The sequence below is a fragment of the Cryptomeria japonica genome, chromosome 11, assembly GCF_030272615.1.
Source record: "Cryptomeria japonica chromosome 11, Sugi_1.0, whole genome shotgun sequence".
Classification (NCBI taxonomy): Eukaryota; Viridiplantae; Streptophyta; class Pinopsida; order Cupressales; family Cupressaceae; genus Cryptomeria; species Cryptomeria japonica.
In genome coordinates, this window is record NC_081415.1 from 344717426 (window position 1) to 345870858 (window position 1153433).

General features: G+C 37.0%; 2 protein-coding genes across 2 annotated transcripts; both read left to right on the plus strand.

The window, feature by feature from the left end:
- The first annotated feature begins 736932 nt into the window (after nucleotides 1-736932).
- LOC131040194 (J protein JJJ2) lies at nucleotides 736933-738452 on the plus strand. The gene has a single exon (XM_057973063.2). It carries the CDS (start codon nucleotides 737052-737054, stop codon nucleotides 738450-738452), a length of 1401 nt encoding a protein of 466 aa, XP_057829046.2. The 5' UTR covers nucleotides 736933-737051.
- A 69-nt stretch (nucleotides 738453-738521) lies between these two features.
- On the plus strand, nucleotides 738522-739349 carry LOC131859950 (uncharacterized). Its single transcript, XM_059214254.1, has one exon. It carries the CDS (start codon nucleotides 738522-738524, stop codon nucleotides 738900-738902), a length of 381 nt encoding a protein of 126 aa, XP_059070237.1. The 3' UTR covers nucleotides 738903-739349.
- The last annotated feature ends 414084 nt before the right edge of the window (nucleotides 739350-1153433 follow it).

The window sequence follows — 1153433 nt, forward strand, 5'->3', positions numbered from 1 at the left end:
CCAAATTTTAAAAATACAAGGGAAATGGTAATCCAAAAGACCATATTTGATCTTTTTATGCAACGTGTACTAAGGTAACTTATGATGAGACATATTTGACGCATATTTTCCTATGCAGTCTCACATGACAAGCTATGGATTGGTATGCACATTTGTTGGGGAATATAAGATCTTGGAATGAATTGGCTAAGAAATTCATTTGTCATTTTGCATTCAACATCGACAATGAGATAACCATGTCAGATTTATGCAACACAAAGAAAAATCTAGGAGAACCATTAATGACTTTCTTATAAAGATGGTGAGGCCTGGTTAGTCGATGTTCCCTTGACATTTCAGAGGAACAACAAGTCAATTTATTTCAAAACTTGATACCAGAAATGATGTATGGGCTTAAATTGAAAGGTCCTGGTACTATTGCAAAGCTCATTAAAAAAGGAATAGACATTGAGGATGCTCTTATTGCTAAGGCAGTTATTAAAGTAAACAAAGACAACAACAATCCAACCAACTTGAGTGATAGGAATAAGTTTTGGTCCAAAAATAAGAATGTCACTAATGCTGGTGTAGTTGATGCAATAACCATAAGCACTAGTCAACCTAAGTTTTTTATAAGAGTACCAAGTGCTTTGAATGCTCCAAATTTCCAACAAACTCAACAAACATAAAATCAAACAAGTAACATTATCCAACAACTACAAAATCAATAACAAGAAGGCCAACAACAAGGTTAGCAATGTAGACCTTTCAGATCAAGAGACGGGCCTCCCTGTCAATTTACACCATTGGCAGAGCCTATTGAATCGGTTATGAAACAATTGATTCAAGATAATTTCATTAAGGTGTCAGATATCAAAGAGGAGCCACCAGTAAAGCCACATTGGTGGAATGATAATGCATATTGTGAATATCACCAGTCTAAGGGACATAAAACTATGTCATGTTTTCAACTGAAATACCTTATTCAAGATTTGCTCGATCAGGGTGTGATTGAGGTAGATTCATCCACTAGAACTTCTAACGCTGATCATATAATTTTCAAGACCCCCTTACTTGATCATGACAAGGCAAAAACATCCTCTTCAAATTCAAAGAAAAAAGGCAATTTGAATTATACCAGCACAAGTCACAACAATGTCATTAATTGCTTTCATGTGTCAGATGAGTGTGTGTCCACCATAAGAATAAAAGAACAAGATTCCTCATGTGCAGTGACCACTCACCGGTCCAAAATAATCTTAAAAGGATCACCTTCTAGTCCTCCTAAGCTAACCTCAACAAGGTAGTATAATCTCCTTGACCATTTGGGGAAAACCCCTACGCAAATTTCAATCCTTGAGTTGTTAAAAATGTCTCCCATACATCGCGTTGTCTTAGACAAATCCCTGATTGAGTCAATGGTACCTACTGATATTGATGTTGACCAATTTCAAGCTAGGATATGACACCTTGCAACTTCCCAACATGTTTCCTTTTCAGACAAAGATATACCTTGCAATAAAACCCATCATAATGATCCCCATCATCTTGAAGTGTTTGTCCATAATTGAAAAATCAAACAAGTTTGATAGATGGTGGAGAAAACTTGAATATATGCAGTATGAGAGTCATAATTGGCCTTAGTTACATTGAAAATGACATAGATCCTTCAAGGAAGATAACAATAAAATCCTATGATGATGCTGAACGCCCATCTAAAGGAGTGATTATTTTGCCTATCAGAGTAGGTCCAGTAACAAAGAACACTTTGCTACAAGTGCTAGATCTAGATCTCCCCTACAATATGATTCTAGGTCATCCATAGATTTATGCAATGAAAGTAGTTCCTTCAACCTATCACCAATGTTTGAAATATTCATACAATGGAACCGAGATAACAATTCCTGGAGATCCTAATCCATTTTAATTTTATGGTAACCTGAAGGATACTCTGCAACAACAAGTGCCAATAAATAGAGAGGCGTCATCGCCTAATTATGTGGATCCTAATACATTGTTAGAATCTATCAAAGGTAAGATGAAAATACAAGATCAAGGATACAAAGAGTATTCAATGTCCCAAACATTCCTTATTGGCAAGCTTCCTATGTCACCAAAATCACATGGAAAACCACATTTGTTGCAAAAGGAATCTGAAACAGTCATCCAATATCAACCTCCCACCTTATTTATAAAGTGGGGTGAACTAAACAAATAAACTTTAGATGATGACGTATCAGGATGGCTCTATAAAGATGAAGCAGATACAACAGACACTCCACCTATCAAATTGCTAGTAGAACAATATGGAAAAGGATTTACCATAATATAGAAGAAGGGATATGATGGATGCAGTGGTTTGGGACTTGACAAGAAATGAAGATTAGAGCCTATCATCCCTGAGATGCGACATAAAACTTTGGGTTTAGGTTTTGTACCATTGTGAATTGGAACCTCATCTACCAAAGTGACTACATGTGAAAAAGGGCATGATTCTGATGATGAAATGACATCTGAGGACACCCATCTTGAAACTAACTTTAATGAGTGGGAGTGGGACTCTTATTCTTCCAGCTCCTATGCCCTTGATAATGTCTTCATTGACCTTGACAATTTTCCTATGGAAGACAAACATGAAATTCCTCCTCCCCCCAGAACATGCCCTAAAGCTTGGATAGAATCATTTTGGAATCCTAGCACTGAATCTGACACAAGTAGCTCAGATAGTCATACCAGTGACATTTATATCTTAACTTTATCTATCCAAACCTTTACTAAAACCGATGATGACATGCCCCTTGTATACCCACAACTTATCCAATGTGACCAACAAGGCCCATTTAAGTTAGACTGCTTTGAAAATGATGAGGCAATAGCGAAATTCCTTGAGCTTAGAGAAGACATACCACAAGGTGATCACAAGGCTAGATTTGCTATTGATTTAGATTCCACAACATATCTTGGGGAGTTAACTCCATCTTCCAGTCACAAAATTGAAAAAGAAAATAAAAAAAGAAAAAAATCAAAAGAATAGGTCTCTGGGTGAAAACTGCAAGGCACCCTATGACCACAGAAAAGTTAAAACAAAGGAAGTACCTGTGGGTGAAAACCTGGCTGAGGTGCCCAAAGGTGGAAGATTGGGCATAACCCCATCAGGTAAGAACAAATCAACATTTCTTGTGGAAATGACCGAAGAGATAAATTTGGGTACACTTGACAACCCTAAGGTCATTCATTTTGCTGCTTCATTGTCAGAACAAGAAATAATAAATTTGTCAACTTTTTCCTTGAGAAATAGATCAAATTTGCATGGTCTTACACAAACATTCTCGATCTCGATCCAAAACTAGTCCTTTATCATCTGCCGCTGAAACCGGGGTGCCAAGATTGTTAAACAAAAACTAAGAAAAATGCATCTGCAAGTGGCCCTACTAGTCAAAGTCAAACTGAAGAAATTTCTAGATGTGGGCTTTATTAGACCAATTGATTACGCAGAGTGGATCTCCAACTTAGTGCCATTCGAAAAAAAACTAGAGGCATTTGTATTTTTATCAATTTTAGAGACTTAAACAAAGCATGCCCTAAAGATGATTTTCCTTTGCCAAATATAGGCATTATAGTGGACATGACTACTGGATATGAGATGTCATTGATGGATTGCTTTTTTGGGTACAATCAGATCCAAATAGCTCTTGAAGACTAGCACAAGACTACTTTTACATGTTCTTGGGGAACCTACTGCTGGAATGTGATGCTATTTGGCCTAAAAAATGTAGGAGCAACATATCAAAGAGCCATGACAACAATTTTTCATGACTACATGCATACATTAATGGAGGACTATGTGGATGACTTGTTGTGCAAATCAGTTACTAGAGATAGTCATTTGGCTATTTTAGCTAGGCCCAATATTTGATCAGATGGAGGAATACAAGCTCAAACTCAACCCGAAGAAGTGTGTCTTTGGGGTAACAACCGAAAAACTATTAGGATATATTGTTTCTCAAAGAGGCATAGAAGTGGATCCTGCAAAGGTAAAAGTAATTAAGGATATGCCTCCTCCTACAAATCTTCATCAACTAAGAAGCCTTTAGGGCAAGTTACAATCAATCTAGCGGTTCATAGCTCAATAGGCAGATAAGTGCCACCCCTTCCAACATTTATTGCACAAAGGGGTAATTTTAAATGGACCTATCAATGTCAACAAGAATTCCAAGCTTTAAAAGATTATCTTCTATCACCATCTGTTTTAATGCCTCCCATAGATGGAAAGCCCTTCATTTTGTACATCTCTGCAACAGATACAACATTAGGAGCTCTTTTGGCCCAACAAGATGAACAAGGCAAAGAGCGGGCTATTTATTATATTAGTCAAACATTAGTGGGCTATGACTTAAACTATTCTACCATTGAGTGAGCATTCTTGGTAGTCGTATTTGCAGCTCAAAAGATCAGAAATTATATGCTAAATCATAAGACCTTGTTGGTAGCCAAGATTGATCCATTGAAATATTTGCTTAGAAAAGCAACTCCAACAGGCCGATTAGTAAAATAGGTCATGATTATGAGTGAGTTTGATATTGAATAAACTAAAAGAAAAGCAATAAAAGGACATGTTATAGCCGATCAACTTGTAGATGTACCTATCCAAGATGACCATCCAATGTTGACAGATTATTCAGATGAATCAGTATTTGTTGTCACATCTTCTAATAAATGACAATTATATTTTGATGGATCCCACACCAGATTTGGCTCAGTGGCAGGTATTTTATTTGCAACCCCTCTAGGTGATGCTATTCCAAAATCCTACTGAATAACTTTTGATTGCACCAATAATATCACAAAATATGAGGCTTTAGTTACTGGACTCGGAATAGCAATTTAGTGGCATATTACACATCTGCAGGTCTATGGAGATTCTCAGTTAGTCATCTGCCAAGTAAATGATGACTATGAAATAAAAGATGAAAAGCTTCTCCCTTATAAGCACATGGTAGAACATTTCAAAACAAAATTCAATGTTATCCAATTTAATCAAGTCCCCCACCTTCAGAACAAATCAATAGATGATATGATGACTATTGCCTCTATGTTGGATATGCCTCAGAATATGGGCAAATGTAAATTTTTGGTAGAGCAGTTGTTGGTCCCATCTTTTGAAATTCCAACATTAGATCTGGTGTGTGTCCTTGTTGGTCCTAACTCTCTATGGTACAAAGAAATCTATGAATACCTAAAATCCCAAACAATACCTCCAAACCTTTCTACCAGCCAACATCGAGCCTTTCTTAGACAAGCTACCAAATATGTTATCATCGGTGATACCCTCTACTGTTGATCCTTTGACCAAAACCTCCTCAGGTGTCTAGATTCTAATGAAGCACAAACGAGTTTACATGAAGTTCACAATGGTATATGCCAGGGCCATTTCAATGGTCTTAGCCTAGCTAAAAAGTTGGTCCGAGCTAGATATTATTGGTTGACAATGGAAAAAGAGGCCCATGACTTTTATAAGAAGTGTTACAAGTGGCAGATGCATGGAGATTACATTCACACACCAACACAAGAACTTCAGCCTATCATATCTCCATGGCCCTTTTCTCAATGGGGGCTTGATCTCATTGGAAAGATCCACTTGACATCAAAAAATAGACATAAGTTTATCATAACATACACATAATACTTTACAAGATGGATTGAGGCTATACCCATGACCTATATCATGAGCACATAGATTTCCAAGTTCATCTTGAACTATATCATATGAAAATATGGAGTCCCTCTTGCTATAGTCACTAACAAATGCCATCCATTTAAAAATATTGATGCCCACGAACTCTGTGAGAAGCTTCACATTCAACATCACTTCTCAACCCCATATTATCCACAGAGTAATGGCCAAGCCAAGGCATCCAATAAAACCATTATCAAGATACTCAAAAAGGTTGTCAATGATATTGGTTGGGATTGGCATGTGTAGTTAAATCTAGCTTTATGGGCCTGGGTATGTGCAAGATCATGGTGTGCCAAAACAAGCCCTTAAGGGGCAATGAAATTTCAGAAAACCAGAGTTATGCAACTTGACATGAAAATTTGAATAAGTTGTGAACATTAATTTTTAAATTCGTAAGAAGAGAATCTATAGAAAATTGAATTTAGTTTCTAAGCTACTAGTTGTTTTTTGGAAAAAAAAAATCCTATTTGATGAAAATTTCAAATTTCAATGCAGTGGTACTAAAATTTTAGGAAAAAGATAAGAAGTAGACGTATGTCTGACCACCCTAATCATAATAAAATAATAATATTTTTTTATAATATTTATAATATAATTATTAGACTCATGTCCAGATGTGACACATATTTTTTTATAATTTTCTATAAAGTAAATAATTATTTATTATTTTTTTACTACAACTTTTTAGAAATTTAGAAACTCCTACGTCTGACCACCTTAACTTGGTCAAAATCTTATGAAATTTAATTTTTTAAAATTTTCCCCTATAGTAGACGAAGCATAGGATGTGATGCATGTTTCAGATTCAAAAAATGTTATACCGTTTGAAAGTTATGAGTGTTTTTCAATTAGTCTATCAATCAGGACTATTGTCAAAATTCAATTAGAAAATAAAAAATAATTATTTATTAAAGTCGAAATAAGACAAGCCTTATATTGTTGGAAAATTGAGAACATCCTTAAAAAACCCTTTTCTTTTTATCAATTTTGGCTACAAAAAAAGTTGTCAGCCACCAGTGTAAAGTCTAGAAAATCAAGGAGTACTGAAAAACATGTTTTTTCAGTTGACTTTCTAGGCTTGTCACTTCCAAGCCAAGTCCTAAAGCATTCCCGAGCCAAAATTTGAAATTTGAAAATTTTACAACACAAATCGAATATCCGATAAAATTGGATATATCGGATATCCAATTTTAATAATTAAATTCACTAACTAAATTTGCACATAATTAATCTAATGTTTATTAATATATTAATATATAATATTTTAATATATTAATTTATAAATAAATTAGTATATGATATTAGGCAGAGGGAGAGGGAGAGGGGGGAGTGGGGGGGGAGAGAGAGAGATTGGGGGGAGAGAGAGAGGGAGGAGGGGGAAGGGAGAGAGAGAGGGAGAAGGGAGAGAGAGATAAAGAGATTAGCGGAGAGAGAGAGAGAGAGAGAGAGAGAGAGAGACAGACAGAGAGACAGAGAGACAGAGAGAGAGAGACAGAGACAGAGACAGAGACAGAGACAGAGAGACAAAGAGACAGAGACAGAGACAGAGAGATCAGGGGAGGGGGAGAGAGAGATTAGGGGAGAGGGAGAGCTAGAGAGAGAGAGAGAGATTAAGACACCAAATTGTGTCATTATGGGTCATATGGTGTCCTAAGGGGTTGTAGGACACAATATGACCCCTTAGGACACCATAAGACCCATAGCGACCCAATATAGTGTCATAAGGGGTCATATTGTGTCCTAAGGGGTCATACATGATGTCTTAAAGGGGTCATATGACACAATATGACCCATTAGGACACAATATGACTCATAACGACACAATTTGGTGTCTTAAGGGGTCATATGTATTAGGACCTGGAGGAAACTAAGAGGGGACGGTGAATCAGTTGTTTATTAATTTCAACCCAAATATAACTTAATCAAACTTGATAATTAATACCGGTAAACCAATCTTAATGTCGATTAATAGATTAACAATTAATATCAATACTAGTGAAACTTAATGCATGAAACGGAAAGAGAAACAACATCCACAACACATAACACAAAGATTTGTATGTGAAAACCCTATAAGGGGAAAAACCACAATGGGAAACCTTACCCACAATCAGATGATACTACTGCAGATAGTATGTGTGTACAAATGGGGTTTGCACATGCAAAAAGGTCAACCGCCTAGAGCTCACTGCTCAAACAAAAAATAGGAGTCACACTGACTACAATTGGATGATTAAATCCAATAATAATGTATTGCTCAAAGTAGCATCTCCAATGCTGAATTCAGTACCGGTTAAGATCTGATAATCACCTTCTCTGTGGTCTACTCATATGATCTTCTATATTCGCACATATCATGTTACAATACCATAACCATATACCTTTTTCTATTACCTCACTTACATCGTCTCACAAATGAGATCTTACATATATACCAAGACCTAAGACCAAATGTGTAAGTCGGCTCACAAAGAATATTACAATTAAATCAATTACAACAAGTCAAGATGTGATACATCATGTCGATTCAATACAATTACAATAATACCAATTGATTAAATCATCTCCATAACATGTTGTGCTGATCTGGAATAGATAATGCATGTCGGTCCATAACCTAGACCAATTTGTCGGTAACAACAAATATGTCAACCCGATTAGACCAATAACCAAAATACCAAAACCAAGTGTCCAAACCATGTCTTCAACATAACCAAGTGATATCCAGATGATAAAAGTCATCCTCAGTGTCGGTGAACAATATAACCTGCCGGTGAACCAAATACCGGTGACTATGCATAAGTCACTAAAATTGTCGGTGAACATAATATGTCAGTTCAACATAACCAAAGATCTCTAGAAGGATAAGTGTTGATAAGTGTTGACATCAATGACAAAACCAATGCAACACATCCATAATACCAACAATCTCCCCCTTTGGCATTGATGGCAACACAAAGATGGAAAAACATCTAAGTGCCAAAATAGAATGCCAAAAAACCAAAAACCAATAATCCCTAGAATAGATCAATACTAGAAATCAAAATACAAATGCCAGAGAGTATATATCTCTCCCCCAATGAATAATCTCTCCCGAAAGAATAATGATTGTTTTTCCATAGATATCTCCCCCCTGTGACATCAAATGCCAAAGCAATACAAATACCAGATACAACTATTTTATAGAACCAATTACAAATACCAATTGTTATAACCAACTTCTCCAACTACTCCCCCTGAGAAGTAGCTCTCCTCCATTAAAGCCGAAAAAAGGTTTCTATATAAATTCTATCAGTTTGATGCCAAACATCAAGTGTCTAAGTCTCTACTGGTGAGGGTATAACCCCAAGATGCTCTCTGACATATTCAAAAGTTTCCTTAGGAAAAGGCTTAGTAAAGATATCCGCAATCTGCTCTTTAGTGTTCACATAAACTAATCTCACTTCTTTTGCTTCAACATTCTCTTTCATAAAATTATATTTGATAGAAACATGTTTAGTTTTAGAGTGAAATACCGGATTCTTAGATATATCAATTGCTGCTGAATTATTACAGTAAATGATTATAGGTTCTTTGCATTTTACCTTTATGTCCTTCAACATTTTCTTAATCCATAATACCTGAGTACAATTAGTTGCTGCTGCAACATATTTTGATTCTACCATTGATAATGATGTACAAATTTGTTTCTTTCTCAACCATGAAATCAATCTGATACCAAGAAAGAATTCCCCGCCGGTGGTGCTCTTTCTTTCATCTACATCTCTTGCCTAGTTAGCATCAATGTATGCACATAAATCAAAATTTTCATCTTTAGGATACCATAAACCAAGATTTAATTTGCCTTGTAGATACTGGAAAATCCTTTTCACTACTGATTCATGATTTTCTCTAGGATTACTTAAAATCTTGAAACAATACACACTGCATTCATTATATCAGGTCTTGTTTGTGTCAAATACAGTAAACCTCCAATCATAGATTTGTATCTTGTTGGATTAATAGGAGCTGAATCATCCTTCAATGACAGTTTATCAGTTGTAGTCATAGGAGTACTTACTAGTTTAGAGTTTTCCATACCAGTTTTCTTCAGTAGTTCCTTCAAGTACTTTGTTTGACATATGAATATACCTTTATCAGTCTGTGAAATATGCAATCCTAAAAAGAATTTTATCTCCCCAATCATAGACATTTCAAATTCTTCCTGCATCTTATTAGCAAATTTTTTACACAATCCATCTTCTCCTCCAAAAATGGTCATCAACAAAAACTTCAATAACCAAGATTTCTTCATTAGTCACTTTGAAATATAAGTTCCTGTCAGCATTACCTTTAGTGTAACCAACTTTTAAAAGATACTTATCCAATCTAGCATACCAAGCTCTAGGAGCTTGCTTCAATCCATATAAAGCTTTCCTTAATCTATAAACCATATCTTTATCATTTTTCAATGAAACTCCATCAGGATGTTCAATGTAAACTTCCTCTTCAAGATCACCATTAAGAAATGCACATTTTACATCCATTTGATATACTTTATAATTCTTGTGGGCTGCAAATGCAAGAAATAATCTAGTGCAGGAGCACCTAGGACTTAGGCTCATAGTCCTTCTATAATTTTGGCTTGTATTGACCTTAGCCAAGTCAAGTTTCTAATAAGGAATCCAGGAGGGTCCAAGGTGTGTGTGTAATGTTTGATTTGAGTCAAGTGTAGGCCTAGTTGAGTTAGTTTTCTTTCTAGGTTTGCACTTTGTGAGTAGGTGGTAGTTTGAGTAGGTAAATGGCCTTCTTGATGGTCAAAAGAGGAATAAATTGATGAGAGCATTAGAGAGGTTTAGAATAGACATAGGAATGTTGAAAAAGACATGAATAATGACTTGTAATAGGTTTCCTAAGTTGGCAAAGCAAAATATGGAAAATTGTAAAAGTTGTCATGACAACTTTGGTCCTAAAAGAGCTTAGCGGTGGAGTTAGTGTTAGCACATTGACCTAAGATGCCTCAACATGTGGGGAAGACTATTTAAACCTCCTTTTGAATGGTTATCAAGGTTGGAAGTTTGATTTTTGGTGAATGACAATCTGAAACCACTCATTTTCAAACTATTATCACTATTTTTGTCTTATTTTGCATAAATGTGAACACAAATAGATTGAATCCATTGATCTAGATTTGGATAGTGGTTCTTTGGTGTGTTCCAGTACCATTTGGTCCATTTCATCCTTTGTAGATAGTCTTTATTAGTTCTTGTACTATTTTCGTTCCAACTAGCCAGTTTTGGCTTGTAAATAGCAAATTTGTGTAAAATACCTTAAGGATGGGTGATTTATTGAAGAAAAATAAAACTTTTTGCAAGGTCTTTTGGACCGATTCCCTCAAAACCCTTAAAAACCGGATTTAGGAGGCCTAATTGGGGCTCATCCTTGTAGCCCTATTTCTAGGCAATTTTAGGAAATCGGTATGGGAGATGAAGATTGCACAACATCAAATGGACCTAGTTGAATTAAATCCATGGTAAATACCACCTCCACACCTCTGCAATGTCTATTAACAGTATGGGGGTGAAAAGTGAGAAGTTGACAAGTTGTTGTCAATATTGAAAGATTGAGCATATGGGAGACACATTGAGTTGGTAGAGTTCCTAGTCAAAACACTGGTTGCAAACACCTTAAGATTGGCAAAAAGAAATTCCTAGCAAATATTGGGAAGGACTTGGAGGTCTTGAAGCATAGCTAGACCTAGTGAGGTTGGTGGAATTGAGCAACACCAACTAGGTGAAGTGTGAGCAAGCTAGGTGAACCCTATCAAATTGGTATTAGATCCTATAAGATTTGGGCTAGGAGAGTAGATGTCCTTAGTGGAATCTATAGGAGACAACACCATGGTTACCAATGCAGAGTTGATAAAGAAAGTGGATGATCAGGAGGAAGAGAATAGGCTCCTGAAGAAAAAATTGGCAGAATTGGAAGGTAAGCTTGGTGAAATTGAAACCAAGGCAGATGAAGTGTTAATAAAGGTTGAAGGAGCAGAAGGGAAGGGTAAATAGGTGTTAGAAGTAGATAGAGTACCTAAACCTAATCCTATTTTGGAACAAGAACCTTTCCTAAAGGCATTGAAAGCCTTAAGTGGTAAATCATTAGAGGGATTGCCATTGTTCACTGGTAAGATGGAAGTAGAAGTGGTTCTAGAATGGATAGAGGGTATGGAGAACCATTTTGAATGTGAAGGAATAATTGAAGCTCAAAGGGTTAAAGTGGCCAAGTCTAGGATGAGGGGAGCCACTCTCATATGGTGGAGATTTGTGCAGGATGAGAGGAAGAAAGTGGGTAAAACACCCATCTCTTCTTGGAAAGGGATGTTAGTCAAAATCAAAGCCTATCTCCCTGATGACTATGAAGTGCAGATCAATAGGAAAAGATAAAACCTAAGACAAAAAGACCTTGATGTAAGTGGTTATACTGAGGAGTTTCACAAACTTAGTCTTAGATATCATGTAGTGGAAGAAGAAAGCCTTAAGGTAGCTAGGTACCTAAATGGACTAAGATGGAACATCCAAGAGGGAATCAGTCTAATGAGCCCAAAGATAGTTCATCAAAGCTATCAACTTGCCCTTAAAGTGGAAGAAAAACTGAAAAGAAAACATGATTCAAGTACTAATAGGGGCAGAGGTAGAGGAAAAGAAAATAGAGGCCATAGGGGAGGATTTGGAGGAAGAAACTCTAAGCAAAGAACACAAGGTGAGTCTAAACTCACTAAGCAGCAAGAAGGTGGCACTAGTAAAGGAGGATACAATAGAGGAAGGGGGTCAAACTATGGTTTTAGAGGAAGGTCTAGTGGACAAGGTAGAGGTTTGTCATATTTGGCCTCAATGAAATGTCCCCATTGCAATCAACTTGGTCATCCAACATATAGGTGCCCAGAGAAGGGGTCATCTTCATAGAGTATTGAAAGAAGAGTGAACTATCTTCAAGAAGAGACTTCAAGCAGCAAGACTTCAGAGGTTGCCCTTAGAATCAAAGGGAGGTGACAACCTGATGATAAGAAGAACTTTGATAAAAGAACCTGTCAGAGAAGAGCCTAGCCAAAGGAGGTCATTAATTTAGGATCAAATGCAAGATTATGGACATAGTTTACAAAGTAATCATTGACTCAGGGTCAATAGACAACATTGTGTTAGAAGAGGTAGTGAGTAAGCTTAAATTACAAAGGATACCTCACAACAAACCATATAGGGTCACTTGGTTGAACAAAGGCCAACATTTCCTAGTCAATGAGCAAGCATGGGTGGATTTCACCATTGGGAGGTATAAGGACAAAGTGTTATGCAATGTCTTACCCATGGATGTATGCCATCTTCTATTGGGAAGACCATGGAAATTTGATAGACAAGCTATTCATGATGGATCCAAGAATGTATATTCATTAAATAAAGATGGAGTCACATTCAAGATCCAATCTATCCTTGAGGAAGGTGAAAAGAGGGTAGCAGGTCCTAATGTCCTTTTGGTGAGTGAAAAATAGTTCTTGAAGACACTTGAGGAAGGTAAAGGAATAGGGTTTTTATTAGTGATGAATCCTAAAGAGGAAGACAAGAAAGAGAAGCCAGATTTGCCAATAGAGGTTCAAGAGCTATTGAAGCAGTTCAAAGGGATAGTGAGTGATGGACAACCAGCCACCTTACCTCCTAAAAGAGCCATAAGCCATCAAATTGACTTCATACCCGGGGCATCCTTACCTAACAAGTTGGCTTACAAGATGACTCCCCAACAAAATGTAGAAATTGCTAAACAAATCCAAGAGCTTCTAGACCAAGGCCTAATTAGGAAAAGCATTAGCCCTTGTGTTGTACCTACCATTTTAGCCCCAAAGAAAGGTGGTACTTGGAGATTGTGCACTGACTCTAGGGCTATAAATAGGATCACCATTAGATATAGATTTCCAATTCCTAGAATAGAAGACCTAATGGATTGCTTTGGGGAAGACAAATACTTTACCAAGATTGACCTTAAAAGTGGATACCACCAAATTTGGATTAAGGAGGGTGATGAATGGAAAACAACATTGAAGACAACAAAGGGTCTTTATGAATGACTTGTAATGCCATTTGGCTTATCTAATGCTCCAAGGACCTTCATGAGACTCATGAATGAGGTGATGAAAGACTTCATAGGTAAAGTTGTGGTGGTATATTTAGATGATATTCTCATTTCAGTAAGGATAGGGCAGATCATGTTAATCATTTGCAAATTGTGCTACAAAGATTGTATGAAGAGAAGCTAACCATGAACTTGGACAAGTGTGAATTTGATAAGAAGGAGTTGGTTTACCTTGGGTTTGTGTTGTCACATGGGAATCTCAAGATGGATCCTAGCAAGGTTGAATCCATAGTAAGTTGGCCTACTCCTAAGTCAGCAACAGAGGTGAGAAGCTTCCATGGTCTTGCTCAATATTATAGGAAATTCATTAGACAATTTAGTGCTATATGTGCACGAGTGTTGGACACTATTAGAGGTGGAATGAAGGCAAAGTTTCAGTGGAATGAACAAGAAAAATAAAGGTTTTGAAACCTTGAAAGAAAGGATATCCACTCAATCAATGTTGGTGTTTCCTAGTTTTGAGAAACTCTTCACAGTGGAATGTGATGCAAGAAATGTTGCAGTAGGTGTTTTCCTAAGTCAAGAAGGAAGACCGGTAGCTTTCCATAGTGAGAAGCTAAGTGATGCTAAGAAGAAATACTCTGCATATGACTTGGAGTTATATGCATTAGTGTAGGATTTGAGGAAGTGGAGACACTATCTCCTTCCTAAGGAATTTGTAGTCTACACAGACAACCAAGCTTTAAGCTTTCTAAACTCACAAGAAAAACTTAGTCACAAACACATGAAGTGGGTAGAATATATTCAAGCCTACACCTTTAAAATCAAGCACAAAAAAGGACAACTAAATAGGGTTGCTAATGCATTGAGCAGGAGACTCTTGACAGTCCAAGAAATTCAATTAAGAAGCATTGGTGTTGACAGTTTTAGAGACCTATACCCAAAAGATGAAGACTTCTCAAATACCTACAAGGTATGCAAAGAGTATCAAAATAATTTTCATAGTGAGTATTCTGATTTTACCTTGCAAGATGGGTTATTGTTTAGAGGAGGACAACTTTGTGTGCCTAGAGGGTCAATAAGAGAAAACCTCATACAAGAGAAGCATAATGACAGTCTTAGTGGTCATTTTGGAGTCAACAAGACTCAAGAGTTAATTTTTTAAGACACTTTTGCAAAATCTTGGCACCAACCTATCTTTTGGATAAGCCTACCATCCACAAACAGATGGGCATATCGAAGTGGTTAATAGGAGCTTAGGAAACTTATTGAGGTGCCTTACCAAGGAGTATGGTTAGACATGGGATCAAGTGTTATCACAAGTAGAATATGCTTACAATGACACAATAAATAGAACCACCGACAAGAGTCCTTTTGAAGTGGTCTATGGTCTTCACCCAAGGGGTATATTGGAGTTAAGGGACTTAGGGAATGCAGAAACAAGGAGTGGATATGCTGAAGATTTTGCTCAGTCAATGAAAGAGGTACATGAATCAGTCAAGCAAGCATTGATGGAGAACACAAGTAAGATCAAACAAAAAGTTGATGAGAGAAGGAAGAACGTACAATTCCAAGTAGGTGATCTTGTCATGGTGCACCTTAACAAGGAGTATCTAATAAGTTGCAAATGAGAAGGTTGGGCCCATGTGCTATTCTAGCCAAGTATGAAGAAAATGCATACAAGGTGGACCTACCAAGTGAAGTAGGACCGTCACCAGTTTTCAATATTGTAGACTTAGTTTCTTACAAAGGGCCAATTCCAGGTTCAGATTGTAGTCACTCAAAGGTATCAGATGATGTAAATAACCTTCAAGTACCAACAAAACCAAGTCCAAATGTTGAAAAGGTATTGAGTTCAAGGATTGCTAAGAAGACAAGACACCAAATTTATTGGGAGCACCTAATCAAGTGGAAGGGTATGGATGATGTTGAGGCTACATGGGTGCTTGAGACAGAGTTCAAGAGGTTAGGCATTGATCATAATCTGATCCCTAAAGAGGTGACTTAATTTTCTTTTTTTTGGGAGAATGGTGCAGGAGCACCTAGGACTTAGGCTCATAGTCCTTCTATATTTTTGGCTTGTACTGACCTTAGCCAAGTCAGGTTTCTAATAAGGACTCTAGGAGGGTCCAAGGTGTGTGTGTAATATTTGATTTTAGTCAAGTGTAGGCCTAGTTGAGTTAGTTTTATTTATAGGTTTGCACTTTGTGAGTAGGTGGTAGTTTGAGTAGGTAAATGGTGTTCTTGATGGTCAAAAGAGGCATAACTTGATGAGATAATTAGAGAGGTTTAGAATAGTCTTAGGAATGTTGAAAAAGACATGAATAATGACTTGTAATAGGTTGCCTAAGTTGGCAAAGCAAAATATGGAAAATTGTAAAAGTTGTCATGACAACTTTGGTCCTAAAAGAGCTTAGCGGTGGAGTTAGGGTTAGCACATTGACCTAAGATGCCTCCACACATGGGGAAGACTATTTAAACCTCCTCTTGCATGGTTACCAAGGTTGGAAGTTTGATTTTTGGTGAATGACAATCTGAAACCACTCATTTTTAGACTATTATCTTTGTTTTTGTCTTATTTTGCATAAATGTGAACACAAATAGATTGAATCCATTGATCCAGCTTTGGATAGTGGTTCTTTGGTGTGTTCCAGTACCATTTGGTCCATTTCATGCTTTGTAGATAGTCTTTATTATTTCTTGTACTATTTTCATTCCAACTAGCTAGTTTTGGCTTGTAAATAGCAAATTTGTGTAAAATGGTTGCCCCATAAAATCCCTCCGTGCTACCATCATAGCCTATTAGGAAATGGAAGAAAACCCTATGCATAGTGTAAATATGTAGGGAGGAGTTCTGGAAGTGAAGTTCATCATAGTTGCCACCTTGTTCTAGGCGGGTCTAGGAGTAACCCAACTAGAGGAAACAAGGTGTAAATTGAATGTATGTTGCAGGGGTGACTTCAAAACCCAAACTTTAGCAATTTGGAATTTAAGGAAAGGTCCATTTAGAGTTTTATTTGAGGGGGGAATCTTTGACAACCTTATTCCTTTGTTGAAGAATCACAGCTAGTTAAGGCCTAGAAACCCTAACAAACCCTCATTTTTGGGTTAGGGCATTGTATGGCAAGATAGGAGACTAAAACCAACAAAATATCTTGAGGATGGGTGAGTGATTGAAGAGAAATAAAACTTGTTGCAGGGTCTTTTGGACCGATTCCCTCAAAACCCTTAAAAACTAGATTTAGGAGGCCTAATTGGGGCTCATCCTTGTAGCCCTATTTCTAGGCAATTTTAGGAAATCAGTAAGGGAGATGAAGATTGCACAACCTCAAATGGACCTAGTTGAATTGATTCCATGGTAAATACCACCTCCACACCTCTGCAATGTCTCATAATAATATGGGGGTGAAAAGTGAGAAGTTGACAAGTTGTTATCAATATTCCAAGATTGAGCATATGGGAAACACATTGAGTTGGTAGAGTTCCTAGTCAAAAAACTTGTTGCAAACACCTTAAGATTGGAAAAAAGAAAGTCCTAGCAGAGATTGGGAAGGACTTGGACATCTTGAATCATAACTAGACCTGGTGAGGTTGGTGGAATTGAGCAACACCAACTAGGTGAAGTGTGAGCAAGCTAGGTGAACCCTATCATAATCCGACTGCCTCAATTCTAGCTACTGGTGCAAAGGTTTCATTGTAATCAATTCCCTCTTTCTGTAAATATCCCTTACACACTCATCTTTCTTTGTTTCTAATTACCTTACCATCTTCATTAAGTTTATTTCTGAATACCCATTTAGTTCCAATTACATTTTTATCTTTAGGTCGGGGAACCAATGTCCATGTATTTTTCTTTTCAATTTATTCTAATTCGTCTTCCATAGCTTTAATCCAATGTTTATCTTCACATGCCTCAATAACAGGTGCTGGTTCAATTTGAGAAATTAAACATACCTCTTCATTTGCCAGTCTTCCTCTTGTCATAACTCCTTGATACTTATTCCCAATTATCTGACTTTCAGAGTGATTCAATCTTACATACCTAGGTGTGTTCACTTGCTATTGTTCTTAAGTCACCATGTAATTCTCTGATGATGAAGGTGTGACTGGATCAACATTTTGTACCGGTGCACTCTGTATAGGTTCATTTGTGATCATCTCAACTGTCGGTTCAGAATCCATAGACCTTGAATTTCCTCTAAAGTGTTCATCTATCTTCACATTTGCACTCTCAGTGATTTTCTGCAATCTTTTATTAAAACATCTATATGCTTTGCTCTTAGATGAATAACCAAGAAATATACCTTCATCACTTCTAGGATCAAATTTGCCAATATACTCATCTCTCCTAATGTAGCATTTTCTTCCAAATATTCTGAAATATTTAAGAGTAGGAATATTACCAAACCATAATTCATAAGGAGTCTTACCGATTTCTCCTTTGATGCGAACTCTGTTGAAAGTATAAACCGATGTATTCACCGCTTCTCTCCAATACACATGAGGTAGATTGGCTTCTAATAATATGCTTCTAGATGCATCCAGAATAGTTTTGTTCTTCCTTTCCACAACTCCATTTTGCTAAGGTGTCAGGGGTGTTGATAGTTGTCTTCTAATTCCATTCACTTCACAAAATGTATTGAACTCCTTAGATGTAAATTCACCTCCTTGATCTGATCTTAAACATTTGATTTTCTTACCAGTTTCATTCTCTACAATTGCTTTGAATAATTTGAACTTCCCAAAAGCTTTTGATTTCTCCCTGAGAAAAGTAACCCAACACATTCTAGATTAATCATCAATTATTAGCATAAAGTATCTATCTCCCTGTAGATTTCTTGTTCTTGTCAGATCACACAAGTCAGCATGAATTAAATCAAGAACATTATTGGATTTCTCAGAAATACTCTTAAAAGTTGTTCTAACTTTCTTTCCCATTTGACATTCCTTACATACTGGATTATGAGGTTTTACAATCTTAGGTAAATCCCTTACTGCCTTTGTTTAACTAATCTTTATAATGCAATCAAAATTCATATGACAGAGTCTTTTATGCCATAGCCAACTTTCATCAATATGTGCAATCAAGCATGTCTTTTCATTTTTCTTCAAATGAAAGATATTACCTCTAGTCTGATTACCGGTTGTAATCTCCAAACTAGTTCTATTCATGATTTTTCATTTACCATTCTTGAATTGTAACTGAAATCCTTTTTCATCTAACTGACCAACACTCAAAAGATTATGCTTCAAACCTTCAACATAATAAATGTTGTCAGTATTGTGCTTACCATTAAAAGATATATTGTCTTTTCCTTTGATTAAACAAGCTTTTTCATCTCCAAATCTTACTAGACCTCCATTGTATCCCTGAAAAGATAAGAATTTACTTTTCTCACCAGTCATATGATGTGAACATCCGGAATCTATAATCCATTCATCCTTTTCTTTAATTTTAGCTGTCAGGGCCTGCTCTACTGGTGGAACAATAGGGGCCAGTTGATTTTCTGTTATTGCAACAAAAGCCCATCCATTGTCTGTCAGTTCTTCATCAGAATCATCAGTAACTCCTTCATCAGCATAGTAACATGATTTGTCTCTATTCTTCTTAAATCTGTATCTCTGATATTGAGGGTTAGGCTTATATGTTCTTTTAGCTTCTTCTCTTAATCTTGCATGTCTATCAGGACATCTAGATGCCATATGACCAACTTTATTACACTTAAAACATTTAAATGGTGCTTAACCTTCATACTTACTTCCAATAGGACCTTTTGGCATTTTCCTTGCAAATAGTGCTTCAATTTCTTCTAGTTCTTCATTTTCCCTCCTGATATCTTCAAGTTCTCTTGCATAAAGTGTTTTTCAATTAGATTTATCAGATGATGATGATGATGCAAATGATGATGCTTTGAAGGCTAAATATGTTTTAATTGTAGCAACAAGACCAAATTCCTCAAGCTCAAATGCTAAAAGTTTTCCAACCAAGGTATCTCTAGATACTGATGTATTAGGCATTGTTCTCAACTCATTAATAGTAGTTACTTTCATTTTGTATGCCGGTGGAAATGCTCTCAAAACTTTAGATACAATTTCATCTTCACTTAAGGAACCTCCACAACATTGTATTCCCAAAACAATTTCATTAACCCTTTCCATAAGAGTAAAAATCTTTCATCTTCTTCCATTTTCAAATTTTCATACCTGACCTGAAAGCATTCCAATTTTACAATTTTGACAATGGTATCTCCTTCATTCAATGTCTCCAATTTATCTCAAATATCTTTAGGAGTAGATCGGTCTGATAATCCCATGATTTCCTGATCTGACAAGGTGCTCAAGAGTGCTTCTCTTGCTTTGCAATCATTCTCTTGATCCTTACCCAATGTTGGTGGATTAGGTTGATTCGGTGTAGGACCAACATAGCCATTCTTTGTAACATACCATATGTCTTTTCCAATGCAATTCAGACGTGTCTCCATTCTGATCTTCCATATACCATAGTTAGATCCATCAATTTTTGGACTGTCCTTCCGGAAAAAGTTAGTTTCCATAGAATCTCCTCAAGTTGTTAAACTTCTGCAAAAAGAGGACTAGGCTCTGATACCAATTGTTAGGACCCGGAGGCAATTGAGAGGGGGGGTGAATCAGTTCTCTATTAATTTCAACCCAAATATAACTTAATCAAACTTGATACATAATACCAGTAAACTAATCTTAATGTCGGTTAACAGATTAACAATTAATATCAATATCGGTGAAACTTAATGCATGAAACAAAAAGAGAAACAACATCCACAACACATAACACAAAGATTTGTACGTGAAAACCCTGTAAGGGGAAAAACCATAGTGGGAAACCTTACCCACAATCAGATGATACTACTGCAGATAATATGTGTGTACAAATGGGGTTTGCACATGCAAAAAGGCCAACCGCCTAGATCTCATTGGTCAAACACAAAATAGGAGTCACACTGACTACAATTGGATGATTAAACCCAATAATAATGTACTGCTCAAAGTAGCATCTCCAATGCTAAATTCAGTACTGGTTAAGCTCTGATAACCACCTTCTCTATGGTCTCCTCATATGATCTTCTATATTCACACATACCATGTTACAATACCATAACCATACACCTTTTTCTATTACCTCACTTACATCATCTCACAAATGAGATCTTACATATATACCAAGACCTAAGACCAAATGTGTAGGTCGGCTCACAAAGAATATTATAATTAAATCAATTACAACAAGGCAAGATGTGATACATCATGTTGGCTCAATACAATTACAATAATACCAATTGATTAAATCATCTCCATAACGTGTCGTGTTGATCTGGAATAGATAATGCATATCAGTCCGTAACCTAGACCAATTTTCCTGTAATAGCAAATATGTCAACCTGATTAGACCAATAACAAAAATACCAAAACCAAGTGTCCAAACCATTTCTTCGACATAACCAAGTGATCTCCTGATGATAACATGTCATCCTCAGTGTCGGTGAACCAAATACCAGTGACTGTGCATAAGTCACTGAACTTGCCAGTGAACATAATGTGTCGGTTCAACATAACCAAAGATCTCTAGAAGGATAAGTGTTGATAAGTGTTGACATCAATGACAAAACTAATGCAACACATCCATAATACCAACAACATGGTGTCCTAAGGGGTTGTAGGACACAATATGACCCCTTAAGACACCATAGGACCCATAACGACCCAATATGGTGTCTTAAGGGGTCATATGGTGTCCTAAGGGGTCGTAGGACACCATATGACCCCTATGGACATAATAGGACCCCTTATGACACCATATGGTGTCATTAGGGGTCATATAGTGTCCTAATGGGTTGTAAGACACAATATGGCCCCTTAGGACACCATAGGACCCACAACAACCCAATATAGTGTCTTAAGGGGTCGTATGGTGTCCTAAGGGGTTGTAGGATACCATATGAACCCTATGGACACCATAGGACCCCTTATGACACCAAATTGTGTTGTTAGGGGTCATATTGTGTCCTAAGGGGTCAGAGGACATAATGACCCCTTAGGACACCATAGGACCCATAACAACCCAATATGGTGTCATAACAGGTCGTATGATGTCCTAAGGGGTCATAAGGGTTCATGGGACACCATATGACCCCTAAGGACAACATAAAACCCCTTATGACATCATATGGTTTTGTTAGGGGTCATATGGTGTCCATAGGGATACCATATGACCCCTTAAGACACCAAATTGTGTCATTATGGGTCATATGGTGTCCTAAGGGGTTGTAGGACACAATATGACCCCTTAGGACACCATAGGACCTAAAGTGACCCAATATGGTGTCATAAGGTGTCATATTGTGTCTTAAGGAGTAATATGATTTCTTAAAGGGGTCATATGACACAATATGACCCATTAAGACACAATATGACCCATAACGACACAATTTGGTGCCTTAAGGGGTCGTATGGTGTCCCATGACCCCTTATGACCCCTATGGACACCATATGACCCCTAACGAAACCATATGGTGTCATAAGGGGTTCTATGGTGTCCTAATGGGTCATATTGTTTCCTACAACCCCTTAGGACATCATAGGATCACTTAGGACACACAATCATGTCCTAAGCAATCCTATGATGTCCTAAGGGGTCGTAGGACACAATATGACCCCTTAGGACACCATCAGACAAATAACAACCCAATATGGTGTCTTAAGGGGTCATATGGTATCCTAAGGGGTTGTAGGACACCATATGACCCCTATGGACACCATAGGACCCCTTATGACACCATATGGTTTCGCTAGGGGTCATATGGTATCCTAAGGGGTCATATGTTGTCCCATGACCCCTTAGGACACAGTATGATCCATAACGACATAATTTGGTGTCTTAAGGGGCCATATAGTGTTATAAGGGGTCGTAGGACACCATATGACCCCTTATGACACCATATGGTGTCGTTAGGGGTCATATGGTGTCCTAAGGGGTCATGTGTTGTCCCATGAGACCTTAGGACACAATTTGACCCTGTAAGACACCAAATTGTGTCGTTATGGGTCATATTGTGTCCTAAGGGGTCATGGGACAACATATGACCCCTTAGGACACCATATGACCCCTTAAGACACCAAATTATGTCGTTATGGGTCATATGGTGTCCTAAGGAGTCGTAGGACACAATATGACCCCTTAGGATACCATAGGACCCATAGCAACCCAATATGGTGTCATAATGGGTCATATTGTGTCCTAAGGGGTCATATGATGTCTTAAAGGGGTCATATGACATAATATGACCCATAACAATACAATTGGTGTCTTAAGGGGTCATATGGTGTCCCATAAACCCTTGTGAACCCTATGGACACCATATGACCCCTAACGACACCATATGGTGTCATAAGGGGTCCTATGGTGTCCATACAGGTCATATGGTGTCCTACAACCCCGTAGGACACCATAGGACCCATTAAGGCACCAAATTGTGTTGTTAGGGGTCATATGGTGTCCTAAGGGGTTGTAGGACATAATATGACCCCTTAGGACACCATATGACCACTTAAGACACCAAATTGTCTCGTTAGGGGTGACATGGTGTCCTAAGGGGTCATAGGACATAATATGACCCCTTAGGACACCATATGACCCATAAAAATGCAATATAGTGTCATAACGGGTCGTATGGTGTCCTAAGGGGTCATAAGGGGTCATGAGACACCATATGATCCCTGAGGACAACATACAACCCCTTATGACACCATATGGTGTCATTAGGGGTCATATGGTGTCCATAGGGGTTATATGGTATCCATGGGGGTCATATGGTGTCCTAGGACACCATATGACCCCTTAAGACATAAAATTGAGTCGTTATAGGTCATATGGTGCGCTAAGGGGTTGTAGGACACAATATGACCCCTTAGGACACTATAGGACCCAAGCGACCCTAGATGGTGTCGTTAGGGGTTATATGGTGTCATAAGGGGTCATATGTTGTCTCATGACTCCTTAGGACACAATATGACCCATAGCGACATAATTTGGTGTCTTAAGGGGTCATATGGTGTCCTAAGGAGTCGTAGGACACTAGTTGACCCCTATGGATACCATACGACACCTTATGACACCATATGGTGTCATTAGGGTTCTTATTGTGTCCTGAGGGGTTGTATGTTGTCCCATGACCCCTTAGGACACAATATGACCCATAATGACACAATTTGGTGTCTTAAGGGGTCATATGGTGTCCCATGACCCCTGATGACCCCTTAGGACACAATATGGCCCCTTATGACACCATATGGTGTCATAAGGGGTCATATGGTGTCCTAGGCACCATATTACTCCTTAAGATACCAAATTGTGTCGTTATGGGTCATATGGTTTCCTAAGGGGTCATAGGACATAATATAACCCCTTAGGAAACCATAGGACCCAAAGCAACCCAATATGGTGTCATAAGGGGTCATATTGTGTCCTAAGGGGTCATATGATGTCTTAAAGGGGTCATATGACACAATATGACCCATAACGACACAATTTGGTGTCTTAAGGGGTCATATGGTGTCCTAAGGGGTCATATGATGTCATAAAGGAGTAATATGACACAATATGACCCATTAGGACACAATATGACCCATAACGACACAATTTGGTGTCTTAAAGGGTCATATGGTGTACTAAGGGGTCCTGGGACACAAAATGACCCCTTGGGATACCATAGGACCCCTAACGACACCATATGGTGTCATAAAGGCTCGTATGTTGTCCTTAGGAGTCATATGGTGTCCCATGACCCCTTATGACCCCTTAGGACACCATATGACCCCTAACGACAACATATGGTGTCATAAGGGGTCCTATGGTGTCCATAGGGGTCATATGGTGTCCTACGACCCCTTAGGAAACCATAGGACCCCTTAAGACACCAAATTGTGTTATTAGGGGTCATATGGTGTCCTAAGGGCTCGTAGGACACAATATGACCCCTTAAGACACCATATGATCCCTTAAGACACCAAATTGTTTTGTTAGGGGTCATATGGTGTCCTAAGGGGTCGTAGGACATAATATGACCCCTTAGGACACCATAGGACCCATAATGACCCAATATGGTGTCATAACGCGTCGTATGGTGTCCTAAGGGGTCATAAGGGGTCATGGGACACCATATGACCCCTAAGGACAACATACAACCCCTTATGACACTATATGGTGTCGTTATGGGTCATATTATGTCCTAATGGGTCATATGGTATCATAATGGGTCATATTGTGTCCTCTGGGGTCATATGATATCTTAAAGGGGTCATATGACACAATATGACCCATTAGGACACAATATGACCCACAATGACACAATTTGGTGTCTTAAGGGGTCATATAGTGTCACATGACCCCTTATGACCCCTATGGACACCATATGACCCCTAACAACACCATATGGTGTCATAAGGGGTCCTATGGTGTCCATAGGGGTCATATGGTGTCCTACGACCCCTTAGGACACCATACGACCCCTTAAGACACCAAATTGTGTCCTAAGGGGTCCTATGGTGTTCTAAGGGGTTGTAGGACATAATATGACCCCTTAGGACACCATAGGACCCATAACGACCCAATATGGTGTCTTAAGGGGTCATATGGTGTTCTAAGGGGTTGTAGGACACCATATGACCCCTATGGACACCATAGGACCCCTTATGACACCATTGTTAGGATTAATGATAGTCCCAAAGATACTGAGAGGGGGTGAATCAGTATCTAACCGGTTGACAAAATATTTAACGTTATTAAGTATTTTGCATTCCAAAACAGTGTACCGGTAAACAACAATTAATGTAATAAATAAGAACATTAAAGACAACATAGAAAACACACCATAACACAAGATGTTTAACGAGGAAACCTAGTGTGGGAAAAACCTCAGTGGGATTTGTGACCCACAATATTCACTCACTTTCCAATGAATGGATATTACTTACAATGAGGGGCCTGCACATGCAGGAAGGCCAACCGCCTAGAGCTCACTGCTCAATCTACAAAATGGATCATGAAAATCCAATATAATGTACTACTATAATTCAGCATCTGCTATGCCAAGTTCAGTACCGGTTTAAGCTCATACTATAAACATAAACCTTATACAAATCTGCCTTAATATTCGCTCATCACTTCTACCATATCTGTCATATGTCCATCATGTTGCAAATGATTTACATGGTCTCATACATATATGAGTCTATTACAATATGCCATGTCGGCTTTACAAAAAGATATTTACAATTAAATACAATAAACAAAAGTTTATTCCTATCGGCAGGGGTGTCGGTATACATTGTTGTCGTTGTCGGTGAAGTGTTTGCCAGTGCCGGTGCCTGCTGGTGGTTTACCAGATGAATGCTACAAGTTTTCCGATAGGTTTCCATCAATGACAACACCATCATTTCTCACTAGAGTGTAGAATGCCAACAATCTCCTCCTTTGGCATTGATGGCAACACTCATGAGAAAAATAAAAAATATGTTTCCAAAAATGAAGTCCAAAAATTTACCAAAAATGTGTGCTCCCCCTGAGCAGATGATCTCCTCTAAATAGCCATTTTTCTCTGTCTACTACTCCCCCTTTGACATCAATGACAAAGGTTGTCAAAAATTGTCAAATGAGTGTAGAAATTCACCTTGAAGTTTGTAACCGGTTGGTTACAATCTGAAATAGGTCGGCCAAAACCAAGTTTAACCTCTATATGAATCTATTGTTGTCCTTCATGGTTACCTTGGTTCTTTGGATTGTACCGGTGAGATGATGCATATGCTCCTCCGGTGACATTTTCCCTTGAATTAATGCCTCAGAGATCTCTTTCCTCAGAGAGATAAGGTTGTCAAATTTAGGACCAAGTTTGTGCTTAAGCTCTCTGGCATTTGCCTTGATCCTTTCTTTCTCTTTCTCTAATTTCTCCAGCTTCTCCTCAAATCCTGCTATCTCTTGCTCCTCTGGTGATGCGTATTATCCTCCGGTGACTTTTTCCCTTGATTTAATGCCTCAGAGATCTCTTTCCTCAGAGAGATAAGGTTGTCTAATTTAGGAGTAAGTTTGTGCTTAAGCTCTTTGGCATTTGCCTTGATCCTTTCTTTCTCTTTCTCTAATTTCTCCATCTTCTCTTCAAATCCTGCTATCTCTTGCTCAATAACTGATATAGGTTTAGATGAACCGATGATATTATCAGCTATATCATCTATCTCCTTTTGTACTGTGCTTATTTTCTTTTCAATATCTTGTGTTAACAGATGTGGCTTGCATGTGTCCCTGTACAGTTCCTTGTATTCCAAAGTTCTTTTATTCAGTGCCAGTAAAAGTGTGTTAATGTGTTTCGTGCACTTCTTTATTGTTTCCTCAAAGAATTTTTCTTTTTCCTTTTCCATTTTCTCTTTGAATGTTTCCTCATTTATTTGATCAACTATTAAAATATTTCCAAAAATGAATTTAGACAATGTGTCTAACTGACTTAAAGAATCCTTTACTTGGTCTAAGTTGCATTTTGGTGCAATCATCTTAAGCATAGGAATAGTGTCATCAATTTCCTTATAGGCCAATGCATTACAATCAGTTATCTTCTTTATTGAGTCCATTATTACTTCAGTCACATTTGTAGGTCTGAATTCACTCAGTGAAGTACCAAATGTTTGACCAACTACCTTTACTATCTCAGTGCTTGCAGTACTAGCAACCAATTTGCTTGAATCAACCTCTGGTGGATCAATCTGAGTTTGCATTTCAACTAGCAATGGTTTGGGCTTCTCAGTGATTACCATTTGTACTGTCTCAATGTGTACCTGTGTATCTGTCGGTTTCTCTGTTGGTTTCTCTGTATTATCTACTGTCAATATCTCGGTGTTATCCACTACTGGTATCTCTATCTCTGTCGGTTTTACTATGCCAGCATCTACACTTCTAGTATTTGTTTCACTGTCCAAAGGTTTCTCCGTATGTACTGTTTTCTCTATTTGTACTTCAACCTCAATATTTTCTGTTGATTTTTCAATGTTTTCAGTGTTAGCAATATTATTTTTCACTTCAGTGCTATCCTTGTCCACTATGATGTTTACTTCCTGACTATCAATATTCGTGGTGAACAAAATTTTTGACTCGAGGTTAGTATCCTCATGTGTTGTGTCAACATCTTTAGTAGCCGGTATGTCCTTGGTGTGTACTAGTGAAGTAACCAATGGTGGTGGTAGGTTGTCAGTTGTCCTTTTGATAAACCTTGAAAGTTTTCTTAGGTCTTCTCAACTCTTCCTATTTTTCCTTCTCTACAAAAAAGATATCCCATTTTTCTGATGTTTCCTCTGCAATTTCATTGACTCTACCAGTCATTAGGCTCACATGCTAATGTCCACTTGCAAAAATTGATCTATTAGCTTCACTAATAAGTTCATCAATTTCCTCTACAGAGTTAACCGGATGTACTACTAGCAGTTTTTCAATCTTGAGTTTCTTATCTAACTCCATAACTGCAATCCTCTTAGCATCTAACCTTTTGTACAATTAATTAGGCAAATCATCTACAACTTCTATTAACACTTTCTTGTAAATGTCTATATGTAGAATAATGCTATTCTCAATACTTTCCTTTTCTGCATTAGTGAATTTATTATACAGTTTGCTAACATTTAATAGATTATCGTCATTAGTGATTTCACTCAATAAGGTATCCATAGGTGGTATTGTAATACCCTAAAAATGGTCATCTAAACCATGGGCCCCTAATCTCGACAACATCACCAAGGTCCTAACCAAAGGCAATTAAATCAATCTTGAGCACATTATTAATTCTTTAATCAACAAATATCACATGGCAAATCAATTACTCAATATTAATTAAATATTTATTTAATTAATTGAATCATTTCCAAGAATATCATTTTGATCAACTATCCCATTTTAATTTATTAAATATCTTTGCATATTTAATTAATTAATAAATTTGTCATTTAATCATGCAAAAGGAATTAATTTATTACAAAAGAGGAATTAATTACAAAAAAAGAGTTGAATTGAAATTAAACAAAAAGAATTGAATTGAAAGAGAAATCAAACTTGAGATATTATTTCTTTCTCTAAATTTAGAACTTGAAATCAGAAAAGCAATTTAAATTGAATTATTCTCTAAAATTGGAACTCAAAGCTTTTCAGAAAAAGAAGTTCAGTAGCATTGAAAAGACTCTTTTCTTGAATAAATAAAAGAATTATCTATTTTTATCACAAATGCATGGAATTAATTTATTATTATTTCCAATGCAACTTGGACTTCTAATTTGAATGCATTTCAATTAAACTATAATTGGAATCTATCTCAAGGTTAACTGAACCTGATTTCTCAATTATTTTCAATTAATCCTAAATTGAGCTTTTCTCTTTTGTGATTCTCTATAAATTCAGTCTTCAGCTCTCATTCCAATTTACCCCAAAGATTTTTGAGAACACGCTTGGAGATTGTTATCATGCTAATTTCTCTCTGGAGTCATTGAAGATTATTGTGCTTTTTAGATTATTTGCATCCATTTTTCATCCATTGTTGCTTACATCCATTATTGCTTGAATTGATTATTTGCTTGAATTATTCATCCATCTTGCATCCATATAGTTAATATCATATAGATTAAATCCTTCGTCTTGGTGTAATCTAGTCACTGGTATTGCTTATAACAATCTGAGAGCAATCTTATACTTACATCTTTTAGAAGGCAATTAGTCGCTTTGTTATGGTTTATTACTTATTGATTATTGATTACTAACCATGCATATAATGACTTAATTGAAGTGTTGTGCTTGCAGCTTACAGACCACTTTTTCACACACACATATTTTGGCGCCCACCGTGGGGCAGAAGACTACATTTTTTGGCCTCCAAGACTGACTACTTTGTTTTTTGTTATTTTCCAAATTTCAGATTTTTTGATTTTTCATCTATACATCTCGTACGATAATTCCCACAGGCTAAAATGATAAATTGCAGGTGTCGTACAAATGGAATCCTATCTCTTACAAGCTGGGATCCTATATCATATGATTTTTCATACTGTCATATGACTCTGTATTTTTTGGTAAATTTTTTTTTTAAAAAGAGGCAAATTTTCATGATTTTTTGATTATTCTGACGACTGACCTTGACTATTAATCTGTCTATCTCAGAATTTTTCACAGCCTAATCAATTTTTGTAGAACGCTTGTCAAAGAATATGCTTGTCGCACAAAGACAATATGACTACTGATTCGTTGTCTTTGCAAGTTGCCTAAGGAGAATTGACTAAACATCGTGTATTCTTTAAATTCATTTTTAGGAACCTAACTTGCTATCTGGTTAAAGAACAAATCTGTATTTTGTGTTTTTAGAAGATTTTGAGAGGTAGGAGAGTATGCTCTTGTCTTTTTCTAGACAATCAAAAATCCAGACCCTTGAGGCTTTTTCTTTGTTTGAGATTTGTACATCTTTAGCAGGCCTGCCCCCCCGAGGGGTTGAAAAACTCTTAAATTCGTTACGACCGGTGTGAGGGGAACGACCTAAGTGGGAATGACTAGACACCAAGTACTACAACCCATTATAAAATAAACGTGATTTGATGAAAATCAAGTCAATGGCAGTGCTCGAGAATAGCTGTCCTCCATACCTTCGGGTATATTAAACCTTGGTTTTCAAGGTTGGGAGACCTCTTAATTGAGTTTATACCTCAACGCGCCGAACATATCCCTGACTAGTTCCAATTAAAATTAGAAGCTACCCGGTTCATCTTCGAAAGGGAGATAATCTTTGTGCAAGAGAGATAGTAACTCTCCCAAGATACTTGTCATTTCGTGCCCCCATTAGAGTTTGGAGTCAGATAATATGATGTTGAGAATCCATTGCGTGAGACTCAATGGTCGTATTCTGATTAGCTATTGGGTGTGTACCTGAGTCTACAAGCAAAGGTTTTCTTTCCTCACCAAATTCCTTAGGGTTTGCATGTTGTGATTGGAGTCACTATACATACTACTTGTTTTCTATGTTTTCATCCCTGAAACAAAAATTGAAATACCAAAATTGGAGAAGACAAGAAACAACTCAGTGATTTGAAACTTTGTCCATGTCAGAAATTAGTCCATCTTAAGTTGAAACTCTGTCTGTGTCATAAACTTGTCCATCTTAATTCGAAACTCTGTCCACGCCAGAAACTAGTCCATCCTAAGTCGAAACTCTGTCTATATCAGAAACTTGTCCATATTAAGTCGAAATTCTATATCCTGGTCCAAAATTAGTCCATCTCAGAATTGGTCATACTCAGCAATCGAAAAAAAAAAAACTCAGAATTTTTAGGTTCTGTCCTGTGAACAATCGTACAAGTCTGATAATTTATCGTGTTGCACCTGATCCTGTCTCGTATGAGTCTTCTGGTTTGTCATCCTAGACCTGATCCTATGTCATGTGAGTCATTTTAATCTATCATCTGGTTCTGTATCCTATGTCATACAAAACAAAACTGCTCTAATTCTGTTGTCGTCCTACACATACCCATCTGTCCTACAGTAAGAGACAACAACTCGTACGAAATAGAACTTTTACTGCTAAATTGTCATCCGGTTCAGAAAATACTATCGTACGAGTCTCTGGTTTTGTCAGAACTAGAATGTGAAATTTTCCTAAAAATAGCTTACAACGAACATAATACTAGTTATCAATTTTCCTGAGCATAAATAGATCAAGACAGTGTACCTCAGTCATTTGCATTGCACGATTTGGTCGATCATCTTTCAGCTAGTTCAATCAACTACCTATCAAATTTTAGTCACTTAGATAATGTCTTATACAAGATAGATCGTTCCTGAAACCAGACTGAATCTTCCACTATGCTTAGAATCAACTTAGATATACGTCTTATATAGGATAAATCTTTCCTGAAACCAGACTGAATCTCAACTATTTCTCCCAAACAATACTCTAAATAGAACAACTAGCTATGAAATTGATCTTGACCTCTGCATCACAAACAACTTTAGGTCACACTAAATCATAAAAATGCCTACACAAACCAGGAGTTCTCACAAGAAAGAAGCCAAAGGCAAAGAACAACCCTTCAAATATCAAGATAATCCATTCTATGTGAAGGATCCACTCATTGACATACCGTCGTCATCATGTGGACCAATTTTTGATGACCCTGGATCCCCCACTATGCATGAGACGAAACACAGTGATGGAAACAAGGATGATAATAACATCCCCATAAATGATAATGATTCCTCATCATCAAGTGAGACTAACAAAGACACTAAACCTCCAGAAGAAATCCTTGACTGTCAAAAGGAAAAAGACTTTAGAAAAATGATGAAAGCTATCATGACTCGAGAGAAGGAAGACTATTTCTTAGAACTAGCAAAACAAGGTGCCAAACTTCCTACTAGATATGATGTCCAAACACTCGTTACTAAAAAGGAAGACTCACATATACTCATGGTACACAAATAATTACTAGCCTTACGGATGGAAGTCACAGAACTGAAGAATAAGGACAAGTCCCCAAAATAATATTCTTTGGAAACAATATGTCCCTTTCCATTTGACAATAATTTATACATGCCTCCATTTCCTTCGCGAGTGGAGATCCCAAAATTTGACAAATATGATGGTACCTCAGATCCTCAAGATCATGTCAGGGAATTTTGTGCTGCCTGTATGGAGTTCATGCATGATCAAACGTACCTTGTGTGCCTCTTCCCAAGGAGTTTAGGGGGTCAAGCAATGGAATGGTTCTCAAGTCTACCCAAAGGAATAAAAATGTTTGAAGAACTAATCCAACTATTCTTACAAAAATATTCATACAACATTCGACATCCTGTGACTATGATCGATCTTTGTAATACTCAACAGAAAATAGGGGAACCTCTTCTTACTTTCCTCCAACGCTAGAGAAAGATGTTCTCTAGGTATTCACGACCTATCCCAGACTCTGAGAAAATGGATATATTTGTCAATAACTTGGTCCTTGAACTAAAATATAGTATACAAATGCAAGTACACCCATAATTTAACAAAATGGTAGATAATGTCATTCAAATGGAAGGTGTGCTCATAAAGAAGGGGGATATCACACCTTGGAAAGAAACACAACCAGGATCTAGCTCTAAAGAGAAGAACAAGTATTGGAAGTTTGGCAAAGACAATAACAAGAATGTTGTTAATGATGGAGTAGTAGACATTTTCAAAGCCAACTCAAAATCCACAATATTCAACTTGGCTAGTGGTACACAAGCACTTAAAGCTGCTGAGGCTGTAGCAAAAAATCCACCAAAGAAAACAAAGGAATGGTTCAAAGAAAATCCTTGGCTTTCTAAACCTAAGCATGATTTTACTCCTCTCAAAGAATCATATCAATCCACTTTCAAAACTCTATCAGAAAACAACTTGATAACACTACTAGATAACTCCAGACCATATGATCCAGATGTCAAACCAAGATGGTGGAGAGCAAATGAATACTATGATTTCCATCGGAATAAAGGTCATAACATAAACAATTGCATGAAGCTAAAACATGAGATTCAAGATCTCATAGATGCTGGTAAATTTGTTGTTGGGAATCATCTGACTAATGTAGATCATAAAGCATTTAAAGACCCTTTGCTTGTCTATGAACAAGGTGATTCTTCAAAGACCAAAGGAGGTGCCAAGGTAAATTATACTTATGCCAGTCAGGACAACATTATCAACATGATTGAGCCTTCCCACTCGGAATATTGCAATGTGATTATAGTCCAAGATAAACCAAATGAATCACGATATGTAAGAGCTCTCACCCATTCTCAAAAGAAAGTCACCCTCCAAGGAGCTAGTTCTTCCGACCTGGCTCAAGCAACATCAAACCCATCAACCTTGCCAAACAAACAAAAAGAATCAACCTTGGACAAATTTAAAAGGCTAACTTCATCATCATCTTCTGGATATAGTATCATTGAACAGTTGAAAAGGACAAATGCTCAAATCTCAATCTTTGAATTGCTAAAACTCTCATCTGCTCACAAAGAGATCCTAGACAAAGCATTGCTCACCACCAACATTCCAAAAGATTTAGACATTGATCGGTTTCAGTCTATGGTGGGTCATCTGACTTCACCTCACTATCTAACCTTCTCTGAAGAAGATGATAGCTCACTAAATCATCCACATAACCAGCCATTGCATATTGAAGCCATGAAACACAAACACAGAGTCAAACGTGTTTTGATAGATGGAGGCGCGGGGCTGAATATCTGTACTTACAGTTTTCTTACACAACTAGGATTCTCTGAAAATGTCATTGATCTTGGCAAGAAAATAACAATAAAAGCCTATGATGAAGAAGAAAGGACTTCTAAAGGTCTGGTGTCATTACCAATTAGAGTGGGACCAGTAGAGAGAGAGATGTCCTTTTCCAAGTTCTTGATATTCCATTGTCATATAATATATTATTGGGCAGGTCATGGATTCATGAAATGAAGATAGTACCGTCAACATACCATCAATGCTTAAAGTTTCCTTATAACAAAGCTGAAGTTAGTATTCCTGCTGATACAAATGTCATCTGTAATGCATTGACAAAAGCTTTAGATACTTTTGTGCCTCATAATAGGGCAGCCTCTCCAAATGCAGATCTAGAAGCACTAATGAAAGACTTAGAAAAGAGATTGAAGATTACAAATACCAGTATGGATGGCTACAAGATAGAATCGGTACTTTCATTAGTTTCTCTCCCTCCATCACCACAACAGTTGGGCAAGTCATCAGAGGCTATGAGAACACAAACTTCAGCTCTGAATACCATATATGATGGTCTCTTTGTATAGTCTTCTATCTCCTTGGCAAATGAAATAGAAGAAGATGTTGTTCTTAACTGGCTCTTTAAGGAAGATAGTCAAAATGAGGAGGTACGACATTGTGAGATTTCCTCAAACCAATATGGTCCTGGCTATAAAATGATCCAATGCATGGGGTACTTAGGTACTAGTCCTCTAGGAAAACAAAAGGAAGGTATTACCAAACCAATTCAACTACAAACCAAATCCACAAATGATAAGGCTGGAATGGGTTACGATCCAAAAAAGACATCAAACCAAAAACATGTTTCTAAGTCTAAGTGGCAAAAAAGAATATCACCTTTAACATTACAGGAAGTAGACACTCAATAAACAAAAGCAGAGTGTAGAAAAGAGAAAGAGGAATAAATAGTCAAGAAAGAAGAAACAGTCAGTGCTCAAGCTTCGATGGTACTACAATAATACAAGAAGTTGAGGTCCCAAAAGATATAAGAGATGAAGTAGTAAGAATCAGAGAATTGTTTGCACCACTAAAATTTCTAGTCACATATACTGGCAGGTAGCAAGTAGACGATTCAAAGACTGATTCAAATGAGTATGAATGGGGTCCTAACCACCTCTTAGACACATCCACTAAAGAAACTCCTAGAGAGTCTAGTGATGTCATAAATGATGCTCAAGAGCTGATGCACATAAAACTAGAGAAAGAAATACAGGAAATTAGACAAAAGAGACAAGCAAATTATGAACAAGGACTGAAAGAAGGAAGAATACCAGAAAGCTTCTCATCTATGTGCCCCTATCCTAAAATAGAATAAATCAGGTATAGCACTACAAAAGAAGAGTTGGAAGCTATAGAACAAGAACCAATTATCAGTCCAAAAGAAGCTGAATGGAGTAGACGACATCAAATCACATAAACATCAAGATCATGTCAACAGGCGTGTCAAATACAAGTGACAAATGAACCACAACATGAAGGAACTTGCAACATTAAAGATGTTGGTATTGATACCATACATATGCTTACTAAATCACCTGAAGAAGACTCAGAAACTTCATCCGATGACTCTGATGACTCTGATGATAGTCTTATTTAAGGCAATATCTACTCAACCTCAAATTTTGAATCATCTGATACAAACAATGAAAATCTATCTATGGATCTTATCACTATTAAACAACAATATGATGTCCAGTCTAGTGTAGTGAACGACGTTACAAGTATGTCTATCAGATTAGATTGATTAAATATTAATGTGAACTTTAATAATCATGATCTGACTCTTCCTAGTCTCGAGACACTTACACAAGGTATTCTTCTGGAACTCAACTTTTCGACCCATCGTTGTGATAACAATACTGTGAACGCTCTTGAACCTATCCAAGATTTATCCTTAGTACATCTTGAATTGATTGACTGTACTTTACAAAACCAGCCCATGAATATACCTACTTTTGCCAATGACTATACGTTAGCCTATTATCTCAATGCAGTTGAACCTATAAAATATTCCACCAGTGAACAAAGTGAAAACATGACTGAAGTGGATATCAAGTATCTTAGTTGCAAAAACAAGAAAAATTAAAATAAAAGATCTGATGGTGAAAACCACATTGTGGCGGTGTCAGAATCTAAAAAAGAGAAAATAAAGGACGTACCTAAAGGTGAAAACCTCTTTGAGGCACTTGAAGGTGAGATACTTGATATACTGCCAAGTCATTTCTAGGAAAGGTCCTCCATATTGATGAGCCAACTCAGCCATTGAACATTGGGAGTCAAGAGACACCACATATCATTCATGTAGCTCAATCACTATCAGCAAAAGAATTGAAGGAGTTCACTTAGCTATTCTTAGAAAAGAAAATAAAATTTGCATGGACGTACTCTGATATGCTAGGCTTGGATCCTGAACTCATTATGCACCACCTTTCAATTACACCAGGAGTAAAACCAGTTAAGAAAAAAATCCGTAAGATGCACCCGCATGTAGCACTATTAGTCAAGGCTGAACTAGAAAAACTGCTCAAAGTTGGATTCATCAGAGCTATAGATTATGTCGAATGGATTTCAAACATAGTACCTATGTCAAAGGCAGACAATTCTATTAGAGTTTGCACAGACTTCAGAGATCTTAACAAAGCCTGTCTGAAGGATGACTTTCCATTTCCAAACATTGATATGATAGTCGACATGAATATTGGGTATGAAATGTACTCACTAATGGATGGATTCTTCGGATACAATCAAATCAAAATAGCTCCTGGAGATCAAGAAAAGACAGCTTTCACCTATGCATGGGGAACCTTTTGCTAGAATGTCATGCCATTTGGGCTAAAGAATGCAGGAGCAACCTATCAAAGAGAAGTTACAACTATTTTTCATGACATGATGCATAAGAATATGGAAGATTATGTTGATGACACCTTAGTGAAGACTATGAAAATATTAACGCATATTCAAGAGTTAGGTCCTATACTCGACAGAATGGAAAAGTTCAAACTCTAGTTAAATCCAAAGAAGTGTGCATTCGGAGTGACATCTGGTAAACTACTTGGCTATATCATTTCAAAGAAGGGAATCAAGGTTGATCCTGAGAAGGTTCAAGCTATAATGAAAATTCCGCCTCTGAAGAGCATCAGTCAAATGAGAAGTCTACAAGGACATCTCCAATCCATCAGATGATTCATTTCTCAGCTAGCAGAAAAAGCTCAACCTTTCACAAAGGTATTGAGAAAAGGAGTAATATACAAATAGGATCAGCAGTGCGAACAACACCTTCAGAAGATAAAAGAGTACCTATCAAATCCATTGATATTGATGCCACCAATTCAGGGTAAACCACTAATCTTATATATATCAGCAACTGATTCATCACTAGGGGCACTTCTGGCACAACATGATGACAACAAAAAGGAACAAGCTATTTATTACATTCGTAGGACATTGGTGTCTTATGAAATGAACTACACTATAATAGAAAAAGCATGCTTGGCATTAGTCTTTGCATCACAAAAACTGAGACACTACATGCTACACATTCAGTCAAACTAGTGGCCAAAATTGATCCACTCAAGTATCTTCTCAATAAGGGAACACTTATAGGAAGATTAGCGAAATGGTTCATGATCCTTATAGAGTTTGACATTGAATATGTGGAATGCAAAGCCATAAAAGGACAGGTAATTGTTGATCAACTTGTTGAATCTCTGCTTGAAGACTCTCAACTGCTTCATATAGAGTTTCCAGATGAATCTATTATGCACCTTACTCAACAATCCTGGAAGATGTTCTTTGATGGTTCCTTTACTCAAAATGGTTCAAGTGCTGGTATATTATTCATTACTCCTTAGAAGTATTCAATCCCAAAGTCTTATAAGATTCTATTCCCTTGCATGAATAACATTGCAGAATATGAAACTTTGGTGAATGGGATAAATCTGGCTATTGAATGGAAAGTTGCAGAATTGTATATCTATGGATATTCTCAGCAGGTGGTTAATCAAATCAATGATACATATCAGACTTGAGATGAGAAATTGATGCCTTACAAGAGGATGGTTGATGATCTTAAGAATTATTTTGTTTTTGTATCAATCCAACAGATTCCTAGATCCACAAATAGAGTAGTAGATGCTATGAGTTATATTACCCCACCTATGATTCTCTTGAGACCCAAATAGTCTATTCTATTATTGGACATGACTCATCCCAATACAGTCACATCTATTCCTATCTATGCAAACAAATTATCCCTGGAAATCTTACCCGAAATGAGAAAAGAGACCTAAATCGAAACACTTCGTGGTATGTTATCATGGCTAACATTTTATTTAGATGAGGTTTGGATGGTACATTACTTAGATGTCTAGAAACTAAAGAATCTAAATGTGCATTATCATAAGTTCATGAAGGTATTTGTGGATCTCATTCAAATGCTCTTACTTTAGCTTAGAAACTATTATGGGTTGGCTACTACTGGCCAGACATGGAAAAAGATGCCATAAAATTTGTTAAGATTTGTGAGAAATGTCAGCTTCATGGAAATCTCATACATGCCCCAGCAAGGGACCTCATACCATTTATAACACACTGGCCTTTTCAGCAATGGGCCTTTGATCTCATTGGTCAAATATATCCTGCTTCATCCAACAGACATAAATTCATCATAACTATCACTGAGTATTTCACTAAGTGGGTAGAAGCAGTTCCACTCATTAAAGCAACTGGTAAACAAGTCACCTTGTTCATCCTGAACTATATCATTTGCAGGTATGGGATACCTTCGTCCATCATGACTGATAATGGAGGGCAGTTTAAGAATAAAGATCTAGATGAGCTTTGTGAGAAATTCAAAATAAAGCAACACTAGTCATCGGTATATTACCCTCAAGGTAATGGACAAGCTGAGGCATCTAATAAAAACCTACTGACTATCTTGCATAGAACAGTGAACAAGTCTGGGAAGGATTGGCATCTGCAGCTCAATATTGCACTATGGGCTTACAAAACAAGTATTAGAACACCTACTAGGGCTACACCTTTCTCTTTGGTGTATGGGTCCAAAGCAGTACTACCTATTGAAGTAGAAATACCATCTCTAAGAGTTTCTTTACAAAGTCTTGTTACTGATGAAGATCATAGAATATCTAGATTACAAGAACTTGAATTGTTGGATGAGCATCGACAAGTGGCGTTTGATCATCTTGGAGTGTATCAAAAGAGAATGTCTAGAGGATATAACAAGAAAATTAGACAAAGAGAATTTCAGTTTGGTGACCTAGTTCTGAGAGAAAATCCAAAAAATCAACAGTTTTGAGATAACAAAGGGAAGTTTGAACCCAACTGGATGGGTCCCTACATTGTTACTGTAGTATTCAACTTTGGTGCCTATCAACTCTTAAACTCAGAAGGAGAAAAGCTCCATGAACCAATTAACACCATCCACTTGAAGAAATTATTTGCTTATAATTCTTTGTGCCACCAACTTGTACAGCTGGAAAAAGTCCTGGAAAAAATTAAAAAATACAAAAAAAAAGAAGAAAAATCATCAAAAGAAAAAAAAATAAAAAGAAAGAAAATGCCTCGGTGAAAACCTGGTAAACAGGCACCTTGGTAAAAAAAAAAATGAATCTCTGCCAAGTAGGTGAAAACCTGGCAAATAGGCACCTCTTGTACTCAAGCGCTCCATCTATCAACGCAACATTGGCAATTCCCGCTTTCATGCATCTTTGCTTTCACTTGTACATATTTTTCAGTCACTTTCATGAAATCCTGGTTCGTTGGAACCCTCATGACTTGAAAATGATCAGCGTCCTAGCCTCTAGGTTAATTGACAGAGCACATTACATATCCTAAGCAGTACCAACCAAGTCATCTTTCCGTTAGTGAAACCTGTTCGTCCACTCTGAGTTAGTCACCTGTCTCCTAACTACCAAAAAGTTTTTTATCACCGAGTAAACAAGCAAAACAACATAATGGAAAACAATCACTAAACAGTTTGAGCTATGAATGAAAATTTTCTTTGTATGCTATCTTTTATACTGGTTTTCGATTATTATCCCTCTGAGTAACTCGAGGAAGTCTATTGTGACTAAGAGGAGCAAGGATTGGGGGCATAATATTTTCTTTGTTTTCTGCTTGTAGGAATGATCCCAATGATCTGGAAACATATAAATTAGCTAAGTGTCTGTGATAAGAGCCTTCACAACAAGGTGAAATCACCTCACATACCTCGACTCCGCTTATTTGTATGCTACAGGGAGGTCCATATCATTTTTTTGTATGTTTTGAGGGAATTTCTTTATGATGCAATTCGGGTCCCTGCGAAATCTGTCCAAGGATATGAATGAAAAAAGGATCATTGTAGACAAGATAATTAATATTTCACATTGAAAAAGAAAGGAACTCTAACCTACCTATTGTTTTCATTATGCTCAGTGATGAATCTTAAGTATTTTAAATCTAGTGACTAGGTTTAGGATGCATTTTGCATATCATTTTGCATATCTTTTCGCATATCATTTTGCATATCATTTTGCATTTTTGTGAATTTAGAGTGATTTTGGTATGATAATAATCTCTTTATCTTCTGAATGAGAGTTGAAAGCATCATCATTTCTTATGCTAAGTGGTCTATTTATCATCATTTCTTCGATCGAGTACTTGTGTTTTGAGATGTTTAGCTGCATACATAATATTTAATATAGCTTCATACATTTCATTATTTACTCATTTGCATTCATCTTATTGCATGGAAAATGAAAACATTGCATTACTCATATTACTCATTACACATTCATTCATTTGCATATGAAAAGAAACAAAAATAGACATCCATAATCATTGCATTACATACATTCATAGTGAAAAGAAATGCATACATATAGAATAAAGCATATAAAAGACATCTCATAAATGAATCAACACAAGTACGATGAAGTCAAATCGGATCTCGTATATATATATATATATATATATCATGTCAAGTCTAAAGGTACAAAATGATGTCGAATGACATATACAAACTCCCATCAGAGAAAGAATCATATAGGCTACAAAAAAATGGGTGTGTCTACAAAAAATATCCGAGCTACAAAAAGAAATAATCTATCTAGCACCCTCTCCCTCATCGCCTGGTGGAGGAGGAGGAGCCTAATGCTCAAGATCCTGATGAGGTGTCTGAGCTCCCTCTAATCGTGCCATATACTGCGAGTAGGGTATCACCTGCTGTGCAACAGGAACTGCAACACTATATGTTGCCACATAGTAGGCTTCCCTACTACTCTAGAGAAGGAACTCCTATCATAAAGCCTCTATCTCTGCTCTAGACTTTTCCCTCAATGATGCAATCTGGTGATCACGTGTGGCCCTCACATCAGCAAGCTACTAATCTTGCTCCACCAGCTGAGTCTGAGCCACTGTCAACTATGACTGTACCTCTACAAGACATGCTCTCATCAACCGCCTTGTGTCAGTCCCCTACTCTCGCACCAGCTCTCCACCTCCATCCCCACCTGTAGCTCCACCCTACTCATAGCACCATTGTCGGACCTATCTCAGAGTTGTTCGCTCCTCCTTAGTCCCACCCAATCTCACTCCTACATGCCCTAGGGATCCACCCTCACCCCTCTAATGTTCACCCTCAGCTGGAACCCTGCTGCTACTAGCACTAGGATCACCACCACTCTATCATGGAGCCTCAACTCTCTGTGCCTGTGGCCCTATCCCTATCCCTATGCCAGTGCAGGGGCACATCCTCAACATCCTCAATATGAGGAGCTTGCTCTACTGGATCAATGAATTGAGGGAACGGATGCTGCTGAAACCAATCTCTATACTGGGGAAATACCCCCGCATCCACCACATCATCCATATAATCCCACCTCAGGCGATGTAAACCAATCAGCTACTACATCACCAAAGCATAGGACAACCATGGAGACCATACCTGTCTATCCTCATCTATGTAACGCGCATATGTTGTAAACTCCTGCAAGATCCCTTGAGGCTGGCCATACTGCCTCATCACCCATGATACAACGAACCGCTCCACAATGGTCTGCGATCTCCCAATAAGAGGACGCATGACAAAAAGTTCCCTGCGGGCTAGCCACCAGTCATCCCAGGGCTCCAAACCTCTGTACAGTCTCCATACAATGGCTATCAGGTCATCTAGCTATTGTCTCCAAAAATCTATCTTACCCAGATGGGGCTGCGTAATGTATCCGACATACCTGTATATAATCAACTGCCCGAGCTCTCTACTATCATCTACAATAGGCCAACAAATGGGAAGGTACTCTTAAGCCCACACTTGCAAAATATATACACTAGTAGCCATGCTCCACCCATCTCTATACACGATCTTATACATCTATCGATACATGTGGGCCAATAAACACTAACCCCAGCCAAGTCTCTGAGGGGTCTCTATCAATCTCTCTAGCATCCGACCCCATCTGCACTAGAAACCCTGATGCCCTTTGTCTGGCATCAAAAAATAGCCTATGAACCCTGCTAGAACACATGCCAAAGGAAACTCCTTGTTGTACTTGCTCATCAATATGTCCCAACTAATGGAATGAGTCAAAATGTCAGGATCACTGAAGACATGCCTCATTGCCTGTAATCCTGGAAAGTGCCCTGAATCATAATCCACCTTATCCACAACAAAAGGGATATGGAGGACCCTATATACATCCTCAAGAGTGATAGTCAACTCTTCCACTGGTAGATGAAACGTGTTATGCTCTGAATGGAAATGTTCTACCAATACCGTGAGCATTCCGTGGTTCACACAGATATCAGGTAATCTCAATAAATGAGTCAAGCCACACAAGTTAATATGAGCCTACTCAACCTTAGATAAATATCAAACTAATGCCATAGTAGGAGGATAAACGCATCTAAAGAGCACAGGAGGTAATCGAACCTACAAAAACCCACTAACAAAACATCAAAAACATTCCAAATGAGCCTACAAGAGAAGTAAAACATCACGCAAATCCAACTAAGTCAAATGCAAAATCAAAATTTCATGTTTAAACCTTCAAAAATGCTCACCGTCTCCCAAACGATAAAACACAGAGGGACAAAATCTCGTATGAGTCAAGAATAGCTCTTGTATGACAAAACAATCCCAAATGATAAACTATTGGCTTTCATATGACAAAATGGTCTTTTTATAGACCTTTCATACGATACAAGGGTGTGTCCCGAACGACAATTCTAATAACCATAAATGACAAAAGAAAATTTACCAATTAATCGTACAAGACAAAATCCTGTCTCGCATGATAAAATGTGAAACCCGACCCCAAACATGCGAAAAACCTGAAAAATGAGAAAAAAAATTCAAAATTGAAAACATAAAGAGGCTTAAGATCGATCACTTATCGCTGGCTCATAGTTTCGAGGTTGATTATGATGTCTCTGGTGCTTGAATCAATGCTGATGAGTAGGGACCACAATTTTCTTCGCAAAATGATTTTTGAATTTTCAAACTTGGAGGGTTAAAATGATTTGAAAATGACACTTTCATCCCATATATAGCTAAAAACCTAATTTTTCAACTTGCTCCGATGGACATGAAAATTGTACCCTTAGCTAATTTGCCCTTTCTGATTCCATTTTCAGGATCGAAATCAAAATTCGAGATCATTTTGCTAGTCAATTTCATAATTTTGACCGCTTAGCACTCTTTTCATCAAATGTTCATTTTTCTTCCAATTGCGCTCAATTTCAACGTTGAATACCCATTTCAATTCCACATATCAACTTTACGATCAACTATGCTTAACTCAAAAATCAACGTCGAGTTTTTCAAATATTCCTTAGAATTAATTTGTGCTCAAATAACTTATTCATCGTCAACAATTGCCTATCATCAATCCCTTGTTATCTTTCGATTTCGTTCCTGAGGGGGCATACTCACGACCTTATGACCTCACATCTCAAAAGTTGAGAAATTTTTCAAATCTTCATCAAAAGTCGAGCAAAATCTTTTTTAACTAAAGAAAATCAAGTTGAGATCTCTCGATTATCTGAATCGAATCAATCGCTAGGGGCATAGCAGTTTCATTGCTTCAAATCAAGCTGATATTTGTCCTTCATCTAAATCAATCTCTTAACGTTAATTAGTTTCATCACTTCAAATCAAACTAATTATTCATTTAGACTTAATCAAAAGTTTAAAGAGCATCTTTGATCATACTCAATCTAAGCAGGTGTTTAGTATTCATTTCTTGATCAAGCTGAACAGTTTATCTTCATTGTATCTTGATCATTCAAGTTCAAGATCAATTTTTATCATCACTTAGTCCATCTAAGTTCAATCAAGTTCTAGATTAGTAAGATCCACTTCTTGATCAATCAAGTTCAAGTTCGGTATCTTTGATTTCTATCGTTCCTTAGTTCAATCAAGTTCGGGAATGGTATCACTTTAATCAGACTTCATTCAGCTTTGTCACTTTGAATCAATCTAAACACCTTGCTCTTCATCTAGTTCGTGATCAATCAAGTTCAGAACTGGTATCTCCTAGACATCACACATTCTTTGAACCAATGCGCTGCTCGCACATTAATTCAAAGAGGGGCAAATGTAATACCCTAAAAATGATCATCTAAACCATGGGCCCCTAATCTTGACAACATCACCAAGGTCCTAACCAAAGGAAATTAAATAAATCTTGAGCACATTATTAATTCTTTAATCAACAAATATCACATGGAAAATCAATTACTCAATATTAATTAAATATTTATTTAATTAATTGAATCATTTCCAAGAATATCATTTTGATCAATTATCCCATTTTAATTTATTAAATATCCTTGCATATTTAATTAATTAATAAATTTGCCATTTAATCATGCAAAAGGAATTAATTTATTACAAAAGAGGAATTAATTACAAAACAAGAGTTGAATTGAAATTAAACAAAAAGAATTGAATTGAAAGAGAAATCAAACTTGGGATATTATTTCTTTTTCTAAATTTAGAACTTGAAATCAGAAAAGCAATTTAAATTGAATTATTGAATTATTCTCTAAAATTGGAACTCAAAGCTTTTCAGAAAAAGAAGTTCAGTTGCATTGAAAAGACTCTTTTCTTGAATAAATAAAAGAATTATCTATTTTTATCACAAATGCATGGAATTAATTTATCATTATTTCCAATGCAACTTGGACTTCTAATTTGAATGCATTTCAATTAAACTATAATTGGAATATATCTCAAGGTTAACTGAACCTGATTTCTCAATTATTTTCAATTAATCCTAAATTGAGCTTTTCTCTTTTGTGATTCTCTATAAATTTAGTCTTCAGCTCTCATTCCAATTTACCCCAGAGATTTTTGAGAACACGCTTAGAGATTATCATAACGCTAATTTCTCTCTAGAGTCATTGAAGATTATTGTGCTTTTTAGATTATTTGCATCCATTTTTCATCAATTATTGCTTACATCCATTATTGCTTGAATTGATTATTTGCTTGAATTATTCATCCATCTTGCATCCATATAGTTAATATCATATAGATTAAATCCATCGTCTTGGTGTAGTCTAGTCATTGGTATTGCTTATAACAATATGAGAGCAATCTTATACTCACATCTTTTAGAAGGCAATTAGTCGCTTTGTTATGGTTTATTACTTATTGATTATTTATTACTAACCATGCATATAATGACTTAATTGAAGTGTTGTGCTTGCAGCTTACATACCACTTTTTCACACACACAGGTATAACCTATTGTTGTTTCTTCTTTGGTGTCAACTTCTTTGCCAGTGGTCTCATTGCCTATTGCTTCTACCTTGTTCTTGTTTTCTTGGGTGGAGGAGAGGGTACCGGTGAAGGTTTTCTCTTCCTATCAACTCTTTTAAACTCAATGGGTATCTCATTGTCAGATGATGTACCAACCGGTGAGATGTGTGCCTCCGGTCGTAATCCTTCTAGGTCACTTTCCTTTATTCTAGTAAGGTTCGTGACATTTTCTTTTATTTCCTTTACTTGTTTATATGCACTCCTTATGTACTTTTCTCTTTTCTTCCTTTGTTTCAATGTTTGTACATCACTCTCAATTGATTCTGCACTGCCAAAAACCTTTTCTTCTAGTTCTCTAAGTGCTTCTAATAGGGCTTTAGCACAAGTTTCAATAATGTTTACATCTTCCTCATACCCCATTTTTGTTACCCATACACTTCTAGCTAGAACTGCTTCCATCCATATTTCATCCTTTTTAATTACAAAACATATTTTCCTGTTGTACTTATCCACTACACTCTGTGGTAGTCTCTCCCTTGTTTTCATTTTTGCTTTGAAGGTTTTTAAGTACTCTGTTATATTGTTTTCCTTGTCAGTGCCCATATCAGTTAAGATTTCTAGAAATTGTTTGCCTACCGGTACATCATATCCAAAACCTTTCTTTTCAATGCCAGGAACTTCTTTTTTGAAATATAACATAAGACATACCAAAAGATTGCCGAAATGAAATGTTCCTTTCTTATCTCCTTTTATCTTTTTCAGGTTGTCTATTAATACATCCTTTAGCCACTCACATACATCTATTTTTGCATCATTATTGACCATATCAGAAGCACTTTTAATGCAAAGACTAGAAACTGAGTTAAGTTGGTTTGCATGTGTGGTCTTATAACCTAGGATCATGCTTATAAATTTGACATTTTCATCTTTGACATCATTTACTCTCAAGGATCTGCTATCATATGTTGCTCCTGTTAATGTCATGATAGTGTTATTAGGAACCTTCTTAGTCTTATCTGGCCTGCTACCGGTGGAGGGTAAACCTGTCACTGCCCTAATTGATTCCTTAGTGATTTTGCAAACTGAATCTAGCCAAAGAAATTCTCCATGAACTCTGTTAAGAACAATTCTCACTACCTCCTTAGGAAATTCAGGGATGTCCAAGATTTCCACAAAACCTAAAGTTTCAATTACCTTGTGCCCGAGTTTTACATTTCCATTTTCATCACAGATAAAAATTTTAAACATATTCAACACTTCCTCAGAACCTAATTCCTCAACATTGCAATGAATATAGATTCTAGGGTCTTCAGCATAAGCAACACCTTTTGGAATTTTAGAAAAAGCACCTATGGAATCATATTTTTTTGCTATCTTGGAAATGATCTTAAAAATGGGCCTAGGGCATTTCACAACTTCCACAACAATAGGGTTTGCAATAAATTCTGGAGCAGAGGAGGAAGCCATTGAAAAATACTTTAAGTTGCCTGATAATGGTTGAGTGCTTGAGAGAAATCGCTTCACTTCTTTTCCTTGGAAGCCTTCACTCAAATTTTGCGCTCTCTGAAAGTTTGAATGCTTGGTGAATTGAAAAAGAGGAAAAAACTGACAATTTATAATGTCTTTTCTTCCAACAATTGCATTAAATGCTCGCCGGTTAAGTGACACTTAACACATCTATCGGTAGAGAAGAAATCTATCTTCTCACCATCTACCGAGGGTAATTTGCATGATATTCAACTTGCTACAATACCGCCAAAGGGTTCTTCTTAGTTGGATGAAGAATCTCCTGTCGGTGGAGTAATACTTTGTTCTATCGGTGAAGGAATAGTCTCATCAACATTCTGATCTATATTTCTAATCCATTGTCCTAAAAATTCTTGCTTTACCTCATCAACCTTCTCTTTGCCTTTCAAACTGGGTCCTTTATTGTTTGCCGGTGAAGTCTTGCTTCTACAAAATTTTGCAATATGTCCAATCTTGTTACAAGCATAACAAGTCACATTATTCTTCTGAATAGCCTTTCCATATCCTATGCTGGTTTATGTTCTGCATTGATTAGATAAGTGCCCAAATCTTCCACAAACATAACATCTTACATTGATTATGTAGTTTTCAGAATTGTGACCAACTTTGTTGCATTTGGAACATTGACTGGTTGGTGCATTAATGTTCTGATTGTTTCTAGATCTACATTGATTTTCACTATGACCATACTTGTTATAGTTAAAGCATTTCCCATTAAATTTGTAAGCATTAGGTTGTCTTACCGGTTTACTGTGATCATGATTGTTTGCAGTACCAGAACTTTCTCCAACTTCAAATCCAAGTCCATTAGTATCTCCATTAGGTTTCTGACTTTTCAGCAAATCATCAAGTTCTTCTGAACTTTTCTTGAATTTCTCTTTATGTTGAATTGCAGTAACCAACTCATTTTCTAGAATTCCCTTTTGTCTCATAAGTTTAGTTTTATCATGTTGCATGTGAATCAAAGTTGTCTTCAACATATCATTTTCATGACTGAGTCTTATATTTTCATTTCCAGCATCATTGAGTCTCCTAGTCAAGTCATCTTCATTCTTCTTTCTATCTTCAATGTCTTTACAAAATCTCATAGTCATGTCTTGCATTTCATTCCTCATAGTCATGTTTTCTTGCCTCATCTTGTTTACAAGCTCATTAAGAGTTTCCTTTTCATCATCATTACTTTGCATCTTCTCATGAAGTTCTTTTCTCTTATTTCTAGAAATAGTGAGATTCTCCTGAAGTCCTTGAATGAATTCCTATGTAGTCCTCAGATCATCTTCAAGTTTGATACTCTTCAACTTCTTTGAATCATAGTCTACAAGAGCTCCTTCTAATTGCTTTCTTAAGTTCTCCATCTATACCGGTGTTAGAATCTTCCTCAAGCTATTAGACTTTTGAAAATAGAGGACCAGGCTCTAATACTGATTGTTAGGATTAATGATAGTCCCAAAGATACTGAGAGGCAGGGGGGGTGAATCAGTATCAAATCGGTTGACAAAATATTTAACCTTATTAAGTATTTTGCATTCCAAAACATTGTGTTGATAAACAAGAATTAATGCAGTAAATAGGAATAGTAAAGACAACATAGAAAACACACCATAACACAAGATGTTTAATGAGGAAACTCGGTGTGGGAAAAACCTCGGTGAGATTTGTGACCCACAATATTCACTCAGTGGCCAATGAATGGATATTACTTACAATGAGGGGCCTGCACATGCAGCAAGGCCAACTACCTAGAGCTCACTGTTCAATCTACAAAATGGAAGTTTCACTAACTTACAAATGGATTATGAAAATCCAATATAATGTACTGCTACAATTCAGCATCTGCTATGTCAGGTTCAGTATCAGTTTAAGCTCATACTATAACCATAAACCTTATACAAATCTTCCTTAATTTTCGCTCATCACTTCTACCATATCCGTCATATGTCCATCATGTTTTAAATGATTTACAAGATCTCATACATATATGAGTCTATTACAATATGCCATGTCGGCTTTACAAAAAGATATTTACAATTAAATACAATAAACAAAAGTTTATTTTTGTCAGCTGGGGTAGCAGTATACATAGTTGTTGTTGCCGGTGTCAATGCCTGCTGGTGGTTTACCAAATGAATGCTACAAGGTTGCCAGTAGGTTGCCATCAATGGCAACACCATAATTTCTCACTAGAGTGTAGAATGCCAACAATGATATGGTGTCGTTAGGGGTCATATGGTGTCCTAAGGGGTCATATGTTGTCCCATGACCCCTTAGGACACAATATGACCCATAACAACATAATTTGGTGTCTTAAGGGGTCATATGGTGTCCTAGGACACCATATGGTTCTATGGACACCATATTACTTATGACCCCTAAGGACATCATAGGACCCAAAGAGACCCAATATGGTGTCATAAGGGGTCATATTTTGTCCTAAGGAATCATATGATGTCTTAAAGGGGTCATATGACACAATATGACCCATTAGGACACAATATGATCCATAATGACACAATATGAACCATCTCTCTCTCTCTCTCCCCTAATCTCTCTTTATCCCTCTCTCCTAATCTCTCTCTCCCTCTCTCTCTCTCTCTCTCTAAATTATGAGTAATAAAATTGAATATCGGATTTAATCGGATATCCAATTTTTGTCATTGCCATTAATGTGGCAATAGTAAAAAAGAAGGTGGCGATGAGAAAAAAATTTGGGACCACAAATTTATACATTAAAATTGGATATTCGATTTTTGTAAATAAAAAAGAGCCTTGTGGGCCATTTTGTGGATTCCAATGGCCCACATTCTGCATATTATGTTTTCTGTCAATGATCATGGGTTTCCAGACAGGTTGAGACAAATTTGTGCTTTTGGGAGATTCTTAAAGTCAAATCTTACATTGTCAATCATTTAGGAGCATCCTTGTGGAGGTAAATGGGGAGTAGTAGTTGTCAGAAGTCTAAACACAAAAGAAAACTTTCAAATGACCAAATTGAAGTGTATAGAGAAAGAGATAGAGAAGGTCATAGGAGGAGAAGACAAGGTATGTTAAATATTGCTAATGTTACTTCAAGTGAAGAGGAAATTGAATTTGAAAATGTGTCACAAGTTATTGAAAATGAAAATGTAAATTTTGAAAGTGAATTTTGAAAATGTTGAAAATATTGAAAGTGATAATGAAAATGCTCAACATGTGGAAAATTTTGACATAGGAGGTGAAAATGTGGAAAACTTTGACATTGAAGGTGGAATTGCTCAACCAAGTGAACCATATGTAATACCTAATTACTTTAGAAATGAAGACCCTCTCATGGATGAAAGACAAATTCCAAATCCAAGACCTTCAAGAACCCCAAAGCGGTTATTTGAAATCGATGAGAATATTATTGCAAATCTTGAAGGCAAGAGGTCAACAAGAACCATTTGGTTGTGGGCTACACAACTTTTCAACCAAAATTTTAGCAATAAGACATTGACCGAGCAATGCCAACTCTTTGTTCAATTGCTAAAGATGATAAAGATGAGACCATTGCTAAATAAATTGAAGATTTGTATGAATAAGAAGATGGAGAGAAATTCTATTATTGCCAAAAATCTATTTGACTCTCTCAATTCTATTGGAAATAATACCAAAGAAAGAGATAAGAGAGCCGCTTGAAGAGTGATTACAACCTCCTTAGTAAGCCATCAATTGAGGAAGGCTCATCAAATGAGACAAACTTGTGTTGATTTTAACATAAACCGTAAAACTTTGGATAGAGGACTTGCACGAAGACAAAGACTTGACGATCCACTTCAACAAGATACATGGGATTTTGGTGGGAGGCTTCCACGTGTTGATAGAAAGTTGACTGACAATGTGAAGGAGGAGATTCAACAATTTTGGCACTCTAATTCTAGAGTGTCACCCAATGTAAAGGACATTTTGAAATTAAAAATCAAAAACCGAGACCACACACAACATCCCAAACATTTCTTGGAATCAAGCCAAACAATGTTGTACAAAAAAAGTTGTGAAGTACATCCAACTTTGAAAATATCACAAAGGGCCTTTGAATCTTTGAAACCATTTTATTGTGTTCCTCTTAAGATTCTCAATACTTGTTGTTGCATGTACCATGTCGAGTTTTCAATGTACCATGAACTTTTATGTCATATTCGTTCTACGATGCATACTAATGAGATGTTGCGGGAGTGTGGTGCAATGCTATTTCCGAGATCATCAAGAGACTTGCAAGATCTATTTTTATGCCCTAGAGATGATGGCTGCTATTTCTATAGAAATGATTGTTTGAATGAGAAGTGCTCAGAATGTGGTGGGTTGTCAAAGTTTGTTTCATGTTTTCATGAGGGAAGTGAACATGAGTTTGGAAAGAAATATGTTGAGAAAAAAAGATATGAGACAATGAAATATACTTTGAAGAGTGGAGGTGAAGGTTCTAGATGCGAATTAGTCTCAAGAGAAGTGAGTATTGCTGATTTTATTTTGTATTTTAAGGAAAAAAATATCTACAAGTATGCAAGGCACACCCATAGGTCTCAGTGGTTGGATCAATAGTTCAGGATGTGTAAGAACTCTTTCTTGATTGACACTATTGTATCGGGGGTTGATTTTGCAGAGAACTATACATAGCAATCACATAATGAGGTACAGTCTCAGTACTACAATTCAATCCAGATTGCTATTTTTGTTCACATTACATATAGACATGCTCCTGATAGTACAAAAGAGGACATGAAGATAATCAGGGAGTATCATTTTTATATGAGTGATGATAGATCACACTCCTCCAAGTATGTGCAACATTCTTTCAAGAATTTTTTGAGTTATTGCATGAGAAAGATATTGCAATTGATCGACATATCATATGCTTAAATAACTGTATAGGTCAATTCAAGAATGCTCATATGTTTTATTGGTTGAGTAGAATGCATGTAGAGAGGTGTATACCTCATATTCAGTGTTTTTTTTAGGCAGGGCATGGGAAGGGGAGCATGATGGAGTAGGTGCATGTTTGAAGAGAGATCTAGTTAAGGAGCAATTGAGGATTTCAGGTGTAAATTTATCTGATGCACGTTCTATTGTTGATTGGTGTAGTTCAACATTGTCACATGGAGGTACTCTTGATTCAACAGTGAATCTATTCTTTTGGTTGGTTGAGGAGGGCACAGTGGGAGATAGATTGGAATGTCAAACAATTAAAGATTCTTCAAAGATGCATTCATTTCTCAACTCAGATGCAAGTACATGGACCATTTGGACATGAGAGTTTGCTTGTTTTTATCAGAGTTGTGTTCAGTGTGATTGGGATCAGTGCGAGTCAAGTGAGTGGGTTGATACGTGGGTTCCCCAATTTCTAACTCCTTTATCTCAAGCAATATCCTTGTCAAACAATGACATGGAAAGTTCACTTGAGTATGACCGTCTATCAAATCTTGTACAACCAAGACATGTTTTTGTAGTTGTTGCACCGCAAGGGAATGAAGAGAGATCATAATATTGGTTGGCACGATGTGCACAGGGAAAAAAAAAGCTAACACAACCAGTGATAGATGATGATGGGTTCACATATCCTATAGGTTCAGTTGTTGTTGTGGGAACTTGGTTGTGAACATACATGATTAGAAAGAATGGTATACCTGCATTTGAAGACTATGAGAGACACATAACCATTATAATGTATTCACACCTTATTATAGCTAAAAATGTCAATTTGTTGAAGCATCAAGCAAAAATGAAGACCAAAGAGCTATGGAAAGTGACTACTCGTGATCATGAAGCAATACTAGATACTCTTAAGCAAAGAGATGACCCTTCAGGCATACTTGAGTAGTAGGTCTTTAATGGTGCCTTATTTTTTTTATCATGCATTTCATTTCAAATAATGATCATTAAATCTTAATGTTCAAGTTTTTTACATGTGTATTAAGGATGTGTTCAAAATGCAAGTCTATTGATGAACGTTTTTTTTGGCAACATGGTTTTTGCCTGCACATAGCAGGTACACTTGATATAATTGGAAGGGATGTATTTTTGCAACATGACTTATTATCATGCATTTGAGTCGCTTTGCAATTTTTGTTATTAAAAACACTATTTGACAATTTTTGATGATTAATTATCGCAAAACCTTTATGCTCATGCATGTCTTTTTTGATGATATACAACAATATCACATTATGTTTTTTGCGTCAACATAGTGGGTTTTGTTGATATAATTTGAAGGGACGTATTTTTATGGTCTATAATCCTACCTTTTCATTTATTATCATTCATTTCAGTTGAAGTGATTATCATAAAGCCTTTATGTTCATCCATGCATTTTATGTGTAGACTAACAATTCTTAAAAATACAGGTTCATGCTAGATCATTCGCCGTTGACAAGACCCTCTCTTGGTGATGGTACATATTGCTTTGTGCATTAATGAGATTAAAATTTGTGCATAAACATTGAGTCAAGTGAATGTATTGCTATTTAGAAATGACCATATCTACCATCATCTTCAACCATCCAAAGAAATGCAGTGAGAAGGGCTTTAATCAACATGTGTCTTTCTTCAAAGTTATGCTTGTATACTTTGCAGAGAAACTGGTATGTTTCTTAATTATACAATCTTGTAGGTCTTAAAAATGTTTCAAATGATCTATTTATAATTTGACAAAAAAATCTATATTAAGTGTTATAATTTGTTTCTTGTAGCACATTCATTCTGCATAAAAAGGTTACTTATTTTGGTCTTCATTTATATGCAGGCATTGTTGTATGTAAGATTTTCTCTTAGGACATGAGGATGTCTGATGCAAATGAAGTGGGATGTTGTATTTGTATATGTATGTGAATTGATGTAACTTTGTTATGATGATATACAATATCCATGAACAAATTGGTTTAGTTATATTGATGATATACAATGTATCTTTACATGAGTACATTGGTGTATTTGTATTGATAATGAAAAAAAAATCATGTTTGCATATCCCTTCATGGATGCCACATGCAAGTGTAATGGTATTATGTGTATACAATACATGGAAATATTGATGATCATTATGTGTCTACGATGTAATGCTTGTTTATTTATATTTTTCATTGAACAAGTTAGGGCCACGGATTCTGAGATAGGATTTTGTAGGGATCCCTCTCATGGCCCCGTAGGTTCAAACAGATTATTCACAGATGCCACAGATTCTGAGTTAGGGCTTGTCAAAGTTTGACAATTTTTAGCACCTAGGGCACTCAAGGGATGACGTCGGTAGGGTATGACCCCAAGCATTCGACCAAGTCGGGGGGAAAAATAGGAGCATGCATAGGGTAATAATGCCTAACTGGACATGTCAGAGATAACAGTTCATCATCGTGATGAGCAGAATGAGAAATTAGCCATGCGACAACATTCGATTGAATGAGATTGGTGATTTTTTTGCCAGCCGAAAAATTGCTTCCCTAATAAAACCATCGAGAAACTTGAAAAACTGAGATAGGATTTTTTAAGGACCCCTCTTGTGGCCCCATAGGTTTAAATGGATTGTTCGCAGGTGCCATGGATTTCGAGTTAGGGCCCGTCAAAGTTTGACAATTTTTAGCACTTAGGGCGCTCAAGGGACAATGCCGGTAGGGTATGACCCCGAGTGTTTGACCGAGTGGGGGGGCAAAATAGGATCATGCAGAGGGTAATAATGCCTAACTGGACATGTCAGAGCTGACGGTTTGTCATCGTGATGAGCAGAACAATAAATTGGCCACGCGACAACATTCGATTGAATGAGACTGACAATTTTTTTGCCAACCGAAAAATTGCTGCCCTAATAAAACTGTAAGGAAAATTAAAAAATTGAGATAGGATTTTGTAGGGACCCCTCTCATGGCCTTGTAGGTTCAAATGGATCATTTGAAGGTGCCACAGATTCCAAGTTAGGGCCCGTCAAAGTTTGACATTTTTAGCACTTAGGGCGCTCAAGGGACGACGTCAGTAGGGTATGACCCCGAGCGTTCGACTGAGTGGGGGGAGGGAAATAGGAGCATGCATAGGGTAATAATGTCTAACTAGACATGTCAAAGCTGATGGTTCTTCATCGCAATGAGCAGAACGAGAAATTGGCCATGCGACAACATTCAATTGAATGAGACTGACGATTTTTTCATCAACCAAAAAATTGCTTCCCTAATAAAACCGTAGGGAAAATTGAAAAACCGAGATAGGTTTTTGTAGGGACCCCTCTTGTGGCCTCGTAGGTTCAAACGGATTGTTTGCAGGTGCCATAGATTTTGAGTTAGGGCCTATCAAATTTTGATAATTTTTAGCACTTAGGGCACTCAAGGGATGACGTCGATAGGGTATGACCCCGAGCGTTCAATCGAGTGGGGGGAAAAATAGGAGCATGCATAGGGTAATAATGCCTAACTGGACATGTCAGAGCTAAGGTTCATCATTGCAATGAGCATGATGAGAAATTGGCCTTGTGACAACATTCAATTGAATGAGACTGATGATTTTTTTGCCAACCGAAAAATTGTTGCCCTAATAAAACCGTAGGGAAACTTGAAAAACCGAGATAGTATTTTGTAGGGACCCCTCTCATAGCCTCGTAGGTTCAAATAGATCATTCATAGGTGCCACAAATTCTGAGTTAGGGCCCGTCAAAGTTTGACAATTTTTTGCACTTAGGGCACTCAAGGGACGACGCCAGTAGGGTATGACCCTAAGCGTTCGACCGAGTGGGGGTAAAAAATAGGAGCATGCATAGGGTAATAATGTCTAACTAGACATGTCGGAGCTGATAGTTCATCATCGAGATGAGCAGAACGAGAAATTGGCCATGCGGGAACATTCGATTGAATGAGACTGACGATTTTTTTGCCAACCAAAAAATTGCTGCCCCAATAAAACCGTAGGGAAACTTGAAAAACCAAGATATGATTTTGTAGGGACCCCTCTCATGGCCCTATAGGTTCAAACTGACTATTTATAGGTGCCATGGATTTTGAGTTAGGGCCCGTCAAAGTTTGAGAATTTTTAGCACTTAGGACGCTCAAGGGACGACGTCGGTAGGGTATGACCCCAAGCATTTGACCAAGTGGGGGGGAAGACATAGGAGCATGCATAGGGTAATAATGCCTAATTGGACATGTTAGACTGATGGTTCATCATTGCGACAAGCAAAATGAGAAATTGGCCACGTGACAACATTCGATTGAATGAGACTGACGATTGTTTTGCCAACCGAAAAATTGTTGCCCTAATAAAACTGTAGGGAAAATTGAAAAACCGAGATAGGCTTTTGTAGGGACCCCTCTCATGGCCCCGTAGGTTCAAACTAATCATTCGTAGGTGCCACGGATTCTGAGTTAGGGCTCATCAAAGTTTGATAATTTTTAGCACTTAGGGTGCTCAAGGGATGACACCGGTAGGGTATGACCCTGAGCGTTCGATCGAGTGGGGGGGGAAAATAGGACCATGCATAGGGTAATAATGAATTGTATCAAGTATTGTTCATTAAATGAATTATATTGTTCATTATACAAACAACACTTACGATGAAATGAATTGTATTGTTCATTAAATAACCATTATTAACCATTGTTAATTATTGGAATGAAGATTAAATATTTCCATGATAACACCATGCACAGATGAGCAACAATTTATATGGTCGAATATCAACTTCTGTATATATAAAAATGTCAAATGATTACAAATGTATGTCCATACACAAATATGGCATAAACGCCAACTCAAACAAAATGTATGTCTAAATACATGAATGTATGTCCATATATAAAATATACATGCCAACTAGACATGTAAGCATCCCAAAATTATCTATAACATCCTAAGCCACTGATGGATCATCAAAATCAACCCTCTTCGCTGCACTACTTGGCTCTAAAGGATCCTCCACAAGAAAAACAAACCACGATTAATATTAGTTATATTATATAATTCAAATTCGAAAAGTTAACATAAAAATGAACTATAATTGAACTATTCATGTTTACCTCATTTCCACGTTTTCTCTTCGGCTTTACAGGACTCTTGATGTATGTCTTTGGTAGAGGAGGTATGTTTTCAATGATTTCATACAAAACCTACATATGTTCAGAAACGTGACATTGATACAAGTTAGCATATAATTATCACTGATAATAAGAAATTAGATCTACTAAAATAAAATTAAATAAACACACATCTACTCGAGACATCTCTTCTTCTTCTTCATCTTTAGGTATACTGGGTGTAGTCATCAAGGATGTGAAGCCAAGAATTCTTTGTGCATATACACAACAAGTATATGAAACTATCAATCTATGTCTAGACGTGTATAATCACTATAAGTTATTTAAACTATTCATTCAATCATATTTGCATTCAATTACCTTTCCCTTGTCTCCAACTATACTACTAGATCCTAAATCACACCACCCCGCACTCGTGTTGCTTGTGCCCTACAAGAGTAAAATAAGATATACATGCAAGTTACTACATAATATAATTAATACCAATATAAATGATGAGCATGTATGTATAATAAAATACAAACAAATAGGTGCAATAATATATGTACCGTCAAGCTATCAAGGCCAAATGAAATGGCCAACAAGGTGCCCTCCTGAATCTATCTCAACTCCTCCTCGGTCATCAACTGTTAAATAGACCATGTAAATAAAAATTAGTACTTAATATTATCTATATTATAAATACATTTAAAATATAGCATGAATTGTGAAAATACAAATCTTACCAGTACGTGATCAATGTATGATGATAGTGCTTCCTCGCCTCTAGCATGCGAGGACTCCCCAGGGTATCCTCCAGACTGTGTCATAACATCTGGTGCATCATGCATCTCATGCACCTCATAATCTGCACTATCCGCATGAGGATCAACAGGCTGTCCAACTAGACCCAAGCATACATGCCCACACATGACACAACTATGGGGCACACATATGTGTGGAGCCAAGGATGACATGTCAGCACCACCGGATGCACCGCTACCATCAAAATTAGGCTGAGCTACTGAACCAACCTGAGAAACCAAAAGGCTACTCAAAGAGTGAATAGCCAATATGGTCCGTGAAGCCGCCTCACAAATGATATCTGGATGTTGCACTAGAGGTGGGGGATCAATAGGAGGAGGGGGGACATATGGGCCCTGAACTACTCTGACTACCCCAGGATTATTTTGGGGCATACCTAAACCCACACCCTGGAAAGGTTGGATGTCAAAGTAGTTCACATGTTTGCCTAAAACAAACTCAACATACAATTTTTTTATGAAGTAGAAGGGGACATCAAAATTGTTGTTGGGTGATTTGTCAAAAACCATCCACCAACGATCCCAAAAGTTTTTCACAATACCATCATTTGTGCACCATTTAATAGAAAGTTTTGTTTTCTTGGGGTCTACGGGTTGACCAATATGGGGATTCACAAACAATGAGGCGATATCGGCTTTCGATATCTCAAGATCCTTGATCTCCTTATACGACAAGCCATCTGCATATTGTTCCCTCATAGAATCTCGCCACAAAATGGTGGCATTGTGCTCCTTAGTCATGGTTTCCATACTCTTTATGATCAACGAGGGATCCTATGATATACATCTGCAATCCCCCTCAATTCATTCAAATTTTGTGCAATCAAATCCTGAATTGAGGGGGGGTTTGGCAAATGAGGGTTTGGTTGTTGCAGTTGTGGTTGATCAATGATTTCATTGTTATCCCCCATTTTTAACCTAATTGAATGTAAACAATTGAATTTAGTTAACAAATTTAAACAATTTTGTATTTGATTTTAAAAATCTAGTTTTCATGAAAAAAACCATATTTTCAATGAAAAAACAAATAAACATTAAAAAAAATATAAAAATTGAATGAAAATGATTGAAAACAATAAAAATCTTACCTTTCAATCTATTTTTTAGCAATTTTTGGGCAAAAAACCGGATAGCGGATGCAATCGGATATTGGATTTCTATAAAATCGCATAGCCCGTGGGTTAAAAATAACTCACGGGCTGTCACAGTCAAAGTATATTGTCTCAGAAAATTGGATATCTGATTTTTATACTTAAATTACTTTAAAATAACATTATGTTATATAATATAATAATATATTATATAATATATTATTATATTATATAATACGTATTATATTATATTATAAAATATAATAATATAATAATATAATATATAATATAGTAATATAATATTATATAATATAGTAATATAATAATATATTATTATATAATATAATATAATATAATATTTTATAATCTACTATTATATTATATATTATGTATTATATAATGTTATAAGCTAGGGTTGTCGTTGCACCAAAAGATCGACCTGTCAATGCTTGATACAACCACTAGACTTATAGAATCCACAGGAGGCTGTTAAACCATGTCGCGAATCCCCCCAAGGGACACTAGCCCATTGCCAATAATCCCCCTCCCAGCGTCACTCGTCGTGGCCTGCGTGATTCAAACCTGTGACCAAGCTCTGATACCACTTGTTACAAGCTAGGGTTGTCGTTGCACCAAAAGATTGACCTGTCAATGCTTGATGCAACCACTAGACTTATACAATCCATAGGAGGCCATTAAACCATGTCGTGAATCCCCGCAAGGGACGCTGGCCCACTGCCAACATATATTATATAATATAATATAATAATATATTATATATTATATAATATGTAATATATAATATTACATTATATATTATATAATATATATTGTTTAATTTAAAATTACAAATAAAAATTGGATATCTGATATTATCAGATATCTGATTTTATCTGATATCCGATTTGCTTAGGTAATTACCATGCCAAGGTGTACTGACACCCAGGCCAAGCAAAAAGTCAACACAAATTTTCGCATTTTTTAGGCGAGTGGAGAAGGCTATTTTTTTCACATCGCCACTTTTTGGCCCCCATGATCCTACACTAACCTGCCTATCATACTTCTATCTGCACCCCTACTGGTGCAACACCTTACTATTTGGTGTATAGTGTGGAAGATATCTTACCTTTGGAGGTCAAGATTCCATCCCTGTGAGTCTCCTTACAACACTTGATAGATTATGAAGCATACATAGTTTCTAGGCTGGATCAACTTGAAATGCTAGATGAAAGATGTCAAACAACTTTAACACATTTGCAAGCATATCAAAACTATCTCCATCGCACCTATAACAAGAAATTTAAAGATCGACACTTCAAAGTGGGAGACTTGGTCCTAAAAGCCAACCCTGAAAATTCACAATCTACTAAGATCATCAAAGGCAATTTTGAACCTAATTGGGATGGCCTTTTCATCGTAACTGCAACATATGGTTTAGGTGCTTATAAGCTTGCAACCCTGGAGGGAGAACAACTATCCGATCTTGTGAACAACATGCACCACTGGAAGTATTATACATAGGTTTCTTTTAGTAGTTCTTCAATGGGTGAAAGCATAGTGTTGTGTTGCACTTTTGGCTAAGTGCAAGCGAAAAAGAAATCCTACTTGGCTGAGTGTGGTGCCACATGGTGCCTACGTGGAGGACATGTGGTGGGGTATACTTGGCCTAATGGTATGATGAAAAAATAAGTATCTAGTAGAATACTGAGAGGGGGGGTGAATCAGTATATTGAAAAACTGATACAAAGTTCCCAAACTCAAATTCAACCACACAAAGTAAACTAATCACAGTTAAGATCAATATTCATAAGAATACTTGACATCAACCGGTTTGACTGTTATGACAACTTAACAGTAAACAACTTCAATCTTTTAAACATCAACAATACTTAATCATAACTCAACATATTCATCTCTCAATTCTTCCAGTTAACATGCCTTATTAGAAGTTAATCAAATCAACAAATAAGATCATAACCACAAAAACATTCACCACTTGACACAAATTTTTATATGTGGAAAACACAAATAGGTAAAAACCACGATGAGATGAGATTCACAAGGATAGCTATCTGAACTCTTCTGAAGTCCGCCCTGTTAGGAGCCAAGCCTGTTAAAGCTTTATGATAAGTCCTGTTAGGAACTAATTCCGGTTAGGAATCACCTGGTTAAGGGATTTATAAATATGCCTTGATGAAAAGCACAATACCCTATTAGGAGTAACCTCACTAGAGGATTTAAGCATACAAGCTAATGGACCGCCTTGTTAGAGGATTTAATGAGTAACCAAGCTTGTTAGAGCTTACCCGGTTAAGGGATTTCACTTCTACTCTAATTGTTAGAAAACAATAGGTTTTCTTGATCTGTCTAAGTAGCACTACATCTGCTTGATAAGATCCTTTTAAGCTTCAATCTGCCTTCACTCAAAGTATTGATCCATTCACTGGTTAGGCAACTACACACTCAAAAGGTTTTTGCCAATATTGCCAACAACTTTTACAAACAACTTCATCAACCTTAAATACAAATCAATTAGGTCAATAGGCTATCAAAAATAAAGGATGCACTAAGATCCCAGCCTAGAAAGAGGATAATTCAAGCCTCTACAAGAAGATGCCTTCCCCTTTGAGGGGTCATGCCTTCTACTTTTGCATCGATATCAGCCTTTAGTTTTCCAAGCATCTCTGCCTCATTTTCTGGTGTTATATCAGGCATGGCTTCTCTTAGCCTCTTTCCTTTGAAGTGATATAAGAAATATTTAAACTCCTTCGATTTGATGAACTCATCACCAAACACAAAATAAGTGTGCTCTTCTAACCTAACATCAACATCAACATTCATCCTAGCCACAGTTAGGTCCTGTGCTTCAGGCTCCTCCTCCCTTTCAGGCCTCCTAAATCTTGAGACAACCTCATTCTCTTCTGACTCACTCTCGGCCTCTTCTTCCATCTCCTGCAGTCTTTGTCTTTTTTCTACCAGTATCTGGTTAAAGTCCTGAAAGATCTGCATAGCCTCCTCAAATTCCTTGTTTCTGAAGATATCCAAGGCTTTAATGTGCTCATAAAAATAATCGCCTAGATTTTGCCCTTTTCTGCTCTGGTGGATATAACCTTGTGAGTCATAATTATTTCAACTTGTGTGCTCATAGAGGTTATAATATTCTATTAACCTCTTGTCAATGATTTCATATGCCCTTGTAGATACAATAGTGAAATCACCAAAATGTAAAGTCTCGGGCAAGAAAACTTGCTTGTGGGCACCCCCAAAATGTTGTGCATTTGAGACACTCATTTGCCTCACAATCTCTAGGTAGGCAATTCTGTTAGGTGCAGGCTTTGGTACCACATAAGGCACACCTTCGAATCCAAGCACTCTAATATATGTGAAATCCAGTCACACATACCTATCACCCCAATTATGATCGACCCTGGTATCCCCATGTTCATGGGGTTTAAGAAATCTTTTGATTTCTTCTGAAAATGATTCATCAAAAGTTACCTCAAAAACTTTGTACAATGGTTGCACAAAAAACTCTTCAAACTTGACATAATGAGATCTCATGAATCGAGAATCCCATAGTGATACCCATAGTTGTACTGGCTGCTCCTGTCCATCCTTGCCATGAACATTTAGCTTCAATTCCTCAGCCACATCCCCCTGTGTCATCCATAAAACAAAATAATATGCATCAACAATGAATATAACTTAAGAGATTTGTTAGGGTTATTATGAAGGCTTAAGAAACCCTCTTTCATATTCTCAGTAATGTAATTAGCATAATCAAACTATCTTGGATCATGCATTTGTGTGTCAGCAGCAAGAACCAAAGGTCCTATCCGAGCTACATCTGTAACCTCAACTCCTCCCACTTGACCACATGCCATATATGTATATTGTAGATACTACCTGAAAATGTTGATATCAAATGGGGGCACGTCTTCATCTGTTAACTTTCCTTTCTCAACCTTATGTATGGCCAAATTCCACCTATTGTATACGGTATCCATCTTTGTATACTCTTCCTCCAATTTCTTGAAAGACAGTGGCACATCAGATTCAAATCCCAGATTGAAAACCTCCTGAATGGTGGCTACTAAGATACAGATGACTGCATTGCCATTCGGCAATTGAATACATCTTTTTGTGGCAGTATAAGCCCTAGCCAATGTTTTCATCAATTGAATATTCAAAAAGATGTTAGGAACCACAAGTTTGCACAATCCAGTTGTCCATGGGTTTGAGATTGGCGTCGACTTACTCCTTCTTGAATAATGATACAAGAGAAACTCGTGACCTCTAATCCTGGTCAAGACATCACCAATTTCCTTAAAATCATCTTCTAACTGGTTGCGGACGAGCAAGTTAGCCTTAGATCTCCAGGATTTGGCTCCTAATGAGCTCATTTGATTAATCATATCTTGGTTTACCTTTCATTTTTGTGCACCTTCTCCACCTTTAGACTTCTTCAAAGTGCTCTTAGAGACCTCAGTGATCTTCCTCTTGCCTTTTGAACTAGAGCCCTCCGTATCTGAATACCTCAAGCTTTACTGAAATTCAAATTTTGTAGCTTAATTTTGCTCCAATCTCTCTGTTAGCTTCATTCTTCTATTCCAATTCCTCATACTAGCTTATATATATATATATTTGATACTTCAAGAGCATTTACTCAATTGAAATGGTGCTATGATTCACCTCGTGTAAGCACAAAGCTATCAATTGCCTATTTTAATAATGGCAGGTGGATTCATTAAGATTAGATTTGCAACGGCTAGTCATCATAACTCCTTCTAATAATTCAATCACTTGGCACCATCTGTCCTTTTTATTAGCATAGTCCTCACCGATCACTCCATCAAGTATCAGTGTAGCTCATTTGTTATAATTCTGATGGTTATAACTTCCCCGATGGCTCTGCCTTCTAGCTAGGGTTTATCTTTACTTTTATATCTTCATCAGCATAGGTCATTCCTATATACCCTCCTTCTTTTCCTCCATGGTATTTTGCCCATCGGGCATCGACATAACTCTAAATATGCTCCTTTGATGGTTTAAGTTATCCCGATGAGTCCTCGTCTATGGTCTGCATCTTGTTTGTTACATCGAGTCATCTTATCAGGCATCAAAACAACTCATTTTATATTTCTCCGATGACCCGATGTCATCACCTTCGCTTTTATGTATCTTTTATTGCTTTGGTCTATCGACATATGTTTCCTTGATGAGGTCTCCTTGTTCACACCTATCTTGGCTTTTTCATTAGGTATCGGCATAGCAAAAATGTCTCCTTCTGATGAGGTGATGATAACCCGATGATGTGGTCTTCGATCAGTGTAACTCATCCTGATCAAGTCTCCTTCTCTATGCCTGGCTTGTCCTTCTCATCGGGTATTGGCGTAACCTAAAACACTTTTCATTGATGGTTTAAGTTATCCCAATGACTTAGTATTTTCCACCTTTTGGTATTACCTCATCATAGTAATTTATGCCGATGACACCACCTTTTCCACCTAGCCCATCAGGTATCGAGGTAGCATGAAATGAAATTTTCTAATGGCCCGATGACATTGCCGACCTATACTTTGCATTCTCTTTCATCGATGTAAGTTATATCGATAACCTCATCAGCAATCGACACAACATTTTCTCATACCCCCGATAGTGAACGTTACGCTAATGAAACCCTCATTTTGAGATTTCTTTTAGTTTTCGTTCGGAGTGGTCAGTCTAGGTCATGCCTATAGGTTCTTCCATTATTTATGCTAGTCAGTCTTGTCGGGGTAACTTACGCTAATAGCTCAAATTTGATAATTATGCTAATCAAGGTCCTCTTCATATATCATTTGCACTTGCAACCTTTCATGGAAACTTCATATGTGCTAATAAATGACAAAGTCTATCACATAGGCCCAAAGAATGCCTTATAAGGATCCCAATACTATCATGATGAAATTTTCTCATGTAGTCCTTACTCAGTGCGAACCCTTAGCATGCCCCAGCGGTACTTGTCTAATTTTGAATACAGGTCACATCAGGATCTTTCTAATACCGCAACATGCCTCCTATGCATATAGTCCAGGAATGAATGCTCTTATGATGAAAATGTACATATAAAACATCAATTAAATAGCACATAATATTTTGCAAAAATATGTGCTAACAGTGGCTCTTTTTGGGGATGTATGTTCCTTTTAGGGACATAGAAAGATCTCAGCTATCTCTGGAAAGTAGACCAAACAATAACATAAATAAACAACAAAGGAAAACTACATTACTATAGTACAATAATAATCCTTGTTCCTCAAGAGAAAAAATGTTTGAGATACTAAGGATGTACTAGAAATTCCTAAATTTCACCATCAATATTCTGCAAGAAGTATGCATTATCCCCTCTCTTTTCCAGCATGACATACAGTCCTAGCCAAAGTGCTTCAAATTTTCCATGCTTGCCGTTGTCCTGGTCTTTTGCATTCCATTTGAGCACCCTCTCTCCTTCTTCAAAAGTCCTAATAGAAGCATTCTTATCATGTAATTCTTTTACCATCTTCTACTTCTATATATTTTGTTCCTGAGCCTCTCTTCTGTACTTATCCAATTCAACCAATTGGACCAACCTGTCTTCCATGAGATCAACATCTTCTAAATATTCCTCTGAGACAAATTTATACACTGGGAGCAGGTTGTTTAAAGGTAACCTTGCTTCTTTACCATAAACAAGCTGATAATGAGAAAACCCAGTGGATTTCTTGATTGTTACTCTATCTTCCCACACTACCAAATTTAGAATCTCATGCCCTTTTGTTGTTACCTAACATTCTCTTAATGATCTTTAATAAGTTTTTGTTACTGGATTTTGCTTGTCCATTCCCCTCGGGATGATAAGGTGATGAATATGACAATGTGATTCCATAAATTTCACAAAAATCAGCAAATTATTTGGATCTGAAACACATCTCATTATCTACAACAATTTTATGGGGTACCCCAAATCTTATCAATATATTTTCCAAAAGAAACTTTGTTACCACTTTACTTGTAGCCTGTCTTGTAGGAATTGCTTCCACCCATTTGGTATAGTATCAGTGGCTACTAGAATCCATTTATGTCCTCCACTAGATTTGTTTGGAATTTCTCCTATGAAATCAACACCCCACATCTGAAAAGGTTCTTCAGTTTGCATGGGTCTAAGTTGAAGAGCTCCATCATATTTAAGCTTTCCTAAAAATTTCTGGCAAGCCTCACATTTTCTGATATAAGTATGACAATCCTTAAAGATTTGCAGCCAATACTAATCAACATTGAGTATTTTATGGGTAGTAGTTTTTGCTGAAAAATGCCCCCCACATACACCTTCATGCAATTCTTTTAAAATAGTTTGAACTTGATAAACATCCAAACAAAATAAGAGGATACCATCCCTGTTTTTCCAATATAAATCACCTTTAAGCAATACATACCTAGATGCCTTAAGATTAAGTGTTCTTTTCTGACTATCATTTAGATCTTCTGGACACTTCATGTGTTTTAAATAATAGACAATATTTTTATACCAAGGACACATCTCAATGCTTATTTGAACCTCCTCTAGTTCTACCTGATTTATCTATGATGCTTCCAAATTTGATTTTGTCATTAATTTAGCCAATCCTTGACCTCTTACCATTTTAGTAATCTAGATATCAATGTTGAACTCCTGAATTTGATTGATCCATTTGCATCTTTTCCCAGTGGTTTCTATTTTCCTTAAAATATCCTTGACTGCTGCACTAGGAACATAGGCAGTGACATTAGCTCCCACTGAATATGGTCTAAAAGATTTTACAACTTTTACTAGGGCATATGCTTGTTTCTTATTTATATCATAATTTAACTCAGAAGCTTGTAGTGTCTTGCTAAAAAAAGCCACTGGTTGTTCATGACCTTCATCATTCTTTTGTAACATAACTGCAACAATAGTATGAAATGAAGAAAAATAAATACTTGAAAAGGTTTAGAGAAATCAGGAGATTTAAGTACAGGTGCCTCCTTGATGGCCCTTTTAATGTTTATAAAAGACTCAATTGCTTCATTAGTCCATTTTATCTCTGCAACCTTCTTCAACATCTTTGCAATAGGTTTTACAATCTCAGAAAATTTCTACACAAACCTCCTAACAAAATTAATTTGTCCAAAGAATGATTGGATAGCTTTGACTATTTTAGGAATCTGAATTTTGTCAATAGCTACAATTCTCTCAGGGTCAATCCTTACTCCATCTTTTGATACAATATGACCCAGTAGTTTACCCTCAGTGACTCCAAAATGACACTTTTTTGGATTTAGAGAGATACCATATTCCAGTGCTCTGATGAAAATCTTCTCTAGGTCATTACAATGGTTCTCTGCTTTCTTGGAGTATGCTATCAAATAATCATATTATACAACTAAAATGTAATCAATGAGGCCTTCAAAAGCTACATCCATGGCCCTTTGAAAAGTATCCCCAGCATTAGTAAGTCCAAATGGCATCCTTGCATACACATATGTGCCTCATGGTGTAGTGAAAGTTGTTTTGTGTTTTTCTAATTCCTTAACCTTCACCAGGTTGTAACTAGAGAACCCATCCATCATAGAAAGTAATTCATTCCCTTTTACCTTTTGCAGAAAAGCTTCCATATTAGGCAGAGCATAATTATTCTTTAAAGATGATATATTTAAATTCCTAAAGTCCACACATAATCTTATATCACCATTTTTCTTTCTAACAGGTACCAAGTTTGACACCCATGTAGAATGTCTTATAGGCTCTATAATCCTTGCATTCCTCATCTTCATCAATTCTTCCTTCATTTTGGGATCCAATGTGGGATTTATAGGACTTTGATTTTTCCTAAATGGTTTTGCATTTGGTTTCAGTGGGATTTCATGCTGGAACAAATCCTCTCTGTATGCCTTGAGATCATCATATGACCAAGCAAAAACATGTTTGTATTTTCTTAGCAGATTGACCAATGCAGTCCTAATTATAGGTGTAAGATTCTTCCTAATGTAAACCTCTCTAGGATTGTTTTCACTTCCCAAGTTTATTTTTTCTACTTCTTCATAACTTCCAGTTTTGGGCTTAAAATTTGTCATATCCTTATTGTCAAACATCCTCTCTAGTTCCACCAACCCTTTGGGAATCTTGTTTGTTTTAATCTGGAGGATATTTTTTCCAAATATAATTCCTTACCACTCTCCTCTTACACATATGCATTCCAATCCATATATATGGCCTTCATACTAATCTTCACAAAATAAGAACTTCAGAAGCTCCCTGCTATCATCAAATATATGCCAATTTTTTTATGTTATCTGGTACTGCAGGTCTATTTTTTATTTCAACTTGGGTGATGTCATCAAAAGGGATATCATTATGTTTAATTTCTAGGTTAGCCATAAAATCAGCTAGAATATTGTTAGACCTTTCAATCCATGTTATAGAAAATGCAGCAAAAAATTCAATTGAATCCCACACCTCATTTTTGTAATTTTGAAGCCTTACATTTTTAGTGGCAAATATTTCCCTCACTTGAGATACGACTAACTCTAAATCACCATAAACTGTTAGTATTTTAATGCCATATTTACTTGCCATTCTTGGACCTAACAAGAGTGCTTCATATTCAGCAACATTGTTTGTACATTCAAAGGCTAACAAGAAAGAATATTTGAACGATTTTCTATTAGGAGAAATAAAAACCACACCAGCTCCATTTCCTTCCTTACTGCAAGCACCATCAAAGTGCATTTTCCAAATCTTATCCTCATGTGATTCAATAGTATTTCAAACTTATTAGTTTTGCATTGAATGGGTTTTGAAATACTTACTTGAAAGTTATCTATATTTGTTTGGAGAAAACATGTATCGTTCGGATCAACTTCCTCTATCAGGTAGAATGATCTCGACTCTCAATCAATCCTTACATTCTCCCCTTTTATTGGGATGATTGCATATGAAAGATGTAGTTGGACATGTCCCCCACCAAATTTGACCATTGCCTTGATAACAACATCCCATAATTCAGCAAAACTTGCACAATGGTGATGTCTATTTTATACGATGTATCCATAGCATAGCATTTCCCATAAGGAGTGTCCACATGCATCCTAAGTTCTTTCATGATATATTCTAGCATTATGTTCACGGTTGCACCTGAATCTATCATGCAATTCTTAACCATTTTATTGTTAATCATCAAAGTCAAATAAAAAGGATCAACCTGGGTAAGATTCTTAGTGATAGAAGTTCCCAAATAGACAATAGGTGGATCTTCAGATTTTTGCTTATGGTCCTCTTTATTAACTTCAACAAAATTAGACAAAATCTCAATTGTTTCATGTTTGTAATCAAGGAATTTTATTACTTCAAGCAAGGGCACAAATATTTTAACTTGTGATAAAGCCTAAGACATAAATGATCCATGATTTGAGAGTGGCTTACTAATTTGTTTCTTTTCGATTGGCTTTGTTAATTTAAGAGGTTCTGTTTGTTTGAACTTTTCTACTGCACCTTCCTTTTCCTTGTTAGCGATGGTGTCTTCATTTCCACTATCTTTAGGAACTTTTGCAAATATCCCGAATGGCTTACCTTTCTCTGGGTTCACTATTCTATTCCTTAGCTGATAATTGCTTTTTGCCTGAGCTACTACTGCCATAGTATAGGCCTTCTTTTCTTCATCTGTTAAGTTTCTCAAGGAATGCACCAACTCTCCATTATGAAACAATCTCCTAAGGGATGGGGATGTCTACATCATCATCAGTAAAAACTTGTTGTACACTATGTTTCTAGCTCTCTCTTCTCCATTGTACATCTGATGATTTCTTATCCTCAGATGAATCCTCATCCCTACCCCAAAATGGATTTGATGAAAGTACATTACCTGTGGGCTCATATTCACTCTCACGGTCCTTCTCTTCTACAAAACCTTGAGAAATCATACATTGTTCTACAACATGGGGTAAATTCCAGACTTCACACCATATTCTTCCACAAAAATATTTACCTTCTTTAATGGATCAGGAGTTTCTTTGCTTAGATTTGCATTTACCAGCTTACCATCTTTCCAGTTTATATTATATGGCATGTCATGCAATCTTGGTCTGTTGTAACTTATAGGCTTGTTACTTCTGCATGGGGATGGATTCTCATTGTGATTTTTCTTACCCTTCATGTCTTTTAGCATGTCCATGATTTGGCCAAACTCATCCTTTTTTGTTGCTTTGGGATTATATAATTTTGGATCATCTCTCTTGCAAATTCTCCCAACAGCCTTTCTGTTATTTTCAATGGTAGTAGTTGTTTTAAAAGCTTGTTGCAAGGTAGTAGGTTTGTGAGATAGGATCTCATAATGAGTCTTGTTGTCAAAAGAACTCAAATAAAAATCAATCAAAAAATGAATCAACAGGTCTAATGTCTCTTGGTATTCTTTTAAGTACTTTATTAAACCTCTTATTAAATTCAGAGACTGATTCATTTTAATTATTTTTTATGCTAGTCAATTCATGAGATGCAAATGAAGTATCATTATGTTCTCCAAATTATTCCAATAATATTGTCACAAACTCCTACCAACTACCAATTCATCTTTCGGGAAGATTTCTATACCATTCTCCTACATCCTTTGTTAGAGATTGAACAAACAGTTTCATAAAAACATCTTCATAAGGGACTTCAAACTCTTCAATGGTATTTTTTACATTTATTACATGTTGTTCCACAGGATCAGTTCCATTTCCTATGAATTTAGGGATAGATGACCTTAAATCATTTGAAATCTGATTAGGATATCCAACTATCCCACTGAATTCAAACTATTTATATCTTTCAATGGCCATAGGTGGTCTGCAACCATAGTTATTAGTTTGATTGTTTCCATTGTTACCTCCACCGTTATTATTATTTCCATTTCGATTGTTTCCATTACCATTGCTGCCATAGTTACCATAATTACCTCTATTATTATTTATGTTGTCGATCATATCTCTACTATTCAAGTTACCAGTAATTTCTCCACTATTAATTCTTCTTTCACCATTATGATTATTGCATCGTCTATAATTATACTGGTTTTTATTTTTATGGTAGGGTATATTTTTCCATTTATACTTTTTTTCATAATTGTTATCCACAACATCAGACAATGGATTATTATAGACCCTAAATGGCTGATCCAATTTTCTCATGTGAGGGGGACTATACCTAGGGTTGTTAGCCTACTAGCTTCACCTCTTCCTTTCTCTTCTTCAACACTGTTTGACTTAGGGATTTGAATAGAATCTCTTTCTAATCCGAGTTTCTGCAATACCCAATCTAGTTGTCTCTTAAGAGCCTTTGCCATTTTAGATTCTTCTCCATCCAACTGCTTGTCCTCATGTTCCTCAGTAGTCAGGGTTTCATCATGGCCACCTTTATTATCTTTTGTATTTAAGTTATACAAATGATTTTTCTCCACATTTTCAAATCTATCACCAGATGAAGAACCATCCTCTCTATGAGGAAACTTCTTATAACCCTCAAATTCCATATTGGATGTTGATTTATTTTCTTTGTTTCTTCTTTTTGGACTCAACTGAACAAGATTATATTGTCCCTTGTGCAAAGACCTTCTCCCCTACATAAATCTTATTGAAAAATTCCTAGGGGTTTCTCTTACTTTCTCAAAATACCAATTATTACTCATATATTAAATGTAGAATCACCACCTCCTAAGAGGAATAATACTTTTATTAATCTTCTAGGCTCCTTCCTCTAACAGAGTCTAAATCAAAAACACCAGAAATTCTGAACACTTCCTATGACAACTCATCAGCAGAGTCGTCAATCTGTTGGTTCCCAAAACCACAGATTGGAAATCCCAGAGCTTTGCCTACTCTCCTACTGATTTCTCAATCAGCCTTGGCCAATGAATAGGAATGGTCAAAGGCCAAATTCCTCTACACTTTAGGCTCCATTAGACCTAGGTGGGTATACCTCAATCTCCAAAGCACAAAGAGATTTCTTTATAGTGAATTTTAATTTATCAAAGTAGCTATTTACAGGGATAGCAAGATGTTTCCTGCAACTATGTTTTATTATGTGCTTTTAACTTGCTTTAATATGAAAACTTGAGTATAATTGATAATGAAAAAAACTCATTAAATAATGTTGTTGGAACCTTGAGTAATTATGAAAGGAAAATGCTAGTAGAGACTAGTAATATTTTTTTGTGGGGAGGACTTTGTGCACACCAAATTTACTTCACAAAAAACTAATAACATACTAGTGCCTTATCTAACAATTTACATGTTACTTAATGGACAAATATTTGTGGTCCTTGGAGGCAGTTTGAGAAAACTCCCAAGTATGCAAGACTATCATTGCAGTGACTTCAATGTATGTTATGAGAACAACAAAAACAATTATGTTATCATTACAACAACAGGTGATAAAACACTGCAATAAACCTTATTCAAATTTATCCAAAGGATTTATACTCATCAACATCATATAAAATGAAATGATCTAAAGATAAAAACAACAAATCTTGTATATTAATTTTTGGAATAATGGGTATACAAAAACTACAGACTCATAGATACTTCATGGTACACTTTCTTGCACAAAATGGATTTTCATTTCTACAGACCTGTTTTACATAACACCATTGGTTCCAATAGACAATCTAGAAAATAGTAGTTCTTCTTATGTTTTGTCCCCTCTAGAATACAAAATGACTCTCTATACATATATGACTCAAAAGATATGAATGAAAGGACACACCCTTTCATTAGTACAAACTAAAACTAACAAAAACCTAATTGACTCCCTAATTGCTATAAACAAAACACAATACAATGACATAGACTAATTCTTTCCATCCAACCGCTGACCACATTTCTGGATATGTCGAAGATATCCTTCATCTTTATATGTGTAGGCATAGAAGATAATGTCTCTGACCGCTATCTCTGTTGTAACAAAATTCTCAACTTGTTCCCCCGTTTCATTCATATCCAATGTATCCGCATGGGCAACACTAAGGGCTGAATTGAGTAGGGATCTGCATTTGGTAATCCATTGGTTTTTATCCTTTATTACCCATGTATCATCTACCACACTTGGGAATCCATGATTGACAATACCCTTACACTCCTCATATTCAATTTTCAACTCTGTTAGGAATCCTTCATGAGTGTCAATCAAAATTTTAACCTTATTGATCCTTTTGTCACTCAGTGTCTGATCTTGCAGTAGCATGTTTAACCTATCAAGGATCCTCTGGTGCGACACTATGTTATCCATGTTTCTCTAGTAGATAATCTAAAATTCCTCCAGTATATTCTGCAGATTCTCAAATCGTTTAGATAGTAGGACACATGTTGTGTCTGCCCTTATGCTCTGCATTCTTTCCTTCAACTTTTTATTTTCTTTGTGCAGTTCTTCGCACTTATTTTTTAGTTTGTACTCATCTGCTATCTGGGGTACAAGTTGGCCCCTACTTCTTAAGGGTTCCTCATATAACAATTTATATTTTCCTGCCTCTTTTACCAACATCTTCATTTGTTCTTTATTCAACTTTGAAATATCAACTCCCATATCTGCTGTGATCATGGGATCCACTTCACCAATCTTTAACTTCATCATGTGTCCAAAAGCTTTGTCCATATCTATGATCTTTGACCTCTTATTTGGAGGATAGAGGGCCCACAAATGAATAGCCTCATTATCTAGATCATATCTTGATCCAATGAAAATATCATTCACACCCTGAATGTCTAACTTGAAGTCCTTCTTATCTGAATGCAATAGGCTATCAAAAATAAAGGATGCACTAAGATCCCAGCCTAGAAAGAGGATAATTCTTGACTCTACAAGAAGATGCCTTCCCCTTTGAGGGGTCATGCCTTCTACTTCTACATTGAAATCTGCCTTTAGTTTTCTAAGCATCTCTACCTCATTTTCTTGTGTTATATCAGGCATGGCTTGTCTTAGCTTCTTTCCTTTGAAGTGATATAAGAAGGATTTAAGCTCCTTCAATTTGATGAATCCATCATCAGACACAAAATAAGTGTGCTCTTCTAGCCTAACATCAACATCTACATTCATCCTAGCCACAGTTAGGTCATGTGTTTCAGGTTCCTCTTCCCTTTCAGGTCTCCTAAACCTTGAGACAACCTCATTCTCTCCTGACTCACTCTTAGCCTCTTCTTCTTCTTCCATCTCCTATAGTCTTTGTCTTTTTTTTGCTAGTCTCTGGTTCAAGTCCTAAAAGATCTGCATAGCCTCCTTGAATTCCTTTTTTCTGAAGATATCCAAGGCTTCAACATGCTCATGAAAATAATCTCTCAGATTTTGCCCTTTTTTGCTCTGGTGGATATAACCCTGCGGGTCATAATTCTTTCCGCTTGTGTGCTCATAGAGGTTATAATCTTCTATTAGCCTCTTATCAATGATTTCATATGCCTTTGTAGATACAATAGTGAAATCACCAAAATTTAAAGTCCCGGGCAAGAAAACTTGCTTGTGGGCACCCCCAAAATGTTGTGCATTTGAGACACTCATTTGCCTCACAATCTCTAAGTAGGCAATTTTGTCAGGTGTAATCTTTGGTAGCACATATTGCACACCTTCGAATCCAAACACTTTTATATATGTGAAATCCTAGTACACATACTAGTCACCCTAATTATGATCGACCTTGGTATCCCCATGTTCATGGGGTCTAAGAAATATTTTGATTTCTTTTGAAAATGATCCATCAAAAGTAACCCCAAAAACTTTATACAATGGTTGCATAAAAAACTCTTCAAACTTGACATAATGAGATCTCATGAAATGAGAATCTCATAGTGATACCCATAGTTGTACTGGTTACTCCTGTCCATCCTTGCCATGAACATTTAGCTTCAATTCCTTAGGCCACAGCCCCCTATGTTGTCCATAAAACAAAATAATATGCATCAACAATGAATAGAACTTATAAGATTTGTTAGGGTTATTATGAAGGCTTAAGAAACCCTCATTATCTTCTCAGCAATGTAATTAGCATAATCGAACCATCTCAGCTCATGCATTTGCATGTCAGCAACAAGAACCAAAGGTCCTATCCGAGCTACATCCAAAACCTTAACTCCTCCCACTTGATCACATGCCATATATGTATATTGCAGATATTGCCTAAAAATGTTGATATCAAATAGGGGCCCATCTTCATCTGTTAACTTTCCTTTCTCAGCCTTATGTATGGCCAAACTCCACCCATTGTATATGGTATCCATCTTTGTATACTCTTCCTCCAATTTCTTGAAAGACAATGACACATTAGATTCAAATCCCAGATCAAAAACCTCCTGAATGGTGGCTGCTGAGATACAGATGAATGCATCGCCATTTGGCAATTGAATACATCTTTTTGTGGCATTATAAGCCCTAGCCAATGTTTTCATCAATTGAATATTCACAAAGACGTTAGGAACCACAAGTTTACCAATCTAGTTGTCCATGGGTTTGAGATTGGGTCGGCTTACTCCTTCTTGAATAATGATATAAGAACAACTTGTGACCTCTAATCCTAGTCATGACATCACCAATTTCCTTGAAATCATCTTCTAACTAGTCACAGACAGGCAAGTTAGCCTTAGATCTCCAGGATTTGGTTCCTGGTGAGCTCATTTGATCAATCATATCTTGGTTTAACTTTCATTTATGCGCACCTTATCCACCTTTAGATTTCTTTGAAGTGCTCTCAAAGATCTCAATGATCTTCCTCTTGCCTTTTGAACAAGATCCCTCCATATCTAAATACCTCAAGCTTTACTAAAATTCTAATTTTTGTACCTTAATTTAGCTCCAATCTCTTTGTTAGCTTTAGTTTTCTATGCCAATTCCTTATACCAACTTCTATATATAGATTTGATACTTCGGGAGCATTTACTCAATTGAAATGGTGTTGTGATTTTCCTCATGTAAGCACAGAGCTACCTATTGCCTGTATTAATAATGGTGGGTGGATTCATTAAGATCATATTTGCAACGGCTAGTCATCATAACTCCTAATAATATAATCACTTGGCACCATCCATCCTTTTTATCGACATAGACCTCACCAATCACTCCATCGGGTATCAATGTAGCTCATTTGTTATAATTCTGATGGTTATAACTTCCTGATGGCTCTGCCTTCCAGCTAGGGTTTATCTTTACTTTTATATCTTCATCAGCATAGGTCATTCCGATATACCCTCCTTCTTTTCCTCCATGGCATTCTGCCCATCGGGCATTGACATAACTCTAAATACGCTCCTCTGATGGTTTAAGTTATCTTGATGAGTCCTCATCTATGGTCTGCATCTTGTTTGTTACATCGGGTCATCTTATCAGGCATCAGAACAACTCACTTTATGTTTCTCCGATGACCCAATGTCATCACCTTTGCTTTTATGTATCTTTTATTGCTTTGGTCTATTGACATACGTTTCCCCGATGAGGTCTCCTTATTCTGACCTATCTTGGCTTTTTCATTGGGTATCAGCATAGCAAAAATGTCTCCTTCTGATGAGGCGATGATATCCTGATGACTTGGTTGTAGCTCATCCCGATCAAGTCTCCTTCTATGTGCCTGACTTGTCCTTCTCATCGGGTATCGGCGTAACCTAAAACACTTTTCATTGATGATTTAAGTTATCCCAATGACTTAGTATTTTCCACCTTTTGGTATTACCTCATCATAGTAATTCATGCCAATGACACCACCTTTTCCACCTAGCCCATCAGGTATCGGGGTAGCTTGAAATGACTATAGATAGGAAATTGAGGATAATCAAAGCAAGATAAACTTTAGCCTAGTTCAATCACAAAAACTCAAATTGCAATGATAACAATCCTAATTACACTCAATAAAGACATGAAAACAAGACATTAATTCAAATGCAAATCATTGCAAACTTGAATGTCTCCTTCATGTGGCTCCATTGTCCTTCTTTCTCATTCAAATAGCTTTGTTTGTGGATCTCACCTACTAGTGCATAAGCATGATGTGAAAGCAAGTAGACAAGATAGTAGCGCAAGAATACTCGTAGCGTGATTGATTCGACCAGGGATCAGGGACCTTGATTGAAGAAATTCATCCAATTTATAGACAAATTGGAGAAATGACAAGATTAGCATGAATTTGATTCAAATGGAAATTGCCAATCAAGAATGACAAACATGAAAAATAATGACAAATTTGCACTTTCTATGCAAAATTGATTGATTGATAATTTTGACAAAATTATGACAAATTTCTATGTCAAAATTGATTGATTGTCAATTATGACAAATTATGACAAATTTGCTACGTCATTCCCATGAAATTAGGAGAAAAATAGGAGAGAATTGAAATTAGGAAATTAGAAAATGAGGAAATTAGGAATTAAGTGAATTAAGCAAATGAGGAAATTAGGAATTAAGTGAATTAATAAACAATTTTTCATTTATTAATTAATTCAAAAAGAGGGAAGAATTAGTTAGCCAATTAAATAAATATTTAATTGTGACAAGAAGACTTAGGATAAATAAATAAATTATTTAACCTAGAGGGAGAAATGACAAACAAGGTTAAATGACCAAATCATGAAACCCTAGAAGATGAATTAGAAAATGCAAGAATGACAATTAGGTCTTGACAAAGGATAATTGATATTGATTCGATTTGATCATGATTCTGACTGACAAAGGACCAATGCTGACAAATGTTTTGATTGATAAATGCACCAATTGATGAGGAACAATGACTAATTGATCCAAATTCACATGATTGAGAAAGACGACGATCGATACAAATTGATCGCAAAAATGACAAAATTGAAAATGACCACGATCGATGACAAATTGATCTCAAGATGACAAGATTGAAAACAAAAATGATCGATGACAAATCGATCGCAAGATGACAAGATTGATAAGAGGACAAAACCCTAATTAGGATTGACAATGTCCAAAATGAAATTGAATTGACGATGTCAAAATATGACAAATGAGCATGCACATTGATGCGACAAGATAAGATCGACCAAAATCATGACAAATATTGTTATCGACAAGACCAAATTCAAAAGCAAGACAAATGAAGAATGGAGAAGAAGGACTCAATGCTCACAAATGATAAAGACCAAGTGCGAATCATAGGAGAAATGTTAATGCGACGCAAAAACCCTAAAATAAGGTAATGCGTCAATGTTAAAGTATGATTCCGCAAGCATTGACCATTTTTAGATGTCTACAATGACATTTTCCGATGGTCCAATGACATTACCAACCTCTACTTTGCATTCTCTTTCATCGGTGTAAGTTATACCGATAACCTCATCAGCTATCGGCACAACATTTTCTCATACCCCCAATAGTGAACGTTACATTGATGAAACTCTCCTTTTGAGATTTCTTTTAGTTTTCCTTCAGAGTGGTCAGTCTAGGTCACACCTATAGGTTCTTTAATTGTTTATGCTAGTCGGTCTTGTCAGGGTAACTTACGTTGATAGCTCAAATTGATAATTATGCTAATCAAGATCCTCTTCATATATCATTTACACTTGCAACCTTTCATGGAAACTTCATATGTGCTAATAAATGACAAAGTCTATCACATAGGCCCAAAGAATGCCTTATAAGGATCCCAATACTATCATGATTAAATTTCATCATGTAGTCCTTACTCAGTGCCAATCCTTAGCATGCCCTAGCGGTACTTGTACAATTTTGAAAACAGGTCACAACAGGATCTTTCTGGAACCGCAACATGCCTCCTACACATATAATCCAACAATAAATGCTCTTATGATGAAAATGTACATAAAAACATCAAATAAATGGCACATAATATTTTGCAAAAATATGTGCTAACATGTTCTCCTCTCCTCTGCCACCTTCTCTATTTAATTCTCTTCCTCCTTATCTTTTTATGTCTCCTCTTCCTTAGTGGTGTCTTTGACCGGTTGCAGATTTTCAATAGTCTGTTCTTTCACCGGTGCTTCCTTTTCCTTATCAACTGACTCCTTTGGATTATCCTTAGTAGAAACATTTACATTTGCATCTGCACTTACATTGACTGGTGTAGTCCGAGTCTCTATTGACTGTGCATTCACTGGTTGCTCAGTTGAGCTTTTGTCTTCTTCTTTCTCTTCTCCTTTGTTCTCAACCTAATCCTACTTAGTACCAAACATTTGTACATCAACTTCAAAAATATCTACATTGTCAACAGTGTTAGCAACATTATCATATACTTGCATATACTTGTTGTCCAGTTCAAAGTTTGTGATCTTTACACCTTCAAGAAGTTCTTCTAACTTTGGCTTATCAGGAGTAATATCCTCAATTACTTCATCTTTCTCCTCTTCTTCATTGGGAATGAGACCTAAAGCATTTTTCACCAACATATTTATCTCCTTTTGAATTGATTTAGTCTCTCCAACAAGCATTCTAGTTAATATCTTCTTTGATCTAAACAAATCTTTTGTATTAACCTTTATCCATTCGATTTCCTCTTCAGTTGCTTCTAGTTGCAAGTGATTAAGTGTATAATCAATAAATTCTTTATCTAGGCTAATTGCCCCTTTCCACCTAGCATCAATCAAATTATATAAGGAATCTATAATTTTTCCTTGTAATTCAATGAGGGCTCTACTAAACTTGTTCATACTGAAGATGATTGCATCTTCAATCTCTCTTTGTTGAATTTTAGACAAGTGAGTAAATAGAATGTTTAAACCTTTGTAAATACCATACTCCTTAATAATTCTAACCATTCTAGTGAAAGAATCTTCAAGTGTCAATATTTTTGTAGTTGTTTTACCTTTTTGAGTATTCTTCTTCTTCTTAGCATTTTCCCTTAGTGCTCTCTTATCTTCTTTTGATTCTATTTCCTCTATATCTGTCACTGGTTTGGGAGCTTTCTCCTTCTTTCTTTTTCCAGTTTGGGCAAGCACAACATGAGGTTCAACGGTTTTAACTTTCCTTTGGAATTGCATTTTAGAGGGTTTCCCTCTTTGGGATTCAATAGGCTTCACATTAGGTTCTACTGCTTTCTTCTTCTCAATTTCTTTGGCTGGTCTGGTCTTACCGGTGGGGGTACCGGTTGGTAAACTGGAAGTTCCACCTTGTTGAGCCTCATATTTGGCTCTTGCTACAACTATCTGTTCTTTTGTGAATCTGGCCTGCTCAGCAAAGGCCTCTACCTCTTTTCTTACTTTCTTTGCTATCACCGGTTTCTGTAATTTAGAGTGCACTTTTAGTAGTTTCTCCTTGTAGGTTCCAAACCTCTCAGTGGTGGTATTGACCAATTGAGATAACAAATGATCAACATAAGAAACAAGTAGATCTTTATCTACTTCATAACCCATGGGCACTACCCATGTGGTCCTAGGAATAATAGCTTCCATCAAGCATGTATCTTTGTCAACCATAAAACAAATAGAATCCTCATACCAATTGACTACCTCTACCGATATGCATTCCCTAGCATGCATTTCCTTCTAAATTTTTTTAAAATATCCCCATGAAATATCATCAAATTTTTTTTTCATCATCCTAATGTTGTTCTTCATCTGCAATAGGGTAGGTGTCCTGATTATCCATTGTACATCACCAAGGTTGGGAAAAACGTTTTGGAAATAAAAGAATAAGCCCATGATAAGCTATCCAAGCTTGAACCTAATCTTCTTTCCCTTCTTGACTTCTTCTAAATTTTCCACTAATTGACTCCTTAGAGCTTCAGTCAAGTCATAGTCCACATTTTCCTTAATCATCCGGTATGTAGTGTGAATTGTTGCTGCCGGCATACTGTTCATTCTACTTGAATAGAAAATTCTATAGCCAATCACCATAGATGCAAATTTAACATTAGGATCATTAATATCATTCACGGTCATGGCTCTTTTATCCCATCTAGATCTAATTAACTTCTCAACATCATTCTTAGGTATAGACCTAAGAAATGACACTTCACGGGTTGAGAAGAAACCGGTTACAACATGAATTGCTTCCTTAGTGATTTTGTGAGGTCTGTCCAACCACATGAACTAATCATGAAGGTGACTCAAAAAAAATCTCACCAACTCATCATCAAAATCATCGATGAAATTGATCGCATGATGAAAACCTTTATCAGCTATGCTTCTAAACTGTTATTTCAATCTTCCCTATTCATTAAACAGAGATTTGTATTGCTCATAAATAACTGCAAATCCCAAGTCTTCAATTTTGCAGTGATAAAAGGATCTTACATCCTCTACATGCAAAACACCATTCAGTACACCAGATAGGGCACTGATAGGGTCAGTTTCCTCTGACTTGTATGGATGCCATTTGTATTTAGGTCTTGCCCTCTCGGTCACATTGACAAGATGAGGTGTATCCATTTCAGATATGCAAATCACCAAGCAAAGAGTATAATTTCTTAGATAAACACCTCTTCTACTTTGGTACTAGGGTTTTCAACCATAAAAAACTTTTAATACTCAATCATTGAATCAAATTTCACTTTGATTGTCTTAGATTGCTGGTAAATGATCTGAATGTTGCTTGCACAAACTTATCTCTTCTCTGCTTGCTTCGCCAAAAGTTCTCAAGATGCAAAGTGACAAATGAAATTCAAATTTTTTTATTTATTTGCATTTTAACTACTGCAATAAATGCATTTGCCGACAAAACCCTAAAACACCTTAAAATACTCTAAATAATCTTACCAGTAGCAAAAAATCAATGATATTTACCACTTATGATCCAAAAACACATCAAAACATCAAAATGCATCAGAATATTTAGCTTTAACTTACAGTACATCATCCAAGGGTTCAACTCAAGATTTGACAATATGCTCACTCCAAGTTGTACAAATAACTTAGTTTACCAGAGAAGGATTCTTCACATTGGTGAAGAATCTAATTCCTCTGATGGTTTTCATCACTCTTCTTCTTCGAGGTATTATTCATCTCAAATTTGGTTTCTTCAATATCAACCATTTGCTTTCCTTTCCGGTCTATAGGATGATTCACCGATTGGTTCTTCTATGTTATGCAAAACTTGGCAATGTGTCCCGGTTTGTTGCAATGATAGCATGCCATTCTAGATTCTCTCCAAGGTCCTGAGTTGCCTCTTCCTATTCTTATTTTGCAGTTCATTTCCACATGTCCAAAATTGTTGTAGATTGAACAAGTCACATTGACTCTCTTTTCCATCTCATAAGGACTAGACTGGTTAACATAGGGTCTTTGCCAATTTGTGTTCCTCTGGTCAATGAAATTCCTTCTCCAATCACCAATAGGTCTTAGGTTCATGTGAGGTGTTGGATTGTTTTCTCCATATCTACATTCAATTGATCTATGCCCATACAAGTTGCATGTACAACAATAACCTTCAAATCTCCTAGACACATATCTAGTATTAGGTCTATAACCAGTATTAACATCAGATCTACTTCTATAAACATTTGTAGTATGTCCTAATTTATGACAGTTAAAGAAAACATGTTTGTAAGCTTTCTTACTGGTAGGCTTCTGAGCCTTAGGAGCAAATTTACCTTCATGCATGTTTCTCTTGGTACCAGAAGGTTCTCCATTCTCAGATTTATTGTATCCTAACCCAGATGCATCACCTTTCATCCTCTGAGATTGAATCTGTTCATCCAGCATAGAGGAGCTCTTTTTTAATTTACCAAGCTTCTCATTGGCCTCAACAAGTTCCTTTGTAAGATCTTCATTTCTTTTCATGAGGGTCTCTCTAAGAGACATTGCCATTTCAAGACCTAACTATAATGCTTCTTTTTCTTCTTTCTCCTAATGCTAATGTGCATACAAAGTTGCATTCTCCTACTTGATCTTAAAGATTTCATGCTCTTTATCTTGGATCTGATCCTCAGCCTTCTTCTAGCTTCAAGTTCCTCACTCATCCAGATTGTAAGTTCTTCCAACTCTCTTCTTAGGTTAGTCTTCTCACCATTCAACTTCTCCACTTCTTCAACTAGTACATCAATGTTCACCTCATCTGAAGAGCTGTTGTTAGAGATCTCCAACAATTGTTTAGTTAGTTCCTTCCTTTTGGCTACTGATGTCTTATACTTGCCTCTTAGGGTTTCTAGCTCATCCTTAGTTTCAACAAGTTCTCTAGCCATATCTCTATAGCTCATTCCTTCACCCATATTTGCCTTAGGATTAGAGATTACTTCCAAGTGGTTAAGCCTTCACAAAGTTAGGCTTTGATACCAATTGATGAACTTATAAGGCACTAAGAGGGGGGGGGTGAATCGGTGATAGTAAAAATAATAAAAAACTGAATATCAATTTCACCAGCTTAAAACTCAATAGACATGTAAGAAATAACACCAAGTATGCGATTACCACACAAAGAATAAACCATATGACACAAGAGTTTATTCATGGAAAACCCAAATGGGAAGTACCATGGTGGGAGTTAGAACCCACAAGATCCACTATCTGCAATATAGAGATATGACTAGTTAAGGTCTACAACACCTGTTTAGGGGCACACCCTGTTAGAAGTGTCTAAGCCCAGTTAAAATCTTTACAAAAAGGCCTGTGAGGACCAGCCCTATTAGGAGCTACCCAAGTAACTAGGATTTGCAAACACAAGTTAATGTGTCACTTGGCTAGAGGATTTAATGATCTGAACTGTGAGGATCTGACTGCACCCTCTTAGGAGTGACCTTGTAAGAGGAATTTCTTGCTGCAACTATTAGGGAGACAAAAAGTACAAATGATCTCAGTATAACACCTTCTCTATCTAATAAGATCCGCTATAGAATATTACAACATGACAAAGACTTCATCTCTCAACTCCTCTGATCTTTGCACTATCAGAGATATAAAATTCGCTCATCACACATCACACTATCAAGGGAATGTATATATATCCTTTTATACCTCATCACACAATTAAAATTATCATAAGGTTGGCTAGAACCTTATTACAATTCCCTAGGTTCAATGCATCTAGACAATCTTGTATTGAACGCTTTAGTTATGTTGGCCAACGACATAACAAATCCAATTTTGTGTCATTTTATCGATCTAAGTGATTTTCATCACTACTGGTTAAGTCTCCATCAACTAATCTATTTTGTCAAACAAATCTCATTCACCTGATCGATTCAGCACATGCGGTCACAGACATATATTCATATGATAGTCTTCAATATTACTACAAAACCACATCATCTCAATCTTCATGATTTTCATGTACTGGTTGTTGGAATGTAACACTGTGTCATTTACCGGTTGAAGTCATAATTACCGGTTCTGATAAAACTATCTCTTCATTACTGGTTAAGTCTAGTCCATTGAACTGTAGGACTTAGATGACTCAAAGAAGCATAGTTGCCATCAATGAAAACATACAAAAGAGTCATCATACATAAATCTAATCTCTATGCACAATAGACATATACCGGTTACATCAAGCAAACACACATTACCAGTTTAGTAAAAATGATCAAATACCAACATAACTAATCTTAATCGTGGTTTGTTTTTTCTTATGCAGGATCCTTCAGAGTTGAGCAATGCGGCAAAGGTGATCGATTTTGATGATCCATCAATAGATTAGGATGTTATAAATAGTTTTGGGATGCTTACATGTCTAGTTGGCATGTATATTTTGTATATGGATATACATTCATGTATATAGACATACATTTTGTTTGAGTTGGTGTTTATGCCATATTTTTGTATGGACATACACTTGTAATCATTTGATATTTTTATATATACAGAAGTTGATATTTGATCATATAAATTGTTGCTCATGTGTGCATGGTGTTATCATTTCAAACTTTAATCTTCAATCCAATAATTAACAATGGTTAATAATGGTTATTTAATGAACACTACATCGTAAGTCTTGTTTGTATAATCTTTAGACTACATATAATTCATTTCATCTAAATTGTAATTGTTAAATTTGGTTGGCTTTGGCAAATTCACCAAATTTAATGACCTCCTTTCTCATCAAGCCTCAACGAGGTCAAATTTGGAAGACAAGTGTTTTGATGGATTCTGAATGTAAATAAGGTGAAATATGATCATTTTTATGTAATAAGGTCATCTAGACCAATATTTGTTATGTCTAGTCATAGGTTACTCATATTGGAAAAAATTCTCAAGATTGCTCAAAAGTTGTCAATGGGGGATTCATGTGTCAAAATTATTCATCTTGGTTTTTTAAGATTCCCTATGGTTTTATTAGGGCAACATTTTTTCAGTTGGCAAAAAGATCGTCAGTCTCATTCAATCAAATGTTGTCACGTGGCCAATTTCTCATTTTTCTCATCGTGATCATGAACCATCGGTTCTGACATGTCCATTTAGGAATTCTTACCCTATGCATGCTCCTATTTTCCCCCCTTACTCGGTCGAACACTCGGGGTCATACCCTACCGGCATCGTCCGTTGAGCGCCCTAAGTGCTAAAAATTATCAAACTTAAACGGGCCCTAACTCAGAATTCGTGGCACTTGTGAATGATCCATTTGAACCTATGGGGCCATGAGAGGGGTACCTACAAAATTCTATCTCGTTTTTTCAAGATTCCCTACGGTTGGAAACATTTTTTTCAGTTGCTGAAAAAATCGTTAGTCTCATTCAATCAAATGTTGTCGCATGGCCAATTTCTCATTTTGCTCATCATGATCACAAACCATCAATATTGACATGTCTAGTTAGGAATTCTTACCCTATGTATGCTCCTAATTTTAGGCCCCCCACTCAGTTAAAGGCTCGGGGTCATACCCTACCAACATCGTCCCTTGAGTGCCCTAAGTGCTAAACATTGTCAAACTTTGACAGGCCCTAACTCGGAATCTATGGCACCTGCAAATGATCCATTTGAACCTATGGGGCCATGAGAGGGGTCCCTACAAAAGCCTATCTCAGTTTTTAATATTCCCTATGGTTTTATTAGGGAAAAATTTTTTCAGTTGGTGAAAAAATTGTGAGTCTCATTCAATCAAATGTTGTCGCGTGGCCAATTTCTTGTTTTTCTCATCGTGATAACAAACCATCAGTTTTGACATGTACATGTTGGCAATATTGCATTATAACAGACAATGAAAGATTGTTGGCATATCATAAGGATATTGAGAAGGTTGTTGATGATTATGGATATAACTGATTAAAGATGTTTTACTGTCTTGATATTATTATTTTGTCATTGATGTCAAGAAATTGATTTTCTAATTCAGTATGATGTTGCCATATCTTGAGAAGTATGATATGAAGATTATAAAGATGTCGGTAAAAGACACAGGAAAGAATATGATGAATAAGGTATTCAATGGGAAACTACTACCAAGTCAGACAATGATGAGATCATGATGTTTTAGATTGTTTTAACATCATACATATGTTGTAAAGTGTAAAGGTTAATACTATACTATGTTATCAAGAAAAGAACCTAGTCGGTAAACCCTAAGGAGCCTAGTCAGTAAACCCTAAGGTTATCACTATCGGTTAATGAAGGCAGAATGTCTACCGAGTGAAGTTTAGCATTCACCGAGTTGTAACCGAGCTATAACAGAATGCATTAAATGTTTACATGCGGTATTTAATGAAGGAAGCTGATGAGCTGGAGCGGATTATATGATTGGTAAGTCATGGAAGAAGTTTGTTAATGAATCTAAGGCAATGAAAAGTCGGCATGAAGATCTACAGCTCAGATTGAACCACAATACCCTGGTACAACTTCCAAGACTATTATGCAAGTTCCAAGGTAGGGTAAAACATTTTTAGATCGAAAGATGCATTGAACTTGGACAAGATTGAAGATCTGGTGGCTATGATTGATCATGGGAAATGTGATCAAGGAGATTAAGTGGTTACCTAATTGTTTATAAATAGGAAACTGTTGATAAACAATGCATGCGGGCAAGTGTATGCACAGGGATGCTACATAGTGATTACCGAGCACAGAAGCTTGAAGACCTGTTAGAATAACAGAGTACAGAAGCCCAGTAGATAGACAAGATTAGTTCTATGTCTAGATTGTATTGAACAAATAGGAATCTGCTTTAGCATTTTAGATGTGAAGTTGTAGATAGATTTTATTACTATTATTTTATGAAAGTGACAGAAAATCTCTTAACCGAGTGGACTTAACAGTCTTATATGTAAACCCTCTAGCAAGGTGACATTCTAATTGAGTGTTTGAAATCCTTTCACAAGGTCGCTTCTAACAAAGTGAAGATCCTAACAGATCTAAGGGAAATCCCTTAACCGGGTCACATCTAGCAATGTGTTTGTAATCTTTAACATGATTTTCTTTTAACCGAGCATACTCTAGAAGAGTATATTTCCTAGTGGGTCTGAAATCCCACAGTGTTTTTTCCCTATTTGGGTTTCCACGTTAAATCTAGTGTTATGAGGTTTATATTGTTCATATGCTTTTGAGTTTGCATGTTTAACAGTTTTGGTTATATTACTGAAATATATGTTACCAAGATTGAATCTGATGTTTTTTATGGATGATTAAGTTTGTATGATTCACCCCCCCCCTCTTATCTTGTTGGCTATTGGATCTGTACTTATATTAAGTATCAGAACTATCAATTGGTATCAGAGCTTTGGACTCTGGAAGGAAAGTTTAAAGGCACTTGAGTTAAAGATCCAAAGATGTATAAGAGGGATGCACCGAAGCTGAACAAGTCAAGTTTCTCTACATGGCAGAAAAGGATGAAGCTACATCTATCAGGAGTTGGAGAATATGCTGTATACTATTTGGAGAATGATTTTGTTGCACCGAGCACCTATCCATTGACTATGGAAGAGATAAAGGCAAAGCAAGAACATATTCAAGCAATGATTGAAATAACTTCTGCATTGACCGATTCAAAGTTTAATGATCTAGAAGGCTGCAATGATGCAAAGGCAATGTGGGATAAGCTCATATCAGTATATGGAGGAGATGAACATGTTCAAAGAGAAAAAGTAGACAGTCTGAGAGGACAACTTGAATCTATGAGGATGAATGAAGGTGAGAACATAACTCAGTACAGTACAAGACCAAAGGAGATTGTCAATCAAATCAAAGGAGTAGGTGGAACTATTGAAGAAAAGGATATAACAAGTAAGTTGTTGAGAACCCTTCTACCAGCTTATGCAATCTGAGTCTCTGCAATCAATGAATTGAGGTCTGTACCTAATATGCCAGTTTCTTTAGATGGTACTATTGGTAAGCTACATGCATTTGAGTTAAGTAATTTTGATAACAGTGGATCTTTGGTAAATAAAGTTGAATCTGCATTTAGTTCTTTTCATCTTGATGAATCTAATGATTACAATGAAAGAAAGTATAAGTACTCTGAAGGAGATCACAGTGGAGCAAGTGAAAGATTTTAGAAGAACATGGAAGAAGTACACAAACTGTAATCAGAAATCAGAAAGAAAGAAGAGTTTGAAGCACTATTAGCCAAAAGGTTACCGAGAGGCAAAGGTAAGTATAAAGGAAAACTACCTCTGAAATGTTGCAATTGTGATAAAATAGGACATATGGCTTCTAAATGTCCTGACAAAGAATTTATTGAAAAGAGAGATTACTGAGATAACAGACAGAAAGATAATCATTACTGAGGACACTAAGACTTCAGAAGAAGAGATAGAAAGACATGCTTAATAGCTGATGAGGAATCTAACGATGATAAATCAGATGAGACTGATACAGAGGAAGTAGTTTATGTGGCTATCAAGGATGGCTCAGATGAAGAAAGGTATGAAGAAAAAGCCCTAATATCTCACATAAACACTAATGATTCTTGGATTATAGATAGTGGATGCTCACATCATATGACAGGAGATAAACACAAGTTTGTTATATTAGAAGACTATGATGGAGGCTATGTTAGATTTGGTAATGATGCACCATGTCTGGTAAGAGGTAAAGGATCTATAACACTTCTTGATAATGCAAGATGCAATGATGTCTATTGGGTTGAAGGTTTGAAATACAATTTGTTGAGTGTAGTACAGCTAAACAACACAGGTTACCGAATAGAATTTCAGAAAGGAATTGTCAAAGGACCGTTATATGGGGAAAGAAGGATAGCTCAATCATGATAGGTAAAAAGAATAATTTATGCCTTGATGGAAAGGTCATCATTACTTGGCAAAGCGGTAGTTCTCCAACAATCGTTAATAATTCGCCGCATGCTTTGTGGGTAACCTAGTTCAAAATCTCAAGAAACACTAGGAAAGAAGGACTTAGTTTGCAGAGAAATAGCACAAATAACCTGAATCCGAAGATTGGAGGAGACCTAAGGTGAGAGGAACCAGACAATACATCAACTTGGAAAGCAATGTCGAAAGTCTGGGTGAAACTGGAAAAGGGTTCTCTTACCAACTTCATGGAGAAGCTCATGGACTATGACAAAGGTAGGGTAAACCTCATCGTTTCCAAGATTTCTGAAAACTAGTCTAATGGATCCTTTAAAATTTTTGGTTAAGTTTAAGCTGGACGTCGGGCTCATATCTCTATGACTGGCATGCCCCACACTGGGCTTAATTTCTTTCAAGACCTTAAAGTCTCCAACAACACCGTCAATCTGTTCTCATGGAAAGAGAAAGAGAGGGTTAAAATCAGTAAAGCCACTGGGGGCTACTACGAAGCTACAAATATCAAGAAACTATGGGGCTGGGTTCTGAATGCAATTATGGAATACATCACAATTGAAGGATGTTTCTCTAGGGCCCACACCTACCACTTTGTTCTCTTAAACCATTTCAGACATGACAAAAAGGTATCCCTACCCTACTACCTTTTTAGGTCCATCTCCAAGTCCCTCAATAAACATAGGAATAACCCTTCTAGCCCGATTCTCCATTGTAGGCTTTTACTGCTCATCTATGAGCAATGCAAAACCCTAGCTCTGCTAGAAAATAAGAGGATTTCTGCCTCTCCAAGTAAGAGAAAGATGGAAGGAGGAGACTCCAGCAAGGAGAAGACATTCTCTAGCAAAAAAAGGAAAAGTGCCCCTGGGTTGTAAATAGAGGAAATTGAAAAGGAAAGCAGTGGAATGGAGACAGATGACTCCAATGGTGAAGACAACTAGAAAGACGAGGAGCTGGGTAATGAGGAAGAAAGTGATGATAATGAGCCTAGTCATGAAAGCCCTATCCTCAGTGATTGCCCTGGTAAGGACAACAACCATCTGATGGAGGAAGTGGATTTCAAGGATAATGAGGAAACTGATGTGAATTCTGAGAGGGAAATGAATAAAGATTTTGAGAAGGACCTGACTAAGGATAGGGTTAGCAAGGATAAGGAAAATGCGGGTAAAGGGTTAATCTTGGATAACCTCAAGAAACTCTCTGAGGCAAGAATGGATTATGACAGATGGACCTATGAGCTCCTGAAGAACCTAGAAAAAAAGGGGAAGAACACGGATGAGAAGAGGGAGGATGAAAATAGAGAGCAGATAAACTGGAAATAGAACATGGAGGATAAGGTTAAATCGCTGGAAGATGGGAGAGAGGCGATGAAAAATCTGATGACCGTTATCCTGAGTATCCTTTCTGCTGTCACTAAAAACCTGGAGGATATTGCTAAGGTCCTTAATCATACCTGCTCTCCAAAACCGGTTGTGGAACTTGACTTGGATGAAGAGACTATCCAGACTGGTAGTGGTGATGCTACTCCGGTGGGTGGCACTCTGAAGAGGACCGGGACTAGTGTCAAGAAAGTTGTGGCTACTTCTGCAAAGGATCTCCCTAATCTTAGGGATTACATCAAAGAGTTGCATGAAATTAGAAAAACCCTGACAAATGCCTTGGAAAAAATCAACTAGTATCTCTTCTGGATTATGGATGGCCTGCTGGCTTTGTGGGGGGCTTTTTCTGGTTTTCTTTGGTTTTCTGTTGGCTTTTCTTTGGACTGTTCCTTTTTGTATCTCGTTGCTTTTGTTGTTTAAGTTCTGCTTGTAAAGGGTTTTAGGGCCCCTTCAAAACCTGCTTTTACCTTAATCAAAAACAATAGTCACTGTCCATAGCTCTTTGGTCTTTGGTTTTTCTTAATGCTTCAACAAATTGAAATTTGTAGCTATAATAAGGTGTGAATATATGAGAATGGTTTTGTGTCTCTCATAGTCTTCAAATGCAGGTATGCCATTCATTTTAATCATTTATGTTTGCAACCAAGTTCCCACAACAACAACTGAACCTATAGGATATGTGAACCAATCATCATCTATCACTAGTTGTGTTAGCTTCTATTTTCCCTGTACACATCATGCCAACCAATATTTTGATCTCTCTTCATTCCCTTGCGGTACAAAAACTACAAAAATATGTCCTGGTTGTATAAGATATGATAGACAACCATACTCAAGCGAACTTTCCATGTCATCATTTGACAAGGATATTGTTTGAGATAAAGGAGTTAGGTATTATGGAACCCACATATCAACCCACTTAGTTGACTCGCACTGATCCCAATCACACCAAGATTAAAGAGAGAGAGAGAGATTAGGAGACATGGAGAGAGAGATTAGGGCAGAGGGAGAGAGAGAGAGAGAGAGAGAGAGAGAGAGAGAGATTAGGGGAGGGAGAGAGAAAGATTAGGGGAGAGGGGAAGAGAGAGATTAGGGGAGAGGGAGAGAGAGAGATTAGGGGAAAAGAGGGGAGAGAGAAATATTAGGGGAGAGGGGGAGAGAGAGATTAGGGGAAGGGGAGAGAGAGAAAAAGATTAGGGGAGAGGGGGAGAGAGAGAGATTAGGGGAGAGGGAGAGAGAGAGACTAGGGGAGAGGGAGAGAGAGAGATTAGAGGAGAGGGGGAGAGAGAGAGATTAGGGGAGAGGGGGAGAGAGAGATTAGGAGAGAGGGATCATATGACCTCTTAGGACCCAAAATGACCCAATATGGTGTCATATTGTGTCCTAAGGGGTCATATGGTGTCTTAAGGGGTCATATGACATAATATGACCCATAACAACACATTTTGGTGTCGTAAGGGGTCATATGTTGTATTAAGGGGACATAGGACCCAATATGACTCCATAGGACACAATATGATGCATAACGACCCTGTATAATGTTGTAAAGGGTCATATTGTGTCCTAAGGGGTCATATGACACAATACAATATGACCCATAATGACACAATTTGGTGTCGTAAGGGGTCATATTATGTCCTAAGGGGTCATAGGACACAATATGACCCCTTAGGACACCATAGGACCCATAACAACCCAATATGGTGTCGTAAGGGGTCATATGTTGTCCTTAGGGGTCATATGGTATGCCATGACCCTACACCATTTGACCCCTAACGACACCATATGGTTCCATAAGGGGTCATATGACCGATAATGACACCGTATAGTGTCGTAAAGGGTCATATTATGTCCTAAGGGGTCATATGGTGTCTTAAGGGGTCATATGACACAATATAACCCCTTAGGAAACAATATGATCACTAATGACACAATTTGGTGTCGTAAGGGGTCATATGGTGTCCTAAGGGGTCATAGGTCACAATATGACCCCTTAGGACACCATAGGACCCATAACTACCCAATATGGTGTCATAAGGGGTCATATGTTGTCCTTAGGGGTCATATGGTATCCCATGACCCCTTAGGACACCATATGACACCTAATGACACCATATGGTTTCATAAGGGGTCATATGACCCATAACGACATCGTATAGTATCATAAAGGGTTATATTGTCTCATAAGGGGTCATATGGTGTCTTAAGGGGTCATATGACATAATATGACCCCTTAGGACACAATATGACCCATAATGACACAATTTGGTGTCGTAAGGGGTCATATGGTGTTGTAAGGGGTCATAAGACACAATATGACCCCTCAGGACACCATAGGACCCATAATGACCCAATATGGAGTCATAAGGGGTCATATGTTTTCCTTAGGGGTCATATGGTATCCCATGACCCCTTAGGACACCATATGACCCCTAACGACACCATATGGTGTCCTAATGGGTCATAGTGTGTCATAAGGTGTCAAGATGAATCATTATTATAATATAAAAATTAGTGCCAATACTACTTACAAAAAATTGACACCTAATGGGTCATACAACACAATATGATCCCTTCCCCATCCCTCTCTCTATCTCTCTCTCCCTTCCCTTTCTCTCTCTCCCCCTCCCCCCTAATCTCTCTCTCTCTCTCTCTCCCTTCCCCCCCTCTCTCTCTCCCCTCTCTCTCTCTTGTTGGAATCCAAGAAAAATAAGAGGGGGGATGAATCAGTGTTCTACGAGAATGATCAATCTTAACCTTATTAAAACATGCATACACCAATTGGTATATCGGTACATATAGAACTGCAAGAAGTAAAGCAACCAATAAGCCAATCACACAAATGAATACCATAACACACAAAATTATATGTGGAAAACCTCAAAGAGGAAAAAACACGATAGGATTTGTAACCTACAATATCAATCCATTGGCCATATGAAGAGATATTACAAAATATAGGGGCTTGCACTTGCAGGAAGGCTTACAGCCTAGAGCACATTGCTCAATCACAAAAGGAGCCTCAATGACTACATACAGATCTAGACTACAATCTAGAGAAATGATTGAACTTCAAAGATAGCATCTTCTATGCCTGAATACAGTTTTGGTTAAGCTCTGTCTATTCTGGTCTAAAACCCTTAACCCTATATCGGAATAACCCTTTACAAAATATCCTCACATACATAATCTCTCTGATATATTTTTTATTATCATATTATCCTATCCATCCATATTCGCATCCATATCCTATATCAAAATTATCTAACCAACTGACCTATATACTCTTTACAATTCAACATACCTTATGTTGGCTTACAAAGATAATTACAATATGAATATACGTGTCGGCTAGATAACATAAATACATGAATATAAAAAACAATTGCCAATGCCAGATCCAAAAGATGTAGGCCTCCAATATTGATAACCTGATTCTAAACCATGTCGGCCTGCATTGTTAGTAGCCAAAGAATTCCTTCCAACCTGCTGGTGTCGGTGTCGATGTAGTGTCTGTGAAGTTCCTGCCGGTACACAACTAACCCAAAATATGAATCTGGAATAATTTGCCATGTTGCCATCAATGACATCATAGTGAAACCAACCAATTGAGTGTCAACTACCAACAATCTCCCCCTTTGGCATTGATGACAACACTCATGTCAAAAATGATCATGGTTTCCATCTGTCAGTTTCATCTTGAGCCTTCTCCCCCTAAGCTGAATATTCATCAATACAAAATACTCCATACCTCCAAACTCATCCACCTATACTCCCCCTAATGTATGCAACTCCCTTTTTTATTTTTTACATCAATATCACTCCCCCTTTGACATCAATGCCATAAAAAACACCAAAAAGTACCAAAAACTAGGATGAAGAATGAAAGACTGTACAATGAATATGTCCCAAAATACCTTACCGGAGCTGGATGTATTTGAAGATATCCAGATAGGCCTTCTCTAATAGCTTAATATATGTATCCTAGCCATATTTGAAAGTGCCAAAAATAGATACAAGTCCATTTAGCATATGGGAAAATGACTCTTTCCTATTAAGCTCTGTCAGTGTGGGCTTACCAACCAGATCTATACACTTAGTGAATCCAATCGGGGACTCACCAAACCTCTAAGACTTCTAGCTCTCCTTATTATTTTATCTTTTACTCTCTCAAGAGAAAAAACTTGGGCTTCCAGAACCAAAATATGACCATCTATAGATGTAGTTAATGAATTCAATCCATCAAAAGAATTGGCTATACCTGCAATCTCCTCTTGAATATCCTTAATCTTTTTATCTATCTCAGCTATGAGCAAACTTGTATTACAACATTCTCTGTAGATATTAGTACACTGCCTCAATGCATTATCTATCAATTTCAACTTATCATTAATCTTCTTCCTCTCAGACCTAACCACTTGATCAAATGTAGCTCTTTTTGTCTATGTGAACCTCTCCAGTGCTTGCCGGTTTGATATCTGCTGCAAGGATTGAAAATCCTTTGAAATGTGCTTTATGATTGTCTTAAGCTTGCTAGATGGGCTCGCTTCTCTATCAAAATTGTACTCTAGGACTAGTCTATGCAAAACACTGACATACTTGTCAATAACACCTTTATCCATAGATCCCTCCAACATTTTATGTGCATCCATCATCATGAGTTCAGTAGAACTCATCTCGGTTATGCTTTTGTTTTCAACCTACGAGGTGTCAATTGACAACAATGATGGACTAACTAGCGGTTCCCTGCCAGATTCCCCTTTCTTATCCTCTGATGGTCTAACCTTTATAGCTTCCTCACTTGCACCGATGGCTTTGCCACTTGGTGTAGTCTTAGTAACTGCAAGTTCCTCCCTAGGAACAGTAACCTCATCCTGTACATTTGTATCCGGAGGACTATTGCCCTCAACATTAGAAACCTATACATTATCAACCTTTACACTCTTTGTATCTACCAGTATCTCAACATTTTCTTGTAAATTTGTATCTATCGGAGGCTCAATATATACTATCTTAATGTTTTTCAAAATTGAGGGTGAAGTACCCATAATACCCTTACCTTTCCCTTCAATCGGGATGTCTACAGTATCTGTCTTAGGTTCTGGTGAAGTATAAAAACCATGGTTCTCTTCAAAGAACTTAACCCATGCCTTGTGTGTCTCCTTGATTATCTCATTTACTCTACCTGACATAAAAATGATTATTCTATGCTTGCTGTTAACGATTTTCCTATCTACAACCTCAAGTATCTTATCCATCTCCTCTAGAGCAATAGAAACACAAATAGATAACAAATCTTGTATCTTTATATGCCTATCCTCTTTCATTGTTGATAGTCTTCTAGCATCTAAAATATCATACAACTGTGATGATATTTGGTTTTCAATTTCTATGAAGGCTTTCTTATAGATATCCAAATACAACAAAATTGATTCCTCTACCTCTCTTTGTTCATCATTATTTAAATGTTCATAATAAAACTTTATATTCTTTAACATACCATCTTTAGTAATTTCATCAACTAACTCTGCACAAGTCTTTGGTGGAATGATAGTTACATTACCAGATTCAATGTCATCCTTCTTCTTTCCCCTTCCAGTACTGGATGGGGCTGAAGGTGTTTCTTTAGGTTCTCTTTGATAGTTCTGATACTCAATGTTAAGTACAGATGTCAAGCCAATAAGATGAGAGTGGGGGTGAATCATACAAACTTAATCTTCCATAAAAACATCAAATTCAACCTCGGTAACATATACTTCAGTAATATAACCAAAACTGTTAAACATGCAAACTCAAAAGCATATAAACAACATATTACTCATAACACCAGATTTAATGTGGAAACCCAAATAGGGAAAAACCACTGTGGGATTTCGGACCCACTAAGAAATATACTCTTCTAGAGTATGCTCGGTTAAAAGAAAATCTTGTTAAAGATTACAAACACATTGCTAGATGTGACCTGGTTAAGGTATTTCCCTTGGATCTGTTAGGATCTTCACCTTGTTAGAAGTGACCTTGTTAAAGGATTTCAAACACTCAATCAAAATGTCACCTTGCTAGAGGGTTTTACAAATAAGACTATTAAGTCCACTCGGTTAAGAGATTTTCTGTCACTTTACAAAACAAAAGTAATAAAAATCTATCTACAACTTCACATCTAAAATGCTAAAGCAGATTCTTATTTGCTCAATACAATATAGACATAGAACTAATCTTGTCCATCTACTGGGCTCTGTACTCTGCTATTCAAAATAGGTCTTCAAGCTTCTGTGCTCGGTAATCACTATGTAGCATCCTTGCGCATACACTTGCCCGCATGCATTGTTTAATCAACAGTTCCTTACTTATAAACAATTAGCCAGCCGCTTAATCTCCTTGATCATATTTCCCATGATCAATCATAGCCATCAGATCTTCAAACTTTGACCAAGTTCAATGTATCCTTCGATCTGAAAATGTTTTACCCCGCCTTGGAACTTGCATACATTTCTTGGAGCTTGTGCTAGGGTATTGCAGTTCAATCTGAGCTGTAGATCTTCCTACCAATTTTCCTTTGCCATAGATTCTTTAACAAACTTCATTCATGACAAACCAATCATTTAATCATAGCCAGCTCATCAGCTTCCTTCATTAAATAATACTTTTATTCATTCAATGCATTTTGTTATTACTTGGTTGCAACTCGGTAAATACTAAACTTTACTCGGTAGACGTACTGCCTTCATTAATTGATAGCGATAACCTTAGGGTTTACCGACTAGGTTCCTTAGGGTTTACCGACTAGGTTCTTTGCTTGGTAACATAGTATAGTATTAACCTTACAATCAATAACATATGTATGATATCAAAACAATCTAAACATCATGATCTCATCATTGTCTAACTCGATAATAGTTGCCCATTGAATAACTTATTCCTCCCCTTATTCATCATATTCTTTCAGTGTCTTTTACCGACATCTTTATACTCATCAAATCATACTTCTCAAGATATGGCAACATCATACTGAATTAGAAAATCAATTTCTTGACATCAATGACAAAATAATAATATTAAGACAGTAAACATCCTTAATCAGTTATATCCATAATCATCAACAACCTTCTCAATATCCTTATTGAAATGCCAACAATCTCTCCTTGTCTTTATAATGCCAACACTCTTCTCTGTGATGGTACCTTGATAGTAACTTTCCTAACCTATTGCTTATTAGCCTTTACCATGGTCTCTTCAATTTTATTCTTCAATACCCTTTTGAATGCCAGGGGTGTGTCATCCTCAGATGCAGATTCTACTGCAATAGGCTCAATGAATATTTCTAGTTCTTTCCTCTTCTTGCCTTTCTTTGGAACAACAACAATCGATTATTTGATGTCATGTGAAACCTTTTCAACAAACTTACTTGCCTCTCCTTCCTGCTTCTCTCTTTTCTTTCGGTTGAACTTAGTTTCAACCTCTCGCGTCTTTTTCTTAACAATGCCAAAGGTTTTTAAAGTTTCATATATCAATGCATCAATTAGCATTTGTGCATAAGCATCAAGAATTTGTGCATCAAATTCATAACCCATTTTATCAATCCAAATCTTCCGAGGCCTTACATCTTCCATCAAAGTTTCATCTTTCTTGACAATGAACCATTATTCAATTGAGTACTTCTCAACAATGTGCTGGGGAACCCTCATCCTAGAATTCATAGCCTTTTTAAATGCTTTAAAATAACCCCACACTTTGTCATCTCTCTGACTACCCAATATAGCTATTGACTATTTTAGTTTCCTCCCTACTGGGATATCGAATGACATTTTTCTTTTCCCAAAACTGAGAGTCTCATTGATGAAAAATAGCATTAAATAGACAATTAAGTTACCATATCGGAATGTTCCTTTCTTTCCTCCTTTAATATTTCCTAGGTTAATCAATAATTCATCCAACATCCAACCACATAGATCTAACTTCTCATTCTCCCTCATCATTTTATGAGCTGCATAAATGCAGGAACTAGAAACAGAATTCAGTTGGTTTGATTGTGTTGCCTTGTAACCGATGACCATGCTTCCGAATCTGATATATGTGTCAGTGATAGTATTGATCTTCATTGACCACTTTTCTAATGTTGTACTGGTAATCTTGTTGACCTGATCATTTGAAACTTTCTTCTCCGGACGTTGTCCAACCTATGGTAAACCGGTGATTGCCCTGATGGCCTCCTTCATAATCTTATACAGTTTATCCAACAAGATAAACTCTCCATGCACCTTTCTTAAAACATACCTAACAATTTCATCTTCAAATTCTAGAATATCTAGAATGTCGGTAAACCCTAAATCCATAATATGCTAGTATTCAGAGTTCATCTTTCCAGAATCTCCCATTAGCTTTGTTACCCCATTATTTGTCTTGAATAAAACAATGCGTATTTAATGTTTCTTTCCTTATTCGGTTTGATCTGTCCTTGGCTATGCACCTTTTTCTTTATAATTCACTTTTTCTATCCCAATGAACTCGTAGGTTGAACCTGCATATTGGTTCAAGGTTCAACTGGTGCCTTCATGTGTGTCACAACTTTGTTTGGTTGTTAAGCGAGCGAGCGTGAATGTGTTAAGTCACTTTTGAACTTGAAATTTTGAACCATTCTTATAGCAGTTCAAGGTTCAAAGTTCAAAGTCCTCCTTTATGTTTATTAAAAGTCTTTGCTCGTTCCCGGTGTTGTGTTGATCCGCAAGGTGGAAGTTCTTTTGTTTTCTCAGGATTGAACTTGAACCATTGAACTTCTTGTTAAATGGTTCAAAGTTCAAAAGTTCATTTCAAGTTGGCCCTGAGGACATTAATAACGCAAAGGTAGTGCGACAAAAGGAATATTCTAGGAATATTATATTTTAAAATTCTAATTATGGAAAGAAATCATGAAAACTCAAGCCTTTTGTGCGGAGTTGATATGTAATAAAGAAATTTGTGAGGATCCCATCAATTCATGGGTTATCTCACACATTCAAATGAGTTATCATGAGGTGTGCATAGGTATTACTCAATTTTTTCCACCTCTTAATATGTGAATTCTCAAATTGTGAAAGTGGTAGCTGTAGACACAAAATTTTCCATTAATTTGTCCTCATTTAATTTCAAATTTCTTCGAACATCGGGTGAGTCCTTATTATTACATTATTATTTTTCAATAAATCATTATTCATAATTCTCATCTTTTATTATATTATTATTAATGTCTTACCATTTATCCATTAAATTTATTAAATAAAAAATTATATCATATTCATGCATACACATTCATGCATTCATGTTATACACATTTCTCTATTTATTTAATAAAACCTTTAAATATCTCCTCCTACCACTTACCATTTCCCATTTACTACTCATCTTCCCTATACCACTCATCTTGCATTATCCCACATTCATCCCACAACATGAACTCGCCTGGAGAAAATCTATTTAAACAAGCACCCCCCCCCTCTTATTTGAGCATCTTATCTTTATGCGTCGAACTTATGTCAATTTGCATTCTTCACCATCTTTGCATTTTGAGCACTCATCCACAACTTTTGCATTCAAAATTCATTGCTTGCATCTTTTGAGATCTTTCATGCATTCTTGCATTTTGTTTTCTTGATCAAATCGCACATCTTTATTTTAAAATTATCTCCATTCACCATAGCCTCTTGTGCACAATGCTCTGAGAGTGAAATCTTAAAAATACAAGACCTTAGTTGATAGGAGAGCAATGGAGGAAAATTCCTGTTAATGCATGTATGTTTCTTTGTTCATTTTGGTTGTTGATGCATGTGTGTTTCTTGTTTATTTTGGTTGTTAATGCATGTGTGTTTCTTTGTTCATTTTGGCTTTGCATATGTCTCTTTTGCAGGTACTTCATTGTTGGATGTTGGAAGATTGAATCTCGTATTCAAAACATTTTCCTCCATCTATAGTAGCTATTGTTGTTCAAGCGAAGGATGCTAAAGGTAATTTTAACTCCATACTTCCAGAGATTTCACAGATTTGATGGTGGTAACTGGTGAGTTTTGATATTTTCTTCTCCACTAAGTTACTAGCTCAGAAAGTCAGTATAGAAAAATTCTTTGTTTTGGAATAGAATTATGTTCTTTCTAGAAACAATTTGATGAATGCAAAAGCAACCATTATGAGGATGAATCTTCCAAAACTCGGTCAAACATCATGCTTAGTCAGTACACTTCTAGAACTAGGTGACACTTCTTTGGCCCAAGCTGACTTAGGAGATTTTTTAGAAAGAGCTAGAAACCCTGAGGCTAACTCGATGATGGAAAGAATAGTTAAAAGTGGCTTGATTGAAGCTATTGCATTCTCAACTACCGCTCCTTGTCCAGAATTGGTGATAGCATGTATGAATAGGTATGATACCAGTAACAGGTGCATTAGGACCAACAGTGGTGAATTGTTAGTAGAAATTAACAGAGAAATGGTGATGGCTGCAATTGGAATCCCTCATAAAGAGCCGTATGAATATTGGTCCATTGGTACCTCATACACATTTTTCTCTAAGAAGAAAAGAACTTATAAAAGCATCATTGCAAGGAATTGGCTTCTAAAAGTTTAGAAAGGGGGGTCCCGGTTACCCAAACCTCTTACAAGAGAGCATTTCATAACAGAGGTGCAGGATATTGTGATATTGTTAAAAAGACTCAAAGGGAATTCACACGCTTTCTACTGGGAAGAATGGATCTATTTTTACATATAGGTATTGTTAGATGGTGAGAAATATCTTGAGTGGGTGCAGGTTATTGCTAAAAGGCTTCATGAGGGTTTGAGTAATTTTGTTGGATTGTCCAGTTTTTATATGTCCTCATATCTATTTTATATATTGACTTGTACCAAAGAGTGACAAGGGTTGCATCACGAGCCTTGGGTGGATGGTATGAAGGTTTATGATTGTTATCTACACCTGCAACAATAGAGATATGCAGAAAATGTTACAAGATGGAATGATGTTTTTATAGGAAGACTTGTCTTTGAATTGCAAGGAGACACAAATAAAAGAATGTCAGCTGAGGCCATGGAGCTGGTCAGTATATATGGAATCTATTTATTCTAATTTCCCAGATTTACTTACATTAGAGTGGGGGTTTTGAAGGTGAACCATTCAAATTGCCTAGGTATGCCTTTGATAGTTATGTGCTTATTGAAGTTTGCAGACAACGTGCCCACATTGATAAAAGGTTAAGGGTGAATAGTAAATCTGGAGTTGCCTTCCCAATTGAACTTGCATATTATAGTTGTAAGTCCATTTCTGATGCTTTGAACCTAAAATTAGAGTTCAAGAAACTAAATTTATAGCCCTACATTGTCCGACGTAAGTTTGATAGCAAAGGCTATGTTGTAGAACATATAAATGTTGATGTCAATTTCTTTCATGAACCCTAATTAGAAGACTATTGGGAAAATTGTTGTGATGAATTTGAAGTGAGAAGGAGATTGTGGTCAAGGTTTAATCTGCAGTAGATTGTTACAATGAGGTTGTCAACTAATGTGGCAGTAATACAAGAAGAGGGGGAAGATGTATTGGATCTTGAATTCAATGTAAGGGTTCAAGGGAACCCATCTATGAAATTGACTGGGATAGGAGAGAAGAAGAAAGTATCCAAAATAAGTCCTTCAATGTCATAAGGAGAACAAAGAAGTGGTTAAGGGAGTGTAAATTTAGAAAGGAGATATTATTACTCCTAAAGAATTAACAGTTGGTCCACTTCATGCTACAACACAAATTCCTACTTCATCCTCTAATGTAATTATTGATGTTGCAGGTGCCACAACGACAAAAATTGGAGAGATTCAAACCAAGAGGTCAAAGATATCCCCATTGAGTTCCTTAGTGGTTTGAGTCACCCATTCTAGGAGCATAAAGAAAAATAGGGAACTAGTGGCAGACCAGATTGTTGTGGACTTAGATTCAAGTGAAGAAACCTAGGTGACCATGGGTGAACAAGTGTTAATAATCCTTCAATACAGGATGTGGATGCAGAGAAAGAACCTGAAGAAAATCCAAATCCAATGAGCACCATGACTATTGTCGATCCACCCAATTATCAAACACCTCTGCCCAAAGAAACTTCTAGTACTTCTTGATGGATTGGAGCTTCAATTGGAAAGAAACATAGTGTAGTTCCTATTACCATTCCCATGGAGGATATGGTTAGTAAGTGCCTTGGGAAAATATCCAAACCCAAAAAGCTTAAAACAGAGGCTATGATGGAGGTTGACGATGAAATAGGGCACTTGGTAGCAGAAGTAGTTAAGCCTATCTCAGATAAAGACCCAATAAAAGCCAGTGAAAAGGATTTTATTGTTGAGAAAATTGACCTAGGAATTACTTCAAGAGCTGTGGATACCAAATAGTTAGAATCCTCCACTAAAAGAATGATATCCAGAACCTAGAAAGATGAGAAGGACAAACGGGAATTGAAACAAGTTGTTACACAGATGGTAGAATATATCAATGCCATACATCACCCGAGTCCTCACCCTTTGACACAGATGACATTGTCTTTTGACCCTAAATCACCAGTAAATAAGAAGCTATTGGATCAGGTCTAAAGAAGTCATATGATAGCTGAGATTTTTTATGAGTGGCTTCACTCCATAGTACAACAAGGCACAAACTAAATTGCTATCCTAATCAAGGTGTATGATAATGCTATACCTGTGAGTAAAGAGCTGGAGTTAGAAGCTACAACATGAGACAAAGAAAGAAATAAATGGGTATCAGTCTTAGCGCAGATGAATGATGTACAAAAATTTGGGGTCATGAAATTTCTTGCCGAGAAGCCTGTGGATAACTTGGATGACAATGACTGTATGTATCGAGAAAAAAATGTTGAATGGAGAAACTCAATCATAAAATAGGGTCACAAAGAATCCATCAAATTATTAAAAGGATTAAAAGAGCTCATTGATATGATCTAGAAAGATTTGAAATGCATCAATATACAACTCCTGAAGGATGATGGATAAATGATCAAACTAGTAGTAGATATGGTCAAAACCTTTAAGGAGAGGGTGCAAATAGTTAAAGAAACAAAGTCTCTAACTATGGATGACTTCTCCAAGGTGGCTAGGATAGAATCAATGTTAATGGTTTGCTTTGATCATCTGGAAGTGCATAAAATTCAAGTCATACAGGTGAACATGGATAAAGAAGTCTGGAAACAATGCATTTTGTATATTGGACTCCCGCACTAATTTCTTAATGACACACTTGGAGTGGTTGAATGTATGTGGTACTATGACAAAGCATGACAAATCAGTAGTTTCCTCTACCATGTTGGAGTCTTGATCAATTTATGGATGAGCTATCATTTTGTCCGTGCCTCTTGGTCATTTAAGTTTTATCCAGTTTTAAGAAAACAATTTCTTTTAATTCTAGGATAGAGTTTAAGAACTTGGGTTATTTCAAAAAAGTATTAGCCTGGAGGCTATATATTTAATTAAGCAAGCTTTATTGAGGGTCCGAAAAACTTTGATTTGAATTGGCAGACTTAGTTTTCTTTTGAAATTTTCAATGAAGACATTTTATATGTGAATGAAATGATATATTTTGCATGGCCTTCAAATCCGTGTGTTTGAATGATAGAGCATATCTCTGTTGGGATATATGTTTGTGTGTAGAATATTTTACTTCATTGATTATCCACTTATCAAAAGTTTGTAAATTCATTTGATTAAGGACATTAGCTATTTTTTGTTGTTTAAATGATTTTGACCCCCCTTGTCCTTTGAGGCATGAGTGAGTATCGATCAACATTTATGCTACATTGAGTATACTAGGTGAAATAAGTTTTACATAGAAGTGAAATGTTCAAAGTTTAATTCTGTGAGCTTTACATTTATGAATAATTATTTTGTAGCATTCATATTGTGCTAACAAATGGATGTGAAGGCCTTTCTCTCTTTCTGGTAAAAAGTGTGTTTCTTTGTAATTAATTTTCATAAATATTCATTGGATATCATACATTGCACTCTTATGTAGAGGGTAAACCGATACTCGGTTCACCCAACTATTGGTTTCTTTTTCTTTTCATCAAGGGTATGCATGAGTAATCATTACAAATATTAAAGAAAAGAAAATATGTTAACCAACAAGCTCATTCATGTACATGCTCTTAATATCAGCCATTCCCAAATCCTCAATATGATAGTGAATGTAAGCTCTTACATCTTCGAGATACACGACTCCTTTCAGGACATGCGAAAAAGCTCCAACCGAATCGTCCAGGGTAGCAACATGTGGATATCGCTTGAAAATAATCTTGGGATGATCCTTGACCTCAACTACATACAGATTTGCAACAAGGATAGGTACAAATGATGATACCACTTCCATGATTGAAGATAAATACTTGTGAATCACTACCGGTGAAAAATCCTAAAAGACCTCTTTGAATCACTGGTGAAACCGCTGAAGATGATCAATCGCTCTAAATGCAAAGTGATCAGGAATGAAATGAATTCAACCTTTTATCCTCCAAGAAACCCTAATCTTTAATTGACAACAATGACTTCTGGTGGAAGATACCGGATCTCGATCAAACATGTCCATGCTAGATAAGCATCTCTAATGTCTGGAACATCTTCCAGAACCTCTTCTCAAGGCATATGCAACATCTTCATGAATTTTTCCTACCCCTAAGGCATCTGCCTTAGTTACCGGATGAACTACCTACTGGTGCAGGAGCAATCTCCTCTGTCGGTTGAGTAATCGGTGCATTTCCATCTGCTGATTGTTCTTCTGACTTCCTGACCCATCTATGGGTATGATCTTGCCAGATTTCAGTAACCTTCTCTTTTCCTTTCTCATTTGATCCTTCATTACCAATCAGTGGATTTATGCTTCTAAAGAACTTAGCGATATGTCTGACCTTATTACATGCATAACATGTAACATTGTTCTTTTGAATTGCTTTGCTAAAACTAGGGTAATTTCTTGACCTGCACTAATTAGCCATATGTCCAAATTTTTCACATGCATAACATTTAACATGCATTCTACAATCTTCTGTCTTATGACCATACTTATTACATTTAGAACATTGACCGTGAGCAGAATCAGGGTTCTGATTTGCTCTATTTCTACATTGCCTAGCCATGTGACCAAATTTATTACAAAAAAAGCATCTACCATTAAATTTATAAGCATTAAACTTCCTTACCAGTGCCTTATGATTTTGATCTTCATTTGCAGTACCAGAACTCTGTCCTTGTTCAAATCCAAGTCCACTGGAATCTCCATTCTGCCTTTGTCTCTTCAAAAACTCATCTAGTTTTGCTGAACTAATCTTGAATTTTTATTTATACTCACTTGCAATAGTCAGATCATCTCTCAGAATTATCAATTGTCTCTCAAGCTCTTATTCATTACTCTAGGATTGTACTAAATTAGTTCTCAACATATCATTCTCATGAACCAGCCTTCCACATTCTTCAAATTTTTTCCTTAGAGAGACAACAATATTTTCTTCCTTTTTCTTTTGGTCCTCAATCTCTTTAGACATCCTCATAGTTATAGCTTGCATTTCATTTCTCATAAGCATCGTTCCCCTGAATCAATTTTAGACATCTCTCATTAAGTGCATCTTTCTCATCATTATCCTTATTCTGTAAGAGTTCCTTCCTCCTAGCCTGAATAGATGACAACCTCTCCTGTAGAACAAGAATTAAATATTTAGCATAATTCAATTCATCTTGTAGCTTCAAGTTCTTCATCCTTTCAACATCATAATCTTGAAGTGCCACCTCAAGTTGCTTATCCAAACTCATATCCATGGATTCTAGATTCAGGATCTTCCTCAATCTATTAAACTTCCTCCGAGGCACAAGGCTCTTATACTAATTGTTGGAATCCAAGAACACTGAGAGGGGGGGCTGAATCAGTGTTCTACCAAAATTATCAATTTTAACCTTATTCGAACATGCATACACCAACCGGTATACCAGTACATATAGAATTGAAAGAAGTAAAGCAACCAATAAGCCAAACACACAAATGAATACCATAACACACAAAATTATATGTGGAAAACCTCAAAGAGGAAAAACCACGATGGGATTTGTAACCCACAATATCAATCCACTGGCCATATGAAGAGATATTATAAAATATAGGGGCCTGCACCTACAGGAAGGCTTATAGCCTAGAGCACACTGCTCAATCACAAAAGGAGCCTCACTAACTACATACAAATCCAAACTACAATCCGGATAATGATTAAACTGCAAAGATAACATCTTCTATGCTTGAATACAGTTCTAGTTAAGCTCTGTTTGTTCTGGTTTGAAACCCTTAACCCTATACTGGAATAACCCTTTACAAAAATATCCTCACATGCATAATCTCTCTGATATATTTCGCATTATCATAATCTCCTATCCATCCATATTTGCATCCATATCCTTTATCAAAATGATCTAACCAACTGACCTATATACCCTTTACAATTCAACATGCCTTATGTCAACTTACAAAGATAATTACAATATGAATATACATGTCGACTAGATAACATAAATACATGAATATCAAAAATAATTGCTGATGCCAGATCCAAAAGATGTCGACCTCCAATACCAATAACCTAATTCTAAACCATATCGGCCTTTATTGTCGGTAACCAAATAATTCCTTCCAACCTGTCGGTGTCGGTGCTGGTGTAGTGTCTATGAAGAGCCTTCTGGTACACAACTAACCCAAAATATGAAGCCAGAATAAGTTGGCATGTTTCCATCAATAACAACATAGTGAAACCAACCAATTGAGTGTCAATTGCCAACATCTCTCTCACCTAATCTCTCTCTCTCTCTCTCTCTCTCTCTCTCTCTCTCTCTCTCTCTCTCTCTCTCTCTCTCTCTCTCTCCCCCACTCCTCCCTCTCTCTCTCTCCCTAATATCATATACTAATATATTTATAAATTAATATATTGTATATTAATATATTAATAAACAATACATTAATCATGTGCAAATTTAGTTATTCAATTTACTTATTAAAATCAGATATCCGATTTCTGTTGTATAAATTTTAAATTTTAAATTTTGGCTCGGGTTTGCTTTGGGATTTGGCTTGGAAGTGACAAGCCTAGAAAGACAACTGAAAAAATGTGTTTTTCAGTATTCCTTTATTTTCCAGACTTTACACTGGTGGTTGATGACTTTTTTTATAGTCAAAATTGATAAAACTAAAAGGGTTTTTTAAGGACGTTTTCAGCTTTCCAACAATACAAGGCTTGTCTTATTTTGACTTTAATAAATAATTATTATTTATTTTCTAATTGAATTCTGACAAAAGTCCTAATTGATAGACTAGTTGAAAAACACTCATATCTTTCAAACGGTATAACATTTTTTGAATCCGAAACATGCGTCACATCCTATGCTTCATCTACTATAGGGAAAAAGTAAAAAAAAATGAATTTCATAAGGTTTTGAACAATTTAAGGTGGTCAGGCGTAGGAGTTTCTGAATTTCTGAAAAGATGTAGTAAAAAATTCATAAATAATTATTTACTTTATAAAAAAATATGTGTCACATCCGGAAATGAGTCTAATACTTATATTATAAATCTTATAAAAAAATATTTTGATTTGATTGTGATTAGGGTGGTCAAACATATGCCTACTTCTTATCTTTTTCCTGAAATTTTAGTACCAATGCATTGAAATTTGAAATTTTCATCAAGTAGAATTTTTTTTTCCAAAAAACAACTAGTATCTTAGAAACTACATTCAATTTTCTGTAAATTCTCTTCTTACATATTTTAAAAATAATGTTCATAACTTATTCAAATTTTCATGTCAAGTTGCATAACTTTGATTTTCTGAAACTTCATTGCCACTTAAGGGCCTGTTTTGGCACACCACGATCCTGCACATGCCCAAGAGATGAATGACATGTGTCATGGGTAGAAAAGGCTAATGAATTAATTAAATAAATAAAGATTTATTTAATTAATAGAGGGAGTGGAATCAATTAAATAAATAAAATATTTATTTAATTTATGAAAAAGGACAATTTAAATAAATAAGTATTTATTTAAATGAGGAAAGTCTTAGAAGAGGATTAATGAATGAATTAAATAAATAAGAATTTATTTAATTAATAGAAGACATGATAAAATAATTAAATAAATAAATATTTATTTAATCAGACAGGACAATTTTAGGTGTCTACACTTTGAACAGTGAAATGAGTTATAGACTCCAATTATAATGTCCACCAAGTTTTTCAAAGCTAATCGAAAATGGTCTCAAGATTGAGGAGGCTTTAGTTGAAAGAGGAGTATTGAAAATTCTCTAAAGATGGAACAAAATTTTCCAATAATTACAACAACACCAATAACAACGACAAATCCAAATTCTGGATGAGAAACAAGAATATTATTAATGATGGTGTAGTCGATGCATATAACATAAAACCAAAGCAACCAATCTTAAAATTATTAGGTGCTACAACCTTAAACAATCCAGATAACACCAAATCTAAACCAACACCTGCACCATATCAAAGAAAATTTACACCTTTGGGGTAGTCACTCAAATCGACATTCAAAGAGCTTCTTGCAAACAAACTCATAACGTTTCTAGATACATGCGATTTTGAACCAAACGTCAAACCACCATGGTGAAATGACACGTATCATTGGGAGTTTCATAGAAGCAAAGGTCATAGAACTAATGATTGCTAAAGTTTAAAAGATTTAGTTCAAGACTTGATAGATAGAGGTGACATAACTATAGGACACAAAACAAATGATGATCATGGAGCATTCAAAGATCCTCTTCCTAATTATGAAAAGGGAGAACCATCTTCATCAAACAACAAAAGGAGCAAAGTAAATTACATTTATGATAATTTTGTCAATCACATCTCCACTTCTGACAACCAAGTAAATGTCATCAAAATCAAAGATAAACAAGAATATAGACCGGTAAATGTAACCACACGAGGGCAATCTAAGTTTGTATTGAAAGGAAACACATCTAAATCATCTACTATTCCTCCAAATCAATACAACCTAGTAGATCAATTATAAAAGACACCAACACAAATATCCATACTAGAACTTCTCAAAATCTCACCTACACATAAGGATATTCTAGAAAGAGCTGTAGTAGACACCACAATACCAAATAATTTGGATATCAATCGATTCCAAGACATGGTGGGGCATCTTATTGTGCCTCATAATCGATCATTTTCTAAGAACAATAATGTCTCCTTGAGTCATCTACATAACACTCCCCTCTATATCAAAGTTTTAATCTATAAACTAGCAACAATCCATCAGAAGATTCATCGCACAACTAGCTGATAAGTGTCTAGCTTTCACTCATCTACCACACAAGAATATTCCTTTCATATGGGAGGTTAAATGTGAAGAAGCCTTTGATTAGTTAAAATAATATCTGATGAATCCAAATATGTTGGTGCCACCAATAACAAAAAAACCCACTTCTTTTATAAATCTTAGCAACTGAGGTATCCTTGGGAGCTTTGCTAGCACATGAAGATTTAACAGGAAAAGAAAGGGTTATTTACTACATCAACAAAACATTGAGTGGTTATGAACTTAACTACACATTCATTGAAAAGGCTTGTTTGGTTGTAGTGTTTGTATATCAAAAGTTGTGACACTATATGTTAATCCACATAATCAAGCTTATAGAAAAGATAGATCCATTAAAATGTCTACTTAGCAAGGCTTCTCTAGCAAGTAGACTAGCAAAGTGGGTAATGATATTGAGTGAGTTTGACATTCAATATATGGAGAGAAGAGCCATCAAGGGCCAATCAATAGCAGATAAGTTAAAAGAAACACTATTGCAGGATAATCATCCAATGCATATTGAATTCTCAAATACAGATGTCCTAGCAGTTACAACACAACCATGGGTACTATAATTTGATGGATCTTACAGATAACATGGATCAGGTGTTGGAATCCTATTTGTCACTCCTCAGGGACACATGATCCCTAGGTCGTACAGGTTAATGTTCCCCTGCACAAACAATATAGGTAAATATGAGGCACTGGTCACTGGCATCAAAGTAGCAGTAGAATGGAAGATCACAGAGTTACAAGTCTATGGAGACTCTCAATTGGTCATTAATTAGGTCAATGATGACTATCAAACAAAGAATGACAAGATGATACCATATAAAAGAATGGTGGATGATTTTAAGAAATAGTTTGTTGAGATCAAATTTGAACAAATTCTAAAATTAGACAATAAAGTTGCAAATGACATGACAACTATCGTCTCTCTCTTAAAAATACCAAACAAAAAGAATTGTTATGAATTCCTAGTGGAACAAGTGTTTTCCCCTATCTATGACAATGTCGATTCCCAAGTCGTATGCCAAATTCTAAATGTTTAACCTAAGGGAAGATCTATACCTATCTGAAAGATAATACCCTTCCACCTGATTTATCTCAGAACTAAAAATGAAACTTTATCCGTCAAGTAGCCCGTTATACCCTAACAACTAATATGCTTTACTGACATGGTCTTGATGGTACTCTCCTTAGGTGTCTGGAAAGTGACGAATCTGAAACCGCCTTGCAAGATGGTCATGAAGGTATTTGATGTATAAATTCAAGCGGTCCTACTCTAGCCAAGAAACTTCTGAGAATGGGATACTATTGGCCAAACATGGAAAAAGATTCTTATCAATTTTTTAAAAAGTGCCTGAAATGTCAAATCCATGGAAATCTTATACATGCACCAACACAAAAGTTGCAACTATTCATGACATCATGGTCATTCTGTCAATGGGGACTTGACCTCATGGGTAAGATCCATCCCTCTTCCTCAAATGGACATAAGTTCATAATCACAACCACTAAATATTTCACAAAGTGGATCGAAGTTGTTCCATTAACCACCATCACCAACAAGAAAATATCCTCCTTCATTTTGAATTATATTATCCATCATTATGGCATTCTTAATTCTATTATCATTGATAATGGTAGACCCTTAAAGAAACAAGATGTGCAAGAACTATGTGAAAGATTCCATATCTAGCATCACTTTTCCACACCTTATTATCCCCAAGGGAATGGCCAAGCAGAAGCTTCAAACAAAAACAATTTGAAAATCTTGATTGGCATGTCCACTTAAACCTTGTCTTGTGGGCATATTGAACTAGCATTTGCATCCCAACTGGAGTCAAACCATGTGCACTTGTGTATGGATCATAAGCCATTTTACCCATTGAGGTTGAGCTACCTTCACTCAGAGTATCATTGAAAGGACTCATCCCAGATCAGGAATATTAGGTATCCAGGCTACGAGAGTTAGAGATGATAGATTAACGACTTCAACATGCTTTTGATCACCTAAAAGCATATCAAAAAATATGTCTATAAGCTATAACCACAAGGTGAGACTAAGACTATTTTAGATTGGTGACTTGTTACTAAAAGAGAATCCCTGCAATCAACAAGATCAAGAAAAGAAGGGAAAATTTGAACCAAACTGGCTAGGTTCATTCATCATCATATCAACATCTGGTTCTGGGAGATATCAATTATCTACACTAGAAGGGGACCTATTTGATGAGCCTATCAACAACATCCATCTCAAAAGGTTCTACACATGAGTCATCCAATGCACGAGAAAAATAAAAAAAAAGCAAAAAAAAATCAAAAAATCAAAAAAGCAAAAAAAATCAATCATAAAAATAAAAAAGGTACAATAAAAACAAGTAGTGAAAACCTAGCAATAGGTGCTATGTGTGATAGATCAACTCTTCTATCTATTGGTACATATGTCATGCATTTTCTTTTTCACCATCACTATGCATATCCATAATAAAGCTTCATGTACATTTTCAGGCATTGTGGCTTCGTCTCACCATGACTTGGTGATCATTGTGTCTATCCATAATAAAAGATTGTTTCTAGACTTGGGGAAAAATCTTGAACCTAGTTAGGACACTCCGTTTTGAGATTCAACAAGAAGATAACATGTTGGAGCCTTAAATTTTAAGGTCTCCTAAATAAGAAAAAGAGGTAAAAACCTTAAAAATGTATTCACCATGAAGTCATGGTTTAAATTCAGACAGAGTTTAATATTTCAAATATTTGCACTATATATGGGGTAAATAGTAATAACTCTCCAGGCATACAATCATTGGATGTATAAGGATTCAAATACAATTGACATATTCATGTAAGGTGTGGATGTAAAAATTGTCTAACAGAGTGGTATAAAAACCACTCAAGGAACAAAATATTGACTTTGTTGCCTAGTGGATAGAAGGCATTGATCACTTAAACATCAAATTTATTCACAGTTTCAATTTCTGCAAGTAGGAGACAGAAGTAGGATTAGAAGTTAGTTTACTTTATTCCAGACACTCATGTCATGCTGAAATAGAGGAAGTAGAGGTTTAAGATAAAGAATAAAACTGCTTAATTAGTATATAGGTGCACCCACCTTGGTTTTGCAAAGCCAAAAGTGCAAGAAATTAAAACCAAATTGGTTATTCCATTAGTTGGCCAAAGTTGATCGTTGATCCTAATTATAGAACTTGGCATATTCTTAGGGTTCATCAAGCCAACAAATTTGAGCTCCAACATAACCAAATAACAAGGCATACATCGCAAAACAAACTCATGAAAACCAACAATGAACATCAAAAGAAAATATCCAACACCACACCTAAAATCAAAGAAAATCAAATTAACAACCAACCAACAAGATGATTTTATCTGATAAATAACATGAATAAGCATGAATGTTCATATGTGGTATCTTGATTTTTCTTATCATGTTTTCTGAGAAACTCAAGGATGTCATCGACTAGAGGAGAAAAGAAGGGACATTATATTTTATTTGTTTGTTGTTTATGAGTTGATCTTTATATATCTATGAATAGGTCCAAGGGAAAAATCGATAAAAGGATCATTGAGGACCATTCCAATTCACACATGGAAAACATTAATTCTTGTCTATTTCTCGTAAGTAATACTTAGGTCATCTCGGTTAATGATACTGAGATGCTTGTAAAACTTGCAAAATCAAAATCCATGAAAGAAGTACTCAGGTCATCAAGGTTCAATTATACCTTCATGTTTGTTCTCTCTTCCAACATTTTAAAATTTGAAAGATTCAAGATTTTCTGGAAGATGGTTGAGAGGGGAAGTGGATGCAAGATGAAATGTCTAAGATCTGACCGGGGTGGAGAGTTCACATCAAATGAGTTTGAAAATTACTGTGAGAGACATGGAATCAGAAGACAATATTCAGCTCCAAGGACACCACAACAAAATGGTGTTGTAGAAAGGAAAAACTAGACTCTCAAGGAGATGGCAAGAACTATGTTAAATGAAGCAAACATACCAGATATGTATTGGAAGGAAGCAATTCATATTGCTATATATACTTTGAACCTGGTTCAACTGAGAACAAATAATAGAATGACACCTTATGAACTGTTGTATGACTGGAAGCCACCAATAAAATATTTTAAAGTGTTTGGAAGAAAATGCTTCATCAAGAGAGATGAGGATGGCTTAGGTGATTTTGATTCTAGGAGTGATGAAGGTATCTTCTTGGGTTACTCAACTCACAACAAAGCCTACAAATGTTACAATAAAAGGCTAAGAAGAGTCATTGAGAGTATACATATCAGAGTTGATAAAGATATGCATAAAGGCAGACAAGCAAAAGTAAACCAACATGATGATTCATGTGATGAAGATAAAATGAAGTCATAAAGTGAACCGAAAGAATCACTTAACAAGTCCCCTAATCGATATGTGCAAATAATCACTCGGAAGAGCATATTAGAGGTAATAAGAATGATAGTGTGCAGACCAAAAGAAGACTTTCCCAGAATGATGAACAAGTAAATTTATGCCTCATGATAGAAATGGAACCCAAAACATTCAATGAAGCCAACAAAAATCTGAAATGGATGGATGCAATGAAAGAAGAGCTGCAACAAATTGAAAAGAACAAAACTTGGGAGTTAGTTCCTAGACCGACAAATAAAAATGTCATTGGTACAAAATGGGTCTACCAGAACAAGATGAATGAAGAAGGTAAGATTGTTAGGCATAAAGCAAGGTTAGTGTGCAAAGGGTATTCCAAAGTAGAAGGAATAGATTTTGAAGAAACATATGCACTGGTTGTGAGACTTGAAGCCATTAGAATGTTTCTAGCATTCTCTGCCTATAAAGGATACAACGTATATCAAATGAACATTAAATCTATTTTCTTAAATGGTAACTTAGAAGAAGAAGTTTACGTAGAACAACTGAAAGGCTTTTTGTTGCATTATGATGAAAATTTTGTGTGTCGATTGAAGAAATCTTTGTATGGATTGAAGCAGGCTCCAAGAGCATGGTATTCAAGGTTAGATATGTATCTAAAGGAGTGGGGTTTCAGAAAGGGAAGTCTAGATAGTAATATGTACATTAAATAAGATGGAAACCACGTGATGATTGTGGTTGTATATGTGGATGACATAATTTTTGGAGGCAACAAGGATACTCTGTGCAGAGACATTGTTGATTAGATGCAGTCACAATTTGAGATGTCAATGCTCGAAGAGCTATCATATTTTCTTGGTTTGTAGAATTCACAGCAAGATAAAGGGATATTTATCTCTCAAATCAAGTATGCCAGAGATATGTTGAATAAGTTTAAGATGGAAGACAACAAATTGACAAGTACCCCTATGGTGACTGTTTGCAAGCTGAGCAAGGTTGATGAGTCACTGATGGTGGATCAAATAATGTATAGATCAATGATTGGTAGTCTGTTCTATCTTACTACTTCAAGAATGGATATAGTGAAGGCAGTATGTATGGTGGCAAGATTTCAAATTGTACCCAAACAGTCGAATGAAAATGCAATCAGAAGAGTCTTTAGGTACCTACAAGGAACGCTTAATTATGGACTAGGGTATCCTAAGAAAGGATGATTCACCTTACAAGCCTACACTGATGTTGATTGGGTAGGTTGCATTGATGACCAGAAGAGCACAAGTGGTGGTGCATTCTTCTTAGGTAACCGGTTGGTTTCATGGCACAATAAGAAGAAGGATTCAATCTCCCTATCTACTACTGAAGCAAAATATATTGATGCTGCTAAATGTTGTTCTTAGGTGTTATGGATGAATACAACCCTCAAGGATATTTAGATATATATATCTGACCTTGTTTCTATTTGGTGTGATAACTCAAGTGCAATCAACATATCAAAGAATCCAATTATGCACTCAAGGACCAAGCACATTGCCATCAAATATCATTTTCTCAAGGAGAAGGTGGTAGAGCAAGAAGTTAATGTAGAATATGTCCCTACAGGTGAACAAGTGGTTGATATATTCACAAAACCTCTACTAATAACCTCATTTGAGTATCTACGCCACAAGTTAGGTGTGGTTTCACTAGCTGCATGCACTTGAATGTGTATAAAGGTCTATGGTTCAGGGGGAGTTCACTGCCATATCTTTTGATTCTTGGACCATTTGATGGACAGAGGGGGAGATTTGACCAAGGGGGAGATTGTATTGTTTGAGTAAATGAAGATCCTTATGGTCTGCTATGTTAGGCCCAATATGGAAAGCTAATGTACTGAGAGGGGAGGGGTGAATCAGTACTTCAAAACTTTTCTTCAATAATAACTTTACTGTTATACATAAACCAAATAGTGCAGTAACATAATATAAAGCTAAAACAAATAGATAAAAAATATACATGATTCACTCCATAACACATATATTTTGGTTATGCAAAAACTCTTGGTTAGAGAGAAAAACTATGGTGGGGATGGCACCCACAACTTCACTACTGCAATAATAAAGAGTGCTCGGTTAGAGCTACATGTTTAGCTATTTCTGATATCTTACCCTACTAGGAGTAACAAGATCTGTTAGATCTACCTTGCTAAAGGATTTTACAACACTTAAACTAAATGTTGCACCTAGTTAGAGGCTTTACAATTTATAGACTTGGTTAGAGTCTTTTACCTTGATAAAGGTTTCTCTTACAACTTCAAAATATTACAATAAAATTATTACAAATATCTGCAACTTTACATCTGGAATGTTATAGCAGATTCTATGTGCTCAAAATAGATTACCTTGCTTATAGCATACCTCGATAACCCATATAGTAACTCGGTAAACCCTTATGTTTACTATGTTCTTTGACTATTCTCTGAAAACCTTCTCGGTGACTTCTATGCCTCTGTAACAGTCTTCTTACACTCATGCACACACACTTTTTAATTCTTAACTCATGTTGTATAAATATATCTCTTATGTCGGTGATTCTTTCATTGCTTCGATCTTACAAACATGTTTTATCGAATGAATAACCATGCAAATTATTTCATTGGTTAGATGACCTCAAAATCATACACAATCTTTAAGTGCAATTTCCAATGTGATAATGGTTAGATGTTCCTCGATCTTGTAACATGTTTTCATATGTATTTCTAGGTTCAATGAATCTGGTAACATGTTTCACTCGGTGTATAACAACTCAGTGTGTCATCTTTGCTGCTCGGTAGTCATGAAATGATACTCGATAGATAGCTCGGTATATACTACGCTCTGAGACTACTTTCTTCAATAACCGACTAGACTGTTCATACCGACTAAATATTTTGGTAGTAGTAACCGACTAGAGTATATAGAATAACTTTTAACATAAAACTAATGGCAACTTGATAAGTAGTAACAATCTCCCCTTTTGACATTAGTTGAGATGTTTGACAAAAACTACTTTCAAAGTTATAACTCAATAATCTATATACTTGCAAAATTTGACTTATACTAACAGTATATACAATAGTCAATAAAATAATATATCCAGATATACTCCCCTTATCGATATACTTGTACAAAACTTTGACTTTGCATGCTTGGTGATCAATGTTCTATGTGCTGCTCTTGATCTTTGCTTATTGTCTTGTTCACTGCTCTTGGATACTCTGCTTGCTCTGCTCGGTATACTCCCCCTGTATACTATACTCCTTTTGTTTGATACTTTGAATACTACACTCCCCCAATACTGTATCACTCCCCCTTTTTGACAAACATCAAAACTTAATTACCATCTGGGGGTGGTAACTAGTTAAAAATGGATTTGTACTTGGTCCGTGCTTCGGTGAGAGCAATAGAGAGTGCAATATTTACATTGTCCATTAAAGAATTGTGTGCTTGAATATTAGCCAATAATGATATTAAGCCATCTAGAGTGCTTCCCTCTTGTGTAGTAGATAAGGAGGTGGCTCGGTTGATCTGTTCTTGGACAGATGAAAGATGAGGAAGGAATAATGTCTAAAGTGTCATTATGTCCATCCTGATCTTGTGTTCTTCATTTCTTAGGTCCAATTGTTGAGCCATGAGCTGTTGTAACCTTGTATAGAAATTCTGAACTAAATTTGGCTCTGTGGTCAACTTATTTGAGAGATCGGTGATCTCTTTCTCAATTACCTCTATTTTATTCTTAATGTCTTTAATGAATAAAGAAAATTTGCAGAGTTTCTGAAATAAATAAAGAATGTGCTTGAGTTGAGGAGTCAACTCAGCAATAAATTTGACAAGTTTAACTTTGCCAATAGCTATAGCTTTCTGTACCTCTTCTATCATTTTTGCAGTGAGCTCTTTGTCTTTTAGCTTGCTCAAATACTCTGATGCATCTACTCTAGATATCTCTATCTTTGTTAGGACTTCATCTAGTTGAGTGTGGATGGTTGCATCTGTTGACACTGTAGCTTCAGGTAGCATATCTATTAAGAGTGATTTTACCTTCTGAAGTACTTTATTTTTCTTTTGAATCGCCATTTTCTTCTCTTGTTCGGCCTTTGCTTTGCATAGTTCACCGAAATCAATGAGTGCTTGCCCCTTTAATTTTGATATATCTATATTGGGCAACACTATTGGTTTTGACAAATCAACTTTAAAACTATGCTTTTTCATTTTCTTTTCTTTACCTTTTACCGATGGAACTAAGAGAATGGCTTGCGAGGCTTGATGACCCTCGGTAGGTTGCTCGGTAGAGGCAACACTTTGATCGGTTTCTTTAGCCTCTGTAGTGTCCTTTGGTGTCTCGGTACTTGGTGTCTTAGTTGCAACATTTGTAATGCTAGAAGGTGCTTGAGATGTCTGTTCTTCAGTAGTACCTTCTCCTACTATAGACTTGTGACCTTCGGTGCCTTGATCCGTGTCATGAGGGGTTTTGGTTGAGACAGGTTGTTTAACCAGTGGATAAAGCTGAACTTGTTCCAAGACTGATTCACTAGATACAAGTTTTGCATATGCATTGCCTTCTATCATTTCCTGTTCTGGTGCCTCTGTATCCATGACATCTTCATCTATTTGAATGATGTTAGCAGGGTCTTGCTCGGTAACATCAGGATCTTGCTTGGTGACATCAACAATTTCAATTGTAGCTTGCTCACCAACATCCTTGATTTTAAAGATTTCCTGCCATTTTGCTTTTGTCTCATTTTCAACTTCAATATGCATCCCATTCATCAGTTTTAAGGCTCTCTGCTTGACAAGAAACTTTGAGGTGTATGTTGTCAAATGTTGTTTTATTTCAGCTACTGACATGTCGGGAAAGAGATGAACCAGACTTCTTTCTTTGATCTATTTCTCTAAGTCCATTGCATACTTCCACCTATTATCAATATTCAAATAAAGTTCATTCAGAAGTGACTTAGCTAGTTCCAATGGAGCTAACCGGAATTTTAGAAGTGTGCAGATGATAGCTTCTTCAATTTGTCTCTTCTCATCATTATTTTCGGTTTCATACTTTACATATCTGAATGATCCAAATCCTCCATATTCTTTTAGATTAGCACAGAAGTTTTCAACACTATGTACATTTACCTTCTTGCTTTTGACAATCTGAAATTTGCTTGCATCCTCTGATTTGGTATCACTAGACTCTTTTGCCAAAATGAGTCTCCGAGTAGATTTCTTGTAGGTCTTTGTTACCTTGGGAATAGTAACACTCTTTGTTTTCTTACTCGGTGAAGCTACAGATGCCCTAGTGTTAGGTTGCTTTGGAGGTGGAGTCAGTGAGGCCTTTGATGTGTTCTGTTTCTTTCTCTTCAACACTTTTCCCTTAGGCAATTCAGTGCTCAATGTTATAGCTGCCTCTTGGGCTTCAAATTCCTCTTCGGTAATGGCTAAAGTGCCTTTGACAGGTGTAGAGGAAAAGTCTTCTGAATTTCTCTGATAATGCCTTTATCATCTTTGTTGCCTTTCTTGTAGCTTTGGGTACTAAAATGCTCATTTTTACCTTTCCCTTCACTTCCTCATAGGTTCCATACCTCAGCTCGGTAGCATGTCTCGATAATGTAAGAAATGCATCAATTTGATGTTGTGTGATGTCAAAGTCAATCTCGTATCCCATAGGTGACAAAGATTGAGTTCTTGGTTCCACAACATTCACATAACATCCTCGACTAACAACACTCTATCCGGGATGAGTGAAAAAGTGGTTTTGTCATCTGGTTCAGATGCAACTTTGGGAGTCAAAGAGTATTTTAGTGAGGGCTTCTCTACATTCTTGACAACAATGGGATATTGGATCTTAGGCGCCATTTTAGATTTCAGATAAAAGCTAACAAATAATCCTTAGGGTTTCAAGATTTCAAACGACTGGCGTTCCACTCTTAGCAAATAATAGCAACTTGATAAGACCAGTAAACTAGCTTAACAATGCATTGAGATTGATGTAAATACCTTGAATTTTCTTTGTAGGAGGTTTGATCACCTTAGATTCGCTTTGCTCTGCTCTTTCAAAAACTTGGTGAGTTGAAAATGACCACGAAAATGCTTTTAAGTACACAATATGCCTTATCGGGCTCCGTGCAGGTTAGGTCAAAAATATAAAATGCACTCGGTTCCACTAAACCTTCTTTCCTTTTTCCGCTTTTAACCGAGTAACCAAACTTCCTTCATTCACCGACTTGACAGGCTTCCTATATTCATCGACTTGATAGGTTTCCTGTAAAGTGCTTCAAAAGACTTTGATAAAATTTAAAACTTACTATTACATCTTAATTATGCAGAATTGAATTAAGTACATGATAAAATAGGAACTGTTGAGATTTAACCTTGAGATAATGTAGTCCCTTCATACCTTTACCGATTAATTTGGAATAGGAGCACCTAACTCGGTAGGTAAGGTGCTTTCTTCATTTGACACAATTTCCTTCTTTTTCCAAATCATCTTTAATTTGTCTTTTATTTCTTTAGTGTCTTTTCTAGGTTGATCTCTGCAATCTCCAGCTAAGTGTCCAACTTTGTGACAATGAAAACATGCCATACCAGGATTTCTCCATGATCTTTGGTTGTACATCCCAAACCTTATAAAACAATTGGCACTTATATGTCCATATCTTCCACAACATTCACACCATATCATTGTATTGTAATCCCATGGTACTGCAGAATATTATCGGTAAAGATTTGTGTGAGTTCGATAACCTCTAGCATTTGCTTGGTGTGCAGACCACATATAGTTCTTTTGCTCAAACCAACACTTCTCGGTACTATGTCCATATCTATTGCAGTTTTTACAAAACCCTTTGAATTTTGCCTTCTGATAATTGTTTACAGACTTTGTCCTACATTGTTTAGATGTGTGACCATATTTATTGCAATTGTAACAATAACCATTGGACTTAGTGACATTCAGTTGCTTACCTTTTCTGATTTGGCACATGTTGGCAGTATGACCTTGATTTCCACAGTAGTTGCAAATAGGCTTCTTTCTTTTGATGTTGTTCTTGTTTCCAACTTGCTTTGATGATTCTCCTCTCTCAGTAGTATGAATTCCCTTTTCGGTAGAGTCTTTTCCTTTGTAACCGAGTCTTGCATCTTTGTTGGGTCTTCATGTATTCATTTGCTCATCCAGCATCTTTGATGCTTCATAACTCTTCTTCAGTGTTTCTTTGTATTTCTTCTCTGTTTCAAGTTCATTGGTCAACCTTAATACTTCAAGTTTCAATGCTTGATTCTCATCATTCTTCAGAATTGCTTCATGATGTGCATAACCTAGTTGATCTGACAGATTTTGTTGAATTCTAGTCAACCTTGTGACTTCATCATTCTTATTAGATACTAAGACTTCAAGTTGTTGTTTCTCTCTTTGTAGATCTCTTACTTTATCCTCGGCTGTTCTTAATGAATCAAGATTTTCAGTCATCTGTGTGCTGAAATGTTCATGTTCTCTTTTCATTGCTTTTAGTTGATTAGCCAGTGCTTTGTTCTTTTCTCTCAATACTCCAATCATTTCTTCAGTTTCTTCAGATATACTGTTCTTAGATGATGTCTCAATTTGTTCCACTAACTCTTGAGAGTCCTGCAAATCATCAGATAATCTTCTTCTTACTTTCGGAGATTTTTGCATTTGCCTTTGCATGTCTGTAATCACTTGATTAGCATGATCCATCTCTTCTTGCAGATACACAATCCTTTGAGATTGTTTATAGCCTTCCATTGATAAGATCTTTCTCTTTAGGCAGTTAAACCCTTTTCCAAGATTGAAGCTCTGATACCAATTGTTAGGCCCAATATGGAAAGCTAATGTACTGAGAGGGGAGGGGTGAATCAGTACTTCAAAAAATTTCTTCAATAATAACTTTCCTATTATGCATAAACCAAATAGTGTAGTAACATAATATAAAGCTAAAACAAATAGATAACAATCATACATGATTCACTCCATAACACATATATTTTGGTTATGCAGAAACTCTTAGTTAGAGAGAAAAACTGCGATGGGGATGGCACCCACAACTTCACTACTGCAATAATAAAGAGTGCTCGGTTAGAGCTACATGTTTAGCTATTTCTGATAGCTTACCCTATTAGGAGTAACAAGATCTATTAGATCTACCTTGCTAAAGGATTTTACAACACTTAAACTAAATGTTGCACCTAGTTAGAGGCTTTACAATTTATAGACTTGATTAGAGTCTTTTACCCTATTAAAGGTTTCTCTTACAACTTCAAAATATTACAATAAAATTATTACAAATATCTGCAACTTTACATTTGGAATGTTATAGCAGATTCTATGTGCTTAGAATAGATTACCTTGCTTATAGCATACCTCAGTAACCCATATAGTAACTCGGTAAACCCTTATGTTTACTCTGTTCTTCAACTGTTCTCTGAAAACCTTCTCGGTGACCTCTATGTCTCTGTAATAGTCTTCTTACACTCATGCACACACACTTTTTAATTCTTAACTCATGCTGTATAAATAGATCTCTTATGTCGGTGATTCTTTCATTGCTTTGATCTTACAAACATGTTTTATCGAATGAATAACCATGCAAATTATTTCATCAGCTAGATGACCTCAAAATAATACACAATATTTAAGTGCAATTTCCAATGTGATAACGGTTAGATGTTCCTCGATCTTGTAACACAATTTCATATGTATGTCTAGGTTCAATGAATCTGGTAACACGTTTCACTCAGTGTATAACAACTTGGTGTGTCATCTTTGCTTCTCAGTAGTCATGAAATGATACTCGATAGACAGCTCGGTGTATACTATGCTCTGAGACTACTTTCTTCAATAACCGACTAGACTCTTCATACTGACTAAATATTTCGGTAGTAGTAACCGACTAGAGTATATAGAACAAATTTGAACATAAAACTAATGGCAACTTGATAAGTAGTAACATGCTCTACCGGAAAAAAAGGGAGAAAGTTTTTTGTTTGTGCCCTTTGTCGTTGTTGTCAAAGGGGGAGAAGGAACTAGTGTGATAGTGAATACAGTGTGTGTTGCCATCAATGCCAAAGGGGGAGATTGTTGGTAATGTATTGTCATTGATGTCAATCGGTAAACAAGCTTGTCAAATAAGTTGTTGATTGGCATAACTGCTAAGTTGTCAACCGATAAATAGGAAAAGAGAGGTGATCAAGGAATTGTTACAGATGATTGGACAAGATTCAGGAGTTGTGGTTTAGAATATATGTACATAGAATTGCCATGAGTCTGTGATTGAAACCACATCACATTTGGTAAACCAAAGAGCACGTTTATAATTGACTCATATGTACTCTATGGAAAAGAATGAATACCAATCCGGTATGTAGAAAGGTGTAGTATCAACCGGTGAACATGTTCACTGGTAAGCATGCAAGGGACAAGTAGAACATAGAGCATGGAATCAGATCATATGAAGTGAAAAGGTATTGTGTCCTAACTGATCAAACAGAGAAGATAATGGCTTGAAGGTTAACTAATTATTGTATAACTGGTATGGCAAGGTGAATTAGTAGGTAAACACTAGTTGTGTGTTTGGTTGGTGCCTGAGCTTGAACCGACATAGTGAACTGAGGTGGATGCCAAAAAAGATGATATGTAGGATCTAGGTGGCTAATGATGGTATGATGAAAGAATAAGTATCCGGTAGAATACTGAGAGGGGGGGGTGAATCAGTATATTGAAAAAATGATACAAAGTTCCCAAACTCAAATTCAATCACACAAAGTGAACATATCTTAGTCAAGATCAATATTTATAAGAATACTTGACAACAACCGGTTTGACTGTTATGACAACTTAACAGTAAACAACTTCAAACTTGTAAACGTCAACAATGTTTATTCATAACTCAACATATTCATCTCTCAATGCTTCTAGTTATCATGCCTTATCAGAAGTTAATCAAATGAATAAATAAGATCATAACCACAAAAAAATTCACCACTTGACACAAATGTTTATACGTGGAAAACCCAAATAGCTAAAAACCATGGTGAGATGAGACTCACAAGGATAGCTATCTGAACTCTTCTAAAGTTCGCCCTGTTAGAAGCCAAGCCTGTTAAAGCTTTACAATAAGTCCGGTTAAGAACTAATTCTAGTTAGGAATCACCCGGTTAAGGGATTTACAAATATGCCTTGATGAAAAGCACAATACCCTATTAGGAGTAACCTCGCTAGAGGATTTTAGAATCCAAGCTAATGGACCACCTTGTTAGAGGATTTAATGAGTAACCAAGCTTGTTAGAGCTTACCCGGTTAAGGGATTTCACTTCTGCTGTAATTGTTAAAGAAGTTGAGAACATACAACTTCAGAGATCCCAAGAACACCTGTTAGCAAAATACCTATCACAAGAGAAGATTGGAGACAAAAACACAATAAAGGCTATGGAAAAAAGTATCATTCAGAGAGGGAATAAAAAATAAAGTTACAATACAATCCTTATGATAGAATAATTAGAAACCCTAAAGATGTACAACCCTAAAGAGATAAAGAGTATTTAATAATTAGACATATAATTAAATGCCTAAGTTTATCTTAAGCATAGAGTATAATAGACTAATAATTAAATAAATAATTATTAGCTAATACAAGATAACTCTAACACCCCCCCTTAAGATGAACTTAGGGAGTAGCTAAAAAACTAAATGCATGAAGCAACAAAATATTTGGGTCCTGGCAACAAGGCCTGATAAGGTACCCAATCACAACCAAATCTCTATGAATCAGAGAAATACAGAAAACCATGTGGGAAAAAAATTCTACTCCAAAAAGAGATGTTAAAAGCAAGTGGAGGACTGATGAAGCCTCCAAACAAGAATGTTCCAAAAATATAGGAACAAGAGAAGATCATGAAGAACACCACTAAAGCATGAAATAGCTACAAACATTGTCAAAGAGTAACTACTGATCTGAAGAACCTCCACTGAAATAGAACATGACCAGGTAGTGCAAACTATAATCTACATGAGTGCCCCCAAATGACACTACTCGAATCAGATGGCAAACAAGGGCAAACAAATGAACTCAAAGATATAGATGGCATGAGACACCAAAGCCTGAAGAGTTGATCAATCAAACCAAGGAAGCATTTAAACAACAAGACAAACCTCCCCATAATGTTGAAAAGGGAGAGGGATAGGTACACTGAAAAGAAATGACCAACAAGAACTGCGTGATGAAGAACTAGGAACATCGAAGGTACAGAGAAAAAATACATAGTATCGTGGAAGGAACACTCACTTGGCACACATCATGAGGTGAATGTCATGGAAGGAACACTCACTGGAAAAAGGTAGATGGCAAACAAAAGACAAACATCAACCCCCCATGACACTTTATAAGTAGTGCATGTACAATAAGGCACAAGATGTGCAAGATCCCAAGTAAACAATGCATGATGGTACTTTATCTTAGTGTGTTTGCATAAATAAAATGCTACAATGATAAGAAGAGACAAAAGACTGGAAACAAAAAGAACAGCCAAAAACGAGACATCCTACTCAGAGAAAGAGATCCCAGGACCTGAAACATCCAAGATATTTACCTAAATAAAATATACCTGGAGAAAAATATGGAAACAAAACTCATATAAATGGAAAGTACACAGAACAATCTTTCCAACAATATAAAGTTTTCAAAAAGTAGAGTTCAAATGTTCAATATATGTCTCCTAGAGTGCAAAAAAGAACCTCTAGCTTGGACAGAAAAAAATGCCATTAAAAAAGAAAAATCAAAAGTGCAAACCTTCAGATCCAAGTAGAGCTCGAAAAGAGCTTTCCAACGCCTATTTGTTTTCAAAAAAATGACTCTGTTTGCCCAAGTTACAGCCAAAAGAAAAAAACCTCTCTTGTAGGGCATAAAAAAGGTTAAAAAAAAATTTATTTATTTTTTGACGAAATTTTTTTGACGCATTTGCAGGTATAGTCATACGGATTTTTTGTTTCATAAAACATGCCAATGAAAAAATCATGGCCCAGATGCCCTTGTCACCAGAATAGGTCGAATTATATATCAAAATGACTGGAAATGCCCTTGGGAAGCCAACGGTGAGCTCTTTTTTGGCCCAAACTGCTCTAAATTTTTTTTAATGATTTTTTAAATGAATTTCTCAAATTCATGCCAAAAATTGTCCAGAACCCAAATTTGTCAAAATTTGACAAATTTTATGTGGAAATGGGGGCTTTCTGGACATTCTGAGCTCAATGGTGAGGTCCATTTGAGCCCAAAATGATCAAAAACAAAACATCTACCCCAGATCCAATAAAAAAACTCTGAAAAAGCTTGAAACCCTCCTAAACAACAACATATGTAGGCTCTAATACCATGAAGAAGTTGAGAAAATATAACTTCAGAGATCCCAAAAACACCTGTTAGCAAAATACCTATCACAATAGAAGATTGGAGATAGAAACACAATAAAGGCTATGGAAAAAAGATTATCATTCAGAGAGGGAATAAAAAATAAAGTTACAAGACAATCCTTATGACAGGAGAATTAGAAACCCTAAAGATGTGCAACCCTAAAGAGATAAAGAGTATTTAATAATTAGAATAATTATTAAATACCTACAATATTATTAAATGCCTAAGTTTAGCTTAAGTGTAGAGTATAATAGACTAATAATTAAATAAATAATTATTAGCTAATACAAGATAACTCTAACAATTGTTAGAAATAACAGGTTTTCTTGATCTGTCTGAGTAGCACTACATTTGCTTGATCAGATCCTTTTAAGCTTCAATCTGCCTTCACTCAAAGTGCAGATCCATTCACTGTTTAGGCAACTACACACTCAATAGATTTCTGCCAATCTTGCCAACAACCTTTACAAACAACTTCATCGACCTTAAATACAAATCAATTAGGTCGGTAACACAACAAAAACCTAATTCTTATCATTGAGATTACAAACAAGTCAGTACAATCTTGCCATTAGAAATCATGAAAATCTCTTCGCATTCTTCAAGAAAATTCCAACCGTTCCATGATCACCGTTTCATCGGACTTTGTAACTCATCACGCGTTGTGCATTATATTAAATCCACTTTGCTCCTTCCCTAGACAATAACCAAATGCACCAAAACAATTTGAACTTATCCTTATACAATGATCACATGCGTCTCCATCATTACCACTTATCAGATAATAAACCAACAAACTAGATCGGTTAGGGTTTAACAACTGATAGGGTTTACAGGTTACATCGCATAGAAAGGTTTAACCCTTTATACCGGTTTACCGGTTCAACTCACAAACTTTACATACCAATTTACAACATCTTCCATAAAGATCTTCTTACCAGTTACTAGCCAATATCAACAATTACATGAATACCATTATTGGTTCAATTGACATCAATGAAAACATATCATTAATGCACTCTATATGTAAAATGCCAACAAACTCAAAATTCCAACAATCTCCCCCTTTGGCATTGATGGCAATACAAATATCAACGCCTCTTATTGTTGCTGAGATTAGTGAATAGGAATCCTGGTCTACATTACAAAGTATTCACCTTTCTTTGTCTATCTTCAGCCTATCGCTGGTTCACCTAATCAAACACATAATTCTTCTCCTCAATAACATAATTCTTCTCCCCCTTTGACAACAATGCCAAAGTGAAAGTAAAAACATGTAATTCTGCTCTCACAATGCATCAACATCATACTGCAACTTGATGCTCCCCCTATGGAATACATCCACTTCTTCATCAAGCCATGTAAGATTCAACAAGTAATTCAGGGACTGATGCAATCAGCATCATGCTCAACTAAATTTATGAAGAGGGACAACCCCTAATTGACTCCTAATATACTCAAAAGTGGTCTTAGGCAGAGGTTTGGTAAAGATATCTACAAGTTGCTCCTTGGTAGAAACATGCTCCAAGATAACATCTTTACTTTGAACTTTTTCCTGCAAGAAGTGATACTTCAATTCAATGTGCTTAGTCCTTGCATGCAAAACAGAGTTTTTTGAAATGTTTATTGCACTTGTATTATCACATAAAATCTTTATTGGTTTTGAGATTTCCATCTTCAAACCTTCCAAAATGTGCCTCATCCACATAGCTTGTGTGCAATTCATATACTTGGTGCTACATACTCAGCTTCAGCAGTGGATTGTGAAGTACAAATCTGCTTTTTACTACTCCATGAAACTAGCCTTCCTCCTAGAAAGAATGCTCCACCGGTAGGACTCTTCCGGTCATCAATATTTCCTACCCAATCAGCATCTGTGTATGCTTTCAAATCAAAATTTCCACCATATGGATACCATAACCCATAGTCAACAATACCTTTCAGATATCTAAAAATTCTCTTGGTTTCCATCAGATGTGCCTCCTTTGGATTCTTCTGAAATCTGGCAACAATACCAACTACATGGGCAATATCCGGTCGACTGTGAACAACATAGTGTAATTTTCCAATCATTGACCTATATTCCTTTTCATCTATAGACTTAGATGCATCTTCCTTGGACAATTTACAACCTATAACCATTGGGGTTCCAACTGGTTTACAATCACTCATACCAAAAGTCTTCAAAACCTCTTTCACATACTTGGATTGAGTAATGAAAATACCATTCTTCATGTGTTGTATCTGTTAGCCTATGAATTTTTTTATTTCCCCTACTAATGACATCTCAAATTCATTCTTCATTTCATCTGCAAAACAATTACTCATGTCATCATTACCTTCAAATATAATGTCATCAACAAATACTTCACTGACCAGTATTTCATCTCCTTCAGACTTGAGATAAATTTTGTTGTCATCACTGGTTCTAGCAAAGCCTATCTTCATCAGATGAGTATGAATTTTTTCATACCATGCTCTGGGTGCCCGCTTTAATCCATACAAAGCTTTATGCAATTTACGTACCATGTCTTCCTTTTCTATCAATGCATAACCATCAAGCTACTCTATATAGACCTCTTCTTCCAATATCCCATTCAAGAATGTAGACTTAACATCCATCTGGTATACCTTGAACTTCTTATGAGTTGCAAATGCAAGTAATGTTCGAACACCTTCCAATCTTGCTACTAGTGCAAAATTTTCTCCATAATTTTCTCCTTCTTCTTGTGCATAACTTTTGCATACTAATCTTGCCTTGTTGCAAACTACAACACCATCTTCATTTAACTTGTTTCTAAACACCCATTTAGTACCTATAACATTCTTGTTTACTAGTCGGGGTACCAGGGTCCAAGTGTTATTCTTATCAATTTGATCCAACTCCTTCTCCATAGCTTTCACCAACGATCATCACCAAATTCCTCCTTAGCACTTCTAGGTTCAAAGGTGGAGATCATGCAAGAGTTTTCTCTTATTCTCCTTCTAGTTGATACACCGACATCCTTATCTCCAATTATCTGTTCAGGACCATAATTTAGTCTCACATGCCTAGGAATAACATGATCATTCTCTTGAGGTTCAACTTCTTCATTATCATCTTATTTTGAATTTATTTGTTTCGTTTGAATAAGTACATCAAGATTTTCTTTATCGGTTTTTGATTTAACAGTTTTAGGTTCCAAAAGAAAAATGAAAGGATCTTCATCCTTCTTCTCAGAACTGGTTACATATGAAACTTTGGGACATTAATCTACATGAACATTAACACTCTCAAAAAATTTATGTGTCCAGTTGTTGAAGCATTTAAAGGCCTTACTCTTGGTGTAATAGCCAAGAAATATGCCTTCATCACTCTTAGCTTCAAACTTTCTTATGTAATCACCTTTTTTAATAAAACATTTTCTTCCAAATATCTTAAAATAGCTAACATCAAGTGATCTCCCATACCAGTATTCATATGGGGTCTTGTCCTTACCTCTTTTCACCAGAACTCAGTTCATTGTGTAGACAACTGTACTTACAACTTCTTTCCAAAATGTTTTTGCTACACCTCCTTGTATCAACATAGTCCTAGCAGCTTCAACCACTAACTAGTTGTATCTCTCTACTATACCATTCTGTTGTGGTGTCCTTGGTGCAGAAAGCCACCGTTTGATACCATCATCATCACCATACTTAGTGAACTCTGCAGAAGTGAATCCACTGCCTTGATCTGTTCTCAGACATTTTATCTTTTTGCCACTCTCTTTCTCAGCTAAGGCTCTAAATGTCTTGAATTTACTAAAAGCTTCATTCTTATCCTTCAAGAATGTGACCAAAATCATCCTTGAATAATCATCAATGAAGATCATGAAATATATGTCACCTTGAATGCTTCTTGTTTTTATTGGTTCACATAGATCGGTATGAACCAAATCTAACAAGTTCTTTGTTTAGAAGGAATTGCTCTTGAAAGTTGAATAATTCATCTTTCCTAGCTGAGATTATTTATAAATAGCACTAACCAGTTTGTCTAGCTAAGGCAGACCTCTTACTATCTTAGACTTGCTTACTGTAAAAATATTGTCAAAATTTATATGAAAAAATCTCCTATGCTAAAGCCATCTATCATCTATTTTTGCAATCAAATAGTTGCTAACTTTAGAATTAAGATGAAATAGATTACTTATGGTCAGTTTCCCGGTTGCAATCAATTCACCTTTGTTGTCAAATATTTTGCACATACCATTTCTAAAGTCCAGTGGATATCCTCTGTCATTAAGTTGTGCCACACTTAAAAGATTGTGCTTTAGGCCTTCAACCCAATAGACATCATCGACACTGCTCTTCCCATTAAGAGAAATAATGCCCTTACCTTTAACCATATAGGGTGAGTCATTGCCAAATCCGACAACACCACCATCAAATTCCTTCAGGGAAAGAAATTTTCTCTGATCACTGGTCATGTGATGTGAGCAACCACTATCAATGATCCAATCATCAGAGTTATCCATTCTGGATACCAGTGCCTTCTAATCTGATATTTCTTCCTTAATAGCTAAAAACACAATATCTTCACTAGCATCATCATCAGATTCTTCATCAATAATACCACTATCAATAGCTATAAGACAATCTATCTTGCCTTTACCCTTATACTTCTTAAATTTGTCTCTCTTGTATTCATTTTCACCATTAGGGTAATTAGCTGCTATCTAACCAATCTTGTTGCATGCAAAAAAATTTAAAGGTAACTTACCTCTATATTTGCTAGTGCCTCTAGGCAGTCGTTTTTCCAACAATGCTTCAAGTTCCACTAAGCTCTCTTGATCATCAACATCTCTGCTGGATCTAGATTCATAGCTATGGTTGATATCTCTACTTCTTCTCACAGATGGGTTAGAGATAGAAGCTCTGAATGCAGATTCTAATTTTTGTACACTACCATCATAGCCATTTAGTTCAAAAGTAGTAAGTTTGCCAATAACAGAGTCAAGAGTTACCCTTGTCTTGTCAATGGATTTTAGCTCCTGAATAGCTGCAACTTGGATAGCATAGACCAGTAGCAAGGTTCTCAATACCTTATTGATTACAGTGGCATCTTCCACTTTCCCTCCTGCACTCTTTATCTCACCAACTATCTCTTTAATCCTTTGACCATATTGTTGGATATTCTCACCTTCAGACATTCTCATGTCATCAAAATTCCCTCTTAAACTCTCCTCTTTGGCAATCTTAACATGTTCATCACTGCTATAAATCTCATCAAATTTTTGCCATACTTCATGTGCAATTTCAAGACCATGAACATCTACGTATTCAACATAAGACAAAGAACTGATAATAGCCTCTAATGCTTGGTGATTTTCTTGTTATTGTTTCTTCTGATCATCAGTCACGATTTTAGTAGGTGTAATATACTTAGTTCCTATATGATCCCAATACTGACAACCAAGACACTTAATGTAAATCTTCATTCTATCACTCCATATTCTATAGTTATATTTCTTGAACTTCGGACCTTCTTTCTTCATCATGATCTACAAGATCTTTTCCTCAAGCTGTTAGGCTTTTAGATTAAAGAGGACCTGAGATGCTCTGATACCAATTGATGGTATGATGAATGCATAAGTATCTAGCAGAATACTGAGAGGGGGGGGATGAATCATTATATTGAAAAACTAATACAAAGTTCCCAAACTCAAATTCAATCACACAAAGTGAACATATCTTAATCAAGACCAATATTCATAAGAATACTTGACAACAGCCGGTTTGACTATTATGACAACTTAATAGTAAACAACTTCAAACTTATAAACATCAACAATGCTTAATCATAACTCAACATATTCATCTCTCAATGCTTCTAGTTATCATACCTTATCATAAGATAATCAAATCAACAAATAAGTTCATAACCACAGAAACATTAACCACTTGACACAAATGTTTATACGTGGAAAACCCAAATAGGTAAAAACCATGGTGAGATGAGACTCACAAGGATAGCTATCTGAACTCTTCTGAAGTTTGCCCCATTGGGAGCCAAACTTGTTAAAGCTTTACAATAAGTCATGTTAAGAACTAATTCCAATTAGGAATCACCCGGTTAAGGGATTTACAAATATGCCTTTTATGAAAAGCACAATACCCTGTTAGGAGTAACCTCATTGGAGGATTTAAGAATCCAAGCTAATGGACCACCTTGTTAGAGGATTTAAGGAGTAACCAATCTTGTTAGAGCTTATCCGGTTAAGGGATTTCACTTCTATTGTAATTGTTAGAAAACAACGGGTTTTCTTGATCTGTCTGAGTAGCACTACATTTGCTTGATCAAATCCTTTTAAGCTTCAATCTGCCTTCACTCAAAGTGCAGATCAATTCACTGGTTAGGAAACTAAACACTCAACAAATTTATGCCAATCTTGCCAACAACCTTTACAAACAATTTCATCGACCTTAAATACAAATCAATTAGATCAGTAACACAAAAAAAACCGAATTCTCATCATCGAGATTACAAACAAGTTGGTACAATCTTGACCATTAGAAATCATGACAATCTCTTCACATTCTTGAAGAAAATTCCAACCGCTCCATGATCACTGCTTCATTGGACTTTGTAACTCATAACGTGTTGTGTATTAGATGCAATTCACTTTTCTCCTTTCCTAGACAATAACCAAACATACCAAAATAATTTGAACTTATCCTCATACAATGATCACACGTGTCTCCATCATTACCACTTATCAGATAATAAACCAACAAACTTGATTGGTTAGGGTTTAACAACTAATAGGGTTTATCGGTTACATTGCATAGAAAGGTTTAACCCTTTGCACCGGTTTACTAGTTCAACTCACAAACTTTACATACTGGTTTACAACATCTTCCATAAAGCTCTTCTTACCGGTTACTAGCTAGTATCAAAAACAAAAATATCAGCAATAACATGAATACCATTACCAGTTCAATTGACATCAATGACAACATATCATTAATGCAATCTATATGCAAAATGCCAACAAACTCAAAATGTCAACAATTTCCCCCTTTGGCATTGATGGCAATACAAATAGCAACGCCTCTGATTGCTGCTAAGATTGGTGAATAGGAATCCTAGTTTACATTATCAAGTATTCACCTTGCTCTGCTTGTCTTCACCCTACCACTAGTTCACCTAATCAGACACATAATTCTTCTCCTCAATCACATAATTCTTCTCCCCCTTTGATAGCAATGCCAAAGTGAAAGTAAAAACATGTAATTCTGCTCTCACTGTGCATCAACATTATACTGCAACTTGATGCTCCCCTCGTGGAATACATCCACTTCTTCATCAACCCATGTAAGATTCTACAAGTAATTCAGGGACTGATGCAATCAACATCATGCTCAACTAACTTAATGAAGAGGTACAACCTCTAATTGACTTCTAAGATACTCAAAAGTGGTCTTAGGTAGAGGTTTGGTAAATATATCTGCAAGATGCTCCTTGGTAGAAACATGCTCCAAAATAACATCTTTACTTTGAACTTTTTCCCTCAAGAAGTGATACTTCATTTCAATGTGCTTAGTCCTTGCATGCAAAACAAGGTGTTTTGAAATGTTTATTGCACTTGTATTATCACACAAAATCTTTATTGGTTCTAAGATTTCCATTTTCAAACCTTCCAAAATGTTCCTCATCCACATAGCTTGTTTGCAATTCATATAAGCTGCTACATACTCAGCTTCAACAGTAGATTGTGAAGTACAACTCTATTTTTTACTACTCCATGAGACTAGCATTCCTCCTAGAAAGAATGCTCCATCGGTAGTACTTTTCCGGTCATCAATATTTCCTACCCAATCAACATCTGTGTATGCTTTCAAATGAAATTTTCCACCATATGGATACCATAACCCATAGTCAATAGTACCTTTCAGATATCTAAAAAGTCTCTTGGTTTCCATAAAATGTGCCTCCTTTGGATTCTTCTAAAATCTAGCAACAATACCAACTGCATGGGCAATATCCAGTCAACTGTGAGCAACATAGTGTAATTTTCCAATCATTGACATGTATTCCTTTTCATCTACAGACTTAGATGCATCTTCCTTGGACAATTTACAACCTGTAACCATTGGGGTTCCAACTGGTTTATAGTCACTCATACCGAAAGTCTTTAAAACCTCTTTCACATACTTGGATTGAGTAATGAAAATACCATTCTTCATCTATTGTATCTATAAGCCTATGAATTTTTTTATTTCCCCTCCTAATGACATCTCAAACTCATTCTGCATTTCATCTGTAAAACAATTACTCATGTCATCATTACCTCCAAATATAATGTCATCAACAAATACTTCACTGACCAGTATTTCATCTCCTTCAAACTTGAGATAAATGTTGTTGTCATCACTGGTTCTAGCAAAGCCTATCTTCATCAGATGAGTATGAAGTTTTTCATACCATGCTTTGGGTGCCTGATTTAATCCATACAAAGCTTTATGCAATTCGCATACCATGTCTTCTTAATCTATCAATGCATAACCATCAGGCTGCTCTATATAGGCCTCTTCTTCAAGTATCACATTCAAGAATGCAGACTTAACATCCATCTGGTATACCTTGAACTTCTTATGAGCTGCAAATGCAAGTAATGTTCTGACACCTTCCAGTCTTGCTACTGGTGCAAAAGTTTCTCCATAATCTTCTCCTTCTTATTGCACATAACCTTTGCATACTAATCTTGCCTTGTTACGAACTACAACACCATCTTCATTTAACTTGTTTCTAAACACCCATTTAGTACCTATAACATTCTTCTTTATCAGTTAAGGTACTAGGGTCCAAGTGTTTTTCTTATCAATTTGATCCAAATCCTCCTCCATAGCTTTCACCCAATGATCATCACCAAATGCCTCCTTAGCACTTCTAGGTTCAAAGGTGGAGATCATGCAAGAGTTTTCTCTTATTCTCCTTCTAGTGAATATACCGGCATCCTTATCTCCAATGACTTTGATTCAGTCTCACATACCTAGGAATAACATGATCATTCTCTTCAAGTTCAAATTCTTCATTATCATCTTCCTCTGAATTTATTTGTTCTGGTTGAACAAGTACATCAGGATTTGCTTTACCGGTTTTTGATTTAATAGTTTCAGGTCCCAAAAGAAAAATGCAAGGATCTTCATCCTTCTTCTCAAAACTGGTTACATCTGAAACTTCAGGATATTCATCTACACAAACATCAAAACTCTCAACAATTTGATGTGTCCGGTTGTTGAAGTATTTATAGGGCTTACTCTTGGAGGAATAGCTAAGAAATATTCCCTCATCACTCTTAGCTTCAAACTTGCTTATGTAATCACCTTTTTTAATAAAATATTTTCTTTTAAATATCTTAAAATAGCTAACATCAGGTGATCTCCCATACCAGTATTCATATGGGGTCTTGTCCTTACCTCTTTTCACCAGAACTCGGTTCATTGTGTAGACAGTTGTACTTACAACTTCTTTCCAAAATGTTTTTGCTACATATCCTTGTATCAACATAGTCCTAGCAGCTTCAACCACTGACCGGTTGTTTCTCTCTACTATACCATTATGTTGTGGTGTCCTTGGTACATAAGTTTGCCGCTTGATACCATTATCATCACAATACTTAGTGAACTCTACAGAAGTGAATTCACCGCCTTGATCTGTCCTCAGACATTTTTATCTTTTTTCCACTCTCTTTCTCAACTAAGGCTCTGAATGCCTTGAATTTACTAAAAGCTTCATTCTTATCCTTCAAGAATATGACCCACATCATCCTTGAACAATCATCAGTGAATATCATGAACTATCGATGACCTTGAATGCTTCTTGTTCTTATTGGTCCACATAGATCTGTATGAACCAAACCTAACAATTGCTCTGGTGAGAAGGACTTTCTCTTGAAAGTTGAAGAAGTCATCTTTCCTAGCTGACATTCTTAACAAGGAGCATTAACCAGTTTGTCTAGCTGAGGCAGACCTCTTACTATCTTAGACTTGCTTACTTTAACAATATTGTCAAAATTTATATGAAAAAATCTCCTATGCCAAAGCCAACTACCATCTATTTTTGCAATAAAACAGTTGCTAACTTTAGGATTAAGATGAAATAGATTACCAATGGTCTATTTCCTGGTTGCATTCAATTCACCTTTGTTGTCAAAGATTTCGCACACTCCATTTCTAAACTCCAGTGGGTATCCTCTGTCATTAAGTTGTGTCACACTTAAAAGATTGTGCTTTAGGCCTTCAACCCAATAGACATCATTAGCATTACTCTTCTCATTAAGAGAAATAACTCCCTTACCTTTAACCATACAAGGTGAGTCATTGTCAAATATGACAACACCGCCATCAAATTCCTTCAGGGAAGGAAATTTGCTCCGATCACTAGTCATGTGATGTGAACAACCACTATCAATGATCCAATCATCAGAGTTATCCATTCTGGATACTAGTGCCTTCTGATATGATATTTCTTCCTTAATAGCTATAAACACAATATCTTCACTAGCATCATCATCGGATTCTTCATCAGTAATACCACTGTCAATAGCTATAAGACAATCTATCTTGCCTTTAGCCTTATACTTCTTAAATTTGTCTCTCTTGTATTCATTTTCACCATAAGGGCAATTAGTTTCTTTATGACCAATCTTATTTCATGCAAAACATTTTAAAGGTAGCTTACCTCTATATTTGCTAGTGCCTCTAGGCAGTCGTTTTTCCAACAATGCTTCAAGTTCCACTAATCTCTCTTGATCATCAACATCTTTGCTGGATCTAGATTCATAACTATGGTTGGTATCTCTACTTCTTCTCACATATGGGTTAGAGATAGAAGCTCTGAATGCAGATTCTGATTTTTGTACACTACCGTCATAGCCATTTAGTTCAAAAGCAATAAGTTTGCCAATAATAGAGTCAAGAGTTACCTTTGTCTTGTCAATGGATTTCAGCTCCTGAATAGCTACAACTTGGATAGCATAGACCAGTAGCAGGGTTCTCAGTACCTTATTGATTATAGTGGCATCTTCCACTTTCCCTCCTGCATTCTTTATCTCACCATCTCTTTAATCCTTTGACCATACTGCTAGATATTCTCACCTTCAAACATTTTCATGTCATCAAACTTTCCTCTTAAACTCTCCTCTTTGGCAATCTTAACATGTTCATCACCGCTATAAATATCTTCAAGTTTTTGGCATACTTCATGTGCAGTTTCAAGACCATGAACATCTACATATTCAACATAAGACAGAGAACTGATAATAGCCTCTAATGCTTGGTGATTTCTTGTTGTTCTTTCTTCTAATCATCAATCAGGATTCCAGTAGGTGTAATTTACTTAGTTTTTATATGATCCCAATACTGACTACCAAGACTCTTAATGTAAATATTCAATCTGTCACTCCATATTCTATAGTTATCTTTGTTTAACTTTGGACCTTCTTTCTTCATCATGATCTACAAGATCTTTTCCTCAAGTTGTTAGGGTTTAAGATTAAAGAGGACCTGAGATGCTCTGATACCAATTGATGGTATGATGAATGAATAAGTATCTGATAGAATACTAAGGGGGGGTGAATCATTATATTGAAAAATTGATACAAAGTTCCCAAACTCAAATTTAATCACACAAAGTGAACATATCTTAGTCAAGATCAATATTCATAAGAATACTTGACAACAACCGGTTTGACTGTTATGACAAATTAATAGTAAACAACTTCAAACTTGTAAACATCAATAATGCTTAATCATAACTCAACATATTCATCTCTCAATGCTTCTAGTTATCATTCCTTATCAGAAGTTAATCAAATCAACAAATAAGATCATAACCACAAAAATATCCACTGCTTGACACAAATGTTTTTATGTGGAAAACCCAAATAGGCAAAAACCACGGTGAGATGAGACTCACAAGGATAGCTATCCGAACTCTTCTGAAGTTCATCTTGTTAGGAGCCAAGCCTGTTAAAGCTTGACAATAAGTCCTGTTAAGAACTAATTTCAGTTAAGGGATTTACAAATATGCCTTGATGAAAAGCACAATACCTTATTAGGAGTAACCTCACTGGAGGATTTAAGAATCCAAGCTAATGGACCACCTTGTTAAAGGATTTAATGAGTAACCAAGCTTGTTAGAGCTTACCCAATTAAGGGATTTTACTTCTGCTGTAATTGTTAGAAAACAATAGGTTTTCTTGATCTATCTGAGTAGCACTACATTTGTTTGATCAGATCCTTTTAAGCTTCAATCTGCCTTCACTCAAAGTGCAGATCCACTTACTGGTTAGGCAACTACACACTCAACATATTTCTGCCAATCTTGCCAACAACCTTTACAAACAACTTCATCGACCTTAAATACAAATCAATTAGCTTGGTAACACAACAAAAACCTAATTTTCATCATCGAGATTACAAACAAGTCAGTACAATATTGACCATTAGAAATCATGACAATCTCTTCACATTCTTCAAGAAAATTTCAACTGCTTCATCGGACTTTGTAACTCATCATGCGTTGTGCATTAGATGCAATCTACTTTGCTCCTTCCCTAGACAATAACCAAATGTGCCAAAACAATTTTAACTTATCCTCATACAATGATCACATGTGTCTCCATCATTACCGCTTATCAGATAATAAACCAACAAACTTGATCAATTAGGGTTTAACAACTGATACAGTTTACCAGTTACATCACATAGAAAGGTTTAACCCTTTACACCGGTTTACCGATTCAACTCACAAACTTTACATATTGGTTTATAACATCTTCCATAAAGCTCTTCTTACTGCTTACTAGCCAATATCAAAAACAACAATATCAACAATAACATGAATACCATTACCAATTCAATTGACATCAATGACAGCATATTATTAATGCAATCTATATTTAAAATGCCAACAAACTCAAAATGCCAACAGCTAATGTGCAGTGGTTGGTGAAGTGTGTGTCGGTGAGGTAGTTGCTGACTAAGTCTGTATTAAATATCAACTATGAAAATCATGGATGAGTTGCAGAGTATTGCAGCTCAAAGCAAATCAAAGGAAATCTCTCGGTGAGTTGATCGAAGCAGGACATCTGATCATCTTGTTGACCTGGAGAAAGGCACTGCGAGATCATTTATGGTGATTAACAAAAGCAGGGTCGGTGTTTTTTCTAAAAATAGTAAACGTGTATTGGAAGAATAAAATATGGCAGTGTCGTTTGATTTGTTGTAGGTTGTCCATCTTGAAGATGAGATCCGATTTGATTTGTTACGGATTGAGTTGGTGAAGAAGTGTGAAGATTGAATTCCATTGTGGCGGGAAAGCCTAAATATAAATATGCAAATTGAAGATCTTAGTGAGTTTTGTTGTTGATGCCAGTGATGTGAAGGTGATTGTTGAGAGTAAAAAAATGATCAGTTTGAGTGCAAGAGAGAAGTATAGAAGTGACTAAGTGTTTGAGAGGTTTAACCGATTAGAGGGGTTTAACTGGTAAGAAACAAAGTAACTCGTAAACTATCACAAAGTTGATATTCAAGTGAACTAACGCTGGTTGAACTAGTAAGAGGGCATAAAAGAGTAACTGAGTGTAGAGTAAGGATCAGAGAAAGTTAGGAAAGGCAGAAGTTGACCGGTAATGGGTCAGAGGGAGTGAACATACAACCGGTAGGTAAAGAAGCTGTGAGACAGAGAAGAGTTAAAACCGGTAGAGAGTAATGATTGGAGGTGTTAAAAAACCCATTTGCAACAAGGTGCAGATTATTGTATAACCTTTATCTTATTGTATTTCATTGAGTGGGTTCTCAATGCAGGGGTTTGTGCTCCTTGAGTTGGTTCTCAAAATAATGAGGAGTTGGTTCTCAAAATAGTGTAGGGGTTGGTACTCCTTTGGGTTGGTGCCCATAAATTGCAAGGGGTTGGTGCTCCTTGGGTTGGTGCCCTAAACTATTGTAAAATTGTTATTCCATTGTGAGTTTGGATTGGAGCAATATTCTCCAACAACATTTCTCACTGAGGTTTTTCCCACTTTGGGTTTTCCTCGTATATCCAGTGTTGTGTGATGCATTGTTTGTGTGTGTTTGATTACTAGTGTTTTCATTACTTTACCGATTGCACAGACATAGTTGAAAATTGTTTATAATCACTGATTCACCCCCCTCTTAGTGATATCTTATGTTCTACAATTGGTATCAGAGCATTAGGTTCCCTATTGGTTAAAGATCTCTCTAGCTTGGGTAGATCATGTTTAAGAACACAATGCTAAGGAATGAATCCTCCTCCTCCAAAGCCCCCATGTTTGATGGAACCAACTATGCCTTTTGGAGCAGAAGATTGGAAACCTATCTATCGTCCCTAGGTTTTGATGTTTGGATGTTTGTTAAGAATGGGTATACAGTCCCTAGTGTTCCTCTTACAGATTTGGATGGTAAGGAGTATGAAAACAATGCAAAGTTTAAACATGCTATTCTCAGTGGGTTGTTTGATAACAAGTTTGTTAAAGTTATGCACTTCTTATCTGCCAAAGAGACCTGGGATAAACTACAAAGATTATTTGAAGGAGATGTCAAGGTCAAGGAGGTCAAGCTGCAAACACTAAGAGGTCAACTTGAAGGCTTGAAGATGAAAGATGAAGAAAAGATTTTAGATTATCTTTAGAGAGTAGATGAAACTGTGAACACCATCAGAGGACTTGGAGAGGATATATCTGATGAAGTTATTATCAAAAAGGTACTTAGATCACTTGGATCTAAGTATGATACAAAGGTCTCTGCTATAGAGGAAGCTAAGGATTTGAATTTTTTTTCAATGGATGAGTTGTTTGGCTCCCTAACTACTTATGAGATGAGGACAACTGGTGAAGGAACTTCCAAGAAAGAGGTAGCTTTCAACTCCACCAAAAAGGGTGAGGATGAAATCATTCATAGATAATCTAGTGGAGACTCAGATACAGAGGTGGAAAACTTGGTAAGGAAGCTCAAAAGAGGATCCAATAAGTATAAAAGAAAACTACCTTTCAAATGTTTCAACTATGGTAAAATAGGATAATTTGTTTCCAAATGTCCCTATGGTGAGAATGGTGGAGATGAGAAAAAGAGCTCAGGCAGATTTTCCGCTAAGGATAGAAAGAAGAAAGCTTACCGACAAGACATAAGAAGTTACCAGGAGAAGAAAAATATATATACCTTTGAAGATGATGCTACAGATGAAGAAAGTGTTTCATAAGAAGGTTGTTGTGAGGATAAAAGAGAAACAAATCTCTTTATGGCACTAGATGAACCGGTTGATGAAGATAATGAAGATGAAGACATTGAAGATGAAGTGGACTTGGCAGGTGAACTCATAAGTGCACTTGAGGAGTTGAATAAAACAAGAAGAGAAATCAAGAAGATTAAGTTTGTTGCTGCAGAAGAACAAGATTGTTTGAAGCAATCCCTCGATGAGTTCAAGAAAACAATTTCTGATCTACAACTCCAGTTGGAAGAAGCTAAGAGTATATGAAGTTAAATCCTCCGATTTTATAAAGAAGAAAAAGGAGTAGCAAAATCTGGAAGAAGAGATTGTAAGGCTCAGAAAGGAGCTAGAAAGGAGCAAGGATGAATTGAAGATGAGGAGCAAGTATGAGGGCAACATTGAATCCCTAGACAAGATGTTGAGAAAATAGAAGCATTCAAAAGATATCGATGGTATAGGATTTGAAGAAGGATAGAGTTCAAACAAAAAAGACACATCCAGTAAGAAGATACAATTCACTTCCTCAAGTGAAAGTAAAGAGAAACAAATCTTTACAGTCAACAAAGATATTGGAAAGAAGACCTATGTTGAAGCTACAAGAAATCAGCCTGTGAACCGGAATGCTCATTATCGGAAGGGTCACACATTAAACTAGTATGCAAATCATAAATGAAATACCATGGTAGATAATGAAGGATTCATTGGAGTCAAAATCATGAGAGGAAGACATCCGGTAAGACAAAGGTTTTTCGGTCCAAAGCAATAAGAATGGTATGTAACCAAATTCCAAGGTTACTGCTACCGATGTAATAAGTTTGGATATAGAATTACTAATTGTAGACTGATGAATAAGCCCCTCGTTAGTTTTGAAAGTAGAAATTATTTTGCTGCACTCTAAGAGATGAATGTTGTGTGTTATCAGTGTAATGATTTAGGTCATAAGAGTTATGAATGTAGGAAAACTCTACTGGTATCCTACAATAGGTTTTCAAATTCATCATTTAATGTCCATGTAAAATGTTATAATTGTCAAAAGTTTGGGCACATTGCAAAACATTGCAAACTCAGAATAACCAAGCAAAAGAAGTCAGTACTGGATCAAAAATTGGTAATAGAACCGAAGCATGTAATTGCATAAGACAAGAAGAAATAAGCCAACCCGGTTTGGGTTGAGAAGGACAAGAATAATGCAGAATCAAGTTTGATTGTGCAGACTGCCCTGCATGTAGAAAGAAGAAACTTATGGGTTGTAGAGAGTGGATGTTCAAATCACATGACTGGAGACAAAAAGAAATTTATTAAGCTTGAAGATTGGAATGTAGATTCAGTAAGATTTGGAGACAACTCTTCCATCAAGATAAAAGGAAAAGGTACTCTCAACATAGATGGAAAATTGAAGGCACATGATATATATTATGTGGAAGGTTTAAAGCATAACTTACTTAGTGTGAGTCAAATGTGTGATAAAGGATACAAATTCACTTTTGACTCTATCAGTTGCTAGATAAGAAAAGAGAGAACCAGGTATATTGTAGCTGAAGGAAAAAGGACATATGGAAATGTATACAATCTGGAGGAATGCTTTGTACCAATGCATGATGGGACAAGTGGATGAGATTTGGTTGTGGCACAGGAGATTGGGCCATATAAATTTTGATAATCTGGTTAAAGCAAAAAGGGGTCTGTGAGACATATACCACCAATCATCAAACTGGTAAGCACATTTTATGATGAATGTGTAAGAGGAAAGTAGACTAAGGTGACCTTCAAGACTAAAGAAAATAATACTTCAAGGCCACTTGAACTTGTGCATACTGATCTATGTGGACCAACCAGAACAAGAGCTCTAGCTGGTGAGAGATACTTCATGCTCCTCATTGATGATTTTTTAAGAATGACATGGGTAACTTTCCTACATGACAAATCTCAAGCATTTGAAAGATTCAAGATTTTTTGGAAGATGGTTGAGAGGGAAAGTGGATGCAAGCTGAAATGTCTAAGATATGACCAGGGAGGAGAGTTCACATCAAATGAGTTTCAAAAATACTATGAGAGACATGGAATTAGAAGACAATATTCAGCTCCATGGACACCACAAAAAAATGGTGTTGTAGAAAGGAAAAAATGGACTCTCAAGGAGATGGCAAGAACTATGTTAAATGAAGAAAACATACCAGATATGTATTGGAAGGAAGCAGTTCATACTACTATATATACTTTGAAATGGGTTCAACTGAGAACAAACAACAGAATTACACCTTATGAATTGTGGTATGATCGGAAGCCACCAGTCAAATATTTCAAAGTGTTTGGAAGAAAATGCTTCATCGAGAGAGATGAGGATGGCTTAGGTGGTTTTGATTCTAGGAGTGATGAAGGTATCTTCTTGGGTTACTCAAATCACAACAAAGCCTACAAATGTTACAATAAAAGGCTGAGAAGAGTCATTGAGAGTATACATATCAGAGTTGATGAAGATATGCATAAAGGTAGACAAGCAAAAGTAAACCGGCATGATGATTGATGTGATGAAGATGAAATGAAGCCAAAAAGTGAACCAGAAGAAGTACTTAACAAGTCCCCTAACTGGTATGTGCAGATAAATCACTTGGAAGACAAGATTATAGGTAATAAGAATGATGGTGTGCAGACTAGAAGAAGACTTGCCCAGAATGATGAACAAGTAAATTTCTACCTCATGACAGAAATGGAACCCAAAACATTCAATGAAGCCAACAAAAGTCAGAAATGGATGGATGCAATGGAAGAAGAGCTGCAACAAATTGAAAAGAACAAAATTTGGGAGCTAGTTCCTAGACCAGTAGATAAGAATGGCATTGGTACAAAATGGGTCTACCAAAACAAGATGAATGAAGAAGGTAAGATTGTTAGGCATAAAGTGAGGTTAGTGTGCAAAGGCTATTCCCAAGTAGAAGGAATAGATTTTGAAGAAACATATGCACTGGTTGCAAGATTTGAAGCCATTAGAATGTTTCTAGAATTATCTGCCTACAAAGGATACAAGGTATATCAAATGGATGTTAAATATGCTTTCTTAAATGGTAACTTATAAGAAGAATTTTACATAGAACAACCAGAAGGCTTTCTGTTGCATGATGATGAAACTTTTGTGTGCTGGTTGAAGAAAGATTTGTATGGTTTGAAGCAAGCTCGAAGAGAATGGTATTCAAGGCTAGATATGTATCGAAAGGAGCAGGGTTTTGGAAAGGGAAGTCCAGATAGTAATCTATACATTAAAGAAGATGGAAACCACATGATCATTGTGGTTGTATATGTGGATGACATAATTTTTGGAGGCAAAAAGGACACTCTGTGAAGAGACTTTTCTGATCAGATGCAATGTCAATGCTTGGAGAGTTGTCATAATTTCTTGGTTTGCAGATTTCATAGCAAGATAAAAGGATATTTATCTCTCAAATTAAGTTTGCCATAGATATTTTGAAGAAGTTTTAGATGGAAGACAACAAACTAGTAAGTACCCCCATGGTGACCAGTTGCAAGTTGAGCAAGGTTGATGAGTCATCGGTAATGGATCAAACACTATATAGATCCATGATTGGTAGTCTGTTATATGTTGCTGCTTTAAGACCAGATATAGTGCAAGAAGTATGTATGGTGGCAATATTTCAAGCTGCACCCAAATAGTCACATGAAAATACAGTCAGAAGAATTGCTAGGTACCTACAAGGAATGCTTAACTATGGACTATGGTATCCTAAGCAAGGATAATTAACCTTACAAACCTAAACTGATGTTGATTGGGCAGGATACATTGATGACTGAAAGAGCACAAGTGGTGGTGCATTCTTCTTAGGTAACCAGTTGGTTTCATGGCACAACAAGAAGCAAAATTCAATCTCCCTATCTACTATTGAAGCATAATATATTGTTGCTGCTACATGCCATTCTCAGGTGTTATGGATGAAGCAAACCCTCAAGGATATTCAAATAGATATATCTGACCCTGCTTCTATTTGGTGTGATAAGTGCAATCAACATATGAAAGAATCTAGTTATGCACTCAAGGACCAAGCACATTGCCATCAAATATCATTTTCTCAAGGAGAAGGTGGCAAAGCAGGAAGTTAAGGTAGAATACGTCCCTATAGGTGAACAAGTGGCCGATATCTTCACAAAATCTCTACCGGTAAATGCATTTGAGTATCTACGCCACAAGTTAGGTGTGGTTTTACTAGCTTCATGCACTTAAATGTGTATGGAGATCTATGGTTTAGGGGGAGTTCACTGCCATATCTTTTGATTCTTGAACCATTTGATGGACACAGGGGGAGATTTGACCAAGGGAGAGATTGTACTAATTGAGTAAATGAAGAGTCTTATGATCTGCTCTATCGGAAAAAAGGGAGAAATTTTTTTTTATGTGACTTTTATCATTGTTGTCAAAGGGGGAGAAGGAACTGATGTGATAGTGAATACTATGTGTGTTGAAATCAATGCCAAAGTGGGAGATTGTTGGTATTGTATTATCATTGATGTCAACAAGTAAAAAGGCTTGTCAAATAAGTTGATGACTATCATAACTGCTAAGTTGTTGTCAACCGGTAAACAGGAAAAGATAGGTGATCAAGCAATTGGTACGAACGAGTGGAAAAGATTCAGGTGTTGCGAGTCAAAATATATGTTCATAGCATTGGCATGAATCTGTGATTGAAACCATATCAAGTTTGGTGAACCGTAGAGCATGTTTATAATTGAATGATATGTACTCTGTGAAGAAGAATGAATACCGGTCCGGTATGAAGGTAGGTGTAGTATCAACCGGTAAACATGTCCACCAGTAAGAATGCAAGTGACAAGTAGAATATAGAGCATGGCATCAGATAATATGAATTGAAAAGGTATTATGTCCTAACCTGTCGAATAGAGAAGACCATGGCTTGAAGGTTAAGTGATTCTTGTATAACCGGTATGGCAAGGTGAACCGATAGGTAAACACTGATTGTGTTTTGGTCAATGCCTAAGCCTAAGCGACATAGTGAACTGAGGTGGATGTCGATGAAGATGAATCATAGGATCCAGGTGGCTAATATGCAGTGGTTAGTGAAGTGTGTGTCGGTGAGGTAGTTGTCGACTAAGTCTACCTAAATGTTGACTGTGAAAATCACAGATGAGTTGTAGAGTATTAGGGCTTAAAGAAGATCGAAGGACGTCTCTTGGTGAGTTGATCAAAGCAGGACATCAGATCATCTTATTGACCTAGAGAAAGGAATTGCAAGATCATTTATGGTGATTGACAAAAGCAGGGTTGATATTTTGCTAAAAATAGCAAACGTGTATTGGAAGAAATAAATATGGTAGTGCCTTTTGATTTTTTAGTAAATGTGTATTGGAAGAAATAAATATGGCAGTACCTTTTGATTTGTTGCAGGTTGTCCATCTTGAAGATGAGATCCAATTTTATTTTTTACAGGTTGTGTCGGTGAAGAAAACCCTAGGCATGTGAAGATTGAATTCCATTTTGGTGGGAAAGCCTGAATATAAATATGCAGATTGAAGGTCTTAGTGAGTATTGTTGTTGATGCTGGTGAAGTGAAGGTGATTATTAAGAGCAGAAGAGTGATCAGTCTAAGTGCAAGAGAGAAGTATATAAGTGATTGAGTGTTGGAGAGGTTTAACAGGTAATAGGGGTTCAACCGTTAAGAAACAAAGTAACCGATGAACTATCACAGAGTTGGCAGTTAAGTGAACCAGCAGTGGTTGAACTGGTAAGAAGGTATCAGAGAGTGAATGAGTGCAGAGTGAGGATCAGAGAAAGTCAAGAAAGATAGATGCAACTGACCGGTAAGGGGTCAGAGGGAGTGAACAGACAACTGATAGGTAAATAAGTTGTGAGACAAAGAAGAGTTAAAATTGGTAGAGAGTATTGATTGGAGATGTTACAAAATCCATTTGTAACAAGGTGCAGATTGTTGTATAACCTTTATCTTATTGTATTCCACTGAGTGGGTGCTCGATGCAGGGGTTGGTGCTCCTTGAGTGGGTGCTCAAAATACTGTAGGGGTTGGTGCCCATAAATTGCAAGGGGTTGGTGCTCCTTGGGTTGGTTCCCTAAACTATTGTAAAATTATTATTCCATTGTGAAGCTGGATTGGAGTAATAGTCTCCAGTAGCATTTCTCACTGAGGTTTTTCCCACATTGGGTTTTTCTCATATATCCAGTGTTGTGTCATGCATTCTTTGTGTGTGTTTGATTAATAGCATTCTCATTACTTTATCGATTGCATAGACATAATTGAAAATTATTTATAATCACCGATTCACCCCCTCTCAGTGATATATTGTGTTCTACAATTAGTATCAGAGCATTAGGTTACCTATTAGTTAAAAATTTCTCTACCTTGGGTAGATCCTATTTAAGTACACAATGGAAAGGAATGAATCCTCCTCCTCTAAAGCCCCCATGTTTGATGGAACCAACTATTCCTTTTGGAGTAGAATAATGGAAACCTATCTATCCTCCCTAGGTTTTGATGTTTGGATGTCAATTAAGAATGGGTATATAGTCCCTAGTGTTCCTCCTACATATCCAGATGCTAAGAAGGAGTATGAAAACAATGCAAAGGATAAACATGCTATTCTCAGCAAGCTATCTGATAATGAGTTTGTTAAGGTTATGCACTCCTTATCCACCAAAGAGACTTGGGATAAACTACAAAGATTATTTGAAGGAGATTTCAAGGTCAAGGAGGCCAAGCTGCAAACACTAAGAGGTCTGCCTAAAGGCTTGAAGATGAAAGATGAAGAAAATATTGCAGATTATGTTTAGAGAGTAGATGAAATTGTTAACTAAGAAAATAAAAAAAAAGCTCAAATTCTTTAAAATCATTCTTAGCTTCACCTTTGATAATACTTTTGTGAGATAATACTTCTATGAAATAATCCTTTATATATATATATATATATATATATATATATACATACAATTAAGCACATAGTCTTCAAAATGATAATACAATCACCAATTCCTGATTTTAACAACAATAGTCAAGATATGGCACAAAGTTCACAAGTTAGCAATTTCCTCTACACTTTAATGATATTCTCTAAACACACCTTTACTTGAGTAAATATGATTTTATAATGAAAATAACATAAGAACACTCTCACCATAAACACAAATGAATCCAACACAAAGTCTGGATTCCAAAGCTTTCTTCTTATTTCATCAAGTTTGTAAAATCACAAGAGGAACACAAAGTTTCACTTTTTCTCTTCACTTCAACAAATTTTTGACATATAGATTAAGATAATAAATCCAAATTACAGTGAGAAACCTCATATTTATAGAGGAGAGGTGCAACATGAAACTAGTAAAATGCTATGACTAATTCAAAGAAGTGTCTTAATTGACTTTAGACTCATGCATTTCCTAAGTGCAAAAACTAAATACAAAATTGAAACTTGAGGTGTCAATGCCTTATTAAAAAATGAATCTACTATGAAAATTACTAGGTGTCACCAGACACTCCATTTTGATCCTACTTCATGAATTCCTCAAACTTTTGTAGAATTGCTTTCACCCATTCCTAATCAAGTCCTTTTGTGTGACTTGTGATAACCTTGACCCGGGTGATAGAATCTCCAAGCTCACATAGCATTTCTTGTATTTGCTTAGAAGCAAGGCTAGATCATATAGATTCACTTTGATATCCACCAGCTCATCAATAGAGGATAATGAGAAATCTTTCTTATCAACCTCTTCACCAATTAGAAAATTAAACTCTTTGACGATGATGTCTTCGTGAAGGGGTTTCTGGTTTTCATCAAGGAAAGTGCAAGGAAGAGCTGACATTTTCTCAATGATGTCTTGCCCTTTGTCATTACATTCCTCTGTGCTTTTCTTATATCTTTAATAAGAACCTCTATTGTGTGTATTTGATGTTTCATAATCTCCCTTTATTTAATATGCATATCCCTTGATGGGATCACTCCATTATCAACTAGAACATCCAATTGGAAATCTTCTAACTTCATCCACGAGTTGAATTCCTTCTCATGTGCTTCTACTTCATTAGAAAACAAATTCAAAGTTTTATCAATTTCAATTTTTACCTCTTCCAGATTGTCGACAAGAGTAACTGTTGAACATAAGAGATGTGTTCCTTGACTCAGCAATCTATCTATCCATTCTCCAACTTCCCTCCCATGAGAATTCACCTATTCAAATTTATTGACAATTTATTTATCCACTAAAGAAGTGACCAACTTGGCTACCTCTGAAGATTTGGTAATATTTATTAGGATCTTTGTGAGTTGATATACTTGATTCTTCAACTTATCTTTCTTCACTTTCTCCTCATTAAACATTATCATAAGATGTTGGAGAGAAGTTTGAGCATCTTCAATTCTACCCTCATGTAATTGTTTTCCCAAATCAATTCTTTTGATGAATAATCTGTATCCTGTACTTTATCCAAATATGTGTCCAGAGGAGGAATTGTCATTTCTACATACTTGTTCTTGGATTGATCTATCCTCAACCTGGATAAAGTTTTGGCCTTCTTTGTGACCTTGGGCTTAATTGGTACCAATTGAAATAAATCAAAGTCATTAGGTGAGATGGCTTTCTTCTTCCTCTTAGGATTGTTAGACACTAGCCATGGTGGAAAAGAAGCATCTTCATCCACTCTAGATGTCAAAACTTGAGTTGCCAACTCCTGGGACTGAATACTGGTAGTAATAATAGGTGGAGTTGAGTTGAAAATGGTGGGTGAATTGGAAACATTAGAAACCTAGAGAGGAACTTGGGTTTCTGACATGAATTTATCAAAATATTCCAACATGGAAGATGTGACCATAGACAAACTAGGAACATGGTATCTAACTTATCATGAGGTGTATCTAGGACTCATTCACTTATGGAAGTAGAAAGAATAATATGTATTTTAGTAGCTTGTGAAGAAAATGACACAATGGAACTCAAAGGAATAACATCAGTAACAAAGACTGAGCTAGTACATGTGATGCCACATGATGTAAGAAGAATAATTTCATTCATCTTTTGAGACTGGGAAGTACTTGGGATTTTGGGTAATCCCTCCTCGTCAAATTCTCATTCCTCTTCTTCCTATACACTCTTTGGTTCATCTTCTTATTGAAGTTGTTCATCTTAATTTTCTTCTTCTTCTTCTTCTTCAACTTCATCATGAACTTGAGTCCCTTGAGCTTTACCCTTTCCAACAATGAATTTGAATTTAGGACACTTAGGAGTTGTAGGATCTTTTATATTCTTGGCCCTTAATTCAGAAGTCTTTTCCTTGGGGCATGCAACATCTTCTTCAAATGACTCAGTTTGGAAAGGCTTCATTTGTACACCATGTAGGTTCATCCAAATAGTGGTATTATCAAGAAATTTTCTAGAACCTAACCCTTATAAAAGTCTTCTCCTTTTGGGAGCATTGAATCAGAGGCAAAGGTAATCCAAGAACTTTATTTCTTTCATATGTAGGATCAAGGATGTCACCATCTTCTTCAAGATCCTCAAGAACAACAAGATCAAAGTTTTCAATCTGTTCTACTATCAAATGACATTAATCCATTCTTCAAGCATCCTCTTCAATCTTGCAATCTACCCACACATATTCAATTCAATGAATATGTGTGTAGTTTTTCTTAATCTTATTCTTCATGCCCCTATATTCAAATAAATTCAAAGATTTGAAAGATTATATAGTCACCCTTATCATCTCTTCCTCCATGGGACTAGCCTTGTATATGGAATTGATGGAATATCTCCCTATAGAGATGGAGAACTTGAGACCTATCTTATGAGCTCCAGATTAATGATCATGGATAGAAATAATTTGATGATCCATCTCCCTAAGGATGATCTTATTAAATGGATACCTTGGGAGCATGAATGGTTCTCTATCAAAACATCCAATTCTGGTAAATGTGAAGGTACGAAATTAAAGGAAAATACAACCATATTCACTCACTACCTTCCATGCTTCATCTAATACTCTTTTGTTTTGAATCTTCTTATCAAATAAACACATGTAGTGAGAAAAGAAAGCATCATTTTCTCTCTTGAAATGGTGTAAACTCTCTGAGAGAGTTTACTAAGAAAAGTACTTGTAAACAGGAACTTGACTCTTGTCACCTATAGTCGATAAACCTAGAAAATGCCTCATCGAGGCGGCTACATAGACAAGATAAGAATTCATGTAGAATTTTAAGGTGGTAGGTACCTTGGTAAACTCTTCACATAGAGCATCTGTAATTTGTTTGTCCCAGAAGATCTTCTTCTTATTCTGTTCGATAACATGGATGTATTGATACATCCATTTGTGGTAAGTATTGGAAGTCGGAAGGCCTTTTACTCTGTTGAGAAGAGTAATCAGGTCATTGACCTCCTCAATGAAATCACATCAGGGAAGAGTCTTAGGCCATCTTTAAATTGTAGGCCTAGGTGTTTTTAGCCAATTCTCATTCATATTCTTCTTGCATTTCTCTGAATTCTTATCAAAATATGCCACTGTTGATTGCATGTCAATATCTGCATATTGATCTATAAGAGAACATTTGAATATTGTATCAAATAAATCATCATCAAGTTTGATGAGTGTTTTATTCCCCTTCACACCATTCACTGATATGGTGATAGGATCATATCTATTGGCAAGAGCCAATACAAATTTTGGATTTTGAGTTGACATGGGAAAAGTGGCCACTAGATGAATTTCATTGTTTATGGTGGGCTCCATTTTGTAGGATACTGGTGGTGACTTCACCCTCATCAAGAACTCATCAAGATCCACATGACCAATCTCGATGTCCCTGATTTTGTCAATATTTGATGCCACAGAAGAAGAAGGAAACACTGGATGTATTTATTGCTTTATGAACTTCATTGACTTTTTTCTCAGTGAGGGTCTTGAAATTTGCAATTGATGCACTAAATCATGAAAAGATCATCATTTGAAATGATTAGCCTTCATAAAAATCTTCATTTGATAGGAAAAGTTCATTGATCGAGCACAAATTGATCAAAAATCATCAATTTGTATGTGTGTGCATTAGGTGCAAATTGGACTTATAAGTCTGATTTTCACTTAAACATAAGTTGTAAAATCAAAGCCAAGTGCATATCAGACTTAAAAGTTCAATTTGCATTTCATAAAAAGCAATATCAAAAAGTAATATATATTAGAGTTATAACTTCGATTTACATCATGGTAAAAATCACAAAGTAGTGCAAATCAGAGTTATAACTCCGATATACACTAATTATAATGTAACTGAATTAAGTGTATATCGAACTTAAAAATTTGATCTACACTTAATATATAGGAAAAACCAAAGATGTGTTGGGCGAGGTTCTAATCCCAATCGACACTTTCAAAAAGGAAAGCCAAACCAAATCATGTCGGGCGGGGTTCAAACCCTGACCAACACTTTTGCAAAGAAAATAAAAATAGCGTTGAGCGGGGTTCTAACCCCGTCTGACACTTAGAAAATAGCGCATACCAAAATACGTTGTGGTCAGGTTTGTAACCCCAAAAACCATCACTACAGAGATAGTGGTGGGTGTTGGGGATACAAACCCATCCACCCTCATTGCAACAAAAGGAAGAACAAAGGGTGGGATGGGGATACAACCCTGACCACCACCATAGTCATAGACTATGGTGAGGGTCGGGGTAATACCCCCCACCCAAGAATCACTACCATGAACAATAAAATAACAAGTAAAGGAAGCGAGGGTGTGTGCCCACCACACACCATGATGCATGCCATGGTGTGTGATGGACATATAGTCCTGTCACTACCATGATGCATGCTATGGTTAAAAAGTGAAATTGGATTTGTAGTCCAATACATATTTTGATCCGTGTCAGGTTTCATATCTGATTTATACCAATGAGAAAAACTAGGGCACGACAAGATAAAAATCGAAAGCTAAAAGCTTTGAGAAATCAATACATACCATAGTCAACGAATGAAGCTTGAGGAAAACGAGCTCTACAATCCACAAAGAAAGCGATAATGAGAAAATTATGGCTAAAATTAGAAAATAAATGGGTAAAGAAACCCAATTTGAAATGAACTCCAAAACATTAATTGCAAAATCGTGCATAATAAAAGTATAAATCAAACCTATAGGTCCGATTTGCACTCAAACAACCAAAAAGGTGTAAATCTATAGGTCTGATTTACACTAAAATTGATTACTAAGTGTATAACTGGATTTTAAACCTAATTTTACACTTAATGACCAAAGATGATGTAAAATCAGAGATAAAACCCGATTATACACCAAAACAAGGAAAATCACTTTTTAAGTTAAAATTTTGAAATTTTAACTCAATGAGGGAATTTCAACGTTGAATAACACATATTTGAGGACGAATGAGATGACCAAAATGTCTCATTTTCTTGATTTTGAAAGAAAAGAGGGCGAATTATGAAAAATTTGTAGGGGTCATCCTATTTTCACACAAAACAAAAATGAGGACAACACATAGCATCATGTAATTACATTCATAATCATTGCATTCACAACATCATTCATCATTTGCAATTACATGTGAAAGTAATCGTCACATTAACATCATCATAACATAATCACATAAGCATAAACATAACTAAAACATCATCATGATATAAACATTCCAAGTCATAATCATCATATAAGCATGTCAAAAAAACCAAAGTCATACATTTTCATCAAATAGGCATATCTCCATCATCATATAAGTAAAAGCATATAGGAATCTAAGCATATAAAGAACATGCATCCATCCATCATGTAAATAAAGCATAAACCATATAACATGAATCCAATCATCTACGACATATCATATCATAAATAGAAAGTCAATGTCCAAGTGTACAATAATGTTAAATACATATGAAGATTGCACCTCAAGTCAAAAATGAATCATCAAATGCCACCAGAAGTGTGTATACATCAACAAAGTCAGAGCACATAAATTTGTGCAGTACTACCCCCAGAGGCGATAGGCCTCCCTGACCCTCCTACTGCTCCATTGGATGTCCTTGTATTTGGATCTCTATCTAGGGGATCTTGACCAAGGGGCCTTGAAAGACCTCTACTTTCTGTGCGAGATCGGTTGCGCCCATATCTGGTACTAGATATGTGAGCATAACTAGGAGCTCATTGACCAATAGGATCGTTGGCATAGTAAAAATTTCTATAATAATCAACCTCCTTGGGTGAGTATTTAGGGCTCTCTAAGGGTATCTATTGTGATGGTACCTGTAGTGGCTCTCTCTAATCTTTCGGCATGGGCCTCTATGTGCCCATATCTCTTAATAGCCACATCTCTCTGATGTTAGAGAGGAAATTTGTCTCTAAGCCTGTGCTAGTTGCCCCTGTAACCCCTGTACCATGATTTGTAGAGCTTCCATTTGTGTTGGTTTCTGATGGAGTGGCACTACAATCTGAACCACCTGCTGCTATGAAGGTTGTGGAGCCTGTGCACACTATGCTAGGGCATCTTGTAGTGGAGCTGATATGGGAGGTATATTTAAATGCCTCATCTTGATCAATGGTTTCTCCTCCTCCTCTATCTCATCTAAGTCATCATATCCTCCACCTCTCCCGACCTCTCCTCTGGTGGCCCCGATATCGCCTCCACCTCTCCCCTGGCCCTGACCTTCTACATCTCTGACCCTCCACCTCTAAACCTACTACCTAGGTCGGTCCTCATCATCATCGGCCACCTCTAGAGGAGGTATCAACTCTCCAAGCCTTGTCAGTATAGGAAGTGGATGCTCAACCCTGTACTATGCATATTGAGGTGTCATAGCTCCATCTGTGATATCTACAAGCATGTTCAATTGGAACATGGGAGGGCATAGAAATTTTCTCTAGAAATATTAAAATCAAGTGATGGTCCCAATCTACCCTGTCCTTGTGTGTACGATCATACAAGGTTGATCCCTAAGGCATCCCTTGGGTCCAACCAAAATGTCTCCACACATGAGTTAGGATGAATTTCTCAATAATATAAGGTGTGTGTCCAATCAAATAAAAACTCTACAACAACACAGGAACCTCTGTCGCATCCTCTTGCCATGCCTCTCAATCAATATAGGGTCTCCATATAACCTGATCTAGATCACCTAGTTCCCCTCTCTAGTACTCCAGTTTCTTGATCATTGACTAGGAAACTGCATGACTGTATGCATATAGATAAGGCTATCTAGATGCTCACACTTTATCTACAATCAACCGCATCACATCTATGTGCTCCCAAGCCCAAATCTGGAGTAATGTGACCCCAACTAACAAACTAACCGCTCTGTCATACACAATCTAGTGTAAATAATGATATATGTAGGCAAACATACATATACCCCATGCATACCAAGTTCCCTATGTCGCCAGCCCCTCTAGAATTCGGGCCCATCCCACTACGAATCTGTGAGATCTCCTGTCAGGACATAGGAAACCTCCCACCAAACTTGCTAGTATAAAAGGCAAAGACTGATAAAACTCAACCATGTACTCCCACATGATATCATTACCCTCGATATCCTCATCCCTAAAGAGTCTCAATAGAGCAGTTGTACCTCCCACCTCATGATAATCATACCTCACTCTCCCTAGTGATCGGAATGCATAGAATCTTGTACACGTCCTCTAGTGTCACTGTCATCTCTCCGGTCGGTAAATGGAATGTGTTGTGGTCTCTATGCCACCTCTCAGCCAGTGCGATCAGTAAACCCCTATTTTTCCTATACTCAAGCATGAATATAACGTGTGATAACCCACAAGAATCACTGATGGCCCTATCGACATTGATAAGATCTCCTCTCATCGCAAATGTCTTCAAGTATCACTCTCGAGACATCAATACATTGAGATCCTTCTGCAACATAATATCAACACAATGTCAAGTTCTTTATCAAAAAATTGATGTGATCAGTTATCATATTCACTCACTTGAAATTTTAATCAGTCTCTTTGTGTAATCTATCAAGTGACATTCATTCATCATGATGTTATGCAATCATCAAATTTTGAGTTTACATCATTGACGCTCATCCATCATGAGGTCAATTAAAATCATTTTATCAATGACACTCATCAATGATGAGCTCACACAATCAATCTAATCTATCATATCATCAAATTTTGAGTTTAAATCATTGACCCCCATTGATCATGAGGTCAATCAACCTCTATCAATCATCTAATTGAGCAAAAAAATCAAACAAATCAAGAACTTGGCATTTTAATCACTCAAAAATTACAAATTTAAAAAATCATTATGTCCCAAAGACGCTAAAACAAATTTTAAATGCGCTACCAAAACATTTAAATATGCTACCAAAATTATCAAATGCGCAAAGAAATGATCATATGCGCCAAAACATATCAAATGTGCTACATCATGCTTGTCCTCAAAACCAAAACCCTCAATCAAATGTATTAATTCAACAGTTAAAAGTACCAAAACATCAATCAAATGTGCCACGAAAAAAATCTAAAAGTGCAAAAATAAAAATAAAAATCACTAGAAGAACAATAAAATGCACTAAAACGTGCAAACTAGAGCACAAACACAAAAACCGTGAGAAAAAAAACTAAAAAATCGATAAAAATCACTCACAAATCAACATTTTTCAACAAAGAGTGGTTAAAATTCCATTAACGTAGGTCCATACACAGGTGGTCGCTTGAATCGTCGAACCCTCTCAAATTAGTGATTTTGGTTAGGTGGTGTCATTTTCTTCAAGCTCTCCTTTTCTCTCCAATACTCTATTCACCAAATAACAAATGTGCAAATGAGGTGGAAGAGGGACCCCAAGGGTTTATATATCAAGTGGTGATGTAAGCATGGTAGGCCACATGGGTGGACTAAGTGGGGTATGTAAGCCCTAGATGTAATCCCATTACATTTGAATAATCAAAATATTTTATTCGGAAGATCAATTGCATAAAAAAAAATTTTAAAAAAAAGTTTAAAAAATCCCCCAAATATCAAAATTTAAAAAAAAATCCCCCCAAAATAGCAATTTTCAAAATTCCACAAAAAATTGAAAAATTGAAAATTTTACCAATTGAGCTTCTGAGGGGGCCTCCATCCGTAATCGAAAATAAAAAATCTAATCAGTTTCATGCATTATATTTCAACATTCAACATTTAGGGCAAATAAAAAAATTTATCAGCCTCATGCATCATTATTCGACAATCAACATCTGGGGCAAATCAAAATTTTTATTAGCATCATCAAGCAAATTTTTCTTTGAATCAACGTGTCACCACACATCACTTCAAAGAGGGGCAAAATATAAACACCTATTTTTGTCCACTTGATTAAATGAATTTTATATTTGTTTAATTATCCTTCATCCAACTATTAATTTAATTCACATTTAATTAATCCTTTCTCTTTTTTTCAACTATTAATTAAATTAATATTTAATTAATTCACCCCCACCACCTTCTACTATTAGTTAAATAAATTATTCAATTTATTTAATTTAATTCACTTAACCAAATTTAGACCATTAATTAAATAAATAAATTGTATTTATTTAATTAAATCCCTCTCTCATATTTAAATAAATTAACATTGATTTAAAGCCCATCCCTCACATTTAAATAAATAAATGTATTTATCTAAAATCCTAAATCCATCACCCACTTGCACTTTCTAGAAAAAGCAAGTTGCACACTAATCCTTCTTCTAATCATGACTAAATCCCAATCATTAGCCTAATCCTCTTCTAAGTGTTTGCACATTCCTAAACTAAGGGATTAGAGAAGAGACACTTCTCAAAACATTTAAGGCTCTTACAAAGCCTTAAAGGCTTTCTCCCTTCCAAAAGTTAACCCTCAAAGTCTCCTCAAGCTTTAAAGGCTTTAATCCAACTAACCCAGCTTTGACCCTTGGTTAAAGACGTTATCTTTAACCCAACCATCCAAGGTAACCCTCAAGTCTCTTCAAGAATTTAATGATTTGACTAAGGTAACTCTTTAACCCTTGCCCATTCCTTTACCCCTTGGATAAAACCTTTATCCATTAACCTAACCTTAACCAAACCATCCATGGTAACCATCATCTCTCTTCAAGCATTTAATTCTATGTCCCTCTCCTCTCAAGCCTTCTCATGTTGACACTTGTCAACATGTGATTGGGTTGAAGGGAAGTGCATGGATTGATGATCATACCTTCCTCAATCAATCCTAACCCTTCCTCCATCAATTAAATCTTGGCCCTTCATATGCCCATTTCTTCTATAAATAGGACTCATTCTTTCATTATCCAGGTGCTACACAAGTCTTTCTCACATGTGCACAAGCATTTTTAGAAGCATTTTAGATCATAAGCTTATTATCATTAGCAATCCCTCATATCATAGCATAACATTTTCATTATCATAGATTAATTATAGGAAGCATTATTATTATCATATATATCTTAATTGCATAGCATATAGATCATTTTATCATAACACTCATTCTTTAGGTTGTCATTCTGAAAGTTAAGTGCTCAATGATCTGAGAGAAAAACATAACTTAAAGAATCCTTAGAGATAGAGAAACAATGGAACATCTTGGAAGGATTGTTTGCTTAACTTGGTTATCATTTAAATCCTTTTATATATAATGTTTCATTGGTGTGTCACTTTCTTTATGGTTAATTGACTGCCACACATTTGTGCATGTACAACAAAAATAACTATACATGCAAATATAGTAATTTTACAAATCATTTAAAAAATATGTTAATTATACATTTTATTTGTTTTTTTTTTAATTATTTTTGTATGTCATTTTTTTAATAATTTTTGTTAACACATTCACACTATTACACTTGATCCCATCTTATTAGTAGCATACCTATATTTAAAAAAATTATGTAAACTACATCTAGAGATATCAATTTAAAGACAATTATTCAATTACTACATTAAACAACAACGAGAGAGACACAATTATAAGATACTAATGCTAAATATATATCTCATTGACAAATTTTTCATCACTCAAGTTAGCCTATAATGAAATTAGGCACTGATAAAGTAAAGATAAACAATTACAAAATTGCTTAAGTATCTACAAGATTGTTTTGATTATAGGTAGACTTTAAATATGTTATAAATCTATAATTGTTAAGGGATTCCCCCTTACTCAAGTACATGATGGCTACATGCAATACATTGATAATAAAAGACTCCATATATATGATCAAATCCAAATGGGATAGAAAGAAATCCTATATAATTTTAATATTTGTTTCAATAAAAAAAATGTATTACCAGTGGCCTCAATCATGAGATTCAAGAAAAGACAACTTATGAATATAAAGGCCTAATGTGCACTTGAACCTTCCTAATTTCAATGAGCAATACTTGATCTTGTTACATGATGGTAAATATTGCAATTTCATAAGCTTCATTTTTTTTATCCAAGAGAGAAGCATATGCCATAACACTGGTCTTGGGGCATATACTAGCCCTTGAAGCTATCTTCCTATACCAAGACTCAAATATATGACTCAAATATAAAATTAATAATACTATAAATTACTTCATGGTTATTTTGATTTGACAATGACAAATAAGTTAATATAACAAATTAATTATATATTTTAATAAATAATTTTAAATTTATAATACAATTCAATATATATTAAATAATTTATTTAATAGAGAGAACACCACTATTGTGTAAGCACATCAAGATAAATCAGAAACAACATCATCTATCATTGTTGCAAGCATATCAAGACATATTAAAAATAACATGTTTTTGATTACGAAAAATTAGGTTTTAAGGGACCCGAAACCCGCTTACAATACGAAGGATAAGCATGAAAGAAACTAGAGAAGGCAAGACCTAGACAGAAAAGTTGCAAAAAAACCAGCAGAAAAACTAGCAGCTAGGAAAAAAGGACAGCACAGAGCCAGCGAGAAACTAGCAACCAAAAACCAACATTACATATCAAATAAAAACTTTAATGGACTCCTCTTCATCTTAACCAACAACATCATGGCCTTAGTGGCTTCTCTCAGATCTTTGTTCTCCTACTTCAGCTGAATGTCTTTTGTCTTTGTCTCCAAATCACTAGTCGTTTGCCTGGTCCTTCGCCTGGAGATTTGTGGAGTAGAGCTAGAGGTCAGCATATCATCAATGATTACCATATCCTTATTCTGTTGTTTCCTCTCCAAGTAATCCAGCAAGGCATTCATATTTTGAGATGAGATCCTCAAGACCTCAAGACTATGATTCATAAAATTCTTCAATGCCTTCTCAGTTTTAACAACCTGATTGATGATGATTTCATTATCAGCCTCGGTCTTATCTTTGACAATTCTAATCACATCTTCCAAATGTTTCAAATCACCTTTTATAAGTTATTTCTCTGACCAGTCCTGCATTTCAATTTCATCGTCTACTTCGCTGGTTTCCACCTCCGCACTCTTTTTCCCCAAATTAGTATCCTTGATCAAATTGTGAATCTTATACTCCAGGTCTCTTTGTTTGCTCTATATGCTGGTAATATTTTCAATAACCCACTTCTAAAAATTGAAAGACTCCAGCGTGCAATTTTGAGCGGCATTCAAAATGGTGTTCATCATATCCCTTCCCTGCTCAGAGCTCACAGAATTAGGGTTAGCTTCCTCCATGGAATTATAGGCAACATTCCTGCTATCCGAAACCATAGGGTTAGAAGCAGGGTTTTCAGCATAAGCATCTCTTTTCTCTTCCTCCTCTTCTCCAGCATCCTCTTTCTTCTCACTTTCCAGATCAATATCTACCTCCTTCCCATGTTCCTCCTCCATACCATCAACCACATCTGTGTCCACTTTATCAGTGTCATCCCTCCCTTTTTTATGGATAGGAACATTAGACAGATCATCTTCAGACTCAGAGTCATTATGACTCTCTAAAATATGAGCATTTGTCACCAGATTATCATCCTTGCTAACCCTAGATTTTTTCTTCAAGTGTTCGTAAATGAGTAGAATAAGCCCTTGATGGGCTATGGGGTAAGATTTGGGCTTTTTGGCATGGTCAGCCAAGCTCTCATTTAGGGAGGATGCTAAATAAAAGGGTAGAGAAATCTTAACCCCATGCCAGAAATGATTAAGTGATACGGGTACATACAAAAATAACATGTTATCACTATAAGTGATACCTGTATTTTTTTCTCATTCATATCATTATATCAGGCACAGCAACATATCACTATAATTAATATCATCATACACCTTTTCATATTCATATATACATACATGATCAACACATCATCGATCACTATAAGCAATAGGAAGACATATTTTGTAGCATAATTCTTATTGTCATAGCAGATATAGCTATCGATTAACATAGCATACTCTCCATTGTCACATCTAGGAAGGCTAATATCATTTAGCAACAACACATATTGATATTAAGATTATCCTTGCATATTTATCAATCATTCATATTAAAGATATAAAAGATAATCTTTGTTGGAATCCAAGAACGCTGAGGGGGTGGGGGGCTGTGAATCAGTGTTCTACCAGAATGATCAATTTTAACCTTATTAAAACATGCATACACCAACCGGTATACCGGTACATACAAAATTGAAAGAAGTAAAGCAATCAATAATCCAATCACATAAATGAACACAATAACACACAGAGGTATACGTGGAAAAAATCAAAGAGGAAAAACCATGGTGGGATTTATGACCCACAATATCAGTCCACTGACCATATGAGGAGATATTACAAAATATAGGGGCCTGCACTTGCAAGAAGGCTTACAGCCTAGAGCACAATGCTTAATCACAAAATGAACCTCACTGACTACATAAAAATCTAGACTACAATCTGGAGAAATGATTGAACTACAAAGATAGCATCTTCTATGCCTGAATATAGTTTCGGTTAAGCTCTGTCTGTTCCGGTCTAAAACCCTAATCCCTTTACTAAAATACCCCTTACATAAATATCCTCACGTACATGATCTCTCTCATATATTTTGCATCTCCTTCACTATTTCCTTCCCAATTATATATTCACATGATATATCAAAAATGATCTAACCAACTGACCTATATACCCTTTACAATTTATCATGCCTTATGTTGGCTTACAAAGATAATTACAATGTCAATATACATGTTGGCTAGATAACATAAATACATGAATATCAAAAACAATTGCCGATTCTGGATCCAAAAGATGTCAACCTCCTATACCGATAACCTAATTCTAAACCATGTTGGCTTGCATTGCCGGTAGCCTGAGAATTCCTTTCAACCTGTCGGTGCAGGTGTCGATGCCGGTGTAGTGTCTGTCACTACACAACTGACCCAAAACATGAAGCCAGAATAAATTGTCATGTTGCCATCAATGACAACATAGTGAAACCACCAATTGAGTGTCAATTTCCAATAATCTTCCCCTTTGGCATTGATGGCACAAGAACTGTCTCGAGACCCAGAAAGAGTCAATCGGAAGTGATAACTGATCGGAAAAGAACCCAAATGAACTAAAAATCTAGAATTAAGCACATGAACCCACCTAGAAACCGAAAATAAGATCTGCCACAAAAAGAAAGCAACTATCGGTGCCAACCTGTATGAACACAAAAAACTACATAAAGAACCAAACAAGAACAAAACTGAAAGGAAATATTTTTGGATGATGCAAGATTGCTCATCGACCGGGGATTCTCCTGCATCAAACAACCTAGGTAGAAAACATGTTCCATGAGAGGAAACTCATGAATATCTAAAAGGATTCGGAATAAAGACCTCATGCTCAATTTTTATCCAAATGTCTTGTTTATCTGCCAACCTCTGCTTTAGCTCCTCCAGTGCCTCAACTGGCTTCTCTAACCTTTGACTCTCTGTTTCTCTTCCTTTTCTTTAGATTTGCACATTGTCTTTGTTTACTGCCTTCTTTCTTCTGCAACTCTAAATTTGTTTTTCCATACAACTTCATCCGATTTGTCTCCATAAGCTCGTTATCCTCCGGTTCCTTATGTCCATCAAGCTCAACTATCAGATCCTTCTGTAAACTCATGCCACCCTCTGGTATAACCTCTACAGTTGGTTCCATCAGATCTTTCTTCAAATCACCTTTTGGTTTAACCTCTGCCACTGGTTTCTCAGTACTGCAACTTTTCTCAGGACTCGGATTCTTCACCTCCTTCTCTTTCTCCTTCAAAGATATCAATGTGAACTTATGCCCATCTTTTTCAATAGTGACTAGGTTTCTTCTATAGTCATAAATGGCTCCTCTATCATACTACCAAGGTTTTCCCAACAACACATGAAAAGCACTCATAGATACAACATCACAAGAAACTTCATCTCTAAAAGGGCCCAATGTTGAAATTCACCAAACACTATTCCTTTATCTCTATCTTTTGATCATCTTGTAACCAACTTACCTCATAAGGACAAGGATGCTCAATCCTCTTCAATCCAAGATTTGTAACCATCTCCTCAGATACCAAATTGTCAGTTTTCCACTATCTACATAACCTTGCAACACTTACCACCTAATTTACACAAAGTCCAGAAAAGACTCCTCCTTTGAGTAGATTTGGTATCCTTTCTTCTGAACATAAGGGATTCTCCTTGCTCTGATGCAGCTCTGATGCACACTCAGATCTAGTACCTTCACCTTTTGGTTCCTCATTTTCTACACAACTTAATGCCATTCCTTATTTGCATTCATATAATCTGTGTCCGGTTTCTTCACACTTGTAACATTTTCTAGTAAATTCTCTATCGGTACTGTTGCTACCTTTCCTTTGAGAATTTTACTCTGGTTCTTTACTCCACTTAGGTTTTGATTCATCTTCCTCAACTAGTTTCTTCATACTATCACTCATTTGTCCTTTTAATTTCTCCTTCCCTCTATTTAGTTGTCTTCTTCTTGTCTTCTCCTCGGCCTTCAAAGCATACTGGTAAGCTTCTTCAACTGTGGAAACATTCAACATACTCATCTCATCTTGAATGTTAAAAGCAAGTCCATTGATGTACCTTTCCACCTTTTCTCTATCCATCTCCCTATGTCCAGATCTAATCACCACCTTGTAGAATTCCTCGGTATATTCTTTCACAGTCATTTTTCTCTATTTCAGGATCTGCAACTTCTTGATCAATTCTAGTTCATAGTCTCCTGGTATGAACTTGGCCTTCAATCTTGCAACCATCTATCTCCACCGAGTGATCTTCGATTCACCATTCTCCACTCTGTCTTTCTATAATTATTTCCACAAAAAGGCATCATTCCCTTTCAACTTAGTCTGTTCCTACTAGACTCTCTACAAGTCCTTGACATCCTCAAACTCGAAGTAATCCTCCATCACTCTGATCCAACCAATCAGATCTTTCGGGTTCAATGTTCTAGAAAAGTTGGAAACTTCAACTTTATGAACTTTACTCACTTGCGCCACTACTTTGAGAAATATTTCCTCTCTTTCATCTTTTGGTTCTTTAGCTTCCTCAATCTCTTCATTGGCTTCCTCATATTCATCCTCAAAATTAGGGTTCCTCCACAAACCAGCCAAAACATTTTGGATTGTGTTCCTCACTTCATTCTTGAAGTCTTCCATCATCTGTGATACCCTCTGGGGGTTTGTCTTTCTCGGTGGCATCTCCTCTTCCACTCTGGTGAACTTCCTCAACTCGGCGATCTAACTACCAATTTTAATTGCCTCCCCTTGGTAATCTATTGAACACACATGCAGCCTACCTCCAATCGGCGATCTATCCACCCAAAGGAATTCCTCAATGTTCGCAAACAATTCTTCCACCAGCTAGTCCATAACCAGCTCTGATACCACTTGATATAATCAAGGTAGGGACAACCAATGAAGGAAAACCCATCCTTGTAGCCTAACACAAAAACCATGCAAGATATATCGGTAACACAACACCAGAAATGGTAGAAAGAACAACCGGTAATAACACATAATACATAACCAGTAAATAATATGAACAAATCTCATTACAGTCTAAAGAATTACACATGCCACATGTTGGATCGTAGTCCAAGATACAAATAATTCTTACAACACAATTACAAGATCCGTAGATCATCCACATATTAGATCGGCCTCCAGAAATAGTCTATCGGTTCTACCCTATTCTGGACCTCAGCCTTTCGGCCTCAGTCCACCAGATCAGAATCTCGTTGGATCTACATCTTTGTTTGATCTTTGAACTCTATCTTTGATCTTCTAACTTTTTCCCCCTCAAATTATTCACAAACTTCCATTTATATCATCCGCATATAATTACAACTCTATCAAGTCAACCTAAAGACCAACCGGTTCATGAAATGTGTAACGGTAACATGTTGGCTCAAATCACTAAGAACAACTTCCAAAATGCATAAGACAATGTGTAGTCCTCCAAGAACATTGGACATGGCACAAGAAACATAAATCAATGATCTACAAATCACGAGGATCAACCACAACCCGATCCAACTTCGCTCAACACACTGCCGGAATAACCAGTAAGAACATATCAATCGGGCGAATACCAAAATCGATAACTCACTGGGATTAAATCCAAATGTCATGAAACTCAAACATGAAAAAGATGACTAATACAAGGGAATAAACCCAAAACCACAATGCTAAACTCTCAAACATGAAGAAATGCCATGATATCAAGCAATTCCCCTTAAAACTGCTCAACTGATAAGAACTAGACCGGTGCTCCTACATCAGACTCTTGGGGTTAATTGAAAAGTGAGTCCCGTCACTTGAATAGGTTTAAAAATCTGTCAATAGGTACTTGCAACTACCTCAAGGGGTTCATCATTCTTACTACAGCTTTCAGTTGCCTCTCCTTCGTGATCTACTAGTCCAAACTACAGCCTGCCTCAATCGGTGATCTATTCAAGTGTCCACCCACAAACTGCCTCAAGATCAAGCTCTAGGATTAGAGATCTACCTATGAACCTTTCTCTATCTCATGTTCAATGATCTGAACAAGTCCACAAGTTGCCTCAACTACCTATTTAACCAACCGATGCACAATCAGTACTCTATCCAACAACAGGTTCACAAACTAGCTTTGATACCACTTGATCCAACCATAACCGGTAAAACCCTCAAAGAGAATCAACTAGCTTATATAGCAAGAGAAACACAATGAAAGTAGTAAGAAAACATAAGAAGATTACATAAACAAATCATATTAATATCTTAGAAATTATGTTAGTCATCCGACATTCATCAAAGAACATCTGGCAATAACTAGTTATATGCAGGCTATCAGCCAGATACAATCCAATCCGGGACTCTAAGAATCAACCAAATCACAAAATACAAATCTCAATCCTTATACTCAATTCTACTTCCTCTTCCCCTATAGATGATTACATAATAAATATTTTATACCCACCGAAACATATTTGGGTCAGCCTCATAAGATTACATTTACCAATGCAGGAAAATGAAATGTGTAAATAGGTCAGGCCTAAGAATTATAGAAATATTTTCAAAAAATAACAACCACGAAGTGCGGTTCAACAGGAAGGTTGGCCACACACCAAATAACATCAAACAAGACCCAAGATAGATCCACATACCAAGAATCGAGCCAGTAATGAAGGAAAACCAACCGGTAAGTATAAGAATTGTAACGGAATCCAGAAACAATCAACCAGAAGAAATAACTGACTGGAAAAGAACCCAAATGAACTAAAAATCTGGAATTAAGTACATAAACCCACCTAGAAACCAAAAATAAGATCTACCACAAAAATAAAGCAACTACCGGTGCCAACCGGTAAGAACACATAAAACTACATAAAGAACTAAACAAGAACATTACTGAAAGGAAATATTTTTGGATGATGCAAGATTGCTCATCGATCGGGGATGCTCCTGCATAAGACAACCCAGGTAGAAAAAGATGTTCAATGAGAGGCAACTCATGAACATCTAAAAGGATTCAGAATAAAGACCCCATTGCTCATTTATGATCCAAACATCTTCTTTATCTGCCAACCTTTTCTTTAGCTCCTCTGGTGCCTCAACCGACTTCTCTAACCTCTGACTCTCTCTGTTTCTCTTCCTTTTCTTCAGATTTGCATATTATCTCTATTTAATGCCTTCTTTCTTTTGCAACTCTGATTTGGTTCCACCACACTACTTCATCTAGTTTGTCATAATCAGCTCTTTGTCCTTCGGTTTCTTTTATCCATCAAGGTCAACTGTCAGATCCTTTTGCAAACTCATGTCACCCTCCAGTATAACCTCTGCAACTGGTTCCATCAGATCTTTCTTCAAATAACCTTTTGGTATAACCTATGCAACCGGTTCTATCAGATATTTTTGCAAATCTTCTAATATAACCTATACCACTGGTTTCTCAGCACTGCAACTTTTCTTAGGACTCGGATTCTTCACCTCCTTCTCTTTCTCCTTCAAAGAAATCAATGTGAACTTTTTCCCATCCTTTTCAATAGTGAATACGTTTCTTCTATAGTCATAAATAGCTCCTCTATCATACTTGTTGGTGTAAATAATATTCATTATGGATATTATTACACTTAACTTAAGTTTTCTTAGGAAATGCATTTCATAGTAGTTTGGGTGTGAGACACTTGGGTGTTTGTACCACATTAGGATAGTGTGTGTAGGAAAATTTCCACCTTTTGTGGACTTATCTTGCTGTTACATTCCACATTCAATGGGTGATCCACCTCATGTGGAATATTATATTGTTTTTCTTACCTACCCACACCTATTTCCTACCTACCCTTGTTTCTTATTGAGCCACATGTCATGTTTGTGTTCTCACATATCCATTAGCCTTGCCTATATAAGCAGACTCATATTCATTGTATGTAACGATTGATGATTCAGTTGATCAGTATTTTCATCTTGATATAATACAGTTTATTCCTATCATTATTTTGTATCTCTTATTTGTGCTTTCCATTGCCTCTAATCATGGCAAAATCTCACATGGTATCAGAGCCATTAGAGTGCCATTGGTTTGCCAATTGAGAGAAATTTGGGGTTTGCATTTTGGAGCTTTCTATTGCAAGTTATTATTGGAGCTTGTTGGGTCAGATATGAGGTCACCATTAGATTGAGGAGGTTTGAGCAATTAAGAATCACCTTTTATTTTGCTCAAATCCGACATCCGAGGCCAAATCTAGAGTCGTTTGAAGGTGGAGGGTGGTCACTTGTCCCAGCACCGATCTGCAATTTTGGAGCATTTTTTGCCAAATTTGTCATCACTGTTGCGCTCAGAAGACCCCAAAACCCCAAGATCAACTGTCTATTCATCGAAAGTGGCCTCCATTACCCCGCATTGAAAAAATCTCCCCTCTTGGCCTGTCGTACGGAATTGCAAGTATAGGTCTTAAAAAAAAAAAAAAATTCGTTTTTAATTATTTTTGAAAATTTTTAAAATTAAAAAAAAAAAATAAATTATTAAAGGGGGGTGCATTTTTTGGGTTTTTTTTTTTTAAAGAAAGCGAAATTTTTTAGAAAAAAAAGGTGGGGGGTGGGGAGTGTGGACCATCATTGCAGGAGATTCGACATTGAGGTGGAGCTTCATGGTCTCTTCTTCTCTCTTATGGGGGGGACATATTTTTTGTTCTTCTCATTCATCATTGAGAGCATTGTGTGCTTTCATCTTCTCTCATATGGGGGGGACTTTTTCCTCACATGGGGTTTTGTCCTTCACATACTTCTATGAGAGTTCTTTGTATATGGTTTTCATCTCTCTTTTGGGGGAGGGTTTTTCTTTCTTTCCCCGCTTTGTGAGAGATTTCATTGCATTGGTTTGCTTGCATTTTAATTTGTACATGGGTACCTAACATGGCCTAGTAGCCAGGACCCATCTTGCATTGCTTAGTTGCATTGTAGACTTAAGTGCATTCCCCTCAGTTGCACTTAAGGGGGGGGTGTTGGTGTAAATAATATTCATTATGGATATTATTACACATTACTTAAGTTTACTTAGGAAATGCATTTCATAGTAGTTTGGGTATGAGACACTTGGGTGTTTTTGCCACATTGGAATAGTGTGTGTAGGAGAATTTCCGCCTTTTGTGGACTTATCTTGTTGTTACATTCCTCAAGAAATATTTTACTTTTGTGTCATTTCAGCATATTCCTAGATCCGCAAACAGAGCAACAAATGCTATGGCCACCTTGGCATCCATACCAGAGTTACAAGAGTCTAATTTTTGCTTTGAATTCCTTGTGGAATAGTTACATTACCCTTCCTATGATTCTCTAAAGTCCCAGATGGTTTGTTCTATTATTAGACATGACTCATCTCGCTACAGCCATATTTACTCTTATCTACGAGACCAAATCATCCCAAAAAATCTTACCCATAATGAGAAAAGGAACCTAACCTGTAACGCTTCACGATACGTCATCATTGCTAATGATTTGTTTCGGCGAGGTTTGGATGGTACATTTCTTAGGTATCTAGAAAATGAAGATTCTAAACGTGCATTATCGGAAGTCCATGAAGGTATTTGTGGATCTCATTTGAGTGGTCTTACTTTAGCTCGAAAACTACTAAGGGCTAGCTACTACTGGCCAGACATGGAGAAAGACCCTATAAAGTTTTCTAAAACTTGTGAGAAGTGTCAGCTACATGGGAATCTCATACATGCTCCACAAGGGATCTCATACCCTTCATTACACATTGGCCTTTTCAGCAATGGGTGTTTGATCTCATTGGTCAAATATATCCTACATCATCCAGTGGACACAAGTTTATCATAATTTCCACTGATTATTTCACTAAGTGGGTAGAAGCGGTTCCGCTCATCAAAGAAATCGGTAAACAAGTAGCTATGTTCATCCTTAACTATATCATTTGTAGGCATGGGATACCTTCATCCATCATGACTGACAATGGAGGACAATTCAAGAATAAAGATCTAGATGACCTCTGTAATAAATTCAAAATTAAACGACACTGGTCATCCATATATTACCCTCAAGGTAATGGACAAGCTGAGGCATCTAACAAAAACCCACTGACTCTTTTACACAGAACAATAAACAAATCTGGGAAGGATTGGCATCTGTAGCTCAATCCTGCATTATGGGCTTATAGAACAAGTATTAGAACACCTACTGGGGCTACACCTTTTTCTTTGGTGTATGTATCCTAAGCAGTATTACCTATTGAAGTGGAAATACCATCTTTAAGAGTTTCTTTGCAAGGTCTTGTTACTGATGAAGACTATAGAATATCTAGATTGCAAGAACTTGAATTGTTGGATGAACGTCAACAAGTGGCGTTTGATCATTTGAGAGTGTATCAAAAGAGAATGTCCAAAGGATATAACAAGAAGGTTCGACAAAGATAATTTCAGGTTGGTGACCTAGTTCTGAGAGAAAATCCTAAAAATCAATAGTTTCGAGACAACAAAGGGAATTTTGAACCCAACTGGCTAGGTCCCTATATCGTTACGGCAGTCTTTGGCTCTGGTTCCTATTAGCTCTTAACATCGAAAGGAGAACAACTACGTGAACCAATTAACACTGTAGGTTAGGAAATAGGAAATCATTAAAGAAATATATAAAAGGACATATTATTCATTATTAGCTCAATCACACATTGCAATGATCTAATCCTAAGCACACTCAATAGAGACATAAAAACAAAGCATTCAAAAGCAAATATCATGCAAACCAGATAACAATTTGGATGCTTCTTCCATGCGGCTCCATTGTTCTTCTTTCTTCTCCAAATAGGTTTGTTGTGGATCTCACCTTCAAGTGCATACACACCTAATTATGAAAGCAAGATTGACATTCAAGAATACTCGAAGCGTAAGTTCAATAATCTGATCAGGGATTATTAATTAGCCTTGATTGATGAAGATCATCCAATTTATAGAAGAATTGGAGAGATGCACAAATTAGCATGATAGTGATTCGAATGGAAATTCAAATCAAGAATAGCAAAATTATGACATATCTATGACAAATTGCTATGCAAGGCTTATGACAATTTTATGACAAATTTCTATGTCAAGAATTTATGACAATTTATGACAAATTCTATGACAAATTTCTATGTCAAGAATTTATGACAATTTATGACAAATTTCTATGTCATTTCCATAAATTTAGGAGAGAAATAGGAGGAAATTGAATTTAAGAATTAAGAAATTAGAAAATTTAGAAAAAGAGGAATTAGGAAATTAGAAATTAGTGAATTAATCAATAATTTTTCATTTATTAATTAATTCACTCACAAAGAGGAATAATTAGCCAATTAAATGAATATTTAATTGTAATGAGAAAACTTAGGATAAATAAGTAATTTATTAATCCTAAAGGAAGAAATGACGCACAAGGTTAAATGATTAAATCATGAAACCCTAGAAGGTGAATTAGCAATGCGAGAATGACAAAAAGATAATTAATGTCGATTCGATTTGATTTTGGATTGATAAATGACCAATGTGATAAATGATTTGATTGAGAAAATGCGCCAATTGATGAGGAACAATGACAAATTGATCCAAATTGACACAATTGAGAAGGACGACGATCGATGACAAATCGATCGTTAAATGACAAGATTGACAAAAAAGACAAGGATTGATGACAAAAAAGACAAGGATTGATGACAAAATAGATTGCAAAATGATAGGATTGAAAATGACCACGACTGATAACAAATCAATCGCAAAATGACAAGATCGAACATGACAACGATCGATGACAAATCGATCGCCAGATGACAAGATTGAAAATGATAAGCATTGATGATAAATCGATCGCCAGATGACAAGATTGATAAGAGGATAACGATCGATGACAAATTGATCGCAAGATTGACAGGAGGACAAAACCCTAATTAGGATTCACGATGTCCAAAATGATGACAAATAAGCATGCACATTGATGCGGCAGGATAAAATTGATCAAAATCATGACTGAAGATTGTTGTCGACAAGACCAAATTCAAACACGAGACAAAGGAAGAATGTAGAAGAATGACTCAATGTTCGCAAATGATAAAAACCAAGTGCGTGACATAGGAGAAATGTTAATGCGACGCAAAAACCTAAAATGAGGCAATGCACAAATGTTAAAGTATGACCCTGCAAGCGTTGACCATCTTTGGGTGTCTACATTTTGCCCCTCTTTGAGACAATGTGATTTTAAGCGTTGTTTCAAAGAACAATAACTAAAATGCCCTAGACAACGATAATGACATATGCATGCCCCCTCGAGGAATTGGCCGGAAACATGCAGAAAAGAGGCCAATTGATCGATAAAAATGATAGGATCGAACGGACTGACAATCGGAGATCGGATGCATGAAGGACAAGCAATGTAAGGTGCACAAGACCACAACCAACATAAGATGGAGAGGATGCACGTCCATCTATGCAATGACAAAGAGCTATAAATGAGACCAAGAGGGTGAAAATTGCTCATTTTTACTAGCTAAAGAGGAGGATTTGTTGCTTTGGACAAGGACACGTGCAGAGAGATGGTGAACATTCCAATGGTAGATCACCTTGGGGAACGTGTACGCACATTCAGACGACCAGAGGACGCAGGAGCAGCGATATGTATCTCGAAAACCCATGTTTTCAATTTGATGAATTTGACGCGTTTGCAGGACATTGCGGGGCCCACAGGGGATGCAAAAGGGGACTTCTGCGCTTGTGTAGTCTAATTCTGCGCTTGTGTCAGGTGTTCTGCGCTTGTGTAGGAAGACACAAGTGTAATTTACCTGACACAGGCGCAGGTTCTCTGACACAGGCGCAAGAGTGCATGAAAACCCTAGTTTTGGTCAAAATGACATGCAAATGATCGGAAAAGGGGGGATAAGAGTAGGATAGGTCAATGAGATGAAAAACACCCTGATTTGGACATGAAAAAGAGGAAATGCAACCTGTAGGAGAAAACCCTAAAACTGACAAAATGATGCCCCGATTGTGATGCAGAGTCGACAGTATCCGTTGATCACACGGGAGAACCGACCGGATTGTTTCATGCTACGACATAGACTCAGGAGCACAGAGAGAGACACATTAGCAGGACTGGGGATATATTACATCACATACATGCCCGAGATTAGGGAAAACACAGGATTGCTTACCGCATTGGCAGAGCGATGGCATTCGGAGACCTCCTCATTCCATTTGGCGACTGGGGAGGCGACAGTGACTCTAGAGGATGTATGGTGCATCCTCCGCATTCCGATACATGGGGAGATGATAGAGTATGACCCAGTGATAGGTAGAGACACATTATGCAGGCTATTTGAGTGTGACACAGATGATTTGGACATTGTCGAGAGGGAGATCGGCTGGGAGAGCATGGCTTTCGAGTATGATCGACGATACGTGGTGATAGCAGTTGTGATAGCATGTCTTCTAGCAGGGGATAGACGAGGACATGGATTCCCTATTGGATGGGGAAGAGTGCTAGAGAGGATGGCGATAGAGGGTACGGTGTATGCATGGGGACCATGTGTACTGGCTATGCTGTATTTCCAGCTACATCAGATAGCATATCAGGGAGTGCAGACGCTGAGCTGTGGAGTCACATTGCTACAGGTATGGGCATTTGAGTATATTGCCATATGTCGACCGATTACAGAGAGACAGATTGTACCACACCGACCATATGTGTATAGCTATGGAGGAGCACTGAGACAGGGTCCGTTTGGATACATATTATACTGGCGACATGAGCTAGACAGACTGAGAGAGTTCATATGGAGGCCATATCGAGATTGCCCCGGATGGTCAGATGATCATGAGGAACTACCATATTGCAGACAGGAGAGGTACCTAATTGGGCGACCAGTGAATCACCAGAGAGTGATTGAGTTGTACCTACCAAAGAGGGTCAGACAACAGTTTGGAGAGCGATAGGATGTACCTAGGAGGATGGCATGTTTTGCCCGATCTCACAGAGAGACGAGTCAGTGGGGTAGTATGATTCAGCCACACATAGCATATGCCAACTTTGCACAGCTATAGAAGAGACAGTGGGAGTGGTGGTCAGATGTGGTAGATGTTGGGACGACAGAGGAGTATGAGATATGGTTTGCACGACGACGGCCAGTGCCTTTGACGAATCCTGACATTCCAGTACAGAGGAGACAGGAGGACTTCCCACTCACAGGAGAGGAGGGAGATGATGAGGATGAGGAGGATGATGAGGGTGAGGATGATGACGGAGACAAGGATGAGGGAGATGGGGATGATGGTGGGGAGGACAATGATAGAGATGATAGTTTGGAGGATGATGAGGAGCCAGACTCAGCTGATCAGGAGACATTGCAGGATATTCCTATAGAGCCGGAGACAGCTAGGACAGAGGAGATGGAGATGTGCAAGGCTACTATAGCGATTCAGCAGGACTATATTGCGACATTGGAGAGACAACATGAGCAGTTTAGAGCGGAGATAGCCAGACTCACAGAGGCTCGAGATACAGCCATAGCTCAGGCACAGCGAGAGGGACAGAGAGTCACTGAGTTCATTGGGTCGATTAGGGATGCCAGTGCACGGGAGATGGCATAGATGCTGGTAGAGACCAGTGAGGAGAGACTATATTGGAGGACACTATATGAGAGTGCTGTTCCATCAGAGCGGAGAGCACCTTCATATCGGGCACGATCGAGGACAGAGAGTAGGTCACGCTCTCGGAGATCATTGAGCAGTATGGGGGTGAGTGGACCGATGAGACCACCACAGCCAGGACGAGGAGGGACATCATTTGTGAGACATGGCAGGGATGAGGAGGACAGAGGGAGCACCCAGTGACAGAGGCACATACTCCTTATGACAGACAGTGGACATGATATAGTGTGACATGTTGTAGTCAGCCTGCGGGCCATACTTAGGACAGATAGTCCAATTTTGTACTCCGATATTATTATGATATGTGATATGAAATGCATCGATATGATGGGATGCAATGTGTTATGATTTGTAGTTATTTTGCTATGTATGGATGACTTATGTACTTGTTTATGAACATGTATGAATGCATTTTTATGTATTTTTGATGTATTTATGAAATGAAATGGATAAAATGCTTGATATAATATGTGATGTGATGTGTGATGCAAATGTACTCACCAAATGGATGCAGGATGCAGCATGTATGTTTGGAGATCGGAGCACTAGACCGAACTGACTATCCGACCGAATGGAAGAAATGTTAATAAGAAGAAAATGAGACAGAGGACATTTAGAGATGAAGAAAGACTTGCTTTCAGTAATGCACTTTGTAGGTGAGAACCTTTATTTTTATGTAGCAAAATGGATGTGTAGCATCATGGCATTGAAGGCCAGAGCTGAAATGCAACCCTTTTTGCGAAAGACAGACACATCACAGACAAACAACAATCACAATCAAAAAAAGAAAAGGACCATGAGCCATCCCGGTCACTCTAAATCACTCAGTGACATCATCGAGCAACATAGGAACATGATCGAGGATAAATCAATAAATGATAAGACGCACAAATTCAAGCAAATCAAACAAACATCTTGATCTTCATTGTCAAAAGTTGAAAGTGCTGATAGGACGATCATGCTATCTAGTTTCAGGAAATGCGGTACCCCGTCTAAGACAGGACATAGTCTGGTTTCGAGTATACCACACCCTGTATAAGACCCATGATAATGTGCCAAGGACGAATGATTTTGAGGTTGATTGATATGACAACTCGGATCAGTTTGGATGTCTGGTTTGAGTAAAAAGTTCATCTGTTTAAGTGTGATTTCATTAAAGCACAGCGTTAAATGGATTGCGAGTGTCATTGGAGGAATGCTCAGTAAGCTATCTTATGCACAAAAGGAATAATTTATTGCAAAATGTTTGTTTTTTGGATTTTGGAATTTTACAATTTTTTTGTGTTCATTTTTTTCAGGACTTTATTTGATTTTTATGAATTTTTTCAGGACATTATTCGATTTTTTAGGATTTCAGTTTTTATGATTTATTTCAGGACATTATTTGATTTTTTAAGAATTTTTTCAGGACATTATTCGATTTTTATGACTTTTTTCAGGACATTATTCAATTTTTTTGATTTATTTCAGGACATTATTTGATTTTTATGACTTTTTTCAGGACATTATTCGATTTTTATGCTCCAGTGATTGATCATGACAAGGGGAAGGCACCCAATGCGCACTTGAAAGAGACATAGACCGGGACCAAAACATATGTTCAAGAAACTGGAATAGGCAAGACAGTGATGTTGACCAATAACAGGCCTGGAATAGAACATTGGGTCGAGACAAAGATAGGCATGATAAACCGGCCGAGAGAAAGCATAGCTAGAAGTCATGATAGATGATGGAGCAATAATCTCATTACTCATGGCGCCTGATTGCCAGGTTTTCACCATGGTACTTGCCCAAAGCGCCTGTTTGCCAGGTTTTCACTAGAGGGCGAATCATTTTTTGCTTTTTTACTTTTCTTGCTTTTTGCTTTTTTTCTCTTTTTTTTTTTTCTTTTTTCATTTTTTGTATTTTTTTGTATTTTTTCAGGATCATATTTGAATAAGTACCGATAGAGAATTATGCCCAGTACTTGCGAAGATGCATGTTGTTGATGGGATCGGACAAAGGTTCACCTTCCGGGGTAGCAAGCTGATATGCCCCCGAGCCATATGCTGCAGTTACTATGAAAGGACCAACCCAATTAGGTTCAAACTTGCCCTTGATGATGTCAGTAGACTGTGCATTCTTGGGATTTGCCTTTAAAACCAGGTCTCCCACTTCGAAGTGTCGCCCTTTGACCTTCTTATTATAAGAGCGACGGAGACGGTTTTGGTATGCTTGCAAATGTGCCAGAGTTGTCTGACACTTTTCATCTAACATCTCAAGCTGATGCAGCTGAGAGACTCTGTGTGTCTCATCATCAATCAGGTGTTGCAAGGAAACCCTCAAGGAAGGAATCTTGACTTCCAAAGGTAAAATGGCTTCCGCACCATACACCAAGGAATAAGGTGTTGCGCCAGTAGGGGTGTGGATAGAAGTGCGATAGGCCCATAATGCTGGATTTAACTGTATGTGCCAATCTCGACCAGCGTCATTGACAACTTTCTTCAAGATCTTGATAGTGGTTTTATTTGATGCTTCAGCTTGACCATTACCTTGTGGATAATACGGACTGGAAAAATGATGTTGAATATGAAATTTGTCACAGAGTTCTTTGACATCTTTATTCTTAAAAGGGTGACCATTATCAGTGACTATGGCAAGGGGAACCCCATACTGGCATATGATATAATTTAGCAAGAATTTTGAAATTTGGAAACCAGTGATATAGGTCATGGGGATGGCTTCGATCCATTTGGTAAAATACTCTGTAGCTGTAATAATGAACTTGTGTCCATTTGCAGATGTTGGCTGAATCTTGCCAATAAGATCCAATCCCCATTGAGAAAAGGGCCATGGAGATATGACAGAATGAAGTTCTTGGGCTGGTGCATGAATATAATTTCCATGGATCTGGCACTTGTAGCACTTTTTAACAAAATCATGAACATCTTTTTCCAAAGTGGGCCAATAATACCCAGCACGAATCAACTTTTTGGCTAAGCTTAGACCATTGAAATGGCCCCCACATATACCATCATGAACCTCGTGTAAAGCCGTTTGTGCTTCGTCAGAATCCAAACACCTGAGGAGGGTATGGTCAAAGGAACGGCGGTAAAGGGTGTCACCGATGATGACATATTTGGCTGCTTGTCAGATAAAGGCTCGACGTTGGTTAGCAGAAAGGTTAGGTGGTAAGGTTTGGGATTTCAAATACTGATATATGTCATTGTACCATGGGGAATTGGGACCAACAAGAATGCACATCACGTCAGCTGTCGGAATGTCAAAAGAGGGAACCAGCAATTGTTCAACCAAGAATTCACACTTGTCCATATTATGAGGCATATTCAACATGGAAGCAATCATAGCCATTGCATCTACCGACTTGTTTTGCATTCTTGGCACTTGACTGAAATGGATAGCTGTAAATTTTGTCTTGAAGAAATCTACCATGTGCTTATAAGGAATAAGCTTTTCGTCTTTTGTTTCGTAGTCATCGTTAACTTGTCGGATGACTAATTGAGAATCTCCATAGACTTGAAAATGCTTGACATTCCAGTGGACTGCTACTCGAAGTCCTGTAACCAGTGCTTCATACTCTACAATGTTATTGGTGCAGGGGAAAGTTATTCTGTAAGATTTTGGAATAGAATCACCTAGAGGGGTGACAAACAAGATGCCTGCTCTGGACCCAAACTTGGTATGGGACCCATCAAAGTATAACTTCCATTCAGTAGATGATGTGAAAGCAAAGACGGATTCATCTGGAAAATTAGTCAACATGGGATGATCGTCAGAAATAGGAGCGTCTGCAAGTTGATCTGCTATGACTTGTCCTTTGATCGCCTTTCGCTCCGTATACACAATATCAAATTCACTGAGGATCATGACCCACTTTGCTAGGCGACCCATCAAAGCTGCTCGGCTAAGCAAATACTTTAAGGGATCAATTTTTGCAACCAACAATGTTTGGTGGCTTAACATATAATGTCAGAGCTTTTGTGTTGCAAACACCACTACTAAGCATGCCCTTTCAATAGTTGAATAATTTAGCTCATAGCCTACCAGTGTCTGGCTGATATAGTAAGTAGCTCTTTCTTTGTCGTTCTCATCTTGTTGAGCCAAGAGAACTCCTAATGCTGTTTCAGTTGCAGAGATATACAATAAAAATGGCTTGCCATCGATAGGAGGCATTAGAATAGGCGGTGACAGCAAATAATCTTTGAGAGCTTGAAAGGTTGATTGGCATTGCTCAGTCCATTTAAAAGCGACACCTTTGTGCAATAGATGCTGGAATGGATGACATTTGTCGGCCAACTGAGCTATGAAGCGGCGAATTGATTGGAGCTTTCCTTGCAGACTTCTTAATTGCCGGAGGTTTGAAGGTGGAGGCATATCCATTATTGCTTTGACCTTGGCGGGGTCGACCTCAATGCCTCGGTGGGAAACAATGTATCCGAGTAATTTGCCAGCTGTAACACCAAAGACACACTTTTTTGGATTGAGCCTGAGTTTGTAGGTCTCCATTCTGTCAAAGATTGGGCCCAGGATGGCTAGATGACTATCTCTAGTAACAGATTTGCATAACAAGTCATCAACATAATCCTCCATCAAAGTATGCATGAAATCATGAAAATTGTCATCATTGCTCTTTGATATGTTGCACCGGCATTTTTGAGACCGAAGGGCATCACATTCCAACAATAAGTGCCCCAAGCATAGGTGAATGCGGTCTTATGTTGATCTTTAGGTGCAATGCGGATTTGGTTGTAGCCGGAGAAACCATCCATTAGTGAAAGCATCTCATATCTAGCGGTCATATCCACTATGATGTCTATGTTTGGCAATGGAAAATCATCCTTAGGGCATGCTTTATTCAGGTCCCTAAAATCTGTGCAGATGCAGATGCCCCCAATTACTTTGCTAACTGGTACTAGATTTGAAATCCAGTCTGCATAATCAATGGGTCTGATGAAGCCCACATCTAGTAATTTTTTCAATTCCACTTTGACCAAAAGAGCCACCTGAGGATGCATCTTTCTAAGCTTTTGTTTAACGGGCTTAGCATCTGCTTTCAATGGCAAATGATGAAGGACTAACTCTCTATCGAGGCCAGGCATATCTGCATAGGACCACGCAAAGCTGATCTTCTTCTCCAGAAAGAAATTGATAAAATCTATTTTCTCTTGTTTTGACAGGGAGGCAACAAAGTGAATGACCTTAGGGTTATCAGGTGTTCCCAGATTTATTTCCTCGGTCATCTCCACTAGCAATGTTGATTTGTCCTGAATTGATAGGGGTACGTCCACTCTTCCACCTTTGGGCGCCTCAGAAAGGTTTTCACCCGCAGGTACGTCTTTTATTTTTACTTTTGTATGATCAGAGAGTGCCTTACGGTTTTCACTCAAAGATCTATTCTTTTGATTTTTTTCTTTTTTCTTTTCTTTTTCATGACTGGAAGAGGGAGTTGACTCCCCAAAATATGCTGTTGAATCTAGGTCGATAACAAATCCTGCCTTATGATCGCCCTGTGGTATGCCTTCCTGTAGTCCCAAGAACTCTGCAATTGCTTTGTCATTTTGAAAACAGTCCAATGTGAGCGGTTCTTGTTGGTCATATTGGATAAGTTGGGGATATATGAGGGGCATGTCATCATCGGTTGTAAGGATAGAGAGGGCTGATATGGTAAAAATGTGAACATCTGTGGTGTCACTATCCGAACTGCTTGTGTCGGATTCGGAGCTTGGATCCCAGAATGATTCTATCCAAGCATGAGGACATGTTTTAGGAAGAGGATTTATTTCATGTTTGTCCTCCATAGGCAAATTATCAGGGTCAATGAAGATATTGTCAAGGGCATAGGAGCTAGAAGAAAAAGAACTCCACTCCCATTCATTAGAGTCAGTCTCGGGTCGGGTATCCTCAGGTGTTATTTCATCGTTAGAAGCACGCCCTTTTCGACACGGGGGCATTTTGGTAGATGTGGATCCAATTCGTAATGGTACAAAACCTAACCCTAAATTTGGGGGTCGCCTCGTGGGTATGACAGGTTCTAGCCTTCCATTGTGGTTCAGGCCTAAGCCACTGTAGCCATCATATCCTTTCTTTTGCAGCATAGTAAATCCTTTGCCATACAATTCCACTGGCAACTTGACAGGTGGGGTTTCAGTTGGATCTTTATAGAGCCAATCTATGACATCATCATCTACAGTTTCTTTGTCAAGTTCTCCCCATCTTGCAAATGTAGTAGGAGGCTGATATTGAATAATGACCTTGGGTTCCTTTTGCAATAAATGCGGTTTTCCATATGATTTCGGAGATATTGGCAAATTCCCGATGAGGAATGTTTGGTCCATTGAATATTCTCCACACCCTTGATCCTGTATCTTCAGTTTTCCTTTGATAGCATCTAACAATGCATTGGGATCCACATAACTGTCTGATTTGGCCTCTCTATTGACTGGGACTTGCTGCCGAGGAGTATCCTTTAGGGTAGCACAGAACTGGAACGGATTAGGATCTCCTAGAATTGTTATCTCAGTTCCATTGTAAGGATATTTTAGACATTGATGATAAGTGGATGGAACCGCTTTCATGGCATGGATCCATGGACGGCCAAGGATCATATTATAAGGGAGGTCAAGGTCTAGGACTTGTAGGAAAGTGTTTTCTGTCACGGGACCAACTCTGATAGGTAGTGTAATTATCCCTTTGGATGGGCGCTCAGTGTCATCATAGGCTTTGATTGTTATTCTTTTGGAAGCATCAATATCATTTTTTGTATATCCGAGGCCAATGACCACTCTCAAGGTGCAGATATTAAGACCTGCTCCGCCATCTATCAAGACTCGCCGGATTTTGCAATTATGGACAAAGACTTCTAGGTGCAAAGGGTCATTATGGGGAAGCTTATCAGGTGAGATATCACTATCAGAAAATGTGACACTTTGGGAAATGTCTAAATGTCCAATCCGCGCTTGAAATTGGTCAACATCAATATCTGTCAGGACAGTGGACTCAGTCAAAGCTTTATCTAGGACTGCATGATGCATGGGAGACATTTTCAACAACTCTAGAATGGATATTTGTGCAGGTGTTTTTCCTAGATGATCCAAAAGATTATACTGACTTGCAGGAATTGATTTGGGAGGAGCGGCAGGAGCTCCTTTCAAGATGATTTTGGACCGACGAGTGGTGACGGCACAAGAAGGATCTAGTTCTTTTATTCGCAGGTGGAAACATACTCATTTGACGCATTAAAACAATTAATAACATTGTGATAACCGGTATTTGCATAATTGGCCGTTTGAGCAGAGTTGGAAGAAGACGCTTTACCCTTGTCATGATCAAGCAAAGGAGTTTTGAAAATAGTATGATCAGTGTTAGAGGTCGGGTGGGGTGGATCTATCTCAATTACTCCTTGCTCCAATAAATCTTGAATCATATGTTTTAGTTGAAAACATGAAGCAGTTTTATGTCCTTTGGACCGATGATACTCACAGTACGCATTATCATTCCACCAATGCGGCTTTACCGCTGGTTCTGCTTTAATATCTGGTAGCTTGATAAATTTCACTTGTATTAATTGCTTCATTACTGATTCAATAGGCTCTCCCAATGGCGTAAACTGTCGAGGAGGCCCATCCCGCGATCGGAAGGGTTTGCGTTGTTGATTTTGTTGTTGGCCTTGTTGTTGATTATATTGTTGAGTATGCTGTTGTTGAGCATGTTGTTGATATTGCGGCTGTTGAGAATTTTGTTGATATTGCAACTGTTGAGTAACATTGCTCATTGGTGCTTGATTTTGTTCCATAGTTGACATGTTAGGAGCACTCAATTTCTTGATTGTGAATGGGGGTTGATTTGCATTCACCGCTCTCGCATCAACAACACCATCATTAGTGACATGCTTGTTCTTATACCAAAATCTGTTTCTGTCCCCTGAATAATTGGTATTGTCATTGTCTTTATTGAGCTTGATAATTCCTTTAGCTACCAGAGCTGTTTCAATGCTCATTCCCTTCTTAATAAGTTTCTCTATAGTACTGGGACTTTTCAACTTTAGCTCATACATCATTTCTGGGACCAAATTCTGGATAAATAGATTCACTTGTTGTTCTTCGGGTATATCAAGAGAAGAACGACTATACAAGCTTCGCCATCGTTGCAAGAAAGTCACTAATGATTCACCTTGCTTTTGCTTGGTGTTGCATAAATCTGACATGGTTACATCATTGTCGATGTTGAACGCAAAATGAGATAAAAAATTTTGAGCCAATTCAGACCAAGTCTTTATATTTCCTGGCAAATGTGAATACCAATCCATAGCTTGTCCCATGAGACTTCGTGCAAATAATCGCATTAAATATGTCTCCTCATAGCTCACTTCCGTACATGCCGCAAAAAATGCTCGAATATGATCTTTTGGATTGCCATTCCCTTTATATTTCTCAAAATTAGGTGCCTCAAAATGCTTAGGGAATGGAGGCATGTATACACTCTTGTCAAATGGATTAGGACATAAATCTTGATCTGTATACAACTTCTTTGTTCCTTTAGTTTCTAATGCGTCAACTTTTCGTTGCAACTTCTCAAGTTGTTGAGCAATTGTATCAGAATTTAGAGGTCCATCATTAATCCCAGTTGGTATCCTTTGTCGATACATCGCATTTTCGATCGGTTGTTGATACTCTGGAATGGCCGTTTGTGGTGTTTCCGGCATATAACGTTCTTGATACATCGCTTTTTGTTGCGGTTGTGCTATGCCTTGATATTGACTTTGTTGTTGTGCTTCTTGGAGCCTAGGTTGATATTGCAATTGAGTAGGTTGTTGATATTGCACAGGCGCCAATTGCGGTTGTAAAGTAGGATGGCTTGCTTGTCTTGGCACATATTGTGGCACATGTTGGTGTTGAGGCTGACGGATCGGAACTTGTTGACTTTGTACCAATTGTCATCGTGGTGTATATCCCATCATTTGTAAAAAACTTTGTTTAGGCGCTTTTCATCGCTTCTCCTTAGGATGGGGTATAGCACTTGCATTAACTTGTTGTGTTGCTTGTCCAATCCATTGTGATGGTTGCAAGTTTGCATTAACTTGTAATGGTACCGAAGGCGCTGCAACTTGTTGTCGAACATGAAATTGTTGTTGTTGCACATTGCTTGTTTGCACATTCGATTGTACCTTTTGTATATTACTCAATTGTTGCAACAATTGTTGTTGGTGCAAACCATTATCTATAGCTCTTTGTGTTGCCATTATTGAAGGATTTGTCGCAATAGTATTCGACAAAGATATTGAACTTAATGGGACATAAGAACTTTGTTGCATCGTGGAATTATTTTGGACATTGGTGACATTAGGCATTCCAGTTGTGAAGCTTTCCTGCATCTTAGATTTTGATCCCACTTTATGCATGTAAGGAACCACTTCTTGTTGAGGGACAGCTATCAATACTTGTGTGCTCTTCATTTGATCTTGCGTCACAGGTGTTGTGTTGAATAGTGGATTATTTATCGTTTCAAATGGTGACTTTTGAGGAATAGTCACTGTTAATGCCTTTGAAGCACGTTTACTCATCAAGGTAGGTTGAGTTGCTTGTTGTGCACCTTCTTCATTTGGATGCAGGGAAAAACTTAACAACTCACCACCTTGTTGTTCTTGCACATTGATTTGGTCACTTGAAGATGTCACATTACTCATCATGTTAAGATACTTTTGTGGAAACATCTTAAAGACTTTGTTCAAGAACTTATCCATCTTTTTTATTATCTTCGGATCTTGAAGGAACATGTCAACATCGTCAGAAGTATTGGAATCAGATGAGGAATCTGGTTGGACATTTGGATTCGTTTCTTGGTGAAAGCCTTGATCTGAACCTAATCCTTGTGAGAGGGTTGGTTCTTCATATAATGTTTGATTTTGAATGTCATGTTGCAGGTGTGGTTGATTGAAATTGAAAGGCGCACTTTCTCTTGGAGTTGGTGGAACACTCCCATGTCCTGGTTTCATAGGTACAAATACTGGTTCATATAATGGAGGTGGCCCAAGTTGAACCGTTCCATATGGTGGTAGAGATGTGTTTGAGGAACCTTCAATTTGTACTGTTTGACTAGTTTGAAACTGCGAATTTGCTATGTCATCCATGGGTTGATACATTGGTTCACTCATCTTCTTAGATCTTGATCTTGTCTCAATAGTCATGTCACTTATGCAAATGCAATGTTTTTGGAATTTTTTCAAAGATAATATGTGATATGCAACTAAATGCAAACTAAATAGATGAAAATGCAATCTATGTTTTTGGTTGTTTTTGAAGATTTTGACAAACTTATGAATGCAAATCTAAAAGAGACCTTTAGGAAATTGAAATGATGTCTAGACCTCAAAGGACAAAAGGACTTAATTTGACAAAGGACAAGATGACAATGTCTCCCCTATATGCTTGGATACTAAGCTAGGTTTGACGAAACGATATTGATGACAAAAGGACAAAAGACTTGATAAGGTCTAGACTTCTTAACAATGACTTAGGGTTTATCAAAGATTTGGATTACTCAAGTATGACAAGACCTAGGTTTGACACTATATGCAAAGGGACAATTACTATGAAAGGGACCCTACTATGATATGATAATGATTCAAGCTCAATGAAGAGACTTAGGGTATGCCAATATGAATGTATGACAATAGTATGACTTTAATGCAAGAGGACATATGCAAATGGATAACTCTTATTGATATGCAAAGGAGTATGACTTAGGTGAAACCTAACCTTGATACTTGACAATAACTTTGCAAAATGCAACCTAGGATGAACCTAAATGTAAGTGACATAGATGTTGAGACAAGTTTTTGAACAATGTTGGATAACCATGCTTTAGGAATATGATCTTTGAATCTTGTTGAATTTTTGTTGGATGAATGTCTCTCGTGTTTAATCTTATGTTGGATCAATTTGTTTTGCTTTTGAAATGAGATACCATTCAAATTTTGACAAGAAAAGAAGACAAGATGTTTCAACATAGACTCAAGACAATCATGCTCATTTCCACATTTCTTATGGTAGGCAAAGACATTAGGTACTTGAGAGGTAGACTCATTATGAGATTCAAGGAGAATACATAGATGCTTGACCCCACGGGCTCCCCTCCACAGCACTCACTTCTCAGGGCAGCCAAGCATCAGTCCCCATGGAAATCTCCCCATGGCGAACTTAGTATCTCTTCCAAGTATCCGAACTTGTCCTTCTCAAGCAACTAGAAGGGTTTTTGGCCTCTAAAAACAAGGTGTTTAGTAAGGATTTCTGTTAAGCATTACTCCTTGATGTCATGCAAGCGTGATTGAGACATTAAGCCCATCAAGATACCAAACAAATGTAGTCGCGCAATCATGATTTAGACCAAGAGGCCCTACTTAGATGTTGATATGAGAAAGAGTTCAAGGGTCATCACTTCCCAAGTAACTGCAATTCCCACGTAACACTTCCTTCAAAGCTTTCGCTCATCGGGTATTTTTTTATAGTGAGTTAGAATGCCAAGGAATTCTAGGCGTACTCACTTTGGGTCGTTCCCTTCTCATGATTATCACTTGCTTGTAAAAGCAAAGTGGTCGGGAAGGCAGGCCCTCTAAGGGTGACAAACAATCAACAACACAAGCATGGTATCGAAGATCTGGATTTCTAATCACCCTATGAAGGATGAGAGCATACTCTCCTACTCCAATGTCACACTTAACAATCAAAGCAAACAAATTTTCATTCCCACCTATTTATAAATCACTAAGTGCCTAATTAAAAATCTCAAACACACAGTTTGGTTGTTTCTCCAAGGCAACCTGCAAAACCCAAGTTAGAGGTTTGATTTGTTGTCTTTGACCATCGATTCTGCATAACACATGTTAGTAGTTTGATTTATAGTCTTTTCCATGTGTATGCCAAGATTATGCACAAATAATTAGTACCAAAATCCAAAGCACAGAAAATAGAATGCAAAAACACCAAAAATTTCAAGTAAAAACTGCATTTTTCACCTCTGTTCTGGACTTTACACAAGTGCAGAACTCATGACATAGGCGCAAGATGTATGACACAAGCGCAGAATGTCACCTACACAAGCACAAGATGCAGGACACAGGCGCAGAAGTGTCCAGAATACCCTGCACGGCCCTGTTTTTGGGTTTTTGACCTGCAAAATCAACTTGAAAGCACTCCAAAACACAGTAAAGGGGTTAGAAGGTTAGTATTCACGTCAGGTTCACCAATTAGAGTAGGTTAGGAAATAGGAAATCATTAAAGCAATATATAAAAGGACATATTATTCATTATTAGCTCAATCACACATTGCAATGATCTAATCGTAAGCACACTCAATAGAGACATAAAAACAAAGCATTCAAAAGCAAATATCATGCAAACCAGATAACAATTTGGATGCTTCTTCTATGTGGCTCCATTGTTCTTCTTTCTTCTCCAAATAGGTTTGTTGTGGATCTCACCTTCAAGTGCATACACACCTAATTATAAAAGCAAGATTGACATTCAAGAATACTCGAAGCGTTAGTTCAATAATCTGATCAGGGATTATTAATTAGCCTTGATTGATGAAGATCATCCAATTTATAGAAGAATTGGAGAGATGCACAAATTAGCATGATAGTGATTCGAATGGAAATTCAAATCAAGAATAGCAAAATTATGACATATCTATGACAAATTGCTATGCAAGGCTTATGACAATTTTATGACAAATTTCTATGTCAAGAATTTATGACAATTTATGACAAATTCTATGACAAATTTCTATGTCAAGAATTTATGACAATTTATGACAAATTTCTATGTCATTTCCATAAATTTAGGAGAGAAATAGGAGGAAATTGAATTTAAGAATTAAGAAATTAGAAAATTTAGAAAAAGAGGAATTAGGAAATTAGAAATTAGTGAATTAATCAATAATTTTTCATTTATTAATTAATTCACTCACAAAGAGGAATAATTAGCCAATTAAATGAATATTTAATTGTAATGAGAAAACTTAGGATAAATAAGTAATTTATTAATCCTAAAGGAAGAAATGACGCACAAGGTTAAATGATTAAATCATGAAACCCTAGAAGGTGAATTAGCAATGCGAGAATGACAAAAAGATAATTAATGTCGATTCGATTTGATTTTGGATTGATAAATGACCAATGTGATAAATGATTTGATTGAGAAAATGTGCCAATTGATGAGGAACAATGACAAATTGATCCAAATTGACACAATTGAGAAGGACGACGATCGATGACAAATCGATCATTAAATGACAAGATTGACAAAAAAGACAAGGATTGATGACAAAAAAGACAAGGATTGATGACAAAATAGATTGCAAAATGACAGGATTGAAAATGACCACGACTGATAACAAATCAATCGCAAAATGACAAGATCGAACATGACAACGATCGATGACAAATCGATCGCCAGATGACAAGATTGAAAATGATAAGGATTGATGATAAATCGATCGCCAGATGACAAGATTGATAAGAGGATAACGATCAATGACAAATTGATCGCAAGATTGACAGGAGGACAAAACTCTAATTAGGATTGATGATGTCCAAAATGATGACAAATAAGCATGCACATTGATGCGGCAGGATAAAATTGATCAAAATCATGACTGAAGATTGTTGTCGACAAGACCAAATTCAAACACGAGACAAAGGAAGAATGTAGAAGAATGACTCGATGTTCGCAAATGATAAAAACCAAGTGCGTGACATAGGAGAAATGTTAATGCGACGCAAAAACCTAAAATGAGGCAATGCGCAAATGTTAAAGTATGACCCTGCAAGCGTTGACCATCTTTGGGTGTCTACAAACACCATCCATTTGAAGAAATTATTTACTTAGCATTCTCTACTCCAGTAACCTGTACTACTGAAAAAAGTCCTTAAAAAAATCATAAAAAGTCTTGGAAAAAAAAAAAGAGAGATAGAGAGAAAATGCCCTAGTGAAAACCTGGTAAATAGGCACCTTGGTAAAAAAAAAAAAAGAAGATATTTTTGCCAAGTGGGTGAAAACCTAGCAAATAGGCGCCTCTTGTACTCAAGCGCTCCATCTATCAACGCAACATTGGCATTCTTGCTTTCATGCATCTACGCTTTCGCTTGTACACATATTTCAATCACTTTTGTGACACTTTGGTTGGCTGGAACCCTCATGGCTTGAAAATGATTAATTTCCTAGTCTTAGGTTAATCGACAAAGCACATTACATGTCCTAAGAAGTATCAACCAAGTCAACTTTATGTTAGTGAAACCTGGTCATCCACTCTGAGTCAGTCACCTATCTCCTAACTACTGAAGAGTTTTATCACTGAGTACACAAGCAAACAACATTACTGAAAATAATCACTAAACGGTTTGAGCTATGCATGAAAGTTTTTTTGGTGTGTTGTCTTTTATATTGGTTTTCGATTATTATCCCTCTGAGTAACTCGAGGAAGTCTATCTTGACTAAGAGGAGCAAGGATTGGGGGCATAATATTTTCTTTATTTTCTACTTGTAGGAATGATTTTGATGATCTGGAAACATCTAATCAGCCGGGTGTCTGTGATAAGAGCCTTAACATCAAGGTGAAATTGCCACACATACCTCAACTTCGCTTATTTGTATGCTATAGGGAGGTTCACATCATTTCTTTATCTATTTTAAGGGAATTTATTTATCATGCAATCCGGGCCCTTGCAAAATCTGTCCAAGGATATGAACAAAAAAAGGGTCATTGTGGAAAAGACAATTAATATTGCACATGAAAAGAAAGAAACTCTAATATGCCTGCTATGTTTGTTAACGCTCAGTGATGAAACTTAAGCATTTCAAATCCAATGACTAGGTCTAGGTTGCATCTCATTTTTGCATTTCATTCTGCATTTTGTGAATTTAGAGTGATTTTGGTATGGTAACAATGATCTCTTTATCTTCTGAATGAGAGTTGGAAGCATCATCATTTCTTAGCTAAGTGGTCTCTTTTTCATCATTTCTTTGATCGAGTACTTGTGCATTGAGATGTTAGCTACATACATAAGCATTTTATATAGATTCATGCATTCATTTTCATTCATCTTATTGCATAGAAAAATAACAAATTTGCATTCCTAGATACTCATTTTCATTCATTCATTTTATTTGCATATGAAAAGAAACAAAAAAATAAACATCCATATTCATTTGCATTACATCCATACTGAAAAGATATGCATACATATAGAATAAAGCATATAGAAAGACATCTCATAAATCAGTCGACACAAGTACAATGAAGTCAAATCAAGGTCTCATGTATATAATTATCAATATCTCGGGGTACAAAATAATGTCAACTGACATATACAAACTCCCATCGGAGTAAGAATCGTAAGGGCTACAAAAAATGGGTGTGTCTACACAAAAATCTAAGAGCTACACAAAAAAATATAGCTCTTTGCCTCTCCCTCATTGTCAATCGATGGAGGAGGTGGAGCCTGCTAACCAAGGTCCTGACAAGGTGCCTAAGCTCCCTCAGACCGTGGCATGTACTGCGAGTAGGGTACAACCTGTTGCGCTACTAGAACCGCTATGCTATACACTGCAACATAGTAGGTTGTCCAACTCATTTGATGGAGTACCTCTTACCGCAAAGCATCTATCTCAACCCTCATCTCTGCGATCTGACAATCACACTCAGCCCTCTGCTCTGCTAGCTGTTGGTTTTTCTCCACCAGCTATGTATGTGCCACTGTCAACTCTGATTGCAGACCTGCCAAACGTGCTCTCATCGACCATGCTGCATCCATCCCCTACTCCCTCATAGGCTCTCCACCTCCATCACCACCTCCATCTCCACCTCCAACTCCCCTTGCTCATCTCTCCTTTGTCTCACCTATCTAGGAGCTACTTGCTACTCCTCACCACCACCCTCACGTACCCTAGCTCCACTCAGCCTCACGCTAACAGCCCTTAGGGATCCACCCTCTCTTCTCTGCTGCTACCTACCCCCAACTACCACCCTACTGCTGCTAGTGCCAGGATCGCCATCTGTACACCTCAGAGCCTCGACTCTCTATCCCTGCCTATGACCCTGTCCATGTCCCTACGCGGGGGCATCATCCTCAACCTCCTCTATATGAGGTGCCTGCTCTGCTGGATCAATAAATCTCAAGAAAGGATGTTGTTGAAACCAATCCCTGTACTGGGGCAATACCCCCGCATCTGCAATATCCTCTAAATAATCTGATCTCATTCATTGTAACCTAGTCAGCTTCTGCATACCTAGGGCGTATGATATCCTCGACACCCATCCCTGCCTCTCCTCATCTGCATAACGCGTGTATGCGGTAAACTCCTATGAGATCCCCTGAGGTCTACCATACTACCTCATCACTCAAGTAACAACAAATCGCTCAACCACTGTCACTGATCTACCTATGAAAGGATGAGTCATGAATAGGTCCCTACGAACAGCTCTCTAGTCATCCCAAGGATCAAGACCCCTGTACGGTCTCCATATCATAACTATAAGATCGTCTAGCTATCATCTCCAATAATTTGTCTCACCTAGATGGGGTTGAGTAATGTATCCAGAGTAGCTATAAACAGTCGGCTATTGTGGATCTCTGGCATCATCCAAAATCGGTCTGCAAACTAGGAGGTGCTCCTAGGTCCATATCTATAATATCAAAACACCTGCAACCATGCTCTTCCCCTCCCGATAGAAAATCTCATGCATCTCATGATACATGTGTGCTAGAATACAAGAACCCCATCCTATTCTTTGAGGGTGCTCCACAAGCCTCTCTAGCATCCTGCCTCAGCTGCATAAGAAACCTTGTTGTCCCCTATCCGACATAAGAAAACAACTGATGAACCCTGCTAAGATGCATGCTGGTGGAAACCGATCACTGTACTTGGCCATCATGTCATCCCAACTGATAGACCGTGTAAGAATGTCTGCATCATGAAATACATGCCTCTAAGCTAATAGGCCAGGATGCTATGCTGAATCATAATCCACCTTATCCCCAGCAAATGGAATCCAGAGAATCCTATATACATCCTTAGGAGTAATAGTCATCTCCCCAACTAGAAAATGAAATGTGTTATTCTCAGAATGGAATCTCTCAACAAGTGCAGTGAGCATCCCATGACTCACATAGATATTTGGCATCTGTAAAACGTGAATCAATCCGCACAAATCAATATGTGCTCTGTCTATATCAGATAACTCATGAACTAATGTCATAGTCAGTGGATAGACACATCTGAAAATAATGTGAGGTAGTCAAACCTGCAAGAATCAAACAACAGATCATCAGACAACATTTCAAATTATGCTACAAGACAAGTAAAACATCACGCAAATCCAAATACATTAATTGCAAAATCAAATTTTCAAGTTTGCACACTCAAGAATGCTCACTGTTTTCTAAACGACATAATACAGTAGAGGCAGAAATGTGTACAAGTCAGGAATGGGCATAGTACAACAAAAGACTCTGATACGACATGAAACAAGCCCTAGAATGACAAAATGGTTCATAACAAGCTCGTACGATACAAGGGTATATGTGGAGCAAAAAAACTAATGACTTAAAATGACAAAAGAAATTCAAACAGTTTGTCATACAACACAGGATGTCATCTCGCATGACAAATCAATAAAACCCAACTTTCACATTGCTAAAAATTCAAAAAATCAACACAAAAATTCAAAAATGAAATGATTAAAAGGCATAAGATTGGACACTTACCGCTGGCTCATAGTTCTGAGATCGATTATGTCATCTCTGGCGCTCGAATCGATGCTCCTATGTAGGAACCACCATTTTTCTTCACAGAAGGTTTTTTGAATTTTCAAACTTGGAGGGTTAAAATGAATTGAAAATGACACTTTTACCCCTTATATAGCCAGAACCCTAATTTGTCAACTTGCTCCGATGGACATGAAAATTGTACCCTTAGCTAATTTGTCTGTCTTGATTCCATTTTCAAGTTCGAAATCCAAATTCAACATCATTCTGCTAGTCAATTTCACAAAATTTGGACCACTTAGTGCTTTTCATCAAAAGCTCATTCTTTCTTCAAATTGAGCTCAATTTCTCAGTAATCAATGTTGAATCTCAATTTTATTCTACAAATCAACTTTGCGCTCAATTTCTCATCAATCAATGCCAAATTTTCAAAAATTCCTCTGAATCATTTGTGCTCAAACCATTATCATCGCCAACAATTGCTTGAAATCATGTACCCTCACTATCTTTCGATTTTGCTCCCGAGAGGGCATACTCATGACCTTATGACCTCATATATTCAAAGTCGAGAAAAAATTTCAAATCTTCATCAAAAGTCGAGAAAAAATATTTTTCAACTAAACAAAATCAAATTCTTATTGCTAAGGTGTATCTCAACTTCATCGCTTCATACCAGGTTGAGATTTCTTGATCATCTAAATCGAATCAATCACTAGGGGCATATTAGTTTCATCACTTCAAATCAAGCTGATATTTGTCTTCATCTAAATCAATCTCTTAATGTTAATCAGTTTCATCGCTTTTCATCAAGCTGATTATTCATTTAAACTCAATCAAAACTTTAAAGAGTATCTTTGATCACACGCTCAATCTAAGCAGGTGTTCAGTTTCATCGCTTCAAATCAAGCTAGACAATTTATCTTCGCTGATCGCGTCTTGATCCATCAAGTTCATGATCGATTTTATCTTCGCTCACTGTGTCTAGTTCAATCAAGTTCTAGATCAGTAAGATCCGCTTCTTGATCAATCAAGTTCAAGTTCAATATCTTTCGCTCTTCATTGGTCCTAGTTCAATCAAGTTCGAGATCGGTTTCACTTTAATCAACTCTATTCAACTTCATCGCTTCAAATCAAGTTAAACACCTCGCTCTTCATCTAGTTCATGACCAATCAAGTTCAGAACTGGTATCTCCTAGACATATCAACTATTCTTTGAACCAACGCGTTGCTCGCGCATTAATTCAAAGAGGGGAAAATATAATACCCTAAAAATGGTCACCTAAACCATGACACCCTAATTTCGACAACATCACCAAGGTCCTAACCAAAGGCAATTAAATCAATTTTGAGCGCACAATTAATTAATCCTTCAATCATCAAATGTCACATGGCAAGTCAATTACTCTATATTAATTAAATCATTCCAAAAAAATCATTTTGATCAATTATCCTATTTAATTTTTTAAATATCCTAGCATATTTAATTAATAAATAAATTTGCCATTAATCATAAAAAAGGAATTAATTTACTGCAAAAGAGGAATTAATCACAAAGCAAGAGTTAAATTGAAAATAAAATAAAAGAATTGGATTGAGAGAAATCAAACTTGAGATATTCTTCTAAATTGAGATTAACTTGAAATCAGAAAAAGTAATTAAATGAATTTAATCATTCTCTAAAATTGGAACTCAAAGCTTTTGAGAAAAGAACTTCAGTTGCATTGAAAAGACTCTTTTCTTGAATAAATCAAAGAGTTACATATTTTTATCTCAAGTGCATGGAATTAATTAATACTTATTTCTAATGCAAACTCAAACTTCTTTTATGAATGCATTTCAGTTAAACTATAATTGGAATCTATCTCAAGGTTAACTAAATCTAATTTCTCAATTATTTCAATTAATCCTAAATTGTGCTTTTTCTTGATCTCTCTTGTGATTCTCTATAAATTCAGCCTTCAACTCTCATTCAAAACACCCTGGAGATTTATTATTATACACTTTTCACTCTAGAGTCATTCAAGATTATTGTGCTTGCTTTTTGAGATTATTGTATCTTAGTTTAATTTCTTTTTGCATATTTTCATGATTGCTTGAATCCATATTTCTTGAATCTTTCATTGATCTTGCATCCATTTAGCTTAATATCATGCTCATATAGATTAAATCCTTTGTCTTGGTGTAGTCTAGTCACTGGTATTGCTTATACAAATCTGAGAGCAATCTTATACTCACATCTTTTACAAGGCAATTAGTCGATTTGTTATGGTTTTCATATTCATGCTTATATCTATCTAACCATACATGTAATGACTTAATTGAAGTGTTGTGTCTTATAGCTTACAGAGACTTATTCCACTTTTCACACACACAAAAATCACCTCCTTTTCTTACATGAATTGTTGAGTATAACCAATTGATGAATTTGTTGCAATCGGGTCAAAGTGAAATCAACACGTGTAAGTGAATCCACTATGACAAGAATGAACTTGCTAGTTGTGAGAGATGAGTTTGTTGCACTCTGATGTCCTTTTAGTCAATATTCCAATACAATTCCTTGATCATCAAATTCAATCTTGTGGCTTTGTTGATGTTACTTCACCAATGCCAATAATGTTAGAGTCGTAATCAATGTGAAGTCATAGCATGTAGGAAAGCAGATTGTTGATGTCCCTGGTGAAGTTGTTGATATCTCAAGATGAATTTCCTTCATACGCATTTAATGCTGATATCTCTAGAAGGAACTTCTAGATCGTCCCCCACTTAATGCCATCATTTTGATTCCCTCATGCCACCTTGATTAAATAAATCATCACACATTCATGGCTCTCACACTTAACCGATTTGACACTTTATTGTTTCAAGCATTTAATATTGTTCAATTGATAGAGAAGATGTATCAAACTTTCTTTGTTCATTGTACAATTGAATATTGAAATCATTTTGAGCAACTTGCATCGTTAGGAGTAGTGATGAACAATGCACTAAAAGTGCAATGCTTTCAAGAAGCAATGCTTAAATAAAGCAATGCCATTGAAAGGCGATGCTTAAAAGGAGTAATGACATTAAAGGGCATTTCTAAAAAGTAGTAATGACATTGAGAGGCACCGCTTAAAAGCATTAATGACATTGAGAGGCACCGCTTAAAAATAATTAATGCTCTTGAGAAACACTGCTTAAAAGCAGTAATGCTCTTGAGAGGCATTGCTTATTTTCCATGCCTTAGCCAAAGTTTCATGATTTTTATTTATTTTTTTTTATTTTTTTTTTCTTTTGTATTTTTTAAAAGTTTTAAAAGAGACTCTAACTCTAAACTATGCTAACTAAGACACCTTATTCTACAACTATAGGATAAAAATGAGGGGTCCCCATTTTCAAGTGTGAAAACGTCACAACAATAACCCAAACTAGAATATCTGACTTCAATACTATGGAACAAATATTGCATCAACATCTCAATGGAGTCTATGTCATCATCAAAATTGAATTCAACCAATGTAGGAGTGGTATTTGGTATAGTTCTCACCACCATTTGTATTAAAACTTATGTGAAATCACCATTAATCTACCCACAATCAAACCAAACCAAACTTGATTGTTGATCAAAGGGAAATCTACTCATTTGCAAATCATAGATTGTAATTTTGTGAAGAACTATGAGAAAAACAACATTACTACTATAAATCTCACAACTTCCATCTTGTTTCAACACTATATTGTTGTACTCGGCTTCATCTTCATTACTAGAATTGGATGGAACTCCATCACCCAACTCAAAAATTGGATTGTCATGAACCACATCATCATCAAATTCAAACAAAGGATTATCAATAATTTCAAAATATTGTTCTTGTTGATCCAAATTTCTAATTTCTGACTTTGGAAAATGCTGGTATGAACAAAAAGTTTGACGTATGTTGTCTGTTAGGACTGTTTTGGTTAGGTTTCCATTTTGTTCTAGCCTTGGGGTCCCCCCTTTTATCATTCTCCTAGCTGGTGTTCTTTTTTAGCAATGACCTATTTTCCCAATTGACTTCTTCTTAAGTTCATTCCTCAAGGGTTTGTTATCATTCATAAACTAGCCCCATTTCATAGAGTTTCTTATTTAGACAATGGTTTAAGGTGTCTGGGTTGGTATGTCCCTTTTTGTTTCAATTAAATCCCTTTGGTTTGGCCCCTCCTACATGATTCCAAGGGACTTAAATCAAAGCATGTGTTTTAAATTTGTTAAGAGTGGGCTCTGGTTTTTGAAGGTCCTTTAAGAATGTTGAGTTGTTATCCAATGTCGAAGTTAAGTAATGTTCCAAAAAGTAACTTGGTACTCAATGAAGGATATTTTCTTATTTTTCGAGTCCTGAGTAGTGCCATGAAGAATTAAGAACTTGGAGCTCGGGGAACATTTTGTTTCTAGCTAGGTGAGTGTCTAAGAAGAATGGTTGCAGAAATGATATGCAAGAGTCACTCGACACTCATTGGGGTGTTTTCTTCATCTCAATGAGTCTCAAGTAAAAGAGGACAAGGCATGTAGACAACAGATGAGTAGGATCTAGTGTGTCCGCTCAAAACTCACTAAGGTGGCTTGAAGGATTTCAACGATCATCCAAGGGCCAGAAATAAATTTGGAAATGAACTAAGTGACAGGTCAAAAGTGGTCCCCTCGTGTAGGGAGTTTAAATTTTGCTAGCAGTCCTCAATGGTTCATGATCAATGGCTCATATTCAAACTTGTGTTACACCCATTTGCGCCACCATAATTCACATGAATTGCTTTTATGAAGAAAAGACTGAAGATTGAAAGCTATTGTTGGTTTTAGTTGTTTCATTTTCATAGCTCAAAGAAAGTTTTGGTGTGGAGAAAATACGAGGCTATATATCTTACGAAGAAATTTGACTACCCTAGAGTTTGTACCAAAACTACAAAAGCCTGTAAGTTTCATTCTCTACTAACATTTTGAGTTCTTTTTGAAAAGGCAGAGTAAGGTAATTAGCTGTAACCCTAGATTGAAAAATATATAGAATTGGGAGGGGATACTCATGAAGTAAAATGTAGATCTACCTGTTCAAGAGTTTCATAGTTAGGTGAGCCCAAGGCAAAGAAACAGAAAAAGGAGAGGAATCTCCATGATGATTTAATTGCCTTGTTACTTGGATCATCATATATACCTAAGACAGGGGCCAATGTCCCAAATTTTTTTGACAAACAGTGCAATTGTAGAGAAAACTATTTCAATATTAGGGAACATCACATTTTTAAATACTTCTTCTTGAAGTTGGAATCGACTATCTCAAAATGTAATCCTTGGAGATTAGGGCTTTCTAGGCTGGTAGTCCCAAATATGTTTTTCAATGTAGACCTAATTAAAACCTTGGCCAATTGTTATAACCCTGATGGTAGATATATTAGAGTTGTGAATGAAAGTTTGCTAAATATCAACAAAGATAAAATATTGGAGGTGTTTGACATGGAAGATTGCAGAGATTACACCACAAAAATTGATTTGGAAGGGTTAAAAGCAGAATATGATGCCATCAAGGGTTTTACAAGAGGAAATGGTTGCATGTACATAGACCAAGATACAAAGGTAATCTACAACAGTTTGCAAGAACAAAAACCCCCCTATAAAGTTGACTTATTGTATAGGTATTTTGAGATGGCATACTATGTAATATGTCAAGTGTTGGGGTATGATGGAAATCCTATGATGCCAAAAGAGATCATGTTGCTTACCTATGATGTTCATAGTGAGACAAATTATAGGACATATGATTATCCCTAGTTTTTTGCAGATGCAATTCATAATTCGTTGGTCCAAATTAAACAAGGTAGTGCCACAATAAAATTCAAGTGGTACTCCTTATTAATGTGCATTCTATTGTTTCAAGGATAAAAATTCAAAGTATGCGGACCAACCCTCCATGTCAAAACTCTTGACCAAAATGACATCAAGAAGCCAATTCAATTGTGGACTGCTATTTGGGATTATGGGTATAAGCATTCATAGGATCTCATATTTGAGCAACATTTTGTTAAAAGAATCTATGTTGCATGTGGTGTAGAGCTCCCAAGATTGACAAAATAGGTAATGAACTTCCTAAGACCAAAAGGGAAAGAGCATGAACTTAAAGTGAGAATTGACCACAATTGGGTTGATCGGTATATGGATGAGGATTAAACATACATCAGGGTCTATGGATTCATTGGGATGACACATATTCTACCGTTCATTGTGACAAACAGAATGGTTGCTTTGGAGATAGTTTGGCAGATGTTTGAGGCTTTAGCTCTTTTTAGAACTAGTAAAAAGGGATCTTTTCTCCCTTTATATCTTGAGATCAATTATTTTGCAATTAATTCAAACAAAGGCTTTGAGCAAGAAATTGGAATGCTTAAATCTCTCCACTTACCAGTTGGATTAATAGCCAGGCAATTTGATCTAAAAAGATATTATTCCTTTGCAAAAAAGGTAATCACAGTGGGGAAGGTCAAACATGAGTTTGAGTTCAAAGAAGAGCTAGTGAGAAATTGTAGCTCTTATGAAGAGGTAAAGGCAAGGAGGTTAGCTTATTTCAAGGTGCAGAAGATTGAAAGTAGAATAAGGTTAGAAGACCTGTCATGTCAAGGCATATTTTTAGAAGAGTTTAATAGAATTGAGAAAATGGAATTGTTCATTCAAAATGTCCTTTCTCTCTTGGCCAACCTATCCATTCCTCCACCCCCATCCCCAAAGCCATCAACACTTGCAATAGGAGGCCTAGTGGTAGAACCACCACTAGCACAAATGTCTCCAACTCCATCTTATAATGTTGCAATATCACAAGGAGTTAATGAAGGAATATAGCAACAAGAAGAAGAAGAAGAAGAGGTGAATCAAGAAGTGAGATTGTAACCCTACATCTTGTCTGATGAGAAAAATATGATATTATTCAGATAAGTAATTATCTGACTAAGGATGTACAGAGGAAGGATTCTGAATATTGTTTATCTAATGATGACTTTATACATTCCCAGGAATTCAAATTGTATATGTATAAATGTAAAGGGAGGGAATTAATTGGTAAACAACTTCATGTCCCTAATGAGCAATGAGAGGAGTATAATAGAAAATTTTATGGAAGTTTGAAAGGGGGATTTGAGCACATGGCACCCAAGAAAGGAAGACAATTGCTAAAGGAAGTTGGTTTTTTAATCATCCTAGGAATGGATATTTCAACTTGTATTGTCTTTGACAATCTAAGAAGAAGCTAGAAGTTTGACTATAACCTCACTAATGAAGGGTTTGATAAATTGTGTTTTGGGCCAGAATTCAGGCCTTTAGATCAGGCTTTGTCAACATGGTTCTTGTATCTAAAAGGCAAGAGGCCAGCAACAATCAATGACCCACATAAAATCTTGGGTCAAATTATGGTTTATATACTCAAAGATGTTTTTTATACTAATGTAGTAGACTTAAATGTAAATACAACCCTTTTCAATAAAGTAAAGGTTGATGAGAGAAATGAAAGGATTGCACAACTCATCAAGGGAAATAATGATTTGAGAGATGCACTGGGAGTGTCAAAACGGAAAGGTCTTTTTGTTGGAAGTTGAAGCTACAACTACAAAATTACAAGAAGATCTTATATTTGAGGAATAAAAGAGAGGAAATAGAATGATAGCTGATCAAATTGCAACAAGAAGTTGTGTCCTTGAAGAAGGAGTTCAAAACAAATAAGTTCACATTGGCACAAAATCTCATTTAGTGCAAATTTGAACAACTTTTTCCTTTTTAACAAATTATGTGGACTAGACATCAAGAAATACTTCAGGTTATGCAAAGGCAATGAGCAGTGGAAATCCAATTAAAGCTTACAATGATACATTTATTCAAGAAGCAACAAATGATTTTTTGTCTTTACAAGTTTGTTGAATCTATTGATAATGAAGATAAAAAGTTATGGGCAAATATATTGAGCGAGTTGGAACTTGTATTATCTGAAGTCGACATGTTGTTAATCAAGTATCGTAAGTTTCATGGACAGGTCGTCCAGGCTATGCGTAGGTTCTCTCAATTACAGGGTACTCCTCCCCCTCCATTTATAAAGGATAATGGAGAATATAGAACATAGCAGGAATGGAAGGTGGAAATCGGGATACATCTTTTCTATGACATAATTGATAAGGTTACAGATGATGTAGACAAATTACAAAAAAAACTGTAGATTTTAATTGAGTGGTTTATACCAGCTGGAGTTTAGTGTTAGAATCCTGAATAGATTGAATTCTTCCTTGGTAAACCCAACGTATAACACTCACCTGGATTCTTGTCAGCGGTTCTTTTCTAGAGAAAAATAATTCATAAGGAAGGTGAGCCTTAAAGGCCTTTTATCTAGTTTTGCATTTCTCTTTCATGTGATTTGTTATATCCATCTCAGCATCAATTTTGTTTTCTTTCATGGTGCTTTAAAAGGTATAACAACTTTAAAAGGTGATTTTGTTCGAATCATTATCTGTTATGACTAAGAATGTTTCTCGTTTCTTATGTTTTTCTTCATGAGATGTCATAGAGAGATCTCTTAGGTATTGGAATCAAATTTTGACATATGGCAAGTCGACCTAAAGCTTTGTTGCTCCCTTGTTTCTATAAAAGGGAATTCAGGGTCATTTGAAAAGGGTTCTAAAAATATTATGAAAAGACAATGTCAATATAGAATGTTCTTGATACAGAATTTCTTTCTAGCAAATTGTACTTTTGCAGACAAGAAACTAACAAAAAAATTACCATGAATTGTCTCACATTAGGTTTATTTTGGTTATATGATTTTATTTATTAAGGATGACTGAAATTATCTCTATGTATTTCTTATAGATGCATGATACATTAGTTGGGTTTTCTTCAAGGAATAAATTAAATTCTAACTATGTCTTGCAGTAGCTTTAGGATGACTGTGTGATATATTAAGAATGATTTGTGTGAATGACAATGGGATATATTTTAAGGCATGTGTATCTAGAACAGTGCTTGCAGCTTACATAGGTTTATTAGATCTATGACTTTGTTCCCATGAACAACGCACTGGTCTATAAATATGCATGTTCAACAACCATTTCAAACTAATATCTTTTTTCTTTATTTGCTTAGTTGTTTATATTTTCCATTGGAAGGTATTACTCTTAGAAATGAATGTCATGTATTTAAAAGAAAAATAGAACCAATTTTGTGTGAAATTTTATGTATTTTGTCCTAAAATGCTAAGAGTTATCTATTGTAAGCAATACCTACCTTAATTAAGTATCAAACTCATATGTATTGTGAAAGGTCTACCTGCCTAGGTCCTACAAGGCCCGAAGAGTAAAGGGGTTTCTTATCTTATTGGTAACCCTTGTTAATAGGTCAATGATCTTAGATTTTTGTTGAAAGAAGAAGGATAATTCTTAGATAAGTTTGAGAAATCAATTGAAGGAACCAACATTGTCAAGCTCTTCAATCGTCTCTTGGATCTCCTCAGCCACTCCCTTATTCTTTTTCTCCCAAAATTGTTTAGTAGCAAGAAACTGATTTTTTGTTCCTTGTAGGGTCCTTTGAGCAATATTCAACTTCTTTTGAGTTTCCTCATATAAATTTGTGGTCTCTTATGCAACCTTAGTATCCATATCTCTATCATGAATTACATGCAAGAAATTCGTCTTGATTTCTTCCATATTATTCTTAATTGATCGTAAATCAACAAGCGAGATGTTAACCTTATGTTGATATCTTGGTATGTTATGAATTAAATTTTCTAAACTATTGTAGATAAAATTTGAACTTCTTTTTCAATTGATACCAAGAGATGTCTTTCACAATCTTGATCACTCACGGATGATGAACTACTGTCATGCTACATAAGGAAATCAGAATTCTTTTCAATCGTAGAGTTGTCTCCAATCAAATGTGTCTCTTCCTTTATCTTTGCAACAAGAAGTTGATAATTTGAAATATTAGAGACATTAGGAAATTTCTCTAAATAAGATTCAAACAAAGGAAAATTAGACTTGCTAAAAGAATCAACTCCTCCAATGTTATCTTTATTGCATGAAGAAGAATGAAGAATATTAGAAACCAAAATATTTTCATGCACATTTTTCTTCATAGCCTTGGCTGGGAAATCAAACCAAAATCCTCTCGTGTCTTTGAAATGAAAGAATGAATCACCAACATCTTCATTTCCATCCTTTGAAAGTGTATTTACTACCTCTAGATTTATATCAATTTCTTGTGCAATCAAAGATGTTGGTTAGACCATTTTATTGTATTCATTTTCACCTTGTATTGTTGTATGAACATCAGAAGAAACATCTTGGAGAATTGTCATACTTTCATCATTAGGCAAGGTATTTTCTTTGTGCTCTGAATTGAATCTCCTATCTTCTATTTCTTGCTCTTTTTTTTCAAAAATAGGTTTCAATTTTCCCTCATAATAAATAAACACACCTTTGACTAATTCACCTGTAGTGGAAGAGATAACCCCCTCATTTTTAAGAATAGCCATTAGCATGGATGATAGGGGATGAGATATAACATCACTCTCATTTATACACAAGACCATAATGGTCTTCATAGCTGCAATAATTTCTTTGTCATGTCTTCCATTAGCTATGACCAAGAAATGATAAAATGTATCATAGATCAAATCATGCAATTCCATATCTATCAAAAGATTGCTAATTCTAACTCCTACAAATATTTTTAGTATATCAATTCTTCTTTAATAATGAACATTTCTAATATCATCAAGATCTTGAAAACTATCTACACTCAAGTGCAATACCTCTTTCATTATCTCATCATCATGCGAAACTTGAGGTGCCAGAATCCTCATGATTTCACTGAAACAAATTGCAACCATAATTCTTATATCATAATTTTAATGGCTCAACCATTTAGGTTGACTTAGAAAAGTCACTACTGGAGCAAGAGCTTTTTCCAATAGATTTGAAGGTGACTGTCCCAATAAACCTAAACATCCTTCTAATTGATTCAAAGTAATGAAGCCATCTCCTATTTTAATTTGTGTACTGAGTTTGATACCAGCTTCACTTAAATCCTTTTCTAACATTCAAGCCATATCTTAATCTAGAAAACTCTGAATTTTCTCTCAACAAGTTGGCAAGACTGTATCAAATCTTGTCAAAATTGTTTTACTTTGCAATCAACTCAGCTTTACCTAAAACAATTTGGTTACCTTTTCCTCAACAGATGAGTGGTATTGTTTGTTTGGTGTTTGGTTTTTCTACTAAACTCAAATTTATCATAATGATCATTGAACATTCTACAATACATGAGATTGGTCAACTCCAAAGGCCATGATATAGACTCTAGCACAACAATGACTTCTTCTGGAAAAAACTATGCATAGAAAATTGTCTATACTCTGCCCCATTTGAAAATGTAAAACTCCATATTTTGACAGACAAAATTTTGCACTCTTTCCCAATGATGATTTGTCAAAAGATAACCAATGTAATAGCCAACCTTTTTTTTCAACCAATTTGTATACTTAACCACTATAGTGACCACCCCCTATTCTAGACCAATTTATAACTTGACTCTTTTTTACAAGAACAACTACAAAGACATTCTATCAAATAGTTTTCTTGAAACCAAGAAAATTTATTTTTAGATTCTTATAAGGTTTTGTTAAGTGTTTTGAAATGTTCTTAATACCCATAAATGTTTGCAGATTCAACAATAGAAATTTTGTCCTTAAATATCAAAGTTCTTGAATTCAAATTCTCAGCACCCTCTTCCGATCTAACTCTATTGAAACTTGTATTAGAGTTGTAGGAGACCAACACTTCTCAAACCAAGACAGATCAGTTATGGGCAAAACACAACCAATAGGGTATGCATTCATTTGAAATTCCTGGGACACAATTTTCTATGAAATAGCTATGTTTTGAGTATCTAAGAATGGTGATGAGTCTAGATTTGACTATTAGTGACACTACATGATATCATTGTCATCTCTTAAGGTGTTCATGACCTCCTATTTGCAATGTGATTAATAGTGAACAGTCTTAATGAATGTTTCTTTCCCTTTCAATGGTCATCTCTTGTACAGACATGCCATTGTCAATTGCATGAATGTTCTCTAGGTATCCCACTGTTATGGTCCATCCTCTATCATGGCAATAGTGGTTCCCAAATTAAACTTAACATTCCCATGAATTCATCCTACTTGTACCGTGTTAAGACTTCATCCAACAAGCCATGATTCCTAGATTTCTTTGTTCACAAAGTCTTGGGTTCAAATGGCCCAAATCACACAACAAATGATGGAAACGACTAGACTTCAAAATAAGTGACTTCTCTTGGCTAGGGAATATCATGCCATATGAACACACAACAATTTTCAATCACCAAACAAATAAAAAACAACATCAAATTAGGAGGTTCGAACCAAGGTAAGACTCTTGACTTGTGAAAGATGTATAAATGAGGATGTTGCTTGTAGGAAACCAAGCCATGACTTCACAGAGAAAACTATGAAATATGAATCTCACATTTCAAATCTGTCACAATGAGTTGCAATTTGATATTTTAACATCATGTCGCCATCTCAATAATAATAAGGGGTGTGCTACATACTTCAGTTTGCACAAATTCTAACTCCACATATCACAACCACTTCACTCAATAATCAAACCTATGCTAGTGAGGGTCCACGATAATCCTCGGGTGTGACTTTATAGTGAGAAGAGATGCTTCTGAAAATAATATTCTATGGAGGAAATAACTCATGTAATTCTCACATAGATAGGAAAACTTCAATCACAATAACAAGCAACTCCCTCCAAGTCTTCACACCTAGCTAAGAAATGGCTCCAAGAAATAATCATGCTCCAAAAATTAGTGGCCAATTAATTTCCAATAGTTAAAAGAAGCTCCAAAATTCACATATGGCACCAAACAACAATTTGAAAAATACCAATCACCTCAAAAGTTGCGGATATGAAAGTAACTCTCGGGTATGAAAGTAACTCCTTTCCTAAAAAATCATGATAACAATCCACAAGCTTTCTCAAGGATTCCACTTAAAATAAGAGAACTCCTCGATGGTCAATGAAGAGGTTGTTGTTTCCAGGGCTAAAATTAATCATAAAAGATAATCAAATATGAAAGAGTGAATCACAACTCTAAATCCAATTACAATTTAACTCCTAACTAACAATGAAAATATAGATGCAAGAATTAAATGAATAAAGCTTAATCAAACTCTTGATTCTGCATCATGGCTTCCATTGCTCTTCTCCAAATCGTGTGGTAGGTGGCTCTTAGGTGTTGCACTAGGATTTTTGTGTATAATTGACACAATTATTTTGAAGATAGTGATTCTCGATTGAAATTGGGAAATGAGGCTTGCTTTAATAGATTTTTCAAGTGAGATGGGGTGAGATTTGGAACTGAAGTGTTCATTGATAGTTCAACTGATTTTGATTGATCAGATAAGTGGATTGATTGATCCGTTAACAAGATAGTTTGATTTGTTAACTTATTTGATTGATCTATTAACAAGATTGATTGGATAGATGACTCATTTGATTAGCCAATTGACTAAATTGATTAGGAAGATGACTGAATTAATTGATTAGTTAGAAAAGGTGATTGAGAATGAAAAGGGGGGATTGAAGAGTTAACTGATTAGTTAACTGATTTGATGAACCAATTAAGATTTTCAACATGTGTTTTAGGAATTTGAATTTAAAATTCATTTTCATTTTATTTGGATTTGAATTTAGATTTTTGAATGTTGAAATGCACATGAGATTAATTCAAATTTATTGAAATTCAGATTTCGTGAAATGTGAATTTGAGAAAAATGAAATTAGATGGAATGAGTTGAAATTCGAATTTGGAGATTTGGAGGATTAAATTAATTAATTAAATAATTTAAATGAAATTATTTAATCATTAGGAATAGGATTAATTAAATAATAAATATTATTAAATCAAGGAATAAATCGCAATTAGTTAAATAATTAATATTTGAGAAGGGGGTTAATGATGAATTAAGGAATGGAAATTGGATAATTAGTAATGATTGAAACTAATGATTAAATTAGTTTAGAAGAACAAATTACCTTAATTAAATAATTAAAGATTTATTTAACTAATAAGATGATAAATTAGTACATGATTGATGAGACATTTTTAGGTGTCTACATTTGCCCCTTTGATACAATATTGAAATGACGTTGTTTCAAAGAAAATGAAAAAAATTATGCCCGTATGCCTTGGTGACATTTTGGTGCAGGAGAACCCTTCCAAACTCTTTCTCTTTCTTGGTTTTGTTGGTGTTATGCTTCTTTAGAAGCCATTGTACATGAATAAGAGCCATGAGCTCATGTGTGCTAGACTAGGTCCTAGTTTTAGGTCCTTAGTGAGTTTGTTCTAATTTCTTGTGTAGGAGAGGTTGAGTGTGCCTAGAGTGTGTGTTAGGCCTTATTGGCATGTTGATGTCCTTAGGATAGCCCAAAATAGGCCTAGGAGTCATGAAAAGCAACAATGGCAAAGTTTCTCAAAAGATGCAAAAGTTGTCAAGCAACTTTTCCACCCAAAATGGTCATAGACACTTGTTGTGCATGGAGAGCCCTAATTTTGGCACACCAATCAAGGAAAAGGTAGTATAAGTACTTGAAAACCCTAAATTCATGGGTTGGATGTTAGAGATGGTACGACCCTAGCAAAAAAAGATCAAACTGAGACTGTGAAACTGTTACCAGTCAGTTTGTATGAAGCAATCAAGCAAGTTAATGGATTGAGAAATGTCTAAATCTGTGTGGAATGTTTTTCATGGTGTAAATACTTTCATTTCAAGAAATTAGTTTAGGTTCTTACTTGCAGATTGAGTGTGTTTGTGAATAGTTTGTAAATTGTCTTCTTACTGTCCATTTTTGGACAGGATTGTGTAAATGGCTGCATAACTCCATTCCCCATTGTGGAACCACCCTGAAACCATGGGGAATGAGAGTGAAGACCTTGTACCATACTAAAAAACAAGAAGGGCCCTTAAAAATGTAGGAAGGCCAAGCAAAGACCCACTCCTAGGTGAGACTGGACAATGCCTGGTTAGGAGAGGTTAGATTGCAGAGGTCTTGGAGAGCAAGGTTGGACAGAGGAGAGTGCATCCTTTGGAGGAGGTGTAGAGGAGTGTTAGAAGCATCATTGGTGTGAAGGAGGAGCCTCCACCAATCCAAACAAGGTGCCTAACACACAAAACCTTCACTGTGACCCAGGCAGACTACAAAACCCTCACAAAACCCTTAAAAACCTCAAAATTCGCCCTAGGCAATGTACGGCCACTTGGAGGCCTAAAACCTAGAAAATCCTTGAGCCCTTGCCAATTGAATGGCAGTCCATTTTGGGAGTTAGGGTTTTTTGTGCATTTTTTGTGAGAGGGAGCCCTAGAAGACCGGTTAGGAGGCCTAATTGGTCCTAATCCTTGTAGCCCTGTTTTGTAAGCAAAAACTCAAAACAGTGAAATTGGTAGAAAGGATGAAGGTAGCAACTTCTTGGGGGCACATGGAGGGACATAAAACAAGGTTTAAGACCTGATATAACCTTGATAAGACCTTGGAAAGTGTGGAATAAGCCTTAGCCCTTATTAGCCATAGTAAGGGGTTTTGAGTCTCATGAGTAGGTGAGACCTTAGCAGCAGCATAGCAACTCATTGGTGGGTGGATTGGACAAGGTCAGGGGATTCCTCAAGCAAAGGGAGTCCTAGAGACCCTAGGGTATGAGGAGAACACCAGGTGATCCAAGGAAAGGATCCAGGAGCATAGACTAGGCTAGTCTATCCCAAACCCCATCCCATTAGATTGGTATCAGAGCGAGTAAAAGACTTGTTGGACTGTGTATGTCTCTATATACTAGTGAATCAGTAGGGGAGAGCAGAATGGTCACTAATGCAGAGCTGGCTAGAGAGGTGGAAGAGCAGAAGGAGAAGAATAGACTCCTTGAAGCAGCAATGAGTGAGATAAGGGATAAACTGCAGGAAGTGGTGGATCAGAGGACACATGAACCTTGGGAGGAAGACACCAAGGGTAAAGGCAGGAGAACTATAGACATAAATGACATAATTCCTGAACCAGATCCCTTGTTCAATGAAGAACCTTTTGTGAAGGCTATTAAGGCTTTGAACACCAAAGCTTTTGAAGGATTGCCACATTTCAGTGGAAGAATGGACATAGACACTGTTATGGAATGGATTGAGGGCATGGAAAACCACTTTGAGTGTGAAGGAGTGACAGAGGCTCAGAAGGTTAAAGTTGCCAAATCAAGATTGAGGGGAGCAGCTTTGACATGGTGGAAGTACCTGCAAGAAGAGAGAGTTAGTATGGGAAAGCTACCTATTGCAAATTGGAAAGCTATGGTGGGTAAGATTAAGGAGAACTACTTACCAGAGGATTATGAAGTCTAGCTTCATAAGAAGAGACAAGGATTGAAGCAGAAGAATCTTGATGTGGCCTCCTACATAGAGGAGTTTCAAAAGCTATGTCTAAGATCCAAAGTCCAAGAAGATGAATCCATTAAGGTGGCTAGGTATCGAAGCGGCCTAAAGTGGAACATACAAGAGGAGATAAGCCTATGGACTCCTACTACTATGCAGAAGTGTCATCAGCTTGCTGCCAAGGTAGAAGAGAGGAACAAAAGGAAAGGAGACTCCAATAATAGGGGTAGAGGCAGAGGTAGAGACCAAGTGAATCACCGAGGTGGTTACCAAAGCAAGGCAAATGAGTAGAGGAACCAAGGAGAAGCCAAGTTGACTGATCATGGTAGTGAAACCAATCTCAGAGGAGGACACTCTAGAGGAAGAGGTGCACAAGGTGGTCCAAATAGGGGTAGAGGTACCAACAAAGGTAACTCCTATTTTGCAACTATGAAGTGTTACAATTGTGGACAATTGGGACACCCGACATATAGATGCCCTGACAAGCCTACATCATCAAACAATGGAAAGAGGGTTGCTTATGCACAAGAAGACTCTTCAAGTAGAAAGACACCAGATGTGGACCAGATTGAATCAAAAGTTGGTGAGAATCTGATGTTCAATAGGATTTTGATCAGACAGCCGGTTAAGGAGGAACCCAAACATAGGAGAGAATTGTTTAGGGTGAGATGCAAAGTTCTTGATAAAGTGTGCAAGGTGATAGTTGACATAGGCTCAACTAACAATATCATCTCAGAAGAGGTAGTTAGGAAGTTGAAACTCACAAGAATACCCCACACCAATCCTTACAAGGTGACTTGGTTGAACAAAGGATAGAGTGTGCTAGTCAATGAGCAGACTTGGGTAGAGTTTTCTATTGGAGGATACAAGGACAAGATCCTTTGTGATGTGTTTCCTATGGATGCATTTCACTTATTGCTAGGAAGACCCTAGAAATTTGATAGGAAGGTGATCTATGATGGAGAGGAGAACTCTATATCATTTAAGAAGGACAGCAAGACCTTCAAGATTCAGTCTTTGACAGAGGATGAAGAGGGTACTTCTAAAACACCTAGTGTTTTAATGGCTACTGGTAAAGAGTTCTTAAATTTACTACATGAGGAGGAGATAGTGAAGTGTGCCATCTTTGTGAAGCCAAAGGAGGAAGAAGACAAGTTGCAGGCAGAAATACCCAAGGAGGTGAAGCAAATGTTGCAAGAGCATAAGGATATAGTGAGTGATGGAGCACCTACAACACTCCCACCAAGAAGGTCTATAAGTCATCAAATAGACTTTATTCCTGGTGCATCCTTACCTAACAAGGATGCATATAAGCTCACACCTGATCAGAATAAGGAGGTAGAAAAGCAAGTGTAGGAGTTGTTGGAACAAGGACTGATTAAGAAGAGCATCAACCCATGTGCAGTCCCAGTAGTGCTAGCATCAAAAAAAGGAGGTAAGTGGAGACTTTGCACTGACTCAAGAGCAATCAATAGGATTACCATAAGGTATAGGTTTCCTATTCCTAGAATAGAGGATCTAATGGATTGTTTAGGAGGGGCTATGTATTTTACCAAGCTAGACCTTAAAAGTGGTTATCACCATATAAGAATTAAGGAGGGTGATGAGTGGAAGACTACTTTTAAAACCACAGAAGGGTTGTATGAGTGGCTTGTGATGCCATTTGGGCTTACTAATGCTCCAAGCACCTTCATGAGGTTGATGAATGAGGTGTTGAAGGATTTCACAGGCAGATTTGTGGTAGTGTACCTAGATGACATTCTCATCTATAGCAGAACCAAGGAGGAGCACCTTGAGCATTTGAGGTTAGTTTTAGAGAGGTTGCATGAGGAGAAGTTATCCATCAACCTTGAGAAGTGTGACTTCTTGAAGCAAGAGCTAGTTTACTTAGGATTTGTGGTGTCTAAGGGAACCTTGAAGATGGATCCAAGCAAAGTGGAGGCAATCTTGAATTGGCCTGCACCTAAAATAGGGACTGAAGTTAGAAGTTTCCATGGATTAGCTCAATTCTATAGGAAGTTTGTGAGGAATTTCAATGGTATATGTTCACCACTCCTTGACACCATTAAAAGAGGTCTTAAAACCAAGTTTAGATGGACTGAGTAGGCTGACAAAGTATTTCAATTATTAAAGCAAGAAGTAGCCACAAAACCTTTCCTTCTCCTACCTACGTTTGATAAGCTATTCACTTTGGAGTGTGAAGCAAGTGGAATTGCAGTAGGCGGTGTGTTGAGTCAAGAGAGAAGACCTGTGGCATTTTTCAGTGAGAAGCTTAATGAAGCAAAGAAGTACTTAGCTTATGACCTAGAGTTGTATGCATTAGTGTAGTCTCTAAAGAAATGGAAGCATTACCTACTTCCTAAGGAATTTGTAGTGTTCACAGACAACCAAGCATTGAGTTACATAAACACTCAAGAGAAGCTAAGCAATAGGCATCTGAAATGGATGGAATACCTCCAATCCTTCACCTTCACCATCAAGCATAAGAAGGGGCAACTTAACAAGGTGGTAGATGCATTGAGCAGGAAGTTGTTGATAGTTCAAGAGTTACAGTTGCAGAGCATAGGAATAGAAGGTTTCAAAGAGCTCTATGAAGGAGATGAAGACTTCTCATCAGCTTACAAGATTTGTAAAGAGTTTGAGAACCATTTCCATGGTGAGTATGCAGATTACACTCTCCAAAATGGTCTCTTGTTCAAGGGTAACCAGTTGTGTGTACCTAGAGGATCTATGAGGGAGAACCTCATCCAAGAGAAACATAATGACAGTTTAAGTGGACACTTTGGAGTTAACAAAACTTTGGATTTAGTACAGAGGTACTACTATTGGCCAAAGTTGCCAAGAGATGTGAAAAGATATGTAGAACAATGTGGTGTATGCCAAAGAGCCAAAGGTGGATCAAGCAATGCCAGTTTATATCAACCATTACCGGTCCCGAACAGACATTGGGAATGTCTAAGCATGGACTTTGTAGTAGGACTTCCCAAGACAAAAAGAGGTATGGATAGCATCTATGTGGTAGTAGATAGATTTTCCAAGATGAGTCATTTTATCCCATGTAAGACTACACATGATGCAAGCTATGTTGCACATCTCTTCTTCAAAGAGATTGTTAGGATTCATGGACTCCCTTTAAGCATTATTTCAGATAGGGACATCAAGTTCATGGGTCATTTTTGGAAAACATTATGGAGGAGACTAGGAACTAACTTGTCATTTAGCTCAGCTTACCATCCACAAATAGATGGTCAGACTGAAGTCATCAATAGGGTGTTAGGTAACTTGTTGAGGTGTTTGACTAAGGAGTATGGCCAAACATGGGACCTAATCATTTCTCAAGTAGAGTATGCATATAATGATAGTGTGAATAGAACCACTGGTAGAAGTCCTTTTGAGGTTGTTTATGGCAGACATCCAAGAGGAGTATGAGAGTTGAGAGACCTTGGTAGTTTGGAAATGAAGAGTGGGAAAGCAGAAGACTTCACTCAAACCATCAAGGAAGTTCAAGAGCAAGTTAAGAAGGCCATCCTTGAATCCACTCAAAAATTGAAAGCCAAAGTGGATGAGAAAAGGAGAGAAGTTCAGTTCAAGGTGGGTGACTATGTGATGGTCCATTTGAGCAAAGCTAGGATGCAAGGAGGTAAGCCTACCAAACTACAGATGAGAAGGGTAGGACCTTGTAGAATCCTGTCGCAATATGGTAAGAATGCCTACAAATTTGACCTGCCTCTAGATTTAGCTATATTAACAGTCTTTAATGTAGCTGACCTGAACATGTACAAGGGTGAGATAGCAGGGCAGACTGAGAACCAAGCCAAGGTACTGCAAGACCTTGATGTTAATGTCTTACCATAGGTGAAGAAGCCTAAAGTAGAGGAGATCTTGGAATCAAGGGTGAAGAAGTCTACTAGACACTAGGTCTACAAGGAGAACTTAGTGAAATGGGCAGATCAACCAGTATCTGAAGCTACATGGGTGGAGGAGAGCAAGTTCAAGACACTTGGAATAGACCCAGCTCTCATCTCTTCTTCTTTTCCTTAGTTGTGTGCAGAGGGGGAGTATGGTGCAGGAGCACCCTTCCAAACTATTTCTCTTTCTTGGTTGTGTTGGTGTTATGCTTCTTTAGAAGCCATTGTACATGAATAAGAGCCATGAGCTCATGTGTGCTAGACTAGGTCCTAGTTTTAGGTACTTAGTGAGTTTGTTGTGATTTATTGTGCAGGAGAGGTTGAGTGTGCCTAGAATGTGTGTTAGGCCTTATTGGCATGTTGATGTCCTTAGGATAGCCCAAAATAGTCCTAGGAGTCATGAAAAGCAACAATGGCAAAGTTGCTCAAAAGATGCAAAAGTTGCATGACAACTTTTAAAAGTTGTCAAGTAACTTTTCTACCCAAAATGGTCATAGACCCTTGTTGTGCATGGAGAGCCCTAATTTTGGCACACCCACCAAGGTAAAGGTAGTATAAGTACTTGAAAACCCTAAATTCATGGGTTGGATGTCAGAGATGGTACGACCCTAGCAAAAAAAGATCAGACTGAGACTATGAAACTGTTACCAGACGGTTTGTATGAAGCAATCAAGCAAGTTAATGGATTGAGAAATGTCTAAATCTATGTGGAATGTTTTTCATGGTGTAAATACTTTCATTTCAAGAAATTAGTTTAGGTTCTTACTTGCAGATTGAGTGTGTTTGTGAATAGTTTGTAAACTGTCTTCTTACTGTCCAGTTTTGGACAGGATTGTGTAAATGGCTGCATAACTCCATTCCCTGTTGTGGAACAACCATGAAACCTTGGGGAATGAGAGTGTGGACCCTGTACCATACTAAAAAACAAGTAGGGCCCTTAAAAATACAGGAAGGCTGAGCAAAGACCCACTCCTAGGCGAGACTGGACTGTGCCCGGTTAGGAGAGGTTAGATTGCAGAGGTCTTGGAGAGCAAGGTTGGACAGAGGAGAGTTCATCCTTTGGAGAAGGTGTAGAGGAGTGTTAGAAGCATCATTGGTGTGAAGGAGGAGCCTCCACCAATCCAAACAAGGTTCCTAACACACAAAACCTTCACTGTGACCCAGGCAGACTACAAAACCCTCACAAAACCCTTAAAAACCTCAAAATTCGCCCTAGGCACTGTACGACCACTTGGAGGCCTAAAACCTAGAAAATCCTTGAGCCCTTGCCAATTGAATGGCAATCCATTTTGGGAGTTATGGTTGTTTGTGCATTGTTTGTGAGAGGGAGCCCTAGAAGACTGGTTAGGAGGCCTAATTGGTCCTAATCCTTATAGCCCTGTTTTGTAAGCAAAAACACAAAACAGTGAAATTGGTAGAAAGGTTGAAGGTAGCAACTTCTTGGGGGCACACGGAGGGATGTAAAACAAGGTTTAAGACCTGATTTAACCTTGATAAGACCTTGGAAAGTGTGGAACAATCCTTAGCCTTTATTAGCCATAGTAAGGGGTTTTGAGTCTCATGAGTAGGAGAGACCTTAGCAGCAGCATAGCAACTCATTGGTGGGTGGATTGGACAAGGTCAGGGGATTCCTCAAGCAAAGGGAGTCTTAGAGACCCTAGGGTGTGAGGAGAACACTCGGTGATCCAAGGAAAGGATCTAGGAGCATAGACTAGGCTAGTCTATCCCAAACCCCATCCCATCATGTTTTTAGGTGCAAATATGCCCCCTCGGGAAAAGTGGTCGAAAAATTATGGAATTGAGACCGTTTTTCAGATACTGTGGTAGAGAGAAATCATTTCAAGTTTCATGCAATTTCAATTCCATTTGATCTGTCTACAAGTGCGTTGAAGTTTAGAGGGACCACGGCTGTCGGAGTGGTTAAAACCCCTAATTTTGAGCTATAAATAGTGATTTTTCCCTTTCATTTGCTAATTTGCATTAATTTGAGTTCTTGGAGTTCCTTATGATTTTCAAACTTTCCTATGACTTTGTGAGCATCATGGCCGGTTTTCGTGCATGATTGCACTTATCCGCTTGAGTGTGATCATACCAAAGACCACCCAGGACTAGAGGCATGGTAGGTATTCCAAAAAATTTACTCGTTTTTTCTTGTTTGTGATAGATTTTCCAAACTTTGGTCAGAGCTTCCAATTTTATGTGATTCGCATTTGTGTGTCATTTTATACGCATTTGACTTTAATAATGCACAATTGATTTAGCTGATACACAATTGTATTTTTTATACACGTTTGTATTTAGTGGTTCATAATTGTCTATATTGATGCACCTTTGTTCCTGATAATTCACAATTGTATCAATTGTTGTGGATTTGCTAGTAATGATTCACAATTATTGTTAATGATGCACATCTATCATAAATGATTCACATTTGTTGATATTATTGAGTTTTCAACATGTATGATATAAATTTGTCATGCAGATATTTTGTCTTAATTTTTCATGCTTTTACTTGCAGGAGAATCTAAGTGTATTGGTATGCAAGCAGATGAGGTCTGATGGTCTCAATCTCAGATCCTAGTTGAGTGTCATGGGGTTTCCTTTGGTTCGACATATTGGTTTGTATCATGTATTGCACTTGCCTGAGGTTACAGCCAATAGGGCCATGATCACAACGTTAGTTGAGCGCTGGCATTCAGAGACATGATCTTTCCATTTACCTATTGGAGAGGCGTTGATCACTTTGGAGTATGTATGGCATATCATGCACATTCCCATTCATGGTGCGAGTGTGATATATGATCATCGAGTTGGCATAGATAGCATGTGTGAGTTGTGTGAGTGTACAAATGAAGAGCTCCAAATCAAAGGTCGATATGAGATCCCTTGGGAGGCGATGGATTGTGATGACCTCACCATTGTATTGTGTAGTATAGTAGCAAGTCTATTGATTCTCGATAGGAGGACACATGGGTTCCTAGTTGGTTGGGGCAGAGTTATCCATGACATGATTGGGCATAGATGGGTGTTCACATGGGGTCCTTGTCTTCTTGCCACTTTGTACCATCAGATGCACGACATTGTGTATCTTAGATAATGATCTATCGGATGTAGGTTGACACTGCTCCAGGTTTGGATATGGGAGCATATAGCTATTGCTCGATCGAATCTCCATGTAGATCTTCAGGATGAGCAACCATATGTGTACAAGTATACAATAGGGATTAGGCAAAGGGATGTAGGGAATACCCTATATTGGAGGCATTAGGCTGATATCTTATAGTACTTTACATGGAGGCCTTACCTTGGCTGCCCCAGTTGGGCCGATGATGCGCAACACTTTCTTTATTTCCGACGGCAGAGATATTTGATTGGTCATGACATTGGTCACTTTAGGATCATTGATATTCATCTTCAAGGTCATGTACTCTAGCAGTTTGGAGAGATACAAGGCATTCCTGATGTGACAACCTATTTTGCTTAGATATGTCAGGAGGTTGGAGATTGGGGAGCATGTGTTCAGCCACATGTTGCAATTGTTGAGTTTGATGCACTTCTTCCTATGCAGTGGGGTTGGGGAGTTGGGTCGGCGGATCGAGGGACTACACCTCAGTATGATTCTTGGTGGTTGCCACACAAACCTATTCCTTTGAGATATCCTACCATTCCTATCTCACCATAGAAGATTCAACACCAAAGGCCACAAGGAGGGAGGGGGAGAGGAGGCTGGGATGGAGGAGGTGGATAGGTTGCATCCATTGCTACAATAGGTGAGGAGGAGGAGGAGATAGAGGAGGATGAGGATGTAGACATCGGTGGAGACACTAAGTCTCGTAGCAACTATGATGGTTCATCTTCTAGATCATATAACAATGAGGGAGATGAGGGGGAGATCTCACATGATAGTGATATGCCAGAGCTGGAGGATGCTCATACTGTAGAGGCAAGTGCATAGGGAGGAGATGATGTTGACAATGATCCATAGGTCTTGAGAGTGTGGATTCATAGCTTAGAGGATGCCTTGTCGAGGGAGAGGCAGAGGAGACAAGATGATAGGGCCTTATTCCAACAAGAGTATGCTTCTGTTGTTATAGAGAGGGATCAGGTTAGAGCTGAGTGAGATGATGCACATCATCATGCACATCTAGTTTGAGATGCATATGATCAGCAGTTTACTCTGGGAACATATATACAAACACAGTCTAATAGACTTTACTATGTTGCTCGGGAGGGATTATACTATATATTGTAGTTTAGGAAAAATCAATAATGGCTCTAAAGAAAAAGATTATCATTCAGAGAGGGAATCAATTAAATGAACAATTACAATACAATCTTTATAATTTTATAAAAGGATATTAGCAACCCTAAAGAAACCCTAGAGGGATAATGTGTATTTAATGATTAGAATAATTATTAAATGCCTAAGTTTAGCTTAAGCATATAGTATAATAGACTAATAATTAAATAAATAATTATTATCTAATACAAGATAACTCTAACACCCCCCCTTAAAATGAACTTAGGGAGTAGCTAAAAAACTAAATGCATGAAGCAAAAAATGCAACTACATGATGAAGGCAAAAAATTTGGGTCCCGACAACAAGGTCTGATGAGGTAACCAATCACAACCAAATCTTTATGAACTAGAGAAATAGAGAAAACCACATGGGAAAAAAACTCTACTCCAAAATGAAATGGAAAAAGCAAGTGAAGGACTGAAGAAGCCTCTAAACAAGAATGTTCCAAAAGATAGGAACAAAAAAAGAGCAGAAGAATCACTAACGCATGAAGAACCTACAAACACTGTCGAAGAATAACTGTCAATCTGAAGAACCTCCACTAAAAGAGAAGATGATAAGGTAGAGAATAGTGTAATCTGTATGAGTGCCCTTAAATAACACCACTCGAATCAGATGGCAAACAAAGACAAACAACTGAACTCAAAGATATAGATGGCATAAAACATCAAAGCCTGAAGAGTTGATCCAACAAACCAAGGAAGCATTAGAACAACATGAGAAACCCCCCATAATGCAAACAAGGGTGAGGGATAGGTTCACTAAAAAGGATGGCCAATAAGAACTGCATGACAAAGAACCAGGAACATCGAAGGTGCAGAGAAAGTACATAGTGTTGTGGAAGGAACACTCACTTGACACACATCATGAGGCTAATGTTGTGGAAGGACCACTCACGTGACAAAGGTAGAGATCCCAAGTATACAATGCATAGTGGCACTTTATCTCAGTAAGTTTGCATTAATTAAATGCTACAGTGATTAGAAGAGACAGAAGACTAGAAACAGAAAGAACAACCAAAGACAAGACATCCTACTCAAAGAAAGAGATCCCAAGACCTGAAACATCCAAGATATTCACCAGAGTGCTGAAAAGAAAAAAACTGAATAAAATATACCTAGATCAGAATCTAGAAAGAAAACTAATATGACCAGAAAGTAAACAGAACAAGCTTTCTAACAATATAATTTTTTTGAAAAACAGAGTTCGGATGTTCAAGTTGTCTCCCAGAGTGCAAAAATGAACCTTTGGCTTTGATGAATAAAAACACCATCAAAAAAGCAAAATAAAAAATTCAAACCTCCAGATCTGGATAGAGCTCGAAAAGAGCCTTCCGACAATATAAGATTTGTCTAAAATCGCCTCCGTATGACTAAGTTACGGCCACAAGAAAAAAACCCCTTCTTTTAGGGCAATTTTTTTTGACAAAAAAATTCTGACGCATTTGCAAGTACAACCGTATGGATTTTCATGTGTTGAAAAACATGCCAATAAAAAATCATGCCCCAAATGCTCCTGTCACCAAAAATAGGCAAATTATATATCAAAATTCATGGAATCAACCTTCTGAATCCAACTTTGAGGTCCTTTTGGCACCAAAATGTACCAAAAAATCAGCTACCCCTAGAAATGGAAAAAAGCAACTGCACAAACCCCCGAATACTTAGATCTGAAGAAGAAGGCCCAAAACATCTCATGAAGAGAACATGGGAATGCAGATCTGGATCTCTCATACCATATTGGAGAGGAGGAAAAATCAATAATGGCTCTGAAGAAAATGATTATCATTTAGAGAGGGAATCAATTAAATGAACAAGTATAATACAATCCTTATAATTTTATAAAAGGATGTTAGCAACCCTAAACAAACCCTAAAGGAATAATGTGTATTTAATAATTATAATACCTACAATATTATTAAATGCTTAAGTTTAGCTTAAGCATAGAGTATAATAAACTAATAATTAAATAAATAATTATTACTAATACAAGATAACTCTAACACTATAGACAACTCTATCATGGTATAGTTCCTCAAGGACAGAGGGCTCCTATTTTTAGCAAGTTTAGAGGTCGATCGGGCTCTAGCAGGTCTACATTGCAGAGGAACAACAAAGGGGGTGTTATGGGTCCACTGTGATCATCGTCAAGACATCCTAGAGCGGGATCTTGTAGGTAGGATCCTCCTGGTGTTAGAGGCAGTGTCGGTTGACACTATTGATGATGTTACTTGAGCCATTGGACCTTTGTTGTACATTATGACACATTAGCATTTTTTAGTTATTTATGATATGCAGTTTTGGCGATGATCTATATGCTTGTTTTATGTTGATGACACATGTTTGTATTATGCAGTTTGTATGATTTTATTTATGTTTTCTATGTGATGGACGATTCTATGTGATGCAGTTTCCTATGATGTGTGATTTTATGTGATGCAGTTCTATGTGATTAAATGATAATGTAAATGCTAGTAAAAGATAGTTAATTTAAATGATATGCATGTGACTGAATTTGAGTGCAATGAATGCAACTATAAAAGTGGTTCAAATGACAACACGCTTAAATGAAATGCAACTAATATGATGATGCAACTAAAAGATATTAAATGAATAAGCTATATGAATGGTATTAAATAAATCAACTAAATGAATCAACCGAATCTTTTTGTTTCAAATGTGCCAGAATATTGTTTTATCCTTTTGACTCAATAAAATTAGAATAAATGTTAGTAGGATGAAAAAAGAGAAGAGAGAGATGATGTTAAATGGTGAGAAAGAAAAATTAGGTTAATCCATGAAAAATGATGATCTTGATTGATACAATCAACATGATGAGAAATGAAATGATAAGATAAATGATTAATGATACTTTGTGTCTTTATTCATAGTGCAACACATTTTCATCACTGAGCCTTATTATGTAACAATGAAGCTATGAAACATCAAGGTATAACAAACCAAGATGTAAAGATATCTCATTGCAAGAACAAACATGTAGCAAAGAAGGAGTGAACCCTCCATTTCGGGAATGATGCTAGGAGTCAAGGTATGTGTGGCATTTAAATATTGAACGCTCTTATCACAGACACCCATAACACCATTGCCCAAGAAATTCATTGGTTCACACCACAAACAACAAACAAAGAAAAGGATCATGCCCCTCATAGCTCCTCTAGTCACTTTTGGACATCCTTGAGTAGCATAGAAACATGATCTTCGCCAATTGATAAAAAGATAAAACCAAATTAGACAAAACTCAACAGCTATACTAACCATTCCTTTGCTTTGATTTGTTTGATGTGATGGTTGATAATGTCTAATCTTAGAAAGTTGTGAACCCTATTTAAGACTGATCTGTCTGATTTCAAGTGTATCCTCTTCTATTTAAGACAAGATAATGATCACATTAATATGGATATTAATACCATTGATAAGAAAGTTTGATCTGTTTGGTTGCAAATGTTTGATAAGATAGTTATATCCTTTGTTTGACTTTGTGCGAAGTGTTTGTTGGATATCTGCTAGGGTATTTGTTTATCATGAGACATTTTATTGCAGGTTTTCTGATTGATTGATTTTTTATGTTTTTGGATTTTGTGGTTCATTTGTGAATGTTTTTGGTTGATTTTTTTCAGAATTGTATTTGAATGTTTTTGATATTTTTCTTTTTAAGATTTTTAGGATTTTTTTTTATTTTTTAGGAATTCTTCATGATTTTTTCATGAATTTTTCTGATTTTTAGGGTTTTTTTAAAGACTTTTTCTGATTTTTAGGATTTTTCAGGACTTTTTATGATTTTTTAGGTTTTTTCCAATTATGCCCCCAGTATGCAGACTTGTATGATATGATTATCTGCAACATGCACATGGAGACAATGATATTTAATCGTGGACTTTTGATAATGCAATATGTAGGATGAAGATGTAGTTCCTAGTTGAATAAGGATGACTGTGTTTGTTTAGCATTTTGTAATACACCAATTGAATTGGAGGTGCAAAACATTTCATAGATAAGTGGTCAATCGATCCATTGGAATATACAAATTAACACACTTAGTGGCTAGGATTTGCAAATGGAGACGCGAAAAACTTTCCCATTGATTCTCGAAACTTTGATCTTCTTTTGTCCATTTGTGTGCAAGTGGGTTAATTCTCGCTCTTGTCCTCACTAAAGATCCTTGTCATCTTATATGACTAGCTATGTGGATTAATCTACATCAAAAGCATCTTGGATAGAGACTCACTACCAACAATCTTTAAGGGCTATAATGAGGTTATACATCGTAATCTGTCGAATATTGCTCCATTGCCAGCATGCATCCATAGCCCTAATGGAGTTATTCGCATGTTCCCGTAGTCAAGCCTTTTTTTGTTCTACTTGTATGTGTGATATTTAAGTTATATATCATTTCTCTTTTTCCTTGAGATGGATATTGGCATAGCACTTTTTTCTTTTTCTTTTCTTGCCTTGACTTGTAAGTAATGAAACATACTTGGGAATGATGATTATAGCAGTGCTGAAGCAAAATATTGGATTTTTCACTAGTCATATGAACAAATAGGTGTCTAGAATTAATTAGAGATTTTGTTAATGTGTGAGATATAGAAATTGATAGCTTTTGGGTTAACAAGTCACAAATAGTGAAATCTACCCAACCAAAGGCAAAGCGTCGTCATAGGGTGATGTTCAAAATGAAAGACTTCGGGATCTTTGAAACTTAGTGTCTGAATATCTAAGAAAGGAAATGATTTCTTTTGAATGTAAATGAATGATAAATTTGGATAGATACCTTGTTTTATTGATGCAACTACATGAACAAGTAGCAATGATATGCAGACACATGAAAAAGTAGTTATGATATGCAACTATATATTGTGCAATGATTAATATGCGATGCAATGCAATAAGGAAATATGTCAATGCAATGCTGAATTTAAAATGAACTCATCCCTTAGATGTAATATCTATTTAGGTGCATAATATTCATAGGATCGAGGAGTGACTCTCCTTCTATGGTGGATACACCGTACGCACTATTGCCAACAACTTTTGTGATGATGAACAGTCCCAACCAGTTAGGTTCAAACTTACCTGGTCATTCTCGCTCTGCTAAGTTTCTTTGATTTTCTTTAAGGACAAGATCTCCCACTCCAAAACAACATGGTCTCACCCTTTTTTTGTAGCTTCTTCTTATTCAGTTTTGATAAACTTGTAGGTGATTTAGAGAAGTTTGTCTCTTTTCATCTAATAATTCTAACTCTTGTAATCTAGACACTTTGTAATCTTTCTCGGATATAATTCTATTTATAGATTGAGCTCTTGTTGCAGTTTGTACACCAATTTTGTAAGCCTAAAGAGCAGGATTAAGCTGAATGTGCCAATCACGTCCTATTTTAGTGACAATTTTCTTCAGAATTTTCAAGATTGTTTTGTTTGTTGCCTCTTCTTGTCCATTGCTTTGCGGATAGTATAGAGTTGCAAATTGCTGCTAGATGTGAAATTATTCACAAAGTTCACTTACTTCTTGGTTTTTGAATGGTCTTCCATTATCTGTCACAATGCACATTGGGACTCCATATCTGCAGATAATGTAATCAAGAATGAACTTTGCTATTTGTTTGCTTGTAGTGTAAGTGATAGGGATTGCCTCGACCCACTTTGTGAAATATTTTGTGGCAGTAATAATGAACTTATGTCCATTAGATGAGGTAGGGTTGATTTTCCCTACTAAATTAAGTCCCCATTATGAGAATGACCATGGTGATGTGATGGGTCGAATTTCCTATGCAAGTGCATGAATTAGATCTCCATGAATCTGGCATTGTCTGCATTCCTGTATATATTTGTAGGCATCCTTATCCATTGTTGCTGAGTAGTATCATGTTTTCAACAGTTTCTTGGCTAAAGCTAGGCCACTGACATGGGGGCCACAGATTCCATCGTGAACTTCCTTTAGGGATTGTTCTTCTTCAGAATTGAGACATCTAAGCAAGGTGGTATCCAAGCTTCTTTTGTACAATGTGTCTACAATAAGTGTGTATCTATATTCTTTCTGTATGAGGGTCTATCTCTGATTGGATAAAAGATTTGGAGGCATATACTGACCATGTAGATATGAGTAGACTTCTTGATACCTAAGGGATTCAAGTCCTGCTATGACACAAACATATTCTGAAGCACGTATTATATATGAAGGTACCATCAACTGCGCTACTACAAACTCAAACTAAGTTCCATTATTCGACATATTAAGGAGAGATCCCATAGTTTCCATTGCATCATCGACTCTGTTTTGTACTCTGGGGATTTGCTCAAAAGAGATGTTGGAGAAATGTTGCTTGAGTTATTCAGCTAACTATTTGTAGGGTGTGAGATTATTATCCTTGGTATCATAATCATCATTTACTTGGTTGATGATAAGCTGAGAATCCCCATAGACTTCTAGTTCTTTGATCTACCATTTCATGATAGTCTGAAGTCCTATTACTAGTGCTTCATATTTAGATATGTTATTAGTGCATGGGAAGCTTATTCTAAATGACTTGGGAATAGAATCACCTTGAGGGGTGATAAATAGGATTCCTGCTCCTACTCCATGGTTGGTATGTGATCCATCAAAGTATAGTTTCCATTTGCTTGAAGCTGTGATTGTGAAGACAAGTTCATCTAGGAAGTCTATTAGCATTAGATGATGGTCTTGCATTGGAGCCTCTGCCAATTGATTTACAATTATCTACCCTTTGATTGCCTTCCTATCAACATATCCATTGTCAAACTCTCTTAGGATCATTACCCACTTAGCTCACCTTCTGGTTAATGCAGCTTTGCTTAATAGATACTCTAGTGGGTCAAACTTTACAATGAGCTAAATATTATGACTGCTCATATAATGTATGAGCTTTTGGGAATAAAAAATCACTACTAAGAATGCATGCTCAATAGGAGTGTAATTCAATTCATATCCTACAAGGGTTCTACTGATGTAGTATATTTCTCTTTCTTTCCCTTGATCATGTTGTGCTAAGAGAGCACCCAAAGTGAAGTTTGTAGCAAATATATATAACAATAGTGGTTTTCCATGAATTGGTGGGATTAACACTGGTGTGGTAAGTAGATAGTCTTTCAAAGCTTGAAATGCTTCCTGGTATTGTTTTGACCACTTGAATGTTACACCTTTCTTTAAAATGTGTTGGAAAGGGTGGCACTTATCTGCCAATTGTGCTATGAAGCGTCTTATAGATTGGAATTTCCCTTTTAGAATTCTCAATTGATTGAGTGTTATTGGTGCTGGCATTTCTAAGATGGATTTCACTTTTTATGGATCTACTTCAAAGCCTCTGTTTGACACAATGAAGCCCAAGAGCTTTCCAGATGTAACACCAAATACACACTTCTTAGGATTTAGCCTTACATTGTATTGTTCTAATCTATCAAAGATTTTGGATAGAACTCCCAAGTGATCTTCTCTGGTTCATGACTTGGCTAAGATATCATCAACATAATCCTCTATGATATCATGTATCGTGTCCTGGAACAATGTTGTCATAGCTCATTGATATGTTGCACCTGCATTCTTCAAACCAAATGGTATGACATTCCAATAGTATGTTCCCCAAGGACATGTGAATGATATCTTTGCTCGGTCTTCTGGTGTAATCATGATTTGATTATAACTAGAGAAACCATCCATGAGTGAAATCATTTCATTTCCCTCTATAAGGTCTATAATCATATCAACATTTGGAAGTGGGAAATCATCCTTTGGACAAGCCTTTTTCAGATCTCTGAATTCAGTGCAGATTCTAATGCCCCCAATATGCTTAGTTACTGGGACTAGATTGTAGATCCACTCTACATAGTCTATGGGTCTTATGAAACCCATATCTAACAATTTCTACAGTCCAATTTTGACTAATAAGGCTATCTATGGATGCAGCTTTCTTAACTTTTTCTTGTAGGGATTTGTTCCTGGTAATAGTGGTAGATGGTGTAAAACCAATTCAAGATGCAGTCCTGGCATATCTGCATAGGACCATGCAAATTTGATAGGCCTTTGCTTGAAAACTTGAATAAATTTTTCCTTTTCCAGAGGATTTATAGATTGTGCTAGGTGAATTTTGTTTACATTCTCAACATATCCTATGTTGATCTCTTCAGTTTCTTCCATTAGGAGTGTTGATTTCTCTTGATCTATTGGAAGATCATCAAATCTACCTCTGGTCATACTTTCTATTTCTTTTGAGTCATCTGGATTGGAGGAAGAGCTTGTCTCTCCAAAATATGTTGCTCTATCCAGATCTATGACAAATTGTGCCTTGTGGTCATCAAATGGGATTCCATCTCTGACACCCAAGAACTCTGCTATAGCCTCATCATTCTCAAACCAATCTAGATTTGGTTCCTCTTTTTGCCCCCAGTCTATTAAATGTGAGTATATAAGGCATAGATCTCTTTCATCATCGAATTTTGGGCTCATTGTTATCATGTAGACTTGATTATCAAATTGTCTTGTCAAGGAATTTGGGTCCATTCCTATAACGTCATAAACAATGCCATCATCTACAAGTGGTAGGTGATCATTATATCTGTCCACATGTTATGTGTTGTGTCTATGAAGAGTTAGAAACTCATATTCATGTGAGTCAGTGATTGTCTCTACATAAGTGTATATATTTGATCTATCATCATATGGATCCTCTTCAATTATAGTTAGAGGGAACTCTGTAGTATTGATGATGCATGGAATACTTTCACGACTTGATGATGTATCTTCATTTATTGACATGTTGCTCATTCCTTGGATGAGTGATTCTGGCCTTGTTACTATGAGATTTGTTGGTTCTATGTCATTACATGTGAATGTACTTGAAGATAAGGATGAGGCCAACTAGGTGTTGATCTTATTTGGTGGTCTTATGCTTGAAGAAGCAATCCATGTGTTGTTGGCATTGGCAGGTGCAATGCCTGTTTCTGTTACTGCATTGGCATGTGAAGATGGTGGACATACATCTCTTGACAAGTTTCCCAATGTAACATTATTAGGAAATTTGATTTTTCTGGTTGACTGTTGTGGTATTGTTGGTACCATGTTCACAATTACTGGAGTAGCTGATTTTTTAGACTTTTTTTTTGTGTGTCTATATCCCAACCCCTGGTGTTTTGGGTTGTCTATAGGTAATATGGGTTCTATGATGCCTTGAGAATTTAGTCCCAATCCTATTGTTCCATAATAGCCATGTCTTTGTAACATTATTGAAGAGGGGAAAACAGATTTGAAGGTCAAATGCTCAAAACATAATGAAATAAACATGCAGAATGCTAAAAAATCATTAAAAGACCATTTCACCTTGCTATTTTACCTTCTCCTTCAGATTGAGCTTGATGAAGTGAAGGTGCCCCTTGATAATGCTCCACTTGATGTGCTCCTTTGATTGCTGGATGTGGATGGCTCTCCAATGTTGTGCACAAATGGAATGGATTTGAAAAATGATAAGAATGAGATGATCAAGTTGCCAAGATGATTTCCTGGGCTCAAAAGGGCAGCATAAACTTACTAGATTTCAAGATGTTTAGAATGAAGGCATGGAGCCCTATTTTATAGGAAGAGGAGAGGAAAATGGATGGCTAGGATGAATTTGAGATGAAGGGCTAAGATTTACTTGTGAACTCACACAAGGTCCAAGAGAGGGTGTGGAGACCAAGAAATATGCCTTAAAGGCATTTCGTATCTCCACACTCCACAAGATGCATTGGAGGAATTAAAAATTCTCCAAAAAAGGATATCATGGGGATTGGAGGAATAAAAAGGAATTAAAAATTCCTTGGGAGAGGGGATGCCTAGAGGAATGTGTGATTTCAAAAATCTTACATTCACCTAGGAAAAGAGCATTTAAAGCTAGTGGCTGGATGAAAAGGACAAAGAGTTGACTTTGTGGCTAATCATGTCGATTAACCATTAATGACTCATTAGGAGGGGGATTAGAGGAAATGTTAGGTGGGATTAATATTTGTAGGATAATTTGACTAGGAGAGAGAATGAGTGGAGGGAATAGTTTCTAGAAGAATGAATTAAGAAGATGATTTGTAGGAATCATGTAGGTTAACTAATTAATTAAAATTAATTAGATAAGAGGAAGATTTGTGAGGATTTGATTTTTTTTAGAAGAATAAAGAAAGGGATTGATTTATTAAATAAATCAATCATATGCTATAGTGACAATATTAATTATATTTAATTAATATTGAGAGGAATTTGAATTAACATAATTAATTAATTAATTATGCAAGGAATTAAAAATAATTAAAAAAATTATTTTTAAGTGTCTACATTTTACCCCTCTTTGAAGCGAGGTGTGATGACACATTGATTCAAAGAATAATCTTGTTTTGATGTTGATGTTGGTCTAATAGGATGCCCCGGCTCTTGATTGATAGATTATGGTATGGTGATGCCCCCTCTGGAGATCAATTAAGGTATTTGATCTTTGGAGTTTTGCGAAATTGATATCCCGATAGATTTGATTTGATTCGATTGATAAGATCTAGATTTAGTCTGGTTTCAAGAAGAATTCATCTTGTATAAGACAAAGATGATCAAAGTGTCTGGTTTTAGGAAGGATTTGTCCTGTATAAGACATGATTGATCACAATATATGGTTTTAGGAAGAATTCATCCTATATAAGACATGATCGAAGTGTCTTGTTTCAGGAAGGATACATCTTGTATAAGACATGACTAATCACAATGTCTGGTTTCAAGAAGGATTCATCCTGTATAAGACATGATCAAATCACAACGTCTGGTTTCAGGAAGGATTCATCCTATATAAGACATGATTGATCACAAAATCTAGTTTCAGGAAGGATTCATCCTATATAAGACATGATCGGAGTGTTTGGTTTCAGGAAGGATACATCCTATATAAGACATGACTGATCACAACGTCTGGTTTCAGGAAGGATTCATCTTGTATAACACATGATCAGATCACAACGTCTGGTTTCAGGAAGGATTCATCCTATATAAGACATGATTGATCACAACATCTAGTTTTAGGAAGGATTCATCCTATATAAGACATGATCAGAGTGTCTGGTTTCAGGAAGGATACATCCTATATAAGACATGACTGATCACAATGTCTAGTTTCAAGAAGGATTCATCCTATATAAGACATGATCAGATCACAACATCTAGTTTGAGGAAGGATTCATCCTATATAAGACATGATTGATCACAACGTCTAGTTTCAGGAAGGATTCATCCTGTATAAGACATGATCAGAGTGTCTGGTTTCAGGAAGGATACATCTTGTATAAGACATGACTGATCACAATGTCTGGTTTTAGGAAGGATTCATCCTGTATAAGACATGATCAGATCACAACGTTTGGTTTCAGGAAGGATTCATCCTGTATAAGACATGATTGATCACAACGTCTGGTTTCAGGAAGGATTCATCCTGTATAAGACATGATCGAAGTGTCTGGTTTTAGGAAGGATACATCTTGTATAAGACATGACTAATCACAATGTCTCATTTTAGGAAGGATTCATCCTATATAAGACATGATCAAATCACAACATCTGGTTTCAGGAAGGATTCATCCTGTATAAGACATGATTCAGAATCAGAATTGATTATGTGAGGAAAAAATAGAGGAAGAAAAATTAGGGTGGAAGGGATAGATGAGGAACAAATATGAAGCAGTCGTGAGGTATTTGGAAAGAAGAATATGAGATGCGAGACCGCAGAGGAAAATGGGGGCAATTGAGAACTCCATGGATTTATTGAGTTTAGGATTTGATGGAATGATGGTGAGATTTTGTGCACAACAAATGTGGAGAGCCAACCTAGTTTGATGTTGCCCTGAGTGACTTGCACCATTGATTATAGAAATCAAGATGCCATGAGAAATGCAGGGCGGCGTGGACTGACTCTGTAGACAAATGGGAATTCCTTGCACACAACAATGCAAGTGTTAAGAAACACTAATATAGAGTTGTGGGTTCATGCAAGGAAACCCTCAAACACACCGATACCTCTTGTACACGAGAAGGTAAGTGTTGATAAACACTAGTACCAGGTCATCGATTTATACAAGAAGGATCCAAAACATGCCATACTATGAATATGCACCTATCATAACATACCTGGATATGGAAGAACCTAGGTAGTCGTAAATAGTGGCAGTCGTAGGGAAAAAGATGCAAGCCTATATGAAAAGATCTAACAAAATCTAACAAGTCTCTTCCTTGCGACCACATGATACCTCTTTCCAAGAGTAGAACTAGGATGGACTTGGGATTGTTTCTCAATACTTCTTGAAGCTTACACACAGAGGCATAAAATCTCAGTTTCAATGGGGCATTCTTTTTTCATGACTCAGGCAAAGACTTCATCATCATACGCATGTTTTATTGGGAGGCAAAAAAGAAGGAATGTTGCACATGGGTGGGCTGGATGGCAGATGATTTGTAGTATCGACATGATAGACAATGGATCCAGTTATTTACCTTGGCGTCTACATAGAGGTTTTCACCAAGGTACTTGTCCATAGTGCCACCAAGTGGTTTTCACTAATGGACAAATTGTTTTTTCTTTCTTTTTCTGATTTTTTAATTTTTTTGTGTCATAAAGTGCCTGTTTGCCAGGTTTTCACCAAAGTGACGATTTTTTTAGGATCTTTTTCTCATTTTTTTTTTGACAATTTAAGACTTTCTAAGGACTAAGCATAAAATCTTTTGAGGTGCATGATATTCATTGGATCATCCAAAGGATCGCCTTCAGGAGTAGCCAACTGATAAGCTCCTAATCCATATTTCACTGTGATTACATATGGTCCAAGCCAATTAGGCTCGAACTTGCCTTTCTTTTCTCTTTCTTGTAGATTTTTCTGATTTTCCATGAGGATAAGATCACCAACTTGGAATTCTTAGGTTCTGACTTTTTTATGATAACTCATGCATAGACGGTTTTGATATACTTGGAGATGATTCAAGGCCTTGAGGAAACTTTCATGTAACAATTCTAGCTCTTGTAAGCGGGCAATTCTGTATTCTTCCTCTGGTAGGATGTTTTGTAGCGATACCCTTAGAGAGGGGATCTCAATCTCAAGGGGAAGGATGGCTTCAGAACCAAATACTAGGGAATAAGGAGTGGTGCCTGTGGGGGTGCGAATGGAGGTGCGGTAGGCCCACAATGCAGGATGGATTTGGAGGTGCCAATCACGGCCCGCTTCATTGACTATCTTTTTGAGGATTTTTATTAGGGTTTTATTACAAGCCTCAGCTTGGCCATTGCCTTGGGGGTAATATGGAGTGGAGAAGTGGTGTTGGATGTTGAATTTTTGGCAGAGTTCTTTGACATCCTGGTTCTTAAATTGTTTACCATTATCTGTGATGATAACTTTTGGGATTCCATATCGGCAGATTAGGTAGTTCAGGATGAATTTGGATATTTGCTTGCCAATGGTGAAAGTAAGAGGGATAGCCTCTACCCACTTGGTGAAGTATTCAGTGGCGATGATAATGAATTTATGTCTGTTGGAAGATGAAGGGTGGATTTTCCCAATGAGATTGAGCCCCCACTGCGAGAAGGGCCATGGTGTAATGAATGGCTGCAATTCTTGTGACGGTGCATGAATCTTGTCGCCATGCTGTTGGCAAGGGATGCATTTATTCACATAATTGTATGCATCTTCTTCCATTTTAGGCCAATAGTATCTTGTTCTCAAAAGTTTTTTAGCCAATGTGAGTCCACTTGAGTGTGCCCCACAGATACCCTCGTGTACTTCGTGTAATTCCCATTCTTCTTCTTATTTATTTAAACACCTTAGGAGGGAACCATCAAAATGCCTTCTGAACAAGGTGTCTGCAAGATGGTGTAATGGGCACATCGGCGGATGAAGGTTTGCTGTTGGGTTTTGGTGAGGTGTGGGGGAATGGGGTTGTCTTTGAGGAAAGCGAAGGTTTCTTGGTACCAAGGGGACTAGGGACCAACGAGAACACACACCATTTCAGACTCTGGTAGGTCGTATGTCGGTATAAACAATTCCTTGACCAAGAACTCACACTTCTAACTGTGTGCTAGCATTTGAAGGAGGGAGCCAATGGTGGCCATTGCATCTGTAGCCCTTTTGTTTGTTTGTGGGATTTGGTCAAACTTGATTGCCATGAAATGTTGCTTAAGATCTTCAACCATGGTACGGTAGGGAAGGAGTTTATCATCTTTTGTCTGGTATTCATCATTGACTTGTTTTATGATGAGTTGGGAATCGCCATAGACTTGTAATTCCTTTATTTTCTAGTGGATAGCCAAGTGTAAACCTGTGATGAGGGCCTCATATTCTGCTATGTATTGGTACATGCAAAGGCTATCTTGTATGATTTGGGGATGCCATCTCCTTGAGGTGTGACCAATAATATTCCTGCCCCCGATCCATTTTGAGTGTAGGAGCCATCAAAATACAATTTCCATGTGAAGGATGTGGTAACAGTCATAATGAACTCATCTGGTAATTCTGTGAGAAGAGGATGGTCACCTGGAAGTGGAGCTTCAGCCAACTGATCTGCAATGACTTGTCCCTTGATTGCCTTTCTGTCCACATACTCAATGTCAAATTCACTTAAGAGCATGACCCATTTGGCGGTTCTGCCAATGAGAGCAGCTTTGGACAAGAGATATTTAACTGGATCGATTTTAGCAATTAATTTTGTCTTATTATTTAGCATATAGTGTCGTAGTTTCTATGTGCTGAACACTAATGCCAAACATGCTCTTTCAATGGGGGTGTAATTGAGTTCATATCCTACCAATGTTCGATTGATGTAGTAAATGGTGTGTTCCTTCCCTTGATCATCTGTTTGCGCCAATAATGCCCCCAATGCCACTGCAGTAGCACATATATACAAAATAAGGGGTTTTCCAGGAGCAGGAGGCATCAATACGGGAGGTGATACTAGATATTCTTTTAATTTCTCAAAGGCCTTTTGACATAGGCAATCCCATTTAAATTTTGTGTCTTTACGCAATAGGTGTGCAAATGGATGGCACTTGTCTGCTAGTTGTGAAATGAAATGCCTGACAGACTGGAGTTTTCCCTGGAGACTGCGCAATTGTCTAAGAGTTTTTGGCAGAGGCATTTCCATAATAGCTTTTACCTTTGTGGGATCAACCTCGATGCCTCTGCGGGAAACAAGGAATCCCAGTAGTTTTCTTGATGTGACGCCAAACACACACTTTTTGGGATTTAGGTGCAGCTTGTATTTTTCCAATCTTTCGAAGATCTGTTTTAGAATGGGGATGTGTTCTTGTCTTGTCTTGGATTTTCCTAGCAGATCATCCATGTAGTCCTCCATAATTTTGTGCAAGAGGTAATGAAAAATTGTTGTCATTGCCTATTGATACGTAGCTCTAGAATTTTTAAGGCCAAAAGGAATGACCCGGTAATAGAAGGTACCCCATGGTGTTGTGAATGCAGTTTTATGCTAATCCTCATCTGCTATCCTGATTTGGTTGTATCCAAAAAACCCGTCCATTAACGATAACATTTCATGTCCTGTTGTAAGGTCCACAATCAATGGTACAAGACCCAATATGAGAGGGAAATACCAAGAGAATAGAGGGAACAATATGTTGCACCTTTTAGAGCCAAGGAAGTCAGTTCCTTATATAGTGGAGGATCCAGGGTGAATTCACAATACTGGTTCCCACTTTTTGACCAGCTCTGACACTTAGATGAATATTTTGAAAAAAACCTTCACATTCCAACACCTATAACTTTTAAACCATTTAAAATTTGAAGATGATATAAACTAGTGAATTTTAGCATCTTGTTTGTAGATTCTAAATATGTTTTTTTCAAATTTGTTTGAATAAAATTTTATTGATTTTCCCATCTCCCTCAAAAAGTATTTTTTTACAGCAAACAACATTTTTTCAGAGTGATGTGTATCCCGAAATGCATAAGTTTTTTTCTATAAATGATAAAAAATTAATTCTTTTGAATTGTGGTTTGTAACATCAATACCCAGGGCATGCAGTTGGTTTGATAGTGATATGTTGAATATTTTTCATTTTATTAAGTTTTGAAGTTCGACTAATTATAATTCAGAAATAGGTGTATGTTTGAACACATAACTTGTTCTATATATATCAAAATTAAATTTTCTTTTTCTTTTTAGAAAGAAAATACCAATACCTAGTGCATAGATATTTTTCAGAATTTTTTTGAATTAGTTTACTATTTTTTCCAATGCATTGAACAAAGAAGTTCATGTTCAGTGAAAAAGCTAAATTCATAAGAAATAAAATAAAAATATATTAATGAAATTAAATATATTAAAAGTTATACTATTTGGAAAACTTATAATAAGGACTAAATACCTAAAAAAATAAAAATTAAATGAATTCATTTGACTCCCCAAAAGCTAATGTAAAATTAGTTTTTTATCAGCTTTTGATAGATGCAAAGGAGACTCCATTGCAAGTATGATTTAGAAGTAGAGAGGTTCTATCCAAGAAATTTTGATGTAAGAGCCTTTGATTTAACTCTCTTCAATTAATTACTTCAAATGGGACCTCTTAAATCTTAAATCATTATATTTTCTAAAAAATGTACGATTTCAGCAAAAATCAGGACATACCAAAAAGTGGGAACCAGCTTTGTGAGTTCACCCTCCAACGAGGGTACAGGGATAGGGAGATCCAGCTGCAACATATGTTGATAAAGAAGGAGGACTCACACTGAGCTGAGTAAAAGATCAACATCGAGGTCTGCACAGGGATCCCAAGGACAGGGACAAGGTCTAGTCTAGTCATCCTAGAGAAGTTTGAGAGGCTTGATAAAGATGAGGTGAATATGCATGTTTTTTGATGTACCATATATCAGACACAAAGATGTATTGATTTGTTGTATTCATTTTTGCACCCCATGTAGGTTTTTTATAAGCATGTGAGGTGATCATCATTCATTCATATATTGTATGTATTTTATTCTTTGATCAGATACAACATATGATGTATATATATATATATATATATATATATATATATATTTGTACATTTTTTCTTTTGATATACATTGAGATATTGATGATATATGATATACACTCTATTTTGGCCCTGATAAATGGTAATTTTATGTGTATATTTTATGATGTGTGGATGGTTTATGACTTATGGATGCATGATTTATGATATATGCTATGTTATGAGATGGTTCTAACATGTTTGTGATGCATGATGTGATGATTTATGCATGTATAATTTATGATATGCCATGAGATGATATGTGAGATGATTTTATATGCAAGATGTGATGGTGTTATGCATGTATGACATGGGATTATGCTATGCGATGTGATATGATATGGATCACGTGCTAACCAATATGTGATGCAAGCTGAGATGAGTTATGCGATGCACATGGAAAATGTATGATAGATATGGATTATGTGCTAACCCATATGTGAAGCAGGATGAAGTGGATTATGCAATGCATGTGAGAAATGTATGATAGATATGGATTATGTGCTAACCAATGTGTGATGTAGGATGAGATGGATTATGCAACGCATGTTAAAAATGTATGAGATATGGATTATGTGTTAACCCATATGTGATGCAGGATGAAATGGTTTATGCAATACATGTGAGAAATGTATGATAGATATGGATTATGTGCTAACCCATATGTGATGCAAGATGAGATAGATTATGTTCCAGGAAGACCAGACAAGGGAGGCAAGAAAGACGAATAGGGAAAGGGACTTACATGCACATTCCAAGCCAAAAGACTAGAGGAAAAGGAGATGAATGCAATGCAATGGAGATGAGGATCATGGAGTATGAGCATCCATGTGAAACTAGATGCCATGTAGTGAGCACTTATTTTGATTTAGCATTGTCTGTGAGTCACCAAGGTATGAAGAAATAGGGTGAAATTTCATAGCCAATACATGGACTGACACATATAAACAGACATGTAGGATGACCTAGCATCACACAGATTTATAGAGACTCTATAGGGAACGATGCTAGAATGACCACAAGAAGAAGATATGCCCCAGTGTAACATGAGATAACAGAGACCTCATGAGGGAACAATAAAGGGACACATCAGAAAAAAGACACGCTAGGTAGAAATTGAAAGCAACAAGACCTCACCTTGAGCCATGTTATTCCTAGTGCACCATGATATAAAAGACCATGGCAACCAAGAGGAAACATGATGCAAGGATATTTGAAAGATAAACAAAGATAAAAAAGAATCCAAAAACCAAGACAAGATGTCATAGATGTCTTTTGTCAAAAGGATGATGGACGAATGAGGATCAACGATGATGTCTGACTACAGGAAGGATACATCCTACGTAGACAAAGGGACATTTTTTGCTGACGTGAGAATGATATATCTTGAAGAAAAAACTAGATGATAGATGGATAAATCTAGGACTGACAAAAGGACCAAGGAACCAAGCTAGGATTAGGATGCTAAAGATCTGTTGAAGAACCAACTAAAAGGATGTGAGATCAATGAGTGAGACAAGGACATGAGCTATGTACAGGAAGAACCATATATACACTGAAACCTATATACAACTAGCATTATGTACAAAGGACCAATCATGAAAAATGGATTAAGTACCAGGCTATCTATTCAAGCAAAGCAGATGACGACAGGAAATGCGGGTACCATGGGGTACCACATGAAGCGATGAGGTGAATGTAGTGAAGATGGAGGTGGAAGGGAGTGTATCATAGGATACCATAGAAAAAGGAAATGGATGGTGAGGAGATGATGAACATTGGTGGGTATCATAAGATAATACACGAGGGAGGGAAGAAGCTAGGGCCAAAGGATAATGAAACTGCCCTTTTACACATGGTGCTTGTTGCTAGGTTTTCACCATATGTACATGTCCAAGCCGTCTATTTGCCAAGTTTTCACCATTGGACTAATATATTTTTTTTGGTATTTTCTAATTTTTGAAACATGAGGTACACTGCCACAAATTATTTATAAAACTGTTTGAGGTGTAGGATGTTGAGGGGGTTGTTGAGAGGCTCCCCTTTTGGAGTTGATAACTGATATGTACCTGAACCATATTTTGTGGTGACCACATATGGAATAAGCCAATTTGATTCAAATTTATAGGGTTTTATTGGAGGACAAGATCACCTACCTCAAACTCACGAGGATGGAATTTCTTCTAATATTGTCTCTTAAGGTGGATATGGTATATTTGTAGATGGTCATATGCTTTTAGATTTCATTCATCAATAAGATCAAGATGAGCTATCCTTGCCATTATAGTCCTCATTAGAAACAAATTCTTTCAAAGATATGCACAATGATGGCAATTTGACCTCAATTGATAAGATCGCTTCTGCACCATATACAAGGGAATAGGGAGTGGCTCTGGTAGGAGTTTGGATGCTAGTTTGATAAGACCATAAGGTAGGATTAAGATGAAAGTGCCAGCCACGACTAGTTTCATTGACAACTTTCTTGAGGATATGTAGTAGAATTTTATTAGTTGCCTCGGCTTGGTCGTTCCCTTGGGGATAATATGAGGTAGACCAATGTTGCTAGATATAGAATGTGGAACAAAGATCATGCATATGTTGGTTCTTGAAGGGGGTTCCATTGTTAGTAATAATGGTAGATGGAATCCCATAAAGATAAATAAGGTGGTATAAGATAAACTTGGACATTGGTAGTGAGGGTAAGGGGGATGGCTTCCACCCATTTGGTAAAGTATTCTATTGTAGCAATGATAAAATTATGTCCATCAGATGAGGGGAGATGGATCTTACCAGCGAGGTCGAGGCCCTATGTAGAAAATGGCCATGGTGTTGCTATGGGCTATAGATCTTAAGCAAGAACATGTATCAAATCTCTATGCCACTAACAAGGCACACATTTCTTGACAAATTCAAAATTGTCATGTTCTATGGTAGGCCAATAATATCCTCCTCATAAGAGTTGTTTGGCTAGGACACATTCGCTCGTGTGAGCACCACAAGTGTCGATGTGCACTTCTTGCATCATAAGATTAGCTTCGTTCAAATCTAAACATCTAGAAAGGATGTCATGGTAGTCCCGATGATATAGATTGTCTCCTACAAGGGTGAATTGGGCACAATGATGAAAAAGGTTTTGGCAATCATTGTGAGATATGTTTTGGGGAAGGGTACCACCTTTAAGGTAGGCATGGATTTCATGGTACCAAGGTGATTGGGGCCCAATGGTGTTGCACACCATTTCTGCGTGTGAGGTCTCAAAAGCTAGTTGCAAGAGTTGTTCCACTAGAAACTCATATCTGGGATTGTCAGAACCAATAGCTAGGAGGGATTCGATGGTGGCCACGGCATATGCTACTTTAGTTTGAGTTCATGGAATCTAATCAAATGTGATGGTTTGAAAATTATACTTAAGATCATCAACCATTCTTTTGTAGGGCATGCGTTTGTCATCTTTGGTTTGGTACTCATCATTGGTTTGACGGATGACAAGTTACGAATCTCCATAAACCAAGAGGTCTGATAGATTCCACTAAATAGCTATCTTCAAACCAGTGATTAATAATCATCTATGTTGGTGGTACATGGGAAGGACAATTTGAATGATTTGGGTATAAGGTCCCCTTCAAGGCTAACAAATAGGAATCCTTCCCCCACTCTCTTCTGTGTATGTGAGCCATGAAAATAAAGTTCTAGGGGGTTGTTTTGGAACTAAGCATACATATTCATCAAGAAATTTTTTTACTAGAAGATGAATATCAAGTAAGGGTGTCTCAGCTAACTGATAATAAATTACCTATCCCATGATAGTCTTGTGATTAACATACTGGATATCAAATTTACTGAGTAGCATAACCCACTTGGTCATGTGTCTCATTAGGGTAGTTTTTAAAAGAAAATACTTTAGAGGATCAATTTAGTAGGTGATCTTCATTGCATGACTTAGCATGTAATGTCTTAGTTTCTAGGAACAAAAGATGACATCTAGACATGCCTTTTCCATTAAAGAGTAATTAAGCTCATAACCGACTGAAATCTAGTTGATGTAGTATATTTCCCTTTCTTTACCCTAATCATCATGTTGGGAAAGAAGTGCCCCTATATTTATTGAAGTAACTAAAATGTACAAGACCCATGGAATACTTGAGATGGGAGACATGAGAACATGAGGATGACATAGATATTATTTGATTTTTTCAAATTTTAATTGGAATTGGGCATCCCATTTGAACACCTTTTTTAAGCAAGTGTGTGAAAGGCTGACACTTGTCTACTAGTTGTGCAATGAAGAGTTGGATAGACTGCAAATTTCCTTGTAGACTGCATAGATTCTTTAACATTTTGGGGGGAGAAATTTCTATAATTTCTTTGACCTTTTTGGGATCAACATAGATTCCTTGTCTGGAAAATATAAAACCTGAGAGTTTACCTGATGTGACTCCAAAAACACAATTTTTTGGATTGAGTCTCAATTTTTATTTGGCTAGATGCTCAAAAAATAACTCTAGGATAGCCAGATGTTCTACCCTTGTATTTGATTCTACCAGTATATCATCTACATAATACTCCATGATGGTATGCATGAGGTCATGAAATATTACGGTCATGGTGCGTTGATATGTGGCGCCTGCATTCTTAAGACCAAATGACATGACTTGGTAGCAGAATGTTCTCCATGGAGTAGTAAAAGTTGTCTTATAATAATCTTCTTTTTCTATTTTTATCTAATTATAACCAAGAATCCATCCATGAGAGAAAGCATGTCATGTCCTTCTGTTAAGTTGACAAGGATTTTGATGTTGGGGAGAAGAAAATCATCTTTAGGACATGATTTATTGAGGTCTCAAAAATTTGTGCATACTATGATTGCCCCACACGGTGTAGAAACTGGTACCATATTGGAAATCCACTTAGAATAGTAGATTGAATAAATGAACTTAACTTCAAGGATATTCTCCAATTCTATTTTGACTAATAGTGTTATTCTGGGATGCATCTTTCGTAGTTTCTATTTAACTGGTTTGGCATTTGGATCAACTGCAAGATGGCAAACTACTAGCTTAGGATCTAAGTCGGGCATGTCTGCGTAAGACCATGCAAAGTTGATAGGCCATCTATGAGAATATCTAACAACACTTTGAGCTCATCTTCAAACAATGATGTTTCTACATGAGTGATATGTGGGTTGTTGTTTGCGCAGAGACTTATTTCTTTAGTCTGATCTATGAGAATTGGTGACCTGTCAGGAACATAATCATTAGGGAAGGGAAGAATGGAATCCTCATCCACTGGTGCCTCAAGGAGGTTTTCACCAGAAGATACAGCCTTTGTTTTTACTATTTTAGAGTCAAGCAAGGCCTCTACGAGGTTTTCACTACAAGACCCTTGATTTTTTTTATATTTCACCTTTGCGGTTGAGGATTCCTCCTTCCACAAAGTACCCATGGGAATCAAGTTTGTAGACTATATTCTTCTCAGGATTATGATATAGTGTGGCTTCAACTACCCCCATAAATTTTAGGAGCGCCATATCATCTTGGAATGTGTCTAGGTGTGTAATAGTTTGACCCCAATCAATAAGCTCAAGATGGTGAAGGGGAAGGTAAATTAAGAGGACATATGTATCAATAAGGTTAGAGGTGCCAAAGTTAGATGAGCTATCTATATTGTCATACACTTGTTTGACAACCTCTTCAAGCATGTCATCAATATCAATTGAAACATTTTCATTGTTTCCAATAGTGTCAATCGAACTCGAGACTTCATGTGAAGAATGTCCAAAACCAAGCCCTTGATAATTCACGTTAGGAGTGGGATCAATGGGTCTTGTGATACCTTTTTCTTCTTGGCCTAAACCACCACCTTGGTAGTTACACTTCTAAGTTTCCCATTGGTGAACCATAGGATATTTTGCCTTGAATTGTCAGAGGGAAGTTTCATTATCCACAAAAATATCTTGATAAAGTCATTGGTTTATATCTCCTTCTATGATCTCATGGTTAAGCTCACCTTGAGCTAGAAATGTGGTGGAACCACACTGTCGGACCACATGCTCTTTATTTTTTTTCTTCTTTGATAGGTTTTCCATAAGCATGTGGATCTAGAGGAATGACGCCGACTGTGAATGTACCTTGAAGGTCATATTCACCATAACCAACATCATTGATCTTGAGTTGGGAAAATGAGGAAGAGATGGAAGTTTTCTCTTTTGTAGCAGCTAGGATGGTTTCAGGGTCAACATATGAGGATGATGAACTAGCAGATATGTTTCCAATGTTGATACCTAGGCAATGATGGGTGTATGGAGATGAAGCCTTGAGTGCACAACAATACTCAAAGGGTTGAGCCTCACCATAGATGGTTATTTCAAATCCCTAAAATGGGAATTTGAGGCACTGGTGATAAGTGGAAGGGATGTCCTACATGGCATGGATCCATGGGCAATTGAGGAGGATATTAAATGGGAGATCAAGATCAACAACATAGCATAGCATACTTTGTGTTACTAGGCCCACCTGAATTGGGAGATTGATCACCCCTACTAAACTTCTTTCAGCATTATCACATGCCTTGATAGTGATGTATTGGTTGTGCATATCTATGAAAGTATACCCCATTGACAAATATTAATGTGCAAAGGTTTAGGGTAGAACCATTATCAATCATAACTCATTTCACTCTATGATGTTTCATGATAGCTTTAATATTCAAAGTATGAATATGGTCAGGATCTGAGACCGGGGCATCAGCTTTCATGGAATTGAGATGTTACGTGGAGGATAGATGAGCTACCATAGCTTGAAATTGTGTGGGATCAATGTTCCTAGGAACACAAGCTTCTTGCAATGTGCATGTGAGAATCTGTTGATGATTGGGTGAGGCTTTGAGCAAATCCAGAATGAAGATTTGTGTAGGAGTTTTCCCTAGGTGCTCAAGGATATTGTATAGTGTCAATACTAACATGACAGGGACAACATTTGATGTAGGTACTCCTAGGACTGACATATGGGCTCTCCTAGTTGTTACTATGCATTGGGTATCGACCCCTTTTACTCAGATCATATTAATGATCAACCGCTTGAGAAATGCATCCGATAGTGGGAACATAATCAAATGGTACATTATTATATTTGATATGATTGGTCATATGATTTTGGTTCGTATTAGAGGTGCTCACTTCTTCTTGATGCTTGGGAAGAGTGTCCTTATACATGCCTAGATTAGCATTAGGTGACTTTCCCAAGGTAGGAACGATGAAAATCTTACCCTGGTCAATGAGGTCCTGAACTAGGTGTTTTAACTTCATGCATTTGTTCATGTGATGACCCTTGATATGATGATAAGTGCAATATTCATTTTCCTTGTACCAATCAAGTTTAGGCTTAGATTAATTAAATGGTTGTGTTTGAGGATATAGAGCCATGCTATGTTATTCCATACAATTTAAGATAACATCTAATGGCTCCACCATAATGTGAACTATCACCGAGGACCATTGTTACTTGCTGGGCGTGAAGGAGCTTGAGAGATGGTGATAGTGTTGGTCCTATTAGCCTACACATTTGATGGTTGTGCTTGTGGAAAATTGACATATGATTATGGTGGTGGATTGTTGTGCATTTGTGGGGGTGGTGACTTTGTGGCCATAATCATTTTCAGTATCTTAGAATCAGTGACCCCATCGCCTACGACATTTTTATTCTTGTTCCAATATCATTGTCTATCATTACTAGGATTATCAGGGTACTCTTTGTAGAGCTTGATGGTTCCTTCGTCAATTAAATCTTTCTCTGACAGATGGTCCTTTTGACATGATATCCTTAAAAGTACCTGTGCAATTGTATCGAATGTGATATGAAAGCTTTGGATGAAGATTACTTATGAAAATCAAGACTGAGTATCAGGGACCATGTAAGGGAGACAACCAATGAGATCTCTTCACCTTTGGACATAATAAAGAAGGGATTTCACCACCCTTCTGCTTATCCTAACACAAGTCTAGCATGGAGATATCATTTTATATGTTGTAATGATAATGATTCATGAATTGCTCATATAAATTTGTAAAAGTAGTGATGACACCAAATGACAATTTGGAGAACCATTCCAATGCAAAATAGTCGACTTCTAGGAAACAATCACAAAAGATAGTTATAACACCATGATACCTCATGACAAGCCATATAGAATTATTTAACATGATGATGTGGATCTCACTTCCCTTTGTATTTGTTGAATCTTGGCGTTTCAAAATATATGGGAAAGGGCATTGTTTTGATGAACTTGTCGAATGGGTAGGGGCACAATTCCTCAAATTTGAAGACCCATTTAGAGCCTTTCTCTTGTAGCATTTTAAGCATGTTTTTCATTTCCTCTCATTCAGTATTGACTAAGAAGGGATCAAGGGTGTAGAAAATTGATATCAAGGTACCTGATGTGATATTTGTTGAGATTGATGATAACCTTGTTGGTGCGGTGGGTTTTGGTAATTTGCCACGTTTTGATAACCCAAAATTTGTTTTTAACCAAAAGGTTATTGTTGATATTGGGGTATGTATGAATGGGTAGCCATATTCTATTGACGGACACCAATTGGTTATTGATATTGCTAATTCTGAAATTGTTGGATCTGTGGTGCGCTAGTTGGTAGATAACTGCCCCTTGTGTAATTGGGATACACATTAGATTAAGCATTTCTTCTTGGGGGATTTTGACTTGCACCACTTTGCACATGGTGTACTTTTGTGACCACATAAGAAGGTGGTGCTTGTAAGTAACTAAATGGAAGTTGTGAAATAGCTAGTTGGATAGTTACTTGGGGTTGATATTGAGTTGCGCCAACCACTTGCAGCATTGATTGAAGAGGTGGGGGTATCGATGATGATGGAATTGCATAAATCATGCCCCCAACTGAAATATATATGGTAGATGTGAGGGGATAACCTAGCATCCCTGTGGTCTAAACCAGTGTTTGTGTAGAAGACATATTTACGGGTTGAGAAATTGGATTGGTAAAAGGTGTGACTTATATCACACTAGATTACATGGGCATTGGTCTTGATAATAGCAATGAAGTGATAAGTTGTGTAGACAACACATTTAGAGCGCATTATAGACACCTCCCCCAACGAGCGAAGTGTCAGCAAGGATTAATTTGCATAATTTTTTTGATAATATCACCCTAAAGAATCTAAGGGTGGTAAACCACCTGCGGTCTACGTGGTACTTTGTGCTTCTTGTGTTACAAATAGATGAGTTTGTTGATTAATCAAGATTGTTGGTTGGGGATTTGATAAAGGCACCTACTATTGAGTAGGTACTTGAGGAATCGCAATGACAGGTGTATCAGAAGATGCAATAGTCATGCCACTAGCAACCATATTAGCAAAGATGAGCTATTTATGAGCTTCAATAATTTCGTCAACCATTTGGGCATTATCTGCATTAGCTAAGAATTGGTCAACCAGATTGATTAACCATGGTGTCATCAACAATGGCAGGGTGAAAAGCATCATATGCAATGGGAACATTCCCTATCATGTTGGGATTGATACCATACAATATTTTTCTATGGGTCAGTGAATACTATCTGTAAATGAGATGAGAGTTCCATAGCCTATCTAGATCTAGACCGCATAGTGATCTGCATGAACATCATGAAGCAAGAAGAGCATGACTGACAAGATAAAGAGATTGAATCGAATGATTGGCTTAATCAAATGGACAAGAAATGATGACCTAGATCATGAGTGAATATTGTCTGATTGAGAACAATGCAACACTAAGGTAAGTTTAGGAGGATACACTAAAACAAATACCTGGTAAGGTAAAGCACTATGGATTGAACCTCTGGCTTGAGGTGATGAGATCACAATAAATTACAAGATGGTGACCTCGAGACATGATATAGCCCAAGAAAGATGATAATTGATAATTGTCATGAAAGGAAGATTGAGACTATTTGATCAAGATCAAGACCAATGAAAACCCCAAAAGGAGATAGAAAATCCTAGATTGATGAACGTAAGATGAACAAGACAAAAGAGTGATATGATGAAAGATCATCTCAAACCAAACAATTGACATCTTGGTGACATAATACATTTGACACAATGAAACAAACGTACTAAGAGAGAGACTATCCTGACAACAGGTCTATCCTATCATGAGACAGACAAAATTCTGACAGTGTGATGACACTCAAAATGCAAAATTCACTAAAACAAGGATGTGGTGCTAAAAGGTCTAACAAAACCTAACACCATGCGGGCAAAATTTTGGAAGCATGACAACACTCAACAACCAAAGAGATCACTAGGATAAAGAACCACTGCTGAATATCTAAGAGTTCTAATGTGACATGGATAGAGTTTTGACAACGTAACAACACTTAAGATTGTAAAAATGCAAGCCAAGGGCACCTAACCTAAAATATTGAGAAAATGTGAGGAGGTGCAACGTAATTGTTTTAGCATAAATAGACAAACACAACAAACCCACCAAAGGATAGAGCAAACCCGCTAAAACAAGTGATGAACCCGCTAATTTAGACCACAAAACTGCTATAACAAATAGGTTGAACCAACTTGACTATAAATTTTGAAAGCAAAACGACAACAAAAGATGCCAACCCACCAAAACTAACAACAAACCTGCTAGAATAGGATGCAAACCTACTATAAGGATGGACAAACCTGCTATACTAGACTAGAAACTTAGGACCAAGGAACAAAAGATCAAACCTACCACAAAAAGGAGCATTTTGCATGTTTGAGGTGAAAACCCGCGATTTTACAGAATGTTAATGACTATGCTAAGTATGTCAAACTTTCCTCAAATTTGGAAACATTTCCACTATAACAGACCATGAACCCACTATAGTATACTGCGAACCCGCTAGACAGATGTTTTGACAAAAGACATTGACACCAAATACAACAAGCGTGGAAAAATGACTCAAAATGTGAATAGACAGTTAAGTACTTCCTAAGACAGTCAAATGACAAGTATCTATTGAATCCCCCAGCCATAAAATACTAAATTCAACCAGATAGATAGAAACTTGGTAGCATTGGCTCCACTCTCGACACACACTTCTCAAACATACCAAGCTTCAAAATACAAGGGTAATCACCTCCCAAGGAATCTCTATCTCAAGTTGAGGAGTACATGAGGGGTGTCTTTGACATGCAGGTATCATAATTCCTAAGTCAACAAAAAGAAGGATTTTGAGTTGCTAAAATAGTTTGGCTCATAGTGCGGGAACTTTTGGGGTAAATTAGGTGGTTATACATGTGGTGGCTAGCTCATTTAAGAGATATCCCAGCCCGTAGAACATAGGTTTTTACGCATCTATTACACAAGCACCAAGGGATTTTGACTTTCATCAAGACAGCAAAGGTATTTGCATGGTATTACTGAGGCAAACCATTGATATAACACAACATCACTAGTTGATTTATAGCTTTTGCTAAAATCATGAATATTTATATAATGGATTGAAAGAAAGTATTGCTTGGGTCATTCTCCCCTCACCCAACCTTATGGGCTACTTGGGGGACATTCCCTCTAACCTAAAAAATAAACTCAAGCATCGCTAACACTTTTCTCCTGCACCTAGGACCATGAAAGCCAAGGGAGAGGATAATGAAAGTTAGTAGTAGAACCGCTCTACACATGCACAAGCATGCCAATCACAAAAGACATGGGGTTATTTCCTTTATGAAATTGAAGTGTACTTAAGTAACATAAGACACACATGCAAAATGAAAATGATAAAGGAAAAATAAATTTGTTGTAACGAAACCCCTCTTTGGCGGTCCTGCAAGAAAAGTGTTAATGTGATTTTGGGGTCTTCTACATGCCCGATTTGTTGTACAAACGTCAGTAAAATCACATCAAAGCACAAGAAGTTAGTAGATTAGTCCAAATCAATGAAAACAACATTCTAAAAAAAAAGCATTAAATTTTGCAGCCCATTAATGCACAGTATAAACCCGCTACTTCGTGATCATAACATGCAAACCCGCTATTTCAAGCCACAAACTCATCATTTTAGGGTGCAAACCCACCCCTTCACAGTGAATGAGAATGTATATTTTAACAGAAAAATTTTGATCCTACAAACCTGCCACTTAATAGTTCAAACCTGCTAAAATAGAAATTTGAAATGAAGGAAATAACATAAAAAATAGCCTAAAGAAAAGATCAGTTCATTCTCACTATTTTATGCTTCACTCCCAACATTTAAAGATGCAAATCTACTAACTGGTTAAAAATCAAAAAAAGAATTTATATAAAAATCTGAGAGAATTTTTTTTTAAATTTCACCTTCCGTATGATTGCTGGAATGTGAGCCCGCTATTTCAGGTAGCGAACCTATTGCTTCTGAGCATGAACCCACTACTTCTTGAAGTGACGAAATCGGTAAAATAGATTTCCACAGAGGCAAAAAACCACATTTATCCTTGCTTATTTTCGTACAAGTGCTCAAAATCTATCAACAATACACTCAAACAACAAAAAACGTGAGAAATGACCTGTGAAGAGGGTCCATTGGGCGTTCCAAAAAATATGTGATGAAAAATGTGCATCAGAATACAAAATGACTAAAAAAAGCTAATTAATTTAGCAAACATAGGTGTCGGGGCGGGAAAGCGAGATCATGTGACGAGTACCTTGGTGCAGGAGCACCTAGGCCTCATTTTCAACACAGGTTTGAGAGTAAGTATGATTTTTATTAGCTTTGAGTTGGAAAGGTTGATTAAGTTGTTTTTGTGTTGTTTTAAGTTGTTTGGATGAGTTTTGAAATCATTGTGTGGTTTTGGCTTCCTGTTTTCATCTTTTGCTCAAAATTGCCAGTTTTGGAGTTGCCTGGCAAAATGTTGTAAAAAGTGAGTTTTTAATGTGTTATTGTTTTGAAAATGTCTAGACATGTTTTTTGTTTGGTTTGTAGGTGTGAGTAGTGTTCTTAGGTGTTTTGTAGGCTTTGAGATCAACCTTACACCTTCTAGGCATCAAAAGTTGTCATCTAGGCATCAAAATGTCAAATTTAGTGTTCTTGGACATGTACCTGTTCGTACAAGAGGCTAACCAACCTAGAGTGATATTTATTCTCCTATTTGAACTATTGTAAGGGTTGATCAATCAAAGTTATTAATCATTTTGAAAGTTTGCACTCATTTTACATTGTTTTTCCCTAGTTTCTAACTTCATGTGAACAACAGTCCGTACACCTGCTGTACTTGGCCATACTATTCTTGCATTTTCAGTTTCTACTATGTTCTCTTAAACTTCTCCCTTTGGTGGCATTCAATTTCATCAAGTTTTGAGTTTGTAGCAAAATTAGTTTGATTTGACAGTTTCACTACCTTGTCTAGGAATTTGGCAAGGATGCTTGACCAACTTGGCTTCTTGAAGTCCTAAAATGTTCATGGCTTCTCAAGAACCAGTTGGTCAATTTGTAAATTATGTAAATACATGTTTTGGTTTCAAGAGTGTAGGTGCAAGGAGTTTTGTGGCCATGGAGCCCTAGGCAAGTGTGCCATTTGGCTAGGGTCTTGTAGAAGTTTAATGCTTTGCTCTTCCATAGCAATTGCATTCATTTGGTGGACAGACCTACCTTGATGTCCAAGTGATATGTGCAAGAAAAGAGGCTTTCTAAGCCATGACAAGGAGGGTTACATGTTTCAGTTTTGTGAATTGTAAACCAAAACAATGAGTCACTGTTTGGTAGTAGTTTTTCCTTCTTTTGTTTGCTCTCCACCATTTATTGGTGTGTGTAAACCTTGTATAATCTTTGTTTGTTTGAAAACAAGAACAAGGAGTGGTGTAAACCCTGCCCATGGGTATTGTGAATGCCAAGATCAATCAATGATCTCTTTAGGCAAAATAGTAAACGCCCAGCAGGCTGTCACAGTCATCTAGGACTGATTTTTACATTTCTTTTGAGGTTGTATATGTAATCTCCCTCTTCAAAATGGCAAGTATGAAGGACAGTAAGCATCAAAAGGTAGAGAATTGTTAAGAAAGCACAAAACAGACCTTGGAAAGGAGTTCTAACAGTGTGAAGTGCAGGTCCAAAGTGAAAAGGCAGTGAGAGGGCAAAATGCAGTCATAATTAACTTGACAGTGAACTACTTGTTGTTTTGTAATTGCCTAATGCCTTTTGTGCAGAGCTAATATGATTCCTTCTTGTCACTAATGATGGTCATGTTCACATGCTTCAAATTGTAATTGGTATTCATGCAAAAGTTGTGTTTGTAGAAGGCAAGAATGAAAAGTTGTCAAATGTTGCACTTTCCTTATGTGCATTTTGTAAAAATATTGTTCTCCATCCTTTGAGGTTTAAATCTTCTTGATTGTGGCCTAGTTAGTTAGTAGCATGGTAGAACTAAGTGTTCTTGTGTCATATGGAGGGTCTCAAGCTTAAAATTTGATTTTGCCAACAAACCCTACCAAAACCCTCTTTTTATGCCCATTTTTGGGATAGTCATGGAGAAGGCCTTAGGGACCCCTAAACTTGGAAAATATTCAAGAACTCCCAAAAGGGTGTCCGAATATCAACTTTTTTTTGTTTGGAAGTCCATCGTTGGAGCAGGGTGAGCACAAAACCCCAAAAGGAGGGCTAATTCCTAGTAGCCCGATTTAGGCCTAAAATTGGGTTTTTGACAAATCGGGTACACAAATGGGGAATGTAAAGCCTAAAACCCATCAAGTCCAGTTGAGACAAGTTGTCCTTGCGTACATTTAACATATTTGGTGTGGTAGACTCCATAAGCTAGTTTTGTAGCACTAGAGAGGGAGACAAAAACAATGGATTTGAAGCCCTTGAGCAACCAAGAAGAGTTGGACTTAGGGAGGTGGATCAAGGAGAGTTGCTTGGTTGTTATTAAACCTCTTGCACTCTGATTTTTGGTGATTCCACTTTGAAACCAGCAAGGACCTATCACCTAATAACATACAAGCCTATTGGGCAACCGACTTGCACTACCTCCCTATCATAGTGGTATCAGAGCACAGTTACACTTGGGAAGAAGTAGCAATTTGGCAACCATGGTGACGAATGCAGAATTAGCAAAGAAAGTGGAAGACCAAGAAGAAGAAAATATGTTATTTTGAGTGAAGCTAGACCTCTTAGAACAGAAGTTGGGTGAAGTAGAAGTGAACGAAGATGAAGCTAGCAATAAGATAGAGGGAACAGAAGGTAAGGGTAAGCTATTAGCTATAGAGGATGAGACCCCTATACCAGACCCTGTGATAGAGAATGAACCCTTTTTGAAAGCCTTGAACGCTATGAGTGGGAGAACACTAGAAGGAGTCCCACTATTCAGTGGTAAAATGGGCCTAGAAGTGGTCATGGAGTGGATTGAGGGGCTTGAGAACCATTTTGAGTGTGATGGTGTGACAGAGGCCCATAAAGTGAAGGTGGCTAAGTCTAGGTTGAGAGGAGCTACCTTAACATGGTGGAAGTTCATTCAGGATGAACGTGAGAAAGAGGGCAAAAGGCCCATAGCAACTTGGAAGGGAATGTTGTCCAAGATCAGAGAGGCTTACATTCTAGAGGACTATGAAATACAGCTCCATAGGAGAAGGCAAAACCTTAGGCAAAAAGAATTAGATGTCAGCACCTACACCGAGGAGTTTTAGAAGCTATGCCTTAGGTCAAAGATCCAAGAGGATGAGAATTTCAAGGTTGCTAGGTATCTCAATGGTTTGAGATGGAACATATAGGAAGAGTTAAGTTTGTTGTGCCCTACAACAGTCTAGAAGTGCTATCAAGTTGCACTAAAGGTAGAGGAAAGGAGTAGGAAGAACCAAGAGCAGCATAACAGAGGTAGAGGAAGAGGTAGAGATGGTTGAGGCCATCAAGGCAATTTTGGGGGAAGACACATAGACCAAAGGTCCTAGGGGGAATCTAAGCTTATAGAGAAAAGTGGGGATTCTTAGAGAAAACCTAATTATAGGGGAAGGGGATCAAGCAACCTAGGAAGGGGTAGGTCTAGTGGCCTAGGTAGAGGGTCTTATTTCTCCACAATGAAATGCTACAACTATGAGAAATTGGGTCATCCTGCTTATAGGTGTCCTAAAAAGCCTAGTTCTTCCCATGGAGGTGAAAAAAAAGTGAACTATGTGCAGGAGGAAAGGAGTAGTACAAGAACTCCAACAATGCACCTAGCACCCGAAGATGGTGAAAGTCTAATGATGAGGAGAGTATTGATGCAAGAACCTCATAAGTGTGAAGTGTCTCAGAGCAGAGCATTGTTCAGGATCAAGTGCAAAATCTTGGGCAAGGTATGTAAGGTGGTTATTGATTCAGGCTCCACAGATAATATTATCTCAGAGGAGGTAGTTAGAAAATTGAACCTACCTAGAATGAAGCATAGTGAACCCTACAAGGTAACTTGGTTAAACAAGGGGCAACATATCCTAGTGAATGAACAAGCATGGGTAGACTTCAATATAGGTGAATACAAGGATAAGATACTATGTGACATCCTTCCCATGGATGCTTGCCATTTACTATTGGGTAGACCTTGGCAATTTGACAGAAGGGCACACCATGATGGTGAAAAAAACACATATTCTTTTCAAAAGAATGGCATTGTCTACAAAATTCAGTCCCTTAGTGAAGAGACAGAGAACAACAAACCACAGGCACCTAAAATGTTATTAGTCAATGACAAAGAGTTCATCCTGCTATTACTGTTTAAAAAATGGGTTTTCCTTTCCCATAATTGGCTATGATTTTGAAATTTTGAATTAGACATGCTATCAATTGCTTCAGCTTTGTGTTAGGTCTTAAGGGTTTAGGGTTTTTAGTTTCAAATCATTCAATGTTTTATCAAAAAACCCTCTGGTTCTATTTCTTCATTACTTTATCCACTTAAGTAATGGGTCCTAGGTTCGTCAGAAGTGTCCCCCCTTTGTCATTTACCTAGGTAGTCTTTTGAATTAAATCGTAAAATTTTATGCCTTATATATTTCCCTCCTAATGTTGTCAGGCCCAGTAAGTGGTGCGCACCTCTCAGGAAGATCTATGGTTTTAGATATTTCGCTGGGTGAAGTTGCGCATGGTTTAAGACCCACGAAATGGTGAAAGGGTTTTGCGTTCTAAATGGAGATTTTGGTCCAGTTTAAAGAGGTCTCATCTTGTCCAAGATCCAACGGCTGGTGTTATTTCACAGCCTGAACTTGCAAGCGAAATACCTTCCGCGAAATGGTGAAAGCTTTTGGTGGGACCCTGCATGCGAGGATTTTAAAAGTGACTAAAAGGTGATCAAGTCCCATTTGATCTATCAGTTCGCGCTATTTCACAGGATGAAAACGCTCAATAGTTATCTTTCGCGAAGTGGCGAAATGATGTGGCACTCCAAGTAGATAGTCCAGCTAGTCTAGAGAGTGAGTAAAATGGTTGCACGTGGCAGAGGCCATAATTGTCAGTGAGGCGGGTCCAAGGGTTAAAAGAAGGTGGGTCCCAGAGGTGAGTCATGCCGCGGGGTAAGAGGTGACCTGGCCGATGCAGGTGGTAAAAATTAATTGGAATCCAGTGTTTTCTCTCGCAAAGGAAACACCGACATGTCAGCTCTGAAAGTGACTAGATATCAGGTGTTTGAGGTTCAATCGGAGGGCCCATGTCTGTTGGAGTCTGTTGAGATGGTTAAGCATCGAGCAAGTAAAAAATAATCTAACGGCCCATGTGAATTTGCAAGGGTAAGGTGCTCATGCTTTATGCCCTATGAAATGGCGAAAAGGTTTTTCATCCCCAAAGGCAGATAGAACATAAAGTTAAAGGAGAATCAACTTCATTTTGATCCAACGGCCGACGCTATTTTGCAGTTGCGAGATGCTTGAAGGATATGCTCTGCGAAATAGCCAAAGTAAAAGAGGTTTGTCTAGGTGTCAAGCTAGATGGTGATGTGTCAGTGGACACGTGGTTTCAGAAGAAGCTGAGGGACCGCCAAGGTGTAACTGGTGGTAAAAGGGAGAGACACGTGGCCAACATGGAACTAGGGTTGAACGGTTTTCTAAAACTAATCATTGAGTGCCACGTGGTAATCGATAACCAATAAAAGGGTGGTGTAAGGAAAGTAGGCATAAAGGGTTTCCCTTAAAGGATGGTCATCTCTGAATTAATCCGATGCTTCACGTTGTTTCACAGCTCGAAGTTGACAGATGTTTAAGCTCCGTGAAATAGCGAAAGACCACTAGCAGTCAAGGTAAAGGCGTGGTTAGTAAAAATGTCGGTGCTCCCAGTGAGAGTTAAATGCCGAGCAGTTAGAATTCCATCTAATGTCTGGCGTAGTTTTGCGAAGGAGAAGTGCTTGAAAGATAAAGTCTGCAAAATGGCAAAAAGGAGGTGGGACCCAATGCGAAGGCAAGACTGTTAAGTCAGTATAACGGTCGATCAAGTCTCTTTTGATCGGATGGTTAGCATGATTTCACTTAACTAAATCGCCTGAAAATTATGCTTCGCGAAACAGTGAAAGAGCGAAAGGAAAGAATTGCAAGAACGTTGTGGCCCATTGGAGCGAAAAATATGAATTCTCTCACGAATTCAATTCTAAAGGGACGGCCGAAGCATGCGGAATTAATGTTGTAGTTAAGACCCTGGGTACCATATATGATCTCCTGTCGATTGAGTAAAGGTATTATTCAAAAGAATTGTTGCAGAAAAGGAGATACAGAGCTTTTGTCTTCAGATATAGAGCAAGTCAATTCAGTTGCAGAGAAGATTCCTTCAAGCTAAAATTAGGTTTTCTTGTACTCCTGTGTGGCAATCGCTTAGTAGTGTTTTAATTGAGGTCTTGATTTGTCGCTGAACCATTTGGGGTTGTCTTTTTTGATTGCTTGCATTTTCAAAATGGCACCTAAGAGAGAGTTCTCCGGGAAGGTTAATTATCAGGAGAGGGCCATTTGTGATTATTTTCTTGAGCTGTTGACGTTGTCAACTAACCAGGCATCAAAAGTAAAAGATTTAGTGCCTAGAGCTCCTCGTTTAAAGATAGGAGAAGGGCTATATGACAAGGGCAACAGGTTGAGAGAGCCACAGGTCAGATTGTCTGGGTTGGGGTTATTTAAGGTTGGATTTGGAATGAGGAATTCTTCGGCCCCACAAAATAGCATCTGGGAGTTAGATGTAGGGAAGTTGGTAGTCCCAGGGGTATTCAAGGACATGGATCTATTGACTCAAATTGCACACAATTATGATCTAGTTACCAGAAGCATTAGGGACATAAATGGAAAAGCCCTTATTGAAATTAATAATGAAGAGTTTAGAAGTGCTTTTGGGCTCAATGAGTTTACAAATTTTTTGGAACCCATAAACTTTAAATCATTAGCTCAAGTATATGGTGCACAGAGGAATCACCTTAGGAGTGGGCCTCTTAAGGAATTTTTTGTGAAGATAGGTGGGTTGACAGTTGTAGGACCCAACACAGAAGAGCCCTTCTCATTAAATCTATTCACTCTTAGGGCTAAGGGAATGTATTGGTCACACTGCCAGGTTTTGGGAGAAGATGCTGAGGCAAATATGCCTAATCACTACTTGTTAATGATTGCTTAGATTTTGAATCCCTCCCTTGTAGTAACATTTGATTATGCTTCTTTCATTGTTGATGCTATCCATGGAGGGTTAATAGGAATAAAAAATGGAAAGGTGGATAGGCCTTTCAGATGGTATTCACTCCTTATGCATCTATTTCTATTCAAAGGAGGTGATTACTTTGTCAGTGGATTGGACCTCATCAAAGAGAAGGAAGGAGAAAAGATGCCAGTGCAACTATGGAGTAATGTCTTGTCATGGGATAGAGAGGATGCTAGTTTCTTAAAATTTGATATATATTTTGCATCCAAGATTAGGACTCTCCTCTGCTCAGAGAACCCAAGAATCCCCAAGGTTCTTTTGGAATTTATTAGACCAAAAGAATTTGCAGAAAATATAAAGATTGTTCATAATTGGGGTGACATTTATTTGTACCTAGTATCAATAGTTTTCAGAGTTTTTGGTTTTAAAGGCACTCCATTCTTGTTGCCCTATCAGGTCCCTCTCAAAGTGGGAATTGCAGAAGTCCTTACACAGATTGGTAGTGTACAAGAGGCAGAGCTGACAGGCAGGGGTAAAGGGACTATTTTACCTACGGTTACCATAGCCCATCAATTTATAATAACCAAGGGAGCTTGGAATTGTTTTGAAGACTTTCTCAAACCCTATCATTTGTCAACTGCAATATCCAGGTGTGTAGATCTAGAAGACTTCTTCAATGGTATATTTAGAAAGAGGGCAGTGTGCAGAGGAAGACCCCATCAATTTCAGTTTCCTAAGGACCTCATTAGAAATGACTTTGATTTGGATGAGCAGGAACTGAGGAAAGAAAAATGGGTGGATTATAAGAAAGCCTTAGACTTTGTGCATCATTTTGATGCCAGCTATGACCTATTGTCTAGCTTTTTCCCTCTGGAGGAGAAACTAAAGTTTTTAATTGTTTGTTTTGAAGATGTGATGCAGACGTTGAAGGAGAAGAGGGAAGCTGTGATTAAAAGCAACCCTGAAAAGGCAAGAATGATTCTAAGTAGGTCTGCCTCCACCAGAGCAATCCCTCCTAGTGACTACACCTTGCACAAGAAATCTAGTTATAGTGTTGTGATGCCCACAATAGGGGATCCCTCTACCTCCAAAGGAAAGAGGAAGATACAAGATGTCATTGACATCCAAGAGATCCCTAAAATGTAGAGACTAGGAAAAGAGGTACAATTTGTTACACCTTTGTACTCTCCATCCCAATCCCCTATCCAAATACGAGATGAGCAAGCAGCAGCTGAGCAACTTTTATAGTTGGGCAGTTTAGGGGAAATTGCCTACACATATGATGAGGTAGAGGAAGGAATTCCAGAAGAACCCCTTTTTGCCAAAATGGACATTACCACCACTGAACTTAAAGGCCAGGATATGGATCTTGAGATAAAGTAAGCCAGTGATGATTTCTTGGTTGACAACAATTTTGTTACCTCAGGAGCGTTTATGCAGTTTGTATGGAAACAAAACATAGATAAATACAATGCAAGATGTGAGAAGAGAAAAGGTGAGCAGCCTAGCAAAGATCTAGCTCTGGTAGAGGAAGAAATAAAATAGGAAATGATGGAAGAATTTAAGACCATCACTCCTGAGAAAGGAAGAGATATGGTGGCACAAGCTGGAGTGCTTATTCTCCCTGAGTGGGACATAGTAGATGCCCTGGTATTAGAGGCAGTAAGGAAAGAAACTAAGCCCATGGAGGGAATCACTTTCAGCAAGGATAATGCTGCACTCGTCATGTGGTCTCTCAAGAGAGATGAAAATAAGAAAAGAAAAGATACCCAAGGGTCAAGCCACCTTGGTGGAATGATAGTAAAGAGAGTGCAGAGTACAGGGGTGGTAGAAGCTGCTAGCACTGTGTTAGAGACTGCAAAATTCAGTGTTGCAGTAGTAGAAAAGGAAGCCAAGGAAAAAGCAGACCTCCAAGTCAGGTTGGAGACAATTCTGAAGGCCTATAACAGTGCTAAGGAGGAGGTAAGAGGTAAGGATAGCATTATTGCTAAGTTGTAGAGCCAGTTGATAGGATTGTACCAACAAGGCGAGTCTTCAACACTGATGATCTCCTCCTCTCCTGCAAGACCTCCACCTAGCAGCCCCATCATTGAGTTCCCACCATCTCCAGCACCTTCTAGCTCCTAGATGATTGATATTACTCCTCAAGAGCAAGAGAATTTGAAACAGGCTCAGGCCCTGTATGCCAAGAAATATGAGGATAGAGTAAGGGTTACTATTTCAAGTTTTGTAGATACAATGAGTGCCCCATTGCTATATAATAACATAAGCAAGATTTTGGATATGAGGGATGAGCTCAATGGAGATAAAGCCATTGTGACACCTATTTTTGACAAATGGAGGCCTAGAGAGCACGACTTGGAGTCAATTTGTGCATCTTATGATGAAGCCGGGGCCAATCCTATCGTCAAATCCACTTGTGATACCACCAAAGACCTAGTAAAATTAGCAGAAGGGGTGGATAATGCTGATAGGAAAATTAACTTGTGTAGACTAGGAAATTGAGGATGCATCAAAGCAAATAACAATTAGAACAATCACAAAACCTAAAACTGCAATGAAAACAATCCTAATCTAATCAATGAAAACATGAAGACAAGACATTCAAAATGACATCAAAGCAAACCAAATGCAGATATCTCCTTCATGTGGCTCCATTGTTCTTCTTTCACCTTCCAATTTGATGTTGTTCTCACCTACAAAGTGCATTTGCAAGTGGAAAGCAAGTGGTTGATGAAATTTGTGGCATAAGGTTACTCGAAAATGTGATTGATTGATCTTTTTTTTATTGATTGAAGAAACTCATCCAATTTATAGACAAATTGGAGAGAGGACAAGATTAGCATGAAATTGATATTAGAGGCAATTGATTTCAAAAATGGCAAAATTGAGTTGAAGGAAGAAGGTTATGACACCTTCTATGTCATGAATTATGACATATTGCCAATGCAAAGGTTAGAGGACTAAAAGCCTATGACATCTTGCTATGCCAATGGTATGATGCATGAGAAATTCATGCTTCCACCGAAGCACAAAAATAGGGAGAGACTAGAGAGGAATTGATTAGGTGGAAATTGAATTTAGCAAATTAGAAAATGAGGTGGAAATTAGGAATCCGGAAAATAAGAAATGAGGTGGAAATTAGGAATTAGGAAAATTAGAAATGATGAAATAGAAATTAGGTGAATTAATTAATAGGTTTTCATCCATTAATTAATTCATGAAAGAGACCTAGGACTAAATAAATAGATTTATTTAACCCACAAAGAAGAAGAAAAGGATTAAATGAACAAATCATAAAACCCTAGAAATAAGAGGACAAGGAATTAGGTCAAGACAACAAGAAATTAATGTAGGTTTGATCATGATTCTGATTGACAAAGGACCAATGTTGATAAATGATTGAGATTGATTGGCAAAAATTAATGACAAATTGACCAAGATTGACAAGGAGATCAAATTGATAGGTGCCAATTGATGATGAACAATGACTAATCGATCCAAATTGACATGATTGAAAAGGACAAGGATCGATGATGAATCAATCTCAAAATGACAAGATTGACAAGGACAAGGATCGATGACGAATCAATCACAAAATAACGAGATTGACAAGATCGACGAAAATCATGACTGAAGATTGCTATCGACAAGACCTAATTCGAAAGCGAGAAAAATGAGGAATGCAGAAGAAGGAATCGATGCTCACAAATGATAAAGACCAAGTGCAGTACCTAGAAGAAATGTTAATGTGACGCAAGAACCCTAAAATAAGGCAATGCGCAAATGTTAAAGTATGACTCCACAAGCGTTGACCATTTTTAGATGTCTACATTTTGCCCCTCTTTGAGACAATGGGATTCTAAGCGTTGTTTCAAAGAACAATAATGAAAATGCCCCAGACAATAACAATGACATATGCATGATCCCTCAAGGAATTGGCCGGAAAAATCTAGAAAAGAGGCGAAGTGATCGATAAGAATGACAGAAAATGATAGGTTCAAACGAATTACCAAGACTGACGGAAGAAATGTTAGTAAGCATAATTTAGATAGAGGACAGTTAGAGATGAAGGAAAACTTGCTTTCACAAATGCACATAAGTAGGTGAGAACCTTTATTTAATGTAGCAAAGCGGATGCAGAGCGTCATGGCATTGAAGGATAGAGCTGGAATGCAACCCTTTTTGCAAAAGACAGACACATTGCACACAAGGAATGAGTGAAGTATCCTAGGGTGCATATATCAAGGGTTGAGGTATGTGCAGCGTTCACAAAGTGAACGTACTTATCACAGACACCCAATGATATAATTGCCCCAGTTTGTGACAAACATTCCACAAATAGCAAACACAACAAAAAACAAAAGGGACCATGAACCATCCCGGTTACTCTAAATCACTCAGTGACATCATCGAGCAACATAGGAACATGATCGAAGCTAAAGATAAATCAGTAAAATGATAAGACGCACAAATTCAACCAAGTCAAACAAACAGTCTAATTGTCATTGTCAAAAGTGGAAAACAAGAATGATCATGCTGTCTGGTTTCAGGGAATGTGGTACCCCGTCTAAGACAGGGCACAGTCTGGTTTCGAGTATACCACACCTTGTATAAGACCCATGATAATATTGACAAGGACCAATGGTAATTTTGATGCTATTTTGATTGATGTGACAACTGTGATCAGGTTGAATGCTTGCTTGGTCGAACAGTTTATCTGTTAATGTGTGATTTCATTAAAGCACAAGGTTTGATTGATTGTCATTGGATGTATGCTCAGCGATTTGTCTATGCACAAAGGGATCATTTATTGACAAAATGCAAAATGCCAAAGGAATTGTTTTTGGATTTTGATGTTTTCACTTTGTAGGAATTTCGAGTTTTTTACAATTTTTTTGTTCGTTTTTCAAGACTTTATTTGACTTTTTAGGGATTTTTTCAAGACATTATGTGATTTTTAGGGATTTTTTCAGGACATTATTTGATTTTTAGGGATTTTTTCAGGACATTATATGATTTTTTTTTTATTTTTATTTCAGGACATTTTTCAATTTTTATGATTTTGCCCCCTGTGTCTAGCAAGGCAAGGAATATGACAGGTGAATAAATAGGCTTTCTGAAATGTTGGTGGATAGAGGGAAGACAAAGGCCTTTTATCATGGAGACAATATGGATGCAATTTTCAAGGGCTATGGCATGATGGGACAAGAGACTGGATATGACAATGTAAAGCAGTGACATGGCATGAGGGACATGTCAAGAGATTTTTGAAACTATGTTTAAATTTTGCGTCCTTATGTTAGATCAAGATCAAGGAATGAAAAAGAGTGTATGGATAGTGATAAGATATGGATAGGATAAACAAGACCAAGAATGGATAAGGGACATGGACTGAAGGTTGGGATAGGATACGAGATAGTGGCAGAAAGTTGCAATAAACCAGGGAATATGGATGAAAGGTTGTAATAAGCAAATGGATAAATGACCAAAAGCTATGATAGACTAAAAGCTGCAAACAAGATGCATGATGCTCATGAAGATCCTCAGCCTTGTCAAGATCAAAGGTGGAAAGGGAAATGGACATGAGGGACAATAGGATAATGGAGGAGTATGACATGATATGATAGGATAATGAAGGGCAATAGGATATGAAGGAGGAAACCTGCCCCCAAGTGTGGTGTGTAAGAAGTTAATAAATTATGCATGATGCCTGTTTGCCAGATTTTCATCATGGTACTTGCCCAAGGCACCTGTTTGCCAGGTTTTCACCAGTGGATGAATTATTTTTGCTTTACTTTTTTTTTCCTTTTTTTTTCACTTTTTTTTTTTTTTTTTGTATTTTGACTTTTTCAATAGAAGATGGACACATGATAGGGGATGGAAGAAGGACTCAAACATCTTTTTTTTTTTTTTTGGATAGTAGCCTTTAAAAAAATGGTCCATGACCTTTAAAAGTATGCTCAAAGACGTTGGTAGGATAAGGACATGGAAAAAGAGATGAAATTAAGGCTAGGATTTATGCAAAAGATGGGATCAAAGGGATCGAAGGATGAAAAATGTGCATTGGATAATGGATAGGGTATTGGAAGAATTGGGCTTGAGCGGATGGAAATGAAGGCAAGATCAACATTGGCACACACCTTGAGGGGTGATGGACTGATGGAGGAAAGATGTATTTTGGATATTGAGATTTTGACGGAGGAAAGGCTATGGATTTTGGAACATAAGGGCCCAAAACGGATAAAGAAGGTGATGGAGGAATAGACTTGGAATGTTTGGATGGAGGAATAGCAATTGTAGATGCCAATTTTGATGTTTCTTTAGGCTTTTGTGCTTCAAGGAGCCGCTTAGGGATCCACATTGTTTTGGATTTTTCATGCTTTTGTGGTTCCTTGGAGTGCATTGCCAACACAAGGGATTTAGGAACCCATATAGATTTTAACTTTTGTTTTTGAGCAATGGGCCTTTGTGACCTTTTGGATTTTTCCTTTTCTTTATAGATCATATTGTTCTTTGTTTTGACATGTCGATTATATTGGACATGTTGATCCTTGAATACATGTGGATTGCTAGACTTGTGATGTTTATACTTAGCATCCAAATTGCTTGGAGGAGGAAAGGAATGCATGGGTGGATATGAATGAAATGGACTTCTTTTGGATTGATGAAATTTACTCAAGGATGTGTGCCTTTTCTAACCTTGCATAGAGGACAAAGGGATATAAGGACCTAAGATGGATGGAAAGTATGATGGGGAAGGGATATGTTTGGATTTTGAAGGGATGTTGGATTTAGTAGGGGTACCCATGTCTTGAGGAATTTCACTGAGGCCATGACCCTTAAGATCTTCTTTGATATGGAGGGGTTCTTTATCATGAAGGTCTACCCCTTTTCCTTTATGAATATTTTGACATGTAGGATACTTTGTGCTGTTAGAGGAAGATGCAAGTCCATTATGAGGTGGATATGATATGAGAGAAATAATGAGATCATGAAGTGGATCAGATTGGACCAAAGAGGAAGAACCCATTGTGCATGTCGGGGGTTCATGAACATCTTGCACTGACACGTTAGCATCATGAGGGGGATTAGGATCATGAGAGGGACTAGGATTGTGTAGTGGACATGGTTCAATGACAAGCTCTTCAAGAAATGGAATGGGAGAAATAATGGGATCATCAAAAGAAATGCGATCTTGGAGTGTATATGGAGCATTAAGACAAGGAGATGGAGGAACAAAAGGATCTTGTGGAGGATTTAAAGGAATAATTTGATCCTGACAAGGAGGAAGATCATTGGAATCCTCTTTAAAGGTGCTTTTCTCTTGACTTTCAATGGGATCATCGGAAAGAATGGAAGGGATATCTTGATCTTTCTTAGGAAGTGGAATGTCAATGGGATTTGAAAGGACATTGTGTTCTTGGATAGAATTGATAGGAATAAGTGAATCATTGCAAGTGTCTAGGAACATGGGGTCCTGGTCAATAATTGGATGGGATGATAAGGTTTCAGTATCTTGATCTTGATCTATTTCAAGACACATTTCTTTGTGCTCTAAATTATTCTCTTGACATGGGGTTGGACTTTGGATATGCATGGAGGATTCTGACAAGGAATCAATGTTTTGGCATGAAGTAAATGCACTTTGAACATTTGTGATGGATTCTAGCAGGGAATCAATGCTTGAACATGAGGAAGAGGGACTTCGAATGGGGTCCTCTAAAACAGGTAATGGCAATAAAGTGCATGGTGGCATTGGGTCTTGTATTTCTGAAACATGACAAGGATGTGCATCATGAATTGGATTATCTTGGCAATCAATTATGAATAGCCCTTGGATAATTTCATCCTTGGGTGTATTGTTTGATGAGGACAATATGAAAGGTTCTTGTGAAACTTCTAAAGGTGTAGGGATAGATGCCACTGGAGAGTCAATTTGTTTGTGGGGGGATGAGACATTGCTAGACATAAGTGTATTATTTTGATCTTCCTCAAAGAACTCACTTGGTAATTTCCTTAAGATCCTTGCAATAAGGCCACCTTTCTTTCGAGGTTTTGACATGGTTGTATCTGGAATTTGAACTTGTTTTTGGTTTGATGTCATGTTTTGATAGTGGACTTGGTTCAATTGTTCTGACATGTTTGAAACTTGGCTTGGTGTGGGCTGCAAGCTTAGTTTTTGAATGTTTGGTTGTGGTTGTTGACATTGATATGTTGGTTTAACTTGTTGATATTCCACCATTGGTTGTGTTGGTTGTATATGTTGGACCATTGGTTGTGTCTGTTGGATATGTTGTTGATTTGAGATTTGATTGAATGAAATTTGACCAAATGAATTTTGATTTGGGACTTGATTGAAATTTGTGCTTCTTTTTTGAAATTGTTTCATCATCTCTATTTGAGAGATGAGAGCTAGTATGTCTGATCATTCGATAAGAGCTTTTACATCAATTGGCTCAAATTTTGGGTTTGGACCTTGAAATTTTTTAAATGTTTTGGACATTTGTGATCTATTCTTCTCAATGTTTTTCACTTTTTGTTCCAAAATCTCCTTTTCTTGAGCTAGTTTCTCCTCTAGTTTTTGTATTTGGACATTTACATCATCATGATAAGTTTGATCCAAGTTCTGAGACATGTAGAGATTGGATTGACATGATTGATTTCTCAATTGTGATGACATGGCTTCGTAAGAAGGTTGAGACCTCATTTCAACAAGCATATCACCATGCAATGCAACTAATGGGATTTACAAATGCAACCTAAAAGGATGACAATGCAACTTAATGTTTTTGTACCTTTTGAATTTTTGGAGACAAACTTTTGTAATGCAAAGCTAAAGACACAACCTTGGGAAATTGAAATGAAGTCAAGACCTTAAAGGACAACGGACCAAATGATAATAGGACAAATTGACAATGTCTCACCTAGATGCTTGGATACTAAGCTAGGTTTGACAAAAATGATATTAATGAAAGGACAAATTTTAGACAAGGTCAAGACTCCCTAACAACAACTTAGGGTATCATCCAAAGTTTTGATTTTTCAAGTTTGACAAACCAAATTTTTGAGAATTAATGCAAGAAGGCATTGATTATGACAATGACTTAGGATATGACATGAAAATGATCTAAGGATGTGATATGACAAGATGAAGCCAAGACAAGATGACAATACAATGATAAGGATATGCGAAGACCAATGACTTGGAATATGCAAAATGCAACCTAGGCAAGACCTAATTTTAGCACGACAAGGATAATGCACGAATGTCACCTAAATGGAAATCTAGCTTGGATATGACAATGAAATGCAAACTTAGGGAAATGATTTTGAACCTAAGTGCAAAATGAGGACGCTTGCAATGAAAAGGACTAAAATGAAGGGAGATGACAATATGCCCTAGGACCTAAGTTGGACTATGCAAAACCTAGCCTAAAGTGACATGAATTTTGAAACAAGGATATTCAATGTTTTGACAAGCCATGTTCAAATGTTGGATGAATACTTGGACAAATTTGGACTTTTGTTTAGATTTTGTTTTGAATTGAAGGTTGTTGATTTTGAAAACCCAAGTTGACTATGAGCACTTTTAAAATGTAGACATCTAAAAATGGTCAACGCTTGTGGAGTCATACTTTAACATTTGCGCATTGCCTTATTTTAGGGTTCTTGCATCACATTAACATTTCTTCTATGTTCTGCACTTGGTCTTTATCATTTGCAAGCATCGAGTCCTTATGCATTCCTCACTTTTCTTGCTTTCGAATTAGGTCTTGTCGATAGCAATCTTCAGTCATGATTTTGGTTGATCTTGTCAATCTCGTCATTTTGTGATTGATTCGTCATCGATCCTTGTCCTTGTCAATCTTGTCATTTTGCGATCGATTCATCATCAATCCTTGTCCTTTTCAATAATGTCAATTTGGATCGATTAGTCATTGTTCCTCGTCAATTGGCGCCTATCAATTTGATCTCCTTGTCAATCTTGGTCAATTTGTCATTGATTTTTGTCAATCAATCTCAATCATTTATCAACATTGGTCCTTTGTCAATCAGAATCATGATCAAACCTACATTAATTTCTTGTTGTCTTGACCTAATTCCTTGTCCTCTTATTTCTAGGGTTTTATGATTTGTTCATTTAATCCTTTTCTTCTTCTTTGCGGGTTAAATAAATCTATTTATTTAGTCCTAGGTCTCTTTCATGAATTAATTAATGGATGAAAACCTATTAATTAATTCACCTAATTTCTATTTCATCATTTCTAATTTTCCTAATTCCTAATTTCCACCTCATTTCTAATTTTCCGGATTCCTAATTTCCACCTCATTTTCTAATTTGCTAAATTCAATTTCCACCTAATCAATTCCTCTCTAGTCTCTCCCTATTTTTGTGCTTCGGTGGAAGCATGAATTTCTCATGCGTCATACCATTGGCATAGCAAGATGTCATAGGCTTTTAGTCCTCTAACCTTTGCATTGGCAATATGTCATAATTCATGACATAGAAGGTGTCGTAACCTTCTTCCTTCAACTCAATTTTGCCATTTTTGAAATCAATTGCCTCTAATATCAATTTCATGCTAATCTTGTCCTCTCTCCAATTTGTCTATAAATTGGATGAGTTTCTTCAATAAAAAAAAAAAAGATCAATCAATCACATTTTCGAGTAACCTTATGCTACAAATTTCATCAACAACTTGCTTTCCACTTGCAAATGCACTTTGTAGGTGAGAACAACATCAAATTAGAAGGTGAAAGAAGAACAATGGAGCCACATGAAGGAGATATCTACATTTGGTTTGCTTTGATTTCATTTTGAATGTCTTGTCTTCATGTTTTCATTGATTAGATTAGGATTGTTTTCATTGCAGTTTTAGGTCTTGTGATTGTCCTAATTGTTATTTTCTTTGATGCATCCTCAATTTCCTAGTCTACAACTTGTACAAAAAGGAGTATGTTGGCTAGGTTTTTGAGTTGCTCCCAGAAGTTTTTGCCAGCCCAGATCAGCTGAAGGACAAACAAGTGTGGCTCAAGGAAGTAGAGGCCAAACTGTCAGCCAAAATTAAAGGAGTTGTTGATCTAGATGATGCTTCCTTCTTTGTTGTGACAATTCAGGAGATAGAGAAAATCAAGTCTCATTATGGTTTTCTTAATTCAGAAGTCAACAAGATGAGAAATTCCTGGAAAAGCTTGACCAAGGCTAAGACAAAAGTGATTAATTTCACATGGCCCACTGATGATGTGTATAATGAATGGACAGCAAAATATGCCATCCAGGATGCAGAGCAGTTAGAGGGCGCTCCTGAATAGTTAGAAGAGGTTGCAACCGAAGAGAAAGTTGAAGAAGCTGCAGAGGTCGAGAAGGACTTGTAACTATTTTTGCAAAAGGTTTTGTAACTTCTTCTTGAGAAGCAACAATTGTAATAAATTCTCCTAGGAAAGTCTGAAGCTATGTGCATTCATATTGTTATAAATGGATACCAGGACTAAGAGAAAAGAGATCGCAAACAATTGTAAGAAAACGTTGCAGAAATTTATCTGAGCTTTTCTAAGTTTAATGGAGAATATTCAAAAGTTTTTGTAATACTTTCTTGAAAATATATCAATATATAGACCATCGGTTTTGAGTAAAACTTTGTGTTGTCTTCAAATGTGCTTGCAGTTGTTTATTGTTTCATTCTGAATAATCCAAGGTTATTTTGTTTGAATGGGGATTGTAAGGCAATTTTCAGTAGATGTGCTCACTAGCTTTTCTCTTTAGGAGGGAAATTAAATATGCAAGGATCGCCTCTACCAATAAATTCTTCATAGGATATTTTGAATCTTGATGAACATAGTTTGATTTGGTGTGCATAAATTCTCATGTATGCTAGGCATATATAGGGATTAACAGAATTCGAGCCAATGGGATGTGTAGAGATCTTCTGTTTGGGGAGTATTGTTTGAATTTAGATGACTCTATGACCTTGGATAAGGCACTGGTATAGATCAAGGTTGTCTATTGTATGTTTTGTAGATCAAAATATTGAATATGAGTATAACTTTCATTCCTTTGTTTCAGTTGGTTTCAAGGTGATTAGATCCACTAGTTTTCTGGACTGGTTTGCTATGGATTTATCTTTTGAAAGTGTGAATTTAGTTCACAAAGGTATACCCATCTGGACTTTGAGTAAGTCCGAAGTGTAGAAGGTTAAATCAAACCTTGTCATATGTTGTCCTAAGAGTTTCCTTCCCTTTAATATCTCTTCTACATAGAGTTTAATCATTTTATTATAAGGATGTTGAGGTGAATCAGATTTTGTAGACAACAAAAGTGGCAACTCTGCTGGGGAGAGTCACATTAAGGATCCAAGTGCAGATTTGTGCTTAAGGTTGTAAAGAAAATCATTGTGTTTGTGGAATTCCTGTGTATTATTCTAATAACTTGTTTTCATAATTCCCATATTCTTGTGGGTGGCGACTGTGTTATCTTGGAACCAGTCCTTGTGAATTGTAAATCATTTCAAAAGAAGACAAGCGTAATGCAAGGAGGAAAAAACACCAGGTCATTCATGAAGAAGCATCCTTGTGAAACTTCGCAAGAAGGTTTACCAGAGCACTCATGGAGAGGTCAGAAGATATCTATGCTACATGAGCCATCAAATGCTGCTTGGGTACAAAAGAACAATAATACTGGTAAGATGCCTGATCGACCTATTTATGCAAAGTCTAATTCATCTTCCAGAGATTCAGAACATGATATATTAGGTTTCCATTTAGGATTGTTTGGAAATATTGATAATGCACCTGTTTTAAATCAAGATTTGTCCCATGTTAGTGTTTCTGCATGAGATAGGACCAGTTCAAATGCAATTAGACACTCTGTGCCTAGAACAATAGATGGAAACATTAGTTTTATTGACATCGACCAAGTCAATATATTGGACTCTGAGGAAAATTTCCCTGACAAAGATAAAGTGTCCCAAGAAATTGAAGATCTGAATAAAAGAGTTCACCATCTAATTTCCCTAAGAGCCCAAAAGGAAGCAAATAGGGAGAAAGAGGTTAAAGCTAAATTAATGGAGAGAGATAGGCTTCTTGGATAGATAGCTGATCTTAAGGTATTGGCCAAAGAAAAAGAAAAGAGTAATGAAGAAGGCCCTGTGATTAGAGAAATTCTGATCTCCAAGGCTAAGCCAGCATATAGGTCAGTAGTCCAACCAAATAGGGAAGTACTCAGTGACTCTTAGCTTCCTAGGACTAGTGCGGATAAAGGAAAATAGAAATGGGTGGATGATGGAATTGGATCTAAAACTGCAGAGGATATTTCTATAGGTTGTTAGCACATGAGAGAGAAATGGAAAGAATGAAGAAAGAAAAGGAGGATCTCCAAATGGAACTAGAGAAAGCTGAATTAGAAGCAGCAAATCAGGAAGTAAAAAGAAAAATTAGTTACTTAAAGGCTCCCCCTATCACGTTTCCATCAAAAGATCTGAATAAGCCTGATCCTCAACAAATTTCCCTTCCCCCTATTAAAATTCAACCTGTAGTGCCTGCTAATGTAGCATCAGTGAGTCAAATCCCTGTGAATAGTCACCATATCCAAATATCTCAGCCTCCATTTCCAACAATTAGAATGAACATGGGAAATAATAATGCTATTACCCCTTTTCAAAGGAGACCAATCAATTTAGAACAATATAGACAATTGTTCTTTGATGGGATCCCAGGATATCCAAATCATGTTCCTACTGAGTTAAGAGATAGACTCCATAAATTTGCTGGGAACAATGCCATTAGTGCTAAGGAACATCTAAAATCTTTTGGGGATCTAATAAATGATTATGAGATAGTGGATGAAGATGTCATCATGAAATTGTTTGTTCAATCCCTGGTTGATGATGCAAGAGATTGGCTCAGAGGTCTTCCAGTTAACAACATAGGGTCATGGGAGGATTTTAAAAATTGTTTTCAAGAACAGTATGGTGATAAGACTAATGTGAGCTTTACGCTCAATGAATTCAATAACATCAGAAAGTCTGATAATGAAATGGTCATTGATTTCAATGCCAGATTCCAAAAGGCCATGCACAGATTGTATCAAGTGATGAGATTAGATGATAACATGTTTTTAAATACTTATTACAATGCATTTGATTCTAAGATGGCCTATATCCTGAGAGATAAGAATCCACATAACTTGAGAGATGCTTTTAGAATTGCCATAAATGGAGAAAGTAATAGAAAAGCATCCGAGAAGTTAGGAAGAAGAATAGATGGTAGATTATGGCAGGAAACAAAACAACAACCTAATAAAGTTGCTAAGGAGGATGATAAGATAGAAAAATTGGTTATTGCAATGAAGGATCTGACTGCCAAGGTAAACAAAAATGACAAACCTCATTATAATTGGCAAGATAGACCCCCTAGATTGCATGACATGCCATATAATACCAACTGGAAAGATGGCAAACCCCAAAATGAGAAGCCTAAGATTGCCCAAAATTAGGATACCCCAGATCACTTGAAAGGGAAAACTATCCATAATATAGAAAATACTCCCTGGTGTATTTCTTGTGATGGACCACATTCTCCTCATCAATGTGCAGTGGCTCAGGCTCTAGAAGAGTCTATGAGACAAGAAGCTGAGCTTGACATCAATATGTTTGAAACCATCATAGAAAGTGATGAGGAGTCCGTGCAAAGTGAATACAGTGATGTGCTAGATAATGAAAGGTTTGTTCACGGACAACTAACCTTAGATTGGCATCCTACATTGAATGTAGTAACAATTGAGGATGAAGAGGTTCATCTTAGAAGGCCTAGTGAGGAAGAAGTCAAAAATCTCACTAAAGCCGCCATTGCCAAAGCAAAACACAACTATAACTTGAGGAGCACCAAGAAGGACACTGATCAAGGTGAACCTGGTTCTATGTTCATCAAAGAGACCACCCAAAAGGGGGCAGCAGGTAGTGCTACTACTGTTCCAAAGACTGGTCAAGAAAAGAAGGAATAGGTCAAAGATGTACCCAAGAGTACAGGTACTGGTGATGTACAAGGAGCTGCCACAGTGAAAAAGGCAAGTCAGCTCAAGACAGAAAGAGTTAGAGCTAGTACTGAAATAAGAAATAGTTCTACATTTGACATGGCTCTAGCTCTTACTTAGATGAAGGTCACTGTCCCATTAGTAGAATTACTGAAGATTAAAGAACATAGGGATGCAGCCTTGTCTTTATTCTCTATTATATCTGATAGTGACATAGTCTTACCCACCGATTTAGCTAGAATTGGAAAGGATCAAGAGTTCCAAACCCTAGAGGTTTATGTTGGAACCACTATCACTCAAGAGCCTTCACAGGTAGACCCTTTCTATGTTACTTTGTTAGTAAACAACCGGTTGATTAAAAATTGCATGATAGATTTAGGAGCTGCTGCTAATGTAATGCCCTATGGTGTTATGAAAGAATTAGGATTGTTAGTAACCACTGTGTATGGGAAATGCTATGCTATGGATAATAGGGAAGTACTTGCAATGAAAGATGTTGAAGTAAAGATAGCAGCATTCCCTGAGGCAACCTATAAAATGGATGTTATTGTTACTGATACCAAACCCCATTATGGTATGTTACTTTCCAGGCAGTGGGCAGTAGCAGTAGGAGGAAATGTTCAACTGGACTTATCCTATGCCACCATTCCAATCAATGGAAATCAGGTCAAATTGTACAAAGAGCCACGAGCTCCTAGGGTAATTGAAAATGTAGACCCTAATATGCTCAATTGTATGATTGATGTGGATCTTGATAATTTTAGACTTCAACCAATTTTACCCCAATTGAAGAATATTGATCCCATTGTGGCCGAGTTAGAAGCACAACAGTATGGGTTATGGCAGATGTATTTTGATGGAGCTTGCTCCAAAGAAGGATCTGGAGTAGGAGTTCTTTTTGTATCCCCATCAGGTATAACTTTCAAGTATTCATTCTTATTGGCCTTCCAGTGCACAAATAACATTGCAGAGTATGAAGCTCTATTGCTGGGGCTTGAAGTTACAAAGAAGCATGGAATACAACTGTTGACAATGTTAGGGGATTTAGAATTGGTTGTATCTCAGGTAAGAGCCAAATATGCATCCAAGAATGGTAGATTAAAGAGATATAAACATGCAATTTGGGATGTTATTGAGCATTTTAGTGCATTTTCTATTAATTGGATAGAGCGGTCAAAGAATATTATGGCAGATTTCTTAGCTAATGTTGCTCTGAAGAATGATGATGCAACATTAACTGGTATTTCCACTGTGGAAATAAAATCTAGGCCTGCTATTCCTGATAATGTGTACAATTGGCAAGTTTTCGCTGATGATGAAGACATTCTTAGGTTCATCCAATGTGTTGATGATTATGATGGATAGAAGATTGATTGCAATGCACTAGTGGAGGTGGTTGACAGTAGAGAAACAGTGTTTGGAAATGAGCTGGTCCAGTTGGAAACCAATGAAATACCTAAAGGGCTGGTAGAGCTGGAAAGCATGTTCAGTTATAATGACAGTCACTTACATCAGCAGTCTACCACCAAGTTGGAAGAGCTAGAGGAGGTAAACCTGGGGACTGAATCATCCCCTAAGTTAGTATACATTGGAAAGAAATTACCCCCTCATGTCAGGACTAACCTTATTAATTTATTGAAGAAATATAGACATGTTTTTGCTTGGTCTTATGAAGACCTAAAGGCGTATAGACAAGATCTTTTTCAGCATGAAGTTCCTCTACTTCCAGATGCTAAGCCTTTCAGACAGAAATAGAGACCCATCAATCCCCTATTGGAATCTAAAATGCAGCAAGAGCTGACCAAATTGAGAGAAGGGGGGATTACCAAACCAATAAGGCATTCTTCATGGGTCTCAAATCTGGTCCCAGTAAGAAAGAAGAATGGGGACATTAGATTGTGTGTAGATTTCAGAAATTTAAATGTTGCTTCTTTAAAGGACAACTACTCTTCTCCCAATATGGAAGCTATGTTGTAAAGGGTAATAGGTTAAGATCTTTTGTCCATGATAGATGGTTTCTTAGGATACAATCAAGTGTTAGTGAAGGAATCTGAACAGTTCAAAACTGCTTTCACTACTCCACGGGGGACATATGTCTATGTGAGAATGCCATTCGGATTGAAGAATGCTGGAGCTACATTTTAGAGAGCAATGGATGTAGCTTTCAAGGAGTTCATTAATATTATCGTGGTGGTCTATCAAGATGACCTAACCTGTTTCTCCAAAAGGGTTGAAGATCATTGTGGACATTTGGAAAAGGTATTCAGTAAAGCCTTGGAATTTGGTGTGTCACTAAATCCCAATAAATGTCATTTTGGACTTACTGAAGGAAAACTATTAGGACACATTGTTTCCAAGGAAGGGGTAAGGATAGACCCTGAAACAATGGAGGCAATAAATAAGGTGTCTGAACCTAAGAATGTAAAAGGTATTCAGTCCTTTCTAGGAAAAATGAATTTTGTTAGGAGGTTCATTGCAAACTTTGCAAAGATAGTGAAGCCTATCATCAAGTTGCTCAAGAAGGATACCAAATTTTGTTGGGATCAAGAATCCTCCAAGGCTTTTACTGAAATTAAGAAAGCCATTCAGGAAGCACCAGTGCTAAAATCTCTTGATTACAGTAAGCCCTTTTCTCTATTTTCCTTTGCTTGATATCATACAGTAGCTGCAGTGTTACTACAAAAGGATAATGAGGGATATGAACATCCCATAGCCTTCTACAACAAGTCTTTGGAAGTAGCAGAACTGAAATATGAGACCATGGAGAAACAAGCTTATGCTCTAGTTAAAGCTGTCAAGGCTTTTAGGCCATATCTAGTGAATGCAAATATCATTGCCTATGTCCCACATGCTACAGTTAAGGATATTTTGTCCCAGTCTGAAGTTACAGGGAAAAGATGCAGATGGATTAATAGAATCCAAGAATTTGACATGGAGATAAAGATTACTAAATTGGTAAGAGGTCTAGGTTTGGCTAAGCTCATGACTGAGTCCAATCTTATGAATGTTGAAATACATAATGTTGAAGTTAGAGATATTTCAATCACTAGCATTGAAAGGCAACCTTGGTACTCAGAGATAGTCAGATTTTTAAGAGATGCTACATTCTCCGAAGGAATGACACATAATCAGAAAATAACTTTGAAACTCAAGTCCCAAAAATATGTTCTCATTCAGGGTGATCTATTCTAGAGGAAAAGAGATGGAGAATTACTAATGTGTTTGGATGAGTTCCAGGCTAAACGAGTATTGATTGAAATGCATGATGGAGTATGTGGAGGCCATTACTTTGCTAAGACCACTGCTGGTAAGATAATCTGGGCTGGATACTTTTGGCCTACTTTATTCAAAGATGCTCATGCATATGTCCAGAGATGTGATCCCTATCAGAAGTTTTCATCCAAGCTGAAGTATGAAGGAGCCTTACCCCTAAATCTAGTCTCTGTGGAAGCTCCTTTTGTCTAGTGGGGCATTGATTTTATTGGAGAGATTGTTGAGAGGTCAGGAAGAGGTCACAGATGGATCATAGTAGCCATTGACTATTTCACTAAATGGATAGAAGCTATCCCTACAAGAAGAGCTACAAGTAAGGTTGTCATTAATTTCTTGATGGATAATGTTGTAACCAGATTTGGAATACCTACAAAATTGGTGATGGATAATGCCATGTGTTTCAGATCAGAAGAGTTTGTAGGCTTTTGTACCAGTCATGGAATACTCATGTCTTATTCTTCACCTTATCACCCTTAGGGGAATGGACAAGCAGAATCCAGCAATAAAAGTCTTTTGAACATCATCAAGAAAATCTTGGAAGAAAATAAAAGATCTTGGGATCAAAAATTGAAGTTAGCTCTGTGGGCGGATAGAATAATAGTCAAGAAAGCCATTGGTATGTCCCCTTTTGAACTGGTTTATGGTGCTCAGGTCAGATTGCTAGTGAATAATCTTCTTCCAGTTTACAAGTTCTTGGAAGATGAGGATATGGAGCTATCTGAACCTATGGAAGATAGAATGATCCAAATTGTGGAGGTGGAAGAGCTTAGAGCTTTAGCTCACAAAAGAAATTAGAAGATCCAATTGCAATCCAAATACCTTTTTGATAAAAGGACATCATTAAGGAAGTTTCAAATTGATGACATGGTTCTTTAGTGGAATGCAAAAGGACAAGACAAGGGAAAACATAAAAAATTTGAATCATTATGAATTGGCCCTTTTGTGGTCTGTGACTTAAATGGTAAGGATTCATATTTTGTGAAGAATATGAATGATGAAGTACAGGAATTTCCAGTGCATGGACAGATCCTGAAACATTATTTCTCTTGATGTCCATGCACAGTAGGTCCTTTGTTTGTACATATTTTGTTTCCTTCCTATTTTTCTGTTTGGGTCTATTTCTCCAGAGTTTCTGAGTTTTCTTGTATCGATCTTGCGATCAACCATCCCCAGTCAGAGCTCCTATTATCACTGTTTAAAAAATAGGTTTTCCTTTCCCATAATTGGCTATGATTTTGAGATTTTGAATTAGACATGCTATCAATTGCTTTAGCTCTGTGTTAGGTCTTAAGGGTTTAGGGTTTTTAGTTTCAAATCATTCAATGTTTTATCAAAAAACCCTCTGGTTCTATTTCTTTGTTACTTTATCCACTTAAGTAATGGGTCCCGGGTTCGTCAGAAGTGTCCCCCCTTTGTCATTTGCCTAGGCGGTCTTTTGAATTAAATCGTAAAATTTTATGCCTTATATATTTCCCTCCTAATGTTGTCGGGCCCAGTAAGTGGTGCGCACCTCTTAGGAAGATCTATGGTTTTTGCTATTTTGCTGGGCAAAGTTGCGCATGGTTTAAGACCCATGAAATGGCGAAAGGGTTTTGCGTTCTAAATGGCAATTTTGGTCCGGTTTAAAGAGGTCTCATCTTGTCCAAGATCAAACGATTGGTGTTATTTCACAGCCTGAACTTGCAAGCGAAATACCTTTCATGAAATGGTGAAAGATTTTGCTGGGACCCTACATGCGAGGATTTTAAAAGTGACTAAAAGGTGATCAAGTCCCATTTGATCTAACGGTTTGCGCTATTTCGCAGGATGAAAATGCTCGACAATTATCTTTCGTGAAGTGGCAAAATGATGTGGCACTCAAAGTAGACAGTCCAACTGGTTTAGAGAGCGAGTAAAATGGTTGCATGTGGCAGAGGCCATAATAGTTAGCGAGGCGGGTCCAAGGGTTAAAAGAAGGTGGGTCCCAGAGGTGAGTCATGCCACAGGGTAAGAGGTGACCTGGCAGATGCAGGTGGTAAAAATTAATTGGAACCCAGTGTTTTCTCTTGACAAATGAAAGACCGACATATCAACTCTGAAAGTGACTAGATGCTAGGTGTTTGAGGTTCAATCGGAGGGCCCACGTCTGCCAGAGTCTGTTCAGATGGTTAAGCATCGAGCAAGTAAAAAATAATCTAATGGCCCATGTGAATTTGCAAGGGTAAGGTGCTCGTGCTTTATGCCCTGTGAAATGGCGAAAAGGTTTTTCATCCCCAAAGGTAGATAGAACATAAGGTTAAAGGAGAATCAACTTTGTTTTGATCCAATGGCCGGTGCTATTTCACGGTTGCGAGATGCTTGAAGGATATGCTCCGTGAAATAGTGAAAGTAAAAGAGGTTCGTCCAGGTGTCAAGCTAGATGGTGACATGTCGGTGGACACATGGTTTCAGAAGAAGCTGAGGGCCCGCCAAGGTGTAACCGGCGGTAAAAGGGAGAGACACGTGGCCAACGTGGAACTAGGGTTGAATGGTTTTCAAAAACTAATCGTTGAGTGCCACATGGTAATCGATAACTAATAAAAGGGCGACGTAAGAAAAGTAGGCATAAAGGGTTTCCCTTAAAGGATAGTCATCTTTGAATTAATCTGACACTTCGTGTTGTTTCGTAGCCCGAAGTCGACAGATGTTTAAGCTCCACGAAATAGCGAAAGACCACTAGCAATCAAGGTGAAGGCGCGGTTAGTAAAAATGTCGGCGGTCCTGGTGAGAGTTAAATGCTGAGCAGTTAGAATTCCATCTAACGTCTGATGCAGTTTCACGAAGGAGAAGTGCTCGAAAGATAAAGTCTGTGAAATGGTGAAAAGGAGGTGGGACCCAGTGCGAAGGCAAGACTGTTAAGTCAGTATAACGGCCGATCAAGTCTCTTTTGATCAGACGGTTAGCGTGATTTCGCTTAACGAAATTGCCTGAACGTTATGCTTCGCGAAACAACAAAACAGTGAAAGGAAAGAATTGCAGGAACGTTGTGGCCCGTTGGAGAGAAAAATATGAATTCTCTCATGAATTCAATTCTAAAGGGATGGCTGAAGCATGCAAAATCAATGTTGCAGTTAAGACCCTGGGTACCATATATGATCTCTTGTCGATTGAGTAAAGGTATTATTCAAAAGAATTGTTGCAGAAAAGGAGATATAGAGCTTTTGTCTTCAGATACAGAGTGAGTCAATTTAGTTGCAGAGAAGATTCCTTCAAGCTAAAATTAGGTTTTCTTGTACTCCTATGTGGCAATTGCTTAGTAGTGTTTTAATTGAGGTCTTGATTTGTCGCTGAACCATTTGGGGTAGTTTTTTTTTATTGCTTGCATTTTCAAAATGGCACCTAAGAGAGAGTTCTCCGGGAAGGCTAATTATCAGGAGAGGGCCATTTGTGATGATTTTCTTGAGCAGTTGACATTGTCAACTAACCAGGCATCAGAAGTAAAAGAGTTAGTGCCTAGAGCTCCTCGTTTAAAGATAGGAGAAGGGCTATATGACAAGGGCAACTGGTTGAGAGATCCACAGGTTGGATTGTCTAGGTTGGGGTTATTTAAGGTTTGATTTGGAATGAGGAATTCTCCGGCCCCACAAAATAGCATCTGGGAGTTAGATGTAGGGAAGTTGGTAGTCCCAAGGATATTCATGGACATGGATCTATTGACTCAAATTGCACACAATTATGATCTAGTTACCAGAAGCATTAGGGACATAAATGGAAAAGCCCTTATTGAAATTAATAATGAAGAGTTCAAAAGTGCTTTTGGGCTCAATGAGTTTACAAATTTTTTGGAACCCATAAACTTTAAATCATTGGCTCAAGTATATGGTGCACAAAGGAATCACCTTAGGAGTGGGACTCTTAAGGAACTTTTTGTGAAGATAGGTGGGTTGACAGTTGTAGGACCCAACACAGAAGAGCCCTTCTCATTAAATCTGTTCACTCTCAGGGCTAAGGGAATGTATTGGTCACTCTGCCAGGTTTTGGGAGAAGATGCTGAGGCAAATATGCCTAATCACTACTTGTTAATGATTGCTCAAATTTTGAATCCCTCCCTTGCAGTAACATTTGATTATGCTTCTTTCATTGCTGATGCTATCCATGGAGGGTTAATAGGAATAAAAAATGGAAAGGTGGATAGGCCTTTTGGATGGTATTCACTCCTTATGCATCTATTTTTTTTCAAAGGAGGTGATTACTTTGTCAGTGGATTGGACCTCATCAAAGAGAAGGAAGGAGAAAAGATGCCAGTGCAACTATGGAGTACTGTCTTGTCATGGGATAGAGAGTATGCTAGTTTCTTAAAATTTGATAAATATTTTGCATCCAAGATTAGGACTCTCCTCTGCTCAGAGAACCCAAGAATCCCCAAGGTTCTTTTGGAATTTATTAGACCAAAAGAATTTGCAGAAAATATAAAGATTGTTTATAATTGGGGTGACATTTATTTGTACCTAGTATCAATAGTTTTCAGAGTTTTTGGTTTTAAAGGCACTCCATTCTTGTTTCCCTATCAGGTCCCTCTCAAAGTGGGAATTGCAGAAGTCCTTACACAGATTGGTAGTGTACAAGAGGCAGAGCTGATAGGCAGGGGTAAAGGGACTATTTTACCTACGGTTACCATAGCCCATCAATTTATAATAACCAAGGGAGCTTGGAATTGTTTTGAAGACTTTCTCAAACCCTATCATTTGTCAACTGCAATATCTAGGTGTGTAGATCTAGAAGACTTCTTCAATGGTATATTCAGAAAGAGGGCAGTGTGCAGAGGATGACCCCATCAATTTCAGTTTCCTGAGGACCTCATTAGAAATGAATTTGATTTGGATGATCAGGAACTAAGGAAATAAAAATGGGTGGCTTATAAGAAAGCCTTAGACTTTGTGCATCAGTTTGATGCCATCTATGACCCATTGTCTAGCTTTTTCCCTCTGGAGGAGAAAATAAAGTTTTTAATTGTTTGTTTTGAAGATGTGATGCAGACCCTGAAGGAGAAGAGGGAAGGTGTGATTAAAAGCAACCTTGAAAAGGCAAGAATGATTCTAAGTAGGTCTGCATCCACAAAAGAAATCGCTCCTGGTGACTACACCCTGCACAAGAAATCTAGTTATAGTGTGCTGATGCCCACAACAGGGGAGCCCTCTACCTTCAAAGGAAAGAGGAAGATACAAGATGTCATTGACATCCAAGAGAGCCCTAAAAGGTAGAGAGTAGGAAAAGAGGTACAATCTATTACACCTTTGTACTATCCATCCCAATCCCCTATCCACATAGGAGATGAGCAAGCAATAGCTGAGCAACTTTTATAGTTGGGTAGTTTAGGGGAAATTGCCTACACATATGAAGAGGTAGAGGAAGGAATGCTAGAAGAACCCCTTGGTGCCGAAATGGACATTATCACCACTGAACTTAAAGGCCAGGAGTTGGATCCTGAGATAAAGCAAGTCAGTGATGATTTCTTGGCTGACAACAATTTTGTTACCTCAACAGCGTTTACGCAGTATGTACGGAAACAAAACATAGATAAATATAATGCAAGATGCGAGAAGAGAAAAGGTGAGCAGCCTAGCAAAGAGCCAACTCTGGTAGAGGAAGAAATAAAATAGGAAATGATGGAAGAATTTAAGACCATCACTCCTGAGAAAGGAAGAGATATGGTTGTACAAGCTAGAGTGCTTATTCTCCCTGAGTGGGACATAGCAGATGCCCTGGTACTAGAGGCAGTAAGGAAAGAAACTAAGCCCATGGAGGGAATCACTTTCAGCAAGGATAATGCTACACTCATCATGTGGTCTCTCAAGAGAGATGAAAATAAGAAAAGCAAAGATACCCAAGGGTCAAGCTACCTTGGTGGAATGATAGTAAAGAGAGTGCAGAGCACAGGGGTGGTAGAAGCTGCTAGCACTGTGTTAGACACTGCAAAATTCAGTCTTGTAGTAGCAGAAAAGGAAGTCAAGGTAAAAGAAGACCTCCAAGTCAAGTTGGAGACAATTCTAAAGGCCTATAATAGTGCTAAGGAGGAGGTAAGAGGTAAGGATAGAATTATTGCTAAGTTGTAGAGCCAGTTGACAGGATAGTACCATCAAGGTGAGTCTTCAACACTGATGATCTCCTCCTCTCCTGCAAGACCTCCACCTAGCAGCCCCATCATTGAGTTCCCACCATCTCTGACACCTTCTACCTCCCAGATGATTGAGATTACTCCTCAAGAGATAGAGAATTTGAAACAAACTCAGGCCCTGTATGCAAGAAATATGAGGATAGAGAAAGGGGTACTATTTCAAGTTTTGCAGATACAATGAGTGCCTCATTGCTATATAATAACATAAGAAAGATTTTGGATATGAGGGATGAGGTCAATGTAGATAAAGCCATTCTGACACCTATTTTTGACAAATGGAGGCCTAGAGAGAAGGACTTGGAGTCAATTTGTGCATTTATGATGAAGCAGGGGCCAATCTTATCATCAAATCCACTTGTGATACCACCAAAGACCTAGTAAAATTAGTAGAAGGGGTGGATAATGCTGATAGGAAAATTAACTTGTACAAAAAGGAGTATGCTGACCAGGTTTTTGAGTTGCTCCCAGGAGTTTTTGCCGACCCAGATCAACTGAAGGACAAACAAGTGTGGCTCAAGGAAGTAGAGGCCAAACTGTCAGCCAGAATTAAAGGAGTTGTTGATCTAGATGATGCTTCCTTCTTTGTTGTGACAATTTAGGAGATAGAGAAAATCAAGTCTTATTATGGTTTTCTTAATTCAGAAGTCAACAAGATGAGAAATTCCTGGAAAAGGTTGACCAAGGCTAAGACAAAGTGATTAATTTCACATGGCCCACTGATGATGTGTACAATGAATGGACAACAAAATATGCCATCTAGGATGCAGAGCAGTTAGAGGGTGCTCCTGGATAGTTAGAAGAGGTTGCAACCGAATAGCAAGTTGAAGAAGTTGCAGAGGTCGAGAAGGACTTGTAACCGTTTTTGCAAAAGGTTTTGTAGCTTCTTCTTGAGAAGCAACAATTGTAACAAATTCTCCTAAGTAAGTCCAAAGCTATGTGCATCCATATTGTTATAAATGGATACCAGGACTAAGAGAAAAGAGATTGCAAACAATTGTAAGAAAACGCTGCAGAAATTTATCTGAGCTTTTCTAAGTTTAATGGAGAATATTCAAAAGTTTTTGTAATACTTTCTTGAAAATATATCAATATATAGACCATCGATTTTGAGTAAAACTTTGTGTCATCTTCAAATGTGCTTGCAGTTGTTTATTGTTTCATTCTAAATAATCCAAGGTTATTTTGTTTGAATTGGGATTGTAAGGCAATTTTCAGTAGATGTGCTCGCTAGCTTTTCTCTTTAGGAGGGAAATTAAATATGCAAGGATCGCCTCTACCAGTAAATTCTTCATAGGATATTTTGAATCTTGATGAGCATAGTTTGATTTTGTGTGCATAAATTCTCATGTATGTCAAGCATATATAGGGATTAACATAAGCTGAGCCAATGGGATGTGTAGAGAAATTATGTTTGGGGAGTATTGTTTGAATTTAGATGACTCTATGACCTTGGATAAGGCACTGGTATAGATCAAGGATGTCTATTGCATGTTTTGTAGATTAAAATACTGAATATGAGTATAGTTTTCATTCCTTTGTTTCAGTTGGTTTCAAGGTGATTAGATCCACTGGTTTTCTGGACTGGTTTGCTATGGATTTATCTTTTGAAAGTGTGAATTTAGTTCACAAAGGTATACCCGCCTGGACTCTGAGTAAGTCCGAAGTGTAGAAGGTTAAATCAAACCTTGTCATATGTTGTCCTAAGAGTTTCCTTCCCTTTAATATCTCTTCTACACAGAGTTTAATCATTTTATTATAAGGATGTTGAGGTGAATCAAATTTTGCAGACAACACATCCAAACCATGAAAGAGGGAGATGGGATTGGTTATGCACTTGTAGTGAAACCTAAGGAGGATAAGAAAGAAAAACAAATTGAGATCCCACAAGAAGTGCAGCAACTTCTTGATAACTTTAAGGGCATCATCAGTGATGGACAACTAGCAACATTACCTCCTCCTAGAGCCATTAGTCATCAAATTGACTTTATACCAGGAGCTTCTTTGCCAAACAAAGCAACATACAAGATGACTCCTGAGCAGAACAAAGAGGTAGCTAGATAGATTCAAGAGTTATTGGATCAAGGATTAATAAGAAAGAGTATAAGTCCTTGTGTAGTACCCACTGTGTTAGCACCTAAGAAAGGGGGCACATGGAGACTATGTACAGACTCCAGAGCTATCAACAAGATCACAATAAGTTACAGATTCCCTATTCTCAGGATAGAAGATTTGATGGATTGTTTAGGGGGTGCGAGGTATTTCTCCAAAATAGACTTAAAAAGCGGTTACCATCAGATAAGAATAAAAGAGGGTGATGAGTGGAAAACTGCTTTCAAAACAAATGAGGGTCTTTATGAATGGTTGGTTATGCCTTTTGGACTCTCTAATGCTCCCAGTACCTTTATGAGGTTAATGAATGAAGTATTGCAGGATTTTCTTAGTAAGTTTGTGGTAGTCTACTTAGATGATATACTCATTTTTAATAAGACTAAAGAGGAGCATTTGAAACACTTAGCTATTGTTTTGCAAAGATTATCTAATGAGCAGTTAACCATAAATCTTGAAAAATGTGATTTTATGCAGCAAGAGCTAGTCTATCTTGGTTTTGTTGTGTCCAGTGGAGATCTTAAGATGGATCAATCTAAAGTTGCAGCCATAACAAGTTGGCCAACCCCACAATCAGCCAGTGAAGTTAGCAGTTTTCATGGTCTAGCCTAGTTTTACAGGAAGTTTATCAGGGGTTTCAGCGAAATTTGTGCACCCATGTTAGATACAATAAAAGGTGGTCATAAAATCAAGTTTCAATGGACCGAATCAGCCAATAAGGGGTTTGAGTTACTCAAAACTAGAGTTGCTACACAGCCAGTGCTAATCCTTCCTAGTTTTGATAAACTCTTTACAATAGAATGTGATGCCAGTCATCTTGCAGTAGGTGCAGTCTTGAGTCAAGATAATAGACCAGTTGCTTTCTTTAGTGAAAAACTGAATGATGCAAAGAAAAAGTATTCATCTTATGATTTAGAGTTATATGCATTGGTGCAGGCACTCAAGAAGTGGAGGCATTACTTTCTTCCTAAAGAATTTGTTGTGTATACAGACAACTAGGCAGTCAGTTTCTTGAATTCTCAGGATAAACTCAACCATAGACATGTGAAATGGGTAGAGTACCTACAAGCATATACATTTACTCTTAAGCACAAGAAAGGCCAATGTAACAAAGTAGTTGATGCTTTAAGTAGGAGATTGTTAACTATTTAGGAGATCCAAGTAAAGAGTATTGGGATTGATTGCTTTCAAGATTTATATCCTAATGATGATGATTTTGCAGCTACTTATAAAGTTTGTCTTGCTTTTGAGAATCATTTTCATAGTGAGTATGCTGACTATACATTGCAGAATGGTTTGTTATTCAAGGGAGGACAACTATGTGTTCCTAAAGGTTCCATGAGAGAAAATCTCATTCAAGAGAAACACAATGGGTGTTTGAGTGGCCATTTTGGTCTCAACAAGACCTTAGAGTTGATTCAACACTTTTATTACTGGCCCAAGATGCAGAGAGATGTCCAAAGGTATGTTGAACAGTGCATGGTATGTCAGAAGGCCAAAGGTCATAGCACTAATGCTGGTTTATATCAGCCACTTCCCATTCCTTCTAGGCCATGGGAGTGCATCAGTATGGATTTTGTTGTAGGTTTACCAAGGACAAAAACAGGGCATGACAGTATCTTTGTGGTTGTTGACAGATTTAGTAAAATGGCTCACTTTATACCTTGCAAAAATACTAATGATGCTAGTCATATTGCTTTTCTTTTCTTTAAAGAAGTTGTTAGAATACATGGTTTGCCATCTAGCATTGTATCAAATAGAGATGTTAAGTTTTTGGGTCATTTTTGGAAGACTTTGTGGAAGAAATTGGGTACTAACTTATCTTTTGGCTCAGCTTACCATCCATAGACAGATGGCCAAATAGAGGTGGTGAATAGAACATTGGGTAATCTACTCAGATGTCTCACCAAGGAGTATGGTCAAAGTTGGGAACAACTCATCCCACAGGCCGAGTTTGCCTACAATGACAGTGTAAACATATCCACTGGTAAGAGTCCATTTTAGGTTGTTTATGGGATGCATCCAAGAGGTGTTTTTGAGTTACATGATGTGACTAACTTGCAACATGTTAGTGGGATAGCAGAAGATATGGCTCAATCTCTGAAAGAGATACATGAACAGGTTAAGCAGTCTTTGCAAGACACCACCACAAGAGTCAAGGCAAGGGTGGATGCTTCAAAAAGGGATGTCCAATTCTCGGTTGGAGATTTTGTGATGGTACATCTCAACAAGTCTAGATTGCAAAAGGGAGTTCCTACCAAGTTACAAATGAGAATAATTGGACCTTGCATGATTTTGGCTAAGTATGGTCCAAATGCTTATAAAATTGATTTACCTGCTGATGTTTCTTTGTCTCCTATCTTTAATATTGCAGATTTGGTACCTTTCAAGGGGCAGCCTCCAGTAGAGAATCAAAGAGTTTTAGACATTTCAAATTCCCTTTCTGATCTACCTCTCCCCTCTTCTTCTTCTCCCATTCCTGAACAAGTACTTGATTCGAGAATCATCCAGAAGACTAGAAAGCATGACTACTTTGAACATTTGGTCAAGTGAAAAGATCAACCAACCTCTGAAGCCACTTGGATACCTGAAAGTGATTTCCACAAGGCTATTATTCCTCTCTGTTTTCTACCCAAAGGAGTCACATGACTTGTTTGTCACCGGGGGAGTATGGTGCAGGAGCACCTAGGCCTCATTTTCAACACAGGTTTGAGAGTAGGTTTGATTTTTATTAGCTTTGAGTTGGAAAGGTTGATTAAGTTGTTTTTGTGTTGTTTTAAGTTGTTTGGATGAGTTTTGAGCTCATTGTGTGGTTTTGGCTTCCTGTTTTCATCTTTTGCTCAAAATTGCCAGTTTTGGAGTTGCCTAGCAAAATGTTGTAAAAAGTGAGTTTTTAATGTGTTTTTGTTTTGAAAATGTCTAGACATGTTTTTTGTTTGGTTTGTAGGTGTGAGTAGTGTTCTTAGGTGTTTTGTAGGCTTTGAGATCAACCTTACACCTTCTAGGCATCAAAAGTTGTCATTTAGGCATCAAAATGTCAAATTTAGTGTTCTTGGACATGTACCTATCCGTACAGGAGGCTAACCAACCTAGAGTGGTATTTATTCTCCTATTTGAACTATTGTAAGGGTTGATCAATCAGAGTTATTAATCATTTTGAAAGTTTGCACTCATTTTACCTTGTTTTTCCCTAGTTTCTAACTTCATGTGAACAATAGTCCGTACACCTGCTGTACTTGGCCATACTGTTCTTGCATTTTCAGTTTCTACTATGTTCTCTTAAACTTCTCCCTTTGGTGGCATTCAATTTCATCAAGTTTTGAGTTTGTAGCAAAATTAGTTTGATTTGACAGTTTCACTACCTTGTCTAGGAATTTGGCAAGGATGCTTGACCAACTTGGCTTCTTGAAGTCCTAAAATGTTCATGGCTTCTCAAGAACCAGTTGGTCAATTTGTAAATTATGTAAATACATGTTTTGGTTTCAAGAGTGCAGGTGCAAGGAGTTTTGTGGCCATGGAGCCCTAGGCAAGTGTGCCATTTGGCTAGGGTCTTGTAGAAGTTTGATGCTTTGCTCTTCCATAGCAATTGCATTCATTTGGTGGACAGACCTACCTTGATGTCCAAGTGATATGTGCAAGAAAAGAGGCTTTATAAGCCATGACAAGGAGGGTTACATGTTTCAGTTTTGTGAATTGTAAACCAAAACAGTGAGTCACTGTTTGGTAGTAGTTTTTCCTTCTTTTGTTTGCTCTCCACCATTTATTGGTGTGTGTAAACCTTGTATAATATTTGTTTGTTTGAAAACAAGAGAAAGGAGTGGTGTAAACCCTACCAATGGGTATTGTGAATGCCAAGATCAATCAATGAGCTCTTTAGGCAAAATGGTAAATGCCCAGCAGGCTGTCACAGTCATCTAGGACTGATTTTTACATTTCTTTTGAGGTTGTATATGTAATCTCCCTCTTCAAAATGGCAAGTATGAAGGACACTAAGCATAAAAAGGTAGAGTATTGTTAAGAAAGCACAAAACAGACCTTGGAAAGGAGTTCTAACAGTGTGAAGTGCAGGTCCAAAGTGAAAAGGTAGTGAGAGGGCAAAATGCAGTCATAATTAACTTGACAGTGAACTACTCGTTGTTTTGTAATTGCCTAATACCTTTTGTGTAGAGCTAATATGATTCCTTCTTGTCACTAATGATGGTCATGTTCACATGCTTCAAAGTGTAATTGGTATTCATGCAAAAGTTGTGTTTGTAGAAGGCAAGAATGAAAAGTTGTCAAATGTTGCACTTTCCTTATGTGCATTTTGTAAAAATATTGTTCTCCATCCTTTGAGGTTTAAATCTTCTTGATTGTGGGCTAGTTAGTTAGTATCATGGTATAACTAAGTGTTCTTGTGTCATATGGAGGGTCTCAAGCTTAAAATTTGATTTTGCCAACAAACCCTACCAAAACCCTCTTTTTATGCCCATTTTTGGGATAGTCATGGAGAAGGCCTTAAGGACCCCTAAACTTGGAAAATATTCAAGAAATCCCAAAAGGGTGTCCGAATATCAACTTTGTTTTGTTTGGAAGTCCATCGTTGGAGCAAGGTGAGCACAAAACCCCAAAAGGAGGGCTAATTCCTAGTAGCCCGATTTAGGCCTAAAATTGGGTTTTTGACAAATCGGGTACACAAATGGGGAATGTAAAGCCTAAAACCCATCAAGTCCAGTTGAGACAAGTTTTCCTTGCATACATTTAACATATTTGGTGTGGTAGACTCCATAAGTTGGTTTTGTAGCACTAGAGAGGGAGACAAAAACAATGGATTTGAAGCCCTTGAGCAACCAAGAAGAGTTGGACTTAGGGAGGTGGATCAAGGAGAGTTGCTTGGTTGTTATTAAACCTCTTGCACTCTTATTTTTGGTGATTCCACTTTGAAACCAGCAAGGACCTATCACCTAATAACATACAAGCCTATTGGGCAACCCACTTGCACTACCTCCCTATCAGACCTAATCCCACTTTTTCCAATAAATTGGGAATACGAAAGAGCCTAGGGAGATAGATCAGTTTGGATAATTCTTGTGAGAAAGAGAGAGCCAAGGACTACCTCTTAGGGTTTCTATTCCTCTTGTTGCAAATGATGAGAAAAGATAGGGTTTGAATAATCAACTAGACTAGGGGATAAAGAATGAAGCACAAATGAACTTGAAATTGAACAAACTTGTAGATTTGAAATTGACATACTGAAATCATGAAAGGGGGAGGATTTTGGATGTGTACCTAATTCTTCAAACTAAGAAAAACTGACCAGGGCTAGGGTGCCATGCCACTATCCCTTAGAATCTGCCAAAAAGTTGTAATTGAAAGACTGCAAATCTGATGACGTAAAGCTACAACCTATCAAATTTCACTGCAAAGTGGAGGGACCATGGTACCATGTGTTAGGAACAGGAAGGACAACTGAGAGGGGGGGGTGTGAATTAGTTGTCAATGAATTTCAACCCAAATATAAATTATTTCAACTTTATACTTAATACCGGCAAACCAATCTTAATACCGATTAAACAGATTAACAATGAATAACAATACCGGTGAAACTTATTGCATGAAATAGAAAGAGAAACAACATCCACAACACATAACACAAAGATTTTTGATGTGGAAACCCTATAAGGGGAAAAACCATGGTGGGAACCTTACCCACAATCAAATGATACTATTGCAGATAGCATGTGTATACAAATGGGGTCTGCACATGCAGAAAGGGCAACCGCTTAGAGAACACTGCTCAAATGGGAGTCACAATAACTACACTAGGATGGTTAAATCCTAGAATAATGTATTGCTTCAAAGTGCATCTACAATGCTGGATTTAGTACCAGTTTAAGCTCTGATAAACACTTTCAAACCTTCCTCTAACCTTCAAATGATGTCTGCTTGATTCACTCTATGATATGCTCATATGATCTTCAATATTTGCTCATACCAGTTACCATACCACACTATATCATATTACATTTATCTCACAAATGAGATCTTACATTTATACAAAACCTAAGACCAAATGTATAGGTCGACTCACTAAGAATATTACTTTCAAATAAATTACAAAATAAATCTTGATGCAATACAAGATGTTGGCTTCAATACAATAACCAATAATAAATCATCTCTATAACATGTTGTGCTGATCTGGAATAGATAATTTGTATTAGTCCATAACCTAGACCTATCTGTCAGTAACAACAAATATGTCAACACGATTTGATCAATAACCAAAACACTAAAACCAAGTATCCAAACCATGTCTGTGACATAATCAAGTGATCTCCAGATGATAACAAGTCTTCATCAGTGTCAGTGAATATAACCTGCCGGTGAGCATATATGGGTGACTGTGCATAAGTCACTGACCTTGCCAGTGAATATAATATGCTAGTTCAAGATAACCATAGATCTCTAGAAGGATAAGTGTTGACATCAATGACACAAACTAATGCAACACATACATAATACCAACAATCTCCCCCTTTGGCATTGATGGCAACACTAGATGGAAAAACATCTAAGTGCCAAAGCAAAGTGCCAAAAACCAAAAACCAACAATCTCTCAAGATAGAGATCAATACCAGAAATAAAAAATGCAGAGAGTATATATCTCTCCCCCAATGAATAATCTCTCCCAAAAGATAAATGTTTTTCCATAGATATCTCTCCCCCTTTGACATCAAATGCCAGAGCAATAAAGAAAATATATCACAATATACAACCAACTACTCCCCCTGAGAAGTAGCTCTCCTCCATCAAAGACGGAAATAGGTTTCTCTGTTAGTTGTTGTTGGTTTGATGTCAACCTTAAATCATCTAAGTCTTTGCTGGTGAGGGTATTACCCCAAGCTTTTTTATGAGATATTCAAAAGTTTCCTTAGGCTAAAGCTTTGTAAAGATATCTGCAATCGGCTCTTTAGTATTCGCATAAACCAATTTCACTTCATTTGCTTCAACATTCTCTTTCAGAAAGTTATACTTAATAGAAACATGCTTTGTGTTAGAGTGAAATACCAGATTCTTTGATATGTCAATTGCTATTGAATTGTCACAATAAATGATTATTAGTTCTTTGCATTTTATATTTATGTCCTTCAACATTTTCTTAATCCATAATACCTGAGTACAATTAGTTGTTGCTACAACATATTCTGATTCTGTTGTTGATAATGATGTACAACTCTGCTTTTTGCTTAACCAATAAATCAATCTGCTACCAAGAAAGAATGCTCCACTATTGGTGCTCTTTCTATCATCTACATCTCCTACCTAATTTGCATCGGTGTATGCACAAATCAAAATTTTCATCTTTAGGATACCATAAACCAAGATTTGTTGTGCCTTGTAGGTACCAAAAAATCCTTTTTACTGCTGATTCATGATTTTCTTTAGGATTACTCTGAAATATTGAAACAATACATACTTCATTCATTATATTAGGTCTTGTTTGTGTCAAATACAGTAAACCTCCAATCATAGATTTGTATCTTGTCGGATTAACAGGAGCTAAATCATCCTTTAATGATAATTTGTCAGTTGTAGTCATAGGAGTACTTACCGGTTTAGAGTTTTCCATACCAAATTTTTTCAGTAGTTCCTTCAAGTACTTTGTTTCACATATGAATACACCCTTATCAGTTTGTGAAATCTGCAATCCTAAGAATAATTTTATCTCACCAATCATAGACATTTCAAATTCTTCATGCATCTTGTTAGCAAACTCCTTACACAATCCATCTTTACCTCCAAAAATGATATCATCAACAAAAACTTCAATAACCAAGATGTCATCATTAGTCACTTTGTAATATAAGTTGTTGTCGGTATTACCTTTAGTGTAACCAAGCTTCAAAAGATATTTGTCCAATCTAGCATACCAAGCTCTAGGAGCTTGCTTCAATCCATACAAAGCTTTCCCTAATCTGCAAACCATATCTTTATCATTTGTTAGTGAAAATCCATCAAGGTGTTCAATGTAAACTTCATCCTCAAGATCACCATTTAGAAATGCACATTTTACATCCATCTGATAAACTTTGTAGTTCTTATGAGCTACAAATGCAAGAAATAATCTAACTGCCTCAATTCTAGCTACCAGTGCAAAGCTTTCATTATAATCAATTCTCTCTTTCTGTGAATATCCTTTACAAACTAATCTTGCTTTGTTCTTGATTACTTTACCATCTTCATTAAGTTTATTTCTAAATACCCATTTAGTTCCAATTACATTTTTGTCTTTAGGTCGGGGAACTAATGTCCATGTATTTTTCTTTTCAATGTGTTCTAATTCAACTTCCATTTCTTTTATCCAATGTTCATCCTAAGATGCTTCAATAACAGTTGCTGGTTCAACTTGAGAAATTAAGAATACCTCTTCATTTGCTAGTCTTCCTCTTGTCATAACTCCTTGATACTTATTCCCAATTATCTGATTTTCTGAGTGATTCAGTCTTACATACCTAGGTTTATTTTGATGTTGTTGTTCTTCAGTCACTGTGGAATTATCCGATGATGCCGGTGTGAATGGATCCACTTTCTGTACTGGTGCACTTTGTAGTGGTTCATTTATGATCATCTCAACTGATGGTTCAGAATCTATAGACCTTGTATTTCATCTAAACTATTCATCTATCTTCACATTATCACTCTTAATGATCTTCTATAATCTTTAATTAAAAAAATTATATTCCTTTCTCTTAGATGAATAACCAAGAAATATTCCTTCACCACTTCTAGGATCAAATTTGCCAACATACTCATCTCTCCTAATGCAACATTTTCTTCCAAATATTGTGAAGTACTTAAGAGTAGGAGTATTACCAAACCATAGTTCATAAGGGGTATTACCGGTTTCACCTTTGATGTGAACTCTATTGAAAGTGTAGATTGTTGTATTTACTGCTTCTCTCTAGTACATGTGAGGTAGATTAGCTTCCAATATCATGCTTCTAGCTGCTTCCAAAATAGTTATGTTCTTCCTTTCCACAATTCCATTCTGCTGAGGTGTCTGGGGTGCAGATAGTTGTCTTTTGATTATGAGGTTTCACAATCTTAGGTAAATCCCTTACTGCCTTAGTTGAACGTATCTTTACAATGCAATCAAAATTTAGATGACAAAGTCTCTTATGCCATAACCAACTTTCATCAATATGATAGTTCTGATACTTAATGTTAAGTACAAATGCCAAGCTAACATGATGAGAGGGGGAGTGAATCATACAAACTTAATCTTCCATAAAAACAACAGATTCAACCTCGGTAACATATACTTCAGCAATATAACCAAAACTGCTTAAACATGCAAACTCATAAGCATATAAACATCATAACACTCATAACACCAGATTTAACGTGGAAACCCAATTAGGGAAAAACCACTGTGGGATTTTAGACCCACTAAGAAATATACTCTTCTAGAGTATGCTCGGTTAAAACAAAATCCTGTTAAAGTTTACAAACACATTGCTAGATGTGACCTGGTTAAGGGATTTCCCTTAGATCTGTTAGAATATTCACCTTATTAGAAGTGACCTTGTTAAAGGATTTCAAACACTCAATCAGAATGTCACCTTGCTAGAGGGTTTTACAAATAAGACTGTTAAGTCCACTCGGTTAAGAGATTTTCTGTCACTTTACAAAATAACAATAATAAAAATCTATCTACAACTTCACATCTAAAATGCTAAAGCAGATTCTTATTTGCTCAATAAAATTTAGTCATAGGACTTATCTTGTCCATCTGCTAGGCTCTATACTCTGTTATTCAAAACAGGTCTTCAAGCTTCAGTGCTCGGTAATCACTATGTAGCATCCCTATGCATACACTTGCCCGCATTCATTGTTTATCAACAGTTCCTTATTTATAAACAATTTGCCAATCACTTAATCTCCTTGATCACATATCCCATGATCAATCATAGCCATTAGATCTTCAAACTTGACCAGGTTCAATGTATCCTTTGATGTGAAAATGTTTTACCCTGCCTTGGAAGTTGCATACATTTCTTGGAACTTGTGCTAGGGTATTGCGGTTCCATCTGAGCTGTAGATCTTCCTGTCGATTTTCCTTTGCCATAGATTCTTTAACAACCTTTATACATGTTGTAACAATCATTTAATCATAACCAGCTCATCAGCTTCCTTCATTAAATAATGCTTTTATTCATTCAATTCATTCTATTAAATACTAGACTTCACTCGGTAGACATTCCGCCTTCATTAACCGATAGCGATAACCTTAGGGTTTACCGACTAGGTTCCTTAGGGTTTATCGACTAGGTTCTTTGCTCAGTAACATAGTATGGTATTAACCTTACAATCAACAACATATGTAGGATATCAAAACAATCTAAACATCATGATCTCATCATTGTCTAGCTCAGTAATAGATGCCCATTGAATGACTTATTCCTCCCCTTATTCATCACATTCTTTCTGTGTCTTTTATCGACATCTTTATACTCACCAAATCATACTTCGTAAGATATGGCAACATCATACTGAATTAGAAAATCAATTTCTTGACATCAATGACAAAATAATAATATTAAGACAGAAAACATCCTTAATCAGTTATATCCATAATCATAAACAACCTTCTCAATATCCTTATTGAAATGCCAATAATCTCTTAATGTAATTGGAATGCCAACAACCTCCCTTTGTCTATTATAATGCCAACACAATATATGCAATCAAGCATGTTTTATCATTGTTATTCAAATGAAAGCTATTACCTTTGGTCTGATTATCAGTTGCAATCTACAATCCAGTTTTGTTTCTGATTTTGCATTTTCCATTCTTGAATTGTAACTAAAATCCCTTTTCAACTAATTGACCAACACTCAAAAGGTCATGCTTCAATCCTTCAATATAATAAAGATTGTCAGTATTATGCTTACCATCCAAAGATATAGTGCCTTTTCCTTTGATCAAACAGGCTTTATCATTGCCAAATCTTACTAGGCTTCCATTGAATTCCTAAAAAGATAAGAATTTACTTTTATCACCAATCATATGATGTGAACATCCGCTATCAATGATCCATTCATCTTTCTTTTCAATTTTAGCTTCCATGGCCTGCTCTATCGGTGGAATAGTAGGTGCCAGTTGATCTTCTATTATTGCAACAAAAGACCATCCATTGTCTGTTGGTTCTTCATCAGAATCATCAATGACTCTTTCATTAGCATAGTAGCATGATTTATCTCTATTCTTCTTAAATCTGTATCTCTGATATTCAGGATTAGGCCTATATGTTCTTTTAGCTTCCTCTCTTAATCTTGCATGTCTATCAGAACATCTAGATGCTATGTGACCAACTTTATTTCAATTGAAACATTTAAATGGTTCTTTACCTTCATACTTACTTCCAACTGGACCTTTAGGCATCTTTCTTGCAAATAGTGCTTCAAGTTCTTCCAGTTCTTCATTTTCCCTTCTGATATCTTCAAGTTCTCTTGTATAAAGTGCATTCCAATCAGATGATGATGATGATGATGCTTTGAAGGCTAAATCAGTTTTTACTATAGCAACATGACTAAATTCCTCAAGCTCAAATGCTGAAACTTTACGAACCAGGGTATCTCTAGAAACTGATGTATTAGGCATCATCCTCAATTCATTAATAGCTATTACTTTCATTTTTTAAGCCCGTGGAAAAGATCTTAACACCTTAGAAACACTTTCATCTTCACTTAAGGAAGCTCCAGAACATTGTATTCCCAAAATAATTTCATTAACTCTTTCCATAAAAGCAAAAATTCTTTCATCTTCTTCCATTTTAAAATTTTCATACCTGACCCGGTAACATTCCAATTTTGCAATCTTGACAGTGGTATCTCCTTCATTCAAAGTCTCCAATTTTTCCCAAATAGCTTTAGTAGTAGATCGGTCTGATAATCCCATGATTTGTTGATCTGATAATGAGCTCAAAAGTGCTTCCCTTGCTTTGCAATCTGCTAGGTCCTGGAGACAACTGAGAGGGGGGGGTGAATCAGTTGTCAAATAAATTCAAACCAAAAACAACTTAACCAATGTAATGCTTAATACTGGTAAACCAGTTTAATATGCTGGTAGACAGTTTTAACAGTTAATTACTATACCGGTAAGAATTAGTGCATGAAACATAAAGACAAAGTCATCCACAATACATAACACCAATATTTGTACGTGGAAACCCTGTAAGGGGAAAAACCATGGTGGGAAACCCTACCCACAATCAAATGATACTACTGCAGATAGTAAGTGTACATAAATGGGGTCTGCACATGAAGAAAGGCCAAGCGCCTAGAGCTCACTGCTCAATCACAAAAGGGAGTTACACTGACTATAGTTGGATGGTTAAATCCAATAAGAATGTACTGCACAAAATAGCATCTTCATAAGTTGGATTCAATACCAGTGTAGTTTTGATTGTCTTCACAAAAACCCTCCTTCAATATTCAAATGATGTCTGCATGTATAGCTCTACTTATTCTCACATATACCTTCACACAATCCTTTTTCGCATCCCACAATTGATCTTACAAATAAGATCTTACATTTGTACCATAACCTAAGACCAATTTTATTAGGTCGGCTCTACAAGATATTACAATAAAAACATTTTACAAACAAAATAATATCCGATGCAATAACCGATTGAACATGTCAACTTAATGCATTTACAACAATAATTAATCATCTCCAAAGCATGTCATGCTGATCTGGAAAAGATAAACCTGCCAGTGTATACCCTGGACCTATTTGCCGGTAACAGCAAATATGCAAATGCTAATGTACCAATAAACAAAACTCCAGGACAAAGTGTCCACACAATGTCTTTGACATAACCAAGTGTTTTCCATATCATTCCAAGTGCCAGTGATCATTATATCTTGCCGGTGTACCAGATATCGGTGATTGTACATGAGTCACTTGCTTGCCGGTGAAAGTTGATGATTCTCCAAAGTGCCAGAGTTGATAAGTGTTTAGTAGGTGTTGACATTAATGACAAAACCATAGCAAAATACCAACAATCTCCCCCTTTGGCATTGATGGAAACACAAGATGGAAAAACCATAAAAGTGCCAAAACAGAAATGCCAAATACCAAAAACCAACAATCTCCAAAAAGAGATCATAACCAGAAATCAAAATACAGATACAGAGAGTAATAATCTCTCCCAAACAACAATCTCTCCCCCTGGGAGCAACATGTGTTTTCCTTGTGTTTTTCCATAACAATCTCTCCCCCTTTGACATCAAATGCCAAAGTTCTTACCAAGCTAAGTTCATATACAAAATACCAATCAATTTAGTTTACCAACTACTCCCCCTGAGAAGTAGCTTCCCATCAAAGACCGGAATAAAAGATTTCTCTGTTAATTCTGTTGGTTGATGACAATCATCAACTTCCTAAGTCTCTACTGGTGGGGGTATGACCCCAAGTTGATCTCTAAGATATTCAAAAGTCTCCTTAAGCAGAGGTTTAGTAAAGATATCTACAATATGCTCTTTAGTATTCACATAAACCAGTTTTATTTCCTTTGCGTCAACATTTTCCCTTAGAAAACTCAATTTGATAGAAACATGTTTGGTTTTAGAGTGTAATACCGGATTCTTAGATATATCAATTGGTGCAGTATTATCAAAATAGATAGTAATAGGTTCCTTGCATTTTACCTTTATGTCTTTTAACATTTGCTTAAGCCATAGTACCTGTGTATAGTTAGTTGCTGTTGCAACATATTCTGATTCTACTATTGATAAAGATGTACAACTTTGTTTCTTACTCAACCAAGAAACTAGTCTGTTTCCAAGAAAGAATGCTCTACCGGTGGTGCTTTTTCTATCATCCACATCTCCTACCCAATTTGCATCTGTGTATGCACATAATTCAAAGTGTTCATCTCTAGGATACCATAATCCAAGATTTATAGTGCCTTGTAAGTATCGGAAAATCCTTTTTACTGTTGATTCATGATTTTCTCTAGGATTACTTTGAAATCTTGAAACAATACATACTACATTCATAATATTAGGTTTGGTTTGTGTCAAATACAGTAAACCTCCTATCATAGATTTGTATCTAGTTGATTAACAGGTGTAGATTCATCCCTTAGTGATAGTTTGTCATTTGTTGTCATAGGTGTGCTTACCGGTTTAGAGTTTTCCATCCCAAATTTCTTTATTAACTCTTTTAAGTACTTGGATTGACTCAAGAATATACCTTTACCAGTCTGTGAAATCTGCAATCCTAAAAAGAATTTTATTTCTCCAATCATAGGCATTTCAAATTCTTGTTGCATTTTAATAGAAAATTCTTTACATAATTCATCTTCTCCTCCAAAGATTATATCATCAACAAATACTTCTATAATCAAGATGTCATCATTAGTCACTTTATAGTATAAATTGTTGTTTGCATTACCTTTATAAAAACTAATCTTCAAAAGATACTTATCCAATCTTCCATACCAAACTCTTGGAGCTTGTTTCAATCCATACAAAGCTTTTCTTAACCTACAAACCATATCTCTGTCATCTGTCAAAGAAAATCCATCAGGTTTTTCAATGTACACTTCTTCTTCAAGATCTCCATTTAAAAATGCACATTTAATATCCATTTGATAAACTTTGTAGTTCTTGTGTGCTGCAAAAGCCAAAAACAATATGACTGCCTCAATTCTAGCTACCGGTGCAAAGGTTTCATTGTAATCAATTCCTAGTTTTTGAGAATATCCCTTACACACTAGTCTTGCTTTATTTCTGACAACCTTACCATCTTCATTAAGTTTTTTTTTGAATACCCATTTGGTTCCAATTACATTTTTATCTTTAGGCCGGGGAACTAATGTCCAAGTGTTGTTTTTTCTCAATTTGTTCTAATTCTTCTTCCATAGCTTTAATCCAAAATTTATCTTCACATGCCTCATTAACATATGATGGTTCAATTTGAGAAATAAGATATACCTCTTCATTTGCCAATCTTCCTCTTGTCATAACTCCTTTAAACTTGTTTCCAATTATCTGATCTTCAGAATGATTCAGTCTTATATACCGGGGTGTCTTTGTTTGTTGTTGTTCCTCAGTTACTGTGGAATCCTCAGATGATACTAGGGTAACTAGATCTTCATTCTATATCAGTGGATTTAGTGTAGGTTCATTTGTCAAAATTTTTGTTGTCGGTTCAGAGTCTATATACCTTTAAGTTCCTTTGAATTGTTCATCAATCTTTACATTTGTACTTTCAACAATTTTCTGCAATCTTTTGTGAAAACATCTATGTGCCTTGCTCTTAGATGAATAACCAAAAAATATTCCTTCATCACTTCTAGGATCAAATTTCCCAATATACTCATCTCTTCTGATATAACATTTACTTCCAAAAATTTTGAGGTTTTTAAGAGTAGGAGTAATACCAAACCATAGTTCATGACGGGTCTTACCGGTTTCACCTTTGATGTGAACTTTGTTGAATGTATAGACTACTATACTGACTGCCTCTCTCCAATATACATGTGGTAGGTTTGCTTCTGATAACATACTTCTTGCTGCATCCAAGATAGTTCTACTTTTCCTTTCAACAACTCCATTCTGTTGTGGTGTCCAAGGTGCTGATAGTTGTCTTCTGATTCCATTTACTTCACAGAATTTATTAAACTCCTTAGACGTAAATTCTCCTCCTTGATCTGATCTTAGACATTTGATTTTCTTACCGGTTTCATTTTCTACCATTGCTTTGAATAGTTTGAACTTTCCAAGTGCTTCTGATTTTTCTCTGAGAAAAGTAACCCAATACATTCTAGAATAGTCATCAATGATTAGCATGAAATATCTATCACCTTTTAAGCTTTTAGTTCTAGCTAGACCACATAAATTAGTGTGAATTAAATCAAGAGCATTATTGGATTTTTCTGGAATACTTTTGAAACTAGCTCTAACTTGTTTTCCAAATTGACATTCCTTACATACTGTATTCTGAGGTTTGACAATTTTAGGTAAATCTCTAACTGCCTTAGTAGTATTGATTTATACCTAAGAAAAGTAACCCAACACATTCTAGAATAATCATCAATAATTAGCATAAAGTATCTATCTCCCTATATACTTCTTGTTCTTGCCGGACCACACAAGTCAGTATGAATTAAATCAAGAACATTATTGGATTTCTTAGAAATACTCTTAAAAGTTGTTCTAACTTGCTTTCCCATTTGACATTCCTTACATACTGGATTATGAGGTTTCACAATCTTCAGTAAATCCCTTACTGCCTTAGTTGAATGTATCTTTACAATGCAATCAAAATTTAGATGACAGTCTCTTATGCCATAACCAACTTTCCTCAGTATGTGCAATCAAGCATGTTTTATCACTGTTATTCAAATGAAAGATATTACCTTTGGTTTGATTACCGGTTGCAATCTCCAATCCAGTTTTGTTTCTGATTTTGCATTTTCCATTCTTGATTTGTAACTAAAATCCCTTTTCAACTAATTGACCAAAACTCAAAAGGTCATGCATCAATCGTTCAATATAATAAACATTGTCAGTATAATGCTTACCATCCAAAGATATAGTGCCTTTTCCTTTGATCAAACAGGCTTTATCATCACCAAATCCTACTAGGCCTCCATTGAATTCTAAAAAAGATAAGAATTTACTTTTATCACCAATCATATGATGTGAACATCCGCTATCAATGATCCATTCATCTTTCTTTTCAATTTTAGTTGCCATGGCCTGCTCTACCGGTGGAATAGTAGGTGCCAGTTGATCTTCTATTATTGCAACAAAATCCCATCCATTGACTATTGGTTCTTCATCAGAATCATCAGTGACTCCTTCATTAGCATAGTAGCATGATTTATCTCTATTCTTCTTAAATCTGTATCTCTGATATTCAAGGTTAGGCTTATATGTTCTTTTAGCTTCCTCTCTTAATCTTGCATGTCTATCAGAACATCTAGATGCTATGTGACCAACTTTATTTCAATTGAAACATTTAAATGGTTCTTTACCTTCATACTTACTTCCAACTAGACCTTTAGGCATCTTTCTTGCAAATAGTGCTTCAAATTCTTCCAGTTCTTCATTTTCCCTCCTAATATCTTCAAGTTCTCTTGTATAAAGTGCTTTCCAATCAGATCATGATGATGATGATCATGATGATGATCATGATGATGTTGTAGATGATGATGCTTTGAAGGCTAAATCAGTTTTTACTATAGCAACATGACTAAATTCCTCAAGCTCAAATGCTGAAAGTTTACAAACCAGGGTATCTTTAGAAACTGATGTATTAAGCATCGTCCTCAATTCATTAATAGCTATTACTTTTATTTTTTAAGCCAATGGAAAAGCTCTTAACACCTTAGAAACAATTTCATCTTCACTTAAGGAACCTCCACAACATTGTATTCCCAAAATAATATCATTAACTCTTTCCATTAAAGAAGAAATTCTTTCATCTTCTTCCATTTAAAAATTTTCATACCTGACCAGGTAACATTCCAATTTTGCAATCTTGATAGTGGTATCTCCTTCATTTAAAGTCTCCAATTTATCCCAAATAGCTTTAGCAGTAGATCGGTCTAATAATCCCATGATTTGTTGATCTGATAATGCGCTCAAAAGTGCTTCCCTTTCTTTGCAATCTGTTAGGTCCTGGAGACAACTGAGAGGGGGGGGGGTGAATCAGTTGTCAAATAAATTCAAACCAAAAACAACTTAACCAAATTAATGATTAATACCGGTAAACCAGTTTAATATCCTGATAGATAGTTTTAATAGTTTATTGCTACACCGGTAAGGATTAGTGCATGAAACATAAAGACAAAGTCATCCACAACACATAACACCAATATTTGTACGTGGAAACCCTATAAGGGGAAAAGCCATGGTGGGAAACCTTACCCACAATCAAATGATACTACTGCAGATAGTAAGTGTACATAAATGGGGTCTGCACATGCAGAAAGGCCAAATGCCTAGAGCTCACTGCTCAATCACAAAAGGGAGTCATACTGACTATAGTTGGATGGTTAAATCCAATAAGAATGTACTACACAAAATAGCATTTTCATATGCTGGATTCAGTACTAGTGTAGTTCTGATTGTCTTCACAAAAACCTTCCTTCAATCTTCAAATGATGTTTGCGGGTATAGCTCTGCTTATTCTCGCATATACCTTCACACAATCCTTTTTCGTATCACACAATTGATCTTACAAATAAGATCTTACATTTATACCATAACCTAAGACCAATTTTAGTAGGTCAGCTCTACAAGATATTACAATAAAAACATTTTACAAAAAAAACAATATCCGATGCAATAACCGATTGAATATGTCGTCTTAATGCATTTACAACAATAATTAATCATCTCCAAAGCTTGTCATGCTGATCTGGAAAAGATAAACCTGCCGGTGTATACCCTGGACCTATTTGCCGATAACAACAAATATGCAAATGCTAATGTACCAATAAACAAAACTCTAGGACAAAGTGTCCACACAATGTCTTTGAGATAACCAAGTGTTTTCCATATCATTCCAAGTGTCGGTGATCATTATATCTTTCCGGTGTACTAGATACCGGTGATTGTGCATGAGTCACTTGCTTGCTGGTGAATGTTGCTGATTCTCCAAATTGCCAGAGTTGATAAGTGTTTAGTAGGTGTTGACATTAATGACAAAACCATACCAAAACACCAACACAATCATTCTCCTGATCCTTGGTCAAATTTGGTGGATTAGGTTGACTTGAGGTAGGACCAACATACCCATTCTTACTAACTTCCCATATATCTCTTCCAATGCAATTCAGACATGTCTCCATTCTGATCTTTCATATACCATAGTTAGTTCCATCAAGTTTCGGACTGTCCTTCCTGAAAATGTTAGTTGCCATAGGATCTCCTCAAGCTGTTAGGTTTCTGCAAAAAGAGGACTTGGCTCTGATACCAATTGTTAGGAACCGGAAGGACAACTGAGAGGGGGGTGAATTAGTTGTCAATTAATTTCAACCCAAATAGAAATTATTTCAACTTTATACTTAATACCGACAAACCAATCTTAATGCCGATTAAACATATTAATAGTGAATAACAATACCAGTGAAACTTAATGCATGAAACACAAAGAGAAACAACATCCACAACACATAACACAAAGATTTTTGACATGGAAACCCTGTAAGGGGAAAAACCATGGTGGGATACCTTACCCACAATAAGATGATACTACTGCAGATAGTAAGTGTATACAAATGGGGTTTCCACATGCAAAAGGGCCAACCGCCTAGAGCACACTGCTCAAATGGGAGTCGCAATAACTACAGTAGGATGGTTAAATCCTAGAATAATATATCGCTTCAAAGTGCATCTGCAGTGTTGGATTCAGTACCACTTTAATCTCTGATAAACACCTTCAAACCTTCCTCTAACCTTCAAATGATGTCTTCTTGATTCTCTCTATGATATGCTCATATGATCTTCAATATTCGCTCATACCAAATACCATACCACACTATATCATATTACATTCATCTCATAAATGAGATCTTACATTTATACAAAACCTAAGACCAAATGTATAGGTCGGCTCACTAAGAATATTACATTCAAATCAATTACAAAATAAATCTTGATGCAATACAAGATGTCGGCTTCAATAGAATAACCAATAATAAATAATCTCCATAATGTGTTGTGTTGATCTGGAATAGATAACATGTACCAGTCCATAACCTAGACCTATCTGCTGGTAATAAAAAATATGCCAACCCGATTTGATCAATAACCAAAACAATAAAACCAAGTATCCAAACCATGTCTTTGACATAATCATGTGATCTCCAGATGATAAAAAGTCTTCATCAGTGCTAGTAAACCATATAACCTATCGGTGAGCATATACCAGTGACTGTGCATAAGTCACTGACCTTGCCAGTGAACATAATGTGTCGGTTCAACATAACCATAGATATCCAGAAGGATATGTGTTGACATCAATAACAAAAATAATGAAACACATCCATAATACCAACACCATGTCATTGTCCTAGGTAGGACTAGGGTACCACACCCCTATCCCAGGTAGATTAGGGAAAATCTAAATATTCTAGACTGTTCCTATGCCTTTTGCTAATCTGAAACTGCCTTTGGATGCCTGTTTATGTACCTACAACTGAAATGGGAAGGTTTGGGTGGCTATATAGGGTTTTGCATTAGTCAAACCCCTATGTTGGTGATTTCTACCTCCACAAATAGCTGATTTTTATAGTAAAATAGTGTGTGTAAGAATCTTGTGTTCATGCAAGACCCTAGAATGAATGCAAACAATCTATAGCAACCCTAAAGAGTAAACCCTAAATTCTTGTAATTGAAAAAGTAAATTATCTAAATCAATGATGCAAAGTGATCTAAAGCATGAATGTAAATATGAAAGTTTATGTAAATAATCTCATACAAAGACATTAAAATAACATGAAATCATACCAATCCCCAAGGGAGAGATATTGCCACTAGATCTCCTATTACTCTTCAATGTCTTCAAGGTTCCTAATTGATGATGAATGCTTGATGAAATGTTTTTGGATGTTGTTGAATGTTGTTGAATATTGTTGAAGAATCCATATAGGATTCTCTTTTACTGCATAGAAGGCTCCTTATGCTTTCTTTGCTCCTTTTTGCCAAAAACTCTTTTTTTCATAGATAGATCTTAGATGCCTTCAAATGAAGAAAGAGAGCTCTTATGTATGAAACCCTAGATCTTAATTTTGACTTAATTTCATCTTTAGGCTGACATAGGAATTGAATTTCTTGCCAATATTTTGGGGTTAAATATTATAATATCATAGAATTGTGCTCCCAAAATTTTGTGAAAAAAGTCGAGGACCATGTGCACTTTCGCCATGGTCCGACCAAATTTTCACCAAATTTTTAGGGCCATTAGATATGATGATATTAGAGTGAATACAAAAGTTACAACTGATTTCAAGGTGTTTTGATATGCGAAATCGGGCCTTAAAGGTCGAAATAGGACATAATTAGGGTTTATGATTAAATGATTTATTGGAGGAATAAAATAAAAAGGGGCACACTTAGGGTAAAGGGCCCAATTTTATAATGTGGGGAGTGATGAAATATGACTTTATATTTAATTAAATTAATTAATTAAATGATTAAAGGGAAATAATAATGCAAGATGTGAACACACTAAGGCGGGTGCTAAACTAAGTGTGAAATTGTACCACCCTAGCAAGGGTGTATAATTTATGACACTAAATTTAGCCCCCACTTTAGCGGTCATATGACACTACGTACATATTCAAGCTAAAGTAAAGAAAAGTAAACATTCATGAAAAAGGATATATTCACAAGTTGTTGGATGAAACCCTAGCGGTATCTGCAGTACACAGTTAGGAGCCACACCTTACAAAACCACATGTTAGATAAAATCACAAAATCACCTAAATGCTTACTAAGGAAGGTGATGAAAATTTTGAGGGTAGCTATATGCCCCCAATATTTTGGCTTGCTAATTTTAGTGAGTTGAAATAGGGTATCATGTTTACCACATCGAATTGTGAAAGAAGATTGATGACAAATGCTCTCAAGAAGATTTGATACAAGATCAAAAACTAATGGAGAATCATTTGGTAAGAAAGAGAACTAAGTGTCGATTCCAACACCACAAAGAGTGTGAGGATTTGAGAGATCTCTAATACAAGATGATAGATTTAAATGGAAACAAATGCAAAGAGAAGGAAGAAGAGATAGAAAGCATGAATACACACTTTGGTGATCCATGAGAAGAGAAAAGGAACCATGGACATCTCGCCCCTAAAACTAGGTGATCCATGGAGAGAAGGACATGGAAAACTAGCCCCTAGAGTCTATTTGAGTGATCCATGTAAGGGGGGAGAGTGAGAACACTGTTAGTTTCACTCAACCTCATGCATGTGTGTGCAAGTGAGGTTCGAAGTGCCTCATAGGAGTCTATGCCCGAGTACAATACAACTTGTATAGGATGTATAAGAAAGGCGTGACATCTTTCTCTAAGAGTCTGTTCTCTGGTTTCAAGAATAATCACCCTGCATAAGTGACATCATCTCACTCTGAGAGTCTATGCTCTGGTTCTGAGAATGACCCACTATTCAAGAGATATAGTGAGCAAAAGAAATATAGTACAAAAGGAGAAGTGCGGGTGGCCCCCCCCTTAAGATGTCAACATAGTTTAATGTTGATATCTTAAGGAAAGTAGACCAAGAATACCTACCTTCGACACCAAGAAGATATCCATCATGCAACAATACCATAAATCCAAGCAAGAGATGGAATACTCTTCAAGCAAGGATAATATAGTTAAAAAGAGATATCTTGCTATATAAGTGTAAAGGAGATCCTTGGAGGAGAAGGGATCTTTGTTCAAAAGACATCTACCTTCAAGAGGAGTTGTCTTAGACAAATGCAAAATCTTCTAGAATGAATGAATGCAATATTTTTTAAAAGAGTAAAGGATTGATATGATATCAAAGAGAGATTATTTATAACGACACTCTTCTAAAAGAAGGAAAGAGATCCTCATCAGGGATATGTACGTGCACAAAATAGAAGGGTTTATTATAAAAAATACTACTTAATGAAGAAAAGAAATTGATGAATGATCAAAGACTTCCAATACCAAGGAGGAGGTCCCAATTAAGGATATGTACTTAAGATCCCCACTAGTGATGGTTGTTCCAATATGAGAGAAGGAATTCAAATATGAATACACCTCTACAATCAGTAAGAAATCCTTATAGAAGACACTACTTCACAAAGGGGAAAGTTTAATCTTAAGAAGGAGAGATGTTTGAAATCACTCTTTCCCCCCATATATAGGGGGAAGAGATGAGATAGAAATAGGCTATTATGTTTCTTCCAAAAGTATGATTGCACATGAAATTGTACCATAATCAATGGCAATTAGACCCTAGTAAGTGAGCTACCAATGTCACATAATGATGAGCAACATAATATCCATTAATGTTATTTAAAGACATGCTAGATTGAATGAGGTATTTCAATATGACATGTTAAATGCTCTACTATAAGTGAGATTAAAAACATGTATACGATGATAAATGTTAAAAAGTCTTTATAAAGAGAGAAGTTTATAGGAGAAGAATAGGTCATTAAGCCGTACTTCTCTTGTACACAATAAATCCTAGGAGAGGGATAAATATAATTCATTAGAGCCTTATTCCTAGAATAAGGAATTTTATAACGACTAGAAGATAAAGTCTCATAAGTGGGATTAGAAATCTCTTGAGGATATTCATAAATATATTTGTTCATCGACAAGATTTCCTTACGAGGGGGATGGGTGTTGAAAGAAGTAGAAGATGATTTAATTGAGGTGAAGTTATCATCACTACTAAATATAGAATTCACATTGAGAGATGGTCTTTTAGATACTTTGGTGGGATTAGAAGAATTATATCCAAGCCCAAATGAAGCTTCATGTGTATTATGTTCTAAAGGAACTTTAATTCCTTATTCATTTGCACCACAACCATTTCCATCATAGCCACTCTTAGATAAAATGTGAAAACCAGGACCATAAAGGGATGCCTAATCAAAAAGTGATGGTTGTGTCTCATAGGTCTTAGTGCCATATAAATTAGAGGAAGGATTTGAAGAATTATTTGAATTACAAGCAGCCACAAAATGGTTACTTAGTTATTTAGACAAAGTAGGTTTCTCTTTAGGTTCCTCCTTAGATTTATCCTTCGCGGTCTTAGCTTCTTTCCAAGATACTCTATACTCTCCTACAAAAGTAGGGTTAAAGTCTAGAGATCCTCAATCATCATCTGAGAGCACTCCTTCAGGAGAAAAGATATCCTTGGGAGGAGATTCCAATTGAGTAGACGAATCAAGAGTACTAGAAGGAAAAAGATCATCAAAGGAAATAGATGTATTTGAAGAAGTAGAAGGATTAGGAGAAGGATGGGAAGTAGTTGAACAAGAAAATCTAGATTCTAATGGTTCTTCAAGTTTGGTACATCACCTAACAAGGTGTATGTCGTATTGTTATAAATGAACTTGACTTGCCTATGCAAAGTTGAGGGGAAAACTTGCATGCTATGAATCCAAGGTCTCCCTAATAGAAGGTTATATGTCAAATTACCAGGCATAACATGAATAGGCATAGGTAAGAACAATAGGACCTACCCTAACATGCATGGTTATGTCACCTAAACATTGTTTATCAACATTATCAAAACCTCGAATAGACATAGAAACAGGTTCAATAAGAGAACGATCCACTTTAATCTTATCCAATAAGTCCACACCACAAACATTAAGGCTAGATCCATTGTCCACATGGTGTCATCTTATAGCACCATCATTGATAATAACCACAATCATAAGAGGATCATATTGATGTTGGATTTGATGAGAAGGTAACTCATCTTGTGTGAATACAATTTGAGCTTTGGGTTTATTTGTAGGATCAATAAAAGTCATGTTATTAGGCATCACTATAGGTGGGACATCTAATTTTTTCAAAGTATCTTGTAACATCCCATGATAAGCAGGTGAAGCTTGAACTAAATCCCAAATAGAAATATTAGCGGGAGTGGCCTTAAGTTGTTTAATGAGATCATACTCCTTGCTAAGAGTTGATACACGTGGTGCTTGTGGAAGAGTAGGTTGAGAGGGAGGAAGTGAAGTGGGGGTAACCAGAGGAGGACTAGTTGTGTTGTAAGTGTGAGCAGCTGCATTATAACTCTCTCCAATAATTTTATTAGCATACTCATAAGGGCTCTTAGTAGGATAACCTCCTTTCACAATAAAAATAGGTTTCTTAGGAGTGCAAAAAGAATAATTAGCATAACCGCCTTGAACCACTAAGATAGGCTTACATTGGGAATTTTGAGAAGGACAAGCACCTTGAACTGTGAAGAGGGGTTTATTAGGTGTTTCATTCACATGTATCAAATTTATTGAAGATGGTTTAGGAATATCAAAGGTTTCCTTAGAAGAATAATGAACAAGATTGTTGCAAGAATTGTTGATAGTATCTTCTTGCACTAAAATATTTTTAGGAGGAAGACTAGAAGTAGGAATTGATGTTTTAGGAGGAAAAGTATTAGTAGGAAAGGTCATATCATCCTCTATCACCAAAGGATCTACATGGGGAATAGATTCTCTAGGACAAGGATCAATATTACTATTTAAAGTTTCACCTTTGAGAGGGAGATATTTGAAGAGATGTCAACAATATTACCTTGAACTAGGGTATCCTTATGAGTAGAACCAAGTTGAGGAAAGGGAGATGTTTTATTTTTAAAGGGAGAATGATTGAGATTCATGGAAGGTGAGATGCTATCAAGGGAGTTATCAATAATGATTTCATCCTCTTGGGATAGGGTTTTCTCATGCGGTAGAGAAAAATCAGCACCTTCTTCTAATGGTTCATCCCAAATAGTGAGGTCATTGAAAAGAGTATTAGAAATATCTTGCACAAAGATGTCCTTATTGTTATTGCCAATTTTGGGAGAAGGGATAACATTGTTTATCAACTCTTCATCCTTAAGAGGGGGAGCATCACTACATGTGTTTAAATCATCTTCTTGCCTCAAAATGTGTTGCATAGGATCCTTAGGAAAGAGATAATTAAGGAAATTGGTCATGGTTTCATCTTCTTTCTCTAAGGAATCTTTAGGGGTGCTTTAGGAGAAGGGAAAGCATTTCTCATTAATGCATCATCTCTAGTGGGAATTTTGTTGAAATCAAAAGAGGAAATGCCATCACTAGGAAAAGTAGGGACAATACTATTGGCATTTGTATGAAGATTGCATTAATGATATGTTATGTTATCATTGATGTCAATTAACCGGCAATGATATTGTTGATATTTTCTTGTAACCGGTAGGAAGATCTTTTTGGAGGACATTGTAAACCGGTATGTAAATTTGTGAGTTAAACTGGTAACTGGTAAAAGGTTAAGCCCTATCTATGTGATGTAACCGATAAACCCTACCAGTTGTTTTTGTTAAACCCCAACCGATTAAGGTTGTTGAATTGGTTATTGTAGATATACAAAAATGACCACTTTCCTAAGTGAATATTTAATATTCTTTTTTCTCCCATTCCTCTATTTAATTAAAATTTATTTAATTAAATTATTCACATTCATCTATTTAATTAAATAAATTATTCAATTTATTTAATTAGGTTCATCTAAGTCTTTTCTACCCCATTTGATTAAATAAACTACTTTATTTAATTGAATCCCCCTTCTAGCCCATTTAATTAAATTTACGTCTAATTAAAAATCCAAAATTCCAAAAATGCAAGTTGCAGCCACAATTGAAATAAATTAATTTTATTTTAATTAAATTCTATTTCTCCACCCACTTGCATTTTCCTACATCTCCCACTTGCCTCCTAAACCACCCTTCTAAATTCTTCTAGAACCCATCTAATCCTAATCAATTAGCCTAAACCCTTCAATCATTCCTTTTCCCTAAATTTGAGGATGTCACTTCTCAAATTTGGAGGAAAGTCTTCCAAAGCATTTAAAGCCTTTATGTCTTCAACAAGCTAACTTGTTAAGTTCCCCCAAATTTGGAAGGACCCTTACAATTTGTCCCCAAAGTCTTACAAACCATTAATGGTTAACTAACCCTTGTGGCATGGTTAGAGACTTTTTGCCTAATTCAACCCTCATCTAACCCAAGGGTCTTATCAGGCACTCATGGCTTTACCCTTGGTTATCTCCTTAACCCTTACACAAGAGTTTACCCCTTGGATAAAAGCTTTATCCAATGGATGACTCTAAGCCTAACCTCAACCTTACCTCCTAAGGCAACCATCATGTCTTCTCAAGCATTTAATGCTTCTTACATCTACTCTCAAGCAGTCTCTTATTGACAATTGTCACCATTTCATTGGTGAGAATTGAGTGCATGGATTGATAACTTTCAATGGTGGCCCTTGATAAGATCATCCAATCCTGACCATCCATTGCCCTATTTTTCCTATAAATAGAACCCTTCTTCTATCATTTTGATATCCAAATATTTAGTATCAAACTTATAGACATTTTACTAAGCATCTAAAGTTTCATATCTAGTCATTTTATCAAGCATTTAGCCTCTCTTTGATAGAAATAATCTTAATAACATCTTAAATAGGCATTTGCATTATCACATAATACTCTTGTTAGACTAGTATAGCATGTTAGGATAGTTTTTATTAATCCTTTTAACTTATTATCACATGTATGCTAGTTTAAATCATGTTAGATTTAATATCATGTATAACTAGGAATGCATTCATATTAGATTGATCAATTTCCCTCATTATCATGGTTTTCATTCCTAAGTCACTTTTCTTAGTGATCTGAGAGAAAAGACATTGGATTGAGGGATTCTATGAGATAGAGAATAATGGAACATCCCTTGGGAAGTTGAGCTATCCAACATAGCTCCATAACTTGCACTAAGAGTCCCATTGGTGTGTGGACTTGTCCAAGAAACCAAATTTCCATTTCATCGCACCACATTTCCCGCATATATTTTTGGTGCCCAACATGGGGTATAACCCCATAAATAACATCGTTTTTAATGTAGGACTAATATTGCAGGTACACAGAAAAGCTGAGTTAGCACGTTGGTACCTTCTTTTAACGCATTTGGAACATTTTTTAGTGCATCTTGCCTATTGTTTAACGAATCAAACCCAAACCTTAGCACTTTAAGTAGATAGGCTAGCACATAACAATTCTTCTGGTAATTGATAAACCTTAGCGCATTAGAGTATCAATGTAGCGCATCAAAGCAACAACTTAGCGCATCAGGATTGTTCTATAGCACATCCGTGCCTATTTGTAGCGTATTCATGCAACAATTTTGTGTATTGGGTTAGCAGAGAAAAAGAGGAAATTTTGTAACCAAGGAAGATTATTTTAGGCTTGTGGAAGCCCACCTAAGATTTTAAATTTTTCACTAACTTCTTCCTTGCAAGTTTTAACAGTTTCTTGCAGGTTATAGGAGTTAGAATTAGGAATTTTTTTTAATTTCTTTTTAAAGCTTTTCAAAAGTTGGATAAAAAGAATATATATTTCCTTTGGACTAAAAGGAACATTACCTTTATTTTGGGATTAAAATCAACCACATTCTTCTATGGGTTTAAATAGAATCAAAATTTACTAAGTAAAAAGAACAACAAAATTCACTTATTTTGCTTTCTTAAAAAAAAAAAAAACACTTCATTTTGAGCTATAAAAAGAACAAGCAAAATTTACTTTCTTGCAAAAGTTTAAAATGAACCTCACCATTCTTTGGTGTTTAAAAGGATCCACTTTAATTTGCAAAGGTAAAAGAACCTCATTTTTAAATTCTAGGCAAAGCAAAGAGGGAAAATCTTCCCCTATCGACTTTACATTTTGTTGACCAAATCGCAATTTTTTTTGTTGACCAGGTTGGATTCAAGAATTTATGTTGAAAATGCACACTTTGCTATGGGGAATTAAAAATAACACCATACTTGTTGGAGAAAAATCTCAAAGTAGAAGTTAGAAAATCATTGCCTTTGAAGGTTAAAAAGAACTTGAGTGCTTTGTCTCGAAAGTGGAAGGTATATGCTCACCCCTTAACTGGGTGACCAAAAAGCCAAACCACTCTTTCATGCTTTCTTCATTTCAAGTACTTAAATCCTTTAGTAGGTCTACCCTCCCGAGTTTCTCTTAGGGCACCATTTAAATGGTTGGTGAGAGGGGAATTGACGAGTTGAGACATTAGCATATTTTTATCCCTAGAACTCTTAAGTTTTTCTCATATTTTGATTTACATGATAGTAATGATGTATCAAAAGTTGACTATATGTATTTCAGATGTTAGCCTGAACCTATTAAAACATGTTTTGCCTTTCCGAGTTTGTTTTTGTAGCCATGCTATTCATTCTTGTTGCCATGCAGATTGTTTTAGGCAATATCATGTGTGAAATTAATAGATGTTTTGATTAATTAAAATAGATGTGTATGTTCTTGTATGTTCTTTCTTTTGAATTGCAGCAATAAATTGATGCTGCTATGAAGGCTCTCCTGTCACGCCAATTATAGAAAGAGATATTCAAGGAGGAGACTGAAAGATCGAATCAGCATAAATGTTGATGAACGTAAGGAAAGACAGAGGAAAAGTAATTGCGCAATGCTTATTGATGTCTTACTTAAGTGGACATTAGTGTTGTAAATACCGCCACGATATGTTATAACTGTGGTTCGGTTTAGATCCACATTATCAGTGACTTAACTCCGGTTGTTTTCTTTCTTGATTAGTTATCCACCTCTTCTTATCAGCATGATCTATGTTGTAGGAAGTAGTTGTTTTCTTTTAAATAAAGGTATTTATCTTCTTTCGTAGGTTAGATAGAAAAGGGAAGAAGCAAAACAGAGGATTTTAGAAATAAAGTTACAAGTGTTTTGAGTTTCTTCTGATTCTGAATCATGTAATGACTTCTGAAGAACAATGAATAAAGATATGTTATTTTGAGCACTTAGAGTTGTTTTTGGGAAGCCTGGAATTACTCATCCAAGGGGGCCCACTTGGTGAGTGTTCCTGTGCCTTTGTTAAAATTAGTTTTCTTCTTTAGCTGCAGTAGACGTTCTTGCATTGACTGTTCCTACAGCCATTGGAAACAAATCCATTGACTATTCCTGCAACCAAACCAAAAAAAAGTAATTCCTATTTGGTAGTATTGAACTTAACCAGTATTTCTTGAATGAATTTATGTTAATGCAAAAGTTTTCTTGTATCCTTTCAATAGTTTTAATTCTTGTTTACCTTTTCCACATAGATGTTAGTTGTTACAGTAATTCAGGGTAGCTATTGCGGGAACTTAGTGCATATATAGTGCAGACCCATTTCAAGTATTACGTCCCTGGGTTGACAATCAAATGAGCACTACCTATGGAAATAGTGACTTCACAAAGTAAAGGTCCAAACTTTGGGTTGAAACTTCAACTAGAATTATTATTCTTATTGTTGGGTTGAATAGGAATGACCTAAGTGGGAAACGACTTTATCGGCAAGTATTCCAACCCACTATAATCAAAAGTGGAGGCTGAAGAAGGTCCCCTTCAATAGTTTTTCTCAACAATTAGCCTTCCCCCAATATCTTTACGATACGTAAAGCCTTTGTTCTAAAGGTTGGGAAGCCTCCTGAGGGATTTTATCCTTGAAAACTGAACATGAAGCTTGATTATGAACCTTAGCATTAGAAACTTTGAGCTGAGTTAGTATCCAGACATCTTCAATATCATAGTGTAAGGGTGGGGAAGAATTAGCCCCCAAGATTACTCACCATATATCTCCCAAGATAACTACCCAATTGTGAAGCAATTCACTTGGGGTTAATTTCTGGCAAAAGGCAAAAAAACGGACGCCCCCTAGTAGGGAAAACTTTAAGAAACCCCCCCCTTGGACAAGGTGTAAAAACCTAGCAAAAGTTGTATAATTCCGAGGAAAATTTTAATTTTACTGGCAAATTTTTGCGGTTTACGGAGAAAAATAATAATCTCCGTTGGCGAATTAGCCATGATCACTCAAAGTTTGTGAAAAATCCTGGCGAATTGTACTATTTTTAAAACCCAAAAAATAATTGCATGGGCAAATGGTAATGTTTTTAAAACTAGAAAAATATTTGCATTGGTGATTTCAACCTATTTTCAAACCATAAAAATAAAATATTAGCGATTTCATGCTATTTTCAAACCATAAAAAATAAAATATTGGCGATTTCAAGCTATTTTCAAACCATAAAAATAAAATTTTGGCAATTTTAAGATATTAACTTTAAGTAATTAAAACACATGGCACACAGTCATCAACTCTCTCTATCTCCAACTTGCAAGCTGAAAATGCTAAGCCTTCTTAACCTCGAGATCTAGCGACTAAGGGAAATTGAACTAGCACTTGCCAATTCTCGACCACAAATGTTAAGTCCTCGTCACCGCAGCGACTTGGAGATAGTGGTAACTTAAAAAATTTAACCCTTGTCGTGTACTCGCCAACATAAAACTATTTATCTCGGACCAACTCAAGACCTTGCGACCAAAGCAATTTCACTAACAATCTCCAACTCGGTAACGTAAAATGCTAACACCCAAAAAGATAGAGACCTCACGATGTAAACCCAAACCAACTTGTCGCCAACTCATGGCTTGATCACATCTTCAAACATTTTACCTCGTGAGCTGGCGATAACCATAAAACTTAACCACAAATTATCTAGTCGCTAGCTTGCAACCTAAAATTTTTAAGGCTTGGATGCTAACTCGTTCCTGAGGGACTAGTTTGAAGGTTTCTCTTGAGTCGAGGTTGATTAGACAAGCAAGGATGATGGTTTCAGAGGCATAAAAGGATTTGATAGCTTCTGAGTTAGAGATGGGAGATCACGGATTTCTCTAAGAAATAAGAGCTCAGGTTGCTTGTTGTTAGGGATTTTGAAGCAAAATTTGTCCAATCAAGGAGGAATGAAATCAGAACAAAATCATTCACAATAGATGAGCCTTAGCAAGATGCAGTGGATTTGATAGGCATGATGATGACTTCTAGGAATCTAGAGTCTACAGTCATGTTGAAAACCACCAAAATGATAATTTTTCACGTGAATGCAGAATGAGCATCACCAAATGAAGTGTGAAAATGTTATAAATACAATGGAGTGGTAACTTAATTGGTAGGAGAGAAAATAAACCTTTTTCATTTTTTGAGAGTGGTTTTTTTCCTCAGAAAGGAAGATGATGTTTGAGCAGGATCGTGTATGGAGTTGTACTTGTTGTGTGCTCTGTGATACCGGATGGGTGTTTTTTTGTTTTCTTCCGTGTGAGTTTGTTTACTGTCAGAGGGGTTGTGAAAGTAAGAAGGATTTTTAGAGGGGGTGTGAAAGCCTTTTTTGTCAAGAAGGGCCAAGAATGGCACATCCTCTGCTTCTACTCTGCCATAGGATGGAAAGGGGTTTGAAGAAGGAGCCCGCAGAGGAATGAAAGGAGGATTTGTTTGGGTGGGGAGTGGTAGCCAGTCATCTTTGTGATGACATGGAAGATGCAACACCCCCCCCAAAAAAGATTACATTTACCCTAAAGCTCCTGTTTCCACTTTCCCTGATCATGGGCATGAAGGCTCAAGTTCCTCTTTCCATTTTCTCTGTTCCTAGGCATGAAGGATTCCTCCTCAATTTGGAAATGATCTGTTGGACTTAGACAAAACATAACATCTCACATTCCATCCAAAATGAAGGCATCAGGGTGATAATGGCATGGCTCAAACAGTTTTGCAAGTTGTATAGTCATTGGGGTTCCTTTTCTGGTTCCAGTAGTGATTCTAGACTCTAGGTGAAGGGAGCAAGTTGTATAGTGTATAGTCATTTACAGAGAAAATGAAAATCATTTAGTGTCAAGCTTTATCTATATATAAATTTATTTTGTGTATAATTCTATCTCTTTCAAATGATCAGAATCATGAGATTTAATTTTTTTCATTTGTTGCATTGTTATGGTGTATGTAATTTTTCATTTAATGCTACCTAATCCTATTATGCCCAGGAATGCAAAATTTATGTTAGTCTGGAATCATATTAAATAATTAAGGATTCACCTCATTGTAATTGGTGGGCGGATTAGAGACAGTCATAGAACACCTCCATATATATTACATAAACATCAATAGCATATAAAATCATAAGAGTATTCAGAATGAAAGTATTAAACACCACAATAGATTATTAGATAGGAATATAATTATACAACATAATTAGTAAAACATCAAGACAATAGACCAGTGCCTTATCCTAGGGAATAGAGTCACTTACAATTCAAGACAACCTGATAATAAACTTTAGTAAGATTCATTTGTAGATAAATAGGAATGAAATTATGAATAATGCCATAACATACAGTTACACAACCCAGATTCATATGTACACTAAAAAACCCTTGACCATTCAATTCACAGTGAAAACATAAATTCAACACAAAGACAATTATGTGAAGATCGCATTGCTCAAACTGCAAATGATATTGATATTATATTCATAATGATATCAGAAAGTAAATTCACAATGCGATTCAACTATGCACTTATCAAATTCTTGAACAGTTGAGCTATTATAATTATATTAATATAAGAGTTTTCAAGTTCAACATCATTGATCAATAAAAGTGGCAACCTCAACCTGAGGATTCAAAAAGCTTAGGATTACTTTGAGGAATCTTGGGTAGCAACCTCAACCTGAGATTTCTTCTTTGGCTTTAGCATGGCTTGCCACCTGTCCACCTCTTTGTCTGTTGGCCAACTGAATGCCTTTACCTCTTCCAACTTTTCAACTGAATCTACCCATCTAGCATCTGTAACTGCCCTGGACTCAACAATAAACTTTGCATGGTCAACCTCAACCTTGAACAGTGAATCAAGCAGACCTTTAAGGAAATCAGCATCAACCTATTCATTTACATGCTTGATTATTTCTTCTTGCTCTAGAATCAAATCAAATTCACTGGTCCAATCAGAAACTGATTTCAAATCTCCATTACTACCATAAATTGAAGGCACCAATTTATTATAACCTTCCCCAAATGTTTGCAATTTTTCATTTATAAGCACATCCTTCCCTGTGAAAAATGCATAAGCTGCATTCATTACCTCCACCATGTCTTTAGTGTCACTGATCTTGGGAGGGAACTCGTCACTATACATCATTGCAGCATCTAGCTTATCCATTAATCTGCTTCTTCTTGACCAAACATTGAACAAAGGTCCAAGAAAAGCGACAACCTCAGAGGATGTTTTGCTTGCCTCTTTCAAAGAAATGTGCATATCATGCACAACCATCAATTTGTCTTTCACTACACTAATCTTGTGTTTCAGAATTCCTGACACAACAGAGATAGCCTTGACATTTTGTTCCTTTTCAAGCTTTTCAATTTTCCCTGCGTATTCCTCCATTTTTGTTGTCACATCAGCTAGTATTTCTTGTACTTGTTCTGTAATCTGTATTGGAGGGGGCTCATTTGCAATTTTTTCTTTCAACTCCACTAACTCTTCCTCCAGAGAACCCTTCTTCATCAGTGTCTGTTCATATTTTTTAGACAATGCAATCAATTGGGTATATGTTTTTGTGTATCTTCTTGACAAATCCTCTATTTTTGATAAATTCATGAAAGAAACTTGAGTAAAAAATGAGGCAATCTCCGTGTCAGTTGTGTTCTGCAAGTTCCAAATCATTCTATGAGCTTTCTTTTCTACTTGGATGTTTAGAAGGTGGGGCTTTTGAGTGGAAGGGGCCAAAGACCAAGCAGCAAGTGTCTTTGACTTAGGATTAAATCCTGATCCTCTTATTACATCTCCAATTTCAAATTCAGTTCTAAACATTGGGTCCTCTTGCTTCCTAATTTGATCAATAATAAAAATAGAATGGATATCCCAGTCAGGCATCATAATCATACCAGTACTCTTTATCAATTGTCTTGCCTATTCCACAGATATTTCCTCCCTGTCAAGATCATATTCCTGTAGTGCCTTGATGATCTCCTCTTTCTTTTCTTCATTTGCTTCCTCTATGATCAGATTTTGTTTTAATTGATTTTGTTTCAACCTTGTCAAAAAACTTTTAAATTCATTTGACTTAATAAAGTCATCATCTTTCATGAACTCATTTGACAATATCACTTGCTCATCAAAGCCTTGAGCAAGGGCTTCATTTGTTTCTCCCTGTTCTTCATTCTTCCCTGCTTCTCTAAGATGTGTCCTTATTTGATGAAAGTAGTGTCCTTGTTCTGTAACAATTGCTCTAGCACGGTCTCTCCTCACAATTGTACTGACCTCAGTGGTTCAATTGTACCGACCTCGGTGGTTTTTTGTTTCTTTGCAGTTGGCACTCGGGTAGATTGAACTTCATCCCCACTCTCTACATCATTAGCAAACACACTAAGTGGCCTCTTGCCATGTGAAGAATGTCCATCTTGGGGGTCTTGCTGCTGAGTAGTCACTTTTGGAATTTGAGGCATTTGTTCCATCAAAGTTTCATATAAACTCAACATTTTGTTAATCCTCTTCAGGTACGGGCTATCAGGGCAAAAACCTGAGAAACTAGGGTTAGCAGCCAACAATTCTGCTTCAACTCTCATCAAATTTTTCCATTTTCTTCTCCTTTCTTGTACTTCATCTTTTCTCAGCAAATTTCTAACCACGTCTTCATCATCCAATGGTTCATGGTCCTTTATTGTGGCCCAAGGTGTCATTTTTGGCATTGCAACTTTAATAAATTGTTCCAGATCACAGAATCTAGACACAACATTAACCAACCTATACTGTTTAAGGAAATTGTTTACTTCATCAAAGGAACTCCTACCAATGGTAAAATCAGATGCAACCCAAAGCCTAGGAAGAAAAGAACCCTTCCTGTGTTTATCAAGGTATTATTTTTCAACTAGGGTCAATTGCCAGATAAACTCCATAAAAACAATCCTAATTGGAACAAATTTTGGTAAAATATGGGGAGACCGAGGACACCCATAGACTCTCATCACAGTAAAGTTATCAAAAAAATAAAAGTCCCCCTAGTTATGTGAAATAGGCTAGTTTGGAACATACTGGTAAGGTCTCAAAACTCTCCTAACATTAATTGACAATCGTTCCCTATTTATTCCTAGCATTTCCATAATTGGCGAAACAATCCAATTTTCAAAGAAAAGGAAAGAAGAATGGGGAGAACTATTGTCCCAAACCTGGGTCCATCTTTGTATTGGCATTAAGACACTGAATTCTTCTTTGAAAAGCTCCAATTCTTTATCCACAAGCTCAACATTATAGAACAAGATTAAATGCATCAGCAATGAATAATGCTTGAATGTAGGGCTGGGTGCACCACTCTAAATTTCAACTAGAGCATTATGAATGTGTTCAACTACATAGCCCACATAATCATAATCTTTGTTAACATCTAGGTGTTGAATGTCCATAGCCATCATCAGTAATTCCACTAACACTATTGAATCTCCATCAAAACCCAACACTTTGCATAATCCATAGATTGTACAATGCATATAATGGTGGAAAGGTGTGATGTCAAATGGTGGTTCAATACTCTCTGGAATTATAACCATCTTCTTATTCACCCTAGGCATGTATCTGGGCATTACATGCTTCTTGATAACACCTTTGTATTTGTCATAATCCTCTGCAATCCTCTCCAAATCTATATCTATACATGTAGCACCAGTAATCTGGAAAGCTTCAACAAAGCTAACTCTGTTAATTGAAACTAGGGTAGACTAGTTCTTTCTTCTGATTACCCTAGATACTGGGCAATAGCCTTTGCCCAACTCTTTGATCAAATCCACATCAACATACACATCTGGCATAATTAACTTTTCCATATTTAAATCCCAAGGGTTTGACATCGGGACACCCTTAACCCTATTTTTCCAGAAATAATGAAGTAGAGCAGAACCAGTCATATTAAGCATGGTAGGGTTTCTTCATTGGCTCCATAAATCTCTCCATGCCAAATGATTTGTATGCAAAGCAACGAAAGTCCCTGGCATCAAATCTACAAATTCATCTTTGTATTTCTTAACCATCATTTCCTTAGTGGCACTGGCCTTGGAACCTCCAAGTCCACCTACTCCACTTGTCCTGGCCTTGGGCTTGGGCTTGGAACCTCCAGCACCACTCGTCGCCTGGCTCATTTTAGCTACAGGAGAAAAACTTAACCAATTTTCTAAAATTTTCTCACACCCAACACTCTGAATTCTCCAACGTTGTTGCAAAGCTCAATTCACTAGATTACCTCAAAGATAGAATGCATTAATGCAATTATACAAAACCTCAGCTCAATCATGCAATTTATGGTATTTACTATTTGAATTTTGGGCACTGTCACTTCTCTCAAGTCTCAAGTCTCATTAATTGCCACACTTGCATGAACTAGCTAGTAGCTACTATGGCATAATGACATTAATTCAAACTTCAAACTGAAGTACTTGAGCGAAATTTGAATTCATGCCCTTCTATTTGATTGGCGATTGGAATTCAAAACTTTTACAGAACCTGGCAAACAAGTCCATGTGTTAGCGAGTTAGCGACAATGCTACCAAATCCTCTTAATCGCAAGTTTGCAACCCCTTTTATGAATCCTCAAATAATCTCATGAGTGAGCGACAACCGTTGATCTAACAAAACAACTTATTTCATCACAAGCTCGCAACTAGAAACTTAACTTGACTTAAACCCTTGCGATCCCATGACAACAAGACACTTAACTGCCTTCACATGCTTGCAACACTTTTTGACTTAAGACTTACAAACCCGCGAGCATGTGATGACCACAAAATCAGACCAAAACTTACCTGTTGCCAGATCGCAACTTAAAATGCTAAACAACTTTAAAACCTATGAGCAAGCGACTTAACTGCATCACATGATCACAAATTAAAATGACTTAACTGTGAACACCTCGCTACCTTGCGATAACATAAAATCACACCCAGTCGCAACCTTGCAACATAAAATGGTATTTGGGTGCCGTCACTTCTCTCAAGTGACCAAGTCTCATTAACTACCACACTTGCATGAACTAGCTAGTGTGGCATTAATTCAATTAAATTGATAGAATGCATTAATGCAATTGTACAAATGTCAAAATCTCAGCTCGATCATGTCAAAACTTTTACAAAACCCGACAAACAAGTCCACGTGTCAATCCCCATCTTTAATCGCACACTCTCAACCAGTTATAACAATCAGGAAAGGAATCGGTGAGTTAGCGACAATGCTACCAAATCCGCTTAATCGCAAGCACGCAACCCCTTTTACAAATCCTCATAGAATCTCGCGAGTGAGCGACAACCGTTGATCTAACAAAATAACTTATTTCATCGCAAGCTCACAACTCGAAACTTAACTTGACTTAAACCCTTGCAATCCCGCGATAACAAGGCACTTAACCGCCATCGCATGCTCACAACACTTTTTGACTTAAGACTTACAAACCCACGAGCATGCGATGACCACAAAATCAGACCAAAACTTACCTGTCGCCAGATCACAACTTAAAATGCTAAACAACTTCAAAACCTGCAAGCAAGTGACAAAACCAACTAAACTGCGATACCAACTACATCGCATGATCGCACATTAAAATGACTTAACCATGAACACCTCGCGACCATGCGACAACATAAAATCACACCCAGTCGCAACCTCGCAACATAAAATGGTCAAGTGCAAAACATCTTGCGAGCTAGCGACAACTAAAATCTCCCAGTACTCGCAAGCTCGTGACTTAAACTGACTTGATGATAAAGGACCTGTGAGCTAGCAATAACCATTAAACATGTCTGACCAACCGTTTGACCACACTTGACATTGACATGGACAAATAAATAGAGGAAAACTTAGATTTTCAATGCATGACAACTTCGGTTTACTAGCCAACTAAGACAAAAAACAAACACAAAACCCTAATCGCCATGAACATCATTATAAGCATTTAATGTAGAATAGTAGAAAGGTTCTAGCAGTAACAGTTATGTAATATGAATAATTTTATGGATCTTGTGACACAAATTTGTTGCATTTCATGTTCAACGTGTTACATAATGTGGAACCAAATACCAATTTACTAATAATTCAATTGTTTAGTAATAATTCAAATTCACAATTAAAAATATGAAATAAGTATCTGTTCTACTTTTGATTGACAAATTCAAGGAATACAATATCAAAAATCATCAATGACAACTATAGTATTGCAATTTTGCAAATTGAAATTGTAATATGACTCAAGAATTGTAGTATAATTATAAATACCTATAAACTGACTGCTAATTCACTTCAATGATTCAGTCCGACTATCTGAGGCTTCTATATCCCAAATGGACTCAAGATCCGGAAACTGACTAGTAATAACAAGTTCATCTTCATTTTGAGTCGGGTATTCAAAAATGTCTTCATCTTCATGCTAACTCTGAGTCTGCGATCCATCATATTCATTTGTCTCAGCACTAGCACTAGCAGTAGCACCACCAGCTTTTAAAGTGTTGCACACCCCTCGTCTATCACGCATGGAATTCTAGATTGCCAGTGCCCTATCATATGGAAAATCTCTAACATTATACTGGGTTACAAACAACCTCAAGCAAGTTTCCAAATTCTTGTCTAATTTGTTTCTGATCTTTGATTTCAAAAGCCCTAATGCACTAAAAACTCTCTTATCTTCCACCAACCCCAATATCATTGTTTGACATAAATCAGCAAGTTTCAAATATTCTAGTATTGCAATACGTAATGCTTCACTTTGATCTATCCTTTTCCAAAGCCTTGTGATTGATCCAGGTTCAAATGGATTCTCCAAGTTAACCAACTGTTGTTTCATATCCAATGCAAACTGTTTACATTTTTTCTAAGATGATCTGAATTTAAAATTCCTTCTATTGGTTGTCCATTGCAATATGCATCTTTTGAAAATGTCAATATCAATTCCTCTAGTTTTTTATGATACATATTTGCATCATTTGGATTATCTCCAATTGAATGCCAAAATTAAGGATACACACAACCCATGGCTTCAAGTATTTCTTCTCGAGGTAATCTTTCTCGAATCTCAGTTGAAAGTTCATATGCAATAGACTTCAAATTATCACTAACAGATTTAACAATCCTATCAAAATCTTCCTTTTTAACTAGTAGTGCTTTGCCTCGCTTGCCCATCTTAGATTGGTGCATTGGTATCTGAAATCCTTTTACAAAGATACATAACTCATTTTTTGTATTGAAATGTAAAAAAATTTCAGCATGATTCAAATCTGTAATTATCTGCCACCTAAAAAAATTTGGGCTTCACCCTGTTAGATTTGAATATAGACCATCCAGGCTCAAGCATGTCATTTTACGTAGAGTACTATACTCATTGATATACATAGTTCTGTCTTAGGCTTTCTTAACAAGTTTGTTCATTAAATCCAGCACGGGGAGAAGACTAGCTAAAGTTAACAGAGTCTCTATATCACTTAACTTATGTAAGAGATCAGGAGCTTTGTCTACTGTGAGGTGTTGCTCATACATTAGTCCGATCAAGTATTGATATTTTGTTAGAACTTGTTCCGTTGGTCCATGCAAGGAGATCCATCTGGTCTCAACATCCCTGAGAAGCTTGTTTCCTCCTGTTACTCCCTTAGCAAAATTCTAAAATTTTGCAAAATGTTTAGGACTTCGGCAGAAGTATGAGTGGAGCTCGTGGACCAGATCTTCAACTTTTGACACTGTAGGGAAATTGCTTAAAATTCTATATGCTAAATTCATTCGATGGGCCATGCAGTGAATGCCAACCATGTATGGTGCAATACTAGTTTGTAATCTTGCGCAAAGACCAGTCCTTTGACCTTGCATTATTGCAGCTCCGTCAGCTCCATCACACCAACTTCTTGGCAGTTGTCAAGTCATCCATACTAGTAATTTCATTCAAAGCTTTCTTATCTTCCAAATATAAATTTTCTGCTGTTGAATTGCCCCTCATTTTACGAACATAGAGTAGATGAGCTCAGCGGACGTGTTCTTTTACGATATACACATGCATACAAACCCAAGCAGTGTTATCTACCGTAGTAACTTCATCTATGGATAATGAAATGAAATTTGACTCTTTTACACTCTCTTGTAAATTTTCCTTTTCCACCTCAGCAAGACCAGTTTGCCATTTCCTATCCAGCGTTTATTGACCAATGTAACATAGGATAGTGAGGAACATTCAAAAAAGATAATAAATTACTAAATTTTGGGAAATCTTTCATAGGATGCCCTCTTGACATAATATGAAAAACAACACTCATCATAACAGTCTTTGCTAGGTTTTCATCTTTCGCTGCATGTTCAAGCCTAGCCTTGATTGTATTTCCAAATCCACTATTACGAATTAGTGTCATTTTGTGGTTATGCTCTTCATATTCTGCGGCATACTTAACATGAAGACATTCTTCCTTTGATTTCCATCTTACTACTCGTGTTTCCTTTCCATCTATGATCTGTTTTTCATAAACCTTACCAATATGCTTTTCTATGGTGTCAAGCTTTAGCTGCATCTTCTTCTCTCTTATAGTTTTCTAGCTACAAATCTTACACCTGCATTTTGTTGGTTGTTCATCATTGTTTGGGACTAGTTCAATGAATGGGTACTTTGCTACCCAATCAATCTTAAAACTCCTTGTCATCTCCCACTCTCGGCATAGTTTTACTTTCCTTTTTCTTTTCTTCCTACCAACATCATCTTCAGTACTAGCATTTGCATTCACCAATGGTATCTCATTGTATGTATCCCTTAGAACATCTTCTGTCGTTTCAATATTGTCATCCTCATTTGATGCATTTAACTCAATGACAATCCCACCTTGTGGTACTGGTGGTGGTGAGCTACTGTGAATGGGTTCTGCAACTGTAGAGGTCGATGGACCAAAAACTTTGCCAATTCCAAAAAAAGACTTTATGGTACTATCTTTAAGTTTAAGTTTTGGGCATTTTGATGGCCTCCCAATCCCTTCAGTTTTACTGCCCTGAGGAGTCTTACCCTTGTCTGACATCCCAATCCCTTCACCACCCTGAGGAGTCTCACCCATGTCTGACTGTGACATCTTGAGTCTTGACCTCTCACTACGAATTAAAATTTAAAACTAATACTATCAGGTATGAAGAAATGATTACTCACCTTTATGCCTTCTCAATTCTCTGAATCAGTAATCAGGAATGAATGCTTGGGCCTGTCTTGTAGGATTTTAACTCTGGCCCTCCGCCCTACAATGAACTTCGACTTTCCAACTCAATTTGCAGAATGTGAATCGAGACCCGAGACTCCAAGAGCTCCCAATTTACTAATCAGACATGAACAAATTGTAAGAAAGAGTGTACGAAATAGTGTATTTATAGCAATCCATGATTGCATTTCTGGCGAATGCGCGGGGCCCGGGCGTCGTAATTACCAATAAACATTTAATTTAATTGCATTTTTGGTGAATTGCGTGGGCGTGCAATGAACATTTAATTTAAGTGGGGCGAAATGGGTCCTCGAATGCTTATAATGTTTTATTTGATATTGGCAAATTTGGCCAATGCATGCAATGAACATGTAATTTACCATTGGTGAATTAGGTCCTAGGTATGTGATCGTTTAACTATTGCTAGCGAATAGCAGAGGTGATTTAATACCCATGTCCGCGTGATTCCAGGCAAATATTAGAGGCATGCACATCGATGGGGTGTGGTCATTGGCGAAGCCAGTTTCAATAGTGTGTTGTTAACCATGAAATTTCGAGCGATTTGACCACGATGGTGCCCAAGACTATTCATGCAAAATTCGCCAATTGGCGAAGATTCACCACTAAAAAACTCTCTGCCCCCTAGGGGGTGACATGACTATTTGAGCTGACAGAGTATCAAGACTAGTGGGCTATGGTATTGTTGATGACCCTTGAATAAAGAGTCTATCTGATTTGTCTTCTTTGTATCCAAACCTGTGAAAACATTGGGATTTGAACACATCCTCATAGAACATACACTATCTATTTGGCATAGGCAAAAATGGTTATCTTTTTCATGCTGTATTTTCAAGTTATATTTCCAAAAAATCATCAATTAAAAACAACCAAAGTTAAAAATTTCTAAAAATCCAAAAACAAAGCAAACAGAGCAATTTAGCGCATCTGGAGCATTCTTTAGCGTGTGACAGCAAAAACTTAGCATTTTCACCCATCAAAATAGCACATTATAGTTGGAAACTTGACAAACTTTTCATTATCGCTTTGGGATACAATATTAGCACTTTCAAGCATTAGCCTAGCGCATTAGGGGAAAACCTTAGCTCGTTGAGTCCAAAATTTAGCTCGTAATCAAGACATATTAGCGCATAACAAATCCAGAAAGGTCAAAATCAAGCAGTCCAAGCTAGCACGTAACGGAGGCAGCTTAGCGCATCAACATCATTTTGTAGCGCATCTGGATCATTCTTTAGCACATCCAGTCTCTGGCTTAGCAGATGGTCAAAACTAGGAAAAACAAAGAACAAATCAAGCCTTTTGGGAAAATTTTATCAAACTTCTTGAGTACCCTTTCAGGTCCAGTATCGCACTCAGTCATTAGAAATCAAATCCAAAACACCAGAGAAATTATTTCTAAATCAAACAAGTCATTCTTAGAACAACAATTTTCGAATCTAAAACTAGCTAGAGATAAGACTTTATCCTATCAAAATCAGGTATTACCATCACATTGATCAAAAGGTCCACCATCTAATGGATTCTATCAAAAAAATCATACCTAGTTTAAAATTAAGTCAACAAATCAAGTTTCCATATCGGGAAACTTTATCCATATCATTTGACACACTTTGTCGTGGAGGCGAATCTAACTAAACCTCTACTTGATAAAGTAGGCTTAAGTTTTCAAATGAAGTATCCAAATCCAAACAATCAAAGGAAACCATTGATCACTCGTGTATGACCACTCCTTATATTTTGAGATGAAAAAGTCTTCATCACAAAACTAAGTTGGAGAAACAACAACCTAATTCTAAGATACTTCCAAAACGGAATAAATTTCTTTACATCAATCATCAACTTTTCAAATCAAATCATGCCTTTCTCCATCATATGCAATTATATCTTCAAGGCAAATCAAATGAATTTGATGAAGAACCATTAAGAAGTAGAGCTTTTCACCAAAAAGCAACATTTAGTCAATGCTTAAATCGTAGAGGAAGAATCAACCCCGCTTTCTTCCCACAAGTTTGCATCACCTATAATGAAGCTAGGCCTAAACGACCCACTCTTGAAAGAGAAGAAGAAGAATTTATCCCCTTTGTCACATAAAGTTTTTACTAGATGCCTGTTGTCACTTGCTTTCAGAAAAACAAACAAAGCAAATTGCAACCTGAGTCAAGTATGGGACGTAGGTTATCAAACCCTTTCAAGTATCCAAATCTTGGAGATACAAATATGACAAAAGAAATTATCCAAGAATGTCAAGAACACCCTTCATTCCAAAAACTTATGGAAAGACTTATCGAAAAAGACAAAGAAATATCTACTCATGCTTACTAGCAAAGGAGTTAGACTCCCTGAGGACTTCAATCCTAAAACCTTGAGGAATGAAGATGAAAGAATTCTTAGAAAAAGGTCAAGAACTTACGCTTATCAAGATCCACAAAGAGAAGAAGCAACATGTGATCCAGAAAACATACCAGAACAAAACACTACCCCTGAACACAACCATGCCAGAAATCAGGACAATGAAAGGGAGGAAGCCTTCCCTCGATGTACAAATGCGCCCATGGTCTCTTTCACACAGCAAATCCAGATACTGCAAAAACAAATGCATGATATGCAACAAGGGTCCACAATACGATACAATTTTTCCTTATCCTTTTGACAGGAGATTGAACATGACACCCTTACCCCAAAACTCAGACATACCAAAATATGACAAATATGATGGTAAAAGTGATCCTCACGATCATGTATGAGATTTTTGAACCGTAAGCCTAGAATTAGCTCATGATGACACTTACCTAATGAGGATATTCCTAAGAAGTTTGGGAGGACAAACAATGGAATGGTTATCTAAGCTGAAACCTCCTCTCAAATCATTTGATGAGTTGGTAAATAAATTTATCACCCAGTACTCCTACACTATTCAACATGCAATCACCATGTTGGATGTGTGCAACACTAAACAAAGGAACAATGAGACATTCATGGTGTTCCTTCAATACTGGAGACGCATGGTTTCAAGATATCCCTGAGATGTACTTGAAAAAGAAAAGATGAAGATTTTTATTGACAATCTGAATACTGAGATGAGTTGTCAACTCAATCTCTAATGCATCCCATCTTTTGCAAAATTAATCAAAAATGGGATCCAAGTTGAAGAAGCCTGCATCAAGAAGGGAACGCTCAAGTTCTTTAAATAAGGAAATAACTCATCCAACTTTAACAATCCAAACAACAATAACACTTTAGACAAATCCAGATTTTGGAAATGAATCAAAAATGTTAATAGTGATGGAGGAGTTGATGCTACTGACATGAAATCCAAACAACCTGTGTTAGCTTTGTCAAGAAATCCACAAACAAACAAAAATCAAAAGGGTGTTGACACTTATCTGTAGAAGACCAATCAAGAACCTTTTGTCTCAAACACCAACAACAAAACCAAGGCAATGATGTTAACCAAGGCAATAAAACAAATCAGAGAAATAACTCCAACACTTTTCCGTATAGGCGCATCTACACACCCCTAGGACAAACATTGGAATTAGAATTTTGAGAACTCCTGGGACACAAAATCATCACATTACCACCTCTGAACAACTTTGAACCTTAGGTCAGACCACCTTGGTGGAATGACTCGCATTTTTGTGATTTTCATCAAAACAAAGGACATCATACAAATGACTGCATGAGGCTTAAGAACATCATTCAAGACATGATCGATAGAGGTGATTTAATGAGTGATAATCTGAAAAAAAAAGGTGACCATGACGCCTTTAAGAATCCTCTTCCAAATTACAACAACGGTGGAGCTTCATAATCAAATGATACCAGAGGAGCTCTCATAAATCACATATACAATAACATAATCAATCATATATCGACAGATGACAACTAGGTGAATGTCATTAAAATCAAGGACACACAAGAAAATGAGTCAATAAATGTGACAACAAGATCTCAAAAATATGTCTTGAGGGGAAATACATCACAAACAACACACCTCCCCAAGACTCAATATAACTTAGTTGATCAACTGCACAGATGTCCTGCTCAGATATCTATACTTGAACTACTCAAGCTATCTCCAAAACACAAAGATATCTTGGAACAAGCACTTGTCGAGACAAACATTCCTAAGGATCTGGATATTAATCAATTCCAAGCCATGGTGGCTCATATCATGGACCTGTAATACCCTAAAATTAGTCATTTAAACCATGGGCCCCTAATCTCGACAACATCACCAAGGTCCTAACCAAAGGCAATTAAATCAATCTTGAGCACATTATTAATTCTTCAATCATCAAATATCACATGGCAAATCAATTACTCAGTATTAATTAAATATTTATTTAATTAATTGAATCATTCCAAGAATATCATTTTGATCAATTATCATGTTTATTTTATTAAATATCCTAGCATATTTAATTAATTAATAAATTTGCCCTTTAATCATGCAAAAAAGGAATTAATTTATTACAAAAGAGGAATTAATCACAAAGCAAGAGTTAAATTGAAAATAAAATAAAAGAATTAAATTGAGAGAGAAATCAAACTTGAGATATTATTTCTTCTTCTAAATTGAGATTAACTTGAAATCAGAAAACAAAATAATTGAATTATTAATCATTCTCTAAAATTGGAACTCAAAGCTTTTGAGAAAAAGAAGTTCAGTTGCATTGAAAAGACTCTTTTCTTGAATCAAATAATTATCTATTTTTATCACAAATGCATGGAATTAATTAATTCTTATTTCTAATGCAACTTGAACTTCTTATCTGAATGCATTTCAATTAAACTATAATTGGAATCTATCTCAAGGTTAACTAAACCTGATTTTTTAATTATTTCAATTAATTCTAAATCGTGCTTTTTCTTGATCTCTCTTGTGAATTTCTATAAATTCAGCCTTCAGCTCTCATTCAAATCACCCCAGAGATACTTGAGAAACACCTTGGAGATTATTATTATGCTGATTTTGCTCTGGAGTCATTGAAGATATTGTGCTTGCTTTTTGAGATTATTGCATCTTAGTTTAGCTTTTTGCATATTTAGTTTATTCATTATTGCTTGAATTATTCATCCATCTTGCATTCATATAGTTTAATCTCATGCTCATATAGATTAAATCCTTCATCTTGGTGTAGTCTAGTCACTAGTATTGCTTAAAAAAATCTGAGAGCAATCTTATACTCGCATCTTTTAGAAGGCAATTAGTCGATTTGTTATGGTTTATTATTTATTGATTATTGATTTACTAACCATACATGTAATGACTTAATTGAAGTGTTGTGCCTGCAACTATCAGACTCTTTTCACTTTTTCACACACACATTTTTGGCCCCCAACATGGGGTAGAAGACTACTTTTTTTCGGCCTCCAAGACTAACTGTTTATTTTTATTTTTTTTCCGATTTTTGACTTTTCAGATTTTCATCCGTACAGTTTATGTGAATTGTCGTACGACATTTCCCATACGCCCAAACAACAAACTGCATGTGTCGTACGATCTGGTACAGTTTATCGTACAACCTGGTAAAAATTATCGTGCGATTCTGTATTTTCCTGGTTAAAAAGAAAATTTCATACTTCCGGTTTCTATCCAAATTGATTATACTGACACTGACCCTGGCTAGTTATCCGTTTATCTGAGAAATTTTCACAGCCCAATCAGTTTTTTGCAGAATTCTTGTCAAAGAATATGCTTGTCGCACAAAGTATGACTACTACTTCATTGTCTTTGCAGGTTGCCTGAGAAGAATCGACCAAACATCGTGTATTCTTTAAATTCATTTTTTAGGCACCTAACTTTCTATCTGGTTAAAGAATAAATTTGTATTTCGTGTTTTAAGTAAATTCTGAGAGGTAGGAGAGTATTCTCTTGCCTGCATAGACAATAAGAAATCCAGACCCTTGAGGCATTTTCTTTAAGTTTGAGATTTGTACATCTTTAGCGGGCCTGCCCTCCTGAGGAGATAATAACTCTTAAAGCCATTACGACCGATGAGAGGGGAATAACCCAAGTGGGAATGACTAAACACCAAGTACTCCAACCCACTATAAAATAAACATGATTTGATGAAAATCAAGTCAACGGTAGTGCTCAGGAATAGCTCTGTTAGGTCCCGGAGACAACTCAGAGGGGGGGGGTGAATCAATTGTCAACTAATTTCAAACCAAAATGACTTAACCAACTTAATGCTTAATACCGGTAAACTAGTTAAGTATGTCGGTAGACAATTTTAACAGTTAATAGCTATACTGTTAAAGATTAATGCATGAAACATAAGCACAAAGTCATCCACAACACATGACACCAATATGTGTACATGGAAACCCTGTAAGGGGAAAAACCACGGTGGGAAACCTTACCCACAATCAGATGATACTACTACAGATAGTAAGTGTACATAAATGGGGTGTACACATGCAGAAAGGCCAACAGCTTAGAGCTCACTGCTCAATCACAAAATGGGAGTCACACTGACTATAGTTGGATGGTTAAATCCAATAAGAATGTATTGCACAAAATAAAATCTTCATATGCTGGATTCAGTACCGGTGTAATGCTGATATGCTTTCACAAAAACCTAACTTCACCTTCAAATGATGTCTTCGTGTATAGCTCTGCTTAATCTCACATATACCTTCACACAATTCTTTTTTGCATTCCCACATTCGATCTTACAATTAATATCTTACATTTATACAATAACCTAAGACCAATTTTAGTAGGTTGGCTCTACAAGATATTATAATAAAGACATTTTACAAACAATATAATGTCCGATGCAATAACCGATTGAACATGTTAGCTTAATGCATTTATAACAATAATTAATCATTTCCTTAGCGTGCCATGCTAATCTGGAAAAGATAAATCTACCGATGTAACCCTAGGTAACCCTGGACCTATTTGCCGGTAAAAGAAAATATGCAAATATGAATATACCAATGAACAAAACTCTAGGAAAAGATGTCCAAAAGATGTCTTCGACATTACCAAGTGTCTTCCACATAATTCTGAGTGTCGGTGATGATTATATCCTGCCGGTGAACCATATACCAGTAATTGTGCAATAGTTACTTGCTTGCCAGTGAATGCTTTCGGATCTCCAAAGTGCTATTGTTTTAGTAGGTGTTGACATCAATGACAAAACCATACCAAAATAACAACAATCTCCCCCTTTGGCATTGATGGCAACACAAGATGGAAAAACTATCAAAGTGCCAAAACAGAAATGCCAAATACCAACAATCTCTAAAAAGATCATAACCAGAATATAGAGAGTAATAGTCTCTCCCAAACAACAATTTCTCCCCTTGGGAGCAACATGTGTTTTCCAAAGTTTCCATACCAATTTCTCCAAAGAATAATATGTTTTTCCATAGATATCTCTCCCCCTTTGACATCAAATGCCAAAGTTAAAATAATACCAAGTTCATATACAAAATACCGACTACTCCCCCTGAGAAGTAGCTTCCTCATCAAAGACCGGAGTAAAAGATTTGTCTGTTAATTATGTCGGTTGATGACAATCATCAACTATCTAAGTCTCTACCGGTGGTGGTATGACTCCAAGTTGATCTCTGAGATATTCAAAAGTCTCCTTAGGCAAAGGTTTTGTGAAAATATCTGCAAGCTGTTCTTTAGTAATCAAATAAACTAGTTTTATCTCCTTTTCTTCAACTTTTTCCCTTAGAAAATTCAGTTTGATAGAAACGTGTTTTGTTTTAGAATGTAATACCAGATTCTTAGCTATATCAATTGCTATAGTGCTATCACAATATATGGTAATAGGTTCCTTGCATTTTACCTTTATGTCTTTCAACATTTGCTTAAGCCATAGTACCTGTGTACAGTTAGTTGCCGCTGCAACATATTCTGATTGTGCTATTGATAAAGATGTACAACTCTGTTTCTTACTCAACCAAGAAACTAATCTCTTTTCAAGAAAGAATGCTCCTCTGGTGGTGCTTTTTATATCATCCACATCTCTTGCCCAATTTGCATCTATGTATGCACATAACTCAAAGTTTTCATCTCTAGGATACCATAATCCAAGATTTATAGTGCCTTGTAAGTACCAGAAAATCCTTTTTACTGCTGATTCATGATTTTCTCTAGGATTACTTTGAAATCTTTAAACAATACATACTGCATTCATAATATCAGGTCTAGTTTGTGTCAAATATAGTAAACCTCCTATCATAGATTTGTATCTAGTTGGATTAACAGGTGTAGATTCATCCCTTTGAGATAATTTGTCATTTGTAGTCATAGGTTCAGAGTCTATATACCTTGAAGTTCCTCTGAATTGTTCATCAATTTTTACATTTGTACTCTCAACAATTTTCTGCAATCTCTTGTTAAAACATCTATATGCCTTGCTATTAGATGAATAACCAAGAAATATTCCTTCATCGCTTCTAGGATCAAATTTTTCAATATACTAATCTCTTCTAATATAACATTTACTTCCAAAAATTTTGAAATACTTAAGAGTAGGAGTATTACCAAACCATAGTTCATGAGGGGTCTTACCAGTTTCACCTTTGATGTGAACTTTGTTGAATGTATAGACCGTTGTGCTGACTGCTTCTCTCCAATACACATGTGGTAAATTTGCTTCTGATAACATACTTCTTGCTGCATCCAAGATAGTTATGTTTTTCCTTTCAACAACTCCATTCTACTTTGGTGTCCGAGGTGCTGATAGCTATCTCCTAATTCCATTCACTTCACAGAATGTATTAAATTCCTTAGATGTGAATTATCCTCCTTGATTTGATCTTAAATATTTGATTTTCTTACCAGTTTCATTTTCAACCATTGCTTTGAATAGTTTGAACTTTCCAAGTGCTTCATATTTTTCTCCACGAAAAGTAACCCAACACATTCTAGAATAGTCATCAATGATTAGCATGAAATATCTATCACCTTGTAAGCTTTTAGTTATAGCTAGACCACATAAATCAGTGTGAATCAAATCAAGAGCATAATTGGATTTTCTGGAATACTTTTGAAACTAGCTCTAACTTGTTTTCCAAATTGACATTCCTTGCATATTGTGTTCTGAGGTTTGACAATTTTAGGTAGATCTCTAACTGCCTTAGAAGTACTGATCTTTACCATGCAATCAAAGTTTACATGACAGAGTCTCTTATGCCATAACCAACTTTCATCTATATGTGCAATCAAGCATGTCTTTTCACTGTTATTCAAATGAAACATATTACCTCTAGTCTGATTACTGGTTGCAATTTCCAAACCAGTTCTATTCATGATTTTGTATTTTCCATTTTTAAATTGTAACTGAAATCCTTTCTCAACTAGTTGACCAACACTTAAAATATTATGCTTTAATCCTTCAACATAGTAGACATTGTCAGTGTTATGCTTACCATCAAGAGATATTGTACCTTTACCTTTGATTGAACAGGCTTCGTCATCTCCAAATCTTACTAAACCTCCATTATATTCTTGAAAGTTCAAGAATTTACCTTTGTCTCCTATCATATGATGTGAGCATCCTGAGTCAATGATCCATTAATCCTTTACTTCAACTTTAGCTGCTAGGGCTTGTTCTACTGGTTGAATAGTAGGTGCTGGTTGATCTTCTATTATAGCAACAAAAACCCATCCATTGTCTACCGGATCCTCATCAGAATCATCAGTCACACCTTCATCAACAATGTAACAAGATTTGTCTTTGTTCTTCTTGAATCGGTATCTCTGATATTCAAGATTAGGCTTGTATGTCCTTCTAGCTTCTTCTCTTAGTCTAGCATGTCTATCAGGGCATCTCAAAGCCATGTGACCAATCTTATTGCAGTTAAAACATTTAAAGGGTGCTTTACCTTCATACTTACTTCCAATTGGACCTTTAGGCATTTCCCTTGCAAATAGTGCTTCAAGTTCTTCATTTTCTTTCCTACTTTCTTCAAGTTATCTTGCATAAAAGGCTTTCCAATCAAATTTGTCAAATGATGGAGCAGATGATGTTGATGCTTTAAAGGCTAAATCTGTCTTTATAGTAGCAACAAGACCAAATTCTTCAATTTCAAAGGCTGAAAGTTTTCCAATCATTGTATCCCTAGTTATTGATGTATTAGGCATTTTTCTTAACTCATTTATAGCAGTAACCTTCATTTTATATGCCGGTGGCAATTGTCTTAAGATTTTTGAAACAATTTCATCCTCACTTAAGGTTCCTCCACAAAATTTAATACCCAAAAAAATTTCATTTACTCTTTCCATAAAAGCCGAAATCCTTTCATCTTCTTCCATTTTCAGATGTTCATACTTGACCCGAAAGCTTTCAAGTTTTGCAATTTTGACTGTGGAATCTCCTTCATTTAGTGTTTCCAAATGATCCCAAATAGCTTTAGCAGTAGACTATCTAATAATCCCATGATTTGTTGATCTGATAATGCACTCAAAAGTGCTTCTCTTGCTTTGCAATCATTTTCCTCATCTTTAGCAAAGGTAGTTGGACTGGGCTGACCAACTACAACAGCAGTATAACCTTTCTTTGTAACTTCCCAGACATCTTTTCCAATGCAATTTAGATGTGTCTCCATTCTAATCTTCCATATGCCATAGTGGGTTCCATCAAGTTTAGGAATGTCTTTCCTAAAATAATTAGTAGACATTGGATCTCCTCAAGTTGTTAAACTTCTGTAAAAGAGGACTTAGCTCTGATACCAATTGTTAGGTCCCGGAGACAACTGAGAGGGGGGGGGGGCTGAATCAGTTGTCAACTAATTTCAAACCAAAACAACTTAACCAACTTAATGCTTAATACCAATAAACCAGTTAACTATGCCGGTAGATAGTTTTAACAGTTAATAGCTATACCGGTAAAGATTAATGCATGAATCATAAACACAAAGTCATCCACAACACATGACACCAATATTTGCATGTGGAAACCCTGTAAGGGGAAAAACCATGGTGGGAAACCTTACCCACAATTAGATGATACTACTGCAAATAGTAAGTGTACATAAATGGGGTCTGCACATGCAGAAAGGCCAATAGCCTAGAGCTCACTGCTCAATCACAAAATGGGAGTCACACTAACTACAGTTGGATGGTTAAATCCAATAGGAATGTACTATACAAAATAGCATCTTCATATGTTGGATTCAGTACCGGTGTAATGCTGGTATGCTTTCACAAAAACCTAACTTCACCTTCAAATGATGTCTTCATGTATAGCTCTGCTTAATCTCACATATACCTTCACACAATTCTTTTTCGCATTCCCACATTCGATCTTACAATTAAGATCTTACATTTATACAATAACCTAAGACCAATTTTAGTAGGTCGGCTCTACAAGATATTACAATAAAGACATTTTACAAAAAATATAATGTATGATGCAATAACTGATTGAACATGTCACCTTAATGCATTTACAACAATAATTAATCATTTCCTTAGCGTGCCATGCTGATCTAGAAAAGATAAACCTACCGGTGTAACCCTAGGTAACCCTGGACCTATTCGTCGGTAAAAGCAAATATGCAAATATGAATATACCAATGAACAAAACTCCAGGACAAGATGTCCAAAATATGTCTTCGACATTACCAAGTGTCTTCCACATAATTCCAAGTGCCGGTGATCATTATATCCTGCCGGTGAACCATATACCAATAATTGTGCAATAGTTACTTGCTTGCTGGTGAATGCTTCTGGATCTCCAAAGTGCTAGTGTTTCAGTAGGTGTTGACATAAATGAAAAAACCATACCAAAATACCAACAAGCTCTCCTCTATACCTTCGGGTATATTAAACCTTGGTTTTCAAGGCTGGGAGATCTCTTAATTGAGTTTATACCTCAACGTACCGAATGGATCCCTTACTAGTTCCAATTAAAATTAGAAGCTACCTGGTTCACCTCTGAAAGGGGGGATAATCTTTGTGCAAGAGAGATAGTAACTCTCTCAAGATACTTGTCATTTTGTGCCCCCATTAGCATTTGGAGTCGGCTAATACGGTGTTGAGAATCCATTGCGTGAGACTCAGCGGTCGTATTTTGATTAGCTATTGGGTGTGTACCTAAGTCTACAAGCAAAGGTTTTCTTCTCTCACCAAATTCTGTAGGGTTTGCATGTTGTGATTGGAGTTATTATTCATATTATGTGTTTTCTATGTTTTCATCCCTAAAACTGAAATACCAAAACTGCAGAAAATAAGAAACAACTCAATGATCAAAAACTCGTTTCCAAAACTAGTCTATCCCAATCGAAACTCTATCCAAAACTAGTCTATCCCAGTCGAAACTCTGTCCAAAACTAGTCTATCCCAGTTGAAACTCTGTCAAAACTAGTCTATCCCAGTTGAAACTCTATCCATGTCACAAATTAGTATACCTTGGCTGTCAAAAACTCAGTCCACCTCTAAACTGCTCATCATCAATCAACGATCAAAACTCGGTCCATCTCAAATCTAGCCATACTCGATCATTGAAAACATAAAATTTTGCCTCTATCCATTAAACAGTCATACGAGTCTTCTTATTTATCATCCTTGTTCATATTTTGTGTTGTATGATTTTCTATCAGTCCTAACAGTCTGTCATTTCATCTTCAATCCTGTGTCATACGAATCCTGATTATCTGTCATCCAGTTCTGAGAATTGTCATTTGAGCTTTACTCCCATGTCGTATGATAAAATATTACATTGAATAGTATGTCATTCTAGACATACCCATCTGGCGTACGGTACTAGGCAACAACTCATACAAAATACTATTTATCATTGTCTTGAAACTATTAAATTGTCATCTGGTCTTGAGAAACCTGTCGTACGAATCTCTAATTTTGTCAATCCAAAACAGTCAAACTTGCCTCAAACAGTCTACAAAGAACATAAAATTGGTTATCATCATCCTGAGCATAAACAAATCAAAACAATGTACCTCTACCATTTGTGTTGCACAATTTTGTCGATCATCTTTCAGCTAGTTCAATCAACTACATATCAAACCCAAGTCACTTAGATAAACATCTTATACAGGATAGATCTTTCTTGAAACCAGACTGAGTCTTAGTCACTTCTCTCGGATCAACTTAGATAAACATCTTATACAGGATAGATCATTCCTGAAACTAGACTAAATCTTAGTTGCTTCTCTCAAACAATACGTTAACTGAACAACTGGCTCTGAATTTGATCTTGACTTCTGCATCACAAACAACTTTAGGTCCAACCAATAAATAAAAATTCCTATTCAAACCAAGAGTTCTGGTAAGAAAGATGCCAAAGGAAAAGGGAAACCCTTTTCATATAAAGATAATCCATTTTACAAAGAGGATCCCCTGACTGATAAACCTTCATCAGCAGAGATACCAGTTTATGATGAACCTTTATCTCCCACTATACCTAGAATAGAACAAAATGACGAAGACAACCTTAGTATCCATGAAACTGATAATGATTCCTCATCAAGTGAAGCTAAAGATTTTGAACCTCTAGAAAAAGATATTCATAAATGTCAAAAGGATAAAGATTTCTGAAAAATGATGAAGGCTATCATGGCTAGAGAAAAAGAAGACTATTTTCTAGAACTAGCAAAACAAGGTGCCAAACTTCCTACTGGATATGATGTTCAGATTCTCATCACTAAAAAGGAAGTATCACCTATAATAATTGTCCACAAATAATTACAAGCTTTACGGACTGAGATCACAAAACTAAAAAACAAGGATAAATCCCCAAAACAATATTCTCTGGAGACAATATGCCCATTTCCATTTGACAAAAACCTATACATGCCTCCATTCCCTTCATGAGTTGAGATTTCAAAATTTGACAAATATGATGGTACCTTAGGTCCTTAAGATCATGTCAGAGAATTTTGTGCTGCCTACATGGAGTTCATGCACGATCAAATGTATCTCATGCGCCCTTTTCCGAGGAGTTTGGAAGGACAAACTATGGAATGGTTCTCAAGTCTACCTAAGGGGATAAAAACTTTTGAAGAACTAATCCAATTGTTTTTACAACAATACTCCTACAACATTCGACATCCTATTACTATGATATAACTTTGCAATACCAAACAGAAAATAGGGGAGCCTTTTCAATTTCCTCCAACATTGGAGAAAGATGTTCTCTAGGTATTCACGACCTATCCCAGATTATGAGAAAATGGATATATTTGTCAACAATCTGATCCCTGAATTGAAATATAGTATCCAAATGTAAGTACACCCATCATTTAACAAAATGGTAGATAATGCTATCTGAATGGAAGATATGCTTATAAAGAAAGGAGATATCACGCCTTGGAAAGAAACACAACCGGGATCTATCTCTAAAGAGAAGAACAAGTATTGGAAGTATGGCAAAGACAACAATAAGAACATTGTTAATGACAGAGTAGTAGACACTATTAAAACCAACTCAAAGCCCACGATATTCAACTTGGCTAGTGGCACACAAGTACTCAAAGTAGCTGAAACCGCAACAGAAAATCCTCCGAAGAAAGCAAAAGAGTGGTTCAAAGAGAAACCCTGGCTTTAGAAACCTAGACGTGAATTCACTCCTCTGGAAGAATCATACGAATCCACTTTCAAAACTCTATTGGCAAAAAATTTGATAATGTTACCAGATAATTCTAGGCCATATGATCCGGAAGTCAAACCAAAATGGTGGAGAGAAAATGAATACTGCAACTACCATCGAAATAAAGATCATAACACAAACAACTACATGAACCTCATGCATGAGATTCAAGATCTCATAGACACTGGTAAAATTGTTTTCGGGATTCACCCAACAAATGTTGATCATAAAGATTTTTAGGATCCCTTACCTGTTTATAAACAAGGTGGTTCCTCAAATACCGAAGGAGGTGCCAAAGTAAATTATACTTATACCAGCAATGACAATGTCATCAATATGATTGAGCTTTCCCAATCTGAATATTACAATGTGATCATAATCCAAGATAAACAAAATGAATCATGATATGCAAAGGCTATGATCCGTTCTCAAAAGAAAGTAACTCTCCAAGGAGCTAGTTCTTCAACTTCTGCTCAAACAACATCAAACCTACCACCCTCGTCAAACAAACAAAAAGAATCAACATTTGATAAATTTAAAAGGCTAACTTCATCATCATCCTCTGGATATAGCGTTGTTGAACAGTTTAAAAAGACAAATGCTCAAATTTCCATCTTTGAATTACTAAAAATCTCTTTTGCTCACAAATAAATCTTGGACAACGCCTTGCTCACCATTAATATTCCAAAAGATTTAGATATCGATCAGTTTCAATCTACGGTGGGTCATCTGACTTCACCTCACTATTTGACCTTCTCTGAAGAAGATGACAACTCACTAAATCATCCACATAACCAGCCATTTTACATTGAAGCCATGATCCATTAACACAAAGTCAAACGTGTTTTGATAGATGGAGGCACGGGGCTGAATATCTGTACTTACAGTCTGCTTACACAACTAGGATTTTCTGAAAATGTCACTGATCCAGTCAAGAAAATAACAATTAAAGCGTATGATGAATAGGAAAGGACCTCTAAAGGTCTGGTATCATTACCAATCAGGGTGGGACCTATAGAAAGAGATGTCATTTTCCAGGTACTTGATCTTCCTCTATCATACAATATCTTACTAGGCAGGTCATGTATTCATGAAATGAAGGCAGTTCCATCTACATACCATCAATGCTTAAAATTTCCTTATAACGGAGTTGAGGTCAGTATTCTTGCTGATACAAATGTCCCTTGCAATGCATTGAAAAAGGGTGCTGATACCTTTGTGCCTCATAATAGAGTAGCCTCTACAAATGAAAGTTTAGAAGCCCTGATGAAAGACTTGGAAAAGAAATTGAAAATTACCAATACTAGCATGGATGGATACAAGATAGAACCAGTACTTTAATTAGTCTCTCTTCCTCCATCGCCAAAACAGTTGGGCAAACCATCAGAGGCTATGAAAACACAGACTTCAACTCCAAATATCATATATGATGGTCTTTTTGTACAATCTTCTACTTCCCTAATAGATGAAATAAAAGAGGATGTTGTTCTAAAATGAATTTTTAAGGAAGATAGTGAAAACAAAGAAGTATGACATTGTGAGATTTCCTCAACGCAATATGGTCCAGGCTACAAAATGAATCAATGCATGGGATATTCAGGTATTGGTCCCCTGGGAAAACATCAAGAGGGTATTATTGAACTAATCCAGCTACAAACAAAATCAACAAATGATAAGGCTGGACTGGGGTACAATCCAAAAAAGACATCAAACAAAAAACATGCATCTAAGTCTAAGTGGCAAAAAAGGATATCGCCTTCAACATTACAGAAAACAAACACTCAACAAACTCAAGTAGAGTGTGTAAAATAAAAAGAGGAACCAACAATCAAGAAAGAAGAAACAGTCATTACTCAAGTTACAATGGTGTTAGCTACAACAATACAAGGAGTTGAAGTCCTAGAGGATATAAGAGACGAAGTAGAAAGAATTAGAGAATTGTTTGCACCACTGAAAGTTCCAGTCACATACACTGGTAGGAAACAAGTAGATGATTCAGAGACTAACTCAAACAAGTATGAATGAGGTCCAGACCACCTCTTAGATACATCCAGTACAAAAACTCCAAAAGAGTCTAGCGGTATCATAGATGATACTCAAGAGCTGATGCGCTTAAAGCTAGAAAAGGAGATACAGGAAATCAAACTAAAAAGACAAGCAGACTATGAACAAGGGATGAAGGAAGGAAGAATACCACAAAGCTTTTCATCTATTATATACCCCTCTAAAAAGATAAAACAAATTAGGTATGGGATTACACAAGAAGAATTGGAATCTACAAAACCAGAACCGGTCATTAGTCTAGAGGAAGTTGAATGGAGTAGATGACAGGGAGTCACATAACCATCAAGATCATGTCAACAGGTGTGTCAGATATAAATGCTAAATGATCCAAATCTTGAAGGAACTTGCAACATTAAAGATGTTGGTGTTGATACCATACATACATTCACTCAACCACTTGAAGAAGACTCAGAAACTTCATCCAATGACTCTAAGGACTCTGACAATAGTCTTGTTTATGAAAATATCTACTCAGCATCAAACTCTGAATCCTCTGATATAAATGGTGAGAATCTGTCTACTGATCTTATTACTGTCGAACCTCAATATGAAGTCCAGCTTGGCATAGAGAATGATGCTACAAGTAGGTCTATTGGATTAGGTCAACTAAATATTAACGTGCACTTTAATAATCATGTTCTGACTTTTCCTAGTCTCGAGACATTTATGCAAGGTATCCTTTTGGATCTTAACTTTTTGATCCGCAGTTGTGATGATAATACCGTGAACTCCCTCGAACCTGTCCACATTCTATCCTTGGTACATCCTGAATTAATTGACTGTAGTCTACAAAACCAACCCATGAATGTACCTACTTTTGCCAATGACTACACACTAGCCTATTACCTAAACGTAGTTGAACTCATGTACTCTTTCACCAATGAACATAGTGAAAACATGACTGAAACAAATATCAAGTATCTTAGTCGCAAAAATCAGAAAAATAAAAATAAAAGATCTGATGGTAAAAACCACATTGTGGTGGTGTCAGAATCTAAAAAAGAGAAAATAAAGGACGTACCTAAGGGTGAAAATCTCTCTAAGGCGCTTGAAGGTGAGATACTTGATATACTGCCAAGTCACTTCCAGGAGAGATCTTCTATATTGATTGAGACAACTCAGCCAATGAACATTGGGAGTCAAGAAACACCACACATCATTCATGTAGCTCAATCATTATCAGTGGAAGAATTGAAAGATTTCACTCATCTCTTTTTAGAAAAGAAGATCAATTTTGCATGGACATACTATGCTATGCTAGGCCTGTATCCTGATCTTATCATGCATCATCTTTCTATCACACTAGGAGTTAAATCAATCAAGAAAAAACTCCGTAAGATGCACCCTAACGTGGTACTACTAGTCAAATTTGAGCTAGAAAAACTGCTAAAAGCTGGATTTATCAGAGCTATGGACTATGCAGAATGGATTTCAAACATAGTACCTATGTCAAAGGTAGAAAAATCTATTAGGGTTTGCATAGACTTCAGAGATCTCAACAAAGCTTGTCTGAAGGATGACTTTCCATTGCCAAACATTGATATGATAGTCGATATGACTGCTGGGTATGAGATGTACTCACTAATGGATGGATTCTCTGGTTATAATCAGATCAAAATAGCTCCTGGAGATCAAGAAAAGACATCTTTCACCTATGCATGGGGAACCTTTTGCTGGAATGTCATGCCATTCGGGCTGAAGAACGCAGGAGCAACTTACTAAAGAGCGGTAACTACTTTCTTTCATGACATGATGCATAAGAATATGGAAGATTATGTTGATGAAACTTTAGTAAAGACTATGAAGATATCCACACATATTCAAGAGCTAGGCCCTATACTAGATAGAATGGAAAAATTCAAACTCCGGCTAAATCCAAAAAAGTGTGCATTCAGAGTGGCATCTGGTAAACTACTTGGTTACATCATTTCAAAGAAGGGAATTGAGGTTGATCTTGAGAAGGTCCAAGATATAATGGAAATGCCACCTCTGAAGAACATCAGTCAAATGAGAAGTTTATAGGGACATCTCCAATTAATCAGACACTTCATTTCTCAGCTAGAAGAAAAAGCTCAGTGATGCAGAGGTAAGTGTGGTGGACTGAGAGATTCAAACCAATCAGGCATAAAAGACACAAAATGGATTTCAACCACCCCGAGGCACTCACCAATGGTTAAGACACTTCATGACACCTTACACAAAGCAATTGAATAGGTCTTGGTGGACTTAGAGACCTAAAACCCAAAGGAGCACTCAAACACCAAGAATTGCCAAAGAGGCCTGATTGCCCCTCTTGTAGCCCTATAGCGACCTTCTAGAGAAACTAACTCAAAACTTTTCCAAAGCACTGGACAAAGTGTTTGGCTTTTCAAATACCCTTTTTTAATTTCTTCAACATATGTGAAACTTGATAGGGGTTGTTTTCGACCATGTCTCTGCTGCTACAACTTTTGGACTGCAAAATGGCATAAAAGTGGGTCATTTAACAAAGGAACACCCCTCAAATCTTAACACCTGAACTCCATCTCTTGGAAAATGGAAATATATGTTATAAAATGCTTAAATATGAGATGAATTAGACTCAAACCACCTGAAACATAGAAAGCCCCAAATTTGAGCATGTAGACCCTAGGAAACTAGGGCTTGGTCAATGTCTAACCTCCAGGAACCTTACCATCAAATTGATGGACCCTACACCATCTCTAGGACCTGCCTAGATAGTTTCCTTCATAAAAAGGTACCCTCCTTAAGGTATATTGGTCAAACCAATACCCTACCAAGCATCTTCATCAGGCTTAACACTGCAAATCTGCAACTTTCAAGGATGTCAACCCTGCAGAACCTCAAACCAATGGTTTGAAAAGGTAATATACATATTCCCAAAGCCCCTTGCCAAGTTTGGGGTCAATACATGCAATGAAATGAAAGAAATTACATTTACAAGCCTACTACTTACCCTAAATCTGGGTTTTAACCGGTTATAGAAAAATACTTATAACTTATTCAAATGGATACCAAATCAATCAATCTTGGTATCAAAATGAATCTAAGACATCATAGATCAACCTACAATCAAGTTTGAATGGAAATAAATTCATAAATGCATGGAAAATTAAAGAGTTTTAGATTGCCACGTGATAAAATGCAGAAAATAGGGTTATTTCACCTTTATTGAAGCATCAAAACTTGTATTTCGATCTCCAATCCCCTCTCTCTCTTTTTTAGGGATAACTACCCTCTAACCACCAAAAATGCAATTTTGCAACTTTTGACAACAAAAAAAAAAAAATGCACAAAAAGTTGTCATGTTGTCAAACAAAGTTGTCAACTTGCTCAAATGGCTTATCCAATGCATGGAATCAGTCCCTATGGTCATTATATGACCCTCCAAACCTATTTTACTCATAAAATTCATCTCCTACCCAAAAACCAAGTTCTAGGCCAAAATTGTCAATTTTGCACATATTGGCAATTTTCAACTTTTGGGTTTCCTATTACATTTTTCCAATTTGGTTGGCTCTAATGGCCATTATTACATCATGTGAGGACCTTATAGGTCTCCTTTCTTCATTTAATGACTTTGTACCATTCTTCACCTTGGTACCCTGAATGCCTTGAATGGTTGCTCCAGCATCACTCAGCCTTTCACAAAAGTATTGAGGAAAGGAGTAATATACAACTGGGATCGAGAATGTGAACAACACCTTCAATAGATCAAAGAGTACCTATCCAATCCACCAATATTGATGCCACCAATTCAGGGAAAACCATTGAACTTATACATATCAGCCATTGATTCATCATTGGGGGCACTTCTGGCACAACAAGATGAAAATAAAAAAGAGAGAGCTATATATTACATCAGTAGAACATTGGTGTCTTAGGAAATGAACTACAATATAATAGAAAAATCATTCTTGGCATTAGTCTTTGCATCACAAAAATTGAGACAATACATGTTGGCATATTCCATCAAGCTAGTAGCTAAGATTGATCTACTCAAGTATCTTCTCAACAAAGCAACACTCACCGGAAGATTGGAAAAATGGATCATGGTACTTACAGAGTTTGATATTAAATATGTGGACACAAAGCCATCAAAGGATAGGTAATTGTAGATAAACTCATTGAAGCTCCACTTGAAGACACTCAATCGCTGCATATAGAATTTCCAGACGAATCAATAATGCACCTTACTCAACAATCATGGAAGATGTTCTTTGATGGATCTTTCACCCAAAATGGTTCCAGTGCTGGAATAATATTTGTTACTCCTCATAAATATTCAATCCCAAAGTCTTACAAGATTATTTTCCCTTGCACAAACAATATTGCAGATGGGATTAAGCTAGCTATTGAATGGAAGGTTCTAGAGTTACATATCTATGGAGATTCTCAACTAATTATCAATCAAATAAATGATACATATCAGACTTAAGATGAGAAACGGATGCCTTATAAGAGAATGGTTGATGATCTCAAGAAGTATTATATTTTTGTATCATTCCAGTAGATTCCTAGATCAGCAAACAAAGTAGCAGATGCTATGGCCACCTTGACGTCTATACCTGAGTTACAGGAATCTAATTTTCACTTTGAATTCTTGGTGGAAGAGTTACATTACGCTGCCTATGATTCTCCTGAGTCCCAAATAGTTTGTTCTATTATTGGACATGACTCATCTCGATATAACCACATTTACTCTTATCTACGTGACCAAATTATCCCAGTAAATCTTACCCATAATGAGAAAAGAAACCTAACCCTAAATTCTCCACAGTACGCCATCATTGCTAGTGATTTGTTTAGGTGAGGTTTGGACAGTACATTGCTTAGGTGTCTAGAAACTGAAGAGTCTAAACGTGCATTATCGGAAGTCCATGAAGGTATTTGTGGATCTCATTCAAATGGTCTTACTTTAGCTCGGAAACTACTAAGGTTTCGCTACTACTGGCCAGACATGGAGAAAGGTGCTATAATTTTTTATAAAACTTGTGAGAAGTGTCAGCTACATGGAAATCTCATACATGCTCCAGCAAAGGATCTCATACCCTTCATCACATATTGGCCTTTACAACAATGGGCATTTGATCTCATTGGTCAGATCTAGCATGCATCATCCAAGGGACAAAAGTTTATCATAACTGCCACTAAGTACTTCACTAAGTGGGTAGAAGTAGTTCTGCTCATCAAAGAAACTGGTAAACAAGTAGCTCTGTTCATTCTAAACCATACCATTTGTAGGTATGGGATACCTTCGTCCATCGTGACTGACAATGGAGGACAATTCAAGAATAAAGATCTAGATGAGCTCTGTGAGAAATTCAAAATTAAACAACACTGGTCATTTGTATATTACCCTCAAGGTAATGGACAAGCTGAGGCATCTAACAAAAACCTATTGACTATCTTACACAGAACAGTAAACAAATCTGGGAAGGATTGGCATCTGCAGCTTAATCCTGCATTATGGGCTTATAGAACAAGTATCATAACACCTACTGGGGCTACACCTTTCTCTTTGGTGTATGGGTCCGAAGCAGTATTACCTATTGAAGTAGAAATACCATCTCTAAGAGTTTCTTTGCAAGGTCTTGTTACTGATGAAGACTATAGGATATCTAGATTGCAAGAACTCGAATTGCGGGATGAACGTCGGCAAGTGGCATTTGATCATCTCAAAGTATATCAAAAGAGAATGTCTAGAGGATATAACAAGAAGGTTTGGCAACGAGAATTTCATGTTGGTGACCTAGTTCTGAGAGAAAATCCAAAAAATCAACAGTTTTGAGACAACAAAGGGAAGTTTGAACCCAACTGGTTGGGTCCCTACATCGTTACTGTAGTATTTGGCTCTGGTGCCTATCATCTCTAAACATCGAAAGGAGAACAGCTCCGTGAACCGATTAACACCATCCATTTGAAGAAATTCTTCACTTAGCATTCTCTTCTCCAGCAACCCGTACAGCTGAAAAAATCTTGAAAAAAATCATAAAAATCATAAAAAGTCTTGAAAAAAAGAAAACAAAATGCCTTGGTGAAAACCTGGTAAACAGGCACCTTGGTAAAAAAAAAATGAATCTCTACCAAGTAGGTGAAAACCTGGCAAGCAGGCACCTCTTGTACTTAATGTTCCATCTATCAACGCAACATTGGCATTTCTCTCTTTCGTGCATCTTTATTATTGCTTGTACATATATTTCAATTACTTTTGTGACATCCTGGTTCTTTTAGAATCCCCATGGCTTGAAACTGATTAATGTCCTAGTCTTAGGGTAATCGACTGAGAAATTTACGTGTCATAAGAAATATCAACCAAGTCATCTTTCCATCAGTGAAACCCAGTCATCCACTCTGAGTTAGTCACCTATCTCCTAACTACTGAAGAGTTTTATCACTGAGTACACAAGCAAAACAACATAACAGAAAACAATCACTAAACTATTTGAGCTATGCATGAAAAATTTTCTTTGTATGTTGTCTTTTATATTGGTTTTCAATTATTATCCCTCTAAGTAACTCGAGGAAGTCTATCTTGACTAAGAGGAGCAAGGATTGGGGGCATAATATTTTCTTTGTTTTCTACTTGTAGGAATGATTCCGATGATGTGGAAATGTCTAATAAGCTGGGTGTTTGTGATAAGAGCCTTCACATCAAGGTGAAATCGCCACACATACCTCGACTCCGCTTATTTATATGCTACAGGGAGGTTCACATCATTTCTTTGTTTGTTTTGAGGGAATTTCTTTATCATGCAATCTGGGTCCCTGCAAAATCTATCCAAGGATATGATCGAAAAAAGGGTCATTGCAGACAAGATAATTAATATTGCACATGAAAAGAAAGGAACTCTAATCTGCCTGCTATGTTTGTTATGCTCAGTGATGAAACTTAAGCATTTTAAATCCAGTGACTATTAGGTTGCATCTCATTTTGCATTTCATTCTATATTTTGTGAATTTAGAGTGATCTCGGTATGATAATAATCTCTTTATCTTCTGAATGAGAGTTGGATGCATCATCATTTCTTAGCTAAGCGGTCTCTTTTTCAACATTTCTTCGATCGAGTACTTATGTATTGAAATGTTAGCTGCATACATAAGCATTTTATATAGATTCATACATTTCATTATCACTCATTTTCATCATTTATTAGCATATGAAAATAAATAAAAACAAACATTCATATTCATTTGCATTTACATACATCCATACTGAAAAAAATATGCATACATATAGAATAAGGCATATAGAAGATATCACATAATCAATCAACACAAGTACTATGAAGTCCAATCAGATCTCATATATATATAATCATCAATGTCTCGGGGTATAAATAATGTCAACTAACATTTACAAACTCCCATCAGAGAAAGAATCCTAAGGGCTATAAAAAAATGGGCGTGTCTACAAAATATCTTAGAGCTACCAAAAGAATATCTAGCTCTCAGCCTCTGCCTCATTGCCTGGTGGAGGAGGTGGAGCTTGCTGGCCCAGATCCTGATGAGGTTCTCAAACTCCCTCAGATCGAGCCATATACTGAGAATAAGGTACAACCTATTGCACTACTGGAACTGATATGTTGTAAGCCGCAATGTAATAGGCTGTCTGACTCGTCTGATGAAGTACCTCCCACCGCAAAGCGTTTGTCTCTGCCCTCCTCTCTATTCTCATCTCTGAGACCTACTGATCTCTCTTTTCTCTAAGCTCTTCTATCTATCAGTCTCACTCCACCAGCTGTGTTTGTGCCACTATCAGCTATGATTGTAAACTTGCTAGGCATGCTCTCATCGACCGCATTGTGTCAGCCCCCTCATCTCTCACAGGATCTCTGCCTCCATCTCCACCTCTGGCTCCACTCTACTCCTCCCATCTCTACCTGACCTATCTCGGAGCTACTCGCTCCTCCTCACCTCCACCCTCAGGTACCCTATCTCCACTCAGTCTAATGCTAACAACCCCTAGGGATCCACCCTCTCCTCTCTGTTGTTGCCTACCACCAATTGGCACCCTGCTGCTGCTAGCACCAGGATCACCACCTGCCCACCTCAGAGCCTTGACTCTCTATCCCTATCTCTAACCCTATCCCTATCCCTGCATGGGGGCATCATCCTCATCCTCCTCTATTTGAGGTTCCTGCTCCGCTGGATCTATAAATCTTGAGAATGGATGTTGCTAAAACCAATCCCTGTACTGGGGCAATACCCCTGCATTTGCAACATCATCAATATAATCCCATCTGAGTCATTGTAACCCAGTAAGCTCCTGCATGCCTAAGGTGTATGATAGCCTAGGCCCCCATCCTTGCCTCTCCTCATTTGCATAATGTGCATATGCAGTAAACTCTTGCGAGATCCCCTGAGGTCTACCATACTACCTCATCACTTGAGTAACAACAAACCGCTCGACAACTATCTGTGATCTGCCTATGAGAGGTCGTGTAATGAAGAGGTCTCTGTGTATAACTCTCTAATCATCCCAAGGCTCCAGACCCCTATACGGTCTCCATATCACAGCTATCAAGTCATCCAGTTGCCATCTCCAATAATCTATCTTGTCAAGATGGGGCTGAGTAACATAACCTGAATATCTATAAATAATGGGCTGACTAGGATCCCTGCCCTCATCGACAATTGGCCTGCAAACTGGGAGATGCTCCCAAGCCCATACCTATAAAATCAAAACTCTTGCAACCATACTCTTCCCCTCTCGATAGACAATTTCATGCATCTCACAATACATGTGTGCTAGAATATACGAACCCCATCCTAATCTTTGGGGGTGCTCAATAAGTATGTCCAATCCTGCCCCATCCACACAAAATCCCCTATTGTCCCCTATTCGGCATCAAAAAGAAGCCAATAAAACCTGCCAAGATGCAAGCCAGTGGAATGTCCTCACTGTACCTGGTAATCATCATGTCCCAATTGATAGAACGTGTCAGAATATTAGGATCCCTGAAAACCTGTCTAATAGCTAGTAACCTAGGAAGATGTGTTGCATCATAAACAACCTCCCCTCCAGCAAAAGGGATATAGAGAATCCTGTATACATACTCGTGAGTGATCTTCATCTCCCCAACTGACAAATGGAATGTGTTATGCTCTGAATGAAACCTCTCAACTAATGTCACGAGCATACCGTGATTCACACGGATATCAGGCAACTGCAAAAGGTGAGTCAATCCATACAAATCAACATGTGCCCGGTCAATATCAAATAACTTGCGAACTAATGTCATGGTTGGTGGATATACACATCAGAATAACAGATGAGGCAATCGAACCTGCAAAAAAATCAAACAATAGACCATCAAGAAACATTTCAAATTAGCCTATAAGAGAAGCAAAGCATCACGCAAATCCAACTACATCAACTGCAAAATCAATATTTTAAGTTTGCACCTTTAAAAATGCTCACTGTTTTTCAAATTACATAACACAAAGTAAGCAAAAACTCGTACGAGTCAGGAATAGGCTTAATATGACAAAAGACTCTAATATGACACAAGATTAGCTCTAGGATGACAAAATGGGCTATTTTGAAGGTTCTCGTACGACATAAAGGTAGCCATAGTATGACAAAACTAGTGGACTTAAATGATAAAACAAACTTAATCAGTTTGTCGTACGAGACAGGATCCTGTCTCACACGACAAAACAAAAACGTCCGACTTCAACATGCCAAAAATTAAAAAATTAAACAAAAAAATTCAGAATTGAAATGATTAACAAGCTTAAGATCGATTACTTACCGCTGGTTCATAGTTCTGAGGTAGATTATGTCATCTCTGGCACTCAAATCGATGCTTTTGGATGGGAACCACCATTTTCTTCGCAAAAGGCTTTTTGAATTTTCAAACTTGGGAGGGTTAAAATGATTTGAAAATGACACTTTTACACCTTATATAGTCAAAACCTTAATTTTTCAACTTGCTCCAATGGACATGAAAATTGTACCCTTAGCTAGTTTGCCCATTCTGATTCCATTTTCGGGATCAAAATTGAAATATGAGATCATTTTCCTAGTCAATTTCACAATTTGGACCACTTAGCGCTTTTTCATAAGATACTCATTCTCGCTTCAATTTGCGCTCATCAATCAACGCTAAATCTCAATTCAATTCTACATATCAGCTTTGCGCTCAATTTCTCATCAATCAACACCGAGTTAAAAATTCCTCTAAATCAATTTGTGCTTAAATAATTATCATCGATAAACAATTGTCTAATCATCATGTACCCTCACTATCTTTCGATTTTGCTCCCGAGGGGGCATACTCATGACCTCATGACCTCACATCTTCAAAGCCGAGAAAATTTTCAAATCTTCATCAAAGTCAAGCAAAAAATCTTTTTCAACTAAATAAAATCAAATTCTTATTGCTAAGGGGCATCTCAACTTCATTGCTTCACATCAAGTTGAGATCTCTCGATCATCCGAATCGAATCAATCGCTACGGGCATATTGGTTTCATCACTTCAAATCAAGCTGATATTTGTCTTCATCTGAATCAATCTCTTAACGTTAATCAGTTCCATCACTTTTCATCAAGCTGATTATTCGTTTAAACTCAATCAAAAGTTTAAAGAGTATCTTCAATCACACACTCAATCTAAGCAGGTGTTCAGTTTCATCGCATCAAATCAAGCTGGACAATTTATCTTTGCTCATCGTATCTTGATCCATCAAGTTCAAGATTTATTTTATCTAGTTCAATCAAATTCTAGATTAGTAAGATCCGCTTCTTGATCAATCAAGTTCAAGTTTGGTATCTTTGCTCTCTATCGTTCCTAGTTCAATCAAGTTCGGGATTGGTATCACTTTAATCAACTTTGTTCAGCTCCATCACTTCAATCAAGCTAAACACCTTGCTCTTCATCTGGTTTGTGATCAATCAAGTTCAGAACTGGCATCTCCTAGACATCAACTATTCTTTGAACCAACGCGCTGCTCGCACATTAATTCAAAGAGGGGCAAATGTAATACCCTAAAATTGGTCACTTAAACCATGGTCCCCCAATCTCGGCAACATCACCAAGGTCCTAACCAAAGGCAATTAAATCAATATTGAGCACATTATTACTTCTTCAATCATCAAATATCACATGGCAAATCAATTACTCAATATTAATTAAATATTTATTTAATTAATTGAATCATTCCAAGAATATCATTTTGATCAATTATCCTATTTAATTTATTAAATATCCTAGCATATTTAATTGAATAATAAATTTTCCATTTAATCATGCAAAAAAGGAATTAATTTATTACAAAAGAGGAATTAATTAATTCTTATTTCTAATGCAACTTGAACTTCTTATCTGAATGCATTTCAATTAAACTATAATTATAATCTATCTCAAGGTTAAATTTAACCCGATTTCTCAATTATTTCAATTAATTCTAAATTGTGCTTTTTCTTGATCTCTCTAGTGAATTTCTATAAATTCAGCCTTTAGCTCTCATTCAAATCACCCTAGAGATACTTGAGAATCACCTTGGAGATTATTATTATGCCGATTTTGCTCTAGATTCATTGAAGATATTGTGCTTTCTTTTTGAGATTATTGCATCTTAGTTTAGCTTTTTGCATATTTAGTTTATTCATTATTGCTTGAATCCATATTGCTTGAATCCATATTGTTTGAATCCATATTGCTTGAATCATTATTGCTTGAATTATTCATCCATCTTGCATCTATATAGTTTAATCGCATGCTCATATAGATTAAATCCTTCGTCTTGGTGTAGTCTAGTCACTGGTATTGCTTATAAAAATCTGAAAGCAATCTTATACTCGCATCTTTTAGAAGGCAACTAGTCGATTTGTTATGGTTTATTATTTACGGATTATTGATTTACTAACCATACATGTAATGATAATTGAAGTGTTGTGCTTGTAGCTATCAAACTCTTTTCACTTTTTCACACACAGGGCCCACATAACCTATCTTTTTCTGACCACGATGATGTCTCCTTGAATCATCCACATAACACCCCACTCCATATTGAAGTCTTATTCTATAAACACCATGTGAAAAAAGTATTAATAGAGGAAGGAGTTGGTCTCAATATCTGTACCTTAAATCTCATCTGTGCATTGGGCTTCTCTGACTTGTCCATTGATCCAATCAAATAGATCACAATCAAGGCATATGATGATGAGGAGAGATCATCTAAAGGAACAATAATACTACCTATTCAGGTTGGACCCATACAAAAGGACACTCTATGCCAAGTTTTAGACATTGAATTAACATACAATATTCTATTGGGTTGACCTTGGATACATGAAATGAAAGCAATACCATCGACATATCACCAGTGCATCAAATTCCCATACAATGGACATAAAATTTCTATATTAGCAGACAATAACCCTTTTTCAGTATTGCAATACTTTAGGGGCAACTCAAGACTACTTAGTTCCACACAAAAGGGAAGCCCAAGCTTCCTCAACACCCAGTTCTCATAATGAATTCAAATCTTTATCCATTGATTTTAAGCAAAAGATGAAGATCAAAGACAAAGGCATGGGAGAATATTCCTTTGAATCCATGTGTTTATCAAAGTTGCCAACATCACCTAAATATCATGGACAACCTTCTACATCAACAAATCAAGAAGCCAAGCCCATTACCAAGTTTGATGGAAAATTTATCCAATTAGGCACACTAGCTAACAAATCAGAAGACAAAGACATCCTTAGTTGTCTATACAAGGATGAAGAAGAAGCTAGATCCGCTACAATAGATGTGGTTGTACCAACAAAACAATATAAAAATGGATTCAAAATCATGCAACAGATGGGATACAATGGCAAAGGACCTATTGGCAAGCATCAAGAAGGCATCATAGAACCCATTCAACTTCATTTACAATTTGCAAAAGATAAGACATGACTGGGATATGTACAGCAGATTTCGCCTTGGCCAAAATATAATAAGTATCAAAAACCTCAGTGGAAACCAAAGAATAAATATGAAGATGACTCTTGGCAAGAAGCACTACACCAAGACATAAAAACAATAAAGACTGAACAAGAGCATGGAGATCATGAATGACAACAAGAAGAGCTAGCCATTCAAAGGGAAGAAACTTCTTATAAAGCTGTACATCATGTACAGGAACCCGATCATACCAAGATAGAATCATCATCTAAAGACAATGTCACCCACAAAAAAGAAATAGTATATGAGCAGATCCAGAGAGTACAGGAAGGTTCTAACTTTGAATCAGAGAAAGCTACCAAACTAGTGTCAATCATCAATGATCTCTTCTCTCCATACAATATACCTATCAGTTACAATGAACAAACCTGGAATAGTGATTCAAAAACAAATTCTAATGAATATGAATGGGATAGTTGCTCAGACATTATTGAAGATATTGAAGTGGATACCATCCACTCCTACACACTCCTTTCTCAAGAAGAACAAAGTGCATAATCTCTATTACTTGAGTTTGGACCATAAAATATCTACGAAGCAAGTGAGAACAAGCAGTGCCAATATGAACAAGGTTACATCAAAGATAATACCATTGAAGACCTCGACAATATCATAGACCTTGTCAATATCCCAAATGATCCCAATAATGCTATCATGACCCTTACCATGGCCGATCTCAACCCACCAAATGACTCCTTACCGCTTGTGTTTCCTGACCTCATAGACTGGGAAGAACTAGAGCACCATGATTTACCTATATTTCCAGATGATGGATCCATTATCCAATATTTATGTACAGTCAACCTAAAAACATGCTCTATCGGTGAACAAAGTAATGATGTCTACAATCCAGGGAATGTCAAGTCTCTCAATCACAAAAAATGAAAGAAATAAAGGGTCTAATGCTGAAAACCAGCCAATGGCAGCACTAAATCACAAAACAGTAAAAATAAAGGACACATCTATGGGTGAAAACCTTTTTAAGCCACCTACAGATGAGTGACTTGACACTCGTCTCGAACACTATCATGAGAGATCACCCATATTGATTGAGCCAACTCACTCAATCAACATTGGTACAGAAACAAGAGTCAAAGTGATACACCTGGCCGAATCACTAAAAAATGAAGAGCAGCCTGATTTTAACAAATTATTTACAAAAAGGCAAATCAATTTTGCTTGGTCCTATGCTGATATGCCTAGCATAGATCCAAACCTAATTATGCATCATTTGTCTATTGCTCCAGGAGCTAAGCCAGTTAAGCAGAAATTAAGAAAGATGAATCCACATGTGGCATTAATGGTTAAAGATGAATTAAAGAAACTATTAGATGTCGGATTTATTCGACCTATAGACTATGCTGAATGGATTTCAAGCATTGTACCAGTTTCAAAACCAGATGGAAGCATCAGAATATGCATAGATTTTAGAGATGTTAACAAAGTTTGTCCAAAGGATGACTTTTCTTTGCCCAGCATTGACATAATTGTAGACCTAACGGTAGGCCATGCAATGTTATCACTAATGGATGGTTTCTCTGGTTATAATTAAATCAAAATTGCATCAGAGGATCAAGACAAAACTACATTCACCTATCCACGGGGAATGTATTATTGGAATGTCATGCCTTTTGGCTTAAAGAATGCAGGAGAAAATTATCAATGAGTGACAATGACATTATTTCAAGATATGATGTATACCTTCATGGAGGACTACATAGATGATTTACTGGCTAAGTCATTCACCTGAGCAGAACATCTGGGTTTCCTAGATAAAATATTCCAGAGATTGGAACAATTCAAGGTAAGACTGAACCCTAAGAAGTGTGTCTTCGGGGTAACATCAGGCAAATTATTAGGCTACATTGTGTCAGCAAAGGGTATTGAAGTAGATCCAGTGAAGGTACAGGCCATCATGGAGATGTTGCCTCCCAAGAACATTAGCTAACTCAGATCTCTACAGGGATGACTATAGTCTATCAGGCGATTCATAGCCCAACTAGCAAATAAAAGTCTACCATTCAATCATATGCTACATAAGAATGTACCTTTCAGATGGGAAGCCAAGTGTGCAAAATCCTTCTATCAAATCAAGCAATATCTAACGAATCCACCAGTTCTAATACCGCCAATAGCAGGAAAACTACTCATCCTATACATCCCAATAACTGAAGTATCACTGGGGGCACTATTAGCACAATAAGATCCATAAGGCAAAGAAAGAGTTGTATATTACATCAGCAGGACATTAAATGGATATGAGATAAATTACACATTCATTGAGAAGGCTTGTTTAGTTGTGGTATTCGCTTCTCAGTTTTTCTACCACTACATGCTAGCTCACACAATCAAGCTAGTAGCAAAAATTGATCCTCTAAAGTATTTACTTAGCAAAGAAGCTCTTACAGGCTGACTGGCTAAATGGGTCATGCTTCTTAGTGAGTTTGATATCCAATACACAAAGCGTCGGGCTATCAAAGGACATGTAATTGCAGATCAACTAGTTGAAGCACCTCTACCAAATAAACAACCAATGCAAGTGGAATTCCTCGACATGGTTGTTTTTATTGTTACACCCAAGCAATGGACCTTATACTTTGATGGTTCCTCTACCCAACATGGATCAGGTGCCGGTATCTTGTTCGTCACTTTAGAAGGACACATAGTTTCATGCTCTTACAGACTAATGTTTCCATGTAGCAACAATATCACTGAATATGAAGCTCTATTAACATGAATCAAAATGGTGGTGGAAAGGAAAATCATAGACTTAAGAGTCTATGGTGACTCTCAGTTAGTCATAAATCAGATCAACAATGAATATCAAACAAAAGATGATAAGCTTGTACCCTACAAGAAAATGGTGGATGACTTCAAACAATACCTTTTACATATCACCTTCGAGCAAAGACCAAGGTTAGACAATAGAGTGGCCGATGCAATGGCCACTATCGCTTCACTACTACAAATTCCAGAGCAATAGAGTTGTTACGAATTCCTGGTAGAGCAATCGTTTTCCCCTACCTATGGTAATTTGACATCTCAAGTCATCTATTCCATAACCAGTTCAGATTCCCCTCTGTATGGGGAAATCTATGAATATCTTAAAACCAACACCCTACCACTTGACCAATCCCATAACCAAAAACACAGCTTTATCCGGAAATCCGCCCGTTATACCTTAACTGCTGACACACTTTACCATTGAGGTCTTGATGGTACTCTTCTTCATTGCCTTGATCGTAATGAATCTGACTCTGCCTTATGTGAGCTTCATGAGGGTATCTATGGCATGCACTCAAGTGGTCTTACTCTCGCTAAGAAACTTCTGAGAATGGTATATTACTAGCCAACAATGGAGAAAGACTCTTATCAATTTGCCAAGAAATGTCCAAAATACCAAATCCATGGTAATCTTATCCATGCACTAGCACAGGAGCTGCAACCATTTACAACTTCTTGGCCTTTTTCTTAGTGGGGACTTGATTTAGTAGGGAAAAATCATCCTTCTTCTTCAAATGGACACAAGTTCATTATCATTGCAACAAAGTATTTCACAAAATGGATTGAAGTAGTACCAATGACCATAGTGTCTGGAAAGCAGATTGCATCATTTATTCTCAATTATCTCATATGCAGATATGGCATCCCTAGTTCCATCATCACAAACAATGGACGTCCTTTCAAAAATCAAGATGTGTGAGAGCTATGTGAATACTTCAAAATACAACATCATTTCTCTACACCTTATTACCCATAGAGGAATGGTCAAGCAGAGGCATCAAATAAAACTATTCTAAAAATCCTTAAGAAAATAGTCAATGATGCAGGTAAAGATTGGCATGTACAACTCAATCCGACACTCTGGGCATACAGAACTAGTATTTGAACACCCACAGGAGCTATGCCATATTATTTGGTGTACTGATCAAAAGAAATTATACCTCTTGAAGTAGAAATCCCATCTCTCCACGTATCTTTAAAGGGTCTCATACCAGATGAAGAGTATCGAGTCAACAGGTTGCATGAACTAGAACTCCTAGATGAAAAATGACAACATGCTTATGACCATCTCAAATCATAATAGCAGTGAATGTGAAAAAGATACAATCACAGTCATTCCATGAGCTTTCAAAGTAGGTGATCTTGTACTTAAAGAAAATCCAAGAAATCAACAAGATCGAGAAAAGAAGGGAAAGTTCGAACCTAACTGGTTGGGTCCCTATGTCATCATATCAGCCTACAGATCAGGTGCCTATTAGTTAACAAATTAAGAAGGACAAGTGCTTGATGACCCAACCAACAACATCCATCTAAATAAATTTTACACTTAAGTCGTCCAATGCATGGAAAAAGCAAAAAAAATAAAAAAATCAGAAAAATACAAAAAACCAAAAAATGTACAAAGTGCAATAAAAATAGGTAGTGAAAACTTGGTAATAGACACTATTTGTGAGCAACCAACTCTTCTATCTACTAGTACTCATATCTTATTTCATTCATCCAAATCACAACACGATGGCCATCAACCAACATATTTCACGCAACAATATCCCAAACATACTTAGTGCAACCACTGTCCTTGATTATCGAAGAATCAATTCATCATATTCCACCATGGCTTGGTGATCAACGCATGTATCTGCATTGATAGATATCTATAGCTAGGGGAAAAATTCCTCTTGAATTAACCATTCCAAAAAGAAACAATGAGGATCGTAGCATGATAAGAGAACAATGTCAACAACTGCTCATCGGGCTAGAAAACAAGACCATTATCCAACTGAAAATTTTAACACATACATGATGGATGATTTTCTGGATTATAATTTGTTTATATATAGTAGGAATTTTTGACTATTTTGCATCTTGAAATTTTTTTGAACTTTGGATCTCCCGAGCTACTCAAGGATGCATTCAGCTAGAGAAGCAATGAAGGAATCTGATATTTTCTTTAACTTGTTGTCTGTGATGTGATCATTAGTATAGTGAAAATGTGTCTCAAGACATGATTGGAAACATATCATTGAATACATTATCCATTTTGTGCCTACCAATGGTTAACTCTTGTCTGTTCATACACAAGCAACAGTCAGGTCGTCTTGGTTCAATTATACCTCGATGCTTGTGCCATCTTGCAATATCAAAATCCATGTAAGTGTTACTCAGGTCATTATGGTTCAATTATACCATTATGCTTGTATCAACTTTCAACATATCAAAAGCTCAATGATAAAAAATCAAACAAAAGAATAATCAAGTGACTCAACAGGAATGCCAATGACAGAATGAGGATGATCAATTAGTTGCATATCATTTTTAATCTTGCCTTTAGTTGCATATCATTTTAATCTTGCATTTAGCTGCATATCATTTTAAATCTTGCATTTAGCTGCATATCTTCCATTAGGTTGCACCTGATTATCATATTCATAGATATCATTTTTAAGATACATCTCATATCATCATCATTATCATTATCATACATTTTCAAGTTACATCTCATAAATCACATTCATCAAAGCAATATGTGATCACATTTTCTCTTATCAAAATCATGAATCATACATTCACATTATAATATCAAATTAGGAACATCTATCTAAGCATCACATCATAATCATAGAAACATCACATCAAAGAATAAATCATCATCCATAAGCACATCACATGTGGATCAAAAAATCAATGTCCTATATATCTCAAAAATGGTCAAAATGTACAAGCGATGTCATGTCTATCAAAATAAAACAAATGCTCAAAATACAAAAGAGACGAGTCTCTCAGATATGAATATCTCCTGAGGCTGATGGTCTCGAGGTAGATGTCCCAACACTTGGATCTCCACTAGTAGGATCACGATGGGGAGGCCCTGTAACCCCTCTTCTCTCTATCCTCGAATGAAACCTCATGGATTGAATAGATGACACTACAACATAGCTAGGAGCCATGTGATCTCTAGGGACCACCTCCTCATATGAATGCCTGTAGTACTCAGCCTCCTTGGTTGAGTACTACATCTCCCTCAGTGTGTCTCTTATCAAGTACCGGCTACTACTCTCTCCAAACTATTTGCACAAGCCTCCACTCGACCTAAGTGCTCTCTCTCTCTGTCTCACTCTACTATGAGCTATGCAATCTGGCACTATTGGGATAGTACCTATGCCTACAACTCCTACACTATGACGTGCAACACTCAGATCTATGAATCTTGTCAATGTGAAGGAACCCTCATCTACACTAGTACCTGGGTAGTGACACCACCCACACCTATCCCTATCCTAGGCACTGATGGAGGTAATACATTTGATCTCTTCCTCTAGGTTGGCCACCCAAACTCCTCCAAACCACCCACAACTGCTATCACCTCACCTACCCTACCAACCCCACTAGCTCCAAGAACCAGACCTCCTCTCCCTCCATCACCACCTGATCATCTGACTAAGGCAATCCTCCCTCTGTCTCCTCCACCTCCTCTCCCATCTCTCCCTCCATCTCCTCCTCTGTCTCCTCTCCTCCCTCCATCTCCTCCTCCCCCTCCTCCCCCTCCTCTCCCATCTCTCCCTCCATCTCCTCCTCTATCTCCCCTCCTCCCTCCATATCCTCCTCTATCTCCCCATCTAATCCTACCACCTCCCCTCCCATCTCACCCACCATCTCCTCCATCATATCCCTCCTCTATCTCCTCTCCCTCCTCCTCTCTCTGTCTCAATCCCCCTTGCCTCTCCGGTTGCTCATCCTCATCATCATCAAAGATAGGAAGCATCTCTGAAGGATCTGATATCCGTGCCACATCATGTGCCACAAAGTAAGCTGAGAACTCCTTCGTCATCCCAACATCCACCACTTCTACCCTGTAATCCCATTTATGTCCAACTAAGAGAATGTACTCTTCCACTACCATTGCACTATCAACAGTCGGACCCCACTCTGGTACATCCTGTCTCCAACAAGCATATAAGCATGCCCCCTATGGCATACCCTGCTATCGACCATATTGCCACTGAACATGGCTATGCAAGAATATATCAATGATAAAGGGTGTCCCCCCAATCAGGTATCTCGACATGTATACATAGGGCATCTCTAGCCCATCCTCAGCCCACACCTCACAATCCATATATGGTCTCCAGATAACCATATCAATATCATCCAGCACCCGCCTCCAATTCTCTAGTTTTCCTAGCTTACGCTAGACAACTATCCCTATATAATCATACACTTAAGCTTGCCCAATTGGCCTATCCCTATCTGCAAGTGGCCTAGCTATAGGAATGTGCTCCCAAGCCCACACCTATAATAATGTGACCCTAGCTGACAAGCTATCATATCCAAGATATACCACCTGGTGAAGCTCCTTGTATAAGTGTGCTAGCATGAAAGACCCCCCAGCAAACCTGCATCTCTATGTCACCATATCCTCTAAGACCAATCCCCAGCCCATTGCCAGTCCCTTTGTCCTATGGTCGGCACATAGGAATCCACCTACAAAACCTGCCAGTACATAGGGTAGTGGAGCATAATCAAAATCTACAAACTCTTGCCAAGGGATCTCATATCCGCTAATTTGATCATTATGAAAAATCTGGTGGAGAGCCTCTATCCCACCCTCCTCAGTCTGCTCATATGGAAATAATGCCCCAACCACTAGAATCCATAGATTCCTATAACAATCCTTTGGAGTCACTGTTATCTCACTAGTAGCCAAATGAAAGGTGTTTGTGTCACGGTGCCACCTCTCTACCAAAGCTGTCAGCAAACCTTGGTTAATGATATACCAAGGCATGTCCAACAAAGAGGATAAACCACACCTCTTAATAACATCCATATCTGCCTGTGATAACCATAGAATCAATGACCATGGTCTAGGAAATCTCTCTCGCGACTAGAGTACACCAAGTTGTGCTTGTAACAACACAAATGTCCATCATCAGTTCCTACATGAATCTGATATATCCAATCAATACACAATTAACTTGAAATAATGAAACATCTCAAGAAAGCATCATATCGAAATCTATAACGCAAGTCCCATATCGAAATCCACAATGCAAGAACCATATCGAGAATCCAAAAACCATATCAAAACTCAATGACCCATAATGCAAATACTCATATCGAAAATCAAAGACCTATAACACAAGCAACTCAAAGACCCATAATGCAAGCAAATCAAAGACCCATAATGCAAGAAACTCAATGACCCATATCAAAAATCAAAGACCCATAATGCAAGTAACTCAAAAATCCATATTGCAAGCATCATATCAAGAATCATATCAAAAATCAAGAATCAAAACTCATATCAGACTTTAAACTCAATTGCAAGGCAAAAATCAAAGATCCATATCAACAAAAAATCAGGATCCTCATTCAAACAATCACCCAGCTTGGCACTTCAAAAACAAAAGCAATTTCAAAGACTATCAATCATCGTATCAAAACTCAGGCATCATCCCAGTAGGCAAAACATTGTCTCGAAACCCATCCCAAAGCACTTGGTAGGCACCTATGCTCTCCTAAGCCATCTACCTCATTTATTCCCCCCATGACACTTTCTTTCTAATCTGTTTTACCCATTTTTCTTTCCCATGTGCAAAAGTATCCCTCCTATGCTCTAAGCTACCACCCATCTGCTAACTAAACTCTACTATGTGCTAAAACCTTTACCCTATGCACTAAACTGACTCTACGCGCTCACCGGGGATTCCATTGTGCTAACCTAAGAACCCTATGCGCTAGGTTGACCCTACGCGCCACCATGTTAGCTCTATGCGCTAAAACATCCTACGTGCTATTTGTTAGAGTAATTGGGTCTTTACTTGATTAATTAAACAATATTTGTTTAATTCTTTAAGTTCCCAATTATCTTTTTACACTTAAGCTAACATTAGGTGCATATAATTAATTATTATGTGCAAGCCTAGGGTTTTCCCTTTTTAGGGTTTCTTGATCTATTAGAGGTTATTTTGTTTTTCATTGTATTATCTTTTCACAATACATTTTTGGTTAATTTGGAGCTCTCATCTTTTGAGAATATTTTCCTGTGTTTTGTGTGTTCTTTAGATTATTGCTTCATTGCTTCTCCTTGTAACAGGTTATTCAGCTTGCAGAAGATCTTCAGGCTACTGTGGGGTTGTATTTCTCAACTTCTATATGGTATCAGAGCTCAGATCTGCAGCTACTTGTTCCTATTTTTTGAGAATTTTGCATTTGAAGTAGATCTAAGGTTTCAGGCATTTTTGTGTGTGCTTAGGGTTAAGGTTTTTTTTGAGCACTTTGGGCCTAAACGGACCTCACCATCGTGCTCAGAAGGCCAAAAAACCCCTATAGTCATATAAAATTTGTCCATTTTTTTACTCCTGAGCATCTGGGTGATTTTTTTTTCTTCCCACTAGGCCGTACAACCCTAGCATGCAAATCGAGAAAAAAATTGAATTTTTTTTTTCCTTTTTATGACATGCAAGCCAGATTTTTTTAATTTAAAAAAAAAAAAATATCAAAAAAATCACAGAGAGCAAAAGGAGGGCGAAAAAAAAAAAATTAGTTTTAAAGTTTTTAGGGCACCGGACCTGATTGTCCGACACCGTACAACGCCTGCAAGCCAGTCAGGCCGACCCCATAGGTCCCGCAGGCCCTCCGGCCACCCCTACCTTCAGCTCCGACAGACCCTACCGCCAGCTCCAAACTCCGACGTCCTCACCCACCGACTCCGGCAGCCCCCACCGCTTAGCCCAGTGCCGCCGCCTCTCCGATCTGCTATCCCCTCTGCCCGGCCAGTGCTCTGCTCAACCCGGGCCGCTCCACCTCCACCCGAATCACCACCAGCTCTCGTTCTCTAGTCTTTTTGAGAGGGAGTTGGTTTTTTGGGCCTAGATTGTGCATTTGGAGTCAGATTTTGGTGAACAAATAGGCATCGGAAAGGCGATTCCGAGCCAGACCTTATGGATGTGATTTTTTTTCTTGAATCTACTATTTGACTATAATTTTTTACCAGTCAAAGTCGGGCTTCCTTTTTGCACTTTCGGGGTTGTAGAATGGGCAAACGGACTCCGTTTTTCAAAAATGAATAGGTGTTGGAAAGCTCTCAGCATGCTCTATTCAGATTTGTGATCTTTTTTCTCAAAATTTTCACCAGGTACATGAGATATCAGTTTGAAGTTTTTTTTGCTTATGCACTACTTCCTTCTCATTACTATGTACTAGGGTTTGGGATTCTCTATTGTGGGGGGTTTTTTTTTTCTCTCTTTCTATCATTTATATCAGAAATAAAGAACACATAAACTCTCAAACACAAATAAACCCTTCTGCATCTTCTGTCTATTCTGAAAGATCACATAATAAAAACAACCAACAAGCAGGTGCAGGTGCAAAGTTTTTTTTCTCATGGCAGATCCTTCAGTTGAGTTGTTGAATTCACACAACTATCACACCTGGAAGCCCCGCATCATGAGGCTTATTAGGGCACAAGGGTTGTGGGCTTCTTTGGATGAGGTTTAGCCAGTACTACAACGTCCTTATGAGATTCTTATGCACCGGAACAAGCTGGATGAGGCCATGGGTTTGATCTATTTGCATGTCTTCGGTAGTCTTCAATTTCACCTTGATGAGTTGCTTACTCCTTGTGATATGTGGTTGAAGTTTGATTCTCTCTTCGGGAGGGTCAATGAGATTCAGACATTACAGATTGAGGCAGAGTTGACTTCTTTGTTACCTGATTCCTTTCCCACTACTGAGGATTTTTTGAACAAATTCAAGACTACTAGATCTGTTCTTCAGGGATGTGGAAAGAACAAGACTGATACCGAGTGCATTCATTTGAATCTTTCAAAGCTTCAGGGTCCCTTTCAGTTTTTTGCCTCTACTTTCTACTCCACCATGGATGGCTTGGGTACTTGTTTCAACATGCCTACCTTTGATGTCTTTTGTGAGCAATTGTCTCGTGAGCAATCTCATCTTTCTCAGCTGGATACACTCTCAGGCTCCAAGAATAAAGCATTGGTTGCTCGGTCCTCTAAGGAGAAGGAGAAACATAAGCAAAAATCAAAGCCGAAGAAGCCTTCTACAGGTAGTGAGAATTCCTCCAAGCCTGCTCCTAAGTCTAATTCAAAACCATTTCCTCCCAAACAAGGGAAATCTTCACAGTCTGGTGAGTCTTCCTCCAAGACTAAGAAGAAATCATCAGACACTTGCAGTTTTTGTGGCAAGGAAGGACATCCAGTTTCCAGGTGTTGGAAATGATTAGAGGCTTTAGAGGAAGCCATGCAGCAGCATCACACTTCCTCACCTCAGGCATCTTCTCCTTCCATAGGGAAAGGTCATGCTCTCACTGCTAGAGCTTTGACCTATGGGTCCACATGGATTCTAGATTCTGGTGGTTCTCACCATATGACACACACTCAACAATTGGTTACTTCTCTTGCCTCTTGTGGTATTTCACAGATTGTAGTGGGTGACTCAGTACAGCTTTCCATCGTGGGTTCAGGTTCTGTCTCTTTGGATGGGGGTACTCTATAGGATGTTTTGGTTGTCCCTAACATCTCAACGAACCTCTTGTCCATTTATCAGACTTGCCACTCTAGCTCTGGTAAGACAATTGAGTTCTCACCACATGATGTGGTTATTCGGGACCTCCATGACCCTGATTTGGTTGTGGCTTCTGGTAGTGTGGATTTTGCATCTCATCTCTACAGATTTGATGAATTTGAGCCCTCTTTGGGTATAGGTTCATCTCTCATAGCACATGTAGATTTGGTGAATAAGCTTTGGCATGAGCAATTGAGCCATGTCAATTACAGATATCTTCAGTAGATGAGTACATAGGCACTTGTTCTTGGGCTCCCACAGATTTCCTACACTGATGGTGTTTGTCATGGTTGTGTGCTTGGAAAGCATCATAGAGATCCATTTCCGAAGGGGAGAGCCTCTCGTGCTTTGGCACCCTTGGAGTTGATTCATAGTGACCTCATGTCATTTACCACTCCTTTTTCAGGGGCCAAGTATGTACTCACATTTATTGATGACTTCTCCAGATGCACATGGGTGTACTTTCTTAAGTACAAGTCTGATGTCTTTGATTCATTTCGAATCTTCAAGACATATGTAGAGAAGCAGTCTGGTTGTTCTATTCGGCGGATATGTACAGATAATGGGGGGAGTATGTGAATCAGGCTTTCAGAGATTTTTGCACTGAGCATGGTTTGCAGCATCAGTTCACTGTTCCCTACACCCCTCAGCAGAATGGTGTCGTTGAATGTAAGAACAAAACTTTACGGGAGATGGAAAATTGTATGATTCAGTCCAGGTCCATGGATTCATCTTTTTGGGCTGAGGTAGTCAATTATGCCAACTATATTCATGATCGGATGCCTCACAAGACCATTCGACATATGACTCCTGAGGAGGCTTGGTCTCATGACAAGCTTGATGTTTCCTTTTTTCGAGTGTTTGGCAGTGAGGCATGGGCCTTTATTCCTTATGCTTAGAGGAAATCCATGGAGAGAAAGAGCCGACCACTCATTTTTGTTGGCTATTGTGAGGATGTTAAGGCGTACAGGTTGTTTGATCCTGATTCTAAAGAGGTCCTGTTTTGACGGGATGTTCAGTTTGATGAGCGTCTTCCCACAGTGGATACCCCAACTCCAGTGTCTCCTCCTCTGCCTACTCCAGCCTTTGCACCCCTTAAGGATCTTTTTGAGGATGATTCTGATGATGGTGGTGATGATCCACCCTCCCCACCTCCACCATCCCCACCTCCCGCTGCTCCACCTCAGATGCCCAAGTGGGCTCACCTTACTGTTGAGGCGGTCGGTCCTATGGCTGGTGATCCTTCAAATACTCGTCGCACTCATTCTCATACAATGGGTTCCAGTCTTTTGAGTCATGCTATTTCAGATGATCCTCAAAAGTTTTCAGAGGCGACAAGTCACCCTGAGTGGAATTGTTCTATGGAGGAGGAGTATTCTTCTTTGATGAGGAATCATACTTGGGATCTCTGTCCTCTTCCTAAGGGCAGAAAGATGGTTAGGTGTCACTAGTTGTATCGCACTAAATATACTGCTGATGGTTCCATTCATAAGTACAAAGCACGTCTTGTTGCGAAGGGGTTTTCATAGGTTGAGGGTATTGATTACTCCAAGACATTTACCCTTGTTGCCAAGATGAATTCCATTCGCTTTGTACTATCTCTTGCAACTTCTTGACGTTGGCCTATTTTTTAGATGGATGTGAAGAGTGCCTTCTTGCATAGGGATCTACAAGAGGAAATCTACATGGAATAGCCTCAGGGATTTGTGCAGGATAGTTCTTTGGTTTGTAGACTTTGGCGTTCATTGTATGGTCTCAAACAGGCCCCTCGGGCTTGGTATGAGAAGATGGACTCTTTTTTGCTCTCCATTGGGTTCTCCCACAGTCATTCTGATCACACAATGTACATTTAGCTTCTTGAGGGTGACATACTGATTCTTGTGCTATATGTTGATGATCTTCTCATCATGGGTAGCTCATCCTCTATGATTCAGCCTATAAAGTGTGCCTTGATGGATCAGTTTGAGATGATAGATCTCAGTCTTTTGCACTATTTCCTTGGTCTTCAAGTGATTCAGTCTTCTAATGGGATCTCTCTCTACCAGCAGAAGTATGCTCTTGACATGCTTTAGCGCTTCGGCATGCTTGATTGCAAGCTTTCTCCCACTCTATTTTAGTCAAGGTTTGTTTTGACTACAACTTGTCCCACTCCTTCAGTCGATTCTACACTTTACAAGCAGTTGGTTGGCAGTTTGTTATACTTGACTCACACTCGTCCTGATATTTCCTTTGCGGTTGGTCTTGTCTCTCGATTCTCTCATGATCCTCATGAGAGTCATTGGCAAGCTTCCAAACGTATTTTGAGGTACATTCAGGGCACTAGTTCTCATGTCATTCACTACACATCTGGGGACCCTCACATTGTTGGCTACACTGACTCAGATTGGGCTGGTGATGTCACTGATCGGAAGTCTACTTCTAGCTTTGTTTTCTGTCTTGGCTCTAGTCCTACCACATGGTCTTGCAAGAAGCAGACTGCTCATGCATTATCATCTATAGAGGCTGAGTACTGAGCTTCTATGCTCACTAGTCAGGAGATCTTATGGCTTCGACAATTGATGACTGAGTTTGGTTTTCCTCCTGATAATCCCACTGTTCTTTGGTGTGACAATCAGAGTGCTATTCATATTTCTCGCAACCTGGTAGAACATCAGCGGATGAAGCACATTGAGCTTCACATGCATTTCATCCGTCAGTTGATTCAGGATGGTGTTCTCATTCTGGAGTACATTCCCACTTCCGAGCAGGTTGCACACATCTTCACGAAACCTTTTGCATCGCCATGCTATCTTCAGTTGCGCTCTATGCTTGGGGTGAAGGAAGTTGTCCTTGGGGGGTCTTTATGAGGCCTTCCTTCCTTCTTCTTTTAGCATGTTCTTTTATCTTTTTTTGGAGAGGAGTTTTTTCCCACTAGTTTTTCTCCTTTGTCTCTGTTTCATAGAGATTTTTGTGTATTTGGGTACCTGGTCAGGCCTTGTTGCCGGGACCCATCTTTCATGCTTTCAGTAGTTGTTCTAGGTTTTAGCTTCTCCCTAAGTCTAGCTTAAGGGTGGGTGTTAGAGTAATTGGGTCTTTACTTGATTAATTAAACAATATTTGTTTAATTCTTTAAGTTCCCAATTATCTTTTTACACTTAAGCTAACATTAGGTACATATAATTAATTATTTTAATTAATTATTATGTGCAAGCCTAGGGTTTTCCCTTTTTAGGGTTTCTTGACCTATAAGAGGTTATTTTTCTTTTCATTGTATTATCTTTTCACAATACATTTTTGGTAAATTTGGAGCTCTCATCTTTTGAGAATATTTTCCTGTGTTTTGTGTGTTCTTCAGATTATTGCTTCATTGCTTCTCCTTGTAACAAGTTATTCATCTTGCAGAAGATCTTCAGGCTACTATGGGGTTGTATTTCTCAACTTCTATACTATCCTAAACCTACTACGTGCTACAAACTAACTCCAATATGATAACCTAGTTGAAAAACCCTATGCGCTACCATTCCTATCGTATGCGCTAAGAAGGGCACCCTACGCGCTAAACCACAAAAATTGAAGGCAAAAAATGAAAAATGCGATTAAAATTGACAAAATTAAAATAAAAAAGGGCAAATTGAGGTGACTTATAGGTGGACCATACATGGTGGGCCTCTGGTATCGACAAACGCACTCAAATTGGTGAGAAGTATAGGGAACCGACATTTTGTCACTCTCCACGTGTCACTCTCACAAAAAGTCGAAAGGTGCAAATGATAAAATTAAAATCACTTTTTACCTTTTTATAGGGTAAAAGTCAAAAAGGGTTAGTAGGTGGGGCATGTATTTTTGCTCATTTTCTCACTTTTAAACCTCTCAAACATCATTTTTTGGGAGATAAATCAATTACAATGCATTCAACATAGTCAAAATTTAAAAATGCAATTAATTAAAAAACGCTCATCAAATCAATAACATTTTTCAAATTTTTTTGATTCATCTCCCGAGGGGGCATTATCAATATTGTTTATCAAATCTAGGGCACGACATTAGCATCTTGACACACGACATCAACATCTCAATATATTACATCACATCGATCAAATTTTGGTGACATATCCGACAAATTTCTTTGAATCAACATGTGCACACACGCCACTTCAAAGAGGGGTAAAATGTAGACATACAAAAATGACCACTTTCCTAAGTGAATATTTAATATTCATTTTTCTCCCATTCCTCTATTTAATTAAAATCCATTTAATTAAATTATTCACATTCATTTTTTTAATTAAATAAATTATTCAATTTATTTAATTAGGTTCATCTAAGTCTTTTCTAACCCATTTGATTAAATAAATTACTTTATTTAATTGAATCCCCCTTCTAGCACATTTAATTAAAAATCAAAAATTCCAAAAATGCAAGTTGCACCCACAATTGAAATAAATAAATTTTATTTTAATTAAATCTACTCCACCCACTTGAATTTTCCTACATCTCCCACTTTCCTCCTAAACCCCCTTCTAAATTCTTCTAGAACCCATCTAATCCTAATGAATTAAGCTAAAACCTTCAATCATTCCTTTTCCCTAAATTTGAGGATGTCACTTCTCAAATTTGGAGGAAAGTCTTCCAAAGCATTTAAAGCCTTTATGTCTTCAATAAGATAGCTTGTTGAGTTCCCCCAAATTTGGAAGGACTCTTACAAATTTGTCCCCAAAGTCTTACAAACCATTAATGGTTAACTAACCCTTGTGGCATGGTTGGAGACTTTTTGCCTAATTCAACCCTCATCTAACCGAGGGGTCTTATCAGGCACTCATGGCTTTACCCTTGGTTATCTCCTTAACCCTTGCACATGCGTTTACCCCTTGGATAAAAGCTTTGTCCAATGGATGACTCTAAGCCTAAACTCAACCTTACCTCCTAAGGTAACCATCATGTCTTCTCAAGCATTTAATGCTTCTTACATCTCCTCTCAAGTAGTCTCTTATTAACAATTGTCACCATTTCATTGGTGAGAATTGAGTGCATGGATTGATAACTTTCAATCTTGGCCCTTGATAAGATCATCCAATCCTGATCATCCATTGCCTTGTTTTTCCTATAAATAGAGCCCTTCTTCTATCATTTTGATATCCAAGTCTTTATTATCAAACTTATAAACATTTAACTAAGCATCTAAAGTTTCATATCAAGAATTTTATCAAGAATTTATAAGCATTTTATCAAGAATTTAGCCTCTCTTTGATAGAAATAATCTTAATAACATCTTAAATAGGCATTTGCATTATCACATAATACTCTTGTTAGAGTAGTATAGCATGTTAGGATAGTTTTTACTAACTCTTTTATCTTATTATCACATACATGCTAGTTTAAATCATGTTAGATTTAATATCATGCATAACTAGGAATGCATTCATATTAGATTGATCAATATCCCTCGTTCTCATGGTTGTCATTCCTAAGTCACTTTTCTCAGTGATCTGAGAGAAAAGGCATTGGCTTGAGGGGTCCTGTGAGATAGAGAATAATGGAACATCCCTTGGGAAGTTGAGCTATCCAGCATAGCTCCATAACTTTCACCAAGAGTCCCATTGGTGTGTGGACTTGTCCAAGAAACCAAATTTCTGTTTCATCGCACCACATTTCACGCACACATTTATGCTGGTCTATGATCTAATGATGAGTCGTAATGATGGTGACATGTATGGTCATTGTGTGAAGACAAGTTCAAAATGTTTTGTCATGTTTTTGTCTAGGGAATGAGCAAAGTATATTGCATCTAATGCAAAGCGCATGATGAGTTACTGAGTTAGATGAAGCGATGATTAAGGAGCAGTTGAGGTTGTCTTGATTGATGTGTAGATATTGCTATGTAATCTAATGGTCATACTTGAACCAACTTGTTTGTATTCTCTATGAGAGAATTAGGTCTTTGTTGTGTTACCAACCTAATTGATTTGTTATAGGGTCGATGAAGTTGTTTTGTTGAAGGTGTTGGCAAAAAGCAATTGTGTGTGGTTGCCGAATCGAATGATGAGTCTACAGTTTAAGTAAAGGCATATAGGAGCTTAAAAATGATCTGATCAAGCAAGTATAGTGCTATTCAGATAGATCAAGAAAACTCCTGTTGTTTTCTAACAATTACAGAAGAAATGAAATCCCCTAATCGGGTAAGCTCTAACAAGCTTGGTTACTTCTCAATTCCTCTAACAAGGTGATCCATTAGCTTGGATTCTCAAATCCTCTACCGAGGTTACTCCTAATAGGGTACTTGCTTCTAATAAGGAATTTGTAGTCAATCCCTTAATCGAGTGATTCGTAACAAGATCAATTCTTAACAGGACTTTTGTAAAGCTTTAACAGACTTGGCTCCTAACAAGGTGAACTTCAGAAGAGTTCAGATAGTTGTCTTGTGAGTCTCATCTCACTGTGGTTTTTGCCATTTGGATTTCCACCTAAAAAATACTTTTGGCATGTGGTAAATGTTTTTGTGGTTATGATCTTATGGTTGATTTGATTAACTACTTAACTATTCCGATAAGGCATGATAACCAGAAGCATTGAGAAATGAAGTCTGTTGACATTTGATAAAGCATTTGGATATTTACAAGTTTAATGTTGTTTACTATTAAGTTGTTGTGATAGTCAACTGGTTTTCTTATGAGTTTTTATCTTGACAGAGATATTTCATTGATAAGTTTACTTTGTGTGATTGAGATTGATATTGGGAAAGTTTGTATTAGTTTTTCTATTTACTGTTTCACCCCCCCTCTTAGTAATCTACTGGATACTTATTCTTTCATCATATAATCAATTGGTCTTAGATCATCTCATGTCCTATAAGATCTAAGCCTAACAACTTGAGGTAAAGATCTTGCAGATCATGATGAAGAAGGAAGGTTTGAAGTTTAACAAAGAGAACTATAGGATATGGAGCGACATAATGAAAATTTACATCAAGAGTTTGGGAAGTCAGTATTGGGAACATGCCAATACTAAATATGTTGCACCCACTAGGATTCTGACTAATGATCAGAAGAAAGAACAACAAGAAAATCATCAAGCATTAGAGGCCATTATTAGTTCCATGTCTAATGTTGAATATGTAGATGTTCACGGTCTAGAGACTGCACATGAGGTATGGAAAAAACTTGAAGAGATTTATAGCAGTGATGAACATGTTAAGGTTGATAAAGATGAGAGTCTAAGAGGAAATGACATGCAGATGGCTGAAGGTGAGAATATCCAGTAGTATGGTCAAAGGATAAAAGAGATAGTTGGTGAAATTAAGAGTGCAGGAGGGAAAGTGGAAGATGCCACAGTGATCAGTAAGGTACTGAGAACCCTACTACCGGTCTATGCTATCCGAGTTGCAGGTATTCAAGAGATGAAGTACATAGACAAAACTAAGGTAACTCTTGACTCCATTATTGGCAAACTTACTACTTTTGAATTAAACGGTTATGATGGTAGTGTACAAAAATCTAAGTCTGCATTTAGAGATTCTGTCTCTAACCCATCTGTGAGAAAAAGTAGAGATTCTAGTCATGGTTATGAATCTAGATCCAACAGAGATGCTAATAATGAAGATAGTTTAGTGGAGCTTGAAGCATTGTTGGCAAAATGGTTTCCTAGAGGCACTGGTAAATATAGAGGTAAATTACCTTTAAAATGTTTTGCATGCAACAAGATTGGCCACATAGCTGCTAACTATCCTAAAGGTGAAAATGAACACAAGAGAGATAATATCAAGAAGTATAAGGGTAAAGGCAAGAGAGATTGTCTTATTGTTGTTGATAATGGTATCACTGATGAAGAATCTGATGGTGATGCTAGTGAAGATATTGTGTTTGTAGCTATTAATGAAGAGATATCAGACCAAAAAGCATTAGTGTCCAGGATGGATAACTCTGATTATTTGATCATTGATAGTGGTTGTTCACATCATATGAGCGATGATCAGAGAAAATTTCTTTCATTGAAGGAATTTGATGGCAGTGTTGTAAGATTTGGCAATGACTCACCTTGCATGGTTAAAGTTATAGGAGTTATTTCTCTTAATGGGAAGAGCAATGTTGATGATGTCTACTGGGTTGAAGGTATAAAGCATAATCTTTTAAGTGTGGCACAACTCAATGACAGAGGATACCCACTGGAGTTTAAAACTGGCATGTGCAAAATCTTTGACAATAAAGGTGAATTGATTGCAACCAGGAAGAAATCTAAAGGTAACCCATTTCACCTTAATCCTAAAGTTAGCAACTATTTAATTACAAAAATAGATGATAGCTATCTTTGGCATAGGAGATTTTGTCATATAAACTTTGATAACATTGTTAAAGTGAGTAAGTACAAGAAAGTGAAAGGTTTTTCTCAGTTAGACAAACCGGTTAATGCTCTTTGCAAAGAATGTCAATTAGGAAAGATTACTTCTTCAACTTTCAAGAGAAAATCCTTTTCAGAGGAGAATTTGTTAGATTTGGTTCATACAGATCTTTGTGGACCAATCAGAACAAAAAGCATTCAAGGTGACATATATTTCATGATCCTCATTGATGATTGTTCAAGGATGATGTGGGTCACATTAATGAAGGATAAGACTAAAGCTTTTGGTAAGTTCAAGGCATTTAGGGACTTAGCTGAGAAAGAGAGCGGAAAGAAGATAAAATGTCTGAGAATAAATCAAGGTGGTGAATTTACTTCTGAGGAATTCACTAGGTACTGTGATGAGAATGACATCAAACAACAACTTTATGCACCAAGGACACCACAACAAAATGGTATCATAGAGAGGAACAACTGGTCAATGGTTGAAGCTGCTAGGACAATGTTGATACAAGGAGGTGTAGCGAAAAACTTTTGGAGAGAAGCTGTCAGCACAACTATCTACAATATGAACCGAGTTCTGGTGAAAAGAGATAAGGACAATACTCCTTATGAATACTGGTATGGAAGATCACCTGATGTTAGCTATTTTAAGATATTTGGAAGAAAATGTTTTATTAAGAGAGGTGATTACATTAAAAAATTTGAGGCTAAGAGTGATGAAGGTATATTTCTTGGCTATTCCACCAAGAGTAAGGCCTACAAGTGTTTTAACAACCAGACATAGAGAATTGTTGAGAGTGTTGATGCTCGAGTGGATGAATGTCCTGAAGTTTCAAAGGAAACCAATTTGGAGAAGGATGAAGATCCTTGCATTTTGTTTTTGGAACTAGAAACTATGAAATCTAAAATCAGTAAAGCAAATTTTGATGCACTTGTTCAACCGGAACAAATAAATTTAGAAGATGATGATAATGATGAAGTTTAACTTTTAGATAATGATCATGTTATTCCTATATATGTGAGACTAAATCACAATCCTAAGAAAATTATTGGGGATAAGGATGCTAGAGTACTAACTAGAAGGATAATAAGAGAAAACTCTTGCATGATCTCCACTATTGAACCAAGAACTGCTAAGGAGGCATTTGGTGATGCTCATTGGGTTAAATCTATGGAGGAGGAATTGGATCAAATTGAGAAGAACAACACTTGGACCCTAGTACCCCAACTGGTAAATAAGAATGTTATAGGTACTAAATGGGTATTTAGGAATAAGTTGAATGAAGATGGTGTTGTAGTTCAAAATAAGGCTAGGCTGGTTTGCAAGGGTTATGTACAAGAAGAAGGAGAAGATTATGGCAAAAATTTTGCACCGGTAGCAAGACTAGAAGGTGTCAGAACTTTACTTGCATTTGTAGCCCATAAGAAGTTCAAGGTATACCAGATGAATGTTAAGTATGCATTTTTGAATGGGATATTGGAAGAAGAAGTATACATTGAGCAACCAGATGGTTATGCTTTAACTGATGAGAAAGACATGGCATGCAAAATGCATAAGGCTTTATATGGATTAAAGCAGACACCCAGAGCATGGTATGAAAGGCTTCATACACATTTGATGAAGATAGGATTTTTGAGAACCAGTGATGATAGTAACATATATCTCAAGTCTGAAGGAGATGAAATATTGGGCAGTGAAGTATTCGTTGATGATATCATATTTGGAGGTAATGATGTCATGAGAAATAGTTTTGCAGATAAATGAAAAATGAGATTGAAATGTATTTAGTAGGGGAAATAATTTTTTTCATAGGATTGCAGATACAGAAAATGAAGAATGGTATTTTCATTACACAGTCTAAGTATGTAAAAGAGGTCTTGAGGATATTTGGCATGAGTGACTGTAAACCAGTTGGGACACCAATGGTTACAGGTTGTAAGTTGTCTAAGGAAGATTAATCTAAGTCTGTTGATGAGAAGGAATACAGGTCAATGATTGGCAAATTGCACTATGTTGTTCACAACAAACCGGATATAGCTCACGTGGTTGGCATAGTTGTTAGATTCCAGAAGAATCCTAAGGAAACACATCTAATAGGAACCAAGAGAATTTTAGATACTTGAAAGGTACTATTGACTATGGATTATAGTATCCATATGGAGGAAACTTCAATTTGAAGGTGTACATAGATGCTGATTGGGTAGGAAATGTTGATGACCGAAAAAGAACAACCAGTGGAGCATTCTTTCTTGGAGGAAGACTTGTTTCATGGAGTAGTAAGAATCAGAGTTGTACTTCACAATCTACTGCTGAAGCTGAATATGTTGCAGCTTACATGAATTGTATACAAGATATTTGGATGAGGCACATTTTGGAAGGTTTTAAGATGAAGATTTCATAACCCATAAAGATTTTATGTGATAATACAAGTGCCATAAATATTTCCAAGAATCCTGTTTTGCATGCACTAACCAAGCATATTGAATTGAAGTGTCATTTCTTGAGGGAAAAAGTGTAGAGAAAAGATGTTATCTTAGAGCATGTTTCTACCAAGGAGCAGCTTGCAGATATTTTTACCAAACCTCTACCTAAGACTACATTTGAGTATCTTAGAAGTCAACTAGGGGTTGTACCCCTTCATGAGGTCAGTTGAGCATGATGTTGATTACATCAGCCCCTGAATCACTTACATAATTTTATAGAAGGATTGGTGTAGTAGTGGAAGCTATTCCACAGGGGGAGCATTAAGTTGCAGATTATTGTTGTTATACAATGAAATTTGAAATTACATATTTTACTTTCAATTTGGCATTGTTGTCAAAGGGGGAGAAGAATTATGTGATTATGAGGAGGAGAACCAGTGACAAGTTGAAGACATGGAGAGCATGGTGAATACTTGGTAATTTAAACCAGGATTCCTATTCACAATCACAACAACAATCAATGGTGTTGATATTTATATTTCCATCAATTCCAAAGGGGGAGATTGTTGGCATTTGCATGAAGATTGCATTAACAATATGCTATGTTGTCATTGATGTCAATTAACTGGTAATGATATTATAGATATTGCAATTATTGTTGATATTGTCTTCTAACCGGTAGGAAGAGATTTGTGGAGAATATTGTAAACCGATAACCGGTAAAAGGTTAAACCCTATCTATATGATGTAACCGGTAAACCCTACCAGTTGTTTTTGTTAAACCCTAACCGATTAAGGTTGTTGAATTAGCTATGTTGTTTTATGATCTAATGATGAGTAGTAATGATGGTGAAATGTATGGTCATTGTATGAAGAAAAGTTTAAAATGTTTTGGTACATTTTTGTCTAGGGAATGAGCAAAGTATATTTCATCTAATGCAAAGCATGTGATGAGTTATTGAGTTTGATGATGCGGTGATCAAGGAGCGGTTGAGGTTTTCTTGATTGATGTGTAGAGATTGCTATGTAATCTAATAGTCATAATTGAACTGACTTGTTTGTAATCTATATGAGAGAATTAGGTATTTGTTTTGTTACCGACCTAATTGATTTGTTATAAGGTTGATGAAGTTATTTTGTTGAAGGTGTTGGCAGAAATTAGTTGAGTGTGTGGTTGCCGAACTTGATGATGAGTCTGCAGTTTGAGTAAAGGTAGATGGGAGCTTAAAAAGGATCTGATCAAGCAAGTGTAGTTCTATTCAGACAAATCAAGCAAACTCCTGTTGTTTTCTAACATTTACAACAGAATTGAAATCCTCTAACAAGGTGATCCATTAGCTTGGATTCTCATATTCTCTACCAAGGTTACTCCTAACAGGGTACTTGCTTCTAACAAGGCATTTATAGTCAATCCCTTAACCGGGTGATTCTTACCAGGACTTTTGTAAAGCTTTAATAGGCTTGGCTCCTAATAGGGCAAACTTCAAAAGAGTTCAGATAGTTATCTTGTGAGTCTCATCTCACCGTGGTTTTTCTCATTTGGGTTTCCACGTCAAAAAATACTTGTGTCATGTGGTGAATGTTTTTGTGGTTATGATCTTATAGCTGATTTGATTAACTACTTAACTATTCTGATAAGGCATGATAATCAGAAGCATTGAGAAATGAATTCTGTTGACATATGATAAAGCATTTGGATGTTTACAAGTTTAATGTTGTTTACTATTAAGTTGTTGTAACAGTCAACCGGTTTTCTTATGAGTTTTTATCTTGACAAAGATATTTCATTGATAATTTTACTTTGTGTGATTGACATTGAGATTGGGAAAGTTTGTATCCGTTTTTCTATTTACCGATTCACCCCCCCCCTCTCAGTAATCTACCAGATAGTTATTCTTTCATCATATCGTCAAATACCATCTTATAGTACAAAATTAACCTCATGAGGGAAGTATTCTTTAGGAGGAAGATGAACATCTTTCTCCAAAGGTTCATGCTTAGGAGGGAGATCTTTGGAAGAAGTGCTCATAGCCTCTTGTTGCACTAGCATGCCTGCATTGGTAAGACCAAATTTAGGAGAAGATAACTCAATGTCCATCAATACCTTTTTACTTAGAGAGGCATCATGTAGGGAAGGTAAGGTAATATTAAGAAAGGTGTTAATGATATCATCCTCTTCCTTTAAGATGACTAGATGAGAAGGGCACATTTTAGGAGAATTTTCAAGATCACCCTTCAAATCTTCATCCTTAGAGCATAGGAGAGTTTTGAAGGGGTTGGTAACAACTCTTTTAGGCACTAGAATGTTGTCATAGATAGGAGGAGGTTCTCTAAGAGATGGAAAAATTGAAACAAGGGAGACTAACCCATTATCACATCTATGAAATGAATGCATCATGACAACAATTTTCCTTTTTCAAATAGTAACATATACAAAATAGAAGGAAATGTTAAATTTTAACCAATGAAAACACTTTAAATGTTGATTTAGAAAATGAAATTTATAAGTGAAATGTGTTCCTAAATCAGATCTAAAATTAATGATCCAAATTAAGCAACCTCCTAGGAAATTGAAATTTAAAATTAAGATTATGTAAAAATAGCCTCTTAATTTAAAATGAAAGAGATCAAATTTAAAATAAAAATAAAAATTAGGGCCTTGTGGAAATAACCTCTTAATTTTAAAATTTGAAATGTTGAAATTTTGAATTGAAAGAATTAAATTTAAATTTAAAAATTAGGGTTTGTTTGATTAAACACTTAATTTTAGAATTTAAATTAAAAATTGTAATGGTAAAATTTGAGAATTAATTTGAATTTAAAAATTAGGGCTATCTTGATTAACCACTTAATTTTAAATTTGGAAATTAAAATTGTCCACAAGAAAATTAAAATTAAAATTAGGGTCTTGTAGAAAGGACTTCTTAAAATTAAATTTAAAATAGATCTAAGATTGAAATAATAAATGCAAAATTGGAGAATGTACAAGATTAATTTAAATTTTATAATTAGGGCCTTTTAATTAACCACTTAATTTGAAAATTTAAATATGAAAGTAGTGTTAGACATAATGCACCACTGAGAGGGGGGTGAATTAGTGGTTCTTAATATTTTACCCTTAACTAACTTATGTGTGTATACCGATTATGGGATCTAACACAATGGAGACATACCGGTTAGTGAGGAGACCAACTCAAAACAATCACATACAAATAGGCATCTCATAACACCAGGATGTATGAGGAAAACCCAAGATGGGAAAAACCTCGGTGAGCAATGATGTTGGAGTCTACTGCTCCAATACAGCCTCACAATGAAAACACCATTACAAAGTTTAAGGCACCAACCCTTGACTTTAGGGCACCAACCCAAGGAGCACCAATCCCTATCTTTAGGGCACCAACCCAAGGAGATACAACCCCTGCACTATGCTACAACTCAATATTCACAATGTAAAATTCAATTACAAAAGTAGTTATCTAGCTACAAGTGGATCTTGTAACAACTCAATACAATCTCCCCTGTCGGTAAGGTATCTCCTTAGCCTTACCAGTTCTCTGCTCACTCTGACTAAATCTTCACCAACTCAGTCACTATCTTGCTGGATCTTCTCTTCTTACTCACTGCTCTCTCTTCTCACTGCTATTGCTTACCTATTCACCTTTCTCTTTGTCGATTCTCACTTCCTTCAGCTCTCTGCTGCTCTCCACTAGTACTATACTTAGCCAATTTTATGCCTACCTATTCTATAGCTTCCTTCACCTTTGCTCTCCCCTTAATACTGGGTGCATCTCCCTCTTTGAATATTATGCACAACATCATCTCAAACAACAACACTTGAGATGGAAAGCTCAAGTACCAAACAACCCTTAATGACTAACATGGGTCTCTCTCCTTCTTTGAGCATCTGTTGAATCTTCTTCTGTGTTTAGTATATCTGAAATTAATCTGAGGATGAAGCTCTGAACTCCTCCTAAACCATAGATCTCTGGTCTTTGTTTCTCATCTGCCAGATTCCAAAACGATACTCACCTCAATACCTGTGACATCTGTCATCATGACCACAATGCCAACTGTTAGGTCACATATCCAACCTATTGACCCATTAGGTTGTATACTCATAAGATCAGCTATCAGACCACCATTAGTCATTCAGGTCCTTTTTAATTATCACCTGAGACGTAACCTCATCCATCCAAGCTATTGGAGTTACAGTCTCTTGTTTCTTTCGGGACACTTTCCTCTTTACTTTTATCTCCTGGTTCGAAATGCCTTTGCTACCATTCCTTTCACCTATAGTGGTAAACTATCTTCCATGTGTAGTCAAGGTGGTACCTATACACACACTGCCATCTTATTTTCTTCCTCTTGTCGGTAGCATCTTGTTCATCTCCTTGACCACTTTCAACTAAGGGGTGAATGATCTGATCAATATGTGACTCCCCCTAAGTCCTGCATCTCCTTTAAACTATAGGAGATATCACTTGTGCATTTAATGCACAATGTCAGTCCATGGTCCTATTTTTCTGCTTCTTCCTCCATGTCTACTTGGTCTCACTTTTCTTCCCCTTTTTAGTCTGACGGGCAGGTTTCTTCTTCTCCTGATGATTGATCCTTACACTTCTTAAATCTCCTTTATAGCCAGAAGTAGTGCTATAGTAGCATACAACATCCATCCCAACCTCATGATTGGGGAACCTTCTAACATACTGGTTATCTCTTCTTCCTCTGACCATGTCATTTTGGCTGGTAACCAGTTTCTTTGAATTCCTTGCATGTGTAGGAACACTTTTCATTTTGTTCCATGCAGGTCTTTGCTGCTCATATGTCCTATAACTGCCTCCTCTGAGCTGATTAGGACAGTTCCACTAGTTTCCATAGGAAGGTGATTTCTTCTTCCTACATTCATAATTTCTATGGCCAAAACAATTGCAGTCATAGCATACGACATTTGCATTTCTAGGAGTAGTAAGTGGATTCTTGTTAGCATAACCAAGAGTGGGCATATGCATGTTTCTACAATATGATATTTTATGCTCAAATGCATTTCTTCTCTTGCAATCTAACATTCTATTCCTAGGAGGAATACCCAGTCTATTCTTAGGCCTTATTTTACATTCATCTTCCCTATGACCAAATCCTTTACATTTAAAGAAATATCCAGAGAAAGGTGGCTTATTACTTACAAATTTGTTTTGCCAGACATGAGGTGATTTTACCGGTTTGACCTCATTGTTTCTGTTTCTCTAGGAAAGGATCTAGGGTTGTGAATTCTCTTTTGGTCTTCCATTAGATCCCTCCTTCTTCCACGCTTGGCATGATGTGTGGGTAGGAACATATTCCTATTTTCTACTGGTGAAAGGCCTTCTAGGTTGCCTTCTCATGTTATTGCTTCCACTGAAGCTATCTTCTCCTACTTTCCCTTTACCTTTTAGGTCTCCATTGTTCCTCCATGTAGCACCACTCTTCATTCTCAGCTTCATGACCTCACCGGTTGTAGTCAGATCTACCTTCTTTCTTGGAGTATCTTTGACTGTGAAGGTTTTGTTTGCATTTTTGATGTTTATGTTGTGATTGTCATTGATGGACACACACTTGCATTGAGATCCCCTTTATATGTATGAGCTAGAGCACAACCGGTATTTATTCCAACCAGTATGTTGTATTATAGTCTTTAGACTATTAGTGTTTTGCAGAATGTGTTTCTTGGTCTGAAGCGGCATATTGACCCCAAGCGGTTCGTGGATCTCAAGCGGTATGAGGGATTAAAGTAGCATAACACATTTTTACCAGTCTTCATTTTTGTCAAACCGACAACCGGCATTTTATATGAACCGGTAATACTCTGTGATGAATTACCAACCGACATTTTGTGATGAGTTACCATCCATCGATTAATTGACGGTGCCGACACCTTAACAGTGCTTTTTGTGTCATGGTACCAAGTATGTCTAGATTCAGTGAACCTAGGAAATTGTTATGTAATCCTATTGGACCGACATGAAATCAAATTCCTTTATAAGGACATCATGTCTAGGGTTTTAGGTTGTTGATGTGGTTGTAGCAAAATTTTATGTTGTTGTTAGGGTTTAAGGTGGTTGAGGAGTTGGAGAGAATATGAATGTGTAGAAGACTAAAGTAATGCTGGAGTGCATTAGGAACGAGCTATCAAGGATCTAACCGAGAATTCTGTGCTACTAGCTAGATCAAACACTTGTTGATTACTCACATCTTTGACAAGTCTATAGCACTTAACTGGGTAGGCCCAAAAGCCTTTTGTAAATCCTCTAACAAGGTGGTTCACATCTAAGGATCTAAAATCCTCTATCAAGGTAGTCTTTAATCGGACTTATCTCCTAACAGAGATTGAGATTCCCAACAAGATTTGTTCTGGTAAAGAATATTGTAAAACCTTAACTAGTCTGACCTTAACCGGTTTGGTTCCTATTCTGCAGATAGTTACTTGTGAGCTCCATCTCACCGTGGTTTTTCCCATTTGGGTTTCCACGTCAAAATATCTTGTGTTATGGTGTTTTTGCTTCTGTGGTTGAATGCATTATTATCTATTTGGTTTGCATGTGTATTAACCGGTTTGTCTGCTAAACTATTTTACCGGTTTACTAATAGTCTTGCAAAGTGTTTAAGTGTAGAGATTTTTGGCATACTAATTCACCCCCCCTCTTAGTATTCATCAGGTTTGGCTTTTGCCATTTTCATTTGAGGAGACAAATAGAATATCTTTGTGGGAGGTCTCCTTGCTTGTAGAGAATTCATCGGCAGCACATCCTAATCCTCTAGTACCCTTGGAATGTTTTTGTTTACTTAACATTTTGTCCAAGGCCTTAGTAATGCCATCATATTTCTTTCTCAGTTTAAGCTCATCTTGGAACTTATTCAGCTCTAATGTGAGCTTCACAATTTCATCCTTAAGAGCCTGACATTATTTTCCTTTAGTCTCCACCTCTAGTTGGAGATCCTCACATCTTCTCTCCTTAGCATCTAAGACTGATTTCAACTCACCAGTCAATCCTTTTGCTTTTTCTAGTTGAGATGTTAATATGCAGATGTTATCATTTGATTCTTTAAGGCATATTCTCAACCTACTGCATTCATCATGAACTGAATCCTTGTAATTTTAAAAATTCTTTCTAACACTTTGCAGTTCATCTAGTGCACTTACCAGTTCACTTTCAAGATCTACTTCAGCTTCATCTTCATCATCACTCCCAAACACATCTTATCAGTGGGATCTATCAGCCTTGTCACACTCTAATGTGTGTACATCACTTTCTATCTCTTGTGCCATGAAAAGATGAGTTTCCTCTTTATAAAAACTGCAGCAACTGATGGATATGTTGTCAACACTTCCACATGTGTCAAAATTGTTGTGCTTCATGCTTCCACAATCCAATTCAGCGGTGCATGGCTCATTTCCATAAAGCATCTTCAGTCTATCCCATAGACTCTTTATTGTTTTGCATCTGTCCACCTATGTGGAGACATCACCGGTGAGCCCACTGAATATAGCCTTCATGGCTTCTTCATTACATAACCATCTTCTTTCTTCTTTAGTGTCGATGGAGGGACATACATTCCTAGGGAGACCATTTACAGCTATCATCTAGACATCATAACCTAGGGAGGACAGGAAAACTTCCATTTTGCAACTCCAAATAGCATAGTTTGAACAATCAAATATCAGAGCAGGGATTGACACCAAAAAAACCATTGTGTCCTTAGGCCAGAATCTACCCAAGCTAGAGAAAGCTCATCTAGCTAGGAACTTAGGCTTTGATACCAATTGTTAGACATAATACACCACTAAGAGGGGGTGAATCAGTGGTTCTTAATATTTTACCCTTAACTAACTTATGTGTGTATACCGGTTATGGAATCTAACACAATGGAGACATACCAGTTAGTGAGGAGACCAACTCAAAACAATCACACACAAAGAGGCATCTCATAACACCAAGATGTACAAGGAAAACCCAAGATGGGAAAAACCTCGATGAGCAATGCTGCTGGAGTCTACTGCTCCAATCCAGCCTCACAATGAAACCACTGTTACAAAGTTTAGGGCACCAACTCAAGGAGCACCAACCCCTGACTTTAGGGCACCAACCCAAGGAGCACCAACCCCTACTTGATTTATGGGCTACAACCCAAAGGAGTACCAACCCCTATCTTTAGGGCACCAACCCAAGGAGCTACAACCCCTGCACCAAGCTATAACTCAGTGTTCACAATGTAAAATTCAATTACAAAAGTAGTTATCTAGCTACAAGTGGATCTTGTAACAACTAAATAAAATCTCCCCTACTGGTAAGGTATCTCCTCAGCCTTACTAGTTCTCTGCTCACTCTAAGTAAACCTTTACCAACTTAGTCACTATCCTGTTAGATCTTCTCTTCTTACTCACTGCTCTCTCTTCTCACTATTGCTGCTTACGGGTTCACCTTTCTCTTTGTCGATTCTCACTTCCTTTAGCTCTCTGCTACTCTCCACCAGTACTATACTTAGCCGGTTCTATGCCTACCTATTCTGTAGCTTCCTTCACCTTTTCTCTGCCGGTATGGATACTGTCGGTTCTACTCTCCTATCGGTTGAACACTTCATCCAAATTCTCCCTCTCTCTGAATCTCTTCTCAAATACTTGTTGAGCACTTGGTTGTTTTTCTCTTACGTGCAGAAGTAACACTTAGTCACTTTGCAATAGCATAATCTTCTTCCATTCAACAACACCATCTATCTCTTAGGCTCACATATTTATAACCCAGACTTCCTGCCAAAAACCAATTCAAACTTGGTGCCTTAAGGTTTTCTCCACTGATCATGAGACACGCCGAATCCAATCAAATCTGATCGGATCACAACTCAGAGATGTCTATCTATACATATCCACCATTTACGTGCCTTCCAGAACATGCCTTCCTTCTTCAGCAGCCTGCAATCAATCTTTCATCTTTGCTCAATCAATTCACCATAAATGGCCCAGCTGTCTCCTTCGCCTACTTCCATCCACACAATCAATTTGTCCTGGATCTTGAGCCACACAACTCTGCAACTCTACCTTGAACTTCGTAGTCACCATTAATGTCGGACCAATCACAACTACCTCATTGACCTTACTTCACCGACCTCTACATGTTTCATCCACCACTTCATCTTCACATGGCATCAGAGTCGATAACCACCTCATCACACTACTCTTTTGGTTTAGATTGGTCACCAACCACACACTCTACCGGTTCCTCTTTCCAGCTGGTTCTCTCATTCTATCGGTTGCCTCCTTATGTCTGCCTTATGCTGAACTGCTAGTGGAACACCTTGACCGGTTGTCAGATATGTCTATCTTGAGCATGCTTATTCCTACAAGGTGGGAAGACATCTACATCTGCACCTTGTCCATATTAGCGGTGAACATTCATACCAGTAAAACCTCTTGATGACACAAGTCATCAATTTTCACCAGACTCTATCTTTAGTCAAGTCAGATTCCTCTGTTTGCATCTACTCAGCCTTGCCTTCTCCTTGATCAGCTCGGACCTTATCTCAGTTGGTTTGTCTGAATGACAAACACATCACTCTTCTTCTATATCGACATCTCAACATGCCTTCTTTGTCAATCTAGTGCATACCCTGATCTTTGCATGCTCTAGAGGCTTCCTCATCTTTCACTTGTACAACCGGTCTTTGCATTCAATCACCTACCTATCTTAGGGAATCATTCTACCAGTATAAGTATAACATTACCAAGGGGATTATGCATCATCCACCTGACATATGTCATCCTACATAGAGAGGGAACATACTCTGTCAATCTATCACCTAGCTTGTGACAACTTCTTTAACCGGTGGGAGTCCTACTAGTTAACCTCACACTGACAATTTGGTGGCCTTCTCAAACTTCTCCTTTGGTGTTGATGTGAACAAAACAATATTCTACTAATTTAGCATTACCAATGCTCATCATGTAATCTCTTCATACTGGTTGTATGCAACACTATATCAATACCCTTTCTGCAGAGTGATCACTTTGCTGCACATCTAGCTTCTTCCTTCTGCAAGAGGGTGATCACCAGGTTGTCATCAATGACAACACATTAATTCTTCTCCCATACTGATCCATCTTCTATACCAGTTGACATCAAACTCTAATGCCAACAACCTCTTGTTCACTAGCTGACATCAGTGTCAATGATACCGATAACATCCTATACCGATTGACATCAATGACAACACAATGCCAACAAGTAGATCTAAGATTGGAATTTGGAAATTGAAAAATTGGGAAATGCACAAAATTAATTTAAATAAAAAATAGGGTCTTTTTAGTTAACCACTTAATTTTAAAATTTTAATTTGAAGGCAGATCTAAGCTTAGAATTTGGAAATTGAAAAAAATTGGGAAATGCCCAAAATTAATTTAAATTTAAAAATTAGGGTCTTTTTAATTGACCACTTAATTTTAAAATTTAAATTGGAAATTTAAATTTGACCTAAGATTGCAATTTTGAATTTAAATTGAAATTAGAAACCAAATTTGAAGAGGGAAATTCAAAATTTACAAAACCCACAAGCTCAATTTTTTTTAAAATTTTAAAAATTAGGGTTTTTGAAGTTAACCACTTAATTTTAGAAATTAATTATTAAATTTGTCTTGTAGATGAAATTTTGTATTATTAAAAAGAAAAGGTGCTTAGATTTGAAATAATTTATCCAAATTAAGCTATCCACAAGTTCAATTTTGGGTTGAAAAATTAGGGTTTTAGCAAAATTGATCTCTAAATTATTAAATTTACAAGAAATTGAAACTTGTAAATGTAAATTTTAATTTTAAATATAAAAAAAACTCATATCTGAGATCATAAATCAGAATTAAAGAAGGATTGGATTCACATCAGGTTCACCAAAATGTGGGAGCGAGAAAGCAAGATCGAGTGACTAGGACCTAATCCCACTCTTACCAACACATTGGGAATAGGAAAGAGCTTAGGGAGATAGATGAATTTAGCTACTTTTTGTGAGAAAGAGAGAGCCAAGGAATATCTCTTATGGTTTCTATTCCTTTTGTTGCAAATGAAGAGAAAAGCTAGGGTTTGCATGATCAACTAGACTAGGGGGTAAAGAATGAAGCACAAATGAACTTTAAATTGAACAAACTTGCAAATCTAAAATTGAGATACTGAAAGCATGAAAGGGGGAGGATTTTGGATGTGTACCTGATGCTACAAACTGAGACAAACTGACCAGGGTGCCATGCCACTGTCCCTGAGAATCTCATAGAAAGCTGTAATTGAAAGATTGCAAATTTGATGACCTAAAGCTACAACCTGTCAATTTTCACTACAAAGTGGAGAGACCATGGAACCATGCCACTTACTTGGGTAGGACCAAGGTGCCATGCCCCTATCCTAGGCAGATTAGGGCAAATCTGAAGATTCTAAACTCTTCCTGTGCCTTTTGCTGATCTGAAACTGCCTTTGGATGCCCGTTTCTACACTTGCAACTGAAAAGGGAAGGTTTGGGTGGCTATATAGGGTTTTTCCTAAGGTAAACCCTTGTGTTGATGGTTTCCACCTTGACAAATTGTCGATTTGTATAGTAAAATAGTGTGTGTGGGAATCTTGTGTGCATGAAGACCCTAGGATGAATGAAAACAATCTAGAGCAACCCTAAAGAGTAAACCCTAAATGCTTGTAATTGACAAAGTAAATTCTCTAAATCAATGATGCAAAGTGATCTAATGAATTAATGTAAATATTAAATTTTATGTAAAGAAGCTCATAAAAAGACATGAAAATAACATGAAATCATAAATCCCCAAGGGAGAGATATTGCCACTAGATCTCCTATTACTCTCCAATGTCTTCAAGGCTCCTAATTGATGATGGATTCTTTATGAAATCTTATTGGATTTTTTTGAATGTTGTTTAATGTTGCTGAAGACTCCACATAGGCTTCTCTTTCACTACCTAGAAGGCTCTGTGTGCCTGCTTTGCTCCTTTTCACCAAAAAATCCTTTTTCGTAGATAGATCTTAGATGCATTCAAATGAAGAAAGAGAGATCTTATGTATGAAACCCTAGATCTTAATTTAGACTTAATTTCATCTTTAGGCTGACCTAGGAATTGAATTTCCCACCAATCTTTTGGGGTTAAGCATTATAATATCATAAAATTGTGCTCCCGAAATTTCAGGAAAAAAGCCAAGGACCATGTGCACTTTTGCCACGGTCTAATCAACTATTCACCAAATTTTTAGGGCCATTACATATGATGATATTAGAGAGAATTCAAAAGTTACAACTGATTTCAAGGTGTTTTGATATTCAAAATCGGGCCATAAAGGTCAAAATAGGACATAATTAGGGTTTATGATTAAATGATTTATTGAAGGAATAAAATAAAAAGGGGCACACTTAGGGTAAAGGGCCCAATTTTATAATGTGGGGAGTGATGAAATATGGATTTAGATTTAATTAAATTAATTAATTAAATTCTTAAAGAGAAATAATAATGCAAGATGCAAACACACTAAGGCGGGTGCTAAACTAAGTGTGAAATTGTACCACCCTAGTAAGGGTGTACAATTTACGACACTACAATAGGACATCATACACCTCAAGATAAGAATGATAAAATGAAAATGATTTTTAAATGAAATAACAAATGCAAACCAAATCTTGCTTAGATTTGATAGTTCCTCAATTTTTATGTGCGCTCAATGAGGTCTTTGAATGCTCGATGTTACTCCATGATGTTTGATGCAAAATGATAATGGATAATGGATGAAAAATGGATGAAGTATGAGTTGAGTGATGATTCCATCAGATTAATGGTATGGTTGTAAAAAAGTGGATTAAATGGGTGGAAAAATGAGGGATTAAATAGGAGAGGAGAGGAGAGATAGGGGATCTCAAAATGCAACACTTGTCCTCAAGGAAGACAAGTGGTACTCCAAAGGGAGCCAAGTGGAAGAAGATTCCACACTTGCCCTCAAAGAGGAAAAGTGTCTAAAAGGGGAAAGACAAGTGTCCCAAAGGAGGGACACATGTCTTAGGAAATAATGACATATATCCTCAAGGACACATGTCTATTTGGGGAATAACCACCCAAATATAGGATATTTTCCAATATTTGGAAAATAGGGAGTATGCACATATGTGAGAGGGTAGGCTAGAAGGGATATGATAAGGTTGGTTAGGGAGGATAGGGTAGTTAGAACCCATAAGGATAGGGGTAGGTTAGATGGGGGTAGGGTTAGTTGGTTAGAATGTAGGAGACATGTGACTAATTTACACAATTATTTAGGAGAGAGGGTAATTAATTAATTAACGGGTTTAGAAAAGTGATCATTAATTAATCAAGAATTAATTAATGGGGATAGAAGAAAAGGGGATGTGAATTAAATAAACAAAGTTATTTCATTTAATAGAAGAATGGCTAAAAGGATTTAATTAATTAAGATGGTTCTAGATTGTTCGTTAATTAATTAACCAAGGCTATAGCATAGTTAATTAAATTAATTAGCTAGGAAAGGAAAATACAACAATTAATTAAATAATTTATAACTATTTAATTTAAAAACATTTGAGATAGAAAAATTTAATTAATTAGATTGATCAAATTTAGGTGTCTACGAATGGCCGTAATTTTTTTTGCCTCATTTGCTTGATGTGACTATTTTGAACATATTTTGACATTGACAATGGACATAAATTGATTGGTAGCTTGAATGTGATTATTTTGAACACATTTTGATATTAAGAAAGAAACTATTCTCCACATATTAAAATCAATTCTTGTCTATTGTGTATACACACACACACATAGGCATGCATATATACATATACATATATGCCCAATAGTGTTATTTTGTGTGGAGAATAGCCGCTTATTACCAATAATTGTCTATTTTCCACACAAAATAGCATGCCCATAAAAAACATGTGCATTGCCATACATGTATGGCTTGAAATGTGGTGTCTGTAATGTACAAAGCACATATGCATCACCATACAAAAAGTAGAAATCGTCAATGTGAAAAAGCCTAAATAGCACTTTGATCGCTAAAGAAACAACATCCCACTCATCTATCGGGAATTAATGTTCACATCGGACATATAAAATAATTATTTGTAAAGTTGGTTGTTGTTTGTTATATAGGTTATTGAATTAGTGGTACAAATATGTTGAGTTGTTAAAAAAATTGAACATATTGTGTAGGGGGAAAAGTGATACTAAACAAACCCTAATCCCACTCTCGCGTACACATTCTTGGAATACAAAAGATCCTAGGGAGGTAACACACTTTGGATACTTCTTGTGAGGAAGAGAGAGTGAAGGATTGCCTCTTAGGGTTTCTATTCTCTTGTTGTAAATGAGAGATAGGAGAGATCTGCAAAGTGTCGATTTGAATGATTTAACCTAGAATGCAAGTATACACAAGAAACCCTAATCTAGAAATATAGAACTAAGAACAATCGATATACTACTGAAAATTACAGATTAGGAGACAAATTTAGAGGTGCGCCTGTGCCATAAATCTGAGCCAAAATGTCTGGGATAGGAGTGCTACACCCTTGTCCTGATTCAAGAGACTGGAAGCTGTAACTGTCAGATAGAGATCTGAAGACTAAGACCTATTGCCCTACCAAAATCTGCCCAGATCTTGGAGGAACAGGGTTCCACGCCCCTATTCTGGGTAGGACCAAGGCACCATGTCCCTTTCCTAAGGGTTTCTATCCAAACTTAACCCTTAGAATAGTCTTTGTGTGATCTGCCAGTCTTGAAATTCGTAGCTACGCTTAGATCTTGAATTTGCACCTATAGCTGAAAAATAGAGTTTAAGGTGGCAATATAGGGTTTTGCCTTAGTCAAACCCCTGTTTTGGTGTTTTCCACCTCAACAGATAGGTGATTTATATAGTAAAATAGTGTGTGCAAGATCCTAGAATGAATGCAAACAATCTAGAGCAACCCTAAAGAGTAAATCCTAAATACTTGTAATTGACAAAGTAAATGCTCTAAATCAATGATGCAAAGTGATTTAAAGAATGAATGCAAATCAAATTTATGTAATGAAGCTCATATAAAGACATGGAAACAACATGATGATGAGCTTATAAGGCACTAAGAGGGAGGGTGAATTAGTGCAAGTAAAAACAAAACAAATCTGATTATGCACCTTAACAACTTGAAACTCAATAAGAAAATGATAAACACAATCACATATGAAATCAACCAATTGAATAATGGCCACATAACACAAAATATTTATATGTGGAAAAACCATGGTGGGAGTTAATACCCACAAGATAACTATCTACGGAATAGTGATCTTGACCAGTTAAGGTCTTACAATGAAAATGTTGTGTTAGGAGAAGACCCGATTAAGAGTCACTCGGCTAGGAGATTTACCTATGAGAACTATGAGGAGATTAATGATCTATTAGGATCAACCTCGTGTGAGGATTTACCACCCTTTTTGAGAGTTGCCTTATTAGTAGACTTAAAGATCTAAGGCTTGTTAGGACCTACCCAGTTAAGGGATTTAACTATTGTAACTATTAGAATAACAATAGTTAGAAGATCCCCCTTTAACACCTTTTGTGTCTGATAAGATCCACTTTAGAAGATTACAACATCACATACACTTCATCTCAGAACTCCTTTGATCACCGCACTATCTGAGATACAATATTTTCTAATGATTTCTCATACATTCAAGATCATACTCATTTCATAACTTCATCTCTCAACACACCTCTTAAATACATCATTAGGTTAGCTAGAACCTTGGAACAGTTCCCTACATTCAATGAATCTAGTGAATCTTTTAATACACTTTTTACATAAGTCATGCACCGACATAACTCATCAATTTTTGTGTCAGTTTACCGATTTAAGTGATTATCATCACTACCGATTAATTTTCTAACAACTTATCTGTTCTACCAATCAAAATTCTTTCACCTGATCAAATTTGCTTGTGTGGTAATGAATATATCTTCATCTGGTAGTCTTCAATTCTCTTGTAAAACTGCATCACTTCATCCTTCATGAATTTCACATACCGGTTGTCGGATTGTAACTCTATCTTCCATTTACCAGTTGAAGTCCTAATTACCAGTTCTAATGAAACTGTCTCTACTTACCGGTTAAATCTTATCGGTTGCACAGTAGGACTAAGATGACTTAGACACAGTTGTCATCAATGAAAACATACAAAAAAGTCATCATACAACATTGTAACCTCATACATGTACCGGTTGCATCAAACAAACAAACATTACAGGCTGAACAAATGATCAAATGGCAACATTCTCCCCCTTTGGCATTGATGGCAACACTCAGGATAAATTTTGTGAACTAAGTGTGCAAAACAAAAAGTGACAACTTATAGAATACATAGACTCATACTCCCCCTTAAAAATTGTTTCTATTTACACAAATGAAATCATTACTCCCCCTTAATAGTACATACAAAATTTTGACTCTTAAACTAATTCTACTCTCCCTTTGACAACAATGCCAAATAAAGAAGTATAACACATATATTACAACAAAATTTGTCATAAAAAACTGTATGTATATATAGAGATAAAAGATTTAAAGTCTTTATAATGCAATTCTTAAGAAAACATCATTGTAATGAAACTTTAACTGTTTAAGATCATTGTCCCAAGTTTCTAACAGTTTCTCGATAATCTCAACATGTGTCATTATCTATGCTACTAACTCCTCCATAGCATCGACTGTACTCATCTCAGGAGTAGCCAAAATTTTCCTTTGACTCTTTGAATGCTCTCTGAAGAATATCAACTTTTGGAAGTAGCTGAATCTGGAGTTCTTTCAGTGATCTTACCCATTTTGATTTCCCATATTCACAAAGTTCTAACTGATGTTGAAGATCAACAACCCTCCTACCAAAAGTAATCACTGAGTCCTATATCGGTGTGAATGTATCACTTAAGTTTTGTAACTCCTTCTCAGTATAATCTCTCTTCTTTCTCAAGTCAACACAAAATAGTGAAATTTGGGAAATGTTAGCCAAAATCTTACAACCAGTTTCCAATCCCGTCTTCAACAAGTCTCTATTTACTATTATGGAAACTTTACCTTTATCAATGTCAACCATTAACTATTCTACCCTTTTCTTCTTGTAATCCTTTTCAACAGTAATATATGCAGCTTCTTCAAAAGTTTTAAGTTGTTCACTGACATCAACAACTAACTGTCCGAGCTTATCCATCAGTGTGGCAAGGTTTTCAAGATCAGCCTCCACTAGGATACTTGACAAAATTTTAATAGTAGACTTCAAGGTCTCTGTTTCCTTTTGTTGTTCCTTTAACCTTTTCTTTTGTGCTCTTGATTGCATAGCCTGTGCAATTTCCATAAGTTGCGAGGAACTCAAATTATCCATGTCTATTGGACCTTTTATGCTAATTGAGTCATCATCATCATCCTTAGCTATTGATTTCTTCTTGTTCTCTCTATTTTCTTTTGCTCTTCTACCTTCTCTATTTTCTTCTCTTTCTTTGTCTTTCCTTCCTCTATTTTCTTCTCTTCCTCTATCTTTTCTTCCTCTGTGATGTTCCTGACTAGTGGCAAATTTTCAATGGTTTGTTCTATTATCGATTCTTCCTTATCAACTTTATCTTTTTGATTACCTTCAGTAGCAATATTTACATTTTTATTTACACTTACATTTACTGGTGCAGATCGAGTCTCTATTGACTGTGCAGTTACCCGTTGCTCAGTTGAACTTTTGTTTGCTTCTTTCTCTTCTCCTTTGTTTTCAACTTGTTCCTGCTAAGATTCAAACATATGTACATCAACTTCAAAAAATTCTATATTGTTAGTAGTATTAACAATAATATCAACATCACCGGTATCATCATCATCTTCTATATCTACCGGTTGAGTATCAATAGGGTCATCTTGTAAATATTTGTTATCTAGTTCAAAATCTGTAGCTTTAACACTTTTAGGAAAGTCTTCTGCCTTTAACCTAATAGTAGTATCATCCTAAATTTCTTCACTTTCTCCTCATCTTCATCAAGGATGAGGCCTAAATTCTTTTTCAATAAAATCTCAGTCTCCTTCTAGACTAATTCAGTCTCTCCAATAAGCATTCTTGTTAATCTTCTCTTTGATCTAAAAATTACTTTTCTATTATCCTTCACCTAATCAATTTCCTCTATGGTTTCTTCTGGTAGCAAGTGTTTAAGTGTATAATCAATAAATTCTTTATCAAGACTAATTGCTGCTTACCAACTTACATCAATGAAATTGTATAAAAAATCTAGTATTTGCCCTTGTAATTCAATGAGGGCTTTACTAAACTTATTCATACTAAAAATGATTGCATCTTCAATCTCCCTTTGTTGGCTTTTAGATAAATGAGTAAACAATAAATTCAATCCCTTGTAAATACCATAATCTTTAATGATTCTAACCATTCTTGCGAAAGAGTCTTCAAGTGTCAAAGTTTTCTTAGTTGTTTTACCTTTACCAGTAGTCTTCTGCTTCTTAGCACTTGCCCTTAGTGCTCTCTTGTCTTCTTCTAATTTTGTTTCTTCTACATCGGTTACCGGTTTATGATCTTTTTCTTTCTTTCTTTTACTGGTTTGGGCAGGCACACCATTAGGTTCAATAGGTTTACCTTTCCTTTAAAATTGAATTTTAGTAGGCTTCCCTCTTTGTGATTCAACAAGCTTCACCTTAGGTACTTTTGCCTTCTTCTTTTTCAGCTTCTTTGGCTACTCTGGTCTTACCGGTGGTGGTATCGGTTGGAACACTAGAAGTTCCACCATGTTTAGCCTCATGTTTGGCTCTTGCTGCAACTATTTGTTCCTTTGTGAATCCTGCCTGTTCAACAAAGGCCTCCACCTCTTTTCTGACTTTTGTAATTATCAGTCACTACAATTCAGAGTGCACTTGTAGTAGTTTCTCCTTGTAGGTTCCAAACCTCTCAACAGTGGTATCGACCGATTGAGCTAGCAAATGATCAACATAAGAAACAAGTAGATCTTTGTCCACTTCATAACCCATGGGCATTACCCATGTGGTCCTGGGAATTATTGCCTCCATCACGTATGTATCTATGTCTACCATAAAATAGATGGAGTCCTCATATCGATTGACTACTTCTATAGGTATGTATTCCCTAGCATGCATTTTCTTTTGAAATTTCTTGAAATAGCCCCAAGAAACATCATCAAAATTTTCTTTCAGCATCCTAATGTTTCTCTTTATCTGCAATAGGGCAGGTGTCCCGGTTATCCATTGTACATCACCAATACCGAGGAAATTTTTTTGAAAGCAAAAGAATAAACCCATGATAAGTTGTCCAAATTTGAATCTCATCTTTTTGTCCTTCTTGAATACTTCCAAATTTGCCATTAATTGGCTCCTTAGTGCTTCAGCCAAGTCATAATCGACATTCTCCTTAATCATCTGGTAAGCAGTGTGTATTGTTTTTGTCGATATTCTATTCATTCTGCTTGAATAGAAGATTCTATAGATGATCACCATTGACACAAATTTAACAACAAGGTCATTAATATTATTAACAACCATTTCTCTATCATCCCACCTTGATCCAATTAACTTCTCAACATCATTCTTTGGTACAGACCTAAGCAATGGTATCTCACCAATTGAGTGGAAACCGGTTATAGCATGAATTTCCTCCTTAGTGATTTTATGTGGTCAGTCCAAACACATAAATTGATCATGAATGCAACTCAAAACAAATTTGACTCTCATCATCAAAATCATCAATAAAATTGTTCGCATGATGAAACACTTTATCGACAACACTTCTAAACTGTTCTTTCAATCTTCCCTGTTCATCACACAGAGATATGTATTGCTCATAAATAACTCAAACTCCCAAGTCTTCAAGTTTGCAGTGATAAAAGGATCTTACATCCTCTACATGCAGAACTCCATTCAGTACATCGAATAGGGCACCAACAGGGTCAATTTCCTCTGACTTATATGGATGTCATTTGAATTTTGGTCTTGTCCTCTCAGTCACATCGACTAGGTGAGGTGTATTCATTATAAATATGCAAATCACCAAGAAAAGAGAAATATTTCACAGATAAATACCTCTTATGATTTGGTACTAGGGTTTCCAACCTTCAAAACCTTAAATACTCGATCACTGATTCAAACTTCTCCTTGATCATCTCAGATTGCTGGAAAATGGTCTGAATGCTGCTAGCACAAACTTTTCTCTGCTCTGCTTGCTCACCAAATGAAACTCTAAAAGTTCTTTTTATTCACCTTCTAACTACTACAATAAATGTTCTTTACCAGCAAAACCTTAAAACACCTTAAAGACACTCTAAAACATATTATTGGTTGACAAAACTAAAATATATTTACCAGTTAACATTCCAAAAGATTTCAAAAACATCAAAATGCATTAGAATATATAGATTCAACTTACAGTACATCATCTAGGGGTTCTTTTCAAGATTTGACAATATGCACACCCCAAGTTGTAAAAAAAAACTCAGTTTGTTGGTGAAGAATTCTCCACACCCGGTGAAGAATTGGAATCCCTAGATGTTTTATCCTCACTCTTCTTCTTCCAAACCTTATTCATTTCAGCTCTAGTCTCTGTTGGCATTTGATCATTTAGTCAACCGGTAATGTAATGTATTGCTTGATGCAAGTGCTACTTGTCTGTAGATGAAAAGAGGTTAGATTGGTGAGTGATGACTATTTTGCATGTTGTCATTGATGGAAACTATGTTTTCTAAGTCCTCCATGTCATACAATGCAACTGGTAAGACTTAAGCGGCAAACAAAGACAATTTTATCGGAACCGGTAATTAGGTTCTCAACTCGTAAATGACAAATAGAGTTTCAAACCAACAACCGGTACATGAAATCTATGAAGGATGCATGGATGCAGTTTTGCAAGAGAATCAAAGAATACCAGATGAAGTTGTATTCATGACCACACTAGCATATTTGATGAGATGTAGGGATTTTGTTTTATAGAACAATTATGATGGTAGAGACTTAACCTGTAGTGATGAAAATCACTAAGATTGGTAAAAAACAAAGATTCGGATTAGTTATGTTAGTGGCCAACCTAACTAAAGTGTACATTGCAAGGTTTTCTAGATTCATTTAACCTAGGGAACTGATCCAAGGTTATAGCCGACCTAATGACATTTTAAAATATGTGATGAAGTATGAAGGCAATGATGATGAAGAATCAATATGAATGAATGAATCCGTGAGATAGTTAGTGACTATTTCATTTTAGAGAGTACGGTGATCAGAGAAGTTTAGAGGTGATGTATATGTGTTGATGTAATGTTCTGAAATAGATCTTATCAGACATTTTTGATGTTATACTAATATCATTTAAATCTATTATTATCCTATCAGTTACAATAGCTAAATTCCTTAACCAAGTAGGTCCTAACAGGCCTTAGATCTTTAAGTCCCCTAACAAGGAAGCTCTCAATAGAGTGTTAAATCCTCACAAGGTTGATAGGAAAATCCCCTAACTAAGTGACTCTTAACCGGGTCTGCTCCTAATAGGGATTTTTAATTGTAAGACCTTAATCACTCAAGATTACTATTCTGCAGATAGTGGATCTTGTGGGTACTTACTCCCACTATGTTTTTTCCCATTTGGGTTTTCCACATATAATTTCTTGTGTCATGGGGTGATTTCATACTTGGTGTTATTTATTTTATGCCTATTGAGTTTTAAGTTAGTAAAGTTATTAATCATATTTGCATTGTTTTTACTTGCACTGATACACCCCCCCCTCTCAGTGCCTTATAAGTTCATCAGTCTCTTCAACAATGTTGAATTTAATATTTCCTTTCCAATCTACAGATTGATTTACTAGTTGGTTCTTCAGTGTTCTACAAAACTTAGCAATGTGTCCCAATTTGTGATAGTGATAGCAAGCCATTCCTAATGCTATCCAAGGTCATGCATTGTTTTTACCCATCCTTCTTTTGCAGTCCATAGCCACATGTCCATAATTGTGATAGATTTTGTAGATTACATTTATTCTTTTCTCCATATCATAGGGACTAAACCAGTTAGGATAAGGTCTTTTCTAGTTTGTGTTTCTCCGGTTATCAACATTTCTTCTCCAATCACGAACAAGTCTTGTGCTCATGTGAGGTGTTGGGTTGTTTGCTCCATATTTTCTTTCAACTGATCTATTCCCATACATATTGCATTTATAGCAATAACCTTCAAATCTTCTAGGCACATATCTATTGTTATGTCTATAACCAATGTTTACATTAGATCTGCTTCTACAAACATTAGCAGTATGTCCCAATTTATGACACTTAAAACAAACATGTTTATAAACTTTCTTACCAGTAGATTTCTAGATCTTACGTGCTCATTTACCTTCATGAAATTTGTTCTTGGTATTGGAAGGTTCACCTTTCTCAAATGTAGAGTAGCCTAGTCTGGTTGTGTCTCTATTTGTCCTTTAAGATTGTATCTTCTCATCAAGAATTGAGGAACATTTATTGAATTTTGTAAGCTTCTCCTTGTTTCATCAAGTTCCTTGGTAAGGTCTTCATTCCTTTTCATGAGGGTCTATCTAAGAGACATATCCATGTCTAAACATACTTGTATTTCTTCCTTTTCTTCCTTTTCCTCATGCCAATGCTCATACAAGGTAGCATTTTCTTGTTTAATATTAAAGATTTCATGCTCTTTATCTCTGATTTGATCTTCAGCTTTTCTTGTAGCCTCTAGCTCCTGACTCATTCGGATTGTTAATGCTTCAAGTTATCTTATTAGGTTAGCCTTTTCACCATTTAGCTTCTCCACTTCTTCAACTAGTGCATCAATATTTTCTTCATCTAGTGAGGAGATTTCAAAGACTTCTAACAATTTTTCAACAAGTTCCTTCCTCTTAGAAACTGAGTACCTAAATTTCTCTCTCAATGTTTCCAGCTCTTCCTTAGTTTCATCAAGCTCTTTGGCCATCTCTCTATAGGTCATTCCTTCCCCCAATTCTTCCTTAGCATTAGAGATCCCTTCCAAGTGGTTAATCCTTAAGGAAGTTAGGTTCTAATACCAATTGATGAACTCATAAGGCACTAAGAGGGGGGGGGGGGTGAATTAGTGTAAGTAAAAACAACACAAATCTGATTATGCACCTTAACAACTTGAAACTCAATAAGTAAATGATAAACACAATCACATATGCAATAAACCAATAGAATAATGGCCACATAAAATAAGAGATTTATACATGGAAAACCCAAATGGGAATAAACACGGTGGGAGTTAATACCCACAAGATAACTATCTGCAGAATAGCGATCTTGACTGGTTAAGGTCTTACAATGAAAATGCCATGTTAGGAGTAGACCCGATTAAGAGTCACCCAGTTAGGGAATTTACCTATTATCCATGTGAGGAGCTTAATGATCTATTAGGATCAACCTCATGTGAGGATTTACCACCCTTTTTGAGAGCTACCCTGTTAGGGGAATTAAAGATCTAAGGCCTATTAGGACCTACCCGGTTAAGGGATTTAACTGCTATAACAATTAGAATAACAACAGAGAGAAGATCCTCCTTTAACACCTTCTATGTCTGATAAGATCCACTTCTAAACATTACAACATCACATACACTTCATCTCATAACTGCTCTGATCACCGCACTATCTGAGATACAATATTCGCTAATTATTTCTCACACATTCAAGCCCATACTCATTTCATAACTTCATCTCTCAACACGCCTCTTAAAAACATCATTAGGTCAGCTAGAACCTTAGAACAATTCCCTAGGTTCAATGAATCTAATCAATCTAGCAATACACTTTTTACATAAGTCGTGCATTGACATAACTCATCAATTTTTTTGTCGGTTTACCGATTTAAGGGATTATCTTCACTACCGGTTAAGTTTCTAACAACTTATTTGTTCTACCAATCAAAATTATTTCACCCGATCAAATTTTCTTGTGCGATCATGAATATATCTTCATCTAGTAGTCTTCAACGCTCCTGCAAAACTGCATCACTTCATCCTTCATGAATTTCATGTATCGGTTGTCAGATTGTAACTCTATCTACCATTTATTGGTTGAAGTCCTAATTACCGATTCTGATGAAACTATCTTTGTTTACCGGCTAAATATTATCAGTTGTAGAGTAGGACTAAGAGGACTTAGACACATAGTTTCCATCAATGATAACATACAAAATAGTCATCATACAACATTCTAACCTCATACATGTACTGGTTGCATCAAGCAAACAAACATTACTAGTTGAACAAATGATCAAACACCAACACATGAAACCATACCCAACCCCAGGGGAGAGGTACAAGCCAATCTTTAGTCGGTGATCTCCTATTGCTTTCCTACATCTTCAAAAGCCCCCAATTGATGAAAGAATTCTTGATGAATGCTTGATAGGTGTTGAATTTTGTTGAATACTCTAAAAGATCTGCTCTTTCACTACATAGAAGGCTCCTTGTGTTCGCTTTGTTAAAAACTCCTGTAGATTAGATTCCTTTCTTAATTTCATCTTTAGGCTGACGTACGATTTGAATTTCTTGGCAATTTCTTGAGGTTAAGCATTATAATATCATAGAATTATGCTCCCGAAATTTTGGGAAAAATGTCGGGGACCAGGTGCAAAGTGCACCCAGTCTAACCAAATTTTCACCAAATTCAGGACCATTAGATATGATCATATTAGAGTGAATCCCAAAGTTACAACTGATTTTAAGATGTTTTGATATGCGAAATTGGCCCTTAAAGGTCGAAATAGGACATAATAAGGGTTTATGATTTAATAATTTATTGAAAGAATAAAATGAAAAGGGGCACGCTTAGGGTAAAGGGACCAACTTTATAATGTGTGAAGTGATGAAATATGAATTTGATTTAATCAAATTAATTGATTAAATTCTTAAAGGAGACTAGAAATGCAGGATGCAAAAACACACTAAGGCGGGTGCTAAACCAAGCATGGAATTGCACCACCCTAGCAAGGGTGTATAATTTATGATGCTACATTTATCCCCTACTTTAGTGGTCATATAAAACTACGTGCATATGCAAGCTAAAGTACAAAAAAGTAAACATCATTTGAAAAAAGGATATATCCATAAGTTGTCGGATGAAGCCCCCAATGGTATCCGTAGTACAACAGTTAGGAACTACACCCTACAAAACCACATGTTAGATAACAAAATCACCTAATTCTTTCTAAGGAAGGTGATGAAATTTGTGGGTAGCTATACACCCCCTTATTTTGGCTTACTTATTAGTGAGGTGAAATAGGGTATCATGTTTACCACAACGAGTTGTGATGAAGACCTTGATGAAGCATGTTCACAACAAGGCTCGATTGTACATCCAAGCACTTTATGAAACAATTGTGGAGAAAGAGAACAAATTCACAATTTTGACGCTACCGATGGCATGAAAATTGGAGCTCCCTAGCTTGAAATTTATGATAGATTAAGTGAAAAGAGAGAAATTGGGGTTTTTAACTTAAAATCATAAAATGAAAAAGTGCATACCTCATAAATATGAAAGTGACACTTTCATTTGTCACTTTTTGAGTTCTGGCACTATTCATTATAGAGGAGCCTACACATCAGCAAACATTCCTCAACGTTGACCCAAGAGACCAACATAGATGGATATCCTACGCTAGGCCATGTTGATTGGAAGACCGCTCGACGTGGTGAGTTGACCTTTCATTGACTCTCTATTAACTTTTTTTGTTTGCATTAGTTTTCATGTCGATGATGTTAGCATCAAGATCATGCACATGCCCCCCTATCTGGGCACCATGGTCTCCTAGGGCGCCTTGGTCCTCCCTAGGTGCCTTGGTCCCATAGGGTCACCCTGGTCCTCTCAGGGCACTCTGGTCCCATAGGGGCACCCTTTTCCACCCAGGGCACCCTAGTCCCTACTCGGAGTGATCGAGGGTTGCACGGGATCAGGCATCTGATGTATAGAATAGATGCGATGATGTTTTCAATTACATTATGATGATCAATGAGTGATTAATGATGATTGGATGGTTTCATTTTGAATATTCTTCCCTACATAAGATAGCACACTATCGACAATACCTTTCGAAGACTCCAGAGTCATATTCCAAGGCTTTCACCAGAGGACAGGGAGTTGCTACATTCAGTAGGTTTATGGCATGTGATAACCATGCCTCCTATCAAGTTCCACCATGCGATGTTTATGGCCTTGATGGAGAGATGGGATGTAGATACCTCCACCTTTCTTCTACTCATGGGGGAGATGATAGTCACTCTTGAGGATGAGTATCACATACTTCATCTTCCCATCAGGAGAGAGACGGTGAGATACCAAGCCGATAGCACTACTGCTGACTACAAGAGGGAGCAGATATATTACATCAGGAGAGAGATTCTCGATGAGACAAAGGGTCACATTATGATCAGTTGGCTTTTATATCCCATCGGTGAGGTTCCACTACTGAGACGGTTGATGATTGCTACCGTTTCATTAGTTGTGTGCCCTAATGGGTGTGACGCACACATGCATGGAGATCTTTCTTATGCAGTGAGATCCATGAAGAGACATCAGAGGGTATTCTTCTAGGGGTGGAGCATGTTATCCCACCTCTATCATGACCTAGGAGAGTACATTTTTGGATAGGGATGCAACCTGATGACCTGCACACAACTATAGATTTGAATACTTAAGCACATCACATGCACTAGACCTATTGGGGTTCCTATTAAATAGGTTCCAGAGCAACCTAGGGTGTTTTCATATCCTCTTACCCATGAGGGGTAGTTCATAGATCTACTATACTAGAGAGTGACCTCTTCTAGATTGACAACAGAGGTTATCAGATAGAAACCCTACCTCAAGATGTATATGTAGGCAAGTATACATAGGTAGTTGTTTTGCATACAGAGGACCATCTACTAGAGAAATAATATAGCCACATTGTAGTCCCATTCTACTTTGACCAAGTTTGGCGACAGTTTGAGTTTGAGTAGTGTGTCCCTATAGATGTGCCTATCTACATCCGACACTTACATGCGACTCTTAGGCCAAGATTCATTCTGAGACCTACCAATGATGATATGGATATCACAAATTTAGATGGGTCAGATTAGGATATTGTGACCAACTATAGAGATGATGTGGGCACACACCAGCAGTACATCACATGGTGGGGTAGGACATATCCTGCAACTATCTTTCTAGTAGACTTCCCCAGAGGGAACCCTGGACCATGCAAACACATGGGTGATGAGGAGGACCCTAATACATTCGAGGACCTTGGTGAGGAGGACACATATGATCAAGATGATGATGCAGGACATCAAGGGGCTAGTGGTGCAGGAGAGGGAGATCATGATGGTGATGATGAGGGGGGTGGAGAGGAGGATGAGGAAGATGAGGAGGATGATGAGGATGAGGAGGAGGAGGAGGAGGAGGAGGAGGAGGAGGAGGAGGAGGAGGTTGAAGAGGATGAGTCAAATGCATCTCCACATCACTTTGAGGATGACACCATAACCTTAGATCCATTGAGCATTCCATCACAAGGGGAGAAAGACCCTATCAGGGGTCTCGATTCTAGTCCCCACCATCCCGTGCCCACTGTGCAAAGGCAGTATGAGTGCAGAGAGCCTAGTGGGTCTTTTTCATGAGGTATCTTTCCATGACCCCTATTAGTGAGAGGGTGATATAGGTAAGGTGATCATTGATTATTCAATTTATGCATATTTAATTACTTAGTTTGATGATATAGAATTTTACTGATGAAAACCTCTTTCTATCTCTATAGTTGGTGTCTAGGAGTGGTGCTCCCTTATCCAGAATGTAGTGGTAGACATCATCACAACTGCACACATTCCTAGCTCCTTGCAGATAGTGCATAGAACACAAAGGAGTGTTGGGCAGCATGAGGACCTATTCACCCCTTTCCAGGTGGAGTTAGAGGTCTAAAGAGAGAGGGAGAGTAACTTGTCAAAGAGGTTGTAGTGGACATAGCATGATCTAGCAGCGGCTCAAGAAGAGGCAACCACATGTCGTAGGATGATGATGGAGAGGGAGCATAGGATCTCCTCGCAGAGTCACTCATGCTCCACATCACGATACAAACCCATGGGTCCACCCCCATGGCTAGATCAAGAGGGGACGTCTAGTCACCATCCTCCAATTGCTAGTCCTAGGGATAGGAGATGACTATGTGACATTTTTTGATGTATAGTGATATAAATGTTATGACATTCATCGATATATATATATATATATATATATATATATATATATGTTTTATCTCAAACATGTTATTTTAATTATTGAAACAATGTATGCATTACTTTGATTAAAAGTAACATATTTGGGAATGAACATGTATGTCTAATCCAATTTCCATGTGATTGATTTCTCAATGCTTCATGGTTAAATTGATACATGTGTGATTTAATTAAATAACTAAGTATTTAATAAAATGCTACCTTGGTGATGTAGAAGAAAAATGTGTTAAGCTTAAGAACTATATGACTAATGTGATTTAATTAACTCTAATTAAACACAACATGATATAATCCTACTTAACACATAAAAAATTGTATAACATGATAGCACATATAAAATGTAAATCTATTATAATTTACACATATGAATCAAAGATAAACCATAAAGTGAAGAAACATGCTTGTCAAGAATGAAGTAATGTATGTCATGCCCAAACTTTTGGGCACGAACGGAATAATTTTTTTTTTAAAGGAACAACCTAATAACATTTAATTCGCTAATATGAAACGTACTAACAAGTTTTGTCTTAACTATGTTTTGAGTTAACTCTAACCACTAACTCAAGTAAGAAAAAATAATTTAAATTAAATGCGGAATATTAACTCTCCAAATGAATTTATTATTATCTCATCAATTAATAAATAATAAAATCATTTAAGCAAAAATCTCTAATTAAATTGACAAGAGATATTATCAATCTCAATTTATCTTTTAACCGCTGTAGGAATTAATTAAATTATCTCTAGCACTTAGATTTTTAAAACACCTATATTTCAATTTAGCAATAATTATAATGTGTATTAAATCTGACTAAAGGGCTAAATAAATCCATATTATATTTTGCCCTATAAAGTTTATTCTCGTCAAGCCTAAATATAGGTGAACTTCTATAATTCCCCTATCGCCAAAGAACTTTACAAAAATCATTATAATTTTCTAAAATATAACGCTTCAAGAGAATTAAAATTTAAAACATCATATTTAAATGTATATATAAACGTATATAAAATATGAATGTATAATTAATTAATTAAACTATAATCAGATTTATACATTCATATATACGACTATACATATCTATATATAAAATTATATATATAAATAGATATATATATCCAACACATATCCTTTTGTTTAAAGTTTTTAAACTTTAAAATATTCATGAACCCTAAAATTTTAATGTTATAAATAAAGGAAATTACCCTAACCTTTTCTTTTATTCTTTTTATAATTTCAAAATACCCTAACCCATAACGAGTTAGGGCTTCATATTTTTTTTGTGTTGCAGGAAGGAAGCCAAGGCATGGAGGAGGGTATGTATTGCAGGTAGCGGTGAAGGGTTTTGTGCTTAGAGCGGCAGAGGGTTTTGTGTTTAGAGCGGCGGTGGTGATTGTGGGGGGCGGGGGGGTGCAGGGATGACCGCAGCTGTTCTTGTGGGTCGCGACAGCCACGACTGTGCCGTTGCTATGGGGTGCCACCCATAGTGGCGGGTCAAAGCCTCCCCGACTGTGGGTTGTGGTCGCCACCCACAGCACAGGGGGGCCGAAGCTCCCCCATTTACTTATTATACCTTTACTAAGCAAATATGATACCTTTACTAGGCAAATATAATTTTATTTATTTTTGAATCCTTTAAACAGATTAGTCAAAAATTTCAGATTTAAAACAATGTATTTTCTGGGTTTTTTTTTTTAATAACTTATTCCTAAAATCAAAGATAGACTATTTAACTTTAGATTTATTTTCTGCATATAAGTAAATGATAGAATTAAATAAATTTAAACAACAACTATATTTAGACTAGAAAGCATTGAAATAAATCTTAGAAATAGACATGTTAATTTTTAGAGTTATTTTCTGCAATTAAATAAAAGGGAAAATGACAGAATTTAATAAACAATATTTGCATTTCCATAAATAGGACTAAATGTTTTATTTCCAGCTTACTAACATACATGCTTTCTACTTTACTCATTTCCCATTTTTCCAATATGCATAAGGAGATAAAATGAACCTTTATTTTCAAAACTAACATACATACTACAAATATTATTTCAGTAACTATAGGGACCTTAATCCAAGATAAACATTTCATTTTTTTATTTTTTTTGCAACAAAATAATACTTAATAAAATTAATGCATTTCTTTAAAGTGTGTTTAAAATACAATATAGCCAATAATACAAATGGGTGATATACCCAACTAGTCTCTCTTTTCTATTAAATGAGGACTTTGATTAAAATAGATACAGTTTCTTTTTAAGGTAAATACAACATGCAACTTTTTATTTACATTCCTGCAAATGAAAATATAGCATCCCTTTTCTTATTCTTTTTCTACAACCCAAATAAAAACAACTCCTAGATTGACTTTTTCCTTCCATTCCAAGTAACCTGCAATTAAATCATAAGGCTTGACCATGGAGTGCTCACCTCCCAGCCTAGGCTTACTAGAAGCCACCCCCGAGCTTGGAGAACCAAGCCCTAGACAGGTTACAAACATGCAAACACAAAAAGCAAGGGAAAAACATACAACAACACTTTCCCAACCAAGGCTACACTTCATCACAAAATGTGATGATTTTACATGGGTGGTAGTGGACCAAATACCCTAAGGAGACTGCAAGAATGGTAGATCACAAGCCCACCTCATGGAAAATAGAGATATATCACAAGTTCATTAACCCCACATCCTTATGCCTCCCAAGGCATTCAAGCCATACATTCTCCCCTTATGACCACCAAATGCATAAACCAGGTCATGCAGCAAGGGTCACATATACACCCCTTGAGTTTGCTCTCAAAAGTGAGTCTCTCACTCGAGGGTTGTCAAACTCCTACCACCCGCAAGACCATCCTACTCTCCCAAGAGTAGAAGACCTTGGTTACTCCCAAATCACGGAAAATGCACAAAAGAATAAAAGAAAGGTCGCATAATATTTTTTTTACAAAAGAAATTACAAGACAACAACTTTTTCATTCAAACAATCTTTCCAACATCAACATGCAACTTAAAAAGAAACAAAAGAAGAAGATGAACCAACCTTCAATCTGCCCAAAGGTTTGCTAGAACTAGTTTGAGGATGAGCAGCCCAAATCCACAAATCTTCCTTCTACACTTAGCCAAAATTCTGTCCCAAAATTGTATTTCTCAAAATTGCATAGTCTCTAAAAATGGAGAGTGGTGATTACCCACAAAATCTCTCATTCTTGCCTAAAAAGACCTCAGTGAGAGTTCTCATAGGTTTCTAAAACTGAAAAAGGAAAAAGTACGAAAAAGTGGAAAAGGATCTCTCATCAAAAAGGAAGGTTGTCTAACCTAGATGGCACCTTCTAATTTCAATTTTCGCTCACCTTAAGAAACCCACTTTTTGAGGTGACTAAACAGTCACATGGGAGTAGACACATGCCTAAAAATACTCCTAACCCATAGGTATACCTTATGGACTTTAGGAAACACCTTTAAACTACCCCTAGGAGTCCATTTGACCCCTTATAAACCTATCTGAAGTTAAAATTTTGGGTCAAACCCGTGTTTTCCACTCCAAAGACTCTCTACCCAAGGAAAATTTTAGAGCCACATTCCAATGTTTGAAAAACCTATAGTTGAACAACTCCCTCCAAGAGACAGGCCAAAAATCAAGACATAAATCAACACATGTGTCAAGTGACACAATAAAATACTTTACAAAATTACACATGAAATTTGTCTCTTGTTGGATTTACAAAAATTAATAATTCAATTTAACACACATGCAACATTTACTTTCACAAATAAAACATGATACATACGAGGTGTTGTCTCTCCAAATAGACAACCCCTGGCTTCATGAATGTACATGGGTCTAGGTTTGGTTCTCCATAATGTTTCCATGGTCACATGGATAATTTTCCTTCATCTCAATTACACATTAGTAATTCCAATAACCTCATATAATATTAAACGCATGAATAAGAATACACATCAAACACTCTACATACAATTTACATTTAAACAAATCGATATATCTTATATCCAAATAAATCTACATAAGCAATTATCATAATCCACATAATTCTGATCCATACATAAAACATGCATCCTATTTCTATCATCATAGTAAAGTCCTGCAATTCCAATAATGACATACATCATCACAAAGTAATCCTATTCTAGAATCATATAGAGTTCTATATTTATAATGCATAGAAATGAAGCATCAATATATATCAATGTTATCCAAATCATGGAATCATATAAGTTCCAAATCCATAATGCATAAAAATAAAGCATCCATAATAGTCTCAACATGAAAAATACTAAAATGCTAGGATGAGTCAGGGTAGGGCCTCACACCCTCCCCCTCTAGGCATGAACTTCCTCCTGGAGTTCATAAAAAAGATGGGGGTACTGTGATCTCATACGTGTTGCGTCCTCCCATGAAGCCATAACATCATCACAGCAATCCCACTGGACCCTAACCTAGTCCATCTCTTGACCTTGAAGGGCCAATGTCCGGCATGCCAAAATGCAAATGGGCTCCAAAGCTAGTTGGCCATCCGACTCCACCTGCAAGGCATCCCAATCTAAAATATGAGACTCATCATAGATATACTTCCTCAAAACCGATACATGAAACACATTGTGGATGCGTGATAGGCTAGGTGGCAATGCTAAATGGTAGGCAACTGGTCCTATCCTCTCAAGGATCTCAAAAGGTCCTACAAAGCAAGGTGCGAGCTTAGAACCCTTTCCATAATGGATTGGACTTTTATGCGGTCGCACTCTCAAGAAGACTCTGTCTCCAACCAAGTAGCTATGATCTATCCTCTTCGCATCTGCATACTTCTTCTATTTATCATGTGCCTCTCTAAGATGTTGCCTAATCAAATTCCCCTGTTGCTCCATATCCCGAACTATCTCAGGACCAATAGCAACTCTTTCCTCTACGCGGTCCCAACTCAATGGTGTCCTACAAGGCCTGTCGTATAATGCCTGATAGGGTGGCATTCCCAACGAAGTGTGATGCCCATTGTTATAGGAAAACTCCACTAAGGGAAGGTACTCTTCTCATCTGGTCTGATGATCCATGACGTACATGCGAAGCACATCCTCTAACACCTAGTTAACCCTCTCTATCTGACCATCCATTTCTAGATGATAGGCTATACTAAAATTGAGCTTGGTGCCCATAGCTACCTATAATGCCTTCCAAAAGGAAGAAGTGAAGAGGGAATCCCTATTAGAAATAATCTTGCGTGGAACACCATGAAGTCTGACAATGTCTAGTAAGAACACTTGTGCTACTGCTGGTGCTGTGAAGGTAGTTTGAACTGGTGAAAAGTGGGCCACTTTGGTCAACTTGTCAACTATCACCAAGATGGCATCATGGTGACGAGATGACATAGTGAGACCAATGATGAAATCCATGGATATAGTATCCCACTTCCACTCTGGTATAGCATGAGACTGGAGCAACCCACTTGGATGGTGGTGCTCCGCCTTGACTCTTTGACACTCAAGGCATCGGGCTACTAACTCAGCAATGAGCTGCTGCATTCCTGGCCAATAATATAATTGTCTCAAGTCAGCATGCATCTTCTTAACTCCAAGATGTGCTGCATAAGGAGCTCTATGAGCCTTCATGACAATGAACTCTCACAATCCACTGGAAGAGGGTACATAGATGCGCCCTCTATGGCGTAATAGCCCATCAGACTCTAAGGAATAATCCACGTATTTCCCTTCTAGAGTTTCTTGAGATCGTATCACCTAACAAACCTCTAAATACCATCCATCCTCTGGCAACTGCTGTAATATACGATCTCTCAGATTTGTGCCCATAGATATGGTGTATACCTCGTGACGTCACCTACTCAAAGCATCTGCAACTACGTTTCCTTTCCCTTTGATGTAGTGAATGTCAAAATCATACTCGCACAAGAACTCCATCCATCTCCTCTAACGTGCATTAAGGTTTGACTGAGTGAATATGTACTGAAGACTCTGATGGTCTGAATGTAGCTCAAAATGATGACCTAAGAGGAAGTGTCTCCACCTCACAAGTGCATGCATTACTACTGCAAGATCAAGGTCATGAATAGGGTAGTTAAGCTCATGAGTCTTAAGTTTCCTAGACTCAAAAGCTATAGCCCTACCATCTTGCATAAGGACTGCTCCTAAACCCTCTAGGGAAGCATCTATGCAAACCATGAAGTCAGCTAAGGGATCTGGTACTACAAGGATAGGTGCACAAGTAAGTGCCTTTTTGAGTTCCTGAAAGACCCTCTCGCACTTCTCTGTCCACTCAAATTTCTTCCCTTTATTCTGAAGAGAAGTAATAGGATGTGCGACTCTAGAGAATCCCTCAACAAAGCATCAGTAATAACCTGCTAAGCCCATGAAGCTCCTAACCTTTGTCACACTGGTTGGCGTTGGCCAATTCATAATAGCTCTGATCTTGGATGGGTCTACTGAGATCCTATCACTGGAAATAACGTGTCCAAGGTACTTGAACTCTGAACGAAAGAAAGCACACTTTGACAAACTGCCATACAACTGATTGTCCCTCAAACACTACAAGACCTACCTCAAGTGCTCCTCATGCTCCTTCCCATTCTGAGAATATATCAATTTGTCATCGAGGAACACAACCAAAAAGCGGTCAAGAAATGTGTGGAATACCCCATTCATGAGGCTCATGAAAATAGTTGGAGCATTTGTAAGACCGAATGGAACCACGATGAACTCATAGTGGCCATATCTAGTGCAAAATGCGGTCTTGTGGTTATCACTTTCCACTATTCTCAACTGATGGTATCCTGACTTCAGATGAATTTTGGAAAATACTTTGGCACCCTAAATTTGGTCGAATAAATCATCAATCCTGGGTAAGGGATATCGGTTCTTGATGGTTACTTTGTTCAACTGACGATAATCCATGCATAACCGAAGAGATCCATCCTTCTTCTTCACGAAGATGACTGGTGCACCCCATGAGGATACGCTAGGATGTATGTGACCCTTCTCTAGGAGTTCCTCAAGCTACATCTTGAGCTCATTAAGCTCACTTGTGGTCATCCTATAAGGTGCTCTTGAAACTGGCTTAGCTCCTGGTACAAGGTCTATATGAAAGTCAATCTCTCTACGAGGCGCAATTCCAGGTAGCTCTGAAGGAAACACGTCTGAATATCCCTTAAGGATAGGATGATCATCAATCGATGTTTCCTTTTCATCCTCTTCCTCTCTAGCACTGATGGTGATGGAAAATAGATGACATCCCTTTCGCATGCTCCGCTTAAGCTGCATTGCAGAAATCATACGAAGAGACACAGGTCTCTGAATCCCAGTGATTATTATGGGCAAACCCTGATCATCCTCACACTTGATTTCTTTCCGGTGGCAATCCATCTAGGCTCTGTGGGCATAAAGCCAATCCATGCCAAGTACGATGCCATATGATCCAAGTGGTGTAACTCTAAGGTCTACCAAGGTGGTGGTATTGCCAATCTGAAGCTGACATGCCCTAACCTCTGATTCAACTGACACTCTAGCCCCAAAAGCTAACTCCATTTCCCAACTGACACCTTGTCTAGTTTCCACTAGCCCGCAACGCTCCACAACCAATGGAGATATAAAGGATTCAGTAGCTCCTAAATCAAATAATATAGATACACTGCTACCTCTAATCATAGTTTCAGCCTCAATGACTGTGTCCTGGTGCTCTATCTGGTGGTTGTCAACCACTACGAAGACTCTATGGGACCTACCCATATCTCCAACTGTAGGATCTGATGCTGCCATCCTCTGATTTCCTACCATTTGACCCTGAGGACACTCTCTCACCATGTGTCCCATGGCTCCACATGTGAAGCAAGCACCGCATGCCTGAAACTGGATGCCCTGAGGCCTAGAAAAAGACTGTCCCCCTGTCCTGCTGGAACCACTGTACCCACTCCTGGAGGACTGCTGAGTCCTCATCGGAGGTGTGTAAGGAACCTGAGATCACTGATCTCACCTCTGACCCTGAGACTACCACTGTTTGGGCTTTGCGTCCTACTGACTCTGCAGAGGCCTCTGCCTCTGGTTCTGTTGTGACTGTTGTGGAGGAGGGGGTTTGGAGAACCCCGATGTGTGTCTGTTATTACCTTTCCAATGGGGTTTCTGAAACCTGTTTGTCTGGGGTATAGGGTTTTGGTTCTGGAACCGATCCCTGATATCCTGTGGCCTGACTTGAATCTCCTCTGCTATCAAAGCCTTCTCCATGGCAACCTGAAGGCTCCCTGAAGAGGACATCCTAACTGGTCCTGCTATGCCAACATTCAGCCCTCTCATGAAACGGTTAATGAGAAGTTTCTCGTCTTTCAGGTAGTCCACGTAGGGCAAGAGATTGAAGAATTTGCTCTCGTACTGGGTCACTGAGAGACCCTTCTACTGGAGGTCATGGAACTCATCTATCCTACACTGTTTGTAATGCTCTGACAAGTACCTCTCCCTGAACCTCTCTATAAAAATCTCCCATGTGAGAGTATCAGTAACTAAACCACACTTGTATTCCTCCTATCTCCAGCATGTGGAGGTCATTGCTCTTAATAAGTGGACTACTACACGTGCCTTTAGATTGCTCTTGTAAGAGTGCAATGCAAAGCACCTATCTAGGCTCAAAAGCCAAGCCTCAACTTCTACCCCATCGATAGATCCCCCAAATGATGGTGGCTGTAGCCGCATAACCTCTCTGATTAGATCCCCTGGATCTAGACATGATCTCTCATAATACACTAGCTCTGCTACTAGAGGTGGTCCTGGTAAGTGAACGGACTTGGGCTCATGCCCAGCCTAACTCTCTACAGGATTAGGAGGTGGACTCCTACTCTGTTCCCTATCTGTCGATCTATGGCTCCCTAAGTTCTGGTTTTCAACACAATGATCCTCTATTGGAAGCCTTTCCTGGACTATCCCTATCAGGTTCTGGGGTGCTTCTAAGATGTCTCGGTTTGGGTCAACCGGCAATTCGGGAGGAGCCTTTGGGTTCCTTTTCAGAACCGATTCCTCCCTATCAACCTCGTCGCGTGCCATGCTTTCACGCCTAGGACCTCTACCACGTTTGCGAGCTTGTCGCGTAGTCGGAGGCATCCTTATGAGAAAATAAAAATAAAATAAAATAAATAAATAATTTTTTTCGGAGAAATATTTAATTAATTAAAAATAAAATAAAAATTAATTAATTAACTAATTAAAGTGAAACATAATGGAGAAAGGTTCCTAGTGCTGGAAACCTTCCTCTGATACCAAAATGTCATGCCCAAACTTTTGGGCACGAACGGAATAATTTTTTTTTTGAAAGGAACAACTTAATAACATTTAATTCGCTAATATGAAATGCACTAACAAGTTTTGTCTTAACTATGTTTTGAGTTAACTCTAACCACTAACTCAAGTAAGCAAAAATAATTTAAATTAAATGCAGAATATTATCTCTCCAAATGAATTTATTATTATCTCATCAATTAATAAATAATAAAATCATTTAAGCAAAAATCTCTAATTAAATTGACAAGAGATATTATCAGTCTCAATTTATCTTTTAACCGCTGTAGGAATGAATTAAATTATCTCTAGCACTTAGATTTTTAAAACACCTATATTTCAATTTAACAATAATTATAATGTGTATTAAATCTGACTAAAGGGATAAATAAATCCATATTATATTTTTCCCTATAAAGTTTATTCTCGTCAAGCCTAAATATAGGTGAACTTCTATAATTCCCCTATCGCCAAAGAACTTTTAAAAAATCGTTATAATTTTCTAAAATATAAAGCTTCAAGAGAATTAAAATTTAAAACATCATATTTAAATGTATATATAAACGTATATAAAATATGAATGTATAAATAAATAAATTAAACTATAATCAGATTTATACATTCATATATTCGACTATATATATATATATATATATATATATATATATATATCCAACACATATCCTTTTGTTTAAAGTTTTTAAACTTTAAAATATTCATGAACCCTAAAATTTTAATGTTATAAATAAAGGAAATTACCCTAACCTTTTCTTTTATTCTTTTTATAATTTCAAAATACCCTAACCCATACCGGGTTAGGGCTTCATATTTTTTTTTGTTGTAGGAAGGAGGCCAAAGGCATGGCGGAGGGTATGTGTTGCAGGTAGCGGCGAAAGGTTTTGTGCTTAGAGCGGTGGAGGGTTTTGTGTTTAGAGCGGTGGTGGTGACTGGGGGTGGGGGGGGGCTCCCCGCAGGGATGGCCGCAACCGTGCCTACGGGTCGCGGCCCACAAAGGCGGCCTTGGCTGCCGCTGTGAGTCGTGGCCCGTAGCCACGGCTGTGCCATCACTATGGGGCGCCACCCACAGTGGGGGGCCAAAGCCTCCCCGACTATGGGTTGCGGCCCACAGCGGCGCTGTTGGGGGTCGCCGCCCACAGCGTGGGGGGGGTGAAGCTCCCCCATTTACTTATTATATTTTAAAAAAATAAAAATTTAAACCCCTTTTTTTGTTTTCTTTATATATATATATATATATATATCTTAGATGCATATGATACCTTTACTAAGCAAATATAATTTTTTTTTTTAATCCTTTAAACAGATTAATCAAAATTTTCAAATTTAAAACAATGTATTTTCTCTTTTTTTTTTTTTTTTAAATAACTTATTGCTAAAATAAGAGATGGACTATTTAACTTTAGATTTATTTTCTGCATATATAGAATTAAATAAATTTAAACAACAACTATATATAGACTAGAAAGCATTGAAATAAATCTTAGAAATAGACATGTTAATTTTTAGAGTTATTTTCTGCAATTAAATAAAAGGGAAAATGACAGAATTTAATAAACAATATTTGCATTTCCATAAATAGGACTAAATGTTTTATTTCCAGCTTACTAACATACATGCTTTCTACTTTACTCATTTCCCATTTTTCCAATATGCATAAGGAGATAAAATGAACCTTTATTTTCAAAACTAACATGCATACTACAAATATTATTTCAGTAACTATAGGGACCTTAATCCAAGATAAACATTTCATTTTTTTTATTTTTTTTGCAACAAAATAATACTTAATAAAATTAATGCATTTCTTTAAAGTGTGTTTAAAATAGAATATAGTCAACAATACAAATGGGTGATATACCCAACTAGTCTCTCTTTTCTATTAAATGAGGACTTTGAATAAAATAGATACATTTTTTTTTAAGGTAAATACAACATGCAACTTTTTATTTACATTCCTGCAAATGAAAATATAGCATCCCTTTTCTTATTCTTTTTTTGCAACCCAAATAAAAACAACAACTCCTAGCTTGACGTTTTCCTTCCATTCCAAGCAACCTGCAATTAAATCATAAGGCTTGACCATGGAGTGCTCACCTCCCAGCCTAGGCTTACTAGAAGCCACCCCCGAGCTTGGAGAACCAAGCCCTAGACAGGTTACAAACATGCAAACACAACAAAGCAAGGGAAAAACATACAATAACACTTTCCCAACCAAGGCTACACTTCATCACAAAATGTGATGATTTTACATGGGTGGTAGTGGACCAAATACCCTAAGGAGACTGCAAGAATGGTATATCACAAGCCTAGCTCATGGCAAACAGAGATATATCACAAGTTCATTAACCCCGCATCCATATGCCCCCCAAGGCATTCAAGCCATACTTTCTCTCCTTATGACCCCCAAATGCATAAACCAGGTCATGCAGCAAGGGTCACATATACACCCCTTGAGTTCTCTCTCAAAAGAGAGTCTCTCACTCGAGGGTTGTCAAACTCCTACCACCCTCAAGACCATCCTACTCTCCCAAGAGTAGAAGGCCTTGGTTACTCCCAAATCACAGAAAATGCACAAAAGAATAAAAGAAAGGTCGCATAATATTTTTTACAAAAGAAATTACAAGACAACAACTTTTTCATTCAAACAATCTTTCCAACATCAACATGCAACTTAAAAAGAAACAAAAGAAGAAGATGAACCAACCTTCAATCTGCCCAAAGGTTTTCTAGAACTAGTTTGAGGATGAGCAGCCCAAATCCACAAATCTTCCTTCTACACTTAGCCAAAATTCTATCCCAAAACTGTATTTTTCAAAATTGCATAGTCTTGAAAAATGGAGAGTGGATGATTACCCACAAAATCTCTCATTCTTGCCTGAAAAGACCTCAGTGAGAGTTCTCACAGGTTTCTAAAACTGAAAAAAAGAAAAAGTAAGAAAAAGTGGAAAAGGATCTCTCATAAAAAAGGAAGGTTATCTAACCTAGATGGCACCTTCTAATTTCAATTTTCGCTCACCTTAGGAAACCCACTTTTTGAGGTGACTAAACAGTCACATGGGAGTAGACACATGCCTAAAAATACTCCTAACCCATAGTATGCCTTATGGACTTTAGGAAACACCTTTAAACTACCCCTAGGAATCCATTTGACCCCTTATAAACCCATCTGAAGTTAAATTTCGGGTCAAACCTGTGTTGACCACTCCAAAGACTCTCTAGCCAAGGAAAATTTTAGAACCACATTCCAATGTTTGAAAAACCTATAGTTGAACAACTCCCTCCAAGAGACAAGTCAAAAATCAAAACATAAATCAACACATGTGTCAAGTGACACAATAAAATACTTTACAAAATTACACATGAAATTTGTCTCTTGTTGTATTTACACAAATTAATAATTCAATTTAAAACACATGCAACATTTACTTTCACAAATAAAACACGATACATACGGGGTGTTGTCTCTCCAAATAGACAACCCCTGGCTTCACGAACGTACATGGGTCTAGGTTTGGTTCTCCATAATATTTCCATGGTCACATGGATAATTTTCCCGCGCATCTCAATTACACATTAGTAATTCCAATAACCTCATATAATATTAAACACATGAATAAGAATACACATCAAACACTCTGCATAGAATTTACATTTAAACAAATTGATATATCTTATATCCAAATAAATCCACATAAGCAATTATCATAATCCACATAATTCTGATCCATACATAAAATATGCATCCTATTTCTATCATCATAGTAAAGTCCTGCAATTCCAATAATGACATACATCATCACAAAGTAATCCTATTCTAGAATCATATAGAGTTCTATATCTATAATGCATAGAAATGAAGCATCAATATATATCAATGTTATCCAAATCATGGAGCCATATAAGTTCCAAATCCATAATGCATAAAAATAAAGCATCCATAATAGTATCAACATGAAAAATACTGAAATGCTAGGATGAGTCAGGGTAGGGCCTCACAATGTAGATCACTAAACAATACAATATCATTTAATATCACATACTTTAATGAAGAAATGCTAACATATTATCCAAATTGAAGAAAGAAAAGGAACAATGAGAGAGAATAAACTAGAGAGAGAGAGAGAGAGAGAGAGAGAGAGAGAAGGAATAGTATCAACAAAGGTGCATAGCATTTATAGGTTCTTTGAGAGGCGTACCTTCCACATCTTCTATCTTATAAGCACCTAATCCATAGACTTAGACAATGATGTATGTTCCAAGCCAATTAGAGCTAAATTTTCCTTTTTCCTTTTTCCACAAGCAAGGCACTCACATTGCAATTATTGTCATAAAGTACTAATTCACCTATTGAGAAGGAACATTGAATGACTTTATCATTGTAGCTTCGTTGTAAATTTTTATGATACACTTGAATATGCTCAAGGGAGTTTATGCACCATTTGTCAAGCATCTCAAGTTGTTGGAGCCTTTGTTGTCTATAAGAATTATCATCCACTATACCCTTAAGAGAAACTCTTAAAGATGGAATTTCTAACTCCAAAGGCATAATAACATTGACACCATAAAAAAGGTTATAAGGAGTACAACCCATAACAATACATATGCTTGTTTGGTGAGACCATAGAGCATACATTAACTAAGTATGCCAATCCTTACCATGCTTGTTCATAGTCTTACGAAGGATTTGTTTGATTATTCTATTTGAAGATTAGGCTTCACCATTAGATTGAGGATAGTAGGGTGTAGAAAATTTATGTTAAATATGATATTTCTTGAGAAAGTTCTTCACATATTTGTTTTTAAATTATGTTTTAATATCCAAAACCAAAGAGGAAGGTATTCCAAATAAGGAAATGATGTTATCTAAGATAAATTGACAAATTACTTCACTGGTAGTAGATCAAAGAGGAACTGCTTCTACCCACTTTGTAAAGTAATCAGTTGTGGTTATGATGAAAGTGTGTCCTTGAGATGAGGGAGGAGATATTTTACCAATGAGATCCAAACCCCATGTAGAAAAGGGCCAAGACACTACTTGAGATAGAATTTCTTTGGCAAGAGCATGGATCAAATTGATATGTTGTTGACACTGATGACATTTCTTAACAAACACAAAGATATCCTTTTGCATGGTTTGCCAATAATATCCCATTCGAAGAAATCTTTGAACTAAGGATGTACCCCTAAAATTCCCCCCACAAGAACCTAAATGTACTTCTTCAAGAGCAATAGGGATTTTATCTTTGTTAAGACACTAAAGGAGAAGACCATTATAACCTCTCTTATAAAAAATATTAGAAAGGATAATGTATCTAACGGCCAACTTGCGAATCCCGGTCCTAGTATTCTTGTACGTAGAGTCGGGAAGGGTACCATCATCAAATATCTCACGATATATGAGTACCACTCATCAGAATCTATAATGCAATAATATGCTACATCACTAGGACTGTCGACAATAGTCAGAGTAGTGAGGTTGTGAATAGTAAATTTGAGATCTATCAAGGGGTCCTCTAAAGACACAAGAGAGGCTACACATGCCATTGCATCAACATGTCGATTATCTTTTTGAGGGATAAGCTCCATAATATACGAATCAAACATTTGCAACAAGGATATAGCTAAATCTCTATATTGTGATAATTTATCTTGCTTAGCTTGATAAATTCTTGTCGCTTGCCTTATGATTAATTGATAATCTCCATAGATATGTAGATGTTTCACATTTAATGCTAAGGTTGCTTTATTCCAGCTACATGTGCCTCATATTCAGCAATGTTATTGGTACAAAATAAATTGAGACGATATGATAAAGGGATAGGTTTATTTTTAGGAAAAATTAAGACAACCCCTTCCCCTGATCCTATATGACATCTGGAGCCATTGAAATATAATTCCCAAATCTCATCAATCTGAATAGAGAGAATGCATTCATTGGGAAAAGACTTTGGGTTAGGTAGGGAGAAGAGAGAAGGAGCCTCAATCAAGTGGTTGGTCAATTCTTGACCTTTTATTACCTTTTGCGAGACAAACTTAAGGTCAAAATCGGTCAACATCATAACCCACCTGGCTAAGCATCCTGAAAGATCAATTTTGGAGAAAAGATGTTTTAGAGGATCAAATTTAATGATAACATGGACTTCAACATTCAAAAGGTAATGCCTTAATTTTTGGGTTGCAAAAACTAAAGCAAGGAACTGCCTTTCTATCGTAGAATATCGGACTTTGTAATTGAGTAGAATGTGGCTTATATAGTAAAATGTACATTCTCTACCATCCTTATCACATTGTGCCAATAATGCTGCAAGAGCATGATAGGAAGCAATTGTGTATAGCAGAAAGGGTTTGGAAGGGTCAGTGGGTTGAAGAATAGGATGATTGGACAATTATGTTTTTAAGCCCTCAAATGCTTGACGAAAATCCTCATTCCATTGAAAGACAATATTCTTTTTAAGGAATTGAGTAAAAGGAAAGGTACGATCCGCAAGTTGAGAAACCTACGAATAGCTTGAATCTTTCCTTGCAATATTTTTAGTTGGGAAACATTTTTAGGAGGTGGCATGTTGACAATGGAATCTATCTTCTTCATATCCACCTCAATTCCATGATGCGAGACTATGAATCCTAAAATTTTACACTATCCACACCGAAAACACACTTTCGGGGATTCAAGTGCATCTTGTACTTACAATTTATTTCAAAGACTTGACGAAGGATCTTAACATGATCTATAGGAAAAATGGATTTAGCTAAGATGTCATCAATGTAATCTTCTAAGATTTTATGCATGTAATTATGGAAGATGAGGGTCATAGCATGTTGATAGCTAGCGCCTGCATTTTTCAATCCAAAAGGTATCATAACCCAAAAAAATGTGCCCCAAGGGGTGGTGAAAGAAGTTTTGAATTGATCTTGAGGATTAATGAAGATTTGATTATATCTTGAGAAACCATACATGAAGGATAATAAAGAATGGCCTGCTATGGAATCTACTATCATATAGATATTTGGGAGAGGGAAATCATCCTTCAAAGAAGCTTTATTAAGATCTCAAAAATCCATACACATCCTAGTCTTGTTATCAGATTTAGCCACGACCACAATGTTTGAAATCCATGGGGAATAATCGATAGGATGAATGAATTTGACATCCAATAACTTTTCAATTTCAGCCTTAACAAGTAATGCTACTTTAGGATTCATCTTTTGAATCTTTTGTTTTATAGGTTTAGCATCAGGAACTAAGACAATGTTATGAGTGACAATATTAGGATCAATGCCAAGCATGTCAGAATATGTCCAAGCAAATATTTAAGGGAATTCATATAATAATTCAGAATATTGTTTTTTCTTCTTCATCCAATAATTTCCCTATCTTAATGACTTTGTCTTCAATACAAGGATCCATCCTAATATCAATAGTGTCACTTATGGGGAGATTAATTTGTTGAGGAGTGTCTTTCAACTGAGGAAATTCTTTAGCTATCTCATGATTATTTCTTTCTTTTCCAAAGTAAGCTTCTGTATTTAAACAATAGGGAAAGTCGTGATTATGGTGATAACAAGGAAGGTTGTCATAGACTCCTAGGAACTCAGCTAAGGAATCATTAGTGGGAAAAACATCCAAAGATAAGACACTAGAAGAGTCACAGTCAATATAATCTAGATATTTTATTGAGAGGGAAGTAGAAATGACATTAACATTAATAGATGATCTCATAGAAGCTTTAATACGCTCAAACGGATCATAGCCAAGCCTGAATGTTGTATCACGAGAGTTATTTTCCAAGGGAACCTTTATCCCTTCTTCTTGGGCACCACATCCATTACCATTATATCCACACTTAGCTAAGATGTGAAAGCCAAGACCATAAAGGTTAGCCATTTCTGAAAGAGAAGGAGGATTTTCATAAAGTAAGGGATCGGAAGCCTCTAAATCAGAAACTAAGGGAGACGAAGTCTGAGAAGCCTCCAGAAAGTTATTACTCAATGGCTTGGATAAAGTGGACTTCTTTTTAGGTTCTTCTTCTTCTTTCTTATTTTCAACCTTGGGTTCTCGAGGGGGAATTTAATATTCTCCTATGAAAGTAGGATTAAAGTGAAGGGATCCCCAATCATCTTCTACAAGAATCTTTTCAAGAGAGAAAGCATCTTCAGTGGTAGAATCAGGTTGAGAAGACTTTTCTTCGGGAACCTTAGGTTCATTTGAGGAATAATTAGGAAATGATCTAGAGGTAGGAGATGGACTTGAGGAAATAGACACACTAGTGGGAGTAGAGGTTTCGGAAGAATCATCTAGGATAGTTGGGGAAGAACCAATTGAAGAGGATTTGGATGTTGATGTTTGCAGACAATCCTGGAGATTAGTGTCACCTAAATAGGTATATGTTTTATTATTGCAAATTAATTTAACTTGTCTATGCAATGTAGAGGAGACAACTTGCATGCTATGAATCCAAGGTCTCTCTAATAAAAAATTATATGCCAAATTTCCAGGCATGACATGAACAGGTGTGGGTAAAGTAACAAGACCTACCTTAATAGGAAAGGTGATTATACATAATGAATATTTAGCAACATTATCAAAGCCTCAAATAGTAAGAGAATCAAACTTAATGAGAGATGCATCGATATTGATTTTATGCAACAAGTTAATGCTACAAACATTAAGGCCTGAACCATTGTCCACTAGTGTTCATCTTATTGAACTATCATTTATGATAACCACAATCATTAAAGGATCATATTGATGTTGCATTTCACTAGTGGGTAACTCATCTTGGGTGAACAAAATCTAAGCTTTAGGAGATGTAATAGAATCAATCTAGGAAGCCATATTATTGGATGTCACTGTGGGTGGGACATTCAAAGTTTTCAAGGCATCTTGTAACATTACATGATGGGTTGAATAAGTTTGAATCAAATCCCAAAGGGATATATTGGTAGGAGTAGATTTGAGTTTTTCAATAAGATCGTATTCCTTACCAAGGGTTTGTGAAATGCCAAGTGCTTGAGGAAGAATAGGTTGAGGATCAGGAAGAGAAGTTGGGATAACCAAAGGAGGATTAAGTTGCTAATTGTTTCTTGTGTTATAAGTGTGGGCAACTGCATGATGATTCTCCTTAGTTGTTTATCATAACTATAAGGACTCTTACTGGGATTTCTTCCTTGCACAGTAATGACGAGTTTGTTAGGAGTACTAAAGGATTCATGTCTATATCCACCTTGAACAATGAAAAGGGATTGATTGGGAAGTGGTGAAGTTGAAGAAAGATAAGAACCTTGGACTTAAAAAAGAGGCTTGCTATGTTCATTCACATTTATCATGTTGATTATCCTTTTAGATGTATTGTTTTTGTTTGAATATTTAGGCAAAGACATAAAGTCATCAAGGGCATCATCCAACAAGGCATGGTCATATTGATTGAAAGGTTTATCTTTTGACTCAAGACATATCCTCATAAAGGGAATTGTTGTAGGCAACCATGTTGCTAGATCTAGTGGAGGAGTTGATAGGACGGTGAACTCACAATAATGGTTCCCACTTTTTTTCCACTTTTGACACTGAGATGAACATTTTTAAAATAATCTTCAACTTCTGAGAACTATAACATTTAAACTATTAAAATTTGAAGATGATGTAAATTAGTGATTTGTAGTATTTTGTCTGTAGATTCTATGTATATTTTTTCCAAATTTTTTTGAAGTTTTTTTTTTAATTTTTCCATCTCCCTCGAAAAGTAGTTTTTTACAACAAACTTCATTTTTTAAGAGTGATGTGCCTCCCAAAATGCATAACTTTTTTTCTATAAATGATAAAAACTCAATTATTTCAAATTTTGGTTTGTAACATCAATATCCAGGGCTTGCAGTTGGTTTGATAGTGATATGTTGAATATTTTTCATTTTATTAAGTTTTGAAGTCCGACTAGTCATAATTCAGACATAGGTTTAAGTTTGAACACATAATTTGTTCTATATATATAGAAATTCAATTTTATTGTTTTTGTTAGATAGAAGACATCAATACCTAGGGCATAGATATTTTTCAGAATTTTTTTGAATAAGTTTCCTATTTTTCCCAATGCATTCAATAGAGAAGTTCATGTTCGGTGAAAAACCAATATTCCATAAAATTAAAAAAATGAGAACATAATAAATTCACAATGTAATAAAATTATACTCATTGGAAAGCTTGCTCCAAGTACTACCGTCTAATATTTTTGGGTTATCAAGATTATTTCATTTGTGCCTTGAACCAGAGGTTCGAAGTCAAAACTTCCTCAAAGCTCTAAAAGTTTTTGGGAGAAACCTCTAACAAGAGGGTTCGAATGAACACAGGTTCGAGAAAAGGGGGGTATGCTTGAACCGTAAGGGGTTTGAGCGGACCCCTCTTCACTCGAACCCACATGCTAAATTATGACACACACTTTTTCATAACAAATGGGTTCAAATGAACCCAACCTTTTCTAACTGTCGACATTCGTTCGAACCCTGGCCGGCTCAAATTTTTTTTTTTGTATATTTAAGTAGAGTCGTATAAATATACATAATTTTTTTCATTTTTAACACACAAGTGATTAAAAAAATTCACATTTTTGGATGAAAGAAGACATTTGAAAATTATTTTGAGGGCAATAATTTGAAGATATTTGAAGGGTTTTTTAAAAGTATGGAGAACAAGAAGAGAAGGCAAAAGAAGACTTCAAGGAATTATTCTCCTGAAACGGGACAAAGATATCGAGAACAAAGAAGACAAAGATATCATGATGCAAGTATGCATTTTTATTTTTATTTCTATTTAATTTTATATGTATTAGTACCAAAAATAGTGTTTATTTGTTATTATTAATTAGTTCAATATTTTTTATCTAATATTTTTAATGAAAATTAATTTTAAAAATATTAATTTAATTTATATAATAATTCTATCTTAATTAATTCTAAATGATGTTATTTTTATTAAATTAATTGGAAATAGTAGGATTAAAAATTATCTCATCTTAATTGGAAAGCATAATTAATTTGAAATAATGTATATTTGAAAATTTCAAATTCTATTAACTTGGTTGTTGTGTAATTGACTTTTTCTCCTATATAATTAAGTCCATTTATAATAAATAAGACCTATTAACTCATAAAATTAATAAGACCTATTATGTCATAATTTAGGTTCTAACTTATATCATATTTAAGACATGTACTTAATTTCATGTGATATGTCCTTTAATATCACATAATATATCTATCTTAAGGGGAGTCAAGTATATTAATGTGAAATGTTTTTGCACACGTGGTCATATTAATTAATAATAAGGCCTATTATGTGATATTAGGACTTATTACATTGATTATATGTCTTAAATGTGACATAAATTTAGAACCTATTACATAATAGGTTCTATTTATATGACTTCATGTATGCAAAAACATTTCACATTATACTCAAGAGTCCCCTTAAGACAAGTATATTATGCAGATCATATTAGGACAGGTATTACATGTGATATTAGGAGGTCTATTATACAATAATACCTATCTTAAATACACATGACATTATAGTCCACCTGTTATGACATAAATTTTAAACGTCTTACTAAATGTCTTGAAAATTTGGTTTCAAATTAAACTTGGAATTTCGTTGCATTAAAAATATTCTCTGTCATCTTAAATTATGTGCAGAATGGGCTCGAGAAGAAGGGAGTTCTAAAGTAGTAGTCGAGGCAAACAAACCTATTGAAGAACACAATATAGTTGATGAACATAGGGAGGAGCTTGTCCAAGTTGAACCAATGGAGGTTGAAGGAGATGGGTCAGGCCCCTTACCTCCTACCATTGGTATGGATGAGCATATTGTGGATCTAGCTAAATAGGTGAAGAGAAATATTTCTTATAAAAAATTAGATCATTTACTTGAAATGGATGTGGATGAGTTGAAACGTCTCAGTGAAGAACTAGACATACTAAAAGGAGGTGAATGAATAAAAGTGCAAAAGAAATAATGTCTCATTTCAACAATGTTGATACTACACTAGAAACAGCTCAATTGTTATCAATTGCACTTACTTGTAAAGACTTAATAGATCCACTGAAATTGTTGGGTATAGATACAACAAGTCAAAAGAGGAAAACTTCTCAGATAAAAAATTATATTGTTGATAATGTTAAGAAAGGTTTGGTGAACATTGGTAAAAAATCTCGAATAGTAGATAATACCATTTCAAGAAGAGTGATGTTGACATCTTTAGTAAATGAAAAATTGCCTCAAAAAAGACAAATCTCTTCACTATCATCTGAGTTTGGTTTTAGTAGAAGGACAATATCAAAATATGTTAAAAGGAGAAAGAGTTTGGATGATACTACCTCAGAAGGGAATTGGACAATTATGTGTAGAGGTCCTCGTTCTAATGGAATTGAAGATGTTGTTAGGAACTTTGTGACAAGTTTTTGGAATGGTAATACTCGTCCTTCATCAAACAGTAGAGATGTTATCAAGCAAAGGATTGGTCTTGATCGTTATGATCTCCATGTAAAACATTGGATAGACACAACAAAACATGAATTGTATGTGTTGTTTACAAAAACAAACCCTCATATAAAGATTCGACAAACCATGTTTGAACGGTTAAGGCCATATTATGTGAAGGTAAATAAAGTTTTCAAAACTTGTTGTTGTCGTTATCACATCGAATTTGATCTATACTATCAGGTTTTTCAAAATATTAGAGAAGATAGTGATGGTTATTAAAATGCTCCTCCTAAATGAACAAGTCAATTCATAACATCCATCTTATGTGATAAATCAGATGATAATGCAACCAGTCAATTAAATTACATAAAAGAAATTTGTGGAACATGCAGGGACTTGGCTAAATTGCCTTTGAGAGATGAAGATACTGACATGAGGAAGATGGTAAATTGCAAAAGTTTCAAGTACAAAAAATTTGAAACAAAATTTGGAAAGGAATCTACAAGGTTAGATTATGTACAAGAGGAAATACCTATTGGAACATTTATGGAAAAATTTCGTAAGTTGATAAAACAATACATATGCCATGGTTTTTTTGCCAAGTGGCAAGCAGAACAATTTAAAAGATTAAGAGACACTTTCCCACTTGGAACTATTCTATCCATAGTGGACTTCGTAGAAAATTACTCTTTTGCACATCAAAAATAGATTCAATCAAAGTATTACTTTTCAAAGCAAATCACTATTTTGGTGCATGTGTGTTATCGACATGCACATATGGATTTGGATGGTGTTGATAGTACATTTGAAAATCATGTCATTAAGAAAGAGTACCACTTCTATATCAGTGATGATAAGGAGCATGACACACTTTTTGTACAACATTGCTTTAAGATGTTTTTTGAATATTTGAAAGAGAGAGGCATAACAATAGTTAAACATTTTGTTTGGTCTGATGGATGTGTGGCACAAAAATATTTGAGGCCATTTTATGCACTATGTAGATATCATCGAAATGACAAAATACCATATGTTTGGAGTTTTTTTGAGAGTGGTCATGGAAAGGGTGAACATGATGGTGCAAGAGCTTGTATCAAACATGCTCTAAGAAAGCATCAAATAAATTACACAGGAGATCATATAGACGATGCACATGATGTTGTTGAATGGTGTAAGAAACACTTTAAGCAACCTAATTATCTTGGTGAATCATCATCGAGAACATACAAACCCATTCTATATAGAGTATTTTGGGAGATAACCGGTACGTGTTCTCTTTTAGTGTTTTATTTTAATTTTTTAATTTTTTTTAAAAAATGTTCCTAGTTCAAATGTTTCAATTTAACAACTTTATCTACATTTATGTTCGTGTACACATGTACATTTTGCAGATGTGGATAGAAGATCAATGCATGGATTCAAGAGCGTGGAGAGGACAAGATCTTTGCATTGTATCATGAGTACAGATAATCATCCATGGACATTATACACTAGGGATTATTCATGTTTTTGTTCTGATTTCATTTTGGAAAACTATGTTGATTGCAAGAACCAAGAGCTTGGATATGTTAGTGAATGGAAATTGGTGCCACTAGATGTTTCTGACACATACGAGGATTCAAATGAGGACGAAATCTTTGAAGACATTCCTTTGATTTTTGCTAATTATGATCATATTTCAGGATTGATTAAAAAAGGTACATATGACATACACATATATATTTAAAGTATCTATATATATTTCCTTAAAAAATATTGCGCACATGTAAATATTTCCTTAAAAATGACACGTTTAGAATTTATTTAACTTGTTTCAAATTGCAGGAGATATTTTTGCAATCATAGCAGAAGATGGAAATATAGAAGGTGTTAGTTATTATTTATTGCGTTGCACAGAAGAGAGAAAGAAGTTAACAAAATATGAAATGAGCAATGGAATGTCATTTCCCATAGGTTTGAACTGATTTGAATATGTATGTACATATCGCTTATGTGCAAAATTTTAATTTCTCACGTTTCTTATATACATGTACATGCAGGCTCAGTTGTAGTGCAAGGGACATATTTCAAACAAGTTAAAATTGTTCAACATGGGATTCATTTCTCTGAATACCAAATTGACAACAAGGTATATCAATATAGCCACTTGGTCATTGTTTTTGGCCTAATTCTTCAAATAGTTCCACATCACGAGTGGTCTCAAAAGTGGAGAATAGATAGTGAAGATCATGACAAAATATTAAGTGTTATTGAAGAGCATTCTGAACCACTTGATGTGGTATGAACTATATATTTAGTAATCCAAAGTTCATGTGGTTAAACCCATGAATTGAATTAATAATTGATAAATTAGAACTTAACTTGTTTTGAAACTTGGATAAATATTTGATCTATATATATATATGGCTTGTGTGGACCATATATTTTTTAAGTTTAAATACATGAAATTTTCAATTATATCAAATTAGGATGTATGAATTTAATTTGTATGTATGTTAAATAATATTTACATGCACGTATGTAAAGTAAATTGGGACATGTGGATGAGTTAAAAATGTGTTAAAAGGCGGGCGATGTATGCAGTTGATTAGGATGTATATAGTAGATGTCTAATTCTAAATGCATGTGTATAGTACATATCTAATTCTAAATGCATGTAATTTGTAAGTTGTTAAAATAATTTTAAAGCATACATACATGTAAAGTAATTTAAAGGACATGTGTATTGATGCAAATGCACATAAATTTAATTAAAAATGCATATTTAAATTATAATGTATGTATGTGTAAAATTGATATATTAAATTAGGTCATACATGTGTAATAATTGAAGAGCAGTCTAAACCACTAAGTGATGTGTTGTGAACTATTTAACTTGTATACATACCTAGAAGTACATACCATGTGAAATGTTTAGTACATGGTATTAAGTTTAGTTTGTTCATTAGATATTAATTAACAAGTGTGATTTTAAAATTATTCATGGCTTGCATAGTGGAGTGGATATACTCTTTTGTTTGAACATATTCTTTTAAATTAACGCATATCTGTTGTATACATGTTACAGACATCTAGAGTAAAATTTAAAATTTAAATTATAAACATATCAATCTTTTTTTAATCTATCTACATGTACACATATAAATTCAGTCACAGATATATCTAAATTTGGAAGTTTTAGAGAACATGTGCATTCTTGATCATATATTTAAAGTGTGTAAGTAATCTAACATGCACGTGGATTCAATCATATATATAATTATCTGAATACAAATGATGTGATATATTTATAATCCTGGATCAAATGCACAAACTATACATGTATATATAAAGTATAATCTAACCATGCATGCACATGATATATATAATCCAGTCCATCAAACATAAACTGTATAAATTCAAGATCATCTAACATGTACATGTGCATGAAATATATAATCTGATCAAACACAAATTATATAAAGTATAATCTAGTCTAAACTTCATACATGCATGAAATATATAATCTAATCAAACACAAACTAGGTATAAAGTATAATCTAGTCTAAACTTCATACATGCATGAAATATATAATCTGATCAAACACAAACTAGGTATAAAGTATAATCTAGTCTAAACTTCATACATGCATGAAATATATAATCTGATCAAACACAAACCAGGTATAAAGTATAATCTAGTCTAAACTTCATACATGCATGAAATATATAATCTAATCAAACACAAACCAGGTATAAAGTATAATCTAGTCTAAACTTCATACATGCATGAAATATATAATCTGATCAAACACAAACCAGGTATAAAGTATAATCTAGTCTAAACTTCATACATGCATGAATATATATAATATGAAAGTCTATAAAAAGATAAACAAATGAGCTATAAAGTCTAGCAAATCAACAGGGATCATGTCAGCCACGAACAGAGCGACCATATGAGGGAGAGTCCTGGTGAGAGTCTAGATGTCTAATAGACCCCTACAAAAGTAGAATTTATTTAAATATTAAATATAGATCTCTCTAGACACATGTACATCAAATCCGACTAGAGTTAAATGTACATATATACAAAACACCATAACTAACCTATCCACTAACAACATCGAAAGAATCTCTCCTACGCACATGCTCAGAGCTCAAGCTAGGAGTGACATGAGCTAACTATTATATATATATATATATATATATATATATATATATATATATATATATATATATATATATATATAAGGATTAGTCCAGGATCAATTTAAATGATACAAATTAACTTAGAACTAGATTATTTATTAAATGATCTATATATAGGTTTATCATACATTACAACATGTATACATATCTTGTAAAAATTTAAAAGCACATGTATGTACATACCTGTGTATCAGGAGTAGGTTGTATAGTCGGATCATGTCTTGTGATCATATCAACCACATCACTTGTGCCTGCATATCTCTCTCTGGTTGTATGTATGATTGAGGAGTGTAAGGGGCTAACTAGATACTAGGCATCGTGGATGAAGTGTCTGATTGTAGTAGTATATCCATAAACCCAGTATGGCTCAAACCTCACAACTGCTCCTCAAATGAATCCAAGCCTTCATCTATGATATGGACCTGATAAGCTCATATCTCCTCCTCAAATGAATCCAAGCCCTCATATGTGATATGGACCTAAACAACTTGTATCTCCTCCTCTGCAGCAATAGAGTGATCTGTAGGTGGGTCAGTGCCTGGAACATGCATAGAGTGATGAGAATGTTGTGACTATCTTGGGGTATGCATCAATGCAGTGGTAGCCTTCATGTCTTTGATAATCTCCTCTCTAACATCACCCAATGGTATCCCAAGTCGAGATGAAATAAAATGGTAAGAATGTAGTAGGTCCTCGGCTAAATACTGCGACATTTGTACATGTCTACTACCTCTGACTATAGCTACTACCTCATTTGGGGAGAGGATGCCAGCAGTAATATACTGAACATCTAAATCTGAAGCCACCCCATGACTAGAAGATGCATGATCTATGGATGATCTCGAACATGGTCGGCTCATCATATATCTGACCAGCCTGTCAGATGATATGGTGGTTGTTGTTGATGCAATTTGTCCAATCCTATCAATTGCTTCTCTTTGAGAAGCAATCACAATGTCATCCTCTATGGGGGCCAAGGTTGGGACTACTGTAGGAAATCTTTGGCCAACAAGGTCCCTATGTCTAGGTGGAGCTCTATCACGCCTATGATATGCATCTCTATCGACAATCCTGCCCCTCCCCTGTCCATAATATGCTAGAATATCAAGGTAGTTTGGTTTCATCTGACAATGAACCTCAGCAAATACCTATTGTGCAAAGTATAATGGTATTTGGTTGTTATTAGGATAACGACCATGGGCAGCTAAGAAGCGTGGGTAAATCAATGATGCAACCTATGGGTCAATACATCTCATGACCTGATATCCTCTCACCTTACTCTTCTCCTGATATTGTGGAAAGCATCTCTCCTTGATGGTCTCCTTCAAGACCACCCTCACCACATCAGAAAAGAATCGGGACCCCTCACCTCACTCCTCAACTGTCTATAAATATCCTCTATAACCTCAGGTGAGAATGAGGTGTGAGAAACTAAGCGGTCCCTCAATGTCTGCAGACTATCAAAAATGGGTGTGCATGTACTCATGTACATGCCATCACTATGGGGGTCATCTAATATGACCCTCAACCTATGCATCTCACAATCACTGTACTGGAAAATGGTAGCAATGTCGGGCAACGAGGGATCCTGGTGTGGAGGATCTATATCATCAATGTGTGGCTCCTGATCAGGAGCCTGTGCAGGTGGATCCTGATCAAGAGCCTATGAAGGTATATCCTAGGACGCCATTTATCTAGGTATATCATAAAGTTAAAATAAATACATAAGCACACACACACACATGAAGTGCATTCAATTTAAAACATTAAAAATTAAAATCAGTTAAATTGCAGAGAGAGAGAGAGATAACATATATTTCAGATATATATATATATATATAATCAAAAATTTAAATCTTTGAATACATCAAATATTCAAATATTTCAGAGAGAGAGAGATAACATATATTTCAGAGAGATAGAGAGATAACATATATTTAAATCTTGAATACATAAACAATTCAAGAACATGATAAATATAAAAAATTTATAAGGAACAATAACAAAAAAAATTAGACCTATATTTTATTGTAACGTATAAATAATTGTAGAGAGAGAGAGAGATAACACACACACACACACACACACACACACACACACATATATATATAAAGATCTTGAATACATAAAAAATTCAAGAACATGATATATATAATTTTTATAAGTCAATAACAAAAAAAATTAGTTCTATATTTTATTGTAATGTATAAATATTTGTGTGTATATCAAAATTAATTTTTGTTTGAAACTAAAACATGGGCATTAATCTACAAAATGGAATGTAACTTCTCTAAATTTTTTGACATTGTTTGTTATTGAACTCCATATCTCAAAAAAAATAGAGGCCATTGTATTTTTGTAATGGGCATATGATTATAAAATTATTAAATATGTAATATGTGATCCTAAGGGGAATGCCAATGTACACTAGGATGTTATAAGGGGTCATATGTGGTCCAAAGGGGTCACACATGTGTTAACGCATGCATGACCCCTTAGGACCACATATGATCCCTTAGGACATTGTGTGATGGACTAAGGCCCGTCATATGTGGTCCTAAGGGGTCACGCATGTGTTACCCCTTAGGACACTCTGTGATCCTAAGGGGAATGTCATATGTACACTAGGATGTTATAAGGGGTCATATGTGGTCCAAAGGGGTCATGCACATGTGTGTTAACGCATGCACGTGAACCCTTAGGACACTATGTGATGGACTAAGGGGTCATATGCGGTCCTAAGGGTTCATGCATATGTTACCCCTTAGGACCACATATGAACCCTTAGAACACTATGTGATCTTAAGGGGAATGCCATATGTACACTAGGATGTTATAAGGGGTCATGCATGTGTTAACACATGCATGACCCCTTAGGACCACATATGACACCTTAGGACACTATGATGGACTAAGGGGTATGTCGTTCACACTAGGATTTTATAAGGGGTCATATGCGGTTCTAAGGGGTCACGCATGTGTTATAACACGTTTGACCCCTTAGGACCACATATGACCCCCTAGGACACTATGTGATCCTAAGGGGAATATTGTATGTACATTAGGATGTTATAAGGGGTCATATGTGGTCCTAAGGGGTCACACATGTGTTAACGCATGTGTGACCCCTTAGGATCACATATGACCCCTTAGGACACTATGTGATGGACTAAGGGGTATGTCATTCACACTAGGATTTTATAAGGGGTCATATGTGGTTCTAAGGGGTCATGCATGTGTTATAACACATGTGTGACCCCTTAGGACCACATATGACCCCTTAGGACACTATGTGATCATAAGGGGAATGTCGTATGTACAATAGGATGTTATAAGGGGTCATGCATGTGTTAATGCATGCGTGACCCCTTAGGACCATATATGACCCCTTAGGACACTATGTGATGGACTAAGGGGTATGTCATTCATACTAGGATTTTATAAGGGGTCATATGTAGTTCTAAGGGGTCATGAATGTGTTATAACACATGTGTGACCCCTTAGGACCACATATGACCCCTTAGGACACTATGTGATCCTAAGGGGAATGTCATATGTACACTAGGATGTTATAAGGGATCATATGTGGTCCTAAGGGGTCACACATGTGTTAATGCATTTGTGACCCCTTAGGACCACATATGACCCCTTAGGACACTATGTGATGGACTAAGGGGTCATATCCGGTTCTAAGGGGTCATATGTGGTCCTAAGGGGTCACATGTGTGTTAACACATGCGTAACACCTTTTAGGACCACATATGACTCCTTCGGACACTATGTGATGGACTAAGGTGTCATATGCGGTTGTAAGGGGTCACGCATGTGTTAGAACACATGTGTGACCCCTTAGGACACATATATGTGATATTAAGGGGAATTTTGTATGTTCATTAGGATGTTATAAGGGGTCATATGTGGTCCTAAGGGGTCATGCATGTGTGACCCCTTAGGACCACATATGACCCCTTAGGACACTATATAATGGACTAAGGGGTATATCGTTCACACTAAGATTTTATAAGGGGTCATATGCGGTTCTAAGTGGTCATGCATGTGTTAGAACACATGTGTGACCCCTGGGACTACATATGACCCCTTGGGGAATTTTGTATGTACACTAGGATGTTATAAGGCGTCATATGTGGTCCTAAGGGGTCACACATGTGCGTGACCCCTTAGGACCACATATGACCTCTTATGACACTATGTAATGGACTAAGGGGTATGTCATACACACTAGGCTTTTATAAGAGGTCACATGTAGTCCTAAGGGTCATGCATGTGTTAACACATGCGTGACCCCTTAGGACCATGTGTGACCCCTTAAGGTCCACTATGCAATCCTCTATGGTCCTAAGGGAATGTATAGTATCATCAGGGGCATATGTGGTCTTAAGGGGTCATAAGGGGTCATGTTGTGTGTGTAATAGGATGTGAAATTGGGTCACATTGTAGAGGATTTATTTTGTCGAATTTGTTAAAATTTGTTATCTAAATTTTTAATTTTTTTTTTAAATTAAAATTCATTAATTTTTCTAACGTTTTAATTTAAATTTATACTTAGATTTGTAACATTTTTCTAATTTTCTTTTTTTGCTAATGTTTTTCTAAGTTCTAATTTACTACCTTAGTTTTCTAAGTTTTTCATAACAATTTTTTAAAATGTTGAAAAAAAATACATATATACAGTTATGTAATTTTAAAAACAAATTGACAAATTTCAATCAAAACATTAAATTATCAAACATTTTTCTAAAATGCTAAAAACCAATAAATTATCAAACATTTTTCTAAAATGCTGAAAAACAATAAATATACAATTATTTAATTAGTAAAATAAATTAACAAACAAATTATTTATTAATTTTTGAATAAATGTAATAAAAAAAGACATTATTAAACCAAAAAAGGGTTATTTTGTGCACTTGAAATAATATAGGTCGAAAGCTAAAATGTGAGATGCGCTAGCTGCTGTAGATAGGGCACAGTGACGTGATGCTGACGATGGGTTCGATCTAACCCCCACTGGATAGAAAAAAAAAAGTTGGAAAATGACAGTTGTCGTAGTCAGAATTTATAGAAGTTTGAAAAAACTAATTGTAAATACGGTTCGATCGAAGGGGGGGTTCGATCGAACCCCCTAAAATATTAAATTTTAAGGGGTTCAAATGAACCCAAAATCCACCTGGGGTTCGAGCAAACCCGCGTCCAATGGCGGGTTCACTCGAACCCAGAGGGGGGGCTCGCTCGAACCACTGTACTTCGTTTGAACCACCCCCAAACATAATTTCCCACTTTCACCAATTTCCTTCGTTGGCGAAAGTGGGAACCATTAATGTGGGATAACCCAGGAATGTACCCATGAGAGGAATCATTCAACTTATCTTTCTCATAACCACAAAATGGCATAGTAACAAGGTTGATTAGCTTTTGGAAAAATGAGGGTTTAGAAGGATTAGGGTTCAAAAAATCATCTAGAGCTTCATCTAATTCATCCTTACTAAACTAATAATCAACATAATTGCATATATCATCAAAAGTATGGACATCTTGCAAATAAAAATCTAACATCTTGAAATGGAAATTGAATGAAATTTAAACACACAATGCAAGCAAATAAAGGAAATATTTTTTTTCTTTTCCTTGAATTTTTCAATTTTTTTGGAATTTTATGTTTATAAAGAAAAATGAAAGATACTAAATCTAAATCTAACAATGCAATGCAATGAAAATGAAATTGGGTTCACGTCAGGCTCACCAAAGATGTGTAGGGGGAAAAGTGAATTCTATTTGATCATTATCTTTCTGTTGTATATGCAATCATCATAATACCCAACATGAACAATATGCAATCATCACATCCTCATCAAGGAAGTTAAGGATGACCACTAAAAGGAAGAAGTAATGGCTAAATTTAAGATAATAATATTAACTTGTCTAAGTCCGACCCTGAATTAAAGTATAAGAAAAATAAAAGAAATAAAAATAATGAAACCAATTATCTAAGGAGAGGCCGACCTAGAGTATCCCACTCAGATCATAGCACTAGCTAATTATGACATCTTACCATTAATTTAGTGAAGGGAACACAATGGGGAGCAGGTGTAATGAAAGGGTTGCAAGAGTGATCGAAGCATATATTCACTTTGAAAGGATACATCTCTTCCAAGTGAAAGGATATGACCCCACCAATAGAAGATATAAATAAAAGATCTACTTTGAGAAGGAGAAGAATGTCTATCCCTACAAGAGCAAATTCAGAGAAGAATAAGATCAAATAATAAATTTTGAACTCTAAGTTTGAATTTAGAAAATTTATCCATAATGGATCATTAAATAGAAAGGAACCTTTGATATATAATCAATAAATTAGGCATGAATTCAATAATAACCAATTGAGATTGAAGGAGATCAAATTTGACATCATTGAGAACACAAAATTATTGTGATCTAATAGGTGTTGTGGTATGAAATGTGATGATATTATTTAACATATAATATCTCATATATTTTTTATATTGTTAATAATGAGAATTGCTAATCTATCTATTTTCTCCCACAAGCAATCATGTAGGGGTAAGTAAGGAAACATGGTTAGGAGGGTAGAGATAAGTTCCCAAATTAATTAGGTCGCTCTATGTTGGATGGACAAGAGTTCTTACCACTTGTGGGCCAAGGGGTGTTATATCACACCTTTGAACTTAGTTATAGTGAATATTCGCATCACCCTATCATGATTTCCTCTCCATTCCCTAAGATGGTTTGTTGTTGGAATTAAAACTAGAGAATAGAAGGAAAAGTGTATGGGTTAGTAAGGAGACACGATTGGGAGGGCAATGAAAAGTTCTCCATCTAAGTAGCCAACCCAATGTTGTATGAACAAGACATCCTGCCACTTGTGGACCAAGAGGTGCTATATCACGCCATTGGATTTAGTTCTGCGGAAAATATTCTAAGAACCCTATTGTGCTCTCCTCTCCAATACCTACTATAGCTGATTATTGAAAATGAAGCTATATATTATATCAAAGTATGTGATTTTATTTAACTTAATTTCTTGTTTATTTTAAAAGTTCAATTTCTATTATATAATTTAAATTTACTTTAAAAGATAAATTTTTATTATGTGATTTAATTATAGAATATTATTTGCAAACAAATTATATTGTGGAATTGCTACATTGGGGGAAAATCGAGTATACCCCAATTTGGGGACATTATCACACAAGTTCCAAGAATTTTTTTTGTAACCCTTTTTAAATACAAGTTGCATAGTCATGGATAATCTATGCCTTATCCTACTCTTCAAGAATTCAACTATAGTAAACATCATCGATTTACAAAATGTCAATGACCAAATCACCTATCCCCATTATGTTTAAATAATATCAACAACAATCACATTATACTGCTTGTTAATAAAGGATTAAAAAACATAATTATGCATACATACCAATCTAAACTAGATCAATAGTACACAAGGGCCTAAATATTCCCTTATTAAACCATGGTATCCTGTACTCATGTAGATTATTGTGTTATGTCATCATAATCAAGAGGATATCCTTGAACTAATACTTATGAAAACATGTATTAGGCTAACCATTTATCTCAATATAGACACATTTCACCAAATATTATCATTTTAAAATAAATAGAAACATTTGAGAAATAATTTAATTGGCTTATTCTAAGATATATTACCTTGAGCTATAAATTGAACATTGTGTTCTTCCATTTCAACCTACTATGTAAAAAATGATAATGACATCAACTACAATAACTTAGACATGTAATTCCTAAGGGTTTTCTTTAATATGCTTATCATCAAGGTAATTTCAAATATTACAATAAGATGGCATGATTATAAAGTCTAGCATCTTCCTAATCTCATACAACTTTAAACTTCTTATATCCAAATTTGACTCACTAGACTTACTAAGAAGGGATGTACTCCTCACAAAATTATTCTTGACAATATTAGCATGATTATGAACAATAATTACAATCACATATATGATTATGAACAATAATTCTTAGATAAATCATAAGATGCTATGAATTACAATATTTGTTCTCAATTTTTCTATTATCATAATATTATCCAAGGAATGCATAAATAATACTAGGGATTTATCAATTTAAACTTGGTATTATAATAAAAAGATTCCATGGATTCAAATTACTCCTAAGTTGTAAATGTCTTCATCTTCTAAGACATACAAGAGAAATCATGGATGCTTTTGAAATTAAACCCTAAAGTATTATATGGTCATAAACCTTAAATCAAGTATACAATGTAGTCATCAAAATCTCCACAACCTAAAAGATAGTCATTAAACCCTATCTAGGCTATGATGCTTTTCAAATTAAACTTTGAAGTGTTCTATGGTCATAAACCTTAGATCAAGGATAAAAAATATTCATCAAAATATCCACAACCTAAAAGACAACCATTATGTTAGAAAGAACCGAAAGAAAATTGAGAGTGGGGGGGTGAATCAATTTTCCACAAGTTAAACAATTATTGCAGATTATAAACCTTCTACCAGAGAAAAATGAAAACAAAATAGTGAAAGATAAAGCATAAGAGTACACAACACACAACAGCAATATTTTTGACGTGGAAAACCTGGTGAAGGGAAAATCACAATGGGAAACCCTACCCACAATCATATAGTACTTCTACAATAATATGTGAAAATATTACAATGGGGATTGCACTTGCAATCAATCCAACAACCTAGAGGACACTCCTCAACTAAAAAGGAAGTCTCGCTGACTTACATAATCAACAAAATACAATCCAGAGGAAATGAACTATGAAAATAGAATCTCCTCATGCTTGGTTATACTTCTGGTTAAGCACAGATGTCTTCCCTGAAACACCAAACTCTCCACAACACTTCGTTGAATGATATATCCTTATTTACACATTTACCTCTCTCTCTAAAAATGCAGATAGAATACTAATCCTCACACCCAAATTACATAGACACATCACCTATATATACAAATCATCAACCTTGATAACAAGGTCGGCTAAACCCTCAACCCTCAACTCATAATTACAAAAATTACATCACTTAATACAAAGATTGACCACCAGAAAAATATTATGATTTGCATTCCATAGCATCAACCTAATTCAAATTCCCAAACAATTACATCCACCATAAATCCCGCCAAGATGGATCACAACACGTGACACCAACCGGGAAAAACCCTCAGTATCAATAACACAGAATATACAAATGAACCCAAATAGGATCACAAGATCTACACGCCACCCAATACGAAGCCACAAAACAATTGGGACACGATCAAGAACACCTTTAGAAAGTTATGAACCATTTGTAGAATCCAGATCAAAACCACTTAACCATTTCATCAAATATTATCAACCGGGACCAAGAACATCAACCAACAAACTAGAACATAATCAATAGCTTCTGGAGCACCAAATCACAAACCAACTAAATATGACATGCATATAGTCATCATAAATATCCTACCAAAACCATATCCAATAATTTGAACATACTAGAGCAGAATCTCTGATAACCTCTCCCAAAACCATGTCGAACCAAAGCAGGTCAGCAACCAACCAGAGTAGTGTTGATAGCCAACCGGAGCAGTGTTGATATCAATGACAACACATAATCAATTCCTAAATATTGCCAATAATCTCCCCCTTTGGAATTTATGGCAACACTAAATGTGAAAAACATCCAAGTGCCAAGGAATGCCAACCATCTCCAAGAAAAAAAAAACTCTCCAAAATAACTGATTGAACTCTCCCCCATACTGGAATATGATTTTATGTTTTTCACATGGGCATCTCTCTCCCTTTGACATCAATGATAAATAATTGATGCCAAAGTATTGAACCAATTAGCTAACTACTCCCCCTAAGTAGTATCATCATCTCATCAACCTGGATCAGAGGATATTTCTGATAAGATCACCGGATTGATGCATATATGCATCTCTAAGTCTCTAAGTCTCTTCTGGAGGGGTGGTGAGCCCTAATTGAATTCTAAGATATTCAAAAGTATCTTTAGGAAATGATTTGGTTAGAATATCTACAATCTGTTCCTAAGTGGGCACATATACCAATTTGACTTCCTTTGCTTCAACCTTTTCTTTCAAGAAGTTATATCTTATAGATATGTGTTTTGATTTGGAATGAAATACCGAATTCTTTGACATATCAATACCAGTTGCATTATCACAATGAATAACAATAGGCTCATCATAAGTTACCTTGATATCCTTCAACATTGGCTTCATCCATAAGATCTGAGTAGAATTTGTTGCAGCAACTACATATTCAGCTTCAACATTAGATAAGGAAGTGCATGATTATTTTTTGCTAATCCATGAGACTAATTTCTTCCCTAGAAAGAATGCACCACTTGTAGTTCTCTTCCGGTCATCAATATCTCATGCCCAATCTGAGTCTATATAGGAACATAATTTTAAATCATCATCCTTTGGATACCGTAACCCATAATTTGTTGTTCCTTTCAAATATCTAAATATCATTTTAACAACAATATCATGATTTTCTCTTGGATTAGACTGGAATCTAGAAGAAATGTAGATAACATTAATTATATCTAGTCTAGTCTGAGTTAAGTACAATAGTCCACCTGTTGTTCTCAAAAATTGATTCCCCTTCAAATTTCTTATAATAAAAGAATAACTCTATGTGTGAGAGAGAAGACAAGGAGAAGGAAATTCTAGAACAACATATGACAAGGTTTGATTAACCTTCTACACTTCAAACTTGTTCAAAGTTCAGGTGGGTATACCTTTTGTGAACTGAATTCACACTTTTAAAAGACAAATCCATAGTAAACCAGTTCGAAAACTAGTGGATCTTATCATCTTAAAACTAGCTAAAACAAAGAAATAACACTTATACTCATGTTCAATATTGACCTACAAGCTGTGTAAGAAGACAACCACACTAGATACCAGTGCCTTATCTAGGCCACAGAGTCATCTAAGTTTAAACAATACTCCCACAATCAAATATCCCCACACATCCTATCGGCTCGGCTTCTACAGATCCCCACATATGCCTGACATAAGTAAGAATTTCACTTGTACCAAACCAAATTGCATTTATCAAATTCAAAGTATCCCACAAAGAATTTACTGATAGAAATGATTCCCGTGTATTTAATTCCCCTCCTGAAGAGAAAAGCTAAGAAGCACATCTACTTGAAGTCGCCTTACAACCCATATTCAAAAGGAATAACCCTAGATTACTTAGAATGAAACAGTAAAAATTTGCAAACATACTTGAAGACAATACAAAGTTTAAGCTCAAAACTGATGGTCTGTGTATTGATATTATTTCAGAAAGTATTACAAAAATATTTGAATGTTCTCCATTAAGACTAAAAAAGCTCAGATAAATTTCTGCAGCGTTTCTTTACAATTCCTTGTGATCCCCTTTTTTACTAGTCTTGGTATACATCATCAGCTGGCCACGAGAAGTTAATCACTTTTCCCTTTGTCTTGGCTAATATTTTCCAAGAATTCCTATTTTGTTAATCTCTGAATTAAGAAAACCATAATGAGATTTGATTTTCTCAATCTCCTCAATTGTTTTGATAAATATGGAGGCATCCTCTGAATTAATAATTCCTTTTATTCTCAATGATAATTTGGCTTCCAATTCCTTAAGCCATATTTGTTTTTCCTTTAATTGAGTTGGACTGGCAAAACCCCCTGGGAGTAATTCAAAAACCTGATTGGTGTACTCTTTCTTGTACAAGTTGATCTTTCTATCTGCATTATCTACTCCTTCTGCTAACTTTACCAAATCCTTTGTCATATCATTAGTAGATTTAATAATGGGGTCAGCCCTTGCCTCATCATAGGATACACAAATAAGTTCTATATCCTGCTCTCTGGGTTTGCACTTATCAAAAATAGGCATTAGAATAGCGTTGTCTCCATTTAGCTCATTCCACATGTCCAAAATCTTACTCATGTTGTTGTACATTAGTGAGGACCCTATGGTGTCAACAAACCTCAAAATTGTAGCCCTTACTCTCTCTTCATATTTCTTTACATACAGGGCCTGAGCCTGTTTCAGATTCTCCAATTCATGGGGAGTGATCTCAATCAACTGGGCACTAGAAGGTGCTAGAGATGGTGGGAATTCAATTATGGGGCTGGTAGGTGGAGGCCTTGCAGGAGAAGAGGAGATCATCAATGTTGAGGACTCACCTTAATGGTATTGTCCTGCCAACTAACTTTGTAGCTTGGCAATGATGCTATCTTTACCCTTTACCTCCTCCTTAGTATTGTTATAAGCTTTCAAAACCGTCTCCAACTTAGCTCGGAGATCTTCTTTTTCCTTTTCCTCTCTTTCTGCTACTGCAACACTAAACTTTGCAGTCTCTAGAATAGTGCTAGTAGCTTCTACCACCCCAGTGCTTTGTACTCTTTTCAATATCATTCCTTCTAGGTAGCTTGATCTTGGGGTGTCTTTCTTCTTTCTATTTTCATCTCTTTTTAGAGACCACATGACCAGGGTAGCATTGTCCTTGCTAAAGGTGACTCCTTCCATAGGCTTGGTCTCCTTCCTTACTGCCTCTAAAACCAAGGCATCTTCTATATCCCATTCAGGGAGAATGAGTATACCAGTCTTTTCTACCATGTCTCTACCCTATTCAGGAGTGATGGTCTTGAACTTAGTGACCATTTATTGCTTTATTTCTTCCTCCACCATAGTTGGATCCTTGTGGGGTTTCTCACTCTTCCTCTTCTCACATCTAGCATTGAAATGATCAATATTTTGCTTCCACATGAATTGCATGAAATCTCCTAATGTGACAAAGTTGTTATCAGCCAAGAAATCTTCACTGGCTTGTTTAACATCAGGATCTATCTCCTGGCCTTTGAACTCATGAATATTTATATTCATTTCAGCATTAAGGGGCTCTTTTGGTATTCCCTCTTCTACTTCATCATAGGTGTAGGCTATCTCCCCAAGGTTGCCTAATTGTAGCATTTGTTCATCTCCTATATGAATAGGGGATTGAGATGGGGAATACAATGGTTCATTAGATTGCACTTCCTTTCCCATTCTTTGCCTCTTGGGGCTCTCCTGAATGTCAATAATTTCTTGTATTTTTCTCTTAACTTTTGAAGTTGAAGGCTCCCCAGTTGTTGGTACTAACACAATCTATTTGGACCTTTTATGTAACACATAATCCCCTAGAGGGATTGTTTTTGCAAGTGTAGACCTAGTTAAAACTAGTTTGGCCTTCTCGAGATTATTTTTAATCACAACCTCCCTTTTCTCTTTCAATGTCTGCATCACATCTTCAAAACAAAGAATTAAGAATTTTGCCTTTTCTTCAAAGGGGTGGAAACTGGACAATGGATCATAGCTAGTGTCAAATTGGTGTACAAGATCTAAGGCCTTCTTGTAGGCCACCCATTTCTCTTTCCTCAACTCTTGCTCATCCAAATCAAACTCATTCCTGATTAGGTCCTCAGGGAATTGAAATTGATGAGGTATGCCTCTACATACTGCCCTTTTCCTGAACATGCCATTGAAGAAATCTTCAGGGTCAGCACACCTTGATATTGTTGTTGATAAATGATAGGGTTGAAGGAAATCTTCAAAACATTTCCAACCTCCTTTAGTTATCACAAATTGATGTTCTATAGTTATTGTAGGGAAAATGGTCCCTTTACCTCTACCTGTTAGCTCTGCCTCTTGCACACTTCCAATCTTCCTGAGGACTTCTGTAATTCCTATTTTAAATGGGACCTGATATGGCAATAAGAATGGAGTGCCTCTGAAACCATACACTCTAAAAACTATGGAAACAGGGTATAAGTACATATCACCCCAATTATGGACAACTTTTATATCCTTAGCAAATCCCTTTGGCCTAAGGAATTCTAAAAGAGCTTTTGGGACTCTTGGATTTTTTTAGCATAAAAGAGTCCTGATCTTGGATGCAAAGCACTTATCAAACCTTAAGTAGCGAGCATCTTCTCTATCCCATGACAGCACTATGATCCACAATTGAACTCACATCTTCTCTCCATCCTTTTCTTTTACTAGATCCATTCCATTTGCAAAGTAATCTCCACCCTTAAATAAAAATAGGTGCATGAGGATGGAGTACCATCCAAAAGGCCTGTCCACTTTTCCATTTTTAATCCCTATCAAACCTTCATGAATGGCATCAGTGATATAGGGTGCATAATCAAATGTCACTTCTAGAGAAGGATTTAAAATTTGAGCAATCATTAGCATGTAATGAGTTGGCATATTAGCTTTAGCATTCCTCTCCAAAGATTTGACAAAGTGACTAGTATAATCCCTTGGCTCTTAGAGTGAATAGATTTAAGGAGAAAGGCTCCATAGTGTTGGTTCCTACAATAGATAATCCACCTATTTTAACAAATAATTCTTTAAGAGGCCCATTCCTAAGGTGATTCCTCTGTGCATTGTAACCCTGAGCCAATGATTTGAAATTGATGGGTTCCAAATAGTTGGACACTTCACTAAGCCCAAATGCATTTCTGAACTCCTTGTCATTAATCTCAATGAGGGTTTTTCCATTTATGTCTCTAATACTCTTTGTAACTGGGTCATAATTGTGTGCAACCTGAGTTAGAAGGTCCACATCCATGAACACTCCAAGAACTACCAATTTGCCTACATCCAACTCCTAAATGTTGTTCATTGGGGCTGAGGAGTGTCTCATACTAAATCCAACTTTAAACAAACCCAACCCAGACAACCCTATCTATGGGTCTCTCAGCCAGCTGCCTTTGTCATACAATTTGTCTCCTATTCTTAAATGAGGAGCTTTTGGCACTAGCTCTTTAACCTTAGCTGCCACATTAGTTGACATGGTTAATTTCTCTAGGAAATCATCACAGATTCCCCTCTCTTGGTAATTAATTTTCCCTAAGAACTCCCTTTTAGGTGCCATCTCAATAATGCTATGCAAGTAACTGAATTATTAACCACAGTGATTTCAAACAGAACAAACCCCAATTCAAACAAACTGTCAAGTAATTGCTAAGCAAAAGCACAAAAGAACCTATTCTTGGCTTGAAGAAATCTGCTCTGCACCCGCTTCTTCGCAACAACTCTTTGAAATGATGCCTACATCAATTGATGTGAGACCATATATGGCAATCAGGCTCTTAACTGCAACATTGATACTGCATGCTTCGGTCATCCCTTCAGAATTGAATTCATGGAAGAATTCAAAAATTGGCTCCAACGGGTCATAACATGCCTATGCATTTTCTTTTTGCTCTTTCACCATTTCACAGAGCATAACAGCCTAGCATGTTCATCTAGTGAAACTGTGCTAGCCACCCAATCAGATGGAACTTGATCGGCCTTTATCTCCGTTTTACCTCTTTACCTTAATGTTGGGCCCTACCTTCTTTTTGCCACTTCATGGGCCTTAACCCTCGAGCATTTTCCTTTCACGAAGCCACGCCAGACATTAGATGGGACTCTAGTCACTCTGCCTTTAACTCTGACTGGGACCGTCAACCTTTTAAACTAACCGCGCCTCATCTTGATGGCTAATGGTTTTTCGCTATTTCGTAGAGGTTAATGCACTTCCATCTTTGGGTCACGAAACAACAAGAAGTGTTGGATCAGTCTTGAGATGAATTCCTTTTAAGTGGGCCCTTTATCCAAGTATTACTTACCCCACTTGTGTACCAGTTAGTAAATGCCATGTGGCACTCGACCATTAGCCCTAGAAGTTCCTTCGGGTTCAGTTATGAGCCAGCCACGTGTCTTACTTCATTATTCCCACATAGCCGCCAATTGCACATAGGTGGGCCCTCAATCACCTTTTAAAACCACATGTCACTTGACACATCATCATCGAGCCCCGCAACAAGCAGCAATTGTCATGCCACGTCATGCCCTCATGTGACTTCCATTTGTCTTTCACTACTTCGTGAATGCTAATTTTCGGTTGGTTTGCAGCCACGAAACAATGAGAACCATTGGATCAAAATAGAGTTGATCATCTTTTATCTTCGTGCCTTGCCTGCTCTTTGGGCCCACCAGCCTTTAATCCTTAAATTTAATTCACTGAACTCTTTGATTTTCGGCCACATGTCACTTTCTTACTTGCCATTTAAAATAGTTGGACTGCTTACTTGGAATGCCATGTCATTTTTGCCACTTCGCGAAGCTATTTTTCGAGCATCTTCATCTTGCAAAACTACATTGGCCGTTAGATCTTGGGGACTTGCGCATCTGTTATGCCTCTTTGAAATCTCCTTGCTTAGGCCCACCAACCTTTCGCCATTTCGTGAAGAGTAAACTACAAGCATCTTTTGGCCATGAATCAACGCGAGCCATTGGTCTTTTCAAAGCTGACCACCTTTTAGACAAAGGAGAAGTCTTCACCACTGGGTCCTGCCAAACCTTTTTGCCATTTCACGAAAGGTAACTTACTTGCTTATTTCAGCCGCGAATCAACATGAGCCGTTGGATTCAAAATAAGATGGAGTCTCGTTTAACTGGCCACCAATGCACGCGGTCAAGCCTTCTTTTGCCTTTCGCTATTTCATATAGGTTAACACACCAACAACTTTGCATAACAAAACAGCGAAAGGCGTAGATTTATCTAAGAGTTGCACGACACTTACGGGACAAGACAACATTTAGGAAAAGGCATAAGAGATAGGCATAAATTTTATAATTATTTAACGACCGCCTAGGCAAGTGACAAGGGGGGGGGGCACTTTACATGACTTAAAGACCCATTACTTAAGTGAATAAAGTAATGCAGAAATAGAAGCCAAAGGGTTTTTATCAGACATTTGAGTGATTAAAAACTAAACCCTTAACCCTTAAAGACCTAGAACAGATTTGAAGCAACTAATAGCATACCTAACTCAAAATTTTCAAAACTTAGCCAATCATGGGAAAAGAAAACCCATTTCTTAAACAATGATAACACCACCAATCATTGATTTGTATCTAGATGAGTTCACTTTAGGAGATTCATTTGTCTTTGATAGTTTGCAACCGGTTATCATAGGGGTTCCAACTGGCTTTGAGTTTTCAAGACCAAATTTCTTTATCAATTCTTTCACATATTTAGTTTGACAAATGAAAATACTTTTATTAGCCTAAGTGATCTACAGACCTAAGAAAAATTTCATCTCACCAATCATAGACATTTCAAATTCATTCTTCATGTCATTAGCAAATGTTATGCATAGATTTTCTTCTCCTCCAAAAATGATATCATCAACAAAGACTTCAATAATCAATATGTCATCATGCTCAATCTTATAATATAAACTGCTATCAAAATTATCTTTGCTAAATCTGAGCTTCAAAATATGTTTATCCAATCTAGCATACCATGCTCTAGGGGCTTTTTTCAATCCATAAAAGGCTTTCATAAATTTGCAAACCATGTCCTTGTCCTCTGATAGTGAAAATCCATTAGATTGCTCAATGTAAACTTCTTCATCAAGATCTCCATTTAGGAATACACATTTGACATCCATTTGATATACCTTGTAGTTCTTGTGTGTAGCATAGGCAAGAAATAGGCTTACTGCTTCAATCCTTGCAACCAGAGCATAGGTTTCATTATAATCAATTCCTTCTTACTGTGAGTATCCTTTGCAAACCAATCTAGCTTTGTTTCTTACAACCTATCCTTGTTCATTTAGTTTGTTTCTGAATACCCATTTAGTTCCAATAACATTTTTATCTTTAGGCCTAGGAACCAATTCCCATGTGTTATTCTTCTCTATCTGATTTAATTCCTTTTCCATTGCTTTTATCCAATTCTCATCTTTACATGCTTCAATAACTGATTCCAATTTAATTTGAGAAATTAAACATACCTCTCCAGGAGCTAATCTTCTTCTTATCATCACACATTTTCTCTTATCTCCAATGATTTGATCTTCAAAATGATTCAGCTTCACATACCTGGGAGTATCTGGATTATCTTGACTGTTTGACTCTTTATGCTCCTCAACAGTTACTGTGGAGTTTTCCAATGTTACCGAAGAAACTAGATCAATGCTCTGAACTAATTCTTGCATTACCGGTTCTGATCTAACAATCTCATAATCCAAAAATTCTGAAATACTTGACCACAGGAGTATGACTGAACCATAGTTCAAATGGAGTCTTATCGGTATCATCTTTTATGTGTATTCTATTGAAAGTGTAGACTGTAGTATTGATAGCTTCTCTCCAATAGATATCAGACGGTTTGGCTTCCATCATCATTGTCCTTGCAATATTTAAGATAGTTTTGTTCTTCTTTCCACTACTCCATTCTGTTGTGGAGTTCTAGGTGCAAATAATTGTCTTTTGATTCCATGTTTCTCATAGAAATTGTTGAATTCACCGGATGTAAATTCACCACCTTGATTTGATCTTAAGCATTATATCTTCAAACCTATTTCTGTCTCAACCATAGATTTGAATATTTTGAATTTATCAAGAGCTTCTAATTTTTCTTTCAAAAATGCAACCCACATCATTCTAGAGTAATCATCAACAAGCAACATAAAGTATCTATCTCCTTGAAATATTTTAGTCCTTGTCGAACCACACAAATCAGTATGAATAAGATCAAGAATTTTGTTAGATCTATCATGTATGATTTTGAAAGAAGTTTTAACTTGCTTACCCACTTGACATTCTCTACATATCAGATTATGAGGCTTGATGATCTTGGGCAAATCTCTGACAACCTTGGTTGAACTGATCTTAACTACACAATCAAAATTCACATGACACATCCATTTATACCATAGATAACTTTCATCAATCTGAGCAATCAACCAAGTCTTCTCACTGGAGTTTAAATGAAAGATATTTCCCTTGGTCTGAGTTCCGGATGCAATTTCCAATCCAAATCTATTGATAATCTTGCATTTTCCATCTTTGAATTGCAAATGGAATCCTCTATCTACCTTTTGTCATACACTCAAGAGATTATGCTTCAAACCTTCAACATAATAAACATTGCCAGTATTAGTCTTACCATCCAGGGATATTGTTCCTTTTCCTTTGATCTTGCATGCCTTGTTGTCTCCAAATCTGACTAGTCCACCATCAAATTCTTAAAGAGTAAAGAATTTTCTCTTATCATCGGTCATGTGATGTGAGCAACCACTATCCATAACCCATTCATCTTTCTCTTCAATTTTAGTAGCTAGTGCTTTCTCCTCAGTATGAGTTGTATCATTGACAAGTTCCAGATACTCATCCTTGATAGCAATCAAGACCCAATATTTTCCACTACCTAAGCTTCCATTACTAGATCCACTTACAGGTTTATCAGAATCATCAGTAATATCAAAATCATCATCACCAACATAGTAACATGATTTGTCCTTATTCTTTCTATATTTAGGTTTGATCTGATATTTAGGATTAGGTTTATAGTTCCTCAAAAATCTTCCATAATTTCTTGCAGCTCTTTCAAGACATCTAAAAGCAAAGTGACCAATCTTATTGCATGAAAAGCATTTAAATGGAACTTTTCCTTCATACTTGCTTCCAACCGGTCCTTTAGGGATTCTTCTGGTAATTAGGGCTTCCAATTCTTCAAGTTCTATGTTCTCTCTTTCAATGACTTCCATCTCTTTAGAATATAAATCTTTCCAATCTATCTTCTTCTTACCAAAGGCAAATGCTTTAAATGCAGTTTTTGTTTTAGAAGCATTTTGATCTCCAAGCTCTTCAAGTTCAAAAGCAGTCAATTTCCCAAGTAATGTATCTCTGGTAACAAGGGTATTTGACATTGTCCAGAGTTCATTTATTGCTGTAGATTTTATTTTTTAATTTGGAGGTAAAACTCTTACAAAAATTTAAATGACCTCATCCACATTAATTGTTCCACTGCAACATTTTATTCCCATGACAATCTCATTCACTCTATCCATAAAAGATCTTATCCTTTCATCTTCTTCCATCTTCAAATTTTCGTATCTCACCCGGTAACCTTCAAGTTTTTCAATCTTTACTACTAGGTTGCCTTCATATAGAGTTTCAAGCTTCAACCAGATCTTCTTTACATTTTCCAGCTCTATGACATTCAACAATTTTTCATCTGATAGGGCACTTAACAATGCTTATTTTGCTCTGACATCATTATCAGAATTCTTCTGGTCATCAGCAGGTGTTGGAGTTCCAGAATCGAGATCATGAGGTCTATAACCTTTTTCTATTATCTCCCATATCTTAGCTCCAAGACATCTCAGATGAATCTTCATTCGTACCTTCCATAATTTATAATTTGTACCATCAAATCTAGGACTGTCCTTCCAGTATAAACTAGATGAAGAACTTGATGCCATCGAATCTCCTCAAGTGGTTAAGCTTCTGTAGAGAGGACCTTCCTTTGATACTAATTGTTAGAATGAGCTGGAAGAAAACTAAGAGGGGGGGGGTGAACCAGTTTTCTACAAGTTAAACAATTATTGCAAATTTAAACCTTCTACCAGAGAAAAATGGAAACAACATAGTGAAAGATAAAGAATGAGAGTACACAACACACAACACCAATATTTTGACATGGAAAACCCGGTGAAGGGAAAAACCATGGTGGGAAACCCTACTCATAGCCAGATAATACTTCTGCAATAGTATGTGAAAATATTGCAATGGGGATTGCACTTGCAATTAGGCCAACAGCCTAGAGGACACTCCTCAACATAAAAGGAAGTCTCACTGACTTACATAATCAATGAGCTACAATCCAAAGGAAATAAGATGTGAAAATAGCATCTCCTAATGCTTGGTTACAGTTCTAGTTAAGCACAGATGTATGCCCTGCAACACCAAACTCTCCACAACACTTCCCTGAATGATATATCCTTATTCGTACATTTACCTCTCTCAGATAATGCAGATAGAATACTGATCCTCATACCTAAATTACATAAACATATCACCTATATATACAAATCATCAACCTTGATAACAAGGTCAGCTAAACCCTCAATCCTCAACTCATAATTACAAAAATTACATCACCCGATACAAAGATCGACCACCAAACCAATAATATGATTTAGATTACATAGCATGGACCTAATTCAAATTCCCAAACAATTACATCCACTGTAAATCCTTACAAGATGGATTGCAACACGTTACACCAATTGGGAAAAACACTTAGTATCAATAACACACAATATCCAACTGGACCCAAATAGGATCACCAGATCTACATGCCAGCCAATGTAAAACCACCAAACAATTAGGACATAGTCAAGAACACCTTCAACATGTTAAGAACCATTTCTAGAAACTGGATCAAAACCACGTAACCATTTCATCAAATATCATCAATCGGGACCAAGAACATCAACTGACAAACTAGAACATAATCAATAGCTTCCAGAGCACCAAAGTATGAACCAACTGAATATGACATGCATATAGTCATCATAAATATCCTACCAAACAGCATCCAACAATCTAAACATATTGGAGAAGAATCTTTGATAACCTCTGCCAAAACCATGTCCAACTGGAGCAGATCAGCAACCAACCGTAGTAGCTTCAAGAGCCAACCAAAGCAGTGTTGACATCAATGACAACACATAATTAATTCCTACATATTGCCAACAATATCCCCCTTTAGCATTAATGGAAACACTAAATGTGAAAAACATCCAAGTGCCAAGGAATGCCAATAAACTCCAAGTAAAAAACTCTCTAAAATAACTGACTGAACTCTCCCCCATACTGGAATATAATTTTTAGTTTTTCACATGGACATCTCCCCCCCTTTGACATCAATTTCAAAGGATCGATGCCAAAGTATTGAACCAACCAGCAGACTACTCAACCTGAGTAGTAGCATCATCTCATCAACCCGGATCAGAATATATTTATGATAAGCTCACCAGATTGATGCATCTCTGCATTTCTAAGTCTCTTTTGGAGGGGTGGTGACCCCTAATTAATTTTTGAGATATTCAAAAGTATCTTTAGGCAAAGGTTTAGTTATAATATCTACAATCTGTTTCTGAGTGGGCACATATACCAATTTGACTTCCTTTTCTTCAACCTTTTCTTTCAAGAAGTTATATCTTATAGACATGTGTTTTGATTTGGAATGAAATAACAGATTCCTTGACATATCAATAGCAGTTGTATTATCATAGTGAATAACAATAGGCTCATCATAAGTTACCTTGATATCCTTCAATATTTGTTTCATTCATAAGATCTTAGTACAACTTTTTGTAGTAGCTACATATTCAGCTTCAGCAGTAGATAAGGAAGTACATGATTGTTTTTTGATAAGCCATGAGACTAATTTCTTCCCAAGAAAGAATGCACCACTTGTATTTCTCTTCCGGTCATCAACATTTCCTGCCCAATCTAAGTTTGTATAGGCACATAATCTAAAATCATCATCCTTTAGATACCATAACCCATAATCTATTATTCCTTTCAAATATCTGAATATCCTTTTAACAACAATATCATGATTTTCTCTTGGATCAAACTATAATCTAGAAGCAATGTAGACAACATTCATTATATCCGATCTGGTATGAGTTAAGAACAATAGTCCACCAATCATTTATTTGTATCTAGATGAGTTCACTTTAGAAGATTCATATGTCTTTGATAGTTTGCAACTAGTTATCATAGGGGTTCCAACTGGTTTTGAGTTTTCAAGTCCAAATTTCTTAAACAATTTGCAACCAGTCACCATAGGAGTTCTAGCCGGTTTGGAGTCATCAAATCCAAACTTCTTCAGCAACTCCTTCACATATTTAGTTTGAGATATAAATATACCTTTTCCAGTCTGTGAAATCTACAAACCTAAGAAAATTTTCATCTCACCAATCATACACATCTCAAATTCTTTATGCATATCACTGGTCAACTTCACGCTCAAGTCATCATCACCTCCAAACATAATATCATCAACAAAGACTTCAACAATCAATATGTTATCATTCTCAATCTTAAAGTAAAAATTTTTGTCAGCTGCACCTTTATTAAATCCCAATTTCAACAAATACTTATCTAATATAGCATACCAAGATCTAGGGGCTTGTTTCAATCCATAAAGAGATCTTTTAAGTTTACATACCATGTCCCCATCATCTAACAATGAAAATCCATCAGGTTTCTTGATGTAGACTTCTTCCTCAAGACCACCATTCAAAAAGATAGATTTAACATCCATCTAATATACCTTAAAATATTTATAAGTAGCATATGCAAGCAACACTCCAACAACTTCAAGTCTGGCCACCAAAGCAAAAGTCTCCTCACAATCAACCCCTTCTTTCTATGAATATCCTTCGCAAACTAGTCTAGCTTTGTTTCTGACAACTTCACTGGCTTCATTCAATTTGTTCCTGAATACCCATTTAGAACCAATAACATTCTTATCCTTAGGTCTAGGAACAAGCTCCCATGTGTTATTCTTTTCAATCTAATCTAGTTCTTCTTCCATAGCTCTCATTCAATTTTCATCTTTGCAAGCTTCAATAACATCTTTAGATTCAACTTTAGAAATCAATTATACTTCTTCAATAGATAACCTTCTTCTAGTCATCACACCTTTATTTTTATCACCAATAATCTAGTTTTTAGAATGATTCAGTCTTACATACCTTAGAGTCTTCTGATTGTTCTGATTTTTTCAAGTTCCTGTACTTCTTCACCGACAACAGCAACATGTGGATTAACCGTCTCTACCGGATCAGTCTACTTTGGTTCCTTAGTGTGAATAGGGTTTAGAAAAATATGTTAACCATCATCATATCTGCATGCTCTAATCTCTTTTCCAAGGTTCTCATCCACCTTCACATTTGCACTTTACACTATATTTCTTGGTCTCTTATTGTAGCACCGGTAGGCTTTACTCTTTGTTGAATATCCCAATAAAATTCTTTCATCACTTCTAGCATAAAACTTTCCTATATCCTTATCTCTCTCGATATAACATTTGCTACCAAATACTCTAAAATATCTCACAGTTGGAACATGACTAGACCATAGCTCATAAGGTGTCTTACTGGTATCACCTTTAATATGAACTCTATTGAGTGTGTAAACAACAATGCTAATAGCTTATCTCCAATAGATCTTCAGAACATTCACTTCAATCAGCATAGTCCTTGTAGAATCTAAAACAATTATGTTCTTCCTTTCAACAACTCCTTTATGTTGAGGGGTTCTAGGAGCAGATAGTTGCCTTCTAATCCCATGCTTCTCACAAAATGAATTTTAACTCACCAAAACATAATTCTCCACCTCTATCAGATCTCAGACATTTCACCTTCAATCTAGTCTCAGTCTCAACCTTTTCTTTGAATATCTTGAATTTATCCAATGCTTTAAATTTCTCTTTCAAAAAGACAACCCACATCATCTTGGAATAATCATCAATTAGTAGCATAGAATATCTATCACCCTGCACACTTCTAACATTTGTATTTCCACATAGGTCAGTATGCTTAATATGTAGCAAGCCATCAGATGTATACTATTCACTCTTGAAAGAAATCCTTGTTTCCTTACCCAATTGACATTCCTTACCAACCGGACTGGCAAGCTTAACAATATTAGACAAATCTCTAACAACTTGTGTAGAACTGATCTTAATCATTGAATAAAAGTTAACATGAGTATGAACAAGATGTAGCAATCCATCAGATGTATACTATTCGCTCTTGAAGGAAATGCTTGTTTGCTTACCCAATTGGCATTCCTTACTAACCAGATTGGTAGGCTTAACAATCTTAGATAGATCTCTAACAACTTGAGTAGAACTGATCTTAATCATTGAATCAAAGCTAACATGACATATTCTCCTATGCCACAACCAACTCTCATCAAATTGTGCAATCAAACAACTTTTCTCACCGACATTCAAATGAAAAATGTTACCTTTTGTCTTAGTTCCTAATGGAGTTTCTATAATGGAGGCATTTAAGATCTTGCATTTTCCATCTGTGAATTGTAAATCATAATCTTTATCAACCATCTATCCCACACTCAAAAGATTATGCTTCAAACCTTCAACATACAAGACATCATCAGTGTTATACTTACCATCAAAAGAAATAGAACTCTACCACAGATCACACAGGCTTTGTCATCTCCAAATATCAATATTCCACAATCATATCTTTCCATAATCACAAATTTTCTTTTATCATTGGTCATATGATGTGAACAACCAATGTCAATCACCTGTTCATCCTTTTCTTCAACTTTAGTAGCTAAGGCTTTCTCCTCAATAGAACAGCTAGTGGAATCAATAGGTACTGGTCTATCTTCTTTAATGGTGACAAACACAACTTCATCTCCCTCTGATTCTTTATCAGTAACACCTTCATCAAAAACATAATAACAGTTCTTCTTATTCATATACTTTTGGTTAGACTTTTAAGGCTTAGCATACTTATCATGCTTCTCAAATCTATCATTCCCATCATGCTTATCAAACTTATCATGTCTATTATATTTAGCCATTCTCTACGAGTATCTAGAAGAAAAATGTCCTATCTTATTACAAGAGAAACATTTCAAAGGAAATTTTCCATCATACTTATCGGCTCCCTTAGGCAATCTCCGAGAAATCTATGCTTCAAGCTCATCCAACTCTCTTTCTTTCTCTTCTATCTCTCCTCTCTCTTTCATATCTAGATATTCTGCACTCATCAATATCATACTTCTTCTTTTCAAAAACATATGTTGATGCTCTAAATGTTGTCTCAGACTTTCCATGTGATTCTCCAAATTTGCTTAGCTCAAAAGAAACAATCTTTCTAGCCAGCACATCTCTTGTCATTGTAGTCACACTTTGGATCTTATCAATAGCAGCCACCTTATGTTTATAAGCAGGAGGCAAAGATCTGAGGACCTTAGCAACAATGTCATCTTCCTCAATGGTTCCACCAGCACATATGATACCTAGGACAAGTTCATTCACCTTAGCCATGAAAGAGTGCATGTTATCATCATCTCCCATCTTTAGCATCTCATACTTTCATTTCAAACTATATAGCTTAGAGACTTTCACTTGTTTATCTCCTTCATACAAGATTTCAAGCTTTTCCCAAATCTCATGTGCAGTCTAAAGTCTCATTACATTTGTCATCTCTAAATCAATTAGGGCACTAAGAAATTCTTCCTTCGCTCTAATATTATGTTCAACTTCCTTGATCTCATCAATAGTAACTGGTCCATTCAGAGAAGCAAAATAGGCATTCTTTGTAATCTTCTAGTAATCGTCTCCAAGACATTTCAAGTGCACTTCCATCTGGCTCTTCCATATAACATAATTACTTCCATCAAATCTCAGACTGTCCTTAAAAATACACCTGCAGCTGTCATCCTGGATCTCCTCAAGTGGTTAAGCTTCTTCACGAGGATCTAGCTCTGATACCAATTGTTAGCAGCAACAAGGAAGGAAAATTGAGATGGGGGGTGAATCAATTTTCATCGGATGTACAAACTTAACCACAAAAATAGATCTGATAAATTGTAACAATAGTAAAGATAAGCAAATTAAAGGCACAACGCATAACACCAGAATTTTGACATGGAAAACCTGGTTAAGAGAAAAACTATGGTGGAAACCTACCCATAATAAGATGATACTCTACAGTAGTATGTGAAAATATTACAATGGGGAATGCACATGCATTTAGGCACACTGCCTAGAGCTCACTGCTCAAAAGATAATGGTCTGGAAGGATACAACCCTCTGGGAAGTCTCACTAACTTACAACAAGATTCAAAATACAATCCGAAAGAAATGAATTGCAATAATAGCATCTCCAAATGCCTAATGACAGTTCTAGTTATGCACAAATGTTTGCCTTGCAACACCAATCTCTCCTCAATCACAACACCAAAAGATGAATCCTTGTATGCACATACACCACTCTCTGATAATGTAGATACAACCTTGATACCTAAATTACATGACAACTATTGGCATTGTGTTGTCATTGATGTCAACCGGCATGATGGTCATTGATGTCAACCAATATAACTTTCATGGATGTCAATCGAAAGTGTGTGCATGTTGTCCTCAATTTTTGATTTCAAAAATTAGACTATCATATAGAAATTTTTGTTAAAAAATGAAAAATTTTACTCTATGGCATGCTTCCTGAGGTAGAAATTCACCCCATCCATAGACTGGATCGATCATTGATCCATCCCCAAGCTACGTTTCGAATTTTGTCACATTCCAAGTCCGTTTGCTATATTTTTGCTTCAATGTAGGGGAATTTTTTGATAATTACCAGTAACTGGTAATTTGTTTTTCAAAACCCCCTTGAAGCTTTTTGGCTTGTAGGGGAATTTTTTGATAATTACCAGTAACTGGTAATTTGTTTTTCAAAACCCCCTTGAAGCTTTTTGGCTTGTAGGGGAATTTTCTCCAACTGCAAGTTTTTATAAAACTTGTAATGAGGGTTTTAAAACCCCCATTACCAGTAGTTTGACTTTAAGTTAAAATAAAACTTGTAAATGGGATTTTAAAACCCCTTTACATGTCTTTGTAACTTAAAGTTATTTTTATAATGTTAAAATAAAACTTGTAAATGGGATTTTAAAACCCCTTTACATGTTTTAAGTGAAATCACTTGTAAAGGGAATTCTATTTCCCTACTACAAGTAATTTAACTTGTAATTTCTTTTCTAAAACCCGAAATTTGCCTTAGAGGCAAAAATATGAACATTTTATAAAACTTGTTGTTTTGTTTTCAAAACCCAAAATCCTTCCATACCATTGCAAGCTGATTTGGGTTCAAATTTTTTGGAGGAAATGTAGGGATTCCTTCCAAGTGTGGATTTGCTGCAACTTTGAAGGATTCAAACCCATTTTCCACGCATTCATTAAACCATTTTTTCGCCATTTGTCTTCTTCAAAGCGTTTTTTCTGAATCATGCATTTATGTGATTTGCCATGGTTTGGGGGTTTCAATCCATCTATTTCTAAGGCGTTTTTAACTCAACCATAAATGCGTTGGATTCTAAGCATTTATCAAACCATTTTATGCGCATTTTTGGTTTCAGATTTGCAAAAAGGCCCTAAAAACCAGTCATGTTTTTTGCCAAAAATGCATTCTTCGCCTATAAGGTATGCTTTCAATCCTAAATCATTTTTTCTTTGTCTTGTATTTAATGATGAATTAAATCAGTTTTGAACTACTTCCTTGGCATTTTTTTTCATGGCATTTTTATAGAAAATCGGTTTTGCTTTTGTCATAATGCATGGCTAAGTTTTTCCCATTGTGTAAATTCTATTTAAAGGGCATCATCTTCCATGTTGGGTTGATTCTCCAAGTTTGGATTTATTCTCAACCTTGCAAGGTAATTTTTTATTTTTGTATTTCTTTCTTATTTCTTTCCTTGCATTTTCTTGTTTAGTTTTAGTTTTGTTCATGTTCATAACGGGTTTATGAGATGAAATTCCCCATTTAACAAAGAAATTTGTAAAGTAAAGTTGTTCTTCCCCTTTGTAATTCTCCTTCTTTATTTGCATTCGGGTTTTAGAAACCCGATTGCAAGTAAGAGGAAAATTTGTGTTCTTCCCCTTTTTGAACAAAGACTTAAACCTTCTTTGGTCCAAAAAAAAAAAATCAAGTTTCAAAATAAGAAAGATGTGCTCTTCCCAATTTGCAAAGAAATTTGAAAGTGTGAAAAGTTCTACCTCAAGATGTGTTTTTCCCTTTTTGGACAAAGACTTAACCTTCTTTAGTCCAAAAATCAAGTTTCAATGATGAAAAAATCAAGTTCTTCCAAATTTCGGGTTTTGAAATGAGGATTGCAAGTTGAAAGTTCTTTCCATTTTGGCATGATAAAGTTCCAAGTGATCTTCTTGAAATTAATTTTTACCTATCTGTTTCCAATTCCCTCATCCATACTTATCATCCTCGCCATTTCCTACTTGCCTAAATACTATTTTTTTCATCCATTCCTTCGATTTTCAGTTTGTAAATAAGTTTGCATTTGGATTTAGAAAACCAATTGCAAATGTGCTCTTCCCAACTTCCAAACTAAAAATTCATTCTCCTTCCATTTATTCATGCTTCGTGTTTTGCAAGTATAATTGCATTCGGAATTTAAAACCCGATTGCACGTTTCTACTTCCCTCTTGTGTACTTGCAAAACATGTTTCAAAACCCAACATAAGTCAAAAGCTTATCTTTCCACCTCTTATATTTCCTCTCACAAATCCAAAGTACGAAAGTAGAACTTTCCTATTTGGAGGAGTAAAAATGTCTAAAGATATTGACTTTGATATTACCTTGATACTCTTGGATCTACATTGCAGCATTCCCAGTTGTTTTGAGATGACAGATGTACCATCATCTCCCACTCCAAAAAAGATGAAATACAGGTATGACAAATACCAAAATGAAGTCCCTCAGTCACAGGTTTCCTCCTCCCTTGATCATATCAACGATACTGAGATAGGGAATGTTGACATGTCCGAATTCATACAAAGGATTGAAGATCCGAAGGAGGGGGATATCCAACAGTTGCAGACAGCCATATCCATCATGCCGCATCCTTTCTAGTTGCTGCCCTTGAACCAAAATTTGTTCTAGCATGTGCCCATCATTTTGATAAAGAGACACGAGTTATTAAAAATGATGATGGAGAAGTGATTATTCAAAATACCTTCTGCATCCATTTATATAGAGATCTCCAAGCAAAGTGCAGGTGAATACTTTGCCAAAAGGGAGAAAGACTGTAAGTGTCATAGCAACAAATGGATTCATGAAACTTGCACTGCGCTTACCAGATGGGCAAAGTTATATCGATCTGATTTCAAGAATGAGATCCGTGATACTATTACTCTTCTGAGTCATATGATGGGATTGGAACATTCCAATGTTTTTGAACCTTGGATGTACCAATTTATTATGTTAATAAGGCAGTCTCAGTACATCAGTTGGGGTGAGATCATTAGTGATGCTTTGTGTGGACAACTTGAAGTCGTCTCTACTACTTTCACCTTCTACATCAATTCATATCTCATGTATATTGCTGCATCACTTAGACATTTCCCAGGTCTTTCCACCAAGGGTGACCGCATGCTTGTACCGGTTTGGGAATACTATGATCAGTTGCCTCTAAGATCAAGTAGGTCTCATTTCAGAAGGGTTCAGGATGCTTTCTTTGGTCATTAATTGTGTCAATTTGACAAGAACCTGAAGAAAAAAAGAGTCTCAGATGAAGCATGGGAAAAGGTGAAAGAATATGGTTGTTTGTTTCTCCAGTTTCCAACTTTTACCTAAATGAGAGTTGGATGCTATGGCGGGCAGCCTTACATGCTCCCACGATACCCAACAGATAAGATTATTCTCATGGAATTGGGAAGGCAGATCATGGTTGTGCATACACATCAGTCAGTTAAGCACAAGTTTGGCATGGGTATTTCTTCCAACAACCCATTGAAGATTGGTCAATATTCTCTAATGACTTCAATCAAGGCCAGGGCTATGGAGACCGAGTTGCCGGAAATTAGACTCAAAAGATTCAAAACTAGAGCTGATTTTGATAACCGAGGCATGAAGGAGAAGATCAAGAAGACCTTCATCCATGTACATCAGATAGAAGATATCTGGGTTGATCTCCATACCAAAAATGAGATTTGCAAGATGGATTACTGTCGACTCACTGCAGAATAGATTGTGGATCTAAACCTTGTGAACATGCCACAAGGGATGATTGATGATGGCAACATTCTTGATCTTGAGTTTGTCAATCAGAATGTTGATAAGGCTTCACTTCCTTCTATCCACTGGTCCCATAAGGAAGGCACTTCTATCTTGGATAGATTTCAGTTTGTTCTTGCCAATATCAATATTCGCCTTAAGAACAATAGTATCAAGCTCATTAAGCCTAAGGTTGGGAAAGAAGATGATTGTACAGGTCCTCTTGGGTGGAAGTATGAAATTCAACTAGACAATAAAGAAGGTGCATGCTCTTTTAGTACGAGGATTAAATTGAGATTCAGTCGTGCAATGGTGCTTCCTCCTCAAGAAATAATAGTTCAAGGCAAGGAGAAGCCACAGTTGGAAATTCATGTGATTGATCCTAAAGCTTCAGAGAAAGAAACTCAATGTGATAATGCTCCTTAGTCGCTTTCTACAGAGTCCCCACATAATTCTCTTTCTTCACTTCCTATTGAGGTACCCCTATTTCCTCCTGTGATAGATGCGAGCTCTCAATCTGCCCCTTCAGTTTCAGAATCTCTGCAGAATGCCCTTCCACTTTCAGTAGCAGAACCATCTCAAGGTCATTCTCAGGAAAATTTGTTGAATATCTTTTTAGATGATCCTTCATATGTACTTGTGTCTGATATTGATACTTATATGACCTATTTTGATGAGTTCATGACATCTTCATCACATCCTGTCATCACTCAGTAGACTATGGTGGCTATCCAAATGGACACTTCTCCCAAGATCACCACAATTGTTCAAACAGAAACTACTTCTCCCTCTATCCTAGAATCAGAGTTAATGGCTTTACCTCCATGGCTCAGTTCTTTCACTACAAAGAGGAAGAAGCAAGTGATCTCACCTAATGCCTTTCACTACCAACAGTTGAAACAATCAAAACCTAAAGCTATTAAGAGGGAAAAGATAGTTTTGAGGGTCATCATTGATAAAAATTGGATGAGAGTGGTAGAAATTGCTGAACCAATATCAAATAAACCAGTTGAAGAAATGCAAGCAGCTGATTATTGGATCACCAAAGTGCAACTGGGTAAGTAGACACATGAGGTTGTCAAACATGATGCTCAACAAATAGTGGCTACATTGGTACAACGGTATGATGAGGTTTTGACAAAGAAAGATCAATTGGAAGTAGAGAATCAGAGACTCATGGTAGCCATCCAAAGTATTACTCTACCTTCAAATGGAGAAGGCCAAGTGCCTGTTTCTTCCAAGGTTGGTGAACCAATCCAAGGTATTGAGAGAGCCACCCAAAAGGTTCAAGCCTTAGACACCTGGGTTGATCAATTGCATGACTTATGTTCACATGTCATAAGATAGGTATTTGAAACAATGGTTAAATTAGAAACCATTGAAGATAAGTTGAATCAAATCTTGGGTGCTTTCAAACTAAATTTGGAGAAGGTTGAGAGAAATTTTGTTTCTTGGTGAAAGATGCCTCAACATCAGTTAAGCATTCTTTAGGTGCATGATGTAATTCCTTCCAAAGTCATGTACATTGAATATGAGGAACTTCTAGAGAACAAATTTCTTGTTCTCAAGTCACTCATTGAAGAAATTGATGAGACCTTAAAGTTGCGTGAAGCAGTCTTTCAAGATGTTACCTCCCATTGTAAAAAGGCATCCTGTGACATTTTAAATCAAAATGATGAGTTGCTGCCCAAGGAAGAAGTTCTTGCAGATCTGCAACTCAAGATTCATGATGAATGGAGAAGTGAGCAATTCTCACTTGATTCCATTCAAATATTGATTAAGTATCAAACTGAGTTGTAGGAAATCCGGGCCGCATTGGAAAAGGGCAACTCCATGCTATGCCAATTCCATGATGTTGTCGTAAAGACTAGGGTGGTGGCTATGAACACTCATGAACCAGATCCTAATGAATTGCAGAAAGTTATTCAGAAGTTCGAATTGTTCATATCTTCAAGAGGTGCAACTTAAGTGTTTTTAACACTTGTTGTAAAATTTTAAAATTATAATTTCATAATTGTAGTTTCCCTTTCGGCAAGTTTACTATTAAAAGCATTTTTTTAATTGCAAGTTGTCATCACTTGCATTTTTGTAATTGCAAATTAACTCCTTACTTGCACTTTTGTAATTACTTGTAAGGCAACTACAAGTTGTGTCCGATTAGGACTGTAGTTGGAATAAGTCTTAGTTAGTTAATGAAGTCATAATTAGTTGTTGAATAGGTCTTGGTGGTTGAGGGAATTTCTCAAGTTAGTTAGGATCCTCCCACCTTTTTCTCAAGGCTCCTCTCCTATAAATAGAAGAGAGGGTCCTTTGTAATCTTTATCTTTTGGAAAGCAAGCAAAAACTCTGCCAAAAATTTATAGCAAGAAGTCTTTGAGCTTATGTATGTGAATTGAAGGTTTTGAAGAATAATAAAGAAGTATTACTCAAGTTTTGAGTCTTTGAACTACAAGTTTGAGTTTGATTCTATTTATTTATTCTATGCAAAGTGTTTCTAAAGGATCTTAGTCCAATCTGATTTGAAGTTTGTGAGTTGCAAGTAGAGAAGATTAATTAAAATAGGAAATCTCTAGAAGGAGCAGCAAGTCCTTGAGCTTGCATCTATTCTTGAGGGAAAAATTATTGTTTGATGAGAAATAGCAGCAAGTCTTTGAGATTGCATTAGTTCTTGTCTTTGTGTTAAAACAATAAATTATTCCAGTCTTTGAGATGTTGTCTTTTATTCATTGTAAAATTTAGTATAGCAAAGGGTAGATAGGACTTCTAATAGTCAAGTCTTTGAGCTTGATATTGTTGTCTCATCCTGAAGGAAGTGACGAAAGTCTTTGTGCTTTCAGGGAACTTCATTTCCTTTCTCTCATTTTACTTGAAAGTGGTTACTGCTATTCATATTCAATCGCTATCCTTTTCTATGAAGAGAAAAGGATATTGTCTTTTTTGAAGAAAGAAGGAAGACTGTTGTACCATCCTATTTTTATTTTAGTTTTAGTTAGATAGGGGGAGCCTTCCCTGAATTAGGAGAGTTTTTACTCATGTGCTATGGTTGAAACCACAATTTTGTATATTTCCCCAAGTGTACAAAATTTTCAACCAATAGTTTTTTGGCGACTCCGTTGGGGATACGGATGCATTCAGAAGCCTCATGCTTCTGTTTGAGGTCTAGTGTCTTGTTGTTTTCAGAATAACCTTTCTTTGGTTTTCTACTAGGGATTGAGAGAGTTGAAGTACTTTGGTAATTCTATCTTATAAATCTCTGATATAAATTTGTTTGGCCCATCTAAAACACCAACAGATTCTTTTTGAATCTGCTAAGGACACGGACACATTCGGAAGCCTCATGCTTTCATTTGAAGACTAGTGTCTTGCTATTTTTAAAAGAAGAACTTGGAAATACTTTTATTTCTCTAAGCTGGAAAATTTGCATGTTTACGTTCATCGGAAGAAAGGCGAATATTCTGAAGAAATCTCTCCTGCTAAAAGAGCTAGATTCTTTTTGCTCACTAGTACATCTTCCCTATCATGAACCACAAGTTATCCTTCCTCAAGAAAAAAGAAATCTATCCCAAGTGAAAATTCCTCTTTCTTTTTCAAACCACTGATACCTTCATTATCTAATATGGCTAATCCACCTCCGCTTCCTCCTCCCGGTCCGTGGGGAGTAGCTTTTGGTCCTTTGGCTTTAACCCCACCTCTTCATTCACTTCCACAAGGTTCTCATAAAAATCTTCCCAAGTTCTATGGTGATGGAAAGCAACACCCTGATGAACATGTCAAGTCTTTCTATATGGCATGTGGTGTTCTTGGAGTTGAACATCAAGATGTTGCTATTCGTTTGTTCATAGAGACTCTTCAAGGCATTGCAACAGATTGGTTTTTCAATCTTACTGCTGGTTCGATTGTTTCTTGGAACTCGTTGAGAGACAAGTTTGAGGAACGTTTTAAGCCTATGGAAGATGAACATGCCTTGTTAGCCCAGTTGACACAAATGAAGAAGGATACGCATGAAGGCATGCATGAATTCATTGCTAAATTTAACAAATTAGCAAATAGAATTCCTGTTAATTCTAAGCCTACTCCTGAGAACCTCAAGTGTTTTTCATTAACACTCAGTTGCCCGAGGTCAGTTTCTTCTTAAGGCGAGCATCTCCTGCTGATTTAGAAGTTGCTCAATCAATGGCTACTAAAATTGAGGACGATTTGATCCTAGCTGGTAAAATCAAAAAGGATTCTAATCGGTCCAAAGGAGGTTCACATACGGAGGGTCCATTTTCTGGTTCTACCGATCCTATGGTACAAAAATTAGCAAATGAACTACTTGCTCTAAAGAAGCAAGTATCTCAGAATTCCTACCCCACACCATACAAGGATATCCCAAGAAGGACGTATCCTAATGCTGCTACTAGTTACGCTACCAGGAATCAACCCAGGTTACCTCCCCCTGTGGAGAGACTTGCGCTTGAGCCACTCCTTCAAAGGTAGCGGTTGGCAATTATGAGACTGATCAAAATGAGCCTTCTTATTTTGATTATCAGTCTAATGAAGTTGCTCTTCCTCAACAACAAGAAGAAGAAGAAGTGACTGACGACTCTACTCTATGTTACATGCACTATGACGACTCTATTGCTGCTGAAAGGACTCATAGTCAAGCATTTGCTATAATGACAAGATCCCAGACTTGGTTGGCTCAACAAGATGAAGCCGCAAAGGTCACAAGTGATTTACAACCACCTATTGCTAAAAGAGGAACACTGCTGCCCTATATTCCAAAGGATGCAGTGAAAAGTCAAGTAAGTAACAAAATTCCTCCTTTTGCTTCATCTATTGATCCCAAGCCCAGTATGCCCAACCCCAAACCACTATCGGACAATGTTAATCCCTCTCTGGCTGGTTCATTTCAAGCTTTTGATATTATTGACCATGTTAGGAAGACTAAGATTCAAATGTTTGAAGTTGAGTATTTACAAGCTAATCCTGATCAATTTGATAGATTAGCTGATTTTGTTAAAAGTAAGGAGACTCATCCTATACTTGAAAATACTACCCCACAAGAACCCAAGAATCTGCCCAATCATTTGGTGACCATTCCATCTACCACCCAAGGAAAGATAGAACCTTTTTACATTTCCTTGTTGATCAATGGTTTTCAATTGAGCAATTGTGTTTTGGATTCTGGTGCTTCTGATAACGTCATGCCCGCAAAAGTTGCTCAAGATTTGGGGCTAACCTTGACCAAAACCTTTGGTCATTGTTATTCCATGGAGAACAAACAAGTGCCTCTTATTGGGCAAATCAAGGATGCTCAATTTGCATTTGCTGCTTTTCCGGATAATAAAATAAAGATGACTATCTTGGTAGTTGATGTTCTTGCATCATATGAAATGTTACTTGGCCATAACTTTTGCAAGGATGTTGGAGGTGAACTCAACATGGATATGACAAAAGCAAGAATACCTGTCAAAGGTGTTGTGCAAAAGTTAATTCCTGAAAGAGAAACCAAGTACATAGTCATCAAGTCTAATGATCCCCATGCTCAGATTCTTTTTGAATCTTCAGGTTTTGGGAATTATTATCTTCATATAGATGAAATTTCAGAATTTGCTGAAGATTATACTTCTAGCAGCTCCGACATTTCACTACTTTCAGCAAATGAAAAATTTGTTGATACTGATCAGGATCAAGCATCAGAAGAGGGTCATCTAGTTCATATGTTATGGTTGAAGAATTCTCATCTCTTGTTGCTGATGAAAGTAATTCATTACCCCCTCAACAAGACGAGTTTCACTCTTCATCTATTCAAGAGAAAAGTTCATCCTCTCCTATGGAAGAAGATGACAACTTTTCTTTTCATAATGCACCCATCTCGAATGAAGGCAACTCTAATCCTTCCAATGAAAACAATAGTTCAAATGATGTGTGGACTCTTGAATTTGATGGCAGCTGTGCTACAAATGGATCTAGAGCTGGTGTAGTTCCTATATCTCCTAAGGGAGAGATCTTCCCTTACTCTTTCAAGTTGCAATTTGCTAATACTAACAATACGGTTGAATAAGAGTCACTTTTGTTAGGGATGAGCGTTGCTTTGAAAAGAGGAATTAGAAATCTTCATGCCCAAGGTGATGCAAAATTAATTGTTTGTCAAGTGAGAAACATATATCAAACTAAGAATGACAGACTCAAGCATTACTGCAATTTGGTAATGGGAAAATATTGAAGATTTTGATTCTTTTAATATCTCAATTGTTCCTCATGAATACAATGATAGGGTTGATTCTCTTGTTGTTTCAGCTACTTCATTAATTCCCCTTCTTGACTTTGGTCAAGATAAATATATTATTGAGATAATCTGTAGACTTAGTGTGCCTGGCAATTGGGATCATTGGCAGATTTTTAATGATGACAAGAAAATTAACAATTTCTTGCAAGTTGAGGATGGCTTCAATAATTTGTACTTTGAAGGAAGTAATTCTCCCACTTCTTCGTCATCAGATTCAATGTCTGAGACATCATCCGAGTCAGATGAAAATATCCTTTAGCTGAAAGGAAATAAGATTCCCAAGGGGTTGGTTTCTCTTGAAAGACTTTTCAATCAACATGATCGTTATATCAAGAGACGACAACAAGAAAGTGCTGATTCTCCTATGGGATATGAGAAATATAATATTGGTTCTGGTGAAGATCCAAAGTTTGTCAGTATTGGCAATAACTACACTTCAAATGAGAGAGATCAGTTTATTCAGCTCTTGCGCCAATACCATGATGTCTTGGCATACTCATATGATGATCTAAAATCCTTTCAACCCAAGGAAGTGCAGCATGACATTCCTCTTAAGCTTGGTGCAGAAGCTTTCAGACAGAACCAATGCCAGTATAATCCGAAGATTTCAAGTACAATTCTTTCTAAAGTTCAAAAGATGCTTGATGCTCAGATTATTTTTCCCATCCATCATTCAACATGGTTGGTGAACATAGTGCCAGTGCATAAGAAGAATGGAGAAATACGTATATGCGTTGATTTCAAGAATCTTAATCAGCTATCAATCAAGGACAATTATCCATTGCCAATCATGGATCAAGTTTTGCAAACGGTGATAGGTTCCGAGATTCTATCTATGCTAGATGGATTTTTGGGTAACAATCAGATTGAGGTTAGTGAACCTTATCAACATAAGACTGCATTTACTACTCCATGGGGTACATTTGCCTATCAGAGAATGCCTTTTGGGTTGATCAATGTAGGGGCTACTTTCCAATGAGCTATGGACTTGGCTTTCCATGGTATTGTAGGAAGGTATATTGTAGTGTATCTTGATGATCTTACTATTTTTTCTAAAGATCATGAGAATCATCTTTTTCATTTACAAGATGTACTTGAAAGATGTTGTAAGCATGACATCTCTCTCAATCCCAAGAAGTCAGTTTTTGGGGTGACAGAGGGAAAACTTCTTGGTCATATTATTTCCAAGGAGGGTATAAAAGTTGATCCTGAGAGGGTTAAATCTATTTAGAATCTCCCTTTTCCATCCAACAAGACCATTGTTCATTCCTCCTCTAGAAAGGTAAATTTTTTGCGAAGATTCATTCCTGACTTTGTAGAAAAGACTCGTCATATTGTGAATATGATGAAAGGAAAGTCTTCCTTCCATTGGAATTCTAAAGGAAAAGTAACATTCAATGAAATCAAAGATGCAATTTCTCATGCACCCATGTTGGTTTGTCCCAACTACACCAAGGAGTTCATCATGCATAGTTATGCTTCTGAGCATACTCTGTCGGCTATTCTAATGCAGAAAAATTCAGAAGGGATTAAATCTCCTATTGCTTTCATGAGTTGTCCTTTCAAGTCTCATGAACTCAAATATTCCTCTATTGACAAGAATGCCTATGTGGTTGTTAAAGCAGTCAAGAACTTCCATTTCTACATCTTGAATTCTCATACCATTGTGTTAGTTCCTGATACATCAGTCAAATCTATCTTAACACAACAAGAGTTTGGTACAAAGAGAGGAAATTGGATTGCTAAAATCCAAGAGTATGACTTGGAGATTAAGCCTACAAAGCTTGTTCGAGGAAGAGGACTCTGTCAGTTGATGGCAGAAGGTATTCCAGAGGAGTAAGAATTGGATGATTCTGAAGATCTTCCCAAGGTACTGTTTGTCAGCACTACTGATGAATGGTACTCTAATATAGCATTTTTCTTGACTTATGGTGAATATTCACAACATTTGTCATTTAAGGAAAAAAGAAGCATCAAGTTGAAAGCTGCAAACTTTGTATTATGGGATACTGGTCTGTACAAGAGGGCAATTGATGGTACTTTCCTTCATTGTGTTGACAAAGCACAACAAACTAAATTGCTGGAATCTTTCCATGACAAGGCTTGTGGAGGACATTTTTCTGCACTAGTGACTGCTCACAAAATTTTGAGAGCAAAGTATTATTGGCCTATGCTCTTTCAAGATGCTTTCTGGTGGGTGCGTAAGTGTGTACATTGTTAGCAGTTTGTAGGCAAACCAAAGCTTGCAGCATTACCATTGAAGCCGGTCATTGTTGAAGAGCCTTTCCAGCAATGGGGCATTGATTTCATTGGTGTGATTAATCCCTCTTTGAGTGCAGGTCATTTGTATGTCCTTACAGCTACTAATTATTTCACCAAGTGGGTGGAAGCAATACCGGTAAAGAACGCTACTTCTGAAATAGTATGTAGATTCCTCAAGGAGAATTTTATTTCTAGGTTTGGTGTTCCATTCAAGATCGTGACTGACAATGCAGCCACTTTTTCTTCCTCTAAAATTTCACAATTTTGCTTTGAATATAGTATCTTGTTAACTCATTCATCTGATTATTATCCCCAAGGTAATGGTCAGGCAGAATCTAGTAATAAGAATCTGATTACTATTATTCACAAGCTTGTGGAGGAAAATCAAAGGTCCTGGCATAAGGCTCTTTTTGATGCCTTATGGGCGGATAGAATTACACCCAAAAGAGCTATTGGTATGTCATCAGTTCAGCTTCTTTATGGGATCAATGCAGAGATACCCATCACTTTGGAACTTCTGGCTCTCAAGTTGGCTAAAGCGATTGAAGATCAAACTTATGAGAATTCTTTAGACAAAAGGATCATGTATCTTTCTCAGCTGGAAGAACAAAGAACACAAGTGGTTGATCAGATTGCTCAGCATCAGCAACAAGTCAAAGTCCTTTTTGATAAGAAAGCAAAGCAAAGAGGATTCCAAGTTGGTGATCACGTCTTGCTTTGGGATAAGTGAAGAGAACCGAGAGGTTTACATGGCAAATTTGATTCTCTTTGGTGAGGACCCTTCACTATTCACCATGTTGCTGGAGAAGATAGTGTTATCTTGGCTTATCATGATAGTACACCATTTGCGCTGCCTTATAATGGTCAGCATTTGAATCATTACATTGAATGAAGATTCGAGGTAACTTCTTGTAAATAATGTCCGGGTCTTTTTGTGTCTTGTTATCTTTTTGGTCTTTTCTTTGTTGTTTTGATTTGACTTTGTAGCCCAATGGAACGGAAGGCACTTAGAGATCTGGTTTCTACTCTTTCACTATCTTGAAGGATAAATGAAAGAATTCCCCAGTCAGAGCCAGTTGTTGTCCTCAATTTTTTATTTCAAAAATTGGACTATCATATAGAAATTTTTGTTAAAAAATGAAAATTTTTACACTATGGCATGCTTCCCAAGGCAAAAATTCACCCCATCCTTGGACTGGATCGTTCGTTGATCCATCCCCAAGCTACGTTACGAATTTCGTCGCGTTACGAGTTCGTTTGCTATGTTTTTGCTTCAATGTAGGGGAATTTTTTGATAATTACTAGTAACTGGTAATTTGTTTTTCAAAATCCCCTTGAAGCTTTTTGGCTTGTAGAGGAATTTTTCTCCAACTGCAAGTTTTTATAAAACTTGTAATGAGGGTTTTAAAACCCCCATTACCAGTAGTTTGACTTTAAGTTAAATTAAAACTTGTAAATGGGATTTTAAAACCCCTTTACATGTTTTAAGTGAAATCACTTGTAAAGGGAATTCTATTTCCCTACTACAAGTAATTTAACTTGTAATTTCTTTTCTAAAACCCGAAATTTGCCTTAGAGGCAAAAATATGAACATTTTATAAAACTTGTTGTTTTGTTTTCAAAACCCGAAATCCTTCCATACCATTGCAAGCTGATTTGGGTTCGAATTTTTTGGAGGAAATGTAGGGATTCCTTCCAAGTGTGGATTTGCTAAAACTTTGAAGGATTCAAACCCATTTTCCACGCATTCATTAAACCATTTTTTTCGCCATTTGTCTTCTTCAAAGCATTTTTTTTTTAATCATGCATTTATGCGATTTGCCATGGTTTGGGGGTTTCAATCCATCTATTTCAAAGGTGTTTTTAACTCAACCATAAATGCGTTGGATTCTAAGCATTTATCAAACCATTTTATGTGCATTTTTGGTTTCGGGATTTGCAAAAACACCCTAAAAACTAGTCACGTTTTTTTGCAAAAAATGCATTCTTCGCCTATAAGGTATGCTTTCAATCCTAAATTGTTTTTTCTTTGTCTTGTATTTAATGATGAATTAAATTAGTTTTGAACTACTTCCTTGGCATTTTTTTTCATGGCATTTTTATAGCAAATCGGTTTTGCTTTTGTCACAATGCGTGGCTAAGTTTTTCCCATTGTGTAAATTCTATTTAAAGGGCATCATCTTCCATATTGGGTTGATTCTCCAAGTTTGAATTTCTTCTCAACCTTGCAAGGCAATTTTTATTTTTGTATTTCTTTCCTTGCATTTTCTTGTTTAGTTTTAGTTTTGTTCATGTTCATAACAAGTTTATGAGAGGAAATTCGCCATTTTACAAAGAAATTTGTAAAGTAAAGTTGTTCTTCCCCTTTATAATTCTCCTTCTTTACTTGCATTTGGGTTTTAGAAACCCAATTGCAAGTAAGAGGAAAATTTGTGTTCTTCCCCTTTTTGAACAAAGACTTAACCTTCTTTGGTCCAAAAAAAAAAAATCAAGTTTCAAAATAAGAAAGATGTGCTCTTCCCAATTTGCAATCTTCCCAATTTGCAAAGAAATTTGAAAGTGTGAAAAGTTCTACCTCAAGATGTGTTCTTCCCTTTTTGGACAAAGACTTAACCTTCTTTAGTCCAAAAATCAAGTTTCAATGACAAAAAAAACAAGTTCTTCCCAATTTCGGGTTTTGAAATCCAGATTGCAAGTTGAAAGTTCTTTCCATTTTGGCATGATAAAGTTCCAAGTGATCTTCTTGAAATTAATTTTTACCTATCCGTTTCTAATTCCCTCATCCGTACTTATCATCCTCACCATTTCCTACTTGCCTAAATACTATTTTTTTCATCCATTCCTTTGATTTTCAGTTTGTAAATAAGTTTGCATTTGGATTTAGAAAACCAATTGCAAATGTGTTCTTCCCAACTTCCAAACTGAAAATTCATTCTCCTTCCATTTATTCATGCTTCGTGTTTTGCAAGTATAATTGCATTCGGAATTTAAAACCCGATTGCACGTTTCTACTTCCCTCTTGTGTACTTGCAAAACATGTTTCAAAACCTGACATAAGTCAAAAGCTTATCTTTCCACCTCTTATATTTCCTCTCACAAATCCAAAGTACGAAAGTTGAACTTTCCTATTTGGAGGAGTAAAAATGTCTAAAGATACTGACTTTGATATTGCCTTGATACTCTTGGATCTACATAGCAGCATTCCCAATTGTTTTTAGATGACAGGTACCAAAATGAAGTCCCTCAGTCACAGGTATCCTCCTCCCTTGATCATATCAAGGATACTGAGATAGGGCATGTTGACATGTCCAAATTCATACAAAGGATTGAAGATCCGATGGAGGGGTATATGCAATGGTTGCGGGATAGCCATATCCATCATGCCACATCCTTTACAGTTGCTGCCCTTGAACTAGAATTTGTTCTAGCATGTACCCATCATTTTGATAAAGAGACACGAGTTATTAAAAATGATGATGTAGAAGTGATCATTCAAAATACCTTCTACATCCATTTATATAGAGATCTCCAAGCAAAGTGCAGTTGAATAATTTTCCAAAAGGGAGAAAGAATGTAAATGTCACATCAACAAATGGATTCATGAACCTCGCACTGCGCTTACCAGATGGGCAAAGTTATATCAATCTGATTTCAAGAATGAGATCGGTGATACTATTACTCTTCTGAGTCATATGATGGGATTGGAACATTCCAATGTTTTTGAACCTTGGATTTACCAATTTATTATGTTAATAAGGCAGTCTCAGCACATCTGTTGGGGTGAGATCATTAGTGACGCTTTGTGTGAACAACTTGCAGTCGTCTCTACTACTTTCACCTTCTACATGAATTCATATCTCGTGTATATTGCTGCCTCACTTAGACATTTCCCAGGTCTTTCCACCAAGGGTGACCGCATGCTTGTACCGGTTTGGGAATACTATGATCAGTTGCCTATAAGATCAAGTAGGTCTTATTTCAGAAGGGTTCAGGACGCTTTCTTTGGTCATTACTTGTGTCAATTTTACAAGAAGCTGAAGAACAAAAGAGTCTCAGATGAAGCATGGGAAAAGGTGAAAGAATATGGTTGTTTGTTTCTCCAGTTTCCAACTTTTACCTACATGAGAATTGGATGCTATGGCGGGCAGCCTTACATGCTCCCATGATACCCAACAGATAAGATTATTCTCATGGAATTGGGAAGGCAGATCATGGCTGTGCATACACATCAGTCAGTTAAGCACAAGGTTGGCATGGGTATTTCTTCCAACAACCCATTGAAGATTGGTCAATATTCTCTAATGACTTCAATCAAGGCCAGGGCTATGGAGACCGATTTGTAGGAAATTAGACTCAAAAGATTCAAACCTAGAGTTGATTTCGATTACCAAGGCATGAAGGAGAAGATCAAGAAGACCTTCATCCATGTACATCGGATAGAAGATATCTGGGTTGATCTCCGTACCAAAAAGGAGATTTCCAAGATGGATTACTGCCGACTCACTACAGAACAGATTGTGGATCTAAACCTCATGAACGTGCCACAAGGGATGATTGATGATGGCAACATTCTTGATCCTGAGTTTGTCAATCAGAATGTTGATGAGGCTCCACTTCCTTCTATCCACCGGTCCCATAAGGAAGGAACTTCTATATTAGATAGATATCAGTAAGTTCTTGCCAATACCAATATCTGGCTTAAGAACAATAGAGTCAAGCTCATTAAGATTAAGGTTGGGAAAGAAGATGATTCTACAAGTCCTCTTGGGTGGAAGTCTAAAACTCAACTAGACAGTAAAGAAGGTGCATCCTCTTCTAGTACGAGGATTAAATTGCGAGTCAACCATGCAATGGTGCTTCCTCCTCAGGAAATAACAATTCAAGGCAAGGAGAAGCCACAGTTGGAAATTCATGTGATTGATCCTGAAGCTTTAGATGAAGAAACTCAATCTGATAATGCTCCTTGGTCACTTTCTACTGAGTCCCCACATAATTCTCTTTCTTCACTTCCTATTGAGGTACCCATGTTTCCTCCTGTGATACATGTGAGATCTCAATCTACCCCTTCAGTTTCAGAATCTCCAAAAAATGTCCTTCCACTTTCAGCAGTAGAACCATCTCAAGGTCATTCTCAGGAAAATTTGTTGAATATCTTTTCAGATGATCCTTCATATGTACTTGTGTCTGATATTGATACTTCTATGACCTGTTTTGATGAGTTCATGACATCTTCATCACATCCTGTCATCACTCAGTAGACTATGGTGGTTGTCCAGATGGACACTTCTCCCAAGATCACCACAATTGTTCGAATAGAAATTGCTTCTCCCTCTATCCCAGAATCAGAGTTAATGGCTTTACCTCCATGGCTTAGTTCTTTCACTACAAATAGGAAGAATCAGGTGATCTCACCTAATGCCTTTGACTACCAACAGTTGAAACAATCAAAACCTAAAGCTATTAAGAGGGCAAAGACAGTTTTGAGGGATATCGTTGATGAAAATCGGATGAGAGTGGCAGAAATCGCTGAACCAATATCAAATAAAACAGTTGAAGAAATGCAAGCAGCTGATGATTGGATCACCAAAGTGCAACTGGGTAAGCAGACTCATGAGGTTGTCAAACATGATGCTCAACAAACAGTGGCTACATTGGTACAACGGTATGACGAGGTTTTGACCAAGAAAGTTCAATTGGAAGTAGAGAATCAAAGACTCATGGCAGCCATCCAAAGTATTACTCTACCTTCAAATGGAGAAGTCCAAGTGCTTGTTTCTTCCAAGGCCGATGAACCAATCTAAGGTATCAAGAGAGCCACCCAAAAAGTTCAAGCCTTAGACACCTGGGTTGATCAATTGCATGACTTATGTTCACAAGTCATAAGACAAGTATTCGAAACAATAGTTAAATTGGAAACCATTGAATATAAGTTGAATCAAATCTTGGGTTCTTTCAAACTAAATTTGGAGAAAGTTAAGAGAAATTTAGTTTTTTGGTGAAAGATGCCTCAACATCAGTTCGGCGTTCTTCAGGTGCACGATGTAATTCCTTCCAGAGTCATGTACATTGAATATGAGGAACTTCTGGAGAACAAATCTCTTGTTCTCAAGTCACTTATTGAAGAAATTGATGAGACCTTAAAGTTGTGTGAAGCAGTCTTTCAAGATGTTACCTCTCGTTGTAAAAAGGCATCCTGCGACATTTTAAATTAGAATGATGAGTTGCTGCCCGAGGAAGAAGTTCTTGCAGATTTGCCACTCAAGATTCATGATGAATGGAGAAGTGAGCAATTCTCAGTCGCTTCCATTCAAATATTGATTAATTATCAAACTGAGTTGCAGGAAATCTGGTCCGCATTGTAAAAAGGCAACTCCATGCTATGCCAATGCCATGATGTTGTCGTAAAGACTAGGGTTGTGGCTATGAACACTCATGAACCAGATCCTGATGAATTGCAGAGAGTTATTTAGAAGTTTGAATTGTTCATATCTTCAAGAGGTGCAACTTAAGTGTTTTTAACACTTGTTGTAAAATTTTAAAATTATAATTTCATAATTTTAGTTTCCATTTTGGCAAGTTTACTAGTAAAAGCATTTTTTTAATTGCAAGTTGTCATCACTTGCATTTTTGTAATTGTAAGTTAACTCCTTACTTGCACTTTTGTAATTACTTGTAAGGCAACTACAAGCTGTGTCCGATTAGGACTGTAGTTGGAATAAGTCCTAGTTAGTTAATAAAGTTATAATTAGTTGTTTAATAGGTCTTGGTGGTTGAGGGAATTTCTCAAGTTAGTTAGGATCCTCCCAACTTTTTCTCAAGGCTCCTCTCCTATAAATAGAAGAGAGGGTCCTTTGTAATCTTTATCTTTTGGAAAGCAAGCAATAACTCTGCCAAAAATTTACAACAAGAAGTCTTTGAGCTTATGTATGTGAATTGAAGATTTTGAAGAATAATAAAGAAGGATTACTCAAGTTTTGAGTCTTTGAGCTACAAGTTTGAGTTTGATTCTTTTTATTTATTCTATGCAAAGTGTTTCTAAAGGAGCTTAGTCCAATCTGATTTGAAGTCTTTAAGCTGCAAGTAGAGAAGATTAATTAAAATAGGAAATCTCTAGAAGGAGCAGAAAGTCTTTGAGCTTGCGTCTATTCTTGAGGGAAAAATTATTGTTTGATGAGAAATAGCAGCAAGTCTTTGAGCTTGCATTAGTTCTTGTCTTTGTGTTAAAAGAATAAATTATTCCAGTCTTTGAGCTATTGTCTTTTATTTGTTGTAAAATTTAGTATAGAAAAGGGTAGATAGGACTTCTAAGAGTCAAGTCTTTGAGCTTAATATTGTTGTCCCGTCCCGAAGTAAGTGATGGAAGTCTTTGCGCTTTCAGGGAACTTCATTTCCTTTCTCTCATTTTACTTGAAAGTGGTTATTGCTATTCATATTCAATCACTATCCTTTTCTGTGAAGAGAAAAGGATATTATCTTTCTTGAAGAAAGAAGGAAGACTATTGTACCATCCTGTTTTTATTTCAGTTTTAGTTAGATAGAGGGAGCCTCCCCTTAATTAGGAGAGTTTTTACTCGTGTGTTGTGTTTGAAACCACAATTTTGTATATTTCCCCAAGCGTACAAAATTTTCAACCAACAGTGCAGTTGAGGTCAACCAGTATGCAAGCTAGAGTCACCAGTATACATGTTGATTTTGGGAGTGAAGAAACCGGTACCCAGTGAACATGTTGGTACTAACTAGTAAGATGATGACCGATAAGACTGTAGAGTGAATAGATGAAGAGTGTGCAGGCCACCAGTATGCTAGTGTGTTGTCATCTAGCAATTCTCCCACCAGTAAATGATGTTGTCCCAGGATGAAGAGAAGACTAAAGAAAGAATACTGCCTGGGGATTGTGAGGAAGTTGCATCTTCTCAATAATAGGGAAGTCACACCATTGGCCAGCAAGTGACATAGATCCTCTCCCACCAGTGATTGGAAGATTGTGAGCCACTGTGTATCTACCTCCACCAACTAGATGATAAGTGTGAAATATCATATGCCTTCAACATGAGAAACTAGAGATGCGCACTGGATCAACAAGAGGATGGATGATGAGCTACCAGAACAAACAAGGAGTAATGAGTTTGTCACTTTAACAAACCGGCTAAGAGGAGAACCTGTTAGATGAAGGAGAAGGTAGGTGGTAACATCTGCAGACATGGATCTATTCCAGAATGTTAATATCAACCGGAATACAAATGTAGATCAGTGCAAGACAGTTGAATATTGATGGATTGGTGCCATCAAGGATACAACTGGTAAGAGGGCCAAGAGGCAAAGTAAATTTCTCCCAATTAGGTGATGATGAACATGATATATGCTATAGATTGATAAGGTTAATAACCAATCAGTATGATACACAGACAACATAGAGATGAGGTGGTATGAAGGTTAACCAATAAGGCAAGATATACTGGCAGGGTTAGAGAGTCGGAAGGCAAAGATGGACTGATAGTATGAAGCATACATCAGTTGTGTGTTATTGGTCAGTGACCATGTCTGAATCAATATAGAAGACTTAGCTGAGGTGGATGCCGACAAAGATGCCATGTAGAGTTGAGGTGGAAAACATGCGTGAAGTAGTAGATGGAGTGTGCATCAACGAAGTAGTTACAAAGTCGATAGACATTAAATGCAGACCCCGTAAATCAACGGTTGATGGAAGAAGATTTATGGCTCAAGGCAGGTCAAACAGAGGAGATCAATGGCATGCACTAATTAGGGCGTCTGGGTGTAGATCGAAGTAGGTAATACAAACTGCTAGACCATTTATGGTGATTGACCAAGTGCCAAGCCGATGGACGGTCCGTGTTTGCTAAGTATAGAAAACATGCTAAGGAAGAAAAGATATATGGTGGTGTTATCTGATTGCTTGCAGGTTTTCAATCTATGTGCAAAACAAGATCTGATTAGATCCGATACTCCTTGTGATTAGTGAAAGAAACCCTAGTGTGCCAAAATTTTGAAGTTACATTTTGGCGGGAAAGCTTGACTATAATTATGCAAGACCGAATTGATTGATGCTGCTAGATGGTGTGATGCTAGTTGAAAGAAAAAGGTGCTAACAAATAGTTGATCTAATTGTGAGAGAAATTCAATTGAACATTTGGAGGTGCAACTGATAAGAGGTTCTAACAAGAATTTAACCGGTAAGGTCTGAGATACTGGTAACCTGCAGGAGTGCATTAGAGGTGAACCGGTAGTGCTAGAACCGACAGGAAAGCAACAATAGTAGGAAGAGATAGAGTAGGGTGTGACCAGTAAGTAGTGTAATCGGTAAAGTCTGAACCGGTAAGGGAGCTGCCATGAACAGAGGTGAGCAGAGGAAGAGAGTGAAAAGAGAGCAGACAAGGTAGAGGTAGAGTAGAGGAAGAGTTTGAGAAGGTGAGAAGAGAACTGACAAAGGTTAGAGAAGAGGTGGACGGTGAAGAGACATATCTATGAGGTTACAAAATTTATTTGCAACTAGATTATAACTAATGTATTAAATTGATATCATTCATTGTAATCACTAAGTTGGAGCTTGGTGCAGGGAATGGTACTCCTTGGGTTGGTGCCCTAAATTTTGTAACCATTATTTTATTGTGAGGCTAGATTGGAGTAGTAGACTCTAGCAACATTTCTCACCGAGGTTTTTCCCATTTTGGTTTTTCCTCATATACCGATGTTATGTGATGTGTCTTTATGTAGTTGTATTATAATATCTTCCTTTATCTCACTGGTAGGTTTACTTAGTGTTTGTATTGCTAACCAATACTCACTCTTAGGACTAAAAGGTTAATATTATTGGAAATCACCGATTCACCCCCCTCCCGGTGGTACATTGTGTTCAACAACAACATCACCTATTTATACAATTCATCAACCTTGACAACAAGGTCGGATAAACCCTCAACTCACAATTATGATACAAAGATTGACCACATGACCAATATAATGATTTACATGACATAGCATGGACCTAATTAAAATTCCCAAATGTTCAACTCCACCATAAATCATGCCAAGATCAACCGCGACACGCTATATCCCCACAAATATTGCATAACACAAAAAATCATCACTGGTTTAGTAAAGTCATCAAAATATCACACAATGATCAATGTGGATCATCAAAACAAATAGGACACAACTAGGAAACACCAACACACATGTTAGAATCATCAATAAAAACTGCACCAACATCACTTATCAAATCTTCATCAACCAACATCTGAAATCTCAAGAACACTCAAACAATAGCAACTGTCATCAAGAAAGATAACGTGTGGAGCACCAAATCATGAACCATATGAAATTAAAATACACAAGACCATCCCAAACAACATCCCAAAATCTTAGCACACGATCTGATCACACCAGAATATACCGGAGGAAATACCAAACTCTACAAAGCACCAAGACAACAAAACAAAACTGCAAACCGGATCATAAGATCTTCCCAATCTGCAAACACTAGAGCAAGAATATGTTGACATCGATGACAACAACATATCCTAGCATCAGGAATGTCCACCAATATCCAATAGTCATATGATTACACTATTATATTATCAATAAGACTTTATAATCCTTTCAATTACTTAATATTATATAATTCATTTAGAGTAATATGTATATGAATAAATTAAGATAGGATAGTCACCATGATGCTTAAATTTAAAAAAGTAAGTTTAATAAAATACTAAGATCAAAATGGTTAAATATATAAGCATGACCTAATGTATCAAACATACTTGAAACTTAGTCATTATGGTCATAAGGAAGGGATGGTAACATATATAAGCATTCACGAATGGTAACATACATAAGCATTAACAAATGGTAAGGAACATAGGAATTATGCCAGATGTTGTAGTTGTAATCGACCTAGTAGACATATGTGCAAAATGTGGAAGAATAGATGGGTGGTGGTAACTATTTGACAAAATGCCTCCAAAAAAAATGATCTCATGAAATGCTATGATTGCGGAATACACAAAAAATTGATTTGTGACAAAATACCTCCAAAAATTATAGTCTCATTGAATGTGCCATGATTGCAAGATATGCAAAAAATGGATTTGTGACAAGGCTTTAAAATCTTTCAAACAAAATGATTGGTAGCATACTCCCCACATGTGCCAATATGATAGCTTAAGAATAGGGTATAGACATCCACCAAAGCTCTAGGGAAGGGGGTTTTGTGAAATATTATCATTGGAAATGCAACACTGGTAGACATGTATGAAAAATGTGGAAGTATAAACATGACATGTAAATACAGTCTCATGGAATGTAATGTTTTTTTTTCGATAAAAGTAGCAAAGCCAATAAACATTTTTTATTAAATTTTTATATTAAAATATTACAAGCTTGGTTCAAGGGAGCATACCAGTAGGAAAGAACCAAGAAGAAAAGCTCTGGTTGTAGCTCATATACAAAATGTTTACAAAAGATATTACATGAGTTTTCGACTCCTACCCAAAAGGGAAAAAATATGAGGATTTTGATAAGTCTCAACCATGCTATATGTCTAAACCCAAAAAATAGATTTTCCACCCACCAGCCCCCATGATGCCATCCATCAATTAGAGATGCCAATTGATTGAACTGCATCAATATTTGATGAAGAAATTTTTTTCTTGAGAGATGACCAGACAAAAACCAAAGAACTAAGAAAATTACATTAGAAGAGGCAAAAATTGTCACGTTTATATCTAGTATTGAAAGCAACTCCAGAGAAGACCAAGGAATCCCCATAAATGTTACCTGAAAACTAAAATAGAAAAAAACCCTCTCCACAAGATCAAGTTAAAGATATCAGTGCTTGAAAAGCTAAAAGGAACCAAGCAAAAATGTACAAAGTATACAACAATAAAGAAGCCATGAGTCATATAGATTGATTCCTAAAAAGACTGACATCTTGTGAACGACACATCACAAATGGATTTTGCAAGAATTCTCTCAAATTTGTTTGTGTTATATGTGCATGCAACCATGTAGGTTTAGTGTATGTGGGCTGTACATACTTCAATCACACAAGTAACACTTCTTGCATTACACTCAATTATTATATTTAGATGGTTGACCTACTTGCTCATGTCTATCTTGAGAACACCTTAAAATTTATCATTAAGATGCTAAATAGGTGGTGGTTGTGTGGATATGTTTTCATGTTGCCTGCAAATCACATATGTATATAGGCTCAAGGACGTGACTTTATTTGGATCCTAAAAGAGGTGTGACTTATGTTCTTCTCTCAATCATCTATATAAAGTGGGCATATGATATGAGAAAATGGTGAGAAGATTGATGGAAGATAAGGGATCAAAAGGGTCCCCGAATGTAGTTAGATTAAAGGTCATAAAATGGCACATTCTTGTGTAGGAGATAGATTGCATCCATAGACATAGTAGATTTATGTAAACTTGGAGAAATAAGATTGGTAAATGAAAGCAAAAAGGTATTTTCTAGATTCAATTTATTTATGTAGTTGTGTGTAAAAGGAAAAAAAAAAACATTATTTGTCTACCATCATTGGAAAAGTTGACAATTTCTTTTGGTTTTTGAAACATGCCCCCTAGAATAACTATTATAGTTGTTAAGAGCCTTTGAGTATGTGTTTATTTCCACACTACAATGAAATTTATCTCCAGTATTGTTTCAATTCCTACTTGTAATGACTATTTTACTTGATTTCATGAAGATGAAATGAACTCACTTGCACACACAATTTTTCATGGATTACTCCAAGGCCTTATTAATTCATAAGGATTAATTTTTTGTATGAAGTAATTTTGAAAAGCTCTAATTATAATAAACCTTAAATAAATGGGCTCCTATGTTGGTTAATTATCATATAATTTTTTGGAACATTCTCTATGACTTACAATGCCATCTCTAATTTTAGATAAAATTAGGGAACCTCTCCATTAATGTTTGTCCTCTTGAGCCTTTACCATGCATATCATTCTTGGTGTAAGGAATATATTGTTCTTCTAATTCTCTTTTAGTTTGATTTTGTTGCCTATAAAGTCCTTGGTTGATATCTAATGAAAGATTTATATTTTTGTCCCTATAGTTGCTATATGATATCCTATTTGTTTCTTGCCTCATTTAAGTGAAATTGGTGTCTATATTAGTAAGTGCAAATTTATCCAAATCTAGTTCTTTCTTTCTTAATGCAACCATTTTTTGGCCACCATATATAACCAATCTAATAATTCCTTCAATAAGACCCGTTATTAAAAAATATTCTTGTTGTAGTGCTTTGCCTATTTTTATACTTGCCATGTGCCTAAGTGTCTCAAAATTGTAAAGAAAATTCAAGTGTTAGGAGTGTCAGTGTCTATTTTTAACCTTTCTTGGATCTATATGTTTCCTCATAATAATATTATTTCACTCCATTCCTTGAAATCCAATATTTTCATTTTTATTTGAGACCATTGACTATTTTATTCTTTTGGTCTTCTCATTATCTATGTACTTTATCATGACTTCCCGCATGCTTGCATTTCCTACTCTGTTTTTTCCTTTGGCCCTAGGATTTGAGGTCTCCATATACTCATGTACTTCTTAAGTTACAAGACTAATCCATGAACCTTAGTTATTCTCCACCTACTCTTTTGATCCATGCTTCCTCTATTTTTCACATTGAGTATTCACAATCACTAATTCCTAATTTGAGGATTCACTTTTCCTATATGTCTCAAAATCTTGGGCTTTTAGTATTTTACCTACCCATTTTCCTCACCCCACTTCCCATCTCTCTTCCTCTTTATGGGACTCATACTTGGAGGATTACTCATACCATGATACCCAAAAGGTATAAGTTATGTGGTATAACCAATCTTCGAACCTTGAATGTCTTCCACCTATTTCCCTTGCTCTTTCTTCTTCTTGCATTTGGAACACCACATTAATTATCCCTAACTCATTTCTCTTGTGTTATACTTTTGGAATTTTATATTTTCTTTTACCATAAAGTGAATCTGGCATTCTATATCCCCAATCCTTGATCCCTTTCCTTTACCTTTTTTTTATACTATTTAGTGGTATCAAATTTGCCCTCACTTTGACCCCACTTTTTCCATCAATATTGGGTATCCCTTTCACTGATCCTTTCTCCTCTTTGCGTCTTTTTTTTCAAATGTATCAGATTATTTATACAACCTTTCCTAAAGTAATATAGCATTCGGTAAGCCAAAAACCTACTTCCCAACTACTCAATGCAACTTAGGCTTTATAGATTCTACCAACTAATTAAATCCTGCCACAAGATAATCCTTTAATGACCAAGCTAATGCCATATGATGATAGTGACTTTTTATTATGTGACATCTAGTCACTTTCTTGAATTAATCAAAACATGATGCATGTATTACATGCACCTAATCACCCAAAGCAAGTGGAAAAGTGCATTTGATGTGATTAAATTTGACCTTTGTATCCAAGCAATGATTTCCCTAGGAATGCCTTTCTAAAAATTAAAAGAGTGACTAATCAAAAGGCCTCCATATCCAAGCAACCTCTATCATTATCCAAGCAATGATTTCCCTAGGAATGCCTTTCTAAAAATTAAAAGAGTGACTAATCAAAAGGACTCCATATCCAAAAGACCTCTATCATTATCCAAGCGAATTGTGTCCCTTTTCACACCCCAACAATACATATTTAGTTTTAAGGTTAGCCTTAGATAGATAAGAAATCTACCCTGAATTCAATTCATAAAAAATTTCTTTCAAGTATCACTCTCATCAATTATCTAGATTACTATTGATAATATTTTTCATTTTGTTAGTCCTATGCAACACATTATTCCTTGAAAAGGATTTTATATCGAGCCATGCTATCCCAATGAATTCCTTTCTAAATATTCTAAAGGTCAGTTGGATCTATCCTTATTAAGTTGAAAAATAAAAAAGAGCAACCTAATAGAGATTAATGATGAAAACCTATAAGTGCACTAAAACCTATAAGTCTTGTAAAATTTCCCCATTAGAATATAAAATAAGAAAGATGTGGTAGTATTAGGCATCGTATACTACCCCCTGATAAATTAAGGTACTAAAAAGAAAAGAGTTAATGAATAAATTAAATCAATTAAATGTTTATGGAAAAAGTTGATAACAAGAGGGAAAGAATAAGTATTGGTTAGATAATCAAGATAGGTTTTGAAGATAATTTAATGATCATGATAGAAAAGAAGGAAGAAGAAAGAATATTGAAACAATCCTAGGACTGAGAGGAAAGATAATGAAAAAAGTTCCAAAAAGTGAGAGAAGCGTCAAGAGAGTGTATTGAGATACGATAGATAAAAACTATAGTATTCAATGGACATGGAAATCATGAATATTAAAGAAATAGAGTGGTTTATAATGTAAATCAAAACTATAGTGAAAAATCTAACTAAAATTATTTTAGGGAATTGAAAGAAAATAAGACAACAATAAAATTAGAGAAGTTTGACATTATTTGTAGGGATACTGTAGGTGGGGTTTCTATGGGGAAGAAAAGAAAGTAAATAAGGGAGAAAATGATTTTTTTAATTGGTGAAGAGGAGATACTATTTAGCAATAGAATAAAATTAAGTCACCAAAAACTTAGTATTTTCAAATGAAACTTTGGAGATGATAGATACTTAAAGGATGCTAGCAAAAATCTCTTTATATTAGACTGGCATTGGAGTGTGGTTGACAATAATGATAATTAGAACCAATTATATTATTTTGTGAGGACCCTCAACAATGAGGCACTAAGATGGTGCATTAAATAATGCCCAAAGCATGATATAATTATTGTCAATGAAATGTGCACCCTTGTTGAACTAAGTTCAACCATTCATTGAAGCATGGGAATGATCTCCAGAGTGTGGGCTTTGACTCTTGAGGTCAAACCTCTAGTTATAGAGCTGGCTCTCTACCTAATAAATTAAACTGTGTCATTGGATATTTGTTGAGAAAAGTGAAGAGGACTATTGAGATGAATTGTCAATGCTGAAAAATAACCTATAATTAGCAAGGTGATTCACCAAAAGTATTTTTCTAGTTCTATATTTTGTTGTTCTAAGACTTATAATGGCTCAATTTGATCATGTACTTGCACAAACTATATTTTTTAATACTCTATAAATCAACATTTTATAAAAGGGACATTTTGCAATGCTGGTTTTGAAGGAAAAACTGAATTTGCATGACTAGAATAGCTAATCAAAATTTTCACAATTTATGACCTATATGATAATACCAAAATATGTTTATATGCATTTGTTTTGAACATGCTTTGAGCTATTTGAAAGAAAAACATAGAAAATATGTTCATAAAATGATTTTACATAAAAGGACAACTACATAGAAAGGCACAAAAAAGACTAAAAATTGCTCCAAAGAAGTGATACCATGTATTGAACTGGAATAGTGTTGTCTTCTATTACTTGAAATATGTATTACAATGCTAAATAATTCATGTGAATGACTGATTTCTGAGCTACAACTTGCTTCAAAAGATTACAAAGTGTTGGAAAAATAAGAAAAATGCTTGCCAAAAATCAAGAAGAACTAACTCTACAAGAATGAAAAAGTATGATATTTAAAGTGAAATTTCATCCTACATTCTTGCAACATGTACAATAATTCAAAATAGGGCTTTCCTTCTTGATTGAAGGATTCTTCATTGTGTTGGGTCGAATGCAACTGATTTTGGTTCAAAAAAGGTCTTCAAACTGCTTTAAACTAAATTTGATGAAGAAAAGACTTCCTTTTTGACTGACCTATGAGTTAGGCCTTCAATTTTGTCCCCCATACACTTGGAAAGGGATGGAGAAGCCTTTAATTGCCCCTAGATATTCTCAACTATTTGAGAACACATCAACTTCCCCCTAGATACTCTGATTTTGTTTCCCATTTCAACAATACCAATAGATGCTTGCCACATGATTGAAAATTGTCCTTTGTTTATTCAACTACCTAGGGTCGAATGTGGTTGGTTTTGGGTCATAAAGGCCCTTCAAACTAGTTGAAATTGAGTTATAACAACTTGAAACCACTTCTTGAATGCATACCTATCTATTGGGCAAGATAAGACACACTCATGATTTACCAGAATAGTGATTACGAGGCTTGAATGATGCATTCATTCTGGCTCTTTTGGTTCTTTGTAGTTAACCTTGCTCATCTTTGGAAACACTAAGGGTTTTTGACTTGTTTTCTTGGTGGACTATGCTTATTACTTCCTCAAAGGATTTCCCTTGTGTTTCTCTTTCAGGACCTTATACACTATATCTAAAAATTTGGCTTTGAGTGCATCTCTTAGGGTTATCTTTCATTGTCTTGTATCACTGATAAGGTTCCTTCATTATTGTCTTAATTGATATTCCTACTCATGTACAGATATTGTGTTGTATTCCATTGACCTCCCTTTTTTTTAATAATTTGATCTCAAACATTTGCCTCTATGATTCTTTCTCACTGTCAACCTAGAATTCCTTGCCATGAATTTGCACAAATCAGGGGTATTATTCATTGCTTTGGCTGCCAATTTGATAGTGATACATGTGCATTGTGACTTCTTTAAAGATCCTCTATCAAGATTGATTTGTCCTTTGTAGGACTTTCATATTTGTGACAGTCACAAAACATTGTGTTCATGGTGTTTGAATTTGGCTTTACTAAAGAGAACTCTCCAATGTCTTTTGTAACTTCTTCATGAGATCTTCTTGGCCATTGGTTTATTGTATACATTCATTTTTCCTTGGCCTTATACATATCTATCCATAGCATTGTCTTTTCACAAAGATGACTTCTTTTTAATAGTGAGAAAAGATCATTTCTCTTTGATGATTTACTAGTCATAAAGACCTATATGTTGTTTTTCCTTAGATTTGTGAATGTATACCTTTTAGTCGATCCCTTTGAGTTCCAAGATGACTATTTATGCATGTTCTTGATCAAGTTGTGTACCTTTGACATGCTTATTTACTACTCACTGCTATACGGTTTAGATTAGATTACTAGATATTTGGATGTACTCCATCAAACTTAAGACGTATCTCGTGCATTCTTTATGATATTCCAAGGAATTGTATGGACTTTTCTTTATCTCAGAGGGTATCTCTTTCCTGGGTATCTCTTTATATTCCAAGGTATATTCCAATCTGTAACATAGATACATACTATGACTCTCCACAGCAGAGTCGCCACTTTTGTTAGTCTCAAATTTTGATTTCCCTTTTATCCTTCCCGTAAGAAATAAATCAACTCTATCTGTTTATGAAAGATCAGGGAAATGAAACTCAAGAGTAACATATAACAAGGTTTGGAGATCTTCTACACTTTGGACTTGTCCAAAGTTCAGGTGGATATACCTTCTGTGGATACTTTCACACTTTAAAATTGAGATCCATAGTAAACCAGTGCTAAAAAACCTGTGGACTTCATTACCTCAATGAGACTGAAACACTAAAAGAAAAACTTGTACTCATTTCAGTATTGATCTTCAAGAAAGATAGAAAGAAATCCTTCAATCTGATACCAGTGCCTTATCCAGGCTATAGAGTCACCTAAATCAAACAATAATTCTCAAAACAGAACATTCATATACATCTCATCATTTTGGCTTTTATGAATCCCATACATGCCTAACATATATATAGATCCTCTCCCATTCAACTAAAACAATTCATCAGATTCATAGCAACAAACAATAGACTTGCTGACAGAAGTATTTCATGCATATTTAATCCCTCTCCTGAAGAGAAAAGCCAGAAATAACATCTACAAGATTACCTTACAATCCATGTTCATTCGAACAACCCTAGATTATCCAAATGAAACCAACAAACTAAAGAATGCATACCATAAGACAAAGGAATTTTAGGCATGAAACTTTGATCTATATATTCATATTCATTCCTAAAAAATATTACATAACTCAGAGCAATCTCTTTAAAACCAGAAAAGGTCCTAAATATATTTTTCCAGAGGTTCCTTACAAAATTCTTGTGATCACCCTCTTACACTAGTCCTGGTATCCATTTATAACATTATGGATGCATACAAGCTTTAGACATTCCTAAAAAAGTTTGTTGCAAACCACAATACTCTCCAAGAAACAGTTACAAGTCTTTTTCAATATCAACGGCCTCTTCTGTTTGTTGTTCTACTGCAACCTTTTCTATCTACTCTGGAGTATCTTCTTGTTGTCTGATATATTTGTCCTTCCACTCCTGGAACACGTCATCACTTGGCCAAGCAAAGCTAATAATCTTCTGTTTCATCCCTTCTAGCCTTTTCCAAGTGACCCTTAACTGCCCAATTTCTGTTTCTATGAAACCATAATGTGATTTCACCTTTTCAATCTCTTCAACTGTCTAGACAAATAAGGATGTGTCATCGGTGTTAATGATTTCATTAACTCTTTGGGACAATTTGTGGTCCAGCTCTTCTAGCCATGTCTTCTCCTCTTTCAACTGAATGGGACCAACAAAACCCCCTGGAAACAATTCATATTTGTGATCTGAATATTCTTTTCCATATAGTTGGGCTTTTCTTTTTACACCTGCCCTTTCCTCTAAGAATATATTCATTTCTTTTATAAACTCATTAGTGGACCTAAGATTGTCATTTTCCTCTACATCTGCATGGGATGAACACATGAGCTCTAACTCCTTACCTCTAGGCATCCACTTATTAAGAAATAGTTCTAAGGTGGTTTCATCCTCTCTTAATTAAATCAGAATATTTAGGATCCTTTTCATAGCAATGTGTACAGCAAAGGCCTTGACAGAATCAGCAAACTTCAAAATTGTGGCTTTCACCTTATCTTCATACTTGCTTGCAAACAATGTTTGAGCTTGTTTCAACTTTTCCATCTCATGTTGGACAGTTTCAACTGACTGGAAACTAGAAGGCATAGGAGAAGGGGGATATTCTATAATGGGACTGGTAGGTGGAGGTCTTGCTGGAGAGGAGGCTATCATGAGAGTAGAGGATTCACCTGGATGGTGCTGACCTACCAACTGACTCTGAACTCTAGCAATAATACTGTCTCTGTTGGCTACTCCTTCTTTGGCCTCATTGTAATCCTTTAAGATGGTTTCCAATTTTAATTGGAGATTAGCCTTCTCTTTTGCCTCCTTTTCGGCTACTACCACACTGAACTTTGCAGTTTCCAAGATTGTGCTTGCAGCTTCCACCACGCATGTATCTTGGACTCTTCTTACAATCATGCCTCCTAGGAGACTAGAATCTGATACACCTTTCCTCCTTTTATTCTCATCCTTCTTCAATGACCACATGACTAGAGCAGCATTATCCTTACTGAAGGTCACTCCTTCCATGGGTTTTGTTTCCTTCCTTACTGCTTCAAGGACCAGAGCATCAGCTATACCCCATTCAGGGAGGATAAAAACACCAGCCTTAGACACCATCTCTCTTCCCTTCTCAGGAGTAATAGTCGTAAACTCTTCAATCATTTCTTGCTTCACCTCTTCTTCCACCTGAGTTACATCTCTGTGAGGCTATTTATTCTTCCTTTGCTCACATCTGGCTTTGAATTGTTCCATATTTTGCTTCCACACAAATTGCATGAAAGCCCCTGTTGTAACAAAATTACCTGTCAGCCAGGAACTCCTCATTGGCTTTCTTAATAGTAAGTTATAATTCTTTTCCCTTTAGCTCACCATCAGTTAAGTCCATTTCAGCACTAGGTGGCTCTTTTGGGATCCCCTCTTGGGTCTCCTCATATGTGTAGGCAATCTCCCTGAGACTCCCTAACTGTAACAACTGTAAGAATTTTATTTTCTCCTCAAAGGGATTGAAACTAGAGAGAGGGTCATAACTTCTATCAAATTGATGAATGAAATCAAGAGCCCCCTTATATGCAACCCACTTCTCTTTCCTCAGTTCTTGCTCATCCAAACTAAATTCATTTCTAATTAAATCTTCATTGAACTGAAATTGGTGAGGCCTACCTTTACACACTGCCCTCTTTCTAAACATGTCATTTAAAAAGTCCTCAGGGTCTGCACATCTTGAAACTACAGTTGACAACCTATATGGCTTAAAGAATTCTTCAAAATATTTCCAGCCACCTTTAGTGATCACAAAATTATGGGCCATGGTAATGGTTGGGAAAATGGTCCCTTTACCCCTATTTGTCAGCTCTGCCTCTTGTACACCTCCAATTTGCCTCAAGAAATCTGCAATCCCTATCTTTGATGGGACCTGATAGAGCAATAGATAGGGAGTACCTCTGAAACCATACACTCTGAAAATGGTAGAAATAGGGTACAAATACATATCTCCCCAATTGTGAACAATCTAAATACCCTCAACAAACTCTTTAGGCTTGAGGAATTCCAAGAGAGCCTTAGGAATCCTAGGGTTTTCTATGCATAAAAGAAATCTAATCTTAGATGCAAAGCATCTATCAAACTTCAAATAGCTAGCATCCTCTCTATCCCAGGATAAAATAGTGCTCCAAAGTTGAACAGGCATCACTTCCTTATCTTTTACCTTAACCAAGTCCATTTCCTTTGCAAAATAATCAGCACCTTTGAACAAAAACATGTGCATTAGAAGAGAATACCATCCAAACGGCCTGTCCACCTTACCATTTTTTATCCCTACTAGCCCTGCATGAATTGCATCAATAAGGTATGGCGCATAATCAAATGTTATTGCTAGAGATGGGTTTAGAATTTGTGCAATCATCAGCATGTAATGGGTTGGCATGTTTTTCTCAGCATCTTCTCCAAAAATCTGACACAGTGCCCAATACATACCCTTAGCTTTCAGAGTAAATAGATTCAAGGAGAAAGGTTCCATTGTACTAGGGCCTACAATTGTTAACCCTCCTATCTTAAAAAAGAACTCTTTCAATGGGCCACTCCTAAGGTGATCCCTTTGTGCATTATAGACCTGGGCTAATGACTCAAAATCAATAGGTTCTAACAGATTTGAAGCTTCACTGAGCTTAAATACATTTCTGAATTCATCATCATTTATTTCAATCAGGATTGATCCCTTCACATTCCAGATACATCTAGCTATAGGGTCATAATTTTGTGCAATCAGAGTCAAAAAATCTACATCCATGAACAAACCAGGAACAATAAGCTTCCCCACATCCAATTCCCATATGCTATTTAAAGGGGCAAGGGAATGTCTCTGACCAAAACCAACTTTGAACAATCCTAAAACTGACAGCCCTATTTGAGGATTCCTTAACCAATTACCTTTATTATATAATCCATCCCCAATTCTCAGATGAGGGTTCTTTGGTACTAATTCTTTAGCTTTAGCCCCGGCATTGGTTGACATAGTTAACTATTCCAAAAAATCATCCCAAATGTTCCTATCCTGGTAATTCACTTTTCTTGTCAACTCCCTTCTTGGTGCCATCTTGATAATGCAACTATATCAATTGAGACTTGCACAGACCTCTAATGAAACAATTCACACAACAATCACTGAACTCATACCAGAATTAGCAAGAGAAATCACAAAAACCTGTTATTCGCCTAAAGAAAAACCGCTTCGCACCAATTTCTCTACAATAGACTTCGTTGAAATGATGCCAACATTCAAGTTGATGTGGACTCTAATACGGCAAGTCGGCATTGAATTTTAGAAATTAATCCCGCATGCTTTGGCCATCACCTCAGAATTGAATTCACAAATTGAATTCAAAACTGGGCTCCAACGGATCATAAATTCTCTGCGTATTTCCTCTGTTTCGTTGTTTCACTATTTCGCAAAGCTTAAAACCTCCGCACCTTTCTTTCGCGCAACAACAACAATCGTTGGATCACGGGAACTTGCGCTACTTTTATTATGTTCTGTCTTTCTGTTTTAGTGACGGTCCCTACCTTCTTTTCGCCATTTCACGGGCCTTAAACCTTGTGCAATTTTCTTTCGCGAAGCAACGTGGGCTATTAGATCATAATCTACCTGCCCGGTCTTTATCTCATACAATGACCATCAGTCTTATTAACTAACCGCACACCACCTTGACAGCTAACGGTTTTTGCCATTTCGCGAATGTTAGACCGTAGGCATCTTCGGGCTGCGAAACAACACGAGCCGTTAGATCAATCTCGAGATGTATATTATTTAACATTCCTGAACCTTTAAGTGTGGGCCCTTTAACTCGGAGACCACTTCCTTTATCTCGCCACTGGTTAACAAATGCCACGTGGCAGTCGGTCATTTGCTCATGAAGTTCCATCAGGTTCCATTCTGAAACCGCCAAGTGCTTTACTTTACTATTCCCCACATAACTGTTAGTTGAACCAAGGCGGGCCCTTAATTACCCTTCAGAGCCATGTGCACTTGACAGGTCACCATTACACTCCACGGAACAAACCATCTGTCCTACCATGTGTCTGCCACCTCAGCAGTCTGGTCTGAGTCTTTTGGTGGAATTTCTTCTTCGGCAAGCGGTCTATAGGTCTCATCAAACAGGCACTTCCATTGAAACTATCGGGCCCACCACAGACCGCCACCTGAGTGCCATCAGACCCACCACCTGTCTTTCACCATTTCGCAATCACTAATCTCTTTTTGACTTGCGGCTGCGAAACCACGACAACTATCTGATCAAAACTTACTTAATCGGCCTTTAAAGCTCTATGACCTGCCTATCCTTCAGGCCCATTGGTCCCTTTTGCCATTTCACAGAGCTTAAAACTCAAGTTACTTATCTTCACAAAGCAGCAGTATCCATTGGATCTCAAGAACTTTCTCATCAGTTACCCTTGCTATGGCCACCTCGCCCGGGCCCACCACCTTTTCACTACTTCGCAAAAGTTAGAACACATGCATCTTCTGGCTGCAAATCAACGTGAGCCATTTATCTTTTCTAAACCGATCATCCTTTAACCAAAGAAGTCGTTCGCCTCTGGGACCCACCAAGTCTTTCACTATTTCATAGAACTTATATCACGTGCATCTCGGGCTAGCAAATCAACGTGAGTCATTGGATTTAAAGCAAGATGTAGGCCTTTAATCTGACGGTCAATCCTTTGGTCAGGCCCGCCAAGCCTTTTCACTGCTTCGTGAACATTAACTTGTCGGCATCTTTGCCTAATGAAACAACGACAACCGCAGGATCAACAACGATTTGCATACTAATTACGGAGCCCGACAAATATTAGAACAAGACATAGGCAAAGGCATAAATTTTGAAAATATTAAGGGAACGCCTAGGGAAAGAACTAAAGGGGGGGACACTTTTCATGATAGACCGACCCTTCTTTAAGTGGTAAAAGTAACGCAGAAATAGAACATAAGGGTTTTTTTTTTTAAACATAGGAAGGGTTAGAACTCAAAAACCTTAAACCCTCTTCTAACCCAAGACAATCAGAGGCAACAAGGCCATACTAGACACATTTTTGTAGACTTCTAGCCAATTATGGAACAATAATATCCAATTTTAAATAGTGATAACAGAGTCCTTAATGGCCTTCTTTGTCCTAGAAGGACTAAGATTTGATTCTTTGGATATAAGTACTCTTCAAAATGACTTCAAAAATGCCATTTCTCTCATGTCTCTCTCTCACCGTTCTTTCAAGACTGTGAGTGCATCGTTCCCTTTGTGCATTGTCAGGCACTTCAACAAAACCCTCATTCTCATTGTTACTTTGTTTTTTGCTCATGACTATATTTTTAGACATGAAGGAATAACCCCAAGACTATCCTCAACTACATAAAGGCTTTTGACTACAATGATAATCCTCTAAATCTCTTCCTTACATTACATACCTTTTCCTTTCTTAGTTATGTATAATTTCTTTGAGCAATTCATAATAGTCTTAGGTCTAATTCATTTTTATATTGTGGACTCATTCCCCATGAAAGTGATCCTTCCTCCATCACTTGCAGTTGTATTAGACCTTCTCATCCTTTATCAAGTATACTACATACTTTGGCTTGCATCCACCATGGACACAACTACCTACTCATGGGCTAACATGCTACACTTTCATGATTTGATCCTTCATTTTATGACTATAGTAGATTATTGTTTGTAACCTCTTTGATCACCATCTTTCTTGACTTTCACAATCTTGGAAAAGCAACAAATGTCACTATGAAATCTTCAAATCCAAGGTTGTCTAAAATTATTCTTTTTACTTGCTAATAAACCTTTTATCTATTATTTGTTCTATAAAATAACCCCCTACAGGATATAGAAAATAACCCTAAAGGGAAAAACATAACTCTTAATCCGAGCAAAAAAAGATGCACCTACTCATCCTTATGCTATCTTTTCATGGAATCATAAAAGAAACAAAAAATCTCTAATGTGTAAATAGAAATGACCACGCTTTCAAAAGAACAAGGATTCCACTCGCTGGCTTATAAAACTCCCTACTTATATCAAATACTTATGGTTTTAGTTAAAAGTGTTAGAGTAAGGTACATGGCAAGCCTAACACATAAAATTTTCAAAAGATCTTTCTAAGCTTAACAAGACTGATTTGATGAGATTTTGCAAAGAATGGCCATGCCATTATTTCTACTACCAAATTAGTATGAAACAACCAACCTAGAATATAAATGATTCCTTTTGATAGTGATACTATAGGATGTGAAAATAGAAAACCCAATCTATCCTTAACCTCCCACATGTATTCTAATGAATAAGTTGAATAACTACATGTTTGAGACTTCCATTGCCCTTTTTTTGTGCATTCAGAGAATGAAATTGTTTCTAAAAAACCCTAGCTGCCTTTGTAGCCTCATTCTGGTATCTAAAAGACGAATAAGAAAATAAGGCCTCTACTTGCATAGGATTAGCATATGGTAAGTAAACCAACTCTGGCTTTTCCTTCCTCTCAAAACTTGACCCTCGTATTGAACTTGGGTTAACCACAAATTATTCACATGAAAGCACTCCCTCCAATATTCAACAAACCACGTGTCTTCTTAGATAAAAATTAGAACCACAAGGGAGAGATGCAACATGGAAGCTCTCCTTTAAATGTATGACCAAGTCTTTAAAATGATTATTTTTTCTCATGAAGGAAATAACACCTATGAACCATTAAAACAAATGTGCAAAATGACAAGGTAAAAAAACTTATGAGAAAAATGTTAGATAATTGGATCAAATGTGAGATTTGGCTAACACTTTTGGTGACCTCTATAAATGTTTTTCCTGCTAAAACACTAGGACCAATAGCCTTGACACTTCCATTGGGCCATAGAGTCAAAAAGAATTGAAACAAACTCAATTCAAACTTATACATACTACTGCAACCTCTTTGAAACAACTCAAACTCAGACCTGAAGCTATTACCAAACTCAACACAACAAGCTGACTAACCGAAACCAACTCCTACAACTGACCCAAACTGAAAATAAATGTGTACTAGAAATTGGAGGAATCAAAACTCATAAAACTAGTGTTCTATAACACTTATTCAATATCTAACAACCTATCATAATATGTACAAAGGACTAAATTTACCTCAGAAATAATGCTTGAGGTGAATCCCATTGACTAGGATTATCTTCACTTCTCCATCTAGCTTAGACAACTGAAACACATTGTGTTGTTTTCACTAAGAAATAATGTAAGGTCCACTCCAATAAGAATCAAACTTGGAGTTCTTTCTAGGTTTTCTTTTGAGTTCATCCCACTTCAACACTATGTCACCTTCCTTGAATGTTCTTAGTGTTGTCCTCTTATCAAATGACCTCTTCATTTTTGCTTGATATTGTTCTATCTTCATCATAGCATCATTTCTTGTATCTTCAATCTCAACCAACAAACCCAACCTTGCCACCATGGGTCCCTCTTCAGTCATGTCCAGCTGATTAACCAAGTCAAGAGCTGGAAGTTCAATAGAAATGGGCAATCTAGCCTCTTTACCATACACCAACATGAATGTTGAATGTCTTGGAGCCCTTTTGGGGGTTATCCCATCTACCCAAAGTGTTGCCTTCAACTTAGTATGCCATTCTCTTTGGTTACCCTCAATTGTCTTCTTGATGATCTTGATTAGGGTCTTATTTGTAGACTCTTCTTGTCCATTTCCTTGAGGGTAATAATTAGAAGAGGTATTCAGGTAGACACTAGTTTTCATAGCCCAGTCAGTTATTTTAGTATCAACAAAAGAAAGAGAATTATCTAAAACAATAGATCTGGGACACCAAACCTTATAATCAAATCTTCATAAAAACTTAGGACAACAGACTCATTGGCCTCTTTGAGTGCAACTGCCTTTGTCCATTTGGTAAAGTAATCTGTGGCTATGAGCACCCACTTATGGCCAACACTTGAAGGAGGATTGATGACCCCAATGAAGTCCAAACCCTACTTCATAAAGGGTTTTTCAACTTGTACAAGCTACAAGGGAAGTGTTGCTAATTTCTCTTTACCTACAAATATGGCACACTCTTTACATTTTCTAACCCATGAGTGTGCATCCTTGAACAAACTAGGCCAATAATAGCCGCCTTTCATGACCTTAAGAGACATTTCTCTTGATGAAAAGTGTCCTCTAACTAACCCTTCATGAAACTCATGAAACACTTTATCAACTTGATCATCTCCTACACACCTTAATAATACACCATTGAAATCATTAAAGTAAGCCCAAGGTAAGGCAGGCTGGGCCATTGGACTAGGTCGCAGGGATACCCCTAGCATATCCAAAAAAAAATACACCACTGAAATCCTTCTTGAAAAGAACACCATTCAAAAGGAGATAATAAATAGATTGTAGTCTATAATACCTTCTTTTGACTCTATCTAAACCTTGAGGACACTCACTAGTTTGTAGGAAATAAGTCATATCTTGCACCCAACTTATTGTAGGTGCTGAAGCAACTATTTTTCCTTCATCGTGTAGTGCTAGGATAGCCTCTTGTTCATTTTATTCATTAATGTTTGTGATCCCAACAAACTGTTCACATAAGCCTTTGCCCCTAACTAGCTTGGTGACTTTAATTTCAACTTCATATTCCATTACTTTGGTCACCCAACCAACTCCCTTGTCACTGAGATCCTTTCTTAAAAAAAACTCTTTCACACTTGGGTGAGCAACCATCAAAATAATCTTGTTATTTAACAACATATGCCTAAATTTTTTGAACTTCTTATAATAGCAAGAACATATTTTTTTACAAAAGTATACCGCAACTCATAGTCTTTGAGTCCTTGACTGATAAAAGCTAATGGAAGGTCTTAACCTTCACCATTTTGTTGTACCAACATAGTTGAGATAGAATCAATGTTCCCATAATCATACAGTGTGAAATCCTTGGAGAAATCAGGATTTAGAAGTGTAAGTGTTGTTGCAAATGTCTCTTTATAGACTAAAAACTTCTCTTATCATCTTTGGTCCAGCTGAAAGGCATATTTTTCTTTAACATAGATGTTAGAGGACTCAAAAAATCAGATATATTAGGTATAAACCTTCTACTAGTGAAAGTTAATTCTACCAGTGAAACTTTGTAAACCTTTCTTATGTGCTGGCAAAGGAAGAGGTAAAATGGCACTTACTCTTTTAAGATCACTAGTAATGCCATTCCTTGACAGTACAAAACCCAACAACTTACCTTCATGAACATTAAGCACACACTTTTTTTGATTGAGAGAAATCCAAAACTCCCTACATCTTTAAAAAAAATTCTTTAAATGAGTAAGATGCTCTTTAGCATCCTTAGAAAAAACAATGATATCATCAAGATAAACCAACACTATCTTATACATCAAACCTTGAAAAGCCATATCCATGGCTCTTTGTAAAGTAGCCCCAACATTGTATAAACCAAAGGGCATCTTCTTATAGGACATGATACCCCACTTAGTTGTAAATGTTGTCTTATACTGGTCTTCCTATTTTACCAAAATCTAATTATAACCAAAATATCCATCAAGCAATGAAAATATCTCTAAACCTGAAACCACTTGAAGGATTTGTTACATAGAGGATAATGGGTAATGGTCTTTTAGGTAGGCTTGGTTAAGGTCTCTAAAGTCCACACAAAGTCTAATTTCTCCACTCTTTTTCCTTATCGACACTAAGTTGGACACCCAAGAAGTATGTTTAATGGGAAATATAATATTGCTTTCAATGATTTTATTCAACTCGTTAACCATAAGGGGCTCAAGTTTAGGATTGAGGCGCCTTTGTTTTTGTCTTACGGGCTTGGAATTAGGCTCAAGTTCAATTGTATGTTGGAAAAGTTGGGGATCAAACCCTTTAGATCACTATATTCCCATGCAAAGATATCGTGAAAATATTGATAGAGTTGAATAAAAGCACGCTTTTCCTCATTTGAACATAACTTACCCAATTTGAGCAACTTACCCTTGAAAACCTCCACCTCTTCATAATGATCTTGCTAAATTTGCATGCTGACTTTTGGCCTTTTGGATTGGTCATTAGAGTTAAAAATAGACTCTAAAGTAACCAATCCCTTTGGAACTTTGTTAGTTTTCAACTGAATAACTTGCTGACCATACTGTTGTTCAAATTTCTCTTGGTTTGCATGCGAACTCAACAACCTCTCTTAGAAAATTCACTATATGTTGATTATTATCAAACACTTGCCAATGAATGTTATTTTCAAGGATTTTAGGCCTAACAAAAATCTTAATATACTATTGTTTTCTATTCTTTCTAATTTCATCAGGTATATCATATTGAGCACCTATTGCAGCTAGTCTATCAACATGTTTATTCTCACTTCTAGGTATAAACAACAAATTAAAAGCTATAAAATCCTCAATGAAGTATCATACCCTATTCTTAAATGTCTTTAAAAGATTATTATTTTTGGTATGAAGGTCTCTTACCTGATTGAAAATGAGTTCACTGTCTCCAAACACTTGTCAGTAGTTGATACCTTTCTTTTTTTTCCATTGGAGACCATGGATTATGGCCTCATACTTTGTTGTATTGTAGGCGCAGCTGAAAGTAAATTTGAATGAGAAGTAGTACTTGTCACCCTTAGGAGATACAAGCATGAAACCTCCACCAACACCATTTTTGCTTCTTGAACCATCAAAGGACATCTTCCATACTTAATTTTATTGATGTTTGTACTATTGTTCATTACTCTTTTCAAGGTTAGGTACAAAAGAATTAGGTTCATGCATGAAATAAAATCCTAAGCCTACCTCCTCTTGTTGTTCATTTGTGATACTTTGAGAATTATCAGATGCCCATTCATCTAGAAGTATATCAGGTATGTGTTCAACTTGAGTATCCAATTCCTTGGCTATAAGGTGATCTTCTAGATCTGAAATGGTACAATTTGCATTTATAACAATGGGGACATATGACTCAAGATGATCTTTAGCAATTGGTACTAACTTTATGGTGACTTTGGTACCATATATTTTCCTAAAGAGCATGTGTGACCAATCATAAGACAAGTATCCACCAATTTTAGCAATAAAATATCTAGATAAGCATATGGAAAAGTATGGAGGCAACTCTATAACATAGATATCTTGGGGTATGGAGAAATTAGGACATGCATGCAGTGTGAGGCTCAAATTTTTTATGACTTAAACTATGTTAACAACTGTGTCATCCAGCTATACAACTTTCTTTTCTAGTGGCTTGTACTCTATTCCCATCTTATCAATAATTTATTTAGGCATGACTTAACTACTAGCCCCAGAGTCTATCATACAATTATGTACTAGATGGTCACCTATGATCAAGGAAACATTAAATTGTGGGGTTTTAAATTGTGGGGTTTTAACTTTTGAAGCTTGTTGTTCCTTACCATTTTTCGTAGTATTTGTCAACACAACCATGGATTTGTCTATATTAGGCTTACTAAATAGGCTCAAATTTGACAAGGCTGATTAGAGAAGGTATTTTTGGCCGGGAATAATCAAGGAGTCACACATAGACATAGATACATTTTATTTCTTTATAAGCTCAATAATATTAAAGGGAGACACGCTAACCTTTTATTGACCCTTTAGAGAAGAAGTTTTGACTTGTATGGGAGTTGATTGCAATGGATTTTGGGGTTGTTCCTTGCTTGTCATAGCCTAATTTCTTTGTAATATGTGAACATTAGAAACATTTGAATGGTTAGCATCACCATTTGAATGAACAACACTAGTAGGACCAAGAGTACCTTGTGTAGATAGGAATCTAGAAATCATCAAAGCAATGTAAACATTAGCCTAGTTCAATCACGAAAACTCAAATGCAGTGATAACAATCCTAATTACACTCAATGAAAACATGAAAACAAGACATGCAAGATTGAAAACTAAGCAAACCAAATGCAGATGTCTTCTTCATGTGGCTCCATTTTCCTTCTTTCTCCTTCAAATAGCTTTGTTTGTGGATCTCACCTACTAGTGCATAAGCATGATGTGAAAGAAAGTAGACAAGACGATAGCGCAAGAATACTAGAAGTGTGATTGATTCGACCAAGGATCAGGGACCTTGATTGAAGAAATTCATCCAATTTATAGACAAATTGGAGAAAAGACAAGATTAGCATGAATTAGATTCAAATAGAAATTGCAAATCAAGAATGACAAACATGACAAATTATGACAAATTTGCACTTTCTATGCAAAATTGATTGATTGATAATTTTGACAAAATTATGACAAATTTCTATGTCAAAATTGATTGATTGTCAATTATGACAAATTATGACAAATTTGCTATGTCATTCCCATGAAATTAGGAGAAAATTAGGAGAGAATTGAAATTAGATGAATTAGAAATTAGGAAATTAGAAAATGAGGAAATTAGGAATTAATAAATTAGTAAATTGGAAAATTAGGAATTAAGTGAATTAATTAACAATTTTTCATTTATTAATTAATTCACAAAGAGGGAGGAATTAGTTAGCCAATTAAATAAACATTTAATTGTGACAAGAAGACTTAGGATAAATAAATAAATTATTTAACCTAGAGGGAGAAATGACAAACAAGGTTAAATGAATAAATCATGAAACCCTAGAAGATGAATTAGAAATGCAAGGATGACAACTAGGTCTTGACAAAGGATAATTGATATCGATTCGATTTGATCATGATTCTGACTTGATAAATGATTTGACTGACAAACAATTTGATTGATAAATGTGCCAATTAATGAGGAACAATGACTAATTGATCCAAATTGACACGATTGAGAAGGACGACAATCGATGACAAATTGATCGCAAAAATGACAAAATTGACAAGAAGACAAGGATCGATGACAAAATAGATTGCAAAACGACAAGATTGAAAATGACCACGATCGATGACAAATCGATCGCAAGACGACAAGATTGAAAATGACAACGATCGATGAAAAATCGATCGCATGATGACAAGATTGATAAGAGGACAAAACCCTAATTAGGATTGACGATGTCCAAAATGATGACAAATGAATACGCACATTGATGCGACAAGATAAGATCGACCAAAATCATGACAAATATTGTTATCGACAAGACCAAATTCGAAAGCGGGACAAATGAAGAACGCAGAAGAAGGACTCGATGCTCGCAAATGATAAAGACCAAGTGCGAATCATAGGAGAAATGTTAATGCTATGCAAGAACCCTAAAATAAGGCAATGCATCAATGTTAAAGTATGATTCCGCAAGCACTGACCATTTTTAGATGTCTACATTTTGCCCCTCTTTGAGACAATGTGATTTCAAGCATTGTTTCAAAGAACAATAATGAAAATGCCCCAGACAATGACAATGACATATGCATGCCCCCTCAAGGAATTGGTCGGAAACATCTAGAAAAGAGGCCAATTGATCGATAAGAATGATAGAAAATGATAGGTTCGAACGGATTGCCAAAACTGACGGAAGAAATGTTAGTAAGAAGAAATTAGACAGAGGACAGTTAGAGATGAAGAAAAACTTGCTTTTACAAATGCACATAAGTAGGTGAGAACCTTTATTTAATGTAGCAAAGCGGATGCAGAGCATCATGGCATTGAAGGCCAGAGCTAGAACGCAACCCCTTTTGCAAAAGACAGACACATCGCACACAAGGAATGAGTGAAGCATCCTAGGGTGCATACATCAAGGGTTGAGGTATGTGCGGCGTTCACAAAGAGAACGTACTTATCACAGACACCCAATGATATAGTTGCCCCAGTTTGTGACAAACATTCCACAAACAACAAACACAACAAAAAAAGGAAAGGGACCATGAACCATCCCGGACACTCTAAATCACTCAGTGACATCATCGAGCAACATAGGAACATGATCGAAGCCAAAGATAAATCAGTAAAAAGATAAGACGCACAAATTCAACCAAGTCAAACAAACAGTCTGATCATCATTGTCAAAGGTGGAAAACAAGAATGATCATGCTGTCTGGTTTCAGGGAATGCGGTACCCCGTCTAAGACAAGACACAGTCTGGTTTCGAGTATACCACACCCTGTATAAGACCCATGATAATGTGCCAAGGACGAATGATTTTGAGGTTGATGTTCGATTGAGAAGACAATTGTGATCAGTTTGAATGTCTGGTTTGATTGAAAAATTTCATCTGTTTATGCATGATTTCATTAAAGCACAGTGTGTGATTGCGTGTCGTTGGATGTATACTTAGCGATCTGTATATGCACAAAGGGGATATTGTGTTGTTTTGTTTTTTCGAGTTTTTACAATTTTTTTGTGTTCTTTTTTTTTTTTTTTGTTCAGGACATTTTTCAATTCTTTTTGGATTATTTCAGGACATTTTTCAATTTTTTTTGGATTATTTTAGGACATTATTCAATTTTTTTGGATTATTTCAGGACATTATTTGATTTTTTTGGAGTATTTTTTCAGGACATTATTTGATTTTTTTGGAGTATTTCAGGACATTATTTGATTTTTTTGGATTATTTCAGGACATTATTTGATTTTTTTGGAGTATTTCAGGACATTATTTGATTTTTTTATGATTTTTTCAGGACATTATTTGATTTTTTTGGAGTATTTCAGGACATTATTTGATTTTTTTATGATTTTTTCAGGACATTTTTTGATTTTTTTGGAGTATTTCAGGACATTATTTGATTTTTTAATGATTTTTTCAGGACATTATTTGATTTTTTTGGAGTATTTTAGGACATTATTTGATTTTTTTATGATTTTTTCAGGACATTTTTTTGATTTTTTAAAAAAAAATTTAGGACATTTTTCATTTTTTTATGATTTATTTCCCCAGTGTCTAGCAAGGCAAGGAATATGACAAGTGAATAAATAGGCTTTCTGAAATGATGGTGGATAGAGGGAAGACAAAGGCCTTTTATCATGGAGACAATATGGATGCAATTTTCAAGAGCCATTGCGTGATGGGACAAGAGACTGGATATAGCAATGTAAAGCAGGAACATGGCATGAGGGGAATGTCAAGAGGTTTTTGAAACTATGTTTAAATTTTGCGTCCTTATGTCAGATCAAGATCAAGGAACGAAAAAGAGTGTATGGATAGTGATAAGATATGGATAGGATAAGCAAGACCAAGAATGGATAAGGGACATGTACTGAAGGTCGGGATAGGTTAAGGGACAGTGGCAGAAAGTTGCAATAAGACAGGGAATATGGATGAAAGGTTATAATAAGCAAATGGATAAATGACCAAAAGCTATGATAGACTGAAAGCTGCAAACAAGATGCATGATGCTCATGAAGATCGTCAGCCTTGTCAAGATCAAAGGTGGAAAGGGAAACTGGACATGAGGGACAATAGGATATGAAGGGTAATGATAGGGGTTTGATAGGATAATGGAACAATGAAGGACAAAAGGATATGAAGGAGTATGACATGGGTTCAATAGGATAATGGAACAATGAAGGACAAAAGGATATGATAGGATAAAACCTGCCCCCAAGTGTGGTGTGCAAGAAGTTCATAGATTACGCATGACGCCTATTTGCCAAGTTTTCATCACGGTACTTGCCCAAGGCACCTGTTTGCCAGGTTTTCACCAGTGGACGAATTATTTTTGCTTTACTTTTCTTTTCTTTTCTTTTTTTTTCTCGCTTTTTTTTTTTTTGTATTTTGACTTTTTCAATAGAAGATGGACACATGATAGGGGAAGGAAGAAGGACTCAAGCATCTTTTTGTTTGGATAGTAGCCTTGAAAAAAAAAATGGACCATGACCTTTAAAAGTATGCTCAAAGGCATTGGTAGGATAAGGACATGGAAAATAAGATGAAACTAAGGCAAGGATTTATGTAAAGGATTGGATCAAAGGGATCGAAGGATGGAAAATATGAATTGGATAATGGATAGGGTATTGGAAGAATTGGACTTCAGTGGACAAAAATGTTGGCAAGATCAACATTGGCACACACCTTGAGGGGTGATGGACTGGTGGAGAAAGAGTGGGTTTTGGATATGGAGATTTTGATGAAGGAATAGCTAGGGATTTGTGGACATAAGGACCCAAAATGGAAGAAGGAGGTGATGGAGGAACAAATTTGAGAGGTTTGGATGGAGGAATATCAATTTTGGATGCCAAGTTGGATTTTTCTTTAGGCTTTTGTGCTTCAAGGAGTCACTTAGGGATCCACATGGTTTTTGATTTTTCATGCTTTTGTGGTTCCTTGGAGTGCATTGCTTGCACAAGGGATTTAGGAACCCATATATATTTTGACTTTGCTTTATTTTGCTCAGTGGGCCTTTGTGGCCTTTTGGATATTTCTTTTTCTTTATAGATCATATTATTCTTTGTTTTGACATGTCGATTATATTGGACATGTTGATCCTTGAATAGTGGATTGCTAGACTTATGACGTTTATACTTGGCATCCAAATTGCTTGGAGGAGGAAATGAATGCATGGATGGATATGAATGAAATGGACTTCTTTTGGATTGATGAAATTTACTCAAGGATGTGTGCCTTTGCTGACCTTGCATAGAGGACGAAGGAATATAAGGACCTAAGATGGATGGAAAGTATGATGGGGAAGGGATATGTTTGGATTTTGAAGGGATGTTGGATTTAGTAGGGGTACCCACATCTTGAGGAATTTCACTGAGGCCATGACCCTTAATATTTTCTTTAACATGAAGGGATTCTTGCTTATGGAGACCTACTCCTTTTCCTTTATGAATATCTTGACTTGTAGGATACTCTTTTCTTTGGGAAGAAGATGCGAGTCCATTATGAGGTGGATATGATATGAGAGAAATAATGAGATCTTGAAGTGGATCGGATTGCACCAAAGTGGAAGAACCCGTTATGCATGTCGAGGGTTCATGAACATCTTGCACTGACATGTTAGAATCATGAGGGGGATTAGGATCATAAGGAGGACTGGGATTGTGTTGTGGACATGGTTCAATGACAGGCTCTTCAAGAGATGGAATGGGAGAAATAATGGGATCATCAAAAGAAATACGATCTTGGAGTGTATATGGAGCATTAAGACAAGGAGATGAAGGAACAAGTGGATCTTGTGAAGGATTTAAAGGAATAATTTGATCTTGACAAGGAGGAAGATCATTGGAATCCTCTTTAAAGTTGCTTTGCTCTTGACTTTTAATGGGATCATCAGAAAGGATGGAAGGGATATCTGGAATGTCAATGGGATTTGAAAGGATATTGCATTCTTGGATAGAATGGACAGGAATAATGGAATCATTGTGAGTGTCTGGGGAAATGGGATCCTAGTCAACAATTGGATGGGATGATAAGGTTTCAGGATCTTGATCTTGATTTTCTTTAGGACTCATTTCTTCATGCTCTAAATTATCCTCTTGACATGGGGTTGGACTTTGGATATGCATGGAGGATTATGACAAGGAATCAATGTTTTGGCATGAAGGAAATGCACTTTGAACATTTGTGATGGATTCTGGCAAGGAATCAATGCTTGAACATGAGGAAGAGGGACTTTGAATGGCGTCCTCTAAAATAGGTAATGGCAATAAAGTGCATGGTGGCATTGGGTCTTGTATTTCTGAAACATGACAAGGATGTGCATCATGAATTGGATTATCTTGGCAATCAATTATGGATAGCCCTTGAATAATTTCATCCTTGGGTGTATTGTTTGATGAGGACAATATGGAAGGTTCTTGTGAAACTTCTAAAGGTGTAGGGATAGATGCCATTGGAGAGTCAATTTTCTTGTGAGGGGATGAGGCATTGCTAGACATAAGTGTATTATTTTGATCTTCCTCAAAGAACTCACTTGGTAATTTCCTTAAGATCATTGCAATAAAGCCACCTTTATTTCAAGGTTTTGACATGGTTGTATCTGGAATTTGAACTTGTTTGGCAAGAATTTGGTTCTGGTCTGGTGTCATGTTTTGATATTTGTCTTGGTTCAATTGTTCTGACATGTTTGAAACTTGGGTTGGTGTGTGCTGCAACCTTTGTTTTTGAATGTTTGGTTGTGGTTGTTGACATTGATATTCCATGATTGGTTGAACCATTTGTGGACATTGTATAGCTGTTTGGACATATTGTTGAAATTGGACCATTGGTTGTATTGGTTGTATATGTTGAACAATTGGTTGAACCATTGGTTGTATTGGTTGAAAATCTGATTGATAGTAAACACCTTGTTCTTGTTGTGGAGGCACGTAATGTTGAAATTGTTTCATCATCTCTATTTGGGAGAGGAGAGTTGGTATGTCTGATCATTCAAGAAGAGATCTTACATCAATTGGCTCAATCTTTGGATTTCGACCTGGAAATTTTCGAAACATTTTGGACATTTGTGATCTATTCTTCTCAATGTTTTTCAATTTTTGTTCCAATATCTCATTTTCTTGAGCTAGTTTCTCCTCTAGTTTTTGTATTTGGACATTTACATCATCATGATAAGTTTGATCCAAGTTTTGAGACATGTAGAGATTGGATTGACATGATTGATTGCTCAATTGTGATGACATGGCTTCGTAAGAAGGTTGAGACCTCATTTCAACAAACATGTCACTATGCAAATGCAATATTTTTGGAATTTTTTTTTTTCAAGGATGATGTATGATATGCAACTAAATGCAAACTAAACAGACGGAAATGCAATCTATGGCAAGAATGCAACCTATGTTTTTGTTCTTTTTTCAAGATTTTGACAAACTTTTTGGAATGCAAATCTAAAAAGAGACCCTTAGGAAATTGAAATGATGTCGAGACCTCAAAGGACAAAAGGACCAAGTGACAAAAGGAAAAAATGACAATGTCTCCCCTATATGCTTGGATACTAAGCTAGGTTTGACCAAATGACAATGATGACAAAAAGACAAAGGTTTGATAAGGTCTAGACTTCCTAACAATAACTTAGGGTTTTATCAAAGATTTGCATTACTCAAGTATGACAAAACCTAGTTTTGACACTATATGCAAAGGGACAATTACTATGCAAAGGACCCTAATATGATATGATAATGACCTAAGCTTAATGAAGAGACCTAGGGTATGAAAATGTGACCTAATGTTATGTGGACAAAGATGCAAATGAAAATGTATGACAATGTCAACCTAAGACAAAACCTAAGGTTGAATTATGAAATGGTATTACTCTAATGCAAGAGGACACATGCAAATGGATGACCCTTATTGATATGCAAAGGAGTATGACCTAAGTGAAACCTAACCTTGGTAGTTGACAATGAATTTGCAAAATGCAAACCTAGGATGAACCTAAATCTAAGTGACATGAATGTTGAGACAAGATTTTGAAAAATGTTTGACAACCATGTTTGAAGGTGTTTTGAACTTTGTTGGATAAAATGCTCTTGTGTTTAACCTTGTTTTGAATCAATTTGTCTTGTTTTTGAAATGAGACACAACTCAACTTGTGACAAGTGAAGAAGACAAGATATTTTAACTTAGACTCAAGACAATCATGCTCATTCACACATTTCTTATGGATGGCAAGGGCAGTAGGTACTTGAGAGGTGGACTCATTATGAGATTTAAGGAGAATACATAGATGCTTGACCCCACGGGCTCCCCTCCATGGCACTAACTTCTCAAGGTAGCCAAGCATTAGTCCCCATGGAAATCTCCCCATGGTGAACTTAGTATCTCTTCCAAGTATCTGAACTTGTCCTTCTCAAGCAACTAGAAGGATTTTTGGCCTCTAAATACAAGGTGTTTAGTAAGGATTTCTGTTAAGCGTTACTCCTTGGTGTCATGCAAGCGTGATTGAGACATTAAGCCCACCAAGATACCAAACAAATGTAGTCGCACAAGCATGATTTAGACTGTGAGGTCCTACTTAGATGTTGATATGAGAAAGAGTTCAAGGGTCATCACTTCCCAAGTAACTACAATTCCCACGTAACCCTTCCTTCAAAGCTTTCGCCCATCAGGTATTTATTTATAGTGAGTTAGAATGCCAAGGTATTCTAGTTGTACTCACTTTGGGTCATTCCCTTCTCACGATTGTCACTTGCTTGCAAAAGAAAGCAAATGGTCGGGAAGGCAAGCCCTCTAAAGGTAACAAACAATCTGAACCAAGAGAATGGTATTGAAGATCTGGATTTCTGATCACCTTAAGAAGGATGAGAGCATACTCTCCTACTCCAATGTCAAACTCAACAATCAAAGCAAACACATGTTCATTCCATCCTATTTAGCAATTATACTAGGTGCCTAATTATGAATTACAAACACAAAGTTTAGTTGGAGTACAAGGCAACCTGCAAAACCACCAAGTCAGAAGTTTGATTTGTTTGATCTTTGACTAGCGAACCTGCATAAAATTTGTTAGTAGTTTCATATTTGTCTTTTCCATGCATAATGCCAAGGTTCTGCACAAAGAATCAGTACCAAAAAACCAAAAAGCAGAAACAGAATGCAAAACAAAACAATTTGCAAGTAAAAAAACACTGCTTTTTACCTCTATTTCTGGCCCTACATAGGCGCAGAATGTCTCACATAGGCACAGAATGTAGTAACATAGGTGCAGAATACAGTAACATAGGCACAAAAGTCATTGACACAGGTGCAGAAGTCCTTGACACAGGCGCAGAATGCTTGACACAGGCGCAGATTGCTTCACACGGGTGCAGAAGTTCTTAGAAAACCCTGCATTACCCTGTTTCGTGGGTTTTTCACCTGCAAATCAACTCAAAAGCACTCAAAAGCATGATTAGGGGGTTAGTTCATGTTGGTTTCACCAATTAATGTAAGGTAGGATTTCGGAATTCATCAAAGCAACATAAACAATAGCCTAGTTCAATCACAAAAACTCAATTGCAATGATAACAATCCTAATTACATTCAATGAAAACATGAAAACAAGACATCAATTCAAATGCAAACCATTGCAAACTTGAATGTCTCCTTCATGTGGCTCCATTGTCCTTCTTTCTCCTTCAAATAGCTTTGTTTGTGGATCTCACCTACTAGTGCATAAGCATTATGTGAAAGCAAGTAGACAAGATAGTAGCGCAAGAATACTAGAAGCGTGATTGATTTGACCAGGGATCAGGGATCTTGATTGAAGAAATTTATCCAATTTATAGACAAATTGGAGAAAAGACAAGATTAGCATGAATTAGATTCAAATGGAAATTGAAAATCAAGAATGACAAACATGACAAATTATGACAAATTTGCACTTTCTATGCAAAATTGATTGATTGATAATTTTGACAAAATTATGACAAATTTCTATGTCAAAATTGATTGATTGTCAATTATGACAAATTATGACAAATTTGCTATGTCATTCCCATGAAATTAGGAGAAAATTAGGAGAGAATTGAAATTAGATGAATTAGAAATTAGGAATTAAGAAATTAGTAAATTGGAAAATTAGGAATTAAGTGAATTAATTAACAATTTTTCATTTATTAATTAATTCACAAAGAGGGAGGAATTAGTTAGCCAATTAAATAAACATTTAATTGTGACAAGAAGACTTAGGATAAATAAATAAATTATTTAACCTAAGGGAGAAATGACAAACAAGGTTAAATGAATAAATCATGAAACCCTAGAAGATGAATTAGAAATGCAAGGATGACAACTAGGTCTTGACAAAGGATAATTGATATCGATTCGATTTGATCATGATTCTGACTTGATAAATGATTTGACTGACAAACGATTTGATTGATAAATGTGTCAATTAACGAGGAACAATGACTAATTGATCCAAATTGACACGATTGATAAGGACGATGATCGATGACAAATTGATTGCAAAAATGACAAAATTGACAAGAAGACAAGGATTGATGACAAAATAGATTGCAAAACGACAAGATTGAAAATGACCATGATCGATGACAAATTGATCGCAAGATGACAAGATTGAAAATGACAACGATCGATGACAAATCGATCGCATGATGACAAGATTGATAAGAGGACAAAACCCTAATTAGGATTGACGATGTCCAAAATGATGACAAATGAATACGCACATTGATGCGACAAGATAAGATCGACCAAAATCATGACAAATATTGTTATCGACAAGACCAAATTTGAAAGCGGGACAAATGAAGAATGTAGAAGAAGGACTCGATGCTCGCAAATGATAAAGACCAAGTGTGAATCATAGGAGAAATGTTAATGCTACGCAAGAACCCTAAAATAAGGTAATGCGTCAATGTTAAAGTATGATTCTGCAAGCATTGACCATTTTTAGACGTCTACACCTTGATTTCCATTTGGTAACTTATTTGCTTGTGATGACTATTCATGAAGTGCTTCCCACCATCCATGGCTCTCCTTTTACTTCTTGCTTTGTCTACAATAGATGGACCAACTTGGTGCACATCACAAAAATCCTCACCTTGCTAATTGAGAAGAGTTGTCTCATGTGTTTTCTCTTCTTTTTATTGTATAGGGGATTTAGGAGGCACATTAGACTGCACATTAGGACTATTTTGAACCATTAGTGCCTAATTATTCACTCTATTTGTACACGTAATTTGGTTATGGGGCTGATTACATGGGAAGCACCACTTGTACCCTTGGGCTAGATTGTTTTTAATAGGAACAAGCTCTTTTGAAGAGCCAACAGTATTGGGATTATAAGATTGATAAGGCCTTGTGTTAAGAGTTGGTCTTTGGCCTTGATTATTAGGCTGGTAAGGGGGTCTACTTGACTAATTTTGTTGGTATGAGGACTAGTATGGAGGTTGGAAAGATCTAAAATTCTAATTTTGATGCCTCTTAAGATTCACAATCTCATTACCAAAAGATTGTAAGAGCCTTTTAATAACTTGTAACTTAAAATATTGAGCTAGAGGAGTATTTTCTTGGCTAGTGGGTTGAGTATTTGGTATTGGTAATGCTGGTGTAGCTAAGATGACAACTATTGGAGGTACTTGTAGAGGTTTTGGTGGGTAAACTGCAAAGAATATTAGCAAAGGAGGTCTTGGGGAAATTTTACTAGCCTGTATGAGGTTGTCCTTATCTCTTATAGCTATAGCATAAGCCATTGGAAGTGTATTTCCTCTCATAGATTGGACCATTACTGAAATGTCACTATTTAGATCCCTTAAATGATACATAAATGCATGATCAATAGTGGGTCTCACTGTTTGTCAAATCATATCCCATGTCTTTTGAAAATGGAAGTTGAAGTACACCATGAGCTCATGAGGATCTCTCTTGATTGTGTCTAGCTGCTCCACCAAAGATAAGTGATCAGACTTATCTTTAAAAAAATTGCAAAGTTCCTCACCTAGATGATCCCATGAATTTATGGAATTCATTGGCAAAGTTCTAAACCACTACAAAGCCTTTCCTTTGAAGGAAGCTACTAACAATCTAATTGCAACATTTTCCTCTATGACATGGTGAAGAGCACAAAGGTTGGACACATCCTTGATGTTCTCAATAGGAGTGGTTTGATCTTCATCGATAAATAATGAAATTCTCTTCAAGGAAGCTACTAGGTTGTCATCATGATGGGTTAGATTCAATGGGTTGCCTTGGTTGAAAGGAACCAAAGGTCAATTTATTGCACCAGGAATCATTGTATCTTGCACTCTTGGTGGAATAAAAATTGGAACAACAATATGGAATCTTGAAAAAGGAGGAGTAGACTTGGTTCTTCTAGAGTAAATAAGGGTTTTCTTTGGTCTTTCGGCTACCCTCCCTTTCCTCCTAGGTGGAAAAATTTATAAATACTCAAATGTGACTAAACTACTCCTTGTTTGTACTCTTCTCATACGTTGCAATGCACTAAATCTTCTTTACTAGAGCTCAGGGTCACCAGGTATGTAACTTATTTACCTCTTTAAGGCTACAAATATTGTTGCACACACCTAAAGAGAAGTAGACAAGTTCAGAAAATGAACTAAGAATCAGTTCTCTATCTCACTGGGTGCATGAAAAACTATTGTCAATGAAATGTGCACCCTTGTTGAACTAACTTCAACCATTCATTGAAACATGGGAATGATCTCCAGAGTGTGGGCTCTAATGCTTGTGATCAGACCTCCATTTGTAGAGTTGTCTCTCTACCTAACAACCTAAACTATACTATTTGATATTTGCTGAGAAAAGGGAAGAGAACTATTGAGAGGAATCGTTAATGTTGAAAAATAACCTATAATTAACCAAGTGATTCACCTAAAGTATTTTTCATGTTATATATTTTGTTGTTCTAAGACTTACAATGGTCCAATTTGATCACGTACTTGCACAAACTATGTTTTTTAATACTCCATACATCAACATTTCATAAAAGGGACATTTTGCAATGCTAGTTTTGAAGGAAAAATAGATTTTTTTATGATTATAAGAGCTATTAAAATTTTACACAAGTTATGACCTATATGATAATACCAAAATATGTTTATATGCATTTGTTTTGAACATGCCTTGAGGTTTACGAAATTAAAACATAGAAAAGATGTTCATAAAATGATCTAACATAAAAGAAAAACTACATAGAAAGACACAAAAAATGACTAAAAATTGCTCCAAAGAAGTGATACCGTGTATTGAACTAGAATAGTATTATCTTCTATTTCTTGAAATATGTATTACAATGCTAAAATAGTCATGTGAACTACCAATTTCTGACCTACAACTTGCTTCAAAAGCTTACAAAGTGTTGGAAAAATATAACAATGCTTGCCAAAAATCAAGAACTAACTCTACAAGAATGACAAAGTTTGATATTTAAAGTGAAATTCCATCCTACATTCTTGCAACATGTGCAATAATTGCAAATAGGGCTTGCCTTCTTGGTTGAAGGATCTTCATTGAGCTGGGTAGAATGTGTTGGATTATTGAAGAATCTATTGGATTTGGTTGTTTATTGTTGCTACTAGGATATGTTGTTGTCACTGATGTCAACATATTCCTATGAGTTATTCTGGAGAGTTTGGGAAGATTTTATGATCCGGTTTTTGGTAGTCCGGTTTTGTTGATCATTGTTTTGCAGGATCTGGTATTTCCTCTGATATATTCTTGTATGATCAAATCTTGTGCTGAGACTTTGGGATATTGTTTGGGATGATCTTGTGTATCTTCATTTTAGATGGCTCATGATTTTGTTCCCCAAAAGTTATCTTTCTTTGTGACAGTTGTTGATTGGTTGTGTTCTTAAGCTTTTTGATGTTGATCGATGAAGATTTGAAAAGTGGTGTTGGTGCAGTTGTTCCAGATGATCCTAATGTGTTTTATGGTGTTTCCTAGTTGTTTTGGTGATCGACATTGATCGTTGTGCAATTTTTGGTGATAGCTATGAACCGATGAAGATTTTCGTGTTATGCAGTATTTCTGGTGATGTAGCATGTTGCAGTTGGTCCTAGCGGGATTTCCGGTGGATGTGATCATTTGGGAATTTAAATTATGCTATGTAATGTAAATCATAATATTGATCCGGTGGTCAATCTTTGTATCGTGTAATGTAATTTTTGTAATTGTAAGATGAGGGTTGAGGGTTTAGCCGACCTTGTTATCAAGGTTGATGATATGTATACATAGGTGAATTATTCACTTAGTTTTGATGTCGATGTTGTGTCTGCATTATCAAAGAGAGTTGATTGTGCAAAAAAGAGATTTATCATTCATAGAAGTGTTGTGGTGAGATTCGTGTTGCAAAGTAGATAGTTGTGCTTAACTAAAACTATCATTAGGCATTTGTAGATGCTATCATTGTAGTTCATTTCTTTTGGATTGTAGTCTGAATCATATTGTAAGTCAGTGAGACTTCCCTGAGGGTTGTAGCCTTTTGGGAATATATCTTTTGAGCAGTGAGATCTAGGCAGTGTGTCTGAATGCATGTGCATTCCCCGTTGTAATATTTTCACATACTACTGCAGAGTATCATCTTACTGTGGGTAGGTTCCCACCATGGTTTTTCCCTTAACTGGGTTTTCCGTGTGAAAAAAAATATTGGTGTTGTGTATTGTATTGTTAATTTGCTTATCTATTTGTTGTTGCATTTTATCTATTTATGTTTTGGAGTTTAATTATCTTTATTTGGTGAAGACTGATTCACCCTCCTCTCAGTCTTCCTTCTTGATTTCTGCTAACAGAGTGCAACTGATTTTGGTTCCAAAAAGGTCTTCAAACTACTTTAAACTAAAAGTTTGATGAAGAAAAGACTTCCTTTTTGACTAACCTATGAGTTAGGCCTTCAATTCTATCCCCTATATACTTGGAAGTGGCTGGAAAAGTCTTTAACTGCCCTTAGAGCTGCTCAATTATTTGACAACACATCAACTTCCCCCTAGATACTCTCTTTTTGTTGTCACTTCAATAATCCATCACTAGATGCTTGCCACATGATTGAAAACTATCCTTTGTTTATTCAACTACCTAGGGTTGAATGTAGTTGGTTTTTGGTCATAAAGAACCTTCAAACTAGTTGAAATTGAGTGATAACAGCTTGAAACCACATCTTGAATGCATACCTATCTATTGGGCAGGCTAAAACACACTCATGATTTACTAGAAAATTCATTATGAGGCTTGAATGATGCATTCATTCCAGTTCTTTTGGTTCTTTTGAGTTAACCTTGCTCATCTTTGGAAACACTAAGGGTTTATGAATTGATTGATTAGTGGAATATGCTTATTACTTCCTATAAGGATTTCCCTTGTGTTTCTCTTTCAGGCCCTTATGTATCGTATCTAAAAATTTGGCTTTGATTGCATCTCTTAGGGCTATCTTTCAGTGTCTTGTATCACTGATAAGATTCCTTCATTCCTATCTTAACTTATCTTCTTACTCCTACAAAGATACTTTTAAGGTCATTATTTTTTTATGTTTCTTGAGGCTATATGCTCCTAGTATTGAAATGATACCCCTGCCGTGACTGTCCTTTTAGCTGACCCATTGTGTTGTATTCCACTGACCCCCCTTTTTTTTTAATAATTTGATCTCAGACTTTTGCCTCTATGATTCTTTCTCACTATCAACCTAGAATTCCTTACCATGAATTTATAGAAATCAGGGGTATTATTCATCGATTTGGCTACCAGTTTGATAGTGATACATGTGCATTGTGACTTCTTTAAAGATCCTCTATCAAGATTGCTTTGTCCTTTGTAGGACTGTCATCTTTGTAACTATCACAAATCATTGTGTTCATGGTGTTTTATTTTGGCTTTACTAATGATAACTCTCCAATGTCTTTGGTGACTTCCTCATTAGGTCTTCTTGACCATTGGTTCATTGCATACATTCATTTTTGCTTGGTCTTATACATATCTATCCACAACATTGTCTTTGCACAAAGATGACTGCTTTTTGATAGTAAGAAAAGATCACTGCTCTTTGAAGATGTACTGGTCATAAAGACCTTTATACTTCTTTTCCTTAGATTTGTGAATGAAGATCTTTTAATTGATCCCTTTGAGTGCCAACATGACTGTGTATGCATATTCTTGATCAGGTTGTGTACCTTTGACATGCTTATTTCATGCTCACTGCCATAGGGTTTAGATTAGACTACTAGTCCTTTGGATGTACCCCTTGTCAAACTTAAGGCATATCTCATGCATTATTAATTATAGTCTAAGGTATTTTATGGACTTTTCTTTATCTCAAACCTTATCTCTGTCCTAAGCCCTTTTGGATTGTGCATGATGCTATGGTGCTAAGATCCATGGTTTTGGAAGATGTATGCTCTATGAGAATCATCACTATTATGTTGTTATGTTAGGGCTTATTGCATTTGTGACTACTCGGACAATCACTTTAGATGTTGTGAACTGCTCATTATCACATTTCCCTATGACTATGTTCTTAAATTTGACTCTTCATGGTGAGCTTTAATCTTTTTAATCTTCACAACCCTGTACCTTCTCTACTCTTATACTAGGGATGTAAACTCTATGTAGACTGAATCTTGATGTCTTTTGGATTTGTGGCCTACCCTATGACTGTTTCTTAACAACTTTGTTCTTTGTTCTCTCACTTGTATCATGTATATTTCTACCACAAGATTGGCCTTAGTTGATTCCTTAATGGCCTTCTCTATCCTAAAAGGACTAAGATTTGATTCTTTGGATAATACTCTTCAAAATGACTGCAAAAATGCCCTTTCTCTTGTATCTCTCTCTCATTGTTCTTTCAAGACTATGAGTGCATCTTTCCCTCTGTGCATTGTCAAGCACTTCAAAAAAACCCTCATTCTCATTGTTACTTTGTTTTCTACTCATGACTATATTTTTAGACATGAAGGAATAACCTTAAGACTATCTTGAACTACATAAAGGCTTTTGATTGCAATGATAATCCTATACATCTTTGCCTTATGTTACTGTAGACACCTAAAAGTGTCCTCTCTAATTAAATAAATATCTCTATTTATTTAATTATTTTAAGTCTAAGTCTTCTATTAATTAAATAAATCTTTATTTATTTAATTCATTCATTTATCCTTTTCTGGCCTTATTTCTCATTTAAATAAATACATTTTGTATACACCTAAAAATGGTCTGAAGATAATTAATTGAATAAGCAATTATCTCAATTAATCTCTCCTCCCCAATTTAATTAAATTCACTAAGCAATTTGATTAAAATTCCCCTTTCATCTACTTATTAATAAATCTAAGGATTTATTAAATAGGTTCATTTCATTTCACCCCTTTAATTAATTAATTCAAATCAATTAATTCCCCCCATCAAAATCATTTCTTCTAAATCCCCTAATTAATTAAAACAAATCAAATCATGAGTTGTTGAAATTAATTAGCCATTTTCCTAATATTTGAATTTTTAAATTCAAATTCTCCTAACTTCTACCACTCCTAAACCTAACCATTCCTAAACCTAACCCATTCTACCTACCACCATGTCCCCTTTCATCCAATATCTTCTAGAACCTTTGTGACACTTGTCCCTAAGTGTTCCCTTTAATCCAACTCCCTTTGCCAACCTCCTCCAATTTAACCATTGATATCTTCAAATCAATCTCAACCGTTGATTCATGCCAACTCACCCCTAGCCTTGGAAAATCCTATAAATAGACCTCATTTTGAGCAATATGGATCCCATCTCATTCATAGCTTAAGCATTGTTATTATAGGCATTCTAGTTTATCATTTTTTAGCAATGTTATCATGCTCATTTTAGCTTAAATCTTAGCTTAATCATGCTAAATCAATGCATTCATATAGCTTAATCATGCTATTCTTCCTAATAGCATGCATTTGCATCATTTAAATCCTCCATCTAAGTGTAGTCAAGTCACTGGAATATACATAATTAGATCTGAGAGCATTTTTCATACTCTCATTTACTAGGAGGCAATAAGTTGAAGCTACCCGATTCACCTCCGAAAGGGTGATAATCTTTGTGCAAGAGAGATAGTAACTCTCCCAAGACACTTGCCATATCATGCCCCCATTAGCATTTGGAGTCGGATAATATGGCATTGAGAATCCATTGCGTGAGACTCAACAGCCGTATTCTGATTAGCTATTGGGTGTGTACCTAAGTCAGCAAGCAAAGGTTTTCATTCTCAGCCAACTTCCTTAGGGTTTAGCTTGATTGGAGTCATTTATCACATCGTGTGTTTGCTGTGTATTCATCCCTAAATTGCAAAATCAAACACTTAAAACTGAAAAACCAAAGTATAACATCAACATTCAGTGATCAAAACTCAAACAAGTAAGCACTTTTTATAACTACTCAAATACCTGTCGTACGAGTCAGGAGTCTCTGTCGTATTGCTTGATCTTCTGTCGTACAAGTCAAGGTTCTATGTCATATGAAAAATTGCTATTCACATGAAGTCACTAGTTTGTCATTCTATCTTGTATCTTGTGTCATCCTAAGTTGCATAATTTGTCGTACGAAACTCTGCATTTGTTACTCTAGAACTGTGTCTTACATGCCTATTTTAGACTTATCATTTATGCCTAATCAATTTGCAGTAAGCATAAACACCTGTTATCTGTCAATCTGTGCTTAAATTGTCTGCTTGGTTTTCTTGGTCAAGTTATCACTCGTCAAAATCAGACTCTAGAACATAAACACCTTAAGATTTTCAAAGTGTTCCCCCTTAACAAGTTCAAAATCTAAACATCTCAAAGTGCATTATCACCCTCTTTGATAAACTGATCACTCAAACATAGTTTCTCATCAGGATCAATTATCCTTCATCACGAAACTGAAACATTTGGTCAAGATAACTTTGTCCCACATCGTAGGATAGATCGTTCCTACTGGACTTGGTTCTTATCAAATCATCACCATTGCACTTCTAAACCGAAGATCAAAAAACTTGCAAACCTTTAAACACTTGAATCCTCTTTTAGTGTCATATCACTCTATGACCTTGAAATTGACTGTTGATAACTTATCAAAACAACTTTTAGACAATCAAACCCCTGAAATGGAAACAGGAACATTTGCAATAGCTGAAAATCATATCAACATGACATACCAAAACAAAACACAAGAAGAAAATATGACAAACCAACATATCCGAGCAATCAAACAAGTTCAAAATCAAAATCAAACTATGTTAAAACCTCACAAGGATTCAAATACATCTCAGAAGAAAAGTGGCTCTTTTATGCACCTCTTAAAGAGATCCCTAAAGGATTTGGCTAAAGAAGATCAAAATCGTGCACCCATGTCTAACAATGATTCATCCATCCATAAGCAAATTGACGCTTCAAAGGCATCTATTCCTACACCTCCTAAAAGCTTGCAAGAACCTTCCATAGCATCCTTGCCAAATAATGCATCCAGAGCTGAAGTTCCCCAAGCGATATCCACAATTGCCATCAAACCTATTTCAAAGGATCTTATTCAAAGCTCATCTCCTTCATATCCAAGCATTGATTCATTGCAAAATCCCCATAGCGCTTCCTTACAAATTGAAGTCCTCATTCATAGAATGCTTGTTAAACGTGTCCTAATAGATGGAGGAGCTAGCTTGAACATTTTCTCTATGAATCTTGTCCATGCTCTAGGATATTCAGAAGATGCAGTTGATGCCCAGAAAAATATAAAAATCAAAGCACATAATGAAGAAGAACATTCATCTAAAGGAATGGTGATATTACCCATCACAATGGGACCCTTGCAAAAAGATACAGTGTGCCAAGTTATAGACTTGGACCTACCATACAACATACTCTTAGGGAGACCATGGATTCAAGACATACAGGCTATTCTATCAATAGATCATCAGTGCATAAAATTTCCATACAATGGATAAGAAATCACAATATCAACAGAATCAAATCCAGTGCAGTGTTGTAATAATCAGAAATCAGCTCAAGAGATCATAATTTCACATAACAAAGAGGCAACATCTTCAAGCACACAATCCAAGGAACAATCATTTGAATCAATTTTGTCAAACATGGAAGAACAAATATAGCTAAAAGATTGAGGGAATGGAGAATATTTTCTATCATGGAGAAACAAGAAAGATCAACTTCAAATTGAAAGGCATGAAGAAGCAGATATAGGAGTTGATGTAGTTCACACGTATGCAGGACAAACATTAGGAACTAGCCTACTTGAATCAGAATCACATTCGACTGACATGGACTTAACCGAGGACGATCAGGATTTTCTTGCGCGAGGTCATTCTGATCAGAGTACCGTTCTAGACATCGACATACATACTGAAAGCTCTGACATCTTTATCATGACCCCTAATATCTTTGAAATGATTCAACATGAAGATCCTTTATCCTTAAGCTATCCTAAACCTATGGACTGGGAAAATGAAGGACATACTACTATTGATACCTTACCTAATGACCATGCCATATCCTTATATCTTGATGAAATAAAACCCGCAACAACTTTCACCAAGGATTCCGCTAACGTATCTTTGAGTCAAGAGGGTGTTAAATCTCCTAGTCGCAAAAGTGAAAATCAAGAAAATAATATCAGGTCTAATGTTGAAAAACATTCATTGGCAACATTAGACCGAGAAAAAGTAAAAATAAAGGACGCATCTAACGGTGAAAACCTCCTTGAGGTGCTGGAAGATGGGAGATTTGACACTTTACTTGAATGTTATCAAGAGAAGATATCTATCATAATAGAACCAGTAGAGGCAGCTATCATTGGCACAAATGATCTACATCCAGCAATCTCTCTATCAAAACTAGCAATGCAAAAATACTTGAAACCATTCAAAAGATGGCAAGTCAATTTTACCTGTTCATATATAGAAGTTCCAGGGTTTGATCCATATCTTACAATACATCACCCAAATATCAGTCCAGGAGCAAACATCAATAAAGGAACACAACATGGATCAAGAGCAAGCATCAATAAAGGAACACAAAATAAATCAGAAGCGGGCATTCTATTCATCAAAATGGTTGTAGAATGGAACATTAAACAACTTCAAGTCTTTGGAGACTCTCAACTTGTCATTAATCAAATCAATGATGACTATCAAACCAAAGATAACAAACTCATGCCTTACAAAAATATGGTGGATGATTTCAAGAAGTACTTTGTAGAAATAACTTCTGAACAAATTCCAAGAAATGATAATAAAGTAGCAGATGCCATGGCTACACTTGCTTCTCTATTACTGACACAGGAAAATCAAGAGTGTTATGAATTCCTGGTTGAAGAGTTGTTTCATCCTGCCTATAGTTGTCCTGATTACCAAACCATCTGTCAACTTATATGACATGATTCCTCTCACTATGGCCAAACTTACACATACCTGAAAGATAACACCCCATCTCCTGACATCAAAAAACCAAAAGAGAAATTCTATTCGCCAATCCTCACATTTTACTCTCATCGCGGATACCCTATATAAACGAGGTCTAGATGGTACTCTCTTAAGATGTCTTGAACAAGATGAATCTGAGAAGGCCTTACATGAAGTCCATAATGGCATTTGTGGCACTCATTCAAGTGGTATTACCCTTTCGAAAAAACTCATACACTTGGGCTACTATTGGCCAACTATGGAATGAAATTCTTTTAAGATAGCAAGAACATGCAAACAATGTCAAATCCATGGGAACTTGATCCATGCACCAGCACAAGAACTACATGCTTTAGAAACATCTTGGCCTTTTTGTCAATGGGGACTTGATCTAGTAGGAAAGATAAATCCTTCCTCATCTAATGGACACAAATTCATTCTTGTAGCTACAAAATATTTTACAAAATGGATTGAAGCGGTACCTCTCATCAACATCACAAGAAAACAAATGGCTGCATTTATCTTGAACTATACCATCTGTCGCTATGGAATACCAATGACCATTATCACTGATAATGGGTGACTATTTAAGAATCAAGATGTACAAGAGCTATGAGAGAAGTTCAAAATCCAACACAGATTCTCCACACCATATTATCCATAGGGAAATAGGCAAGCGGAAGTATCTAACAAAACTATCCTGAAAATTCTTAAAAAGATAGTGAATGATGCTGGGAAAGATTGGCATATCCAACTAAACCTTGCTCTATGGTCTTACCACACCAGTATCCGCACACCGACAGATGCCACACCTTTTTCTCTTGTATATGGATCAGAATCCATATTGTCAGTCGAAGTAGAGATACCCTATCTACGTGTATCACTAAAAGGTCTCATCCCAGATGAAGAACAAAGAGTATCTAGACTACAAGAGTTAGAACTAATCCATGAATGCAGACATAATGCCTTTGATCATCTAAAGGTATATCCACAAAGAATGTGTCGGAGCTATAATCATAAGGTCAAACCATGAATATTTCAAGTTGGAGAATTAGTGCTAAAGGAAAATCCACACAACCAGGCAGATCGAGAAAAGAAAGGAAAATTTGAACCAAACTACTTAGGTCCATTTGTGGTCACAGCAATATTTGGGTCAGGAGCATATCAATTATCAACACAAGATGGTAATCAACTCGAGGAACCTATCAATAGCATGCACCTGAAGAAGTTCTATGTCTAAAAAATCAGAAAAATCAAAAACAGTGAAAAAATTAGAAAAAAATCAAAAACAGCGAAAAATCAGAAAAATCCTAAAAAGTGAAAAAAAAAGAAAAAAAGAAAGAAAAAAGAAAAAAAATCAAATATCAGAAAAAGTGCAATAAAAACGGATGGTGAAAACCTAGCAAACAGGCGCTATCTGTCGGCTGGCTCTTTCACCTATTAGTTCATGCATTTTTCTGCTTGCATTCATCTTCCATCAACACTGATCATCATGAAGCCTTTATACATACGCAAGCATCCCAGGTGGCTTCTTACCATGGTTTGGATCATTGGATATATCATAACGACTTTGTTTCTAGGCTTGGGGCAAAATCCTACACCTAGCTGGGGGCAAAACTTGAGATCAATTTGAGCTTAATCAAACAAGTAGAGCAAACAGTTAGACAACTCTTATCAAGCGAAAACTAAGACACATCCAACGTTGAACACAAGATCAAACTATCAACTATCAAGCTATCACGAAGTCAACCTAAGCACATCACACACTTTGCAGTGGATAATATCTTTTTGAATGATTGATTGTAACATGATTGTTCAAATTTTCTATATTGCTTTTTGCTATCATGATTTCTGAGTGACTCTGGGATGTCTTTGACTAGAGGAACAAGGAAGAAACATGATATTTTTCTTGTCTGCTATCTGAAAATTAATCATTAATATGTGCAAATTTGTCTCGGTACATGATCATCATAATATCATTGAAGACATTTCTGATTTGCGTATTGAAATGATTAATACTGCCTATTTTACGCAAACAACACTCAGGTCATCTCGGTTCAATTATACCTAGATGCTTGTGTTAACTTGCTATATCAAAATCTAGGAAAGAAGTGCTCAGATCATCATGGTTTAATTATACCATCGATGTTTGCACTCACTTCCCACATTTCAAAAGCTCAATGATGACAAAAATGCAAAATAATCTAGTGACTGGTTCGGTCATAGCTTTGCATTCTGTTACATTTCATTTGCATTATAGATTGCATTTCATTCTTGCATGGGATCCAACCAAGCTCCTTTTATCCAAGAATAAATCTATCACATGAATCATCAAAGTATCATCACAAGTGTATATGCAATCAAAATGACTCACATCTCTCTCATGATATTATCGACCTAGCTCAAATCTTATGCTATCTCTCTCAACAGAACCAACAATCAGTATATCCAAAATATTTCTGCAATTTGATATCAACAAACTATCAGTTCTTTATCTATCAACCTTATCAAATCAAATCAATCAATCAAACCTAATCAATTCTATCACATCTTATACAGGATGAATCCTTCCTGAAACCAGACGTTCTGATCATGTCTTATACAGGATGAATCCTTCCTGAAACCAGACGCTTTGATCATCATTGTCTTATACATGATGAATCCTTCCTAAAACCAGACTGAATCTAATCAATCAAGATTTTTCAATCTTACCAACCTAAGCAATCAAGCTAATCAAAGAACTCACATTTTCATCAAACCACAGTTGCAAAAATCAAATCAAATCTATCAGGATATCAATCTCGCAAAAACTCCAAAGATCAATTATCTCAATTGATCTCCCGAGGGGGCATCATCATACTGGAATTTAGCAATCAAGAGTTGGGGCATCCTATCAAATCAATATCAGCATCAAAATGAGATTATTCTTTGAATCAACGCGTCATTGCACCTCGCTTCAAAGAGGAGAAAAATGTATACACCTAAAAATGGTCTAAAGATAATTAATTGAATAAGCAATTATCTCAATTAATCTCTCCTCCCCAATTCAATTAAATTCACTAAGCAATTTGATTAAAATTCCCCTTTCATCTACTTATTAATAAATCTAAGGATTTATTAAATAGGTTCATTTCATTTCACCCCTTTAATTAATTAATTAATTCCCCGCATCAAAATCATTTCTTCTAAATCCCCTAATTAATTAAAACAAATCAAATCATGAGTTGTTGAAATTAATTAGCCATTTTCCTAATATTTGAATTTTTAAATTCAAATTCTCCTAACTTCTACCACTCCTAAACCTAACCCATTCTACCTACCACCACATCCCCTTTCATCCAACATCTTCTAGAACCTTTGTGACACTTGTCACTAATTTTTCCCTTTAATCCAACTCCCTTTGCCAACCTCCTCCAATTTAACCATTGGTATCTTCAAATAAATCTCAACCATTGATTCATGCCAACTCACCCCTAGCCTTGGAAAATCCTGTAAATAGACCTCATTTTGAGCAATATGGATCCCATCTCATTCATAGCTTAAGCATTGTTATTATAGGCATTCTAGTTTATCATTTTTTAGCAATGTTATCATGCTCATTTTAGCTTAAATCTTAGCTTAATCATGCTAAATCAATGCATTCATATATCTTAATCATGCTATTCTTGCTAAGATCATGCATTTTCAGCATTCAAATCCTCCATCTAAGTGTAGTCAAGTCACTGAATTTTGTATAATCTGATCTGAGAGCATTTTTCATACTCGCATTTACTAGGAGGCAATAAGTTGATTAGCTATGGTTTTACATGTCTTTGATTTAATCTACTAACCATGCTTGTAATGATTTATTGAGTGCATTGTGGTTGCAGGTACATGTACACTTCACAATACACGACACATTTATTTATTTAAATTATCCTTTTCTAAATTAAATAAATATCTTATTTATTTAATTGATCCCACTTCTTTTGTTAATTAAATAAATCTTTATTTATTTAATTAATTCATTAGCCTTTTCCACCTATGACACATGTCATTCATCTCTTAATTCCTACACTACCTACCCTCTCATTATTTTATTATTTTTTTTACCTACCCTCTAATCCTAGCCGACCATTTATCTTTTACACCTCTCAATCTTATCCCTCCATTTTTTATAGTGTCTTCTATATAAGGAGATGCTTCCTTCATTATCAACCCTATTCAATCATTCGAATCCTCCCAACTACACTTTCAAATTTTTATGTGCGATCAAGCCTATTTGCAACCATATTTTTGTTCTTTGTTGAGCTCTTGTGCACACATAAAATCTGAGAGAAAATATATCAAGAAAGATCAATGGAGATAGGAAGAATGGAGATCCAAACCCTATTGGACATGTGATGGTATAATCTTTGTGATTTTATTTGATTTGCATTGTCTTAGGTAATCTTCATATGTTATGGTGGATCTTTGTTGTTGTTAGGCTAGGGTTTCATGGTTGAGTTCATTTAGGCTTTCAATATTGTTGTTTCCATTTTCACCATAAACATTTTGGCACGTTTGTGAAGTATGCAAGCGTGTTTGTGTCAAAAAGGCACGTTTATGTCTTCAAGGTTGAATCAACAGTTCTGTGATAAACATACGTTGTCGATTGGATACGTTGCTGAGAGGATACACTCAAGCAGGTCCTCTAGGAAAGACTACGATAACAGATAGGGCTGGGATTGATAATTATGTGATAGAACATACATTGCCAATCAGGAAACTACTCAAGAGGATACACTCAAGCAGAGGCCCTATGATAGGATAGATCGAGGCACTTTGTGATGAATAGAGAGTACCAAAGAAATTGACAATTATGTGATAGAACATACATTGTCAATTAGATAAGATACTCAAGAGGATACACTCAAGTAGGTGCCCTAAAAGATAGGATCAAAGAAACACTTTGTGATGAGCAAGGAATGCTACTAGGATAAAAAAGCAATACTTTGTGATGAACAGGGAGTACTAAAAAGAGTAGTACTTTGTGATGAATAGGGAATGCCACTAGGATAGAAAGTAGTACTTTGTGATGAACAGGGAGTACCACTAGGATAGAGTGCCATATGATAGATATAAGCACTAAGATAAAAAGCAACACTTTGTGATGAACAGGGAGTACTACTAGGATTAACACAGTTGATTTGCTTGACTGTAGGAGAACCTACCGATGTTGGAGTCACAGGAGAGATTCCCTTTGACTTAGAGTTTGCGAGAAAAGATGACATTCAAGGATAGAGTAGTAGTTGAGGCTATGGGCCTGCGATATATTATGTATGTGCCTAAGTTTCGAGCAAACATGGGATTGTTGACTGCATTAGCTGAGAGATGGCACTCAAAGACTTGCATGTTTAATTTGTCAATGGGTGAGATGATAGTCACCTTAGAGGATGTGTATATGATACTAAGGATACCAATTGATGGGGAGTTAGTTCCTTATGATCGAGAGGGAGACAGGGATGCACTGAGATGAGTGTTTCAGGATACAGGACTGGAGATGAGGGCAAGACATATGCAGCCACAAGAGCAGCCACAGGGACAAGGTGAGGGGAGAGAGGAGGAGAATGAGCTACTATCCTTGAGGGAGATCTACCAAGGATAAGAAGATGAGATCCAGGATCTAGAGAGGGAGACAGCTAAGGGACACTGAATGGGAGAGGGACCAGGTTATTCAGCGCTATACAGAGGCTGAGACAGCACTGAGGGCAGGGAGATAGGCAACAGAGGACACAGGGGTAGGATATGCCTATGTTCTACGGGCAGGGGAGGAGATAGGCTACTGGAGAGATCTATACTATGGAGTGGTGCCACCAGAGCAGCGGGCTAGGAGCTTCCGTAGACCATCACGGACTGTGACGACCACTGGAGGGAGAGACAGGAGACAGGCGTCTAGCGGTGGGGTTATGGGTATTCCACCACCACCAGATAGAGGGGATAGGAGAGATGATCCTAGGGCAGGTCCTTCCAAGGCTTAGACTCCATCGAGGTCAGCCGGCTCTGAGGGAGGGATTTCATCATAGCCTTAGAGGGCTCCCTATATATCAGTTTTGTACCATTTTGTATGATGATGTAGACACCTTCAGGTGATTGTAGCCATATGATTTTGACATCATTGTATCATGACACTTATGATTCTATATATATGAGATGATTCATCTTTACAACATTTATATGCATGTGTAGCTATGTGATGTTGCTATGTGATGCGTGTTTCTATATGATTCTTATGATATGGATACAAATATGTACATGATGAAATGCAATATTTTTGTTTTTTTATGTTTTTAATTATGTTATGCCAATGTGAATGTATGAAATGCAGATGAATATGATAATTGAAATAACTATTTACATGATGAGAATGTAAAATGTGCTAACATGTGTTGTGTGCAAGATGTGATGCAATTGTAATATCTATATGTATGTATGAAATGCTAATATGTGGTAATGCAGGTGCAACTACATGAAATGCAGATATTTTTGGTGTGTCATTATACTCAATCGTGTGATAGCAGGCTACATGGACTCAAGAAGGATGATGGAGGTCAATCAAGAAAGGGGAATCAAAGATAGAAGATATGAAAGTTAAAGAGCTTCTTGTGCATTATCATCATTGAGCTTTATTATGGAAAAATAGGTTATGACAATCGAGGCATATGTTCGACCCAGAAAGTCATTGTACCTGTTTGCATGGAGATAAAAACAATCACAAACAAGGAATGCCCCAGTTCACACTAGACTCACAGTGTCCTCATATCCTTGGACAATTCATAGCATTACTAAGAGACAATCCACAGACAACAAAGAAAAAAAATAGGTGACGATACCCCATCCTCGCCTTTCTAGTCAAAGACATCCTGGAGATAGAATCTCTAGTCAGAGACATCCTGGAAAAACTAAAAGACATATCACCAAAAGATAAAATCAAAAGAAAACCAAGACTTGAAACCAACATCCACTGTAGTCCTCAAGTATAGTGTCTCTTGTCACTTGTATAAGCCTATTTGATTGTGGTCACAATGTTTACTTTTACAAAAGGATAGATAGAATTGAACCATAATGTTGTCTGAGTCTGTTGAAAGATTTGATTTGTTGAAGCCCATTGTTGTTGTTGTGTCTCATCTGAAACTGTCTAAATCCATGAAACTGATACTTTATTGCAGAGAATACGGAACCTTATTGCAGACTGGCGATGCAAATGTTACTTTATTGTGGATTGTGCGCGAATAGACTGAAGAAAGTTGAAAGAAATTGTACTCCTCGGAACGTGTGATGCTCTTAATTCCACACCCATTAGTAGACTTGGGATTTTCCTTAGCCATAGATAGGAGCTGATTTATTAGGGATGGAAAGGTTTTGAGTGTGTACAAATTGATGGGATGAAAGTGAATCCTGAAGGAGGGAGGAGCAATGTCTCTACGCATGGCACTGGTGAGCCAGTTTTTGTTGGCATATGGACACTCCAATGAGACATTATGTGTGATTGAAGGTTTTGTCATTGATGGCAACCTTACAATCCTATGGCACCAGCAAGACATCATACCGGCAAAGCATTACACAAGAAAGACAGTGCACCGACATCAACAAGATCACTCTACACCGGCACCGGCACCGGCACAGAAGAAAAGATGTATACCGGCATAGAGGCTAACAAGATTTGTGATATGTAATATTTTGATTATTATTGTAAGCCGACTTGGCAAATTGTAAAATGACTCTTGTATATAAAGGAGATCATTGTAGACATTTAAAAAAGTAAGGTAGCGAGCATAAAGAAAATTATTAGGCAGACCTAATGTGCGGATTATAGGTCAAGGGTATATGTAAAGAACAGAGTTAGAACCAGTACTGAATCTGGCATTGGAGATGCTATTGTAAAGTAGTACAGATCATTGGATTAGTATAATCCTCATTGTAAGTCAGTGTGACTTCTCATTGAGCAGTGAGCTCTAGGTATTTGGCCTTCCTGCATGTGCAGGCCCCTATTGTAAGTAATATTCTCTTATTGGCCAGTAAGTGAATATTGTGGGTCACAAATCCCACCGAGGTTTTTCCCACACTGGGTTTCCTCATTAAACATCTTGTGTTATGGTGTTCTTTTCATGTGGATGTTTCTGATTCTGTTTATTGCATTAATTCTTGCATACCGGTATACTGCTATTTTATGTTCTGCATATTTTAACTTAAGAAATACTACTCACCGGTTAGATACTGATTCACCCCCCCCTCTCAGTATCTGTGGGAATCCTAACAGTTTTCACCATGGTACTTGTCCAGGGCGCCACCGAAGTGGTTTTCACCGTTGGACGAAATGTTTTTCTTTACTTTTTTTATTTCTCAATTTTTTTTGTGTCACAAGGTGCCTGTTTGTCAGGTTTTCACCAAGTAACGATTTTTTTTTTTTATGATTTTTTTTTTGTATTTTTGAATTTTTTATTTTTTTGTATTTTGAATTTTTTTTTTTTTTTTGTATTTTTGAATTTTTTATTTTTTTGTATTTTGTGAATTAGGATATCCTGAAGAGCTATGTGTAAAACCTACAAAGGTGCATGTTGTTGATAGGATCCTCCAAAGCTTCGCCCTCCGTGGTTGAGAGCTGATATGCACCGGATCCATAGGCTGTTGTAATGATGTAAGGACCAAGCCAATTTGGTTCGAACTTGCCCTTCTTCTCTCTGTCTTGCTGATTTTTAGGATTTTCTCTGAGAACTAAGTCACCTACCTCAAATGTGTGAGGCTTGAATTTATAATTGTAACTATGACTCATTCATTGTTGATAAGCCTTGAGATGATTAAAAGAAGTTTGTCTTCATTCATCCAATAGTTCTAGTTCATGTAAGCGAGAGACCCTATAGTCTTCATCACTGATAATGTTTTGCAAAGAGACTCGTAAAGAGGGTAACTCGACCTCAATAGGAAAGATAGCTTTAGCATCATAGACAAGTGAATAAGGTGTGGCTCATGTAGGTGTGTGGATGCTTGTGCGGTAAGCCCAAAGTACGGGATTAAGTTGGATATGCCAATTGCGGCCAACGTCATCGACTATCTTTTTTAAGATTTTAAGAATGGTTTCATTAGACGCCTAAGCTTGATCATTACCTTGGGGTTAATAGGGTGTGGAGAAATGATGGGTAATATGGAAACAATCACAAAGTTCACAAACATCTTGATTTTTGAAGGGACGCTCATTATCAGTGATGATGGAAATAGGAATACCGTATCGACAAATGATCTAGTTGAGAATGAATGTAGCAATCTGTTTTCCAATGACTTGTGTAAGAGGTGTGACTTCAATCCATTTTGTGAAATACTCTGTGGCAATGATAATGAATTTATGGCCATTGGAGGAAGGAGGGTGAATCTTGCCTATGAGATCGAATCCCCACTGGCAAAAGGGCCAAGGAGTCGCAATCAGTTGAAGTTATTTTGTTGGCGCATGAATGAGGTCTCCATGAACTTGACATTACTTACATTTCTTGATAAACTTATATGAGTCTTTTTCCATATTGGTCCAGTAATATCCACTCCTGATGAGTTTCTTGGCTAAGGTAGGACCACTAGAATGTGGACCACATATCCCTTCATGAATGCATAACACAATCTAAGCTTTGTCCATTTCTAAACATCTAAGAAGAGTGCCATCTAGACCTTGATGGTATAGGATATCGGCTAAAATGATGTATCGAGAATATTGGCGAATGAAAGTACAATGTTGGTTGTTGGATAAGCTAGGAGGAAGGGTATTATTACAACGGTATGTGAAAATGGAACCATATAACTGGGAATCAGGACCAACAACACATATCATCTTAGTAGGAGTGATCTCATACGAGGGAACCAAAAGTTTATCCACCAAGAACTCATAGCAGGTTTCATTATGTGGTAGATGGACCAGTGAAGCAATAGTAGCCATGGAATCTACAGCTCGATTCTGCTCTCTTGGTATCTACTCAAAGTTTAACTTCGTGAAATGTTGTTTCAGGTCATCCACCATTTTTTTGTAAGGCATTAATTTTTCATCCTTTGTTTGGTAGTCACCAGTTGTTTGACAAATTACAAGTTGAGAGTCCCCAAAAATGTGAAGTTCCTGGATGTTCCACTGAACTGCAATCCGTAATCCAATTGTTAATGCCTCGTATTCTACTATGTTATTAGTGTAAGGAAATGATAATCAGTATGATTTTGGAATGGAATCCCCTTGAGGTGTGATGAAGAGGATGCCAGCTCCTGTACCATGTTGTGTGTATGATCCATCAAAGTATAGTTGCCAAGGCTTTGTGTGTGATACTGTCAAGATGGATTCATCTAGAAATTATGAAGTTAGAGGAGCATCATCTATCATAGGAGCATCTGCTAATTGATCTGCGATAGCTTTTCCTTTTATTGTTTTTCTGTCTACATATTCAATGTTGAATTCACTCAGGAGCATCACCCATTTGGCTAGTCTACCAGTAAGTGTTGCTTTATTGAGAAGATATTTTAATGGATCGATCCTTGTGACCAACTTATTTTTATGAGTTAGCATATAGTGTTGTAATTTATGCAAAGCAAATACCACAATGAGACATGCATGCTTAATTGGTGTGTAGTTTATCTCATATCCCACCAAAGTACGACTGATGTAGTAGACTGCCTTTTCTTTGCCCTCAGCATCTTGTTGTGCTAAGAGTGCCCCCAATGTTGTTGAAGTAGCGGATATGTATAATAACAGGGGTTGTTCTAGAACTGGTGGCATTAAGACTGGTGGATTCAGAAGATAATATTTGAGTATCTAGAAATCCTATTGACAGTTATCATCCCATTTGAATTTGATGTTTTTGTGTAGGAAGTGCTGAAAAGGATGACATTTATCTACAAGTTGTGCTATGAATCTTCGTATGGACTGGAGTCTCCCTTGCAAAGATTGAAGTTGACTAATATTTCTTGTTGGTTGCATCTCTAGGATTGCCTTGACTTTTGTTCTGATTAATTAAGAAAAATAGGTTTTCAAGACCTAAAACCTTTAACAAAGGAGATTAAGATAAGACAATAAAAAGTCCAAAGCTTATAAACCGCTTACAAAATGATTGGCAAAAAAGCCAGCAAACCAAAAAGACAGCTAAAGATAAAAACAACAAAGAAACAAGGAAAGCACTAGACAGCTATAGTCTTCAGCAGGTCCTCCGCCTTTTTCACCAACTGGTCATAGGTGGCCCCAACAACTTTGAGATCTTCTAGGTCCTTGTTAGGTTTCTTTTCTTTCTTTTTGCCTCTAGTTCGGGTTCTGGGTCCTTGAGCGTCCCCTGTTCCTTTAGTGTCTAGGTCAATATCTAGGGTCTCCTTCTCTTCATCCAGTTTGCTAATGAGAGTATTAGTGTTGCTAGTAGAAATCTTCAGGATGCTTAAACTCTATTCAGTAATACTCTTCAGGCACTCCTCAATTTTGCTGACTAAACTGACAATATCCGGGATAGTTTGATCATTAGCGTCAACAAGATTTTTCCTTTCCAACAGATCTTTCTCTATTTTCTCAAATCTGGGATTGAAGGAGTCTCTTATGTTTTCAGCTTTTGCAATGGTATTTTTTTGGTCCTCAATGTAATCAGCCATAGTCTTCCCTTCCCCAGTGTTGATGGTTTCCAAAATCTAAATTTTGTTGCTAAGTTTTTTGTTGTCGTCCATAGCTTTCTTGTAACCAGTTATAAGCCACTCAATAGTATCCATGAGACCTTGCATACCCTCTAGAGGAGGGTTAGGGGGAGGATCAATCTTACCAAGGATATCATGTTCCTTTTTTGGGGTGTCCCAAATAGTAGTTGTGTCTTCAACCCTAAGAGCCTCGCTCGTGGTCACCTTCTTTGGGTTCTGTTCGTCTTCCGAGGTCCTTTCCTGCTTATAAACCTCTAGCTCCTTCACATTCTCCTCCTTCCTCTTGTGCTTATTTGTAGTCTAGGTGTGAAATTTAGTTTTCTTTTTCAGTGAACCTTGAGGGTTCTCCTTCTCTGAGTCTTCAGAGACCTCCTCCTCTAAGGAAGGGCTAATCTGGAGGATTCTGCCTTTAGGTTTTTTACCCTTAGAGGAAGAAGGTCTTGTTTTAATGTATTTCCTCTTCTTACCAATTTCATAATCCGAGACATCCAAGCTCTCCTCAGAATCACTCGATGGGTCTCTATCAGACTCCTCATCCACTGAGAAGGCAAAGTCAGACCCATCCTCCTCAGACTCTATAGAGGGCTGTGGATAGGCTATTTGATTGGCCTTGAGATGGTCATAAATAAGGACCATTAATCCTTGATGCATGGCAGTGTCCCCCATAGGGTTCTCTTTGTAGGCCTTAATAGTGGCATTCATCGAGCATAGAAAAAAATAAGGAAAATTAACCTTCTCATCATTCCTAAAATGATTTAGCAAGATGAAATGGTAGCCATAAACTTTTGTAAACCTACCATCTAATGTAATGTAGCACATTAAAACAAAGAGGACCTCCTACCAGGGTTTAACAAAATCCCTAGGGGGGTAGTAAGTTTTACTTAACTTCACCAGGCATTTTTTCTCCTTCTCAGTTTCTGGATATCTGTTAATGGCCTCCTTACTGACTTTTCTATCTCTATAGAAGTTGCATCCTTCCCTTCTGAGGCCCGTGGCTTGGGCAATAAGGTCTTCATCAATTTCAATAGTCTGGTCTCCCATTTTCAGCATACCCTTTCTCCAGTTTTTGCATAAAAAACTAGTAACCATGTCATCTCATCTGTGGAGTCTCTCCATGAATTTTGAAATACCACCCTTCTACAGAATGCTCCAGACCTCCTCCTTCTATTTCCATTCTTTGTAGTTGCTTGGTTCATATCGCCACCTGTTACCACCCATATTTTCGTTGTTCAGAGCCTAATTTTGAAATGTGCAGAAATTTTTAGCTAGAAAGCTTATTGAAACTATCAATTTAACCCAGAAAGCGTGGGAAGTGATCGAATAAGTATTATAATAAATGAGGCTCTCATTATTATAATAACTCAAAGTACTCCATTTAGTCCTTTTCATTATTATTTTTTCCATCAAAAATCTTTGGAGTGCTTCTATATCAGTCCTTAAAAATGATTAGTCTGACATTTTTAGGGAGTCCTTGTTCTCCCGTCCATGTAATCATCTCATCTTTTTTAACCATCGCATTGGCAGCCCAGTCAGTAGAGCCATTGGCCTCACGGTAGATGTGGGATATGTAACTTTTTTTAAAAGTGTTGATAAGGTCTCTAGCGGCTTTAATGATATTGTTGATCGACCATGAGGGCTTTGAGGTCCCCTTAAGACATTTGATGATATTGTTTGAGTCCCCTTCAATCCATAAGTAGGAGAAATTCCATTTTTTAGCAAGGATAATACCTTGGAGAGCTGCCATTGCTTCTGCTTTATGGTTTGTTTGGCTCCCAATTAGGACAGCAACCATTTCCTTGCAAATTTCTTTATCATCTCTAAGAATAGCTCCACAACCTGTAGGGCCCGGGTTACCTTTTATAGCACCATCAAAATTGACTTTGAACCAACCATGAGGGGGGTTTTGCCATCTAGCTTCAAGTATTTTATTTTGGTTGGGGTCAGAACTGTCAGCAATCTTAAAATGCCATGAGCTTAAAATATTTGATTCTAGGGGGTTGTTCGAGAAATAGGGACCCTCAATGATCCCAATATTTTCCACAATCGCCCATTGAATTTTTTGGAACACCATATCCTGATTGAGGGATAAGTCCCTAAAGATATGATTGTTTCTTTCTTTCCATAATCCCCACATGATGTGAGGAAGAGATAGCTGCCATAGAGATCTCAAAAAGGAGTTAGTCCAATGAAAATTCTAGGAGGAAAACAGTTCACTGATAGTGTTAGGAAACACCCAATCAATGCTAAAACTTTTAAGAAATCTTTCCCAGGCTGAGGTAGAATAAGAATAGTGGATGGACAGGTGGTCCATAGACTCTTCCTCATGAAGACATAGAGCACATCTATTAGGGAAGGCAAAGCCTCTTTCCTTTAGGTTGTCTAGGGTCGAGATCTTATTTTGAAGGATGGTCCAGTAGAAAAAATTGATTTTGGGGGTCAAACCCTTAATCCAGGCTTTAGACCAGAAAGGATTACCAGGAGGGGTGGGGGTAAGGACACAATACATAGAGGAAATAGTTAAAATACCTTTGGGTTCATGTTTCCAAATAAGGGAGCCTTCCTCTTTATTCAACCAGACCAAAGATAGATGGATCTTGAGCTTAGAAAGGCTAGGGTGGATACTTTCAATGTTATGCCAATTGTTACCAGACCAATACTCTGCAACTAAGGAGCCAAAAGTTCTAATACAGGAGGGAACATGGAGGGCCCATTCATTGATTTTATTTAAGGGTTTATCAAAAAGCCATGGGTCCTCTCAGAATTTTACTTTCCTGCCATTCCCTACTTTCTAGATCACTCCTTTAGCAATGCTTTATTTGCACTTAGAGACATGATTCCATATATGGGACCCATTAATACTAATTTCCAATTTGATAAAAGAAGAAAGAGAGGAGGATAGAAGAGAGTACTTACTTTGCCAGATTTTACACCATTCAATGTCTGAATGGAACATTCTTCAGACCTGCTTGGACATGAGAGCTTCATTTAAGGTTTGGATTCTTCTTAGGCCTAGACCTCCTTTACTTTTTGGTCTACAAACCTGATCCCAAGCCACCAGAGACATTCTTTTCTTGTCCTCAACCCCAAACCATAGGAATTTTCTTTGAATTTTCTCAATTACGTCAGCACACTTAACTAGAATTCTGAAAAGACTTAGGGAATAGATCGGAATACTTTGAAGAGAAGCTTTAAGTAGTTGGAGTTTTCTAGCCTGACTTAAAAGGGCTCCTTTCCAACCAGCTAGTTTTTTATGAAATTTATCAACTAGAGAGCTCCAAAAAGGATCAAGAGGTGCAATGCCCATAGGGAGGCCAAGGTAGGTCATAGGAAGATCAGCAATCCTATAATCCAGGATTCTACTGATTCTCTGTTGTCTTTTCATAGGAGTATTATTGAAAAAAACTTTGCTTTTGACCCAATTAATAAGCTGACCAGAAGCTGAGACAAACTTACAAAGGGTACTCTTCAGGATTTTAGCTTCAGAGATACTAGATTCTTCCATGATAATAATATCATCCACAAACTGTTGGTGGGAGCAAATGAGGTCAACAGAGGAAGGTTGGAGTCCCTTAAAGGAACCTTGCATAACCATTTTTCCATTGACCTTCCAAAACATTATGATATAATGATGAAGAGGATAGGGGAGATGGAATCCCCTTGCCTTAAACCTCTGGAAGCTTTAAAATAGAGGTAAGGATAACCATTGACAAGAACAGCAAAAAAGGCAAAGGTGATAAGCTGACTGAAGAGGTCAACAACTCTACAGGAGAAACCATAAGCCATAAGAACCTTCACAATGAAAGGCCAATCAACCCTATCATAGGCTTTGGAGAGATCAAGCTTGAGGATGAGACCCTGCTTCTTAGCTCTAACAAGAGAATGAATGTTCTCATGGACAATTATAATAGAGTCAAGGATTTGTCTTCCAGGGACAAAACCATTTTGCTGATGGTTAATCAAAACAGGAAGGACAAACAAAATTCTGGTAGTAAGAACCTTGGAGATAATCTTATAAAAAGAATTACAAAGACTGATAGGTCTAAACTTGTCCATAGAGTCTGCACTTTGGGTTTTGGGGATGAGAGTAATGAAAGTACCATTGATTTCTTTCAATAGTTTTCTAGGCCCAAAAAATTCCTTGACCCCATTGGAGACATCTTTCCCAATAATCTCCATGAAATATTGGAAAAAGAACATGGGGAAACCATCTGGGTCGGGTGCTTTGTTGCCATCAAAAGAAAAAACAACATTTTTTATTTCCAGGGATGAAGAAATGGAAGAGAGGGAGATGTTCATTTTATCATCAATGAGACAAGGGATGTTTTGAAGGAAAGAAGATTGAGCTTCATCATCCAACCTGTGATCCCGCTTGAGCATATCCGAGAAATACCTTTTGGCTTCATTCCTAATTTCTTCCTTCTTGACCAACTCTCCATTATCCACAACAAGTTTGGTTATCCTATTAGTTGTTTTATGCTTGATCATCGACATATGAAAGAATCTTGTATTCATGTCTCCTTCCTTAAGCCAGATGCATCTTGATCTCTACTTCCAGAAAGTTTCCTCTTTAGCAATGATTTCATGGTAATTTTCAAGAATCTCATTTTCATCAGCAATGGACACAGTTCTGAAACCATCCTTCTAAATTTGGGCCTGTATTTTTTTAAGATCTTCTTGGACTTTACCTTTATCCTCAAAGATATTCCTAAAACTGGATTTATTCCAGGGTCTTATGTTACCCTTCACGCTTTTAAGCTTCTTAACAACTCTATACATAGCAGTTCCCTCAACTTGGATATTCCACCATTTCTGAATATTACTTTTGATATCTGGATGAAGGGTCCACATTTTTTCAAATCTAAAGGGAAAGTGTCTCCTTCTATTAGTTGAGTCAGCAATGAAAGTGATAGGAAAATGATCTGACCCAGCTCGAATGTGGGTTGACAAAGAACAAAAATAATGATTGTACCAGTCATCAGAAATGAGAGTCCTGTCAAGATGAACTTGGATACAATCATTACCAGTTCTCCTGTTAGTCCAAGTGTAATTGCATCCCTGTATTTCCAAATCATTGAGATCCTGAGTATTAATAAAGTCCATCAGGGCCAACCTACTTTCCAGCTGAGAAGAGCTTCCTCCAAATTTTTTCTCCTCTCTCAAAGGAGTATTGAAGTCTCCCATGACCAGCCAGCTAAGATTTCTGAAGCTATCCCTAGCTTCTATAAGTTTCTTCCAGAATGAATTTCTAGCTTTCAAAGTATTAGGAGCATAAATGTTAGTGAGGACCCAAGAGGTACCATCTTTTAAGTGCTCAAATTTAATATAAGAGAAGTTATTTTCCTAAATAAGAACATGGCCTTTGACAGTATTAAGGTTCCAAATGGTAGCTATGCCTCCTGAGGCACCTTCTGAGCTACCACCACTGACATTGCCATTTTTGAAAAACTTCAGAGATTCAACTTTTTCTCTACTCATTTTAGTTTCTTGAATTAGAAAAACATCAGGTTTACTATTCCTTATCATATTCCTAATGATATCATGTTTATGGGGATTATTGAGTCCCCTAATATTCCAAGAGATAATCTTCATAGTTACTTACCAATTCCTAACTCCTTAAGAGTCTTCTAAGTCCCATCTGCAATGCTCTTACTGGCCTCCTTGTCTTTGACTTTATGGTTAGAGGGTCAACCTGGGGAAGAGGAGATATACCCAATATCAACTTGAGCTATTCTGCTAGATTTCCTTAGATGAGAAGTCGAGGGAGTGGTTCCTTTCTTGTTCCTATATTTTGGTATTTTCCACTTAGCATCTGTCTCAGGAGCCACTCTTGGGTTATTGAGGATTTTGGAAATTTCATCTTCATTACCCTAGTTAGGGATGTTGGAAGCATTTGAATCACTGCTAACTATTTTTGGGTTCTAGTCTGAGTCCAAAAGGTTCATACCTAGTGTTACACATTTTTGGGCTTCTTGCATTTCAAAGCTTGTCATGAGCAATGAAGAATCAGTCTTTTCTTGTTGGGATCCAGGAATCTCCCCTTCCTCAGGTTGGTCATCTTTCTCTTGTTGTTCCTTTCCCGCATAAGTGTCAGCTACCACTTTAGCTATGTCATTTGAAGATTCAGTCTGATCTTTTTGTTCCTCTGTCCGAGTTGATACAGGGGTGTTGACTTTGGCAGAATCATTTCTCACTACTTCCTAGGTTGATGGGCTTGAGATAGAAGTTGAGGATACTTCCTTATTCTCCCCCAATGGGTCAAACCAATTATAGTCTTCTTCCTTATTCTCTGAGTTTCTAACTTGCCATATCATTTTTTCTAGAACCTTTTGATTTTCAGTCTTGGGTTTTGACTCCTTGAGATCAACTTTTGGCTTTATTGGACAGGATTTTTCCCAGTGACCTACTTTTTTACAGTGGAAGCGGGCAAAGGGGATAGATTCATATTCAATTTGTTGTTTCCATATTCCCAACTTTGACACTAGATCTATCTATCCTCGCATATCTATGTCATGAGATATCCCTACATAAAACCTAGCATGAGTGAGTCTCCTTTTTGAAGCTGTGACTGGGTCTATAGAGAGAAGTTCACCAAAGGAGCTAGCTATTCCTGAGAAGATGCTTTCTTCCCAATATTCGAGAGGCAAACCTGGTAACTTTACCCAAAATGGGACTTGTGCCAAAAGAGAGTCATTCATATTCAAGTTCAAATGCCATTTTTGAAGAACCAAAGCTGTCTTTCCTACCATCCATGGACTCCCACATAGTATCCTTAATTTATCTTCTTCACATGAAAAAGTAAAAGATAGGAGTCCTTTAGGTAAAGCCAAGATTTCAACATTACCCTTTAGGGCCCATTTTCGTTTGACATAAGCCCTAACCAATTCAATATTAGGGCGCGAACCCATAAATTTGCCTACCAAGGAATTCGACATACTATTTATATTATGGTCCAAAACCAGATCAGGAATAGAGATAGCAAACTTTCCACCAGAAGGATCAGAAATATTCTTGACAGGAGGTAAAGAGGATTTACCAGATGGTTTGGTTCCAAAAAGTGAAGACCATTTTTTTTTTCTATTCCACTCTCCAAGGACTCATCACGTGGGATGGGCCCCCCGCTAGACCCCTCCCCCAAAAGACTAGAGGAACCCTCTTTTTTCTCTGGTAGAGTACCACCAGTCTCTGGGATGTCAACAGCCTCCAAAATGTCTGGAGGCTTATCCTTCTCCCCTATGGGGCCAACAACATTGTTCTGGCTGCTCCCACCATTGGAACCAGAGTTCCTGCCTTGCAGATAATTTGAATTTTGAATTCTCTCATTATCACTTCCTACTCCTCCAAGCTCTACCATTGCTGCTTCCTTCCACATTGCCTTGAATTTTGTTGGATCGGCTTCAATTCCTCTTTTTGAGACAATGATTCCCAAGAGCTTCCCGGAGGTTACTCCAAAGACACATTTCTTGGGGTCTTACTTTTTATTTTTCCAACTGATCAAAAATGACTGAAAGTATGTCCAAATGTGTATCTCTATCTATTGATTTGCCCAAGAGGTCATCAACATAATCTTCCATAGGAACATGCATGAGATCATGAAAGATAGTAGTCATGGCTCTTTGATATGTAACGCCTACAATCTTTAGCCTGAAGGGCATGACATTCCAGCAGAAATTTCCCCAGGGATAAGTAAATGTTGTTTTGTGCTGATCCTCGGATGCAATTTTTATTTGATTGTATCTAGAGAATCCATCCATCTAAGATAACATCGCATGACCCACTGTGAGATCTACGATCAGGTTGATATTTGGCAATGGAAAATCATCCTTAGGACAATATTTGTTGATGTCTCTAAAATCTATGCATATTCTGATGCTACGATCTGGCTTACTGACTGGTACTAAGTTAGAGATCCATTCAGGATAATCAATTGGGTGTATGAATCCGACATCCAATTCAAGTTCTACTTTGACTAAAAATTCCACTTGTGGATGCATCTTTCTTAATTTTTGTTTCACTGGTTTTGCCCTTGGTTTAACTATCAAATGATGCATTACTAAATCCAGATCCAGTCCTGGCATATCAGCATATGACCATGCAAAAATAATTTATCTGTCTATAAAGAAACTTATGAACTTTGGTCTTTCTATTTCTGTCAGAGATTGTGCCAGGAATATGTTATGTGGAATTTCTTATGTACCAATGTTTGTTTTGACAGTCTCCTCTACTAACATGGATGATTTTTCTTCATACGATGCCAGGAGAATGTCGATCCTTCCATCTTCGGGTGCCTCAGAGAGGTTTTTTCCCTCAGATACGTCCTTTCTTTTTACTTTTTTGGGGTTAGATAGTTCCACAATGTGGTTTTCACCATAAGACCCATGATTTGTTTTTATTTTTACATTTTTGCAACTGGAAGGCCCAACACCCTCACCAAAATATGCCATGTTGTTGAGCTCTATAGTATATCCTGCCTTATGGTCCCCAAGCGGAAGATCATCTTGTATTCTTAGATAGTCATTAAAGGCTTCATCATTTTGAAATGTGTTGAACTATATAGGCCCTTCATAGTCCCAGTCAATAAGTTGGTGGTGAACAAGGGGAAGGCCTTCAATGTTTTCAAAGTCAGTGGGACTAAGGGTGAAGATGTAGTTATATTCAGGTATGTCGAGGTAGTTGTTGAGGTCATCATTGGCACTCTCCTCATCTATCTTGATCGTGAATGAGTCTAAATTGTCATCACTAAAAATGCATTCGAGGATGGGTGTCCTCATTCTTTCTGATTTCGACTCAGAAGTTTGAGGCAAAGACTGTATGGGATCCTCCAGGGTTGTTTCTTGACCAACTTTGAATTTTCTATAAAATTCCTCTTCTTCTGTGGGTTCACCTAGTTCTCTAAATGTCTTGGTGATTTCATAGTCATTGGAGGATTTGTCTGAACCCCATTCCCATTTGTTAGAGTCGGTGGAATACCCGTTTTCTTGTTGATCTTTGGAAGCCTTGATTTGTAATGCTTCTTCTGTCTTTTGAGTATTTATCTTGGAAGACATGAAGCCAAGCCCTTTCGAGCACTCTTTTTTAAATGTCAATTCTGGTTGCAAAGGTTGAATGATACCTTCCTTTCTTAAGCCAACAAGACTTTTACCATCATACCCAAACTTTTGTATGATCTTGAATCCTTTGCCATATTTTTCACATGGTATGTTGATGTGATCCTGTGTACCATTTTCAGGGTCTTTGTAAAGCATTTTGTATAAATCTTCATCTTCCATTTCACCCCACTTTTGGAAAATGGTAGGATCCCATTTGAGTGTAATGATAGATACCCATTTAGAAAGATGTGGTCGTCCATATTCTTTTGGTGAATTCATAACTTGTTGTAAGCACATGGTTTGATTCAAAGTGTATTCACCCATGCCTTTGTCCTAATATTTCCCTTTAAGCTCACCTTGTTTTGATGTTGAAGGTTTTAATGATTCAGGGTCGATGTATGTAGAAGAAGGGACAACTTCTCTATTACTTGGAATGATTGTCTCAGTTTTTGGTCTCAAGTTATTGCAGTATATAAATGGATTAGAATCACCATTAACTATTATTTCAACTCCAATGTGAGGAAACTTAATGCATTGGTGGTATGTAGATGGGACTGCCCTCATCTCATGAATCCAAGGACGTCCTAGCAATATATTGTATGTGAGATCCAGGTCTAGGACTTGACAAACCACATCCTTTGTAATTGGCCCAACTCTAAGGGGCAAGGTGACTGTGCCCTTGGATGAATGCTCTTCATCATCATATGCCTTGATGGTAATTTTGTTTGTAGCATTCACAGCTTTATCTAAATATCCTAATTGTATTATTGTATTCAAAGTACATATGTTAACACCAGCTCCTCCATCTATCAAGACTCATTTTATTCGATGTTTGTGTAGGAAGGCTTCAATGTGTAAAGGTGCATTATGTGGTTGGCTCATGGAGGTGTCGTCAGCTTCTATAAATGTAAGGGAGTGTGGAATAGAAAGTTATCCCACCATGGCTTGAAACTAGTCCATGTTCAGATTAGTGGGGACAAAAGTGTCTCTCAAAGTTTTATCAAGAATGGCTTTATGGTTTTATGCTTAGGGTTGTGTATAATTTCTTTGAGACTATCCATACTAGTCTTAGGTCCAATTCATTTCTATATTGTGGACTCATTCGTCATGAAAGTGATCCTTCCTTCATCACTTGCAGTTGTAGTATACCTTCTCATCCTTTATCAAGTATACTGCATACTTTGGCTTGCATCCACCATGGACACAACTGCGTACTCATGGGTTAACATGCTACACTATCATGATCAGATGCTTTATTTTATGACTATAGTATATTATTGTTTGCAACCTATTTTATCACCATCTTTCTTGACTTTTACAGTTGTGGAGATGAAACAAATGTCACTATGAAATCTTGAAATCCAAGGTTGTCTAATAGTATTTTTTTAACTTGATAATAAACCTTTTATTCGTTATGTGTTCCACATAATAACCCCCTACAAGATATAGAAAATAAATGTAAAGGGAAAAATACAACTCCCAATCTAAGAAAAAAAAAGATGCACCTACTCATGCTTATGCTATCTTTTCATGGATTCATAAAAGAAACAAAGAAACTCTTATGTGTAAATACAAATGACCACACTTTTCAAAGGAACAAAAATTTCACTCTTTGGCTTATAAAGTTGTTGGCAAGAGACACTATTCGGAAGTGATTAGTGCTTGAAATTTTTTTAGGGGTTGTCATTGATGACAACTTAGATTAGATACATCATCCGGTATATGCAAATTCATTTTACCAAAAGTTTTGCTTTAGTCTGGAAGTTGGAACCTAGTGTTCGGCAGAGTGTGAGTATATTGAGAAGATCTCAAATTTTTATGCATATTTTTGTTTGCAGTGGAAGAGGTAGTTCATTAATTGATTGATATTGCTTTGTCCAAAATTCTAGCTTTCAGTGTTGACTCTAGTGCAAGTTTGGTGATTCGGTATCCGGTATTTCAAGAAGAACAAAGTTATTTTGGTGTAGTGTGTTATGCAGAATCTTCGAGATGATTTTGTTGATTGGTGTTGTGTTTGAGGTTGTTGTGCCAACATATGTGAAGTGTATTATCAATTTTTTTTAGTTTGCATGTATATTTGCAATTGGATTGAGTCGACTTGTTACATGTTGGTGACCTGATCAAGTGGTTGAGATATATAAGACCAATCTATTTGAGCATTTTGCAGATTGATGTGTATGTGAAGGTTGTATGAGCATTGGTGCATAATTTCACATGCTCTATTCTTAGATTTATGCTTCGGTATATGACAAAGCAATGAGACAAAATGGTGGAAGAAGACTTTTTGTGTTTAATCAGAATTGCATTTTGACATTTGCAAATTCTATTCATCAGTTCAGACAATTTGTTGTCATTTGTAAACATTTATAGGATAGTGAGTCCTCCAAGGGTTGTATCCCTCTTCTTTGTAATTGAGTAGTGATCTCTACGTGGTGTGCCTAAATGCATGTGCATTCCTCTTTTAATATTATTATACCCCTGATCACAGTATTATAATATTGTGGGTCTCAATCCTATCATGGTTTTTCCCTTTTCGGGTTTTCACATAAAATTTTGGTGTTATGGTTTTGTACTTGTGTCTATTGAGTATTTGCATTTTATTTTCATTATTTTTCATTTGGTGGTTTAAGAACCAATTAAAGAAAATTAAAAATTTTAGAACACCAATTCACCCCCCCCCCCCTCCCTCAATGTTCATAGATTCCAACAATTGGTATCAGAGCCTAGTTTCTCTGAGGACTTAGCCTAATATCTTGAGGAAGATCTAAGAGAGAGAATCAATGGACTTTGGTTTATAGAAACAGCTTACTGTGGCACTTGAAGATCTGGATACAACAAGAAATGAAATAAATAGCCCGAGGAGAAATATGAGTGATGTTGAAGACTTTATTGAATCATTGAAGGATAAAGTGAACACATCCAGAGAAAGGAGAAAGGAGCTTAAGGACAAACTGAAGGAGAAAGAAGACCAAAGAATTAATGACCAAGCCTTAAAAGACAAGACAAATGAATGCAAAAAACTTGCTAGAGATAATGGTGTCTTGAAGATTGAAATGCAATCCATTATGATGAAGCTGACAAAGGAGATTGAAGACATGAAGAAGAATGAGGAAATATTGACTCAATCTGTAAAGGATGGATATGATGAATGTTGTAGACTTAATCATGAAAATGACCTGGTAAAGCTTGTATTGATACAATCTAGGAATAATGAGCAAGATCTTGAAAGAAAGATCATAATTCTGAGAGATGAACTTACCGCTGCTAATGAATACAAAGGAAAATTCAATGCTAGATCAGCTAAGCTAGATGAAATGAAGTCAAAAGAATAAAGGTGATATGGGAGGACTTGGATTTGAGAAAGGAGAGAGCTCTAGATCTGGTCAAAGCAATCATCATAAGAATAAGAGATCTCTGGTAAGACAACCTAATGCTTATAAATTCAATGGTAAATTTTTTGTTGTAATAAATTTGGTCATATGGCAAGTGAATGCAGAAATAGGGCAAATTAGAATATTTCATCATTCTCCGAACAATGTTTCAATTGCAATAAATATGGTCATAAGTCATTTGAATGTAGAAGTATGGTAAATAGGAGAAATGTAAGATGTTATGCTTGTGGAAGATTTGGACATATTGCTAACCAATGCAGAACAAGGGGAAATCAAGGTAATTTTAGGTCTAATTAGAGAAATAATATTGTTTTCTATGCTTGCAACAAATCCAGTCCTATTGCAAAATACGGTAGAAGCAAGAATGTGGACTATTGGCATTTTCATGGAGATTGCTTTAATGATATGCTATGTTGTCAATGATGTCAATCGAATCGGTAATGTTATTGCTGATATTGTTGTTATTGATATTGTCTTGTAACCGGTAGGAAGAGTTTTGAGGAAGATGTTGTAAACTGGTATGTAAGTATGTGATTTGAACCGGTAAACTAGTGTATAAGGTTAAACCATTTCTATGAAATGTAACTGATAAACCCTACCAGTTGTTTTGTTAAACCCTAACCGATTAAGTTTGCTGAAATAGTTATGTTGGTTTATTATTTGATGATTGAGTGATAATGTTGGTGACACGTGTGGTCATTGTATGAAGATATGTTTAGATTGTTTTGGTGTGTTTGTTTGATTGTCTAGGGAATGAGCAAAGTGGATTGCATCTAATGCAAAGTGTGTGAGGAGTTACAAGTCCGATGAAGCGGTGATGATGGAGCGGTTGGAATTTTCTTGAAGAATGTGTACAGATTGTTATGTAAATCCAACGGTCACACTTATACTGACTTGTTTGTAATCTCTATGAGAGAATTAGGTTTTTGTTGTGTTACCGACCTAATTGATTTGTATTTAAGGTCGATGAAGTTGTTTTGTAAAAGGTGTTGGCAGAAATCAGTTGAGTGTGTGGTTGCCTAACCAGAGAATGAATTTGCAGTTTGAGTAAAGGCAGATTGAAGCTTAAAAGGATCTGACCAAGAAAATGTAGTGCTATTCAGACAGATCAAGAAAAACCTATTGTCTTCTAACAATTACAACATAATTAAAATCCCTTAACCGGGTAAGCTCTAATAAGCTCGGTTACTTCTTAAATACTCTAACAAGGTGGTCCATTAGCTTGGATTCTTAAATCCTCTACCGAGGTTACTCCTAACAGGGTATTTTCTTTTTATCAAGGCATTTGTTCCCTTAACTAGGTGATTCCTAACAGGATCAGTTCTTAATAGGACTTATTGTAAAAGCTTTAACAAGTTTGGCTCCTAACAGGGCAAACTTCAAAAGAGTTTAGATAGTTATCTTGTGAGTCTCATAGTGGTTTTTACCTATTTGGGTTTTCCATGTATAAACATTTGTGTGATGTGGTGAATGTTTTTGTGCTTATGATCTTATTTGTTAATTTCATTAACTTCTGATAAGGCATGATAACCAGAATCATTGAGAGATGAAGTATGTTGATGTTTATAAGTTGAATGACATTTATTGTTAAGTTGGTATAACAGTTAACCGGTTGATGTTGACTATTCTTATGAGTATTGATCTTGACAGTGATATTTTTTTGATAAGTTTACTTTGTGTGATTGAGTTTGAGTTTGGGAAGTTTGTATCAGTTTTTAGTTTACTGATTCACCACCCCCCCTCTCAGTAATCTATTGGATACTTATTATTTCATCATACCATCAACTGGTATTAGAGCATCTCAAATCCTCTTAAATCTAAAATCCTAATAGCTTGAATAAAATATCTTGTAGATCATGATGAAGAAGGAAGGTCTGAAGTTCAACAAAGATAACTATAGGATATAGAGTCACAGAATGAATATTTACATCAAGAGTTAGGGAAATTAGTATTGGGATCATGTAGAAACTTAGTATGTTACACCTACTAGAACTCTAACTGATGATCAGAAGAAAGAACAGCAAGAAAATCATCAAGCATTGGAGGCTAGTATCAGTTCCCTGTCTAATGTTGAATATGTAGATGTTCATGGTCTTGAAACTGCATATGAAGTATGAAAAAAACTTAAAGAGATTTATAGCAGTGATGAACATGTTAAGATTGCTAAAGAAGAGAGCCTAAGAGGAAAGTTTGATGACATGAGAATGTCTGAATGTGAGAATATGCAGTAGTATGGTCAAAGGATAAAAGAGATAGTTGGTGAAATAAAGAGTGCAGGAGGGAAAGTGGAAGATGCCACAATGATTAGTAAGGTACTGAGAACCCTGCTACCAGTCTATGCTATCTGAGTTGCAACTATTCAGGAGCTAAAGTCCATTGATAGAACTAAGGTAACTCTTGACTCTATCATTGGAAAACTTACTGCTTTTGAATTAAATGGTTATGATGGTAGTGTATAGAAATCAGAATCTACATTCAGAGCTTCTGTCTCTAACCCATATGTGAGAAAAAGTAGAGATACTTGTCATGGATATGAATCTAGATACAGCAGAGATGCTGATGATGAGGACAACTTAGTGGATCTTGAAGCATTGTTGGCAAAACGACTGCCTAGAGGCACTAGGAAATACAGAGGTAGACTACCTTTAAAATTTTTTGCATGCAACAAGATTGGTCATATAGTAGCTAATTGTACTAATGATGAAAATGAACACAAGAGAGACAAATTCAATAAGTATAAAGGAAAAGGCAAGAGAGATTGTCTTATAGCGGTTGATAGTGGTATCACTGATGAAGAATTTGATGATGATGCTAGTGAAGATATTGTGTTTGTAGCAATTAAGGAAGAGATATCAGACTAGAAGGCATTAGTATCTAGGATGGATAACTCTGATGATTGGATCATTGATATTGGTTATTCACATCATATGACTGGTGATCGGAGAAAATTTCTTTCCCTGAAGCAATTTGATGGCAGTGTTGTCAAATTTGGAAATGACTCACCCTATATGGTTAAAGTTAAGGGAGTTATTTCTCTTAATGGGAAGAGAAGTGTTGACGATGTCTATTGGGTTGAAGGTCTAAAGCACAATCTTCTGAGTGTGGCACAACTTAATGACAAAGGATACCCACTGGAGTTTAGAAATGGTATGTACAAAATCTTTGATAACAAAGGTGACTTGATTGCAACCAAGAAACAAACCAGAGGTAATCTGTTTCATCTTAATCCTAAAGTTAGCAACTGTTTGATTGAAAAGATAGATGATTGTTGGCTTTGGCATAGGAGATTTTATCATATAAACTTTGATAACATTGTTAAAGTGAGAAAGTCCAAGACAGTAAGAGGTCTACCTCAGCTAGACAAACCGGTTAATGCTCTTTTTAAAGAATGTCAGTTAGGAAAGATGACTTCTTCAACTTTCGAGAGCAAGTCCTTCTCAGCAAAGAACTTGTTAAATTCGGTTCATACAGAGCTATGTGGACCAATAAAAACAAGAAGCATTCAAGGAGACAGATATTTCATGATCTTCATTGATGATGTGGGTCACATTCTTGAAGGATAAGAATGAAGCTTTTGGTAAGTTCAAGGCATTCAGGGCCTTAGCTGAGAAAGAGAGTGGCAAAAAGATAAAATGTCTGAGAACAGATCAAGGTGGTGAATTTACTTCTGTGGAGTTCACTAAGTATTGTGATGAGAATGGTATCAAATGACAGCTTTCTACACCAAGGACACCACAACAGAATGGTATCACAGAGTGGAACAATCGATCAGTGGTTGAAGCTGCTAGGACAATGTTGATACAAGGAGGTGTAGCAAAAACATTTTGTAAAGAAGTTGTAAGCATAGATGTCTACACAATGAACTGAGTTCTGATGGAAAAAGGTAAGGACAAGACCCCTTATGAATGTTGGTATAGAAGATCACCTGATGTTAGTTATTTTAAGATATTTGGTAGCAAATGTTTTATTAAGAGAGATGATTACATTAGCAAGTTTGAAGCTAAGAGTGATGAAGGCATATTTCTTGGCTATTCAACCAAGAGTAAGGCCTACAAATGCTTCAACAACCAAACACAAAGAATCATTGAGAGTGTTGATGTTCGAGTAGATGATTGTCCTGAAGTCTCGGAAGGAACTAGTTCAAAGAAAAAGGATGAATATCCTTGCATTTTGCTTTTGGAACCTAAAATTGTTGAATTAGAAACCGGTAAACCAAATTTTGATGCACTTGTTCAACCAGAACAAATAAATTCAGAAGAAGATGATATTGGAGAAGTTGAACTTGAAGAGAATGATCATGTTATTCCTAGATATGAGACTAAACCAAAGTCTTGAGTAGATTATTGGGGATAAGGATGTTGAAGTAGTAACTAGAAGGAGAATAAGAGATAAATCTTGCATGATCTCCACCATTGAACCAAGAAGTTATAAGGAGGCATTTGGTGATGATCATTGGGTTAAAGATATGTAGGGGGAACTGGATCAATTTGAGAAGAACAACACTTGGACCCTAGTACCCTGATCGGTAAATAAGAATGTTATAGGTACTAAATGGGTATACAAAAACAAGTTAAATTAAGATGGTGTTGTACTTCAAAACAAGGCAAGATTAGTATGCAAGGGTTATGTGAAAGAAGAAGGAGAAGATTATGGTTAAACTTTTGCACCAATAGCAAGACTAGAAGGTGTCAGAACTTTACTTGCATTTTCAACCCATAAGAAGTTCAAGGTATACCAGATGGATGTTAAGTCTACATTTTTGAATGGGATATTGGAAGAAGAGGTATACATAGAGCGGCTAGATGGCTATGCTTTGACAAATGAGAAATACATGTGTTGTTCTCAAATTTTGATCCCCTCTTTATCCCCTTTGATGAGAAAGAATAAATTTGTATGTGAATGGAGAAACCAAGGAACAAGAACCTTAGAGCAACATATGACAAGGATTTAATAACCTTCTACACTTTGAACTTATCCAAAGTTCAGGTGGGTATACCTTATGTGAATACTTTCACACTTTTAAACAAAATCCACACTAACCATTGTCCAAAAACTAGTGGATCTTATCACCTTAAACAAGAAACTGAAAAAATATAGGAAAACTTAGGCTCATTTTCAGCGTTGATCCTCGAGAGATTTAGAAAAGAAAACATTAACAGATACCAGTGTCTTATCCATCGGGCTACAGAGTCATCTATTTTAAACAAGAACTCCAAAATTAAATGTATCCATGCTTCTCAAACACTTTGGCTTTTATCGACTCCATACATGTCTGACATGTATGATAATCCTCCCATATTATACTAAACAGTGTTCAACAAATTCAAAATTCCCAACAAATAACCTACTGATAAAGATAATTCTCGTGTATTTAATTCCCCTCCTGAAGAAGAAAGCTAAGAAACATATCTATAAAGATTGCATTACAATCCCTGTTCAATTGAAATAACCCTAAGTTACCCAAATGAAACCAGTAAAATTTTCGAAAGCATACCAAAAGACAACACAGATTCTAGGCTCAAAGTTAATGGTCTATATATTTATATTCAATCTATAAAATCTTACAAAACTGAGATAATTTTTTGTGAAACACTTAGAAAAAATGCAGATAAATTTCTGCAGAGTTTCTTTACAAATTTTTGTGATCATTTTTTTCAATGTCCTGGTATCCATTTATAAAAGTATGGATGCATACAAGCTTCGGACCCTTTTGAGAAAGTTTGTTACAAACCAAATTACTCTCCAAGAAATGGTTACATATTCTTTTCAACATCTACAGCTTCTTCCGCCTCTTGTTATGTCGCAACCTCTTCTACCCGCTTCGGAGCATCTTCCTTTTGTCCTACATAATTGTCTTTCCATTCCTGAAAAACATCATCACTTGGCCAAGAAAAACTAACAACCTTCTATTTCATGTCTTCTAGACATTTCCAAGTGACTCTTAAATGTCCAATTTCTGTTTCTATGAAACTGTAATGAGATTTCACCTTTTCAATTTCTTCAATTGTTTGGACAAATAGGGAGGTGTCATTAGTTTTGATAATTTGATTGATCCTTAGGGAAAAATTATGGTCCACCTCTTTCAACCAGGTCTTCTCTTCTTTCAACTAAATTGGACCAATAAAACCACTTAGAAACAATTCAAATTTATGATCCGAATATTCTTTTCTATAAAGCTGGGCTTTTCTTTTCACACCTGCCCTTTCCTCTGAGAGAATATTCATCTCTTTTATAAACTCATTGGTAGACCTTAGAGTGTCATTCTCCTCTGCATCTGGATGAGATGAACACATGAATTCCAACTCCTTACCTCTAGGTGTCCACTTATTTAGGATTGGTTCCAAAGTGACTTCATCTTCTCTGAACTTGATCATAACCCCTAGAATCTTTTAAATATTTAAGTATACAATGGAGGTTTTGACCGAGTCAACAAACTTCAAGATTGTAGCTTTCACCTTTTCCTCATATTTGTTTGCATACAAGGCTTGAGCTTGTTTCAACCTTTTCAACTCATGTTGGACATTTTCAGGTGATTGGGAACCAGAAGGCATAGGAGAAGGGGGGTATTCTATAATGGGACTAGTAGGAGGGGGTCTTGCTGGAGAAGAGGCTATCATAAGTGTAGAGGATTCACCTGGATGGTTCTAACCTACCAACTAACTCTGGAGCCTAGTAATGATACTATCCATGTTGGCTATTCCTTCTTCAGCCTCATTGTAGGCCTTTAAGATAGTCTCCGACTTCAATTGGAGATTAGCTCTTTCTTGTGCCTCTTTCTCTGCTACTGCCATATTGAACTTTGCAGTTTCAAAAACTGTGCTTCCAGCTTCCACTACCCCTGTATCTTGGACTCTCTTAACAATCATGCCTCCTAAGAGGCTAGAATCTGATGCATTTTTCATCCTTTTGTTCTCATCCTTCTTTAATGACCACATGACAAGAGCAGCATCATCCTTGCTGAATGTCACTCCTTCCATAGGCTTTATTTCCTTCCTTACTGCATCAAGCTCTAGAGCATCGGCTATATCCCATTTAGAGAGAATTAACACACCAGCCTTTGCTACCATTTCTCTTCCTTTCTCAGGGGTGATAGTTTTAAATTCTTCCATCATTTCTTGCTTTATCTCTTCCTCCACCTAAGTTATATCTCTGAGAGGTTGTTCACTCTTCCTCTGTTCACATCTGACCTTAAATTTTTCCATGTTTTGCTTCCATACAAATTGCATGAAAGCTCCTATCATCACAAAGTTACTGTCAGCCAAGAATTCTTCACTGGCTTGCTTAACAGTAATGTCCAATTCTTGGCCTTTTAGCTCACCTTCAATCAAATTCATTTCAGCACTAGGTGGCTCTTCAGGTATTCCCTCTTGGGTCTCTTCATAGGTATAGGCAATCTCACTGAGACTCCCTAACTGTAATAATTGTTCAGCCACCGCTTGCTCCTCTCCAATGTGGATTGGGGACTAAGATGGAGAATATTGAGGTTCATTAGTTTCAATTTCCTTTCCCACTCTTTGCCTTTTAGGGGAATCCTAAATGTCAATGACATCTTCAATTTTTGTTTTCCCTTTTGAAGTGGAAGGCTCACCTGTCACTGGCATCATCACAGTGTACTTGACTTCTTATGCATTACATAGTCACCAGGTGGGATAGCCTTAGCAAAGGTAGGCTTAGCCAGGACCAACTTAACCTTATTAGGATCATTTTGCATTATGGCCTCCCTTTTTTCTTTTAAGGTCTACATGAGGTCTTCAAAATAGAGAATCAAGAATTTGATTTTCTCCTCAAAAGGGTTGAAGCTAGAAAGAGGATCATAGCTACTGCCAAATTGATGAATAAAATCATGTGCTTTCTTGTATCCAATCCACTTCTTCTTCCTTAGTTCCTGCTCATCTAAGCTGAATTCATTTCTGATTAAATCTTCAGGGAATAGAAATTGGTGAGGCCTATCTCTACACACTGCTCTCTTTTTGAACATGCCATTGAAGAAGTCCTTATGGTCTGCAAATCTTTAAATTGTAGTTGATAGCCTATATGGATTAAAGAATTCTTCAAAATATTTCCATCCACCCTTAGTGATTACAAAATGGTGGGCCATGGTAATAGTTGGGAAAATGGTCCCTTTACCCCTATTGGTTAACTCTGCCTCTTGCACTCCTCCAATTTGTCTCAATACTTTTGCAATCCCTATCTTTAATGGGACTTGATAGGGTAGTAAATAGGGGGTACCTCTAAATCCATACACTCTGAAAATAATAGACATAGGGTACGAATACATGTCTCCCCAATTGTGAACAATCTTAATATCCTCTACAAACTCCTTAGGTTTGAGGAATTCCAAAAGAGCCTTAGGAATTCTAGGGTTTTCTCTGCATAAAAGAATTCTAATTTTAGATGCAAAGCATCTATCAAACTTCAAAAAATAGGCATCTTCTCTATCCGAGGATAAAAGAGTGCTCCAAAGTTGAACAAACATCTCTTCCTTATCATTTATCTTGATCAAGTCCATTTCCTTTGCAAAGTAATCAGCACCTTTGAACAAGAACATGTGCATTAACATGGAGTACCATCCAAACGGCCTATCCACTTTACCATTTTTGATCCCTACTAGCCCTTTATGAATTGCATCAGCAAGGTATGAGGCATAATCAAATGTTATTGCTAGGGAGGGGTTTAGAATATGTGCAATCATTAACATGTAGTGGGTTGGCATATTATTTTTAGCATCCTATCCAAAGATTTGACACAGTGCCCAATACATACCCTTAGCTCTCAGAGTGAATGAATTAAGGGAGAATGGTTCCATTGTGTTGGGACCTACAACTGTTAACCCCCCTATCTTAACAAAGAATTATTTCAATGGGCCACTCCTAAGATGATCCCTCTGTGCATTGTAAACCTGGGCTAATGACTCGAAGTCAATAGGCTCTAACAAATTGGAGGCCTCACTGAGTTTAAACACTTTCCTGAATTCATCTTCATTTATTTCAATTAGGATTGATCCCTTTATATTTCTGATGCATCTTTCCATAGGGTCATAATTCTGTGCAATTAGGGTCAATAGATCTACATCCATGAAAACACATGGGACCACAAGCTTTCCTACATCCAGTTCCCATATGCTATTCAAAGGAGTTGGGGAATGTCTCTGCCCAAAAATGACTTTGAACAGTCCTAAACCTGATATTCCTATTCCAGGGTCCCTTAACCAATTGCCTTTATCATATAGGCCATCCCCACCTTTTAGACAAGGGTTCTTTGGTACTAGCTCTTTGGCCTTAGCCCTGACATTGGTAGACATGGTTAATTGCTCTAAAAAATCATCTCAGATGTTCCTATCCTGATAATTTGCTTTTCCTATCAACTCTCTTCTTGGTGCCATTCTGAACAAGCAACTATACCACTAGAAACTAGCATAGACCTCTAATGAAATAATTCACATAGCAATATTTGGAAATAGACCAGAATTAAGAAGAAAAGCACAAAAAACCTAATTATTCGCCTGAAGAGAATCATTCCACACCAATTTGCTCTACAACAAACTTCAATGAAACAATACTAACAATCAAGTTGATGTAGGCTCAAAAGGACAAGTTGGCATTGAATTTTAGAAATTAACTCCGCATGCTTCGACTTTCTTTTCAGAATTGAATTCACCAAATCGAATTCAAAACTGGCTCCAACGGGTTATAACTCCTCTAAGTCTTTCCTCTATTTTGCTCTTTCGCTATTTCATAGTGCATAAAACCTTTGCACTTTTCCTTCGCGAAGCAACGCTAGCCACTGGATCATGAGAACTTACATTGTCTTTATCTCCGTTTGATCTTTCTATGTTAGTGTCGGGCCCTACCTCCTTTTCGCAACTTTGCAGGCTTTAACACTTGTGCACTTTTCCTTTGCGAAGCCACGCTAGTTGTTAGATCATGCTCAAAACACCTGGTCTTTAATTCTAATCAGGACCGTCAACCTCACTAACTAACCACACCTCATCTTGATGGCTAACGCTTTTCACCATTTCACAGAGGTTAAGTCGCAGGCATCTTCAGGCCATGAAACAATGAGAACCATTGGATTGACCACAAGATGAATACTTTTAAACAAGCTTCAAACCTTTTAAGTGGGCCCTTTATTCAAAAATCACTTACTCTATTTATTCACCAGTTAACAAATGCCACATGGCAGTCGGCCATTAGCTCTGGAAACTCCTCTGGGTTCCACCCTAAATCCACCACGTGTTCTCTTTACTATTCCCACATAACTGCGGGTTACACCTAGCAGTCCCTCAACTACCTTTCAGAGCCATGTGGCATTCGACACATCACTAGAAAGCTCTACAAAATGTAGCAGCTGTCATGCCACGTCATGCCTTTGTGTGATTTCCACCTGTCTTTCGCCATTTTGTGAACATTAATCTTTGTTTGGCTTGCAACCACGAGGATCGTTGGATCAAAATAGATCTGATCAGCTTTTAACGTCATGCCCTACCTATCCTTTGGGCCCCACCAACCTTTTCATCATTTCGCGATGACTAACATACTGGCATCTTACCTTCGCAAATCCACACGAGCCATCAGATCTCAGGAACTTGCTCGTTGTTTACTCTTTCTATGGCAACCTTGCCCGGGCCCACTGGGGACCACCAACTGAGTGACCCATCACTACTCTATCATCGCCAACTAGATCTACCACCTTTACCACCACTGTAGCGGGACCCGCCACCTTTTTGCTACTTTGCGAAAGGTAGAACGTGCGCATCTCCTGGCCATGAATCAATGCAAGTCATTGATCCTTTTCCAACCCAATCACTCTTTAACCAAGGAAGACCACTTGTCTCTGGGACCCGCCATGTGTTTTCACTGCTTCACAAAACATAAACCATGTGCATCTTGGGCTAGCGAATCAACGTGAATCATTGGATCACAATCAAGATACAACTTTTTTACCCGACGGTTAGCCCATCTGGTCGGGCCCGCCTATGCCTTTCACTACTTCATGATCAGTAACTCATGGGCACATTAGCTTAACGAAACCACGCACACCTTTAGATCAAAAGGAACCTACTCACCTTTTAGGAGCCCGATTAAGAAATTAAAACTTTAGGAAAGACATAGAAGGATAATGCGCTGATAAAGCCGCCTAGGAAAAACTTAAAGAAGGGGGGGGGACACTTTTCACGACCAATGGACCCTCCTTTAAGTGAATAAAGTAACATGGAAATAGACTTATAAGGGTTTTTCTCAGACACAGGAGTGATTTAAGACTTAAACCCTAAACCCTTATTTGGACCCAAAGCAATTAGAAGTAACAAGGCCATACCAGACTCAAAATTTTCAGACTTAGCCAATTATGGGAAAAGAATACCCATTTTTTAAATAGTGATAACAGTGGCTCTGACTAGGGATGGTTGATCGCAAGATCAACACAAGAACTCAGAAAACTCTGGAGAAATAGACCAAAAAAAAGCCCAAAAATGACAACTAAAACAAACCTAAGTATATACAAACAAGGACCTACTGTGCATGGACTTCAAGAGAAATAATGTTTCAGGAATTGTCCATGCACTGGAAATCCATGTACTTCATCATTCATATTCTTCAAAAAATATGAGTCCTTTCCATTTAGATCACAAACCACAGAGGGGCCAATCCACAATGACTCAATTTTTTTATGCTTTCTCTTGTCCTGTCCTTTTGCATTCCATTGAAGAACAACATCACCTATTTTGAATTTTCTCAATGAGGCTCTCTTGTCAAATAGGTACTTGGACTGCAATTAGATCTTTAAATTTCTTTTGTGAGCTAGAGTTCTGATTTCTTCCACTTCCACTATCTGAATCATTCGGTCCTCCATAAGTTCAGACAACTCCATGTCTTCAGCTTGCAGGAACTTATATACTGGAAGAAGATTATTTACTAGCACTCTAGCTTGTGTGCCATAAACCAATTAAAAAGGTGAAACTCCAATAGCCTTTTTGACAGTAACTTTGTCAGCCCACAAAGCCAATTTCAACTTTTGATCCCAAGACCTCTTGTTTTCTTCTAGAATTTTCTTGATAATGTTCAAGAGGCTTTTGTTACTAGATTCAACTTGTCCATTTCCCTGAGGATGATAAGGTGAAGAGTAAGACATGATTATTCCATGACTACTATAGGATTCAACAAACTCTTCTGACCTGAAGCTCATGGTATTATCCATTACTAATTTTTTAGGGACTCCAATACTAGTTATAACATTATCCATCAGGAAATCAATGACAATTTTACTCGTAGCTCTTCTGGTGGGAATAGCTTCAATCCACTTGGTAAAATAATCAGTCACCACTATGATCCACCTATGACCTCTTCCTGGTCTCAACAATTTCTCCAATAAAATCAATACCCCATTGGACAAAAGGGGCTTCCACTGTGACCGGATTTAGGGGTAAAGATCCTTCATACTTCAATTTGGATGAAAACTTCTGACATGGGTCACATTTCCTGACATGTTCATGGGCATCTTTAAATAAAGTAGGCCAGTAATACCCAACTTGGACTATCTTGCCAGTAGTTGTCTTAGCAGAGTAATGACCTCCACACACTCCATCATGCATTTCAGTCAGCACTTTCTTAGCCTTGGATTCATCCAAACACATTAGCAGTTCCCCATCTCTATTTCTCCAAAACAGATCACCTTGAATGAGAACATATTTTTGTGACTTGAGTTTTAATGTTCTTTTCTGATTGTGGGTCATCCCTATTGAAAATGTTGCATCTCTTAAGAAATGGACTATCTCTGAATACCAGGGTTGCCTTTCAATACTGGTGACCAAAGTGTTATCAACTTCAACATTATTTACTTCCACATTAAAAAGATTTGATTTAGTCATGAGCTTTGCAAGGCCTAAGCCTCTTACCAATTTAGTAATCTTTATCTCTAAATCAAACTCTTGAATTCTGTTTATCCATCTGCACCTTTTACCTGTGACCTCAGATTGGGATAAAATGTCTTTGACTGCAGCATGTGGAACATAAGAAACTATTTGTGCATTTATCAGATATGGCCTAAAAGCTTTGACAACCTTGACCAAAGCATATGCTTTCTTTTCCATGATTTCATACTTTAACTCTGCAGCCTGCAAAGATTTACTATAGAAAGCTATGGGATGCTCATACCCTTCATTATCCTTTTGTAAAAGCATAAAAACCACTGTGTGACATGATGCAAAAGAGAACAGAGAGAAAGGCTTACTGTAATCAGGGGATTTCAACACTGGTGCTTCCTGAATAGCCCTTTTTATCTCATCAAAAGCCTTTGAAGCTTCTTGATCCCAGCAGAACTTGGTATCTTTCTTAAGCAGTCTAACAATGGGCTTGACAATTTTTGCAAAATTTGCAATAAACCTTCTTACAAAATTCACTTTACCCAAGAAGGACTGAATACCTTTTACATTTGTGGGCTCAGATACATTTTCTATGGCTTCAATTCTTTCAGGATCTATCCTAACTCCTTCTTTGGAGACAATATGCCCCAATAGCTTCCCTTTAGTAACAACAAAATGACATTTCTTAGGATTCAAAGATACTCTGAACTCCAAAGCCTTATTGAAAACCTTTTCTAAATGCCCACAATGGTCATCTGCCCTGTTGGAGAAACATGTCAAATCATCTTGGTATACTACCATGGTGATATTTATGAATTCTTTGAACGCTACATCCATTGCCCTTTGGAAGGTAGCTCTTGCATTTTTTAAACCAAAAGGCATTCTGACATAAACATAAGTTCCCCAAGGGGTGGTGAAAGCAGTTTTGAATTATTCTGATTCTTTCACTAGTACCTGGTTGTATCCTGAGAATCCATCCATCATAGACAGTAAATCACAACTAGTCACCCTTTTCAACATAGCTTCCATATCTGGAGATGAATAATTATCTTTCAGGGAAGCAATATTCAAATTTTTGAAGTCAACACAGAGCCTTATGTCTCCATTTTTCTTTCTAACCGAGACCAAATTGGAGACCCATGAAGAATGCCTTATAGGCTTAATGATCTCCCCTTCTCTCAGCTTGGTCAATTCTTGCCGCATCTTAGTTTCTAGCAGGGGATTAATAGGTCTCTGCTTTTGTCTGAAAGGCTTAGCATCTGGAAGCAAAGGAACTTCATGCTGAAACAAATCTTATCTATATGCCTTTAGGTCTTCATAAGACCAAGCAAAAACATGCTTTTACTTCTTTAATAAGTTAATAAGATTAATCCTGACATGAGGAAGCAAGTTCTTTCCAATATAAACCAACTTAGGGGATGATTCAGTCCCTAAGTTTACCTCCTCTAGTTCTTCTAACTTAGTGGTTGACTGCTGGTGCATATGACTATCATTGTAGCTAAACATACCTTTAAGTTCTACTAACCCCTTAGGTATCTCATTTGTTTCTAGCTGGACCAAGTCATTTCCAAATACTATTTCTCTGTTATCAACCACTTCTACCAATGCATTGCAATCAATTTTATGTCTGTCATAATCATCTATGCATTGTATAAACCTAAGGATATCTTCATCATCCTCAAACACTTGCTAGTTATAAACATTGTCAAGGATAGCGGGCCTAGCTTTTATCTTTATTATGGATACACCTATTAGTGTTACATCATCATTCTTCAATGCAACATTTGCTAAAAAATCAGCCATGATATTCTTGGACCTTTCTATCCAATTGATAGAGAATGCACTAAAATATTCAATTACATCCCATACTGCATGCTTATATCATTTCAGTCTCTCATTCATAGATGCATATTTAGCCCTAACTTGAGAAACGACCAACTCTGAATCTCCCAACACTCTTAACAGTTTTATCCCATGCCTTTTTTCCACTTCAAGCCCTAATAACAAGGCTTCATATTCTGCAGTATTGTTGGTACATTGAAAAGCTAACAAAAATGAATATTTGAAAGTAATACCTGAAGGGGACACAAAGAGAACTCCTACCCCAGATCCTTCTTTAGAACAAGCTCCATCAAAGTACATGTGCCACAAAGCATGCTGCTAAGACTCCAATTCAGTTACAATACTGTCGGTATTTTTCAATGGAGGCAGAATTGGTTGTAGTCTAAAGTTATCAAGATCCACTTCAATCATACAATTTAGCATACTAGGATCTACTCTTTCAATTACCCTAGGGGCACGTGGCTCTCTATAAAACTTTACTTGATTTCCATTAATGGGGATGGTAGCATATGATAAATCCAACTGAACATTTCCACGCACTGTTGCGGCCCACTGCCTAGATAGCAACATGCCATAATGGGGTTTTGTGTCTGTTATAATGACATCCATTTTATATGTTGCCTCAGGGAAGGCTTCTATTTTAACTTCAACATATTTCATTGTACCTATCACAGGAACTTCTCTGTTATCCATAGCATAGCATTTCCCATACATTGTATTCATTGACAATCCTAGTTCTTTCATAACACCATAAGGCATTATATTTGTAGCTGCACCAGAATCTATCATGCAATTTTTTATCAACCGATTATTTACCAACATGGTAACATAAAAAGGATCTACTTGTGAGGGTTATTATGTAATGGTTGTTCCTACATACACCTCTAGAGTTTGCAGTTCGAGATCCTTTTCATTCTTATTAGAACCGGAAGGTGAAGCTGTATCACTGTCAGACAATTGAGAAAATAAAGACAAAGTTGCTTCTCTATGTTCTTTTATTTTTAACAACTCTATTAATGGGATAGTGACCTTCATCTGAGTAAAAGCCTGAGTCATATCAAATGTGGAATTAGTAATCAACTCAGTACTGGCCTTGACTCTTTCTGCCTTAGGTTGACTTGCCTTCTTTGTTGTGGTAGCTCCTTGTGTATCATTAGTAGCTTTATTATCTATACCCTTGGGTGCTTCTTTAACTTGATATTTCTTCTCTTGACCAACTTGAGGCAAAGTAGCATTACTTGCAGCTTTCTTTTGGGATACCTCTTTTATAAACATAGAACCAGGTTCACCTTGATCACTATCCCTTTTGGTACTCCTCAGATTATAGTTGTGTTTGGCTTTAGCTATAGCACCCTTAGTGAGATTTTTGAACTTCTTCCTCACTAGGCCTTCTAAGGTGAACTTCTTCATCCTCAATGGTTGCCACATTCAGAGTAGGATGCCAATCAAGTGTTAGTTGTCCTTGAAAAGACCTTTTACTATCTGACACATCACACTCACTAAATTCACTCTGTAAAGACTCTTCATCACTTTCTATAATAGTTTCAAACATGTTTATATCAGGCTCGTCCTCCTGTCTCATGGATTCTTCAAGGGCTTGAGCTACTGCACATTGATGAGGAGAGTGTGGTCCATCACAAGCTATGCACCAAGGAGTATTTTCTATGTTATGAGCATTTTTTCCTTTTAAGGGATCAGGGGTATCTTGGCTCTGAAAATTTTTAGGCTTCTCATTCTGAGGCTTACCGTCCTTCCAATTGGTGTTGTAAGGCATATCATGCAATCTAGGAGGTCTATCTCTCCAATTATAATGAGGTTTGTCATTTTTGTTCACCTTGGAAGTGAGATCCTTCATGGTTGTCACCAACTTTTCTATTTTATCTTCTTCCTTAGCAACTTTGTTTGGTTGTTGTTTTGTTTCCTGCCATAGCCTACCATCAGTTCTTCTTCCTAATTTTCCAGATGCCTTTCTGTTGCTCTACACATTGATAGCAATTATAAATGCATCTCTTAGGCTATGTTGATTTTTATCCCTCAAAATATATGCCATTTTAGAATCAAAGGCATTGTAGTAAGTATTCAGGCACATGTTATCATCTAATCTCATTACCTGAAATAATCTATGTATTGCTTTATGAAATCTAGCATTAAAATCTATGACCATTTCATTATCAGATTTTCTAATATTGTTGAACTCATTGAGCATGAAGCTCACATTTGTTTTGTCACCATACTGTTATTGAAAGCAATTTTTAAAATCCTCCCAAGGACCAATGCTATTAATAGGAAGACCCCTATACCAGTCTCTTGCATCTTCTATTAGGGACTGAACAAATAATTTCATTATGACATCTTCATTTATGATCTCATAATCATTAATCAAATCACCAAAAGACTTCAAATGCTCTTCTGCACTGATTGCGTTGTTCCCAGCAAATTTATGAAGCCTATCTCTTAACTCAGTTGGAACATGGTTAGGATACCCAGGGATTCCATCAAAAAATAGTTGCTTATATAGTTCTATGTTGATAGGTCTTCTTTGGAATGGGTTAACAACATGGTTATTACCCATGTTCATTCTTACATTGGGGATTTGAGTTTGAGAGATCTAGTTATTTTGGTTAATAACAGGGGCTTGACTGGTTGTTGTTATATTAACAGGCAAAGTTGGCTGAATTTTAACAGGCGGGAGGGAAACTTGCTAAGGAACAGGTTTATTTAGATCTCTTATGGAAAGATGATGGGGGGAGCTTTTAGATAGCCAATTTTTCTCTTAACTTCTTGGTTAGCTGCCTCTAACTTAGCTTTCTCTAACTCCATTTGTAGATCTTCTTTCTCTTTCCTCATCCTTTTCATCTCCCTTTCATGTGTTAATAATCTATGAGAGATTTCCACTATAGTCTTAGATCCTGACCCACCTTCCATGCATTTCTGCTTTCCTTTGTCTACATCTTTTCTAAAAGGCTGCGGGTCACTAAGAATTTCTCTATTTTGTTGCACTTTTGACTTGTATGCTAACTTGGTCTTAGGGACTAAAATTTCTCTAATCACAGGACCTTCATCGTCACTCTTTGCCTTTTCTTGGGCAAGCAACTCAAGATCAGCAATCGGTCTCAGGAGCCTATCTCTCTCCATCAATTTTGCCTTAACTTCTTTTTCCCTATTTGCTTCCTTTTGGGCTCTTAAGGAGATCAAATGATGGACCCTTCTATTTAGGTCCTCTTTTTCTTGGGATACTTTATCTTCATCAGGGAAGATTTCTTCAAAGTCTGATTTGTTAACTTGGTCAATATCAATTAAGCTGATATTCCCATCAACTGTTCTAGGTACAGAATTTATGACTATATTTGAACTACTTTTGTCTCTCCCAAAAAAACTACTATGAGATATATCTTGATTTAAAACATGAACATCTTCTATATTTCCAAATAAACCAGAATGGAAACCTAAAACATCATGTTCAGATTCTCGGGAAGAAGAATTTGACTTTGCATAAACAAGTCTTTCAGATATCTTACCAGTATTGTTTCTTTTCTGCACCCAAGCAACATTTGATGGCTCATGTAGTACTAACCTATTTTGACCTCTTCATGACTATTCAAGTAATCCTTCCTGTGACATCTCACGAGGACGCTTTTTCATGAAAGATCTGGTGTTCTTTCCTCCTTGCATTGTGCTTGTTTTCTTTTCAAAATTTTACTTATCCCCAAAATGATTGGTTAAGATTAACAGAGTCGCCACCCACAAAGACTATGGGAAAAATGAAAACAAGCTTGACACAAAAATATTTGCCAATCTTCAAACCAAAATCACTAAGATTTTCAGAGAAAGAGGGAACACTAATCAAAGATCACAAAAATTTCTAAATATAGATATCCAGACAACATTCATAATTCATTAAAGTGCCAATCTGCAACACAGACACACCTTGCCTCTCCCCAGCAGAGTCACCACTTTTGTTGTTCTCAAATTCTGATCCCCTCTTTATCCCCTTTGATGAGAAATAATAACTTTGTATGTGAATGGAGAAATCAAGGAACAAGAACCTTCGAGCAACATATGACAAGGTTTTAATAACCTTCTACACTTCGAACTTATCCAAAGTTCAGGTGGGTATACCTTATGTGAATACTTTCACACTTTTAAACAAAATCCACACTAACCATTGTCCAAAAACCAGTGGATCTTATCACCTTAAACAAGAAACTGAAAAAATATAGGAAAACTTAGGCTCATTTTCAGCGTTGATCATCAAGAGAATTAGAAAAGAAAACATTAACAGATACCAGTGCCTTATCCATCAGGCTACAAAGTCGTCTATTTTAAACAAGAACTCTAAAATTAAATGTATCCATGCTTCTCAATCACTTTGGCTTTTATTGACTCCATACATGTCTGACATGTATGATAATCCTCCCATATTATACTAAACAGTGTTCAACAAATTCAAAATTCCCAACAAATAACCTACTAATAAAGATAATTCTCGCGTATTTAATTCCCCTCCTGAAGAAGAAAGCTAAGAAACATATCTATAAAGATTGCATTACAATCCCTGTTCAATTGAAATAACCCTAAGTTACCCAAATGAAACCAGTAAAATATTCGAAAGCATACCAGAAGACAACACAAATTCTAGGCTCAAAGTTAATGGTCTATATATTTATATTCAATCTGGAAAATCTTACAAAACTGAGATAAATTTTTGTGAAACACTTAGAAAAAATGCAGATAAATTTCTGCAGAGTTTCTTTACAAATTCTTGTGATCCTTTTTTTCATTGTCTTGGTATCCATTTATAAAAGTATGGATGCATACAAGCTTCGGACCCTTTTGAGAAAGTTTGTTACAAACTGAATTACTCTCCAAGAAATGGTTACATGTTCTGTAGGTCCCGGAGACAACTGAGAGGGGGGGCTGAATCAGTTGTCTAATAAATTCAAACAGTGTTAACAGAAAATTGTTGTACCGGTAATAATTAATGCATGAAACATAAGCACAAAGTCATCCACAACACATGACACCAATATTTGTACGTGGAAACCTTGTAAGGGGAAAAACCACAGTGGGAAACCTTACCCACAATCAGATGATACTACTGCAGATAGTAAGTGTACAAAGAGGGGTCTGCACATGTAGAAAGGCCAACAGCCTAGAGCTCACTGCTCAATCACAAATGGGAGTCACACTGACTACAGTTGGATGGTTAAATCCAATGAGAATGTACTGCACAAAATAGCATCTTCATATGCTAGATTCAGTACCGATGTAATGCTGATATGCTTCTACAAAAACCTAACTTCACCTTCAAATGATGTCTTCATGTATATCCCTGCTTGATCTCTCATATATCCTTCCTTAAATCCTTTTTTCGCATTCCACACTTGATCTTACAAATAAGATCTTACATTTATACCATACCCTAAGACCAATTTTAGTATGTCGGCTCTACAAGATATTACAATAAAACATTTTACAAATAATACAATATACAATGCAATAACCAATTGAACATGTCGGCTTAATGCATTTACAACAATAATAAATCATCTCCATAGCGTGCCATGCTGATCTGGAAAAGATAAACATACCGGTGTAACCCTAGATAACCTGGACCTATTTGTCGGTAAAAGCAAATATGCAAATGAGAATATACCAATGATTATTACTTCAAAGTAAAGTGTCCATATGATGTCTTCGACATTACCAAGTGTCTTCCATGTCAATGCAGGTACCGGTGAACATTATATCCTACCGGTTAGCCATATACCGGTAATTGTTTGCACAGTTTACTGTTTGCCGGTGAATGTTGTTGGATCTCCAAAGAAGGTGAATTTATCAGGTGTTGACATCAATGACAAAACCATACCAAAATACCAACAATCTCCCCCTTTGGCATTGATGGCAACACAAGATGGAAAAACCATCAAAGTGCCAAAACAGAAATGCCACGTACAAAAATCAACAATCTCCATTTCTCCCCCTAGGAGTAATATGTGTTTATTCAAAGATTTATTTTCAATACCAATCTCTCATACCAATCTCTCCTCAAAAAGATAATGCATTTTTCATATATCTTTCCTTAATTTTTTTCCACATATCTCTCCCCCTTTGACATCAAATGCCAAAGTCACAAAAAGTCAAGTTCATACAAAATACCAACTACTCCCCCTGGGAGGTAGCTTCCTCATCAAATACTGGAATAAAAGATTTGTCCATTTAATTCTGCTGGTTGATGACAATCATCAACTGTCTAAGTCTCTATCAGTGGAGGTAAGACTCTGAGCTGATCTCTGAGATACTCAAAAGTTTCCTTAGGCAAAGGTTTTGTGAAAATATCTGCAAGTTGTTCTTTAGTATTCACATAAACCAGTTTTATCTCCTTTTCTTCAACTTTTTCCCTTAGAAAATTTAGTTTGATAGAAACATGTTTTTGTTTTAGAATGTAATACTGGATTCTTAGATATATCAATTGCTGCAGTGTTATCACAATATATAATAATAGGTTCCTTGCATTTTACCTTTATGTCTTTCAACATTTGCTTAAGCCAAAGTACCTGTGTACAGTTTGTTGCTGCTGCAACATATTGTGATTCTATTATTGATAAAGATGTACAACTCTATTTCTTACTTAACCAAGAAACTAATCTCTTTCCAAGAAAGAATGCTCCTCTAGTGGTTCTTTTTCTATCATCCACATCTCCTACCCAATTTGCATATGTGTATGCATATAGATCAAAATTTTCATCTTTAGGATACCATAATCCAAGATTTGTTGTGCCTTGTAAGTACCGAAAAATCCTTTTTACTGTTGATTCATGATTTTCCCTAGGATTACTCTGAAATCTAGAAACTATACATACTGCATTCATAATATCAGGTCTGGTTTGTGTCAAATACAGTAAACCTCCTATCATAGATCTGTATCTAGTTGGATTAACAAGTGTAGATTCATCCCTTTGAGATAATTTGTCATTTGTATTCATAGGTGTGCTTACCGGTTTAGAGTTCTCCATCCCAAATTTCTTAAGTAGCTCTTTCAAGTACTTAGATTGACTCAAAAATATGCCTTTATCAGTCTGTAAAATCTACAATCCTAAAAAGAATTTTATTTCTTCGATCATAGACATTTCAAATTCATGCTGCATTTCAAGAGAAAATTCTTTGCATAATCCATCTTCTCCTCCAAAGATTATATCATCAACAAATACTTCCATAATCAAGATGTCATCATTAGTTACTTTGTAATATAAATTGCTATCTGAATTTCCTTTAGTAAAACCAATCTTTAAAAGATACTTATCCAATCTTGCATACCAGGCTTTTGGAGCTTGTTTTAATCCATACAGAGCTTTTAGTTATAGTTGGACCACATAAATCAGTGTGAATTAAATCAAGAACATTATTGAATTTTTCTCGAATACTTTTGAAACTAGCTCTAACTTGTTTGGACAAATAGGGAGGTGTCATCAGTTTTAATAATTTGATTGATCCTTAGGGACAAATTGTGGTCCACCTCTTTCAACCAGGTCTTCTCTTCTTTCAACTGAATTGGACCAATAAAACCTCCTGGAAATAATTCAAATTTATGATCTGAATATTCTTTTCTATAAAGCGGGGCTTTTCTTTTCACACCTGCCCTTTCCTCTGAGAGAATATTCATCTCTTTTATAAACTCATTGGTAGACCTTAGAGTGTCATTCTCCTCTGCATCTGCATGACATGAACACATGAGTTCCAACTCCTTACCTCTAGGCATCCACTTATTTAGGATTGGTTCCAAAGTGAATCCATCTTCTCTGAACTTGATCATAACCTCTAGAATCTTTTTCATATTAAAGTATAAAATGCAGGTTTTGACTGAGTCAACAAACTTCAAGATTGTAGCTTTCACCTTTTCCTCATATTTGTTTGCATACAAGGCTTGAGCTTGTTTCAACCTTTTCAACTCATGTTGGACATTTTCAGGTGATTGGGAACCAGAAGGCATAGGAGAAGGGGGGTATTCTATAATGGGACTAGCAGGAGGGGGTCTTGCTGGAGAGGAGGCTATCATGAGTGTAGAGGATTCACTTGGATGGTGTTCACCTGCCAACTGACTCTAGAGTCTAGTAATGATACTATCCCTATTGGTTGTTCCTTCTTTAGCCTCATTGTAGGCCTTTAAGATAGTCTCCAACTTCAATTGGAGATTAGCTCTTTCTTGTGCCTCTTTCTCTGCTACTACCATATTGAACTTTGCAGTTTCCAAAACTGTGCTTCTAGCTTCCACTACCCCTGTATCTTGGACTCTCTTAACAATCATGCCTCCTAAGAGGCTAGAATCTGATGCATTTTTCATCCTTTTGTTCTCATCCTTCTTTAATGACCACATGACAAGAGCAGCATCATCCTTGCTGAATGTCACTCCTTCCATAGGCTTTATTTCCTTCCTTACTGCATCAAGCTCTAGAGCATCGGCTATATCCCATTTAGAGAGAATTAACACACCAGCCTTTGCTACCATTTCTCTTCCTTTCTCAGGGGTGATAGTTTTAAATTCTTCCATCATTTCTTGCTTTATCTCTTCCTCCACCTGAGATGTATCTCTGAGAGGTTGTTCACTCTTCCTCTGTTCACATCTAACCTTGAATTTCTCCATGTTTTGCTTCCATACAATTTGCATGAAAGCTCCTGTCGTGACAAAGTTACTGTCAGCCAAGAATTCTTCACTAGATTGCTTAATAGTAAGGTCTAATTCTTGGCCTTTTAGCTCACCTTCAGTCAAATTCATTTCAGCACTAGGTGGCTCTTCAGGCATTCCCTCTTGGGTCTCCTCATAGGTATAGGCAATCTCACCGAGACTCCCTAACTATAATAATTGTTCAGCCACCGCTTGCTCATCTCCAATGTGGATTGGGGACTGAGATGGAGAATATTGAGGTTCATTAGTTTCAATTTCATTTCCCACTCTTTGCCTTTTAGGGGAATCTTGAATGTCAATGACATCTTCAATTTTCCTTTTCCCTTTTGAAGTGGAAGGCTCACTTGTCACTGACATCATCACAATGTACTTTGACTTCTTATGCATTACATAGTCACAAGGTGGGATAGCCTTAGCAAAGGTAGGCTTAGCCAGCACCAACTTAACCTTATCAGGATCATTTTGCATTATGGCCTCCCTTTTTTCTTTTAAGGTCTGCATGAGGTCTTCAAAATAGAGAATCAAGAATTTGATTTTCTCCTCAAAAGCCTTGAAGCTAGAAAGAGGATCATAGCTACTGTCAAATTGATGGATAAAATCAAGTGCTTTCTTGTATGCAATCCACTTCTCCTTCCTTAGTTCCTGCTCATCTAAGCTGAATTCATTTCTGATTAAATCTTCGGGGAACTGAAATTGGTGAGGCCTACCTATACAAACTGCTCTCTTTCTGAACATGCCATTGAAGAAGTCCTTATGGTCTGCACATCTTGAAACTGCAGTTGATAGCCTATATGGCTTAAAGAATTCTTCAAAATATTTCCATCCACCCTTAGTGATTACAAAATGGTGGGCCATGGTAATAGTTGGGAAAATGGTCCCTTTACCCCTATTGGTTAGCTTCGCCTCATGCACTCCTCCAATTTATCTCAATACTTATACAATTCCTATCTTTAATGGAACCTAATAGGGTAGTAAATAGGGGGTACTTCTAAATCCATACACTCTTAAAATAGTAGACACAGGGTATAAATACATGTCTCCCCAATTGTGAACAATCCTAATATCCTCTGCAAACTCCTTAGGTTTGAGGAATTCCAAAAGAGCCTTAGGAATTCTAGGGTTTTCTCTGCATAAAAGAATTCTAATTTTAGATGCAAAGCATCTATAAAAACTTCAAAAAACTGGCATCTTCTCTATCTGAGGATAAAAGACTGCTCCAAAGTTGAATGGGCATCTCTTCCTTATCCTTTATCTCAGTCAAGTCCATTTCCTTTGCAAAGTAATCAGCACCTTTGAACAAGAACATGTGCATTAACATGGAGTACCATCCAAACAGCCTATCCACTTTACCATTTTTGATCCCTACTAGCCCTTTATGAATTGCATCAGTAAGCTATGAGGCATAATCAAATGTTATTGCTAGGGAGGGGTTTAGAATTTGTGCAATCATTAACATGTAGTGGGTTGGCATATGCTTTTCAGCATCCTCTCTAAAGATCTGACACAATGCCCAATACATACCCTTAGCTCTCAGAGTGAATAAATTAAGGGAGAATGGTTCCATTGTGTTGGGACCTAAAATTGTTAACCCCCCTATCTTAACAAAGAATTCTTTCAATGGGCCACTCCTAAGATGATCCCTCTGTGCATTGTAAACCTAGGCTAATGACTTGAAGTCAATAAGCTCTAACAAATTGGAGGCCTCACTGAGTTTAAACACTTTCCTAAATTCATCTTCATTTATTTCATTCAGGATTGATCCCTTTATATTTCTAATGCATCTTGCTACAGGGTCATAATTCTGTGCAATTAGGGTCAATAGATCTACATCCATGAAAACACCTGGGACCACAAGCTTTCCTACATCCAGTTCCCATATGCTGTTCAAAGGAGTTGGGGAATGTCTCTGCCCAAAACCAACTTTGAACAGTCCTAAACCTGATATTCCTATTTCAAGGTCCCTTAACCAATTGCCTTTATCATATAGGCCATCCCCAATTTTCAAATGAGGGTTCTTTGGTACTAGCTCTTTGGCCTTAGCCCCGGTATTGGTAGACATGGTTAATTGCTCTAAAAAATCATCACAGATGTTCCTGTCCTGATAATTTACTTTTCCTATCAACTCTCTTCTTGGTGCCATTCTGAACAAGCAACTATACCACTAGAAACTAGCACAGACCTCTAATGAAATAATTCACACAGCAATATTTGGAAACAGACCAGAATTATCAAGAAAAGCACAAAAAACCTGATTATTCGCCTAAAGAGAATTGCTCCGCACCAATTTGCTCTGCAAAAAACTTCGATGAAACAATACTAACAATCAAGTTGATGCGGACTCAAAAGGACAAGTTGGCATTGAATTTTAGAAATTAACTCCGCATGCTTCGGCTTTCTTTTCAGAATTGAATTCACCAAATCGAATTCAAAACTAGCTCCAACGGGTCATAACTCCTCTAAGTCTTTCCTCTATTTTGCTCTTTCACTATTTCGCAATGCATAAAACCTCTGCACTTTTCCTTCGCGAAGCAACACTGGTCGTTGGATCATGAGAACTTACATTGTCTTTATCTCCATTTGATCTCTCTGTGTTAGTGTTGGGCCCTACCTCCTTTTCGCAACTTCACGGGCTTTAACACTCGTTCACTTTTCCTTCGTGAAGCCACGCTAGCCGTTAGATCATGCTCAAAACACCTAGTCTTTAACTCTAACCAGGACCGTCAACCTCACTAAATAACCACGCCTCATCTTGACGGCTAACGGTTTTCGCCATTTCACAAATGTTAAGCCGCAGGCATCTTCGGGCCACGAAACAATGAGAACCATTGGATCGACCATGAGATGAATACTTTTTAACAAGCTTCAAACCTTTTAAGTGGGCCCTTTATTTGGAAATCACTTACTCTATTTATTCGCCGATTAACAAATGCCACATGGCAGTTGGCCATTAGCTCTGGAAACTCCTCTGGGTTCCACCCTGAATCCACCACGTGTTCTCTTTACTATTCCCACATAACTGCCAGTTACACCTAGGCGGGCCCTCAACTACCTTTCAGAGCCACGTGGCATTCGACACATCACTATCAAGCTCTACAAAATGCAGTAGCTATCATGCCACGTCATGCCTTTTTGTGATTTCCACCTGTCTTTCACCATTTCGTGAACATTAGTCTTCGTTTGGCTTGCAGCCACAAAGCCAGGAGGATCGTTGGATCAAAATAGATCTAATTGGCTTTTAACTTCATGCCCTGCCTATCCTTTGGGCCCCACCGGCCTTTTCACCATTTCATGATGACTAACTTACTGGCATCTTACCTTCGCGAATCCACGCAAGTCGTCAGATCTCAGGAACTTGCTCTTTGTTTACTCTTTCTATGGCAGCCTTGCCCAGGCCCACTACAGACCGCCAACTGAGTGCCCCATCACTGCTCTATCATCGCCAGCTAGATCTACCACCTTTACCACCACCTTAGTGAGACCCGCCACCTTTTTGCTACTTCACAAAAGGTAGAACGTGTGCATCTCCCGACCGCGAATCAACGTGAGTCGTTGATCCTTTTCCAACCCAATCACTCTTTAACCAAGGAAGACCACTTGTCTCTGGGACCCGCCACATGTTTTCACTGCTTCGTAGAACATAAACCATGTGCATGTCGGGCTAGTGAATCAACGCGAACCGTTGGATCACAATCAAGATGCAACTTTTTTACCCGATGATCAGTCCATCTGGTCGGGCCCGCCTATGCCTTTCGCTACTTTGTGATCGGTAACTCACGAGCACATTAGCTTAATGAAACCACACGCACCTTTAGATCAAAAGGAACCTACTCACCTTTTAGGAGCTTGATTAAGAAATTAAAACTTTAGGAAAGACATAGAAGGATAATGCACTGATAAACCCACCTAGGAAAAAATTAAAGAAGGGGGGAGACACTTTCACAACCAATAGACCCTCCTTTAAGTGAATAAAGTAACACAGAAATAGAATTATAAGGGTTTTTCTCAGACATAGGAGCAATTTAAGACTTAAACCCTAAACCCTTATTTGGACCCAAAGCAATTAGAAGTAACAAGGCCATACCAGACTCAAAATTTTCATAGACTTAGCCAATTATGGGAAAAGAATACCCATTTTTTAAATAGTGATAACAACATGGTATGCAAATTGCATAAAGCTTTATATGGATTAAAGAAGGCACCCAGAGCATGGTATGAAAGGCTTCATACACATCTGATGAAGATAGGCTTTGCAAGAACCAATGATGATAGTAATATTTATCTAAAGTCTGAAGGAGATGAAATATTGGTCAGTGAAGTATTTGTTGATGATATTATTTTTGGAGGTAATGATGTCATGAGCAAAATTTTTGCAAATGAAATGAAAAATGAATTTAAAATGTCTTTAGTAGGGGAAATAAAAAATCTCATAGGCTTGCAGATATAGCAAATGAAGAATGGTATTTTCATTACACAATCTAAGTATGTGAAAGAGGTTTTGAAGACTTTTGGCATGAGTGACTGTAAACTAGTTGGAACACCAATGGTTACAGGTTGTAATTTGTCCAAGGAAGATGAATCTAAGTTTGTTGATGAAAAGGAATACAAGTCAATGATTGGCAAATTACACTATGTTGTTCACAATAGACCGAATATAGCCCATGAGGTTGGTATAGTTGCAAGATTCCAGAAGAATCCTAAGGAAGCACATCTGATAGCAACCAAGAGAATTTTTAGATATCTGAAAAGTACTATTGACTATGGATTATGGTATCCATATGGAGGAAACTTAGATTTGAAAGTATACATAGATGTTGATTGAGCAGGAAATGTTGACGACTAGAAAAGCACTACCGATGGAGCATTTTTTCTTGGAGGAAGGCTTGTTTCATGGAGTAGTAAGAAGCAGAGTTGTACTTCACAATCTACTGCTGAAGCTGAGTATGTTGCAGCTTATATGAATTGCACACAGGCTATTTGGATGAGGCACATTTTGGTAGGTTTCAAGATGAAAATCTTAGAACCTATAAAGATTTTATGTGATAATACAAGTGCTATAAATATTTCTAAGAATCTTGTTTTGTACGCACATTGAATTGAATTTTTACTTTTTAAGTGAAAAAGTTCAAAGTAAAGATGTTATCTTAGAGCATGTTTCTACCAAGGAGCAACTTGCAAATATTTTTACCAAACCTCTGCCTAAGACTATATTTGAGTGTCTTAGAAGTCAACTAGGGGTTGTCCCTCTTCATGAAGTTAGTTGAGCATGATGTTGATTGCATCAATCCATGAATCACTTGCAAAATATTAGAAGGATTGATGTAGGAGTGGATGTATTCCACAAGGGGAGCATCCAGTTGCAGTATGTTGTTGATGAACAGTGAAAATTTGCAATTACATGTTTTACTTTGAATTTGGCATTGTTGTCAAAGGGGGAGAAGAATTATGTGATTGGTAAGGGAAACCAGCGACAGACTGAAGATAGACAGAGCATGGTGAATACTTGGTAATGTAAACCAGGATTCCTATTCACTAATCATAGCAGCAATTGGAGGTGTTGATATTTGTATTGCCATCAATGCCAAAGGGGGAGATTGTTGGCATTTGCATGGAGATTGCATTAATGATATGTTATGTTGTTATTGATGTCAATTGAATCGGTAATGGTATTGTTGATATTGTTTTTATTGATATTGTCTTGTAACCGGTAGGAAGAGCTTTGAGGAAGAAGTTGTAAATCGGTATGTAAGTATGTGAGTTGAACAGGTAAAACGGTGTATAAGGTTAAACCCTTTCTATGCAATGTAACTGGTAAACCATACCAGTTGTTTTGTTAAACCCTAACCGATTAAGTTTGCTGAAATGGTTATGTTGGTTTATTATCTGATGATTGAGCGATAATGATGGTGACACATGTGGTCATTGTATGAAGATAAGTTCAGATTGTTTTGGCATGTTTGTTTGGTTGTCTAGGGAATGAGCAAAGTGGATTGCATCTAATGCAAAGCGCGTGATGAGTTACAAATCTAATGAAGTGGTGATCATGGAGCGATTGGAAATTTCTTGAAGAATGTGTACAGATTTTTTATGTAAATCCAATGGTCACACTTGTACCAACATTTTTGTAATCTCTATGAGAGAATTAGGTTTTTGTTGTGTTACCGACCTAATTGATTTGTATTTAAGGTCGATGAAGTTGTTTTGTAAAAGGTGTTGGCAAGGTGTTGGCAGAAATCAGTTGAGTGTGTGGTTGTCTAACTGGAGAATGAATTTGCAGTTTGAGTAAAGGTAGATTGAAGCTTAAAAGAATCTGATCAAGCAAATGTAGTGTTATTCAGACAAAACAAGAAAAACATGTTCTCTTCTAACAATTACAGCAGAATTGAAATCCCCTAACCAGGTAAGCCCTAACAAGCTTGGTTACTTCTTAAATCCTCTAACAAGGTGGTCCATTAGCTTGGATTCTCAAATCTTCTACCGAGGTTACCCCTAATAGGGTATTTTATTTTTATCAAGGCATTTTTAAAATCCCTTAACTGGGTGATCCCTAACAGGATCAGTTCTTAATAGGACTTATTGTAAAAAACTTAACAAGCTTGGCTCCTAACAGGGCAAACTTCAGAAAAGTTCAGATAGCTATCTTGTGAGTCTCATCTCATCGTGGTTTTTACCTATTTGGGTTTTCCACCTATAAATATTTGTGTAATGTGGTGAATGTTTTTGTGGTTATGATCTTATTTGTTGATTTGATTAACTTCTGATAAGGCATGATAACCAGAATCATTGAGAGATGAAGTATGTTGATGTTTACAAGTTGAATGATGTTTACTATTAAGTTGGTATAATAGTTAATCGGTTGATGTTGAGTATTCTTATGAGTATTGATCTTGACAATGATATTTTGTTGATAAGTTTACTTTATGTGATTGATTTTGAGTTTGGGAAGTTTGTATTAGTTTTTTAGTTTATTGATTAACCGCCCCCCTCTCTCAGTAATCTACCAGATACTTATTCTTTCATCATACGATCATGGAGAAGAATGCTTCAGAAGACAAGAACAAGTCATATGATAAGGGAAAAGCAAAGGTTGAAGAAATCAAAGAGAAGTACAAGAAGTAATGGGTCAAAAAGGGTGAATTAGATGTAGTAGATGAGTCCACACCTAATTTTGTTGCTTGAACCTCATTCGGTAACTAAGTCACTTGGCATTAGGGGGAAGCTTTTCTGGAAGATCATGATCACCCTCTATCTGAGATGTGTAATTTGTTGTGGGAAGTTACAAATGATTTTGAATGTTTGTGTAGTCGATCCTAAAGTATCTCCGAAAGACTTCATGTCGATTTGAGACTTTGAAAGAATATTCATGAAATACAGAGCATCAGGTAGAGTTAGGGTTGAGCATTTTTTATACCTAAAAGATAGGTATTTGTGGATAAAAATTAATTTTAACATTCATTTCTCACATTGTATTCAAAGAGAAATAGTAGGAGATATTGGCGAAGAGAGTGTGAAGTGAACCCAGAGCTTTAAAAGATCTAGTGAAGATTTCTTGCATCTAGTTGAAGGCAAAAAGGTATTTTTCAGAGTTCAACAACCTTCTTGTTCATAACCTAGAATTCGACAATGGCATCATCCAGTGTGGTGACTCCATTAGTTGTTGACATAGCTAATAGGTAAAGACCTAAATTCAAGAAACACCCATATAATCGATGGAAGATTATCTACAAGGGGCATTTTCAACCATTTTGGATGGTGTTCTGCATGTTGAAGATATTAGGTCATACATTCATTGCAATTTTGAAGATCTTGGGAATTCTAAAATAATGAAGCTATACACAAAGCACATGATAGATGGCACAGGTAACCTCAAGCCCATATTCAAATCACTCAAGGACAAGGGTTTCATCCAATTAGTGATTTTTTTGGTCTTTGTAGTGTCCACCCTTGACTTGACTTGTTTTTACTAGAGTTGACTTTTATTTCATGCTCGATAGACTTATCTAGACTATTTATTATGTTTTTTATTATGATTATGTATGTGTTTCAGTACTCATTACGATGCTAGACATTATTTGGACATATTTTATTTTGATGATATATATGGGTGATGATACTATCATTATCGATCATGTGATTCAATGGATATATGTGCTTGATGGATTTTATATGCATTACTATGTTGATGAATAATTGATGATTTATATTGATCATGGATTTAATGCTATTATAATATCACAAACCCTATTTCATGATTACATATGATGAGTTTATTATGCGATGTGTTTGATTATTGTATGCCTGTCTTTGCAAGAGGGACGATGTCACATCACTTATTGTGAGTGGGATGTATCATTGTGATTCCATATCACTTGTCTATAAGATATATGCATCTATTGTATCATTTCTTTGTGGTTGGAGGATTTGCAGGTACCAAACATCGACTCCACCTAGCTTCACAGGTCTAATCGTTTCTTTAATCCCAATGGTTTATGTGGTTTGGAGATGACATGAGTTCCCTGTTAGACAGCTCAAATAACCAGAGGACAACTAAGAGGGGGAGTGGGGTGAATTAGTTATCACCAGATTACAAAACTTTAAGCATTCAAAACCTTATTACCAGAACACATAAATTTAATACTGAAATGCATAAACCAAATACCAGAATAACAGATATAGCAATTAAACATAAGCATAAATCACAGAACAGTTACCATCCATCCATGACACATGATACCAAGATTTGTACATGGAAAACCCGGTAAAGGGAAAAACCATGGTGGGAAGCCTACCCACAGTTAGATAATACTTTTGCAGTAAGTATTTGATTACAATATGAGGGGCTTGGACATGCAGGAAGGCCAACAACCTAGAGCGCATTGCTCATCACAAAAAGGAGCCTCACTGACTACATAAACATCAGACTACAATCCGAAAAGAAGAGTGAACTGCAAGTATAGCATCTCCTATGCTTGAGTACAGTTCCAGTTAAGCTCAATACCAGAGGCCTTAAACCTCTCTTATGAACCCAATTCGATCACTTATGGTTGACCAAACCTTCTCCATATGATTACAACATTATTCACACATAGATCATCCCATAACCTTGACCTATGATCTACAAAGAGATCTTACATCATATTTATACCAACCCAAGACCTAAATAATTAGGTTGGCCACCAAAAAGATAATAAAATAAGTTCATAACATAAATCCATAATCCAATGATCAACCAAGTCATCTTTCACCAAAAACAATGTAAACCAATCCTTAAATCCTATCGATAACGCATCAGGAACATCCTCCAACACATTATAGAAACTTGTCCATAACCAAGATAACATTGGACCCAAAATAGGTTGCCGTGAGCCAAATCCAACACCAATGATGAAATGGAACATGAACAAGATAACCAACAACATACTGAAAGCCATCTAGAAGCCGCACCAACACCACTTATCACGTGCATCAAAATATCTTCAACAAAGCTCTGTTGGTAAAACCCTTACCGGTGACCAAAAGGCTTACTAGAACAAATGATAGCTCCCGAGTCATCAAATACTGAACCAACTGATTGTGATACATATCTGAATAACATGAATGACAGATCCAAACCAATTCCACAAACCAAAGCATGCCAGATCATACCGGATCAATATCATAAACCACCCACTCCACCAGAACCAACCAAAAATCGATAAATAACCAAAACAACCAGTGTTGCCATCAATGACAAAAAATCAATACAACACAATCAATTCCTCCAAATTGCCAACAATCTCCCCCTTTGGCATTGACGACAACACTAAATGTGAAAATCATCCAAGTGCCAAGAAATGCCAAAAAAGTCTCCCCCAATGGAAGACAACCAACAATCTCCCACAAAATGATATAGCAATGAAGTTTTGAACTAAACTCCCCTTTGACTGATATTTTGTTAAGCTCTATTTTTCACATATATCTCTTCCCCTTTGACATTAATGCCAAAAATCTGACATAAACATCAAAGAAAAGTCATAAATCCTCTGAATCTTACAACTGACTACTCCCCCTGAGTAGTAGCACCACCCCATCAATTCAGAATAAATAGTAGCTCTGATAATGCATACTAGACTGATGCCAATCAACATCACTCGGGTCTCTATCGGAGGGGCAGAAACCCACAATCTGTCTCTAAAGTTCTCAACTGATTCTTTAGGAAAAGGTTTAGTGAAAATGTTTGCAATCTTCTCTTTAGGGTTCACATTAACTAGTTTGACTTCATTTGCTTCCACCTTCTCCTTCAAAAATTTATACTTGATAGATTTGTGCTTTGTCTTAGAATTAAATACTGTTATTTGATATATCAATAGCAATAGAGTTATCACAGTGAATAACTAATGGTTCATAACAATCCACCTTTATATCCTTCAAAATTTGCTTTATCCATAGAACTTGTGTATAATTAGTAGCAGTAACAACATACTCAGCTTTAGCAGTAGATAGAGAAGTGCATGACTACTTGCTTCCATGAAACAAGTTTCTTTCCAAGAAATAAAGCTCCACCAGATGTGCTCTTCTGGTCATCAACATCTCCAGCCCAATCTGCATCTGTATATGCATATAATGTAAATTCATCATTTTTAGGATACCACAAATCATACTCAGTTGTTCCCTGCAAGTACCTGAAAATCCTTTTCACCACACTCATGATTTTCTCTAGGATCACTCCGATATCTTGATATAATACAAACTGCATTCATTATATCTGGTCTAGTCTAAATTAGATATAACAAACCACCAATCATAGACTTGTACCCAGTAGAATTTATCGGTGTATATGCATCATTCTTTGTCAATTTCTCACTTGTAACCATCAGAGTACTAACCAGTTTACAATTTTCCATACCAAATTTCTTCAACAACTCTCTAGAATACTTAGTTTGACATATGAAAATACCTTTATCATTTTGAGTAATCTATAAACCTAATAAAAATCTCATCTCCCCAATCATAGACATCTCAAACAAATTCTTCATATTGTTAGAGAATTCCATACACAACTTATCTTCACCTCCAAAAATGATATCATCAACAAAGACCTCAATAATCAATTATAATATAAATTACTATCAGCATTACCTTTAGTGAAATCAAGCTTCAAAATATACTTATCCAGTCTTGCATACCAAGCTCTAGGGGCTTGTTTCAATCCTTATAAATCTTTCTTTAACCTGCAAACCATGTTTTTGTCATCTGAAAGTGAAAATCCATCAGGTTGCTCAATATAAAATTCCTCTTCAAGGTCTCCATTCAGAAATGCACACTTAACATCCATCTGATAAACCTTGTAATTCTTACAAGTAACAAAAGCAATAAACAATCTCACAGCTTCAATCCTAGCTACCGGTGCAAAGGTTTCATCATAATCAATTCCTTCCTTCTGAGAATATCCTTTACAAACCAATATAGCTTTATTCCTCACAACTTGTCCATCCTCATTCAATTTATTCCTATAAACTCATTTAGTTCCAATAACATTCTTATTTTTTAGGTCGGGGAACTAAAGCAATGTGCTATTCTTTTCTATCTGATCTAATTCTTCTTCCATAGATTTCATCCATTTTTCATATTTACAAGCTTCAATTACTTATGCCAGTTCAACTTGAGAAATAAAACATACCTCATTAGCTGCCAACCTTCTTCTTGTCATCACTCCTTTGGTTTTGTCTCCAATGATCTAATCTTTAGAATGATTCAACCTTACATACCTAGGAGTCTTCTGATTTTTGTTCCTCTATCCTAATCTTCAGTTACTGTTGAATTTTTTGATACTGCTGGAGTAACTGGTTCAAAATTTTGTTCTGGTGTAGGTGCTACTAGTTTAGTTATGATCATTTCCACTGTCAGTTTTCTCTCATAGGTTTTGATTTGACTTCTTTTCTTCTCATCCACTTTGACATTTGTGCTCTCCACAATTCTCTGCAATCTTTTGTTATAACATCTATATACTTTTCTTTCATTATAATAACGAAGAAATATTCCTTCATCACATCTAGGATCAAACTTTCCAATAAAATCATCTCTTTTAATATAGAATTTACTACCAAAGATTCTAAAATACTTAACTCTCAGTGTATGGCCAAACCATAACTCATAAGGTGTCTTACTGGTATCTCCTTTGATATGAAATCTATTGAATGTGTATATCATAATGCTTATATCTTCTCTCCAATAGATATGAGGCAGATTAGCTTCCATAACCATAGTTATAGTTGCATCCAAGATAGTTATGTTCTTCTTTTCCATGACTCCATTCTGCTCAGGTGTCCGAGGTGTAGACAACTATCTCCTTATCCCATTCTTCTCACAATAGTTATTAAATTCACCGGATGTGAATTCTCCACCCTGATTTGACCTTAAACATTTAATCTTCAATCATGTCTCTATCTCAACTTTATCTTTAAAGATTTTAAACTTTGCAAATGCTTCAGACTTCTCCCTTAGAAAAGTAACCCACACCATTGATTCTAGTAGGACCACGCAAATCAGTATGAATAAGATCAAGAACATCATTATATTTGCCTTGTATACTCTTAAAAGTTTTTATGACTTGCTTTCCCATTTGACATTCCTTACATACTGGATTATAGGGCTTTACAATCTTAGGTATATCTCTAACTGCCTTAGCAGAACTGATCTTCACAATGCAATCAAAATTCACATGACACAACCTCTTATCCCATAGCCAACTCTCGTCAATTTGTGAAATCAAAAATGTTTTCTCACCGGAGTTCAAATGAAAGATATTACATTTAGTCTATGTACCGGTTTCAATTTCCAATCTAGATTTGTTGATAATCTTGCATTTTCCTTCCTTGAACTGTAACCAAAATCCCTTATCCACCAACTATCCTACACTCAAAAGATTATGCCTTAAAAATTCATCATAATAAATATTATCAGTGTTATGCTTACGATCCAATGATATTGTTCCTCTTCCCTTCATCATGCATGCTTTTTCATCTCAAAATCTAACCAAACCACCATCAAATTCTTGCATAGATAAGAACTTCCTTTTATCTCCATTCATATGATATGAACATCCACTTTCAATTACCCATTCATCCTTGTCTCCAATTTTAGTAGCAAAGGCCTTCTCTTCAGGTACCGGATCATCTTCCTTGACAGAAAAAATACCCATTCCTTTCCATTTCCAGATCCACTAGTTGAATCTTGTGTTGGTTCATCATCAGAATCAGACACACCTTCATCATTCGCATAGTAGCATGATTTGTCTTTGTTTTTTCTATGCTTATGCTTGTTCTGATAATCATGGCTAGGCCTAAAAGATCTTCTAGCTCTTTCTTCAAATCTTGAATTCCTTTCAGGACTTCTAGATGCAAAATGACCTATCTTATTACATGCAAAGCATTTAAAAGGTAATTTTCCTTCATACTTACTTCCTACCGGTCCTTTAGGTACTCTTCTAGCAAATAAGGCTTCAAGTTTCTTAGATTCCTCATCTTATTTCTTCATATCCTCTAGTTCCTTCGCATATAAAACTTTCCAATCACTCTTATCGGTAGATGATGCAGATGAATGAAAAGAAGGTTCAAATTTCACAGCACCAGAAGGTCCAAATTCCTCAAGCTCAAAAGCAGATAACTTCCCAACCAAGGTATCCCTATTAACAGAGGTGTTTTCCATAGATCTCAACCCATTAATTGCAGTAGCCTTCATCTTATAAGCCAGTGGAAAAGCTCTCAGTACTTTAGAAACTATTTCATCTTCGCTCAGAGATCCACCACAACATTGAATTCTTGGAACAATTTCTTTAACTCTCTCCATAAAAGCAGTATTCCTTTCATCTTCTTCCATCTTCAGGTTTTCATACCTCACCCGATAACCATCAAGTTTAGAAATTTTAACAGTAGGATCACCTTCATTTAGAGTCTCCATTTTTTCCCATATAGCTTTTGCAGTTGATTTGTCAGTTAGTCCCATTATTTGTTGATTAGAAAGTGCACACAAAAGGGCTTCTCTAGCTCTACAATCATTCTCAAGCTCTTTATCCAGACCTACCAGAGGAGGATTTCCAGATGTTGGATTAAATGATGTAACACCATTCTTAGTGATCTCCCAAATTTCCTTTCTAAGACATCTCAAGTGAGTCTCCATCTGAATCTTCCATACCCTATAATTTGTTCCATCAAGACTAGGAATTTCTCTTCAAAAAATAGTTGCAGATGTATTTGATGAACTTGAATTGCTAGATGCCATAGGATCTTCCTCAAGTTGTTAAGCTTATGTAGAGAGGACCAAGCTCCGATACCAATTGTTAGACAACTCAAATAACTAGAGGACAACTGAGAGGAGGGGTGAATCAGTTGTCACCGGACTACAGAACTTTAAGCATTGAAAACCTTATTACGAGAACACATAAACTCAATACCGGAATGCATAAACCAAATACTGGAATAATAATTATAGAAATTTAACATAAGCATAAATCATAGAATAGTTACCATCCATCCATAACACATGACACCAAGATTTGTACATGGAAAACCCGATAAAGGGAAAAACCATGGTGGGAAGCCTACCCATAGTCAAATAATACTTCTACAATAAGTATGTGATTACAATATGAGAGGCTTACACATGCAAGAAGGCCAACAGCCTAGAGCTCACTGCTCATCACAAAAAGGAGCCTCACTTACTACATAAACATCGGACTACAATCCAGAAATAAGATTGAGCTGCAAGTATAACATTTGATATGCCTGAGTACAATTCTAGTTAAGCTCAATACCAGAGGCCTTAAACCTCTCTTACAAACCTATGATTGACCAAACCTTCTACATATGATTACAACATTATTCACACATAGATCATCCCATAACCTTGACCTATGACCTATAAAGAGATCTTACATCATATTTATACCAACCAGGACCTAAACAATTAGGTCGGCCACCAAAAAGATAATACAATAAGTTCATAACATAAATCCACAATCCAATGATCAACCAAGCCGTCTTAGGCCAAAAACAATGTAAGCCAATCCTTAAATCCTGTTAGTAACACATCAGGAACATCCTCCAACACGTTACAGAAACCGATCAATAGCCTAGATAACACTGGACCCAAAATAGGTCGCCACAAACCAAATCCAACACCACTGATGAACTGGAACATGAACAAAATAAGCAACAGCATCCTGAACACCATCTAGAAGCCACACCAATACCACTTATCATGTGCATCAAAAGATCTTCAACAAAGCTCTATCGCTAAAACCCTTACCGATGACCAAAAGGCTTACTAGAACAAATGATAGCTCCTGGATCATCAAATCTCGAACCAACTGATCGTGATACATATCTGGATAGCATGAATGACATATCCAAACCAATTCCACAAACCAAAGCATATCGGATCATACCAAATCAATATCTTAAACCAACCACTCTATCGGAACCAACCATAAACCGGTAAATAACCAAAACAACTAGTGTTGCCATCAATGACAAAACATCAATGCAACACATAATCAATACCTCCAAATTGCCAGATACTCTAGGTCTAAGTTGTTCACCGTGTATCGTGAGCATCTTGGCGTAATTCGCCATGTCAGTTAATAAGCTTGACCTTCTTGGTGTTGTGAGTATGTGAGTAATCGTTGATTTATTTAATTATGTATAGATTGATTATTTGATCCTTGATGTGTGTGATTCTATAAGTTAAAAATGTTTATTTTAATATATTTAATTATTGACCTTGAGTATTTAATTATTTGGTAATTAATGTTTATTGATTTTATGATTGTTTAATATTTATTTAATATTTATGATGTAATCTTTATTGGGGTTTGATTATTTAATTGGTAATTATTTATTTATTTATTTAATTGCCTATGGTTTAATATTTATTTGGTATATAATATTTTATTTGGTTCTTTAATTTATTTGGGAGCCTTTGGTTTATTTATTATTAATTTCCCCATTTCATTATTTATTTGTGGCTTATGTTTTATTTATATAGTTGACTATTATTAGTACTTGTCGTTAGACAATACTATTGTAATGAAAATTCATTTGTTGTGCTTATATGGTTATTAAAAGCAATTATTTAGACCAATGAAAAGCAATTATTTTTCTTTCTTTAAATTTTTTTAATTTATTTTATAGTATAGATGCACATTTGTTAACATTATAATTTACAAAAATTATTTTTGTTGCAAATGATTGGCTAATATCGTTTTGCCTCTTATAGGTGGGTTTCTCGGGATCACTAGGCATTTTAAAATTATTTACCTTCTTTAATTTGAGTTTCTAAAAACTTATAAACGACACAATCTTATGAATCTAAAATAAGTGCTTAAATTTTAACTTCATTATTTGTTGTAATAGGTAGTTTTTTAAGTTAACCTATGAACAAGATAAAAAATATATATATTTTAAAAATATGTATTATATTTAAAATGTTCTTTAATTTATAATCAAAATAAACTAAATTTCCATATTAATTTAATCATAAAACCAAAAAAACATTAAATCTTATAAAAACTAGAATGAAACTAAATCATTGTGAAAAAATCCTAAGCATCACAAAAAAAAATGATTTAAAATATTCATTGCATTATATTTTATTAAATATAATGAGTTTATTGGCATGTAATATAAGATAAAAATTTTAATGACATTTTTTGATTTATTAATTTATTAAAAAAAAAAATTAAATCATTTATTTTTAATTTTTTTCCAAACAAATCAATTATTCAGAGGTTTATTTTTACAACTTAAAGAATAAAATAAAAACAATATATTATTTTAATAATATAAATTATTAATAATAATCAAAATCTTATATACTCACAAAAGGAAAAAGTCATACCTTTCATTTTAAATAAGGGAGGTTTTTTTAATATGTTATTTCTTTTTTCCCTCTATTGTAATGAAAATCCATTTGTCATGTTTAAATGGTTATTAAATAAAATTATTTAGACTATAGATGCATGTTTTTTAACTTTATAATTTACAAAATTTATTTTACTTGTAAATGATTGGCTAATATTAGTTACAATAAATAAATATTTCTAATAATTATAACAAATATTATTATTAAACTAAAAATAATTAAGGCAAGTACTCGCCACTATGTGGCACTTGTTTATATTTGTAGTGGGGTGTATAAACACATAAGAATAAAATAAAATAATGATATTCCCCACTTAGTGTGTAAAAATATATTTTATATTTACCTTACCTACCCTTTGCTCTCATTGGTTAAATTCGAAATGGGAGGTAAAAATATATTATATGGTGGGTTGGTAAAATATATTCCAAAATTGAATATTCTGATTGGTTCTCGTGGAGGCTAGGGTTTTAGCATTTTGAATATCTTTTTATTTTGTTTGCCGAGAGGTTTTTCGGGTTGGCTTCTTTTGGAAAAAATTTCTCTGCAAGTTTTCTCTTGGCTTCTAGATTTTGGCTTTGCTTTGGATTGTTGGAGCTTGTGGATTTGCATTTTGGATTTGGATTTGTAGCTCTTAATCAATTTTCTTCTATAACATGGGTCGCAGGTTGGCGATCTTTACTTTTGTTTATTTTAATCTCTTTCTGTGTATGCATCGTGTATGCAGAAATCTCTGTGTGATTATTTGGGGGGAAATGATTTATTGTATAGTTTACACTATAGTCTATGGAAAATATTTATGTGCATAAAATATAATATAAGGTTAAACTATAGGACTGGGGAAAAATACTTTATTTTTATTGGCTGAGAGGTTTTTCATGAACACACGACTTTAAATATCTTCTTCTATGTATGAATCTTCAATTATTTCTTGTGTTTGCTTAAGTAAGGAATTGTATTTCCTTTGTATTGTGATCTTTGGGTTAATTTGTGTATCTAGAGCATTTTGGGGATTTTTTGTGTGGCTTTCCGTAAGGAATATTCACACAAGAATCACCCTTGTTAAGATTTATGTAGATTTACATTGTTTGCATTGAGTCTATTAGCTTCTACGAGTGTTTGTGTAAGTCTTGAGTGGTATTGGTCCTCTTGTGGAATTCTAGAAGAATTCTTGTGTCCATGTTGGTGTATTGTATTTTTGAAGAGATCTTCCATCCTACCTTGAGTTATTTTGATTCACTTTCATCTTTTTGAAGGTGTTTTCTAGGCGTCTCCAATGTAGTTGATTTTTGGACTTAGTCTTATTTGTCTAATTTCTTATTTGGAATCCAAAACAACTATTTTTCGTCATTTTTTCCTCTGAGTCAAATGCGCTAAAAATTTAATCATATGTGTAGACACCTAAAAGTTGCACAACAAATTAATTGAATTTTATTCTTTTAATTATCCCTATTTCTTCCAATTAATTAAATTAAGATTTAATTAATATCCCTATTTCTCTAAATTAACCTATTAATCAAATTAAAGATTTGATTAATATTTCCCTCCTAATTAAATTTACATTTAATTAAAATATCCCTCATAGCATTTAATTCAATCCCCCTTTCTAAGCCATTTAATTAAATTTAAATTTAATTTAAATTCCCCCTCTAGCCATTTTAATTAAATCTACATTTAACTAAAACCCCTTTTACATTTAAATAAATCTAAATTTATTTAAAAATCACCCTACTAGCAAAATCCTACAAATGCAAGTTGCAACCAACAATTAAAATAAATCAATTTTATTTTAACTAAATTCTATTTTTCCCCACCCACTTGCAAAATCCTACATCTCCCACTTGCCTCCTAAACCTCTTCAAGAGCCTTCTAGATTCTTCTAAACTATGTTAATTGGCCTAATCAACTCCTAATCATGTCCTTTCCCTAAATTTGAGAAGGTCACTTCTCAAATTTGGAAGAAAGTCTTCTAAATGCATTTAAGACTTTATTTCTTCAACAAGCTAACTTGTTGAGCTCCCCAAATTTGTCCCCAAAAACTTCCTAACCATTAATGGCTAACTCAACCTTCCCACATGGTTAGAGACTTTCTCTCTAACATAACCACTAGCTAACCCAAGGGTCTCATCAAGCACTCATGGCTTTGACCCTAGTTATCCTATTAACCCTTGCACAAGATTTTACCCCTTGGGTAAAGGCTTTATCCATTGGTTATCCACTAACTGTAATATCCCCACAATGTTTTTTCAATTTATTTCCAATTACAATCACAACAAGAACCTGTTAAGGTTAGTAAATGAAGATACAATAATGTTAAAACTGTAACCCTTCCACTTTCTGATCACCAAGTGCCCAATATGGGAAGGTGAGAGCATATGGTGTTGAGGAGATCATTAGCTTCAAATAACTGAAAATAAAACAATGCTTGGGTGACAAGCCAACCCCTTCCGCTTTTCAACGAGATATGGAGAATATTAAAAATCACTTGGTGGTAAACCAGCCAAGGATGATGCAAGAACTGAAGAACAATCACTCTACCGCTTATGCAGCAGGAGGACTAGAAATGAAATAGCAATCAACTCCACCGCTTATTCAGCGGGAGGACTGAAAATGAGATTACAATCAACTCAACCGCTAATTCAGCGGGAGGACAGAATTACAATAGATAAGAAGGCGGCAAGCTAGCCTCTTCTACTTATGCAATGGGCCAAAGAACAACAATCTAAGTATATAGCTGTTAGTACTACCAATCAGCTTTACAATGCAAACATGGATTACAAAAATACTAGAATCATTGTCCAAACTAGGTGGCAAGGCCAACCTCTTCCACTTATGCAGTGGGACTAAGAGAGTTCAAATAAATTGTTGTTAGTACTACTGACAAGCATTACAATATGATTCATCATGGATATTCAAATGTCAAAACCCAAACTAACAGCTGCAACTTATTACCAAGACTCTTCACACCACACCCATAGACTCACACACCTGAAAAACCAGCTTCAACCCCAAAAAACTAAATCTGATATGAATGAACAGCATGCTGGAATTACAGACCAGCAACATTAAAATCCTCACAAACACTTCTAAATCACTCCTCACACAATCAAATTATCTCTAAACACACTCCATAGAACCCACACACTCTAAAACCAACTCCATGAAAGGAAACACTCCAAACTAACAATTTTTCAGATTTTGATATGCAACCCATGCGCTGGAAACACACAGACCAACAGCTTAGAAACTCACAAAAATGCTCGTAACTCTATTCACACTCAACGAAATTACCCCCAAACGGATGCAAATGAGAGATACAAGATAGGCGATGACATTAGAACCAACAAATTGCATAGAAAACCCCCAAATGAATTTATGCATGCATTCCCAGGCAGCCCAGCATAGTACTGCTAGGAAAGAAGTACCATTTGCATTTAAAAATTAAATGCTTAACATTAAGCTCTACAAACTTACAAACTTGATCGCCTGTGCCATAGGAAGAGAACGAGCCACTACCCAGAATGATCTGACACACAAACTGAGAGTTATGAACTAAAACGTGCTACAACCACACCAAAAACCAGAAACACTGAAAATCTGTAAATGCACACTAAAATCAAACCATGCATTCAGAAGATCCAATCACAGCTAGGAGTGATATCTCACACTCGAAGTCTATCAAGAGCCCTAGGAGGTATTTGTTGGCATTATGTGAACCTGTATGAGGACATAATGACATTGTATGTTGTCATTGATGTCAATATGCTGAAGAGGAGTGAACCGGTATATGTGAGAACCGGTATAACATAGTGAACCGGCATTTGTGCCAAAGTGAAGCGGTGTGTTTGTTTAAGGTGAACTGGCATGTGGTTATGGGAACCAGCATATGGAAGCTTTGTATGACTACCAGTTGATAGTCTCAACTTCAGGGTTTCCGGTTGAAGTGCCTCAAGCCTATGTGACTCAATCGGTGACTTTGTTTGATGTTAGCATTGTAACGTAGAATAGATCGTGTTGCCACGTCAGCCTTTTGCGCATGAAGGATCTTGCATGAAGGAGATTGTTCCTATCTACCTCAAGAATGTGCGGAGTCTATAAATGGTGATAACGCGTGATGGGTTATTAGCCGCCATGAAATCGGTGGAAAACAAAAAATGGAGAATGTCTTGAGATTGGTTCAAGATTGTTGCATTTAATGCAATGTGCTCAACGATCAGGATTGAACCGTTTGAATTGCTTAACCTAACAGGTTTAGGGTTTAGGGTTTATGCTACCGACCTATTTGTTTCCTATAAGGTCAATGTTGTGTCTCTTACTGAGGTTGTTGGCAAAAGTTGTGTGTGAGTATCCAAGAGAAGAGATATGTGATTCTTGCTAGACCAAAAGAGAGAAGTGATACCTGCAGAGTGTAAGTGCAGAAGGTGAAGAGGAGCTAAAGAGGATCTACATTGGCATTGAGTGTTGTTACCAGATCATTGTAATACTTGTTGATCTCTAACCACTTCAATAGTTGGAAAATCCCTTAACAGGGTAGCTTTAACCGGCTTACTGTAAATCCTTTAACAGGGTGACTCAAAACCATTGAGTTCTTGAAATCCTCTAACAAGGTAACCTCTAACAGGGTTTAACCCTTAACCGAGTATTCTAGCCATCCCTTAACCGAGTGATCCCTAACAGGATCGGTTCCTAACAGAACCTATTATATCAGTCTTTAACCAGATAAGGCTCCTAATAGAGCGGACTTCTAAAGAGTTCAAAAATAGCTTGTGGGTATTCATCCCCACCGTGGTTTTTCCCAGTTGGGTTTCCATGTGAAAAATTTGTGTCATGTGTGGTGATATTCTTGTGATGGTTTGAGTAATTTGTGTCTGAAGGTAAATCATGTTGATCTAGATGGTTATATATCTTTTGATAATAGATTACTTGTTCATGCACTAGGGTGAAATGGAAATAAAGTATTAGATTGTATGAGAAGATAAGTATCAAACGGTATATGCTTGTCTCAGTTACTCTGGGTTTTGTCGGTTGTACTCTGTTTAAGACCAGTGTTACTGTTTGTCTGCCAAAGCACAGTGTCTGCTGGCAAATCGGTTTAATATTATGTTTTTGTCTATACTGATTCACCCCCCCCCCTCTCAGTACTAGTTTGGTACTATCCATTCATCATTGAGTTATCAATTGGTATCAAAGCGTCCTCCAGGTCCTCTATGTTATAAACTTAACCGCTTGAGGTAAAGATCCTAGTCTAATGATGAAGAGGGAAGGTCCAAAGTTCAACAAAGAAAATTTCAGTATATGGAAAGATAGAATGAAGATATACATCAGAAGCATGGGTGCTCAACACTGGAGCTATGTTGAGAATGTCTATGTTGCCCCTACCGGTACTCTCACCGATGACCAAAAGAGAGAGATGCAGGAGAATGGGCAAGTCATGGAAGCCCTAATTAGTAGTTTATCTGACATTGAGTTTATTGATGTCTGAGATAAGGTAAATCCGAAAGAGGTTTGGGATACTCTTGAAAATATATATGGCGGTGATGAGCATGTAAAACAAGTTAAAGAAGAAAGCCTTAGAGGGAAGTTTGAAGACATGCAGATGGTTGAAGGTGAGACCATTAAACGGTATGGAATAACAATCAAAACTATTGTTGGAGATATCAAGAGTGAAGGTGGTAAAATGGAAGATTCCACTATGGTAAGCAAAGTCCTGAGATCCTTATTACTGGTCTATGTAATAAAGGTTGCTGCTATTCAGGAGTTGAGATCAATAGACAAGACTAAGGTATCCCTAGACTCCATCATTGCAAAATTGACAGTCTATGAGCTAAATAGTTTTGATGGCAGTATTCAAAAAACTAAATCAACTTTTAAAGCTTTTGTTGTACCATCCAGAAAAGGAAAAGAAGCTAGCACTAGTGGTGAACCAAGACAGAGCAGAGAAATGGATGATGAGGAGATTCTGATGGCATTTGAAGCTCTTCTTGCTAGGAAACTCCCTAAAGGAACCGGTAAATATAGAGGTAAGCTCCCTTTGAAATGATTTTCTTGTAACCGGATAGGATATATTGCTCTAAACTGTCCTAATGGTGACAACAAGGACAAACCAGAAAGGTTCAAGAAATTCAAAGGAGGAAACTGGAGAAATTGTTTTGTGGCAGTTGATGAAGGTGTCACAGATGAGGAGTCAGAAGATGAAGAAAATGAAGATATTGTGTTTGTTGTTGTCAAGGAAGATGTGTCAGACAAGAAGGCTCTTGTCTCCCGCTTTGATAATTCCAATGAGTGGATTATTGACAATGGCTATTCTCACCATATGACTGGTGACCGGAGCAAGTTTCTATCCTTGGAAGAGTATGATGGTGGTGTGGTTAGCTTTGGTAATGATGCACCATGTATGGCCAAAGGCAGAGGGTCCATCTCTCTAAATGGAAAGAGTAGTGCTGACAATGTGTATTGGGTTGATGGTCTAAGACACAACCTTCTGAGTGTTGCCCAGCTCAATGACAGTGGTCTCACTTTGGAATTCAAGAATGGAGTGTGCAGAATCAAAGGAAAGAATGGTGAATTGGTGGCCACTGGCATGTAGACCAAAGGTAACCTATTTCAGTTGAATGCAAATATAAGTACATGTCTTATGGCTAAATTTGATGATAGCTGGATATGGCATAGGAGACTCTGCCATGTAAAACTTTGATAACATTGTGAAGGCTAGTAAGATCAAGGCAGTTAGAGGGTTGTCGGTGCTGAGAAAACTGGAAAATACCTTGTGCAGAGAGTGTCAATTGGGGAAAATATATTCCTCAACCTTTAAAGGTAAACCTTTCGCTGCTGACAATTTTCTTGATCTTGTGCATATTGATTTGTGTGGTCCTATGAAAACTAGGAGTGTGCAGGGTGATAGGTACTTCATGATTCTCACTGATGACTGCGTAAGAATGATGTGGGTCACATTCTTGAAAGATAAGTCTAAAGCCTTTGTAAAGTTCAAAGCTTTCAGAGCATTAGTGGAGAAGGAAAGCGGTAAAAGGATCAAGTGCCTGAGAACTGATCAAGGAGGGGAATTCACTTTCGATGAATTCAACAAGTACTATGAAGAACATGGCATCAAGAGGCAACTGTCTACCCTCCAGACTCCACAGCAGAATGGCCTAGCAAAGAGGAATAACCAGACTATGGTTGAAGTAGCTAGAACTATGTTGATTCAAGGAAAAGTTGCTCACACCTTTTGGAGAGAAGCGGTGAGCACTATAGTCTACACAATGAACTGGGTACTCATTAAGAAAGGTAAGGATAAAACTCCTTATGAGTATTGGACCGGTAAGACACCTGTGGTTAGCTACTTTAGAGTGTTTGGTAGCAAATGTTACATCAAGAGGAGCGAACACCAAAGCAAATTTGATGTGAAATGTGATGAGGGAATATTCTTAGGGTATTCCACCAAGAGCAAAGCTCTCATGTATTTCAATAATAGGACTCAGAGAATTATGGAAAGCATCAATGTAAGAGTTGATGAAACCACTAAGAAAACTGAGGAAACTGGCAATGAGAAAGTTGTAACCTTCTGGGAACCGGTCGTCAGTCAACCAAGTACCAGTAACAGTGTTCCTACACTAGTAGATGTAGATGTTGATACTGATGGAGATGAGGATGAAGAAGAAAAGCAAGAGGAATCTATCAAGACCATTCCTTAGTATGTCAAGCTGAATCATGATCCTAAGCAGATCATAGGAGATAAGGATGCATGAATTCTTACAAGAATAAAAGTTAGAGAAAACTCATGTATGATCTCTGAATTTGAGCCTAAATCATTCAAAGAGGCACATAAATATGAAGACTGACTCAAGGAAATGGAAGGGGAACTTGACCAGATAGAGAGAAATGGTACATGGTCTTTGGTACCCAGACCGGAGCATAAAAATATCATTGGCACCAAATGGGTTTTTAGAAATAAGCTAAATGAGGATGGCACAGTGATTAGAAATAAAGCCAGACTGGTGTGCAAAGGATATGCCCAAGAAGAAGGAGAAGACTATGGAGAAACCTTTTCTCCTGTAGCCAGATTGGAAGGAGTTTGTATGCTTCTTGCATATGCAACTTTTAAAGGATTCAAAGTATATCAAATGTATGTAAAATCTGCATTCCTAAATGGTGTACTTGAAGAGGAGGTGTATATAGAGCAACCAGATGGGTTTGCCCTATCTGAAGACAATGACATGGTATGTAGGCTACATAAAGCCTTATATGGTCTAAAGCAGGCACCTAGAGCATGGTATGAATGCCTACATTCCCATCTTGTGAAGATTGGATTTGAGAGAACAAGTGAAGATAGCAATATCTACTTGAAGTTTGAAGGAGATCAAATCCTGATCTGTGAGGTATTTGTTGATGACATTATCTTCGGTGGAGATGACAAGATGAGTCATGAGTTTGCAGATGAGATGAAGAAAGAGTTTGAGATGTCACTCATAGGGGAGATTAAGTTCTTCATTGGACTGCAGATTCAGCAGATGAAAGAGGGAATCTTTATCACTCAGTCCAAGTATGTCAAAGAGGTGCTGAAGACCTTTGGCATGGAAGATAGCAAACCGGTTGGTACACCGATGGTGACTGGTTGTAAACTATCCAAAGAGGATGACTCAGCATTGGTTGATGAGAAGGAATACAGATCAATGATTGATAAGTTGCATTATGTAGTGCATAGCAGACTAGATATTGCACATGTAGTTAGCATTACTGCAAGGTTCCAGAAAAGCCCAAGAGAATCCCACTTGGTTGCAGTCAAGCGGATTCTTAGGTATCTGAAGGGAACAATTGATTATGGATTGTGGTATCCATACAGCAAGGATTTCAACTTGAAAGTATTCACAGATGCTGATTGGGCAAGTAATGTGGATGACCGGAAGAGCACAACTGGTGGTGCATTCTTTCTTGATGGTAGACTGGTCTCATGGATGAGTAAGAAGCAGAGTTGTATCTCTCAGTCTACAGTGGAAGCAGAGTATGTTGCAGCTTTCATGAACTGCACTCAGACAATTTGGATGAAGCATGTATTGAATGGCTTCAAAGTTCTTGTATCTAAGCCGGTAAGTATATTTTGTGAACATACTAGTGCAATTAACATCTCCAAGAATCCTGTTTTACATTCTATAACCAAGCACTTTGAGCTTAAGTATCATTTCTTGAGCGAAAAGGTTCAGAACATAGAGATTGCACTGGAACATGTTTCCAGTAAGGAGCAGTTAGCAAACATATTCACCAAGCCTCTCCCAAAGGCTACATTTATGTACTTAAGAGGTGAATTAGGGGTGTTGCCCCTTCAGGAGGTAAACTAAAGGTATATGCTCCACATCAGTCAAGTATTGCATAGTCAAATTTTTCTTCAGGATTGATGTGTTGAAGGATGCTACTCCTCAAGGGGAGCAGCATAATGGAATAGGGAAGCTTGTGCCTCCACTTTGGCATTGTTGTCAAAGGGGGAGAAGAAGTGAAGTGGAGAAGATATCTGCAGAAATTGGGGGAGAAGATGTGAAGCAGAGAGATATCTTTTGTGTATTGCCATCAATGTCAAAGGGGGACAATGTTAGCATTATGTGAACCAGTATGAGGACATAATGATATTGTATGTTGTCATTGATGTCAATATGCTGAAGTGGAGTGAACCGGTATATGTGAGAACCGGTATAACACTATGAACCGACATTTGTGCCAAAGTGAAGTGGTGTGTTTGTTAAAGGTAAACTGGCATGTGGTTATGGGAACCGGCATCTGGAAGCTTTGTATGACTACTGGTTGGCAGTATCAACTTCAAGGTTTCCGGTTGAAGTGCCTCAAACCTATGTGACTCAATCGGTGACTTTGTGTGATGAGTTAGCATTGTAACGCAGAACAGATCGTGTTTCCATGTCAGCCTTGTGTGTGTGAAGGATCTTGCATGAAGGAGATTGTTCCTATCTACCTCGGGAATGTGCGGAGTCTATAAACAATGATAACGCATGATGGGTTATCAGCCGCCATGAAATCGGTGGAAAACAAATGATGGAGAACATCTTGAGATTGGTTCAAGACTGTTGCCTTTAATGCAATGTGCTCAATGGTCAGGATTGAACCGTTTGAATTGCTTAACCTAATAGGTTTAGGGTTTAGGGTTTATGCTACCGACCTATCTATTTCCTATAAGGTTGATGTTGTGTCTCTTACTGAGGTTGTTGGCAAAAGTTGTGTGTGAGTATCCAAGAGAAGAGATATGTGATTCTTTCCAGACCAAAAGAGAGAAGTGATACCTGTAGAGTGTAAGTGCAGAAGGTGAAGAGCAACTAAAGTGGATCTGCATTGGCATTGAGTGTTGTTACCAGATCATTGTAATACTTGTTGATCTCTAACCACTTCAACAGTTGGAAAATCCCTTAAGAGGATAGCTTTAACCGGCTTACTATAAATCCTTTAACAGGGTGACTCAAAACCATTGAGTTCTTGAAATCCTCTAACAAGGTAACCTCTAACAGGGTTTAACCCTTAACCGGGTATTCTAGCCATCCTTTAACTGGGTGATCCCTAACAGGACCGATTGATAACAGAACCTATTGTATTAGTCTTTAACCGAACAAGGCTCCTAACAGAGTGGACTTCTAAAGAGTTCAAAAATAGCTTGTGGGTATTCATCCCCATCGTGGTTTTTCCTAGTTGGGTTTCCACGTGAAAATTTTGTGTGTCATGTGTGGTGATATTCTTGTGATGGTTTGAATAATTTGTGTCTAAAGGTAAATCATGTTGATCTAGCTGGTTATATATCTTTTGATAATAGATTACCTGTTCATGCACTAGGGTGAAATGGAAATGAAGTATTAGATTGTATGAGAAGATAAGTGTCAACCGATTTATGCTTGTCTTAGTTACTCTGGGTTTTGCAGGTTGTACTCTGTTTAAGACTGGTGTTACTATTTGTCTGCCAAAGCACAGTGTCTGCTGGCAAACTGGTTTAATATTGTGTTTTTGTCTGTACTGATTCACCCCCCCCTCTCAGTATCAGTTTGGTACTACCCGTTCATCATTGAGTTATCAGTATTCACCCTCGAAGATTGTCTGGAGTCATTCCGACAGCATAACAATATATTTTCTCTGGATACCAAAATGAGAGCCCAAGTCACTTACTTATAACTTTTTGCCAGCCAAATTCAAATTCAAATGCACTCCAAATACACCCAAACCAAATTCCATTCCATTTCATCCACATTTGGCATTGCATTTCATTTCATTTCCTTGCACAAGTTCACCCAATTCACATTCACCCAAAATTACCCTTTTTAATAAATATAAGTCATAAAATAATGTTTAAAGTGGGCGCCCAACTATGACTTCCAAATAAAAAATATTACTAAGGCAATATACTTAGAAAATCGCTCCATTTTCCTTGAGTTATAATTTAATTATTAACACCATGACAACCCCCTTGAAGTCATATACAAATTTCGCCCAAATAGACTTAAGATAAAATTAATATTTTCTCCCTTCCTAAGTCGTTCATTCATAAAATAATCAAATATTAATATCTCATACCTAAGGTATTAATATATTAAAAATACCTTCTCCTCAAATACCGATTATTGCCAAATTGAGCCAGAGACTGAAGTGCTCGAAATCACCAAACTAAACTGAGTTGAGGCTCTGAACTAAACTGCTAAAAATAGTCATCTGAGTGAATACAGAATCCTACCAAAACAATACTACCAAAAATAGCCACTAAGCTGAGCTACAGAATCCTTGCCAAGAGTAGCACCAAAAAATGCTAAAAGACCAACTGCTCAAACTGACCTGCCAGGCCTGCTGACATCCTGCTAAAAATAGAACTGCTAAAAATAGTAAGTGTTTCCAAAGTGATTTTAACCACATTCTGAGCAGTCGTTGCACTTACTAAAAATAGTAAGTTTGGAAAAAGTCACCTGATGCAGATGCATGTCAAACCATCCTGAAGCTCCCTGAAAACCCAGAAGGAATCTAATATCCAAACTGTCAAACTCACACATTTACCCCTTGAAAACACCAAGGAATCCTCCTAGAAAATAGGAAACCCTAATTTTTGCTCCCAACTAGCCTACGGGCCTCCAAACTAGGCTAACAGCCAACTGAACTAATCACTGCAGAGAATGGGACATTACAATCCCCCCTTCCCGAAATTGCTTGTCCTCAAGCAATGCCACCACAACTCTAGAAAATTTTAAATTGATCCACACCCAAGCAAATACGAGCCCAGGGTCCCATGTTTGTCTCAAGAAGAATCTACCATGCTGATGTTGCACCACTTTGATCACATCAGTTAAAACATCATGCCAAAACTGCACTAACCTCCCTTGTAATTCCAAAATGTTACCATCCATTATGCTCAAACTGAAAATCCCTGAAGGATTGGAATCAATATCATGCATCATCTCGTGCCCATAAGGCTCTAAGTAGTCAATATCAATAGTGCCACTGTCTATCACAAGCTTGGGCAATAGAAAATAAGGTCTACTCAACTCACGATCAAACTCCACAACACATCTCCATATGGTATCTAACAGAGCCACGACTGTCAATGTGACTTCTCCAAATCTTCCTACAAGGAGGAAAACAATTATTTGCAGGAGCTCAACAAACTCATTCTCATAACTCCACATGAATCTACTAGGCCTCAATGGAATTATTCTGATAAAACCATGGAGACTTTTGAAATCTCTTATAGTTCCCACTCCAAACACCTCAGAATGATGAACCATAGAAAGCAAAGGTTCGTTGTCCCAATCATAAGTAGAAGAGAGGGCATAAGAATACCCACTAGTTAGAGCTTGAACACTTTCCATACATAGATACTGATTGCCCCAACTCACCATACCTGTCATCTAAGACCATAAACCCATCTTGCCAAGAGACTGTGAAGTCTGAAAAAGAGTATACCAATAGCCCACCAAGTCTGAAATGATTGTCTTGAGGTCTGATTTTAGGAAAATCAGCATCCAAGAAGATGAATAGTTGCTGCAACACAGGAAATCTTTGTCCAAAACAACACATCTACTCATGTCTAAGGCTGGAAAACACCTCCAAGCAATCTCCAATTGAAAACCATTACTTGCATGACCAAAGAAATTGCACCAACTCCCCTGAATGAGAGCAAACCATAAAGTGAAGTGGCTAATCTGCAACCAACCAACAAGCCCAAATCTGAAAATCTGATCCATTCTTTTCCAAAATAGATGCCCAAGAGTATGCATTTGATCAATGCTCCAATTTTGAAACAATATCTCATGGTTGCAAATTGCACCTAGATCCCAGACTCTGCAATGTGATCCACCCTCATCACTGAAGTCAAAAGGAATTCCCACATCAAACTTGAAAAGTGGATTAATAAATGTCCAATCAGCAACTGTATCAAACAATGGACTATCAACCTGCTGATTACTATCAGAGTCATGTTCCACCCAAACATTCTTTTGCTCCAAAATCACTTTTTCATATTTTTGGGGACAAAGAACAAGATCATACTCCTCCTGAATGCAATCAAGCTCCTCTATTACCTGATTGATCTCCTTGACCATTTCTCTATTCTCTTTCTCTCTTAAATGTTTGAAATCAACAAACTGATCTTCTACCTCCATTAGAACCAACTGAGTATTTTCTAACATGTCCTTTGTTGACTCAAGCTCAAGAGTAAGCTCTTCAACTTTCCTCTCTTTTCCTTGGAAATCACTAAGGATCTTCCTTGTTGATTCCATGGCATAATCACGATCTATGATCAATTGTATGCACTCTGATTTCAATGTCTCCAAAGTGTCTTTGATGAGTTGCAAATTAGGGAGAGCAACTTCATCCTAACTCCCTTCTGTCTCTCTTCAATTTGATCTTTCCAATAGAGTTCTTCTATCAAACTATGTGTATGGTCAAACCCAGATAGAACTCGCACTTCATGCTCAAAGGACCTCATGAATTTATCCTTCCACTCGTGAACATTTAATGGTGGTGTACTAGTCATTGGTTGTAACTGAAAATCATAACTTTGTTTCTTGTCTTCGTTAGGTGCCATCACACCCGGATCCCAAGTGCTAAAGGGCTGATTACTTTGTTTAGTTAAAAAGTGCTCACCATAGCTCCAAATATCCTCCAACTTAGATCTTGAATCTTCTCTTAGTTTCCACTTCCACACATTTCTATTCTCACCAAGAGAAATGCTAGAACCAAGTAATGTTCCATATTCCCACTCAAACAATGGATTGTCATATGTTTTCACTTTACCCATCTCAAACATTGGGTTATCAACAATCTGAAAAGTATTTCCTTTTTCCAACTCAGACCAACAATCCTACTGTCCTAAATCTAAAAATTCCAATTTAGGACATTGCTCAAAGACTTTCAGAATTTGGTCAAGCTCATTCTTCAAACTATGAGTCTCAACACCATTGTTCTGAAATGCAATTTCTAATTGGTCCTCTAAATCTGCCCCTTGAATGTCATCATTTTGGCATATTTTAAACTCACAAAATAGGACAGCCTTTTGGTCATTAGGAACTTCATCATTAGCTGCAATATTTTAAGCTTCATAACATGAATCTCCATCCAACAATCTGTTAACCTTTTCCTCTTGTTTAACATCTTCAATTTTCATCTTCTCTTCCTCTAGAAGCACATGAGTGCATTCAACACTGTCACTAGCTCCATAAGAATCGTTAAGAGATTCATCATGCACAACCTCAAATATTGTTTTTTCCTCTTCTTGAATGACAACCTCATCAATGGTAGTTGCATGCATGACATGGGAATCATCATCAACCTTCTCAAGCTCCTCACTTGAAGTTTTTCTTTCCTCCTCTTGAGCAAACAGAGTAAGAGCTATCATATGGTATTTTTTCTTTGCAAACTCAGTCTTGTAGCATAATTTTGGATGGTGGTTCATGAAACAATTGAAAGGTAATTATTTCTTAATAACTTGAGGAAGTGTATCATATTCCTCAAACATGCCAAGAATTTCTTCTGTAATCTTCTCCTCATATGAACCCATCATTAAACTCTGAATTTCTGCTGAAAGCACAGGATGAAAGGAATAACCGATTTCTATATCACTCATGGAGAATTTGATCAATTGGGACATCATGTCCATCATAGTGTCAATTTTTTTCTCAACTCTCTCCACAGCAACAATGGCAACCTTCTGATCTGATGTTCTCTCTACCATTGAATCAACCACTATTTCTCTGTCACTCAAGGAGAACTCTGATCACTCGGAACACACAGGCTAGCAGGAAAACCAGCTCTGATACCACTGTAATATCCCCACAATTTTTTTTCAATTTATTTCCAATTACAATCACAACACGAACCTGTTAAGGTTAGTAAATGAAGATACAATAATGCTGAAACTGTAACCCTTCCACTTTTTGATCACCAAGTGCCCAATATGGGAAGGTGAGAGCATACGGTGTTGAGGGGATCGTTAGCTTCAAATAACTGAAAATAACACAATGCTTGGGTGGCAAGCCAGCCCCTTCCACTTTTCAATGAGATATGGAGAATATTAAAAATCACTTGGAGGTAAACTAGCCAAGGATGATGCAAGAACTGAAGAACAATCACTCTACCGCTTATGTAGCGGGAGGACTAGAAATGAAATAGCAATCAACTCCACCGCTTATTCAATGAGAGGACTGAAAATGAGATTACAATCAACTCAACCACTTATTCAGTGGGAGGACAGAGTTACAATAGATAAGAAGGCGGCAAGCCAGCCTCTTCTACTTATGCAATGGGCCAAAGAACAACAATCCAAGTATATAGTTGTTAGTACTACTAATCAACTTTACAATGCAAACATGGATTACAAAATTACTAGAATCATTATCTAAACTAGGTGGCAAGGCCACCCTCTTCCACTTATGTAGTGGGACTAAGAGAGTTCAAATAAATTGTTCTGATTGATTAAAAAATAGGTTTTAAGGACCCGAAACCATTACATCATGGAAAGAAAAAGAGCAGAAAAAAGATTAAAAGTCCGCATACATAACGACTGGCCAAAAGACTAGCGAATAGAAAGACTAGCAAAACAACAAAACACAGCAAAGAAACCGGGGAGACGCTACATTGCAATTTTCTTTAGCAGGTCCTCTACCTTTATCACCAACTCATCATAGGTAGCCCTGACAGCTTTCAGCTCTTTCAGATCCTTGTTCATTTTCTTTTCCTTCCTCTTGCCTCTGGTGCAGGTTCTGGGACCTTGAGCTTCCCCTGTACCTTCAGCGTCTAGGTCAATTTCCTGGATTTCCTTGTCATCATCAAGCTTACTGATGAGGGTATGAGTATTATTGGTCAAGATTTTCAGAATACTAAGGCTCTGCTCCGCGATATTCTTAAGGCACTCCTCAATTTTTTCCACTTTGGTGACTGTATGCGAGAGTGTTTTTTCAGTAGTTTTTGCAAGGCTTTTTCTGTCCAGCATCTCCTTTTCAATATTCTCAAACCTGGGGTTAAAAGCATCTCTAATGTCTTTCGCTTTAGTAATAGTTTTTTTCAGATCCTTGATATAGTCAGCCATTGTATTCCCCTCTCCTATATTAATGGTCTCTAGAATCAGGACTCTATTGCATAGTTTTTTATACTCATCCACAGCTTTCTTGTAACCATCAATGAGCCATTCCATAGTTTTCATAAAACTAGTCAAGCCCTCAGGAGGAGGGCCATTGGGGGGAGTCGCTTTTCTAGGGGTTACATGTTCATCTTTAGGGATATGGAGGGCGGAGATAGTGTCGGCAGCCCTGAGAGTCTCTTCCAATGTCTCCTTTTCCAGGCTGTGCTCGGCTTCCAAGGTCCTAGCTTGCTTGTCAGCTTCCAGTTCCTTGCCAGTCTCCTCTTTTTTCTTATGCTTTTTCTAGGTCTGGGCTTGGTTTTTACTTTTCTTCTTCAACAACCCTTTAGGGTTCTTCTTCTCCTCAGAATAATCTAAATCCTCTTCTTCCGAAGAGATGTTGATCAAGGGTTTGCTTGGAAGTTTTTTTCCCTTAGAAGATGAGGGTCTTGATTTCCTCTTCTTACTACTCTCATACTCTGAATCATCAGAGCTATCCTCATTATCAGATGAGGAATCATTGTCGGATTTCTCCTCCTCTGAAAAAGCAGAATCAGACATATCTTCCTCAGAGTCCATAGAGGGCTGCATCCGGTTAATTTGACTGGCCTTTAAATGGTCATAAATGAGGACCATAAGGCCTTGGTGTATTGTGGTATCGCCTAGAGGATTCTCTTTGTAGGCTTTTAGGGAAGCATTCATTGAGAAAAGCAAGAAATAAGGAAAATTCACCTTATCATTATGCCTAAAGTGGTTTAACAGAACAAAATGATACCCATAGACTTTCGTAAACCTACCATCTAGGGTAATATACCGCATTAAAACAAAGAGAATTTCCTGCCAGGGTTTGGCAAAAGCCCCAGGTGGGTAATAGGTTTTGCTCAACTTTACTAGTCATTTTTTCTCTTTCTCAGTAACCGGGTACCTTTCAATGGCTTCCCTACTAACCTTCCTATCTCTGTAGAAGTTGCAGCCTTCCCTGTTGAGACCCGTAGCTTTAGCAATTAAATCTTCATCAATTTCCACCATTTGGTCACCCATTTTTAGCATGCCCTTCTTCCAATTTTTGCAGAAGAGGCTAGTTACCATTCCATCACAGTTGTGGAGTCTCTCTATGAAGTTTGAGAGACCACCCTTCTGCAAAATACCCCACACCTCTTCCTTCTGTTTCCACTCCTTGCAACTACTTGGCTCATATCGTCTCCTATTTCCGCCCATGATGTCGCTTCTCACAGCCAAATTTTGAAACTTGCAGAGCTGGTAAAATAGAGATCTTTTCGGAGCTAAAACAAAAACCTAGAAAGCATGTGAGTTGTTGGCCTTAATGATCTGATTGATTAAAAAATAGGTATTGATGGCACTGATGTTATAATGAGTGATTTTCTCATTATAGAAATAAGTTGAAGTGCTTACATCAGTACTTTTCATTATTACCCTGTCAATCAAGAGTCTTTGGGGTACTTCTATATCATTCATCACTTATGATTTGTCTAACATCTTTGGGGAGTCCGCTCTCACCCATCCACATGGTAATTGTCTCATTTTTAACTGCCACATTGGCAGCCCAATCAGCAGAACAGTTGGCCTCCCGATAGATATGGGAGATATGGCATTTTTTAAAGGTTCTAATGATGTCAATAGCATAATTGATTATGTTGTGAATCGACCATGAGGGTTTTGAAGTCCCATTGAGGCACTTTATTATATTATTTGAGTCCCCTTCTATCCATAGATAGGGGCAATTCCATTTTTTGGCTAGGATAATGCCTTGAAGAGATGCCATAGCTTCCGCTTTATGATTTGTTTGGGTTCCAATAGGGATAGCAATCATCTCTTTGCAGATTCCTCTATGATCTCTAAGAATAGCTCCACGGCCTGAAGGACCTGGGTTACCTTTGGCTGCACCATCAAAATTGATTTTGAGCCAGCCTTGGGGAGGGGTTTGCCATTTAGCTTCAAGCCTTTTATTGTAGCTGAGATTAGGACCATCGGTGATCTTCATATTCCAAGCCCTTAAGATATTTGACTCCAGGGAGTTATTTGAGTAACAAGAACCCTCCATGATTCCCATATTTTCCTAGATAGCCCTTTGAATTTTCTAGAAAATAGTATCTTGATTTAGGGAGACATCCCTGAAGATTCGGTTGTTTCTTTCTTTCCAAAGACCCCACAAAATGTGAGGAAGAGAGAGCTGCCACATACATCTCAAAAAAGAGTTAGTCCATTGAATTTTCCAGGAGGAGAACAAATCTCTAATGTTACTAGGAAACACCCAAGCTAAACTAAAGCTCTTGAGGAAACTTTCCCAAACAGAAGCTGAGAAGGAACAGTGGAGGGAAAGGTGGTCCACAAACTCTTCCTCTTGAAAGCACAACACACACCTATTTGGAAGGGAAAAACCTTTTCCTTTTAGGTTGTCAACGGTAAGGATCTTATTTTGGAGGATAGTCCAGAAGAAAAAAATTGATTTTGGGAGTGAGACCTTTTATCCATGCTTTAGACCAGAAAGGATTTATAGGAGGGGGGGGGGGGGAAGGACACAATACATTGAAGACATAGTTAAAGTACCTTTGGGATCATGTTTCCAAATCAGGGAGTCCTCTTCATTATTCAGCCATATAGCAGACAGATGGGTCTTGAGCTTAGAAAGGCTAGGGTGGATACTATCAATGTTCTGCCAATTGTTCCCATCCTAGTAATCTGCCACTAAGGAGCCAAAAGAGCCAATACAGGAAGGGGCATGGGAGGCCCATTCATGGGAGTCCATTAGGGGTTTATCAAAAAGCCAGGGATCCTCCTAGAATCTAACTTTTCTACCATTTCCAAGTTTCCATATCACTCCTTTAGCAATCACCTCTTTACATTTAGAAACATGGTTCCAAATATGGGATCCATTTATGCTGAAATCCGAATTAAGAAAAGAAGAGAGAGAAGAAGACAGAAGAAAGTACTTACTTCTCCAAATTTTGCACCATTCAGGATCAGAATGAAACCATCTCCAAGCTTGTTTGGACAACAGAGCTTCATTTAAAGTACGAATCCTCCTAAGACCCAGACCACCTTTGCTTTTCGACCTACAGACCTGATCCCAAGCCACCAAGGACATTCTTTGCTTTTCCTCAACCCCAGACCATAGGAATCTTCTTTGAATTTTCTCAATTGCTTCAGCATAATTGACTGGAATTCTGAAGAGACTAAAAGCATAAATAGGAATACTTTGAAGAGTAGCCTTAAGGAGTAGGAGCTTACCAGCTTGACTTAAGAGGGCTCCTTTCCAACCTGCAAGTTTTTTATGAAATTTGTCAACTAGAGAACTCCAAAAGGAATCAAGAGGGGCAATCCCCGTGGGGAGTCCAAGGTAGGTAGCAAGAAGGTCAACAATCTTACACTCTAGAATTCTATCGATCCTCTATTGTCTTCTCTATGGAGTATTAATGAAAAAGACATCACTTTTGGCCCAGTTAATAAGCTGCCCCATAGCAGAGGCAAATTTACACAAGGTACTCTTCAGTACTTTAGCTTCTGAGATACTTTATTCCCCCATAATAATTGTGTCATCAACAAACTACTGGTGGGAACAAATAAGGTCAGCAGAAGAAGGTTGGAGGCCCTTAAAGGACCCTTGCTGCACCAAATTTTCCATGGTCCGACCAAAGCATTCTGCCAAAATTATGAAAAGGATGGGGGAGATAGGATCTCCTTGCCTAAGACCTCTCAAGGCTTGGAAAAAAGTAGAAGGAGAACCATTGACAAGAACAGCAAAAGACGCAGAGGTAGTAAGTTGGGAGAAAAGATCCACAACTCTAGGGGCAAACCCAAAAGAAGTGAGAACTTTCTGAAGAAGAGACCAGTCAACCCTGTCATAGGCTTTGGAGAGGTCAAGCTTAAGGATGAGACCCTGCTTCTTAGCTCTAACAAGAGAATGAATGTTCTCATGAACTGTAATAATGGAATCAAGAATTTGTCTTCCAGGAACAAACCCATTTTGCCGGTGTTTAATTAAGGCAGGAAGGATAGACAAAACTCTAGTAGTCAGGACCTTAGAAATAATCTTGTAAAAGGAGTTGCAGAGGCTAATAGGTCTGAATTTGTCCAAAGAGTTAGCACCTTGAATCTTGGGGATAAGAGCAATAAAAGTACCATTGATTTCTTTCAAGAGTTTTCTAGCCCCAAAGAATTCCTTAACCCCATTGGCAACATCAGTACCAATAATATCCCAAAAATCTTGAAAAAAGAACATTGGGAAATCGTCAGGTCTAGGTGCTTTGTTACCATCAAAGGAGAAAACAACATTTTTAATTTCCAAGATAGTGGGAATGGAAGAGAGGGAGGCATTAATTTGAGCATCAATGAGACAAGGAATGTTCTAAAGAAAAGAGGATTGGGCTTCAGCATCCAGATTGTGATCCCTCTTTAGGAGATCTGAGAAATACCTCTTAGCTTCGTTCCTTATTTCATCCTCCTTGACTAGCTCCCCACTTTCCACAACTAACTTGTTCATTCTATTGACTGCTTTATGCTTGATAGTCAACATATGGAAGAATCTTGTATTCTTATCCCCTTCCTTGAGCCAAATACATCTTGATCTCTGCTTCCAGGACATTTCCTCTTTGGCAATAATGTCATGGTATTTCTTAAGGATCTCATTTTCATCAGCAATAGACACAGTACTGAAACCATCCTTCTGGATCTGGTCCTGTATTTCTTTAAGGTTTTCCTGAATTTTACTCTTAGCCTCAAATATATTCTCAAAACTGGTTTTATTCCAGAGTTGAATGTTGTCCTTCACACTTTTGAGCTTCTTAACAACTTTGAACATAGTCGTTCCCTCAACTTGGATACTCCACCATTTCTGAATATTTCTTTTGATGTCAGGGTGAAGGGTCCACATTTTTTCAAATCTAAAGGGAAAGTTTCTCCTTCTATTGATCAAGTCAGCAATGAAGGCGATAGGAAAATGATCAGATCCAACCCGAATGTGGGCAGACAAAGAACAGAAAAACTGACTATACCAATCATCAGAAATGAGAGTTTTGTCAAGACGCACTTGGATAAGGTCATTACCAGTTCGTCTGTCAGTCCAAGTGTAATTGAAACCCCATATCTCCAAATCATTAAGAGCTTGGGAGTTAATAAAATCCATGAGGGCTATCCTACTTTCCAGCTAAGGAGGACTACCTCCAAATTTTTGCTCCTCTTTCAAAGGTGTATTAAAGTCTCCCATAACGATCCAACTAAGATTTTTGAAGTTGTCCCTAGCCTGGATTATCTTTTTCCAAAAAGAGTTTCTATCCTTTAAGGTATTAGGGGCATAAATGTTAGTGAGAACCCATGAAGAACCATCTTTTAGGTGCTCAAATTTGATACAAGAAAAGTTACTTTCCTAAATAATGACCTAACCTTTAATAGTGTTAAGATTCCAGATGGTAGCAATGCCTCCAGAAGCACCCTCAGAACTGCCCCCACTAACATTACCATTTTTTAAGAACTTCAAAGATTCAACTTTTTCTCTACTCATTTGGTTTCTTGAATAAGAAAAATGTTAGGATTGCTATCTCTTATCATATTCCTAATAATATCATGTTTATGGGGATTATTGAGTCCCCTTATGTTCCAACAAATAATCTTCATAGCTACTTACCAATTCCCAGCTCCTTGAGAGTTTTTTGAGTTCCATCTGCTATGTTCTTGCTGGCCTCCTTATCTCTAACTTTGTGGTTAGAGGGCCATCCTAGGGAAGAGGAAATGTATCCCACATCAACCTAAGCTATTCTGCTAGATTTCCTTATTAGAGAAGTCGAGGGAGTTGCTGCTTTCTTGTTCCTATATTTTGGTTGCTTCCATTCCATTTCTATCACAGGAGCCACTTCCGGGTTGATGAGGATTTTGGAAATTTATTCTTCACTACCCCATTTAGGAGTTCTGGAGTCAATTGAAACATTTTTCACTATTCTTGAACTCTGATCTGAATCTGAAAGATTCATACCCAAAATTGCACATTTTTGGGCATCTTGAATTTCAAAACTCTGATCCGAATCTGAAAGATTCATACCCAAAATTGCACATTTTTGGGCTTCTTGGATTTCAAAACTTGGCATGGCTAGAGAAGAGTCAGTCCTTTCCACTTGGGGATCAGGGATCTCTCCTTCCTTAGGTTGGTAATCTCTTGCTTCCATTGTCTTGCTTTCATAAGTGTCATCAACCACTTCAGCTATCTCATTTGGAGGATCATTCTGATCTTTCATATCCTTTTTTTGAGTTGTTCTTATGGGACTGGCTTTGGTTGTTTCATTTCTCTTTACTTCCTATATTGTGGGCCTGAAGATAGAATTTGAGGCTTCTTTCTGTTCCCCCAAAGGAAAAAAATGATTGGAATTTTCTTCCTTATTTTCTAGGTTTTTAACTTGCCACACTCGTTTCTCTGGCAACTTTTGACTTTCAATCTGAGGTTTAAGCTACTTGGGTTCCACCTTTTGCTTGTTTGGGCAAGATTTTTCCCAATGACCTACTTTTTTACAGTGGAAGCATGTGAAAGGAATAGTTTCATATTCGATATGTTGTTTCCAGGTTCCCAGTTTTGAAACTAGGTCTATTTGTTCTGGCATATCTGCCTCAGGGGCTACTCCAACACAGAACCTTGCATGGGTTAATCTTATTTTTGAAGTAGTGACTGGGTCTATAAAGAGCAGCTCGCCAAAATAACTTTCTATTCCAGAGAAGATACTTTCTGCCCAATATTCAAGAGGCAATCCTGGAAGCTTTATCCAAACTGGAACTTGGGCCAAAAGAGAATCATTCATATTTAGTTTCAGATGTTATTTTCTAAGAACCAAATTTGTCTTTCCTACCATCCAGGGGCTCCCACACAAAATCTTAACCTTATCTTCTTCACACAAAAAGGAAAAAGATAGAAGACCTTTGGGTAGTGTCGAAATTTCAACATTTCCTTTAAGGGCCCATTTTCGTTTGACAAAGGCCCTGACAACTTCAATATTAGGGCGCAAACCCATGAATTTCCCTACCAAGGAGTTCAACATACTATTGATATTATGGTCCAGAACCTGGTCAGGGATAGAGATAGCAAACTTACCACCAAAAGGGTCAGAAATATTCCTAACAGGAGGAAGGGAGGATTTACCAGTTGGTCTAGTTCCAAAAAGGGAAGACCATTTCTTTTTCTCCCTCCCGCTATCCATGGAGTCATCTTGTGGAATGGGCCCCCCATTAGACCCTTCCCCCAGATGCCCAGATGAACTTGCTGTCTCCTCAAGCAGAGTACCATCAGACTGTGAGTCAGCAACAGCGCCTGGGAAGTCTGGGGGCTTGTCCTTATCACCAATAGGACCGGCGCCATTGATCTGGCCGATCTCACCATTGGAACCAGGGTTCCCACCTTGCTGAGAATTTGAAATTTGAGCTCCCGCTCCCGCTTCCACCATTTTTGTTTCAACTACTAACAAGCATTATAATATGATTCATCATGGATATTCAAATGTCAAAACCCAAACTAATAGCTGCAACTTATTACCAAGACTCTTCACACCACACCCATAGACTCACACACCTGAAAACCAACTTCAACCCCCAAAAAGTAAATCTGATATGAATGAACAGCAGGCTAGAATTACAGACCAACAACATTAAAATCCTCACAAACACTTCTAAATCACTCCCCACACAATCAAATTATCTCTAAACACACTCCATAGAACCCACACACTCTAAAACCAACTCCACACAAGGAAACACTCCAAACTAACAATTTTTTAGATTTTGATATGCAACCCATGCGCTAGAAACATACAGACCAGCAGCTTAGAAACTCACAAAAATGCTCGTAACACTATTCACACTCAACTAAATTACCCCCAAACGGATGCAAATGAGAGATACAAGACAAGAGATGAGATTAGAACCAACAAATTGCAGCCAAAACCCCCAAATGAATTTATGCACGCATTTCCAAGCAGCCCAGCATAGTACTGCTAGGAAAGAAGTACGATTTGCATTTAAAAATTAAATACTTATCATTAAGCTCTACAAACTTACAAACTTGATCGCCTATGGCATAGGAAGAGAATGAGCCACTACCTAGAATGCTCTGACACACAAACTAAGAGTTATGAACTAAAACATGCTACAACCATACCAAAAACCAGCAACACTAAAATCCACACCACACTAAAAATCTGCAAATACACACTAAAATCAAACCACACATTCAGAAGATCCAATCACAGCTAGGAGTGATATCTCACACTCGAAGTCTGTCAAGATCCCTAGGAGGTATTCACCCTCGAAGATTGTCTGGAGTCATTCCAACAGCATAACAATATATTTTCTTTGGATACCAAAATGAGAGCCCAAGTCACTTATAACTTTTTGCCAGCCAAATTCAAATTCAAATGCACTCCAAGTACACCCAAACCAAATGCCATTCCATTTCATCCACATTTGGCATTGCATTTCATTTTATTTCCTTGCACAAGTTTGCCCAATTCACATTCACCCAAAATTGCCCTTTTTAATAAATATAAGTCATAAAATAAAGTTTAAAGTGGGCACCCAACTATGACTTCCAAATAGAAAATATTACTAATTCAATATACTTAGAAAATCGCCCCATTTGCCTTGAGTTATAATTTAATTATTAGCACCATGACGACCCCCTTGAAGTCATATACAAATTTCGCCCAAATAGACTTAAGATAAAATTAATATTTTCTCCCTTCCTAAGTCGTCCATTCATAAAATAATCAAATATTAATATCTCATACCTAAGGTATTAATATATTAAAAATACCTTCTCCTCAAATATTGATTATTGCCAAATTGAGCCGGAGACTGAAGTGCTCGAAATCACCAAAACTGAACTGAGTTGGGGCTCTGAACTGAACTGCTAAAAATAGTCATCTGAGTGAATACAAAATCCAGCAAAAAAAATACTACAAGAAATAGCCACTTAGTTGAGCTGTAGAATCCTTGCCAAGAATAGCACCAAAAAATGCTAAAAGACTAACTGCTCAAACTGACCTGCCAGGCCTGCTAACATCCTGCTAAAAATAGAACTGCTAAAAATGGTACTTACTAAAAATAGTAAGTGTTTCCAAAGTTATTTTAACCACATTCTGAGCAGTCGTCACACTTACTAAAAATAGTAAGTTTGGAAAAAGTCACCTGATGCAGATGCATGTCAAACCATCCTGAAGCTCTTTGAAAACCCAGAAGGAATCCAAAATCCAAATTGTCAAACTCCCACATATACCCCTTGAAGACACCAAGAAATCCTCCTAGAAAATAGGAAACCCTAATTTTTGCTCCCAACTAGCCTACGGACCTCCGAACTAGGCTAATGGCCAACTGAACTAATCACTACGGAGAAGGGGACATTACACTAACCTAACCATAGCCTTACCTCCTAAGGCAACCTTCATGTCTCCTTAGGAATTTAATGCCTCTTACATCTCCTCTCAAGCCTTCTCAAGGTGACATTTATCAACTTGGGATTGGATTGAATCCCTCACATGCATTGATAACTTTCAATCCTAGCCCTTGTTGAGATTATTCAATCTCAACCCTCCATTGCCCTATTTTCCCTATAAATAGAGTTATCATTCTTCATTCTCATAAAAAAAAAAATTTGTGAATCAAACTTATAGGCATTTTGCACGTTAAGGAGATCTCTTTGTTATCTTCAAGCATCAAGCATTCATCTCATAGCATTTTAATTTCATTTAGCTTAAAGTCATATCCTTTTCTAGCTTAATTAACTCATCTAGTAGCATTTAATCTTCAATTTGGAATTAACCTAGTTTCATATCTTCATCATCTTGAGCATTTTGTCTTGCATCTTGCATTTCATCTTAATCCATCATCTTATCTTTCACTAGGATCATAGTTGTATCCATTTTGATCTTATAATTATCACACATCCCTCGTTCTTTTCATTGTCATCCTATAGGTCAAGTGCTCTTCGAAGATGAGAGCCACCTTGATTTGAAGGATCCTTGGAGATAGAGAACAATAAGACACACTTAAGATCTATATTTCATTTGTTGTTCTAATGATTTTAATCTCTAACATAATGTCCCATTGGTTTGTTTGTGTTGTTTTCCTCTCTCATGCAGGTACCAATATCATTTAATCTTCAATTTGGAATTGACCTAGTTTTATATATTCATCATCTTGAGCATTTAGTCTTGCATCTTACATTTCTTCTTAATCCATCATCTTAGCTTTCACTAGGATCTTAGTTGCATCCATTTTGATCCTAGAATCATTTAAATCTTGTTCTCTAGGTTGTCATCCAAGAGATCAAGTGCTCTTCCAAGTGTGGGGCACCTTGAATCTTGAGGATCTTTAGAGATAAAGGAGCATGGAACGTGCTTAGAGTTTGGGTTTTCAAAGCTAGCTTCTTGGTTTTGGATTTTGATTTCTAAACCTCTAACATAATGTTTCATGTGTGTGTTTGAAGTGTTTGTCTTTATTGCAGGTTGATACGACATTCCAGGCATACATTTTTGGTGTCCACCATGGTGCTCAAACCCCGTTGTTTTTTTAGACATTTCTAATTTTTTTCCCTAGGATTCATGCCTATAGGTTTTAAACGCAGAATAGTGCATATGACGGTTCTTTTCACACATATGACGGTTCTTTTCGCGCATACAACAAATCTTACAATGCATAAAACCTTTGTTATCACACATTTAACTGTCTTTATTGTGTGTTTAATTGTTTTCCTCGTGCATTCAACTATTCGTATTGCACATTTAACTATTTTTCTAGCGCATACAACTATTTTTGTAGCGCATTAACTATTTCCGCAGTGCATACAACTATTTATGTAGCACATACAACTATTTATGTTACGCATGTGATCTTTGTTTTTGCACATATGAAACAAACGCAAAAGTTTGTAATCCAATGTTGAAAAATTAGGCTTGTTGAAGCTCACCTGAGGTTTTTTTGGATTTCGCTAACTTCTTTCTTTGCAGACTGCTAATGGTTTTCTTGCAGACTTGAAGGAGTTAGGATAGGATTTAGTAGCTTCTTTTTTTAACTTTTCTTTTTTTAAAGTTGGTTAAAAAGAACTCTTCCTATTGGTATAAAAATAACTTCACACCTCAATTTTGGGCTTATAAATGAACTAAAACTTTCCTTTGGGCCTAAAAAGAACCTCATTGCAAGGTAAAAAGAACAACAAAATCACACTTTTTCTTTCTTGCAAGTTAGGATTCACACTTCAAATTTGGGCTCAAAAAGAATCAACAAAATTTCAAATTCTTGCAAAGGATTAAAAAGAACAATCAACTTTATTATTGCAAGTTAAAAAGAACAAACCACAAGTTGTCAATTTACCAAGAAATTTACTTTCAAGCAAAACATGCTTTCATTTTGTTGACCAGGATTTCAATTTCCTAGTTAGACAACAAATTGCTTTGTGGGATAAAAAGAACACCATGCTTGTTGGAGCAACATCTCCAAAATAGGACTTAGCCAACAATTGCTTTGAAAAGGTTAAAAAGAACTTTGTTTCCTTTGTCTTAAGTGGAAGGTATATGCTCTCCCCTTAATTGGGTGATCAAACAGCCAAATCCACTTTTTCATTGCTTTATTTACTTTCAAGCATTAAATCCCTTAGAGGGATTACCTTCCCAAAGCCTCGAAAAGGCTAGTGTGAATGGTACGACCCAAGTGGGGAATGACTTTATCACCAAGTTTACCAACCCACTATAATCAAATGTGGAGGCTGATGAAAATCCCCTCCAATGGAAGTGTTGATTTGATAGCCTTCCCCTAGTATCCTTGTGATGTGAAAAAACTTTGTTCTAAAGGTTGGGAAGACTCTTAATTGAGTTTATCATTTTTCATGCTGAACATAATCCTTACTATGAACCTTAGCATTAGAAGCTTTGAACTGAGTCAGTTACTATACATTGGCAGTATCATAGTGCAAGGGTGGGGACGAATCCACCCCCAAGATCACTCACCATATATCTCCCAAGATAACTACCCAACTGTAAAGCAATTTACTTTGGGTTAATTTTTGGAAAAAGGCAAAAAAAAGGGCACCCTCTAGGGGGTGACAAGGTTGTTTGAGCTAACGGAGTATCGAGACTAGTGGGCTATGATATTGTTGACGACCTTTGAATAAAGTGTCTATCTAATGTGTCCTTTATTGTAAATTAAACCAGTGTAAACATTGGGGATTTGAAAATATCCTCACAAAAACATACACTCAATGTTTATCATAGGGATGATCATTGTTTTCATGTGTGTTATGTCTTCTTGTTATGAACATTGAAATATCTTGCAAATCAACCAATACAACAATCAATTCAAAACAAAGAGAAAATAGAAACCTTAGAGAGAAAAGAATTTCCAAATCCAACAAAGCACCTTTTTGAGGTGGTTATCAACTTTTCATCTTTAGGCAAGATTTTCATCCAACAAGATTAGGGAAGTATCAAACCAAGTGATCAAGAGTTTATCATCCAACTATCTCAACGACAAAAATACCTAGCTAGGTATTCAAGTTAGTCAAATCAAGTTTCCATGTTGGGAGACTTTATCTATATCATTTGACGTTCTTTGTCATAGGGGCCTATCAAACAACCCCTCTATTCAATTTGGTAAGCTTGAGTATCCAAAATGGAGTATCCATCAAGTCAACAACATCAACCTATCCAAATTGAAACTTTGATCACTCGTATGACCATACCTCATCGCTTGAAAAGAAGAAGCTTATTCAAAGGAAATGAGTCCTAGCCTAAATTAAGATCAACATATCATGAATCTCAAATCTAATCTCATTTTTTATCAAGATCCCACCTATCAAGAATCTTATGGTGATCCCCTAAGATTTTGGTATTCCATCCACCATGATCCCCTTTTATCTCAAGAGAAGAGTCCCATTCAACATCCACCTCCTAAGCAAGATCATGATATCCCTTCCATCTCCTTCACTAATCTAATTCAAAATCAAGAGAAAATAACAACTCAAATGATCCTACTCCAAGTCAAGATCAAGATCAAGGAACCATTTCATCCTCCAAATCCATTTTAGGTCCTTTCATTCCAAAGTCAAACTCTCCATCCCTTCCATCCATCTTGGGTCCTTACCTCCATCCATCCACAAATCCATCACCTCAAATGATCCATAAGAAAGATCAACAAAGGCACCATATTTGAACTTCTTTCAACCATCTATCTAAACATCTTTCCAAAACTATTCTTCCATCATTTCCTTTATCTATTTTGGGTCCTTATGTCCCAAAATTCAATTTTCCTCTATCTCTTCATCACTTATCGAGTTGTGTACTGTTAGAAATTAGGATCTTAGGATACTAATCATTATAAACAAGATTATAAAGTAAATCAAATATAAAACATACATGCAAAATGTACACATTACACAAGATATACATGGGGAAAACCCTTACGGGTAAAAAACCCCATAAAGCATCATTTAATTAAAATACTTACAAATATAGTCTATCATAAAATAGACATGAACCTGGGGACACTCCTCTGATACTTCCACATGGCCAATAATACCTCATATGCATAGTGATACAACTCACCATAAAGCTCCAAATTCACACACCTCTCAAATGAGAGAGAACCTCCTTAATTATAGGAGGAAGGGTGACTTCACTAGTCACACCTTTCCAATAACCCCTACTCATAAATAATTAATAATCTAATAATTATTAGATTATAATTATTTCAAATGGGATATTCTTATAAAGAATATAATATATAAGGTTTTATAACCCTATATTAGAACATTATATATAAATGTTATAAGGATGTGATCCCTAATAACATTAAGTTCTAACACTCCCCCTTAATATTGTTAATAGGGGATCACATGTCAATTTCTATAAAAGAAAAAATGAAGTACCCCTGTAATGTAGGTCTTCTTTGACAGTGATAAACAGGGGCACAAATATATGCCAACATGAAGATCATGCATTCCGGACTACATGAAAGTCATCTTGTCATAATTTATAATCCCAGTGTTTTAAAAATGATGTTGTGAGGTCTTACAAAATTATATTGGAGTTGCGGTCCCCTCAAATTAGCCTCTCCCCAGGTTCATTACATAGTTCCCATAGGTCTTAATCCAATGCTTTTACAAGTGGAAGATTTACAAGGAGAAGAATTTACAATATGCCCGTAGGACTTAAAAAAATATGCCCGTAGGTCTTACGATAATGTGCCCATAGGACTTAAAAATAAAAGGATTTAGCCACTAGGTGGTGTCATTGACATGCACACTCCCCCTCAATGGCATCACCTAAGGCCAAGCATTATTTAAATTTGGAGCATGTAATGCCTAAAGGTCTTATGCCTATTAGGTCTTAAATCTAGGATTTAGCCACTAGGTGGTGTCATGTACACTCCCCCTTAATGGCATCACCTCAAGCCAATCACTGCATAGAGGATTTCAAAGTGATAGATAAAATTACAATATATAGTATGTGCCCATGATCTTCAAAGTGTCTTTATTATATAATGATTTCACTTGAGTGAGGTGCCCATGATCTTCAAGGTGTCTTTATTATAGAATGATTTCACTTGAGTGAGGTGCCCATGATTTTCAAGGTGCCTTTATTATAGAATGCTTTCACTTGAGTGAGGTGCCCATGATCTTCAATGTTCATTTTTATCTTTAGAAATGATATTCTCTAGAAAGAGTAAAGTAACTTCAAGTAATATGGTACTTTCATATGTATCCAAATGGAACTCTTCCATAAATCTTCAAGGCCATATTGATTCTTCAAGAGCTACATTCATATTTTGTCCATTTGATTCAAAGACACATAGAAAATAGTCTTCTTATTAAAGTATTGCACCATCTATGTAATAGCACTTACACCGTATGTTTTGAAGGCATAACCTCACCATAGAAGAAACAATATAGTTAGTAACATAGTAATCAATTAAATTTGATTTTTGGTGCAAAGAAAGAACATAATAGTATGCATTTTCCATTTGCCAAAGATCATATAATATTCCTTATAAATGTAAAATATAGTCCAATAATTGGTAGCAAGGAGATCAATGTATATTTTCATGAGAATAAGCATGAATAATTAGTTGTCTTGTTTAAAAATACAAAATAGACATGCTACTACATATAGTAATGATCCATAAAAAAATTTGGGCAGCGGGTGAGCTATCCTCTCCCCAGACAGTTTGTAAGGGCGATAGCGACCCATTATAAATAGTGTGAAAAATAGATCAAATATAAATTAAAACAATAGATCTCTTTGATCTCCAAAAAAAATGCTAGTGATAAATTTTTAATTTACTTATGAACTTTAATAGCCTTTATATTTTATAGGTAAATATTTTATGCTCTATCTATGGATAAATAGATGATCATTGTGATAGTTTGATAGTAGTTCATCAAATATACTACAAGTAGAAATATTCTCAATATAATCCTCTGAAATATTATTGGGTGATAAATTATGATGTTTCTTCCCTTTGTCTCAATTAGTGCACTAATGAGTCTTTTGTAATGCAACTTAGAACACTATTGTACCAATTAATTTGGAAGGAAAAACTTGAAAATAGTAATTGGCACTCAATGCACCAAACATATTATAGCATTATATCGAAGCATCAACACATTAGTTATGAGGTGCTTCCTTCTTTGTTCACGTCTCATCCACAAGTGATTTACAAGAAGATAGCATAAAAAAGAAAAAAAAAAAGGACATTATTATATCTACCCATACTAAATGACAATCAAAATTAATTCTAAAGTGCCTTTATATAGGGAATTATGAAGTATCAACACTTATAATGGATAATCTAGGAAAGTACAAGTCTACACCATCTCTTATAACTTTGTGAAAGCAACACTCTTAACTCTTAAGGATATTCTTCATATATGCATGTATCTTCAATGATATGATTGACAACAACAAAAAATCTTACATTAATCATAGACAGTGTGTTTTTCTTACAATGACCATTTTTAATGATAAGATTGTTTACATGTATGTTAAATGTGCAAGTTTGTTGGAGACCTTTAAAATATTTGACAACATAAAAGAATGAGAAATCTCATAGAACACATGGAATTCCTCATGAGATAATCACACCATTTTTTTTATATACATATGCACACTTTTCTTTCTTAAAAAATTAACATCAAATTAAACAATTTTATAATCGTGCATGGAAGGATGTAAAATTCAAATGTTGAAGAAAATAATTTATGAAAATAATATCATGAGAATAATGAGTTTCTTTCCAGCCTATAATGAGTTATTTTGTGAGAGGTGCTTAATCGAAATTGTAGTTGCAACCAATGTTTTATTGATGAAAAAATAAACTTTGATGTGCCATAAATAATTAACTCAAACCCTTTCTAAAATTGAAATGAATTGATAACAAAAAATATCTTTAATTTTGATGGTTGCTGAAACTCATAGCTTGACAACTAATTATGCTAAATAATCATTAAGATTTATTTTTTCAAACTCTTTGAGTGTGGCTACATAAAAATTCACTTGCTGGGAGTAAAAAACAAAATGTAAATATATTTTATTGAATTCTCCAAATTTATGTGGATATTCTCTTGCGTGAGCTTTATATCTGTCGGGAATAAGTTTTGTGCTCTCATATTTGCCATTTACAGTGTGTGAGGAAGTTTTGCATTGTGGAGTCAAAGTGATTATATCTTTGCCGCTATATTCTTCTTCTTTGGGCGTGGTGACTTGGATATCCCGACGGCCTATATTAATGCAATCGGGATATAGTTGGGTGAATATATAATGATAATTTGAGTAGACTGTGTGACCTTTCTGAAGATTTCAAAAATGCTCAAATTTTGAGATTGGCCGCAGGTACTTCCAAGGGCATCAATATATTAAGGCAGCGAATCGCCTTACCATATGTTGGCCGCGTGGAATAATATTAAGTGTGGAGATACTCTTGGCATGAGAAGGCGTGGCTTTTTTTATGCCTTGAACTGAGATAGAGGTATGGCTTTGTTTATGGATTGAACTGAGACAAAGGTAATCTTAGTATTATTTACTGATAGGAATTTTGGAAGTGGGAAGTCCCGAGCTAAGTGTTGGACATAATTCTAGGGCATTAAAGAGCAAAATCCACTTCATTTCTTGCTTCTCATCTCCTATAAATTCCTCTTAGGAAGGTCGGTATTTATAAGTTGTATATCTATTTGTAGTTGCTAAGTATGGCCATAAATAGTGCAGAAATAAGAATTTTACTCATCAAGTTTTTGGAAGAGAGATCTGTGTAATATCAAAAATGAGAATAGAGCATTTCATTTATTATCCCATTGATAGACTTCATATTAGGAAGTTGTGAGAATGGATCGTGACCAATATGTAAGGATTGCAACTTATGCTTTTTATGATAACTAGTTCAATATTAATTGATCATTGTGGTTGGCCCATAACAATGCACTATCAATATTAAAGGATAGTTACCTTTTCCCAAAAGGCACATCGTTTAGATTTAGATTTTGTATAGGGTTTTTATTTATTAAAGAGAACATACCTCTCAAAAAATGTATAAAATCAATAAGATTGATTGAAACATTAAACTATTTGATATATGGTGAATTTAAAATGGTTGTGTTCATGTACTTGTTTTGAGATGGTGTAACTCATTTTATAAATTTTTTAATTGATTTAATCTCAAAAATCAATCAAGTGAAGATATTTTAGCAAGAGAAGAAGTTGTGGGATGGATTTTCCTAAGGTTATTAAAAAAAAATTATCTTGGAGATATAGTTAGATATCGTATTATTAAATTGTATATACTTTAGATCCTCTTGAAAATAAATCTAGTCTTGTTGGAAAGAATCATGATTAACTAATATCATTTAATTACCTAAGGTGAAAAATGCATTCTAATCTTTCAAATGAATATGCACCTTTCACAAGTCTTAAATTTTTGTGTTAAAATAATTTGATGATACATGTAATTCAAAAAAGTAATTCAATTTTTTCTACATTATACAAGATGCACATAAATTTTCAATATTCAATATTTCCAAAAATTGGAGGAAAGTAAAAAAAAATTTAAACTATTTGTCAATTATTCTCATAGAAAAACTTTCTATTTTTTAAAAAAATATCACTCTTTACCTCTTGAAGTGCAATCCCAAATGCTAGCCTCTTTTTTTGGAAAAGGCGACCTTGCAATCATGCTACTCAACTAATGCAATATATGATACATCTCTTCCTTAAAAAAAAATAGCAATAAACAATTATGTCACTTACTCAAATTTGTGGCATGGATTGTAGGAAATTTCATAAGGAGATTTTTCATCAATCTTGACATATTTTTTTTAATATAACCTGTAAAAATTATTACTATAGCCTAACCTATTGTGATACCATGTTAGAAATTAGGATCTTAGGATACTAATCATTATAAACAAGATTATAAAGTAAATGAAATATGAAACATACATGCAAAATGTACACATTACACAAGATATACATGGGGAAAACCCTTACAGGTAAAATACCCCATAAAGCATCATTTAATTAAAACACTTACAAATATAGTCTATCATAAAATAGACATGAACCTGGGGACACTCCTCCAATACTTCCACATGGCCAATAATACCTCATATGCATAGTGATACAACTCACCATAAAGCTCTAAATTCATAGACCTCTCAAATGAGAGAGAACCTCCTTAAATATAGGAGGAAGGGTGACTTCACTAGTCACACCTTTTCAATAACCCCCACTCATAAATAATTAATAATCTAATAATTATTAAATTATAATTATTTCAAATGGGATATGCTTATAAAGAATATAATATATAAGGTTTTATAACCTTATATTAGAACATTATATATAAATGTTATAAGGATGTGATCCCTAATAACATTAAGTTCTAACATGTACCAACACTCATCTTGAATACATTTCCATCTATCCTCGCACAAAACTTCAAACATTCTATCTATTATCCAACACCTCTTTTCCATTCATTTAATCCCTATCATTCAGTCCTTTGCATAAATCCTTCATCTGTAAAATAGGTATTTGTGTCATTTTGTCACATGCTTTCCCATGCTCAAATCTCATGTTCAGTCCTTTTCCTAGCTATCTATTCATGAAACTCTTCAGAATCTTAGGTTGTTCCTCTTTAACATTTTCTTTTTGCTGGGATACACACTCAATCTAGAAAAGAACTACTTATCGTATCTTGGTACCGACATATTTTGATTACTATATCTCATACACTTAACCAATTGCTCTAAATCATTGTGATCTCTTAGTCGAAGACATGGCTAGTGAAAATCTAAAATCTTGCTTCAACACCACTGTAATTATCAGACCCATTTAAGTTTCATCACTTACAAGCCAATGCAAGAAAAATAAAGAGTAAAAATCCAATATCAAAAGATCAAAAGCATGAGCAAGAAAATAAATATCAAGAAAAGCAAAATGCAATGAAATACAATATAAAAATGCTCGGCTATGGGAACATGCAAATAACTCCATCGAGGCTATGGATACCTGGCTGGCAATGGAGAAATATTTGTGAGATTACAGTGATAACCTCATTGGGGCTATGGACGCTCGCTGGTAGGGAGGCTCTATCCAGGATGCTTTTGAAGTCAGGGTAACTCATGTAGCTAGCCACATTGGATTCTGAAGATTACTATGATCATATGAGCTGAAATGAACCCACTTGCACACACATATGTAATCAAAGACTAAATACCTTGATCCAATTTGAGATTCTTTTTCCCTTTTTAGCATGCTTCCTAGTCACTAGATATGTTTGATTTAATTATTTTGGAGGTTCTAAGTGTGGGTTGGGTCTCTATCTTTGAAAATTTCAAGAACTCTTATTCAGGTGGTGCTAGATGTTGTGACAATATTACATATTGCCTTTTTGCAAATGGAAACCTCTATGCTTGGGGGAAAAATTCATCCACTCTATTCTTCCTACCATATCTCCCATTATCCTTCCACCAATATCCATTACCCTATCTAAATTCATCTAGTGCTATCTATGATCTTGCTTCACTTTATCCATACCATCTATCCTACCTATTCATTACTTCCATCATCCCTCACTATCTATGATCTTGTTTCTCCTATCCATATCCTATCTCTATCCATATCCCCTTTTCCATCCTTGATCTTGATCAAAACTAAGGACAAAAGCATGATTTCAAAAAAGCTCTTGACATGTCTCCTCATAAGATACCTTCGTCTTTCTCCTATCCATTTCCACCTCAATGGTTCAATCATCCATTCATAATGTTCCTTGTCTTGCTATACATTGGGGCAACCAAATACATCTTTCTTCTAATCCAAAAAAACTCCAAAAATCAAAATGTCCAAAAACTAAAAAAAAAATCAAGAACAAAATTGAAAATCAAAGCATGAACGCATGACCCATCCATCAAATCAACAACAGGAACCATATCGAAAGAAAGCTTCATATTGAGACTCAATCAATCAGTCCCATATCGCAAACCAAAACAAGACCCATATTGAAACCAAGTATCATATTGAGAATCAATCAACATCATATCAAGAATCATATCGGAAATCAAGTACCATATCAATCAACCAGAGTCCCATATTGAAATCAATCAACATATCAAAGTTCGGTATCATATCACAATCAATGACCCATAACGAATTTAAGTTTCATATCAATCACGCAAGTATCATATCAAATATCATTCAATCAATCGAGAATCATATCGAAATCAAGCATCATAATGCAATCAGGACCCATATCAAATCAAGACCCCTATCGAATCAGGACTCATATCAAATCAAGACCTATATAAAATTAGGACTCATATCGACACTTGACCCATATCGACAATCAGGATTCATACCAACACGACCTTGATGGACGTGTGGGGCATGTACGTGCTATACCCACATTATTCTTCCTCACTTTTTCAATATTTCTTATTAAAAAAAACTCTTGAAGTCTATAATCAAATTGATCACATGTCTTGTTAATCAATTCATCACTCAAAATATATCAACATCAACATGTCTTATATAGGGATAGGTACACTTGAAACCAGAAAGATCGGTCTTATGCGGGGTACTCACTCTTTGAAACCAGACATTCTTATCAATCATCGAACAAATCAAAACAATGACATAGATCAGTATGACTATTGGATTTTGTTCTAGTTATCCTTATCTTTATCAATTGATGCCAGTACATGTTTCATCTTTCAAAAATCATAAAAATCAAAAAATGCAATAAAAGCAAGTAGTGAAAACCTAGAAACAGGCTCACTATTTGTGATAAAGCAGCTGCTCCATCTATTTGTACATATCATATCCACCCATCTGAGACATCCCATAAATTCACTAATGCTTATCAATCCTGGACATACTTAGCATAGACGCTATCCTTGATTTATCTATTGGGATCCAAGAACACTGAGAGGGGGGGCGAATCAGTGTTCTGCCAGTAAGATAAGATTTTATCCTTTTATACCATACACATATAAACTGATAAAAAAATAAAAATATAACTTGAAGCAAATAAACCATCCACATGAATGAACACCATAACACATAGAATTTATACATGGAAAACCTCAAAGAGGAAAAACCACGGTGGGATTTGTGACCCACAATATCAGTTCATTGGCCATATGAAAGGATATTACATATAATGGGGGCATGCACATGCAGGAAGGCACACTACTCATCACTAAAGAGTCTCACTGAATACAAGCTTCTACTGAAGTAAAACAATAAAAATGAACTCACAAAATGCATCTTCTATGCCAAATAGAGTTTTGGTTCTAGCTCTGCTATGTACTAGTTCATAAACCCTAAACACTACTACTGGTATCTCTTCTCCAAGAATGCTTTCCAAACTATCTACAGATTGTTGCATGATATTAAATTCACATAAAAATGATCTACATACATATACTTTGCATTATACAATTCTACTATATTCTCCCTCTGTTACATTCAACAAAATGACCTAGCAGACTGACCTATATACCCATTACAAACAATATGTTTTATGTCAGATTGCAATACATTACAAAAGATATTCAATGTTAGCCTTGACAATAATTACAAAATGATTTTCTAAATAAATCTTCCTTGATGTCGGCTTCCTTGAAGTACTTGATGTCGGTGCCTATGTAATCCTGGATACTCCAATGTCGGTGTGTGTTGGTAAATGTCGGTATATGACTTCCATCTGATCTTGTTGCCATCAATGACAAAAAAATGAATCCAATGAGTGTCAATTGCCAACAATCTCCCCCTTTGGCATTGATGGCAACACTTATGTGAAAAATGGATTCCCTGTTGGTTCAACTGAAATATGCTCCCCCTAAGCAATACACTCCTTCTGATATTATGATTTCCTTCCCATATGTTCCTGTCTGATATTTTTGATATTTTCACATATATACACTCCCCCTTTGGCATCAATGCCAAAGACTGGTGAAAGAATTGAAAGAATTCAGAATAAAAGAATGAATAAATATTGTTTGTTTTAGAGAAGCTTAACCAACTTCAAAATTTTTGAGTAAGCCTTATCCAACAACTGTAGGTATGTATCCCAGCTAAATCTGAAAGTTTTAGATATGGGTGCTAGTCCACTTAGTAAGTGTGCCAGTGTTTCCTTCTCTTTGACTTTTGTCAATGTGGGTTTAGCAATCATGTCCATACACTCTCTTTTATGTACACCCAGTGAATCCAACCTAGGACTCACCAATCCTCTAAGACTCCTTGCTCTTTGAATGATTTTATCTCTCTCCTTCTCAAAAGAAAAAATTTGGTTCTCCAAGGATAAAATTTGTCCATCAACAGATGTTGTCAGTGAGGTTAATCCATCAAAAGAATTAGCAATGCTAGCTACCTTATCATGTAATTCCTTTAATCTTCTATCTACATTTGTTGTAAGAATTTCTATGTTACAACAGACCCTGTAGATATTTGTACATTATTTCAAACAATTCTTAATAAGAATGAGTTTAGCTTTAATTTTCTTTTTCTCTATTCTAATGATCTGGTCAAAGGCGGCTTTCTTAACCACAATAAATCTTTCTAATGCCTATCAGTCTGATATCTGTTGCAGTGATTGAAAATTGTTAGATATGTGCTCAATTAATGCCTTAAGCTTGCTGAAAGGGCTTGCTTCATTCTCAATCTGTCAATCAGGGATTAATTTATGCAAAACTGTAACTGATTGATCTATTATTCCCTTATCTACATATCCCTCTAATAGTTTGTAGCCATCATCATTAATCATTTGGACTCATCTTAGTGACTAGTTTCTTCTCAACTTGGGAAGTGTCAATTTCCAAAAGCTTTGTCGAGGAATCAATATGAATTGTCGGTGTAGACTCAATTCCCTTTACCTTATCTTCTTTAGCACTGGTGGCTTCGCCACTTGGTGCACTGTCAATTACTACCGGTGGAGTATTATCCACAATATTCATAGTATTTTGTACATTGCCTTGCTCAAAAATAGTTTGTGTTGGTACAAACTGTACACTTTCCTTTACTGTCAGTTGTGTCTGTATATCTATAATTATTGTCAGTTTAGTCAAAATTGGAGTTGAACTTCCCAAAATACCTTTCCCTTTTGATTTATCTAGAATGGTGGAAGTTGTTTCCTTAACAAACTCTTCATGAGATGTAAGAAAATTTGGATTCTTCTGGAAGAATTTGGTCCAACCATCTTTGGTTTCATTTACTACCTCATTTACCCTGCCCATCATTGGGCTTATTTGTCGGGGTTTGCTACTAAATATAGTTCTGTTTGCAACATCTATGCATCTTTTCATTTCCTCATTGTTTATTGAACCACACATTTCCAAAAGTTCTACTTCCTTAATTTCTCGATCCCTCTTGATTGCATCAAGTCTTCTAGCATCTAATTTATTGTATAGTGATAGAGGAATTTCCTTCAAAATTTCTACTAAGGCTTTCTTATATATATCCATGTATAACAAAATTTCCTCTTCAATCTCATTCTACTCACTTTCTTCTAAATCCTCATAATACTTAGATACATTTTTCAAAATTCCATCCTTTTTAATTTCATCAATTAATTCAGCACGTGTCATTTTGGTCTTACCGGACTCAATATCATCACTCTTCTTCTTTTTTCTTGGGGTTGTCAGAGTAGATATAACTAGTTTTCTCTTTTGTATAGGCTTCCTTGCCAGAGGTGGCGATGCAATAGGTTTAGTTTCCTTTCTAACAAGTCTCCTCCTAGGCTCCACCTTCTTCTTCTCTACTGGTGGTTGATCTACTTTCTTCCTTTGTACCCTTCTGAAAGCTAGAGGTTCATTGTCCTCAAGGTCAGAATCAGAAGTGAATGTAGAAATGTAAGCTTCAGGCCTCTTTACTTCTGCAGTACTATCAACTACCAGTTCTATTGCCGATTTGGATCCAGAACCTAGTTGAGTGTCTATATTATGAATTACATCTTGTATATATGCAAACATCTTGTCTATTTTCTTCTCTCTTCTCTTCCTATTGAATCTAGTTTTAACTTCAAAGGCCTTCTCTTCTACTGTGCCAAAATTCTCTATTTTGTCATCCAATGGGACATCTAGCAACATTTTTTCATAGAGGTCTAGAATGTTATCATCCACCTCATATCCAATTTTTGTAACCCATATGGTCCTTGGTTCAAGTGCTTCCATGAGGGTTTCATCAGTCTTCACCATGAAACAAATATCAATGGAGTACTTATCCACAATGTTCTTTGATAACCTCTCCCTCTGCCTCATGTCTTCTTGGAATATTTTGAAATAACCCCAAAGTTTCTCATCTCTGTCGGTACCAAGACTGGTGATTGCTTCCTTGATCTGCATACCTACCAGTATGTCATGAGCCCAATGCTTCTTCCCTAGACCAAGTATCTCATTCACGAAGTAAAGCTTTAAACAAACAATCAAATTTCCGTATCTAAAAGTTCCTTTCTTAACTCCCTTGATCTTTTCAAGGTTCAACATCAATTCACTCCTCAACCATTCACATAAATCATATTTTGCATCATTCCTCAGCATCTGATATGCAACATGAATGAAAGAACTAGCAATAGAATTCAATCGATTAGATTGGGTTACCTTATAACCTATTATCATGCTTGCAAATTTCACATCAGTGTCAATGATTATGTTGATCCTCATTGATCTACTATCATGAGTTGCACTGGTGAGTTTCTCAACCTTAGTGTTGGAAATTTTCTTGACAAGTTCTTGTCTGACTTTGGGTAAGCCAATGACTGCTTGAATAGCCTCCTTCGTGATCATGTAAGGCTGATTCAACCAGATAAATTCATTGTGAACCCTACTCAGAACATATCTGATGATCTCATCCTTGAATTCTGGTATGTACATAATACTGGTTAACCCTAGATCCTCAATTGCTTTGTATTTTGGCTTGATTGTTTTGGAGCTTCCCAATATCACGGATTGATACATGCCTTGATTTCCTCTGTGCCTAGATCCTCCGGCGTGCAGTGAATGTATGCCCTCACATCTTCAACATACATCACGTCATCAAAAACCCTAGAAAATGATCTTGCAGAGTCTTCTTTCTTAGCAATTAGGGGAACCTCCTTGAATATGGGCCTCAGCCTATCCTTAACTTTGACAATGGTTGGATTTGCAATAAAAGTAGGAGTTGAAGATCCAAATGCCATTTTCGAAGAATACCTAAAAGTGAACATTGGTGGAAGATTGAGTGCTTCTCAGATAACTACTCAAAATCCTTTTAGAATGTCTTTGCTCGCTCTTAATTCATCTGAAACTTGCCTTTACCTCACTCTAAATGCAAGGTGAACGAAAATGAATCCACTTTCCATTTTTATTAGTGAATAAACCCTAATCTTTCACTTTCATAAATGCTTCACGATCTACCCTGTCGGATGTCAGTTTTACAGTCTTATGTCGGGTGAACTTTCAACAATGATGAACTCAACTCTCCAAATATCTTCCAATCTCCTCCAAAAGAATATGAAAGATTTGTAATAAATTTTCCAACCCCTAAGGCCTATGCCTCAGAGACTAGTGGAATTTCCTTTTGGTGCAGGAATGCTCTATTCTACCGTTGGAGTTACCGGTGTTGTTGCATTTCCACTTGGTTCTTTAGATTTTCTAACCCATCTCTTGGTGTGATCTTGTTGTATTTCATCTACCTTCTGCTTTCCTTTCTCATTATCTTTATCATTGCTAATCAGTTGAGTCTTTCTTTTGCAGTACTTAGCAATATGACCTATTTTGTTGCATGCATAACATGAAACATTGTTCTTTTGAATTGCTTTGACATATTCAGTGTCATTCCTTGACCTACAATGATTAGAAAAATGTCCAAACTTTCCACATGCATGACATTTAACATTCATTCTACAATCTTCTAATCTATGACCATATTTCTTGCAATTTGTGCATTGACCAGGAATAGAATTGTAGTTTTGATTTTATCTATTTCTACATTGTTTAGCCATTTGCCCAAATTTATTGCAAACAAAGCATCTACCATTGAATTTATAAGCATTAGATTGCCTTACTGGTTTCCTCTATTCTGATGAGTTCTGCATACCGGTTGTTTGATCTTCATTTGTAGTACCAGAGATTTCACCTTGTACAAATCCAAGTCCTCTAGAATCATCAATCTGCCTTTGTCTTTTCAATAGGTCATCCAATTGTGCAACACTAATCCTAAATTTTTCTTTATACTCACTTGCAATAGTCAAATCATCCCTTAGAGTATTTATTTGTCTTTCAAGTTCCTGTTCATTATTCTGGGAGTGTGCCAAATTAGTTCTCAACAAATTATTCGCATGAGTCAATCTGCCACATTCATCAAATTTGTTCTTTAGAGATATAATAAGATTATTTTCCTTCTTCTTTCTATCCTCAATATATTTTGATAGCCTCGTAGTCCAATCTTGCATTTCATTCTTCATGAGAATGTTTGCTTGACTTAGTTTCTGACATTGTTCCTTAAGTGCATTCTTCTCCTTATCATCTGGGTTTTACAAAAGTTCCTTTCTCTTGGCTTGAGATGATGATAACCTTTCTTGTAGGACAAGAATGAATTCATTAGAAAAATTCAATTCATCTTGCAATTTCAAGTTCTTCATCCTTTCAGCATCATAATCCTCAAGAGCCATCTCAAGTTTCTTTTCCATAGCCATGTTCATTGATTCCAATTTCAGGCTCTGATACCAATTGTTGGGATCCAAGAACATTGAGAGGGGGGGTGAATTGGTCTTCTACCGGTAAGATAAGATTTTATCCTTTTATACCATACACATATAAACTAGTAAACAAATAAACATACAACTTGAATCAAATAAACCATCCACATGAATGAACACCATTAAACATAGAATTTATACGTGGAAAACCTCAAAGAGGAAAAACCATGGTGGGATTTGTGACCCACAATATCAATTCACTGGCCATATGAAAGGATATTACATATAATGGGGGCCTGCACATGCAGGAAGGCACACTGCCTAGAGAACACTGCTCATCACTAAAGAGTCTCACTGACTACAAACTTTTGTTGAAGTAAAATAATGAAAATGAACTCACAAAATGCATCTGATATGCCAAATAGAGTTTTGGTTCTAGCTCTGCTCTATACTGGTTCATAGGCCTTGAACACTACTACCGATATCTCTTCTCCTCCAAGAATGCTTTCCAAACTATCTACAGATCATTGTATGATATAACATTCAAATACAAATGATCTACATACATATACTTTGCATTATACAGTTATGCTATATTATCCCTTTGTCACATTCTACAAAATGACCTAGCAGTCTGACCTATATACCCATTACAAACAATATGCCTTATGTCGGCTTACAATACATTACAAAAGATATTCAATGTCGGCCTTGACAATAATTTCAAATGATTTTCTAAATAAATCTTCCTTGATGTTGGCTTCCTTGAATTACTTGATGTCGGTGCCAGTTCTGGTGTCGGTGCCTGTGTAATCCTAGATACTCCAATGTCGGTGTCTATCGATAAATGTCTCCTAATGCCGCTATATGACTTCCATCTAATCTTGTTGCCATTAATGACAACAAAATGAATCCAATGAGTGTCAATTACCAACATTATCTAAATCGGTTATCTAAATCATATCCCACCATGGCTTGGTGATCAGTGTACATATCCATATTTAAGTAGTATCAACAATAAGGGGCAAAATCCTAACCTCACTGGGGGGATTTAGCCTTGAGGATTTTAGACATCGGACCAAAAACATAGCAAGACAACAAGGATTGGAACAACCAACAAATGACAACGATAATGTAAGAAGACTAGTTATCATGGAATTGAACTGATTGAAATTGAACAAAAGATCTATTTGTAAGATGTTTTACTTGACAAGAATAAATTTCCAATAGCATGCATGCCTACTTATAGTTGTTAATTTTTGCTTATCTTATCTCCAAAGTGAGTCAAGGATGTCTCAACAACTAGAGAAGCAAGGAAGGAATGTGATGTTTTCTTTGTCTGGTATTTGGGAGTGAAGCCTTCTACTATGCAAATTTTTCTTACGACGTGATCAAGTAACATATCACTGAAAACATTTTGGATTTGTCTGGGAGAAGGGTTAAGTCTTGTCTATTTACGCAAGCAACATATAGGTCATCTTGGTTTAATTATACCTCAATGCTTGTGTCATCTTGTAATATCAAAATCCATGTAGGTTATACTCAGGTCATTATGGTTCAATTATACCATGATGTTTGTATCAACTTTCAACAAATCAAGGCCCGATGATGAAAACAAAGGAAGCACTGACACTTTGATCAAAAACAAATGGCAACATCTGGGAAGAAGAATGCATTATAATTATTTCATTATCATTATCATCTTAATCTTGCATTAGGTTGCATATCATTTTAATCTTTCCTTAGTATTATTTCATTATCATTACCATCTTAATTTTGCATTAGGTTGCATATCATTTTAATCTGGCATTAGTATCATTTCATTATCATTATCATCATCATGTCATTCTTACATCTCATTTTCAATAAACATCTCATATCATACATCTCATTTTCAAGATACATCTCATCATCATCATCATCTAGTCACATTCATCATTGCATCCATCACATGCATATCTATCACATCATCATGGAATCTTTCTTCAATTTCATATCTTCATCATCCATCTATTAACATCAACTTCAACATGTCTTATACAGGATGTATCTTTCCTGAAACCAGACATTTTGATCAAGTCTTATACATGATATATCGTTCCTAAAACCAGACATTTTGATCATCTTTGTCTTATACAAGAGGTGTCATTCCTGAAACCAGACTTGATCTCAATCATATCAATTCTATTAATCCATTTGATATAATCCATTCTATCATGTCTTATACAGGATGTATCTTTCCTGAAACCAGACATTTTGATCAGGTCTTATACATGATATATCATTCCTAAAACCAGATGTTTTGATCATCTTTGTCTTATATAGGAGGTGTCATTCCTGAAACCAGACTTAATCTCAATCAGATCAATCTTATCAATCCAATCAATCTAATCAATCCTATCAAACTCGTGCATGTCATCAACTATACACTCTTCTATCTTTCAAATTATATTATTCTTCTTTCAAGAGACCATTCATGCCTTTAGTGCACGAATGATCTCCTGAGGGGGCATTATCATATCAAATCTCCATATCACTTTCATATCGACACCATCTTCATATTGACTTTTCATATCAAATCAATTCTTCATATCTGGGGCATCATATCAAATCTCGATATCAATTTCATATCAATCTCATATCAACTTTTCATATCAAATCAATTCTTCATATCCAAGGAATCATATCGACAATTTTGGTGACAACATCATATCAAAAAAAAAAATTGACGATAAATTGAGCATTTTTCTTTGAATCAACATGTGGTCACACGTTAACTCAAAGAGGGGCAAAATGTAGACACCTAAAAGTTGCCCAACAAATTAAGTGAATTTAATTCATTTAATTATCCCCATTTCTTCCAATTAATTAAATTAAGATTTAATTAATATCCCTATTTCTCTAAATTAGCCTATTAATCAAATTAAAGATCTGATTAATATTTCCCTTCTTCTGTCCTAGCCATTTAGTTAAATTTACATTTAATTAAAATCTCCCTCATATTCATTTAACTAAATTCACATTTAATTAAATCCCCCTTTCTAAGCCATTTAATTAAATCCCCCTTTATAAGCCATTTAATTAAATTTACATTTAATTAAAATTCCCCCTCTAGCCATTTTAATTAAATCTACATTTAATTAAAACCCTTTTTACATTTAAATAAATCTAAATTTATTTAAAAATCCCCCCACTTGCAAAATCCTACAAATGCAAGTTGCAACCAACAATTAAAATAAATTAGTTTTATTTTAATTAAATTCTATTTTTCCCCACCCACTTGCAAAATCCTACATCTCCCACTTGCCTCCTAAACCTCTTCTAGAGCCTTCTAAATTCTTCTAAACTATGTTAATTGGCCTAATCAACTCCTAATCATGACCTTTCCCTAAATTTGAGGAGGTCACTTCTCAAATTTGGAAGAAAGTCTTCTAAATGCATTTAAGACTTTATTTCTTCAACAAGCTAACTTTTTGAGCTCCCCAAATTTGGAAGGACTCTTACAAATTTGTCCCCAAAGTCTTCCTAACCATTAATGGTTAACTCAACCTTCCCACATGGTTAGAGACTTCTCTCTAACTTAACCCAAGGGTCTCATCAAGCACTCATGGCTTTGACCCTAGTTATCCTATTAACCCTTACACAAGAGTTCACCCCTTGGGTAAAGGATTTATCCATTGGTTATCCACTAACCTAACCATAACCTTACCTCCTAAGGTAACCTTCATGTCTCCTCAGGAATTTAAAGCCTCTTACATTTCCTCTCAAGCCCTCTAAAGGTGACATTTATCAACTTGGGATTGGATTGAATCCCTCACATGGATTGATAACTTTCAATCCTAGCCCTTGTTGATATTATTCAATTTCAACAATCCATTTCCCTATTTTCCCTATAAATAGAGTTCTCATTCTTCATTTAAAAACAAAAAAATCTTTTGTGCATCAAAATTATAGTCATTTTGTAGGTTAAGGAGCTCTCTTTGTTATCTTCAAGCATCAAGCATTCATCTCATAGCATTTTAGCTTCATTTAGCTTAAATGCATATCCTTTTCTTATAGATTAATTAACTCATCTAGTAACATTTAATCTTCAATTTAAAATTAACCTAGTTTCATATCTTCATCATCTTGAGCATTTAGTCTTGCATCTTGCATTTCATCTTAATCCATCATCTTAGCTTTCACTAGGATCTTAGTTGCATCCATTTTGATCCTAGAATCATTTAAATCTCGTTGTCTAGGTTGTCATCCAAGAGATCAAGTTCTCTTCCAAGTGAGGACCACCTTGAACCTTGAGGCTCTTTAGAGATAAAGGAGCATGGAACATGCTTAGAGTTTGGTTTTTCAAAGCTAGCTTCTTGGTTTTGGATTTTCATTTCTAACCTCTAACATAATGTTTCATGTTTGTGTTTGAAGTGTTCTTCTCTATTGCAGGTTGATACCACATTCTAGGCAAACAATATGCACTAAAGATTTTATTGTATGTTCTACTTAAACTGTCATATGTGCTAGTCTGTTTGTTAGATGCGCTAGAATGTTGAACGAATGGACTAAAATAGTGATCAGATGCACTAAATAACATATCAAAAGTGCTCCAGAACTGATCAAAAGAGCCTCAGTATTAGTCAAATGTGCTATTTTGTTTAGAAGATGTGCTAATCTATGATTTAAGTATTCTTTGTCAGTTTGGTGATTATTTTTCAATTTTTCCTGAGTTGATTTTGTAACAGAGGCATTTTTAGTTATCTGATGATGTGTTTCCAGATTTTGATTACTGATTATTGATGGATTTTACTTCTATTTATTGTTGTGGATTGCTCTTAATATTTTTTGCTCTTTATCATGTTGAGGAGCCGTGGTAGAGGGGGTTGGATTATTTCTCTTGATCAGAAAGTTGATGTGCCTTGATGTTGGTGTATATTTCATTTGTTGAGCATATTTGATTGCCTATTTATGGCTTTGTTGTGATACCTTGATATGAGGCTTCCTGTTGTTATTTGGCTTTATGATTATTGAGTGTCCATGTGTGTGTGTGGCTGCATGATATTGGTTTTTAGATCTATATGTTGATTATGTGCCTCTTGTTGCATCTATTTCTTGGGCCATGTTAGGGGGAGTGGGTTTCCTTGTGATGACTGGGGTCACGAGAGATAGGCTTGCATGAGGCTCCTTGTAAGGATGCATGAATTATAGACCGCTAGGGCACATTGGGAGTTTACCATGATGATAAATAAGTGATAAATTAATAATAATGGGTTTGGGTACTTAAATTCATTAATTAAGATAATAATTGAAGTGAGCCCCATGACTTGATCCTAGGGAGGATTTTTTAGGATAGGCATGGGAAGACCATTGCGATGGTAAGTCAATATCCCTTGTTCTCTCATAGGTTGAGATGGCTTCACATGTCCATCAGGATAGTGCCTTATGTTGTTATATTTGTTATGTTTGAGGATGGCATGTGATGACACTCCACCCCTACATGTGTCCCTTTGATGATTTATGTTTATGCCTTATTGGTTGTATTTATACCTTGTTGAGTTGTTCACCTCTGGGATTTTATTATTGTTAGTTGGAATGGTTCTTGCATGAGAGTCCATGTGTGTGGTTAGTCTCTTTGGTTATAGGTGATAACTTAGGTTTAGAGTGTGTGTTGGGACCTTGTGTCATCTCCTTGCACGGGGGGTGGCTCTTTTGGTTCTACATGGTCGGGTGGTTGGTGATTTTTAGCCATTGAGATGTTCTCTTGGATTTCTTCATGCGTGGATGAGGATTCTTCTTCATGATGGATTATGGATATACCTTGTAGTAGTTTCATGTAATGGATATGACAGATTTATGTAATGTAATATATTGTATGTAGTGGTTGGAATCTTGTATTAGGATGAGCTATGCTCACAATGTATTAATGTGCAAATGAATTTTTAATTATGAGTAGTTGTTGATGAAATTAGGGATTATATCATAAATTGTAATAAGACTATATGTTGTAGCATGTTGTATTGGTATAATACAAGGAAATGACTTTATGATCTTGGAAATGTAATAGTTCATATATGAAATAAAAATGGATTCATGTAGATGCATTGAAAGATAAGAAGCATGTATAGAATGTATGTTGATTGATTAAGAAAGAAAGCATTAAGATAGTTCCATCAATGCATTTAGGAATTAGGATTGAGGAAATGATCATGTTAGAATTGATGCATGTGTAGCATGATTAGATAGATAGGTAAATATTGATTATGCCCATGAATTAGTATTATATTATCATAGAAATGGATAAAGAGCATGTAGTTAGGAAATGTTGGGTTAAGAAACATTTAGATTTGATGCATAAAATGAATGTAGACTTTAGGGGGTTAGTCTTGCATTGAAAAGGATTAAATGTATCATGCTAGATAAATGTTAGAATAGATTGCATATCATGTTGGACAAATAATTAGTAGGTTGCATATCTCATTGAAGAAAATAGTTATGATGCTTTAGATTAAAGATTAAATGAGATAAGTAAGTGAGTAGGATGTCATTATGGTAGTTAAATAAGTAATGATGTTAAAGTACCCAGGGAAGAGTAATGATGTTATGTTACTTCCTCTTGTGTATTTAATGGAATGTCAATGTCTTCTATGTTCCTTATGCTTAAATGTTAATGGATAGAATTAGATAATAATATTATATGTTGCATTAGATTGTTATAGATGTTAATTAAAAAAAATTTATCTCCATAGTGTGTTAGTAGCTTAATTTTTGTAGGGTATTTTATTGGACATTACATCTGGTATTAGAGCCCATGTTCATACACTAGGTACTCTGGTTTCATTTGAGCCCATTGTGCATGGGGTAGCCCAATGGTTTTATCCTTGCTATTTATTTTCTTACTATAGTTTCTCTAGATGGTTAGCTTATAGTTTTCTTTTGCATCTTTCTTAGACAAGATGCCTTCTAGGGGTAGAGATTGTCATCATGCTAGTTTCATGGATACTCATAAAACTCTTCATCCTGAGGTTTATGAGGAGTCACATCATGAGGAGCAACAGCAGTAGTAGGATCATCTTGGAGGTGATGCAATTCCACAGTTGGTGAACATTCTTCAGGAGATTCTTGTTCATGTTGGACTGAGATAGGAGGAGAAAAAGTAGGAGGGATCTTGCTATTCAAAGCATCAGAAGAGAGTGTTCACATTATCCTAGGAGGAGAGTTGAGGTTGATCAGGAGGCACTTGTAGCTACTCACATGAGAGATATGATGAGGGCTCACCCTCCTACTTTTTATGGCTTAGGTAGTGGCATGGAGGCAGAGAAATGGTTATTGGACTTGGGTAGGTGTTTTTCTATGCACCTGTGTAGTAGTAACACCAAGGAAAGATGCATGATTATGCACATTCATGATTTTGCGATGACATGGTGGCACATGGAGGAACAAAAGTTGCATTTGAACATAGTGACAGTATCTTGGGAGTTGTTCTTGGAGTGGTTTCATGCTATATTTATTTTAGAGAATTGGAGGCAAAGGAAGGCCGACGAGTTCCATGATTTGAGACAATAGAGGATGACTATGGAGCAATATGAGCACAGGTTATTCAAGCTTAGACAGTATGCTGGGATTGCATATGATGAGTTGATGTTGATTCAATACTTTGTGATAGGTCTTAGTGATCGTATTAGTGGTGAGGTCCGGATGCATGAACCTAAGACTTTGGAGGCAGTTGTGGAGAAGGCGAGGATAGCAGAGGAGAATCTTGCCTTAGTTTCAAGAGGTGTGATAGGAGGATAGATAGTTAGTGCACTAGTTACAAGATTTATTGTGAGAGGTTCTCAGTCGCACACTTCAAATTTTGCTAGGAGCCATCCCTCTTCTTTTTGCAATGGTCAGCAGTTTAAGAAGAGGCATCCCTAGGGCCAAAGATTTGCATGAGGTGCTAGATTTTAGGTTGACAGGAGTCACAATTGTTAGCATGACAAGAGACCTACTCCTTCTCAGCATCAGCCATCATAGAGTTCTCAGCCAGCTTCTAGTAGAGGTAGTGTTCAATAGTCAAGGACTACACCAGGGAGTAGAGTGTTTGGCAGGAGAGATTGCTTTTCATGTGGGTAGCCAGGATATATTTTCATACTTTGTCCTTAGTGTACTTTTCAGATGTCAAGACAAGAGAAGCCAGCTACTTGTGAGCCTACAGTTGGAGATGCAGGTAGGTCACATCATGTATTTGTGGCGGTTGATAACCATCAAGCTGAGCATTAGGCCACTGTTTTACCATGTTGAAGATATCTACAGTTGAGGAGGCTTATCAATGTAAAGTGGAAAATTGGACCCTAGTGGTTCCCGACCTAGGAGAGAGAAACGAAACCACTAGGATGATTTTCACTTGATGCAAAAATGCACTTTACATTCAAAAGAGGGATTGAATTCACTAGATCCAAATCCAATGGAAGTAAGGATGTGAATACTAAGTGGATTGAAAGTGTTGGAATGTAATTTTCCCTCTTTTGTAAATAGATATGTTGACTTATTGCCTATGTAAAAAAGCAAGACAAAATGGATGAAACAAGGAGCTACCAATTTGGGATCGCACTGTAACTTAGGATCTGAGATGTTTAGACTGATACAGATCTACCCTGCAAATTTGGAGAGAATTTGTCAGAATTGTGTGTAATTTATGCACCATCCTCCGAAAAAATTCATGATTCAAAAAGGATTTTTTCATCTCTGCAAATGAAACCTAAATTTGCAATTATAATCGCATACCTGCAACCTTGTAGATCTGCAATTTGTTAATGATGGTTGTTTTTGTTAATTTTATGAGGATTCGGTTAATACTGAGAGGGGGGTGAATCACTATTAAGACCAATTTGAAACTTTAAACCAAAATCAAACTTACAAAAAATCCAACTTCATTTACCACATATGCCAATTCATTAAATAGTATTGGTAACCGCTGATAAATCTTTGATAAACTACTATAACCGGTGTATTAAAAAATAATGAATAAACTAAAGATAATCAATGACATCACATGAAAATCATTCCACACATGAACACCATATTTTGTGACATGGAAACTCAAATAGGGAAAAAACACAGTGGGAGTTAGTACCCACAAAGATTTGTACTTTTTTAAGTACGCCCTGTTAGGAGCTTACAATATGCCTTGTTAGGACCAGACTCTATTAGGACTCACCCGGTTAAGGGATTTGGATGTGCAACCCGGTTAGGAGCTTAATGACCTATTAGTATCAACCTTGTGAGAGGATTTACCACTCTTTTTGAGAGCTACCCTATTAGAGGATTTACAAGATTAAGGCATGTTAGGACCTACCCGGTTAAGGGATTTAATTTGTTTTAATTGTTAGAGAGAAACGGTGAAAAAGCGATCTGTTACTTGCACTTCCCAGCTTGCTAAATCAGATTCAGTTATACTCCACTATTTGCAACTCTCGAGAAGATCTCACTCTTCTCTGGTATGGCTTCACACTCTTCTCTAAGACCACCAACAAAATAAACATCAACTAAGCCAACATAAATAATGCTTTCCACTAGGGTGGCCACTAAACCCTAAATTACATCATAGATCATCACACATCTTTACAACTCATTATAGATCATCATATGGATCATTACAATCATTTATAAATCAATATCATCTATTGATTGATCATAAGTCTTCACAACAAGTCGATCTGGTACAAAGTCAAACCCTTAGCACATTCTGCTAAGCACTTTGCACATTCCCAAGAAATTTGCTCTCCAAACGTGCCAAACATCTTGCAAACATTTCAAGTGGTTTGTGCCATGTTATCATCAACATGTAGACTTGATGTCGATCATCGCCAATACCAAAAATCATTACCCATTTTATGATTTCTTCACCGGTTCTAAAACCCTACCAAAACCCTGGCAAAACTTCATCATAAATTAGAAACATGCCTTTTGATAGTCATCACAAGATGCGGTTCCGATCAGATACTCATTACCATGATAAAATCTTATATTCCAAACCACAAATCACCAATCATCACCAGTCATCCACTTCAAGTAAAATATCTCTACATATACCGGTTAAAGTCCTATTTCACAGTCTTTTGTATAATACCGGTAAACCCTATCTCCGGTAGACTAAATCACTTAGATGAAAAACCAAACATCAGATAACATCATTAATCATCAATTGCCATCAGTGACAACATAAATAACTGATCAAGTCATCTAATCAAAAAATCTCAATCTCTTCATCACAAATAGTCTTCTATCCTCTACCAGTTCAGTCATCAGTCTTTAGTTGCATCACCTCATCTACATCAGTTATGCCAATCATGCCAACAGTCTCCTCCTTTGGCATTGATGGCAACACCAATCAAATATACCAATCAGATTGCAACACCATCATTGTTACACCATCACTGCTACTTGTTCTGTCACTCTCCTCCTTTTGTCTTCTCCCCTTAAATCAATACTTCTCCAACTTCTCTAATCCTTTTCTTCTCTCAAATTTGATCTTGTTTTTCTCTCAAATCTGATCTTATTATTCTCCCCCTTTGAAAGAAATGCCAAATGTGTATGTGTATCAATGATCTTCTTTACTGTTGCTTATGTCATCATCATCTCTGCTAACCAAATCACAACATTATATCTAATCATTAAGTCAGAGCTTTATATTTGAACTACTCCCCCTACGGAGTAGCTTGCACCTCATCAATCCTTAATGAAAAATAATTATTAGATCCATAGGATTGATGCATCTCCATCATTCTAGTTCTTCTGGTGTAGGGGTTTAACCCCTAGTTTACCTCTAAGAAACTCAAAGGTAGTCTTTGGTAAGGGCTTAGTAAAGATATTAGCTATCTGATCTTTACTCTTCACATATTCCATCTTGATCTATTTTTCTTGAACTCTTTCCCTTAGAAAATGATACTTCAATTTAATGTGCTTGGTTCTAGCATGAAGTACGGGATTCTTAGAAATATTTATTCCACTTGTATTATCACAATAGATAGTCACCGGTTTAGACATATCTATTTTGAATCCTTCTAGCACATATCTCATCCACATTGCCTGTGTGCAATTCATGGATGCAACAACATACTCTTCTTCAGTTGTAGATTGAGAAACATATGTTTGTTTCTTGCTCGTCCATGCCACTAATCTTCCACCAAGAAGAAAGGCTCCACTGGTTGTTGTTTTCTAGTCATCCACATTACCTGCCCAATCTGCATCAGTAAAGACATCCAAATTAAAATCTCCTCTATAGGGATACCATAAACCATAGTCTACTATGCCTTTGAGATACTGGAAAATTCTCTTCACTGCCACCAAATGTGTCTCCTTAGGCTCTTTCTGAAATCTGGTAACTAATCCAACATCATGAGCAATGCCCAGCCTACTATGAACAACATAGTGTAACTTACTAATCATAGACCTGTACTTTTTTCACAAACAATAGGAGAATCATCTTGTTTGGACAACTTGCAGCCTGTCACCATTGATGTTCCTACCGGTTTGTAGTCTTCCATGTTGAATGTCTTCAACACCTCTTTGACATACTTGCTCTGACAAATAAAGCTACCACCATCCGGTTGATGGACCTGTAACCCAATAAAGAAATTTATTTCACCGATTAGAGACATTTCAAATTCCTTTTTTATTACATCAGAAAAATCCATACACATCATCATTCCCTCCAAAAATTATGTCATCTACAAATACTTCTACTATCAACATCTTGTCTCCATCAGTCTTCAAATAAATTTTGTTTTCCTCACTAGTACGTTGGAATCCAATTTTGATCAGATGTGCATGTAATCTCTCATACTAATCTCTCGGTGTCTTCTTTAAACCATACAGAGCTTTATGCAATTTACATACCATGTCTTTATCATCAGATAGAAACCTATTTAGAAAGGTTGATTTGACATCCATTTGTTGATTTAACATCCATTTGATAAACTTTCAATCCCTTATATGCAGTAAATGCTAGTAGCATTCTCACTCCTTCTAATCTAGCAACCGGTGCAAAGGTCTCTCCATAATCCTCACCTTCTTCGTATGCATACCCTTTGTAGACTAACCTCACCTTGTTTCTTACAATTTTTCCTTCTTCATTCAACTTATTCCTAAAGACCCATTTTGTTCCAATTACATTCTTATCCTCTGGTCTAGGAACAAGTGACCATGTTTGAATAATTCTCAATTTGATCTAATTCTTCATTCATTGCATTAACCCAATAATCATATTTTAGTGCTTCCTTTACTGTTTTGGGTTCTATTGTAGATATCAAATAAGATTTTTCTCTTATCTTCCTCCTTGTTTGCACACCAACATTCTTATCACCAATTATCCACTCTTGTGAATGGTTTAAGCGGACATACTTAGGCAATACTGGTACTGGTTCTGTATCTTTTGCTTCTTGTTCTTCATTTTCTTCATCACTATCATCACTTACCAATTGAGCACCTAATTCTCCATTTGCCAGTTCTTCATTGTTCTATGCTTCCGGTTCAATAATCACAAGTTTCTCATCATCTTTTTTAGGCTTAGATATGTTGATACATTCTGACTTTCCAGAGAGATCATCTAGCTTCACATTAGCACTTTCAATAATCTTCTTAGTTTTCTTATTGTAATATTTATATGCCTTACTTCTAGTAGAGTAACCAAGAAAGATTCCCTCATCAGATTTTGCATCAAATTTTTGTGTGAATATCTTTCTTAATAAAACATTGACTCCCAAAAATTTTGAAATAACTTACACAAGGAGTTTTTCCATACCATAGCTCATAGGGTGTTTTGTTGTTACCTCATTTTACTACTACCTAGTTTAAAGTGTATACAATAGTGCTAACTAATTCTCTCCAAAAAAAATTAGGTACATTACCCTGTAATAGCATGGTTCTAGTAGCTTCAACTATTATTTTGTTCATCCTTTCTACTATGCCATTATGTTGTGGTGTCCTCAGAGCTGGCATTTGTCTCTTGATACCATGTTCCTCACAATACTTAACAAATTCATCAGATGTGAATTCTCCTTCCCAGTCTGATCTTAAACACTTCAAGTTATTACTAGTTTCATTCTCAACCAGAGCTTTAAATGATTTAAATTTACTAAATGCTTCTAATTTCTCCTTCAAAAATGTCACCCACGTCATTTTAGAATAGTCATCAGTGAAAATCATGAAATACCTATCACTGTAATAACTCTTTATTCTCATAGGGCCACAAAGATCAGTATGTACCAAATCTAAAATATTCTCAAAAGTACAATTCTTTCTCTTGAAATAAATTGAGGCCATCTTACTAATTTGACAATCTTTGCATATCACATTATCCAGTTTAACAAGTTGGGTCAATCCTCTTATAACACTTGACTTGCTTGCCTTAACCAGATTTTCAAAATTAACATGACAACATCTTTTATGCCACAACCAACTGTCTTCAATTCTTGCAACCAGACAATTATTAATATTACTATTAAAATAGAATAAGTTACCTCTAGTTTGCTTCCCGATAGTAATCAGTTCACCATTACCTCCAATAATTCTGTAGACTCCACTTTTAAACTCAAGAAAATAACCTTTATCATTGAGTTGACCAATACTTAAAAGATTATTCTTTAGACCATCAACCCAAAACACATCATCAGCATTACTCTTCCCATTTAGAGAAATTGAACCTTTAACTTTCACCATGGAGCGAGAGTTATTTCCAAATCTAACAACACCACCATCAAATTCATCAAGGGTTATGAACTTACTTTTATCTCTGCTCATGTGGCGTGAGCAGGCGCTGTCTATAATCCATTCATCACTATTCTCTATATGAGATACCAGTGCCTTTTCATCTGTCAGTTCCTCCTTCATGGTTACAAACACAATCTCCTCATTGTCATCTTCATCTTCAAACTCCTCATCGGTCACACCTTCATCTACTGCAACATAACATTACTTTTTTCCCTTTCCTTTATATTTTCTAAGTTTCTATTTCTTGTCAGCATTGGGACAATTAGCAACAATATGACCAATTTTACTACAAGAGAAACACTTCAAAGGTAGCTTTCCTTTATACTTACTGGTGCTTCCTAGAAATCTTTTTGCTAACAGTGCCTCAAATTCCATCACCTGATCTTCATTGTCTTCATTTCCACAGTTACTTTCATAACTTGACCTACACTCATGATTTTGACATATATCTTTTCCTTTTCTAGCAGATGAACTAGTAATAGAAGCTTTAAAAGAAAATTCAGTAGATTTTGTCATAATATTGTCAAAACTATTCAACTCAAAAGTTGTAATCTTACCAATCAATGAATCAATAATTACCTTATCCTTTGAAATAGATCTAAGTTCTTGGATTGCAGATACTCTTATAGCATACTAAGGTTCAATAGTTCTAATTATTTTACTTACTATTGCATCATCATCTATTTTGCCTCCAACGCTCTTTATGCCACCAACAACTTCTTTGGTTCTCTGACCATACTGTGCAATATTTTCTCCTTCAAGCATTCTCATGTCATCAAACTTTCCTCTCAAGCTTTCCTCTTTGGCTCTTTGTAAATGCTCATCTCCTCCATAGATTATATCTAGCTTTTCCCAAACCTCACCTGCAGTTTCTAATCCTTGAACATAAATATATTTTGAATCAGATAAATTACTAACAATAGCTTTGAAGGCTTGTATGTTCTCTTGTTGCTCTTTGATTTCATCCAGTGTCAAGGGAGTAGTAGTAGGAGCAACATAATTTGTTTCAACTTGCTTCCAATATTATACACCAAGACCTTTGATGTAGATCTTCATTCTTTCTTTCCAGATCTTATAGTTATCCTTGTTGAACTTAGAACCCTCTTTCTTCATCATCTTAACTTCCTCAGAATCTTTCCCTCAAGCGGTTAGGCTTTCTACACATAGAGGATCAAATCTCTATTACCAGTTGTTAATTCTATGAGGATCTGATTAATACTGAGAGGACGGGTGAATCAATATTAAGAACAATTTGAAACTTTAAACCCAAATCAAACTTACAATAAATCCAACTTCATTTACCACATATGCCAATTCATTAAACAGTATCGGTAACCACTAATAAATCTCTGATAAACTGCTATAACTAGTGTATTCAGAAATAATGAATAAACTAAAGATAAACAATAACATCACATGAAAATAATTCCACACATGAACACCATATTTTTTGATGTGGAAACCCAAATAGGGAAAAACCACGGTGGGAGTTAGTACCCACAAATATTTGTACTTTTTTGAAGTACACCTTGTTAGGAGCTTACAATTTTTCTTATTGAATGTAATCACAAGTGTTTCATGGAATGACATGTAACATGACAAAACCCTAACACACACACATGCTTGCAAATGAATATTGTAATGTTGCTCCAATGGATGAGTGAAGAAAACACATGAAGAAGAAGACTTGATGGATCCTTGAAGACTTGAACACTTGAACGCTTGATAGAGACCTTTCACTTGTTTACCCATTTTTTTCTTATCTTAGCCTTATGCAAATGAGAGGACTAGATCCCCTTTTATACTTGCCTTGGAGGGTTTAATTTTCCTCTCACCAAAGGCCGACATAGGGGAGATTAAATACTGAAGAGTAAATTAGGTCCAAGGGTCGGATGGACCAATTTTGGGGCCACACAAAGAGGGAGGAAAAGGGAACCACACCCCTGTCCAAGGGGGACAGGGGTACCACGCCCCTGTCCTAAGGGGACATGGGCACCATGCCCCTGTCCTACCCTATTTTGGGGCTTGGACAAGGTCATGAGGTGGCACAAGGACTGAAACAAGAGGAGATTTGGAAGTATAATGCAGAGAGGGGTCCTAATTGAGTAGGGAGATGCAGTCACTAGGATGAGGGCCTAAAATGTAGTCAAAATTGCAAGGGTCCCAATTTAATGATGCTAAATTTAGCCTTCACTTTATCAGGAGTATGGCTTATGCCAATACTATCGGTAAAGTAGAAGAAAGAGAGAGATGAAGATGAGAGATGCAGAGAAATACCACAAGAAGTATATGACATCACTAATCTTGAGGAACAAAAAAACCCCAATCTTAGGATCTTAACTCACTCAAACATATGCAAGAGCACACAAGACAAGACAAAGCACAAAAGACACATGGAAAAAACAACACAAGACCACAAATCAACTAGCCGAAGAGACCTCAATACTCAAATTAAGTCTCAATAACTAATTGAAACACAAAGACAAATGCCATCACTTAAACACCAATAATTACATAAAAGAGCAAAGATGACATCATCCATGAACCATCAATAGTAAAACTATAATTTCATGAGAGGAAGAAGAGAGAGGACATGAATACACATTTTGGTGATCCATGAGAAGAAATGAGAACAAAAGGAACCATGGACATATCGCCCCTAGAACTAGGTGATCCATGGAGAAAAAAAGGACACGGAAAACTAGCCCCTAGATTCTGTCTAGGTGATCCATGTAAGGGAGGAGAGTGAGAACACCATTAGTTCCACTCAACCTCATGCATGTGTGTGTAAGTGTGGTTCAAAGCACCTCATAGGACTCTATGCCCAAGTATGCTACAACCTGTATAGTACAAATGTCAAGAAAGGCATGACATCTCACTCTAAGAGACTATGCTCTGGTTTTGAGAATAGTCACCCTACATAAGAGAAAAGTGGTGACATCTTGCTCTAAGAGGCTACCCTATGGTTTCGAGAATGACCCACTATATAAGAGAAAAGTGGTGACATCTCTCTCTAAGAGGATACCCTCTAGTTCTAAGAATGACCCACTGTATAAGAGAAAAGTGGTGACATCTCACTCTAAGAGGCTACCCTCTGATTTTGAGAATGACCAACTGTATAAGAGAAAAGTGGCGACATCTCTTTCAAAGAGGCTACCCTATGGTTCTGAGAATGACCCACTGTATAAGAGATACAATGCACAAGAGAAATATAATACAAAAGGAGCAGTGTAGGTGCCCCCCCCTTAAGATGTTAACGTAGTTTAATGTTGATATCTTAAGGAAAGTAGAACAAGGATACCTACCTTCGACAACAAGAAGATATCCATCATGCATAAATGTCATAAATCCAAGCAAGAGAGGGAATACTCTTCAAGAAAGGATAAGATAGTTGAAAAGAGATATCTTTCTATAAGTGTAAAGGAGATCCTTGGAGAAGAATAGATCTTTTCTCAAAAGACATCTACCTCCAAGAGGAGTTTTCGTAGACAAATATAACATCTTCTAGAATGAAGCGTGTAAGAGAACAAGAATTAAATCCTCCCTCCTATTTCTAGGTGAAAGGGATTCTTGATGAAGGATGACTCACTTTTATCCCAATGGGGATGGGTGAATTTATTATAGATGTACATTACCAAGTGTGAAAGAGGTTATAGTCAAGGACTTGCACCTCTTGTATAAGAGAGAACCCTTGAGAAAACAACAACAATTTCACACAAGGAATGACATAAAGTAATAAAACTCACACCATCCACAAAATAGGAAAGAGTTGACCCTTAGAGAAAGAGATAGAGAGAGAGAGAGAGAGAGGGAGAGATCATTTCCCCCAAGTGTAGGGAAAATGAGAAGAGCTTACACAATCTACTAGAGAGAGATTAAACATAAGAAAATTCACAATGTACTTAGATGAACACATGCAACAAAAGACATTAGTATATGTAAAATAAATGTCTCAAGAAGTGGTAATTTTCTAAGAGAAGAGAGAAAGAGAACCACATATTCCCCAAGAGGGATTAGTCATAATAACATACCATTCTAAGGAATGATAATCACATATGAAAAATGCAGCCCCTAAAGGAAATAATGATAAATGAGATAGAAAGAAAGAAAAAAGATGTGAAATCCTTGCCCCCAAGTGAGAATAACAAGGAGAAGTGTTACACCTCTTCTAATGGTGATTATTTTCAAGTGATATGCCTTCCTAATGGAACACATCATCTCAAGGAAGGGACATGTACTTCAAGAGAGATCATTCCATGCTAGGGGGCATATCATACTTGTAAATAACCAAAACCATAGAAGAGGTAAGTTTTCCAATAGGATGAAGGCAAGAGAAGAAGTGGATTACTCATTAAAGATGCTCCTCTCCAAGCAAAGAGGAAAACCAAAGAAAAATTATATGCTCACATAGGAATAACTCTATGCAAGAAAGGAGATCTAATAATGAATAATGCACAAAGATAGAGATAAATCCATAGAAAGAAGAAGGAAAGTGAACTTCATGTTGCTACCCCAAGGTATTTAAAATTTAAATAACACCACTACAAATGATAAAGATCCCCCAATTAAGCTAGCTACTTATGTCATAGGGTGAAGAGCAACATGAAGAGAAAGCAAGTGCTAAGGCACTATGTTTTTGCCAAGAAATACAACTAGATCTATTGTAAGACAAATTCATGCATTATCATATTGCTTTTAAACAGATTTGTTAAATGCATGAAATTTTCCAAGAGAATGTGAATATAAATCATGAATAATGCAATATTCATCACCTTTCACTCAAGATTGTTGTTCTTCTTTTAAGGAGGAAACGAAATGTTCTTATCATATTTCAATCTCCAATAGATTCATGTAGCTAGTATTTCGGGATGATAAATATGTTTTAATTCATCTTCTTGACATGGAGGAGAAAAATTGTCAGAAGAAGAAGGATCATTATCCACGATTCTAACTATTCCATTGTCTATTCCTTCTTGAATAGATTTTTGAAAATCAAGGAAATCATCGATATTGTGATCATGGGTTTGATGAAATGAGCAAAAGGGACGTTTTGAAGAAGAAGCATTCTTGTGGGCTCTTATGATTTGTTGTCTTTGGAGATGATTTTGAAATTTTTGGAGCCTTAAGAGTTCATCCATAGGGAGAGGAGTCTCATTTTCTAGGCCTTATGTAGTATCTTGTGTAGGAGGGTTTATAGGGACACAAATTCCTTGTTCAAACTTCCCAAGTCCTTATCCTCTAAAACCTTGTTTTGTTATTATATGAAAGCCACGACTATAAGAATGTTGCAAATGACTAGGTGGGGGAATAGGATCATGAATTTCTTTGAAATCTGATGTGTAAGGGGGAATAAAAGGATTTTTAGATGAAGAAGGAATATCACTTGAAGGGACATTCACCTTTCTCTCATCATGCTTATCCTTTTTGGGAGATTGTGAATGAACATCTTCATCATAAAAAGGCTCATTTTTACTTATTTCTATGTGAGGAGAAATATCATTAAGAAAATGCATAACATCATCCTCTCTACATATATCTTGATGTTGAAGATAGGTCCTAGGAGAATAAGGATGGCCGAAAGATGTAAAAATGTTGATATTTTTATTTTGCCCCCTTTTCTCAATGATATGTGTATGAGAAGAAGATGGGCCCGTGTTTCTTTCCAATGCTTTCTCACTTTTAAAAATATCATTGGTTGAAGCATTATCTCTCATATCATTCACACAAGATACCCTAGGAGAGGTACAAGGATTAGGATCTCTAAGATTGAGATCTACAAAAGCCTTAAGGTGATTAACATATGAAATGCATTTTATTAATAACATCACCATAATACAACATAAATGATACATTAAGGCTTTGAGATCAAATTGAAAAGGAAATGACTTCGAAATCCTAACAACACAATATGACCAAGTGCTATGAATGAAAAGAAGAAACATGAAATGAAAGAAGTCATTATCCACCAAATGATTGTAATAAATATATGTTAAAAATAATGTAATCATATGTGAAATAGCAAATAAGTCTAATCCATTGATTGTCATTGAAAGTCTCTTAATTAAAATCTTAATTTGTTGAAAAAGAAGATCTAAAATTAGGACCCCTTTTATGAAAATTAATTTAGAATTTGAGAGTGTTGAAATTTTGAATTTATTTTCGACCTTAAGAGGTGTTAAAATTGATAAAGTACACCAATTTCCTAGATTTAAGTAGAAAAATATAGTCAAGTCCGACTCTCGAAATTTTGGGAAAAAAGCTAGGGACCGTGCGTAAGTTATGCACGGTCCAACCAACTTTTTTTGAAAATTTCAAGGATGATAGAAATTATGATTTTATTGCAAAATCCAAAAAACAGCTGATTTGGAGATGTCTAGATGGATCAAATTAGCAATCAAAGGTCGAAATAGGAGATTCTTAAAAATTAAGGTTGTGTTGTTTAACCACTTAATTTTTAGAATGAAAAGATGGATTTAAATTGCAATTTTGAAATACAAATCAGATTTGAAAAAAGCCACTAAAATGCTATATTTCACAAGCTTAATTTCCTCAAAATGAAAAATTAGGGTTTTTATGCAAATAACCTCTAAAATTTACAAAAAGATCAAACTTGGAAATGAAATTTTGAAATTCAAATTGCAATTATTCAGATCTAACAATAAGAAATCAGAATTAAGATGTAAGACGTCGGGTTCACCAAAATGTAAAGTGGAAAATTGGACCCTAGTGGTTCCCCACGTAGGAGAGAGAAAGGAAACCGCTAGGATAATTTTCACTTGATGCAAAAATGTACTTTACATTCAAAAGAGGGATTGAATCCACTACATCCAAATCCAAGGGAAGTAAGGATGTGAATTCTAAGTGGATTGCAAGTGCTGGAATGTAATTTGCCCTCTTTTGTAAATAGATATGTTGACTTGTTGACTATGCAAAAAAGGAAGACAAAATGGATGAAACAAGGAGCTGCCAATTCGGGATCGCTCTGTAACTTTGGATCTGAGATGTTTAGACTGATATAAATCTATCTTGCGAATTTGGAGAAAATTTGTCAAGACCGTGTGTAAGTTATGTATGGTCCTCCGAAAAATCCATGAGTCAAAAAGGGTTTTTCCATCTCTGCAAAAGAATCCTAAATCTACAATTACAGTTGTGCACCTGCAACCTTGTAGATCTGCAATTTGTTGATGATGGTTGTTTTGCTTATTGAATGTAATCACAAGTGTTGCATGAAATGGCATGTAACATGACAAAACCCTAACACACACACATGCTTGCAAATGAATGTTGTAATGTTTCTTTGATGGATGAGTGAAGAAAACACATGAATAAGAAGACTTGATGGATGCTTGAAGACTTGAACACTTGAACGCTTGATGATGATAATAGAGACTTTTCGCTTGTTTACCCAATTTTTTCTTATCTTCGCCTTATGTAAATGAGAGGACTGGATCCCCTTCTATACTTGCCTTGGAGATTTTAATTTTCCTCTCACCAAAGGCCGACATAGGGGAGATTAAATCCTAAAGAGAAAATTAGGTCCAAGGATCGGATGGACCCATTTTGGGGCCACACAAAGAGGGAGGACAAGGGTGCCACGCCCCTGTCCAAGGGGGACAGGGACTCCATGCCCTTGTCCTAAGGGGAAAGGGGCACCACACCACTATCCTTCCCTATTTTGGGGCTTGGATAGGGTCATGAGGTGGCACAAGGGTTGAAACATAAGGAGATTTGGAAGAATAATGCAAAGAGGGGTCCCAATTGAGTAGGGAGATGCAGGCGCTAGGGTGAGGGCCTAAAACATAGTCAAAATTATAAGGGTCATAATTTTATGATGCTACAATCAATATGATTTGAAGGTTGAAGATAAAATGAAAAGGAGATAGCAGAATAACCCTAGAGGAAAGGAGAGATAGAAGGGGCAGACAAATGGTAGTATAGAGAAGTAAAATGTTGGAGAATAACCAAAATTTAAATGGAATAAAGAACCTGATCAGAAAACATAGAGAAAAGGTAGTGGCAGTACTAGTAGAGAATTTTTAGGTGGATCTTTTAAGTGTGGAGAAACCAAACATAGATATTTTAAGTGTAAGCAAGGAATAGCAAGGAATTGCATGGAAAATGAGGATCGGGAAGCTAGAGTTACTAGAGAGATTGTGTTAGAACCAGAGTAGGGAGAGTCTCTTTTTTTCATAAGAGTCTTGATGGAATAGAAAAATGAAGATAATAGACCTACTCAAAGGAAGAATCTTTTTCTGGACTATTTGCAAACTAGATGGTAAGTGTTGTAAGGTTATTGTGGATACTAGAAGTCCTAATAATTTGGTATCAGAGGAGATGGTAGTGAAGCTTGTTTTGAAGAGGCTTGAGAATCCTAGCCCTTAACAGGTGAGTTGGTTGCAAGATGAGCATAAGGTGGAAATGAGAGAGCAGTGCTTGGTGAATTTTAATACTAGACATTTCAAGGATGAAGTCTTGTGTGATGTTTTTCCTATGAGTGCTTGTCATGTTTTGTTGGGTAGACCTTTGCAATTTGATAGAGGAGCTATTTATGATTGTAGAAAATGATGAATACTAAGAGGGGGGGTGAATTAGTATGCTAAAAATATTTGCACTTAAACACTTTGCAAGACTAATACTAAACCGGTAAAACAGTTTAGCAGACAAACCGGTTAGCACACATGCAAACCAAATAGCAAATAATGCATTCACCCACAGAAGCACAAACACCATAACACAAGATATTTTGACATGGAAACCCAAATGGGAAAAACCATGGTGAGATGGAACTCACAAGTAACTATCTACAGAATAGGAACCAGACCGGTTAAGGTCAGATCAGTTAAGGTCTTACAATGTTCTTTACCAGAACAGATCCTGTTAGGAATCTCAATCTTTGTTAGGAGATAAGTTCGATTAAAGACTACCTTGATAGAGGATTTTAGATCCACAGATATGAATCACCTTTTTATAGGATTTACAAAAGGCTTTTGGGCCTACCCGGTTAAGGGCTACAGACTTGTCAAAGATGTGAGTAATCAACAAGTGAGTGATCTAGAAAATAGCACAGATTGCTTGGTTAGATCCTTGATAGCTCATTCCTAATGCATTTCAGCATTACTTCAGTCTTCTATACATTCATACTCTCTCTGACTCCTCAACCACCTTAACCCCTAGCAAAAACATCAACCTCAACAACACCAACAATACCAACAACATAAAACCCTAGACATTGTGTCCTTTTAAAGGAATCTGATTTCATGTCGGTCCAATGGGTTTACAATCCAATTCCCTAGGTTTAATGAATCTAGACATATCTGGTAACATGACACAAAAAGCACCGTTAAAGTGTCGGCACAATCAAATAATCGGTAGATGGTAACTCATCACAAAATGTCGATTGGTAACTCATCACAGAGTATTACCAATTCATACAAAATATCGGTTGTCGATTTGACAAAAATGAAGGCTAGGAAGTATGTGTTTTGTCACTTTGATCCTTCATACCACTTGAGATCCTCGAACCGCTTGGGGTTAACATATCATTTCAAATCGGTAAACACTTTCTACAAAACACCAATAGTCTAAGGACTATAATGCATCATACCGGTTGGAACAATTGTCGGTTGAGCATAACTCATACATACAAAAATGATCTCAATGCAAGTGTGTGTCCATAAATGACAATCACAACATAATCATCAAAAATGCCAACAATCTCCCCCCTTGGCATTGATTGAAACACTTAGGAAAATAAAATTTTGACATCTAAGTGTTTTACAACAAAATCATGCCATTAGCAAAATTTCTCCCCCTAAGCATATACACTATCCCTTTAACAATATAATGTATAACTATTTTGCACATAGAGATATCAGAGCATACATCAAAATTTTAAATACCAGATACTTCTCCCTCTTAGAATACTTCTCCCCCTTTGCCAACAATGACAAAGTACAGCTGAACAACCCCTGTTTTCATTTGGTATTAAAATAATAAAAGTTTATGACAATAAGGAGTAAAACTTGTCAAAAACAGATTTAAAGTCCTACAAGAATTGTTTCATAGATAAAGACCAGGACTCAAGTAGGGAGGTGGCTACTTCTTTCTCTGTCTGCATCTGGGAGACCTATTCTTCCATGGCGTCAATTGTGCTCATCTCCTATGTCACTGTTAAGGCATCCAGATTTAGATAGCACTTCTGAAGAATTTGCAGATGTCGGAGTAGAACCAGTTGTAGCTCCTGCAAATCTCAAGACCGGGTGCTTATCTCATGCTCCATTTTTGTTATTTGGATGTGAAACCGGTGAAGGGTTTGCCCATAGGCTGTAAAAGAGTCATAAGGCGGCTTTAATGTGCTCATGTAGGACTGCAAGTCAGATTGAAGCTTTTGCTTTTGTGCAAGCACATCGTCATAGAACAGATGGGGTTGGCAAATCTTGTAGAGTAGAAGATTCCCCTCATCCAGAGCATCCCTTATATCCTTTTGTGCTTTTTGGAGTTTAGTCCAGAGCTCATTTAACTTCTTCACCAGAGCAATATTTAGAGCCTTTTGATGCTCTTTCTTAGCATTTACCTATGCTACCCCTTCTAAGCTCTGCACTTGATCATCTACTACTGTGCATAGGAGCTTTAATCTAGCCAGTGATGATTCAGTATTTGGAAGGTTTGTACTGGGTATCAAACCGGTAAGAGTGTCCACCGCCACTTGGATCACATCTTGCTCCTTTTTCCTCTGTATAACTTCAAGGCGTTCTTGAGCAACTTTGATGCTCTGCATCACCTCCATTTCACTTGTAGACTGGAGGTCAATGGGACTGGTAAGGTCAGCTAGTTTGGCTTGACTACCGATTGCCTTAGGTGTCTCCATCTGTGTGTTCTTTGCCGCTTCTCCTACCTCATCCTCCTCTGTTTTCTTCTTTGCTACGTCTCTTCTCTTTTCCTCTTCCTTCTCTTCCTCTTCCTTCTTCCTTTTCTCTGTTTCCTTCCACTTCTCCTCTTCCTTATCTTCTTCTTCTTTCTTCTTCTTTTCATCTTCTTGTTTCTTTTTCTCTTCATCTTCTTCTCTTCTTTTCTTCTCATCCTCTTTTCTCTTCTCTTCTTATTTCTGTTTCTCCTCATCTTCTTCCTTCTTCCTCTTGTCCTCTTCCTTTTTCTTCTTCTCCTTTTCATCCTTCTTCTTCTTCTCCTCTTCATCCTTCTTCTTCTGCTCCTCTTCATCCTTCTTCTTCTGCTCCTCTTCATCCTTCTTCTTCTTCTCCCCTTCTGCTTTCTTCTTCTCCGCTTCATCCTTTGCTTCCTCCTTTTTATCCTCAGTTTCCTTTTGCTTTATTTCCTGTTATGCCTGCTTCTCCTATCATGTAGCTTCCGATGGTGTACCCTGAGAAATATCTTCTCCATCCAGAGCATCGACATCAATAGTGTTGATCTGTTCAGCAACCGGATTTCCTTCATCATCAAACACTTCATTTGGTTTAGTTATTGTTGGTTCTTGCTCAGGTTTCCTGTTGGCTTCAGCCACTCGATGCATCTTCAAAGCTTCTAGAGCAAGGCCATGTGTATTCTTGAGCACTTCTTTACCCTTCCCTTCCAGTAACAGGAGTCTTCTTCTTGTCATCAAGAAGAGGCCTTTGTATTTATTCATTACTTCAAACAGTTTTGAATTTGATACATCAGGAAAATGTTCAGCAAAAACTTTTTCTCTCATTTCCTGTTCTTGCTCTATGGAAATATGCCATTTATTGTCTAAGGACTTATACAAAGAATCCGGTGTCTCGGATCTAATTTCTGAAGGCAACCGGTCATTAACACATAAATACTAAATTATTTCTTTTTCAACCACTTCCTTTTCATCATCATAAAGTCATCAAAACAATCAATCAAATCATTGAACACTTTTCTCCTAATGTTTTTGATCATTCTTTGACAATGTGTCAAAGGTTTGTAGGAGGAGATGTCAATATTTACCGGTGCCGATGATGTCGGTTCATTCTTTGTCTTTTTCTTTGCTTGACGTGTCTTCTTTGGTTTTTCCTTAGATACAGTTTCTTTTGAGTCTGGTGAGGTATTCCTTGTCTTCCTCTTTCTCTCGAACACTTTAGTAGGTGTCTTTTCCAGTTTCTTTTTAGTCGGTGACCGCTTGGTCACTTTAGGACTGGATGTAGTAGTCGGTGTCAATGCTGAAGGCACTGCTTTTGCCTTCTTCACTGAAGGTTTTTTTCCCTTCTTTGTTGAGGGTTCCTCAACCAGTGTTATCCTTTCTAGGTAGGTGTTGGTTCTTTTTGCCTTTGGATCAAACAGTGAGGCAATAAGGGTAGAGGCATATCCTTCGAGCATATCATTCATTACCTCATAGCCCATAGGCTCCACTTCCTCCTATCTGGGCTCAACAGCCTCCATTATGCATTGATCCACTTTAATGGTGAAACATATATCATCTTCATATTTCTTTACAATATCACCTGATATTCTCACCCTCTGACTCATTTCACATCTGAACTCATCAAAGTACTTGTTCAGAACTTCAGGGTATCCGGTTCCAACTACTTGAAGGCTTTCCTTGATTTGCTTGGTTACTGGTTGGTCAGCAGACCACTGGACATCACCTACTCCTGGAAAGTAGCCTTGGAAGTAAAAGAACAATCCAACTAGTAGTTGTCCAAACTTGAACCTCAATGCATTATCCTATTTGATCGATTTAAGATTCAACAGGAGTTGCCTTTGCATACCAGTGCACAGGTCAAAAGATGCATCCTCCTTGATCATCCGGTAAGCGGCATTTACCATTGCAGCAAATACAGAGTTAAGTCTTCTTACAGAGAACGTCCAGTATCCAATCACCATACATGCATACTTGACCAGATCGTCCTTGATTGAATTGATGGTCATACCTTGTGAGTCACTCACTGAACCGGTGAGTTTGGACATTTCAGTCTTGCTTACTGTCCTTAGGGCTAGCACTTCCCCTGTATTGCAGAAACTGATGATGGCATGAATTGCTTGTGGTGTTATATCATGCGTTCTTTCCAGGTACATCCTGTCACCATGCACTCTGCTCAGAATGATCCTAATGTGATCATCTGTGAAATCCTCCATGAAATAAATAGCATTGTGGAGCTTCTTCTTCTCCAAAATACTATACTCCGGTTTGATCTTTTTATCTTGTCCACAAAATAAACCTAGCTGCGAGTGATTCCCTCTTCTACTATCACACCAGTTGGAACTTGTGATAGGGCATTTTATCTAGACTTGTGTTGAATAAAGCTTGCTGAATCTACAGATGTACTAGAGCTAGTATGGGATGCGGAAGCCATGATAGAAACTGAAAACTCAAAAAATACCTTTCAAAAATTGTGAATTTAGGGCTTTCAAATTCTTCTCCACCTCACACTCCGTCGGTTGCAGAATCACCGCTTTGTATTCTTCACTTGACCATTTGCAATTTGAATTTGAATCTCCTTCAAGGTTTCTAAAATTTCTCTGAATCGCAGCACAAATCACTTTGTCGTCACTCTACACTTGAAAACGTTCTTCGCTTCAAAAACTGATAGTGAGAAATGATTTGAAAAATCCTTTTAAACATATTCCTCACCTACCGCAATAAATGCTCCACCATTAGGGTGTAAACCCTAATTTGCCTTTTACCGTTTCTGGTCTTCCGCCAGATGACAGGTATCGCATACCAGTTCAGGTCTTTTACCGGTGTAAACCAAGGGTTCGAAACATTTCACCATTTACTCCCCCTAAGCTTTTCTGAAACTTAGTTTGTTGGTTCCGTGATTTCCACACTAGGTGCAGAAACCGGTTCCTCTTGTAACATCATTGGTCTCTTCTTCCAGGTCTTGTTCATATCCACTTGAACAATTTCAACATCAATCTTTCCTTCTAGGGTGACCGGTATATCATCTGATATACTCTTTCTACTTCTGCAGAATCTGGCAATGTGACCTGGTTTGTTGCAGTGATAGCAAACCAATCCAGGTGCTCTCCAAGGTCCATTGTTCATGTTTCCATTCTTCCTTTTGCATGTTGCAGCAGTGTGACCATGACCATGACAAATCCAACAGTTTGCTCTCCATCCGGTTGTCGCTTGATAGCCACTACTTCTTGGTTGATGATTGAAGGCATTAAACTGGTTGTGATTCCCGTTCACAAAAAGGTTTAGGACCAACTCCTTGGGTCCTCTGAGGATATCTTCTAGTGTTATTCATAACAGACCTGCATTCATATGCTCTATGCCCAAACTTGTTGCATGCATAAAAGTTACCATTGAATTTATAGGATCTAGGCTTATCATTTAGAAAATAAGGAAAATTATTGTAAGCCTTACTCCTACACACATTGGCAGTATGTCCTTCTTTGAGACTCCTACACACATTGGCAGTATGTCCTTCTTTGAGACAGTTAAAGCAAACAGGTTTAAAATTTTGCTTACCTTTATCCTTTGATGTCGGTTGATTCTTTGATGTTCCAAAATTTGTACCAGAGGTCTCACCTTCCTCATGACTGGAATAACCAATTCCATCAGTATTCTTGACAGGTTTGGCAGATTCAAGCTTTTGCTCTAGCTTGACAGTACTCTTGTTGAACTTAGCAAGTATTTCCTTTAACTCAGAGAGTTCTTTGGAAATAGCAGCATTTGTCTCCATTAGGTTTTCATTCTCAAAGATGGAAATGTTCAGTTCTCCTTGCATGTCTTCCTTTTCCACTTTGCTTGCATGGAGTTGAGCAGTTAGGGCACTGATTTCTTGCTTTAGCTTGGAGTTTTCATGATCTTTGTCTTTGACCAGATCTTCAGCTTTCATCCTGTTCTCAAGTTCATGGCACATTCGGATAGTTGGTCCTTCCAAATCTTTTCTCAGGTTGGAATTGGATTCATTCAGCTTTTCTACTTCTTGAATTAGGGCTTCCACGTTCACTTCATCAGAGGAACTATTTTCAGATAACTCCATCAACTTTTCAGCGTGTTCTCTCCTCTTTGCTTGAGATGCCTTGTATTTGACCATAAGATCATCATAGGCTTGCTCAAACTGAGTGAGTCGATGAGTAAGTTCCTTCAATGTCTATTCCCCCATATCTCTTTCCAAGTGGTTAAACTTATAGAAAGGTAGGCTCTAATACCAATTGATGAATACCAAGAGGGGGGGTGAATTAGTATGCCAAAAATCTTTGCAATTAAACACTTTGCAAGACTAATAGTAAACCGGTAAAATAGTTTAGCAGACAAACCGGTTAGCACACATGCAAACCAAATAGAAAATAATACATTCACCCACAGAAGCACAAACACCATAACACAAAATATTTTGACATGGAAACCCAAATGGGAAAAACCACGGTGAGATGGAACTCACAAGTAACTATCTGCAGAATAGGAACCAGACTGGTTAAGGTCAGACCAGTTAAGGTCTTACAATGTTCTTTACTAGAACAAATCCTATGAGGAATCTCAATCTCTGTTAGGAGATAAGTCCGATTAAAGACTACCTTGCTAGAGGATTTTAGATCCACAGATGTGAATCACCTTGTTGTAGGATTTACAAAAGGCTTTTGGGCCTACCCGGTTAAGGGCTACAAACTTGTTGAAGATGTGAGTAATCAACAAGTGAGTGATCTAGCAAATAGCACAGATTGCTTGGTTAGATCCTTGATAGCTCATTCCTAATGCATTTCAGCATTGCTTCAGTCTTCTATACATTCATACTCTCTCTGACTCCTCAACCACCTTAAACCCTAGCAACAACATCAACCTCAACAACAACAACAATACCAACAACATAAAACCCTAGACATGATGTCCTTTTAAAGGAATATGATTTCATGTCGGTCTAATAGGTTTACAATCCAATTCCCTAGGTTCAATGAATCTAGACATATCTGGTAACATGACACAAAAAGCACCATTAAAGTGTCGGTGGATGGTAACTCATCACAAAGTATTACTGGTTCATACAAAATACCCGTTGCCAGTTTGACAAAAATGAAGACTGGAAAATGTGTTCTACCGCTTTGATCCTTCATACCGCTTGAGATACTCAAACCACTTGGGGTTAACATACCGCTTCAGATCGGAAAACACTTTCTGCAAAACACCAATAGTCTAAGGTCTATAATGCATCATACCGGTTGGAACAATTGTCAGTTGAGCATAACTCATACATACAAAAATGATCTCAATGCAAGTGTGTGTCCATCAATGGCAATCACAACATAATCATCAAAAATGCCAACAGAAAAAACTTGATCACTATTGAGAAGGATGGGCAAAAGTTTACCTTGGCTTCTTTGAAGGAGAAGGAAAAGGCAGTGAAGAATTTGAGTCTTGTTGAGAATTGTCGTGCTGAGAAGCAGGTTCCAGAGAATATATCAAATGGTGGCATGGATTTGTAGAAGGATCTAGTGGATAGGTCTAATATAAAGGTGGTACTAGATGGAAGAAAGGTTAAGTTTATGGTGGCAGACCAGATGAAATTGTGTGCGGGAAAAGTGGTGTGATGAAACGGAAAATGCGAATTCAAAACTAATCCACACACCAATGGGACTCTTGGTGCAAGTTATGGAGTTATATTGAATAACTCAACTTCCCAAGGGATGTTTCACTGTTCTCTATCTTACAAGACCCCTCAAGACAATGCCTTTTATCTCAGATCACTGAGAAAAGTGACTTAGGGATGACAATCATAGAATGAGGGATATTTGATCAATCTAACATGAATGCAATCCTAGATGCGAATGATATTAAATATAGCATGAATTAAACTAGCATGGATATGATAACAAAATGAAAGGATTAGTAACAAAACTATCCTAGCATGCTATACTAGTCTACCATGATTATTATGTGATAATGCCAATGCTTATTTAAGATGCTATGAAGATTATTTCTATCAAAGAGAGGCTAAATGCTTGATAAAAAAAAAATTATATTAGATGCTTAGTAAAATGTCTATAATTTTGATACTAAAGACTTGGATATGAAAATGGAGTAATGAGGGCTCTATTTATAGGAAAACCAAGGCAATGGATGGTCAAGATTGGATAATCTTAACAAGGGCCAGGATTGAAAGTTATCAATCCATGTTTACAATTCTCACCAATGAAATGGTGACAATTGTCAACATAAGACTGCTTGAGAGGAGATGTAAGAAGCATTAAATTCTTGAGAAGACCTTATGGTTACCTTAGGGGGTAAGGGTTAAGGTTAGGTTAGGGTTATCCATTGGATAAAGCTTTTACCCAAAGGATAAACTCTTGTGCAAGGTTTAAAGGAATAACCATGGTCAAAGCAATGAATGCTTGATGAGACCCTTGGGTTAGATGAAGGTTGAGTTAGACAAAAAGTCTCTAACCATGTAAGAAGGTTGAGTTAATCATTAATGGTTTGGAAGAATTTGGAGGTTAACTTGTTGAGGACATAAAGCCTCTAATGGTTTTCAAAGACTTTAAGGGTTTGAGAAGTGACTTCCCTTTGCTTAGGGATGTGACAATATTTAGGAGATGGATTAGGCTAAATTAGAAGTGAATAGAAGAATCTAGAAGGGGGTTTAGTGAGGCAAGTGGGAGATGTAGGAGAATGCAAGTGGATGGGAGGGTAATTTTAATTAAAATAAATTACTTTATTTCAACTAAAATATATGCAACTTGCATAAATACAAGTGGGGGATTTAAATAAATAAATTAGATTTATTTACTTGCAATGAACAATTTAATTAAAAGGGGAGAAAGGGAAATTAATTAAATAAAGTGATTTATATAATTAAATGTTATGAAAGGCTTAGGTGAATTTAATTAAATAAATTGAATAACTTATTTAATCAAATAGATGAATGTGAGTAATTTAATTAAACAAAATTTAATTAAATAGAAAAATGAGGTTAAAATGAATATTAAATATTCACTTAGGAAAGTGGTCATTTTTATACGTCTACATTTTGCCCCTCTTTGAAGTGATGTGTGTGCACATGTTGATTCAAAGAAAATTTTGTCAGATATGATGTTTGTGTTGAGATGTAGATATGATGATGTCGTGCCCCAGATTTATCGATGATTCCCCCTCGGGAGATGAATCAAATTTTTCTTAATTTTGATGATTGTTTTTGAATTGATTGCATTTTTTAAATGTTGACTGTGTTGAATGCAGAGTTTATTGATTCATCTCCCGAAAAATTATGTTTGATAGGGTTAAAAGTGAGGAAATGAGCAAAATGCATGCCCCACCTACTAACCCTAGTTGAATTTTACTCTATAAAAGGTAAAAAGTGGTTTCATTTGGATTATTTGTACCTTTTGACTTCTTGTAAGAGTGACACATGGAGAGTGACAAAATGTCGGTTCCTTATGCTTCTCACTGTTTCGAGTGCGTTCATCGATACCGGAGGCCCGTCACGTATGGTCCACCTGTAAGTCATCTTAATTTTCCCTTGTTTACTTTTTATTTTGTCGATTTTAGTCACATTTTTAATTTTTTGCTTCCAATTTTTGCGGTTTAGCACATAGGGTTCTTTTTCTAGCGCATACAATACAAACTTTAGCGTATAGGGTTGTTTAGCTAGGGTAGCATCTATGAGTCATCTTGCAATGCATAGTAGGTTTAGGGTAGCGCATAGGGAGATCTACCGCATAGGGCTAGCAGGTTTGCGCATGCAGGGAACAATGTAGTAGGTAGGGTTAACCTAGCACATAGGGTTCTTCGGTTAGCACGATGGAGGATTTGGTTAGCACATAGGGATAGTTTAGTGCATAGGGTAAAGTTCATAGCGTGTAGCTGAGTTTAGCTAGCGCATGGGTGGCAGCTTAGCGCATGGGAGGGGTACTTTGGCGCGTGAGCAGGAAAAATAGCTAGAGAGGATGGGGAAGATTGTGTTACAGGGGAAAAATAGATGAGGGAGATGGTTGAGGGGTGACTAGGTACCTGCTGAGCTGTTTCAAGGTCGTGCCTGCTGTCTGAATGTCAGATTTTGCTGCTTTGAATTTTGCGTTTGATATGGATTGCCAAATTGAGTGTTTGTTTTTTATGAGGATCCTGATTTTCTTTCGATATGGATCTTTGATTTTTGCCTTGCAATTGAATTTGATGTCTGAGTCTTCATATGATGATTTTGAGAGTCTGTTGGAATTGTGTTTGTTTATGAAGTGTCAAGATAATTGATTGTTTGAATGAGAATCTTGATTTTCTTTTGATATGGATCTTTGATTTTTGCCTTTGAATTTGATGTCCAATATGAGTTCCGATTCATGATTTCCGATATGGTTCCTGATATGAGTTTCACGATATAGATTTGTGAGTTGCTTGTGTTATGGGTCTTTGATTTGATTTCTTGAAATGGTGCTTGTGTTATGGGTCATTGATTTTCGATATGGGTCTTGATTGAATTCGATATGGGACTTGGTTTGATGCTTTGATAGGGAAATTTGATTGATTGTGATATGGAACTTGATTTAATGCTTTGTTGTTTCAAGTTTATTTTGTTGTGATTGGATATATCGGATAGATATGGGAACTGATGTTGGATATTTGTTGTTTTGAAGGCACAGCTTGGCGTACTCCAGTCGCGAGAGCAATTTTTGAGACCATGGTCCTTGATTCCGCATTTAACACAGGCGGATAGAGATGTTATTGAGAGGTGTGGTTTATCCTCTTTGTTGGGCATGCCTTGGTATATCATTAACTGGGGTTTACTAACAGCTTTGGCAGAGAGCTCGCACAGTGACACAAACACCTTTAATTTGGCTATTAGTGAGGTAATAGTCACTCCCTAGGATTGTTATCGGATTCTACAAATTCCAGTGATTGGGGAATTATTACCATATGAGCAGATGGAGGAGGATGGGATAGAGGCTCTTTGTCGAATATTTCATGATGATCATATTTGTGGATATGAGATCCCTTGGCAAGAGTTTATAGATTTTGATTATGCTCCACTACCCTCTGTACTTGCAAGTTTTGTAGGTTGATTCTTGTGTCCCGACCATAGGTTGAAGGGACTGGCAGTGGGTTGGGGATTGGTGTTGAAGGATATGGTGACACAGGGACGCAAGTTCGCTTGGGGATCTTGTATGTTAGCACACCTATACAGGGAGTTGCACCAGGTAGTGTATCTGGGATACACAATTTTATCAGTTGGGGTTACATTATTACAGGTTTGGGCTTGGGAGCACATTCCTACAGTGAGGCCACTTGTAGATAGGGATAGGCCGATTGGTCGAGCCTATTCATATGGGTGTACAGGTATAGTTGTCTAGCAAAAGATGGGCAAACTAGAGCATTAGAGGAGGGTGTTGGATGGTATTGATAGGTCATCTGGAGACCGTATATGGACTGTGAGGTATGGGTTGACGATGGGCTAGAGATACCCTATGTTTACATGTCGAGATACTTGATTGGGCGGATGCCTTTTATCATTGAGAGGTTCTTGCATAGCTGAGTTCAGCGGCAGTATGGTCGATAGCAGGGTATAGTGTAGGGAGCATGCTTATATGCTTGTCGGAGACAGGATGTGCCAGAGTGGGTTCTGACTGTTGATAGTGCAGTGGCTATGGAGGATTATATGCATTTGGCTGGACATATATGGGATTACGGGTTTGGAGTGGTGGATGTTGGGATGACGGAGGAGTTTGCAGCATTCTTCGTGGCACATGTCGTGGCATGGATATCAGATTTGGTAGAGATGATTCTTGCCTTTGACGATGATGAGGATCAGCAGCCAAAGAGGCTAGTGAGATGGAGAGAGGAGGGAGAGGAGATGGAAGAGGGATATGGGTATGATGGAGGGGATGACAGGGGAGATGGGAGGGGAGGTGGTAGAGGGAGATGGGGAGATAGAGGAGGGGATGGAGGAGATAGAGGGAGGATTAGAGGAGGGGATGGAGGGAGGAGAGGAAATGGGGGGAGGAGAGGAGATAGAGGGGGAGATGGGAGGGGAGATGGAGGAGAGGGAGGGAGGATTGGATTAGTCAGATGACCAGGTGGTGATGGAGGTAGGGGAGGTTTGGTTCTTGGAGCTGGCGGGGTTGGTAGAGTAGGCGAGGTGCTAGCAGTTATGGGTGGCTTAGAGGAGTTTAGGCGGCCAACCCAATGGAGGAGATCAGATGTGTTACCTCCACCAGGGCCTAGGACGAGGATAGGTAGTGTTACCACCCAGGTTCCAATTCAGATCAGGGTTTAAAGCATTGCATGTGACAGTGCAGGAGTTGCAGGCACAGGTACTAGCTCAGCAGCGTCAGATTACGCGGATTACCATAGAGCAGGATACAACGATAGAGCACCTAGGTCAAGAAGAGGAGCTTGCCGAGAGACTATAGAGAGCGAAAATCAGTGCCCCTATGAGAGACACACTGAGGGACATATAGTACATGACCATTGCAGTTGAGTACTACAGGTAGCTATATGAGGATCTAGTCCCTAGGGAGCAGAGGACTCCTAGTTTTGTTGCTAGTCGATCAGCTCGGAGTTAGTCAGGGACAAAGAGCAGAGGTGTTACAGGGCCTTCTCGATGTGATCCACCTGGAGATCCAGGAGCTGGGACATTTGCTGCGAGACCATCAGCCTCAGGAGATAGTCATACCTGAGAGACTTGTCTCTATTGTATTTTGAGCATTTTGTTGTATTTTGACAGACATATCATCCTTTGTATATTTTGACCATTTTTGAGATATATATGACACCGATTTTCTGATTCACATGTGATGCATTTATGGATGATGATTTATGCATTGATATGATGTTTCTATGATGATGATGTGATGCTTAGATAAATGCTTTTGATTTGATTTTGATTGATGATGAAGATGTGAGATGTATCTTGAAAATCAGATGTATGATAATGGTATGATGTGAGATTTATCTTGAAAATGAGATGTATGATAATGATATGGTGTGAGATGTATCTTGAAAATGAGATGTATGATAATGATATGATGTGAGATTAATGCAAGATTAAAATGATATGCAACTAATGAAAGTTTTAAAATGATATGCAACTAATGCAAGTTTTAAAAAAATATGCAACTAATGCAAGTTTTTAAAATGATATGCAACTAATGCAAGTTTTAAAATGATATGCAACTAAACTAATCACCCTCTTTTTATCGTTGTCATTCTCTTATAGTCATATTTATTTGCTTTGCTCTTGTTTATCATCATTGATCTTTTGATATGTTGAAAGTTTATACAAGCATAATGGTATAATTGAGCCATAATGACCTGAGAAAAGCTTACATGGATTTTTATATTGCAAGATGGCACAAGCATTGAGGTATAATTGAACCAAGATGACCTAAGTGTTGCTTGCATATAAACAGACAAGATTGAACCATTTGTATGCACAAAGTGGAACAATGTCTTCAGTGATATGTTTCGAATCACGTCTCGAGACAAAATTTGCATAGTACAAGTGATCGGCTCACAGACAAAAAACCAAAAAAATATCAGACTCTTTGGCCACTTCCTCTAGCTCGATGCATCGTTGAGAAAATTTAGGAGATCCAATAATTCAAAAAGTTCAAATGCAAAATAGTCAAAACTTCAAGCGAGATGTAAACAAATTATATTTCATAAAATCATCCATCCTGTGTGTTGAATTTGTTAATTGGATCAGTGTTTTGTTTTCTCAGCTGATGAGTTGTTGTTGACAGGATTCTCTTATCGTGTGACTCTTGTTTGCTTGTTGTTGGAATGCTTGAAGTCATAGGAATGTTTCCCCTAGTTATAGATATCGATCGATATGGATATTTATAGTGATTACCAAGCCATGGTGGGATATAATGAATTGATCTTCAGATAAGCAAGGACAGTGACTACGCTAAGTATGTTCGGGATAATGTTGTGTATAAAGTGTTGGGTGATGGCCATTAGCTGTGACTTCAGATGCAAAAGATATGAGTAATGATAGATAGAGGATTTGTTCCCTCACAAATAGTACCTATTGCCATGTTTTCACCACTTGTTTTTATTGCACCTTTTTGTTTTTTTTATTTGTTTTTTTTTGCAATTTTTTTATTTTTGTATTTTTCACTTTTTCCGTGCATTAGACCACTCAAGTATGGAATCTCTTCAGATGGATGTTGTTGGTTGGTTTGTTGAGCCCATCGCCTTCTGAAGTTGTAAGTTGATAGGCACCTAATCCATAGGCTAATATAATGACATAGGGACCCAACCAGTTAGGTTCAAACTTCCCCTTCTTTTCTCGATCCTGTTGATTTCTGGGATTTTCTTTGAGTACGAGATCACCGACTTTGAAAATTCTAGGGATAACTTTGTGGCTGTAGCTTTTGCACATGCGTTGCTGGTATGCTTTCAGGTGATTATAGGCATATTGTCATTTTTCATCCAGAAGCTCTAGTTCTTGCAATCTATTGACCTGATACTCCTCATCTGGAATGAGGCCTCTTAAAGATACTCTGAGTGATGGAATTTCTACCTCAAGAGGTAAAATTGCTCTTGATCCATATACCAATGAATATGGTTTATCTCTTGTAGGTGTGTGGATTCTAGTCCTGTATGCCCAGAGTGCTAGATTGAGTTGCACATGCCAATCCTTTCCTGCATCATTTACTTTCTTCTTTAGGATTTTTAATATTGTTTTATTTGATGCCTCTGCTTGACCATTCCCCTATGGGTAGTAAGTTGTAGAAAAACAATGCTGGATTTTGAATCGTTCACATAATTCTCGGACATCCTGATTTTTGAAGGGATGCCCGTTGTCCGTTATAATAAAAATGGGGATGCCATATCTACAAATTAGATAATTGAGAATAAAAGAGGCAATTTTCTTTCCAGTTACTATGGTCATTGGGACTGCTTCAAACCATTTTGTAAAATACTTTGTGGCTATGATAATGAACTTGTGTCTATTTGAAGAGGAAGGATGTATTTTCCCTACTAGATCAAGTCCCCACTGATAGAAAGGCCAAGATGTTGTAAATGGCTATAATTCCTATGTTGGTGCATGAATAAGGTTGCCATGGATTTGGCACTTAAGACATTTCTTTGCAAATTGATAAGAGTCTTTCTCCATTTTCGGCCAGTAATATCGCATTCTCAAAAAAAAATTAGCGAGAGTAGGACCACTTGAATGTGTTCCACAAATACCCTCATGAAGCTCATGTAAAGCAGAGTCAGATTCATTACAATCAAGGCAACGAAGAAGAGTACCATCTAGACCTCGACGGTAAAGGGTATCAACAGTTAAGGTATAACAGGCAACTTGCTGGATAAAATTGCATTTTTTATTGCAAGATAGGTCAATGGGTAAGTTATTGGTTTTAAGATACTCATAGATTGTCCCGTATAAAGGAGAGTCTAAACCGGTTAAGGCGTAGATAACATGGGATGTAGTTGGGGAAAACAGTTTCTCTACCAGAAAATCATAACGACTCTGTTGCTCTAGAATTTGTAGTAGTGAAGAGATAGTAGTCATTGTATCGGCTGCTCTATTGTCCAACCTTGGTATTTGCTCGAAGGTGATGTGTACAAAATACTATTTGAATTCATCCACCATTCTTTTGTATGGCAGCATCTTGTCATCCTTTGTCTAATATTCATTATCGATCTGATTTATAACCAGTTGGGAATCTCCATAGACCTTCAATTCTGTGATTCTCTATTCCATAACCATTTTGATTCCTATGACTAGTGCTTCATACTCAACAATGTTATTTGTGCATAGAAACATGATTCTATATGATCTTGGTATGGTGTGTCCTTCAGGAGTGACAAACAAGATATCGGCACCTGAGCCATGTTGAGTGTAGGAACCATCAAAGTACAGGGTCCATTGCTTGGGGGTAACAGTAGGGATATCCCTATCTAGAAATTAGACCTCCATTGATTGCTTATCTGGTAGTGGTACTTCAGCTAATTGATCTGCAATTACTTGTCCCTTGATATCTTGACGCTCTGTGTATTGGATATCAAATTCACTGAGAATCATGACCCATTTAGCTAATCTTCCTGTAAGAGCTACTTTGCTGAGTAAATACTTGAGAGGATCAATTTTTTCTACTAACTTGATTGTGTGAGCTAGCATGTAATGTCAGAACTTTTGAGAGGCAAATACCATAGCTAAACAAGCCTTCTCAATGAATGTGTAATTCAGCTCATATCCATTTAATGTTCTGCTGATGTAATAGATAGCTTGTTCCTTTCCTTCTTGATCTTTTTGTGCTAATAGTGCCCCTGATGATATGTTCATTGTTGATATGTAGAGAATAAGTGGCTTCCCTTCTATTGGTGGTACCAGAACTGGTAGGTTCATTAGATATTTCTTGATGTGATAGAACGATTCTACACACTTGGCTTCCCATCTGAATGGTATGTTCTTATGTAGCAAATGATTGAATGGTAAACTTTTATCTGCTAATTGAGCTATGAATCGCCTGATAGACCTTGTAGATATATGAGTTGGCTAATGTTCTTAGGAGATGGCATCTTCATGATGGTCTGTACCTTCATTGGATCTACTTCAATGCCCTTTGCTGACACAATGTAGCCTAATAATTTGCCTGATGTTACCCTGAAGACACACTTTTGAGGGTTTAGCCTGACTTGGAATTTCTCCAATCTTTGAAAGATTTTATCTAATATGCCCAGATGTTATGCTCGAGTAAATGACTTAGCCAGTAAATCATCCACATAGTCCTCCATGAAGGTATGCATCATATCATGAAAGATTGTCGTCATTGCTCTTTGATAAGTTGCCCCATCATTCATTAAGCCAAAAGGCATGACATTGCAACAATACGTTCCCCAAGGATAGGTGAACATTGTTTTATCTTGATCCTCTGGAGCTATCTTGATTTGATTATAGCCAGAGAAACCGTCCATCAATGATAGTATTGCATGGCTTGCTATGAGGTCTACAATTATGTCTATGTTGGGCAAAGGAAAGTCATCCTTTGTATAGGCTTTGTTAACATCTCTAAAATATGTGCATATCCTGATGCTTTCATCTCATTTTGAAACTGGTACAATGTTGGAAATCCATTCAACATAGTCTATAGGTCGAATAAATCCGACGTCTAATAACTTCTTTAGTTCAACTTTGACCATTAATGCCACATGTGGATTCATCTTTCTTAACTTTTGCTCGATTGGCTTAGCTCCTGGAGCAATAGATAAATGATGCATGATTAAGTTTGGATCTATTCCAGGCATATCTTCATAGGACCAAGCAAACTTGATTTTCTTTTCTTTGAAGAATCTGATAAACTCTGGTTTTTCTTCTTCTGTCAGAGATTCTCCTAGGTGTATCTTTTTAGCTACTTCTTTTGTACCAATGTTGATTGATTGAGTGGGCTCAATCAATATGGGTGATCGCTCTTGATAGTGTTCAGGAAGAGTGTCAAGTCTCCCATCCTTAGGTTCCTTAAAAATGTTTTCACCCTTAGATTGTGTCCTTTATTTTGACTTTTTTGTGATCTAGTTTTGCCATTGACTGGTTTTCATCATTAGATCCTTTATTTCTTTCATTTTTGCAACTAAGAGACTTGGTACCCTCCTGATTGCAGATATCGTTATTTTATTTGTTGGTAGAGTCTGTTTCCGGGTTGACAGTACATAGGTAATGGACAATGGATTCATCATCTGGTAAAATAGGTATGTCATGGTGTTCAGGTTCATCCCAGTCTATGAGATCAGGAAATACAAGCACTAAAGAGTCATTTGGTGGGTCGAGGTCGGCTGCGTTAAGTGTAATGATAGAGGTATCATTAAGCTTGTCTGGGGTATTGGGTAAGTTAATGATATTGTCAAGGTCTTTGATGGTATCATCTTCCGTGTAGAATTGCTCATAGTGTCGTTGCTCATTTTCCTTAGCTTCGTAGATATGTTGTGGACCAAATTCAAGTAATCTAGACTTTGTGCCTTGTCCTTCCTGAGAAAGGGGTGTATGAATAGAACTTTCAGGGATATCTTCAGTAACATTTGAACAACCGCCCCATTCATAGTCATTAGAATCAATTTCAGAAGTATTGTCCCAGAGTCTTTCAGTGCTACTGACAGGTATGTTGTAAGGTGAAAAGAGATCCCTGATGATTGATACCAGTCTGGTAGTTTTCTCTGATTCTGAATCAGAACCTACTTGTACTCTTTGCATTTGTTTATATACAATTTTGCCTTGGGGAGTAGTGATTTCTTCAGGAGGTGATTCTACCTTGTTTTGAATAGGTTCCTGAACATGGTGTACTTCCTCATAAGATACTTCTTCTCTTTCAATGGCCAGCTCCTCTTGTTGTTTCTATTTTTCCTGGTGTTCTTGCTCTTTCCTTATTATTTCTGTTGCGTGGTGTAGTGCCTCTTGCCATGAGTCCTCGTTGTATTTCTTCTTTACTTTCCACTGAGGTTTTTGATATTTATTCTACTTTTGCCTTGGGGGTAGGTTATGTCCATATCCCAATCCTATTTTGTCTCAAGAAAACTATGAAGGAGGGTCTAATGGTTCTGTAATGCCTTCTTGATGCTTGCCTATAGGTCCTTTGCCATTGTATCCTATCTATTGCATGATCAGGAATCCTTTTCCATACTATTGTGTTGGTATGGCTACCTCCATAGTAACATCTCTGTCTTCTCCCTCATCCTTGTATAGCCAGCTAAGGATGTCTTTTTCTTCTGATTCATGTGCTAGTGTACCCAATTGAATGAACTTGCCATCAAACTTGGTGATGGGTTGTGTTTTTTGATGTGTCAATGTAGAAGGTTGTCCATGAGATTTTGGTGATGCTAGTAATTTGGTTAGACACATGGGTTTGAAATAGTATTCTCCCATGCCTTGCTCTTTGATTTTCATGTTTTGTTTGAAATCCATGGATAAATATTTGAGCTTTTCTTGATGATGATCTAACGCTGAGGAAGTTTGAGCTTCCCTGTTATGTGGAACCAAGTTGTCCTGGGTTGCCCCCATAACATTGCAATGTTGAAAGGGGTTATTATCCATCGATATGGAAATCTCCTGCCCATTATATGGGAATTTGACACACTGATGGTAAGTTGATGGTACTGCTTGCATTTCATGTATTTAAGGACGACCCAATAACATATTGTATGTTGTCTATGTCTAAGACTTGGCACATAGTGTCACTTTGTATTGCTCCTACCTGAATAGGTAGTATTACTATTCCCTTAGATGATCTCTCTTCATCATCATATGCCTTGATGGTGATCCTTTTATTTGGATCAATAGACTGTTCAGAGAAGCCTAATGCACAGATAAGTTTTAAGGTACAGATATTGAGACCAGCTCCTCCATCTATTAATACTCTTTTAACTTGATGTTTGTAGACTAAGACTTCACTATGAAGGGGAGTATTATGTGGATGACTCAAAGAGATATTATCATGCTCGAAAAAGGTGATATTATGAGGCCCTGTCATGAGAGCCACCATGGCTTGAAATTTGTCAATATCCATATCTTGAGGTACATTTGTTTCAACTAGCACTTGTTCCAATATGTCCTTATGTTCTAGTGAGAGTTTGAGCAACTCGAATATGGATATCTGAGCAGGAGTTCTCCATAGTTGACTTAACAAATCATATTGAGTCTTGGGCATAGTGGTCGATGTTGATGTATGTCCTTTCAAGACATATTTCTTAGCTCTGGTGGTTACATTGATTGACTCATGTTCGTGTTTGTCTTTGATTTTAATGACATTTACTTGGTTGTCATTTGTTGATATATGATTGATGGTGTTATTGTATACGTGATTTATGTGATCTCCTCTGGTATCATTTGATGATGAAGCTCCTTCCTTGTTGTAATTTGGAAGAGGATTTTTAAATGCATCATGATCACCATTTGTTTTGAGACCATCAACTGTTAAATCGCCTTGATCAATCATGTCTTGAACAATGTTTTTAAGCCTCATGCAATCGTTCATTTGATGTCCTTTGTTTCGATGAAAAACATAGAAGTGTGAGTCATTCCACCAAGGTGGTTTGACCAGGGGTTCAAAGTTGTTTATGGCTTGCAATGTGATAATCTTGTTTGCCAGGAGTTCTCGGAATGTTGATTCTAAGGATTGCCCCAATGATGTGTAGATGCATTTATTTGGGAAATTATTGGTGTTACCCCTTGGATTTGTGTTATTTCCTTGATTAATGTTGTTGCCTTGGGCATTGTTGTTGGTATTTGCATTTGAAGGTCCTTGATTGGTATTTGGAAGATAAGTGTTTGTGCCTTGGTTAGCACCCTTTTGATTTTTGTTAGTTTTGTGGATTACCTGATAAAGCCCATACTGGTTGTTTGGACTTCATGTCATTAGCGTCAACTCCTCCTTCATGAACATTTTTATTTCAGGTCCAGAATCTAGATTTTTCTACAATGTTTTTATTTTGCTTGTTAAATTTTGAGGAGTTATTTCCTTAAAGAATTTTAGAGTTCCTTTCTTGACGTAGGCTTCCTCTACTTGGATGTTGTTCTCGATTAGTTTTGCAAAAGATGGGATGCAGTGGAGCTTGAGTTGATAACTCATCTCAATATTTAAATTGTCGATAAAGATTTCCATCTTTTCCTTTTCAAGCACATCTCGAGGATACCTTGAAACCATACATCTCCACCATTGTAGAAACACCATGAATGTTTCATTGTTTTTCTTTTTGGTATTACATACATCCAACATTGTGATTGTGTGTTGGATATTATAGGAGTATTGTGTGATAAATTTGTTTACCAATTTATCAAAGGATCTGATGGGAGGTGTTAGTTTAGACAACCACTCCATTTTTTGCCCTCCTAAACTTCTTGGGAATAGCCTCATTAGGTAAGTGTTATGTTGAGAAAATTCTAGGCTTATGGTGCAAAATTACCGAACATGATTGCGGGGATCACTTTTACCATCATACTTGTCATATTTTGGTATATCTGAATTTGGGGGAAAGGGTATCATGTTTAATCTCCTATCAAAGGGGTAAGGACAAATTTTGTTTAAGGAGTATCATAATGTGGTCCCCTGTTGCATGTCCTACATTTGAATTTGTTGTGTTAGAGCAACCATGGGCGCATTTATTTGCAAAGGAAAAGGTTCTTCTCTTTCATTATCCCTGGTTCGAGCATGGGTGTATTCTGGTATGTGATGTTGTTTAGGTATGTTTTGTTGTTCAGCTATATTTTCAAGGTCATGCATTTCCTCTTCTCTCTATTGTTCTTGATAAGCATAATATCGAGACCTTGTTCTAAAGATTTCAGTATCAAAGTCTTTAGGAAGTCTAACTCCTTTGCTTGTTAGCATGAGCATGTATTTTTCTTTGTCGGCTTCTATGAGTCTTTCCATGAGTTTTTGGAATGAGGGGTTTTCTTGACATTCTTGAATAAGCTCCTCAGTGATCTCCGTTTCCCCTAAATCAGTATAATCGAACGGGTTTGATAATCTTCGATCCATACTGGACTCTGGTTGTGGTTCACTTTGCTTGTTCCGTTGAGAGCGAGTGACAACGGGCATCTAGTAGAAACTTTCTATGACAAAGGGGATAAACTCCTCTTCTTCTTCTTTTTTGGGGGTTGGTGGTTCAAATCGAGCTATGTTATAAGTGATGCAGACTTCTGGGAAGAAAGCAGGGTTGATCTTTCCTCCACGATTCAAGCGTTGACTGAATGTTGATTTTTGGCAAAAGGTTCTACTTCTCAATGGTTCTTCATCGAATTCATTTGACTTGTCTTGAAGATACAACTGCATATGACAAAGAAAGGTGCGATGTGATTTAAAAGTTGGCGATTGACATAGAGAAATCTATTTCATTTGCAAGTTTCTGAGAACTAGGTTGTCGTTTCTTCAACTTAGTTTTGTGATGAAGACTTTTTCTTCTCAAAATATGAGGAGTGGTCATACACGAGTGATCAATGGTTTCCTTTGATGTTTGGATTATGATACTTCATTTTGAAAAACTTAAGCTTACTTTATCAAGTGGAGGTTTAGATGCCCCCCCAGGACAAAGTGTGTCAAATGATATGGAAAAGAGTCTCTCGATATGGAAACTCAATTTGACAACTTAAGTTTTAAACTATGTATGTTTGGTTGATAGGATCTGTTAGATGGCGGACCTTTTGATCAATGTGATGATACTACCTGATTCTGATAGAATAAAGTTTTTACCCCTAGCTAGTTTTGGATGTTGACAAATGTTGTTCTAAGAATGACTTGCTTGATTGTTGGAATATTTCTCTGATGTTTTGGTTCAAGTTTTTGATTGGTGAGGTCAATTGAGGATCCAAAAGGGTATCCAAGACTGATGATAAAAATTTTCAAAAATGCTTAGTGTTACTCTCTGTTTTTCTAAGTTTTACCTATGCGCTAAGACAGAGACCTGATGCGCTAAAGTGTGATCTAGGTGTGCTATTAAAAGCCACCAATGCGCTAAGATGCCTGTGCTATGCGCTAACTCGAAGTTTTGAATTTTTCTTTGATAAGGATGATTAAGCGCTATTATGTCCTTAATACACGCTAATGTGTAGACTCAAAGAGCTAAATTTTGCCCCCAATGCGCTAAGATGATGCTTCAAAGCACTAATATGGTAGCACAAAGTATTAACGAAATGTTTATCAAATTTTTCAAACTTGTATGCACTATTTTGAAGGGTTAGTGCGCTATGTTTTGGCTGGTACGTGCTAAAGTATGCTCCAGATGCACTAGGAGATTGCTCCTATGCGCTAAACTGCACTATTTGCTTTGTTTTTGGCTTTGTTGGAATTTTTCAATACTTGTTTGATTTTGATGGATGATTTTCTGAAAATATAAATTGCAAACATAGCATGAAAGAGACAACCAATTTTTCCTATAATAAACAGATAGTGTATGTTCTGCGAGGATGTGTTCAAATCCCCAATGTTTTCACAAGTTTGGATACAAAGAAGACAAATTAGAAAGACTCTTTATTCAAGGGTCATCAACAATATCATAGCACACTAGTCTTGATAATCCGTAAGCTCAAACAGTCATGTCACCCCCTAGGGGGCGCCCATTTTTTTGCCTTTTGCCAAAAATTAACTCAAAGTGAATTGCTTCACAATTGAGTAGCTATCTTGGGAGATATATGGTGAGTGATCTTGGGGGCGAATTCATCCCCACCCTTGCACTATGATAATGAAGATGTTTGGATACTAACTTGGTTCAAGGTTTCTATTGCTAAATTTTGTAATCAAGCTTCATGTTCGGTCTTCAGTGATAAACTCCCTTGGGAGGATTCCCAACCTTTAGAACAAAGGCTTTACGTATCGTAAAGATATTAGGGGAAGGATAATCGCTAAGCAAAACCATTGAAGGGGACTTTCGTTAGCCTCCACTTTTGATTATAGTGGGTTGGAACACTTGACAATAAAGCCATTTCCCACTTAGGTCATTCCCCTCTCACCAACCATTTAAATGGCACTCTAAGAGCAACTTGGGAGGGCAGGCCTACTAAAGGATTTAAGTACTTTGGAACACTGAGAGAATGAAAGAGTGGTTTGGCTTTTTGGTCACCCAATTAAGGGGAGAGCATATGCCTTCCACTTTTGAGACAAGGCACAAATGGTTCTTTTTAACCCTTCAATTCAGTGATTTGCTAAAGTCTATTTGGAGATTTTGCTCCAAAAAGCATGATGTTCCTTTTAAATTTCAAATCAGTTATTTTTCTAAGTAAAGAAGTCCTAGTCAACAAAGCAAATTTTTGATATTGGGTCAACAAATTGTAAAGTCGATAGGGGAAAGATTTCCTTCTTTTTGCTTAAAAATTAAAGATGAAGTTCATTTACCTTTGCAAAATAAAATTGATCATTTTAGACTACAAAGGATGGTGAGGTTCGTTTTAAACTTTGCAAGAAAATAAATGTTGTCTTGTTCTTTTTAGAGCTTCCAAAAATGAAGTGTGTTCTTTTTCTAATTTGCAAGAAAACAAAAAGGTGAATTTTGTTGTTCTTTTTACTTTGCAAATAAAGAAATATGAATCTTCTTTTAAGCCCCAAAAGGAAATCTGATGTTCATTTTAAGTACTCCAGAATGAAATGTGAGGTTTATTTTAACTTTGCAGAAAACATGGAGAGTAAGTTCTTTTTAACCAACTTCTTTTTGAGAGAATGTAAAATTAAAGAAATTAAAAAAAATAAATCTAAACTAACTCCTTCCCCTACATAAAAGATTAAACTTGCACATAGTCAATGATCAAAAAGTTAGTGTGGGCTTGCACAAGCCTAAAATGATTTTTCTCGGTTATAAACTTTTTCTTTTGCTTTGTTAACCCTATGCGCTAGGTTGTTGCACCAATGCGCCAAAGAGAGGCACATATGCGCTACAGAAAAGACTAGATGTGCTAAGATGTTCCTGGGATGCGCTAGACTGATTTCCTAATACGCTGCAGTTTGTCAGTTACTGGTAGAAACATTAGGCGCAAGTCTATCTACTTAATGCGCTAAAAAGTGAGCACAATGCACTGACAGACAACCCCTATGCGCTAAAAGAAGGTATCCACACGCTAATTCATGTTTTCTGCATACCTGCAATGTTAGCCCTGCATTAAAAACAATGTTATAAATGGGGTTATGCCCATGGTGGGCACCAAAAATGTGTGTGGATAAAGTGGTATGATGAAACAGAAAATGAAAATTCAAAACTAGTCCACACACCAATGGGACTCTTGGTGCAAGTTATGGAGTTATATTGAATAAATCAACTTCCCAAGGGATGTTCCATTGTTCTCTATCTCACAAGACCCCTCAATCCAATGTCTTTGCTCTTAGGTCACTGAGCAAAGTGACTTAGGGATGACAATCATGAGAATGAGGGATATTTGATCAATCTAACATGAATGTAATCCTAGATGTGAATGATATTAAATATAGCATGAATTAAACTAGCATGGATATGATAACAAAATGAAAGGATTAGTAACAAAACTATCCTAGCATGCTATACTAGTCTACCATGATTATTATGTGATAATGCCAATGCCTATTTAAGATGCTATGAAGATTATTTCTATCAAAGAGAGGCTAAATGCTTGATAAAAAATAATTTATATTATATGCCTAGTAAAATGTCTATAAGTTTGATACTAAAGACTTGGATATGAAAATGGAGGAATGAGGGCTCTATTTATAGGAAAAACAGGGCAATGGATGGTCAAGATTGGATAATCTTAACAAGGGCCAGGATTGAAAGTTATCAATCCATGTTTACAATTCTCACCAATGAAATGGTGACAATTGTCAACATAAGACTGCTTGAGAGGAGATGTAAGAAGCATTAAATGCTTGAGAAAAGACCTCATGGCTACCTTAGGGGGTAAGGGTTAAGGTTAGGTTAGGGTTATCCATTGGATAAAGCTTTTACCCAAAGGATAAACTCTTGTGCAAGGGTTAAAGGAATAACCATGGTCAAAGCAATGAATGCTTGATGAGACCCTTGGGTTAGATGAAGGTTGAGTTAACCATTACTAGTTTGGAATACTTTGGAGGTTAAATTGTTGAGGACATAAAGTCTTTAATGGTTTTCAAATTCTTTAGGGTTTGAGAAGTGACTTCCCTTTGCTTAGGGATGTGATAATATTTAGGAGATGGATTAGGCTAAATTAGAAGTGATTAGAAGAATCTAGAAGGGGGTTTAGCGAGGCAAGTGGGAGATGTAGGAGAATGCAAGTGGATGGGAGGGTAATTTTAATTAAAATAAAATACTTTATTTCAACTAAAATAGATGCAACTTGCATAAATACAAGTGGGGGATTTACATAAATAAATTAGATTTATTTATTTGCAATGAACAATTTAATTAAATGTAAATTTAATTAAAAGGGGAGAAGGGGAAATTAATTAAATAAAGTGATTTATTTAATTAAATGTTATGAAAGACTTAGGTGAATTTAATTAAATAAAGTGATTTATTTAATTAAATTTTATGAAAGGCTTAGGTGAATTTAATTAAATAAATTGAATAACTTATTTAATCAAATAGATGAATGTGAGTAATTTAATTAAACAAACTTTAATTAAATAGAAGAATGAGGTTAAAATGAATATTAAATATTCACTTAGGAAAGTGGTCATTTTTATACATCTACAGAAATATTTTAGCAAAAATAAATTAGAGTTGAAGAAGAAAGAGAGTAACAGTCAAAGACAATGTGCAGGTATGGAGCAAGTAAAGGGAGATAAAGAGAAACATAAGCTAGAGAATCTGGTTGAGGTTCTGAAAGAGGTTAGGAAGAAGTTTGCAGACAAGGAAGGTATTTGGATCATAAATGAGCATGGGATCTATATCCCACATCCTTTTCGATATTCATGAGTTGCAGACAAGGATTGTTCTCTTTGAGGATCCTTTGGGTCATGGCTACGTTATGGAGGATAATTTAAGATGATCTAAGTTGGGTCTAGATCAAATCTGCCCAAGTAAAGTAGCCCTAGATTGCGAGAAGTCTTCCAAGAGAAGAGGGAGGAAATCCCTCAATGAACTGAGGGAAATGGATGGGGTTGCATAGGACCAAGCTAAAATCACAACTCTATTACAAGTCGAGAAGGGCAAGGGCCTTCCCACAACATAATGAAGGTCACATCTTGGAATGTTAAGGGCCTGAACACCCCTAAAGTGTTGCCTAACAACCTTTGGCTTTGATTTACTGATAGTACAAGATAATAAGCTTAAAGAGGAAGATTGGAACCTGTATGGTAGGAAATTAGGAGTATGGAAAGTAATTTTCACTAAAGTTACTAGAGCACCAGGAGGCTTAGCAACTCCGTGGGACCCCAAGAAGGTTCTTTTTGAAGAGGTGATTCAGAAATCCCATTGGCAGGGAGGATGGGTGAGAAGCTTAAGAAAATCCTTATAGTTCTTTATCATTAATATATATGGCCCAATAAACACAATAGGGAAAAAAGTATGGGATGAAGTTCAAAACTTTATGACACAAAATACAGATAGAAATTACATTTTAGGAGGGGACTTTAATGTAATTTTGGACCCTACAGAAAAGTATGGGGGCAGTCAAACAGAATCAATAGCTCAAAAAGAATTTAAACTTTGGGTCAGAAATAATAGTTTGCTAGATGTTAAAATGGATAATGGCATGTATACATGGAATAATAGAAATTAACCTTATAGTAGAAAAGTTAGATAAGATATTCTTCAAAGGGGATCTATCCGAGTTTAGTAATTCACTAAGTGCAACAATCCTTGGCTCAATAAGATCAGATCATTCTCCTATTTCTTTGTTAATTGAAGAAGATATAAGACCTAGAAATTGCCCCTTTAAATTTGAAAGAATGTGGTTTCAAGACCCCAATTTTGTTGATTTGGTAGAAAAATGGTGGAAGGAAGAACAAGTAACTAGTTCCAAAAAATTTTGCTTTATAACCAAGTTGAAAAAGTTAAAACAAAATATTCAATAGTGAAATAAAGAACATTTCTAAAATATTTTTATAGAAAAGGAATTGTTCGAAGCATAATTAAATCAGTTGAATGAGAGTATAATGAGAAAGGGCATGAACAATGAGAAAAATATTAAAGAAATTTTTTTATTATATAGGTATGAAGACATTTTAGCCAAAGAGGAGATCTTCTAGAAACAAAAATCTAGAGAGAACTGGTTAAGGGATGGAGAAAAAAATACTAAGTTTCTTTATAATAGTACTAAACAAAGAAGGTGTGTTAATGGAATTCATAGAATTAGAGGAGTTGGAGGTAATTCAATTGAAGATCCTAAAGAGATAGCATAGGAGTTAGTTACAGTTTTTAGAAACACTCTGAATAAATAGAATGGCTGAGACCTTCTCTCTCAACAACACTTATTATTAGTAATTCCCAAAATCATCACAGAGGAAGACAATCTCATGCTTACTAGTAAGTTTTCTTTAGAAGAAATTAAAGTAGATGTGCATCAACTTCATCTTTAGAAGGCTCTGTTAGACAATTCAAATAACTAAAAGGCAACTGAGAGGGGGGGTGAATCAGTTGTCATAGATTACCGAAAGCATTAGCAATTTAAACTTTAATACCGGAACCCAAAACAATAATACCAAAATAGCAAATAAACAAATTAAGCATAAACAATAATCATAGAATAAAAGCCATCCACATAATACCAAGATTTCTACATGGAAAACCCGATAAAAGGAAAAACCACGATGGGAAGCCTACCCATAGTTAGATAATACTTCTATAGTAAGTATGTGAAATATAATGAAGGGCCTTGCACTTATAGGAAGGCCAACAACCTAGAGCACACTTCTCATCACAAAAGGAGCCTCACTAACTACATATAAATCTAGAGTACAATACAGAGAAGTGTTGAACTACAAAAGATAGCATCTCCTATGCTTGAGTACAGTTCCAGTTAAGCTCAATACCAGAGGACTAAATCCTCTTACACCAACCCAATTCGATCTCCAATGATCGACCAACTCCTCTGCCTGAATGATATTACATTATTCACACATTACATTCCTTGACTATGACCTCTTACATTAACCTGATGATCTACAATGAGATCTTACATCTATATATACAAACCTTCGACCATAAACAATTAGGTTGGCCACCAGACAATAAACCAATTACATAATTACAAACCATGTCGACCTTAGACCAAACAAATAATATCAACACATAAGACATCATGAAAATATATCAATAGGTCCTATCCACATGTTACATTAATGTCGGTCCATAACCTAGATCAACTGGGACCAAGTATAGGTCCACACGCTTCAACAATGATCTCCATCCGTGAAGTCTCAAACATGATCACCAACAGCATCCTGAAACTCCATTAGAAGTTGTACCAACACCACTTATGAAATTCATCAAAGATCTCCACCAAAAGCTCTATCAGTGAAACCCTCATCGGAACCAGAAACCAATCTTCTAAGCAACCAAAATATCATCCAATCACTAGACCAAAACCAACTAACCAAATATGAGTATGAGTATCATGAACAAGCCAATTCCATCACCAAATTATATCGGAACCTACCAAATCATGTCAGATCCAAGTTAACCAGAAACCACTCATCCTACCGAGACTAGAAGGGTGTCGGTAAAGCATCCAAACAACTAGTGTTGATATCAACGAGAAAAAATCAATGCAACACATAATCAATTCCACCAAATGGCCAACAATATCCCCCTTTGGCATTGATGGCAACACTAGATGTGAAAAACATCTAAGTACCAAGAAATGCCAAACAAGTCTCCCCCTGTGGAAGACAACCAACAATCACTTACATATAGCTCTAAATATCAATATCGCTCCCTTTTCATATTTCTCCTTTTTTGACATTTATCATTTTTTTCTTTTATCTTTTAAACATCACTATCTCTCCCCCTTTGACATCAATGCCAGAAATCTGACAGAAATATCAAAGAAAAAACATAAGCCTCTGAATCTCAAAGCTAACTACTCCCCCTAAGTAGTAGCATCCCACATCAGTGCCAGAATGAATAGTATCTCTGATAATGCATGTCAGACTGATGCCATACCGCATCAATCAAGTCTCTGTCGGAGGGGTAGAAACCCCCAATCTGTCTCTCAGGTACTCAAATGATTCCTTGGATAAAGGTCTAGTAAAAATATCTGCAATTTGTTCTTTCGTGTTCACATAAACCAGTCTAAATTCATTTGCTTCCACCGTCTCCTTCAAAAAGTTATACTTGATAGATATGTGTTGTCTTAGAATGAAATACCAGATTCTTTGATATATCAATAGCAACAGAGTTATCACAGTGAATAACTATCGGTGCATCACAATCCACCTGTATATCCTTCAACATTTGCTTCATCCATAAAACTTGTGTACAATTAGTAGCAGCAGCAACATACTCAGCTTCAGCAGTAGATAAATAAGTACATCATTGTTTCTTGCTGATCCATGAAACCAACTTCTTTCCAAGAAATAAAGCTCCACCAGAAGTTTTTTTTTGTTCATCAACATCTCCAGCCCAATCAACATTTGCATATGCACATAAAGTAAAGTTATCATTCATAGGGTACCATAAGCCATATTCTGATGTACCTTGCAACTATCTAAAAATCCTTTCACCGCCATCTCATGATTTTATCTAGGATCACTCTAAAAGCTTGAAACAATACAAACAATGTTCATAATGTCATCCCTAGTCTGAATCAAATAAAGAAGACCTCCAATCATAGATTTGTATCTTGTAGGATTTACCTCCAAAAATAATTTATCTTCACCTCCAAAAATAATATCATCAACAAATACTTCAACAATTAGTATATCATCACTAGTGATTTTATAATATAAATTTTTGTCAGCACTGGCCTTAATAAAACCAAGCTTCAAAAGATATTTATCCAATCTTCCATACCAAGCTCTAGGTGCTTGTTTCAATCCATATAAAGTTTTCCTTAACCTGTAAACCATATCACTAGCATCTGATAGTAAAAAACCATCAGGTTTCTCAATATAAACTTCTTCATCAAGATCTTCATTCAAAAATGCACATTTAACATTCATATGATAAACTTTGTAGTTTTTATAAGCAACATAGGGAAGATATAATCTTACAGCTTCAATCCTAGCTACCGGTGCAAAAGTCTCTCCATAATAAATTCCTTCCTTCTGAGAATATCCTTTATAAACCAATCTAGCCTTATTCCTTATAACTTGACCATCTTTATTCAACTTATTCCTAAAAACCCATTTAGTTCCAATAACATTTGTACTTTTAGGCCAAGGAACCAAGGTCCATGTGTTATTTTTCTCAATCTAATCTAATTCTTCTTCCATAGCTTTTAACCAATATTCATCTTTACATGCCTCAATTACTGATACCGGTTCAACTTGTGAAGTGAAACATACCTCATTAGTTGCTAGTCTTCTTCTTGTCATCACTCCATTTCTCTTATCCCCAATGATCTGATCTTCTAAATGATTCAATCTCACATACCTAGGAGTCTTCTTACTTTCTGTTCCTCTTCCATGTTCTTCAACTACTATAGAATTCTCTGATACTGTCAAAGTAACTGGTTCAACACTCTGCTCCGATAAAGGTTCTACCAGTTCAGATATAATCATTTCCACTACCGGTTCCTTCTCATAAACTCTAATTTGACTTTTGTTCAGCTCATCTACTTTGACATTAGCACTCTCCACAATTCTCTGCAATCTCTTGTTATAACATCTATATGCTTTGTTTTCATTAGAATAACCAAAGAAATATGCCTTCATCACATCTAGGATCAAATTTCCCAATGATATTGTCTCTCCTAATATAACATTTACTACCAAAAATTCTAAAATACTTAACTGTAGGTGTATTGCCAAACCATAATTCATAAGGTGTCTTACCGGTTTCTCCTTTGATATGTACTATGTTAAATGTATAAACTGTTGTGCTCACTACTTCTCTCTAGTAGATATGAGGTAGACTATCTTCCATCATCATTGTTCTAGCAGCATCCAAGATAGTTGTGTTCTTCCTTTCCACAACTCCATTTTGCTGAGGTGTCTAGGGAGAAGAAAAATGTCTTCTTATACCATGCTTCTCACAAAAGTTATTAAACTCACCGGATGTGAATTCTCCACCATGATCTGACTTGAAACATTTAATCTTCATTCCTGTCTCAGTTTCCATTTTAGCCTTTAATATTTTAAAATTTTCAAATGCTTCAGATTTTTCTTTTAGAAAAGTAACCCACATCATTCTAGAATAATCATCAATGATTAGCATGAAATATCTATCACCTTGAAAAATTTTAACTCTAGTAGGGCCACACAAATCAGTATGAATAAGATCAAGAACATCGTATGACTTATCTTGAATACTCCTAGAAGAGGTTCTGACATGTTTACCCATTTGACATTCTTTACATATCAGATTATAGGGCTTCATAATCTTAGGTATATCCCTAATTGCCTTAGTTGAACTGATCTTCATAATGCAATCAAAATCCACATGAGATAGTCTTTTATGTCATAGCTAACTCTCATCAATCTATGTAATCAAACATGTCTTCTCACCGAAGTTCAAATGAAATATATTACCTTTTGTCTCTTTACCGGTTGAAATCTCCAAACTAGTTCTGTTAATGATTTTGCATTTTCCATCCTTGAACTATAATTGAAATCCCTTATCTACCAATTTTCCTGCACTCAAAATATTATGCCTTAAACCTTCAACATAATAAACATTGTTAGTATTATTCTTACCATCCAATGATATAGTTCCTTTTCCTTTGATCATACATGCTTTGTCATCTCCAAATCTAACTAGACTGCCATCAAATTCTTGCAAAGATAGAAACTTCCCTTTATCTTCAGTCACATGATGTGAACAACCACTATCAATTACCCATTCATCCTTGTCCTCAATTTTAGCAGCAAGTGCTTTATCCTCAGGTACATTCTCTTCCAGTGCCGGATCATCTTCCTTGATAGCCAAGAATACCCATTCCTTCCCATTGTCAATTCATCATCTGAATCAGTAATGCCTTCCTCATCCGCTATGTAGATTGATTTGTCTCTATTTTTCTTGAATCTATACTTGTTTTGATATCCAGGGATAGGCTTAAATGATCTTTTAACTCTTTCTTCAAATCTTGAATTCCTTTCATGACATCTAGATGCAAAATGACCAATCTTATTGCATGCAAAATATTTAAAAGGTGTTTTTCCATCATACTTACTTCCTATCGATCCTTTCAGTACTCTTCTAGCAAATAGCTCTTCAAGTTGCTCAAACTCATCATCTTCTCTCTTCATATCTTCTAATTCCTTTGCATATAAAGCTCTCCAGTCTTGCTTACCGGTTGTAGATGTAGATGCAAGAAAAGAAGGTTTAGTCTTCATAGCTCCAGAAGGTCTAAATTCCTCAAGCTCAAAAGCAGATAGTTTCCCAACCAAAGTATCTCTATTGACAGATGTATTAGCCATTGTTATCAACTCATTAATAGTAGTAGTCTTCATTTTGTAAGCCATTGGTAGGGCTCTCGGGACTTTAGAAACAATTTCATCTTTGCTTAGAGTTCCACCACAACATTGAATTCCCATAACTATCTCATTTACTCTTTCCATGAATGCAGTAATCCTTTCATCTTCTTCCATCTTCAAGTTTTCATATCTCACTCGATAACCATCAAGTCATTAAGAGTCTGGAACTTATCCCATATAGCCTTTCCAGATGATTTGTCTGTTAATCCCATTATTTGTTGATCAGAAAGTGCACACAAGAGGGATTCTCTTGCTCTACAATCATTCTCAAGCTCCTTGTCCAGGTTAGCTGGAGGAGGATTGCCAGATCCTAGATTATAGGGTGTGACACCATTCTGTGTGATCTCCCAAATCTCCTTGCCAAGAAATCTCAAATGAGTATCCATTTGAATCTTCCATATTGTGTAATTTGTTCCTTCAAGCCTCGATATATCCCTTCGAAAGATATCTCCAAAAGAACTAGATGAACTTGAACTGTTAGTCATCATAGAATCTTCCTCAAGTGGTTAATCTTTCTACAGAGAGGACTAAAGCTTTGATACCAATTGTTAGACAACTCAGTTAACCTGAAGACAACTGAGAGGGGGGGGTTGAATCAGTTGTCATAGATTATCGAAAGCATTAGCAATTTTAACTTTAATACCAGAACCCAAAACAATAATACCAAAATAGCAAATAAACCAATTCAACATAAAAAATAATCACAGAATAAAAGTCATCCACATAACACCAAGATTTGTACGTGGAATACTTGGTAAAGGGAAAAACCACGATGGGAAGCCTACCCACAGTCAGATAAACTTATGTAGTAAGTATGTGAATTAAAATGAAGGGGCCTACACTTGCAAGAAGGCCAACAACCTAGAGCACATTTCTCATCAAAAAAGGAGTCTCGTTGCCTACATATAAGTCCATACTACAATCTGGAGAAGTGTTGAACTGCAAAAGATAACATCTCCTATGTCTGAGTATAGTTCTAGTTAAGCTTAATACCGGAGGACTAAATTCTCTTACACAAACCCAATTTGATCTCCAATGATCGACCAACTCCTTTGCCTAAATGATATTACATTATTTGCACATTACATTCCTTGACCATGACCTCTTACATTAACCATGATAATCTACAATGAGATCTTACATCTATATATTCAAACCCTCGACCATAAATAATCAGGTCAGCCACCAGACAATAAATTGATTACAAATTAAAAACCATGTCGGCCTTAGACCAAACAAATAATATCAACACATAAGACATCCCAGAAATACATCAATAGATCCTATCCACACGTTACATTAATGCCAGTCCATAACCTAGATCAATCGGGACCAAGTATAGATCCATACGCTTCAGCAATGATCTCCATCCGCCAAGTCTCAAACATGATCACCAACAACATCCTAAAATTCCATCAGAAGTTGTACCAACACCACTTATGCAATTCATCAAAGATCTCCACCAAAAGCTCTGCCAGTGAAACCCCCGTCGGAACCAGAAACCAATATTCTAAGCAAGAAGAATATCATCCAATCACTAGACCAAAACCAACTAACCAAATATGAGTATTAGTATCATGAACAAGCCAATTCCATCACCAGATTATACTGGAGCCTTCGGATCATGCCAGATCCAAGTTAACCAGAAACCACTCATCGTACCGGGACCAGAAGGGTGTCAATAAAGCATCCAAATAGCTAGTGTTGACATCAATGACAAAACATCAATACAAAACATAATCAATTCTACCAAATGGCCAACAGGCTCCTGGTCCGGATGGCTTCCCAGCAGGTTTTTTTGAACAATGTTGGTATTTTATAGTATGGAGATGTGGGAGGTAGTAGAAAGTATGAGGAACTCGGGAAGATTACTAAGAGAGATTAACAATATTGTGAGGCCCTACCCCGAGCCGTCATAGCATTACAGTTTTTTTTTCATGTTGGACATATTATTGACACTTTATTTTGATGCATTATGGATATAGATTCTATATGATCCAGTGATTGGATAACATTGAGATGGTGTATGTCATTTATTTTTTATTTGCAATACTTTATTTATGATGTTAGAATGGATGCATGCCTTATGAATGATTGGAATTCATGATGATTATGATGATGCCATTGAGTAAATTATTCTATGTGGATTTTATTGGATAATTGGTATTTGATTGTTATGATTTAAATTGTATGCAAAGTGTCTGGATTGTATATTTTTTATATATTAATAGTGCATGTGATTATTTGGGATTACTAATGTGCAAAGTGAGTTGTGCAGGAAAACAAATCCATGTGACCATGGAAACTATTCGGAGAATAAAGCTAAACCTATGTGCATTTGTGAAGCCAAGGGCTATCTATTTGGAGAGACAACACCTCATGTGTAATGTGTTTTATTTGTAAATGTGAAGTCTTGAATGTGTGTTTAAATTGAATTTGTTAAATCTGTTACTTCCAAAAAGGGACATTCCCATGTGTATTTAAGTATTGTGTATTCTTAAGGTGTCACTTGACACTTGTGTTGTGAAGTGAGTTGGTAGTGACATGTCCCCTGGAGGAATTTGTATAGCCAATGCAATTTTTTTTAAATATCTTGTATGGTCCCAAAAGAGTTTTGGATAGAGAGACATTTTGATAACTCAATGATGAACAATAAGTACCAAACTGATACTGAGAGGGGGGGGTGAATCAGTACAGGCACAAAATTCCTTTCCCAAACCGGTTTGACTACAAACACTGCAAATGTCTGACAGACAGTAACACCGGTCTAAAACAAAGTCCAATCGGCAAAGTTAAGAATGATTGTGACAAGCATTAACTGGTTGATCACTTAGCTTTCCACTCAACTTAATACTACACTTCCATGTCACCCTTATGCATGAATAGGTAATCTAACATTAGAAATATAATAACAGCTAGCTCAGCATGTTTTACCTTCAGACACAAATCACTTAAATCATCACATGAAAAATACTACACATGACACACAATTTTTTCATGTGGAAACCCAACTGGGAAAAACCACGGTGGGGATGAATACCCACAAGCTTCTTTTGAACTCTTTAGAAGTCCACTCTGTTAGGATCCTAGGTCGATTAAAGACTGTTACAACAGGTTCTGCTAGAAACCGATCCTGTTAGGGATCACCTAGTTAAGGGATGGCTAAATACCCGGTTAAGGGTTAAACCCTGTTAGAGGTTACCTTGTTAGAGGATTTCAAGAACTCAATTAGTTTGAGTCACCTTGTTAAAGGATTTACAACAAGCTGATTAAAGCTACCTGGTTAAGGGATTTTCCAACTATTGAAGTGGTTAAAGATCAACAGGAATTACAATGATCTGATAATAGCACTCAATGCCTAATGCAGATCTGCTTAAGTTCCTTCCTTCCACACACACATACTACAGGAATCAATCCTCTTATCTCATTTGGTCTGGAAAGAATCACGTATCTCTGCACTTAGATACATACACACCATTTGCCAACAACCTCAGAAAGAAACACAACATTGACCTTATAGGAAATAGATAGGTCGGTAGCATAAACCCTAAACCCTAAAACATTTAGGTTAAGTAATTCAAACGGTTCAATCCTGACCATTGAACACATTGCATTGAATACAAAAGTCTTGAACATATCTCAAGACATTCTCCATCGTTCATTCTTCACCGCTTTCATGGCGGCTTGTAACCCATCACACGTTCTCCACCATTTACAGAGAATTCGCACATTCCCGAGGTAGATAGGATCGATCTCCTTCATGCAAGATCCTTCATGTGCTCAAGCTGACATGGAAACATGATCTGATTTTCATTACAATTCTAACTCATCACACAATGTCATCGGTTGAGTCACATAGGCTTGGAACACTTCAACCGGAAACCCTTAAGCTAAGACTACCAACCGGTAGTCATATCATGTTAAGTTTTCATAGAGAACATTCCATATGTCGGTTCACATTTCATCATACAGGTTCTCTTGGACAAACATACCACTTCACCTATTGCTCAATATATCAGTTTATACCACTATACCAGTTCACTTTGCCAACTGTTTAGCTTCAATATACCTATTCACTTCTTTGCACATATATCGGTTCACCATATTGTACTAGTTCACATTTTAGCATATTGGTGGTTCACTCTCCAACATATTGACATCAATGACAACATAATATCATCATGTCAACATACTCAGCACAAATGCCAACAATCTTCCCCTTTGGCATTGATGGCAATATACAAAGATATATGTTTGCTTCATACCTTCTCTCCCAATACTGCAAATATCTTCTCCGCTTCACTTATTCTCCCCCTTTGACAAAAATGTCAAAGTGGAGGCACAAGCTTCCCTGTTCCATTACGCTGTTCCCCCTGAGGAGTAGCATCCTTCAACACATCAATCTTGAAAAATATTGGACACTGCCATACCTGACTCATGTGGAGCACATATTTTCAGTTCACCTCTTGAAGGGGTAGCACCCCTAATTCACCTCTTAAATAGGTAAATGAAGCCTTTGGTAGAGGCTTGGTGAATATATCTGCTAACTGCTCCTTACTAGAAACATGTTCCAGTACAACCTCCTTGTTCTGAACCTTTTCCCTCAAGAAATGATACTTGAGCTCAAAGTGCTTGGTTCTAGCATGCAAAACTGGATTCTTGGAAATGTTAATTGCACTTGTATTGTCACAAAATATGCTTACCATTTCAGATACAGGAACTTTGAAGCCATTCAATACATGCTTCATCCAAATAGTCTGGGTGCAGTTCATAAAAGCTACAACATACTCCACTTCTGTTGTAGACTGAGAGATACAACTCTGCTTTTTACTCATCCATGAGACTAGTCTACCACCGAGAAAGAATGCACCACCGGTTGTGCTCTTCCGGTCATCTACATTACTAGCCCAATCAGCATCTATGAACACTTCAGGTTGAAATCATTATTGTATGGATACCATAACCCATAGTCAATAGTTCCCTTCAGATATCTAAGAATCCGCTTGACTGCTACCAAGTGGGATTCTTTGGGGCTTTGCTAAAACTGAGCAGTAATACCCACTGCATGTGCAATGTCTGGTCTACTATGCACTACATAATGCAACATACCAATCATTGATCGGTAATCCTTCTCATTTACCACCGCTGAGTCATCTTCTTTTGATAGCTTACAACCGGTCACCATTGGTGTACCAACCAGTTTACTATCTTCCATGCGAAAGGTCTTCAACACCTCTTTGACATACTTGGACTGAGTAATAAAGATTTCATCTTTCATTTGTTGAATATGTAGTCCAATGAAGAACTTAATCTCCCCTATGAGTGACATTTCAAATTCCTTTTTCATCTCATCGGCAAATTCATGACTCATCTTGTCATCACCTCTAAAGATGATGTCATCAACAAATACTTCACAGATCAGAATATGATCTTCTTCTGATTTCAAGTATATATTGCTATCTTCACTTGTTCTTTCAAATCCAATCTTCACAAGATGGGAGTGCAAGCGTTCATACCATGCTCTAGGTGCCTGCTTCAGTCCATACAAGGCTTTATGTAGCCTACACACCATGTCATTGTCTTTTGATAGAGCAAACCCATCTGGTTGCTCTATATATACCTCCTCTTCAAGTATTCCATTTAGGAATGCAGATTTTACATCCATTTGGTATACCTTGAATCCTGTAAAAGCTACATATGCAAGAAGCATACGAACTCCTTCCAATATGGCTACTGGGGCAAAGGTTTCTCCATAGTCTTCTCCTTCTTCTTGAGCATATCCTTTACATACTAGTCTGGCTTTGTTCCTTACCATTGTGCCATCCTCATTTAGCTTGTTTCTGAAAACCCATTTGGTTCCAATGACATTTTTATGCTTCGGTCTGGGTACCAAGGACCATGCACCATTCTTCTCTATCTGGTAAAGTTCCTCCTCCATTGCCTTGATTGAGTCTTCATCGTTGTGTGCCTCTTTGAATGATTTAGGCTCAAATTTAGAGATCATAGAAGAATTCTCTTTGACCTTTCTTCTTGTAAGGATTCCTGCATCCTTATCTCCTATGATCTGCTTTGGATCATGATTCAGTTTGACATATCGAGGAATGCTCTTGACTGATTCCTCTTGCTTTTCTTCTTCATCCTCATCTTCATCAGCATCAGCATCTACCGGTGTAGGAACACTATTACCGATACTTGGCTGATTAGCAACCGGTTCCCAGAAGGTTACTATCGGTTCATCTCTTACTTGCTTACTGTCGATTTCCTCAGGTTTTATAGAATTTTCATCAACTCTAACATTGATGCTTTCAAAAATTCTTTGAGTCCTATTGTTGAAACATTTGAGAGCTTTACTCTTGGTTGAATATCCTAAGAATATTCCTTCATCAAATTTTGCATCGAACTTGCTCTGATGTTCACTCCTCTTGATATAACATTTGCTACCAAACATTCTAAAATAGCTTACTACTGGTGTCTTACCGGTCCAGTACTTATAAGGAGTCTTATCCTTTCCCTTTTTGATGAGTACCTGATTCATTGTGTAGACTGTAGTGCTCACCGCTTCTCTCCAAAAGGTGTGAGCAACTTTTCCTTGGATCAACATAGTTCTAGCTGCTTCAACCATAGTCTGGTTGTTTCTCTCTGCTAAGCCATTTTGCTATGGAGTCTGGGGGGCAGACAGTTGCCTCTTGATACCATTCTCTTCACAATATTTGTTGAATTCACCGGAAGTGAATTCCCCTCCTTGATCGGTTCTAAGGCATTTGATTCTTCTACCACTTTCCTTTTCTACCAATGCTCTGAAAGCTTTAAACATTCCAAAGGCTTCAGACTTGTCCTTCAAGAATATGACCCACATCATTCTTGAGCAATCATCTGTAAGAATCATAAAATACCTATCTCCCTACACACTCCTAGTTTTCATAGGACCACACAAATCAGTATGCACAAGATCAAGTAAGTTGTCAGCTATGAAGGATTTACCTTTGAAGGTTGAGGAAGACATTTTCCCCAATTGACATTCTCTGCACAAAGGATTTTCCAATTTGCTCAACATCGGCTGTCCTCTAACTGCCTTGATCTTACTGGCCTTCACAATGTTATCAAAGTTTACATGGCAGAGTCTCCTATGCCATATCCAGCTGTCATCAAACTTAGCCATAAGACATGTACTTATATTTGTGTTTAGCTGAAATAAGTTACCTTTGGTCTGCATACCAGTGGCCATCAAATCACCATTCTTTCCTTTGATTTTGCATGCTCCATTTTTGAATTCCAGAGTGAGTCCACTGTCATTCAGCTGGGCAACACTCAATAGATTGTGTTTGAGACCTTCCACCCAATACACATTGTTGGCACTTCTCTTTCCATTCAGAGAGATGGACCCTCTTCCTCTGACCATACATGGTGTATCATTGAAAAGTCAACTCAAGTTTGACCCGTAGGTAAACTTTAGGTGAGTTTCTAGAGGGTCAAACTAACTCCTAAGGCTAGGTTAGGGGTATTTTTAAAGGTCCATATGTTATACCTATGGGTAAAGGTCAATTTTAACCATGTGTCCACTCACATGTGACAGTCAAGTCACCTCAAAAGTTGAGTTTTCCAAGATAGCCGAAATTCAATTTTTGAGGATTTCTCCTAAGTTAGACAACCTTCCAATTGAGTGATAGTTTCTCTTCCCCATTTTTCTTTTACCTTTTTGGGTTGCCTTTTTTAGAGGGCCTGTAAGAGGTTGGGAAGACCAACCTATGATATCTCACACCCTTTCCAAGAGGTTGGAAAGTGTGAGAAGAGTCTACTTAGGGAAGGAATTCAAACTTAGGATTTTGATCACCCACTCTCCATTTTTGGAGACTCAGAATTCTGTTGGAAGTTTTGGTTTTTGGAGTTGCATTTCTAAGCTTTGGAAAGAAATGAATAGTGGATTGGGAAGCTCTCCTTCAACCTTTCCCCATTCCATTTGCAGAATTAAGGTTGGTAGTATTTCTTCCTTGCATATTGCATTTTATTGTCATGGTGAATAAAGATTGTATGTGCATTTTGCTTGTTATTTATGTAGATTGGAAAGTTTATTTTCGAGTTCTTCCTTGTGTTCTTTTTATGTGTTGTATTTTTTATGTATTTGGGTGTTTTCAATGCCATACTCAACCTTGGGAGGGTAGAGTAGCCTTGGGGGTGAAGGGTTGCTTGACAGCCTAAGAGTGTAGAGTCTTAGAAGAGAGAGATACACAAGGGTTATGGGACCCTTGCTGCATTGTCTTTTTATGTTTATGCAAAGGGGGTCATAAGGGGAGATATGAGCTTGTATTTCATGGGGGACATAAGGCTATTTTGGGACAAGTATGTGACTTGTGGTGGTTCTACTTTGGCAGCCTTGTAAAGGCATTGTTTTCTCCTTATTGCAGATCTCCTCTACGTACTTGGTCCACCTTCATCCCACAAAAGAAATAGTCACTTGGTGACTTTGTTTATCCTTGGGTTGGGAGTTCAAGTGTGTTGAGTTTCTTATTGTTTTGTGGTTGAGATGCTTGTATCTCGTTTAGCCTTGGTTCTCCTAGCTCGGGGTGGCTTCATGTAAGCCTAAGTTGGGAGGTGAGCCTCCATGGTCACAACCTACAAACTTTATTTGTAGGTTTTCTTTGGGAATAAAGGATGAAGTAAAGTCAAGCTTGTGCAAGTTCATATTTAATGCATTTGAGATTCAAAGAGAAAAAAAATGTAATTTGACAAGTCCTCATTTTTGTAGAAATGAAGAGGCTTGAGTTTGTAACCTTCTTTTTATTGTGTAAAGGAAACAAAAAAAAATGTATATTGACTTGAGTATATTCATTGCAAAGAAATCAAAGAAGCATTTGAGTTATTCCTATATAGTTATTTATTACCTTGAAATAAAGTAGGAATGGTAATGTTGTTTTCTAATTTATTATCTATTGAAAGTAAATGTATGTTAAAATGAAAAATGACAGATAAACATTCAAGTCATATCATTTATCTAATCTTATCTTTTCTACAATGTGTATGTTAGTTGCATAGTTGTTAATAGAAAAGAAATGTTTATTTCTATTTATAGATTAAACAAAAAAAATATATACTTCTTAGAGTTAGTCTTAATCTTACTCAATATTTGCATCTTGTTGTTTTAATGGATAAATAAGAAATTAGAAAGGTTATTGTTGCTATAAAATAAAATATTTCTGCTAAATTTATAAGTCTAAAAATACACATATAATAGAAATATTAAATCTATGCATTCTTATTTTTTTTAAAAGGAACTTCATGTTATTGAACAATCTATTTTGTTTATAAGATAACCTGCTCTAAGTTAATGGAATATTGCAGATATATATATATATATATATATATATATATATATATATATATATATATATATATATATATATATATATATATATATATATATATATATATATATATATATTGCCCTACTTCTAAACTAAGTTGTTGTTAGAAGAATAAAAATATATAGATATATGCTTCTTGTTTCTTTTTTTTTAAATACAGTGAAGTTAAAATCTAAACTTGTATATGAAAACACATTTATTCAACATTCTGGTTCATATATAAATTTACATCTTCCTTCACAGTCATATATATATATATATATATATATATATATATATACATATATATATGTATATATATATATATATATATGTATATATATATGTATATATATATATATATATATATGTATATATATACATATATATATATATATATATACATATATATATATATGTATATATATACATATATATACATATATATATATATATATACATATATATATATATATATATATATATACTTTTAATTAAAAAAAAATTATACAAAAAAAAACTTTAAAATAAAAAATTCGATGCGAAGGTTTTGTGCCTCGCGGCACTGTGGGTCGGAACCCACAGAGCGACTCTGGCTGCACTGTGGGTCGCGACCCATAGGGGCGGCTTCAGCCGCCACTGTGGGCCGCAACCCACAGGCATGGCCTCAGCCACCCTGTGGGTTAGAGCCCACAACCTCCCCCTCTTCATGTTGTCGTTTCCCCTTTGTGCCCCATAGCCTCTTGCCTCCGTCATTGCCTTGGTCCGTCATGCCCTTGGTTGAGCTGATCGACCCTACAAACACACACACACACACATTCAAAAATATATATATAGTTAGTAATAAAAAGAAACCCTAACCCAATTTCGGGTTAGGGTTAGTAAATGATAAAGAAAACATAGGTAAAGACATACAGATATAAAAAGAAAACCCTAGTTAGAGTTTAATATAAAAGAAAAATAAAATAATAAAGGGGGAAAAACCTTTTTAAATTTTGAAATGGGAAAACCCATTTGAAATTAAGTTATTTGTTTAGGATAGTTATTTTTTATATTTGGTATTGGGGGATTAGCTTTATATATATAGGTTTAATTTCTTTTTATAAAATTTAATAATGGATATTATTAAAAGTAAAATGATTATTTTTAGGCTAAAGGGGTAATTTATTGTTGAATATTAAATATTAGATATTTAATAATTAAGGGGGATTTATTTCGACATTAATGTGAAGTTATTTGTTAGAAAATTATTATATTTGATTTAGTTAAGTTTAATAGACGAATTTAAAAACATTATTATGTTGGCATTTGCATGAAGATTGCATTAATGATATGTTATGTTGTCATTGATGTCAATTGATCGGTAATGATATTGTTGATATTGTTGTTATTATTGATATTGTCTTGTAACCGGTAGGAAGAGCTTTGTGGAAGATATTGAAACCGGTATGTAAGTTTGTGAGTTGAATCGGTAATAGGTTAAAAGGTTGAAAGGGTATAAGAAGTTTAAACCCTACCAATTGTTTTTTGTTGAACCCTAATGGATTAAAGGTTGATGAATTGGTTATGTTGGTGAGTGGTAATGATGACGACATGTGTGATCATTGTATGAAGATAAGTTCAAAATTGTTTAGCGCATTTTTGTCTAGGGAATGAGAAAAGTGTATTGCATCTAATGTAAAACATGTGATGAGTTACTGAGTCCGAGGAAGTGGTGATCAAGGAGCGGTTGGAGTTTTATTGATTAATGTGTACAGATTGCTATGTAAATCCAACGGTCATACTTGAACTGATTTGTTTGTAATCTCTATGAGAGAATTAGGTTTTTGTTGTGTTACCGACCTAATTGATTTGTTATAAGGTTGATGAAGTTGTTTTGAAAAGTTGTTTGCAAAAATCAGTTGAGTGTGTGGTTGCCGAACCAGATAATGAATCTGCAGTTTGAGTAAAGGCAGATGGAAACTTAAAAAGGATCTGATCAAGCAAGTGTAGTGTTATTCAGACAGATCAAGAAAAACCCTATTGTTTTCTAACAATTACAGCAGAATTGAAATCCCCTAACTGAGTAAGCTCTAACAAGCTTGGTTACTTCTTAAATCCTCTAAGAAGGTGATCCATTAGCTTGGATTCTTAAATCCTCTACCGAGGTTACTCCTAACAAGGTACTTGCTTCTAACAAGGCATTTGTAGTCAATCCCTTAACCGAGTGATTCTTAACAGGACTTTTGTAAAAGCTTTAACAGGCTTGGCTCCTAACAGGGCAAACTTTAGAAGAGTTCATATAGTTATCTTGTGAGTCTCATCTCACCGTGGTTTTTCCCATTTGAATTTCCACGTCAAAAATATTTGTGTCATGTGGTGAATGTTTTTATGGTTATGATCTTATGGTTGATTTGACTAACTACTTAATTATTCTGATAAGGCATGATAACCGGAAGCATTGAGATATGAAGTCAGTTGGCATATGATAAAGCATTTGGATGTTTACAAGTTTAATGTTGTTTACTGTTAAGTTGGTGTAACAGTTAACCAATTGATATTAGTTTTTCTTATGAGATTTTATTGATAATTTTACTTTGTGTGATTGAGATTGGGATTGGGAAAGTTTGTATCAGTTTTTCAATCTACTAATTCACCCCCCCCCCTCTTCGTAATCTACCAAATACTTATTCTTTTATCATACCATCAATTGGTATCAGAGCACATCTCAAGTCCTCTAAGATCTAAGCCTAACAGCTTGAGCTAAAGATCTTGTAGATCATGATGAAGAAGGAAGGTCCAAAGTTTAACAAAGAGAACTATAGGATATGGAGCGACAAAATGAAAATTTACATCAAGAGTCTGGGAAGTCAGTATTGGGAACATGTCAATACTAAATATGTTGCACCCACTGGGATTTTGACTGATGATTAGAAGAAAGAAAAACAAGAAAAACGTCAAGCATTAGAGGCCATTATCAGTTCCTTGTCTGATGTTGAATATGTAGATGTTCATGAGGTATGGCAAAAACTTGAAGATATTTATAGTGGTGATGAACATGTTAATACTGCTAAAGAGGAGAGTCTAAGAGGAAAGTTTGATGACATGTGGATGACTAAAGGTGAGAATATCCAGCAGTATGGTCAAAGGATAAAAGAGATAGTCAGTGAAATTAAGAGTGCAGGAGGGAAAGTGGAAGATGCCACAGTGATCAGTAAGGTACTGAGAACCCTACTACTAGTCTATGCTATCTGAGTTGCAGCTATTCAGGAGCTAAAGTCCATAGACAAAACTAAGGTAACTCTTGACTCCATCATTGGCAAACTTACTGCTTTTGAATTAAATGGTTATAATGGTAGTGTACAGAAATCAGAGTCTGCATTCAGAGCTTCTGTCTCTAACCCATCTATGAGAAAAAGTAGAGATACTAGTCATGGTTATGAATTCAGATCTAGCAGATATGTTGATGATGAAGACATTTTAGTGGAGCTTGAAGCATTATTGGCAAAGCGGCTACCTAGAGGCACTCACAAATACATAGGTAAATTACCTTTAAAATGTTTTGCATGCAACAAGATTGGCCACATAGCTGCTAACTGTCCTAATGGTGAAAGTGAACACAAAAGAGAGAAATTCAAGAAGTATAAGGGTAAAGGCAAGAGAGATTGTCTTATTAATGTTGATACTGGTATCACTGATGAAGAATATGATGGTGATGCTAGTGAATATATTGTGTTTGTAGCTATTAAGGAAGATATATTAGACCAGAAGGCATTACTATCCAGGATGGATAACCCTGATGATTGGATCATTGATAGTGGTTGTTCACATCATATGACCGGTGATCAGAGAAAATTTATTTCCTTGGAGGAATTTGATGGCAGTGTTGTAAGATTTGGCAATGACTCACCCTGCATGGTTAAAGGTAAGGGAGTTATTTCTCTTAATGGGAAGAGAAGTACTGATGATGTCTACAAGGTTGAAGGTCTAAAGCATAATCTTTTGAGTGTGGCTCAACTTAATCATAGAGAATACCCACTAGAGTTCAAAAATGGTATGTGCAAAATCTTTGACAACAAAGGTGAATTGATTCATGTTGGTATTGTGTTGTCATTGATGTCAACCAGTATGGGATGACTACCGGTAATAGAGATGTATGTGCAACATTGTTATGAAGGAGTATAGGATGTGATATCTTTGATATCACCTTGTGTTGCAGAACATCGGTAAGGTAAGTATGAGTGGCCACTAGAGTCACCGGTATACAAGTTGTAATGCATGTTGTAATGCTGGTACAGATAAAGTGTGTTGTGTTTGTCAATTTGACAAACCAGTCAAGATATGATCTGAGTTGATCAAGGAAAAGGCATAACTAAGCAGATGCATATAGAGGAAGAAAGGCCTGACTGAAGAAGGAGTCTAGTGAAGGTTGATGACTTGTGTCATCAAGAATGCTTATCGATATGTATGTTTACCGACAATTTGGACAACATGCGGATGCAAAAGACTTCCCACTTGATGGGAATGTGCATGCTTAGGTTAGTCATGTCTGAAGACTGGTTTAGGTGTTCCATCAACAACATAGAAAAGGGTGGACATGAGGAGGTAACTGGTAGAATGTGAGATACTGGTAGGGTTAGTAAACCGGTAGGAAAGAGGAACCGATAGAGTGGTTGGTTGGTGATTCTATCTGGATCGACTCGAAGAGGCAAGTGAATAGTTGGTTGATGTGGATGCCACATGGAGTCAAGGTGGCGTGCTTGCAAAGGTTGGTGAAGTGTCGTGTAGAGTTGGGTATCTCTACAGGTGTGCATTGAATATGGATCTCATGATTTGTGGATTGGGTCAGAGGTGTGTGGCTCGAGGAAGAATGAACAACAGAGAAGAATCAAGGAGTTGTTGGTGCCTGGATCAAAGGAAGAAGATCATATTGTAAGAAGACCTTGAGAAGGAAACAACAGAGGCATTAATGATGGTTTGATAGATGCAGATCGAGGTAAAGGATCGTGTTTCCTATATTTGGAAAACGTGTATTGGAAGGCATGATAATGGCGAAGATGAACAGTTGGTTGTCAGGGAGATCAAATTGAGCAAGATCTGATTGGATTTGGTTTGCCTTGAGGATGGTGAGGAAACCCTAACATCCTAGATTTTGAATTGGGCTTTGGCGGGAAATCCTGGCTATAAATATGAAGACCAAAGACATAGTTATGTTGTTGGTGAATAAAAGAATATTGGGCTGCTGCGAAGTGTATTACTTTTGCATGTGAGAGAAAATAAACCAAGTGCTCAATGAGCATCTGAGAAGTGAGTGAGAGAGAGAGAGAACCTAGTTGAAGAGTTCAACCGGTAGGAGAGAAGAACCAATAGTGTTCACACCGGCAGAGCAGTTTTGGAGGAGGCTATAGAGAAGGCAGATAGAGAACTGGCAAAGTGTTATACCCGTGAATATCAGAGAGTAAGGTGGAGATCCAACAAATAAGAAAAAGAGGAGAGGTGTACCGGTAGAGTTTATCATCAGTTAAGCAGCAGAAGAGTGAGTCGGTGTAGCAGAGAAGGTATCTCACTGACAAAGTAAGATATATGAAATGGTTGCATGCTTCACTTGTAACAAGATAACTACTTTTGTATTTAATTATTATTTTATGAACACTGAGTTGTAGCTCGGTGCAGGGGTTGGTGCTCCTTGGGTAGGTGCCCTAAAGTCAGGGGTTGTAGCTCCTTTGGGTTGTAGCCCATAAAGTCAGGGGTTGGTGCTCCTTGGGTTGGTGCCCTAAACATTTCAACAATTTTCATTGTTAGGCTAGATTGGAGCAGTAGACTCCAGCACCATTGTTCACTGAGGTTTTTCCTATCTTGGGTTTTCCTCGTATATGCTGGTGTTATGTGATGTCCCCTTGTGTGATTGCATTTGTGTTGGTCTCCCCACTAACCGGTAAGTCTGCATTGAGTTAGATCCATTAACTGGCATGCACACATAGAATAGGTAAAGGGAAAAGTTTGAGAACCATTGATTCACCCCCTCCCCCTCTTATTGGTGCATTGTGTCTAACAATTGCAACCAAGAAGCAAACTAAAGGTAGCCTATTTCACCTTAATCCTAAAGTTAGCAACTGTTTGATTGCAAAAATAGATGATAGTTGGCTTTGGCATAGGATATTTTGTCATATAAACTTTGATAACATTGTTAAAGTGAGTAAGTCCAAGACAGAGAGAGGTTTTCCTTAGTTAGAAAAATCGGTTAATGCTCTTTGCAAAGAATGTCACTTACGCAAGATGACTTCTTCAACTTTCAAGAGAAAATCCTTCTTAGTGGAGCATTTGTTAGATTTAGTTCATATAGATCTTTGTGGACCAATAAGAACAAAAAGCATTCAAGGTGACAAATATTTCATGATCCTCACTGATGATTGTTCAAGGATGATGTGGGTCACATTCTTGAAGGATAAGACTGAAGCTTTTGGTAAATTCAAGGCATTCAGGGCCTTAGCTGAGAAAGAAAGTGACAAGAAGATAAAATGTCTGAGAACAGATCAAGGTGGTGAATTTACTTCTGAGGAATTCACTAGGTACTATGATGAGAACGACATCAAATGACAACTTTATGCACCAAGGACACCACAGTAGAATGGTCTCCCAGAAAGGAACAAGAGGTCAGTGGTTGAAGCTACTAGGACAATGTTGATACAAGGAGGTGTAGTGAAAACATTTTGGAGAGAAGTTGTCAATACAGCTGTCTACACTATGAACCGAGTTCTGGTGAAAAGAGGTAAGGACAAGACCCCTTATGAATATTGGTATGGAAGATCACCTGATTTTAACTATTTGAAGATATCTGGAAGCAAATGTTTTATTAAGAGAGGTGATTACATTAGAAAATTTGAAGCTAAGAGTGATGAAGGCATATTTCTTGGCTATTCTACCAAGAGTAAGGCCTACAAGTGTTTTAACAACCGGACACAGAGAATTGTTGAGAGTGTTGATGTTCGAGTGGATGAATGTCCTAAAGTTTCAAAGGAAATCAGTTTGGAGAAGAAGGATGAAGGTCCTTGCATTTTGTTTTTGGAACCAGAAACTATGAAATCTGAAATCGGCAAAGCAAATTCTGATGCACTTGTTCAACTGAAATAGATAAATTCAGAAGATGATGATAATGATGAAGCTAAACCTAAAGATAATGATCATGTTATTCCTAGATATGTGATACTGAATCAGAGTCCTGAATAGATTATTAGGGATAAGGATGCTAGAGTAATAACCAGAAGGAGAATAAGAGAGAACTCTTGCATGATCTCCACCATTGAACCAAGAACTTCTAAGGAGGCATTTGGTGATGATCATTGGGTTAAAGCTATGGAGGAGGAATTGGATCAAATTGAGAAAAATAACAATTGGAACCTACTACCTTGATCGATAAATAAGAATGTTATAGGTAATAAATGGGTATTTAGGAACAAACTGAATGAAGATGGTGTTGTAATTCGCAATAAGGCTAGGTTGGTTTGCAAGGGCTATGCACAAGAAGAAGGAGAAGATTATGGCAAAACTTTTGCACCAGTAGCAAGACTGGAAGGTGTCTAAAATTTTCTTACATTTGAAGCTCATAAGAAGTTCAAGGTATACCAGATGGATGTTAAGTATGCATTTTTGAGTGGGATATTCGAAGAAGTATACATAGAGAAACCATATGGTTATGCTTTGACTGATAAGAAAGACATGGTATGCAGATTGCATAAGGCTTTATATGGATTAAAGCAGGCACCCAGAGCATGGTATGAAATACTTCATACACATCTAATGAAGATAGGCTTTCTGAGAACCAATGATGATAGTAACATATATCTCAAGTCTGAAGGAGATGAAATACTAGTCAGTGAAGTATTTGTTGATGATATCATATTTGGAGGTAATGATGTCATGAGCAATAGTTTTGCAGATGAAATGAAAAATGAGTTTGGAATGTCTCTAGTAGGGGAAATAAAAAATTCCATAGGCTTGTAGATACAGCAAATGAAGAATGGTATTTTCATTACACAATCTAAGTATGTGAAAGAGGTTTTGAAGACATTTGGCATGAGTAACTATAAACAAGTTGGGACACCAATGGTTACAGGTTGTAAGTTGTCTAAGGAAGATGAATCTAAGTCTATTGATGAGAAGGAATATAGGTCAATGATTGGAAAATTGCACTATGTTGTTCACAACAGACTGGATATTGCCCATACGGTTGGCATAGTTGCTAGATTCCAGAAAAATCCTAAGGAAACACATCTAATAGCAACCAAGAGAATCTTTAGATATCTGAAAGGTACTGTTGGCTATGGATTATGGTATCCATATGGAGGAAACTTTGATTTGAAGGTGTACATAGATGCTCATTGGGTAGGAAATGTTGATGACCAAAAAAGTACAATCGGTGGAGCATTCTTTCTTGGAGGAAGACTTGTTTCAAGGAGTCATAAGAAGTAGAGTTGCACTTCACAATCTACTGCTGAAGATGAGTATGTTGCAGCTTATATGAATTGCACATAGGCTATTTGGATGAGGCACATATTGGAAGGTTTTAAGATGAAGTTTTCAGAACCCATAAAGATTTTATGTGATAATACAAGTGCCATAAATATTTCTAAGAATCATTTTTTGCACACACGAACCAAGCACATTGAATTAAAGTAGCATTTCTTGAGGGAAAAAGTGCAGAGCAAAGATGCTATCTTAGAGAATGTTTCTACCAAGGAGCAGCTTGCAGATATTTTTACCAAACCTCTACCTAAGACTACATTTGAGTACCTTAGAAGTCAACTAGGGGTTGTACCCCTTCATGAGGTTAGTTGAGCATGATGTTGATTGCATCAATCCCTGAACCACTTGCAAAATTTTATAGAAGGATTGATGTAGTAGTGGAAGCTATTCCATAGGGGGGGCATTAAGTTGCAGATTATTGTTGTATAGTGAAAGTTGCAATTACATGATTTACTTTTAGTTTGGCATTACTGTCAAAGGGGGAGAAGTATTATGTGATTGTGAGGAGGAGAACTAGTAACAAGATGAAGACATGGAGAGCATTGTGAATACTTGGTAATGTAAACCAGGATTCCTATTCACAATCGCAGTAGCAATCATAGGCATTGATATTTGTATTGCCATCAATGCCAAAGGGGGAGATTGTTGGCATTTGCATGAAGATTGCATTAATGATATTTTATGTTGTCATTGATGTCAATTGACCGATAATGATATTACTGAAATTGTTGTTATTATTGATATTGTCTTGTAACTGGTAGGAAGAGATTTGTGGAAGATATTGAAACCAGTATGTAAGTAAAGGTATTTTCCGAGCATCTTCAGTGTAGTTGGTTTCAATATTTATCTCCACCTATGCAAATTTTAATTTGAATTCGTAACTTTGAATCTTTTCGTCAAATTCTGTCTCTGTGACATATGCGCCACTTCAGTGGTCATATGCGCCACATAACAGTGTATATGTGCCACTTCAATGGACATATGCACCATATAATAGTGTATATATGCTTTAGGATTAGACATATGTGCCACAGAACAATGTATGTATGCTATAGGATTGGGCATATGCGCCATAAAGCTAAGTGTATGCGCCAATCTGCATCATTTTCATGTTTGGTCAAGTTGGGTTAACTGTATTGTAATTTTTTGGGTTTGACCTTGTATCAGAGGCAATTTGTGTTGGTTTGTTGATGTTTTCTAGTATTGGTATTGTTCTAATTTGCGAATTTTATGTGATTTTTGCATCTTGGTAAGTTGATGTGCCTTACCTATGAGTTTTGAGGTTTTCTCCTTTCATGTTGATGAGCCATGATTGTGAGGGTTGTTTTATTGCTTTTGGATCAGCAAGTTGATGTGCCTTACTACTATCTTTTATTTCCTGTTGGTATAGTTTGATTGCCTTATTATGGCTTGCTGTTTATCTCGGGTATGAGGCTCAATGTTTCTTTACTTGCTATTATGGTTTCTTGGATGTTCATGTTTATGAATATGTTTATGGCTGCTTAATGAAGTTTATGGTTTCAATTTTTGTGCATATGTTTTGGAGCCTCTCATTATTTCTATTGTTGTTTTGGGGACATGTTAGGGGGAGTGGTCTTCCATGTGATGACTCAAATCATGAGAGATAGGCAGTGAGTTGATAAGCCTCCTGTCTAGATCGCCAGGGCACATTGGAAGTTTTCCTATTATTAAACAAGTGATAACATTAATAATGTCTAAGATGTCTTGGGTAATTAGGACTCGCCTAAACAAGATAACTAATTAATTGAGCCCCATGTCTTGATCCTAGGGAGGTTGTTTTAGGATAAGCTTGGGAGGACCACTACGGTGGTAAGTCAAACTTCCCTTGGTTCTCTTATGGGTAGAGTTGGCTCCACATGTCTATCGAGGTTATGTTATGCCTTGAAGAGTTGTGTTGGCAATATTATGGGGAGGATAACATGTGATGACACTCCACTCCTACATGTGTCCTTTCTTGAGATGTATTGATGCCTTGTTAATTTGTACGCCTCTGGGAGTTTCTATTTGTGTTTTCTTGTGATAATTTGTACGCCTCTGGGAGTTTCTATTTGTGTTTTCTTGTGATTGGTTCTTGCTTGTGAGTCCTTGTATTTTTTAGTCTCTTTGGTTTTAAGTGTTAGCCTAGATGTAGAGTGTATGTTGGGACCTTGTGTGATCTCCTAGCATTGGGGGTGGTTCCTTTGGTTCCACATGATAGTCGGGTGGTTGGTGCTTTTTACCATTGGGATATTCCTATCTTTGGATTCTTCTTGTGTGGATGAGGATTCTTCTTCAATATAGTTAATGAATGATTATTGAAGCAAGAATGTAAATGATGTTGTGATTTATATAATGAAATTATCATGTATTGGTTGTAAAATAAATCATGCTCATGAGAAATGGCTATGTTGTTCTAGTTATAGTGATAGCTTGGCTTATAGTATATGATTGTAATGATGGACTTTGAGTTGTATTGAAACGTATTTATAGATTAAATGAAATGGATGCATGAGATGTGAATATGTATTATGGTTTGGAATAAATTTATGCAATTTGTATTCATGATGAGTCTTGATAAAAGGAAATTAAGCAATGTATTGATAATGGTGATAGCTTAGGAATGATGCCTTTGTTTAATGCTTAAAGTAGGAGAAATGCTATGCCCTTCGTAGAATGAACATGCATATATATTATGGTAGAAGATATCTTAGGTCTTGATTAGGATTTGTGATTGAAAAGATTTGGACTTATTGCATTGTACCTCATAGTTTGCGATCTAATGGTAGGTTGAAATCTTGTAAAGCTTGGGTTGTAAAAGAATGTGAATGTGAATGTGTTGAATGAATGTTCTTAATGGAAGATGTAGGTTGTCTTATTTGTTATGGATTTTTTGTGTCAAATATTTCATACCCCTTTGTAATTTGACCTTCATCTTTTGTAACCACTTTGGTGTCCATTCCCCTAGCTCACTTGAGTAGGATCACTTCAGCCCTTGCATCAGCCTTTTCCCTCTCAGGATGCTCAAGACATCCCTTTCTAGTAGCTTACTTATGGTGTCAGTCTTGTTAGCCGTGTGTATCCCTCATCTCTTATCATTTTTTAGTGTGATTCATTTGGATGTCTGTGTGTCGCGAATTCATCCCACGACTTCTTAACATTCAAATGTCGGTTCTAAGCGCACCTTTCCACTTGTCACATGTGCATGTCGATGGAAACGGCTCTGAATCGTTCAAACAGCTCACCAACCCTCTTTTCCCTCCTCTTCTCTCATTTTAAATCTATCTTTTCTCTCCATTCATGCTCTCTAATTCCTCCACACAATCTCTTTTATTCTTGCTACAACAGTCTCCATTTTGCTACAGCTCTCGCAACATCTCTTGAAACTCTCTTGGATTTCTTAAGCCTCTTTGGTAATATCATTCTATTTATCGCATCTTTTAGCATCTTGGAATTTATCACATCTCTCTTCTATCATTTATCATTTATCATTTATCATTTATCATTTATCATTTATCATTTATCATTTATCATTTATCATTTATCATTTATCATTTATCATTTATCATTTATCTTGTCTTGCATTTATCTTTTATTCTATAAATATATCTGGTTTCCTATGGAGGTAGAAACACCAAAATAGGGATTTGACTGAGGCAAGTCCCCAAGCAACCCCAAACATTTTTCCTTTCTAGCTTGTGTGCAGGTTGCATTAGGGAAGATTTATTTGGTTGGAGGCTTCATATCGTGGACCAGTTATGAGATTATCTTCTTCCTTTCCTTTGTGGCTTTAATTCCATTTATATAATCATTTTACCTTCTTTTATATACATTTATCACATTTAAATAAATCTGGAACACATATTTGTTACATTGTGGCCTTTTGTATGAACTCTACATTCTATCCATACTGGATGCTAGCACATCGCGCTACTGTCCATAATTTGTGCATGTGTCCTTGTGCAGAGAGTTATTAGAGGACATACAGAGACACTGCATCTTGAGTGGAGAGGTCAATTAGTGAATCTTCAAGAGGTTGTTATCCGCCTGTCAAAGAAGTTCATTTTTCCCCCTGTACGGGATTAAGACTTAACTCTGATTGGAAGATGCTAGTAGTTGTTATGGATTTAGGTTAGCATATCTTAAGTTGTGTTGAATTGGATTCATATGGTTAATATATTTGTAATTAATTATTATTAAAATGGATTAGATTATGTGAAATTAAGGAAGATCTTATGATTGTTGCATTATACACTTAGGAGTCATGATAAGGGAATGAACATGCTAGGAATATAGAATCATATAAAGATATGTGAATGTTAAATGTAAATGGGTAATTATGTTTATGCATAGGTAAAGGTTAATCTTGGTATATGAAAGATGATCATAATAGTCAAAGGTTAATTAAGGAAAAATAGGAACATTTGGTTTTGGTGCGTAAAATGAACATAAGGAAAAAGGGAATTAGTTCTAAATTGAAAGGTAGAAAATCATATTAAATGAATGATTAAGTAGGTTGCATATCATGAGTGATAGGTATTGCTATGTTGCACCTATGCTTGATTAATAATTAAGATTATTAGGTATTGATCTAAAAGAAAGTAAATGTTTATTGCTTATCTAGGTAGAATAAGTAATGGCGTTGAGACCCTAGGGAGTTAGTTGTAATGAATTTTTATATTTTGCTTGCATAATTGATTAATAGTTTAAGTGAATTATTCTATGTTCATAACATTTAAATGTTAATGAGTTCTCACTGCATTTCTTAAGTGATGTTATGTGTTGTATTGATAAATAAACAAACAAAAAAAATTAGTGTGTAGTTAGCTATATTTCTCTAGGGTATTTTGGCAGGCATTACAGAAAGGATAATCTAGAATATTGAAAAGGAAAAGAGATGAAGGTGGGGAAGAGATGAAATGTATGCTAGGATGAAAAATTTTAATATCTTGGTATGGACAAAAGAACAAGGTAGATTTGGGAGGAAAGATATAATAGGATGAGAAACTTTAAAACTCTAACATCTTACACTTAGAAATTATTAGGATAAAACATTCAAATAGAAATTTTTGAAAATTTGGTAGCTTCCAATCATATTGCAAGAAAGTGGGGGATGGAGAGGGAGAATACTTATGCATACTTGACTAAGGGAGACCCAAAAAGAGATGCCTCATATTAGTTATTGATACTAGGACAATTGTGACCAAAATGCACAAGGGGCTAGAACTCATATATAATTTGATATAGTCAAATTGAGCACCAAAAATTAGCTTTATTTAGGGATGTATACCACTTGCTGGAATAGTGAGAATCTAGATCTCTAAGAGAAGAGAAAACTAGGGGACCAAAAGAAGACTAGGAAAAACACACTTTATCATGACAAAGAAAGGACATGTCTACAAAAAGACATAAATAACAATATTTACAAGGGGTAAGTGGATGAATATGAGAGACCAAAAAGGGGTCTGAGTGGCCACTTTTTTTTTTTAAAATCGGGAAAGATTGATCTTAGATGATAAATTGAAGATGGTTACACTCAAAATTTGAAGATGCGACAAAAATAAGAGACACAATGTTTTGAATCTACTTTCTAAACTACTATTTTTCTTTTGAAAATGGTAGAGATTAAGGGGTTCGAAAAGGGAGGCAACAAAAAGTGGTCTTTTTTTTTTCATTAAACACATAACATAACGTCTAGTGTGCCCCCCTAAAAGGTTAACTTTTTTTTTAGTATTTCAAAAATCACTTTGGTGAAAAATAGCTAACACCATGTAGTTTACGTCTGATTTTTTACTAATTTTAAAGTGGACACATCTTGAAAAATATAAAATTGATCATGATCTCTCTAAAAAATTTAAAACTAATCAAAAATGAAATTTTTTAATATATCTAGATATATTTGAAATTTTGATGAACGATTAAAAAACAAAGTAAAAAATACCACCCATTGGTTTTTTTTTTTAAAATGGATGTATGCTAACAAAAGAAAATAAAGATGAAAAAACTTAACATACTCAAAATGTGAAAAAATTACATGGTTAAAAAGCTAAGAGAGAGATTAATGTAATCATGGTATTTTTTAAACTTTGCATTGAAATACATGCAAACCTAATGGACAAAATGCTTTAAATTACGTCAATTTTTTTTACAATTTGAGAAAACACATCTTTAAGTACTGAAACTTCCATGCCCAAGGCAAATCCAACCCAATGGGTTGGACCCATGACAAAAAATAACATGCTTGCATTTTTTGTAAAGGAAAATCCTCTCTCTCTCTCTCTCTCTCTCTCTCTCTCTCTCTCTCTCTCTCTCTCTCTCTCCCTTTATTTCTCTCTTTGTGTCATCTCTCTCTATCTAACTCTCCCTCTCTCCTCATTTCCTCTATACTTCTATCGGTATCCCCTCTCCCTCTCTTTACCCACCTTTTCCTTTAACCCTCTGACCCTACCTCTCTTTCTATCTCTAGCTACTTATGTCTTTCTTTGTCTCTTCTCCACCTCTCCCTCCCTTCGTCTTATGTCTACTTCTCTCTATCTTCCCTCTTCTCTCTCTCTCTCTCTCTCTCTCTCTCTCTCTCTCTCTCTCTCTCTCTCTCTCTCTCTCTCTAGGTATCTTCCTCCCTTCTTGTTTTCTTCTCTACCTCTCCCTTTGTCCCTCCTTACCCCTCTCTCTCCATCTCTCCATGCCTCCATCTCTCTCCCTCTCTTCCTCTCTCTATCTCTAGATTATTCATGGTTTAGGGTTTAGTGTTTATATTTTAAGGCCTAGGGTTTAGGGTTTAGGGTCTACTCTCTATCTTCCCTCTTCCTCTCTCTACCTACATCTCTCTCTCTCTCTCTCTCTCTCTCTCTCTCTCTCTCTCTCTCTCTCTCTCTCTCTCTCTCTCTATCTCTATCTCTATCTCTCTCTCTCTCTCTCTCTCTCTCTCTCTCTCTCTCTCTCTCTCTCTCTCTCTCTCTCTCTCTCTCTCTCTCTCTAGGTATCTTCCTCCCTTCTTGTTTTCCTCTCTACCTCTCCCTTTGTCCCTCCTTACCCCTCTCTCTCCATCTCTCCATGCCTCCATCTCTCTCCCTCTCTTCCTCTCTCTATCTCTAGATTATTCATGGTTTAGGGTTTAGTGTTTATATTTTAAGGCCTAGGGTTTAGGGTTTACAATTTATGATGGAGGGTTGAGGGTATACTTCTCCCTCCCTGCTTACCTCTTTATTGATCCTTCCCTATCTCTCCCTCTCCCTCTCTTATTTCTTCACTATCTCCCCTCCCTAGGTTGTTACCTTTCCACCCCACACTCTCTCTCTAGGTCTCTCCTTCCCTCCTTCCATCCCATTCTCTTCCTCTCTCTAAATTATTCATGGTTTAAGGTTTAGGGCCTAGGTTTTAGGTTTTATTATTATTGATAGAGTGTTGAGGATCTACCTCTCCCTCTCTCCCTATCCCTCTTTTCTCTCTTCCCTCACTAGGTATCTCTCTCCCTCCCTCTCTCTCTCTTCCTCCCTCCTTATCCCCATATATGTCTCTCCCTCTCTCCTTTCCTCCCTCTCTCTCTTCTTATCTCTCTTAATCTTGTATTCTCTCTCTTGTCTTCCTCCCTTCTCTATGTCATTAACTCTCAGTGTCACCCTCTATCTCTCTCCTTTATAGGTCTCTCCCTCCCTCCCTCTTTACCTCTCTATCCATCTCTCATTACCCACATCTCTACCCCCCCTCTATCTCTCTAACCTCTCTTTCTCCCCCTCTAGGTCTCTCACCTATCCCTTCACTATCTAAGATAAAATTATTCATAGTTTAGGGTTTATGATTTATTTCCTACCATTAATGGTTTAGCATTTATCATTTAGGGACTAGGGTTTAGGTTTTAGTGCCTAGATTTTATGGTTTATAATTTCACATAAGGGGTTGAGTGTCTACCTCTCCCTCCCTCCTTCCCTCTCTATCAATCCCTCTCTCTCACCTCTTTATCTCTCCCCTCTCTAATTATTTCCCTCCCTCCTTACTCCTATGTCTCTCTATAGGTCTCTCCATACCTCCCTCCCTCTTTCCCTATCTACCTCCTCCTCCCTCCCTCCTTACCCCATCTCTCTCCATATCTCCCCCCCTCTCCCTCTCTTTATCTCTCTCTAAATTATTCATGATTTAGGGTTTATTTTTTATGTATGATAATGGAGGGTTGAGGTTCTACTTTTATCTATCCTCCTCTCTCCATCCCTCTCTTATCTAAGTTATCTCTCCTCTCTCTCCCCTCTCTAGGTCTCTCCATCCCTCCTTACACCATCTCTCTATTCTTCTCTACCCATCTCTTCACTCTATCCCCTCTCTAGTTTGTTACCTTTCACTCACACCCTCTTGCATTACCCCTCTCTCTCTCTCCTCCTCTATCTATCCCACCTCTCTCTCTCCCCTCTAGGTCACTTGCCTCTCTCGCCCCCCTCTCTAGTTCTAAATTATTCAAGTTTTAGAGTTCAAGGTATAGGATTTAGGTTTTGGAATTGAGGGTATAGAGTTTTGAGTTGAGGGTTTAGCATATAGGATTTAGGTCAAAGGGTCGAGGGATAGTGTTTAGGGTTGAGTGTATATGGTAGAGGGTTGAGGATATTGGTATACAGTCAATAATATAGGGTTTATGACTTTGTATATAAGGTATACAATTTAGAGTTGAGGGTGTAAGATGGTGAAATAGGGTTCACTAGTTTTTACATGCAAATTAAGAATCTTAGGCCTATTCCACTCTTACATTGGAAGGAAGATGATCCACTAGGCTCAAGATGATTCAAGCACAAAGTGGATGCAATGGTCCTTCATTGTGAGTTCAAAGTGACTATGCAAATTAGGATGAGGAATTGACCCTTTACTGTGTGTAAAGAATTGTAATGAATTGATAACCTGATTTTGAAAAAGTATGCAGTAATACAAACCAAAACTAATATGTATTCTAAATTTCAGGAAAACATGCAGGGACTTAGTCACCCAGCTTGCTTTACTCTGGAGACTTAGTCACCTAGGATGCCCCACTCCCATCAATTTTGGCTCCAACAAATTGCAAACTATACATCTCTATCTAATGATTCTACACCTTTTCCCATAGCCTTGTCACATATTCCTACACACATAAAAAAGAGGAATTTATTGGGAAGAAAGGGGTTTGCCTAAGTCAAACCCTAGTTTTGGGAATAACCTTGAAATAGAATTGAAATGAACTTGAAAAAAAAGCATGTCGTAGGTAGCAAAGGCTAGATCTAAAAATGGAAGTGCCTTATACCTTGATGATGAAAATGCTTATTTGAAGATGATCATGAATGTTGATTCAATATCATGACTCCACACAAAAGAACTAAAAGGACTTCATAAAAGACATGCTTGCATAAAGGTTGCCACAATGAAGAATATGGTGGGATGAAATGTCTTAAATGCTAACTACTTGAATGCTTGATCTTAAATTTTCCTTATTGATTGATGTGGACTTACCCAAAATGAAGAGGATACCTTTCTTATATACCTATCTCAAGCATTTTAGGATGCAAAACATAGAGCAGACCAACATGGAAAAAACATTCCTGCCTAATCCACCTAACCATTATGTGATTTCAATTTGGGGCCAAACTAAGGGGAGCAGGGCGTCCTAGACGCATGCTCCCGCCAAAGTAGTATCAAATTAGGACCTGGTGTCTTAAATGAGGATGATATGTTGGAATGATATGCTAAATTGGGTTGTGATGAGCAAAAATGGATGCAAGAGGTCATACATGCTAAAATATGGTCTAATTGAGCAAGAAATTGCATCTAGAGATGCAATTTATGACGCTACATTTAGCCCCCACTTTAGCATGAATATGAGGCCTTCATACATACTCATAGTAAACTAGATGAAAGAGAGAAATAAGAGGCATTGAGAAAGCCTACAAAGAGATAAGACATCACTAAGTTCAAGGGAACAATTCCCCAAACTAAAGATCTCAACATGTACAACCATGTGCAAAGACACAAACAAAAACAAAAGTCAAACATAAAAGACACACAAAATAGGTTAGTACTAAAAAAAAGGCTCCAATTGAACTAGTTGAAGAGACCTCGATAATCAAAATGTCTCATTAATATCACCCTCAAAATTCTATTGCAAGAGTACAAATGATCATCTTGAAAGAGAAAGAGCACACATGAAAGACAAGTCAAAACTCAATGGTCTAATCAACTAGCAAAGGCATACTAAGGGATCTTAGAGGAGAGTGAAAGAGAGCATGGATTGCATAGGCTAGAAAGCTACATTATGCTATGTGATCCATGAAAGAGGAGGAAGAGTAAGAAATAGTCTAGCAAGTTGTGTTATGCTAGTCAACTCATCTTGAAAATGCATCAGTGCAAAGGAAAGGTCAAATAGTCTAGCAAGTTGCGTTATGTTAGTCAACTCATCTCAAAAATATATTAGTGCAAAGGAAAGGTAAAATAATCTAGCAAGTTTCATTATTATAGTCAACCTATTCTAAAAATGTCATTTGTTTTCAGGAGTTAAGCATCTCGTACAAGACTTTTGGTCTAGTTTCGAGCATGCAACAACCTGTATAAGACATGCAATTTGAAAAATGTGTCTCGTTTCAAGAATACAATATCTCATCTAATCATTTGGGTCTATTTTTGATCATGTACACCCATTCTAGGGCATGCAATAAGGATAATTAAGAAAGGCATTATGCAAGGAAATCCAAAATAAATGGTGCAAAAGGATAACCAAGGAAATCCACAATATAATACATAAGGATGTTGCATATAATTCCCCCTCATTAAGATGTCAACGTAGATCTATGGTGACATCTTAAGAAAAAGAAGGATACACACCTTTAATCACCAAGGAGATATCCTTGAACAACAATGTACAAGTAACCCTAACCAAAGAGGCATAACTCTTATGAGACACGAAAGGGATAATTGTGAGATATCTTGCAACAAATGTAAAGGAGATGCTTTGGAGAAGAAGGAGGAAGAGATATTTTCTCAAACAAATCTACCTCCAAGAGGAGATCTTGAATAAAAATAATATCATTGACAAAAATAAAGGAAGGAGAATAAGAATTCACACCTTCCTCCTATTGTTAGGTAAAGGGATTCTTGATGAAGAATAATACACTTTTTATACCCAAAGTGAGGGATTTGTTTATAACAGACATGCATTGTCAAGTGAGGAAGAGGTTGTACCCAAGGATACAAACCTCTTCCATAAGAGAGAATCCTTGAGCAAACAAAAAATTCCACACAATAAATGACATCATATCATAAGAAAATACTACTCAATAAAGGAAAAGTGGATCCTTAGAAAGGATGAGAGATAGAAGATAGAAGGACAAAGAGAAGGATTACACACCTTCTAAGGAGAGATTATGCATAAAAGATGTACCATTTCAAGCAAAGAATAAGTCCTAACCAAGGAACGCACATTTAATCACATGAAGGATAACTCAATGTGAGAAAGGACATCAAGTTATGAAAAATGCAACTCAACAAAGAAAAAGGTAAATCCATAAAAATAAGGAAGCAATAGAATCCCTGCCCCCCAAGAACAAAGGACAAGGAAAAAGGAGATTTCCCACATTTACTAAGGGTGGATCATTCATAAGAAGAGACAACAACGCAAACAAAGAACAAGTCCAACCAAGGGACATATATGTGCTCACATGGAGGACCACTTTATGTAATAAAGGATCTCAATTAATGAAAAATACCACTCAAAGGAAGAGGCAATCTTGGAAAAGAGAGAGAATGAAAAGAGAGAGAATGAAAAGAAAGGAAAACTACTATGTTGTTGTCCAAATATGATTACGACTGAACCGTATCACCATAAATGACAAGGAGCCCCTAATGAAGGTAAACTATCAATGTCATAAGGTGAGGAGCAACATAATAAACACTCAAATGTTATGTAGAATGAATAAGATGGGACTCCAAATTATTGTCATCAAGTATGTGATTGATACCAATTGCAATAAGTTGTTAAATTTTTATGACATTAATTGGTAGAATGGCCATGGATTTGATGATACTTGAAAAATGAAGGATTGTATTGATGTTTCTTACAATTATTTCTTCAATTTTTTAAAGGTAAAGTAATCAAATTGGCTTTAAGAAGCTCATACAAAATACTCTCTTGTTGTGATAAAAAGTCAAGAATGGATGCATTAGATAATGGAGGAGGGTCTTTGTAATGTATTGCATAAGAACATGTTGAAGGGCCAAAGGCCTGAATATATGAGGAAGAGATATCCTTTGTAGGAAGATTCTGCTTTCTATCATCATTATTCATATCCTCTTTGGTAGGTTGGGAAGGAGGATCATTATCATCGAAGGCTTCATATTTTCTCCATGTTATGTTAAGATATATATCATGAATAAAGTGCATAACATAATATTTCCTAATAATGTGTTGGCGACTGAAATAAAATCTAGGAGAATGATGATCTAAAGAGATTGATACATCAACATGTTTACCTTGCACTAAAGTATCTTTATGAGAAGAGGATTACATCATGTTTCTCTTCAATGCTTCCTCTCTATTAGAAAGATCATTAATAGGAGTATAGACTCTTTATTCATTAACAAAAGATACCCTAGGAGAGATACATGTGTTATCCTTTTCCATGTCATCTGTAGGAGAAATACCATTTATGGAAGGTAAGGTGACATTAAGAAAGGTGTTTATGATATCATCATCTTCCTGTAGGATATCCCTATGAGAGAGGCACTTTTTAGGAGAAAGATCAACATCATTCCTCAAAACTTCATCCTTAGGAAAGAGAGTTTTAAAAGAAATGTTAATAACCTCTTCTTTCACTATAGTGTCCTCATGGGCTAGAGAATCCTTAGGAGAAGGCAAATTATAACTATGGATGAAAGAAAAACATTAACTATCATCATGTATGTACAAAAGGGAACATTATGTAGATCTTGAAATAAATTTGAAATTAAATTAGCAAAGGAAGATAAGAATTCCATTTATCAAATGCAATAACCAAAGCAATGTTCACACAATGTATGTAATGAAATTAAGAAAAAATAGGTCCAAAAATACCAAATCAGAAAAATGTAAGAAACATCAAGTTCACCAAAATGTAAGGAGGTAAAATAGGGCTCACTAGTTTTTGCATGAAAACTAAGAATATTAGGCTTATTCCACACTTACATTGGAAGGAAGATGATCCACTAGGCTCAAGATGATTTAAGAACAAAGTGGATGCAATGGTCCTTCATTGTAAATTGAAAGTGACTATGCAAATTAGGATGAAAAAAGTAAGTTGGGATGAGGAATTGACCCTTCTTCTATGTGTAATGGACTAATAACCTGATTTTGGAAAAGTGTGCAGTAATATAGATGGAGACTAACTTGTAGTCCAATTTTTAGGTACAACTGCAAAGACTCATTCGCCCTACTCCTAGGACTCAATCGCCTAGGGTGCCCCACTTTCATCAATTTTGGCTTCGACGAATTGTAAACTATAGATTTTTATCTGATGATTTTGCACCTCTTCTTGTAGCTTCATCACCTATTCCTGCACATAGAAAATAGAGTAAATTATTGAGGAGAAAGGGATTTTCCTAAGTCAAACTTTGATCTTGGAATTAACCTTGAAATATAATTGAAATGAAATTTAAAGAAAAGTGTGTCGTTAGGTAGCAAAGGCTAGATCTGAAAATAGAAATGTCTTATACCTTGATGATGATCATGAATGTTGATGCAATAGCATGACTCCACACAAAAGACCTAAAAGGACTTCACAAAAGGCATGCTTACATGAAGGTTGTTGAAGGTTGCCACAATGAAGAATATTGTGGGATGAAATGCCTTGAATGCTAATGCTTGATCTTAATTTTTCCTTATGATTGATGTGGAATTACCCAAAATGAGAAGGATACCTTTCTTATATACCTCTCTTAAACATTTCAGTATGCAAAACATGGAGCAGGCCGACATGGGAAAATATTTCCCACCTAATAGTTATGTGATTTCAATTTGGAGCCAAACTAAGGGGACTGGGGTGCCCTAGGCTCCATGCTCCCTCCAAAGTAGGCTCAAATTGGGACTTGAGGTCTTAAATGAGGGGAAGATTCTAGAAGGATATGCTAAATTGGGTTGTGATGAGTGAAACCAAATGCGAGAGACCATACATGCTAAAATAATGTCTAATTAAGCAAGAAATTGCATAGGGATGCAATTTACAATGCTATAGAGGATATAAGGTGTTAGGAAATAAGGTTTACATTTAATAGCTTGACTAGTTAGTTAGTTGGGTGGGTAGGAAGTTATTCCCATAACTGAGAAAGTAATGGCTTTTTTTATCAATACATTACATGTAATAGATGAGAAGAATGACTATAATAAAATTCTTTTTATTTTTGTTGTTATTTTCAATGTAAATTCTCAATATTACTCTACATTGGTATCAAAGTGGTTCTTTATGTATCTATGAAGAGAATTAAATATGGTCACGTGGATATATTGATGCTACATAGATTTAGGATGCCTATTTGAGACAGTGCAACATTTTGAGATCTAATTACATGAAATTGGATATAATTTTATTGGAAGTTTTAGAAGTCTCTCTAATTTTTTATTGGACACAAAGGGCATAAGGTGAGATTTTTTCATTTACTATGTAAGGAATTGGATATTTAAGAATATACCTATAGCAATTGTGTGATATAAAGAATTCTCTAAGTTCCAAAAGGTTTCCATTAAATGAAGTTATCTCTACTAAGGCACATGCATGTTGTGTACCAAGGAGAAGAAAGTGCATTGCGACCTATGATGGTTGGTGGGTCATTTTGTCTATTCAGTGATTGTATAAAGATAAAGGATCATAAGGACTAAGGAGGTATCTAATATTACATTTTTTTCTTCCAAAGATTTCCAATCATAATGTCATCAGGTATATTTGCATCCAGCAAGTCTTTGTTCAAGTAATGGATCCATCCATTGGAATTCAAATAAATTTGACTTTGAAAGATGTGTTGTGATGTATTTAGTCCCCTTTATCTCTTGGAGTGGATTGCATTGTGTATAGTTGCTTGTGATAGCTGAATTATGTAATGCATGTATATTTTGTCTATGGCTGACCTGGTTAAGGGTTTCAATGAATAACCTAGTATAAATGGAAGTGTGAATGTGTGAATTAGTGTGTGGATTATTGTGAATGGATATGTGAAGAAGAAAAAATGTGAATTTCAGTTTGTGATGAGCTTAGATGATCATAACTTCACTATGACATCGTTTTGAGATAGTGAAAGAAGTGAGATATTGTGAGGCCCCACCTATAGTTGGACAATTATACTATGTATTTTAATACTACCTTGAGATACTTTACTAGATTATGACAATAAGGCCATTTAGTTTATGATTTGATCTTGATTAAGGTTACATTGAATGTGTATACAAGTTTAATTATATAGCCTTATATGGTTTAGGTTTAGATTGAAATTTCAATATATCTTTGTTGGCATGATTGGCATAATTGATCCAAATGAATGCAGATGAAGAATGATGACTGAACTGGTAAAGGACTGTTTGTGATGACATTGTGATGAAGAGATTGAGATTGCATGATTGGATGACTTTGATCAGTTATTTTTGTTGTCATTGATGGCAACTAATGTTTACTATGTTGTGTTTTGTCATCTTAGTCTTTTTGGTCTACTGGAAAGACCTTACCGGTAAAGAAACAAGAAACTAGGAATTAGGACCTTAATCGGTAAATGAGGAAATGTTTTGATTAGATCTGGCGATTGGTGATGATTGAAGTGTTGTGGTTTGGAATGTGAGTTTGTATCATTGTAATATGTATCTGACTGGAACCGCATCATGTTTTGGTTATCGAAAGTCATGTTTATGATTTCTATTGTATTTTTGCTAGGGTTTAAGAAGGGTTTAAGGACTGGTAAAGAATTCTCTTAACAGGTAATGATTTTGAGTTCGACGGTGGATCACATTATGTTTATAAGTTGGTGATGGCGTGGCTGAAACTATGTGAAGTGTGTTGAATGATGTTTTGGTACGATCAAAGAGATAATTTCTTGGTAATGTGCAAAGTGCTTAGCAGAATGAGCTAAGGGTTTGAAAGTGTATCAGATAGAGGTGCGGTGATTATTCAACGAATGTAATTGATTTGTAATCGATTGTAATGATCCATTTGATGATCTATAATGAGTTGTAAAGATCTGTGATGATCTATGTTGTAAGTCTTGGGGTTTTGTAACCGACTAAGTTATAAAGGTTATTTAGGTTGGTATAGTTGATGTTTGTTGTGTTGGTGGTTTTTGAGAAGAGTGTGAAGTTGAACCAGAGTGTGAGAGATCTGCCAAAGTGTAGTAGATTTGGAGCAAAATTGGATCTGATCAAGCAAGCAGTTAAGTGCTATATCCAGATCATTCACTGTTGTTCCCTAACAGTTGTAGCAGTCAAATCCCTTAACCAGGTAGGTCCTAACAGGCCTTACAATGTAAATCCCTTAACCGGGTAGCTCAACATCTGAGTGTTAAATCCTCTTGTGAGGTTGATCCTAACAGGTCAAAGCTCCTAACAGGGTTGATCATTTAAATCCCTTAACAGGGTGACTCCTAATAAGGTCTTCTCCTAACAGGGCATCTTTGTAAGCTCCTAACCAGGCTAGGATCCTAACAAGGCACATTCCAAAAGAGTGCACAGTTTTGTGGGTACCAATTACCACTGTGGTTTTTTCCTATTTGGGTTTCCATGTAAAAAACATGGTGTTCATGTGGTGAATATTTCTGATGTGTTGATTTGATTTACTTTTAGTTTATGCATGTTGATGAACACTTAATGAGCAGTTTTGTTAAATCAATTTAACAGTTGGTTATTAGTGATTACCGGTAATGGTAAAGAGTTTATTATTGGTTTATGATTGATTTGGTGAAGTTTTATAAGTTGAGTTTCAGATTTGAAATTGTTATTAATACCGATTCACCCCCCTCTTAGTATTAACCGAATCCTCTAAGATTAACAATCTTATTTTCAATATGTAAATAATACCTTAAAGTGAACAAATATTTTAAATAGACGAAGTATTGTGATCTTATCAGCATGGTGATAAAGGACCTTGTAGGAAAAGATTCATATTTTCATGATACGAATGGGTATAGTAATGGGTAAATTACTTCTTAGCTGTGACAGAGTAAAGTGGTAGAAATATATTATAAATGAATGAAATTTGATGAAATTGTGGTGGAGGTTAGTTGTATTATTAATTATTTTACATTATGACAAATATGAGGATGATTATTGGAGTAGTATAATTAGGTTGTGTAATGTCCATTAAGCATTTACTTTTTGGGCATTACACTAGGTAAAAATCACTCCATGACTTTAATGAAGTCACCTAACAACCACTCAAATCATGGGAGAGGAGAAGAATGACTCAAACCACAAAAACTTGATTCGGGTGGGTGGGGGCTCTAACAGGCCCCTTAAAATAGTAGGGCCTTAAAAAACTATAGCTTGGGTTCCATGGAGCCTAAGGCTAGAGGGATAATTGATTCAATAAATATTCATTTTAATATCCACATAGTTTCAAACGATAGAAGTGCATAAACAATTGATAAATAGTGCATAAAACTAGGGCTCGACTATGGTAGGAGGATCTGATGCACCCATGAATTCTCTTTCTTAGGGAGAGGAGGGGAAATGGTGGTCTGAAGCCACATAGAACTCATGAATAAATCACAATACCATGATAAGCATGTCCCACACAACTTGGGACAATCATGTAATAACCAAACTATCAATAATATTTTCGCCCCAAGATGCAAGTGCACTTATATCCATCATCAACCCATGAGGTATACACATCAATGGATAGGTTTACACTATGAACCAACAAGTGTGGCTCTACATGTGGGTGATTCTATAAGGACTAATGCTCTTTGGAGGCTTGCACTCAATGGAGATCCTCTGTCTCTCAGCATGGTGTGCATCTCATATAGCAACTTTAAACTCGCTACAGAGCTACTACCAACATAGAATTTTATTGTAAGGCCTCAACAGAGGTCCTCTATCACTCAACCCCTAACTACATGGTGTGTATATCATACAATAAAACTTTGTTGAGGAGCTACTACCAACATAACATTAAACAAGACATGGCTATTAACATATATTGGCAAACACAAGTAGTTCACAATCACATCATGATTCATTAAAACATATATTTTGTTCCCACATACATAATTTTCACAAAGGATACACTTAGGTGGATCATCCATGTCATCTACCTCGCCCTTACCCAAGTTGGATGAACAATATCGCCCACTTGTGTCACAACACATTTACTAGTCTTTTCACATCACTACACATAACTTGATGATGTACACTACAACAAAGTAAGACACACACATAAACATACTTTGTAGCTCAACAAGGTTTTCTTTCATAAAATGATGTTCATACCAATGTGTTTTGTATTTACTTGTTTGACGACACACACAATTTAAGCTCAAACTCATGTTTTAATTATTTATGTAATTTATAATTGATTGATGTAGCCAACATATTTGAAATTATTTAAGTTATCAACTAAATGCATTTTGAAATTATCCTTTTTGCCTCAAGGACTAGTTTTTGTGACCTTTCATTTCAAATTTTTAAATTATTGTTTGGTGGCCATCATTAAAATTTCATCTTCGTTTGTGTATTTTTATTAATTGATGTTTTTGATAATAAAGCAGCCAAAATAAGGGGGTTGACCTGAAAAAAACAACAAGCCTCAAAAGAGAGCTAAACCAACACACACACAACTGCCAAACGATAGTCAGCCAATCCCTACCTTAATCATCAAAAACAAAAACCACCTACAACTATTGGATAACCCAAGATTGATAACAATCTCATCCAAATAGAACCTTAAACAATAGATAATCAACATATTGTTCATACTATAAAAACTGAGAAAAGTAGCAAGAGTCTTAAACTTAACAGGGATCCAACCGATCCAGAAATTAAAACTATAACAAAAAATAAAGTTTCCACCATTAATCTTGTTTTTCAGCTCCCAAGTGTTGTGAGAGAAGAAGCCCGGTCAAATCTTCAGCAAGGAACTCAAGCAGTTCCTTCATGGTGTTTCCTTCTAGCCCGCCCTGTTCCAATTTCTCCTGGTGTAATAGGTACATTGAAGTAGCCAAGGAGTGCATGACCTTAATGGCGAATTTCCCAATTTTGTTGACATGGGACTCCAGATAGTCCAACTTCTTCTTCACACCATTCAGGTCCTCAGAGATAGCATTACAACCCGCACACTGCATCACCTCCTCCTTCTCCCCCACCTTTAGCAGCACTCTGCTCGCCCTTAGACTTTCTTCCATCCTCCTCAAAGATATGCGGGTGGGGGGGGGGGGGAGTGTTAGAATGAAGGGAGGTGATCTTATTATCATCCTTGATAATCTCAGAGTCAAGGGCCTTTATACCCAACTTAGAGGAATCTAAGCCTTCCATAGCCTCCATCTCATCCTCAACCTTATCACTTTCTGCCTTCTCAGAATCTTTCTCCTCCTCATTAACATAGTTCTTCCTAATGATAATTTGTTTCATCCGGGGTTTGCCAGCAAACCCGTGGGATCTTGGCGGGGTCACACCATCCTCCGCGTCATACTCAACTAACAGGATTTTAGGTTCTTTCTTGGAGGTGGGTTTAGTGGCGAAAGGGTTGCCTTTGTTTTTCTCCCCAATTTTGGGGGAAATGAGAGGGGCGTGGTCAGGGAATTGACAAGGCGTAATAGGATTTTTTGAGGTCTTTTTGAGACCTTTTTTAGAACCAGCAGGGGGGCCCTGGATGGAGGGAGCAGGTTGAACATAGATGGGTTTAGGAGGACATAGGGCCCTGTGGAAGTTGTAGAGCCAAAACATCAAACCCTAGTGGAGGATGGTGTAATTGTTGTCTTGACTCATGCAATGGCGGACATGTTTAATAGTAGACTCTAAGGCATGTACTAAAAAGAATAGGAAAGAAATAGTATCATGATTGCGAAAGTGATTGAGCAACGAGAAATGGTAATAATAGAAAACACCATACCTTCCCTCAAGGGTAAAGTATTTCATAATAATTTTGCACACCTGGTCCCACAAGTAGGGAAGGCATTCCCTGTTGAAACCCCCACGCATCTTAACAGGTTCCTCACCCTTTTTGTAGAAGTAGTTCATACTGGTCTCATCCGCGACCTTGCTGGTTTTCTTCCACTTCCTTCCCTCAGTTGAAAGACCTGTAGCCTAGGAAATGACATCCTTTCTGATTTCAATGAAATATCCCCCATAATAACTCTCCTATCATTCCAGCTGCTCACAAACTGCATGGAGAGGTTTTTGTCAAACCCAGTCATGGCTTCCATGAACGGGATGATGCCCCCTTCCTTGGCATACATCCAAACGAAAGGGTGATTGCGAAAGAAGTCATCAATAGTGTCCGACTCAACCCAGACTAAATCTCCCCCCATAATAGCTTCCTCCAGAGTGATGTTGGGATGCAGCGTAGACCAGAAAATGGTTATGTAGAGGGAAAAACCAAAGCATAAGATAAGAAAAATCGACCGAGAATTAGCCAAAGTGTGGTGAGAGTTGCAATAATTATCTTTTGTGGTCTTTCCCAAGGCATGCGTCTACTAGCTCCAGTAAGCATGTGAAGGGACACCTCTTAATTCATCTGCTAAATTGCAAAGATCTTCATTATGGAGAAATCTTAAGTTCCAGTTATAGTAATTAGTGATGTACTTGTTATGGTTAGTCAGGTTAATGATTAAAAGTTGGCGCTTCAATCCTTTGGTAATACAATTATCGGTGGTCGACCACATCATCACTGCACTGGTGCACTAGAGAAAATGGGGACCACTGAAAGCCACCTTGGCGCAGCCCGCCCAATTTGAATTTGAATTTCCCTCTTGCAACTTGACATTTTAGATGGGCCAAAACAACCCCCCATAAAAAAGGACATAGCACGTCATTGGAAAGTAGAGAAATTCTGGTCTCTCCCAATTAGGGACTTATGTCTGTCAAAAAGAGAATCAAGGTGTCTCTAGCACCTCGTTTCAGTTATCTCAAGGCCCATCGCAGCCAAAGAGTCCACCACCGAGTTACCCTCTCTGTAAATGTGTTGAATTTGAAATTCCTCAAGCCAGACTATCATGGATCAAATGTTCTTGATAATTTTTCTAATCATCCAGCTAACCCCTGAAACTCCTTTAGCCACCTCAATAATCAGCTTAGAGTCCCCTTCAATGATCAGTCTTTTAACATTGATATCAAGAGCCAATTTAAGCCCCCAGAAGAGAGCAAGGGCTTCAGCCATGTTACTTGAGACAGAGTCAAAATTCCCCGCATAGGCCAGAATCAGGTTGCTCAAGCTATCCCTAATAATTCCACCTCCCGCCACAACTCCACTGCGAGCAGCGCCATCGAAGTTAAGTTTGAGCCATGAGGGGGGTGGTGTCGACCATCTAGTGTTAAGCCTCTCCATTTTTTTGAGTTGTCATATCGAAGGAAGTTGTCTGGCAGATTCCATGTTCTAATCCAATTGCAATCCATCACCAAAGGGGCTGATTGTGGAGTTTTCCATTTGCAGACCAGAGCATTCTCCATGAGGAGCTTTTCTGCTATGCCAACCACCGTTTCAACAGAATTATTAGTTTCACGGAAGATTTGATTGTTCCTTTCCTTCCAAATATGCCAACAAATATGGGGATGGATGAGTTTCCAAAGCTGTCTAATTGGCTGGTGGGCAGAGGGGCACTTCCAGTTGTTGATAAACTGCTGCAAGTCTTCTAAGAATGTCCATGCAATATTAAATTTCTATAAAACTTTGTGCTAGACCATAGAAGCGAAGGGGAAATGGATAAAAAGATGATTTATGCTTTCCTCGGTACAATTACACATGACACATTGATTGGCTAGCAGGAAGCCTCTCCTTTTAAGGTTATCAATAGTAAGGATATTCCCATGCAGAGTCGTCCACCAGAAGAAGTTAATTTTAGGGATAAGCTGAGAGTTCCAAACTTCTCTCTAGTTGTAGCAATCATTCATAGGGGCAAACAAGAGATTGTAGGTCAACTTAACACTAAAAGTCCATAAGGGATTCATAGCCCAAACAAACTTATCAGTATGAGTGAAACGGGGGATCCTGACCTTCTCAAGAAGAGATTGTAACTCTCCAACCAAATGGTCCCAATAAGTATATTTTCCTAGACCATCAGCAAGCCTCAACAAGCAGTGAGAGGGAGAAATGTAGTTTATCACAAGAGGACCCAATGAGTCCTTGAGAGTTCCCATGAGGTAACTGAAGCAGGAAGAGGCTAGGGTTCTATTGCCAATCCAATTGTCCTCCCAGAATTTGATCTTCTCACCATTGCCCACCTACCATTTTAGGCCCTGTTTAAGCAACTTCCTATTTTTTGAAAATGTTGTTCCATATCTTAGACCCAGGTGGAAGCTCATTAGAATAAATAAGGGAAGAGAAGGGGGTGTGATTGAAATACTTAGCCCTCATGATCTTGCTCTAGTCAACTTTGTCCCTAATAAGATTCCAACCAATTTTAGTCAGCAAAGCCTTGTTCAGGTCTGAAATTTTTATGATCCCTAGACCTCCCATGTACCTAGTTTTGCACACCACCTCCCAATTGACTAAGGTGATTCTGGACTTTTCCTCCATCCCCGTCCATAGAAAAATTCTTTGGATTTTCTTAAGTTTCTCAGCCATAGCAATGGATATCTTGAATAGACATAGAAAATAGACTGGGACACCTTGAAGAGAGGCCAACAGAAGCTAGAGTTTACCTACACTACTTAGATTTTTTCTAGTCCAGCCAACGTGTTTCTTCTGCATTCTTTCTAGGATTGACTGCCAAAAATGAGAGGTGACATCCTTAATTGTGAGGGGAAGACCCAAGTAGGAATCGGGGAGATCAACAACACAACATCCAAGGATTTGCATAAGTTTACCTTGGAGATTTCTATCAGTGTTGAAAATATAATTTTATTATAGTTGATAAGTTGTCTTGAGGCAAGGGCGTAATCCTCCAATAGGTGTTTTCATTCTTTAGTTTCTATAATGGACGATTGGCCAAATAGGAAGGTGTCATCAACAAATTGCTACATAACCACCGGGGGAAGGGTAGACGCAACTTTCACCCCTGAGATTTTTCTGGTCTTGATTAAATGGGAGAAGTTCCTGCTCAAAACTTCAGCCACCATAATTATCAAATAAGGTGAGAGAGGGTGGTCCCCCTTCCTTAGACCCTTCCCAACCTTGAAGAAACCCTAAGGGGTGTCGTTGACAATCATCAAGTAGTGAACACTTTCCACTGCCACCTTGATAATATTGATGAATCTTCCCTGGAAACCCATCTTGGAAATAACAACATACAAGAGCTTCCAGTTAACTTTATCATAAGCCTTAGAGATGTCAAGTTTAAGACCCATACCTGGGTTGCGACTTTTCTCCATGGAGTGGATGACTTCATGGGTATTAATGACTGCATCTAGAATCTGTCTGCTTGGAACAAAACCCCTCTGGGAGGGGCTGATGCATCTTTCAAAAAGGGGTTTAATTCTGTTGACAACAACTTTAGAGAAGATCTTATAGACCGAGTTACACATGCTGATGAGGCGGTAATCAGTCATAAACTTTGGGTTAGGAACTTTGGGCACCAAAACAATGAAAGTGTTATTCAACTTCTTCAGAAGGTTCCCAGTGCGAATGAAGTCCCTGGTAGCTTTGATTAGGTCATACTTTATAGTTTCCCAGAACACCTGAAAGAAATCTGGAGGGAAGCCATCAGGTCCAGGGGCCTTAAAGACCTTCATTGCAAAAATTGCCTCTTTAACTTCTTCTTCAGACATGCGACACATCACCAACTCATTATCAACATCATTTAGGACTTGAGGGATAAGACCGAGAAGCTTATCACTAACCTCAATAGGTTCGTTGGCCCTGTCATTTGTGTAGGCATTAGCAAAGTATAGGGAAGCCCATTAGCCAATCTCGCTATTCCCCACCAATTCTTCATTCATGTTATTGAAAATGGATTGAATAGTGTTCTGCCTTCTATGCTTAGAAGTAGATATGTGAAAGAAGGAGGTGTTCCTATCCCCCTCGATTAACCACTGGATTCTGTATCTTTGCTTCCAGTAGATTTTTCTTTAAGGTTCATGATTTCTTTCCATTTTTGTCTCCACCCTTGCTCCTCTTTGTGGATATCCACAAAGGTGGTCCCCTCCACAATGGCTCTCTAGAGGCGGTCCAAATTGGTTTCAACCTCCTTCTTTCTCTTGAAGATATCCCCAAAGGAAGATTTGCTCCAGGCTCTGACCTTCCTTTTGATTATCTCCAGCTTTTTAGCAATTCTAAACATAGTGAAACCTTGAACAGGGGAGTTCCACCAACTTTGGATACATTGTTTGAAATCCAGGTGAGAGTGCCACATAATCTCATACCTAAAGGGTATGGAGCCCGGGGTCAGCTTGTCAACCCATGAAAGGAGGATCGGGGAATGGTCAGAGATAGTGCACGAGAGAGACAAGAGCGAGGAATTATTGCCAAGGTTCCACTTGGATGAGATTAGAAACCTATCCAATCTGACCTGAATCAGATTGGAACCTTTTCTGTTGTTAGACCAGGTGAAAGGATTCCCTTGTTGGTCAAGATCAAGTAACTCGTTATTTCTAGTGAAGTCAGCAAAGTCAAGCATACTATCATTGTAATCAGTTAGACCTCCAAGCTTCTTAGAGAGAAAAAGGGGGGCGTTAAAGTCACCTGCTAACATGAACATAGCCTCCCTATTATTAGTCACGAAGGTAGTGATTTCCTCCCAGACCAGAGCCCGACCATGTCTAGTATTAGGAGCATAAATATTGAAAAAGTACCATGAGAAGTTGTTCATAGTGAACCTGATAGTAAGAAAGCTATGAGAAATGTCAATTGCATACCTATCTAGCTTTCTCTTATTCCATAGAGTAGAAATTCCTCCTGAAGCACCTTCTGCCTCACCATAATGGAAATCAACACCTGGCCATATACTGTCCACGAGCGTAGCAAAATTTTGATAAGTTATTTTCACCTCCTGGATTAGAATGATATCAACCTTATTGGTAACTATGCTTTGCTTAAGAGCATACTGCTTCTGGGGGCTATTTAAACCCCTTAAGTTCCATGAAAGGAACTTCATTTCTTGCCTTTCTGAGATGTCTCCAGAGTTAATTGCCTTCCACTAGAAATTTCCCTAGCCATTACCTTAGTTCTGAGGGTCCTCTTAGAGGGTTTGCATGGCTTAGAGTCATTTCCCACATCCGTTTTCTTATTTCCTCTAGTTTTTCTTTTCGGTTCCTGCCATTCCCCTTTCTCTTTATCCACAGGCAATGACGGGGCATAACGACTTCCATGAGAGAGAATAGTGATCTCCCCAGTAGATCTAGTATCAAAAGAGGAGGAGGTTATATCTAGAACGTTCCCTATGGCAGGCGTGGGCCCAACCCCAGTGCACCAAATGCTTCTCCCACTATTTCCCATAGTGTTGGGATTTAGCTGCACAAGCATAGGCTGAGTGGTCTCGTCGTGCCCTTTCTTCTCTCTGAAACTCACTTCCGCATTCAGAACTTCTTGTTCTGCCTTCGTCTGGGAGATCTCTCCATCTTCTAGGTCAGGGCCCAAGTGACTCCCCGAGGAGGGAGGTGCCATCTTGGGGTCAGGGGTTTGCATCTTATTAAGAATACCTTCTAAGAAAGGGTAGCCCTCCTCAATAGTATCTTGAGGACCCTCTTTTTCTTTCAAGTCCTTGGTCTGACCCACAAATTTGTCAATAACTAGGGGATTGTGGGGGGGGGGGGGGTAACATTCTGAGCTTCCTCCACATTGACAATACCCGGGGATGACAACTTCTCCTTCAACTTTTCCTCTGGAGGCTGAGGGGCTAGGCAGTCATCAACAACATGACCGTGTTTTCCACACCTTTGACAATAAAGGGAGGTGTTCTCGTAGACAATAGCCTACGTCCATTTACCCCATTTGGATTTAAGAGCTATGAAATCAGGGAGGGGGTTGTTAACATCTACATTCACACAAAGGCGAGCATAAACAAGTCTAGACTTCTGCATCATCACATTGTCAGCAGCAACGAACTGACCAAACGAGTTACCAATCCATCTAAAAATGGTGTCATCCTAGAACTCCAGAGGGAGGCCAAGGAGTCTGATCCAAACCGACGCCAGTCTGAGGTCGTCTGTACTAGGGTCGAACCCCGGCTTCCACTTAGAGAGATTTAGGCAGTGTTTGCCGTAAGACCAAGAACCAGACATAATATAAATGAAGTCTTCTTCTGCAATGGATTTGAAAATAAAGAGCCCCCCCAGCATAACAGAGACAGTACCTTTTAGTTTCCATCTAGAGCCAACCCATCTTCTGACCATATCTATAGTGGATCTGAAGGCTAAGAATCTCCCCACCAAATAAAGGTGTAGGGAGGAAGCGATATTATCCACAATACTGTCGGGGAGACAAATCTTGGGGCCATCCTCTCCAGCAGTTACCTTAGGCAGCAACGTCGATGATCCTGACTTAGAATTTCCAATAAGGGCACCTTTCTAGGTACTTGCTTGAGCATCCCCAGGCAAAGACCCCACAACATCAGTCTTGGGAACCTTGTGAGGAGAAACCAAGTTGGAGGTCACAATAGGAATCTTCTCAAGGGAGGGGGCCTCATGTAGCACCACATTACAAGTGTCAACGACACCAACTGAGGGAGCCCACCCAACACTCTGGGAGTGCAACACAAGAGCCAAATCCAGACACATCTGCAAGATAGCAGGGGGGTCAGGATCCAGGGAGGATGGGCCCTCCCCTGCAAAAACAACAACCATTGTGGAAATTCAAACAACAAAGCGGGAAAGTTGCAGAGCAAAGGTTTTTATTAATTGATGTTATTTAAGTTTAAAATTTATTATTTTGAGGTTTTGTCAAATGTTTGTTGTTGTTGGCATGTGTATAGTGATGTGGAATATGTAAATTGACATATCGATGAGGGATCCATGACAGGTTGTATGGGGGGAGTAGATGGCCTAGGGAATTATTATGTAGGGGTAAATGTGATTGGTATGGGATGGTTACAGACCATTTCCCCTAGATCTATGTGATATATCTATGCATAGGTTTATTATTTTTGTGATATGGATTCTCAAAGGAGAATATTGGACACTATTCATCCTCATCCCTTTGTGTGATTCTTGTGATGAATTCAAGAGAGTTCTTTTGTGGTCATTTGTGTGAAAGTCATGCCGATTTGGTTATATAAATGAGAAACTAAGTGCTAGGGAATGATATTTTAAGAGAAAATTAAATGATTGCTTACTAATCATGGGTATTATGTATTGATGGCATGATGATATGTATCACTTGTTGTTAAGGATATAGTTTATTTGAGGCACTTTTTACAATCAACATTGTTTGATTAATTAGTGGGTCTGTCAATGAAATCCTAATATGACTATGTAGTTAAACTCATCTTGGATGTGGCATGCTCATTCTTTATGTTGCAAGTATTTGTAAGATCTTGATGACTTCATAATAGATGTGGTTTGTATATTAAAATAAGAGAAATGTGGTGTTATTCCTATTATAGGGAAATTCTCTTGGTGAATACTTATATGGTTGTACCATGCTATTTGGGAATGTTGGGATTCACATACCACATACTAAGGGATAAGTTTGACCTTGTTACCTTGTATATTTTCTCATGGGTTGGGTGTTTTACCTCTTTACTAACTTCCAGGAGGAAGTTTAGTTTTAGTGGGGGAAGATGTCATGCCTCACCTATAGTTGGACAATTATACTACATATTTTGATACTAGCTTGAAATACTATACTTGATTTTGACAATAAGGCCATTCAGTTTTATGATTTGACCTTGATTAAGGTTGCATTGCATGTGTAGACTAGTTTAATTATGGTCCTAGAGCCTTATATGGTTTAGGTTTAGATAAAAATTTCAATATATCTTATTTTCAATATGTAAATAATACCTTAGAGTGAACAAAATATATTTTATATAGATGAAGTATGGTGATCTTATCAACATGGCAATAAAGGATCTTGTAAGAAAAGATTTATATTTTCATGATATGAATGGGTATAGTAATGGGTAAATTACTTCTAGCTATGACAAAGTAAAGTGGTAGAAAGATATTATAAATGAATGAAATTTGATGAAGTTGTGGTGGAGGTTAGTTGTATTATTAATTATCTGACATTATGAGAAATATGAGGATGATTATTGGAGTAGTATAATTAGGTTGTGTAATGTCTGTTAAGTGTGTACTTTTTGAGCATTACAAATATGTTTGTCATTATTTTGTTTGCTTGACACCGTGGTTCAAGAGATATTGTTCATTTCAATTCATCATTTCCCTATACCTGCTAGAACAGTGAGTCCTTTGGTAGCTTGTGTAGTCTCTATATCTTGTACTAGAGTAGTGCACTTTAATAATGAAAGTTTTTTTTATATCTTTCCTTGAGATTGTGTGTCTCAAAAATGCAAGTCCCTTGTATCTTGCCCTAAGGTTGTGCGCCTTAGTCATGCAATTCCAATTAGGTGCTATTATTTAATGAAAAACAAATGAAGTAAAAGATGTAATTAGATTTTATAATTTTCAAATGAATTAAAAGATGTAATTAGATTTTATAATTTAGTAAATCACTCAATTAAATTTAGGGTTTATATATAAATACTAATTATTTAATGAGAAACAAATGATTCCAAACATGTAATTAGATTTTATTTTAGTAAATCAATCAATTTAGATAAAGGTTCAGTTAGGTTTAGTCAAGGTTGTGATTTAATGTTAAGGTTTCAATTCATTTATACATAGTGATTATCTAAAGATAAACAAATAAATCTAAAGATGTAATTATACATTATAATTTAATAAATCAATCAATTAGGATTAAGATTTAAGTAAGATTATGTTTGGAGTTCATTTATACATACTGATTATTTAATGAAATATAAGTAAATCCAAACATGTAATTAAATTTTATAATTTAATAAACAAATTTAATTTATAGTTTAATTAAGGTTAGGATTTCATTAATATTGTAAATATTTTATTTTTTATTCTTTCTATTAGATATATAAATTTCAAATATAACCTACTATAATTATACATAATATTTTTTTTGATCGATAACGATAGATTTTATTAATAAAGGAAAATAAAGTACATCATCAGGAGTAAACCACTAGTCCAAACCACCTAAAACCCATCAAAAACCACCCACCCAAACCGCTATCATAGGCAACCATCCCATACAAATTCAAAATTATAGTCTTAGCCAAAAAACTTCTGTATCGATTGGCAAAAACAGTAAATCGATACCAATCCAAAAAAGACCACAGTCTTAAACAAAAAACGAGAATCAACTACTGATCAAAATACACAAACAAGACGAATTACATGCTACCCAGGAGAAATGCCAAGGTCGGTTTCTCGACCGCCACCTCCTCCTTCCTGCGCCCTACCCTCAAACAAAGCCTCCAACCGCCCACCTCCACATCCCCTACTGCCTCTCGGGCCTATCTGATCACTTTATCTAATTCCATAATTTGTGCAAACATTTTAAGTGCCTCCCACCCTCTCCTTGTCGTCTCCCTAAACTTGGATTTCACCGCTTCATGTCGTCTAATAAAAGGGATGCATTTGCCCCTTAACTCTTGGTGGACTACAAGAATTTCCTCTGAGACATCAAAGTCTTTCCCTGGAACAAACCACTCCAACAAAGATTCCAGATTATCAAGGTATTTTGGTGGCACGATTACCGTCATTACCCTCTTGAACTCTGCACATGAGGAATCTAACTCAAGCCCCCACGCCAAGATTAGAGAATAGACATCCACCTTGGTGCAGTAACAATGCCCAATTACCTCCACATCCTCCCCCAGAACCAACTTCACACTATGAATTAGCAAAGGGTCCTTGGACCAGAACATATTTCTCAATCTTTTCTCTGAAACTAGCCCGAAGAAATCAGTTAGGAGTTTAGTTGTTTTGAGTGTGAAATTCGCCTCCATTTCTTCTCCAAACTGCCAACTAGCACTGTCGATACAATACTCAGTCTCAGACCAAAAACTTCCACCAAACACTATGAAAGAAAAAACATTCTTCCATACTCCTCATTAATGAAGTCCCCTCAACCCCCGCCACCACTACAGAAAAAACTCGACATTAATTGCCCACCACTTTCAAGCGAGCCCAAGTCCTCGAGCAGAGAACTAGGCGTCCTTTTCTCCCTCATCGTATTAATTTCCATATCAACAAATCGTTTAAACATGCCACTGTACTATGTCATCATTGCTTCCCCACCAGCGCATCACCCACCTGTCCAATGTGCACGCCACATTAGATAAAGCCTCTACCACTGCATTACCCCCTCTTCTAACGTGAGAAATTCGAAAATCCTAGAAGATATTAAGTTTCTCTCTAATAATGGAAATAAATCTATTCAATCTCCAACTCTCTGAAGCACCCTTCACAATTGCATCTATCACCACTTTCGAATCACCTTCTAGATGCACTCTCAAAATTTTCATGTTCTCCGCCAATTCTACTACTACTAAAGCTGCCTGCGCCTCCGCTTCATTATTGGTCCCATCTCTTAGCCTTTGTGCCCCTTTGAAGAGGATCTTCCCTTCCTCATCACGAGCCACACAACCTGCACCCGAGATGCCCGGGTTCCCACACGAAGCCCCATCAAAGTTGATTTTAATCCATCCCTGTTCTGAATTAATCCATTTCTCCGTCTCCTTATTCTCCCCCGAAACCAAAGGTTTAACCCTTAAGAACCCATGAGCAAGTAATTATATATAATATTTTAGTTATAACTATAATCATATAAATTTTTAATTATTTATTATAATTTCTAAAAACCAGTATCTTTTCCCTAAATCCACAACATAAAATAAATAATTTAATTAAATATTAGGTAAGGAGCCACTACCCAATCACTCTAATCTATAAAATAATAATTATTTCATTAAACACTAATCCTAATATATAGAATAATTGTTTACTTGAACACTAATTTAAATGAACCACATTTGAACCTTGACCATAACTCTAAATCCAATCCAAAGTTTTATTGTAACAATCCAATTTTAAAAGTAAAACCCAATGTTAAGCCTAGTTTTATTTAAAATCTTATTGAACCCTAATCTTACTTATAACTCTAATTGAACACTCACTCGGATTGAACACTAACCCTAATCATTTGATTAGAATTAATTTAATTTAAGATTCAAATTATATTTTTCTTACATTTTTATATACTAATACCACTAACAAATATATTTTTAATAAACATATATAAAACATACTTCCCCTTATTTTATTGGATTTTAATTAATGATGAGAGACATTCTACAATGCAACAAGATTCCAACACCCGTTGTCTACAACTTTCGTTGCATCCACAGTTATTTAGAGTGGTTTGGAAGAGCTTAGCTTTAGCCCGTCACCACTTTGGGTCATTCCCTCTCACCAATGCCTGTGCGAAGTGCCAGGCAAATCGGGAGGCAGGCCCAGTTCTAAGGGTTAAAACATGCAATCAAATTAACAACATACAAAGCATGCATGGTGTTCATTAACCTTTAAGAAATGAAATGTGCAACTACTTTAAAAATTGCAAGCAAGATGTTTTAGTGAGAATCTTTGACCGCGTCCTCGTTAGTAGTTGTATTTTTAGTCTTCGTCACACGTAACGCCAAAATGCTGCACAGAGAATTAGTACCAAAGAAAAACCAGAATGCAAGAAACAGAATGAAAACAAACAAATTTGCAAGTAAAAACAACTGATTTTACCTCTGTTTCTGGCCTTGCACAAGCGCAGAATGACTCAACATAGGTGCAGAACCCTTCAACATAGGCGCAGAACCCTTTAACACAGGCGCAAAACTCTTTGACATAGGTGCAAAACCCTTCTACACAGGTGCAGAAGTGCCCAGAAAGCTCAGAGTCGCTCTGTTTCTTGAATTTTTCACCTGCAAACAGCTCAAAAAGCACTCAAAACATGGTTAAGGGATTAGTTCACGTCGGGTTCACTAAAAATGTAGATCAGGAATTCGATTAACATCAAAGCAAAAAGAAATTAGCTAACCACAAAGCCAAATTGCAATGAAATAAATCCTAATTACACTCAATAGAAGAATTGAAAACAAGACATTCAAAATAAATGAAAATCCATCACCAATGTCTCTTCCAATTGACCTCCATTGTTCTCCTTTCTCCTCCAAATATCTCACCTACAAGTGCAAAAGCATGAAGCAAGATTGATTTTGATAGCGCGAGGATACTAGAAGAGTGGTTGATTGATCTCCTTTGATTGAAGAAACTCATCCAATTTATAGACAAATTGGAGAGAGGACAAGATTAGCATGAAATTGATATTAGAGGCAATTGATTTCAAAAATGGCAAAATTGAGTTGAAGAAAGAAGGTTATGACACCTTCTATGTCATGAATTATGACATATTGCCAATGCAAAGGTTAGAGGACTAAAAGCTTATGACATCTTGCTATGCCAACGGTATGACGCATGAGAAATTCATGCTTCCACCGAAGCACAAAAATAGGGAGAGACTAGAGAGGAATTGATTAGGTGGAAATTGAATTTAGAAAATGAAGTGGAAATTAGGAATTAGGAAAATTAGAAATGAGGTGGAAATTAGGAATTAGGAAAATTAGAAATGATGAAATAGAAATTAGGTGAATTAATTAATAGGTTTTTATCCATTAATTAATTCATGAAAGAGACTTAGGACTAAATAAATAGATTTATTTAACCCACAAAGAATAAGAAAAGGATTAAATGAACAAATCATAAAACCCTAGAAATAAGAGGACAAGGAATTAGGTCAAGATAACAAGAAATTAATGTAGGTTCGATCATGATTCTGACTGACAAAGGACCAATGTTGATAAATGATTAAAATTGGTTGACAAAAATCAATGACAAATTGACCAAGATTGACAAGGAGATCAAATTGAAAAGCGCCAATTGACATGATTAAAGAGGACAAGGATCGATGACGAATCGATCGCAAAATGACAAAATTGGTAAGGACAAGGATCGATGACGAATCGATCGCAAAAATGACGATATTTGACAAGGACAAGGATCGATGACGAATCGATCGCAAAATGACGAGATTGACAAGGACAAGGATCGATGACGAATCGATCGCAAAAATGACGTGATTGACAAGGATAAGGATCGACCAAAATCATGACTGAAATTTGCTATCGACAAGACCTAATTCGAAAGCGAGAAAAATGAGGAATGCAGAAGAAGGATTCGATGCTCGCAAATGATAAAGACCAAGTGCGCAACATAGAAAAAATGTTAATGTGACACAAGAACCCTAAAATAAGGCAATGCACAAATGTTAAAGTATGACTCCGCAAGTGTTGACCATTTTTAGATGTCTACAATTAATATTAATTATAAACTTAATATTTTTAAAATAAATAAAATATAAAACAAAATATACCCTTCATCAAAATTATGAGTTTTAGATAGATATATACATATAAAATAAAAACAAACATATTTTAAAATAATCCACCATTTCATAATCACAATATTCTTTAAAGAAAAGTTGCTATCTTATATCATCCACATTTGTTACCTATTTCCTTGTGCAAAAGAAATAAGACTTGGATGCAACAAAACATCAAATGGTTGAGTAAATGGAATATCTACCTAAATTCGTGCCCCACAAATAGTAAATAGATAAAGGCTTTTGTTATGGATAAGTTTCACAAGTGGGCTTAGGGTAATGAGTTAGCGAGAAAGAAAAAATATTATAACACGAAGTTCAATCCTGCTTATGATCATCATCAAAAAGCTTATATAAGGGCTAATATTTCGTGGAAAGCTAAGTGTATTATTTCTCAATTAAGAACTAACTCTCATCAGCTCCGTAGTGAAACTAGTCGTTGGACCAAAAAACACTTTATTTTAGAGTGCATGCCTTCAAAGATGTTAGGGACAAGTATAATAAATTATTGCCTGTGGGATCTTGGTATGATTTTTTCAGCGAGGATTTTGTGAGAGGTTGAGGCCACTTGTCAGCATTTTACATAGAAAGCGGACAGATTTGCAAAAATCGGTTAGATCTAATGATGATTACAATATTCTTAAAAAAAAAGTTGCTGTCCTATATCATCCACATTTGTTATTTCTTTAATTTAAGTTAATTTATGTCTATTACACGCATTTACATTTACCAAAAAAGCTTGTTTTTGGCACAAATTATCGACTTGTCTATTTGAGATAAAGATGCATGAGTATTTCCGGAAAAAAGCTTATTTTCCTTCACAGTATATCAACTTCTTCGTTTTAGATAAAATGCAATCTTGTTGCCGCCATCATTGCTCTGGCTTCTGGTAACTGTTAGGAAAAATGGAGTGCGATAGAGAAGAAGCTTACAGAGCCAAAGAAATTGCAGAGAAAAAGTTAATGGCGGGAGACATGCAAGAAAGCTACAAACTCGCTCAGAAGGCATACGAGCTCTATCCTGCTCTGGAGGGATTGTCTTCCATGATAACGGCAATTGAAGTGCACCTTGCTGCTCACTCAAAACTTTATTTAGGCTTCATGGATTGGTATTCCATTTTACAAGTAAGCTCCTCCTCTGATCCCTCTCTTATTAAGAACCAGTATGAAAAGCTGGCCTTGTTACTGCATCCCGACAAAAACAAGAGCGTAGGCGCCGAGAGAGCTTTCAAACTTATCACCAAAGCAAGGACAGTTCTCTCGGATAAAACCAGAAAGGCAAGCTATGATGTAAAGATAAAAAGACAAGAAGGGAAGAGCTCTCCGTACAAACCAAATGTGACTAATCTGCCCCCAACCCCTACCACGACCACCTCCATCTCCCTCAAAGTGAATTCCACTCCCACTGCCATCATGCCAAATAGCCTAAATGTGAGTAATTCCTCCGATGCTCAGTATCCTTTCACTTTCACAGGCACCGGCGAGACTTTGGAAAAGACTGCAAGTGTCAATTCCTTCCCTGAAACTCCCTTGTACAATGATCACATTTATGACCATGGCGAGGACACCCCAACTCCTCCAAACAAGAGCTTCAATGAGCAGGATAGTTCAATTGCAAACACAAACTTAAACGTGACTAATCTTCAGTCGTCCTACGGCCACAACAGCTCTGCAGCTTCCCAGTTGTCTACTGGAAAGAAACCCACCTTTTGGACTGTCTGTTCCTCTTGGCAATTGCTGCAGGAGTGCCCACAGTCGCAGGAGAGACAAAGTATTCAATGTTCAGATTGTAGGAGTCAGTTTGTGGCTTCGGAGGTTGCAACCATATCTGTAAATGATTACACCAATGGCCTAAGCATGAGGAGAAAAGAAGAAAATGCCAGTGTCACGGAAGAATATGTGATGAATGGAAATGAGGATAATGAGCCAAAGCAGAACTTCATAAACCATGCAGCAGACCATTCTAAAAAGGCTAAAAGGGGAACTAAAAAAGGGAAAGGAAAGTCCAAAAAGAGAAGGAAATTGGATTTAGTCCCTTTTAAGGAGGATCCTGATGTGAAAATCGTTGATCCTCTTTCCTTGCATGTGAGAGATGCAGATTTTCATGACTTTGACCTGGACAGGGTAGAGTTTTGCTTTGAGGTAAATCAAATCTGGGCTATATATGATGATGATGGAATGCCTCGTTATTATGCTCTCATTAATAATGTTATATCCTTGCATCCCTTCAAGGTGCAGATGAGTTGGCTAGACAGAATTGACAACAGCAACAAGGATTTAATTAAGTGGGCGAATGCTGGATTCTGAAGAACTTGTGGGGAATTTGAGGTGGGAAGGAAAACTAGCACTGAATTTCTCAATGTGTTTTCTCATGTTATGAGAGAGGAAAAAGTTGTAGCTGGGTTTGTCAAAATATTTCCTCGGAAAGGTTCTGTTTGGGCTATTTATAGAAATTGGCAATCTGATTGGGATGAAAATACTCCACAGGATGTAAGACATGAGTATGAGATTGTGGAGGTTATTACTGATTTTACAGAAAAATTAGGAGGAAGTGTGCTTCCTCTTGCTAAGCTCGATGGTTTCACAGCAGTGTATCAGAGAAAACAAATGGGATCTCAGGCAGTCAGATGGATTTTGAAGACACAGTTTCTTAGATTCTCTCATCATATTCCAGCTCGTAGACTTTTAGGAAATGAGGCTCAACAATTGCCCAAAGGTTGTTGGGAGCTTGATCCTGCAGCAATGCCAATGGGTTAACCTGGGGTAAGATGCCATACTAAAGCAAATGCATTTCGCACATGATCATTAATTAGTATCATACTTGAATTTTCTTCAGTTTTGGGACTGCAATAAGAACGTTTCATATGGTTTGGCTTCTTTTCTTGTGGTGTATAAACAAAGTCCTTAAAAAACATCGGGATCCCTCCAGCAATATGTAGTAGGAATGATGAACTGATAACAAGGAACAAGTTTGTGTACAACTGGATATATACATGGAATTTTTTTGTTACAATTTTGATTGTCCTTTCAGTGACGAGAGGAGATTTTGCAAATGATCGTCCATGTAGGGGGGTAGATGATTTTGTTTCTAATACTTAGGGTATCCATCATTATTGTTATGATAATCACTTTATATGTTTAAAGGGCATGAGTTCAGAATGCAATAACTGATATGTTGTATATACCGTGCTAATTTTTACAAAATAGAAATTCATTATTGTTATTTTTCAAGTGATTTATGTGTTTTTGAATGTCACAATTCCTGATAATATTGAACATGCAATAACATATCTTGATAACTGGTTTGGTGAATAACTATCTCAAATCAAAGTTTATGCCTTTCCTTGTCTTAATTATGCTTGTATGGAATCTGTGTAATGAACCGGCAGTCAGCCAAAGTCAGTCAACAGTGAGTCAGATTCATTTCCCTAAAATCAAGGGCAATTGTACTGAATTAAAATTCAGTTAGGATCTTTGCACATGGTTAACTAAATATATTGAATTCCTAAAGTTAAGGGGCATTCAGCATGTAGCTAGGAGTTCCTAAAATAAAGCACAGTTAACTTCTACTTAGAAGTATAGTTAGAATATGCTAGACAGTATCAAATTGAGGATAACTGATCAGTCAGTCATAGGTTAAGGGTGATTTCTCAGTGAGGGAAGATTACTGCTAGCAGAATTCCTCTTCTATCCCCTACCCTTTTGGATTATAGGAAGCTATATAATCATTTTTAAAGGGTATTTTAGAAGGAAGAAGGTTTCCTCTGGAATTGTAAGGGAGTAGTCGATGGCTTCTCCACCCAAGGGTGGCTTACTGAAGAGCATGTTATGTTTAATGTATTGTTGATGCTAGAACAGATTAAATTTCTCTTATTTTTACAAATAGTCTCACAAAAGCAAAAATATTCGCAGATTTACATTCCAGTTCTATATTTTGGTTTATATATGTGTACAGGCTATATTTAACATTTTAGGTTCAAGTTCACAACAGTGGTATCAAAGCACTGATCCTGCCAACATGAATTCATCTAATCAAGAGCAAGCAAAAATACAGTGAACATTTGCTGAGAGTGTAAGGGAGATGTCCCTAGCAATTCAGGAACTGTGTACAGTACACAGTCACGTTTCTAAGGTAGCTGAATCATGCCATGGGTTTTGGCAGATATTTCTTCCATCCCCTCACCGAAACTTGCAAAGGTCAGCCCATTATGCATTTTCTCCACTATGTTGAAACCCTTCACAGGATGGTCAGGACTTCAATAATGATCCAATGAGAAGGCTTTGGAGTGCCTCTTTGACAGATGATACAGACTTTCATGTGGAGTATGGTTTCAATGCCTATGGGGCAATGATAAATGGTGTTGGTTGAAAAGACTACACCAAGACGAGTCCACAAAACCGCATGCCAAAAAATTGACTCTCCGAATTTTGATGGTATGTTACAACTTACAAGTTCTTCTAGAAGTATGGCTTCATACATTAGAAGTGTAATTTTGAATATGCCCTATGTCTAATTTTGGAAAAAAATCAGTTTGCTTTGCTTCATCTTGAAGGGGATGCCTGTGAATGATGGCATCACCATGATTTGGATGTGCAGATGGTGAATGTGATGAATTTTTTACTGGGTGGGTATTTATTGAGTTGATTATTGGTGTTTATAGAAAAATATTGTAGATGAGAAGTTTTTGGAACTACATACTTAACATCAAGGATAGCAGGAGTTTTTGGATGAATATAGTACAAAGTTGTGAAGATTATTTATGCAAGCTTGAGGTATGTCTACTGAAGAGGAACTAAAAGGCCATGTAGAATCTCTTAGACCCAAGGACCTTGATGAAGCCATCTAACAAACAAGATCTTATGAAAAAATGCTTTAAAGATAGAGCAAGGGAAGGCCCCCCTTTCTGTTCCAACCAGATAACATAAACCATTAAAGGTACTTACCCCAAATGAGGTTAAACATTCTACAGATAGTAGCCTCACTCCTGTGACCATAAATATTCCAATAAAGGGCAAATTCAGTTAGTTGAGGTGATTGGTGAGTCTTGATTCTCCACAGACGAGGAAGAATAGATGGGCCCTAATATGCCCTTGTTAAAAATGTATCTGAAAGGGACAATCTTGAGTAGCCCTTCACTTCATTAGCAGTTAAAAGAGGTTTATCCATTCACTCTATGTTACTAGTGCAGGGATTTATCAATGGAAGAAAAATGCGCTTCTGATTTGGAAGTAACTTTTGGTTTTGAACTCAAAGTTATACCCTGACCTGGGTTTGTCAAATATTCAGTGTCCTCCCTTTGACATTAGCATGAAAGATCCCTTTTCTGCCCTGAACTGAAATTTTCTGATTTTTTGCTTGCTGATAGGAGTTTTAGGGGATATTTTGACTTGCGCTTGTTTCAAGGAATTTGGTTTGGGTTTAATGCTTTTTTTGTTTTCAACAAATGAATGATTTTTGAATGCAAATATAAGAAATAAATGACTGATAAATAATTTCAGAATCTGATTTTTATAAAAGCACAATAATTATTGCAATTTTGAAAGATTTATTTCATCATAAGGACACACATCATACTAGGGGTCCAACGCCTAGCCTGGAAGTGAGTGTTTTATTGGATGAATTCTGATCTATTGCAAAATAACTGCGTCCAAGAAGAACTAATGCCTTCAATGAGGTTTATTTGCTTCAACTATAATTATCAAAAACAATTATTGAAAGAATTGACACATCTGCTACTGATTCCTCCAGGCTCCCAGGCAAGATCACTGAATTTGCCTAATTTTCCACAACGAATTGCTCATATCAATCACATATGCCTGGATAAGTCCGATAAATCACTTTATTTGCTGATTGCTAATGCTGACAATGAATTTCCTTCCTTATTCCAACCCTGATCACTGTTGTATGAATTATTTGATATCATAGTTGCCTCCAAAGTGGTACGACTGGCTAGGAGAGGCAATGTAGGTGCTGGAAAAGGTTGTAGCTGCCTTTGATTGCTTCCAAAATCTGATTCCCTTGCTGTTACAGGTCTGCAATTGCTGATAAAGTCTGATTATTGTAGCCTAAACAAGAATTCTGGATGAATTTCTCAGTTTTATGACTTGGGGTTTCGTCCAAGGTCACCTGGTATTGAGGAGATTTCATTCCCTAATGTAGATCTGCTGCTGTTCTGATTTACAGAGCTCCAAATCTCAAAAGATTCAATAGAGAATGATGAAAAGAATACCCAAAAGCTGTGTTGACGTGTATTTTGTACACAATCATACACAGAATAAAATACCGACAGGCATCTTATCCTCTCTTGAGAAAATAGTCTCTAACTGCTGAAGATCTGCGAAAAGGATCAGTTAGATGGACTCCAAGGTTCTTTTAGTGGGGTCTCCACATGTGGACAAGCTTTTTAGTGGTATGATGTGATTTGCTGTTTCCTCCAAGGCGTCTTACGGATTCTAAAGCTCGAAGATTTTACTAAACTAAAGGAACTTTCAGAAAATGGAAAAAGGACAGGGTTTAAGGAAGTCTAATCTAGCCTAACCCTATGAACGACTTAGCATGAATGAGATTTGGCAGGACTCAACCAACTTCAATTTTGCCATAAGATAACAACTCAATTGAAATTAGTGCGATCTTCTAAGGTAATAATGGTGTTCAATGCATCAAAGACCAAGGACACTACTACGAAGGTACATATCCTAGATACGAAAATGCTTGAAGGTTAAGGACTCAAAATGTTTTCCAGTCGACCACGCAAGGCGTTCCTACAATCAGCAAGAAGCTAGTGGTTTGGATTGCGAATCCTACCAAATATCAAATCTCACACTTAGTCTTTCAAATTAACAAACTACTTTGATTGAGCGTGATTCAAGTACATCCAACAACCATGAAGATAACTCAAGAAACTTGCAACAAAACACCATAACTTCAATATTTTATTGATTTCCAAGTCATCATATACAACAATTGCTTGAATTTCTCTCTTCAAGACTCAATCTTGCTACAAAATAAAATTGCTTACAACTCTAATCTCTCTATTTCACTCTTATCTGACTATTCGACTATTAACTATTTTTTCTATTATCAAATGAAATGAAAAATGGGGGTATAAATAGCATCCCCAGTTACAATGAAAGGTCCAGATTGAAAATAAATCAATGGACAAGATCATGACACCTAAACCCTAATTAGGGTTTATTACAAATGACCTCCTTTTTACTGAACAATATTAAATACATAGCCAAATATTAAATTTGGCACAAAAATCTAGGAGGTATCAACCAATGAGAAATAAGATGTCATGTCATCTGTAACAACCTTTCATCTAGAATCTTATTCCCTTTCCAATTCTCTTTCTTAGCATATGCAATGAATTTTGTCACGATTCCTTCGATTTCTGCGCTTGGAATCTCGGGAAGATTCTTGATACTCTCTTCTAAGTGGATGACCTGATCAAATGCATCTAGAAGAGCTGTGTCCCAAGTAGGTTCAAGTTCCTTTGTTCTATCAATCAGGAGCATGGTGGCATACATCCGATCATACTGCTCATCTGTAACATCTGTGTCCTTGCGAAAGATGATCCTGATTCTATCCTCAAATTCTTGTAAATCCACATCTGTCTCGACCTCGATCCTTCTGCCAAGAATGGTACGAAGTACCTCAAATACTCTGTCCTGGATCGGATTGATCACCTCCTCAACTTGACCACATCTAACACTGATGTCCTCGAAGAGAACACTCTTTATATGGAGTAAGGTTGACCACTGAAACAAACTGTGAGAATCACCTTCTAAGATCCTCTCTTGTGCTAAAATTCTTCTGGATGTGTGTCTTATAACTTTCAAGACAGGGATGACAACGTCCTTGGTATGAGCAAACGCAGCTACTGTAGCCATCAATCTGTGAATAATCTCAAGAACTTGGATAGCCTGGTGGGTGATCTTCGACATCCTTGTAACAAACTCTATGGCCACCGTGTGAGATCTATCCATCCAACCACATGTACGCTGGACCAGGTTCCTGAATCTTTCTGCTTCATTGATCGATTGAAGGGGCAATGCCTGCAATGGTGATCTAACTGGATCCTGACGTCCCAAAGGTTCATTGATGTGACTGAAATATGTCCTCCATGCACCGACCTCTTTCTCAAGCTTTCTATTCTTTTCCACTTCTTCTCTAAACTTGTCCTTCAATGCCTCAAATGTGTCGGTGGCATCATCTAAAGTCTGCTCCGCTGTGGATGGTCCTAACTCAATAGTCTGTATATGATAGTCTTCTGCTAGGATCTCACCCTCATATTTGTCTGCTGCCGGCGTAGCTATCTGCAGTTTTCTAGATCCAGTCTCATCTCGAATCATCTTGGACATCTTTGTAGCCTTCTTCTTTTCTGTTGTCATATGTGAACGTCCCACGAGGCTCTCTAAATCAATTGCACTGTCCTCGTCCTCAATTACGATCACCTTAGTCAATCTTTCCTTCAACCAATCTGGGATATTTGATCTTGTCTCTTGAACTTGAATTTCTTTATGTACTATTTCTTCTTGTCTGGGAGGAGATGTTACTTCATTATCATTATCTAAATCATAGTCTTGGAGAGATCCATCGGACGAAACATGCTGTGCCTGTTCTTCCTCCTGTCTGTCATTCTGTACCATCGATTCCATGGACTCTTCCACTCGAACTGTTCTATCCTCTGGTCTGGAAGAAGTACCTGGTGCTTGATCTTTGTTGGCACCTTGCTTTTTCTTGGAAGACTCTTTCTTTTCTGATCTTTCCTTTCTCTTCGAACCTCTCGAATGGAGATTGCCCTCACTGGCACATCGAAGATTACCTTCACCTGAATTCCTAGGATTAGGATTGCCTTCACTAACACTGGCTCCACCTTCGGCTGGCTTTTCTTCCAAAGTAAAAGACATGGCTATGCCCTGTTCTCTCAACTTCTGATGCTGAACGTCTACCCATCTGTGAGTACAAGACAAGACTGGTGCCATCAAATCATCTAAATCCACGGCCTCGGGCTCATTCCAGTTCAAACTAATTGTTTTACTTTCTCTATCATATGAAGATTGGATGTGCCTGTCGTTGTCCTGAGCTTGGTCGGCTACTCTGTACATCTTACATTTCCTGATGAAATCCAAAGGCAATCTAGAATGTATCTTTCGTTTCACTTCGAGATCATCTAGGAGATTCATCATAAAATCTTCAATCTGGTGCTCATGTCTAAATCTTCTACCGACCGTCTCCTCTAAATGTCCATGTGGATCAAAACTATTCCTCCAAGCAAAAGATGAAAAAGGATACAAGGCTAACTCCTTCTCTGCGTCATCCATGGCTAAGACATTAGGACATACCTCAACTGAATTACCCAAAATAATAGGTACCTGAACTCCATTCTGATGTCTGTGTCTGAATGCCTTCACATATGCTGCCAACTGCCTTGTTACTTCAAGTAACACAATCCTGTCTGTCGGGTACCTCAGCAACATGTATGGAGGTAAAGGACATCCATGCACTCTAATGTAAGTGAACTTGGGAAACTGAATAAACCAAGCACCGTACCTCTTGATGAATTCCTGGGCATCCTGAGATAATCTATTGTGAATCCCTCCTTGCAACGTCCTTGTGATGTTCATCGTGAAAGTATCATTGACTAACTTGTAGTTCTTCCCTGGTGGATGATGCAAGTAGGTATAGGATTCACAAGCTCTGACCTTGCCGGGTCCTCTTCCAATCACTCCTCTGTGAGGTAGTCCTGCGTACTCAACGCTCCTGATTAAGGCATAGATGACGTATGAACTCATGTGGAAGGACTTAGTAGCCCTGAGTCTTCTCAACTGTACGTCTAAGCAATGACTAATTATTCTAGCCCAATGTATCGTACCCTTTCCTTGAACAATCACCTGGATGAAGTAAAACATCCATTTCTCAAAATAGAAGGCATGAGGTGCTCCTGTAATTCTGTTGAGCATGGTAATCAAATCTCTGAACTCCTCTTGGAAATCAATCCTGTGTGGTGTGTTCGGTACTTTGCTCAGACGGGGACGACTCTTGAGTAGCCAGTTCTTGTTGATTATGCTTAGGCAAGCATTTGGATCATCATCGTACACTGATCTGGCTCCTTCAATGCTCTTGTATATCATGTCCCTGTGCTCTGGAAGATGGAAGGCTTCACTTATAGCTTCCTCTGAAAGGTACGCCAAAGTGTTTCCTTCGTTGGACACAATTGTCCTGGACTGTGGATTGTAATGACGGGCACACTCGATCATCAACTCGTGGCACTGAATAGCTGGAGGAAAACCGGCCGCCTTAATGATACCACTCTCTATTATTCTCCGGGCGACAGGTGATGGCTTGCCGATATAAGGGACCTCTCGGAACTTCTTCGTGCTAAAGTTCCCCAAGTTTGTATCTCCAATGTTGCTCCACTTGGACACGATCTTGGTCTCCACTTCTTCGGTCTTCTGATCTTCTTTCATGAGAGCCGAGCGACTGGTGGATGCTCCCGCCTTTGGGGTCGCCATACCTACACAACATTTCATTATAAGAAATAGATTTTGCAATAAATAACGTAAATAAGAGAGAAAAGTTTTTAGGAAACATCATGATAAGTCTCTAGAGTTATCATTTCCTAAAAACAACGATTGAGCCAAGAGATTTCAAAACTCAAAATTTCAAAATTTGAAATATGACGATGAATGAATAAAGCAATAATAATTAAATCGCCATACCTCGATAGAGAGCTAACTCTAGAATGCAAAAACAAAATTCGCCTAGGCAAAATTGAGGTATAAAGTAATCTTCAATATGATCTCCTCAAAATTGACTTCGCCACCTCTGGATAGAACGTGATCTTCAATTATCGCCTTGGACGTGGTCTTAGATGGATCTTCAAGTTCGCACTTAGAAATCTCCAAGTCCTTTAGCAAATTCGCCTCAATGTATCCTCAAGTTCGCACTTGGTGTGGTCTTCAAATTCGCACCACCCTTGGTCTTCAACGTAATTCGCATTCTATACTTGATGATATTAGCGCCACCTTTGGTTTGAAATCGCACCACCTTTTGATGACTAAGCGCGCCACCCTTGGATGAATGAAACTCGCACCACCTTTGAACACACTTCGCACTATATTCGCCTCCTCTCAATTCGCATGAAGAAAGGTAAAAATGATTATGTGAAAAATGAAATCTCTCACCCCTTATATATATAGCGCGTTCATCCTTCACCCCTTAGGCCGACTTGATAAAATAAAACCATTTTTTAAATGATTTGCAATGAAATGACAAGGCCGACTTGCCTAATTGAGCGCTCAAATCGATTTTTTATATTAATTAAATAATTAACTATTAATGCCTTGCGTTTTTTAATTTGCAAATTTCGATTCTAATAAAGGCAAAATAATTAATAAATGTTTAACGCCATATTAAATGCCAAATAAAAATGGATTTTCAATTTTTTAAATTGATTTAGCATTTAAAGAAAATTTGAATTGTTTAATTTGGCGCCAAAAATATGAAAATAAAGGGACGTACCTCATCGCTCTGGTCCCTTGGAGAGGGACAGGAGCGATTCATGATTTTGGTCTTGATTCTTGCGTTTTCAACGTTCAACTCCTTCATTTCCACGTTCCAAATCGATCATCTGGTGGTCCTTCGAATTTGATTGCCTTGCATATGCGCATGAGTGTCTTTTAGATGTATCATCGCCCTTGTCCCTTGGAGAGGGACAGGAGCGATCCTAAGGTTTTCGCTTGAAATTCTCCATTTTGATACGATCCTTTCCTTGTATCCTCTTCCAAATGCCATTTAAAACCTTGTGCGTCCTTGTCTTAACGTGATTTTCAAAGAATATCATGTGTTTTGCCTAACATCGCCCTTGTTCCTTGGAGAGGGACAGGAGCGATCTCCATGTCTTCACGTTCATCTTGTATCTTTGACCTTCGACCCTCCATTGTAAGGCGAATGATATCATTGCTTGTGTCCTTTCGCGCTTATTCCATTTGTCTTCATTATGTGTTTGGACGCATCAAAGGGATCATCGCCCTTGTCCCTTGGAGAGGGACAGGAGCGATCCATGATTTTTCCTTGATCTTGGCGACTTTAAACTTCGATCTCCTTTGCAACGTCTTCCCAACGATGTCCCTTACCTTGCTTATCCTTGCCTGGCTTTGATCTATGCGTGCTTTTGATGATATCGCCTTGGTCCTTGTCCAAAGGACAGGAGCGATATGATCCCTAGGTCCATTTTGGTGATTATTTAACGTTTGAAATCTTCGTGCATCACCTTTCTACCTTTCCGTGGACCCTCTAAGACCTTGCGAAATCTTGTCCTTACGTAAATCTTGCATGAATTGATCAAATATATCTAATATCGCTCTGGTCCCTTCCTGAGGGACAGGAGCGAAGTTCATCATTGCGAGCTTGTTCTTGTTTTTACCAACTTGCAATTATCTTCATTGCGTGAAATGACGTCCTTTAAGTCCTCTTGGTAACTTATTATTTGCTTGTCCTTTGAAATCGATGCCTTAATGGAAATATCGCTCTGGTCCCTTGGAGAGGGACAGGAGCGATCTGGGTCTTAGAGTGCACATTCCTTCCATGTGATGACCTTTACAACCTTGCGCTTGATGGAAATGCCCTAAAATGTCTTCGCCACCCTTCGTCTTTACTTGGATCGGTTTAAACATGAACAAGAAGCAATACAACCATTGTATCACCCTGGTCCCTTGGAGAGGGACAGGAGCGAACTTGCTCTTGTGGCCTTCTTTTCACTTTGTCACCTTCCAAATTTATATTCAATGGATTTGTCATGCTCTACTCCATTCATCCATGCCCTGACATCATCTGCAACCTTGCAAGAAAAGCAATTATATCAAAAATCGCTCTGGTCCCTTCCTGAGGGACAGGAGCGAACTAGGCATTTAACACTGTTATGGACGTCCCAAAAATCTTCAATTTATATTCAATGTGTTCATCTCATGTTCTCCCTTGTTTTTGAACGTAAACTTGCCTTGACCTTTGTCTGGATTTTGCATAATGAAGGAAATCGCTCTGGTCCCTTGGAGAGGGACGAGAGCTACAAGGTACCTCGCCCTGGTCCCTTGGAGAGGGACAGGAGCGATTTGGTCAATATAGGTCATTCTCCTTCGTTTTTGCATCTCAAATTATATTCATTTGGCAAAGTATCTGCCCTTGGACGTCCTCAAATCATTAAGTTTTCGAAATCTTGCAAGGACAAGGCGAAATTTGAATTGTAGCTCCGGTCCTTCACTGAGGGACAGGAGCGATTTTCCTCCTGGAGGCATTTCTGTGCTCATGAAAATCTTCAATTTATATTCAATAGAAAGATCTCGTCGTTCTCCATCACTTCAAACGTAAAATTTGTCTGGACTCTGCAAGGACAATGAGATATTTGAAAATGAGCTCCCGTCCTTCACTGAGGGACAGGAGCGATTTTGCTCCTACAGGCCAAAATAACAAGATTTTTCACATTTTAACACTTCACGAGGCGAAAACAAATCAATTCCAATGCCCAGGATCAAAATTCAAAAAAGTCAAAATTTGGTCAAAATATTCAATCGGACAAAAATTCACATTGATGGTTAACACTTAGACAAATTTAAGCTCTGCATGAACATTCCAATTGAAAATTAGACCATTTTGGCGAAATCATTGCATTCAAAATTTGCATTCTAGAAAAGAAGCTCAAAAGCTCTCAAAAAAAACAACTGGATTTTGGCTTGAAAAGGCAAAATTTAAAACCCTAAGGCTTGGCCCTAAATCCAGACAACTAACTGACTAACAAAACCCTAAAAACGAAAGCGAAAACGAGCGAAAAACAAGCAAAAAGAGGGGGTCCCCATTTGCGATGGGGCGATGTGTGAAATGGTCACAACAAGCTGCCATACAATTCTTTTATGCCTCTCAAATTCCAACACTCAAATTAGGGTTCCAAATTATTAAATTTAATAAACTTTAATCAAGTTTATTCCACTCCAATAATTCGAACTTCATGAAGCCTTCATTACTCATTAACAAAGGGGCCATTTATTATAAAAATAACTTAACACTTTGGTGCCTAGGGAAGTGTGCCAAGGGCCCACTTTATTATGTTTTATTATAAGGTATAAAGTGATTTTAATAATTCACTTTATTATTATTTATTTAAACCCAACTTAGGAAATATTAAATATTTCCCAAATAATTCATAAAATGTTTATCTGGATTCAAAACTGAAATCTAATTGAAGACACTTGATCATAGATGATGTCTGTGTCCTGTAGGCCAACTAACAGTTCCCCCTAAAAAAATAGGGATCCTCCTTAAAAAATAGGAACTGCCTCCAAAGTCTCCAAAAGATCTTGGAGGTACCCTAAAGCGTCCTGGTCAACTACCAGTCAACCCCTAAATATTAGGGATCCCTCCTAAAATCTAGGAAAGTGTCATAAACTGCTCAAAATTGCTCACAAAGCCCTTGCAATGCTCCAAAGCCTCGGAATGAGTCCCCTATCCATACTATTGACCTATGGGAACTCGACTAATAGGTCAACCATCAGTCATTTGCTTGGCTCCTAGAAAGGGGACATTACATAGTATGGTTGATTACCACCTTCACTGTCTTACATGCATTAAAGGGTTTATCTAACGCATGGGAATATTTGTGCAATTGCATTTTTATATTGTCATTAGGTAGTGCTGATGTAATTTTAAGGATCCAATGATTAAGATTACTTGGTGATATTAACATGAATTTATAGGAGCTGTCTATGAGGCTTATGCAGGGTTTAGGACAACACCGAAATAATGGTTTCAAACTTTGAGAAATAAGTTGGTTTGAGCACATCAAATGAAGAAAGAGCTGAAAAGGAATATCCAGGTTATGTGGTCCAATGCAGCACCCTTTAGGGGCTACAACCATCCAAAAAATCAGAAAAATCTGAGTACACACAACTAGTACATGACTAATGGCACTAGTTTTTACTTGGATTTTTGAAGAACTTCCAAAAGATCTACCACTAGATAGTGGTCACAAGCACATCATAGAGCTGGAGGAGGGTACCAAGCCAATCATAAACCAAACCTATAAACATCCAAAAGTATTCGAAGATGAAATTGAAAATGAGGTTGAAGAGCTTTAAGAAATGGTGTTAAAAGTTAAAACAAAGTGTAAGTATAGAATGAAATATGTTGATCTTATTGCATCCAAATTTCAATAAAAATTATAAATTATAAATGGAAATGGAAATCTACTATAAAGTAGATGCAAACCATAACATAGAGTTTTACATGAAGAAACCCTCTCTAAAAAATTCCACACATAAAGAGACTCAAGTTTATAATAATGATGAAACAAGTTGCAATACAGCAGCTTTCCTCTGAACTTTGACAACATGACAATGGTTGAATGACCTATAAAACAATGCGATACTACTACTATCTTAAGGAACGAATATATAGAAGAGATGAATACAACACACAATGAATGGTATTCCAATACAAGTGGCCAATACCACACACCCAAAACTAGGTGTTCAAATCCTAATTGGATATCTCACACCTCACCAAAATGGCCAACATACCTTAAGTAAGCCGTCTTATGCACTTTACATCCACATCTTGCATCATAAATGCCATAGATTCTCTCATAACTGTCTAATTGAACAAGATCTCAATCCTAGGTGCTCCATGGGAAGATGGACCAAATATGTCATAAGATCCAACAATAGAAGATTCTCATACACTTTTTTGCATATCTTTATCTTTACCTAACTTTCAATATCTTCCTTAAAATAACTTTTTACTTAAATGTCACTACAATTACATGTTAGACAATAAATGATTAATCTACCACTTAGAGGGGTGTCCAAGTCTACCCTCTCCATGTTCCTTGGAGGGAAAACTATGGATGTCAAATTTGAACTAAAATGAGGGAGTATGATGCACAAAAAAGTAATATAATTCAAACTCAAATAAGACATAAACCTTCATTAGAGCAAAAATGGAAGAAAAACAACAATGTAAATGCAAGAAAACAAGAACATTATACCTCCATTTGACCTTTTCGATGTGCTCTAATGTTGAATGATTGTGAAGTGCTGCAATGTGGATGCTCTTTGTTGTGATATTACTCAATTTGATAGCATGTTAGTACTATGAATGATAAATGAGAATGTCCTTTGGGAAGCCCATTTAACTAAACTTTTCAAGTTGAACATGGAGGGCTTAGATTGAAGGATGAAATCAAGGGCTAGGATTGCTTTGCATGGATGTGCATCCTAGCCTCATTGCAAGTGGCAAGAGGAGATGAGACAGGCTTGATTACTGGATGAGAATTTCTTGAAATGCAAGATGGAAGATGTACGCAAGTGGGTGTGGATGGAGTTAAGTGTGTTGATGTGTTTTTTACGCACATGCGAACACAGATTAAAATGCCCAAAAAGTATCTTATCCCCTCTTGAACAAAATCTCTCAAATGCTAAATATTAGCTTAAGGATCACTTGAGAAGACTCCAAGGTTCATGAATGTAGGGTCAGTACGTGTGGATATGCTCATTGGTTTGATGTGATTATTCTGGTATCACAAGGGGACTTACGTTTGAATGCCTGAATGCTTGATTCGCTGGAACTCGATCATTTGATGTTGCTATATGATGATGCTCTTTGTCCTAAACTAGCTTAAGAAAAAAAAATGGCAAAAGGTAAAGAGTTGAGAAGGTCTATTCTAAGGCCTAGAATGTAAGAACATGGATGAATGACTGTATGGAACCCTACCGAGCGAGGTCTCACCATCAACTTGAACAATTTGACACAAGCTCAATGCAATCTTCTAAGGGGATTCCAAAGATGTTCGAATCAATACCATCAAACATTGATCACCATTCAAGTTAATGCATAAGCAATGAGTGTAGAACGATTCGAAGTTAAGCTCATATCATTCGAGTTGACCACACAAGGCGCACTTACAATCAGCAAGAGGCTACTGGTATGGACTAAACGGATTCCACACAAATACATTCAACATATTCTTCCACTCAATCTAATAAACATGAAAGCAAATTGAGAAGCAAAGGTCATGCGAGTTGTTGAAGTAACAAATCAAATTCATTATAACTTCAATGAAATCAATTGTTCTCTACAACAAGGTTTGGCAACAATCTTTGCCTTCTCCTAATCTAACTTCTATTCTAATTTCTATTCTATCTTCTATTCTATTCTCCTTAGACTATCTATTGACTATTCACCACTGCTATTAACCTCTACAAATGAAGAGTTTGAGCTTTATATAGAGAGCTCATTTACAATGAACGGCCAGGATTGATTCTCCATCAATGGCTAAGATTTTACAATGAAACCCTAATTAGGGTTCGTTATAACAAACTCTCCTTAGCCAATGAAAAAATTACATTCAATGAGCGTGGACCAATAGATATCAAGGGTAGGTACATCAGAGTTTGTGCATCCATGGGTGAGCTTGGTTCATTGAACTTGGACATGTTGAAGTGGAACCTTTCTGATTGGTGGAGGTAGTGACTGGGACGATGACTAGGATTGCACCTTTATCTTGCACTTTGTAGTCTTGATTTGATGAATCATCATGAAGGGATGATGAGAGATATCTCTTGATACTCAACGTTATTCAGTTGCTCAATGTGATGATTGATGAGAAGCGGACTTTGATTAACTCTTCTGAAACTATCTGCTTCTTTGATCATGTTTGATATTGTGTGATGACCTTGGTTGACTTTCTCTTGCTCCTGATGTACTTTGAGTGGATGATGCACTTGGTTTAATGTAGCTCTTCAATGTACTGAATTTGATTCTTGGATTCCCGAAGGGAATTCAAGATTCTTAAAACATTCCTCCATAATGTAGGTTATCTTTCCTTTATGTACCACGGCCTCGAGGTAGTTGAATGGATTCTTTCTTGCATTCCTTTTATCTCCTCATGCTTCCATGATGTGGTGAGAGCCTTCAAACACTTTGAGATCTTCTCTTCCTTGATGTTCTTGTGTTTGCTGTTGAAGTCTCCTCTTGATCCTGCATAGTGGTTATAGGAAGTACTTGTCATGTTCAAGTCATTCCTTCATCTTTTGATTTCTCATCTTACCTCGAAGTAGTATCATCTTCCTTACATATCTGCAAAACAAAGCAAGTATAATATCAAAAACACGTGATTTATAATCTTTACATACTCCTATTCTGACTTGATCTCTTACTCTGATTTTATGTATTTTTTACTAAATCTGATCAAGAGGAGACTAATAATAATCAGTGAATTCACTGTGTGGAAGACAGATTTAATGTCTAAGGGTAAATCTGGGCTGTCTGATGATGAAGTCCGCTAGCTGATATGTCTCCCAGCTGGGTACATCTTCTCTCTCTTGCTATATAATGAGTTCGCCTTCCTAAAACATCAGATCTGTATCTTTAATGTCTTATTTCACCCTTGTGCTGCAGCAGCTCAGCTATGTTTTGATGAAATTCGCTCATGTATGGATAAAATTCGCTGCCTTGCTGAAGTTCGCTAAATCTGTTCCCAAATTCGCATTTGGAGAGAAGAATATGTTTGAATTAGTGGCTAAAATGAATGTTTTGACCCTTCCTTTATAGGCGCTTTAGGGTAAAAGAGGTGTCTCTTCCCATAAGGCCGACTTGATTTAAAATAACAAATCACCTTTCCCATGCTAGTCGACTTCACCTCTTGCCACAATGCTTGAATTTGAGGAATTCGCTCAAAATAGGGGGCAAGGTACATGATTTCAAAAATTCGCTCCATGTCCTTTGGAAGGACAAAACTCAAAATTCGCTCTAGGACCTTGAAAGGTACATGACCTTGTGAAGAAGTTCGCTCTAGGACCTTAGCAAGGACATGACCTTGGCGAAAAAGTTCGCTCTATGTCCTTTGGAAGGACAAGGTCAAGGTGAAAAAATTTGCTCTATGTCCTTTGGAAGGACAAGGTCAAGGTGAAAATGTTCGCTCTATGTCCTTTGGAATGACAAGGTCAAGGTGAAAAAGTTCACTCTATGTCCTTTGGAAGGACAAGGTCAAGGTGAAAGAGTTTGCTCTATGTCCTTTGGAAAAACAAGGTCAAGGTGAAAACGTTCGCTCTAGGACCTTTGGAAGGACATGGCTTAAAATTCACTCTAGGACCTCAGCAAGGACATGACTTGAAAATTTGCTCTAGGACATTAGCAAGGACATGGAAAAGTTCGCTCTAGGACCTTTCTACGGTACATGACCTAAATAAGTTCACTCTCAAACCTTCACTTGTATAAATTCGCCCTTGATCTTCACTCGGAGAAATTCGCTCTATATCCTTTGCAAGGTACATCATTTGGATAAGGATTCGCTCTGAACCCTTATCAAGGACAAGACTTGGAGGTGAAATTCGCTCTAGGACCTCTCCAAGGACATAGTTTTGAGTTGACCCTTAGTTCAATTTCTTCCTCTTTCTTCTACCTCATTGATTTGAGCCTTAAGTTTTCCAATTTCTCCACACGAAAGCATCATCAATTCGACCCTTAAGAACACAGATGGAGGAAATTCGCTCTTGACCTTAGGAAAGTACTTGGCCTTGGTGAAATTTTCGCTCTAGGACCTATTGGTGTACGTTTTATCATTTACCAAACATTAGAATAAGATACCCAAAGGTAATCTATCCTCTCCTAAAAAATCACCACTTATCATATGGCGATTCCAAGGTCTATATGTGTAAACAAGCCAATTTAGTGGGATAGCTACTTGGGTAGTTGTTGATGTGTTTTTTATGCACATGCGAACACAGAATAAAATACCAAGGTATCTTATCCTCTCTTGAACAAAGTTTCCTTCAATGCTGAAGAGTTCGCCTAAGGATCATTTGAGAAGACTCCAAGGTTCTTATATGTAGGGTCTATACGTGTGGATAATATCAATTTGGTCTGATGTGATTATACTGAAATCACAAGGGGACTTACGTTTGAGTGTCTGAGCGTTTTAATCTGCTGGAACTTGAATCCTATCTACTGGCTAGAAGATAAAGAAATATCAAAAGATACAGGGTTTGGAGAATCTAATCTAAGACCTAGAATGCAAGAAGATGGATGAACAACTAGGTGGAGTCCTAATAGGCTGGGTCTCACCATCAGATTGAACAATCCGACACCAACTCAATGCGATCTTCTAAGGGATGATTCGAATATATTCAAATCGTACACCATCAGACACTGATCACCATTCAAGTTAATGCGTGAACAATAGACGCGTAACGACTTGAGATTAAGCTCATTCTATGCCAGCTGATCACGTAGGGCGCACTTACAGTCAACAAGAGGCTAGTGGTTTGGACTAGGCAGATTTCACACGAGTGCATTCAATAACTTCCTTCATTCAATCTAATTAACCATCATCTAAAATGAAGATTCAACAAGAAACCATGCATATTGCAAAGAAACGACACATTTCACCATAACTTCAATGAAAATGGAGTTCATTTACAATTTAGGCATGAATTTCTTGCCTTTTCCTCCTATTCTATTCTAATTGCTACTTTATTTTACTGACTATTCACTATTGACTAATTTCTAACTATTCACTATTCTCTATTAGCTAACTATTAACCTTTACAAATGAAGAGTCAGAGCTTTATATAGAGAGCTCTTTACATTTCAATGGCTTTGATTGATTTACAATCAATGGCTAGGATTACAAGATGAAACCCTAATTAGGGTTTGTTACAACAAACTTCCCTTAGCCAATGAGAAAATTACACTCAATGCTTGTGAACCAATAGGAAATCAGGGTAGGTGCCTCGAAGTTTGTGTCATCACTAGTGAGTCAGGTACATTGAATCTAGACATGTTGAGGTGGAGTTATCTAACTGGAGGAACAGTGACTGGGACACCACCTTGTCTTGTGCCTGCTCATATCTCTTTTGATACTCAATTTTGTTAATGTAAATAGCTAAGGTCGGACTCCTTTAGGACCGACGCAATTGTCCAAGACAAATTGCACGTCGGTTTAATAAAAACAATTAAAGACGTGAAAAGAACTATTATGATTTGTATAAATATATTTACTTCATTATGCCGATATTATTTAATAACTAAACCCGCCACCCTTGGTACGTGTTAATGAGGAGACACGATGTTTTATGATAGCCAACTCTTGGAAGAGTCGTGATGGTTAAAGGAACACATATCGAGTGTATAATAAGACGTTATCTCCATCCTCCAAAATGATCGAATAAGAGATTAGCAGATTGACATCCTCTAGCAGATCGATTCCTCCTTTAGCAGATCGAAAACATTATATATCGGGAGATCTAATATATAAGGCAGACTGAAGATTATATATCTTTCTTTGATAGTTCGGACTGCATTTACAACGATCTAGGGTGAAGCAATTAATCCTATATAGCTTCAAAGTGTGAAGCGATTTTGTAAAGACATCTTGCTATCTTATCCAATATAGTAAAAGACATTTGTTGCTGGGTTTTTTCACCTTCAAGTTAGAAGGTTTTCCCAGGGTATATGCTGTGCAATTGTATTTGAATTATCTTACATCTGAATTTTATAATCTGATCATTAAACTTAACATGGTATCAGAGCCAGGTCTAGGCTAGGAGCCCCAAGCACACGAGAGGTGTGGCTTAAGGGGGGGTGTTGGTGTTGGAAATAAGCCACTCCCGAACCGATGATGGACTGGTCCAAGAGGGGCCAGTAGCTCAGTGGTAGAGCACTCTAGCAACATATGGAAGGTCCTAGGTTCGAGTCCTAGCTGGTCCATGTCTCAACATGGTATCAGAGCCACGGTGAAAGAAGATTGTGATCATATTCTCTACAACTTCTAAGTATTCTCTCTCTTTGTCGAGCAGTACCTCTAAGGCTCGAAAATGGTGAACGGTCTTAAAGTCGAAGATAGGCTTGAAGGTGCATCTAACTTCACCTCATGGAAGTTTAGAGTGCTTATTGCACTTGAAGAAAATGATCTTCTTCAATTCATAGAGGAGAAGGATTTATCCGAACTTGAAGATCATGAGGAGAAACTGCAATTCAAGAAGAATGCAATCAAGACAAAGAAGATATCAATCGACTCCGTAAGGGATCACCTGGTGCCTCTCATCTCCAAGATGCCAACTGCAAGAGATATGTTCAAGACCTTGGAGGGTTTATATGAGATTAACAACGTAAGTAGGGCTCTTGCCTTCAGACAACAACTCCACCAGATGAAGATGGCAAAAGGAGCAAACATCAATGAAGTCTCATCTCAGAAGGAGGTTGAAGATAACTCCAATGGTTTTCTTTTCATATCAGCATTATCAAGCAATGTTCCTACGGACAGTGATACATGGTTAATTGATAGTGGAGCCTCTCGACATATCACCGGTCATCGGGAGTACCTTTCTGATTTAGTAGAGAAAGAGTCACATCTCCAAGTCATCATTGGGGATGATGCACACTATGCTGTAAGAGGAATTGGTGCTACATCTCTAAAACTTGAATCGGGAGTTTCTCTACACCTAAGTGATGTATTGTTCGTTCCAGGGATCAAGAGGAACCTAGTATCTATTTCAGCCTTGGAGGATAAGGGATATCAAATTGCATTTTCTGAAGGAAGAGTTCTTGCTTGGCCTAAGAACTCCAGCATCAAGATTGCTCGTGTGATCGGAAATCGACATGAGAGTTTATACAAACTCTCCACTCTCCCAGTTCAAGCACTTATTCATGATTTTGCAAGTTCCAGCGAACTCTGGCACAGAAGACTTGGACATCTTCACTTCAGAGCTCTTCCATCTTTGGAGAAGATGGTAAAAGGTATTCCTAAACTCATTCATGTAAATGATGGTACTTGTAAAGGTTGTGCTATGGGTAAAAATGTTAAAAGTCCTTTCCATAGCAGTGAAAGTAGGTCTAAAGAAATACTAGGTCTTGTACATTCAGATTTATGTGGTCCAATGTCAACTCCATCCCAAAGTGGATGTTTGTATTATGTAACTTTTATAGATGACTACTCTAGGAAGACTTGGATTTATTTCTTAAGGTCTAAAGAGTCTGATGAAGTCCTAGGTAGGTTTAAAGAATTTAAAGCTCTTGTAGAGAATATCACCGGAAAGAAAATTAAAATTCTAAGGTCTGACAATGGAGGTGAATGCACCTCGAGTAGCTTTCATGATTTCTGTATTGAGGCAGGAATCAGGAGGGAATTCTGTGTTCCTTACAACCCTCAACAAAATGGGGTTGTTGAAAGGAAGACCAGATCTATAGTTGAAGCTGCTAAAGCCATGATTCATGATCAAGACCTTCACATTTTTCTATGGGTAGAAGCCTCTAGAACAACAATGTATGTTCAAAATAGATGTCCTCATCGGATATTACAAAATATAACTCTTGAAGAAGCCTTCTCAAGTATCAAGCCTGATATCAGTCACCTAAGAATATTTGGTTGTCCTGTGTATGTTCATGTTCCCAAGGACAAGAGAACCAAGTTGGAGCCTTCTGGCAAGCGAGGAATATTTGTAGGCTACAGTGAAACCTCCAAAGCCTATCGTGTTTACATTCTTGGTCAAAAGAACATAGAGGTTAGTAGGGATGCCACATTTGAGGAAGATGTTGCATTCAGAAAATCAAAGGGCTCATGCATGGAGATAGATGATGAGACTCCTCAAGACATGGATGTTGACCATACTCTTGAGGTTCAGAGGGAGTCTACAGTACTTGATATAAGCAATGATCCAATTGAACCCTTGGATCCCACTGATGGGCCTAGGGATATTGTTGTCTCGAAAGAGACCTCTCTGGGCACGAAACACTATGCAGGAAGCAGAACAGTTTGCTGCTCCTAGAGGCACATTCAGGGAAAGCAAAAGACCACAAAGATTCTCTGGTTATGTTGCATTAATGTGTAATCTGTTTGCCCTCTCGGGTAAACGGTTAAATGCAGAAAGTAAATGCACAGAACATAATGGAAATATATTAAATAACCAGCCTCTATATTAATTCCACAGTCCATGTACAATAAGTGCTTATAACATTACATCTGACACGACTAACATGATCTTACTTCGAAGAAAAGGTACAGAATATATAATACCCGAAGGGGTACGACACAACCGTCGCGACTCCAACTACCTACCCGTCGGCTAACTAACTGACCGCCGTAACTCATTATTACCGACGACAACATAAACATAATATAACAACATAACATAATGATTATTCCCGGCAACATCATCCCCCCCAAGAAAAGAAGTCGACTCCGACGACTTAATACAAAATAGAGATGAACGGCAGGAACTACTGACGCTAGTCGGGCCCAGATCTTATACACTTGCTGCGTCCTCGCCTGAAAACCCTTTTCTGCTACCATCCGATGCTCAAGTGCGGATTTCACCAATATTGCTTCCTTTGCCATCACAATCCTCCTGTGCCTAACCCAAACTTGTCTGCAAAACACATTTTTCAGTCTCAGCTTCCACCAATTGCTACTCAAATGATATTGTCTCCCTAGCCAATTTGTCCTCGATAGCCACCCGTGCTGCTCTCCTGGCATCCAACTCCTGGGTACGCTGAACTAAGTCTCACGTGACTATTGCCTCCAACTAGGGGGTCAGCTCGTCCCGAGCCCTTTGTGCATCCACCAAGGCAACCTCACGTCCAGCCGAGACATACTCCGAGTTCCTCAAAGTGTACCAGTCATGCCTGGAGGTGGCCACAATTCGCTGGCACAAATGCTAGGAGACACCTCAAATCCTCCATCACACTCCCCAAAGGCTAAAAACTGAACTGAATAACTCCCTGGTGTCATACAACTGCGCGGACCTGCAATGCCTTCCCTCAAACTCTGTTTGTTCCTAACCTCCAAATCCGTCTCCCTCTACGGCTTATGGCTTCCTCGCCAATGCTTAGCTGCAGGCTTCTTTCTCACAGTATGGACAACCACAACACTTTCCGTGGTATTCTGTAGCTCAAAAATAAACTGGGGGTCTGGGGGCAGCGCCCCAGCGGGGTCGAGGGGCAGCGCCCCCGCGGGGTCCTGGGGCAGCGCCCCAGGTGTGGTCAACAACAGCACTGGCACCTCCGATCGTGCAGCCACCTTCCCAATCGTGTGGCCACCTTCCCGTGCGGCCTACACCCCTCCACTATACGACAGACAATGACGACGGAGCGGCTGCGCGGCTTTGTGTGCGGCTTTGCGGGGATTTATACTGGGTGTGCGGTTGACCACCGCACGATGGCATCCACCGTCGGTGTCCACCGTACGGTGTTACCACCGCCGGTGGCCCACCGCACGGTGGTCGCCGTCGGTGTTGCCACCGCCGGGGTGGCCCACCGCACAGTGGTCATTGCTGTACGGTGGTCCGTTCCTTTTTTATAATTTTTCTTTTTTTTTTAATATAATTTTTTGACCGTACGGTTTTTTCAATTTTTTTAATAAATTTTTGACCGTACGGTTGCTTGTCATACGACCGTACGTTTTTTTGTTTTTTTCTTTTCTTTTCTCATCTCCTAATTTAGTTGTCTTAGAGAGTCGTCTGCTCGGGTCCCCTGTCTCTGGGATTGCCCTTCATCCTTCTCGGTTTTCCTCGCTCGAGAGTCGCCTGCTGTGGTCCTATGCCTCTTGAGTCACTTGCTTGGCCTCTCAAGTCCCCTTCCATCCTCTCGGGTGTCCGTCCGGGGTCTCGGGTGTCCGTCCGCCCTCTCAGGTTCCCTGCACGCTTCGCGTGGTAGGGTTTCAATTTGGGCCCGTTGGTGGCCAATCTATTTTCAATAGCCATCTGAAGACCTGGAACCACAATTTCTACAGGGACCACGGTCTCCTTCCCGTACATAAGAAGAAGAAGGATAAGAAAGATTTTGAAGGCTGCGGCCTTCCACACAGGGTTCCAATCGTTGCCGACACTCTTCGGATTATTTACGTCGCCAGGGTTTGGGGCGTCTCCCTTCCAATATTCTCTATATTCCGGCAGGTACACCTCTGTTGGTTGCTCTGGTTCCTCTACTTCGAGCCTGTAGCTTTGGAACATTTCGTAATCCTCCATTTGCCAGTGGAAGAGCCCGTTAAGTGAGCATACCTCATCTTCAGAACATCCCTCCAATTCGAGCACCCCTTCACTGTTCGGCTCCATCGCTTTCTTGCCCTTGCTTTCATTGGGACCCCCTTCCCTTTTATTAGAGTCCTCTGAGTCCGAGTCTGAAGAGGCGAGCTCTTCGCCGACATCTTGGGTGTGTAGGTCAATGGTATATTTCCGCCCTCCCTTCTCCATGGAAAGTGTATTTTTCTTCCAGTTGTGGTTTACCCTCGTGTTGATCAACCACGCTCTCCCCAGGATGGTGTCATAGCCTTTCTTCTTCGAGGGAATAACCATGAAATCTAACAAGAATGGTTGCGTACCAATTGTCACTTGTTGGGCCATCAACAGGCCGAGTGGCTTAATGCCGTGTTGGTCCGCTCCCACCAGGTTGAATGTGGGTGGCCATAGGGTGGGCTTCCCCAGCCGCTTCCATGTTTCTTCTGGTAGTACATTCACCCCAGATCCCCCATCCACAATGGTGTCCTTCAGAATGGTCCCACGGATACCCATTTCTACCATAGCTGGGTGTCTACCACTGCTCAAGGCTAGTAACATCGGGTCAGTCGAAGGGCTGACAGAAACCTCCACTTGTGGTGTACTCTTCGAAGCGGTGGCGGGAACCCCTACCTGTGGTGCACTCGACGATACGGTGGCGGGAACCCCTACCTGTGGTGCACTCGACAATGCGGTGCTTTGCACATTGGTGAGGATGGCAGTCCTCAATTGTGGCATAGAGTCTAGAAGGTCTTTTACCGTTATTGGCACCTCTATCTGCAAGATTTGCCCAATGATGTTATTTTCCGCTTCCGTACGGAATGATGTACTCGCGCCACCTTGTTGTCCCGTCGTTCGGTCGTCGTCTCACGTTCAATATTGGCCTTTGCCTCCCGTAATCTCTCCTTCTCCGTACGGGGGTCGGGATAAGTGGCTTTTTTCGTCTAGGCGCGGGTGATCGCCAGTACTTCTTTCTCACCAGTCTTCTCAGCCTTCTCAATGTTGAGGAGATTAATCCCTGCCTGCGGGCAATTTGCGTCCTCATGGTCACCTGGCCCACACCAACGGCAGAGGTGCTGAGGGGTGGCTTCCTTCGTGCAATCACGGGCGAAGTGCCCCCACTGATTACAGGCCCTACATTGGATAATTGGCCGGCTCTTGGCGTCATACTGGATACGGCTTCCGTTATTGTTATTGTTGCTATTCCTTCCGCCGCCGCGTCTGTTGTCCCGGTATCCTCCAGATGATGCCGTTGTGTTAGTATGTTGGCCGGTACCCGCTGGTGCGGATGTTGTGGCCTGCTCCGTGAACAGCACCTGGTTCATTTGCGTACTTCGGGTTTTCATGTTGTATGGGCACTCCTTGGTGGAGTGTCCCATCACTTGGCAAATCTCGCAGAATGCCTTCTTTTGGCAAGTACCCTTTGTGTGCCCTTCCTCTTTGCACTCAGTGCACCATATGTCCCCTTCGTTCCGACCAATGCTTCTCATTATTTTGAATTCCTTTCTCATTCGCTCCATGTCTTTCTGGAGCGCTTGCACCCGTTTGCCAGCCTCGTCGTCGCTGTTGCTTTCCTGTGAAGAGTCATCGTCCTCGGATGAGGATTTATTACTTTTCTTCTTCTTTGATGTTTTGTGTTCGCTCTCCAGGTCCATCGCCCTATTATAAGCGTCGTCATATGACGTCGGGGGTACAATTTTCATCTTCCTCCGTAGGGAGGATTTCAACCCTTCAACGAACCATCGTTTCTTCAATCCATCTGCGGGTTGGCTTTCCATTTTACCCAAGAGTTCTTTCAGCCTTCGACTGTATGCCCGTACTGTCTCCCTGGTACCTTGTTTGGTACTGTATATCTCCGTTACAATTTCATTGTCATCACGGAGCAACCGAAACTCCCCCGTGAATTTCTTTTGTAGATTGGCCCACGTGGCCACTTTTTGCTTGTCCACATCGGAGTACCAATTTATGGCAACTCCTCGTAACGTGGCTGGGAACTGCTGTACCCAGTCATCCTGGTCTGTTACTCCGTTGGCGGACCAAATGGTTTCACATGTATGGCAGTGCCGTAAGGGGTCTTCCTTGCCCTCACCTGTGAACTTTGGCAATTTTTGTTTACTCGCCATCCCACCGCTGGGTCTCGCTCCTCTAATTCCTTGTGTGCTTGTACCTGGCGATCCTCCGCCTCCTGCAACTGAACCTCCACTCGTGGGTCCTCCGGAAAAAGTTGTTGACACTGAACCAAACAAATTGCCTCCTGTACGGTACCCTTGTGCTCCCTCGGCACCTTCGATCGTACCGTCACCTTCCGGTGTCTCCCTCCGGTTGGTTGTCTCCCTCCGGTTGTCCTCTGAAATGGACAAATTCTTTAGCAAGTCTCTGGTAGCGTCGATCAGGTTTAGACTTCGCCTTGTTTGTTCCACCAACTCTTCGCGGCTTCTTACCCTACGGTGGTATTCTGGCGAACTGTAGAGTTCTCCTTCGGCACCCTCCGTGACTCCTTCTGGCGGCCCTACAACAGTGTAGACAGTGTAGTTCTCTCCGTCTATCTCTGCCTCCGCAACCTCCGTGACACCTCCTGGGTTCCCTTTGGGCAACCCCTCGGCCGGTCGTCCCTCGGCAAGCTGCCTTAGCCTACGCCTTTGTTCTATCTGCTGTCTGAGATTCAACGCGGTTTGTGCCACTTCCCATTCGTCACTCTGTATCTTTTTATTTTTGTCCTTATTTAGTCTATTGGGCATAAGTCACTTCCATACACATCAAACACACGCCATGTACACAAAAAAACTTTTATTTTTTTATTTTTCCCTTTCAACCATAATTTATATCAACATTGTGCCGGGATTCTTACAGGGTTCAATTTCCCCTTCGCCTCTTGCTCCATGTGCGCGTCGTCAGTCTCTGGGTTCATCTCACCAACGGGTAGGCCCATCGCGTCCGTGCGCCATCCGCGTCTTCCGTTCCTGAGTACGTCTAGGCAACGGCGCCAAATGTTTGCCCTCTCGGGTAAACGGTTAATGCAGAAAGTAAATGCACAAAACATAATGGAAATATATTAAATAACCAACCTCTATATTAATTCCATAGTCCATGTACAATAAGTGCTTATAACATTACATTTGACACGACTAACATGATCCTACTTCGAAGAAAAGGTACACAATATATAATACCCGAAGGGGTACGACACAACCGTCGCGACTCCAACTACCTACCCGTCGGCTAACTAACTGACAGCCGTAACTCATTATTACCGACGACAACATAAACATAATATAACAACATAACATAATGATTATTCCCAGCAACATAATCTTATTGAGCTGAACCATCTAGTGTAAAAGAAGCCTCAAATCAACAAGTTTGGAAAGATGCTATGGACGAAGAGTATCAATCCATTCTCAAGAACAATGTGTGGGATATTGTGCCTAGACTAGAAGGGAAATCTGTTGTATCTTCCAAGTGGTTGTTCAAAATAAAACATGCAGCTGATGGCAGCATTGAAAAGTACAAAGCTAGATTTGTGGCTCGTGGTTTCTCTCAACAAGAAGGAATAGACTACGAAGAAACATTTGCCCCTGTTGCTCGCTATACTTCCATTAGAATCATCATTGCTATTGCAACAGCTAAAGGATGGAAGTTGCATCAGATGGATGTGAAGACTGCTTTTTTCAATGGCATGATTGAAGAAGAAGTCTACATTGAGCAACTTGAGGGGTTCGTGATTCATGGGAAAGAATCTCATGTGTGTAAATTGAAGAAAGCCCTATATGGTCTAAAACAGGCTCCTCGGGCTTGGTATGAAAGAATTGATAGATACTTAGTGGGTTTGGGTTTCTGCAAAAATGTTGCTGATCCAAATCTTTACTTCAAAGTATTCAATGGTGATATGTCGATCTTGGTAATTTATGTTGATGATCTATTTATTGCCGGAGAATATCATCTCATTAATAGATGTAAGGAGTTGACTTCAGAATTTGAGATGAAGGACTTAGGACTCATGCACTTCTTTCTAGGGTTGGAGGTGTGGCAGAGGCCTAATGGGATTATCCTAAGTCAAGGTAAATACACCATCGACATTTTGAAGAGATTTGGAATGACAGATTGTAAATCCATGTCCACACCCATGGAAACTAACTTGAAGAAATTAAGGGAAGCCGCAGCTAGTTCAGATCTTGTGGACCTTACTATGTACAGACAATTGATTGGGTCCGTGATGTATCTAGTCAACACTAGACCAGATATTTGTTATGCAGTGAGTGCACTTAGTCAGTTCATGAGTGAACCTCGATAGATACATCTAGTTGCAGTCAAGCATATCTTGAGATACTTGCGTGGCACAATTGGATATGGCTTGAAATACTCTTCCAGTATGGACCTGATTCTTGAAGGATATTCTGATTCTGATTGGGCAGGGAGTGTTACTGACCGGAAGAGCACTTCTGGTTGTTGCTTCAGTTTGGGATCTGCTATGATTTCCTGGTGTAGCAGGAAGCAGTCTTTAGTAGCTCTAAGCACTGCAGAGGCAGAATACATTGCAGCATGTGTAGCAACTTGCGAAGCAGTGTGGCTTCGTAAGCTCCTTGCAGGATTGTTTGGTCAATCATTGGAGCCAATCATCATACATTGTGATAATCAAAGCTGTGTAAAGCTTTCAGGCAATCCAGTATTTCATGACAGAACGAAGCATGTAGAGATTCAGTACCACTATATCAGAGATATGGTACAAAGGAATGCTGTTCAGTTGAGATACATTTGTACCGAGGAACAAACGGCTGATATTTTCACCAAGCCTCTTGCAAAAGTGAAATTTGTGCATTTTCGAGACAAGCTTGGAATTGTGGAAAATGAAGCTCTTGCTGAGAGGGAGTCCCAACATCAGTGATTACTTGATATGTATTATAATGTATTCTTCTCTGTGAGAGAAGTTTGAGGTGCAAGCCCTTGTCAAGCATTCTTCTCTGTGAGAGAAGTTTGAGGTATCAACCCTTGTTGAGCATTCTTCTCTGTGAGAGAAGTTTGAGGTATTAGCCCTTGTTATGCATCTTTTCTATGAGAGAAGTTTGAGGTATTAGCCCTTGTTGTGCATTCTTCTCTGTGAAGAGAAGTTTGAGGTTCAGCCCTTGTTCCACCCTCTGCGAGTAGGTATGGTGGATGACATGTGAAAGGCTTCATGAAGTAACACTTGTGCTTATTCATCCTCTGGGAGTAGCCATGGTGGATGTCACTATGTGATTCAGTTATCAAGAAGGACTCCTCCCTAGCTAAGAGGGACTGTTAATGTAAATAGCTAAGGTCGGACTCCTTTAGGACCAACGCAATTGTCCAAGACAAATTGCACGTCGATTTAATAAAAACAATTAAAGACGTGAAGAGAACTATTACGATTTGTATAAATATATTTACTTCATTATGCCGATATTGTTTAATAACTAAACCCGCCACCCTTGGTATGTGTTAATGAGGAGACACGTTTTATGATAGCCAACTCTTGGAAGAGTCATGATGGTTAAAGGAACACATATCAGGTGTATAATAAGACGTTATCTCCATCCTCCAAAATGATCGAATAAGAGATTAGCAGATTGACATCCTCCAGCAGATCGAAAACATTATATATCGGGAGATCTAATATATAAGGCAGATTGAAGATTATATATCTTTCTTTGACAGTTCGGACTGCATTTACAACGATCTAGGGTGAAGCAATTAATCCTATATAGCTTCAAAGTGTGAAGTGATTTTGTAAAGACATCTTGCTATCTTATCCAATATAGTAAAAGACATTTGTTGCTGGGTTTTTTCACCTTCAAGTTAGAAGGTTTTCCCAGGGTATATGCTGTGCAATTGTATTTGAATTATCTTACATCTGAATTTTATAATCTGATCATTAAACTTAACATGGTGTCAGAGCTAGGTCCAGGCTAGGAGCCCCAAGCACATGAGAGGTGTGGCTGAAGGGGGGGTGTTGGTGTTGGAAATAAGCCACACCCAGACCGACGATGGACTAGTCCAAGAGGGGCCAGTAGCTCAGTGGTAGAGTACTCCAGTAGCGTATGGAAGGTCCTAGGTTCAAGTCCTAGTTGGTCCATGTCTCAACAAATTTGGTGATGCTGAGAAGCTAACTTTGATTAACTCTTCTGAAACTATCTGCTTCTTCAACGTACCCTTGCACTAACTTTGGTTGACCTTCTTCTGTCCTTGATGTACTTGATGGATGACATACCTCTCCTTGACCCTCCTGTGTTTGATGAGGTCTCTTCACGGTGAAGTCACTCCTTCTCTAGTAGCTCACTTTGCCTTGAAATGTTTGTAAGACCCTTCATCTTTGCCATCTTGTGATCCGTTTGAGGATAGTTCTAACACATTGCTTGCAATTGTTGATCATTCGAAGTCCTTCAATTTAGTAGCACCTTGAGTACCTTCTCATGCATCCAAGGCGTCCTTAGTGATGATGAAACTTGAACAGGTCCTCCCTGTCTGTTCTTCCTTCATCTCGATTTTGTTGATCTGCAAAACAAACAAAAGATGATTAAGTATACATAACATATTCATTCTAACATAGCATTTCTCATCTTAAATCATCAACAGGAAGGCATTAGAATCAATATCGTTTTAGACCCTCTGGAAGGACAGGACCTATCCAAGAATTTTGCTCTGGACCCTTTGGAAGGGTTAGGAGCGAAATTGACATTTCTGGACAAATTCTTCACCTTTTGTGACCACAACTTACTCAAATGCATGCCTAAGGATGTCTCTAAGTTCAATCCACCCCAATTAACACTAGGCTTGACACAAAATTGGGAGCAAAAGAGGTTTCAAGAAAATTTGCTCTGGACGCTTGTAATATCCTAGTTATTTATTTATTTATTTTTAAGGCCAGCAATAACATCAACAAGAAATTAACCCGTTAAGATTAGGAAGCATAAACTGAAAACTTGCTGAAGATTGCAACCTGTTGTGCGTTGCACACGCTCCCTGTCGCCGACAGGGTCCCCCTTCCCTTTTTTTTGAGCCTTTCTTCTTTGCCTTGTTGAGTTTCACGCAGAGCATCTCGCGTCCTTTCGAGCAAGCCCGTGACCGGTCCGTGAAGTGATGATGTTGAAAGAAAAGAACCGATGATTCCAGTAGGCTAGTCTAGCCCTCGGGCACGTATACCAAGAGATTGTTCAAAATTGTGAAATCGCCTTGGATAGGCGTAAGGTGATATAAATTGGCGAAGCTTGCCAAGCAAAGAGCAGCGCGTCTGAAGGTCGCATGATGACCCAAAATTGTCATTTCTGCGTAGGAGCGATGAGATAGATTGCATGAGGTTTTGTTTTTGCGGAGTTTACAAGATTTGAACGAGTGACGATTTTCGATAGTCGGAGAAGGAGGAGCGAATTTCATTGCAAAATGCCAAAGACCTCCAAACTCGCCCAAGTGCCCAAGCTCGCACAAAATGAAGGAAATTTCAAAGGCTTGCAAAATCGCCCAGGGGGCTGAATTTTGGACCCTGGGGACAAAAGGAGAGAAATTTCAAAATTTGCAAAAGGTGTTCAAAGGTTCGAAAATTACCTCTAAGTTTGCAAAAACCCCCCCAAGGTCCGAATTTCACTTAAGTTGTCTAATTTCGGACCCTGGGGCCGAAATTCCGAAATTTCAAAATTTGTTAAGTTGCAAAAGGTGCCTTAAGGTCCGAAATTTCTTTAAGTTCGCAAAAGGCGTTGAAAACTCCGAAATTTCTTCAAGTCGCCAAAAGGCGTGAAAACTCCGAAATTTGCAAAAGGCGTTCAAGGCTCCGAAAATTACCTCTAAGTTTGTAAAAACCCCCCCAAGGTCCGAATTTCACTTAAGTTGTCTAATTTCGGACCCTGGGGCCGAAATTTCAAAATTTGTCAAGTTGCAAAAGGTGCCTTAAGGTCCGAAATTTCTTTAAGTTCGCAAAAGGCGTTCAAAGCTCCGAAATTTCAAAGTTTAAAAATCACAAAAGGTGCCTTAGGGTCCGAAATTCGTTAAGTCGCTGAAGAAAGTGAAAGCCCCGAAAATCACAAAAGGCATGAAAGGTCAAAAAAAAAATAAAGAGCCGAAGTCCTTCAAGGTAAAATGTAGTTTAGGCTCCGAAAACCTCCATTCCATCGAAGTCGCAAGCTAGAGGGTAGCCGCAAAGAAGCAAGGGCAGTTATGGCGAAAACCCCAAATGCTCCGAAGTCTCCCATTTCTCCGAAAATCGCTGCGCAGAAAGTAAATTAGGCGATAAACGTGGGGGCACCCGAAGTTCACGTGAGGGAGGATCGCGTAGGGTTTTGAAAAGCGGAGCCAATTTCGCGCGATTTGCATCCAAGGTAAAACGCTAACATAAACCCTTCCAGGCGTCCAAGTACAAATTGCCATTTCGCTTAAAGTGAAAATCGCTTAGTCTAAAACTCGACATTGCAAATTCTTTTCCAATCCAAACTGCGAAAATTTGAATTAGATAGATAACCGTTGGAATTCAAAATTTGCAGAAGTAGAACTATCCATTCGCCTTTGTGCAGCAAGTCGGGCAATTTCTCGCCATCCATTTTTCATCAGCTAAGTACGCTTTGTCTCTCTTGATCATCTGAAATGTTTTTTAAATTAGATGCATGCCTGTGCAAAATTGATTAGAGTGCTTAAGTCTTCAAAATTTGCATCTTTTTCCGACTATTAAAGCGTCATTCAAAGCAGTCGAAAATTAGAATTTGCTCCTAAGATTTGACTAGAAATTGCATTATTTTTAAACTTAGGAGAATTCTTCGAGCTTTGTCCCTTTTGAAAATTAATCCAGAAAGTGCTTAAATATAACTTCGCAATCGAAAGCTTCATGAATAAATGTTTTGCTCAATCAAGCTCTCAGCTAGCAATATCACTCTGTTTCCAATTTAAATTTTGAATTAATCCTTGAATGCTGGAGTATCCTCTATCTAACCCACCTTACTTCTTTTGTATTGCCTAGTAATCCGCATCCAACTGTGCAAGATAAATGCCTAAATTGGTAGTAGAATCATCAAAGACGCCCGCTACAGCCGAGACATCGCGAGCATCCAAATCAGAGATCCCACGCAAAGTTGAAAGGATGAAGTACTAGTATCAAAGAGGGGGATTGAGGGAGTCAAAAGTTCAGAGCGTCTGGGACAATGTCGGTGATACCGACCTAGGCCATATTGACATCCAGGACTTCAGGAATCGGGTCTTCTCCCCTAACGCATATGGCAAGCCTGGACAAATGGTAGAAAGTGGCATCGCCCAAGCGGCGGGATTTCCTCCAGCAGTACAAAACTATGAGTTAGTGGTAGAGGCTGCCCGACATTATCAGCCAGGTTCCAGATTGGTGCTCCTCGAGAATATGACTCTCGCCAACTTCACTCCTGAGGCCATTAGCGACGCATTCGACATTCCCTTCCCAACCAATCCCATGGCCACGACTATAGATGAAGCACAAAGGGCATATGATATGAATCCGGTCAGATGCAGAACACTGATCAACGAAGAGTGGTACAAGGAGAGAAGGCTTCCAAGTGCCAGAATTGGGAAAAAGAACCCAAGAAGTGACTTTCATAATGAGCATGGGGATATGGTCACATTACTTAGCCGGGTTATGGGACTTCCTAAATCCAACTACTTTGAAGAGTGGATGTTTTATTTCACAGAGCAAGTCTTTGCTGTGAAGTCTAAGTTTGACTGGGCCCAGATTATAAGCGACAACATCCACGCTCAGCTAATTGAACTCGAGAGCAAAAGGTACTTCACTATGACCTCTTACATGGTCTACATGTTCTCCAAGAACCAGCTGCTGCCAGGTTTGATAATGAAAGGTGAAATCGGGAATGGGCCTGGTCAGGTAAAGGTCTATGATTGTTACCCGCAGCTGCACTACCAAGATATAGCTCAGAGAGAAAAGAGCAGCCCAGCTTATGCAATTGGCCAATATGAGCGCGTCAATGATGCCTTCACAATGCGCCTGGTCAGACTAATGCAGGGAGGATTACACATAAGGCTCTTAGACCAAGCTACTATTCTAATATAGAGATACGGAGCTTTGATGGCGCCCCTCTCCGACTTCCACGGTACCCAACCGACAAAATAGTTCTTATGGAGGTCGCAAGGCAGTCACGTCCGGCCGACATCTTACTCAGAGAGAGTAAGTAGGCTGGATTCGCGTTCCCCATGATTATAGGCAACCAGGATGTCCATCTGAAGACCCCCACCCTAGCAGAGGAATCCCTTGCAGAGCTGGCCTCTTATGGCCTACAAGAGCATTTTCCGAGGAAATATTTTGATCACGATAATCTGGCAAAGAGAGCCTATGGTCGACGATACAGAGCAAAGGAATCAGTTGAAGACTATTGGAAGAATTGCTCTGATGACTATGAAGTCCGAAGGCATGAATATTCCAGGCTGAGTGTGCAGCAGATGCGACTCTATGAATATCGCCGGGTCCCAAATCAACTCACAGATTCAGGAAATTGCCTCCAGGTCCGAGAATTTGAGGCAGTAAGGCATCTTTTGCCAGGCGTTGATTGGTCACAAGACCCTATCACTGATTTTGAGGCAGTCATGGCAGCCCCAACAAGATATACTGATCAATGGTTGCATCAGCAGATTGAGAGACTAATTCACGAAGGAGTCCAGTTCACCTACCACCTAATGGGTAGCCTCGATTCTCAGTCCTCCGAAGATGAGGGAACGTCCAGTGCACCCAGGGAAGAAATTGAAAAACCTGAGAAGAGAAAGAAGGCTAAGGCTTGCAGAGGGACTCGGACATCCAAGAGAACAAGAAAGGAAAAGATTCCTGTAAGGAGACCAGAGGTCACTTCATCGTCAAAGGACCCCAGTTCGTTCGACGATGTAGTGGAATTAGATTATATACCTGCTTCGCCTTCCCAGAGTGACATCAATGCATTTGGAGCTGATGATCCTCCCGCACCCGACATGCTAGAAGCTGAGCTAAGGGCCATTGAATCAACCCAACTGGGTAACCAAATAGAGGAAGGAGAGATTCCATCCATTCAAGGGATCGAAGTGCATGAACCCACCCAACAGAACCGCCATAAACTGCTGCTCCATAATACAACCAAAGATGACTCTACCATTGAAGGAGAGCAAAGGGCAAAGGAGACCTGCGAGCTCAAAAGGACTGAAGAGCAACCATTAGACGAAGGCACCAGACAATTGTTCAGTGAAGTGGGAGAAAGTTCAACTGCAAGTAAGGAACTTGGCACCTCCTCCACCCCTCCGCTAATAGAACAACTGCAAATTTGTGATGAGACGGCTGAAAACATCAAAGAACGGAGTGAAAATTTAACCATAGCGTTAGCCTAGACTGTACCTCAGGAATGGTTAATTGCCAGAGCCCAGCGCAAGGCCGCCACCAAACCACCTATCAACCTCGAGGACATATTCTCACGCATAGACCAAGCTAAAGCTAAGGGGAAGAAAAAGCCCAAGGCATATTCCAGAATGACTAAAGATGAGCAAAGGAACCGTACTCTCCACATTGCCACCCCGCCTGTAGACAAGCCAGCAGATCAGACCACACTGGCAGATTATAGCATCACAACCGTCCCCATCGGACGAGCCACTAAGGCACAGGAAAAGGAGGAATTCAAGGATTCAGTGCAGAACATACTCAGGCAACTTGAAGAGATAACAACTGAGAAGGATATGTATCAGGCTCGTGCTGAGCAGGCCGAAGGGTACATCGATCAACTCCTGAGACCATTACACAATGCCTCCGAATCCCACATTCCCTCGAGAACATTGGCACAGAGGACCACAATAGAATTTGAAGGAGTACGGGACACCGCAAGGGCCATCAAGGAATGGATACAAGGCATCAGAAGAAGGGGAGAACGAATCTTTGAGGAAGTGAAGGAAATGGCTTGCCACCGAGAAACCACTTTGGTTAAGTTATTAGAGGTAAAGAGAGAATCCCTCCACATCCAGGAAGTGGCTGCCACTACTCTTCCCCTCATGAACGCTCTTTTTTGGACCCAGGCACAGATCCCTACACTCTCCGACATTCTGCACCCTCATGGTATCGGCATTTTCAAAGAATGGTACTCGACTATCAACATGAAGAATGATGCGAAGGAAATCATCAATAGAGAACACAATGCATGCGAGGTAATTCTGAAAACCATGTAGGAACTTGGCAAGATAATCCTTCGATCAATGGTTTCGGGATGGGTAAATGACCAATCCGATGAAGTGATACCGCCAGACTGGGAGGAAAGATTGGGAACAAATAAGATCACTTATTCCACTAAGGACCTAGGCTTTGCCGGTCAATTCCACTCGGACATGTTGTGCTTTGAGCGTAATCGTTCTAGTTGGCAAGATGGTCTGAAGCAGGTAGACCAATACCTCGAAGGCATACAATATAAAATTCGCCATCCTCCTATGCCTCCATTCAGTCTGCTTTTCCAATTATGTATCAGGTTCCAGGAGTATGTTTGTGAGGAACGTGTAGCAGGCTGAGATCTCTGGCGGGAATATTTGCATGAAGAAAGTCAATTTTTGATAAAAGGATTTGAAACTGGAAAAGAAAAAGTGCTTTCCTAAAAATGCACCTTTTTCCTTTTTAAATTTTGAAAAGTGCACTTTTGGCCAAAAGGGTCATATTTGACTTTCAAGTCAACTAAAATGTAAAACTTTATGAATGCACCTTTTTGGATAATTTTGGATGAGTTTTAATTATCCTTTTTGGGTAGTTATTGCTCATTTTGGGGTGGTGGTTGATATTTGCCCCCCATTTATGGGTATGGGCAGCCATGTTTTATGGATGAATCTGGGCCATTTGTTTAGATTAGATCTGGGCCATTTGTTTAGATTAGATCTGGGCCATTCATCCAATTTTGGAGCCTATTTAAAGGGGACTGGTTTTCCCTCATTTTGTAAGAAGTTCTTGAATTGTTGCAAAAGCTTTGGCGAAATTTACAGGATTTAATGCAAAGTTAAGGCTGTTTCCAAATTTCCTTGTGAGTGCATGGTCTCCTTCATTAATTTAGAAATTTTTCAGTTATGTTAATTTCCTTTATATAGCATTTTCAAACAAACATCCAACAGAATCCTCGCAGTTCACACCATTAGGGAATGGCTGATCGCCTTCCTCTCTACATGGTTAGTCTGAACCTTTCATATGCTTAGTTCGGTTATTGAATGCTCACTATGCATGTAAAAGTTCTAATGTTGTAGTTGATAACATGAAAATCCTATTTTCCTTTGAAGATTGCACTAGATTTATGCAAGTATTGTGCTTAAATAACTGGTGATTCTTATTCTAGTTATTTGGAGGTGTCCATCTGTTTACTGAATCTGCTATCTTAGTTAAAGTTTATATTTCATGTATCTCTCTCTCCCTATCCTTCCCTCCTTTTCCCTTTTTTTTTTTATCAGGAGAATCCACAGTCCCATTGAAAACAGTATAAACTCAATTGAAATCATTTGATAAGAAAGATCATAAAGATTCCAGGGAACTCATCTATCAATCGCCTATCTCACCGTAAGTCCCCCTTGTGTTTCCAGCATAAACACATCAAACCCCTGAGCAATCCTGCAGTCAAGACCTAACAATCAAAACCTTGAGGTCGTCCCCTTTGATCAAACAAAAAACAACATTAGGGATTTCCTTATCTCAAGAGAGGATAGGATACTCAGCGAGTACATTCTATTCTGCGTTGGCCGGATGAAGTCGCAAGTTCGGCGATTTTAGACATGTCAACACAACCCTTCCACTTTTTGATCACCAAGTGCCCAATGTGGGAAGGTGAGAGCATACGGTGAATAGGGGATCGTTAGATCTCAAACTGCTGAAAGATGAAATGAAATACAATATTGGGTAGCAAGCCAGCCCCTTCCGCTTATCCAGCGGGAATGCAAGAAACTTGGCGGTGAACCAACCAAGAGAAACACACAAGGCACAAATCACTCGACTGCAATATTTCAGCGGGAGGACTGAAATTACAAAACAAACTCAACTCAACCGCTTATGTAGCGGGAGGACCATTACAATCAGACATCACTCGACCACTTATGTAGTGGGAGGACTGAATTACAATTTACTTGAAAATAGGCGGCAAGCCAGCCTCTTCCACTTTTCAGCGGGGTGAGATTTACAAGGCAGAATTGGTTAGTAGTACTACTACTTAACCTTACAATAATCAAGATAATGTGAGAAGAGAGTAATGCTGAACATCCAATTAAGAACATGAAACTTCTGCTAACATAAAAAATCTACAGGCTGGAATTGCAAAACCGGCAGCCCATGGATTCACTAAAACGCTCATAACTCTCTCATTACTCACCCAATTCACCCAAAATCTGTTCTAAACAATTGCTATACCTGCCACAATGAGAACAAACCCAAGGAAAGCCATCGAAACACCCACATTTATTTTGCATGCTTCCCAATGCATTAACTAAACCCCACGCCTAACCTGGGAAGTTCGATTTTCAATATAAAAATCCACACTCAAAATAAGATGCTAAAAACTTACAATATGTATCGCCAGTGGTAGGAAGGAAGGATGAGCCGGTACCCAGAATGATGGAATCGCCTGGCCAAGAGGTGCGAGCAAAATACACTTTCAGTAGTCCTGCGACGAACAACCAGAAAACACTCCAATCTCAATCAAAACACTCCACAATCTGCAACTCACTTACCAACAACACTGGGAATACATGAACATAGCTAGGTACTATCTTGCAAGTATGAAACTGAGACTTAGCTAGGAAGCCACACTTCGAAGCTTAGATTTTTCAATCGCCAATTCGGCAGCATAACTATGCAAATTCATTTTATTTCTCCTTTCTCCAAATCGACCTTCTCATAGGAGCAAATATTCTTCATAAAAATGACAATAAAATCATGTGGCATCCAAGGTAGATAAGTGAAATATATTATAAAATTAACTTATTTCTCCATAAGGCGTCTATCTTGCTATATTAATATTTCACTTTATAAAGTATTTTTCCTCAACAATAAATCACCCAATATATAATTAAGGAAATGACCTATATATCAATATAAGTTAAGCAACCCCTTTTAAATAAATCGTCCAACCTTTGCCTTAAGTTATAATTTAATTTAAAACACTATTTTTAGTCAAATAGTGAACCTGCCAAAACAAGCTCCAAGGATATGGGGAAACAAGCTGAGAGAACTGCCCTGCCAAAAATAGTCACTGAACTGAGCTGAGGAACCCTTGCCAAGAATAACACCAAAAAATGAGGGAATACCAACTGCTCAAACTAACCTGTCGGAAATAGCCATCTGAACAAGCCTGCTGACATCCTGCTAAAAATAGAACTGCTAAAAATAGTACTTACTAAAAATAGCATACTGCTAAAAATAGTAAGTGTTTCCAAAGTGATTTTAACCACATTTTGAGCAATCGTCGTACTTACTAAAAATAGTAAGTCTGGAAAAAGTCACCTTATGTAGATGCATGTCGAACCATCCTGAAGCTCTCTGAAAACCCAGAAGGAATCCAGAATCCAAACCGTCAAACTCCCACATATAGCCCCTGAAATCACCAAAGAATCCTCCTAGAAAATAGGAAACCCTAATTTCTGCCCCCGACTAGCCTACGGGCCTCCGAACTAGGCTAACGGCCAATAGAACTAATCACTGCGGAGAAGGGGACATTACAATCCGCCCTTCCCAAAATTGCTTGTCCTCAAGCAATGGCACCACAATTCTAGAAAATTTTAAACTAATCCACACCCAAGCAAGTATGAGCCCATGGTCCCATCTCCGTCTCAAGAAGAACCTACCATGCCGATGCTGCACCACTCTGATCACATCAGTGAAAACATCACACCAAAACTGCACTAACCTCCCTTGTAAGTCCAAAATGTTACCATCCATGATACTCAAACTGAAAATCCCTGAAGGATTGAAATCAATATCATGCAACATCTCGTGCCCATAAGGCTCTAAGTAATCAATATCAACAGTGCCACTGTCTATCACAAGCTTGGGCAATAGAAAATAATGTCTACTCAACTCACGATCAAACTCCACAACACATCTCCATATGGTATTGTTACTGAAATTTTCATTATATTTACAATTCAATGGAAAATTTTAGTACCTAGGCAAAGATTACAGTCACATAAGTGAAATCTTTCAATTGTTATTTTATTCATTATATTTTATACAGTTGAAATGATTACGAGAAGATATCTACAGAGCAAAAGAAAGGATTACGAGAAGTAATCTACAAATAAATTTTCTCTCACACAAGACTGTGAGAGTAATCCTTACTTTCCTATGCAAGGGAGAAAAATGAATTAATAAAGCAAATGCATAGATAAAATAAGAAAGGAACCAGCCATTACCTGGGGGTATATGGCTGGTGTAAATCTGCTCTCGAAGTCGTAGGTCTGCATTTTTGAAATCCGTTCTCCTCCAGTTTCCTCCTTGTCCTGAAAAAGTCAAATGGTGAAGTGGGTTAGATCAAAAGATCTAAGCAATGACTAGATGTCTACTTATCTTACCTATACATTTGCATCATTAATCAAGATCCCCTCGTCACAGAAAAATAAACATCTTGGAAGACAAATAAGAAAAGTTCATCTTCATTCCTTGAAGAATTAGTGTTTTTCTAATTGTTTGTTTAATGTACAGAGACAGGTAAAGAATTGCAAATTTCAGAGGGTTTATTATGAGTGGGGTTAAATGAGGCTCCCACAAGGGTTGAGCCCAGCTCATAAAAACCATGTGATTTTTCAGAGGGTACTTGCAGGTGTACACAGGAAGCATAAGATGGTGTAAAGGCAGCCATGAAGATGCAGATTACTGCAGTGGAAAAAGAAAAAAAAAAAAAAGCCCAAGTTTTTGGAGTCTGAAGGGATATGTCATGCAAATATCAATATTGCAAATGGAAAGGAAAACCACATCTATACTGGAAGCATAAGGATAATCTGAAGCTATGATAGCTGATTCTAATGCAACAGTAAAGGGAAAGAGAAATTTGTAAAAAATGGTGCAAAAGTGTACAAGGTAACCAAGTTTCAGACTTGCTCACTGTGATGGTAAAAATCTTCAGGAAATCAAGCAAGTTTAGCAGGTTTGTCAATAAGGAATAACTTTAGAGTTTACCATACAAAACTACAGAGTTTCCTTCTTCAAAGATACCATAAAAAACTCAGAAAGTTTGCAGAGAGGGTTATGTGAAAAGCATAATCTACAAATCCTGTCCCAATAACAGAGATTTCCATTTTAAAAAAACAGCAGGGAATGTCATGAGATTTTCAAAAGTATAGAATTTTCTAAAACCCCAAAATTTTCTTTTTGAAATGCAGAGAACCCAGAACATGAATTTACAGAGTTCTTTTCAGAACAGTGCAGAAATAATAGTAAATCATTTACGTTTTGTATTATGAAGATTTGTGTAAATTTCGTGCAGAAAATTCCAGAAAGGGTTTCATGAAAAGTCTGCAGAGCTACCTGTGCGTGAAAAACCACCTGTAGAGTTTCATTCAGAGGGAAACAAAAAACCCCAAGTGATTCTTTTGAAAAATGCAAGGCAAAAAACCCATGAATTCGGTATGAATTTCAGAGAAAGAAAGATAATTCGGTATGAATTTCAGAGAAAGAAAGATACAGGAAAAAATCAGAGTTTTCCTTCTTAAGAAATCGCCATAAATCCATATATTTTGTCCGATTTTTGAAAAATATAAAGGAATTTCAGAGTTTTCAGAAATTTAAGAATTTACTGTACAGAAATGCAAGAGTTTCTTCCTAACATTCGCCAAAGTCCCTAAATTGCAGAGATTTCGCAGAGATTTTTTGAAAAACAAAGAGGGAAAAGCAGAAAAGTCTTCGGGATAAATGCGTTTTTGATGAAATACCTCTCATTCTTTGTAAACATGGAGTGATGCCGCGGTTTTAGAGAAAACCCTTATGATTTCCAACGCATGAGCAGACCTGTTAAGTCCCAGAAAACGGATGCATAGAAGGAGTCAACGCGCAAAATTAGTTCCCATCTCCATGTTCGAACCCTAGCAACTCGGCCCATTTACCTCTTCAGCGGTGAAAGAAAAACTTGGAAATGCAAAATGAATAATGATTTTAGGTTTTCCATCGCATTTCCCTTATTTCCCCTTTGCTCAATTTTTATGGGATTGTATTTTTAAAATGCAAAGAGATTAATGCATGGTGGTCGAGGTTTCCATAAACTCCCACTTAGATTTATATTTTAATGATAAGCTTTGCCAAGCCGTGGGGAGGCTTAAAACCCCCTAAGTCTTTTAGACTTATCAAAACAAAAAAAGATGTATATTAATTACATATTTATTAACTATATAAATGTTGTAAAAAATTGCTATTTTCTAAACAACATTTATATAATTAATAAATATTTAATTAATTATTTTTGCACATATTAATTTCCTAGCTATATTCTTAAAAAGAAATTAAAATTTCTTGCATCTTTTAACTCTAAGGTTCAAAACCTTTCTTCCATATACACATGACAATGTAAAATGAATATTTAATTGGATGAGTTATAAATCCAATTGATATTTATTATAATTGTGTTTTTTTTTTTAAAAATCATTTCCAATATGCACATGGAAGGAAAATATTGAACCTTAGATAGGTGAAGTTGTCACATGAATTTGGGGGTCGAATTTAGGCTTGGGATGCAGTTATTCATGAGTTTGGGCTAGTTCTCCAATAGTTAAAGCCTGATTTTGAGTATTTCATGGGTCAACCTTCAGTTGACCAAGTGTTTACACCTGATTTCACGCAAATATGCAGAGTTTGAAGCCTTTTTGTGGGGTTTCCTTTCCCTACTCGGATTTCAAGATATTTTTGATTTGGAGATCACTCATGGAGACTTTTAGTTGAGCACTAGTCATCCTATCCTTGCCTTTGGAAGGTTTTTTGCATAAAGGAAGGAAGGATTTCAGTTTATGGAGGTTCTGGATTTTTTCTCAAGCCTAGCTGAGTTTTGTATCTTGTAACCCATTTTGCAGTTCTGACAGAAGATTTCAATAAAGATATTAGTTCATGCCTTATCATTTCTGAGTTATTTTCATTGTGTGATTGAGAGCAATTTTCATTTTTGTGTTATTTGTGAAATAACCTTTCTTGAATTTTCTGTCTCATGCATGAATCACAGGTCATGCATTGTGGTTTATCAAAATAATTGTTTGTGAAAGTCATTTCCTTTCAAGTTTTTGAGCAATAACCCTTTGTATGAAACACTTTTTGTGATATGAATTCAGAGATGTCATATGTGTAGAACATGTGCATTTAAAAGAGTTTTTCTGTTATCTTTCAGATTAAATATTTGGTGTATCACCTTGTTTATGTTGTTAGCAGTTCTTTCATCCTTATTTCTTATTCTCTCTCCCTTTTCCTCAAAGGTTTTTTTTTAAGGTCTTGTTAGAGTAGTGATACCTCATTTTTCAGGAACCGGCCTATCCGGAGGTTGAATCATATTAACAGTTTACCCACAGACTTGTGATTGTCCCCATGTTTACCCAAAGTGCTAGGTTTTAATAGCTTAGTATCGGGTGCACTTTTGGGCCTTAACAGGTATCTAACAGAGCCACGACTGTCAATGTGACATCTCCAAATCTTCTTGCAAAGAGGAAAGCATTCCTTTGCAAGAGCTCAACAAACTCATACTCATATTTGCACATGAATCTACTATGCCTCAATTGAATTATCCTGATACAACCATGGAGATTTCTGAAAACTCTTACAGTTCGCACTCCAAGCACCTCAAAAAGGTGAACCAAAGAAACCAAAGGTTCGCTGTCCCAACCATAAGAAGAAGAAAGGGCATAAGGATAACCTCTAGTTAGAGCTTGAACACTTCCCATACACGGATACTGATTGCCCCAACTCGCCATACCTCTCACTTGAGACCACAAATCCATCCTGCTAGGAGACTGTAAAGTCTGAAAAAGAGTGTACCAGTAGCCAACCAAGTCTGAAATGATTGTCTTGAGGTCTGATTTTAGGAAAATCAGCATCCAAGAAGATGAACAGTTGCTGCAACACAGGAGATTGTCGTCCAAAACAACACATCTACTCATGTCCAAGGTTGGAAAACACCTCCAAGCAATCTCCAATTGAAAACCATTACTTGCATGACCAAAGAAATTGCACCAACTCCCCTGAATGAGAGCAAACCATAAAATGAAGTGGCTAACCTGCAACCAATCAGCAAGCCCAAATCTGAAAATCTGATCCATTCTTTTCCAAAGAAGATGCCCAAGAGTATGCATTTGATCAATGCTCCAATTTTGAAACAATATCTCATGGTTGCAAATTGCACCTAGATCCCAGACTCTGCAATGTGATCCACCCTCATCACTGAATTCAAAAGGAATTCCCACATCAAACTTGAAAAGTGGATTAATAAATGTCCAATCAGCATCTTTATCAAATAACGAACTATCAACCTGCTGATTACTATATGTCATGTTCCACCCAAACATTCTTTTGCTCCAAAATCACTTTTTCATATTTTTGGGGACAAAGAACAAGATCATACTCCTCCTGAATGCAATCAAGCTCCTCCATTACCTGATTGATCTCCTTGACCATTTCTCTATTCTCTTTCTCTCTTAAATGTTTGAAATCAGCAAACTGATCTTCTACCTCCATTAGAACCGAGTATTTTCTAACATGTCCTTTGTTGACTCAGCTCAAGAGTAAGCTCTTCAACTTTCCTCTCTTTTCCTTGAAAATCACTAAGGATCTTCTTTGTTGATTCGATGGCATAATCACGATCTGTGATCAATTGTATGCACTCTGATTTCAATGTCTGCAAAGAGTCTTTGATGAGTTGCAGATTAGGGAGAGCAACTTCATCCTTAACTCCCTTCCGTCTCTCTTCAATTTGAGCCTTCCAATAGAGTTCTTCTATCAAACTATGTGTATGGTCAAACCCAGATAGAACTCGCACCTCATTCTCAAAGCACCTCATGAATTTATCCTTCCACTCGTGAACATTTAATGGTGGTGTATTGGTCATTGGCTTTAACTGAAAATCTGAACCTTGTTTCTTATCTTCGTTGCCCGCAAAGCTGCTCCAAGTCTCCTTTTCTTCACCACCCACTAGCTGCAATTGCTCAATATCATGAAGAGGATTAGATTCTACTAGATCTTCAAGTTTTTGCTTACCACCAACTTCATGAATAGGTAAATCAGATTTGTATTTCAAAACTTCTTTAAGCTTTCCATCATCAAGAACCATATGGTCCTCTAACTTTACAACACAATCTGTTTTTTGAGCCTCGTCAGGATCAAAGGGGAATTCATCCCACACAGGTTCCTTGTCATCGCTAGGTGCCATCATACCTGGATCCCAAGTGCTAAAGGGCTGATTACTTTGTTTAGTTAAAAAGTGCACATGCAATGTATTATTTGAAAAAATGACCTTCATGCAACAATATATCAAAAACCTCACACTCTCCAAATGAGAGGAGGTAGCCTTATATAGTTTTTTAGAAAATAATGAACGACTGAGATCAAATAGTGATCAAGGGCTTAGATTGAAAGTTATAAACCCTAATTAGGGTTTCCCAACACTCTATCAGTTAGAATGAACAAGAAGAAGACAAGTGGTGCAAGTGCTATTATTACTGAGGTGAGTGTCCAGTTTCCCTTTTTGCAGATTTGATGTATCTGGACAGAATAAGACGCACCGCCTCTATGGTCACACTTGGCAAATTATTGATTTGGAAATCAACCATATCCACGTTATCAATATAGGTGGCGAGAGTATCTTCCTAGTCGAATGCTTGTGTCAGAAAATCTTCGTCTATGTGCATGAAGCTCGAGACTCTGGAGAGATTTTCCTTGAGAACTGGCCCTGTAACTTTGAAGAAGTTTCCTTGAACTTTGGCCCTCAAATTCTCTGCACACGGATGCTTCTCTCGCACCTCATCTTGTTGCAATATCTCGGCTGCCACAAGGAAAACCTTGTCTTGAATATCTCTGACGGTTTTTTCAATTTCTACACACGTAGCCTCGGATTTTCTCAGAGATTCAGCCCTTGTAACCAAGGCAAAGTACCAAGTGCTGAAATCATATAGGTCACCAGGCAGGATGACTTTTTTGTTTACAAGATCCTGTCGAGAAAGTCCTCTGATTTCCTTTAGATATGGAATAATCCTCTTCTGAATATCTTCACTATCTTCCCGAGCTTCAGCCATGTCTCGAATTTTGCTCAATAAGGAAGATATGGACTCATGTGTTGCTATCAGGTTCTCAATGAGTATGTCAGCATGTTCTGAGACATCTGCAGTCCATTCCTTCACTTCTTTGACGGTTGCCTTCATGTCTTCATAATCCTTTAACGACTCTTGCGGAAGAGGTATGGGAGGAGTAATAGGTACCTCCTCTCAATCTAGAGGTTTCGCCAAATGTTGAACATATTTCTTCCATTGCCGATTCTCTTCCTCAACCTTCATTCTTTTTTCCTTCTCCTTGGCTAGTCTTGCCTTGAGGGCGTTGCAAGAATCATCAAAATACTGGATCTCTTGAGCCTGAGTAGGCTTACCCAACTCTACTATAGTGATCTTATAATCTTCCGGAGCAACATTGTCCCGAGTTTTACCTTCTTTAGGTACAGCTACCTGCACTGTTCTGAATCCTGCACTATCTCTTTGAATTAAAGACAATCTCTTGGCTGGTTTGGGTAGTCTTATCTCAATCGGTTTACTCACCATAGCCAAGAATGCTGCTGTGTTCTCCTCCGAATGATCCTCTTTAGGAGCCTGAGCCTTTATTCTTTCCTTTAGCCAATCTGGAATGGTTGATTGCTCCATGCCATTTTCATGGTAAGCTATTTATCCTTCCACTCGTGAACATTTAATGGTGGTGTATTGGTCTTTGGCTTTAACTGAAAATCAGAACCTTGTTTCTTATCTTCGTTGCCCGCAAAGCTGCTCCAAGTCTCCTTTTCTTCACCACCCACTAGCTGCAATTGCTCAATATCATGAAGAGGATTAGATTCTACTAGATCTTCAAGTTTTTGCTTACCACCAACTTCATGAATAGGTAAATCAGATTTGTATTTCAAAACTTCTTTAAGCTTTCCATCATCAAGAACCATATGGTCCTCTAACTCTACAACACAATCTGTTTTTTGAGCCTCGTCAAGATCAAAGGCGAATTCATCCCACACAGGTTCCTTGTCATCACTAGGTGCCATCATACCTGGATCCCAAGTGCTAAAGGGCTGATTACTTTGTTTAGTTAAAAAGTGCACATGCAATGTATTATTTGAAAAAATGACCTTCATGCAACAATATATCAAAAACCTCACACTCTCCAAATGAGAGGAGGTAGCCTTATATAGTTTTTTAGAAAATAATGAACGACTGAGATCAAATAGTGATCAAGGGCTTAGATTGAAAGTTATAAACCCTAATTAGGGTTTCCCAACACTCTATCAGTTAGAATGAACAAGAAGAAGACAAGTGGTGCAAGTGCTATTATTACTGAGGTGAGTGTCCAGTTTCCCTTTTTGCAGATTTGATGTATCTGGATAGAATAAGACGCACCTCCTCTATGGTCACACTTGGCAAATTACTGATTTGGAAATCAACCATATCCACGTTATCAATACAGGTGGCGAGAGTATCTTCCTAGTCGAATGCTTGTGTCAGAAAATCTTCGTCTATGTGCATGAAGCTCGAGACTCTGGAGAGATTTTCCTTGAGAACTGGCCCTGTAACTTTGAAGAAGTTTCCTTGAACTTTGGCCCTCAAATTCTCTGCACGCGGATGCTTCTCTCGCACCTCATCTTGTTGCAATATCTCGGCTGCCACAAGGAAAACCTTGTCTTGAATATCTCTGACGGTTTTTTCAATTTCTACACACGTAGCCTCGGATTTTCTCAGAGATTCAGGCCTTGTAACCAAGGCAAAGTACCAAGTGCTGAAATCATATAGGTCACCAGGCAGGATGACTTTTTTGTTTACAAGATCCTGTCGAGAAAGTCCTCTGATTTCCTTTAGATATGGAATAATCCTCTTCTGAATATCTTCACTATCTTCCCGAGCTTCAGCCATGTCTCGAATTCTGCTCAAAAAGGAAGATATGGACTCATGTGTTGCTATCAGGTTCTCAATGAGTATGTCAGCATGTTCTGAGACATCTGCAGTCCATTCCTTCACTTCTTTGACGGTTGCCTTCATGTCTTCATAATCCTTTAACGACTCTTGCGGAAGAGGTATGGGAGGAGTAATAGGTACCTCCTCTCAATCTAGAGGTTTCGCCAAATGTTGAACATATTTCTTCCATTGCTGATTCTCTTCCTCAACCTTCATTCTTTTTTCCTTCTCCTTGGCTAGTCTTGCCTTGAGGGCGTTGCAAGAATCATCAAAATACTGGATCTCTTGAGCCTGAGTAGGCTTACCCAACTCTACTATAGTGATCTTATAATCTTCCGGAGCAACATTGTCCCGAGTTTTACCTTCTTTAGGTACAACTACCTGCACTGTTCTGAATCCTGCACTATCTCTTTGAATTAAAGACAATCTCTTGGCTGGTTTGGGTAGTCTTATCTCAATCGGTTTACTCACCATAGCCAAGAATGCTGCTGTGTTCTCCTCCGAATGATCCTCTTTAGGAGCCTGAGCCTTTATTCTTTCCTTTAGCCAATCTGGAATGGTTGATTGCTCCATGCCATTTTCATGGTAAGCTATTTATCCTTCCACTCGTGAACATTTAATGGTGGTGTATTGGTCATTGGCTTTAACTGAAAATCAGAACCTTGTTTCTTATCTTCGTTGCCCACAAAGCTGCTCCAAGTCTCCTTTTCTTCACCACCCACTAGCTGCAATTGCTCAATATCATGAAGAGGATTAGATTCTACTAGATCTTCAAGTTTTTGCTTACCACCAACTTCATGAATAGGTAAATCAGATTTGTATTTCAAAACTTCTTTAAGCTTTCCATCATCAAGAACCATATGGTCCTCTAACTCTACAACACAATCTGTTTTTTGAGCCTCGTCAGGATCAAAGGGGAATTCATCCCACACAGGTTCCTTGTCATCACTAGGTGCCATCATACCTGGATCCCAAGTGCTAAAGGGCTGATTACTTTGTTTAGTTAAAAAGTGCACATGCAATGTATTATTTGAAAAAATGACCTTCATGCAACAATATATCAAAAACCTCACACTCTCCAAATGAGAGGAGGTAGCCTTATATAGTTTTTTAGAAAATAATGAACGACTGAGATCAAATAGTGATCAGGGGCTTAGATTGAAAGTTATAAACCCTAATTAGGGTTTCCCAACACTCTATCAGTTAGAATGAACAAGAAGAAGACAAGTAGTGCAAGTGCTATTATTACTGAGGTGAGTGTCCAGTTTCCCTTTTTGCAAATTTGATGTATCTGGATAGAATAAGACGCACCTCCTCTATGGTCACACTTGGCAAATTACTGATTTGGAAATCAACCATATCCACGTTATCAATACAGGTGGCGAGAGTATCTTCCTAGTCGAATGCTTGTGTCAGAAAATCTTCGTCTATGTGCATGAAGCTCGAGACTCTGGAGAGATTTTCCTTGAGAACTGGCCCTATAACTTTGAAGAAGTTTCCTTGAACTTTGGCCCTCAAATTCTCTGCACGCGGATGCTTCTCTCGCACCTCATTTTGTTGCAATATCTCGGCTGCCACAAGGAAAACCTTGTCTTGAATATCTCTGACGGTTTTTTCAATTTCTACACACGTAGCCTCGGATTTTCTCAGAGATTCAGCCCTTGTAACCAAGGCAAAGTACCAAGTGCTGAAATCATATAGGTCACTAGGCAGGATGACTTTTTTGTTTACAAGATCCTGTCGAGAAAGTTCTCTGATTTCCTTTAGATATGGAATAATCCTCTTCTGAATATCTTCACTATCTTCCCGAGCTTCAGCCATGTCTCGAATTCTGCTCAATAAGGAAGATATGGACTCATGTGTTGCTATCAGGTTCTCAATGAGTATGTCAGCACGTTCTGAGACATCTGCAGTCCATTCCTTCACTTCTTTGACGGTTGCCTTCATGTCTTCATAATCCTTTAACGACTCTTGCGGAAGAGGTATGGGAGGAGTAATAGGTACCTCCTCCCAATCTAGAGGTTTCGTCAAATGTTGAACATATTTCTTCCATTGCTGATTCTCTTCCTCAACCTTCATTTTTTTTTCCTTCTCCTTGGCTAGTCTTGCCTTGAGTGCGTTGCAAGAATCATCAAAATACTGGATCTCTTGAGCCTGAGTAGGCTTACCCAACTCTACTATAGTGATCTTATAATCTTCCGGAGCAACATTGTCCCGAGTTTTACCTTCTTTAGGTACAGCTACCTGCACTGTTCTGAATCCTGCACTATCTCTTTGAATTAAAGACAATCTCTTGGCTGGTTTGGGCAGTCTTATCTCAATCGGTTTACTCACCATAGCCAAGAATGCTGTTGTGTTCTCCTCCGAATGATCCTCTTTAGGAGCCTGAGCCTTTATTCTTTCCTTTAGCCAATCTGGAATGGTTGACTGCTCCATGCCACTTTCATCAAACTTATCTTGTAACTATACCATCTAGGAACTCCCTTGGAAACTCAGGTTCTTTAATCTCTACGTTCTTAGCAGAATTCGGCTCTTGGGCTGGTTCTTCCATTACCTCTTCCACTGAAGGGGAAGGAGCTCTTACTCCTATATCAATATTCATCCCCTGTTCATCAGTTGTAGCCTTGACTGGAGCAGCGGATGCAACACTTAAGGTCGAATGACCCTCATCAGAGTTATATTTTCTGCTTGCATCTCTGACTACTTTCTTTCCTTTACCCCTTAGAGAATTTTCAGTGGGTTCTTTCCTTTTTCTAGACCCAACACTTGACGAAACACCGTGGTTTGAAGACATTGATTCATTGGTCCCCATGAGATCATATGTGAGATTGGTACCTTTGTATTTAGGATCCTTTGCCTTCTCATTTGCCCACCATTTCGAATATTCAATTATTGGTCTCATAAGCTCACTCAAGTCCGACCTTTCAGAATCTGACCAATTAACCAAGGCAAGGGACTCATTTCTCAGTTTGTCAAAGTGAGGCTGCTCAAACTCAGAATCATCTTCAAGTTGATCTGCTACTCTAAATACTTATGTTGCTCTAATCAAATTTAGGGGAAGTTTGGACCACAATCTCTTTCTGACTTCAAAACTGTCAGCTGCATCAGCCCAATAGTCTTCGAGATCCAGTCTATGCTCGAATATTGCACCATCGACCCTTTTCATCTGGTGAAAAGGGTCAAAATGTTCTCTAGCCTTATATTGGAAGAATGGGTACCAAGCAAGCTCCTTTTCAACACTAGCATCAGCCTGTGACGATGGACATGTCTCTAATCCATTTCCAATAGTGAGAGAAGATGTCCCTGCCTTCTTTTGCTTCTCTCTCTGAATGATCATATAATTTTCCAGTTGCCTGACAATTTCAAGCAATACTAGGTACTGTTGGTGGGATACATAGGTAACTTATAAGGAGATCCAGAGAATCCTTGAATTCTCAGATAAGTAAACTTAGGATATTGGATGTACCAGTGCCTGAATTTGCTGATAAAATCTTTAGATTCTTGAGAGAGCCTGTGATGCAGACCACCTTGGAGTGTCCTAGTAATGTGCATTAAGAATGCATCATTGACTCTTTTGAAGTGAAATTTTTCCTCTAAGTGCAACTACGGGTAGCAATCGTAAACAACAAACTGATTTTCTTTATTTCCCACTTCCCCTCTACAGGTGAGTCCTCTGTATCTATAGGTTCGAGCAAGAGAGTACACCAGATAGGAACTCATATAGAATGTCTTGTTTTTCTCTAAATTTTTCAGTTGGTCATCAAGATTATCACTTATAATCTTTGCCCAATCAATCATCTTCACTCCGACATTTATCTCATTGATGAAGTAGTACATCCAAGGCTCAAATGGCGTGCCTTGTGGACTACCCATGACCTTGTTTAGCTAAACTATCAAATCTCCAATATCTTCCTTGAAATATGCTCTTATAAGATCCTTAGGTAACTTGGAAGCACCTTTCCTTGGCTTTTCCAACCATTGATGATTGATGTTGGCCTCATATTCTTCAATGTTATCCTGGTACAGCCGTGTTGCTTCTTCCTTGGTCATGTAAACAGGGTTATGATATTCAAGGATGCGAAAAGCTTCCCTGATAGCAACGTTGCTGACTTTCACCAAGACTCCCCCTTCAGGTGCTATGATCTCTCGGCTTATAGAATTATAGTGTTTAGAGCATTCTACTACTAACTCAACACACTGCATTGCTGGAAAGAAACCAACAACCTGTACAATTCCATTTCTCATCATCTTTCTAGCAGTTGCTGTAGGCATCAAATTGTCAAGGCCATATATTCGCTTCTTGAACTCCCTCAAGTTGATATGTCCTAGGTTCGTGTCTCCGACCAGCTTCCACTTAGACCTCATCTTGGATTCCGGAGGGGAATCCTTATCCACCAAAAACTTCATCTTGGCTGTGAGATCTGTAAAACAATCAAACCAACTTAAGTTAAAATCTATACTTTTAAGCGTAATTTGTGAGTTTGGTAGCTAAGTGGTTGGTATTTTCACTTTGTTCTTAACACTTAGTCATAAAAATGAAGTTTTCACATGTAGGTATTACGAGAATTCTGAAGAATATATAAAAACCTAAAGAATATCAAATTCTGATTTTAAACTTGAACTCAGATTATAACTTCGAAAAACCTCATTCAACCTTGCTTAGATAGGCAGAAAATAAGAAAGAAGAAAGGATCAGTCTATCTAGCATGATCTTTCTTATTTGAAAATTTGGATAAAACCTTTAGAATCTGCCAACAAAGCCAACTTCACCTCCAATGGAATGAGAAGAAAGAGACAAGAAGATAGAAGGAACTCTAAAAAAACTCAGAAACTTTGATAGATCTGCCTCCTATCAAGTGGTTTATCTCCAAAATCTGTGTATGTTGTGGGAGAATAAGGTTGGAAATGATACTTAATGTTCTTAACTTCTCCAAAATACGTTCAATCTGCAGAAATATTCTTCGACTACCCTTCAACCTGCAAGAATGTCTCTTAACTTTGCTCTCAACGCTTGAAAGTTCGAACTCTTGTGTGAAAAAGAATGAAGGAAAGAATGTCTTATTTGTATTGAAGTCGAATTTTATAATTAGAAATACGCAGATCCTCTCTAAAAATCTGTTTCCATTTTGATTTCAGTCTTAAACTATCATGAAGAAAGTTTCTAATTCAGCTTCAAGTTGCATAGTCATCATTATCTGGTTCGAACCTTTCATCTCACTTCACAAATGCAAGTTTCTAATTCAGTTTTCAGCTCATATTCGAACTTGATTTGCAAATATCTCTTTTCAAAACTTTCTAATTTGATTCCTAGCTCGAATCCTATCTTGAAATCTCGCTGACCTCACCTCGGAATATTCCTTTGCTTTCAAACTTAGCATGTTTTCTCATGAGGCGGAGTTTATTGCTTTGATTCTCCTTGTTATGGCGGACTTGGACAAACTTAGGAACCATTCCTTATGTCTTAAGGCGGACTTTGCTAATTGCATGTACCAACATACTCTCCAAGAGCGGACTTTTAAATCATTATGCACCTTAAAAACTTCTTCATAGGGCAGACTTCATGCACTCAACTTCAAGGCAGACTTCATAAAATTTATGCACTCAACTTCAAGGCGGAATTTGGAGGGCGGACTTTCTGATCATTTCTCCAAATCAAGAGTAGGGCGGACTTTGGAGGGGTCATCTCTCCAAGTAGGTAGGCAGACTTTCTTGCTTCTTCACACTTTAAATCCCCATTCATGGTGGACTTTGAATGGCTTGTGCACCTTGAGAGCGGACTTCAAATGACTTATTCTCTTCTCAAGTGGGAGGGCGGACTTTCTCATGACTACCATTCACCATCTCCTTAGGCAGACTTTTTGGAGTTCATAACACTTGCTTGGGCGGACTTTGAGTCTTAGGTGCCACTTACACCTCTCCTTGGGCGAACTTTGGATGACTTGTGCTCCAATGCTAGGGCGGACTTTGTGAAGTTAGGCATCTTCACTCATCCTTTTGGGTGGACTTTTCATCTCTCCCACATGGCAGACTTTGGCCACTTTCCTTTCATTGCAAGGCGGACTTTAAGTTCGCTATGATCTTAGGAGGGCGGACTTTTGGTTCCCGCAAACACTTTCAACTTTGACAAGGCGGACTTCTTTGGACTCCCTTTCCATCACCCTGGGTGGACTTTTTCAAGTTCATGACCTTCTCCATCATCCATAGGGCGGAGTTTATAGAGCTTCATCCTTTGGAGGGTGGACTTTTGGAGTTCCTGTGACAACATCATTAGCTAGACTTAGAGACTATTTGAAAAACTTTAAAATTTAATAACTTCTTCAATTTTAGCCAGATTAATGTGATGTTTGAAATCCATGCTCAGGTAACCCATCCGAAGCGTCATGACCCCTAAAATATAGGAACTTAGCTTTTTGGGTCAAAACTTGAAAATCTTTGATTGCGATCGATGCAGATCGATGGTACCAGTGTAAATCCTAGGTCCCCACTTCGAAAAAGCAAAAAGCAGACATCCCTAAAAAATAGGGAAAACTTTCTAAAAATAGCTATCTTGGGGATTGAGCTAAAAATGTCGAAAACAAAAATTCCTAAAAAATAGGAAAAAACAAAAAGCAAACTTTCTAAAAATAGAAAGCTGTCCAGATTCGTTCAAATCAATTGTGTTCTTCGTCCTTTGGCTTTCTAGGCACTTTGATGGTGTCTAGACTCTGTTATCACTTGGCTTGCAAAAATTGACTTTCAATCCTTAAGACTCAAACCGTTCAAAACTTGACGGAACTGAGCAAAACTGAAGCGGAAGGCCACGGGACACTAACAAAAACCCTAGAAAGTAGGAAAGGAGAGGTTCCCCATCTTCAATGGGGTGATGTGTGGAAAAGGTCACAACAGGACCTTAGGAAGAATTCGCTCTCAACTTTGAGTGGGGTCCATGACTTTGAGTGAGGTACATGACTTGGTGAAATTCGCTCTTGACCCTTGGCAAGGTACGGGAGCTAAATGCGAAAATTCGCTCTGGAACCTCTCCAAGATACATCACTTCAAAATTCGCTCTAAATCTTGAGTAAGGTACATGACCTAATGAAAATTAATTAGTTTGGTTAGTTGAAAATTAATCTGTGGCAGAGAATAGTTAGTTTGGGGGTAATTAGCCAAATTAATTAAATAATGATTTATTTAATTGATTTGCAAGAAATCGATGCCAAGAAGTGGGGTAGATTTGGGGTGTCTATAATAACAGTTAATTATTGACAATATTAAATAACACTATTATAACTTGTCTATGATTTGCAAGGTGAATGGCACCTAATTCTAACATTCTCTCAATTGATATTTACATGGCAATGATATAGTCAAGAAACATAATCATTCAAGATTTCAAAGATAAGAGGCACATGGCCTTTTTGCACCAACCAAACCTCTCTATTCTCATTGGCTTAGTTAGATAATCTACAACATTCTCTGAGGTGTCCAATTTTTGTAACATGATTCTACAACCTTCAACTATTTCCCAAACAAAGTGATATTGAATGTCATTGTGCTTCATGTAGGCATGATGTGATGTCCCCATCCTATACATGAAAACCCATCTAGCATCAAACACGTGTGGTCCAGGTGTGGCAAGCCTTGGGCACTTTTAAGTAGTTAACATGTAGATATAAGAATTGTACATAGTAATTAGTAGCTCAAGCAGTTAGATTTGCATATCAATAAAGTCTGTAGCATCATCATCTTATTGAGGGAAGATCATCTTATTATAAGACTTACGATTTTTTTATCAAGCATCAAGATAAAGATGCAGAAGTAAAGCAGAAGGTTTGAAATGCTATCCACCCATTCTCATGATCAAGGAATGAAGACTTTAAGAGTATTTGGTATCATCAATATCAAGCATACAATATATTGAGCCCACTTGATGTCATGTATGACAACCTTGCTGATAACCCATCTTACACACATATAGATCATGACCTTATCATCAATTACAGTGAAACCAATGTGATCAAAATAATAGACAGTAAATCCATAATCTGATGTCCATAAGATGGTATCCTGCCACCATCAAGACAACATGAAGGAAGTAGGATAGCATGTATATAGCAATACTCAAGGATCATAATATATTAATGCCACACATAAGCATACATATTGTAGCAGCAGTTCATGAGGAACTCTTATATGCATCAATCATATATGAAGAGAAATCCTTGTTGGTATCATCACCATAGCATCCATCCATTATTATCGCTGTGTAATGACCCCGATCATATAAAAAAAAGACCATCATAATCGGCCATCGATCATTATCATGGGAGGAAGATTTATCATTTATGAAGACCATTCATATTGATATCATCATATCATGATGCGGAAATAACATATTATCCTCATGGTGGATGAGGGATTAGCAGGTCGATGAATATATCATTCATTAAATAAATCCGATCAGCAAATAATTAGTTAAGAGGTGATCACTAAAGGATTAATTAATCTTTATCAAAGGATGTGATTAGGGAATAAGGAAGAGATGCAATTTAGGGAAAGGTATGTCCATTCCCAATCCAAGAATGCAACTCTTCAATCCCACAAGATATTTAATGAGGAACAAACTCATTCCAAGGGATCATCGGAATTTGTCTTTTACTTCTATTCATATCCTTTATTGGATTGGCCTGATTGAGCACAAGCCTCTTGGCATTAATCTGGACATTCAAGGAGAAATCAGGAACAGCACCAATTTATAATTGCATACTCATAAAGATAAATCAGGATCAGCAAGATACATAATTGCTATAAGCAATATAAATAGATAGAAGCATATTTCTTAGTGCTATATCAGAGATAGCTATCAGAAACATTGATTACACAATTCATATTGCACAATTCCTATTTTTATAGCAGAAGTGCAGATCAGATATGAAACAAGAGATCATCCTTGCATAAATCTAATAGATATATCAGAGATAGTAGTGATACTCTATCCTATTGATTAGTAATATATCATATAACATCACATTATAAGTGGTATCATAATCTATCATTCTTGCAATTAAGTAGCATCAATTATCATCATTTTAAGAGTTATTAGAGTCTATTTGGAAAGAAGTCTCTTGCAATTGATTTCTTAGTTAATTATTCCCTTATTTCCTAAGAATATACGTAAGGGGACATTACGCATGATGCATCAGGTTTTTAGCCAAAAAGATGACACTCTGACGGTCACATCCAATTCTTACATGTTTGCACTAATAGGCAATACCTAAATACAATATTTTTAACACATTGCCTCCTTCCAAGCATGTGTTCTAGTCATTTAGTTTTCTTTTGTATTGGACAACACAACTTTAGATTGTCAATGGCTCATCCAATTAATTTCTCTTCCAAACAATGTAAAGGGATAGCCATTGGTGGATCTCCTGCAAGCTAGATCATCAGCCTAATCAAAATCAACCATCTTGCCCACATCATTGGTCCCATGCTAACAAATGCAATGGTTGGATGTCCCTCGTAAATACTTGAAAACCCTTCTAACATAAGTCCAGTGTTTTCTACCAAGGTTTGACATAAATCTACTCAAAACTCCCACTGCTTTAGCAATATCTGGTCTTGCATACACCATTGCACACATAAGGATTTTCACTATAACATACAAAATTTATCTTCAAGATGACTATTTTAGGACATCGCTCTAGAGATAAACTAATGCCAATCAAAACGGGAATACTAACTAGTTTGCAAGATGGCATGGAAAAACATTGCAAAATAGTGTCAACATATGATTTAACCACAATTTTCTGTTAACCTAATCCCAATACATTTCTTTACCCAAAGTGTACTTTTCAACATCTAAATATTTCATATCAAAAGTATCAAATAATCAACCTGTTGACGTGTATTTTGTACACAACCAAACACAGAATAAAATACCCAAATGGTACCTTATCCTCTCTTGATTAAAGCCTCTGAATGCTGAAGATATCGCGAAAAGGATCAATCAGGGTGACTTCAAGGTTCTTCGTTGTAGGATCTCTACGTGTGGATAAGCACCAGTGGTCGTTGTAAATGCTGTTTCTTCAAGGGGTCTTACGCACTTTCTAAGAAAGCTTGTCCATGTCACGCTCTTTAGATTTTCAGGAACAGGTTTTTCCTAATATTAACAGGTTCTCAAAAAAGATCAAAAGATAAAGGTTTCAAGAAATGAATTCTAATCTAATCCCAGGAATGACTCAATATAGGCTAGACTTGGTAAGATTCTACCAATTTCAGTATTGCCAAGGAATTACAACTCTATTGGAATTGATGCGATCTTCTAAAGTGATTAGTGATTTTCAAATCATCAAAGATTATAGATACTATCATAAAGATACATATCAATATCTCAACAATGATTGAATGTTTAAGCAATTTCAACATCTCCAGTTGACCACACAAGGCGTCCTTACAATCAGTAAGAAGCTAGTGGTTTGGAACATGAATCTCACCAAAGATCAAGCACAACACTTAGTCCTTCAAACTTAAATACTACTTCGACCGAGAATGATTCAAGAAGATAAACAACCATGAAGATAGCCACAAGTATTGCAATAAAACACCATAAATTCAATATTTTATTGATCTCAAAGCCAAATGGACAACAATTGCTCAAAATTCTTTCTTCACTACTCAATCTTGCTACACAATAACTTTCTTCTCTCTAAGCTCTAACTATTAACTTCCAACTACTATCTCTATCTTCTCCTAATGACAAAATGAAAATGAGTGAGGGTATATATAGCATCCTCAATTACAATGAACGGCCCAGATCGAAAGAAGATCAATGGCTGAGATTTTGACACCTAAACCCTAATTAGGGTTTGTTACAAAAAGTTTCCCTTGTAGATGAACATTTTTAAATGCATAGCCAAATATTTAATTGGCACAAAAGTCGAGGAAACATAGACCAATGAGAATTAAGATGCCACATCATCCTATAACAACCTTTCTTCTAGAACCTTGTTCCCTTTCCTATGTTCTTTCTTAGCATATCCAACGAATCTGGACACAATTCCTTCAATCTCAGCAATAGGAATCTCAGGAAGATTCTTCATTCGTTCCTCCAAGTGAATGACTTGATCAAAAGCAGTGAGAAGAGCTGTTTCCCATCCAGGTTCGAGTTCTTTGATCTTCTCAATCAGGAGCATGGTAGTGAACATCAGGTCTCGTTGCTCATCTGTGATGACATTTTCCTCTTTGCAAAAGATGACTTTGACTCTATCCTCCAGCTCTTGGATGTCCACATCTATCTCAATCTCGATCCGCTTGCCAAGAATGGTACACAATACTTCAAACACCTTATCTTGAATTGGATGGATGATACCTTCAACTTGACTGCATTTGGTGCTGATGTCTTCAAAAAGGACCTCTTTCATCTGGAGCAGAGCCGACCACTGTAGGAGGTTATGAGCTCCTCCATCCATTATCTTTTCTTGTGCCAGGATCCGTCTTGGTGTTTGCCTTATTACTTGCAGGACAGGAATGATAACATCTCTAGTGTGAGCGAAAGCGGCTACAGTTATCAATAGATTATGGATAATCTCAAGGACCTGGATAGCTCGATGAATTGTCTTCATCATTCTCGTTGCAAATTCAACGGCTACCGTGTGGGATTTATCAATCCAAGAGCTCATAAGCTGAACCAAGCTTTTGACCCTTTCTGCTTCGCCAACTGATTCAAGAGGAAGTGCTTGTAAAGGAGATACTGCTGGATCCTGAAGTCTCAAGGGCTGATTGAGATGACTAAAATAGCCTCTCCAAGCACCGACCTCTCTCTCAAGCTTCCAATTCTTTTCCATTTCTTCCTTAAGTTTGTCTTTAAGTGCTTCAAATGAATCGGTTGCCTCTTCCATTGCCTGTTCAGTAGTGAGTGGACCAAGCTCAAATATTTCTAAGTCATACTCATCTGCAAGAATTTCGCCTTCATACTTGTCCACTACTGGTGTAGCTATTTGCAATTTCTTGGATCCTGTCTCATCCCTTATCACCTTGGACATCTTTGTGGCCTTCTTCTTTTCCATTACCTCTTGAGAATTTCCTATAAGGCTTTCTAAATCAATTACATCTTCTTCTTCTTCAATCACAATCACCCTTGTCAGTCTCTCTTTCAACCAATCCGGGATGGCAGATCTTGTTTCTCTAACTTGTATTTCTTTAGGCAGTGGTTCATCTTCTCGGAGAGGAGATGTCGCTTCTTCATCATTTCTTTGATCTTCCTGTAGCTCATCAATTCGGGGAGATTGACTTGATGAATGTTGAGGTGTCTGTCCCTTCTCTGGCTTATCATTTTGCACCATGGATTCCATAGATTCATCAACCTCAGGTACCATCTTCTCTTGACCTTCAGCTTGACTTGCCTTCTTTTCATGTCGAGAAGATGTGCTTGATGGGCGATCTCGATTGGCCTCTTGCTTCTTCTTGGAATATTCTCTTTTCTCAGGTCTTTCTTTCCTCTTTGCACCTCTAGGATGGGAAGTGTTCTCACTCATGCTTGCTTCTCCTTCTTCTGGTCTTGCCTCCAAAGTAAAAGTCATTGACACATTCTCCTCTCTCAATTTCTGATGCTGTACATCCACCCAGCTGCGAGTACATGATAAAACAGGAGCCATCAAAGCTCTCAAATCTAAAACCTCGGGCTCATTCCAATCTATCTTCACTGCTTTGTCTTCTTTGTCATTAGACGACTGGAGGTATCTGCCATTATCTTGGGCTTGATTAGCTACTCTATAAACCTTGCATTTCCTGATGAAATCTAAGGGTAGCCTGGAATGCATCTTTCTTCTAACCTCTAAATCACTTGAGAGATTCATCCAAAAGTCCTCTACCTGAAACTCATGTCTGTACTTCCTTTTGACTGTCCCCTCCATATAACCATGAGGATCAAAATTCTTCCGCAAGGCAAAAGATGTGAATGAATATAAGGCTAATTCCTTCTCTGCATCCTCCGAGGCTTGAGTGTTAGGACATACTTCAAGTGAATTCCCTAGTATGATGGGCACGGGAATGCCATTTCCATGCTTGTGTCTGGATGCCTTCGCATAAGCTGCTAGCTGTCTAGTCACCTCAAGTAGCACTATCCTGTCTATCGGATACCTCGGCAACATGTAGGGAGGTGAGGGACACCCTTGAACTCTGATGTATGTAAACTTTTGAAACTGGATGAACCATGCACCATACTTCTTCACAAGTTCTTGTGCATCCAGAGATAGTCGATTATGAATCCCACCTTGCAATATCCTAGTGATGTTCATCGTGAAGGTATCATTGACTAACTTGTAGTCACTTCTAGGCGGATGATGCAAATGAACATAAGAGTCACAAACTCTCACTTCTCTGGGTCCTCTTCCGATCACTCCTCTGTGAGGTAGCCCTGCATACTCGAAACTCCTGATCAAGGCGTATATGACATATGAGCTCATATGGAATGATTTGGTAGGCCTTAGTCTTCTCAACTGCACATCCAGACTATTGCTAGTAATTCTGGCCCAATGAAGCATTCCTTTTCCTTGGACTATCACTTGAATGAAGAAGAACATCCACTTTTCGAAGTAGAAGGCTTGAGGAGCCCCTGTAACTTGATTGAGCAAAGTTATCAAATCTCTGTACTCCTCCTGGAAGTCGATCCTATGCGGTGTGTTGGGAATCTTGTTCAGGCGAGGCCAACTTTTGAGCAACCAATTCTTGTTGATGAGATTCAGACAGGTGTCGGGATCATCTTCATACATTGACTTGGCACCTTCTAAACTTTTGTAAATCATATCTTTATGCTCTGGAAGATGAAGAGCTTCACTTAGAGCTTCCTTTGAAAGGTAAGCTAAGGTGTTCCCTTCCTTGGATACGATCGACCTTGATTGTGAGTCATAGTGGTGGGCACACTCGATCATCAGCTCATGACACTTGACTGCTGGAGGGAAACCTGCCGCCTTGATGATGCCACTTTCAATTATCTTCTTTGCAACAGGTGATGGCTTGCCAATGTAGGGGACCTCTCGAAACTTCTTCACATTGAAGTTTCCCAAGTTGGTATCTCCAATATTACTCCATTTGGACACGATCTTGGTCTCCAATTCGTCATTCTTTTGATCTTCCTTGATGAGAGCTGGGCGACTAGTAGATGCTCCTGCCTTTGGGGTCGCCATCTTGATACCTACACAACATTTTGAAATTAGTTCTTAAGCATTATATCTTGGAGTGTAGAAATTAAGACTCAAAAGGAAGATTTAAGATTTTAATTAGGAAACTTCATGATAAATCTAGAGTTATCATTTCCTAATTAACCATGCAACACTTAGACTTTTCTAAAAAAAGCGTCCAAAAATCAAGTCTTGAACAAGAATGTTAAGATAATTTTGCCATACCTCCTCTTGAGTACTAAACTCTAAGACCTTTGAAAATGATGCAAGAAAAAGTGGATGTCTCTAGGCAAAGTTTAGATCAAAGCCCTCTCTTGGATGAATTGCGCCTCCTCTAGCTTCAAAAAGAATAAACTCCACCCTCCTTAGCCTTCAACACTTAGAAGAAATTTGCTCCAAACAAGCTAGATTTCACTCCTCCAATTCGCTCTCCAATTTCGCACTTAAAGGAATGATTGAATGATTTGAAATGTGAAGCAAAACTCCTCCAATATAAAGAGCGCTCACCCCTTGCTTCCCCTAGGCCGACTTGGCAAAAAGGAGGCTAAAAAATAAATAAAATCTCCAAAAGGGGGGGCCGACTTGAAAAATAAAAGCAAAATAATGCCTTGAGCGCTCACCAATGAATTTTAATTTAATAAAAAATTAATTTTAAATGCCTCCAAAGTAAAATTTCGATTTTCTCAAGGCTTAAAATTAATTTATTAAATGCCAAAATGCTTTTAATTTAATGCGAATTTAATTTTAATTTTCCAAATGCCTCAATTTTAGCAATTTTGGCGATCTAATGCAAATTGGAGAATATCAATTTTTAGAACAAGGCTTAATGAAACTTCATGATGATTTCGCCCTGGATCCTCTCTGAGAGTCAGGAGCGATTTTCCAATTTTAGCCTTGAATACTTCGCATCTTGACTCCAAAATCTCCTGGAGGGTAAATTGATATCCAGTTAAGGTGTTGCACTTCAAATTTGACATTTTGCATGAGGAAAATAGGTGGAAATGTAGATTTCGCCCTGGACCCTCTCTGAGGGTCAGGAGCGATTTTCCATTTTTTGCTCAAAATTAGGTCTCTTTCTACTGCAAAATGAGGGAAATCAAAATTTCGCCCTGGGCCCTCAGCAAGGGTTGGGAGTGATTTTCCCCTTAGTCTCCAAAAATCATCACTTTTCTTGTCTTCAAAACTTCAATTGCCTTAAGTGACGTCCAATCATCCTTTCGGGAGAGCCTGCACAAAACAATTTAGAAAAGTCAGTGACAAATATGCTTAAACAATATTTTCGCCTTGGACCCTCAGCAAGGGTCAGGAGCGAAATTACCCTTTCTGGCTAAACTGTTCAAAATTTAAGTCTCAAACCACTTCACAAGGCAAAGTCAGGTCATTTTCAAGGCCAGGAACCAGTTAGCAAGTCCATCAAAAACAAGAAATTGTACTTAGGATAAAGTTCGCCCTGGACCCTCTCTGAGTGTCAGGAGCGAATTCTCTGTTTCAGGCATCATCTCACTTTCAAAAATTTGATCAAAACTTCCCCAGGCAAGAACACACAATTTCTCCTTCAAAAATGCTAACACTTAGTCAAAATTGTGAAGCAAATCCAGTCTACAAGGAATTTCGCCCTGGACCCTCAGCAAGGGTTAGGAGCGAATTTGACATTATCAGGCTCTTGATCTATTTCATTCCCTATTTAACTTAGCCTACTAGACTCATTTTCTTCACTGACCTTGCCTAACTGACTCAGACTTGGAAACCAACTAGACTTGACTCTAAAAAACCTTCAATCTAGACCTAACCTGAGACCTATTTGACTCCCCTGAAAGTTTTACCTGATTTCAACAAACTCAATTCTTCAGGAAGACACTTACAATTTTCCAAAATTTGACTGGACTTAACTTGAATGACGTCAAAAAGGAACCCTTAAGGTTTAGCCCTAGCCCAGACAGACCACTCACTCACTCAAAACCCTAAAAGCAGAGTGAAGAACAAGCACAGAGAAAGCAAAAACAAAAGTGAAAAGAGGGGGTCCCCATTCTAATGGGGCGATGTGTGAAATGGTGACAACACAACCCTAAATGTAATGTCCCCTTTTGGGATAACCCTAAATCTTTCCCTAAATTCACAAGTTCACTTAAAATGAGAGACGTAATATAGTTATAATTATATCTTTACCAATAAAGTGTCTTTATCAAGATAAATCCTGGTTTAGGTCCTGCAATCATGTTAGACAATGTTTGAAATATAATTCATATGACCAATTATTTCTATTAGGGTTAGGGATCCAACAAATATAAGTGCATACATATCAATAATCATCTTAATCTATTTAGATAATCATGAAACAAATTTTTGAACTTTAACAGTAAATGAACAATTAACATCAATGAAACAATGAACAATAACTAAATTTGAATCTAATCCATAATTTCTTTTCCAATAGCCAATCATTGTAGAGATTAGAGAGGAGATCATGTTAGGGCGCTTGGAAAAACTATTCATCATAAGTAAGCCCAAGGGTGTGCTCATACCCCCATTGGCCCCAAGTGGTAGGAACTCCCGTCTACCCAACATGGGGTTGGCGTACTGTTGGTGTCTGTTTTATTATCTACCAAACATTAGGATAGGATACCCGAAGGTATGCTATCCTCTCCTGAAAAATCACTACTGATTCCAAGGTCTATATGTGCGAACAAGCGACTTTAGTGGAATAGCTTCTTGGGTAGTGTATGCTGAAATTTTCAAGGGGGACTTACGTTTGACAAGTATTTTGAACTGCTGGACTTAGATGGATTTAGCAATTTAGGCTCTTCTTTTTTTTTAAGATTTTCTGGGATTTAGACTTTCAAAAGAAAGGGGAAAAGAGATGGGGTTTAGGAAGGCTAATCTAATCCTATGAATTCGGGAGATGGTATCAACTGGGTGCTCTCGAGGAACCAAACCTTGCTTCGCCACACTAGGGACAACTACACAAGGGCGGTGCAATCTTCAATGGGTTGTGCTTATGATCGAGATGTTGGGATGCATAGGGGATGGGCTCAGACTAACTTTACACGGCAAGATGGAAATCATCCATTTACCAAAAGTGTGAGCGGAGATACACCATTAATTGACACTTATCTAATCCTTCATTCAAATTAACAACACTGAAAGCAAATCTAAATTAATTCTAACTAAGTGTTGAGGCAATTGAAACCATGCAAATCATTCAAATAATAGAGATTACAAAGCAGCGCACATGCAATATATTATCTGGAAATGACCTTAAGCAACAATACATCAAAAACCTCACCCTTTTCAAATGAGAGGAGGCAACCTTATATAGTTTCTCAAAAATAAATGAAGGGCCAAGATCAAATAGCGATCAAGGGCTAAGATTGAAAGTCCTAAACCCTAATTAGGGTTTCCCGAAATACTATCAGTTCAAGCAAACGAAAGAGTGACAAGTGGCGCAACTGCTAATTTTACTGAGGTGAGTGGCCACTTTCCTCTTTCAGAGATTCAACGTATCTGGACACCATGAGCTTGACCTCCTCCATGGTGACACTTGGCAAACCGCCAATCTGGAAGTCGATGAGATCCACATCGTCGGCGCATGTGGCAAGGATGCCTTCCCACTCCACTGCTTGGGTGACGAAGTTGTCATCGATGGAGAGGAAGTTTGCAATCTTTGGAAGATCGCCTTTGTTAATCATCCCTGAATCTCGGAAGAAGTTTGCCTGAATCCTGGCTCTTAGGTTCTCTGCTTGTAAATGCTTCTCCCTTAGGCTTTCCTTCTGCCAGATCTCTGACGCCACATGGAATACCTTGCCCAGGATCTCTCTAACCGTTGCCTCTGTCTCAAAACACTTGGTCTCGGATTTCTTCAGAACCTCAATCCAAGTGACCAGAGCATAGTACCACGTGCCGAAGTCGTACCTGTCTCCTGTCTATATGATGCCTGCATCCACTAAGCTCTTCTTTGACATGCCTCGGATAACCTTCAGGTGAGGGAGTTTTCATTCTGAATTTCATCCACTTCTTCCCAATTGGATGCTAGATCCTGGATACGATCAATCAACAAAGAAGTTGCCTCATGTGCTGATACTAAGTTTTCTACTAGGGTGTCAGCACGTATCACAGCGTCTGAAATCCACTCCTTTTCTTGAGTGTATGATCCCTTCATATCATCATAGTCCTTCATTGATCCTTGCTGAAGAGGCTGTGGTGGAGTAGCCGGGACTTCATGGTTGAGCGGGCTGGTAAGATGGAGAACATACTTCTTCCACTGCTGGTTCTCTTCTTCCACTTTCTTCCTCTTTTCTTTTTCATGAGCCAGCCTCGTCTTTAGAACGTTGTAGGAGTCATCAAAATATTGGATCTCCTGGTCCTGGGTAGGCTTACCCATCTCTATGGTGGTAATCTTGTAGTCATCTGCAGTGACATTGTCCCTAGTCTTCCCTTCTTTGGGCACTGCTATCTGGACTGTCCTAAATCCGGCACTGTCTCTCTGAATCAGGGAAAACTTCCTGGCTGGTTTGGGCGGTTTAGCTATAGCGGGCTCATTCACCTTCTCCAGGAATGTTGTGGTAACCTCCTCGATTGAGTGGGCATCCTTGGGAACCTTGGCCTTTATCCTTGCTCAGCCAATCAGGAATGGTTGATTGTTCTACAGTGTTCCGATCAAACTCATCATCTGCTTCTCCTGGGTTTGCTGGTATGCGATCCAAGAAGATTGTAGGGGCTTCAATCTGCCCCCTGTCTGGAGTTCGGGAGACCTTCTCCACCACTTCCTCAACTGGCTGGGAAAGCACTCTTACTTCATCATCAATCACATAGATGTTCATGTCTTGCTCCCCAATTGTACTCTGATCAAGCGCAATGGAAGCAGCACTTAGGATGGAGTGACTTTCGCTGGATTCTCTTCTCTCACCTACAACCCTTTTCCCTGTGCACTTTGTGGAGCTTCCACCCAACTCCTTTCTCTTTCGAGATCCAACACTTTCTGGATTCCGAGCATCACCGGCGGAGGTACAAGGATGGATGGACAGAGTATCATCTACTCCCATTAATTCATAAGTTAGAACCACACCTTTGGCCTTCAACTGTTTTGTCTTTTCAGACGCCCACCACCTTGAGTACTCAACCACCGACCTCATCAGGTCTGCTAGATCTGATTTTTCTCCCTCTGTCCAATCTATGGAGACTAAGGGTTCATTCTTCATCTTCTCAAAACCCGGCTGCTGAAGTTCTAGGCTTTCTTCTACCTGATCGGCAACTTTGAGTACTTCGTTGCTCTCACCATACTCAAAGGAATTCTTGACCAGAACCTCTTCCGGATCTCGAAACTATCGGCTGCATTAGCCCAGTAGTCTTCTAGATCTAGTCTATGCTCGAACGTTGTCCCTTCGATCTTCTTTATCCTATGGAATGGATCGAAATCTTTTCTTGCCTTGTATTGGTAGAAGGGATACCAGGCCAATTCTTTCTCAGCGGTAGTTGCAGCCTGTGATGATGGACATGTTTCCAGCCCATTACCAATTGTAAGTGAGGATGTCCCTGCCTTCTTCTGCTTATCCCTTTGAATCACTTTATACTCCTCCAATTGTCTCACAACCTCGAGCAACACCACTCGGTTGGTAGGGTAAGCTGGAAGCTTGTATGGAGGCCCAGAGAATCCCTGAATTCGGAGGTAAGTGAACTTCGGATATTGGATGTACCAACACCCGAATCGACCGATGAAGTCCATAGACTCTTGAGAGAGCCTCTGGTGCAGGCCACCTTGAAGGGTCCGGGTAATGTGCATCAGGAAGGTATCATTCACCCTTTTGAAATGGAACTTCTCCTCCATATGGAGCTGGGGATAGCAATCATATATCGGAAATTGGTTCTCCTTGTTCCCAACTTCTCCTCTACAAGTGAGACCTCTGTACCTGTAGGTCCTGGCTAAAGAATAGAACAAGTAAGAACTAATGAAGAAAGTCCTATTCGCCTCCAGATTCCTTAGTTGGGTTGTCGCTGATCATACGGGCCCAGTTTATCATTTTTACTTCATTGATTATTTCATTAATGAAATAATACATCCAGGGTTCGAATGGAGCTCCCTGAGGATTTCCTATTATTCTATTGAGCAAGACAATCATGTCCCCAATGCCCTCCTTGAAGTATGCTCGCACTAGGCTCTTTCTCTGGAGTTTGGAGGCGCCCTTCCTCGGCTTGTCTAGCCAGGAATGATTAACTATGGCATCATATTCTTCCAGGTGATCGTGGTACAGACTGTCAGCTTCATCCTTGGTCATATATACTGCGTTGTGGTACTCAGGGATCCTGAAGGCCTCTCTGATGGCCTCATCGCTGACATTTGCCAACACTCTTCCATCAGGTGCAACAATATCCTTACTGATGGGGTTGTAGTGTTTGGCACATTCAACTACTAGTTCATTGCACTGCATGGTGGGGAGGAAGCCGACAGCGTGCACGATACCACTCTTCATTATTTTTCGCGCAATGGTGGTAGGCACAAGGTTGTCCAGACCAAACATTTGCTTCTTAAACTCCCTCAGATTGATGTGTCCGAGGTTGGTGTCGCTGATGTTCTTCCACTTGGAAGTCATCCTCGACTCTGGAGGAGCATCTTTGTCTACCTGGAATTTCATAATGTCTGGGGCCTGCAGGCAAACGATGGAAATTTTAAAGTCAAAAAATGATTTGCAAAGTTTTGAAAATAACGGGGCTGCGAAATGGCTAAGTGTTGGAAAATTTTCCAGTTTTTTTTTATTCTCATACGTAGCCATAAAAATCGAATTTTCACCTTAAAACCTTCAGTCTTAAAGTTGGTTGTGGTTACCACCAAGTGTCAAAACTTTCAAAAAATTTCATACTTAGTCAAAAAAAATGATTTTCTTCCTCCAAAATTTTCGAAAAAAATCATTTATTAAATTGTGGAAAATATTCAAAAAATTCACAATTTTAATTTCACCTCTGACTTGGATCGGAGTAAGGCTACACTTTTCTCCAAAATATTGAGAAAATTCAGAAAAGATGCCTTTCTCCAGAAATCTGTAAGCCTTCTGCCAAAAATATTATCCCACTTCTAGCAATATCTAGAATTTTCTCCAGATGATCTTCAAACTGACATACTTTACTAAGCTCTCCTTAGTAATTTTGAACTTCTTGGTGTAATAATGAATTTGATAATGAAGTATTTGTAGACAAGGTTTGAGCAAAACCCCTAAAATCATCCAACTCATACTTCTAATTCTAAAAAAAACTTTCCATTTTGATTTAAGTTTGAAGATATTCATCAATCCTCCAATATTCCCTTTCAAAAGCTCTTTCCATTTTGAATTAATATTTCAATAATTTTTTAATATTCTCTCAATATTCTCAAAAAAAACTTTCCATTTTGGATTTATTTTGAGGATTTTTTTTTTTATTTAGATATTTCTTCATTTTGGATTTAATTTTAAAATCCCAGTGGATTTAGTGACATCACTGGCATCTTTGTTTGATTTTTCAATGTGTAGGTGGATTTTTTTTTTTTTTTTTTGAATTTCCATTTTCAAGTTTTGGCGCACTTTGCCAACCTCTCCAAGGTATGGCGGACTTTGGCTAGCACTCCTTCATGGCCTCCATTAAAGTGAAAATTTGGCTAAGGCATTGGGGCGGACTTTGACCCTTGCTCCCACATGGCCTCCTTCGCCTTGGCGGACTTTGGTGTTGACTACTCCATGGCCCCTCTAGGTGGGGCGGACTTTGGAGTAGGCACCTTCAAGGTCTCCATCATCCTGGTGGACTTTGGCTATGACACCCATGGCCTCCAAACTCATGGCGGACTTTGGGCTTAGCACCCATGTGACCCCCCAAACTTTGGCGGACTTGGGAGAGTACTCCTCCTTGGGTGGACTTTGGTGTTAGCTCCTTCATGGCCCTTTAGCCTTGGCGGACTTTGAGGTGTGCTCCTCCATCACTTGGGCGGACTTTAGGCATCCCTCTTCTTGCTTGGGCGGACTTTGGAAGGCTCCCCTCATAGCTCTCTTCAAGGCAAAATTTTGGCTAAGGCATGGGGCGGACTTTGAAGGTCCCCTCTCATGACTCTCCCAAGGCATGGCGGACTTTGGCCTTAGCTCTTCTTGCTTGGGCGGACTTTGGTGGTGTCCCCTACATGGCTCCCTAACCTATGGTGGACTTTGGTGGAGGCTCCTTCACCTTGACCCTCTTAACCTTGACGGACTTGGCTCTTCTATCTCTCCACATGCTTGGGCGGACTTTGAAGGTGTCTCCCACATGACCTACAAGACAGTGGCGGACTTTGGAGAGTAGTCCTACATGGTTGGGCAGACTTTGGTGGTGCCTCCTACATGACCTCCAATGCATACATGGCGGACTTTGATGGTTGCTCCATGCAAGGCGGTCTTCAACACATCCCCTCATGGGCGGACTTTAGCGTGCTGGCCATCATGGCCTCATGGCCTCTTCAACACATGGCGGACTTCTGGATAGCCTCATTTGTACCTGCAAAACCTTTCGTTAGCCAGACTTAGAAGATTTTCAGAGGAACTTCAAAATTTCACAGCTTAATCTAATTTAACCGGATTAACTTGAAATTTGAAATCCATGCTTAGGTGGATCATCTAAAGCAGCAAAAAGCCTAAAATCTAGGGATTCAGCTTTTTCAGGTCAAAACTTGGAATTTTCGAGTTCCGGTCAAAGCTGGTCAGTAGTACAAGTGTAAACCCTAGGTTTGCATCCCGGAAAAAGCAAAAAGCCTAAAATCTAGGGATTCAGCTTTTTTAGGTCAAAACTTGGAATTCACGAGTTCCGGTCGAAGCTGGTCAGTAGTACAAGTGTAAACCCTAGGTTTGCATCCCGAAAAAAGCAAAAAGCCTAAAATCTAGGGATTCAGCTTTTTTAGGTCAAAACTTGGAATTTTCGAGTTCCGATCGAAGCTAGTCAGTAGTACAAATGTAAACCCTAGGTTTGCATCCCGAAAAAAGCAAAAAGCCTAAAATCTAGGGATTCAGCTTTTTTAGGTCAAAACTTGGAGTTTTCGAGTTCCGGTCGAAGCTAGTCAGTAGTACAAATGTAAACCCCAGGTTTGCATCCCGAAAAAGAAAAAAGCAGACATCCCTAAAAAATAGGAAAAACTTTCTAAAAATAGCCATATCGGGGATTGGGCTAAAAAGGCCAAAAACGAAACTTCCTAAAAAATAGGAAAAAGCAAAAAAAGCAAACTTTCTAAAAATAGAAAGTTGTCCAAATTCGTCCAAATCAATTGCGATCTTCGTTCTTTGGTCTCTCTAAGCACTCTGGTGGTGTTCATACATCGGAATCACATAACTTGCAAAAACTAAATTTCAATCGTCAGGGTCTGGAATGCTCTGAACTGGACAAGGCTTGGTGAAACTGCAGCAAAAGGTCACAGGACGCTAACAAAACCCTAGAAAGCAGGAAAATCAGAGGGTCCCCAGTAGCAATGGGGCGATGTGTGGAAAAAGGTCACAACACGTACTTACATTGTGAGAACCTATACCACCTTTCCCTAATATGCTTTCTTGCTAACTCTTCTCATGACTGCTAGTTGGAAAATTATATCAACATAAATAAATCCATCAATTCCCTTATTCACTACCTAAACAATATATATGTATTCACATAACAAATATTTTATCCTACATAATATATTTATATATTCATATGTATACCACTATACATATACATCAAACATATTTGTATTTCTATGCATACCAGTCTATGCTAGAATTCTGCTATTAAATGCTGTCCATATATATCTCTAATCTGATTTGATGAATGCAGATTGGAAATTATAATGATTCTAAATCCTTGTCGATATCCTTCATGAATGCTGATTCTATGTATAAGACTGTTGTTCTCATTCCCTTCGATGCCTTCTTTCATATGATAATTCTGCCCTACTTCAAGAGAAGATGTAGAGTCACAACCTTTGCAATGGTGGTGTCTCTTCAAGCTACCTGATACCTCTTCATTAGAAATCGGTACTGTTTATATTTTCCTTTAAGCAAACTGTTGACTAATCAACAAGTCAATGTTTATTAATATACTAATGTTTATTATTGTAAGTTTACTAACTGTTTGCTGCCTTTGTTCCCTTAGCAAATTACTGGTCATGTGTCTTTTGATTTATCATCTTGCTTGGAGACGGTATGGGTGTCAGATTAGTGCTTCTTAATTTGGGCTTAACTATAAAAACTGTGAAGTCTTACTAGTAAGACAATTTTTCTGACTGAGAGAAATCAATTCCTGGATTTATTTATGTTATTTCCTTCTTGCTTACAGAAGTGAGAGTGTTTATGGTAGGAACATGACAATCCACTCTTCCCGAGATTCTCTTTCCTCAAGCAATGACAATTTTAACCAAACCTTTTCAATGCAAGGGTCCCTAAACTAACCCTTGGAGATTTTTAGTCTTTTAGATCTTCCTTGTAATATAATTAGCTTCTATAACGCTGATATTACCTTAAGCTGCAAATTTGAACATGTAACAACATAATTTCGAGTCGGAGATAATTTTTTCTCATCCTCACTTTGTATTACTCTATTAATGATTTGCACAATGTTAACACAAGAACTTGTATATTAAGATGAAGTTTAGAAGTATGAAACACATCTATGACTTTAACCGTGATGTTTCCTATTAATGTTGGTCTTCTTTCCTTCTCATTCAAGATGCAAAACATAGGTCATTATGGTGATGCCCCATAGATGATATCACCTGTCTTATAAGATTGATTCCCTATTTCCTCAATAGATAATTTTTTATTCTACAATAGAATTTCTTCATAGGTGGTAGGAATCTAATAATACTAGTTTGGATGAAAGCATTGTTTGAGAGCCCATACATCTTTTGTCCATAAATGCATTACAGTTCCCTTATGTATAATTAACTATACCATACATGAAAGAGCTATGATAGGTATAGCAGGTAAGAGTGTACCCCAAAGGTGAAGGGGTAATGCTTAAATATACAGAATAAAAGGGAGACCTTATGAGGTTAGGAATATGTTTATGGAATTTCATTTGTTTATATTGTAGTTGTACCTTAACACAATTGTTTGCGAGAGGGTAAAATGTTATGAATTTGACTGTTAATATTTGTAAAGAATCTTTGACATAGTGACAGATTACTATGTTCAATCATGCTCCGTACTTTATTAGGTTTTAACAATTGTTTCAATTCTTGATTATGGTCTTAGTGATGTTACACTGTGTGATAAGTAGTTTCTAATATGATAAATATTGTTTGTGATAGGTATTCAGATATGTCTAGGTTTCTTACTCAACAGTTGAGAAACTTTATGATAGTCGGTGAGATAAATTTCTCAAAAATGTAAAGATGTCATACCAATTAGAGAGCATGAAGGATGGTTTGTCCTTGATTAAATAGGTTTAGAAGATGATTGCAAAGTGTACCTGATTTCTCTAATGTCTAGCTATTCACGAGTACATTATTTCATGATGATTTCTTGGACATGATTGAATTACCAAGGGTCGTATACCTGAACTAGGGTTTGAGCGGTTTGTTAGTTCCATTGTTCTTGAACTAATTAATGACAAGGTTATCAATAAGTTTTAGTCTTGCGTTGTAGTCTTGTCACGAGTGTGCCCTAGAGGATGGTATTGTTATTAGAGCTTGCTTCTCACAGGAATATATTGTGAATGGTCATTATTCTCAATGTTGGTTGAAAATTTTGTACACCTAGGAGGATGTGCAAAATTGTGGTTTCAAACACAGTGTGTGAGTTATAAACTCTCATAATTTAGGGAAGGCTCCCCCTTTTCTACTAATACTAACTAAATGCTTAATCTAACTTGGGTGAGACAACAACCTTTTCTCTTTTTTCAGAAAAGATTAAATTCTTTTCTCTTACTAGAAAAGAAACAACAATTTTTAAAAGATAAATAGTAAATACAAAAGCTTAAAGTAATGACAAGAAAGGAAATGAAGTTTCCTAAAAGCACAAAGACTTCCATTACTTCCTCCGGGACGGGAAAACAACAACTAAGCACAAAGTCTTGAGTTCCCACTATCCTATCTACCTTTTTCAGAATAATAAAACATGAATGATGAAAAACATATAACAACACAAATTCTGCAATTATGATGCACCTTCGAATGGGAACAACCACAAGCACAAAGTCTTTCAACTCTTCTCAGATTTTAACTAATAACTAAACTAATTCAACCCTCACTATTTGCAACACAAAGTCTGCAAGAAATCAGATTGAAGCTCCTTTCAACAACTTACCCAAGCAAATATAAAGCACTATGCCACTATGACACAAGAACACAATGGATACAAATTATGGTTTCAACATAAAGTCTGAAACTCACAACCTTCTTGATATTACTTGAGAAAAACAATTTTACAAGTATAAAGCTCAAAGTCTTTATGATTGCAAATTTTTGTAGAGTTTTCTCGCTTGCTAAAAAGATCCCGATTACATAGAGCACCCTCCTGTATATATAGGAGAGGGGTTGAGAGCAAAAAAGTGGGAGAAGTCTAACTAACTGAGACTATTTCTACAACTAACTAACTAACTATGACTTATTCAAATTTATAGCTCTATTGCTAACCAACTTGTAATTTGTTTACATGTAATTACAATTTACAAGGTTACAAGTAATATGATTACTTGCAATTACGATATTTCACTTTACATGTAATTTGTCAAAACTAAATTAAAAATGCATAATTGAAACTGGTCTAAGTGTTCGAGACACGACTCTATTTACATCCTCCTCTGTCTAAGAGGTCTTCATGCTGCTATAAGATGCTGGAACTTGAAGTATTTGAGATCGATGACCATGAATGGTAATGACAGTGACCTCATGAAGATCAACCACTGAACTTGAAGATATTAACATTCTTTATTGGTCACTGTGACAATGAAAGTCACTGCTTTTTACCACATAGCATTGCTATAATGCATTGTAACAATGCATTTCTCTGCTGCATTACTCCTTCATTTGTTAAGTCCTCTATGCTTCATGGTTCATGATATTTTGATCCAATCTGTGCATATGATAGTATATTCTTTCCATTTGTCATCATTTTTGCCATCAACATATGACAACGTTGGCTTTTGCTTGCTGTCCTTACATGCATTGAAACCCCTTGCAATCGGGTCTCTAGGACCCAACTGCAAGTAATGATCTTGCAAAGGGAAAATGTGGGAATGAGAGTATGTGGAGACAAGGCAAATTTCGGATCTTGGGAGGTGTAATGTGAATGCAAATGGATTGCAGCGAACTTAGTATGCGGAATGGAAGAATGCAAGTTGGGAAACAATGCAGTCACTATGCTCACTTGCAATCTGGTCTTGAAGACCCAAATACAAGTGAGCATAGTGATTGCAAACATATGGTAAGGATAAGATTGCAATGCAAGTAAGCATATTTGCAAGGATGGTGGGAGGGACAAACTTGCAAGCGGGGTTTTGAGACCCGATTGCACACAATGATAATAGCTAAGTGTAATGTCCCCTTCTCCACAGTGATTAGTTTAGTTGGCCGTTAGCCTATTTTGGAGGCCCGTAGGCTAGTCAAGAGTAGAAATTAGGGTTTCCTATTTTCTAGGAGGATTCTTTGGTGTTTTCAGGGGGTGTATGTGGGTGCAGTTTGTTAGTTTGTAGCATAGATGAAAAACTCGGATTTTGCAATAACTCGGCAAGGCCAAAAAATTTTAAAAACTCGGGACTCGCCAAAACTCGGCAAAACTCGGCAACTTTATCGAACATTTGAAAATACATTTTTTTTTTATATATAATTCAAAAACACACATTTACACCAAATTTGTATAACATATATGATTTCCATGATATATAAATCAAATTTTTTTGGTAATACATAGCAACAAATGCAAGTATCATAGCATAAACCAAAAACCAAGTGCAACATATGTATAAGAGTTCAATACATATCAACGTATCATAGTGACAGTCTCATAGAGTTATAGAGTCATAGACCACAAAACAAGAACCTCTGAAATTCTGATTACATATCAAGTTCAAAGTTTGGTATCAATGAAAATAAGAAATCATAAATTGCGTCTACGACTAAAGCTCAAAACAGATTGTGGCCGCTGGGTGGGTGGTGCTGAAGTAGTGGCAACATCCTCAACACTAACAGGTGCCTCTGCTGCATGATCAACCTCCTGCTCCTCCTCACGTGCTGCCACTTCCGCATCCCATTCCTCTCCTGCCCTCTCCAACTCACTCAGCTGCTCATTAGTAAGGAATGGATCCAAATCATTATCAACATCATCAGGAGAAGCAACCCATTCTGCTGCATATGGATCAATGTCATCCAAGTCAAGTGTTTCATGTGAATCTTGCCCTAGCACCTTCTTCTCATGTAATCGAATGTTGTACCGCACATAGACAAGATCATTCAAGCGTTGTTGAGTCAACCTATTGCGCTTTTTTGTGTGGATGTTCTCAAAAACACTCCAGTTGCGCTCACAACCAGAAGCACTACAAGGCTGTGATAATATGCGGATGGCAAGCTTTTGAAGATTAGGCGTTGTGGCACCATAATCTTCCCACCACAAATCTGCAAGGATACAAAATGTGATTTATAACTTGTAAAGATTTCAATAATCTTAAAGAGAGAAATAAATGGTAAAAATTAAACATATGTTTTTTTTTACCTGGTCGTAAGGTGGCTCTCCTACGTTTGCAATCAGGTGAAGAAAACAATTCCCCTAAGGCCTTCTTATAACTCTGCAACTCATCAAGTATCAGGTCTCGAAGGATCTCATCATCAACTAATCTCCGAATGCATGTGTCAAGGCCAATTCTAACCTCTGCATCTGCTCTGAAACTCGGAGAGTAAAAAAACTTGGGATTCAAGAAGTAGGCAGCAGCATGAATATGTTGGTGGAGTTGATGGTTCCACCTCCGATCAATTATGCGCCATATGGGTTCATACTTGGTCTTGTTTGACCCATACAAGTGTTGAATCGGCTCTTTGGCCTTATCCATGGCCTCATATAGATACCCCATGGAGTTATGATCCCCATCCACCATTCGTAGCACCCTCACCAACGGTTCCGACACCTAGATATAAAAAATCTAACAAAATCAGCAGATTGAAATATTAGAAAATTAAATAATAAATCATCAATTAAAGTTTCAAAACTTACATTGATGATCTCCTCCACTATCTTGGCAAAATTAGTATCAAAAATGGCAATCACAACCTTCTCTGCTTCAGGCTTTGCAGCATAAGGACTCCCCAACCATCTTTCACTCACGAACATCCGCTTCAGGTTGGGCAATGTAGCAAGTATGCTCTGCAAGGTGAGGAAATTGGTAGCAAAGCGTGTAACCCCCGACCGCACAAGATCCTTACCTTCAGTGTGCTCTCTCATAAGATTCAGGACCCATGTGTGATTGTAGATGTATTTGGTGATATTCCTTCCATCTTCAACCACTTTCTTTACCCAACTTAGTTTCCCTATGTCCTCAAGCAGCAAGTCAAGACAATGGGCAGCACAAGGGCTCCAAAATAATGTCGGATGTCTAGCCATTAGAAGTTTGCCGGCTGCCACATATGCAGCTGCATTATCAGTCACAACTTGGATGACATTCTGCACTCCCACATCCATCACCACTTCATCCAACATGTTGCACAAGGTCTCCGCATTCTTCACTTCATTGGAGGCATCAATTGATTTTAAAAATACTAACTGTCCTCCTGAAGCAACTAGAAAGTTGATGAGTGTCCTGTTCCTACCATCTGTCCATCCATCAGAAAGAATGGTGCAGCCATTCTTTTCCCAAATAGTCCTTTGCTCTTCCACTAATGCATGAGTGTTTTGGACCTCATCCTGCAATAACGGTCCACTTACCTCGTAACGGCTTGGGGATTTGAACCCCTTACCTGCCACAGTCAACGCGGTGACCAATTGGTCCCAAGATGGACTAGAAATAGCATTGAACGGAACATCGTTGTAGATAAAAAATCTAGCACACGCCACCTTGGCTTGTTGGTGAGCCTCTTTATTCCATGCAGTGCCAAGCAATCCAGGTTGTGCACCAAGAGTGTTACGTGGAATAAAGAAGTTTTCCATGTTGCTGTCCAAAGTTCCCTTTGCTCGTATCCGTGGCCCAAGGGAAGAACTAGATGTCCCCACATCTGTATGTGACCCCATGGAACTCAAATCTGCCCTTGGGGCTGCCATTGCCTCTGCTGTTCTCTTTTTTGTTGCCTTCCTTTGATCATATGCTTCAAGCTTTGCTATTGCATCTCTCGTAGCCTCTTCAGTACATTCCGTACAGCTTGTGGTATCTCGGCATTGAATTTTTGCAAGGTGATATTTTAACCTATTAATGCCACCTTTTACAATTTTTTTGCAATGGTTGCAAAAAACATCTCCTCGTTTTGGACCTGGTCTCCCATGTTTCCAACAAGGGTCTCTCTTTTTGCCACCAACTTTAACTGTAGAAGCTGAATCCATTTTCTTTCAAAAAGATGTGGAAAAGAACCTAGCAAAAGAGAGGCAACATTTAGAGATAAATAACATTGTTACCAAAAAAAATCACAAACATCCAAAAATTACAATGACTGTATAACTGTATTTTATTTACAGTCATCTATTAATAGATGACTCTCTAAAATTAAAATTTTTAATTGGTTGTGTATTTTTTTAAGTTTTTAACTTCAAATTTAAATTTAAATGAAATACTTTAATACACATTGACATTACACAGTTGACAGTCATTTCAAATGACTATGAGTATTTCACAATTGACTGTGTAATACACAGTCATTAATTACAATGTACATTAATGATTAATGTATTACACAGTCATCAGTCATTTGAAAATGACTATGTATTACACAGTCATTTCAAAATTTGAAAATGACTTTGTATTACACAGTCATCAGTCATTTGAAAATGACTGTGTATTACACAGTCATCAGTCATTTGAAATTTTGAAATGACTGTAATGACTGTGTATTACACAGTCATTTGAAAATGACTATGTAATACACAGTCATTTCTCATTTGAAATGACTGTAATGACTGTGTATTACACAGTCATTTCAAATGACTGATGACTGTGTAATACACAGTCATTTGAAAATGAATGTGTATTACACAGTCATTTGAAATGACTGTGACTGTGTAATGATGACTGTGTAATACACAGTCATTTGAAATGACTGTGACTGTGTAATGATGACTGTGTAATACACAGTCATTTGAAAATTTGAAATGACTGTGTATTACACAGTCATTTGAAAATTGAAATGACTGTGACTGTGTAATACACAGTCATTTGAAATGACTGTGACTGTGTAATGATGACTGTGTAATACACAGTCATTTGAAAATTTGAAATGACTGTGTATTACACAGTCATTTGAAAATTGAAATGACTGTGATTGTGTAATGATGACTGTGTAATACACAGTCATTTGAAAATTTGAAATGACTGTGTATTACACAGTCATTTGAATTTTGAAATGACTGTGACTGTGTAATACACAGTCATTTTGAAATGACTGTGTATTACACAGTCATTTTGAAATGACTGTGATTGTGTAATACACAGTCATTTTCAAATGACTGTGTATTACACAGTCATTTCAAATGACTGATGACTGTGTAATACACAGTCATTTGAAATGACTGTAAATTGTAATTACTAATGATTGTGTATTACACAGTCATTTGAAATGACTGTGACTGTGTAATACACAGTCATTTGAAATGACTAAGACTGTGTAATACACAGTCATTTTCAAATGACTGTGTATTACACAGTCTTAGTCATTCGAAATAAAACAATACAAAAAGATACCTGGTCGTGCGTGCAAATGCAAACAATACAGTCATTTTGACTGTGTAATACACAGTCATTTCAAATGACTGTGTATTACACAGTCAAAATGACTGTGTATTCGAAATAAAACAATACAAAAAGATACCTGGTCGTGCATGCAAATGCAAACAATACAGTCATTTTGACTGTGTAATACACAGTCATTTCAAATGACTGTGTATTACACAGTCAAAATGAGTGTGTATTCGAAATAAAACAATACAAAAAGATACCTGGTCGTGCGTGCAAATGCAAACCCTATGCAAATCGCGTGGCGTTTTTTGCCTTCCGGAGTCGCGCGAGCCGCGAAATGGAATAAAGACTTTGGTTTTTTTTTTTGCCTGCGACTTAAGTCGCGTTTTTCTCGCATTTTGTGCCGCGTTTCGGGCGGGTTTTGGCCATTAACGGCGATTATTTGCCAAAAAAATCGCGGCGAGTATATAAAAAAATCGCCCCGAGTATTTCCGCGATTAACTCGCGCGGCATTATGGATCGCGATTACTCGCGAGTTTTTGAATTGCTCGCCGAGTTTTGCAAGTATGGTTTGTAGTGTTTCCTTGTGTGGAGTTGGTTTTAGAGTGTGTGGGTTCTTTGGAGTGTGTTTAGAGATAATTTGAGTGTGTGGGGAGTGATTTAGAAGTGTTTGTGAGGAATTTAATGTTGCTGGTCTGTATTTCCATCCTGTTGTTCATTCATATCAGATTTGTTTTTTTGCGGTTGAAGCTGGTTTTCAGGTGTGTGAGTCTATGGGTGTGGTGTGAAAGGTTTTGGTAATAAGTTGCAGCTGTTAGTTTGGGTTTTGGCATTTGAATATCCATGATGAATCATATTGTAATGCTTGTTAGTAGTACTAACAACAATTTATTTGAACTCTCTTAGTCCCACTGCACAAGTGGAAGAGGCTGGCCTTGCCGCCTAGTTTGGACAATGATTCTAGTAATTTTGTAATCCATGTTTGCATTGTAAAGCTGATTAGTAGTACTAACAGCTATATACTTGGATTGTTGTTCTTTGGCCCATTGCATAAGTGGAAGAGGCTGGCTTGTTGCCTTCTTATCTATTGTAATTATGTCCTCCCGCTGAATAAGCGGTTGAGTTGATTGTAATCTCATTTTCAGTCCTCCCGCTGAATAAGCGGTGGAGTTGATTGCTATTTCATTTCTAGTCCTCCCGTTGCATAAGCGATAGAGTGATTGTTCTTTAGTTCTTGCATCATCCTTGGCTGGTTTACCGCCAAGTGATTTTTAATATTCTCTATATCCCGCTGGAAAGTGGAAGGGGCTGGCTTGCTGCCCAAGCATTGTGTTATTTCCAGTTTTTTAAAGCTAACGATCCTCTCAACACCGTATGCTCTCACCTTCCCATATTGGGCACTTGGTGATCAGAAAGTGGAAGGGCTACAATTTCAGCATTATTGTATCTTCATTTCCTAACCTTAACAGGTTCTTGTTGTGATTGTAACTAGAAAAAAATTGAAAAAAATTGTGGGGATATTATAGTGGTATCAGAGCTGGTTATCCTGCCAGCCTGTGTAGTCAGAGTTCTCCATGAGTGACAGAGACATCAGATACTACAGCAGAGCAAAAAGAGAACAATATCAGATTCCGTTTGTTCCCTTAGAAGAGATATTTTCAGAGGTTCTGAGAAACAGAGAGATAGCAGTTGATTCAGCTGATTCAGTTGATACCATGGCAGAAAGAACATTAGATTCTAATGGGGCCGTAGAGAGAGTTGAAAATAAGTTTGATACCATGTTGCACATGATCGCCAATTGCTAGCCAAACTTAATCAGAATTATGGTGGGAATCCTAATCAGCCCACTAATGGACCTGAAGGTAGAACTTATAATAACCATGGAGGAAATAGAAATGGGAGTGACCATGGGAGCAACCATGGAGGAACACCTGGAGGGTCAATTTCAAGACCTGTGCAACCCATCTTCCTACCCAAGGAAGTGCTTCAAGTTGAAAGTGAGATACCAACAGTGGATGAAATAAAGGAATAGTCACATGGAGTATGCTTCCCTTCCTACTGAGATCTAGAATATCCTCATTCTGGACCAATTCATGAATCAAAAGATAAAGAGAGGTATAAGATGTAATAACCGCCCTTATGCTACGAGAGACTATCAAGAGGCCCTTGGAAAGGTTACTCTAGCCCACTTGGATGGGAGTGATAAGTATTTTGTTAGATCGTGGGTTCAGAAGTTGGACAATTATTTGTCCTTGAGACCAATGTCAGAAGAAGATGAAAAAACAGTAATTGAGGTTGTGCATGATGAATCTCTTAATGTTTCTTATGGAGCTAATGACAGTGTTGAATGCACTCATGTGCTTCTAGAGGAAGAGCAGATGAAAATTGAAGATGTTAAACAAGAGGAAAAGGATAACAGATTTCTGGATGGAGATTCATGTCATGAATCTGAAAATATTGTAGCTAATGATGAAGTTCCTAATGACCAAGAGGCTGTCCTATTTTGTGAGTTTAAAATATACCAAGATGATGACATTCAAGGGGCAGATTTAGAGGACCAATCAAAAATTGCATTTCAGAATAATGGTGTTGAGACTCATAGTTTGAAGAATGAGCTTGACAAATTCTGAAAGTCTTTGAGCAATGTCCTAAATTGGAATTTTCAGATTTAGGACAGCAGGATTGTTGGTCTAAGTTGGAAAAAGGAAATACTTTTCAGATTGTTGATAACCCATTGTTTGAGATGGGTATAGTGAAAACATATGACAATCCACTTTTTGAGTGGGAATATGGAACATCACTTGGTTCTAGCCTTGCACTTGGTGAAAATAACAATGTATGGAAACCAAGAGAAGAATCAAGATCTAAGTTGGATGATACTTGGAGCTTTGCTGAGCAGTTTTCAACTAAACCAAGTAATCAGCCCCCTAGCACTTGGGATCCGGGTGTGATGGCACCTAGCGATGACAAGGAACCTGTGTGGGATGAATTTCCCTTTGACCTTGATGAGGCTCAAAAAACAGATTGTGTTGTAGAGTTAGAGGACCATATGGTTCTTGATGATGGAAAGCTTAAAGAAGTTTTGAAATACAAATCTGATTTACCTATTCATGAAGTTGGTGGTAAGCAAAAACTTGAAGATCTAGTAGAATCTAATCCTCTTCATGATATTGAGCAATTGCAGCTAGTGGGTGGTGAAGAAAAGGAGTCTTGGAGTAGCTTTGCGGGCAACGAAGACAAGAAACAAAGTTCTGATTTTCAGTTACAGCCAATGACCAATACACCACCATTAAATGTTTGCGAGTGGAAGGATAAATTAATGAAGTCCTTTGAGAATGAGGTGCGAGTTCTATTTGGGTTTGACCATACACATAGTTTGATAGAAGAACTCTATTGGAGGGCTCAAATTGAAGAGAGACGGAAGGGAGTTAAGGATGAAGTTGCTCTCCCTAATCTGCACCTCATCAAAGACTCTTTGGAGACATTGAAATCAAAGTGCATACAATTGATCACAGACTGTCATTATGCCATCGAATCAGCAAAGAAGATCCTTAGTGATTTCCAAGGAAAAGAGAGGAAAGTTGAAGAGCTTACTCTTGAGCTTGAGTCAACAAAGGACATGTTAGAAAATACTCAGTTGGTTCTAATGGAGGTAGAAGATCAGTTTGCTGATTTCAAACATTTAAGAGAGAAAGAGAATAGAGAAATGGCCAAGGAGATCAATCAAGTAATGGAGGAGCTTGATTGTATTCAGGAGGAGTATGATCTTGTTCTTTGTCCCCAAAGATCTAAAAAAGTGATTTTGGAGCAAAAGAATGTTTGGGTGGAACATGACTCTGATAGTAATCAGCATGTTGATAGTCTGTTGTTTGATACAGATGCCGATTGGACATTTATTAATCCACTTTTCAAGTTTGATGTGGGAATTCCTTTTGACTTTAGTGATGAGGGTGGATCACATTGCAGAGTCTGGGATCTAGGTGCAATTTGCAACCATGAGATATTGTTTCAAAATTGGAGCATTGATCAAATGCATACTCTTGGGCATCTTCTTTGGAAAAGAATGGATCAGATTTTCAGATTTGGGCTTGCTGATTGGTTGCAGATTAGCCACTTCACTTTATGGTTTGCTCTCATTCAAGGGAGTTGGTGCAATTTGTTTGGTCATGCAAGTAATGGTTTTCAATTGGAGATTGCTTGGAGCTATTTTCCAGCCGTGGACATGAGTAGATGTGTTGTTTTGGATGACGATTTCCTGTGTTGCAGCAGTTGTTCATCTTCTTGGATGCTGATTTTCCTAAAATTAGACCTCAAAACAATCATTTCAGACTTGGTGGGCTACTGGTATACTCTTTTGCAGACTTTACAGTCTCCTAGCAGGACGGGTTTGTGGTCTCAAGTGAGAGGTATGGTGATTTGGGGCAATCAGTATTCGTGTATGGGAAGTGTTCAAGCTCTAACTAGAGGTTATCCTTATGCCCTTTCTTCTTCTTATGGTTGGGACAACGAACCTTTGCTTTCTTTGGTTCACCTTTTTGAGGTGCTTGGAGTGGGAACTGTAAGAGTTTTCAGAAATCTCCATGGTTGTGTCAGGATAATTCAATTGAGGCATAGTAGATTCATGTGCAGATATGAGTATGAGTTTGTTGAGCTCTTGCAAAGGAATGCTTTCCTCTTTGCAAGAAGATTTGGAGATGTCACATTGACAATCGTGGCTCTGTTAGATACCATATGGAGATTTGTTGTGGAGTTTGATCGTGAGTTGAGTAGACCTTATTTTTTATTGCCCAAGCTTGTGATAGACAGTGGCACTGTTGATATTTATTACTTAGAGCCTTATGGGCACGAGATGTTGCATGATATTGATTTCAGTCCTTCAGGGATTTTTCAGTTTGAATATCATGGATGGTAATTGTTACCCATTTTTATTCTCCAGCTCAATTAGGTGGAGCTGGTCAAGTTTTATAGTTTTAAGGGAGCATGTTTGTTGTTTGTGTTTTGCCAAGAGATACTATAGAATGCTAAAAAGAGTTCCAAGTAAATGCAAGTGTCCACAACCAATCAAGAACCATACAACATTGCATATTTGAAAAAAAACGTTTTTCTTTATTCGTAAATGTTAAATGAGATGCTCTCACACAAGCCATGGGAATGACTACCTATGATGCATTATACAAGAAAATGATGCATGTAAAAATAAAATATAAACAAAGATAAGGGATCCATCATTGCCTCATAATGACGAACCCCCCGCAGTTGAGTAGCTTCATATCCAGCCCCTTTGCAGAAGTCCCCTGCTGCTCCAGGTGTCTGCAAGAAGATAAGAGAATTGCATTCGAGCTCGGGATACCATATCCTTGCATATACATCATCAATGCATGCACAATCTACTCCTACAATGCATTATACCAGCCCAATCATTGTACGTATCAGAAAGAGCAAGAAACATATATGATAATTCATAGTTTTTGTTTAACAATTTGTCCAATGTGCAGATACAGGTAAAATTTTATCGCTGATTACTTCAATTAAAAATGTGCATGTGGGAAAAATGGGCTCCCACGAGGGTTGAGCTCAGCATGTACAACATTAGGGACAGATTATTATGACATCAGTGAAACAATCCTTACGCGTCTCCTACGGTGGTCACAATAAAGGAGTACATGTCGCTCATGGCATTAGGCTGATAGGGACATGAGAGTCCTAAATGTCATCACCAACATATTATCATAAGCGAGGGGCACTCATTCACGAAGACCATCGTACAAGAGAATTATAGAAGATTGCACTACAAAAGATAATACAACACATAAGGTAGCGATGCATAGGTCTTTTGGAAGTTTTCAAAAGACAGTAGCAAAAGGGCATAGAAAGATCTTGTCAAAAGGCACTTTCAAACATCAAATAATGTTCAGACAAATGCTATACAAAAGATATAAAGAGCAGTCCCAATGTCTGCTACAGAAAGGGCAAGATGGTCACAAAAATTTAACAAATCAAGCATCAAAACTTGGACAACGAACTAATATTGATAGTAGGTACAAGTGACAATGATTATCATAGTTAAAACATACAGATACATGCCTAGTCAAAGAGTATAGCAGCAAAGACCAAGTGTGCTTATAGGTTCACTGTGTAATGACAAGCAGTGTCAAAAGAAGTACGCAATCATCACTTCAAGGAAAAGATTCATACTCAGTATGAATATAGCTCGTGTATAGTGCAGTGCTATCCTGTGAAGAGATCATTCAAGGAGCTTTCTATCATGCCAAAGGTACAGATACATGTCACTGTCAAAGATATAGCAGTATAGGCCTAAAGGATCAGACTTTTGTTTTACCTTGCCTCATTAGTCATAGAGGTTATTACAAATTGAGCGAAAGGAGCAGTATTACACATGAAATTAAAGCTACTCAATAGTCATATGTGTGGGCAGCCTGATAGTGCAGTCCCTGTTAGGAATTGCAGCCTACAGAAAGTGATAGTATAGTGAAAAGGGCAAGGTTACAGTCCAAGAGAGTAGCAGGATAGTTATTAATGTGTGAACCATCAGCAAATACATGATTTCATTCACAAGTATCACTGTCAAAAGGTCATATAGCAGCTATAAGAGGAATTCACAGAGCCCATGTTATGAGCAGTCTTGAGGTTATCAACAACAATAATGCCGCAGCAATATCTGCTATTCAAAAGAGCTAGGATTTACAGGGTTAGGGGCATGTGTATGGCACATATTTTACAAGATCCGAGATGCATTATGTTCTCTCATATCGAGAATATATTTTGTCAACTTCCAGCAGATCATTTGGCGAATTCAAGGTCAGCCATCAATTTTATTGTGCAAGAAGCAGTGTAAAGGAATCTGATAAACTAGAGGATGGGTTTTACTTGCAAATGTGGAAGGTGAAAATGCCAAAGAAAAGAAATCAATAGTTTTACCCACGTTTATTGCTATATGCCAGGAAAATCAAAATGAAATGCCTCGAAAATACACATCTGAAGCAACCTACATGTGGTAAAGGACCATTACCATTTCAAGATTTCAAACCAAAGAAGAGAAACCAACAGCAGTCATTTTCCAAGTAAAATGCCTAGTTTATACTATCAGACATGGAATAAAATTAAATAAAGGCCACGACCTGCAGGAGGTGTACAATAGCAATATACATCCATGTAACAGTTACAAACTCAAGCACACGTTCATATTTAGGAGCATTTTGTGCAGTCTGAGCAAGAAAAAGAAAAAAAAAAGGGAGGAATTTGCAGCTTTTTCCACTTTTTTCTGTCATTATAACTGTTCAAAGTCAAATTGCCAAGCATGGAAGCAGGAAAATCTTACCTGTAGCGGCAGTTTCAAAACACGAAGGTAGCCTCAACGCAAACCCTGTGAAAGCTCATGGCGGCCACAATACACCCAGCTCGCAAAAATCACGCTACAACAAGAAATGAAGACATCGAATGCCAAAGAGAATACGAAGAGGTTCGTATGTTTCATGCCCAGCACTCAGAATCATGCCCAACACGCAGCAAATTGCCCAAAATTCCTCCTTTTCGTGCCCAGTTCAAACCCTAGCATGGCGTGGAGTTTCCACCAGCGGAAAAATGAAAATATCGAATGTCAAGGAGAAGAAATGAAATGCTTTAGGGTTTCATTACCTTTATCCATCGAATTTGCTAAGGCATCTTTTTGCCTTTGATGTTTATTTTTTTTTCTCTTCTCTAATACCCCCGTAAAATGCCTAGGGGAGGGACAAGTTTCTTATTTTATTTTATCATTTTATAATTTCACATACACTATCTATTAAGTAATTTATTAAATTATCACTGAATAAATATTTATTAATGTAATATAAAATAAATATCTATTAAGTGAAAGTTTATAAATTACTTAGTAAATGTTATATGTGAAAATTAAAAATTGATAAATAAAATAAAAAATGTGATAGGTAAATATTCATCAAAGTGGAATTAATTTTGTCACTTTATTGAATTACCTTTGAATTACTTGGATTCTAATATTTAAATGTGTGAAAATGTTTATTAAAGTGAGACAAATCATCACTTTATTAAATCAATATCTTGACCTTATTGTAAAAATGGAATGAATAAATATTTAATGAAGTGATAATAATAATAAAAGATCACTTTATTAGGTATTTATTTACCTTTATTAGGAGGTCAAAAAGATATTTTTTTTGCATTTATGAAGGCTTGCAGGCCTATCAGGGATATTTCAGAGCTATTTATGGTGCTTTTAAGAGCTTTTATGGGTACAATATGGGTTGGCTTGACTTTTGTTCAAGTGTGTTCCCTTTCAGACCTGTTTGAGGGCCTGAAAAGTGTGTTTTTAGGTTTTGCTCGCCCAGGAGGAGGTGGAATATACTATTCATTATCTGCTTTTTGGAAAGCATATATACTTCCTTCCTTCTTCATTGTAGGGGGTTCTTCTTCATTCATCTTTTTGGTAGACTGTAATTTCTGAGTTCTTTCTGCAAGAGGGAATGTTTTTGTAACACATTTTCAGGAATAATAAAGCTTCGTGATACCTTTTGGCAGGGATAATAGCTTGTACCTTCTCATTTTTTCTATTGTTGTGTGTCTTTAGTGTTAGGCAGTTCTTTGTGGTTGGCTTTTGCCCCCCTTAAAATTGCACTTTTTGTTGATGCCTTATACAGAAATACATATACTCTTGCAGGTCATAAGCTGTGTTTTTCAGTAATTATCAGTCTTAGGTTGTGAAAGAAGGAGTTTTTCCTCTTAGGGCTGTGATTATCCAACCTTCTTATGAAGTATTGATGCAGAGATTATGGGTTGTTGGTTAGTGTAAAAGAGCTTCATTATCACTGTTATACTGTGTATCATTTGCTTATTTGAATTTGAACATATCATCTGGTGCATCACCTTAGTTTTTAGATTTTAGTTTCATATGTTCTCTTCCTCACTCTTTTCCTTGAAGAAATTGTTAGTTTAGGTGAAGAATTTGAAAAGAACCAGCTTACTCTGGAGGTCCACTTCAGTCTTCAGGTTACCCACGACCTTGAAGTGTTCCCATGTTTCAATAGGCAGCTGAAGTTCACAGCTTTAGCAAGGGTGCAGGCTTCATTGATAATAGTAACATTTTGGAGTTACAAGGGAGGTTAGTGCAGTTTTGGCATGATGTTTTCACTGATGAGATCAGAGTGGCGCAACATCGGCATGGTAGGTTCTTCTTGAGACGGACATGGGACCCTGGGCTCATACTTGCTTGGGTGTGGATCAGTTTAAAATTTTCTGGAATTGTGGTGGCATTGCTTGAGGACAAGCAATTTTGGGAAGGGCGAATTGTAATGTCCCCTTCTCCGCAGTGATTAGTTCAGTTTGTCATTAGCCTATTTTGGAGGCCTGTAGGCTAGTCAGGAGCATAAATTAGGGTTTCCTATTTTCTAGGAGGATTCTTTGGTGTTTTCAGTGGGTGTATGTGGGTGCAGTTTGTTAGTTTGGAGTGTTTCCTTGTGTGGAGTTGGTTTTAGAGTGTGTGGGTTCTTTGGAGTGTGTTTAGAGATAATTTGAGTATGTGGGCAGTGATTTAGAAGTGTTTGTGAGGATTTTAATGTTGCTGGTCTGTATTTCCAGCCTGTTGTTCATTCATATCAGATTTGGTTTTTTGGGGTTGAAGCTAGTTTTCAAGTGTGTGAGTCTATGGGTGTGGTGCGAAGAGTCTTGGTAATAAGTTGCAGCTGTTAGTTTGGGTTTTGGCATTTCAATATCCATGATGAATCATATTGTAATGCTTGTTAGTAGTACTAACAACAATTTATTTGAACTCTCTTAGTCCCATTGCATAAGTGCAAGAGGGTGGCCTTGCCACCTAGTTTGGACAATGATTCTAGTAATTCTGTAATCCATGTTTGCATTGCAAAGCTGATTAGTAGTACTAAAAGCTATATACTTGGATTGTTGTTCTTTGGCCCATTGCATAAGTGGAAGAGGCTGGCTTGCCGCATTCTTATCTATTGTAATTATGTCCTCCCGCTGAATAAGCGGTTGAGTTGATTGTAATCTCATTTTCAGTCCTCCCGCTGAATAAGCGGTGGAGTTGATTGCTATTTCATTTCTAGTCCTCCCGTTGCATAAGCAGTAGAGTGATTGTTCTTTAGTTCTTGCATCATCCTTGGCTGGTTTACCGCCAAGTGATTTTTAATATTCTCCATATCCCGCTGGAAAGTAGAAGGGGCTGGCTTGCCGCCCAAGCATTGTATTATTTCCAGTTATTTGAAGCTAACGATCCCCTCAACACCGTATGCTCTCACCTTCCCGTATTGGACACTTGGTGATCAGAAAGTGGAAGGGCTACAATTTCAGCATTATTGTATCTTCATTTCCTAACCTTAGCAGGTTCTTGTTGTGCTTGTAACTGGAAAAAAATTGAAAAAAATTGTGGGGATATTACAGTGGTATCAAAGCTGGTTATCCTGCCAGCCTGTGTAGTCAGAGTTCTCCATGAGTGACAGAGACATCAGATACTATAGTAGAGCAAAAAAGAGAACAATATCAGATTCCGTTTGTTCCCTTAGAAGAGATATTTTTCAGAGGTTCTGAGAAACAGAGAGATATGATTTGATTCAGCTGATTCAGTTGATACCATGGCAGAAAGAACATCAGATTCTAATGGGGTCGTAGAGAGAGTTAAAAGTAAGTTTGATACCATGTTGCACATGATGTCCCAATTGCTAGCCAAACTTAATCAGAATTATGGTGGGAATCCTAATTAGCCCACGAATGGACCTGAAGCTAGAACTTATAATAACCATGGAGGAAATAGAAATGGGAGTGACCATGGGAGCAACCATGGAGGAACACCTGGAGGGTCAATTTCAAGACCTGTGCAACCCATCTACCTACCCAAGGAAGTGCCTTAAGTTGAAAGTGATATACCAACAATGGATGAAATAAGCAATAGTTACATGGAGTATGCTTCCCTTCCTACTGAGATCCGAAATATCCTCACTCTGGACCAGTTCATGAATCAAAAGATGAAGAGAGGTAGAAGATGTAATAACCGCCCTTATGCTCCGAGAGACTATCAAGAAGCCCTTGGAAAGGTTACTCTAGCCCACTTGGACGGGAGTGATAAGTGTTCTGCTAGATTGTGGGTTCATAAGCTGGACAATTATTTGTCCTTGAGACCAATGTTGGAAGAAGATGAAAAAACAGTAATTGAGGTTGTGCATGATGAATCTCTTAATGTTTCTTATGCAGCTAATGATAGTGTTGAATGCACTTATGTGCTTCTAGAGGAAGAGCAGATGAAAATTGAAGATGTTAAACAAGAGGAAAAGGTTAACAGATTTTTGGATGGAGATTCATGTCATGAATCTGAAAATATTGTAGCTAATGATGAAGTTCCTAATGACCAAGAGGCTGTCCTATTTTGTGAGTTTAAAATATACCAAGATGATGACATTCAAGGGGCAGATTTAGAGGACAAATCAAAAATTGCATTTAAGAATAATGGTGTTGAGACTCATAGTTTGAAGAATGAGCTTGAGCAAATTTTGAAAGTCTTTGAGCAATGTCCTAAATTGGAATTTTCAGATTTAGGACAGCAGGATTGTTGGTCTAAGTTGGAAAAAGGAAATACTTCCCAGATTGTTGATAACCCATTGTTTGAGATGGGTAAAGTGAAAACATATGACAATCCATTGTTTGAGTGGGAAGATGAAACATCGCTTGGATCTAGCATTGCTCTTGGTGAGAATAGCAATGTGTGGAAATTAAGAGAAGATTCAAGATCTAAGTTGGATGATACTTGGAGCTATGGTGAGCACTTTTTAACTAAACAAAGTAATCAGCCCTTTAGCACTTGGGATCCGGGTATGATGGCACCTAGTGATGACAAGGAACCTGTGTGGGATGAATTCCCCTTTGATCCTGACGAGGCTCAAAAAACAGATTGTGTTGTAGAGTTAGAGGACCATATGGTTCTTGATGATGGAAAGCTTAAAGAAGTTTTGAAATACAAATCTGATTTACCTATTCATGAAGTTGGTGGTAAGCAAAAACTTGAAGATCTAGTAGAATCTAATCCTCTTCATGATATTGAGCAATTGCAGCTAGTGGGTGGTGAAGAAAAGGAGACTTGGAGCAGCTTTGCGGGCAACGAAGACAAGCAACAAGGTTCTGATTTTCAGTTACAGCCAATGACCAATACACCACCATTAAATGTTCACGAGTGGAAGGATAAATTCATGAGGTCCTTTGAGAATGAGGTGCGAGTTCTATCTGGGTTTGACCATACACATAGTTTGATAGAAGAACTCTATTGCAAGGCTCAAATTGAAGAGAGACGGAAGGGAGTTAAGGATGAAGTTGCTCTCGCTAATCTGCAACTCATCAAAACTCTTTGGAGACATTGAAATCAGAGTGCTTACAATTGATCATAGACTGTGATTATGCCATCGAATTAGCAAAGAAGATCCTTAGTGATTTCCAAGGAAAAGAGAGGAAAGTTGAAGCGCTTACTCTTGAGCTTGAGTCAACAAAGAACATGTTAGAAAATACTCAGTTGGTTCTAATGGAGGTAGAAGACTAGTTTGCTGATTTCAAACATTTAAGAGAGAAAGAGAATAGAGAAATGGCCAAGGAGATCAATCAGGTAATGGAGGAGCTTGATTGTATTCAGGAGTAATATGATCTTGTTCTTTGTCCCCAAAGATCTTAAAAAGTGATTTTGGAGCAAAAGAATGTTTGGGTGGAACATGACTCTGATAGTAATCAGCAGATTGATAATTCGTTGTTTGATACAGATGCGGATTGGACATTTATTAATCCACTTTTCAAGTTTGATGTGGGAATTCCTTTTGAGTTCAGTGATGAGGGTGGATCACATTGCAGAGTCTGGGATCTAGGTGCAATTCGCAACCATGAGATATTGTTTCAAAATTGGAGCATTGATCAAATGCATACTCTTGGGCATCTTCTTTGGGAAAGAATGGATCAAATTTTCAGATTTGGCTTGCTGATTGGTTGCAGATTAGCCACTTCACTTTATGGTTTGCTCTCATTCAAGGGAGTTGGTGCAATTTGTTTGGTCATGCAAGTAATGGTTTTCAATTGGAGATTGCTTGGAGGTGTTTTCCAGCCATGGACATGAGTAGATGTGTTGTTTTGGACGACGATTTCCTGTGTTGAAGCAGCTGTTCATCTTCTTGGATGCTGATTTTCCTAAAATCAGACCTCAAAACAATCATTTCAGACTTGGTGGGCTACTGGTATACTCTTTTTCAGACTTTACAGTCTCCTAGCAGGACGGGTTTGTGGTCTCAAGTGAGAGGTATGGCGAGTTGGGGCAATCAGTATCCGTGTATGGGAAGTGTTCAAGCTCTAACTAGAGGTTATCCTTATGCCTTTTCTTCTTCTTATGGTTGGGACAACGAACCTTTGCTTTCTTTGGTTCACCTTTTTGAGGTGCTTGGAGTGGGAACTGTAAGAATTTTCAGAAATCTCCATGGTTGTGTCAGGATAATTCAATTGAGGCATAGTAGATTCATGTGCAAATATGAGTATGAGTTTGTTGATCTCTTGCAAAGGAATGCTTTCCTCTTTGCAAGAAGATTTGGAGATGTCACATTGATAGTTGTGGCTCTGTTAGATACCATATGGATATGTGTTGTGGAGTTTGATCGTGAGTTGAGTAGACCTTATTTTCTATTGCCCAAGCTTGTGATAGACAGTGGCACTGTTGATATTGATTACTTAGAGCCTTATGGGCACGAGATGTTGCAAGATATTGATTTCAGACCTTCATGGATTTTCAGTTTGAGTATCATAGATGGTAACATTTTGGAGTTACAAAGGAGGTTAGTGCAGTTTTGGTGTGATGTTTTCACTGATAAGATCAGAGTGGCGCAGCATCGACATGGTAGGTTCTTCTTGAGACGGACATAGGACCCTGGACTCATACTTGCTTGGGTGTGGATCAGTTTAAAATTTTCTAGAATTGTGGTGGCATTGCTTGAGGACAAACAATTTTTGGAAGGGTGGATTGTAATGTCCCCTTCTCCGCAGTGATTAGTTCAGTTGGCCGTTAGCCTATTTTGGAGGCCCGTAGGCTAGTCAAGAGCTTAAATTAGGGTTTCCTATTTTCTAGGAGGATTCTTTGGTTTTTTTAGGGGGTGTATGTGGGTGCAATTTGTTAGTTTGGAGTGTTTCCTTGTGTGGAGTTGGTTTTAGAGTGTGTGGGTTCTTTGGAGTGTGTTTAGAGATAATTTGAGTGTGTGGGGAGTGATTTAGAAGTGTTTGTGAGGATTTTAATGTTTCTGGTCTGTATTTCCAGCCTGCTGTTCATTCATATCAGATTTAGTTATTTGGGGTTGAAGCTGGTTTTCAGGTGTGTGAGTCTATGGGTGTGGTGTGAAGAGTCTTGGTAATAAGTTGCAGCTGTTAGTTTGGGTTTTGACATTTGAATATCCATGATGAATCATATTGTAATGCTTGTTAGTAGTAATAACAACAGTTTATTTGAAGTTTCTTAGTCCCACTCAAAGAAACGAAACTCGGACTCGGCTCGGACTCGGCAAGGCCAAATCGGACTCGGACTCGGGACTCGGCGTCAGACTCGGCTCCAGACTCGGCTGGACTCGGGAAAGTGAAAAACTCAAAAAATTTAGAGATTTTTTAAGATTTAAAACTTGTTTCATGCACCCTTTATTGAATACACCTTAAAGACACAATAACATCATCAAACTCGGCTCATTTGATTACATACACAAGTATACATCAATCACATAAGCATAAACGCAAATTGTAGCTGAAGAAAATAACAAACATAGATATATAAATATTGTCAAATGTATACAATATTACAAAACTCATGGAATAAAAAATCCATGTCATCATATGATCATCATCAAATGTTTCATACAAATACCAAAGGTAAATACAACTACAAGTCTATGGCTCAGAGGAGCCTGCACCATCCGGCCCCAGCCCCCTGCGAAGGCGTCTAAGGTAGTTCCTGGATGATTCGACTGCCATAGCCGCTCCCCGTGACACCATGCCATGCTCACCAACATTAGGAACATCCGTGTCACTATCTGCCTCTGAATCTCCTGTCTGTGCTCGTGCTCTCCGCTCCTCCTCTGCCATGGCTACAGTCTCAACCTCTATATCTACCTGGTCGATCCAATCAATGTCAGACTCGGAGGTTAAATTTTCTCTACTTCTATCGACACAGTTTCCCCCATATTTTTCGACGGGGGTTTGGGGGCAGTGCCCCCAAGGTGGGGTCAAGGGGCAGCGCCCCTTGCGCACTTCCTGTCGCGATACAGGGCGAGGTCGAGGGGCAGCGCCCCGCGAGGCCAAAAAAACTTATTACAAGTCTGAATTAGGGTTTCTTTGAGAGTCTTCCTTAGGGCCTGGTTTTGCTCTTGTTGCTAATTGGGTCTTGCTTGGTGAGTGAGTATCATTCTTGAAGGTCCGAGCTAGGTCAAGTTGGTGAGTGATAAAGTCTGGAATGTCAACCTGATCTTCAAATGCCCTGAAATTTGGCTAAGTCTGGAATGTCCTGATCCTGAAATTTGACTAAGTCTGGAAAACTGAAGAATCCTCCAAAAACTAGATTTTGCAATATAACTCCTGGAGGCCCGAAACCACTCTCAAACATCCTGACAGTATATATGGAATATAACTTAAAGTATAAGAAAGAAGAAAGATATAAGGAAATGTCACTTATACTTAAATGTTATATTCCATAAAATAATCCTGACGGAGAGACCAAAATGTCAAATTTCGCCCTTCCAAAAAAACTTATTACTTTTTAAAAAAACTTTTTAAAATGTTTTTTTTTTGTCATTTTATTAACCCAGCCAGTAGCCGAGTCTGGGGCTCAGGACTCGGCGAGTCTGGCGATTTTGAGCCAAAATCGCCAACTCGGCGAGTCTGGCGAGTTTACTCTCCAGACTCGGCCGAGTCCGAGTCCGAGCCCCTGGGACTCGTTTGGCCTGACTCGGACTCGGACTCGCCGAGTTTGGGCGATTTCGGGCGATTTTCGTTTCTCTGGTCCCACCCACTGCATAAGTGGAAGAGGCTGGCCTTGCCGCCTAGTTTGGACAATGATTCTAGTAATTTTGTAATCCATGTGTGCATTGTAAAGTTGATTAGTAGTACTAAAAGCTATATACTTGGATTGTTGTTCTTTGGCCTATTGCATAAGTGGAAGAGGTTGGCTTGCCGCCTTCTTATCTATTGTAATTATGTCCTCTCGCTGAATAAGCGGTTGAGTTGATTGTAATCTCATTTTCAGTCCTCCTGCTGAATAAGCGGTGGAGTTGATTGCTATTTCATTTCTAGTCCTCCCGTTGCATAAGCGGTAGAGTGATTGTTCTTCAGTTCTTGCATCATCCTTGGCTGTTTTACCGCCAAGTTATTTTTAATATTCTCCATATCCCGCTGGAAAGTGGAAGGGGTTGGCTTGCCGCCCAAGCATTGTATTATTTCCAGTTATTTGAAGCTAATGATCCCCTCAACACCGTATGCTCTCACCTTCCCATATTGGGCACTTGGTGATCAGAAAGTGGAAGGGCTACAATTTCAGCATTATTGTATCTTCATTTCCTAACCTTAATAGGTTCTTGTTGTGATTGTAACTAGAAAAAAATTGAAAAAAATTGTGGGGATATTACACAAAGACACTTGCAATCGGGGTTTTGAAACCCGATTGCAAGTAAGCAGCTCCTCTTGAAGGAAGTAGAATGAGATTTCAATACTCCACTCAAAGGCACAAATAGGCAAGCTAAGAAGAACACCTTAATATTGTATGATAATGGAGATGTAAGAAGAGGGGAATCGGGTCGTAAAAGCCCAATGCAGATGCAATTTATGTTTCTCTTGGCTATTAAGAGATACACTTGTAATCATGTCCCAAACACCCGATTACAAGTAAAAATGATTGCAACCTTTATAAAAGTGAAACGACTAACTTGTAATCGGGTCACAAATACTCGACTACAAGTATGTTTGACTTAAAAAGCAATGGACTAACTTGTATTTAGGTCTTAGAGGTAATTGCATTCAAAAGCTCCTACAACTTGCAATCACCTACTTAAAACCTAAATTTGCAAGTAACTTGTAATCGGGTTTCTAAGACTCGATTGCAAGTAAAGTTAACTTGTAATGTGAGCAAAAAGTTCCTACTTGCAGTGACTGACTTGAAACCCGAAATTGCATAGAAAGGTACGAAAATGAAAGCCAAAACTAACCAAAACTTGGACAATGATGACAAAATCACCCACGCATGATTAGACACCAACCAATATGAATTTTAAACCTCGTAACACGTGCCTTAGAGAAGAAAACTATGAATTTTGTATCCATTTTTGAAAGTTCAAAAATTGAGACAACACTCAATAAGTTTCCTGACAATTTATAAGCAGCTTATTATACTCATCAAGTTCTTACATTACCACTTCATGGTGTTTGAGCATTTGTATTCTCATTCATTCTTCCTTCCTATCCTTTGGCATACACTGTACAGATTTTGTTATGTTCAGCAATCCCTATGTTGTTCTTACTAGTGTGTTTCCAATGTTAGGGGGACTGTGAGACTCAGTTTGCAGAAAGAATGGCCTTGATAATCTAAAACATGAACCCCATTTTAGTTTGAATGCAAGAACAGTTATAAGTACTCATAGAACCCACATGGAATAACTTGTTGAAAACACATCAGACATGATGTGAAGCATATTCAAGACATAAGGCATACGTTAGGAAGGCACACACACTTAAGAGGTAATCATGCTGAAAATATGACAGACATGCAGCAATCATGTAAGACACGAAGCATACATACAAGACACCAGCATACATGAGAAATGTACACATATAAAACACGCATGGAGTAAACATGCTGAAACACATTCAATAAAAAACGTAAAGCATGAAGTATACACATGAATACACATAAGGCATGAATTATACACGTGAATACACGTAAGGTGTAAAGCATAAGGTATACACATGAATACATATAACTTATAAGCCATGAATCATACACACGAATACACATAAGGCGTAAAGCATTAAGTATACACATGAATACGTGTAAGGCATGAATCATACATGCGAATATACGTAAGGCATAAAGAATGAAGTATACACATGAATACATATAAGGAATGAATCATACACATGAACACATGTAAGGCATTAATCATACAAATGAATATACATAGGACATGAAGCATACACTTAAATGCACACAAGGCATGGAGCATAAGGCATGAAACATACATGAACGAAGCATACACACAAATACACATAAGGCATGAAATGTATATACAAATACACTTAACGAATGGAGTTTAAGGCATGAATCATACACACAAATAGACATAAGGCATGAAATGTACATACAAATACACTTAATGAATATGTAAGTCAGGAAGCATACATGTAAGGCATGAAGATTAGATACATGTAAGGTAGGAAGCAATACACATAAATACACGCAAGGCAGGAAGCACATATGTAAGGCATGAAGCATAAGCATAAATACACACGAAGTATTTGCATAAATAGTTGTAAGGCATGAAGTATATAGATATAAATACACGTACAACATGAAGTATGCCCTTAAATACATAGAAGATGTGAAGCATATAAGACATTAACGTATATAATGTAAGGCATGAAGTTATATAAATACACACAAGGTATGCAACACACATTTGTAAGGGACACACCTATAGAAGTGCAATGTTGGCCTACTTGATTCTATTTTTCGACTGAGTTTATAGATCCCTTATACTTTCAAATCTCTTTGAATAGAATGCATCTTATTGTTTTAGCTTTACCTTGCAGTCTGGCAGGTTCAAAGATTTGATAGCAATTTTAATGTCTCCCTTTGGATGACCCTGAATCCTGCCCAAAAATCACAAGTTTGCTTAAAATAAGAGACATGATATAGTTAGAATTGTATCTTTACCAATACAATATCTTTATTAAGATAAATCCCGATTAAGGTCCTACAACTATGTTAGACAATAATTGAAACATAATTCATAAGACCAATTATTTCTATTAGGGTTAGGGATCCAACAAATGTAAGTGCATATATATCAATAATCATCTTAATCTATTTAGATAAATCATGCAATAGCTTTTTGAACTTTAAGAGTAAATGAACAAATAACATCAATGAAACTATGAATAACAACTACATTTGAATCTAAACCATAATTTATTTTCTAATAGCCAATCATTATAGAGATCAGAGGGGAAAGCATGTTAAGGTGCCTGGAAAAACTATTCATCACAAGTAAGCCCATGGGAGTGCTCATAGCCTCCCTTGGCCCCAAGTGGTAGGAACTCCCATTCACCCAACATGGGGTTGGCATACTTACATTGTGAGAATCTATACCACCTTTCCCTAATATGTTTCCTTGCTAACCCTACTCATGACTGCTATTTGGAAAAGAATATAGATTAAACCAGGAATTATAATAATATAAATAAATCCATCAATTCCCTTATTCACTACCTAAACAATATATACGCATTCATATAACAAATATTTTATCCTACATAATATATTTATATATTCACATGTATACCACTATACATATACATCAAACATATTTGTATTTCTATGCATACTAGTCTACATTAGAATTCTGCTATTAATTGCTGTCAATATATATCTCTAATCTGATCTGATGAATGCAGATTGAAAATTCTAATGATTTTGATCCTTGTTGATATCCTTCACGAATGCTGATTCTATGTATAAGACTGCAGTTCTCATTCCCTTCGATGCCTTCTTTCATATGATAATTATGCCCTATATAGCCTTCAAGAAAAGACATAAGGCCAGAACCTTTGCAAGTGTAGTGTCTCTTCAAACTACCTGGTGCCTCTTCATTAGAAATCGGTACTGTTTATGTTTTCTCCTAAGCCAACTGTTGACTAATCAACAAGTCAATGTTTATTAATGTAAGTGTACTAACTGTTTGCTGCCTTTGTTCCCTTAGAAAATCACTGATCATGTATGTTTTCATTTATCTTCTTTCTTGGAGATGGTATGGGTGTTAGATTAGTGCTTCTTAGTTCGGGCTTCACTATAAAAATTGTGAAATCTTACTAGTTTGGCAATTTTTTTGACTAATAGAAATCAATTCCTGGATTTATTTATGTTATTTCCTTGTTTACAGAAGTGAGATAGTTTTTGGTGTGAACATGACACTTAAGTTCCCTGATCACTTCCTTATCGTTTCCAATGAACAACATATCATCAACATATAGGACAGTGATTAGTAACTAGTCGTCAATTGATTTGAAACAAATGTGGTGATCAACTTCACTTCTAGTAAAGTCATGATCAATGCAAAAGCATTGATGTTTTGATACCTACACAGATTTCTTTAACTTACAAACCAAGTGTTCTTGTTCCTTCATGAAAAAATTGTTAGCATATTTCATAAATATTTCTTCATGAATATCCCCATGTAGAAAAGTTGTTTTTACAATCATTTGCTCTACCTCTAAGTCAAAAGTAACAACAATAGCTAAAAGGAATCTAACACAAGTTAGTGTATCCAAAAGAGAATAATCTCATCAAAATCCATGCAACTCGAGAGTTCACTTACAATAAGAGATGTAATATAATTAGAATTATATCTGTACCAACGAAATGCCTTTATCAAGATAAATCCTGGTTTAGGTCCTCTAATCATGTTAGACAATATATGAATTATAATTCATAAGACCAATTATTTCTATAAGGGTTAGGGATCCAACAAATATAAGTGCATATATATCAATAATCATCTTAATCTATTCAGATAAATCATGTAATAGCTTTTTGAACTTTAAGAGTAAATTGGTGCAGGAGCACCTAGTTTTGAGTACATTTGCTACATTTTGGTGTGTCAGTCTATAGGTTGGTTTGGATTGTGAATAAGGGACTAATCATACGTCCACTTGTAATTGTGAAATGCATTGGTAGGTTGGATGTTAATAGGATCATGCATTTACTCAAATTTGGCTTATACACCCTTGTAAGCCTCATATGGCATAAATGTGCATTTTGGTGTAAATCATCTTGAAAAGTCTTATTTGGAATTAAGACATGTCATGTTAATGTTTTAGAGTCATCCTAGGTGGTTTGGAATGAGAAACAAAGCATGAAATGCAAAAATGCACTTTTTGGCAAAAGTTGTCAAAGTTGCTTGACAATATTTTGCAACGTTGAGCAACTTTTTGCAAGTTTGTGCAAATCGGTGGTTAAGCAACCGATGGAGAGTTAGTTAGGATCAGAATGGCATATAAATGCCTTGAGTATGAATGTAATGAGGTTGGTGATTGTCTGGAACATACCATAATACAATTTGAAGACCATTTTTCAAGTTTTACCTTGTGTTTTCTCAAAATTTGGAGCAAGAGTCCGTACTTCATGGATTGATTGCTTTACTGTTCTTTGATAATTGCTTTGCACATGTTCTTGTAGTGCTCAGGAAGCATTGTAATTAGTCTTTATTGCAGGTTTGAATTAAGTTCTTGATTTTGATAACTCTCGGCCTGAGTAAGGGTTTTGAAGGCCAAACATGGTTCCAGCTTGAAGTCCTTTGAGTTTCTCTCAATAAACCTTGGGACTCGAGCCATGGAACCATTGTACAATGTACATAGTTTTTGTTTTGATTTGGAGGTCATGGAAAGGCCATTGGACATCATTTCCTAGGCGAGCTCAGTCATAGCCCGGTTAGGAAATGAATGAAATGTTGCAAGTGTTTGCAGGGATGAGCAGGATTGAGGTTGCGAAGTGTTTGGCATGAGCAAGTGGGGTGTGGCAGAGCCTATGTGAGAATTGTTGGTTGAAAATTTTGTACACTTGGGGAAATATACAAAATTGTGGTTTCAACCACAGCACACGAGTAAAAACTCTCCTAATTAAGGGAAGGCTCCCCCTATCTAACTACAACTTTGAAAATAAAATAGGATGGGACAGCAATCTTTCTTCTTTTTTCAAGAAAGACAATATCCTTTTCTCTTCACAGAAAAGGATAGTGATTGAATATGAACAACAGTAACCACTTTCAAATGAAATGAGAGAAAGGAAATGAAGTTTCCTGAAAGCTCAAAGACTCCTGTCACTTCCTTCGGGACGAGACAACAATATCAAGCTCAAAGACTTGATTATGTGAAGTCCTATCTACCCTTTGCTATACTAAATTTTACAACGAATAAAAGATAACAGCTCAAAGACTGAAATAATCTATTCTTTCAACACAAAGACAAGAACTAATGCAAGCTCAAAGACTTGCTGCTATTTCTTATCAAACAGTAATTTTTTCTCAAGAATAGACGCAAGCTCAAAGACTTGCTGCTCCTTCTAGAGATTTTCCTATTTTAATTAATCTTCTCTACTTGCAGCTCAAAGACTTCAAATCAAATTGGACTAAGCTCCTTTAGAAACACTTTGCATAGAAGAAATAAAAAGATTCAAACACAAATATGTAGCTCAAAGACTCAAAATTTGAGTAATCCTTCTTTCTTATTCTTCAAAACCTTCAATTCACATACATAAGCTCAAAGACTTCTTGCTGTAAATTTGGCAGAGTTTTTGCTTGCTTTCCAAAAGATATCAAATACAATAGACCCCTCAAGTATTTATAGAAGAGGAGCCTTGAGAAAAAGGTGGGAGGATCCTAACTAACTTGAGAGATTCTCTCAACCACCAAGACTCATTCAATAACTAACTGAGACTTCATTAACTAACTAAGAGTTATTCCAACTAACTAAGACTTATTCCAACTACAGTCCTAATCGGACACAACTTGTAGTTGCCTTACATGTAATTACAAAAGTGCAAGTAATGTGTAACTTGCTTTTTACAAAAAATACTTTTACATGTAACTTGTCAAAACTAAATTACAACTAAGGATTACAAAAGAGGGAAAATTCAACTAAGTGTTGAAATACACTTAAGTTGCATTTTGTGAGGACACAAATCCTTGAAATTTCTGGATGCTCGATTGTAGTTCATCAGGATTCGGTTCATGGGTGTTCTTGGCAACAACCATAGTCTTCACAATAGTGTCGTGACAGCGGAGGAGCGCAAAATTGTTTTTATCCAAGATGGACTGGATTTCATGCAGAAAGGCTTGGTGTTTCATCAATGCTTGAATCGAAGCTGCCGAGAATTGTTCGCTCCTCCATTCATTATGAATCCTCATCTGTAAATCAGCAAGAACTTCTTCTTCTGGAATCAGCTCTCCATCCCGACTTACTATGTTGCAAGAGGCCCTTTCACAATGTGAGACAATATCTCGGAAAACTTCACCCCGGAATCTCATTGCATCACCGATCTCCTCAATGAGGGATTTAAGAACAAGGGTCTTGTTTTCCAGGAGTTCTTCAAATTCCAAGTACATGACCCTGGAAGAGATGATGGCGTGCTCCTGTAGAACACTCAGCTGTTGTTGGGGCATGGTACGCCAGATTGTCAAACTTTCTTCAACACTTTCCACTGATCTAGTTTCTCCTCAACAATCTCTAACTTAGACATTATCTAAAAAATGTCTTTCATTACTGTTGTGCGTTGCACACGCTCCCTGTCGCCGACAGGGTCCCCCTTTCCTGTTTTGAGTTTTTTGATCGTTATCCCGAGGATCCAAGCAGAGTTTCTCGTGTCTCCTCGAGCGAGTTCGTGACCAGTCCATAAGCTGATCGGCGTTGGAATAATGAACCAATGAGTCCTCATGACTGATCTGGCTTTCGGGCGTAAATGCCGAAAGCTTTGTTCCAAAATTTCAAGTTTAACATGATGCATCTCCTTTTCGGACCCCACGTCCAAACTTTGTCTAAAGTGAAGGTCTAGACATAATGTAAACACTTTTCGGACCCCAGGTCTGAACTTGGCGAAAGTCAAGTGAAGGTTTAAGCCGAATGCGCTCCTTTTCGGACTCTAGGTCCGAACTTTGCGAAGTCAAGTTAAGCAAAAACATAGCGCGATTATCCCTTTCGGACCTTAAGCTCCGAACTTTGCGAAGGCAAAGTAAAGCAAAAACATAGCGCGATTATCCCTTTTGGACCTTAAGCTCCGAACTTTGCGAAGGCAAAGTAAAGCAAAAACATAGCGCGATTATCCCTTTTCGGACTCTAGGTCCGAACTTTGCGAAGTCAAGTTAAGCAAAAACATAGCGCGATTATCCCTTTCGGACCTTAAGCTCCGAACTTTGCGAAGGCAAAGTAAAGCAAAAACATAGCGCGATTATCCCTTTCGGACCTTAAGCTCCGAACTTTGCGAAGGCAAAGTAAAGCAAAAACATAGCGCGATTATCCCTTTCGGACCTTAAGCTCCGAACTTTGCGAAGGCAAAGTAAAGCAAAAACATAGCGCGATTATCCCTTTCGGACCCTAAGGTCCGAACTTTTACGAAGGTAAAAGTTTAAAACATGAAGGCAGGTTTAAACCGAGTGCAATCTCACATTTCGGACCCCAGGTCCGAACTTTCACGAAAGTGAAAGTTTAAATATAACGCATATCACTTTCGGACCCCCACGTCCGAACTTTCAAAGTGAAAGTTAAAACTTAACATGGCGAACACATTTCGGACCCCCACGTCCGAAATTTCGAAATCCAAGTTAAAAAAATAACGTTGTGCGATCCTTTTCGGACCTCAGGTCCGAACTTCGGCGAAAGTGGAAGTTTAAAAAACAAATGCGCTCCTTTTCGGGCTAAAGCTCCGAGCTCCGAAAGTCAAGACAAGTCAAAACATCACGCATCTCCTTTTCGGACTCTAGGTCCGAACCAACACGGAGATGAAAGTTGGAAACAACGCGATCATTTTCGGACTTTAGGTCCGAACCAACACGGAGATGAGAGTTTAAATACAACGCGATCATTTTCGGACCCCAGGTCCGAACCTTCAGCGAAGGTGAAAGTTTAAAAAAGAAGGCAAAGTTAAAAAAAAACTAATGCGATCATTTCTTGAGCTCCGAGGAAAAACGCAAAGGGCAAAGAAACACAAGGAAAAACGCGAAGCCAGTTTAAACGCAGAAGCACGAAGGAAAACGCGGAGGTAGGAGTGAGGCACGTTGATGAAGTCCGAGTTTCGGACCATTTAAAAACGCCAAACACCCATCTTCGGACCCCTGAAGATTAGGTTGCGGAGCTCGCATTTCCAACCCCAGCTCCGAAGTCCGCAAAACTTTTTACCGCAAAACCCAGTCTTCAGCGCAAAACGCAATTTTAAACCACGGAACCGAAGACCGAGTAAAGCCAGGTTAAATCCGCAGCCTTCAATTTTGTCAAAATTCAAAGTTAAAAGGAATGCAATTCAAAATTTGAAAGGGCTCTCAAATCCGAAAACAAGGAGGTAAGACGCCACATTATCCTCCCATCAACCATTTAAAATTCAGATTGCTAGGCACAGAACTATGTGAAATTGATAAATCCTCTTTCATCCTCCAAACCGCGAAAATTTAAATAGGAGGGATAACCGTTGGGATTCAAATTTTGCAGGATCATCCGCTCGCCCCGCGCAACAAGGTCGGGCAATCACTCATCATTCGCTCCAATCAGGTAAGTACGCTTTATCGCGTATGGTCATTAAAAAGTATGCGAATCAAATAGGCAAATACGCAAAATTTGAAATTCTTGAAGTCTGCATCGCCGTTATTCGAACATCCGAAATTTAGGATTCATCCCCAAGGTTTAGCTAGAAGCTGCATCTCTTTTCAAATTCAAACTTCTCATATTTTGCCTCTGTTGAAAATTAATCCAAAAATTCGAAAATGAGATTGCATAGTCATAAATCTTCAGGAATATGATGCTGTTAAAGTTAATCAAATTGTTAGCCAAAATGATATTTAAACTAATCCCGGTTTGTTGGAACACTTCTGTTATTCTCTAACCCGCATTATCGTTCTTGTATCACCTTGTAATCCGTGTCTGGCTGTGCAGGATAAATGCCTAAATCAGCGGCAGAATCATCAAAAACACCCGCTGCAGCAGAAACCTCACGAGCATCCAAATCAGACATCCCGCGGAAAGTTGAAAGAATGAAGTATCAGTATCAGAGGGGAGGATTAAGGGAGTCAAAGGTCCAGAGCGTCTGGGACAACATTGGTGACACCGACCTTGGCCACATTGATATTCAGGATTTCAGGGATCGGGTCTTCTCGCCCAACGCATATGGCAGGCCTAGGCAAATGGTGGAAAGTGGCATCGCCCAAGCAACAAGTTTTCCTCCAGCAATCCAGAACTATGAATTAGTAGTGGAAGCTGCTCGGCATTACGAACCAAAGTCCAGATTGGTGCTTCTGGAAAATATAACTATCGCCGACTTCTCCCCTGAGGCTATTGGTGATGCATTTGATATCCCCTTTCCAAATAATCCCATAGCTACAACAATGGACGAGGCACAAGGGGCATATGATATGAACCCGGCCCGATGCAGGGCATTGATTAACGAAGAATGGTTCAAGGAGAAAAGGCCTTCAAGCACCAGGATTGTGAAAAAGACCCCCAGGAGTGACTTTCATAATGAACATGGGGACATGGTCACCTTACTTAGCCGAGTCATGGGACTTCCTAAGTCTAACTACGTTGAAGAATGGATGTTCTATTTTACAGAACAGGTCTTTGCCGGAAAGTCTAAGTTTGACTGGGCCCAGATCATAAGTGATAACATCCACGCTCAGCTAATTGAACTCGAGACAAAGAAGTATTTCACCATGACCTCCTATTTGGTCTATATGTTCGCAAAGAACCAGCCACTGCCAGGATTAATAATGAAAGGTGAGATCGGGAATGGGCCTGGTCAGGTAAAGGTTTATGACTGCTACCCGCAGCTGCACTACCAGGATATAGCTCAAAGGGAAAAGAGCAGCCCGGCTTACGCAGTTGGTCAGTACAAACGCGTCAACGACGCCTTCACAATGCGCCTAGTCAGGCTAATGCAGGGAGGGTTACACATCAGGCTCTCGGAGCAAGCTACCATTTTAGTGCAGAGGTATGGGGCCTGGTTCATTCAGTTCCCAAGGTTCTCCTACATCCGAATAGCTGGTTTCGAAGGTGCCCCCCTTCGACTTCCGCGGTACCCAACCAATAAGGTAGTCCTCATGGAGGTGGCAAGACAATCACGCCCTGCCGGCATATTATTACGAGAGAGCAAGCAGGATGGATTCACATTTCCAATGATCATAGGCAGCCATGATGTCCAATTGAGAACCCCCACCCTAGCAGAGGAATCCCTTGCAGAGCTGGCCTCTTATGGCCTACAGGAACATTTCCCAAGGAAATGTTTTGATCATGACAATTTGGCGAAGAGAGCTTACGGTAGGCGCTACAGAGCAAAGGAGTCAATTGAAGATTATTGGAAAAATTGCTCCGATGACTACGAAGTCAGGCGACGGGAATATTCTAGATTGAGTGTGCAGCAAATGCGACTCTTTGAGTACCGTCAGGTCCCGGATCAGCTCACAGACTCGGGGAACTGCCTCCAAGTCCGAGAATTCGAAGCAGTAAGGCACCTCTTGCCAGGCGTTGATTGGTCTCAAGACCCAATCACGGATTTCGAAGCAGTCATGGCAGCCCCGGCAAGATACACAGATCAATGGTTACATCACCAGATCGAGAGGCTAGTCCATGAGGGGGTCCAGTTTACTTACCATCTGATGGGCAGTTTCGACTCTCAGTCTTCCGAAGACGAAAGGACATCAGCTGAGAAACCAGAGAAAAGAAAGAAAGCTAAGGCTTGCAGAGGGACTCGAACGTCCAAAAGAACAAGAAGGGAGAAGATTCCCATAAGAAGGCCAGAGACCACTTCATCTTCAAAGGACCCCAGTTCGTCCGACGACGCCATAGATTTGGATTGCATACCTGCTCCGCCTTCCCAGAGCGACATAGAGCCATTCCAAGCCAATGATCCTCCTGCTCCAGATATGCCGGACACCGAGAAAAAGGGCCCCAATCCGACTAAGCCGGGTGACCAAATAGAGGAAGGAGAAATCCCATCCACCTAGGGGATCGAAGTGCATGAACCTACCCAACAGAGCCGCCACGAATTGCTACTCCTCCATGCAGCCAAGGACGACTCGACTGTCGAAGGGGAACAAAGAACAGACGAGATCCATGAGCTCGAGGGAACCAAGGAGCCACCGTCACAGGAAGATGTCAGACAATTATTCAGTGAGATAGGGGAGAACTCAGATGCAAACAAGGAGCTTCCTCCTTCTTTCACCCCTCCGATGGCGGGACAGCTGCTAATTTGTGATCAGCCGGTTGAAAGCATGGGAGAACAAGGTGCTAACTTAACCCCATCCTCAACCCAGACAGTGCCTCAAGAGTGGCTGATCGCCAGAGCTCAGCGCAGGGCCGCCACCAAGGCACCCATCGATCTAGAGGACATCTTCTCACGAATGGATCAAGCAAAAGCGAAAGGGAAGAAGAAACCAAGAACATACTCTAAGATAACCAGGGATGAGCAAAGGAACCGCACTCTTCATATTGCCACCCCGCCCGCGAACAAGCCAGTAGATCAAATAACACTGGCAGATTATAGCATCACGACTGTCCCCATCGGACGAGCTACAAAAGAGCAAGAAAAGGAGGAATTTAAGGACTCAGTGCAGAACATACTCAGACAGCTCGAGGAAATCACTGCCGAAAAGGATATGTATCGGGCCCGTGCTGAACAGGCCGAGGGATACATCGATAAGCTCCTGCGGCCATTACACAACCCCTCTGAATCCCATATTCCCCCAAGGGCATTGGCGCAAAGGACCACAACTGAATTTGAAGGAATTCGGGATACCGCAAAGGCCGTCAAGGAATGGGTGCAAGACATCAAGAAAAAGGGAGAACAGATCCTCAAAGAAGTAAAGGAAATGGCTCTCCATCGAGAGCTCACTCTAGTCAGGCTGTTGGAAGTAAAGAGGGAATCCCTTCACATGCATGAAGTAGCGGCCTCTACCCTTCCCCTCCTAAGAGCTCTTTTCTGGACACATACACAGATTCCCACACTGCCTGACATCCTAGATCCCCATAGCATCAGTATTCTCAAGGAATGGTACTGGACCGTCACCATGAAGAACGACGCCCAGGAAATTATTGACAAAGAAAATGACGCATGTGAGGCAATTCTGGGGAGCATGCAAGAACTAGGCAAGACCATCCTCCGATCAATGGTTTCGGGGTGGATAAATGACCTATCCGACAGTGTAATCCGGCCGGATTGGGAGGAAAGGTTGGGAGCAGATAAGGTTTCTTATTCCATTGAAGACTTGAGTTTTGCTGGTCAGTTCCATTCAGACATATTGTGCTTCGAGCGTAATCGCTCCAGCTGGAAGGACGGTTTAAGGCATGTGGACCAGTATCTCGAAGGCATGCAGTACAAAATTCGCCACCCTCCCATGCCACCTTTTGGTCCCCTCTTCCAATTATGTATCAAGTTTCAGGAATATGTCCGCAAGGAACGAGCAGCAGGTCGTGATTTATGGCGAGAATACCTGCATGGCGAAGACCAGTTTCTACAGAAAGAATGTGAAACCAGAATAGAGAAAGTAGTTTCTCAAAAATGCCTTTTTCCCTCCAAATCTTAAAAGGTGCACTTTTGTCCCAAAAAGGTGACAGTTGACTTCTGGTCAACATATTGTAAAAGTTTTTGTACACCTCCTTTTTTGGATTATTTCAAAAGTTGTAATTATCCTTTTTGGTATTTATTGCTCCCTTTGGGGTAGTTGTAGATATTTACCCCCCTATTTATGGGTGTGGGTCCCCCTTTTTGTAAGGATGAATCTGGACCACTTGTCTAGATTAGATCTTGGCCATTCATCCATTTTTGGAAACCTATTTAAGGGGACTGGTTTTCCCTCATTTAGGAGGAAGTTCTTGAATTGTTGCGAAAGCTCTGAAGGAATTTTGCAGGAATTAATACAATGGATTAAAATTACCTTCAAGTTTCCTTGTGAGTGCATGGTCTCCTTCTTCATTTAAATTAGAAAGCTTTTAATTATGTCTATTCATTTTGCACAGCAGTTCTTACCAAGCATCTGATAGAACCTTCACAGTCCATACCATTAGAGGATAGCTGATTGCTTTTTTTCCTTTCTGCATGGTTAATCTGGGCTATTTTATGATTCAGTTCGATTATCAAATATATATATATATCATGAATGTAGAAGTTCTAATATTGTATTTGGTAATATGAAAATCTGGTTTCTCCTTTGAAGATTGCACTAAGTTTATGCAAACATTGTGTCTGAATGACTGATGATGCTTAATTTGGTTTCCTGGAGGTGTCTGTCTGCTTGAGTGAACCTGCTGTCCTAGTTAACATTTACAGTTCTCTTTCTCCCTACCCTTCCTTTCTTTCCTCCCAATTTTATCCCCCTTTTTAGAAATCTGCAGTCCTGCTAAATCAGCTTCAAATTAACCAACACCACCTGAAAGAAAACCGTAAAAGGTCCCCGGGAATTTATACATGGAATTGCCAATCAAACGTAAGTCCCCTTGTGTTTCCAGCATAAGCACATAAAGCCACTGAGAGATCCCGCAGTCAAGACCTGACAAAAGAAACCTTGAGGTAGTCTCCTTTGATCAAACTTAGAAAACAGCATTAGAGACTTCCTTATCTCAAGAGAGAGTAGGATAATTAGTTGGCTATTCTATTCTGCGTTGGCCGTATGGAGTTTGCAGCAATGCGATTTCAAACACGTCAACAATTACCTGTACACATTGATCATGAAGTTGATCAACCTAAGAATCCAGTGCTTGTATTTTCTGAGCAACCCTTTCCACTCCACGAATCGATTCTTGGGAACCGGAAGAACCTATGGAGTTACTCCCTTCAGCAGCAGGTTTTGTAATTTTATGAACGGCTGCCATAAGTTGTCGGTTTTCCTCTTCTAGCTTGTCTTTCTTTGCTAGAAGATCATCACACCTTTGCACCAGTGAAGGAACAGAAAACTGAGCATCATGTTTAATGACCTCATGCGTTTGTTTGCCCAACTCTATCCTTGTAACTTTATAATCAGCAGCTGACATTTCTTCAAGTGGCTTATTTGCAATAGGTTCCACAATTTCAGCTACCTTCATCTTGTTGCTATCAACAGTTACCCTAGAGATAGTCTTGGCCTTCTTAGCAACTTTGGATCTGGACTGTTTGAGTTGCTGGTAATCGAAGGCATCAGGTGAGATTTCTTGCTTCTTCCTTTTCGGGGTAAAAGAACTAAGCCATGGAGGCAAATTCATCAACTCCCCTCCAGTCACAGCCGTAGGCAAAGGAGAAGCAGTTTCTGTTGGAATCACTATGGTCATCCTGGGAGGAATATCTGTTTGGACAACAACCACGGTTTGCTCAGTTACCAATGGGCATGAAGATTGCCTCATGAACTCTTCAAAACCAGAAGCAGAATTATCAATTTCTGATAGCTGAATGCAAGTAGGAATATTCTCAGGAACTTTCAACACACTTTATTGTTGATGATCAGGAGATGGCTCGTATGCTGAAATGGGAATTGCATTCTGAGGAGACTCATTCACAAGCAAATCAGGAGGAGAAAGAGGCATCTCAATGGAAACTGGAGGAATGACCTCATGCGCCGAGTCTGAAACTGGAGACTTGGGAGCATCATCAGATTGCTGCCCCTCTTCTGGATTATCCAGATCGATCACCTGAACATGGAATCGTGATTTTTCCTTCCCACGAACAGTCATCTCCTCAGGAGGAAGTACTACTACACGACTGACTCGTAACTTGATCCTTGTGCCTGAAGATGAAGCACCCTCCTTGTTGTCAATCTGAATCTCAGACTTCCGTCCAAGAGGCCCCGTAGAATCATCTTCTTTACCAACCTTGATTTTTATAAGTCTAACAGCATTACTTTTCAACCATGCGTTGGTGTTGGCCAAGATAGGCTGAAATCTGTCAAGGATGGATATGCACTCCTTGTGTGACCATTGGATCAAAGGAAGTGGAGCTTCCTCAACCCTCCGTGAAGTGTATTCAGGATCAAGTATATGCCCGTCATCAATCATCCCTTGTGGGATATCCACCAAGTTCAAATCGACAATTTGCTCAACAGTGAGCCTGCAGTAATCCATCTTGAGGACTTTGGCTTCTGTGCGGAGATCTACCTAGATGTCTTCAATGTGATGAACATGCACAAAGGATTTCTTGATCTTCTCCTTCATACCCCTATAATCAAAATCAGCTCTAGGTTTAAACCTTTTAAGCTTGATTTCCTGCAATTCAGTCTCCATGGCTTTAGCCTTCACAGATGTGACAAGGGAGTACCAGCCAATTTTCAATGGGTTTGTGGTAGAGATCCCCATTCCAACCTTGTGCTTAGCAGACTGAAAAGTGTGAATAACCATGATCTGTCTTCCCAACTCCATAAGAATGATCTTATCATTTGGGTATTTGGGAAGCATGTATGGCTGACCATCATAGCATCCGATCCTCATATAGGTGAAGGTGGGAAACTGCAGAAACAAACATCCATACTCGCACACCTTATCCCATGCCTCATCTGATACTCTCTTGTTCCTGAGATTTCTATCAAACTGGCACATGAAATATCTGAAGAATGCATCTTGGACTCTTCTGAAATGCAGTCTGCTGGGTCTCAATGGCAACTGGTCATAATATTCCCAAACTGGTATAAGTGAGCGATCACCCTTGGTAGAAAGACCTGGAAAGTGTCTAAGTGATGCTGCTGAGTATACCAAATATGAATTCATGAAGAAGGTCATGGTGGTAGGAACTGCTGCAAGTTGTTCGTACAAGGCATCGTTGATGACTTCTCCCCATGAAATGTGATGAGACTGCCGTATGAACATGATAAACTAGTACATCCATGGCTCAAAGACATTGGAATGCTCAAGGCCCATCATCCTGCTGAGAAGGGTTATGGTGTCTCCTATCTCCCATTTGAAATCGCAGTGGTACAACTTTGCCCACCTCGAGAAGGAGGCTCGTGGCTCTTGGATCCACCTATTGATGTTTCGCTTGCAATCTTTTTCCCTCTTCACGTAATACTCCGCTGCACTTTCTTTGGAGATTTCCATATAAACAGGTGCAGGAGGTATTCTGAAGACCTTCTCGATCATATCTGCATCAAGACGGATTATAGCTTCGCCATCATCATTTTTGATGACTCTTGACTCTTTGTTAAAATGATGGGCGCATGCAAGAACGAACTAAGGTTCTAGGGCAGCCACCGGGAAAGAAGATGCATGGTGGATATGGCTGTCTAGCAGCCGCTGCAAGTTATTATCTTGTGGATCTTCTACCCTTTTGACAAATTCCGACATATCAACGTGCCCTATTTCCGTGTCTCTGATGCGATCCAAAGGAGAAGAAACTTGGAAAGGTGCAACCTCGTTCTGGTATTTGTCATATTTGTATTTCATCTTCTTTGGAGTTGGAGATGCCGACAAATCTGACATTGATTGTGAACCTAGAATACTGTGATGAAGACTTAAAAGAGTTAAGGCAATATCATAGTCAACTGCAAATATCATTCTTCCTTCTCCAAATGGGTAAAACTTTGATTCTTGAATTTCACGATTTTGTGAGAGGAAGAGGGGAAATATGTAGAAATGGGAAAATCTTGACTTTGACCAATTTCGGATCTTGGGAGAATTTTCGCAAGTGTACAAGTTGGAAAGGACATACATGCAATCAGGGTTTTAAAACCCGAATACAAGTACACTTGTAAATTCGAAAATGGAGAAATGGACGAAAAATGAGATTTTGACTTGCGGAAAATGACAGAAATGGAAAGTACGGATATGGGGAACATGAATGGATAGGAATGGGAAAATCCGAGAAAGTCATTTTCATGAAAATGGGAAGAACTCTTCAACATGTAATCTGGTTTTCAAAACCCGAATTTGCAAGGGAGGGGTATTTCACACTTTTCAACTTGGAATTTCAACCAAAAATGGTTAAATTCCTTAATCGTAGGGGAAGAACAAGAATTTCCAGCGAACTTGTAATCGAGATTAAAAATCCCGAATACAAGTAAAGAGGGAATTTTGGGAAGAACAATGCAATTCGAAAATTGCATAACAAGGGGAAGATTTCTCTCACAAAAACCGATTTTTGGGGGAAGAACAACACATGCCAAAAATGCAACTAAGAAAGGAAATTAAGAAAGCAAGAAAATTAAAAAAAATGAAGGAAAGAAAGGAAAGAAACCATACCTCTCTTGAAAATGCAAAAGCTTCTCCAAATATGCAACCAATTCTTGGAAAGAAGAAGAAAAACCAATAAATAGAAGCAATCCACAATGCCAAACCCTTAACACGTTTTTGCAAAAATACCCCAAATTGATAAATGAAGCAGCAATTCCAAACTCGGAGAACTGAAATGCCAATGAGAGAGCACACCCAAGAGGATTGGAACAAAACGCCTAAGGAGGAGTTGAAGAAATGATGACAAGTGTTTGCAAAACATAGCCAAAGGAATCACGTGGAGAAAAACGTGGCCATCATTTGCATCATTAAATAGCTTAAAACTCTTCTCAAACTCCATGCATAGGTAAGAGAGGGCAAAACATTTTAGGAGATTGCAGCTTGTTGGAGATTTAATCCACTAAAATGTGGCATTAAAGAAAAACGTGACTGCTGATCTAGGGCGAAAAACCAGTCAATGCAACCTCCATTTGGCATGAAAGATGTCCAAGAATGCATGAGAATAGGATGCAAGCCAAAACGCCTTCCTCCTCCAACAATTTCTCCACAAAAATTGCCTTGAAATGGTCAAAAACCGTTTTTCCTTGCATTTCGGGTTTTTTGGAATGAAAGACAAGTTCGATTTTGCATAAGGGAATGAAAATCGGGTTTTTTGGGGAGAATAACAAGTTTCAATTTCACTTTTTCCATTTACAAGCCAAAATCGGGATTTTTTGGACAAATGACAAGTTTTATTTCTACTTTTTCACTTGCCAAGCCAAAATCGGGTTTTTTTAGACAAATGACAAGTTTAAAATTGTCAAAAAGTGCACTTGCAAGGCAAAATCGGGTTTTTTGGAGAGGAATACAAGTTTTAATTACTTGCAAAAGGGAAATAAAATCCCTACAACGAGTTAGAAATACATGCTTGTAAAAGGGAAATAAAATCCCTACAACAAGTTAGAAATACTTGCACATATGTAATGGGGATTTAAAATCCCTATTACAAGCAAAAACCATTAAAGTAGGGGTTTTTTGAACAAACTGCAAGTTTACTTGTAATTGAGCCAAAAAATCTCTATTTTAACTAAACAAGACCAAAAAACAATAAAAAAGACAAAAACAAGAAAGGGAAATTTAAAACAAATTGCAAGTAACATCTTTTAATAAAAGTGCACATGTAATAAGCTAAAAATTCCCCTACAACAGTCAAAACAATGAATATCATTAAAACTTGCAGTTTGAAGAAAATTCTCCACCTGCAGTTGGGATTTTAAAACCCAAAATTGAAGGAAAGACATAGCAAACGAACCCAGAATTTGACGAAATTCGAAACGCAGTTCGAGAATGGACTGAGGATTAAGCGAGTCCAAGGATTAGTCGAAATTCTACCTCAGGAAGCATGCCATAGAGTAAATTTTTTCATTTTTTCACAAAAATTTCATGTAGTGGTCCTTCAGTTTTGGAAACAAAAATGAGGACAACAAGAATTTGGAGGAGTGGCAGATCAGGGGAGACACCAAACCCTTAGAAGAAGACCAAAAAGTGCCAAAAACCCTTCAAAACAAGCCATTTTTGGGTTTCGTACCTGTACGGTCAGACCTAGTTTCTTCACCTAATGAATCTTAAAGTTCTTCCAAAAGGGTATTCAGATCATAAATGAGTTTGCCTGAGTCTTTGGGAAAATTTTGAATGAATCCACAAAAACCGGTTAGGCAGGGCTAATTAGGGCTCTAGGGCTACTAGGCCTAGAAAATAGGGAAAGGAGAGCGATGGAGAAATGGATGAAACCCAAACACAAAACTAGTTGATTGGCCTAGTCAATTCTCATGGACACTTGCTATAACCCCTGCAAGCATATTTGAGGAGTTTGATGGAGTAAGGTTGGATTTACCCTTGTGAATCTCAACCATGCCTGAGCAGTCAGTGAACACATTTTGATCGGGAGCACTCCTAGAGAGTTTGCAAGTTTTGACTGGTTTTCAGACCAGTATAGAGTGAAGAGCCCACTAAACTTCACCCAACTACCTTGTGGAATGGGTTTGACTCTCTTTGAGTACCCCTCCCTATCATAGTGGTATCAGAGCAACCAAGATCTGGGAAGAAGCCAGTACATGACAGACACTGAATCTGTAGGAGAAAATAGTCTAAGGATGGTGACCAATGCAAAGTTAGCCAAGAAGATAGAAGATCAAGAGGAAGAGAATGGGCTCCTCAGAGAAAGATTATTACAAATGGAGAGTAAACTAGACACAGTTGAAGACAAGATTGAGAAAGTCACACTCAAGATCAATGAAGGCAAGGGTAAAGAAGTTGTAGAAGAGGATAGTACACCTGAACCAGACCCTATTCTACCTGAAGAACCTTAGAGCAATCAAAGCCTTAGGAGGAAAATCCTTGGAAGGAGTGCCACTTTTTATTGGAAAAATGGAGCCAAAAGTAGTCATGGAATGGATTGAAGGATTGGAGAATCACTTTGAATGTGATGGAATCAGTAAGGCACAAAAGGTGAAGGTGGCCAAGTCTAGATTGAGAGGAGCATCCTTGACTTGGTGGAAATTTATCCAAGAAGAGAGGCAGAAAGAGGGTAAGAACCCAATAGTCACTTGGAAAGGCATGTTGGCCAAGGTGAAAGAAGCATACATCCCTGAAGATTATGAGATCCAATTGCACAAGAGGAGACAAAACTTGAGACAAAGAGACTTGGATGTGAGCAGCTACACAGAGGAATTTCAGAATTTGTGTCTGAGATCCAAGGTGGTGGAAGATGAAAGCATCAAGGTAGCCAGATACTTGAATGGCTTGAGATGGAATATTCAAGAGGAATTGAGTTTGTTATGTCCTTATACTGTGCATAAATGCTATCAATTAGCACCGAAGGTAGAAGAAAAGAGCAAAAAGAAGCAAGAGCAAAGCAACAGAGCTAGAGGTAGAGGGAGAGATGGTAGAGGTCAAAGAGGTAGCTTTGGTGGGAGAAGTGTAGACCAAAGATCCCAAGGGGAATCCAAGTTGGTTGAGCAAAGTAGGGATTCCAATAGCAAGAGCAGCTATAGAGGAAGGGAATCTAGCAACTCTAGTAGATGAAGGTCTAGTGGATCAAGAAAAGGGTCCTATTTTGCCACAATGAAATGCTACAATTGCCATCAACTTGGACACCCGGCCTATAGGTGTCCTGAAAAGTCTTCTTCATCCCAAGGAGGTGAGAGGAGAGTAAGCTATGCTCAAGAGGATGCAACAAACATGAAAGCATCAGAAGTGAGTTTGGATTCAGAGGTTGGAGAGAATCTTATGATAAGAAGAGTCTTGATTAAAGAACCGGTTAAGGAGGAACCTAACCAAAGGAGATCCTTATTTAGGATAAAATGCAAGATCATGGGAAAGGTATGTAGAGTGATAGTGGATTCAAGATTCACAGATAACATAGTGTTAGAGGAAGCGGTGAGTAAGCTCAATTTGCCAAGAATTCCACATAGTGATCCTTATAGAGTTACATGGCTCAACAAGGGGCAGCATGTTCTTGTGAATGAACAAACTTGGGTGGAGTTCACTATAGGAGGCTACAAGGACATAATCTTGTATGATATTTTGCCCATGGATGCTTGCCACCTACCCTTAGGTAGACTATGGCAATTTGATAGAAAAGCAATACACCATGGAGAGAAGAATGCTTATACCTTTCAAAAGGATGGAATCACATACAAAATTCAGTCCATAGGAGACCAAGTAGAGGGCAGATCAAAAGGTTCTAATGTGCTGCTAGTTGGTGAGAAAGAGTTCATCAACACACTCAAGGAAGGAGAAGGAGTGGGGTTTGCCATTGTTGTAAAGCCAAAAGAAGACAACAAAGAAAAGAAGGTATGTATTCCTAAAGAAGTGCAGTAGGTCCTAAATCAGTTTAAGGACATTATCAGTGATGGAATACCAACAACATTGCCTCCTCAACGTGCCATAAGTCACCAAATTGATTTCATACCCGGAGCTTCATTACCCAATAAGGTAGCTTATAAGATGACCCCGGATCAGAACAAGGAGATAGCCAAGCAAATACAAGAACTCTTAGACAATGGACTAATAAGGAAGAGCATCAGCCCATGTGCAGTACCCACTGTTTTGGCCCCAAAGAAGGGAGGTACTTGGAGGCTTTGCACAGATTCCAGAGCCATAAACCGGATTACTATTAGATATAGATTTCCAATCCCAAGAATTGAAGACTTGATGGATTGTTTGGGAGGTGCTGAATACTTCACCAAGATAGATCTCAAGAGTGGTTACCACCAAATCAGAATCAAGGAGGGTGATGAATGGAAGACAACCTTCAAGACCATAGAAGGACTTTATGAATGGCTTGTTATGCCATTTGGACTCACAAATGCCCCTAGCACATTCATGAGACTCATCAATGAAGTACTCAAGGACTATATTGGTAAATTTCTTGTTTACTTAGATGACATCTTAATTTTTAGCAAGTTTAAAGATGAACATCTTAAGCATATAGAAATTGTATTGAGAAAACTATGTGATGAGCAACTAACCATCAATTTGGAGAAATGTGAGTTTATGAAACAGGAGTTGGTGTATCTTGGGTTTGTAATCTCAAGAGGTGATTTGAAGATGGATACCTCTAAGGTGGAAGCTATACTCAATTGGCCCACACCTAAGACAACAAGTGAAATGAGAAGTTTTCATGGCTTGGCTTAGTTCTATAGGAAGTTCATCAGAGGATTTAGTGAAATATGTGCACCCATGCTTGAGACAATCAAAGGAGGTATGAGAACCAAGTTTCAATGGACAAAGGAAGCACAAAGAGGTTTTGATCTCTTGAAGACAAAGGTGGCTACACAACCGGTACTCATTCTTCCAAGCTTTGACAAACTCTTCACCATTGAGTGTGATGCAAGCAACATAGTGGTTGGAGCAGTTTTAAGCCAAGACAATAGACTGGTTGCATTTTTCAGTGAGAAGCTTAATGATGCAAAGAAAAGGTATTCCTCTTATGATTTGGAGTTGTATGCACTTGTTCAGTCCCTTAGGAAATGGAGGCATTATTTGCTGCCTAAGGAATTTGTGGTTTATATCTTGATAATCAAGCTCTTAGCTTTCTCAATTCTCAAGAAAAGTTAAACCATAGGCATATTAAGTGGGTAGAATATTTGCAATCATATACCTTTACCATTAAGCACAAGAAAGGACAATGTAATAAAGCAGTTGATGCATTGAGTAGGAGGTTACTAATAGTGCAAGAAGTGCAGCTCAAAAGCATTGGAGTGGATAGTTTCAAGGATTTGTATGAAGATGATGAAGACTTTGCTGCTGCCTACAAGGTTTGCCAAGAGTTTGGTAACCATTTTCATAGTGAATATGCAGATTATACCCTACAGGATGGATTTTTGTTCAAAGGTGGACAACTATGTGTGCCTAAAGGATCTATGAGGGAAAACTTGATGCAAGAAAAGCACAATGGATGCCTAAGTGGACATTTTGGTTTGAACAAGACTTTGGAACTTGTCCAAAGGTTTTACTATTGGCCTAAGATGCAACGAGATATTAGGAAATATGTGGACCAATGTGCGATTTGCCAAAGAGCTAAGGGTACATCTTCCAATGCTAGCCTTTATCAGCCTTTACCTATCCCCAACCGACCATGGGAGTGTGTAAGTATGGATTTTGTTGTTGGTTTGCCTAAAACCAAATCAGGTTTTGATAGCATCTATGTTGTAGTAGATAGGTTTAGCAAGATGACCCACTTTATTCCATGCAAGATCACTCATGATGCTAGTCACATTGCTCATTTGTTTTTCAAGGAGGTTATTAGAATTCATGGATCACCTATCAACATTGTATCAGATAGGGATGCAAAGTTTATTGGTCATTTTTGGAAGACTTTGTGGTAGAGGTTGGGTACTAACTTGTCTTTCAGTTCAGCCTATCATCCCCAAACGGATGGCCAAACTGAGGTGGTCAATAGAACACTTGGGAACCCTCTTAGATTCCTGACCAAGGAGTATGGACAAGCTTGGGATCAGATCATCCACCAAGCTGAGTTTGCCTACAATGATAGTGTGAATAGGTCAACCGGCAAAAGCCCTTTTGAAGTTGTATATGGCCTTCATCCTAGAGGTGTTTTAGAGCTCAGAGATGTTGGAAAGATGGGACAGCAGAGTGGACATGCTTTGGACATGGCTCAATCCATGCAAGAGGTTCATGAGCAAGTTAGGACAACCCTCCTAGACACCTCTCAAAGAATCAAGGAAAAGGTAGATGAGAAAAGGAAAGCTGTACAATTTGCAATTGGGGACATGGTCATGGTTCACTTGAACAAGGCAAGGCTTCAGAAAGGTGTCCCTAGTAAGCTTCAGATGAGGAGAATTGGTCCTTGCAAAATCTTGGCCAAATATGGCAACAATGCTTACAAGTTGGATCTACTCGATGATATGGCTTTATCACCCATCTTCAATGTTGCAGATCTGGTCCAGTATAAGGGCACACTTCCAGAGGAGGATAGTAGAGTCTCAGAGGTCACTCAAGCACTCTCAAACCTGCCCTTGCCACCTGCACCATTACCACAAGCCGAGAGAGTGTTAGACTCTAGAGTTTTGAAGAAAACAAGGCATACCGCCTACATGGAGCACTTGATCAAATGGCAGAACCTTCCAGCATCTGAGGCTACTTGGGTACCTGAGGCAGACTTTTCTAAGCTTGGAGTTCCCCTTTCTTTGTTGCCTAAAGGAGTCACTTGACTTCTTTCTTATTGGGGGAGTATGGTGCAAGATCACCTAGTTTTGAGTACATTTCCTACATTTTGGTGTGTCAGTATATAGGTTGGTTTGGATTGTGAATAAGGGACTACTCATAGTCCAATTGTGTTTGTGAAATGCATTGGTAGGCTGGATGTCAATAGGATCATGCATTTACTCAAATTTGGCTTATAAGCCCTTGTAAGCCTAATATGGCATAAATGTGCATTTTGGTGTAAATCATCTTGAAAAGTCTTATTTGGCATTAAGACATGTCATGTTAATGTTTTAAAGTCATCCTAGGTGGTTTGGAATGAGAAACAAAGCATGAAATGCAAAAATGCACTTTTTGGCAAAAGTTGTCAAAGTTGCTTGACAACATTTTGCAACGTTGACCAACTTTTTGCAAGTTTGTGCAAATCGGTTGTTAAGAGACCGATGGAGAGTTAGTTAGGATCAGAATGGCATATAAATGCCTTGAGTATGAATGTAACGAGGTTGGTGGTTGTCTGGAACAGACCATAATACAATTTGAAGACCATTTTTCAAGTTTTACCTTGTGTTTTCTCAAAATTTGGAGCAGTAGTCCGTACTTCATGGATTGATTGCTTTACTGTTCTTTGATCATTGCTTTGCATATGTTCTTGTAGTGCTCAGGAAGCATTGTAATTAGTCTTTATTGCAAGTTTGAATTAAGTTCTTGATTTTGATAACTCTCGGCCTGAGTAAGGGTTTTGAAGGCCAAACATGGTTCCAGCTTGAAGTCCTTTGAGTTTCTCTCAATAAACCTTGGGACTCGAGCCATGGAACCATTGTATAGTGTACATAGTTTTTTTTTTATTTGGAGGTCATGGAAAGGCCATTGGACATTATTTCCTAGGCAAGCTCAGTCATAGCTTGGTTAGGAAATGAATGAAATGTTGCAAGTGTTTGCAGGGATGAGCAGGATTGAGGTTGCGAAGTGTTTGGCATGAGCAAGTGGGGTGTGGCAGAGCCTATGTGAGAATTTGGAGGAGTGGCAGATCAGGGAAGACACCAAACCCTTAGAAGAAGACCAAAAAGTGCCAAAAACCCTTCAAAACAAGCCATTTTTGGGTTCCGTACTTGTACAGTCAGACCTAGTTTCCTCACCTAATGAATCTTAAAGTTCTTCCAAAAGGGTATTCAGATCATAAATAAGTTTGTCTGAGTCTTTGAGAAAATTTTGAATGAATCCACAAAAACCGGTTAGGCAGGGCTAATTGGGGCTCTAGGGCTACTAGGCCTAGAAAATAGGGAAAGGAGAGAGAAATGGAGAAATGGATGAAACCCAAACACAAAACCAGTCGATTGGCCTTGTTAAATCTCATGGACACCTGCTATAACCCTGCAAGCATATGTTGGGAGTTTGATGGAGTAAGGTTGGATTTACCCTTGTGAATCTCAACCATGCCTGAGCATTCAGTGAGCACATTCTGATTGGGAGCACTCCTAGAGAGTTTGCAAGTTTTTATTGGTTGTCAGACCAGTATAGAGTGAAGAGAGCCCACTAAACTTCACCCAACTACCTTGTGGAATGGGTTTGACTCTCTTTGAGTACCCCTCCCTATCATAAATGAACAATTAACATCAATGAAATGATGAATAACAACTACATTTGAATCTAATCCATAATTTCTTTTCTAATAACCAGTCATCATAGAGGTTAGAGAGGAAAGCATGTTAGGGTGCCTGGAAAAACTATTTATCTCAAGTAAGCCCAAGGGCGTGCTCATACCCCCCCCTTGGCCCCAAGTGGTAGGAAATCCCGTTCACCCAACATGGGGTTGGTGTACTTCATTATGAGAACCTATACTGCCTTTCCCTAATATTTTTTCCATGGTCTCCCTGCTCATGATTGCTATTTGGAGAATAATATAAATTAAACCACAAATTATATTAATATAGATAAATCCATCAATTCCCTTATTCACTACCTAAGCAATAAATATGTATTCGTATAACAAATATTTTATCCTACATAATATATTTATATATTCATATGCATACCACTATAGATTTACATCAAACATATTTGTATTTCTATGCATAGTAGTCTACATTAGAATTCTGCTATTAATTGCTGTCGATATATATCTCTAATCTGATCTGATGAATGCAGATTGCAAATTATAATGATCCTAATCCTTGTCGATATCCTTCATGAATGCTGATTCTATGTAAAAGACTTCTGTTCTCATTCCCTTTGATGCCTTATTTCATATGATAATTCTGCCCTATATAGCCTTCAAGAGAAGGCGGTCACAACCTTTGTCACAACCTTTGCAAGTACAGTATCTCTTCAAACTACCTGATGTCTCTTCATTAGAAATCAGTATTGTTTATGTTTTCCTCTAAGAAAACCATTGACTAATCAACAAGTCAATGTTTATTAATATATTATGTGTCTTTTCATTTATCTTCTTGCTTGGAGATTGTATGGGTGTTGATTAGTGCTTCTTAATTTGGGCTTCACAATAAAAATTGTGAAGTCTTACTAGTAAGACAATTTTTCTGACTGATAGAAATCAATTTCTGGAGTTATTTATGTTATTTCCTTATTGCTTACAGAAGTGAGAGTGTTTTTGGCAGAAACATGACACTTAAGCTCCCTAATCACTTCCTTATTGTTTCCAATGAATAACATATCATTAACATATAGGACAATGATTATTAACTAGTCATCAATTAATTTGAAATAAATGTGGTGATCAACTTCACTTCTAGTAAAGTCCCCTAAATCTAAAAAACATCATAGCTCCAGCTCCCCTCCCCCTGTCTGGAATCTTCACTTGGGCCTTAAGTCTACTGGTGTTTTGGTTGATAACTCTCTGAGCCAGGGAAAGCTTACCTCTCCTCCGGCTTCTAATGAATCCCATCTTGACCAAAATATTGAGAGTCGTCCGCCCTTTCTGAGTACCCTTGACCCTTCCTCACATTTGCTCAGTTCCGAGAAGGAGTCTGTTACTGATGTCCTGGCCTTAGCCAGAGATGGGGCGGTGGATACCTTTAAGAACTTCAAGTGGATATCCAGCTGAAACAAAGAGCTGACAGCAGTAACTTGGAGGTTGGTAAAGATAAGGCTAAGCAAATGGATAAAATGCAGGTATTTGATGAGAATAGCCCCTGGTCTGAGAAGGAGAAGGCCTCTATCATCAATTGTCTTAAGACCACTATGGAGGCTTTTGATAATTTCAAAAAAGAATACGAAGTTAGGATGGCAACTCAGGAAGAGAAAATTGCAAAAATAAAGGATTCCATCAAAGCTGTTGTTAAAACTAGTCATGGTGTAATTGGTGCCATAGTGGAAAGTTTCAAGAATATGATTAGCAGTCTTGAAGAGCAACTCCAACTGAAAGATGTGGTGGATGTGGACATAAATAATGATCAGGATATCTCCTCAGGCCCCAACAAAAGGACTAGAGGCGCCCCGAAGAGAAAGGTAGTGGGACCTCCTTCTGACTTTCAGAAGCTTAAGAAGATCACTGACGTTGTGATTGAGATTGAAAAAGAGATGGCACAGTCTATGAAACTGTTGGACTAGCGCTGGTGTTTTGCTGTCCCTGTGCTAGTTTTGGTTCTGCTGGTCTTTTTTTTGTCCAGTTTTATCTGCTGGTTTTTGGTTCTTGTTATTTTGGTATGTTTAGCATATGCCCCTTCGTTGTATTGAGGCTTAATGATTTTCTATGGGCCTGTTTGGATTTTGTGGTCTTTTTGGTTTAATGCCTTGTTAAGTTTGGACTACTCTATGCTTTTTTGTTAAAGGGTTTTGGGTCCTGTTTTGCTCTCACACCTCACCCCGTCATTAACGAGGGACCCCCAGTTTGTGTCTGTCTGTCCCGATAGAAGAGAGAAGACGTTTAAACATTCAAGGTCAAGGTCAAAGGTTGATCACACCAAACATACAAACTGACCGAATTTCACGTTCCAAGTGAAAATGCATTTCAAAATTGGCTTAAAGTGCCGAAATGCTAAGTTCCCAATCGCATATTATGGCTTCATTGCCCGAAAATCATAGAAAGAGTCGAATTCACCTAAATCTCCAAGTCGAGCGATTTAGCTAAGTAGGCCGGAATATAACATGAAGTTAGAAACCTTGCAAACTGACCTTGCAAGCTAAAAATCTCCAAATTTGTGTCATCATCTTAATAGGCCGAAAATCATAAAGCCAAAGCTCACAAAAAAGTATTGATAGGCCGAAAGGCTTAGTTCAAGAGGTCACGCTTTTTTCTTTAAAGGCCAAAACTTCAAAACTTTTAAAAATCACGCATTTCTTTTGTGCAAGCTGAAAATCTCCAAGTCGCGTCGTTCCCTTGCTTTGGCCAAATAACCCAAAATTTTGAAGGAAGTCGGCATTTTAACTCATTTTGACAGAAGAGACCAATTCGCACGATAATCTTCAGTAGGCCGAAAACAATGAAAAGAGTTGTTCAAGTTAAATCGCGCGAAATCCTCCCAAGCCGAAATGTGGAGAAGGGTCTCTTGAAATCGCTTTCTAGGCCGAAAACAAAAGAGGGCAAAATAAACACATCGCTTTCTAGGCCGAAATCTCGCATTTTGCTTTAAATACCCGAAAATGAGAAAAGGCAAAATTCATAAATTGAAATCTTGAATTTCACCCTTTTTGCCCGAAAATCTTAAAACCAAGACATTTCAATTTAAAAGGTACCTCTCATTTTGAGTAAAGGGCCCGAAATTTGGTGGTTGAGGGTGAATAGTCTTTAAAAAAACATCTCTCATTTTGCCTATTTCACCCGAAATTGAAAAGAGAGGCACTTTAACAAAACAAAAACATCTCTCAAATTGCTTAGAATTCCCGAAATTGGTAAAGGAAGACATTTGTTGCAATTCAAGTTTTAAGTTATCTCGCATAACACCTATTTCGCCCGAAGTTGAGAAAGTGAAGGAGTGAAACTTAAAACTAAAATCTCTTGAAACCTCCAGTATGCCCGAAAAAAGGACACATCTCTCAAAAGGTCTTTCAGGCCCGAATTTTGAAGGAGCATGATTTTAAAAAAAACAAAAACTTACAAAGTCGAAGACTTGCAAAAGACTTCACAGGCCCGAAATTCACTTAGGGGGGCGAACTTTCAAAATGAGTGCATTTTAACTTGTCAAGTCGCACCAAGAGCTTCTCAAGCCCAAACTCCATTGAGACAAAGCCAGACATTAAATAAAATTTAATATGATTCTTAAGTTAATTTATTTAATTTTTCAAGTTGATTGATCAAAGGTGAAATTGATTGTTCGCAGCAAAACGACATCGGGAGGAGCTAAAGTGACGACTTAACACAAGATCTAAGCCAGGTGCTGGAAGATGGAGAAGAAGATGTAGGAGTGCGAGATCGGAACCAAGCATTGGGAAGCATGCCGCTAAACCTCCCAAGTTGAAGTCCACCACTGAGATCAAAGACTGAAGAACATTTAGAATGCAGCAAGTATGCATTCTGGAGAAATGCACAACTGGATTTAATTCCAGAAGTTCAGTTTCTGAAAACTGAAATTGTTTAATGTAAAGCTGCCTATGGGCCCCATCTAATGAATTCAGAGTGAGGGGACATAGGTCAACTATTTCCAACTATCGGATAGACCCAAATTGAAGCCAAACAGTTGTCGGTAGTTGAGAAGGTGGTTGAAGGGATAGTTGAGAATTGAGTGGGCATGGGTAAAGGTTGCCAAGGTTCTAGAGGGTAGATTGCAGCTGTTGGATGTAGCTCATCCTGGCCACCGCTTCAAATATGTAAAATCTATGAAAGGCAGAGGCCTTTCTTTTGTAAAGGGTTAGATGGTTAGATTTTTAGATAGTTAAATAGGTTAGAGTTTTGTAGAAAGTTAGATTTTCGGAATAGCATAGAAATGCTACAGAAGATTGTTGTAATGGCAGTCAAAATCAATATATTAACATTGATTTGGTGTTTGTTATTGTTGTGACCTTTTTCACACATCGCCCCATTGCTACTGGGAACCCTCTGATTTTCCTACTTTCTAGGGTTTTGTTAGTGTCCTGTGACCTTTTGCTGCAGTTTCACCAAGCCTTGTCCAGTTCAGAGCATTTCAGGCCTTGACGATTGAAAGTTAGTTTTTGCAAGTTATGTGATTCCGAAGTGTGAACACCACCAGAGTGCTTAGAAAGGCCAAGGGACGAAGATCGCAATCGATTTGGACGAATTTGGACAACTTTCTATTTTTAGAAAGTTTGCTTTTTTTGCTTTTTCCTATTTTTTAGGAAGTTTCGTTTTTGGCATTTTCAGCCTGATCCCCGGTATGGCTATTTTTAGAAAGTTTTTCCTACTTTTTAGGGATGTCTACTTTTTGCTTTTTTGGGATGCAAACCTAGGGTTTACACTTGCACCATTGACCAGCTTCGACCGAAACTCGAAAATTCCAAGTTTTGACCTAAAAAAGCTAAATCCCTAGATTTTAGGCTTTTTGCTTTTTCGGGATGCAAACCTAGGGTTTACACTTACACCACTGACCAGCTTCGACTGGAACTCGAAAATTCCAAGTTTTGACCTAAAAAAGCTAAATCCCTAGATTTTAGGCTTTTTGCTTTTTCAGGATGCAAACCTAGGGTTTACACTTGCACCACTGACCAGCTTCGACCGGAACTCGAAAATTCCAAGTTTTGACCTAAAAAAGCTAAATCCCTAGATTTTAGGTTTTTTGCTTTTTCGAGATGCAAACCTAGGGTTTACACTTGCACCATTGACTAGCTTCGACTGGAACTCCAAAAATCCAAGTTTTGACCTAAAAAGCCAAATCCCTAGATTTTAGGGGGCGTGATGCCTTAGATGATCTACCTAAGCATGGATTTCAAATTTCAAGTTAATCTGGTTAAATTAGATTAAACTGTGAAATTTTGAAATTTCTTTGAAAATTATTCTAAGTCTGGCTAACAAGGGTTTTGAAGTATTTTTGCAGGTTCAAACCCCACCACGATGCAAGAGAGGCCATGAAGGAGTCTTGCCTGAAGTCCGCTATGCCTTAGAAGGCTGTGTGGGTGCTCACCCTGAAGTCCGCCATGTTTGGGGAGGTCAAATGGGTGCTCACCTCAAAGTCCGCCATGCCTTTGGGGGTCACATGGGTGCTAAGCCAGAAGTCCGCCATGTGTTGAAGAGGCCATGATGGCCGGCACCACCAAAGTCCGCCCAAGCAAGAGGAGGGATGCCTAAAGTCCGCCACACCCTAGAGAGGTCATGTGGGAGCTAAGGCCAAAGTCTGCCATGCCTTAGGAGAGTCATGAAGAGGGACCTTCAAAGTCCGCCCCAATGCCTTAGCCAAATTTTCACCTTGATGGAGGCCATGAAGGAGCACACCTCAAAGTCCGCCAAGGCTAAAGGGGTCATGTGGGAGCTAAGCCTGAAGTCCGCCCCATGCCTTAGCCAAAATTTTGCCTTGAAGAGAGCTATGAGGGGAGCCTTCCAAAGTCCACCCAAGGGCTAAAGGGGTCATGTGGGTGCCAAGTCTAAAGTCCGCCAAGGCTAAAGGGGTCATGTGGGAGCTAACTTCAAAGTCCGCCCCAATGCCTTAGCCAAATAACATCAACAATGGAGGCCATGAAGGTGCCTTAGCCAAAGTCTGCCATGCCAGATGGAGGTCATGATGGAGCCCTCTCCCAAGTCCACCAAAGTAAGAGAGCAAGGTAGGAGGTGCCAAGTTTTAAAGTCCGCCAAGGTTGGAGGCTAAGGAGGAGGAGTGACCAAAGTTCGCCCAAGCATGTGGGAGCACTCTCCAAAGTCCGCCCAATGAGGAGAGGCGCTAGAAGTCCGCCCAAGGTGGAGAAGCCACCAAAGTCCGCCTAGGCCATGAAGGACTTGCCTGAAGTCCGCCCTATGCCTCAAACCTTCGAAGTTCGCCTTGATGGAGTCCTTCCTAAAGTCCGCCCAAGATGAAAACAACCCATTAAAGGTCTGCCTACACATGGAAGGTCAAACAAAGTCAACATGATGTCACAAAATCCACAGAGATTTGAAAATTAAATCTAAATGAAGAAAATATCTAAGGATTATTAAAAATCCTCAAAACAAATCCAAAATGGAAAGCTTTTTTTTCTGGAAAAAGAGAATATTGAAGGAATATTGGAAAATTATTGAGATATTAATTCAAAATGGAAAGTTTTTTTTTGAAAAGGGAATATCGGAGAATTTATGAATATCTTCAAACTTAAATCAAAATGGAAAGGTATTTTTTAAATTAGAAGTATGAGTTGGATGATTTTAGGGGTTTTACTTGAAGATTTAACCTTGTCTACAAATACTTCATTATCAACTTCATTATTACACCAAGAAGTTCAAAGTTACTAAGGAGAGCTTAGTAAGGTATGTCAGTTTGAAGATCATCTGGAGAAAATTCTAGATATTGCTGGAAGTTGGATAATATTTTTTGGCGAAAGGTTTACAGATTTTTGGAGAAAGGCAACTAGTACGAGGAAGAATCATCCAAACTTTTCTGAATTTTCTGAATATTTCAGAGAAAATTCTAGCCTTACTTCTATCCAAGTCAGAGGTGAAATTAAATTGTGAATTTTCTGAATATTTTCCAGAATTTAATAAATGATTTTTTTGAAAATTTTGGAGGAAGAAAATCATTTTTTTGGCTAAGTATGAAATTTTTTGAAAGTTTTGGCACTTGGTGGTAACCACAACCAACCTTAAGACTGAGGGTTTTAAGGTGAAAATTCAATTTTTATGGCTAAGTATGAGAATAAAAAAATGGAAATTTTTTCAACACTTAGCCATTTCGCAGCCCCGTTACTTTCAAAACTTTGCAAATCCGTTTCTAACTTTAAAATTTCCATTGTTTGCCTGCAGGCCTTATACATTATGAAATTCCAGGTAGACAAAGATGCTCCTCTAGAATCGAGGATGACTTCAAAGTGGAAGAACATCAGCCACACCAACCTTGGACACATCAATCTGAGGGAGTTTAAGAAGCGAATGTTTGGTCTGGACAACCTTGTGCCTACCACCATTGCGCGAAAAATGATGAAGAGTGGTATCATGCACGCTGCTGGCTTCCTCCCCACCATGCAGTGCAATGAACTAGTAGTCGAATGTGCCAAACACTACAACCCCATCAGTAAGGATATTGTTGCACCTGATGGAAGAGTGTTGGCGAATGTCAGCGATGAGGCCATCAGAGAGGCCTTCAGGATCCCTGAGTACCACAACGCAGTATATATGACAAAGGACGAAGCTAACAGTCTGTACCACGACCACCTAGAGGAATATGATGCCATAGTTAACCATTCCTGGCTAGACAAGCCGAGGAAGGGCGCCTCCAAACTCCAGAGAAAGAGCCTAGTGCGAGCATACTTCAAGGAGGACATTGGGGACATGATTGTCCTGCTCAATAGAATAATAGGAAATCCTCAGGGAGCTCCATTCGAACCTTGGATGTATTATTTCATTAATGAAATAATCAATGGAGTAAAAATGATAGATTGGGCCCGGATGATCAGCGACAACCTAGACAGCCAACTAAGGAACCTGGAGGCGAATAGGACTTTCTTCATGAGTTCTTACTTGTTTTATTCTTTGGCCAGGACCTACAGGTACAGAGGTCTCACTTGTAGAGGAGAAGTTGGGAACAAGGAGAACCGATTTCCAGTATATGATTGCTATCCCTAGCTCCACATGGAGGAGAAGTTCCATTGCAAAAGGGTGAATGATACCTTCCTGATGCACATTACCCGGACACTTCAAGGTGGCCTGCACCAGAGGCTCTCTCAAGAGTCTATGGACTTCATCGGTCGGTTTGAGTGTTGGTACATCCAATATCCAAAGTTCACTTACCTCCGAATTCAAGGATTCTCTGGGCCTCCATACAAGCTTCCAGCTTACCCTACCAACCGAGTGGTGTTGCTCGAGGTTGTGAGACAATTGGAGGAGTATATAGTGATTCAAAGGGATAAGCAATAGAAGGCAGGGACGTCCTCACTTACAATTGGTAATGGGCTGGAAACATGTCCATCATCATAGGCTGCAGCCACCGCTGAGAAAGAACTGGCCTGGTATCCCTTCTATCAATACAAGGCAAGAAAGGATTTCGATCCATTCCATAGGATAAAGAAGATCGAAGCGACAACGTTTGAGCACAGACTGGATCTAGAAGACTACTGGGCTAATGCAGCTGATAGTTTCGAGATCTGAAAGAGGTTCTGGTCAAGAATTCCTTTGAGTATGGTGAGAGCAACAGAAGTATTTAGAGTTGCTGATTAGGTAGAAGAAAGCCTAGAACTTCAGCAGCCGAGCTTTGAAAAGATGAAGAATGAACCCTTAGTCTTAATAGATTGGATAGAGGGAGAGAAATCGGATCTAGCAGACCTCATGAGGTCGGTGGTTGAGTACTCAAGGTGGTGGGCGTCTGAAAAGACAAAACAGTTGAAGGCCAAAGGTATGAATTTGACTGATGAATTAATGGGAGTAGATGATACTCTGTCCGTCGACCTTTGTACCTCCGCCGGTGATGCTCGAAATCCAGAAAGTGTTGGGTCTCGAAAGAGGAAGGAGTTGGGTGGAAGCTCCACAAAGGTCACAGGGAAAAGGGCTGTAGGTGAGAGAAGAGAATCCAGCGAAAGTTACTCCATCCTAAGTGCTGCTTCCATTGCGCTTGATCAGAGTGCAATTGGGGAGCAAGAGATGAACATCTGTGTGATTGATGATGAAGTAAGAGTGCTTTCCTAGCCAGTTGAGGAAGTGGTGGAAAAGGTCTTCCGAAGTCCAGACAGGGGGCAAATTGAAGCACCTACAATTTTCTTGGATGGCATACCAGCGAACCCAAGAGAGGCAGATGATGAGTTTGATCAGAACACTGTAGAACAATCAACCATTCCGGATTGGCTGAGAGCAAGGATAAAGGCCAAGGTTCCCAAGGAGGCCACCGCAGCATTCCTGGAGAAGGTGAATGAACCCGCTATAGCTAAACTGCCCAAACCCGCCAGGAAGTTTTCCCTGATTCAGAGAGACAGTGCCGGATTCTGGACAGTCCAGATAGCGGTGCCCAAAGAAGGGAAGACTAGGGACAATGTCACCGCAGATGATTACAAGGTTACCACCATAGAGATGGGTAAGCCTACCCAGGACCAAGAGATCCAATATTTTGATGACTCCTGCAACATTCTAAAGACGAGGCTGGCTCATGAAAAGGAAAAGAGGAAGAAAGTGGAAGAAGAGAACCAACAGTGGAAGAAGTATGTTCTCCATCTTACCAGCCCGCTCAACCATGAAGTCCTGGCTACTCCACCACAACCTCTTCAGCAGGGATCAATGAAGGACTATGATGATATGAAGGGTTTGTACACTCAAGGAAAGGATTGGATTTCAGATGCTTCGGTGCGTGCTGACACCCTGGTAGAAAACTTAGTATCGGCACATGAAGCAACTTCTTTGTTGATTGGTATCCAGGATCTAGCATCCAATTGGGAAGAAGTGGATGAAATTCAGAATGAAATACTCCCTCACCTGAAGGTTATCCGAGGCATGTCAAAGAGGAGCTTAGTGGATGTAGGCATCATACAGACAGGAGACAGGTACGACTTCGGCACATGGTACTATGCTTTGGTCACTCGGATTGAGGTTCTGAAGAAATCCGAGACCAAGTGTTTTGAGACAGAGGCAAGTGTTAGAGAGATCCTGGGCAAGGTATGCTGTGTGGCGTCAGAGATTTGGAAGAAGGAAAGCCTAAGGGAGAAGCTTTTACAAGCAGAGAACCCAAGAGCCAGGATTCAGACGAGCTTCTTTTGGGATTCAGGGATGATTGACAAAGGCGATCTTTCGAAGATTGCAAACTTCCTCTCCATCGATGACAACTTCCTCACCCAAGCAGTGAAGTGGGAAGGCATCCTTGCCACATGCGCCGACGATGTGGACCTCATCGACTTCCAGATTGGCGGTTTGCCAAGTGTCACCATGGAGGAGGTCAAGCTCATTGTGTCCAGATACGTTGAATCTCTGAAAGAGGAAAGTGGCCACTCACCTCAGTGAAATTAGCAGCTGCGTCACTTGTCACTCTTTCATTTGTTTGAACTGATAATATTTCAGGAAACCCTAATTAGGGTTTAGGACTTTCAATCTTGGCCCTTGATCACTGTTTGATCTCGGCCATTCATTTAATTTTGAGAAACTATATAAGGTTGCCTCCTCTCATTTGAAAAGGGTGAGGGTTTTGATGTATTGTTGCTTAAGGTCATTTCTAGTTAATATATTGCATGTGCGCTGCTTTGTAATCTCTATTATTTGAATGATTTGCATGGTTTCAATTGCCTCAACATTTAGTTAGAATTAATTTAGATTTGCTTTCATTGTTGTTAATTTGAATGAAGGATTTGATAAGTGTCAATTGATGGTGTATTTCCGCTCATACTTTTGGTAAATGGATGATTTCCATTCTACCGTGCAAAGTTAGTCTAAGCCCATCCCCTGTGCATCCCAACATCTCGATCATAAGCACAACCCATTGAAGATTGCACCGGCCTTGTGTAGTTGTCCCTAGTGTGGCGAAGCAAGGTTTGGTTTCTCGAAAGCACCCAGTTGATACCGTCTCCGAAATTCTTAGGATTAGATTAGCCTTCCTAAACCCTATCTCTTTTTCCCTTTCTTTTTTAAGTCTAAATCCCAAAAAATTCCCCCCAAAAAAAGAAGAGCCTAAAATTGCTAAATCCATCTAAGTCCAGCAGTTCAAAAATACTTGTCAAACGTAAGTCCCCCTGGAAAATTTCAGCATACACTACCCAAGAAGCTATTCCACTAAAGTCGCTTGTTCGCACATATAGACCTTGGAATCAGTAGTGATTTTTCAGGAGAGGATAGATTACCTTCGAGTATCCTATCCTAATGTTTGGTAGATGATAAAACAGACACCAATAGTTATCTTGGTTTTCTTTTGTTTGCATGGTTTTTTTTCGGTAGTTTTGATAGTTCTTTCCTTTTGGGTGTGCAGGTATTTGATGGATTCGGGTTCATATCATTGAGGATATGCTGATTGTGTATTCTTGTGTATGGTTAGTCTGAGCCTTTAAATCGTGCTTAGTTCAATTACAAGTGTTCGTCTGAGCTGCGCCAGAATTTGGTGCTTAGCCATGCGCCTGCAGTTTGAAAATCTTCCAAATCCCCTTGAAGATTGCACCATTCCTGCGAAGTTGTGAGTTATTTTGGCTAAGAAGGGATTGGTTTTGTCGAATCTGTCTAATCTGTCTACCCGCACCAGCCTTGTTAATTTTAGGTCTCCTATCCCTCCTCTTTTGCTTTTATTTTGCAGCTTGAGAATCACAACATCGTAGGATGCAGACTAGCTTGTTGCAAAAACGTATGTCCCCTTGTGCTCCCAGCAAAACACATCGACCGTTGAGTTATCCTGCAGTCAAGAATTGACATTTGGAACCTTGGGGTTGTCCCCTTTGATCGATTAAAAACAGCATTAGGGATTCCTTATACAAGAGAGGATAAGATACTCGGTGAGATCATTCTATTCTGCGTTGGCCAGATAGAGTTGCAGCAATGCGACTTTAGACACGTCAACAGGTCCCTTCAAAACCTGTTTTTGCCTTAATAAAAAACTTCACTTCTAGTAAAGTCATGATCAATGCAAATGCATTGAAGTTTTGATACCTACAAAGATTGCTTTAACTTACAAACCAAGTGTTCTTGTTCCTTCACAAAAAAACTGTTAGGATCTTTCATAAATATTTCTTCATCAATATTTACATGTAGAAAAGCTGTTTTACATTCATTTTCTCTACCTCTAAGTCAAATGTAGCAACAATAGATAAAAGGAATCTAATACAAGTTAGCTTATCCAAAAGAGAATAGATCTCATTAAAATCTATTCCTCAACTCGAGAGCGTCAAGCCACCCACACCCCTGCCCCCCAATTTGTTTATCAGTGAATTGGCTTAAGGGAGCTGTAACACCATAAATGATGAGCGCAAAATTGACACAACCAAAATTGGTAGCTCCAAAGGAGGGCTAGTCTACAATATATTAGTAGTCTTATAAATATTTGTCTTTATGGATATCTATCAACCTTTCTATACTATACTATACTATAGCTTTTATAATAATTCCTTACTCAAGCCCCAACACATGCTTGTTTGAGTTATCATCACCATCATGTACTCTTTTCTTAAACTAAAATAACTTATATATATATAGAGAGAGAATTTTTAATTTAATCAAGGGCCCAATTTAAAAAAGGCATAAAAAGAGGGTTCCTAGCCTCATTTGGCATTTCCACTTTGAGTTTCATGTTTGAGTTGGCATCTAAGGATGAAAACCTTTGGTTGTTTTCATTGGTTTTGGAGGACGAAAACCCTCTTGGACTTCCATTATGGATTTGGGGATGAAATTCCTTAGGGGTTGCATTGCTGAATTTAAAGCAATTTAAATCAAGATTTTAGAATTGAGCAATAGGTTTTGCGGGAAAATTATTTGGATATCATCAAGTGGATTCATCATTGCAATTTCCAGATTTATTGTTGTTGTTTGATCATTTATTATTGGTGCACCAGCCTTGGAGACAATTCCACATCATGTGAGGGTCCAATTTGGAGTGCCATACATCTTTTGGCATCGCCTAGGGCATGACCAGCATCATTTTCAGATACCTTTATTGGTGTCAGCATTTAAGGAGAATATTCATGCTATTTTTGGTAATTTCTAGCAGCCGTACGATAGCATTTATTACTGTCATACATTTTTTGGGAGGCAACTGCTGATGGGAGGAATTATTACTGAATTTTCATCCTTTTTCCAGCCACCAACGTGCTGTTCTTGCTGCTGCCATACATCTGCACCGATTTCAGCTGCCACCATACATCTTAGGAATCATCTACATCATTTTACAGATCTGAATCAGTTGCATAATCAGCATTCTCACTCAGTTTGTGAGTGAAAGACATCATAAGTAAACTGAAATTGAATTTTGAATACTTTATATCAGTCATTGTAATTGTTCATGCTGCTGCTATCAATAAAAAGCTAGTTTCCAGTGGATTTCTATTGCTGTTGCAGACATTTTAATTTTGAGATCTGAATATATCTCTGATTTTGGGTTTATGCTGTCGATTTGCAAGTACAACTGATGATATTAAGTTTATACTGGATTGATAAACTGCCAAGATGGTTTATAGCAGCCAATCAGTGTTTATTTCATACATTTCCAGCTACTTGTTTGATTTTCAGCTCATTGTTTTAATTATCTGCTGTTCAAAATTCAGAAAAATACCAAAAAAATAACAAAAATTATAAAAGAGGATATTATAGGGAGCAACCTTTTGCCACTCAGGGTTTTGTACCACTCCAACTTACTATCAGCTTTGAATTTCTTTTTAAATACCCTTTTGCATCCAAATTCCAATGGCTTTCCTCATCTTGGACAACTCAACTAGATCCCATGTTTTACATTTGTCCAAAGCCTTTATTTCATCTGTCATTGCCTCTAACTGGAACTCACGCTCATCTAAAGACAAAGCCTTCATAGATCTAGGTTCATTGTCAGTACATGATAAAAACAATTACACAAATTTAATCAGAAGGACAATACCTTTCAATTGGATTACATAGCCTTGTGCACCTGCTAAGAGTCGTAATAACAGGTTCCTATTGTTCCTCATTGGAAATCAAATCTGAACCTTCTTCCTCATTCTCTCCATCTTGTGGCTATTTTGTTTGTGCATCTTCTTGTTCATTAGTGTTAACATTAAAATGCACTGTTTTGTTTAGACTTCTCATGAAGTTGTTCATCATTTTCCCTAAGCTCTCTAAAAATAAAATATTTAGAATATAACATTTTTAATGCTTCAAGATCCCAAAGCTTATAATGCTTTATGTTTTTGCCACAACCCATGAAAATACATTTGTTAGCCTTGAAATCAAGCTTAGACCATTTTTCCTTGAACACGAACATAGCCTCATTGCCAAAAACTCTAAAATGTGAAACAAATGGTACCTATCCACACCTCTTAGGGTTTGGAGACTTGTTAATTAGGAAACAAGCGGCGTACAGCTTTAGGCTAGAAATTTTGTTCAAGCTTAGGATCCCTATCATTTTCCTAGACTGTATATACATTATTCAGCAGTGAACAATCATAAACAGATTCATTATCCTGTGTACATCACAAGGAAACCCATACCAAATCACAGATACAAGATCAAACTGCTGTATGCCTGAATTGGTTATCAATGTCAGATCTTATCCCTTCGATGATTGATTGGTTGAATGAATGAATTCCTTTGATTTGATGATTTGAGGTATTGGTGAGTGATGATTAAGTGATTGTTGATAGAATGATTTGCTGATTGATTGTTTGCTTGAATTGAATGATTGGAATGATGATTGATAGGTGATCTTTGAATGATTGGAATGATCTCTTTTATACTTCATTGGTGAAAGGGCCACCTCCCTTCATTAGAATTGAGTTACCACCCTTCATTGGTACCTTTGAGAATAATAAATCATTCTCCAAATTGATCTCCCTTCCATCTCTTCCTCAAATGAGCCTTCTTCCCTTTATATCTTCCCATGTTAGGAGAGGTCACATCTCTTCATCATGCCTGCCCTTTGGCAAGAGACACAACCTTTCACAATTTCCACCCTTTAAAATAGTATAACTCTTCATAACTTTTGCCCTTTGAAAGATACACAACCTTTCTACTTCCCATTCCTTTCTTCTTCCATTAATCTTTCCTTGGTTCACATGCTTCCCTTCATTTCTTTCCTCCTTTTTTGTTTTCAAATGATCTCTTCTCCCTTTTATATCTCATGTTTGAGAGTCATAACTCTTCATTCCATGCCTTTTGACTTTTCATTAACTTAATTACATTTTAATTATGTTATATTATATTTTTTATTATTTAATGTTTTAATTTATTATTATTAGTTATTATTAAAGCCTATTTTAGAGGGGACATTACAGCATCCCTGAGCTAAATTTTTTTGATGATATTTTGGTTTATAGCAAAAGTTGACAAGAACACATCCAACACTTGTATATTGTTTTGGATCCTTGAGTACCTTTGAAACTTGATGACTCTTTACAAAAGAGAGAAATGCACCTTTGTAGCTAATGAATTATTGTATATCATCAACAAAGAGTGTAACAAGTACAACTACTCATAATCACTTAATAAAATATAAAATTAATGGATAATTAAACATAAGAGCTACTCAAAGTCAAAGAGTCAAACATTCAGAGCAATTTTTTTCAGATAAATAATTGATTCAACAATCATCACAATTAGAGTAAAATCCATTTACAGTATTCTGGCATGAACTATAAAACTCAAATTATTTAAATTATCAGATACAGGTTTACACATTTTGAAACCTGTATCTAATTATAGCAGATAAGCCTTTCTATAATAAATATAGAGCAACAGATCTAATTATAGCAGGAAAGCCTTTCTATAATAAATATAGAGCTATAGTATTGTAATGTTAAGTATAAGAAAATAAGATTTAAGTTATCTATTCTTCTCAATCAGTATGTCACAAGATGGATGAATTTAACACTTGCATACCAAACCTCTTCCATTTCTATCCTCTGTAACCTAAGGTCAAAGAGAGAGCATCATCGAGGTAATATCCACTCTACCATGAGGCAACAAACTTCCCCATGCTACTCCACTGGAGGAGCCTGATCCATCACAAAGGATCTACCGGTATGTGGCCAACATGCATGATGGAGTCAAAAGTACTAAGTGATTCACTAACAAGCTAGCATGCCTATATGATTACCCAACAAATGTGCATGTCCATTGATCACATGCATTATGGAAGAGAATGTACATCAACCAATGACAACCTATAATATAAAATCTTCCAATCATCTCACTATGATATCTTGATATTCAATAAAATAGGTAAGCAATGCTAGAAGATAAGCCTGTAGTTGACGTTTAGACCTTTTAGTTCAACTTGAATAGTATATTTCCAAGGTTAAATAATATAATGATAAGTAATTCAACTTGTAACACAACCATAATTCCCTAGCTCTATTCTATATTAAGTAATTTAGGGACATGAGGTCTCGCTTCCTCATTCGCTAATTTTTTCAAATCTAGAACCTTTTTCTAAAATCCACTGAAAAGCTATTTAATAAATTTGCCCATATTTATAATAGTCTGCTGCTAATTCCCCACTCCGAAATCACTCTTTTCTTAATATTATTCTAAGATATGGCCTACTTTGAAAGGGGAAGTGACTGGTGGGTTTCAACTCCTTTCTTTTGAGCACCTAATTGTCTTTAGAATAGTAATTCACAAACAATGATAATCATTTAATTTGCGTATTTGTGCCATATAAATTGATTCACAACTTGCAATCTGTAGATTGCAGTGAATAGGACAGCATTTAAAACAACACAAATTTCATATCCTTTGACCAAAATGAAAAGTTCAACATGATTTAGAAAGGCGAAAAAGCAAAGAATAAAACCCAGAAATTGTTTTGCAAGAATCCCAAACACACATGAGAAGTTTTCTCTGCAATACAGCTCATCAGTTTTCTACTCAGAATCAGTAGTCTGATAACATGGGACAGTCTTAAGTCTAAAGACCTTAGAAGGATGCTATGCATCTCTATGAAAAAGGTGGTTGTTAAATTTGCATGGCACATCGGTGGCAATTATAGTTGACAATGTTGTATTTATGATTGGACTCAAGGTCCAAAATTAATATATTGGTAACCAGTGTATAATTGTTAAAGGCCTACTTGACCATTCTAATCATAACATACTAACTTGAACTGAAGGAAGTTAGATGAGAAGGCTAACATCCATGGTCCTTCTACAACATCTATTCTTTATTTAATCATCTCATTCATGTAGTAATGATAACCACATTATAAAGGGTAAAAAATACTACTAGTATAATTGCATTGTACAAAGTACTCCAGCTATATGGAAATAAAGAAACAGCAGCTAGGGTCTTGCATAGTGTCAAAGGAATAATACTAGAATGGACATGAATGACATGAACATAGCATTCACTATGGCAAACAACACCATCAGATGTCATCCCTAATGAAGATCTCATTGGCTTGTCTGGATAATAAAGCATGATACAACAGTTAGCCATTTCTCAAAAAAAATATAATAGCTATTTCCCTTACAAGTTTTAACATAAAATCATGCTAAATTTTTTAAATTTTAACGTATCTATGACAATGATATTATGTAATTCGGGTTAGACAACATGTGCTGTCCCATAACAGAAGGCAGCCTGTGGCTTAAAGGATTGTGTTGTAAGTTCTAAAGTAAAATTAAAGGAAACTAAAAGTTAGCCAGAGAGTCATGGTTTGATGGCTGTAGTAATTTTGACAGAAATCTCCAATGTGCTATACATTCAGCTGGGCATGTATAACCAGTAAACTTAACTGATATATTTTTTGGCATCCTACCTTAATATTTACCTTAAAAAGAACATAGAAGCCCATAAAAATTCATGTAACAACCTTCTAAATGATAAAATTAATCTAAAGAATGATGCCTACGTAGATTTAATTCAGCCAAGTACGCTGACTAAGCTATTCTATTATTTTCTGAGATTCAATTTCATGACAATACATATGCATGTCATTTGGTAGATTTCTGGTTAACTATCCCCACAAAAAATGACCTAACATGTTTTACTTGGCTATAGGTTAAATAAATTTAGCAATAGTCTACTGTAAATTACCCCAATTGCATCATTCTTCTATGATAAGTAATTAACTAGCTGGTATCTCAATGTCATAAACTTTAAATTCCTGAGCCAGGCCAAATATGAATGGATTAAATTTGAAGAACAACTAATATCCAAACCATTTTTTTAATACAATTGTGTGCTTCAACATAGATGTATGAATTAATGAAGATTGCCTTTAGCCAAATGGTAACCAGTCCAAATCATCTAATAAATAATATAGATTTCAGTAGCATTGGAAATCTTTATGTTTGTCAAAACTTTACCATTACCTTTTCTATAATGTCATTAGTTATTTCATGTGGATGGGACTAGAATAGCCAATCTAGAGGATCATGCTATGGTTCACAACAGCTAATAAAAAAAATCCAATTGCGCATCAAAATATTTTGTACCATTACTGGTAACAACATTTCAAACTGAATGGACATCATATTTAAAAACTTGAAAAGTATTACTTGCATCAGCAGCTTATAAAATCAGTTCACGATAAACTCTACATTGTTGTAACAGTGAAATGATAATAGGAATCTAACCTTTGCAATGATTTCTAAAAATATTTACCCTCTTAGCAAAGGAAGGATGTCTGGTATTATCCAAACCAATAAAACTTTCCTCGATCTGCTGGATGTCATTGTTGTAAGAAATTTTAGGAGTTGTAATAAATTTTAGGAGTTGTGATTTCACTAAAGTAACAGGTGACTGCAAGTATTGCATCAATATCAAGATGTCTTATAAGCATGGGCTAGAAGAAAGGAATTATTGATGCCTCCATAGCCCATTTCAAATTCTCACACTCTGATTGGTCAACCTTTGATAAACATTTTTCTACTTCCCTCAAACTGTTAAGTAGAACATCTTTTGACTGATGTCAAAAGTCAAGATTCTTTCCCAATGGATAGAGCATATTTCCCAGTTTTATTCCTTTCAGTGAAGGCTTAGGTTGGATGAGATTGGATGAATCACTGAAATGCTTTCCTAAAGGACTCTTTTTTCTGATTGCCATCTTTTATCATTGAAATTTCCAATGGAAAACACACAGGCTAGCAAGTTCTTGGCTCTGATACTGTTGTAGTAAACCGGCCAAGGATATTTTTCTTTCAAACTTGATAATTTTACGCTTTTTCGTTTGCTGACATTTTGTCAAACACTTTGCCTTAAGTCAAAACAGGTATTTTTGAAATATTTAAATGTTATAATGTGTTGTAAAATTTGCTATGCAAATTAACAGTCCATACTTAGATTCTGCTGGTATATCAGAGCATACAGAGGCTACAAATGATTCAATTCTGACCTTAAATTGTAGCTGTAAATGCTTGTTGATGGTGCTGGTCTGATAAATAATGTTACTGAAATCGCGGACACTGCTATTTCATTCAATTAATATCCCAAAATTTTAAACAGCACCGTTAATTGCAGATTTTTGAACCTTATTATGTCCACTGCAGAGGCATTAATCTCTCTATAACTCCCCACTAAAGAAACGAACAGAGATGGAACTGAACTTGCTCTGATCGTTGCACTATGGATTAGATTTGTCGAGTCTATTAATGAAGGCTTCAAGTATATGTAATGTCCCCAACTAGGGATTACCTGAATTTTGTCCTAAATTAGTAATGCCATAATATAGTTTATCATTTTTTTAATCATGAGAGTAACTTAATCTAGTCATTCAATAAACTTATGAATTGACGAATAAATATATGGATTAATAGCACATATATTACAAAGAATGATAAACATGTCTTTCTACCTATAACCAATCATAGTTTAGTTTGGTAAGAAAGCTTCGAGAGGGCACCTGTATATTGCTCAACCCAACTAAGCCCAAGAGCGCACAACGTCCCACTATGACAACTCACCTCTTGGCACTTGAGAGACAGGAACATCTTGTTGACGTGGGTAAAGTCACATCGCTGCAACTCTATCCGGCCAACGCATGATAGAATACTAAGTATCCTATCCTCTCTTGAGATAAGGAAATCCCTAATGTTGTTTTAGTTGATCAATGGGGACGACCTCAAGGTTTCGGTTGTTCGGTCTTGACTGCAGGATAGCTCAACAATTGATGTGTTTTGTTGGGAGCACAAGGGGACTTATGTTTTGCAACAAGTTGGTCTGCTGCGGTTCTCAGACTGAGAAATAAAAAGCAAAAGAGAAGGGTTTAGGAAACCTAAGATTAATAAGGCTGGTATGCGGGTAGACGGATTCAACATAACCAATCCCTACTTGGCCAGAATAACTCACAACTTTGCAGGAACAGTGCAATCTTCAAGGGGACTTGGAATATTTTAGGACAGCATGAGCATAGCTAAACACCCAATTCTGGCGTAGCTCAGATGGACACCTGCAATTGAACTAAACACAATCAAAGGCTCAAGCTAACCATACACAAGAACATACAATCAGTATATCCTCAATGGTATGAGCTTGAATCCATCAAATACTTGCACACCCAAAAGAAAGATCTATCTAAAATGCTGAAAGAAACCATGCACACAGACTAAAACCAAGATGATAAACACCAAATCAATGTCAATTAAATTGATTCCAGCTGCCTATTACAACAATTTCTGCAACATCTCTATGCTACTCCTAAAATCTAACCTTCTACAATCTAGCCTATTCTAACTAAAATCTAACAGCCTAATTGCCTAAAAATCTAACAATAATCTAATAGTCTAACTAGAGTCTAACCCTTTACAAAAGAAAAGGCCTCTACCTTTAATAGAATTTACAATATGAATCGATGGCTAGGATCAACTGCATCCAAGGGCCCCGATCTACCTTCTAGAAGTTGGCAACTTTAACCCATGCTTACTCAATTCTCAGCTATTTCTTCAACCACCATCTCAACTACCTATCACTATTTGGCTTCAATTTGGGTCTTTTCGGTAGTTGAACATAACTGACCACAACTGACCTGTGTTCCACTTTGTTTCAAAATATCTTGAGCGGCACCCACAGGCAGCTTTACATTAAACAATTTTAGTTTTTTTAGAAACTGAATTTCTGGAATTAAATCCAGTTGTGTATTCTTCTGAGAATGCATAATTTGGTAGCATTCAGAGTGTTCTTCAGTCTTTAATCGCGTTGGTGGATTTCAACTCTGTGGTTCAGGTAGTGTCGCGCATCCCAATGCTTGGTTCTAATCCTGCGCTCCTGCATCTTCTTCTCCAGCTTTGATTGCAATCCTTCTTCGATTTGTGTTTCAGGTTGACACTCTAGCTCTTCCTTGACATCGTTTTCCTGCGAACAATCAATTTCACCTTTAATCAATCAATTTGAAAAAAAATAATTAAATTAATTTGACAAAAAATAAATTTTATGTGAGGTTGGGCTTTGGTTTGGCGAAGTTCGGGCTTGAGAAGCTCTTTGTGAGGTGTATCTTTTAAATGTCTTTTTCTTTACTTTCGGATTTTGGGACCTTTAGGCATGTTGAGAGATGTTGTGCTTCCTCTGAGCGAATTTCGAATGCCTTCATTAGATCCTTAGTTGAATTTGAAGTTAGGATGTGTGTACCTCCTAGTTCCCACGTACATTGATCATAACCTAAACCTTTTCACTTGACATTCCATTCAACACAATAATCTGCACCTATTTCCCCCTGTTCTTTCATGATTTTCAGGTCTATTGGGCGATTTGAGAGGTCTTCGTGTTTTTGTTTTTTTTAGATGAAATTGGGTGATGTTTTAAATCTCTTGCATTTTAGTGAAAGGTGCCGAACTTCTACTCTTCACAAACTTCGACCATTACTCTTGGCGATTTTGAGAAATTGAGTGATTTTATTTCCCCCCTTTTAAGCTAAATGAACCTTAATGCTTGACTTGCGAACTTTGCACTTTACATTTTCGGCCCTTGAAGGCGAAATTCGAACTTGATGAGTTTTGGCCTAACAGGTTATACTGCGTGCTTCTGTCCTCAATAGCCTTTTGGTCTATGGAGGGGATTTGGAAGATTTAGATGTTTTCAATTTTGGCCAATTGGCCGAATTGCGCGATTCTTACTTGACTTAATTTCCTTGGGCAAATGAGGTTAAATATACAATGCTTGGGAGAAGTCGAGCAGAGAGCTTCTCTTTTGCGATTTAGACTTTTCTAAGTTTTTCGGCTTTAGAACTTCTCTTTGTGAACTTTCAATGCATTTACCCTTTTCGGCTTGCAAGATTTTGAACTTCAAGTTAAAGCTACTCCTTCTTATAGGCCAAAACTCGGCCTTTCGGCCAAAGGAGGGTTTTTGGCTTAATGGTTAAAATTGCACGACTTGGAGACTTTGTTGAAATTTAAGTTAAAATCTCCCTTTCATGGCAATTCGGACTTTTAGCCTAAAAGGCGAACTTGAGAACTTTGTATTTCGGTATATGGACCGAATTTGTGAGTTTGTGTGTTTTCCCAAACTTTGACATTTCATGCGAATTTGACATGGAGTTGTTTTCGAGCGAGTTGAACCTTTTGGCGAGCTTGATGAACCATTTTCGGCCTACATGGGAGAAATGTACGATTTGCTCGATTTACTCTTCGAATTTCGGCCTAAATGTTTAAAACGGGAGCTTGTTCTTTTGGAGTTTTAGCTTTTCGGCTAATGAGGTGAATAGCGCGACATTTATTTTGCTTCCCATTTTAGGCCAAATGACCATTTGTGCGAATTTGGGAGATATTGAACTTTTTCGGGCAAGTTGAGCTTTGTGCGATTTGTCCTTTAGAAGATTTTGGTATACAAGGGAAATTTGCGAGTTTGAGCTCTTACTTCATTTTCGGGCTATAAAGCCATTTTGCGATTTCATTGATGTCTTAACCTTTTTCGGCCTGTAAGCCGAATTTGAAAGCCCTTTGATTTTCGGGTTTCACAATTGGAATGCAAGGTTAAAAGACGCCTTGGCTCACTTCGCATTGTCGAGCATATCAAGTGTTCTGCGTGATTTTGAATCTTCTTATTTTACTTTGGCCTAAACACCATTTTCGCGAGGTTTGTAACCTTGAAAATTTCGGCGTTCAATTCGATTTTGTGAACCTTCTAAAATTTTTGTTCATTTCGGCATTTTAAGCTGAATTTGTGAGCTTTAAAGTTTTGGCCTGAATGGCCTATTTTTGCGAATTTCATTTTCTCCTTTTTGGCTTATGAGCCGACTTATGAAACTCGCGAAATCGAGAGTTTGAAAGTTCTCGGCTAAGTGAGGGTGTTGACGTCTTTCGACCTTAGAGGCCAATTTTGAAACTCGTATCTGGTATTTTGGGCTACTAAGATGAAATGCGCGATTTGGACACTTGAAGATTTTCACGAATTTGAAGACTTTTTCTGTGATTTTCAGGCAATGAAGTCATAATACGCGAGTAGGAACTTAGCATTTTGGCATTTTTTCTCTCATTTCAGCTTTTTGGGCCGATTTGTGAGTTTCAGTTTGAACTTGTCTTTTCTGTTCGCCTTTTGTCAAATTCGGGCCTATGGGCGATTTTGTAATTCGGCCTTCTAGGCCGATTTCGGCTTTATGGCTTCACAATTTGGGCAATTAGGCCGATTTTGATGTTTATGATTGATATCTAGGTTGAGGCCGATTTTGGAGTTTATGACCTTGGCTTTTTGCACGATTTGACTAAGTTTGACATTTTGGATACCCTGCATGTTGACTTAGTTTAATGTGGGCTCTGCTTCGTTCTTCTACATGGGCAAAGAGGGGGTCTCTGTCAAGGACGGGGCGAGGTGGGCATAACACAACAAATGGCGACTCGGCTGGGAAATGTTCCTGAATATTTCAAGGATGACTATTTGGATCTAACCCCAGAATGCTTTGGTATATACCCCACAAAACAACCCAAATGACAAATGACAAACTCAAAATAAAAATGAGGTCGCTAACTAAATCAAGTCACCAACCTTGAAAATCAAGTGTGTAGTGAAGTTCATTACTGCTTAGAGAAAGTTTAGATATCATCGTTCAATCAAGACAAGTTATGTGGAGCGAGTCAGACTTCAAAAGCAACCTGGATATTGCCTCGATGCCAACGAGCGTCTATAGCCCCGACGAGGTTATCGCCTGTAAGCTCACAGAGATTGCTCTGTTTCTGGTAGGTTTTCTTTGTGAATACCGGCAGAGGTGTCTACACTCCCAAAGCCAAGCATTGGATAGTTCTTTGCTTTTTAATTTCTTTTCTTTTGATTTTTCTTTCTTTTCTCTTTTTCACATTGGTTGGTAAGCACCGAAGCCTACGTGGGATTGAGCATTACAGTGGTCGCTGAAGCAGAGCTTCAAATTTTCTCACTTGCAATGACTTTCCTTTGATAAAACAACAGACTTAAGCAATTTTAAGTGTTTAAGGTGCAATGATCGCAATGTTGGTGACAAAACGTAGTAAGCAACTAATTTTTTGAAATGACTAAGTCTTAAACCAAATGAGCTGACTACGGGGGCAACCATCAATTAGGTGCTCTACCAAAGTCGACATCCAAGAAATGAGCCGGAAAAGCTTCCCTACTTCGCACACCAATGCTAGGAAAAGAAAACATACCCCTTGCAAAAACTGATAGGAGACAACCCCTTCCAAAAGGACACCTACACTACGAAAATCAAACAAACTAAAGCAAAAAATAGGGAAACTAAGCTAGCAACAGAAAGCAAAACTACTCCAAAACGGAAAACAAAACCTAGACTATGTACAAGGAGAAACAGACTATACAAAATGCGGACTGTATGTATGCGTTCCCGCCCCTAGGATGATTTCTTAGTATGTGCAACAGTAACAGGGCAGTGGGAACAATTCTCAGCTTGGCTTGTGTGTCTTTGCATTCTGAAAAGAAAATTTTCAGCTGGCCACTCTCGGGTTTAACCAGGACATCGGGTAGCATTAATAGTTGGGGGAGTTCATTAGGTCCATGGTTAATCCATTTACAAGTTGTTTTCCCAGCATACTCAAAATCAAATTGAAAATTTTCAGAATTAAAAATAGGAGGGAAAGAAACAACCTGGTGTGTTCTTGAGTCATGCGGGGGGTCAGGTGGTAGGAGATCTTTAGCAGCTGTATCAAAGGTCGCCATTGGTGGTGTAGCATCTTGCTTATGTCCGGTTCGTGCAAATCAACATCAAATTCTTCATCGGGTTGTGCAGGCTGAAAATTGATCTCAAAACCGAACTCGAACTCAGGAAAGAGGGGTGCATCATCTGTTGGTGCATCTTCGAGTTGTATGAACAATGCGGCCTTATGCGTTTCTGTCAGCACGTCCTCAAACAATAGGGACTCCTTGATTGATTGGTCTTCAAAAGCGTCTTCAACTAGCTCTCGGATTGTATCGTCCATTGGCGGGGCTGCTGCAAATTGCTCTTCAACTTGGGGCTGCTCTATGGAGTTCACTTGATGGTCTTCTTCTGCCCTGGCTTCATCAAGTACAGGGACAAAACAGTCATCTTTTGTCACATCTTCTTTTGGCACAAGGATAGCAAAACAATCATCTGCTGCCACAGTCTGATTGACTATTTCATTTTGCTTGGCACTTGGAAATTGCATCTTAACATTGTTAGAAGGTGTGGTGGTGCATTGATTTTGCGTCCGACTATACTTGTCTGCAGCAAGGTAAGCACTCCACACTTTGCTGGTGATGCACTCCTCTGGTTCTTCTGGCAGTCCATATTGGGCTTTGACTTGATTGACTGCCTCCATGCATAATGAGTAGGTGAATTCCACACCACCAAGGTGACAGCACGTTCCCAAGCACAACTCCTCTTCGAGACCAAACTGGTTCTCAATCCAGTCCTTAAATCGTGTAAAATCCTCAGTGCTTGACGGAGGACTAGGGATATCTGGTTGTACAAGCTCCTCCGGTTTGGAGATATCCCAAAAGAATATCTGCCCTTGCAATGCTAGCTTGACTCTTGACAGAAATGTCAATCAACTCAACTGATCATGCTTTGTTGTGCCATGAATCCTACAGTACCTTGCAGACGCGAATTCGGGCAACTGCTTGGGATATAGTTGCAAACTCAGCCTTTGTTAGATTTGGGAAATGTCGGACTACGGACAATCTTCATGAAGTGGTTGACTTGACATACTGACTCGAAAATATTTTGGTATTTTCAGATTTTGTGATTTTTTGGGCTTTTCTGGTTTAACAGGGATCTTGCATATCCCAAATATAGCATTTAAATTGGCTCAATGGACTAACTTGCTGTAAGGAACCTGATAGGGGGCCCTCCTAGCGCCAATTCTGTTGAGCGTGGAGGAGGGTAAAAAAATATACAAGGTTACTCCTCGCAAACATAGACTAATATGATATGGATTTAGTTGTTTAGACATTAATCATACCAGCCCTCATTCTAGCGCCAATTTTGTTGACGTGGGTAAAGTCACATCGCTGCAACTCTATCCAGCCAACGCATAATAGAATACTAAGTATCCTATCCTCTCTTGAGATAAGGAAATCCCCAATGCTGTTTTAGTTGATCAATGGGGACGACCTCAAGGCTACGTTTGTCAGGTCTTGACTGTAGGATTGCTCAACAGTTGATGTGTTTTGTTGGGAGCACAAGGGGACTTACGTTTTGCAACAAGCTCGTCTATTGCGATTCTCAGACTGGGAAATAAAAAGAAAAAGAGAAGGTTTAGGAAACCTAAGATTAATAAGGATGGTATGCGGGTAGACGAATTCAACATGACCAATCCCTACGGCCAGAATAACTCACAACCTCGCAGGAATGACGCAATTTTCAAGGGGACTTGGAAGATTTTTCAGACTGCAGGAGCATAGCTAAGCATCCAATTCTAGCGCAGCTCAGACAGACACCTGCAATTGAACTAAACACAATCAAAGGCTCAAGCTAACCATACACAAGAACATACAATCAATATATCCTCAATGGTATGAGCCTGAATCCATCAAATACCTGCACACCCAAAAGAAAGATCTATCTAAAATGCTGAAAGAAACCATGCACACAGACTAAAACCAAGATGATAAAACACCAAATCAATGTCAATTATATTGATTCCAGCAGCCTATTACAACAATTCTTGCAATATCTCTATGCTACTCCTAAAATCTAACCTTCTACAATCTAGCCTATTCTAATTGAAATGTAACAGCCTAACTGCCCATAAATCTAACAATAATCTAATAGTCTAACTAGAATCTAACCCTTTACAAAAGAAAGGCCTTTACCTTTTATAGAATTTACAATATGAATCGATGGCCAGGATTAACTACATCCAAGGGCCTCGATCTACCTTTTAGGAGCTGGCAGCTTTAACCCATGCTTACTCAATTCTTAGCTATCCCTTCAACCACCATCTCAACTACCTATCACTGTTTGGCTTCAATTTGGGTCTATCCGATAGTTCAACATAACTGACCACAACTAACCTGCATTCCACTTTGTTTCAAAATATCTTGGGCGGGACCCACATGCAGCTTTACTTTAAACAATTTCAGTTTTTTTAGAAACTGAATTTCTGGAATTAAATCTAGCTATGTATTCTTCTGAGAATGCATAATTTGGTAGCATTCAGAGTGTTCTTCGGTCTTTAATTGCACTGGTGGATTTCAACTCTGTGGTTGAGGTAGTGTCACACATCCCAATGCTTGGTTCTAATCCCGCGCTCCTGCATCTTCTTCTCCATCTTTGATCGCGATCCTTCTTCGATTTGCATTTCAGGTTGACGGTCTAGCTCTTCCTCGACATCGTTTTCCTGCGAACAATCAATTTCACCTTTAATCAATCAATTTGAGAAAAATTAATTAAATTAATTTGACAAACATTAAATTTTATGCAAGGTTGGGCTTTGGTTTGGCGAAGTTCGGGCTTGAGAAGCTCTTTGTGAGATGTATCTTTTAAATGGCTTTTTCTTTACTTTCGGATTTCGGGACCTTTAGGCATGTTGAGAGATGTTGTGCTTCCTCTGAGCGAATTTCAAATACCTTCATTAGATCCTTAGCTGAATTTGAAGTTAGGATGTGTGTACCTCCTAGTTCCCCACGTACGTTGATCATAACCTAAACCTTTTCACTTGACATGCCATTCAACACAATAATCTGCACCTGTTTCCCCCTGTTCTTTCATGATTTTCGGGTCTATTGGGCGATTTGAGAGGTCTTCATGTTTTTGGTTTTTTTAGATGAAATTGGGTGATGTTTTAAATCTCTCGTATTTTAGCGGAAGGCGCCAAACTTCTACTCTTCACAAACTTCGACCCTTACTCTTGGCGATTTTGAGAAATTGAGTGATTTTATTTCCCCCCTTTTCGACTAAATGAGCCTTAATGCGTGACTTGCGAACTTTGCACTTTACATTTTCGGCCCTTGAAGACGAAATGCGAACTTGATGAGTTTTGGCCTAACAGGTTATACTGCATGCTTCTGTCCTCATTAGCCTTTCGGCCTATGAAGGGGATTTGGAAGATTTAGACGTTTTCAATTTTGGCCAATTGGCCGAATTGTGCGATTCTTACTTGACTTAATTTCTTTGGGCAAATGAGGTGAAATATACGATGCTTGGGAGAAGTCGGGCTGAGAGCTTCTCTTTTGCGATTTAGACTTTTCTAAGTTTTTCGGCTTTAGAGCTTCTCTTTGTGAACTTTCAATGCATTTACCCTTTTTAGCCTGCGAGATTTTGAACTCGGCCTTTCGGCCAAAGGAGGATTTTTGGCTTAATGGTTAAAATTGCACGACTTGGAGACTTTGTTGAAATTTAAGTTAAAATCTCCCTTTCATGGCAATTTCGGACTTTTAGCCTAAAACGTGAACTTGAGAACTTTGTATTTCGATATATGGACCGAATTTGTGAGTTTGTGTGTTTTCCCAAACTTCGGCATTTCATGCGAATTTGACATGGAGTTGTTTTCGAGCGAGTTGAACCTTTTGGCGAGCTTGATGAACCATTTTCGGCCTACATGGGAGAAATGTACGATTTGCACGATTTACTCTTCGAATTTCGGTCTAAATGTTTAAAACGCGAGCTTGTTCTTTTGGAGTTTTAGCTTTTCGGCCTAATGAGGTGAATAGCGCGACATTTATTTTGCTTCCCATTTTAGGCCAAATGACCATTTGTGCAAATTTGGGAGATATTGAACTTTTTGGGCAAGTTGAGCTTTGTGCGATTTGTCCTTTAGAAGATTTTGGTATACAAGGGAAATTTGCGAGTTTGAGCTCTTACTTCATTTTCGGGCTATAAAGCCATTTTGCGATTTCATTGATGTCTTAACCTTTTTCGGCCTGTAAGCCAAATTTGAAAGCCCTTTGATTTTCGAGTTTCACAACTGGAATGCAAGGTTAAAAGACGCCTTGCCTCACTTCGCATTGTCAAGCATATCAAGTGTTCTGCGTGATTTTGAATCTTCTTATTTTACTTTAGCCTAAACACTATTTTTGTGATCTTTGTAACCTTGAAAATTTCGGCGTTCGATTCGATTTTGTGAACCTTCTAAAAATTTTGTTCATTTCGGCATTTTAAGCCGATTTTGTGAGCTTTAAAGTTTTGGCCTGAATGGCCTATTTGTGCGAATTTTGTTTTCTCCTTTTTGGCTTATGAGACGGCTTATGAAATTCGCGAAATCGAGAGTTTGAAAGTTCTTGGCTAAGTGAGGGTGTTGACATCTTTCAGCCTTAGAGGCCAATTTTGAAACTAGTATCTGGTATTTCGGGCTATTAAGATAAAATGCGCGATTTGGACACTTGAAGATTTTCGTGAATTTGAACTCTTTCTGTGATTTTCAGGCAATGAAGTCATAATACGAGAGTAGTTACTTAGCATTTGGGCATTTTTCCTCTTATTTTGGCTTTTTGGGCCGATTTGTGAGTTTCAGTTTGAACTTGTCTTCTCTGTTCACCTTCTGTTAAATTTGGGCCTATGGGCGATTTTGTAAACTTTAAGTTGTCATTTCGGCCTTCTAGGCCGATTTCGGCTTTATGGCTTCACAATTTGGGCAATTAGGCCGATTTTGATGTTTATGACTAATATCTGGGTTGAGGCTGATTTTGGAGTTTATGACCTTGGCTTTTTGCACGATTTGACTAAGTTTGATGTTTTGGATACCCTGCGTGTTGACTTAGTTTAATGTGGGCTCTGCTTGTTTCTTCTACATGGGCAAAGTGGGGGTCTCCGTCAAGGACGTGGTGAGGTGTGCATAACACACAACACATCCCACTATGACAATTCCATCCCTTGGGGTGGCCTACTTAGCTTGGGAGAACTGGTAAATTGCAATTCCCTAACTTACTTGCTCTATTCATTCCTTTGATTGATTATGAGATAAGACATACACACTGTAATGTGGTGAAATTTAGGGCTTCCACCACAAGAGGAATGAAAACCACTAATTTTTACTTGGGGACCAATCACGTTAGGGAAAGATAGGAATTTGATAGATCTAAACCTAAGAGGTCTAAATGTTGATCAGACTTCAAGGGTGTTGAATTAACCTCTTCTTTCCCTTAAGTTGAATTGATTTGTTGAAGATGTTGAAATTAGGGTAAATGTGTTGGATTCGATGTAAAATTGCGTAAATAGTGAGCTATAGTCGTCGGATCGAGCCCAAACCGGGATCTGGGGATTGTAAGAGGATTCAGACCTGATCCTGGAAGGAGCTCCTAATTTGTCAGGACTGGTATGATGGTTGCTCGAGTCCTCCACACTTTTTGCACTGCAATGGGGGATTGATTTGTCTCTATAAATAAAGTTTATCCCAAAGATTGCAGCTCGATACCTACTTCCTACACATAGAAAGAAGGGGAAATAGGTTGGAAATATGCATTTGCCTAAGTCAAACCCCGATTTAAGAATTAACCTTGAATGAAATATTGCAAATATTGAAATAAATAATGGATGCATGTACCTTAGATTTGCAATGATTGGTAATAATGCTTTGCTTCTTGAGTGCAATCACATATGTTGTATGAAATGGCATGAACATGAAAAAACCTTAATCACACACACATGTTTGCATATGAATGTTGTAATTTGCTCCACAATGATTAAATAAAAAATATGCAATGTTGAAGACCTTTAAAAATGCTTGATGATGAACGCTTCAATGCTTGAATGCTTGATTGTTTGATAATGCTTGTTGTTAGGATTGAAATGAATTGATTAATGTCTTTATATACTAGGATCTAAGTCAATTTACCGATTAGGCCAACCTCCAATGGTCATATAGAGCCACCAATTTATTTTCCCGTCGAAGAAGTAAGTCTCACCCTCTCCTTGAAAATTGGGCCCCAAAGACCAGGGCGTTGGGTGCTATGATCAAGGACCAAGGCACTAGCTCAATCAGGGACCAAAATCAGGGTCTAGGGAGGACACAACCCTAAGGGATCATTGGTAGGTGTATGAGGCATAAAAGTTGGATTTTAGGCATTGAACGGACCCAGATAGGAGATGAGGGGGGGATGGGCTAAAGTAGGGGCACAACATGAGGTGTAAATTGGCTCAGTGACAATTTACGATGCTACATTTAGCCCCCAATTTAACGGGAATATGAGCATATGCAAATACTCACGGTAAAGTAGACGAAAGAGAGATAAAAGAGAGGAGCAAAGGAGCACAATCACTAGGAGTATAAGACATCACTAATCTCGAGGAACTAAGCCCCCCAACTTTAAGATCTTAATTCACTCAAATGTATGCAAGGGCACACAAAACAAAAACAAAAGGGAAAAAGACACACAACACAAAAGCTAAAGACAAAAAACAAGACCTCAAGTCAACTAGCTGAAGAGACGTCGATATCAAAATATATCAACAACTAATATTATTCTTGAAAAATGTCATCTCAAGATACAAATGATCACATAAAAGAGCAAAGTACACATCATCCATGAACCACCCATAGAAAAGCTATGAGTTCATGAGAAGAAGAGAAGAGATAGCATGGATAGATACTAGATGTGTTTACCTATGTGATCCATCAAAAGAATGATGAGAAAGGGCATGGATACTTGCCCCCAGATATGTTTTTCGAGGTGATCTATGTTGGGGAGGACAGTAGGAATAGTCTAGCCGTGTTTTACTACTTCCACTCATCCTCGTGTGCGTGTGCAAGTGATGTCTAGTTTCAAGTGTATAGCACCCCGTATAAGAGTTTGTTTTCTCTAGTTTCGAGCATGCTTCAACCCTTGTAAGACATATAATGCAAATACAAATGCCAAGGGGCAAATGTCTGGTTTCGAGAACATCTCGTTTAAGAGTTTTTTTTTCTCTAGTTTCGAGAATGTGTAACCCTGTTTAAGACAAATACATGCCTGATTTCGAGGACATCTCGTGTAAGAGTTTGTTTTCTCTGATTTCGGTGATGTGCACCCCATCTAAGACATATATCAAAAGTTGTGTCTGGTTTCGGGCATGAAGCATCTCGTATAAGAGTTTGTTTTCTTTTGTTTCGAGTCTGAACACCCCATTTAAGACATGCAAAGATATGGTACAAAGAGGGTGAGCCTTAAGATGTCAACATAGCCCTATGTTGATGTCTTAAGGAAGCTAAAAACAAGGATACCTACCTTCAACACCAAGTAGATGTCCTTTAGGCAACAATGTCATAAATCCAAACTAAAGAGGGAATACTCTTGAAGCAAGGATGAGATAGTTGAAAAAGAGATATCTTGCAACAAGTGTAAAGAGGATCCTTGGAGGAGAAAAAATCTTTTCTCAAAAGACATCTACCTCCAAGAGGAGTTCTTGAACAAACATAACATCTTCTACTAAAAAGAAGTGAAGGAGAACAAGAATGCCTACCTTCCTCCTATTGCTAGGTGAAAGCAATTCTTGATGAAGGATAACACACTTTTGACCCAATGTGAGGGGTAAGTTTATAATAGATATATATTGCCAAGTGAAAAAGAGTTTGTAACCACGGACATACACCTCTTGCATAAGAGAGAATCCTTGAGCAAACAAACAACTTCACACAAGGAATGACATCAAATTATAAAGAAACACCACTCAACAAAGGAAAAGTCGATCCTTAGAAAGGGAAAGGAGAGAGAAAGAGAGAGATAGTTGCCTCCCTAGCGTAAGGAAAATGAGAACAATTACACAACCTCTAAGGAGAAAATAGACATAAACAAATGTACAATGTACTCACATGAATAAATATTCAATGCAAGAAAAGACATTAAGATATGTGAAATGCAACCCTAAAGAAGAGGCAACCTTCAAAAGGGAAAGAGAGAACATTAGAATGAAAGGTTACATACTTTCCTTAAAGAGAGAGATTAACCATAGAAGACATACCACAAGAAGGGATATGAAAATATGAAAAATGCAACCCCTAAAGGGAATAGTGACACTTTAGATAAAGAGAAAGAAAAGGATAATATTCTTGCCCCCCAAGTATATAGGCAAGTATGAACTATGTTGCTGCCCCAAGATGTTTGATATTGAAAAAGCATCACCTCTTATGACAAAGAGCACCCAATTAAGTTAACTACTTGTGTCATAAGGTGAGGAGCAACATGAAGGGTGAGAAGAGTGCTAAGGCACTACTTTCTCACCAAGAAAGAGAGCAATATCAGTATAAAGATTTATTTGAGTCTTATCAAATGTTCTTGAACAAATTCCTTAAATGCTTTACATTTTCCAAGAGAATGACAATAACTACGATGAAAGAGACAATGCTCATCACCTACTCTATGCTTTTTGCTAAATTTTATGAAGGAAAAATAACATTCTTATCATACTTTAATTTCCAAAAAATTCTAGCTGCTAATCTTTCCCAATCATCAATAGGATTAGGCCTTGTCTCTTGTGATGTAGGACAAGGATTGTTAGAAGAAGGATTGTCATCTATGATTTAACTATGTCTTTATCAATGAGTCCTTGCTTTCCATTTTGGAAATCGGGACAATCATTGGTAGTGTGATCATTAGTTTGATGATATGAGCAAAAAGGAGATTTTGAAGAAGAAGCACTTTTAGCTAATCAATAGGTTTATTGTCTTGCAATATGATCTTTGAAGTCTTGAATCCTAAGGAGATCATCCATAGGACAATTATGATTATGTCCTAGGCCTTTTGTACTAGCTTGTGTAGGAGGGTTTTTAAGGGACACTAATTCCTTGTTCAATTTTTCCAAGTCCTCCTCCTCTAAAACCTTGTTTTGATATTATGTTAAAGCCACTTCTATAAGAATCTCTTAATTGGGAAGGAGGAGTAACATTATAATGAATTTGTTTGAAACTTGTAGTGTAGGTGTGTTTAGAAGTAACAAAGGGACTAATAGATGAAGGAATATCTTGTGAATGAGGATTTTCCTTTCTATCATTATGCATACCCTCTTTGGTAGATTGGGAAAGAAGATCCTTATCATCTAAGGCCTCATTTTTGTTTAATGTTATATTGGAAGATATATCATGAATAAGATGCATAACAACATCTTCTCTACAAATGTTTTGATGACTAAGATGGGCTCTAGAATAATAAGGAGGATCTAGAGAGATTGAAACACCAATGTTTTGGTCTTGCCCCCCTTGCGCTAGGGTATGTGTATGAGAAGAATATGGTGCCATGTTGCTCTTCAATGCTTTCTCTCCATTAGAGAGATCATTGATAGAAGTATTAGCTTGTTCTTAATTCACATTAGATACCCTAGGAGAGATACAAGTATTAGGTTTTCCATTAGTATCTCTAGGATTAGGATCTACAAAAGCTTTAATGCGATCTATATATGCAATGCATTCTCGTAAAAATATCGCAATAAAACAACTTGCACTATAAATGAAAGCTTTGAGATCTAATTGACTGAAAGGAAGAAATTTGAAGATTCAAAAAATGCAATATGCTAAAGTGCTATGAATGAAAAGAAGCAATGTGAAATGAAAGAAGCCAATATCCAACACATGATTATGATAAATATAGTTGAAAAGAAAAGTAATCATATGTGAAATACCAAATAAATCAGATCTATTAAGTGCCATTATTAATTTTTAAAATCAGATCTAAAAATTGAAGTGATGAATTATGTAACCCACAAATTCAATTAACCAAAATAAATTAGGGGTTTGATGAATAAACCTCTAAATTTATGTAATTTGATTAAAATGAGATCTATGAATGTAAATTTGAAATTTAAATGAATAATCAGATCTGAAATTATAAATCCAATTTAGACAATCCACAAGCTCAATTTTAGAATACAAAATTAGGGTTTTTGTGAAATTAACCTCTAAATTTTTTAAATTTAATTGGAAATTAAACTTGTAAATCTAAATTTGAATTTTAAATTGCATAAGCACTCAAATCTGAAAACATAAATCCGAATTAAAGGTGTAAGACATCGGGTTCACCAAAATGTAATGTGGTGGTAATTAGGGCTTCCACGACAAGAGGGATGAAAACCACTATTTTTTACTTGGGGACCAATTACATTAGGGAAATGTTGTGACCTTTTCACACATCGCCCCATTACAAACAAGAACCCCCTCTTTCCTTCTTTCTGCATCTTGTTAGTATAGGGTTTTCGCAGTAGACAATAATTTTGAGCTTCTTAGTGTCTAATTCTCGAGTTTTGAAGTATGATCATGCCTAATGCTATTAGGGTTTTTCGAGTTTTGAATAGGATCAAGTGCATATAAATTGTAAGATGTCTAGGTGATCCTAATTTTGTCTAAGTGTAGACTTTTGAGTGTGATTGAGTTTAAAGTGTCCAAGTTGGTGACATTTTTGCGCCTAAGTGTTAAGAGGTCTTTTGGGGGGTATTTTCTTTCTCTTAGGAGCTAATTCAAGTTAAATTTGCACTTTATCTCACTGGAATCCCTATTTTCTCGCTCAGATTTTGATAAATTTAGCTAACTCCTTATGCATTTTAATGAAATTTGAAGTGTCTAGATGTTTTGGAGTAAGAAAATCATTGAATTCCCGATAAAATTCTATGTTCTAGTGGTCTAAAGGTCAAAAACCCGATAGGAGGTGATTTTCTCCCCACATTTCCAATGACCCATTGTTTTCCCCCACTCAAAATCCTGATGAGAGATGAATTTCCCTCAAATTTCCAATAGACCTTGTTTTTCCCCCATTCAAGCTCCCGATGGAGGACGATTTTCCATCGAGAAGCTAAAATTTTGAAAATTATCGTGATGATCCATTTTTCCCCTGGAATGCAGATGAATTTCCTATCTTGATGAAGATCGGTTTTCCCTAGGACAGTTTGTGAACAAATTTGATGGATTTTTATGGAGATGATTGTCCTGATGAATGGCGAATTTCCCCAAGTGTGACTTTTGATGAATTTTTGATCTGGATTTTCATCCAGATGGAAAACTTTTTCCTCCATAGTGAACTTTTGGACTTAATGAGGAAAATGAAGTGATGTTTGGGAGTCCAAATGGAGGTCAATTCTCCCCCAGTGGCATATTTGATAAGTTACGGTGATTTTTTGATGAGGAATTTTATCCCAAGGGAGGTTGATTTTCCTTCAGAGAGCAATTAAGGTGATTAATGATGATTTTCATCTGGATTTTTATCCAGATATGGGACAATTTTCCCCCAGGTGGCCAAATTTGGTAAAAATGAAATAAATTTAATACAAGTGGGCCCAAAATTTAATTTTTTTTTGCATTTGACAACTATTATTCAATTATCAAAAACAATTTTTTAATGATTTGCAATGATCATTTAATAACTAAACATTTTCTAGATGCAAATCGATTTTCCCAGGCAAGTTTTTTATCCCACATTGCTTGTGTGGTGAAGTAACAAGGTGAAAACATGAATAAGTATGGTTTCCCAGCATTAAAATATTATCAAAAGTGTTGATTGTGACAGTCAAGTAGCAGATTAAAGATATTTTAGTGGCTGATTGAAGTTTTCTCAACTAGGCGATTTTGATTAAGTGTCATTTTTGACACCATATTTTAAGCTTGAGTTGCAAATTGAAAGGTCTATTTTCCCAAGTACACCTGGGCACTGCCATTAGAGGAGGATTGGAGCGAGTTTGGTGGTCATCTAAACCACACTGGGCGATTTTTGTTAAGTGCACCACCTTGGGAGTCTGGCAATTTTGTTTGAGAGGTGGATTCCTCCATATATTGGGGCAATTTTCTTGCGTTTGTTGGACGCCGTTGTTGTTAGGAGGTTGCCATTGTTCTTAGACTTGCACTTTCCACCATTCTTGGGAGCTATTTCGACTTCATTGTTGGCTAAAGACATAGTTTTCAAACTTAATTTTTTTCCCATGTTCACTACCACTTAGACAATTTTGTCTAAAGGTCATTTTGAGAGCATATTGGAGACATTTTTAGAGTTGTTGCAGGTCTAAAACATCATTTTCGGTTTGTCTTTAGATTTGGAGTTGCATTTCCAGCCTTCTACACTTGGGTGATTTCATTGAAAGAAACATTTGAGACATTTTTTAGGTCATTTTCTAGGTGTTCCATCATTACTTGAGGTGTTGGTGAGGTCCGAAACTCCATTTTCATATCTATCTTAAGTCTGATTTATTTTTACCAACCCTTTATTCTTGCCTAAATTTGATCATTTTGACATTGGAAAGGTAAATTTTCATCAAACACGAGCATTTTACATGGCTGCAAGCTCATTACGCGACTTATTTATGAGTATTGTAGGTTGTCTTCAGATATTGGGCAACCATTATTGAGTTTGGAAGGGTGTCTTTAGACATCTAAGAGTGAAATACCAAATTTTTCACTCCTTTCCAAAGCTTTTCTAGATTTTGGTAATACTCTTTTGACTTCATTTTTGATTAATTTTTTGAGTATACAAAGTGTCTTCAGACTTAATTTCTTATATCAAACCTCATTTAAGTCTGAGAATGAGGATTTCCTAAGGGTTTTAGATCCTATCCATGTCAATTTCATTCTATTTTGGAATTTGTGAAGAATATAGATAATTTTTTTGATTTTCATTCCTAAATTTGTCTAGATGATAAGAATTCAAAACTTAATTCAATTCTGAAAATAGGTTGTCAGGATAATTTTCCAAGTTATTAACTTCGAGTTTCATATAGGTACCATGTCTAAATTCAGGATTGGATCTCTCAAGGAGCAGTTGAAGATAGTTCAAGAGGAATTCTATCCAGATTCCAAATTGTCCTCCCGATGGAAAGGAATAATAGTCACGAACATGGAGTACCTGAATATGGAGCAGATGTGGGAAAGGATGTTCGGAGAAAATAACCAACTTCCTTCTCCTACATACACCAATATCACGAAAAGTAGCATATACTACGTGGTTGGGTTTCCTCAATCCATACAATGCAACAAGCTTATTTTGGAATGTGCAAGACATTTGTTTCCTCTCTCCAGGATGATCCAGACTCCCTAAGGGATAACCATTTCCTATCTTGTTGAGGATGCAATTACTAAAGTGTTTGGAATTCCTGACAGTGTAGATATGAAAGAAATAATGAAGGATAAATATGAAGAAAAATACAAATTGAAGGCGGATGCATGCAAGACTATTGTGAACAAGGAGTGGATGATTGGCCAAGGCCTCATCATTCCAAGGCACCAAAGACACTCATATGTACATATTTCAAAGAGGAATATAGCGATTTGGTATTCCTACTCAACCGAGTGATGGGGATGCCACATGGTGCCTTGTTCAAAAGGTGGATGTTTTACTTTATCCAAGATTGTATAAGAGGAATAATGATCAATTTAGAAAAATGAGTTTTGATTTGATTAAGATTGGATGAAAATTGATTTGGATGGTCCTTGGATTAGGATGAAATGGATTGGATGATATCTTATTCCTTATATTAGGACAAATATGGGGAGGACCACAAAGTGAGGTGACAACCAAGCTAGGCCAAACTCAGACCTTAGGTTAAGTTCGATCAAACCCTCTTCTACAAAGGATAGACTTCATTCCTAAGCAAAATTGGGTAAAGGATTAAGGGTTTTGATCAACCCAAATGATTAGGATCAAAAAGCAATATACTTGAGGTAGATTTTGTCTGAAGCATAAGGCCAATTGTGGATTTGATTAATGATAAAAGGTCTAAATCAAACCTTTGCAAAGTGCTGACCATGGATTGGGAAGTTTATTGATTGATTGATTGATTGGATTAAGGTTGATGATTGATTGTGCTAAGTCCTTAGAGATGAAAGATGGCAGTGATTGAAGAAAAGAAGTGGAAGAAAATGAAGGTTACCTTAGGTGGACAAATGACTCAATAAGTGATTTTGGGGTAGGGCAAGTTGGACAACGAGATACGACCACTCCTATTAATGATTTGGGATAAACCCGATCTTTGATGGAAAGCATGGGTTCTTAAAGGTTCCTCATCAAACTCATTGTTGTAACCATGAAGGTAATCGTGAAAACGATGCAAGAAGGTACAATGTTTCAACAAGAGCTTGTGGTTGATGTACAAAAAAATGCAACACTTGAGGATTTGTTTATAGCTAGGTTTCTTCTTCTCGACTTGGCGATAAATGGACTTTTTGGGATGTTTGAGGGACTTTGTTTTATGGTGCATGAGTGAAGCTGGTCAAAAGTTGGATGAGGACAAAATGTGTCTACTCTTGGCAAGAGAAATCAAGCAATGACAAGCACATTGGCCAAGGGTAACGCTTTATAAAAAGTGTGAAAGTGAGGGGCCCTAGATTAGCCCAAACAAAATTACCGGTTTGCACAATGAAGACACTTGGAAAACATACAACTTAGGTTGGAAATTGGAAACCATTCAATAGGGCCTCTCGCTATATAGCAATACCTCAAACAAGCAGATAGATAGAGATTCTGGTAGCACTGGTTCCACTCCACAACACTCACTTCTCGAGCATACCAGATTCTCTTACCCCGAAGATTCGAAGATCTTTTAACCGAGGAATTCATGTCTCATCTTAAGTGGATACATGAGAGGTGTCTACGGGGTATGATTTGCACTCCTTAAACCATCAAATGTGGGATTTGGGCTACTGCAACAAGGTTCGTAGTAATTTTTTGATGGGTTCAGTCTAACAACGAAACCGTGAAGTAGGACACTTAAGGCTCTAACTAAGCTTATTGGTGTAGAGAAGGCCTCCACATATGTCGAATTCAATCAACACTCCATTTGTTTGACCAATTTTTTTGTATAGCGGCTTAAAGACACCGCTCAAGATCACGCTGGGAGAGTCGATACACTCGACGTGTCCAAATTCGAGATACCCTTGTGGGGTTATGAAATCCCCAACCAAAGATACCCCTCAACTACTAAAAGAAAATACGGGTGTTGTCAATCACCTTTCTCTTTAGCCAAGGTCCACGAAGGCGAGGGGAGAGTATAATAGGTGTGATGGCGGGTCCAACCTACAGATGCGCAAGTACACAAAACATGGCTTGAACATTCATTCTTTTTAGTCCCACATGTAAATATTATCTAATCTAAGTGTAATAAAAGAAAACTAAACTAGCGGAAAAATAACTATCTTCGACAAACAGGCTGCAAAAATAGTGTTAGTAGTCTAACAAAATAGTCTTGGACAAATGAGAAAGGCTGCAAAAACCTTAATCTAATTAGTGACACTAAATCTTTACTTACTTGAGTGCAAATGTCGAAGTACAAGCACAAACGCCAACATCTATGATGATGCTAGCATTTGCACAGACGCTGATTTAGGGCCTGAACCTAACAAACAAAAATAGAGTGCGGGAAAAGATTTGAATTTTAAAATTTGAAAAGGGGGCGGGAAACATATAATGTTATCTATGATATTTTCACCCTTGTTGAATCGCAGATTCAAAAACTCATTGAAACATGGGAACATTCTCAAGTTGTTGGTAACCTGCAGTGAGAATGAACCTCCGGAGAAGGTCAACTTCCTCTTGATACTTCATCTAAACTAACCTTTGCTAAACTTATCTAACTAGTGACTTTGTTGAGAAAAGGGTAAGAAAGAAAACATGTAAATGAAATCTAATCTTAATGGTGATGCACCAAAATGATTTTTGAGACTCGTAAAATATTTAACACACAAACTGATTAGCAACAAAACTTATCTATGCACAGCTTAAACACTCACATACTATTGCATCAACACTTTATAAGAAAGCTATGATAACCACAACCTTAGTAGGAAAATACATTTTTTCACAACTAGAGATTACTTTAATCAACTACACAACTTATAACCTACAACATATATGATTCTCTGGATAAAGGCATTACTTAATGAGACACAATAACAAGGAAGAAAACACACTTCACAAGAAACTACATCAATCATTCAACACACAATATACCAAATTATAAGAAGGCAACACTAATTTTATTGCTCTCAAAAGGTGTACAATGCTAAACCAATCTCTGAAATTGAGTTACAAACTCTCCACTTCTGCCTAAGAACTTCTAAAAAATTACAAGTAGCATGAAATAATTAGCAAGAACTAACTTCAAGAATGAAGTTTGAAGCATACTTAGGCTTGTCCAAGCTTGCATGAAAATAGGAACTGAAAACCATCTTGGTCGAATGCCCTCAAAAAGCCTATTTTTGAGACCACTAAAAGAATCCAAAAAGGTTCCAAAATGGAGAGAAAGTCATCTTTGACCATTTCCACCATAACGACTCCTCAAAAAATCATTTAACCTCCCTAAACTAACTCAAAACAACCTTATATACCCTCCTTATGTCTGCAGTTGCTCCTAACTTCCCTATATACTTGCATTTCTCATAAATTACAACAATAAATACCACTTTTGACTCATCCAAAGTAATAAACACCCATTACATTGCATAAATGCATGCCTAAGTGATTTATAAAACATCACTTAGCACCTTTTTTACAATACAGGTTCGATGCAAAGTCATAAAAACATATGATGTAAATATTATACAAGGAAGATTTGAACAAAATGAAAATAAATAAAGATAGGCAAAAATGCCCAAGTCTCTATCAGGCCTATTAGGGTGAAAGTAAACCCTAAGCATTCATTTCATGCTTTTATTTTTCCTTCTTCTTCTATAGTTCCGCTACCATGAGGGTTTGCAGGGTTTTTGGAAGAGTTTGAAGGCAATGTTCAGTCTGCCATGGTAAGTCATATCATTGTGAATGATATTCCTTTATGATCAATTTATGACTACAAGAATTACTAGTAACAATGTTATTCTCTGTGCATTTGCTTGTTTCAACTTGAGGCTGCATTCTTTAAATTAAAAGAAGAACACACAGTCTTATAGCCATTAGGCAAGCCGTCACTCTTACATCTTGCACCTTTCTCTTTTTACTCTGAGCTTTACTGAAAATTGCTTTCCTTTTTTGAGCACATAAACTGAACATAAGTACAAAGATATCATCGTTTTACATAGGAACTTGGAGGGTTTTAACAAAAAATGGGTTTCTTTTGTCATGAATCTCTAAAGATTGTTTTGGCACTATCTAATGTCTATGTTCTGTACTGTACACCACTACCATTATTCATCACTTCATGGTGATCGAGGTAATTGTATTTACTATTCTTGCTGACCAAGAAGTCTTCTATCACTGAGATTGTCCTTATGACTGCACTACTCTTGATCTAAAACTTAATGTTTTCACTGCTCATGGGGCATGCTATGGTAAAGAACCTCATCTAATGTGCCATGGTTGCTTTTATGTGGGTAGGGTGATATTAATTTTTCCTACTGTTAAAACCCATACCTGTAGCTTGATCATTGCTTTCTCACTACTGACTTAAATGGCTACAATCCGCATGATCTGGTCATTGTACTTGATGCCTTGATTGATCTTGGCCTTGTGATATTGGCATTGATGAAATAATCTATCACTGCTTTATCAGTCATAGACCCATACTTATGTTATTTAGATCCTTGGATTGTACCCGTGCTTATTTCCATTTGAGGCGATGAATGGCTGCCTTGATCATTATCTTTGATAGTAGGCTTTACCATTATACTTGTGATCTTTGATTGTCATTGCAATAATGAGCCTGCCTTTATTATGTGCTTGGTCACAAGGTTTTTTTTTATTAGTCTAAACTATATATGTCATTAAAGCCATGACGATTGATCTTTTCACTTTCTCATTATCATTACTCATAATGCCCTATTACTGCTCAGAGTTGCTCTAAGACAAAGACAAAAATATTTCATTGTGCCTTCTTCAAAACTAGTGGAGTTTAATTGGGTTTTTGATTGTTCTTAGCTCTTAATAATATTTGACTTTCAAGCCTTTTGTACATTATCTTTAACAACCCTTTTTGTGATATTGATTGAGTATATGCTCAAGGATTGCAAATCACTGTCTTATAACTGATTTGGCTGCTCCAAACATCTTTTGATTAGTCCCTGCTGTGTCTTTGAGCTATTGATTGTATTTCTCTACTACAAGATACCCTCTGGTCACCACTTTGACACTTTGTTATCTTTGAATGCTTCATTAGCATTGTATATTAACTATTCCTTCATTGTCTTATGCTGCACTTTGATTCTTTTCACTGTCTTTTGACCCTGCTCACTATGATCTTTTCATTGGGGTGATATGCTATGAATCTTCATGATGGCCTTTGAGTTTACACTTCTTTGTAACTGCTTATTGATTCAAAATTTGCCCTTTTGATGAGTATTCTAGATGCCACGGGTTGTTTGATGTCAGTGAGGTACCTCTTAATTACCTTAATTTTTGCTCTTCACGATTCATGCACAATGTTTCTTGGCTATTTGAATTCTACTATTCTATATAACTATATTTGTCTAAGAGATATTGATATGCTTTGGGCTGCTTTCTTGAGAAATCCCACATTATGGTATTCTCTATTTCACGAAGCATTGTTATTTCTCTATTTTATGTCATGAATCATGGCTCTCATTTACACCAAATGAGTTGGTCATTTCTTTGACAGATGAATGCATATCTTCTTTCTTTCTACATCACGGTATCCATCTCCTTTGTAGCAACAAATCACACTTTACATGTATTGACATTGGAGGTTGTGTTTTTGAGGATAACAGGTGCATGCTCATTTGATTTGAAGATTGATGTTATAACATTTATAAGTGCTTTGAGATATACACACCTATATGTCACTGTACTTGGTATCTTCAAAACTATGATTGTCTTTAGCACTGCATTTTCATAACCATTAGAGTTCTATTGAGAAAATGTTTGTTGTTTCTAACAATGATACTTCTATTCATTGTCATAAATGATGAATGTTTATCCGATAGAACTATAATGATTATGAAGAGACAACACTCTTATCTCTTTCATAATATAAGAGGGCAACATACTGGTCTCAACCCTTACGGGAACCCATTTTAATCCACATGTTGTGATGTTTATGATATCAGTTTAAAGTATTCAATAATGAACATGATACTGCACCTGCACAGTGAACAAACATTTTAGATAATAATGAAATTCAGATTTTAATGGATATTGATGATGATTTCTCTACTTTTCCCTCTGATACATGTGATGACTACATAACTGAATAGGTGCATCATGAGAGTTAAATATGCATTTGTTGACTTTTCATGTGGGTTGATGAAGATCCCTGAGCTCTAACCATTTTCTCTCTCTTCCTACAAGCGATCTTGGACAACAAAGACACTTCTGGAGCTGAGGAGTTGTAATGTCCCCTTCTCATTGATGACCTCCCAGTGGTCCATTAGCCTATTCCTGAGACCCATTAGCTAGGTGGAATGAAGAATGAGGGACCAACATTGATGAGGTGAGAACTTACTATTTTTAGTAAGTCAGGGGTTGGCCATTTTGGTGATACTGTCCTACTGAGCTCTCCATGCTCTGTCACTGGGCGCGAAGATCATGCTTTTTGGAGCAGTAGTTCATGAATTACTATTTTTAGTAAGTGGTAGTATGGCATATTTCTATTTCTAGCAGTGGACATGGTCTTGATCCTGGAGCAGTTCAGTGGTCTTCCTGGCTCAGCTTCATCCTGGTTTTGACAGTAATCAGTATTGGAGTCATATGTGACATAATTAAATATTATTTCCTTATCCTAAGGTTTAATATTTAATTAATTACTACTGATTTATTGACTTTGAGAATAATGCCTAATATCTCCTACGTGCTAGGCAAAATTTATGTCTAAGAAGGGGATGCCAAATTATTAAGGGAGACATTATTTTATTTCATCTCAAGTGTTTGCCAAGTGAAAATCGTGGTCCTTTCTTTTTGGCGTGAGGTTTGACTTGTGGAATGGCGCCACTCTTGGGGTCCACGTGAGATGTAATGAAATGCAAATGGGGAAAGATGAAATTGAAGCATTTTCATTTGAATTTGGTGGTGTGAGGTTATAAATAAGAGCCTTGGGCTTCCATTCTAGGTATCTTGAAAATTTGTATTGTTATGCTATCGGATTGGCGTCAGAACTTTGAGGCTTCAAAGTGCGTCTCCCTAGTGCTTCCTGGTTTCGTACTTGAAACATAGTACCTAGCTGTGTGTTGTAATCTACTATATTCTCAGTGTGTATCTTAGTCCTTTTTGGTGTTTGGAGCGATTTTGGAACTTGCTGGTTTGCCCGTGGTTGAAGTGCATTTTTTATCATACCTCTCTGCTGGAGCGATTGACCGTTATGGGTATTGGCTCTTTCATCCTTCCTAGTACTCGCGATATACACTGTAAGTTTGTGGCATCTTTGGTTGAGCTTTGAATTTATTAGACAAAATCAAAATTCCTAAGCTAGGCGTGGGTTTCTGAAGTGCATTGGGATGCTTGCAAAATTAATAAGGGAGCTATGGTAGCTTGTCTTTGGTTGGTTGTCATCGTAGCTAGTCTAGTGTGGGTTTGGGACTAATTTTGGGTGATTTGGATATGTATTGAGAGAGTTGTGAGATTTTTAGTGATTCCTTAGGCTGCTGGTTTTGCAATTCTAGCCCGCAGATTTGATGTTAGTAGAATTTCATGTTTTTATTTAGATATTCAACATTACACTCTTCTCATATCATCTTATTTTTGCAAGGTTAAGTAGTAGTACTACTAACCAATTCTGATTTGTAATTCTCATCCTGTTGAAAAGTGGAAGAGGCTGGCTTGCCGCCTATTATCAAGCAAATTTATAATTTCAGTCCTCCCACTGCATAAGTGGTCGAGTGATGTCTGAGTGTAATGATCCTCCCGCTGCATAAGCGGTTGAGTTGATATTGTTATGTAATTTCAGTCCTCCCGCTGAAATATTGCGGTTGAGTGATTCGTATTTTTGTGTGTCTCACTTGGCTGGTTCACCGCCAAGTTTCTTGCTTTCTCGCTGGATAAGTAGAAGGGGTTGGCTTGCCACCCAAGCATTGTATTGTTTCTAGTTAATTGAGCTAACAATCCCCTCAACACCGTATGCTCTCACCTTCCCACATTGGGCACTTGGTGATCAAAAAGTGGAAGGGTTGCTTTTCCAACATGTTTCAGTTTATGATTTCTAATCTTAATGGGTTATCTTCTCGTTGATGACTATTGTTGGCCTAAAAATAAATAAAAAATAACTGGGATATTACAGGAGATTAAAGGTGCAAGAATTCAACTAGGGATTCGTCATTCCAGGAAATGATGGGTCCCCTCCTCTTTCTATATGCTTTTTCTATAAATGCATATTTACTTTTCATAATGTACAAATTTAGTCACTCCCACGACTTGTGTGGGAACTTGTACAATTGAAGTTTATGAATAAAGAAACATTCGATTGTTCAAAGATGCATATCCTTGTTTCTTGAAAGAACATTTGCATTGAATATATTGCTTCAGTTGATAACATCTCTTACTTGTATGAGCACTTAGCATAATTAGATATGTACTTTTAATCATTTAGTGCAAATGTCGTCGCAACTCTACCTGATTGAGTTGGAAGCTAAATTAAGTAACACTTACTACCCAAAAGAGAACAAAAGAACAAAATGAACTGCTAAAGTTGCATCTTACATATGCATGAGATACAATCTCAATTAAACTCAATAGTCAAACTTCACACACTTCATTCTCTTCAACTATTTGCTTCAATCACATATCACATCTAATCACTATGTCGCACTTATGTCTATATATCTCTCTATTTATCTATTTTGTACTATATTTTTTTATACATCTCATCAAAGGAATACATCACATATATATACCAATTCACATCTCAAGTTGGCCATACATGCCTTACATAGAAAAAAGATCTTACATGCTACCACAATATACTTCATATGTTTCATTTACATAGGTCAAGCAAGGATATAACTAAATTTAATGCCCACTAGACTACACATGTTATCCACAATGCTTAACCATGTCCCAAAATTGCAAGATAAAAAAAACTCAATTAAAGAAATGCGGATTTCTAAACAAACTATTTTGTTCTAAAAGAATAGAGCAACCGATAGACTGAACTTCCAAACCATGTATCTCACCTTCTGAAGATCCAAAACACATGCAACCTGTAATATAGGTACGTATGATATTCATGAGTGTTTTACCCAAACCGTGATTTGTAGGAGCAACACAAAGAAAAACATGATGGACAAAATCACCAAATTATTGAAGCAACAACAATACGAGTCAACAAAAGTATGTTGACATCAATGACAACCAATATCCAATATAACATTCTCCTTCATCAATGACAAGACTCCAACAGATGATATCATTTTTGGATGAGATGATAGTGTTTGTAAGAGATTTGCAGAAGAAATACAAAAATAATTTGAGATGTCAATGGTTGGCGAGTTATTAGTTTTTCTTGGTCTTCAAGTGACACAATCAGAAGATGGTGTTTTTGTTTCTTAGACCAAGTATATCAAGGAGATGCTAAAGAATTTTGATATGGAGAATTGTAAAATAGTTGGAACTCCTATGGCTATTGGTTGCAAGCTAAGTAAGGATGATGGATATTTGGAAGTTGATAAAAAAGAGTATAGATCTATGGTTGGAGGATTGTTGCATTTGGCTGCTCCAAAACAAGATATTATACATGATATTTGTTTAGTTGTCAGGTATCAAGATAACTCAAAGAAATCTCATGATCAAGAAATGAAAGGATATTCATATATTTGAGAGAGAATCTAGGTTTTGGTTTTTGCTACAAGAGGAATGATGATTTCACTTTGAAAGCATACACAAATATTGATTGGGTTGAATGTGCCAATGACACAAGAAGTACAAGTGCTGGCACATTTTTCTTGGGAGATGGATATTGGGAAGTTTGCTGGAATAGTATGCTGTCATTGATGTCAACATATTCTTTTGTGTATTCCAGTGTTGCAGTTAGGGTGGATGAGTTGGTTTAGCTTGTGTGTTGCAGATGAGCTGATGTGGTTTAATGGGTTTTGAGATACTTATCTCTAGTTGATTCAGCAGAAGTTTCAGAGGTCCACATGATGATTTGTTTGAGTTATGAGGTCTGGTATTGAGGATGTTATTTAGTTGTTTGTGTTATTCGGTATTCTGGTTTGTACTCCGTTATGCTCCGAAATTATAATTTCTTTAGTTGCAGATGTGTGGGATGTATTTTGGATGTTGATGTGTGTCCTTAGTTTATTTGGTTCATGATTTAAAATCCATAAGCGAATCTTTCAAGTTGACAATTAGTTATGTTGGTGTTCTTGAGCTCTGGTAGAGAGATGATGGTGTTTCTAGTAATCTGGGTTGTTGCAGTTGTTGTGGTGCAATTCACATTGCTTGTGAATGATCCTAGATCGTGTTCTATGCATATCGATGGACTGCATTGATTATTGTGCGTGTTATTGAAGATTTTCCTTGTATGTGATGTTCTTCATGTTATGAGACATTCATGATGTGGTAGCGTGTTGTAGATGATCAAGGTGTAATTCTTGGAGATGTTTCATATTTGCGGTGGTTGTTTAGGTCCAGACCATGTCTTAGTCGACATTGTTTTGGTCCACATGTATTGTTGTAGTGTGTGAGATTATTATTTTGTTATTTGTGTTGAGGGTTTAACCGACTTTGAAATATAGGTTGATGACTTGTATAAATGAATGTAATAATAATTGTGAGGTATGATGCTATATGTGAATATTGTATCAATCATTCAGTAGCAAGGAAGTTGTGTGAAGTTATGCAAAGGTGTGTTGCAGATGATTTGACAGTGAGCTTAACCGGAACTGTACCTTGGCATATGGAGATTCTATTCTCATAGTTCATTTAATCTGGATTGATATCTGAATTCTTTTGTAAGTCAATGAGACTTCTTGTAAGGCAGTGATACTTCCCTAAGGGTTGTAGCCCTTCTAGGTTTCTTGTTTGAGCAGTGAGCTCTAGGCAATGTGCCTGAATGCATGTGCATTCTCCATTGTAATATTTTACTTACTCCTAATAGGGTATTATCTCATTGTGGGTAGGTTCCCACCATGGTTTTTACCTTAACCGGGTTTTCCATGTCAAAAATCTTGGTGTTATTTGTGTTATTGATGTGGTGTTGTTTCATGCTTTAAACTATTAATTATCAGATCAGATTTGTGGTTTAAGTTGTAGTAAGTTTTTGGGCAAACTGATTCACCCCCCTTCTCAGTTTGTTGCATTGTTGCCAACAATTGGTATCAGAGCGAGACCCTACGAAAGAAGCTTGATAGTTTGAGGAGATCCAGGATGTCAACCTTTGCTTTCAAGAAGGATAGTTTGAGATTTGATGAAATGAACTACACTCTCTAGAAAATCCGGACTGGAAGATTACTGAGAATGTATATAATGTTCCTCAGGATGATCCTACTACTCTGGATGAGATAAAGGAAGCAAAATTCAATATCAGAGCTAAGGAAGCATTGTTGAGTGCCTTGACAGATTCTGAAATGACTAATGTGATGGACTTAGAGACTACTCATGAAATCCAGATAAAATTAGAGACCTTGTATGAAGGTGATAGTCATGTGAAGATTGCTAATTTGCAGAGCTTGAAGGGAAAATATGAGAACTTAAAGATGAGTGAAGATGAGAACATTACCTCTTTTATGTAGAAAGTGAATGAGCTTGTGTGTGGAATCAGATGTGTTGGTGGAGTATTAGAAGAATGAGATTTTTGCTAAAGTGTTGAGATCCTTGCCTCCTGCTTACAAACATAAAGTTGTCGCTATTGATGAGATCCAGACTGTGACAAATGTGACAAGAGACATGTTGATTGATAAACTTGTTGCTTTTGAGCTGAGTGAGTTTGGAGACTTTCTTCCTAAGACTGAATCTGCATTCAAAGCTTCTGTTTCCGGGAAGCAGAGATATGATCCGTGAGAAATTTCTACAAGAATATCCAGATATGAGAAAGAGATAAAAGAGATGGAAGATGAAGAAAGAGAGCTTGAGGAGCTTGAATCATAATTTGCCAAAAGATTGCCTAAAGGTGTCGGTAATTATGAAGGAAAGTTACCTCTTAAATATTTTTCATGTAACAAGATAGGATATTTTGCATCAAGGTGTCTGGAAAGAGATAAAAATCCTAAGAAGCCATTTAAGCTATATAAGCTTAAATATCAAAAGAAGTGTTATTATGTTGTTGATGAAGGCATGACAAATGATGAGTCGGATAAAGGAAATCCAGTTAATGAATATTTGTTCATTTCTATCAAGGAAGATGATTCCGTAATTACAGATTCTACAAGTTGCATTAATGAGGAGAAAGTTTTGGCTGCTAAAGTTGAGGAGAAAGATGAATGGGTAATTGGAAGTGGTTGGTCTCATCATATGACGGGTGATAAGAGTAACTTTGTAAATATGGAAAAGTATGATGGTGGTATAGTAAGATTCACTGATAACAAAGCTTGTGTAATCCATGGTAGAGGTTCTATTTCTCTTGATGGTAAGCACAATATTGAAGATTTGTTGTATGTTAAAGGTTTAAAGCATAATCTTTTGAGTGTTGGTCAGATGGTTGATAAAGGGATATAACTTGCAATTCAAAAATGGCAAATGTGAGATCTTGAGTAGCTCCAGAACTGAAATTGCATTAGGTACAAAGACTAAAGATAATATCTTTCACTTGAATGCTTGTAGTAAAAGTTGTTTGATTGTTCAGATTGATGAAAGTTGGTTATGGAATAGAAGAATGTGTCATGTAAAATTTGATTGCATGGTTAAGATAAGTTCTACTCAAGTAGTGAGAGATCTACCAAAGTTAATAAAGCCTTCTATTCAAGAATGATGTGGGTTACCTTCTTAATGGAGAAGTTTGAAGCATTAAAAAAGGTTCAATATTTTCAAAGCTATGGTTGAAACTGAGACTAGATTGAGGCTAAAGTGTTTGAGATCTGATAGAGGTAGAGAATTTACTTCCGGTGAGTTTAATGCATATTGTGAAGAGCATGGAGTTGAGAGACAGTTACATGCTCCTAGGTTACCACAACAAAATGGTGTTGTAGAGAAAAATAATAGAACAATTCAAGAAGCTGCTAGAACCATAATGATTGAAGGAAATGTTTCACATGTGTATTGGAGAGAAGATGTGAGTATTGCAGTATACACTCTTAACCGGGTAAATATCAAAGGTGATACTGGTAAGACCCCTTATATGATTTATGGTTTGGTCATTGCCCCTATTGTTAGATATTTCAGAATTTAAGGAAATAGATGCTATATCAAAAGAGATGAAGATCTTGGAATGTTTGATGCTAGCTGTGATAAAAGATTTTTTCTTGGTTATTCTACTAGAAGTAAGGCCTATCGGTGTTATAATAAAAGATTAAGAAAGATAGTTGAAAGTACTAATATGAAGGTTGATGAAGGCAATGTAAGACAGATAAGATCTTGCGGATATGATTCTGATGATCAAGATGCCAGTTCAGATAAAGAAAAACAAGTGCAGACCCCAACTAAAATTCAAATTGATCTGGAAAAGTTAGAGAATGAAGAGAAAGGTGCAAATGCTTGTGCAGAAGAAAGAGTTCAAGAGCCTGAAATTCAGGAAAATCCTAAAACTCCCAAGTATGTGAGGTTGAATCATTCATAAAATCAAATTATTGGTGATGAGAATAAAGGTGTGATGACTAGGAGAAGACTTGTTGAATAAATTTGTTTGATTTCTAAGGTCGAACCTAAAAATATTGATGAAGCATGTAAAGATAAAAATTGGATTAAAGCTATGGAAGAAGAATTGAATCAGATTGAGAAAAATGATACATGAATTTGTATTCCTAGAACTAAGAAAAAAATGTAATTGGAATTAAATGGATATTCTAGAATAAATTGAATGAATAGGGTGAAGTTATTTGAAATAAAGCTAGACTTGTTTGTAAGGATTATTCACAGATGTAAGGAATTGATTATGAGGAGACTTTTGCTCAAGTAGATAGAATTGAAGCTATTAGATTATTTCTTGCCTATGCTGCTCACAAATATTTCAAGGTTTATCAGATGGATGTCAAATCAACCTTTCTTAATGGTGAGTTGGAAGAAGTCTACATTGAGCAACCGAATGGATTTCAGTTGACAGATGAAAATGACATGGTTTGCCGGTTGAAGAAAGCATTGTATGGATTGAAGCAAGCCCCTAGAGCATGGTATGCTAGATTGGAAAAAAATTTGATGAAGCTTGGATTCAATAAAGGTACCACTGACAATAATTTTTATTTCAAGATTGATAAAAATAACATTTTGATTCTTGAAATTTTTGTTGATGACATTATCTTTGGAGGAAATGATTGTCTATGTAAGAAATTTGCTGAAGAAATGCAGAATGAGTTTGAGATTTCTATGATTGGAGAGATGAAATTCTTTCTAGGATTGCAAATTACTCAATTGGATAAAGGTATTTTCATATCTCAGTCTAAGTATGTGAAGGAATTGTTGAAGAAATTTGGTATTAAAGACTCCAAACCAGTTGGTACACCTATGGTGACCAAATATAAGTTGACAAAGGATGATAATTCTCTTAAAGCTAATCAAACCAGATATAGATCTATGATTGGTGGATTGTTGTATTTGACTCAGACTAGACTTTATATAATGAATGATGTGTGCCATGTTGCTATATTTCAAGTTGATCCTAAGGAATCTCATGTTACTACTATTAAAAGGATATTTAGATATATGAAAGGGTCAATTGATTTTGGTTTGTGGTATCCTAAGAATTATGACTTTACTTCGAGTGATTTATAGATGTTGATTGGGTAGGTGATGTTGATAACTGGAAGAGTACTATTGGTGGCACATTCTTTTTGGGTAAGAAGTTGGTCTCTTGGGCAAGTAAGAAGCAACATGTTATTTATTTATCTACTGCAGAGGCTGGATACATTGTTGCTGCTACAAATTGTACTCAGGTAACTTGGATGAAGCAGATGTTGAAGGATATAGGAGTTTTTTATGATGAGCCTATTGCTATATACTGTGATAATTCAAGTGCTATCAATATTTTAAAGAATCCGGTATTGCATTCCAAGACAATGCATATATCAATCAAATTTCATTTCTTGAGAGAGAAGGTGAATGAGAAAGAAGTCATATTGGAGTATGTATCTACAAAGGAACAAATTTTAGAAATCTTTACGAAGCCTTTTCCTAAAGATACTTTTGAGTATCTTAGAGAGAAGTTAGGGGTGATTGCCCCTTCTGATGAAAACTAAGATGCATGGATTTGCATTAGTCTGGTAAACTTCACAGAGATATTTTGTGATCCGGATTGATGAGTGAGGCTGCTACTCAAGGGGAGTAGTCAGTGTTTGTTTTCAGTGGTTCAGATGAACAAATTTGTGGGGAGAGAATCCTTATTCTTGATCTTTTTTTATTGATGTCAAAGGGCGAGAGAAGAGCATGTGAAAAACCCTGAAGCATTTTGTATTTGTGATTGGAGTTGTTTGTCAAAGGGGGAGGTGATCCTAGTTATTTTGAGGGAGATTGTTGAGAGTTGATTTCTTTCTTTGAATTGATTATTTTTCACATTCATATGTTTCCATCAATGCCAAAGTGGGAGATTGTTAGGAAGTTTAATGGAATAGTATGTTGTCATTGATGTCAACATATTCTTTTGTGTATTCCAGTGTTGTAGTTAGGTTGGATGAGTTGGTTTAACCTGTGTGTTGTAGATGAGCTGATGTGGTTTAATGGGTTTTGAGATACTTATCTCTAGTTGATTCAACAGAAGTTTCAGAGGTCTGCATGATGATTTGTTTGAGTTATGAGGTTTGGTATTGAGGATGTTATTCAGTTGTTCGTGTCATTTGGTATTCTGGTTTGTACTCCATATTGCTCCAAAATTGTAATATCTTTAGTTGCTGATGTGTGGGATGTATTTTGGACGTTGATGTGTGTCCTCAGCTCATTTGGTTCATGATTTGGAAATCCACAAGCGAATCTTTCAAGTTGACAGTCAGTTATGTTGGTGTTCTTGAGCTTCGGTAGAGAGATGGTGATGATTCTAGTAATCTGAGTTGTTGCAGTTGTTGTGGTGTAATTCACATCTCTTATGAATGATTCTAGATTGTGTTTTATGTATATTGGTGGTCTGCATTGATTATTGTGTGTGTTATTGAATATTTTCCTTGTCCGTGATGTTATTTGTGTTATGCGATATTCGTGATGTGGTAGCATGTTGAAAATGATCGAGGCACAATTCTTGGAGGTGTTTCATACTTGCAGTGGTTGTTTAGGTCCAGACCATGTCTTAGTCAACATTGTTTTGGTTTTCATGTATTGTTGTAGCATGTGAGGTTATTATTTTGTTTTTTGTGTTGAGTGTTTAGTCGACCTTGAAATATAGGTTGATGACCTGTATAAATGAATGTAATAATCATTGTGAGGTATGTTTCTATGTGCAAATATTGTATCAATCATTCAGTAGCAGGGAAGTTGTACAAAGTTATGCAAAGAAGTGTGTTGCAGAAGATTTGATGGTGAGCTTAACCGAAACTATACCCATGCATATGGAGATGCTATTCTCATAGTTCATGCAATCCGAATTGTTGTTTGAATGCTTTTGTAAGTCAATGAGATTTCCTGTAAGGTAGTGAGCCTTCCCTAAGGGTTGTAGCCCTTTTGGGTTTCTTGTTTGAGCAATGAGCTCTAGGCAGTGTGCCTGAATGCATGTGCATTCCCCATTGTAATATTTCACTTACTCCTAACAGGGTATTATCTCATTGTGGGTAGGTTCCCACTGTGTTTTTTCCCTTGTAGACACCTAAAATTGTCCAGTCTAATTAAATAAATATTTTATTTATTTAATTATCTAAGCCTAATTCTTCTATTAATTAAATAAATTTTTATTTATTTAATTAATTCATTTATCCTCTTCTAGCCTTATTTCTCATTTAAATAAATACATTTATTTATTTAAATTATCCCTTTCCTAAATTAAATAAATATTTTATTTAATTGTCCTACTTCTTCTATTAATTAAATAAATCTTTATTTATTTAATTAATTCATTATCTTTTTCTACACATGACACATGTCATTCATCTCTTAATTCATACATTACCTATCCCTTTCATTATTTTGGTATTTCTTATACCTACCCTCTAATCCTAGCCGACCTCTCTTTTTACACCTCTCAATCTTAACCCTCCATTTCATATTGTGTCTTCTATTTAAGGAGATGCTTTCTTCATTGTAAAACCCTAATGACTAATGACTGATTTTGGAGTACTTGGCTACACTACGATCCTACTTGCAACCACATTCCGTTCTTTGTTGAGCTCTTGTACATATAAAAATCTGAGAGCAAATATATCAAGCAAGATCAATGGAGATAGGAAGAATGGAGATCAAAACCCTATTGGACATGTGATGGTATAATCTTTGTAATTTCATTTGATTTGCATTGTCTTAGGTAATCTTCATATGTTATGGTGGATCTTTGTTCATTGTTAGGCTAGGGTTTAGTGGTTGGATTCATTTAGCCTTTCAATATTGTTGTTATTGTTATCCATTTTCACCATACACATTTTGGCACGCCCGGTGGGACCCTTGTCCCTTTGCATTTAACATTTTTGTTGCAGATTTCGCATTTTTTGAAGTTGCAGATCGGACAATTTTCGATGACATTTTAGGTTTTTCCGCGTCTGCGAGCGTTCGGATCGCGTTTTTGTGTTTCAGAAGCGTCTGCAATATCTTGAATCGCGTCTGTGTTTTTGCTAGATTTTATTTTTGCAGGTTTCTGGAACCGCGTCTGTGAATTAAAACCGCGTCTGTGATTGATCTTATCGCGTCTGTGTTCGGGAATAGCGTCTGCGGTATCCAAGAGCGTCTGTGCATTACAGAACCGCGTCTGTGTTGTACAGACGCGTCTGTGTCTGGTATAACTGCGTCTGTGTTTTCTGTTTTGCAAATTTGTCAATTTTCTTTGATTCGGGTTTTCGGATTTTGTGCTTAGAGTTTCAGATCTGGATTATTTTCGGCTAACCCTTGCAGATCTAGCTAACCAAGTTTGTGCAGCTTGCTTTGGAGGCAAAAACGTTTTTGTTGAAGGCCCCTTTTCACAAAGTCTTTTGGGTTTTCTAAAATTTACCTAACTTGTGTGCTTGCAGGAAGGGGTTATCATTTGAAACTACTAACAATTTTGTTGCAGGGCCTTAGCTAGGGTTTTGTAGTTTTGTTGTGTGCCTTGTTTTCATAGATTAGCAAACACTTCCATTGGTGCACTAAAATTGAATCATTGTCTTTTGTGTCTTGAGCAATAGGCTCTTTTTGTTTGATCTTTAGAGGGCCTGTCTTCCCGTGTGGTCATTAGGACTACTAGTGAGAAGAGAACGACCCAAGTGGTAGCGAGGAAAACCCACCTCTTCCGAACCACTATAATCAAATGTATTCATGGTGAAAACTATGAATAACGTGTGCTGATTAGTTCATACCGACACTCTGTCTCCCCATAAACCCGTTTGATCAAATTTATTTGATCATTTGTAGGGCGTAACCCCTACCGGCTGGGAGCCTTCTGTATTTACAGAGCTGAAAGTGCCGCATGTATGGCCACACGAGCGGATGCCCTTACTAGCACCTTTTTGTTTTAGAGGCCCAAATCCTTCTAGTTGTTGGGGCAGGAGGTCGGACCTCTGGTAGCGGCCCACACACATACGGTTCTTAGTAGAGATACAAAGTTCGCCATGGGGAGTTTTCATGGGGACTGATGCTTGGCTGACCCGAGAAGTGAGTGCCGAGGGTGGAGCCAGTGAGGTCAAGCATCTAAGTATCCGCTCTGAATAGCGTAGCCTCGGGGGTAAAACCCTATGTGGGATCAACAACTATTGTCTTGGCCAGCCATAAGAATTGTGCTTGACTTATTTTAAACATTCAAAACATTCAAGACCAAACAACAAAACATTGTGTCTTTTGTGTCTTCAAGTGTATGCAAAACTTTTTACATCAAACAACACACTTTTGGAGTCTAGACAGTTTACAAACATTGAGTCATCAACATTGTATCCTCTTGTCACGAAAAACAGTCAAACAGTCGGATTTGGTCACAACAAAACAACTTCACAGATTGGAAAAATTGCACGAAGTTTACAGAAATGCGTCTGTGTTTGTTTTAACTGCTTCTGTGTCATCTAAGCGCGTCTGTGAAGGGCAGAATAGCGTCTGTGTTTTTAGAGGCGTCTGTGTCGAACAGAGACACGTCTGTGTCTGGGAATCACGTCTGTGAAGTATACAGTCGCGTCTGTGTCCAGAATTGCAAAAAAAAAAAATATACAGTCCAACAAACATCAACAGGAAAATCGCAGAAGCGCGTCTGGGTTAAACGTAGTAGCGTCTGTGTCAGGAAACCGCGTCTGTGAGGGATACAGTTGCGTCTGTGTTCAAAATTGGAAATTTCAGAGTCCAACAAACAAAAGAAATCAGTTTCGGAATACTTGAGCTTCCTAGGTTGTCTCTTCAGGTTTTCATCTAGCATTCAACCTGTCCTTGGGTCTCACATAGTCCATCATTGCTTCACATCTCATTTTACATTCACAATTGTCTAAACTTGAGTCAAAAGGTCACTTGCTTGTCCTCATCATACTTTGTCAACACACTACATACAACTACACTTTGCTAAGTGGTCCCTCATCAAGGTTTCTTACCTTTGGGTCTCATTTGGTCTTACTTAGAGTCAAGGTCAGCTTACCTCATCAAGAGAAACTATCCTCTCTTTGGAAGTCACACCTACTCTACTACTTACATACTTGGTCTTACACTTTGGACATTGCAAGTACACCTCTAGATTCATTTACACTACATACAACTCTTGGTCTTCCATACTTTTTCCTTTTTCCTCTAGTCTTTCACATATTGGTCAAACACCTAGTTCATGGTTGAAACCCGCCTTCAAAAATCTAGGAGAATAGCTAAAGAAGCTCAAAAATCCATAAACATGAGTTCTTATGAGTATGACAATGATCTATTCTACAATCCTGAGCACACTACATTACCAGACATGAATGTTTATAGACATAATCCAAATGTGGAAAGCACAAACACTATAAACAACAATGCTACACACAATGACAATGTTGACAATTCTTCAATACTATCAGCAGACATAGAAGAATCCATAATGAATCCTCAATTCAATAGATTGGTTGAAGAGATAATGAGGAGAGATCGTCAATACTTTTTACACATGATGGCACAAAGTGGAGCTAAAATACCGCATGATTTTGACTTATCTCAACTTATAGAAAGTCGACCCTCACAACAAACTCAATCCAACATGGATCAAAGGAGACCAAATAGTGGAGGAAATAGAGGACTGAATAATATGATGCCCGAGTCACCATCAGTTTTGCTTCAAAAACCAGCAATTCCACATACACAAGCTCAAACATATGATACTTACACTCAAAGACCATCATGGAGGCCTTATGCTCAAACACATGCTCAAAGTATGGATCAATCAAAACAAGTGGATATTCAAGGACATCCTCAAAATTTTGACACAAGGAGACCTCATGTCAAAATTGGGGGCAACACAATGGAAAATGAAAGGCCTATTGAATATGGTATATATGCACAAAATAGATATGGGGTCCCTCAACAAGAAGTCATGCCAAGTGCTCCATATATGTCGTAACAATATAGACCTCCATATGGACATGTTTATGATCAGTATCATCCATACATGCAACAAGCTCCTCCTCAAATGGGCATTTCAAACATGGGGTATGCTACAAGAAATCAATCCCCTCCCAAGAATAATTTGGAGCAACAAATAAGAGATTTACAAAAGAAAATGGAGGACATGAGTACATCAAAACCAACATACACTATGAGAGATATATGTCCTTATCCCTTCGATAAGAGCATTCCAATGCCTCCTTTTCCTACACACTTTGTGACGCCTAAATTTGATAAGTATAGAGGGAGAGGAGACCCCAAGGCACACATACGACAATTCTTCACAGCTTGCATTGAGGTAGCGGCAGAAGAAACATACTTGATGAGGTTGTTCCCACAGAGCTTAGGAGATCAAGCTATGGAATGGTTTTCTCAATTACCTCCTGGTATTAAGTCATGGGGCGACTTGGCAGAGGCATTCATTCAGCATTTCTCTTACAATATAGAAACAGATGTCTCAGTTACTACCTTGTGCAATAAGAAACAAAAGGAAGGAGAATCTTTCGCAACATTTTTACAGAGATGGAGAAACTTAGCTAGCAGATGCTCTTGCGAAATCCCGCAAAAACAAATGGTAGAAATGTTCACACAAAATGTTAACAAGGCTATTGGATATGATCTCAGGAAAGCTTGTTTGTCTACATTCAAGGATGTTATTGAAAAGGGCCTAGCAACAGAAAAGGTCTTAATTGAACAAGGAGTTATCAAGCTATTCAAAGAAAACAAAGAGGACTTTAAGGGAAAGGACAAACCAAAATTTTGGAACAAGAACAAGAACACAGTTAATGATGGTGTTGTTGATGCTAATACAGTGAGACCCAAGTTCATCTTTTCTGGATCAAGTTCTACCAACAATCAGGTGAACACTCAAACAACTTCTAGACCACGAAGGAAGTACACTCCATTGGGAGAACCACTTGAATCAGTATTAAAAAAGCTTGTGGCAAGCAAAGTGATCACAGTTCCAGATTTTCCTCCATATGAACCAAAGGTCAAACCAAATTGGTGGAATGATGATGAATTTTGTGAGTTTCATAAGAGCAAGGGTCATAAGACAGGTAATTGCCATCGATTGAAAAACATTGTGCAAGATCTCATTGATAGAGGAGATATTGAGATTGAGGGACATTCATCTAACCAAGAACATGAGGTGTTTAAGGAACCATTCCCAAAACATGACAAAGGAAAAGGCAAAGTCACAGATGATCAAGCCAATTACACTAGAGCACCTTACAATTATGATTCCACTATCAATCACATCTCAATGGACAATCATATTTCTACTATCACTATCAAAAACAAAAATCCTGAGAATCCTTCTCAGAGACCCAAGATTGTCCTAAAAGGTGTGGGATCTTCCTCCGAATCTACCTCTGAATGTCATGTTACAACCCGTCGAGGTAAGATTACATTGCTAGGTACCTCCACTAAGAATACCAATCCTTTATCAATCAAGCCTGAGTACGACCTTGTAGAACAATTAGGGAAGACACCCGCACTCATCTCCATTCTGGAGCTTCTGCGTATATCCCCTGCACATAAAGCTATCCTTGACAAAATCTTGAGAGACACTACTGTTCCTACTGATCTGAACGTGGATCAGTTTCAAGCCATGGTGGGATACCTATCCATTCCACATTCCCTTACGTTTACAGAAGCCGATGACGCCTCCATAAGTTAGCCACATAATGCACCTTTACACGTTGAAGCTTTCATACATAAACATAGAATCAAGCGAGTCCTGATAGATGGAGGAGCAGGTCTAAATATTTGTACCTTGAGTACCATAAGACAATTGGGATATTCTGACAAGGCTGTGAATACTACAAACCAAATCACCATCAAGGCTTATGATGATGAAGAGCGCTCATCCAAGGGCACAGTTACCTTACCGCTAAGAATAGGGCCAGTCACAAAGGATGTGGTTTGTCAAGTCCTAGATCTAGATCTCACGTATAACATATTGCTAGGACGTCCTTGGATTCATGAAATGAGGGCAGTCCCATCAACATACCATCAATGCATTAAGTTTCCTCATAATGGAGTCGAGGTAACAGTCAATGGTGATCCAAATCCATTCATATATTGCAATAACTTGAGGTCACATACTGAAACTATCATTCCCAGTAATCGTGAGGCTACTCCTTCTTCAGCATACATTGATCCGGAGTCATTAAAACCCTCGACATCCAAACAAGGTGAACTTAGAGGCAAGTTTCAAGACAAAGGCATGGGAGAATACACTTTGAATCAAACAATGTTTTTACGACAAGTCATGAGCTCTCCAAAAGAATATGGGAGGCCACATCCTAACAAGCAAATCTCCATCATGATACTCAAATGGGATCCTACCATCTTTCAAAGATGGGGCGAACTAGAAGAGGAAAATTTATACAAAATGCTTTATAAAGATAGTGAAGAGGACACACATGATCAGACTATTATACCCTGTGAGAACTATGGCAAAGGCTTTAAAATTCTACAAAAATTTGGGTATGATGGAAAAAGCCCTCTCGGGTTACGCAAAGAAGGTGTCATGGAGCCCTTACAACCTGAGCTAACTACAAGAAGAGAACGCTCCAAGGGACTTGGTTTTCTGAATTCCAAGATTCACAATAAAAGAACAAAAGAGGCATGGCGAATCAAAGTTGCCGAAGTTCAACAAGAGGATTATCCTTCCACAGATTCTAATGAGTGGGAATGGGGTTCAGACAAATCCTCCAGTGACTATGAGCTCACCGAGACATTCAGAGAGCCAGATGAACCTACAGAGGAGGAGGAATTTTACAAAAAGTTCAGAGTTGGTCAAGAATCAACCCATAAGGATCCCGCACAGTCTTCGTTTCAAGGTCCTAGGTTGAAATCGCATAGGATGAGGACACCTGTCCCAGAAGGCGCTACTAGTGATGACAATTTGGATTTGCTCACAATCGAAACTGATGAGGAGAGTGCCATCGATGACCTCGACGATTGCCTTGACATACCTGAATATAACCACATCTTCACTATTAGTCCAGCAAACTCTGAAAACACTAATGACCTTCCCCTTGTTCACCCCCAACTCATTGACTGGGATCATGAAGGACCAGCACAATTTGATACATTTCAAAATGACGAAGCTATTGTCGACTATCTTGGCATTCGAGATGATCTTCCCCTTGGAGACCACAAAGCAGGATACACCATAGAACTCAACAACATGGCATACTTCGGTGAGGGTGTCGGGCCTTCTAGTTGCAAAAATGTGAAAATAAGAACAAAACAAGGGTCTTATGGTGAAAACCACACTGTGGCGCTATCTGACTCCAAAAAAGTAAAAAGAAAGGATGTATCTGAGGGCGAAAACCTCTCTGAGGCACCCGAAGATGGAAGGCTCAACATTCTCCCAGCATCATATGAGGAAAAATCATCCATGTTGGTAGAGGAGACTATAAAGACAAATATTGGTACAGAAGAGGTTCCACACAACATATTCTTGGTGCAATCTTTGATAGAGGCCGAAAGGACAAAATTCATAAGCTTCTTCAAGGAACGACAAGTCAACTTTGCATGGTCATACGCTGATATGCCTGGACTGGATCCGGATTTGGTTATGCATCATTTGACAGTCAAACCGGGGGCAAAACCAGTGAAACAGAAATTGAGGAAAATGCATCCACAAGTGGCATTACTCGTCAAGGCAGAACTGGAGAAATTATTGGATGTCGGATTCATACGACCAATTGATTATCCCGAATGGATCTCCAACCTAGTACCTGTCAATAAACCAGATCGCAACATAAGGATATGTACAGACTTCAAAGATATCAACAAGGCTTGCCCAAAGGACGATTTCCCATTACCAAACATAGACTTGATCGTTGATCTCACAGCAGGTCATGAAATGTTATCCTTAATGGATGGATTTTCTAGATATAATCAAATCAGGATTGCACCTGAAGATCAACATAAAACATCATTCACTTGTCCATGGGGAACCTTCTGTTGGAACGTCATGCCCTTTGGGCTGAAAAATGCAGGCGCCACTTATCAACGAGCGATGACTACTATCTTTCATGATCTCATGCACATAACCGTGGAAGATTATGTTGACGATCTTTTAGGAAAGTCAATAGACAAAGATACACACTTGGACATACTTGCAGTTGTCTTTGATCGGCTGGAAAAGTACAAAGTAAGACTAAATCCAAAGAAATGCGTCTTTGGAGTAACCTCCGGGAAGCTCCTAGGATTCATTGTGTCTAAAAGAGGAATCGAGGCCGATCCAGCGAAAGTAAAGGCTATCTTGGACATGCCGCCACCCAAGAATATCAGTCAACTTCGATCTTTACAAGGGAGACTCCAGTCCATACGAAGATTCATGGCACAACTTGCGGATAAGTGTAATCCTTTCCAGCACCTGCTACACAAAAACATCAAGTTCAAATGGGATGAGAACTGTCAACAGGCTTTTCAAGCACTCAAAGACTATCTTTTGAACCCACCAGTCTTAATGCCACCAATTCCAGATCAACCTTTGTTACTCTACATATCAGCTACTCCAATGGCATTGGGGGCACTCTTAGCACAACAAATACTTGACGGCAAGGAAAAAGCAGTATACTATATCAGTCGCACATTGGTGGGATATGAGCTAAACTACACACCAATCGAACGTGCATGTCTCGCTGTGGTCTTTGCTTCACAGAAGTTACGACATTATATGCTCACTCACAAGACTAAGTTGATTGCCAGAATTGATCCACTAAAATATCTTCTCAACAAAGCTACACTTACTGGGCGGCTGGCCAAGTGGGTAATGATTCTGAGTGAATTTAACATTGAGTACGTGGACAGGAAAGCAATCAAAGGACAAGCCATTGCAGATCAATTAGCAGATGCTCCCATGATAGATGATGTTCCTCTACAGTCAGAATTTCCAGATGAGTCCATTCTAACAATATCATCTGCAAAGTCATGGCAATTATATTTTGACGGCTCATATACACAGCACGGGGCAGGAGCGGGTATACTCTTTATAACCCCTCAAGGCGATTCTATACCAAAATCATACCGCTTATCATTTCCTTGCACCAACAATATAGCGGAATATGAGGCATTAACAACTGGATTAAGAATTGCAGTTCAGTGGAAGATCCAAGAGCTTCGTGTTTTTGGGGATTCTCAACTAGTCATACGGCAAGCAACTGATGATTACCAAACAAAAGATGAAAAACTAATGCCCTACAAACAACTGGTAGATGATCTGAAACAGCACTTCGCAAAGATAGAGTTTGAGCAGATACCAAGAGAACAGAATCGTGCTGCAGATGCCATGGCTACAATTGCTTCGCTCATTGATCTGCCGCAAAATGAGACCTGCTATGAGTTCCTGGTAGACAACTTGCTGATTCCATCATATGAGATCACTCCTACGGAAATGATATGTGTTGTTGGTCCTGAATCCCAGTTATATGGTTCCATATTCACATACCTTCGCGACAATATCTTACCTCCCGATCTATCAAACAATCAACGATGCACTTTCAATCGCCAATCCTCTCGATACGTCATTTTAGCTGATATCCTATACCGACGAGGTCTAGATGGCACCCTTCTTAGATGTTTAGAGAATGACGAAGCTCAGATTGCGTTACGAGAAGTGCATGAAGGGATATGTGGCCCGCATACTAGTGGTCCTACCTTGGCCAAGAAACTAATCAGGACTGGATATTACTGGCCTACTATGGAAAAAGACTCATATTAGTTTGTCAAGAAGTGTAAGCATTGCCAAATTCATGGAGACCTCATACATGCACCAGCACAAGAACTACAACCACTTGCATCTCCTTGGCCCTTTTGTCAATGGGGACTCGATCTCATAGGCAAGATTCACCCTCCTTCTTCTAATGGTCATAAATTCATTATCATAGCCACAAAGTATTTTACAAAATGGATTGAGGCCGTGCCTCTCACACAAGTCATTGGAAAACAAATTGCTACCTTCATCCTTAATTATATCATTTGTCGATATGGTATTCCTAAGTCCATTATTACTGATAACGGGCGTCCCTTCAAAAATCAGGATGTTCGTGAACTCTGTGACCGCTTCCATATTTCCCATCGTTTCTCCACACCATATTACCCCCAAGGTAATGGCCAAGCTGAGGCGTCTAACAAAACAATTCTCAAAATCCTTAAAAAGACAGTCGACGACGCTGGCCGTAACTGGCATATCCAACTTAATCCTGCACTTTGGGCCTACCGCACAAGTGTCCGCACACCTATAGGAGCTACACCCTACTCACTTGTCTACGACGCTGAAGCCATCTTGCCTATTGAGGTCGAGTTACCTTCTTTACGGGTCTCTTTGAGAAACATAATCAACGATGAGGATTACAGGGTCTCTCGCTTACAAGAACTAGAACTGCTGGAGGAACAAAGACACACTGCTTTTAATCATCTCAAGGCTTACCAACAAAGAATGAGTCGCAGCTACAATCACAAAGTTAAGCCTCGCACATTTGAAGTAGGTGACTTAGTCCTCAGAGAGAACCCCAAGAATCAGCAAGACAGAGATAAGAAGGGCAAGTTCGAACCAAACTGGCTTGGTCCTTACATCATCACAGCGGTATATGGATCTGGGGCATATCAGCTCTCAACTATAGAAAGTAAACCTTTGGAGGATCCTATCAACAACATGCACCTTCGCAGGTTCTACACATAAGCTCTTCGGAACATCCTAATTCAAAAATACAAAAAAAATTATAAAACAAAAAAATCGTCACTTGGTGAAAAACTGGCAAACAGGCGCCTTGTGACACAAAAAAATTGAAAAATCGAAAAAAGTAAAGAGAAATAATTTCGTCCAACGGTGAAAACCACTTCGGTGGCGCCCTGGGCAAGTACCATGGTGAAAACTGGGTCACCAGCGCCATGCGTAGAGACATTGCTCCTCCCTCTTTCAGGATTCTCTTTCATCCTTTCACTTCGCACACACTCACAACCTATTCATCCACAATAAGCTTACCCATTCCCATCATGGCTTGTTATTGATCTACCTAAGATTGGTTAGCCATCCATAACCCTCCCTTTTCACTCCCTTTCCATCCACAATAAATTAGATCCTATCTGTGACTACGGCCAATTCCTACGTCTAGTGATGGGTGTGGAACTGAGAACACCACATGTCTCGAGGAGTACAGTTTCTTCCAGCTTTCTTCAGTCTATCCGCGCACAATTCGCAATAAAACAACATCTGCATCGCCAGATCCGCAATAAAGTTTCGTCTTCTTCGCAATAAAGTATCAGTTTCATGGATTCAGTCAGTTTTAGATGAGATACAGCAGCAACAATGGGCTTCAACAAATCAAATCTTTCAACAGACTCAGACAACATATGGTTCAGTGTTAATCTATCCCTTTTGTGAAAGTGAATATTGTGACCACAATCAAATAAGACTTATACAAGTGACAAGAGACACTAAACTTGAGGACTACAGTGGATGTTGGTGTCGAGTCTTGGCTTTCTTTTGATTTTATCTTTTTGGTGACATGTCTTTTAGCTTTTCCAGGATGTCTTTGACTAGAGATTCTATCTCCAGGATGTCTTTGACTAGAAAGGCGAGGATGGGGTATCGTCACCTATTTTGTTTGCTGTCTATGGATTGTCTTTTTAGTAATGCTATGACTTGTCCAAGGATATGAGGACACTGTGAGTCTAGTGTGAACTGGGGCATTCCTTGTTTGTGACTGTCTTATCTCCATGCAAACAGGTACAATGACTTTCTGGGCCGAACATATGCCTCGATTGTCATAACCTATCTTGCCATAATAAAGCTCAATGATGATAACGCACAAGAAGCTCTTTCACTTTCATATCTTCTGTCTTCCATCCCCCTTTCTTGATTGACTTCCATTGTCCTTCTCGAGTCCGCGTAGCCCGCTATCACATGACTGAGTATAATGACACACCAAAAACATTTGCATTTCATATAGTTACACCTACATCACCACATATAAGCATTTCATACATACATATAGATATCACAATTGCATCACATCCTGCATACAACACATGTTAGCACATCTCACATTTTCATTATGTAAATAATCATTTGCATTATCATATTCATTTTCATTACATACATTCACATTTGCATCATGCATCACATATAAAACATAAAAGAACAAAATATATTGCATTGCATCATATAAGCATCCATATCATAAGCATCACATAAGAACATCTCATCACATAAGGTACACATGCATATAGCTGCCGCAACAATGATGAATAATCTCATATATAATCAAAAGTGTCATGATACAATGATGCCAAAAGAATCATATGGCTACAAAATCACTCGCAGGTGTCTACAATACAAAAATGGCACATATACTGATACAAGGGGAGCCCTCTATGGCTATGATGAACTCCCTCCCTCAGAGCCGCCTAGCCTCGACGGACGCTGAGCTGTAGATGGACCTGCTCCGGGATCACCCTGCCTATCTGGTGGCGGTGGAGGACCCATGACCCCACCACTAGATGCCTGCCTCCTACGACTCCCTCCCGTAGCCGTCGCTGTGCGCGACGATCTATGGAAGCTCCTTACCCGCTGATCCGCTGGCATGACACCATAATACAGGTCCCTCCAATATCCAATCTCCTCTCCGGCTCGCAGCACATATGCGTAGCCTGCCCCTGCATCCTCTGCTGCCTGCCTCCCTGCCCTCAGAGCTGCCTCGGCCTCAGTATATCGCTGGATGGCCTGGTCTCTCTCTCGCTCTGTGTCCCTGAGCCTGATCCTGAGGCGATCCCTCTCCCGCTCCAAATCTGCAATCTCGTCTGCCTGGCCCTGGCAGATCTCTCTCAGCTCTAGCAGCTCATCCTCCTCAGGATCTCCACCCTCAGCCTCTGCCTGTGGCTGCTCCTCTGCAGGTGCCTGCACCTGTGCCTCCCCCTATACCTGTCTAGGTGCCTGAATAGGTACCTGTCTCTGACCCTGCCTGGGAGCCTGCATCTGTCTCTGCACCTGTCCCTGTCCCTGCACCTGTCTAGGTCCCTATGCTCTAGGACCCTGTGCTGCTGGTACATGTAGGGGCAATCCACCTCGACCCCTCACCACTTGAGCTGCTCCCTCCTGACCTCCCTCCCTCCGAGGTGCCACTCGCGTCTCCCCCACTACTCCTCTCCGCCTCCGTCGGCCCCTGCCTCCATCCCCTCCACCACCATCATCATCATCCCCTCCAACCTCTCCCTCCAACAGCTCTCCCGGATCTGTCAACCTCAGAAATGGATGCTCTGCCCAATACGCAGCATACTCTGCGTCCATCCCTGCATCCTCCACCTCTGGCCACATATCCCAAGGTAGTGGCATCATCTCTGTCATCTGTGTCACGGCCTGATCATACGATAACAGTGGTCCGAACTAATCCTGATCCCTGACTGTGCGGGCATACATGCCTGAGCCTCGCGGCATCCTCTGGATCCTGCCGAACTGTCTCCCAACCCTGTCAACCAGCTGCCTCTCCAGTATGTAGGGCGTACGCCCAATCAGATACCTGCTCTTGAATGTATAGGGCAGCTCCACGGCATCGTCCTCCCACTCCTCGCACCCCAGGTATGGCCTCCAGATGACCATGTCAATGTCATCTATAACCCGCCTCCAGTGCTCCAGCCGGCCAATCCAAGGCTGTGATGTAATCATATCATACAAATGTACAAAACTCTGTCCATGTCCTCTGCCCCTGAAATGAATAGGCCGTGTGATAGGAAGGTGCTCATATGCCCACACCTGTAACAGAGTCACTCTGCAGCCCAGTCCTACTGATCCGTGATAGACAAACTGATGCAACTCATAATATAAGTGTGCCAGGACACATGGCCCCCATGCATATCTGGTGTGCTCAATCACCAGTATCTCCAGTGCTCCTCCCCAGCCCACTGCCAATCCCCGTGTAGCCCTGTCTGGACACAAGAAACCACTGATGGCTCCTCCAATAACAGCTGGCAGCGCTAATCCTGTCGCGGTCATGGTATCCCATGCCACGTGCCCTGCTCTCATCTCCAAACCGGGATCCTGGAATACCCGTCTAAGCGCCTCCCTGTCTCCATCTCGATCATATGGAATCAGCTCTCCATCGATCGGTATATGCAGTATCCTGTACACATCCTCGAGGGTCACTGTCATCTCTCCCATAGGCAAGTGAAATGTGCAAGTCTCGGAGTGCCATCTCTCCGCCAGTGCAGTCAGCAAACCCATGTTTGCCCGAAACTCGGGCACATATAGCACATGTCTGAGACCCATCTCCTCAATAGCAATCCTGTCCTGAATCGACAACTCTGGTCGCAATCTCTGTGTCGATGGGAATCTCTCCCGTGACTCCAGCATAGGCAGATACTCCTGCAGTCAACCAATCAATCATATCAGTTATCGTGGCATTCACTGTTTATCACATAATGCTACGTGCTATCTAAATGCATTTGGTTATCTATCCTAGTGACACTCACTGTTCATCACAAAGTGTTGCTATCTATCCTAGTGGTACTCCCTGTTCATCACAAAGTACTACGTGTGTGACACTCCTTGTTCATCACAAAGTGTTACTCACATTTGCACTCCCTGTTCATCACAAAGTGCTGCTCATATTTTAGTACTCCCTGTTCATCACAAAGTACTTTATCTTGGTACTCACTGTTCATCACAAAGTGCCTTGATCTATCCTAGTCTTCCTAGAGGACCTGCTTGAGTGTATCCTCTCAGCAAGCTTATCCAATCGACAACGTATGTTCATCACAAAACTACCGATTTGACCTAGAAGATGCAAATTCATATTTTTCAAATGCAAACACGCTTTCCTGACATAAACGTGCATTTATTACATTACCTAGTATGCATTAATGACAATAATAAATGCGTGAAAGTACGAGGAGGTTTCATGGTACTTACCGACTCTCCTGCATCTGCTGGTCTCTAGAATCGGCGAACGCGATCGAATCTATGAACGAAGGCCATCGCTGCTGACTGCTGCTGCTCTTTTCTCACTCTGCACTATGATCTCGTAAGGGTGTGGATGACAATGAGGATGTCTTTTGCCCGTGATCTATCTTATAGACTACCCCTAGCCCTCGCCTTCATTTCCCGAGTCAGTCTTCATTATCCCGTGACTTTGTCACTTTATCCGGTCAGTCCATTCTAGCCTCTCTTTCTTATCGAGAGATTGTCTGCAATCTTTTCAGACATTTTCATCCAATCTCTTGAGGGGGCATATCATTCCCATTCTGGGGCAACTCTGTATCAGTTCATCTTATCTTCTTTGAAACAACGCGACAAGCCGCATTGTCTCAAAGAGGGGCAAAATGTAGACACCTAAAATTGTCCAGTCTAATTAAATAAATATTTTATTTATTTAATTATCTAAGCCTAATTCTTCTATTAATTAAATAAATTTTTATTTATTTAATTAATTCATTTATCCTCTTCTAGCCTTATTTCTCATTTAAATAAATACATTTATTTATTTAAATTATCCCTTTCCTAAATTAAATAAATATTTTATTTAATTGTCCTACTTCTTCTATTAATTAAATAAATCTTTATTTATTTAATTAATTCATTATCTTTTTCTACACATGACACATGCCATTCATCTCTTAATTCATACATTACCTATCCCTTTCATTATTTTGGTATTTCTTATACCTACCCTCTAATCCTAGCCGACCTCTCTTTTTACACCTCTCAATCTTAACCCTCCATTTCATATTGTGTCTTCTATTTAAGGAGATGCTTTCTTCATTGTAAAACCCTAATGACTAATGACTGATTTTGGAGTACTTGGCTACACTACGATCCTACTTGCAACCACATTCCGTTCTTTGTTGAGCTCTTGTGCATATAAAAATCTGAGAGCAAATATATCAAGCAAGATCAATGGAGATAGGAAGAATGGAGATCAAAACCCTATTGGACATGTGATGGTATAATCTTTGTAATTTCATTTGATTTGCATTGTCTTAGGTAATCTTCATATGTTATGGTGGATCTTTGTTCATTGTTAGGCTAGGGTTTAGTGGTTGGATTCATTTAGCCTTTCAATATTGTTGTTATTGTTATCCATTTTCACCATACACATCCCTTAACTGGGTTTTCCATGTCAAAACTCTTGGTGTTATGTGTGTTATTGATGTGGTGTTGTTTCATGCTTTAAACTATTAATTATCAAATCTGATTTGTGGTTTAAGTTGCAGTAAGGTTTTGAAACTGATTCACCCCACCCCCCCTCTCTTAGTTTGTTGCATTTTTGCCAACACTAGATTGGTCTCTTGGTTGAGAAAAAAGTAGGATTCGGTATCATTATTTACTATAGAGGCAGAATATAATGCAACAACATATTGTTGCACTCAAGTCATGTGGATAAAGAAGACTCTCAGAGATATCAAGGTGATGTATGATGAAGCAATTTCTATTATGTGTGACAATACAAGAACAATTAACATTTCAAAGAATCTGGTAATGCATTCAGGGACTAAACATACTTCTATCTGGTATCATTTCTTAAGAGAGAAGGTTGCAGAGAAGGAAATTATATTGGAGTATGCTCCTATAAAGGATTAGATTGAAAATATATTTACCAAAGCACTAGAAAAGGATACCTTTGAGTATCTTGAGCAAAAAATAGGTATTATTGCCCCTCCTTTAAACTAGATGCACAAAAGTCGTGCATCTTTCTAGGGGGACATTCAAAGTTATCCCTTGTCTCCTAGATCGATATGGTGGCTTCTTTTAGGGAGATCAGTGAAGATTGCTGTTTTTGGGTTTTAGGAAATTGGTTGCAGAAGAGAGATATCCCTATCACAAGGAAAGATTATAGAGAGTAATTATTTGATTACACCCTTTGTCCTTAATGTCAAAGGGGGAGAGAGATGCAGTAAGAGGGGAGAGAGATAGTTGAAAAGAGTATTGTTGGTTGGTGGTACAAGAGTTGCCATCAATGACAAAGGGGGAGATTGTTGGAAACTTGAGTTGTGTTGTCATTGATGTCAAACTTTTTCAATTGCATGAATGTTGTATATGGTCTAGAAATGAGCGTTCAAATATTGTTATGTTTTGTAGTGGTGATATTGAGTGAGTATGAGGTATTTATAGAAGGCTATAGTAGTAGAAGTTATAATATGCAATAAATCATATTTAATGTCCTTACAAAAGAATGCTTTGCATTCCTCTAGTTCTTGATGATGTTGGCCTACAGTTCTAGATATAATGTCTACATTATGTGGGTGTTGCACTATTTCATTTTTTAGGTGCTCAATTGGTTAGATGATGAATTTGGTTGTGGTGGTTTCTTGACAATGAGGTTTTCTATTAGGACTAGTTTAAAGAATGCTCTACATTTCTCCAATGTGTTGGTTAAAGTGTTATGACTTGGAGGAAATTTTCATATGGCTTAGGCAGTGTTCCAATTCAGATTTATAGTGTTGTTTGGATCAACAAGTAAACTTATGTTGCTCTATGTCTGGCTTTGTCAGTTATGTTGGTCTCTGGCTAAATCAGTTGGTTTACATCATTTGGATCATTCTCTTTTGGTTTAGATATGCTTTAAAGGTTGACCTGAAAGGTTGATATAGGTCTTACCATCGCGCGTGAAGGTTCACATTGTGTAATTTGTATTGGGTGATGTTTTTGGGTTGATTTGTTAACGTGCTTCAGTTCTTTTCTACATGTTACATTTGATACAAAATTTAGAGGATGATACATAATTTTTAATGTGTTGGAACCAACCTAGGAAGATGTGTTGTGATGTATTTGGATCCACTTTGTCTCCTAGAGTGGACCGCATTTTTGTGATTTTGGTCTAGGTGGTTGGATTTATGTAATTCATGTATATTGTGTCTATAGATGACCTAGTTGAGGGTTTCAATGGACAACCTTGTATAAATGTAAGTTTAGGTGTGTGGATTGGTGTGTGGCTTAGTTTGAATTTGATGTGAATGATATGCAAGCGCAAGTGAAAAATCAGAACTACGAGTTTTAGTCTGTGATGAGCTTTGATGATCATATCTTCAGTATAATAGTGTTTTGGGAGAGCGAGTGATGTGTCATATGTCTTCCATGATATTATTCACTTTACAAAGTGGTCCAAGGATAGTTTTATGATCAAGAGATATTTTTCATTACAATCCATTATCTCCCTATACTTTCTAGAAGAAAGTAATTCCTTTGGAAGCTTGTGTAGTCTTTGTATCTTACCTTTAGATTGTGTGTCTCAGTAATGCAAGTCCCTTGTATCTTTCCCTAATGTTGTGCATCTATTCTTGCAAGTACAATCAAGTTCAGTGAGCTCCTTGGCCTTGAGCCTAAAAAAATATAACCAATTATTCATAATTCTAAGTGTGATTATCAATGTGGTCTTTTCCTTCTTGGGTTTTCCACGTAAGTCTGGTGTTCTTGTGTGTGTTGTGTTTTTTGGTTTCATGTTTCATATTTGTAGAAAAAGGTTAATTGTGATTCGATGTTTAAAGGATTATGAGTAAGCTATTTTAAGGTCTATAGTGATTCAACCCCCTCTCAGTCCTATGGTGTGTTCAACATGTTGCACCCTTTGTGGCAAGGGCATGCTTTTTATCTATTTTTAATTCTTCTATATAAAGGGAGCTACCCCTAGGCAGAGTACTTACCCAAAAAAAACATGAATCATAATTTTTAAATTGTATTTTAGAACTTGTGCAAACACTTCCAACAAACAATGAAAAATAAAAGAAATATGTCCAATCTTTCATTGTAAGATCAAACCAAAAAAATATTTGGACCATATATTTATTTTAGATTACTTATTCCATAAATATGAGCAAATTAGAATAATTATACTTGTTTATCTAAAGTTGAACAATTCCTTAATGAAACTTAGAATAAGATAGAAAAAATATAGTTGATAGAAAGAAAAGCACATAAGACATGTAAGTAGGAAAACTCTTTTGAGTAAGAAAACCACAACTAAAAATATGCCTCAATATATTAATTCAAAATATATCTTAAATATAATGAGACCCTCCACTAATGGTGTAGTCCATGTGTACTTCAATAGTCTATGCTGATGCTTAGTTCCAAACTCAAAATTACAAAACCATCCAATGCAAACTTAATTGATTTATCCACTATTCCATGTATGTACATTTTCCCCTTCTTGTAAACTACTTCTGGTTTCAAAAAAAAAATGCCCTAATTCAAATCCCTCTCATGAGTAGTCAATAATCCTAAAATAGAATTCAAATCCCAATGTGTAGGATTCCACCTTTGAGCTATCCAATTTGGGTGCTCAATTTTGAACCCATTCAAATAGTCTCTTACACATCATAAAGGCATGCAAAGGTAATCTCCCATTTTGCTAGTCAACCAAACAATTTTAATGTGCCAAATTGGGAGTGTAACTCCTCTTGAAAAATGCTCTTACACAAAACCCAAAATAAATATTCCAAGTGTAGTGTCTTAAATTGTACACCCCTAATTAGGGTTGTCCAACTCCATGCTTAGGTTAGAAACCACCTTAGTGTTTCCAAATTACATGTTGCATTTTTAGGGCTTCTTTATGCATTTAATTATTAATTTAATTAAATATAAAGTCCTCTCTCAATAATTTACATCATAAAATTGGGCCCTTAACCCTAGGTGCACCCCTTTTTATTCTATTTTGAATTAATCCTAATAATATCCTAATTTCAATCTTCAAAGTACATTTTAGCATATTTACGCATCTTAAATTGACCCACCATGTTGATTTAACTTTATAATCATGATATCTCAAGTCCCTAGAAAATTGGAAAAAAGTCGGTTGGACCAGGCAGTACACTACCTAGTTTTGTACTTTTTTCCCCAAATTTTGAGAGATTAATTTGATGGTATTGTAATGTTCAAATCCCACTTTGTGTCAATTTTTATTAATTCTAAGTTGGCCTATTATCAAAATTAAATTAAGGGTTTCATATATAAAGCTTTTTTTGTCCCTCAATTGAGGATCTGAATCTAGCATTTGAAGGGAGATCCTTGCGAAGTGAAAGTATAGGTTTCATGTGAAGTCTAAATCAACAAGTTCATCATTAATAAAGTCTTCATCAATACTTTTATCATTCATGGAATCTTTAGGAGATATTGAATATTAATAAGGAGATCACTGACTGTTGATTCACTTGTACCTTTTCCTTAAGATTTGGTATGATTTCATGTTATTTTTAAATCTCTATTTGAGTTTCAAATCTACACATCATTGATTTTTAGATTTACATTATTGATTTATATCTATATTGAATTTGTGTATTTAAGCATTTAAATTACATTCATTTTAGGATTTTACTCAAAACATAGGGTAGAACTGTAGTTTGTATTTAGCTCATAGGAATCTTACAAACACATCATATTCTAGGGCACAAACACTTTTCAATACAATATCGGCTATTTGTGGAGGTCGAAATCACCAAAACAAGGGTTTTGACTAAGGAAAAACCCTATATATCCAGTAACACCATTTCTAGCTTGTAGGGGCAGTTACAAGGTTTCCATGAGAGAGGTCAATTTCTAAGAGATCTCAGCAAGTAGTCACAGACCTATCACCAAAATCTAAACCTCGATATCAGGAACTAGTAGATCTCAGACAGTCTCAAGTGTCATCTTCCCATTTTGCAAATTAGTTTGGTCTCTGAGGCTAAGGCACCCGATAGCCTGGTCCTATCAAATCAAGCTCAATTTTTTGTCATAGGTGCACACTAGATCCCTATTCTCATATTTGTACTTTTTGTCTCTGTTTTGTTTCTGTATCAAACTATTATCATTGTTGTTGTCGTGATTTTCAATCATCTTACTAGTCTAAGCTTTATATTCTCCTACATCCAACACATTCCCTTTCATATCAGCAAAGGAATAGAAACCCTAAAAGTATCTCTTAACTCTTTTTCACCAGAGTTAGTCAAATATGAACACTTCCTTAGGCACTTTTGTATTCCAGTGTATAAATGAAAGTGGGATTAGACCCTAAACTACTCAATTCCATTTTAATCCATCAGCCCAAGACACTCTTTCCTTTTTATTTTATAACCCATTTTCATATTCTCTTACATCCATGATAATCACTTGGACAAGTGTCAAGCTATATCATACATGGAATCTTCTAAATTCCCCATATGTGGCACCTCATTTGAAGATGACCCAACATTACAACACACACAATATTAATTTTTTATAATTATTACTAAGAATTTTAAGGTGGTACAATACCTAATCCTAACAATTATTATCTTTGTTTCTAGGTTGACTACTTTTCTTTTTGAAGAGACTCCCACCATTGATGTTATTTGAATTCTATCACCTTTATAGGGTCCATATCTTTGTGAAATTGGTTTCTATTTATAGATTCTTGGCTTGATGATTATCCATGCTTACTGGAGACCCTAATTATCTTATATTTTATGAGAGCACCTACATGTTTGTTTTTCAAACTACTTCTAACAATGTCATTATGCAATATACATAAAATGTACCTATTATGGACCCTTCTTTGTCTAGTGATATGCCTTGTCTTGTGTATTCTCTTTAAATAAATTGAGGGTATTTTTTGTTGAGCTTTTTTTTTTTAAATGAGAGTTTCTCTTTTGGATGTTTCATTACTACTTTATGGTTCATCTTGATGGTGACACTTCCATCATATGCATAGTATCTCTTCATCACCACATTTTGAGAACACTAATTTAGCACCAAATTTTTTATTTTTTCTTCCTTTCTATCCTACATTGGAATGAAAATTTTCAAAAAACAATCTTATTGTACTACTTCCTAAGGGAATATGTGCTAGATGCAACTTGCGCTTTTTCAACATCTTACTCTTTTCCATTACCATCAACTTGTTTCTCTTTGGTGCATTTATTCATTTTTTTAGAACTATAGAGGAAAATCAATGCCTATTTTCTAATATTTTTTAAGCACCCTTGATATTTTCATTTTTCAAAATTATTATAGGTGAAGAAAGTCCTTTATCCTTCTTTGACCACATTGTACATGGGTACCATATCACATTTTGTTTTTTAAGACTAATTTTAAGAATTTTCCTCATTGTTTTCATTTTGTCACTCCCTAGGTTACGCTTAAGGGTGATTTTTGTTGTATTCATATTTTCTTGTCATGTTCATGTTCACACTAGAATAGTTACATTTACTAAATTATTGTGTCCTATTGATCCAAAGGATCCCGAGAATGATCAAGAACAAGCTGGAGGTAATAAAATTAAAAAATATCGGAAATCTAATTTTTTGGTATTTTCTACATTTTAGTAAATCGTATTTCAGAGGTCTTCGGAGCGGAATTCGGGGTCAAAAGTTTCGTCGGTCCCTTAACTTGATAAGTCAAAGGCCATGGTGTTAAAGGAATAAAATTACTTCTCTTCGAGACCTTTCCAATGGTGTAAGCAATTTCAAATTTTGAGTTGTAAGCTGAAAGTTATGGCCTTGCCAAGTTGGGGTACCTAAATTCTTAGTTTTTTTGTAAATTTGTAATTTGTTTGTTATTTTATTTTGCATAGACTCTTCATTTTTGAATCTGTTGGATTCCAGAGACTATTGGAATTCCATGTGTTGTTTAAAACTCAGTTTTGGATAATATTATGTGACTTTTGATGCATACAACTTTGGCTTTTCGAGTTCTTGCTATTGTCCATTTTACTGAACAATACTTATAGGTTTCTTCTTACCTTGTATTGTTACGAATTCACCATTGAATTCAGATCACCTATAGTCCTTTATTTGTAACAATAATGTTAGATATTTAGGCACAAATTTCCTGCCATACACTGCACATATGATTTCCACATGATAAACTCATTCTAGATAAGGAAGAGTTCTGATTAATAAGAAAAACAGGTTTTAAGGACCCGAAACCTTTAACAAAGGAGCATATAATAGTTCATCAAAAAGCATCCAGATCTGCTAGGAACAACTTACAAAACAACTAGCAAAAAAGCCAGTCAATCGAAAGGACAACAAAAGAAAGGAACAACAAAGTAGGAAAACCCAGAGAAAACACAACACAACTAGAAAGACTTAAGGAGCTCCTCCGCCTTATTCACCAGTTGGTCATAGTTTGCCGTAACAGCTTTGAATTCTTCCATGTCCTTGTTTGGCTTTTTCTCCTTCTTTTTACCTCTGGTCCTTGTTTTAGGTCCTTGCACTTCTCTCGTGCCTTCAATGTCAGGTTCAATCTCCAGGGAGTCCTTCTCCTCCTCCAGCTTGTTGATGAGGATTTTTGTATTTCCAGCGAAGGCCTTCAGAATATTTAAGCTTTGTTCTACAATGCTTTTAAGGCTTTCTTCAATTTTATTGACTTTTTTTATCAATTTCCTCCATTCTTTGATCCATACCAATATCATTATTTTTCCTCTCAGTTAGGTCTTTCTCGATTTTCTCGAACCTAGGGTTAAAGGAATCGTTGATCTCTTCGGCTCTGGAAACAATTTTGGTGAAATCCTCAACCTGTTCTACCATAGATTTGCCTTCGTCAAAACTGACAGTCTCCAGGATTTGGACTCTGTGGTTGAGCTTCTTATTATCCTCCACAACTTTCTTGTAACTAGTAATTATCCAATCAATGGTGTCCACAAAGCCTTTCAAACCCTCAGGAGGAGGATTTGAGGAGGGTGATTTCTCACCAGAGTTGTCCTTTTCCTTGTTGGAGATGTCTCCAATAGTGATTTTACCAACTTTTCCATCGATTCTTTGTTCAAAACCTTCCCCAGTGGTCTCCTCTTCCAAATTCTGGTCGAAATCCGGATTCTTTCTCTGCACTTGTTCCTTCAGCTCCATAACATTGACTTCCTAGGTAAGGAAGAGTTGCTATATGACTATCAGTTCACTTTTTTCTTAGTCATATAGACTAGGACCAACTTGCAAGAGATAAATTGTTATACTTTTTTTTTACAAATTTAACTAAAAATTGCATACCAAGTTTGATTTGAAGACCAATTCAAATTGATTTAGAAAATCAAACAAAACAAATTTATAAACAATGTGGTAGAACAAAGCCAACACATTTTTTTAAAATAACTTTTGATCAACATGTCAAATTTTACTTTAGAAAGAAATTAGAGATAAAATACTTTAAATAATACAATGAGAATGTCAATGATAAAAATTAAGCAAGTAGTAAATAACATTCAATATTGACATTTTCACAAATAAATTGTAAAACCATAGGGAAAACATGGACATACAAGTTGTTACTCAATACACAATGCCACAAATTTAATTGTGTACTTCTATTGAACCTCTTTACTCTCACTTAAATATTGTACTCTTACCAAAACTTTTCCCTTACATCAATTCATTATTTATCCATTACTTTGTAAATCTTTGATAAAAAATATAATAGATTTTGTAGAATTTGGAGATGCATATATTGTTGTCAGTTGTACAAAAAAATTGTTACTATAATAAACAATCAATTATATGAAAAGTACATTTATGTTATTATCATACTATATAAATAGAGAAAGGACAACATTGGTAGAAGTAACAACTTCCCAACTACAATGCATATTCACAAAAAATAATATGCACAAATTTCTATTAGGCAAACATTAAACTAACAGCTAATTATACCAACAATAAAAGTAAGCTAAACTAACTATAAGATAAGTCTAACAATAAGGGCTCCCTCATTAATGGGGTTCAAGGAGATAATTCTAAGAAAATATATTTGGAGGTTAAATAGTGCCACCTCTAAAGTGTTAGTATTTACAAAACTTTGATGGGGCTTCCAAGAGAAATCCCAAAAGAATTGGAAAGGGAAGGTAGTCTTTTGGCTTCAATAAGACTCAAAGATGGGACAAATAATGAGGCCAAATTTTAGGCCCTCATCCTAGGTTTATAATATTATATTAAATTCAAGTTAAATAAAAATGTATTGAAAGATTATTCTACTATAATAATTAAAGTTATAAATAAAAAATCCCAAAGGTGGAAGTAAACCTCCTTGCTTAAGGTTCTATTGGGTGCTTAGTGATAAAGTCTTGTTTAGTGAGCACATATATTCTTGTTTTCTGAACACATATAAAGTGTTAATGCAAATGTGGCTTTGAATTTTATTGCGGTGTAATAAGATTTGGAGAAACTTAAATATTCAATTAGAAGTATTTCCACAAATCTAATCTATAAATAATATTTGGGAAGCCCAAATGAGGTGTTGGAAATCACACACTAAAACATTAGTATTCTCATGTTGATGGATTTTTAAAGGCTCCAAGAACAAGAAGATTTTTTTGGAGTGGTTTCCCTTTATATTTTCTTCCCATCTTGCCTCAGTGTTACAATGACATGGGAAAACAATGAAGGGTTTCAATATTAAAGGTGTTAGACTTGGTTGTAATGGGGGTGGAATGGATGAAATAGTTCATCAATGCAAGTCCCTTTAATGATGTTTAATAAGCTAAAATGTTTTATTTTTTATTGGGTTAACATGTTTTTATAATATTAAGCAACAAACTAGGATGTTGACCCCTTTAAACATAAAAGGCACCGAAGGCATACAAAATGGACAATTGTCCATTAATACCACACTAAAAATGCATATGTATCAAAGTTCTTAACAAAGAGTTAATAAAAAACATTTGTGATGTAGGGGCATCTTGGAGATTTTGAGAATATACCTATAGATGGAGGCATGTGGAACTTACTTGACCCTTGTGGAGTCTCAATGGATATTAGGACGAAAAATATCTAGATGGGTTCATGCCTATCTACTTATAGTTTTGGACCCTCTTCAAGCACCTAGAGCCGATGCACATTTTACACCAACAATTAGATCTTAGAGGTTTATGTTCATCATTTATAGTGTAGAATTAGATATATAAGAAAGTTAAGATTCGTGTTAGGGGAAGTTAGATCTAGAAGGCTTCTATTATTATTTTATTTGTAATAAGTTCATGGCGGCCTATGTGTCAACATGTGGGGATAATGGGTTGAATGTAACTAGCATGTGAAGGCCTACAAGCATGTGAAATTCCTATTATGATCAATAAAATTCATTTATCTATTTAAATTTCATTTTCCATTATGATTTTTGTGTGTGGTTTGGATGCAAAGATGGATAGTCCATTTTGGATCCTCCAACCTTGACTATGTCAAATGGTATTAGAGATATTCAAATCCTATGGAGGTGTGCATTTTTTGAAAAATATCAGTGTAGAGAAATTATTGAATTGAGATAGGTTGTGAGTGTTGTCAGTAGATCGTCAAAGTGAGGCAGTTGCAACCTTGAACGAGGTCGCCAAATTAAGGTACTCACACCCAATCCAAAGGAAAGATGCTACCAACAAGAATTTTGGCAATGGCCAACGCTACCAAAAGGGTAGAGGATATGAAGGTACATAATGATATCCATGAAGAATTGATTGGATGTTATGGAATAAGACTAGAGGAAGGGCATAGACCTAAGAACCAAAAGAGGATAGTGATTATTGGAAACTAGGAATACAATATTAGGGAGATGATAGTCGAGAAGAAAAAGTGTCAAACTAGATCAAAATGTTAGTGATTGTTGGGATAAAAAATAAGTTGAGGATTGAAATTCCCATTTATATTAGAAGCTTGAATCTAGAGGAGTTGATCAATTGGATGAATGATATGGAGGAGTACTTTGAATATGAAAATATTGAAGATCTAAAATGAGTGAGATTTTCTAAATCCAAGATGAAGGGGCATGCCACCATCTGGTCAAAGGAAAAGCAGTTGGGTAGAAACCAGAGAGGGAAAGAGTGGATCACAAAATGGGAGATGATGGTGATGAAACTAAAGGTTCAATTCATACTTGTGGACTATGAGTTATAACTACTAAGCTTCAAAAGTTATGAAAAAGGAGAAGATAGTGAAGGAGTATATTGAGGAGTTCCACAAGATGATCATTAAGATTAGACATAGTGAAGCAATAATGGAGAATATGGTGTGGTACATAAACAATCTTAGAACCAAAAAATAATAATAATTTAGCTTGGATAGGATGACCACCATGGAAGAATCCTACCAATTAGCATTGAAGGCACCAAAATAGTAGATCAAGCACCAAGGAGCCAAAACCAAGGAGTTTTGGAAGGGTGAAACAATGCACTAAGAGGAGGTATTACATTGAGTAGAACAAAGGGATTAGCCCTTACCAAAGGGAGGAGATAAGACCTAGGGAAGACTCATATTACAATTAAAAGAAAAGGGAAGACTATCACCAAGATGAAGGATACTACAGTAATGAGAGGAGATTTGGTTGGGGACCATTCAGAGGAACCTATTTTAAGTGTGGGATAGTTGCACATCATACCTTTGAATGCTACTAAGGAAGCAAAAGAAAGAAAATATATTTTAAAGCCATAAATACCTATGCTGAGGAAGAGTAGGATAGATCATTTGGGTCCATTAGACATCTAGAAATGGGAGAATCGTTAGTCATGGGGAGAGCCCTACTATAGAAGGAAATCAACACATAGGAGAAACTTGTTTTAGACAAGATTCAAGTTAGGAGGCAAGTATTGCAAGGTTATCATAGATACTGACAGTACAAACAACTTGGTCTTAGAAGAGATGGTGAAAATTTTTAACCTAAAGAGGATTTAACGTCCAAACCCATACCAAATTTCTTAGATATAAGATGACCACAAAATTATAGTTAATTGAACAATTCATTTTCAATTTTCACATCAATTCCTATAAGGATGAAGTATTGTGTGATATCATGTTGATGGTTGCTTGCCATTTATTGTTAAGGAGACCCTAGAAATATGATAGAAGAGCTATACATGATGGAAGAAAGAACACTTACACAATAATCATGAATGGAAAGAAGCACATCTTGATTCTCTTGGAAGAAGAATAGAAGGACGTACTATGCGATAGTGCAAGGATCGATTTGGTGGATGGGAGGAAGTTCTTAGATAGATTGAAGCATGAGAACACTTGTTTTTCACTCATTCTTAGGAAGAATAATGACAAGGATGTCAAAAGCACCAACACAATGGGGTGAAAATACTGTCAAAGGAGGTTGTAGAATTTCTCAAAGAGTAACAAGGCATTGTATTAAAAAATGTTTTAGAAGGATTGCCACTAGTCAAACGTATCAGCCATCACATAGAAAGCATACAAAGGGAAAGTTTTCTTACAAAAGTGGTACATAGGATGACACTGATGGATAATGTAGATTTGTGCAAATAAGTCCAATAATTATCAAAGAAAGGATTGATCTGAGAGAGCCTAATCCCATTTGTGGTGCCTACTATCTTAATGCTAAAGAAATATGGAGAGTGGAAGAAGTGCATCAACTCAAGGGCCATCAAGAATATCACAATTAAATACCAATTCCTTCTACTCAAGATGGATAACACAATGGACTATTTGAGTGGAGCAAGGTACATGACCAAGATTGAATTCAAGAGAAAATATCATCAGATCAAAATTCAAGAGGGAGATGAATGGAAGATTGCATTTAAAATCAATGAGGGGTTGTATGAGTGGTTAGTCATTCCTTTTGGACTCACTAATGCACCAAGCACATTAATGATGTTAATGAATGAAGTATTGAAAAATTAATAAGCAAGTTTATCATTATTTATTTGGATGAAATTCTAATTTTTCAGTGAGATAAGGGAAGAGCACATTTGACACATGAAACAAGTATTCCAATAGTTGAAGGAGGAGATGTTGTTTTTGATTAATGAAAAAGCAGGTTTTGAAGGGGCCCCAAAACCCTATACAAGCAAGATTAAAAAAGCAAAGCCACGAGAAACAAAGAGAAACGGAACAAAAGGAAAAAACTAGCAGACAACCGGGAAAAACCCATAAAAGCCCCTAAAAGCCAGCAGGCCGTCTAGGAATCAGATTTTATCCAGGGCTTTAACCAGGGTGCTGCTAATTTCTTGCAGATCTTTGATGTTGTCTTTGAGGTTGGGAGGGTCCTTGGCCACAACAGCCACAACTTTCTTGATACTGGCCCTAGTTCTCTTAGCAGTTCTGCCCGCCAGGGTAGCATCACCACCACTTCCAGTCTGGATGGTCTCCTCCTCCAGGTCAAGGTCCACAACCGGTTTAGGAGAATGGTCAAAGACCTTGGCAATGTCTTCCAGGTTTTTGGTGATAGCAGAGAGGATACTTGGGATAATTCCCAGCAGATTTTTCATCGTTTCTTTTCCCTCTTCCAGCGATTTTACCTTATTCTCCATTTCCTACTTCCAGTTAGTATGCTCTTTGTTTTCATTCTCCCTCTTTTTATCCAAGTTTATCCCTTGCTTCTCCAGGTTTTTCAGGGTTTCGTAAGTCCGTCTGTCGAAATTCATTCTGGCCTCTGAGAGCTTCTTGAGATTATCCAGGATAAGCCCCTCGCTAGCACTATCCTTAGCCTTGCTATCCCCTTCCTCAGCCAGGTTCTTCTCAGAGCATTTGTTTGTTTCCTTCTCAGAGTTAACTTCAGTTTCCTCATTATCCTTGGGAGCCGTCTCCTCCATCAGATGGCTATTTTCCTTACCAGGGTGATCACTTGGAATAGGGCTATCTTGACCAGGCTCAAAATCTCCACTTTCTTCCTCGTTGCCCAGTTCCTCTTCCTTCCAGCTGTCTTCTCCATTAGAGTCGTCTGTCTCCATACCACTACTTTCCTTGACGATGTCCTTAGTTTCCAACCCGGGGGAGCTTTTCCTTTTCTTGTTGGATGACATCTTCTCCTTGCTAGTATCTCCCTCTTCCATCCTCCTTTTACCAGGGGAGGCAGAAATCCACTTATTTTCCTGCAGAGTGAGGGTTTTGCAATGCTCATAGATGAGCAGTAGGAGCCCGCAGTGGAGAATCGGGCTGGAAGGGTTCATCATGTGCTTGTTCAGGGACCTGGAGAGGGATCGAAAAAGGTAGTAGGGCAAAGACACTTTTTTGTCATGTCTGAAATGGTTCAAGAGAACGAAGTGGTAAGTGTGGGCCCTAGAGAAATAGCCTTCAACCGTAATATACTCCATGATTGCATTCAGGACCGAGCCCCACAACTTCTTGATGTTTGCAGCATCGTAGTAGCCCCCAGTAGCCTTGCCGATTTTGGCCCGCTCTTTCTCTTTTCATGGGAACAGGGTAACTGCATTGTTGGAGACCTTGAGGTCTCGAAAGAAGTTGAGCCCAGAGTGGGGCATACCAGTTACAGTAGAAATAAGCCCAACATCCAACTTAAATTTAACTTCGTAAAGTTTAAAAGAGCCATTAGACCAGTTTTCAGAAATCTTGGAAACAGCTAGGTTGACCCTACCTTTGTCATAGTCCTCAAACTTTTCCATGAAGCTGGTGAGATGGCCATTCTCCAACTTTGCCCAGACTTTGGGCATTACTTTCCAGGTCGATGTGTTGTCAGGTTCTTTGTGTCTAAGATCTCCTCCCATTTTCGGATGTAGGATGTCGACTTTGTTTCTCTGTAAATTTAGAACTTCTTTCCCTTTGCAACTCAGAATATCGCCCTGAGTAACCCACAAAGCGTGCTGCAATTTTTTGGAAATAGTAGGAGATCTGCCGCAGTGCCAGGTAATGATGGCCTTTCCAATGAGGCGTGAGTGGTGCTTATTACTTGTCATAATTTAATTGTCCTTCTTTCCCCGTATAACGGTCCTTTCTGAGAATCTCTTTAATGTTTAAATTGAGATCATCCTCGTGCCAAATCATTTGAACATCATAATTAACTCCAGCATTCACTGAACAGTCAGCAACACTGTTTTGCTCTTTGTAGGCATGTCGTATAATAATTTCTTTGAAACTAGCGATAATCTCTCTAGCTTTCATGATGATATTCTCAATGGACCAAGAAGGCTCCGATTCCCCCTTTAAGAACTTAATAATATTAATTGAATCCCCCTCAAGCCATATTTTATCATAATTGAGATTTTTGGCTATAATTAAAGTATGCAAGGCAGTGGAGGCTTCAGCAAAATGGCTAGTTTGATTCCCCAGAGGACTAGCCACTGCCTTACGGCAACTTCCAACAAAATTCCTGATTATGCCCCCATATCCAGCTTTACCCGGATTTCCTTTAGAAGCTCCATTGAAGTTGGCCTTAATCCATCCCTGCGGGGGGAAACACTAGACAAGACCTTCTCTACCTTTCTCCTTACTAGTAGTGGTGGTGGAAAGGTTCCATCTGTCTTTGAAATCCTCTTTAGCAGCATTTCCTTGATCAGTGCCATAGAGGCATTAAAAAATACTCCTATAGATTTTGTCTGCAACCACTTCTGGAATAGCCCTTTTATCTCTGAAAATCCTGTTGTTTCGCTCTTTCCAAATATTCCAGATAACAATTGGTAGAGTAAGTCTCCAGATCTCCACAATTTTAGGATTAGAGTTAGGACAATGCCATTGAAGCCAAGTGTCACCAAGAGAATTCAGGAAGACCCAGCTTAGGTTCCACCTGGTCATGATGATTTTCTAGATGTCATGGCTAAAAGAGCATTAATTGAGAATATGGCAAGCTATCTCTTCTTCCCCGCAACAGAGAGAACACATGTTAGGAAAAATGATGCCTCTTTTATGAAGATTATCCAGGGTTAATATCTTATTTTGGATGAAAATCCAAAAGAAGATGTTGATTTTGGGAACTAAATTCTTATTCCAAACTTTATCCCAGATGGGAGTGGCTTCCTCCGGGACATTATGAATAGCTACAATAGAGGAAACAGAGTATTTCCCATCCAGAGTTTTCCCCCATATTAGAATGTAATCTTTGTTGTCTCTAGGGATTTTAGCAGAAAGAGCTATCTGAAGGAACTTGAGATCTGGGCTCTGCTGGCTGAAGTCAATCCAGTCCCCATTTTTCCAGTAATCTCTTACCATTTCACCATACTTGCATTTGAAGCTGTCTTTCCAATCTTTGATGATAGGGATATCCTCCAGAGGTTTATCTAGGATCCATCTAACTTCCCAAAATCTAATTTTCTTCCCATCCCCAAGGTTCCAGGTTCTGCCAGTAGCAGCCCAGCCTTTAGTAGATTGCATTGCATTCCAAATGGCAGATCCATCAACAGAGAAAGAATTGTCAAAGAATTCTTCCTCAGAGGGTTGCATATAGAGGTATTTGTTTTTCCAAATAGAGTTCCATTATCTTTCCTCCCCTTTGAATCTCCAAATTTGTTTGGCTAATAAAACTTTATTCATGGAGCTAATGCTCCTTAAGCCCAGCCCACCTAGGGCCTTAGGGGTACTAATGTTATTCCAGGCTATAAGGGGGATTCTGTTTTTAGCTTCCACTCCCGACCAAAGGAACTTTTTTTGGATTCTTTCAATAGCTTCAACAAACTTTGAGGGGATTTTGAACAAGCTAAGAGCATACACAGGAAGATTTTGGAGAGTGGCTTTGAGCAGAGTGACTTTACCAGCTTGGCTAAGAATAGCCCCTTTCCAGCCAGCGAGTTTCAGGTTGAGTCTATCAATTAACTTATTCCAAAAGGAATCCTCATGCTTGAGATAGAGAGGGAGCCCCAAATAGGTAGAAGGAAACTCAGATATGTTACAACCAAGAATCCTGCCAATCCTAATTTGCCTTTGGGCCGGGGTGTTAATGAAAAACAGAGAGCTTTTATCCCAGTTGATTTTTTGACCAGAGGCTGATTCATAGGTATTCAGAATGGTTTTCATGTTTCATGTTGTTGATTAACATCAAGAAGTGTAGTTTCATGAAAATTGAATTGGTTTATCTAGGGTTTATGATCTCTATGGAGGGGTTGAAGATGGATCTAGAGGAAGGTTAGAAAAATTATAGAATGGCCTACATTGATACACATTGGGGAGGTAAGAACTTTTCATGGCTTGATGAGTTTGTATTAGAATTTCATATATAATTTTAGCACCATGTGCACACTAATGATGGGGATAATGAGGGGAGACCATAAGGAGTTCAAGTGGATGTCTGAAGCACAAAGGAAATTTTTGTTGCTGAAGAAAAAGGTGATGGAGCAGATGATACCAGCCTTACCAAATTTCAATAAATTATTTCAAGTAGATTATGATGTCAGTGGTAGTGAATCCTAAGACAATAAGTAAGAGAAAATCCTTATTTTAGTGAGAAGTTGAATGATGCTCAAAGAAGGTATTTAGTGTATGATCAAGAATTCTATGTTATAATTCAAGCATTGAAGAAATGTAGACACTACTTGTTATTGGAGATGTTTGTATTGTATGTAGACCACCAAATAATATAGTACCTGAAAAGTCAAGGAAATATGAATTAGACACATATGAGGTGGGTAGAGTTCATGCAAAGTTACAGATTTGTCCTCAATCAATGGAGTGGGAAGTCAAACTAGGTTGCAAATGCACAAGTAGAAGAAGAAACCTAATGATGCAAATGAGGGTGGTTGTAATGGGATTTGATAAATTAAAACATTTGCATGAAGTGGATCCTAACATTACAAAGGCCTAAAAGAAAGAAGATAATTGAGGGTGACTAACGGGTCACTATGTAAATGTGCAAATGTCGTCTCCACAGCGAATGAATGTCGCCTTCCAAGTCTACGAACCCCTTCCGCTTCACACTGCATTTGTTGGAACTTCCGCATCATACTGTGTGTACTGGTGTATGCGTATTTCCATCCTTGGTTCACTGGTTTCGTGGCTCTCCAGATTTCCATGTGATTGAAGAGAGACTGCGTTTGTATTGTTAATGCCATCTCTTAACGTGGCCTGCGTGAGTTTGAAGTATCGTATTTGCCTCCAGCGTCGTAACTGCTCTCACCACGGTGTATTATATTTGAAGATTGGTGGTGATTGTTGTTGTATTTGGCTACGTCTGATAGTGGTTCAAGTACAAATTCATTTGGAGAAGAATTTATCCTATTACGTTAGCCACCAAACATCATTATGGTGAATGCAATCCAATCTAGGAGAGAGAGAGAGGACCTAAAACATCATATTACACTTCTCTCAATAGCTCCAAATAATATATATGTTCACACAAATCATCCAAGGATGGTAATAAGGTAAAATATAGATAAAAACTGTAGCACATAACTAGTCGACCCAAAACATACCATCCAAGTGAATAAAATCAATGCATATCCCCACATGCCAAAGGCAGAACCTAGATACAACTCATCACACTCTTAAAAGTTAGCATATGTCATTAAGATCATAGCACAAGGTGGAAAATAAAGCTCTGTCAGCCAAACTACAATACTTACATAGAAGATAACATCAAACACAATGCAAAACCAAATAAAACATTGAATGCCATGTGAAGTACATAAGGACATTCCCAAAACATCCAACATCATTCCCAAATAATTCTCTCACTCTCACATATATACATGTTAATGAAACACAAACAGACATAGAACACTTAATTGCTAGAATGCTAGGAAGAAAATTTTGAACAAAACATCCATAAATCTTCTTATAGAGCACTTCAACACTAGAAACTAGAACTAAGATAATACACAAACATAAAAATCATGTCCTCCAAGTCACAATTAATGAAACATAAATTTAGAGAAATGTCGATCATTTTCTAAATTAATCAAATTCACTTTTTATAGACAACTAAATTGTCATCAAACAACAATCACTAGCCACATTAGCTACAACACCAAGAACCTAAAAAGATAATATTGCAAAGTACCTAGAGAATAAAAAAATATGTCCAAATATACACAAAAAAATTCTCAAATGTGGAGGATTGTGAAGCATTCTTCTAGCCAATCTTTAAATACTCTTTCATGCATATCATGTATCCTCATATAGAAAACATTCCAAAAGAAACATTAATTTGAACAAAATTGCTAGGGCCAAGGAAGGCACATCTAAGTGTCATCATCATCATCATCAACAACAACAAAATTATACTATTATCACTAACATATCAACACCTCATACTGGATGTAGACATCAGACATAAAGAAGGTGGAAATCCACTCACCAAAGCAACTGCAACATATCTCACTACAAGCTACAAGCTGACAATAATTGACATCATTTCCAACACTCCATTGACATAATTAACAAAAACCAAACAACATCAATGACCATATAATAACTAGTCAACATCATGAGCACATCATGAAGGACAACACATATTGTTAGACATCGGGTTGACATCAATGAAAAAAAATATTGCCAATACTGTTAACCACATGATAGATCCTACATTCTAAAACATACTTCTAGACATCTTTGTAAATTTGAGGCCAAATTAAATTCTCTCTCTTTGAAGCTATAGTCTTGTCAATGCCAAAATGTCTTACTAGCCCTCCAGAATTCTTATCTTTGATCAAAATATCTCTCATTGAACTCTTGAGAATACAAAGCTATTTTCCTTTTAACATGTGGTATTCAGAATGGTTTTCATGTTTCATGTTGTTGATTAACATCAAGAAGTGTAGTTTCATGAAAATTGAATTGGCTTATCTAGGGTTTATGATCTCTATGGAGGGGTTGAAGATGGATCTAGAGGAAGGTTAGAAAAATTATAGAATGGCCTACATTGATACACATTGGGGAGGTAAGAACTTTTCATGGCTTGATGAGTTTGTATTAGAATTTCATATATAATTTTAGCACCATGTGCACACTAATGATGGGGATAATGAGGGGAGACCATAAGGAGTTCAAGTGGATGTCTGAAGCACAAAGGAAATTTTTGTTGCTGAAGAAAAAGGTGATGGAGCAGATGATACCAGCCTTACCAAATTTCAATAAATTATTTCAAGTAGATTATGATGTCAGTGGTAGTGAATCCTAAGACAATAAGTAAGAGAAAATCCTTATTTTAGTGAGAAGTTGAATGATGCTCAAAGAAGGTATTTAGTGTATGATCAAGAATTCTATGTTATAATTCAAGCATTGAAGAAATGTAGACACTACTTGTTATTGGAGATGTTTGTATTGTATGTAGACCACCAAATAATATAGTACCTGAAAAGTCAAGGAAATCTGAATTAGACACATATGAGGTGGGTAGAGTTCATGCAAAGTTACAGATTTGTCCTCAATCAATGGAGTGGGAAGTCAAACTAGGTTGCAAATGCACAAGTAGAAGAAGAAACCTAATGATGCAAATGAGGGTGGTTGTAATGGGATTTGATAAATTAAAACATTTGCATGAAGTGGATCCTAACATTACAAAGGCCTAAAAGAAAGAAGATAATTGAGGGTGACTAATAGAAACAAGCTACTAGATTACTTCATCCAAGATGACATGTTAAAAGGAAAATAGCTTTGTATTCTCAAGAGTTCAATGAGAGATATTTTGATCAAAGATAAGAATTCTGGAGGGCTAGTAAGACATTTTGGCATTGACAAGACTATAGCTTCAAAGAGAGAGAATTTAATTTGGCCTCAAATTTACAAAGATGTCTAGAAGTATGTTTTAGAATGTAGGATCTATCATGTGGTTAACAGTATTGGCAATATTTTTTTTCATTGATGTCAACCCGATGTCTAACAATATGTGTTGTCCTTCATGATGTGCTCATGATGTTGATTAGTTATTATATGGTCATTGATGTTGTTTGGTTTTTGTTAATTATGTCAATGGAGTGTTGGAAATGATGTCAATTATTGTCAGCTTGTAGCTTGTAGTGAGATATGTTACAGTTGCTTTGGTGAGTGGATTTCCACCTTCTTTATGTTTGATGTCTACATCCAGTATGAGGTGTTGATATGTTAGTGATATTAGTATAATTTTGTTGTTGTTGTTGATGATGATGATGACACTTAGATGTGCCTTCCTTGGCCCTAGCAATTTTGTTCAAATTAATGTTTCTTTTGGAATGTTTTCTATATGAGGATACATGATATGCATGAAAGAGTATTTAAAGATTGGCTAGAAGAATGCTTCACAATCCTCCACATTTGAGAATTTTTTTGTGTATATTTGGACATATTTTTTTATTCTCTAGGTACTTTGCAATATTATCTTTTTAGGTTCTTGGTGTTGTAGCTAATGTGGCTAGTGATTGTTGTTTGATGACAATTTAGTTGTCTATAAAAAGTGAATTTGATTAATTTAGAAAATGATCGACATTTCTCTAAATTTATGTTTCATTAATTGTGACTTGGAGGACATGATTTTTATGTTTGTGTATTATCTTAGTTCTAGTTTCTAGTGTTGAAGTGCTCTATAAGAAGATTTATGGATGTTTTGTTCAAAATTTTCTTCCTAGCATTCTAGCAATTAAGTGTTCTATGTCTGTTTGTGTTTCATTAACATGTATATATGTGAGAGTGAGAGAATTATTTGGGAATGATGTTGGATGTTTTGGGAATTTCCTTATGTACTTCACATGGCATTCAATGTTTTATTTGGTTTTGCATTGTGTCTGATGTTATCTTCTATGTAAGTATTGTAGTTTGGCTGACAGAGCTTTATTTTCCACCTTGTGCTATGATCTTAATGACATATGCTAACTTTTAAGAGTGTGATGAGTTGTATCTAGGTTCTGCCTTTGGCATGTGGGGATATGCATTGATTTTATTCACTTGGATGGTATGTTTTGGGTCGACTAGTTATGTGCTACAGTTTTTATCTATATTTTACCTTATTACCATCCTTGGATGATTTGTGTGAACATATATATTATTTGGAGCTATTGAGAGAAGTGTAATATGATGTTTTAGGTCCTCTCTCTCTCTCCTAGATTGGATTGCATTCACCATAATGATGTTTGGTGGCTAACGTAATAGGTCTTGTGCTTATCCTTTGTTTCGGGTAACCTAATTAATGTTTATAATGAAGTAGATGGTGCATATAGAAGATCATTTTGAATTTGTGAAGTGTGGGTGTTAGTGATGCGATTGAGTAAATATGAATATGTGTGAATGTTCTTTGACGATCATATCACTTTTAGAGTTGTGTGATGTGAAGACATTGATAGTGTGGTGGTGATTGTTGTTGGATTTGGCTACGTGTGATAGTGGTTCAAGTACAAATTCATTTGGAGAAGAATTTATCCTATTGATTCAAATGTTGTGATATTCTATTTTTTCCCAGAGACCTTGCACTAGAGCATTGACCATCAACCTATAAGTCCTTTTGTATCTTTCCTTAGAGCAATGAGAATCAACTTGCATCCTTGTTTATCTTGCCTTGGGATAGTGCATCTCAGCCTACAATTCTTTTAGGTGGTAGTGTGCTTCCTTAGTAGTGAGCCTAAAACATATTTGTAATCATTTCATATATTGTGAGTCTACTCTCATTATGGTTTGTCCTTTCTTGAGTTTTCCACATAAATTTGGTGTTCTCTCGTGCATTGTGTCTCTTTGCTTTATTCTTCATTGTCATTGATAAAGTGAAAGATAAGTTGATTGTGTTTTGGAGTAATTAATTTTTTTAAGTTCCGAACTGATTCACCCCCCATCTCAATCTTGAGGTGTGTTCAACAATTGATATCAGAGTTGAGTTTCTCTAGAAGAAGCTTAACCACTTGAGGTAGATCCAAGATGGCACAAGATAGTGTTGAACACCTAACAAGAATGAGAGGGGGGGTTGAATTAGTCCAGAATTTTAAAATAAATTATTAATCAACTTATTTAACCACAATGATCTGATCATAAAACATAAACACATGAACACTAGATTTACGTGGAAAACCCAAATAAGGAAAAACCATGGTGAGAATCTATTTCATAATATGAATAACAATGTTTACAATATTTTAGTCTTGTAGCCAAGAAGTACCAACACCTGAAGGACTTGAAGAACTAAGGCACACTACCTTAGGAAAGATACAAGAAGGAATTGTACAACTAAACAATACTTCTTCAGGAAAAGATACAGACTGCTACCAAATGACTCATTGTCAATCAATAATGAATGAAATAGATGAATTGAAATTGAGAAGGATTATCCTAATCATGAAATTCTCATTGAACAATAATCAAGTGACCAATAACATGGCAAACATCTATAATAATCTTCACTATCACAACACACTATCTTGCATAATATATCAGCTTAAAATCTCTTCTCAAATTTACTTTCTCATCACCACAAACTCAAATATATTTGAAAATCATTCGCATAAAATTCTCACACAATTCACTTCTCCTCCACACACAATTCATCCATCTGCACATCTTAACTATGAGATACAATATTGAAATCCTAATTAAGGGTCGGCCAAAAAGGAATAAGAAATATTACACAAAATAAGGCACCCAAACCTAAAATACTTTGATTGGTCCACTCTAGGAGAAAGAGAGAACCAAAACATATCATAATGCATCATTCTATGAATGATCCAACAATCCACACATGCTAACACATACCCCAAAGGATGCTACAAAGTATAATATATAGACATAATCAACCAGTTGGCCACATAACCACTTCCAATGTAAAATAATCAATGCAAAACTCCACACACCAAGGTGAGACCCAAGTAAACATCTCAACGCTTCTTCCAACACATATCCAGAGGGAACCAAAATCATTCTAGATCACCCTGAATACAAGATGACACAACCAACACCAAAAGAGTATGCATAACAACATCCATCCAGATATCCAAGGTATGACAAAGCATATCCAAACCAATATCCATCTAGATAACTAGGTTTGACATCAATGAATACCATACAAGCTTATGCTAACAACAATCTCCAACAATATCCTCCTTTGTCATTGATTGTAACACCAATAAAGATTGATAATATCACAACTCTATTCCACATAACTCTATCCAATAATCTCACAACTCTCTCCCACACAACTTCCTCCCCCTTTGACAACAATGACAAAGGGTGTTGAAAAAAAAAGAAACATATTAACCAACTCACAATACTACTCTCTCTGAGAGAAACATCAACATTAATCTAAGAGACAAGGATAAACTCTAATTCTCCCCTTGGAAAGATGCACCACTGAAAATACATCTATTTATAAAAAGGAGGGGCAATAACCCCTAACTTCTATCTAAGATACTCAAAAGTATCATTCACCAATGCCTTACTAAAAATGTGTGTTATTTGCTCTGATGTAGAAATATCTTCCAGTCTGATTTCCTTTTCTGTATCCTTATCCCTCAACAAAAGATAATAGATTGAAATATGTTTAGTTCTTGTTCATGCATAATTGGATTCTTTGAAATGTTTATAGAACTAATATTATCACACATGATAGTAATAGCTTTTCATACACTACTCCGATATCCTTAAGAGTCTGGTTCATCCATAAAAATTCAGTACAACAAAATGTTGTGAAATGTATTCAACTTCAATGGTTGATAATGATACAAATTCTTGTTTCATACTCATCCATGAAACCAATCTATCTCCCAAAAAGAATGCTCCACCATTGGTACTATTCTTGTCATCAACACTTATAGCCCAATTAACATCTGTATAAGCCTTCAACATGAAATCTCCATCTTTCTTGTACCATAAGCCAAAATCCTAAGTTCCTTTCAAATATTTGAAGATCCTCTTCATTGCTTAATCATGAGTCTACTTCGGACTAGCTTGAAATATTGAAACCAAACATATAGCCTACATAATATCTAGTCTAGAAGTGGTAGGATACAGTAGTCCTCCAATCATAGATCTTTACTTCTTTTGATCAGCATTCAAAGATGCATCATATTTTCCTAACTTGCATCCAATAGCTAAAGGGGTAGTAATAGGTCTATAATTCTCCATATCAAACTTCTTCAACATGTCTTTAACATACTTAGCTTGAGAAATAAAAATTCCATCATCCAACTGAGTAACTTGAAGACCAAGAAAAAATAACATTTCTCCAAACATAGACATGTCAAATTCTTTTTGCAAATTATTTACACAAGCCATCACTTCCTCCAAAGATATCATCAACATAAAAAACAACAATCAACAAATTAATGCCTTCCAACCTTAAAATAAATATTGTTTTCTGTAGTACCTCTCCTAAAAAAAAATTGTAACAAATATTTGTCTAGTATTGCATACCATGCTCTAGGTGCTTGTTTAAGTCCATATAATTCCTTCTTTAATCTACAAACCATGTCCAAATCATTTGATAATCTGAATCCATCTGGTTGTTCAATGTACACTTCTTCTTTGAGTTCTCCATTCATAAATGCTAACTTTACCTTCTACATGAGAGTAGCCTTTACATATCAAAATTTCCTTGTTTCTTGTGATTTTTCCTTTATCTTTCAATTTGTTCCAGAACACCCACTTCGTTCCTATCACATTCTTATCCACTAGTTTAGGTACCACTTCCAAAGTTTGATTCTTTTGTATTTGATTCAATTCTTCTTCCATATATTTAGCCCAAATTTCTTCTTTTCTTAATTCTTCATATGATTTAGGTTTAATAAGTGAAAGAAAATAGCAATTAGATTTCTCATTTACCTCTATAACATTTCTTCTTGTCTAGACTCTTTTATTCTTGTCTCCAATTATGTAATCTTTTGAATGATTCCTCTGCACATATTTTGGGATCTTAATTGTTTACTCCAGTTCTTTATCCTCTTCTTCTGCTTCATCTGGTTTCACTTCATTGCTTCCTTTCAGAGTTGTCTTTTCTTCTACAACAACATGTATGATCTTAAATTTAGTCTCTTGAACAAGTTCCGGGGCAATCTGATCCCATGCCTTGCATACTTTCACATTTGTACTCTCTACTATCTTGTGTAATATTTTATTGTAACACTGGTAAGCCTTGTTATTCATAGCATATCCCAATAATATCTCTTCATCAACTATGAGTATCAAAATTTTCGAGGTCATTCTCATCTCTTCTGATATAGCACTTACTCCCAAAGTATTTGATTAGGTATCTTTGTATGATTTATCCTTATCTAAACCTTGTTTAGAATGTAACTATTTCTATGCACAACTTCTTTCCAATAAACATTAGCCAAGTTAGCATCTTTTGGCATAGTTCTAGCCATCTCAATAACATTTCTATTCTTCTTTTCTACCACACCATTCTATTGAGAATTTCTTGGAGTAAAAAGATGTCTCCTAATGTCACATTTCTCATATAAATTGTCAAAAGTAAGCTCTCCACCTTTATTTGATCTCAAACATTTGATTCTAGCATCAACCTGATTTTTTACCATTGACTTGAAAATTTTAAATCCTTAAAAAGCTTTAGACTTTTCCCTAAAACATGTAACCCATGCCATTCTAGAATAACCATCAATGAGTATCATAAAACACCTTTCACCATTAATTCCACTTGTCCTTGTAGGACCACACAAGTTTGTATGAATTATCTCCAACAGATGTGACGTAGAATACTCCTTGTTCTTAAAAATTTTCCTTGTTTGCTTTCATAATTGACATTCCTTGCACATAGTGTCAATAGGCTTGATAATCCTTGATAAATCTCTTACTAATTTATATTTATTGATCTTTATCATGTTATCAAAGTTAACATGTCCCATCCTCATATGCCATAACCAACATTCATTAATCTAACTTAGATAATATCTGTTTCCACTTGTCCTAATTCCTTTTTCTACTAACTTTCTAGTTCTACCTTTTTCTAATTATACATCCAATTTCTGTAAACACTTCATAACCTCTATTGCACATCTGATGAACACTCAAAAGACTATGTATCAATCCTTCTACATAATAAACACCATTAGTTTTATGCTTACCATAAATGAAGATTCTTTCTATTCCACAGATTGGTGTAGCTTTCTCTCTTGCAAATTTTACAAATCTAGAAACATACTTCTTCAGAGTGATAAATTTGTCTTTGTCTCCAGTCATGTGATCTGAGCATCCAGAATCAATGATCCATGATCTAGGTTAAATTTTAGCATGTAATGCAGTCTTATCTTCTGGTCTTCTAGTTCTTTCCCGATACTTCTCTTCTATAGATATAAATAAGGATTCTTCATTTGTCTTCAAAATATTCTTCTTTAGATGAATGTGTCTCCATAGAGAAAGAAACTCATTTTCCCTTTATCTCTATCATCTGTTATTTTCTTAAAATTATTTCTTGTATATTTACTTTTCTTTTCATCATCCTCAAGCTTTCTAAAATCTTCTTTGTATCTATATTTAGAAGCATAACGACAAATTCTTATATAATAAAGAATTTTAAGGGAAACTTACCTTTGTACTTGCCAGTTCCTTGCTTCAATCTCGTCGAAGTTCTCAATTATTTCTGGTTCATCTCCTTATATCCTTGAAATATTGAATGCAACTTCTCTTCGATAGGAATTTTTATCTTCTCTCTCTTTGATTTCATAGGCAGATAATGTACCAATAATCTATTTAATTATGTAGTTGTTCAAATCATGACATTCTTCAATAGCACATTTCTTTGGTTTATAGGTTTTTGTCAGTGTAAACAAGATCTTCCCGATAACATCACTTTCTTCAAGCACTCCTCCAACAAATTAGATAGCTTACATTGTATCATTCACTCTATGTATGTAACTTTCAACACTTTCATCATCAACCATTATGAAGCCTTCAAATGTTTTCTTCAAGTTCAAAATCCTTGCTTGTTGAGTCTTCAGATCACCCTTATATGCATAACATAACTTTTTCTAGATTCCCTTAGCTTCTTTCATTCCTTTAACTTGGCAAATACTTCACCACTAAGACAGTTGATAAGAATTGTTCTAGCCTTTTCATTTGTCTCTTGAGCCTTAATCTCATCTAGAGTTGATGGTCCATTTTGAGGTCATTGATGACCTATCTAGATAATCTCCCAAATTCCATTTTTCAATGCTTCCAAATAAGATTCCATTCTTTCCTTCCAATAATTAAAGTTTTTTCCATCAAACATCAAAGATTTAACATGAAGTTCCTACGCCATTTTTAGATCTACCTCAAGTAGTTAAGCTTTCTAAAGATGAACCTTTCTCTGATAGCAATTGCTGAACACCCAACAAGACTATGAGGGGAGGTGACCCAGTCCATAACTTCAAAAGCAATTATTAATCAACTTATTTAATAAAGATGCTTTAATCATTAAACATAAACACATGTACACAAAATTAATGTGGAAAAACCAAACAGGAAAAAACCACAATGAGAATCTAACTCACAATATGAATAACAAATGTTTACAAAAATCTAGGCTTGCAGCCAAGGAGCACCAAAACTTGAAGGACTTGCAGAACTAAGGTGCACTACCTTAGGCAAGATACAAGAAGGACTTGTACATCCAGAAAACACTTCTTCAGGACAAGCTATAGACCTTTTCCAAAGGACTCATTATCAATCAATAGTGAATGAAATAGCTAAGTTGAAATTGAGAAGGATTCTCCTGATCATGAAATTGTTCTTGAACAATAATTAAGTGACCAATAACATGGACAGCGTCTCTAATAATTTCATTGGCATAAGAGACTATCTTGTAGAATATATCAACTTCAAAGCTCTTTTCAAATGGGCTTTCTCATCACCACAAACACAACTCTATTTGAAAATCATTTGCATACACTTCTCACACAAATCACTTCTCCTCCAATATTACACAAAATAAGTAACCCAAACCTAAAATACTTATATTGGTCCACTCCTGGAGAAAGAGGGAACCAAAATATATCATAACACACCATTCCATGAATTATACGATAATTTGCACATGCTAACACATACTCCAGAGCACGTTACAAAGAATAACGTGTAGACATAATCAACTGGTTGGCCACATAACAACTTCCAATGCAAAATACTTCATGCAAAACTCCACATGCCAAGGTGAGACCCAAATAAACATCTCAACGCTTCTTCCAACACATATCTAGGCCAAAAGAACATAATACACTAAACCACAATGCAATTAGTGACATATTTGGAGGGCACCAAAAGAATTCTTGACCACCCTGAATACAAGATGATACAACCAACACCAAAAGAGTATTCAAATAAATATCCATCTAGATAACCAAGGTTTAACAAAGCATATTTGGACCAATATCCATCTGGATAACTAGGTTTAACATCAATGACAACCATACAAGCTCATGCTAACAACAATCTCCAACATATGGATTCTACAAGATTCCCAAGTTTGATGGCTCAAACTACTCTTTATAGAAGATGAGGATTGAATCACATCTAAACTCTATGTACTTTAGGATTTGTAACTCTATTTTAGAAGGTTATACTCCTCCCTCTACTCCTCTTACCACTCTAAATGAGATCAAGGCACATATGAATAATGGAGAAGTAAGGAATATGATCATTAGTGGACTATTTGATAATGAACTTTTAAAGGTGATGGACTAAACATCCACCAAGGATGCATGGGAGAAAATTAGCAGTATTTATGAAGGAGACAAGAGGATAAAGCAAGTCAAATTGTAGAATCTCAAAAGTAAATTTGAAAGCTTAGGAATATCAAAAGATGAAATTATTGACAGGTACATGCATTGGGTAACTGAATTATTTTTTGGAATTAGAGGTGTTGGTGGAGAAATGAAAGAAGATGAAGTTATGAGGAGGGTACTTAGGACTCTTCTTAAATCTTTTGTTCCTAAGGTATCCACCATTAAAAAATAGATATCTGGATACTTATACTATGGATCCCTTACTACATTTGAGATGAGAGAGGTTGAATTGTAAGGAAGTTGCATTAAAAGAAAGTAAGAAGGTTGAACATGATGTTGACCTAGATGATGTAGAAGCTAACTTTATGAGAAGACTACTGATGGGCACTAGTAAATACAAAGGTAAGTTACCTTTTAAATGTTTCAGTTGTGGTAGGATCGGTCATTTTGGTGCTAGATGTCCTTAAAGAGAAGAAAAAAATAGAAGAAGATATGATATAAATAAGAGGATAGATGGTAGAGATAATGGAGATGAGCCTAACAAAAAAATTTTCTCCAAAGAGAGTAGGCATTCATCTGAAGATGAGGACTATGATGATTCTAGTGAAGAAACCCTATTTATGACTATGAAAATTGATGATGAAGAGGAAATTAATATCCAATAGTCTGATGAGAAAAATGAAATATCATTAATTGTGTGGACTTCTTTGCATGCAAAAGTGGAGCCGAATACATGGGTGATGGATAGTGGTTTCTACAATCACATGATAGGTGAGAGAAGAAAATTTATTAGTTTTGAAAAGACAAATGGTGGATCAATTAAGTTTGGTGGTGTAGAACCTTCTCAGGTCTATGGAAAAGGGACAATATCCATTATGGGAAGAACGAGATAGAGGATTTTCTAGGAGATCAAATAATACTGGGTTACACTTTTTGGCCAAACTTAACACTGAAATCAACATTTTGCACCAAATCTTTACTTTCTAACACTTATAACAACTAAACCATTAAGAATTTGAAGATGAAGTAAACTACTAATTTGTGATATTTTTCACATAGAATTTAAATATATATATTTTAAAATAATTAAAAATGAATTGTCCATATTGTTATGTAACTTTTAATAACTTAATATTTACAGTAATCAACACTTTTCAGAAGTGACATTTATTATGTAATGGATAACATTTTATACAGCAAGAAGGAAACTCTATTTTTTATAATATAGATGTGTCACACTAATATCTAGTGTATGGATATTTTTTCATTATTTTTTGTTACATATATTGTTTTTAGTCAATTTTTTAAGTCAGAGTAATTGTAATTTGGACAGAGGTGTATTTGGTAATGCATAACTTTTTTTTGTATAAATTTGAATTAACTTCTTCATTTTGTGTTGAAATGAGGATATCAATATCTAAGGAAAAGATATTTTTTACAAAAAAATTTCTCCATTTTTAATTTTTTCACATTTGTGAAACACAATCCTTAATTTTCGATGAAAAAACTACAGTCATAAGAAATAAAACATAAATTAATTAATAAAATTAAGTATATTAAAAATTATATTATTTTCAAAGCTTATAATGAGGATTACATATTGAGAAAAAAAAACTTTTAAATGAATTCATTTGACCCCCCCAAAATCTAATGTAAAAGTGGTTTTTTATCAACATTTTGATAGGTGCGAAGGAGACTCCATTGCAAGTATGATTTAAGAGTAGAGAAGTTTTATCCAAGGGATTTTGATATAAGAGGCTTTGATCTAAATATATTCAATTAGTTACTTCAAATGGGACCTCTCAAGGCTTAAATCATTATATTTTCCAAAAAATGTATGATTTAAGCAAAAATCAGGATATACCAAAAAGTGCAAGCCACTATTGTGGGATCACTCTTATATATGTTAAGGGTTTGAGGAACAATCTTCTTAGTGTTAGTTAGATGTGCAGTAAAGGATACAAACTTAATTTATGATAAGTGTTGTGAGATCAAGAAAGGTGACTCTAGAAGACTAATTGCAAAAGGAACAAGAACTAATGAAAATATGTACTACTTAAGGAAGCTATAGATTGCAGTTGTTTAATTTCTCATAGTAGTGAATGTTGGATTTGGCACAAGAAGACGTGACACATAAACATTGATAACTTTGTGACAATTAGTTCCACACATGCTATTAGATATTTTCTAAAGATTACCAAATATGCAAACAATGTATGCAAGGAATGTTAGATGGGAAAATTGACAAAGACAAGATTCAAGAGCAAGGAGTTCTCTACTTTGAAACCTTTGAAGCTGATACATATTGATATATGTGAACCTACTAGGACAAGTGCACTTAATAAGTAAAAGTACTTTATAATACTTATTGATTATTATTCTAGAATGACATGGGCTACTTTGTTTAAGGAGAAATTGGAAACTTTAGATAGATTTAATATTTTTAAATTTATGGTTGAAAATTGAATGGATGCCAAGATTAAATGCTTAAAAAATAGGACTATTCAAGAGATGGCTAGAATAATGTTGAAAGATACCAAGCTACCAGATGTTTATTGGAAGTTGCAAATTCTGAATTGTATATTCTTAACAAGGTGAAGGTGAGATTTAATAATTTAAAGATCCCTTGTTATCTTTGGTAAAAGACCCGCTAGTGTCAAGTATATTTAAATATTTGGAAGCACATGTTATATTAAAAGAGATGAAGATTATATTGGAAATTATGATTCAAGAGCTAATGAAGGAATCTTTCTTGGTTACTCAACAAGAAGTAAGTCCTACATATGTTTCAACAAAAGACTCTAGAAGATAGTTGAAAGTGCAAATGTTAAAGTAGATGAGGATTGGGATAAAAATATAGCAGTACTTGAGGATTATGGCCTTCCTATTCTTCCCTACATTGAAGAGGAAGATGGAGAAAGGGAAGAAGAAGTAAAGCAAATAGAGGAAAAGGAATTAGAAAAGATCCCCAAGTCTTTGGCAAGATATGTTCACAAGAATCACTTTGAAGATCATATCATTGGTGACAAGAGTGAAGGTGTCTAGACTTAGAGGAAACTTACCAAGACAAGGGAACAGGTAAATATTTATCTTCTATAATAAGTTGAGCCTAAAAAAACATTTGATGCATGGAAGGAGGAAGGATGGATGAAATCTACGAAAGAAGAAATTGATCAGAATGAGAAGAATCACACATGTGAACTTGTTCCCAGACCTACTAATAAGAATGTCATTGGAACCAAATGGGTGTTCCAAAACAAATTGAATGAAGAAAGGAAAGTGTCGAGGAACAAGGCCTAATTGGTGTTGGCATATGTGTAGAAGTGTGATGACATGATGATATTGTATGTTTCCATTGATGTCAATATGTTGAAGTATGAATCGGTATATTGAAGTAAGCAACCTGGCAAGTGAACCGGTATGATGATACAAGTAAACCGGTATGATGGTACAAGTGAAGCGGTATGATGAAGTGTGAACCGGTTTATGGAAAGTTTGTATTGAGGTTTCTGGTTGATGCATTCCAAGTCTATGTGATTCAACCGACGATATCCTGTGATGGGTTAGCATTGAAATGAAGATCAGATCATGTTGCCATGTCAGCCTTATGCGCGTGAAGGATTTCCTTGAGGATCTTGCATGAAGAAGATTGATCCTATCTACCTCAGAAATGTGTGAAGTCTTAGTAAATGGTGGAGAGTGCATGATGGGTTATCAGCTTCCAGAAGCAGCAAAGAATGAACGATGGAGAACGTCTTGAGATTTGTTCAAGATCATTTTACACTATGCAATGTGATTGAATGGTCAAGATTAGACCGACTGTATTGATAACCTAAATGTTTAGGGTTTAGGGTTTATGCCACCGACCTATCTGTTTCCTATAAGGTCAATGATGATTTGCATTGTGAAGTTATTGGCAAACATTATGTGTGTATCCAAGTGAAGAGATACTTGATTCTTGCTAGATCGGAGAAGTGTGTTGATACCTGCAGAGTGTGATTGCAGAAGTAAAGGAACTAAAATGGATTTGTCTTAGCATTGAGTTTTGTTATCAGATCAGTGTATTACCTGTTGACTTCTAACCATTTCAACTGTTGGAAAATCCCTTAACCAGGTAGCTTTAACATGCTTTTTGTAAATCCTTTAACAGGGTGACTCAAATTCATTGATTTCTTCAAATCCTCTTGCGAGGTAACCTTTAGCAGGGTTCTAACCCTTAACCAGGTATTTAGCCATCCCTTAACTGGGTGATCCCTAGCAGGATCGGTTCCTAGCATAACCTATTGTAAAGTCCTTAACCAGACTAGGCTCCTAACAGAGCGGACTTCAGAAGAGTTCAAAGAACAACTTGTGGGTATTCATCCCCACCGTGGTTTTTCCCAGTTGGGTTTCCATGTGAAAAATCAGTGTGTCATGTGTGATGCTTTTTCATGTGATGATTAGTGTTTTTTGTTAAGTGGTAACGCATGCTGATCCAGTGGTCTTTATATTTCTGATGTATTACTTTTTTATGCATATGAGTGAAGTGGAAAGGAGAGATTAGGTTTTGTGAAGATCTAAGTGTTATCGATTTATGTGTTTCACAGTCTCACTGTGTTTTACCAGTAGTCACCTATTTTGGATCGGTGATATTGTTTACCAGTTAGTGCAGTCTTTGCAGTCAAAGTGGTTTAAGGAAGTTTTTGTCTATACTGATTCACCCCCCCCTCTCAATATCTGTTGAGTACTTATTGTTCATCGTTATTCATCAATTGGTGTGTAAGGGACATTCTCAAGTTGAATGCATTGATTTTGAGGAGAGTTTATCTCTGGTGGCTAGAATGGAGGCAATCAAAATGTTCTTAGCTTTTTCTGCTCACAAAAACTTCAAGGTATGTTAGATGGATGTCAAGTTAGTTTTTCTAAATGGAGAACTAGAATAAGTCTACATAGAACAACCTTATGGATTTGAGTTTGAAAAATAGATTCTAGACATGGTATAAAAATTGAAATAGGAATATATGGTCTCAAGCAATCCCCTAGGGCTTGGTATGCTAGGTTGGATAAGTATCTACTACAAAAGGCTTGACTCAAAAGGTGTAGTTGATAGAAATATTTATTTCACAATTGGGGATGAAATTTTATTGATCGTGGTTGTATATGTTGATGATATAATATTTGGATGAAAATATAAGGCATCTAAAAGATTTGTAGATGAAATGCAAAAGGAATTTGAGATGTCAATTATTGGTGAGTTATCCTTCTTTATTGGCCTTCAAGTTGCTTAGTTAGGTGATGGAATCTTTATTTCTCAAATAAAGTATGTTAAGTGGATGTTAAATAAGTTTTGAATGGAGAATGCTAAACCAGTGAGTACCCCCATGATGACTATTGTTATTTGAGTAAGGATGATAGATATCTGAAGGTTGATCAAACTCATTATTGATCTAGGATTGGTCATTTGTTGTACTTTACTACTTCTAGACATGATACTATGCATGTAGTATGTATGTTTGCAAGGTATCAAGAAAATCCTAGGAAATATCATGATGTGGCAGCTAAAAGGATATTCAAAAATTTGAAAGGGACTCCAGATTATGGCCTATGGTATAATAAGGACATTAAATTCTCACTTATGGCTTACACAAATGTTGATTGGGCTAGTTGTATTGATGACAAAAGAAGTACCCATGGTAGTGCATTTTTCTTAGGAGACAAATTGGTCTCCTAGGTCAATAATAAGTAAGATTCAATTTTCCTATCGATTGTGGAAGTAGAATATATTGTTGCAACATCTTGTTGCACTCAGGTATTGTGGATGAAGAAAAATTTGAAAGATATCAAGGTGACATATGATGAGTCCATTCCTATTATGTGTGACAATATTAGCACAATAAATATTTCAAAGAGTCTTGTGATGCATTCAAGAACCAAGCATATTTATATCTGACATCACTTCTTAAGGGAGAGAGTTGCTAGAAGAAAGTTGGATTAGATTACAAACATATTCACTAAGGCACACCCAAAGGATAATTTGATGCTTCTCATAATTACCCTTACATTTTGTTTGAAAAAATTTGGGTCCCCCATTTTGTTGTTGTTCTTCTCCATGTTTTCCTCCTCTTTTTCTCTTTTCTTTGCATTTTATTTGGTTTTATTTGGGATCTCAAACTCTGGGGAGCCTATAGTTTCCTTATGATTCCTTTGGAACTTTGAACTCTGGGATTGCCCTTTTCTGCTTGGTTTCATTCAAAATCCTGAACTTTGGCATCTCGAGAGTCACAAGAACATTAAGTTCCTGTGACCCCTAGAATCTTGAACACCAAATTTCACTTTCCTTTGGTGCATTCTAGAGTCTTAGACTCCGTGACCATGCAAGGCATCCTTAATGTTCCCTAGAAGGGGGTATTTAAACCTAATGAATCTCATTTTGAACTCATTCTACACTCGACAAGCTCTTGTGACCCTACAATTCCTTCATTTTTTGGTAACTCGTGGTAGTGACTTCTCGAGCTGATTGGAAGCCCTTTCTCATGCAAATTCCTTAATGTTGGAGTGCTTTGTCTTCTCATTTGTGTGTTTTGAGACAGGTATCTCCCTTGGTCTTTCATTGTTCTTGTTTTGCATTTTATTTGCTTTCTATTTTTGTTCTTATTTTTGCTAGGTTAGATAGGTTTTTTTTCTTTGCTTAGATTTGGAATAAGTTGATCTCTTTCATAAAATTTGACATTTGGACTTCTTGAGAATCCTCCTATGCCCTAATATGGCCCTCTATGATCTTGATCCCCTTAAGTTTGAGTGATTTTGATTCAAACCCACATTTTCTCTTTTCATCGCGTGCTCTTGTTTTTGTAGCTTCAAAATCCATTTGTAGGGATTCTCATTAAATACCCCTTCTTGTGAAGACCCTATCTCACCCTCATCTAGGTTGAAAATTGGCTGTGTGGAAATCCTTATTACTTCAAATTTTTGGACTTCAATATCCTCATTAACCATACAAAGTCAAAACAATGATCCTTAAAGATCCTATAATCCTAGGATCCTAATTTAATATTGCCTATAAATCTATGTACTTTATAATTCTAGACTTTAGATTCATGGGAAATCCTTTTCTAAGTTCGACTTCGAATTCCCAAAACGTCGAACCTTGAATTATAGACTCAACAAACTAAATACCTAATTTGGAATCTAGACTCTAGGGAATTTGTCCAAGCCATGTTAAAAATTATTTGTGATAGACAAAAAACCTAGACCCAAAATTGTGAAGCCAATAATCTATACAGATGAATTCCTTTAGAATTTTAGACTGTAGGGAATTTGACCAGCCATTGCTAAAATAGTCTTTGAGAGACCATATCCCCAAACCCTGAGTTCCAAAATCATTGTGTAAATAGATGAACCCTTTGGTATTTTAGACTTTGGAATATCAATGAAACCTTTTCTAATTTGAACCTTGAGTGACTAGAAGCCCAAAACTAGAAGTCCTAACTAAGTGTTTAAAAGTCAAAGTCCTTTGGGATTTTGGACTTTGAGAAACCAATCCAACTCATACCTTTTGAGCATTGCTTTGCATGAAACGGTAAACCTCAAAGTCTGAAGTAGCTTTATAAGAGAGACTTACTCTAGAATCTCAAATTTTAAAGCCACTTGAGAAATTTTTACCTAAGGAACCTAGGATGCGTGAACCCCACTTTTTGCACTTTAACACTAAAAGGCACTTATTTCAAGATTCTACAATCTTGGATACCTAGAAAACTTGTCAACTTGTAATGCGTATATCTTACACATGATTTTAAGAACCATAAACTTTAGTAATAGAATTATCACTTCAGGATCTTGAATCTTGCGGTATCTTTAACCCTAAGTTTTGTAAACCAAAGGTTTATCGAGTCCTCAAACCCCAAATTCTAGAGTTCTCAAAATCCCAAAATCTTGAAATTGAACAAATTTGCAAAGAAAGTAAGTTCAAAGATTAATTCAATGGTATTCTTAGGGATGCATGATAATTGTAATTCCACTTTAAACTTTGCAGGTATACCTAAAGTTCTATGGAAGAAGTAAAGCCACAAGTGGAAGTCACAAAATTTGCAAGGAAGAAGACAAAGGTAGAAAAGAAGATGGAAAAAGAACTCATAACCATGAAGTACTTGTGCAAGGGTCAAGGAACCCTATCCAAATTTGAGAATGGAGTACAATGGGTGACTGATATAAAGATAGGACATATAGACATGGATGCAATAAGAAGAGTAGTGTGGGATCCTAAAGCCACTAATTCATACCAGAAGATAGAAAGATTTGGGTTGGCCCATGGAGCCATTTTTCCTTGAGCTATGCAATCACCAAAACTCATCATGATAGTGGAACAACATTATAACCAAGCCACTAGGTAGTGCACTGATGATAAAGGGAATGAGATTGTGGATTTATCTCCTAGGATGATAGTCCAAACATTATAGATCCTGCAATATGATCAAGTATTGGTGACATGTTAAGAAGAACATTAGATGAGTATGCCAAAAAAGAGGATGGGCATAAAGAGTATTTGAATAAGACTTGGCTCAAACTTCCTCAAAAGTCTAGGAATAAGGTCATTAATAAGATTCATAGAATAAGTTGTAAAGATATAGTGGTTGACCTCATTATAATGCTCAATAGAGTATTCAACAAGGAAGAATCCAAAAATTTTGCCCCATGGATGTACTACTACATCTCCAACATTCTCAAGAATGAACTATTGGAAACTTGAGTTTTTGTATTATATTGTCATTGATGTCAACCTATCTTGTATTGTCATTGATGTTACCATGTGTTGTAAATGAGTTTCTATGTCATGTTCTCATTAATGCCAACATGTCTTGTGTTGTCATTGATGTCACCATGCATTGCAAATTGTCTAGAAAAATATGGTCTATTGTTGTTGAGTAGTTTGGTAGTCTTTGAGTATGTATAAGATGTTTTTTGAAGGTTGGTGTAGTAGAAGGTTTAGTGTGTAGAAAAGATATTTTCGTGTCCTATTGGAAGAATGCTTTGCATTCCTTCGATATGTAAATATTGTGAGTACAATTTTGGGTATAATATTTATGATTTGTGTGTATTTTACTATCAATTTTATAGGTCCTCTATTTCTCAGATGGTTGAGCTAGTTGTTATTGTTTTTGACAATGGAATGTCTATCGGAACTAGTATCACTATTTCTCGACAGTTCTATGATATGTGATTTTCAGTACTATGGCTTGCAGAACATCTTTATTTGATTTTTATAGTGTTTTCATTCAATTTTTTTTATGATGGTTCAACCCAAAAGTGAAGTTATGATATTTGGAGTTCAGTGTTGTCAATTGGTCTAGGTTCCAACTAACTAAGATGATGTGTTCTATCTAGATCATGCCTTTTTTGTCAGGACATATTTTGGTGGTCGAGTTTTGATGTTGACATGTGCCTCACCATGGTGTGTTCAGATCCACATTAAGATGTGTGCATTGTAGAATATTTTTTAGGCCAACTAGATGGAATGCTACATTGTTTATCTACACATTTCATTTGATGCCAACCTTGGAGGATGTGTTAGAATGTGTGGTTCATTGGAATAATTGCAAAGGTTGTGTTATGATGTGTTTGGGTTCTTTCTATCTCATAGAGTGGAATATAGTTGATATTATAGGTCTGGGTATCCCAATTTTTGTAATATTATATATTTTATCTTTGGCTGACCTAGTTTAGGGTTTCAATAAAGTATATTGTATATATAGGAGTGAAGATGTATGAGTTGAGTATGGGATGTATTTGAGTTTATGTTAAGTATATTTGACCAATGTGCAAGCATATTTGATATTGTAAAAGTGTAAAGACAATTGAGAAGAGAGTTGAGATAGAGATTGTGATCAAATATGTTATCCATGATATCGGTTGCTTGACACAATGATTCAAAGATAGTTTCATGATTAGGAGATCTTATTCATTTTATTTTATTGATCCTCTAAACTTTTTGGAAGAAGGTGTGTTCCTTTTGGCAGTTTGTGCAACCCCTTGTATATTTCCCTAAGGTTGTGTCCCTTAGTCTTGCAAGTCCTTTCAAGGGTAGTGAGCTCCCCGACCTTGACCCTAAACATCATAACCATTGATTCACATTGGGAGTGTAATTATCATCATAGTTTTTCCATGTTTAGGGTTTTCCAAGTAAATCTAGTGTTCATGTGTTTGTTGTTATCTTTACTTTAATGTTTCATAAGTGTAGTGATAAGCTAAATGTTGGCATGATTGGCATAACTGATGATGATGTTGACATACCGGTATAAGGACTATTGGTGATGATAGGTATAAGGAATATTGGTGATGATATAGTTGATATGATAAGGATAATGATGGCATGGTGATGTATGACCGATATAGATTGAGATATTGGTTGGTGACTTGGTGACCAGTAATTTGTGTTGACAACTACGAAAATTGTTTTATTCTTGATTACTTTGTCATCTAGGTTTACTGGTATAACCCAACCAGTATTGGATTAAGTTGGTAAGATGAATTGTGCAGCTAACAGAAAAACTAGAAAATAGGACTTTAATCGGTAAACATGAAACAATGTTATACTTAAGCAATTGGTTCTAAAGATTGATGAGGAATTAGGTGTAGTGGTTTGAAACATGTGTTTATATCATTGTAATAAGTCTATGACTAGATACACATCATGTTTTGATAACCTGAAGTCATGTTTGTGATTTATTGTTGTATTTTCAGTAGGGTTTTAGCAGGGTTTTAGAACCGATAACAGGATCTCTTAACTGATGATGCTTTATGGTTTGGCGGTAAAATTCATTATGTCCATAGCTTGATGGTGACATGTCACAACCCATGTGAGAAATTAAAGTATTGTTTTGGCCTGATTAAGGATGGAACTTATTGGGAAGCAACGAAGTGCTTAGCATAATGTTTTAAGGGTGTGACTGCTTATCAAATCGATGTGCGGTGATGTGTTATGATCGTTCAACGACTGTAATTGTCTTGAAATTTGTTGTAATAATCTGTATGATGATGTGTAATGATTTGTGATGATATATGATGTAAACTCATTTGAATCTTGATGTCTCTAGGGTTTTGTAATCGACAAACATGTAAAGTGTATTTAGGTCAGTTTTGATGAAGTTTATTGTGTTGATAATATGAGAAAAGAGTGTGTGGCCGAACCAGAGGTGTGTATCTGCAAGAGTGAAGCGGATTAGAGATGAAGTGGATCTAAACAAGAAAGAAGGAAGTGTTATTTCCAAATTGTTCATTTGTTGTTCCCTAAAAGTTGTAACAGGTTCAAAATCCCTTAACCAGGTAGGTCCTAACAGGCCTTGTTCATGTAAATCCCTTAACCGGGTAGCTCAATAACTTGAGTTTAAATCCTCTTGCGAGGTTGCTTCTAACACGACAAAGATCCTAACAAAGCTCATATTGTAAATCCCTTGACTAGGTGACTCCTAACAAGATCTTCTCCTAACCGGACATCATTGTAAGCTCCTAACTGGGCTAGGCTCCTAATAGGGCGCATTCCAAAAGAGTGCATTATTTTGTTGGTACCAATTCCCACCATGGTTTTTTCCATTTGGATTTCCACATGAAAATCATGGTGTTAATATGGTGATTGATTTGTGTTTGTGTTAAGTTGATATCTTTCTATTGCATGCATGATATGGAACACTTAAATGAGCAGTCTAGTAAATCTAATTAGTAGATTGATTTCAGTGGCTACCGGTACTGGTTATGATTTGTTTTGGTGAAGTATTGATCAGTTTGGTTTAAGATTTTAGTTTCTCATTAATACTGATTCACCCCCCCTCTCAGTATTAATATGATCCTCTAAATAACACTAAATGTGGTTTATATTTTAATAGATCAAAAGTGAAGTGGTCTAGAGGTCCGGACTGATTCACCCCCCTTTGAGTCCAGTGGTGTGTTCAAAAATTGGTATTAGAGCCTGGTTACCCTTAGAAGAGATTAACCACTCGAGGAAGATCCAAAATGGTGCATGAAGTTAATTTCAAAGAACCAAGGTTTGATGACACAAGTTAGTCTTATTGGAAGGATAGAATGGAATGTCATTTAGAATCCCTACTTATTGGAATATGGGAAAGCATTAAGAATGGATATAGTGCTCCAAAAAATGGTCCTCAGACCCTGGATGAGGTTAAGGCACATGAGAATTATTAGAGTTATCTTTTATTAGCTAATAATTATTATTTTATTTATTAGTCTATTATACTCTATGCTTAAGCTAAACTTAGGAATCTTATAATTCTTTGGGGTTTTCTCCTTTAGATTTTTGAGTATCCTCTTTCTCTCTTTGTATTTTCATAACAACTGTAATTATTGAATTGCATTATTGTTGTATAATCAATATGACTCCTCTTTTCTGGATCTTTGAATTCTGGCCTCCATAGCTTTTTTGATTCTCTCCTTCTATGATAGGTTTGCATGTAGGTGATCTTTAGGAGTTGTAGAGTTGATTTTTCCTCAACTCCAACATGGTATCAGAGCTCCAGATTTGCATGCCCCTATTCTCTTCATGAGAGATTTTGGGCCTTGTTCTTCAAATCTATGTATTAGGGGTTTGTGCAGTTGTTTTTTTCCATTTCTGGGGGTAGCTTTTTTTTGGTACATTTTGGTGCCAAAAGGACCTCACAATTGGATTTAGAAGGCCGATTCCATGAATTTTGATATAGAATTTGCCTATTTTTGGTGATAAGGGCATGATTTTTTATTGACACATTTTTCGAGGCACAAAAATCTGTACGACTGTACCTACAAATGCGTTAGAAAATTTCTGTCAAAAAAATAAAAAATAAAAAAATTTAACACTCTTTACACCCTACAAGAGGGGTTTTTATCTTTTGGCCGTAACTTGGGCATACCGAGGCGTGTTTTCAAAAACCTTATATCGTCGAAAATCTCTTTCTGAGCTCTATCCAAATTTGGAGGTTTGAACTTTTGATTTTTCTTTTTCGATTGCAGTTGTTTCTGTCAAAGCCAGAAGTTCCTTTTTGCACTCCGAGAGACATAGCTTGAGCATCTGAACTCCGTTTTAAAAAAAATTTATATCATTGGAAAGTTTGTTCTGTGTTTTTTCCATTTATATGAGTTTTCTTTCCACATTCTGCTCCAGGTATATTTTATTCAGTTTTTTTCTTTTAAGCACTCTAGTGAATATCTTCGATGTGTTAGGTCCTTGGATTTCCTTCTTTGAGTAGGATGTCTCATCTTTGTTTGTTCTTTCTATTTCCAATATTCTCTCTTCTTATCATTGTAGCCTTTTTTTATGCAAACACACTGAGATAAAGAGCCACCATGCATTGTATACTTGGGATCTTGCACATCTTGTGCCTTATTGTACATGCACTACTTATAAAGTGCCATGGGGGTTGATGTTTGCCTTTTGTTTGCCATCTACCTTTTCAAGTGAGTTTTCCTCCCACGACATTAGCCTCATGATATGTGTCAAGTGAGTTTTCCTTCCATGATACTATGTACTTTCTCTGCACCTTCGATATTCCTGGTTCTTCGTCATGCAGTTCTTGTTGGTCATTCTTTCAGTGTCCCTCTCCCTTTTCAGCATTATGGAGAGGTTTTTCCTATTGGTTCTAATGCTTCCTTGGTTCGATTGATCAACTCTTCAAGCTTTGGTGTTTCATGCCATCTATATCTTCGAGTTCAATTGTTTGCCTTTGTTTTCCATCTGATTCGAGTAGTGTCATTTGTGGGCACTCATGTAGATTACAGTCTTCTCTACCTGGTCATATTCTATTTCAGTGGAGGTTCTTCAGATCAACAGTTACTCTTCAATAATATTTGCAACTATTTCATTCTTCAGTGGTGTTCTTCATTCTCTTCTTTTTATTCCTATCTTCTGGAACACTTTTGTTTGGAGGCTTCTTAGTCCTTCACTTGAGCTTTCATCTCTTCTTGGAGAGGATTTTTGTTCCCATAGGGTTTTCTCTTTTTTCTCCACTTTACAGAGATTTTATTGTACTTGGGTACCTCATTAGGCCTAGTTGTCGGGACCCATTGTTGCTTTCCTGCATTTTTTTACATGCATTTTTAGTACTTAGTTGTTTTTTAGCTACTCCTTAATTTCATCTTAAGGGGGGATGTTAGAGTTATCTTTTATTATCTAATAATTATTTATTTAATTATTAGTCTATTATGCTCTATGCTTAAGCTAAAGTTAGGAATCTTAGAATTATTTAGGGTTTTGAGTATCCTCTTATAAGGATTCTCTATTTGTATTTTCATAACAACTGTAATTGTTGAATTGCATTCTTGTTGCACAATCAATATGACTCTCTTTTCTGGATCTCTGAATTCTGGCCTCCATAGCTTTTTTGCTTCTCTCCTTCTGTGATAGGTTTGCATGCAGGTGATCTTTGGGAGCTGTAGAGTTAATTTTTCCTCAACTCCAACAAGAATAATAAAAAGGTTAAAGTTTCCATTATCAACTATCTATGTGATGTAGTATCTTCTATAGGAGTTGAGAAATACAACCCCATAGTAGCCTGAAGATCTTCTGCAAGCCGAATAACCTGTTACAAGGAGAAGCAATGAAGCAAAATCTGAAGAACAAGAAAAACACAGGAAAAACTATTCTCCAAACAAGAGAGCTCCAATTCACCAGAAAAAAGTATGTAATGTGATTCTTACAATGAAAAGAAAGAACTCAACCTTTAATAGGTCAAGAAACCCTAAAAAGGGAAAACCTAGGTTTGCACATAATAATTAATTAAAATAATTAATTATATGTACCTGAAGTTAGCTTAAGTGTAAAAGAGATAAAGGGAACTTAAATAATTAAACAAAGAATGTTTAATTAATCAAGTAAATACCCGAATACTCTAACACCCCCCCTTAAGCTAGACTTAGGGAGAAGCTAAAACCTAGAACAACTACTGAAAGCAATAAAGATGGGTCCCAACAACAAGGCCTGATCAGGTACCCAAATACAATGAAATCTCTATGAAACGGAGACAAAGGAGAAAACCCAATGGGAAAAAACTCCTCTCCAAAAAGAGATAAAAGAACACCACTGAAGCATGAAGAACATGCAAACTCTGTCAAAGAATAACTGCTGATCTGAAGAACATCCACTGAACTAGAACATGACCAGGTAGAGAAGACTATAATCTGCATGAGTGCCCTCAAATGACACTACTCGAATCAGGAGGCAAACAAGGCAAAACAACTGAAATCGAAGATACAGATAACATGAGAAACCAAAGCTTGAAGAGTTGATCAATCGAACCACAGAAGCATTAGAACCAACAGGATAAACCTCCCCATAATGCGGAAGTGGGAGAGGGACAGGAACACTGAAAAGGACAGCCAAAAACAACTGCATGACAAAGAACCAAGAACATGAAAGGTGCTGAGACACATCATCATGAGGCGAATGTCATGGAAGGAACACTCACTTGACAAAGGAAGATGGAAAACAAAGGCAAACATCAACCCCCTCATGGCACTTGATCAACAGTGCATGTACAACGAGACACAAGATATGCAAGATTCCAAGTAAACAATGCATGATGGCACTTTATCTCAGTGCGTTTACATAATTACAAGCTACAATGATAAGAACACTAGAAATAGAAACGAGAATCAAAACAGAGACACCCTACTTAGAAAAGAGATCCCAGGACCTGAAACAACCACGATATCCACCAGAGTGCTGAAAAGAAAAAAACTGAATAAAATATGCATGGAGAAGAATCTAAAAATAAAACCCATATTTCTGGAAAGTACATAGAACACGCTTTCCAAAAATATAAAGTTTTCAAAAAACGGAGGTCGGATGTTCATTCTACGTCTCCCGGAGTGCAAAAAAGAGACCTCATTTTGACTGTAAAAAAAAATAGTCAAACAGAAAAATTGGAATAAATTATCAATACCATGAGGTCGGCCTCGGAACCAGCTTTCTGATGCCTATTCGTTCTCAAAAAAATGACTCCGTATGCCCAAGATAGGGCCAAAAAACCAAACCCACTCCGTATGCCCAAGATAGGGCCAAAAAACCAAACCCCCCCTTGAAAAAGCCAAAAAAGGGGGTCTGGTTGCTTGTTGGTGGTCCGGTGGCCAGTGGGTGGTGCATCGGTGGCGGTCGGGTGGAGCTTTGGTGGCTGGGTGGTGGCCGGGTGGCGGAGCGGTGGCCGGCCGGAAAAAAAATAGGGTGCCGAAGTGGCGGCCGGGAACTGAGCAGCGAGTTGGGGCCGCAGGCGGTGGCGGAAGGCGGCGGGCGCAGGGAGTGGCGGCGACCGGGGAGAGGAGCAGTGGGCAGCGGCCGGTGGGGAGAAGCGGCGGCCGGCGGGAGCGGATAGCGGTCGGCGGGGAGAAGCGACTGGTGGAAATGGAAGCCGGGGACCTGCAGCGGCCGGCGAGGAGAAGCGGCGACGGGGACCGGAGACCGGGCTGGTGGCGGCCAGAGAAACAGCAGCGCCGGCCGGAGAAGCGATGGCGGGGACTGGAGACCGGGCCGGCGGCGGCCAGAGAAACAGCAGCGGTGGCCGGAGGGGGCCACAAGGGCCGGACTGACAGGCCGGACTGACAGGTCTGACAGGCCTGTCAGTCCGATACCCTATGGTACCCACAAAAAATGTGCCAAATTTATTTATTTTTTTCTTAAAAAGAAACAAACCTCCCCTTTTTTTTTTCGCCTTTTTTTTTTATAAAATAAAATTTCGGCCTACATGCCGTAAAAAGGCAAATTTTTTATTTTTTTTTGAATATTTTTCTCGCTCTGCGTGCCAAGGCCGTACGCTTTGGATCTGAGAAAAAAATGCTCCGAGAGGCTCAGGAACCAAAATAGGTCAAATTTTATATGACCATAGGGGTTTTCGGGCCTTCTGAGCATGATGGTGAGGTCCATTTAGGCCCAAAGTGCTTAGGAAAAAATCTCAAACCCTAGGTACATAAAAAATTCCTGAAACCCCAGATCTGCTTCCAAAGCAAAAAATTCTCAAAACGAGAACATGCAGTTGTAGATCCGGAGCTCTGATACCATATAGGAGTTGAGAAATACAACCCCACAGTAGCCTGAAGATCTTCTGTAAGCCGAATAACCTGTTACAAGGAGAAGCAATGAAGCAAAATCTGAAGAACAAGAAAAACACAGGAAAAACTATTCTCCAAACAAGAGAGCTCCAATTCACTAGAAAAAAGTATGTAATGTGATTCTTACAATGAAAAGAAAGAACTCAACCTTTAATAGGTCAAGAAACCCTAAAAAGGGAAAACCTAGGTTTGCACATAATAATTAATTATATGTACCTAAAGTTAGCTTAAGTGTAAAAGAGATAAAGGGAACTTAAATAATTAAACAAATAATGTTTAATTAATCAAGTAAATACCCGAATACTCTAACATCTTCCAAATTTTTTTTTGTTGAAGTCTTTTAAAGAGATCTGGGAAAAGTTGAGTAGTGTATATGAAGGCGATGAGAAGATAAAGAAAGACAACTTGATAAACCTAAAGCGCAGGTTTGAGAAACTAATAATGTCTAAAGATTAGAAAAATAAAATATATATACACCAAGTAAATGAGAGAATGAGTGATATTAAAGGTATTGGTGAAAAATTAGAAGAATTAAAGTTGTGAGAAAAGTGATGTTGACATTGCCTAAATGCTACAAGCCAAAGAAGTATGCTATTGAAGAAAGACACGATCACGAGGGCTTCACTTGTGAGCCTAGGTTATAGCACGTGCATTCATGACATACTAAATAATCCCCCTATTTTCAATAAATATTGACCTAAAATTGTTTTCTGTCACCCCCTCCCAATACACAACCAAAATTAAAAACCCCCCTATTTTGACCATTTATTGCATTTTTTCATAGCTCGAATTAAAAAACCCCTATTTTCACCAAATGGGCTATATATTGAGCTTATTTTTGAGATATTAAACCCTCCAATATGAATGCATGTGATATAACATTTCCTAGCCAATGAAGCCCCCATGTACATGATATGGATCAGTACACTTGGGATCAGTTATATGGATCATTCTGTACCTTTGAGATTGTTGAGCTAGATGATTTACAAAAAGACAAGAATGATGTTGCATTCAAAGCTAGTAGGAAGATTGAAGATGAACCTAAATCTATAAATTGAATGGATGAGATAGAAGAAAAATTTGTAAGAAGATTGTAGAAAGGATATAGAAAGTACAAAGGTAACATACCCTTTAAATGTTTTAATTGTGAAAGAATTGGTCATGATGCTTCTAGGAGTACTTATAGAGGACTTTAGTAAGAGACCTAATGATATAAATAAGATAATAGATAATAGAGATAAACCTAAGAAGACTTTTTTCTCAATGGAGACCTATTAGTCTAAAGAGGAAGACAGAAATGATTCAAATGAAGAAGTGTTGTTTCTATCTATAGGGAGAAAAATGATGTAAGATCTAGTAATTTGAAAGGAGTGAAGGACAGTGAAAAACTAGTGAAGACTACACTACATGTGAAGGTTGACCTAAGGCATGGATAATTGATTATGGATTTTCAAATCATATGATAGGAGATAAAATAAAGTTCATTAATATTGAAAATTATCATGGCGGATTAGTAAAGTTTGCATGAGAGGAATTTGCACCTATTTGTGGTAAATGTAGTATATCAATCAATGGTAACCATAGAATTGATGATGTTTATTGTGTTAAGGGTTTGCAACATAATCTCCTAAGTGTAAGTTGGATGTGTAGAAAAGGTTATAAGATCATATTTCATGGGTCTAAATGTAAGATCGAAAAATGAATTTTAAGAAGATTAGTTGTAGAAGGTACAAGGACTAATGGCAATGGTTACTATGTGAAGGATACAATGGAAGCAATTGTTTACTAGCTCAAGTGTATGAAGAATGAAATTAGACTGTGGTTGGACCTATGAATGATGCTATCCATGCTTATGTAGAAGATAAGGATGCTTTGTAATAAAAAAAATGGGTAAAGATGATAGAAGAAAAGTTGAATCTGACAGAGGAAAATTGGAAATTGGAACCAACCCCTAACTCGATAGACAAGAATGTGGTAGAAGACAAATGGGCATTCATGAAAAAGCTTAATAAATATGGTAAAGAAAATTTCAAGGATGAAGTAAAAACTCCAATAAAAATTCCCTTCCTTAGGTCCAAAACAAGAAGGCTTTTAGGAGGTCTCTTGGTCCTCCTACTTAAATTAGGTATTTTCCATTTTTTAATGGAAATTTCTTATAATGCAATAATTTTGGACATAGAGAAAGTGAATGTAGAAACCATAATAGATCTCACTCATTTAGTGGACAATGTTATTATTGCAACAAGGTTAATCATCGGGCTAATGAATGCAAATGTAGGATGATGTGGAATTTGAATAGCGAGATTCAATCTTTCAATGGATATTGTTATACTTGCAACAATTTTGGTTATAAGACTATTAAGTGCAGAAGTATTAACAAAACTAGTGAAAGTGTTAGAAGAAATAGAAATGTCAAAAGGAATGAAAATGGCCCAAAACAAGGTCTGACTTGTTACAACTGTAGTAAAGTCGGATGCACTACTAGATTTTGTGGAGGAAGGAATGAAATGTTTGTTGGTCTAGCAAAGAAGATTGATGTTAACAAAGAAAAGGAAAAGATGAATATGGCATTCTTGAATAAATCAGAAGAAAAGGTGGAATAAAAGTGTGGGGATGGTTATAACCCCTCTGGTGGTGATGATTCCTCTTCCAATAGCTAGACAATATGCATTTTTTTGGGGGGGGGGAAGTGAAATGAAGATCTTACAACCACCCTTGTGATTTGCATGTTGAGTTGTTTTCAACATAGTAGTAGTTTTGGAAGTGTTTCAAGAGGTTTCTAGACGGTTTTATTGGTTTAGTCTAGTGGAGTAGTGTAGCAACTTTGTCTTAAATCTTAAACAATTGGTAAAAGATGTATGTTTCTTAGAAATTATAGAGATTGTTAGTGCTCTCAATACAGGTTCTAGATCAAAGGAAAGATTTGACCTCATCATAGGTAAGGATTCAAAAAACTACAAAGGATTAATCAAGCAAGTAGATGAAGATGCAATTAAAATTGTAGGAGAGGTGGTTTGTATATAGGTGCTCCTGGAAACTATTATGTTGGGGCAAGTCCGAAAGTGAATATTTTTGGCACATATGTATCAAATGAAGAAGACTAACAAGGATATTGATGAAATCAGACAAAGGAGGAAGTTACTAAAGATAAAGTTACAAAAGATACTCTAGAAGATTCAAGAAGAAATGAGAGATATGAGAAGACAAAAGTGCACATGATAGGAGTGTATATATTGGTGTATTTGTCCAAGGGGAAATTTCAAATCTTTGCTCTTTATTCCTAGATTGATGTAGTTGCTACTCTCAAGAAAGAAGACAAGGATGAGCCTTTCTGATTGAAAGAAAATAATTATAAAAGGATGGTATCCCTTTTAGAGGGAGGATTATAATTATTTGTGATATTTTTAAAAGGGTGAGAATCAAAGTAAGGCTACGGTCTATAGTGGTCTACTCATGGGGAGAAAGAGTTTCAATAGAAGGAAGCATTAATCAAATTTTTCATTCATTGTCCTTGATGTCAAAGGGGAAGAGAGTTTAGCATAGTTCCCTTTGTCCTTGATGTCAAAAGGGGAAAGATATATGGTTTGAGTCCTTTGTTTATTATGGTACACAAGTGTTTCCATCAATGACAAAGGGGGAGAATGTTGGAAACTTGAATTGTATTATATTGTTATTGATGTAAACCTTCTTTAGGTTGTCATTGATGTCACCATGTGTTGAAAATGAGTATTGTCTTATGATATCATTAATGTCAACCTATCTTGTGTTGTCATCGATGTCAACATGTGTTGCAGATAGTCTAAAGAGGTATGGTCTGATGTTGTTGAGTTGTCTAGTAATGTTATTGAATAAACATGAGATTTTTCTAGAAGGTTGGTATAGCAGAAGGTTTAATATGCAAGAAAGAGTTTTCAATGTCCCAGTGGAAGAATGATTTTCATTCCTCCAATATGTGAAGATTATGGAGTATGGTTTTGCATATAACATTTATGTTTTGATTAAGTAAAAGCAGGTTTTGAAAGGAACCCAAACCTTTTACAAAGCAGGAGATATCAAAAGAACTAGAAAAATCCGTGCCTAATCACTTCAAAAACTAAAACAGATCCCAACCGAACAAAAAGGGATCACAACCCATATTACATAACATTACATAAAAAACCAAGAAAGGACAGCATTCGGAAAGCAAAACGACAACAAAAAGATAGAAAACAAAACCACTGCCGAGACAAAGACAGAGACAACTATATACTTTTCATGATATCCTCAGCATGGACAACCATCTGCTTCATGTTGTCCGCCGAAGTCTTTAACTCCTTGAGCTCACGACCTTTGATGTCGCCCTTGATCCTTGTATTATCTTTGGTCCTCTTCTCTTGACCTTTTTTGTCTGGTTGTTCCTTGTCAACATCCTTCTCTATGTTGTTCTCAAATCTATTGATCAAGATGATCATGTTATCCACCGAAGCTTTGAGGATCTGGAAGTTTTGTTCTACAATCCTCTTAACAGTGAGTTCCATCTTATCAATTCTGCTACCCAGGTTGTTCATAGGAGTTTCCATCCCTTTCACCTCCTTATTTTCTTCCATCTCTTGAACCTTTTTTTCAGTGGCAATAATTTTACCCACCATGCTTTCAATGGCTTCCGCATTGTTAATTGCAACTGCCAATTATTTAACATTTTCCATCAGGGGTTTCTTGCTAACCATTGCTCTTTTGATAGTCATCATATCTTTCTTCAAGCTATCTATTTCCTTTACCATTGAACCAACGGTCTCACAGAAGCCCTTTATAGTCGCATTTTTACCACCACAATCACTAAGCTTACCAATTTTGTCCTCTTGATCCTCTTTCTGCATACTTGGGGTGTTCAAACCCTCAATGTTGCCTGTGACTGGATTCACCTCCCCCTCCTTATCCTATCCCTCATCTTTTTTATTCTCCTTTGCCTCCTCTTCAGAATCAATCAAAATTTGGCTAATATCTTTATTTCATTCCTTGCTAATCTTATTCCTCTGCATTTGCTTTCTAGTAGCTTTCCCTTTCTTTTTTTTTTATAAATTTCCCTTCGAAGGATTCGGCCTTAGACTCTGAAATATTTGAATCCACCACGATCCTTTTCCTTTTATCCTTGTTCCTAACTTTTTTGCTATCCTCTTCTGATTCGCCCTCAGTCTCCGAATCAAAGTTAAAGCCACTGGCTTCACTCTCAGTGTCCTCAACTCTTGCATATTTGCCTTTAATGGGTTTTTCAATGCACCTCCCTTTAAGAACTTTATAGACAAGAGCCATAAGACCCTAGTGAAGGGCATGGTCACCTTTGGGATCTTTATGAATCTCCTTGATAGTGTGGTCCATGGAGCAGGATAGATAATATGGCAGGCTCACCTTTTCCCCATGGCGGAAATGGTTGAGCAAAACAAAATGATGACCATAGGCTCTAGTAAACCTACCATCCAAAGTAATATAGGTGATAGTAGTGAATAAAACAAAACTCCATGACCTGCATATCCATTTAGGGGGATGATAAGAATTGTCGACTTTCACCATCTTCTTCCTCTCATCATCTGTGACAGGGAATTTGTCCGCTGCTTTATCAGAGATGCTGTGGTCCCTATAAAATTTCATGCCCTCAGTCATCATCCCCATAGCTTTGAAATAATCTCCTCATCATCAGTCATCATCTGGTACCCGACCAGGATTTTTCCATTCTTCCAATTCTTAATAAAATGTTTGGCGACCGCAGGATCTTTCCCACTAAGCCTCTCCATAAACACACTTAGACCCCCCTCCTAAAGGATATCCCACACTTCCCTAGTCTTCCTCCATTCTGAGCAAGAGGTAGGTTCGAGCCTTTTTTTATTTCCTACCATTTTTCCTTCGCTATCCTTGAATTTCCTTCTCTCGGCTCCAAATCTTCTTCTCTGGTTTCTGTGGATGCCCTAAAAAAAGCCCAGAATCCATGCCAAACAATAATGAAAAGACACTTGAATAAATACTCATTACCTCTGTAATAACATTGCTTCGAAATAAGAGGATAATGCATTTAGAAATTATTGTTGATAGTGCCACGTTGCCTTGTCTGGATACGGTCCAGATCAAGCAGAGATTTCACATCATATGCGAGCTCACTCTCACCGTAAGTAGTAATAATATCTTTCATTTGGCATGCCAGGTTGGTTGCCCAGTTTGCACATGAGTTTTCTTCCCTATACACGTGTGAAAACACACATTTCAAATTCCTCACTAATTTTCTTAGCCGCTTTGATAGCATTTCTTATTAACCAAGAAGGAGGGAACTTATTTTTCAAACAATTGATTATATTCAATGAATCTCCTTCGCACCAGATTCTAGTGCAGTTGGCTTCTTTAGCCAAGAGCATCCCATGGTATGCAGCCATAGTCTCAGCTACATGATTTGTCTGATTTCCTATGGGTATACATTTATAATTTTGTATTTTCCCCATTCGTCCCTAAGGACCACCCCACATCCTGCTATACTAGGATTTCCCTTTGATGCACCATCAAAGTTTATTTTCATCCATCCGTTGGGTGGGCTTACCCATATCACACCCTCTCTAGGATTGTTCTGAAAGTGTTCTCGATCTTTTAATCTCCACTTCTTGAAGATTGTTTGATCATCCTTGTCTTGAAGGTTATCAATACCACCTATTATATTTATATTTTCCACTATATTTCTTTTTATTTTCTCAAACAAAGTTTGAGCCTTAGACACCTTCTCTCTGAAGACTCTTTAATTTCTCTCTTTCCATATACCCCAACACATATGGGGTAAAGCTAATTTCCACAACAAAGTAGTAAATTTGTTCCTTGAAGGATGATGCCAAGAATTAAAAACCTCTTGAACTGACTCTGGGAAACTCCAACTGATTTTGAAATGATCCAGACATCTTCCCCAGACATGAGCCGAAAAAGGGCAATGAAAGAGCAGATGGTTGATGGTCTCCTCACTTTGCATGCAAAGAAACCAAACACTAGGCATACACATACCTCTTTTTCTGAGGTTCTTAATAGTTAGAATTTTATCTTGAAGGGTTGTCTAGAAAAAAATATTAATCTTAGGGTTAAGGCCTTTCACCCAGGCCTTAGCCTAGCATGGACTTTCCATTTTAGAATACTGATGATAATAAAGAGAAGCCATAATGAATTTACCATTTGCTATGAGTTTCCAAATTAATTGATCTTCATCTTCCACCACAACCATAGAGTTCATAATTTTGTTCAGACTTCCCAAGGACTGATCCACCTGAGATAAATCCTTCCACTGTCCATCTTGCCAGTAATCACCCACCCTTGATCCATATCTTTCCTTGCACTAGTTTTGGAATCTGCTCCACTCAGGACTTTCAATCAAAGGGGAATCAAGCAGCCAAGAGTCTTCCCAGAATTTGATAAGGTTCCCTTTCCCCATCTTCCATTTTGCACCTCTGATAATTAAATCTCTTGTTCTAGAGACATTTTTCCAGATATTGGAGCCAATTGGGATATTATCTACTTTGAGGAAGCTTTGAAGTGTGGGACATTGCCTTTTATACTTGATATCCCATATCAATTTCCAATCTCCCTGGTTTTTATACCCTCTCCAGATCTACTTGGCCATAAGGTATTCATTCATGTCTCTTATTCTTCTAAGACCCAGACCTCCCTTTCTTATTGGCTTACAGACCTTGTCCCATGCAATTAGATTCATTCTCTTCTTCTCCTCAACCCCTGACCACAAAAAATTTCTTTGGATCTTTTCAATAGCCTCCGCATACTTGGCAAGAATCCTGAATAGGCTAATGGCATAAAGAGGGATACTTTGAAGATTTGACTTCAACAATTGAACCTTACCAACTTGGCTAAGAAGAGAGCCCTTCCAGCCAGCTAGATTCTTTTGGAATTTATCCACCAAAGTTCCCTAGTAAGTGCCAGGAAGATCATGGCATAAGGGCAGACCCAAGCAAGATGCTGGAAGACTCCCCAATTGACATCCCAAGATATTACTTATTTTAATCTTTCTTCTCTCCAGAGTATTGATAAAGTAAACAAAAATTTTAGTCCAATTAATAAGCTTCCTAGTAGCTGATCCATAACTATCCAAAGCTTTCTTTAAACTTTTAGAGTCCTGCACTATAGCCTTCCCCATAATTATAGAGTCATCTACAAACTGCTGGTGGGAACAGACTTGATCCGCTGAAGATGGTTCAAACCACAAAACTCCCCCTTATTGACCAACTTCCCTATACCTCTTCCTATACATTCCGCCATGATAATAAAAATAACCAGAGAAAGGGGATCTCTCTGCCTGAGTCCCCTTGAGGACTTGAAGAAAGGGGAGGGAGATCCATTAATCAAAACAAAAAAGAAGCCGAAGAAACTAATTGCCTATAAGACTAATACTTCTAGAACAAAAAGCAAAAATTGAGAGAACTTCCATCATTAAGTCCCAATCCACTCTATTGTATGCTTTAGATAAGTCTAGCTTCAGAAGAAAGCCTTCCTTTTTAGAATTAGACAAAGAATAAATGTTTTCATGGACTAAGATAATTTAATCCAAGATTTGTCTACCGGGGACAAAACCACTTTGCTGAGGAGAAATGATAGAAGGAAGCAACTTCAGGATTCGCAAGGTTAGGACCTTGGAGATAATCTTGTAAAGAGAGTTGCAAATACTTATAGGTTTGAAAAGATCCATGGAATCAACTCCCATCTTTTTGGGAATAAGAGCAATAAAAGTGCCATTTATCTCTTTCAAAATTCTTCTAGCACCAAAAAACTCTTTCACAGCTCTGGACACATCATCTCCAATAATATGCCAATACATTTGAAAAAAGAACATGGGGAAGCCATCCGAGCCTAGCACCTTATTGCCTTCAAAGGAATTGACAACTTTTAGAATCTCATCATTGGAAGGGATAGCAATCAGGTGAGAATTCTGATCAGCCTCCAAGATAGTAGGGATACAATCTAGAAGGTTCTTTTGGGCCTACTTATCCAAATTTTGATCCTTAGCAAGTAGATTGGAGAAGAACTCCACTACAACCCTACTCATAGATTCTTCCTCTTCAACTCTTCTGCCATTCACTTTAATCTGTGATATTGTATTGATGGCCTTATGTTTTAGGGTGGACATATGGAAGTATTTAGTGTTTCTATCCCCTTCCTTCAACCATACATCTCTTGACCTTTATTTCCAGATAGTTTCTTCTTTTGCTATTATGTCATGATATTTCATAAGGATTACATCTTCAACATCTCTTGAAGTATTAGTATATCCATTATTCTGAATCTCATCCTGAATATCTTTTAGCTCTGAGAGAATTGTAGCTTTCGAGGCAAAGATATTACCAAAGCATTCCTTATTCCACCTCTTGGCATTTTCTTTAACAAACTTCAACTTTTTGACCACTTTATACATGGCATTCCCTTCTATACTGACCTGACACCATTCCTTGATCTTGCTTTCCATATCCGGGTGTTTGGTCCACATTCTCTCAAATCTATAAGGGAAATGTCTTCTTCTATTCTTAGCCTCTACCGTAAAGGATATAGGGTAGTGATCTGATCCTGCCCTTATATGAGAAGATAAAGAACAAAAGTAAAAATTAAACCAATCTAGGGAGATAAGAGCTCTATCAAGTCTAACCTAAATTAAATTCTCGCCAGTCGTTCTATTAGTCTAGGTAAATTTAAATCCTTGCACCTCCAAGTCATGGAGAGCATTATTATTGATAAAGTCCATTAATTCCAATCTACTATCCAGATTAGTTTAGCTCCCTCCCTTTTTCTCATTTTCCTTCAGAGGGGTATTGAAGTCCCCCAAAATCACCCAACTATCTTGAGCAAACCTACTTCTTAATAAAGTAATTTTATTCCAAAAATCACTTTTTCCAGTCTTAGTGTTAGGAGCATACAAATTAGTTAAGACCCATGAAGTGCTATCTTTCAGATGCTTAAATCTGATACAGGCCAGATTGTCGTCCTGAATCAACATTTCTCCTTCAACATTATTTTTATTCCAGAAAGTAACAATACCTCCCAAGGCACCTTCTGAACTGCCACCACTAACTCCTCCATTATTGAACATCTTCAAATCCTCTACCTTATCTTTAGACATCTTGGTTTCTTGAATCAAAAAAATATTCGGGTTTTTGTCTCTAATCATACTTTTTATTAAATCATGTTTGTGAGGATTATTCAATCCTCGAATATTCCAAGAGATGATCTTCATGGTTTTTTGCAAATACCTACCTCAAAGATGGTTCTTTGAGTTCCATCTGCAATGTTCTTGCTTGTTTCCATTGTCCTCTTCTTTGCATTTGAATATCTTCCTGGAGAGCTATGTTGCACCCCTACATCCCCAAGCCTACTTCTGGTATTTCTAGTTGATGTGTTGTTATTGATATTGCTATTATTCTTTTTTTTTGCTTGATTTTTATTTTATCCTCCGCTGTTTCTTCTTCCTCCTGTTTAGACTCACTCTTTCCCAGTGCCTTTTTGATGTCTTCCTCATCTCCCCATTTTGGCTCTTTATCCTCTGGAAAAGTCAACTTCACCTTAGCTGGAGAGGCTAATGAGATCTCCGACATCTCTTGATCCAGAATGTTATCAGGTTGAGCATCATGGATCCAGTCTATTTCATTTTCTAATTTAGGAGAATTAGAAACTAAGTTGAAATTGTCTTCTTCCTCTTTATTGTCTTTGGATTGATTATCTCCATTATTCTCATCATTATCTGAGTTTTTCTCTATCTTCTCCTCTTCTATTTCCTCATTTTGGCTGCTAACTTGTGCTTTTCTTTCTCTATAATCCGAATCCTTGCCATTCTGCTCCTTCTCCTGATGAGCTATTTTTTCATTGTCTTCTTTCTTCAATTCATTTCCCATCTCTTTGATGATTTCTTCCTTTGTTCTACCAACCTGGGACTATTTTTCTTAATCTTGATTATTAGATTCTGAAGCTTTCAAAGAGTCGTCTACTTTTTTCCACACTTTAGGTTGGGATTGAGGTTTGACCACATTGCTAGGACATTTTTTAGCCCAATGCCCAACTTTGATATAATGTTTATGTTCTGTGTGTATTGTACTATCAATTTTATAGGTCCTTTGTTTCTTAGATGGTTAAGTTAGTTGTTGTTTTTTCTGACAGTGCAATGTCTGTCAAAACTAATCTAGAGAATGTTCAACAATTCTTTGGTATGTGTTTTCTAGTATTGAATCCTAAAGGACATGTTTATGTGATTTGTGTTGTGTTCGAAGTCAATTTTCTAGTGATAGTTTGGCCCAAAAGTGAATTTATGATGTTTTAAGTTCAATACTATCAGTTAGTTTAGGTTTCAGCTGACAAAGATGATGTCTTCTATCTGGATCATGTCTTTTTGGTCTGGACATATTTTGGTGGTTGAGTTTTTATGTTGATATGGATCTAACCATGGCATGTGCAGATCAAAATTAAGATGTGTGCATTGGAGAATATTTTTTGACTGACTAGTTGGTGTGCTACATTGTTTATCTACATGTTTAATTTGCTACCAAAATTGGAGGATTTTTTAGTGTATTTGTTTTATTGGAATCATTTGGAAAGGTTGTATTATGACGTGTTTGGGTTTGTTCTATCTCCTAGAGTGGACTACATTTGATTTTATAGGTCTAGGTGGCCCAATTTGTGTAATATTGTATATTTTGCCTTTGGCCAACCTAGTTTGGGGTTTCAATGAAGTATCTTGTATATATAGCAGTGTTGATGTATGATTTGAGCATGAGATGTATGTGAATTTATGTAAAGTATATTTGACTAATGTGAAAGTAGGTTTGATATTATAGAATTGTGAAAAAAAGTTGAGAAGAGAGTTGAGATAGTGATTGTGATCATATATGTTAGACATGATATTGGTTGCTTGACATAGTGGTTCAAGGATAGTTTCATAATCAAGAGAACTTATTAATTTCAGCTCATTAATCATCTACACTTGTTGAAATAAGGTGTGTTCCTTTTGGTAGTTTGTACAACCCCTTGTATCTTTCCCTAAGGTTATGTGCCTTAGTCTTGCAAGTCCTTTCATGGGTAGTGAGCCCCTTTGCCTTGAGCCTAAACATTGTAATTATTGATATATATCATGAGGTAATTCTCATCGTGGTTTTTCCCTATTTAGGTTTTTCCACTTAAATTTGGTGTTCATGTGTTTGTTGTGTTATGTACTCTCATGTTTCATAATTATAATGATACGATAATTGTGGTTTAAAGTTTAATAGATCTAAAGTGAAGTAATCTTGAGGTCCAAACCGATTCACCCCCCTCTCATTCATATGATGTGTTCAACATGAACATCAATTTGATTGGGGCCAAATAATATCTGATAAACTAAATGATAGGATTTACAAAATTTAGACATCAAATAAGGTCTGTATGACTTCTTATGTGATATGGTTGTTTATAAGGATGGGACATTTCAAATTTGACAATATGGTGAAGATCAATTCTACTCATGTTGTAAGGGAGATTTACCAAATATTATCAAACTCGTTGACACTGTGTGCAGGGAATGTTAGGTGGGAAAGAAAACAATGAAGAGATTCAAGAACAAAGAATATTCTACTAGAAAACCTTTAGAGTCGGTTCATACAGATCTATGCAAACCTACAAGAACAATAGGACTGAATGGTGAAAGGTATTTTATGTTTCTTATTGATAATTATTCTACAATGTCATGTGTTATTTTTTTAGAGAAAAAACTAAAGCATTAGAAAAGATTAAAGTATTCAAGTCTATGGCTGATAATCAAGTTGATACTAGCTGAAATTTTTAAGATCTAGTAGAGGAGGAGAGTTTGTACATCAAATGAATTTGATAGATTTTGTGAATATCATGGTATTAGAAGATATTTTTCTGCTCCTAGCATCCATCAACAAAATGGAGTTGTTGAAAGAAAGAATAGGATTGTTGTTTAAATGGCTATAACTAAGATTAAGGATGCTAACCTACCTAATGTGTATTGGAAATAGGTTGTGCATAATACTATTTGCATTCTTAATAGGGTTTAGATAAGAGTGAATCATACAAAGTCACCTAATGAGCTATGGAATGGATGACCCCTACAATCAAGTATTTTAAATTTTTTAAAAGAATGTGCTACATAAGGAGAGATGAAAAAGGTCTAGTGAATTTTGATACAAGGTCAGATGAAGGTATATTATTGAGATATTCTACAAAAAGTAAGGAATAACAGTGTTATAAAAAAAAGCTAAACAAGATTGTGGAGAGTGAAAATGTCAGATTTGGTGAGGAATGAAATCAAAATGAGATTATATCTAAATCAGAAACAAAAATAGAAGTTATCCTAGATGTTGTAGAAGACAAAGATGCTCTAAAAGAGAAAAAAGAAACAAGTACAAAAGAAAAGGAACCTTAAAAAACTCCTAAGATGCTAGCAAATTATGTATGAAAGAATCACTCAGAGGAACAAATCATTAGAAACAAGAAAAAAGGAGATCGAACAAGAAGAAGACTTAAAAAACTTGTAAACAAGAAAATTATTGTTTCTTATCTTAGGTGGAACCAAAGACCTATTCAGAAGATATCAAAGATAAAAAATGGATTTAGACAATAGAAGAGGAGCTGAATCAAATAGAGAAGAATCAAACATGGGAGCTAGTACCTAGACCGGTGGATAAGAATGTGATAGGAACTAAGTGGGTGTTTTGGAAAAAGCTAAATGAAGATGCAAAAGTCACAAGGAACAAGGCAAGATTGGTGTGTAAGGGTTATTCACAAGTTGAAGGCATAAATTTTGGGGTGTCATTTACTCCAGTTGCAAGCATGAAGGCTATATGGATATTTCTTGCATTTTATTCTTACAAGAAAAGGTATATTAGGTGGATGTCAAGTCAACATTCTTAAATGGAGAACTTAAGGAAGAAGTATACATTGAACAACTAGATGGATTCAATTTGTTATAAGACCTATATCTAGTTTGTTGATGTGGAATTTCTCAATGAAGTGAGAAATTCCACTCACAAGAGCCAGTTCATACAAAATAATTTACAAATACAAACTATGACTATTTTTTATTAATAAAATAATAATATTTTATAGCTTTCAAGAGGAAAACTTCCTCAACAAATGAAGAGACAAACTCTCCTAAATGAGAAGTAACTTGAGAAAAGATCTCAACTAGCCCAATACTAGAAAACAAAAATATTTAGTCACAACGAACCAATAATAATAATCTCCTAATACAAACAATTAATGGAGATACTAATTACATATTCAAATTGTATGGAATATAATTCTTATCATTTGCATACTAAAAAAGGCACTACTCAAGCAAGCTCCTAGAGCTTGGTATGCAAGATTGGATAGGTATTTTTGTAGATAAATTTCAGAAAAGGTATCATAGATAGAAATCTTTATTTAAAAGTTGAAGGTGATAAACTATTGGTTGTTGTTGTGTATATTGATAATATAATATTTGGAGGAGATGATAATGTATGTAGTAATTTTGCAGAAGAGATGTAGAAGTACTTTGAGATGTCTATGATAGGTGAGTTATCAGTTTTCCTTGGTCTTCAAGTTACTCAATCCAGAAAAAGCCATTTTTATTTCTTAGACCAAGTATATCATGTTAGGATAACCGATGAACAACTATGAGGGATGGGGGGGGGGTGAATCAGTTGCTGACAGATTATATTAATTAATCCACTTAATAACCTTTAACTGGATCACATAAACATTAAGTATCGGGATAGCTGAACCAGATACTGGTAAGCAATAAAACTTAAGAATGAAACAGATAATCAACACAATGCAACCATACCACATAACACCATGATTTGTACATGGAAAACCCAGAAAGGGAAAAACCACGGTGGGAAGCTTACCCATAGTCAAATGATACTTCTGTAGAAAGTATGTGATACAATGAGGGGCCTACACATGCAAGAAGGCACACTACCTAGAGCATACTACTCATTACAAAAGAGTCTCACTAACTACAGAGAGGTTATAACCACCTCAACATAAATGGACAACAATCCAAAATAATGAACTGCTAGAGATAGCATCTACCATGCATGATTACAGTCCCGATTAAGCTCAATATCAGAGGCCTTTGACCTCTTCCTTAATCCCAATTCGATCACCTATGATCGACCAAATCTCCTTCGCATATGATATTACATTCTATGACCACGATGCATTATTTACATTGAGATCTTACATCAATTTATACCAACCCTAAGGCCTAAACCAATTAGGTCTGCCACCTAAAAGATATTACAATAAGAGCATTACATATATCCATATTATAATGATATGCCATGTTGTCTTAAGACCAAAACAACAATAACCAATCCATAAATCATCCCCGTAACATGTAGAGAACACGTTAACATGATACCGGTCCATAACCTAGATAGGCACCAGACCTAATCTGGGTCCACCATGCCAAAGCCATGTCTTCAATTAGTTGAGGTACGATCAAAGAACATCTTCAGCATCCTGAAATCCATCTAGAAGCCACACCAACACCACTTATGCATCCTGTCAAGATTTCTCAGTGAAAGCTCTGTCGGTTAAACCTTAAACCCATGCTGGTAAAGGTTTACAAGAGTGTATGATACCATCCGATTACCAAGTCAATACCAACTGACCAAAACATGCTCCATAAGCATGTAACACATCAAATCAAACATACTTCATTGATCCAAACATGTCGGAAGTGTCCAACAGATAGTCTCTTCTACCGGTAACACTAGATCTTCTACCGGTAACCAAAACCTGTCTGTCGGTAACCAGAACTTGTCTGTTGGTAACCAACCATAACAACTAGTGTTGAAGTCAATGAAAAAACATGAATGCAACACATAATCAATTCATCTATAATGCCAACAATCTCCCCCTTTGGCATTGATGGAAACAATAGATCTGAAAAACATCTAAGTACCAAGAAATGCCAAACAAGTCTCCCCCTGTGGAAGACAACCAACAATCTCCTAAATATCAATAACTCTCCCCCTATGAATAATATCTCTATAAAGTTCTGAATTTATTTTTTCACATCACTATCTCTCCCCCTTTGACATCAATGCCAGAAATTTGACAAAAATATCAAAGCAAGAATGTAAGCCTCTGAATCTCAAAGCTGACTACTCCCTCTGAGTAGTAGCACCACTCATCAGTGCCAGAATGAATGATATCTATGATAATGCATGTCGGACTGATGACATACTACATCAATCAAGTCTCTGTCAGAGGGGCATAAACCCCTAACCTGTCTCTCAAATACTCAAATGATTCCTTAGACAACGGTTTAGTGAATATATCTGCAATCTGCTCTTTAGTGTTCACATAAACCAATTTGATTTCCTTTCCTTCTACCTTGTCCTTCAGAAAGTTATATTTTATTGATATATGCTTAGTCTTAGAGTGAAATATCAGATTCTTAGAGATGTCAATAGCTGCAGAGTTATCAAAGTAGATAAATACCGGTTCACTACAATTTACCTTGATATCCTTCAACATTTACTTCATCCATAAGACTTGAGTGCAATTAGTTGCTGCTGCAACATATTCAGCTTCTGCAGTAGATAAAGAAATGCATGATTGTTTTTTGTTGATCCATGAAACCAATTTCTTTCCAAGAAAGAAAGCTCCACCAGAAGTTCTCTTCCTGTCATTAGTATCTCCTACCCAATTTGAATCAGTATATGCACATAAAGTGAAATCATCATTTCTAGAATACCATAAGTCATATTCTGTTGTTTCTTGCAAATACCGAATATCCTCTTTACTGTACATTCATTATTTTCTTTAGGATTACTTTGATATCTTGCAACAATACTTACTGCATTCATAATATCTGGTCTAATCCGAGTTAGATATAACAAACAACCAATCATAGACTTATACCTTGTTGAATTTATCGGTGTAGATGTATCTTTGATAGATAATTTCTCACTTGTCACCATAGGAGTACTTACTGGTTTGGAATTATCCATACCAAACTTCTTCAACAATTCCCTCAGATACTTAGTTTGACAGATAAAAATGCTTTTGTTAGTTTGAGTAATCTGCAAACCTAAAAAAAATCTCATCTCACTAATCATGGACATTTCAAATTCATTCTTCATATTATTAGAAAATTCCATGCACAATTTATCTTCTCCTCCAAAAATGATATCATCAACAAATACTTCAATAATCAGAATATCATCATCAGTGATCTTATAATATAAATTACTATCAGCACTGCCTTTAGTAAAACCAAGCTTCAAAAGATATTTATCCAACCTTGCATACCAAGCTCTAAGAGCTTGTTACAATCCATATAAAGCTTTCCTCAATATGAAAACCATATCTTTATCATCTGTCAGTGAAAATCCATAAGGTTGCTCAATGTATACTTCTTCCTCAAGTTCACCATTCAAAAATGCACATTTAACATTCATTTGATAAACCTTATAGTTCTAATAAGCTGCATAGGTAAGAAATAGTCCAACATCTTCAATTCTAGCTATAGGTGCAAATGTCTCACCATAATCAATTCCTTCCATTTGAGAATATCCTTTACAAACCAATCTAGCCTTGTTTCTTACAACTTGACCATCCTCATTCAATTTATTCTTAAAAACCTATTTAGTTCCAATAACATTCTTATTTTTAGGCCGGGGAACTAAAGTCCAAGTCTCATTGTTTTCTATCTGATCTAATTCATCTTCCATAGCCTTTAACCAATGTTTATCTTTACAAGCTTCAATAACAGATGTCGGTTCAATTTGAGAAATAAGACATACCTCTTCATTTGTTAGTCTTCTTCTTGTCATAACTCCCTTGTTCATATCTCCAATGATTTGATCTTCAAAATCATTTAATCTTACATACCTTGGTGTCTTCTAAACTTCAGGTTCACTACACTGATCATCAGTCACAATTGAATTTTTTGATTGTACTGGTGTAACTGTCTCAGTTTCCTGTACCGGTTGAGGCATTGTCGGTTTAGTTATGATCATTTCCACTATCGGTTCCCTATCATATGATATAGATTGATTTATGTATTGCTCATCCACTTTCACATTAGCGCTCTCCACAATTTTCTGCAATCTTTTGTATAACATCTATATTCTTTTCTTTGAATTGAATAACCAATAAATATTCCTTCATCACATCTAGGATCAAACTTCCCAATTCAATCATCCCTTTTGATATAACATTTACTTCCAAAAATTCTAAAATATTTAACAGTAGGCGTATGTCCAAACCATAATTCATAAGGGGTCTTACTGGTTTCACCTTTGATGTGAACTCTGTTGAATGTGTAGACTGTTGTACTCACTACTTCTCTCCAGTAGATGTGAGGCAATTTGGCTTCCATCATCATAGATCTTGTTGCATCCAAGAAGGTTTTGATCTTTCTTTCCACTAGTCCATTTTGCTGAGGAGTCCTAGGGGCAGATAACTGTCTCCTAATTCCATTTGTCTCACAATAACTATTAAATTCATGAGAAGTAACCTCACCGCCTTGATCTGATCTTAGACATTTGATTTTCAATCCAGTTTCTGTTTCAACATTTGCTTTAAAGATCTTGAATTTCTCAAAGGCTTTAGACTTCTTCCTAAGAAAATTCACCCACATCATTCTAGAATAATTATCAATTATCAGCATGAAATACCTATCACCTTGAAAGATTATAGTCCTTGTTGGACCACATAAGTCAGTGTGAATGAAATCAAGCACATCATTAGATTTATCATGTATGATCTTAAAAGAAGTTCTAACTTGCTTTCCCAATTGACATTCCTTACATACCAGATTATGAGGCTTCATAATCTTAGGTATATCTCTAACTGCCTTAGTTGAACTGATCTTAACAATACAATCAAAATTAACATGACTCAACCTTTTATGCCATAACCAACTCTCATCAATATGAGCAATCGAACATGTCTTATTACCAGTATTAAAGTGAAAGATATTACCTCTAGTCTGAGTACCGGTTGCAATTTCCAAACCAGTTTTGTTAATGATTTTGCATTTTCTATCTTTAAAATGAAGTTGGAAACCCTTGTCCACCAACACCCAAAAGATTATTCTTTAAACCTTCTACATAATAGACATTATCAGTATTATGCTTACCATATAGAGAAATAATACCTCTAACTTTGATCATACATGCTTTGTCATCTCCAAATCTGACTTGACTTCCATTGTATTCTTGCAGGGACAAATTTTTTATTTTATCTCCAGTCATATGATGTGAGCATCCACTATCAAGCACCCATTCATCCTTATCTTCAACTTTTGCTTCCAAGGCCTTTTCTTCATTCAAGATAGCCGGTTCTGGTTCATCTTCCTTTAAAGCATAGAACACCCATTCCTTTCCATTGCCGGATCCACTAGCAGAATCTGTTGCTAGTTCATCCTCAGAGTCATCACTTACTCATTCCTCATCCGCTATGTAGCATTGTTTTCTTTTCTTGAATCTATATCTGTTATGATTAGGCTTAAATGTTTTCTTAACTCTCTCTTCAAATCTTGCATTCTTTTTAGGATGTCTAGATGCAAAATGACCAATCTTATTACATGCAAAATATTTAAAGGTGCTTTTCCTTCATACTTACTTCCTGTCGGTCCTTTAGGTACTCTTCTAGCAAATAAGGCTTCAAGTTGCTCAAATTCTTTATCTTCTTTCCTCATATCTTCCAATTATTTTGCATATAAGGCTTTCCAATCACTTTTGTTGGTAGATGATGATGATGCATGAAAAGTAAGTTCAGATTTTACAGCTCCAGAAGATCCAAATTCTTCAAGCTCAAAAGCAGATAATTTCCCAATCAGAATGTCTATGTTAACTGAAGTGTTTTCCATTGTTCTCGGCTCATTAATTTCAATTTCCTTCATCTTGTAAGCTGGTGGAAGGGCTCTCAAGACTTTGGAAACTATTTCATCTTCACTCAAAGATCCTCCACAACTTTAAATCCCCATAACAATCTCATTTACTCTTTCCATAAACACAATTCTTTCATTACCTTCCATCTTCAAGTTTTCATATCTTACTCGATAACCATCAAGTTTAGCAATTTTGACAGTAGGATCACCTTCATTCAGAGTTTGCAATTTATCCCACATAACCTTTTCCGATGATTTATCAATCAATCCCATGATTTGCTAATCAATAAGTGCACACAAGAGAGCTTCTCTAGCTCTACAATCATTTTCAATATTATTGTCCAGGTCTGCAGGAGTAGGATTGCCAGATGTTGGATCATAAGGTGTATATCCTTTCTCAGTGATCTCCCAAATATCCTTACCAAGACATCTAAGATGAGTCTCAATTCAAATTTTCCATATCCCATAATTTGTTCCACCAAGCTTAGGGATTTCTCTTTTGAAAATAGTTGCCGGTGGATTTGAAGTGTTAACTGCCATAGGATCTACCTCAAACGGTTAAGCTTCTACAAAAGAGGACCAAAGCTTTGATACCAATTGAGGATAACTAGTGAACAAATGAGGGGAGGGGGGGGGGTGAATCAGTTGTTGACAAATTATATCAATTAATCCACTTAATAACCTTTGACCGGATCACATAAATATTAAGTACGGAATAGCAGAACCAGATACTGGTAAGCAATGAAACTTAAGAAAAAAACATATAATCAACACAATGCAACCATAACACATAAGACCATGATTTGTACGTGGAAAACCTGGAAAGGGAAAAACCACGGTGGGAAGCCTACCCACAGTCAGATGATACTTCTGCAGAAAGTATGTGATACAATGAGGGGCCTGCACATGCATGAAGGTTTTGGAACTCATTAAATTTGAGTCAATTTTAGAGGCCCATTTAAAAATTTTGCTCTGCATTTCCAAATGATCATAAAATGAGTCAGTTTGAATGGCCTAGTTAGAAAGGGGGTAGAATGGAGCTAGTTGATTTTCGAAGGGTAAGGCTTGGGAAGTGTGTCCTACACCTTTCATTAGCTAATGAAGTGTTGTGCAACTTTCAGTTTTTAGTTTGGATCAGTTTATCAGGTACCCATTTCAAAGGGGTAAGCTGAAAGTTCATTTTAGGCACATATGCAGATTTTACCAAGTAGCCTACTTTGAGCTCCTATATCTTTTTCCCTGTCAATTGTCATGAATAATTTCAAAGTGGATTTAATTGTATGCATAAAAGTGTGCCTCCGTGAAAAATTTCAAGTCTCTATGAATCCATTTGCTCAGTTTAGCAGGCTCAATCTGTTTGCAGTTTGTATGGTTTGACAAGTCCCTGTTTCAGCTACTAGTCGGAGCCCTGTTTTGCATAAGTGTAAAAGTTGCCTCAATGAGTGTCATGTTAGAATGTTTGTTCTAGGATATTTTTGGTATAAATGACAAGCTATGTTTCCAGTTTCAAGCTCCTACCAATCCATTTAATCAATTTTCAAAAGGGTTTCTTGAGCCATCTGTTTCTGTGTTTCGTACTTTCATTGCTATATCAGTTAAAGTTGCTATTTTCATGAGCGCACCATTTGCACCCAGTCAGCCTTTTGGTTGAACTGATTTTTCTAAGTTTTGATATGTACTTCAAGGTACCTATGTCTCATGTTTGAGGGTATACGGAGATCATTTGATATTTTTAAGAAAGACATCATGAGTTGCTTGCACATTGACTTCATCAGGTCCGCAGTGTTGACAAAGCCAGTTGGTCATCTTTGACCATTAATATCTCTTCACTTGGGATTTGTCTTGAGAAACCGCTTGGTAGAGTTCATGTTTGTATATCAGAGTACACGTGTGTCAGTTTGCAAGGTCCATAAAGGTGTTTTGACCGGTTTGAAAATTACGTCTTCGCGATTAAATGCGAAAATGTGGCGCAAGTGCCTGAAAGTTGCAAAACTCAGTTTGATGATCTGAAAAATGGTGCCGATCAATTCCAGAGGTTAGTTTAAGGTTCTTGAGGCATTTTGAAGGTCAGTTGCATGAAAACAATTTTTTTTTAGTCGGACCCACTTTGGGGCCCGACCTAGCTTGCCGCTTCATGCATCTTTTCAGGCAAAGTTTTAATTGTTATTTTTAAATCATGTGTTTTATTGATTTAAGAGATATAGAAGAAGATAGAGAATATTATAAGAGCAATATGGACATTAATGGTACATTGAAGTAGATGTCTAGCTATTTGATAGCTGAAAGGGCGTAAAACCAAAGTTTTTGGATTTTGGTAGCATTCTCCCTGGCAGATGACATGGAATGGATAAGAGTTTAGAAGTATCAGCAAATGTGATTGCTAGGCTTAAAATCAAATTCCTCAACCTTTATCAAATTCTCGCTGTTGTATGGTGGAGTTGGGGCATTCAAAAACTTTAAAGCAAATTGGCAAATCAGCAAATAAATGCCAATCTCCAGCATCTTGCATAATAAAAATCTGCAAACAAATGCACATGGGCAGCATAGCGAACAAAAAATGTAATGGGCATGTAAAGTGCCATTTCTCCCTCCTATGTGGTCAAAGGCGCTGCTAAAGTAGCATTTAAAACTTCTTTCAAAGGCAAAGCGGTGTTTGGAAGCAATGAAGTTTCTTCCAAATGCATATTAGCAGCTGCAAATTGTTCTCCTCCCTCTGCATGGTAGCTGTTGGGGCATTTGGAAGTTCTAAAACAAATACCAAAGCTCTCTGCCATGGTGTTGAAAATTGCAGAAACTCTCCAACAAATGTAATGATGATAGGTGCAGCTATGGGTGAGGTGGAGTATGGAGCATTTGAAGTTATAAACCAATGCAATTTGTAGGCTTAATGCCCACAGTCCTCCCTGCATGATGGTTGAGAGAGCGTTAGATTTCAAAGCAAAGTGCAAGTGACCAGTCTATTCCTCCCTCACATGCTATGGTTGGGCAGCAGAACATAAAAACTTCCAAGCAATGCAATTTTTGGGTGTGCAACCAGTATTCCCCCTCCACGTATGAGCTAAAAAAGGCTTTAGAAACTTTAAAACAAATGCAATTCATGAGCATTCCCCTAGCACGTTGAAGATGGAGGCATTGAAGAAGTTTTCAATTTAGAAGAAAGACAGCCATGAAAACACTTAGGTAAAACCTTCAAAATGTGTTGCCAGGCAAAATACTTTAGTCCCACATTGGTTGGGCAAGGGAAAGTTTTGGTATTTATAAGCAAAGCTCCGCACTAATATAATGTCAAAGCTCAAAGGCTTTTGACACAAGGTGTCAGTTGGGTGACCAGGCGGACCCCACGCATGCAGGCGCATTTATCAAGGCTACCAAACAGGCCAAGTGGTGACCAAGAAGACCCCACGTAGGCACAGATCTTGAGGTAGGCGAGTTTTGCAGAGAAAGGGTGACTTAACTGGTGAGCAAGTTTGTTGAAGATCTACAGTGCACATTGTTTCGCGAAGGGAAGATGCGCATAACTTAGCCTTCGCGAAATGGCGAAAAGCACATGCGAAAAAGCAGATGTTAAAGAGCATGCAGGTTCAGCGAGATCCAACGGTGCACGTGATTTCGTGGAGTGAAGATGCATGCCTGTTACCCTTCGCGAAATGGCGAAAGGTGATGTGGCCAGTCCAAGTGGCAAGTGAGTAGGCGGGTTTGAGTGAGGTGGCGGTGACATGGCTGACAAGTGGTGGTCCATGAGACAAGTGGAGGTCTAGTGGCGATGACGAGGTGGACAAGTGGTGGATTGATGAGGTGTCATCCCAGGTGGCACCCAGTGGATTCTCCCAGTGAATCACAAGCTGCCATGTGTCAGGGCGTCATGAGTTAAAAAGGTGAAAAATCAAAGTTAATGATATAGTTGAAAGTATTATATGTCATTGGAAAGCTCTCAGAATGAGGAATTCAATTCTACAATCAGTTTCAACAAATCTTAGATATTTTGAGAGCAGTTTCCATGGGAAGGAGAAAGGAAAATATTCAGTTAGAGAAAGGGGACACTTGGCAGTGTGTTATGCAGATCTGATCTTTTCCCTCCTCTTCTTATTCCCATTTTCTTCTGAATTGTAAGGGTTCCAGAAATTTGGAGAAGTGCTCCATATTTTCATGGTTTCCAATTCTAAGTTTTCTTGAAGATTGTACAGGGCAGGGCTTTTCTTTGAGTAATGGAGTTTAATTCTTGTTGTAGGTGTTCTTAGTTGCAGGTTCTTGTGTAGGTAAGGCATGCATAAATTCATACAAGATCGTCTCTATATTTTTACTTTCATTTATTCAAATTAGATCCTCAAGGAGGTTGAAATTTTCCATCTCAAGGAGATAGTTGTGATTGTTTGCAGGGATTCTTCAAGGAAGAATTTAAATTCTGTAATAAATCATGGATAATGGAATACAGTTTCAAGATCTGATGATTTTATGAATGATCTTAGTAATGCATTTATGCAAGACATTAATGAAAGAATACTTAATAATGAAGATGGATTTGCAATAGAATTTTTCATCTATAGTTTGATATGTGACTCTGTTGCCCTTGGATAAGGCACTGATCTTGCAATTGAAGGGATTCTCAAACAATTTAAAATCCAATCACAATATCTTTATTTTATGATTTGTTGAATTGTTCCATCTATCTCATGCTCAAACATAGCTGAGTTTTATGTGTAGATCTAGCCTATCTACAGTAACCTACTTGTTGTTGAGCCTTGGTGAGATCTATCTGTTTCTGTTCATGTTGTCATAGGTGTATAATAGGTTTAATTTTAAGCATCAAAGGTATACCCGCCTAGGTTTTGCAGAGCCTGAAGAGTAGAAGGATTCATATCCTTGTCATGTTGTCCAAGCCCTGAGGTTCTTCATAGATTGAATTGGCTACTTCGTAGATCAATTGCAGGTGTACTTGGGTTAATCAGTTTTGATGAACAACAGAAGGCACACTACCTAGATTGTACTGCTCATTACAAAAGAGTCTCACTGACTACAGAGAGGTTATAACCACCTCAGGATAAATGGACAACAATCTAGAATAATGAACTTCCAGAGATAGCATCTACCATGCCTGATTACAGTCCCGGTTAAGCTCAATACCGGAGGCCTTTGACCTCTTTCATAATCCCAATTCGATCACCTATGATCGACCAAATCTCCTTCACATATGATATTACATCCCACGACCATGATGCATTATTTACAATGAGATCTTACATCAATTTATACCAATTAGGTCGGCCACCTAAAAGATATTACAATAAGATCATTACATATATCCATATTACAATGATATCCCATGTCGGATTAAGACCAAAACAACAATAACCAATCCATAAATCATCTCGGTAATGTGTAGAGAACATCTTAACATGATACTGGTCCATAACCTAGATAGGCACCAGACCTAATCTGGGTCCACCATGCCAAAGAAATATCTTTAATCAGTTGAGGCATGATCAAAGAACATCTTCAGCATCCTGAAATCCATCTAGAAGCCGCACCAACACCACTTATGCATCCTATCAAGATTTCTCAGTGAAAGCTCTATCGGTTAAACCTTAAACCCATGTCGGTAAGGGTTTACAAGAGTGTATGATAGCATCTAATTACCAAGTCAATACCAATTGACCAAAACGTGCTCCAGAAGCATGTAACACATAAAATCAAACATACTTCATTGATCCAAACATGTCGGAAGTGTCCAACAGACAGTCTCTTTTGCCGGTAACACTAGATCTTCTACCGATAACCAAAACCTGTCTGTCGATAACCAAAACCAGTCAGTCAGTAAACAATCATAATAGCTAGTGTTGACATTAATGAAAAAACATCAATGCAACACATAATAAATTCATCCATAATGCCAACATATCAAGGAGATGTTGAAGAAATTTGTGATGGAGAATTTTAAACCAATTTCAACCCCTATGGCTATTGGTTGTAAGTTAAGAAAGGATGGTGGATATCTTGATATTGATAAAAAATAGTATAGATCTATGATTGGATAAATTTTGTATTCTACTACTTTAATATCGTATATTATGCAAGCCGTTTGTTTGATTTCTAGATATCAAGGTAATCCTAAGCAATCTCATGATCAAGCACTGAAAAGAATATTCAAATATTTGAAAGAGACTCTAGATTATGGATTATGGTATCAAAAGGGTGATGTTTTCACTCTAAAAGCATATACAAATGTTGATTGTGTTGGCATTGTGTTGTCATTGATGTCAACCGGTATGGGATGACTACCGATAGAAGAGATGGTTGTGCAACATTGTCATGGAGGAGTACAAAAGAGATATCTTTGATATCACCTTATGTTGCAGAACACCAATAAGGTAAGGAAGAAAATATCATTCAGAGGAATGATCACTGGAGTCACTGGTACACAAGTTAGTGCTTGACTTGTGTGGAAGAAATGGTAAGGTTACCAGTACAGTATATCACCGGTAAGGAAAGGATGTCAACTGGTAAGTGATGTGTTGACATGGAGAAGACAGATCAACCAAGTGAGTGGTTGTCCACTGGAAAGCTTATGACCAGTGTATAAGAAGGACCAACAAGGTGCTTGAGTTGTTGGTTGTGATGAAGAGGCAAAATGTTACCTAAATCACATCAACAAAGGAGGAGAAGGATGTACTAGTTACTAGTATGATGTGTGGATGCAAAAAAATAGGACTCCCACCGGATAGAGATGCAGTCACCATGTGTAGAGATGACTGACAGTGAATATGCGCACACCGGATCACATGTGCATGTTTGAAGATATGTTGCACAAACAGGGAAGCCACATGAGTGCATTGCAGGATGTAGATGATAAGGACTCTCTCCCATGGGTAAGTGAAACTTATCTCCTATCATGCATAGTGTGCATCATAGTTTCATGAGATAAGGTAGAAAAGGCAAAGGTAGGCTCTCACCGGATCTACCAGTGAATCAAAGGAATGCCTCAAGTGCATGAAATCAGGGATATGCACGGGACCGACTAAGATGGCATGTTGAGGTGTCGGTGAAGATGAAGAGTGATTGGTTTGTCACTTTGAAAAAATGGCTAAGATATGGTCTGAGCTGATCAGGGAGAAGGCAAGGTTGAGTAGATGCAAACAGATGAAAATGGTTGTATTGAAGATGGAGTCAGTTGAAGGTTGATGACATGGTGTCATCAAGAGTGTTTACCAATATGTAAAGCCCGTCGATAATATGAACAAGGTGCAAATGTAGAAGACTCCCCATTTGTTGAAGATGTGCATAAGGTAGGTTAGCAAGAGTGCTGACCAGTTTAGTGTTCCACTGGAAAAGAAGCCGAAGTGCAAGGTTGATGACAAACCAGTTTGAGGGTTTAACCAACAGGGTTAGTATATCGGTAAATGAACCCGGTAATGGAGTTGGTTGGTGATTCAATCCATACCGACACAGTGGTTCAAAATGAGGTGGATGTCGACTTTGATGCCATGTGGAGATGAAGTGGCAAGCATGCAGAGGTCGGTGTAGTGACATGTAGAGATAGGTGTTTCTACAGGTGTGCATTTAATATGGATCCCGTGATTTGTGGATCAGATCAGAGGAGTGTGGCTTGAGGAGGAAAGAGCGATAGAGAAAAATTAGGGAGTTGTTGGCTCCTGGATCTAAGAAAGAAGATCAGATTGTGAGAAGACCTCAAGAAGGAAACAACATAAACATTAATGGTGTTTTGACCGAGGCAGGTTGAGATGCAAGGCTGTGGTTGCTGAAATGAGAAAATGTGTATTGGAAGGCATGTTAATGGCGAAGATGTACACTTAGCTATCTGGGATATCTGATTGGATTTGGTTTGCCTCGAGGTTGATGAGGAAACCCTAACCACTTGAGATTTGAATTAGCTTTTGGCAGGAAAACTAGGCTATAAATATACAAGCCGAAGAAATTGTTAAGTGTTATTGAATAGAAAAAGATAGTGCTGATGTGAAGTGATTGGATGTGTGAGAAAATTAGTCAAGTACTCAATGATTATCTGAAAATAGACTGAGCGTGAGAGAGAACCAGGTTGAAGTGTTCAACTGGTAGTAGTGTAGAACCAGTAGTGTCCATAATGGCAAAGAAGGAGTAAAGGAAGTCGTAGAGAAGGCAGACATAGAACCGGCATAGTGTAGTACTGGTGAAGAGCATAGCAGTGAGGAGGAGATCTAGTAGAGCAGAAGAAGAGGAGAGGAATACCGGTAGAGTTTACCAGCAAATGTAGTAGCAGGCGAGATCAATAGAGAGAGGTGAACCAGTGTAGCAGAGAAGGTGTCTCATCGGTAGAGTAAGGTATATGAAATGGTTACAAGACTCACTTGTAACAGAATAACTACTTTTGTATTTGAAGCCATCTTTGTGATCACCAAGTTGTAGCTCGGTGCAGGGGTTGTAGCTCCTTTGGGTTGTAGCCCATAAATCTGTTAGGGGTTGGTTCTCCTTTGGGTTGTTGCCCATAAATCAATTAGGGGTTGGTGCTCCTTGGGTTGGTTCCCTAAATCAGGGGTTGTAGCTCCTTGGGTTGGTGCCCTAAACATTGTTACAGAGTTTTCATTGTGATGCTAGATTGGAGTAGTAGACTCCAACATCATTGTTCACTGAGGTTTTTCCCATCTTGGGTGTTCCTCGTACATATTGGTGTTATGTGATTTCCCTTTGAGTTTGTTTTTATTTTTGATGGTCTCTCCACTAACCGGTAAGTCTGCATTCAGCTATATCTGTTAATCAGTATGATCACATAGGATAGTTAAAGGGAAAAGTTTGAGAACCACTGATTCACCCCCCTCTTAGTGGTGCATTGTGTCTAACAATTTGTATCAAAGCCTAGGTTCCCAGTCAGATGAGCTTTCTCCAGCTTGGGTAGATTCTGGATTAAGGATATAATGGTTTGTTTAGTGTCAATCTCTGCTCCAGTTTTTTATGGTTCAAACTATTGTATTTGGAGTTGTAGAATGGATGTATACCTATCCTCTCTAGAGTTTGATGTGTGGATGTCTATTGTAAATGGTTTCCCTAATAAAGTCAGTCCTCCTACTGATCTTGAAGGAGAAAGAAGGTCTAGGTGCAATGAAGCAGTAATGAAGGCTATATTCAGTGGACTATCCAATGATGTTTCCTCCTAGGTGGACAAGTGCAGAACTGCACAAAGCTTATGGGAGAGATTAAAGAAGCTCTATAGAAATAGGCCCACTATTACAGAAACAACTTGTGATGATAGAATGAGAAATGCATCTCATGTATTTGCAGATGATGAAGGCAAATTTGCTTGCAGTCACAACATTAATGAAGAAGGAACCCACCTCTTCATGGCTCAAGAATAAGAAAATGAGAGGCACACAACTTAGAATGATCATGCAGATCACTCCTATCGGCAAGATGTGTTTGGCAGTGATAATGAAGGTGAAGATGAAGAGGAAGCAAAAGTTGATCTTGAAGGAGAGATTGTAAATGCACTTGAAGAACTCAGTAGAGTAAGAAAGGAATACAAGCTATTCAATAATTCTGCTATAGTGGAGCAGAATTGGTTGATAAAATGCCTTGAAGAATCTGAGAAATGCATCTCAGAGTTAAAGTCTCAACAAGGAGACACCAAGGAGTGTTGATGCAGTGATCTATCCTCTGAGCTAGAAGTAAAAGATAAAGAATATCAATAGCTGCATGGAGAAATGAAAGTTCTCCGAAATGACCTTGAGAAGTGTCAAGATGAGCTCAAGGTAAGAATTTAGTTTGATAGCAGTAGTGATGCCTTGGCAAGATGTTAAAGAATCAAAAACACTCCAAGGATATCAGAGGATTAGGAAGTGGTGCAGGTGAATGCTCCACCAACAAGAATGTCCCTCACAATGACATTCAGTTTGTCTCCTCAAATGGAGATAACAAGAGCCAGACATTCACAGTTAGAGATGCTCCCCGGAAGAAGGTTGATCTGACCACAACTGGTGAAGACATGAAGAAAAGGATGGAGACCTGTGTTGTAAGGATGAACAATCCAGATCAAAAAAAAAAGGGAAGTTGAGAGAAGGCAACTTCACCAAAAGCAAGAACATGAGAAGACAACATAAAATACCTCCTCCTGGTAGAAAACAAGAAAATACTACTGTCCACAAGATAGACCATGTATGGGAAAAGGAGAGAATGGATGGAAGAGATGCAAAATGTGGATAATTCAAGATTTATCCTCGCAGAAGTAGAAAGGGAGATACTAAACCAGTAAGGTCTCCTCAAGCTTGGCAAAACAAATTTGTAAGTTATGTGCCCCCTCTTTCTAGTTATTGTTTTGCATGCAAATAATATGACCATAGGGCAGATGAATGCAAAATTAATTCTAGGAATAGACAATGTGTTCTTCCTAGAAACAATAATGTCATCTATTGGAGGCATAATGGCTTTGGCCATAAGGGTCATAACAGCAAAAGAATGAACTTGCAGTCACATGACTACCAGTGTAGTAGCAATGCTCAACATAAAAATGGATATAGAGCATATGAGAGACAAAATGTTGCATGGAACAAAAGTAGAAGAGGTTTTGTTCCCATAAGATCAAGTGGTCCACCGGTTCCTATAGCAAGTTGCGATGGGATGACCAGAAGTATATCATCTAACCAGTATGTTAAGAGATTCCCCAATCATGAAGTTGGGATGAATTTTGTGTGCTACTATAGCACTACTTCCAGTTGTGATGCAGAGTCCGGAAATGGAAGGACCCATCAGTAGAAGATGGTAAGACCTACTCCCAAGACTAAAAATGGGAAGAAGAATCAGACCAAGTAGGTATGGAGGAAGAAGACCATGGACTGGCACTATGCATTCAATGCACAGGTGGTATCTCCTAAGGCTTGAAGGAGATGTAGGACCTCACGGGGAGTAACATATTGACTAGATCATTCATCCCCTCAGTGAAGAAAGACACTTGGAAGAACAAGATGTTGCTGATATGTAGGAATAAAATGAGAAGATAAGTGTGTGCAATGGTTCCCTTGACTAAACACCTACCTATCAGAGTTGGATCACTACTGATGTGTCAATGTATGACAAGTTAGAAATTAGAATCAGATACAAAGTGACACAAAGGTCAGGAGTCACAAGATGGTGCTCCGGTAATGATGATGGACTAATATAGGAAATCGGTATGTGCAGGATTTTACCGACATGAATGTTAACATGCACTTACAAGTTATGCAAGACAATGTGGCTGGAGATCATTGCATTAGCCTCAGTTACATGGAATGTGGAGTTTATGTCTCATGTGGTATTGGAAAAGACCTGAATGACATATGTTGGCCCGGTTGTTGATCATAAAGGCATGCATGTTTTTGAGCTAACTGATTTGATCTATGACTTGATGATGACATTGTATGGCATTGTGTACATCCAGGATCATGTCATAGGTTGTGGCGAAATAATGGGGCTGAGAGATCATCAGATGATCACAGTTGCATAGCTCAACCGGTATATGGAGATGATTGGAGCCTTGGTATTGGACCTAACTAGAGATGAGAACCTAAGATGTAAGACTCAGGGGGAGTTCAAGTACTATTGATGCAGAGCAGGCTTGCTTGAACTTGAAAGTGTTAGTGCATTGACTACCCAAACTGCAGATGATGGAAATTGCAGTGGGAATACCCAGAAGAATTTCATGGTTATGGGTATCTACTTTTCATTTGGCTAGTTGTATTCATAAGTACAATCACATTTGATTCTAAAGAAATTTAGATCAAATAGGAAGTGGTGCAGTTTGACCGACAGGTGAGTGGTATTCACTGACACATCCTTCTGCAATTGAGTACATTAACAAATGGTATTAGATTTGCATACTCAATTAGTGTCAGTTGATGAAATGAGTCCATCTCAAGTGTTGTGACTTGAGAAGATGTAATAATTTGTGACAATTGGTATCAAAGGAGGAGAAAGAACTCTGTCAATGACTAGTAAATACAAGGAGGAATGATACTCTGACAGTTCCCTTTGCCATTGTTGTCAAAGGGAAAGAAGGATTCTGTAGTATACAACATACTACATGTGTGAGAATCCATGGATTATTGAAAGGGGGAGAAAGATTATGTAGTATGTCGGATACTACATGAGTTGAAATCAATGCCAAAGGGGGAGATTGTTGGCATTGTTTTGTCATTGATGTCAACCGGTATGGAATGAATATTGGTAGAAGAGATGGTTGTGCAACACTATCATGGAGGAGTATAGAAGAGATATCTTTGATATCACCTTGTGTTGTAGAACACCGGTAAGGTAAGGAAGAGAATATCATTCAGAGGAATGATCACTGGAGTCATCGGTACAGAAGTTAGTGCCTGACTTGTGTGGAAGAAATGGTAAGGTTACCAGTACAGTATATCACCAGTAAAGAAAGGATGTCAACTAGTAAGTGATGTGTTGACATGGAGAAGACAGATCAACCAAGTGAGTGGTTGTCCACCAGCAAGCTTATGACCAGTGTATAAGAAGGACCAACAAGGTGCTTGAGCTATTGGTTGTGATGAAGAGGCAAAATGTTACCTAAATCACATCAACAAAGGAGGAGAAGGATGTACTAGATACCAATATGATGTGTGGATGCAAAACAATAGGACTCCCACTGGATAGAGATGCAATCACCATCTGTAGAGATGACTGACAATGATTATGCCCACACCGGATCACATGTGCCTGTTTGAAGATATGTTGCACAATTAGGGAAGCCACATGAGTGCATTGAAGGATGTAGATGACAAGGACTCTCTCCCACTAGTAAGTGGAACTTATCTCCTATCATGCATAGTGTGCATCATAGTTTCATGAGATAAGGTAGATAAGGCAAAGGCAAGTGTTTGAAGACTCTCACCGGATCTACCGGTGAATCAAAGGAATGCCTCAAGTACATGAAATCAGGGATATGCACTAGACTGACTGAGAAGGCATGTTGAGGTGCCGGTGAAAATGAAGAGTGATTGGTTTATCACTTTGACAAACCAACTGAGATATGATCTGAGCTAATCAGGGAGAAGGCAAGGCTGAGCAGATGCAAATAGAGGAAAATGGCCGGATTGAAGATGGAGTCAGTTGAAGGTTGATGACATGGTGTCATCAAGAGTGTTTACCGGTATGTAAAGCCCACTGATAATATAAACAAGGTGTAGATGTAGAAGACTCCCCATCTGTTGAAGATGTGCATAAGGTAGGTTAGAAAGAGTGTTGACCAGTTTAGTGTTCCATTGGAAGAGAAGCTAAAGTGCAAGGTTGATGACAAACCAGTTTGAGGGTTTAACCGACGGGGTTAGTATACCAGTAAATGAACCCGATAATGGAGTTGGTCAGTGATTCAATCCAAACAACACAATGATTCAAACTGAGGTGGATGTCAACTTAGATTCCATGTGGAGATGAAGTGGCAAGCATGCAAAGGTCGGTGGAGTGTCATGTAGAGATAGGTGTTTCTACAGCTGTGCATTTAATATGGATCCCGTGATTTATGGATCGGATCAGAGGAGTGCAGCTTGAGGAAGAATGAGCAACAGAGATGTTGGCTTCTAGATCTAAGCAAGAAGATCAGATTGTGAGAAGACCTCAAGAAGGAAACAACAGGAACATTAATGGTGTTTTGACAGAGGCAAGTCGAGATGCAAGGCGATGGTTGCTGAAATGAGAAAATTGTGTATTGGAAGACACGTTAATGATGGAGATGTATAGTTAGCTATCTGGGAGATCAGATCAGACAAGATCTGATTGGATTTGGTTTTCCTCAAGGTTAATGAGGAAACCCTAACCACCTGAGATTTGAATTGGCTTTTGGCAGGAAAACTAGGCTATAAATATACAAGCTGAAGAAATTGTTAAGTGTTGCTGAATAGAAAAAGATAGTGTTGTTGTGAAGTGATTGGGTATGTGAGAAAATCAGTCAAGTACTCAACGAGTATCTGAAAAAAAGACAGTGTGTGAGAGAGAAATAGGTTTAAATGTTCAACCGATAGTAGTGTAGAACTGGTAGTGTCCATACCGATAGAGCAAGAGTAAAGGAAGCTGCAGAGAAGGCAGACATAGAACAGGCAAAGTGTAGTACCGATAAAGAGTAGAGCAGTGAGGAGGAGATCCAATAGAGAAGAAGAAGAGGAGAGGAGTACCAGTAGACTTTACTGGCAAATGCAGTAGCATATGAGAGCAGTAGAGAGAGGTGAACCAGTGTACAAGAGAAGGTGTCTCACCGGTAGAGTAAGGTATGTGAAATGGTTACAAGACTCACTTGTAAAAGAATAACTACTTTTGTATTTGAAGCCATCTTTGTGATCATTGAGTTGTAGCTCGGTGTAGGGGTTGTATCTCCTTTGGGTTGTAGCTCATAAATCTATTAGGGGTTGGTGTTCCTTTGGGTTGTAGCCCATAAATCAGTCAGGGGTTGGTTTTATGAATACTAAGAGGGGGGGGGGGTGAATTAGTATGCCAAAAACTACTGCACTAAAACACTTACACAGTCCAAAGATAAACCGGTAAAGCAGTCTGACAGTTAAACCGGTTACCACACATGCAAACCAAAATGCGAATAAAGCATTCACCCACAAAAGCAATACAACCATAACACAAGATATTTAACGTGGAAACCCAACTAGGAAAAACCATGGTGAGATGGAACTCACAAGTTACTATGTGCAGAATATAAACCAGATCGATTAAGTTCAGACCGGTTAAGGTCTTATAATGTTCTTCACTAGAACAGATCCTATTAGGAATCTCAATCTCTGTTAGGAGATAAGTCCGATTAAAGACTACCTTGTTAGAGGATTTTAGATTCACATGTGTGAACCACCTTGTTAGAGGATTTTACAAAGGCTTTGAGGCCTACCCGGTTAAGGGCTACAGACTTGTCAAAGATGTGAGTAATCAACAAGTGTTTGATCTATCTAATAGCACAAATTGCTTGGTTAGATCTAGTATTGCTCACAGCTAATGCATTCTAGCATTACTTCAGTCTCCTCTCTCTCTCTCACAGTTACAATTTGATCTTCTCAGATAAGATCGTTCTCGACTCCCACCTTAAACCCTAGCTCAACATTAACCCTTTCAGCAACAACTTAAAACCCTAGACATGATGTCCTTTTAAAGGAATCTGATTTCATGTCGGTCTAATAGGATTACATTACAATTTCCTAGGTTCAATGAATCTAGACATACTCAGTAACACGACACAAAAAGCACCGTCAATGTGTCGGCACCGTCAAACAATTGGTGGATTGGTAACTCATCACAAAATGCCGGTTGGTAACTCATCACGGAGTATTGTGCTGCTTTGCTCCCTCGTATCGCTTGTGATCTACGAACCGCTTGGGGTCGACATGCCACTTCAGACCGGGAAACACATTTTGCAAAATCACCACTAGTCTAAAGACTAGTATACAACATACCGGTTGGAACAAATACCAGTTGAGCACAAGCTCATACATATAAAGGGGATCTCAATACAAGTGTGTGTCCATCAATGACAATCACAACATAAACATAAAAAATGCCAACGAAGATCCAATAGAGAAGAAGAAGAGGAGAGGAGTACCGGTAGACTTTACCAACAAATGCAGTAGCATATGAGAGCAGTAGAGAGAGGTGAACCAGTGTACAAGAGAAGGTGTCTCACCGGTAGAGTAAGGTATATGAAATGGTTACAAGACTCACTTGTAAAAGAATAACTAATTTTGTATTTGAAGCCATCTTTGTGATCATTGAGTTGCAGCTCGGTGCAGGGGTTGTATCTCCTTTGGGTTGTAGCTCATAAATTTGTTAGGGGTTGGTGCTCCTTTGGGTTGTAGCCCATAAATCAGTCAGGGGTTGGTTCTCCTTGGGTTGGTGCCCTAAATTAGGGGTTGTATCTCCTTGGGTTGGTTCCCTAAACATTGTAATAGATTTTTCAATGTGAAGCTAGATTGGAGCAGTAGACTCCAACAACATCTCTCACTGAGGTTTTTCCCATCTTGGGTTTTCCTCATACATACTGGTGTTATGTGATGTCCCTTTGAGTGTGTTTGCATTTATGATAGCATCTTGTTGTACTCAAGTCATGTGGATGAAGAAAACTCAGAAAAATCAAGGTGAAGTATGATGACGCAATCCCTATTATGTGTAATAATACAAGTTTTATTAATATTTCAAAGAATTTGGTAATACATTCAAGGACTAAACATATTTCGACATGGTATCATTTCTTAAGAGAGAAGGTTGTAGAGAAGGAATTCAAATTGAAGTATGCATCGACTATGGAACATATTGTAGATATCTTTACCAAGGATCCGATGAAGGAGATTATTGAGTATATCTAGTAGAAGTTAGGGCTTGTTTCCCCTCCTTGTTTGAACTAGATGCATTTAGATGGTGTATCTATCTAGAGGGAGTTCTAAAGTTCATCTTTTTCTCCTAGATTGATGCAATGGTTTCTCTCAAGGGGAGAAACGAGTGTTACAACTTTGTTAATGTTTATCAAAAAGGGGGAGATATTTCAATAGAGTTCCCTTTGTCACTAATGTCAAAGGGGGGGAGAGATACATATTGGGAGAGAGATTAGTTGTGATTTTATTTTTCTTTGTTTTTGGTAGCACAAGTATTGCTATCAATGACAAAGGACGAGAATGTTGGAAGCAAGAGTTGTTGTGTTATGTTTTCATTGATGTCAACCTGTCTGGTGTTGTCATTTATGTCACTATGTGTTGTAGATGGTCTGAAACTAAGTATTGTGATGTTTCTATGTAGTCTGATGGTATTGTTGAGGTGTTTCTAGAAGGATTGATGTAGTGAAATTTTCAATATGCAAGAAACGATATTTAATGTCCTAGTGGAAAAATGTTTTGCATTCCTTCAGTAAGTGAAGATTATGGAGTATGGTTCTGGGTATAATCTTTATGATCTGTGTACATTGTACTATCAAGTTCATAGGTCCTCCATTGTTTATATGGTAGAGTTAGTTGTTGTTGTTTTATAGTGGGGTGTCTGTCAGAATTGGTCCAGAGACTGCTTGGTGGTTCTTCGATATGTAGTTTTCAATGTTGTAGCTTGGAGGACATGTTCATTTGGTTTATGTAGTGTTCCATTTTAGTTTTAGTGATGGCTTGATTGGTAGGAGAAGTTATGGTGTTATTAGTTATGTGTTGTCAACTGGTCTGGATTTCAGTTGATTGTGGTAGTGTATCCTATTGGGATCATGTCTTTTTGGTCTAGATATGCTTTGGTGGTTGAGCATGTGTAGATCTGCATTGGGTCTTTTACATTAGAGAGCATTTTTGGACCAACTGATTGGCATGCTACATTGTTTATCTACACATTTCTTATGATGTTGAACTTGGAGGATATTTTCACATGTATAGTTTATTGGAATAGTTTGGAAAGGGTGTGTTGTGATGTGTTTGGGTCATATTTATCTCATGGAATGGATTGCAATGAATTTTATAGGTATGGGTGGCCAAATTTATGTAATAAATTGTTTAATCTATTTGTGGCCGACCCTCAACTAGAGTTTTAATAAATTTTCATATATGTATAGGAGTGTGGATGTATGAGTTGAGTTTGGGATGTGTGTGAATTGGTGTGAAGTGGATGTGAATGATGTGCAAGCAAATTTGGTATAGAAAAAGTGCAAAAGACAATTTGTGAAGAGCTTTAAAATAATGTTTGAGGTTAGATGTGTTTGCCAAGAAATTGGTCACTTGACACAACGGTCCAAGGATAATTTCATGATTAGGAGATCTTGTTCATTTCAAATCATTGTTCCTCTACACCTACCAAAATGTGTATTCCTTTTGATAGTTTTTGTAGTCCTTTCTATCATGTCCTAAGGTTGTGCACCTTAGTTTTTCAATTACTATTAAAGTAAAAAGTTTTATTTACTTAATTAATTTAATCATATTGATTAATTAATTAAGTCAGCTTTTCTTTTTTCATTTAAGCTAAATTTAGGAAGCTTTTTTAGGCATTTAATAATCATTTAATATGAATGAATCCCTTAGGTATATTAATAATTAATTCATTATTAATTATTAATTACTTTTTAGGGTTTATATCTTTAGAATTAGATTTCTTTATAAGGATGACATATCCTTCATTGTAAATCAAGCAATATTCAATCAAGCATTCAATTCTTGTTATTGTATTCAATATTATCGTTTGTTGTGCAATTTCTCCTTTGGTGTAACATGTATACTTGCAAATGATTATTTGGGCCTATGGGAATTTAACAATCATGAATTCTAACATGGTATCAAAGCTCAAGATCTGAAGACCATGTTCGCCTTTTTAGGAGATATTCACCATTTCCAACAATCAGAGCACTTTGGGCTCAAACCAACATTGCCATTGGACTCAAAACATCCAAAAACCCAAAGATCACCTGTTCATTTGCTTAGATCGGCCACCGTTTGCTTCAGAAAAAAAAATCCCCTCCTTGGCTAGCCATATGGACACAGGTACAGTACAGGTAAATTTTTTTATTTAAAAAAAATAAAAAATAAAAATAAATAAAATTAAAAAATAAAGAAATAAAAAAATTTGTCAGGGGTTAGGCACCAGTGGTCTAGTGGTAGAATAGTACCTTGCCATGGTACAAACCCAGGTTCGATTCCCGGCTGGTGTAGAAGAAAAAGTCTTTGAGACCTACGGGGTTCGATACCCCACATCTCCATTTGCAATTCATCTTTCTGTTTTCCTCAAGATATTCTTTTAGGGTACTTGATCTAATCTAAGGGTTTTTCAGGGAGGCTAATAAAGTGGCAGAATTCTTGGCCATTTAAGTATTACTTGCGGTTATCCACTGTTGGGCTGATATGTTTCTAATCTTTTATCTCCTCATCCAGTTTAATTGACTCTAATTTTTTTACTAAAGCACGATACTTGTGCCCTGTTAGGTGATTATATTCAAACATGCAGTGTATTGTAGTATTGATGGCCTTTTTGGCCTTCATCACTTCATCGCGTATGCATTTTTGTGTGTAATCTCAGCCTAGGTACGGGTTTTTGGGCTTTGTTGTAATTGATTGGGTCATGCGGTGAATAGGAGCATCTTATAATTATGCTCTGCACCATTTACACCATTTACACACTTTAAACCTATTCTAAGCTTATCATTATTGCCATGTGATTTTTTGGTTGTCTAAATTATGATGGTTGCTCGGGGTTTTTTGTGTGTGATGCTTTCTTTATGTTTGTACTTTGGTATGGGGGGCATGCTTATAGTTTTGGGTGGTTCATTTATCCTCACTTCTTGCGGTGACAGTTTATTGAGTTATTTTGTTACGTGTGGGGGATTTCGTTCGTGTGGCTATCTTGTTCTTTTTTGATTTGTATGCATATGTTGATTTATGGCTACAAGTACTATGCAGAAGTGGTCATCATTTTGTATGAAGGTGGCGGCCTCTAGTTGCTTTTTTACATGAATGTCATGGGTTTGCCTGAGATGATATTTATTGTTGAGTCCTTTGGTGGCTGAGCTTGTTCTCTCATAATGGCATTTGATATCCTTATATTCTTGTGCTCTCTTTTGGTTTTGTGTTATCCTTTTATGGAGTCTGTAGGGTATCACATTTTGTTTCCTCGTAAGCAATATGACTTCCAAGATTCTCATGTTTTTGATGAGGAAAAGTTTGGTCGGCTGCTTCAAGTGTATTCTCTGGATTTCTTTCTGGCTTTTTGCAAGGTTTTGGGAAAGCGATGGCTGGGGGAGAATCTAGGTTGTTTTCTTGCTGAAATTGCATCTCGTTTTCTCACTATTTGTATGGATGTGCTTCTGGATTCTTTTTGAAAACAATGAATTTTTTTTGGGAGCCGCAAGGAATATTCCCTACAACCCCCGCTCATCGTACCTATGGGTACCGCAAGCAAATTTGTGGCCTCGCAAGGCTTGCAGGTACACTACAGGCACTGCGAGTGACCACAATGTACCTGCGATCTTCCGCAGGCACTGCGGGCTCCACAAGTCTGCAGACCCCACTCCGTTAGGGGTTTTAATTTTTTTTACTATTTAAAAAAAAAAATAATTAAAAAAACCTATTTATTTATTTTATTTTTTTAATAAAAAACATTTTTTTATTATTTTCTTAATATAAAAAAAAAACTTCTTTGTTGCATGTGTTTTTTAATTTTTTAACATCATTTTTTTATGCATGCGTTTTTTAATAAAAACAATTGTTTTAAAAGTTTTTTTTTGCATGTGCTTTTGGTTTTTTTTTAAATCATTTTTTTATGCATGTGCTTTTTTTCAATAAAAAACAAATTGTTTTTTTCTTTTTTCAAAAAAGTTTTTTTGCATTTGAATTTTGATTTTTTAATCATTTTTTTTTGCATGCTTTTTAAAATAAAAAACAAATTGTTTTTTTTTTTCTTTTTTTCAAAAAGTTTTTTTGGGGGGAGTGTTTTTTTTGTGTTTTGAAAAAAAACAAACTAATTTTGCCCTAATAAGCAAAATTGGGAACACGTTTTTATTTTCACCTAACCTGTATGCAGTGTTCTCCAACCGACAACCTTGGGGGGGGGAGTTTTGGCTTCCTTAATTTCACCCTTGGCTACATTCCAACTAGAGGGCATATCATCTGCGAAGATTTCTACAGGGCATCATTGGGTGGCAGCTTCATCTACATGTTTTCCAGTTTTGCACACTTGCATTTCATGTTGGATCTTCTTCTTTGAGCTATGTTGTACACGCACTATCATAAAGTGCCACACCACTATTTCCTTCGTCTTTTGATGACACATATGATGCAATCCTTCTATATCATAGATTAGGAATTTGATATCAGATTTTTGACCTGTTTCTACTATTGAGCATGCCAATATGTTTGTGTAACCGATGGTTCCCTTACCTGATTTGCGTGTCTGATCTTTATCATCTGCAGCGAGTGATTCATCGTCATTGACATTGGTACCTACTTTTTTCACACTTAAACATTTTTGGTGCAACATTAGTTCTCATTCTTCCTATGGAGGAACATTTACAGGAGATTCTATATTTTTTGGAGGGCTTCATGGTCTTCCTTCATCTCTTTTTTGAGAGGAGTTTTATTCCCATTGGGTTTTCTCCTTTTCTCTACTTTACAGAGATTTGCATGTTGTGATTGGGTACCTCATCAGGCCTTGTTGTCAGGACCCAAATTTGCATGTAGTTGCCTTTGTTGCATGTAGCTGCATTTATGCACTTAGCTTTTTAACTTCTCCCTAAATTCATCTTAAGGGGGGGTGTTAGAGTAAAAGGTTTTATTTACTTGATTAATTTAATAATATTGATTAATTAATTAAGTCACCTTTTCTTTTTTCACTTAAGCTAAATTTGGGAAGCTTTTTTAGGCATTTAATAATCATTTAATATGCATGCATCCCTTAGGTATATTAATAATTAATTCACTATTAATTATGAATTGCTTTTTAGAGTTTCTATCTTTAGAATTAGTTTTCTTTATAAGGATGACATGTCCTTCATTGTAAATCAAGCAATATTCAATCAAGCATTCAGTTCTTGTTATTGTCTTTAATATTCTCATTTGCTATGCAATTTCTCCTTTGTATGTAACATGTATTCTTGCAAATGATTATCTGGGCGTGTGAGAATTCAACAATCATGAATTCTAACAATTACTTTCAGGGGTAGTGAGCTCCTTGGATTTGAGCCTAAACATCATAATAAATTATTCATATTGCGAGTATGATTCTCATCGTGTTTTTTCCTTGTTTAGGGTTTTCCACATAAATGTAGTGTTTAAGTGATTATTGTGCTTTGTGCTTTCATGTTTCATAATTGTAGTAATAAGTTAATTGTGGTTTGAAGTTTAATATATTACAAGTTAAGTATTTTGAAGTCCAAATAGATTCAACCCCCCTCTAAGTCTTCAGGTGTGTTCAATACAGTTACCATCTATAGTCTCCTTAAAGTAATTCATATTTCCATCAGTTCCCATTCCATTTGCAACCAGTCTTCTAGAGTCACCATTTTGATCTCATAGCCCTTATTATGAAATATAAATCTATAGCCTTTACTGCACACCTGACCAAAACTAAGAAAATTGTGCCTCAATATAAAACATCCTCTGTCTTGATCTTCCCATCAATGGATATTGTCCCTTTGACAAAAACCTGAGTAGATTCTACACCACCAAACTTGAATGATCCACCATTTGTCTTTTCAAAACTCAAAAAGTTTCTTCTATCGCTTGTCATGTTATTTGAGTAACCATTGTTAATAACCCATGCATTTGGCTCCTCTTTTGCATGTAGAGTAGACCACACAATTAATGATCTTTCATTGTTCGCATCAAACTACAAGAAATTGGTTTCCTCATCATCATCGAATATCACAGCCATAAAAAAGGGTTTCATCACTAGAATCATCATAGTCCTCATATTTAGATAAATGGCTACTCTCTTTAGAGTAAAAATTTCTCCTAGGCTTATCTCCATTATCTCTGTCATCTATCCTCTTATTTATATCATATCTTCTTCTATTGATGTCTTCTCTACAAGTAAATCTAGTAAAAAAATAACCAATCCTACCACAATTGAAACATTTTAGAGGTAACTTACTTTTGTATTTATCGGTGCCCTTCAATACTCTTCTCACAAAGTTTGTTTTTACTTCATCTAGATCAACACCATTTCCATCCTTCTTACTTGCTTTGAATGCATCTTCCCTCTTAGGTTTATCCAGTTCAACATTTCTCATCTCAAAGTCAAAGAGGTCTCCATAGAGTTGATCCATAGTATAAGTATCCAAATCTCTACTTTCTTCAATGGAAAACACCTTAGGAACAAAAGATTTAGGAAGAGTCTCAATTACCTTCCTCACAACTTCATCATCTTTCGTTTATCCACTAACACCTCTAATTCCAAAAACTACCTCTATTATCAGATGCATGAAGTTGTCAATACTTTTATCTTCTAACACTCTTAAGCTTTCAAATGTACTTTTGAGATTCTACAACTTGACATGCTTCATCTTCTTCTCTCCATAAATACTTGTTTAGACACCTAAAAATGTCTCATCAACCTTACACTAATTATTCGTCTATTTAATTAAGTAATTATTTAATTATTTAATTATACTTTAGAACCTATTCTTCTAATCAATTCAAATAATTATTAATTGTCCAAAATTTTGTATCATTCTAATTAATTAACCCTATCTCAATTATTAATTAAATATCAACTATTTAATTAATTGCGACCTTTTCCTTAGTTAAATAATCTTTATTATTTAATTAATTCAATTTCCTAAGTTTAAATAATTTCATTTAAATAATTTAAATTAATTAATTAAATTCCTCTAATTCCCCAAATTATAATTCCAATTAATTCCATCTAATTTCATTTCATTTCTCCCAAATTCGAATTTCACCTAATTTCACATTTCACCAAATCTGAATTTCAATTAATTTCATGTGTATTTTAGCATTCAAATGACCAAATTCAAATCCAAATTTAAAATGAGAATCAAATTCAATTTCAAAATCCTACAGCACATGCTAAAATCAGAACTGATTGATCTAATCAGTTAACTCATCAATCATACTTTTTAACTCTCAATCATCTTTTTCTGACTAATCCATCTAATTAGTCATCTCCCTAATCAATCCAATCAACTAGCTAGTCAATCCAGTCTACTGATCAATCAATTGAGTTTACTAGCCAATCTATTTAGTTCACTCTCCAATCTATTGAGTTAACAAATCAATCAACTCTGTTAACTGATCAATCTAAATCAGTTATCTATCAATCAACACTTGAGTTCTTTTTCTCACCCCCTTTGTGTTGAAAATCTATAAATTCAACCTCATTTTCTCAATTCAATCTAGAATCATAGTCTTCAAAATTGTTGTCCATCTTATGAAGGAAATCAAGTGCAATACCTAAGAGCCACGTACACCAACAACAATGGAGAAGAGCAATGGAAGCCTTGCTATGTCAATTGAGGGAGTTTTAGATAGATCTTTCTTTCATTTCAATTGATTTTGCATCATTCCATTGTAATTTAGGAATAATATTAATTAGATTAGAGTTTCGATTCGCTCTTTGATATCTGATTATGCTATTTACACTTATTTTACCCCTAAGTACATTTGGTGAACCCGACGTGAAAACATGCTAACTTCAATTGTTTGTTTAAATTGATTTTGTAGGTCTGTACTCAAAAGGAGATCTTGATACCGCAATTGCTTAAGCAGAAATTTGCATTTGACAATATTACACTGCAATTGATCAGTTACTACACCGCAATTGCCTTGGGAATGTGCAAATTAATTTGTCTCATGTTGTTTTGTCATTATCTAGTCTTGCACACATAACCCAAAAATTTCATTAAATTTTGGAAATTTAAATTTCTGCATATAAAATGTATCTAATTCAATGACAGGAAAGGTGAGATTCCAAATTTCAGGTGCAAGGAAGGTAAACCAACATAAGAGACAACAAAGAAAATATCATCTCAAATAGTCATGTACTGGTTCAGTCATCATTCTCCATTTGTATCAGTTATGCCAAACATGCCAACAATATACCCCTTTGGCATTGATGGAAACACTAAACATCAATATACTCAACTCATATTGTTTCACTCTGTTCTGGACCTTCTTTGCAACTCTTCTCTTCTCTGTTGCACCTCATCTATCGGTTACACTTTATCTTCAATTACACATCTTCCCCTCCTGATCATATGTCTTCTCTTATGACTAATCATATTTCTTCTCCCCCTTTGTCATCAATTCCAAAGGTGCATAAGCATCACAAATCATCAAATCTATCATTGTTGTCTTCAACATGTCTGTAAACTCATCTAAGTTTCTCCCCCTATAGAGTAGCCTGCATCCAAAGTGAAAAATAGTCATGAATCCCACTAGATTGATGCATCTTGCATTCTAGTTCTTATTTAGTAGGAGTCTGACCCCTAATTTATCTCTGAGATACTCAAAGGTTGTCTTCGGAAATGGTTTTGTGAAAATGTCTGCTAGCTGCTCTTTGCTTGTCACAAACTCCATTCTGACTTGTTTTTCTTGTACTCTTTCCCTTAAAAAATTATATTTCAATTCTATGTGATTTATTCTTGCATGTAACACAAGCTTTTTTGAAATATTAATTGTACTAGTATTATCACAGTAAATAATTATCAGTTCAGACATATCAAATCTAAATCCTTCAAACACATGTCTCATCCAGATTGCCTTCATGCAATTCATTGATGCTGCAACATACTCTGCCTCTGATGTTGACTAAGAAACACAAGTTTTCTTCTTACTTGTCCAAGCAACCAATCTGCCTCCAAGAAGAAAATCTCCACTAGTAGTTCTTTTCCGGTCATCAACATTGCCTACCCAATTTGCATCAGTAAACACATTCAAAGAAAAAATTCCTTTATAAGGATACCACAAATCATAATCTACTATGCCTTTTAGGTACCGGAATATCCTTCTCACTGCTATCAAGTGAGTCTCCTTGGGATCCTTTTAAAATCTAACAACCAATCCAACAACATGTGCAATATTCAGTTTGCTATGAATGATATAATGTAATTTACCAATCATAGACCTGTATTCTTTCTCATTAACAGATGGTGAATCATCTTGTTTAGACAACTTGTAGCCTATCACCATCAGAGTACCAACCAGTTTACAATCCTCCATGCCAAATATTTTCAACACCTCTTTGACATACTTACTCTGACAGATAAAAATTCCACCATCCAATTGTTGGACCTACAACCCAATGAAAAATTTAATTTCACCAATAAGAGACATCTCAAATTCCTTTTTCATCTCCTTAATAAAATCCATGCATAAGTCATCATTACCACCAAAAATTATGTCATCCACAAATACTTCATCTATCAATACTTTCTCTCCATCAGTCTTTAGATATATGTTATTGTCCTCACTGGTATGCTGGAATCCTATCTTGATCAAGTGTGCATGCAACCTTTCAAACCATTCTCCTGATGCCTCCTTCAATCCATACAATGCCTTATGTAGTTTTCAAACCATATCTTTGTCTTCAGACAAAGCAAATTCATCTGGTTGTTCTATGTATACTTCTTCTTCAAGGATGCCATTAAGATAAGTGGATTTAAAATCCATCAGATAGACTTTAAATCCTTTAAATGCAACATAAGCAAGTAGCATTCTTACTCCTTCCAATCTCTCCACAGGTGAAAAGGTTTCACCATAATCTTCCCCTTCTTCTTGTGCATAGCCTTTGCAAACCAATCTTGCTTTATTTCTCACAACCTTGCCTTCTTCATTTAACTTGTTTCTAAAGACCCATTTAGTTCCAATCATGTTCTTCTCTTCCGGTCTAGGAACAAGTGTCCATGTATTGTTCTTCGCTATCTAATCCAACTCCTCATTCATTGCATTAATCTCATCATCATCCTGTAATGCCTCTCTTACTATTTTTGGCTCAATAGTAGAAATCAGACATAAATTTTCTTTGATTTTCCTCCTTGTTTGTACTCCAACATTTTTATCTCCAATTATTTGTTCTTCAGAGTGATTTTGCCTAACATACCTTGGAATAATCGGTTCCAGTGTTGTGCTTCTTGCTTCATGTTCTTCATCTTCTTCATCGCTCCCTGCATTTACCGATGGAGCACCTATTTCTGCAACATTTTGCTCATCAGTCTTCTGCACTTCCGGTTCTATAAACACGTCTTTCTTCATCTTTCTCAGGCTCAGATGTGCTGGTCTCTCCAGAATTCTCAGAGAGATCATCTATCTTCACATTATCACTCTCAATGATCTTCTTAGTTCTCTTGTTATAACATTTAAATGCATTACTCTTTGTAGAGTAACCAAGAAAAATGCCTTCATCACACTTAGCATCAAACTTTTCAGTGTAATCATCTCTCTTAATATAACATTTACTCCCAAATTTTTTGAAATAACTTACACTAGGAGTCTTTCCATGCCATAATTCATAAGGTGTTTTGTTATTACCTTTTTTGAAAAGTACCTGGTTCAAAGTATAAACAATAGTGTTGACTACTTCTCTCCAAAACATTTTTGGTACTTCACCTTGAATCATCATGGTTCTAGAAGCTTCAACAATTTTTCTATTCATTCTCTCTACTATCCAATTCTATTGTGGAGTTATAGGAGCTGACACCTACCTCTTAATTCCATGTTCATCACAGAACTTCACAAAATCATCAGAAGTAAATTCAACTCCCTAGTTAGTACTCAAACATTTAAGATTCTTCCTGGTATCTTTCTCAACAAGAACTTTAAATCCTTTAAACTTACTGAATGCCTCAGACTTTTCTCTCAAAAAAGTTACCTACATTTTGGAATAATCATCAGTAAAGATCATAAAATACTTATCACCAAAATATATCTTAGTCCTTATAGGACCACAAAGATCAGTATGAACCAAATCAAGAATATTCTCTGAAGAAAAAAAATACTCTTAAAAGATACAGAGGTCATCTTACCCATCTAACAATCCTTGCATAACGCATTGTCCGATTTCACAAGCTAGGGAAAATCTCTCACAATACTTTACTTTCTAACTTTAATCAAATTTTCAAAATTGACATGGAAAAATCTCTTGTGCTACAACTAGCTGTCTTCAATCTTCACCACCAAACAATCATTTACATTATTATTCAGATGAAATAGATTACCTCTAGTCTGCTTCCCAGTAGCAATCAATACTCCATTATTTCCAAGAATCCTGCACACTCCTCTATTGAATTCAAGTAGATATCCCTTATCATTAAGTTTTCCAACACTCAAGAGGTTATGTTTTAGTCCTTCAACCCATCATTTTCTTTACTCTTCCCATTTAATGAAATTGATCGTTTACCTTTGACCATGCAGGGAGAGTTATTACCAAATCTTACAACACCTCCATCAAACTCTTCAAGGGATAAGAACTTACTTTTGTCATCGATCATGTGGTGTGAGAAACCACTATCTATTATCCATTCAATGATGTTATCCATGTGAGACAACAAAGCCTTCTCATCTGTCAAATCCTCCTTCACAGCAACAAATACTATCTCCTCATTGTCATCTTCTTTCATTTCATCATCGACCACACCTTCATCCACTACAACATAACAATGTTTCTTGCCTTTTCCTTTGAATTTCCTAAACTTCTCTTTCTTATCAATGTTAGGGTAGTTAGAAGCTATATGTCCAATTTTACTACAAGAGAAACACTTCAAGGGTAATTTACCTGTTCCTCTAGGGAATATTTTAGCCATTAATGCCTCAAGTTCCATCAGATGATCTTCATCATCACCATCACCTCTGCTACTGCCATGACTAGACCTGTAGTCATAATTATGACAAACATATTTTCCTTTCCTTGTTGATGTATTGGTTACACAAGCCTTAAAAGAAGATTCAGAAGGTTTGGAAACACTATTATCAAAACTGTTTAGTTCAAATGGAGTTAACTTTCCAATTAGAGAATCAATGGTGACTTTATCTTTTGAAATGGATCCCAGTTCTTGAATAGCAGACACTCTGATAGGATACTGTGGTAAAAGAGTTCTAATCATTTTACTAACAACGGGATCATCTTCAATCTTACCTCTGACACTCTTTATACCACCTACAACTTCCTTAATCCTTTGTCCATATTGAGCTATGTTCTCACCGTCAACCATTTTCTTATCATCAAATTTTCCTCTCAAACTCTCTTTCTTTGCCCTTTGTACATGTTCATCTCCTTCATAAATTAAATTTAAATTCTCCCATACCTCTTTTGTAGTTTCTACTCCATGAACATCAATATACTCAGAGTTAGACAAAGTACTTACAATTGCTTCAAGATCCTGAATGTTTTCTTGCTATTCTTTCAGTTCATCTAGTGTCAAGGGACCGGTAGTAGGAGCAGCATACTTGGTTATCACATGATTCCAATACTGTGAACCCATTCCTTTAATGTAGATCTTCATCCGATCACTCCATATCTGGTAGTTGTCCTTGGTAAACTTGGGACCCTCCTTCTTCATCATCTTTCACAAAATCTTTCCCTCAAGCTGTTAGGCTTTCTACACACAGTGGACCAATGCTCTGATACCAATTGTTAATCTTAGAGGATCTGGATAATACTGAGAGGGGGTGAATCAATGTTAACAATAATTTGAAATCAGAAATTCAAACTCATAAAAATTTCACCAAATCAAATATAGATCAAAACTAAAGTCATTTACTAGTATCGGTATCTACTGATAAACATCTACTATACTGATATATCAATGTTACACATTAAGTGCTCATTAACCATGCATAAACTGAAAGTAAAGAAAACCATCACATTAAAAACATTCACCATATGAAGACCATGATTTTCACGTGGAAACCCAAATAGGGAAAAACCATGGTAGGAATTGGTACCCACAAATATTTTGCACTCTTTCAGAATGTGCCCTATTAGGAACCAGGCTCGGTTAGAAGCTTACAATGATTTCCTATTAGGAGAAGACCCTGTTAGGAGTCACCCAGTTAAGGTATTTACCTCAGCCCTGTTAGGAGCTTTGATGTGTCAGGATCAACCTCGCAAGAGGATTTAGAACTCAGTTATTATGTCACCTTGTTAGGGAATTTTACAATGTGAGGCCTGTTAGGACCTACCTGGTTAAGGGATTTTAGCTATTGTAATTGTTAGAGAATAATAGTTATTGATCTATGTATAGCACTCAACTGCTTACTTCATCAGATCCAATTAATTTATGAGTCTGCATCACTCTAGAAAAACTTCTCACACACCCTGGTTTGGATTCACACACTTCTCAAAATCACCGACACTTCAAAACATCAATCTTACCAACATAAATAACCTTTACAACTAGGTCGGTATCAAAACCCTAAGACTTACTACATAGATCATCACAAATATTATAACTCATTACAGATCATCATATGGATCATTACAATCAATTACAATTCAATATCAACTATTGAATGATCATAAATTGTCACAACAAGTCGATCTGGTACAAAGTCAAACCCTTAGCTCATTCTGCTAAGAACTTTGCACATTCCCAAGAAATTCGCTCTCCAAACACGCCAAAACATATTTTAAACACATCACATGGTTTGTGCCCCATTATCAATAACATGTGAACTTGATATAGATCACCGCCAAACCAAAAATCATTACCGATCAAGAGAATTCTTTACCGGTCCTTAAACCTTTCTTAAACCCTAGCAAAAACTTAACAAAAATTATAAACATAACTTCTCGTTGTCACAACATGATGCAGTTTTGGTCAGATACATGTTACAATGATAGAAACTTACATTCAAAACAACAAAGCCTCAATCATTACCAATCTCTAGATACAATCAGAATATTTCCTTGTTTATCGGTCAAGATCCTAATTCTCAGTTTCTTGATTCTTTACTGGTAATTCCTCTCCAGTAGACCAAAATATTTAGATGATACAATACAACATAAGTAAACATTAGTAGATATGAATAAACATTAGTTGTCATCAATGAAAACTTAAATAACTAATCAAAATCATCCATCATGCAATCTCAATCTCTTCATCACAATGTCATCTCAAATAGACTTGTATTGGTTCAGTCATCATTCTCCATCTATATCAGTTATGCCAAACATGCCAACAAAATCCTTTAGAAGGCCTACCCTCCCAAGTTTCCCTTAGGGCATCATTAAGGAAGATGAGAGGGGAATGACCTAAGTGGCAACGACTAAAGCCAAGTAATCCAAACCACCATAAATAAATGTGTATGTGATGAGTGTTACATGTTGTTACAATGGCATTATGCCTCCCTCATTGCCTATACAGTATGTTAAAATTTGTAGAGTGTAACCTCTACAGACTAGGAGACCTCCCTCAATAGAGTGTAAAACATTGTTGATTGTGACCACTCAAATGGAACCCTATCTAAACACCGTATAAGTTAGAATCCTAGCTGAGTTAGTAATCAGACACTTGTTTTATCACATTGAAAGGGTGGGGAAGAATCTGCCCCAAGACACTCACCATATATCTCCCAGGATAACAGGCCAATTGAGGAGCAATATTCTTTGGTCTAATTTCTAGAAAAAGGCAAAAAAAAAAGGGCGCACCCTAGGGTGTGACAGGATTGGTTTAGCTGACGAAGTATCAAGATGTGGGTTGTGGTAATACTTGTGACCTTTGGACCTTAGGAGAGTCTGTTTGATGTGATATCGAATTGCCTCAAATATATCAAAAACAAAATAAGATCTTAAGAAAGATCCCAACATTCATGGGAATTTGAAAAAAATTCCTTAAACAAGTGTTCTTTTCATGGTTTTATTCTTTTGGTGTCACTTTTGTGTCCTTTTCTACAATTCGTCAAATTCAAACATTGTAGGAAACAAATCAAAACCTCAACAAAGTCAAGTTTCAATGTTTAACAAGATCAATCAAAATCTTAACAAAGTTTTAGTGTTCAACAAGATCAAACAAACTAGAAAAAAGTTAAGTGTCAACATCAACATCAATGTCAGATCCAAACCTTTGCACAAATTCAAAGATGATATACGTGTTACTTTCAAGTGATCTTAGGTCCTGGGCATTCAATTCGTGTAGAAGTCCCATTAGAATCATCACACACAGTCCTTGCACAAGTCACTTTATCAATTTTCCATTCACTCATTTAAAATTGAGTGTTGCATTAGAGTATAGGAACCATACCTAAGTCCATGGGTATTAGAGGAGACGGAGAATTTCCATTCGAACAACCCAATATTGGGCCAGACAATGACCAATTAGCAATAATTGATGGTTTGGATAACCTCGCTTGGGAAGTAAGAGTCAATCGTGCCTAGTATGACACCATTGAGGTCGTCAGAGATTATGAAATCTAGAAGTCTGTTCGTCTTGATGAGAAACTAAGGAAAAAGATACAAAGAGAAGCTCAGAAAGAAGCCATTAGACAATTGGTAGAAAAGACCATAGAAGTATTTCTAAATCCTTGTTAATATTCTTCAAAAAAGAAAAGTGTTAGTCATTCCTAGGGTCTCCACAGTTTGCATTGTAGTCTTCAATGTATGGGTCCAAAAGGAAATGATAAATTCCCATTTGAGCAACCCGATCTTGGGCCAAACAAAGTTCAATTAGAAATAATTAACGGTTTGAATATCCTTGCTGAGGAATTGATAGGTGATCAAAAACAATATGACATAGTCCAAGCTGTCATAGATAATGAAGTTCAGAAGTCAGTACAAATAGACATAGACCTCAAAAATCAAATCAAAGAAGAGGTAGAATTAGAAGCTTTTCGGCAATACGCTGAAAATCTTGTGTTCAAATTTCAGAATCCTTGATAGAAAATCATCATTCATAGATTGCATTGTCTGCACTTTAGTCTTTAGGAAGTCATAGAAGCATACTTAGCTATATTTAATTGAGTCTTGCATCTGCATCTTAGAGATTCAAGATTACTTTGGAACAACATTCATGCCATTAACGTGTGCTCAAAAGGAAAAACACCAAATGGATCCTAACAACAACCCTTTGGTTACCCCCACATGGAATATGGATCTATCCACACAACAATAGGCATAGGGTCAGAGACCCGCAACCTTATCAACAAACAGGATGCCTTCCATTGATGACATACAACATAATTTGACAAAAGAAGAATTGGAAGTAGCCCAAAAAGATCCTGTGATGCTTATGATTCTTAATGCTCTCATCAATAATGATAGAGATAGATATCTTGCACTATTAGTTGAAAATGGGGCCAAGTTACCTCCTGGGGTAGACATTTCAGCAATATTGCTGCTAGGAGAGACATTGAATCAAAATTTTCCTCAAGTACCTACTGTTACGCAGACTCAAGCAACAATTGTTACATCAACGCAAGGTATATCTCAAAGTACCCATACAGATACAGCCTCAGTACAGTCAATAGTAGCATCAACAAGTACCAATGTCACATCTTTGACAATGCCCAACATGACAATGCAAGCTACAATGGCTCATAACGCTACCTTGGCAAATATACATCAACCCTCAGTTTCAGTTGGTTCCACCTATAGTAGCCAGAATGTGAATCAAGGGACAACTAGCTTAGCTTAGCCAAATGTTAGTCCACAATTTGCTTACTTTACACCACCCAATGGGATTAATGGTACACAATTCCATGGGTAGTCCATATTTCAGCAAGCTCCAAGATACTCCAACACTATCCCTTTTGTGGGAAATACTTATCAAGTGAGTGCACCATTGACCCAAATAGAGATCCTGACTCAACAAATGGAGAATCTTCAAAAGAAAATGGCCAGTATGCAAGAAGTTAATGATAAAAAGAGCTACACAATAGAGGACCTCCGTCTATATCCTTTTGACAAAAAGTTATGCGTGCCACCATTTCCCTCACATTTTGAAACTCCAAGGTTCGACAAGTATAGAGGTAAAGGTGATCCTAAAGATCATGTTAGATAATTCTTCACAACATGTATTGAAGTAGCCCATGATGATACATACTTAATGAAACTATTTTCCAAAAGTCTTGGAGGGACAACATTGGAATGGTTTTACTGCCTTCCACCCAAAATTACTTCATGGGGAGAATTGGCTGAGTTATTCATATCCAGCTTTGCATTCAACATAGATAATCTAATTACCTTAATGGATTTATGTGCAACAAAGAAAAAAGAAGGTGAAACTTTTGCCATGTTCTTGCAAAGATGGAGGGGCCTATACCGCAGATGTCTTAGTCACATCCCTGAAGCTGAGCAAGTAGGAATTTTCAATGAAAACATTGTGCCTCCAATTAAGTATCCCTTGCAAATGCAATGCTTGAACAATTTTAAAGACATAAAAGAAAAAGGCATCAAGTGTGAGAGAGGCCTGCTAGAACAAGGGATACTAAAACACCACAAGAATAGTGGACCGACCACTAGTACAAACAATGAAAGGCCAAAATTGTGGCCTAGGAACAAAAATGTCACAAATGGAATTGTTGATACATGTGTTGTAAATAGAGCTTAACCAACAGTATCTCTACAAGGACCAGCTAATTTTTGTAGTAAGAATAAAACTCAGATAAAAAACACCAATGCACTACAGCCAAACAATCCAAGACCACCAAGGGAAAGCATACCCAGAAGAAGATTTACACCCCTTGGTGAACCTATTGAATCGGCACTCAAAAAACTGATACAGAGCAATGCCATAACTTTACTAGAAGCTAGACCATATGAACTAGGTCCATTCATGCCCGCTTGATGGAATGACAATGATTTCTGTGAGCATCACCGCAATAAGGGTCACAAGACAATAAGTTGCTACAAATTGAAAAACCTCATCCAAGATCTCATTGATCAAGGTGACATTACTGTGGATACCAATAAGGCACCAAACACATATCATACCATTTTAAAGGATTCTTTCATCAAACATGACAAAGGAAAGGCTTCTAGTTCTAATGCACAAAATAATACTGCCAACTATACCAATGTTGCATTTGACTATCCCATAAACACACTAAGTATAGGAGATAAAATGGTGGCTACAATCATAATAAATCCCACAAATAGAGACTATGTTGTCATCACTAGAAGATCAAAGGTTAGATTACAAGGGGTGCCTTCAAATCCCCCTTCAAATCCCCCTTCAACAACTAGCAAGTACAATATGATGGATCAGTTGAAGCGAACTTCAGCCCAAATTTCATTGTTTGAGTTATTGTGCATCTCGCCAACTCATAAGGCAATCCTGGACAAAGCCTTACAAGATTTAGTTATTGCTAGAGATATTGATGAGAACACATTCCAATCCATGGTTGGAAATTTGGTAGCTTCAAAGGTCGCATTCACTAAATAGGATGTACCTACAGACCGACCCATGCATAATGATCCCTTGCACTTAGAAGATTTGGTTCACCAAAAGAAGGTTTGAAGAGTGCTTATAGATGGTGGAGCTGGCCTTAACATATGCACTCTACATTTGATCAAAGCTTTGGGATATTCCAAACATTATATTGATTCTACCAAGAGAATCAATATCAAAGCCTATGATGAGGAGGAACCCCCTTCTAAGGGTGTGGTGACTTTACCAATACAAGTGCGACCAGTTACAACAGACATCACCTTTCAAGTCCTAGATAGAGAATCAGGGTGCAATATGCTATTAGGTCACCCATGGATACATATCATGCAAGAAGTACCATAAACTTTTCACCAATGTGTGAAGTTCCCATACAATGGCATAGAGATCACTGTCCATGGTGACCCAAACCCTTTTCAACACTGTAATTATTTAAGGGCAAGCACAAACAATCAAGTACCAAACAATCAGGATTCCCCACTTCACTTACAAATGGAATTATTATCAATCATAGAAACCGAAAAAAATACACCAACCACATCTTCTTTGCAGATTAAGGAAGCTGGTTGTGGAGAATATTCCATTTCGAGTACCTCAAATAGAAAACAATCATCTTTTTCTCTCAGGTCTTTTGGGAAGCCTCAGAACACAAGAATGAAGCAAGATGGAGGAAAAGAGATAGTGAAGTACTCAGATTCATGCTCTTTCATTAGATGGGGAGACTTACAAGAAGAATCTCTAAGTGAAGATGTCAATCACTAGATATACAGAGAAGAAAAAGACATGACCATACCTAGGTTACCTCTACATCAATATGGAAACAACTTCAAGATGTTACAAAAACATGGGTATGATGGCACCACAGGATTGGGACTACAAAATCAAGGAAGATTAGAACCTATTTTGTCACATGAAAACCCAAAGAATCAAGGTTTGGGATATAAACATGTACCATAAATAACATAAGCCAGACAACGTACATTAGATATGCTAAACAATCCTAGGTTACCCTCAGAATACATACCTCAGAATCAGTCATCATCAAGAGTATTTTCCTCTTCATCTTAGAAAAGAAGGAGAGAACCAACATCTCCTATTATGAAACCAAATGGTGAAGCCATGAGGCAACTTCTACAAGAAACTAACACAAAGTTATCTAGCAGTACAATACCTAAAACATCTACACAAGCAAATATGATAGCAGATATATGCTTAACACCAACAAATGAGCCAAATCCTTGGTTTTTTTCAATACTTTTTTCCAAGGGAAACAACTCCATCTCCTCCATTTCAGTCAGATGAAGAAAGACTACAAAGAATGATACCAGGCTTAAGAAGGGTATCCACAATACAAAGAAGATCCACTAATCTGCAACAAACTCAATTAAAAGAACAAGAGGAGATGAGTGACATAGAATCAGAAAGTGAAACATGCATAGAAAGTGTCACAAATTCTCATGACTATGAATTCCCATCTGATAATGAAGACAACCCACCACTAATTTATGATTAGTACATACCAGGTCATAACCAAGTATGCATGGTATTAGGATCTTCTATGACAATAGGGAACAAAGACTTACCCCTTATACATCCATATTTGATTAATTGGGGGAAAAAAGGAAAGCCACAATTATATTGGTTTCAAAATGATGAAGCCATAGCCAAATTCTTGGGTGCAAGGGATAGACTCTCTTATGATGATCACAAGGTTGGCTTTGCAATAGATCTAGATAGAACTACATATTTTGGAGAAGCAAGCTCCTCTCCTAATCAAGACAATGATAATGAAGCAGAACACATTCCTCATAACATAATGGATGCTCTTCCTATTGATAAAGAACAATCAACATCATTGGTAGAAGAAACTGAGGAAATTAACATCGTTGATACTGAGAAAGTTCGTAACATTCACCTAGTAAAGTCCCTAAATCCAATAGAAAAAGAGAAATTTATCCAATTATTTAAGCAAAGACCAATCAATTTTGCATGGTCTTATGCAGATATGCCTGGATTAGATCCTAAATTGGTCTTACATAATTTTCCATTGCTTCTAGGAGTAAAACCATATAAGCAGAAGCTCGGGAAGATGCACCCTCACATAGCCTTGTTAGTCAAAATCAAGCTACAAAAATTGTTAGATGTGGGTTTCAGTAGGCCCATAGACTATGTTGAATGGATTTCAAATCTAGTTCTAGTATCCAAGCTTACTTGAAGTATTAGGTTCTGCACTGACTTCAAAGATCTCAACAAGGCTTGCCCAAAAGATGACTTTCCACTCCCTAACATGGACATGATAGTGGACTTGACAGGTAGAAATGAAATGCTATCACTCATGGATGGTTTTTTTGGTTATAATAAAATAAAAATTTCATGAGAAGACCAACCTAAAAAAGAATTCACTTGTCCATGGGGAAAATATTGTTGGAATGTGATGTCATTCAGCCTTAAAAATGTAGGTGCCACTTATCAAAGGGCAATGACCACCTTATTCCATGACATGATACACACAATCATGGAGGACTATGTAGATGACTTTCTAGAAAAATCCAACACAAGGGATAGTAATCTAGACATATTGGCTAAGATCTTTGATAGACTTGAGCAATACAATGTAAGACTAAATCCAAAAAAATGTGTCTTTGGAGTAACGTCCGGTAAACTCTTGGGCTTCATTGTATCCAATTGCGGCATTGAGATAGATCTAGAGAAAGTGAAAGCTATTTTATACATGTCATCAGCTACTATGCTCAAGCAACTCAGAAGTCTGCAAGGTAGATTACAGTCCATAAGGTGTTTCATTGCCCAATTGGCAGAAAAGTGCGAACCATTTCAACATCTTTTAAAGAAAGGTGTCACATTCAAATGGACACAAAAATGCCAAGAGACATTCGAGACACTAAAAGAATATCTTTTGTCCTCACCGATATTGGTTCCACCTGTGCATGGGAAACCATTATTCCTATATATAGTTGCAACAAACTCCTCCTTAGGTGCTCTCCTAGCACAACATGATGAAAAAGGAAAAGAGACAGTTGTCTACTACATCAAAAGAACACTCATTGGATATGAACTCAACTACACACCAATAGAAAGAGCATGTCTTGTAGTATTTTTTATATCAAAAAAACTGAGACACTATATGTTGAGTCATAAAGTCCATCTCATTGCACAATTTGATCCACTCAAGTACCTGATGAATAAAGAAGCACTAACTAGAAGACTTTGCAAAGTGGGTTATGATACAGTGAATTCGACTTTGAATATGTCAATAGAAAAGCCACAAAAGGACAAATCATAGCAGATCAACTTGCAGAAGAACCCCTACAAGACAGTCATCCAATGGTGATAGATTTTCCAGATGAATCAGTATTTGCACTATCGGCACAAACACGCTGGAAATTATTTTTTGATTGTTCTCACACAAATCATGGAGCAGAAGTAGGAATTATGTTCATAACTCCTCAAGGAGATTCAATTCCCAAATCATTCAGGATCAACTTCCCTTGCACGAATAACATTGTTGAATATGAAGCCCTGATGCTAGGACTACACACTGCACTACAATGGAAGATCATGGACCTACAAGTCTTTGGAGACTCACAACTTATTATTAATCAAGTCAATGATGATTACAATACAAAAGATGATAAGCTAACACCGTATAAAAAATTGGTGGAAGAATACAAGCAACACTTCACCAATGTAACATTTGAACAGATGCAATGTTAATGGTAGGTTCTCTCTTGGATATGCCAAATGATGGATCTCAATTTGAATTTCAAGTGGAACAACTCATTGTCCCCGCTTATGAAATACCATCCACTGAATATGTATGTATGGTAATAGGACTTGAGTCCCCATGGTACATATATATATATGCATACCTTCATGATCAATATAGACCTCTTGATCTTTCACAAAATCAAAGGAAGAAAATCATCTGACAATCATCAAAACATTCAATTATTGCTGACACTTTGTACAGAAAAAGTGTAGATGGCACCTTACTCAGATGCCTTAATGTTGAGGAGGCACAACTCGCCCTGAAAGAAGTTCATGATGGTATATGTGGGGCACATTCTTCTAGACCTGCTCTAGCAAAAACACTATTGCAAATAGGTTATTATTGGCCTACAATGGAAAAGGATGCTTACAAGTATGTCCAAAGATGCAAGCAATGCCAAAAGCATGGGAACCTAGTCCATGAACCTACTCAAGATCTTTAGCCAATAACATCACCTAGCCATTTTCACAATAGGGATTAGACCTTGTAGGGAAAATAAACCCTACCTCCTCCAACGGACATAAGTTTATCCTCACAGCTATAGAATACTTCACAAAATGAGTTGAAGCAATCTCGATGACCTTCACAACACGAAATAAAATAGGTAAATTCATTTTAAATTATATTATTTGCAGATATGGGGTACCCATATGCATTATAACTGATAACAGACAACCCTTCAAAAATCAAGAAGTGAGTGAACTTTGCGAACAATTTCACATTCAACAATGTTTTGTGACACCCTACTATCCCTAAAGAAATGGTCAAGTTGAGGCAACACACAAAACTATTTTAAAATTTTTAAAGAAAGTTGTCAATGATAGTGGACGAGATTGGCATCTCCAACTAAATCTGGCTCTCTAGGCATATCGAGCTAGTGTCTGAACAACAACTAGTACCACACCATTCTCTTTGGTTTATGGTTCAGAAACTATTTTTCCTATCAAGGTATAATTTCCATCGCTAAGGGTCTTTCTAAAAAACATTATCTCCGAAGAAAACAATAGAGTAGCACGTTTGCGAGAACTAGAATTCCTAGATGAAAAATGACAAAACGCTCTGAATCATTTGCAAGGATATAAAAATAGAATGAGAAGAAGCTACAACAAAAGAGTTAACCCATGTTGCTTCAAAATAGGAGACATCATTCTTAAAGAAAATCAAAGGAACCTCGTTGAACGTGAAAAAACAAAAAAAATTTAAGCCTAACTAGTTAGGTCCTTTTGTCATAACGAAAATAATCGGAAATGACACTTATCATTTGCAAATAATGGAGGGAGATCCACTCCCTGATCCCATTAACAACATGCACCTAAAAAGGTATTACATCTAAGGGAAGGTTCATTTCAATTTTTAGTACTACATTTGCATATTTATTTACTACATGGCATTACATATCCTCAATTCAGAGTACATCATAGTTGCTTGCATATCACCATTGCACTACATATAGTTGCATATCATTATTTCTTTCTCATATAGTTGCATCAATAAATCAAGGAGGTTGTCTGAGTTATTCACCTGTCTACACTGAAAGGAACGAAGGTTGTCTCATTTCCTAGATACTTGTTCATGAAGTCTTTAGGAGGCCTTTAGTCATTCATCTTCAACTAATGAAATTAGAAGGCACTGAGGGGGGTGGTGAATCAATGATAGTAAAAATAATACAAATCTGAATATCAATTTCACCAGCTTAAAACTCAATAGACATGTAATAAATAACACCAAGTATGCAATCACCACATAAAACATAAACCACATGACACAAGAGTTTATACATGGAAAACCCAAATGGGAAAAACCACGGTAGGAGTTAGAACCCACAAGATCCACTAACTGCAGTATACAGATCTAACTAGTTAAGGTCTACAACACCCAATTAGGGGCACACCCTCTAAGAAGTGTCTAAGCTCAGTTAAGAGCATTACAAAAAGGCCTGTGAGTACCAAACCTATTAGGAGCTACCCAAGTAACTAGGATTTGCAAACACAAGCTAATGTGTCACTTGGTTAGAGGATTTAATGTTCAGAACTATTAGGATCTAACTGCACACTGTTAGGAGTGACCTTGTAAGAGGATTTTCTTGCTGCAACTAATAGGAAGACAAAAAGTACAAATGATATCAATATAACACCTTCTGTGTCTGATAAGATCCACTTTAGAACATTAAAACATCACAAAGACTCCACATCTCAACTCCTATGATCTTCGCACTATCAGAAATACAAAATTCGCTCATCACATAACACACTATCAAGCTCATGTATATATGTCCTTCCATACCTCATCATACAATAAAAATTATCATAAGGTCGGCTATAACCTTATTACAATTCCCTAGGTTCAATACATCTAGACAATCTTGCATTGCACACTTTAGTTATGTCATCTACCGACATAAGAAATCCAATTCTATGTCGTTTTACCGATCTGAGTGATATTCATCACTATCGGTTGACTATGTTTCGTGATCTTTGCCTTGTTGATCAAATCTCATTCATCTGATCAAATCTGCTTGTGTGGTCATGAATTTACCTTCATCTGATAGTCCTCAACATTGCTACAAAACCACATTCCTTCATCCTTCATGAATTTCATGTACTAGTTGTCGATGTGAGACTCTGTCAATCATTTTACTGGTTCTGATAAAATTGTCTTTGCTTTATCGGTTAAGTCTAGCCGGTTGAACTGAAGGACTTAGATGACTCAAAGAAACATAGTTGCCATCAATGACAATATACAAAATATTCATGATATGAAAATCTAATCTCTATGCACAACATACATATACCATTTGTCCAAATGATCAAATGCCAACAATCTCCCCCTTTGGCATTGATGGCAACACTTAGGAAAAATTTGGTCAACTAAGTGTGCAAACCAAAATTGACTTCATGACATACACTCACTTCATGGCATGCACTCCCCCTTAGCAATTCCATGCCAAAATGAAATCATTACTCCCCCTTAACAGTACATACAAAATTTTGACTCACTTTAAACCAATTCTACTCCCCCTTTGACAACAATGCCAAATAAAGAAGTTAAATACATACATTACATCAAAATTTGTCATAAAAAACTACATGTATATAGAGATAAAAGTTTTAAGGTCTTTACAATCCAATTCTTAAGAAAACATTAGTGAAATAAAACTTCAACTGCTTAAGGTCATTGTCCCATGTTTCTAATAGTGTCTCAGTGATCTCAACATGTGTCAAGATTTGAGCTGCAAACTCCTCCATAACATCAACTGTACTCATCTTCGGGGTAGCCAAAATTGTCGTGGACTCCCTGTATGCTCTCTGTAAGATTTCAACTTTTGAAATTAACAATTCTTCAACTCCTTCAAGGATCTTATCCGCTTCACCTGTTCAAAATCATAAATTTCTAATATGTGTTGCAAGGCACCAACTGATTTACCAAAATCCAAAGCCGAGTCCTATACCGGTATGTATGTTTCACTTATCCTTTCTAGTTCCTTCTCTGTATCTTCTCTCTTTTTCTTTAAGTTGGAATATAATAATGATACTTTAGATATAGTGGCCAAAATTTGATCTCCAGTTTCTATTCCAGTTTTCAAAAGATCTTTATTCACTGTTAAAGTAACCTTACCTTTGTTAATTTCTGAAAATAATTGTTCTCCCCTTCTCTTCTTGTAATCTTTTTCCACTAAAGCATGAGCTGCCTCTACAAGGGATTTTAATTGTTCACTGGCATCAACAACTAACTATCCAAGCTTAGCAATAGGGGTGGATAGATTATCTATATCAATCTCCAATAGGAAACTTGACAAAATTTTAACAGTTTGAATGGTCTCTGCTTCTCATTTCTGCTCTTTCAACCTCCTCTTTTGTGTTCAAGATTGCATAGCAGTAGAAATATCCATTAATTCAGAGGAACTTAGATTATCCATATCTATAAGACCTTTAATACTCATAGATTCTTCATCATCATTATCATCATCGATCAAGATTTTCTTCTTCTCCTTTGTTTTCTTTTCTTCATCTTGTTTCTCTTCTTACTTCTCTTTTTTTTCTTTCCCTATCTCTATATGTTCCTTCTGTGTTGTTGTAGTGACCGGTGGCAGGTGACTTTCAACATGATGTTCCTTTACCGGTGGTGGTTGCATTTCCACACTTTGTTCAGTAGTCGGTGCTTCCTCTGCTTGTTGTTCCTCAACCATATCCTTCTGGTTGTCATTGATAGCATTATTTATATTTGTATCAATGGTTGCATTTACCGGTGGAGTCTGTATTCCTCTGGATTAAGCATTCACCAGTTGCTCACTTGAGCTCTTATTAGTTTCCTTCTCACCTTCAATAATTACATCTTGTTGTTTCTCTAGGGGATCATCCATTTGTACTTCAATATCTACTACATTTACATTATCTCTAGTATTGTCAACATTATTTGTGTCATCATTAACTGCATTATCGGTGTCATCAACATCTGGTATATCTATATGCTCAGTATCAACAGGGTCCGACTCAAAATATGTAGGCTTAACACCCTTGGGAAAATCTTCTCCCTCTAACTTAACAAATGTATCATCCTCATCTTCTTCATCTTTTTCTTCTTCTTTAGGGATGAGACCTAAAAATTTCTTTATCAAAATTTTAGTCTCCTTTTAGATAGATTCAGTATCACCTATTAATATTCTAGTCAATATTTTCTTGGATCTAAGAAAAGATTTTGCATTTACTTGTGCATCTTCTATTTCTTCCTTGTTGGCTTCTAGTTGCAGGTGCTTAGGAGTGTAATCAATAAATTCTTTATCCTGTCTAATGGTGGCTTGCCATCTTGTATCAATAATATTATACAAAGTGTCTACAATTTTCCCTTGTAGTTCAATGAGGGTTCTACTAAACTTGTCCATACTGAAGATGACTGCATCTTCAATCTCTCTTCGTTGACTTTCAAACAAATGAGTAAATAGTATGTTTAAACCTTTGTAAATACCATACTCCTTAATAATCTTAATCATTTTAGTGAAAGAATCTTCAAGTGTCAATATTTTTGTAGATTGTTTACCTTTTTGAGTAGTCTTTTGCTTCTTAGCACTTGCTCTTAGTGCCCTCTTATCTTCTTCTTATTCTATTTCCTCTATATATGTCACTGGTTTGTGAGCTTTCTCCTTCTTTCTTTTTTCAGTTTGGGTAGGCACAACAAGAGGTTCAACAATTTTACCTTTCCTTCGGAATTGTATTTTAGAGGGTTTCCCTCTTTGGGATTCAGTAGGCTTCACCTTAGTTTCTTTTGCTTTCTTCTTCTCAACTGCTTTAACTGCTCTGGTCTTACCAGTGGGGGTACCGATTGGTACACTAGATGTTCCACCTTGTTGAGCCTTATATTTAACTCTTGCTGTAGCTATTTGTTCTTTCGTGAATCTGGCTTGTACCTCTTTTCTTACTTTCTTTGCAATCACCAGTTTTTGTAGTTCAAAGTGCACTTTCAGTAGTTTCTCCTTGTAGGTTCCAAACCTCTCGGAAGTGGTATTGACCAGTTGAGCTAACAAATGATCAACATAAGAAATAAGTAGATCTTTATCTACTTCACAACCCATGGGCATTACCCATGTGGTCCTGGGAATAACAACTTCCATCAAGCATGTGTCTATGTAAATCATAAAATAGATAGAATCCTCATACTAATTGACTACCTTTTCCTGTATGCATTCTCTAGCATGCATTTCCTTCTGAAATTTCTTAAAATATCCCCATGAAATATCATCGAACTTTTTTTTTCAGCATCCTAATGATATTCTTCATCTGCAATAAGGCAGGTGTCCTGATTATCCATTATACATCACCAATAAAAGTTTTGGAAATAAAAGAATAAGCCCATGATAAGTTGTCCAAACTTGAATCTCAGTTTCTTGTCCTTCCTAACTGCTTCCAAATTTGCCATTAATTGACTTCTCATTGCTTCAAAGAGATCATAATCAACATCCTCCTTAATCATCTGGTAGGTAGTGTGAATAGTTGTTGTCGGTATTGGTGCAAGAGCACCTCATCTACACTCAAATAATGACCCTAAGGATGAATACTAGGATCATTAGAGTGTCTTAGTGTGTGTCTTGTGTTTCATGTATGCAATAAACCCCACCATGTAAGCCCATGTCACCAATTAGGCAATTTGATAAGCCAATTGGGACAATGTGGTCAATAGGGGTAGTAGATGGTTTAGTTTTGTGTTTGCTAGGTTTTAGACATATTTTATGAGTGTTTGGTTGATCCATGTATGTGGATTCCAACCCTAGCAACTATGACAACATTTTGTGCAAAATTGCAAAAATGCAACTTTTGAGTGCAAAAGTGCAACTTTTTGAAATTCGGTTGGGGGAAGCCTTTCAATAGCTCCAACCTACTCCAAATTTGGCAGGAAACCATTATAGAGTTTTATAAGCCTTGTGGACATGATTCCCAAGGTTTCTGGTATTGTAATTGGAGTTTGTGAAGCAATTAAACACTAAATACTGCAGTTTTCCCAAAAATTTTGAGTTTACAGGAGTTGCACGTGCCTGTATGGATTCATTTCAATCCCGACATCCATGGAGTATATAGAGGGATGAAATATATTTATTTTGGTGGTGGTCTAAGGTCCTAATTGTACCGTAGTAGTGATAACCCTCCATTCTTCTTACTGCAACCCAGAAATTGAGGGTTTGGAGAGGGTTTTCAACCAAAATGGCCTTATCTTGCATTCTAGTCCATTAGAAGAATCTTCCTTCAGAGGGATGCAAGATAAGACACTGTACTTTATATTTTTCATGGTTTATTGTAGGGGAAACTTTTTTGTGTGGAGAAAAGAGCAAGATTAGGTAGGCATCTCTATGTGACTACCTAGGACAAGATTTAGGACAATCATCATAAGTTGTCATAGTGGTGGATTCCAGGAGTGCAACCCTAGAATTGAAGGTTACTCATCATCCCCCCACATGCCCATAGGGTTGGTTTTCTATTTTGAGGTCATTGTTTGGTAGTTGCTTTGGAAAATAGGCCTAATTGTTCCTATTAGGATTCTTGGCCTACAAAGGGATCAAACCTTGTAATTGCGGACCTGATCAAACCATTTTGGGGATCAGTACAACTTCCAAAAGGGTATTTGAAATGATAATTTGTTTTAATGGGTGTGTGGAACATGTTTTATTTAAGGTCCATTCTATCGCCAAATAGGGCTACAAGCCTAGGGGTAGGTTTCTAAAGGAGGTATAAGGAATTGGAGCCTAATCTCAAAACCAATGCTTGGACCAGTTTCTAATAGCCATAAATGAACCAAGTCCTAAGCCCTTAGGATCAAGGTGCCATGGGATGGTGTAGGGTAGGTATTGAGGAATTTACTCATCTTGAGTAGGCCCAAGCCTAGTGAATTTGTGAGTAGTCTCATCTAAGATGTGGAGTCCTTCCTTGTAAGACTCTTGTGATCATTTGAGGGGTCATAAGTCTAACCTTGTTTGGACTTGTCTTTAGGTTTATGGGCAGGGATCTACATCAAGTGGTAGAGAATAGGAGTGTTATTTGGATAGAAGGAGAAGACAAGATGTCAAAAGAAGAGGGATCCCAAGAGGCACCTTCAAGAATGACCAATGCTAAGTTGAATGTCCTGGTGAATAAGCGGATGGTAGAGAGTAGAGAAGTCGGGGCTGAAAATCAGGCCTTGAGAAATGAGATGGACTGGTTGAAGGATGGAGTGGAGAGGGGAGAGAAAGACTCTAGAGAGAAGAAGGGGATGAAGAGGAGATCCCTATGCAGGAAGAGCTAGAGGTTTCTGTAGACCAGAGACCCCTGATGAGTGTCCTCAAGTCCATGGATATAAGAACAATGGATGTGAAGATGGATCTGCCAATATTTGTAGGCAAGATGGAGCCTGATACAATGATGTAGTGGATAGACTCCTTGGACAATTTTTTTGAAAGTGAAGACATACCAAACCACCAAAGGGTGAAGATGGCCCAATCCAAAATGAAAGGGGCTGCACTAACTTGGTGGATTTTCATCCAAGATGAGAGGGTGAAAGAGGGAAAGAGAAGAGTAGCTACATGGAAGAGGATGATGGCTTTGGTGAAAGAAGCCTATGTCCCAATGGACTACAATATCCAATTGCATAGGAGGAGACATAATTTGAAACAAAAGGAGATGGATGTGAGTTCCTATATCAAGGAGTTCATGAAGTTGTGTGTGAGGACCAAGGTGAAAGAGAGTGAAGATGAGAAGGTGGCAAGATATCTCAATGGGTTGAGATTTACAATCCAAGAATATTTGAATCTCCACACCCCAGAGATAGTCCAAAAGTGCTTACAATTGGCACTCAAGGTGGAAGATAAGTTGAAGAGGAGGTAGGATCAAAATGGTGAAGGTAAAGGGAGATAACAAAGAGGGGGAAGAGGCCCTTTCAAAGGTAGAGGAAATGGTTTTGGATACCAGGGAGACTCTAACCAAGAAGGCAATAGAGGATAGAGTAGTTACAACCAAGGAGGGGGCTAAAAGCCAAGAGGGAACTTTAGGGGTAGAAGACTACTCTCTAGAGGAAGGTCCCAAGGAAGAGGACCTCCTAGGTGCTATAACTACAACCAAGAAGAGCACATGGCCAATAGGTGTCTGGATAAGGCTTCTAGCTCCATGGGAGAAAGGAGAAGCAATTTGGTGAAAGAATCTGATTGTCAAAGTGTGGCAAGTGCAAACACTTATCAAAGTGTTAATGCTCTTGATAGCTCTAGCTATCCTGAAAGAGGAGAGGCTCTGATGATGAGGAGAGAAGTAACCACCATGAAGGTACCTGACAAGGAACCTACACAAAGAAAATCTCTTTAAGGAAAGGTATGAAAGGTCTTGATAGACTCCGGATCCACTGAATATTTTGTATCACTTGAAATGTTAGAGAAGCTTAAACTTAGAAGGCTGCCTCACCCTTACCCCTACAAGGTTTCATGGCTCACCCAAGGTCAGAAAATAGTGGTAGAAGAGTAGGCTTGGGTGGAGTTTCAGATTGGATCATACAAGGATAGATTTCTATTTGATATAGCCAAGATGGATGCATGCCATATTTTGTTTAGGAGACCATGGCAGTATGACCTGAAAGCTCATCATGATGGGTTGAGAAACACCTATTCAATCACCAAGGATGGGAAGGTGATAGAACTCTTACCTCTGATAGAGGAAGAGATGGAACCAAAAGGGAAGGATATGAGGGTGTTAATGGTGGAAGGAAAATAGTTCATGAAGGATATTATAGAGAAAGGTGTAGTTTGCTATGCCCTCATGCCTAGTCCCAAGGTGGCAAGGAAAGAGTAGTTTGCAGAAGGGAAAGAAGGAGGATAGAAGCACATAGACCCTACAGTAGTTTGCAGAAGGGAAAGAAGGAGGATAGAAGCACATAGACCCTACAGTCAGATAGTTGCTTGATTAACATCAAGGCATCATCTCAGATGGAATACCAAGATCTCTACCACCGATGAGAGACATCAGTCATTGCATAGATCTGATCCCTGGATCTACTCTCCCAAACAAATCAGCCTACAAGCTCACTCTAGATCAGAATGCGGAAATGGCAAGGTAGATTGAAGAGTTGATTGAATTAGGATTGATTGGCAAGATCTTAAACCCATGTGCAGTACCTGTTGTCTTTTCACCCAAGAAATAAGGCACTTGGAGGCTTTGTACAGACTCAAGGGCCATCAACAAGATAACTATAAGGTATAGGTTCCCAATCCCAAGGATAGAGGATTTACTTGATTGCTTGGGAAGTGCTAAGTATTTCACTAAAATGGATCTAAAAAGTGGATACCATCAAATTAGAATAAGGCCAGGGGATGAATGGAAAACAACTTTTAAATCCAATGAGGGGTTATATGAATGGAAGGTCATGCCATTTGGGTTGTCCAATGCCCCTAGTACCTTTATGAGGTTGATAAATTAAGTCTTGGTGTAATTCATAGGAAACTTTATCACAGTATACCTAGATGATATCTTGATCTTCAGTCAGACAAGAGAAGAACACCTCAAACACATAGATATGGTTCTCAAGAGGTTGCATGAAGAGGAACTAATGATCAATTTGGACAAGTGTTTGTTCATGCAGGAGGAGATCATCTACTTGGGCTTTGTAATCTCACAAGGTGAGTTGAAAATGGACCAAGAGAAGGTGAGTGCTATACTATCTTGGCCAACACCTAAGACTATGAATGATGTCCGGAGCTTCCATGGTTTAGAAATTTTTTTATAGGAAATTCATAAGAGGATTTAGTCATGTTTGTGCACCCATGCTTGACACCATAAAGGGAGGACAAAAGTGCAGGATCAGTTGGACCAAAGAGGCAAATGATTCATTTGAAACATTGAAGAAGAAGGTTGCAAAACAACCAGTCCTTGCCTTATCAGACTTCAACAAGATATTTCAGGTGGAATGTGATGCAAGCCACATGACTATTGGGGCAGTTCTCAGTCAGGAAGGAAGGCCTATTTCTTTTTTCAGTGAAAAGCTAAATGATGCCAAGAAAAGATACTCATCTTATGACTTGGAGATGTATGCTCTAGTGCAGTCTTTAAATAAGTGGAGGCACTATTTATTGCCTAAGGAGTTCATAGCTTTTACTGATAATCAGACACTCAGTTTCATAAATAGCCAAGAGAAGCTAAACCACCGGCACATGAAGTGGGTAGAGACCCTACAAGCCTTCACCTTCACCCTAAAACACAAGAAGGGAGTCAAGAACAAATTTGTAGATGCTTTGAGTAGGAGGATATTAACTATCAACCAAATCAAGATGGATAGAGTTGGTATTGATTCCTTGAAGAGTATGTATGATGCTGATGAATACTTTGGAGAGATATACAAGGTATGTGAAATCTTTGGTGAGAGGTATCATATTGAGTTTTCTAAATTTCTGATACAAGATAGATTGTTATTTAAAGGAGTGTATTTGTGTATTCCTAAGTGTTCCATGAGGTTGAATATCATTAGGGAGAAGCATTGTGGAGCTATGGCAGGTCAGTTTGGCCTTGACAAGACCCTAGACCTTGTGAAGTGACATTATTACTGGCCTAAATTGCAGGAGATGTAAGGAAGTTTGTGGAGACATGTGTAATATGTCAGAAAGCCAAGGGGAAGTCCACAAATTCAGCTTTGTATCAACCTTTACCCATTCCTTCTAGGCCATGGGAGAGAATAAGTATGGACTTTGTGTTGGGTCTACCTAGGACAAGGAGAGGATTTGATAGTGTCTTTGTAGTGGTGGATAGGTTTAGTAAAATGGCTCATTTCTTGCCATGTAAGACTTCTTGTGATGCATCATATGTTGTAGACCTATTCTTCAAAGAGATAGTCTAGATACATGGATTTCCCCTAAACATTGTTTTAGACAGAGATGTGAAGTTCATAGGTCACTTTTGGAGGACCCTTTGGAAGAATTTAGGAACTAACCTAGCTTTCTCATCATCCTACCATCCTCAAATGCATGGGCAAACTGAAGTTGTCAATAGGTCATTAGAAAACCTATTAAGGCGTTTGACAAGGAAACATGGAGAAAAATGGGATAGTATACTGTCACAGGAAGAGTTCTCTTACAATGATACCATCAATAGGAGCACAGGGAAGTCTCCTTTCTAGATTATATATGGCATCCACCCAAGGGGAGTGTTGGAGTTAAGGGATTTACCCAAAGAAGAGCCCATTAGTGCAGATGGTGAATCTTTTGCATCAGCCATCAAAGAGGTGCATGACCAAGTTAAGTCTCATCTCCAATAGTGTGCAGTGAAGTATAAGGCTCATGCTGATAAGAAAAAGAGAGATGTATAGTTTAGTGTTGGGGATTTGGTATGGGTACATTTGAAGAAGGAGAGACTCCCAAAAGGCAAATACACCAAGCTCGTGCAGAGGAAGATTGGACCATGTTAGATATTGAAGAAGTGTGGACAAAATGCCTATGAAATCCAACTTTGTCCTGATCTTGGATTGTCACCCATTTTTAATGTGTGTGACCTTACACTTTTCAAAGGTAGTGACAATGAAGGGGAGGAACAAATACAGGTTGTAGCAGACAATGACATTCCAAGGCATGAATCACCTAAGTTGAGCAAAGTGTTAGACACTAGAGTCACAAAAAAGACAAGGAAAAAGGAGTAAATTGAGTACTTGGTGGCTTAGCAGGACAAACTAGACTCTAAGGCAGCTTGGATGACAGATGAACAAATTTCCAACCATGGTACAGATCTACAAACTTTGATCTCAAGTGGGCTTGAGATCCCTTCTCCCGGGGAGTATGGTGCAGGAGAACCTCATCTACACTCAAATAATGACCCTCAGGATGAATAATAGGATCATTAGAGTGTCTTAGTGTTTGTCTTGTGTTTCATGTATGCAATAAACCGCACCATGTAAGCTCATGTCACCAATTAGGCAATTTGATAAGCCAATTGGGACAATGTGGTCAATAGGGGTATTAGATGGTTTAGTTTTGTGTTTTCTAGGTTTTAGAAATGTTTTATAAGTGTTTGGTTGATCCATGTATGTGGATTCCAAACTTAGTAACTATGACAACATTTTGTGCAAAATTGCAAAAATGCAACTTTTGAGTGCAAAAGTGCAACTTTTTGAAATTTGGTTTAGATTTTTCATGGTTTTTTGTAGGGGAAACTTGGTTGTGTGGAGAAAATAGCAAGATTAGGTAGGCATCTCTATGTGACTACCTAGGACAAGATTTAGGATGGTCATCATAAGTTGTCATAGCGATGGATTCTAGGCGTGCAACCCTGGAATTGAAGGTTACTCACCATCCCCCACATGCCCATAGATTTGGTTTTCTAGTTTGAGGTCATTTTTTGGTAGTTGCTTTGGAAAATAGGTGTAATTGCTCCTATTAGGTCTCTTGGCCTACAAAGGGATCAAACCATTTTGGGGATCAGAACAAATTCCAAAAGGGTGTTTGACATGGTAATTTTTTTTAATGGGTGTGTGGAACATTTTTGAGTTAAGGTCCATTCTATCACCAAATAGGGCTACAAGCCTAGGGGGTAGGTTTCTAAAGGAGGTATAAGGAATTGGAGCCTAATCTCAAAACTAATGCTTGGACCAGTTTATAATGGCCATAAATGAACCAATTCCTAAGCCCTTAGGATCAGGGTGTCATGGGACGGTTTAGGGTAGGTATTGAGGCATTTACTCATTTTGAGTAGGCCCAAGACTAGTGAATCTGTGAGTAGACTCATCTAAGGTGTGGATTCCTTCCTTGCAGGACCCTTGTGATCATTTGAGGGGTCATAATTCTAACCTTTTTTGGACTTGTCCTTAGGTTTGTGGGAAAGGCTCTGAATAAGGTATATTGTTCATTTTGCTTGAATAGTAAATTCTATAGCCAATCACCATAGATGCAAATTTAACAGCAGGATCATTAATTTCATTCATAGTCATGACTCTTTTATCCCATCTAGATCCAGTTAACTTCAAAACATCATCCTTAGGTATAGACCTAAGCAATGACACTTCAACGGTTGAGAGGAAGCTAGTTACAACATGGATTGCTTCCTTAGTGATTTTATGAGGTTTGTCCAACCACATGAACTGATCATGAATACGGCTCAAAATAAATCTCACCAACTCATCATCAAAATCATCAATGAAATTGATCGCATGATGACAACCTTTATCAAATACACTTCTGAACTATTCTTTCAAATTTCCCTGTTCATTACATAGAGATCTGTATTGCTCATAAATAATTGCAACTCCCTAGTCTTCAAGTTTGCAGTGATAAAAGGATCTTACATCCTCTACATGCAAAACACCATTTTGTACACTGGATAGGGTACCAATAGGGTGAGTTTCCTCTGACTTGTATGGATGTCATTTGTATTCAGGTCTTGCCCTCTTGGTCACAACAACTAGATGTGGAGTATCCCTACTACAATATGCAAAACTTTAAAGCAAAGAGTAAGATTCACTGATAAATACCTCTTCTACTTTGGTGCTAGGGTTTCCAATTGTCAAAAAATTTCAATACTCAATCACCGAATCAAACTTTACTTTGATCGCCTCAGATGCTGGTAAATGATCTGAATGCCGCTTCCACAAATTTATCTGTGCTCTTCTCGCTTTGCCAAAATTTCTCAAGATGTAAAGTGATAAATGAAATTCAAAAAGTTCTATTTATTTGCACTTTAACTACTACAATAAATGCATTTACCGACAAAACCCTAAAACGCCTTAGCAAACTCTAAAGGATATTATCAGTATCAAAAACTCAATGATATTTACCAGTTATGATCCAAAAACACATCAAAACATCAAAATGCATCAAAATATGTAGATTTAACTTACAGTACATCATCCAGGGGTTCAACTCAAGATTTGACAATAAGCTCACCCCAAGTTGTAGAATCAACTTAGTTTTCCATAGAGGGATTCTCCACATTAGGTGAAGAATCTAATTCCTTAGATGGTTTGTCATCACTCTTCTTCTTCCAGGTCTTGTTTGTCTTAGCTCTGGTTTCTTCAATATCGGCCTTCTGATTTCCTTTCCAGTTTGTAGGATGATTCACCGATTGGTTTTTCTTTGTTATGCAAAACTTGGCAATGTGTCCCAGTTTGTTGCAATGATAGCATGCCATTCCAGATGCTCTCCAAGGTCCTGAGTTTCCTCTACCCATTCTTCTTCTGCAGTTCATTGCCACATGTCCAAAATTATTGCAGATTGAACAAGTCAAATTGACTCTCTTTTCCATCTCATAAGGACTAGACCGGTTAACATAGGGTCTTTGCCAATTTGTGTTCCTCCGATCAGTGAAATTCCTTCTCTAGTTACCAATAGGTCTTGGATTCATGTGATGTGCAGGATTGTTTGATTCATATATGCATTCAACTGATTTATGCCCATATATGTTGCATGTATAACATTAACCTTCAAATATCCTAGGCACATATATAGTATTAGGTCTATAACCACTATTACCATCAAATCTGCTTCTACAAACATTAGCAGTATGTCCTAGTTTGTGACAGTTAAAGCAAACTGGTTTGTAAGCTTTCTTACCGGTAGGCTTCTGAGCCTTGGGAGCAATTTTACCTTCATGCATGTCACTCTTGGTACATGAAGGTTCTCCCTTCTTAGATGTATTGTATCCTAACCCAGATGTATCACCTTTCATCCTCTAAGATTGGATCTGTTCATCTAGCATAGTAGAACTCTTGTTGAATTTAGCACACTTCTCATTAGCTTTTGTAATCTCTTTAGTAAGATCTTCATTTTGATTCATAAGAGTCTCTCTAAGAGACATTTCCATATCAATATCTTCTTTGATTTCTTCTTTCTCTTATTTCTCCTCATGTTAGTGTTCATACAAAGTTGCATTCTCCTGCTTGATCTTAAAGATCTCATGGTCTTTCTCTTTGATCTAGTCTTCAGCTGCCCTCCTAGCTTCAAGTTATTGACTCATACGGATTGTAAGGGCTTAAAGTTCTCTCCTTAGGTTAAGTTTCCCACCATTCAATTTCTCCACTTCCTCAACCAATGCATCTATATTTTCTTCATTAGAAGAGCTTCTTTCATTGATCTCCAACAATTGTTTGGTCAGTTTCTTCCTTTTAGCTAGTGATGTCTTATACTTGCCTCTTAGGGTTTCTAGCTCATCCTTGGTTTCAACAAGTTCTCTAGACATCTCTCTATAGCTCATTTCTTCACCCATATTTTCCTTAGGATTAGAGATTTCTTCCAAGCGGTTAAGCCTTAAGGAAGTTAGGATTTGATACCCATTGATGAACTTATAAGGCACTAAGAGGGGGGGTGAAACATTGATAGTAAAAACAATACAAATCTGAATATCAATTTCACCAACTTAAAACTCAATAGACATGTAAAAAATAACACCAAGTTTGCAATCACCACATAAAGCATAAACCACATGACACAAGAGTTTATACATGGAAAACCCAAATGGGAAAAACCATGGTGGGAGTTAGTACCCACAAGATCCACTTACTGCAGTATAGAGATCTGAGTGGTTAAGGTCTACAACACCCAGTTAGGGGCACACCCTATTAGAAGTGTCTAAGCCCGGTTAAGAGTAATACAAAAAGTCTTGTGAGGACCAGCCCTATTAGGAGCTACCCAAGTAATTGGGATTTGCAAACACAACCTAATGTGTCACCCAGTTAGAGGATTTAATGATCAAAATTGTTAGGATCTGACTGCACCCTATTAGGAGTGACCTTGTAAGAGGATTTTCTTGCTGCAACTGTTAGGAAGACAAGAAGTACACATGATCTTAGTATAACACCTTCTAAGTCTGATAAGATCTGCTTCAAAACATTACAACATTGTAGAAACTCCATCTCTCAAATCCTTTGATCTTTGCACTATCAGAAATAAAAAATTCGCTCATCACATATCACACTATCAAGCTCATGTATATATATCCTTTCATACCTCATCACACAATAAAAATTATCATAAGGCCGGCTAGAACCTTATTACAATTCCCTAGGTTCAATGCATCTAGACAATATTGCATTGTATGCTTTAGTTATGTCAACCACTGACATAACAAATCCAATTTTGTATCATTTTACCGATCTGAGTGATTTTCATCACTACTGGCTGATTGTGTTTCTTGATCTTTGCCTTGTTGATGAAATCTCATTCATCTGATCAAATCTTCTCATGTGGTTATGAATTTGCCATCATCTGATAGTCATCAATGTTGCTGCAAAATCACATTCCTTCATCCTCATGGATTTCATGTATTGGTTGTCAGTGTCAGACTTTGTCAGTTATTTTACTGGTTCTAATAAAACTGTCTTTGCTTTATCGGTTAAGTCTAGCCGGTTGAACTGAAGGACTTAGAGACTTAAAGAAACATAGTTGACATCAATGACAACATAAAAAATAGTCATCATACATAAATCTAATCTCTATTCACAACAAACATACACCAGTTGTCCAAATGATCAAATACCAACATCAACGTCACATTGTGATTAAGCTTTATCCTTGGTTGGGTAGAGATTTCCCTATCAAGTCTTGTTACCCAAAATCTATCAATTACTTCTCACACATTAATCAAAATCTCTATGTCATTACACATACCTAGTTGGTCATGTGGCTAGTGAAAAATCCAATATTCTGCTTTAGCATCACTATAATTGTCATACCCAAGTAGGTTTCATTACTTACAAGTCAAGGCAAGAAAAGAGAAGAGAAAAAAAAATACTATGCCAATATCCATCTCAAGGCAAAATACAAAAAAAAATGATATATTACTGAAATATCATGCATACAAGTGCGACAATAAAAAGCTTGACTATGGGAACATGCAAGTAACTTCATTAGGGCTATGGACATCTGATAGCAATGGAGAAACATTTAAGAGATTAGAGTGCATAACCTTGTTGGAAACAAGGCTCTATCCAGGATGCTTTTGAAGTTAGAATAACTCACGTAGCTAGCCACATAGGATTCCAAGGGTCTTTGATGGTTATAAGAGTCAGAATGAATCCAAATGCACACATAAGTGCAAAAGAAGATCAAAGTTTCAAGAATTGATGGGGAATTTTTTCGCGCCTCCATTCATAAATATTGGTTACATAGTGTGTTAGGTTGGATGGTCTAAGATTTTCTGAGAATGGATTGAACTCCTATCTCTGAAACATTTCACACTTTCAATTCAATCAGTACATGTCAAAATGAAGGAAACACACAATCATCCTTGTTCGAATAGGAACTGCATCTCCATCTTTCATACTAGATTAGTGCCTCATGTCAAAATTCATTGTCTCCACATACATGTTGCATATCATCATATAGGGTTGCATACCTAGGGCATAACTGAAAAAATTCTAAAAATAAAAAAAAGTCCTGAAAAAAGCTAAAACATTCGAATATCAAAATCACAACAAAAACATTCAAATACGATCCTTAAAAAGGCACAAAAACATTGAGAAAATGCCCAAAACCCTAAACATCAAAAATCTCTTCGAAAACAAACTAAAAATTGAAAAACATCAAAAATTTGCAATAAATTGTCTCGCAAGAATCCAACACCCTAGCAGATATCCAGCAAACACTTCACACAAAGTTAAACAAAGGATATAACTATCCCGTCAAAACCTTTGCAATCATGCTTATCAACTGTCTAATCTATTGAATCACTATCAAACTATCAACGTGATCAACATCTTGTCTTAAACAGAATCGGTACACTCGAAACCAGACAGGTCGGTCTTAAATGAGGTCCAAAACTTCTGAAACCAAACATTATCAAAATCACATCAAACATATCAAAAAAAAGACACAGTCAGTCCAACTGCTGAGTTTTGTCTATTTTGGTTGACTCTTTTTATCAAATTGGCGAAGATCATTGCTTTTAGCTACTCAAGGATGTCCAAAAAATGACTAGAGGAGTTGTGATGGGCATGATCCTTTTCTTCATTTGTTGTTTGTGGTTTGAACCAATGAAGTTCTAAGGAAGTTTCTCTAATGGGTGTCTTTGATAGGAGCATTCATCTTGTGAATGCCACACATACCTCAACCCCTAGCGTAATTCCTAGAATGGAGGATTCATTCCTTGTCTCCTACGTGTTTGTTTCTTTGCAATGATATATCTATACATATTGGTTCCTCATACCCTGGTGTAATAAGCTCCATTGTGAAATAATAAGGCTCAATGATGATAATGTTGCACTACAAATAAAGAAATGAATACTTTCTCATCAAAATCCTATCAATCAAATCATTCCTATTATATCTATTTCTAGAATAAATAAAGGTTGATTCAATTGATTTATCATTTCATATCATTCTACGTCTAACAGCTAATAATTCTTCCAAATTCATGATTTTCAACACCTATTTTGACAAAACAAAAAAATAAACATCATCACATTGAATTTTCATATAAATCACTTCATAATATTAGTCCATTATAGTATAATAATAATTTCATCAACCACTATACATTTCAAAATAAAGGTACACCACATCACTGCATGATATCACATTCACATTGTAATCATCATCACATAAGCATAAAAAATAACAAAAAAACTTTAGACCATGAAGTTCATCATCAAATAGCTCATCAAGAATGCATATCATATATCTAATAGAAATGTATCAAAATACATCATATCTATGATACAACATCAATAACAAAACTCTCAACCTATGCTTCCTTTATTAGTAGTTGCATCTCGCCTAAGTCCAGTCTGTCCCAATGACATCCTAAGTGGACCCATCACTCCTCCACTGCTACTCTATCAAGAGGTAAACTGACTCGATCTCCTCCCCATGAAAGAACTAAAACTAAGCTCCCTCTGACCCTCAGGAATGGCTCTCTCATAAGAGTGCCTATAGTAAATAGCCTCATGTGCAGCAGAAAAATATCTATCTGCCTAGCTCCATGCCTCTGTCACCAGCCCAAATAACTGATCATATGCATCCATGGTGATCTGAGTTTTCCTAACTGCCTCATCCCTCTCCCTCTATAGTCGATCTCTCTTAGCGACTATATTATCCCTCTATGTAGTCAACTCCTCCATCGCCCACTGATACTGATCTCCATCCTCCATCCGCTATTGTCGCAAAGTAGTGACCAAGTCCTCTAAACTCCTAACCCAATCTCTCAATCCCTCCTCATGTCCTCTCTCTACACCTCCTGACTCCATAGCCTAGGGCATCTCAACATCATGTCCACTGTCCCTACCCTCATCCCCATTTTTTCTCGATGAGCCAGATGCTGACTAATCACCCTCACTATCACTCCTATCAAAACTTCTCATAGATGCAGTCTCTCCACTAATATCCACATCCTCCTCTCCACTCTCTACCTGCTCTGCAACCGCTGCTATCAGATCTATCCTACCTCCACCTCTACCTCCTCCATTTCTCCCGCCTCCATCTCTCCATCCATCTCTCCCCCCACCTCTCCCTCTCCCCTTGGGACCCCTGCCATGTCTAATCTGCTGAGCAACAATCAGAACTATCGAATCTGTCAAAGGTATGGGCTTGTGTTGTATCCACCATACACTATATTGTGTTGTGATCCCCATATCTGCAACACCAACCTGCCATCCCCACTAAATAGGAGCAAGAGCATCAAACTCAATAATAGCAACATGAGGCTACACACAAGCACCCCAATCACCAACCTCTTAAGTAGTACAAGAAAAATAAGTTGTCACATCCAAAATACCCTGTATCTCCTCAAACTATCAGAGTACATGACCAGGAAGATTCATATCAATAACCCTATGACCACCCACGTCTCAACCAATAAGATATCTCTATTATCGATAAAAAGGAAGATGTTGGGCATCACTAGCCTAACCATGGCAAGTGAGATAAGGTCTCCATGAGAAATACTGTAAGATATCAATCTGATGATGCTAATACAAAATATTACCTGATGCCCTATGTCTTACACCAATAGTATACCTGTAAGCATATGGATGATCTAGCTCTAAATCAACATGTAATGCAGGATGAAAGATAGCTATGTGCTCCCAAGCCAATATCTAGAGCAAAGTGATACCACATCCAACTAATTTCTGCCACAAGTAAACAATCCCATGCATCTGATGATATAAATTAATAAGACAGGGACCCCAAGAAAACACCTATCTATCAATAATCATATCATGCATGACTCATCCCCATCCAACAGGGAAACCATTTGTACGTCTATCAATGATCAATAATCCAGCAATAGTGCAAGCAAGAACAACGATGAGATCATCATAATCAAAATCAACCCAATGAATCTCATAACGACCATGAATGTGGAGATCCTCCTCTAAACACTCAAATAGTGTACACAAAGAAAATACACCATCACGATGATCAAAAGTAACTCGTGTACCAAATATCAAAATGTGTAAGATACACCACACATCCTCAAGTGTAATGGATACCTCGCTTGTCGGTAGATGAAAAGAACATGTATCTAAATGCCACCACCCTATCAAAGCAGTAATCATGGCCCTGTTGGTCATAACCTAAGGAAAATGTGCTATGTGATACAACCCAACCTGTCGCAACAAAGCGGTATCCTCTGCATCCAACTCATGATGTCGATCAAGACCATCTGGCCTTGTCTATCTAGCAAGTAGTACTGGACAAAACTCTTGCATTTGAAAAGAAAAATGAATTAGTTACATCATTTGTATCATCAGGACACATGAATAAATGTCTATCATTATCAATTATAAATTTAAAGTTTCAATTGCAAAATACTTAAACCAATTGCAAGATAATATTTGCAAGTGCAAATTTAATTAAGCAAGTGCGAATTAGTATTGTCAACTGCGAATCAGAATTTTCAAGTGCGAACTGATTTCAACAAATGTGAATCAATAACTTCAAGTGCGAGCTAAAAAATCAATTGTGTAGCATTAAAAGCAAATGCAAATCATTAAAATCAAATGCAAAAAAATCAACATGCAATTGCGAAATGCATAAAATTGGACCTATCAAACATCGATTAAAAAATTGGAAAACAAATAAAAATGAGCGAAAAATCATGACAACTCACCATGCCACTAGGGCCAAGAGGTCTCTGATATGACCACACTCACTCGGATAAATGCAGCCTCACTCTATGACCCACCATCTCGCTCCAAGGATTCGGGAAGCACTAATATCTTTAAGGACTTCTTACAAAGAAAAAGAGTGCAAATGAGCTCAAATCAATACCAATTTTCAAATTATAGCTCAAAAGAAAGGTTTGTTGTCACCCTAATGGTCATGGACCCCTCCAGCTTCAACACAGTTGTAGACATACCAAACAAGATCGAAACCTTACCAAATTGCACATTATCACTATCTAGCATGTTTCCAAAAAAATGGTCTTCATTCCACAATTTTTTGACCACTTTTTCCGAGGGGGCATATTTATACCCTAAGTGTCACCGGGGCATACTAGGGCAGATTTTTTTTCATTTTTTTTGAAACAACTTTGTTTTGATATTGTTTCAAAGAGGGGCAAATGTAGACACCTAAAAATATCTCATCGATCTTACACTAAGTATTCATCTATTTTATTAAAGATTACTTTAATTAAACTAACATATTCTTCTAATGAATTCAAATCATTATTCCAAACTTCTGTATCATTCTAATTAATTAACCCTATCTCAATTATTTATTTATTTTTTGAACGATAATGGGTCGTAGCAATAAAATTTTATTAATTAAAAGAGAATGTCTACATATTTCATTACAAGTTCGGTTCAGTGTGGGCAACGGTAGGAAAGAACCGAATGAAGAAAACCTCTGGTCTTGCCCAAGGATAAAATCCTAGAACATAACTTCTTGTCTCGTTAATGATCAATACAAACCCAAATGAGCCAAATGATCCATTGGTTGGCTGCAGTGAGTGGTTAGATATTACATTTGCCCCCCATGCTAAAGATATTGTGTGAATAAACTTGTCCTTCTATGTTTGAGATTCCAATTACAAATAGGAGAACCTTGCCGACTGTGGAAGAGTCGGTTCTACAATAACCCCAAAAGAAGATACTTTTTCTACCCAGTTGCAGAGATCAGAGAGTATTGGTTTCCTTAATTGCCTAAGGGTCCTGCAAATCACTGTAAAATATTTCTCCTGCAGACTGATAATCCATGTTAATCTTGAAATAAATTAAACTGAAAGTATGAATGGAATTATCGAACAAGGGAAGATGATTAGCATTTTCCTAACCAACTTCATATAGAAAACCTCATATGCGAAGCCACGTACCATAATGCTTCATGAGTGCCCAGAACTAACCAATTTTAAGTCAATCCATTAACACATTAAAGGCTAATACCTGCATCGATAACTTGTTAAACAACCTTGATAAAGGCAAGTAATAACCATGACCAACCGGACCAGGGCCATGACAGTCGTAGACCATTGAAGATTAATTACAGGAGAGCAGAGTCCAGACAAAACATAGTCGAAAGCCATCTCAAAGTATAGGAGAGGAATATCAACTATATAAAGAAAACAACATAGGTCAAAAATAAATATGAATTTAAAAATTATCAAATTAGAGTAAAGATAAATAATGAGAAGAAGAGGCTATTCTAAATAGATAGATAAGCCAAAAGATTTAAATAAAAATATGGCTAGGATTATACATTTAGAAATGATATTGAAAATGAATATGTATATATCTATATGTAACTATATGCATATATTTATGTAATATATATATATATATATATGTGTATAATTACATATATATATATATATATACACACGCACACACACACACACATCTATATATCCACATATATGCAAATATATATCTATAGCTATACAGATTGTATATATGCATACATGTATCTATGTGTCTATTTATCTATGTGTCTATGTATCTATAAGTATATATATACCTATAAATTATAAATCTATATATCCGTAAATCTATACATACATACATACATACATACATATATATATATATATATATATATATATATATATATATATATATATATATATATATATATATATATGACTGTTTTAAATCTATCCCGTTTTAGTGATTGCGAAGAGGGGTATTCCTATATACAGATGAATTTAGCTGTTAAAGCTTAAAATCATTGAAACGGGATAGATTTAAAATAGTCATATATATATATATATAATGAGTATGGATATTATTATACCAATAGAGGTAAGCATATATGTAGTTATGAAGGACACCAGAAAGATTATTGTACTTCAAAATATGAGAGTCGACAGGCTACTATAGATAATTACTAAAGTATTTCAAAAAAAATTTGAGTCTAGGTAATAACAGAAGAGACTAAAGGTGGCATAATTTCTTGATCATTTCAATCCCAAACCATTTCACAAAATCTAACTACAAGTGGCTAACCCTTTTCCTTTGTTCCCTACATGGTTCGAAGGCAAGACCTTTGGAGAGGCTGAAATCTCTCAATTAGGCTCGTCCATTGCGAGACTTTTTGCTAGTTACATGCTTAGTCCCTTGTCCCTTAGGTAAACAACCAACCAATGCTTATAGGGGATAAATTTTACATGAAGCCACCATATAAGGAAATTTATATTCCTCAGAATGATAGGGCGCTTGTTTGCGAATTTTGCAGGGTCATCAATTGCCAGAATTGGGAACTGGGGGACCTGACGATTATTCAAAATTAGGATATCATAATGTCTGGGATTAGGGGCCAAAATATCATTGGTGACATTTTCTATTACTCGGTCTATTTCTCCTAGAATACTGCGCTTAAACACCTTTAAACATAGTTGCCTAATGTTCTCCCTGTTGGGCTCAAAATGAAACACTGCTGCTAAAAACATAGAGGAGATATCAGAGTTCGCTTTGGTTCTATCCTCGTTGTAAATAAAATCCTCCCCTAGGATTTTCAATATGGCATTAATAACCAGGTCATGAGGAGAATTGACAATACCTTTCAAACGAGTTGTCTTAATCTCACTAGAAACAACCATTTGTCTCTTCAAGTACTCGAGCTTAAGGATTGTGTCCATTTTAAACAATATCGAGCTCTTTGTTGAAACTACACCTTGCAAATGAAGAAAGGAGCATTAATAAATGGCCAAAAAAGTCATCCAAAAGATAGAAAATCATGACACGAATAATGGATGGATCGTCTAAGCTGGAGTTAATTATCCATCATAATGATATGCTGGATTGAGGTACTTGACAGCAGAGCCAAAGTACCAACTCACTTAGAAGTGATTGCCACTTTCTTATCATTATAACAACAATCTGACGCCACACAAACCAAGTGAGTAAATAAGGCCTTTCACAAATGGCATGTGTGAAAGAATGATCCAAACCTTGGGGCCAGAGTTAGCTAAGTAGAGAGCGGTGGAGCCTTTAATGATGACATGGCAAATCTGAATAAAAACAGATACTAATAATGAAATATATGTTCAAGATATAAATATTTATGTACTAAATTAATTTATACCTGAATGTATATATATATATATATAGGGATGAAGAGGAAAAAAATTAAATGTTAATGGAGATCTAAACAGGTCAGATCTCTATTCTATGCCTCAATTCACAAACTCCTTTCCATTAGCTCCCTCATTGGCTAGTTCATCTGCTCTTCTATTACCTTCCCTATAAATGTGAATGATGAGGATTGAGTTAAAGTATGACAGGAGATCCCTATCCCTTCTAATTAAGTTACCTATTTTCTAATTGAAGGACTTGCCTGATCTGAGAGAGTTTATGATGATCGTGAAATCCCCTTCAATTTCAATATTTTGAATTCCTAGCTTGTGACAAAGCAATAGACCTTCTACTACTGCATTATCTTATGCTACATTGTTAGTGACTATCCCTAGAGGTTTTGCAAGTGCAACAACCTCTTTCCCATCCCAAGAGTGAATAACACAACCTAAACCTGTTGTGCTAGGTTTGCCTCGAGAAGCTCCATCAAAGTTGAGTTTCTGCCAACCTAGAGGTAGAGGAGCCCAAACACACTACTTCCTAACCGTCAAATTGTGGTTCTCCCCTAAACCAAAAAATAAGGGAAGAATGAGGCCCTCCCAGTGTTTCCTAAAGGCTTGGTCCCTAAGTGAAAATTTAGAATTCTTCAAAGGGCATTTCCTAATATAGTTGTTGGAAATCTCTATAATTGATGCTTCGATTTTAACAAGGAGAGCTGCGGAGTTGAGGGATTTCTCCTTAAAAATTATTTTGTTCCTTTCTTTCCAGACTTCCCAGAGGAGGATAGAGAGGGACAAGGGGAGGTTGGAGATCATTCTGTATTCTAGCTTATGAGTGACCCTACAGCCCCATTTTACATTGTATTCTCCATTAGAGGATCCTAACCAAATTAAGTTGTCCTGGCTCGAGTTAAAAGAGAGCTTCCTAGTCTAGAGAATAGAGAATAGAAGGGAGAACTCTCTTTGATTAGAAGAGGATATAGTTAATGGTTTACAGCTCCATCCTAGAGCAGGGTCTAAGTTGGAGAAGGTGATGTAGTCTCTAACGTACTTTCCTACAAATTTTTCCAGTTCCAGTTTTAAGGAATCATTATGGATTATGTTGCTAATAGGGGGGTACCCACCCCAAGAATCATCCCAAAATGGGGTTGTGTCCCCTTGCCCAATATTCCAGGAGAGTTGGTCGAAGAGGACTCCTATGCAATTGGTAATGAAGTTCCAGATTCTAGAACCTTTGGGGAGGGAGAGAATTGTAAGATATTGGTCAGGTTTGGGTTGCCCAAATACTTATTCCTAATTATTTTTACCCATTTCAGTTGTGGCTCTTTATAGATTCTCCATACTAATTTTGCTCCAAGTGCCCTATTTTGACTTTCTATATTTCTAAAGCCTAATCCTCCATTAATTTTTGGGAGGCAAAGGTTATCCCATGAATTAATGCAAAATTTTTCTTATCCTCCAGGCCATGCCAGAAGAAGGTCCTCAAGATCCTAATGAGTCTATCCCTTATAGCTCCTAAGAGTTGGAGGCAAGACATGTAGTATTGTGGGATTTCCAAGAGGACAGAATGAATCAAGACAATTCTTCCTACTAGCAACAACCATTTACCTTTCCATGATTGCAGTCTTGATTCAAATTTAGATAGTACTCCATCCCAAAGTTTGTTTTCTCTAACCCCTTTGTCCAATGGGAGGCCTAAGTATTTACATGGGAGGGTTCCTGAATGGAATCCTAAGAGATTTAGAATCTCCTTTTCTCTCTTCTCATTAGTGTTGAGGAAAAAAACCTTGGTTTTGTCTTTGTTGACCTCTTGACTAGAGGCATTCGCATACCAATCTAAAATCAATTTAAAGCTCCTAGCTTCACAAAGAGTGCTATTGCCCAGCAATAGCGTATCGTCTGCAAATTGTTGATGAGTAACTAGATCGACATTATTAGTGACTCTTATTCCTTCTATTTTGCTTAGCTCTTGAGACTTCTGGATTGTCCTGCCTAGGGCTTCTGCCATGATAATATAGATGAAGGGGGATATAGGATCCCCTTGCTTCAATCCTTGGGAGCTTGTAAAGAATCCTTGGGGGGTCTCGTTTACCAAAATTGAAAAATGAGGAGTTGAGATACACTCAAATATCAGGTTAACCCAACTTTTGTTAAAACCAAAGGTTGCCATGCATTTGTAGAGGAATCTCCAGTCAACACTATCATAAGCTTTCTTAATATCTAACTTAATAAGCATTAAGGGGAAAGAATTGGTTTCAGAGGAGTGGATTTCCTCATGAGCAAGGATAAACCCATCCAAAATAGATCTACCAGGGACAAAGCCAGATTGTTCTTTTGAGATAATAATTGGGAGCAAAATTTTTGGCCTATTAGCTAATGCTTTTGTGAGAATTTTTTTAAGTGTATTGTAAAGGGCGATAGGTCTAAACTCTTCCAAGCTTGCTGCAGAAGCCTATTTTGGAATGAGAGAAATGAAACTTTTATTGATCTTTTGAAGAATCCTACCTGATTTTATTGCACCTTCTAAAGCGTCCACTAACTCCTTTCCCAAAAAGTGCCAACACGAGTGGAAGAAGGCTACTAGAAAGCCATCTGGCCCAGGTGCTTTTTTCGGGTGCAGTTCTTTAACTACTTTCTCAATTTCTTCTACTGTGAAGCTCCTATTTAAAGATAGGTTATGCTCTTGAGTGATTAGTTTAGGGATATTTTGCAAAAGACTTTCCAGGGCTACAAGGTTGGAGGATTCTGAGTTAAGCAGGAGATGAAAGAAGTTAACAGTTATTTTGGGTATTCCATTGGGATCTTCTATTAGGCAACCATTACTATCATTGATACTAGTTATTTTATTTATGCTTCTCCTAGGTTTGGTACTAGCATGAAAAAATTTTGTGTTCTTGTCCTCCTCAACGAGCCAAGTCTCTCTTGATTTTTGTTTCCAAAAGGTTTCCTCTTTTGACAGAATTTCTTCATATTTTTTCATTAGTGATTTTCTTACATATATCGGTCTTGATCCATCCCAGGTTTGATCACCGTGTCATTAACTTTATTTAATTCGAGTTCAATTTGGGCTTTAGTGTCAAAGATATTACCAAATTTTTCACGATTCCATGTTAAGAGAGATTGTTTGATCATTTTTAACTTAGATACAAAAAAAATAGCTTGGATCCAGAGACCTTAAATGATAGCCACCACTTTTCTAACATGTTATAAATTTTTCTTCCTTTAGCCACATAATCTTAAATTTGAAGGGACAGTTTAAAGGCTTATCATCTTCAACTATAGTCAGTTAAATCGAGAAGTGATCAAAACCTAAGATAGGTAGTATGGATGCCTTGACTAGGTTGTTGTTGAGGGAGCCTAAGTTTTCCTTAATAAAAAAACCTATCTAATCTTTTTGCTATCATACTGAAACTAGATCTTCTAGGCGAGGCCCTACATTGAGCTGTCATAGCCTTGCAGTTATTTTTCATGTTTGGACCTATTATTGATACTTTATTTTGATGCATTATGTATTAGATTATATATGATCCAATGATTGGATAACATTGATATGGTGTATGTCATTTATCTTTGTTGGTATGAGGATATTCAGAAGGTTGTTGAAGATTGTGGATATAACTGAGAAAGGATAATTACTATCTTAATAATATTATTTTGTCATTGATGTCAAGCAATTGATTTTCTGATTTAGTATGATGTTGTCATATCTTAATGAGTATGTTTTGATAAGTATAAAGATATCGATAAGTGACACAAAAAGAATGAAAATAAAGGGGAGTAATAAGTTATTCAATGGGCAACTATTACTGAGTTAGACAATGATGAGATTTTGTTGTTTTGATTATTTTGATATCCTATATTTATGAGTATTCTAAAAATGAGAAAAGATTTCATTCATTAGATGAGTTAAGGTTTGATATTGTTCTATGTTACCTAGCATGAAGCTAGTCGGTAAACACTAAGGTTATCGATATCAGTTAAAGAAGGCAGAATATCTACCAAGTAAAGGTTCAATATTTACTGGGTAACAACTAAGTAATAACAGAATGCATTGGATGGATAAAAGCATTATTAAATGAAGAATTCCAATGACCTGGAGATGTATAGATGATTGGTATGTCATGCAAGAAGTTTGTTGAAGATCTACGACAACAAAAATACAGGAGTTAGATCTACAACGCAGATTGAACGGTCATAACCTAGCATAAGTTCCAAGGAAGGAATACAAGTTCCAAGGTGAGATAAAACATTTTCAGATCGAAGGATACAATGAACCTAGTCAAGTTTGAAGATCTGATGGCTAAGATTGATCATAGGAAATGTGATCAAGGAGATTAAGTGGTTAGGAATTGTTGATGAACAACAGGAGTGGGCAAATAGAAGAACAGTGATACTACAGTAGTGATCACCAAGCACAGAAGATTGAATATCTGATTAAAGAACAAATTGAGAAGCCTAGCAAGGAGCAAGATAAGTCTTATGACAAGATTATTTTGAGCACATAGAGTCTGCTTTAGCATTTCAGATGTGAAGTTGCAGATATATTTTATACTGTTATTTATTTTGTAAGTGACAGAAAATCTCTTAACCGAGTGGACCTAACAATCTTATTTGTAAATCCTCTAGCAAGGTAACATTCTGAATGAGTGTTTGAAATCCTTTGACAAGGTTACTTCTAACAAAGTGAAAGATTCTAACAAGTCTGAGGGAAATCCCTTAACCAGGTCACATCTAGCAATGTGTTTATGTAATCTGTAACAGGATTGGCTTTTAACCGAGAATACTCTAGAAGGGTATATTTCTTAGTGGGTCCGAAATCCTACAGTGGTTTTTCCCTATTTGGGTTTCCATGTTAAATCTGGTGTTAAATGTGTTATGATGTTTTAAGTGTATTTGTTTATGAGTTTGAATGATTTACAGTCATAGTTGCATATCAGTAAAGGCTACCGAGGTTGAATCTGATGAATACATTGATTATTGAGTTTTTTATGATTCACCCCCCCCCCCCCCTCTCATCTTACTAACAATTGGTATCAGAGCTTTGGACTCTGGAAGAAAAGTTTAAAGGTACTTGAGGCAAGATCCGAAGATGTATAAAAGGGATGCACCAAAGCTGAACAAGTCTAGTTTCTCCACATGGCAGAAAAGGATGAAGCTACACTTATTAGGAATTGGAGAATATGGAACATATTATTTGGAGAATGATTACAGTGCACCTAGCACCTACCCGATGACAATGGAAGAGATAAAGGAAAAGAAAGAACATATTCAAGCAATGATTGAAATAACATCAGCATTAACCGACTCAAAGTTTAATGATCTAGAAGGCTGCATTGATGCCAAAGCAATGTGGAACAAGCTTATATCTGTGTATGGTGGTGATGAACATGTTAAGAGAGCAAAAGTAGACAGTCTAAGAGGTCAACTTGAATCCATGAGAATTAATGAAGGTGAGAACATAACCCAATACAGTACAAGGTTAAAGGAAACTACCAATCAAATCAAAGGAGCAGGAGGAACTATTGAAGAAAAGGATGTAACAAGTAAGTTGCTCAGAACAGTTCTACCTACTTATGCCATTCGAGTCTCTGTGATCAATGAATTAAGGTCTGTACCAAACATGTCAGTCTCTTTGGATGCTACTATCGGTAAGCTACATGCATTTGAGTTAAGTAATTTTGATAACAGTGGGCCTTTGATAAATAAAGTTGAATCTGCATTTAGTTCTTTTCATCTTGGTGAATCTGATGATTGCAATGATAGAATATATAAGTATATTGAAGGAAATCATAGTGGAGGAAGTGAGAGATTTTGCAAAAACATGGAACAGGTACACAAACTATATGAGGAAATCAAAAATCAAGAAGAGTTTGAAGCATTATTAGCTAGAAGGTTACCAAGAGGCAAAGGTAAGTATAAAGGGAAGTTACCTTTAAAATGTTTTAACTGTGATAGAATAGGACATATGGCTTCTAACTATCCTAACAAAGAATCTAGTGAAAAGAGAGAATACCGAGATGACAAACAGGAAGACAACCAATACAGAGGACACTGAGACTTCAGAAGGAGAGATAGAAAGACATGCCTAGTAGCTGATGAGGAATCCAATGATGTCAAATCTGATGGGACTGAGACAGAGGAAGTTGTATATGTGGCTATCAAAGATGGATCAGATGAAGAAAGGTATGAGGAAAAATCCTTGATATCCCACATAAATAAAAATGATTCTTGGATCATAGATAGTGGATGCTTGCATCACATGACAGGTGATAAACACAAGTTTGTTAAATTAGAAGACTATGATGGAGGTTATGTAAGATTTGTGATGCACCATATCCGGTGAAAGGTAAAGGTTCTATCACACTTCTTGACAATGCTAAATGTGATGATGTATACTGGGTTGAAGGTTTGAAATACAATTTGTTGAGTGTAGCACAGCTAAACAATACAGGATACCGAATAGAATTTCAGAAAGGAAGTGTCAAAGTTCATGACAAACATGGAAAGTTGGCTGCTACCAGGACACAAACAAAAGGTAATACATTTCATCTTGACTCAACTCAGAACAATTGTCTGTATGCTAAAATAGAAGATACCTAGTTATGGCATAAAAGGTTTTGTCATGTAAATTTTGATAACCTGATCAAAATAAGTAAGAAGCACCGAGTAAGAGGTCTACCGAGCTTGGAAAAACCTGAGAATGCAATATGCCGAGGATGCCAAATGGGTAAGATGACAAAGTCAAGCTTTACAAGTAAGTCCTACACTTCCAAAGGAATTTTAGATCTCATCCACACTGATCTCCGTGGTCCTATGAAAGTTCAAAGTTATTATGGTGATAAATACTTTATATTATTTGTGGATGATTACTCAAGGATGATGTCAGTTATGTTTTTAAAAGAGAAATCAGAAGCCTTTCAAATGTTCAAATGGTACAAGGCTAGAGTGGAAAAAGAAACAGGAAAACAGTTGAACTATCTAACATCTGACAGAGGAGGAGAATTCATTTCTGATGAATTTAACCTACTTTGCAATGATCATGGTATAAAGAGACAAGTATCCGCACCAAGAACACCTCAGCAAAATGGGATAGCTAAAAGAAGAAATAGATCAATTATAGATTGTGCCAGAACCCTGATGATAGAAAAGAGGGTACCTCAAACATTTTGGAGAGAAGCGATCATCACTACAGTTTACACCCTAAACTGAGTACAACTGAAGAAAGGAACTTTGAAGACACTGTATGAAATCTGGTATGACAAGAAACCTAATGTAAGTTACTTTAAAATATTTGGAAGTAGATGTTATGTTCACAAAGATGATAGAAATGGAAAGTTTGATCAGAAAAGCGAGGAAGGAACATTTCTTGGTTATTCTTTTAGAAGTAAAGTATTTAAATGTCTGATCAAATCATCTAACAAAATAGTGGAAAGTGCAAATGTGAAAATTGATGAATTTGTAGAAATAAATGATGAAGGAAATTCCAAAGAACCAGAAGATTATGAAGAGTTTGTATATGTTCAACTGAGAAGTCCTACCGAGAAAATTGATGAAGAAAATGAAGAAAATACCCAATTACCGAGTGATGAAGAAGATCATACAGAGCCTACCGAGCCTATATTAGCCAAGTATGTCAAAAGAAATCATGCATAAAGTCAAATTATAGGAGATAAGGATGATCCAGTGATGACAAGGAACAAACTGAGCCAAAATACATGTTTGATATCTAAGTTTGAACCGAGAATAGTAAAAGAGGCATTTAGTAATGAAGATTGGGTAAATGCTATGACAGAAGAGATTGAACAAATCAAGAAGAATGAAACATGGACACTGGTCCCAAGACCAAAAGAGAAAAATGTGATTGGTACAAAGTGGATTTTCATAAACAAGCTAAATGAAAAAGGAGAGGTCATTCGGAATAAAGCAAGACTAGTTTGCAAAGGTTATGCTCAAGAAGAAGGAATAGATTATGGTGAGACTTTTGCACATGTGGGCAAGACTTGAAGGAGTGAGAACATTGTTGGCATATGCTTCTTACAAAAATTTCAAGGTATGTCAAATGGATGTTAAATCTGCATTTTTAAATGGTATACTAGAAGAAGAAGCTTATATTGAACAACTTGAAGGATTTATTGAAGACAAGAATAAAGATCAGGTATGTAAGTTGAACAAAGCTTTATATGGTCTAAAGCAAGCACCTAGAGCATGGTATGAAAGACTGCACTCTTACTTAATCAAGATTGGATTTATAAGGACAAGTGAAAACAACATGTATATGAAGAATGATGAAGACAATGGAATACTACTTTCAACCATATTTGTTAATGATATTATTTTTTGTGGAAATGACTCTTTATGCAAGAACTTTGGAAATGAAATGTGCAAAGAATTTGAGATGTCATTAATTGGTGAAATAAAGTATTTTATAGGTTTACAGATACTGCAAATGAAAAATGAGATTTTCATTACTCAATCCAAGTATATAAAGGAAATCTTGAAGAAATTTGGAATGGAGGATTCTAAACCTATAAGTACTCCTATGACTACCAACTGTAAATTATCAAAGAGTGATGAATCTACATCTGTTGATGAGACACTTTACCAATCTATGATTGGAAATTTGCAATATGTGGTTCACAATAGGTCGGATATAGCACATGGAGTAGGTATAGTTGCAAGATTTTCTGCAAATCTCAAAGAAACCCATATGACATCAATCAAGAGAATTTTCAGATACTTAAGAGGCACTGAAGATTATGGTTTAGTGTATAAAAAGAGGAATGATTTTGACTTAAAGTATACACTAATGTTGATTGGGCAAGAAACATTGATGATAGGAAAAGCACAAGCGGTGGAGCTTTCTTTCTAGGAGACAGACTAGTAAGTTGGCTTAGCAAGAAACAAGGATGCATTTAACATTCAACAGCTGCAGATGAATATGTCACTGCAACATTGAATTGTACCAATATAGCATGGATCAAACAACTGTTGGAAGGTATGAATGAGAAAGTTACCGAGCCAATAACTATATTCTATGATAATACTAGTGCCATTAACATTTCAAAGAATCCGGTAATGCATTCTAATACAAAGCATATCTCTATAAAGTATCATTATCTCAAAGAAGAATTTCAAGAGAAGAAAGTTGTGCTAGAATATATTAGTTCAAAGAAACAAATAGCAGACATTTTCACAAAGCCACTGTCAAAGGACACTTTTGAGTATCTCAGAAGTAAGTTAGGGGTCCTACCCCTATCTAATACTCACAGACAGAGTTTGGTGAAAGCATCAATTCTATGAATCTACAGATTAACTAGTTAGGAGTTGATGTTGATTTACACACTTTAGGAGGTTACCTAAAGTTGTGCAGGCAATAGTGGTTGAAGACAAGTTGCTCTGACTGAGACTGAGATGATACATTTGTATTTTCAGCAAGCAAATTACTTCATAGAAGAAGGAATCATGAATTAGTTTTACTTTTTGGCATTGTTGTCAAATGGGGAGAAGACTAATTAGTGAAGAATATTAGGTGAAGATGGGAGAAGACTAATGATTGGGGGAGAATTCAAGGATAACAGGAGAAGATTAACAGCAATCCGAATCCGAATCAATTGATATAAAATCAAGTTGGTATTTCCATTAAATGTTGGTTTTGCCATCAATGCCAAAGGGGGAGATTGTTAGCATTTCACAAAGGGAGATTGTTGGCATTCCAGTAAGTTTGTTGGTATGAGGATATTGAGAAGGTTGTTGAAGATTGTGGATATAACTGAGAAAAGATGATTGCTGTCTTAATAATATTCTTTTGTCATTGATGTCAAGCAATTGATTTTCTCATTCAGTATGATGTTGCCATATCTTAATGAGTATGTTTTGATAAGTATAAAGATGTCGGTAAGTGACACAGAAAGAATGAAAATGAAGGGGAGTAATAAGTTATTCAATGGGAAACTATTACCGAGTTAGACAATGATGAGATTTTATTGTTTTGATTATTTTGATATCCTATATTTATGAGTATTCTAAGAATGAGAAAAGATTTCATTCATTAGATGAGTTAAGGTTTGATATTGTTCTATGTTACCGAGCATGAAGCTAGTCGGTAAACACTAAGGTTATCGATATCAGTTAAAGAAGGTAGAATATCTACCGAGTAAAGGTTTAGTATTTACTGAGTAACAACCGAGTAATAACAGAATGCATTGGATGGATAAAAGCATTATTAAATGAAGAATTCCAATGAGCTAGAGATGTATAGATGATTGGTATGTCATGCAAGAAGTTTGTTGAAGATCTACGACAACGAAAATATAGGAGTTAGATCTACAGTGCAGATTGAACGGTCATAACCTAGCATAAGTTCCAAGGAAGGAATACAAGTTCCAAGGCGAGATAAAACATTTTCAGATCAAAGGATACAATGAACCTAGTCAAGTTTGAAGATCTGATGGCTAAGATTGATCATGGGAAATGTGATCAAGGAGATTAAGCAGTTAGGAATTGTTTATAAATAAGAAATTATTGATGAACAACAGGAGTGGGCAAATAGAAGAACAATGATACTACAGTAGTGATCACCAAGAACATAAGATTGAATATCTGATTAAAGAACAAATTGAGAAGCCCAGCAAGGAGCAAGATAAGTCTTATGACAGGATTATTTTGAGCACATAGAGTCTGCTTTAGCATTTCAGATGTGAAGTTGCAGATATATTTTATACTGTTATTTATTTTGTAAGTGACAGAAAATCTCTTAACCGAGTGGACCTAATAGTCTTATTTGTAAATCCTCTAGCAAGGTAACATTCTGAATGAGTGTTTGAAATCTTTTGACAAGGTCACTTCTAACAAAGTTCAAGATTCTAACAAGTCTGAGGGAAATCTCTTAACCAGGTTACATCTAGCAATGTGTTTATGTAATCTGTAATAGGATTGGCTTTTAACCGAGCATACTCTAGAAGGGTATATTTCTTAGTGGGTCCGAAATCCCACAGTGGTTTTTCCCTATTTGGGTTTCCATGTTAAATCTAGTGTTAAATGTGTTATGATGTTTTAAGTGTATCTATTTATGAGTTTGAATGATTTACAGTCATAGTTGCATATCAGTAAAGGCTACTGAGGTTGAATCTGATGAATACATTGATTATTGAGTTTTTATGATTCACCCCCCCCCCCCCCCTCTCATGTTACTAACAATAAATTATGGATGAATGCTTTATGAAATTAAATTTCATGATGATTATGATGATGCCATTGAGTAAATTATTTTATGTGGATTTTATTGGATAATTGGTAATTTGATTATTATAATTGAAATTGTATGCAAAGTGCCTGAATTGTATTCTTTTCATATGTTAATATTATATGTGATTATTTGGGATAACTAATGTGTAAAGTGAGATGTGTAGGAAAACTAATCCATGTGACCATGGAAACTATTCAGAGAATCAAGCTAAATCTATGTGCGTTTGTGAAGCCAAGGGTTCTCTATTTGGAGAGACAACACCTCGTGTGTAATGTGTTTTATTTGTAAATGTTTATGCATGTATGTGTGCTTAAATTGAATTTTTTAAATTTGTTAATTCTAAAAAAGGGACATTGCCATGTGTATTTAGGTATTGTGTATTTGTATGGTGTCACTTGACACATGTGTTGTGAAGTGAGTTGGCAGTGACATGTCCCTTGGAGGGAATTTGTTTAACCAATGCATTTTTTGAATATCCTAGTATGGTCCCAAGAAAGTCTTGGATAGAGAGCCATTAGAAAGGTCAACTCAAGGTTGACCCATAGGTAAACTTTGGGTGAGTTTCTAGAGGGTTAAACTAACTCCTAAGGTTAGGTTAGGGGAAGTTTTTAAAAGTACATATGTTATACCTATGGGTATTGGTCAATTTTAGCCATGTGTTCACTCCCTGGTGACTGTCAAGTCACCTCAAAAGTTGAGTTTTCCAAGATGGCCGAATTTCAGCTTTTGAGGATTTCTCCTAGGTTAGACAACCTTCCAATTGAGTGATATTTTCTCTTCCCCATTTTTCTTTTACCTTTTTGGGTTGCCTTTTTTAGAGAGCCTGTAAGATGTTGGGAAGACCAACCTATGAAATATCTTACTCTTTCCAAGAGGTTGGAAAGAGTGAGAAGAGTCTTCTTAGGGAAGGGTTTGAGAGGGAGAATTTTGATCACCCACTCTCCATTTTTTTGGAGACATAGAATTCTTGTTGAAGTTTTTAGTTTTTGGGGTTGGATTTTCTAAGTACGGAGGAGGAAGAAGATTAGTGTACTGGGCAGCTCTTCTTCAAATTCTCCTCATTTCCATTTGCAAGTTTAAGGTTGGTATAATTTCATCCTTGTAAATGCTTTTATTGTCAATGTGAAAAGGATTGTATGTGTTTTTGCTTGTTGCTTTCTTTGTAGTTTTGGGAAGTTCATTTTGAGTCCTTCCTTGTGTTTTTCTTATATGTGGAATGGTTTATGTTTTTGGGTGTTTCAAGGCCATACTCACCCTTGGGAGGGTAGAGTAGCCTTGGGGGTGAAGGGCTGCTTGATAGCCTAAAAGTGTAGAGACTCTCTTCTTGGAAGAGAGAGATACACAAGGGTTATGGGACCCTTGTTGCATTGTATTTTTTTTTATGTTTATGCAAAGGGGGCATAAGGGGAGATTTTGGGCTTGTATCCCATGGGGGACATAAGGTTATTTTGGGAAAAGTATGTGACTTGTGGTGGTTGTATTTTGGCAGCCTTGTAAAGGCATTGTGTTCTCCATATTGCAGATTCTCCTCTAGGTACTTGGTCCACCTTCACCCCTCAAATAAATAGTCACTTGGCGACTTCGTTTATCCTTGGGTTGGGAGTTCAAATGTTGTGAGTCTTTCTTGTTTTTTGTTTGAAATGTTTGTATCCCGTTTAGCCTTGGTTCTCCTAGCTCCAGGGTGGCTTCATATAAGCCTAGGCTGGGAGGTGAGCCTCCATGGTCACAACCTACAGATTTTATTGCATGTTTTCTTGGGAGTAAACAATGGAGTAAAGTCTACTTGCAAGTTCCTATTTAATGTATTGAGTTTCAAAGTAAAGAAATATTTTTTTGACAAGCCCTAATTTGGTAGAAATGAAGAGGCTTGAGTTTGTAACCTTCCTATTATTGTGTAAAGAAACAGAAACAGAAATGTATGTTTACTTGAGTATTTTATTGCAAGAAATATTATATTTATGCATTGCTGGAAATAAAGTAGGAAATGAAATCAGTTTTCTATTTTATTAGCTATTGAAAGAACTGCATGCTAAAATGGGAAAAAGTTAGATAAATATTTAAGTTGTTTTCATTCTTTTAATCTTATCATTTTTGCAAAAAAATTATTAGAAATGCAGTTGTTAATAAAAATGAAATTTTATTTTCTATCTTTAGTTTAAACAAAAAGAAATGTATGAAAATACTTCTTAAGAGTTAGTTTAAATCTTTTTTTTTTACAAAAAATAAATGCGAAAGATTTTGTTGCAGCTTTAAAATAAAGTATTACTATTAAATTTATATTCTGGAAATGAAAGTTCATCATTGCATTCCTATAAAACTCCACTTTTAGTAAATTTGGAAATGCACATTTTAGAGAAATTATTTAATCTATGCATTTTTATTTTTATTTTAAAAAAAATATAAAAGAAAACCATTCTAGTTGTTAAAACATACCTGCTTTAAGTTAATGAAAATAAAATAAAAGTGCAGATTTAAGTGTATATATATATATATGTTATACATGTTATATATTTTGAATATCTATTATTTTATTTCTAATTAAACTGTTGTATTAGAAAAATAAATTGAAATGTATTATGTATTAAAATAACAAAAAAATAATATACATTTATCCTATAAATGAAAAAATGGGTTATTTCTATTTTGATTTATGCAGAATGAAAATTTATATTCACAGTCATATAAGCTAATATATATATATATATATATATACAAATATGTTCATTATATTTATTTTTTATAAAAAAAGAGAGACTGTTTAAAATATATATATAATATTCTCACCAATAAAAATGGAGGCAAGTTAGGTTTTGGGGGGACATCCCTCATAGGCCGCAGCCACTGTGTGGGCCACGACCCACACAGGTGGTCGCGTCCCCTATGCATGTCGTGACCCTCACAGTGGGTCATGCCACTATGTGGGCCATGACCCACTCACCACTGACGGCCCCCTCTCAAACAACTGTCTCTCTTCGCTGCCCTTCCACTGTCATGGCCACGGCCTTCGTGCCTCCTTTCGGCCATGCCTCTGGCCTCCTTCACCTGCACACACACACACACACACAGCCCACAAAAAAATAATGTGTTGTAAAATAAAACCATAATCTAATTTCGGGTTAGGGTAAATGAATAGAAAAAGTTAGAAATGAGGGAGTCATAAGGATTTTTAATAAACCCTATTTAGGGTTAAAATAAAAGTGAAGTGTTTATAAAAAATATATATATAATAAAGAGGAATAAAATGATTTTGGGGGGGGAGTTCTTTTAAAATTTGAAATGGGAAAACCCCATTCGATTTAATGAAATTATTTTGGTTAGTTATTCTTTTATAGATATTAGGGATTTTAGTTGGAGGTGTAAATATTTATTTATATAGGCAATATTATACACATGTTTGGGGAAATTTCTTAAAGAAGTTTACTAATGAAAATTTTATATAGTAAAATGATTAATTTTATGTTAAGGGGTAATTTAAATGTCAGATATTAAATATTTAATATTTAATGTTTGATGGGAAATTATTTCGACATTAATGTGAAGTTATGGACTAGGGAATTATTATATTGATTTAGTCAACTTTAATAGGTGATTTTTTAAAACAATATTTACTATTGCTAAATTCTTTATTTTTGAATACTATGGAAAATGTGATAACATTATTTTAATTAGTTTCAAAAGAAATTAAATACTATTAGGAATGAATATTATCTCTTGATTAGAAAATTGAAGAATTAGTTGGGGGAAATTAATTAATTAATAAATAAAGTTGTGATGACTCCTTTGGTAAAAAATTATTTCAGTATTAAAAATGTAAACGCTATATTTGTTGCATTAATTAAATTAACTTTAGGAACCCATTATTTTAATGCATGAATCAACCCTTAGTATAGAGAAACTTATTTATCACATCTTTTACCGAAATTACATCTAGTATTTTTGTGTTGTTATAAAAAAAAATTGTTGTTGCATTTTTGCCCAAAAGTTTGGGCATGACCCTCCTCTTAGTCTAGGTAAAAAATCCATTATCTATAAGTATATCCATGAGGTTGTTCTGGAAGGACCAATTTCTAAAATCTACTAAGGACTAAGGTTCTCGGGAACAACCACCTCATTTCTCAGCAAGGTTGCAAATGGCATTAAAATCTCCACCTATAATGCAATTTTTATTCTTATGTTTGCTCATGAAAGTGGAAAGTTCCTCCCAAACTATTCACTTTAAATCATTAGGGGTGGGGCCATAAACATTGATTAGTATAAATTTTAAGTTATTTCTAACACACTTAACTTCTGTACTCATCCAGAGTCTATTGTTCTCTAGAGTTTCTAATGAGATTCGTTTGGAGTCCCATATGATACCTAGACCTCTGGATGTCGCTACTGCAGGAATTCCTATCCAATTGAATCTGCCTAGACGCTTGCCAAAACTATCTCCTCCAGCACTATCTAACTTTGTTTCCTGAATAATGGTTATCTTAGCTTTAACCTTGAAGATGCATCACTTGAGCATGCGTTTCTTTTTAGGGGTGTTGATGCCCCTAACATTCCATGTGATTATCTTCATGGAGACATGGGAGGGAACTTCCCCCTCCCTACATCAAAGGTTTTTGTTATCTTAGATCAAAATCTTCCCCATCCTTGAGTCTAAGTTCTGAATTTGATCTTCTCCCTCTTCTCTTCTGAGAAAATCCACATTTCGGCTTAGGCCTACCTACCAAATTAAGAGAAAGACCAAACGGGCCTTCCCCCACATGGGTTTCAATGCATTGGTTAGGAGAGGCCTCTCCAAGTACCTCAATATTATCTGATCTTATCAATGATCCTGGTGTTGGGGGGAGCAGAAGAGTTTTGTCTAATGAATCCTTTCGAGCCTCCCTGAGGTTGAATTCCTTTGAGCCTCCTACAGCTGAAATGAGGTCTTTGTCCCTAATTTCGTCTTCGTCAGCCAAGCTGTGCTCCACTATTTCTATTTGTTCCACTATATCAGCCTTCAAGGAATTGGTGAATTCAAGTAAGTCATTAAGGGCTTCTTTGTTAAGAGAGATAGATTGTTTGTCCAGATTATTGTTTAACTTGGACTGAGTGGGGAATATATTGATTATCTGTCAGAAGATGGCTCAATTTCGTATTGTCCATGGAAGTATGGTCTAAATCTAAATGGGTATCCCTATGAGGGGGAATGTGAGTTCCTTTTCTCTTTGAAGTAGATAGCGAGGTTTTTTCCTTCTTTGGTGCTAGTGATGAGGGATGAGAGGATGAGGCAGAGGGAGGTGAGTCATCCTTGGTTTTTTTGGAGAGAGACGGACCGACTATGGGTGCGGGTGGGGTAGGGTTAGGGCAAAACTTGGGTGCTTTCACTGACTGGCTGTTATGGGTGATTTGGTTGTGGATTGTAGAACTATGATTGATTATTGTCTCCTTAATTGCATTGCTCTTATGGCAAATAACCATATCTAAAGCATCAATAATTCCTTTATAGATCGATGGATTTATCTCCCATTTCCCTATTGAGGTTAATAATTCGAAAGGGTTCAATTTAGGGAAAATGGTTTTGAAATCAATAAGTAATTTAATGTCTTTATCAAAGTTTTATCTAGAATACCTTCAATAGCCAGGCATTTCCCTAACCCTACCGGAAGTGATTCTATTATTTCTGAAACATGAAATTCGATAGTAAGGGGGGCAATGCTGACCCAATGCAGTTTGCTATTGAATTCAAAAGCTTTGGGATTAAAATTAGGAACCCAATCAATGCAATGAAAGATACGACCATTAAGTAATTTCTCCTTACTTCTAACCAAACCCTACTTAACACTTGAGTCTATGCATGTAATTAGAATGCAATGAGAACCTAGATTATAGGTGCTTACTAGGTTGTGAAATTTAGTTTCCCACCAACCTTTCACATCTTCAAAGGAGTAATGATAACCTCGCCATTTAGCATTGAAACTATTTCTTTGGTGAAAGATGATGTTCTACTGGAGAATCTCTAAATCCACCCTGATCTCTATTTTCTGGCCTACTAGGTTTGATGGGTTCGACTATGGTCGCTATTCCTGCTTCACAGTATGAGGAGGAGATGCTTTCCTGAGTCTTTTAACCCTGGAAAGATCCACCATAGTTTGCCTTGAAATTCCATGGTTTGCAGGATTTTCTTTAAGCCATCTTTGGTTCAACACCTTTCTGTATTCCCTACCTTGACCCACCAATTTGTTAAAATGGCCAGAGGGATGGGGGAAGACAGGGGAAAGCAAGCATATTTAGTGCCCCCAAGCAATAGACTATTCAATATTGCAGAGCAATTCTGAAGTGGAATCGAATTAGGGCATGTGAGGGTTTGAAGAGCTTTCCTTCGACGCCTGGTCTTTTTCCCTTCCACCACCTGCCAAGCCCCATCCACTTCACTCATGGTTGGCATACACGTGGAAGGAGAGAAAACCGTGAGACGCATGATAGAGTACTGATCAATAGCATTAACTCTCTCTAATCACCAAAAATTTGCAGATTAAATTTCCATACCACAACCCTATCTCAATTATTTAATTAATTGTGACCTTTTCCTTAGTTAAATAATCTTTATTATTTAATTAATTCAATTTCCTAAGTTTAAATAATTTTATTTAAAATATTTAAATTAATTAATTAAATTTGTCCAATTCCCCAAATTATAATTCCAATTAATTCCATCTAATTTCATTTTATTTCTCCCAAATTCGAATTTCACCTAATTTTATCTAATTTCACATTTCACCAAATCTAAATTTCAATTAATTTCATGTGCATTTCAGCATTTGAATGACCAAATTCAAATCCAAATTGAAAATGAGAATCAAATTCAATTTTAAAATCCTACAGCACATGCTAAAATCAGAATTGATTGATCTAATTAGTTAACTCATCAATCATCCTTTTTAACTCTAAATCACCTTTTTCTGACTAATCCATCTAATCAGTCATCTCCCTAATCAATCTAGTCAACTAGGTAGTCAATTCAGTCTACTGATCAATCAATTGAGTTTACTAGCCAATCTATTTAGTTCACTCTCCAATCTGTTGAGTTAACAAATCAATCAACTATGTTAACTGATCAATCTAAATTAGTTATCTATCAATCAACGCTTGAGTTCTATTTCTCACTCCCTTTGTGTTGAAAATCTATAAATTCAACCTCATTATCTCAATTCAAGCTAGAATCATAGTCTTCAAAATTGTTTCCCATCTTATGTAGGAAATCAAGTGCAATACCTAAGAGCCACCTACACCAACAATGGAGAAGAGAAATGGAAGCCTTTCTATGTCAATTGAGGGAGTTTTAGGTAGATCTTTCTTTAATTTCAATTGATTTTGCATCATTCCATTGTAATTTAGGAGCAATATTAATTAGATCAGAGTTGTGATTCGCTCTTTGATATCTGATTATGTTATTTACACTTATTTTGTTGTGATTCGCTCTTTGATATCTGATTATGTTATTTACACTTATTTTACCCCTAAGTACAACTTGCTAAGTTTCTCCTAGCCATCCTTGGCAAATTTGCAGTCCATCTCATTCAAGAGTTCATTATCAGATAGTACACTTATAATTGCATTCCTTTCCTTTACAATGTTCACATGTGCCCTAATCTCATCCAAAGTAGTAAGTAGAGTAGAGGGGCCATTATAACCATCTACCATAAAGCTCCAAATTTAAAAATCCATAGAGTTCAAATGTGATTTCATCATCATCTTCTAGAAAGAGTATTTTTAGCCATCAAACTTGGGAATCTTGTAAGATCCTTCTTGTACCATTTTGGATCTACCTCAAGTGATTAAGCTTCTTCTAGAGCAACTCGGCTCTAATACCAATTGTTGAACACACCTTAGAACTGAGGGGGTGAATTAGTATGGACCTTATAACCTTAAACTTTATCTTTTTAAAAGCATAATCAACTTATCCTTAACTTTATCAGTAGCAATGAAACACAATGCACAAGAGAACATGATGTTTATGTGAAAACCCCAAATAGAGAAAAACCACAGTGAGATTCAACTCAAAATACATAAATGATTACAAATATATTTTAGGCTCACTACAAAGGATGCACACTACCATCTAAAAGACTTGTGGGTGCAATATCCTAGGGAAAGATACACAAGGACTTGTAGGTTGAATGATAGGGAGGATCCTAGATTGTTTGAGTCATCTTGACTCACTCCAAGACTTCCTTCCTAGCCTAACCCGGTAATACTTCTCTCTATTCCCCTAATCCACTCTAGGTCCTCACTACTGAGGGTTGATACTCTGTACCTTGTGAATTCACTTTCATAAATCTACCAACTCACTAATCCACTGAATCTAACCAAACACTTTGTAGTTTTTTCTCTACCATGGATTATACCTACAACTTCTACTAAGTTGTCTTCCTCCCCATGCTTAGATCTTATCTCCCTTTGATCCCATCTTCCTCTGGTCTGAGGCTAACAGCCTAGACTCCAGTCTACCCTGCAAGTGATTCCTCTTGGTCACTAATACCTAGTCGGGCTATCATCAAGCTCACCTAGGGCCAGTCTGTTGAAACGGTCGACGCCATTCCCTAGTCTTCTACAAATAGAACTCTACTATACATGGCTGGCTCTTCTTGACAACCTCCAATGGTCATGTGGATCCCACGATGGAGAATCAAGATAGAGCCATGTTGACAATTGCTTGTCACCAACAGAAAAACACAAAACAGAAAGATAACTTTATCTACAGAGCCGAGCTTGGCATGACTTTGAAATTGGAACTTACAAAACACAGAAAAGTACCATCTATTCTATCACACTGGCATTTGGAGATTTAAGCCATTATTTACAGTTTTCAAATGAAAATTGAACTCTGAGAAAGGAACCAGAAAATGGTATTCAAATTGTTATTCAAAAGATGTTCTTCATGGAATCAAAACCATCCAATTTTCCAACCTATCCAATGCTTTACAAAATGCCCATTTGGTCTTTTTTAGCCTCTACAACTTGTCATGAATCATCCCTAACGGACGAGATCAAACTTCACACAATCGGTTTCCTGCGGTAACTGTCTTTCAACCTCCATTGGGTCATTGGGTTAGCACCACAACACTTATCAGGACATCTGATGGTGGTTTACAACTCACTTGTTTTCCTATCGGGTCATCGGAGTAGCCTCAAAACACTTACTCTGATGTCAGATGGCATTTCGCACATTGCGCACTTCCACATTGGTTTTCATCAGGTCATCGGGTTAGCATCAAGACAGTCTTTTTGATGGCTGATGGTGCACTCCCCACAAAAAGATTCCTTATCAGGTTGTCGATATAGCCCCAAACATGTTCTACCGATGGCCGATGGTGCGCTTCAAACCGCATGCTTTCCCATCGGGTCATCGGGTTAGCAGAAAACATGTCTTGCCGATACCCAATGGCTCCACTCCAAACTCACTCTGCTCGCTCCACTCCACTGGTGACCTCATCGGCTCATTAGGGTAGGTGGAAAACACTTCCACCGATAGCCAATGGTTCCGCTTTGACTCGCTCCAACCGCTAGCGACTTCATCAGGCTATCGGGGTAGGTAGAAAACAGTCCCGCCGATAGCCGATGGCACCTCATCAGGTTATCGGGATAAGTATAGTCGATACATATATTTTTCAAAAGAAGTCAAAATGCACTCCAAGCTCCAAACAGACAACCTAATGGACTAGAACCACTCCTTATGCCAAAATTGCCAAAATTTGAAAAGGGTCTTTTCTCACCCTTAGGTGCTCCTGCACCATACTCCCCACACAAAAAATCAAGTCCCCCCTGGGGGCGGCAAGGAGACATCAATGCCCAGTTGTTTAAAATCATATTCTGCAACCCAAGTGGCTTCGGCTTCATGTAAGTTGTGCCACTTGATTAAGTGTTCCATATACACGCCATGCCTCGTTTGCTTCTGCACCCTGGAATCTAAAATTTGTTCCGCCTATGGTTTAGAAATGGGTGGTGCTAGAATATCATTGAGGGTAGTTTCCCCTTCTGGATTCAGTCCATTTGGCACTGCTACGGGACCTTTAAACTAAACTAAGTCTTGGACATTAAACACAGGGGACAATGCCAAATCTGTGGGAAAATCTACCTTATAAGCATTTGAGCCATACCTAGCCAAAATTTTGCAAGGACTCATTCTCCTCATCTGAAGCTTACTAGGGACTCCCTTCTGTAATGTTGCCTTGTTCAGATGTACCATAATCATGTCTCCCACTGTAAATTGAATGTCCTTTCTCCTCTCATCTGCTTTAGCCTTGATCCTCTACGTAGCACCGATCAATGTTTTCTACACTTGCTCATGCACCTCTTTCATAGAATGAGTGAAATCCTCCCTCCAGGCTTCTTAAATCTCTAAGTTCACAAACAACGCATGGGTGGATTCCATAAACAATCTCAAAAGGACTCTTGCCTATAGTTCTGTTGACACTGTCATTATAGGTAATTTCTACTTGTGGTAGCACTTGATCCCACATTTGTCCATATTCTTTTGTCAGACACCGTAGAAGATTACCCAATACATATTTAATGACCTCAGTTTGACCATCTGTCTGTGGATGATAAGCAAAACCAAAAGAAAGGTTAGTTCCCAATCTTGTCCACATATTTTTCCAAAAGTGTCCCATAAGCTTCACATCCCTGTCTAAAACTATGCTGAGAGGTAGCCCATGAATTTTTACCACTTCTTTGAAAAATAAATGTGCAATGTAACTAGCATCATGCGTAGTCTTGCATGGAACAAAATGACTCATTTTACTAAACCGGTCAACAATGACAAAGATATTATCTAGGCTAGTCTTGGTTTTTGGTAAACCCACAACAAAATCCATGTTGATGCACTCCCACGGTCTTTTGGGAATTGGTAAAGGTTGGTATAGTCCAGCATTTGAACTAGTACCCTTGGACACACAATACATTGCCCCACATACTTCCTAATATCTTTATGCATTTTCGGCCAATAATAGAATCTTTGCACCAACTCAAGTGTTTTATTCAGACCAAAATATCCACTAAGACTTCCATAATGTTTTTCCTGTATGAGATTTTCCCTCATAGATCCTCTTGGCACACATAACTGACATCCCTTAAACAAAAGACCACTCTGTAATGTGTAATCTTCATACTGGCTATTGAAATGATTATTAAACTCACTGCATACCTTGTATACCTCAAAAAAGTCTTCATCTTCTCTATAAAGCTCCTTGAAACTCTCCACACCTATACTCTGCAAAGTCACTTCTTGGACAGTGAGAAGTTTTCTGCGTAAGGCATCTGCTACATTGTTTAGTTGTCCCTTTTTGTGCTTGATAGTGAAAGTGTATGCCTGCAGGTTTTCTATCCATTTGATGTGTCTATTTCTCAACTTGTCTTGAGAATTGATAAAACTCAACGCTTGGTTATTTGTAAACACGACAAATTCTTTGGGCAAAAGATAATGCCTCCACTTCCTAAGAGCTTGCACTAAAGCATAAAATTCTAAGTCATAGGATGAGTATCTCTTCTTGGTGTCATTCAATTTCTCACTATAGAATGCTACTGGTCTTCCCTCTTGGTTTAAAACAGCTCCTACTGCTATATGACTAGCATCACATTCTAGGGTAAACAACTTATCAAAACTTGGTAAAACTAGGATGGGTTGGGTAGCTATCCTCTTTTTAAGTAACTCAAACCCTTGGTCAGCTTCTTTAGTCCACCTAAACTTAGTTTTAAACCCACCCTTAATTGTATCAAGAACAGGAGCACAAATTTCACTAAAACCTCAAATGAACTTCCTATAAAATTGGGCAAGTCCATGAAAACTTCTGACCTCAATAGTAGTTTTCGGTGTAGGCCAACTCTGTATTGCTTCCACCTTGCTAGGATCCATTTCCAAAGTACCTTGAGATACTACAAAACCCAGATAAATGAGTTCTTATTTCATGAATTCACATTTTTCAAGATTGATTGCCAACTACTTCTCATGCAGTTTCCTTAATACAATCTGCAAGTGTTCAAGATGGCCTTCCTTTGTTCTGTTGAATATGAGGATATCATCTAGGTATACCACTACAAATCTACCTATGTAATCCTTCAACACCTCATTCATCAACCTCATGAAGGTAATAGGGGTGTTAGTAAGCCCAAATGGCATAACTAACCACTCATATAACCCCTTTGTAGTCTTAAAAGTTGTTTTCCATTCATCCCCTTCTTTAATCCGGATCTGATGATAACCACTCTTTAAATCCAGCTTAGTGAAATACTTTGATTCTCCAAGACAATCCATTAAATCCTCAATTCTAGGGATAGGAAATCTATATCTTATGGTGATTCTATTTATTTCCCGAGAATCAGTAAATAATCTCCATTTACCTCCTTTCTTGGTTGCTAACATGACTGGTATAGCACATGGGCTTATACTTTTTCTGATTAGACCCTGGTCAAGTGCTCTTGTACTTGTCTTGCCACTTCTTTGTTTTGTTCAGGATTCATCTTATATGCAGCCTTATTAGGTAGTGATGCTCTGAGTATAAAGTCTATCTAGTGACTTATTGCTCTGGGAGGAGGTAGCATTGTGGGTGTTCCATCACTCACAATGTCCTTAAACTGTTGAACCTCTTTAGGTAAACCTTCTTGTTCAATCTTCTTTTCTTGACTAGGTTTCACTAAGAGAGCATAATATTCTCCATTTCCTTTCTTGAGGTCTCTCAAAAATTCTTTTCCTTTGGCCAACAACACATTAGGACCACTAATCTTGGTTCCTTCATCCTCTATCAAAGATTGAATCCTATATGTCACCCCTTCCTTTGTGAATGCATAAGAATTCTTTTCTCCATCATGGATAGACTTTCTGTCAAATTGCCACAGTCTGCCTAGCAACAAATGACATATGTCCATGGTAGAACATGACATAAAATTTTGTTAGAATATTTCCCAATTGCCAATGCAACCCATACTTGTTCATTTACTAACACATGTTGTCTTTTATTCAACCATGTGACCTTGTAAGGATGACTATGTGGCATGCTACTGAACCCAAGTTTACTTACTGCTTCTTCGGAGATGATATTGTCCATTGATCCTAATTCAATGATCACTTTACACACCCTACCAAGTATCTTTCACTTTACTCTGAAAAGAGACCTCCTCTGTTTTGGCTCTTCCTTAACTAGTTCCCTGATTAGTACCCTTCTAACCATTAGATTCACACCATTCTCTGAGTTTTAAGGTTTACTTCAGGAGACTTCACACTACTAGAATCCTCTTGCACATAATTGATTCTTTTCTCTAAATGTGATGAGGTTGCCTTCTCCGGACACCTATAGGAAGGATGACCAAAATTACTACAATGATAACACTTCATGTTTGTAAAGTATGAACCTCCACCAGAACTTCCAGATCTACCTCTGTTGTTGCTGTTATGACCTCTTCCTCTACCATAATTTCCTCTTCCACTGGATTCATTAGTCTTCTCAATCAATTTTGACTCTCCTTGTGATCTTACTTCACTTCCTCTGCCACTGTAGCTTCCTCTATAACCTTTTGAATCTCGGCCTCTACCTCTACCTCTACTAGTGATTTCATGTTTCTTCTTATTCTTTTCTTCTACTTTCAGGGCCAACTGATAACATTTGTGAACGGTATTTGGACTCAACAAACTTAATTCCTCTTGTATGTTCCATCTCAAACCGTTAAGATATCTTGCTACTCTGATGGTTTCATCCTCCACCACTTTTGACCATAGACACAACTTCTGGAACTCTTTAGTGTAGGTACTTACATCTAAATCCTTTTGTCTTAGGTTTTGTCTTTTCCTATGCAACTGCACTTCATAATCCTCAAGAAGATAAGTCCCTCTGATTTTGTTTACCATCCCTTTCCAAGTAGAGATGGGGATCTTACCTTCTCTCTCTCTCTCATTTTGTATAAACTTCCACCACGTAACGACAACACCTCTCATTCTTGACTTAGCCACTTTAACCTTTTGGGCCTCAGTCACACCTTCACACTCAAAATGATTTTCCATACCTTCTATCCATTCCATTACCGACTCTACTTCCATCTTACCACTAAACAGTGGTACTCCTTCCAAAGACTTTCCACTCATTACCTTCAAAGCCTTCAAGAATGGTTCTTGATCAACAATAGGGTCTAGGGTAGGGATCTCATCCTCTATTGCCAACATTTTACCCTTCTCATCTATCTTCCCAATCCCTTCTATTGTCTTGACTTCCATCACACCTAGTTTCTTCTCCAACTGCTCCAACCTTTCCTTGAGCAATCGGTTTTCCTCTTCTTGGTCAACGACCTGCTTATCCAATTCTATATTGGTCACCATATTTACTCTCTCTTCTGATACTAGATCAGTCTTACACTCTTCACCTCAAATCTTTAACTTGCTCCGATACCAATCTGATAGGGAAGATCCTAGATTGCTTGAGTTAGCTTGACTCACTCCAAGGCTTCCTTCCTAGCCTAACCCGGGAATACTTCTCTCTATTCCCCTAATCCACTCTAGGTCCTCACTACCGAGGGTTGATACTCTATACCTTGTGAATTCACTTTCGTAAATCTACCAACTCACTAATCCACTAAATCTAACCAGACACCTTGCAGGGTTTTCTCTACCATGGATTATACCTATAACTTCTGCTAATTTGTTTTCCTCCTCATTCTTGGATCTTCTCTCCCTTTGATCCCATCTTCCTCTGGTCTAAGGCTAACAGCCTAGACTCCAGTCTACCCTACAAGTGATTCCTCTTGGTCACTAATACCTAGCTAGGATATCATCAAGCTCGCCTAGGGCCAGCCTGCTGAAACGTTCAATGCCATTCCCCGGTCTGCTACAAATAGAACTCTACTATACATGGCTGGCTCTTCTTGACAACCTCCAATGGTCATGTGGATCCCACGATGTAGAATCGAGATAGAACCATGTTGACAATTTCTTGTCACCAACAGAAAAACACAAAACAAAAAGATAACTTTATCTACAGAGCCGAGCTTGGCACGAGTTTGAAATTGGAACTTACAAAACATAGAAAAGTACAATCTATTCTATCACACTGGCATTTGGAAATTTAAGCCATTATTTATAGTTTTTAAATGAAAATTGAACTCTAAGAAAGGAACTAGAAAATGGTATTCAAATTGTTATTCAAAAGATGTTCTTCATGGAATCAAAACCATCCAATTTTCCAACCTATCCAACACTTTATAGAATGCCCATTTGGTCTTTTATAGCCTCTATGACTTGTCATGAATCATCCCTAACAGATGAGATCAAACTCAACACAATTGGTTTCCTGCTATAACTATCTTTCAACCTCCATCAAGTCATTGGGTTAGCACCGCAACACTTATCGGGACGTTCAATGGCAGTTTACAACTCACTTGTTTTCCTATCGGGTCATCAGAGTAGCCTCAAAACACTTACTCTGATGTCCGATGTCATTTCGCACATTGTGCACTTCCACATTGGTTTCCATCGGGTCATCAGGTTAGCATCAAGACAGTCTTTCCGATGGTCGATGGTGCGCTCCCCACAAAAAGCTTCCTTATCGGGTTGTCGATATAGCCCCAAACATGTTCTCTTGATGGCCGATGGTGCGCTCCAAACTGCATGCTTTTTCATCGGGTCATCAGGGTAGCAGAAAACATGTCTTGCCGATACTCGAAGGCTCCACTCCGAACTCACTCTTCTCGCTCCACTCCGCTAGTGACCTCATTGGCTCATTGAGGTAGGTGGTAAACACTTCCGTCGATAGCCGATGGTTTCGCTTTGACTTGCTCCAACCGCTGGCGACTTCATCGGGCTATCGGGGTAGGTAGAAAATAGTCCTGCCAATAGCCAATGGCACCTCATCGGGATAAGTATAGCTGATACATGTATTTTTCAAAAGAAGTCAAAATGCACTCCAAGCTCCAAACAGACAACCTAATGGACTAGAACTAGTCCTTATGCCAAAATTGCCAAAATTTGAAAAGGGTCTTTGCTCACCCTTAGGTGCTCCTGCACCATTGAAGCTCACTACTCCAAGGCAAGATACATCAAGACTTTCAAGCTAAAGCTCACTACTCTATGGAAAGATACATTAGGACCTACAATTTGAATCTCATTACTTTAGGGAAAGATACAATATCACAAAATTTGAATCAGCAAGATAAACTCTTCTCTAAATAAGAAGTTTCACTTGAACCACTATCACAAGTAGCCAACTTGAACAAAAATCACCACCACTTTTTCACTGTCTTTGCATCACAAAACTCTACAATGATATGATCATGAAAGCACATTCACATATATTCTAATTTACATACATCATAAAAATCAAACATAAAAAATCCAAATTGATTTTCTATATATACCATCTTCTTCATCACAAACATTAATTAGGTTGGCCAAAACAAAGGATAAGCATAGCTCCTATTAAGTCGGCCACCAAATATAATTGTGATGAATATGGTCCAATCTACAAGATAGAGAGGACATAAATCATGATATTGTAATACCCTAAAAATGGTCATCTAAACCATGAGCCCCTAATCTCAACAACATCACCAAGGTCCTAACCAAAGGCAATTAAATCAATCTTGAGCACATTAATTAATTCTTTAATCATCAAATGTCACATGGCAAATCAATAACTCAATATTAATTAAATATTTACTTAATTAATTGATCATTCCAAGTAAATCATTTTTAAACAATTATCCTATTTATTTTATTGAATATCCTAGTAGATTTAATTAAATAAATCAATTTGCCATTAAATCATCAAAAAGAGAATTAATTGACAAAAAAAGAATTAAAATTTGAGAAAAGAAATCAATTGGAGATAATCTTGAAAAAACAAATTAAAAATTGATAAATAATCTCAAAGAAAGCAATTAAAACAATTAAATATTAAAATTGAATGAAATAGAGAATAAATCAGTTTTTTCCTGATTTTATCTTAATTTTAGTTCAATTTCCTTTAAAACTGAAAAAAGCAACCAATCACATCAATTTGCCTCGATTGTACTTCCTCTTGGAAAATCTTGACCGCTCATCATCATTCGATCTCAGCCTTTGGTTTCTTTCTGAATTTTCTATAAATTCAGGTTCTCATCTTTCATTCAAAGATCCTAAAGAATATATTGTTATTATTTTGTTTTTGCTCTAGGTTCATTGAGAATTTGCATTGAGATATTGCATATTAGTTATTTCATATTGTTTAAATCATTTAGCTTAAATATTCATATATTTCTTAAATCATGTTAGATTAATCTTGTATATCTAGCTTAAATATTGCATCCATCTAGCTTAAATCCATGCTCATATAGATTAAAAATCCTTCGTTTAGGTGTTGTCTAGTCACTGGATAGCTTAGCAATCTGAGAGCAATCTAAACTCGCATCTACTAGAAATAAATGGATCGCTTTGTAATGGTTTATTATTCATTTATTATTGATTTACTAACCATGCATCTAATGACTTAATTGAAGTGATGTGTATTTCAGATACAGATACAGGTCCACTTTTCACACACACATTTTTGGTGCCCATCGTGGGGCGGAAGTCTACTTTTTTTTTCCGCCTCAAAATCACTTTTTCTATACTGCAAGTCTCATCCGTACAGTTGCTGCTAAATATCATACAAGTGTTGTTTTTGCATCGTACAACATTCTATCAAAGTCTCTGTTTTATCATACAAATAAGGAAATCGACTCATACGAATTTCTGCTCTGAATATCTGATTCTGTACTTTGTCATTTTATGCTCAGTTCTAACTCGTACAATAAAAGGCTTTTGTCGTTTGCTTCTATGAGAATTGTCGTATGATTCTGTATTCTGTTGGATTAAAATGAGTTTCATTCTTTAGGTTTTCTGTTTAATTTTGATTACACTAATGCTAACCCTGAATTGTCTTCTGTCTGCCTGAGATTTTCACAGCCTAACCGGTTTCTTGTAGAATGCTTGTCAAAGAATTTAACAATCAAACATATGCCTGTCAAAGAACAAAAAAAAAAAATATGACTACTAATGCGTTGTTTTTGTAGGTTGCCTAAAGAGAATCAACCAAACATCGTGTATTCTTTAAATTCATTTTTTAGGTACCTAAATTGCTATTTGGTTAAAGAACAAATCTGTATTTTGTGTTTTAAGAAAATTCTGAGAGGCAGAAGAGTATGCTCTTGTCTGTATAGACAATCAGAAATCCAGACCCTTGAGGCATTTTCTTTAAGTTTGAGATTTGTATATCTTTAGCGGGCCTGCCCTCACGAGGAGCTAATAACTCTATAGCCATTACGGCTAGTGAGAGGGGAATGACCCATGTGGGAACAGTTAAACGCAAGTACTCCAACCCACTATAAAACAAACGTGATTCGATGAAAATCAAGTCAACAACGGTGCTCGGGAATAGCTCTCCTTTGTACCTTTGGGTATATTAAACCTTTCATTTCAAGGCTAGGAGACCTCTTAATTGATTTTATACCTCGACGTGTTGAACGAACCCCTTACTAGTTCCAATTCAAATTAGAAGCTACCTAGTTCACCTCCAAGAGGTTGATAATCTTTGTGCAAGAGAGATAGTAACTCTCCCAAAGACACTTGCCATATCATGCCGCCATTAGCATTTGGAGTCAGCTAATACGACATTGAAAATCCATTGCATGAGACTCAGCGGCCGTATTCTGATTAGCTATTGGGTGTGTACCTAAATCAGCAAGCAAAGGTTTTCTTCTCTAAGCCAACTTCCATAGGGTTTTCATGTTGTGATTGGAGTTATTATTCATATTACGCATTTTCTATGTTTTTATCCCTGAAACTGAAACTGGAATAAATAAAATGGGAAAAAAATACCAAATAACTCAGTGATAAACTCTGTCAGTATCAAAAACTAGTCATACTCAGTCATTGAAAACTCAAAATTTAGTCTTTGTCCAAACACAGTCATATGAGTCTTTTGTTTTATCATCCTGCTTCATATTTTGTGTCGTACGATATTCCATCAGTCCTAATAGTCTGTCGTTTGAGCCTCCATCCTGTGTCGTACGAGCCCTGATTGTCTGTCATCCGGGTTTGAGAACTATCATTTTATCTTGAATCATGTGTCGTACGATAAAACATTGCATTTATTAGTTTGTCATTTCAGACATACCCATTTGTTGTACGGTCTTAGGTAGCAACTCGTACGAAACAGTATTGTCATTAACCTGAAGCTATTGTACTGCCATCTGGTCCTGTAAAACCTGTCATACGAATCTCTGATTTTGTCAGTCCAGAATAGTCGAACTTGCCTAAAATAGTCTACAGCGAGCCTAAAACTGGTTATCATCCTCCTGAGAATAAAAAACCTTCATAATGTACCCCTGTTGTTGCATTGCATGATTTTGTCGATCATCTCTATGATGAATAAATGATGAACATTTAGTACCAAACCGGTACTAAGAGAGGGGGGTGAATCAGTACAGACAAAAACACTTTCCCTGAACTGGTTTGACTACACACACTGAACTTTGACTGGCAAGCAATAACACCGGTCTAAATCAGATTACTACCGGTAAAACACAGTGAGAATGTGAAAGACATAAACTGATAACCCTTATCTTTCCATACAATCTAATACCTCATTTCCACTTCACCCTTATGCAAAAACAAGTAATCTAACATCAAAATATAATGACTGCTAGTTCAACATATTTTACTAGTTTGAAAAAAAGCACTAAACCATCACATGGAAGGCATCACACATGACACACGAATTTTTCACCTGGAAACCCAACTGGGAAAAACCACGGTGGGGATGAATACCCACAAGCTTCTCTTTGAACTCTTTTGAAGTTCGCTTTGTTAGGAGCCTAGTCCAATTAAAGACTATTACAATAGGTTATGCTAAGAACCGATCCTGCTAGGGACCACCCAGTTAAGGGATGGCTAAATACCTGGTTAAAAATTAGAACCCTGTTAAAGGTTACCTCACAAGAAGATTTGAAGAACTCATTGAATTGAGTCACCCTATTAAAGGATTTACACAAAAGCCTATTAAAGCTACCCAGTTAAGGGATTTTACAACTGCTGAAATGGTTAGAAGTCAACAGGTAATACACTGATCTGATAACAACACTCAATGCCAAGGCAGATCCACTTTAGCTCATTTTCTTCTGCAATCACACTCTACAGGTATCACCACACTTCTCCGATCTAGCAAGAATCAAGTATCACTCACTAGGATACACACATAACATTTGCCAACAACTTCAAAATGAAAAACATCATCGACCTTATAGGAAACGGATAGGTTGATAGCATAAACCCTGTTATCACTGATTAAAAATGGGCTTTTCTTTTCCCATGATTGGCTATGAGTTGTTGAAATTTTGAATAGGGTGTAGTTCCAAATGCTTCAGCTTTGTTTTAGACCTCAAGGGTTTAAGGGTTTTTGATTTTAGATCCTCTTGTGTTCATTTTAAACCCTCTGGTTTCTAATCTTTCATTACTTTATTCACTTAAGTAATGGGTCATGGGGTCATAGGAAGTGTCCCCCCTTGTTGTTTGCCTAGGCGGTCATGTTAATTAATCAAAAAAATTATGCCTTATATGTTTTCTCCTAAAGTTGTCGGACCCAGTAACTAGTGCGCATCTCACGGATAGATCCACGGCTTGCGTTATTTTGCTAGGCGAAGTTGCGCATAGTTTAAAACCAGTGAAGTTGCGAAAACCACATGGCATGCCACATAGACGGTCTAGCTAGTTGTTGACAACAAGTAAAATGGTGGCCCGTGGTACAAGTCACAACAGTCAGCGGGTTAGGATTAAAGGTTAAAAGGTGGGCCCCAGAGGTGAGTCAGGTCGCAGATGGAGATGACCTGGAGGATACAGCTGTTAAAAGTTAAGTGGGGCCCTGTGGTTTCCTTTTGGCATATAACAAAGTGACTCGATGCAAGGTGTTCACAGTGAGTCAGCAGGCCCACCCCTCCCAAGAGTCTTTTCAAAGGATTAAAAGTCGGTCCGTTTAAGAGATGATCCGACGGCCTGCACTATTTCGCAAGGATAAGATGCTGGTTCTTTATACCCCGTGAAATAGCGAGAGTGCACGAGAGCTGTCCACGTGTCATGATGATGACCTGGAGGATATAGCTATTAAGAAGAAAGTGGGGCCCCGTGGTTTCCTTTCGGCGTATAACAAAGTGACAAGTCAGCTCCAAAAGTGACTGGGCGCCAGGTGTTCACAATGAGTTAGCAGGCCCACCCCTCTTGAGAGCCTTTTCAGAGGATTAAAAGCTGATCAGCTTAAGAGATGATCCGACGGCCCGCGCTATTTCGCAAGGGTAAGATGCTCGTTCTTTATACCCCGCAAAATAGCAAGAGTGCACGAGAGCCGTCCACGTGTCATGATGACACGTGGTCTAAGAAGAAAGTGTGGGCCCGCCAAGGTGGAACCAGCGGTATAAAGGAAAGACACGCGGCTAGCGTTAAGTCGACTGCGAAGGAAATTTCAAGGCCAATGGCTGGGTGCCACATGGTATTATATAGCCAATAGAGAAGCGGGACCCAGTGCGGAACCAAAGTTGTTAGTTAATCTAATGCTCGATCAGGTTTCTTTTGATCGGACGGTCGGCGCTATTTCACAGGACTAAGCTGCCCGATAGTTATGCTTCGCGAAGTTGCGAAAGTGCAGAATGAAACACTTGCAGGAACATTGTGACCCATTGGAGCGAAAAATACGAATTATTGTATGAATTCAATTTTGAAGGGACGGCCGAAGCATGCGGAATCAATGTTGTAGTTAAGGCCCAGAGTACAAAAATTTGATTTCCTATCAACCGGGTGAAGATATCTTTTAAAGGATTTTGTAGAAGAGCAGATGCAGAGTTATTTTCTTCAGGTACAGAGCAAGTCGGTTCAATTGCAAAGAAAATTCCTTCAAGCGAAGAACAAGTTCTCTCGTATTATTGTGTAGTAATTCCTGTGTAGTGTTTTAAATAAGATAATTGATTCATCAAAGAATTGTTTAGGAGTGGTATTCATTTCTTACGCTTTCAAAATGGCTCCTAAAAGAGAATTTTCTAGTAAAGTTAACTATTCAGAGAGGAGTGTCTGTGATGATTTTTTAGAATAGTTGACGTTGTCAACTAATCAGGCTTCAAAGGCAAAAGAATTAGTACCCAAAGCTCCTCATTTAAAGATAGGAGAAGGATTATATGACAAGGGTAACTGGTTGAGAGACCCACAGGTTGGATTGTCTGGGTTGCGGTTGTTTAAAGTTGGATTCGGAATGAGAAATTCTCCTGCCCCGCAAAACTATATCTGGGAATTAGATGTCGGGAAATTAGTTGTCCCAGGGGTATTTATGGACACAGATTTGTTAACCCAAATTACGCTCAACTATGATCCAGTCACAAGAAGCATTCGAGATGTAAATGGGAAAACCCTTGTTGAGATTAATGTTGAAGAGTTCAGGACAGCTTTTGGGCTTAATGAGTTCACCAATTTTCTAGAACCTATAAATTTCACATCATTAGCCCAAGTTTATGGCGCACAGAGGAGTCATCTCAAGAATAGGCCTCTCAAAGAGTTTTTTGTGAAAATAGGAGGGTTAACAGTTGTAGGACCCAACACTCAAGAGCCCTTTTCATTAAGTATGTTCACCCTGAGGGCTAAAGGAATGTATTGGGCACTTTGCCAAGTTTTGGGAGAAGATGCTGAAGCAAATATGCCGAATCATTACTTGTTAATGATTGCTCAGATTTTGAATCCTTCTCTTGCGATTACATTTGATTATGCATCTTCATTGCTGATGCTATGCATGGAGGGTTGATAGGAATCAAGAATGGAAAGGTGGATAGGCCTTTCGGATGGTACTCACTCCTGATGCATCTTTTTCTCTTCAAAGGTGGTGATTACTTTGCCAGTGGACTGGACCTTGTTAAGGAGAAGGAGAAAAAATGCCGATACAATTATGCAGTACTATGTTGTCATGGGATAGAGAGGATGCCAGTTTTTTGAAGTTTGATAAATATTTTGCATCAAAGATAAGGACTCTCCTCTGCTCTGAGAACCCAAAAATCCCCAAAGTTCTTCTGGAATTCATGAGACCAAAAGAATTCGCAGAGAACATAAAAATTGTTCATAACTGGGGTGACATTTACTTGTATCCAGTCTCCACAGTTTTAAGAGTTTTTGGTTTCAGGGGCACCCCATTTTTGCTACCTTACCAGGTCCCTCTCAAAGTGGGAATCGCGGAGATCCTTAGATTGATTGGTGGCTTACAAGAGGCAGAGTTGACAGGCAGGGGTAAAGGGACTATTTTCCCTGCAGCTACCATAGCTCACCAATTTGCAATAACAAAAGGAGGCTGGAATTGCTTTGAGGATTTCCTCAAGCCTTATCATTTGTCCACTATAGTGTCCAGGTGTGTTGATCCAGAAGACTTCTTCAATGGTATGTTTAGGAAGAAGGTAGCATGCAGAGGTAGGCCTCATCAATTCCAGTTTCCTGAAGACCTCATCAGAAATGAGTTTGATCTAGATGAGCAGGAGCTAAGGAAAGAGAAGTGGGTGGCTTATAAGAATGCCTTGGATTTTGTGCATCAGTTTGATGCCAGCTATGACCCATTGTCTAGCTTTTTCCCAATAGAAGAGAAAATAAAGTTTTTGATTGTTTGTTTTGAAGATGTGATGCAGACACTGAAGGAGAAGAGGGAAGCTGTAATCAAGAGCAACCCTGAGAAGGCAAGAATGATCCTAAGTGGGTCAACTTCCAGCAAAGCAATCCCTCCTAGTGATTACACACTGCATAAGAAATCCAGTTATAGTGTGATGGTGCCTACAACACGGGAGCCCTCTACCTCCAAAGGAAAGAGGAAGATACAAGATGTCATTGACATCCAAGAGAGCCCAAAGAAGCAAAGGGTGGGGAAAGAAGTACAATCAGATACACCTTTGTATCCCCATCCCAATCCCCTATCCATATAGGAAATGAGCAAGCAGTAGCTGAGCAACTCCTACAGTTGGGTAGTCTAGGGGAAATTGCATACACTTATGATGAAGTGGAGGAAGGGATGCCAGAAGAACCCATTGCTGCTGAAATGGATATCACCTCCACTGAACTTAAAGGCTAGGAGTGGGATCCTGAGATAAAGCAGGCAAGTAGTGCCTTTCTAGCTGATAACAATTTTGTCACATCAGAAGCATTTATGCAGTTTATATGGAAACAGCACATAGATAAATATAATGCTAGATGTGAAACAAGAAAGGCTGAGCAGCCCAATAAAGATCTAGCCCTGGTGGAAGAGGAAATGAAGCAAGAGATGATGGAAGAATTCAAAACCATCACCCCTGAGTAGGGAAGAGATATGGTAGCACAAGCTGGAGTGCTTATCTGACCCGAATGGGATATTGCAGATGCCCTAGTATTAGATGCAGTAAGAAAAGAGACTAAACCTATGGAGGGGGTTACTTTCAATAAGGATAATGTTGCATTCATCATGTGGTCTCTCAAGAGAAATGAGAGCAAGAAAAGCAAAGACACCCCAGGGTCAAGTTACCTTGGTGGAATGATGGTGAAGAGAGTGCAGAGTACAGGGGTAGTAGAGGCTGCTAGCACTGTGTTAGAGACTTCAAAATTTAGTGTTGCAGAAGCAGAGAAGGAAGCCAAAGAGAAAGAGGCCCTCCAAATTAAGCTGGAAACAGTTTTGAAGGCTTATAACAATGCCAAGGAGGAGGTAAGAGGTAAGGATAGCATCATTGCCAAGTTGCAGAGCCAGTTGACTGGACAATACCATCAAGGTGAGTCTTCAACACTGATGATCTCCTCTTCTCTTGCAAGACCTCCACCTACCAGCCCTATCATTGAGTTTCCACCATCTCCAGCACCCTCCAGCTCTCAAGTGATTGAAATCAATCCCCAAGAATTAGAAAATTTGAAGCAGGCTCAGGCCTTATATGCAAAGAAATATGAGGAGAAAGTAAGGGCTACAATTTCCAGTTTTGCAGATGCAATAAATGTCTCATTGCTCTACAACAATGTAGGTAAAATTATGGAAATATGGAATGAGCTCAGGACAGACAAGGCCATTTTGACGCCTATTTTTGACAGATGGAGGCCTAGGGAGAAAGATTTAGAGTTTATGCGTGTATCATGCGATGAAGCAAGGGCCAATCCCATCATTAAATCCACTTCTAATGTCGCTAAAATCTTAATACAATTAGCAGCAGAGGTGGATAATGTGGATAGGAAGGTTAATCTGTGCAAGAAGGAATACACTGACCAAGTTTTTGAGTTGCTCCCAGGAGTTTTTGTTAGCCTGGTTCAGTTAAGGGACAAACAAATGTGGCTTAAAGAAATAGAAGCTAAATTATCAGCAAGAGTTAAAGGAATTATTGATTTAGATGATGCTTCTTTCTTTGTTTTGACAATTCAAGAGATAGAGAAAATTAAGTCACATTATGGTTTTCTCAATTCGGAAGTCAACAAAATAAGAAATTCTTGGAAAAGGTTGACTAAGACTAAAGATAAAGTGATTAATTTCTCATGGCTGACAGAAGAGGTGTATGGTGAGTGGACAACTAAATATGCTACCCATGATACGGAACGGTTGGAGAGCACCCCTGAAAAGGTAGAAGAGGTTGCAACTGAATAGCTTGTTGAAGAAACTGCAGAGGCCGGAAAGAGCTTGTAACTGTTTTTGCGAAAAGATTGTAACCTCTTTATTTTGAAAGAAATGATTGTAACAAACTCTCCTCGAGAAGTCCGAAGCTTTCTGCATCCATGTTGTTATAAATGGATACCAGGACTAGAGGAAAAAGAGATCACAAAGAATTGTAAGAAAACGCTGCAGAAATTTATCTGAGCTTTTCTAAGTCTAATGGAGAATCAAAATTTCTTGTAATATTTCTTGAACCAAATATCAATATACAGACCATCGATTTTGAGTAAAGCTCTGTGTTGTCTTCAAGTGTGTTTGCAAATTTGTTTATTGTTTTCATTTTGAATAATCCAGGGTTGTTCTGTTTGAATGGAATTGCAAAGCAATTTTAGTAGAAGTGTTCGTTAGCTTTTCTCTTTAGGAGGGAAATTAAAGATGCGGGGATCACTCATACCAGTAAACTCTTTTGGAAGAGACTTTGAATTTTGATGATCATAGCTTAATTTGGGATGCGTAAATCCTTGTAGGTGTCAGGCATATACAAGGATTAATAGAAACCAAGCCAATGGGAAGCATAAAGATGTTTTGTTTGGGAAGTCTTATTTGAGTTTAGATGACTCTGTAACCTTGGATAAGGCACTGGTATTGATTGAAGTTGTTTATTGCATGTTTTGTTGATCGAAGTACTGAATTTAATTATAACTTCCATTATTTGTTTTCAGTTGATTTCAAGGTGAATAGATCCACTAGTTTTCTGGACTAGTTTACTATGGGTTTATGTTTAAAAGTGTGAACTCAACAAAGGTATACCCACCTGGGATCTGAGTAAGCCCGAAGTGTAGAAGGTTTAGTCAAACCTTGTCATATGTTGTCTTGAGAATTTCCTTATCTTTGATGTCTCTTCTGCACCAAGCTTGAATCATATTATTTTAAGGATGTTAAAGGGAATCAGATTTTGAAGACAAAAAAAGTGGCGACTCTGCTGGGGAAAGTTACAATAAAGATATAAACACAGATCTGTGTTGAGGGTTGTAAAGAAAATTGTTGTGTGTTTGTGGATAAGACTGCTTGTTTTCATTATTCCCATAGTTTTGTGGGTGGTGACTCTATTACTTTTGAACCAATCCTTGTGAGATACAAATTTTTCTAAAAGGAAGACAAGCGAGATGCAAGGAACAAAAAACACAAGATCATTCATGAAGAAACATCCTCGTGAAACTTTGCAAGAAGGTCTGCCAGAATAGTCACGGAGAGGCCAGAAGAGATCTGTGTTGCATGAGCCATCAAATGCTACTTGGGTGCAAAAAAACAATAATACCAGTAAGATGCCTGATCGACCTGTCTATGCAAAGTCTAATTCATCTTCCAGAGATTCAGAGCATGATATTTTAGGTTTCCATTCGGGATTGTTTAGAAATATTAATGATGCACCTATTTTAAATCAAGATCTATCTCATGCTAGTGTTTCTGCAAAAGATAGAACCAGTTCAAATGCAATTAGGCACTCTGTTCCTAGGACAATTGATGGGAACATTAGTCTGATTGACATAGATCAAGTTAATGCATCAGACTCTGAAGAAAACTTCCCTTATGAGGATAAAGTGTCTCAAGAGATTGAAGATTTAAATAGAAGAGTCCATCATTTAATATCCTTAAGAGCCCAAAAGGAGGCAAATAAGGAGAAGAAAGTTAAAGCCAAACTAATGGAAAGAGATAGGCTTCTTAGACAGATAGCTGATCTTGAAGTACTTGCTAAAGAGAAAGAAAAGAGTGACGAGGAAGGCCCTATGATTGGAGAAATTCTAATCCCCAAAACTAAACAAGCTTGTAAGTCAGTAGCCCAGCCAACTAGGGAAGTATTTAATGACTCCCAGTTTCCTAAAGCCAATCTAGATAAAGGAAAACAGAAATGGGTAGATGATGGAGTAGAATCTAAAACTTCAGAAGAGATCTCTCATAGGATTCTAGCACATGAGAGAGAGATGGAAAGGATAAGGAAGGAAAAGGAAGACCTCCAAATGGAACTGGAAAAGGCTGAGTTAGAAGCAGCGAATCAAGAAGTAAAAAGAAAGATTAATTACTTAAAGGCTCCCCCTATTACATTCCCATAAGAAGATCTTAGCAAGCCTAATCCCCAACACATTTCCTTTCCTCAGGTTACTACTCAACCTGCAGTACATGCTAATATTGCCTCAGTAAGCCAAATACCCGTGAATAAACAATACACCCGGGCACCTCAATCTCCAATCCCAAAAGCTAAAATGACCATGGGAAATAATAGTGCTATTACCCATTTTCAAAGAAGGCCAATCAATCTAGAACAATGTAGGCAATTTTTCTTTGATGGGATCCTGGGATATCCAAATCATGTTCCCACTGAGTTAAGAGACAGACTCCATAAATTTGCTGGGAACAATGCAATTAGTGCTGAGGAACATCTGAAATCTTTTGGGGATCTAATAAATGATTATGAGATAGTAGATGAAGATGTTATTATGAAACTATTTGTTCAATCCCTGGTCGATGATGCAAGAGATTGGTACAGAGGTCTTCCAGTAAATAGCATAGGTTCATGGGAAGATTTTAAAAATTGCTTTCAAGAGCAGTATGGTGACAAGACTAATGTGCGTTTCATGCTAAATGAGTTCAACAATATTAGAAAATCTGAAAATGAAATGGTCACTTATTTCAATGCCAGATTCCAGAAAGCCATGCACAAATTGTATCAAGTGATGAGGCTAGATGATAACATGTGTCTTAATACATATTACAATGCATTTGATTCCAAAATGGCCTATATCTTGAGAGATAAAAATCCCCATAACCTGAGAGATGCTTTTAGAATTGCCATAAATGTAGAAAGTAACAGAAAAGCATCTGGAAAATTAGGAAGAAGGACTGATGGTAGATTATGGCAAGAAACCAAACAGCAACCTAATAAAGTTGCTAAAGAGGATGATAAAATAGAGAAATTGGTTACTGCTATGAAAGATTTGACTGCCAAGGTTAACAAAAATGATAAGCCTCATTATAACTGGCAAGATAGGCCTCCTAGATTACATGATATGCCATATAATACCAATTGGAAGGATGGTAAACCCCAAATTGAGAAGCCCAAAATTGCCCAAAGTCAAGACACACCGGATCCTTTGAAAGGGAAAACTGTTCACAATATAGAAAATACTCCCTAGTGTATTGCTTGTGATGGACCACATTCTCCTCATCAATGTGCAGTGGCTCAAGCTCTGGAAGAATCTATGAGACCAGAAGTAGAGCCTGACATTAATATGTTTGAAACCATCGTAGAAAGTGATGAGGAATCCGTGCAAAGTGAATACAGTGATGTGCTGGATAGTGAAAAGCTAGTGCAAGGACAGTTAGCCTTAGGTTGGCATCCTACATTGAATGTGGTAACAATTGAAGATGAAGAGGTTCATCTTAGGAGGCCTAGTGAGGAAGAAGTTAGAAATCTCACTAAGGCTGCAATTGCCAAAGCAAAACATAACTATAATCTGAGAAGCACCAAGAGAGACACTGATCAAGGTGAGCCGGGTTCTATGTTTGTAAAAGAAGTCACAAAAAAGGGGGCATCAAGCAGTGCTACTACTTTTCCTAAAGTCAGTCAAGAAAACGAGGAACAAGTTAAAGATGTACCTAAAGGCATAGATGATAAAAATGTTGGTGATGTACAAAGAGTAGAGACAGTGAAAAGGGCAAGTCAATTCAAAACAGAAAAAGTTAGGGTTAATACTGAAAAATGCAATAATTCTACATTTGATATGGCCCAAGCTTTAACTCAAATGAAAGTCACTGTTCCATTAGTAGAATTGCTAAAGATTAAAGAACATAAGGATGCAGCTTTGTCTTTATTCTCTAGTATATCTGATAGTGACACAGTATTACCCACTGGTTTAGCTAAAGTTGGAAAGGATCAAGAGTTCCGAACCCCAGAGGTTTATGTTGGAACCACTATCACTCAGGAGCCTTCTCAAGTAGATCCCTTCTATGTTACTTTGTTAGTCAATAACTGGCTGATTAAAAACTGCATGATAAATTCAGGAGCTGCTGCTAATGTAATGCCCTATGGTGTTATGAAAGAATTAGGGTTATCAGTAACCACTGTGTATGGTAAATGCTATGCCATGGATAACAGAGAAGTACCTGTGATAGGTACAATGAAAGATGTAGAAGTAAAAATAGCAGCATTTCCTGAAGCCATTTACAAAATGGATGTTATTGTTACTGACACTAAACCCCACTATGGTATGTTACTTTCCAGACAATGGGCAGCAGCAGTAGGGGGAAATGTTCAACTAGACTTATCTTATGCTACCATTTCTATTGGTGGTAATCAGGTCAAATTATACAGAGAGCCACGAGCTCCTAGGGTAATTGAAAATGTAGACCCTAGTATGCTTAATTGTATGATTGATGTAGATTTAGATAATTTTAGACTTCAACCAATTTCACCTCAATTGAAGAATACTGACCCAATTGTAGTCGAGCTACAAGCACAACAGTATGGGTTGTGGTAGATTTATTTTGATGGAGCTTGCTCCAAAGAAGGATCTGGAGTAGGGGTTCTTTTTGTGTCCCCGTCAGGTATAACTTTTAAATACTCATTTTTATTGGCATTCCAGTGCACAAATAATACTGCAGAGTATGAAGCCCTGTTACTAGGACTTGAGGTTGCAAAAAGGCATGGAATCCAACTGTTGAAAGTAATGGGGGATTCAGAATTGGTTGTCTCTCAGGTGAGATCTAAATATGCATCCAAAAATGATAGATTGAAGCAGTATAAGCATGCTATTTGGGATGTTATTGAGCATTTTGATGCATTTTCTATTAATTGGATAGAGCGAGCAAAAAATATTATGGCAAATTTCCTAGCTAATGTTGCTTTGAAAAATGATGATGCAACGCTAACCGGTATTTCCACTATGGAAATAAAATCTAGGCCTGCTATTCCTGATAATGTGTACAATTGGCAAGTTTTTGCTGATGATGAAGACATTCTTAGGTTTATTCAATGTGTTGATGATTATGATGGACAAAAGATTGATTGTAATGCATTGGTGGAAGTGGTAGACAATAGAGAGATAGTGTTTGGAAATGATGTTGTCCAGATGGAAACCAATGAAATACCTAAAGGGCTGGTAGAGCTGGAGAGCATGTTTAGTTATAATGATAGCCATTTACATCAGCAATCTACCACCAAGTTGGAAGAGTTAGAGGAGGTAAACCTAGGGACAGAATCATCCCCTCAGTTGGTATATACTGGAAAAAAACTACCCCCTCATGTCAGGACTAACCTTATTAATTTATTGAAAAGGTATAAACATGTCTTTGCTTGGTCTTATGAAGACCTAAAGGCGTATAGACAAGATCTTTTTCAGCATGAAGTTCCTTTACTTCCAGATGCTAAGCCTTTCAGATAGAAATGGAGGCCTATCAATCCCTTGTTAGAAACTAAAATGCAACAAGAGTTGACCAAATTGAGAGAAGGAGGGATTATCAAACCAATAAGGCATTCTTCATGGGTCTCCAATTTGGTCCCAGTGAGGAAGAAGAATGGAGACATCAGATTGTGTGTAGATTTTAGGAGTCTAAATGTTGTTTCCTTGAAAGATAATTACTCATCCCCAAATATGGAAGCCATGCTACAAATAGTGATAGGATGTGATCTTTTATCCATGATGGATGGTTTCTCAGGATATAATCAAGTGTTGGTAAAGGAGTCTAAACAGTTTAAAACAGCTTTCACTACTCCATGGGGAACTTATGTATATGTGAGAATACCATTTGGATTAAAAAATGTAGGAGCTACATTTCAGAGAGCTATGGATGTAGCTTTCAAAGAATTCATAAACATCATCATGGTGGTTTATCAAGATGATTTAACTTGTTTCTCTAAGAAAGCTGATGATCATTATGGGCATCTAGAGAAGGTGTTCAATAAAGCCTTGGAGTTTGGTGTGTCACTGAATCCCAAGAAATGTCATTTTGGGGTCATTGAAGGAAAGTTACTGGGACACATAGTCTCTAAGGAGAGGGTGAGAATAGACCCTGAGAGAATTGAAGTCATCAATAGGGTGTCTGAACCTAAAAATGTGAAAGGTATCCAATCCTTTTTAGGTAAAGTAAATTTTGTCAGGAGATTCATTGCAAACTTCGCAGAGATAGTGAAGCCTATCGTCAAATTTCTTAAGAAGGACACAAAGTTTCATTGGGATCAAGAAGCTTCAAAAGCTTTTGTTGAGATTAAGAAGGCAATCCAGGAGGCACCAGTGTTGAAATCTCCTGATTATAGTAAGCCTTTTTCTCTATTTTCTTTTGCTTCATATCATACAGTGGCTGCCGTATTACTACAAAAGGATAATGAAGGATATGAACATCCCATAGCCTTCTACAGTAAATCTTTGCAGGCAGCAGAACTAAAATATGAAACCATGGAAAAACAAGCGTATGCCCTAGTTAAAGCTGTTAAGGCTTTTAGGCCATATTTAGTGAATGCAAATATCATCGCCTATGTCCCACATGCTGCAGTTAAAGATATTTTGTCTCAGTCTGAGGTTACTGGAAAAAGATGCAGATGGATTAATAGAATTTAGGAATTCAACTTGGAGATAAAGATCACCAAATTGGTGAGGGGTTTAGGTTTGGCTAAGCTCATGACTGAGTCAAATCTCATGAATGTAGAAATACACAATGTTGAGGTCAGAGATGCTTTGGTCACTAGTATTGAGAGGCAACCCTGGTACACAGAGATAATTCGAGTTTTGAGAGGTGATACACTCCCAGAAGAAATGACATACAATCAGAAAAGAACTTTGAAACTCAAGTCCCAAAAATATGTGCTCATTCGGGGTGATCTTTTCTGGAGAAAAAGAGATGGAGAGTTACTAATGTGTTTGGATGAATTTCAAGCTAAACAGGCATTGACTGAAATGCATGATGGAGTATGTGGAGGTCACTATTCTGCTAAGACTACTACTGGTAAGATAATACGGGCTGGGTATTATTGGCCCACCTTATTTAAAGATACCCATGCATATGTTCGAAGATGTGACCCATGTCAGAGATTCTCATCCAAGCTCAAGTATGAAGGAGCCTTACCCCTAAATCCAGTCTTTGTAGAAGCTCCTTTTGTTCAGTGGGGCATTGATTTTATTGGAGAAATTGTTGAGAAGTCAAGGAGAGGTCATGGATGGATCATAGTGGCCACTGATTATTTCACCAAATGGATAGAAGCCATCCCTACAAGAAGAGCTACTAGTAAAGTTGTCATTGATTTCCTGATGGATAATATTGTAACTATATTTGGAACACCTGCAAAATTGGTGATGGATAATGCCATGTGTTTCAGATCAGAAGAGTTTGTAGGTTTTTGTACTAGTCACGGTATACTCATGTCATATTCTTCACCTTATCACCCTCAGGGGAATGGACAAGCAGAATCCAGCAATAAAAGCCTTTTGAATATCATCAAGAAAATCCTAGAAGAGAATAAAAGATCTTGGGATCAAAAGTTGAAGTTAGCTCTGTGGGCAGATAGAATGACAGTTAAGAAATCCATTGGAATGTCACCTTTTGAATTATTTATGGTGCTCAAGCCAGATTGCCGGTAAATAACCTTCTTCCAGTGTATAAGTTTTTGCAAAATGAGGACATGGAGGTATCTGAACCGATGGAAAACAGAATGATCCAAATTATAGAAATGGAGGAGCTTAGGGCTTTTGCCCATAAAAAAAATCAGAAGATCCAGTTATAGTCAAAGTATCTTTTTGATAAAAGGACATCACTAAGGAAGTTTCAAATTGATGACATGGTTCTTCAGTGGAATGCAAAAGAACAGGATAAGGGGAAGCATAAGAAATTTGAATCACTATGGATTGGCCCTTTTGTGGTTTGTAACTTAGATGGTAAGGATTCATATTTCTTGAAGAATATGGATGATGAAATGCAGGAATTTCCAATGCATGGACAATTCCTGAAGCATTATTTCTCTTAATGTCCATGCACGGTAGGTCCTTTGTTTGTACATATTTTGTTCCTTTCCTACTTTTCTATTTTGGTCTGTGTTTTGGTCTGTTTCTCCAGAGTTTCTGAGTTTTCTTGTGTTGACCTTGCGATCAACCATCCCCAGTCAGAGCCGATGTTATCACTGATTAAAAATGGGCTTTTCTTTTCCCATGATTGGCTATGAGTTGTTGAAATTTTGAATAGGGTGTAGTTCCAAATGCTTCAACTTTGTTCTAGACCTCAAGGAGTTAAGGGTTTTTTATTTTAGATCCTCTTGTGTTCGTTTTAAACCCTCTGGTTTCTAATCTTTCGTTACTTTATTCACTTAAGTAATGGGTCATGGGGTCGTAGGAAGTGTCCCCCCTTGTTGTTTGCCTAGGCGGTCATGTTAATTAATCAAAAATTTTATGCCTTATATGTTTTCTCCTAGAGTTGTCGGGCCTAGTAACTAGTGCGCATCTCGCGGATGGATCCACGGCTCACGTTATTTCGCTAGGCGAAGTTGCGCGTAGTTTAAAACTAGCAAAGTTGCGAAAACCACATGGCATGCCACATAGACGGTCCAGCTAGTTGTTGACAGCAAGTAAAATGGTGGCACGTGGCACAAGTCACAACAGTCAGCAGGTCGGGATTAAAGGTTAAAAGGCGGGCCCCAAAAGTGAGTCAGGTCATAGATGGAGATGACCTGGAGGATACAGCTGTTAAGAGTTAAGTGGGGCCCCGTGGTTTCCTTTTGGCATATAACAAAGTGACTGGATGCTAGGTGTTCACAGTGAGTCAGTGGGCCCAACCCTCCCGAGAGCCTTTTCAGAGGATTAAAAGTCGATCAGCTTAAGAAATGATCCGACGGCCTGCGCTATTTCGCAAGGGTAAGATGCTCGTTCTTTATACCCCGCGAAATAGCGAGAGTGAACGAGAGCCGTCCACGTGTCATGATGATGACCTGGAGGATATAGCTGTTAAGAAGAAAGTGGGGCCCCGTGGTTTCCTTTCGGCATATAACAAAGTGACAAGTCAGCTCCGAAAGTGACTGGGCACCAGGTGTTCACAATGAGTCAGCGGGCCCACCCCTCCTGAGAGCCTTTTCAAAGGATTAAAAGCTGATCAGCTTAAGAGATGATCCGACGGCCCGTGCTATTTCACAAGGGTAAGATGCTCGTTCTTTATACCTCGCGAAGTAGCGAGAGTGCACGAGAGCTGTCCATGTGTCATGATGACACATAGTCTAAGAAGAAAGTGTGGGCCCGCCAAAGTGGAACCAGGGGTATAAAGGAAAGACACGCGGCCAGCGTTAAGTTGACTGCGAAGGAAATTTCAAGGCCAATGGCTGGGTGCCACATGGTAATATATAGCCAATAGAGAAGCGGGACCCGGCGCGGAGCCAAAGTTGTTATTTAATCTAACGCTCGATCAGGTTTCTTTTGATCGGACGGTCGACGCTATTTCGTAGGACTAAGCTGCCCGATAGTTATGCTTCGCGAAGTTGCGAAAGTGCAGAATGAAACACTTGCAGGAACATTGTGACCCATTGGAGCGAAAAATACGAATTATTGTATGAATTCAATTTTGAAGGGACGGCCGAAGCATGCGGAATCAATGTTGTAGTTAAGGCCCAGAGTACAAAAATTTGATTTCCTATCAACCGGGTGAAGATATCTTTTAAAAGATTTTGTAGAAGAGCAGATGCAGAGTTATTTTCTTCAGGTACAGAGCAAGTTGGTTCAGTTGCAGAGAAAATTCCTTCAAGCGAAGAACAGGTTCTCTCGTATTCTTGTGTAGTAATTCCTGTGTAGTGTTTTAAATAAGATAATTGATTCATCAAAGAATTGTTTAGGAGTGGTATTCATTTCTTACGCTTTCAAAATGGCTCCTAAAAGAGAATTTTCTGGTAAAGTTAACTATTCAGAGAGGAGTGTCTGTGATGATTTTTTAGAATAGTTGACGTTGTCAACTAATCAGACTTCAAAGGCAAAAGAATTAGTACCCAAAGCTCCTCGTTTAAAGATAGGAGAAGGATTATATGACAAGGGTAACTGGTTGAGAGACCCACAGGTTGGATTGTCTGGGTTGGGGTTGTTTAAAGTTGGATTCGGAATGAGAAATTCTCTTGCCACGCAAAACTGTATCTGGGAATTAGATGTCGAGAAATTAGTTGTCCCAGGGGTATTTATGGACACAGATTTGCTAACCCAAATTGCGCTCAACTATGATCCAGTCACAAGAAGCATTCGAGATGTAAATGGGAAAACCCTTGTTGAGATTAATGCTGAAGAGTTCAGGATAGCTTTTGGGCTTAATGAGTTCACCAATTTTCTAGAACCTATAAATTTCACATCATTAACCCAAGTTTATGGCGCACAGAGGAGTCATCTCAAGAATGGGCCTCTCAAAGAGTTTTTTGTGAAAATAGGAGGGTTAACAGTTGTAGGACCCAACACTCAAGAGCCCTTTTCATTAAGTATGTTCACCCTGAGGGCTAAAGGAATGTATTGGGCACTTTGCCAAGTTTTGGGAGAAGATGCTGAAGCAAATATGCCGAATCATTACTTGTTAATGATTGCTCAGATTTTGAATCCTTCTCTTGCGATTACATTTGATTATGCATCTTTCATTGTTGATGCTATGCATGGAGGGTTGATAGGAATCAAGAATGGAAAGGTGGATAGGCCTTTCGGATGGTACTCACTCCTGATGCATCTTTTTCTCTTTAAAGGTGGTGATTACTTTGCTAGTGGACTGGACCTTGTTAAGGAGAAGGAAGGAGAAAAAATGTCGGTACAATTATGGAGTACTGTGTTGTCATGGGATAGAGAGGATACCAGTTTTTTGAAGTTTGATAAATATTTTGCATCAAAGATAAGGACTCTCCTCTGCTCTGAGAACCCAAGAATCCCCAAAGTTCTTCTGGAATTCATGAGACCAAAAGAATTCGCAGAGAACATAAAAATTGTTCATAACTGGGGTGACATTTACTTGTATCTAGTCTCCATAGTTTTTAGAGTTTTTGGTTTCAGGGGCACCCCATTTTTGCTACCTTACTAGGTCCCTCTCAAAGTGGGAATCACGGAGATCCTTAGACAGATTGGTGGCTTACAAGAGGCAGAGTTGACAGGCAGGGGTAAAGGGACTATTTTCCCTGCAGCTACCATAGCTCACCAATTTGTAATAACAAAAGGAGGCTGGAATTGCTTTGAGGATTTCCTCAAGCCTTATCATTTGTCCACTACAGTGTCCAGGTGTGTTGATCCAGAAGACTTCTTCAACGGTATGTTTAGGAAGAAGGTAGCATACAGAGGTAGGCCTCATCAATTCCAGTTTCCTGAAGACCTCATCAGAAATGAGTTTGATCTAGATGAGCAGGAGCTAAGGAAAGAGAAGTGGGTGGCTTATAAGAAAGTCTTAGATTTTGTGCATGAGTTTGATGCCAGCTATGACCCATTGTCTAGCTTTTTCCCACTGGAAGAGAAAATAAAGTTTTTGAATATTTGTTTTCAAGATGTGATGCAGACACTGAAGGAGAAGAGGGAAGCTGTAATCAAGAGCAACCCTGAGAAGGAAAGAATGATCCTAAGTAGGTCAGCTTCTAGCAAAGCAATCCCTCTTGGTGATTACACACTGCATAAGAAATCTAGTTATAGTGTGCTAGTGCCTACAACAGGGGAGCCCTCTACCTCCAAAGGAAAGAGGAAGATACAAGATGTCATTGACATCCAAGAGAGCCCAAAGAAGCAAAGCTTGGGTTAAGAAGTACAATCAGATACACCTTTGTATTCCCCATCCCAATCCCCTATCCATATAGGAAATGAGCAAGTAGCAGCTGAGAAACTCCTATAGTTGGGTAGTCTAGGGGAAATTGTATACACTTATGATGAAGTGGAGGAAGGGATGCCAGAAGAACCCATTGCTACTGAAATGGATATGACCTCCACTGAACTTAAAGGCTAGGAGTGGGATCCTGAGATAAAGCAGGCAAGTAGTGCCTTTCTAGCTGATAACAATTTTGTCACATCAGAAGCATTTATGCAGTTTATATGGAAACAACACATAGATAAATATAATGCTAGATGTGAAACAAGAAAGGCTGAGCAACCCAATAAAGATCCAGCCCTGGTGGAAGAGTAAATAAAGCAAGAGATGATGGAAGAAGTCAAAGTCATCACCCCTGAGCAGGGAAGAGATATGGTAGCACAAGCTGGAGGGCTTATCTTACCTGAATGGGATGTTGCAGATGCCCTGGTATTAGATGCAGTAAGAAAAGAGACTAAACCTATGGAGGGGGTTACTTTCAATAAGGATAATGTTGCACTCGTCATGTGGTCTCTCAAGAGAAATGTAAGCAAGAAAAACAAAGACACCCCAGGGTCAAGTTACCTTGGTGGAATGATGGTGAAGAGAGTGCAGAGTACAGGGGTAGTAGAGGCTGCTAGCACTGTGTTAGAGACTGCAAAATTTAGTGTTGTAGTAGCAGAGAAGGAAGCCAAAGAGAAAGAGGCCCTCCAAATTAAGCTAGAAACAGTTTTGAAGGCTTATAACAATGCCAAGGAGGAGGTAAGAGGTAAGGATAGCATCATTGCCAAGTTGTAGAGCCAGTTGACTGGACAATACCATCAAGGTGAGTCTTCAACACTGATGATCTCCTCTTCTCTTGCAAGACCTCCACCTACTAGCCCTATCATTGAGTTTCCACCATCTCCAGCACCCTCCATCTCTCAAGTGATTGAAATCACTCCCCAAGAATTAGAAAATTTGAAACAGGCTCAGGCCTTATATGCAAAGAAATATGAGGAGAAAGTAAGGGCTACAATTTCTAGTTTTGCAGATACAATAAATGCCTCATTGCTCTACAACAATGTAGGTAAAATTATAGAAATATGGAATGAGCTCAGGAGAGACAAGGCCATTTTGATGCCTATTTTTGACAGATGGAGGCCTAGGGAGCAAGATTTAGAGTTTATGTGTGTATCCTGCGATGAAGCAAGGGCCAATCCCATCATTAAATCCACTTCTAATGTCACTAAAATCTTAATACAATTAGCATCAGAGGTGGATAATGTGGATAGGAAGGTTAATCTATGCAAGAAGGAATACACTGACCAAGTTTCTGAGTTGCTCCCAGTAGTTTTTGTTAGCCCGGATCAGTTAAGGGACAAACAAATGTGGCTTAAAGAAATAGAAGCTAAATTATCAGCAAGAGTTAAAGGAATTATTGATTTAGATGATGCTTCTTTCTTTGTTTTGACAATTCAAGAGATAGAGAAAATTAAGTCACATTATGGTTTTCTTAATTCGGAAGTCAACAAAATGAGAAATTCTTGGAAAAGGTTGACTAAGAATAAAGATAAAGTGATTAATTTCTCATGGCCGACAGAAGAGGTGTATGGTGAGTGGACAACTAAATATGCTACCCATGATACGAAACCGTTGGAGAGCGCCCCTCAAAAAGGTAGAAGAGGTTGCAACTGAATAGCTTGTTGAAGAAACTGCAGAGGCTGGAAAGAGCTTGTAACTGTTTTTGCGAAAAGCTTGTAACCTCTTTATTTTGAAAGAAATGATTGTAACAAACTCTCCTCGAGAAGTCCAAAGCTTTGTGCATCCATGTTGTTATAAATGGATACCAGGACTAGAGGAAAAAGAGATCGCAAAGAATTGTAAGAAAATGTTGTAGAAATTTATCTGAGCTTTTCTAAGTCTAATGGAGAATCAAAATTTCTTGTAATATTTCTTGAACTAAATATCAATATACAGACCATCAGTTTTGAGTAAAGCTCTGTGTTGTCTTCAAGTGTGTTTGCAAATTTGTTTATTGATTTCATTCTGAATAATCCAGGGTTGTTCTGTTTGAATGGAATTGCAAAGCAATTTTAGTAGAAGTGTTTGTTAGCTTTTCTCTTTAGGAGGGAAATTAAAGATGCGGGGATCACTCATACTGGTAAACTCTTTTGGAAGAGACTTTGAATTTGGATGATCATAGCTTAATTTGGGATGCGTAAATCCTTGTAGGTGTCAGGCATATACAAGGATTAATAGAAACCAAGCCAATGGGAAGCATAAAGATGTTTTGTTTGGGAAGTCTTATTTGAGTTTAGATGACTCTGTGACCTTGGATAAGGAACTGGTATTGATTGAAGTTGTTTATTGCATGTTTTGTTGATCAAAGTACTGAATTTAAGTATAACTTCCATTATTTGTTTTCAGTTGATTTCAAGGTGAATAGATCCATTGGTTTTCTGGACTAGTTTACTATGGGTTTATGTTTGAAAGTGTGAATTCAATTCACAAAGCTATACCCACCTGGGCTCTGAGTAACCCCGAAGTGTAGAAGGTTTAATCAAACCTTGTCATATGTTGTCTTGAGAATTTCTTAATCTTTGATGTCTCTTCTGCACCAAGCTTAAATCATATTATTTTAAGGATGTTAAAGGGAATCAAATTTTGAGGACAACAAACCCTAAACCTTAAACATTTAGGTTTTACAATCTAGTCGATTCAATCTTGACCATTAATCACACTGCATCGAATACAATAGTCTTGAATAGATCTCAAGATGTTCTCCAACATTCATTCTTTTTCGCTTTAGGAAGCCGATAACTCATCACGCGCTCTCCACCATTTGTAGAGACTTCGCACATTCCCGAGGTAGATAGGATCAATCTCTATGCAAGATCCTCAAGGAAATCCTTCACGCGCATAAGGTTGACGTGGCAACATTATTTGGTCTTCATTACAATGCTAACTCATCACAAGATGTCATCAGTTGAATCACACAAGCTTGGAATGCATCAATCGGAAACCCTGAAGCTGAGACTACCAATTGGTAGTCATGCTAAGTTAAACCCCGATACAAAGCTTCCATTTACCGGTTCTCATTCCAACATACCGATTCACCTTGAACAAACATACCGCTTCCCTTTTTCACATATGCCGGTTTACATCATCATAGCATTTCTCACATATACCGGTTTGCTTACTACAATATACTGGTTCATGCTTCAGTATATTGACAGCATATTGACATCAATGACAACATACAATATCATCATGTCATCATCCTCTGCACATATGCCAACAATCTCCCCCTTTGGCATTGATGGCAATATACAAAGATATCTTTTAGCTTCTACTTCACATCTTCTCCCCAATACGGCAGATATCTTTTCTGCTTCACATCTTCTCCCCCTTTGACAACAATGCCAAAGTGGAGGCATACACATCTATGTTCCACTATGTTGCTCCCCCTAAGAAGTAGCATCCTTCAACACACCAATCTTGAAAAAGATATATCAATGTAAGACCTGACTGATGTGGAGCACACACCTTTAGTTCACCTCTTGAAGGGGCAGCACCCTTAATTCACCTCTCAAATAGGTAAAGGTAGACTTCGGTAGAGGCTTGGTGAATATGTCTGCTAACTGCTCCTTACTGGAAACATGTTCCAATACAACCTCTTTGTTTTGAACCTTCTCCCTCAAGAAATGATACTTGAGCTCGAAGTGCTTGGTTCTAGCATGTAAAACTGGATTCTTGGAGATGTTAATTACACTTGTGTTGTCACAAAATATACTTACCAGTTCAAATACATGAACTTTGAAGTCATTTAATACATGCTTCATCCAAATTGTCTGGGTGTAGTTCATAAATGTTGCAACATACTCTACTTCTGCTGTAGACTGAGAGATACAACTCTACTTCTTACTCATCCATGAGACTAGTCTACCACCAAGAAAGAATGCACCACCAGTTGTGCTCTTTCGGCCGTCCACATTACCAACCCAATCAGCATATGTAAACACTTTCAAGTTGAAATCATTATTGTATGGATACCATAATCCATAGTCAACAGTTCCCTTAAGATATCTAAGAATCTGCTTGACTGCTACCAAGTGGGATTCTCTTGGGCTTTTCTGGAACCGTGCAGTAATGCCCTTTGCATGTGCAATGTCCAATCTGCTATGTACTACATAGTGCAACTTACCAATCATTGATCGGTATTACTTCTCATTTACCAACCCTGAGTCATCCTCCTTTGATAGTTTACAACCGGTCACCATCGGTGTACAAACGGGTTTGTTGTCTTCCATACCAAAGGTCTTCAACACCTCTTTGACATACTTGGACTAAGTGATAAAGATTCCATCTTTCATTTGTTGAATCTATAGTCCAATGAAGAACTTAATCTCCCCTATAAGTGACATCTCAAATTCCTTCTTCATCTCATCTACAAAGTCATGACTCATCTTGTCATCTCCACCAAAAATTATGTCATCAACAAATACTTCACAGATTAGAATCTGATCTCCTTCCGATTTCAAGTAGATATTGCTATCTTCACTTGTTCTTTCAAATCCAATCTTCACAAGATGGGAGTGCAAGCATTCATACCATGCTCTAGGTGCCTGCTTTAGTCCATATAGGGCTTTATGTAGCCTACACACCATGTCATTGTCTTCTAATAGGGAAAATCCATCTAGTTGCTCTATATACACCTCCTCTTCTAGTATTCCATTCAGGAATGCAAATTTTACATCCATTTGATATACTTTTAATCCCTTGAAGGCTACATATGCAAGAAGCATACGAACTCCTTCCAATTTGGATACTGGAGCAAAGGTTTCTCCATAGTCTTCTCCTTCTTCTTGAGCATATCCTTTACACACTAGTCTAGCTTTGTTTCTTACCACTGTGCCATCTTCATTCAGCTTATTTCTGAAAACCCATTTGGTGCCTATGACATTTTTATGCTTAGGTCTAGGTACCAAAGACCATGTACCATTCTTTTCTATTTGGTCAAGTTCCTCTTCCATTGCCTTGATCTAGTCTTCATCTTTATGTGCCTCTTTGAATGTTTTAGGCTCAAATTTAGAGATCATGCAAGAGTTTTCTCTGACCTTTCTTCTTGTAAGAATTCCTACATCCTTATCTCCTATGATCTGCATTGGATCATGATTCAACTTTACATACCTAGGAATGATCTTAGTTGTTTCCTCTTGTTTTTCTTTTGCATCCTCATCTTCATCAGCATCAGCATCTACCGATGTAGGAGTACTGTTACTGGTGCTAGGTTGTTTTGCAACCGGTTCCCAGAAGGTTACTACTGGTTCATCTCCTACTTGTTCACTGTTGGTTTCCTCAGGTTTCTCAGAGGTTTCATCATTTCTAACATTGATGCTTTCAATAATTCTCTGAGTCCTATTATTGAAACATTTGAGAGCTTTTCTCTTTGTGGAATACCCTAGAAATATTCCCTCATCACATTTTCCATCAAACTTGCTCTGATGTTCACTCCTCTTGATATAACATTTGCTACTAAACACTCTAAATTAGCTTACTATAGGAGTCTTACCGGTCCAATACTCATAAGGAGTTTTATCCTTACCTTTCTTGATGAGTACTCGGTTCATTGTGTAGACTTCAGTGCTCACCGCTTCTCTCCAAAAGGTGTGAGCAACTTTTCCTTGGATCAGCATTGTTCTGGCTGCTTCAACTACAGTCCGGTTGTTTCTCTCTTCTAGGCCATTCTATTGTGGATTCTAGGGGGCAGATAGTTTCCTCTTGATGTTGTTCTCTTCATAGTACTTGTTGAATTCACCGGAAGTGAATTCTCCTCCTTGATCAGTTCTTAGGCACTTAATCCTCTTACTGCTTTCTTTTTCAACTAGTGCTCTGAAGGCTTTGAACTTTCCAAAGGCTTTAGACTTATCCTTCAAGAATGTGACCCACATCATTCTTGAGCAATCATCAGTAAGAATCATAAAATACCTATCTCCCTGCACACTCCTAGTTTTCATACGACCACACAAATCAATATGCACAAGATCAAGTAAATTGTTTGTAGTGAAAGATTTACCTTTGAAGGTTGAGGAAGACATTTTCCCCAGTTGACACTCTCTGCACAAAGGATTCTCCGGTTTTCTCAGCATAGGCAATCCTCTAACTACCTTGATCTTACTGGCTATCACAATATTATCAAAGTTTACATGGTAGAGTCTCCTATGCCATATCCAGCTATCATCGAACTTAGCCATTAGACATGTACTGATATTTGCATTCAGCTGAAATAGGTTACCTTTGGTCTGCATACCATTGGCCATCTTCACCATTCTTTCCTTTGATTTTGCACACTCCATCTTTGAATTCCAGAGTGATTCCATTATCATTCAGCTAGGCAACACTCAAAAGGTTGTGTCTAAGACCTTCTACCCAATACACATTGTCAGCACTTCTTTTTCCATTCAGAGAGATGGACCCTCTGCCTTTTACCATACATGGTGCATCATTACCAAAATGAACCATACCACCATCATACTCTTCCAAAGATAGAAACTTACTCTGGCCACCAGTCATATGGTGAGAACAACCACTGTCAATAATCTACTCATTGGAATTATCAAAGCGGGAGACAAGAGCCTTCTTATCTGACACATCTTCCTTAACTACTACAAGCACAATGTCTTCACTTTCTTCATCTTCTGATTCCTCATCAGTGACACCTTCATCAACTGCTACAAAAAAATTTCTCTTGTTTCCTTGTTTGAACTTCTTGAACTTCTTTGGTTTGTCCTTATTATCACCATTAGGATAGTTTATAGCAATGTGTCCTATCCTATTGCAAGAAAAGCATTTCAAAGGGAGCTTACCTCTGTATTTACCAATTCCCTTAGGAAGTCTCTTAGCAAGAAGAGCTTCAAATTCCATTAGGATCTCCTCATCATCCATTTCTCTGCTCTATCTTCATTCACAACTAGTACTAGCTTCTTTACCCTTTCTAGATGGTGCAGTAGATGCTCTAAAGGCCGATTTAGTCTTCTGAATACTACCATCATAATTATTTATCTCATAAGTTGTCAACTTAGCAATGATGGAGTCTAGAGATACCTTTGTCTTGTCTATAGACCTCAACTCCTGAATAGCAGCAACCCTTATTGCATAGACCAGTAATAAGGATCTCAAGACTTTGCTAACAACAGTGGAATCATCTATTTTACCACCTGCACTCTTGATGTCTCCAACAACATTTTTGATTCTTATTCCATATTGTTGAATGGTCTCTCCTTCAACCATCCGCATGTCTTCAAACTTTCCCCTAAAGCTCTCTTCCTTAGCTTGTTTCACATGCTCATCATTGCCATAGATATTCTCAAGAGAATCCCATACTTCTTTGGGATTGTCTTTATCCTGAACATCAATAAACTCAATGTCAAATAGACTACTGATTAGGGCTTCCATGACTTGCCCATTCTCCTGAATCTCTCTCTTTTGATCATCGGTGAGAGTACCGGTAGGGATAACATAAGCATTCTCAACATAGCTCCAGTGTTGAGCACCCATGCTTCTGATGTATATCTTCATTTTGTCCTTGCATATTTTAAAGTTGTCTTTGTTGAACTTTGGACCTTCCCTCTTCATCATTAGAGTAGGATCTTTTCCTCGAGCAGTTAAGCTTACAACACAAAAGACCTGGAAGATGCTCTAATACCAATTGATGAATAAATGATGAATAGTTAGTACCAAACCGGTACTAAGAGGGGGGGTGAATCAGTATAGGCAAAAACACTTTCGCTAAACCAGATTGACTGCACACACTAAAATTTGACTGGCAAGCAATAACACCGGTCTAAATCAGATTACTACCAATAAAACATAGTGAGAATGTGAAAGACATAAACCGGTAACCCTTAGCTTTCCATACAATCTAATACCTCATTTCCACTTCACCCTTATGCAAAAACAAGTAATCTAACATAAAAAATATAATGACTGCTAGTTCAACATATTTTACCAATTTGACATAAAGCACTAAACCATCACATGAAAGGCATCACACATGACACACTGATTTTTCACATGGAAACCCAACTAGGAAAAACCACGGTGGGGATGAATACCCACAAGCTACTCTTTGAACTCTTTTGAAGTCCACTCTATTAGGAGCCTAGTTCAGTTAAAGACTATTACAATAGGTTCTGCTAGGAACCGATCCTGCTAGGGATCACCCAGTTAAGGGATGGCTAAATACTCGATTAAAGGTTAGAACCCTATTAAAGGTTACCTCGCAAGAGGATTTGAAGAACTCATTGAATTGAGTCACCATGTTAAAGTATTTACTCAAAATCCTGTTAAAGCTACCCGATTAAGGGATTTTCCAACTGCTGAAATGGTTAAAAGTCAACAGGTAATACACTGATCTGATAACAACACTCAATGCCAAGGCAGATCCACTTTAGCTCCTTTTCTTATGCAATCATACTCTGCAGGTATCACCACACTTCTCCAATCTGGCAAGAATCAAGTATCACTCACTGGGATACACACATAACATTTTCCAACAACTTCAAAATGAAAAACATCATCGACCTTATAGGAAATAGATAGGTCGGTAGCATAAACCCTAAAACCTAAACATTTAGGTTTTACAATCCAATCGGTTCAATCCTGACTGTTAATCACACTACATCAAATACAACAGTCTTGAACAGATCTCAAGACATTCTCCAATGTTCATTCTTTGCCGCTTCAGGAAGCTGATAACTCATCACGTGCTCTCCACCGTTTACAGAGACTTTGCACATTCCCGAGGTAGATAGGATCAATCTCCATGCAAGATCCTCAAGGAAATACTTCACACGCACAAGGCTAATGTGGCAACATTATCTGGTCTTCATTACAATGCTAACTCATCACAAGATGTCATCGATTGAATCACGCAAGCTTGGAATGCATCAACCGGAAACCCTGAAGCTGAGACTACCAACCGGTAGTCATGCCAAGTGAAACCCCGATACAAAGCTTCCATTTACTAGTTCTCATTCCAACATACCAGTTCACCTTGAACAAACATACCACTTCACTTTTTCACATATGTTGGCTTACATCATCATACTGGTTCTCACATATACCAGTTTGCTTACTATAATATACCGGTTCATACTTCAGCATATTGACATCAATGACAACATACAATATCATCATGTCATCATGCTATGCACATATGCCAACACTCTAAGCTAGTTCAAACAACATCTTATCAACCCTAAGTTAACTTAGATAACATCTTACATAGGATAGATCTTTCCTGAAACCAGACCAGATCTTAGTTACTTCACTCAATCACTACATTAAATGAACAACTAGCTACAATTTTATCTTGACTTCTGCAACACATCTAGCTCTCAGTCCCATCGGTTGTAATGCCCATTCAAACCAGAAGTTCTCACAACAAAACCGACAAAGGAAAAGAAACACCATTTTCATCAAACGACAATCCATTCTTTGTAGAAAACCTCATCCCAAATAGACCATCATCGTAACAAATACCAGTTTACGATCGACCAATCTTTGGTCAGCCCCTATCTCCCACAATGTCTGAAGAAAGGCAGGAAAAACAAGATGCTAAACACAAAACTTATGAAGACATCAGTATCCATGATACCAACAGTGATTCCTCATCAAGTGAATCTGAAGCCTCTGAACCTCCAAAAAAAGATATTCATAAATGTCAAAAGGATAAAGAATTCTGAAAAATAATGAAGGTTATCATGGCTAGAGAAAAAGAAGACTATTTCCTAGAACTAGCAATACAAGGCACTAAGCTTCCTACTAGTTATGATGGGGAGACCCTCATCACTAAAAAGGAAGAGACACCTTTGGGAATGCTAAACAAACAATTACAAGCGTTATGAACTGCAATCACAGAACTGAAAAACAAAGATAAATCACCAAAACAATATTCTCTGGACACAATATGCCCTTTCCCATTTGACAAAAATCTTTACATGTCTCCATTTCCCTCAAACATAGAAATGCCTAAGTTTGACAAATATGATGGGAATACAGATCCTCAAGATCATATCAGAGAATTTTGTGCTTTATGTATGGAGTTCATGCACAACTAAACATATCTCATGCACCTTTTCTTGAGAAGTTTAGGGAGGAAAGCTATGGAATGGTTCTCAAGTCTACCTATGGGAATAAAAACTTTTGAAGAATTAATCCAACTATTTCTATAACAATACTCCTATAACATTCGTCACCCAGTCACTATGATAGAGCTTTGCAATACCAAACAAAAAATAGGAAAACCCTTTCTCACTTTTCTCCAACGATGGAGAAAGATGTTCTCTAGATATTCACAAACAATTCCAGATTTTGAGAAAATGGATATCTTTGTTAACAATTTAATCCCTAAATTGAAATACAACATCCAGATGCAAGTACATCCTTCATTTTAAAAAATGGTAGATAATGCCCTCAGAATGGAAGATGTGCTTGTAAAAAAGGGAGATATATCACTTTGGAAAGAAACATCGCAAGGTTCTAGTTCTAAAGAAAAGAACAAATACTGGAAGTACAACAAAGATAACAACAGAAATATTGTTAATGATGGAGTGGTAGACAATGTTAAAGCAAAAACAAAATCCACAATATTTAACTTGGCTAGTGGCACACAAGCACTCAAAGCAGTTGAAACTGTAGCAGAAAATCCACCAAAAAAATCAAGAGAATGGTTTAAAGAGAAACCTTGGCTTTCAAAGCCTAAGCGTGAGTTTACTCCTCTAGATGGATCATATGAATCAGCTTTTAAAACTTTATTGGCAAATGATCTGATAACATTGCCAGACAATTCTAGACCATATGATCCAAAAATTAAACCCAAATGATGGAGAGAAAATGAATACTATGACTACCATCGGAACAAGGGACATAACACAAACAACTGCATGAAACTCTGACATGAAATTCAAGATCTCATCGATGCTGGCAAAATTTTTGTTGTAAATCACGCGACTAATATTGATCATAAGGCTTTTAAAGATCCCTTACCAACTTATGAACAAGGAGATTCCTCAAAATCCAAGGGAGGTGCTAGAGTCAATTATACCTACACTAACAGTGATAACGTGATCAACATGATTGAATCTTCCCAACCTGAATATTGCAATGTGATCATAATCAAAGATAAACAAAATCAAGCACAAACTACTAATTTTGTGACCCGTGCTCAAAAGAAGGTTACTCTCCAAGGAGCTAATTCCTCAACTTCCACTCAAACAACATCAAACCTACCAACTCCTTCAAATAGACAAACAGACACAATCACAGCCAAATCAAAATAGTTGGCTTCATCATCCTCTCCTGGTTATAGTATTGTCGAACAATTGAAAAGAACTAACGCTCAAATCTCCATTTTGGAACTACTTAAGATCTCTTACGCTCATAAAGAGATCCTGGACAAGGTTTTGCTCACCACTACTGTCCCTAAAGATTTAGATATAGATCGGTTTCAATCTATGGTGGGTCACCTGACTTCACCTCATTACCTCACTTTCTTTGAAGAAGATGATAACTCACTGAGTCACCCGCATAACCAGCCATTACACATCAAAGCTATGATCCATAAACTCCAAGTTAAATGTGTTTTGATAGATGGAGGCGCTAGGTTGAATATATGTACTTACAATCTACTGACACGGCTGGGATTTTTTGAAAATGTTATTGATCCAACAAAGAAAATAACAATCAAAGCTTATGATGAAAAAGAAAGAACCTCTAAGGGTCTAGTACTATTACCAATCATGGTAGGACCTATGGAAAGAGATGTCATCTTTCTGGTCCTTGACCTTCCTCTTTCATACAACATCTTACTGGGCAGGCCATGGATTCATGAAATAAAAGCAGTACACACTACGTATCATCAGTGCTTGAAATTTCCTTATAATGGAGTTCAAGTCAGTATTCCTACTGATACAACCTATACCTGCAATGCATTAATGCAGAGTGCTGATGCTTTTGTTCCTCATAATAGAGAAGCCTCTATATCTGAAAGTTTAGAATCTTTGTTGAAAGATTTAGAGAAGAAATTGAAAATCACAAGCATCGGCATGGATGGCCACAAGATAGAGCCTGTACTCTCACTAATGTCTCTTCATCCATCACCAAGACAGTCGGGAAAACCATCAGAGGTTATGAAGCCACAAATTTCAACTCCAAAAGTCATTTATGATGGTCTCTTTATACAGTCCTCTACTTCCCCTGCAGATGAAATAGAAGAGGATGATGCTCTCAAATGGCTTTTCAAAGAAGATAGTGCAAACAAAGAAATACGACATTGTGATATTTCCTTGACACAATATGGTCCAGGCTATAACTGATAGTTCTGATACTAATTGTTAAGTACAGATGCCAAGCTAACAAGATGAGAGGGGGGGTGAATCATATAAACTTAATCTTCCATAAAATCAACAAATTCAACCTCGGAAGCTTAAACATATATATGTAATCAAAACTGTAAAACATGCAACCTTAAGAACACATAATCATAACAACACTCATAACACTAGATTTAACGTGGAAACCCAAATAGGGAAAAACCACTGTGGGATTTCGGACCCACTAAGAAATATACTCTTCTAGAGTATGCTTGCTTAAAAGCAAATCTTGTTAAAGACTACAAACACATTGCTAGATGTGACCCAGTTAAGGGATTTCCCTTAGATCTATTAGGATCTTCACTTTGTTAGAAGTGACCTTGTCAAAGGATTTCAAACATTCATTTAGAATGTCACCTTGCTAGAGGGTTTTACAAATAAGACTGTTAAGTCCACTCAGTTAAGAGATTTTCTGTCACTTTACAAAATAATAGTAATAAAATATATCTGCAACTTCACATCAAAAAATGCTAAAGCAGATTCTTATTTGCTCAATACAATCTAGTCATAGGACTTATCGTGTCCCTTTGTTGGGCTCTATACTCTGTTAATCAAACAGGTCTTCAAGCTTCTATGCTCGGTAATCACTGTGTAGCATCCCTGTGCTTACACTTGCCTACATTCATTATTTATCAACAGTTCCTTATTTATAAACAATTTGCTAACCATTGAATCTCCTTGATCACATATCCCATGATCAATCATAGCCATCAGATCTTCAAACTTGACCAGGTTCAATGTATCCTTCGGTCTGAAAACATTTTACCTCGTCTTGGAACTTGCATACATTTCTTGGAACTTGTGCTAAGGTATTGCGGTTCAATCTGAGTTGTAGATCTTTCTGTTGATCTTCAATTGCCATGGATTTTTTAACAAACTTCATGCACGGCATACCAATCATTTAATCAATTCTAGCTCATTAGCTTCCTTCATTAAATAACGCTTTTAATCATTTAATACATTTTGTTACAACTCGGTAAATACTAAACTTCACTTGGTAGACCTTCCGCCTTCATTAACCGATAGCGATAACCTTAGGGTTTACCGACTAGGTTCCTTAGGGTTTACCAGCTAGGTTCTTTGCTTCATAACATAGTATAGTATTAACCTTACAATCAACAACATATGTAGGATATCAAAACAATCTAAACATCATGATCTCATCATTTTCTAACTCGGTAATTGTTGCCCATTGAGTAACTTATTTCTCCCCTTATTCATCACATTCTTTCTGTGTCTTTTACCGACATCTTTATACTCATCAAATCATACTTCTTAAGATATGGCAACATCATACTGAATTACAAAATCAATTTCTTGACATCAATGACAAAATAATAATATTAAGACAGTAAACATCCTTAATCAGTAATATCCATAATCATCAACAACCTTCTCAATATCCTAATTGAAATGTCAACAATCTCCCTTTGTCTATCATAATACCAACAATCTCCCCCTTTGGCATTGATGGAAAAACCAATTGATTTGACCTATTGATTCGGATTCAGATTGTTGTGAGATTCTAAAATGCTCTCTCCCCTGTCATCAGTCTTCTCCCCCATACATTAGTCTTCTCACCCTTTGACAACAATGCCAAAAGAAAAGTAATACATAATTTCTTCCTATGAGAAGTAATTCCTTTGATGTTCGGTATCAACTTAGTCTTCGATCAAAGCATTGTCTACAATTCATGTTTCCTGTATTGTTTCCTGCACACCTTTAGAAAACCTCCTAAATTGTGTAAATCAACATCAACTCCTAAAAGGTATTCTTTAGAATCATCGAATTGATGCTTTCACCAAACTCGGTCAGTGAGTAGAAGATAGGGGTAGGACCCCTAACTTGCTTCTGAGATACTCAAAAGTGTCCCTTGGTAGTGGCTTGGTGAAGATATTTGCTATTTGTTCCTTTGTGCTAATATACTCCAACACCACTTTCTTTTCTTGAACTTCTTCTCTAAGATGATGATATTTGATAAAGATGTGCTTTGTCTTAGAGTGCATAACAAGATTCTTTGAAATGTTAATGGCACTAGTATTGTCATAGAATATAGTTACTGGCTTGGTAACTTTCTCATTTGTACCTTCCAACAATTGTTTGATCCATGTTATATTGGTACAATTCAATGTTGCAGCAACATATTCATCTTCTATTGTGGACTGTGAAACACATCCTTGTTTCTTGGTAAGCCAACTCACTAGTCTTTCTCCTAAAAAGAAAGCTCCTCCACTTGTGCTTTTTCTGTCATCAATGTTGCCTTCCCAATTAGCATCAGTATAAACTTTTAAATCAAAGTCATTTCCTTTCTGATATACTAAGCCATAATCCTCAGTACCTTTCAAGTATTTGAAAATTCTCTTGATTGTTGTCATGTGTGTTTCCTTGGGATCTGCAGAAAATCTTGCAACTATACCTACTGCATGTGCTATGTCTAGCCTACAGTGAAAAACATATTGTAGCTTTCCAATCATGGATCGGTAAAGTGTCTCATCAACAGATGCAAATTCATCATTCTTTGATAATTTATAGTTGGTAGTCATAGGAGTACTTACTGGTTTTGAGTCCTCCATTCCAAATTTCTTCAATATTTTCTTTATGTACTTGGATTGAGTAATGAAAATCTCATCTTTCATTTGCAGTATCTGTAACCTATAAAATACTTTATCTCACCAATTAATGACATCTCAAATTCTTTACTCATTTCATTTCCAAATTTTTTGCATAGAGAATCATTCCCACAAAATATAATGTCATCAACAAATATGGCTGAGATCAATATTCCATTTTCATCATTCTTCATGTACATATTATTGTTTTCACTTGTCCTTATAAAACCAATCTTGATTAAATAAGAGTGCAATCTTTCATACCATGCTCTAGGTGCTTGTTTCAGACCATATAAAGCTTTGTTCAATTTACATACCTGATCTTTATTCTCTCCTTCAACAAGTCCTTCAAGTTGTTCAATAAAAACTTCTTCTTCTAATATATCATTCAGAAATGCAGATTTGACATCCATTTGATATACCTTGAAATTTTTGTAAGAAGCATATGTCAACAATGTTCTTACTCCTTCAAGTCTAGCCACAGGTGCAAAAGTCTCACCATAATCAATTCCCTCTTCTTGAGCATATCCTTTGCAAACTAGTCTTTCTTTATTTTGAATGACCTCACCTTTTTCATTCAGCTTGTTTCTGAAAATCCACTTTGTACTGATTATATTTTTGTCCTTCGGTCTTGGGACCAGTGTCCATGTGTCATTCTTCTTGATTTGATCAATCTCTTCTATCATTCAATCTCTTCTGTCATAGTTTTTATCCAATCTTCACTGTTAAATGCCTCTTTCACTATTCTCGGTTCAAATTCAGATATCAGACATGTGTTCTATCTCAGTTTGTTCCTTGTCATCACTAGATCATCTTTATCTCCTATAATTTGACTTGATGCATGATTCCTTTTGACATATTTGGCTAATACAAGCTTGGTAGGCTCTGTATGATCTTCTTCATCACTCGGTAACTAAATATCTTCTTTATTTTCTTCAGTAACTCTCTCGGTAGGACTTGTCGGTTGAACATAGAAAAATTCTTCATAATCTTCTAGTTCCTTAGAATTTCCTTCATCATTTCTTTCTGCAAATTCATCAATTTTCACATTTGCACTTTCTACTATTTTGTTAGATGATTTGATCAGACATTTAAATGCTTTACTTCTAGAAGAATAACCAAGAAATGTTCCTTCTTCACTTTTCTGATCAAACTTTCCATTTCCATCATCTTTGTGAACATAGCATCTACTTCCAAAGATTTTAAAGTAACTTACATTAGGTTTCTTGTCATACCAGATTTCATATGGTGTCATCAAAGTTCCTTTCTTCAGTTGTACTCGGTTCAGGGTGTAAACTGTTGTGCTCATTGCTTCTCTCCAAAATGTTTGTGGCACTTTCTTTTCAATCATCAGGGTTCTGGCACAATCCACAATAGATCTGTTTCTTCTCTCAGCTATCCCATTTTGTTGTGGAGTTCTCGGTGCAGAGACTTGTCTTTTTATACCATGATCATTGCAGAATAAGTTGAACTCATCAGAGGTAAACTCTCCCCCTCTATCTAATCTAAGACATTTCAATTGTCTTCCTGTTTCATTTTCAACTCTTGCCTTGTACCATTTAAACATTTGAAAAGCTTCTGATTTTTCTTTTAAAAACATAACTGACATCATCCTTGAATAATCATCCACAAATAATATGAAATATTTATCACCATAATAACTTTGAACTTTCATAGGACCACAAAGATCAGTGTGCACAAGATCTAAAATTCCCTTAGAAGTGTAGGACTTACTTGTAAAGCTTGATCTTGTCATCTTACCCATCTGGCATCCTCGGCACATAGCATTCTAGGTTTTTCCAAACTTGGTAGACCTCTTACTCGGTGCTTCTTACTTATTTTGATCAAATTATCAAAATTTACATGACAAAACCTTTTATGCCATAACCAGGTATCATCTATATTTGCATAAAGACAATTATTCCGAGTTGAGTCAAGGTGAAATGTGTTACCTTTTGTTTGAGTCCCGATAGCAGCTAACTTTCCATTCTTGTCATGAACTTTGACAGTTCCTTTCTGAAATTCTATTTGGTAACCTATGTTGTTTAGCTGTGCTACACTCAACAAATTATATTTCAAACCTTCAACCCAATAAACATCATTACATTTAGCATTGTCAAGAAGTGTTATGGATCTTTTACCTTTTACCGGACATGGTGCATCATTACCAAATCTTACATAACCTCCGTCATACTCTTATAATTTAACAAACTTGAGTTTATCACCTGTCATGTGATGTGAGCATCCACTATCTATGATCCAAGAATCATTAGTATTTATGTGAGATATTAGGGTTTTTTCTTCATACCTTTCTTCATCTGATCCATCTTTGATAGCCACATAAACTACTTCCTCTGTATCAGTTTCATCTGATTTATCATCATTTGATTCCTCATTGGCTATTAGGCATGACTTTCTATCTCTTCTTCTAAAATCTCGGTATCCTCTGTAATGATTATTTTTCTGTCTGTCATCTCGGTAATCTCTCTTTTCAGTAGAATCTTTGTCAGGACAGTTAGAAGCCATATGTCCTATTTTATCACAATTGAAACATTTTAAAGGTAGTTTTCCTTTATACTTACCTTTGCCTCTCGGTAACCTTCTGGCTAATAGTGCTTCAAACTCTTCTTGCTTTCTGATTTCCTCATACAGTTTGTGTACTTCTTCCATGTTCTTACGAAATATTTCACTTGCTCCACTGTGATTCCCTTCAGAATACTTACTCATTCTATCATTGTAATCATTAGATTCACCAAGATGAAAAGAACTGAATGCAGATTCAACTTTATTTACCGAAGACCCACTATTATCAAAGTTACTTAACTCAAATGCATGTAGCTTACCAATAGTAGCATCCAAAGAAACTGACATATTGGGTACAGACCTCAATTCATTGATTGTAGAGACTCGGTGTCATGCCCAAACTTTTGGGCAAAACACAACCGACAATTTTTTTTTTTTAGCACTTAATTACATGCATTCATTTACTTAAATAGTTGTGACAACTTAACAGTTTGTTCTAAACGAAATCTTAATTGATATTAAATACTAACATAACAAGTATGATAACTTCTATTATCAAGCGGAGCAAATAATTTTCATGAGGGTGTTATTAAGTTCTCTCGAAAGTTCCTTTCATTTCAGTTGCGCTTTTTAGTACTTATTTGGATCCATTTCTACTAAATAGACATTAATATAATTACCGGGTTTGATATCAATTATTTACTAAATGTTAACACTATTACTATTTCATTGCAAAAATATTGCCTAATTGAGTAGATACAATTAAGGTGCCAAACATCATTAAGTTAATTAAATTGTCTGATGAAAGACTCCACTTGGGATAATAAGGTACGCCTGACTTAGTCCCTTAATTTTATTATAGAGAAATTTTATTACAATATCCTCTTAAATTATTTATTTTACTATATTGAATCATTCTATTTAATTATAAAAATAAAACCATTTTGATCTCTAAAATGAATTAAAATTATTTAAATCAAGTTTATATATTACTTTTTCCAACATCAACTATTTAATATTTTGCTTCCATTAATCCCATTACCCCTTGCTTTAATTTCAACCAATTGACCTTCTAAACTATGTTTATCCAAATATGATAATAATAATGTTGTAGGATATTTCATTATATTTTCCATTAAAAATCCCCTAAAAGGTTAACTCCAAAATTAATTAGAATTTTAAGAATTTTTTTTTTTTTAAATATGCCATCTTGACTATTTAAACATTTATAAAATATAAACACCTAATAAAATAATTAACTCTTCAATTTGTCCTATACATTATATATAAACGAACATTTAACATTGATAAAAAAAAATTAAGGATGGTAAATAAACTAATTAATTCAGGACAATTTTTTTTTTTTTCACTTCCATAATTTTAAACTATATATATATATATATATATATATATGATTACATATATATTTATATATATATATATATATGATTACATATATATTTATATATATATATATATATATATATATATATATATATATATATATATATATATATATATATATATATATATATATATATATATATATATATATATATATATATATATATTTATCTAATATACACTTATATATTTAAACTGAGGTTTATCCCCCTTTTAGTTAAACATACCTAAATTTACCATGATACCCATAAACCCCAATTCTGTTTTAATCATTACAAAAAGCCTCTTTTCTTTATTTTTTATTTTTTTTATAGATTTGTTTTTAAAAAAGATTTTGTTTTGTAATAATTTTTTTTTTTTTTAATAAAATAAAGTTTTAAATAGTAATTGTTTTTTTTTTGCTTTATTTAAAAAGTGCAAATATATATTTTGATATATGAATATGTTGGTTTAAGTATATATATATATAACAAATAAGTTTATTATTAAGTAATGAATTCATTTAAACATTTAATAAATATATAGATATATTGGACAATAAATTTATTTTTGTTTATATTTGAGAAATGAATTATTTTAAATATTCAATATAGGCATGAAAAGTTGTTTATATACATATGTGTGTGTGTGTGTGTGTGTGTGTGTGTGTGTGTGGTGTCTAGGACAAAAGCTATCTATGAAAAATATAAAATCTGAAACATATTTAGCAGATTGGATAATTTCTACAGATTTGAATCATGGAATTTATTTCCATTTTATCAAAATCCTAGTTGCTAAAAGAAATAGATAGGTTATTTAAATATTGATTTACTATCGACAAAATATAGTAAAAAGCAGAATTAAGTCAGTTAGAATAGCAACTCTAGAATTTCTATTTATTTCATTCAATCTGTTTAACTATAATTTTATTCTCTGTAACTAAACAAATGACAGTATTTAATAATTCTAACAGCAACTATATAAATGACCAATTTAATAAATTTAACATCAACTAGATAAATCTAAACTAAAATAAAACTTTAGAAATGACTATAATAAATCTATTTTTATTTTATTTTCTACAATAAACAAAATGACAGATTTAAATAAAACTAAATATGACATTTCCATGTATAGATATAAATTTTAGATTTTATTTTATTTCCCAACCTACTACATGCAGGTAGATCTATTCCATTTCTTTTCTAATATCTTGATTTTAAATGCATAAAGGGAATGAATACATTTCTTTCTTTTCAAAGCATCCTATACACAACAAATATTTATTTCAAAACTAAAAACCAGAAATAATCATTTCTTTTCTGCAATATAACATAAATAAATATCACAAATCTTTAAAACATATTCCCAAGTCTTTATTGTCATTTTACAAATAGGTCTCTCATTTCAAATAGATGAGGACTTTCAAAGAATATTAATTACATTTACAACATTTTTCTGCAACAATTAACTCCAGCCATATATACATGTCCTGATATTTTCTTTTAACAACCTGCAAATAAAATAAAGAGATGACCATGGAGTGCTCACCTCCCAGCCTAGGCTAACTAGTAGCCACCCCCGAGCTCGGAGAACCAAGCTCTAGACAGGATTACACACATGCAATACAAAAGACAAGGGAAAACACCAGCTCAAACACAATCCCAACCCAGGCTACACTGCACCACACATTTGTGATGTCTTTTCAAGGGTGGTAGTGGACCAAGTACCCTAAGGAGACTGCAAGTATGGTAAAACATACAGCCACCTCATGGAAAAACAAAACATATAGTCACCTCATGGCAAACCAAATACTTCAAGTATAACAACCCCACATTCCTTATGCCCCTCAAGGCATTCATGCCTTATTTTCTCTCCTTATGACCCCCAATACATAAACAAGCCATGTAGCAAGGGTCACATAAAATCCCTTGTGATCACTCTCGTAATGAGAGCCTCTCACTCGAGGGTTGTCACTTCTACAACCCACAAGCCCATCCTCTCTCCCAAGAGTAGGAGGTCTTGTTTACTCCCAAAACACATGCATTGCATAAGCACAAAACACTAGATAAATTTCCAAGAAATACATGCACGAAAACTAGTCTTTCTCACAGGCATTTTTCTTTAAAAACAACATACAATAAGAAAACATTACAATAAAAGTAGAACCAACCTTAAACTGCCCAAAGGTATGCTAGTTTTGTTGAGGATGAGCAGCCCAATTCCACAAGACTTCTCTTTCTACCCTTAGCTTGCATTCTAAATCCCAAATCTATCTTTTTCTTTTCAAAATTCTTTTGTCTCCAAAAATGGAGAGTGGGTGATTACCCCCAAAATCTCTCTTTCTTGCTTAAGAAGACACTAGTGTGAGTTCTCTCAAGTTTCTAAAACTGAAAAGGAAAGTAGGGTAAAATGAGAAAGGGAGCTCTCATTCAAAAAGGAAGGTTAACAACTTAGTTCAAGCCTTCTAATTTCCATTTTCGCTCAACTTAGAAAAATCACTTTTTAGGGTGTCTAAATGGTCACATGGGAGTAGAAACATGCCTAAAATTACTCCTAACCCTTAGGTATACCTTATGGGTTCTAAGAAACCCTAATAAACTACCCCTAGGAGTCCATTTAACCCTTTTTAAACTCCTCTGAAGTTTATTTTCGGGTCAAACCTAAGTTGACCATCCCAAAGATTCTTTACCTAAGGCAATTATGGAATCACATTAAATTTAATTGAAAAAGCTATAGTTAAACAATTCCCTCCAAGAGACAAATTTAAAAACTCAAACATAAATCAGCACGTGTCAAGTGACACAAAGAAAATACTTTTACAAAATTGTACATGAAATCTTGTCTCTTGTTGGATTTAAGTAAGTCAAATAAATAACATTTAACACACATGCATCATTTACTATTACGAATAAAATACGACACAAACGGGGTGTTGTCTCTCCAAATAGACAAACCCTGGTTTTACGAACATACATAGGTCTAGGTTTGGTTCTCCGTAATATTTCCATGGTCACATGGATATCTTTTCCTGCACCACTCAAATATACATTAGCAATTTCCAATAACCTCGTATAATATTAAACACATGAATTAGAATACACATCAAACACTTCGCATACAATTTTCATTTGAACAATTCAATATATCTCATATCCAATTAAATCCACATAAGCGATTATCATAATTCTCATAATTTTGGTCCACACATAAAACATACATCTTAATTCTATTATCATAATAAAGTCCTGCAAATCCAATAATGACATACATCATCTCCAATTTATCCTATTCTAGAATCATATAGAGTTCTTTATCATAAAGCATATAAATGAAGCATCAACATTCATCAATGTTATCCAATCACGGAATCATATAAGTTCTGCATCTAGACATAGCTGACATACGTTAAATCAAGATTATCCAATCAATGGATCTTTTAGGATTTCAAATTCATAACACATCAAAATGTACACCACAAGGTGCAATAACTCTATAACTTGGTTCAATTACTTTTCTCACCAATCTCTCTATCTAACACAGTCCATTCTATTGAATTATAAAGCATTTATTAATAGGGTCAAACATGGTCAACTAAGTTAATCAAAGCTTGGTTTGGGGAAGGCCTTACATCCTCCTCCCCTAGAGTTCGACTTACTCCTGGAAGTCGCATGAGTAGAATTACGAAGTAGGGACTTAACATTTCCCACATTTTCTATGAGTTACTCAGAATCTTAACTTGCCTACTAGAAGGATGAAACACCAAAATCAACTTATTATTGTAATTAACTTACTATCTTCACAAGGTTAAATTCTTAGTATTTTTATTACATTTCCCTTCGATCTCAGGTAGGTGTTTGCAAAGTTCTATCTTTCAACAATTTACATTAATGCGCCATCCAAATCATATCAATAACACACATCAACTCCCAAAATCAAAGTTACACATTTCGAGTTTCTAGGAGTGCTACTTTGTTTAGAATTTGTTTAAAAGCATGTTTATCCTACTGTATTCTCGTCCAAGCATGTTACTTAAGAAAATTGACATCACACTTATCCACAACGAATCTACTTACTCTACAACAAGGCACCTCATTAGGGTGTTAATAACTATTTGCTAAACCATCCTAGGTGCATAATTTCTTCCAACTTTCTTAGGTGACAAGGCAAAATCAAATTTAGGTTCTTCAATTCCGCCCTTATATAGGGTAGTTTTCTACCACTAGGGTTTATAATGTTTTTATTTCTAGGCACCAAGGTTTAAGTTTCATAAGGTACATTATTCGCAATTCCCAAACATTAAGGTACATAACAATCCCATTCTAAGGGAGTGATGATATTATTTATACTTATTTTAGATACCATCCACGTAATCATCTCCTTACACATGCTAAATTTACCCGTCGACAATTATTACTTTTGCAAATCATTAGGTCTAGATCATGCTATTTATAAATTTTTCTCTTTCAAGTTACTCTCAATTACTCTTATTTAGGAGGATCCTCCTTCCTTTATCTTGATTTGATAAAATATATCCTTTGTTAATATTCTGTGCCTAATTTCACTCCTTGCAGTATTTTCCCTTGACACACTTTCAGTGGTTCAACGAACATGATAGATATTACACAAATCACATCACTATGGCTAGTTATATTAACCACCAAAATGACCACTTGACTCTTTACAAGATCAAAAATATAAGTTACTTCTGCCAAGTCCAATAAAAAGAGGAAAAATACCGGCAATTGAAAGATACCAAAACTGGAAACATGGCAAGTGCCATAGCTCAAAATAAAAGAAACATAAATTTAGTGGTCCTTTCATCCTAAAAAAAAATAAATAGAAAGTACTAACCCCCAGGTCACGAAATGCTATTAAAAGAAAATAAAACAAATAATGTCGAATCAAACTCAAAACAAGATGACCATTCTAGCCATGCTATAGGGAGTAACCGCAACACATCACCCAAGATCATGTGTCCTGAGTGTGTTAGGAAGTGATTATTAGACTCTTAAGGTTCTTAGATTTTTTATAATCCTTTATTGATTTATGAAATAATTTCTTATACACAAGAGATCACAATCATTTTTTATAGATCATGTTCCATTTTAACCTTCATGTGCTTACTATTACCAGCAACACTTTCCGATATAATTTGTTATCTATTTAGGGTTATTAACATCCTTAATTATATCTAACAGGTGATTGCCCTACTCTACCATTCTGTGTCCATTCTTCTTGGACTTCCATTACTTATCTTAATATGCTAAACCTTGATCCATTGTTACATGGTAGCTCAAGTATCGACACTTTCATATCTTACACACTCGGTTGATAATTCGGTACAAATTTGACACTTGTTTACTTAGAACCACATAGGGTTGTATAATGTAATCATATAATTTTACTAGGGACATCATTTTTTTTCTTAGCACCTTATGCTAGCTCCTTATATTTTCACCTCTAACATTCACTTGCCTTCATTAGGTAGGAGCTTGTTGCCAAATTACTAACACTTATGGTTAAGAGCCATTTGGGGTGAAATTATTGTCAAGTAAGGTCGATAATGGTTGACAACAATTTCTACCCACACATTTCATGACATAATTCAAACAACTCGAAGAGTGGACTTATTCTGTCTTACTTCACTTATGCAACTATGAAATCAAGGGGGTGTGCACTCGAAAAGTGACCAACACCCATCCTTTTATTTAAAATTTAGTAAAGAGGGAAGTTGTCTCATTCCATATTACTTATTTAAATATACTAACTAGCCATTTCCGACATATCACAACTTACGATTTCCTTCGATCCACAAAAAAATAAACACCTTATCGTCATAATATTTTGTTACATAATTACGGTATAACTTAAGGGTGTCCAATAACTACCAATGTCTTAAGACCCATAATTTTTTTACGTTCTCCCTTGGCTAACCACATAATTTGGCTCCTTATCTATGTTCTCATAAAATATTTTATACTACCAACTAATTCTCATTAAAGCTTTGGTATTATATTACTATTATACTATTTTTTTCCTAAGCCATTTCCATATGCACGTTGTTTCATCCATACTTAATGTTTTCACATAGTTTCACACTTGAGTGCCAAAATTTGCAAAGCTTCTTCAATTGTGCCTAGTAGATAAATGGTGTTACATATTGTCTTGTACCTAGTGGCTAACCATGATTGGGTTGCACTTTTCTTCTTAGTTTTTGAACGAAAACTAGTTATACATTTCTAGATTATGGGATCCTAATACTTTTACACTCCTTGCATTTCAATTGGGATTTTTGTATGATTACTAAATCAACTCTACTCTCTCTTCCATTACTTACTTTCTCCAAGATTATCTTCCCATAAAGGAACTAGTTGAGGTTTTACTTGCTTGTTTCCCCAATTATATAACCACAGATGAAGTTAGGTTTTATTTTAAATATGTGTTTTTACCCAAGAATTTCATGCCTCCTTTGTCCTTATTTAACTCACCTATAGTATTACTAGGGTTTTCTGACCAAGGGAATTTCCATTCATCAAATTGAGTTCTTATCTGCAAGGTTATCCAACTCTAGCTCCACTATATTGCTACAAACATTGTCTAACAAATTCTCTTAATAAGAAATCTAACATGACCACATTCTTAAGGTACCTAGTCATTAGGATAGGTCAATGCTTCTATCTGAGATTCACAAGAGTTCCTTTTAATTCTCCTTCATTTATGTCTTATATGGTGGCCTTGATCTTTTTAACCATCATAATTTCATATAGCTTAAAATTTTAATTAGATCTGTCTCGATTCGTATTTATCTTGTTTATGGTGACTTCATCTAAGGTCTAACTATCTTGCTTGACTTGCCATGTCAAGAATATATCTCGTTGGATGGCACTCCTTTAGTTACCATCAGAGGTATTTTATTGAAAGATTCATCTCCTCCTACTTGGTTTGATTAGGGCAATTATTGCATTTTAGGTTCCAATTGAATGGTAACCTCATAAGCACAAAAGTACTATCTTTTCATTTTTAAACACCGAAATACTTTGTATAAATAAATAATTGAACATTTTGCAACCCTTGGGATTTTATTATGCTATAAGCCTTATGACTAATAGGTTCAAATTTTAGGGCTTTTAGTGACCCTTGGAACCCCTTGAATTGATATTTGTTGATATGTTGATCTAAAAGAATTTTCATTTATGTTTCACTTTGTTATATCACATGTTTCCACCTAGGTGTTATACTTCAAGCCATAGTTTGGTTTCAACTAAGTTATGAATGTAGCCCATGTTCACCAGTGTATGAACCTAGGGCTCTAATACCAAAATGTCATGCCCAGACTTTTGGGCAAAACACAACCAACAAATTTTATTTTTTTAGAACTTAATTACATACATTCATTTACTTAAATAGTTGTGACAACTTAACAGTTTGTTCTAAATGAAATCTTAATTGATATTAAATACTAACATAACAATTATGATAACTTCTATTATCAAGCAGAGCAAATAATTTTCATGAGGGTGTTATTAAGTTCTCTCGAAAGTTCCTTTCATTTCAATTGCGCTTTTTAGTACTTATTTGGATCCATTTCTACTAAACAGACATTAATATAATTACCGAGTTTGATATCAATTATTTACTAAATGTTAACACTATTACTATTTCATTTAAAAAATATTGCCTAATTGAGTAGATACAATTAAGGTGCCAAACATCATTAAGTTAATTAAATTGTCTGATGAAAGACTCCACTTGGGCTAATAAGGTACGCTTGGCTTAGTCCCTTAATTTTATTATAGAGAAATTTTATTACAATATACTCTTAAATTATTTATTTTACTATATTGAATCATTCCGTTTAATTATAAAAATAAAATAATTTTGATCTCTAAAATGAATTAAAATAATTTAAATCAAGTTTATATATTACTTTTTCCAACATCAACTATTTAATATTTTGCTTCCATTAATCCCATTACCCCTTGCTTTAATTTCAACCGATTGAACTTCTAAACTATGTTTATCCAAATATGATAATAATAATGTTGTAGGATATTTCATTATATTTTCCATTAAAAATCCCCTAAAAGGTTAACCTCCAAAATTAATTAGAATTTTAAGCATTTTTTTTTTTAAATATGCCCTCTTGACTATTTAAACATTTATAAAATATAAACACCTAATAAAATAATTAACTCTTCAATATGTCCTATACATTATATATAAATGAACATTTAACATTGATAAAAAGAAATTAAGGATGGTAAATAAACTAATTAAATTCGGGACAACTTTTTTTTTTTTCACTTCCATAATTTTAAACTATACATAAATATATATACATACATATATATATATATATATATATATATATATATATATATATATATATATATATATATATATATATATATATATATATGTATATATATTTAAAACACACACACACACACATATATACACTTATATATTTAAACTGAAGTTTATACCCCTTTTAGTTAAACATACCTAAATTTACCATGATACCCATAAACCCCAATTCTGTTTTAATCATTACAAAAAGCCTCTTTTATTTTTATTTTTATTTTTATAGATTTTTTTTTTTTTTTAAATTTGTTTTGTAATAATATATTTTTTTTTTTATAAAATAAAGTTTTAAATAGTATTTTTTTTTTTTTTGCTTTATTTAAAAAGCGCAAATATATATTTTGATAGATGAATATGTTGGTTTAAGTTTATATATATATATATATATATATATATATATATATATATATATATATATATATATATATATATATATATATATATATATTTCAAACAAATAAGTTTATTATTAAGTAATGAATTCATTTAAACATTTAATATATATAGATATATTGGACAATAAATTTATTTATGTTTATATCTGAGAAATGAATTCTTTTAAATATTCAATATAGGCATGAAAAGTTGTTTATATATATATATATATATATATATATATATATATATGTGGTGTCTAGGACAAAAGCTTTCTATGAAAAATATAAAATCTGAAACATATTTAGCAGATTGGATAATTTCTATAGATTTGAATCATGGAATTTATTTCCTTTTTATCAAAATCCTAGTTGCTAAAAGAAATAGATAGGTTATTTAAATATTGATTTACTATCGACAAAATATAGTAAAAAGCATAATTAAGTCAATTAGAATAGCAACTCTAGAATTTCTATTTATTTCATTTAATCTGTTTAACTATAGATTTTGTTCTTTGTAACTAAACAAATGACAATATTTAATAATTCTAACAGCAACTATATAAATGACCAATTTAATAAATTTAACAGCAACTATATAAATGACCAATTTAATAAATTTAACAGCAACTAGATCAATCTAGACTAAAATAAAACTTTAGAAATAACTATAATAAATCTTTTTTTTTTTTTTTTTTCTACAATAAACAAAATGACAGATTTAAATAAAACTAAATATGACATTTCCATGTATAGATCTAAATTTTAGATTTTATTTTATTTCCCAGCCTACTACATGTAGGTAGATCTATTCCATTTCTTTTCTAATATCTTGATTTTAAATACATAAAGGGAATGAATACATTTCTTTCTTTTCAAAGCATCCTATACACAACAAATATTTATTTCAAAACTAAAAACCAAAAATAATCATTTCTTTTCTGCAATATAACATAAATAAATATCACATATCTTTAAAACATATTCCCAAATCTTTATTGTCATTTTACAAATATGTCTCTCATTTCAAATAGATGAGGACTTTCAAAGAATATTAATTACATTTACAACATTTTTCTGCAACAATTAACTCTAGCCATATCTACATGTCCTAATATTTTCTTCTAACAACCTGCAAATAAAACAAAGAGATGACCATGGAGTGCTCACCTCCCAGCCTAAGCTAACTAGTAGCCACCCCCGAGCTCGGAGAACCAAGCTCTAGACAGGATTACACACATGCAATACAAAATACAAGGGAAAACACCAACTCAAACACAATCTCAACCCAGGTTACACCGCACCACACATTTGTGATGTCTTTTCAAGGGTGGTAGTGGACCAAGTACCCTGAGGAGACTACAAGTATGGTAAAACACATAGCCACCTCATAGAAAAACAAAACATATAGCCACCTCATGGCAAACCAAATACTTCAAGTATAACAACCCCACAGTCCTTATGCCCCCCAAGGCATTCATGCCTTATTTTCCCTCCTTATGACCCCCAATGCATAAACAAGCCATGCAGCAAGGGTCACATAAAATCCCTTGTGATCACTCTCATAACGAGAGCCTCTCACTCGAGGGCTGTCACTTCTACCACCCACAAGCCCATCCTCTCTCCCAAGAGTAGGAGGTCTTGTTTACTCCAAAACACATACATTGCATAAACACAAAACACTAAGTAAACTTCCAAGAAATACATGCACGAAAACCAGTCTTTCTCCCAAGCATTTTTCTTTAAAAACAACATACAATAAGAAAACATTACAATAAAAGTAGAACCAACCTTAAACTGCCCAAAGGTATGCTAGTTTTGTTGAGGATGAGCAGCCCAATTCCACAAGACTTCTCTTTCTACCCTTAGCCTGCATTCTAAATCCCAAATCTATCTTTTTCTTTTCAAAATTCTTTTGTCTCCAAAAATGGAGAATAGGTGATTACCCCCAAAATCTCTCTTTCTTGCTTAAGAAGACACTAGTGTGAGTTCTCTCAAGTTTCTAAAACTAAAAAGAAAAGTAGGGTAAAATGAGAAAGGGAGCTCTCATTCAAAAAGGAAGGTTAACAACTTAGTTCAAGCCTTCTAATTTTCATTTTCGCACAACCTAGAAAAGTCACTTTTTAGGGTGTCTAAATGGTCACATGGGAGTAGAAACATGCCTAAAATTACTCCTAACCCTTAGGTATACCTTATGGGCTTTAGGAAACCCTAATAAACTACCCCTAGGAGTCCATTTAACCCTTTTTAAACCCCTCTGAAGTTTATTTTCGGGTCAAACCTAAGTTGACCATCCCAAAGATTATTTACCTAAGGCAATTATGGAATCACATTAAATTTAATTGAAAAAGCTATAGTTAAACAATTCCCTCCAAGAGACAAATTTAAAAACTCAAACATAAATCAACACATGTGTCAAGTGACACAAAGAAAATACTTTTACAAAATTGTACATGAAATCTTGTCTCTTGTTGGATTTAAGTAAGTCAAATAAATAACATTTAACACACATGCATCATTTACTATTACGAATAAAATACGACACAAACGGGGTGTTGTCTCTCCAAATAGACAAACCCTGATTTTACGAACATACATAGGTCTAGGTTTGGTTCTCCGTAATATTTCCATGGTCACATGGATATCTTTTCCAGCGCCACTCAAATAGACATTAGTAATTTCCAATAACCTCGTATAATATTAAACACATGAATTAGAATACACATCAAACACTTCGCATACAATTTTCATTTGAACAATTCAATATATCTCATATCCAATTAAATCCACATAAGCGATTATCATAATTCTCGTAATTTGGTCCACACATAAAACATACATCTTAATTCTATTATCATAATAAAGTCCTGTAAATCTAATAATGACATACATCATCTCCAATTTATCCTATTCTAGAATCATATGGAGTTCTTTATCATAAAGCATATAAATGAAGCATCAACATTCATCAATGTTATCCAATCACGGAATCATATAAGTTCTACATCCAGACATAGCTGACATACGTTAAATCAAGATTATTCAATCAATGGATCTTTTAGGATTTCAAATTCATAACACATCAAAATGTACACCACAAGGTGCAATAACTCTATAACTTGGTTCAATTACTTTTCTCACCAGTCTATTTGTCTAACATAGTCCATTCTATTGAATTATAAAGCATTTATTAATAGGGTCAAACATGGTCAACTAAGTTAATCAAAGCTTGGTTTGGGGAAGGCCTTACACTCGGATTGCATAAGTAGGTAGAAGGGTTCTCAATAACTTACTTGTGACATCCTTTTCTTCAATGGTTCCTCCTACTCCTTTGATTTGATTGACAATCTCCTTTAGTCTTGTACTATACTAGGTTATGTTCTCACCTTCATTCATCCTCATAGATTCAAGTTGTCCTCTTAGACTATCCACTTTATCTCTTTGAACATGTTCATCACCACCATACACAGATATGAGTTTGTCCCACATTGCCTTGGTATCATTGCAGCCTTCTAGATCATTAAACTCTGAGTCGGTCAATGCAGATGTTATTTCAATCATTGCTTGAATATGTTCTTGCTTTGCCTTTATCTCTTCCATTGTGAATGGATAGGTGCTAGGTGTAATGAAATCATTCTCCAGATAATATACAGCATATTCTCCAACTCCTGATAGGTGCAGCTTCATCCTTTTCTTGCATGTAGTGAAGCTTGACTTGTTCAGCTTCAGTGCATCCCTCTTATACATCTTTGGATCTTTTCCTCGAGTACCTTTAAAAATTTTCTTTCGAAGTCCAAAGCTTTGATACCAATTGATAGTTCTGATACTAATTGTTAAGTATAGATGCCAAGCTAACAAGATGAGAGGGAGGGGGGGGTGAATCATATAAACTTAATCTTCCATAAAATCAACAGATTCAACCTCGGTAGCTTAAACAGATATATGTAATCAAAACTGTAAAACATGCAACCTTAAGAACACATAATCATAACAACACTCATAACACTAGATTTAACGTGGAAACCCGAATAGGGAAAAACCACTGTGGGATTTCGGACCCACTGAGAAATATACTCTTCTAGAGTATGCTCGGTTAAAAGTAAATATTGTTAAAGATTACAGACACATTGCTAGATGTGACCCAGTTAAGGGATTTCCCTTAGATCTGTTAGGATCTTCACTTTGTTAGAAGTGACCTTGTCAAAAGATTTCAAACATTCATTTAGAATGTCACCTTGCTAGAGGGTTTTACAAATAAGACTGTTAAGTCCACTCGGTTAAGAGATTTTCTGTCACTTGACAAAATAACAGTAATAAAATATATCTGCAACTTCACATCAAAAAATGCTAAAGCGGATTCTTATTTTCTCAATACAATCTAGTCATAGGACTTATCTTGTCCCTCTACTAGGCTCTATACTATGTTAATCAAACAGGTCTTCAAACTTCTATGCTCGGTAATCACTGTGTAGCATCCATGTGCTTACACTTGCCCGCATTCATTGTTTATCAATAGTTCCTTATTTATAAACAATTTGCTAACCACTGAATCTCCTTGATCACATATCCCATGATCAATCATAGCCATCAGATCTTCAAACTTGACTAGGTTCAATGTATCCTTCGATCTGAAAATGTTTTACCTCATCTTGGAACTTGCATACATTTCTTGGAACTTCTGCTAAGGTATTGCGGTTCAATCTGAGTTGTAGATCTTTCTGTCGATCTTCCATTGCCATGGATTCTTTAACAAACTTCATGCACGACATACTAATCATTTAATTAATTCCATCTCATTAGCTTCCTTCATTAAATAACGCTTTTAATCATTTAATGCATTCTGTTACAGCTCGGTTGCAACTCAGTAAATACTAAACTTCACTCGGTAGACCTTCCGCCTTCATTAACCGATGGCGATAACCTTAGGGTTTACCGACTAGGTTCCTTAGGGTTTACCAACTAGGTTCTTTGCTCGGTAACATAGTATAGTGTTAACCTTACAATCAACAACATATGTAGGATATCAAAACAATCTAAACATCATGATCTCATCATTGTCTAACTCGGTAATCATTGCCCATTGAATAACTTATTTCTCCCCTTATTCATCACATTCTTTCTGTGTCTTTTACCGACATCTTTATACTCATCAAATCATACTTCTTAAGATATGGCAACATCATAATGAATTAGAAAATCAATTTCTTGACATCAATGACAAAATAATAATATTAAGACAGTAAACATCCTTAATCAGTTATATCCATAATCATCAACAACCTTCTCAATATCCTAATTGAAATGCCAACAATCTCCCTTTGTCTGTCATAATACCAACAATAAGATGCTTCAACGCATGGGATATTGAGGTACCGGTCCCCTAGGCAATCATCAAGATGGTATTTTTAAACCTATTCAGTTACAAACTAAGTCTGCAAACAATAAAGCTGGACTGGGATACGATCCAAGAAAGTCATCAGATCAGAATCGTACTCCTCACCATCAACCTAAGTGGAGAAAAAAGGTACTACCTTCAACATCATAGGAAATTAATACTCAACAAACTCAGGACAAGTGTGACGATGAACAAGAAGAATTGCCAACCCAGAGAGAGGAAGCAGATGGTAATCAAGTTTTGATCGTATCAGCTATAACACTACATGAAGTAGAAGTCCTAGAGGATATAAGAGAAGAAGTATACAGAATCAGAGAATTATTTGCACCACTAAAAATTTTGGTCACATATATTGGTAGACAACAAGTAGAGGATTTAGAAACTGATTCAAATGAGTATGAATGGGGTCTATACCATCTCTCAGATACATCTACTACATAAACCCCTGAAGAATCTAGTGATATCGAAGATGACGCACAAGAGATGATACGCTTAAAAATGCAAAAGGAAATAGAAGAAATCAGACTAACAAGACAAGAAGACTATGAACAATAGCTGGAGGAAGAAAGGACACAAGAAATTTCTTCACCTACTAACTCTCCCTCTAATGAGATAGGACAAATCAGGTATGGAACTACAAAAAAATAATTAGAAGCTACAGAAGTAGGACCAGTTATCAGTCCAGAGGAAGTTGAATGGAACAGACGATAGGGATTAACAGAACCATCAAGGTTATGTCCACAAGTGTGTCAAATACAAGTGATCAATAAACCGAATCATGAAGGAACTTGCAACATCAAAGATGTAGGTATTGATACTATATATACTTTTACTAAACCACTTGAAGATGAGTTAGAAACTTCATCTTATGACTCTGATAACTCAGACAGAAGCTCTATTTATAACAACTATTCAACAACACATTATGACTACTCTATCATGAATATTGAGATGTTGTCTGCAGACTCTATTACGGTCACACCATGGTATGTAGTCCAGTCTGAAGTAGGGGATGACGCTAGGAGTAGGTCAGTTGGGTTAGGTCCAATAAATACTAACATAAATTTTGATAATCATGTTGTAATTCTTCCTGGTCTCGAGGCACCTACGCAAGGTAGTCTTCTGGAACTCGACTGGTTGGTCTTAAGTCATGATGATAGTACCCTGAACTCCCTTGAACCTATTCAAACTTTATCTTTGATCCATCCTGAACTGATTGACTGTACTCTTTATAACCAACCTTTGAATATACCCACCTTCGCCAATGACTACACACTATCCTGCTATCTTAATGCAGTGGAACCAATGAACTCTTCCACCAGTGAGAAAATTGAGAAAATGACTGAAATAGACATCAAGTATCTCAGTCACAAAAATCAAAAAAACAAAAATAAGAGTAGTACCTTTTTTCTCCACTTAGGTTGATGGTGAGGAGTACATTTCTGATCTGATGACTTTCTTGGATCGTATCCTAGTCCAGCTTTATTGTTTGCAGACTTAGTTTGTAACTGAATAGGTTCAACAATACCTTCTTGATGCTTGCTTAGAGGGCCGAAACCTGAAATTCCCATGTGTTGAAGCATCTTATAGCCTGGACCATATTGTGTCGGGGAAATCTCACAATGTCTTATTTCTTTGTTTGCACTATCTTCTTTGAAAAGTCATTTGAGAGAAGCATCCTCTTCTATTTCATCTGCAAGGGAAGTAGAGGACTGTATAAAGAGACCATCATAAATGACTTTTGGAGTTGAAATTTGTGGCTTCATAACCTTTGATGGTTTTCCCAACTATCTTGGTGATGGAGGAAGAGACATTAGTGAGAGTACAGGCTCTATCTTGTATCCATCCATGCTAGTGTTTGTGATTTTCAATTTCTTCTCTAAATATTTCAGCAAAGATTCTAAACTTTCAGCTGTAGAGGTTGCTCTATTATGAGGAACAAAAGCATCAGCACTCTGTGTTAATGCATTGCAAGTATAGCTTGTATCAGTAGGAATACTGACTTGAACTCCATTATAAGGAAATTTCAAGAACTGATGATACGTAGATGGTACTACTTTCATTTCATGAATCCATGGTCTGCCCAGTAAGATGTTGTATGAAAGAGGAAGGTCAAAGACTTAAAAGATGACATCTCTTTCTACAGGTCCTACCCTGATTTTGAGGTAGAAATAATCTTTCAAGAAACATTCCAAAGTAGCCTATAAAGGAAGAAAAACATCATGCAAATCTCACTACATCAACCACAAAATCAAAATTTCAAGTTTGCACCTTCAAAAATGCTCACTGTTTTCCAAACAACAAAACATCACAGAGACAGAAACTCGTACGAGTCAGGAATTGGTCTCATACGACAAAATAGTCGGATACGACACAAGAATAGCCCTAGAATGACAAAATGGGCTCTTTTGAAGGTTCTCGTATGACATAAGGGTGTATGCAGAATGACAAGACTAGTGACTTTAAATGATAAAACATATTTAATCAGTTTGTCGTACGAGACAAGATCCTGTCTTGCACGACAAAACGAGATTTCCTGACTTAAACATGCCAAAAACATGAAAAATTCAACAAAAAAATTTAAAATTGAAATGAATAATAGGCTTAAGATCGATGACTTACTGTTGGCTCATAGTTTCAAGGTTGATTATGTCATCTCTGGTGCTCGAATCGATGCACATGAGTGGGAACCACCATTTTTCTTCACAGGAGGCTTTTTGAATATTCAAACTTGGAGGGTTAAAATGAATTGAAAATGACACTTTACCCCATATATAGCCAAAACCCTAATTTTTCAACTTGCTCCAATGGACATGAAAATTGTACCCTTAGCTAATTTGCCCATCCTGATTCCATTTTTGGGATCGAAATCAAAATTCGAGATCATTGTGCTAGTCAATCTCCAAAATTTGGACCACTTAGCATTTTTCATCAAAAGCTCATTCTTTCTTCAATTTTGCGCTCAATTTCTCGTTAATCAATGCTAAATTTTCAAATATTCCTCTAAATCATTTGTGCTCAAATAACTTATCACCACCAAGAATTGCCTATAATCATCATGTACCCTCGCTATCTTTCAATTTCACTCCTGAGGGGGCATACTAATGACCTCATGACCTACATCTTCAAAGTCGAGAAAATTTTGAAATCTTCATCAAAAGTCGAGCAAAAATCTTTTTCAACTAAAGAAAATCAAACAAATTCTTATCGCTAGGGGCATATCAGTTTTATTGCTTCATATCAAGCTGATATTGTCTTTGTCTGAATCAATCTCTTAACGTTAATCAGTTTCATAGATTTTCATCAAGCTGATTATTCGTTTAAACTCAATCAAGGGTTTAAAGAGTATCTTCGATCACACACTCAATCTAAGCAAGTGTTCAATTTCATCGCATTGAATCAAGCTGGACAGTTTATCTTCGCTCATTGTATCTTGATCAATCAAGTTCAAGATCGATTTTCTCTTCGCTCACTGTGTCTAGTTCAATCAAGTTCTAGATTAGTAAGATCTTCTTCTTGATCAATCAAGTTCAAGTTCGGTGTCTTTTCTCTCTATTGTTCCTAGTTCATTCAAGTTTGGGATTGGTATCGCTTTAATTAACTCTGTTCAACTTCATCGCTTCAAAACAAGTTGAATACCTTGCTCTACATCTAGTTCATGATCAATCAAGTTCAGAACTAGTATCTCCTAGACATCAAATTTTCTTTGAACCAACGCACTGCTCACACATTGATTCAAAGAGGGGCAAATTTAATACCCTAAAAATGGTCATCTAAACTATGAGCCCCTAATCTCGACAACATCACCAAGGTCCTAACCAAAGACAATTAAATCAATCTTGAGCACATTAATTAATTCTTTAATCATCAAATGTCACATGGCAATTCAATAACTCAATATTAATTAAATATTTATTTAATTAATTGATCATTCCAAGTAAATAATTTTTATACAATTATCCTATTTATTTTATTGAATATCCTAGCATATTTAATTAAATAAATCAATTTGCCATTAAATCATCAAAAAAAGAATTAATTGACAAAAAAAGAATTAAAATTGAGAAAAGAAATCAATTGGAGATAATCTTGAAAAACAAATTAAAAATTGATAAATAATCTCAAAGAAAGCAATTAAAACAATTAAATATTAAAATTGAATGAAATAGAGAATAAATCAGTTTTTTCTTGATTTTATCTTAATTTTAGTTCAATTTCCTTTAAAAGTGAGAAAAGCATCCAATCACATAAATTCACCTGGATTGTGCTTCCTCTTGGAAAATCTTGACCGCTCATCATCATTCGATCTCAGTCTTTGGTTTCTTTTTGAATTTTCTATAAATTCAGGCTCTCATCTCTCATTCAAAGATCTTGAAGAATATATTGTTATTATGTTGTTTTTTCTCTAGGTTCATTTAGAATTTGCATTGAGATATTGCATATTAGTTATTTCATATTGTTTAAATAATTTAGCTTAAATATTCATATATTGCTTAAATAATGTTAGATTAATCTTGCATATCTATCTTAAATCTTGCATCCATCTAGCTTAAATCCATGCTCATATAGATTTAAAAATCCTTCATTTAGGTGTTGTCTAGTCACTGGATAGCTTAGCAATCTGAGAGAAATCTAAAATCGCATATACTAGAAGGCAATGGGTCATTTTGTAATGGTTTATTATTCATTAATTATTGATTTACTAACCATGCATCTAATGACTTAATTGAAGTGTTGTGTATTCCAGATACATATACAGGTCCACTTTTCACACACACAGATATTACACTTCTCTAAGTATCTCCAAAAAATATACACATTGGTGCACATCAATTAAGGACAGCTAGGTAATGCATAAGAAAACAATGTAGCACATAACCGAACAGCCCAAAAACATAACATCCAAATGAATTAACTCAATATGGATCCCCACAGGCTAAAGGCAGGATCCAAGTGCAACTTAACACACTCTCTAAATTTGGCATATATCACTAAGATCATAGCACAAGATAGAAAACAAAACTCTATTGTCCAAACCACAACAATTATCCAAAAAGACAACATCAGACACAATGCAGCATCAACTTGAACATTCAACATCATGCAGAGTGCACAAAGACATTTCCAAAACATCCAACATCATTCCCAAATACTTCTGTATCATTTTCACATATATACATGGTGTCATAACACAAATAGATGAATAACACTTCATTGCCAGAATGCCACGAAACACAATCCTGAACAAGACTTGATAAATCTTCTTGTACAATGCACAAACACTACAAGAATTTCCTCCAAGTTACAACACCTAAAAAATCAATACAAAGAAATGTGGAGATTTTCTTGAACCAATCAAATCCACTTCTCACAGACAACCAGACTGTCAACAAACAACAATCACTAGTCACATCAGTTGTGACATGGGAACCTAAAAACATTGTAGCGCAATGTCCACAAATTGTGAACAACATGTCCAAATGTGTAAGACCAAATTCCGAAATGCAGAGGAATACAAAGCATTCTTCCAACCAAACTTTAAATACTCTTTCTTGCATAACACTTCTCCTCATACTAAAAACATTCCAAAAACAATATTAACCTGAACAAGAGTGCCAAGGCAAAGGAAAGAACATCCTAGTCATCATCATCATCATTATGCTATAATATTATACTATGATCATTAACACATCAACACCGCATACTAAATATAGACATCAAACACCAAGAAGGTGGATATCCACAACCCAAAGCAACTGCAATCAATAATAACTATTTCCTCATATTTTACCAAAACATATTGAACATCCCAATACAAAATAAAGGTTGACAACAAATGACAACACTACCAACACTCTCCTCGTTGACATCAACAACAACACAAATGGCCATATAAGAACTACTCATCATTAAGGACAACACATATTACCAGACATCTGGTTGACATCAATGATAACACATATTGCCAATGTTTTGATTTGGATGGCACTTGGACTTATGTTATGCACCTTTCTAGGAACATTGGAAACCATTCTTGGTTGGGTATCCATGCTTGTGGTTATCAACAAGAATTGATAAAGTTTATTTGGGGTGGTTGGAGTGACTTTTGAAAGCATAAGGATCTAAATTTTTATAATTGATGGTTCTAATATATTCCTTATAAGCCATCTTGAGATTCCATTTGTTCATTTGAGAGAGATTTTTAAGTAAAGATTGGAGCATTGATAGTATGGCCACTCTTGGGAGTATTCCTTGGCAAATACTAGATCATTTTTTCAGTTTGAAGCTTGTTGGTTGTTTGCAGATCAGTCACTTCACTTCATGGTTTTCTCCCATTCAAGGGAGTTGGTATAATTTATTTTGTCAAGGAAGCAGTGATTTTCAGTTGGAGATTGCTTGGACATGTTTTCTAGCCACTTTTGACTTATTTTTTTGCATTGCAATGCTCAAATTTCATGCTTATTCTTGTAGATTACATTGGTGCGGTTGTTTTCCTATGTGTAGAGAACTTAAGTCAGATTGCACTTCACTGATTACAATCAAGTACAAAATTATTATTATTTAATTCAAACCTTCCAAACTTGAGGATTTCACCTTATGAAGCTTTGTGTTGTAATATTTGACAAGTTACCTTAGGATTTGTTCTAAGACAGTGAACTTTTTTATGTTACACTTCATCTTTTAGAGGCCCTTGGAATTATAACAATGAGTGTTAGCATTGTTGTATACTTTTTGATCAGCCTAAACATAACATTAGTTCATGACACACAAATGTGTTGGATGTTTTCTTCAGACCTACAGTTGAGTTCTTTATGGTTGAGGCTAGTTGGTAGAGATGATTTGATTATAGGAGATGAATTTTTAGTGACTTTCATACTCATGAATCCTATGTATTCAATGAGATTTTAGATTGTCTACTACTCTCCTAGCTATTTTTCATTGACCTTAGTCTTTGGGAAGATAGATTTTGAGCTCTTGCATGCTCCAATGCAACTAGTTGAAGGAGATCATCTAAGTATAGTTTAATTATTTTCCACTTCCATTTGGTAAATTAATGATCACTATAGTTATTTCATGGTGTTTGTATGCATGCCTCCAGATGATGATTGGTTGATTTCAGGGAGTTGGATTTCTTGGCATATTCGAGTTTCCTCCCTTAACACTTGGAGATTCAATGTTGGTTAAATGATTCTAGTTGTTGACCACAAAGGCATCACTTGGTTAGTTGAATTCAAGGCTGGTTATGTCGACATATTCCATATTAGTCCCTTGATAGTAGTAAATTTGTTTTTTTCTTGGGAGTTCATGAAAGATATATTAAGGATTTGGTTTTGGAATGAGTAGATATTTCTTTGAGTTTCCCAAGATCATGTTCATTACTTGGATTATAGTTGTGTATCTTACTGAGTTGCCACAACTGATTATGTTTCATGTTGTGATCAAAGTGGTGCACCATCAACATGGTGGTTCCTTTTTTAGATTGATTTGGAACCCTGAGAGCACTTGGGTTTGCAATTTTATAGTTGAGGATGAGGAAACCAATGTTGTTTTATTTCTACTCCTATGGTTTTTCCAATTAGTTCTTTTAGAGAGAAGTTTCCCGAGGAGTTCACAGAGTTGGTACAATATTTGATAGTGTTTCTTTCTGATGTTTATCAAGAGGAATCTTGTGTTGGCATCCTGCAAGACAGTACATTGAGAGGTTGGTGCTACAGATGTCCTAGGATTACTTGGGACCCTGGATCATTCATGGTTACAATATAGTGATTGTGGAGTTTCTTTGGCATTGCTTGATGATAAGAAACCTTTGAGGAGGCTGAACTGTCATGTCCACATTTTTTGGTTCTCTTGTAGTGCATTTGATGTTGGATTTCTAGGGTGGTGTCACTAGGATTAGAGGGGTATTTTGATGTTTCCAGTGTGCTCAGATGGATTAATGGAGTTAAACAACACTTTTTGGAGTGATTTTGGACTTATCCAAGACACAATTTTTAGTAAGTTATTATTTTAAGTAAGTGTCAATTTGGACTCTAATTGGTCAATGGCATTTTTTGGAAAACTTACTATTTTTAGTAGTTCCTATTTATAGTAACCACTATTTTTGGTAGTTGGTCATAAATTTATTCTCCTTTTAGCTTCAGTTTGCAACCACCTCAATTTTAGGGTTTGGGCAGTTTTTTGCTATTTTTAGCAAAAGGCTATTTTTAGTAAGTGTTATTTTTAGCACTTCGCCATTTTCTCAATTCCTTCCCCAGTTTAGTGTAATGGGATTCAATTGAAATTGATGATTTTTTAATTATTTTTAGAAGAGTTGTATTTTTATTTCATTTACAAAGTCTTATAAAGTGTTTTTTTAAATACCCCCTCTTGGCCTAGTAACACAACGTTGTTTTTAAAGAAAAGTCATCTATGTGAAAGAATGTATTTAGATTTTTTGCCTAAGGGGAGGTATAGGGGATTAATGCAGACAAAAGGAAAATTAAATATATTGTATTTGTGAGCTCATAAATAGTTTAAACTTTTGGGGATTTAAACTTTTGATTTTGGAGGGAAAATAATTGAAACTAAAAAGGAGGCCTATTTATTCATGTTTGAGCTCTCATTTTGTATTCTTGATTGTACAACATAACGTTATGTTGTTGGATTGTTTCCAGAAAAATAGATTTGTTGGTTAGACAACAAAAACACTCAACTGCAACACAAGTTTTCATGGTGAAAGACCCACCCTAGTTGGTCATTGTATCAGAGATTGAAGTTTTAGTGATTTTTGGTTTGTGTAGAGATTTTTGGGTTTGAAATAATGAAGATTGTGTATTTTTTAATGTGGGTTATTGTTTTGGTATTTTCTATAGAATTTTGATAATGTGGTGTGAGTTTAGAAATGAATAGATTTTGATTCTGACTGCTGGTGTTGATTATTTGAGTGCTCGTAATTCATTTTTGAGTAGCTAGGGAACATATCTTTGTGGGAAAAATAGATATCATTCTAGGTATTCATCCTTTGGATTTACTATAGTCGGGCAACTTCTTTGGACCAATAATATGTGGTTTTTTTTTTAAGCTAATTTCAAGTGGCAAAATTGCCCCTTCGAGGAGGTTGTCTCATTCCTCATGAATGGGTTCTCAAACTAAATTTATATATGTATTCTTTGTTGGCAAGAGACATTTCATGCATGTATAGATGTTGTCATTAATGGCAATTAGTGTCAGATATCCAATCTACAATTCATGTTTTGATCATTTTGGAAGATTGAATGAGTATTTGTGAGGTTCAGGGGAAGAACAATGTATCTCATAGAGTGAGTATTTGTGAGGTTCAGGGGAAAAACAATGTATCTGATAGAGTGTACAGTTTGTTGGTTAGTGGATCATTTGTGCTACATATTTTGCTTTGTGAATCTCAGAGAAGCATTGTGTGTAGTAAATTGACACTCATATGGGTTATAGGTGTTTTCATTGATGGCAACACACTTCATGGGAGATTTGGCAATCAAGGTAACCAACATTCACGTCACCGGTATTCAGGGAACCGACAGGCATGTAATTGGCAAACTTGGAACCGGTATTCTAAGGCCGACATAGGAGATTGATTCGACAAGCGTGGAAGCAACAATAGTCATATTGTTTCATGTTTATATTTTGTTTGGGTCAACATGTGTCTTATCATTTGTAATATGATTGTAAGCCGACATAAGGCATTTATGTTTATTCATGTAAATGGGTATATAAGTTAGTCTGGGTTAGGTCATTTTGTGGATATGACAGATAAGAGATGTGATAGGTTATTTGATGGTATGCGAGCAAGATCTTGATAGATAGAATGCAAATGTAAATATCTGTAATCGGTCTTGATTATTTGTCTAGAGGCTTGGAAAGCAATCTAAGATACTAGTAAGGGAGGTTACACTATAACCAGTATAGACAGTTCTTTAACCAAAACTCATCTAGCATAGCAGATGCACATTCTAAGTTTAGTTTTTGTTTGTACTCCAATACTTTGGATCTGTAGTCAGTGAGGATCCTTTTGTGATGAGAAGTGTGCTCTAGGCAGTGTGCCTTCCTGCATGTGCAGGCCCCTCTTGTAATATCTATTCAGTTGGTCAGTGGATAGATATCGTGGGTCTCCAATCCCACCGTGGTTTTTCCTCTTTGAGGTTTTCCATGTATAAATCTTTGTGTTATGGTGTTGATTCATGTGGTTGCATTAATATTACTTGTTGTTACTTTCTTTTATGCATACCGGTTAATAAGTGGATTTTTAATAAGGCTAAAATTAATATATCTGGTAGAACACTGATTCACCCCCCCC

Coding starts and splice junctions, on each gene's coding strand:
- LOC131859950 (XM_059214254.1), top strand. CDS start 738,522: ATGAGAGAGGAAAAAGTTGTAGCTGGGTTTGTCAAAATATTTCCTCGG.
- LOC131040194 (XM_057973063.2), top strand. CDS start 737,052: ATGGAGTGCGATAGAGAAGAAGCTTACAGAGCCAAAGAAATTGCAGAG.